We start from the raw sequence: 1,100,640 nt of genomic DNA, 5'->3' as shown, positions 1-1,100,640 counted from the left end.
CATCTCCTAAAAGGTGATTATGTCACTAATTTTTAGCATCCTTCTATAGATTATGTGAAACATCCCAGTATAGGGGTTCATATCTTTTGCAATGAAGCTAGTAGAAAGAAAAGGCCTTTGGAGCCAGAAAGTCCTGGTTTCAAGTTCTCACTCTGTAACTAATTGTGATTTTGTCAAATTACATTCTCCCCTGAGCCTGTTTCCTCATTGGGAAAAGAGAGTAACACTTCTTAGGTTTGAATGAAATAGTATTAAAGTACTAGCCTAAGCCTGGCTGGTAGTAGGTCTTGGTGATATTCCCATTCCTCCTCTCAGGAATGCTGGTGCATGCCATCTGAAATTCTCCCAGTGTTGGAAGCATTTGGTTTTGTATTCCTGTTTTTTTTCCCCACTTTAAAAAAATTGGTTAATTGTAGTTATACATAACATTAAGATTCATTTTGATGTAATTATAAAGAATATAATTTGCTCTAATTGAGTCCCCAGTATTTTCCCTTTCCCTTTTCTTCTCCCTCCCCTTTTCCTTTACCTGTACTTTCTGATCTTTCTGCTATTTACTTATAGTTTAGTTTTTTTAATTAGTGTCTTGTGAATATACACAATGATGAGATTCACTATGCTGTATTCACATATGTACATAGGAAAGTTAAGTCAGATTCATTCTGCCGTTTATTCTGTCCATAGATCTTCTATTTTGATGCTCCCTGCCTTTTCCCTTCCCCCTTCTCTCCCTTTCCCTCCCTAATTTTGGATTATCTTCTACATATCAGAGAGAACATTCAACCTTTGGCTTTCTGAGTCTGACTTATTTTACTTAGCAAGGTAGTCTCCAGTTCTATCCATTTACCAGCAAATGCATAATTTCATTCTTCTGTATGGCTGAGTAATACTCCATTTTATATACCACCTTTTCTTTATCCATTCATCTGTTGAAGGGAACCTAAGTTGGTTCCATAGCTTGGCTATTTTGAATTGTGCTGTATATTGATGTGGCTGGGTCCCTGTAGTATGGTGATATATTTTCTGGATCTTATTTCTCAAGTCCTGTTTTCAGATTTATCTATTCACCTTGATCTGAAGCATGTGCGTTCTAAACAGTATGATTTCTGGTTTGTTCATAGGATGTTAACCCTGATCTTTATCACCAAGTATATCTCAGAGAGTGAATTCTTATTCTAAAAGCAGTGCTCCTGTGTAGATTGCATTATTTACCCCAGACACTTTAATCCCTTTACTTAAAGGATCAGTTAGAAGTAAATATTTGTGTTCCCTCCGGCTATAAGGGAGCTAGCTGCCAAACAACTGTGTAACTTTCCGTGGTTTCCCAAAATCTAACTCTCTTTAATCATATCTTTCCCTGTGACTTTGTTGTCTGAGCTCTGTTGAATCCCTTGTGGCCATTGCTGCTCCTTAGCTGCAGCTTTTATACTCTAGGTCTGGATTCCGCAGTCGGCTTGACCAGTCTCTGACAGGCACACATGATCTCAGTTCTAAGGCTGGTTGTCCCCACTCTTAATATTTGATCTTCAGAGGGGGTGAACTGGGGCAAAGGACAGTGTGTATTCCTACAGAACACTTTGGAGTGCTGCTTTCCACAGCGGCCCTGCTTTGCTTGCCAGTTTTCCACAACTATGAAATGTCTTTTGGTCTTTTGAGTGAGAAATGTGACTTAAGCAGCAACTTGAAAGCAATTGAAAAGAAAATTGTAATAACATATAGTATGTTCTTCTATCTTTGAAAGAGTAACTATTATCCTAGATCAAACAATATCATTTTTATATTGTTTGTTTAAATTTAGTTTTTCTATTATTAGTTACACATTAAAGTAATTTGGAGAGTAATTTTCTTTTTTAAAAAAATATTTTTTAAGTGTAGTTGGACACAATGCCTTTATTTTATTTACTTATTTTTATGTGGTGCTGAGGCTCAAACCCAGGGCCTCCCTCGTGCTAGGCGAGCGCTCTACAGCTGAGCTACAGCCCCATACCCTGGAGACCTGGAGAGTCATTTTCTGTTCCTTGTGGAGAACCATTTTAATATGATTTATTTGGTATTAATCTTCTTATTTTATTTAACATATTTCCTGATTTTCAGAATTACACATTATCTATAAACTTCCCACTGAAGGAATCAAAGATTTACCTCTCTTTGACTAGCATACTTACCATTGCTATGTGCAAACATAGTTTCCATCCCCTGATAAATAAATCTTCTGTCTTTTTTGGGTTTATTTTTGGGAATCTTCAGTCTTCTTTTTTAAGTTTTTTTTTTTTAACCTTTATATATTTTTGTGGCACTGGGAATTGAACCACTGAACTGCACTGACCCAGCCCTTTATTATTATTACTATTATTTATGATTATTTTGAATTTTGAGACAAGGTCTTGCTAAGTTGCTGAGACTTGCCTTCAACTTTGGTTTTGTTATTTCTAGTTCTGTGAAGAATGTCTTTGGTATTTTGAAGGAGACTGCATTGAATTTGAATTTCACTTTTGGTAGCATGGCCATTTTAACAATATTGATTTTTCTAATTTTCATGAATATGAGATATCTTTTTTTTGTGGTGTGTGTGTGTGTGTGTGTGCGCGCGCGTATGTGTGTGTGTGATTGAACCCAGATACACTTAACCACATCCCCAGCTCTTTTTTTTAATGTTTTATTTTGAGACAGGGTCTCACTAAGTTGCCGGAGCTGGCTTAAAACTTGCAACTCTCCTGCCTCAGCCTCCTGAGTCACTGGGATTATGATCTTTCCATTTTGTACCGTCTTTTTTCTATATCGTTTTTCAGTGTTTTAGAATTTTTATTGTAGAGGTCTTTCATTTCCTGCTTAGGTTAATTCCTAGGTGTTTTGTTTGAAGTTACTGTAAGTGGAATTATTTCCTGATTTCTTTCTCAGTGAGTTTATTTTTGGTGTATAGAAAAGCTACTGATTTTTATATGTTGATTTTTATATCCTGTTAATTTGCTGACATACTTTTGACGTAGTATTCAGGTTCTTCTAAGTAGAGAATCATGTCTCTGCAAACAGATAATTTGACTTCCTCCTTTACTATTTGTATTCCTTTTCTTTCTCTTGCCTGATTTTACTAAAATTTCAAGTACTATACACATTAAAAGTGGTGAGAGTAGACACCTTTGTCTTATTTCTGATTTTAGAGGAAATGCTTTCATTTTTCCTCATTCACTATGACTTTGGCTATAGCTTTGTTATATATGACTTTTATTAAGTTGTGGTATGACCTTTCTGTACCATGTTTCTTCAAGGCTTTTATCATATAGACATGTTAAATTTATCAAAGGCTTTTTCTGCATCTCCAAGGTGATTATGTGATTTTTATCTTTGATTCTATTTATGTGGTATGTTTATTGATTTGTGTATTTTGAACCATCCTTGTGTCCCTGGAATGAAACAAATTTGATCATGGTATATGAACTTTTAAAATGTTGTTGAATTTGATTTGCAAGTATTTTATTGAGGATTTGTGTATCTATGTTCATCAAGGTTATTGATGTATAAATGTTTTTGTTGTTGTTGTTGTGTCGTCAGATTTTGGTAGCAGGGTAATACTGGTTTCATAAAATAACTTTTTTTTCTTTTTAAACTATTTTAATTTTAGTTGATGCATAGATAAATGTCCAAACTTATAGGGTGCAGTGTGACATTTAAATATACATATATGTACATATATAGTGAATAATTGTGTTTCTGTGTACATAAGCATCCATGTGTCTGCAAACACAAACAACTTGCTCCTTCCTATTGTTTACAGCAGTATCTGTCTAGAGATGATGATTTCAAATTTTGTGGGCACAAATATAGGCAAATTAGGAAGTATTGCTTTTCATGCATTTGCAAAACAAATCCAACATTTGTAAAACACAGTCTAATACTGTTTTATCTTTTGAAATGAGGAAACAGATGACTAGCTTATGGAAAATCTAGACTAGATATTTATAAATTCAAAGCTATCAAGTTGTTATGCTTCTTTTTGAAACAAGCCTTTTCTAAAGAAGACTAATGACTAATAAAGTGTGAGTGCAGGCACACAGGCAGGAAATTGGATCAAAATCCAACAAATTAGGACACAGTCCAGAAGATGTCTTAAGGGTAATGTTCACAGAATGATTTTGAAAAGTTCTTTTCCTCTCTGTTTTATGAATTAGTTTGTGTAGTATCAATTTTAACTTTTCTTTAAAAGTCTGATAAAATTCATCAGTGAATCCATCCAGTCCTGGACCTTTTGTTGTTGGGAGACTTCATTACTATTTCAACCTAATTGCTGTTTGGGTTCTAATATCCTTTGGGTTCAATTTTAGTAGATTGTAAATATCTAAAAATTTATCCATCTAGATTTTCCACTTCATTGGAATTCAGTTGGAATCCTTAAATCTAAAGCAGTAATTGTTCAGCAGCCGTGGTGCCCACATTGCACACTGGTTTTTACTATTCACCTGTCCTACATACGGTAACTTTCCTGCAGGGATAGAAACCCTTAGTGAAAATCAATTGTTGGTAGCTGTGATGATGAAGAGGTCTGAGAGTAATCATTCTTAGTATAAGAATGAGAAATTTTGTAAGGAAAATTATTCTATATGACAGCACTTCTCAAGTTTGTTGCATAAGATGTTTCTGGTTTCTTATGGGGACAAAATAAAAAGAAAGGTTTCATGAGGTACTTTTAAAAAAAAATGCTCTTTGGCCAGTAAAGTGTGACACTTGCTGGGTTAAACAATGTCTTTATTGCAAGGCATAACAGTATCAGACGTATTGACGTGTATATCTAATTTCTGAGAGAGGACATACAGTATGTGCTGACAGAATTCTTTTCCCGTGGGGCATAACAGAAACCAACATTCCCTGGAATACATTCGAGGAAATATTGTTATAATAGAATTTATAGATCTGTTTGTAATGGTCTTTCCTCCTGTCTGTCGGTCTGTCATCAGCATCCTGTCTCTTCCAGCTTGAATCCTGTGGTGCATTTCATCTTCTTTCCTTCTCTTACCCTCTATGACCAGTTGCTGCTAAGCTATTTTGCTGCTCCCTGTATCCTGCATCTTCTGTTGTCCTCTTTCCGTAATCCTTTTCTGGCCTTGAATCCTCACAGCTGTCTTCTCATTCATCTTTCCATGCTGTTTTCCCTCTCACTTAGCCATTACATATCTGCCAATGTAATCTTTATGAGCTTTTCAGTGTCAACCCCCTATGCAAAAACTTTCAGTACCTGTTGTGCCTATGACAAAATACAAACTTCTTAGCCTGCCTGGGTGCGACTCTACCCTATTTTTAAAACTTGTGGCAAAAACCTCATATCAAAAATTTAAGTGTCCAGTGCACTATTTTTAACTATATGCACATTGTATTGCAGATCTCTAGATCTTTTTTCATCTTTCTTTTCTATTTATTGAGTATTTCCTTTTCCCCAGCTCTTGGCAACTACCTTTCTACTTTCATCTAAGAATTTGATTAATTTACGTACCTTATGTAAGTGGAATCATTCAGTATTTCTTTGAATGGCTTATTTCACTTAGCATGATGTACCTAAATTATCTAAATTATTTGCAACTGCTTCCCAGCATGGACCTTCGGCTAATTATATAGTTAAAAAATTTTAAACTCTTAAAAATTTTATCATTTTATGAATTATTTCAAATATGAAGAAAATATGTTGAAAATAATATACTTTCCTACATCTACAGATGTTAACATTTTTCTGTTTCATATAATTCCACCCTGCTTTTTTTTTTTCCTTTTTGGTACCAGGGATTGAACCCAGGAGCACTCGACCACTGAGCCACATCCCCAGCTCTATTTTGTATTTTATTTAGAGTCAGGGTCTCACTGAGTTGCTTAGTAACTCACCATTGTTGAGGCTGGCTTTGAACTCATGATCTTCCTGCCTCAGCCTCCTGAACCACTGGGATTACAGGCAGGCACCACCACACATAGCTGTTTCATATAATTTCTTTTTAAAAAGTAAAAAAAAGCATTATGTGTTTTTCTGAAGACCTTCTTATTATGCATCCCTTCCAGAGGAACCACTTCCTGAAATTGGTTTTATTTCCATATATCTTTTAAAAATGTATGTTTTTAAATATTTGTAAAATTGATTTATATAAACAAACCCATACTCTATTCATCTTTTTGTAACTTCCTTTTATCACCAAATATTGCTTTTGATATTCATTCATTTTAGGTATAAATCCAATTTTTCACCTTAACTCTTGTAATATTCTGTTGTATGGGTAAATTGTAGTTTATTCTTCTACTAATGAGCAATTTAGGTTTTTAAAATGTTTTTCCTATACATTGTAGGAGTGAATATACTTGCCATTGTCTCTTCTTCTATACCTTTGAGTTTCTCTAGGCATGGATCTTAATTTTTTGTGTTGTTTACCTTCTCGACACTCTAGTATATCTTATGGATTGCTTCTCAAAATAATGTTTACAAATGCATAAAATGCAAAGAAAATAAATTATTTAAAGTAATTATTAAAGTATTAAAAACAAGTTTTATCATATAATACACATGGCTCCAAGTCACATCATTTACTGGTAGGTCTAATAACTTCCACAAATTTGAAGTACTGCCGAATGGAAATGGTTTTTTAAGATTTGCTGTATTTGTAATATAATTTCTATGGGGACAAGCACAGGTACTTTTACACTATTGTGTTTCCTTGCTTACATTCATAATTGAGGGAAATTTTAAATTTCACCTAGGGGCTAATAATTTTTTCCCTTCCAAGTTCAAAATTTTGCTATTTATCCAGTTTTCCTGGTTGTATACATTATGTAACTGAAATAATTTTAACAAATTATTTTAGTTTACAAACTATATAGAATAATAACTGACAGTTATTGAACTCTTAGTATGTGCTGGGTACCATGTTAAATTTTACATGCATTGTTCTCTCATAAATCTTCACACAAGAGAGAGGTATTAGTTTTATCTCCATTTTACAGATAAGAAAACTGAAACTTGGAGAGGGAGTCACTTTCTCATGGGTCCCACAGGTCACTCATGATCAACAAAGCTAAGATCCAAATCTTGGTTGGCCAGCTCCAAAACCCAAGTTCTTCATTACCGTGTTATAGAATCCATATTTCCATAATGTAAAGAAAATCATACTTTTCATTTTATTACTCTACTACTAGGCTAGCTAAGGTGATTATTGCATTTTTTTCAAATCAGAGATGAATTCAGCATTAAAATATATAGTAGATCTTGTAAGCTACAACATAAGAAGGGATAGGGCATTGGGGATAATGTGAAATACCCAATTCAGGCCTAATTCAAATGTATACATAAAGTTCCATCACAGAGCTTATGTAAAAGATGAATGTTTTCAATTAATGAAGGCTATGAATTACTTAAATGACAAGCTTTATCTTCCCCTGCCCCCGTGGTGAGAAAGCTTAAATGTATTGTCCACCTGTTGTAACTATCTAGATATTAGTGCAATATACAGAGAGATGTATATATGAGAGAGAGAGAGAGAGAGAGAGAGAGAGAGAGAGAGAGAGAGAGAGAGAACGTGAGAGTGTGTGTGTGTGTTGCTCATGTCTTGTTCCATTAATGTTTTTCTTATTTTCTTCCTTTGATCTTTATTTCTGTTATCTTGGAATATTTTATGAACCCTTGCAATCCATGGCATTGGTGAACACATGCATTTACATGGCTACATATAACAAATTTATGTGGTAGGCAGACTTCTAAGATGGTACCCAGTCTCTGTTTGCTGTACGTACATACACCTTCTCTTAGTCATCTAATCAAACACAAATGTAGGTGCTACCCCGAAGGGATTTTATACATATAATTAAGGTTCCAGATCAGATGACTTTAAGAAAGGGAGATTATCTTGGGAAGCTCGACTCAATCAGTGCACCTATAAAAGGGACTGGCTCCTTGACAAAAGAGAATCACAGTGCGAGAAGGATCTGATAAGAGGGAGATTCACATGGCTAGCTCTGAAAATGGACAGTTCTACCTGGCAAGGAATACAGGTGGCCTTGAAGAGCTGAGTGCAGTGTCTGCCTGACAGACAAAAGACATCTGTCCTACAATTGCAAGTAACTGAATTCTGTTACAGTCACTTGAGCTGGGAGGAACATTTTGAGCTTCCAACTAGAATGCAGCCCAGCTGACACCAATTTTCGTTTTATTGTGAACAGAGAACTCAGATGCATCATGCCCAAACTTCTGATATGCAGAACTATGATCATTAGGATGTTGCTTGAAGCTTCTAAAGGTTTTGCTAATTTATTACAGCAGCAGCAGAAAACTAAAACAACTGGATATTTTGCTTCACAAAATTGCACTATTATTTGTTAAATATTTATTGATGTTAAATCCACATTACACCAGCACAACAATCCAAAGTAGTATGATAGTACTTTTTTTTTTTATAAATACAACATAAAAGGTGGCAAAATAATGCTAGTTAATCCCAAACCCAGCAAATTAGCAAAAAAGTCACATTCAGAACAATTTGGCAATATATGACATAAGTCATAATTCTACAATACAGATATAGGTCCAGGAGACTGTCTGTATAGTATCTTAAACTCCATGTTAGCAATGCATGTAAGTGTGGTAAAAGAAACTTGTACCATGCTGTATAGAACATCTGCCACCTGGTGCTCAAGCCTATTAATCATTTAAAACTTGGTTGGTTGGTGTTCTTACAAAGTAGAAAGCTGTACATGTGAAGCAGTAATATGAAATATATGGGGTGGTATACAGATATAAAATTATTTAAAAAATACTATGAATTGAGTAACTGAGCTAAGAAAGTTCAACACTTTTATTATAAATAATGAAAGATATATGTGTTCTGCATGAGGAATACAGTGTTTTCTTTTCATAGCAAAGTACCATTAAAGCCTCATGTTTTATACTATTAGGCCAAATTATTTTTTCTCATTTAAAAATTTTATTGGTTCCGACTTAAAACTATCAAGTCTGGTCAGAATCAACTCAGTCTAGCTGATGCAGAATCGTATGCATTCAAAAAGCAGTCTTTGTAGATATGCCTTTCAAACTACTCAGAACCCAGCACCTTCTTCAGGCAAGGTTTCGTGGCAGCAGGGGAGTGAAATAGCTTCCATTCACCATATCTAGTGCCAATGAAAAAAATGCATTAAGCACAGACTTGTTTTTGACTCTCCTTAACTCTCCATTTCCATCAAGTACACTAGATTCTACAGGCAATTTCTCATTTATGCCACTCTTGCGGTCTCAATCCATATTCAACTTGCTCTACACATCTAAAATCTTCAACTACTACACAAACTTCAGATAACACTGAAATCTCCATAGCACATGTGCCCCAAACTTCCATCTTGACTTGTGAATGGCAGTGTTTTTTCACCTGCACCTTACGATTAATTCTGAAGAAAACCAAAGAAAAGCCTGGCCTTTGCCACCTCTCCTGCCCCTTCTACTTTTTTCTAAATGAATACAATACAGTTGTGCTGGTAGCATTTTCCTTCATTCTCCTCCCTATTCCTTCCAAACCCTCTTTTCCTCCAAATATACTATATACCTTGGTCATTTGGGCAGTTTGGATGCCTTTTGTGGAATGAACTATAATATATATCTGCTTTACTCACAATACTTTATATTATTTATATTTAAATTAGCCTTTTAATATGGTTTGTAAATAAGCTTCTTACCAAGGTAGCATGAAAAGAGAATACTACACAAAAGAAAAAAAAAAGGTTAAGAACGAAGATATTAACCTTGTTAGAAAACTCTTGGTATTAATAAAAATTAAGGCAAGTAGTTCCTTATGATTTAATATAAAACAGTTTGCAAAGACAAGGCATTTACTTGGATTTCTTTGTCATTTTCTCTTCCTTTTCATCCTTACATATTGCACTTGGTTCACTGTAGCTGTTGAATACACTGCACTTTAGAATCATTGTAGTATCACATTAAACATTTCACGCTATTGTGCTACATAGCACCTATAGTTTGTATTTAAAGGCACTTGTCAATATATGTTTATTTTTGATTTCCTGTAACGTTTTGGCATTTCAGAGCACTTTAATCACGCAATTCCAAGTTTTAAACTGAACAATAAATGTGAATTTTTTGTGCAATGTGTGTCTTTCTATACGTATCACCTACTTAAACTCTAGTTTGGTATGTCAAGTAAGAAAAATATTATTTTGGTGTTTTTCTTTTTATTTCTTATAGTCAAAGGTATATTTCTGCCTTTTACATAACGTGGTGGAGGAATATGTTGGTCAAGGCAATGGCGGTTTCGGTGTTTCAACTTTAACAACAATGCTGGATCACAGGTCCTCACTTTCTACCAAGCCAGTATTCAGTGTCAGGTGAGATGGGTTGGCTTCAGGTTGGAACGCTGCTTTGATGTCTAGTCCCTGGTCCGAAAGTGCTGCATAGCGACTGGCTGAGGGCCGTACTTTTTTTGGCTTGGTGGTCTGTGGCTGCTGATGCCACTGGGCTATAAAGAAAGAGTAAATTAAAATTTTTAACAAAGATACACTTGGAAAGCCCTTAAGTATTTCAAGTAAATACAGAATGTCTTTTGACATATACCAGGCACATATTCTTTGTGAAAGGCAACACATCCATTGTGGAGACAGAAAATCTAGGGATACCTTTGCATTTTACTTATATGTTGTAGATTTATTGTCTGTATTGGTAATAAAGGTCAAGTATATTTTCATTTTAAAATAATATTGTAGTACTGGGAATCCTTTCAAATAGTTAATAACTTTCCTAATTCTCACTTCTCCTTTTAAAAAATTTTGGTAGGAGGATTGAAGCCATGGGCACTTTACAACTGAGCTGCATCCCGAGTCCTTTTTAATCTTTTGAGAGAGGGTCTGACAGTTTGCTGAAGCTGGCCTCAAACTTGTGATCCTCCGGCCTCACCTTCTCAAATCACTAGGGTTACAGGCATGGTTCTTCCTCCTCTTTAAAAAAAAAAATACCTTTTTCATCAATAATTATAGTAGTTAAGAATTGTGGAGGGATGTTTAACATTAATAAATTGAATGGAAAGAACTGGGCAGTAGAGACAGTTTAAGCCACTGGTTTATTGATGAATCTCACAAAGCTATTTCTTTTTCAAGAGGTAAAATTTGAAATTGGTTCTTAAATCTTTTTCTGATGGCTTTCCTTATGCCAATGGATCATATAATGCTATTTTTCTAATCTATAAATTCAGCAGGAACTTTTTAAAAAAAATTTTGGATGCATGTACACAAATATACACACACAAATCTATTGCTGAGCTGCTTAAGATTAATGAGAAAAGCACCAAGCCACAAAAGTACACACTCCAGCATCAGTGGTACACACATTCAGAGTGCATTAAGACACCATGATAGGATTATAATGTAGGAAGAAATGTTAAAAGACAGTTATTTGCAGAACGAAGTAATAAGAAAACGTGACATTTATGCCTTTGTCTACTGTTAACTCCTAGGGATGCTTAAGTAGGGAAGCCACAACTGACTAGCCATTGTAAGAGAAATCAACATGCATATCTTGCTAATTATTCAAAGCTCCTTAATGATACTTGGGTATTTGTTCTCCTGCTGGGGTTTCATTATTAATGTCGAGAAACTATAAACAGAAAGAGAAAGAGCAATATAAATTTTTTGACAAGTAAAATGCTAGAGTTGTTTAAAAAGATCAGATTAAGAGTAACATGAATTGCTGTTCAGATGTTTAAATTTTCATAATTCAATGAATAAATGCAACCAGATGAAATGAAGTGGCACTCACTGTAAACATCCAGCCTGGCAGTACAGGACACAATCCCTGCTTCATTCTTGGCTGATACAGTATACCACCCAGCATCTTCTTTTGTGGCTCCCTGAATGAGCAGGCAGATGTATCCATGATTATCCTGGTGCATGCTAGAGAAAAGGATAAAGTCATTAGGCTCTAAATTTTTAAAAAGGGACTTTGGACATGAAGCATCATTCTTAATTAGGTCATTAGAAACAGAATTGTGCAAGTGGCAGATAATAGGGTCATACTTATTCTGGAGAGGCTGCTAGCCCCATTAAAGTTAATGGAAGAGAAGAGCAGACCTCAAGAGGTTGAATAAATCTGTGCACTTAATTCCTAGTTGGGGATCTGCTTTTACAAAAACCACTGAATAGTCTGTCACCACTGAAGCAAATGAATTCATCCTTTCTTTTGATGTAAACATTTAAAAATAATTACTGTTAACCTATCAATATAGTATCTATCTAAAGGTTTAAATCTATATTTCGGTAAAGAGTGATTTTTGTCTTTGGTATAATCAATAGCATGGCTTTTGCATACACTGATATAAATGGTACATAAAATGTATCTTTTTATATATCACTAGAACTGAGCTGCTATGGGTTAAATTAAGTAATTGTGTAGTCTTACCTCACTCGATCTGTGCTATGGGTGAGTGATTCATTTTCTTTCTTCCAAAATATTTGAGGTGGTGGTACTCCTGAGACGCGGCATTCGAGCCGTACTGGGTACCCATCAGCAACTCCTGTATTTTGCAGCTTCTCAAGGAACACAGGAGGTTTGTGTGCTTCTTTAGCTAAGGGAACATGAGATGGATTGTCTATCAATGATATACAAAAGGAGCACTGCAAAGAATTCAGAAGCCTTTACAAATTTTGCTTGAAAAGATCTTTTATAATACCATTTTTCATTTCAGGTGATAAGATGCTAGTCTCTGTCCAAATTATTCTTTTATCAAGCAAAGGTTTGTAAACTTTCTACTCATTTATTTCCTCAATTAATTCAAGTCTGATAGGCTCACACAGTCCATTGGCCATCTGTTCCACAGAATGCCTGTCCAACAGCCACAGGAGATGCCCGAGTCATTGCTAGTATCCGTGATGGCTTCACTAATTATGTCACCACACACAGCCTCTACCAACCACTGCCACCTAGTGATGCTGAGCAGGACAAGCATTTCTAGGAGTCTGATCTGCTTAGATTCCCTCACTTCCATCTGAAATGTTTGCTTTGAAGATTTTGAAAATTTGAAATTCTTGGTTTAGGTGAGACATGCCAGAGGATATAAAGGGGGAAAGAAAATACAGAGCAGGCATCATTATGGCAATCTGGTAGCTTTAAATAGTTCCCTTTGAACTAGGAATGTACATCCCATAAATTACAAATTTCAATTTGTATTCTTTGAAAGGAGCTATAAAAAAGACAACTTTATTATTGCCTTATAGGAAGGAAGCCATAAAATGAAGACAACTTTATTATGTAGTCTGAAAAGATCAGAACTGATAATAACACTGAATGTTATCTCCCAATAAGAAATTGTTTTCTTGCATGAGTGGTAGAAACAAAATCAAAGAAAGAATTAGGTTTAATTATTCTCTTCTAAGCTGCCAGAATAAAATTTGAAGATATATACATGTCTTTCTGCACCACCACTCTCTCGCCTGGAGTGACAGATATACCCCAATAAAGCAGCTAGGAGGGAGCTCAAAGATGATGAACATTCAACCTGAAATTTCCAAATGCCTATGACTCTCTCAGACCTTGACTTACATAGAGGATTTGTTTTTATTAATTTTCCGAGGTTATATGAGCTAAGCTATTTTGGGGGAAGTGGGAACAGAAGCTCTCCTCATATTCTTTCTGGGTCTCAGTTTTGAAAAGAACATAAAATGTTGAAAGCAAGCCTTAATGTCGTAGCCACTCACCAGTAAGAATAATGTTCCTTTGTGGAGCACTGTGCAGGGCACTCGTTATGTGGAACTGCATACACAGTAATTAATTCTTGTAAAAATGCTGAGATGCCTTATGGTCCCCATTTTGCATATGGAGAAACTGAGATGCTAATATATGATATCATATATTTGCCAAAGGCCACAAGGCAGACATGAACTGGGATTGGCACTGAGATCTGATGCCAAAGACCTTGATTCCAATTACCATGCACTGTCATCTTCTAACAGAAGTGTGAAGAGAGGTATACTGAGATAGATATCTGTCTCTTGGACCCCCAAATTTCAGTCCTGAAGGACAGATATGATCAAAATGTACATTTAATAGAAAAGGGAACAGTTTTCATTTAAGGTTAGAAGAATGAATGAAACCAATCCAGTGTGTAGGAACATAGCTGAAGTTGCACCACAGCCTACACATTTACCACCTTTTTTGTGTGTGGAAAAATATCTTGATCCTATTGTTAGAATCATCATTAGGATTTTAGCCAGGACCTCTTAGGTTTTATTCTCCTTGCCACTCTATTTCTTGAAAAAGCTCAGTACTCACAGTAAGTTTTGATGTGAGTCAGATTCTCAGTTTACTAAATAGGAAAGTCAGAGAATATTTGCTCCAATTATTTCATAGGGCTATTGTGAAGACTAATTGAAATAATGTGTATGAAGTGCTTTGTAAATATGAGGTATGAGAAATAAACGTTATGTTTTGTTACGCTTCTTTTATAAAAGAGACCAGATGAGCTTGGTGCAGCAGCAGCATGCACCCCTGAAATCACAGCGACACAGGAGGCTGAAGCCGGAGGATCACAAATTCAAGGCTAGCATAGGCAATTTAGTGAGACCTTGTCTCAAAATAAAAAATTAAAAGGGCTGGAGATGTAGCTCAGTGGTAGAGCAATGCCATTAAAAAGAAAGAAAGAAAAAAAGATAATTAGAATCTTTACTTATGCTTAACTTCTAAAAATGGTATAAACTTTTCAATAAGCATAGTTTCCTTTTTAGGCTTCTCAAAGGGTAAGAGTTCATAAAATAATCCTGCTACAAAATTTACCTACAATCACAGTATAACCAATTGAAAACTAAATCTGAACTTAATTTGATTATGGCACTGGGTATAGATGACAATGTTGTTTAAACCTTTTGAAATTTGAAATCACTACACATTTTGTTAAAAATGAGTTCTGTGTGTTGAATTTGATTTATAATCATATTTTTCATTTTTTGGGGCCTGTGCTGCTAATATTCTTTCCCTGTGTAATACTGGGGCTATCACATATACGAGAACCTGGAAATGCTGCTAAAATCCTTTCCCTTCTTGTTCAGGTTAGTGGGAGAAAAGGAGAATAACGGCTACACTGGAGTAAGAAAAATTATTTCTGATTTGCTAAGCCTTATAATATGTCCTCACTGGTGATTTTGATGATATAATCTATTTTGTCAGTGGTTTATTTTCTATATTGGTTAAATAATGTAGACTTCATTTATAAGTGTAATCTGACATTCATTCTGGCAGAGAGAAAGGATTTACAGAGAAGCCTACCAGCAACCACAAGCTCCAGGCTGAATGAGTTCTGTCCTGCTCGGTTGGTGGCTATGCACGTGTAGATGCCGGCATCTCGGGATGTGACTGGCTCTATGATCAGAGAGTGCACCCCATTTTCACGAACAAGCATCTTGTGTGCACTGTCGGGGCGAATTGGCTTTCCGTCTAGTTGCCAGCTTAGATCTGGGGTTGGTAACCCACTGACCTAAACCAGAAAGGAAAGATGTGTAAATTTTTTTAATATTGAAACAGTGAAATTACTGAGAGCTAAGAGACCAGCATACATTCCTCCTTTGGTAGCAAAAGAAATGGATTTTAGAATTAGCTTGTGTTACTTTTTTGCTTAAAACTATTCCATGGTTTTCTAAACACTCACAGGCTTACTTCTAAAACATTTCTTACAGAATAACTTAGAGACAAATAAAATAGGGATTTAAAAAATTTCTGTCATTATCTTACCTCACCCAGGACTATAAAAATTCCTGGGATGATGTCAGCACCAGGCTCTGAGCTCTTTTGGAAAAAAGATGTCCAACCATAATAACAAGCACTCAGCTGGCATTTATATACTCTAAAGCTTCTCATCAAGGAGTGGCATTGCTATGGAGACATTAGTTAATGCATCCATCAGCACAGAGAGCTATTATTATTTAATAATCTTTGAAACTGAGTAACAAGAGCAATATGAAATTACCCAGAAAGCCATCTCAACAAATTAGCATCACAATGGAAATGTCATAAAATCTTGAGACCATGACGGTTGTGTTGACCAGAGATCAGATAAAAGCACATTTAATTGCTAATAACACGTTGTACTGTGAAGGGTAGGGATGGTTGCCATCTGCCAGCTTTTTACAGTGTTGTCCTTGATTTTGAATAGGAGAAAGGCACTGCTGAGGAGGGCCTTTTTACCTCCCCGATCTCCAACTTTACTAGTGGGAAATTATATACAAAGCACATCTGGTGCATAATACAACAATTTCTTTGAAGAACCAGCTTTGCCCAAATCAGTCTGATAACACACACTCCACTTCTGCTCTGTGATGATATTTATTCATTTATACTACCTACAAGATGCCTCCCAGAAATGAACCAAAAAGTCCAGAGAGTTGAAAGAAAAAAAATTAAGTGTACTCAATGGTGGATTAAAAGCATGAATAGACTTTGGAAACAAACAGCCGTAGTCAGGCAGCTTGGCTTCTGTGATGGTTAGGCTCTGCTGTCCCATCTGTCCACTTGCTATCCCCCAGCTCTCCACCTACACAGTTTTGCCCATCTGGAGGTCACTAGAAGTGATGCAGGGAGCGGACGTAGATACTTTAGGTCTGGCCCCAGGCCTTTCCCAAACTTAGAAATAGTGCTGATTCCCACTTCACTAGTTAGATCCTAGACGAGTAGGCCGTAGTGTGCTTGGTAGGAGAGGTGCCCAAAGCACTGTGTACTCTCCAGCCACCTAATTCACAGTGGACCTGTCCCAGTGGGCAGAGTTACTCATGTTCCTGCAAAGGGAAAGTCATATTCTTTTAACCCCAGTCCCCCTGGTAAGTAAGGAAAGAATGTGCAGTCCCGGGAACTGAAGGTCCTAGTGAGCAGTTCTGTTGGGGAGACAGAAGGGCACGCTTGTTCCTGGAGCAGTGGGAAGAGGTATTTCCCCAAGCCTCAGTGCTGGGTGAAGGGTACTCAGTATCTAGGAATGTTTGCCAGGAGTTGGGGTGGGGGGCTTTTGGGCAAAGAGCAAGCTATTGCTTTCATGTTTGGCTTATCAAGTCTTTTTTCCCTGTCAAAGCTTAAAACACACTGAAGACTTTATTTTTCTCTGAAGCAGGTAACACTCCATCTGTTCATGTGGCAAGATCGAACATTTTCTTCATCTATGTCAGACCATCATAGTGATTTCAAGTACAGACTACTTTTCCTCCCAATATTCTTTTAAAGGCAGAGGTTTTAAGGACATTTATGCTACTGAAATACTTAAATACATTTACTGAAAATCAACTTCTGTGCTCAATTTGTGAAATAAATTACTATGACTTCTTTTTAAAATAAGACCAAAAGTAGATACAACAGTATGGTCAATCTCTATACACCCATTATTTAGATTCACTCTCATCATTTTTTATATTATAAAATAAATTCCAGACTTTATATAATTTTATCCCTATCTACCTAATTATACATTTAAAGAAATATACATTTTATTACATAATTATGATTTCATTTTTATACATGAAATTAATAATTTCTTGGTATTATCTAATGACCTATCTATAATAAAATTTCTTTAGATGACTTGAAATGTAACTTTGTAGGTTAAAAACTATAATAATTCTTGGAAAATTTTTAGAAATTGAAAAAATTGTTATTTGTATTTATTGTGTTCAGTATGATTTGAAATATGTATACATTGCTGAATGGCTAACTTAAGATAATTAATGCATGTATTACCTCACATTCTTATCACTTTTTATGATAAGAACACTTAAAATTTGCTTTCTTAGCAACTTCCAAGTCTATAATATAGTGTTATTAACTATAGTCCCCATTGTACAACAGATCTCTTGAACTTACTCCTCCTAACTTAAGATTCTGTGTCCTTTGACCAAAGTCTCCCCAGTTCTCCTCCCCTCGGCAACACCATTCTACTCTCTGCTTTTATGAGTTTGACTTTTTTAGATTCTACATAACAGGGAGGTCATGTGGTGTTTATCTTTCAGTGCTTGGACTAGTTCACTTAACATAGTGTCCTCAGGGTTCATCCATGTTGTTACAAATTGCAAGATTTCCTTCCTTTTCCCCCACTTTGTACCTGGGATTGAACCCAGGGGTGCTTAACCACTGAGCCACATCCCCAGCCCTTTTTATCTTTTATTTTGAGACAGGGTCTCATTAAGTTGCCTAGGGCCTCGATGAGTTGCTGAGGCTGGCTTTGAACTTAGGATCCTCCTCCCTCAGCCTCTTGAGTTGCTGGGATTACAGGAAAGCACCACGGCACCTGGCAGATTTCCTTCTTTTTAAAGGCTGAATAGTTTTACATTGTGCATACATGTATTTTTTATTCATTCATCTGTTAATGGACACTGAGCTTCATTCCATATCTTGGCTATTACGAATAATGCTGCTATGAACATGGGAGTGCAGGTATCCTGACATTTTTTTCATTTTCTTTGGCTATATATGGAACAGTAGGACTGCTGGATCATATAGTTCTAATGTATGAATTTTTACAGACTATAAATAAAGTAAATATACATATGGATTTCAACCTGTGTATTTATACTGCAAAATGAATCATGTTGGACAATAGAATGTTTTTGACAATTAATTTTTCTTTCTATACATTCCTAGAAGCCCAGATTTACCTATTTTTGTTTCTTTCTTTTTGTGGTGCTGGTGATTGAACCCAGAACACATGCTAGGCAAGTGCTGTATTACCAAACTATATCCCCAATTCCAGACTGACTTTTTAAAAAAGCAGATAATGCCAAGATCCTCAAAGCAGTTATATTTATGTTCTGCAATCCCAGAGAGAACCAGCAGAGGGAACCCAAATTTTAAGAACCTTATCCATGTTTACTTTAAAATCATTTAAGTAGAGCAAAAACCAAATGAAAGTATTTTTCATGAGAGCAGTGGTTCTTAAACATTTTTGGCCTGAAATTCCTTTGAGAAACTGCTGAAAACTGTATCATACACAATTTTCTATATAGTTTCAGAACTCACATCTAATAAAGCCTGCTTACCCAAGGACCCTGGGTTAAGAAGCTCTGGTAAAACAGGTGAAAGACGAATGTCACTTTAACTTATCTAAGAATTTCTAGAAAATGGAAAGAATAAAAGTCAGAGTAGATAGATGGATATATTTCATGAAAAAAGAATGAAGATCCCCTATTGATTAGGGCATATGGCAGATTCATCACATTTATTACTTCAACAAAATGAAAAATTTAAAGGGATAAATAAAACCTTTCTTGGATAGGGTATGTAGGGTTCAGAGTAAAGAAAATATTTAAGACAAATTTAAAAGTAAGGAAAATCATGATGTGAAACAGCATAAAGATGCTGAGTATATTTTGCTAGATTTTCTTTTGATCTGGCATCATCTTCTATTTTACGTAATGTCCCAAAAAGAACTGTAGAGAAAATGGCATTGAGGAGAGAAATGAGGCAGTTATTTTGCAGCATAACAAACACTTACTTTACAATCCATTCTGCAGAGCTTTCCTTCTTGAACAGTTAGATCTCCAGGAGCCTGCAAGAAGTGAGGTCTGAAGAATCGCTCCTGAATTGGTTCATTTTCATCTCCACTGTCTCTTGATCTAGAGCGAGGCCTTGAAACAAGATGCATCAGGATAGATAGTAGTTATTTCCAAGCTTTTCGTCCTCAGTTTTCTTATAATACAATGGGGGTAATCTTATTATTTCCTCATCTGTTACCCATTCCCAAGATTTACGCATCAAAAAGTCAGAAAAGCAAAGTCTTGTTTAATTTGGAAGTCTGATAAATTTAATAATCTGCTAATTGCAGACTAATATGAATCACAAAAGGGAAATGAAAAATGAGCATTTTTTCCTAAATATTTTTTAAAAATTTACATTAGCAGTAAGAGCAGCTTTTTCTATTATCAGATTTTTTTTAATTGAATCTTTTTCAATAAAAATGACTATTAACTTCCCACCAATTTTAATTTTGTAGGAAATTAAAAGCTCTTTTAAAAAATTTAATATATTATCAAAATTCCTTTTCATATTAACTAAGAAAACAAATCTTCTGCATTAATTATCTATGTACCTAAAGGGATTATTTTTACTTTTTAAAAATAAAGTTGTGGGCCGAGGTTGTGGCTCAGTGATAGAGTGCTTGCCTAGCATGTGTGAGGCACTAGGTTCGATCCCTGGCACCACATAAAAAACAAAAAATAAAGGTACTGTGTCCATATACAACTAAAATTATATATATATATATATATATATATATATATATATATATATAAAACAAGGTTTTGCAAATCTCTCACATTTTTCACACCTCTGTGTAGTATATTGCCAGAGGAATACAGTTGTATTGCAGGAAAGACTTATGAAATGAGTAACATGTTGGATATAAATTTTGTCAAATTTAAAAACACTTAACTAGAAAAAAACAAAAAAAAATGAGTGGAACAAATAAAAGATTAGTATATTAGGCTGATAATCATTTTCTCCAAATACAGATCTGATAAAAATTCTTTGTAGGATCTATTGATATAAGGAAAAACTTTGATGTATTAAAGACCATAGGATCGACAGAAGAGAAAAATGCAAGACAATGAACCTGAAACGATGTTGTGTTTATAGCCTGAGATACAGGTCTAAGATCTAACAGATTTTGCTGCACTAGTTTGGAATTAAATTTGCACATGCCCAGGTACTTGTCATCCAAATGTCACCCAAATGTTGATCAAAAGACTGTGGCTTCAGTCACATTAGGTGGTATAGACACATCTCTTGCTTGATGCTTACTCAGTTTTCCTGCCTTTCCTCTGTGAGTCTAACTATGTTTCTCTTTTTGTGGTGCATCTATGGCTTGTATCTTACCATCAGGACTATTTCAGGAAGTTCTGTCTGTAAAATATCTGGATAGAAACCTAGGTTAACAGGCTGATTGATTTACCATATTGTTTTAGGGCAAATACATTACAAGAAATAACATCCTTTCTCTCTCCCTGACTGCCAGCATTCTGTCAGTGTCCTTTCATAGACTCAGGGCTACTAGGAATGGAAAGCAGACTCAATTGTTAGCAGATATTTGAGTATCTATAATATGATAAATCTTACCTACACAATTTATCGTCTAATATATTTTGAACTAAGGAATTTAAAAATGTACATTAACAACCTAGCTGATTTTAAGAAATCCAGTGGCAACAGCTTATAATGGTAAGTCTTCACAGCTGTTGGTTAGAGAAGTTTGCTTTGGAACATTTGTGTTCCATTTACTAGTATTTTTGTGTTCGTGTGCCATCTAACGGTGCCAAGTCTTGATTTCTTCATATATAAAACACGCCATACTTAGACTAACAATGGTATATCTGAATAGACTCAGCACATATTAGCAAATGTTTTTTTCCTTCCCCTTTTGGAACTGCAAAGGGGCATCATAATCAAGGATCATACACTTGAATTATGCATCCATGTTCTGTCTTCTAATTCCATTCACTTTTGTTGTCATACTGTGATTCCAGCAGTCCTAAATGTATAGTAATAAGTACACAGTAACACCTACAGGAAGGAACATCTGAAATACCTTCTGACATGAGGATGGCCTGAGGGAGAGCGGGGACTGCGACCTCTTTGGTTGACAGCCTGTACCATCAGCCGTCCAGTACAACTGACGCGGCCCTGTCAGGGACATCAGGAAAAGAGGTTATTCGCTGTGCAAATTGTTAACCATTAAGCACTCTCATGTCTGGTGTTCCATTCTCATAACAACTCAGTGTTCCATTAGCAATAAAACCCACCCCTCTCAGAAAAGCACTTTCCCTGAGTTAAGCTCCTTAATAAAACTAAGAACTCGGGTGACAAGGTCCTTCTCTGAATGTTAAATGTGCTTTACTGGTTTATCCACGATGATACTTGAAATGCTACCTCTCAATGAACCGTAATCTGTTAGGGTTTCCCTAATACATGAAGTCAAATTGAAAAAATATAGCAGAGTGTTATTTTCTTGTCATGATTCAGTTTTCATAGGCAAATATCTACTGGTTGTGGCCAAATTCTGAAATCAAAACTAGATTTTTAGTTTTCTGTCACATCTTTTTAGTAATATGTATATTAAATGTTAGTGGTATCCCCTCCCCAAACAGTTTGTTTGGGGGATATCTGCATAAGAAAATGAGCATTATGTAAGATATATACTCAGAGAATAACAAGGAAAATATATGAAATTACACCATGTCCTCAGGAAATGAGACTTAAAAACCAGAAATAGTTGATTATCTAAAGTATGTGAGTCACTTGATAAGGGCCTAGCTAATGAAAATTTATAATATATTTTTAATTTGCCAATTGAAAATTTGGTAATTGTTGTTCTGTGGATAGACTAACATAATGCTTAAGGGACCTGATGACATGGATAAACCACTAGTAACTTTGGCTTTTTGTTTCAATTCTTCTCCCCACTTCCAGCCATTACTAGCACAATAGCATGATGCCTGATTTTTTTCCTCCACTTTCTTCTCCACTCTTCCAGAATAATGGCCAAATGTACTTCTGAATTCAGATTCTGGCCAAAGGTAAAAGCAAGAGAGGAAAATGGGAAGCAGGTATATTATTGATGAATAGACTTTGTGAATTCTAGCTCAGGATTGATGAGCAGCCCTTATGTGTATTTACATTCAAAATAAAATTCTACCAGTGACTTCTAATTTTGTTGCAAGTTACCAATAAATGCAGGTAATAGAAGCAGGACTGTTCTGTGTGTTTTGAAGAGTTGTTTTCCAACAAAGTGGGCTAGGGTAGGAGAGGGTGGGTACTAGTATAGGGAACATGATATGACATATAAAAAATCTCACAGGATTTCTAATGGTGGTGGGCATTGTACCCGAGGGGTGCTCTACCACTGAGCTAAGTCACCCCTTTTTAAAAAAAAATTTAAATTTTGAGACAGGGCTTCACTAAGTGAAGCTTGTGATCCTCCTGCCACAGCTTCTGGAGTAGCTGTGTGTTCACCTATAGAAGAATTTAGTGAAGGGCAGAGATCTGGGCAGTAGGGCTCTTCAGGTCTCCCAAAGCCTGGACTTCTTTAGGGCTCTAACCACTGGGAAAGGGGAACAACACATAGGGGTGTAATACAGATCAGAGGAATTCAGAATGGCCAAATAGAAAGAGGTGGTACCAGAGAAACAAATTTAATCTTACCTCCTTTCCATTTTTTTTAAAACTTGTTTTAACCAATCTCTCCCCTATCCCTTATCCCAGCATGAGCCTCAGACACCTTTGTATGGTATTCCTTAGCTCTGGAATCATATTTTCTGGGTTTGTAAGTCAATTCTGTTCCTTTAGGAACTGACAATCTAACATCTCTAGCTAGATTTATTCAACTGTTAAAACAATATAGTTAATACCTGGGTACTTGGCAATGATTACATGAGTTAAAATATACAAAGTGCTTCGTATTTCATTTTTGCATATAGAAAATGCTCAAAATGTTAAAATACTGTAGTACTAAATGTGGACATATATTATAATATCAGATGAATATGAGGCATAGTAGAAGTGTTTTAACACAGTTTTTGCATATGTAAATTATTCTATTAGAATGTAATTTACTCTAAAGAGAAAACAAAATGTTTTTAGCAGGGGAGGCTGAATATACGGCAAGTAGGCCAACCTTTAACTTCTGTGGTGCTTTCATGGTGCCAAGCACAGTTGTATTCAGTGGGCCTGCTTATATGATGGCTGCATTATATGAGATGTAGGATGAAAGGTGTTGACTAAGCTTAGGGCAAATCCTGCCCTCTCCTCCCCTTTCTAGAAAAACAGGGCATCCAGGTTGATACTGCTCTGGAGAAATTACGCAGTTCTACACTGTTTTCTGGGTTCTTGCTGCTATTCCTTGTAACCAGACACACAAACTTTGTCATGGAATATTTCCTCCCAAATTTACGAAAACATTTTATGTTACCATTTGTGGTCTTTGTACTCCGACACTTTCTACAACTTTGACTTCTGAACATAAGGAGGAGGAGATGGTCTTCAGGAAGCAGATTTTTAATTTGATTAGTGTACTGTTATTGGTTAAATATACTACTAACCAATACGTGATCAGGAGCATTTAAAAAGCATCCAAATTAAGAAGTTATATAATTTTGAAAATTTTATTTGAAAAAAAAATCTGGAATTCAGGGAAGCAGTCTTGAAGATGTCTGAACACCTTATTTAGGAGAATGCTCATATAGAAGTAGTGTTAATGATTTTAATCATATTAATATACCAATTAATCTTAGCAATCAAATTATGATTTTCAAATTAGAAGGCTCTGATGTACATTTTTGCTATGGTACTTTTAACATTTTAATTTTTTTCTGCTTTATTAATCTGTGAAGTAATAATGAAAGTGGATGTTTAGAGAGAAGATTGAAATGAGCCAGGAAACCTTACAATGCTAAAACAAAACAATCATTTTTAATATTTAATTCAGATTTGTGTCACTTTTCTGAACAAAGACAAAGTTTAAAGCCATAGTACAAACAAGGAGTTTGAATTGTTAAAGTGATTCTGTATTAAACATCCAGCTTGAAAGATTATTTGCACCATGCAAAGTCAGTTATTTATGTGATATGAAAATAACATTTATATTTCATAGTTTATGAATTTAACTTGTGGCACAGAGTCTTTATAAAGGCTTGCCACTTGTATACATAATGCAATTTGAGGGAACATCAAACTGTAAAGCAGCCATTCCAAAATCCAAGTGCAGTACAAAGTAACTTAGCAACACAACAAAACAAAGTAAAACATTTGTGTTTAGATTTAGTTGTGTCTTAAAGATAGGATTAGGGTCTAAAATAAACTGCTTCATGAGCCTCATTTTGGCATCGTGTTTAGTGTAACTGCACAATTGCTCATTATTTTGCTAAACCATGTGATTGCTCTGGTCTCTAATGAATTCCTCTGAGCTGCACACATTGCATATGATACAAAGTCACAGAGTAGGTGGAGAGCTGTGTGTTCCATCCCAAGCAGAATTTGGATGCAGTCGTCAATATCTAACATGTTTCTCATTCCCAAAAGATTAACCCAGGTGGAAAAATATCATATTCTATAAAATAATCTGCTGAACTTTAGTGTTTTCCTCTTTCCTTGGTTCTCGCCCTTCTCTTGGCTGCTTTCTTGTAATTATTTTCCACTGCTCTGAAAAGTTCTGCCTTCTGTGTTTCATTACTGAACTAATTTTTCCACTTCAGCCTTTTCCTCTTTCCCTTGGTTATTTCACATCATGTAGCCTACAGTGTATTAGGAAAAAATAGATGTAATTGCCTGCCTTTCATATCCAAATATTTTTAAAATTTGAAAAAAAAAATCAAGGTAACTGAAAATTCAAGGGCATCTGGGAAGTAGACACTCAACTTCAGTTTTCTGTCAACTACACTTCATATCCTGAGAGATTCAGTTTTTACTTTTGAGTTTTTTCCAGTGGCTACTTAAGATATTTTTTAAAAAATCATATTTTAATTCACAAATGACAAGAATAATAAAATCCTTCAGTGTATAATAACAGATGTTATAAGGATAAAATTATGAGAGTTAAACAGGTCTATATTGGCATTCCTACAGCCACAAATGATAATTTATGCCAAGGGTTAGTTAGAAAAATGGGCTGCCACTCATCTTGGTCTAAATACCACTTTGTTGTTTTAATAAGTAGTAACATTCATTCCAGTATCTAGAAGATGACTCACAAGATAGACATCTGGCATATTTGGGTATTCCTGCCTCTGAAGACCCCAGGAGAAAAAAGGAGTTTTACTCTTGGAATTAAAATCAACCAGACAACATGATTAGAGACTTGAAATAACAACTACTGCCAAGTAGCATAACTACCAGAATTCCCTTACAGTGATTTCAATGGGATACACACAACTACATGTTCTGGCCCAGGCTTAAATGTCCACTTTTAGGATTTCCTTAGGTTCTTTTCATGAGTTTTCCCTCCTTTGTCTGTCTTTGGTGATTTAGATAGAAAAGGAGACTCGCCGGCCTCATCTCTTGATGATGACACTGAGTGTATTTAAAGACCTTTGGAATTCTAGGCATTAGGGACAGGGGCTGACTGCTATGGCCCCTGGGTGTCTTTTGCCCCTCAGGTAGACCCCAAACACTCATATCACCTTTTGCTTAAATCACAGATGGGGCGGGAGGGCTCTTCTGTCAGGAGGGCTGGGCTTTTGGCTACCTGATGTAGAGTGGTCCACTTCTATCGTTGCCTTCTCTCCAAAGGGTGGAGGGCGAGGCCTGAGGGGGTTGACTGTGGGGCTTAGCCTGGGATTTGGTAAAGCAGAATTACCGGGGCCTCATGTGAGGCCAGTGGCTCCTCTCTAGGGGGTGTTCTCTTGGCCCTCGAGGGGGCGCTGGGAGCAGAGCAGCTTCCCAGGTCCCTGTGTGGCCGGTGTCAGCTGTGCCTGGGTGGGGCCCATTCTCTAGTTCAGTTTCCTCCACCCAAGCCCACAGCTGTGGCAGTTGTGGCACAGCCACATCTGCTGCCTAACTCCCTTCCCATGGGAGTGATAAAAGGGAAAAGCCAGGAGGTCAGAAGACCACACACCAGCAGCATGTTGGGTGGAAATTCCATCCCAATGGACTGCTTACTCTAAAAGAACTGTGGAGCAGAATACCTAGAAACAACTGATCTTTTCCATCCGGGTTCCACAGGCTTCTGCCAAGTCTTAGGATTGCTGTTTTTAAGATGGGAATTAGTGTTTGTGAATTAGAATAATTCACAAACATAATATTGAAAGCATATTATGTTCCAGGTAAGCTGAGTGCTTTTTACATGTACTATATGGGTCCATATTGTTATTCTGATATTTTAGAAGAGGAAACAGGCATAAAGAGGTGAAGTGACTTGATAAAGTCACATAGGTAATAAGTGACAGAGTTAGAACTCTCTGATCTGCTGATGCCAGAGCTCACGCTCTTCACCCCTATACTCTGCTCTCCGCGTCATTTCTTTGATTTCCTTCCCTTTCTCCTTTTCCCCTGTTTTACAAAGGGGATCTTTTTGGAGGGTCTGGGGCTCTAACACAGGGCTTTGGGTAAAATTACCTTCATTTTTTAAGATTGGTTTTTATTTTAATTAAGACATAATTGAACATATTTATGAGTACAATGTAATGTTATGATATAGGTGTGCAATGTGGAATGGTACAAGGGGAATCTTCAGTAGCTCTCAATAGTGACTCTATCATGTTTGTCGAGAGTGTAAACGATCAGACACTATTGACCCTTGAGGCTGGCCTGATGTCTTAAATTCTGCATGCTGCCATTGGCCGTGAGCACTGCACCTTTCCTGGATTAGAACTTTTCCATATGTACAAATACATTAGTATAATTTGAAGAAGAGCAGAAGCAGACCCACAATTGCAGTTTTACATTTATGTTCTTTTGTTCTATAAAATGGCTTACTCCAACAACAATTTAAAATATGCTAGGAAAAATGCCTTGAAATTAAAAGCAGGAACCCAGTTCTGCCAAGTACTTAAGAAACACACATAATTCTATCCCCAGAATAAATCCCAGTCGTTCTAGAGAATAAGAATAATAAAGGATCCAATGAAGAATTCTGGATTTTGTTGAGTTCTCTACCATTTTTCTTTTAAACAGGCAGAAAACTGAAGGATGAAGTCTGTTGATAGTCAAGGAAACACATAGAAAATATAATAAGACAAAAAAGCAGCCTCTCCTTTTGCTCTCTCTTACAATTATGCAAATGTGAATATACTCATTAAAATGCAACTTCTTAATAGAGACTATGCTTTTGACTTTTTCAGGGTGATGGTCATGTATTTATGGACAAAATTAGAACCTCAAGAAGGTGCATTAACGTAGAAACTTTTCAATGACAGTGAAGAGTCTGCTGTGCTGTCAAACCTGATTAGTTGGATAATTTGAGTATCATTCTAATCTTAATATTATTACAGAAAATATCTTTATATGACAATGGAATATTGGAATAGGATACCTTGTACAAATGTCTAAAAGCCTGTAAGCCTTGTTTAAATCCTACATTTTCTAATCTTTGAAAGACATAACAAAATATGGAACAACATAAATAAATCAGAGACTTTAAAAAGAACTTCTGAACAGTCATCATTAGTTATACATAAAATTGTTAATTTTAGCTTCCTTAAAAAAAAAGCCTATGACTTATACAACTTCAGTGAATTCAGTAAAATTACCCTGTTACACATTGAGTCTTAAGGTACGAAATCACTCACTCAATTTTGTGTCCCCTGTAGTTAGCATAATGCCTAAAATATATAAGATGCTCAAGAAAAAATTTGTGGGCTTGAATTGGAAACATGATGATATCCAACAACCCTTCATTAAATTCTAAGAAGGCAATTTTTTTGGCCCTAAATCTAAGGGCAAACACAAGACAAAAAAATTTGATACAAATATGTTATATATAGGCATTCAGAGATTCCAATGCCTGATGAGGACAGCACTCTATTACTTTAATCCTGGGCCAAGAAGTTCATTGATGTTTGTGTGTACTTCTTTAAAAAATTTTTTTTTTTGCATTCTGTTACTAAAATTTGTACACACTACTCTATATCCTTTCTTCCTCCTTTATTTTCTTTATAGAACTTAATCCTACTAGAAGTCATATTAGATTATTTTCTACTGCAGGACTATCCTGTCCACCATTATGACCCCATAGCCTCCATAAGAGGTGTATACACAGGAAGCCTTAATATTTATGGAAGGAATGCATATCTGCACCAGAATCATTGCTAGAGAAGAACACCTGATGGAATAAATAAATATGGAACAAGGAAATTTTCTGGCCTCTGAAACCAAGATGGCTATTGGATTTGGGAAAACAGTTTCTTAAGTCAAAGAAGTACAACTTCATCTTTCAATCAAACAGTTCCTCTGTCCAATCAAATGCCTGTAAGTGCTGTTAAGCAAAGAGCCCAAACCTACACCCCTTTTTACCTGAGGGTTGGCAGCCATAATTGTAAAATTTCCATCATCGTCTAAGGTGGAGGCTGAGGTGTGGAGAGAGCAGGTCCCATCAAGATCTCTTTGAATGGTGTAGTGATCACTCTTTGGAGAGATCTGTTTCCCATCTTTAAACCAATAGATCTGTTCAAGTAAACAAAGATGAAGAATGTGCTCTTACTGTGTTTAGAGGACTGATAACAGTGTGGTCTAAAGGACTGATCTGATTTTTCATTTTTCATGACATTATAGGCATTTTTTTGCTTTTTTTTCCAAATGTAAAATGTATTTTACATTTACATATTTCTTTTTTTTCCATAAGTAAAATGTATTACTTGTAAGTCAAAGGTAAAATAGCTTGTTCTGAAGGACAGTCACAGACCCCACACTCTAATCATGCCACTGAGTTGTGTTAAATAAGTAAAAGAGTGGCAGGAAAGCAGATTAGAGGGAAGGGAACGGGGGTGGGGGGTGGGGAGAGGAAGTACTAGGGACTGAAATACAGCAAATTATATTCCATGCTTTTATGATTGTGTCAAAATGAATTCTGATGTCATGTATAATTAATATAAACCCATAAAAAATGGAGAAAAAAGAATGACGGGTAGGGAGGCAGCAGTTCAGCATTGGAGATGGTGAGAACTCTTATTGCTTTATTCTGGGCCAAGAAGAATATGATCAAAAGTTGAATGCTTGTCAACTCTCCCAAAGGTATTAAAGAAACACAGTATCACTGAAAAGTACAATAATTTTCAGTTATATATCTTGGTTTGATAGGAAATTAAGTGTGAAAAAAAATTTTTTAAATTTCAAGTAGCTCAACTGTCTCTTCTATAGACAACCCCCCTTTCCTCATGTTTTAATAAAAGTGGTCCAAAATTGTCTGATAATTTGTTATTTTTAATTTAGCTTATGAACTGCACAGTTGCAAGATCATAATGAATGATAGTAAAGCAGCCCTAACATGACTGAGATGTCAGCCCACCCCAGACTTCACGTTATAATAATGTCATCATAATACATTGTAAAAATAATCTAATAAAATAGATCCTCCCCCTTATTAAACTGCAATAAATCCTTTTTTTTGTCCTTTGCAACCAAAAGCATTCCTAATTGATTCCCAACAGAAGAAAACCTACTTTAGACTATTTAGTTTTAAAAATAAACAACTTCCTTATTGTAAATCAAATGTAAATTGAGAAAATAAACTGCCATACAAATTCTACTCTGTCAAACTATTTGAATCTGAAAAATCTTTTTGAAATTTCTATTTTTAACAGAGGAAAAGTATATATATATAAAACTAAATAAATGCTTGAATTATTAGAATCTGTTACAGGTTTTCTAACCCCTATTTTTTAGTTCCAAATTTCCAGAAATTATCTTACTTATTAATCTCCAGAACTAAAATCTGACTAATAACTTTCAGTTCTAAAAATTAAATTATGTAAAGCATCATCTTTCCTAATTATCATACAATTTTAGTGGTTGGATTACTTATTGTGAAGTAAAGAAGTGTAATTAGTACACTCTTTCTTCCTTTTGCATTCTTGTCACAAGGCCAGTTCTTTTTGAGTTCTTTCCTTTAATCATTTTCACCTCCATTATAATTGTAATACAACTTTCAAATGAAATCAATAAATAGTTCCAAACCTTTGCCGAGATTGCTAATGGAAGAGGTAGAGAGTACAAGGAAGGGATACTTTTTTTTGTAAAAACATAAGCCAAAACAAAGGAATCTTTACACACAATGAGTATTCCATATATTAACAGCCCTAGTATGATTTATATGGTATGGCAGAGATGGTACTTTAATAATCCAGGGAGGAGAAGAGGAGGAATGAGGAAAGGAAGGAGGAAGGGAAGGGTCACAGGGGGAGAAGGAAGTATAAAAGAAGAAAATTTGACAAAGTTCTAAACCAGTGTCTTTGAACATCTGTAACATTTAAATTTGCACTAGTATAAAAACTGTTATAATGTTAAAAACAAAGTTCACTGTTTCAAGTGAGTAAAGTTTTCTATAAGAGTAGGAATCCATGGGGCTGGGGCTCAGCGGTAGAGCGCTCGCCTACCACATGCCAGGTGCTGGGTTCCATCCTCAGCACCACATAAAAATAAATAAATAAAATAAAGGTATTGTGTCCAACTACAACTAAACAAATATTTTAAAAAATAATAGGAATCAATGATTTTAAAACTTGATTAATGTCCTTGGGTAAGGTTTGAAAATAATCTGGGATCTTTTTTGCAAATACTTTGGAAGTTCAAGATATAACGTCTTAGTGGATTTCCTTCAAAAGCTGAAAATTTACTTTCAATACATGCATTTGATATCATGCTGTGAACACACAGCTGTTACCCAAATTATGACAAGAATGTGGCAAAGAAATTTCCTGTAACAATAGAGTTTATTTTAAAAGTTCCATTTTATTAGAGAGTAGATATGGGTTTGAAAATTTGAGGCCATTTTCTTTGATCTATTTTTCTTGGCTTTGTTGTTAGAATTCAGTTTTAAGGAAAGATAGTGATGGTAAAATTAAGTTGAATGTGAGAACAAAAAATGCACAAAGCTGCGGAGAATTAACACCTGCCAGTATCAGGTGTTGCGTCACTTGCCCTTCTTCCATTTTGTTGATTCTCATTTCAGCTCTTGTACTCTGCTGTTAACCTTTTTTTTTTAATATTTATTTTTTAATTGCAGTTGGACACAATATCTTTATTTTATTTATTTTTAAGTGGTGCTCAGGATCGAACCCAGGACTGTGCATATGCTGGGCGAGTGCTCTACTGCTGAGCCACAACCTCAGCCTCCACTTTTAAACTTTTAATACCAGAGAGTAAATTTCTCATTTCTATATACTTGACAAATTTGCATTTTTCATATTGTCCTGTTCTCTCATTGGAGTTTCTATTCCTTTTTAAATTATTTTAGTCATTTTAAATTCAGGTTTTTATTAGAGCTCCTTTAAAGGGTTTAATATGTACAATTCTTAGGCTTCTAGTTTTTTCCTTGTGTTGTTGACTCTCATGGTTGTTGATTTCTTCATATGGTTTGTAAGTCTTGACTGTGAAGCTGTTTAGTACACTTCCTCCCTTCTATCCTGCAAAAGTCTGATGGCTTAAGCCGTGAAAAGTGTCCTACAGAGAAACAGTCTGCATGCTTATGAAAGAAAACTAAGTTAATCATCCAGAACTAACTTTCACATCCATATACTGCCTTTGATGGGGTTTCAGTTTCTCACCTTTTCTATTCTTTTTGCTTAAGTTAGCAAAGTATGCTCCTGTTTATTGCTTTGCTGGGCTAGTGAACAGTTATTCTAGACCTCCTTTTATTGGCAGAACAGCTCCTTAACCAGCATTTCCTTGTGTTGTAGGGAGAGGCCTCCCACCCAGGTCAGCCTAATCCTGCATTATCAGAAGTTTTGATCATCCTTTCTAAACAGTACTCCTCACCCCACCTCCATTTGTAAACATAGGAGTCCTTGGTTTTATTGATTAGAGATTTGAAGTTTTTATCACCCGTGGTGAACACTACTTCTCTGTACAGTGTACCTCCGTGGGTTCATGTCTAAGTTTGGCTGCTTACCAGCTCTTTGACCTTGGGAAAGTTAATCTCATAAAGTCCTCTTTAGTCATTTGCAATTTGAGAGTAATAATGAGGAGAAAATGATGTAGGTGTATGAATAGCTCCTTGTTAATTATTCAGTTGTTCTCATTAGCCACTCCTATCCTATTCTGTCCTGTCCTGTCCCAGATTTACTCTTCAAACCTCCAACTCCATTCCCCCATCCTCCACTCTTTGGTTTCTAATGTGTCCTGAAGATGATTCTCAACTTAGAGTACTTAAAACATCTCATATTGAGAAAGCTAGACTGTGTCTCTTCTTCCTATTGTGTCTGCTATATTTTAGAAGCCAAACTCTTCCTCAGAAAATGTGACTCCTGTAATTTGGTTATGTCCCAGGAATTCATTACTGGAAACTTGGTCTCAGTGCAGTGGAGTTGAAAGATGAGACCTTTGTCAGGGGTGATTGGGTTATGAAGGCACTGCCCTCATTAATGGATTGGTCCATTCATGGATTTTAATGGTTAATGGGTCATTTTAGGACTATTTTTGTTATAAAAGCAATCTCTTTCTAGCACACTAACTCTATCTTGCCATCTGATATCCTTTTGCTTTTTGCAATGAATTGAAAGAGGATGAAGTCCTTGCTATCACCATGTTTTAGACCTCCTAGTCTCCAGAACCACGAGCCAAAATGGTAAAGTTCTATGGTAAAAATAGACTAGGTTTTACTAGGTTTTGACTAATCTGAGTAGGTTTTTTTCTTCTTTATATATTACTCAGTCCTTAGGCATTTTGTTATTGTAGCGTGAACTGAGACAACTCTTAGGAAGTCATATTTTTAGCTTACCTTAGGCTTTGGATTTCCAGCCACTCTACATGTGAAAGTCACAGGCATTCCCTCAAAGATCTTATAATGTTTCAGCTTCATCTCGAAGAACGGTGCCATTCCATTTTCCACAGGTACATCCCCATACTGAATGTCATCACCTGATTCATCCACAGGAGACCTTTCTAGCCTGTACTCGATTTCACTTATGAGTCTCTGTTCACAGCTGGAGACTTTGTATTCCTGTGTCAAACAAAGAAAGTTCAAGTTAGCAACCTCAAGCTGTCACAGAACAATGTGTCTCATGAGTCTTATCACCCTCTCCAATAAGGCACTAAGATGACAGAGGCATTTTTACCAAAGAGCTTAAAAACATAATCTGAACCCAATTCAATTCCATAGAAAACAAAACCCATTTGGAAGTGAAAATTTGTGATATTTCAAATTGTCTTCAAGTCCTATCATTGAGAAAAACAAAACAAAACAAAACAAAAAACAGGGATGAAGTGGAGAAGAAAAGAAAAAACTGAAGGCTCTGTATTCCCTATCTGTTCATAAAAATAACACATAAAGGAACACTGATCTCCTTCTGTAGGGTAAATGCTGCTGCAGGGTGGTGTACCTCTCCAGAAGGCTCAGAGTACATGTGAAAGCAGCTGCAGTGTGCACAGAATTTTATCAAATGAATAATGGAAGAAATAGAACCATGATTTTTTTTTTACCCATAACAACCCCATCTCATAGGGGGCCCCCTTAGCTCTACAGCTATTAGGAACTCATCTCTTTAACAGAAAAACAGGGCTAACACTCCAGTCAAAATTTTGGTTAAAAACACAAAGCAAAACCAAGAACCCCAATATCCTGTGGTGTTTAAGGTGGATCCTACAGTTCTTGCCTGTAAAGTACAATGCGGACAAGGCAGCCCATTATAAATATTCCCTATTTCATATTAAATAGGGAGTAATTGTAACTAGGTTTTCTCTTAAAGAAGTTCTGCCATCTTTAGAAAATAGTTTGCTGGTTTGAGGGAAGAAATATAGTATTGTGAATAACACTGTGAGCAATACACCACATGCTGTTTTGTCTAATTACTCTGGAATTAATCACTTTCCGAATAAGTAACCCCCCAAAGGTGTATAACAAGTGGAAATGTTTTCATGATTCAAAGTTTAGAGCTTCCACTAATGTTAGGATTAAATTTGTTGGTAAATAAATGTCAAGAAAAATCATGCTATAGTTATTCTGTTTATCTGATATTAAATGGAAATTTATTTGAATCATAGCACTTATAGTTAACATATGAAAATAAAGACAGACACACAGGTTAAAAATGAAGAAAATAGTCACAGTGAAAGATTGCAAAGAGAAGAAAGGAGAAAAGTTTAACCTTTTGACCATCCACAGAACTCCCTACAGAGGCATGAGGAGACCCAACATCCTGTAATGGTAGAAAAAACAAGATGATAGAAATAGTAAGATGTAGCAGGATTTCTAGTTTTCTTTAAATGAAACTTTCAGGGTGGCAATACTTAACATAGAGAAACCAAAGGCACATTTTTTAATAGGAGAGTGTACTTGACACTTTAAATTGTTTTATAAGCCCCCCCCCTTTTAACTTGAAACTATATCTGGAAACTCTGTGGAGAGGCAATAGAGATTATACAGCTGCTTACAACAGCTCCATGAATTTTCTTCCTTTCTTTCTTTTGGAGATAGCAGGGGAATAAAAATAGAATTTTAGGTCTTTTGCTGGTTTATGCTTTAAATGCAAATGAAGATAAAGGCAGTCTTTTCTGAACATTGGTATTTGGCTAGATATTAAGAGTATAGTGGGAAATACTACCTTATTTCAAACAGTGCCAGTGAAAAGGTGTTTCTCCATACCAAACTATTTTGGATTAGAGCAAAAGACAGAAAAATCAGGATACTCAAAAGGAAAATAAAGAGATAAATAAGAAGATAAAAAGAACAAGAATTACTGATGGAAATAGTTCTAATCACTTAACACAGTGTCTGGCACACAGTATTTGTTCAATCCATATTATTGTGAGGTTGCTTGATGATATAGATACTGCTTGTCTGTGGCTTGTCCTCTATTTTTCACAACGTGAATCCCAAGAATAGTGTCAGAAGGGACCGAATAATTGTCATCTATCCAGGAAGTCTAGAGCAACACAGTACCTGATTAGTCATTTCTTCTTCTGGCTCCTGAATATTAAAGACAGTCGCACTCTCGGCACCTAGTAGTCGACGGGCCATTCTTTCTTCATAAGTTAATCTCTAAATAAAGCAAGTCACAAAAAAATTTATGATTAGAAAAAACTCACAATTATATACTGCCTTATGAAGAAGAGTTAAAAAATAAAATGAGTTTTGACATTTTCTGTAACTATTCTCTCTCCAGCTCCAGACAGCTGCATGTCAAAGGGGTCTGTTTCTTGTGCTTCAGTTCTGCCCTTCACCTCCTCTTATAGTTCTTCTGGCCTAATTTACTGTTGGGAGATGAGACAACTAATCTTGGATGCCACCAATTGATACAGTGTAGATTTAAAGTAAATGGTAAGCCGCAAGGCAGAGACCATAGAAAAGATGTGTTATTCTCATCCTTCCTGAAAAACAGAGAGAAAAGAAAAGAAGATCTTCAAACAGCAAATTTTAAAGGCAATGCTCTTTTCAGAGTCATTCACAGGCTCTAGGACAACCAAGTAAGCTCCAAGACCAACTGACATGGAAAACGGAAAGCCACCCAAAAGGAGAACAAACTCATCAGTAAGAAGATAGAACAGGTATCACTGACAGAAGTAATTCTGCACACAGTATATACTCAATAAATATTAGCAAATGAAAGTTTTCAACCAGCTGACAGTGGTAGTCCTTCTGCTTTGGGGCCAGGTCTCCCTGCTAGGAGCACTTTCTAGGCTGCTGTGTAGTGTATGTGATTAGGGGCCAATACGATAATCCACAAAGGACGACTGAATGTGGCTAGATTAGCAAGAGGACCATTAAAGCTATTTGCCAAAACTAACATCCATAATTCATGATTACTCAGAAGCAAACTGCCTGCCCATCAGGAAGAAAATGGTAGTGTTTTTGCACCTAGCAATCAGTACTTTGGAGTCTGCCAAAACCATTTGCTAGGCCCTTCTTATAAGAGATGCCAACATTTTTGTTCTGTCAGTGGGATGATTGATTTTTTTTTTCTCTCTTTTCTTTCTAGCTGGGGACAGAGCCCAGGGCCACAGACATGCCAGGCAAGCACTGTACCCCTAAGCTACACTCTCAGCCCTGGCTGGGGTGATTCTTGTGCTTCAGTTGATTCTAAAATGCCTTAGAATTATGGATGTGGGAGGAAATTTCAGAGTTCACCTGCCCCATAAGGGACATTTTGCAAATGGGGGGTTTTATTAGAAACACGGAATAAGGCAGAATCTAAAAAAAAAAAAAAAGAAAAAGTTATTTCAGACAAACTTCTGCATGTAGATGAAAATTTTGTTGAAAGTTCTCTAATTAGGAAAATATGTTGGGAAATTTACAATTCCAGTAATTGCTGGTTCTAGTCCCAGCTGAAACTGGGAAGTGAAAGAGATCAAGTGCCAAGCAGCCCTAAAGGCCAGAGTATTTCATTTAGTAAAGAAAGGGCAGGGGACAAAAAGAGGTAGAGGTACACGTTTGAGTGGCACATGAAGTGATTCAGCCCAGTACATTATTATGTAAATTAATTCTCTCAAAACAATTTTAAAAAATCAGTGAATTCAGTTTTCAAACAGTTTGAAGTACTTGCTGTCTTAAAGCCTTCCTGTGTTCTCATGGAGAACTGTATCAACATCGGTGGGGGATTGGAGTGATCTCCACCTTGTTTCTCAGAGGCAGAAGTATCAATTTGATATCTGTTCCAATACCAGAATGCACCTGCTACCACTGGAAGCCAAATTTACTTCAAAGTTTTGTTTTTAAATCACTATGTCATATGGAAACACAAGCCCATGTGTACAAAAGCCAAAAATAAGTAACAGAATATCTAACATTAGGAAAAGTGGTTCAAGAATTCCATTTTCTTAAAAGGGAAACCTTACTTTTCTTGTTCTTTTAGGCTCTCAAATGTGGATGTCTATGGAACTCATTATGAATGCCATTCGCTGCTAAACAGATAAATATATGTTTATACATAAAAGTGATATATAAAAATATGTAACAGATAAGTAAAAATATAGATATGCATGACACTATTAAATAGTAGCTTACAGAAGTCTTATTTTGAACTAAGAAATCTAAGTCTATAAAGAATATTTAAATAATCTAAAAGAAGAAGTGGAGGAGGGGAGCTGGAGAGATGCCTTTACCTGGCTTGAAAAAGTTCCCATACATATTTTAAAAAAATCTTTCAAAGACTACTTGACAGAGCCAGGGAACACTTCCAGAGCATGTAATCACTTATTTTAGGGAGAAAATATTTTCTTTTGGTGAAGATCTTCTATACCCAATGAAATGAGTAACTAACAAAAAACTTACTAGAATTTTAATCTTCCTTAATCAGATTAAGATGCTCCAATAATTAAAGTCAGCATTCAACCCTCCTCCTCTATTGGCCACATCTCCCACAGTCTATTTTTACATTTTTATCTATCAATGCTTAAGAATTAAAATTTTCAGAAAACTTAATTCCCATAGAGAGCTTTCCACTCTGAAAAATGTGTCTGGGAGGGAGATTTTTCTATGAAGAAGCCCGTTTCTTCTATCCAACAGCCAAGTAAATTTGCTGGTAATGTTCCAGAAAAAAGCTACGAAAGACTCCTCTGCTCTACCTGGGAAATCTGTTGCTAGATTGACTTTACCCATCCACTGATGATGATATTTTGATGTGATAATGTGAAAACCCAAATAAAACTTGATAAGAAAAAATTCAAGTCCAGTGGACGAAAGATAGCATGTTTTTCACCAGATTTATATATGCACTCTACAATTCTGTAGCCTTGAAATATAACATTCCCCCTCAAGTCTAGCTGTCTTGCTCTGACAAATTAGCAGGAGACTGTGGAACATAATTCTCTGTTCAGATTTCTGAGTCAACGAATATCCATCTAGTCATCAGCTGGTAGTACAGGACTGAACTTCACCAATGATTTCTCTAGCTAAGGTATTTTTTGGGTAGAAGCAGTACATGCCACAGAACCAACTTCTCCTTTGGTACTTTTATTATAATCCACTGCTTCTGGGTGCAAACTGTTCCAAGGGCACATCTTCTCCCTCCCTCCCTAGGACCTACCCAGCCACGAACAGAATCTCCATGTATCTTTTTTTTCAAATTAAAAAAAAAAATTTTAGTTGTCAATGGATCTTTATTTTATTCATTTATATGTGGTGCTGAGAATAGATCCCAGTGCCTCGCACGTGGTAGGCAAGCACTCTGCCACTGAGCCACAACCCCCATTCCCACATTTCTTTATCATCATTACTCATTTGTTGTAGTCCCAACACTAACATCTGCCCTTCCTTCTTCCTTTCTCTCTAACTCATTAAGAGAAATATTGAGATTCAAGGTTGATGAAAAAATCTTAAGACAAATCTTAAGACAAATCTTAAGATCTAAGCCTCAGGGAAGAGAGATTTGATGTGGATAGCTAATCTTCCAAGTCCAGCCTAATCTATCAAGTACCGGCTGGCCATTGTTCAGGATGTCCTCCTTGAAGCGAAGTTTTCGTTCCAGATCTTGAATGACGGCATCCTTTGTGCCTTGAATCTCCTCATCAGAGGCTATTCTAGCAGTTCTACTGGCCTTCTTTGGAAATCCCCTACAGAACAAAAGCACAAGGTCATAATGTCAGTTGTCAGGCATCTAAATCCAAGTTAGAATTCAAGTCCAACAAACAGACAGAACAACGTATCAACATGTCATTCCCACATTTTTTTTTTTAAATGCTGCATCTAATTTCAACTATTGTGGAAAGAACCTTGAATGTGAAAGCTGGTTTCAGAAGTTCAGGAAACACTAATTGGAACCAGTTTTCAGAGAAGGTTCAAATACCTGGGGGGAATGTGTCTCGGTGGTTAGGTCAATACCAAGAATAAGAAAGGCCTGTATTTTAGTCCCAGGGAAGCAGAAATGTAAAGTGAAATATTGATGTGATTTATAATAAGGCCTAGGTTTAAAATCTGACTCTACCTTGTTTATATTAGGTTTGTGATCTTGGGTAAGTTTCTTAAGACCTCTTGTAAAACATAAAAATATATACCACATAGGAATTTTGAGAAGATTTGAAAGAGGACATATTTCTTTCATACTTTGATTCAATTTTCTAGTCCTTTCATAATTCACTTCTCTCACCCATTCTAAGCAAATACATGTTGAATATCCCTTATCTGAAATGCTTGGGGTCAAAGTGTTCTGGATTTTGGAATATCTGCATGTACATAATGAGATCTTGGGGATGGGACCCATTTCTAACCCTGAAAGTCATTTGTGTGTTCTACATACCTATACACATAACTGAGAGGTAATTTTATATATATTTTTTTTACTGTGGCTGCTTTTTGACTGTGACCCATCACATGAAATCAGGGGTAGAATTTTCCACTTCTGGCATTATGTTGCTGCTCAAAATGTTTTGGATTTTGGAGTATTTCAGATATTTGATTTTTAAATTAGGGATGTTCAGCCTGTATTAAGTTTGTTAACTTTCTTTCTGTCCCTTATATGTAGAAAATATCCTAATTAATAGAACCTAAATTTTCCATGTCCATCATTTTTAGTTATTTGCCCTTAAAGTTCAAATGAGAGCACACCAGAGTTAGACATTTAAAAAAATACTAAAGATATCAGATACTGTGACATTTTGTATTTGTAATGTCAAAGAGATGGTTGGTTCAACTTCAAATTGAATCCTTTTCATTGGAGATTGAGAAGGATACCATTTATTTAGGGGACTAGGCTACGAACTGAGTCATGTTAGTAACAGTCATAGGAATTATGATTTATAATCTCAATTTTCACTACTATGTGGCCCTTTAACAGAAACATGCATAGTTTGTTAGCTTTCCTGTACCTGGAGCCTCCCTCCCTCCCAGTTTAATGTCTCTTGGAAAGTCTCCCTAAGTCTATCCAATTAGTCATGCAGGTACCATGTTTATTTTCCTTATGGTGTCTCTCACACTAACATTATGTGTCCTTAAATGGTTTCTCTCACCATGGCTCTTTTGTTTATCACAGTACTTGTTAACAGACATGCAGATGTTTCTGCCGTGAGTGGATGTCCTGTCTCTCTTTACTTATGACCTCTCTTTCCCTCGTCAGTCAAGGAAACTTGTGCCAGAGCCATGTAACATCAGATCTCATGTAAAAAGTCAGACTTGGGACAAGTAACTACTACAAAAATGGAAGTAAAGTTCTGCACTGCTTTTGACTATAGACTTACATCTGAGATATAGAAGAGCTAGGTTTTAAAGTCACCGGAAAGATAAAATTGAAGATAGCTCATTCTCTGTTACATCAGGTATTATTGGGCACACACAGTTTTCCATTATTACTCAAAGCCTGAACAGCATAACTTAGTTGCACAACTATGTGATGATGAGCAACCTTTGATGACAGATAGCATCACTGTTTCTGCAGGCGGCTACACTGAGAGCTGTGTTCTCAGCATTGATGAGAATGAAAGGAGTAGGAAGGTGAATGTCAAGGGGAGAATAGGTCATTTAAACAGGAAAAGCAGAAGACTACTACAATTGCCTTGGACTAGTAAAAAGATACCTACAATTGTCTGGTTGCTTAGAAAACACTTTTCACTATACTGGACTCCTCTATGGGGACTTAGAACCACTGCTCTGAAACATTTTATAGAGAAGCAAATTTGGGTTGGATCTCGCCACCCAAGAATTCTATCATTTCAGAGAGTACAATTTAGTTTACTCTTTGACCTCCATAAAACCCCAAATCATTCTATATTTCTTTTAACAAATCCATTTCCTAAACGACAAGATTGCCAGCAGTAAAAGGATGTGTAACTTAATTCTTCTTTTCCCTCTATTTTAAGGACATTTTCCTTTACTGACAGAATTTTAAGTACTCATATTTCTTTGGTTCTGAATAGTCCAATAGTCCAATACTCATTCCATTACAATAATCATTATAATGGCCAACAGATACCACTATAAAGTTTGGGGAAAGAGGTAGAGAATACAGCATCTAGCAAGGTACAGTGCTAGGTTAATACATCAACCCAAATCTGGTTAAGTCTAGACATAAATAGTTGGTTTGTAAAGTGAGTTTATTGCCTGATGACATCATGGAATCCTACTATGAATGAAAAATGTTATGCATAAAAGGGTGGTGGGGGGGAGCTTCATCACTATAGTCTCAACATTATCTTATGTGGGATTGCAAGGACAACCAAATCCTAAAGGAAGGGCCTTCATCACAAGAGGTTAGTTAACAATCAAGTTGGGAATAAATTAAGGAACAAACCACATGGTACTCCTAGATACAGCACAGTAAAAACTGCTGGCTAGAATGAGAACTGGGACTTTACTGAGGAGGTGAGTACCTAAAGCAGACTATGAAAGGTGATGGCAGGTAGCAAAGGGGACAGGAAGGAATTCAGAGGCGGCATGATCAAAGGCACAGAAGTGGGAATCAATTGCTCTCTCTCTTTCTTTCATTTAACCACCAAGGAGCTCCAAGTCTTGAGCTAGTTACCTAATGACTCTGTGCCTCAATTTCCTCTTCTGTAAAACGCGCATGTGAACAGCATGTGCCTCATAGGCCCACAACTTAAGCTAGCATATGTTAAGCACTTAGAGCAGGGTCTGGCATCGTAAGAGTGATCTGGAGAGGCCAACACAAAATGTCCAGCATGGAAATGAATCACAGAGACGAAACTTGCCAAGGGAAACTGAATGAATGAGGGGAAGGAGTTTAAAAGGTGCCAAGAGTTTCTAATAATGCACAAATAACCCTCACTGACTGCCTTTTCAATGCTCAACTATGCTGTTCTAGGGGCTGGGAATACAATGCTGAACAAAACTAAGTCACAATACTTAGAAAAATTATATTGTAAGGTGGAGGTGACAGAGAAAGGAAGAAAATAAGAAGAAAAAGAAGGAAGGAAGGTAGTGAGTGCCACAAAGTGACAGGTAGATAGCTATATTAGTATTGTCTATCAGCTCTCTAGAGCTGAGGCCGTGGGTCAAGGACATTGTTGGTTGTATGAAAACCTGAAGGGAGAGGGCTAGGCAGAATGGCTCAGCCAGAATGAGCCTGAGCAGGGCCAAGAGATGCCATTATAAACCTTGGGGAAAGAAGTAGACAATACAGTATTTCTCATGCTTATTCTAATACAGAACCTCTTCTTTTTTTCAGAGAGCAACTCCTTAGGAAACTGTTAAAAAAAAAAACATAAGATTTAGGGTTAGCATGTAAGTTTAGTGTTAGAAATCAGAAAAGGAGTTATTTGGGAAGGGGGAGACACCAGGAAAGAAAAGCAATTGTACACTTTTGAGGCAATGCTTTGGCAATTGAGTTTGTTTTCCTATAAAACTATTTCTGTGCTGGAGTTTAATGTAAAATGGTTGTGGGTTTGTGCCCCCAAATGTCACCTACTTTTGATAAATGAGGAGTAGCAAATCATGAAGGGGGAAAAAAAAGAGTATCTAGTGACAAAGGGATGCTTTCTGTTCATGATGATTTGTACAATTTAAAAAGAAAAATGCTTATTCAAAGTAAATTGTTACCAAAACCAGAACTCTTCACAAAAATCCATAATCAGAGGCAAACCTTAATCAGTAAACAATTCATAACAGGCCGCCCACATTTATACTTCATGTATACACACTCAGCCCAACTGTGCAAAAAACATTTCTGATCTGTTTACTCTGGCTTTAACAGTAAGTCATTTGCCATTTTAAAATAATATTCATGTGGTTGGGGTAAAACATTTAAAATATATACACAAGCATCTGGAAGGTAAAATCTTCCAGATTTGACCACTACCAAACCCAGGAGGTTTCTCTCGCTTTTTTTCTTTCAACTACTGAAGAATTTTGAATATAACCTTCTCTTGAATTGTTCTTGGTCAATTCTGTCAGTATATTTCATAAACTCAAATCTCCAGAATATAACATCGATTTAAGAGATCAAGAGCCTATCTAGCAACCAGAGAATGTTTTTAAATTAGTTAAAAGTCTTCTTATTCTCCTCTTTACAAATTCAGTGAAATCTGAGGGTAACTAAATCCCACAAACATTACAGAGTGAGCAAACTCATTAATTTACTAGCAAATATTTAGGTAAGTAATGTATTCGTCTAAGATACACAAACTGAATTTTGGTAGACCAATTCTTTTTTTTTTTTTTTTTTTGGTACCAGGAATTGAATTCAGGGGCACTCAACCACTGAGCAACATCCTCAGCCCTATTTTGTATTTTATTTAGAGTCAGGGTCTCACTGAGTTGCTTAGCATCTTGCTGTTGCTGGGATTGCAGGCATGCACCACCATGTGGGTGATTCAATCCTATTTTTAACAGAATTTATTGTGATGCAAATAATAAGTACAAAAATGGGTACTGAGATCTTATTTAAATGTTCTAATATTTAATTGTTTTCACATTATCTATTATGAAGAATGAAATGACAAAGATGCATTGTCTACACCTATTGGTTCACTCTGTGCAACTCAATGCAGAGCCATGCACTACTTGACAAGTCTAACTCTGAGCTGACCCTGGTGCAGAGATATTTCATCAGAACCATCACTTCGTGAACTCAGATGTGGCCTTGCCTACTAATCTGTTGGGAAATACTTGCCCAGAATAGGATTTGATTTTTTAAAACGAAATCATCTGATACTGGACCCTAACAAGTCTAATAACAAGATCCTGTGCATGTCCCTAGCCCCTTCAGGTCTCTGCTCTCTGATGGAGAACGACAAGATTCCCACCAATCTGATTTCCTGAAAAATGAGAAAAACAGAAATCCTGAGATGTCTGCAAAGCCCAATGTCCCTTTGTCAGGTTCATTTTTATTTACTCTTAACCAATTTTATTTACTCTTAACCAATGTCTTGACTTGAAAACTGTCTAGAATGCCCTGCATATCTAAAATTTGAAAGTACAACTAAATCTGGTACAAGCTTTTCCTTACCACTCAGGGAACTTTGTTTTGTTGCTATTGCAACAGTTTTCATAATCAAGAAATGTTAGACAACACATTTATTAGCAATAAACAGAGACACGGTTAAGTCATGCTATATACCCTCCTGGCTCAGGCTTATTCCAAAACCCTAGGAAATCTCTTCACCATTTAAGTGTAGAATGAAGACAGTGTTCCTCACCTCTCTATTTGACACTGAAATATGTTTGTAAAGAGCTGAGTGGCTACAAAATATAAGCTCTGCATGCATAGTACATCTGTAAATAAGTTCTTACTGACACATGCTCTTAGTGACAATCATTTAGAGACAAAGCCCTACTTACATGAAAGAGGCAATTAAGAGACACAGTGGCAGTGTGACTATGTGGCTTTCTCTCATGAGAACAGATTCCAGCACTGTCAATGTGGGCAAAAGATACAGTGCCTATCCAATTATCAGAGATGGCTTTGATCTGATTCATGTTTCAGACTCAGTAATACTGCTCAGAGACAGGCAGAGTCAGAAATTCCTACCCTCTCTTAGGGCCAGTTTTCTGTGTGGAGAAACAAGGTTACAGGAATACATGTTTGCGAAGCATGTTCTCCTCACAGTCTCCATCAAAAGATCCAGTCATTTGCCAGTAAATGGATAGAGCTGGAGAATATCAAGCTAAGAGAAATAGCCAATCCCCCAAAACAATGGCCTAATGTTTTCTCTGATATTCGGATGCTAATTCACAATAAGAGGAGGGGCAGTAGGGAAGAAGTTACTTTAGGTAGAGGACAGTGAAGGGAAGGGAGGGGATAGGAAGGACGGTAGAATGCAACAGACATTATTACCTTATGTACATATATGACTACATGACCAATGTGCCTCTATAACATGTACAACCAGAAAAAATGAGAAATTATACCCCATTTAGGTATTACAAAGAGCATACAAATGCATTCTACTGTCATGTATAGCTAATTAAAACAAACAAGAAATTTAAAAAGATTCAGATGTCATTTGTGTCTGTCAGCACCTCTGAGCAGGGTGACATTTCTCTGCTAGTGACCCCAGTCACCTTGGGGAAGAATGTAGCTGCCCAAAGAAAGAAGACACTTGAGGAACTGGATGTGCACAAGTTCCCCAAACCACAGTCGACCAACAACATGCTGTTGCTGTAAGTCTGGGGCAGGCCCAGTCTTTTCCTTCTTGGTTTTGTGGTTTATCACTGCCGTCCGTGGCCTTTGTTCCCTGTCTTGACCTCTGCTACCCAGATGTGAGAGAAACAGAACCTGATCTCCACAGACTACTTAAAAACCTAGGGTGTACCAATCTCCTCCTCTACAGATTGAAATAAGAACAATGCTAAGCACATACAGAATAAAGTAGAAGATATACAGTTCAAAATGAAGAAAATTGAGATATCTGAAAATGACATTTAAGATTTTGGTTAAAGGCAGGCATAAAAAAAAAAGATTTAATGAGTTTGTTCATTGAGTCATTCATCAATTCATTTGTTAGACCTTGACATATTTGACAATAGTTTGGCAGCTCTTAAAAGTTCAAAGATGCCAGTTAGTTATAGAAAACCCTGAAAGGGACACTGGATCTTTGGCAGATTATTTGAATTATTGTGAAGGATAAATACCAAAATTTTGCTTTTAATTCAGAATGCAAATGATGGATTCCACAGTATACCAGAGGGGAAAAATATTCAAAAGACACATGTATCAAACCAAAAGAATGAATTCTTCAAGATTGTGTGATTTAGCAACAGGAAAATTCCTTCAAGACAAGAGGGTAACCACATAATAATGGCTTATTGGGCTGGCACAGAGCTGAAGTCTGGAATCTGGTATTGCCACTTCTCTTTGGAGTCATAGTCCCCCCCCCCTCTCCTTTCTTTCTCTCTTTCTTTCTTTCTATAGTTTTCCACAGCCCAGAACAGTGTGACTCTCCATTAATTTTTAAGAAACTACAGAACTGTATTGTGGTAACAATTATAAATATTTGGCCTCATAAAATGAGTAACTCTGATAGATGGCAATAAGAGGCAAGTTTTCCTGTTACTTGAGGTTAAGTAAACCCTTAAAACTGGTATCTTCTTAAGAGGATCTAAAAGCAAAGATCAGAATAAACCACTGTTTCTTCTTACAATGATTAAAGGCACTACCACCTAATGCCTTCGAAAGACTAATCTTTGATCAAATTCTGTATGAGAAATATTAGAAGAGATTCTATGGTACTTATCTTCCTGGGAAGCGAGATTTGGTAGCATTTTAGTGAGAGAACTGTCAGGCATCAAGCATCTACCCTGAATTTCTGGTAAATTAGCTTCTTTGTAGCCAGATGATGTTTCATTTTCTAGCAGCCAAATACAAGTTCAAAAAGAAAAGTTGGGGAGAAAGTCCAAATTTTTCCTTAGGCAAATTCCTTGACTTGACTTTCATTAGAAGTCTATTATCATATCATTCTGCACAGATTCTGTACTTTTATTTACTTATATATGCACTTGTGCTTTTTTCCAATAAGAATCTGAGAAGCCAGATTTCCAACAGAGAATTCATGTAATCAACATTTAGAAAGTGCCCAACAAAACAAGGCTGTGAAGCTCTCTGACAACCCAGTCAAGGCCAGAGACAGAAATGCTTGTCTTTAATGTGGCATTAGTTCATTCCAACAATGGAAAAATTTATATATAAAAGAAAATAGTATGAGTTCTAAGGTCTGCCCACTTTTATTCTTTAGTGGGGTTTATTTTGTTTCTCTCTGAAGAATACTGGGCTTCTGGCAAGCTCTGAGGTAGGAGTTCAGCAGGTAGAGTTGAAATACTGAGACTGGCTTCACCATCGCTAGCACCTACTCAGTTTTGAAATCTTTGGTAAAGTGAGTAACTGCTAGCTTTCAAAACTCATTTTACTCTTCTATAAAACACAAACACCTGTATGATATGTTACTTCTGAAGGCTTTACTATACTTCTGTAGATGTCCTCTTATTTAGCTTCAACCATTTTCTATTTTAAAGAGTTCATAGTTGTAAGTGGTTTCCAGACCTGTAGTCCCAGCTACTCAGAAGGCTGAGGTAGAAGGATCATTAGAGCCCAAGAGTTTGGGGCCAACCTGGGTCATCTCAGAAACCAAACAAAAAGCGGTCATAGGGTTGCCATTATAGGTTCAGGAAAACAGATATTAGATAATTTACAAAGAGAAAAACTGAGAGGAGTCATGTAATCTACCTGTTTTCAGGGTCAGAATTGGTACCTCCATTTTTCACTAAATTGCATACACTCTCACTTATTTGCACTAAAATGTAAATACATCCACACACAGCCCATCGCCAGATGCTTATAAAAACTTAATACTAGTTAGGGTTTTTCTCAAACACTGAAGTGTATGCTTAGTAACCAAACCCCTCCACATCTATTGGAATACTGAGTTGAAATGCTTAGTTTGGGGGCCACAGTACATGGGTTCAAATCTTAGTTCAATATCTCTGTGAACCCCCACCCCCAAATTATTTTAACTACTAGAATCCTCATTTGTTTAAGCGGGACAATGATGACTCTTGGGAATGGTGTATCATGAAATAGTATATATATGTGAATCGCTTAGCACAAAGATGGATGAGTGGTTGCTAGGGCCACTGTTTTCACAATTATTATGAGCACTGCAGTTCTTGATGGGAATCTAACTTGGAGGAAATAGTGTTGACCTAGGTAATGGTCAGATAGCTATGCAATAACAGCTCTGAAAAGCTGCTGTGATCGCTTAAAAATCGGATGGCGGGAAATTCGTAAATTGCTACAGCGGTACTCCCCGGTCGCAGACTGGTGGGTGGGCGCAGTGTCTTAGGGAACGTGGGAGCTGCGCGCAGCCTTGGGTAGGCGGGGAGGTGGAGGTGTGCGGCGGTCACTCACGCGGGGGTGACGCCCTTGGGCAGCCCCAAGGCGTTGACGGCCACGGGTGGTGGCTGCGAGGGCAGCAGGGAGCTGAGGAAGGCCGCGGGCGTCTGGCTGTGGCCGAAGCGGGCCGTGGGCGAGGCGCAGTGCGAAGCCGGAGCCGAGCTCGGGAGCGGGGGCGGCGGCGGCGGCAGCGGGAACACGTCGGGCACCGGGAAGGCGCTGGTGGGGCTGAAGACCGGGGGCGGCGGCGGCGGGGGCGACGGGGAAGACGGGCACCACGAGGCCTCGGCCTCGGCCCCGAAGGGCTGCGTGAAGGGCGGCACGGGCGCGCGGCCGAACTGCTTCAGCGTGGGGGACAGGGGCGACGGCAGGCTGGAGGAGCTGGGGCTGGAGGCCGGCGTGCCGTGGCCGGACGCGGGCCCGAGGTTCTGCGCGGCGATGAACTGCTTGGGGCGCGCGTAGTTGAAGGAGCCGGAGGACTGCATGGTGGAGGCGGAGCGGGAGGTCAGCGCGCTCATGGGCTCCGGGGAGGCGGGCGACGCGCAGGCCGCGAGCTCGGGGAGGGCGGGCGGCGGCGGGAAGGGCGGCGAAGGGGGCGCGCTGCGCAGGGCGCCCGCCTCCTGCTCCAGGCGGATTTGGTTCTGGAGTTGCTGGATTTTCAGAGGGTCCCTGGGGAGACAGAGAGGAAGACACCTTCAGAGAGGGAACTGCGAGGAATGCTCCTTCTAGGTAGGGAGACTCTGAACACCCACGCCAGCCCCAGAGTCCCCGGGAGTGGGCACAGGTTGTTGTCCTGAAGCCTGTTGCCTGGACCAAGCTGCTAAGTCAATCAAGTGTATGGGTAATGGCAGAGTCAGTCTTATATAAGATGATCTGAACCCCTGTACACTGACCCCGATGAAACTTGTCGGCTTCCAAGTGCTCTACTTTAACCACACCAGGAATATGAAGGGAAGGACTTTGATGTGAGTGCTCAGTCCTCTCATATGTACCTATTAAAAATAATAATTCTATCAAAATGAGAGAGAGGGGGGAAAAACCCACTTGGTTCAAGTTATTTTTGTAGATTTGTAGGTCAGTCTACTTCAGTGCTGCCACCTCTGCGTTCAGTAAATACCACAGGCTTTATTCTCTGCATTTGTTCCCTAGAGAAGGTTTTACTATATGCAAAGTTTTAGTACACTCCGAATTGCCAATTACTTACACAGACCTTAATACATACAAATAGTGTGTGACGTAGCTCCAACACACGCAAATGGTGACCTCTATCTTTAACAGTAGTGTCCAGTAAGCAATAGCAAGCTATCAAATTTTGTAAGAATATTTAGTTTTTTAAACATTTTCCATTGGGAGTTCAAATTTCAATTTTTGCAATGAAAGTTAGTAAACACTTAGCAGATGGCTAAAATCTCACTCTTATTCAAAAGCTTTCCTGTATAGCTCAATTGAACATCCAAGATGCTTTCCTTTATTCCTGTCAGGTAGACATAAGGACCAATGGCTGCCAAAAGAAACTTCAACAGGAGGTGGCACTATAACAAGCAGATAAAACAGCAATAATTTTATGAAAAGGCACCTAACTTTAAAAGTTAAAAACAAACAAACACCTAAATTTCTTACCCCAGGTATTTAATTTCCAAAAATAAATCTTTCAGAAACCCAAAGCAATTCAAGGGATTGAAGCTGCTAATACAAAGTCAAAAAAGATTTAGGTCTGTTATCAAGTATCATTAGATGTAGGACCAGGGGGAAGTTCTAAACTCCTTCCTGTCTTTTCTTCCCTCCTGTAATCAATCAGTAAAATGATCCCACTTAAATCCATAGGAGGAGGAGGAGGGAGAGGAGGAGAAGGGGGAGGAGGAGGAGGAGGGGGAGGAGGAGGAGGAGGAGGAGGGGGAGGAGGAGGAGGTGGAAACTTTCTTGAAAACTGAAAGGAATAAAGAGAAAATGGTTCTGTATTCTTAATCTGTGCAGAGCATCAAAGATTCTTAACAACAAAGGACTTTGTGAGGTCCTAGTGAACTTAATTTGAACATTTAAAAGCAGCTATGCCACTGGGATTTGCCACTACCCTGAAGTTCCAGATGGCTTTGTGGTTTGGGTAGACTGTCCAGCACATGTGCTCCTGCTTCATGTGTTTAGAACTGGCTGGGAATAGAACTCATAAAAGCCACCCCTGAGCCCTCAAACCCATTATCCAGCACTCTCACTCTGAATCTCCAAATGCTCCTTCCTGATCTTCCTACCTTTACGGTCTCTTTCCTATTTCCTAGCTTCTGTTCCTGGAATCCCCTCCCATACTCTTCACCTGATTGATGCACCAGGATCAAAAGCCATCTGAGTGGCTTTCTACCAAGTTGCTTCTCCCCTACTCTCTGGTAGCCTTAGGTTCACAGCAGCCAGAGTCATAGCTGGATCTTAAGGTATTTTAAGCTTGTCCTGCTGTCAGCAAATAGTCGTGTGGTGTGGCTCTGCCGAGGCAGCTGCAAACACCACATCATGCTCCGTATCTGGCATGAGGATCCCTCTGCTCCAGTATTAGCAAGTAACTCCTGAGATGCTCATCTTCCAAGAAGACAGGATAAGAGAGCTAAGACCTTCATTTATTATACTGGTTCTAACTTTTTCCATGGGGAGTCAGACTACTCATTCAAGCAATAAAAAGAACCACCAAATTTGCTAACCCAAGTGGGCTTAGAGCTGCTACTTTTAGTAAAGCCATAGTTAAGAAATTATTAACACAGCATTTCAGGAGAAATGAATAACCAAGCATTCTAAAGATTTGCCTGTTGGTACACTTTGCAATGAAGAACTTTGCTAGGTGTTCTCTCCTGTTTTCCAGTGGTTCAGCACCAGGTGAAGAATATGAAATGCACAAACTTGGAGGTGGTGGGAGAAGGAGGAGCAGGATCCATTTGAATCTTCAGTGTCTGACTTGAGTTTTATGCAAATAGAATTTAAACATTTAAGTTAAATGGGTTTGACACCTGAATTCTGTCAATTTTCTCAGTCCTCATTAAGTTATTTTTATAAATGTTCATTTTTACAGCAATAAAAAGGCAAAGAGAATAAAAGGTACTAGAAAGTCAAGATTACATATAACTTTTGGTAATTATTTAAAAGTAATTTGACATAAAATGAAATTCATCATTTTTCTGGTTTCCCAATTTTTTTCTGCTGTCCTTTCTCTGAAAATGAAGCTGGGAAATGAAACTGAATTGAACCTTTTGGAAATACCATGTAAATGATGAAAAGTTAGGCTGAGTTCTGAATAGCCCTTGTCACAATTACACTTTTGGTGTCATCTTGTTTAAATCTTCAGTTTTGAAAAAACTAACCCATTGAACTCCTCTCAGTTTCTTTTATCCCCCTCTCTTCACCACACCCCCATTTCAAAGAGTTTAAGAAACCTCCTACTCTTATCCATTCTTCAATTCTAAAAGTCTCACTATTTAGGGAACTAAAACCATCCAGACTTTCTGTTGCATGCATCACAGGCCATTTTATAAATAGGAAAGAGGTTTTAAGTAACTTGCTCAGGGTCACAAAGTAAATTACCTGTAGAGCCAGGTTAGAACCTGTGTCTGTCCCTAGCTTTTTTTTACATTAGGCATGCCAACATCAAGAACCTTGACCTTCAATGTGATTTAAAAAAAATCTGTCGTCATATTTCCCTCCTTAAGGACTTTATTTATTTTTATGCTTCCTGGCAGCTATGGTATTTAGGACCATGAGGATCTGAATCATTAGTCAAAGTTTTAAATATTTACATATTTAAGAATATCTAACTTCAAGCTTTACTCTTTTTAGGGTGAAATGGTAAAGAGATTAGAAGGTCTTGTCATCTCATAAAAGAAATAAATACTAACTCAATGGATTCCCCTCTTATGTTATAGAAAATCAAGAACCCCCACCTACCCCAATAGTTTGTACAAACCTTTTAACAAGAATAGTTTTATAGGTAGTATGATGGGGCAAAGAAGATAAGGATGAAGAAAGATATAAAGCCCAATTTATTTTCCAGTTCAGCCATCTTACCTAGATTAAAGGCAAGATTAAGGCAAGATGGAAAAAAGTAACCAGAATAAAAACAAACCCAACTAACAGTGATATGGGCGGGAGGGAGAAGGCCAGATTCACAGGTAGACCTTATTGGCTTAAAACCCAGCTTGACCAACTACTACTGCCTATGGGTGGGGTCACTGGGAAGACTGAATGAGCACAGCATTTGGTTCATATTATGAACTTAAAAAAAGTTCTACAGCAAAAGAGAATAACCACATCAATCCTGGTCACTTTGCAAAATGGTCCTTTAAAAAAATGGAAGAAGCAGCCCCATCACTGCAGCAGATTTTCCTCTTTACTTGTTCCCATTCCAAGTGGCTGGCAAAGGAACCGCAGTGGCAGGTGGGATGGAGTGGCAGAGGAACTGGAGATGAGGAGGAGAGAACAAGACCAACCAAGATGGTGCTGCTTCCTTGGTCTCTCCTAGTCAAAGCCACAGGGCACCTATTATGTGCCTAGTACTGGACTGACTCACAACAACCTTGGGAGGGAGTTATTACTATCCCCACTTTTTAAATGTCCCCATAGATGAGTGAGGTCAAGTAACTTGTCAGAGGGCAGAACCTAGCTGTGAGAGCTGGTTGGCTCATAAAGCCTTGTGCTACATTGTTCTCTCCAAAGTAAACAAAATAAGTTTGCTAGAATGTTAGTTATTATTACTACATATCACTTTTTCTCTAGAGAACTATTGCTCAGGCTCAAAATAAATGATGTGAAAGGAAACTTCTGGAAAACAACTTTTATGTAAATTGGAAATTCCCAGTGTATCTCTTGGGAGCAATGTCTGGATTGCAAGAAGTAATTTGTACCCTGCTCACACTAATAAAGATGGACTATTCATAACTGTCTGGAGAAATTCTTGGGATCATGAAACTGGAAAACATGACTTCAGAATAAATACACTCTTAAGGCATTTTCTTTCATTTTTGATTATGTAATACAGAAGCCATTGTGTAATGAAGAATCACAATATGATGGCACAGTCTGATCTGTGAGTTCCTCTGATCTTACTCTTCATATGCGTTTTGAAGTGGGGACTAACTTTCAGCATCCTTATGACACCCATTAAACATGGCAGACTTGTCACTGTTAAGGACGACAATGTCAACTTCTGCTGCAGTTTCTGTACCCCACAGGGTTCATTAGGCATTCAGTAGGAATACTACATTTCTAGGGCCCCAAACCAACTGTGGAATTTTAAGAATTTCCAAATGAAGATAGGTAAGCTACTAGGTGGTCCTACAACCTGTTTCTCTGTGGCTGAGACTAGCTCAGTATCCCATACATGAGAGAGCTCAATATATTAATTCTGGAACTCATAAAATAAAACATAAAACTTCTACAGGCGCTTAAATTCAGGTTTGTACAATTAAGTTCAATCTGTGGCTTTCCTGTATTAACGCTCTGATTGTCTTGTTTTTATTTCATTACTTCTTTCTCATCTCTTCATACCATAGAAACTAGGTCCACTGCATTAATGTCAATATATAAATACTTGCTTTGTTTAGCACTAACATATACTGCTTCTTGGAAAATGGTATATAATTCAGAATTCACGAGATTATCATTTGCACAATAAAAACAAGTTAATATAAGCCAAATGATAATGTATTAGAAGAGGTTTAGGGAAAGTTTTTAGTGCAAAAATAACTGAACTCAAATATACTTCCCTAAGTTTGGCAGACAGAAACAAGGATAAAGATACTGATTTTGTATGAAGTACCATAGACAAGAGAATGTTAAAGTCAAATTAAAACTGATCACTTCTTTGGAAAGTGTACGTGTATATTTAACATGCATTGCAGAATGACATAAGTTCCTTTACAAAGCCCCATCCTTTGATCTTTAATTCATTCTGAGCCTTTTGTAAATTGTGCTGACTCTCTAGACAAAGCCAGAACCCAACACAACTGATTCCATGGGAGGGTTCAAGAGAGAAGTGGCCTGCGCAAAGTTAGCACAAGACTCAGAGTCCCTTTTAGAAAGAGTTGTCCTTCGCGTGTAGAATAAGAACCACATTTGGCTCCACTACAGAAAGACAGGAGCTCTTTATGTCTTGATACATAAAGTTGATCTCTATTTGAAGTCATTCCATGTACCATGAGAAAAAGAGAGGGAGGGAGCAATTGCTGACCAATTCATAATCCTTCTGGGAACGTCTCTGAAAAATCAAAGGATAGCTGCGGCTCTCCTGCAGCACGAGGAGTCAGGACTGAGAGATGGGGAGATGGGGTGCTGTCAAGGGTCAGGACTGATTTGAACTCTTCTTCAGCAGCAGAATTCTGCAGCTGGCTCCCCAGGGGTAGAATTCTCATCTGGGGGGTAAATGGTCATTTTGGCTCTGTGCAGGCTGCAGATGTGGTCCAAAGCATTTGCATCTCCACCAGAAGATCAGAATCTGGAGCCTGACATATAAACTGCACATGAGATGGGATGCACTTTGATAGTGTCTGCAATTGGAAGGAATGGGGGGGGGGCACTGGTGTTTGGGCCTCAGCCTCTGGGGGAGGAATGCGAGGTCAGGTTCCCCAAGCATTAACTCAGCATCCCAGTGAAATGCCTTAAATGATTTTCATTTCTACTGCTTCAAAGGCCAGTGAAAACAGCAGGAAGATATTAGCTGCTGATTCTTATAAAAACTATGCTAATTTAGTGGACATTAAAAGGAACATGAACTGTTCTCAATTGCAAATGTTTGGTATTGATTCTTAAACACAGACAATGTATATTTTTGAAGAGGAATCTGTTTTCCAACCTTTCTTGATGATGCTATGGCAAAATCAATGATGTAATTTCTTACTGAAACACCAAAGAAAAGCTCCCTGTGAGACAGATGTTGAGAAACTCTGTGGTCTTAAGCATAAAATTTGTGTTGAGAGTTTGAAGAACTGGGGAAAAAGGATGGAAAGATACTTTCTGTCTTACCATGAAGTGAAGAATCTGGGGTATTTTAAGATTTCATATGGTTAATGTTTCCTCAGCTTTCATCTTAACTGTAGAGTGAGCTCATGCTATCTCTTCTGTATCATTTCTATTTTAGCTTACACTTGCTAAAGTGAATATATCTAGAGCAGTAGGGTATAATCAGTATTTAAGAATGAATTACTACTGTGGGGTGCAGGGGCACAGGCCTGCAATCCTGGTGATTTGGGAGGCTGAGGCAAGAGGATCGAAAGTTGGAGGCCAGCCTGAGCAACTTAGCAGGACCTTGTCTCAAAAATTAAAAAAAAAAAAAAAAAAAAATGGACTGGGGATGTGGCTCAGTGGTAAAGTGCCCCTGGGTTCAATCTCTAGCACACCCCCAATAAACAAATAAACAAATAAAAATAAAAGAATGAATTGCTACTAAAGGGTTATATAAAGGGTTATGTCTTTGAAAGCTAGTAACTATTATTTGCTCATGAAATGTCTTTACAAAATAGCAGTTCTCTCACTTCTCAGCACCCCTTTTAAACATTTAAGCTTCTTTTACTCACAGACCACTCAACAAATATTTGCTGAATTTAATTAAAATCCCCAGGTTTCTCTAAAACAAAAAAAGTATCTGCTCCATCAAGCTATATGGCACTTGGCCACACACAGCTGCACTTTTCTAAGGGAGTAATCTTAGAGATAAAGTCACCATCAGGCAGGTTATTTCCAAGTAAGAACACGGAGTCAACAAAATAGAGCAATGTTCAAATGGTTCATCTTCGGCTGTGCCATGAGCTATTATGACTTTGGATAGTTCAATTTTCCTTTCTGGGATCATTTCTCAACGTTAAAATGGAAATTTATAATGTAATACCTGGAAGGTCCTAATAAACTTTTAGATTTTTGACTTATTCTTATTAACCCTTTAAGATTTAAACTTTTTGTAAGGAAACTAATTTTAAAGGAACCAGTAAACAATGAAGTCAGTCCAAGTATAGTATTAATTTTTGTGTTAATATATGTGGCACACACACAGATATATTAACACACGAATTAATACTATATATATATGCGCATAAGCTATTATCACATCCATTTTGAAAAAATGTATACTAGCTTTTGGTAAGCAGAAATAGAATTTAAAGGCACTACAAGAGTCAACTAATTCTATGGTAAATCTTCTTAGAAAAGAAAGGATACTATTAACCTATGAATAAACACCACCTAATTAGCTAACATGAGTTCAATTGAACCCAGGGGTGCTCTACCACTGAGCTATCTCCTAGTTCTTTTTATTTTGAGATAGGATCTCACTGGGTTGCCCTGAGGCTGGCCTTGAACTTGTGATCCTCCTGCCCCAGCCTCCAAAGTTGTTGGGATTCAGGAGTGTGCCATGGTGCCCTGTGTATTTTTTCCCCCATAAGACAGATACACCTATAAATACATGTGGCCCAGAAGTAGGGAAAAAAACCAAAACCTTTTGAGTTTTGTCTGTTTTGAAGCCATGCCCGTGCAGATAGGTTTGGAAGTGATTCCACCAAAATGCTCTGCCTTATAGAAATATGAGCTGCAGTATATCAGAGGCTCAGAGGCCACTGTCCTGTTAATAAATTTTCTCTTTCTTGTCACCATAATGCATCTTTATCCTTTTGCATGATTTTGTAAATCTTCCAAAAATTCATTGAAGCTATTTTCTTCCATGTAAAGATAGGGTCATACTGTGTTCAAGATCCGGGTTCCAGCGGTCCGGCTGCCTTTCTCTGATAGCTCTGTAGCAAGGGACCATGTATCACCCTCCCAGGCCTTTCTTGAAGAGCTCCTCTCCTCTGACATCACCACCACAACTATCCTGCTTTCCTACTTTGGACACTCTGCCGGGTCTTTTCTGACTCCCTAAACCCAGGTATCTCACCAAGTCTAAACTTCCTTAGGCTCCTCTTTGTACCACGAGTCAACTCCTTCACCCTCACTCCCTAACCTCCCCAGCGCAGGCTGCAGCCCTGAATTGCAGTTCTCTTACCTGCTTCCAACATCACATATATGTGCCTCTGCAAACCCAACGTGTCTCTTACTCCAATCTCATGGTTCCCCCTCGTAATGTCTGACATTCAAAACTCTTCCACGTTGGTCCCAAACCGTCCTAACAACCTGATCGCCAACAACGGCTCCATCTCATGTACTTTGTTCTCCCAAGTGGCCCAGTTTATCATGCCCTAAACTCCCCATGGGATTTCCTTCCTCGTGTCCCTTTGTCTTGCACGTTCCTGATCTGGAGCCCACCCCCTGCCAATTTCTCTTCATCTGCTGAGGTGGTCTTCTACCTCCTTCATCCTTTTGTGTCCATTTCAATGCTGATCCCTTCTTGAAGCCCTTCTTAATAAGACACAGCACCTCTTCCTCCCTCCTTCAAGCTGCTCCAGCCCACAGGGCTAGTATGGCACTGGCAGGGTGTGACATGGCATTACTGTCTCACACCCACTAGCCAGGTTTCACAGAGCCAGGACGGTGTTCTTTGTACCGTCTTCATTATTACAGCGTCTCTGTGAAGAGATGGCCAGGCGTCCTTTGATGTGGAATATGCGAAAGAGAAATGTATCTTGTAATAAAGGGGAAAAGTCTATACGTTACATATATATATTCATGTATACATACATATACATATTGATGAAAGCATCAGGACTCTTAGAATGGTGGTTCTTATATTTTTGTGTTTATAGTGTCCAAAATATAAAACTCCCATTCCCAAATGAGTGCATTTGTGAACCTTGTGACGTGGCTCTTAATTTGGCTCCTGTGAGGCCCTCCATCACATTCCAGGCAGTAGCAGCCTGTACTGATGCCCATTTTTTTGTTGTATTTGGTTGTCAGTCAAAACGGCATCAAGTTTATGTTTGCCTAGAGAAGTGCCCCAGGGGCATTTTCAGTACTTGGTGAGGACTTCAGTCAACTCTAGGCATTCTTTTCCTTGATAGGGCCTATTCTTCCCATCACTGCACTGTTCTACTGTCATTTTTACAAAGCATAGACTGTACCCGGAGGAAACAGAGTTGGTCCCTGTACAGACTGAGGAAATGGTTCTCCTGTGTGTGCACTGTGTAACAGCAGATCATAAAGACTCAAAAGTGCTGCTAACAGGGCTGCATTGAATGCGTGCATTGGGGCTAGGATCGGAAGCACTGACGACTGTCTGGAAGTCACAACTGAAGTCTAATGTGCTTTTCGAGTGCTGTGGAAATGCTGCCAGAAGCTGCTAATGGCTGATACTAAATTAAAGAATGTGTAGGCGGAGGTCATGCTTTTTCTGGAAGGAAAATGAGGCTATTGGTTGATGACATGGCAGTAAGCATTCATAAAAGCAGTCATGACTCACTATGGATGGAGAACTGAACGAGTTTCTTCTTGAAATCAGTTTCCTGAAACTCCAAGTTACATGGACATCTGTTTTTATTGTTTACCACCTCCCCCCTCCATCTGGAGACTGCAGTCCTCTCCTCCTTTATCAACCGGCTTCTGCCCTGTTCCTTGTGGGTCTGCCAGTCATAGTCTTCCAACCCTTGGTAACAGGGTGAGGGTGTGGCTCAGAACTCGCCGACCACTGTGTGGCTTCAGCAAATCATCCAAGGATAAACATACAACCGAGGCCAGCCCCAGCCAATTAGGGCCCTTTTCTGGGATTGTTTTATACCAAAGATGGAAGAGAAATGTGTCTCTTTGTCTTTTGACAGCTAAATAAAAGGACAGAATCCCTAGGGCTGCCAGTCATGGAAGAGTCTATAAAAAGGGAGTCTATAATACACAAAAAGCCAAGTTGAAAGAGAAAAGACAAGAAAGAAAGTTAAAATTGGGATACTATCTTAGCACCTAGATCCAGATAATCCTCTGAACATTTTTATCTCTGAATTCCATGTACAAATTAGTGGCCCTCTCTGTCCTCTTTTCTCCTTTAAGTGAGTTTAAATGATCTCTAATGCCTATTTTTTCCTTGTTTTACAGATACAGAAATGGAAATACAGAGATTCACATGACAAAGTTTTCAGCTAGTTGGTGCCAAAGGCCTGAAAAGAACATCTAGCTGGTAAGAAAAACACTAAATATAATAGTACTGCCTGATGTTAATGAATCAGTAAATGGAAGAATAGTAGTTCAGACAGTTATGAAAGAAATAAGAACAAATGGTTAAAAGTGTTCTTCTCCGGAAAATAATGAGGTGGAAAGAGAGTCTTTTACTTTTGCATTTTATATTCTTCTATACTGTTTAAACTTTTAAAAACCATGTGGATATAAAACATTAACATAATGGCTCTTAAAACATATAGGCCTGGGGATTCACCTCACTGGTAGAGCACTTACCTAGCATGTGTGAGGCCCTGAATTTGATTCCCAGCACCACAAAAAATAAATAAAATTCCAAAAGTTGATATCTTAAAGAAAGTCCCACTACAAAAGAAAATATAGTGTTATTGTCTTAGCAACTAAATGTCCTGGAAACCTGAGAAGGGGGCCATTTATCCACTGTCTGTCTGAAGCCAGCAAAGAACTTAATCAGTTGTGACTATTACCACTGCTGCTACTAGCACTGACAGCATTGCCACTGGTACTACTACTAATGCCACAGATAACAGCTACCTATTATTGAGCACTCACTAATGTACCAAACAGCATTCAAAGTGCCTTATCTGTAAATGCTCCTGATCTTATAAAAACCCTAGGAGACAGAACACTTTTACTATCTCCATTTTACAGATGAGGAAGCTCAGGCACAGAGATATCCTAAGTAAGCTGTCTATGTCTGCACAGCTGGAAAGTGGTGGAATTGGGATTCAGGTCTGGCTAGTGACCACTATGTTACAGTGTCTCTAATTAAGGCACCACAACTTATCTAGCACTTACCACGTGCACTGTGACTTCAGCCACAGAGGACCTTTCTAATTTGGGTTCCTCCCAAGACTGTGGCTTTCACTGTCACTCCTTTCCCTTCTGTTCCTGTGTTACTAGGATATAAACATTTGCATTGCAGCTCAAAACAGCTATATATAGATACAGCCTGGCCACGACCCAAAGACATTCCATATATGTCTCAGATGCTAGACTTTAAAAACGTGTTTATTTCTTCATTGTAGAAACTATAAGAATATATATAGCAACCTGAAGCTGTTCAATTTATTTGTTTACTTAGGGTACTAGGGATTGAACCCAGGAGTGCTTTACTATGCAGCTACAGACTCAGCATTTTTTTTATTATGAGAAAGGATGTTGTCAAACTGCTGAGGCTGGCCTCAAACTTGCAATTCTTGTGCATTAGCCTCCTGGGTATCTGGGATTACAGGTGTGTGCCACCATCCCCAGCAAGCAGTTGGTTTCAAAACTAAGAAATTAAGTTTGCTACTAGATTTCTTCTTTCAGTTTTGGCATCACCAACCAGCATTCATTACATGGAGAAACTACTGAATGCTTAGTCTCTCCTAACTAAATATCATTTATTTACAGTTGTACACCATAAATCCAAGATATGCAGTAAAGGGACAGGAAAATGAGACTCATGGGTAAAGAGTCTCAGTTGATATTGTGCAAGTAACATGAGGATCCATTTCAGAGAATCAAAAGACACATGACATGATAGCAAGAGATACTGCTATAGGTTTTCCTGGCACAGACATTGCACATTTAGTTGTGTCTTCACCCCCCTCTTTAAACAACATGTCCACTGTAGAAAAAGTAAAGAAAGAATGATGTCCAAAGCAACTGAAATTGAGCCCTTAAAAACGGCTTTGCTTTTGAAATTGCAGACAGCCCTTCATAGCAGCTGCTACCATTGAGCTCCTTGGAGCTTTCCACACTGACTCAGATCCACAGCGACTAAATCACTGTGGATCTGAGTTCTTCATGATCTGAAGAACTACAAAGTTGGTTTACTTTTTTTTTTTTTTGGTACCAGGTATTGAACCAAGGGCACTTAACCACTGAGCCACATCCCCAGCCCTTTTTAAAATTTTTTTGAAAAAGGGTCTCACTAAATGCTTACAGCCTCCCTAAATTGCTGATGCTAGCTTTGAACTTGTGATCCTCCTGCCTCAGCCTCCTGAGCCGCTGGGATTACAGGCATGTACCACTATGCCTGGCTGGTTTATTTTTAAATAATTTCCCTTAAATGCGTTCAAAAGCCCATAAATACCATAAAAGCCACTATGAGTCTTTCAAGTTTGTACATCTGAATATTACTGATATTACTTACACATTATGTTATTCAATCTCTTGAGAGACTGTATCACTAGAATACTGGAATTTAGAAATACTATATTTTTTGCATGTTGATGAACATCATTAATTTATAAAGATGCTTTTCAAATTCCTATTAATATAAGCCTATCACTGAAGAACTCAATGACATTTCTGAATAAATAATACACTGCCAATAACATTTTCTCCATACTTTGATCTCATGAGGGTAAATAAATGAAAGGAATGCACAGTTGGCTCTGGGTACTCAGAGTAATTTCTTTTCCCTTAAAGGTCAACCATTGCTAGTTTAAATGTTAATAGCCAAGATGTGCAAGCCAAGGGTTCTGTGGTGTGAAAGCAGGCCTTGCCTGGTTCACCAGGCTCCCATTCCAACCTCTCCTCTGAAGAAGGGAGTTCTTGAAAAAACTCAAAAAATGCATTTTGGCAAGCTTGAGAGATGTAGCTAAGCAGTATGAATTAAGAGACTTGTGACCATGGAAAAAAACTGTAAATTTTAAATGGCTTTCACCCTTCTTAACTTTTGACCAGCTAACCTTGACATTCCTTAGAGGCCAAAGGATGAGATGCAGTAATGACAGATCTGACTAACCTTCCCCCTCAGGAGGCAGATCCAATTTTCAGCAGAAAATGAATTCTCTCCAAATGTGTCTTGGGAAGCATGAAAATAAATGAGGTTTCTTCCCTAAGAAATGACTAAAACCACTAAAATAATTCTTAGATAAAACCACCCGATTATTTAATGTAATTACTCTGAAAAAAATGAAAGAGATTTATCATAGCTACATGAAGCTTCCAACATAAGGTTACATGTGACTGTGTATAGTCAAGAGTCATTTGTCTGGCCTTCTGTCCAATAATTTTCCACAATATGGTATTTATGACCGTTTCCAGTCCCATAAAAATGGTGCAAAATCTTGACATGCCTTTTGGAAGAACACCACATAGTATTCATCTCATGGTCCTGAGCTTAATTTGAATGTATATAAATGAAGTGTGTTGCACAATCATCTGAATTTCATTATAATACTGTAAGATTATACACTATAAGAGTATATGCACCTTCATATATAAGAGTATAAGCCAGTCTTGTGAGTTTGGTATCAGTGTGGTAATGTACACAGGAGTCAGGAATGTATAGGTAGAAGGAGCCTGGGTCTTGTCCTGTAGAGTGTGTGGAAATTTCAGTGAAATATTACGTGGTGTGGGGTGGGAATGGGGCGGTGAGGCTACTTCCGGAGCTTAGGTTGGGAGCTGGCTTTCTTCATTCTTTGTCTCTCCAGGGAGGACATCAAGGTAAGAACTTTGACTAAAAAGCTTAATCTTTTAAATTACTTCTAACAAGAGTACAGATCAACAATCCAAAGAACAAAGGAAAGACATGTTCCAAATTGGATTACTGGAATAGATAAAAATATAGAAACATAAAATTTATGAATTTAATAGTTATTTTTCCTTGCTGTGAATTATTGTTAATTTCTAAAATATACCAAAAGAGTAAATTAAATCTCCACAGAATTTATAAAAATGTCAAAATAAGCCAGAAGACATTAAATTTATTCATGATACACATAAATAAACAACATTATTTTTTTTGCCTTTTGAGTGCATCATAGTCTCTCTCTCTCTCTCTCTCTCTCTCTCTCTCTCTCTCTCTCTCTCTCTCTCTCTCTCTCTCTCTCTCTTTTTGTGGTGTTAGGGATGGAACAAGGGCCTCACCCATGCTAGGCAAGCACTCTACCCTGAGCTATGCTCAGCCCCATACTATCATCTTTTAAAAACTTTTGCTGTGTAGTACACTGCAACCTTTACCGTTTTCCTGTGGAGGGAATTCCAGGAGGGAAGCCTCTGTGTCTTACTTTGGATCTGCTGCTTGCTTGCAGGGAGAGAGCTTTTTTTCCCTCTTTTGGGGAGAGTGGGGTCTGCCAGGGAATGGGTAGGTGTGCTTAACTCATTTGGCTCAGCAGTGGATTCCATTTCTCCTGAGCTCCCTCCAGTACAAATCTGATACTTGGATCTTTGACTCCTTGTTTTGTTTCTTAAATGGTCAGGTGCTTGAGTAAGGGGACAGGAAAGCTCTCCTCACATACACATCTGTTTAGTGGCCAGAAAAAACCTCAGACACATGGACTCACTTGTTAATAAATTAGTGAATCTTCAAAGCAGTACTTATTATTTGTTTAGTATTTAGTTGTAGAGATTAATCTCAACTCTGGTAAAGGGCAGAAGTGAGGGTGACCTCAACTTTACTCAGTGCCCCAAAATGAAAACATTAAATAGACCCACTCCTTGGGAGGCAATTTGAAGATCATCTATTGATATCTAATCATGTGCCTTTGGCAGGGACTCAGTCCTTACCCAAGGGATTTTGGAATAGTTCCTCTACTTCATATATATATTCTCCCTAAAGAGTTTTACTAAATGCAAATTTATCCATAGTCTTTCATTTCCAGTGAAATTTAATCCTCTTTTCCTCCTTCAAATAGAAAATTTGTTTTTATAACCAATTTTAATTCAGCTGATAAAAATACTTAGTTCACATTTACTCTGACAAATGGCTCATAACCTATGTTTCTTGTCTCAAAATAAAAAACTGCCATCAAGATTGCTTATGGCTGGTGGCAAGGCACCATATCAGAGCATACAGTCGCCACCACCATCTTCGTGGCCAACAGAACTTAACTTTTTGCCTTAGACAATTAAAACATGACTGTTCCTGAAAATCAGTATTGTTGTCAAAATAAAACTTTTTCTTTTAAAAATTGAACTCATAATAACTTCAGCCATTCCTATACAATATTTTTTTATGTATACGGGGTAAAGTTGGGAGTTCATAACCCACTTGAATCAAACTGTGAAAGATGATGTATTAAGAACTGTGTAATGTTTTGAACGACCAACAATAAAAAAAAAAAAAATAAATAAATAAATAAAAATTGAACTCATAATAACTTCAGCCATTCCTATACAATATTTTTTTATCTCCTTTGAAATTAAACTGTATTTCTCAAAACCACTAATAATGCACATAATAAAAAATGAGAAAACAAAAACAAAAACAAAACCCAAAGACTCACCAAACCCTATTGGAATTCTGGGAGCTGAACCTCTACTCACAACTCACTGTCACTGTTTCCTGAGTTCCTTCCAAGCTCCCCCAGACATAATAAGCTTGTAGATATATACCAGAGGGTAGTCCTGTTGCTCTTTATACCAAGATCCTTTTAAACATAGGAATACACTGAATAATTAAATAAATATATTTGGTATGGAAGCCTATGCCTGTGACAGCATTCACTGGTGCTTGCATACAACTGAGACCAAATTCTTTGGAAGTAATTAGTTTTGAAGTTTTACTTAAGCAAATATGGAGATAGAACAGATATGTACATACATACATATATATGTATATATTAGAGATATCTATTATGTATATATTATTTATTTGCCACAGTTTAAAGACAGCAAAACAAAAGTCTTTCCTAAATTAGCAGTCTCACCATGTATTATTTAAGTCATACCTCATATCTTAGCTACATTGGCTATTGGATCCTGGGGGAGAGATGTTGTCATCTAGGACCTGACACCAAAATATTATTAGACATACACAGAAACCAGTATCCTTATTTTCTTCCATTTCTTTGGGTATTGTGTTTTTAAACAATGAAATTCTCTTTTAAAGAAAAAATGAGAATCTCCTTTAGCCACTTTAATTAGAGGAACTATTTGCCTCAGGCTGAAATAATTTTTAACACTACATAGCACAATTCATTTCCCAAATGATTCATTGAGTGAGCAACAAGAGTACTTCCATCTGTCTCTAACTCATTATCCTATTTTATTTATTAGACAGCATTCACTATTAAAATTATTGCCTTTATGTATCTATTTTGTACTTTCTACCTGAATGCCCAGCCCAGGGAGGTCAGTCCCTTAAGAAGGGGACCTTTTGTTGTGATTCAGAATCTAGCATGTGGACTGTCATAGTAGGTCCTGAACAGATCCTTCTCCACTGAATGAACTCCATTTCTATCACCAGGATTGGCTCTCATTATTATTATCTGATTTGCAACTTAGCAGTGGTTTTCAGATCTGAAAAGATAGAGATGACCGTTTAGAAGACATTGTTTTTGCTACATTGGTTAGTGTTGGTTTCATACCTTTTGACCTGCACTATTCAAACATGATGGCCAGTGGCCACATGTGCATGTACATGCACACTTGAACCATGGTTGGTCCAAACTGAGATGTGATGTAAGGGTAAAATACACACCTGATCTTAAAAATTTAGTTCAAAAAGAGAATATAAAATAACCTCAATATAATTTTAAATATTACATGTCAAATGATACTATTTTGAATACACTAGATTAAGTAAAATATATTATCATATTAATTTCACTTGTTTCATTTTCTTTTTAAATACGACTACCAAATTATATATGGCTTGATTTGTGGTCCTCATTTCTGGTAGACAGTGGTCCTAGAAGCTTGATTCAAAAAGTTCCCTCATTTCCGAGAGTTACTCTCAGAGTTACTGTCTCTGGATGTTTACTAGGTGCCCTAACTAACAGGAATCATACTATGGAGCTTAGAATCCAAGGATTTGGTCTCTAGGTGACCAGTGTTATGGGATATGATGATAGATTTGCCCATGACAGTAGATGTTATCCTCCAATTTCTTACTCATTTTCTGATTTATTTGCTGATTTCTCAGCAAGTAACATCAGAAGTGATTCTAAGATTGTGTTTCTCAAATTGTCCCTCTCTTGTGGTACATTCACAAGCAGATGGTCTGTTTGGGAGCCCTTTGTGTTGCTCAGCATGATGGCTAGGAGTACTCTGCTTCAGGCAGGTAAGGGAGACTCCATTTTCACAGGGAACCTTACTCAGGTCACCCTGCCAGGCCCTGGTTTCACAGGAAAGTTTGCCCTTCCAGCCGTGTGGTCATCAGTGGTGGAAAGAAGCTGTCACCTATTGCTTTCCTTTTTTTCCAAATCCATTTGGAAAAATTAATAGAATCTTTTTCAACCAGGGCCTTAGCATGAAGTAACTCTCTTTTGACCCAGAAACCACTATCTCAGGGAAAACTTGCCCAGTTAAAGAGAGATTACTCAAAGTAAAAGGTAAAATTTTCATGAAAATATTACTTATGCTTGATAAAACTTTATAAAAACAAGGTGCTTGGAAAAATAACTTTTAGTACACTGAGTATAGAGCTTTTAAAAAACTGCCTCCTGATATTACTTGGTTTGGCTAAATATAGTTAGCAGCCCACATGCTTTGTAGCACATTTTCCCTGGAATTCAGCTAATATAAATAAAACAAGCAAAGGGAGCCTGGCCCCCCTCCATGACCATTACATCATTCTTCCATATTAGGAAAATCTCTTCAAGTCTGAAATTTTGCTCTAAACAATCAAAGTTTAATTCTCAATGAATAATTCTGGACAGGGAGCCACTCTCCTCAAAAGGTTGCTGTACGTGGGTAGAACCGTGTGTATTTTCAACAACAGCAACACCATGGAGAGCATGAAGAAGGTGCCTTTCATTACCCAAAGAAGGTACATGTAAAAAAGCACATTTAATATTCTCTAGATTTTTGCTTTCAATATATATTTTTTGACATATGCATGTGTTACAGTGAATGGAGAGAGGAGAAAGCAGAAATACTTAAGATTCTCGATCTATCATCATTGTAACACTGGTTCTGACCAGGGATTTTTGTATCTGTTTCATCTTAAGAGGATGATGTGGAGAATTAAGAAGTCATGGCAGACCTCTCTTTGGCCTCCCCTGAAGTTCAGTGTTGGATAACTTTGGGTTATCTTTTTGTTGTTGTTGTTGTTGTTGTTGTTCTGAGCTATTCCAATGTTGACATGTTAACTGAGCTAGGCTTCTTGGAATAAAAGGTCAGATTTACAAAGTTAAGATGTATGTATAAAATAAAAATCAAACCTTTTCCTTAAACATGATCTTTTCATGGGTACAAACAGGGTAATTCATCTGTTTGCTGATTTTACCTGGTATTTCACTTTTCTTTCATCTTGATGTAAGGACTATTTTCATGAGAAATAAGCAAGAGAAAGTTGAAAAAAAAAGGTTCTAAATCTGAAATCCATAACAGTACAGTGGCATTGACAAAGCTAATGCTACATTCTAAATCAAATAATCTGTAAGCAAACAACCCTAAGATGCACCTGGCTAATGCAAGCTACCAAGGCTTCTTAGGTCAGGTGCTACTTTTGTCCACAATATATATGTTTTATATATATATATATATATATATATATATATATATATATATATATAAAACATTTTTCTTAAATACATATAATTTATTGTCCAAATGTTGACCCTTTCATCTGAGACAAATGATGAACTAGATAGGACTTGGGGAAAACAGGCAGACCAACTGTAATGGGAAAAGTGGGACATGTAGTTAACTTATTAACATATAATGGAAAGTTTGTGTAACGTTGATTAAACTGACAAGATTAAGTTTGTGCTAGAGCATTCGAAAAATTAGACAGGATAAGAAATAATCATGAATTTTAAAATTAGTGATTTCAAACAGTTACTAATTATAACTTAAAGCACTTACGATGGACCTAACATTTAGCATGTTAATTCCCCAGTTTGCTGAACATAGTACATTCCTTTTCAACACACCCCAAATATTGTAAAGTTGAGTTCAAATCATTTCCACAATGTTTTCGTCCTTCATAGCCCCTTTCTGCACATATCAGGGAAACAGGAGTAACATTATATGGAGGGGAGAAACATTAATACAAATATTAATAAATTAATAAAAGCAAGTAAACTAATAAAAAGATTAATGTAAAGGTAAATGGGAGCATGGGTCATATACCATGGACCAACTTATACTCAGCAAAGACAGATGCCCTGGAGAGCTGTCCCCTGGGTACATTGTCAGTGTAGAAACAGAAACATCTATGAAAAATGAGCTTTAGTGGAAAACATTCAGCTGGCACTCTCCTTTCCTCCCTGTCATCTTTTAAAATAGCACTCTCATGTAAGTTCTTTACTATATATAGTAGAGAGCAGGGAGCTGTGACCTGACCCCTACAGAGGCAGTCAGATTGGGCTCCTTCCTACCACCTCGTGCACAACGGCAGCTGTACCTGAAGGGTGACAGATGTGGCCAGGACCAGGAGCCAGGCTCCTCGAGACTCGAATACTGCTGTGCTGCTGGCTCTTCTTAGCTCAGCAGCCTCCTCCTATAAAATTGGCACCAGGCCTGTTTCTGACCTAATTCACTGGGGTGGGGGGAGGCGCTGGTGGAACCTCAGGAAAACGTGGGAAGCATTTTGTTAGCTTCGTCAATAATCTGTATTTCCACCTCAAGATTTATACAAGAGCTACAATTCTAACATCAGTTTCAGGATCCTAGACCACCCTACCATGAGTTTCAGGATCCTAGACCATCCTACCATTCTTGCTTGAACAAGAAAATTGTTTATTGTCTGTTTTCCCTACTGGGCTGCAGTCTTCATAGGGCAGGGTCACATCTGTTTTCCTCACCAACACATGATTTAAACCTTAGCACACAGTCCAAGGATGGGTGAGTGAATCACTGAGCAAGAAGAGGCAGTAGCAACTAAATTTCTGGGACATTTATGTGATTTGGGACAATTTTTACCTCAGTTTTCTCATCTCTGAAACAGGACAATAGAACCTGTGTAAGGGGCAGTTACGAAGATTGGAGAAGACAGTGGTTGGCAAGGAGGCTGCTATGTCAGCCGTTGTTAGAATCTTCTCTTCCTCCCTGGTTAGTGCACCTCTCCTTTTTCACAAGTCAAAACTCAGGATTCTGCCCTGCTTAGGTACTCACCTCATGTAAACCACCTCACCTCCTCCATCTAAACCACCTCACCTCCTCCATGTAAACCACCTCACCCACCTCATGTAAACCACTGTACCTCCCCCATCTAAACCACCTCCCTCTCCTGACCATCTCCACTCTGTTCTCTTCCACATAGCCTAGAGTCTTTCAAAGCCCCACCTCTAATCTTGTGACCCTCTGACTTCCTGCCCACAAGAGCTTCCGTTTGCTTCTGAGATAAATTTCAAATTCTTTAACCTGGCTGGCCAGACCTTGTGGTCTGGCTGCAGCCTCTTCTCGGTTCAGAGTTCAGCCCTCCCTTTCAATGTGCCATTCCACCTGACTCAGCGCTACCTCTGCCTCCCACTCAGGTAGATGCCAGTGAAACATCACTTCCCAAGGAAAGGCCCCTTCCAACTGTGGGAGGTCTTCAGTTCCCTGCCCTCCAGAATCCCTGCACAGTTCTTCATAGCATCTACCACATGGGCGTTCCCTACGTCTATCTGCTCTCTGATAATTCCATGAGCCCAGGCCCTTGAGGGCCTTTTCTAGCTTTAGACAAAAGAAAAATAGGAGGCAGCATAATAACACAGAGAGAAGTGGGCATGAGCTCGTCTAGAGAACAGCTGGGACCTGGTGGAGACGTCTTCTAGTGTGGCCCTCACCTTGGTCATCTGTAAAAATAACCTGTATTAGACTTTTAAGCCAAATTTTCTATTGGGGAAAAAAAAAATCTCTGTACACACATGGAAAGAGCTGGCAATGCCGCTGGGCTGAAAGAGTTATCACATGAGGTGCTCTCAGATGTCACCATGGCACCTGGCACCTTCCTGTCACTAACTAGCTGGCTGTGAGTTCTCTTCCTATATAGAGCAAGGGGGTCTCTTCTGTTTCCCCCAAGTGCCTAAAGTTATGAAAACTGACTTTACGAATCGTAAATAGTGACTTTTTTTGCAAAGTTTAATGCTGAATGAACAGTTAAAATTACAAAAAACAATTGAAGCAGAAGAAAAGATAATTCTAGAGCAAAGTCCCCACTATCCACTGCTATTGGTCAAACGTCAATGCTCTAAATACAGTAGAGATAGGTTTTCTGATATCCAGACCTAGAAAGCATGAGAGGGAATTAGAAATTGTAGCCACTTCATCCATCTAAAAGCTCACAAAGCAGAATAAACCTGATTATCACGGCTCAAGGTAAATTTTAGTGTTACTTGAAAAATAACCCAAAATTTAAGCTTTCAGAACAGACACTAACTTTGGGAATGATCCCTACCTCCAACACCTTCTATTCTGTCTTCCTGCCCATCCCTGTTAATAAATTAAACATTGACAGAGCTTTTACTACATGCTGGGCACTAGGCTTGCTGCTGGAAATCTAGTAGTGGCCAGTGGCACTGCAGGTCTGATATAATGTATCTCTGGAAATTCTGGCCACAGGTACAGGGGAGAGGTATGCTGTCTTTATGCCTCCATTTCACCAGCCTTTCTCCAGGAATCTCAGTCAGGAGGCCACTCTGCTGTTGGTGATGCTAGACTCTGGTAAGGCTGGCCTTAGCTTCAGAGGGCCTTACTTATTAGACCTTCTCTCTCTCTGCCCTCCACAAGTTGCTTCCTGGAAGACTTTACACACTTTCATGAGACCTGAAGCGTTGACCAGGTGGACTGGTCAACGTTAGGTTGCTTTGCTAGCCAGGGCTACTAGTTAAAAGAGTTTTCATTAATGTTGTACATTTGTTAATCAAATGGGGTAAAAGGTGTAATCAAGTTTTTTTCTTCTAAACATGAATGGTTCTTGATAAATTACTTACTGAAATGTTAAGGTGTAAGCCTTTCAACAGGAATAAGTTTGGGATGAATAACAACAAAATTCATAGAGCCTGGACAAGCCTATTAGCTTACAAAATCGTTTTATCCTTCCTCTTTGTTTCATTTTACTTATTTAGGTCCCTTTTAATTAGTTAAGATACAGGAGGGAAAGAGGGATATTCTAGAGACACAGAAAATAATGGTGGCCGCACCATGGGGGTCACAGTCTCTAATGTAGAGAATCAATGGTGGTGTAGTTGGCAGCCTAGAGATGCTCAGGAAGGGACAAGAGGATGCAGCTAAGCAGAGACAAGGAGAGAGAGGGGAGGAAACAGTGGGCCTGGCACACAGCTGGCTGTCCCACTGGCCTCCTGGGCCTCTCAGTGAGGCTAGGGCCAGATCCATTCATTCAGCAAAGTATTCTTGGCTGTGGGGGTAGGACATGCCAGGTACTGAGACAGGACTGGGGATACACGCTAAGCAGGAGTAAAAAAATACATTTATATAACACTTGGCTACTTCTAAATTAGAGCTAGGAGAACATATTTGTTTGCTTTTCCATATTTTTATTAGTGCATTATAGCTACACATAATGGTGGGATTTGTTATCACATATTCGTACATGCACAAAATATAACAATGTAATTTGGCCAATACCATTCCCCAATATTTCCCCTTCCCTCTCCTCCTCCTTACCCTTGGTCCCTTTCCTTTATACTACTAGTCTCCCTTCCATTTTCATGAAATCCCCCCCATCCCACTTTCTTTTCTTTTTTTCCTCTCTACCTTCCATATATGAGAGAAAACCTACAACCCTTGACTTTCTGAGTTTGGTTTATTCACTTAACACAATGTTCTTAAGTTCCATTCATTTTCCTGAAAAATAACATGATCTCATTTTTCTTTAGGGCCGAATAAAACTCCATTGTGTATATAGACTACATTTTCTTTATTCATTCATCCACTGATGAATACCCAGACTGGTTCCATGGTTTGGCTATTGTGAATTGTGCTGCTATAAATATGGTTATGGATGTATCACTGTATCTGATGACTTTAATTCTTTAGGCTAAATACTGAGGAGTGGTATAGCTGGGTCATATGATGGTCCTACTCCTCGTCTCTTGCAGAACCTCCAGACTGATTTCCAAAGTGGTTGCACTATTTTATAATCCCACCAACAGTGTTAATATGTTCCTTTTTCTCCACATCCTCTCTAGCATTTAGTATTATTTATATGCTTTTTAGCTGCTATTCTGACTGGTGGGAGATGAAATCTCATTGTGGTTTTGATTTGCATTTCCCTAATTGCTAGTGATACCAAATGTTTTGTCATATATTTGATGACCATTTGTATTTCTTTTGAGAAGTGTCTGTTTAGTTTATTTAACTGTTTATTAATTGGGTTATTTAGGGTTTTTTGGCATTAAGTTTTTTTTGAGTTCTTTATATATTCTGGATATTACTCCTCTGACAGAAGAGTAGATAGCAAAGATTTTCTTCCATTCTGTGGATTCTCTCTTCCCATTCCTAATTGTTTCATTTGCAAGTGCAATAGTTTTTTAATTAATTTGATGCCATCCCATTTATTAACTCTTGGACTCTTGGTCATTATTTCCTGAGCTTTAGGGGTCCTATTGAGGAAGTTGTTGTCTGTGCCTGTTTTTTTTTTTTGAATGTTGAGCCCTGTGTTTTCTTTCAGGAGTTGCATAGTTTCTTGTCCAAATCCTAGGCCTTTGGTCCATTTTGAGTTGATAGGACAGCATACTTAAAATGACAGAAATCATATCATTAAAAATTATATGTGTCATAAGGAGATTGACTTTCCCAATAGTCCCAACTAGATTTTACCAGGCTTTTCAAATAAGTTTGGAATGTGAAGAATTGTCATCTTTTAGAAGATGTTTATAAGGGATTTTATGTAGGCCCAGACATACCATATTAAAAACAAGCCATTTTATAGCCAGGGAAATATTTTCCTCTTATCTTTTAAAGTTTGGGTGGAGAGTGGGAGCTGTAGGGAGAACATTCATTCCTTCCAGGAACCAGCTGAGAAGGGAAGGTCTCTCAGAAGAGATCTGCAGGCTCCTCACGCTCAGCACACACTCAGGGCAGGCAGATCATTGAATTTCAGGAACCAGGCAAACTGGGTTTCCTGAAACTTTGTCTGCTTGTAGTTGGATCCTCCCCTCCTCCTTTTTTTTTGTATTCTTGAAGTCTGAGAGAGGATTATGAGAGTTCATTGCTTTTTAAAATTAAACAAATATATTGAATAACTTGTTAGACATTTATTTGTTGTGTTTTATGACACTGAGTTTTATAGAAAATTGTCTAGTAAGTGTACATAATGAAACAGAACAGATCTCTTTTTTCCTGGGGGGGGGGCGGGGGGGGGTGAGAAGAGGGAATAGGAGGAGGCTGGGGGTTCACTAGGCAGTCATTGTCAGCCACCAGGTCTGAATGATCACACTGCCAGATAAGGTCTCCCAGCTTCCCTGCTGTTTTCTTTAAGAATGGGGATAACACCTACCAATGAGATTTTTTATACAGTTTAAGTGAAGTTGTAAATGTAAAAGTATAATGTTGGATTTGACTGCCAAGAAGTTTTAGTCTTCTTTTGCTTCCCCTCAATATTGAAAAAGTATGAATATTAAATTTGCTTAGCACTGAAATCCTCCAGATCTCAGAGTCTACAGAGAATTCAATGAGGAATTTGAAAGGCAGACATGAAGTTCTCTGCAGGTCTGTCAGTGAATACATTGTTACTATAGAGAACTGTCACATTGTTACTATAGAAAAACTGCCAAAATATACACACTCTTCCTCCTTTCTCCTTTTACTTTCACAACCAAGTCAGCCACAACATTAGAGAGATCACCTTTAAAACATAACCTGCTTCTTCTGTTGGAGTTTAGACAATGGAGAAAAATCTGATCTGGCTGCTTTAAAAAGCAAACAACAAAACATCCTCAGCACTTGGCTGAGTCTAAAAGAAAGCTGGGCTTGCACAATGGGCACGTGGAGGTCTGGGGCCCATTACAACTCTGTCTCGGAGGGGCGGCTTATCTCTTCCTCTGATGCTATCAGTTGCCAAGGCTTTCCTTAAAGACAAAAGTCAACTGTTGCACCCAGTTGGAATGTGGCTATGTTCAAGAATGTTGCAATAAAGGGACACTGGGGGTAAGGATTAAATCAGTATATTCTGCCTTAAGGGAAAAAATTCTCACACCCTGCAGGAAGAGTTGCACAATAACCTCCTCCCATCCTTATTGATTGTAACTCAGGCTCTTGTGTCGCATTTTAGGGAAAGTTCACTTGGGTCTGCAGTGAACTTAGAAGTTAACCATACTACAAAGAGTGTACAGAATGAATGTCTCAAAATCACTGCTTTCTTTTTGAAATAAGGGCTCCAAGTAGCTTTTGACACTGTTTCAAAATGAAGTATATTCATAATGCGGAGTTACTGTGCAAGAGAGTATGATTCAGATAATTATTTGGTATAAAATACTTTTGCGTATCTAAGCCTTTCCTTTCAACCATTTAAGGAACAGAATGAAAGTACATTCCAGATTTAAGGTTTGAATTCTACCAGCACTTAGATTCGGGCTTCAAACTGGCCTAGTTCTAACTCTGACAATTATCCCCTGACTTTTTGCTGTTGGTCTTTTCTCCTTTCACGTACTGAGTGTGCTTACATTTTCTTCAAATTATTTTATCATTAGTGGATGAGAAGCCCTTTTTTGTTATTACTGGGGATTGAACGTAGGGGTGCTTAACCCCTGAGCCACATCCCCAGCCCTTTTAATTTTTTTATTTTGAGTCGGGGCCTCGCTAAGTTAATTGGGGCCTTAGTGGCTGAGGCTGGCTTTGAATGTGGGATCCTCCTGCCTCAGCCTCCCGAGCTGCTGGGATTATAGGTGTGTACCACAGCACTGCACCTGATGAGAAGGCTGTTTTAGAGGGGAGGGGAGAAATTTCAAGAAGCTCTGTGTCTAAATTGCATGGCATACCACTTGCATTGGAAGGTGTGAATGATGTCACTTGCTCAGTAGCCCTGGGTTTCTAGTCATTGACACAAAGATCAGTATGTTCAATCTCTAAATTACACACACTTACAGCTTTTATTATTAATCTTAGAACCTGTCAAGCATAGGTCCTAGACAGAGCAAGTGGCCAGCTCACACTGGCATGAGTGAGCAGGAGGGACTGTGGCTTTCTTTCTTCAGTTTTATTTACTTTAACTTTTCCCTGGGGTAGGAGGGTGAGGGGATAGGGGAGAACCTACTCAGTCCCTCTGTCCCCACTGAGCAGCCACTCTCCAGTCGCTTGGCTACTCTGACCTCAGTTTTCTTGCAAAGGAAATAAATAGAAGATGAGACTAAATTCTAGCTCTAAATTCCTGAATAACTCTGATAAAGGGAAGTGAAAAATTACCCTGAATAACACTGACGGAGAACTAGATCAGGGTGCCAGAGTTAGTTCTACTGCCAGTTAGCTTTCAATATTCCCAGGACTTAGTTTGTTCCTGATTTGTTTTTCAAGAGGAATAAATAGCTGACATGGGAAACTCAAGGGTAAAAAAGTAAAAACTGTAGAATAATGGAGTAAGAGTGAAAATTCTTCCCCATCACCACCAATCCTCACACAGTCCCACTCCCCAGGAAAACACTGATATTTTGGAGCTAATTTTCCAGAAACTTTACTATGCAGATATGAATCCATGTAACACTCATGTTTAAATGCTTGGGTTTTATTTGTTCACAAAAGTTAGATAAAGCATATAGACATTTTATCTCAATGATCTTTTATCTGTCATGATATGTCAACAACATATCATGGATATTCTTCCATGTCAGCACATGGAGATCTATTTCCTGTTTCTTAATGGCCTTAAAGTATTCCATAGTACAGACCTAGCAGTCTTCATTCATGATAAATATGTTCTCTTCAACTGCTTGTTGGTACAAATCATGCAACAATGAAGAACCTTCTTGAACACCTGTTTGAGTATTTCGTTGGAAAAATTTCTAGAAATGAAATTGTGGGTTCAGAGGGTATATGAATTTTCAGTTTTCAGTTTCAATGGGCAAAGCCAAACTGCCCTCAAAAAGATTGTATGTCCTTATCTTTATCTGAAAAAGGAGGAAAGAACAGGTGATCTTATTACGATCTTGTTTCCAATGGCCTTTCAATTCAATTAAGAAAGTTCAAACAGTGGTGCACACCTGTAATCTCATTTGCTCAAGAGGCTGAGACAGGAGGATCATGAGTTCAGGGCTAGCTTGGGCAATTTAGCAAGATCCTATCTCAAAATAATATACAAAGGGCTGGGGATGTAGGTCAGTGGTAGAGCAACTCTGGACTCAATCCCCAGTACCTGGGTAGAGCAGGGTGGGGTGGGGATGGGGGTGGAGGGAAAAAGAGAGGAAGGGAGGGAAGGAGAAACGGAATTCAAACCAGGTGTGGTGGTATACACCTGTAGTAGCTACACTGGAGGCTGAGGCAGGAGATAGCTTGAGCCCAACTGTTAGAGGTCAGCCTGGGTAAAGAGCAAGACCTCATCTCACTACTTTTCAGAATTCTCATTAATTTGTTAATTCTTAGGCCTGAACTTGCAATTAGAGTATCACTGCCTTACTCTGAATAGACTGACTGACGTGAGTTGGAATGATAGTTACCTTAACTACTGTAGCAAATCTTTTGCTCAGTTGTATCTCATTATCTTGAAATGCAAGCTGCAAAATTCCACATGGATTGCTCCCAAAAGTCACCTGTAATGCACTATACTCATTCTCCTCCCTTAATAATGTTTTACAATTAATATACAGCAAAATAACTTCATGCCTTTGTCACAATGAGAATTCTTTGTTGATAAGATGGTGCTGGCACTGACACGGATGCTTTGAATGTCATTTAAGGTCTTAAGTTTATGATAATCACAAGGTGCCCTTGGCTACTTAAATACATATCAAATGGACATATTAGGCTCTTAGTTATCCAAGTTATAAAAGCAAACATGAGAAAGTGAACTATACAGACTTGAGTCTTCACCTTGACTGTATATTGTGGATTTGCAGAACACTTCCAATGTATTGTAGGCCCTAGATCTTCTAAGAGTGAAAATAATAAATCATATGGTGGGTATAGATTTGAACAAATATGCAAGCTAATACTTGCTTACATGGGATAGGATAGTGAATTTTGTTGGTGAGAAGGAAGGTGAGTTATGGAAATTATTGTTTAGAGAGCAGATACTGGTTCAAGGTGAGGATGATTGTTGCATTTTGTTTTTGTGGTGCTGGGGATCAAACCCATGGCCTCCAGCATGCTGGGCAAGTGCTCTACCACATAGCTACGCCCCCAGCTTCATGGTGTGTTTCAAGAGCTGAAGTTGAGCATTAGTGGTAGAATTCATGTTACAGCAAATAAGTTGGTAATGAAATAGTCAAAAGGCATTCACTGAGGAAAAGAACAAAGGGTTGCAAAGAGGTATCCCATGACCACTGTGTGCTGTCTATAGAAGAGGCGGAAGTCTTACTCATTTGGACCACATTGATTTAAAACCTCTGATATAACTGAGAGATTGTCATTAATCATTGAAAAGGGAGTTTGTCAAATAAACCAATGATAGAAAGATTACAAAAGGATCAGTTAAATTATTTTCAAGACCTGTGGAAGAATACATTACATTAATACTTAAAACCATGACTTCCCTTCCTGCCAGCACTTTCTTAGTTATGACTAAGTTCTTTGTATTTTTTTTTTTTTTTTTGGTACTGGAAATTGAACCCAAGGGTGCTTAAACACATCTCTAGCTCTTTTTATTTCAAGACAAAGGTCTTGTTAATTCGATTGCGGCCTCTCTAAGTTGCTGATGCTGGTCTCAAACTTGCAATCCTCCTGCCTCAGCCTCCTGAGTCACTGAGATTACAGGCATGCGCCACCATGCCCAGCCATGACTAAGTTCTTTGTATGAATCTTTTACAAAAAGCTTTATAACTTTGGAGTCTTTTAAAGCCTAACAACCTGTCTCTCACAGGTAATCTAAACTAGATGATGTTATTGAAAAAGAGGAAGAAGATGTTAGTAAGAAATGAAAAGCAGGTCCTAAAATTACTGGTTAAAGTATCTAGAAAGATCTCTAAAATGAAAGAAACATTTTTTAAAATCAATTTATGACTGTATCTCTTCCTAGCAAAAAAAAAAAAAAAAAGAAAAAGAAAAGAAAAGAAAAAAAAAGAAAGAAAGAAAAAGAAAAAACATTTTCATGATTTCCTGATGCTTTGGGTATAGCCAGTGAAGTCTTCCCTGCTTCTTCCATTCTGGCGCCTCTACATCCACACGAGTGGCACTCCACCATCCTACAGACACACCATGTCCCTCAACCTCTAGGACTTGGTACCACTAACTAAGCTGCTTTCTCTATCCTGGTTCAAGCTTCTCCCAAACTTCTCTGTGGCCAGGTTTCAGTTCTCGCTGTCCCCTCTGAGGACTCCATTCCCAATTAACCACAGTACCCATCAATCCTTTCTCCTTCTGGGTTCTGTCCTCTCTTATGAGGTCAATGTCTTATTCATTCAGGTGAACGCTGAGCGTAGAACACACCAGATCGCTGTTTGCTGAATCAATGAATGATACTGGATTTGTTTTCTAGCTTTTGAAAGTAGAATTTCAAGTATGTCATACCCAATGGCTTCATATTTGAAATTCACCCTTATTAATTAGAAAATTGGCAGGGAAGATACACTGTGGGATGTTCTAGTCCAATTGCCTATTGCACAATCTTTTTTCCACCTCATCTATCTAATAAATCTTAGACAAAATTAGAATTGTATGGGTTAGAATGCTACAGAAAGCACATGGTCTTGCACACTGAGGGTGTAAGGGTTTCTGAGAGACTGGGTGGGCTTAGAGAAAAGTTCAGTGGGAGCTCTGAGCTATCTGACAACTCAGAAACCAAGAAATTCTTCAACTTCTCAAGACCTGTTTTTTTTTTTTTTTTTTTGCTCTTAAATACACATGTGTATTTAACAAAAGATAAACAACGATTTCACAGGATTATATGAGAACTAAGAATGTAGGTGCACACCTGAAATCCAGTGACTCTGTAGGTTCAGGCAGGAGGAGCACAAGTTCAAGGCTAGCCTTGCTATGCTAGCAACTTAGCTAGATCCTGACTTGACATTAGAGAAGACCGGGGATGTAGCTCAGTGGTAGAGCATCCCTGAGTTCAATCCCAAGTATGGGGAAAAGAAAAAAAAAGTATACAACAAACCTTTAAAATTAATGGCATCGTTAAACATTTATTAAGTGTATGACTACATTGATTCATTTGGATAGAGGAAGGTTAATCAAGTGCAGCCTTTATTTCTGGGCATATTCAATCATGATTTTCAATTATCTAAAAGTTATCTAAGGAATGAGGCCCCAAGCTGGGTACAGCGGCGACACATGCCTGTAATTCCAGAGACTCAGGACTCTGAGGCAGGAGGATTGCAAGTCTGGGGCTGATCTCAGCAACTTAAAGAGGCCTTAAGCAACTTGGTGAGAAACTGTCTCAAAATAAAAAAATAAAAAGGCTGGGGATGCAGCTCGGGGATAAAGCATCCCTGGTTTCAATTCTCAGTACTGAAAAGGAAAAAGAAAAAGAAGGAATGGAGCCCCTAACAAAGCAAAGCAAAACACAAACCCTCTGTCAAAACTCTTTGGTTTGCACAGCCAGGTATGTAGTTTCCTCCCAGATAGTAATGCACAGTAGACTGCACACTATAAAAGCATCATTTTTCATGAGCAAGGGAAGGGCAGCCCCGTTCTCTTTCTCTAGTCTGTTAAGACACATGCATTACCCACTTCCATCCCGCCCACAGGACTTCTGGGTGGATGTGATGTGGAGCCGTATTCACTCCAGGCAACATGAGCGGTGCCCATGCTCTGGCAAGGTGTGGTGAGTTTGGCAGGGAAGTTCAATTTCCGTAACATTGTTTCCAGCCCAGGAAATGTCTCAGGTGGCTTGGTATGGGTAAGCTGCTGCCAGTTTTTCGGGCACGGACTTGCTACCCTTGCATGACATCATTTGACTGAATTCTCTACTCTGCTTGCCCCACAGAAGCCTCTGCATTCAATTAGTCTCCATTTATTTTCCCCTTAAATAACCTCATGTGATCCCCATCATGTCTATGTCTGCAAAAGGCCTAATATGGAAGGCCTCAAATCTGTGTGATGAACCTTCTTGCCTATTAAAATAGCAAAAGCATTTACTAACGTGTCCATCAAAACCACCATGTAATGGGAGACTTTTTTATTGTATCCTCATTACCTGGAATAATGGGCAATCACTATGACTCTCACAATTCATGAATACCATATTAAATGTGCTTGTTCATCCTGAGGTTTAAGAACTGAGAGTGATGCAAATCAAAGGTAAATTTTAAATGCTCTTTTTAACTATAAAAACTCTTCTCTAATTTGCGTTAAACAAAGAAGATAAGATAAACTCCCAACCAGATAGAGCCTGTTATTTCTGTGAGTTAAATTTTTCCCTGTTGCCCTCACCCACAAGCTGCCCCAATTTATTAATCACCCCACATCTCCCAAATGATAGTATATTATCTCCTGAAATATCAATTAGCATATAAAATGCCAAAAGGTTTACAGGGGATGTTTCATGGCCCTCGAATGGTAAAACTGACTGTATTTAGGATTTTTTTTCTGGCAAAACCACAGCAATCATACTTAAAAGCTAGTTAAGCACATAACAAACTCCCCTAACTTTTGTACACTATGTTACATTTATAGCCACACGTTTGTTGAACTTCCTCTGTTATCATCCCAATGGGTACTGGGGATTTTTGAGGCACATTTATTTCTAATATAGTTTGGCTGATTATGCACAGGCTCACCATTTGAATGGGAATGTGGCATTTACTAAAGTCTGAGATTTTTACTTCTTCAAGACTAGGAAGTCATATCTCATGAAGTCATCAACTTAAGTGTTTTTCTTTTTATTCTTAAATTTTTTTTAGTTGTAGATGGACACAACACCTTTATTTTATTTATTTATTTTTATGTAGTGCTGAGGATCAAACCCAATACCTCACACATGCCAGGCAAGTGCTCTACCGATTAGCCCCAACCCCAGCTCTTCTTAAGTGTCTTAACCAAATACTCCGGGAGAGCAAGAGAAGAAGGCAAAAAGGACAGGGTAAAACCGGACAGAAACGCCTTCTCACTCCCTCCTTCCATGGCAAGGATATGAAAGATGAGGAGGACCCAGTGCTCCTCTCACCTGGTCTCTTTGTTTTGAGAGACATGAACAGAGAACCACAGGCAATGGACAGTGGGTCACCCTGACCCAGAACCTACCAGACCATCAAAAGATGGATCTGGGACCTCAGCTGGCTCAGAAAATTAAGAAGGCATCAGAGAGCAATGGGCTGCAAGCCACTGGTACATTTCTAAACCTTCCTGCATCCTTAACTCAAGACACACCAAGATTCAGATCTCTAGATGCCCAAGGAAAATACCAGGTGTCTGTTAAGCCTTGCCAGAGGATGAGCCAATCATTCAGTTGGATCCCGTGCCTTCCATAATGCTTCTGCTTTTAATCAGACTGCTGAGAGCTGGGATGCCATCAGCATTTATATATTTATTTATTTGTAATTTTAGTTGAATGCCTGTCACCAGTAAGAGTAAAAATATTTTGTTTTAGATTTTAATGACTATTATATAAGGGATTTTTTAAAATATATATATATATATATATTTATTATTTAGTTGTAATTGGACACAATATCTTTATTTTATTTATTTATTTTTATGTGGTGCTGAGGATCGAACCTAGGGCCTCGCATGGGCTAGGCGAGCGCTCTACTGCTGAGCCACAACCCCAGCCCTATAGAAGGGATTTTTTAAAAATCAGAAACCATACCTAAAGCACAGTGAGTGAAAAGATGAACAGATTGCCTTAAAGTCAGAAGAAAACCCAAAAACCAAAGAGAGAAATCACCCCCATGATTCACAGCAGGGTCAAAGGCTCAAGAAGACTGTTTCAAGATACTCAGTCTTGGTCACATTCTTTGCTAACTCTTCAAATGATTGAATGTTTACAAGGTAGCTCTATTACTCTACAAATATTATATAATGACTTTGTTTATATAAAACACAGTAAAACAATATTTGTTGTACTACACAATATATGATATCATTTACCATCAGTGCAATTTTGAAATATTTCCTAACTATAGATTTAAAAGGAACACTGCAATAAAATGATACAACAGAGCCACAACAATCTTGAGCAAACATTTAGGAGTCCAACATGATTAACCTTCTCTTTCATTTTCAGATTTGTATTGGGCTTTGTAAGTATACAAAATGAAAATGACAGGAGTAGGAAATAAATACATAGAAGAATGAGCTCCGAGCAGGGCTGCAGAAGCTACACTGAACTTACCTGGGAGGGAGAGGCCCTCAAGAGACACAAGGACAGATACAAAGTGGCAAGATAGTCCCTGGAACTCAGTAACTGTCACTCAACGGCTGAGGTGTCTGTCTACTCAATACCACTGTGGCATTTTTCTCCTCTGCTGCTAGGCCAGGGCAGGTGGCCAAGTTGTAGAAAGTGCCACTGTGTGCTTCCCTCTATAACCCAGTGAGATTCTTCCTTTGGAATTGCTTTCCTAAGAAAAGTGGTCTTTGGGATTTTAAACATTTTGCCTTTACCCTTCATGTTTTTTCCTGAACTTGTAATCAGTGTTCTCGATTTGACTTTGCCAGATTTGCCATCTGTGTGTAAGCTTTGGGAAAATTCTGCAGTTGCCCTTGGTGCACATTTTCGAATGATAGCATCACTCTGTGTCTCGGAGGGTGCTTGGTGTACTGCAAAGAAAAACAGAGTTGGACTCAGGAGGTCCTAGTTCTACAATAACTGAACCTTGGGAAAGTCACTTCTATGAACTTCAGATTTTTAAAAATCTGTCTAGTGGAACTAAAAACATCGGCTCTACTCAGCTCCCCTACTTAGGAAGCACAAAATGTCCTGGTGTTTAAAGGAATGAGAACTTAGCCCTCACTAGCACTGAATTTTGTATATCACAACCTCGTGATATACTTGTGTTGAGTATAAATTTAGACTTTTAAACATCTTTTAATATAATATACTGCTAATAATTTTTTCAAGTGAGTGGTCAAGAATATGTCATGCATTTGTACCCTGAAGCCAAGAAATTGACCCAAATAAAGGTCTGGCAGGTTCCCACATCTAGTGGTTTCACTGAGCATCCACGATGCATGGTTGGAGAGCTCTGGAAAGGCAGAAGATGAACTGATACTAAACAGTGCAATTTTCTAAGTTTGCTAATTGACAACGCCTGCCCGCTGTATATAAAGAAGGGCCAAGGAATGCATGGGTTTGGACAACTGCTGTCTTATCCCTGATTTTTCTGCCCTTCCAAGAGATTTGCAATTCTTAAGTACTGCTCTTTCTTGCAAATAAAAGCTTCCCCTTGGGAAAATGAGGTCCAACTCCTTATCTACTGTCCCTGAGCCACTTGCCTGGACAGATTTATAGTTGTTGGTGTGGACAGTATGTACTCAAGCATTCTATGTTACATAACAATATGGTATGATGTGTGAGAAGTATGGAGTCCATGTGGATCCATTTTGTCTCTTAACAGAAACCAAAAATAGAAGTTTTGAAAAATCTACACGTCACCTTTTTATACAAATGCATTCATTTTTAGTTATGAATACAAGTAGAAAATGAGACTTTACCAAGAAAAACCACACAATTTTTCCAAATCCAGTTTCAAATCAATTCATTTGTGGTTTTACTGGGGTATGCTTTACTTTAATATTCTGTCACCAGACAGATTTTGCAAATGATTGCAGTGCTTATTCAATGACCAAGCTTGACTCCACTCAACCTTCACACACAGAGCTCAGTTTTCTCTTAATGCTCCCCTTTTTTGGGGGGGAAAGTCATCTTTTCCCAAGGCTTTAACTATCTCTGAGGGTGATAATTCCCATTCAGATCTCAGCCTGAGGTATCTAGCTATCTCCTGGACACCCCCACTAGGGATGTACAAAACTAAACTTTCCTTGGAGTTGCTCCTTCTCCTGTCCTTACCCTCTACCAACTGCCTGGCAGAGCTTGGGGAGTAACCCCTGACATATGCCTCTCCCACACCTTCACACACCCCAGCATTAAGTACCTTCACTTCTGTCTTTTAACTATCCCTGGAACCCATCTACTCTAATCAGTTCCTTTGCCTCTATGTTAGTTGAGATCACCCAAAAGCTATTTCCTGAATTATTCTAACCACCTCAATTGGTTTTCCTGTTTCCCAACTGACTACTTATACTATGCCCCAACAATGTGCTAACCAATAAGGAATGGTTAAATACAGCAGGAGCCATCTTTGCTGGCCTCCACAAAGGCATGGCCTGGTAGAAATGTGGTTTCATTTAGGTAGCCACCACAGAATACAAAACAGCATGCAAGGAAGCATTCTCTCATAGTATAAAACTCAATGTATACAAAGATGGGGTGAGACCATGAAATAATTAGCAATAGAATAAGTTGGGATATAAGTGCTGTTTTTAGGGACTATAAGTATCAGAGCATTTCAGAGAAGAGAGAGGACAATTTTGACAATTAGGACAGAAAATTTTAAATTAAATTTATGGATAAGTGTGTATCAAGTTTGTTATAGCAGTCATTCAACAGACACTAAACACACATTTATAAGTGCCAGGCTCTGTTCTATGTAAGTGACAGAAGAAAAGAATCACAAGATAGTCCTTCATTCCAAGAGTCAATTCGATTATAGAATTCTGAGCTCCAACATATTGTGGAAGTTAAGAGTAAGAATTTGACCTTGGGCAGACCTGTGTGTACATTTCTCCAGCTAAATGCAGGCTCCCTCCTTCCCAGGGAACTGGTGCACATCTCTCTTCTCAAATTGCCCTTCAACATGCTCACCCTCTCTCAGTTGATAAGCACCTTCCCCCATTCTACTGAGGAGACAGAGCAAGCAGAAGGGCACTCTCATGAGCTCCAACTGTTCTTTCTACCCACTCCTGCACTTCTGTACCCTTTTCTAAAGCCAGCCTGCTGCTGGTGCGCCAGATTTGTGTTTATGGTTTACTTCCTATCCTTGGTGTATAAGCTCTACAAGGGCAAGGATTTTTGCTTATTTGTCCATTTAGCTCACTGCAATCTCACAGTCTAACACAGTCCCTGGGACAAATATTGCTCAACAGAATTTGTTGAATTAATGAGGTTCCATCCCTGCCGTTTCTGATCTGTGTGACTCTGGGAAAATAACCTCCAAATCTCACTTTCATCATTTTAAAATGGGGGTGCTGATTGTAGTTACTGCAAGGGACTATATTAAAGGTTAAATGACATAAAGGATTAGATATTTTAGCATATTTTCTGACATGAAGTAAATACTCAGCAAATGTTACCTATTCTATGACTAGAATGTTATAATACATCAGCACCCAAGTTTACCTTAAAGCAGTCTAATCCCAAATGATACTACTTTGAGAATTCCATTTAAACCTAACTATAACTCTAAGAACACTGAATATACAACCAAGTAGCATTAGTGTGTCTACATTCTACAGTAAAAATATTGTTAGTAAGGAAATAACGGCAATCAACAGGCAGCTCACATGGCTAAGGCATCCCAAAGTAAGTCCAGAGATGACAATTCAACCTCAGTTCTTCCCTATTTCCTGTGTTCTCTCCCCACCTTCTCTTTCCCCTCTGATGCTCCATGGCCAGCTACTGCTGGGGTGTTACCCTCCTCACAACTCTGTAGTTCTAGGGTGGGGTCCCTGTTAGCATAAGGGGAGTAGGAAGGGAAATGTATCCCTGGTACCTTTATTTTCCCTCAGGGCTTAAATCGAAAAAGAGAAGGTGGGGGTCCCTCTGCCACTGCTGGATTAAAAACCTTAAAAAGTTCAATTTGGAGCTGAGTGCATTTTCCCACAACAACCCTGTTATATATATAGTGGCTTGGTTCTATGGTACTATTAATAAAGCAGAATACTCAGGCTATGATCTCTGGGCTGGCCTGGGAACTAACCACTATGAGTTACTCAGTTTTAATGAAAATTTGTGTTCCGAGTTTCCAGCAATGAGTTTTACAAATCCACATCTGAAAAACATCTGAAAGCTCAGGGCTGCCACCTGCTCAGTCAGGATGGCTGAGTTTCACAGTCAGGATGGCTGATGTGGATTGTAATGTCAAGTCAGGGCCTTAAGTTTGGTGGTCCAGTGGTTCTCCTTTCTGTTTGGATGGGACACCTGACCCCAGTTCTCTAATACCAGGAAAAGCTGCAGCCCACTTCAGAGAATTTTGTGAGAACTAAAGTGCTCCATTAGTAGTGGCTTTTTAACAAAGATTGACTCTCTTCCCTCTCACTAGTGAAACTCCAATGTCTATTCTTTTTACTTGGCTTCATGGATCTTTGAGTCTATTTTTAACACTTCTCTATTTTTTTTAAAAAAAAATGCAAAGTTTTTGCCAACAGAAACTAGAAAACGGTTACTGCTCATTTCTTCTGGGGGACACACCTTGACTGCAAATGGCAGCTTCTCCCTTAGGAGAAATCTTTTCCATCCCATAAACCCTTATGCCTTCCAACCATCGGCAGCTCATGCCAGGTTGTGAGAATCACCAGTTTCGCTCACCATCATGGCTAATGGGTACTCAGTGGGGGGCTCTGAACAGACATTAACAAACCATCCCACATTTTCAGTTTGTTTCCTTGTAGTCATTATCTAAAATATACAGCAAGAGCAGCTCACCTAACTGGAATGACTAATGTTACCAATTATGGTTAACCTTAAAGCACATCATCAATGAGCTCAGATTTACTGACAGAAAGAAATCTGTGCCTGGAGTAGTGCTCACAGTTAGTAGAAAACTACATGCCGGGTCCAGCCCTGGAGAAGGTATAAACAGGGCTGGGCTGGAAGAGTAGATTACTGATACAGTGAAAACGATGTCTGAATCTCAAAAATATTATACTGAGACAAGGTCTTCCATACAAGAGGATATAATTAATCTGTTTCCATTTATATGAAATGATGTTATAGGCAAAGCCAGTGTTGATGAAAAAAGCATCAGGACTGCAGTTACCTCTGGTGAGGATTTGGAGAACAAGGTAGAGATTTTCTTGGAAGAAGCATAAACGAATGTTTTGGAGTGATAGTAATGTATATTTTGATAAGAATTTGGGCTACTTAATTGTATGTACTTGTTTAAACTCATTAAACCAAATGATCTCCTTATAATTTACCACAATAAAATGTGGAAATCTTACCTAAAGCAAATAAAAACTTAAAAAGTGCACGAGATTCTAAAAAAAAAAACAAACAAAAAAACAAAAAACTACATGCCACTGGCCTCACAATGGTGCCTCTGCCTCCCGAGCACCTCAGATCTTGCTCCCATGTTATCCCCACGCCTTTGCATTCTCTATAACAGGCTGTTGCTTTCTATTCATTAAATCTCCTTGGATGAAACCCTTCTCATCTCCCTTCTCTAATTCTTTATCCTCTGACAGAGTCTGATACAGAGCTTGAACAGTGCAATATAAAAGGGTATCTAGAGCCAAAAACCTGGGAGAGAGAACAGAGAAGTGAGTGCCTCAATTTTGTCCTGATAGGACCCTGGAGAGAATCCTTGCCTCCCCTACATCTTTCTTTAATATCTGATAGTGTCCACTTCTTTTAGTGTGTCACAGAAGAATATTACTGGAGTAGTCTATCTATAAATCAATCAATCTATCTATTCATCTGTCTATCTATCTATAGTTTCTAGAATACTTTGCAAGAGGCATTTAGTGCACTATGAACATCATTGTTTTTTAAAAATGGATATTTAGTGGCCACCTCTCCTATCTACTTGAAGGAGAGAGTTACTTTAAAAAATATTAAACAATAGATAATTTACTGAAGTACAGTAAACTTTTGATTATCCCATATTTATCTGGGTCTTTTGAAATAAATGCTGAAAAAATACAATATATTTTGATACAAAATTGTTTATGTGAAAAAATACACAAAAGAGGTGACACATAGTCTTATAATTCCCTCTGGGAAAGAAATCTGGAAAGAAGGCAAAACCCAACAATTCTTTGGATAACTGGTAATTTTTTGAACAAATTAATAATTTACCCTTTAAATAATGACCTCAACACCTTAAACAATGTGGACTGTTGGTAATTTCCAAGATATGTCTTCTGTTTCAGTGATAATTAGTTGTTTCAACTGTAGTAGAGCCAAAGACTTAACTGTATCAGGGGAAAATAGTACATTGGAAAAAAAGAGGTAACCACCTTCAAAAGTAGTACAAGAATACAACTCATGAGCAAAGTTTTAAAAACATTAGTTTTATGCTTAACAAGACAATATGGTAAATTTTTGAAGATCAACCATAACACAGTGTGGTTAAGTGCCATTCAATTTTTATTCTGTTATCTTAAAGAGTTTTTTAAAAAAATCAACTAGAAATCATATCTAGAGCCCATAAAGCTATACTGAAGCAATACCCAGGTGGCTGTATATAGGACATTTATCTATTGTTTACTAAGTCAATGTCCTCACTTGGGACAGAAAGGGAATGTAGTTATTACATCACCGAAAGCAGGTGAGCTGTTGTACTATGCCAGCTATCAGAATATTATGATTCATGGATTTCATCCATCAAAGAAAATAGAGGTACATTATTTCCAGCCACCTACCCATGCTCCTCGCTCAGCACATCAAGATTTCACATAGCCAGAGATGACAGCTATGTGGACATGCTTTGTTACTCTTGCACATGCTCAGTTTCTTAGTGGATGTGATATGGGCACTGGGCAAGTCACCCCCACACTTGTTTCCAAAGACCCCCCCCCTAAAAAAATTAGAAGAATTAGTTTTAGAAAATGAAGTGTAGGAATTAGTAGAAAAATCTGTTGACTATTCAGTTCTTGTCTACTTTTACAAGTTTATTGTTCAAGGATGTACTAACCATTTAACTTACAAGCCTTATAGTCTCTTCAAGACATAGGCCTATCTATCTCCTTTATCAATCACTATAAACCACCTAAGGGAAAAAAATAAAATTCCCTCAGAACTCTTATCACTAAACCAAGCCTGCCAAGTCTTGAGGAAAAAAATACCTTCTTTAGTGTGAGATGGAAAGAGATAGTAAGAAAGATGTACTGCAGAAGCAACCCCAAATCCCTGACAAAGAGCAGGACAACTTGCCCTTAGGTATTGGCAGTTATTGAGACAGGACAGGTGCCTTAATAACACAAATCAAGTAAATGTCCTTACAGCCGGGCTGGGCAGTTTCTGAAGCTGGTGAGACCATCCCTTAGCCTGGCTGGTGGGGGCAAAGAGGGGTCGATGGTGAGGGTCTGAGGGTCAAAGGCAGCTTCCTCAGAGATGTGTTCTCAGAGCTCTAGACACTTGGTGTGCCCTCTCTGTCTTCCTCCTGCTAGTTCTTCGATTGCACACCCAAATCGAGATGAGCCAATTCGGGCTCCTGGAGACTCCCAGGTCTGATTGTTAGATCTGAAGACCAGTAAACGGGGTTTGGCGTGTCCAGGCCTGCGACTAGTGCAAGACCTAGCTCAGCAGAAAGGAAAGATGATGCATCCAAGGAGACCAGTCCAAGGAGACCCAACTCACCGCCCTGCCTAGTGCGCCCCCTTCAGTCTCCAGCGCAACAGCCAAAGTCCCAAGCTCAACTCCGGCTCTAGCGAGACCAACCAAGCTCCTTTCTGGAGTGTGGGCCACTCACCATTTGGGACAAAGCCACCCCCAGTGTTAAGAAGGCAATGGGCGGGAAGCCCCCAGACTCCAGGCTACTGCTCCGGGCCTAGGGGAGCTCTGTGATCATTCCAGAGAGGACCAGTCTGGCTGTTCCTAGAATCTGTAGTTGGCTCTAGTTGGCTGGGCCGGGATGCACTAACAAAGCAGTGGCCGGGGGCTGCGACAGGGGCGCTGCTGGCAGCTCACCAGCAAGCCAGCAGGACGCACCTACAGCGCGCCGGGCACAGCACCCGGCCGGCGCAAGACCCCCAAGTTATAAGCAAACTTTCTGGGAATGGCGCCAATGTGGGGTGCATATCCCAGAGAGGGAGAGGAGGCTAGGATCCAGGAGGGCTGCGGGCGCAGTATCCCCGGCTGGGCTTAGATGGACCCCTCCTCTCTACCAGCTGCCAGAGAATGAGGTCATCTCCCCCTCCCAACCTCCACCCCGCCCCCTCCCCCAAATCTCTGGCAGCCCCGCTTTCTCTGCCCTCCAGAAGTAGGGCCACGATTGAGCGAGGGATGGGGTCCGAGAAGTTAGAAGAGAGGGAGGGGATCATCCGTGGCAGGCAAAGCATCTTCTCCAGCCCGACCTCGTTAAAAAGATGCAAAACTTCCCATCTGGAGCTCAGCTTTCAGAGGTCTGTGCCCAGGTCACACAAGTGTGAGCGAGGGGGCTCCAGGAAGAGCCGTGGGCTGGGTGGGGACTGTTTGAAGCAGCTGCTTCGCGCCCCCCACCCGCTTCTAAAACTCCACCCCACTGGCCGGCCACTTCACACCCTCCAATTCCTTTAATTCAAACACTTCTACCCGCCAAGGACGGTTCCCTGCACCTACCTCGGGTCTCAGTGCCGCGCCCCCACTGTGCCCTAATTCCCGTGGGTGCGGGTGCGAGCGAGCCAAGGCTGCAGGCTCCGGGCTGCGGCCCCGGCAGGTACCCGCGCTATATAGCGCCACGCCGCTCGGTGACTCAGTGAGCCTCCGACCGCTTCTGTCTGCAGTGCTTCAAAATAAGAGTCCGCGCGAGCAGAGAGGAAAGGAGGCGTGGCCGGGGCCTGGGAAGCCGCCCCCAGGTTAGGAGGTTCCCGCCCCCTTCTCCTAACCTCATCCATCCCTGTGCATCTTTCTGGTTGCAAAGCCCCTTCCACAGGGCAGCCAAGTTATAAATCAGGTTTTCCTGGAACTTTCAAGGACAACTGATAACGGGAAAGAATTTTTTTTTTAAACTTTTCTAAGCCAATAGAGATATTGGCTCTCTGTTATGGACAAAATTCTCCCGTTTCTGTTTTTTGCCTTACAGACTAAAAAGAGGTGTCCAATAAATACAAATACGACCCCAGGGCATTCTAGGAGGAAGGAATGATAAGCTGGTGGTGGGATGCAAGCGTCCCTAAGGGAATGCAACTGCGGAGGCTGGGGATGGGGGTGGGTGGGGAGAGGCCAACCCCCCCTGTGCAGGATTTGCAGGTATGGTGCAAACTAATCTGCAGCATTTAAATCCAGGAGCAAAAATCATGCCATAACATGTTTCTTTTTTTTTTTAAAAAAAAAAGACAACGAATCATTTCTTAGTTTCTATGAATTAGTTAACTCTCTTCCACGTATCAATGAGTAACTAAACACAGGAACCCTTAGGGTTAAAAGTGTGTGGCACTCTCATTTAGAAACATCTTATCAACCCAGCCTCTACCCTGCCATTCTGAGCTCCTTTTTCTGCTATAAACTGTTGGACGTCTGAGTCCCTTGCTTTAAACCTCTACACTCTACACGGGGACTTCTTTAGTAGAAGTGTTTTAAAGGAGGAAATGGACTCAATTCCAGAATTAATTTCTTATGTAGAAATTATCACAGATTGTGGGCTTAGACCTAAATCCAGATCACCAACTTCTTTCACCAACTCAGCTAAGGACGCTGGGCTCTGTATATAACCCTCTAGTAGCTGGGTTAGTACACTTCAGCCCTGTACCTGCTAGTGTGTGTGCTCTTTGCTCACTAGGACCAAAGCTTTTACATGCAATAAACTGTCAATGGAATGAATGAGTGAAGATACCTAAATTTATTGAACCTACTGTTGTGCCAGGCCATTTTTGTAAAATAGTCACCAAGGAAATGACAATAAATGCCAATTATCAGAATTGTTAGTGCATCACTAGCTTGAATGGTCTAGTAATTTTACTTCATTACTGCTATTGACATTAGGGTTTCTAGAGTTGTTTCTAAGCCAGATTCTTCTTCTTCTTTCTCTTTCTCTGCCTCCCCTCCACCCTCCTCCCCAGACAGAAATATTTTAATTTTGAGGCAAAAATGATTATTAGATATTCAAACAATGAGCCAAAAGTGAATGTTTCCTTGTATTTCTATTCTCAGAGATAAACATTTTAAGTGCCTAGAGTATATTTTTCGAGACTTTTGTAAGTAAACCTAAACACATATTTAAAATATAAATTAGATCATTGTTTACATATGATTCTGCATCCTATTTTTTTAAGCCTAACAATATGCTGCAGCCATCTTTAGGCATAACAGAAGATCTTATCATCTTCAATTTCTGAGAGGGTGAAAGGCCAACATCTCTATTGACCTGAGGGAAAATGTTTCAAAAGTGGGGGAAAAAAAAAAACAACAACCAAAACCCCACAGCATTCCATTATTTAACTTTGCCTTTCTTTGAATTTGTACTTTGCTGATTCCCATGTCAAATGGCCGTTAGGAGCAGAAGCAATGACATCCCTTGGCCACTCACAGGGTTTTCTTATGGGCTGCAGTGTGACACCAAGATTATTTCAAAACAAGAGCAAGGACTTATGGTCTGTGCCTTTGACATGGAATTCAGAAACTTTCTTATTCCACAGTCATGGGATTCATTTAATGAATTTTAAAATTATGGATTTAAATTTTGTGATTTTATGATATAAGCACAGAAAAAATAAACAGAGAGGCATCAGTTACTACCATCACCTCCGGTGTATAGTGGCCACGGGAAGCGGGTAGAGGGTGGACTAAACTGGGAGCATGGATTACATGAGAAAACTTACCTGCTCCCTTGCAGTGGCTGCTGCAAGATGATCCATGAGATCTGCTGTCTCTGTTTGCCTATTTCTTACTACGGGTGCAGGCAAAGAAGCAGTCATGTAGATCAGTTTTCACTTTTCAGTACTGACCCAAGAGGATTTAAGGCACTTATACAGAGCATTGAATATTTTAATGTTTTCAACTTCCAAGTTTTTATGCATGCAGCGTGGGAGGTGTGGATACATCTGAGCCATCACCTTGGACAAGTCCCAGAATTGCTAAAACAGTATTAGGAGCACCGATGAGAATGTCTGCCAAGCTTTCAAACAGAATACTCCATCCTCCTCTGCATAGTGCAAACCCTGATCCACAACCTTCCCTCTAGATTTTTTTTCTTCATTCTCCCGTAAGTTAAAACTTGGAATTCTATGGTTTTAAGGTAAAATGAAAGGGCAGAGAACAAATACACAATAAACTTTTATTTCCCCAGAGCTGCCATCATGGATTCCCTCTGGCCTTCTGGAGGTTTTTGGCAGAGGGTCAGCTTTAGGACTTCAGCTGAAGCTATACTTTCAGCGCACTTTGGCTCATGGATCTATGGTTTCAAAAATGCAAATTTAATTTGGGATAAAGCAGTTTGCTCAATTTTGCAATTGTTTGGGGAGGAACATGGAATGGCTAAAGGTATTGAAATTGTTCTATCATTCTCTTTTCATGTTCTCACAGATGACAACAGTGAAACAGGTGGTTAGAAACTAAACAATAAAAGAAAACTAAAAAACAAATGGTAGTTGCTGAGAAAAGAAGATCTCAGTAACGAAGCCAAATTGAAGATAAATCTGTATGCATGCACATACACACAACACCGCTGGCAGGTATTATACTCCATCTATTTCAAAAACTTCAATATGGGTAATAATACTTTATAAAGTTGATACTGTTAACCAATCAGGCAAATGTCTTCTGACCAAGGTCCACTAAAAAACTATTACCCAAAGTCTACATTGCCTAACCATGTTTTCTAACTTAAATATGAAGACCAAATCAATCTACCTACCTACCTACCTACCTACCTACCTACCTAATATGAAGACCTATTCACATTCTTTTGCTGCTTCATATAAATCAAAGGATTGAGAAGATGTCTTAGTCATTTTTCTAAAAAGAATATTAATTACAAATTACCAAAACTTGAGATTTTCTATAAGTAGGCCTCTTTATGTATTTACACGTCATGATCAATGGTATGTAAAACAGATGTTCTGAAATCAATTCAGCATCAGGATCTATTTCCATTCACTTCTGGTGCCTTGACATTATTTTTGAAAACTTGTTGATTTAGCTCTTGTTGTATTTTTGAAGGGTATAAAGGTTTTGGCTGCATGCTCATTGCTTGTTTTGTAGATACTATTTTTTCCAAGGGCTTCCAACCCCAATCAGCAAACAAGAACAAGACTAAGAAAATAGTAGATTAATTAAAGATTTTAACTGATATTGTTTCCAACTAATGTTACTTTTAGGAAAAGGTGTCTGAGAGTAGAAATGTTTTTAAGATCAGCTTTTATCTCATTCATTTAAAAAATATAAGCTTTTGAAAAATCTTGGACCACCTTGAATTTAGACTCTGTCATTAAGTATAACATTTATGTGAATCACATTTATTTCCATAATGACAGCTAATAATTATTTAACAAGAGTAGGAAACTTTTAAAAGTCAAAATGTGGGTCTTCTGAAGAGACTAAGCCCCGTGCATTATTTGATCACGAATCCAGACAGTTCCGGGAGGAGGCAAAGGGCAAACCTCCAAGGACAATTCATACTTTCAACATAAAAACAAATTAGTATAGTCCATTGGCCAAGAAAACTTTTTGGCTCTTTGGTTTGTACATAACTTTTTGTTAAGAATAAGGAGAGAGGATAAGGTGCGGGGGAAGGGGTGGGGGGGAAATGGGGTACTTTGTGGAGATGTGACCGGAACCCAGTGGACATAAAATACCGGGTCAGAGGGAACCTGACAAGCAGGTCTGCAGCTGTGGAAGCTGGTAAACAAAAGAACAGACTGAGTTTGTCTGAGCAAAATAAACCTTGAACCTCCCAAATGACCACAGGGAACTCACAGAATCAGAGCCAGGAGGGGCCTGAAGAGACTGCCTGGTGGAGGGGTGTCCTGGAAAGGGTGGAGCTGAACGGGGGTGGGGGGGTGTGGGGGGGTGTCAATCACAGACTGTTTCCGTGACCTTGAGTGAAGACTCAGTGGGCTGCTGCCAGTGAAGCACCTGGCATAGTGCTTGGTCCATACCACATTTGCAGGGAGGGGAAGGTTGGTTTTCTTCTGCTTTTAACCTCAGGGATTTCTTTTAAAGGAGTATTTAATTAAGAACACAGTAAAATGTAACAATCTGAACTTCACTTGAGCTGCTCCTATGCCAACCACTTCACAGACACTCTTCCACTTTATCTGATTGTACGAGTCATGTGACAGTATCACTACTAATATTATTCTCCCTACATGGAGGATAGGGAGCATAGAGAGGTTAGGTGATTTACCCGTGGACATAGAGCAGGCAAGTGGAAGGACTGTTATGTACATCATTAACTCCAGAGCCCAAACTCCAAGGAATATAAATTTGGTGTGAAAAATACAAATGTATAGAAAATTCACTACCCACCCCCCGATACTGGGATCTCTGTTAGTAAATCAATGATTTATTATTGCAAAGTGAGATTGTGAACAATAATGTCTACATGACCTGAAGTGGGCAAGCAGACCTGTCCACCTTGATCTACAGAAAGATCTCACTCACTTTTGAGGACACTTTTCCAAATCAAATGAGTTTTGCTGGCTCTGATGGGATCCTCCACAGATTTTATGTGGATTACTGAGAGGCATAATTAAAAGTAGAAATTTGTCTTTTCATGTAACTTTCCTGAGCAAATGGCAAAATACTATAATCAGATCCTATATAAGTAAAACCTTGAGCTGTGTCTTATAAATGTAGCAATTGGTAAAAGATAAACACAGCCTTATCAGGCTAGGATTACACATTTTATATACATTGCAGTGGCAACTCATGAAGTTATGGATAAGAGACACATATGGGTAAGATCAGCCTTCGTTCCATTGCTACTCACAGAAATATAAGGAAACAAAATTACCTCAGTAATGGAGCTGCTTTTACCAACTGAAGAAGTAAATGCAGAGGAAACCATGGACTCCAACAGGATATTTATAGGGAGCTGTGTTTACAGGAAGGACAGAATTGGTCTATTTTCCTTCACTTGGATAAACTTGTCATCTCTGAAACCTGTTATGCCTGCTGTGATTGAATGTGTCTCCCCAAAAGCACATTTTGGAAACTTAATCCTCACTGCAGTAGGATCCGGAGGTAGGTTAAGGAGATGTGATTAGGCTGTGAGGGAGGAGTGTTATTCCAGGGGTGGGTTAGTTATCATGGGAGCCTGCTCCTGATAAAAGGATAAGTTTACACATCTTTCTCTCTCTCTCTCTCTCTCTCTCTCTCTCTCTCTCTCTCTCTCTCTCTCTCTCTCTCTCTCTGTCATCACAGATGTATGTATGTTCTCTTGCCCTTCTGCCTTCTACCATGGGATGACCCAATGACAATGCCCCACCAGATGCTGGCCCCTTGACCTTGGACTTCCCAGTCTCTAGAAACATGATTTCTTTATAAATCAGCCTATCTGTGGTATTCTGTTATAGCAACAAGAAAAAAACTAAAACACCTTTTCCCCACCAAGCCCCTCATATACTAAACTTGAGTATTCATTCTCTTGAATCATAAATTGTTCTAGGTCAATTTAACAGAATTATGTTATCTGAAGTACTTTATTTTTATCATTAGGGACATATATAGTGATTTGTTTGAGTGCTGCAATTAAAGGCTTTGTAGCAAAATTATCTTACTACTAAGAAAATTGTGAGATTATTTTGCAGTATATATCTTTAATAAAATAAAGGGTACAAACCTAGACTCCAGTATAGTAAGGCAATGTGAAATGAGAAAGAAATGGGGAAATTTTCTTTAAAAATAAAAATTTAATGAATGCATTTTTACTTATTTATTTTTATTTATTTATTTGGTACAAAGGATCAAACCCAGGAGTGCTTAATCACTAAATCACATCCCAGCCCTTTTAAATTTTTATTTAGAGGGTCTCACTAGATTAGGGCTTTGCTAAGTTGAAGAGCCTAGTCTTGAACTTTTAATCTTCCTGCTTTAGCCTTCTGAATTGCCATCACGCCTGGCTGGACGTATTTTTAATGTAGAAAAAAATCCCTGATGTTGACCCTCCTTCCACAGAGGAGATAATTGTTAACACAGGAATGAATTCATTTGATAGTTAGTTTATATGATTGGCAATTAAAATCATCAACTTAATAATACTGTTACTGCCTGTTATGGGCCCATTACATGAGTTACTAGGTCACTGTTGATACAGTAAAGTACTAGATTTCAAAGCAGGAAAATTAAAAAATTTTACCCAAGTCTTTCATAAATATAAAGAATATTCATATTGTTCCCAAGAGTTAAGACCATTATTCTTATATCAGTACATCATATTTGCCTATTTGTTTTTAGTAACTTTAGAAAGGGTTAAATTATTTCCAGGAAATTTATGGGAATATAACATGAGATTCTTCACATTAAACTTTGGTTCAATGTACTATGTTTAGTGAAACTAGACATCTATATTTACAAGTGGCTATTTTTTTATAATATGTAATGAATTTTAATAAAATATAATTCATGAATAGAGTTCAAGAGAGAAGACTGCACTGAGGGAAACTGAAGTGTAGAACCCCATTTTAAAAAGTGTCATTCTGAGCTGTGCATGGTGGTGCACACCTGTAATCCCAGCTACTCCCCAGGCCAGCCTGGGAAACTTAGCAAGATCTTTGTCTCAAAATAAAAGGGGTTTGGGATGTAGAGCAGTAGAGTGTACCTGGGTTCCATTCCCAGTACCACCACAAAACAACCATAAAGAAAGACTAAATTCCATCCTGCCTCTTTAGAAACTGAACTCTTTGTAAATTGCCTCAATTTTTTTTTCAAAAGACCTCATTAGAGATCAATTTATTGACAATAGGCATATGCATCCTTTTGTTCAGGGTTGTGGTTAGTTCATTAGCTTATAGGTAGTGACAATATTATTCCAACTTCCTTTATGGGTGGTGCAAGTAGAAACTTGACATAACTGGCGTCATTGTTCCCTTGTTTGCTTTTCCTCCACATGACACTTAAAATTTTTTAGCCCAGCAATGAATAAACTAATCTGAAAAAAAAATATATCCAGTTAAGTTGACTCCATTTTAGAGAATGAAGGCAGTCTTTTCACATCACAGAGGAATTAATTTTGGATTCAGTTGCCTGCCCCGTGTGGTCATCAGACCATGACCAAAAGGCCCCAAGTGAGCCTCTTTGCTAGAGCATTCTAGTGGGGCCCCCACTGCCTTTTCCAGACCAAGTTGTTTTACTTGAGAAAGGGATTGCTGATCCTTGAGCCCATTGCTCAGGGGGAGGCATTGGGAAAAAGAAAAGAAGAAGTTAGAGGGGATTAACAATGTTCTTTGTTATAATAGGGGTAAAAATAGATGAGGACAGTTGCGGTTTTATAAAGTGCCTTTGTCCATCATCTTAGGCAAGGCCAATTTATTCATTAGACATGGTAGGTTCAGTGGCAAGGGCCCACGACACTTTGGGCCGTCCCACAAAACAGTTTTAATCATTTTTAAACTCAGAAGGAAAAATGAATATCAATGAATAAAGCAATGATGACTATATCATAATGAATATGGCCTGGATGATATCAATCTTTATATTGGTTCTAACATATATCTCTCTATATATGTGTATATATATATTTTTTTTAATGTAGAAAGACAGCCACAAAAACAAAAGTGCCTAAGGCCCCTGAAAGCCATAACGAAGCTCCAATCTTAGGTCCTGACATTTGTCTGAACCTTTGACACGTTCCTTTCATTAGACATAAAGACAAGCTATACCGTCTATTCTCTATTCATGGTTGTGTTCTATGTGAACCTAAATCAGTAGGTGTCACACATTTTTGAAAGAAGAAAACATGGTCTTGTATTCTCAGGCTCTTTCTAATCTAAGCAAGGAGACAAAATCAGCTGTTAACAACAGGTGCTTTGCAGTTGTTCATTCATTTGACGTTTCTTTTATGAGTTAATTACTCATAACTCCCTTGTGAACAATCTACACATCTGGGAAAATAAAACTGCCTACTGAAAGTGAATTAGTAGAGCGTAGGTGAAACACAATAGTGAATTCATGTGGCTACCCTTAGAAGGCTTAACAAAATCCTTGCTGCTTTGAGAAGTTGGACTTTGTGCCTGAAGACCGAGTTAGTCCCAGGTCGAAGGCTGCAACCTGGGAATGTGTGGCTCTAGTTCAGCATTCCACTCCTGATGCTTCCCTGGGTCACCCACTCTCTCATTTACACAGCCTCCTCTCCCAGAGCTTTCTATTGATTCAGTAGCATCGGACCTCTTCTGAGAAATGCTCTCCTTTTCTTTTCCAACTTGTTAAGGGTAAAAAGAGGGCATTTTGCTACCAAACGAAACCAAACCAGATGACCAGATCCAAACACTACCTGGTAAAATAATTCCTAAGCCTGATTCATCAGGATCACCTGTGCATTCAGATTTTAAATGTGACCAAAGATTTCATCAAGTCCTGAGTCCTCTCGGAAATGAGGTCTTGAGGCAGAAGTCCTCAGTCTATTGTTTCCTTAAAATCTGTTCAGTGCAGGGGTTGGATGGCATGATCTCTAAATTTCTCTACAGCTGATGGCTCAGGGATCACCCACCCTGATGGGGTGTAGGGCTTCTGCACCAACCCTTCAGATGGGTACTGGAGTAGTACACAGAGCAGAGCTTCTGTGGGAGATGACAAAGAATACTACAGTTTCTCTTTATACTTATCTTCATTTCAACCTTTGATTTTTTTCTTTGTGTATATTTTTATAATATGTATATAATAGATAAAATGATGAGTATATTAAATACACAACTATATATGTGTATATGTTTATATTTATGTTTATATGTGTGCATTATATAACATATGTACATACATACACATGTTATTATTCATATGCATACATACACACATTCATGAATACACACAAAATACTTGGCTAAAGAGAATGAATGACCAAAACCCCTCAAATTTGATTGCTATAAAGTAAGATGAAAGGGGTAGATAACACATACGCAGTTAACTCAATTCACCAGACAATATTCCATAGAGGATTTAGGACTTCCATTTCTAGCTTTACCTTTAGTACAATTTGGTTTCTAAACATATAGCTTTAAACATGCAATTTGACTTGAAAGGAGGTACTCTGGTCTGTTTTCTACTAGTTCGGGGAGAGGAATGGATATAGAATAGAGTAAGAAAATTCCTTCAAATCATTCCTGTATGTGAAGAGTCAACTAAACACCCCAGGCCACTTGAAGACATGAGAAAGTAAGAGCAGAGGCCAAGAGCCTGAGTTAAGAGTCCCTTATTAAGGGGATGGCTATATGTCTGCTATTTGGAGCTAGGAAGTTGTAGCAAGCAGAGCATTTGACTTGCCAAATCTTTGTTCCTATAGATGTGGCAGGACACACCCCCACCCCCACCAATACAGAGGCATTCATTACTTAGGAACTCTTACTGGGATCCTCGTTTAATAAGAATAGTACCAGAAGATTCCTTCCCTGGAGATCTATCTATATCTGTGTATAGAGTATCAATATAATACACACACACATACGTGTGTGTGCGTGTGAGTATATATATATGTATATATATATATATATATATATGTATGTATGTATATGATGTCCCACAAATTTTCATATATGCAGGTACTTTCTGAAGTTGTCCTGTGATTACCACTTTCATATATTCAAACTGGCAAATGACCACTTGGATGGATGCCTGGTTTCTTGGAGTCCATCATTTTGTTTTGTTTTGTTTTCAATTAGAGAAGGAATTCTTCCTCAGACTGATGGTCATTTATAAGAGAACTGCCATCTACTTGGGATACTTTAAATGTATCCTCAAAAGCTTTCATGGACCATCTACTGAAGTAACACAGTTTCATGCTGCATAGCTCATGCTCTGAGTCTGAATCCCTGTCATTACTTGAAAGGTATGTGACCTGGGGCAAGTTATTTAATCTCTCCTTGTCTCAGTTCCATCTCTGGTAAAATGGGCACAGCTCACTGAGGGCTGCTAGGATGGAATGAGATGTTCAAAAGCTCTTGGCACAGGGCAGCATGTCATCACTTCTGAGCATCTAGCAATTTCTATGCTATTACTGAGAAACACATTTGCTGCTACCAATAACTAACTGGATGAAGCAAATCATTAAAGTATCATCTTGTTTAAGTCAAGAATATGGCCTGTCTAAAGTTCCTTCAAATTCTTAGTTCTTGAAAACAAAGCTGATGGAAGTGCCGTTTAAGTTTACCACAGGAGGGGAGCAATAAGGGAGGGGCGATAAGTAGAACCCAGAGAGGAAAACATCCATTAGGGACTTAAATATTATATCCAGCTCTATAATCCAGCTCTACCATTAACTCCCTGTGAGATCTCGCACAATCCACTTCAAGTCCTGAGTCTCAGTTTTCAAATCTGCACCATAGGGGGCTGGATGAGACTATATCTAACATTCTATAATTACTAAATAGTTATTATAACTCATTATAGAAAATTCTCCGGCAATATATCTGTTTCTTTGCTTCTCCTCTGCTTTTGACCCCAGAGTATGCAAATAATTTGCACAATGTTTTAAGACTTGATTAATTTCCCCTTGTAAGTGGAAGAATTCCAGTGAGCTGGTTTATGTAAAATGCATTCTAATCACGTGGAAGTCTTTAGAGCTACCCTCATTAGCGGAGGGATCACAGAAACTGATGTATTTCAAGGTTAAATGAACTATTCTCTTTGAGAACCGAGGCTAGAATTCAGAGAATTCTGAGATCTCAAGTCAAGGTTTGTTACCTAGGGCCTTTAGCACTTGGAGAAGGAGATCCTGTGAGAGTGCTGTGTATCGTTTGAAATTGGGGCCCAGCTGGTGAGGGCATTTAATCCTGGACTTCCTGTGCTAGTGTCTGGCCACTTCACAGTGTCCACAGGTATACTGGAGGGATCACAGAGAAACAGTCCTGGAGCCTCTGCAATTATATATATTTTTTTTGTGTGTGTTGTTGTCATTACTGTTTTTTCTCTCCAAAGAACTACAGCTAGCCTTGTAATTTTCAAATAGGTGACATATCAAGTTAGTACGTCAACAACTCTACAAGTCACAGTCTGTTACAGTATCATTAACTGCACAAACAGAACTTAGTGACTTGTATTTGTTGTGTAGACAAACTCTGAAGCCTTTGTTCTTTCTTACTCTGGAAACTGCCTCTTGCCAGTTGGCTTTTCCTTTGTCTTTTAAAAAATATACTTATTATGAAAACATTCAAATAAGACAACAGAATTGTATTCCTATGCATAACCCAACAACATTATGATTTTCCCCAGTCTTTAAAATATATTTATACCAATAATGTGTGATTTACAAGTTAACTTTTTTGGCATTATTACATCATTTATCATTACTGTTTTTGTCTCCATAGTCTTAATCATTACTAGTCTTATATATTCCACTGGTTGAGACAAAAGAATTAACATTTTATATCTTTGGATCCTAGGTTTTTTTTTTTCCCTTCAAGTTTCAAAACAAAACAGTTACACTGAATATTTTTAGGCTTTTCTATTTTTTTTTCTTTTGAATTATTTCCTCAGGGCAAATACTGAAAAGTATGATTTTGGGGAGGACCAAATACCATTTTTATAGTTCTTGAAAAATATTGCTAATTAAAAAAATTTTTTTAGTTGTAGATGAACATGCTGTATCTTTATTTATTTTTATGTGGTGCTCAGGACTGAACCCAGTACCTCACACATACGAGGCAAATACTTTACCACTGAGCTACAGCCCCAGCCCCTATTGCTAATTTTTTTTACAAAAATTTGTATTTGTTATTATTTTTTGTTATACATGACACTGGAATGTATTTTGACATATCATACACGCATGGAACATAACTTTTCATTTTTGTGGTTGTGTACGATGTGGAGTTATACCGGTTGTGCATTCATATAAGAACATAGTAAAGTTATGTCCAATTCCTTCCACTGTCTTTCCTATTCCCATAGTAGTGCTAATTTTAAAGAATAACATCAGTTTATAAAGCATTGCTAGGATGCAGTGTAGTTATTAAAAGCTGCTAATTTGTGGATATAATATTGTGTCTCATTTTAATTTTTAATCCTGTGTTAGTGATGATAAACATTTCCTTGTAAGCTTAACATTCTCCAGAAGAGTGATAAAAAAGGTGGCATGTTAAATATTTAAATTGAAGGGGATATTGTTTTGGAACCAGAGTGTATTACATTGGTAACCATCTACATGTAGTGGTCCATTTCTGTAGGTTATGATATTCCCTTTCTGCCCCTGTCCTCAGTTCTCTACTCACACTCTGCTATTACCATTAGGCAATGTTCTAGTAGTTTCTAATTCAGATGTGGGTGGTCCAATTGTATCTGGCACGGGAATAGAAGGGTAGATGTATTCACTTACCTTAGTGTTGTAACTAGAATCATTGAGGATTTTAAAAAAATTCTGCCCCAGGATGAATGTCCCTTATTTATTGCAAGCTATGGACATAAATAGATTTCTTGGTTAACAGAAAAATAATGTTTCAATGCTGATTTTGTGGTACAAAACAGCAATAACAAAAACTACATGTTCAAATTATGTTTAGGAGTATTCTGAAATTTTTCTTCCAAACCTCAGTCCCCTTCCACCCATACTACAAAAAAGTGCCAAAATAAAAATTAATGTTAATACATATTATTAGTAACAAATATTATTTACCATTTTGGACATTTTTAGAGATGACATTGAGAATATTAAAGTAAGCACTGGCAACTTCTTTGTATAATTTTCCTCCTTTGACATTTTCTTCAGTAACAATTAAGTATTTAAAATTTACACTATAGCAAATGCATATTCAACTAATTTGTTAAGAGGTGAATTGTTTCTTTTAGGATATGATTACAATTCAATATTCAGAATATATCTCTAAATGGGTTTCAAGATATTTTTGATGGTCTTAGAAACTTTCATTGTGTCCAGCTAAAAGTTTCATAAATCAGACATAAAAGGGATGTGCTGGTGCTTTTAATGTACAACTTGTGTTTCTCTATGTTGAACAAGAGAGTGCTTAGGATTGCAGCTACTACTGAGCAAGTTCCTAAACACCTTTGCAAGAACATGTCTACAAAAAGCCGATAGAAAGGGTCAGATATGATTTTTAATTCTCATGCCTGTTTAAAAAACAGATGCCACTTTCCCTGCAGATTTTGTGTAAGCAGTTAAAACAATGATCCTTTGCTTTTCTTCTTTGCTTATTTTTTTCTCTCCCAGATTGCCTCAAATCTCTGACACACTTCTATTCTGAAATCCTTCAGCACTGACTTCCTTATTTGGTTGCTGGAACTGCTCTTTGTCTTGTTCAAACATTCTGCTAAGCTTGCAGCCTCCCTCCACCCCCCACTTGCCTACTGCTCCCCTTTACACACACACACACACACACACACACACACACACACACACACGACTGGCTTCAACAGGTCACTCTGACTCAGCCTTCTCTGTAGTTCACTAGCCTAGCCGATCACCCATCAGTTATGCCCATTTAAGGAGTACCTTTTGAAAGTCATAAGGGACCAGAAAGTTTTAAGCTGTTTAGAAAGATTGCTATGTTGTACGCTCGAAATTGCCACAAAGCACGGATTTCACACAGCTGCCCTCCTCATACAGCAGGATATGTAGTTAAAAAAGAAAGCACCCCCCCCAAAAAAAACCCAACACCCCAAACAAAACTCCAGGCTGCTTAATTAGTGGTTACTTTATTCCTCAGAGTTCTGGCACTTAGATTTGGCCGACAGATAGAGTGATTTTGCTTGGTTTTCAACTCTTTCCAATCTGTGGTCTGTGCCAAACACTCCAATCTAATATTCAAAGAAAATATATAACATAGGCCTAAATAGATATGCCAATAACACAAAGTGGAACTCCGTTCCTAAGCGAAGCACACACTTTCAATAAATGTTGTTCCTTTTTCTTTCTGGAGTTGAAAGCAGCCAGGCATCTGAAGTGCTGAGGGCGAGTTTCTGGTTTTTCTGCTCAGATGTGTATGGAGAAAACACAGCTCTCTGCATTCCCTATTTAAGAAAGAAGCTGCTGCGTGGCCCGTCCAATAAAACAGAGCAGTGTTTTCTTACATATAAACAACTGAGAAATTCCTTGGACAAGCACATAGCCTTTTGGTTCTTGGAACAAAGTGGATGGTGGTATTTATTATGTCAAATAAACACATCATCCACACTCCAAAGGGGAACCTGAAACAATAAGCTGAACAAAGCAGTTTTCAAGGTTTTAATCCTTTTGCAATTAGCTCTTGTCTAATTCTACTGAAAAATTAAGAATGAGCTATTTTCTCAGAAGAAAGAACCCTTATGTGATTAAATATCCACAGTTTGTTCCCAATGCTTATTCTGAGAAAGAATCAGAGCCCATTTCCAGAGGCTGGTAATATAAACATACAGGATATCCTATCACTTAATATCATTTCTCATCTAGCCACCCAAAATGGTCTGTATCTTCCTTTGTTCACTGCACTAATTAATAAAGCTCTGTTATTTGCCAGACCTTGGGCTACAGGCTGCAACCAACGTTTGTACAGTTACTAGTTTGATCATTACAAGAAGCACATCACTTTCTATAGAAAGCACATTCTTTCCCGGCCTTGTTACCATTCAGTCAATTTGCTTATTTGTGTTCACCATGGTGACCAATGTGGAAATAGCATTCAGCTTATGAAATTCCCAAAGTGTATTCCCCTCTTACTTGGGACCGTTTTAGACTGGCTTGGATAAATTCTTCTTGGGAGAAGACTCAAATACTTCTTGGATACAGGCAGGGTATAAATTACAAAGATGCTTCCAATTATTTCCATTGGTTACAACTTCCATGAGTCAGGATGAGCCTTATAGAACAGATTGTAGGTTCCAACTTGTGTAGGTTTCAGAGCACATGGAGGTCACGACCTTTTGCACACTGTAGTATTTCATTCTATCATAGGAACAAGCAATTTTGCTAAAAGAAAATATAAAGGCTGAGGGCTAGTTTTTGGTTTTAGGGATACTGAGACAGTCCTAAGCATTTTAATGGGAGAAAAAAAATTTAACTTAGAAAATTATACTGCAAGTTGGGAAAGACTGTCACTGTTTACTTTGAGCCTAGAGTCCTAGGAAGCATCACTGAAGAATCACTGGTACTAAGGCTGGGCTTAGAGACCTGGGTTCTTCTGCTATCTTTGCCACAAAGCACTAGTGTCATTTTAGTGGAAGTTGTTTCATTCTATAAATCTTCCTGTCCACATCTATAAAATGCCAATCTCATTTTAAATTAGAATTCCCAGTTATTAGGTTTAACAATCCAAACAACTTTAACAGATATTGTGCATATGCTGAAGACAGACCATATGAACTATTGCTTAGTGAACTATCACCCTCCTTGCCTCTGCTTTGTTAATATAAAAATTTGGCATCTAAACTAAGGAATTGACATTTGAGTTCTTAGTGGGAAAAAAATTAGTAACTGGTAGATAAAGACGATTTAAAATAATGTCACCAAATCTAAACTCCTAAAACCTAAGGAGAGAGATTATTGGTCCTTATTTTTTTGGTTTGTGGTATTTCACTGATAATTCCCAAATTCAGCCAGAATTTTAGGTTTATTTAGACCCAACCTTTCTCTTATAACTGGTTCTTGGGATCACTTTCAATCTTTCTGAGACTGGTTGGAACTTCTCAAAAATAAAGTGAATATTGACAAAATAAAAATATGTATATTTGTCAAAATATTATATTTAAATATATATTTATAAGTATATATTTGTATTTATAGTGACAAAATATATATTTTTGTTGTTGCTTCATTCCATATTCTGTCTTCTAATTCCAATGTCACTTTGATTCTATCTATGCTTATCCCTGAGCTTCCTCCAGCCCAGTCTCCCCCTGGGCTCAGGGATACTGTGAGGGTCACAGTGACATAGCTCTCAGAGCTAGAGGTAAGGACCAGGGAGAAGTTTTTCAATACTCACACTTGGTCATCATAATAGCTTCTAAAAAGCTGAAAGAGTGGTTTGTTTTGTGTGGAGAGGAGTTGAAATATTCTACACCTCCAGTTTACCATTCAGAATGTATCTGATTATACTATTAAGTTTTTGCTCTTTATCTACCAGTTGCTCTTTTTTTTAGGGGGGGGGTTATAATTGCTTTGCTTGGAAGTAGAAGATGCTCCCAGCAAGCCCTTCTTTTATTTGCCTTGTGGGCCTAGAAAAGTGTTAGGCATGATGTAGTGAGAAAGCCCTAATCTAGAAGTGAGAAGGAAAATTAAACTCTGTGATTCTAGCAAAATCAATTACCATTTTCCTCATTCATTCTTCTTCAATTTCTAAAGGCTTCAATCATTAGTTGGAATTATAATTATTTTGAGGAAAAAAAAAAAGTGTCCAAAGGAAAAGAAATCCAGACTTAAAGAGTTCCAGGGATGATAAGCCTTTTGACACTGGCATTCTAACCACCTATTTCCCTCCCAGGGAGGTCCCCCACTTTCAGTCCCAGTGTTCCTTCAGAGAGCCAGCCAGGCCCTGCAGGCCTGTAAGTCAATGTGGGGGTTGGGAATCAGTGCAATTGAGGAAGATGAGGAGGAAGAGGGGGAGGAGGGGGAGGAGGAGGAAAAAAGAGGAAGAAGAGATGAGGTCATTGTTAATCAGTACAATATGGGGGTTGAGAATCAACACAACTTCTAGGTCTTACTCTAATTTCCATGCCTATTAGAAAATCTCTAATTTTCTAATTTATACTCCAGGTTTTGATGGGGACAGAAGGAAAATGGTTGCCATATGCTTGACCACATTTGTTTCAAATTCAAAAGGAAATACACACACACACACACACACACACACACACACACACACACACACTGAAACTTCAAGTAAATGAGTATAATTGAAAGCTGATTCCTCAAATTTGACTCTGAATCTAAATACTCATCAAGGAGGCCTAATGGAGAATATAACATGCTCATAATGTCTTCACAATAAATAGTCTTCACTAGTTTTGGGAGGAGCTGCAGAAATATCCCCTGAGATGGAAAATCTTTGCAAACTAGCAAGCAGGAGCGCGAGTGTAACTGAAATCATTACCAGCAATGTGTTGGAAATGTATTCTCCTGACATCTGGCCGTGACTCAGATTGCCATCCTGGACGATTCCCTGCTGAAACTCCTGCCAAACTTTGTTCCACAGACACAGCTCTCCTGCTTTATCCACACAGAACAGCTCTACTTGACAAACTCTATGATTGACTATAATACAGTTTTGTATACACAGTGCCCTGACAAACCAATTTAAGTTAATTACCATTTTGAAACAGCAGACACAAAGCAGGGATCCTTATCAAGTCCTGGAGACCCCTTGCAAATGTTCTATACTGACATATCTCTCAGGAGATGAGTCTTGAACGAAGAGCATCTGGAATAATCCTTGCTTGGCTACTAGCTGGCTTCAGGCCACAGTTTGAGGTTAGTTTTCATGGAACCAAAGTCTAGTCTCTGTCTCACCAATCAAATAGAACCATTTTTGGATACATATCTCATCAGTCAGCATAACCCTATTCACCTCATGTGCTTCCATTTTTTTAATGGAAATAAACTCTTTCCTCCCTCCCTCCCTCCCTCCCTCCCTCCCTCCCTCCCTCCCTTCCTCCCTTCCTTCCTTTCTTCTTTCCTTCCTTCCTTCCTTCCTTCTGTCCTGTATCATACCTTTGGCTTTTTCTTGATTGTCTAACAAACCTCCCAAAGCAGCCCTATAGCAGCCACACTCCTTATCTCATTCAGCAGATGTTCAGTAAGCAGGTTAGAGGAGGACTGTTATCTTTACCCTACATTTCTGTTTGGTTTTCATACTTCCATTCCACACCTTTCATATCCATATTTGAACACTTCCCCCCTGAAGCTACCGTAGCATTTAGATTTTCCTTTTCTTGTCAACTCAACAAACATTTAAAGATACATATTAGTTAAAAAAATACTTTCTTTTCTATTCATGACCAAAGGAGGGTCAAGATATTAATGTTCTCTTCCAAGAATGTATATTCAGGACTATACATGCAGGAGCATGCATGCGCGCGCGCACGCCTGCACACACACAAATTCTACCCCCATATGGCTAAGTGCTACTGTACAAGAAAAGGGAAGACACATACTAAATCCATAGGTACTATGGAGGACTGGAAAAAGACCAAGAAGATCTGAAAAGGCATCTTGGAGAATATAGTTGGGATGTCACATTACTTTTCATATCAGCTGAACCACAAATCCAGGCAATTCTGGCTCCTGTGGTTGCTCACACTGTGTGTGTGTGTGTGTGTGTGTGTGTGTGTGGTTTCGTTATACAGAGTTGATTTCTTAAAAGATTCATTATAATAATGCTGATCCTCTCCTATCCTTCTTAAGCCACCAAATCTTTTACCGCCTATTTTATCTAGGAGATTTTTGTCATCAGACCTGTGATTACTCAGTTCTTTTGTCCTCAACCTCTGACTTTGGAGGGGAAGTGTTTCCATTTCCTTGAAATACTATCCAAGCCCCAACTTGGATTCATGGTTCCATTTCTTCTACTCTCATCAGGGGCCACATCCAGCTATCAGACTTTTGCTCTTTTGAATTATTTTTCAATCCTCAAATCTTTCTTGTCAGCAAGAAAGTTTCTCTTATTCTAAGATCATCTTCTAATGATGTTTCATAATCGTTAAGCTGCCATTTCTTTTTTTTCTTTCATCGCGGAATGTTTTAAGAGCGTAGTCTACGTCCTCACCATTTCACATACTCCTTTTGACTCCCTTCTTCATCTCTTACAGTCATGCTTTTTTTCCCCTGCAAAGAGCCAGAATTGACCTGAAAAGGTCTCCAGTGGTCACTGAAGCACCAAATCCAACAGCTTCTCTCAAGCACTCCCCTTGCTGAATCTTTAACCATCGGAAGAACGAGGCCTGCCTTCCTCAGAGGCTGGCCTCCACTGTTTGCCACCACACTGCTCTCCCAGCTCACTTTCTACTTCCCAGAACACTCCTTCTGAGTTTTGCTGAATGACTCCGTTTTGTCTTGTGTCAGGTCCTTCGATGCAGGCATTTCTCCAGTGCCTGCCTTCGTCTCCTCTCTTCTCAAGCTGAAGACTCTTTCTGTAGTATTAGTCTATGGCTTTAACCTTTCTCTCTAGATGGATGATTAAAATATGCCTTTAGTCTTAACCTGTCTTCTGAGTTCCAGAAATACCTTTCCAGTCACATAGTGGACATACTTATCTGATGCCCAGCAGTACCCTGAAGACAAGATCACCATGGCTCCTGTGGTTGCGCACACTGTGTGTGTGTGTGGTGTGGTTTCCTTATACAGAGTTGTTTCTTAAAAGAGCTTACCATCCCCTTGATTCTACTCCACGTGTTCTGTCCGGTTCTCCTTTACTTGTCATTTGTGCTATTCTAATAACTTGTCTCTATATTTCTGACTGTAATGATCCTATAGGTAGCCAGTTTCCTCTAAAATACAAATCTTATTTTAGAACTTCAGTTTCACAGAATAGGACTGTCTAGGTTTCTTGATCTTTTACTGAAAACAATAAAAATTGCATGATAAATTACACAATATAATTTTCCCAGAACACTGAAATGCTGTCAAGGAGTAAGGATTTAAGAGGGAAACTTAAATAAAGGTGGGAACACAGAGGGATAAGCAGTAGCTGCTCTACTCTGAGGAATATTCCAGAAGCTAGGAAATGAGCTTTAGCTTTCATGTCATCAAGAAAACAAGAGACAGAAGACGAAACTCGAGGCAGGTCTAAGATGAGGAATTTAATCAAAGACCCCCATAAAGTTGAGCCCCATGCACCCAAGTGCCCTTTATGTAAGGATGAATGAAGCTGACGTGAAAACTGCTCCACAATTCTATGGCCAAGGAATCACGAAGGAAGTTACTCTGTATTCAGAAGAGTAGGGGAGAGGAAGAGTCCTGAGAAGTTGTAAGTGAACTCCTGCAGATTCACAATCCAACCTCCCATCCTTAAGATGATTAAAAAACAAAAATAAACGACAACAACAAAAACTCTCAGCCCTTACATTTAACTTAAAACAGTCCCAGGTCAGTGATTTCTTTAAACTTTTGACAGAACAAACAAATTCTGGGAGAAGGCCACTTCATTTTAGGAATTCTGTAGGAATTCTCTTATTTTCCAGGGCACACCAATGGCTTACAGTAAAATAAATAGATACAATTACTAAGGGACATGGAAATAAGGCACCATGAGCAAGAACCAGCAGAAGTAATAAACAAAATAAAAATTTGATGGGTACATAAAATAATACTATGTTCAACACACTCAGACAATTATTTTTGTTCATTTTCTGGTTATTTGCACACCACTGCAAATGCTAAAAAAAATCCTTGTTTCATATGCTTTGTGTTAAACGTATCTGAATATGCTTCCTCTTATGCATCTATCTGTTCAATTTGTGAAGTTTCCTCATATCCCTCAGAAGAAATTAACATTTTCCCTTATAGTCTCATGGGCTTATTGTGGTATACAGTGTGAGTGTGTGAGTGTGTGTGTGTATGTGTGTGTATGTGTATATATAACATACATATATTATTCATATATATTTTTATAAATGTATACATATATACATATATATATTTTTCCCCTCCCTGGTCTATGAGCTCTTGAAACTCAATTGCTTCTTTTCAAGGGCTTGTTTAATCAGATTCAATTGAATATCATACACCTTGTTAAATACTTGTTCCTGGCTCTCAAATATTTGTAGCACAAAGCAAAATTCTGGTACCCACAGCTTTTCATGAGCCCCTAAGTGTCTTTAAAACCTCAAATCTTGTTAGTCTCCTTATAGTCCCTTGCAAATTTCATGTTCATTTTTAGATCCTAGGGTTTTTTTGTTTTTTTTTTTTTTAAACTTATGCTGTTTTCCTCTCCTACAAGCACTTTTTTTTTTCTTCTGTTAATGGAAAAATTGCCTTACTTGTTTCTGGATACATCAGGCACTACACATGCACTTAAGTGTTGAGCTGAGGCGTGAAGGTGCATGTATCCTGACCACCTGTGCATAGTACAGTGAGTACTATGCATTTGTTGAAAGAAGTGCAATTATATCTATGTGTATGTACACAGGTAAACACACACATGAACATATGCCACATACATGTTGTTAACCAAAATAGGTTCTAAGTTCCAGGAAAAAAGAATAAATATCTAAATTTTTAAAAAGATATTTTTCAAATCTAATTGCTACTTGATAAAAAAAAAATCATCCATGTTAAATGACCAATTCTAGCAGTTGGAAGAAGACATTTAATTTTTTTTTTTACTCAATTAGGAGCAAAAATAATACAAAAATAGCACTTGATTCTGAATGTTAAAAGTGATAAGAGCTTGAATCTCAAACGGCTGCACACAATTAACATTTACTGACTATCTACCATGTTGTGCTAGACATTCGGCCAGATGCAAGGGACACAGATATTATAAACAAGATAAAAATCCCTGCTTGAAAGGACCTCACATTCTAGCGAAGCAGATATAGACCACAACCTATCATTCAAAGGTGCTAAATACTGTATCATACCAGGAGGTAAACAGATAAGGCCAAAGCAATTACCTCTCACAAGGGGAGTAGGGGAAGCTTCCACTTCAGAAAGAAGGTCTCCAAAGGTTGGAGGAGGAAGCAGCAATTTAAGATGGGAGGGCGGAGGCAAAGGCATTGCGATTTGGGAATCCTCTACACACAGAAGCATGAAGTTGGGCAAGAAGCCTGCATGCTTAGAACAGTGAAAATCAGTTTGAACATAACTCCAAAGGAAATTCAGGCAAGTTGAAGCATTGAATTGGACTGCGAAAAGGAAAGTGCTTCAGGCCTAAAACAGAGGGGAAATTCCTTAAATACTTTATTCTTCCTATTCTCAACTTGATGTTTCCTTCCAACCAATACCATTGCTCAGTTCTCTCCCTCCATTAAAGCACAGCTTTCTTCCAGTCTCCTGGTCGTTTTTTTTAAAATTGGTTTTTAAAAAAATAAATGACAGCGGAATGCATTACAATTCTTATTACACATATACAGCACAATTTTTCATATCTCTGGTTGTTGACACCAATTCGTGTCTTCATTCATGTACTTTGGATAGTGATGTCTATCACATTCCAACATCCTTGCTAATCCCCTGCCCCCTCCCTTTCCCTCCCACCCCTCTGCCCTATCTAGAATGGGCCAAGGACCCGAAGAGACACTTCTCAGAAGAGGAGATACAATCAATCAACAAATATATGAAAAAATGTTCATCATCTCTAGCAGTTAGAGAAATGCAAATCAAAACTACTCTAAGATATCATTTCACTCCAGTCAGAATGGCAGCTATTATGAAGACAAACAACAGTAAGTGTTGGTGAGGATGTGGGGGAAAAGGTACACTTTTTTCCATAGCAGTTCTACTGCCGGTGAAACTGCAAATAGGTGCAGCCAATTTGGAAAGCAGTATTGAGATTCCTTGGAAACCTGGGAATGGAACCACCATTTGACCTAGCTATCCCTCTCCTTGGTCTATACCCAAAGGACTTAAAAACAGCATACTACAGGGACACAGCCACATCAATGTTTATAGCAGCACAATTCCCAATAGCTAAACTGTGGAGCCAACCTAGATGCCCTTCAGTGGATGAATAGATAAAAAAATGTGGCATATATACATAATGGAATTTTACTCAGCAATAAATGAGAATAAAATCATGGCCTTTGCAGGTAAATGGATGGCATTGGAGAAGATAATGCTAAGTGAAGTTAGCCAATCCCCCCCCCAAAAATGCCGAATGTTTTCTCTGATATAAGGAGGCTAACTCATAGTGGGGTAGGGATGGGGAGCATGGGAGAAATAGATCAATTCTAGACAGTCTCCTGGTCTTTTACAGAGAGGTTATTCACACCCTGTTAGAGATCTGGTTTCCAGGGTAGGAAATGTTTGCAGACCTAGTCAACATGAACCTGTAAATACACAGGAGGGTGCATTGAGCTTCCCACCTCAGAATTTTGGCCGGTGTTCTCATTTGGAAAACTCTAAGACAAAATGAGCAGTTCTGGTCTTCTTCATTTAGAGAAAATATGCATATTGCCATGTTTATTTTGAATACTCAACTCTTGGAATGAAAAGAACAATTCCTTTTAGAACACTGACAAAGATTTGATGCTATGGGCCATAAATATAACTTTTACCTAATTACAACCACCAGAAATACAGCTTTATGGGCTTACTTGATGATAGGTCAGGTGTGAGTATATGCCTCAGAAACAAATATTTGTGACTGTGTGACTGCCACAGTCTAGATCTGCTGTCCCCCGTGGGCTCAAGTGGAGATATTTGGTTATGTGTCTGCATCCACATTTGTTACTGCTATAAATCAGAAGCATCACACAGTACCAGAACCACAGAATCCTATAATGAGAAGGGACTTTTATTATAACTACAGAAGTTTTTTTTAAAGATACTGTGTACTAAGAGATAATGGTCTTGAGAAATCTGAAGATTGTGGTGACAAATATCTACCTATAGTTCTTCACCTGTCCTCTGGATTATCACCCAATAGGTAATAAAGCAACTTGTGTTTGGCTTATACCAACTTTGATGCAAATAAATAGACAGCTTTGCTAGAGACTTCAATACCCAGCAGTAAGGTGCTATAGGTTAGTTTCTGGGTTAACATATTTTCTAGTTTGCTTTAGACAGAAGCAACACACTTCCTACTTTTATCAGAAAAATAGAATCTGGGAGGAGGTATTTTCTACCTGATACTATTTGAGGCAGTATTCTCAAGTTCAATGTAAATGTCACTTAACGTACAGGGTTCCCTCACAAAGTGAGTAATAATTGAAAAAGTCGAGCCTGTTACCACTGTAAAAGCTGCATACTGTAAATGGAAAAGAGAAAAGATGACAGTATATCACTAGCAGAGACATGCCCGAACCACATTCCCAGGAATCTTCAGCCACAGGAAAAACAGCTCCAAACAAGCAGCCCTCAGTCCTGCACAGGGTGTAAATTAGCTTCCTCTGACAACCCTCTCTGTACACCTTTCTTCACCGCAGTCCCCTGTCATGCCAAAGTCAACAGTGTGCACACTACCAACACAGGGACAGAAAGCTGTCCTTTAAACCCTCTGGATCACAGACCATGAAACAGTCAACAAGAAAAATTTTTTAAATTCCTGGGACAATTTTCAACTGGCGTAAAGTTGTTGGTGGCCCTGGGTGAGCCCAGAAGCAGTTTCACTGGTAAACCCAGAAGCAGGTTGGGTGGATTCTTTTCATAGATTCCCCGATGTTAAGTAGGATTTGTTGGTTTGTGTTCCTCCAACAATGAACCCTTGCTCTGTGACAATCTAGAATTCAGGTCATGTAGTATGTACTGAACAGATAAATGAGGCAATAGTATTTCTCATTACTAGAGAATTCCTAATAGATGACTCCCTACTTCTGTGGGCTATGGAGCACTTCCTCAATGGTGAGTGTGCAGAGGCAATGGAGTTACTGCATTTGAGGCTGCTCACCCAAGTACACAGTCTATTCTTCCTCCAAGGCACATTGCTGAACTTGGGATTAGAACTCCTACAAATAAAGGAAAAGGCAATGCCAGACATTGCCTGTTATTCCCCAAGTTGCTCTTGCCCTCTGCCTTAAGGAGAGTCCTCATTTGTCCAAATGGACCAAGTCTCCAAGGCTGGCATTGTTTATGTGGGTCTGGGGTGGGGTGGGGAGCCAGAGATTCAGCGGTGCTCTTAATGCTCACAAAGGACACCTATTCCAATTCCTTTTATTATTTTCTTGGGGTGCAAATTCTTAATGATATTCTACTTTATCTGGGATATTTGGGGGCAGGTCTCCTGTTTTTTTAAAAGTCTTTAAAAGTTTATCTATGTCTTTAAAAAAAAACATTTAGAGCTAAACAAAGACTTAGTTATAAAGCAAACACTCAGGCAGCAGCCACCATGCAGGTCTAAAAACAGAAGTCTCCTGCATGTGCTCTGCCCTCATGCCCTCCAGTAACTGAATCCTGAGTTGTAGAGTTCTCATCTGCTTGATTTTCTTGGTAGTATTACCTTCAATAATTATGTATGATGTGTCAAATGCATTCTACTGTCATATATAAACAGGCTCGACTTTTTCAATTAGTACTCACCTTGTGTGGGAACCATGTTAGGTTAATGACATTTACACTGAACTTGAAAATATTGCCTCAAATAGTATATGGCATCCTCCCTGTTTTTACTTTATATGAATGGAATCCTACTAATGCATACTTTCATCTTGCTTCTTTTGTACTATTTTGTGTTCGTCAGATCTATCCATGTTATTTTGTCCAGCTCTCCTTCATTTAGTTGCTGACTAACATTTAATTGAATGACTGTACCATGATTTCTTTATTCATTCTTTTGGTAGTGGACCTCTGAAACATTTCCATCTTGGGCTGTTATGATCAGGGCTGCTCTGCATGTCCTGGTTACAAGTCAGTGGGTGCATATGTGTAAGCATTTTTTTGAGGAATATAGTTAGAGTGGAATTGCTGGGTCACCGGGTTTGTATAACATCCGGGTTTATCCAGTTGTGCCAAACTCTTTTCCAGTGTGGTTTATACCAATTTATACTCCCACCAGCAGTATATGAAATATCCTGTTACTTCACATCCTTGCCAGAACTTGGTACTGTCAGACTTTATTATTTTGCCAATCAGGTGGGTGTATAATGTATCAATGTTGTTTTAATTCATACTTAGTTTATTACTAATGAAGTTGAACATCTTTTCATGTTTACTGGCAATCTGAATTCCCTGTTTGGCAAAGTGGCTGTTCTAGTCTTTCACTTGTTTATTTTTTAATTGACCAACTGCCTTTTAATTAATGATTAGCAAGAGTTCTCTATTTTTCTTGTTGTAATATATATTTCAGTCCAGTGTTGTCTATGTGAGTTGCAAATATTTTTCACTCTGTGACTTATATATTCACTCCCTTGACGATCAATCTTTACTTGAATGATCTGAATCAGTGAACTTTTCCTTGATGATCTTTTTAAATTTACCTGGAATTCACTTTTGTGTATGACATAAGGAGAAAATTCCTTTTTAAACAGAAGCATTTAAGTTAGCAAATATTACGTATAAAAAGAGGAGTGTTTATTAGGAGTAGGCAGAGGGGAGTGAAGGGAGAGGAGGGGAAATGGGGTAGAAAGAACAGTAGAATGAATCAGACATTATTACCCTCTGTGCATATACGACTACACGACTGGTGTGAATCTATATCATGTACAGTCAGAAGGATGAGAAGTTATGCTCCATTTATGTATGATGTGTCAAAATGCATTCTACTGTCATATATAATTAATTAGAACAAATTTAAAAAAAGAAAATATAAGTAAAAAAGAGGAATGTTTAAAGCAAATGTTTTGTATTTTCCTCCTTTGTTGAAGATATGAAGCCTGAGGCTAATAGATCCTCACATACCTCATTTAGGGACAATGAAGTATCCATGTGTTAACTTCCTTAAAAGTAAGAGTAAGTATGTGTTTAGGTTCCATGTAGGAAATGCCCCAAGGGTACCCTATATAGGGGCTGGAATACACGCATGTGTATACACTACACAAATGCTTGTAAATTCATGGACCCTTGTGGCAAAGATACACGGAAAACAGTTACACTAGCTATTTGTGGGAAATGTATTGTTTAAATTTTCTGCTTGCAGGAAAATTATATAATGTTTAAGATAAATTACCATACTAGTTATAGTAGTTTAGTGGGAAAACGGTCAAAAACACCAAAATTTATCTACTTTATCTCTTTTAGGAGTTCATCTATCAAATAGAAATGTTGATTTTCAATTATTTTACATGTGCTTTTTCACACACGCACACATATACACGCAGACAATATTGTTTACTTAGGAGTACAGGAATTATTGCGTTACATAACTATATTGAATTGCAGAGTATTCAATCTTTCTCTAAGCTACAGGACTTTAATTCTGAACATTACTTCCCAATTTATTATCCGAATAAAAGGCTGGCACAAGTGACAAGAGACATCTGCCTATAAATTCAAGGTGAGTAGGAATAGAATGACGTAAAGAATTTGTGTGAAAAATTCTTTGAGCTTAAGAGACTTTGGCTATCTTTCCAATGGACTAACTACCCTGGATGAAGCAAAGAACAAGGGTTTTCTTGTTCTCTTTCTTCTACATTTTCTGTTGAATGTTTTAGCTACACAAGGAACTTTGACTTCTCTTACACTTTAACAAATGAGTCAGTTTATTTCAAGTTTAATGAACCAGAAATAGCAATGAATTACTTTAAATATTATAGTTATAGCAAGTAAGTCAGAATATAGATAATTTTTAAAACATGTCAGCAGGTATTTACTATGTATGTGTTAGTAGGACAAATTCAGTATATGTACCATGGTTTTACTCTTAAAAAAAAAAAAAACAGTTCACAGATTAAAGTTACAGTGTGGGCTGGGCGGTGCGTGGGTGTAGCTCAGTGGTGGAGCACATGGTTGACATATGTGAGGTCCAGGATTTGAATCCTTGCACAGGAAAAAAAAAAATTAAGAGTGACTATTTGTATAGAGGTAGGTTCTAGGAAATTTACAATTTTCTCACTGAGCTCTTCAATACCTTCCAATATTGCTGCATCTGTATCTATTTATAGGCAAATAGATATTATAGTAGAAACAATAATAAAATTTAACAAATGTCTTAGTTAGCATTCTTTATCAGAGGATTTATCAAATACCAGCCTTACCTTTTATATGTGGGACCCTCAGTAAAAGGCCTGTGGTTGAGGGGTACACATTAGAGATATACTATGGAAGATCTCTTAGTGAGGGAGAACATTCTAGAATGTGCACGCATTTCCTTAAACTACAAATCCTGACCCTTGACTTTATTAGGGCAGTGGCAAAGTAGGTGACCCTCAGCCTCTTCATAAAAATAAGGCGACCTGTTAGTGTGGGACTCTCAACTTGATACCTTCTCAAGAGACTCTGCTTCTGCTTTGATGACACAATTCAAGAAAAATTGTCAGAATGGGATCAGAAAGGAAGTTTCCTGTCTAACTCAATATGTTGCAAAATTTCCTGAGAGATTTACTCAACATGTGATTAATACGTAGGGGAAATATGCTGTGTAATTAGCAACTGAGCATCTGCAGGAGAGGGTACAGAGATAGGGGACATGGGGTGTAATATAGCAACTTGATGACAATGATACCACCAAAACCCGACTGTAGCTACATTTGGAATTTGGCTGGATGTTCAACTGTTCACTTGGTCTCTGATTTTTTTTTTAATTAACATTTTTTTTCTTGAAAGCTAACATGAAAAATACTTTTATTTGTATCACAGTCATTTCTTCTAAGCCATCTCTCTTTTTTGGGGGGAGGGCAGGTACCAGGGATTGAACTTAGGGGTGCTTTACCACTGAGTCACATCCCCAGCCCTATTTTGTATTTTATTTAGAGACAGGGTCTCACTAAGTTGCTTAGTGCCTCGTTTTTGCCATGGTTGGCCTTAAACTTGTGATCCTCCTGCCTCAGCCTCCCAAGCTGCTGGGATTACTGGTGTGTGCCATAGCACCCAGCCTAAGCCATCTCTTGAGGAAAGCAGAAAATATAGACTTGATACATGAGTCTAGTTCTTGCAAAACTAGTTTATTTTTCATAAGGTACTGTCTGTTTCTCAGTGTGAAAATGCCTAAAATTCTCTTGGTTATGAAGTTATGTGTTTTGGGATGATCTGATGAACTCCTGTGTTTTGGAATTGAACAATTTCCTGGGTAGAATGATGATGAACAGACAGATGAGCAGATCTGTTTATACTGTTAGATTGTCCCGATGGTAAAAATACACTGTTTTTGGATGAGTCACAAAAATATTGCTACACAGTATTTGGTAAAGTTTAGAAGAAGTCAAAAATAGGATGGGGTGGTATAGATAAAGGGATTTCAAAACAAGCATATGGTCATTCAAAAGTCATTTGATTATTTCTTTTTTCTTTACTCATCTGTATCTTCTTCAAGGCAAGAATTTTACAGAGAGATAAACATGTTCAATGACTCAAAGGTCTGTACAAGTCAAACTCACAAGCAAACTGACACTACTACCGGACTTCACGGTTTTGAGGGAAAAATGAAGACAACTCAAACTTATTTTGCTGAGATTCACGGGAAATAAAATAAGTAAAATTTCTTCCTTGAAGTAATATTTGCTCCTTTGGCAAAGAGGTCAGGTATTCGAGATTAGGGCCAGGTTAAGAGAGCATCCACTAGAGAGTTCACGCAGAACAAAATGTACTTTGCTCCTTGTAGCTCAGCTTCATGTGACCTCAGATTCTAAGACAGGGAAATGAAAATGTGTAGTCTATAACAAATTTACTATTTCTATGAAAATGAGAGTGAATATTCCTTCGATTTGATCAAACCACTCTTTTGTGAGAATTTCTATGATCTCATTCTCTGCATATGAATATATTGAAACTTAAGGAACCTAACTGCATTGAAATTCCTTACAATTTGCAGCGGGTAGATCATTGGAAAATCTACCAACCATAGGTTTTATTTTATAGATTGAGCCTCCATTTATTCCTCAAATAGTTATTAAGCAGAGGCTACGGCTTAGGCCCTGAGAACTGGGGCCCTGTGGATAGACTCCTTTCCAGCCTGGTGAACCTTAACAACTGTGAATAGTGCAAATGGTGTAGTAGGCTAAACAGCCCAATCAATCTACTATCACAGGACCAGCGAAGCAGCCAAACCAAATGCCAGACATTAATCAGCACTGCCTAATGTTCTTGTGCTGGGCTCTGTGAGGATTCCAGCAGCAATGAAAACATGCTCTCTGTTCCTCATTTTGGGGATTCCACAATTATTCTCAAGAAACAATTAGGGAAAAACATAACAGTTCATTACTAGCTACAGATTAACTACATTTATTGCAGAGACCTGAGGGGAATAGAATGTTCTCTATTCCTTACATCTTGTCAGTACACAAACTTGTTTCAGTAAAGCCACCCCACCTCTCACGTGCTAATTATTGTGATGGACAATTGCAGAGTATCAGATGTGACAGCCTTGCAACATTTTTATAGCAGCCAATAATAAAATACATTTTAAATCGCAAGAACTTTATAAAACAATACTTATTATGATAATCACATTTTTGCTTTTTCTATTCACTTTTCTACTCTTTGATTTCATTTTTAAAAATGTCACTGGGGAAACTGTAAATCGATTTTACAACAGTGAGTTATGGAAAACATGGCTACAGACTAGCCTTTTCAAACTGTGGCAGAGCCGGCCGGCCATAGTAGAGGCACTGTGAGACCCAGCTATAGACTAAATATTTGTGTCTCCCTAAAATACATGTTGAAATCCTGAGCCCCAGTGTGATGGTTTGAGGAGGTGGGGGCTTTTGAGAGGTGATTAGGTCATGAGATGGAGCCCTCATGAGAGATTTGTGTTATCTTGCCAGGACCCTCTCACCAGGAGAAGACACAGTGGGAAAGCTATGAGCCAGGAAGAAGGCCTTCACCAGACACTGGATCTGCTGGTTCTTTATCTAGGATTTCTAACCCTGCAGAACTGTGAACAGATTTCTCATCTCCCGGAACTGTGAGCAGTAAATTTCTACTATTTATAAGCCACCCAGTCTATCGCAGTTTGTTCTCACAGCCAGAACAGAGCAAAACTGTAAGAAATCATGCTTTGCAACTACTTCTAAAATGATGACAGCTGATATTTACTGAGCAGTTACTCTTGACCAAGCACTATGTGATAAGTGCCTTCATATTTATTTCAGGATGTTGAATGGTAATTCTTTCAGCGTCAGTTTGGCTGATTCCCCATAAGGGTCTGAATAAAAAATATAGATGCCAAATACCACACCCTGAAGGAAAGTGCAAAGCCACCATGTGAGAGGCTAAAATATGGACATGGGGGGTGTGTCCAGATTGAAAATCCAGTTCTGTTATTCCCCCAGCTAATGCAAGAGTGGGGCTGAGGCACACAGAGGGCGGTGTCTGCATGTGTCTGTGTCTTGTGTAGCTCCACACTTCTACCCTAAGGGAGGAGAGGGTCGCTTTGCCTTTACCTCAGTTAAGTGAGAGGGGACTCAAGAGGACTTGAGCAAGTCCCTTGTAATTTTAGGCTGCGGTGGCAAAGGGTGGCAGTTCTATGCTCCCAGACAAGCATGCATGGCTTCCCCTTAAGGCCATTTGGGCCTGGGGGGAACCTCTCATGGTCATTATAAAGGCCATCAAGAGGGCTCTCTGGCAGGGTTAAGAAGGCACATAACCGAGGAAGCAGCTGGGCCAGGCTGGCCTCTAGAGGCCTGGAGGCTGCGGTCTAGACAAGAGGGGCCACTGCATCCAGAGAAGCCACACAAGCCAGAAGGTGGAAGGAAGGGAGGGAGGGAGGGAGAGCAGAGAGGAGGCCAACCCACTCCCAGACCTCCCAGTCAGGACCTGGCTTTCTCTGAGATAGTATAAGGGTGTGGTGGGGAGGAAAGGTTTTATATAGGACTAGACCCAAGTTTTTATTATTGTACTGGACAGGATTTTTTTTTTTTTTTTTTTTGCATTGAGCATTGAACCCAGGGAAATTTTTACCATGAAGCTACATTCTCCAGGCCTTTTTTATTTTTCATTTGGAAAGAGTCTCTCACAAAGTTGCTTAGGGGCTTACTAAGCAGCTGAGGCTGGCCTTCAACTTGTAATCCCCCTGCCTCTGTCTCCTGAGTGACTGAGGTTATGGGAGTAGGCCACCATCCTCAGCCTGGACAGAACTTTAGTTACTGAAATGATAGGTTTCTGATGGGGATAACTTCTAGCTACAAGCTACTATGAAACCAATGAGATCGTCTGGGATTTCAATACCCAGAACAAGGAAAGAACAGAACCACAGTGCAAGAGTTCCTGAGGAGTCAGGGGAAGGAGTCATGTTCTTATTGCATAGATATGCACTGTATTCTACACACTCAGTCTTCCTGAGTACAATGCACACTTTATCCTTCCAATAAATCCACATGTAAGTACTTTGTTATTTACTTTTTTTTTTTTTTTTTACAGAAGGGAAGACTGATGCTGAGAGAACGATTACATCATCCCCAGCCATGGTTTCACGCCAGTGAGGGGCAGAGGTGGGTTGAACCCAGGAGGTCTCTCTTAAACACTCCCTGCTGTTCTCTCTGAGGCGCTTTGATTTGCTATGGGAGGGAAGAGAGAGGAAGCAAAGTGAAATAATTTAACCAGCAGTTATAGAACTGGCTTCCATTCTATGTATTTTTATTTGGGATATATGTGTACATACACACACACACACACACACACACACACACACAGGTTTACTTACTAGCAAATTATGTTCATATATTATGTATATTTAAATATAAGTTCCCAGTACAAATTTCAGAATTAGTAAGGTGAATATTCTTTATCTCCTGGGGATGCAGCCATATCGTGATACAGTGCAGGAGAATCCCTTGATTGTGTAGACTACTTTCCACTTTGTCCCCAGAGTTCCTGAGGCACTGGGGCTCACTCATCTCTTCTGTTTGGGTTACTTTTGTAGGAAAGTGTGACAACAGGAGGCTTGAGTTGAAGAAGGAAGGAAAGTTTCTTGGAGTAAGAGGACTGGGTGGGGTCGGGGGTCACTTAAGGATACCAAAATTGGGGGTAGGCGAGGGGAAGACTCAGAAATGGAGACAGGAGGCTATCGACTAAAAATCATTTCTTTTACTTAGCAATATTCTTAGGCTAGTTCTAACAACTTTCCTCAACTTATTTGATAGCATATAAAATCACTCATGATTGACTTACTTATTTAAAAAAATTTTTTTTTTTTAGTTGTTGATAGACCTTTATTTTATTTGCTTATTTGTATGCGGTGCTGGGAATCGAACACAGTGCCTCACACGTACAAGGCAAGTGCTCTACCACTGAGCTACAACGCCAGCCCCAACTTACTTATTTTTTTAGCAACCTAGTTTGGAGGACATTTTTGCTCTAAAATTATTTATTCAGAGTGACTCTTGGGAGGTGGCCTCTGCCCTGTGATGCAACATGAGGCACACCCAAAGGCTAAGAGCACCGCAGCCCTCTGCAGGTGTCCAGTGAGTGACATTTGCCTTACTAGCCACCAATTAGCTGAGATGCTAATCTTGCTGGAATGCAGTGGCCTTCCAATCTCTGAAATCCTATTTAGAGTGGATCTATGTGCATTGTACATTCTCCAGGGGAAAGTTTCCACAGTCTCCATCATGTTTCTGAAGAGTTTCATGATCCCAAAAGATAAGAATGACTGTCCTCGGTATTCCCACGAATTGTTCCTCCTCTACAGCAGAACGTTTCTTGAGAGGGGGAAGGTGCTTTTTAAAGAAGAGGATTTATTTATTTAAAGGAGTACTTAGTTGAAGAAAAAAGAAAACGGTAGGGAAATACATTGCCTCCTTCCTCCTTCCCCACAATCCCATTCTCTAGAAGGCATTTTTTTTTTGTTAATAGTTCATGACCTAGAGTTTAAAATATTCTTTTTTTGTTTTCAATTTTTTTAGAAGTAATTGGACACAATACCTTTATTTTATTATTTATTTAATTTTATGTGGTGCTGAGGATGGAACCCAGGGCCTCACACGTGCTAGACGAGTGCTCTAGCGCTGAGCCACAATCCCAGCCCTTAAAATATTCTTTAGAATTATTTCAATCAGAGAATCAACACCTGGTTTTAAAACCTAGAAGGGTCCCAAAGAAGACTTAGAGTGGTGGTAGGATATAAAGGGGTTAATTTAAAGATAGGACACTCCGGAGGACACCTGTTTGGAGAATTCCTTTGGACTCTGGATGGGCAGAGGTCACTGCAGAGGAGAGAAAGATTAGGTCAGCACTACAAATATGCATCCGCTGAGGTCCCCAATGGTAGTGGGAATAGAGTGCTTTGGGAATCATTATGGTGATGCTGGATGCCAATTGTTGTTGGCAAATGACAGGCCTAACATCCACTGTAACATAGGAATAGGGAATCAGAAATATCCAAGGTCTATAGAAAGACTATAATAAGCTTCACTAAAAGAGGAGAATTAACGAAGAAACAATCATTTTCATGGATAATAACAGTCAGTGATTTAAAGATGGTCAGTTTCCACAAAATCAAATTTGAGTTTTAAATCATACCTCAAAGTCATAGTGGCCTAATTTTCTAAAATTAACATAAGCATGCAAAAGTTTATCTAAAATAAACAGTAGAAATGAATACTCAGTGTGTATGTGTACATGGGATACATCTCTATTACCAGATGCTAACCAATTTTTAAGGTACAATAATTAAAACAGCATGATATTGGCTCAAGTGTAGACCAAGAGGTCAGTGGCATAGAAAAGAAAATCAGAAGCAGCCACAAGCATGAATAATTTAGAGAATGATAAAGGTGCCATTTCAACTCAGTAAGAAAGCACAGATTAGTCATGAACTCAGGAAAAAATAAATTTCAAAACACACCTTATACTATATGACAACATAAACTCCAGATGGTTGAAATTCCTAAATTACTAAAAATAAAACAGAACAAGTCACCTACCAGATCAAACTGGACTCTTTCTCTTTCTCAGCCCAGGAAGAAATGGTCTCCTGAAGAGGCAGTGCACTTTGCTAGTTAGTTAAGCTACTCAACTTGAATACTTTAAACCGGAAATGTAACACAACAACGTCTGCACTCAAATTATCAGCACCACCCTTTCATGTGTCTTTCTACCCTGCTATAGAACTCTGGAAAATGTATACACTTGCCAAAATTATAGACATAAAAATGTTTTGAAACAAATCAGTGAACTGATTGTCAGTTTTCTTTCTACATTTCCTCCTGCCCCGACTCTTCCCATTGCACAACAGAATGTGTTAATTTGAGTTGTTCTCCGAAAGGTGATGTAATGTCCCAGTTATGTGCCCAGTTAATGCTGAGATTTAAAATGCTAATCAACACAAAAAGATTTATGAATCTCATAACATTTTTAGCAAAAGAAGCAAGAAACAAATGAATATATACGTTATGATTATGCTCATCTAAGGTCCCAAGCCAGGAAAATGAAACTATATTATTTAGAAAGGTGTACCTAGATCATATCATATAAAGGAAATGAAGGAAGCATCTCAGAAATCAGGACAACAGTTTACCTCCTAAGTAAAGGACAGTGCTAAAAAGAAAAAGGTTAAACCAGTGAAGTAGAACACACCTGTAATCCCAGCTACTTCGGAGCCTGAGGCAGGAGGATCACAAATTTGAGGCCAGCCTCAGCAATACAGTATGACTCTGTCTCAAAATAAAACATAAAAGGGAGTGGGGCTGGGCGTGGTGGTTCACTCCTGTAATCCCAGTGGCTCTGGGGTCTGAGGCAGGAGGATCTGGAGTTCAAAGCCAGCCTCAGCAAAAGGGGAGGTGCTAAGCAGCTCAATGAGACCCTGTCTCTAAATAAAATACAAAATAGGGCTGGGGATGTGGCTTAATAGTAGAGCCCCCCGCCCCCAGTAAAGGTGGCAAAGTTTTATTTATTATTTTTCAAAATTAAACTTTGTTTTAGAATTTTAGTTTCATATCAAATAGAAAGTATAGACAATTCCCATATATCCCTTGCCCCCTCATAGGCACGGCCTCTCCTATAGTCAGCATCCTCAAGAAGAGTGGCATATTTGTTATAATGGCTGAACTTATATTGACAATCATCTCTCCAAATCCATAGTTTTCATGAGAATTCATTGTTGGGTTGGAAATTCTATAGGTTCCGGAAAATTTATAATAACTTATGCCCATCATTATGGTGTCATAGAGAGTAGCACTGTCCCTAAAATCCTATGTGCTCAGCTGCTTTATCCTCCTTGCCTCTTCACAGCCTCTGATAATCCTGATCCTTTTGCTGCCTTCACAGTTTGACCTCTTCCAGAGTATCGTGTAGTTGGGCTCACAGTCTGTAGCCTTTTCTGATTGGCTTCTTTCACTTAGTAATATGCATTTAAGTTTCCTCTATGTCTTTTCATGGCTTGATAGTTCATATATTTTTGATGCTGAATAATATTTCTTTCTTTTTTAATATTTATTTTTTTAGTTACAGGTGGACACAATATCTTTATTTTATTTTTATGTAGTGCTGAGGATCAAATCCAGTGTCTCATGCATGGTAGACGAGCGCTCTACCTCTGAGCTATAATCCCAGCCCCCTGAATAATATTTTGTAGTCTGGTTAGACTACAGTTCAACCATTCACCTACTATAGGCATCTTGGTTACTCCCAAGTTTGATAATTATGAATCAAGTGCTGAAGATGTCTGTGTACAAGTTTTGTGTGGACCTAAGTTTTTCCAATTCTTTTGGGTACATCCCAAGGAGTGCAACTGCTGGATCCTATGATAAGAGTATGCATAGTTTTGTAAGAAACTGCCTTATTCTAAGGTATAACTTTTTGCTTTCCCACCAGCAGTGAATGAAGGTTCCTGTTGCTCCACATTCTCATCAGCATTTGGTAGTGTGTTCTTTTTCTTTTGGCTGTTCTTATTGGTATCGAGTGCTTTATCATTGGTGTTTTAATTTGTATTTAAATTAATGACCTAACAACCAATGCTATTGGTTCTATTTTCCCGTACTTGTTTGCCATTTGTATATCTTCTTTGGTGAGGTAATTGTACTTTTTTATTTTCTGGATTTTTGATACTTTGATATCCGAAGCCTTGCTGACTCTAAAGAGACTTCCCCTCCTGGGGTTAGACAATTCCTAGAGATGGTAAACTTGCCTTTGAAGGTGACTTTCATATGCAAACTAACCAATCTGGAGTCCCCACTACCTCTGCTATCAGGGCAAGGCACCTGACTTCTAAAGACAGCCTTGTGCCTAAGAGCCTGCTGGAACATTCCAACTGGCCAACCCTAAGTCTGCACACGGTCCTCTGTCCATTCCCATGACAATCACAGTAAAGGCTTTTGCCCAGGTTTACCTTCATTCTGTCTGTCTCCTGACAGACCTTGGTGCTCTCCTCTGTGACCCTGTGTGATATGGTGTGCCCCCCTCCTCTTGGGATCTATGTATAATGAACTGTCTTTTCAATGGTGGTCATCTCCTGAGTTCTTGGCCTCAACATACTTGAATAAGAAAACCTACATCCATTTTAAGACCATATACAGGTCTTCCCATTAAAATTACTTGTTAGACTGAAGAATGGTTTATTACACATTTTGTGGACATAATTTTTTCATATTAAAAATATATTTTCACCTTAAAAAGTAATGTAGGCTTTAAACCCAAGGAAAATAGAATGATAACTGTAATATATTCTGCTTTTGTAGACATTTTCCTAAGGAAGATTCAGTTCAATGTAATTGCAAGGAACTTTGGAAAATTCCTAGGGTGTGATTTAGTTTTTAAGTTTCCACTGAAACAAAAAGTGGGAATTAGGTCATTTTGCCTTCTGTCAGTGGGATTGAGCAATGCTTGTTAAAAGTCATGGAGGTTTTTGTCATCATATGCCACATAGCAAAACCCAGTAAGGGCTGCCTACCTAACAGAGAAGCCAGATTAGAGTTTAACAATTTAACATTACTGAACATGTTCTAAGTCAAGTTAAGCAGAGTTTATGTTGTTCTTGCAATCCTCAAGTTTCATTTACAACCATTTAAAATTAATATTTAACCACATTTATATAAATACACAGAAGTGTGTAAATGGGTTGACTTGGTCCTTTGATGCCTGCTCTCTGGGGCAGGTGCTATTGAAATTCTCCAGGCTTATTTCTCAGACAGCTTAGCGCTCAGGGAAAGGGGAAATAAAAGAAAGTAAACTACCAATAGATATCTGAACTCTTAATAAATGAAGAGAAAAAGTGTGGAAAAATTACTTTCTTATACAAAAGTGGCCTCAACATTTAAGACCAGAACTGTCCAAAAGAGCTTTCTGTGATGAAGTAACGTTCTGTATCTGCACTGTTCAATATGGTAGCCACCGGACACATATGGATGTTGGGTACCTGAAATGTGGCCAGAATGATTGAGGAATTGAATTTTAAATTTAATTAACTTCAAACTTAAATAGCCACATCTGGTTAATAGCTGCTATATCAGACAGTGCAAGTTTAGATTATTTTACCAATTTATTATAATTTACCCTTCTTGAAAAAATATTAAAACTTAAGATAAAGTTTCAATAGCACTTCTAGAGAAACTGCATTTACTACAAATCAAGATTGTAAGTAGTTTCTCTTGACTTGTTGTACTCAAGAACACACATAAAATAATTGAAAACAGAAAACATGAACAATGAAAATATATGAAGAGTTCCTACCAAACGTAGCTTAGAGGAGGTTCTGAACATAATTTTGAAAAAAGTGGATAAATAATTTCATGAATGAACTGACAGGAAAGTTATTTATCTTTCTGACTGGGAAAAAATATTACAGGCAAGTACAAACATTTCTTTAAAATACAGAGCCTTTATCTCTTTAAAAAAATGAGTTAAGCAAATATACATAATGGAGAATTGGATGGATGGATGAATAGGAAGAAAGCTAGCTTTGATGTATGGACTTTAGTAAAGTTGTCCCTTGGTACTTATGGGGATTGGTTTTGGGACTCTCCATAGATACCAAAACTCTCTGATGCAAAAGTCCCTTATATAAATATCATAATATTTGCATATAACCTATATACATTCTCTAGTATACTTTAAAGCAACTCTAGTTTACTTATAAATACCTAATAATATATAAATGATATGTAACTATATTATTTAGGGAATAATGAAAAGAAAACAAAAAATCTATACATGTTCAGGGCAGAATCACTTTTTTTTCTCAAATATTTTCAATCTGTGATTGGTCGAATTTGTACATGTGGAACCTCAGGATGCAGAATACAGAGGCAGGCTGTAAGATCATCAGGTGTGAACCTCCTGCTGGGATATTTGCATCTTGCCTTGGGACTCCCATTAAGCTTTTCTTGTTTTTCTAACCCCAGGATTGTTTCTCCTGCTCCAGGAGAAGATAGTACATTTCATGTAATAATTTTAAATTATACAAGTTAATTTTTTAAACCCTTCAAAAGGAAAGTGAAAACCACCTGCAGTATTACTACCCATAGATAACAGGGGCTAAATTTCATTGCTTACCCATCCATTTTTTTTTCTTTTTTGCTGACTGTATATATGTGTGCATATATAATATTCTGAAATATTCCAGAATTAAAATTGGTTTGTACTTCATGGTACATCTATTGCTGGTATATTTTTTTTGTCTTTTAATAGCATCATTTAAAAATCACTTCCTTTAATACACAAAAAATATAGAAGACAAAAAGAAAGTCTGATAAAGTTCTAAGTCCTAGAGTTGGTAGTTTAGGAGGAATCAAAGAAAACAAGCCTTTCATCAGTCTCCCTGGGAAAGAAGGGGTAAAACAGAATATCACTAGACCCTGGGTGAATCCAGTGTAGAGGCCACACTGGGCTTAGCTCTCTACCAAAGCAAAGTGCTGATTTTCCTTGTCATGGTCCTGGCCCTGCTCCCATGCTCATCCTCCAGTTTTCAGAAGGCATCCAGGTCCAAGAATGACTCCTTCCTTTAATCACCTAACATTTTCATTTAGGGAACAAGGTCACGAACGCTGTGGGTCCCAGGGGGGTTGTCATCCTGCAGGATGGTGAGGGGAGATGTCCCTAAGCCTGTGTTGTTTGGTTTCCAGCTACTGTGTTGAGAACATGGAGATGGGGGACTCTCATCTTTTGAGGGCTTGTCTGAGCTCTGGCTGGCCCCACAGGGGTTTCTGTGGGATATCTTGCATCCTCCTGGGAAGACACCTGTTTGGAAGGGTGCTCAGTGTCATTCCAAGGTGGCAGCTGGTCCTCAAGGGATAACTGAGTATCCAGAGGCAGGCCTAGTTCAAAAGATGAGGGTACTCCCAGGGGCAGAATAGATTCTGGGGGAAGATGTGATGTAGAGGCTTCAGTCTCAGATACTTCACTCAGCTCTTTTACCAGTGGACTCTGAGGGTCTTCACTGCCGGTCTTCATAGGTATCCATGCAATGTCAAGGACACCAATGCCAAGGAGAGTGGGGATCTGAGTCCTGGGCCTGTTTTGGACCTTTGAGCTGTTCTCCTGCTGGTAGGGTTGACTGTGGAGAGCTCTCCACCTGGGTGGGAGTGTCTGGAATGCCTGCACTAGGAGGACGAGAGTCTGCTCCTCGAGCTGATGCTTGTTGTGTGGTGGAGCCCGAGGTGGGCTGACTGGGATGCTCTTGGCTGAGCCCATCTTCACTAGGGACAGGAGCAGGGCTCCACCAGGGCAGAGGAGAGGATGCCAGGCCCCAATTGGATGTGGGTGCACACCAGCTCCAAGCTCAACTCCTGAAGGTAGGAGTTTTAAACTTCCCCACATTTACTGATTTTTAAATGCACAGTCTTGGTGAACACATTTCTGTGGCAGTCAGTATGTTCCTACCTTGCTATTTGAGTTATTTCTATTGGCTATACAGTATTCCATTTTCTAAAATGTTAATGTGGATTATAATCCCATCTCTCGCCCTCTATTCATTTTCCTATATGTTTGTCTGATGCTACTTGAACAACGCTCTTCTTTTAAATTGGTTTTAACATATTAAATGAGCCGGGCATGGTGGCAAACACCTGCAATCCCAGTGGCTTGTGAGGCTGAGACGGGAAGATCACGAGTTCAAAGCCAGCCTCAGCAAAAGCGAGGTGCTAAGCAACTCACTGAGACCCTGTCTCTAAATAAAATCCAAAATAGGGCTGGGGCTGGGGCTTAGTGATTGAATGCCCCTGAGTTCAATCCCCAGTATGTTCCCCCCAAAACAAAAACAAAAACAACTACATAAATCTCCAAGATGTATTAGAATTGACTCTGTCCTTTATTGTAGAACCAGTAGGGTGAATCCTGGCCCTTCCTCTTTTGCCACCAGCTTCATTTGAGAGGACTGGACTTTAGATTTGAGACTGAGATCATTAACCAGGAAGAGGTCAATAGGCAAGACCTAGAACAATAGCTGTCAATCTCCTAAGCCTGCAGTGGAATGTGGGAATGAGGAGGGAAATAATTCGATTCCTGAAGAACATATGGGAATTCTTAGAAGACTTCTGCAGAATTTCCAATGAGCTACTGCTTTTCCAAAATATGGAGAACCTCTGGGTCAAAGAGCAAATGTTCAAATTCCTTACCGTGTTCAGAGTACATTGTTCCGGTGTGACTCTGAATGTCCTTGAGTTCATCAGCATGAAAAACGAATGTCCCTTGGATTTATTCGGTGATCCAAACTTGTATTTGCCAAAAAGATAAGTGTCGGAGGATGCGCGATTTGTTCTAGCCAAGGCATAGACTTAGAACCATTCACAAAAGCCGGGGCAAAGACTGTGGCTCAGGATCACAGTCTGAACAAACAGCACTGTTCTTTATAGTACACTCACACACACGGGGAGCATCTGAAACACACAGTACCCTCCTTGTTAAGATGGAATCCCACTGGCTAGCCAATTGATTCACCAGTCTGCTAACTAATTCCATACTAACAGCTTAAATTAAAAGTTAATGAAACACAGCCAGGGCCCCATTATGTTACACTTGTAACGACCTTTCATTACCAAAAAAAAAAAAAAAGAAAGAAAGAGAGAGAAAAAAAAATAACTGGGGCTTCATTAAAAGAAAAATGTCTGGGACACCATCCTGGGCTGGAATGTACCCGCAGTCAGAAGCATTCCTTGCAGCTGCCTCCCTGCCAAGTCTCAGGAAAGCCGCTTCTCAGAGGCAGGAAAGAAATTCCCACAGGTATCCTGTGACCAGATTGAGCAGGACACATAAGGAAGCATTGTTTGTGGCTCTGCAGGGTCTGCTCAAGATGGGAAAAATCTGTTCACTTGGACTACTGTGCACTTAACAGCTTCACACTCCATCCTGCTAGGAAACTCACACTTGACTCCCGGGAAGCAGGAGGTAGAGAGTCTCTGTATCTTTCTTCCTCTCCTAGATTCAGGTCCCTAGTAGCTGTTTCTCTCTTCTAGATAAATGAAGGTTGAAGAAATTCACGACTCCACGTCCTGCTCTGTCTCTCTCCCAATTCCCTTGTCTCAACATTCTGGTGATCACCCTGTGCTAATGATTTACAAGCCTTCATCTTAAGCCCCCTCTGCCTTTGGGCTATGTGCACGTGGGGGGTCTATACTAGTACCTCCCACCCATGTGCAAAATCCACCCTCAGTTTTTCCCATGAAATGGCTCTCCAGCTTGGCTTCCAGACACCTTCAATGGCACTGTATTCTGAAACTTGTGAGTGACCTTTAGATTTCTCACAAATTAGTCATTTAGGATCGGGGACAATCACATATGCCATTGTATGACCATTGTCCTGAAGGTAGTGCATACGACAGGTTCTTGACTATGTAGCTACACAATCTAAGAATCCTTGGAAAATTATTCTGTCCTCAATCCGACTCCATCTTGCTATATCTCATTAAAAAACCACTACCTCTACCTCCAGTATGTATTTATTTGACAACTATTTAAATATTCATATATTTACTATGTGTCAGGAACTGCTTTAGGTGTTTTATAAATATTGACTTTTAAAATCCTCATGGCAGTCCTACCATTATCCCCAAGTTCTGGAAGAATAGGTAGAGACAGCATGATCACCTTGCTCTGGCCAGCCTAGTTACCTTGCTTTCCTCGAAATACTATTTATTTTCTCCTGAATATCTTTATCCTGGTCTTATCACCTCTGCTCTCCCCAAATCCCCCTCTCTGTGTCCTCTTTAAAATAAGTGCTCATCTAAGGCCACCCCCAACCTGCCATCAAGACGAAACTATTCCAGTTCACATGAATCTTTTCCTTCTTTGCAAGTCTCCTACACTACTCACAATACAAAGGTATCATGCCCGTGCTACTGCTTTGCATGCTTATTTAATTGTCACATTCCAGGAACTCCTGGAGGTCAGAGGCCCCCAGGATGTTTTTGTCTTCCTCTAGTATTGGGTAAAAACATAACTTGGACTTGGTCATTATTAACTGAACCAAAATGATAAATATTGCCATCATCCAAGAAAAAGGATGAAGAATAACCATCGAAAGTTATCTTTTGCTTTTTGTAGCTACCTTTAATACATATTTTTCTCAGTTCAATGGGAACAGTACATTACACATATTTGTGGGTAGAAATACTGTTTTCTTATTTTTATTTTTAGACCAAGGATTGGCAAATTATAGCCATGGTCAAAATCTGGGTCACTGTCTGTTTTTACAAATAAAGTTTTATTGACACAAAGCTATGCCCATTCATTTATGTTTTGTCTGTTGCTGTTTTCACACTCCAAGGGCAGACCAGAGTCCTTGTGACACAGCCTGTATGTCCTGCAAAGCCTACAATATTTACAACTTGACCCTTTACATTAAAAATTTTGCTGAACTCTGCTTTAGACAAAAAGTAGACAAACACCTGAATAAGAAACACTTCTGCTCCTCAGTATTTTTATTTTTTGCTCTGGACTTAGTTTTCTCTACTAATTTCCTTGATGCTTTGTGAATATTTTTAAAATTAAGTGTCCGCCTATGGCTTTTGATCAAATCAGAGTAAGCATTTAATTTGTTCTGCATTACAACACATGCTTTCAGAGAGTTGGCCGATGTAGTGCACATTGAGAAGTTTCTTTCCCTTTTATAAGGTTCCCGTTGTATCTCACTGTGGGCAACATCTCTGAATGCTTCACACAGTTGGTGATCTCATTGAGTCATATTAAGTCTCGGTCACTGGCAGCAGCCCCATCCAATTTGCTTGTGTGGTTACCTAGATTTTCCATGCCAGTGGAGGCAAGAAGTGACATGGTAATAACATCAGATGATCCCCAACCCAACTAGGTTTGGGAAGGCAGGTAAAGACAGCATTTAGTATTGAAGGGTGCCAGGATGGTGTTTTGCTTTTTATTTCTTCTTCAAATCAAAACAGGGCCTTTTCACTACTCGTAAACAATAATGAATGTCAGTCTGTTGACAAATTGCCTTTTTTTTCACATAATTTCACTATAATGATGGAATGACTAGAACCTTATCTTGGTCTTGTCTTGTGTGAACTGCAGTTCTGCGCTGCCTGTCTTGCCCCTCATTTCTGAATCCCTCTCCTGGTACCTTACCTCATCTTACAACTAGTCCTCCTACAATGATGTGACCTTAATGCTCCTTGGGAATTCTGACTAACAGCCCAGGGTTTGGGCCTCAACAGTCTGCTGACAGATTTCTTCATCGTTGACAGCCTGTGCAACTCCCTCAAATCTCCAAACAGCATTTGTTCCCAGGCTTCCTGTCATCATGTCACTATGATGTGCTATAATGGGTTTCCTGGTCTCCGCCTCTGGCCCTGCACCATACTGGAGGGCTCGTGTCTTCCACACCAGCCTTGATAAGCGCCTGCTGCTGTGTCCACCCAGTGTGTAGCGTGGTTCTCCAACCACCTGTTCCTGCATCTGTCCTGTCCCATGGCACTTAATTGGACTTCACCCAGGTTTGACTTGAAATTGGATAAAATGAAGGGAGAAGAAGATAGTCTCACTTCTCACTAAATCTTCTCAAAAAACATACTGCTTAACAGTCCCCAACCTGGTATAGACATAGCCAAAGTCTAGCACTTTCCCTAATTTCGATTCCATTTTGGTGTTACTAAACGCCCTAGGGAAAAGCTGCCTTAACACTCAAAAAGTTACTGCCTGTAGCTTGGTCACCACAAAAACTTAAAAAAAAAAAAAAGCCAATAAGTATCCCTGGCCCCCTTTCTGGTGTGCAATACTATGTTGGCATTTAAAAAATATTCAGTTTGAATGTCTTCAAGGCAGACTCTTGTCTATAGCTCCTTAAAAATGATACTCACACACATATGTATGTGAATATTACATACTTAACTTCTGCTGTTGACTGTGGACCATTTCCACAGGCGACCAATGGGTCTACCCATGGTCAACACTTTTATAAATGACTGGCTACAGAAAGGAAAAAGGATGAGGTGGGGTAAGAGAGTGTGCCAGATAATTTTGTGTGAAGCAAGAAACATCTTGTAGCAATAAAACAGGATAAGTGTATTTATTATGAGTGAAATAAATCTTCATAAGCAAGAGCAAAATACTTGTCTGGCTTCTAATTTTCCACAAAGGTGAGGCTAAGGCAATTCAAATCTTCAGAGGGCAGTATCTGTCAGATATTGCATCTTCTAACCAATGGCAACTTGGTGAGCCAAGGGAGACAGGGTCAATAGGAAAGTGTCTGCTTTCTGCTTATTCTATCTACAGCAGTAAGTGGGAAACAGGACATTTTGACAGCACTAACAAAATCTTAGTAATAATTTACAGTAGGTCAGAAGTGAAGAAAAAGATGCATAGAAAAAGAGATTTTAAAATAAAGGACAGGAGAAGAAATTTGAAGGGAAACCAACAAAGATATTAAATGAAGAAAGAAATACAACCCGGAGTTAAATAATTATATTTAGAATACTATGGGGAATTATCCGGAGTCAAGTAATTAGTTAAGAACACTGCAGCAACTTTCACATAATTGCAGGTTCTACTAATTGGGTAGGAAAAAAAAAGCAGAATATAGAGTTTTACCGTGTAGTGCATTAAAAAGCTAGAGAAGTCACAAAATCTAATAATGTATTCATAGCTAACCCAGAATCTACAAGTTAGATGCAAGTCTCTCTCTCTCTCTCTCTCTCTCACTGTGTGTGTGTGTGAAAAATCTATATAAATATTTTCAAATTGAGTTAATATATGCATTCATTCTGTACATATGAATATATATGAATATGAATATATATTTATACTTTTAAACTTTAAAATAAGAAAATACCCCACTATCAAAACAAAAGATAAAAATGTTTTCTCTTCCACGTTTTTATACTGGAAAGTTTGAAATTAGCAGTTCTTAAAGAGCAAAGGTGTGATTTCAGATGTACAATATAGTATAGAGTATCAAAAAAGCAAAATTCAAAATGATTAAAGGATTCTTTAATTTTTCTGTATATGTGGTAAGAAAAGCACAGGTGCCCTTTTGATTCTAAAGGTAATTTGGGGGTAAATGTTATACTGCAATAAATGACTCTTTATGGATCAACTAATATGGAATCAAGAAATAGCAGGGACTGGGGTCATGGCTCAGTGGTAGAGTGCTTGCCTAGCATGTGTGAGGCACTGAGTTCAATTCTCAGCATAGAATATAAATAAATGAATAAAATAAAGGTACATCAATATATAAAAGAAAAAGAAATAGCAGGTACCTTAGAAAGAGAAGATACATTCTGATGTCTGGTGTCAACTGCTTCAGATCAATGAAAACTTCATGTGGTCCCCATTTTTTAATGCTAAATTATGTCACAATCTCACAAGCATCAAAAATATGAATGACTGAAATTCAATGTCAATGTATTGTAGGCCATGTTAAGAACGGGGCCTCTGGAGACAGTGCACTTGGGTTCAAACTCTGGCTCCTCTTTTGCTAGTAGTGTAACCTTGGACAACCTGCTCAATCTCTGTGCATTCAGTTTTTTTATCTGTGAAATGAAGATAATGGCATCTTCCTTACAGTGAGTGACGAAAGTATGACCTTATATTTTGAGGTCTTTAGAATAGTCTTGGGACGTGATCAGTGCTATGTAAAGGTTTGTTATGTAAATATTTACTGTGTTTCTACCATGTGCTAGACATCAGAGATCCCATCACAAAGACAGTCTTATCCTAAGGGGTTCAACAACATAATCATATTGTGAGCCACGTATGTCACATAAGACAGAAGCTTAGGGATCTGCTTTGACTTTTGTATTCTCAGTTCCATAAATGGGCCAGATACATCCAGCACAGGGATTAAATCAGGCACTTCATCAATCTTTCTGAAACCATAAACAGATTAATAATTTGAATTGCTTAGAGATTAGGATTTTTTTTGGAGATCACTGGGTGATGCACATAGTGTCCCAGAAAGCTAGAAACAAAAAGATCCTACTAATTATTCTTTGAAAAATTTAGAGATTGGAGCATTTGAACACTTACCTAGGGAAAGAAAATCGGGAAAGATAAGAGGAAGGGAAAGCTCTTTGGACTTTGGTTCTCCTCATTTCCTTTTCCTTGCTCATCCCCACTGGGACTTCCCACAAAGTTCCCGAAGTTCATCCAGGAGGTGGAAGGTGGATGTGAATGCCTAATTTCAGGCTGAGATAAATCTGGCACCCATTCTGAGTTCTTCAGGACTGACCATAAAAGAGCTGAGATTATTAGAAGCCATCTGCAGAGGCATTATCTTCTCCCCAAGTCAGCGGGCTCCCTGAATGATACAGTGGAATGCACGATTCAAAGAGTAGGTAAGGCCCCAGAAGCCAGAGCTAATTAGCAGTGTTGAGTGAGCAGGGTGGTGAGAGTCCCAGGCAGTGCAAAGTGCCATGTCTCTACCAACCTAAGGCCTGAGCGTTTTCCTCCAAGGAAGTAAATTACTAACGAATTTGGTGAAAAGAGTATTTTCGGAATGTATCTAGAGGAGAAATTAGAAGTACATTGTCAGATTAATAATCTCTACAGTCTAGCCTTGCTTATCTTATCTGTAAACTGAATGAGGTGGCCTTGGGTCTCCACAGCCCTAGTTAACCACTGATATTCTCTGAGTCTATGCTTCAAACCCAGGGGAACCCACTGGGTTTATTTCCTGCTTGTCTCCAACTTCTCTTGTTATCACTCCCTAAACCTGTTCTCCCCTCATCACATCTTGGGGAAGTGACTCAATATTTAAGTCCAAGATGGCTATGTCAGGGCTGGCCCATGGAACAATAGGTGGGATAGAGCAGTATTTACCATGCTCCCCTAAAACACCTTGTGACAGTGCGCACTGTCTCTCTTCTGTGTTTATCCTCCCCAGGTCACACTGAGACTTCCTAAGTCTTAGTCTTACGTGAGCTGCCTTCAAGAAACCAAAAAGTCCCTTGGACTATACCTCCCATTGTGTTTCTGATAAACTTTAATCAGACCCCCTCCCTCTCTTGTATAAATATGGTGTGCTTGTGTGCACAGAGTTGCCTCTTAGATTTTCAAGGATTTGGAATCAAATCATATAAAATGGAGAAAATTAATCTATGGCTGGCTTAGCTGGAGTTTAGAGCACAGACATTAACAAACCAGATTGGGAGTCTAGATATCACGTGTATTAGTAATAGTTAAAACATAAATTAGACAAAATTTCAGCAAATCAAATACAATAATATATATGAAGGAAACTACACCATGTAAAGAATGTAGAAGTTATTTAACATTTGAAAATCTAGTGATATAATTTACCTTATTTTAGAAAACTATGTTATCAGCTCAAATAGAGGTAGAGAAAGAAAACATTAAAAAACTCCACCAAATCCTGATAAAAGTTCTCAGTAAACTAGAAGGGAGCTTCCTTAACTGATAAAGGGTGTCCATGAAAACCTACATCATACTTATTAGTGAAAAACTAAGTGTCTTTCCCCCTGATGTCAGGAAAAGGCAAGTATATCTGCTGTCACTACTTCTAACCAAAGTTTTACTGAAGGCTATGGCTACTGTGATATGACAAGAAAACAAAACAAAACAGCCAGCAGCAGTCTAGTTTCAAAAGGGGAAGTAAATCTGCATTGATTTGCAAATAACACCATTGTCCAAGTAGAAAATCCAATGGAATCTATAAAAAAATAAAGCTACTAGAATTGATAAATTAATGTAGTAAGATTGTAGATTATAGGATCAATATATATCACACCAATTATATTTTTATATACTAGCAGTGAATGATCAGATTTTAAAAACATTTATAAGAGCATACATTTTTAGCTTTTTTTAAAAAATTATTTTGGTACCAGGGATTGGACTCAGAGCGCTCAATCACTGAGCCACATCGCCAACCCTATTTTGCATTTTACTTATTTAGGATCTCATTGAGTTGCTTGGCTTTCTTTTGCTGAGGCTGGCTTTGAACTCCTGTCTCAGCCTCCCAAGCCACAGGGATTATAGGTATGAGCCACAGCACCTGGCACATTTTTAGCTTTTTAAGAAACTATCAAACCATTTTCCAAAATGATTACAACATTTCATTATCCCACCATCATTATATAAGAGTTCCGGTTCTTCTACATCTTAACCAGCATTTGGGAATAGGTTTTTCCTAATTTTAGGTATTTTAATATACATACAGTGAAATTTCATCATGGTTTTAATATGAATTTTTCTAATGACTACTAATTTGAGCATCTTTTCATGTGTTTATTTGCCATCTGTATATCTTCTTTAGTGAACTGTTATTCATATCTGTTGTCCACTTTTTAATTGGATTAGTTGTTTTCTTATTTAGTTTATTATATTATTTTATATTCTAAATAGAAGCCCTTTATCAGACATGTGCTTTGTGAACATTTTCTCCTTGTATAAATAGATTGTCTTTTAATTTTCTCATCAGTGACAATGTGCCTATTGTGAGCTGAGTCACATTTTTATGTGTCCCCTCCTCTTCAACCATTGTTTTTTTAAATTTTTGTTTAAAAAAAAAACTTGGTATTGTAAAAGGAAACACAAATGCAGAAACCCATATCAAACAAAGAATTCATTATATAGTTTGTATATATCACGAATTCCTACATAATGAATGGATATAAAGGAAGCAGCCTGTATCACCACCCAGCGTAAAGAATAGAATTTTGCCACATGACCCAGAAAACCTGTGACCCATCCCAATTACAGGCCTTGTCACCCTCCAAGTTAGCATTGTTAGCATTTTTAATTTTGAAGTCAAATTTATTCACTTCTACGAATTAAGCTTTTGATATCATAATTAAGAAATTCTTGCCTAATCCAAACTGGCAAAGATTTTCTCTCATGCTTATATCACATAATCTACCCATTCTACTCTTATGCTTTCAACTCAGAGAAAAGCATAAGACCATCCAAAGACTTGTACACAAGCAGCTTTATTTGTAATAATGAAAAACTGGAAAAACTAAATATCAACAATTGAATGGATAAAATGGAACACTATTCAGCAATAAAAAGGAATAATATGATATGATAACATGATATGAACAAATTTTATAGAAATGCTGAGTTAAAGAAGTCAGATGAGAAACAGTATTGTATGATTCCATTTACATAAATCTCTAGGAGATGTAAATACAAATACAGTGATAGGAAGCAGATCATGGTTACATGATGGGAGTGAATACTATTGGAGGGGATTATAAAGAAGTAGGAAGAAATCTCGGAGATAATGGATATATTTGCTGTCTTGACTGTTGATGTTTCCAAGACTGAATACATATGTGAAAACATCAAATTGCTGTTGATTCTATGTCAATTATACCATGAAAATGTTTAAAAAAAACCATCTGTAATTTTCAAAATTCACAAGGATTTTATTACAATGTTAGAAAAATTCTAACAATGCTAACTTGGAGGGTGACAAGGCCTGTAATTGGGATGGGTCACAGGTTTTCTGGGTCATGTGGCAAAACTCTATTCTTTACGCTGGGTGGTGATACAGGCTGCTTCCTTTATATCCATTCATTATGTAGGAATTCGTGATATATACAAACTATATAATGAATTCTTTGTTTGATATGAGTTTCTGCATTTGTGTTTCCTTTTACAATACCAAGGTGGTTTTTTTTTTAAACAAAACTTTAAGAAAACAATGGTTGAAGAGGAGGGGACACATAAAAATGTGACTCAGCTCACGATAGGCACATTTCCAACTCTCATTCCCAGGGCGATACAATGCTGAGGAAAAGGAAATTGAAATGATACCAAGTTAAATTGAAAGTGAAGTTAAATGGACTTGTAAAATGGCTGCAGCATTTAAGGAACGCTTCCTAAAAGTTAGAGGGGAAGCTAACTAAATGCTATCTCAAAGTTGGGTGTGTACCTGTGACCTTTCAGACTCAATGGGAGAACAGGCAGCGAGGTGGGCAGGGAGGCAGGGTGGAGCTCAGCAGATGCCATTGAAGCTAAGGCATGAGCATTAATAAGAAAGGCAAAGTCACAAAGAGAGCAGCAGGTCTTGGCATATCCCGGATGAAACCTGTCACAGGGCAGGACAGGAGAATGGTTTCCTGCGTAAGCTCTGGAGTCTGGGTTCAGAGTTTTATTCTATCACTTAGACAAGTCACTGGTGGGTGGTCTGCCTCATTCTGCCCCTTGCTGTCCTGGGGACAGCGAGGTGACGTGCTGGGAGGATTAAATGAGACAGTATCTGTATGGCACTTAGAAATCATGCCTGCCATGCAACAAATACGTTGCCCATTATTATCAATGAAATTTTTAAACTTAGAAACTTTGAATCTTAGTAGTTAACAAGAGAAATACAGTTTTATAAAGACCTGATTGTATTGCAGACTATTTCCAGGACTGGCCATGATAAAAACCTGCCAGAAGCTCTTGACACCAACTTTTATGAGAGTATGTTTTCCTCGGGGGTTTCTTGGGATCCTGGGATGCAGATCGACAAGGGCAGGCTCAGGTGTTCAGATTCCATGTGGATTTAGGGTCACTCACTTTATGGCCACTGGTGGCCAACCGCACACAAAGGAGCACATGCAAGAGCAGCCAGCTCTGAATAAGACAGTCTCTCCTTCCTTTCTCCTTCTGTCTCTTCTTTTTTCCCTCCCTCATCCCTCCTACTCGCCCTCCTTTCTTTTCTTGACCTGACACTTATTGATCTTCTTACGAGTTCTTTTATTGATTCATTCAATATAAATTATTGAGCACCTACCAGTACTAAGCCCCGAAAATACAAAGAATGGGATACGTGCTTCGTGCTTCCAAGAATCCTGCCTCGGCTGGGGTCCAGCAGGCTGACCCAAGACCACACGCACATGCTGAGAGTGTGCTATTTGAACAACGTGCATGTAGCATCCACAGGAAGCAACCCCCTCTATTTGTAGTAAGCTTTTTCTTAAAAGCTTCTATAGACAAGATTGGGGCTCAGGTCCCAAGCTCTGTGTTGACCACAGGGGTTGGCGAGGCCACTTATGTCTTAGAATCTACTGCCCTTGGTGCTTTTTATGGAGAAGGTTTAGTAATTGCCAACCTCATCTTGTCAAGTGAGAGACTTGAAAATGTAAGAGGTGTACAAGGAGGATGGCAGTAAGAACAAAGATCACGTGAAAAACTCAAAAGAGGGAGAAAATGGCAAATGCCATTGTGGAGAATCACTCTGGTGCTAACCCGGCAGAGGAGTGTGGTGTCAGGAGGCTCTAGACTGGGAAGCCCTACGACCTGGGTTCGAATCCCAGCTCTGTCATTTATAACCTTCTCTCTATAACCTTAATTAAGTAAATGTCCTGCTGTGCTCATTTCCTTATCTGTAAAATGGGAATAAAAATTGTCCAATCCTAGAGCTGTTGTGAGGGTTGAATGTTAGGCACAAGTTGTTATTGTGTCCAGTAGAAGAGGTTGCGTGTCAACTAACGGCAAACTGACAGCGCATGCCTGTGATGGTAGTTTTGCTAGCAGAAAAATGGATAATTATTAATGGAAAAATAAGTTTCTATTGACAAAAAACATCCCGCCCCCCCCATATGTCCTATATCACTTCAGGGGTCCTCTCTTGATGAACAAGTGACAACGTCATACTGCTTTTCTAAGCTTCTAGGAGATGTGGAATGGGTTTCTACATTGGCTGTCAAATGAAATTTTAAAACATCCAGGGTCACCCTTCTCTATGGGTAAAGGTTACTGAAGTTACAACCCAGGGAAGATGGGAAAAAGAAGTAAAGATGGGAACCAGATAGTAAAGAACACTGTTTGGGCATATTTGTGGGGTGATGGCTGAGAGCAAGTAAAGATGAGTTCTCTCTCTCTCTCTCTCTCTTTCTCTCTCTCTCTCCCCCCCACTTCCCTCCCTCCCTCCCTCGCTCTCTTTTTGGTACTGGAGATTGAACCCAGGGGTGCTTAAGCCCTAAGCCACATCCCCAACCCTTTTTACTTTTTATTTTGAGACAGGGTCTTATTAAGTTGCTTAGGATCTCCCTAAGTTGCTGAGGCTGGTTCTGAACTAGCCATCCTCCTTCCTTAGCCTCCTAAGGCTCTGGAATTACAGGCATGTGCCACTGTGCCCTAAGACATGTTCTCATATGGGGCTCCCAAGAGTTAGAAACGACCTCTCCTAGAGCAGCCAGACTGTACTACACACACCCACTGCTTAAAGGAGGGTCAATGCAGGGTGTCAGTCTTTGACAATGAGGTGAGCTGATGTTTTGTGTGAATTCGGAATAGGTGCCTTCTACTTCTCCTGGGAGGAGACGTTACTGAGCAACAACTGGATATATGGGGTCACATGGCAGCAAGTCTTGTTGAGCTGAGCAGTCTCTTCCACACTCCCAGTGCTATGAATTTTTGAAGTCAGGCAAGGAGGGTACATGTGTGTTCATGTTCTAATTCTGCCTTTAAAATACAGTCCTTAATGTGTCATACTTTGAGAATTTGTTTGAATACCTCTGTGGTAGGGGGTGCTCACACATTTTGTTTTTATTGTATTTTACGTACTTATGTCTAGGGATTTGTGCAAACGCATGCCAAATGGATATGATAATTACATATTTCAAGGGCAATAAAATCCATCTCTTTTCTTGAGGTAAGAACATTGAGAGCTTTGGAAGAGTATCCATTTGCATCATGGATGTCAGAGATTACATTTTGATTCTTTGGAACGTGTTAATTGGATCCTGAAGCTCTGGCTGTATTTGAAATCTAGAAGATGGGTTTCAGCAGAACTGTGGAGATGTTCATGGAAAGTTGGGAAAAAATCATTCCGTTGAGGGCTGACTTTTGAAAAGCAGAAAGATCTGCTCCCGTAGAAGAAGGCAGAAAAGTAGAGAAGACCAGAGTGCTTCATGAAAACCAGCAACACATCCTTCTTCCAGAAAGGTTACAAACCAGGCTTGGTACTTCACTTTTATTGGATTAGCCCTGCTGCTCGACACTGTGCTTCTGATGCAGGCCCCACTCTGCAGGGACCTGTCAAGTGAGCAGGCAGTGTTGGAGAGCTGTTGGTATGTGCGGCTCAGTGAGTATTGATTGGTGCCTTCTGGAGCCCAGCTCTGCACATAAAGCACAGGGCAGAGCCTCTGCCTGAAGGGATGCAGACTTCTCACTGGCAAACAAACATTTGAAACTGCACCAAATTCTTTTAAGGAAGCTTGTGGGTAACCAAGCCTGAAGATTATACCAGAAAGGGTACAGCTTTGAACAACTGGTTCAAGAGTCTAATATATTTGCCTTTCCAGCCTCCTTCTCCCTCTCTCCCCACTCATCCTTGACCTTCCCAGACCTCCTCCTGACCTCTCCCTCTGTCTCCTGCAGAGATAGAGCTGTTTCACTTCAAATATAGCGAGAGTCGAGTTTGGATGTCTGCCTGAGCTTCGTAGGGATGTTGCTGAAAGCTCTGCACATAGAAGGAAATTTGTGCAGGGCCTCATTTGGGAGAGATGAAATATTTTAATAGCAGTGTTTATGTTCTCGGTCTGTAGATAACTAAAAACCAGCAAGATTTTACATCAGGCTTTGAAATGAAAAATATTACCCACTCAATGGAAATACAAATTTCATCCCTTTTTGCCCTTCGGCCCTCTCAATGTTATTCCTCCAGATTTTCCTGTTCTCCTTGAGATTTCTGAGTCACCACAGAGGGAGACCCAACGCGATGTCTGGCCAAGTTTTGCAGGTTTAGCATTCTCAAGAAAAGCAGACTTAAAAGGTTTCCTTTCAGCATTCCCTAAGCTCCTCAGACAGTCTGGAGCAGAAATTGTCCTGGGACCCATGATCGAGTGGAGACCAAAATTGTAGCAGGCAGGGGAGTTCAAAAGGGTCAGACCAGCCCCCTGGTGCATCTGGGCAGCTGCTCTGAGACCAGTCCGGCTCGGCTATCAAAGACCAGGCTGTTCCCAGACTTAACCTTATGAATCCTGTCCTCTGAGAGATCCGAGCCTGGACCTCCCTATCCTTCTTCCTCTCCTTAAAAATGGGAGTTTATGCAGACAAAGCAAATTTTTCAATGTCACAGTGAGGACAGTTTAAACGGATGTCTCTGGATTCATGCTTGAGGGCAGCCATGTGCACAGCCACCTCTCCTGAGATTAAGTGGGCTTGAAAATCTGATTTATAGAAGCAAGGAGAATAGCTCTTTTTTAACAGTTGGCTGGGTTAAAATAGATGTTCTTCGCTGGAAAAATCACCAACACACTCAAACAAAACACATACCATTCAAATGAGCTACCTGGGCCTGATGTATCTTTATATTAACTTAGTCGATGCTCTTCGGAAATAAATGGACTCTATGTTGCAATGCACAATGAAGATGATTTTAATAAAGACTATATGAGTAGGCATATGAATCATTAGCATAAATGTTTATAAGAAACTGTTTTGGAACTCACTGCCCCAAGACTACTAAACGAAATATGCTTTTGTTCCTTGTCCTCTTAATCTTGATCTTTATTCCAATACCTGATCTGCCATGTCTTGGAGCAAAGTGTTCCAGGTGCAGGGTAATCCATGTGAACCTCAAAGGAGGAGTTGCTACAGGTAGAGTAGCTATCTCTGCTTTTCCCCTTTTGACAGTTTTTAGATACTACTCTTTGGACAGAATAGTTGTCTGTTAATAATGTAGTTCCCAGGGTAGGATCTGATCTCAGGCAGGTATATCCAATGAATTATAATCTCGAGTTATAAAAGAGCAATATCAAAGATCAACAGAGATATAGATAGGGGAAGAGGGAGAAACATGTCAGAAAAACCTCATGGAGGAGGGAACACTTGAACTATGTCTTTAAGGATGAATAGGATTTTCCTAAAAGAATGAATAGGGGAGGTTATAGGGAGTAAGCAAGTATGAGCCATGGTGGGTATGGATACCTCTGGGTAATGTCGAAAGTCAGGCTGTAAAGACAAGTTGATCCAGGGTAAAGACCAGCCTTGGACCTGCTAAGTTTGTTTTATACACCTACAAAATATACATTACTTGTATGTTAAAAGGGGGGACATTATAAAAGGTGCATTTAGACAAGGGGAGAATTGGTTGAAGAGGAATTCATGTAGAAAGGACCTGACCATAAACACGGTCTGTGCTAGAAGATGGCTATGGTGGCAGAAAAGAACTCGAAAATGCAGCCTTTACCATGAGAAGGTCTGGTCTAAGCACAGGGTCTAGATTAAGGGCAGAGCTGGGGTGGTTATTTTAGTCTCAATACATCCTGTGCTCCTTAGATCAGTCTGGAGTGCTACGTCCAGTTCTAGGGACCACCATTGAATGAGCTGAAGTTGAGTTTGTCAGAATGAAATGTGTGAAAGCCAAGTCTAAAAGGAAGGTTCATGATCTCCTGAGATGTTTGTCCTCAAGCAGGAATAACTTATGGGTTCACTGGAGCCATCTTCAAATATCTGATGAGGTGCCACATCAAGGAGAGAAAAGACTTATCTTCTCTAGTTCTCAAAGTCAGAGCTCACGCTAATGGAAGGGAGTAGCAGGGAGGCCAGTTTTGATTAAACACAGGAAAAACAATTTTGAAGTACGATGTTACGATCGCTACAGAGATCATATCAAACCGCCTCATAGATGATATAAGCAACTTACTTTGAGTCCCAGTGACTGCTCCCCAAGATCCTTCACCTGGTTAGTGGGAGAACAAGAACAAAACCAATTCTATGTCTCTAAGTCCAACACTCTTTCTGCCAAATCACATGCCCTCGCAGCCCCTGTAGATGCCCCACAATGGCTTGGGCTTCTCAGGAAGTGGTCTGTAGGACTCTGGATGTCCCTGTCTTGAGGGGACTCCTAGGTAATGTCTGAGATGGGCAGGATGCAGCTTTCCAACTGTAGTAGACTGCTTTCAAGTCTGCTTCTACAACTTAAATTTTGGGAAACAACCTGCAAGTTAGGGTTGTAGAGCCCTAATACGTATTATATTAGGTATAGAAGCCTAGGAACTCAGGGACCATGGTTGGTATGCAAAGAAGGTGGAGGAAACTTGTTAGTAAAGTTTTCCAGTTTCTTAAGAACCCATCATGGTCAGTATTGGTATTATTATGTTGATACATCACTCCCTTGTCTCACATTTGGCAGGAGTCAGGGTATGCTGGGTGGGGAAAAGCTATCTTTCTGCTTTGGACCCTACTAGAAACTGCAATATCCTTACAGAAAGGGACTGAGTCCATATGGGTGTGCCCCGAGCCATGGCAGAATGCCACCTGGAAATCGCCACAGAATAGATTATAACAACACTCAAAGCATTTTCATTCATTTTGGCCTATGCCAAGAAAAGACTCCCTCCCTTTTCCTCCTCCCCACCCCCATCCACCACACTTAAAAAAAAGTCTACACACCCATTAGTAATCCAGCCATTTACTTGGCTCACAATCATAGGAAAAGGGCTGAATTGCTTACCTCACTAGCTTCATATCCAGATCCTGAATCTACACTTAAAAGAATGTACAGTACAGGATTTCCCTCATTACCAGTGAATTGTAGACGATAAATTCATTAATTAAAAGCTATTTTCTGGCTCCTGGTATGTCTGCTCTTTGGGAAAGAGATTAATATTAGGGGTGTGCAGAAAGGTAGCCTAGAAAAACAGAACCCAGTTCTGCAGTATGAGCTGGCTCTGAACTTCATAGTCCATGAATATGGCTAAATTAATCTAAGATAAAGTTGCTCAGTGCATGATATCGTGTGATGTTGTATCCACTTTTAAAAAAAATTTTTTTAATTTTTTTTAAAGAGAGAGGAGAAGAGAGAAAATTTTTTAATATTTATTTTTTTAGTTTTCGGTGGACACAACATCTTTGTTTGTATGTGGTGCTGAGGATCGAACCCGGGCCGCACGCATGCCAGGCGAGTGTGCTACCGCTTGAGCCACATCCCCAGCCCTGTTGTATCCACTTTGAGGTTATTCTGGGCTCCCAAGAACCCATTCTAACTTTCATGACTTGGAGCCCTGTTTAGATGGAATTTCTAGTAAATTTTATCACTGCCTTCCCTTTCTCTGCTTCCTTCTAATCTCATGTCCTCAGGGCTATGATCTGTGTCTCCCAACACAGCTATGATTATTGACTATTTTCTCCTGTCCCACCTCCCCTGCCCCCCCACCAATTACTGATCATTATTTATTTTCTATGTATTTATCATTATATTTTCAAATATTGTTCTGTATGTTTTACACAGTTTATCTCATTTATTTATTATTCTTTTTATCCTTATTTTTCAGACTGTTGAAAGAACTTGCACAAGTTAAAACTGAGTGCTATAGCAATTTTTGATTTGAATAGTTTTTAAAAATTTTTTTTCTGATTCCTAAGCCTGTTAACTATCAAACCAGAACCCAAGAACTGAATATATATAGCTTACCTACTATAAAGAAAAAATTTCTTTCCAATTTACATTGGAAATTGTATATTGGGCAGTATGTAAATCCCTATTTCAAAGGAGGAAAACTTATCAGATGCAAAAGTGAGGCCAGATATGAAATTAACTCTGAGCCTGCTCTGACCAGGAGGATGGCAATGGGAAGATATGGTAGAAGGATATGTTTATTGGCCCTAGAGGCCAGGACAGATGTGTGAACTCAACAAGGAGCTGGTTAGAGAGAAGGGGAAAGTTGGTCAGAGATGGTAGGGTTTCATTCAGGCCACACCAAGGTCGGAGAATACTGGAAGAAATCTTTTTTGCCTGATGCATGGAGGTCAGTTAGAAAGGTTTGGAACAAACATACTGAGAGGGATTTTTTTTTAATTAAAAAAAGGTACAACTTATTTTTAAGGACTGAGTATAGAGGGAGTTTTATAGCCCAGAGAGAATATATTTGTAAAACATAGCTTAAATATCATATATAATATAGAAACATATTTCTCTTTTTTAATTAGCAATGATTTATTTTAAAGATCATACCCTCAAAATAAATGAGAATCCTACTAATGAATGGTTGTGAATTTTAAATTTGCATTTGAACTGATATACTCTTTACTCTAGATAATTTTAAAGTACATATCAAAGAAACATGTTTCTTATAGGCAAGGTTATATATAGGGAAATTATAGAATCCATCTTGTATTAAATCATGTTCTTCTATAATTTGACTTCAGGTCAAGGAACAGGAGTCATTCATTTCTCTGTTGAGTCATTCATATGTTTAACCTGCCATTCATTGAACATTCACTAAAGTGCTATCAGATATACAGTAAATATATTCTTCAAAGGGAATACTTGTATTTTTCCTTCTTTCTTTTTGGTTCTGGATTTTTATACCTAGTGGTGACTTGGAACAAAGCCATGGCTGTGGTGCAATGGTTCCATTCACGAGTGTTCATCATAATGTATGTCCCCTAAAGCAGTCCTGAGCATCTTGACTCAGAGTAGAGCATGGCTTATTCAAACACATGCTGGGATGGTACCAGCACAGCACCTTTGAGGGAGATGTGGTCTTCAGCTCATGTCCTAGAATCTTCCCTGTACATGTGTGACTGCCTAGAAAGAAAGCCTATTATCCACTTCATATGTATCCAAACCCTTTGGACACTGTGTGGCATATGAGAACCAAAAATGTGGCATCAGATCTTACTCTCTGTGCCATCTGGGGCTATGTCATGCCTCTTGTTTGGGTGTAAGGTGTCCCCCAAAAGCTCAATGTAAGACAATACAAGAAGGTTCAGATGAGAAATGATTGGATTGTGAGAGTCTTAACTCAATCAATGAATTAATCCCCTGATAGGGATTAATTGAGTGGCAACTGAAATGGTAGGGTGTGGCTGGAGGAGGTGGGACATTGGGGCATGGCTTTGGGGTATATATATATGTATCTGGCAAATGGAGATATCTTTCTCTCTGCTTCCTAATCAACATAGGAGCCACTTCCCTCTATCACACTCTTCTACCCTGAGGAATGGAACCTTCTGTCTGTGGATTGAGACCTCTGAAACCATGAGCCCCCAAATAAGCTTTTCCTCCTCTAAAATTGTTCTGGTCACACCTTTAAGTTGCAGCAATGAAAAACCTGACTAAAATAGCTCTGAACTTCAGTTTCTACATAGATGAAAAGGAGATAGTAACATATACTTTTCAGGGCCCTTCTGAGAATTAAAAGTCAAGAAAATGTAAGCTACCAGTTAGAGCACCTGGCATGATATAATAGGTCGTGCCTGAAGATTGGTTTAAATTCCATGAAAAGACGTTGAAATTACTTTACCTATTAAAATAATGTAGTGATTGGTTTCAAGATGTGAGATTAAAAATATGTCAAACTCTTTGTGTAATGAATGACATTTTTATGTGTTTTAAGTTCAATAATGTATAAATGCTCCATCAGTATTTATGATTATCATATTATGGCACAAAATTTTAAATAATTCAAATCTCTAAGCATACACATTTGACTCTACAATTATTTCACATTGTTTATGGTTATGAAATACATTTTTAATGAATCCCTAAAATTAGACTTGTCCTTTCTTTTCTTCCTCTAGAAATGAAAATCACTAGGAAATAATACTTTTTAGATTTCAGAGTAAAAGAAGAGTCTTACAAAGTAATATAGCCTAAATATGGTTCATTAGGAAAGAATGACTGGACTTCTAATCTTTTGCAGGTCTAGGATGATCAGAGAAATAAAAAGAGTACCACATTCTTTTGCCAACACTAGAGAGGACATTTCCTTAGACCATCTTCTAGACATTTACTAAAAAAAGGTGCCAGATATGATATTGCAATTTACGCAAATCCTGTGAATATGATTTTAGCTGGAGGAAAGTATCTCAAAGTTTTATGTGAGAACAAAATGGAGATTCAGGAGTATTCCCACAGACAATGCAGGATGATGGGGGACTCATCGGTGAGATTTCCAGTTGGAGAAATGCCCTTGCTTAGGCGCCAGTGACAGAGACTCTGGAAATCATCGTGGGAAAATCGTATTCAGCGGAAATGTGTGTCCTAAAACTTTTCCATATGAAAAAGTAAGAAATGTCTTCCTACACAGCAGTGCTGTATTGTATAAGCAGCATAAGAAGGAGAGGAAAGAATAAGCGAGATATTTTTGTTTCAGGTTCAGACTTAACTTGGTAAAACCTTGGATTTCCAATTCAGTTTTCCTGTTAAAAGAATGACTGAGAAATAAACATGCATCAGATATAATTTCTAAACAAGAGGCAGCCCATTTCTCCTCCTGGGAGACTCCTCTTGCTCTGTAGCTTTCCACTTCTTGAGGATTAGCCGCCCTGCTTCTCAGGAAGGGCACGGTTCAATGGATAACCAGCAAGTCATTGCTCAGCTTTGAATTAAAAAATTCGTTTTAAAAGTTAAAAGAAAACCAATAGTCACGGATGTTCTGGATTCTAATTTCAAGAACCAGACACTTAAGTAAGAAAAAAGAAAAGGCTTTTCTTGGTCCCACATAGTTAGGAATTGAATATTCAGAACCAGTCTTTGGACATTGAGGTCAAAATGTTTTCCAACACACTCACGTGCAGACAAAGTATCGGGAACAGTTTCTCTCATCAGAGGAAACTAGTCAAAATCTTTCCTGGTCTGGAAGAATATTTTGATGGAGAAATTTAGGGGAATGAGACTACAGTTAATTTATTGCTAATGTCCCTTCTTAGGCACTTAGGTCCCTTCCCCACTATACCTCATGAAGGATAAGAAGGGGAGCATGAAGGAGCTCATGGATATCCCACATGGGTCAAGGGAGATCCCAAATCAGAAAATTCCCATGTTATAATTTGGCACTTGGAAGTAGGTTCCCAAGCCTCCAGGGAGGGAATCCTGTAGAGTGGCCCAGGGGATGGGTGGTTCTAGTCTTTCGCCTGCTCCCCAATGCCTGGAGCCAGAGCCCTGCATTAGGGAGAATCAGATGTTTCTAAATACTCCAGCAGCAAAGAGTGGAGAAGACCAAAGATCCTGCAGATCCCAGCATCACAACAAGGCAGAGTATGCACAGGGCCGGAGGAAGAGTAGATGTGCCATAGGGGTGGGGGCGACACCCGGAGAATGAGCAAAAGGGAGAAGTCAGCTCGGAGGAGACCAGGAGGGACTGGAAGCCTCTGGGCCTATAGTCACCTCAGAAAGCTTTCCTCTTCTCCCAGGTTTTCCCATCCTCCAAGGATGGATTGAGGGGCCTTTGAGGCCTAGTATGTGAACACTATAGAGACTGAGTGAACCTCGAAAAGTCTAGATTCGAAAGAAGAGTGACCAGTGACCTTAAATAGGTGAGTTGAAGTCTGTCACCTCTCCTGGCATCGAGCAAGTTGAACTCATATGTTATAAAGAAAGGTGATTTTTCTGAACATGCATGGTCGTGTCGTGTTTAAAAAACCCACTACACAGGAATAGTAAGTGGATGACTGACTTTGAGAACTGAAGAAAGGGTTAAGATTGGTGGTCAGTATAGTGAAGCACACATTGTTTTGATACCTTTTATCTAAGAAATTCATGTGCACAGGCCCAGTCCGCGGGTCTGCAGTCTAGCATGTATTTTTTGGTGAGAGAGACGAGGGATTTAAACTATGTACAAGTGAAGGATGTGGGAGGAAAAAAAAAACATTTTAAAACATTTTAAATTTACTGTTCGTGGTTACAAGTTTCCTTAGGAGACATAATATTTTTTTTCTCTTGTCTAAAAAAAAAATAATTTGGACTGTCCTCAAAAAAGCCCGGTTTAATGTTTCTCAGACTGTTTCCAAGCAGACTAAAATACCAACAAAGTCATATCCACAGGGAGAAGTCTATGGTTCACCAAGTTTGCATGGTTCATGCTGGGGAGCTTTATAGGCCTGAGATGCATAATGTGCCTTCAAATTCAATGTATGGAACACGCATACCAAAGTGGTGGATTCTTTACAAAGGCTGCCTGACACAAGGGTCACTGTGAGAAAGGGGGAGGGGCTGAAAGGAAGACAAGAGAGAGGGGACAGCCATATTTCACATTTGTTTCTGATCCACACGGGAAAAGCATTCTGGTATCAGTTTCAGAAATTCAGGTTGGATTGATAGCTGAGCCACAGTGTTGGCTGCTTCTTCACATCCACCCTCTCCAGAGCAACAGCTTTGGAGTCTGAAAATATGAGTCCCAAACATTTCTCTAATAAGAAAAAGGCAGGATGGAGCCGTCAGATGGCTTAGCCACCCATTCTTAAAATTTATTTGGTAACTAATTGCTGTCATTATTATTATTTTCACCTTTAGACATCATTGTCATCCACAGCCATGACAGGCTGAGGGGTATCCTATCACATGCCTAACCACTGTGGCCTGACTGGCCCGGGGACAATGTGGGGACTTGGAGGTCTAATTACCAACGGACACATGGCTGCCTTGGAGACTGATGGCCTTCTATCACAAAATGATCATGTTATTTGTTTGAAACACAAAAATAGCTCTAAGTAGACTAATCGGATATACGTTGTTCTCTGAATATTTAAATCACTTCTTAAAATTGTCAAAACTGATTCCAAGGCATTACATGTCTCAATTTTCTATGTTGGTGGGATTTCCATCACTCTGAGAAAATGATCTAAGGAAATCAGTTTAGAAGAGGCAAGGTTTATTCTGTCACATGGCTTATGAGATTCCAGGGCATGGCTGGCTGGCCCCTGTGCTACAGGTCTGTGGCGAGAGAATCATGGTGGTGGGGGTGTGTGCTAGAGGAGGCTGTTTACCTCATGGCAGTCAGGAAGCAGAAAGAGCAAGGAAGGGGTTGGGGACAAGGTAGACCCTCTTAGGGCACATCCTGGTGACACACTTCCTCTAAGTAGGTCCTACCTCCCAAAGTTCCAATAGTGCCAATAATGCCATCAGGAATGAGTCCATCAGTGGGTTGATCCATTGATGTGGTCAGAAGCCCCAGGATTCAATCACTTCCCAAGAGCCCCACCTCTGAACACTGCTGCATTGAGGACCAAGCCTCCAACCTATGAGCCCTTGAGGGACATTCCAGATCCAAACCATAACAGGCATTTGTTGCAAATGAATAATATCATCCTTACTCGATGGTGACCCCATCATATCTGGGTCATTGGCAATTCAGTGGATGCTTCTTTTGGAAGTTCAGGTGCTCAGGATTTTACCCCACCCCCACCCCCAATTTTTTGGACTTTAGTTATTTTGGAGTTTAGAAGTTATCTAAAACTTCTCACATCGAAGATAAAAATCTGAGGAAATCAACATTTTCAGTTAGGTATCGAGTTAATGGTCTGCTTGTTCTTGCAGGAAATTCCTTAGAAGATTTGTCTGTATTCACAGTATCTACTTTTTTACCTTCCTTTCCTCTACACACTTCTCTCAGGTTTCTGTCTCCACCCCTCCATGGCAGCCTCTCTTGACGGTGTCAACCAGGACTTCCATCTTGCCAATCTGGAAAGATCATTCTGAATCCCCATTTGATTTAGGTCACTGCGCAGCCTCAACAGAACTGATCACTCCTTGAAACACAATCATCATGCAGCACCCTACTCTGGGGGATTTTCTCCATCTTACTTTGTGTTCCTTCTCAGCTTCTTCTAGACCTCCAAATGTTGGAGATCTTCAAGGCTCAGTTCTAAGATCTTTTCTCCGTTTATATATACTCCTTTAACTAATAATAAACACTCTCAAGGCCTTAAATATTCTTTGGTGGCAACTCTCAAGTTCATAGTTTGACATCTTTGCTATTTGTATTTCCCATTGCATTACTTGACATTTCCAGGAAATCCTTTAGAAAACAACAACTACAACAGCAAAAACACCTCAAACATAACCTGATCACAACAGAACTATTGGTTTCCTTCCCTCCTTCCAAACTATTCCTTTCTTACTATCCACTGTGTCCATAAATGATACCATCTTTCACCCAACTCTTGGACCACAACATAAGAAATCATTCTTTTTAAAAAAATATTTGATTGATTTTTATTTTTTAAATACATGATAGTGGAATGCATTATGATTCTCATTACACATATAGAGCACAATTTTCCATATCTCTGTACATAAAGTATGTTCACACCAATTCATGTCTTCATACATGTACTTTGGATAATGACATCTATCACATTCCATCATCATTGCTAACCCCCTGGCTCCTCCCTTCCCTTCCCACCCCTCTGCCCTATCTAGAGTTTGTCTATTCCTCCCATGCTCCCTCTACCTACCCCATTATGGGTCAGTCACCTTATATCAGAGAAAACATTTGGCATTTGATTATTTGGGATTGGCTAACTTCACTTAGCATTATTTTCTCCAATGCCATCCATTTACCTGCAAATGCCATGATTTTATTCTCTTTTATTGCTGAGTAAAATTCCATTGTGTACATACGCCACATTTTTAAAATTCATTCATCTCCTGAGGGGCATCTAGGTTGGTTCCACAGTTTAGCTATTGTGAATTGTGCTGCTATAAACATTGATGTGGTATGCTGTTTTTAAGTCCTTTGAGTATGGACTGAGGAAAGGGATAGCTGGGTCAAATAGTGGTCCCATTCCCAGTTTTCCAAGGAATGTCCATACTGCTTTCCATATTGGCTGCACCAATTTGCAGTCCCACCAGCAATGTATGAGGTTGCCTTTTCCCCCACATCCTCACCAGCACTCCTTGATTCTTTTGTTTCCTTCATATTCTAAACATTATCCATCAGAGAATCCTATCATAAATATACTGAATTCCCATCATTTCTATAGCCTCCACCACCCTTGCAAATCACTCGAATTCTTTGCCCAGAAAATAATCTATCATATGGTCTCGTTCTCTTTCCTGCTACCTTCAGGAGTCTCCATGCAGCTGCCAGAGAAATATCTTAAAAATTAAATTAGATCATGTAACTTCATTGCTTGGAATTTTACTGTGGCTTCCTATCATAGTTGGAATAAACACCGACTCCTTACCCTGGCCTGCAAGTTTCCTGTTTATTTCCCCAATCTCATCTTCTGTCTCTACCCCTCTCCTCTAAGCTCTGCCTGCTCTGAACCCCTTCTCAGATCTCTGTTCTTCTAAGCTCCTGTAGGTCAGGCTTCTTTTCATCCATGGCTTTAAAACTTGATCTTTCACTCCTAGCAATGTTCTTCCTTAGATCTTGGTTTGGTGTGCTCATTTCATATCATTCAAATCTCTGCAAAATTCCACTTCCTTGGTCCTTCCCCACTCTCCAACTTTGTTTGTTTGTTTTTGTATTGGGGATTGAACTCAGGGACATTTGATGACTGAGCCATATCCCTAGCCCTATTTTGTATTTTATTACAGACAGGGTCTCACAGAGTTGCTTGTGTCTTGTTTTTCCTGAGGCTGGCTCTAAATTCACAATTCTCCTGCCTCAGCCTCCTGAGCCGCTGGGATTACAGATGTGTGCCACCCCACCCAGCCCTACTCCCCAACTTTTTTAAAATGGAAGCATCATTGTCACATATCTTTGCATGCACACAATGTAACAGTATAATTTGGCCCATCATTCCCCAGCTCCTGGTCCTTTATCTAAACTAAATCCCTCTTTTTCATTGTCATTCTCTATCATCTTTACCTTACCTTTTACTTCTTCCAACATATCAGTAGTCAAAATTATATTGTTTAGTATCTGTTTGTCCCTGGACTGTCCCGAGAATAAGATGTAAGCTTCTCAAGGGCAGAGCCTTTGTCTGTCTTATTCACGGGCCCCACCCTCCACACTCACAGTAGGGCTTTGCACATATCAGTAACAAGCCCTGCACCAATGACACTTACTGGACACATATGAATGATGCACATGAATGACTTGGAGCCAAACACCAAGCAGAAAGGTGGAAGGACGTCAATGAGGTTGGAATAACACATTTTACTATGAGGTACTCTGGGATATCTTGGTTGAATCCTGAATTTTGATTCTATCTAAAATCATACAATTGTTTTTCTTCAGACTGTTCCCATATAAAAATCATGACCATGTAATGAGCTTAAGAAGCACCAGAACGGAAAATAAGAGTCAGCATAATTTACCAGTATTTGGAAAGCTACGATTATGATCTTATCTGAGATTTGTTCTGGAAAATGTTAATAGTAATTTTATTGTATAGCACTGAGGAATTTGCATTCAGATCTGTTTGCTTAAAAGCATTCATTACCTTATGCACTAAATCAGCCATACGATAAAAGAAAGTGTACTCAAAGGTATAATTCATGTATAATAATGTTAACCATGTAAGGATGACTCAAACTTTAAAAACCCAGGATGGAATAATACTGATATTTTGACGGTGGTGGGGAGAAAAGCGGTGGATAAGCCTTCTCCAATTGAGATCAGCAGTGATTTCTTAGAGGTTTTGTTACACATTTCATTTTTTTCTCCGAAACAGAGGAGAAAACATTTGTTCATCCTTAAATTTATATAAAGACAATTACTATAGGCTCTAGGCCTTAGGGAAATAAAGATCTGGTTAAATAAAAAGGATTTGAACTTTTTATTCTCAAGTTTCTGACTTTTAAAAAATTTTCAAGTGTTAATGTTATTGTGTACTACTGCATGCCTATTGTATACTATGTGCTGCACAACATATTGAACCAAAACTTCTTGGCTTAAACCAACAACAAATACTAACTATCTCGGAGAGTTTCTCCTGGCAGGAACTTGGCAAAGGTCTAGCTGGCAGTTTTGGGGTCAGTGTCTCCTGAGAGGTCACAGTCAAGATGTTAATCAGGGCTATAGTCAACTAAAGACTCAGCAGTGGCTGAGGGACTCACTTCCATGGTGGCTCAGAGGTATTTTGGCAAACTGATTCTGGTTGTCAGTGGGAGGGCCAAGCACCTACCCACACGAGCTTCTCCACAGGATTAATGGGTCGCCCTCTCACAAGGAGCCTGACAGGGAAGGAACCTTCCAGGAGGCCAAACTGGAAGCCAAGATGCACTTTTTAGACTTGTCCTGGGAAGTGATGCACTCTTACCTCCACTGTAGTCTATTGATCACATGGACCAAACATGAGTCAGTGTGGGAGGAGACACAGAAAAGCATGAATACCAGGAGAAGGTTTCACTGGGGGGGGGCAATTTGAATGCTGGCTATAAAGTTTATATGAGCTCATTCTTCTCAGATCCCTCCCAACTCAAACAGAGGAAGGCATGATCGGAAGGCGGGTGGAGGGAGACAGAGAAGGAGGGAAAGAGAGAAAGAGAGAGAGGTGAGGGAGGAATGGAACAAGAAAATTAGAGGCAGAAATGTCAAATTATCCAAATTCAGGGTTAAAATGAAACTTCAGGCTGGGCACGGTGGTGCACGCCTGTAATCCCAGTGGCTCAGGAGGCTGAGGCAGGAGGATTGTGAGTTCAAAGCCAGCCTCAGAAATGGTGAGGCGCTAAGCAACTCAGTGAGACCCTGTCTCTAAATAAAATACAAAATAGGGCTGGGGATGTGGCTCAGTGGTCGAGTACTCCTGAGTTCAATCCCCAGTACAAAAAAAAAAAAAGAACCTTCAAATACTAAAAGAACCAGCTATATGCATATATACCTCCATACTTCCCCTTTCCATTTAAAATGGGGATTAGATTACTGATATTAAGAGAAATCTGAAGAATCGAATTGAGCATTAGCTATTTCTTAGTAGTCCAGTAGCTGCTGTATTTCCTCCAAAGATAAGCAACAAGAATATTCTTAATTTCAACTGAGATTTACCAAAATCCTCTCTTGCTTCCCAATTTCCCATAATAAATGCACTATTAATATAATTTAGGGTCTTTTCTATCTTCATGAAAAGCTTTGATCACAAGTCTAGGCTGTTCCTCTTTCTCCTTCTCTCTTACTCTCCTCCTCCTCTAAAATCCTCCTCTAAATTTATTTTGTAATTATTTATACTATAAGTCATTAAAAAGTTGAGATATAGAACACAATAATAATCAATATATGTAGGGAATTTTGGAAGATATTGTTGTCATTAAAAACCAGTTCTGAGTCATGAAGGCCATTGATTTACAGTTGGCAGCAAACCTCAGTAAACTAAAACAAAACAAAACAACAACAATCTCCAAAGCACCTAGATGCCAGTGAGATCACCTTCCTGGTAGAGTTACCAGGGATGACTTAGAAGTGTGCAAATAGGTCTATCTTGTGAAAGTAGAAAATAAAAAATATATGAAAAAGGAAACACCATCCTACCTAATCTCACAACACAGAACTATGTGGCTGATTTTTTAAAAAGATATAAATCCCCCCAAATTTTAGTATCCCTGACCCTCAATATACAAGTTGGCTAAGAAAATAATTCCTATTCTAGGAAAAATCACAGCAATATTTGCATTTCCATTAAGAAATTTATGAGCACTGATTAGATTAGTGCAAGGAATGGAAAGAACTCCAGCATGGTACTCCAGATACTGATTTGAAGCTCGAGCCTGACCTTGTGAATTCCTGTGTTTGGCAGGAGCCTTCATATGCTCAGCAGAGCACTGATCCCTCACGGCATTCCAGCCCGATGCCCTGGAGTGGCTCCTCATGCTCTGTGTAATCTTGAGTTGTGTTTAGGAAAAGTAGCTTATTTCCTCTCCTTAGTTCTGTGAAAAGGCCCCGCCTGTCCATGCTACTAATGACTATGAGGCTCCTCCTGTCCTTCTACCCTCTTTTTCTCCAGTATTTTAAGTATGAAAAGCACAACCAAAGATGGAGACTATTTATAAATAACTGTAGGAATGATACAATGTTTATTCAGTCTCTCTTTGCTCTTAGGTGAACATGATACATGTGCGTGCTCATCTTTCCGAGTTGAGTTCAAATTGTACAGTCCTTGCGCTGTGTGGGCTAAGTTGAGAAACTTCAGTGTGGCTAACTTGATATTAACAATGGCTAACTATATGTCAGTTAATAGCTATCAAGGAAAGAGAGGTTTAGAAACATTGAGTATCTTGCCCAACGTCACATAGCCATTATTAATAGAAGATGTCAGGAACGGAACTCCAGGGTACCTCATTCCAAAGCTGCTACCTATGTGATATTGCTCTTCTGCTGTGGAAATTGACATTGAAGAGATTCTAGTGAGTTACACACCTGAAATTAATTAATTGCTTTTAAAATTCAACAAACCTTAATACTAGCTACAACGACATAAATGTGATCTCACTGATGTAATATTGGTTTGCAGAGTTTTTCTTCTGCCAGTTTTCTAATGCTATAGAAAAGATGAACACAGGCAAGGCAGGAATTTTCCATCTAGAGAGAGAAATCATCTACCCACATAAGTAAACCAGAGAAGTACAGTAACACTGTGGACATCAAAAGGGAAGGAAGAACCAGTTACAAGAAGCAGGAAAGCAAATATGGAGAAAGTTGTTTGAGTGTGGCCAGGAAGCATGACCAGGAGGCGAGTCTAGGAGGCCAGGGCATGGAGTGACCAGCTAAGTAGGACAACCTTTTTTTTTTTTTTTTAATTTCCTAATCTCATTGAATTTTTATTATAGTTGGAAGAAAAATCAATCTCTGATTTTGACTTGCTACGTTTGCAGTCAGTTAAAAGATCATTCTTTTCCAAATGTGCTTCATTTTTAAGAAAAGGCCCACGACATAAATTGTGGTTAATTCTGTAAGACAACAACAATAATGATTTGTGCATGTGGTGAACATGCCCTCAGTCACGAGTCACACCCTTGTATAATGCCCTGTCCTGGATTCATTTCTGCCCGATAGACTATGGAAGAGGTGATTGTCACTCTCTTGATTAGGTTGCTCTGAAGGTGAGGTCTCTCCACATTCTAGAGAGACTCCTACTGGCTTGAAAAGGCTTGAGGGAGCAACTGCCACACTGTGAACTGCCTTTGGTGAGGACCGCATGGCAGGAAGCGGAGTGGCCTCTAGGAGCTGACTCTGGAATCCCACTGAAGTATGGGGAAAAAATATCTGCAGCAGAAATAGTTATTCTCATTCTTGCAGTGATAGTCTTTCAAAATGGTGGAATTTCTTTGATGATATTTATAGTATCTCAACCACAAGATGTTAATATTATATCTCTAAAAAGCCCCTAACTAAAAGCTAAAATGTAGCTTGGGGAATTGCTTGGCTTCCATGAGACTAGGGTAATTCTTTGACAAATGAGGGGAACAGACAGGCTGACTGGCAGGCCCTTGTAACTCTGTATCCTGTGGGTTTGTGGAATGGAGTCTTGTGCCTCTTTCTCTACACAGGACTAAATTTCTCTGCATTCCCTACATGTGGTTACTGTATAGCCTGAATTGCTTTGGACAGCTGCAGTTTCAAATGTGAAGTCTCACTGTCCTGTGTGTGCCTAAGTTTTTGATTCTGAAAATATAATTGTTATATATATATATAATTTTCACTGTTAGGAGTAACACTTGCAATTAGGCTTCATATATTGTCTGCCTTTTTGTCCTCTCTTGATTTCTAAAAGCAATAAAAAAACATAGATATTTTATAGGCCAAGATGAGGTGGGGCTCAAATCTGATTTTATTTTAGATCCATGATTTCTTGACTGTAATACAGTTATAATAAAACAAAACTTAATGAACCAATCTGAGGGGCAGAGTCAATATTTCTGAGCACATGCAACAGATACATTTAAAACATGTATGGCATATAATTTTTTAAAATTTAAAGGTGAAAAGTTTCATTCAACCTTTCTCTTTTTTTCCTGAACATAGTCCTTAACCATGACTAAAGTCTTTGGATTGTTTAGATGATATACAAATAGCACAGGTGTTCCTTCCATCCAAACAATTGCTTGAGATTTTGTAAGGAAGATGTATTCAATTTTAAAAATTTACTGCAACTAGGAATGAGAAAGAAATGAAAATAATAAGAACTCTTTTAATGCATTCTTATTATGTTAGAAAAAGTGTTTTGCAAAGGAAACATTATTCAAATAGAAATACAACCATATGGAAACAAAACCTAAAATAAAATTTATAGTATCTATTATATTACCTTGATATACAATATTCTCTTTTCAAGTGCTTTCTTTCTTTCTTTCCTTCCTTCCTTCCTCCCTCCCTCCCTCATACTCTCTTTTTTTCTTCTCTTTTCTCCTTCCCCCATCCCCCATGTTTCTTTCCTTTCTTATTATTTGCCCAGCATCTCATAGTCTACAACTACAGTAAGGTCACCACTGTACGGTCACTAAAATAGTAATGGGGAACCTAATATAGTATTAATGATACATAAAGGTGATTCAAAGGGGCATAGTGAGGGGAGTTTGAACAAGGAGACTTGGGTCTTGAGCACTGGCTTCGATAGTGAGAATGATAATGGTAACCACTATGAAAATGATGAAGATCAATACTTTATATCATTTTCAGGTACTTATTGAGTGCCAGACATTAAGCTAAGTGTCTCATATAAATTTTCTCTAACTATTTCAATGGCCCTTGTGTTCTATTATTATTCTCATTTTATAGATCACAAACTGAAACTTAAAGAGGGGAAGTGGCTTATTCAAGGTCACACTGAACCAAAGAGATAGAGTCAGGATTCAAGCAGATGCTTGACCCCAAAGCACACACCGTCCTCTTCTCACCACTGCTGACCACATCTGCCAAGCCATTAGAGCTCAGTGGTCTCCTCTGGCCTTCTAGAATAATGGAGGGGTTGGACCAGGTAACCTCTGAGATTTCTTTTGACTTAAAAGTTGTATGAATTCTTCGACCCACTGTGGAAAGACCAGGAGACTGGGGTTCTGTTTTCCTCCAATGCCTTGCCTTGGGTCTTTCTGTTCTGTTCTGTATCCTGGAAATGCTATCATGTGTGTGACCTGAAGGTGGTGGAAGCTGAGTAGGCACCCTGTGGATTCCACTTGGTACAGAGAACAAAGAACTGGCCCTAACAGGGATGCTGTAGTCTCCTTGGTCCCAATTCCTAAAGCAGCTGACTTAATACAGTAAAGAGAAGCAAAGGTCAAAGAGCCCCCCCCCCACAAACATTCCTCCACAACTCTCTCTTCCTGGACATGCAGGATTGTCACACTGCAGAATGAGACACCACACTCACCCCAAGGGTAGTCTTCCCTGGGTTGTTTGGAGAGGGATATGCTAATGGTAGGGAAACAGCTAGGATTGAAGTGATCGCCCCAGGGTGCTGAACTCAAAGTTGCAGCTTTTTGGAGGGAGAGGCAATATCTAGCCACACTTGCTTCTGACATCTGTTTTCTCCTCCCCCTCCCTGACTCGGCTTCTCTCAGGGAAAGCAAAGATAGAGAACCCCCGAGGAGCTTCAGACTTATGGCTTTCCTCTGGGATTCCCCTCTAGCTAGAGCAAAGATCTCTCAAACAATGGAAGCAAATTCCCATCTGCTATAGTTTGGAAATTTCTAAATTCCCCTTATTTATGCTATGCAGTACTTGTTTTGGAAAATCGTGGGAGATGTCTGCCGATAGATATATGGAGGTCTCCTGAAGGATGTTTTTGAAAGATTGCAAAACTGAGTCACAGTGAAAGTCAAACTGCAAACAAGCTTTTATTTTTAGGCTCAGCGCCAGACCTGACCAAACAAAACAAGCAGAAAATAAACAAGAACAGTCAAGTTAAAAGGCCCAGTCAGCAACCTCATTCAAACTCTTTTTATCAAAAGCAGAGATTGGGGTGAATATCTATAACCAAAGTCCTACGTTTAACTTGAAGCTACTTGTGTTGGTCTGCTTTTCATCACTGTAACCAAAATTCATCCAGATCAACTTAAAGGAGGGAAAGTTTATTTGGGGAACCTGGTTTCTGAGATCTGTCCATACACAGCTGACTCCTTTGCTCTGGGTCCCAGGTGAAGTGGCACATCATGAGGGAAGGGCCCAGTGGAAGAAATCTGCTCAACTCATAGTGAGGTCAGGAGGCAGAAAGATGGCGGAGGGAATATGTACCTAGCTCCTACAACCATGCCCCATCTGCCTTGCAGTTACTATCCAGTAGTCCATTCAAACTAGGATGAATTTATTATCTCTCTCACAATTCAGTCCTTTCAGCACCTGCATGGACAATAGGTGCTTTGGGGAGACACCTAATTCCCAAACCATAACACTACTTACAGACTTAAAAATCACAGTCCTGCCCCCTTGCTAGGAATTAAATACAATCATAGACTCTCTCATCATACATTGAGTGGGATTTTCAGAAAAGGAATGCTTCCCTGCCCCGACAGGATCACCCAATGATAGGATAGGGAATATCATTAAAATCTTTCACCAGAATCTCCCATGTCCCTACTTTTTAAAAATCATAAATGTAATTGAACTATATCATACATCTGTCTTAAACACTGTGCTAGTTTAGTTAGGGATTTAAAAAAAAGAATGTCTGATACCTTCACAGATATAATATTCCTTCAGAATATGACGGCCTCGTGGTGTAACCTCGTGATGTACTGTCAGGCAGTAGGGGCACAGGCATCAGGTAGAGAGACAGCCCTTAGAGAGTAATTGCATGAAGGTTATAATGGAGGGAGTCCCTGGTGCCAGGGTAGGATGCGGAGGGAAATCTGGTTTACTCTGCCTCCTGGAAGGCAGTGCATGGAGTTTAAACTGAAAGATGGAGAGAAGTTTGAAAAAATGGAGAACCAAGGAGAGAGTAACCCGTGGAAATACCAACAGCCCAGAGAGAGAAGCTGAATCACTGAAAACAGAAAGAAGTGAAATTGTCAAGGTATTATTTAGAGTTGAAAAGAAATCCAAGTACATTGATAGAATTGCTAAAATTGTCTTTTCACTTAGTGCTAAGCAGAAGTGATTTAACTATCGATCAGAAGTGAATGATCAGCACACGTAGGGTTCATACCATGAATTCACACAACTGCAGCTAAATGCAGCCACATCAGGCTCATTTGACCCAAGCAACCTACTAGATATTTTGAAATGCTGAAAACTACCTAGAAACTCCTATTATTGATTTTCTTAAGCCATGGTTGGGAAACACTGTTCTGTTAAATTGATATCTAGATCATCAGAGTGACTTCAAAAAATGACTTCAACCTCGGGTTGGGTGTGCTCAAGGAGTAGGAGCTAAGCATCACACACTCAGCCTGTTATGCAGATGAATCATTTATGAGATATTAAGAGAACCTCTTCATACTATCATAATTACTTTAAATAAACCTGGCTTTAATACAGTTTTCTCTTTTAAGTGCCTGGTTTCAAATACACTTCTTTCTTCTCCAGGAGGAACTGGGCCTCAATATCAAGGCAGAGGTCAGGGAGTTAAAATCACCTTCTTTGAGGTTAAGTAGAAAGCACGTGCTGGGAGCCAGTTGGGCTGGGTAAAGAAGACAGCTTTGTTTTAAGAGACATTGGCTATGGACCGCAAGTTGGATGGAGAGGAAAGAACCACACTTGCTAGGCTAAAGCAGAGAAGCCACCATCTCCATGTTGAAACCCATAAACTCTTCTGAATAGAAATATCGGGTCTGGCATGGTCCACATTGCTTCTTCAGAAACCACTTAGGATCACTAAGTGTGCTGTCGGGCAGTAGGGGCACAGGCAGCAGGTCTGGGAGGTTTTGTCCACATTGGAAACCCAGTAGGCTCTTTCTAGTGAAGCCAAGCCATGTTTTAAGACAGACATTTCCCTTTGAGTCCACTGAGCTTTTGTGAGCTTTGGCAAATGGAAAAATGAAGTCAGCTGTCAGTTAAGTCTAGTTCCCTCCACTGTTCCACCCACCATCATTTTTCTGTTTACTCTCCAAGTTTTGTCCAGTATGAATTTTCTAGGGACACTGAGCCTCATTGAAAGAGACACTCATGTTCCAGGTTTTGCAAGATAAACTGCTCTTTCCCTCTTCTTTCTCTAATGATTCTTATAAAAATAATCTCTCTCTCTCTCACACACACACACACCCACCCACCCCAAATGCAACGAAAGAATCTTTTTCAAAACTTGGATTTCCTTACAAGCTCAAAGCCAGTAATCTCATGTCACAGGGATGAAGACAAGTAAGTTTTCTGAACGGTCACTATTCTCAGCACAACTTCTTCCATTTTTGGTGTCTTGGAAATATGACAGAGGCACCAATGGGATCAGAGCTGTTCACCACCCAAAGCTGAATGTGGCTGTATGGAAATGAGCTACACACAGGAATAGATCGTGAAGCCAATGGGAAAACTTAAAACTAGGGATGAAATTAATCAAGCCCATGTTACACTTAACATTCCTGTCTATTAAATACAGGTCACTTCCTTCAAGATACTATTTTGAGCAAACAAGATTTCTGCAATTCTGCAAGACTGAAGTTAATTAAACAGCATAGCAAAATGGAAAACAGATGTCAGAGGATATTTTAAAAAAAGATTTTAATGACATTCTGCCTGTTTTCTTAAACTGACTTGCAGTTGCTATTGTATCCTGCACATAAGTTCAGGAGTTGATGGAATGGGAGAATTTGTATCAATTTCATATAACTGGCAGTAGAAAAGCTATTCAAAGACAAGTACAGTTAGGGGAGTCTTTCAGATATTTTTTTCTTCTATACAACCTGACTGGCTCTTTTGGCTTAAACTCTTGAACTCTTTTCCATCTTTCAAGAGAATTTCCCCTATCACCAACTCTGACTCTAGTTGTTTTCATTATGGTTCTTTTCAGTAGTCTCATGCTCAGTTATTCTGAAAGCACCTGTTAGGTTTGACTAAGAAACCTAATATCTGTTACTTCTAGCTCAGGAAAAACAGATCACAGCATGATGAAATTTTTGGAGATAAAACTGATAGTAACTCTAATATAGGTACCCATGGTTAGATTTCTAATGTAATTTTTCAAACATCCATGGAACCACAATTCAAAAATACAAAAGTCTCATTAAAAAAAAATCAAAATTTGAGATTAGATTAAAGAGATTAAGCAGTTTCTTTCTTAAAAAATACATTCACATAAGGAAAATGTGAACTCTTTTTTGGAACTCTAAAAGGAATTAATAGAGAATCTTACTATTATTCTTATTCTATTCTGATTATTGTTATTATTATTGGTGATAGTACTAGGAATTGAAACTAGGGGTACTCTTTCTCTAAGCTATATCCCTGGCCATTTTGATTATTATTATTTTTTTCTCAAGGCAGGATCTCTCTCACTAAATCACCGAAACTGACCTCAAATTTATAATCCCCTTGCCTTGGTCTCCCCAGTCCCTGGGATCACAGACATGTATCACCATGCCAGGCTTATAATTTGTCTTTAAAAACATCCTTTAAGATGTTTCCCAGGATTTGAAACCATCTGAAGATGATTGACATGTTTCAAATAGCATTTTCATATGGTTGGCTCTATCTACGCTGAAAGTGGCATGCACTATTTTTTTCAAGTTCCTACTGGCATGGGTAATTAAGAGGAAGCAATGAATTCTCAAAGTGCCTCTTGTTTATATAAGCATTCCCACCCAACTGCTCATCAAAAGTTGTTTTAAAACGGAAACAATTATCTCTTTTAAATCAAGGAAGAGATGATATAAATAAATGCTAAAAGTCTGAAGCTAAAGGATGAGAGCATTTGAATTAGATCAGTGAAACAGTAGATTTGAAACAAAAATCCTCACAGTAGGTGGGGGCATTGATTTGGGGCAACAGCTTGTTTCTGCTGATGCTTTTAAGATGTGTGTGGTGGGGAAGCCCATGGCTAATGCATTAAATGATCAAAATGGCTCATTTCACTGCCTTGATTTTATGCTTGAAAGTCTTCTACACTTTTTTTTTCCTAAGAAAGCTTTATAATATTGAATGAATAATCAATATTCATTCATTTATTTTTTTCAGTGACTAGGATTGAACTCAGAGCCTCACTTGTGCTATGCAACCACTCTATCACTGAGCGATAGCCCCAGTCCAAATATTATACTTTTTTTTTTTTTGTACCAGGGATTGAACTCAGGGGCACTTGACCACTGAGCCACATCCCCAGTCCTATTTTGTATTTTATTTAGAGACAGGGTCTCACTGAGCTGCTTAGCACCTTGCTTTTGCTGAGGCTGGCTTTCCTGTCTCAGCCTCCTGAGCCACTGGAATTATAGGACTGTGCCACCGTACTCAGGCAAATATTATACTTCTTAATGGTGCCATTTGCAACGGCAATATGCTGGTGAAGCAGAAACTCCTACCTAAGATGTTTCTTTGATCTCTGTTAATAACTGCAACCTGCTAAGTCTGCTTCTGTAATCATGCTTGCTTAGAGCTATGGCGAGAACCAGAGCTGCCTGAAGAAAGAGGGAGACATCAAGGTTACTTTCATGAGAAAAATCTTAAAACCCGGAAGTCTGTACTGTATAAAAGATTCTGAGAACAAAGGGCTGTGCTGAGTTTTTGAAGAGGACTCTCTGCTGAGCCCACACAGGTGATGCATAAACCTTGCTCTTCTACATCTCCAGGTGCTGCTTCTCTCTTTCCAGAGCCTTAATTGTCTGTATTTTCCTATATTTTCTGTCATGCTAAGTATTATAAAAACCATAAAAGTAGGGCTGAACACACACACATATATTATATATGTATATAATATATGTGTGAAATTCTTTGTATATGTACGAAATACTATATATGTGAAGTACAACAATGAAAATCAAAACAATTGATTGGCTGTTGGTTATTAGGATAGGTATGAATATGTGAATTTAAGAAGGACTGACACAGGGAGGCAGAAAGATCAGTTTGGATGATGTGAGAACACTTAGAAATTAGATGTCTGGGCTGACGACAGGGTGGTGGCAGTAGGAAAAGTAGAGAGAAAATTTAATTTACAAACAAAATGAGAATCATCAAACACTGGGGATGGTGGATGATACCTGCCACAGTCAGCACGTGCGCGTACTCTGTCTCCCACAGGGGGACCCTCAGGCACCTTCCATCTTTGGGCCCTCTTGTCCCCAGTCCATGACCCAGTATTGTTTTAAGTGGGTGCCTTTTGAGAATGAGATCTTTGCTATCGAAAAAGACTCTTGAAGCATAATTGATTCCAAACCCTGACTAATGACAAGCTTTATGTTCGCTTGTTCGTTCTTTTTTCAAATTAGTTTCTGGCCACAAATCAATGCAAAATGCAAAGTGAAGTGGCCTTGAAAGTTGAGGGGTAGGACAAAGGTATCATGGTTTTAAAATGCAAAGAGTGGTCAGATTCCTTCCATGCTTAGAATTCACCGACCATACTCCTCTAAGCAGGGTTTAGAGCTGAGGAAATGGTGCTGGGAACAGATGAGTTAGGCAGCTGCTGCTGTCTGGTCAGTGGGCTATGCATGTTTTACTCAGCCTGAAACCACGGCCCCACATCCCAGAAAGCTGCCCTGTCCTTGGTTTTTGTAGTGAGATTAGTTAAAAGACCAGTGAGGTCTGCTCTTTGGAGAGTCAGGGTTCTGGGCTGACTTATCCTTTCTTGTACTTGGTCTTCAACTGTTCATGACTAACAAAGAGTCACCCACAGCACAGGGACAAAGAATTCTACCAGACTGTTTGCAAAATTAAACCTATATGGACAGATCCACAAATCTCTCACCATGTAGATCACACCAAGGAATGAAGAAAAGAAGGTTGGGGAAGAAAGCAAAGTGGTGTGCTGTTGCTTTACTGCAAAGCACCTTGTTAAGAATATTGGTTTAGGACCAAAAAAAAAAAAAAATTGGCAAGTGCCAATTTGTGTGTCATCCATTAAGTGAGCATGCTGTACATAGAGAACGTCTTTCCCAAACTCCTCATTACTAACAGGGCCAATAATTTTCTTCTAATGTGCTTTAATCTTGGAAGTGTGTTTTCCTTAGTTTCTCACTCTACAGATGTCTTCTCCATCTGGCACTCAAGAATATTGTTACTTGCATATAATTTTACTTAAAAAAATTTAAAAATCTGGCCCCAAACATGTGTTACGGCAAGACTCTTTGAGGGATCTTAGCCATCTGAGCATTTAGTTAATTTGCTTCCATTCCATTCTTTTGAGGACTATTGATGAGCGTGTCCGATGATGTTTTTAGACTTATTCATTTTGTAGAGCAGATCTAGTGTGGCTGTTTACAGTAGAAGGGAACCAAAATTGATGTTTTGTTCTGTGTGCATGGAATTTTATACAGCATATATGGCCATTAGTTTATGTTTCCACTGTGCTCCAGGTACCCAAAGCTGTCTTTTGGAAGCACGAGGTCCCAGAACACACATTTCCCAGAACACAGACCCCTTCCCTCCGTTGTGTACAATCTGATGAAGCTCCTTGCTTCCTGTCCTCCAAGGCGCGACGCTTCGTGTTAACAGCCGCCCCTCCCCGGCTGCCATGTCTCCCCATGGCCTGCTTCCCTCTCCCTGTCTCTTCATCACAGTTGTCAGCACATTTCTGACACTGAGGTCATGTAGTTGGAAACACAAACTTGAGGGCCGATCTCTGTGAATGTTCTCCAACATGTTGCGGCAGATGCTGTTCCACTGTTTGTCAGCTCCCTCTCCGCCATCCTGCTCCACCCAAGGTCAATCCTGATTTTTTTTCAGATAAAATAAGACAAAGATCCTTTGCATATAGGGCCTCCTGCAAGTCCAGGAGTGAGTAATGACCCGTCGCTGCCAGTCATGGTGATTCCACTCCTCTTGCCAGAAATTCACTTTCCCAACCTTTCTTGAAACTAAAACTTATCCTGAGACACTGCTGTGATCGATGACCTTATGGTCTTCCACAAAGGACTTTTTCAGAATCAAACAAACAGAACTTCATGAAACTTATTGCTTCTGTCCCTTCTCCTTGCTCTGGAGACTGCTGTGAGGACTTGGTGTTTGAGCAGCTGCAGCTACTTTATAACCATGAAGGAAAGGCAAGAAGACCCCAAGTGCCCCTGATGTGTCTTAGCTACTGAACCAAGCCCAGGTTGCCAGTTCATATAAACTCCATGTCTGTGATATTTGCCTAAGTTTGCTTACATGGCGAAAATAAGATGTACTGATTAATTATTAATGCTAACATTCTGTGCTCATAAAATAAGGCAATTTTTTAAGAAAGGAGAAATCAAAGCAAAAGTGAAGCAACAACTCATCAAGCTAAAGACGTGGTCTGAGCAGATTTTCCATTGCAGAGCTCATTCCACTGATACCACATCAGTGGGGAGTTTCCTGGTCTTTCTCTGCTGTTTCCTTCTGGTGAAGTTTGGGTTAAACCTGCGGAATGTTAGTGAAATGCCCAGCTATCAGTAGGAGTAGTTCTACTTTTCACAGAGTGGTCATAAAAGTAAATTGCGAATGTGGGAGGTGGAGGAAGAGGGAAGGAGAAAGTCAGAGTCAAAAAAAAAAATGGTGCAAGTAATCCCTTTTCCAGAAGAGACACTTCTGGCAACCATCAGGGACCAAGACCCAAAGCGGAAACTTTCTGTTCCCACCCCTCTCCCTCCATGACAGCCCCCAAAGAAGTTTCCACCAACATGACTGTTGACTGTGGATACAATGAGGCAGTCCACAAGAAGCACGCAGAATCCACAGTGCTGGAGGCAAGGAAGGAAGAGAACTTTGAAAGTTAGAGAAAAAGGGATTTTAAAGTATGGATGGCCTTTTGCTGCTGCCTCCCATCTCTCTCTTCCTGGCAGCCTGCCTCAGGTATAGCATAATAGAGATGGATTGGTTAGAGGGAAAAGAGAGGGCCTCAGTGTAATAACTGCATATATTCTGATTGCATTATAATACGTGGTTAATATGAGTAAGAGTGAGGTCTTCTTTTTTTATAGCTGTTCTCACAGGAAAATAGGTGACCTACTCTAAACAGTCGGCCCAGGGTAGCTGCAGGGTCCTCCTAGGAGCCAACCAATCACAGATGGAAATATGTGGGAGAAAACTTGACTTTTCTTGTCATTATTCCCTAAACCAATACAGCATAATAGCCATTGCTCACAATAGGTATTATGAGAAATCTAAAGACAATTTAAGGTATACAGGAAGTCAGGTGTAGGTTATAAGCAGATACTATGCTGTGCTCCATAAGGAATTTGGGCATCTGTATGTTTTGGATCCCAGGGGGTCCTAGAATAATTCTCCATAGACACCCGGGGACAACCTACCCACCCCCCACTTCCTTCTCACCAGCAGCCTGGATAGGAATATTGTCTGAGGGACATACTAAGTGGAGCCAATGGAGAGAGGGCCAAGCCCCCAAAGAAGGGGTGGTGGAGCCAGGCAGTAAGGGGAGGGGACAGAAGGCCTAGAAGCTGTGGGGTGCATGGTTTGTCTGTTACCGGGAAAAGCACATAAACTCATTTGATGTAGGTTTGCAACTCAGTGGCTACGCTCATTATGTAAAAGACAGACACTCTTTAGGGGCATTAATATTATGTTGCAAGAACTCTTCTGGGGATAATAGGTTCCATCTCTTCTTGTTTAAGAAAACTGACTCTGAACTAAATTATGTAGAAAGACATTTCCGACCATTTCTATCCTCGTTACACTATTATGGTTAACCTTTCTCTCTATAGTTAACCTTCCTTATCTTCTCATCTATTCTTTTAAATTTTGATGCTTAAATGAATAGTGTTAGTTTTTGTTTTCTAATACTTTGGGTTTTCTGGAAAGTTCATTCTGTATGGGATATTGCACTCCTTGAGGCTGATTTTTTCAAAACCTTTACAGTTGCTTATCCATAGTAAAGCCTAAGGAAGATTCAAGATAGAGATGAAAATAAATGAGAAAATGGCTCTCTTGAGCTCACAGGAGCTAAAATCAGAAATATATTTGAACTAGAAAAAAAATGGCAATCTCAGGGAATGTGCAATCTCAGGCTGCACTATCCCTCTACCATAACCCTATCCCAAACCTTTTTTAAACAAAAAGCAATGCAGGAGACATACAGATTGTGCCCCGACACTCTGTGTGGATGTTTGGCTGAAGTTGTCAAGCTACTGATTAGCTTTGTGTAGGCAGGATGTGCAGTCGGTTCTCTCCAGTTATTGAACAGAGATAACTTTCTAAGCTACAAAAGAATCAAACCCCAGGATTCATGCCATCATTTCATAATTAACCTTAAAATAGTAAAATTTTTTTAAAGAAATAAAGGAGTTGCAATATTTAACACTGACCTTACAAATTAAAATCTGAATTTAAATCCTAGGTATACATTTTTAAAATGTTCCCAGAGCCCATGATTTTATAATTATAGCCTCAAGTTTCTAGTTCATATGTTTTATGTGCCCAAGATTGAATTTTTCTTTGTAAGAATAAGGGATATCACTGTAAGTTTTTCAACCTATTTCACACTGTGGAGCTCCTAGTTCCTTGATAATGCTTTAGCTAGTACTTTTGAATATGTGAAGTAGTTTAAATGGCTGAATAATGAGTTGTAAAGAATACACTCTCAGATTATATACAAATAAACCTCTATCATATATATTTTAATGTTCTGATGAATCATATTGTAAATCAGTTTAACATTCTGATTTGCCTTGGGATAGTCTTGATTAAGAAAATGAATTACTTTAAGTGTGGAAAAGGAAGAATTACACTTTGATGCCATTTTTTTGGAACTATTCTTAAATGCCTATACATATGTTCTGGCTTTAAAGAAATTGGTGCTTATTTTTACCTTTTTCAACATTTCCAATAAGCCCTGCAATTTTTTTCAAAAACGGCTCCTGGATACTTTTCTTGTCAATTTAGGTATTGTAGGCTTGCCCCAAACAATATAGATTAATTTGCTTTTCTGTTTATAGTGATTCAAGCCTTCTCTAGATTATAGATAGATTTTTTTTTTAAAGTTTCTTACTACTTATCACTGACCTACTTTTTAAAAATAAGCCCATCGATTACCTGGTTATAGGTGAGGAAAAAGGGAAAGTAGGAACTTCAAGATAATTGACAAGAAAAATGTCAGAAGTTATTTGGAAACTCTTTGTCTATCATGCATATTACGTGGAATATATATGATATGATTCTGTGGGAAAGGAATTTAATGCCAGGGACTTTGATGGAACATTTAGATGTTTTATTTTGTACCGTTCTTTGTCACAGGAGAAGATGTAATGAATTTGGAAGCATCTCCCTAATGACAATGTGGTTGGTTGGTAAAACAAAACACTTGAAAAGCTCTAGCATTTCAAAGCAGAAAGCATAACAATAAGTATTAATTTCTAGCCTTTAGCCATCAGCGTGTAACATGTCTCACAAAATGCTCTTTCTACTGGTCAGTTAACTGTTTTCTACGTGGCTTCACATCAAAACTTGCACAAGAGAACAAGTTGTCTATCAACCTCTTGTAACCCACCATCCGTAGCCTGGCCCTAACAAGTCCCACATTTCTCATTATTAGTTCAGTAGAGTTTGTATGTGTAACTTCCAGGAACCCTTAGGGTGATTTGAATGAAAACAAAAACTTTTACTAATTAGTCTGACTTTCTATTAGTATGTTTTTCCTCCACCACTTTTTTTAAGGTCATGGTAGAAAAATAAGCATACCATAGGAAGAACTCACTGGTAGTTTTTTGCTAGTTTTCAAAGTTGCTTATTTCAGAAACATTCGATATGTGTGGTCAAGTAACAAAGGACTCATTGTTAACATTCTCTTAATAGTAACAAAAGCAATATAACGGTCCTGTGGCACGATCTGTACTAGCACATTATTCAGTGTGACCTATAAAACAGGTACGACCGTGACTCCCTTTTACTGACAAAGAACCTGTGTCATACATGTGGCAGTGATTAGCTTATGCCCTAGATTGGGTGAAGATTCTGTCTCGGTTCTATACTGCTTTTTTGGGCTTGAAAGAATCTTATTGAAAAATAAACTCTGAAGTCATAAACTGACAACTATTTAAACATGGTGAATGGAATGGACGTGCTTATTTTCATTCCTTCCTTAATAACTGAAAAACAAATTCATTATAATTAAAAGGGAATGAATGAGCTGTCACTGACTGAGCAGAAGAAAAAAGTGGAAGCTCAAGTGAGTACACGGGTGAAGCAAACAAGGAGGCTAATTTGAGCAACAGCAAATTCGATCTTGGATTCCTCTGAAGGTGGAAGAGAGGGGTGGGGCTGAAGGCAAGACTGGTTGGGGGTTTGTGGGAAGAGGGTCAGCTCCATTCCTCATCCCCTGTAGCTCATCAACCATTCCTCCTTTTCTACCCAGGAGCCAAGCTTACTTTCTGGAGATGGAGAGCCAGAATGTGGGCAGACACAGGAACACAAGGCACAGCAGAATGAAGGGGATTGAGAAGAGGCTGAAAAGTAGGGTAAAGAATTAAATGAATGTATCCATGTGCTACAGATGAAAGGCAGACCCTTCTCCTAATTAGCCTTTAAATGATGTCTGTCAAGCTCCCCACTGGCATTTGGGTTCCCTGCCCATTCTGGGGTAAACCCAAACAGGCATAGGGTTTCCAGTCCACTTTGGTGCCAAAGGTCATGAGATGCTTATGGAAAGCCTTGAACATGAAATGTAGTTCAAATAAACTACCGGGGAAAAGGAAATCTAAGAAATAAACACAATGCAGACAAAACGGTGGAGGAAGAAACACTGAGCCAAAGGACCACCATGACAGTAGCCATTGTCCTAGAAAAAAAAATGAATGATTAAAATCCATAATGAGATAAAAGAACACTACTATATTGCATCCACAAAACAAAACAGGATGCCATAAAAATTTAGAAACTGAGAAAGAAGTCTTAGAATTAAAAATGTGAGCAGAAATAGCATGCACAGCAGGTTTAGAAGACAAAGGTGAAGAGATCTACAGAAACTATAACACAAATAGGCAAGAAAGGAAAAATTTTGGATTATCCATTTAGGTTTTTTTTTTTTTTTTTTTTGGATCTGGGGATTGAATTCAAGGGCACTCAACCACTGAGCCACACTCTGAGCCCTATTTTGTATTTTATTTAGAGACAGGGTTTCACGGAGTTGCTTATTGCCTTGCTTTTTGCTGAAGCTGGCTTTGAACTTGTGATTATCCTATCTCAGCCTCCCGAGCTGCTGGGATTACAGGCATGTGTCATCGCGCATGGCCATTTGGAAGTTTTAATGTCACAATATACAAATTTCAAAAAGAACAGGGGAAAAGTGTAGAGAAAATTGAAAAATAATAATAGAAAATTTACATAATGTATACATATGAGAGTTTCCAGATGGAAAGGGCAGACTAAATATCTTCTAACAGTTTCTGAAAAAAATGATATATCATTATGAAATTTCATAGCACTGGAGAAGATTCTACATATTTCAAGAATGAAAAAAAAAGTAGGTCATAAACAAAGGATCAGAAACTAGATTGGCACTAAACTTTCTACAGTAACACTAAAAACTTGAACTAAAGTAATTCCTTCAAAATTCTTCAGAAAAACTTATAATTCCAAATCCAGGCAAACTGTCAATTCAATGTGAGGATAGACAAATACATTTTTCAGATGAGTACGGTATCATAGTTTAGAAATGAAGTGTCCACCATGTGTTACAGACTTGGTCCCAAATGCAGCAATGTTCAGTGGTGGAGCTTTTGGAAAGTGGTTGGATCCTGAGGGCTCTAACCTCATCAGTGGACTAATCTGTTGATGGATTCATCAGTGGATGGCATTATTGTCAGCTGGGCCTAGTTGGAGGAAATGGGTAACTGGGAGAGTGCCCTAAAAGGGTATAGCTTGTCCCCAGCCCCTTTCTTGTTCTTTCTCTGCTGCCTGGCATCTTTCTTCCACCACATCCTTTCACCATGATGTTTCTGCCTTGGAGCCAAAGAACCAGGTACTGAATCTAAAACTTTGAGTCAAAATAAATCTTTCCTCCTTTAAGTTGATTTTCTTAGATATTTTGTGTCACAGTGATGACAGAAAGCTAATGCATAGGGTATGGAAACTCAATGTGCTCTGCATCTTTGTTACTGATATACATGCTTCTGGGAAATGGGAGAATAAATTTAAAAGTGAAATATATGGCATTTAGGAATCAGAAGAACCTGGATAGGATGAAGGTAAAATGTACACCCAGGATGATGTCAAAGGGAAGTCCTAGGAGAACATTAAGCCTAGAGAGCAGTCAGTTGGTCAATAGGGACTGGATGATGGGGAAATCCCAGAAGGGAGTTCTCCTGAATCTAAGGGACAGTACTTTAGGAACAGGAAAATGTCATGGGAAAAAAAAATGTTTAAGAAGATGCTCAGAGCTGCCTTGTGGTCCCAATGAGAACAGATAGGGATAAAGATAGTTGAGTGTTTAAAAAAAAAAAGAGAAAAAAGCTATGAACAGTACTGGAAAAATAAGACTGACTGACTGAATAAATAAGAATGATTTTCAAAACATCTCAATAATTTATACTGGATCACTCATATTTGTACAAAGTCTTTTGGTGATCTAAGCAATTCTCTTTTTTTGCCACATCAATGTGAAACATGCCTAGGTTATATAAGTAGTAGCAATGAGTTTCTGAAGTCAAAAATTGTCCACAAATGTCTGCATACTTGGGTCTCAGTGAATCACGGCAACAGCTGCTTCTGTCGAAAACCACTACTCGCCTTTGTCAGGAGAGAGACTTTGTGGTTTTTCAAGTTCCATGAGAATATTCTGCTCCAGTTTTAAACACTGTACTGATGTCTATGCTACAATCAACATGAACATAGAGATAAGCGCATTTTGTTCTCCTAGAAGGAGAGCTATTGGCATTAGTAAATTGGGTGTGAAAATAGATCATGGGGGAACTTTGATATGAGAAGGAAAATAGACCTCTTTGATTGAGAATTTGTATCTGATTGCTCATACGAATGTAGTATGTATAATGTAGTCAGCAAGAGGTATGTGGTTATTTTACTCTACCTTATCATCCTCATTTTGGAGGGTATAATTCCCTGATAGGGACCTGGGAGTAGAAGATGAATTCAAAATTTTAATTTACCCTAGATGGGTAATTAGATATCCACAAAGGGCAATTTTTGATCACTGTTCAGAGGTCAAGGTGTTAAGAAAATGGCATCTAACTCTGGCTAACCTCCTTCCTGGCCTTAAGACACAAGACTAAGGCCTTGCAGGATGATCGCCCCAAAACACTCCAGCCTGGAGAATGTCTTTGATTCCTCCTAGTTGGCATGAACCTTTCCTAGCTCCTCAGTCCATCCAAAACCAGCTCCCCTTGTTTGGGGGTTGAGGTGGATCCAGATTGAGGTCTGCATATTGTCATCCTGTATTTCATCTATTCCAAGATACTCCGGTATGAGAAGAAAGCGTGTCAGATAGAGCGTCAGATCCTAAGCAAACATGTAGCAGGCACTCACAATGTCACATTGTGAGGCATGTAATTATCCATATTCAATGTATTTCTAAACTCCTCTAGGAAAAACCCTAGAGTCAAATTCAGCTGATGTTATCGATGGTTCTGACTATAAAACCCAAGAAAACTTAGACTTTGAAATATGCATTTCTTCACCCCCTTTCACGTACACTTTTGGAATATAATTCTAATTTACTTGCACCATTTATCACGAGAGTATAAAATAGAACTTCATCTTAGAAAGGCAGCTTTTGGTAATGCAAAGTCAGAAAATACAAATTTTTCTCTACCTGATTCCATGAAGAAAATAGGGGCAATGGTCTCTAGTATAAACCATCTTTCTTAGTGACAGTACCTCCGGGATCCATTAATTGCTGTTAGAAACCTATCTGCCAATTTCTGGTAAAAATAAAAAATTCTCTACTGTATTTCTCTCCAGCTGTTTAGTATCAGAAGGTCTTCATCAATAGTAATAACCAAATATAATTCTGTTTTTTTTCAAAGATAGGATAATTAGGCCAAGTATGAAGTGAAATTTTGCCATTCTTCTTGAATGCTTCATCATGAATAATCCTCTTCTACATGTGTAAATTGCTTTATGATAGAATAAAAATAAATGTGAACATTGCACATTTGACTTGGAGGATTCCCTTTGAAGAAAGCAGTAGTTACAAAGAAAAGAAAGGCACCAGACATGCAAACACAGTCATCTGGAGCAAGAATTTACCCCCAAGGCTAAAACTGTTTGAAAGTCCAAGCTCCAAACTCTATTCTAGAAATTACACACAACAAAAAACATTTTTACTTTTTTATGGCCTTGTATTCAAGCTACCTTTTATGGCTTTTTTTTTTTGTGCTGCACACATTATTGAGCATAATGATACATCCCTGAAACCAGATGGCTTATGAACTATTTCAACAAAGAGAGAAACAAGGACAAGAAAATATTTGTGGTCTTTCCAGAAATCTTTCACAACCTTCACATTTAATGCCAATTACTAGGATAGAAGCAAGTTTTAAATCGTAGCTGAGGCATATAATTACCCATATTCAATGTATTTCTAAACTCCTCTGAGCAACAGGAATACCAGATAGCTGCACCTACTTTGACATATATAGGGAAGTAAAAATATTTAGATAGTCTGTCAATCATTCAGCTGTTTTACTTTACTAGCTTCATATCAGGAGGCTCACAGCTGGAATCCCTCAAATGCTACCTATTATGGATGCACACATTGTTATATTTAAATAACAAAATGGACCTGGAGAACTCTTGGAAGATACAGCCTGGAGCACAGCAAAGACTTTTTTTCCAGGTTTTTAGAGTTGAGATGGGGTAAAGTAGTAAGCTTTAGCAAGACACCATGAGAATGTAGATAAAGAAATGAAAGGAATGTACTCATTTACAGAACCCCTTTCTTTGATCATCATCAAAAACCTTTATGGTACTCATGCATCCTCACAATGGCCTTGATAAGGGGAGTCTACCAGGGAACTGCCACACCCTCAGGTCAGAAGGCTTGAACTGTATTCTAACAGCAGAGCTTGAGGTCCTGATTACAATGAATTTATAGTTTCCTTTTGGACAATGAAGCCAATATGTGTGCTCAAATTTAAATACAATTTATTCATGAAAATCAGTACACTTTATCAAATTAGTTTAATACATGTATTGTTCTTAAAATCGAAGGAAAGAATATAAATTCCCTGCCACATATAGAAAAAAAGTTTTAAATGATATTAATTCCCGTGTTATCCCAAAGGTCTGTGTAATCATACGTTATGTCAAGTAAGGAAACAGTCATTCTTAGGTTTGTTGAGAAAATGAACTGTCTGCTATTACACATGTAGCAGAAACCAACTAAAATAAACCTCCCCATTACTAACGTTCTCACCACTAGGTGATATATTCATTTGAATGAAAAACTTACACACTCACAGAAAAAATAAATCAATGGCAAAAAATTGGCAACCTAATATATTTCAGTCTGTAGGAGACAGAAATAAATTCTCAAGCAGTAAAAGTTGTAGACATGGAGTGAAATTCAATGAATATGAATTAGGGAGTTATTTGCTGAAAATAATCATTTAAAAATATCCAAATACAGGAACTAGTTTTCTTCCATGAAAACATAGTTTCTAGATCCCTTCCATTGCTTATGGAACTCCTTGACTGATCCTAATGTATCTCTGCTTCCTCAAACATTTTTTTTTATTGTTGTTGTTGTTGGAGATGCTTTGTCTTAATGGAAATCTGGCCTTCCGCAGTGATGTTACTAACCTAGTCATGATCTTCCCTAAGCAGGAAGGTTCTGCAGGCTCCATGTTCCCCAAAGGTACTCTCAGAACAGCTCTGCCAGCATCACTTCAGCTTTGGCTCCTCTTCTGAGGTCTCTGTGCTCCACCTATAATCGCTCTCTTCCCTCCTGTCAGCAACCTTGGTCATTTCCTCACTTTTCTCAATGACTTTACTATTTAGCATTTGGTTTTCTGCCATCACCTTTGGCCACCATCCAGGTTAATGTTCCTTCTAACCTCTCGACTTCTTGGTTCCTTGACCGCTTCCTCTACTCCTGTGACCTTAACTTCCACTTGAACTCTCCACTCAAGCAGAGATACTGTAAATTCTTTTATCACTTGGAAGGAGTTTCTCTTAAGCTTTTGAACCTTCAGAATTGTCTCTTTTGATCATAACTACGATTCTCTTTTCTATCTTCCATTTTCACACTCCCTTTGGTTATTTTCATCCTTAGTGCAACTTCCATTTTTTTGACCTTTTCCATTTATTTTTTGGTCCTGTCTTTTCCTTTTGAGCCCTGAATTGGCTTCATTTACTTAAAAAAATTTTTTTAAAAAATTTTTTTCTGATCCTATACATTGCTTGGATGATGTTTTCTTTTCCTTTTTTTTTTTTGAATATTTTTTAGTTGTCAATGGACTCTTATTTTATTTTTTATTTATATGTGGTGCTGAGGATCGAACCCAGTGCCTCAAACATGCTAGGCAAGTGCTCTACCACTGAGCCACCACCGCAGCCCCAGAGAATCAAATAAATATAAAAGCAATTGGGGCTGGGTTGGTGGCTCAGTGGTAGAGTGCTCGCCTAGCATGCATGAGGCACTGGGTTCAATCCTCAGCACCACATAATTGTAAAATAAAGATATTGTGTCCACCTAAAACTGAAAAGATAAATTAAAAATAAATAAATAAATATAAAAGCATCCCTATTGTGCTAGGATGCCAATCACTCATGTCATGTGCTGTGTGCTGTTGAGGACTGAAGTCAAGTCACTAGGAGATATTCACTGAATTCAATACAGACTTTCACTCTGTAATTTCAAATGAGTTCTCCCTACACACATCCCATTGTTTTTCATAGTTCTCCTCAGGCAGTTTTTATCTTTATAATTCCACAATTGCCACAGCCATTCTTCCAGATGTCTTGGTTGCATCCTCTCCTGGCAATATTTAAATTTGAATTTGAATTTTTCCTTCATATCTTTTCTCCTTGACCACTGTTTCTCAGAGAAAAGTTTTCATCTTACTTCCTGTGGGAAGCTTCAGATGGATGATACATTAAATACGGGTCTTTAAAATAATGGGTTTATGTTTTGTTTTTAAAATAAAAAAATAGGGACAAGGGAAGTAGCTTAGTGGCAGAGCACCTGCTTAGCATGTGTAAGATGGGTTTGATCTGCAGCACACACACACACATACACACACACACAAACACATAGATGAACTCTAGATAGGGCAAAGGGGTGGGAGGGGAAGTAAGGGGGCATGGGGATAGGAATGAGATGAACATCATTATCCAAAGTACATGTATGAAGACACGGATGGTGTGAATATATTTTGTATACAACCAGAGATGTGAAAAATTGTGCTCTATATGTGTAATATGAATTGTAATGCATCCCACTGTCGTATATAACAAAGTAGAATAAAAAAAAATTTTAAAAAAAGCAAAGGAAATTTTCTTTAGGGAGGTGATCATTGTTTGAAGAAAGTGTTTTCAGAGGAACAAGGTCATTTTGGAAGATAGGACCTTTTCTGGGGAGGGCTTTCTAGAATGGGCTCCAAAAACGCATATGGAGCCAGGCACAGTGGCACATGCCTGTAATCCCAGCAGCTTGAGAGGCTGAGGCAGGAGGATCACAAGTTCAAAGCCAACTTCAGCAATTTAGTGAGGTACCAAGCAACAAACTCGGTGAGACCCTGTCTTTAAATAAAATAGAGAAATAGGGCTGGGGATGTGGCTCAGTGGTCGAGTGCCCCTGAGTTCAATTCTCGGTACTGCAAAAGAGAAAAACAAAACAACCCCCCCCAAAAAAAAAACAAATGAAAAATGCATATGGACTCCTGAAATCATTGGCTTTAGAAAAGAGGGACTCCAAGAGGGAAGATGGGAGCATTCAGTGCCAGAATGTTCTGCTTCCAAGTGTGCTCAACACTGAGCTTAGCAGGAATCATCAGTGATGGAATAAAGTAAGTTGAAGTTTAAGGGAGGAAGGAGGATGGAAGAGAGAAGATAGTGCAAATAGACATTGTTGTTAGAAAGTTAAAAATAATTAATAGAAACATATGATCTGTTCCAAATGCCCCCTCTCAAAAATCCACTGATAACATGTTGGGGTATTTCCATCTAATAGATAATAAACATGTTAGTTGGTTAAATTGTACTATTTATTTTTTCATAAAATTGATATTAAGCTGCTATTTTTTTTTTTGCTTTGTAGCTGGTGTTTTCTACCTAACACTATATTGTTAATATCCTGACATCAATTTCACAACATTATCTCTGAGAACATTATTCATATGTGGCTCCATCTTATCTCTGAGTTGAGCTACACCCGTCTTTAAAAATAAAATGTCCCTATCCAGGAAGGCCTACTTTCTTCAACTTACTTTGTAATTAGCAAAGGAGCTCCATATACATTTAGGCAAGATGACAGGAAAACATGGAAAACATATTGCATTATCATGTATTCTTTCATGTAAAGTACCAATTACTTGAGACACACATATTGTAATTCTTCTGGATGGTTGAGCGCCGCTTCACTCATAGATAAGGAATCTCCAAATACTTCCCAGTATATATTATGTACCAAATAAGACTCCTAGACATAAAAATAAGGCTTCAGCCTTATTCTGGAAATGTAATTCAACATTACATTTCCAAGTGACTAGCAGAGCAAAGTAGTATTATCCTAATACCTAAGAATGTGACACTGTGTCAAAGCCAATGTTTACATGAAAAAAAAAATCATGAGGAAGAATACATGAAAATGTTATTTCTTAGTTAAGTTTCATACTTCAGGAAGTTCCTTGAATGGACTTTCCATTCCAGGCAGGTTTTTTTTCCCAAAGTCATCCAACACCAGCACTGTTCCTGTAAAGTCCCTGTCACGATGTATTTATGAAGAGTCCATATCTGCATAGCCAAGTACCGCAAACCGAGGACAACGGTCATGCCTACATTCCTTAGTTATCATCTTCCAATGTGTTGGGTGAGTGTGTGCGTGTGACTTTGTAATAACAAATTGAAAAGATTAGCTTCTGCTTTATTTTTCCCATAATATGAGTTCGAGGCTTGGTGCCTCGCTAAATTGCTGAAGCTGGCTTTGAACTTACGATCCTCCTGCCTCAGCCTCCCAAAATGCTGGGATTACAGGTATGGGTCCCTGTGCCCAGCTCCATATGCATACTTTGCACTCTTGCTATTAGTAAATTGTTCTGTTATTTGACAAGACTGCAGATAATGAAAATCACCTAATCAGAAATGGAAGCTGGTACACATTAAATCTTCAAAATCAGAAGCAGAATGGTTTATCTACTAAACATTAAGTTGGAAAGAGAATATATTTGGATTACACTGAAAATCTAATTTGGAGATCGCCCATTGTTCTATTAGTAAGTCTGTGTAAAGTTAAAAGACGGATAGGATTTCATGTGGATTTGTGTGTATTTGCATGCTCTTGCCAAAATGATCATGGAGACCACCAGATTATAGATTATTCAAAGGTGATGCTCTTATTTCTGTCATCTTGTGTCCTTGCCACCTAGCATTACCCAAAACTTGGCAGATGCTCAATAATAGAGAAGGGAAACTGTGCTGGATTTTACATATATTTATGTACATTTAAGGAACTGCTCACCATTGCTTGGTGGTTACATTTCTTTTGTTACATATTTTGCCCCTCCCTATCATCCACTGTTTTGCTTGCCTTCTCTTTGCCTTTCATGTCTTGTCTTGTTTTTAAATCTACCAGGTAAAGCTTAAGGCAAGAATGGGATCTAGGAAACCATTTGTATTCTAAGGTCAAGCAGTGACAGTGAGATCTTGAACCCTAACTCGTGGAGGTTAAAGGATGGAAAAACGTTCAAGTTTCTAAATTACGATGCCCGAGCCACGCTGGAGCTTGTGCTGCAGTCCAACATAAACAGGACAGGAAGGGAGTTGCACAGGAGCTCTCAGCCCTTCATCAAAAGTCTGGCATCGACAGGGGGGTGTTAACATGTCAAGTACACACACCTTGAAATAGCAGTTTCAGATTGTGCTGGGGCCTACTGATGTTGCAAGCCGGTAGTAGGCAGTGACAATGTCCTGGTCCTTTCAAGAGTCTCCTTTTCTCCATCATGTTAAAGCAAGATGTTAATCCAATGAGAACATAGGACAAATGAGGAAAAGTGGGAGGGTTCCCAAATTAAGTAAGTTGGATAAACTTTTCTAATGTAATTCTCTCCCCTGGGATTCTTACTGCATTCTTCGTATTCATTCACAAGATAAATGATGTCAGTTGGAAAAGTATTGTAAAGAGGAAAAACTCTGAAATTGGTGGGGTCTGAAAATAGAAGCCCTGGGCATATCTAGGTAAAATGTCAATCAGGACAAATGAGGCTGCATCACCTTTGAATAATCTGCTCAGGGGCTGTCTGCCTCTTGTTGGTCTGTTCTTGCTTCATCACTCAAAAAACATTTTTGAACATTGACTCTGCATCAGGCCCTGCTCCAGGACCTGGTGAAAGATTAGTGAAGAAAGACAGTGACTATCCCTACTCTCAAAAAGCTTACATTATAATACTGAAGGGAAATCTATGCACACACCCCAAAGCAAGGAAATCACTACCAGAAATAATTAGGTGCCATGGGGTGATTACAATTTACTGAAGAGTGGCTGGTGGCTGCTTTAGACTGGGTGGTCAGGGAAAGGAGTGACATAAATATGAGACTTGAAAGACAAGAAGGAACCAGCCCTTAGAAGCAGAACATTCCAGGGAGTAAAACATTCCAGGCAAAGGAACGATTTGTACTTGAATTTGTGTCCAGGGGTATGGGGAACCCCAAGAAACTTCCAAATATAGAAAACCTGGCACAGTGAAGTCACTGATAGAGTGATACAGGCTGCTATTTCCTTCTCTTCTCTCTCTCAAACACACCATCTCTTATTCCTACACATGCAGCGAAGGGACATTTCTCTGATTGTATCCAGTGCTTATTATGAAGATGTAGCTTCCCTTTGTCAGCCTGCAGTTGTACTAAGTGGCACCAAAATCCCTGATAGCTTAGTTTGAATGGGTTTTATAAGATATGCACCTCTATTGAGACAAGATTTGGAGAAATAATTTGGTGTCTATGGGTGAAAGTGGGTATAAGAAGAGAGAAGCAAAGGCAGTAAAATGCAATGATTTTGGAAAGACTGATTTAAGCTGAAATCATTTTGCCTTTTTGTGATCGGAAATAAGAGCATTTTTTTTTAAGAGACTTGGGGAAGAGCAAAAAGAAGCTATTTGGTTTTGCATAAAGGAAAAAAAAATGAAACCACTTCATCATCATTCTCCCAGTCAAAAGGGCATGAACTTTTATGACTGTGTTCATATTTCTGGCACTAGTAATGGCAAACAAGTATCATTTTATCTGTCGACCTCTCTTGCTTCTGGGTGCAAGAATTTTATTTCAGACTTCAGTCTCACTTTAAAAAATTTTCTTTTTTTTTTTTTTTTTAGTTGTTGATGGATCTTAAATTTATTTATATGTGGTGCTGAGAATCGAACCCAGTGCCTCACACACGCTGGGCAAGCGCTCTACCACTGAGCTACAACCCCAACCCTCGGTCTCACTTTTGATTTCTCATTTTGCTTCTTCTAAAGGTTTAGATTCTAACCAATTCCCACAAGACAACAAGAACATAAAAAAAAAAAAAAAGAAATGAATGGGGTTTGAGAACAGCATTTTGTCATTTGTGTATTATTTGGTTTTACTTAGGAGGTGAACTCATGGGAAAACATGACATTTTCCTCTGTTTTGCAAATCACCTACTAAATCTGACATTTGCCATTTTCCCAGAAGGGCTTATTCCTAGGAATTCCAACTTATCCATGCCTTCCAAGGACTGTTTTTTTTTTTTTTTTTTTTTTTTTGCGGGGTGATGGGGATGGTGGTGTAGGAACAAAGAGAAGCAGGCACTTTTACATGAAGCCCTAGATTTATTCTGAAACTTTAGGCATCTTTCATAGAGAGTGAGCAGCCACCCACTTATCCAGTGCATTCAGAATAAGGAGAAAAATAGAACTGTCAATTAACTTGGTTTATACTAATTCCTCTTCTTTTTCTCTGATAAGATGTGGGACTTACACACCATGTTGCTTCTTTTGTACTGTGATGGAAAATTATGAGCATCACTGAATCACAGAAATTACTGCTTTTTTCTTGAGCAGAGCTTGGTGCTATTCACTCACATCGAGTGGTAAGGCATTCCAAAAATTTCAGGATGCAGGGCCTTGGGTACTTACTAAATGGCTTACATTTAATTATGCCCCACTTATACTTGAGCAGAACCTAATTTTACATACAGATCTTTTTCTTCAGGAATCTGCCAAAACACCATTTTCAGATGAATTCATTGTGAGAGTAAATACTTTCATTCCTATTATTTCTCCCCTCTTAATTGTTTCCTATAAGTTTGGTTACCAACAATGACAAGGCATAAAAGGCCATAAAGGCCTTCAAATAGAAACCTTCTTTTACGTGAAAGGGAATAAAATCATAGGCGGATGAATAAAGATTAGAGCAACCTATAGGTTTTCACTGCTGACCATAAAAGAAAAATGAAATCCCATTTTCCCCCAGTGTTTGAAAAGGAACAGTCATGTGTAAGTATTTCACTTGGCAATTACTTGTTGTCATTTACTACTGCTCAAAGTATTTGCAGATGCCATTCCAAAGCATTTCCCTATCAATGCACACAATGTTAAAACAATGACCAAACCTTTAAAAAAGACCTTGATAAAAGAGGAAGGAGAGGAAGACCTCAGATCCAACCAAGAAGGTGAGGTGTAAGAGGGGAAGCTGTGAGTATGAGCTTTTTCTTTAATGACTTCTGTATTGCTTACATTTTCACATCAGCATGCAATTATTGGGTAATCAAATAAAGTCCAATAAAATATTATAACTCATAAGAAAACTTAAAAATCAATGTATACTATTATTATGTAAACTTAATATGTAATATTACATATTACCCAGTTAAATGGCAGGTAATTTATACAATATGAAAATTATTAAGTCATACTCTAAGGAAATATTTAAATACATAAAGACTTGAAGACAACAGCAGTAAAATCTGGTATATGCAAATATTACTTCTAAGTTGCAAGGTGTTGTTTGGGGCTGGTTCTGCCTTTCTCTAAATATCCTCATGAAAGAGCTGTGACCCCTCTTTTTTTTTTTTTGGATATCAAATACCAAAGTCCCTTTGTGTCCTGCATTTTATTTTATATTGAAAATCTGACTCATAAGCAAATCATGATGTCACTCTTCAAACTTGAGCTGAAGCTACTCATCTCCTTAATACCCATGTAATTGTTCTGTCTGTCTTTTGTAGAGGACCACCCCCCCACCCCGCCCCACCCACCATCATACACACAACATCACTGTTTCAGAGCTAAAAGCTGAAGAGCTGTTGAAATGCCTGAGATAAGAAGGGCTGTAAATGCCTGTTAGCAGCTCCTCGTGTTTACTCTCCTGTGATTTATAGCCAATTTATGATGGCCATTGTAGTAGATACACTTCACTTAATCAAGAGCACAGTCCTGGTCACTAAACACATTCCCTTTTTCTTTCCTAGGAAAGCAGGTCCCTTGTTTCATTAAAAGCACTGCAAATACATATTCAAGATGCAAAGATGAAAGAAGACAGCAGTGGCAATTAATTTTATGGCTGGTGCAATAAGAGTGTAAATCTCTTTTATGGCCGCCATGTTTTAGCTCATTTTACCTGTTCAGCCTCTCAGTGGAGCTGGAAATAGGTCTTAAATGTTAACCTTTCACACAACTGCATACAAACTGCATAGTCAGTAGCCATGCTGCTTTAAAAGAGCCAGAACAGAACACAAAATCAAGCGCTGAGTAGTAATAGGTAGATTTTTTTTTTTAAAAACTACAATATAAGATTGTCCAGAAGTCTACTTTTATAAAATCAGCCATTTGTTAATTTAAGGTGTTCTTTGAGATGGTTTGCTATTTTGTTAGTCTATGAATGTTCACGAAATTTCTTGGTTAAACAATAAAGTGCTGTACAAATGGGAGGCATTACTCTAGTTGGAATAGCTTGTGAATTCTAATGTTTCTAACAAATGAGCTGATCACAGAGAGAAAAATCATAGACTCTTCCGTACTAGGGAAACATAGTATTCAGAAACATAGCATACAGAAATCCTTTCTGCCCCAAATCAAAAACACCAGACATCATGGGGAAATAGAAGGGGCTTTCCTAGATTCTGGCAAATTCATTCTCGTGGAAATATGACCTGGTAGAGTATATATACATTCTGTATGACTCTTACATTTCCACTGACCCCTGTCAGGGCAGTAATTCAAGGTCTGTTATGCTACGATAGAACCTTTTGAGTTAATATACTTCTGTCTCTCCCTGACATTGTAATGGCTCCATTCATAACAACTCTCTGCTGTGTGGTGCCAATGGAAACAGCTCATGCAAGCTTTATTATCCTAAGAAAATAATGGAAATCAAACATGAAGGTGGAAATATGCAGTCCATGGAATTCCTGGGCCAAGTAGGCTGTGTTGCGAAGGGCACACTTCTTCCTGACAAGCCTGACTCTCTCTGGTTTCGTTGCCCATGTCAGGATCTGCATGCTGAATGTCCATCCTCAATTTTATTTTCTCCTCTTATCTATGTCAGATCTCCTTTCTTCCTACACTTAAAATGTTCAGGAATATCTTAGTACAGGGCTAAGTACTTAGTAGAGGACTCAGTTTAGATCCCCTTCTCTGTCCCCTCTGGGGAGAGGCCACATCCTTGGCTAGACACGGGAATGCCATATCACTCACAGATATTTTCACAGCCGCAACCATTTATAGCTTTCAGCAAAGGGCAGGTTTAACCAAGCTTCCCATTTACCTTACTTTTAGTTTAGTTTTTTTTTTTTTTTTTGTATTTTTTGGAGGACCCCACTTAGAAGCATGGTCACATCCAGTCGGGGACAACTTGCCTGTAGAAGGGACAACTTGCCACATGGTCCAGGCAAAAGGTTTTTTCTAACCAGAGAAGAAATTTAGCAGGAGTGTGGAAAATATTATAAAACCATGCAGGAATACTCACAGTTTGGGTTTGGCAAGCAGAGGTGGTGGCTCCTTTGTGGGCGAAATCAGGCCAGCTGGTGTCGGAAGAGATTTATTACCGTTAGCTTTGCCGTTAATCAGTCCATTTACTCCATGGCTGGGATGGACTCCGTTAGTTTCCCTCTCCGCAGAACCGAATTGCATTTGAAGGGCTGCCATGCTAAGTCCTAAGGCAGGGCTGTTCACCTGCGGGATCTCGGATGGTTTCTTCGAAGCCAACTCAAAGGAACTCTTCTCCAAGATGGGAGGGGGAGGCGGAAAGTGTTGGAAGTGACTGTTGTTGGATTCGCCCATTGAGTCGTAGCTACAGTTTTCAGTGTTGGCTAAGGAAGGGGAAAAGGAGAGAAAAAAAGTGAGAGGCTGCTAGTTCAGCAGGTTCTTTTCACAGTGTCATCAGTCTTCCGAGAATCCCTGATGTCCCGTTGTTAGAGAAGAGGTGGTGGTGCTGATCTCATTGGATGCAGATACACTGCCATCTGGAAACCCCGGGTCTCCCTTGTTTGTTTTGAATGAGCATGACTTGTCTCATTTCCCAACTGAGCTCACTTGTAGGAAACCACCTACTGATTCATTAACAAATTTCAAATACGAACTAAAGATAGGACTTGGTGAAAAAGAAGAAGAAGAAAAGAACAATACAGACAATGTCAATCATTAATGCCTGGTCCTCTTACTTTTCAACTCAGGGATCTAATTGGCCAGCCTAACTGTTTACTGACAGTAGCTCAACCTATAAAGGTCTTATTTGGATTTTCATTCTATTTTAAAATTAAGAAAGTAAAATTTTGAGTCCAGGTGAAATGTGCCATGATCTCGTGGGAAAGTTTTTTTCCATGTTGGGTGATGGCCTCAGCTGTAACTCAGTATGAGAGTTTCTTTAGCTGTTACCCTTAATGAAACAGAGGTATATTGAGATCATGTCTTCATCTTGCCAAAAACCTTATTGAGGTAAACTGAAATATTTGTTTGCTATGTAGTGCCTCTTGTTGATTTACCCCAGACAGAAATGGAAAACACCAATTGTTGCCACTTTTTTTGCTGTTGTTGGAGCGATATTGCTATGGCCATTTGGTGGACGGTCTTTAAACCAACTCAAAATCAAAATGCTGGGATACTTACTATTATGTCACTCAATTTATGACACTGGGGTCTCCTTTGAATACTTCAAGAGCCATATTATCCACTTCCCCATTAAGGTGAAACCTCCATTTCTTTTTGAAGATGAAAAACCACTTATTGTTGCCACACTCATATCCCCAAACCTCTGCTGCCACCTAGCACCAAGTTCTTGCTCTTCTAGGAATCAAAGGGAGATTCATTTTTTCTCTTTAAGTCTGTGTCTCCTACAACCAGCCACCCACATATTGATGGCCTTCTATGTGCATTACCAAGTGCCAAGCCTGGTCAAGGAGATAGCTTAAAAATCTCTGTAAGATGATTAACAGAAATGAGATAATTACAAGAAAGGCCGTTGGTAAAGTAGAAAATAGTCATCAATCTCAAGTGGTAAATTTTTGAGTTTAGAAAATCCATATGTTTTTTTTAATTTTTTTTTTTAGTTACACATGGACCCAATATCTTTATTTTGTTTATTTATTTTTATGTGGTGCTGAGAATTGAATCCAGTGCCTCACATGTGTGAGGCCCATTGAGCCACAACCCCAGCCCTAGAAAGCCCATATATTTTAAAATATTGTTTTCAATACTATAATGCATAGTTTTATTTTTCATACCAAAGTTATATACCATCATTGATATATAGTATGAATGGAATTTGATTTCTAAGATCTTTCCAAATTATCTTGGATCATCTTTTCAGGAGTTTCAAGAGTGGATTAGATAACGAAATATTTGTAAAAGTACCTCTAGATCTCATGTGTTGGCACTGCTGAGAACAGAGACCGCACCTCTGATTTCTGAGGTGAATATAATTCTAGGTCAGCTTGATGTTAGGAAATCCGCCCATTGTTTCCAAGGCCAATATGGTATGACTTAAAAAAATAGCCCCATGAGTGCTCAGATGCTCCACTGTCATTATCTGTCAACTCTGCCTCCACCCCCCTCATTCCCTCCCCCAAAGCTTTCTGTTTTGTAATGAAACATCTGATTGTTCTGGTAGCAGCCAGCATTTCCAACAGCTGAGCCATCTTCCAGGGACAATTGCATTCTGCCTCAGGAACCATACCCAGGGAACAGAACCAAGGCATTTTAGATTCTCCATATACCTGAGGTGACAACTAGCTGGGCAGTGCTGGTCACTGATCCATAATCATTTCTTGCGGAGCAGGTGAAAATCCCTGCGTCTTCAGGGAAAGTCTCAGCGATAACGAGAGTGCAAATCTCCTCTGGAAGGGAAGAGAATAGAGTGATCCATCAGAGTGAAGTCACTTTGAAGATGTCAGAGCTTCTTTCCTATTCCCCCCACCCGCCCTGCCCCAGCCTTCTCTCACATCCTAAGAGCAAACTTTTGGGGCTTGCGCAGTAATGCTTTTCCCCTCCATTCAACTATCAATATCGAAAATGAACAAATCTGTCTTAAAACATATCATATGTTTCAAACGCTGGAAGAAAAACATACTAATTGTGGGTGAAAGTACTACCTTGTGATAAAAACTTTCTTTTTTGGTCAAAGAGATCTTCATAATCAAGATGTGATTCTGCAATCTGTATACGGGGTAAAAATGGGAGTTCATAACCCACTTGAATCTAAAGTATGAAATATGAGATGTCAAGAGCTATGTAATGTTTTGAACAACCAATAAAAAAATGAGATCTTCAGATATTTTAAATTTTTACATGTAAAGTAAAAAACCATAAAAGTAAACAAGCAATACAAAACATAAAGCGTAAAATGAAAAGTAAAATGTCTCTTTTTTATCTTTCGATTCCTTCTATATGCAGTATGCCCATTAATAATCTTATTCCCAAAAGTAGATTTCATGCTATTTATTTACTATCACAATAAAGGGTAATGAAATACATATTAATTTAAACATTCATGTATTTAATTCTAGACAAAAAAATGAGTGTATCTATCCTTTGAAAATGTATCCAGATATTATCAAAGTATATAGTTTTTGATGTAGTATTCCTGGATCAGATATGTATATTTTTGTATTATCCACTAATATGGCCTATAGGCATAATTAAGTATTAGCCTATTTCCCACTGCACACTTGAGTTACCCCTAAACCTTTCCCATTCCCTTTCCTGACTATGGTGAGAATAATCTAGTTAACAGGTCATACTTGAGATTTTGCTAAGCACTAAAAATGGAGGAGTCCTTCATGTCAAAATGTGATGTTCCGATGGAAAGATCTAGGAATCACAGTGATTATAGAGATTTTACCATGTGGTATAGGGCAAGGCTAATTTTTTTCTCAGATATATTAATACTGGTTTAAATTTGTAAGAATCATGGAAACACACAACTTATTCTTTTAGTATATTATTCAATTTGATGTTTAAATGGGGTGTGAAAAAATAGGTCCAATATAGAACACAAAAATGAGTAAATAAAAAAGCTAAATAAGTAAAGGAATGAAATGATAGAGTTAAAGGTAAAGAACAATGACAGGAGGACAAAGACACCAAGATGCCACTTACAAAGTATCTAAAGTAGTCAAACTCTTAGCAGCAGAAAGTTGAGTAGTGGTGGACAGGGTCTGGGGGTATGTGAGGGGAGGTTGTTCAGTGGATACAGAGTTACAGACGGGCAAAATGAAAAAGTTCTAGAGTTCTGTACAACACGTCTGCATAATTATCAACACTGTACTGTATAGTTAAAATTTTAAGAAGGTAGATTTCCTACTATATATTTATTATCACAATAAAAAGTAATGAAATACATATTAAGTATTCATCCATTTAAGTGATAATTTATCCAGGTGAACATGCCTATAAGTTGAGGCAGGAGGATTGCAGATTTGAGGCCAGCCTCAGTAATTTATCGAGACTTTCAACAACTTAGCAAGACCCTGTTTCAAATTAAAAAAAATCTTTTCAAAGGACTGGGATATAGCTCAGTGTAAATCCCTCCTGGCTTCAATCCCCAGTACAAAGAAAAAAAAGAAAGAAAGAAAGAGAATTTAGGTAAAACATTGTGATAGGTACCATAAATGTAAAGAAATGAATACAAGGAAGATATTGCTTAAATAGTCTCTTTCTTGAGGAACAAGAATAAATGGGCTATAATTGGAAACGGAAGAAGTTCAACTAAATGAATGGAGAAACTTGTTAATGAAGGATTATAAAAAGAGAGAAAAATGTATGAGATAAAGTCTGGAAACTTCTTCTATGAACAGCTTCTCTAACTTTTCAGAATTCATCCATCTACTTGTTGAGTATTTTTGAGGATACTGTCTTAATATTTGGTAGCAGCAGGTATGATATAATAACTAAAGTTTTTGTAATTTTATGGGTAAGGCATGTCCTCCTGCAACGACTTGAATTAGACAATCTCCAGATCTTTTCAACTCCCAAAGTTAATATCCACACCCTTAATATCCAGTGCCACAAGGATATTTTTAGGCCTCCTTCTCTTTCCTACAAAACTGTACTGTCTTAAAAGGCAGTTAAGTCAGTTGCAAGTGGAAATGCTCGTTAGAAAGTGCTAGTTTGCAAACATTTCTTGAAATATAAGATGGAAATAGGAAATATAGAATTACTATTTTAAGGCAATTAAAAATTGTTGAGGAAAATAAAAAATCCTGGTGTTTATTTCTGACTTCTGGAGGCATTACAGATCTAGTTGATTATACGATTTCTTTTAAAATGGATAAAATATTAGACATACTATAAATATCCTAGAATCATCTCTACTTCCTTCTCTCTCGTTCTTTTCAATAGCTTTGCAACCCTTCCTACTGAATCTATAGGGAAAATCAAACATAGTTTCCCAAATCATCTTCCTTTTCCTTTTTATTAAGATCTCTCTCTCTCACTTTAAAAAATTGCATATTTTATATTTTTAAATACATAAGACAAATATATGGTGCAAATTTTGTTGCAAATACATGGTACAAAGGTAAAAGGAACAAACAGGTATAGGATTCTCTACTTTTAAAATAATTATGTTAGACATTTCATGAGGCTTCAGTTTTAATTTAAAGTAGAAACTTAAACATATATAATTCCACTAATATCTGTACACTATAACTTATTATAGAGAGACAACAGAATTATCCAGTCATATAAAGGGCTAGATGATTTCAGGTTGTCCTTAATTTTTTTTTTCATTTGTGTTTCTATGTATGGAAAGCACAAAAGGTCCAATAATCTCAAAAGAGATCCATGGTATTTATTTCAATTAAAATATACTTTAAGTTCTTAATGATGTTACTTTGTTTCAAATAAAACAAAATGATTTTGTTTTTTTTACTGAAATCAGGGTATCACCGAAGATTTTTGGTGCTATCAATTGTGAAAAACACTGATAACATAAGAACTCAGCCCTCGTTTTTTCACAGTTACCTGGAACATGCTTTGGGATAATAAAGTGTGCTCACACTGGGTGGTACTGCAGCAGGTAGTTTATTTATAGCAACTGAGAGCACACCTGACTCATACGGATGGCAGCTGGCTTTGATAGTTCCTTTCATGTCTCATCACTAAGAAACAGAAGGTATGTTTTTAAATTTTATGATCAAAATAGACCTTTAAGAGATGTTTTGTATACTCAGTGTAAATGTAGCTTATATTCACAACACTCTTTTTTTTTTTTTTTTTTTTTTTTTTTTGTGGTTCTGGGGATTGAACCCAGGGCCTTGTGCATGTGAGGCAAGCACTCTACCAACTGAGCTATAGCCCCAGCCCAATACACAGCACTCTTCACAATTTTCTGGCTTTCCCAGTGTTTATCTAAGTGGAAAACAAAGTCAATTAAGTCCATTTGGTTTAATATTAGCAGGACACTTATTTTAGTTGCCATAGTGTAACAGCAAACATAGGTTACATATGGTTCTATAGAAATTAAATCCTGTATTTCCATAATGCTCAGATTAACACCACACCCCATAGAACGGGCAGCTCTGGTGGAATAGGCAGGGAAGATGCTAACCTTGGGCATGCTCACCTCACACCTTACCATTTCCATCAGTGCAAAAGGTCCCTCATCTCCAGATGTACTGCAGGATTTGGGGAATTGCCATGGATTCTGCTAAACTGTGAAGTGTACTTTACACTTCATCTTAATATTTCTAATTCAGTGATTTTATTTAGAAAGATGAAGAAATACTTGATGATAGAAAAAAAAATTGATTTGCCACTATGGAATAGGAGGGATACTGTGTTACTCTAGATTTATTTCTATCTTACATTTGGCCCTTGATGTAAGTCCAGGATGTAGCGATAGCTATTATTTAAATTTGTCTAAATTTAAGGCTAAGGTGCTTTATCTCCTCAATAAGTTTGGGTACTTTTTTTTGAAGGGGAACTCTTTATCAGATTAGGTCTAGATTATTATTAACCTTTTGAATCTCAACTCATTCATAGTGGTGTTTCCCAGATCTGTTTGACAATAAGAATCAGCTGTTGCATTTGTTAAATATACTGATTTCTGCATCCTTTTCTCTCCCCTAGATATTCTGATTCAGCAGGTCTGGGTTGAGGCCAAGATTTTTTTTTTTTTAACATGATTCCCAGATGATTTTTATCTTGAGGAAAGTATAGAAGACTTTGCCCTAAAAAAATGGATTTGATACATTTTTTATTAGAACTCCCAGAAGGAGATACATTTTATGTTCAACCCATATGTACCGGTATAAGGTGTGTGTGTGCTCGCGTGCACACGCCATAAGGACTTCTCCAAATATTAGTAGCACTCTACTACTTTTTAATTTTATTTATGTTTTCAAATGGTGTTTACTGTCCACTGTAATGGGTCATGATCAGCTGTTATAAAACAATGCCCCACCAGGCATGGTGGCGCGGGCCTATAATCCCAGTGGCACGGGAGGCTGAGGCAGGAGGATTGTGAATTCAAAGCCAGCCTTGGCAAAAGCAGGGCACTAAGCAACTCAGTGAGATCCTATCTCTAAATGAAATACAAAAGAGGGCTCAGTTGTCAAGTGCCCCTTAGTTCAGTCCTTGGTACCCCCCAACAAATGCCCTATAATAACTAGTACAGTTCCTGATTTTAAAAACTGTCCATTTAATCCTGTTTGACATATTATGAAATGGGTTTCTAGGCACAGGCTTCAGAGCCTGATACATTTTAAGAACACAATTATTATCTGGTTCACTGCATAGAAGGAAAACTGGAATAACAGAGAAAGCATGAGGTAATCCTATGTTTTTTGACAATACTGTACACAGTTCTTGGCTTACCAATTGCAGAGGAAGATAGAAAGTGTGGAAATAATTCAAGTTGGAGCTTCACATAAGATTAATCATTTGGGAAGTGAGATGTAACTGGAAAGGTACAAGGGACTAGGAATTTTTAAATTGAATACACATGGTTACAAGAGTCAGTTAAACATGGACTCAACCAGAGAAGGGTAAAGGGAACTTTGGATATTAGTGCTCTGTGGGAATTGAGACTAACTAGCCCAAATCTCTCAATTCTTCAAGTTTGGTCCAAAGTGATTCTCTCAAGGTCATGGCTAACAGTGCTACAGCCCAAATCCTAAAGGTAGGCTGTCTGTCTCCTACAGGTGTGCTATTTTTCCCTAGAGCATAAAACCTCTCTTATTGTTCTGCATTTTTTCCTAGTTAAGGACACGAGGATCCTGATGCAGAGCAAGGTAATGAAAGATTTCAGTCAGGGAAACTGGGAGTTTCCTGATGCTGAAAATTCTAATTACCCTCCTCATTATCCAAATAAATCACGGATGGGCAATATGTCCTCTAAGGTCTCAGACACACTGGATTAGCATGTCAGCTGAGTCAAAGTACCTATTATAATGTGGACCTGCTGGTAGAAGAAGAAATGAACAGTCTGCTCTTATGAAAATGCCCTCCCATAGGGGCTGTCCTCTGAGCAGTGGGCCACAAGCAGTGGAATGTCACCGTGTTAGCTTTGAGTTGCTGTGACCAAAACACCTGACAAGAACAACTTAGAGGAGGGGAAGTTTATTCTGGCTCATGGAATCAGAGGTTTAGTTCACAGCCCATTGAGTCCAGTGCTCTGGGCCCAAGATGAGGCAGAACATCATGGCGGAGAACAGCTGCTTGCTGGTCAGGAAGCAGAGAGGGGTCAGGGGAGGGGCCACAGGAAGAAAAACCCTTGCTGGGCAGACCCCAGTGTCCCACCTCCTCCAGCCATGCTCCATCTGCCCACAGTTACCACCCAGTTACTTCACTCCAACTAGGATGAACCATTTAGCTTACAGCTCTCACAATCCAATCATTTCACCTCTGCGTATTCCTGTGTCAACACAGGATTTTTTTGGGGGGGTACAATTTATACCCAAACCATAACGGCCACATTGTTCCCTCTTGGTAGTGCTGCTGGGAGCAGTAAACCTTCCCAGGTTTCAATGACACCTTGGTATTTTCTGAGTGGGAGGCCATATTACAGGTCCCTATACTATCTTCCCAGGACATGCGGTATCTGGAAAGGTCTTCTCTCCACCCTGGGTTTTCTGTACCTGGAAGGGCAGGGTTTCTGGAGACATTTAGGAAAGCTTCTGCCTGTTCAGTGCCTAAGAGTGCGCTCACTGAAAATACAGACATAATTCAGTGCCTTGACACCTCCAATTGAAAACAGCATGAAGTGTCATCGGGCCAGGATGACACAGAGCAGTCTTGGAGTGTTGATTTTGATGAATTTTAAATACTTTCTTCTGATGCTTTTCTATGATTCTGTGGTTCTTTTAGTTATGCTATCTTAAAAAAAAAAACAAAAACCCTGAGATTGCCACTTCTGAAGAATGAAATTTTATTATTTCCCCATCCTTCCATGAACTAGAGGATAAATTCAGAATCCTTCCTGTGTCATACAAAGTCCTGATTTTTGCCAGGCTGACTGGTTCTGTGTCTCTGGGCTCTATGCTTTCTGAGCTCTGAGTACTCAGAGCTTTTAGGCAGCACCCGGGGAAGCCACATTCCTTTATGTCCCTAAGCCCCCATGCTAGAGTAGTTAGCAATTTCCTACTCAGCCTTATATTTCCCCCATAAACATCACTTTCCAAATTGGGTGTAATCCCAGTAACTCAGGAGACTGTGTAGGAGGGCTGCAAGTTTAAGGCCACCCTCAGCAACTTGGTAGGACCCTGTCTCAAAAGAAAAAATAAAAAGGACTGGGAATGTAGCTCACTGTTTAAGCACCCCTGGGTTTGTTTCCCAGTATCAAACCAACAAGCAAAAAAGCAAAAATCAAAATATTCATCTCTCAGAGAATCCTCTGTTTTGATTAGACTTGGTTAGATGTTAGTATGGCAAACTTTTCTTGGAGACACCTATCAAAACTATAGTTAAATAATTTATTGTGATTAGTTTGTTAGTTTCTGGTCCCTGGACTAGAAGATAACCTCTGAGGATAGAAGCCATTTGTTTTGTTAATGGCTATATATTCTCAATATTTAGTCCACAGCAGGTTATTCATAGTCATTTTTGAATAAATGCATGACTAAAATTTAGATTGAAGGAAAAATACTTTTTTTTTTTTTTTTTTTACAAAAATCTGTTTTCTGAAGGAATTCTCAGTGAGACTGATGCTCCTACAAGTTCCCTTTGTATGTTTCAAATTTGATTAGACAAATTCATTCCATAGGATTTTTCAGGAACACTTCTATATGTAACATAAGGTATACAGTTGATAGCCAACTGAGCATTTAGAAGAGTTACAGATTTAAAGAAACAAACAAAACAAAAAAACTTGGAATGTAGCTCAGTGGTGGAGTACTTCCCCAGTGAGGGCGAGACTCTGGGTTTGATCTCTAGAACTGGGGCCGGGGGATGGGGGGAGAAATTACCTACATAGTTCACATATTTCAAAAAAGAAAATAAAAAAAATAAGTTTTTGGATATTATTTTAGTCATTCATGCATTGCTATGTTTTGTTTACTAGTTAAAATTTTAATTAAATGTCCCAAAGATTGTTCAGGTTTTCGTCTCTTAAAAAAAGCAGCATCCAACTGTGACAATGGCTTGTGTTTTGTTGAAAGACACATCACAGCTTGTGTGGTTCTGACATTATAAAAATAAAGAAAGCCGTGGGGAAATGAGATGAACCAGTTTGTACTATTGAATTTTCATCTGGTAGCATCTTACTTGAACAAAGACCTTTAAGACATCTGTAAAATAAATTTGGGTTGGGAGTAGAAATCAGGAAATGAATGCTTCTGTCAAATAAAGGGAGTTAGAGTCTAACTTATCTGTACTAAAAAGTTGTCTCCCGCAAAAATGAAAAAATTTAAAGTTATTAACAACTTTAATTATGATTCATTTTAATCCAATTTTCCTAAGCTTGAATTCCTGAGGTTTTGACTTGATGACATATAATAAATTACTAAGTCAGAAACTATTTTTATTGGTAATAAATTCTGCTTTTTACAGTTACCTAAAAATTACTTAATTATGGTAGTATCTCCCATAAGGCAATCCTGAATTTCATTCAAGTCCCCAAATGTACTTAACACTTGATTAAATACAAACAAAAACCTTTTTTTTTTTTTTTGGAAACTCATAAAATGACAAGGCAGCAAGGATAAGATTACTAGGTCCCTTGGGTTTTGAGGGGACATTTTCATACATATCTTCCTTCACAGCCTTTTTTTCTTCTTTTGTGTCCAGAATAACTAACAAGACATCCAACTTCTACTTTTCAAACCACATGGTTTGGCAAACACAACTGATAAAAGAACTCTGGGCTAAAATCAACAAGATGAAACTCAGCATGAGTAAATGAAATGCCTGCATTAATATTTCCAAAAGATCTTTAAAAATTGTGGATTGTATCATACAGGTAAAAGGTTATTTAAAAATGTATGGTTTAAGGAATAATAAAGAAATGAACCCTGTTTTTATCAAGTCTAAGAAATCAAATATTACTAATGCTTTAGAAATGCCTTGCATGTCCTCGCCAATTTAACCTTCCTTCTTTTGAGATAAAAATGCCTTTAATTTTCTTTAATATGTTTACCACCTTGGTCTATATCCTTAAAAATCCTTTAACTTTAAAAACTTGGGTAACAAGCATATATCTGTGTAACAAGAGGGCAAACTTACCATTGTTAGAAAAAAGCTATAAACTAGCTTCAAGTTCCTTGAAAGTTACAAAACTCCACGGGGTACTCAGTGAGCAAGGTGATCAGGGGGTCCTGAGAAATACCAGGTTCATGTCCGGAGGCCAGCCTGGTGGGGCTTGGCATGGATGGAAACTGAACAGCTGGTAGGAATCAGTGGTGGAGTGGACATTGCTGTTTTTTTTTTTTTGTTGTTGTTGTTTCTAAACTCAAAAATAGTCAACTAAATTCCAGATCTTGAGACTGGGTCAAAGCAGATCACTTCTGTGGAGTGAGAGGAGGGTTTTCCACTGATCCAGGGGGCAGTGCATGGGGAAAAAAGCAAGTCAGTCAAGTAGGGACAATTCAGTCTGGTTTATAACCCAGCCATTCTGTCATCAGAGTAAAAGATAGGCTGGGGTGTGGCAAGGAACCTCTGGGAGATGAAAGCCTCTTATGTTTGTCTCTGGGGTCACACTGTACCAATCAGGACTTGCCCTTCATTCCTGATGCATGGATTGTGACCCTTCTGGGAATTCCTTTTGATCTCCTGATTATCAGTCCCCGTATCCACATCTTGCTTTTTCTGGGTTAATTCTTGCCATGATAGAGGACATCCTCCATAAAGGATTGTGGAGGAAACTTCTCGAGACCTTGCAAGTCTGAAACTAGTTTTACTAGATCTTCCCATAGAACGAACGAAAGGTTTGGTGGTGGGAAGAAATCCAAGTTGGAGGTAAAATTTTATTATTTTTGAGTTCTGCAGGTCTTGCTTCATTGTTTCTTTGTGTCTGGAGTGGCTACCCAGAAGGCTTAATTAACCCTTTCTGATCTTAACAGCTTGAATGTAACCTGATGTTTTCTCCCTGGGCACTTGCAGAATGATCTCCTTGTCCTGGATATCATACATTTCATGACGATGTGCCAGCTCTGAGTTTATTCTACCCACTGAATACTCGGTGGGTTTTTATTTTCCTCCAATCTGAAAACTGGTAGGTTTCAGTTTGGGAAATTTTGTAAAAATGATTTCCTTGACAATCCCTTTCCTCCCCTCCTTTCTTCTCTCCCCCTGGAGCCCCATGATTCTCTGACTGCTCTTTCTGACCTGTTTTCTCTTAGCTCCCTTTTTATTGTTTTGCTCTACTTTATGGGACATGTCCTCAACTTTCATTTCTGAGACCAATTTTTTCATCCCTCGCATTTTTTTTTTTAAAACCTTTTCACTTTTATATCTTGGGTTGATGATTTTCTTATCCATCTGAGGGGAGATTTGTTTTTGTTTTACATTTTCTTCTGTGTTTGTAAGGCTGTTTTTCCCAAGTTGCTTTCAGGGGAGTTACTTGTTTCCTTTTCTATGATCCACGTTTAGGATTTTTTTTTTGTGATTATGAGTTGATTAGAAGCTCTGACGGTTCCAGAGGAACTTGTCAACCTTAGCATAATCTAGATGGCATCTTTGTAGGATAATCTTCCAAATCCTTATCTGTGCTTTTTTTTTTTCCTTCTCTCTCTTGAGATGTTCAGAATGTCCAGAGAAGAGTGCTTTGGTCTCTGCCAAGCGAGACAAAGTTCACAGGCCAGTGTTCCAGAGGGTGAGTACAGGAAGAGGGCTGGAAGTGGGGTAGGCCTGAGTCTTCCTCCCTCCTCCCAGATACTAAGCCAAACTTTCATGGATCATGGGATCCTGAATCTCTCAAAAGTTTTTTTTTTTATGTTGCTTTTGAAAGCCATCAGACATACCTAAGTGTTCCATTTATTAGGTAGTTATTTCCAAAGAATTTAATAAGTATTTATGTCTGAACAAGTTAGGTACTGTTTGAAAAAATAAACAGGCATCTAAAGAAACAAATTATTATTTTGTTCTTAAATAACCACAATTAAGAAATCATTTTTTAAAAAAACCACGAAATAACAAAATAGATAAGCACATTTGTTGGTAGTGTACCTCTTCTGAAGACACAGCTGGCCTCATTTCATAGTTTACATAGATTTTCATGTGTTACCTGCATGTCACACACTCATCAAAAACTCAGTTTCATAAAGACAGGTGTCATAGAAAAGAATGTATAGTGATCCAAAGTTAAAATTTTGTACTATTTCAGGCCAGTCATTGTGTCCTGTCAGATGTCAGATTTGACATGTTTGCATCAAACATTTCAAATATATCTAAGTATGGAGAATCACAGGTTTTAGATGGCCGATGTTTGTTCTGTATGCTGTTGTCCAACCTACCATCCTCATTTAGAACTTGCATTAAGTTTTAAACTGTGCACAATCTGCTGAGATCTCAGAAAACACTCCACCACTGCCTTCCTACAACTCAGTGCCTTAGTGCGTTTAATTAAGTATAATTTATGTCACAGTCTGAGTCACAGAATCAAAACACAAACTCCATTATATAAGATAGAGGATGAGTCGGAGATTCATGCTGAAAGTAGGAGGTACCATCCTTTGATAATTCTCCAACCAGTAAGACACTTCTTTTGTGGTTTTAATTTTGCATGCCATCAGACAATGCTACAAAAGTAATTCAATATGGTTTGTGGCTCTTTCCAGACGGCTGAGTAAGAGCCTGAGTATTAACATCTGTCAAATGATTCTCCTTTCCCCTCACCCCCAGACCAGTCTTTGAAGGATTCAATCAGTGTGAAGTCACAATGTCAAAGAAGAAGGCCAGGGCAGGTAATATGACAACGGATGTTGGTCTTAAGTAAGCTGACTAGCTATTAATTCACAAAACAGTCTGAAAGGATTCGTGATGCAAGCTGACTTCTGTCTAGACAGAGAGGGGAGTGTAAAACACATTAGACGATACAACACAGTAGTGACAAGAAAAACCTGTTTCACTTGTACAAATGCACGGGGAGAGAATCTGCTATTTCCTTCTTTATCTAGATATCTAATCCCTAATGGGGCAACATCTAGGTTCGAGGGAATTTCAGTTTTATTTTTAGAGCTTTAAAATCATCTTGCCCATGAATAAGGAAAGAGAGTGAAGAGAAGAAGAAAAAAGGAGATAAAAAGAATGAGGGAGTGACATGGAGTAAGAGAAGAAAAGAGGGAGGGAAGGAAGAAGGTGGAGGAGAGAAAAGAGAGAGCAGGAAAGAGAGGCTATGTCAGAGGAGGAAGAGAGGGTAATAAAATCTGATGTTTAAATAGTTTCCTGAATTTCAAAGGCTATTTATGTTTTAGCATTTGGAAAACATCACAGACCCAGTCCTATAAAATTTATCTCTGGCCTCAGATGTATGGTAGTCATGTCTGTTTTTCTCCTTTCCACTCAACAGTGGCTAAAAAAAGCAGCTATCAGACCAGTTCCTACATCCACACTATATGGTGGAATACATCAGTGGTCCATTAGACAAAATAATCAAGCAGGTCATTTAAGGAAAGTAAACAGTCTGTGTGTGTGTGTGTGTGTGTGTGTGTGTGTATGTGTGTGTGTGTGTTTTCCTCTTGACATAGAAACTTCAAGGTCAATGTTAGGAAAACATTTGGCAATTAGTAAGAGAATCATTCTTAGCTTTGTTAGATGTGCCAAAACTTTGTTTAACCACAAATATGCTTTAATTTTTCCTTGTGCTAAAGTTCTTACTCCTATCAGTTCACATAAGCAGTCACAGGAGAAGTCATTCTTGTGTTTAATTTATTTGTTGTTGTTTAAAAAAAATGTGACCATGAATTCTGTTTAATGCTCCATGCTAACAGGAGACTTTCTGAAGCAGGGCATATTGATGCTTTGCTGTGAAAGAGAAGGGGGCCATTCTAGGACTGTCACGGTGAAGACAATTGTGGAGAAATCACCATAGGTCAGGCAAAATGTGTTGTGTTCGGTTTGTTTTGTTTTTAATAGCTCCCAACTATCTTCTTTTTTTTTTTTTTCTTATATTGACAAATTTGCTTGAAATATTTCTCTGCCAAGAAACACTCACTTTTAGCAAATACTATTATAGTGGTTGGGATGGAGGAGTCTGTTTTCTTAAATGCTTTCAGATATAACTAAAGAAAAAAATAAAAATAAAAAAAAATACAGCCAAGTGTCATGCATTGTGAGGATGTGGAGTTTAAAAGAAAGATCCTTCATATCTTGTACTTTTCTTCATGATTTTGCCATGTTAAAGGAAAAGGCATTTCAGTAAGTTCTAGAGGCCTGGTGATTTCAGGAGGCTGCTTAGGACTGATTTCATTAAATAATTTATGATCAATATTTTAGAAACAAAAGAGAAAACCATAACTGAAGCAGAAGGGGGTGTTTATAAGATTAGGGGTGAGGGATGTGGGTAGAAGGTAGTAGACATTTCCAAATCCAAACCGATTCCTCCTTAGTGTACTCTCAGGGTTTTGATGTTCAAGAATGCACATATGCCAAACTAAACTGTGCAGTTTATATACAATGTTTTGCATTTTCAGATGTTGGTTAGCTGCGGATTTTCCAATGTAGATTATTGGAGACATTAAAAAAAATAATCATCACCTATTAGATGGTGAGAGTGAACAACAATGTGAAGAAGACAGAATTACACAAATTTGTTCAGAATACAAAAAGCAGCCTTAATCCATCCTAGAAGCAATAGTTCTAGAATTTGGGACCCAAGGTTTCGTTCCTATATGTGCATAAAGCATTAAAAGACATAATTATCTGTTATAGATGATAAACTACTTCTTATAAATAAAAGCAATACCTAGTTCCTACTTTCCTGTCTACCTGTCTGTCATCTATCTATCTACTGCTATTTGAAACAGTAAATACAAAAGATGTGCCCCAACTCTCTGTAGGATTTCCATGTTAGCTCATGCAGTAAGTTTGGTCTCAGAAGTTCATGCATACGGGAACTAGCATTATTCAATTTTATACAAAGACGTATCGCAGAAAAAATAGAAAGTGGTATATTTCCAGTCTGGGAAATGACTACAGCATTTGATGTGGCAACTGACACACGGAGTGGGGTGACATGCTCTAGTTGTAACTCAGAAGGCAGCAGATCAATTCCAGTTGTTCTCAAAAAATGTGGAGAAGCATCCTTTAAACCTGGTCCCTAATAGGAACATGCTCTGCTTTTAAAGACCCCATACTCAGATGTGAGAGATCAGGGGCTGACCACAGCAACCTGACCTGCAGTAGCCCACAGAAAACCTCAAGTTCCCAAAGAAGGGTCAGGGCAAGGTCATGGTGCCCAAGGCACACATGGGGAATTCTGTTCCACATAGGAGCACAAGCACCCAGGGTAGAAATGGAAACAACTTGCTTTTCTGCCCTTTGTTAAAAAAAAAAAATGAGTGAAACTGTGCTTTGCTGATGGGGAAAAATACAAAAGAATAGAGTCTAGAGGAGGATGCACTAGGAAATACCTGGACAAACATCTTTTAGTCCCTGAGGGGTCATAAAAATGCAAGAGGCAGGAGGCTGGGGAGCAGCTGGCCCCAGGGCTTCTGGACCACATAGCACTCTGATGAGATCCAGTGAGGTCATTGAGAGAGAGCCTAGGGCAAGATGACTTTCTTGATGCTTGTAGAACAGTAAAAGTTTATGTATGGCTCAGGGTACATAAGAGAGCTGCCTGGAGGTCCACTGGGCGGCTCCTATTCAAGACGCACTTCTAAGGCTGCAGTCTAGCTGATCCCTGGCTGCAGTCTAGCTGATCCCCGGTTTTGGGCAGTAGAAGTATGTGGGAGATTGCTCTTTCCTAATGGAATTTTAGGAGGTCTTTTAAAATCATTAGCTCAGTTTTCTTTCTGAGTATAAAAGCCCTAAGTCACTGAGCTTGACCTTCTTGTCTGAATGGCACCTAATGTTTTACTAATAAAGAAGTTGATGTAAAAGGCAGCATACAGAACCCCGATAAAGAAGATATTGTCTTTAAGGGGGTCTCACATTTCCAGGGAACTGCAAAAACATTGTTCTGCTTATGGCTTTAAAACAGAAACAAAGATCTATTGAAACCCACAAGATATATTAACCCTCCAAGAAAGCAAATGCTTACCAGGTTCAGCTGTCGATCTAGGTTCTGTTTTCCACATGAGAAAAAAAAAAAAAAGAAAAGAATATTACAATAGGGTTCCTTAATAAAAAACCTACCTTTCTTTTCCTGTTATCTTGTCTACGGCATATCTGCAGAAATGTAATAGACAAGCTCCATAATACAAAAAGGAGGGTTAAAGGGATAGCAGGTTACTGTATATTTCTACAAAAATAGAATACTCAAATTCCAGTAACATCAGGATGTTCTAAAAAATATAGATGGGCTATGTACATATAAACCTACATATTTGCCCAATTTTGAATTCAGATATATGTGGGCATTTTTCCTAAAGTAAGAATACATATCTTTCATCAGCTTCAATGGGGCCACAGCCTTAACCTAGTGGACCACACATATTGTAGATTATTTGGTCTCATCCCTCTTTAAAAATGGAAATCAATAGAATGACTCAGTCCTTGTTGGTTTTCCCTAAACCAAAGAGAATAAAATGGTCAGACTTGGAAGAATGAGTCTCTGTCTCCTTACTTTTCTGTAGAATTCTGAAATCTGGAGAGTCTTGGATTTCACTTCCCTGCCGGAACCACTGGACCTGGAGAGGGGGCGCTCCCCGGACCCTGCACTCCAGGACCACCACCTGGCCCTCTGAGGCTGCTGTGTTTTGCAGTTCCTGAAATTCAAGGAAAATACTGTCCTTAGACTTTAATGTGTTCTTTTTTAAAATGTTTTTTTTTTTTTTAGTTGTTGATAGACCTTTATTTCTTATTTATTTGTATGTAGTGCTGAGAATCAAACCCAGAGCCTCACACATGCTAGGCAAGGGCTTTGCCACTGAGCCACAACCCTACCTCTTAATGTGTTCTTAAGCAATTTTAAAACAGAGAATAAAAACTCCACAATTCAGATAAAATGCAGAACAAACCTGCAGAACTTGCATCATCAAATAATTACCATTAACCCAGGGACGCCTTTAAGTCCATGATAATTAGCTTTCTGTAACCTCTATGACAAAAAATTAGTACGGTTTACCATAAGCCCTGTAGCATTTTTTGACCTGTTTACAAACTTCGTAGACCCTTTTGTATTTGTGGAATTGGATGGTAATTTTACATTTGTGATAATTTTCTTTCTATTTAGTTTGCAGTGCTACGGATCAAACAAACCCAGGGCCTCATGCATGCTAGGCAAGCACTCTCTACCACTGAGCCACATCCCCAGCCCTATGTTTATGGTAATTTGATGTTATTTTTCTTTATCTACATTTGAGAGTAAACTGGTAAACTTCTTAAAACAATCACACTCCAAATGAATATATATAGCTCCTTAAGAAAACCAGATGAGAAAAAAGACACATTTGTTTTCCTATGCCCTGATCTCTCCTGTATACCTCATCTTCTGCAGGACTAGGTTCTTAAGTCAGGTTTACTAAGCCAAGTATTGTAGTATTTTCTCATTTTGAGATTCTGAGTAAATTCATAAAACATGCTGCTCTTCTTCCTTATTGACCTTCATTTCCTCCTCTGGGCCAGAGCCCTTATTGCTCCTCACCCCTCTGCAACTTTACACCAATCAATTTTTACAGTCCAACAGATTAGAAATTAATTTGACTTTATAGATACAAAGAGGTAAATTTCTGTACTTGTTATTAAACATCAAGATGTTACTAGTTCCCTTCCACGTGTTCTTTCTCCATCTTCTTCCTCTAGGTTTAACAACAATGGGACCTATTTAAACTTCCTGATGATTTAAACTTTTGACTAGAGAACTGGATCTAATACAGAGCATATAGAACTCCTAATTAAAACATGGTGAAATAACTTATCTCTGTATAAACAAAAGCAAACAAATTCACATTGGGAAGTATGTGGACATTTTGTGTTTTGTTTTTAAAACTGCTTAGGAACTGGGTGTGGTGGTGCACACCTGTAATCCCAGTGACTCAGGAAGCTGAGGCAGGTGGATTGCAAGTTTGAGGACAGCCCTAGCAATTTAGCAAGGCCCTAAGCAATTTATCGAGACCTTGTCTTGAAAAAATAATAATAAAAAAATGCTGGGGCTATTGCTTAGCAGTAATCCACCCCGGTTTTTAATCCTCAGTACCAAATAAATGAATAAATAAAAACTGTCCAAGGGAACAAGATCATTGCAAACCACATAGCAAATGGGAAAACAAATACTATGGCAATTGGCCTACATGAGTGTGCAAAAATACTATGAGTTCTAAAAGTCCATGATGTTGACTGATGAATTATAAAAGTAATGGGAAATTTGATTTGATGTTTGATAAGAATTTTGGTAGTTAACAGGCATGTCTTTTTTTTTTTAGTGAAAATTTTAAGATTATCAACTATTGATTGTATTCCTTCTCCATTCTTATTTTTAAATGTAGAAAATTTCTGGTTTTAGATTAATGTTTTACTTTGTAATTGGGTCCACTGAAGAGCTAATTTAGTGGTTCACAGCATGGTGTCTCTCATGGGGTCCAGTTCCTACGGGATGACCTATTAAATGTTTCTAGTCTTGTCCAAGAAACCATTCATGGAGATTACAAATGGCATCCAAATACTTTTCATGCTTGAGCTTTCAGGCATGACTATTTAAACCTCAAGAACCAAAGGAGACTGATTTATTCCTAAGTTTATATATGTTTTTTTTTTAAGTGTTGGAAGCTCAGAGATTTAAGAAATGGGCAGATGCCAAGGAACCAAAGCAGTCAAAACTCCATAGTTATTCTAGGATAACAAACTGGCTCCACCTAGTGTAAACTTTTTTTTTTTTTTTTTTTAATCTTGGCAAAAGCCATAGCTAAACACAGTAAACCATTAGGAGAACTTTAAGGACCATAAGGAGAAGCCCTCAAAAGACCGAGATTCAACCATCAGTGGTTGCATGGATAATCTAGATCATCCATTGAGTGCAGGATCTGGGAACCTGTTGTCATACATCAGGTTCACCTGACATTGTGACTCTTTGGAGGGGTCTAAGAGAAGAAAAGCCCCGTAGGAGTAGCTACCTCCTGGCTGCATGTGCACGCCTGTGCTAGTCACAGCTCAAAGTCCATACCAGCTCTGTTGCCAGAGCCAAGCCCCAATTCCACCAGGCAGGCAGGCAGGCAGGAGCACCAGCTCTGCCCCTGCCAAGCTGTGACACCTGTCAATCTTTTCCAGAGGAGGGTGAAGATATAGATGGAGGCTCCTCTTAGACTAGCAATGTTCACCTACCATCCACTGTCACCACTGTGTCAAGAGAATGGTCAAAGAAGGTGCGAAGGGTGGCTAAGCCAAGGTTAGTTGGAGTCATGGAGGGGATCAGCAAAATGATTTTCTAAATCTGTCCCTCTAAAACCAGAGCCAAGGCCCCCAAAGGATGCTGCAAAATAGAGAGAAGTTTCCCAAAGGATGAAAGAGAAAAGCAGCGGCAAATGTGAGTGAAGCATCCCTGCAGAAAACAGGTGTACCATGGTCCAGGCCCAGAACATGGGAGGCTAGGGCTACCCATTGAAGTACGTGCTATGCCTCTAGTGACTGCCATAGTTTGAGACTTTTTTTTTTTTTTTTAAGCCAAAAGGTGTGTTGGGCCCTGGTGTCCTGAAACCAGTAGTGCCTTGGTTACCAATGTAGGATGCTGACACACTTGCTGGGGATGATTCCAAAATGACATACTACATACTTAATGCAGAATCTACTCCTCTTCTGTAAATGCTTCCTGTTCTAAGCATCAAAGTAATTTTAGTAGGGTTTTGCATGCCTTTTGTTTTTGAGAGCCTGTCTCAGAGGGGAGGTTCAAAGCTGTTGTCAACTGTTATCCTCAGTTGCCTATGTCTCACTGGAACCACTATAGTTGCTTATGAACAGACCTTTAATAAAGCCTGACTTCTATCTGGCTTAGAAACAAATCGTTCCCTTCATGAAGACAAATACAGGTGCTGTCTGTTACTGCCTTACGAAAATCTTATAGATTTGCTTTCATGTTTGTCCTTAGGTCACTTGGAAGTTATTTCCTCAGAAAGTGTGATGTAGGAAACCAATCTAACATTTTTTTTTTTTACTCGTGAAGAATTCATTCTTCCTTCAGCAATTAGCAAGTTTCTGTAGGTACTGAAGTACCTTTTGGGTTTCCACTCTGATTACTCATCAATTTTTCATCCCTGTATCAGGGCCATACTATAGGTTGAGTATCCTTTATCCAAACTACTTAAGATCATGAGTGTTTCAGATTTTAGATTTTTTTCTGAGTAAGGAAAATTTGCATATATATCATGATATCATGGGGATGGGAACAAGCCAAACAACTTTTATTTATTTTTCAAAAATACCTTATATGCATAACCTGAAGGTAAATTCAATATAATAGTTTTACAAAATCCAAAAAGTTGTGGATTTTGGAGCATTTTGGATAGGGGTGCTCACCTATATACCTATATCATAATTATCCTATCTTTAGAGAATCTTGACATTTCTTCAGACAAATCCCATCCCTTCTGTAACACCACACTATTTTTCTTTTCCAGGAGTTGCCTAACTATTCCTAGACATTTTTTTCTTCCTTACAACTTTTAGAATGAGATTGATAAATTCTGTATCAAACAAATAAACAGAAACAAAGAACCTGTTGAAATTTTAGCAAGATTTGCATTAAATATAGATTAGCCAGGGAGTAATGACTTCTTCATAGACTTTCAGTTCCTAAGAAACACGTTATCTCTTCATTTATTTGGTCTTTTAAAACATCTTTCAATAAAATTTTTAAATTTTTCTCGAGGAGGAGGAAGAGGAGGAGGAAGAGGAGGAGGAAGAGGAGGAGGAGGAGGAGGAAGAAGCCAGGTGTGGTAGCACATGCCTGTAATCCCAGCAGCTCAGAGGCTAAGGCAGGAGGATTGAAGTTCAAGGCCAGCCTCAGCAACTTAGTCAGGCCCTGTCTCCAAATACAAATTAAAAGGGCTGAGGATGTGGCTCAGTGGCTAAGCACCCCTTGCTTCAAAATCCCTGGTGTACACACACACACACACACACACACACACACCACACACACACACACACGCAGAAGGAGGAGGAAAAGGAGGAGAAGAAAAGTAAAGAGATGGAACAATTTCTGACTTGAGTAGTCATCTAATGAAATGGACATCATTCAACCTGTCAAATCAAATCACTGACATGGAGCAAATTATTTTTAAAATTTCTATAAAGCCTTCTAGATCTCTCCTGCAATTTCCTTGGAAAACCAAAGAAATTTTGAGCATCCCATTGTGTCTGAATTTTTCCACCTGTCTTGGCTTTCCCTCTACATCTTAAGCCCTATCAAGTCCCTGCTCACACCCACACCTCTTAGACCTCTCACAAGAGGAGAGTCACACCACAGTTGTGCAACAATTTCACCCCAAAGGTAACCATGATAATCAGCCTCTTAATCTGTTCATTTTAATTTTTCAAGACTGCTACCCGAAGCCACATGTGAATGAAATTTAAGGACCAAAGCAAACACAGAGAATGAGTCTTCCAGATGTCAGACCTTCGTAAAAACAGGAGGAAAGCAGGCTGCGGTGGTTCCATCAGGTCGGCAGAGATATGAAGTGGGGCTGTGAACCTGAAAAAGCAGAGACACATGGATCAGATTCTAAATATATAAATTGTTGAAAAGATGGGCTAAAGAAACCTTTCATTATTGAAATTGCTCCCCTTGAATGAAACAAGCGAAGGAGGGTATTGCCATGCATCATCTGCTGGCCCACTCACAGAGCAGATATTGTTCTCCTTCCTCATTTCACATCTGTTACTCTTCTCTGTTCAAAAGGATATTTGAGGTAAAGGTTCCCCGGCTCCTAGGGGATCCACAAGCTTTTAAATGCTATTACCAAATGGATTTCGGTGTGTGGGACTTCCACAGGGGTCTTTTTAGAAGTTCTCACAGACATTATATTTTATTTTTAAATAGTGTGGATTCATTGAATCAAAATAGCATATGCTATTGGCAGTGCAAAGTAGATTTTCAGACATCTACCTATCTTAATTTTAACTTGTGCTCTTTCAAGAAAAGGGATTATAGGAAATGAAGAAAAAAAAAGAAGAAAATTTTTTCAAGTAAAAAATGGTGCTGAAATACTGAGTGGTGTTCATTTCTGGGAAAATACAAGGATTTTAGAGCAGTAAGTGGAAAATATTTCTTTGTGTACAATCACTTATTTTCAAACAGTCTGGACTTATTCACTTATATAAGTGGGTGTTACTTTTTTTTTTTTTTTTTTTTTGTGTGTGTGTGTGTGTATGGTGCTGGGAATTGAACCCAGGGCCTTGTGCTTGTGAGGCAAGCAGGTGTTAGATTCTTAACCCAAGATGATGTGATCTGATGTTATGTGCCTAATACATTGTAGGACCCAAGGGAGACTGGCCGAGTTGAAGAGATGCTAAGACAGTGATAGATCTTACTCATTATCCCTGAAAGAAAGGATTGTGGTTCGGGAGATCTGGGTCTCACCTAACACCATCCAAAAAATACACAAACATTTTACAGTATTTACTCTGTACTATACATGGTATTAAGTGTCGTGTGAGGATTACCTCATTGAACTTCATGACCACCCTCTGAGTCAGGCAGTATTATTATCTCCATTTCGCAGATGAACAAATGAGGCACAGAGAGGTTACCTTATTTGCTCAAAGTCCTTTAAGCAGTGGTAGAGCTGGGATCTGAACCCAGGCAACTTGACTCCAGAGCATTAACTTTTATGTGACATTGCCTGTGATAAGAAAGTGATGGAATTTTCCAGAGTACTACATTCTTCCAACTATAAAAGGGGGATATATTACCTTCCATTCAGTGTTACTGTAGAGTTAAGATCAGTTTAAAATGTACTCTTCACATCATCATAGTATTTATATCTAGAGATGAATGTGGCTTTCTGTTTTTAGGTTACTGTGTTATCCCTTAATAAATTCTGCCATACTTAAGAAGTGTTTCATGTGTATATTTCCTGTTTCTCAGACTAGTTTATAAACTGTCTGGAAATGGGGCTGGCTATATATATTTTCTGATATGACATGTCTAGTGCAGTACTCAGCATTCAAATAAATACTTGTTAGATATTTAAACATCAAACACATACACACACACACACACACACACACACAAAATCCACTGATTTAATCAGAGATTTTTCTATAAATTTTGCACTCTGGTTTAGGGGTTTAAAGGAAATATTTACTACATATGCCTCTCTGAATAACTTAGACTGGATGATTCTTTTCAAGGTGATGGGCCCAAATGTCTTTTCCCTACTGTTTCCATTTTCCACATATTACAGTATGTGTCACAATGTCACTCAAATATCTGTATTTAACAGATAAAAAAGGTTGATGAAAGGCACAGTGGTGCTCACAAGACATACCCTTTAGTTAGAAATGGGTTTATATTTCAAGAGTATGGGAAAACCCTCTGTAAGTGAGGAAGGAGTTGAGGGACATCAAGATGGCGGAGGCAGGGTACGAGAAAAATGCCAGACAGAGTACAAGACAGGGAGATAAGTCATCATGTCTCTGTTTATGGTAAGTCCCATTACTATGGCAAGTCCCACCATGGAAGGCTTATTACCCTAGCAACTCCCACCACAAGATCTATATTCTAATTGGGTAGAAATAAAGTAACCAATGGAAACAAAGAAGGTAAAGTTTTCAATCATGTCCACAGGAAAGGGATGAGGCACAGCTCACCATGTAAGAGTGGCCCAGACATCCAGGCCTTGAGCCACTCCTTCCAGACCAATTAGCTCCACTTTATAGAATGTTCTTTCACTAAATCTATGCTCAGCCTGTTACTTCTGCATGTTTGGCTCAGTTCTTTGTTTCCAAAGCCAAGAACCTGCACCCCAACTGGACACCCACCCATATTATCATAAATATTATATTTAAGGATAGTCTTCTAGCAGTGATTTAGAGACATTTAGATTTAACAGTTATATATGTGTGTGTGTGTGTGTGTGTGTATATATATATATATATATAATCTTCATGTTTTTGGTTTGCAAAGTAAACTCACTACCATTCATTGCTAATTTGTATTACTGTTCTTTCTTGGATAATGGACTCTTATAATAAGATAAAAGCAGTATGAGAAACTATGGTGAAGGCTAGTAATTTTAATTTTTTTTCTTGTTTTCTGTTTAACTTCTCGGGCTGGGAAAGCTTTCTGTGGGTATGTGGAACTTTTCTTGTCTTTTAGATGAGCTAATGAATTTGGCTAATTGGAAGAGAAAATTTATGTGAAGGAATCCAATAGTTATAGCTAAAACAGATATCATCAAGTTTCCAATGCAAACACAGGTGTTGGCTAATTGGTGGTGTGGATTTGATTAAAGAAAAATTTTACCCGAATTAAAGGAAGAACAGTACCTACCATTTTCTTTTCTCCCAGCTCTGTTTCCACTTAGAAAATATTTTTAGGATGTCTGCTAGTTAGAATCAAAGTGATATTCTTAAAACTAAGCAGTTTGCTAATGAATTCAGTTCCTTGTGGGATCTGGCCTGAGGCACAATTACCTGTTGAACTGGGACAGACAATGGCTGAATCACAGCTGTAGTCACTCCTGTCTTTGGAGATGATGATCCTATTGTCAAGGACACAGAAGTTGTTTTCTTTTGAGCTCTGGAAAACAGGGGAAGGCAGGTGTCCAGTTAGAATGTTTTAGCTGGAATTTTTCTTTGAAATATTTCTACAGAAGAGCTGGGTTTCTTTCTGTATACTTCAACTGTCACTATTTCAGAAATTGAAACCCAACTTACAAGCTTGAAAAGCTGTAGTCAGCATGAACACAGAATGTACCTTCTGGATATTGAGTGAAATAATTTAGAATCTTTGTGAAAGATTCAAAAGTATTAACCCTGAGAATCCTAATACTTGGAAGAGGCCTAATCTTTAAAAGTAAATATTTAAAATCTTTAAGGTTAGGGTCCCATATTTAATTCAAATTTTCCATTTAGCAGCTGTTCTTCATTCTGGTTTCCAATTTTGTTGAGCGTTTTTTTGTCTTTTCTCAGTGCATAAGTGTTAGTGAGGTGTAAGGGAAAGATTAAGATGACTCAGTGTCTAGGTCTACCATTGTCAAGGAGATGGCCATGCACCCTCAAGCAAGTCACATCACTTTATTGAACTTGAGCTCTTTGTCTGAAATGAGAGGTGTTAAGTACATGATCATATAAGGTCCCTTTAGAATCTGGGATTATTTGATGCTGAATGGATAGACTTAAGTTTATATATCATTTCACTATTGTTTGAATTGTGCATATTTACCAGGTACAATGTGATAATTTGATGCACATATACAATGTACTATAATCAAACTGGGGTAGTTATTATTTTGAATGAATGTAACTAACATGTGTTTACTAGCAAATAAAGACGTTTGTTAGCACATCTCAACATCAATGGGGTTTTCTTACCAAATTCTAGTAATTTTTACCAAATAATTAAGATATTTTATGTTTTCTGAATAATCCATATGTCTTTGTAGGAATAACTGATAAGTTAGATGGTTGTCTTTAAAACTACCCTTGTATATGGTTGGTTTGGGCACACTGATAATGAAATGCAGAATTCAGAGTGCAAATTTATAAGTTAAACCTCGTTCCAACTTGAAATACAGGATTTCCAATGACTGTCAGATGACCTTTCCCAGTCAAGCACAACACACCTGGATAAGTGTCCCCAAATTTGGTTGTCATTCCTTGTTACAGAGATGAGCAATGAAAACATAGGTACTTACTGTGGCATAGCTCCAGCTTTTGACTTGAAAGCTAAACTTTCACTGTCAGAATCTGTGGAACTGGCTCCTGGGAAAGCATTTAAAAAATAAGGATAAAGTTAAGATTCAGTGGTATCCATAATTTCAGAGTAATGTTCCTCACCTTTAAACAGTAAACTACAAAGTCTTAGTTTTGGTCTAAATACACAATAAAATAGAGAATGATTCAGATTCATATCATTTTATTGGACTCTTCAAAAAATCATTTTAAAAAAGAATTATGGTAAATAGCTCTTTTTTTTTAAAAGCAGTATGCTTTTAAAGCCAGCTTTATTATCAGTTTCATTTTTTTATCACTTTGGCCATCACAATTACACTTTTACATGGCTTAAAAACAAAGAAATAAATGTGTGTGTCTGTGTGGGAAAATACTCATGATTTTAAACTTTAATCCTAGGAGATTACCATGGTGTGGATTATTAATCTCTTTATTATTCATTAATCAGAAGATAGTTTCTGACTCTTGGATAAATTCAAGTATATGACAGTAGCTTCAATCTTGGATAAGAGGGCCTCTGATTTTCGGACCCTGCCCTCCCAGACTCAATTGTATCATTTCTATTCCTGAATAGAGAATCACATCAGAGTTTTAGTCTAGCGGTAAACTGCATTCAGATTTTAATATTTACATATTGTATGTCAAGAGATTCTGAGTGGCAAACTTAAAGTAAGTGCAATGGTTAAAAGTATATTCTTGATATTTTATTTTATAAAATACATTTCATTTGAGTTATTAAAATTATCTTGCAAAATAACACAGGCTTATAGAAAAATAACCAAATAGTACAGTATTGAGCAATATAATAGTTATGATCTGAGGGTACTTCCCTAAAATACCATCAGGCACATGTTGGGATTGTATTTTTCAGATAAGGTAAATGTATCAACACACATATATTTATGTACATATTTATGCAAATGGCTTCATACTCTGAGTGCTCCTTCTACATAGATACTTTTGTCTATCAGTATGTGCAGAATACATAAGTTCACTTAATTCTCTTGACTGGCTGTCTAGAATTTCCTCCTGTGCCTCTGTTGGTATACGCTCTTGTCTTTTGTTGGTGTTGAACACAGACATGCTTTGTAACTCGGATGGAATGTTTGCTTTGTCCCTTCCTACTTATTTCTATGACTACCATCCACCGTGGGCTTTCTTCACCTGGCTCCTGGACTACTGCAATAGACGCTTATCTCGTTTTCCCATTTCTCTCCCTGCCACATTCATTCATGCTCCTAGAGCACACCTTTCCTGTTAAAGAACTAGATGATGTACGAGCCTCAGAAAATTAAAACTCCCCAAATCTGACATTTCATTGGCCTTTGTGATTTCCACCCCAATTTTCTTCCTGCATTTCCAAGTCATATCATCCTGATGCAGGGCATCAAACATACTCACTGGGGTGTATTCCACAGGTGAGGGGATATAGCAGTGAAGCAGGCACATACTCAAATCCCTGTCCTTGTGGAGTGTGTGCTCTTGGAGGACACAGACAATAGAAGAGACAATGAAATACAGGACATGGTGGTAAGTAAAATGGGCAAAAGTAAAATGGGCAAAATGGGGGTGCTGGAGTGTAGGCAGAGGGGGATGTGATGGGAGTTACAATTTTAAGTCAGATGCAGGGGAGGGCTCCCTCAGGACCCAGAGAGGTGAGGGCTTTCCTCCTTGTTCATGCTCTACTTTGTACCTATAGTTGCAGTATTTGCTTTCCTCGGTTACGCCTACCCAGTCTTTTCTTGGTATTCTGCCTTGACATCTGGATCAGCCCAGACATTTTTCTGTGCTGTCTTTGAGTTCCCAGTGTTCTTCTTTGCACCATACATGCCACTTATCATACCTGCTAGAAAACTATTAGTTCTCTGAGAACGGAGGCAGGGTTAGGAAGGGAACTATCAATTTGTGAGAACTTACTACTTGCCTGACAGTCCGCCAGGCTTTCTTTATATCATTTAATTATTTTCATAATGAACCTAAGAAGTGAGTTATGTCCAATTTATAGAGAGGAAACCTGAGAACCACGTGGTCGGGCAGTTTGCATGAGGTCACATGGCTAGAAAGTGTTGTTGACAGGATTGCACACAAGTTTTTGAACTCATGGTCTGTGACCTTCCTATGCCCTGTGACTTTCCTGTGCTCTGCATGTCTGTGTTCCTCATGGTGCTTAGCTTCATGCACAGGGCTGGCCTGGAGCTTCTGTTGGAATGAACACATAGAATAAGGGAATCACAAAGCTTGTCTGGGGACAGGAGCAGACCATGCAAGTAGAGGGGGCATGTAGTAAGGCAGCAGCAGAGGCCAGCATGGGCAGGGCTGGCACATTGGGGCTGACGTGTCTGGGCACTGAGAAGGCTGATGGTGAAATAAACTGTGCGGGATTAACTGGGGGTGTAATAGAATAAAAAGGGAAAAAACAAACAACAGACCATCCAGCACAAACTGTAGACCAGGAGGAAGTTTCAAGTGTGACCAGGAGGTGGTGGTGGTGGTGGTGGTGGGGGAGCCAGCAGGGGAATCCCTGAGGAGCCACCAGGAAAGCTGTGATTATCAGAGAGGCTGGGAAACCTGAGAGACAGGTTTTCTTGGAATCATAAAAGTGTTTTGGAGAAGGAGAGGGGTGGCTAACATCCTGCAGGAATGATCCCAGACACTCTCTAAGTGGCTAGAAGTCAGGGAGACAAGCAGCTACTTTTCACCTGACTCTAAATATTTGAATCATTAAAAAAAATTTAAAAAAAATCTTCTGATGCCAGGAACAGTGGCATGCCTGTAATCCCAGTGACTGCAGGCTGAGAAGGGAGGATTGCAAGTTTGAGGCCAGCCTCGGCAATTTAGGGAGATGCTGTCTCAAAATAAAAAAGAAAAAAGGCTGGGAAGCTGGGGGTGTGGCTCAGTGGTAAGGTGCACCTGGGTTAAATCCCTGGTGCAAAAAAAAAAAAAAAAAAAAAAAGTGTTCTGATGACCTCTGTTTCAAAAGTCATTCGTGGGCTAGGGATGTTGCTTAGTTGTTAGTTGTTAGTGGGTAGGCATTTGTCCCTAGAATGTGTGAGGTCCTGGTTCAATACCTAGCACCACCACCAAAAAAAAAAAAAAAAAAATTCTTGCTACCTTTTTATAGGTGATTTTCAGAGTAAAAGGTAGAGTCAATTTGTGTACCCAGAATGAGAATACATTTGTTAGTTTTTGTGTACCTGTCCAGCCCTTGTGAAATCTCAATGTCACCTTATATCTCAGGTGTCAGAGCAGCTCTTGCAGAAGACAGATCAAATCCCTCTCTGTGCCAGTAAGTTCCCTTCCTTCCCTTCAGGGCGATTCTTCCCCTCCCTCTCTCATTCTGTCCCTCCCTCCAGTCATCTGCTTTGCACCTGCTGGTCAGGAGAAAGGAATGTTTAATGACAGGGATAGATGTTTGTGAGAGGACAGGCTAAATTAAAAAAAAAAAAGAAGAATCAAGGTACAAAAGAACACGTGAAGTGAAATATGTACACGTACAGGAAAAAGATCAGCATCCTCACAATGACCGTCAGTTGTACAGCGTGCACAATTGTAGAATGTGCACTTACCATGGTCACAGTCAGGGCCCTGGGTTCAATGCCCGCCCCACCAACAAAACAAAACAAAGTCATAATTTCCTACATCATGTGCCAGGTACCATGGTAGGGGATTAAGTCATTCAATCCTGACAAGAATCTCATTTTCTCTAGGTACAGATGAAGAGACAGAACACAGAGCCATTGAGTAAGGGTTCAAGGTCACAGAGCATGAAACTACGCGCTTCGTAAAATATTATTAAAAAATTACTTTTAAACAATGTGTGGGCCCAAGGTGTGCTGAGACTCCTTCAGGTTCCCTTTGCAGGTTTTTAAAATCCAGCAAAAGGGAGCTATGCCCAGCCTTCATGTACCCATTGCCAGATGTTGAGGTACTGCATGGTCCTGGCCTCTTGGGCTTTACCTTACTGGGAAGCAGGAGCAATTATCCACATCACATCACAACATGCTTCCAAACTTAAAGGGGTGTAGCACCATTTTATCTGATCATTTATAACCCCCAGAACCTAAAAATAAGTGTCAAGCAGCATCCGCCCACCCACATCAGACTTCCGCATTCCTGTCCAGCCTCTATATTTTTAATGCTTCCTTGTCCTCCATGCCACTGGATCCAAATCTTCCTTATCCACAGGTCTGGTTTAATTCAGCTTCCTTCAACCCATATTTCAGGACCACCATGGCACCCTCTCTGGAGCTCTTAAAACTGTAATAATCTATATAATCCATTTTACATTCACAGGAGGAGGGAGGAGTGGAAAGTTGAGATGTCTGTTTATTTTATGTGTTTGTGTTCATCTTTCCTACTCTTTAGACCATCTCCTGTCATATAGTCCTAAAGGACACTCCCCTCCCCTCTCAGTACACATGTGGCCACACTCCATTTCCTTTCTGCTTTCCATCTTGTTCTCCTAAATAACATATTTTTCTCTGTTGCACTATTCTCATCAGCATAGAGGCACATTCTAGAAATTCCTGGCTGAAAACAACAACAACAGTAACAACAATAACAACAAAAACATCTTTTGCGACTCTATATACGTATCTAGTTACTGGCTTTTCCGGTTTCTCTGCTGGTGGTCAAGCAAACCTTCCCACTGGGTATCTAATATCTGCTACTTCCATATTTTGCAAACTTGACTCAGGTCATTGTATTTGACCTTGGGTCTTCTTTTGAATTCCCAAGCCCCTCTTGCTAAAATCAACAACATTCCCAGTTGCCTAATCCAGTGGTTTCCTCCCTGCCCTCCTCTGACTGACCTCTCAGCAGGGGTGGACGTGGCCAGCACCTCCCTCCTTCCTAACACTATTTGCCTCGCTCCTCCTCACACTCCCCACACCACTCTGCCTTGGCTCTGTCCTGCCCCAGGGGCTCTTCTTTCTTACTCTCTTTTGCTGGCAGCTCTTCTTGGAACCTCAATGCTTACCAGTATCACAGGCTCAGACCCTTCTCTCTTCTCCCTAGCTGATCTGTCTGGGAGTGCATCCAGTCCCACCGTTACCATCTATGTGTGGAAGCTCCAGAGTTTTCTCGCTCTGTGTACTGGGCTATATTCATGTGTCTGACTAACAAACTTGCCCCATCTGTTTGGCTATCCAGACACAGATTTCAAATTTATGTTCACAGCACAGCACTCAATCCCTTAACCCCCCATCTTCTTCTCCATTGGCAACATTGTCCATACAAGTGGCAGAGCTGAAATCCACAGAGTATTCATACCTGATTCTTTTCATCCCACATCTAACCCACTGCAGGGCTTTTGATGTCTACCTCTGAGCTGTTCCTTTTTATACCGCATCCTCCCGCAACACCATTGAAGCTCTTCTGTCCTGATGCAGGAGGCTTCTAACGGGTCTCCCTGATTATAAGTCAAAGCAACAGTTAAAAATACAATGAGAAGGTAGCTCAGTGGTGGAGCACTTGCCTAGCATGCTTGAGGCCCTGGGTCCATTCCCAGTATTGCAATTTGACTTACAATGCAGACCAAATTGCTAGCAGTGACCGTAAGGCCCCATGTCCCACATACCCTGACTGATGATGCTCCAGCTGCCCTAGATTTCCTCAGCTACCTCAGCCCTCTGGTCTTCCCCATCCAGGTCATTTGTATCCGTCCCCTATCTATCTGTAGCCCCCTTTCCCCAGTATTCCCTGTGGGCTTCTTCTTGGTCTTTGATCAACTGTCATTTCTTCAGAGTGGCCTTCCTGATCCCCCTGTCCTGTCAGCCACCTCCATTTCCCTCACAGACTTGCTGATGTCTGCAGTCATTTATGAGTTTGCTGGCTTCCCTGCCCTCTTCTTCGAAGTGTTGGCACCTGTCTTGTTCACCGAGATGCTCCTCCTGCTGAAACTGCCTGCCTCACAGAAGCAACTTGACAGTGGCCAGAAAGTGCTCAGTTATGTGCCCTGAAAAAAATGGCATTCTCAGATCCTAAGTTCTGAAACCCCACGAAGGTGAGGGTCATAGTGGCCCCCATGATAATGAGTAACTTTGCATTTTATTTTGTAGCAGCAAAGAGGGAAGACTTGAGAAAGACTGCTTGGGTTTGAATCCTTGACTCCTGTGTGTGTGTGTGTGTGTGTGTGTGTGTGCCCGTACGCACACACACATAACTGCCATTTTGATCACTACTTATCCTCCCTCATCTTCAGTTTCTTCAACTGTAGATTTGGGTGATTTTGTAAGGATCAAATGAGATAACCCATGTAAAAACTAAGAGCAGTATTTTCCTACTGAACACTAAATGGATGCTAGCTATTCTTCTTTTTAGTTGTAGTTGGACACAATAGACTTATTGTATTTGTTTTTATGTGGTGCTGAGGATCAAACCCAGGGCCTTGCACATGCTAGGCGAGCGCTCTACCTCTGAGCCACAACTCCAGCCCTAGCTATTCTTCTTAAGCTATCATTTTTTTTGTTTCCTTCTAAAATTTGATATGTAGGATGGCAGAAGTTAGACCATTTTCAGCTTTTAGGGTGTTAAACTTTCAGAGGTTTCATTGAGATTTAAAATTGTACAGAAAACGTCCTTCCCTCTAATAGCCTCCTAGTGACTGCATGATATAGTAATGGCCATGTGCCTTAGGAAGCAGCTCCGTTGTGACATGCCTGACACTAACGCAGAACTGAAGTTCATAAATATAAATACTTCTGACTTTAAGTGATGATATGCGCCTAGGAATGTTTCTGAGGTTCTCTCTTATAGCATGTAATTGTTCTTAGGGATAAAAATACACTAAAATTATTTGCTTTAGAAAAAAGTTATTACCCACATTTCACAAGGTAATGAGCCAGTTTTCTAAAGCACTTTGTTGGTCTTACAAAGATGACTCTTAATAGGTCTTTATTCTTGTTATGTGTAGCTCCTTTAACCTTCCCTTCATTTTTTCTAAAGTCACACACAAGCTATCTAAAGTCACAAATGCTTGATGGCTGGTTAGCTGCATAAGGATGTTTAGTGGTATCACCAGGAAAACTACTCTTGTAGAAATTCACCATCTTTATTGAAGTCCTGAACACGAAACCTACACTGCATACAGAACTCGAGTGGAGTGGCTCAATCAGTTGAGTTCATAGACAGAATGATTTTGCCAGACACAATTGGGGCATGCCAGCTGCTTGGGAGGCTGAGATAGGAGGATCACAAGCTCAAAGCCAGCCTCAGCAATGGTGAGGTGCTAAGCAACTCAGTGAGACCCTGTCTCTAAATAAAAATACAAAATAGGGCTGGGGATGTGGCTCAGTGGTTGAGTGCCCCTGAGTCCAATCTCTGGTATTCCCCTGCCCCCCCCCAAAAAAAAATGAGAGAAAAGAAGAAAAAATCTAATGTGATTTCATTTAATATCTAAAGTATAGAAGTAGTATGATCAAAATTTACCATATTTCTAGCAATCCTAGAAGCAAATAAAGCATTCCATTTTAAGGTGCAGTTTGTGAACTTGGATTTGGAGACAAATCTTATCACTATTAGCAAACAGGTTTTTTTGTTTGTTTGTTTTGTTTTTTAATTGGAAGTTTAAGTTCCCTTCACTGCATTCTAAAATACTTCAAGAAGTTTGCTACATTGCCTACCCAGGAAGAAAATTTATTGCTAACTCATTAGCAAAATGTTAAAAATCTTATCATTTATTTTTTCATTCATGTAGCACTTTGAATACCTATCAGTAGGATACAGTGGTTAAGAATATCTTTCCTATTCTTTAAAATTTTTTTTTCTTTTCATTCTTAAGACTACCTTTGTGAAGTGGTTTTTATAGAAACTAAGAATGTGGACCATGGAGTAAGACAGCCTGAGGTTCCAATTCTTATGTGACTTGGAATGGTCCCTTTATCCTCTCTCAGTCTCAGTTTTCTTTTTGTAAAAAGAGAATAATTATGCCTCAAAGGATTACAACAAAATTTAAATGATTTACAAGTATGTGTGTGCATTCAATAAGTATCACATGAGTATTACTTATTATTGCATATAAGATGTCACTTTTATTTATTTTTTATTTATTAAGAGGATGAAGTTCCTTGAAGAGCTTGAAGATCTTTGTTTTCAAATACAACATAGTGCGTCCGTTTATTAAAAGTAAAGGTGTATACCTCCAGCCAGCAGTAAGAGATACCTTTGAAACTAATTTTTTGGGGGTCAATTTTTGATGGAGTTTTCTTCCACTTTAAAGAATGAAGAAATTTGGTGCTATTAAACAGTTTTTTTTAACAGTTTTTTAAAAATGAAGATTAAGGGGCCTGGGATTGTAGGTCAGTGGTTGATCACTTCCTAGCATGTGTGAGGCACAGGGTTCGAGTCTCAGCACTACATAAAAATAAATAAATAAAATAAAGGTATTATGTCATCTGCAACTAAAAAGTATGCTTAGAATATGAAGACTAAGTTAGTAGAGATCTCAAGGTTGTTAATATTCTTTCTACATTTGAACTACTATTTTAAAAAGTAACTGATCAACCAGGTGTTCACCAAGTTATAGATTTAGACATGGTATAAACACTGGGCACAATATACATCTGTTTTAAATTACTGGTACGGATCAAAATGCAATAATATTACAAACTATAATACATTGATATCAAGTGTTCCAATTTCCTGGAGGTTAGGTCTTATAAAAAATAACGAATAGAACAAAAGAAACAGTCCATTCTCTGCTACCAATTTTTAATACAACTTTGATTTCCAAAATCAGTCTCACCAAGTAACTCCACATTCATAGTACACTTAGCAAGAATAAGGGAGCCGTAACAGAAGAGGCACAATTCTAGAACTCAGTTAAAAATGAGAACATTTAAAAATATTCAATCACTTGAAAATCCCATAAATGATTTCCTAACTCCATTGTAGTTTAACTGCAGTTGATATGGTATTTCAATTATATTCCCATGCTTCATTTACTTGAAAAAGGAAAAAAAAGTAAGTCAGACACTGTACGTTTTAAGTAAATTCAAGTGAATGTAGATAAAAGGTTATAAATGAGAAGGACTGAATGTTGACGTTAGACACAGTTCATGTAGGTCTAAGTGTCAGAACGGTTTATTTATAGAGTTTTTCAGGAGAAATGAGGGTTGAAGCACAACACAGCTCTGCTTTTTGCATGGGGAAAGCACACACGAGGTGTTCTACAAGGACGCTCTAAGGCCCTTCCCACTCCTTCCCTGTGTACCCTCCTTACCTTCAATGAATACCTCTGCAGATGTTGTGTCTGAGCCGCTGGGGTTGGTAGCCAGACAGGTATAGCGGCCTGTGTCGTCCTCAAAGGCCTCTGGTATGGTCAGAGTGTGAAGGTCCCCACCCCCACAGTGGATCTGAATGTCAGGCGTGTTGTGTAGCTCTCTCCCCTCACAGAACCATCTGCAGGCCAAATGGGGGTCAAAGGACAGAGAGTTAAGAGAGGAAATGGTGATGTTTAAAACAATAAAGCAGAAACCCAAGGCTGAATGCTATGCAATAAGATGCTTGTTTGATAAAAGATCTGTGTTGATGTTACTCATGGAAACTCTACATTTGAGACCGTGAAATTAATGACTAGACAATTCCCGTAGGTTTTCTTTGTAAAGCATCTTGCACATTTTATGAACCTTGAAATAAGGGACATTGTCAGACTTGGAAAGATCATTTTGATTACAAAATTAAAAGGAACGAAAACTCAAAATGTCTTATAAGATGTTTTATAATAAATGCCTCCTACATTGAATATAATTTTTTTTCTATTATTCTTATCTAAAGAAAATATAAAAGTAATATGTGTTATGCTCAAAATATCTGTTAAGGGAAACTTATCCTCATGTTAAAAAAAAATCATAGGAGGCAGTATTTTTGTTGACCCTTCTGATCAGCTGAGCAGTGACAGATTTAATGCCTTCCACATTTTTGATATTTATAAAACTTTCTAGCAGACCGCCTTGGCCTCTGAGATGCAGAGAGAAATAGTAGTTATGCTGTAATTTATTCTTGCTGGTTTGCACTTTTCCTTTCCCAAACAAGCAAGACCTTGGGGTGGAAGGCTACAGGCCGACAGGCTGTTTTAACACAGGTTTCTTCTCACACTCTTTCTTCTATTCCCCCAACACCTCAGACTCTCAACACCATTTGATTGCTTTTACATTAAAAAAAAAAAAGAAGAAGAAGAAGAAAGAAAAAAAAAAAAAGAAAAAAGTTTCCCCCAAGTCCTAACATGTGATTTATTTTAAAAGAGATGTGTAGGAATGTGCCATTTGCAACTAACAGAATCGAAGTCTCTGGGACCATGGTGTCCATTTAGTTTTTAATTATCACCAAGAGAATTTTCTCTGAGTCTAATCACTTACAAAATTCTTTGGACCTGGCATCCTTTTGTGAAAATATGACACTGAAGACTAATTTTTTTTTCTTTGTTTAGAGTAGCCTCATATAGGTATTTCTCTGGATTTCATTTGAAAGGAGAGTTAAGAAAGCAAATGAGTTTGTGAGTTCCCAGAACATGAACCCCAGAAACCATACTAAAAAACTAAATATGGGATACTCACCAAAGAACAGACACAACTTTGGGAATTATAGAAGATAAAATAACTGAGCACTCTGTACAATGGGACTCACCCTGTTTGGGGGGCAACTGAGAATGGTGGTAATTCTTGATTCCAGTGCACACTGTGGTTTTCTTTTCATAAAGCTGTGGAGAGCTTTCCAGCCCAGAACCATCTTCCCAGTCCTCTCCCCCTCCACCCCTCCACCCCCAGCTTTTTATTTCCTTGTTTTCTTTCCAAAACCATAGTCCAGTTCCTCACCCATTAGTGCTCACTGCAGCTTGAGTCTTAATTGATCTCTCTGTCTCAAGCTATAAATTCTTTCTATATTCTGTCATCAGATTAATGCTCTTGAAACTTTTCCCTACACATGCTATTTTCTGAAATTCAGATCTGTCATTGAGGCCTTTCATGTAACTTGGATTTGACTTTATTTTCTATCATTTTTTCTGTACGAATCCTCTGTTTCTGTCAAATGTTTCCAGAGATACATTTCTCCCTAACTAGCCCTCAAGGATTCCTGTGTAACCCTTGCCTATTCTTCTTTGCTCACACTTTCTCTCTTTGGAATTTTTTCCTGACTTTCTTCCTTGTTATGGTTTAGATATGAGATGTCCCCCAAAAGCTCAGGTATGAGATAATATAAGAGGGTTTAGAGGTGCAATGATTGGATTAGGAAAGCCTTCATCTAATCAGTGACTTAATCCCCTGATAGTTATTAACTGAGTGGTAACTGCAGGCAGGTAGGGTGTGGCTGGAGGAGGTAGATTCCTGGGGCACATAACTTTGGGGTTTCTATTTTGTCCTTATTGAACAGAGTTGTCCCTCTCTGCTTCCTGGTGTCATGTTCCCAGCTGCTTTCCTCTGCCACATACTTCTACCACGATGTTCTGCCTCACTTCAGGCCCTGAGGAGTGGAGTCAGCCATCTGTGGACTGAGACCTCTGAAACCATGAGCCCCTAAATAAACTTTTGCTCCTTAAAATTGTTCTTGCCAGATCTTTTGGTCACAGCAGGAAAAAAAAAAAAAAAAAGAAGCTGACCAAAACATTCCTTAATCTCAGTTAGGGATCACTCTTCCTTAAGGCCAAACTAAAGTTTTCTCCAACAAATTAATTTCAACTGCACACACGTATGCTCAGCATTTTCTGTGTAGAGGAAGGTTTTGCATTGCATACTACAGGTGATGTAAAAAACATGCCTGGCAAACTCTGAGGCTCACTGAGGAGTCTGCCTATATTGCCCATCAGAGTGGTTTTACTTTCCAAAAGGAAGCTATAAACCCACTCCTACAGGGAAAAATCAAACATGGGAAAAGTACAATAGAGGTTTAAGACAAAGATGAATTTCTTTGGGTGGATGTACTTCATAGAGAACCTTTTGCTGACTACACGAGTACAGACTCTTTTCCTCGAACTCGGCAAACTTGTTGTCTACAAGCCTATTTTTACATGACTGTGTGTAAAGAATGGTTTTTATGCTTTCAGATGGGAGAAAAAAAATCAAAAGAATAATAATATTTCCTGACAGCAAAAATTATATAAAGTTCAAATTTCAGAGTCCATAAATAAGTTTTTATTTTGAATGCTCATTTACATATTGCCCAGGACTACTTTTGCATGACAATGACAGAATAGAGAAGGGTTGAAACATTCTGACTGATGGTCCCAAATACCTACTATTTGGACCTCTCAAAAAGTTTGCCAACACCTGCTTTTTGTTCTTTAATGTATGATCCTTGGGTCAGTGGCATTAGCACCACCTGAGAGCTTATTAGATGTGCAGCATCTTGAACCTCATCCCAAAGCTACCAATCAGTTCAGATCCCTCAAGTGATTCAGGTGCATATAAAGTTTAAGTGCTGGTCGGATGTGTCCTGATCCACACTAGCATGGCAGAGTCTTAGCTCTCACATACACTATTTACTTCTTTAATATAACAACCATGTTCTATGTGTTTTGTATCTCTGGTCCTTGCACATAGGCCCATACAAAATTGTGTTCTTTTTGGTTGTTAAAAAAATTTTTAACACCATTCATTTGACAATTGACCATTTACCACTTTGTGATACCTTCTGCATTGTTTCCTTATATTATTATTCAATACCAAATATATTTATGATTTTTTTCTCCATCTAGAAAATCAACCACTTCTTGATTGAAAAAAAATGCATTTAAAAATTGATTCATAGTATGTTGCATGTAGTTGGTGCTTTAAACATATGATCTGTCATGCATTACTTTAGAATATGCTTCCTGTTTAAAAAAAAAAGTAAAGGGATTCATGGTCTAATAGTTTTGTAAAATGATGCATATTATTTTTCATATTTTCAAGTCTACATTTCTTATTAAAGACTCTGACACGTTCTGCAGAAAAAAAATCTGTTTAATGTGGTCTAATCCATCATTTATCAACTTTATTTGACCATGTGATTCTTTTTTATTTAGCACCTACTAACATCCTATGTTATAGAATGCTTTCCTAAAATATTAATTTCATAGAACTTGTATCTTATAAAAAGACCAATTATAAAGTGAGTAATAATAAGTACAAGGCTGAGAAAATAATTAACAGTAATCACAATAAAATACTTGAAATACACATAAACACTGACAGGCAGATTATTGTAATAATGGATATTCTATAACAATGGATTTAACACGTTGTCTTTACCAAACTATGGTACTTAAATTTCGATTTTATAATGAAATTAGTTCTTCATGTGTTTTTTGATCCTATTAGAATGTATGTTCTCCGAGGTAAATAATTTTTTCACTAGGTTCCAGCACTGTGTTTGGTACTTGGGAATATAAATCATGCCTTTTTTTGTGGGGGGCAGTTACTAGGGATTGAACTCAGGGGCATTCGATCACTGAGCCACATTCCCAGCCCTATTTCGTATTTTATTTAGGGACAGGGTCTCACTGAGTTGTTTAGTGCCTTGATTTTGCTGAGGCTGGCTTTGAACTTTCTATCCTCCTGCCTCGGCCTCCCAAACTGCTGGGATTATAGGCATGTACTACCACCACATCTGGCTTGAATCATGCCTTTTTATCTTGAATCTTTCTGCTTCTTTGACATCTGGGCTTTGCTGAACCTGGAGAGACAGCCTCTTACAGGCTAGCCAGTTCTTAGGGATATTAAAAGCATGACTTTCATATACAAACTAACTAGTCTAAAACCAGTATCCCTTCTACCTTCTCTGTTGGGCTTTTCTTACTCAGAGCCACTGCCTACCTGCCTAATCAACCCAAAACCAGGTATGAACATTTAGTGACAGCTCCTAGGCCCCAGGCCCACTGAAATGATCTAAACAAACCAGTCCTAAATCAGCTTATCCTGCCTTACCTCTCCCTTTCTGTGGAAGCCATAAGCCACATTTCCCCACTCCCTCCTTTTGATTTCTGACAGATCCTAGTGCTCACCACCTAGTGGTTCCCTGTCATGTGAGGCACGTCCCTTGCTCTGGGGAACTATTAGTACAGACTATCTTTCAATGACAGTTACCCACTGATCTGTTGGCCTCACCATATCTGAATAATAATAAAACCAAAGTTTGAAAACATGGAATACTGCCATTGCATTGGGCTAATCAAAGAAGCAACAGCTTATAACCGAAAAAAGGGCTGAATGGATAGTTTAAATAACATCTGTCACGGTTTCTGCTTTAAGATGTATATACAGAGAGGTTTATCAACTCTTAACAACTCAAACTAAAGTGCACTTAAAAAGCATAAAATTAAACTCAAAATAATCTAGTTAGTGCATATATCAGAAGAGGAAATCAGTCTTGTCTTCCCTTTATGTAGCAGATCAAAGATAAATCACCTTCTTATCTGAGCTCAGAGAATCTTGGAGTTCTACAGTTTTGACAGCACACTCTGCATGAGATGTGTGTGATACAGTCATGTTTGCTAAGTTTCTCAAAGGTCCTAATCCTAACGTCTTTCTGGCAGAGGACTCAAAACATTTAGTATTATTTTTAAAAAGCGGTAAAAGTTAGGTCTGTTGATCAAATTTTGACCTCCTAAAAATTTTCCCACATTAAATTTTTATTGCTAGGGTAGCGTAGGAAAAAAAAAATACTGCCGTGTGGAGCTAATCTGCAAAGCATTCAAAATAGGACAAAGAACAGGTTTGGCAAATGCAGGGCACCGGTGATGGCACTCTGTTCCCCTCCTTACCCTGTGGCAGACATCACTAATGGATCAGGATGTTCTTTGCCAGCGAGGGGGGGATATCTCAGGGGCCTCTGCAGAATGGTGTTGGCAGGCTTTATACAAAGTAACTGAAGTTGAAGTTTGAAATGTAACACATTTGCCATCCCCAGCTTGGTATATTTCTAGAAACCTCAGCCTCACTTTTCTCCAGATCCTAAAAGTTCTATTTATCATGAGGTAAGCATGCAAGAGGGTTTAGTTGAGAGGGTAGTATGTGTGAAAGCAGGTAACCTGCAGAGAGTCTACTTAGGTAAAATTCTGCTTGAGGTCACTCCTGGATCTTCCTTCGTCCCATTTCTAGTATCTGGAAGTCATTTATCTAGTCAATAGCACCCCTCAATAGCATATTGAAAAACTGTTACTTCAAGTTTCCATTCTGAATCTCTAATAAATTTCAACTTCAATCCTGAACTTTCAGCTTCAAAACTTAAATTTTCTACCAGAAAATTGTTAAAACACATTACTGCCATCTCACAGTCGGGATGAAGAGATGATATAATATTTGATAACAATAATACTTAAGGATTTTATACATTTGAATTAAAGGAGAGTTAATATTATATGTTAAGTGCTCTGCATATATGATTTTTTCACAACTTCGTGAAGTCATTATCATATTTTTAGATATAGGGAACTCTCATTTATCTAGAGTAATGAGAAGGAAGAACATGGGCAATTACATCCAGATAATCTCCAAAATTCTATTTTTCTCAGTGCTTTTAGCTTCATCTTTCATCGAGTTTTCTACTGTGGGAATAAACATGTTTGAACAAAGTTGACTGATTCCTCTCTTCTAATCTCTGGTGCGTCTGCTAAGCAGCTAATGCAATTGCCACACAATAGGGAACTGAAGGAAATAGGAGAAGCAAAGCTTCAAAAATTAGTGGGCAAGGCAAATCCCCTTCAAAAGAATTACCAGATGCTAATGTAGGAGGAAACCAGTTGGGACTGGCTGTCAGATCTCAAGGCCATAAACAAGGCAAGAGAATAACTGTGCTAATTAGGAATAAAATGTAGAGGTTAGGTGACTACAGTCATAATCATTCATTCATTGATCAATTATTTATTCACTGGACAAGAGGTTGCCTACACTTCAGGTGCAACCCAGGAACCATGGGGAATACAGCTATCAACCACTTCAGGTTTCTTAGTTCATGGTGCTGGCATTAGGGGCAGATGGAGGAGAAAACCCCAACACAGACACATGGAAGTGCTGAGTACACCTGGGTTCTTCTATCTCACAGAAGCAGGTACTGCTTCAAAAATCTTTCAAAATTGGTTGTGGCTTCATAGTCATAGATTTAACTTTGCTTCAGATAAGATTATGTTGAAATTAATTTATGGGAAAGAGGACAATGTTGATGGTCTTCAGAAGTTTAGAATTTTCCCTTTTTTATTTGCAAAGGATTACAGAACCTAGGAAAAAAAAGGACTGTAGCATATTTAAGGCCCTGAAGGGAGACATACTTAAACGGCTCTGTGCCGAGATCTTGAGTCAGGGAGATTATACATATATGTATCTATTTTTTTGTTTGATTTTCTTTTTCTCCCTCAGGATCTTTCAAACATTCCAGCCTAAAAAACGAGATGGTGCCAAAAATCCGGGGATCATATTATGGCACCAGCAGGATGTGGCTGGAGTGAAATTCAAGAAGGTGTTTTACATAGAACAGTTTGGTATTTAATTGTTCACTTTCTACATTTCAAGGTGAGGTTCAATGGAACCCCTGACTTGGTGTGAATCCCATTGTTGGGGGAGATTGGCTACATCTGTCTGCTGTCCTGAGCCTGCTTGGTGAGGGATCAAAGGGGGACCGGAGGATAACAAATGTCAGGAGGACTGCAGCTGCTTCTGAGCAGATGGCAGTCCCTGAAAACCACCCATCCTTCCCGCTCCTGGACAATGTAAGAAAATGTAAAGATTTACCTCCCTGCCTGGACTTCCTTTTTTTTCTTGGCAACTGGCAGTGGGGCTCCCAACTGTATATTGGAGCTGAGATATCCATCTGGGGAAGCTCAGAACACTGATTCTCCAAGAGAGTGAGTGCCATGAATGTTGACTTTCATGAGAATAAACTCAACTGATCAGTGAGAGAGGTACCAACAAATCTACTGGCCAAGTATAATACATACTTTCCAGTATAGTCGACTAATAGTTTATGTTCAAAACATCACATATGGCATCCCTTGGCTCACAAGTTGACTAGTAATATGATTCTAATACAGCCATTCAGCAAGAAATACAGATTTTGTGAGTGATGGTTTCTTTTGGCCATTTTTATTTTATTGAACCACAAGTATGTATCATAGAAGTTTTCTGCGCACTCTATTTTAAACATGTGACTTTTGAAAATAAACAAATCTGACTTGCAAAATATATCAAGCTTCATCAATGAATCTTGGCTCATGCTCCCTCTGCTAAGCAAAATGGTTAATCTTAGAAGCCAATTAATAGAAACAATAAGTTCCCTATTAAATAAAAACCTTTAAAAAAGAGTTGAATTTTTATTTTCTCCTTTAAGTCAGTTTCTTTGTATTCATGGGGAAACACAAAGTTACAATGAAAGATGTCTATTTTTCTCCTTGCAAGTTCACTGATTTGAACGTGGAAAAATTCTTTTCAAAGGGTGTCAGTGATGGTTACAGGACGGCAGACAGAGCTCCCAGGTGCCCCCCTCCCAAAGTGCAAACAGCCACATGGTGTCATGGACGTCCATGTTTAAAGAAAACCAAAGTAACTAAAGCAACCAGTTCCTTTAATGCTATTAAAAGGTAGGAAAACCCCAGGAAGACCACTGGGTCATCAGTGGCTATTTTTTCCACATGTTTATTTTTCCTCAAAGAGTGGTAGAATTAGCAGAACCAAATGGGCAAGTGATGCCCAACGTGAGTTTTGTTTATGCCTACACTCAAAAAAGTTAGGCTAGCTCTAAGTATTGCATTTCTTACTTACTCAATTAAACACCAATTATTTTTTATGGAGTATTTTTTGTCTTGTCACTAAAGATTTTTTAATTTTTTACATGTGTTCACATTAACCACAAGACACACCATGTTTATTCTGTCATGTGGATTTACGGGCAGACCAAAGTGAAATTAGTCCTTGTCTAAATTTACTATGGCTATAATTTCAGGACTGCTTAGCTTGAAGGCCAATAGCTAAATTTGTGTGGACAACAGATGTACTTTAACCTTATGGTCCAAAAGAGACCAATAAATGGATTAGTTTTTTTTTTTTTTTTTGAAACTCAAAGTCTAGGAAGTGAAAAAATAGATTCTGAACCCAAACCAGGTTCATGTTTAGCAATTCTTTTCTCAATAATCACTTTATCACCTAAGAAAAAAAGATAAAATAGAGAGTTGGATCAACCCAGATAAAATTAAACTTTAAAAATGATTTTATTTTGTTTTGTTTTGACCATGAGTGGTATCTGGACATTATGAGCATGTTAATATTTAATTGCTATCTTTACAAAACAACTATAAAAATATGCAAGTGGAATCTGCACTAAAAATTTCTGTTGCCAGAAGCCCTTAAGTTGTTAGATTGCTTCTAGTATTTTCCATACCAGGGATGCAGGAGAAAAGATGTAGGCCTGGGAGTCAGCTGCCTAAAGTTCTTGTTTTTTTTTTTTTTTTTTTTTGTCCAATTCACACACCAGCTGAGGTGACTGTGGACAAGTTATTCCCTCATTTGGGGCTTGAGTTTCTGTATTTTTTGTGAAATGTGAGGAATCAGCTAGACTAGTGTTTCTGCAAATGTGTCCCAAGAAACTAGCTCCGTGGCAACCTGACAGATAACATTGAAAAGGTTTCTGTGGCCAAGCAGGTCTACGAAACCACTGGGTTAAACAAAGTTAAACATCTGTCTTTACTACAGAACATTTTTAGAGCTTTGACTGCACCAATGTATGCTGGATTTCTATGAGAATTATGGCAGAAATCATTCTCCATCTTACTTGACCATGGGACACGTGTTTTGAGAATCATATTGAAGGATCAGTGTTATGTGGAACACATTTTGGAAAACACTGGGTTGAATTATCTGTAAGATCCCATCTAACTCTAAGATAGTTAGTAGCTGGCATATATTTTACAACAACCTCTTACAGTGTTCGTAACAGATATTAGTAACAGGGCAAATCCTCTTTCCCACCGGCCCCAGATTTGGTTTCAGATGCCTTTCCAAATGGTGCCGTGTGCAACCCCTACCAAATGATTATAGTTGGCACCAGAATGGGAACATAACTGCCAAGCCTATTTTAGCAGTCTTTGTTTAAATATCATTTTCTTAGATGGGATTCAATGGGAAATGCTGATTTCCTTGCATTTATACTTGAGTGTTAAACCTAAGAATTTTCTTTCTTTCTTCTTTTTTATTCACTTTTGACAAGCTGCCATTTTGCTCTGGTAGGTGACAATACCATGACCCGGCAACACAGGTTGGGAATACTTACGGTAAACATACAATGTATCATTCAAGCTACAACATTTCTGAAAGTGAAATAGGTAACCACTCATAATTACAGGAAAAAAAATGATTACTGTTGTAGGTAAATCAGGATGGGCAGTTGTTCTACTTCTAGCTCACTACAAGATCAGTGGAAATATCCTTTTGGTTTTAGAGAATATTTTGACTCTTTACAAATGTGATGCATTCCCATGCGTAGACAAAAGTAAATTTTACAGTACTTGACGGGGGAGAATGTTCCCAACCCCTCTACCACTCAAGCACAAATTCTCTAGTTATACCTGTTAGAAAATTAGATTCATCCACACCAATTTTCTACACAAGCACAAAAATAAGTCAGCATGACCTGACAAGTCACACTTCAAAGTTACCTGTACTGTGAGAATTTGTACTGAATGGTTCCAAGTCCTCAAAGCACAGGGGAAAGAATGGATTACAGAGAGAGCTTGAGAATGAGAAACAGCATCCATAAAACAGCTAGAGGTGCACATTCAGCTATTTTTGTTGCTACAGTTATGGCAGGTAATTATTATCTATTGTTGCAACTTGGATTAGATTCCAAAGGGGATAAGATGGGAGATGTTTTATTAGACAATGCTGTCAATCTTCTGTGCTCTTGGAACTTGTCCATTATGATCACCTCAGACTTATGAAACCCAAAGGTTTCATAAGCCAAACTAGGGAAAGGGACAGCAGCCCTTCCTGGTATCTCCAGCTCTGGAATGACAGATACCCATAGAACACAGTTCACCTATCTACTCCCAGAAAGCCCCGTGGTGACTTTTTGGTATGTGACAAGCAGAGATATTTTTGAATCCAATTCTTCCTCAGCAGCAGAACGTCTTTCTCTAATGTCAAGGATAGGGGATTTCATCTAAAAGTTTATCAGTCAGTCCCTCCGTCAGCCAGAAAGGTACTGCCAGCTACAGGGTCAGGGGTTAGGGAGGAGGGGGTTGAGTGAAAGTGGGGAGAGGGAGGGAGGGGGAGGTACCCTTCTTTCTGAAAAAAAAAAAAACGGAAACTTTCCAATTCCCAAGTCCTCCTTTCTCTCCCCTTGACCTCTTCTCGTGTTGGCCTTCCCTGGTTGGAACTCTGTCAGCTCAGCCATTCAGTGGCTCAGGGAAGGGGGCAGATCTAGCTGCTGGAATTCAAGGTCGACCTGTAGGAGGCTTGGGGACAGCTCCTGGCTTTCTCTCACAGTGTTCCATTCTGCTCTCATCTGACGACTTTCAAATGTGGCTAGTTTGTTCTCTCAGGAACAACAAAACAAGCACCTAAACAGCAAAAAGCCCATGCACCTGAACTCTAAACTGGCCCTGTCATAATTGTACATACAGAATTTCCTTTTTGGGGGGCTGCTGGGGATGGAACCCAGGGCCTCATGCACGCTAGGCCAGCACTCGAGCACGGAGCTACCTGCCCAATCTTTTCCTTTTTTTCAAGGTAAGGTTTTCCTCAGCCCACTCTTTCAAAGCCGTCTTCTTTCCTGAATGCTTTTCCCTTGTTATTTTGTGTACCTTCTAGAAGTCCATATTTAGAGGTCAGCTTTCTGGAGAGGGCTATAATAAATGAAATATCCACTGAGGAGAAAATTGTTTTTCACTGAATAGTGAAAAATTAGGGGTGGGAAGAATTATATGGGTAGCAGTTTGCACTCAAAGGCCTTGAAGCAACTAAGGTGGTTAAAACAGTGAATGCTTTCATAAAAAATGTGGAGTGACATTTTTATACACACACACACATAGACACACAGACACACACACCCACACACACCCCCTACATACCTGTACACACAACTCCCTGGATTTAACATGTGACATATTCCTTGAATCAAGTTCCTGACAGACTCTCAAACACCTTGCAAATGCTGCTTTGCAACCACCTTGGATTGCAGCCACACAGGTAACTCTCTAAGCTGTATCTCTCACCTCCCCCAAAGCTTTGGATTAAATAAATACATACTTTCAAATTTGTGGACAAGTGAACCATTTTTTCCAGGAAAGGCGCCTCCATGCTTCGCCTCAGAGCCAGGTGTGCTGTGGGGAGCCTCTGCCGAGCAGGGAGGGGCCTCAGGTGTGTGCCCGAGAGCAGGAAGTCAGGACTAATTATACCTTGTTTTATTTGGCCATTTGAATAACGAATAAAATGGCACGTTTCATTTTTCGTTTTTCAGGGCAAATTACCCAAGGCTGGCATTTTGTTCTAATAGACTGGATTTTTTTAAAGAGTGAAAATTAACATTATAACCAGACACAGACTTAAATCTATGTCTTGGAAAAATACAGATTTTTGTTAGGTCAGGATGAAAGCATTTTCCTTTTTGATTGCAATTAGTGCACCCCTCCTCCCCAAATTGGCTACCTCTTAGCACACGGTGCTGGTACCCTGCATGCTCAGTGTGACTGGGATCTCACCAAACACAACTTTTTAAAAAGTGGCTTCAGAGGTACTTATAGACTTGGTGATAAAGAACAAAAAATAACACGAGTTCCCCCCCCCCCCCCGCACCCCAAGAAACCTCTAAAACTATTATGAGATGCCAGAGGGAGGCCGGGTTAGGGAAAAAGGCTTTAGCATATGATATTTACTAGTTCTAGGAAATTGTAATAGCTTCTTCGCTTGGAGAGCAAATAAAAAATATGTGATTTTTTTTTTTTTTTTGCATTTAAAAATGGCACAGGCTGGGCTGGGATTGTGGCTCAGCAGTGGAGCGCTCGCCTCAAATGGGAGGGACAGGTTCGATCCTCTGCACCACATAAAAATAAAGGCATTGTGTTGTGTCCATCTACACCTAAAAAATAAATATTAAAAAAAAATGGCACAGGCTGCTGGGCAGAGTGGCACACACCTGTCATCCTAATAGCTCCGGAGGCAGAGGCAGAAGGATCGAAAGTTCAAAGCCAGCCTCAGCAATTTAGTGAGACCCTGCCTCAAAATAAAAAGGAAAAAGGGCTGGGAATGTGGCTGATGTGGCTTAGTGGTTAAGGACCTCTGTGTTCAATCCCTGGCACCAAAAGAAAAAAAAATCACTGGAGATAAACAGCTACATGTATTCTGCTGGGAAGGAGACTGGGTCTATAATTTTTAGTAAACAATTGACGGCTGATGTATAAAAGTTGGACAAAACATCTAATGCTTGGTTCGCTGAATAATTAACAATGGCATAAGCCTCTTAACGATGATGCATTTACTAGATTAGCCTAATTTAATCAAGATAGCTCTTGAGATCTCCAGGGGCTTTTTAATTAGGATGGCTTATTGGGGATGCATTAGCTTTTAAGTGGAGCTTACGTCCACACAAACACACTAAAACATTTTCCTGTTTTTTTGTAAACAGTGTGCATCACAAAATATATTTTAAAAAAGATTTCATACTTGGCAAAAAATCCTGAATCCATATGTGATGTCAGAGTATTCCCTCTAATAGAAAAGCTTTCAATATTTAATCATGGTCATTGGTTACTTGCTTTGTATTCAAGTTTCCAATTTTTCTTCCCAAGGTTGAGCTTTATTTCATTGATATGGATCCTCTAGCTTTAAAAGTGTTTGTGTTAGGAAATCACATGCTAAATTCAAATCCAATGAGTTGTAGTTTAGTTTTTCAAAAGCCCATCTGAGAGCATTAAAAAGACTTTAAATATTATTAAATCAGAGAATAATTTTTTGTAAAATTTATTTTGTACATGTATTTTGATAGTTTCCTCAAAAGTCTATATTCTCCTCCAACTTTTTGATATTCTTTCTGATATTTTTCAATATTCTTCTTTGGGAAGAGAAAAGTCCTGATTTTTTTTTGCATGGGACTAGCACACCCCAAAAAATGTCTGTCGGACAGAAAAGTCCTTTTGTCTGTATAAGGAGTTCACTACCACAGTCACACTATGTGACATTGTAACATTGAGACCCTGGCCTCCAGCAAAGGTGTGGATTGTGTATCAATTTAAAAAAAAAAAAAAAAAGGAAAACCAAAGCAAAACCAATTCTGGTTTTGCAGAATCACTACTTTTAGCTATTCACTTTTGTTCAGAAGCAACTCTTCTAAATAAGATGCAAAACTTATATTTTTGTTCAAGCATACACAGCACTCAGATATTCATAATCATGAACTCCCATTTTTCTAATATACCCTCATGTCACTGAGAAGCAAAAATTCCTCCCTCTCTCCCCACCTCTTCTTCCTGTAAAGCATTATTATGATTTCTAAGTGACTAGAAACTACTAAAGTACTTAATAGCTCTAAAATTCTGGTGGGATTAGAGATTTTCTGGCCAATGACTAAAGAGTTAACCTTAGACATTACAAAGAAAATGTTAAATCTGCTGCCAGGTCATTTACTGCAATGTTTGCTGAAGAAATGAGTTTGCCCAGCACTCTGGAGCCTAATAATGTTATTGTAACTGGTATACTGAGGAGATGGAACGGCCTTCTAATGCTGCTTTTGAAGTGATTTATTGATCCCTGCACAATAGTTTTTCAGCAATTCGTATAACCAGAATTTATAGATTTATTCCTAACTTCAGGAAAAATTGACTTCATCCTTGAACCCTTTGCTGTCTTGCATCAATCTTAGAATTGCAATTAGCTAAGTTAAGTCATGATTCTCCAAAGGCATCCCAAACCTGCTGTGGGCAGGATCTGATTTTCCAAAGTTTGGATTATATCACTCCAGCTTCAGAAAGTCATTTGTAAGCACACTGATATTTCTGGCAAACAAAATTAGAATATACATACTCTACACAAAGAAGGAAAGAAAGGGACATTCAAAAAGCATTGTTGTACTTTATAATATTGTTATACAAACATAAGGAATAAAGGGTTTATAGAGTTCTTAGAGGAGGTGGCCATGGGGGATAGGCATAGGAGTTTTCTTGTTGGGCATTATGTATATTTCCCAAAAGGAAAATAAAATAAAATCTCACACTCATAGAATGGAAACTGCTGTAACCAATATGGGACTACAGATTGGTAAAAAGTCTCAGGAAGAGAATTTGGCAACATTACCATTTAGGATGCATCTGTATTAGACCCAGTAGTTTTATTTCTAGGATGTTAGGCTTTGATATACTTACACAAGTCTTTCTTTTTTTTTTTTCCAAAGACATAAAAAACACAGTTGATAATTTTGGCACTTTCAGAAAAAGTCATGGAAAAATTTTAGCACTTTTTTAAAAAAGTCACAGGAAAACATTCAGCTTGCCCTAAATTTCCATCAAAGAGAAAATAGCTATTCAATGTTGGTATCCACACAATAAAATACTATACAGCCTTTAAGAATAATGTGAGATGAATCCATCAAAATCACACCATGTAATAAAATCACAACAGTAAAGAAGCATGTCACTTTGAAGTTATCTTCCGAGAAGGGCTAAGGGAGAGGGAAAATGAAGAACTTTCACTTTTCATTTTGCAGCTTCTGTATTATATCTATTGTGTATGTGTGTGTGTGTGTGTGTGTGTGTGTGTGTGTGTGTGGTGCTGGGGACTGAACCCAGGGTCTTGTGCCTGTGAGGCAAGCACTCTACCAACTGAGCTATATCCTCAGCCCTTTATATCTACTTTAAATGTAAGCAAATATTAATTTTATACATTTGAAATAATGAAAATGTACAAAAAGGAAACCTAAAAGGAAACAGGATAACATAAGAGTACTCAACCTGCCAGGCATGTACTCTCACAGGCCTGTAATCCTAGCAGCTCCGGCAGCTGAGGCAGGAGGATGGCAAGTTCAAAGCAAGCTTTAGCAACTTATGAGGCCCTCAGCAACTAAGTGAGACCTGTCTCTAAATAAAATACAAAAAAGGGCTGCAGATGTGGTTGTATGGTTCAATCTGTAATATATACTTAAAAAAAAAAAGGAGCACCCAACCTCTGCATCATTTTAAAAGTTGAAAAGAAACATGTGCTTTTTAGAACCATTAAATTCTATTGAAAGACATGCTTCATTTCATCATTCTTAACTCCTGCAGTCCCTTAAGCCCACATTTTATTTGTATCTATCTCCTAAGGTTTCTATGAGGACTAATGAAGGCAATGTACATCTAACTTTTGGTGTGGGGCTTGATGCATTTTTACTCAATAATGTGAGCTAGCTGTCAGAATTTCTTACACAAGCCAAAGGAGGAATCCATTGTGGAGGCACAAAAAGCGAATTAAGGAGTTAAGTCTCCAACTTCGGATGTATGCAACCAAGTATTAGTCTTCTATCTTTGCTCCTATTTCAGAGCACCTTCACTAGACCCGGGTTGTTAGCATGTTTGTAATATTCTCCTCTGCCTGTGGAGTTTCTCATTGCTGTGAGGTCACCGTGCACTTTCTAAAACATGGTTGCAATAAGAATTACACTTCATGTGATTAACAAAACAGATAGCATCATATCATCCCATATCCTTGCATACATTTAGAGTCAAAGACTTAACATTTCTGTACAAGGGATTGAGCCCAGGGCTCTCTACCACTCAATTCTATCCCCAGCCTTTTTTTTTTTTTTTTTTTGAGACAGGGTTTTCGCTGAATGGATGAGCTGAACTTGAATTTTTCTATTCTCCTGCCTCAGCCTCCCAATTTGCTAGGACATCTGGGCCAAGGGACTTCTTAATTTTCTTTCTGTGCCTCCACAGTGAACTCCTCCATTAGCTTGTGTAAGCAATTCTGACAGTTAGCTCACATTATTGAGTAAAATACATAAAGCCCCACACCAAAGTTCAGGCATGCATTGCCTTTGCTGGTATAATATGTAGTCTTAAAACTGAATCTACTGATGCAGAGAGATGCTGAAAATAATTCACACCAGCCAGAGATGATCTCATCTTACTTCAGAGAGTAGATGAAAAATATCACACTGCCTCATCCGTGGGGGTGTGTAGAATGTGACATGTCAGGGTCGAATTCTGTTGTCTCCTTAACAACTCAGCAGTAGCCTATAGGAAAACTCTTGGCTTTGTGGACATGTGTCCTGAAAGCAGGATGCCTTTTATTCATGACAGGATTCTAGCAGAGGTCAAAGGATTCTGAGCTGCATCCCCAAGCACCCTCGGAACTGGATCTTGAAAAATCTTGTGGAGGGAAGAGAGAAGCTAACTGTGACATGCAAGGAAAGGCCTGGATATGTGGGAGAAGACATCTTTTACTCTGGTGGGGCTGGGGTACAGAAGAACAGAGATGATGAGCACTTAACTTTAACTGCATCAATAACTCATGGCAGATAGGGAGCTGCCTTGAAGAAGAAACCACAAATGCAGTCATTCTAGCTGCAGTTACGGCAGGTTGGATAGAGCTGAAACACCCTGCAGGACTGGTGCGTTCCCCCAAGTTTGGGTAAGAATAAAGATATGGGCATACGGGCCTATAAGAAAGATAGTCCTAAAGAAACCCTGAGGCAGACGCCTGGTGCTCACCCTGGCCAGTCTCTCACCTTTCAGGAAAATGGTAATTATGCTTTCTTTCCTGAAAGCCTGATCTCATATGAACACACCAAGGGACCCAAAAAGCTTTCCCTTATGACTTAATAGAGAATTCCAGTCTCTCTACAGGGAGATGGCCCATTTTCTTCCCCCATTGTGCCATCGATTCCTAATTTTCCTCTCTAAGCTGTCAAACAGCTGTTTCTAATGACTGGAGAGAGAATTTAAAAGTTGAAGCAGCTAGAACAACTCTCTAGTAGCTACTGTGGGCTGCTCAGCCTTCTCCCTTGTCTGAACCGCTGGGGTGGCTCTGGTGAGACCAAGGCAGAAGAAAATAGCAGATGGTGTTATTGGGTAAGAACCGCCTCTGGCGCTCTATGGAGCAACTTATGTCTTCAAAGCAGACCAACCTGAACTCGGGAGAGATCATGCCACATCACCTTAAAACATTATCAGGAACCCCATCCTTAATGGATGGATGGGGAGGAGAAAATGGAGACTCAAAGCAGCCTTGCATACTCTAGGCACACAATCTGCATAAGTCTGTGATTCTTTCTTTTCAATGTTAAATACACAGGATTTCCTCAATTTGAGGAGTGCACTGTAATAGAATGATTACAGGGAAGGGCTCCAAAGAACTTTCAGGACTTTTTTGGACACTACTTCTAAGTGCATGTGTACCCCTTCCATTAGAGGTCAGGTTGCTCATAGGCATGTGGTTGAGGTGTTAGGATTGCTCTTCCTAGTAGCCTTAGAAACATCATTTTCTTTAACGGTTTCAACCATTAGCCCTGATTTCTGAAGGAAAAAGAAAAAAAAATAAGAACAAGAAAATATAATCCATTGTAATAAGTGAGCTAGAGATTCTTACACATTCTGAGTATTTAATATTGTTCCCCTGATCTCTCTGAAGAACTAAACTAAGATCCTCTGACATCTTAACTGTCAGAGAAAATATTTTAATTCTAATCCTTGTACTTTTTCAGAACTTCTATGAGTAATACAGCACCTTTGAATATGGTTGAAGAAGGGATGAGAAATAAGACCATTTTTTTTTCCTATTGATTAGTGAACTTTTTTTTGTTTTTCATTCCCAAACTTGTTTTTGCTGTGCAAGTTGAGAAAACAGGTGATGGTTTCATAATTTTTATGCATAAGCATTGGTTTTCTATGCTATTAAAATAAATACCTTAAAATTTGGTAGTAGTTTTGAGATTGAGGTTCTAATTATATTTATACCATTATATGGAGAAGCTCTTAGTATTTTTAAATAGCAGCATTACCAGAAAGGTGTGAGCAAAGATTTTATAGCATGCAATGCTATGATCTGGAATAATGAGGCTTAGGTAGATTTTCCTTGTCTCCTAAGACTTCATGGCCAAGATGCTGTTTATTTCATGGTAAAGAAAGATAGACTATTTCTATAATCATAGCTTGGAGCTATGGAAATTAATTTTATGCCACTGATATCGAGGGGAAGCCAGAGGCCTCAAGCTGCGTGGTGGCGGGGGGCCAGATCTTGATTCATTCTTGGAGGCCTCATATACACCATTTCACAAGTGATACCTAGAGACCACTTTAACTCTGTTTCATTTTAGTGTTAAGAGTGGTTCTGGAGAGAAGAATGTTTCAGGGGTGGGTGGTAAAGTAGTAAATAGGGATTGATGGACTGATAGCTTCAAAATTACAGAGACATGTGCTCTCCACATACTTGTCAAGGTTTGGCCATGAAGCCCTGGGCTTGGCCCATGCAGGGTCTGGAATCCTGCTGTGCAAGCAGATTGCTGGTGGCCTCTAATGTACACTGATACCAAAGGGAATTCACCATCAATCTTCCACTTGGGGGGCTGCAACTTAGCCTACTGCCCACTGGCTCTCCTCCTTGGGAGTGAGTCTTGGGAGAAGGGCAGACATGGCACCCAGCAGGGGATCTCAGCTCTTCCTGGTGGACAGGTGTGCTGCGTATAGTCAGAAGGATGCTGGGGATATTCTGGAGCTGCCCAGGCAAAGCGACATACTGCTGTCCCTTGAAGAGCAGCCAGAAGGCCACTTTGTCACCTGGTGATGAAGTTGGCTTTTTGCCCCAGTTTCTTCTTAGAATAGCAAATAACATGCAAGGCTCAGCGTCCCTGTGAGGTCGTCTCCTAGTTTTTAATAATTCCTTGTATTTATTTAGTGCCTTTTTCCTCTCCCAGGAGCTAACTAAAAGACTTTTCCATATGTTACTTCAATAATCCTCATTACAGCCCCGTGCCTGAGCTGGTTAGAGAGCCGTGCTAATGGGGCCAAGGTCAGCACACAGCCTCCCAGGAGCCCCCTGTGAGCAGCTCCGTTTGCACTCAGAAAATCTGTTTCACGGCCTCACTCTGCCCATCTAACCATATCCAATTAATTTGAAAAGCTATCAATAATAATATTAATAATGATGATATTAACAATATCTAACATCTAATGAGTACTCACTCCATGCCAGGTATTTTCTCAATGCTTATCATACATTGACTAATTAAGCTCTCCCATAAATTTCAGGAGAAATATACTATTATTAGGCCCATTTTATTTTATTATTATTATTAGTGTGTGTGTGTGTGTGTGTGTGTGTGTGTGTGTGTGTGTTTGTGTGGTGCTGAGAATTGAACCCAAGGCCTTCCACATGCAAGGCAAGCACTCTACCAACTGAGCTATTTCCCCAACCTAGGCCCATTTTAAAGAAGAGAAAAGGAAGGCCCAGGGAAGTTAAGTAACTGGCCCAAAGTCACACAGGAAATGTTGGGGTAGGGATTTCAACTCCCATCCACCGGTTTGCATAGAGGGATTAAACTCTTAACCATTATTCTATCCTGCCTCCCTATAAGTAATATTTTGGATGGCATGGTGCAGTTCACAAATTCCTTACTATATCTGTATATTAAGCACAACTTGCTGACATAGAGGATATATTGGGGTGGGAAGTTGAGAAGAGGGACATGATTAACATTTAAAGGGCACAACCAGTAATGCAAGTTAGGTATTTTGGCCCTGCTCACCTACCATAGTCCAACAGAAACTAAGTCAATCTCTTGGGTCTCAAGGGCAATGCTGAATGGTGGGAGAGAATATGAGGTTACTCACTAGCAAAATAGGGATGCCAGAACCTGCCTATTTGTTCACTGGGTACTTTCAATGACATAATCTGTCTAAACTCTTGAGACAAAGTCAATGCCAACAAAAGATTTCAGCATCCAAAGAACCCTTGTCTATCAGTGGAAGAAAATGAGACTAAATTATGTAACCATTCTCCTCTCTGGAGGCACTAAAAGGTTTTGAAAGAAGAATGGCCTCCAGGTAGCACAAGCTCTGGGGTCAGGTGCAGCTTGATTCGTTCCCTAGCTCTGTCATTGAATCCTTGTTTGAACCTAGGCTTAGCTTCTCTAAGCTTCCGTTTCCTGAATTAGGATAATAACAATTTCTGTTACAGGATTATTAGATTAAAGGAGAAAATGATTGCAAAGAGACTCCTGATCATAACTCAGTAGAGGTTAGCCGTTATTATATTAAAGCAAAGATCTTTATGAGAGTCGCACTTAGATTTCCCAGGTTTTGTTGGATCACGTGCTTTCTGTACGTAGGAGGTCAACGCTATTGACTGTCTGAAACCAGCCTGCTTTCCCAAAAGTGTTCATTAGTGCAGGGGAATTTTGCTTTTTCAGCAGATACAGTTTCAAAGTGCTTTGGCAGGATGTGTTGGTGCCCTGATTAATGGCTCGGTACATATTCATATTGGTAGTAATAGCTAGCACATGTGTATTGCAAGCCCTACGGAGCATATTTTGTACTTCATGTTACGATAAACAGCAGCAAGATCTTAAACAGGGACATGCTGGTGAGCGAGCTGGCTGTGACAACTGTCAACACGGCAAAACCAGTTCCTGGATTGCAAGTTCCCTGTAGCTTAAATATCAAAACCAAAAGAGAAAAAAAAAATCCAAAAAAAAAAAACCAAAACAAAACACAGCACCCAAATTGTTTCCTGCATATTATTTTCAAGTCAGACAATGCAATCTGGATATGAATTCCACCCCAAAGCAAGACTTGCACTGTGGTTAGCAACAATGGGCTCCCCGCCCGCCCCCCCCCATCACTTTTTTAGTTTAACTTGACCTAATTAAGGATAGGGTTTAGAATTTTGTCATAATGTTCTCTGATTCTTTATCAAGTTACTTAACGTTTGTATCATACCATAGCTCCCTGATTTATAAAACAACAGGTCACTGTTTCTTTCAACAAAACTTAAGGTTTTGTATATGGCCAACATTCTAAGGCTGGTCTCTAAGAAGGCTCCATACATCCCTTTCTCTCTAGCCCCAAACACTTTGCTGTCTTCTCAAAGAGTTCTCACATCTGCTAAAGGTAGGGCAAGGTGCACATCTGCCAATCACTGAGGAGATTGGTGTTATATTTAATATGTTTAATAAATCTTATGTTTTAAGGTTTATTTGTCTTCAGGGTGCCACAGGACAGCAGAGACCAAGGTGGGGGAAACGGGGTTTCTTTGCAGTGGGCTATTGCTGTCTGAGTACACTTTCCTTTCTCATCTTAATATCACAATCTGGATGTTTCTGAGGATGAGCAGGAAGAGTCAAACCTCTTGTGTAGAAGTTTCCAGCATTTGAAAAGGAGAAAGTAAGAGGCAGTGAATGGAACCCATCGACAAACACAGGGATTTCAATTGTGTTCCACATAAATTTTCAACCATGCTATTAGTCTGCTTTGAACCTAAAGACTTTTTTCTTCCAGACTCCACTTCCTCCTCTATAAAACCTACATACAATTTGAAAATGAGAAACTTGAGTTCTAATCTTCACTGGGTGGTGTTGGAAGACACTTAACCTTATGGAGCTTTAGATTTTTGTCTGTAAACTGGGGATAATGTATTTCTAAGGATGGCTTATGAAGATAAAGGTGGTTTATAAATGTGAATGTTTGAAATGATCATCTTTCTAGGCCAAAGTGAAATCTTGGGGACTTCCACCAAGACAGATCTGAGCATGATTTGTTATCTGTGAATTCACCCATGCTACATCCCTTAACTGCGTGTTTCTTGGAAGACTCTCTGATGGTCTCTTACTTTATCCAGAGTTCCTAACCCTGTCTGATAGTTGGTGGGAGGGCCAGGTGCTGGGAGATGGTTTTCTTGCTTTTCAAATCTTGGAGCCACGAAGGAGAAGAGGTTGGAGGGGCCAGGGGTCTCAAGGGTCCTATATGGGTGAATTCCAGGGACTTAAAATGTGCTAAGTTATGTGGGACAGTAGCTGGGGTCAAGAACTAAGAAGTGCAAGAATAGGACTAGAGTCCCAGTGAGTTGATGAATTGGAGAAACAGTGAGGAGCAAAAGGAAAGAACAGCTCAGTAGGAAAAGTTCTGGATGATCCATGGAGGAAATGATCATTATCTCAAACTTAAGCGATATCTAGCCAAATGAGGATAATAAGCTTGACACAAGCCAACGACGCTATCGTTTAAAACATGAGTGCAAAAGTTGGCTGCACCGACCGAAGCACAGTTGGGAGGAACTGTGAGGTCATCGTCACTTTATCATACCTTTATGAGACATCTTTGTCCCGTTCTGGACTTCCCAGGCGCTCGAGAGGCATGGAGTACTTGGACATAGTTCAACAGATAGAAATAAAGATGATGAAATTGTTGGAGAAGAAGAACTATGAGAAAAAGCAAAAAAAGATCTGGTCTCACTCAACCCAAAGGAAGGGGGACTAAGAACAGACTTCAGTCATTGGATCTATGAATTGCTCTGGAGGAGAAAACAGGCTTAAGTTCCGCAGAAGGGATATCCATTAAGCAAAACAGAACAAACAAAGAACAGATTTCTTGTGAATCTGAAGAGTCTGAACAGGCTCCTGTGGCGTGAAACAGACTTTTGTCCCCAACATTGATCCAGGAGCTACACAAAACTAGAGGATGTGGTTGGAATAAAATACTGGATTCAAACTATTTTGAAAACAATACTGATTGGATTTGGATTCCTCCCTGTCTCTGTCCCAGAGCTATGGTTTGGTGTAAGTGATTAGCTTCTCTGGGACTCAGTTTCCTCATCCGTAAAATAAAAGTAACAGGCCAGATGACCTGCATGGTTGTTAATAGTTGTGACTATTCCCATTTTGTGATGTGTAGAGAGATGTGGTGGCCACATTTATCATGCTGACATTTTCCTCTTAATGAAGGGAGAGTAGTGAGTATGTTGGGGAAGAATGGCATGACATCCTATTTGATGAACTAATGTCATGGAGTGGGCAAATTGAGGAGAGCCACATGATCCTTATGGGGAATTATCTGGCTCTGAGAGAAAGGTAGGAAAGAGAATGTAGGGTACTCCAAAAAAGGAGGATGCGGGGAGTGGAAGAGGAGCGTGAGAGGCGCCAGCAAGCCACCTAGAACAAGGACAGGGCAAGGAGACTGTAGAGCGTGGGCCAGGAGGAGTTGACTGCTGCAGCCTGTGTGGGTGCAGCCCTAGAATTCATATGTTGAAATCCTAACCCCCAAGGCAAAGGTATTAGGAGGGGGAGCCTTTTCAGAAGGGACTAGGTAATGAGGGTGGAGTCCTCATGAAAGGGATTAGTGCCTTTATAAAAAATTAGCCGAAGGGAGCTCATGAGCCCTTCCCTCACATGAGGACATGGTCAGAAGTTACCATTCCATGAACCAGAAAGCACACTCTCACCAAGTACCAGTGGGTCTGAACTTAGTCCTGGACTTCCCAGACTCCTGAACTGTGAGCTGTCAATTTCTATGGTTTCCAAGCCACACAGCAGCACTAACAGACCAAGACATATATTAAGATGATGGGATCAGGCAAATCCCCAGGACCTGGTCTAGACTCAAAACAGCTTAAGGAGACTACTCAAGGGACCACTACCTGAAGCCAAGAGCCTGGGGGCTTTCTGGGAAAATCCCCTATTCTTTAGAGCCCTATAGGTCTGAAGTCATGTAGGCTTTGGAACAAGAGAGACTTGGTTTCCATTTTGCCTCTGCTATTAGTCAAGTGGTCTTGGACAAGATGATTTTCCGTGTTAGAACAGTTTTCAGACAATAAAATGGGGATAATACATCTATTTTATAATATTTTTTATGAAGATTAAAAGTGATTATATGCCTGACACATAGTAGGCATGGAAAAACGGCTATAATTCTTGTCTTGGCTTGGGAATGGAACTGGTGCAGAATAAAGAGAGACATGGTGACTTCATGTGACACAGGAAGGGCCTGAAACTAGACTATGGTTAATAATGATGTCAACTAACTTTTATATACTATGTCAACCTGGGTTCCTCCGTTAGATCCTCAGGAATATTTAGCTTCAGGTATTGTGAGCCCATTTCCAGATGAGCAACTGAGCCTTGTAAATAATGCCTCGTCTAAGCTCAATTAGTAAATCAGAGTTGTAATAGATACTCAAAAGACTTCTGGTGCCAAAGTCATTGCCTTTTTCCTAACATCTATTTCATGGCGGTGAAACAGGTGGAACACGAGAGACTAATTCATGTTTTAAAATTATTACCATGAGCAAGGTGAGGCTAAACTTACAACTTAGTCTGACTGCTGGAGAAAGGATGTGAGACCCTAACTGTTCAGCTTACTGAGAATAGAGCTGAGACAGAAGGGAAAAGCTGGAGTGAGGCTCTCAGGCTCAAAGGCACCATCTTAGGGTGAAGCCCCTCTCCTTATGCCAAAGGTGCCGCCAACCCTTCCAAGACAAGCAAAGAAAGAGTTAGATTAGCACAGTTTTCTGCTTGTGGCGCTCAATGAAGGAAGTGGATCCTGCCACCTCTCTAAATAGAAACATTACCATTGATCTTAGTCATCACTCTCCCCAGGATCCCTCAATAAGTAAGATCATTACTGAGTCCCTTAGCTTTTTTGTCAAAGGAGAGCAAGAATCTTTGTGTCTCCTAACCCACTCCTTTCCAGCCAGCAAAGCATGCTTGTGACTCTGCTCTCCTACTTTAGACATTGATAGCAGGACTGAACATTCACTTCTGGTGAGGCCAGACCTATCGCAGACGTCGACACCCTGCCGTCTCTTTTCTTTCTCACCCCAAAGCACACTCAGACACTCTCTGGGGCCAGGTTCTGGGATTGTCAGAAAAGGGCTTACATTTTCTTTTCAAAATAGTTTAGATAGAGTCCTTCTGGAATCAAGGAATATGACTAAGTGATTTCTTAAAGTCTCTTCCCGCCGGTGATTCATCAGACACAGAATCTTAAGTTGGAATGGACTATGGTTTTCTGGGCCAAATGTCTCATTTTTGCAAATGAGGAGAGTGAGTTCCATAGGGGTTAAGAATTGTGGGGGCTGCTTGCTAGAGTGCAAAGAGTATGGGATTTGACAGTTAGAAGTTCTGAGATTGAAGCCAAACAAATGCTCACATGCTGTGTGACCTTGAACAAGTCATTGACCTCTCCTTTAAACCCTTGGAAACACATAGACTCAAACTGTGGGAATCAGACTAGCTCAGATGAATTATAGACCAGCAACTATGAAGTCTTGTTGGAGTTACATCAAGCAACCTTCCGTTACATGGCAATTATGGTTCTCAGACACCAAATTGATAACTGCTAACCAGTTTTATAACACCAAACTGGAAGCTGTGATAGCTTTTCATGGACTACTAGACTATGGCCTATACCTTGAGGACTGAGATAGGATGAAGTGATCCACAGAGTGAAGCAATAATAGATACTTTAAGTTCATGCTGGATGGACACTTGGGGGAACTTGTTCAGTGGTAATAGGTGGTTTACTGTGCCAATTTTGGTAGTCCACATGGGAGAGGCAGGAGATGGCAGCTCAGTTTCACAAATGAATTGTGGGCCCAAGGGTTGTGTGTTCCCATGGACCACTAATGAGAAGGGGCCCTATCATCATTTGTGCATTGGAAAAGATCAACCCTGTTTCATCTGGCCCTATTATTAATTACTGGGTATACTGAGCCCTCAGGGGGTTGGCCAAAATCATCCCTCCTACTTATCGAATGACATACTGATTGCCAGTCCTGATATTCTGTTGCCCTCTGAATCAAGGTAATAAGTTGGTACTTGCTTCTTTCAGAACTGATAGCTTCCCAAGCTTAACATGAGATAACTTTCTTTAAGTTATTGAAGACAGTTGGGTCTCTTCTCCAGCAATGACCTTTGGCCCTGGGAGGGCACAACCAATATAGATCCTGTGTTTTCCTGTTCTTTTCAGTATAAAAAGTTTTTCAAACTTTCAGAAATCATGGTGAGGTCAAGCTTGTAATAAGTAGGAATTTTTTGCTCTAAGCAATAAAATTTTAAAAAAAAGGAGAAAAAAGGGAAAAAAACACTGTGAGCCAGTTCAGCCAACAATTTCCATCTTAAAAAAAAAAAAAGGTTCAAGTTGGAGCCATGTGGTCTCAATAAAGTAGTAAAATATATTTCTTTACCCTACACTTCATGTGCCCATAACCTTCCTTTTAAATCATCTCTAACCAGCCCCAAATCACTCTGACCGCAAATCATTTGGTGGCTTTGGTCTCCAGGCAATGGAATGTGCTAGAGTAGACGGGGAGTCGCTACCAAGTGTGCTCGGAGGGAGCTTCCACTCCCCTCGCTCAGGCACACAGACCCCAGCAAAGCCTTGAAAAGGTTCCGCGCTGAGATAGCACATGACATCATAGCTCAATCATTCAGGAAAAAACTGCAACGGCTGCAGAATAGCACAACATGCCACAAACCACAGTGGGCAGATAAAGCCGAAGAACGGCTTTTTCTTACGAAAACATTCACAAATACCACAGGCAGCTGGCAAAGACACGTTTAATTACATTTACAGAAACCCATTGTATCCATCAGTCCCCACCATCTATGGAGCTGACCAACAAATGGGAAGGTCACTGAAGTCGTCTTGGAAATGGGAAAGCCAGGAAAGCCCAGCATTTATGTCAGTGCATTTCATAACGTGCATTATGATTAGATTTGACCCAGCTATAAAATCATTGGATAGGCTTAGAAAGGATTGCCAAGTGAACTAGACCTCAATAGTAACCAATCTTTAAATTTATAGCTGGAGAGTAAGTGCAGCCCAAGGTGTGAGAAATCAATTATTCAATTCATGATTAATTTAAGAGACACCAAGCTTGTCCTGGGCGTACACAAAGCTCTTGCGACTGCCATCTGCCATCACATCAGAGCACTCAGTCTTGTGTTTTGCAAGTGCCACCGGACCTTTTGTTTGTTTATTTATTTTTTTTAAAGAACTCTTCAAAGAGTTAAGTACACAGACTTTGAAGGGATGGTAAATGCGTTGAGTATGCCTTTAGGCACCCCAGAGAAACAATGTTCAACATGCATTGGCAAAGTGTGAGTAAAGCTGGAGTGTGTGTGTGGGGGAACCCCTGTGCAAATAAAAGTACTACTTTAAAGAGTACCTAAGCATCATCTTACAATAATTGCTAAACTGGGAGTTTTAAAGGAGAAGTTGCAGAATCTTGTATGAGATGAGAAGTATATGCCTAAATGTCCCATGTGCTTTCTAATTTTAGTCCCAAAGAGGGATCATTGCTGCTAATTCTAGTCTGTGATTTCACCTAAGCGAGGGGAGATTGTCAATGGTGGTGGTGGTGTGGGGGGGGGGTAGAGAAAGAGTCAGCAAACCTACACAATAAACAAACAAATGAAAACAATGTAATGATCAAACTAGGTCTCTTCCCTTTCTTTCCTTAAGGTACAATGAAAAATTATATAGAAGCTATAGATGCCAATGTCTAGTAGCTATAATCTTTTTCAGAAATGTTATTTTATAGCCTGAAACGTATCTGGCAACAATCTTTTTCATCAGATACCTAAGTGTAACTTTCCATTTCAGTCAGGGGTGGGGAAAGCACAAAGGCATGTTCATATCTTCATGTAACTTCTAAAACAACGGGTGGGGGAGAAAATGCAAGACTCTTGGGTTACTGAAAATAACCTGTTTGCCATTATGTGGGCAATTATAAGCTAGGACTTGCTTCTTAAAATTGCTGGGTTCAGCAGAGATTTCCCATGGATTTATCAGCAACAGAAATAAACAAGCATTCCACTGAGCTGCACTTGGAAGTGTGAGAGGGGCTTTTGAAAGTCTTTCCATCATGTGGGCAGGAATTCAACTTAACCTGCTAGGATGTTAAGCTACATCCCAGAGTCTTAATTATCAGAAAGTTGAAAGCAGGCTGGTCCTTGGAGGACAGTCCACTTCTCCTGTGGTTCTCCCCACTGCCCTCGCTACACAGCACATCACCTCTTTCCTTCAAAAGTAGTCCACTTGCTAAGGAAGAGAGAGGTGACTTCAGAAACTCTGGGGTGCTCAGGTGGCGGAGTCTTTATGCTTGTAAGAGCAGGAGATGGGAGAAATCACTCTGAAAGTCATGCTGGTTCCTTCTGGATTAGATCATTTCAAGAGTTCACCAAAATTGCATATTTATAAAACAGGGACAAGCAATGTTTTCCATAAAAACTCAGGAGGGAATGTCAGTTTTTCAGCTTAGTCTTTCCATGGTAGAGGAGCTATCAGGAATGCATTCTTCCCCATTGTATTCTGCCGGCCACTTGTTCCTGGAAAACCACAGCCAACTGAATGCTAACTAACGACAGAGGGACCCCTTCCAAAGCGCTTCCAGGAGAAAAAGCGGAGAAAGTAGCATTCGATTTTCTTAGACAAAGGACTGCAATCGAGTGAGATCTAGGAAAGCAAACAACTTTCAGCCAACTGAAGAGCAACAGGTGTGAAAATGTCCAGATTTTTTTTTTTCCAAAGGGAAACAAATTAGCAAAACTTGCCGGAGATAAAGTTTTTCCAGCTAGAGTTCATTCAACAACTAAGTAGCTCTTACGCTGTCAGAAATTGATGGCTTTGTGAAAGTTTCCTTCTATTTCAACCAGGGATGGAGAGATTTCACAGAAATTTGCAAGAATACAAACACATTCGGTGCAACTGCTCCAGGCATATAAAAGCAAGAAAGACAGCCTTCTATGAAAGCATCGTTTTTAATGGAAAAAAAAAGGAAAGAAGTTTAACTTTACATCGTCCCCCTCCCCCACCCCCAATCAAACAACGGAAAAGTCCCCCGATGCAGGACCCAGCAAGAGGCTTCAGAAGAAGCTATTAGGATAACCCACCACAAGGCAAACCCCCACTCCACTGTGCCCGGGTACGTTTCACTAGAGTACCTGCAAGCTGCGGCCGGAAACGCTCAGATCATTATTTCCTGCACCTCTGCACACATTTAAAACGGACACTTACCATTTGGGCAAAAAAAAATATGCTCTGCCCTCAAAGAAGCTCCTCTTGGGGTGTTTTCAGATCTCGCTGATTCTCAGCATGCAATTCACTCTGAATTCAGCTCTGAGTTCACAAAAAGAAAAGTTGCCAACAGCCTGGCCCCCGGCAGGCTGCGCTGAAGGCGTCAGTCCCCGCGTCCCGCCGACTGCAGCCGCGCGAGTGCGCCGCGTCTCGCCGAGGGGCGCGTGTGCGCGGATTGTGCAAGAGCGCGGCTGCCTGCCGGGGAGGGGAGAGGGCGAGGGTGTGTCCTGGGGAGGAATGCTGCTAATGTCCAGAAATAACTCCGCTCGTTCGGTGTCCTTATCACTCTTCGGAAGACTTTTGCTTTGCCCGGAGGCGGGGGGATTGCAATCACCCAAGAGGAAGGTAACTTGCAAGTCTCATCCACAAACAAGCCACTCTCCTCCCGGTTCAGCGGGGGCTCCAAGCGTTTCCTAAAGATCTCTGTTCTTTTAGCAAACGTTGTGTCTCTTCAGACACCTTGCAGGGGGAGGGAAGGAAGCCAGGTGATAGCTAGTACTGAGTTTAAGGGATTGATTTCCACTTTGGTTTTCCTTCTATATTCTTCCACGCAGGGGCATCTTTCAATTATACTTCCCATGCGCATCACCTCTTTTAAGTTAAATTGCTCCTCTGATGCTGCCTTACTGCAAAGCTATGAATTAGTTACGTTACACATGAAGCCCCTAGGAAAGGGAATGCCAAGAATAAATCTGGTCTTTGTTTCTTTCTTATGTTGAACAAGCCTGCCATTAATCAAGTCTTTCCTCCAACATCTAGGGAATAGACCCAAGGTTGCGACTCATTGAGGGATGAACATATGCACGTCTGGGTGTCCTGCAGTCTTTTCTCTGCAGCATGATGTCATAGTGACTCAGTTACCACACGGACCGATACTAAGGAGAAACAAAAGGAGAAACAAAACCAACCATTTAATAAAAAACCTACCTACTTGCCAACTATAACCCACTGGCAGACAGGGCTTCATTTTTTGCACATTTAAAAAGATTACTTCACTACTTCCAGTTTTTCCCATCTTCCAGTCCCAGACTTGCTTTTCATTAGCCAGTCTGAGAAACAGAAACCCCGGATTGTATTTGGAAACTTAAAGAAGAAACTCACAAGGGACCCATGAAGCTATTAATTCTAATGTAGCGTAGAAGACGTCAAAGGCATGACAGATTCTTGAAGTCAATTAGGAACAGTATCAGAAAGTGTGTTCCAGAAATAGAATGATCTTGAGAGGTCAGAAATAGAGATAGTGCAAGAAATATTTGTGTTTTTTTTTAATTTAATAGAACGTTAAAAGAATTGTGTATCTTTAATTCACATTTATTATCCCAAGGAAGTGATGAGTCAGTAAATATTGAATATTTTCTTCCTTATTAAATTTTCCCCTTCCTTTGGGAATCAATGTAAAGTTAATAAGACTGAGATTGCTATTCAAACTGAAAATATCCTGGGTTTGGCAAGTTCTGTTCCTTCTTGCATGCCCCCCCCCCCATACCCTTCAGTTGTAGAATTTTACTAGGCTTATTGAATAACAGAGTCAAATACTGCAGTTCATCCAAAAGACATCACAGGGTGGTCTTGTTGGGTGGGTTCCACCAAAATACATTTTATTTCCTAGTCACTGTTCTCATCTCCAAGACTGGTGATGGGAACAATCTTTCCTCTGTGAATTAGGAAAGAGATTTTATTGGTTCAAGTGCTCAGGCAAAAGCAAGAGGAAAATTTGGGAGGGATTCAGCACATGAACACCAGGAGCCCAGAAATCCAAATAGCTCCTTCAACGACTCTTGTTACGCCTGTAAACATTTTAGATGTCCAAAATGTAGTCTGAGCATCCAACACGTGTGCAACTCTTAGTCAGAGATGACCATTTCCGTGGTCGTGTTCCCTTGTGCGGCTGAGTCTGAAACAGCAGATGAAGTCTCTGCTATCTGTTCACATCCTGCGGGAAGGAGGCTACCTGTTGGAAGGCAGCTATACGTAGTACCCAGTGTTCCTGGAAGCCCTGCCTTTAGTTTCTGTGATCTGCCCATTTTTGCTTGTGCTTCATGTGAGAACTACCCCAATGCCAAATGTTGTGTAGAATTTTTTGAGTCAGGAGAGTGCCAGGGAATAGGTGGGGGTCTTGTAGACAAAGAATATTCCACAGCCCCTACTGATAACCACTAAATTAAAATCTTCCTGTGTCTGAAAGCCATGCCATCAGTTTTATTTTTAGTAAATTAATGTTTTGAATAATACATTCACATAATTTAAATAAAAGTGCATGCACTACCACTGTTGCTCCATATGCTCAGACCATACATCCCCCTACAGGTTACTACTGATTTTAATTTTCTCTGCAGAAAACTAAAGGTTTCTTTATGTGCATAAGTGCAAAACTGAATTCTTATTCTTTTTTCTTTACTGCTTTTTAATTTTTTTTATGCATTACAGTTATATATGTTAGTGAGAATCATTACATCTTTATAATGCTCTGTATTTCTTGAAAATACTATATGCAAAACCATTGCTGGCCTTTATCATGTGTTCTTTCACTTAAATATACTTTAGGTTCCTTGTTATATCATATGTTGAATTTTTCATTTATTTGGAAACAAACACCGGTTCAGTGCCTACTCTATGCCAAGGACTGCTGTATATGTTACTGACACAGAAGTGAACAAATCGAAAGAAGTTGCTGCCCTGTAGCGTTTATATTTTAGGGAAGGGACACACAAAGCAGACGTTAAACATAATTAAAAAAAAGTAAATTACGCATTATGTTAGAACATAATGGGAGCAATTGACAAAGCGAGATAATGAGGGTTAAGAACGGAGGTACTTATAATTAAAGATGGAATGATCAGTGGTGGCGTTATTGAGAAAGTGGCATGTAAACAAACACTTGGTGGTGAGATAGTGAACTTTGGGATGATTTGGGGAGTGTGGTGATCCAGGCAGAGGGAACAGTGAGGGCAGAGGCCCTGAAGTGGCAATATATTTGAGGAGCAGAAGAGATCAATGGCTGGAGCAGAGGGTGTGCAGTACAATGTCATATGAGGTCAGGGAGTCAACAGGGGAGTCAGGTCATTTAGGAACTTGTAAACAAGTACAAGATTTTGGCTTTTACCCTTAGAGCAATGGACAGCCTTTAGAGGGTCCGGAAAAGACATGACGTAACTTACATAGATCTCAGTGCACAGAAAATATGCTCATGCTTAATGTTGCATAGCATTCCCTTGGATAAATACACTACAATTTATTTAATCGGGGATCCCACTGATAGACATTTGAATTGTTTCCAAACTTTCACTGCTTAACCATGTTACAGACTTCCACATATGACATTTTACACTTGTGCAAGTCTATCTGTGGTATTAATTCCCACAAATGGGATTACTGGATTTTGCATTTCTGATTTTGATAGATAGAGTCAAATTGCCCTTCAAAGGGCGGAACCAATTTACACTCCCACTAGCAATCGTTGATAGTGCTTGTTTCCACACAGCCTTGCCAACAGAGTGTGCAATCAAACTTCTGGGTGTTTGCCAATCTGATAGGTGAGAAGTGATAGCTTAAAATAGTTTTGACTTGCATTTCTCTAATTTTGAGTGAGACTGAGCCACTTTTTTGTATGTTTAAAAGCCAGTTTTGCTTCCTTTGTGATGACCTATCTATTAATACATCTATCCCATATTCTTTTAGAATCTGATCTTTTTCTTTATAGGTTTCTTGAAATTCTATGTATATTAAGGAGATTATCACTTTGTGTAATCAGTTTCAGATTTTCACATTTTGCCAACGTGCGTTATCTTAAGTGATGGTATCTTGTGACATGCAAATTTTTCTAATTTTTATGCAGTTGGATTTATTAATTTTTAAAATGAGTCATTGAAATACATTTCCTATTCCATATGATTTTTTGACATTTAAATATTTGATCCATTTGTATAGATCCATTTATAAGACTTTGTTTATAAGATATGAAGGTAGATCCTGCTTTATTTTGTGCCAATTAATGATTCAATTTCTTACCACTACGTTTTTTTAAAAGATAATTTAAAAATTTTTAATAGTGCTAAAAAATATAACAAAATTTACCATCTTGATAATTTTTTTTTACTGTATGGTTTATCTGCCCATTAGTATACCTATTCATGTGGTAATGATATGGATTTCCAGAACTGTATTTACCTTGCAAAACTAAAACTCCATTCCCACTCAACACCGACTTCCTACTTGATAATTCCCACAGTCAATTCCCGGTTACCAGCATTCTACTCTGTGTTTCAATGAATTTAACTACATAAAATGCAGAAGTGAAATCATGCAGTATTTGTCTTTTTCTGACTTGATTGTTTCACTTAGCATAATGATCTCAAGTTCATACGTGTTGTTATATGACTGGATTTCCTTTCCTTTCGGGATGGAATAAATTCCAATGCATGTACGCATCACTTTTTTTTTTTTAAATTTATGCTTCTGTCATTGAACATAGATGAGTAAATATCTCATTAAAACCTTGCTTTCCATTCTTTTGGATATGTACTAGAAGTGGGATAGCTGCATCGTCATATGTTATTCTTAATTTTTTGAGGAAACTCTGAACTGATTTTCACAGAGGCTGTATCCTTTTATTTTCCTTCCAACGGTGCACAAGGGTTGCAGTTTTCCACATCTTTGCCAACACTTGTTATTTTCTGTGTTTTTGATAGTATCTTTCCTAATGGGTGGGAAGGGATATATCACGGTGAAATGTAGTTCTATTTCCTAATGATTAATGATGCTGAGCACCTTTTCATTTGTTCATTGTACAGTTGAATGCCATTGTTGAAAAAAAATGTGTATTCAAGTCCTTTGTCCATTTTTCATTCAAATTGTTGTTTTGTTGTTGAGTTGTGGATAGTCTTTGTTTATTGTGATTACTTACTGCTTAGGAGGTATATGATTTGCAAATATTTTTTCCAGTTTTTCAGTTGGCTTTTCACTTTGCATGCTGTGCTCTTTTATGCACAAAGGTTGAGAAGTCTGATCTATGTTCCATTATCTGTTTTTGTTTCTGTTGCCTGGACTGTACCTCATTGGGAAACATCTCCAACTCTCCCTTTTAATTTTTAAATTTTGAGATAGGATCTTGTTGAGTTGCTCAGGGCCTTGCTAAGTTGCTGAGGCTCGCTTTGAACTTGCAATCCTTCAGCCTCAGCTTCCTGAGCCACTAGGATTATAGGCATGTGCCACCACGTCCAGCTCTTTAATTCCTTATGAAAGTAATCTCCCACCTCCTCTTTTTAGATGCCATTTTTATCATAGATCAATTTCTGTATGTCTATTCTATTTCCTTGGTTGATCTCTTAGATCAGGTGCAACTACCCCATAGTTTAAATTATTGCAACTTTTAGTAACCAATGGGACTATCTATTTTATTTAATATATATATGAGTGTGTATGTGTGTGTGTGTGTGTGTGTGTGTTTGTGTGTTGTAGTTAGACACAATACCTTTATTTTATTTATTTATTTTTATGTAGTGCTGAGGATTGAACCCAGACCCTCACATGGCTAGGCAAGTGCTCTTCTGCTGAGCCACAACCCCAGCCCTGGGACTATCTCTCTAAATGTAATATCCCATTTTTGTTTTTCTCAGAGTTTCCTGGTTTTCCATATTTGTTTGGTTTTCTACATGAACTTTGAGTAAACAAACAGCAATAACAATAGAAACCCTCATCATTATTTTTAACTTTGGAATTAAATTTAGCTAAATAGCATAGAGAAAATCAACTTCTGTATGTTGTTGAGTCTCCCTAGCCAAGAAGATCTTTCCATTTGTTCATATCTGACCTTGTATTTGTCAGGAATCTCTCAGTTTTCTTCACATGCATCTTGCATATTTGCTATTAAGTTTACCCCTAGGATGTCTTGTTTTTACTACTGCAAATGGATTATTTACTCACATTATACTTTCTAACTAGATATAAACAACTAATTAGTTTTTAATTTCTATAATATAGTTTCTAACTAGATATAAACAACTAATTAGTTGCATTCATTTTGCACCATTCTTTCTTGCCAAATTCTCTTATTGCTTATGGGTATTTCTCAATGCTTCTGTGTTTCTAACTCTATGATAATATAATTAAAAAATAAAGACTAAATGTTTGCTTTCCAATTTTTATGTATTTAATTTCACTTTCATGTCCAGTTTCATTGTCTCTTAGCTCTTGTGCAATGTTACCCAACAAAAGTGATAGTAGGTTTTTTTTTTCCTGTCTTGTATTTGATTTTAAAGGAAATGCCTCTAGAGTTTCCCCACTGAACTTGAGCTGAGAATAACATGTTTTATCATGCTAAGGAAGGAAATATTAATTTGCTCTTGTTTTAATGATTTTTTTTTGTGGTCAAATAGGATTGTTGACTTTTGTTCAGATGCTTTTGGGGGCATCTTTATAAATTATCTTATAAGCTTTCCCCTTTCATCTATTAATGGGATGGAATACAATACATTTCTTAGTGCAGACTCCATTCTCACACTTCTGTCATAACATCTACTTGGTCATGGTAATTATTTTTAATGTACTGGTGGGTGGTATTTGCTAGTAATTAGTTTTTACATTGATATTCGTAATTGAGATTTTGACAATTTTTTTTGTTTTATTGCATTGTGGTCAAAGAATAAAGTTTGTAATTTTTGAAATTTTTTTTTTACTTTTCTTTTGTGACCAAACAGTGCAATTTCACGAATGTATCTAGGTCATTTTTTTGAAAAAAAAAAAAAAAAGGCACTGTCTGTATGGTCAGAGTTGACTAACAGTATCATGTAATTATATTATTCATGTCTTTTTTGACACTTTGGTTATTTTGACTGGATTTATTATGGGCTAGGAAAATTTTAACTTCTGTGTACTTTTATCTTCTGTAATATTGGCTTTATAAGGGAGTTGCTGTGTCATGGACGAAAATGTGTTCATGATCTTTCTGCCTTCAGTTGGTGTTTCGTCACTTAGCTTCAGAGTGTCTCGTGTTTATTCGTTGGCTGAAATTCCATCCCATCTGATAGTAAGATCGTAGCCTTATTTTATTTTCAGTACCTTTCCCTTGGTCTTTTCTTATTCTTTCACATGGATGCTTTCTGAGTCACTTTGATTTATGGGTGTCTCTTGTGTACAGGAGTTCATCTGTGATGCCCTTCTTTGCCTCCATCCTTGGTCACCCGGTTCCAGCACCTGCTATTGCAACACAATGGATACAGCTTTCTGCAATGGCTCTTTGGTGTGAGCCCTCAGTTTCAGGAAAGAACAATTTCCGGGTGCTTTGTGAGATTGCCATCACCTAGTTTGCTTATATGAACACTAAAATGTTATCTTGGGAATAACTTAGGCTTCTATTTACAGTATTTTTTTCAGGAGTCAATGTTATTTCTATAATAGAATAATTTAAGGAACTGTTTCCAGAGTCAGCTTTAGAATGACTGCTTTGGTAGTGATACAAATAATACCTTACTTGTGCAGCCTGACACTTGTCTTTTTGGGTCCTTCCAGTATTACTGAGAGTTGACAGAGCAGGTGTTCCCATTAAACAGATGGGAGGGACTGAGGTAGGAGTTCTCAAGAGTGTACTTCCTCATCATTTTTAACACAATCAGACAGACAATTTAGCCTTCAGGTACAATGCAGAAGGACCTTGATGGGGAAGGGAGGGGGGGAATATGTTTTCTAAGGCTCAAAAGTCTGCATCAAATTAATAATAAGCCAATTTATACTCGTCTCAGCTCTCTTCTGAAAACAGTGTTGATGAAACACTGGTGGGTTTGTTTACTCAGGAGTCATGGAATCTGCTTCTCTGGAGAAACTTGAAAAATAAGAGATTCTCATCTTTTTTGGGACAGTTTGAGTGTGGTCCTGCCCCAGGACATGGGTGACTGGACAGCCTCCGGGGTCCCCTCCCCCTGGAATGCTCAAAAGATCACTTAAGGGGGTCTGCATGATTCCTTTTCAAACTTAGTCACCGGAAGTATGATCTGTCAAGAGATTGTTATCAATGATATTCAGATTGAAAAGCATAAAGTGGTTATGTAACAAGATGCTACCTAAAGGAGAAACTGAAGTATAGACTCGATTAGAGCATAATAATGCTGTTTTCTCTTTTGGGTTTAGAGACAGGGAGATTATGATCAACTTCCAATTGCCTCAGGTTCAAGTAAACATAAAAGTTCCCACATAGTCCCCCCCACCCCTGTTTTTTTTTTTTTCCTGGGCTGAAAGCAAAAAGGGAAAAATACATGAAAATCTTTCACATGGAGACCCTTCAGGATAATGTTTTCTTCTTACTTGAAACCCCCTGGTTGTTCTGCAACTCAACATTTGAACCTTGCCAGCCAGTAAGAAAGACATGGTTTGAGCAAGACCGGAATTCTGAACATTCTTGGAGGCATCCTAAAAATCCCAAAGTGATGGACTAATGCTTATGTTGTGGTCATGCAAAGAAAAGCCCCCTCGTGATTTGGGATTGAGTTTGTACATTTTATATTTATAGTTTCTGCACTGACGGAATGTAGAATTTGGCATGGAGAAGAGAATGGGGAAAGGAAGGAAGGAATGGAGACCAGGTTTGTCTGCATATGTGTGTGTGTTTCAACCCAGAGTCTACGGAGTAGGGAGAGAGCGGGGCGTTTGGGTAGTTTAGTTCACTTGTTTTGGAGCAGAGTCTTCTTCAGGTCTCTAGTGTGGGAGAGTGACTGGAAGAATTCTTTACTTTCCTCGTTAGCAGCACCATCTGTTTACAATGAAAGCTTGGCTTCCACTTTTTGGCACAAATAAAAACCCTAGGGTGCCCATATAAGTCAAACAGATGAGGCATGTATTCCCAGACCTGAAGAATAACCCTCCTCTGTCTGCACAGGACTTTCATGGTAGATTTACACAGCATCTTATCCCCCACATAAATTTAGTAGGAAGCTTCTGAGAAGCAAAGGTGGGTCATAGGTCACTGGAATTCACAACCCAGTCAGGTCATCTGCCACCTAATGATGTGATGGACCCCTTGGGTCACGTTTGCCAAGAAAGGTTAGTGAATGGCAGAAGAGCCATATAGTAAAAATTCCTTTCACTACTGTCTTGGGATTCTTAAACATTTGGGAGAGGGATTTATACACCCAAACAAGGGAATATGAAAATAAGGTCTTTGCATAATTGCTAAAATTGGACCTTCATTCCGGAGAGACAGGCATGTTCCCATAAACAGCAAAGTATATGGTAAACAAACAAGAGAAAACTTTCTGGTACCAATGATTAAGACTGGAGTGGGGAGGATATGGGATGCAGGAGGAAAAAGGGACTGAAAATAGGAGCTACACATCCTTCTTTCTCACTCTGCTATGTACTGTATATACTTGTCCTTGGTGGGAAATGCCCAGCTCCCAACCTGGAAGCTGGGGATTTTTACCCCCTACTCAGAAATAAACTCCAGATAAAGATTTGTAAGTCAATGACAACCGTGAATAAACTGCACATCTTGAAAAATTTTAGTATGAGGAGAGAAGTTTCACATTGTATTATGTGCGTGCCATTGTTCATTGTTTATGGGCCCTGTTCCCTGCTGGACTATCTGGTGGAAGGTCTACACTGAGCATTCAGAGGTTGACCAATGGCTGGAGAAACAAAACAAAACAAAACAAAATAAAACAAAACCATTTGCATTTGAAACAGTTGAAGAAGAATGAAGGATGCATCTACTAGTCTGGAACCGTGGTTCTTGAGCTGTGTTCTTCAAAATCAAATTGGTCTCCACAGATGCAAATTCCCAAGTAACATAGCTTGGATTCAGAAGGCCACGGCAGGGTGGAGAGACCCATATCTTTAACAAGTATCCTCAGCAAAATGGTAGAAATGAACCTCAAAGCCCACTTTGAGAATTACTAGTCTATAATGTTATGTTACTTTATTTAAAAATAAATGTGAGGGAAATGACATTTATTGAGTTCTTTCTACCCACAGTTTTTGCATATGCCCTGCCATTTAATTTTTGGGTAGGTATCCACAATATAGTCAGAAATTCAGTCAGGGGCTATATCCAGTCCGCACTTCCCTTTAACAAATGTGCTGCTGTCTCTCCCTGAGCTGGGAGGAAAGTCAGGGTGTGTGATATGCACTTGTCCCCTGCAAGCCTTCCTTGAGTCAGCCTTCACATGGTGTCCAAAGTGATCTATGACCATGGCTTAACATTATACTCTCTTTCTTACTCTGTGATATACTTTTTTCACTGAAGGGTGGAATGTGGACATCTTTTTGGTTCAGTTCCCTGTGTTTTTTGCCCACTGGAGGACAACTATTTTTTAAAGTGTCATTGGTGTAAAAATGAAATAAGTATCATTAATCAGATCTGCTAACTACATTGTTAACATGGAGCCAGGGTGGCTAGCGGTTTGGATTCTGTTGATTTTGTTCTCTTCGATGTCAGCAGGCTGGGTGTTTTTGTCCACTAGTCTTCCAACATTTGTGCTAAGAGTCAGGAAAATGTGTGGATGGATTTGTGCAACTTTGTGACCACTGCTGAAAAGTGGACACTTTATTGATCCCTGGTTAGAAGAATTATTTTGTTTTCATTGTGGAGAAACGGGTTTCTGTTCAAGACTATCTGGTGACAGCTAAATCTGATACTTCAGAAAATTTACAGGAGACTAGGCCTGAGAGAGACCCAGACTCATGGACCCTGTCCTTTTAAGAACTCCATTAGGAGTAAGAATAAGCGTCAGTTCACCCTAATCAGACTCACAAACACTGTGCACGTAAGATAACCCTGGAATTTGCTAGAAATACAGAGTTCTCCACCACCAGCTGTTAGGAGCCATAGATCTGAGATGGTTCTACTGAAAGATCCTCCACCAAAGGATGAAGAACCAACTCAACCAATACCAGCTCACCCTTAGCCACAGTCTTTCCAGCCCAGACAGTTAAAGACACTCCTACAGCAGCAGGGGCAGCAGCAGCATCTTAACGTGCAGACTGGATTAGGTCATGTCCCTGTTTAAAGCAATTAAGTGGCCGCCTGTTGCAATTAGATTAAAAGCCAATGTCATTTAAATGCCAAATGGGACATGCATGATCTGGCTACTGCTTACATCTTCAATCCCCTCTGTCTCCCTTCTAAATTCCAGCCTGCCGGGGGGTTTCTTCCAGCTCCTGGTCCACAGCGACTCCCTTCATGCTGAGACCTTTGCACTAGTTTCTAGTCATCCTTCAAATCCTAGCTCTTAAGCCATCTGTATCCACAGCGAGTCTTCCTCCCTTCTTAGACTCTGTCTCCTCACTGCCCATCAATGACATGTGTGCCCAGTCATGTAATGTGCTCTCCTGCTGAAGAGTAGCCACCATGACCATGTTCATGTCGGTTGCTCAGTGCCTCAAACAGACCTGGCAAATAATAGATGGTCAAAAATGAAGGAGAAGTCAGGGCCTGGTTATGGCTGGGGCAGCTGTACCCTACATACATGTATGATTATACTACCCGTGTGACTCTGCACCATGTTCAGCCAGAGAAAGGAGAAGTTGTGCTCCGTTTGTGTACAATGTGTCAGAATGCATTCTACTGTCATGTGTAACTAATCAGAACAAATTTAAAAAAACTGCAAATAACCTATTAAGTATCTAGACCTGATGGATTTTGAATCTAAGGGTTAGCATATAAGAAAAAAAGTGGTTTTGGATTTATAACAACCTATGAAATGATACAAGACAGGAGTTTAGTAGCAGAGGAACTTGTGAATAAATAAATATCAATTCACAGTTGCTCATATTTTCCTTGGAGGAAAGGATTTATTCTTGTGGCTGGGGGAGAGGTAACAGGTGGCATTTTTGATCCCTGATGTCATCTAAGAGCTTCAGATTGATGGGATGAATGCAATTCACCTGCCGTGTACATCTACCATATTTGCATTTCCTTCTAATATTCCAAATTTCAAAACCCTTTCTTTCTGTATAACGAAAGGGGTTAAAATCGAAACAAAGATGAGTGTGCAACTGATTTTTTAGGTGCTTTGATGTTTTATCCTTTCAGGTTACTCTAAGAGTAAGGCCCTTCCAGCTCCAGAAAGCAGAGGCTGGAGATGACAGTGCCCAAAGTTTCAGTTCCCAGATCCTTCCAGAAGTAGAGATTAGTTGGCACAGAGCAGACTTGAAAGAGTCCCTGCTCTCTCCAGGATTGTTGTGTGGAGTCTGAAAATGAAATAAAACCATACAAACCAATAGCCCCTTCTAATTCCCCAGGCACATTGACAGTTATTTTACTTCTTTGTCCCAGTTATCCTGTGAACAGCTATTATGATCTCCATGCCACAGAGGAGGAAACTGAGACATGAAATGTAAGTGATGTGGTTCAGTAGGCAGGGAAATAACTGGAAGGTGCTGGGATTGGAATATTACACCCCACTTGGTGGCTGCCTCATTTCCCTTGCCTGTTCTCATCAGTATTACTTTCTTTTCTTCTCAAAGGAAAAAAAAATACTAAACTTTACTGGTGATTTCTTTGCAAAGCAATAACAGGGGCTTTAAAATTGCATTAAACCTCTCCAGTTCTCTCCCCTAAATGCAACCCCTTAGAGTATTATTTTTCAAGTTGGAAGAAAGTCAGGTGGTGGCCTTACTGGTAGAGGGAACTTCATAAGGACACTTTCTGATGTTTACTTTTCTTCTTATTATTGCCAAAGTAATAATTATAATAGTTTCCATTTATTGATAATGAGGACTACATTTTATATACAGTCTGTAATTACAATAACCTTATAAAGTTGGATTTATAATTGTCCTCATTTTACAGCATGGGACACCGAGGTTTGAAGGAGTTGGACCACTGGTGAAGGGAACATGGAAAGTAAATGGGGAGACAGAATTGGGACCCATAGTTTTTGCTCTACTCACCCATTTACTCTTTCTTAGATTCTGATGAATTGCACAAGGTTGTAGACCTCCTGCCCCCTTAATCAGCCCCTATACCTGTTCTGGTGACCCAGAAACTGCAAAGCCTGTGGATACAAAAGTAGGGGAATCCATCTTCATACCTGATTCCTCCACAGTGAACTGCTTGCCTATAAGCTAGCAGCTTATCAGCACTAGAGAGGTTCTAGGGTTATGAAAGGAAAAGCCATAGCCAAAGTGGAATCCTCTGGCAAAAAGAAGTACAACTAAATCCTGCTTTGTAAGTAAAGAGAATGACATGCTAGCAAGCACTCTGCCACTGAGCTACATACATCCCCAGCCCCTTCTATTTTTCACTTTGATATAGTGTCTTGCTGAATTGTCTAGGCCAGCCTCCAAATTGCAACCCTCCTGCCTCAGCCTCCCGAGTCACTGGGATTATAGGTGTGTACCACTGTGCCCGGCTAGAGTCCATTTTTTAAAAATTTGCTTGTGCAGATGTTTTTATCTTTGAGGCCTGAAATGAGAAAAGGCTTAACCAATTCAAAAGATACCAGTAGCCTATGGAATCCCTTCGCCACATGAGTCAAAATGAAACAAGTTAGTGTTAGGAAGAAGACAGGGCACACAAGCTGAAGGCAAGATTTCTCTGAGTACAGATTCTGTTGTCACAAAATTAAAGCTGACTCCTTGAAACACAACTCCATTTAAACTCAAAGCAGAAAGGAGTATGTAAAGAACAGACAATAAAATAAAATAAAATTCACACACACACACACACACACACACACACACACAGTCATCAAAACCCAAGGACTATTAAAATGAAAAAAGAAGATAGAGAAAAAAATGGTAACACTATCATTTCTTTCTTAACAATCCCATCATAAATAACTTTCCCCTGTTAGCAACAAACTCGGTTCATCCATAACTTGAAGGCAAAGACCTCATAAATTGACTGTGGATTCTTCCCCCGTTTGCCCACAAAGCAGTGATTATTCAAAACCGAAGGCTCCTGCTGCTATACTTTTCAGAGGGAGTCACCGGTGGGATTCAGAAGAGTTGACATTCATTGCAGCGGTGACTGACACCTCAAAGATAATAGGAGAGGAATCATAGCACCCCCTTGGGCTGGGAGGCAGCAGCCAGGTCTTTCAGATGTCTTCTCAGCCTCTCTGAGATTCACCCTGAGGACCACTCCCATTGCTGTGCAATGGGAGCTGGCAAGGTGTGGGGACACATGCTTTTGATTATCTAAAGAGAATGACTATAAAGAGCAAAACTTAATCCAAGAAGGAATGTAAATCCACTCTTCATGCCCTGTTGAAATGTAATGTCAGTACTTAAGAATTCCTTTTGCCACCAAATGGACTCGGGCCAGGTACTGACACTCAGACCCCAGGCTCTGTTATTTTCCTTGTGAAACTGTGAGGAGAAACGTCTTCATGATTACCCAAGTACGCGTGGATAGACGATAATGAAGATAAATCATTTTTCCCTTCCTAGATACTCAGGCCCTTTGTAGTATATATGCCACATAGAGCTTTTTTATTTTTTTAATCATGTATTTGTTTATACAGTGTTTGGGACAAAAAAAATGTATGAAACTGAAGCACGAATATGATCTCTATCCTCAATGCCTTTTATATGAATTTGTAAAAGTATTGCTTTATGAAAAAAAAATGTTTAAACTTCACATCTTCCTTAGAAATTAGGGCAAAAGTACTCAAAGATGCTGCAGGAAATTTGAGCCAGATCTTCCATATAGCAGTTTATTCCCTTAGCCTATTCCTTTAATATAATTCTAATCGATCAACCTGTTAATATTCATGCACTAGTGCTTATTGGCTTTGGCTGCCCTAAAATTTGAGGAATCTTGTGGCCACCGTGTTTTAAATGCCCATAGCATATTGCCAATAGCTCTTCTGTGGCTTTTTATTCATGCATTCAATTTTGGACGATTCAAATAGCTTATTGAAATGGCACTGTCTCACACTGATGTGGTTTACCCTGCAGGGCCATGGAGAAACACATGCTTTTGGAAAGAAGACAGACTTTTTTGTTCTTAGGGTAGCTTTCATTTCATTGTAGTTTTGACTCCTATTTTCAGCTTTAAATTATTTTCCTGTGTTCTCAAAAAAAAAAAAAAAGTGAAAAAATATGCCTGAGTTATTGGTCAGAGAGGGGCTCCAACCACATCTGGAACTTCAGATCAGCAATGAGAGCTCACTATGTGAGACAAAGGCAAATGAGAGCATTTAATGAACACTTATAAAAGTATTCACAATACTTATAAAAGGGTCTTCACCAGAGTCTCATTTGCTTATCAGTGTTTTCTGGTTTTCCAAATTGGAGAAAGTTATTTCGAACATATATGATACAGATATGAACAATTTCCAGATAAGAAGAAGTTTTGGGCAAAAAAAAAATGTCCACCAGACCAGCCAGAGTGGTTGTTCTGTCCCTCTCATGGCCTGGAGGCTGTGGTTTTGGACTTCAGGGTTCTCCCCGTATAGCACTGTCCCTGTCATAAGACTCCCATTCATTTATTATTATTATAACTTATAAAATATGAGCAACAGAGTACACAGAGTCATTTTAAATTGTAATATAATTGAGGATTTTTAAAGAAAAACTGATTAAGACCAATAAATGGCTCAAAAGATAGGGGAGGAAAAAAAAAGACAAGAGGCAGGAACTAAGCCAAGAAGAAAAGAGACTTTTCATTTTCTTCATGAGACTGGAGATTCTTTGCTAGAGTAGAGGCGCCATCCACACAGACAGAGTTACATCTGATGGACATTACTTATGACATGACTCAGACAGACAAAGAACAGCTGAAACCAAATTCTCCAGCCTTTAAATGAATTCCCAGCTACGAACTAGAAGAATAACAGAGTTAGGTCTTTAGAGCAGCTGATGTGCAGCTCTCCAACTTAGGTTTTTTTTCCCCCAAGGTTGGCATGACTTTGTGACATCCATGTTGTATTTATGGGGTACCACTACCATGCTTTAAGATCATCTTTGGACGTATGCCTGTGAATTAGTATAATCTAATTTCCTACTTTTAGCCATAATGAGTTCTAGTTTTCAGAGCCAGCATGACTTGGGGCACACTCTTTTTCTCCAGGAAGACTTGGGGGTAATCCTAGTGGCTCATTATTTCTAATTACTTCACATTTAAAAGTATAGTACTGAGCTCACTCCACAAACCAGCCAAAGAGGTAAGATGCTTCTCTCTACCACTTTCCTCTCAAATATAAATAAGTATTTCACAATCAGACCCTTACAGCCAAAACCTAAAACCTGCATCTATTTCTGGCATTGTTATCTGGAATACAGGATGCAGCATGATTAACTGTAGAGAGTGTTGACACACATCCAAAAGATGAAGGGAAGATGATGTAAATTGGTAACAATTAGGACTGGGGATAAGATCTGGGGCTAGGGGACTTCTGAAAGGGATTATAATGTATGTTTCTTGATTCCAGATGGCCATCAAGAACACATGATATATCAAGTCAATACATTTGTCTTGCCAATATTTCGGTGTCTGCATTCATCTTGGGCATGGAACTAGGGTGGCCAGATCATCTGGGCTTGCCCTAGAACTTTGGAGTTTGCACAGTGAACCATCTGGCCCCCGGGAAAACCCTCAGTCTTAGGCAAACTGGGATGTTCAGCCACTCTACGGGGCACCTAGACACAAACATGTGAAAGAAGTAAATGGCAATGCATTTCAAAGAGTGGCATTAGAAACTCACTACTTCTGATATGCTAGAATATTTTCACTTTTCTTGGTTTGTTACTGAAGGAACTGGAGGTAGAAAAGGCATCCAGGAAGTAGAAACTTCAACCCTGACACTAGCAAGATGAATTATTTTTGATGCAAGCCCAGAAGTTCTGAATACTTGAGTGGATAGTCTGGAGAGCTTTTTTAAAATTTCATGGTTTTGGAGACACCAATCCTCAAGGTTAAGCATGACTTTTCCTTCCTCATTCCCTTCTTTGGGCGGGAAGCAGGGGTACTCTGGGAGAAGAACTTCAGGAAGTTCAGAGCTATGAAGCACTATGTGAACTCCTCCAAGCTATCCCTAAGGAGCTTCTAGTAAAACAGAAAAATATTTTTCCAAAGATATTTTTGGTGACAAATCTTTATTTCTTTTGGATGGGTTGACCATGTTGAGATTTTGAAACAGGTGCAAGGCAGTCTAGTTTAATTCACCTTATATCTGGGAGACAAATGTCTTAGATTTTGGACCTGCAGAAAAATGTACATCTGCACTTTGGATAAAATCATTATTCCAGAATGCCGCCAAGAAATACTTTCACCATGGTTCAGCTGTTGGACATGTGGAGTTGGAAGTTGGGGCCCCTAGACTTGGCACAAGCTATCATTGCTCTTGAAAGGTCAACCCCAAATCAGAGGAAGTTAGGAACTTCTCTAGGAACAGAGAAGTTAACTCTGTGGGAGAAGTCATATGTTGGGGCTGGGTGGAATTGGTGGCATATGTGTTCCCTAATGAGAAGGAGTTGAAGAGATGATCTAAGAAATTATAGAATGAGCATTATTTTTAAAGAACCAGGATTTCAAGGGCATCTTATTACTTAAAATTAGAGTAATTTGACGAAACTGAGAAGAGGTCTATGGTGGACCTGTTTGGACTGGTGGACCTGACCTCATTAATGGAGACCACATCCTCTACGGTTTTTTGGTATCAAGCAGCCTTTAAGAAATCTATGCACTACCCCAAAGTAGAAAATCCATGCAGAGTAACAGTCCATATTCCAGTAATCATGTATTAAAATGGTACTGGAAAGCCCAAAATTTGACACAAAAAACAGAAATTAAATGTAAATGTTGGGGGCTGAGGATGTGGCTCAAGCGGTAGCGCACTCGCCTGGCATGCGTGCGGCCCGGGTTCGATCCTCAGCACCACATACTAACAAAGATATTGTGTCCGTCGAAAACTGAAAAATAAATATTAAAAAATTCTCTCTCTCTCTCTCTCTTTAAAAAAAATGTAGATTTTGGAATTCATCATTACAACTTGATCGTGGTATAAGACTTCAGTGACCTCTGTTTGGGTTGTAAATAATCTGAGAGTCTTGCAAAACATATATGTTGGGCTGAGGATATAGTTCAGTTGGTAGAGTGCTTGCCTCACATGCACAAGGCCCTGGGTTCAATCCCCAGCACCACACACACACACAATAAATAAATAAAGTATATGTATATGTCAAGTTGGAAGGACTGATGAGATCCTTGCTTTGAGGGGCTTTTGTTGTTAGTCTTGTTGTTGTTTTCTCAGACATTAACAAGAAGGAGAGAGAAAAGTACTGTGTTAGTGTTTGGGCTTCAGGAGCTCTGGCAGTTGGCTCCCTGGCAAGGGGTGATGGAACAGCTCAGAGAACCAATTCAGGTCAGTGGGGAGTGATTTATAGTCGTTTCTGAACAAGCTTAGACTTCAGCACAAACAGGTAGAATGGCCTCAGTTTTCATTGTTGGTAGAGCTCATGAGGAGGAAGAAAGAGAAAGGAGCGATGGTGGCAAGGCTCAGCACACAAATGCAAACGGCAGAGTTTGGTCAAGTCTGTGGCACAGAACTGAGAACCAGAAAAAGACTCATTTTGTGGATATCTGATCCAGACCAGCAAAGGCCTAGTCACTGAGGACCAAGGGTCCAGCCAGGAGTCTTGGCATACAGGATTTGCTTCCAAGTGGCAGGATTGACTTCTGAAATTTTTCAAACTGGTTGACAGCTCTGCCCAGGGACTAAACTCCAGAGTTAAGCCAGTGGGAGACAGATTTGACGATAATTCTGTGACTGCACAAAATTTGAGAATGTGGAGTCACACGTGGAATTTTTGTTGTGGCAAGGACACTCACCCAGTAACATATGATCTTCTCTGTGCAGCTAGAGAACCTAACAGAGTAGGTACAGCCCAGAGTGCTGGCTGCCACTCTTGAACCCAATCCTCTATCTTATTCCCTGGGATCCCTGCTTGATGAGGTGAACTGATGAACCAATATCAACATCATCTCCCTCAAGCCAGACTTCTGGTTATAGGAAAAAACCACAAACCCCTCTGGTCTGCAGTCACTATAATCAGGTTGCCTATCATTCATGGGTGAATAAAATTTTTGCCACTTGACCTGAGACACGGAGCCTGTATGGAGGAAGTCTGAATCCTGCTGCTGAGTGTTTGACTTCAGGATAATTCTAGGTTCCTCAGACTGACGGAGAGGCACGACTCTCCGGTGCCTTGGAGAGAATTCTGCTCAGTTCAGCAGGAGACAGGAAGGAAACGGGGGTGTACTGAAGCAGGAGCTGGAAGAAACCGTGGGAGCCTCAGGGGGATGATCCTTCTTTGTGGAAAACTGGTTATGATTTCAGCAAGACAAAACCTAGTAAGGCAGAAAGTGTCTCCCCCTTCCTCATCTTCTGCTCTCCTACTCCTGTTCTACTGATCAGGGAACAGTGGCAAAAAAATGAAAGATACCCCAAAAAATATGCCAGGGATTCATGTAAGTTGGGGCATAGGAAAAAAAATTAAACAAACAAACAAACAAAAACCCCGCACCAGCCCAGCGGCTTTGGATATGGGAGAAAGATTAAGAGAAAAGAGGCACTGAGGGAGGAAGAAGACAATGTGGATTTCTAAAAAGTTTTTGTTGTGTATTGTGTGATGTAATCCCTCCTCTATTGGCTGTAGGAAATGCCAGTGGCACTTATATTGTAGATTCCAAGAATTTGGGAATATGGATTTGTGTTTCTTTGGAAAGCAATATCATGCTAATATAGATCATGGAATTGCAGCCTCATGAAGCCTGACACTGTAATATTTCATGAAAGTCACAGCATTTGAAGCAAGAAAACTACAGCCACCTTGAACAGAGATGTGGGGTTCATGAGGCGAATGGTTGGGTTGCTATGGGCAACCCATATAGGTGCCTTTGTGAGATTGCAGACCCCTTTAGTTAGAAAGTGTGTTAGTCAGCTCTCTGTCTCTGTGGTTTCTGCATGGGTGGATTCAACCAACTGTGGGTTGAAAATATTTGTAAAAAGAAACTGCAACTGTATGAAATATGCACAGACCTCTTTCTTATTCCCTGCACAATAGGGTATGCCAGGTACTTACAAAGCATTTACATGGTATTAGGAATTATAAATAATCTGGAGATGATTTAAGTATACAGGAGGATGTGCCTGTAGGTGGTATGGAAATTCCACTCCATTTTGCATAGGGGAACTTGAGCATCTGTGGATTTTGGAATCTGTGGGGGTCCTGGATCCAATCCCCCTTGGATACTGAGGGACAACTGTAGTTATTCATATTAATGAGCCTCTATTTGTTTGCTCCAGGGTCTCTCCGTCTAACTATACATTTCAAGGTTATACTTTGGATCTAGAATGTTCCCTGAAGGCCCATGTGTTAAAGAATTGGTCTCCAGCTTTATGCTATTGAGAGGTGGTAGACACTTTAAGAGGTGGAGCCTACAGAGAGGCTTTCTGGTCATTGGGGGTGTGGCCTTGAAGGGGATTGTGGGACCCTGGTCTTTCCCTGTTCCTTTTTTCATGGCTTTGCTTCACCAAGCATCCAACACCACTCCATGATGTGCTGCCTCACCCCAGGTGCAAAAGCAATGGAATCACTTGATCGTGAACTGAAACCTCTGAGACATGAGTCAAAACAAACATTGCCTCTTTTTAAGCTTATTACCTAAGATATTTTGTTATGGTAGCAGAAACTGACAGATACATAAGTGCTGCTCCTGGCATGACTCTGCTGTATGGTCAGAGTGGTTAATTAGTTGAGGGTGGTGCTCCCAAGCGGGCCAACCAGAGTCTCTTCTCTGGAATTGTTAAAAGGAGACCTACTGAGAAGTGAGCTCTTTAAGTGGGGGGATTAATACTTTGTAAACTTGGGAGCACCTAGTGGTCATATTTCCAATGCAAACTGAGAGGACAGGGCAAGATCATCAGTCAACCGAAGAACAGAATCCTTGGTGGTATGGAGTCCCGTGTTAACCATTCATTCCTGAGGCACATCTACACCTCTGTTCTTGGTTCTCTTGCCTTAATAATAATTTTCTAAGTTGAGATGATTTTCTCTTTCTTGAAGTCAATTTTTTTTTCAAGAAAATATTTTAAAAGCCACTCACAAATAATGAGCATTCTATAGGAATATTGACAGCATGACCCACCCTTTGGACCACTTGGCTAACAAATGACAATAACTCTGTGTTCTTAGGCAAGTTACTCAATTTTTATGTTTACCAAATTGTTAAGTGGAGATAATTTTTATACCCACCTTATAAACTTGTCATAATTATGACAAAAATGCAGGTGGCATGGAGTTAAGCCTTCAGTAAACATTGCCATTTTATTAGTACTATTATCAAATCTTTGAAATATAAGATTCTGCCATGGTTGATTTTTCAATTCTTACAGACAAAAGTTCACACTGTCAGAAACAACAATCAACCAATAATATCTTCTGCCACTATAGGTTTTATGCTTTCCAATTTTCTGTGCCTTTATTTTTTTAATACGCTGCATTTAGGATTTTGGAAATGAAAGGGATTCAGGCAGACTCTCCAAAGAATATGGAGGAGGAAATTAGCTTTCATTAACATTCTAAACCTATTTTCTTGGATATGACTTACAGTCTGTACTGCTTGTTCTTCCCTTTTCTCTCTCCCTTGTATTTTTTATGTTGTACCTTTTCTCAATATCATTGCAAGCACCTTTATAGGATTACAAATACTGTGTGTATCCCACTCTCAACCCTCATCCCATCTCTCAACTCCTTGCACCTGTATGTATTAGGTACTTAGCATCAGCTAGTTAAATACATACAAAATAGGATTATTATGTTTCTCCATCATCTAAAAGAAAAATGGTTAACATATCTCAACATCTTTTTGTGCCTTAAATCTTTGGATTGGAATGCCACATGAGCAAGGCCAAAGTCTCAGATTATTTCTTAAAGTGACTCTAATTTCCTCACTCAGGCCTCAGCTTGGCAAGGTTTCCTTGGAGAGTGTCAGGTCTCCAGAATGTGGGGAATCCATGTTTTTGCCTCTAGGTCTGCAGAGCAGCAATAAGAAGTCAAAGGGGAAGCACTAACTGTCAGGATATTTACACCAAGCTGCCATGTTTCTCCAGAATACATAGTTTATGCAGGGAATATTTGAGGCGCTCCAGCCTTAAATTAAGGATGCTCCTTCAACTCCAGCTGAACCAGGGCAAGCAGGGAAGGGTTGAGCTGGGCCAGAGCAGTCAAGGTCTGAAGGCAGAAGCAGCACAGCCTAGTATGAAAACAGGTGAGAGATACAAACTGGCAAGTAACAAAAGAACTGTCCTGCCCCTTTCTACAGCAAAAAATACAACAAGCTGTGAATTGGGGAAAAGAAAAAAAAAGTATTTGTTCTGCATTCATTTAAATTATTAGAGAAAAGTCAGTCTCTCTTTTTCGATGAGTTGGAGACTTGTACTTTGAGCTAAAGAGAAACCTGGGACACCAGTACTTCTGGGAACTGGCTGCGGTTACTGACTCTCAGGAATATGCTGGTGCTTTTTGAAGCACATTAGGGGTTTTCCTAATAAGAAGAGTAGTGATTGTGGGTTCATTGATGCACACATGCACAAACACATACACACACACACACACACACACACACACAAAGACCATATGTAAAATGAAATCAGCAAAATGTCTTAGTAGGTAGAGGTTGCTAAAATCTCAATGGCAATATGAATCATTTAAAATGTATAAAATAGGGGCTGGGGTTGCGGCTCCGTGGTAGAGTGCTTGCCTAGCACACATGAGGCACTGAGTTCGATCCTCAGCACTACATAAAAATGAAATAAAGATATTGTGACCACCTATAACTAAAAAATAAATGTTAAAAGAGTATATATATATATATATATATATATATATATATATATATATATATATATATATAAAATGTATAAAGCATTGTTCCACATTAAACTAAGTGTGGATGGGTACATACGCTATAAGAATAAAAACTGAATGGGTTCAATCCCCAGCACACCTCCCTGACAAGAAAGAATAAAAATAATGTAATACCATTTAAAAGAATAACAAGTACAATTTAAGCGAATAATAGATACTGTTAAAGAAAAAAAAATCACAAGATGCTTGTCTTCCCTTCTAATCAAAAGAAAGCAAATTAAAAATAAATAAAAAGTTTCTACTTTTTGCCTCTCATATTGGTAAAGATGAGAATCACTTCCAGGTCACTTTATAGGCAAGAGATAGTGCATTACTTACAGGAGTAATAAACTGATATGATCTTTATGGAAGACAGTCAAACAGTGATTATAGGAATTTAAAACATACATTCCCTTTAATTTAAAAATAACTTTCTAGAAATTTGTCCTAAGAAAATATTTAGGCAAACTCTTCAAAGATGTGTAAAAACCTATATTTACTTTTTCATGGCATTTAGTTTGAATACTAAAATGCAAACAGTGAATTCCTCTGGTGGTAGAAATTCCTTTTTTATATCTTATGTGATCTGAAAACTTTTATGAGAAGAAAAACGATTTTATTTATTTATTTATTGGGTGATGGTGGTGGTGATAGTGGTAGCAGCCATGGAGACTTGAAGGAAAAAATGTGCTCATTGCTGGGCCCCAGATGCACCAAACCCAGTCTATAGGAAGCAACACAGAGCCCACCCGTTGTATAGCAGCCTTTGTCCAGTGTCAGGCCATCCCCTGAGTCTACTGATCAACACTGATCACAACCCTTATAGACCCTTGCTTTAGCCTTGACCCCTGCTTTAGCTCTCATGTCCCCTCTGCTGAACTCAAGCTACTGACTGTATACTGATCATTGGTTGGGGGAGGGGTGGGATTTTCTTTATGCTTACTCTCTGAGTTTTTTGGATCACTTCTGGAGACTAGATTATGTACTCTAGTCATAAACATAGCATGGAAACTTTTGATTTTTATTTAGCATCATCTGGAGAACGTTGAATAAATACAGAGATTTCATTCCCAGAGATTGATTCTATCTGGACTCCAGGATGAAGACTAGGCATGTATGTTTCAAAAAAAAAAAAAAAAAAAAAAAAAAAAAAGTCCTCCAAATGGATCTAATAGGCAGCCAGGCTTGAGAACCACTGCTTCAAGCTGAAAACATAGGACCCAAGTCCAAGTAGTGAGATTGTGTAGAATATTTGGAGCAATCTCCAGAAATAACCCAGGTGAGGTTCAGTTAACAACCACTTGACCCTGTTCCAGAATGGAGAAGCAGTTTTCAATAACAATGTATTTGTTTTTTAAAAGAAGTCTTCAGAATACAAGGATTTTAATCAAAAAAAAAATACCAAACTCACTGCTTCAGTTAGCTTTTCACGGCTATGACCAAAGGACCTGACAAGAACAGTTTTAGAGGAGAAAAGTGTATTTGATACTCATGATTTCAGACATCTCAGTCCCTAGACGGCCAACTCCATTGCTCTCGACCTGAGTGAGTTAGAATATGATGGCAGAAGGGTGTTGCAGAGAAAGCAGCTCGGGACTCTACAGTCAGGAAGCAAAGAGTAAGCTCTGCTCACCAGGGATAAAATACATAACACACAAGCATGCTTCCAATGACCGACCTACTCCAGGCACACCCTACCTGTTTAGCCATACCACCCAGTTAATTCCTATCTGGGGGTTAATGCACCAATTAGGTTAGAACTCTCAAAACCCAAGCATTTTAACCTTAACTTTTTTGCATTGTCTCACACATGAGCGTTTGGGGGACACCTCATATCTAAACTGTAACACTCCCTTTGTGGTCTTTTTCTCTTTTTAGAAGGCCACAGGGGTAGATGGCAGACCAGCTATCTTTTGACCAATGTAATTCTGTACTGTGTCTTGATTTGCAGAAACGACAGAACATGACCCAAAATGAATCAGTCGAGAATATTTGTTTGTATGCTCTATTCATTGACTACGACTGAGTCGCCTAGACATTCTCCGGGAGCCTCAGTAGGCTTGTGTCTGCGTTTCAGATGAGTCACCACCAGTGGCATTATCAGGTAGCAGTCATCTCTGCAGTGATGTCCTTTCCAGTCACTGACAACAGGAATTCTCAAAGACATGCACTCCATTCAACCTTTTTGAAATTAAATCACATGCACTGTTAATATTCATATTGCAACATAATAAACTTAACACTTTATACAAATATGCTCTGTTTTCTCCAATTTCTCTCTGTGCCTTAATCAGGCATTGTTAGTCTGCTCATGTAACTATGCTTTATTTGTTATGTCTAGAGATGTTCAAATTCAGGCACTGTTACATCATTTTTGCAGATTGTTGGGCTGATTGCTACACTAGTCATGTTAAACTTTCCGTTGGTAAGATTTTACAAGATTTCTCTGGGTGTTGGGTGTTTCCTAAGATAAATTGAGAGCCTTCCTTTGGTTGGCTTCCTTTCTTGTTTGAGTTAGAATGGAGAAAACTAAAGATAATGGCTATGTGTTTTTTTTTCTCAGCCACACAGCCTAATGGCTGTCCTTGATGAAGAGGGAAATTTGGCTTGTGATAGTCATGTCTTTTTGTCCTTCTTGGTTTATATAACTCTAGTGAAGTTACTGTTTAACTTATATAGGATTTCTCAGGCTTGTTAATTTTTTTCTTTTTTTTTTTTTTAGTTCTCAGTATAACTCTCCAAGTTTCTTCAAGAGTTTTCAGGGCCATTCTTTTGAATTACTATATGATAAGAAGCCTGTCATAGGGTAGCATTTACCGGATCATGCTCACTGATTAACCTCCTGAGATGTTTCTGATAAAAGTGTTCTGAACTCAAGTATGGATGGGTGCTGCTGCAGATCTTGGAGATGAATAAAGCATAATGGCTCATGTCTATTGTCTGCCATGTCTGCAATGAAGCAAAGAAATATTTAATTTTTTTAACTCAACATTTCCAAAGCTTTTTTCCATTGTATGGATATTTGGGGAAATGTTGAAAGCAAAGATGGATTTGACTTATAATTTCTTAATTATTATAAAATTATTAAGAAACATCCCAAGCAAAGCATAATGAACAAATTTGGAACAGCTGTATCTAAACTATTTTTTTTTTTTACATTTTGAAAAGTAATTCTTTCTTGAAATTTTTGATAAGAAGCAGTAAAACATCATTGGTAAAAGTATATATTCACAATTAACTGAATACATTTTCACCTGAAGGACATTTGATTATTTTTAGCAGGTCAACTCAGGAGTAAGTAAATAGCCTTAAAATACCTTTAGGACATAAAGTTTGCTAACTAAAGATTGTTAAATCAACAATAACAACAGCAAAAATCCTGATGTATGTTTTCTTAAGGAAAATAAATCTTGAGACACTTTGAATTGTAACTTGGCCACGTCAAGAATGTTTAACTAGTCTGTTAAAATGTTGATAAACATAAGAAACTTCCAGATGGCATTGGGTTGCTCAGGCTCTTTCCATCCTCTGTGGTCAGTTCATAAATTAGAGATAAATCTGTCCCTGATAGGAACAGAATTTCTACTTAGAGTGGTTAACCCAGACTAGGGTATCATCACATGGTTTTAGTACCTACATCTGGGTATATTTTTCTCCAAAGCAATCTTGCAGGAACCATATTTTTCTACAGTTCATGGACACTAGTCGTCCTTTGCTTTTCAAGGTAGTTTGGGTTTTTATTTTCCTTACATCATCTGAAATGGCTGAAAGGGAATCTGGACAGGGAGTGCCATAAAGACCAGCTGAGTGTAGCTGAGCAACCCAGCTGGAATTCACCCAGCTGGCCACAGAGGTGAGTCCACTGGGACTTCACCCCTGGCAGTACATCCACATCCGTTCTCTTCCTACCTGACTTCATCTAATTGACGGAGCTTAGCTCAAAACCCACAGCTCGTAGAACATCTTCTGCATGGCCTGCTTCTTTTGGTTCCTCAAGACCTGAACACACTTCTCTTGTAGCAGCTGCAGTACTGTGTGGTACTTGTTGATCTACTGTTCATCACCCTCAGTAGACACTCAGCTCCCTGAGGTCAGAGGCTGTGTCTTAACTGGTGCTTATTTCCAGTAGGTAGCCTGGTGTTTTATACTTAGACTTTCAACAAGTGGTTGAATGACTGAATAAAAGAATGGTTGGCAAGGTGCTCACCAGGTGTGTACGTAGCTTTCTTTGTACAGATATTTGTCCTTTCTTTGCTTAGTTACCATCTTTGCACCTTGTATCTCTGCCACTCTTGCCCCAACTGGCCTGACCAACCATCTGACTCAAACATTAATTTCTACAGACTTACTAGTAGCCACAAGAATGCTCTATTCTGAATTGTGGTTGCTCTACCCTATTGTCCCCTTCTGTCCTAGAGTCAGTGGTTAGAATGTAGTTAGGGGAGGGGGCCTAGAAGGAGAGAGGCTCTGCAGGGTGGGCATTGGAAGGCAGAAGTTAAGCCATGGAAGACAAAGTAGAGGGAAGTCAGATAAGAGGTGGGAAGAAATAAAGAAGAAAAAAGAGTAGAGATGAGGGAAAGGATGAGCTCATCTCATGATGGTGGATTTGCTTTTGTATGCCCTAGAGTACCTGCTGGGCCCTGGAGCTTCTGAAGCATTCCTTTCTAGCAAAGAAGGAGTTCCTAATTCTTCAAACTGGGCTGTGCAGTTGTAGAAGTTTTGCTTTCTTTTCGATCCTCTGTGTCCTTAAACTTCGCTTATTTAAACTAACCTGAGCATGGCCAATTAGCAGAAAATGCCTTTTTATGAATCAGGAAGCAGAGAGAGTTGAATCGGTTCAAAGGGAGAAAATGGGAGTTTAATTTGGGTTTGTATAGATGGGATTTCTCCAGAGGAACCTCAAAGTTCTCAGGCAGGTTTCCCAGTGTGGTCCTGAGTCAGCATCATGTGGTGGTGTGGTGGGGGCGGTTGACTCTTTCTAAGAAGGCATTCTATGGAGGTAAAGTTTGTGAACCCTTGCTCTCTTAATGACATGCAGATTGAGCTAATGACCTAGAGGTGTTCTGGGCCAAAGGTGACCAAAATGACCGATAACTAATCTTGTGCATCTGAAGGCATTCATACCCAAGTATTTCTGCCCTAAAATAAGCCATTCAGCCTCCTGGGGTGGGAGAGACTTTTCACTCTGTATGTAATGTACCTGTATAAACATTATTTACAAAGCTAGAAGTCTATGTTGTAACTATTTTTTTTTTAAAGAAAAGCTTAGGACACATCCAAACTTGCAGAAGAGAAAATATTGAGACACAAGGAAATAGTGATAAATCATTGATTTCCTAATATCATTACATCATTTAGAAAATTATGCTAAAGACAGCTCCCAGAGACAAGCCTGCACACCCTCCTATCTCCCCAGGCAAGGTAGGCATTGCCTCATAGACATCTTGTCTTTTTCTAGGAGTTATTCTTTTCTTTTTAAGGAAGACACTCTTGCAAATATTCTATAATACACCCATCACTCTCTTCTGGGATGACTAGAAGACTTCTCGTTTTTTTTGCCCAGTTGAAAGCCACTCACAGGCCATATAATCCCTAAATATAACTATTCTAATTTCTAAAATGCACTACAATAGTTTTGATTAGCCAATTATTGTAATACTTAATCCTATTAAGGCATTATTCAATAAATCTCGAGTTTACTTTTGTCCTAAAGATATGATCAAAGATTGAGAATAATGCAGAGGAATAAAACACAAAATCACATATAATAGAGAAAACTCAGAAAGGCACAGGTGATTTACAAGCTGGGGTTTCTGGGGGATTCCATTTTATTTATTGTTTTAAAAATATGAATGTAAAGAGAGCAAGTAATTTATGCATAAGAAGTCCTTGTGATTGCTTTTGAGCAGTGATGATATTTTTTAATTTTAAAAGAGTAAATTCTGTTTAAAGAATGGGAGAGGAACAGTATTAAAACATACAAGTTTTTTTTAAGTAGAAATACTCTGCTAAAAGTAGCCACTATAAATGTAGAGAATGTACCTTCTGAGAAATTTGTTACACAAATATATAAACTCAATTGTGGCTGAAGTATATTTATGGTTTTACAACTTACTTTTTTCATTTAAAATACAACTTGGATATCTTTCATGGTGAAGTATGGACAGATTTAACTTATTCATTCAAATAATCATACAGAATATTATAGTGTAAATACTCATCATTGTGCTAGTCCTTTATTAATACTTAAATATTTTTATTTCTTTTGTTGTAAACAAAGCTTTATGTGATGTACTTACATATAAAGCTTCGTTCATTTGTGAGATTCTACCTGTAAAGTGAATTACTAGAAGCAGAAGTGTTAGTTCAAAAGACACATGATTCTAAATTTTAGTAGATACTGCCAAATTGTCCTCCAAATAGGTGATTAGAATCTCAATTTTCACCATAAGGGTGTGCTGAGGGGCATTTAGTAAGCTGATTAATCTTGAACTTAATCTCTTCACTTGCATGTTTTTTTTTTCCCCCAGGGCCCTGCAGAAGACCTTATTGTGTATACACTTTTAATCTTTTTTTTGTAAAATTAGTAAAGTAGATATTTTAACCACAGGTTGTTGTTGTTGTTGTTGTTGTTTTTGGTACCAAGGATTGAACACTGGGGCACTCGAACACTGAGTCACATCTCTTGCCGTATTTTGTGTTTTGTTTACAGATAGGGACTCACTGAGTTGCTTGGCACCTTGCCATTGCAGAAGTTGGCTTTGAACTTGAAATACTCCTGCCTCAGCCTCCCAATCCACTGGGATTACATGTGTGTGCCACCATGTGGGCCACAATCAGTTTTGATTGCTATCTCTTTACTCTGACTTCAACATCACATCTCTCATACATCAAATGGAATTGGAGTAGCTAAAGGGTACTTTGGGGATGGGTCTCAGGGAAGATGGGAATGTACCACGTTAACAGCCACTTACAAAGACCTCTTAGAAGGCTGCAATAAAATAAATGAGAAATTACATACTCCTTTATAGACACAGAGGAAAAGGCCCTTTTTTTTGGCAGGGGGTGAGTCATAAAGTTTTTTTTTTATTAAAGAAATAAAATTAAGATTGAAAACTAGTTGAGTACAAAACCAAGGCAATAGAGATGAATGGGTAAAGGCCATAGAGGTTATTTTAACAAGACAAAGTGAGTTGTGGAAAAAAGTCCACATCACTCCAAAAATTCAACTCTAAGATTTCATCTCACTCACTCCAGTCAGAATGGCAATTATCCAGAATACAAGCAACAATAATGTTGATGAGGATGTGGGGGAAAAAAGATACACTCATACATTGTTGGTGGGACTACAAATTGATGCAACTATTATGGAAACTAGTGTGGAGATTCCTCAGAAAACTTGGAATGGAACCACTGTTTGACCCAGCTATCCCACTCCTTGATATATACATAAAGGACTTAAAATTAGCATTTTATAGTGTTGTAGTCACATCAATAATTATAGCAGCTCCTCACAATAGCTAAAGTATAGAACCAACCTAGGTGCCCTTAAACAGATGATGGGTAAAGAAAATGTGTGTGTATATAGATGATGAAATATGACTCCACTTTAAAAACAAATGAAGTTATGGCATTTGCTGGTAAACAGATATACTTGGAGAATATCATGCTAAGTGAAATAAGCCATTTCCAAAAAACAAAAGGCTGAATGTTTTCTTTGATATGCAGATGCTAACTCACAATAAGGGGGTGGCTAGGGAAGAATAGAGTTACTTTAGATTAGGTATAGGAGAGTGAAGGGAGGGGAGGGGTATAGGGGCAGGGAGAAAATAGAATGAAACAAACATTATTACCTTATGTACATATATGACTCCATGACCAAAGTGACTCTACGATATGTACAATCAGAAAAATGAGCAATTATACTCCATTTATATATATCAAAGTACATAAATGTATTCTACTGTACTTTAAAATATTAATTGTGAGTTTGAAAGATATTTTTCCAAATTATCAGAAATTTTTAAAAAAATCTTGATTTAGCATGCTGGAGAAAAGTTATATATCTATTCTGACTACATAAAATATTACAGAATTGTCATAGGAAATGATGATAATCAAAAAAGTATGCAACCAAAAATGAAGGGAAAAGATATTAGAGAGGTATGCCAGGGAGTACGTTAATACAAATGTCACGTTATTTTTCTGGATTTTGTAATATTTGTGGTATTTGTTATCTTCTAAAAATTTATAATTTTACCGAGCATGGTGGTACACAGCTGTAATCCCAGAGATTTAGGAAGTTGAAGCAGGAGGATTCCAAACTTGAGGCCAGCCTAGACAACTTAGTGTCTCAAAATAAAAATATATATATAAATAAATAAAAAGGGCTGGGGGGTGTAACTCAATGGTATAGCATCCCTGGGTTCAATCCCCAGTAATAAAAAGCAAAAAGAGAAAGTTATGATTCATTGGAATTGTTCTCATTCTAAATAAATACTGAAGCTCACACTTCATCTTGTATCCTTTTTCTTAAAGAGGTCTCTCACATTCTATGAGCTTCAGGCACAAATGTTGGCTCCGCCCCTGAGTTTATGAGGATGCTTATTTCCACAGACTCTTGCCAATTCTAGGTAGTATGAAATCTTTTATATACCTGCCAATCTGATAATATATGGTATATCTTAGTTGTTTTAATTTATATTTCTTTAATTGGGAGTTAAGCTGAGCATTTTTTATATGATTATTTTCTGTAACACTCCCTTTCATTATCTTTGCCTATCTTCAAAAATTTCATCTGTGAGAATTCTGGGAACAGAAGTTATCCTTCCATCAATCATGCTTCAAATCCTTTCCCCAATTATTTGTTAGCCCTTTAACTTTGCTTATGGTGTGATTTTTTTTCTCTCATTCAAAAACATTTAATTTTTTATTAGATTGTCCAATGGACATAGAATTTTTTAAAAAGTAAGGTATTACACATAATATATTGGGGCTTAGATGGAGGTTGACTCAAGCAGATGACTTAAATGTGATAAATAAAATTCAGGGAACATCAACATCCATATGCCTTGGTTTACTTTCTCCAAGTCAGGGTGATGACAAAACGTTTCTCCCCTAGAAATCAAGGATTCTAGCAGTTTCTTCCCCTTTCCTTTTTCTCAAGGTCAAGTCACTTTGTACTTAGAATTGGTGAGAGAATAGATCCAACCTATAGAAGCTGCATTTTCATTGTCAAGAAGTGGGAACCTAAACTATATTTGTTTTTGTCTTTTAGGGGAAGGGCCTGTGATTATTTTCCTGGGCTGATATGTCCAAAATCATTTCTCCCAGTTCTTAGTTCTGCCTGCATACTGATGAATGAACTATGCCAGCCTTGTACAAAAGACCAGGGTCCCACATGCAAACCAATTCAGTATATTCACAACCGCCCAGGATGGCGAACCTTAGTTCTTCACTTGCCTGGAAGGCTACTTTTCACCTTTTAGGCCCACTTCAAATGCTGCCTCAATAAAACTTTCCTAGATCCCTGAGGAATAATCAATCACTCTCTCAATGATGTTTCCATAGCATTTGGTTCACAGTGTCTCTATAGTACTTAAGATGTACTATAATGAAGCATATGTACATAGTTCTCCTTTAGACCATGAACTAGGTAGGTAGGAGTGTGTCTCATTCATCTTGAAATCCATAGAACTCAGTATAGGATTTGCTGCATAGTAGAAGTGTGCACAAAAAACTCTTTTGGAGTGTGCATGACATCTATAAAATGATTTAGACAGAAGGATGAAATCACTAAAAACTCTTATTAGAGGTGCATCTAGGATGACAAATGTGTGGTATGGGTAACCAAACATATTCTGTTGAGCAGGCAAAAATAATGACTTGTGGGGTAGATTTTTTTTAATCTTAGGTTTCTTAGATTTTTCACCTTCATGAGTGAGCTCATATTTGTATTCACTCCCCAGAGCAAAAACCCCGTCCAGCAACCGGACGACTGTCTTGCTTCACTATAAATAGGTTAATACATTTACTCCACATACCCACACTTTACAAAGTGAAAACTGCTATCATCTAAAGAGAGGCATAGTTTTGGCACGAAAACAATAGTACACTTACTTTAATAAATACTCATCTGTATAATTACACATAATAAGCGTCTTGGACAAAAGCTTCAAAGCCTTTCAAACATTTATAGTAAAGGATGTGATTTGGTAGAGGAAAGAAGGTCCCTGGGGACCATACCATGTGCTTCTGGCGCCATCTCATCAGTTAATGTAGTACAGATCTCTCAATAAATCATTGTGTTTTGGATGAGTAAGTGTTTCATTTATACTTCCAAAATATAGCAGTGTTGCAAATGTTATAATAGTCTGGTATTTCATAGTTTTGGACATGCACACTAATAGCTATTGTTAAGGATACCAAATTATTGATTCAATAAAGACAGCAAGCAAATAACCTCAGTTCCTATCACAGTTCATCCTCATGGAGGTCATAGACAGATAAACATTCATTTTGGGGCCTTTAATGATATCTAGTCAATTTATCTAATCCACAGTCATTTGCTCATTTATCATTCACTTGGGAAAACAGTCCCACAATGACTGACTCAAATGCATTTGACCTTTAGCTGTAAGACAGACAATTCATTTACTTGGAATAGATAAACCTCTAGGATGATTCTATTAATTGGGATTCTGGTGTGGAAGTTGTAAGCCCAACAAAGTTTCTATAGCAAGTCTGACAATTCCACATCGAGTTAGTTGTGTTAGCCCTGTCCTTGATCTACTGTCTATTTAATATACTAAGGTTAAAACTGTCTACTGAATTTGGTGCCGGTTTAAACACCACAGGACTATCACTGGCCAAATAAGCTTCAAGGCATTAGTGGTGGATTTCAGAATCCTAAAATGTCAGTTATTTAAGGTCTAGTTGACACCGCTATACATAAAATCTTCACAACCACCCACAGTATGCTTGCTTGTAACTGAGGACCAAAGACGTTTGTCTCTTTGACTAAGATCTCAGAGTCAGAATTCAAATCCAAGTTGGTCTGTCCAGAGATGCATGCCTTTTCTACCACACTGGTTCATTAAGCTCTTTAAGCTTGTGGGGAAAAATTCATTTCCTATGTTACAGACATCTGATTTGTGAATATTTTATTGGGCTCTGCTGCCCCTTAGAAATCTCTGTTTTTATTTTTGCTTTTTTTTTTTTTTTTTTTTTAAAAAAGGCTTCTCCATAAATACCATCCCTGACTGCTCAGTCTCCTCAGGAAGGATGAGATCAGCTGAAAGCCCGGATAAAGAATTGCCCTGCTCTTTGCCTAAGTTTTCACATGCTTCATCTGTCCCCATCTTCCATTATTCAACCTCTCACTAGGGACTGACAGGGAAATTCTACCTTAGACAAAGTCTTTTTGCTCCAACTTAGATGATCTGTAATTATCTCCTTAATTTCCCTCCCTTTTTCAAAGTTTGCCCAGTTCTTCTAAAAATACTTTCCCTAGAACTTATACTTCTTCTAATTTAATTTGTTATTTCCAAAGTTTCCCTGATCATGACTGACAAATGTAAGAATCCATAATAGTGTACACCTAAACTGTCAGGTTTATACCTAAACTCCAGGGGGCCATGAACGTCCAAGGCCCTGAAACTACCCCAATGCTCCCTTCCTGCCATCCTCCAATAAACTCATCTATAAATATGTCTCTCCATAAGCACAGTATTTCTGAAAAGTGATAATTTAAAAATCACTGTTTATATCTTAAAAAGTTTAAATTATTATCGTTGCAATGCTATCATTGTTTTTTTCGACTTTTCCATTTTAAACATAGATAGACATAGCATATCCAATATAACCATTTAAATGGGATTTGGAGTGTGGTTGCATTGTGACATTGTTTCTGAAATATAGTCTGGATGGAAACAACGGACTGATCAGCACATCTTAAAGCACTGCTTTTTAAAATCTGGAATGCCCTTTGTTCTGTTTCAGTGGAGACCCATGTTCTTATTTTGATCTCTTGTAGATGACCAATTTTCTTGTTGGGTCCTCCTCCCTTCTGACCCAGAAAATGAAGGAGGAAGAAGAGGACAGAGGCAAATATTAAGTGTTAAGAGTGGAGCCAAAGAATCTCTATTACTGCCTTTTGTTCCAACAATCTAGTAGAGGGGATCTGGTGTGAGCAGCCCACAATTTTTGAAAGTATCCAAGACCCTTTAACTGTATTGAAAAAAACTTAGTAATTGACATTTGAATTTAGAAGAGCAGAGGGAGGAACTCTATGAAAGCATTAGATTAAATTACCATCTACATTTTTAAAAAATGTATTATGATTGTTCTAAAAAATCCACCAGAGTCTAAAAAATAAAATTTAAAGAGAAGTTTTTTTAATCAGTCATATCACTCTATGTTTTTCTTCATTTAGTTTTTTTATAGCAATTCTTGCATAGTTTACTATTTTTTTAAAGGAAGGGGCAAATTATATTACATTTTATGCAACTGTAAATCCCAGAAGCAAAGCCTTTACTCACATGATTATTTGGCATGGTTCTAGACATGTAGGTCTTTTCATAATTTTATAGCATAGATCTGTCAGGACAATGACCTAGATTCCTCTCTTCAGGTTTGGTCCTGTAAGACTTGTTGTCCCACTGGGTATAATAGCACTATTCTTTATATCTTGGCCTCTAGACAGATCAAGCTAAGATGAGCTCTTTCTTTCTTCCTTCCTTCTATCCTTTCTTTCTTTCTTCCTCTCTTTTAAAAAATTTTTTAGTACTTCAATTTGCTTCCTCTACAAGAGTGATATGAAATCTAAGGAATAAACCATAATAGAAGAACTAGTGTCAAATGGCCAAGTCAAACAAGACATTTTAATTTGATTTCTTGCATAACTTGGTGATCTCCATGCATTAAAGTTCCTGAGTTCAGAAATAGGTCAATTTCTTAAATTTTATATTCATTTTATAATAATTGGTTTTCAAAGTATACCATGAAACGACTCAACCAATTTTTGAGGTCTCAAAGTACAAATATTTTCACATACTTTGGACTCTGAGTAAAGTTTTTTTTTTGTTTGTTTTTAGGATAATGCTCTTTTCTGCATAAACTTAGTTTTCATATGTATGATTCTTTTGGTATTGTTGGGATTCTGCCTCACGACATATTCAAGTCCATAAAAATTCTTAATAGTACTAATAGTAGTATTTCCATGGCTTATTTCAGTCATCTATATTTTGGAAATTACATCTTAAATATATGACTTCTTAGGATGATATTTTTATTGAAAGCCCAGTCTCTTGTGACCTTCTTTCCAGTATTCCAAGGCACTTACAAGGAATCATTCCTGAACTGGAAAAAACAAAAATCAAAACCATATGACCTGATATTTAGTAGGTAATAACTATTTAATTGTTAAATAAATGATGTAAATAGAAGTGAATTCCCATTATTAAATAGAAAGGCCAGTGTTCTCTTTGGTATTTCTGATACTATTTTAATAGAGTGGTGCTCATTGGTCTCAGGACATTTCTAAATAAGAGAGCTATCTGTTGAAAGAATACTGAACTATCCACTGGGGATGAACTAACATTCAGACCTTCATGGAGCAGTTAAGACTTCTGGTCAACCTTAACGTGCAGTTAAGTGTGCCAGTTCTAAAGGTTTCAGAAAATTCTAATACCGTATAATACTGATGCAAAGGGACTTCCTTTTAAAAACTGATGACGAGCAGGGTTTTAAAATAAGGTTGGCCTGGGGCCAAACACTCATGTATGAAGAAAGGAAAAGAAAAAAGGCTCAGGAGAGAAGGGAATCAGTTGGGCATTCTCAGAAAATTTCAAGAATTTAAGTTTTTCTCAATCTTGGCACTAGGTAGAAGGGCCCATTAGGCTCGACTCTTTCTGTTGCAAAGGAGGCATAGATAATATCTGGATTACCCTAGAGCTTAGTGGCTACACCTCTGATCCTTGACAACTGCCTCAAATTTCTCTGTCTTCTCTTTAATGCAGGGTGTCAGCTCTAAATGGAAATTTTAACTTGTCCCCCTTTCTCTTGAGCTTTCAAATATGAAGAGTGTTTCTTTTCCTTCTTTCTTGCTTTTGGTGGTGGTGGTCCTGGGAGGTGTTGGGAGGGACCGCGGTGGACTGGGTTCTCCCGGGGAAGGTCTCAGGGCTGTAGGACCCTTGACTGTGAGGCATAGGCCCTGGAGGTCACAGGAGGAAACAGAGAAAGAATCATCTTAGAAGATGACTCAGAATTCTGACTCAGAGGGAACTGGGCCAATTTCTGATCTCATCCTGGAGCTTCCTGCAGCACCTGGGCTTTTCCTGGAGATCTTCTACCTAGTCTAGGGCTTAGGCCACACCTGTCTGGCCCAGAGGGGATAAGCTGACAAAAATCTGGCTCACCGTGGAATGCCAATGCTCTCATTAGATCAGACGTAGGATCAGATGGTACATTTTCTAGAAGCATAGTTTATCATATATTTCAATCACAAATGACCAATTATGACATTAAAGCACTTTAGAAGGAAGACAAACTGTCCCTGCTAGATAACCACTATGAAGGAGCAGTAAGTTTGAACCTGACAATAATATTCTATTTGACTCTAGAAATGTTGAACTGTTACTGAGAATTTTACAAGAATTTTTGCTTTATGTTTTGACCCAAACCTGAAAACTGTCAAGGTATAGATGAAAGCTCTACAAAGTGAGAAAATCTGTCTCAACTAAGGTTGCATGTCTAGTCTGTGACAGAAGTGGATACCTGAAAGAGAAATTGGCTGAAGGGAAATAATCTTACTTGTAAGGGATTTCTAATAGATATTGAACAAGGCTACTGTAAAAAATACCTTTCTCTTTCTACATTAAAAAAAAAAAGATTTTGTGAAGTAGACTGAGAAGAATTATAAACATAGTCTACTTAAAAAGTATCTGAAACTATTTTCTATTCTCCATGAAGGACTGCAGACAACTCCTCTGGGATTGACTGGGTGGCTAACAGGGCTTCAGAATGCTCCGGTCTTTCTCTGCCCTCTTGAACACTCAGGAATCAAGGGTCCCTTTTGTAGCTCAGGGAATTTGGCTCCACGGATTTTTCACAAATGTAAACTCATACCGATGATCCTGGTAGGAATCTGGGCATGGGATCAGGGGAGAAGAAATGCAAATCTGTGACTCAGAATTGCACAAGCGTCTGAGATCACTGCTAAAAGGAATGGCTACTCCACACACATTTCTAGACCACAAGAGACATTGACCCAAATCCAACAGAGCCAGTTAGCATCAGATTCACCTTGGGAATGACTCAACCAAGTTTCTGTCTAAAATATACTGACTCTGGAAAAAACAGTAGGAAATGAATTTCATGTGTCAGTCCTCACAGTCTTATCTCCTACCTACATTTCTTTCCCCTTTGTGGTCTCATCTTCTCCTTTGAAACGTCTATCATGCATTTTAATGAATACTGTGGTGGTGATTCCATTCTTTAGCCACTGTAAATGCTCACTTCCCACCTGTCTGGTGGGACATGGGAAGAGATAGTGAAATACCTACTCATTGGTAGAGCTGCTTAGAGAATTGGTACTTCCAGATAAAGGTAGAATTGAGAAAAAAAAAAAAAAGCTGGCAAGGGTTAACCATGCACAAGGCAATGAGTTTGAGAAAACATGGAAAAGTTTAGAGATGTTGGCCTTTCTGTTCATTCCCTCTAGTTCTGGAATCTTCTTAGAAGAGCCTATGCTGGGCAGTCTTTCCAGAGAAATCTGGTGAGCTGTCTGCTGTTTTAGCCAAGCAGGGCTGCTACTGAATGATGTAAGCATATCTTTTTCTTCAAGGGCAAAAAAAAAAAAAAAAAAAAAACATGTTGAAGTGTTCTAACAAACCGAGTAAAAGGTGGAAAATATTTCAGTTTTTATGCAACTGTTTGACTAAATCCTCCCTATGTGACCTTCAAAGAATTTGTCCTTTGGTGATGTACTGTCATGACCCCAGAATTTCCAAATCTTTTGATTCTTGAAGATCTTTTCAGCTGCTACCATTAGATAGCTTAGCGAATTGTCATTTATAATAACACGCCAAGGCTTCTCAACCTTAGCACTGTTGACATTTGAGGCTTAGCTTTTAGCTTGGCAAGTGTATAAATTGCTGGCTCTTTCAGTTATGCTAGTTATAAAGTAAACATAGAGGTTTGCCCCTCTATTTTCCTCTACACCATTCCTAAATGATCAACTACAGCAAAAGTAATTTGGACTAGCATCCAAGCAATGGTCAATTCTGAACTGTCGGGTGGAGGAATCTCAAGCCTCAATTGTGACGTTGTCTAAGGTATAAGTAAAAAAATGTTCTCTGTATTATTAAGAAGGGAGTTTCCACATAAATTTGGAACATCCAGTCCCCAATGGTTTACCATGAGTTGGGGAGTAGTGGGATGAAGAGGTAAGGGTTTCAGCATTTTATCCTCCTGTGTTGGAAATAGTATTCTGATGCGCACTACTCGGACAAGTCTCTTGAGGACCAGGAGGAATTGTAGGGTATACCGAAGCTAAAGTGCTCGAGACTGTGGCTAAATAAAAAATTTCCAAGGATATGTATTTGCAAACGCAAAGGAAATTATCCCAATAGAAGCCAACTAGTGATGTTTAAATGGCAGATTTAATTCAGAGAGATCTATAATAGGTTAAAAACATTACTATATTGGTTTTTAGAGATATCTTAGCCAAGGCTATTTTCCTGACTTTCTAGCCATGTAAAGGAGACTAGATCCAATGGTTTTAAATGATATGTTGTTGTGTGACAAGAACAAATCTGGTCTCTTAAGAGTGCTAAGATTCCCCAACTTTCCTCACACATTATTCCTAAAATGGCCCACAGGAGTAGTGGGTACCCACTTGGTTCCACCCCAGGCTGGCAGTGTTGCAGTATGTATCATGTCCACATACTCCCTCAGCTGGCGTCTCAGAAAACAACAGGCTGCTCATCTCATTGGTCTTGAGCTCTTAGAATTATGTGCCTAGGACAGGCAATGCACATCGTGCCTGAACAGGGGACAGGATTCCCACTCCCTTCTCTTTTTATTAAAGTGTGATTTTGTGTGTGACCATTTTTGTGAAGGTGGGCTCCAGAATACCCTTATCTCTATAAGGAATCTTATAGATAATAGTGAGATTTTAAATCTATTTTCTTGGATGGCAGAAATCATCTCCCAATTTTTTGGTGGAGAAACAAGCCATGGTACAACTGAGCTTATTTGGGTAGGCCTATCTCTACTGTCCTCATCCTTGGCATGAGTTGCTAATGTCTCATTCCTCTTTCCTTTTTTATAGAAAGAGGAATATAATGACACACACAGGCACACACTTGCATATATACACACTTACACACAGCACTCACAAAGGATGTTGTGATAAATGGAGAAGATAATGGCTATGAAACACTTGGAAAACACTGCCATGTGCAATAAATGCACTATTATTTTCATCAAGCATCATGAACAATATGTACTGTGGTCCCTCCATTTAAGAGGCATTTCTACACATTGGGAATGGATTAGCAAATAGAAACATTTTCTAAAACAAACATATCTATTTTCTCGTCAATCAGAATTTCTGTCGTATTAACTAATTCGAATTTTGTCATAAAAAAAAAACTGTTTATAGCCTTACTAGAACTAGTAGAAAATAGATAGTGGGTGGGAAGAGTGTTCTCCAGTAGACATTCAAAAAAAAAAAATGTGCTTTCTCTGCATCTGTGCCTGGGTGCATTGTGGAGGGGAAATTTTGTTCACCACTTTGCTCTTAGAAGCTGGCCCAGAGTAAATATGTATTAAACGAACGAATGAAAATATACGTTATATAACGACTTTCTGTCAAACAACCCTCCTTAAGTCTATCCATGTTCTTAGCCATCAGAGGATTTGTCTGTCACACATGGTCCACATTTGAATGTTCATATGCAGAAACACAGATGGTTGGAACTAAAGTTTACTCAATTCTGGACGGCAGAAACAAACCGCAGATTGAAATAGAAGACATTTAAACAATGTTTCTGACATGCTTGGTGATTAAGACAGAAAATGATTTGTTTTTTCTAAGATGCTTAAAAAGTCTCGCTTACTTTATGTATCCCACTTTTCGTTAAACGAATCACACAAATTAGAGTGTTAACACATATTCTAATAAAGGATTAAGTAAAAGTCTAAATGAAAGGATGACAAAATTAAAAATAATTATTTTTGCTTGAGATCCAAGAAAGATGACTCATGAAAGTATTTCTTTAAAATTATATTTGTGAATGCCAGACCCAGTAAAGGTACCAGCTTTGTTATCTGCCATCCATTCTGTGTCCGTTGGCATTCCAAACCAAACTACACTAGGACAGTAGACCCGCAGAGGGATACCTACAATTTGTAGAGATCAAGATTTATTATTGATAACTGATTGAAAAGAGATGAAAGAAGTTGAGGGTCTTAGGGCACCACATCAGTTGTAGCTAGATTTTATATGATGCCTACAGGTAATGATTTCGGTTCATGCAAAACCACATTGGAGTAAAACAAGCTAAGTGGGACAGCGATGGAATCTGATATTTATTTGGTATCTGCTTTGTGCCAGACGTTTTGTTAGGCTTGTTACATGTCTTCTCATTAACTTTATATACTCCCACACACAGTGTTCTGTGCTTCTCAATTCATTGATGAAAAATTTGAGGCTCTGGGGTTGGTTAGAGTTAAGATGGAGATTTAGCCTTTGGATGGTGGTGGTGGTGATTTGGATTTGGAAGGTTAGAAAAGAGAAGAGATAGAAGGAGAGTAGATGCGAAGCACAGACTTGATAAATCACGAGGTCCCAATGGCCACTGGGTAGAAGCAGAAGCACACGAAAAGCTCGTCAGTGGAAAAGAATAACAGCATCCAGAGATTCCCACTGAGCTGTGTAAATTTTAGTCTAACAAGTCACGTAACTTTATATGGAAAATAAACATTTTCTTCAAGCAAATTCAGTTTTGACTCTCTTTTCTACCCAACTCAGTCAAACTGATCAGAGGATCCTGGATCTTTCCACATGAACTCAGACTAGGAGATTAATTGGGTGCTCAAAAGACGGCAGACTGTGTCATCCAGAACTTGACTCTTCAAAATGTGGTCTGCAGACCGGCAGCATCAGCTTGACTCTGTAGCTCCTTAGGAATGTGGATTCTTAGTCTCCAAATCAGACCTACTCAATTGGAATCTGCTTTTGACAAGCTCCTCCAGTGATGTATGTGCACATTAATGTTTGAGATTCCCTGACCTAGGAGATAATTTTCAAGTTTTAGCATGATCTCTTCATTTTCCTATCTTTTCCAGAAAGCTATGATGAAATGCTACTTGACTCATCCGCAGTTTACCTAGAAAATGTGCTTTTAATTTCACTGTTTCTTATTCTCCTGCGTTTTCTTAACATAGCATAAGGAAATAAATCATTTTGTACATAAAATATTTGTATGTAATTTTGTGCATATACTCCTTGATATTTGCTCTTGTCCCACAAAACTATTTGATATGTACATTAGCACTGAAGAAATTGAAGGGAGTTGAAGTCTTATCAGGGAGGAAAACCCAGAAAATGCGTTAATTAGTGCACTGTTTAATTTTATTATCACCTCTAGACATTTGCTTGCTCCAGTGCTTCATGGCTTTCAATGAATGGTAAAGTACTAGAAATAAATAATATGACTTTGTTCAATGAAGAGTGGAAATTCTTCCAGGTCCCAGGCATTGGCTTAGTTTGGAGCCAACCATGTATATGACACATTTTCCCTGAACAAAACACTAGCAATCCAAATGAAAGGTCTGATGAAGTGGGATTTAGTCTTGGAATGTGAGAATAATTCAGCATATGCAAATTAGTCAAGATGATAGACCACTTCAAGAGAATGAAAGATAAAAACATATGGTCATCTCAGTGATGCACCCTATTTCACACATAATACAAGAATCAACTCAAAATTGATTAAAGTCTTAAACAGAAGATGTGAAACTGTAAAATGACTAGAAGAAAACATAGAGAAAAACTCAATTGGTCTAGGTCTAGGCAATGATTGCTATGTATACATGTATGTATGTTTTGGTATGGGGGCGGGGGTGCTTAACATTAAGCTACATTCCTAGCCCTTATTACTTTGTATTTTGGAACAGGGTCTTGTTAAGTTGCTTAGGGCTTCAGCAAATTGCTGAGTCTGGTCTTGAACTTGGATTCTCCTGCCTCAATCTCCTGAGTTTCTGGGGTTACAGGTTTGCACCACCATGCCTTGCTAGGCACTATTTATATATATATAAATCCAAGGCATAGACAACAGAAGCAAAAACAGACAAATGGGATTGCATCAAACTGAAAAGCTTCTGCACAGCAAGGGAAATAGTCGGCCAAGACACAACCTACAGAACACAACCTATAGTTGCAAACCATATATCTCATAAAAGGTTAATATTCATAATATATATAAGGAATCAGAAACAACTCAATAGCAAAAACAAACAAACAAAATACCTGAACCCCAAACAACTCGATTAAACTATGGGCAAAGTCCTTGAATAGTCATTTCTCCAAAGAAAACAAATAGCCAGAGGTATATAAGAAGTGCTCGACATCAAAGAAGTACAAATCAAAACAACAAAGTATCCCCTCATATCTGTTAGAATGGTCCAAAAAACCAAAGGCAAGTATTGGTGAGGGTGAGGTGAGGGTGTTCTCTTCTGGCTGCTGCTGGTGGGAATGTATATGATACATCGCTATGAAAAACAGTATGGAGGGTCCTCAAAAAATTAAAAATAGAACTACTATATGATCTAGTAGTTCCACGTCTGGGTATATATCCGCCCAGGATTGTAAAGGAAATGAAGCAGGGACTTGTAAATCTATCCATTTACAGGTTTCATTGCAGCATTATTTAAAATAGCCAAGATTTGAAAACCACCTGTAGCCACCATTCAACCAGAAGGGTAAACAACCAAGACTCTACAGAATACTGTTTTGCTAAGTTATGATGCTTGGTAGGTTAGATTGTAATAAATGCTTTTAAAAATAATTATATTTTCAATTTATGATGGATTTATTGGCATTTAACCCCATTGTAAGGTGAGGAACATTTTTATTATAAAGAAGGAAATCTGGCCATTTGCATCAACCTAGATTAACCAGGAGGTCATTACATTAAGTGAAATAAATGAGACACAGAAAAATAAATATTGCATTATCTGAATTATGTATGGACTCTGAACAAGCCAAACTGATAAAAGCAGAGAGCAGAATGGTGATTACCAGGGATTGGAGGAGGGAGTAACGGGTAGATGTTGGCCAGAGGGTGACGTTTCAGTGGTGCAGGATGACTAACTTCTGGAGATGTAATGTACAGCATGGTGACCACAGTTAATGATACGTCATTAAGTCCTCAAATTTGCTAAGGGAGTAAGTTTTCTTGCCACACACACAAAAGTAGTAACTGTGCTTTGTGACGAATATGATTGGCTTGATTGTGACAATCACTTCACAAGATACAGGTATAACAAAAGATCATGCTGTATACCTTGAACACACACAATGTCCACTTGTCAGGATAGAATTCTACATATATTATTTTAAACAAGTATTTTGAAATAATTTTTGATGTAATAAAATTATGTTGTTAGGCTACCAAAGATGAATTTTTCCATATGGTGATAATATGATTTGTCTTTTTTCCTCTAAATATTTATTTTAGAAACATTGACCTAGACCTTTGCCATCTTTATTCAATATTAAATGCTTGTTTACCTGTCCAGATACGTGATTTACACCTACTTGTACACATATGTATTGCATAATTTAAAAGGAACTGCTGCAATATCAGAGTAGTTCCATGTTTTTCAAAGAAAATTTCTCAAACATTCATAGATAGAAACTTAGCCATTGGATGCATTTGATCATAGTGGTACCTGACAGCCATTCCTGATTTACTGTATTCCATTTACTGTTCCCAATGTCCCTCAGGAGGAGACATCTTTCTTAACTTCATTATACAAACATAGAACTGAGTTTGAGGAAATTAAGTGACTTTCAAACTGCTGGGTTTTACATGGTGTGGCCAAAGCCCAGAACTATTAATGTTATGGTGAGCCACCTTGACCTCCCACTGTGGGAGACCTTATGGGACTTCCCAGGGATTAAAGGCAAGGTCTGCCTCTGGCAAAAGTGCAGACTTATAGTTTATTTTTACATTTTTCTCCTTTATCCCTCCTTCTGGCCTCCATATGCTCTGCTTTTTCCTATGAAAATAGAAAACTGCTAGAAATCGGCTGAAACTTGGAATTGAAATATCACAAAAGGACATCGATTGGAATTTTCCAGAATGGTGTTTCCCCAGATATTAATAGTGTGACTCAGTGTTTTTTTCTGATTAAGTGAGTCTGGGATATTCTCGGTTTTTAAGGATAAACAACTTTCCATACTATAGTCTTTTTAAGTTTTTAGGTAGGAATTTATTTGCCCATCAGTTATCTATCATTTGTGTTTTTCTTCCATACACATTTACCATACTATTAAAATTCAGAACACCAATTTTAGAAATGATTTCTTAAGGGCTCTATGATTACAAATTAGATTTTTTTCAAAGTCCTAAATTAGTGGAGGATTTATGTCCAAGGAAACTGCTGACCTTAGAAGATAACCTAGAGCAAACAAACGATATTAAGCTTCAAATTAACAAGCTGTTGGTGAATTCCAGGCCATCTTGTCTCATCATGTGCTTCATCCAAAATAAGCCATGTTCAAGTTCAAAGAATGCTGGAAAGTAGCGCAGGTATTCCTAAGAGTTTCTCTAGCAAGAGACTGGGGATTAGCTGCACAACCCTGCTCCTTAAACGTCCTCACTCTGTCTCTGCCCTTCCCCAAGCTCTACCTTGTTTGGAAACGATGAAATATAACAGAACGTTGTTCTGTATTCTCTAATACACACACACACACACACACACACACACACACATATATATTAGGCAGTTGAGATTCTAATGAGTTTCTTCTTTTTACAACAGTTTTCCTCCAATCATGGATGATGGATCACCTATAACAGAATCTGGGGCTGTTCATTAGAAACACAGATTTCTTGGCATTCCCTACCTCACAGACTGACTGAAACAGAATCTGTGGCAAGGTCTGGGCAGCAATACTTTTTAAGCTTTTCAGATGATTTTAATATGCATCCGGAGAAAATAACTTCTCGAAGGTGGTCTCTAGACCAAAGGTGATGGCATCACTTGACAGTTCATTAGAAATGCAGACTCTCAGACTCTACCCCAGACCCAGTAAAACAGAATCTGCATTTTAACATTATGCCCAGGTGATTCATAGCTACAATAAATAAAGGTGGAGAAATAGTAGATCAGGAGTTCTCAAAGTGTGTTTCCCAGATGGGCAACAGCAACTAGGAACTTGTTAGAAATGCAAATTCTTAGGCTGCAACCCAGAGCAACCTAGAGACTTGGAAGATGGAGTGGGGTGGAACCTAAATTATCTGTTTAATAAGCTCCCCAGGTGATCTGACACATGGTAGAGTGTGAGCTGCAGGGGCCTATTCTTTTCTGTAACACACCCAACCACAAGCACTAATTGGTTAAGGCAATGCAAGGAGATTGAGCAGCTGGCAGATACCTGTTCTGCAGTCAAGGCGATTAAGAGGCATTAGCTAGCATCTTCAATGCTAAGGAATCTTTTAATCCCAGATGTGAAAATCATAGCAGATATAACAATTGGGAAAATATGAGGAATAAAATGCTGGTTAATTTTGATCTCTCGTTTTTAAATGAGTCAGAGTGATAAATACTTTCTAAGCCTGAGGAATTTTTTTTTACCTTCCATCTCTTACTTTTAGCAATTATTATTATTATTATTTTTTTCTGACTTGTCAGAGCATCTGTGACAAAGCCATCAGGTGACTGGTTCTTTGTAGTATAGAATGAGTTCTACTTTGAAATGCTGCCAAACTCCAACTCAAATGCAGGACCAAAGAGTGAGTACTTAATATTTATTTTCTTCACTTAAACAGGAGGGTTGAGAGGTGAGGGCTTTGGAGAATGACCCATTGATTCCACTGGTTATTAAACATCTACTCAAGATCAGTTGATATTAGGTACTACTAATTTAAGAAAAAAGATAGTTCTTTCTCTCAAGGAGCATGCAGTCTATTAGGGAGACAAACAAAGCAAGTAGGTAATTTCACTACAGGTTGATCCCTTATATACTGCAGGCTTGACATGATTATCTGTTATAACCACAGGCCTAATGCGGTTTGAAGACAGATTTGAGGAAGGTGAGAATAACAAGAAAGAAAGACCAGTCAGTAGTTTCTGCACCAGAGTAGTGGCAAAATATACATGGGACAGCCATATAAGGATGTCCTAAAATACAATTTTTTGCAGTCAACTGTTGACCCATTACATCCACCGAAATAAGCAACTCAGGTAATTCAAAATAAACTTTGGAAGGTTTTATAAAAATCATATTTTTAACTATACAAGAAAGAGCGGATGCTTCGCAACATGCCCTTTTTATTATCACCAGCATTCCGTGACTGTGCTGTTTATGCCAGTATTATGCTTAATTAAGCACCATGGCAATATCAATAAGAGTCTGAAAGCCAGATGTGGCACAGAACATCCAAAAATGCATCTATCCTGGCAAGCTTAGGATAAACCTTGCAAAAAAAGAGAGAGATAATTCCCAGAAATTGTTTTGCCTCGAACAAAAAGATCTAAATATAAGAGGCTGTACTCCAAGGATAGATGAGAACATCGAACACAATTATGCAGCAAAATCTCGAGCATGTAGAAACAGCATTCGGGTTTCTATTCCACATCAGTGCTATGCTGCTCCATGCTATTTAGGAATGGCATCTTTATGCTTTCTTACCACAAAATAGCCTTGAGGAGAGAGGGCCTCTAAGCACGACTCTCCAGGGAGCTCTCTCTGACCTTCCCTGCCTGAGTTGGTCCCTTTCCAACTTCCCATGTTCTGTTAGAACTCCTTGCATTCTTGCATTATGGCATGAATCCTTTAGAACCTCAGTTATTGATTTATTGTCCTCTTCCCCACCAATAAAAGCCAGAGGGTGTTTAGGTTATATTTACTTATACGACCACCAATCTTCTGAGCTATTCAGTTGTTCATACTCTAAGTTAGGTACTGTTTTAAGCACTATGGGTTTAGCACTGGGAAAGACAGACACACTCTCAGTTATTAGGGAGCCAAAGATGGAGTGAAAGGAGACAGACAGTTCAACACATCAACACATAAATGAGTAAATAAATAATTGCCGATAGTGTTCAATGCTATATAATTAGTAAAAACGATGCAATAGGATGATGAGAAAATGGGATTAGGGAGGGATCTTCTGGCTGGAGTGTGGAGACCAGGCTTTCCTAAATGGCAACTTCTGATTTGAGACTTGTGACCATGAGGACACCTAGGAGAGATTTCTCCCAGGCAGAAGGAACTTGAAATATACAAAACCTGAAATTTCCTGGGCTTGGAAATCTTAAGAGATGGAGAGGAAAAAATTCAGCTTATTTAGGGTAGAGCAGTAGGGGTCAGATGGAGAGAAGAGGAAGATGAGGTTGGAGAGGGGGGCAGGGTCTAGAACATGCAGGGCTTTACTTGTAGACTGTATGAAGGCAAGTGGATTTTGTTCTAAATGTAGTAAAAAGCCTCTGGAGGGTAACTAGCAGACTTAGGTCTTGATCAGAGTTACATATCTGGAAGGTCTACTCCAACTATGGCATGGAGCATGGAGGAGAAATGCTATTTAGTAGGGAGCTGCTGATGTCCAGGTAAGGATGGCTTGGGCTGAGGTAGAGTGGTGTGGGTGGTCAGTAGTGCTCATCTTTGGAGGTTTTGTCAGTAGGACTTGCTGGTGAGGTGGTCTATGAAGGGAAGACAACCTGACTCAAGGCTCCAGCCTTAAGCATGTAGATAGAGGCCATTTACAGAGATGGCATGCAGAACAGATTGGGAAGGGGGAGGTCAAAGCAGGTCTTTGCTTTTGGACATTTCGAGTGGTATAAAGGTGTATTAAGAATTGTAATGCAAAAAAAAAAAATAAAATAAGAAAGAAAGAAAGAAAGAAAGGGAAACTATTAGACATTCACACTATTCACACTGCTTGGAAGAGTTTACTAACCTGAGGCAAATCAAATAGCAGGGGGCTGGGGATGGTAGTAGGTAAGTCCTGGCCTTTGGAGGGAGAAAGATTTGAGTTTGCACCTAGATTTCCTTGCATAACCATGTCATTTTATAATTACCCTCTTTGAGCCTTAGTTCCCCTATGTGCCAAATATATCTGTCCCATGGGATTATTAGGAAGACAAAAGCAGATGGCATGTATGAAATGCTTATTGCATATCTGGATTATACCAAGTGTTGAACAGTGATAACAAAAACTAAAGGCTACAAGGGAGATGGTGGTAAATTGGGTAAGGGGACAAATGCAGTAAGAGACTTCATGGGCCATAGAGCTGTGTCCTCTGTGCTGAAAACTTAATTAAGAAGGACAGGAAGTCCATTTTTTAGTAAATAGGACCTTTCTCCCCATTGCGTTACTTCATGCAATATAAGGGACAAGCCCACTCTCCAAGTTACCAGGCTGTATGTACAATTTCTTCTCCCGGTCCCAAACAGAATATCTCTTTCTACAGAATTCTCTAAAAATTTTGCAGACACATAACATAAAGCTTACACATTTAAGTGTATAGTTCAGTAGTATCAAGCATGTTCACATCACCATCAATCAGCACCATCAATTTCCAGAACTTGTTTCATCTTCCGGAACTGAGACTCTGGAATTAACTATTGTTAATAGTCCAGTTGGGTGACCAGCATTCTACTTCCGACTCTAAAAATGAGTACTCTAGGTGCCTCACAGAAGAGAAACCACACAGTATTTGTCCTTTTGTGACTGGCTCGTTTCACTTAGCATAATGTCTCAAGGTCCTCCATGTTGCAGCATGTGTCAGAATTTTCCTTCCTTTTTATGGCTGAATAATATATTCCGTTAATCCACTCATCTGCCAACAGACACTTGGGTTGCTCCCATATTTTGGCAATTGCAAATAATGCTCCTGAACATGAGTGCAATGTATGGGAGGTTTTATGAGGCAGCATAAATATTCAGTTACTTATTAATTCATTTACTTATTCTCTCCCTCAACTATTTCCCAAGTGCTTACTTAGGTTGGCGCTGATAATGCTTATAAGGAAAAATGCTGTAATTCATTTGTGCAAGAGGCAATAGAGTTATTTAGAACATTAAGTTCTCTCCAGGTTTAAAATGTGTAGAATAAACTTTAGAACACTGTAGTGTAGCAATCCACCCAGCAAGCAATTGTCCAACGTTGATGTTGGGCATGGCATGAAATTTGCCTCAAAGAATCTTGCCTTCTGCCCCATAAAAACCAGTGCTCTGAAGGAGGTTAAAATTGTCAATAGATAGTAAGGAGAATAAAGAGAACTGAATGGCATGACTTGTATAGTTTCCAAAATTTGGATCTAAAAAGAGGAGCTTCCATGTTGGGAGACAACTAAAATTTAAATACATTTAGGGACTGTCATTAAAAACATTTCCCTAGATATACCCAGAAAATCACCCATTGACTGGTTGATGACTTCTGTACATAATAGGCTAATGTTTGTTGTAACTGGTAGGTGATCAAAGTGGCTACATTTGATTGATAACTTGGACAGTGTGCTTAAATGTAGGAGACAAAACGTTCTCATAAAATAGATCCAACGAGGGTCTTCTACTTAGAGTTCCCAGAATTGCAAATGGAAGAAAGAGACAATTTGACCGGTAAGTGTTTGGAATCTGCAGTGCAGGACAAACCAAGAGGGAGGAAAAGAGGCAGCAGCAGCAATAACCTAGAGAGGAGAAATGAGAAGTGAATGGCGAAGAAGCTAGAGTGGTTAGGATAAAGCCCAAAATAGACTCGTGGCCTGCCTGGGTTTCAAGCTCTGTACGCTACTTTCTTCAGATCAGAACGCTGCCATTATTTTCAAAGCAGAGAGCCAAAGAAACAAGCTCCAGAGAATAAGATTACAAAACCGGGTCAGGCACACAGCCTAAACAAATGCTTCATGAGGCATACATTCATATGCACCTCTTTGTTATCCCTAAAATACGCTTTGAGAAAAAATGGGGATGGGAGAACACTTTCCCTGTTTTAGGCACGTCGGAAGGTAAGAACTGATCAATATTCAAGAATTACCCAAGAGTGTCAATCCAGGACAAAAATGAATGTGAGCAGCTGTGTTTCACAATCTGACCTCAGGACATTGGATCTTTAGTATTTCCATAATATGACTGTAAAAAATATGTCCCTCTAGCCTTATTTGCTTTCCTTAATGGATAATGCTTCTGGCTTGGATCTTTGTGTGGAAAAAAGGATCTTTTGTCTCATAAAATGTTACAGATGCTGCTATGGTAACACACTTTAATTTTATTCCTATCTCAGAAGATAAACATGGAAGGCTGCAATTGGCAATTTAATCTAATATTTAGCATTAGCTTTAGATCCACAGAGCATTTGGGATTTTGGTTTTTTAGGGAACATTGGCACTTTTGTTAACCTGCTGTACTCAATTAAGCAGAATCCTAAAGCCCTGTCTAAAAGGTATTACTCTGCCAACTTAAAAATACCATGTGGCCAAGTTTTAAAACTCACAAGGGAGAGAAAGCATGCTGCTTCTATGACAAAATTCTTAGGTGGCCAGAATGAGATTGTATTTGTGGGGATTTTCTTCTGGGCTAAAAAAAAAAAAACAAAAACAAAAATCCAGCATTTACAAATACAGTATCAATTTGGTTTGAAATAAAACCTATCCATTGATAGGGAGGGATCCATTGACAGCTTCTTTTCTTTATTAGCAAAGCCTGAACAAATAGCATTAAAACTTTTGCACTAAAGCCAGTTGTTTACTTTGCACTCAGTAAATAACCAGGGTTACTGCGTCTGGAGAAAGTAATTTGAAGCCCCGGTTCCTGGCTGAATTACAACAATATACATTCACACAGGACGTGGACGCTTTCATATCTGCCAGTGTCATAAAACATGGCAAAAAGCAAAAATAGAAGGAAAGACACAGGAAACATGTTCAATAATGCAACATGGATTTAAATCCCCAAAGCTTTCCATTCCAATTGCAAAGAAACGTAAGCCCCCAACTGCTTTTTTTTTTTTTTAATTTTTAAAGAGCCTTTCTCTGCCATTACTCTTACTTCAAAATTTTTATTAATTTTTCTCTTCCACAATAGAAAGTCTGGGCAGCCAAAGGGTTAATGAAGGCTGTGGTCAACTTACACGAAGTTTCAATTACAAACCGGTGGGGGTCAAGTCTGATTTTGATTCACCATACGCCACACTAATCGATTCCAGAGCACATTCTGACTGCCTTTCAGAACAAGAACCCCGGTTCATTCATTAAGTGATTAGAAATCTGCATCTTGCTTACTTTTAGTCATGCTAGATCTTTACAGAATAAAAATCATCACTGTTACTGATTTATACACTGGCTTTAGAAACACACATAATGAATACACTCACACGATCGTACTTTTCAAACACCACAACATATACAAGTTGCTAGTAATTAAACTGGAGTGCCTACCTAAGTTGTTCTTGAAGCAAATTTCAGCCCTTTGTAATATTTTCCCTTCATAAAAGTCCCCAAGTATTTACAGTCTGCAGATGAGATCATACTCTTGAAACAGTAAAGATTAAATGCGAAGGGGGAACACAAGTGAAAGAGAGGTTGTTCACACTAAACACGACTTGTACTGAAAAGATTCCACAGTGCTATCTTGATCCTCATTGGTCACTCAGTGGACTGGAACAATATTTGCCCAGTTGCTATGTAGAGAGGGGTGGCTGCCAACTCACTCTACTAATAAGCCTGAACCTGGCCTTTGCAGATAAGAGTGGTTATTGTTTGAGTTAATGTGCTTGCTGATAAGATGCTCACCAAAGCAGGTATAAGAGATATTTTTCATTTGTGACAAACCATAGACCAGCTACAGACATTTCTTTGCCACCCTGAATTTTAACAGCTGTTGGAAAAAAGTAAACCAGGAGATGTCTGTTTTTTTTCTTTCTTTCTTTTTTTTTAAATTAGAATTTTGTCCTTTAGGAATGCATATCTAAAAAGATCACATTTAAATGTTTTCTTAAAAAGGACACTATATTCAAATTCAGAAAAACAATTTGCCTATCCCAACTCTGAGAACTGATTATTAAGATATATTCAAAACATCTCAGGGTGCACATATACATCTTTTTATTAAATATGCACATAGATTTATGTGTAAATGAAGGTTTACTTTAGGAAAATTTCCCCAAATTTCAAAGGAGGCAGTTTGGATTTGACAGTTCTGAATGTACTTACTCCATCACTAAACTCGTGAGCACACACAATGCACACATAGCAAGCAAGTTTGAATAGTACAGGACTAACATAAAGCACATGCCAATTTACATGGGGTTTTAGAAAATTCAAACACAGATGTTTTCCTTTTTGTATTTAGAGAAACAACTTTATTATTTTTTTCAACTTAAACTAACTGCATTTTGGGGGGGATCCTGTGAATATAAGACTGTAACCCTAAATTTAACATCATGTAATGAATGGAGACACATGAAAACAGGCATACTCAATAGGCCTTTAATAAATAATTTTCAGTAATATCCTTAATGTGCCCGAGACTAGGAGAAAAATGGAACTAATTACTCAACAAGTAGGATGCTTTTCAATGCTCTGCTGTAGAATGTGTCAAGAAGATTATTAACTATGTTGGAAGGGATCTAAATACCTCTGATTTTCTATTTATCACTAGGTAGATAAATCCAATGAATTTTTAAAAGTGTATATTTGCTTATTGGCTATAAGTAAAAATCAAAATGAATAAAATAATAAATTCATAATAGTAGCTTCATAAAAATTTCTTATAGAACCAGAAGGACTGGAATCACTTTAAACTCTGTAGCAGAATACTGAGGAATTTCAACTTTCATCTTGAGTATTTTTTAAAACAGTTCCTACATTATTAAAGAGAACCTCAATGAACCAGCCAACAGATTATGTTTCTGATATATACAAAAAAATCATTTCTTGAATTAAAACATGTGACAACAGGATGGTACTGAAATTTTTAAAATTGAGCTACAGAAAATTTGCTGGTCAAGTCAGGAATAAATTTGCTGGTCAAGTTAGCTCATAGCTAGAAGGAATAGAATAGAATGTGGTTCTATTTATTTATTTATTTATTTTTTGAGTGGCCTCCTCAATTGATAGATTTTTTTAGTGTGTTTGGTACCAGAGACTGAACCCAAGGGTGCTTAACCACTGAGCCATATTCTCCAGCCCTTTTAATTTTTAAAAATATTTTTTAATTTTTTTTTTTTTAAATTTTGAGAAAGGGTCTCACTAAATTGCTTTAGGCCTCTCTCTAAGTTGATGAGGCTGGCTTTGAACTTGTGATTCTTGTGCCTCAGACTCTTTGCTTAGATTATAGGTATATGTCACCGGGCCTGGCTAAGAGACGTTTTTGAAGAAACAACCTGGTACATCCCCAGCTTCACTGTATTTACAAATTTCTACTGAGCATGTCTGAGCCAAGCCATTGAGAGACTCTTCTTTTCAAGCCCATGAAAAACACACATAAATGATCCCAACATTCATGTCAACATAGTTTCTTCTGCTTAGCGTTTTAGTGCAATATTCCATTAAGACCAAGGTCTACACTCCTCAGTATATACCCAGAGGACTTAAAGTTGGCATACCACCGTGATGCAGCTGCATCAATGTTTCTATCAGATCAAGACACAATAGCTAAGCTATGGAACCAACCAAGATCAATGGATAAAGAAAATGTGGTGTGTATACACAATGGAACATTGCTCATCTATAAAAAAGAATGACTTTATGACTTTTGCCGATAAATGGATGAAGTCTGGAGACTATTATGCTAAGTGAAATAAGCCTGGCCCCCCAAACCAAAGGTTGAATGTTTTCTCTGATATGTGGATGCTAACATACAACGGGGGGGGGTAGTAAAGAATAAATGTTTAGTAGATTAAACAAAGGGGAATGAAGGGAAGGAAGGGGGACAGGAAATAGGAAAGACAGTGGACTCAATCTGATATAACTTTCCTATGTGCATATATGAACACACCACAGTGAATCTCCACATCATGTACAACCACAAGACGGGGATCCTAATTAGAATAAGATGTACTTCATGTGCGTATTATGTCAAAATATACCCTAGTGTCATGTATATAAAAACAACAACAAAAGGGTTTTAAGAAAAGAGTGTGATTGGCAATCCTTATACCACTGTTTATATCTTCATCGACTCATGAATTCCTACAATTTTCAAAATATAAATCGTTACAATTAATAATTATAAAAATGCTCTTTCTATGAAAACCTGGAAGAATTTTATTCTTTATAACAAGGTTTAAATCTGGAACAGAGCATGAGCTCAATCTGGTGTCTTTAAACCCACATTACCTTTTAGTAACGGATACTCAAGCATTCCCAGAGAAAATTTTCTATTGGATGATGGCCAAAAGAGATTAGCTAAATGTTAAAGGACCATATCCTTTCTCCTACTTTATCTTTGACCTGTTTCACACTATTGTAATCAAAATACTCCTTTGTATCCAGAATTTGGTTACAGGACAGGTCAAAATTTCTATAGGTATTTTAAGGAAGAAAAGAAAAAAAAACCCATTATACAATACAAAACACACTCTGCAGTAGACTCCATCATTATTTGGCCAGATGTAGAAGACAAAGTTTTCTCAAGGATATAAAATTTCATGGAGCATTAAAAAATATGAAAAGGAATCAGCTTTTAGATTTGACAGCTTTTCCTTTCAGTTCAAAGCTGATACCTTTCCAAAAGACTTCCTTTCCTCCCCCATGAAGTATTGTGACTCTGACAAGGTAAAATACTCACTAACAAACTGGGGATATTGTGAAACATCAGGATCTCGCTTCTAAGAATGGTCTTCTCGGAGTCTTAATCTGAACTTGCCCTTTCAAGGTGGAAGATCTCAAGACTCTCCCCTGCCCTCCAGATGACATTAGAACTGGTCACAAGTCCTCTCCATTCTTCTTCTGCACCTGGCTCTGGAGCTCATCCTGCTTTGGTCATGCTGCTCAGGTTTTACTGAATGAAGGCTCTCTCCACTTGGAGGTCTCCCACATGAGGTTTGCCTGGCCTGGAGCCTCTGCCTTCCTTCCTGTTTTACCTAACTTATCTCTGAGCCTCCTTCATTTCTTGGCTTGGGGTTGCATGTCTCCCCTTGCTCTGTGTTGCCACAACAAAGGTGTACTTGCTTGGGTGGAGAGGAGAAGAATGGTTTCCAAGTATCTATCCTCTGCCACATCTTTAGAGTCTCTTGCAATGCCTACCTGGCACATAGCAAACACTCAATGATTTCTTGCTCAAAGGACATGCAATTGAAACATTTGCTTCTGTTGGAGACACTGGCCTAAACAAAACGTGTAGGATTAAAGTTTCCTGGAAGGTGATATAATATTGGCTCCAGGAAAATATGTGGCCTCTTTATGGCAGCTAAGATAATGAGAGTGGATCTGTTTTTGATCAATCTAGAGACCATGACTTAATCTTAGCCTGCACTGATTTTGTCTAAAGACATGAAGAGATAGACCACAGGTTAATAAGTACATAAGTAACAAGTACATAAATGCCCTTGGGATCCTGGCAGAATAGATTTTGTACATGTAGTACATATCATTATCTAAGCTGTTTTTTTAAAAATTTATTTCCATTCCTAGATTCAGTGCCCAAACTTTTAATTGCTTGATGGATTTCTGTCATTAGTCTCAGTCAATATTTTTTTTCCCTCCTGTTTCTTTCTACTTTGTTGGTAGAAAGATTGCTTCTGAACACTTTGTATAAACACCTCACAAATTGCAGCTCTAGAGTACAAAAAAGTCAAAACCAGTTTTCATTGACCCTGGGCGCTCGCTCCAATCTGATATTCAAATCACCCTAACAAAAACAGGAGATGCTATCCCTTAGAAGTTCCAGAAAGTGTTTCAACAAAGACATATTAAAAACATTTAAAACTAGCATTTGAAATCATCATCTTCCCTTTTAGTACCTCTGAGTGATAACAAAAGGAGAATCCCAGAGATCTAGTGATGAGTTTGATAAGGCCAAGTTTAATGATTCCAAAGCTCCAGCCTTAAATCTTTGCTCTCTAGAGATAGGTCAAGATTTTAATAGGAATTTTATGTCCCCTTCCATGCCATGTATGAATTATATCTTGTTGACTCTATCTGTAATTTTAGATTATGTCATCTTTTTAATAAACTTTTGAAGAGCTGTGTATTTCTTTTGTATCTCTACTTGTGCCTAATAAGGTGTTATACATAGAAACTGCGCAGGTCCTTGCTAAGGAAATAGACAAATGAAAAAATAAGCAGTTGTATTTTTATATTTAAAAAAATACAAGGAAATCAAATGTTAAAACTTAGCTAAGTGAGGAGGGAAAATCCGCCTCACTTGGGACTCTGGTTATGCTGGGATCTACACAGCCTTCTCTAACCTCACCTTTGTAAGTAGCACAAGCTTTATTAGCATTTGAACAGGGACCTGGAAATGCTAATTTAGGTATCACCCTAACTGCTGAGTGAATTCCCTGGGAGTCACCTTTGAATCCTGTGAACTGCCACAATTTCATCGTAAAGGACAGCTCCACTCAGAAAGGAACTGTCTTCCCTATCCCAATGAGGCCCAGACAAAATTTCTTTCAGCACAGCACAGTTGCTTCACAATTCCTGGGCTTCAGTACAACACACACTGAAAGATCAGTGGCTTGGGAAAGAAATTGTATTATGGAGAGCCACTCGGTTCCTGTGAGGTCTGAGATGGTAATTTAGATCACATCCAGCCAAAATTTTAAATGCATTCTATGTATTTCAATAGGGAACACCACCACTACCTTACCTACGCTAACCGAATTGTTTATCCTTTCTAAAACATCACACCTCGATATCTACATTTATTTAAAAGACACATTAGGATTCCTAACATAAGGAAAAGCTGAGGGAAAAAAAATTGACAAATAGCCTTATATGTACTATTCTGGGGGTTTCTCAGTTGTATTGAGATTTGACTTTCCTCATAGAGATGGACTAGTTAAATGGGAAGGTATCATGACTGAGATCATGATATTTTTGATTATGATCTATGTGTCCTTAAATGACAGAAACTCTCAAGGCTCAAGATCTCTGTTCCGAGCTGACTAGGTGCATTTGGATCCATGGCTTTCAATGCCTTATGAACCACCTCCCATTCTTTATCTTTGGCTCCAAGTTTTCCACTGAGCTCTGGATCCTTTGTGCACTGCTCTCAGAGATCACAGTCAGATGCCTGATAGGGATCTCTGCTCAACAAATCTAAAGCAGAGCTCTTCATTTCCATGCAGTCTGCAGATGAAACCTACTCGGTTCATTGTTCCCATTTCAGTTAGCAGCCTCACTGTCCGCTCAATGGTTTAGGCCCCACATCATCTTATTTTTCTGTCAATCTCCCCAATCAATCATCAGAAAATTCTTCCACCCCTGCCTCTGCCTGCATTGTAAATCCAACTTCTTTTCACCATCCCCACAGCTACGAGGAGCCACTTCTATTTTCCTGTTGGATCTTGATCCTTTCACATGCTCCTCTAAACTCCTTTCTCCTCTCAGAGTATGGAGACACAGGCATTTTCTCAAGACAAAGCTCAGATCATTGTTTGCTCTTAGAATCTTGCAATTAAAATAAGAGCCACGGCTTCCCATGGTTTAGAGCCCCCATGAAGCCTGAGTTTCTTCAAGGTCTCCTCTCAAGCCCTTCATAGTCCAGCCACTGGTGGCCTGTAAACTCTTCAGACACACCAGTCTCGTTCCCATTTCAGGATCATTCTCTACTGTCTCCTCTTCCAGTGACACTTTTCCCTCCATGCTGAACTGCATGCTCAGCGAGGCCTTTTCTGACCACCCCATCTAAAGTAATCCTGTGTCCCTGGATACTTTCTAGTCTGTGTCTTCATATATCTCCAACACTTAGCATCATTTGAAATTATGACTTATTTATGTATTTACTATCTTCTTCCTAATGCCAGAATGTAAACTTGAAAGAAGGAACCTGGTCTGTCTTTTTCATAATCACACCCCCAGTGAACACAGACTTATACCTAAGCATCTTTTTAATGGCAAATGAAGAAAGGATGCATCTCAGAAGCGTCTTATCTCCTGAACTTGCTACTTTAAATATCCAAAGGTTTAGAAATAATGTATATAAATCACCTACTATAGTGCCCAAAAATGTAAAGAACATTAAACAGATATTTGGGAACTATAGCAAGGATGTTCTTCCTGTAACTCTCAGCACATACTGGGAGGTAATTTGGTAGAATGGTAAGGTTAGTTAGAGATTCCAAAGCCAAGTAATGATAAGGAGATGGAAACATTAATTGCTTTAATTTTGTCAGTACACATTGTATGTATGTACTGAAATATCACACTGTACCCAATGAATATATACAACTATTACATTAATCAAAAGCTTAAAATGCTTGAGATGGGCATGTTAACTATTTGATCATCATACAGTGCATACATATATCACATTATCACACTATACCCCATAAATGTATATAGTTAAAATAAAAACAAAGGACATTTACAGTTAGAAGAACTTGGTTTGAAGTTCCTGTTTATTTTACTATCTATGTGACTCTTGAGCCAATTTTTTTTTTAACTTCTCCAAGTTTCAATTTCCTTACCTATAAAACAACCCAGTTGTTATGAGGATCAATGTCTAGGAAATGCCTGCAAAAGTGCTTCATAAAGTTTAAGTGCTAAGCAAAATACATTTAAATATTCACGGGATGTGGAAATGTCTGTTGATGAATGGAGAGTGGAAGTTGTAGTAGCTCTCTTTCTTTCCACTGACATTGTCCTGAAATGGGTTAAGTGTGTGTATGCTGAAGTCTCAAAGCTGACCCCATTGCAAGTGGACTAGTACATTCAATAAGCAACAGAGGGAATCTACTTCAAATAAAGGTAACCTTTGGAAATCCCTTTTAAGGGGTTAGAAAAATAATAAGAAAACTTCAAATAGCATGTGAGTTGAATACATGAATGCAAGTTTTCAATTTGTTAAGTAAGAAGCTTATGAGTGTGTTTTGAGCCTTATTTTTCTAACTTAAAGATTTTTGGAAATTGTTCATTTGCTTATTAGCCCTTATTGAATGGTCTATTTTTTTTTTTTTGAGTGTCTTGCCTGGGGGCAGCTTTAGGTAAGGGGATGTCGGTGGTGACTTAATCCTCACTGATTCTTCCTTGACTGCATCCAGTGAGGCCTCAAGTGTCCAGGACCACAGGACTGGGCCTCTGGTAGGGGCTACACATGTCTCATTGTCATCTTCTGGGCTCCAGGGCATAATAACAGGCACTTGAAATGTTTCCCTCCTGACTACAGATGTGTTTTCCTACTTTTCCACTGACAGTACTTCCTCTGTTATTGCAGGTAACACTGCTTTCCAAAGCAAATAAATCATAAACAACAGCTCAGTTATGCATGTGTGTGTATGTGCACATATTTTTAAATAGAATCAAATCTTTGTCCGTTTCCAGAATGGGTCTCCAAATGGCAAATGAGCTTTCAGTGAAAATGTGTTTAGGGAATGAGGCTTCCTGAGGATAGAAGTGGATCTGCCTTCCATGAAGCTAATACGCGTTCAGTGCTTAACACAGTACCCAGCACTTACCAGTCACTCAGTAGGAGACAGCAGAGTGAATGAGTTAGCTTGATGGGAACAGGTTCTGTGAGTCATTTAAGTCATTTTAGTACATTTTGAATTGCTAAGAAATAATAATTTCCCTGATATTTGCACTCTTCATCTTCCAGTTTAAAAAATCTTTTACAGAAAGTTTCAAAGGAAATCTGTCTGGTTCGAATTATGCATGAACCTGATACTAGAAACTGCTGGGTGGTGTCAGATTGCAATGTCAACATCATGTTCAGTTCTAGTGCTTTCCAGTATCTGCCTCCTTCCTAGCCGCAGTGTTATTGGATGAGAAGGACTTCATTCTTAAAGGGTTGGCTAAGGTGATGGCTGTCACCGGGAAAGCAAGTGGCAGGCCTCATAAAATAAGAGGATATATTTTAGAGGTCATGCATTTCGTTTAGGATACTTGAATTACTTTGTTTCACCACAAGCTACAAATTTGGTTATTGATCCTCAGAAAAAAACGTTCTATAACCTGTTTCAGTTTATGCCTGTTACAAAATGACTGCACTAGTCATTACACCCCTTCATACTCCTGAGGCTGGATTCTGAGGTTGCCTTTTAATAACATTTATAAAATACATATTGAAATGCTTAAAGAATGCCATTTAGATGTTATACAGACTCAAATGTTTCTTACTGAGGGCCAGGCAAAACGCGCTGGCTTATATGTCATCTTCTTTATGAGACTCAATGTTCTCTACAAGTGGCTCTTATATTACCACTGCAGTAATGTTCTTTCAATGTGAAACATGCATATGTAAATATGTTACCTTCAAATGTTTCAGCATGTTTGAATTTTCATTCAATCCTCTTTTCTGGTGATCAAAATCCAGTATCAAGGTGCAGCCATGGTTGACCCAGCTCAAGAAAAAAATAGTCCTTGCCTTATGTATTAGAATGGCTGGGTCAATATCCCAGGTGCTCTATCTTTAATAACCCCCTTCCTCAGCAAAACTGCCCTGAACTTCTCCATCTTCTTACAATCTTGCTGTGGCATTGGCTGACTGATTTGCTAAATTAATTAGCCCTTCCAGAGGCTAAACACTCAGTGTGAAATAACTAAGAACTTTAGCAGATACATTAGGGGCAAAAGTCATATGAAAAACTTGTTATGGCTAACGTCCAGAGCTCCTTGTGCACTCTACTTCTTCTTCCAGGGAAAATATTTCTCTTTTTTTTATTGCTAAAGGCATGGTGATTCAGCTTGAATCAAGAGGGAAACTTCTAGCATCATGTCAGAACTATAAGTTGCTATTTCAGAGCAGATCAAATCATATGGATAATCTATTCATTCTAACCTGGTCCTGTAGTAACCTCTTAGTCTGGGATTTCAATTGCAACGTGGAAAGTTACATTATAACATGAACCTTGTCATTATATAAACACAGAACAAAGCCACACCTAGGTCATGTTTTACAATAAATGGCAGATCATTATTGCTTCCTTTGGTATTTCCTTTGCAATGCTGATTATGATGAAGTCCTGGCACCCACCGCAATAAATGCCATTCCAAAGAAATTCCATTTTCACTTATGTAACAGGATGTTGGAATGGGGCTCTTCAGGCCTCTGCTTCCACCAAAGCACCAATGTGCTAGGTAACAGGTAACCCACGCATGTAAGACAGATCCACGTGTGGGGTTTTCAAAGAAAATAACTAAGGACCAGTTTCAAGACTCTTGGATCTTTTTGGCGAGAGGAGGGACTGGTATTGGAATTTGGCGAGAGGAGGGACTGGTATTGGAATTTGGCGAGAGGAGGGACTGGTAATGAGATTCATTTGGGGAGAGATGCTACTAGGTATGTCCTCCTTGTGAAAGGGCTTCTAGTTTGCAGGGTCAGGGATGGGGGGGCATATAGATGGGGGAGATGAATCACTGATTTGCAGGGGATGAAGCACAAGTCTCAGATGGGAAGAGAATGCACCTGTAAGGTCATGGGAACTCAAGAAATGGGGCCTTGCAGAAGGGCGCCTCAGAGCTATAAAAGCACTCAGTGAGAAAAAGAACTGGCTTTAGCCATTGCCAGGTGCAGAGATAGCAAAGCCACCCACCAAAGAAAAACTATACTGTCCCCTCACCTTTCCTCCCTGTCACTTCCTTGCTGGCAAGAAGTGTTCAGGGCAGGAGGGAAGAGGTGAGCAGGGAAATAGGAAAGAGCGAGGAGCTGGAGACGCCTGGTCTACTGCTGGGTCCCAGCCAGAAATAGGTCCTACCCAGGGGAGGGCAGACAATGTCGCACTTCCTCAAGATCAGAGTTTTGATAATTACATGGGAATGGACCTTCTTATTGCTGAAGGAGGCTGTGGTTGGGATGTAAAGTGAACGTAGGGCACTTTATAGAAGAGCAGATAGCATCTATGGGGTTCTTCACCCAGGAACAAGGGAAGATTACATCAGTACAATCCCATAAATCTAAAGGGACAGTGGATGAGAAGAGCAGGTTAGGATCTGTTTCCTTGCAGAGTTGTCCCAGTTTGACATATGGATTGCCTAGAAAGAATTCATGGATACAATATAGTGGCTGTGATTTCAAAGTTAGCATTCATATAGAGAAATATAAAAAATAGGTAGTATAATAGCTATTGGAATAGCCTCAGATGCACAAAACTCTACAGGGCAAACATATCGAACAAATAGTAAGTGAAAATGAATGGGAACCCAGCGAATTTTGATGCTTCCCCGAAGGGGGATGGTCACAGGCACATCTGCTCTACTGCCTTCTAATCTGTTCTGGGCAGGTGCCTCGGAATAAAATAGGGCTGTGCACTCTAGGGAAAAGGGACTGGCTTCTTCTAGGCTTCATGCCTTAGTCACGAAAGAGTATTGAATATTAATACCTAAGGGGCAAGGAGAAGACAGTAGTGTAATGTCCTGAAGCTTTGGAACTTATCCCCACTTCTTTTCTGCAGCCCCAATTTTTTGTATTCGTTTTTCTCTAAGTCTTTTTTTGTTCAGCTAGCTTGAACTAGGCTGTTAAAAACAAAACAAAACCTGGTATTAACAATGACATTCCTTGCAGATGAGACTTAAAAGACTTAAAGAATAACACAGGATAAGGATCTGAGGCTTGTGCAAAGAATGGGTATCTTGGCTTTTAAAATACAGGTTAGCAAGAGATTAATTTGCACACATTGAAAATATTCTGCTGTGCTCTGCTTACTTGTGTCCAGGAACTTCACTTCTAGAGAGCCCATTTTTGAAAAATTGAAAAACAGAATGAAGAAAATCGTCTTTTCCTTTAACATCTTAACTTCTGTTCCCTAAACAAAGAGGCACTAACAATATGAAACACCATTCATAAGCACAGACACTGTGCTGAGAGGTGAAGTATTTCTCTGTAATCCATAAGACCACACTTTAAGTTCTAGACACACTTTAGAAAAAGGAAATGGAGATGATGATGATGATGATGATGATGATGATGATGATGATGATGATGATGATGATTTATTTTTATTTTTTAACCAGGAATTGAACTCAGGGATGCTTAACCATTGAAACACATCCCCAGCCATTTTTTGTACTTTGTTTTGAAATAGGGTCTTACTGAGTTGCTTAGGGCCTCCCTAAGTTGCTGAGGCAGGCTTTGAATCCACTATTCTCCTGCCTCAGCCTCCCAAGCTTCTGGGATTATAGGCATGCACCCAGCTGAAAGTGGAGATTTGAGAAGGCCAAAGCATGTCCCTTAGGCTACACTGCAAATTTGTGTCTGAGCTTGGACACCATCATGTCTTCTTGACTGGATCTCCAGCTCTTAACTAGATAGATAAATGTTTTTGTTGTTGTTGTTTGTTTGTGTTTTGGTGGTGCTGGGGATTGAACCTAGGGCTTTATGCATCCAAGGCAAGCACTCCACCAATTGAGCTATATCCCCAAATCTAGATAGATGTTTTTGAATAAGTTATTAAGGTGTCAAGACAGATGATGTGGCTGAACACATAGATGTATAATGAACGACTAAATCAACTGCCTTGGAGTGAGTGCATTGTGTTTCCAAATCTGTTACACTCGGCACCTCTATCCAGAAAGCTGGTCTTTTGTCATGTGCTGCCTCAACCCTTGGATTAATTGTGTAACAGAAAACAGAAAAGATGACTGATCTATCAGATCTTTCCTTTTAATAAATACAGAGATTCAGGTTTCTAAACAAATTTGAACATAACCTGGCGGCCTCTCTGAAAGAAACCCAGGAGCAGCAGGTCTTCCCCATCCCTAAGCCAAGAGAAGGCTCAGGGTGACCTTCAGCACATCCAGCACACACACATATGTGTACACACACCTGCTTATTTTGGGAAAGGCTGATAACTGGTATGGGTTTTTTTTTCCTTTAGGCTTCAACCATTAAAAACTGTTTAGTTATCATTGGTTCTTATGTGTTGAACACTGTGTTCCTACCAACATTAGCATCACCAACTTAGTGCTGACTGCAGACATTTAGGATTTATTTACAACTTCAGTTCAATGAACAAAGCACTGGAGGAAATCCTTAATAATGGTCAATCTATATTTCCTCCTTTGTTTCATACCTTCTTAGAAAAAGACTGTACTCCAGCAAATAAGCTAAAATAATAAACATCTCATTGTTTATTTTTTATTGTGATACATATATCTCATTGCATATAATTAAAATACAGCAATGGATGAAATCATGCTATCTAGAGGCAACTATTTTATTCTGATTCACTTTCTTTAAGCACTTATAATTCATATTTTACCTGGTTGAAATTATACTGGGTAAATATATTAACATTTGATAGGTTTGTCCTTTAAATATAAACTGAAGTCCTTGAAATAACCTGAAAGCTGATGGTTTATTCTGAGGGTATTTTCTGAAATTAAGAATATTATCAGAAAGATATAAAAAGTAAAATCTGAAAACAAATGTTTTTATATATGGGGTCTTAAGGATTCCTTAATTGCTCAATAATAAAAAAGACTTAAATATTTATTTAATTTATTTAGCCTTCAAGATGTTAGTATTTTACCAATTATCATTAAAGGTTATTAAATAATGGGTACAGCCACTGCTATGAGGCCATGAACATCCACAGTGATAAAAGATGACACAGAAGTTTTTAATTTTCCATGTGGTTCTGTGCTTCCCTAGCTAATGAGAAATGTCTTAATTGCAGCAATGGTAGATTTTCCTACTAATTGTTGGTGGACTGAAAAATTAAGAAAGAAACAGAAAAACGTGTTGGAGAAAGTGAGGAGTGAAATAGCTTTCCTACCAATCAGAAGTTACAAGAAGCAGCATGTTCTCAGTGGAGAAAGAAAAAAAGTATCGCAGAAGTAAACCAAGGAGGAAGAAATGACCTCATAATAATGGCCTTTCACATGTCAGATACTTTTTTAAGGCCAGTGGCCAGCTGTTCCCTGTCCTCATAAGATGGCACCAGTAGGCCTCATCTGCAGGTGGAAGGGCTTCCTGCAATGGAACAAGGACTTAGTGATGGTGTACTGTGTTCCAGGCACCATGCGAGGAGGCATGGTGGGGGCTGGACAGACATGCTCTCTGCTGTCCTGGACCGTGAACTCATGAGGAGATGCAGAACACGAACAGTTTTAAAAATAACCATTGTCATAAATAATAGAAACAAATCCTCTTCAATAGGGGATTCCTCCGGGTACAGAGGGTTTCCTGATTTAACAAGTAAAAACCTACCTTACCCCAAAGGCCTTTCATTTGCATGGGAGTGGCAGGAGAAGGAGAAGGGAGAACATTCTTGAAAAAGAAAAGTGTTTACTTCAAGTTCCCTAATCAGGGTAGCAACTTGTGTATACAGGAATCCAAGTTAGATATAAGAAATAAACAGACGCTGTTAAACAGTCAGGTCAGCTAAAAAAAAAAAAATGGGGAAATACAGTGAGACATATATTTTTTTTAAATAACAGTTTAAGAATTGTCACACAGGCACGCACCTGTAATCCCAGTGGTTTGAGAGGCTGAGGCAAGAGGATTTCGAGTTCAGAGTCAGCCTCAACAACAGTGGGGCACTAAGCAACTCAGTGAGACCCTGTCTCTAAATAAAATACAAAGTAGGGCTGGGGGTCTGTGGCTAAGTGGTCAAGTGACTCTAATTTCAATCCCCACTATGACCTACCTAACATCTCTGAGACTGTGTTCACATCTTCAAAATGCACCTCAAAATGTTGCTGCCTGGCTTTAATAATTCTTTCCAGAATGTGAGGTATTAGCACAAAGCCTAAATTCGTAGTGATTTTTAAATATCCTCTGAGATTTTCAAGCTTCCTTACTACATATTTGCTCTGATTTTGTCCTGGGTAGGATAATGTGTGCTGTCAGGTCTCCAAACAGGAAAACAGTTAATAATGAACTTGATTGATTTTTGCTGGCCCGTTAGTCCATGTACTTAATGGATGATGTACGGAAGCTCATAGGTTCCAGGGATTCATTTTCCTGGAGAACTGAACTTCCTTAAACATACTTGTCCACATTTAAATCCACTTTTATTTTTTTCTCCCAAGTCATAAACCCCAAACAAACAAAACCCCATGGGAGTTTCCTGTATCTTCCTTTCCAATTTCACTTGGTATTTCACGACTTAGAAAAAACCTAAAGTCAGATGTTTTCAGCACTAATTTCAAGAGGACACCACTATTTCATTTTATTTCACGTAGTGTGAATTTGCCCTTGGTTTTCTACCTCCAAGTCAGTTCATTATCCACAGACGAGCTCTACATCAACGATTCACATTATGTGTGTGTGTAAGTTATGAAATGTGGTGAATAACTTCCTAACCCAACTGAAAATAAAATTACTTTTATTCCAAACCATTGTTAAAGGTCTTTGAAAGTCTTAATAAATGCTATTTTTTTTGCTTTTATGCACATAGTATCTCCTTCACAAAAATTAGATAATAAGTTTTTCTCTCATGGTTATTATTAATGGAAACATTTAAAATTTCCCTTATTAACCAATGTGCAAAGTACTCAAGAATGCTACCACTTGCAACAACAACAACAACAACAACAAATCTGATTCCCCAAGTTTTAGGTATGAAGTGTATTCATGGAATTCTTACAAACATCATATTGCCAGTTCCTAAGCAAGTTACAAAATGTGGCTAGCAGCTTCCTTATTTAATCCTTGAGTTTCTTTAAATTATTTAAATATCAGGCAAGGACCTGAACCAAAAAAATTCATTAAAGAAGATCAGAATATTTAAAAGCATAATTAATTAACATTCCAAAAATGCAAATAAGTCAATTTAGCTTTTATCCATCAGAGATTAAAAAAAAAAGGCTATTCAATTTAGGCAAGAATACCATGATTTTGGGTTTTCCCCTATACAGGCAGGTGTAAGGATACATTTGAATAATGTTTTGAAAAGCAATGTGTGTAATAAGTCTATAAGAAGTATAAAAATTAATAGTATATTACAAACATCTATTCTAGGCAGAAATAACTCTAAACCTATCAGTGGGTTTATAAAATATAAAAATTTCTGAAACAATTGAGAACTTTATTAAAGCTGCATTACAGTGTTGGAAAATTTCTCCATTAATTTGAAATGTGCAAATTAGTACTAGTAATAAGATAGATCATTGAAAGCCATTTTTTTTCACAGCATAATGATGGTACAGGCAAAACATTAAAGTTTAATAATGAGAACATGGATTTGGGACAGAACACAAAACTGAAAAACAAAACTTAAGTAGTAAGTGAAGAATTACTGACATATTCAGTAAGGAGACAAAACTAAACACTAATCTATAAGTGAGAATAATTTGCCTATATAGTAAAAAAAATAACTTTGAGTGTTTAGCTTGATGAATGAAGTTCATTTAGAAAGAATGAGTTCACACAGTCAGTGGTGAATGTAAATGCAGAAGGTCAGATACCATTTGGCACTGACTCTTCCAGGGGATATTTAGAAGCTCATAATATCTCTAGCTTGAAGTTCAGATTAGTTTTAGGGACTTGATGTGTTTTGTTACTTTGCCAAAAATGCCAATTTTGCATTAGTTCCACATTTGGCTTTCTCGGTAAATCTTGCAAGGGTTTATTCTTTTCTCTCCCAGAGGAACACAGAACTGGAATAACTAAAATATCTGTAGGCTTGGGGGAGCTCGATGCCTTGGATATAGTGATTCCCTGCAATGGGTGATGTGATTGAGGAACTTAGCATTTTTCTTTGTTATATTTTCTATTTTGATGAAAACTTGGTGGTTTTACACTGACTTAGACAAAGTAAAATCATTCCTTTGAAGTCAGCACTATCCCTGATCACCTCTGCTCTCCTTCGCATTATCTGCACTTTATTTCAAAATCCCTCTCCAATCCCCTGCCCACGTTTATCCTAAATATTTGCTGATGCAGTGGAAATGGTGCCTTGCAATAGGAGAAATGAAGCAGACTTTTAGTTCTCAAGGTTTTGTATTCATTATATTTAATGGGTAAGTTATTTAGCTACTCAGATTTCTTTAAAAAAATTTATTAAATGATTACACAAGAATGTGGGGGAGGAGGAGTAAATAAAAGAATGTGTATCCAAGTGTTTGGAAATGATATAATTCTACATAAATGAGTTACTACCAATGGCATCATCTACTTCTTCATTTTGGGGATACAATTTCACTGACTTTTGCCAAATGTTAGGATAAAATATTTAAAAATCTTTTGGTTTTCTGAGGTTAATTTTTTAAATTCTCTCATTTTTTTCCACAAATGCCTATAAATGTCTAATGATTATCTTTTCTAAAATTAGCCATTTGAGGAATATCTTGGGTTTTTTGTTTTTGTTTATTGATAAAGTTTTAACAAGAGAGAAAAATGGGACTGGGATAAAACTGTCTACATATCCTGGTACCAAATATTTGAAAAATTCATGGCAATGCAAGATGAGAAAAATAAATTCAGTAGTTGATTTTAACAACTTATAATTTACTAAATTGACATTATCACATTAAATACATCAGCACTTAAATATATAAGCTGCTAGTTTGAATCTGTGTTTTGAGGCTGCGCAAACACATTTAGAGATATTTAACTTAAAAAAATTGTTTGAACACCCACCAGGAAGAGCATCTGTTTTCTATTGACAACCTTTATGCTTTTGGTTTAGATTCTGTCACACTAATTTTTTTTTCTTTTGAGAGGTGTGATGGCAATTTTAATTATGACAGCGATATTTTTGTAAAAGAAGAGAATTCACACTCTAAAGGTGGACTGTGTGGCAGTTTAATTATGCAGAGGGTAAGTGGCAATCCTGCAGCTTAAATCACTAGCTGGTCTTTTCTGAGTGATGGTCACATTCTCCTCGAGTGGTAACAAGAACTTTCATTGTCATTTACCACCCTTCCCAAATTATGTTTAAACAGGCAACTTTAAGAATAAAAATATTAAGGCAATAATTTTAAAGCAACTTTAGAAAGAAACCAATATGTAAGTTTTTTACTCGAATGTTATTATCCATTATCACTTATTGTCATCATAGGATGCTCCTCCTTAAAGCTTGGAACTTCAGTGTTGGCAGGTTTCATCTCTCACACAGTGGTGCTCACCCCTGACTGTACATCTGAGTTCCCTGATAATAGCAGACTCCACTGAAGACCAGTTTGGTTCCCTGGGGATGGGAATCTTGAGTCAGTATTTTATTTACCTTTTCTGAGAGTCAGCCTCTTCCTGGATCACACTACTGGCTGGAAAAACTGAGTCCTCAAAAACCATATCAAACAACTGTTTGTTCTCTCTGGATACACCAGAAAGCAAAGTGTAAAGCTAGTTGAAAGTAATATGATCTGCTCAGCACAGATCATCTCTTTTTTTTTTTTCTGAGTTAGGAGAAAATTCTTTTTCCTCCTTTTCATCTGAGGAAGACACATAGTCCCTTCCATTTTTAAGTCAGAGCATTAATAGTGACTATTAGCCATTGCTTGCTGAAATCTACCTTCCCCTTGTATCCTTTAGAATTTCTTTTCAATGGTTTTAGATAAAATCCTGTGTCCCATTAATTTTTGTATGTCCAATGCTTGGTATAATTGGATGTAGTATACTGTTGGTGTTCAAGAAGTGAATGCTGCATAGTTGTGCATATGAAGAGCCCACCCTGAAGGAGATCTTTGCAGGAAACCCAGAGGCCTTCACACCCATTACGGCTTGTTGCCAGTGTTATCTTGTCCTCCGAGAAAGCAGGTATGCTCATCATGCTCATGTTACATACATTTACATGACATTTATTTTAGTTTAAAAAGCTGGTTTCAGAGTTATGTGAGATCCACACACACATACACAGACAAATATGTACAGGTCACTTGATTTTTATAATAATTTAAGGCAAGTTTGCCAGAAGATGGTTTTTCTATTTTGCAAATGGGGAAATGGAGGTTCTGAAAGTTAAATACCTCTAACTCAGTGCTTGCCAGACATCCAGTTAGTGATAAATATGGGGACATAATTCCAGGGCTTGAGATCTATATTCCTTTTCTTTTTCCACAAAACCTATCACCCCTGGTAGGGAGAAGGCATGTGGATCAAATCTGCAGCTGACATAAGGGATGACGGAATCAGAACTCCAAAATGTTTCAACAGGTTGGAATGCTGGCCAAGGAAACCCAAAAGATGAAATTTAATAGGGAAAAATATAAAGTCTTTAGATTATATTAAAAAATGTGAAGTGCAGCTTTGAGGGGGTAGAGAGTGGGTTCATGTGAAAAAAAAATCTGTGGCTATGAGATAAGCATGTAATGAACTGAAATACATAATGCAAGCCTGGTTAGTTTTATTGCACTGGTAGAAGTATAATAAATTTCAGGAAATGAGAGAGCCCCACATTCTTCCCTGTGCTTCAAGTATACCATGTGGAATTTTGTGATTTGTTCTAACCATCACATTTTAAATGGGACAGTGACAAACTGATGCTCTTTTGGAGGAGGGTGACTACAGCTGGTTGGTGTCCTCAAAAAATAGTTCATACCAGATGACCTCCATCATCAATAGTTCATACCATCCTAGGACTTATGGAAAATGGGATGACCTTGAGAGACTTCTGTGAACTGGAAAGAGCTTGAATTCTCATGATAGCGTCTGGCTCTAAGATCCTGCTTTTTAAAATCCAAATTATAGCATTCCCTGCTTTATCCAGGTTTTCAGTTTCTGAAGATTTAGTTGGTGATTTAGCAAAATCAGTCTTCATATGAAAACAGCTGCCTATCATCCTTTGCTGACCTTTTAACCCTCCCTACTGATAGCAACATTGGTTTTTGGATAGCATACTATGGACAAAGATAGTATGTTATCTGCAAACAAAGGACAACAGTATACACATCACAGTCCCCCTGGTCTTTGGTTTTACTTTCTCCCATTTCAGTTACTTATGGCCCAACAAGTTCTGAACATATTAAATGGAAAATTCCAGAAATAAACAATTCATGAATGTTTACACCACATAATAGTGCTGAGTAGTGTGATGAAATCTCACAAGTGATGCTCCATCCCACCTGTGACATGAATCATTTTGCCAGTGTATCCATGCTGCATGTGCTACCCTCCCATTCTTCACTTAGTTGTTGTCTTGTACCACAGACAACTATTGTGGTTTCACAGAGCTTATGTTCAAGCAACCCTTATTTTACTTAATAATGGCCCCAAAGTGCCAAAGTAACAATGCTGGTGGTCCAGACATGCCAAAGAGAAGCAGAAAGTTCTTCTTTAAGTGAAAAGGAAAAATTCTCAACAAGGAAAGAAAAACAAAAGTATGGCAAGCTTGCTAAGATCTATGGGCCAGGAGAAGTTTGCTTTAGGTAAAATTGTGAAGGAAATCATGCTAATTTTGCTGCTGTACTTCAAACTGCAAAAATTATGGCCATGGTACTGGAGAAGTGCTTATTTAAGATGGAAAGAGTGTTACATTTGTGGGTGGAAGGTATAAACAGAAAATGTGTTTGGGTTGGTAGTAATATTTTGTACCAAAAAAAAAATCAAGATAATAGGAAGACTTTGGCAAGGGATACCCTGAAATGAGCAAACAACTAAGTCAATAATGGGAGGGTAGCACATGCAGCATGGATACACTGGCAAAATGATTCATGTTTAATGCTAATAAGGGTTGATTACACAGATTTGGGGGAGATTTGGAATGAAAAGTATAAAAATTATTTGACAGTCTGTTAGTTATTGTTAATGTCCTACTGTGCCTAATTTATAAGTTGATATTTATCACAGGTATGTATATATAGGGAAAAAACCTGATGTATGTAAGATTTGATACTGTGTTTGGTTTCAGGCATCTACTGGGGGATATGGGATTTGTCCTTTGTGGATAAGGGGAAATTTTTCCCAGTGTCTGACCTGGGATCTACCTATTCTATACTGTGTGAACCTTGCCAGCTCCACGCTTGATCTGCACAGAATTCCACTCACGTAGGCTTTTCTCTGCTAAGAAGTTTTATGAATAATTAAGGGAGGCAAGGAACTTTCATGCAGCAGGAACAACAATAAAAATTTTAAATTGAAAAGCAGACATTCTCATTCTTAAAACATTTTTTTTTCCTGGTTGGACATCTTCTGGGAATTCTTTCAATGGCTTCTGATATGTTTTAGCACTCTGATCTTGCTGGCTGTTCTCTCTCTCATTTTTGCTCTTCATTCACTTCCTCACAGATATCCTGCAGGATTCCATATGTTTCTCAGATTAAATCTACATGCAGAAATGGCCTTTCTCTACTTCCTTATTCTTAAACTTGTATGTGTACCAAAAAAAAGGCAACTTGTATGTGTACAAAAGCCATTCAGATGCTTGGTTAAACAAAAGGGCCACCCCAGGATGTCTTCCCTAACAGAACCCATTCTTCCTAGAATGGAACTGTGCATTTAAGGGGCACTTTATTCCTCTGTTAAACCAGGAAAATGAAGGGTTAGAAAATGGCAGCTTCCCAGTACTTATTTTAAGTGATTTAAAATAATGAACTCATTTAAAATTGCTGTGTAAAGAATCATTCCATTTTCCCCATCATAATGACATATGAAACGAAAGGATCCCTCTTTTTAACTGTGGAAAATGCATATTGTGTAGACTCTCATTTTATCATTACAAGTGAATACTGGTAGTTATAGGCAATATCTAGGAGACAGGAAGAGTAGTGTAATAGCTGTATGTATGGAATGTCAATGTGATAAACAAAAGGCTCAGACTAAAACAGAGAGTTAAGTGAGACAACTAAAAAGGTCTATAATTTGCTATGTACAGTACTAGCTGGAGGATGCTATAGAGAAAGAAACTGAGAAAGTTTTGAGTTCTGTTAAAAGAGAACAAAGATATAGTCATTTATAGCTGGAGACTCAGGCTTTGGGGAGACACTACTAGATTTTCAGCTTCTGAAATCAAAGAGGGTGAAAAAGAAATAAATAAAAGCTCATGGGGAAACCACTGCAGTCTGAACTCTGGGATTACTTCTGGAAGCCATCGCTCTGCTCTCCTTTCACAGGTGGAGACAGCCCAATTGTCCAAGGACAGAGGTAGTTTGGTCAGAGAGACCAGTCTTGAATTTATCCAGACAATGCTGGCCTCTACCCAAGCTAACTGATGCTCATTTATAGGTGCAAGGTGTTTGTACCCTAAGACAGAGAATATGCAGGAGTTCTTGCTCTTCTGTCTCTGGAGATGAATTGAACAACCATCAGAGCAAGGCCAAATGGGAGAAACATGGTCTTTGTATTAACAACGAGAGTCCTGCATCTGTTAGTATGGACTGATTCATGAAATCACCTGTAAAATCCATAGACTGTTATAGTGAGTGCCTTTGGAACATTGGAAATAAACCAGAAAATAATAAGGAACATGAAATTTTCTACAAATGCTGATGATAAAAATAATTGCAAAACTAAATTATTCTTTTTGATTTTACAATTCACTTAGACAACTTGCTAAAAACCTACCAAGGTGATGGTCAATAGAGGAGCACAGGTTTGGTTGGGTTAAAAACACAGAACCCAGGGCCAAACTGCTTGGGCTAGAATATTGGACATGCCATCAATCATCTGGGTGGTATTGGATACTTGCTTACCCTCAAGATCCCTCAGGGTTCTCACTTGTAATGTGGATAATAACAGTGTAACCAGGGAGGTATGCACATGAGAGGGTGCTGATGAGTTCAAGGTAGAAACAAGAATTAAGAGCACAGGGAGATGTGTTAGATGTGACATCTTTCCTTCATCCCTGTTAACTACAGGGTCAGCTCCAGAGGACAGACATTTTTGTCTAATTTGTTCACTCCTACACTCCTGAACAGTGTCTAAACTCAGTAAGTACTCAATCAATATCTATGGACAATTTTCAACTTTTTTTTTTTTGCAGGAAATAAGTTTGAGTAATCAAGTGGCTTATATTTCTTTAAAGACAGTAACTATTATAAAATGGGACAGAGAAAGAAGGAGGAAAAAAACCACAAATCTATCTCTCAGATATTATTTAGTTTACCATAAAATATGTATTATAGTTAATAAGACAATGAAGAAAGGACATTTTTGCAGGATAGGAGTCTGGATTTTGTTGGACATGCTGTTGTCTGAATAATTCACATATGAGAGGAAAGCAGAAGTAGAGAAACATGTAAAAACCTAAATAGCAGAAGGGGATAAAGAAGGAATGCAGTCATCTGCTTGAATTCAGGGACACTTGAACACTAAGCCACATACCCAGCCCTATTTTGTATTTTACTGAGTGCTTACTGCCTCCCTCTTGCTGAGGCTGGCTTGGAACTCAGGATCCTCTTGCCTCAGCCTCCCAAGCTGCTGGGATTATCAGCATGTGCCACAGTGCCCCTGTCTGAATATTGATCTTCACCCTGAACCCTGCTGAAAGAAGAAATGAACTGCTCTGCTCACTGAATCCTGAATAACCACAAGTCAACATATTTGCACAAACACTGCAGTCTGCACCACATTTTCCATTTTAAAAAAATATAGATTTCACTGAAAGAAACTGTACTCATTAGCAGGGAAAATATGCAATCATCTTTGTCGGGAATTCTGAGGCAAACTAGGGTCTCCAGGACAGTTACAAGTGCCTCTGCCATCCTTCTACAAAGATGTAAGGGAAGATGAAAACCGGGTGGGATGAGAAGGAGGGACAAATAAAAATTTCAGTTCCTGGCAGCAATTTCGATATTGTGGTGCAAAAGGGGCCTTTATCAATCCAGCAGCAGAGAAATTTCTCTTCTCTCTGTTAGAAGCTCTTTCCATTTGGGAAGGGGCTCTGAGAGCCTTTGGTTCAATGTAGGAGAATATGCAGTACCCATGACATTGCTCTGGCTGGAGAAGGAGTTGCTTCTCATCTTCCAGTGCTAACGACTCATTAAAAGGTCAAATAAGAATGGGAAAAGTGAAAGAAGGATACAAAAACTAACATACATAACTTAGCTCTTTCATCAAAGAAAAAGAAACTCATTTTAAATGATGCTCATCTCCGCAGCCAGAACTCAGTCTCCTGCCTAACTGAATAGAACTGTCAGCATTTGACATGGCCCTTCAGTCCCAAAGTCCATTAGAGAATAAAAACATAATTAGGACAATCCCTGTGGCCATGAAGAGTGTGAGATGCTTTCTACAGTTTTATGTTTCAGAAGCAGACAAAGAAGCCTGAAGACAGACAACATGATTGTGGCAGACACAAATCAAACTCAATCACCCACTCACCCAACGGGAAAGCCTTTCTGATCTTTTAAGCTCCCCCATAATTTATGTGTGGAGCCTCTGCCTGAGAACGTGAGAAGCCGAGAAGGAATCTGATAGTAGCCGTGTGTGCCCGGCAGGAACTGTGGAAAGCTCTCATGGAAATCAACTAAAGCATCTGCTAATGAGAAAATTGTAAGGGCTCATGTCCGTGCACAAAGGACAACAATGACCTGGTCGTAATAGTGTCACATTAATGTTCTTTTCCAGTTTTAGGTGACTCTAAGGTTGTTGTAAGTTTTAGGTTGTTTCCTTCATAAAAAGTACGACAAGTTGAGTATGTGTAGCTGTATCTTAGTTTGGAAGAATCAACAAAAGTGGCAAAGATGATCTGAACCATTGGCTGATATTACCAGTTGCTGCATTTCATGTCAATTAACTGTATGGAGAAATTGTGAGGCCGATCGGGGCAGCTCAGTGGTAGAGCATGAGTCTAGAAAGTGCGAGGCCCCCCAGTTCCATCCTTAGCCCCAAAAAGAAAAGAAGAAGGAAAAAAAAATGAAAGAGAAAAAATAAATTGTGAGGCTTCTTCAGAAACTTTAGGTCTTCCAGGAAATCCTAACTTAAATCGCAACAGTGGAACAACTGGGTTTGGGAGTCTGAAAAGATCTGAACACAGATTGTATCACTTTGGGGGTGACAAACTGGAAAAGTTGGTTCATTTCTATGAGCCTCAGTTTTCCTCATTTGTAAAATGGGAAGCACAGCCATTCCGAGGATTCAGTGAAACCGTGTATGCCACTGGAATCCATCCCTCACGTAGTAGATACTGAAAATGTTTTCCTTTTTTTCCCTTGCAGTATTGGGGAATGAACCCAGGGAGAGCTTTATGGCACACTATAAATTTACCTGAAGCTGTGAGAAGTCTGTTTGTCAGGGTCCTAAGATCAGCTTTCTCTTTGGGGAGGGTGAGGGCTAGATTCTGACCAACATGAGCAGGGAGCTGGTTGCAAAGACGGAGGAGAGACTTTAGAGTTGGGAAGAAATTTTTTCCCCCCAAAGGCCTGGAATTTTTCCAGAAGTATCCCCAGTATAATTTGAAATTCAATAAAAAACCAAGATTTATTTTATGTTCACCTTTGTCTGACTGCCTCTGTTCTGCAGGGTGAGAATGAGCGACAACAGACTGAATACAGGTATAAATGAGGCATTAAGTCATTTGAAAAACAGTGTCCAGGGCTGAAATTAATTTAATTTTATCAGTATATTTAAGTATTAAACAAATTCATTCTGAACTTGGAATGTCATGACTTTAGTACTTTTATTAAGCAATTTCTCATTCTGTGAAACCTCTATATTCTTTTTGTAGGCCCACTTCTTCATTTTAAGGTAAAGGCTTTAAAACATTTTATCATGTTCCAGATTTTTGGGAAAAAAGGTGGGGATGGAGTGGTTAGATTGTTGACTTGCTCAGAATAATTGACTGGATCTATAGTTCCAACCATGAGGCATGTTTAATAATTATGTACATTATCAGTAACCACTCCCACTTGGCTTGAACTCATTTTTCCCTTTATCCTACTTAATACCCTACTTGCTTAAGTCAACACCTCAGTAAGTATTTACTTATGGTGCCTATATATTAGAACAATTCAAATAAAAACATGGCTTGTTTTGGTATCGCCATTCTTGTATGTTAAAACAGGGAAAAGATCCAAGAACATAAACCATCTCACAGCAAATTTCTAGAATGGTTATTCTCAATTTAAGAGGGAGAGCCCAATTTATTACTATAGTAACAGGTTAAACGTAAATATGGCAATCGGTATAAATTACATTTAACTGGTTTTAAAGCAAATAAACTTTTCCTTCTCTTGAACCTTCACCCATTTTATGCTTTGAAATATTTAGATAACAATTTCCCTCTCATTTTCGTCTGCCTTTGTAGTCTGACTTTGAGCCCGGATTTGAAGCAGACACTGTAGATCTTGCAAAAAAAGCTTGTTCCCACAAGATTGCCAGCCAAATTTTGCAGACTCAAGCTGTTTGGAGAATTTGGATAATCATCACAATTTTTGGAAGCCTATCTGAGATAAACATAAATGCCAAACCTCGAGGGGTCTCATTATTATTGTTGGTATGATTCAATATGAGGTACTCCTGTTCTTGGCTGGTTGCTATAAGATAATTATAAGGTTTGTTAATTGAAATTTAATTGGCAATAGAAAGTAATACATGTTAGGTTACAAAATATCACAGCTAAATAATTTGCGCCAGTATAGCAGATGAGAAGAAAACAAATTAAAACATTCTACTACTAAGTGACAATTATGTAGAATAATTGCTTCAAAAGTTGAGAGAAGGTTATTATTTATGTTTGCTATTACACTTAGCTCAGGACTATAGGTGGGGACAGTGGTTTTGTGCCTGAAATATTCTTTCACTCAGTAGGTGTATATTCTCTGCCTAAACAATAAGAAATAGCAAAGGCATACCTCCTTTGTAGGAATTTACAAGTGCTAAAATCTAGGAAACCATTCAAAGCTAAACTATTTTGAAAGGTAATTCAGGGGGGTGATCATGGGGATGGGGTGGGATGCAGGGAGGGTAATACCTGAGATGTCAAAAGAGCTTTACCCTGAATGAAGGAACAAACTTGTTACTGGGTTTAGTACAATAGGAGTTAAAATGCATTCCAGAGTGTATTTTTTAATTATTATTATTTTGTTTCTTTGAAAGGGCAAAGGGAATCTATTTGGGTTAAAGGACATGCAGAAGTGAAGAGTCAGAAGTTAAGGGTCCTGAGTGAGAGCACTTACTAGCAGGAAAGAGTCATAGGTCTGGGATAATTAGATTATTTAAACTAACAGTTGAAGAAAGTGGAGCAGAAAGCTTCTGACCTTAAGATGCAGGACACTCTACTTAATTCTGTTTTCATTAAGACAAGTGAAGGAGTGAAAGTTAAAATTTATTAAGTGATGTCTCTGGCACCCAGGTGCCTGGAGTTCTTTACATCTTGTAAATCACATGCCGTGTTGTTTATGTGATTATTTATGTGACAATGTGATAGATGTACTTTTATATACAAAGAACAGGAGTGTTTTAGTCAGCTTTTTAGCTGCTATGACTAAAGGATCTGATCAGAACAATTTTAGGAAAGAGGCCGGGTGCAGTGGCATATGCCTATAATCCCAGCAGCTTGGGAGGCTGAGATAGGAGGATCCTGAGTTCAAAGCCAGCCTCAGCAATGGTGAGGCACTAAGTAACTCAGTGAAACTCTGTGTCTGATAAAATACAAAATCTGGGCTGGGTATGGGGCTCAGTGGTTGAGTGCCCCTGAGGTTAATCCCTGGTACCAAAAGAGGAGAAAAGTTTAATTGAAGCTCACGGTTTAAGAGGTCTTAGTTCACAGAAGGCCAACACCATTACTCAGGGCTCAAGATGAGGCAGAACATTATATTATGGCAGAAGAGTGTGGCAGAGGGAAGTATCTCACATGACCATTGGCAAAGCAGAGAGAGACTCCACTCTCCAGATATAAAATAAATATTCAACTACCACGCCTCCAATGAACCACTTCCTCCAACCACAACCCACCTGCTTCCAATTACCACTCAGTTAATCCCATCAGGGATCAATTCACTGATTAGGTTGAGTATATAATCTGATCATTTCTCCTCCAAACCTTCTTACATTGTCTCACCTGTGAGCTTTTGGGGAACACCATATCTAAACCATAACAAGGAGCTTGGGTTGTGTGCTAAACTGCTTTTGCTCAGTTACCTTTTGTAAGATTACATTCTGGAAACTTGCCATTTTTTGTCTACCTTCTTCCATTTTAAGAATAATGGCCAGGAGTAAGGAACTTGTTATTTCATAGATTTTTGATATGGATATCAAAAGAAAAGATTACTTATCCGATATTTGAAGAGGTGACTATAATTCTCTTTATTTTCCCAAACATGCTGAATTTCTCAAAGAAGGGCAATTGTTATTCAAATGGAATAATTATTCTCTGTGCTATCTCTGCTATTGCAAGGTGTTTAACATCCTACCTCACTACATGCCACCAGCACTTTGAACCCCCAGTGCCCTAAACCTGCACACTTCCAGCTTCTCCTCGGGAAGTGGTACATACACATTCACTCCACCTCTCCCCTTGGCTTATTTAGAAGCTTTTAGAATTAACTCTTTATCTGGAGACTTCATCAAGAACTCCTTAAGTCTTTTACGATTTGTTCTCCTGTTGCTTGATGGATGTGTCTTTCAATTTGAAGACTCCCGTATTTCTCCGGCAAGGGTAAATTTTCTTCTAGTATTTCTTTCCACGGGGCTTCTCTCCTCTCCTCTGTTTTCTCCTTATGGAATTGCATTGGCTAGACCTTGGCCTCTGAGTCGTTCTCATGTCTTTATCATTTTCCTCACATCTATACTCTCTTGTTCTTTGTGATCAGCATTTAAAGAAACTATGACTTCTTCCTCCATGTAAGATAAGCCTATGCTTCAATTTTTCAGACTTACTCTGTATATCAGTCAAGGTTCTCTAGAGGAATAGAACCAACAGGTGGTATGAGTATTAAAAGGGGATGTATGAGATTGGCTTACACAACCAGAAGTGGGATAGTCCACAATGGCCATCTGCAGGCTGGAGAGCTAGAGGAACCGGTAGCTGTGCAGTCCAAGATGCTGAAGCCTCAGATCAACAGGGATCAATGGTGCTACCCCAGGCCAAGACTGAAGGCCTGGAAACTCCCTAGAGAATCACTGGCAGAGTCTGCTTTGGAAAAATGAAGAAGTGAGAATTTGATATCCTCAGGCGATTGCACCAACAACCAAGAACCCATTTAAGAAGAGTTGGGCTCGCATCTGCTGCTGCTTCCTAGTTCTTCCAACTTTTATTCCATCCAATCCTCCAACCTATTGAACAGGGCTGCCCACACTTAGGGAGGGTGTCCACTATCCCACAGGCCTAGACACACACTCACTGACCTACCCAGAAGCCTCATCTTCAGCATGGCATCTCTTAATCCAATCAGGTTGACAATTCAAATTGACCATCATACTCTTGAAATTTTTATTTTTATAATTTTGTTCTAAATTCCATCATGTCCTGTTTTTTTCCCCCCTACCAAACAATATGTTTTTATTTCTTTCAGTGCTGTGGTTTTCCTGGTGTGAATTAGAATGAAAAACTCTTCTTTAAAAATTTGATTCTGCAACCTGTACACTCAGAAAAATGAGAAATTATATCCCATCTAATTCAAATGTATGATATATCAAAGTCATTGTACTGTCATGCATGACTAATTAAAACAAATAAAAAAATTTAAAAAAATGATCTTAAAATAGCTCAGCCTCTCTTGGAATCTGTCCTGTTGTTTTTCATCTGATGAAGAGAGAGAGAAGCAAAGTTCTTTCCGATTGCTTATTTCCCCAGAATACCTGGTGATCCTTGTTGGTTAGATCATGTTCATAAATAAAGACCTAGGATGACTGGCGTAAGTAATGTGCTACGTTTCCTTTGTAGTGGTAATGATCTTATTTCCCTGTGGGTTCCTTATAATGAGAGTAGAACATATGGAGTGGAAGATTTCCCTGTAAGACCCCAAACCCCAAATTGCCAAGGCAGGAAAGGATTTACTCCAGGGATAATGAGTGTTGCAGGAGCCCTCAGTGAGTGGCTCTTCCTGTGGGCCTCATGGTCAAGGCCTGATGAAGACAGTGTCTGCATCAACACTGAGTCTGTACTGTATCAGCATCAAGACGAGGGAGAGTTTTTCTACAGCATTCCCAAAATTTTGGTGAGTATTCCTGAAGTTTGGCCTGACTTTTTTGGTTTATTTATGAGCCTCATGTCTTAAGTGTCTTAGGCTAATATCCACTCAGTTTCATTTAATGGCTTTAGAAGGTAAGTGAGTGGCTATACCCTGTCACTCCCAGACAGTCATTCACCCCCAATGATTTTTCAGCTGTGTTCCAGCTCAGAACATGGGTTCTTCATCATCCCTCTGCCTTAGGATGAATTTTACCTATACCTGGACACTCTCCCCAAAGATTTGAAAGCAGACTTTAATCCTTGTAATTTGTCCAAGTAAAATAATCATAAGTTTCTGGGCCTGGTCATCCATTTCAGATTCATCATCAGTTCAAAACTGTCTCTCAAAGCAATATGTTCTGTTACTCTAAGACAGCCTTATTTCTCAACATTCTGACAAACCATAGAAGAAAAAAAATTCTACTGCATCATCCCATGATTATGTAAGTTCATACAAATATATGTAAATATTTGAAATGAGTGAATCTCACTACTATGAGCAATCTCTATTACTATTATAACACTATTATTTGACACTTCTTTTATTTATGCTTTAAATTAGGGATATGTGACCTAAAGGAGACTATTTAAAAAATATGATTGTAAATGTATGAATTGTCAAGATCATTGTAATGTCATGTGTAGCTGAAAAAAATATTTTAAAAAATTTTTACCCAGTAGAAAAAAATATGATTATATTTTGCACAAGAATGTTACCCAGGGAGAAAATTCTTGATTGGAAATATCTAGGGTCAGATGGTACCAAGACTTCAATGTAGGGAACACTCCCCTGTCTATTAGAATTTGGAGCTTCTATTGCAATCCAGGAGGGGAGGGAGGGTCGAGAAGTGGAGGATATTAGGGAGAGTGGCAAGAGAGAGATGGGAAGAGGATAGGACTAGGCAAATATGGTGAAATTCCACCATGATGGCCGTCTCAAAATGACATTTAGCTCCTCAAATTATCTGTTCTCCCTACCCTCTTGTATATTGTAGGCATTCATTTAGATGTAAGGCCCTCATCTGTATTCTTTCACACTATCTACTGTGAAAATCTATCAGACTCGTAAGTATGAATAAACATTTTAAACATGGAAATCAAAGAGATGCTGAAAACTTTCACCTGAGCTTACTTGCTGCAGTGCAGAAATAGCCTGTGCAGAAACAGGATCCCAGTAGTTGAGGGAGGATATGGAAGAAATGTTCTCAACTTTTGAAGATCATAAAATTGGCAAGGGTAGGAGACAATTATATCCACATCTTGAGAGGCAGAAACTGACCATTACAAATGTCTATGTTGTCTGTCTCTTTCTTTCAATATTGGGTTGACTGAAGGGATGGACAACATCTTCATACCCTCCAATAACTAACAGAGCTTTACCTTAATTTTTCTAGAAATGTCTATTATAAGTATAACAGATTCCAAATTTATGCAATTGATGTTCAATAACAACATGACTATATAAAATTAGTGGCTCTACTTGTAAGGAATTATTTTATTTAGTTAGAAGTTAAAATACTAACTTTCCAGTATCTGACATCTTAATTAACTACCCATCTTCCTTTCCAATTGCAATAGATAAATTAGAGTTAGCTCTTGTTATCCCATTACTACCAAATTATATACACTCACAATTTTGGAGACTCAAATGTCAAAAGGACTTCTTCTGGCTCTTTATAATCTGTAGTTGCTCTTACACAGAAACTGAGAGCCATAGCAATGATGGAATAAAAAGCTTAAAATATGTGACATCTATAGTGATGGGAAGTATAGTCAAGTGTGAAACCTGTTTGGAGATCAGACATACTTCTCAGAGGCCATCTTTTGTTCAAATAATAAAAAAAAAGTTTGAGGCAACATTGTGGTGAAGAAGATACATACATTTTACTTTAGCTTTAGCTATAACTTCTTTAAATATTTATTTTATTTTTTATCTAGTTTATATTTTTAAAAAAGAAATGCCAGTACTAATTCTGTAATTACTCTACTTAAAATTGCACCATCTTCATTTGATTTTGTCAATGTCTTATAGTCTAAAAAGATCTCCCATTGGAGAAACTGTGGTCAAACTGGATCTTAGGTAGTTTTGAAAATGAACTATTTTTTAAAAAAATCATCATGTTAAATAACTGTTGTTTAGTTTTAATAAAACAGATAAATGTTGAACATTTAATGTTTTGGAAGGGATAACTAGCTAATGGCTTTCTGTCTTTGGGTTTATGCAGTTCAATGAGAGTTTGAGAAGGCTGTACCCTCTTCATCGTGCAGCAGGTAGTATGTATGTAGTGGGCACACTGCTCTCCTCTTCCTCTGGCTTCCCACACTGCACTGTTACTGTGCTGTAAATTATATGACTGAAGGAGTCAAGTTTTGAAGAGCAGAATGATTCTTAATGGTATGTTTGATTTTATGCCAGGCATTTTTTCCTTATTAACCTGGAATCCTTTTTCTACCTCCTTGTTGATACCTAAATCAAACTATAACCCTGCTGTATCACATTCTTTATTCCTCAGTATCCTCTGTTCATCGTTCTCATTGGAATCTATCAGTCCAGGATAGCAGACATTAAAAAAAAAATGCCTAGTAGCACTCCTGTGGTAGCCACTCTTCAGAGAGGCTAGTAAATGTGAGGAAATAGTAAAAAATTTGATATGGTTTGCTATGCACCATTAAATAATCAAGACAGCACTTCAAATACATAAATCATTAGTGGTTACAAGTTAACCAAAGAGCCAAATGTTGATGTTAGTAACCCAGATACACCACTCATCCTGGGTACGTCTTTTGGACTTTACCTCTCCAGTCTAGTTTCCTCATCTGTAAAATGGTGAGGCAGTAATAACAACCTATTCTGTAGAGCTCTTGAGAGAAATGGAAGAGTGTATACAAAGTCCTTCATAAAAAAATGTCAGGAATACCTAGGGCCCAAGTTAGTATTACTCATTATGTTTCTCATTGGCAGAGAAAGTAGGAAGGGTAGAGAATAGGGATATTCTACAGATGACATCAAATGTTCTTTTGAACTTTCACCATCAATGGGATTCTCTTACCAAATTACAGAATTGGAATTGAAGTTGACCTAAAAGGGCTAAAAGCAAATTATTAGAATAAGAGGAAACAATTTTCAAGCTGGGCAATTTGCCATTGTTAAGTAATCCAGAATTTACCTTACAAATTTCAGGGTAAAGCATTTCAAAAATAGATCGTATTACCACATCTAGAGTATGAGAATTGTGGATCATCTCCTAAAATGTGCAATCAATCAGAAGGATGGATTAGATGTGGTCCTAGATAGAAATAGGAGGTACATTGGGGGCTGGGGTTGTGGCCTAGTGGTAGAGCACTTGCCTAGCAAGTGTGAGGCACTGGGTTCAATCCTCAGAACCACATATAGATAAATGAAGAAAATAAAGGTCCACCACTATCTAAAAAAAGAAATAAGAGGTACGTTAGAACTCAGGCAGCACAGTAGGGTTTCATGAAATGACTAGATCCAAAGACTAGACATTTTATGTAAGGATCATCCTGGGGCTTAAAGGAGGGTTGTTACCACTCCCGATCTTAAAGAGACCAAGGACAAGTAGAATTTCCTGAATACGAAAGAACATCATGTGGAGGGGAGACCTTCATTGATTGAAAGCATCAAGGTGGACCCAAAGGAAGATGAGACACAGAGTACCTTGAGTTCCTCTCCTTCTCCTGGTCTTCCCAGGCTCTGTGGGGCTCACCCCAATCTCAAGCCTGAAGGCATCTGTTGTAGTCCAGACAAGTGAGACTCTTAAGGGAAGAAAGTGGAGCCAGAAGAATAGATGGAGGGTCTACAGGTCTAGTCAGAGAACCACGGGGCAATAGTGGTAAGAGCAGACTTACGAGTCCTCCCTCATATTTAGAAATTGTTAAACAACATTTTGGTCAACAACAGACTGCCTATACAATGGTTGTCCCTGAGTTTGTCATTGACCCAGTGACACTCTAGCTGTCATAATGTAACACAATGCAGTATTCACATGTTTGTGGTGGTGCTGCTGTTAAACAAAACAAAACAAAACAAAAACCTACTGTTCTGCCAGATGTATATAACGATAGCACTTAAAATTATATACTGTACATAATACTTGATAATGATAATAAATGACTCGGTTACTGGCTTATATATTTACTATGGTTATTTTAATGGTTATTTTAGAGTATGCTCCTTCTACTTATAAAAACATGTTTGCTGTAAAATCCTACACCATGGTACACTGGCAGTATCCTTGCACATCTTGTGTCTTGATTGTGTCAAGAGGCCACATTGAACGACTGACCTATCCCACTTGGGTTTGTGCAAAAGTACACGCTAAGAGTGTTCTCAGAAGGACAAAAGCCAATAACAATGCATTTCTCAGAACATATCCCCGTTGTCAAGCAATGCACTGCTGTCCTTGAATTTTAACAATCTTAATGTTGTGGCAGCTTGAACCAAAGGAACATTGCTTAAATTTCTTTTCTGATCAGTTAAGAAAGGCTTTATGAAGACACATGGAAAGGCACTGCCAAAGGGGTATGGCTTTCGTTTCCTCCTACATCTATACTCCAAGTCATAATGAAGCAGTCCCATCATTCATTGCTCTGATCCTCATTAGCATTTCTCTTTTCAGGAATGACTTGTGTCATTTCAGAAGGATTGCTGTCACCTGAGTGTTATCCTGATCCAAATAACTGTTTGTTCATGCACAGCTAAGACAAGTGCCCTGACTGGCTGGCAAAGTAGGAGACTTTTGCATATTAATTTTTTTTTTTTTTTTTGCCTTGGAGGACGGATCTGGAAACACTTGGGATATAGATGTCACAATGCACTTGAGCACTCAACTCTCTCCCCCTCTGCCTTTTTACATTTATCTTGGAATGATTTCTTATGTCATCTGCTTCTAATCCTTGTCTCGCTCCGATTCCCTTGGTGGAGCCTTCATTTGCTTCTCTGCAGTTTTTGTAACTGCTAACTTCTAGCTGGCTTACTGCTCTGATAACCTAAGATCTGTTTATTCCATTTGGCTGATTAAATATGCCTAATACAGGGGATATGCATTATGCTGAGCAAATGCTGCGGGTGCGGGTGCCAAGAGCCTCAGGTGATTTTCTAACACTTGCCCCTGATCATGCCCTGGGCATTAAGCACAGGTGATTAGTGCATTATGTTTGCATGCTGAAAGAAAAACAAAATCAAGTTTCCAGGATCCTAAGGGGTAAGCAGGCCTGCTGGAAGGCAAGAAAGACAAGCTAGCACTAAGTATGGAGAGTAAAACAGGGCCGATTTGCAAATGTAAATACGAAGGAGAAAGAAGATGAATCCAACACATCTTTCAGTTTGGATGGTAATTTACTCTAATTCCACGGATGTGAGAAAATTTAACATTTCAACCGGAGAAAACTGTAATGAAAGACAGGTTTTGGCTGGGTTTGATCTTTTTCTGATTTGTCAAAATCTGAACGCCAGAAAACCATCAAAGAAGAAGAGAAGAAACACATGTGTGACAGTTGAGAACTTGAGGATCACCCCCTGTAGAGTCCAGAAGCTGCCAAGGCCATGTAGATTCCTCTCAATTGCAGGTAGCTAAGAGCTGGGCTTGTGTTCTGAGAAAAATGTGGTCTGTGAACACTTGAGGTGTGTGTGGGAAACTGAACCCTGTCTTGGAAGGCAGAGCGCGCGCTGCTCTTGGAACTTGCTAGAAGACACACCTTTGAATTCCAAAGAAATAAAGCCATTTTACATAGTTCATGGGATGAGTGATTGTTGAGATTTTATAACTTGCAGATGAAAGGGACTAGGTGCATATGAAATCTTTTAATTGTCAACTAAGTATTGCAGGTATATATTATATATTATACGGTGGTCATAAAGTTACTTTGATTTGGAGAAGGACAGACACACCTTGTTAATGGATTCATCATTTTACCTGCTTTGACCTGTTAGGGTTTGGGGGAAAAAAAAAAAAAGCAATCCAAACTCAACAGCTCTCACACTGGAAGGATGCCACCTGTTGTTTTCCTGTGGAATATCTGTTGTTTAAACTATTTTTCCTATAATTAATAAGAACCATGGCACTTCCAATTTGAGGGGGGCGACTTGGAACATTTACTCCAATGCCCTTCAATTACTCACCTCCCGTATTAGGATTTAGCGTAGAAATAAATTGGTCAAGATATTTATGGAGCTGAGTGTGTACAACTGAGAGGCATCTGTTTCTAGTAAATGAAACTGATACATAAGAGGCAAGATGATGTTTTCCTAGAGAATCCCTTTGCCTGCACATCTCACTCCCATATTCCCCACACTACATGGTCCCTGATAAATTTTGTTCTGGATTGATGAACATCTGTCCCTTTGATGTGCTCAGTGACTTGTAGAGTGAAACAACACTCGTATATGTATGGATCATTCAAAAGGTAATATGATTTCTTTAATCTCGATGCTTCCCTCTTAATAGCTACCTGTTCAAAGCGAAGTTGTTTATTCTGTAAAAAATTGCTTTATTGTGTTGGATTTACAATGGCCTTGTGTAGAAAAGGTCAATCAGAAATCAGTTGAACTAAAAGCATTGTTGGTGTCGAGGCCCTCTCCCCCTTTATTGCAGGCTGCGATGATTTGTCCTTGTGCTTGGCACATGGAGTAATTCCATGGAGCAGGATCCTGGCCAACATATGCCAATGTATTCTTAATTAAAATGCTGGCAACTACACATAAGAATTAAGCAGTACCATACTGGATTACAAATCATATTTGTTATGTTCTGCTTGGCATTGCTGCTCTGTTTATGACAAAAAAAGAGAAACACTTGCTAAATGACTTTGATGGTGGAAGTTCTACAGCCGTGTCCTCTCAAGCAGCATCAATGGCAATTGTTCCTACCAGTAAAGGTGCGGACTGTCCCTCATGTCAACACTGCAAGGCGGGCTGGGAATGTACACTGCATAAAGTTTTCTCATAAGGATCACTAAATAATTGGTCAAGACTCTGCCAAGTTTCCTTAACACTGGGGCAATGGAAGGAAGCCATTCATAAGCATTGGCTTGGGGAGAAATAATCAACATCTACCATGTTAGAGGTTTTTAATGTAAGCTCAGGCTTCTATAAACTCTGTTGAGGAACCAATCTGCAAGATGGGCTGTAGATCCCACTCTACTTTGCTTAGCAGTGGTTAAAAAGTACAGATTCTGGAGCTAGCTCACTTGGGTGTGCATTTTAGCTCCAACCATAATTAGATAGTAGGAAAACCTCCCTACTATTTCTTAATTCCTTAGTTTTAAAATGGAGATAACAATTCATAGCTCTTGAATTCAACATGCTAATTCTTGTAAGGTGCCATTATTTTATGAACTATTAAGGAGGATAAAAAATAGCATGTAGTATTGTATTAATCCGTTTTCTGTTGCCATGACAATATACTTGAGATAAATGAACATACATTGAGAAAGATATATTTTGGCTCATGGTTTCAGAGATTTCATCCCCAGTTGCCTTTAGGCCAGTGACTAAGTGGTATAATGCTCACCTTACGGCAGTTGGGAGGGGGGGTGTCCTGTGGTTCCAACATCCTTGTCACAGGCACACCCAGTGACCTAACTTCCACTTGGTTCCATCTCTTCTTAAAGGTTCTACCACCTCCTGTTAGCTCCACAAGCTAGTGACCAATCCTTTAACACATGGACCTTTAGGAGATACTTCAGCAAATCCAAACAACAGCAAATGTCAAGCAGGCCAACAATGAAAGTGACAAAATAAGCAGTTCTGACCAAATGTGTGTGTGCACAAGGTGACAACCACATTGTGGCTGTCATTCGATGGTGCTTGCTAAATGTCCTCTTCTGTAAGATGTGATCTGATTTATAGACATGTTAATTGTGACACAATAAATGTCTTAGGATCCCCCCCCCAAAATATGATAGTATCTACTTTCTAGGAGTAAGTGAATTTATACATACAAAGCCCTTAGAAGAGTGCATGGCACACAGTAAGTACCCAAGAAATGTGACTATCAACATTATATCATCGGTTTGTATTATCAGGAGAATGTCAAGAACCTTCATGAGGGTTTGACTTTAGTAGCTCTGTAAGAGGGTTCAACTTCAGTAACTCTGTAAGAGAAATAAGGAGGAACTATTTTATAACTTGTGACTAGAATGACAACCTAAGGGTTCAGAAGAATGGAAATGACTTTGTAATATAAGCTTCCTACAATTTAATGGAATGCATCATTCTATGTACTGACTGCACAGATGTACGGGGTGCTGTTGAAATAGGACCACAAGTGTCTGGTGTCAACTTTAAAGGTCTCTCCATTAGGGATGACAAAGTCCCTGGACAGGAGTGTTTAGGCCCAGTTGAAGCCTCACCTTGAATAGATTCTCTTGTTTGTGAACTATACCTTCTTCACTATTATCCTTTTAGAAAGCAGCCTGGTTCAAATTGATCCCTTCCACATAATCAAATTCATGCAATGATGTGGGGAATTCTTAATCTCTGTCGTGGTTTGAAGTCCACAGCTGAGTCAAAAATAAGTTTTTATTTCACCTCCTAGACTCCATCAACTGTGTGTCTATCACCCTCTCTTTGTGTAATTCTAATTAGTCTCTGCTAATACAATTGGTCTAGGATTTTTTCTATGATGGTCTAATGATTTAGAAAATCTTTCTCTGGCGTATAAAAGAAGAACCATTTTTTTTTTTCAAATGTGAATTTTCTTTTCTCTGTTCTTCTCCTTTCCTCTTTCCCTCTTCTCCCTGTTTTTTAAATTTCTTCTTTCCTCCCCATTCTCCTCCATGGAAGATTACTGGGAAATCCTTTTCTTCCATTTTACTTTTTGTGAGACTAGAAATATGTTCAGTACCTGCAACAAGGGCTAAATGCTGTCACCTTAGAAAAAAGTCCTTATTTCTGAGGGTACTTTTATTTATGTTTTCTGGCCCACGACATGTGGATTATAAAATAATCCACAATGCATCAAAGCCAATTTATCTAGCTGTGGAAAGGCTTGCATTTGTTACTCAGATTTTTTATATATGCAGTAACTGGAAACTTGCTTCTGTGGCTTCATTTACCATATCTGATATGTGGAGCCAGACTTCTCTGTTGGAATTCAGAACCAAGAGAACACAGTTAGTTTCTACTTGCACATAGTTATTTTTATGCTATGGAAGGCTTTTGATTGGATTTCTGTGTATCAGTGTTCAGAACAGTAGCAGTTTATTCCTGTTTCTGAATATATTAAATATAATACTATTTCTTGGCTCAAAGAAATTAAAATGAAACAGGAAGGACCATTTTTATGGCTACACATCATCTGAACACCAATTGGTAGAACATTTTTGCATCTTGGTCAGCACAGTAAGCTATATCGAGTTTCAAACTTTTAATCGTATTTGCTGCAGTTGTATTTAAAAAGTAACTCCTAACCGTCAAAAGAATGCTATGTCTAAGTGGAGTTCTTGAATTGCTGTAATTACACCTAAACAGATTCAGTGATCCGTGATGAGGTACTGGCCCAAGGCAAATGAAGAAACATGTCAAGAAGTACTTAAATCGACTCTACAGAAGAGATTTGAGACTTTGAATAGTTTTGACTGCGAAGGTATCTGAAACTTCAGAGTCAAACTCTTTCAAAGCAATTATTTTATACTAGTTTGCATACAGCAAGTGATGTGTCCAAAAAGTACATTGTTTTTCCTCTTGAGAGATTTGCAGTATGGTATAATACTTAGTAGGAAGAAAACACAAAATCGAAGCCAATCTCTCTAGCTGGGGAAAAGCCTGCATTTGTTACTCTAATTATTTTTAGAGTTTTCTTCCTGTCAAAATTATTGGACTACAAAAACAGGGAGTGGCCAAAGTGTTGGGAAACCACTTTCAATTGACTTTAGAAAATATTTAACAAGTAGTGGTCATGAAGCAAAATGATGGAAATTGCCAAACAATTTAAAGAGCACCAAGAAAACAATAGTCAAAGAGATTTGATTTTTGGAAAGATTTCCAAGTTGACAGTAATCCACAATCCAGCTGACCTTCACAGATCAGGGGTTTAGTAAGAGAGGATGGGGAGATAATTAGTTGTATGAGGGAGGGGTAGAAATTGGAAGAAATCTCTTTTCCTTGGCTTTGATCCCTTTCAGTACAGCCAAGAAGGCACACCAGGCCAAGTAAGGGTACAAGTTTCTAGAAAGTGGTAAGAGACAGGGAGAGTACCACATTCTTCCTGGTAGCCTTGTGTTGTTACAAATCTTGGACCCACTGAACAGATAGGGATAGAAACACCTCTTGATCTGTTAGATTTCTTATAAATTATTTGTTCAGTCCTTCTCCATTGGCTCTAACCTCTGTGAATACTTAGCAATAAGAAATCAAATTGTAGCATAAAGATTTTAAAGAAAGGAAACAGATTCAAAGATTTTTGAGAAGGTATAATATTGTATAATTATAATTATTATAATTATTGACAATCAAGAATAAAAGTAAATACTTTAAAATGATAAGTAACTTCATAAATAAAATGTTGAGGTTTATTAAGATACTACTATGTGTCCAACAGTTTTAAATTTTCTCTGTCTTCAGGCACTGAACACACACAATTACTCTAGAGGTAGTCTCTTTTATTTTACCAGGAAGGTCACTGAGGCACAGAAAGTTTGGACAACTTGCCTAGGGGACCTGACACCTAATAGAGCCAAGATTCACACACCGGCTCCAGAATCTATGTTGTCAATCATTATGCTCTTCCCATACTTGTTCCACAAGCAAACTTTTAATTCTAAAAGAAATATCTGTGAATGAATTTATCCTTAAGATACATTTATTTGGAGGTTTATATGAGTATTGGTTTTCTTTAAAAAAAAAAAAAACTTGATCATTGAGATGTATACTGATGCTACTGTCTAATTTGGCTGCAGCTCCTGTGGGCTGGATACCAGTGATGGTTCTGTTCAACTAAAATTTTTCTAACTATAATAATATTTCACATTTGCCTTGAATATCAAGCCTTCTTATTTACTGACCTCTCTATCTATCTACACTGTAGTAAGGACTGAACCCAGGGTGCTTTATCATCCCATCTTTTTATTTATTTATTTTTTCTCGATTTTAAGACAGACTTATTCTACGTTGCTGAGACTGGCCATAAACTTGGGATCCTCCTGCCTCAGTCTCCCAAGTTGCTGGGATTACAGATGTTCACCACCATGCCTGGCTCAAGCTTGCTTCTGGATTCACTGAAGTATCAGTCTGAGCAGTATTATCACATATATCACACATGGGCTTGTTGTAGTATCATAGTGTCATGGTTGGCCAGGAAGAGGTGGGAAGGCAGCTGCCTTCTATAAAGGTTCAAGTTGTTAAATAATAATTACACAAAGCAGGGACAACATCTCCTACTTCAGTGATATGGAGCTATTCCATTTCACTGAAGTCTACACAAAAGAGTTTTGAAAAGAGATTTTGAACTTAAGATTTATAAGTGGGCAGGTGTTGGATGGAAACTGGAGTTGAGAAAGAATGGGAGGGATAGAGAGAGGACAAAATATCAAAATAGACCATATGTCTTTAATTTATTAAGCACAGATATCATTTCCATGGAGGAGTCAGAGATAAGGATGCATTTTCCCTGCAATGAAAGGCACCCTCTGCTGCTTGGTCTCTCGGTTTCTAGTTCAATGATCATCTGCCACTCTAGGGAAGGTGTACTGGTCTCTGCAGAGGAGAAAGGCCTTGATTTTTTTCAACTGAATGCAAATATACTGAGAAAGAAATTGGATTTAAAAGTAAGTGGAAAAAAATGATGAGAATGAGAAAATCAGAAGCTGTGATTTTTTTTTTCTTTATGGATTCGGTCCTTTTATGATTGCTCTCAACACCCAAGAGTGACAATGGAAGGGGGACAACTGGGTGGGTCAGAGGGTGATGAGCTACTCATGTGACCCTCCAGACTCTCCGGCCAGTGTGTGTGTGTGTGTGTGTGTGTGTGTGTGTGTGTGTGTGTGTAGATTTTTGTATCTTCTACAGCCAATAAACTGGGTAGATTACACCATAAAAGGTCTTTGAGACAGAACACATATAATACTCTACTGAAACACTACAAGTTAAAACAAAAACATTTTAAAGTTCTAAAATATAACTAAAACAACCCAGAAAATTGATTAATGCATAACTTTAAGAGCAAATGGCTAAGAGGCAGCTTACCCAATTCACAATGCTAGACAGCAAAGTATTCTCTGGATGGTTTTTGTGGACAAAACCTGGCTGTGGAACTTACCCAACATAACAGGAATGATAGAGTAAAATTAAATATCTTTATACTTGATATTTTTCAATATGAAGCACAAAAATAAAAATTTATCCTTGCATCTCTTTATCTTGAGATATAAAACATTGCAGACACAGTTGATGCTCTCTGGGTAATCCTTGCAAATCACATTTTTCTTATCTCTAAGGTTACTACTGTCTGGAATTTAACACTTGTCATACCCATGCATTTCTCCATGTTCTTACTTTATCTGTAGGCTTGAGATAGTACTGTTTTGCAAATGTAACTTCAAATGAATACATTTGTTCATCTGATTTGCATGTACTTTGTTTCCAACTTATTATTTTTTGGTTGATATTATTAGTGAGTTTCAGATATCCTGATATGTACAGCTCTAATTCATTCATTGTATGAATATATTATAATTTAATTTATCCATTTCCTTTTCAGAGAACACATATTTAGGTTCTTTCTAGTTTTTTGAAACAATGCTGCTATGAACACTCTTATACATGTATCCTTATATTCATGAACAACTAGGTATATAACTAGAAGTGGAATTAATTATGGAATTATTAAACACATATTTATTGAGATGCTGGGAACACAAGAAAGAGTAAAAGAGATACAGTCCTTACATTCAAAGTGAAGGGATAGATAATGAAATAGTTAAAGTAAAACGTATCACATAAATCCTATGGAGAAAATCATACCAGAGGGTAGAAAACAGAGGAGGGTGACTTGTTCTTTTACATGAGTAGTTATGGAAGGTTATACTCTGAAGGTGACCTTTAAGGAGAGATATGAAGAAGACAAAGGAGCCCTGTCGGAAGAGCATTTCAAAAAGACAAAATGGAAAAGACAGAAGTCCCAGGTGGGAACATACCTGGTACAGCAACAAAGACTCACCCTGTGGCGGGAGTTGTGTCTTCATGGGAGAATGGTAGGGGATGAAGTCAGAGAGACGAGGAGGCCTTATTAGTATCTGCAAGGACTAAGGACTCTACCCTGAGTGAGATAAGAAGCCGCTGGGTGGTTTTGTGTAGCATTGTGATCATAATTTTGTTAAAAAAAAAGTTATGGGAGGTGGTGAGTGGATTCTGATAAGCAGAGATGGAAGCCAGGAGATCTATTAGAAGGCAATGCAAAAATTGGAGAGAAAGATGGGGGTGGTGGTTTGGATCAGAGCCTCATCAGTGGACGTGGTGTGATGGACAGATTCTAGATACATGAAAGACAGAGGCAACCGGAGTTCTTGGAGAGATGGAAATATGGTGTGAGGAAAACAGGAGTCAAGGGTAACTCTGTGGTTTTTCCTTGAACAGCTGAAAGGGGGGTTATCTTTATGGACACTGAGAAGACTTAGAAAGAGGTTTGTGGAAGAGAAGAAAATTAGAAGTTTTGGCTTATTAAATTTGATATGACTAGTAAATATCTGAGTAAAGATGTCAAGTAGTCAATTATTTTGTAAAGGGTTAGTACACATACATCTTAAACTTACTATGTCACAAAATTGGTACCCAAGTTGCCTGTACCTATTTACATTTTCATGTTACAGTACAGCACATGTATTTTAAGATTTTTTTTCTCATAGTGATAATTTGACGGTGCTAGCTGACATTTTTATTGTTGACTATGTTCTTCTTTTTTATTTTTTTTTCATAGTGCTAGGATTGAACCTAGGGCCTTGATCATGCTGGGCAAATGCTCTACCATTGAGTTAAACCCCAGCCCGGACCATTCTTTAACAACAGTACATCTGGGCTAAACCATTTGGATCTTAAATTTATAAGCACCTAATATTCATAACCTAGCAGCTAGTGGTGTTATTGATGTATTTTCCAAAGACAACACAATCAACTCTACAACATCCTGATACCCTTAGTAAGAAAAATGAATAGATGGCTTATTTTTATTGTTTTTGTCTTTGAGAAAATGGAAATTTCTACAGACAGTGTTGCATAGATTTGATCTGGATAATCCTGTTGTTTTGGCATTTGATGATGATCAAAGTCTTGCTAATGTAAACTAATTGGAAGCACTGGAGGAGCAAGGTTTTGATTATAGAAAGAAAAGAATTTAATTAATTTTAATTACATATATTAAATAAAACTTTATAAGGCTAATAATGATGACCTCATAGGCATCTTATAATAAGTTATGAGTAACAGTATTTAGTATATTAAAGCATATGCTTGGACTATGCTGGATTTTTCTTTTACTGCAGTAGGTGGGTGTTTAAAAGTGTTTTATGTTTTTTCTTTTGCATATGCATACATTTGCTTTACAATACAATCTGAAGGTGAGGATACATTTGGTTCTACCATTGTTCATTACTGGGAATGCTTTGTTTTGTTTATAGATATTTGGTGAAGAGTATATGCTCCATTTTTTAAAGTTTTTTTTATTTTTTTGGCTTATGTTGATTGACCAAAAATAGCCATGAAGGGCAATGCTTTTTACTTTTTTCATATGAAAAAATTTCTAGAAATCCTCATGCTACTATTTTCATTGAAAATATTTAGAATATGAATTCCATGCCTACAAGAGTTTCATAGGGGCTTTTACAGCTCCACTCATTTCCCCTTCTGGAGGTTCTCGGCAAGGCAGACACAATGGCCAGGCCAGCAGTGATGGCAGCTCAGTCTTCTCATTGGCCTTGGAAGAGCAGGATCCGGAATCAGAAGACCTGAGTTATATTCCAGGCTCCACGACTGGTTAATTATTTACATGTTACTTGGCACATTTTTAAAAATAGTTTTCCATGTCAGTTGTCTTAGATTTAAGTGGTTTAAAGACATTGAACCCCTTAAATAATAATATATTTTAAATATTTTTTTAAAATGTAAACTGAAAACATAGACCTCCTTTTTATAATAATTTTGAACTAAACATTTTCATGAATATGTTTATCAACTCACAAAAGTTGAGCATAGAGAGCACAGGGGAGGGGGCTGACATCAGGGTCTTTATGCTGTTCTGAAGTAGTGTGTGAGGAATATGGAGCATTAGGACACACGGATGAATAGATGAATTCTGACCTGTTTTTGTTTAACATGATTGTATTAGTCCGGGTTCTCCAGAAGAACAAAACCAATGGGAGATCTATCTATCTATCTATCTATCTATCTAGATATACATAAATATCTATCTATCTATATATAGATATAGATATATATATATAATTATAAGAAGGGTATTTATTATATTGGCCCATACAACTAGAAGCTGGATAGTCCACAATGGCTGTATGTAGGCTGGAGAGCTGGAGGAACCAGTAGCTAATCAGTCCCAGAAACTGGAGCCTCAGAACAAGAGGGATCAACAAGTTTCCCCCAGTCCAGGACTGAAGGCCTGGAAACTCTCTGGAGAGTCACTGGTCAGAATCTGCTTTGAAAAAGGCAAAGAGCTGGAGTCTGATGTCCTTGGGCAATTCCAGTGGCAATCACGAACCCGTTCAAGAAGCATTGAGCTTGTGTCTGCTTCTGTTTCCTTGTTCGTCCAGTTTTTGTTCCATCTAAGCCTCTAGCCTATTGGATTGTGCTACCCACACTTAGGGTGGGTCTCCACTTCAGTTTTCTGTCCCCCATGCCAATCATTTCTAGAAAACCCTCATTGAGACACCCAGAAGACTCTTAACTTAGGCATCTCTTAATCTAATCAAGTCGACAATTCATATTAACATTACAGTGATAATTCAAATTGTTAACAAATAATTTTCATATCATTTGAATATAACCTAAATGCATATAACTTCAATTATTATCCACCAGCTCTTCTCTCTTTTGTTGAGATTCTGTTGGATATTCAAGAATGAATAAAGAAAACTCTTTTACTGTCCTGCTTGTGGTTATGACGAGTATTTGCATGATATGGAAGAGTGGGTGGCTGTATATAAGGTAGAAATTCCTTCAAATGTCTGGCCTGGCTTCTCATTACATTTTCTCTTCCTCCTATCTATACGTATTAGCTTGGTTATGCCCTGGATTCTGGACCAAATAGTCTCAATTTTGGCCAAATGTAAGGCTTTCTGGGTAGCAGCTTAGTAACCTAGCTATGTCAGTTAGCAGTCTGCTTTCCTATTCTGGGCCCAGCACAAATTTAGTCTCTAAAATCTTGCCTCATCTCATCAGAACTCAGTCTATATTTCCTGCCCTTTTCTTGTATTCTTCTGAAGCTATAGTCCTGGCTTTCACTTGCCTGAACTCCTGAAGGGTTATTTCTTCCAATGCTTCACTCCCTGCATCTGGATCCTGGCACCCTCTGCCATAATCATCTGGGATGTATTCCTTTAGAGTAACACTGAACTGTTCCACTGGCCCATCACTCAACTCCTGAGCTCTTCACTTGCAGACTGCCCAACACTGAATGTCTCTACATTTACCAACCAGAATCTATTGGGACCCTGCTTATTGCTTGTTCCAGATTCTCCTGACGTACCCTTGCCTCTCCACAACTCTGTCAACTGCTCCTGGGATTTTAGGAGGTGACCTGCTTGTCCAACAGATCTTTCTAATGTCTGGGGCCTGAGCCAGATTCTAAAGCTCCAGTGTAGGTCCTCTTTATAAGTTTTCTTCCTTACACAAAATTTCCTTCAAAGAAGATTTTCTCTTAAGACTGTTAGATGTCTCATGTGGCCAAAAGACTTCAATGTCCTTAGTTATTTGCTGTATGTACAAATAAACAACAGAGATAACCAAGAATCTTTGCAACAGAAATTAGGAAATCTCAGTGGGGAGGGAAAGAGAAGGTTCTGATGAATGAGAGGGATTAAATTATGTTATATACACGTATGAATGTGTCATAATGAATCTCATTATTCTGAATAATTATTATGCACCAATAAAATAAATTAATCCAAAAAGAAAACTCAATGTGCATGTATACTCTCTCTCGGAACCAAACCAAACCAAAATAAACCAACCCGATCCAAAACTAACTCTAAAGGATACAAAAAATACAGCTTACTTTAAATAATGGAACATTTTATCAAAGACTTAGTGATTCTAGAAGGGCACAGTTTGCAATGTCTAATAAATATTAGCCATTGACTTTGGTATGCTGGGAGACAGAGAAAACTAATTAATAATACTGTAGCTATTAGGTAAATTAGCACTCCACTGCCCTGAGAAAACAGACTGAAGCATGATTTCGATGGCTCCTAGAATTACCAAATGATGAAAGTAAATTTTAACACAGAAATTATGGTCTGCTCACTTGAAGTCATACTTTGGTGATAAATGAATTGCTTTTTGTCATTTTTTGACATGGTAACACTTTTGGAAGTGGCTGTTTTGCAAGTAAATATAGATGGAACCATATGTAGTTTGAAAACTTGTGAAACTGTTTTGAGTGACATGTGAGTATATTTCTAATGAATAATTATTTTTTTCAAGATTGGGAGGTTTTTAAAAACCTTAATAGAATCTGGAAGAAATACTCAATTTTATTTTTATCAGAGGCAAAATGATAAGAAAAATAAATTCTTATGGAAAACATATACAGAATTTAGAATAACATAGCTAATTAAATGAATAGATTAACAAGTTTTTTACTGCCCTCTGCTGTTAGTTTCTAAAAGAAATAGAGCAAAAATGACTATAAAAACTGACAAGGTTGAACAAATTGGTTGGGGAAAAAAGAATTGCCTGCCTCCCATTATACAAGTTTTCAACCACTAATTGTGAGGCTTACTTGATGCTTAGGAGCAATGAATTGTAAAACTAAGAAACTCACACTAGGAAAGTGCAGATTAGCAGACATAGGGTGAAAGGTATAAAGTTTGCAATTCATGATATACAGAGAATAAGGAAATACCATCGTTTCAATTTTTAGCCAGTGATGTCTACTTTAGCATTTTTTCAAAGTACATTCTTTTGAATTTGCTTTTTTTATACATACATAATTTAGGTAAGGCATTTGTCATTAATAAAAGCAACACTTGCAAACTAAATGAATGAATGTTAATTTGCATGCCATAATCCTGACTTGAAATGCTGCTTGCATTTTGACATGTGAAAATCAGAAATAAGAAATAACAAGATAACAGGTAACACTAATATAGCAGTTACTAGGTATACGGCACTCTTTTTCACATGATTTTTAATTCAACCACCATAAAATAGAATGAGATCATAACTATTGGAATGGCCTCTTTGCAGATGAAGAAACTGAGTCACAGAGAGCTAAAGAAACTTGACTAAAGTGACTTTGCTGGTATAAGTAGTCATAATCAGAAGCCTTGTCATATGACTCCAGGGCCCTGCTCTTTAACATTTTACACAGGAGAAGGTATAAACTCTGCAATTAAAGAGGTGGGATTTATATAAATTGCAATGGGTGTGGTGGTGTGAGATGAAAGTGACCAGGGTACACCCATGTCATTCTACCTTTTGCGGCACCCATGCTTCAGTAGCCAGAGCCTGTGCATGAAGAACTGCCCCGTGGTGCTCCAGTGCCTATCTTTTCCAAGTATGTGCTGACTTCCTCCAGGCCTTGGTCTGCATTATCTCTTTGGAGCTCATCTCATGGTTGACCTCTGCACACTTTTGCCTTTTATCTCTGTACCTCCGGTCGACTGCTAACTTTAGCTACACTTTTGCTCATCTTCAGTGACTCATTTTCAAATATACACACTCTTCATGACACTTGGGATAAGTCAGTTTCACACTAAAATTTTCCCTGGCTGCTACTAATTCCAGAATCCGATAGAGCAACCTGCTTGTGTTCCTTTTATCATGTATGAGTCCTTTACCATTTCCCTGAGTCAAGGGCCCAGATGGTCTGTGACAACAGAAATCTCCTCCCAGGGGCACCTAGTCCTACCAGTATCTGCAATTTGGGACTCTTTGCCTTGCAGATACTTAATAAAACTCTACCTCTGTGACCCAAGGGCTAACCACTCAGGAAGTCTCTCCTCCTCCCACATTAAAGGAAACCCCAACATCAATAAAATCATTGGATTTTCATAATAAAAACTTCTTACCTGACTCGAGGAGTTGGGTTTCCAGTGACTCTGCATTCCAAATAAACTCTACTTCCTTCTGCCACTTCTTGGCTCCTCAGCTTTTGGATGAACCGGGGTGCAGTGGGGAAGAGGAGTGCCTTTTGGGGCTGTGGGTGAGAGAAGGTGCTGGACGGCAGGTCCAGGTCCTGGTCTGCCTGGTGGCCGTGGCTAGCCTCTGGGAACTTGACCGCCTCCTGTTGGTCTCCGGTGGGGCTCTGGCTGGCTGAGGCGCTCATCAGCGCCGATGGCTGATTTTTGGGAGACAGGTACCCACTGTCTGGCGAGGAGGACTCCCCGTTGGGGCTTCTGTTCTTTGGCTTTGCCGCTTCTCTGAATATCGATGTCAGCTCTTCTATGAAGTTGGCCGCCTTGTCGCACAGCTGGCTCTGGGGCCCAGCCTTACTTTGATGTGCAGGTTTGGGCTTTGCAATTGTGCTGGGGGCCTTCCCACCTCGCTTCTCGGCCTTTCTGAGGCTCCGGATATAGCTGGGGCGGGCAAGCAGGGGTGACATGGTGGGCTTCCTCCTGCAAGCAGGTGAGGTGACAGTCTCAGTTGGTTCTTCTGCCAGGGGCTGGACGGGTGTTGATCTGTTCTCCTGGGCTTTTCTGGAGGAGATCTGCTCCCCCGATTTGGGCTCCTTGTGGGGAGGATTTCCACAGAGGCTTACAGGAGAGGTGTTGAAAATTCTCGAGATCTCCTTTTCTGAGTCGAAATCTTCTGTCTCAGAGTCGGCTATGGCTCTCCGGGCCAGGTCAAGGCTCTTGTTAATCTCTTCCTGGCTGAGAAAAGCAGAGAGCCCCGGGGAGAAGTCAGCATTCTTGCTTTCTTCCTGCATGTCTGATAAGGAATCATAGAAAGAGTCGTGGGAGGAAGTCTCTGACATATTGGAGCAGCCTTCATACACCCTTTGTGTCCAAGAGGGAGGCCAGAGGCCCAGGGAACCTGTTTTCTTCCTGTGTTCTGAAAGACAACAAGATTATCCTCAGTACGAAGTGTTCAGTGCTTGTTAGTACTTGGTTTTCTATTTATTTTTTCCATAATGCTACTAATCTACAAATTGAAATGACAAAGTGCACGGATATATCAGCTTTCTCAGTTCCATGAGTTGGAAGGAAGATCACACATACCCGTATTTATAATTTACGATTTTAATTTAACATATGCTCTATGACTGAGTATCAAGTGTCTCACTGACTCTATTGAATAATCCAAGAGAATGATACCTGCCATGGATCTATCCGCATGGCAAGGCACTCTGTATTTCTCATAGAGCCCCCTTCACACCCGCCTACCCCGTTAAAGCGCTCATATCATTAATGTTATGCAAGGTTGATGTTATGCATGTTATGCATGTTGATATTTTTAGTAAGACTGCACATCTGACTCTGAAACACAAAATATATTCTAATGATTCCAATTTTCATATTTACTCTTGGATTTCAGTGAAATATTCCATACTTTATGTCCCATTCTTTCCTCCTGTCTGTCCAGTCATGCTCTTTCCTAGTCACTCATTTATCATGACTCCAGGAGACATTAATAATCACTTAGGAAGTTTCAGGTGCTGGAGGGACAGCTTTGTTCCGCACCAGGGGCTTGTAAACTTTCTTTTAAGGCCAGACAGTAAGTATATTTTTTTGCTTTATGGCTATCCAGTCTCTGTTATAATTACTCCACTTGCTATGGTGGCATGAAATCAGCAATGACTATGTGCCAATGAAACTTTCTTTATGGACACTGATATTTGAATTTTATATTATTCTTAAAAGTAAAAAAGAATAGACTTCTTTTTGATTTATTTTACAACAAATTGCAAAATGCAAAAGACATTCTTGGTTTTCAGGTTGTACAGAAACAGGCAGTAGAATGGTTTTTACCCAGGGGTTGAGATTTGCTGTCTCTTCGTCTAGAATGATGACATAGTCCTTATGTTCAAGGAGTTACAAGTTATGTGGGGTGGTAATGTGAGATGCGTAGAACACTGAATAAATTATACAGAATAGTATAAAGTATAATAGGGGCCTCTTTGATAGGGCCTCCCCCTAAAGTGGAAGGACCCCAGAGCCATGAGAGCCTAATCTAATTTTGAAGGACATGTGAAAGAATTATGTGCTTTGCATAGAATATTGATATGGGAATATCATCAGAACTAAATAAAAGTTGTTTAATTATCTGTAAAATAATTGGGCATCAATTTAAATTCTACTGTTATTTTGAATTAAATATTGTGAGGCAGTGACTTTCTTGTTAGTGTAAGTGCTGTTTTTTTCTCTATATATTGTTCTTAGGCTAACGGGGAGAAAGATCTAGAAAATCTCAAATGATCTTCCCCTCACGACTGAGTCCAGAAGTCACTAAAGGGAACTCTGAGGACATGAGGAGCTTGACTTTATAAGGTGTGTCAGGCATCTTGAGTGACCCCAGTAGGATATTCCCCAGAAGTTGTGTCTTAAGAGGGCTCTGACTTGAGCTGGTCCTTTAGAAGTGGCTTCTCATGTGGAAGTCTCTGATCTCAAAGGATACTCTGCAGGAGTTGAGAAGGGTTCCAGAAATCTGTCTCCAGAATTTACCCACCACATAGGACACTGTGACTCACAGACTGTTAATTCAACAGAATTCATTTGATAAAACACCCTAAGGCTCAGTATTAACCTACTGTATCTTCTTTAGTTGAGTTTTGGACTGTGGTCTAGATGTCTTTCTGAATTCCAAATTCTCCACATGCTAGTCCTACTCTACCCATCAAACCGTATGTCCCACAGTTCTTCAAGGAAATTCTATAAATCCATTGAATGATCTTGTCCCTCTCATTCCCCTTTATTAACTCAAAAATTGCTCTTATTCTTTGTCTTGCCTGTGCTCCAGGATGGAACCATTCTAACTGCTCTTTGATTATTCAGATATAGTTCATTTTTGGAGAAAGGTTGTATTCAGTACATCTTGAATACTTGAATATGTTTTGTTCATGAGAAACAGGCAGTTAAAGTATAATTTTGAAAAGGAAAATCATGAAAAACATAAACAAGTACGTAAACAAGTATAAAATAAATAAACATTCAAGATTTTACTTAATTAACTAATGATGAAACTAGTAAAGAAGCTACAACCATTTCAAAGAAGGCTCTGAAGAACAGACATAAAAGTAGGCAACGAGGAATGGATTTGCTAGTAATTTTGTAACTGGTTAATATCTACCAAGCAATAAAATGTAATGTTTAGAATCATTTATACTAGGAAAAAATAATTTGTATACCTGTGAACACGTATGATTTGTGCTGCTATTGGATATCTACAATTTATAGAGTTGTCAAATTGCCTAGTTAAGAACAATGAAAGGCACAGACCTTACAGAGTCAGATGACCCTAGAAGATCAACCACAGCCCATCTAGGACAATTCAGTATTATTTTGTCTATTTTGAAGTTATTTATAGACTGGGTCCTGAGAAGGACTTTTGGGCTTTCAATAAAGAGTTCCTAAGCTCAGTGAGCAGACATGGTGGATAACACTAGTAGAAGCCAAGGATCAGAATCTGTGCTTATAACTTGTGAGGAGAAGCAGGATTAGGCAACACAAACCCCCAAGAGACATGAAAATGGGAAGGGAGAGACCCTTGGGCTAAATACGTGTTTGTATACTGAAGGCAAAGCCAACTGTATTTTCATTTCTTGCAAAATTTATTGTTTGGAAGAGAAGTCACTGTTCTTTTTTGTTTGTTTTGGCCCGAGAAAATTTCAGTTTTTGTATTGAGCTCAGTGATGAAAGAGATTGGCTAACGTTTTGTGTCCACCACGCCTAAAGTAAGCTGAGCTGAAAATTCAAGTGGACCATTCGAACAGAATCATTGATTCTTTAAATGACTAACTGGCAACATCAACTGAGATAGATGTACGCTATACAGAAAAATTACCCATTTAAAATGTATTGTGAATATATGTTACATGCCCAGTAATATGCTAGGGATGGGGATAGAAACTCTGAAAAGGACCAAGTTTTTGCCCTCATGGAACTTAGCCTATAAGGGATACAATTAAGTCATACATGCATATGATTCCATGTGACAAACGCTGTGATGAGAGAGAAAGGGTTTGCTGTGAGAGGCTCTGGAAGAGACAGAAGGGTGAGCATCAGGCAGAGTTTTATGGGGAAAATGAGTCTGACAGAATGATACTTGGCAATTGACTGAATGCAGAGATGATACAGAGACAGGATTATAGGTTTCTGACTTAACAAGAAGATGAACTGTGCTATTACCTCACATGCTGAAAGAGGAGGAACAGGTTTTAAGGAGAAAAAAAAAAAAGCTTAATTTTGATTTGCACCTTTTGCATTTGAGGGAGCTCTGGTGTTGATTTCCAGGAGGCAATGTGAGAGACTGCTCCAGAGTACAGGAGACGGAGAGCAGAGCTGGGCTGGGAATTACTGGCCTGTGGGTGGCTTCTTAAACCACAGGGACGGATGAGGCTGTCGAGGGAGAAACAGGGAGTGAGGAAAAGAATCGTCCAAGCTCTGGAGGAAAACCAGGAGAGTGGGTGTCATGGAAATTGGCAAAGAAAATGTCTCATGGAGGAGGGAGTGTCCCTTTGACTCCAGCAACTGGGAACACTTAGCACCACTGGCAACAGCAGTTTTGGTGTGTGCCTCAGAGATATAAAGCAGACTGCTGTGAAAAGACAGTGCAGACTGCAAGTCCAGTTGACTATGGTGAGGTTTGAAGAAAGGAGAGACATAAGGGAGTAGAGCAAAAGGGTGGAATCTAGCCAAGTTCTTTACTTTTTTTTCAGGATGGGGGCACAGGAAGGTGCTTAGTGCTGATGGAATTAAAGAGATAAAAGCTGAAAATACAAGTAAGAAAGTGGGGAGGTAAGTGTCCCACTGGGGTTCAATCCCTGGTACAAAAAAAGAAAAATCAGGGACGACTTGTAGTCCAACTCCCACCCCAGACCTGGGCGAGGGTTGGCTGTTCTTCCATTGTCACAGAAGAGAAGTAATTAAGAGTGTGTGAGTGTGTGTGTGTGTGTGTGTGTGTGTGTGTGAGAGAGAGAGAGAGAGAGAGAGAGAGAGATAGATAGATAGAGAGAGAGAGAGAGAGAGAGAGAGAGAGAGAGAGAGAGAATGATGTCCAGATAAAATTTATTTTTGAAAGAAGGGAGTGCTCTTGTCTTGAAACAGCTTTGCTTTTGTCAAATTTTGAGGACAGGAGACAATTGAAGTACTTATTGTAGGGAAAGGGAGAAAGCTCTCTGAGGAGGAGGTATGGGTAGAGGTGAGTGAGGACTTAGTTGAAGTTAGATGTCATGTACTCATGGTGTCATTAATGTGTGTGATTGTGCAGTTCTCACCAGCGAGCTCAGCTGTCCGGGTGAAGGTGTGCCGGTACATGATCCAGGTTTTGACAGGTGGAAAGACAGAGGGGAAGTGGGTAACGGTGCTGAGAATATTGGCAGGGAGAGGCAGGCTCTGAATACTATGCTGGACTGGAATTCTTAGGTAGGAGTGGGGGAACCTAGAGAAGTTACAGGACTAAAGCCCCAGGGGAAGCAAAGGACAGATGTGGTGAGAACAGCTAAGTGAGAAATCCAAAGGGATGTGTTCAGATGGGGAAATATCTGAATCAAATATTTTAGAGGTAGAGCTTCCTGATTTCTGACTTCAGTTTTAAACGGTAAAATTTATTTCTTTTTAAAATTTAAAATGTTAAATAAAATATAAGTTTTCAACTTTGCAAATATTTCAGTGAAATCGACAGGTGCACTGAAATAGGCTGGATATCATCATCTTGAGCTTATAGTAATTATTATATTAATTAATTACATTAATAAAATAATTATATTCTTATTAGAATTGTAAAATTACATAGTACAAAATTATATTACATACTACATTTAATTTTTTTGTTGTTTTTCTTCAACTATTTTATTGATAGATTCCCACCATGAGCACAGATGTGAAAGGATTTGACAAGTAGCTTGACCACAAAGAGGTCACGGATCTTGTTCTGCTATCTAGATGAATGCTTCCATGATCCTGCTGCATCTTCTGACCTCAGATACTATTTTTTTTTCTTTTTTTCTTTATATATGATATCAGAATGCATTACAATTCATATTACACATATAGAGCACAAATTTTTCATATCTCTGGTTGTATATAAAGTATATTCACACAAATTTGTGTCTTCATACATGTACTTTGGATAATGATGTCCATCACATTCCACCATTACTTCTAATTAGTTATCATGTTCTAATTAGTTATACGTGACAGTAGAATGCATTTTGACACACCATATATAAATGGAGCACAACTTCTCACTCTTCTAGTTGTATTCCACATCTAGAATCACACTAATCGTGTAATCATATATGCACATAGGGTAATAATGTCTGATTCATTCTACTATCATTTGTACCTCCCCTCCCCTCCCCTTGCTTAATTCCCTTCTGTCTAACCCAAAGTACCTCTGTTCTTCCCTAGCCCCCACCTCCTCCATTTAAATTTTTATAGGAGTTCCACATCCGGGATAAAATGGATTTAAGGTATATTTACCATTAGAATAATCTATGTTTAAGGAATACAGTTTATTATTTGATAAGCATATGCATTGTGAAATTATCATCACAATTCCACTAATTAGCATTTTTGTAACCTCAAATAGTTACATTTTCTTTTTTCTTCTCTTTGGTGAGAATACTTAAGATCTATCCTCCTGACCAGAGGTAGAAAATGACCTTGTGATTGACCATTTTTGTGGACCAAAATCAGATTTGAGAAGTTGTACCAGAGACTTTATGGCCCACAAAGCCTAAAATATTTATCTGGACTTTTACAGAAAAAAAATGCAGGTCCCTTCTGTAGAACATTAGCTACCTAATAAATTCATATAAAACACATAAAAACTAATAATGGTGACAATGATCTTGGTAATTACATTGGCTCACCATGCACTGCTTAGCAGGAGGTAGGTATTGTGCCAAGAGCTATTATGCAGACTATTTCATTTAAAATCCTCATAACGGATACCAATTCAGAAAGAAGGAAACTGAGGCAGAACATCTGAGTTGGAGAGCTGAGATCGAAGTCCAGGCAGTACTCCAAAGCACATGAGCTTAACCATGAACTTTAATACCATTATGTTATTTTTTTTCACATCCAAATATCCTAAGTAATTAATCTAATGAAACTAAGGATCTAAAATGAAAGTTTCAATATCAATTGAATTGTATTTTAGTACAGATTCAACTTAATATGCTAGATTTTAAAGTGTCATGAACACCTCTATATGAGGAAGCTTAAAGCAAACGTTGAGTGATGGAAAAATGTTCAATTCTTACTTTTAAACAGGGAGTGTTTGCTGGAGGCATGTTATCTCACCTGCTTATTAACTTAAATTTTGGTTTAAAGAGGCGCCATCTGACAGGATCCAGTTGTTGGGATTAGGTGTAGCTTAAAAACTGCTTGCACGGTGAAAAAGAAAATCATAGGCTTTTTGGCATATCTGGTTCAGATCCCATCTGCGACACGCACATGGTCTAGGGAAAATGATCCTCCAAGGTGGACAGACCAGGGAGGTTTCCAGGTGGCCCAAGTTCACTGGAAAATTAGGCTTCGGAGATTTCCGTGTCAGTCAACACCCCCAAATTAAAAGGTCATAATCAAAAGGAATGAAATACAACTGCAGACATCTCCATGATTTCCCTGAGATTTTATGTTTTATGTCGAACAGTGCACTTGGTAATTCAATGCTGGTGCGACAGATGTCAAAAATGAAGTAAAGAGACACATTTATAATGCTTTTAATGAGTAGGGAGGAAGTGAGGTGAGTGCTTCAAAGGGTGGTGCTTCTACTTTAGTAAGGGAGCATTGGAAGATTTTGAAATGTTGAGGAATAAAGGGGTTTTCTATAACTTTTTATCTTTCCTGCCCTCTAACCTTTACTCTTTTCTTTCAAGGAATTTGAATTGCCCTTTTCTGTCTTTTTCTCTTGTTTAGTTCATCATCTCCATCATGAATAGTTCAGTATAATTATCCCCTCCCCTAATATCCATAAATAATGACTGTTCTCTAATTCCCTCCAATTCGTATAGTTCTAGGTTCTTCCCCACGGAAGAAATGGCTCTTCTCTAGTCCTGTCCATTATTATAGTCACAATCCCTTCTTCCACTCCCCTAGCATGGTAATGGGAACAGGAAATCGATGGATCAACTCTTTATTTGTGCAAGGGAAGCTCCAAGAAGCACAAGATGAGATAGACATAATTTCTTGCCTTCAGTGATTTTTACAGTCCAGTAGAAGGGGATCAGTCAAAAGGGAAGAATCACCACAAGGAGGAAGATGATAATTGCTACTAAAATACTTCAGATAAATTGCAGTTGAGGCATCACAAATGGCAAGAGAGATTATATTCACAAATTTGGTCATGTCACTCCTTTTCTTTCCACTGATACCCATTGGCCCATACAAGAAGTTCCAAAACATGATGCACAGGGTAAAAATGCCTGTGAACCATCCACTCTGATGGTTCATCTGTCCCATTTACCTTCATTGAACACAAGCAATGGTCAGCCCTTACTGGCCTACTCTGGATTCCACGAACATTCCATGTTCTTTCATGTCCTCATGACTTTTCACATGCTTTTCCTTTTGCTAAAATATCCTTCCCTTCTTTTTCTGTTTTTCAAACTCCAATTCATACTTGAAAACTTTCTTAAATTCTACTTCTAGGATTTTCTAGTCAATATAATTTGCTCCTATTCTGGGCATGATACTTTTCATAGTATTTTGTCATTGCATTCATCTTACTAAATTATAAATACTTGCTTAGAGAACCTTTGTTCACTGGACTGTGAACATCATCAAAGCAGAGCTGTGACTATATGGTTAATGCTTACCACAGTGTCTGGATCATGGCAAATGTCAGAAACCAAGAAATATCTGGTGTTTGCAGCATAGTTCAAACCCTGGATGGGATTTGGGAGGAGAGGGAGTCATACAAGCGAAGGCATGAGATACTAAATGTTTCATCCTCTCTCCTCATTCCCAGCCACTCAAGCCCCTCTGCAGTATTTTTCATGGACATGTTCTCTTTGGTTCTGCTCTTTAACCTGCATTTTAAAAAATTTACTTTTTAAACAATGCATAAAACATAAAAATGGCACTTATTAATGTTCCATATGTGTAAACATTGTGTGGCGTTTAAATCAGGTTAAACATGTTTATTTCCTCATACATTTATCATTTCTTTATGGTGAAAACTTTCCCTATTTCAGCACTGGATAGCACCTAGGTTCATATGAGCCAGGAGTGTTCTGTCGATGTGTTGTCACTCTTTCAGTACTAGAGGGCAATCCAATCCTTGGTTATATTCAAATACACTTGTTGGTATGTTGTTCAGAAAGAAACAGGGGAGTATCTAGAAAGATAGTCTATCCTCACAAGCCTCTCTCTTGGGAAAAAGTAGGCCTGAATGCCTTGTCTATAGTAACTGGCCTATGGGCAGACACTGAAGGAATTTTCCTGGCTCTGAACAGAGTCACCCATGTCAACTCCATGATCCTATCATACCTGTGGCCACCAGTGCCACTAAGTTGTTTTATACCCTGAGCTCACAGACCACCAGTATCAGCATAAGAGTGAGGTAAGATCAAAGTCCACATGGCTATGGGCTATCTATTGCCCAGGGGACTCATCATCCATGACTGTTACTACCAGTCACAGGTGATGCTATCTGGAATGGAGGTTCAATAAACCAGGGCTACGTGTCTTCTCCTGGTACTGGGGCTGTTCCAGTGGCTGTGTTTATCAGTAGCCCTGGGGATAGGGGTTATTAAGGATCTTCCCGTTTTAGGTTTCACCAGCCTAGCACTAAGTCCCTAGGGAAAAGTCTTTTGCTTATTACCCTGTCTTATGTTATACTGGATAAACAAAACTTAGCTAAGAAAAATAGATGATTCTGATAAATAAAATCAGTGATGCAAAGGGAGAAATGGCAACTGACACCACAAAGATGCAAAAGATCATTGGAGATTATTGTGAGCAACTATATGCCAACAAACTTGATAATTTAGAAGAAAAGGAAAATTCTTATACACATATACCTTACCAAGACTGAATCATGAAAAAACACAAAACTCAAACAGACCAATGAAAGTAATGAGATTAAATTAGTTCTAAAATGCCTTCCATCAAAGAAAAGGTCAAGGCTACCAAACATCTAAAGAACTAACACCAATTTTCCTTGAGTTATTAATGGATAAAGGAAATGTGATAAATGTACACAATGGCGTTTTACTGGGTCATAAAGAACAGAGAATTATGACATTTGCAGGAAAGTGAATGGAACTGAAGAGCATTATGCCAGGTGAAATAAGCCAGATTCAGATGGTCAAGGGTCACAGATGATGAGGATTTAGAGAAGGGAAGAAGGGAGGGAAAGGGTTAGTTACAAGGTTATGAATCAGACCAAATTATGCTATATGCAGGTATGACTATATCACAAGGAAGCCTAATGTTATGTATAATTATAATTCCCCAATTTCTTTAAAGAAGAAGAAATGTGCTTTTCTATAAAGGCCAGTTGCAATAAGCCAACAGCTAATATTATGCTAAGTGGGGAAAAGGTGAAATCTTTTTCTCTAAAGTTTGCATCAAAACAAGGCTGCCCACTTTGATCACTTACACAGCACAGTGCCTGAAGTCCTAGCCAGAGCAATCAAATAAGAGAAAGAACTAAAGGGCATATACAGATTGGAAAAAGGTGATACTATCTTATATATTGAAAACTCTAAAAACTCTATCAAAAAACTATTAAAACTAATAAATGAATTCAGCAAAGTTGCAAGATACAAAATCAACATACAAAAACCAGTAGTGTTGCTGTATGTCAATATTGAATTATCTGAAATAGAAATAAAGGAAGTGATCCCATTGACAATGGCTACTTAAATTAAAATAATGAAATAAATACCTAGGGATAAACTTAACCAAAGCGTTAAAAAAATCTCTATAATGAAAATTACAAAACATTAATGAAATTGAAGAGGACACACTCACAAAAAATACAAAGTCCTATGTTGGAGTTTGTGCCCTGCCACTTAGTAGGTATACTCCTGACCCCAGTCTGCCTCCAAAATTGGAGGCGGGATGGTGCAGACCAATAGTTAGTTAACCTAACACATGTTCAGATGTTCTCTGTCCCAAGTATTAGCCTGCTGGTAGGGGTCTAGCACTGGGGTTCACCATCACAGTACTGGCACTGGATTTCAAGTCAGAGGTCTTAATTCTTTCTGCCTCTCCTGAGAAAGAGGCATTTCTCACCATGTTGGGCTGCTTGGAGTTGGGAGTGGCAGTGATGAAAACAACTCTTTTCTTCCTGTCTTCTTCAATGTGTCTCTTAGTTTTGTTTTACTAAAAACAGGCCCTGTGATCTCTCACCTCATTTTCTTGGCTCTTGTGAATTAGGCATGTGGATAGTTCAGCGTGTCTGTGGGGAGGTGATGGCTGGTCAATCTTAGCTGCTATTTTGCTCCAGCCAGGTTTGGATGCCTGCCCTGCATTTATATTGCTCTTATCAATAGTTACTCACTCTCTAGGATGTTTTCCAGTAAGAACTTGATAAAGTAGTCGATGCTATATGTTAATGGACATACATATAACATGGAGCAGTTACTTATAAAATACACATTACATGCTCATCTTACTATAAAACAGTCATAGATCAGACACTCTATTACAATTTTTCTATAAAGACATTGATTTTTTTTGTGCTTCTTATTACCATCCAAGAAAGTTTCTCATGAAGAAATGCAGAACCAGAAAAACAGTTATTCTGTTTTCCAGAATTCTACTACACATTGAGTATCCCTAATCCCCAAATCCCAAATCCAAAATGATCTAAAACCTGTAAATTTTTGACTGCAGATAATGACATACGTAGAAAATTCCACACCATGTAACTTTTGTATTCTGCACAACATTTAAAAAATAATTATTAAAAAATAAAAATATTATTTAAAATATAATAAAACTATCTTCAGGCTATGTATATAAGGTATATATAAAACATATATAAATTTTCAAAATCCCAAACATTTCTGGTCCCAAGCATTTCAGATAACAGATCCTCAACCTGTATTAAGCAAGGAGAATTCTGTAAACTTTGCAGGTTCTTTGCCATGGATGCTAGCAAATTCAGGGTTAAATTTTAAACCACAGAAATAGTAATATTTTTAGCTACAAAAGGATTTTTTTGCTTCCTTTCTCTATTATGTTAGCATCTAATTATTGAGTGCCTACTATGTGTTGAACTCCTCTCTTATAGGCTGAGAACATAGCTGTAAATGGATTCTTTGCCCTACGAAGCTAACATTCCTTTTTTTTTTTTTTTTTTTTTTTGGTGGTGGTGGTGGTGCTAGGGATAGAAACCAGAGCCTCACACATGATAAGCATGTGCTCTGCCTCTGAGCCTTACCCCTACCCTTAGAGCTAACATTCTAGTAGGATAAAAGACTTAAGTAGTAAGTTGAGAAAAAATTTTTACCATCTACTTATTGTGGTCTTGCCTTCTCTTGAGTGGTTCTGAGCATCTGTACTATGCTTTAGTTACATATAGGCTCAAAATGTCTTTGAAAGATGTTAAAGTGCAAATAACACAAGCTAATAAAATAAAATGCGCAATTACACATTAACCTCAGGGTTTGCACACCATGGCTGTTTTGGAAGGCACACCCTTGGGGGTGGGGAGAGTCAGTCATGAGCAGAAGGCACACCCAGGTTAATGGTGCTTTAGTTTCCCTCAAGTGTGCCAGGAGCAGCTGCTGTGTCACCTTATGGTGATCCCAGGTGGATCTTGACATTTATGTCAAACTCTTAATCTTCAGCAAATATTTGGTGGAGCAAAAGTTTGGGCGGGCTGGCAAATACCAGGAGGCGTTATAGATTCCCATTCACCTCCCACTGTCGATAGGCTGATTCTAAGCAGATATTGTTTTCAAATGTGAACTTCCTTGGTCACATATTTTGTTAACTCCCTGTGCATGTTCCATTCTTTCTTAAGGAAATTTTTGGGCACTTCATTCATAGATTATTTCTCATTGAAATTGTAGACTTCACGATTTCTCCCGAAGTTCCTATCATCTGAATTCTACAGGACTCATGTTATACTATAAAATGAGGAACATGTAAATACATTTTTAGTGTTTTATTTTAGTGTGTGTGTGTGTGTGTGTGTGTGTGTGTGTGTGTGTGTGTGTGTGGTGCTGATGATGGAACCAGAGCTTTGTGCATGCTAGGCAAGTTCTCTGCCACTGAGCTATATTCCCAGCTCTCATTGAAGATTTCATATTTGGGATGTTGATCACACATTCTGATATAAGTAATTTTATCATCCTAAATCATCATGGCATTACTGTCCCCATATTTTGGAAAACACTTATGTTTGAATTCATGAATATGTTACCTACATATAAATATAAATGTATATGATTCATATACATTTATGGCTATACAAATGACAGAAAAGAGACACTTAGAAATTATGAATAACCTTTGCTTTTAAAGTTGCTGACTTTGGGAGATCAGTTATCTGAAAATCAAAGTTATGATATTTGGGAAGGTTCTCTATGTTGTTAGCCAAAAAAATACTTGTGGGATGTCTACTTGCAAGATCCTCTTGAGGCAAGGCACTGTTGATTGTTGAAATGAGAAAGAGTTCCTTGACTTGGAGGAACTTGGAAAGACAAAGGATTATGAACAAGAAACAACAGACCTCGCAGAAGAATGAATTCTGTTACAAGCAACAAAATCTAGGGTTCTACAGGGAATGATAGCATATATCTGTAACCCCAGCAACTGAGGAGGCTGAGGTAGGAGGATCACAATTTCACAGGCAGCCTTAGTAACTAAGTGGGGTCCTAAATAACTTAGTGAAACCCTATCTTGAAATAAAAATAAAAAGGGCTGGGGATTTAGCCATGTAGCTCAGTGGTGCAGTACCAAATCCCCAGCACCAAAACCAAAATAAAACACACTAGGCTTCCTGAGGACATATTACTCTAAGGCTTCTGAGCTCTGTGCTTTCACAATGTGAATCATATGATGGAGTAGATATTATTTCTTGATTATTTCTAATTCTCAAACTGCAGCAAAAAAAATAGTTTGAACATTTGGCTAAAATTAAACCATCAGAAGTGACAGACTCATAAATGAAACTTGTGTTTAACTGCTAAAGTTCTCTTTTCCCATGGGGGATATTATGGGAAATTAAGAATTTAGATAAGGGCATAAATTTTGCAGTCTATTTGTGTGGAATATTTTTAGAGATGTTGAAAGAGCTAGTACAGTTTTGAAAGAAAGATGTTTGATGTTAGAAAAGAGCTGACAGACATTTAGGCTCTGTCAATGTCATACACCCATTTGACTGGTGTGATGGAGAGTCGAGGCAGGGTGTAATCATTTCAGTAATCATCTCAAAATGCACATACAGGTGGGAATAAACACATAGAGATGGTAGGAAGAACATGACCCTGAGCAATGAGCCCTAACTACCTCTGTGGTAGGGTTTAGACAAGGGTGGAGTTGAGAGGTGAGATATTCAGGAGAATCTTTTGTTGCATATTTCATGATCTTTTTTTTTTAAAAAGCATTAACATTAGGAATAACTTTAAGTAGAGCGATTTCATTTACTCATTTTCCTATTTAAACGATGACAAAAAAGGAATGAAAGTTATTGATTCAAAGATTTGATACTATAAATATATTTAAATCAAAGTAACTAGGGAAACCAAAATGGGAAAAGCTTTAAAGCTTATTTTTCTTGTTTTGGAAACCAGGTAGCTCCTAGACTACATCTGTTTCTTGCTGCTCCTTCTGTCCCTTGCTCCCTGTCTCCTTCTTTGTCATGACATTCTTTTCCCTGGAAAGGGCCCTTTGGGCAAAAGTCAAGAAGAAAAATTTATAAAATCTTGTGTTTGATGCAAAAAAAAATGTACAATATTACAATCTATTTCTTAATAAGTACACAGGATTCTTTTCCTTTCCAATGGGCAAATTATCATTCTAGAAAGATATGTCACATTTATCCAACCGTTTTGAATGCCCCTCTAAACAGAATATTTTATCCCAATTTTGGGGATGTGAACTAACAGCTCATTTAATGCTGTAACAGTCATAAAAGGTATTTTACAAGGAATATCTGGGGTTATTCCTGGTATCTTCTTCAGTTTATCATCTTTAACCATCAAGTTGAATCTTTTGCCATATCTAGACTTTACATCCAATTCATCCATTTCTCACTTAAATGCAAACTCAACCCAATTGATTTCTTTATTCTCCGATGTGATGATTTATCAGTTGTAAGTTATAGTCAGAGCTGCTTTGCTCAATATTTGCTCTCTGTGCTGGGATTTAATCAGGACACAGGCATTTACTCTAGATGGTCTGAATTTCCAACTGGAACTCTGGAGTCACCGTAACCTTTGATAACCTCCTCAGTCATACCATTAAAGAAGCAGAGACACTTATCTTGGCCTGTAGATTTCAGTTCGTGTCTCTTAAAGTGTCAGGTTGATTTGTGAATCTGAATAATGTTCCTCTATACAGTCTTTTTTTTTTTTTTAAAAAAAAGGTAAAGAAATCATTGTCCAGTGTAATCTTGATCCTCATACTGTTGTGAAGTTTGTGAGAAGGTCAGATTTAAATTCAATTTCAGCCATAAAAGAGAGTGGTCTGGACAGGGAACTGACACAGAGCCCTGAGATACAGACCCTAATTTTCCCGAGATACTAGAATGAGAAAGAACTAATTTGAATTCTAAGAATGTGTAATCATGTATTTACAGAGCAGATATTGACTAGGTAATTCTGTAGGCCTTATCTACTATTAGCAATAGTATGTCAAAAAGACTTATTTTTTAAAAATCTCAATAATCAAGGTGAGTATTCAGGTTCTTTTTTCCTTGGGAAAAAATTGGAAGTTATTTCTATCATGTAAAAAGGATTTAATTTCCATATCCACAGGACTGACTAGATTTTGAGTAGTTTTTCTATTAGAGAAATAGGCTTTATATTTGTCCACAGCATTCATACTTGAAGGCAATTAGTATTTTTAGAAAATGCTAAAAGGTAATATGAGACTGAAATCATTCTGAATCAACTTCATATATTGGGATCAAGACAGTTTCGTGTGTAGTTTAAGACAACAGGATATGAAGTTATGTTGTGATATTTAAATTTAACCGGACTCCACACACTGCCCTGTAATTTCTCTTATTAAGGTTCATCTTCTAAAAATTAGGTATGCAAATTTTATGCATAAATATAATTTAACATAATTGCTGTTACTAAGTCTACTGATTTAATTATGTCTAAGGAGTTATTTACAAAATCCTTTGAAAGGGGAACTAACAATTTGGATTTTTACTAAAAATCTCAAGTCTATCATTAAAACCCATCAGTTTTTTAACTCAACTGTGGATGAGCATCTAGATAACTAAATTTTTATTTTCTGTGAAGCATAACACATTCACAATCTTATTTGGCTCTATAACCACATTTCATCCTTTTGGAATCGATAGCACCAATTTAGCATGCTTAAGCGTATGATACAGAAGGTAGTTTCTCTGACGGCATGGGCAGAGATAAAGCTGGCAGGAAAATCTTATGTATTATCTGTTTGTGGAAAGACTACAAAATTTGCATTAGTTTTCCTCTCCAGGAAAGAGAAAGATCAGGCATCTTTTAAATGATATAACCTCAAGCAAACTACTGTTATTTTCAAACTTTTTCTTAAAAAGTCCTCAAAATATTGCCCTCCCAGTTAGTAATATTAAGATATACCTTACAGATCTTTTCAATGCTTGGTCAGTTTGAAGTCTCCAGAAAGGTGGGTTATTTCAGATGAGCATTTCTTCTTTCCTGGGAGAGTGGAGGTTGGCTTTGCCTGTCCATTAGAGACTGCTTGGTCCGTGGTCACTTTGAGACAACTGTGGCCTTACACTACTCTCATCTGTCCTCTTACTCCACTCGGCTATATTTGGTAACTGAACTCATGTTTCAGCAGAGTGCCACAATCAGGAATTCTAGCAGTGGGCTGGGAAACAGCCCCAGGTCTGAGGGTTCTTAGAAATTAAAGCCACTTAGTATAAAAGGAACTATTTTTATGCATCTAGTAAGCATAGAATGTTTCTTTATACTCTAAAAGATTCCGTTCAACATATTCTTAATCAATTACTAGTATGTGATTCCAAGTAGAAAAAAAAAAACCAACACTCTTAAGGAAGACTTCTTATTATAATCTGCTCTGTGCATTTAGCTTTTAGTCATGTCGTAAATTATCCTAAAATAGTAAATGTAATAACTATTTAAAAATTTAACCACCTGTCAGATTGAATGGAGAGTCCGACTGCTTTCTTACTTCATATTTTTAATTAAAAATTGTCCCATGATTGGTGTGTACTAAAGAGTCCAAAGTAGGGTGAAATGGGAATGAACATACAGGGACTGAATCTTACCTATGTTGCAATGAGCCCACTTATATTTATAAAAAATGTTTCTCAATCATTCTATCACTTATCCTGTAGCATCTCATTGTAACATGGTCTAATATTTAGGCCTTGTAAATGTAAGTAGAAGTAATAAGAACAGAAAGCTTTTCTGATCCAAGGTCAGGTATCAGAACCCAAACTAAGGGGACTAAAGTAGTCACACAAAAGTTCATAGTTAAGTTCCTGAGTTTCCCTTGGTCTTAATAATATAATCACATTTGATCCAGTTTCATATCTGAAGAAATTCTTTCCTGATAGTGGAAAATTTATGAAGGTCTGCTCCTGTACTTTTCTTTTTTTCCTGTACTTTTCTTTATAGACAAAACTTATCCTTTAAAAATGGTTCTTCTTGAAACAGGATACTCTGCTGGGCCGTTTCATCAGTCACATTAATATGTCATTTAGAAATTTATTATGATAGGGGAAAGAAAACCCTCTGGTTGATTTGCGTTATCCATTTGTGCTGTTATAATGAAATACCCTGACTTCTCACAATTCTGGAAGCTGGGAAGTCCAAGATCAAGATTTATTGTCTGGTGAGGGTCCCACCTCCACTTCCAAGATGGCTCCCTAGATGCTGTGTCTTCTGGAGATGAGGAGCAGTGTGTCCTCACATGGTGGAAAGTAGAAGGGTAAGGGCAGTTGAACTCTTTCCATCAAGCCCTTTAATAAGGGCAGCTAGCTCGCAAAATTCATCAATCACCTCCCAAAGGCCATTCCATGTTGAATTGGAGAATAAATTTCAACATAATGTTTGGAGGGGACAAAGCATTCAAACCATAGCATTAATTAAAGAAGTGTTTTTTGCTTTTTACCCCATAAGATAGTAATAAAAGCCACTGAAATGATAGAAATTAGAAGGGAAGAAAGTATAACATGCCAGAAATGAAAAAAAAATTGTTGGAAAATGATAAAAATGAGTTAAACTGAATCACAAACTTAAAAGCCTGCAGAAGGGGATGCTGATAAGAAGGGATTCACTCCAAAGAATCTCATAGACGTTTAGGAATTGGAGGCACCAGACTCCTCCTTGGAAATGAAGTTTAATTGGCAACCCTGAGTGTAGCTAGAAGTGACTGAGGCAGGAACTGAGAAAGAATCTCTAGAGAGCAATAGGAGCCTACTTTGCCATTTCTCCCTCACGCAGGCAGGAGACTACTCCTTGCCATGTCTGGAGAAGATGGGAAACTTAAAACACCAGGCTACCCTCCCCGAGATGCAAAGCACAGAAGATGGAGGCACTTGAAGAAATTTGGGGGCTGGAGTTAGGATTGGTGATTGAAACAGAGGCTTCAACTGTTATCTGGTGTTTTATTTCTTCAAAGAAAAAAGTCATATGGGAATGAGGAAAAATGGTAACATTTGATCCACATGGTATTATTGTGGGTGCTCATTATATATAAATTATATATGCAATTACATTAATATTTTTACTTTTTGGATTTGAGGAACACTATAATAAAAAAATTAAACAAAAACCTCTATGTATTGTAAGAGATACTGAATGTGGAAGAGATATGGAATCAAAATGTTGTAACCTCTTTTTTTTTTATTGGTTGCTCATGACAATACAATGATCTTGACATATCATACTGTTGTAACCTCTTTAAAATCTGGTTATGGAAAGAATTATTGAGATTAAACAAATGGTTAAAATACAATGACTTTATTATTAAATTAATTATTATCAATTTAAAAATGAATGTCATCCATACTATATTCCTCAATCTTCATCTCAAAGTATTAAAAGATTTTTTTAGATGTTGTTTAATAATAAATTGTGTTGGGCAGACACTACTAGCTTTTTTCTCTCCTTCCAGCTCAGAATGTTCCAAGGAATAACTTTTGCTAATCTCAAGTTAATTTGTAACCCCACCCACTGTGTGTGCCAAAGGCATGCACACTGTGTTAATGTCCTACTAAGATATTACCATGGTAAAATTTTTTGCAGTTTCTAGAAATAGAAGAGACAGGCATGCAATTCATAAATGTTCATCAAAGACAATAGAAAATAATCACAAGTTATTGATCAATTAAGGATTCTTTTTTGTTGCAGTGGGCATTCATAATCAGATGAAAATATGTTTCCATGCCTCTTTGCAGGAAGTATAGCCAAGTTTTCTTATGTTTAGGCTCCCTTGTTGCAGGAGAAAATTCAAACTTTTTGAAATGGAAATAAAAACGTTAAGTATTACAGATGTAAAAGTTTTCCAAATGACATTTACTTGCATGTATGATGAAGACAATCCTGCTAGATTATCAGTAGGGAACTGGCCTGGTGCTCGTAGGGGACGATGTTGGTCACAGCCTGAGAGAGAGCTGGAGTCTCAGTGCCTGGAAGAACAGAGGGTTGTGGGTTCTGTGATTGGCAAGAACTCTCACATAGAAGGAACAAATGCCAGGGCATAGTTAGTCTGGCATAGGCACCTGGGCATCATGGCCTCGGAAGCTGCAGTGAAACAGGAGGCTATCTCTATGTTCTTGCAGACTCTGGGAGCTGGAACAGAGTCCAATGCTGATCAAGTGGCCTATTGACCAGAGGAGGCCTCTCTCACATTTCCCTAATTGCTTGTTCCCTAACTTCTGATATAATACCAGGGAATTGATAAAGCTAAAGCTATAATAAGTAAAAAGAGGGGCTGCAGTTGTAGCTCAGTGGTACAGCACTTGCCTAGCATGTGTGAAGTACTGGGTTTGATACTCAGCACCACATAAAAATAAATAAATAAAATAAAGATATAAAAATGCAATAACAGAGTTTTAAAAAATGTTAAAAAGAAGTAAAAAGATAAAAAGAAGAAAATATATATTTTACATAAATGGCTTGTGGTCCCAAAGTTAGATTTCATTTTAATAAAAGACAAATAATTTTCTTGTACCTTGTGAAGAAGGCAGCAAAACATTTTTGTTTTACAAAAATATCAGAATCTGGACAATTGAAGTTCTTTTCCTTAGAAAATTTATACCAGTAGTTTGACCCAAACTCTTAAGATAGTATAACAAGGTTCAATTGATATTAAGGCTGGGATTAGTGCATGGACAGTAATTGAGCCTCTCCTGTCTTTGCATATATACATCAGAGTCAATTTCTATGTGCACTGAGGTGGGAAAATGGGCTAAAAGATCCCTTAATTGGGTTCCAATGTGATTATTATTATTTTTTAGAAAAATTCCTCCCTTTTAAAGTGCTTGAATTTGTGTCAACCATCTTCCATCCCATTTTTTTTCAATTAGGACTTTGGATCTAGTTGGGTTCTCGAGTCTCTTCTTTATTCCAAGTCTTGCCACTATCTTGGATGACTTTAGCACCTATTTGTCAGTTTAGTTCATACCCTTGAATATTAGTTCTTGACCTGCTTATTCTAGTGATTTTCATCTCCATTCTTCTTTTTTTTTTTAAAAAAAATTTAATTGTATACAACACAATACTTTATTTATTTATTTATGTGGTGCTGAGGATCTAACCCAGTACCTCACACATGTGAAGCAAGCATTCTACCTCTGAGCCACAACTCCAGCCCCATTCTTCTTCTTCTTCTTCTTTTTTTTTTTAAAAAAATATATATACACACACACACACACACACATACACTATATTTAGTTGTAGTTGGACACAATACCTTTATTTTGTTTATTTATTTATTTATTTAATTTTTTTTAAAAGACAGAGTGTGTGAGAGAGAGAGAGAGAGAATTTTAATATTTATTTTTTAGTTTTCAGCGGAAACAACATCTTTGTATGTGGTGCTGAGGATTGAACCCAGTGCCTCACATGTGCAAGGCAAGTGCTCTACCACTGAGCCCCAGCCCCAGCCCCATCTCCATTCTTCTTACAGAAGATGCAAATAGATTTGCTCTTCCTCCAAATTGGGTATTAGTTACTGTTATAGTTTGGATGTGAGGTGTACCCCAAAGGCTCACTTGTGAAACAATGCAAGAAGGGTCAGAGGAGAAATGATTGGGTTCTGAGAGTCTTAACTTAATCAGTGAATGAATCCCCCTGATGGGATGAACTGAAAGGTCACTGAAGTGGTGGGGTGTGGCTGAAGGAGGTGGGAATTGCGGGCGTGGCTTTGGGGTGTATATTTGTATCTGGCAAGTAGAGGCCTCTCTTTCTGCTTCCCTCTGCTAAGCTCTTCTGCCATGATGTCCTGCCTGGCCTTGAGCTCCAAGGAATGGAGCTGGCCTTCTAGGAACTAAGACCTTTGAAACTGTGAGCCCTCAAATAAACTTTTCCTCCTCTAAAGTTGTTCTGGTTGGGTCCTTTTAGTCATAGCAGTGAAAAAGGTAGGACTAAAATAATTACCTACTGCTTCATAACAAGTATTAACAAAAGTTAGCGCCTGAAAATGATACATTTTTTTATCATGTGTGTCTCCAGTACCTAAGTGACTCAGGATCAAAGTATCTTGAGATTGCAGTCAAGAGGTTAACTCCAGTTTCTTTCACCTGAAAGCATAATTGGGGCTGAAAGATTTGCTTCCAAGGTAGCTCTCTCATCACAAACAGAAACTTAGTGCCGCTGTTGGCAGGAGCCATATGAACTTCCCTGATTGAGTCTCCTCATATCACATCAGTTAGATTCTCCTAGAGCAAGTCATTCAAGAAAGAGGAAGATACAAGCCACAATGTCTTTTATGCCCTAACCTTCAAGATCATATTTCACCTTTTCTATAACATCCTTGTCCTAATCGGCCACTTATTGGTCTAGGAACAAGTGTCCTTCAAACATGGCCAGTCTCTCTACTTCTTCCTCCTCTTATTTTGCATCTGCCTGGGACACATGTCACAGAATCAGGTATGGCATCAATTATTTGTAGGATTAAACTGGTTACATCCATCAGCACATTGCAGTGAATGCCACATTCATCTCTCATAAGTTTAGTTTTATGAGCTGTGGTTAAGTTTGCTGCACATACATGGTTGAAGCCCGTGGGTGATCTTTTGGCCACATACTTCTGCTACTTGGAACGTCTGCCCATTTGTTTATGTGCGAAAAACTTATTACAGAAAAAATATCTTATCATGATCATCATAAAAGTAGAGTTGAGGTTGTCTGAGAATAGATTGCGTAACCTAGGTTTATAGATGGGTATTGGGGCAAAGTTAGATATTATGACCCTTGGTCATAAATCTTTCAATCTGCTTTAAAAGGCTCAAGTGTAGAGAGAAGTTTTACTTGGGACTGAAAAGCCGGTAACATTAATTTCAAAAGCAGATTTTACTGGATTTAAGCAAAATAAGTTTAACATTTACTTACAAAGACAATAACATCATTATATTACCATAATATCATTATTTATTCAATAATATCAAATTGAATAAAGAGAAAAGTTCACAATGGTGTTTAAATAGTATTGTATTATCTGGAATAATAACAAACAGAAGTCTATCATGTGTTACAGGCTTAACACACTGTGGATAATTGGATGTATTATAACATTTATAACCCAATAAAGGTCAGATTAGTATCAAAAGATCTAGAATTTAATTTGCCATTAAAAAAGTCATATAGCTATCTCCATAGATTATTAACAAGTCTCCTGACAAAACTCAATATCCATTGTCATTTAATCAAAAACATCCTTGTGGGATGAGAAGAGAATGGCTCTCTTTCAAGGTTATATATTAAGGCATGTTCATGTGTGCATACAAGTATGTGTATACATATATATGGTTAGATGTGTAGTGTATGGTTATCACATTTAACCATATATTTGTATGACATAATACACAGTAATAACAGATAAAACACCAAGGAATACTACCAACTAATATGCATGTTTTAACACATATGAAAAATGAGAAGAGAAGGGAATAATGGAATAAATGGAATGGTATACATTGTTCTTACATAGAAGAAATTGATTTTGCAATGTAATCAGTTTTTGTTTTTTATTTTGTACTGGGGATTGAATTTAGGGGTGCTTACCCACTGAGCCACATCCCCAGCCTTTCTTTCTTTCTTTTTTTAAATATTTTATTAGGGTCTCACTGAGTTGCTAAGTACCTTGCTAAGTTGCTGAAACTGGCTTTGAACTCTCAGTCCTCCTGCTTCAACCTCGCAAGCCGCTGGGATTACAGAAATGTGACACCATGTCCGGCAATGTCATCAGTTTTCCATAAAATAACCTATAAATGTCATATAATCTCTTTTTAAAATTATGTTTTAGTTATACATGACAGTAGAATGTATTTGACATATCATACGTACATGGAGTATAAGTTCCCATTTTTGTGGTTGTACATGATGATGTGGAGTTATACTGGTTGTATACTCATATATTAACATGAGAAAGTTATGTCTGATCCATTCTACTGTCTTTACCATTCCCATCCCTCCTCTCTCCCCACTATGTATTGTGAGTCAGCATCCACATATCATAGAGAACATTTGGCCTTTGGTTTTTGGGGATTGGCTTATACCACTTAACATGATATTCTCTAGCTTCATCCATTTACAGGCAAATGCCATAATTTCATTATTCTTTATGTCTGAGCAATATTACATTGTATATACCACATTTTTTTTTTGGTACCAGGAATTGAACTCAGGGGTACTTGACCACTGAACCATATTTCCAGTCCTATTTTGCATTTTATTTAGAGACAGGGTCTCACTGAGTTGTGTAGTGCCTCACTTTTGCTGAGGCTGGCTTTGAGCTCACAATCCTCCTGTCCCAGCCTCCTGAGCTGCTGGGATTACAGGTATGCTCCATCATGCCCCGATATGTACATTTTTTAAATCCTTTCACCTGTTGCATGACAACCAGGTTGGTTCTGTAGGTTAGCTATTGTGAATTGAGCTGCTATAAACATTGATGTGGCTGTGTCATTATAGTATGCTGATTTTAAGTCCTTTGGTTATACGTTGAGGAGTGGGATACCTGGATCAAATGATGGTGTCATTCCAAGTTTTCTGAGGAATCTCCATACTGCTTTCCAGAGTGGTTGCATCAATTTGTAGTCCCACCAGCAATGTATGAGTGTAGCTTTTTTCCCCACATCCTTGCCAACATTTATTGATACTTAATCACGAAGACTGTGCAAAAGGAATACTAATGGTAGAGGGAGTCCTAACAAATTCCTTATGACAGAACCACAGGGAATGGAATAATAAATTAAATAAAATGATATATCTGACTCTTGCATGGGAAAAACTTTGAAATTGCAGCATATATTAAATAAGTACATGTATTTTGGTCTATTTCTTGGATCTGTTCAATTCCGCTGACCTACCCCTTATTATATTGTTTAAAGAACTAGATTTATATTTCACTTCATTCAGCAAAATAAAATTTCTTTTGGTTCACGCGAATTGGGAAAAAATGAAGCGGCATGCACAAGTAAATATATAGTTAGGCAGATATTCTCAGGGTAGATTTAGGATAAAATTAGTGTACACAGCAGTCTATATAGCATTATCACATGTATACATATACTTTTATCTCCATATCTATATATACATTTTATCTCTCTTTCCCGGCATAATGAAGTTTTCAAAGTTTTCCTGGAAGAAAACAGTGAATCTTGGAGAGGAAAAGCACTCAGCTATGGGGTAAACACTGTGGAAATGGGAAATTACTCCCGTGTGCATGTTGTATCTTTACTTTTAAAACTGGCATCAGAGGGAAAAAATAGTTTCAGAGATTATCTTGACTATTTCTGTTTCTTATTCTTTATGCTTTTATTAATGAAAAACTTTTTAAAAATCACTTTCAAAAGTAGTAAAGTAAGAAGTGATGTGGAAAAGAAGTCTCAATACACCATTAAGTGAAGCAAGCACACTGCTTACTAGTTATTATACATGCGAGGTAAGATTAAAGAAAACTTTCAATTCTTTTTTTAAAAAAATCTGAAATGTGAATCTGTTTACCTTATACTTGCTCACAACAACAACAAAAGACAGTAAAAAATTATCCAATGAGCCGTAGGTCATTGGAATCATTAGAAAACGTTTCTAGACCAATTAATCCATTAGATAGTGCAATTTTTAGAGACTAATCCAGTAAAGAAATTTAAAATTCAGCAAGCTTCATTTAGGGAATTTAAAGTAAACTTTACTAAATTTAAATATGTTAAACTAGATTTCCCCTCCTGCTGGCCAGCCCTTAGTTGCTGATTTGCAGATTGTTACTGGACCATATTCCGCACATATGAACATTCATCTTCATCTGGCTACCTTTAAAATGTCATATCCTTTGACCTATTCCATCCCAGATCTACTCTGAGGACATAATCCTAACGACAGGAGACACTTTATGTAAAAACAGTCCAATTTCACATAATTTATAATAGCAAAAAAAAATTGAAACAAACTAAATGTACACTTTTGTGGACTGGCTTAGTAAATGCTTGGAATTTTAAAGTCTCCCTAAAAAAGCAATTTCTTTGAAGTGTTTATATTAACGGAGAGAAAAAGCTAAGAGAAACAGAAAGAAAAATGATCTTTGTAGTTTGAATATAACTTTAAAAATTAAGAATTTTTGCATATAGCTGAAAGTTTAAGTGGTTCATATTGAGTTGTTTTTTTTTTTCTTCTCCTGGACTTTGCATTTTGCCAGTCTCCTGGGCGCACTTAGGGGATGTCAAACTTGGGGTGGAGTGCCAGATAACTGCCAACAGCTGTGGAGCCATTTAGGAAGTTGCTTCCCAAAGAAGCCCACTATGGAAGGGTGTGGTTGTCACTCCCTGGGAAAACAGAAAGAAAGAGCAGACAAAGGAGGAAATCAGCTGTTGGAACAAGGAAGGACTTAAACACTGAAAAAATGCCAACCCTTGAAGACAGTTGCTCTGCCCCACACAGCCCTGAGGCCTGCCCTCCTCTACTTCTGTTGGCGTTGGCATTGTGCTCAGCTGCAGCTATTTCGGGAAGGAATTTCCACAGAGCTGGCAAATCTTCAGCCCTGAGGTTTCCTCTGACTGACTAATCAACAGGTGTCGAAAAAGCCTGTGGCAGAAATGTCCCAGACCTAGTGTGCTCATTTGACTTCTGTAGCTGTGACTAGAGTTCACTCTGGTGGGTCATGTCTTAATCCAGAAGACTCTCTGCAGAATAGAAGCTAGATAGATCTTTGACAAGATTTATAAGCAATTTCTTTTCCAAAGAGACATCAGAGGTACTAGGTAAAAGCATGTGTGACTTATGATTTATAAGTTGAAGTTTGTATTCATGATGAAACAACTGGAAACCGAAAATGAATATGTTCTAGAATAAAACTTTTCAAAGAAATGTTGTTGGCCTTATATTCAAGTATCTTGACTTAATTTTTGCTTCCTGAGCTAACTGTAAGGACAGCCTTTAGAACAACAATCATATCAGTCCTAGAAAAAATAATAAGGGAAAAATAATACTGAAAGTGCTAGACTGTCAAACATTTTTAAGAAATATACACTATTCTATGGTTAAATTTCATTTTTAAACTTTTTTTCCTTTAAAATATATCCCCAAGAAACACACATACATGAATTATTCCAATTTTCCATAAAAATAAGAAAATTGAAATAAGACTAAAATTGTATCATATTCAGAGTAAAAGTCAAGTAAAAGTCAAGGCCTTATTTTGATCTCTGGGGTCATGCATGGTCGGCCTCTTCCCCTTATCTTTGTGACCTTCGGTTCCCCACTCTTACTCTGGTCTTTTGGATTAAGCCACACAGTCTTCTCTGATGTTCCCTGAGCCCAGCTCAGGGCTTAGTTGTCACCCAGTCAGGCACTTTCCTCCAGGAAAACAGAATGGCAGAATTTCTTGCCTCTTTCACATCCTTAGTCAAGTTCTTCTGCGCGGGATGTTTCTGTCCGTCTAAATTTTAACCTTCTTTCGGTCAATATTTTATATCCTCTCTTCCCTATTAACTTTATTCCTTTGCATCTTGCCTTTATTTAACATAGGCACTTTTTGTGTGTGGTGCTGGGTTCAACACCAGGGCCTCATGCACACTAGACAAGCATTCACACATATTCTTGTTATTTTTCTTCTTATTGCTTCTATTCCTCACTGGAATGTAAGCTGTGAGGGAAGGAGTTTATGTATTTTGTTTACTACTCCAATATCAAATGTATAAAATGTGCCTGGGGCACCTTAAAAACATGTTTAAATATACTTGATAAATATGTGTTCAGGGGATGCCAAGAAAGAAATTTCTAAAAAGTGTATTTGAATGCTGACATGGCTGACATTACTGTTGCCATTCAACATGAGACTTCTCTGTCTTAAAGCTTAAGGAAGGACATGCTGCCTAGTGCTCCATTCATAGTTCTCAATATATCATGATAATAATAAGAAAAACAATAGCAGCAACAATAATACCTGTATCTTATTGCTTTGTAGCTGATATTTTGACAAAATTTCATTCATTGAGTGCTTTAAAACTCACATTGCTACTACTTCTATTTTATTGAGAAAGAATTGAGGCTAATCAAGTTATCCAATATGTCGAAGCTAGTATATGATGGAACTAGTATTAGAGAGATGATGTGAATTAAAACTTTTGTCACCATTAAGCAATCATGCTTGGAAGGTCTAAAAAGAGATGAATGCTAACAGGCATATCAAATCTTAAAGAATAAATGTTAATGGATGTCAAGCCAGAGAGTGACATGATCAGGTTGATAGGTTAGAGAAATTCCCCTGGAAGAAGAAAGGAAAGTAAAATGGAGAAATGGCTGGGAATGAAGAAGTTATTGCAATAAGCCAATTTATGTTTATAAAACCCCATGGAATTATATACTAAAAGGGTGAATTTTATTGTACATAAAGTATACTGCAATAAATATGGACTAAAAATTAAAAAAAGATAAAGCACATTTCAGTTAGTAGAAGAGGTGATATAAATAAGAGTATGGAATTTAGGCACATCATGAGGGTCAAAGGAAGTGAGGAATGGTGGCTTCCAGACTTCTTACTTGAGCGGTTGGATCTAAATGACAGTGGCCAAATCCTGATTAGTAAAGTAAGAAGAAAAGTACCTTTGGAAAGAATATTGTAATTTAAAGCAAGGGAGAAGAGAGACTGGCATAAATCTTGAATACTGTTAAGAGGTCAATAAGTTAAGGACCAAACAGTGCTGTTTGGATTTGGAATGGACACATGATCCTTGGCGATGTTGGATAGAGGAGCTTTAGGGTAGATTCTGGTCTGGAGGCAGACTAGAACAATTATCTTCAGAAATTTAAAGAGTAAGACGTCAGGATAATGAGTGCATCCTCTATGAGGTGTACTGCTGAGAGGGAGCAGATGAAACAGGGCAGGGGCTCATTCTTTTAATTGCTACTTTAAAGATGGAAGTGACTTCATCATCTAGTAAAATGAACGGTAAATGACTGTTGTATCACATTCCCATCTTGGCTGTAACGAATTACACCAAATACACAAATGCGTTCTCTTATCATTCTAGGGGTTGGAATGTTAAAAATACCAGGGTGTCACAAGGAAACAGACACATACATGGAAGTAGCTCCGCCAGGTAAAATCTACTTCCGCAGAGAGATGTGCTACCAAACAGACTCTAGCAAGCAACCACACTTGGGTCAGCAGCCTGCCTGTTTTTATCTCTAACACAGCCCTGCCCCTTGCTCTGATAGGAGGGGCTCAGGGTTGCATCAACACAACAGGCTAATTTAAAAATTGGGGCTGGCAAAGGGAAGGGCTACAATTAAAATGGCTTCTATTGGATGTAGGTTGGGGACTCAAAATGGCTATGATTGGACACATTCAGTCCACCCTCTGGAGACTGGATCCAGGAATTCAGATAGATAGGCTACAGGTTGCTTTTCTTATACCCTGATTTTACATTTAAGGCTAAATACTATATTTTGAAAATGGACCACTGGACTTTCTGTTTTTCACAGGAAGACTAAAATCAAGGTGCTGGCAGGACCGTGTTGCTTTGGGGGCTTTATGGAATCCTTACTGCTCTCATCTTCTAGAGAGCATCAGCCTTCCTTGGCCTACGGAAAAAAAATCTCTCATCTCCAGATACTTAATCACTTTTGCAAGTTGCTTCTGCCATGTAAGGTAATAGTAAGATGTTCTGGGCATTGGGACATGGATATCTTTGGGGACCATGTATTTTCTTAATATATTCCTCTCTCTACCCACTAAATATTCATACCTATTCCATATGCAAAATGTATTTAACCCATTCCATGTTCCCCCAAAGTCCCAATCTACTGTCATATCAATTCAAGTCCAAATACCCCATTTAAATCTCATTAGCTCTAAATATTTCCAAACTACCCTGGAATGAAATTGCTCTCCATCTGTGAGCCTTTGAAACTAGAAAATAAGTTATGGCTTGCAAAATACAATGGTAGGGGCAAGGATAGGATGCCAGCTATAGATGTTCCTATTAAAAATAAAGAAAAGAAATGCAAACAGAAAAAAAACAAAAAAGAAGAAGAAGGAAGAAAAGGAGCCACGTGGCCCAAGAAATTTCAAAATCTGTCAAGGCAAATTCCATTAGATTCCAGGCCTCGGAATAATTCTTTGTGACTTTCTTTCCCTCTGGGCCTGATGCTCTGTAGATCCTTGGAGTCATCTTTCCTTCGAAATGAAAGGTAACACATATATTATTCAGACTGTAGCCTTATTTTATTTTATTTCCATCCCCTTGAGTACAAACTGACAATGTTTCTGGTGATATGACCTTGCAGATCTCCTGTGTGTGTCCCAGGGCGGGCTTTGCTTCTTGGGATGAGTCTCCTCCATCTGTCTTTCCTGAAATTCCCATTTATATTCCTGAGTTCTGCTAAGAAGTCTGAAGTGACCTCTGGGGCACATGCCTATTCAATTCATGATCCCTTTGCTTGACTGAATACTCTAACCTATGGATCTTCTTTGAGACCCTAGAAAAAAGTCATACTCATGACTTTCTCTCCAGAACATGCTTTCCTGACAGAGGATCTTCTAATTTTAGCACTTACCAAATCATCAAGTACTGGTTCCTCTTGCTTAATCATTCTCTACTATAAGGACACTTGTGACTATGTCAGATCCATCCAAAAAATCTAGGGTACTCTCTCCATCTCAATATTCTTAACAACATTTGCAGTTATTTTGGCCATGTGAAGTGACATATTCAAAGATCTGAGGATTAGGACATGGGAATTCATACGTGGGATACTACATGCTAGTAGGCAGGGAGAGGTTATTGATACAGGAAATTTCTGGGGATGGAGGTACTCAGGGGCACTTGACAACTGAGCCACATCCCCAGCCCTATTTTGTATTTTATTTCAAGACAGGGTCTCACTGAGCTGCTTAGCACCTCACTTTTGCTGAGGCTGGCTTTGAGCTCCTGATCCTCTACCTCAGCCTCCCGACTCACTGGGATTACACAGCGCCCAATGATACAGGAAATTAAAGTATGACAGAGTGAGTTTCTTGAGAAAGCTGGAGGTTATCAACTCCAACTCAAAGGAGGTTAGGTGTGCTGTAAATGGAGCATGATAAGCCTACTTAGACTGTAAGTGAGAGATCAGACAGTTGAAAGGGGTTTCTTTGCAATAGTAAGTGTATTTGCTGAGACTGGAAAAGAACTGCAAATGCCATAGGATTTTGAGGTTGCTGTTAAATAACAGTGGAACTGTGATTGTAAACAATACACTTGAGGTAGTAAATATTAATTTCTATTAATGCTGTGGAACTGGAAAGGAAGGGTTTAATTGATCCAGATGATTAAATTCCAGGGCAAGTGCAGAGGAAAGCCAATGGATGAAGCAGTTGAGAAAGTTAATGAGAGAAAGGTTCAGCCTGTGTAGGTATTTGAGGCTGGGGAGGCAAGACTGTAAGGAGGCTGAGACTGAGAGACTGGGGAGTAATGAAAGGATCTGGAAAGTGGAAATGGAGTTTGATTCTCAAGTTTCTGAATAAAGTCGCGGTTGGAGTAATGGGAATGGATTGTAGCAATGGAAGAGAACTAGATGATATTCATCTGAGTAGAAGTGTTTATTTGTATGAACTTTGGGATGGAAAATAGGAAGGGTAGAGTGACATCTGAGGAATTCCTTTCTGATAATTTATATTGTTAAAAGACTAAACAACAAAGGATGGTCATTTACATTAAGAAACTGTAGGGGCTGGGGTTGTGGTTCAGTGGTGGAGCCCTTGCCTAGCATGTGTGAGGCCCTGGGTTCAAACCTCAGTACCACATAAAATAAATGAATAAAATAAAGCTATTAAAAACAAGAAATTGCAGGAACAATTTTAGTAATAATCAAAAGAAGAAATCAACATTAAATTATCTGTGCTTTGGGGTGGGATGATAAAACTGTAGCATTTAAAACACTTGTATAATATAGCTTCATAGGTACAGAGAATGTTGTGCTCAGCCATTATCTTTGGAGTTAGAGTAAAATTTTGAAATCTTGGCTACCATTAGCTAGCTGCAGGACCGTGAACAAGTTTTTAACTCCCTGTAATTGTACCTCATCCATGGAAGAAAAAAGTAATTCACTTTGTAGAGTTTTGTGAAATTAGAAGTGATAATACATGTTAAGGGGTTCCATATGTTGCCTAGCACATAAGTTCAATGAATAAGTTTACATCAAAACCCAGCTTTCTGCTGCTGACAAATGTGTTCTTATATACAAAGTCCAGTAACTATCAGAGACTAGTGAAGAACTGACATCAGACGAATTTATGACTTGATCTGGGTCAAGTTTTTAGGTTCTTTTGTTTCCTTTCTCAGTGTTATCATCATTGAAAAACATAACTATTTTTCAATAAAGAGGAAATGAGAAGAAAAGAAAACTTGACAGAAGTGAGCTACACCTGTACCTCCTTATTGAAACCAACTTAAGATTCCAGCCTCTGAGAAAAAACAAAACAAAACAAAACTATTTTCTTCTTTACTCTTCTGGGCTCTTTCCATTGGAAACAGGTCACTTGTATCTCTCTCCTTTAAAAAAAAAAGATAAAATGCTGACTTCAAATACTCTCTATTTGCTACCCTACTCCACTATTGAGGCCTCAGAGTCACCTTGAATTTCAACAGATTCTATGCATGCATTGTTTCACGGAAATTATGTGCCAAAAGAATTAAAGGGTGGGGTTGAAGCTTAAACTGCAAACATTAATAAGAGCAATGACAAAATTCCTCTCAATTTAAACTCTTCGTGGTATATGATTGGTGCTACAAATGTTCACACTGGACAGAAATACTGTTGGAAATTTTTCATCAAATGAATTTCTAAAGGCAGACACTCAAAGACCTTGTTCTTTCATTCACTCCATTAAAAATTATTGGTGCATTCTGATTATACATATTATTGGGATTCATTGTGACACATTTGTACGTGCACATAACAATTTGATCTATTTTATTCCCAATATCTCACCTTCCCTTCTTTGTCTTTCCATTTGATCCTCCTCCTCTGCCTTACTGTTTTCCCTTCTATTTTCACTAGATACCTTTTCTTTTCCATTTTTTTTCCCTCTCTAGTTTGACATTTGATAGAAAGTGCATGACCCTTCCTTGACATTCTGAGTCTGGCTTATTTTGCTTGACATGATGGTCTTCAATTCCATCCATTTTCTGGTAAATGACATAATTTTGTTCTTCTTTATGGTGGAGTAAAACTCCAATGTGTGTATTTGCCACATTTTCTTTATCCACTCATTTTCTTTTATGTGTGTGTGTGTGTGTGTGTGTGTGTGTGTGTGTGTGTGTGTGTGTGTTTTATATCCCTGCAGGACAGCTCTGCTCTTCCGTACCCTCCCTAGAGAAAACTCTCACCTGGACACTCCCGCCAGTACCGAACCACCTCCCGCTCCTCACTGGGACCTCCACCCTGGACCTGGTGAGTACCCAGCGCAGAGATACTGAAGGATGGCTGAGGGTGAAGAGCTGAGGGTCGAACCCAGTGCCTCACATGGGTGAGGCAAGTCCTCTACTGCTGAGCCACATCCCCAGCCCTATCCACTCATTTTCGGACAGACGCCTCAGCTGGTTCCATAACTTGGCTATTGTAAATTGTGCAGCTATATTCCTGAGTATGCATGTATCACGATAGTATGCTGACTTTAATTTTGGGCGGTAAATACCAAAGATTGGTATAGCTGGGTCGCATTGGTCGTACCATTTCTAGTCTTTGAGAAACCTCCACACTGTTTTTCCATAGGGATTGCACTAAATTACAATCCCACCAACAGTGTTTAAGTGTTCCTTTCCCCCACATCAAGAGTATTTTATTATTATTTGTATTCTATTTTATTATTATGGTATAGTACTTATTATGTTATACTATTATATTGTTACACTATCGCCTTTATTATTATTTGTATTCTAATTTTATTCCTTTTTTGCAAGCCCAGCACCCCACAGGAAACTCCACACCTGTCGGTGGCGTTTCACAATCCATGCCACCTGCACTTAATGTCTCTTCATTTCCTTCATTTTCTTGTTTAGATTGCCAGACTGCTCAGTCTTCCTTCCTTCCCTCCCACGGCCCCAGTACGATTCCCAGAGCACACGGATGCCCGTGGTGACCTCTCACCCTCAGAGCAACACTCTGTCCCCAGCAAATCGGGAGAAAAAACTCCGAAGGCTTCTGGGTGGAGGAAGGACACCCAAGCTCACTCCACAGACTGGAAAGACGCAGCGGCGGCTGGGAGCGACGGGTCCACGCTGGAGTCCCGGGTCTCCCCGGAGCTCCGCTGCAGCTCCTCGCGCCCCGCTGTCGTTCAGCACCTCCGCGCTGGGCGCTCAGGGGTCCAGGGTGGAAGTCCGAGGGAGGAGCGGGAGGTGGCTCGGTCCTGGCGGGGGTGTTCCGGGGGTGTTCTGGGTGAGAGTTTTCCCTGGGGAGGGGCGGGAAGAGCAGAGCTGTTCTGCAGGGATCCCAAGTGTTCTTCACTTCTGGGTGGACCCCTGGATGGACCTGGCAGGGAGAGCCGGAAAAGATCACCCGGTGGAAGCAATTCATTTAAAGGAGTTAGAGATCCAAGCGGTCATATCCATGGGACAGAACTTCAGCAGTTGGAGAACTCTTCCTGAAAACGGTGGCCTATGGCCCAAGGAATCTAAATCTGCAGTTTAATAGAAAACCACAGGTGCTGGCTATCGAGGGTGTGGAGATAACTGAGGATGGGTTTCTGCATTGAAGGTTCCTGCCCCTCCTTACCAAAAAAAAAAAAAAAAAAAAAAGAGAGAGAGAGAGAGAGATGAGAATAGTTTGAATAGTTTGGTGTGTTTCCTTCTTGATATTTTACTCAGAAAAAAAGTTTAAATGTCTATAGCTTCTATCTATCAATTATCCATCATCCGCCTGCCTTCTATCATATGTCCATCTCCGGATGTATATACTTTTAAAACATATTTTGGCTATCATGCTAAACAGCATGCTTTTCTTACTTAAAGAGTTAGTGGTACATATCAGTCCCATTTAGTAAATGCTGTGTGATATCTCATCATATACTGATTGTATCATAACTGAGTAATGATATTATTACTTCAAATCGAATATGAACACATAAAAATAAGTAAATAAATGGCCTTTTCTATTATTGCACCCTCACACCTAGTCTTACAGTTTTAATTCTCCTCAGGGTTATCATGGTAAATGTCTTTTTATAAATCTCTTTCTTGATTATTTATAATTGCATGATCTCTATTTCTTGGTTTATCAAATTAAGACAGTCTGCTAACTCCATGCCATAAAAGCAACATCCATTAATTTCCTCTTCCAATATTGGTTAGACATTAAAAAATTGTTTCCATGGGTAGCTTTATGATTTTTAACAATATGTCTGTGTTCACTGTCCTCCATGGCTATGAGGCTTGTGGGGCAGAAGTCAGCCTTCCTTCCTGTTGCCAGCTCATTCCTGCTCATGTCAGTAAGTAGGTTCCATGGTTGTCTCAGACATAACCCCTTTTAGTGGAGCTTTTAGCTTATTAGGAAGTTCAGTTCTCTAAATATATCTGGCATCTGATTTTGTTTGCTCTAGTTAATTTGCTATGCCACTAATCACATCCAGAGATTTTATATTTTCATCCTTAATTTCTATGCACGTCTCTCAAATTAATGGGGTCTACGTCAAGTTCATTTGGAATGATAGTCTTGCCTGGGAAGGTAACTCCTACCTCTAGTCTCTGTGGCCAGACTAAATCCTGTTTAACTGAGGACTCTTTATGGGGTTTCTGAGCAAACTTTTTATTTATTTATTTTTAACAGTCATATCATTTTTTTATTTGGGAAAAAGAAGGGACTCTACAAGACCCAAATTTCTTAACTCTCTTTCTTCTAACTCTGCTTTCAAGCCAACCAGTTTTTTTCTAAGATATTTCTCATTTCCTTTTTTAGTTATAACTTCTTAAAAAGAAAATAAAAAGCAACAGACATTGACCTTCAACTTTTCCAATCACTTTATTGAGTGCATGAGACTTGGTGGCATAAGGTTGTCTTCCTAGTTTTCAGGAGATGGTATGAGGCAGATATTGTTGTTACTGTTGACTTGTTTTAGATAATTAGTTTTCTGAATAAATACTTTTCTGAGCAAATGGAAATCCATCATTTCAAAGCTCAGAAAACATTATTCAAGTGAAGGTGGTCATCTTGAATTTCCTCTAAACATTTTCAGCTTAAAAAATGAGTTTACAAAATGACTTCTGCTGATATCAAAAGTAAACACAGTAATAAAACAAATGTCTTGGGTAATGGATGAGTTAAATCTGCTTCTTAATACACATTCATTGTAATTTTATGTCATATTAATTGTACAAATCAAAGGGTTTCATTCTGTACAAATTAATGTGTTTCGAAATGTGCTTATTTTGTGTTTTGATCAAAATAATTTTCTTTATCCATTCATCTGTTAATGGGCACCTGGGCTGATTCCATATCTTGGCTTTTGTGAATATTGCCACAATAAAAATGGATGTCCAACTCATGTTTTATTTTGCTTCACAGGAGTTTCCAGCTTTGAGCCCGGGAAGCCTAGCTTTTCCTTGTTTGTTATATGTTCTCTAGGTGGAAGATACATACCATATTTCATTGATGTAATCTATGTATTCTCTTTTTATCTTTGAAACAAGGATGAATATTACAAATCTGTGGTTACAGTGCATTTGTCAGTGTTGGAAAAATTTGGTGATCCAGAAAACAATGATGCCTCAGTCATTTTTTTTGTTCTTGTATTAGAAGATAAGAACAATAGTGTTGTACAATTATGTGATATAGGGTGACAGACACTTCTGTACCAGGTTTGTAGAAGTTAAAAGAACACTAGCTTATGTAACAATTAGAATTTTAAAATTTCAGTGGCATTAACACTTGCTCAGTGCCATAATATCTTTCTCTTCAAAGCAAATTTTCCTGATCTGACCCAACTCCTTCCACATTATGGTTCCACCATGCCCTAGAGTCTTAATATTCTTTGCACCTAGATTTTTAGAATGGAAATAAAAATAGAGAAGATATGTGTACTTCTCAAAAGTTCTGCCATCAACGCCACTCAAATTCCACTGGTAAGAACTAATTGTTGGCCACTTCCATATGTAAAAGGGTCTGGAAAAACTATTCATTGGCCAGACTGCTACTTCTCAGTGACAATTCTAAATTTTGGAAGGATGAACATAAATTTTAGTGGACATCTAAATGTCTCTGACCCAATACCACAACTTTTTTTTTTTACTTTAATCAGAACCTAAATAAATTCCTCACACTGCAATTGGAGACAAATCTGTTTTTTGATCTATAGTTTTCCCTCTTCTCTCCTTCCCTTTATCCTTCTCAGTCCTTTTATTTCTCTTTCCCCTTTCTCTATCTCTATATATTTGTTTTTCTCAGCTTTTGTAATTTGAAGCATGATCAGTTTTGAAATTTTCTTTGTCAGAATTATATTTTGGACCAGGGATTGAACCCAGGGGCACTTACTACTGAGCCACATCCCCAGCCCTTTTCTATTTTTTGAGACAAGTTCTCACTAAATTGCTTAGGGCCTTGCTAAATCACTGAGGCTGGCTTCCAACTTTTGATTGGCCTCTGGGATGACAGGTGTGCATCACCTTCTAGAAGTTTCTACAGATGGTGTCCTTTTCTATTCAGACTGGTAATTTCTTGGTGTTTATTTTTGTGGATTTTAGTACAAATTGATTATTAATGTCTTGTTTCATTAGTTCATTAGATGTTCAAAACGAGGATAATAAAAATTCTTTTTTACTTCGTTTTCATTCTACTTTTGTTTCTTCCATTTCTATCTTCTTTCTTCTATTTGTGTCACTTCTACAACGACCAGTGTCTCCTTACATACTCTTTGCTTAATTACGGATACAATTTGAATGGTAAATACAAGATAACTGCTTGATTCTTTAAATCTTTATTTTTAGATATAGCATCTCAGATTATTAGAGCTGCCAAAACAAAATAATACTATACACTGGGTGACTTGAACAGCAGAAAGTTATTTCTCATAGTTCTGGAAACTGACTAGTTCAAGATTAAGATTCTGGCTGGTTCAGTTTCTGGGAGAGCCACTTCTGTGCCTGTGGAGGGCCACCTTCTTACTGTGTCCTGTGTCAGAATTATATGATGGTAGGACACTTACTCCTTTCCTGATATTCTTCTTTCTTTTGACTTTCCAAATTAGCTATTTTTTCTACTTTTACATGGTGATTGTTTAAATTATTTTCATTGTGTTCTCTGAAAAAATTAAGTTCATCATTATTTATCTATATATTCAATCTAAAAATTGAAAACTAATAAACAACATTTACAACATTGTAAGTATTCAACATGGGAGTCTAACTCATTATAAAAGTTCATAATCAGGTCCAAATTGTAGGAAGAGTATCCTATATCATTAAACTTTAATTACAGTATACTTTTCTTTTTGCTTTTTTAAAAAATATTTTTTAGTTGTAAATGGACACAATACCTTTATTTTATTTATTTATTTTTATATTGTGCTGAGGATTGAACCCAGTGCCTCACACATGCTAGATAAACACTCTACCACTGAGCCACAACCCCAGCCCCTACAGTAGAATTTTCACAGTACTAAAAGATGAACGATGTTGGTCATTGTGACAGAGCATTAGGTTTTGATCATGATGTTGAAGGACCTTACTTTAATCAGTTCTAACTTCCTCCAGGTCAAATATTAAATCAGTAACATAGTAACATAGTAACACCTTTTTTTTTTTTTTTTTTTTTTTTTTGCAGAAACACTAGGATAATAATATTCTTCTGAATTTGCCTAGGAGAGAACTTGGTAAGCAGTTTGTCTCAGGTCACTCAGCTAGTTAGTTGGACACTTAGGAACTCAGCCCAGGCGTGAAGGCTGAAGGGCTCAATCTCTCACCCTCATTCATTTCACCCATTCCTCTGTAGTTGTCTTTTTCTTTGGCAGATTTTATGTTTTTCTCTTTATCTTTGGAGCACTGAAATTTTATCAGGATATGTTCAGCCACGGATTTCTCATTTTTTCATCAGACTTGCTTTGTTTTTGTCTTTCTTTGGCTCTGGGCTAGTCTTCCTAAATTACATTTTCTCATACTGTGTTTTGATTACTTTTGCCACCCATTCTGGTATTCCAGTTATTTCCTCCTGGATTTCCTGTGAAATGCATTATAGGCTTTGATCAATCTTTCATGTGTCTTAATGATTCTCTTATTTCTATCTCATTGTCTTATTCCTTCACATTCTGAAAGATTCAAAACTCTGTTTTAGTTTGCCAACTTGGAATTCTGTTTGTTGTTCAACAAAGTCATGCATTATATTTTGTTGATTTTTAAGGACAATATCTTCCTGTATTTTTTTTCTTGACAATAAGACATAATTTAGTTTCTTAGATTCAATATCTTTTAACTTCTTTTGGAAGTAAATATTGTTTGGAACTTTTTGAGATTCTCTTCTGGCCTCTAAATCATCTGTGTTCTCAGAAGATGGGTGTTCTTTAGTCTGCTTATTTATTTCGTTTCTCTTCATTTTTGGTTCATTTTCTGTCTGATCATTATTTCATGTCTGATGATTCTTTCTTTCACTTTTGTGCTCACATTATAAATTTTAGAAAATTACTGTGGTTAGTAACAAAGCTGGCTTGGGCTTCCTATTTTCTGTTTCTTCATTAAATAGGAGAGAGCACTAAATATGTACTCTTCAGCATGTGTTTAGGGTGGACTATTTTAGTTTATGTGGTTGGGACCCCATACCCTCACACACAATTTAAAAACCAGCAGAAATGATTACATAAGAAACAATTTATAATATACATCTATATGGAAATCTTTAAATATGATATATCATGAGGAAATAATGATGTACTCACATGCTGCACATCACTTATATTAGAATCACACTTAAATATGCAAATAAAATAGTATTTAATTCTAGCCTTAGAAAATCATAAATCGATAATTAACTTACATGAATGTTCAATAAAATATTTAAAATTAGTGCAAGATGTAGGATAATTATTTACAATTGGGAATTCCTGCGATTTTATTTTCTTTTTCCACATTTTTTTATTGGTACATTATAGTTGTGCATATTGATGGGATTTGTTGTTGCATATTCATTCATGCATACAATACAACAATCTGGCCAATATCACTCCCCAGCATGTTTCCTCTCCTTGCCTATTTCCCTACTGTTGGTTACTTCCCTTTATTGATCTCCCTTTGATTTTCATGAGATCAACTCCACCTTTGTTTTCCTTTGTTCTCTCTCGATTCAGCATGTGAGAAAAAACATACAACGCCTAACCTTCTAAGTTTGACTTATTTCATTTTACATGATGGTCTCTAGTTCCATTCATTTTCCTGCAAGTGCCATAATTTCATTCTTCTTCATGGCTGAGTAAAACCCCATTGTGTATGTATACCACATTTTCTCTATTCATTCATCCACTGATGAACACGTACCTGCCTGTGATTTTCAAGACATCTAATATGTCAGAAGCCCACTGTTACATGCCATTGCACCTGCCAAAAATTCCCAAGTGTACCTACAAAGAGCAGCACTTCCCCTTTTAGGAATTGCAGGGCTATCCTTTTTTTTCCCTGAATTTTTCTACCAGTCTTACCCCATTTTGTGTCATGTAGTCCCAGGGATTCCTTTTTATTTTTCTGCTCAGTTATAAGTTCTAAATCATAAATATAGAAGTGCATTTTCTGAAATGTCAGTGAATTCTTGGGAGCCGGGGAAGCAGATGTATCCTTCACCCTCACTTCTTGAACTAAAAGTGGTTCCTCTTATCCTTATCTTGCCTGGATCTTTGGTCTCCCCACAGACTAAAACAGGCTGTCTGTCTTTTCCATCTTAAGGCGTCCAAGGGTTTTGTCCTTCTTTCTAGCTGCCTTTCTACTTCTGTATTTTCCTGGAAGAATAAATTTCCAGAAGATATAGATGCTACCATTTCTTTTCTTTTTTTATTATTCAAAAATATCTTTTTTTACATGAAAGTAGAATATATTTTGATTCTTTGTACTCAAATGGAACATAACTTTTCATTTTTCTGATTGTACGTGATGCAGAGTCACACCATTTGTGCAATCATACATGAGCCTAGGGTAATGATGTCTGTCTCATTCTACCATCTTTACTACCCCTTTGCCACTTCCACTCCCCACACTCCTGTTTGACCTCTCCAAGTTTCCTCTGTTCTTCCCATGCTCCCCAACCTCCTTATGGATCAGCATATCCATTTATCAGAGAAAACACTTGGTCTTTGGTTGTTTGGAATTGGCTTACTTTGCTTACCATAATATTCTCCAACTCCACTCATTAACCTGCAAATGGCATAATTTTATTTCATTTTAATGCTGAATAGTATTTCATTGTGTGTATATACCACAGTTTCTTTAGCCATTCATCTATTGAAGGGCATCTAGGTTGGTTCCACAGTTTAGCTATTTCTAGTTGTGCTGCTATAAACATTGATGTGGCTGCATCACTATGGTATGCTGATTTTAAGTCCTTTGGGTATAGACCGAGGAGTGGGATAGCTGGGTCAAATGGTGGTTCCATTCCAAGTTTTCTAAGGAATCTCCATACTGCTTTCCATAGAGGTTGCACCAATTTGCAGTCCCACCAGCAATGTATGAGTAAGATGGTACCATTTCTGTCTACTTGTTTACTGTTCACTTTGTCTTCCACACAGCCATCCCTCAAAAAACAGCTAAGGTCATCTTTTGGAAATGAAAATCAGATCATGCCACTTGCTCTCACTACACAATGGACAGTGACTGTTCTTGGAGTGAAATTTCTCCTTTGGCTCCTATCCTGCTGAGTCAGCCTGGCCTAGCTCTCCTGGCACAGCTCCAGGCACAGTGGACTTCTTTGCTGTCTAGAGCACACCAAACCTATTTCCTACCAGGGTGCTTTGCATGTTGAAATGCACTTTCCATGGCTCTTTGCAAGGCCACTCTGCTCTTGCTTGGGGGTTTATCTAAAATGTCACTTCCTTGGCGGTATCTTCTCTAACACTCATTCTTTATGGATCTTTTAGTTTTTAATAGCATTCAACCCAGCTTTCAAATATTTAAATTTTTGTTTATCTTTGTCCACTGGGATATAAACTTTTTGGGTACAGCAGAGAAGACTTTTGTTTCTTACAGTATTCCCATCATCAAGCTCAGTGCCTGACATGTTGCAGGTACTCATTAAATAGCTTCTAAATAAATGCATTCTACTTTCTGTCTCCTCAATTTCAGAGACTGTACTTTTTTGGGGGGGAGGGTGGGCTACAATATTTAACTACCTGACAATCCTTTGGCAATTTTCAGTTCTAGTCTTATTTTATTTCTCAATGGTTATGGCCAAATATCCTTTTTTGAAATCCCTTTCCACTATGTCAAATGCTCTTGAGCCTAGTTTTCTGCTTCCTCCTCCATTCTCAATGATTCTTCTTCCTCAATTTGGCCCCCATATCACTTGTGGCTGCTCAGGAGTCTGTGTGTATTATTGTATCTTCCTAAGTCTCCCTGCACATCCTGTTGATTAAATATTAGTGTCCCGAGGTAGGGAAGAGCTTGATGTAGTTGAAGAACTTGAGAAAAACCAGTGTGAAATTAGAAAGTAAGTTCTCCCAGAAGCTGGTCCCAAGATAAGTAGTTCATTTTGGGAATGATTGAGAGTGGTCAGGGGTCACTGTCATCAGATAAGGAAGAAGACAGGTGAGAGAAGAAGTCAATAAAAGTTTCATGATGAAGCAAAGTTCACAGTGAGTAAACTAAAGCTTCATTCCACCAAGAATCTCAGAAACCTCAGTAGAACATTCACCTCATACTTCTTTCTCTTGGGATAAGGAACTGGATTATTTATACATGGCATCTCACCAATGATTCTTTGAGTGTGAAACTGTGGGTAATTAACTCCATATAATTTTTGTCAGGAAAAGAAGGATATATCCAGTCTATGTATCAATTTCCAATAAAGATGGATTGCTGCCCTCTTCAGCAAGGGAGGAATCTAATGGAATCCATTTGCTACCAGTGACTGACTGGCCTTCCCAAAGGCAGGTGCCATATCAGACACTGCAGAAGGCTTTGCGGCTGATCTTTCTGATATTCGGTGTTGGCAGTAGCTGAGTCAGTGTGGTGGAAGAGTACCTGTGCTGTTGGGCATCCGCATGGTCTCATTTCTTGCCAAATCATTTCCACTGTGACGACTCAGTTCAGGGTCCATCATGCAATCCCTAAAGAGCCACATAAACAACATGATGTGTCCAGTAGATCCCAACCAATCCAGGAGTAAGACAGAGATGGGCTGGTATTTACCCGATGCATCGTTCTGTTTGTCTGATGCTATAGGCCTCTTAGTAGTGAATGATCTTGTGTGGGCATAAACTTGAGATATGAAGATTTACACATTAGGCGCCCGAATCCATGCTTCAGACCACACTCTTCTTCCTCAGATATTTTTATCTCCAATTTTTCCACCTTGCTTTCTCAAGATCTCTGATAAACCAACCATATCACTTGTGGCTGCTCAGGAGTCTGTGTGTATTATTGTATCTTCCTAAGTCTCCCTGCACATCCTGTTGATCAGAACTACAGCCAGGATCCTGCCTGCTGGAAGGATTTCCCTCCTAGTACTGTCTGTCAGAGTCACCCTGTTTAGTCTTGTGGTACAAACACAGTTCATTTTAGTTTGCATCAGCATATCCTGGTGACAAATCCAGAATTAAGGACAGGTTTTTTTGTCCTCCCTCTTTGTCAGTTAGGTGTCATTGGAGGCCACAGATGTGAGCTGAGAGAGGCACCATTAAAACAAAATGAGGTGACAAGTGTTCCCTGCTTGTGGAGCCCACTTATGATCTGAGGTCTTTTTAGCCAGAATCTTTAATGTACTATTTCCATCATTCAGGGGACACGGCTGATCTAGCCTGACTTTGTCATTTGGAAGGTCTGAGAATCCTCAGTTTCTGGTAGGTATCTCTAATCGCATAGTTACTTCATATATTTTGATAAAAATTTTAGTTGCTTTTAGGACCAGTAAAATTCTAAAAGTTGCTGCAGACTAAGAAGAACTCTCTTCTTTATGCTAATTCCTAACTCACCCCTCCTTACCCAACATTTCTCTGCAGATTTTTGTCACCAATTCCAGCTTTCCCCTTAAAAATCAAAGTCTTTCCCACTGAGCCTCTTGTTGGATTATGGAACCCATCTCAATGCCCCTCTAGTTTTTTTGTGCCAGTTTCAGTGCTTAATGTATCATACCACAGTGACTGTTTTTTTTCTTTGTAATACCCATGCATTTGTGCTTATTTTGCAACAAGTATGGCATATGGTTACAAAGTAGGTGTATCATAAGTATTTCAGGGTAGAAAGAAGTAGCCCTGTTCAAATCCTGTTTCTACACACTTCTCTCTAACAATTCTAGCCTACAGTGATTTCTTCTTGAATCTACATCAATTTCTTCAATCAATTTTAGTAACCAGATGACCCATCTATTTTCATTTCTAACCCTGAAACTTGACCTCCTTTTAGGGTGCCCTATTCCAATCCCCACTATCCAGGCTGTTGTCCCAGAATTGTCCTTGATATCCCCAACTTTCTTCTCCCTCCCCAGGTGGAATCTGTTACCAAATTTACCTTCAAAGTGTTCCTCAATAAACATCGATCTCTCCAGTTCTAAATATCACCATATTATCTCAATACACCCCATCTTCTGCAGGACTAGGTTAGTAGTTTCTTATATATACTTCCCCACCCAATCTATTGTCTTGACTAAAGCTAGAGTCATGTTTTCCAAATGCAACTCTCAACCAACTTAAAACCCATCAGTACCTTGCACATTTACATGCAAGTCTGTGTGGACATACATTCTCATTTCCATATGCATGTGTCTATGATTGAAATTGCTGTATCATAGAGTAGATTATGTTTAATTTTATTGAAAAACATTGCCAAAACTTTTTTTCCAGAGTGGTTATGCCAATTTACTCTCCTCCTTCCTACTGTGAATGAGAGTTCTAGTGTTTTAAAAACTTGCAAATATTTTTATTTGGACAGTATAATCATGCTGGTGGGTGTGTAATTTATGTATTAATTGGCATTAACCAATAGAAAATGATGTACATTTTTTCATGTGCTTGTTATCCGTATCTATATCTGCATTTGTGAAGCATCTTTCTAAATCTCTGGACTCTATCTTTTAATATGACTACCTCTAGAGAGGTAGTAATGGAGAATTCTAATTTGATTTCTTAGGTTTCTTTTTTCTTCTCCTTATTTTGAGACACTGTCTTTCTCTACTTAGTTGTTTCTCACCAGCTATTTCTGTCTTCCACTTCTCTGACTGACAGTGCAGCTACCACTATATTGGCACCTGCTGTTCATGTCAGAATTTGCTCATTATCAAATGGTCTGAAAAAGGAAGAAACATTTTCCACTAATATGAAAGTCTTACCAAGACTTTTTTTCCCCCTGGAGAATTGATAAAGTGGAAGCCTTTCCGGGGCCTTGGAGAGTGGGTGCGAAATGATTTCTTTATCTCTATAGCTTTTTTGATCCCATTCCTGTTACTGGCTCACTTAAGCTCAAGTGACCTCTCAAAAGTATAATGATATTAGCCAATAGCTGGTCTCCTTTGCTTATGCTATCTTCACAATACTGCCACTTCCTAAACCTCCTAAAATAGAATTCTAATCCTTCCTGTTTTCTACTCAACAGCCTTCAGTGTTTCTCCAAAGGAAACAAATAGGTTTTAAATTTCTTAGAGTGGCCTTCAAGGTCTTCTAAACTCAAGGCCCACTCTGCTGTCCATCTAGACTCTGAATATGTCATACCAAAATGCTTCAGCCTACCTGCCAAACTCTGGATTTCCAGATCCTGTTTATCTTCCATGTCTCTGCGAATGTGGGACTTTATTTGGAGTCTTTCTATGGTTTTCCCATAGGGTACTAGTTGTATTTTTGGACAACATTTAACTTGTTATTTACATTTCCTATCTCACCAACTGTGTATGACCAGCCAGTAGTTACAATTTTTGTTTTGTTTTGATGTCTTCTTTTTCTTACTAGGCTGTAAATTCCTTGATGGAAAGTTTGTACATCTTCACCCCTGAATTATATTATAGCTAGCTATCTCATCATGCCAGGTATATAAAAGTTGATCAGTAAATATATCTTGAATGACAATTTTCCAACTCAGGTTGAACATTGAACTATGTGACAGGCACTTGGCAAGCATTTATATATATTTCTCTTTTAATCTTCACAATGTCTTTGTAATAAATGTGCTATGATTATTTCCAATTTATGGACGAGGCAAGAGGAATGGGAAAATTACATCTGGTCAAAAGACTCTTTTAGTTATTGTTGGGCTGGGATACAAATTTAGACGATATGGCCCCAGAGCCTAATGTTCTCAACCACAATGTTTTACCAAGCCATTTGTGGATTGAAGGCATGGGTGAAGAATTGAATGGGAATGGCTTTGTTGACATTGAGCTGTGATGACTAAGGGTATGTAAAACCCAACTGATTCCATCTCATGAAAATTTTCAAATAGAATTTATTATACAGCATTTTAAAAATTGTAGCAATTTATACTAATATTATGAAATATACTCCTTTCTCTCATCCTCTTTTTACCCCTGGATCCCACACCTAAAGAATACATATATAATAAATACACATCATTTTTTAAGTCATTCAATGATATTCCTCATAGAATTCCCTGGAAATTTCTAGTTGCATAGTGTTTTACAACTTTTTAATGTTTTACTTGGCTTAGGGTGATTCAAGATAGGTTGTATAAGCAGCTGTGAGTACAGTAGCTTGGAGTGCATGGTGAGATCATCAGTTTTGGTCATGTGCCTTCTTCTATCCTCAGAAGCTATTAATGGAGTAACTGGAAAGCAACAGAGCCACGGTAGTGTGTTCTGACCCTGCATGACTTCTATGTGGCTGTGCTGCTGTGTGAATCTTCTTCAGTCTTTACACTTTTACCCTTTACATTTCCGTGTTTGGGGATAGACACAGAGACATGGTCTTTTACACATTTAGACAACTGTGGTTATGAGGTGTCCTTTTACACAGGCGTCTCTTTGCTTTTTAGGTAGCAATAACAATGGTAAGTTGGTTTATCCTAATGAACAAATCATACCATATCAAGATGGTAAATTTAACATTTCAGTGACACACATAGCCTCTGGAGCTGAGTTGTGAGGATTCTAATCTGATTTTAAATCTGATTATTTATTAGGCCATGGGAACTTGGAGAGGTCTTAAAAATTTCCTTTTGAATATATTTCCTCAATGCATAACATAAATAATATAATTATCTTCCTCATAAATTCACAGTGATGTTCTATTTAAACCACAGAGAACAGTACCTAGAACGTTGTATTTGTTTGTTGTTATTATTTTTGCTTGTTTATACACTGAATCTTATCAAGCATATTAGATTGGGACTTTTTTTGGTCTTTATTTTCCATTTGGTCTCTATTTTCAATTTAATCTTGATTAGCTAAATAGCACTCCTTTTTCAAAGTTAGTTTTCTAAATATAGTAGTAAACCTATAGCTTTGAAAGTAACATCCTAAAACTTTCTTAGTTGGGTTCAACCTATAATGATTGCAGTGTTATTGGCTCCTAAATACAGCAAACCATATATTTTCTGACTGAGCAATATGTGAAGATGATATTGCTTTATGGATATATGATGTGAATGGATATGCAGTCTCTCAAAGCATTTGCTTTCATTTGTTTTAGGTTTTAAGAATGTTGACACGCAAAAAAAAAAAAGAGAGAGAGAGAGAAAGAACTCAGGTGAATAGATTAAGAAAATGTGCTATGTAGATACAACGGAATTTTACTCAGTCATAGAGAAAAATAAAAATTTTGGCATTTGCAGGTAAATAAATGGAAATGGAGAACATCATGCTAATTAAATAACTCAGAAAATCAAGGGTCAAATGTTTTCTTTCACATGTGAAAAAAAAAATGATGGTGGTGGGGTGATTCCATGTAGTGTTTTAATTTTAACTGACACCAAAGTCTATATAATAGTTTTCTCTAGTAAGCTTTAACTTTTTGAAATACAAATATGTAAACTTCAGGTAATAATTTAATTTTAAATACCTGCACATGATGTCTTCATTGATTTGTTATATCTAGTGAGTTAGTTTTAGGAATACTTTGAAAGTATTATCTACATCTCCAAATATTACTGAAAAATATAATGTTATCAATATTTAGCCATCAGTATGTAGCTTAAGTATGGGTGAAGGTCTTTATAACTGCATTCTTATTTTTTATAAAATGTATCCTATTTACAATCTTGGCAAAAGCTCCTCTGAATACATTTTTTTTACATATATGTGATCTACATAAAAATACTAATATTTTATATATATACACATTTGAATATATATATATATATATATATATATATATATATATATATATATATATATATATATATATACATTTAAAGCAGGGTATCCCTTTCAAGGCTGATCTTCAATCCATGGACTCAAGGAATCCTCCTGCCTCAGCCTTCCCAGTAGTGAAAAATATAATAATTTAATTTTACACTAGGATAACATGCTGTTGACCTAAGTCCGTCTTTACCAAAGGCTTATGAAGGTCACATCCTGTCAATGAACATATGGGGATAAAACCCAGGCCAGGAATTAGAGATTGAGAGTACTCACGTCACCTTGCATCATATCTTGTTTGAAGAAATAAAACTACAGGCCCCACACCCTAGGGTGTGGGGGCAATGTGAAGTTCCCTGACAGCGGAGGGAGATATACAGCTTGCAGGTGTAACTTATGTACTGTCCAGTTTGAAAAGACTAAATCCAATGCCTTTCCTCTCTGAATAAAGCAAAATCAAGGCATCTTTGAAACAACATCATAACTTCTAAAAAACTATTATTTTTTTTTAAATAAAGACCTTCAACTGTTGCACTACTTGTTAACATTTTAAGATACACCTTTCAGACCTTTCAATACTTCTGAGGTCAGTTTGAAGTCTTTGAAGTGGTGGCTTATTTCAGATAAGCATTTTTTCTTTCCTGAGAGAGGGGAGGTTGGCCTTGCCTATCCAGTAGAGACTGCTTGGTCCGTGGTCACTTTGAGACAACTGTGGCCTCAGACGGTCATCTGTCCTCTTACTCCACTAGGTTATATTCGGCAACTGAACTCATGTTTCAACAGAGTGACACAATCAGGAATTCCCAGAAGAGAGCTAGGAAGTAGCCCCAGGTCTGAGGGACTACTTTAATTTCATAGACATTAAAGCCACTTGGTGTAGAAGGGACTGTATTTATGCATCTAATAAACATAGGATTTAGACATATTTCTCTGTACTGTGACCTTGTAACTAGAAATAATCACATCCCCTTTTAACATATTCTTACTGAATTGTAGTGTAGTTCATGATTCCAAGTAGAAAAACTGACACTCTCAAAAAAAAAAAATCTTCTTAGTATAATCTTTTGCCAAATGCATTTGAATATTAATAATAATAATAAAAAAGCAGAAGGGGTCGAAACTTAAACCCCTTCAGAAAGACATACTGATGACATGCAAATAATTTGTCTTAGAGACTCAGGAATTTAAGGCACCAGACACTTCCTTACAGATACTTTTAATCAGAAAATTGTGGGCACAAGAAGGGTAAGACAGGAGCTTCAAACAGGGTTGAAAGAATCCTCACGGAGCAGTTATTTCCTACTGTCACATCCTTTTTGTTCTTTAGACAAACTAAATGAAAAGCTTCAGATCCAAGATCATAAAAACCAGATGAATCACTAGAAGTCTGAGGGAACTAGATTGGAGAAGGGAATGAGAGCTTCAATTGTGCCTGTAGTTTTATTTCTTCAAACAAGATATGATGCAAATATATAAAAAAATAAACATTTGAAATATCTTCTTGGTGTTGTGAATGTTAGGGAATGGGATATCAAGATTAATAATGTAAAACACAGTGAATAATGCCATACATGCATGATATTAATTTTCAAATATAGTAAATACTCTATTTTAAGTAAAACTATAATTCTGAAAATCTACCATTGTATCAATCTTATCTGTTTATCTATCTATTTATTTTTGGTACTGGGGATAAAACCCAGGGGAATTTTACTACTGAGTTACATTCCAGCCATTTATTATTTCTGTTTTGACATAGGGTCTCTCTAAGTTACTTAGGGCCTCACTTATTTGCTGAGGCTAGCCTCAAACTTGTGATCTTCCTGCTTCAGTGTTCCCAGCTGCTGGGATTACAGGTGAGGGCCACTAAGCCAAACTCAATATTTTAAATGTTTTATTGTTGAATAAATAGCACGTTGTTCAGAGTCCCAGAGTACAGGTTTCTACTTCTACCTCCCAAGAACTCTAGCCAAGTTTTAATATATTTAGAGTTCTTGTATTCCAAAGGGAAATTCACGCTTTTTTTTTGTATTTCTGAATCATAAGAATAAAAAATTCATAAATGCAGGTGCAAGAACCCTCCAGATGACATAGATTTGTATGTGATTGAGATAATCCTGTTTCTATGTCTGCAGGGATATGGGTGTTGGTGATTCCAGGAGAAGATGTTGGTCCCAGCCTGAGAGAGAATTGGGTTTTCAGATCCTGGAAGGACAGAGGGATGAAGGGTTCTGTGATTGGTCAGAATATTCATGTAGGACAGACCAAGTGCCCAGCCAAAGTAAGATCTGGTCATAGATGTCTGGGCTCTTGAGTGCTAAGCATGTTGGGCTTGGAAGCTGCAGTGAAGGAGGTGGGATGCTTCTACTAGGTAAGGGACCATGGGGTTGGAATAATGAGTCTCACAATGAATCTCAGGGTGATCAAATTAGAACACTGACCAGAGGAGGCCTCTCCCACACTTCCTTAGACTTTCTGATCCCTAAATCCTTATATAATTCCAGGGAAGGGAGAAATGTATAAGAAAAAAATAAAAAAGGGGGAAAGCTTATGCTCCTGAAAGAGGTCTCAAAACCAGATATGAAATCAATAAACGTAATTCATTGAATCAGTAGACTTAAAGATACGAATCATATGATCATCTCTATAGACGCAGAAAAAGCATTTAACAAAATACAGCACCCCTCATGTTCAAAACACTAGAAAAACTAGGGATAATAGGACCATATCTCAACATCATAAAGGCTATCTATGCTAAGCCCCAGGCCAACATCATTCTAAATAGAGAAAATTGAAAGCATCTCCTCGAAAAACTGGAACAAGATAGGGATGAACTCTTTCACCACTTCTATTTAACATAGTTCTTGAAATATTGGTCAGAGCAATTAGACAGAGGAAAGAAATTAAAAGGATATAGATAGGAAAAGAAGAACTCAAATTAGCACTATTTACTGATGATACGATTCTATACCTAGAAGACCCAAAAAATTCCACCAGAAAATTCTAAAACTAATAAATGAATTCAGCAAAGTAGCAAGATATAAAATCAACACCTATAAATCAAAAGGCAAATCAGTGACAAATCTTCAGAAAGGGAAATGAGAAAAACTATCCCATTTATAAAAGCTTAAAAAACCCTTGGGAGTAAGTTAAAGATATGAAAGACCTCTACAATGAAAACTACAGAATGCTAAAGAAAGAAATTAAAGAAGACCTTAGAAGATGGAAAGATCTCCTTAGAAGATGGAATGATCTTGGATAGGCAGAATTAATATTGTCAAAATGACCACACTACCAAAAGCGCTATACAGATTTAATGTGATTCCAATAAAAATCCCAATGACATTCCTCATATAAGTAGAAAAATAAGTCATGAAATTCATCTAGAAAAATAAGAGACCCAGAATAGCTAAAGTAATCCTTAACAAGAAGAGCGAAACAGGTGGCATCACTATACCAGACCTTAAACTGTACTTCAGAGCAACAGTAACAAAAACAGCATGGTATTGGCACCAAAACAGACTGGTAGACCAATGATACAAAATAGAGAACACAGAGACTAACCCCCAAAACTATAATTATCTTATATTAGACAAAGGTGCCAAGAACATGCATTGGAGAAAAGATGGCCTCTTCAACAAATGGTGCTGGGAAAACTGGAAATACATATGCAACAAAATGAAATTAAACCCCTATCTCTCATCATGCACAAAACTCAACTCAAAAAGTGAATCAAAGACCTAAGAATTAAACCAGAGACCCTGCGCCTATTAGAAGAAAAAGTAGGCCCAAATTTTCATCATATCAGATTCGGCCCCTGACTTCCTTAATAAGACTCCTATAGCACAAGAATTAAAATCAAGAATCAATAAATGGGATGAATTCAAACTAAAAAGCTTCCTTTCAGCAAAAGAAATAATCAGTGAGGTGAATAGAGAGCCTACAGAATGGGAGCAAATTTTTACCTCATATATATCATCAGATAGAGTACTAATCTCTAGAACGAATATAGAACTCAAAAAGCTCAACACCAAAAAAGGAAATAACCCATTTAATAATTGGGCTAAGGACCTGAACAGACACTTCTCAGAAGTTGATATATAATCATCAACAAATATAGGAAAAAATGTTCATCATCACTAGCAATTAGAGAAATGCAAATCAAAACCACTCTAAGATTTCATCTCACTCCAGTCAGAATGGCAGCTATTAAGAACACAATCAACAATAATAAATATTGGCGTGGATGTGGGGAAAAGAAGCACACTCATACACTGCTGGTGGGAATGCAAATTGGTGCAGCCAATATGGAAAGCACTATGGAGATTTCTTTGAAAACTGGGAATGGAACTTCCACTCTTCTATCTATACACAAAGGACTTAAAAACAGCATACTACAGGGACACAGTCCCATCAATGTTTATAGTAGCACAATTCACAATAGTTAAACTGTGGAATCAACCTAGATTCCTATCAGTTGATGAATGGATAAAAAAAAATGTAGTATATATGCACAATGGAATTCTATTCAGCATTAAAAGAGAATAAAATCATAGCATTTGCAGGTAAATGGATGGAACTGGAGAATAAAATGCTAAGAGAAGTTAGCCAATCCCCCCAAACAAATGCCGAATGTTTTCTCTCATATAGGAGGCTGCTTCATAGTGAGGTTGGGGGGGGCGAGCATGGGAGGAATAGATGAACTTTAGATAGGGCAAAGGGGAAGGAGAGGGAGGGAGGGGGCATGGGGGTAGTAAAGACAGTGGAATGAGATGGACATCAATACCCTAAGTACATGTATGAAGATACAAATGGTGTGAACCTAATTTGTGTACAACCAGAGAGATGAAAATTCATGCTCTATATGTGTAATATGAATTGTTTTGCATTCTGCTGTCATAGATAACATATTAGAATAAAAGTTAATAATAAAATACACAGGCTTAAAAGTGGAAGAAAAGAAGAGGAAGCATTCACATTCCAATTACTGAATAGTATAACATTTTAACTCATTTTCAATATTTCCCCTCACATTAGACATAAATTTTATTTTAGAAATTTTTAAACTTGACGAAGGAATAAAGATGATTATCCAAAAAAGAACCCAACTGGATATGATTTCATTAAAATACAAGCATTATGACCCCTTTTCCATGCTGTATATCATGGAAAGAAACCTACCTGTGGTAAAAACGTTGCATAAACAATAGTGTACAAGACTCTGAAATGCAAAAGTTCTCTTTCTTAAAAACATTACATTAGTAGTTTGACCAAAGCTCTTAAGTTATTATAACAATGTTTGAATGATTTATTAAGGGTGGGATTAGTGCCTGGAAAGTAATACAGTTTTGCCTTATAGTTTTTTTTATTAGTTACACATGACAGTACGATGATCTTGACATATCATACATTTGAATCAAATGGGGGCCTTGGAGTTTTTAAAAAAGCTGTCTTGGCCCAGTTTTGAGGCCCTGGCTGGAAGTCAGCCCCTTCCTCTTTTTTTGGGAAGCCCTTTAAGTCTACACCCTCAAGTGCTCCCCCCGGGGTCACTCTATGCCTGTTCTTACTACCCCAGGACCAGCTGCCAAGACATCCCCGATGCTCCAGAGCCCTCTGAAATCATTCAAGTTAGTCCTAAATCTTTGTCCCGCATGACTGTCTCTTCTCACAGAAACCAAAATAAAGGTGTTGGCCCACAGTTGCCTGCCTCTCCTTCTGCCTCTGGGCCAAATCTCACGCTTCCTTGAGTGGCCCGGGTGGTTGTGCTGTCCCAGAGGACCGTGAGTAATAAAATTGTACAACTTTTTCCAGTTCTACTGTCTTGCTCTGCATCTGGCCTTACCACACCTCACCCCAGGTCACATAGCTAAACTGAGTTTCTCAGGCTTTTTTTTCACATTTACACTGGAGCCCATCTTCATGTGCATCTGATTTTGGAAAGTAGGATCAGGGGCCTATTTCTGGGCCCCAAGTATTTACAAAAAAAACTTACTAAAAGTCTTGTACTTTGGAATCCCTTGTCATTGGAGCTGACATCCTGTACCCTATTTTATTTAATGAAGTTTGGATTAGGTAAGTTTATGGTCCTCTTCTTTACCCCAAGACCTGCCATTAATCCAGGGGGACATTAGCACACATTTGTCTATTTATTCCACACCAAATCAAAAATGCTTCATGTGTGTTCTTTGACCAGTTTATAGCTATTGATCTTCACTTCTATTCATATTTTACCCTTTAGCTCCACAGCCACAATTGCATGTGCTCTGCTTCCAAAATACTGAATCAAAATACATAGTATTAAAGGACTGTGATATAGCAAAGTGGTAGAGGGCTTGTTAGCATGCAAAATGCCCTGGGTTTGATCCCCAGTATGATAAAAATAAACAAGCAAGCAGACAAAAATGTGTGTCATTTATCTATTGCTGGATAAGAAATTGCTCTACAACTTAATGGCTTAAAACATGATATACATGAATTCAGCATGTGTTTATCCAGAGCATTAAAAATGATCCTCACTGATTTTAAAAAAGATGCCCTCTACTCCAGGCCAGCTCTTGTCTGTGGATTTGCAAAACTCTAGATCCCTTTGTAAGTGCATTAGTTTCTGCACGTTTATAGATTCATACTTTAAAATATAATCTATTCAAAATATTTTATGTTTATTGAAGCCATAACCTTTGGCTTACTCCATTTTACTTTACTTTGAGGACATAAATGAAATCATCTTCATCTCAATATTTATAACAGAAAAAAATAGAAACAATGTAAATTTCCAATTTATGGGATGATTAAAGAAACTCATGGAATTTAAAAATGACTATAGAAAGTGATACTCATAACAGGTTAGAGAAAACTCACTATAGAATGCTAATAGGAAGAAGTTACTTGTCTATACACTATGAATACATTACTTAAGAACACAAATACCCCTTTTTATGACTCAAGATTTTAATGATTTAAATTAAGTTGAAGTTAAAGTACAGGTTTGACTGGATGAGATCATTTGGTTTTCTATTTTATTTTATTTTACTTTTCTCTACTAGAGGGGAAAGCATTGTATACAAAGATAACCGGATATTATGAAATGGCTTTGACATTCATTTGACCTAAATCAAAACTAACATGTTTGTTTTCTCCTGAAATTTGCATTTTGCCAGCCTCCCGGGTGTGCTTAGGGGATGTCAAACTTGGGGTGGAGCGCCAGATAACTGTGGACAGCTGTGGAGCCATTTTGGAAGTTGCTTCCCAAAGAAGCCCACTATGGAAGGGTGTGGCTGTCACCCCCTGGGTAAACGGAAAGGAAGAACCTAACAAAGGAGGAAATCAGCTGTTGGAACAAGGAAGAATTTAGATATTCAAAAAATGCCAACCGTTGAAGACAGTTGCTCTGCCACACACAGTCCTGAGGCCTGCCCTCCTCTACTTCTGTTGGCCTAGCAATTTGCTCAAAACTATTTTGGGAAAGAATTTCCACAGAACTGGCATAGCTTTAGCTCCCAACGTTTCCTCTCATCGACTGGTCAACAGGTGTTGAAAAAAGCCTGTGGCTGAAATATCACAGACCCCGTGTGCTCATTTTAATTTTACATTGCCTCCACGATTTTATTTGAATCTATCACTTCCAGGGCAAGGAGATGTTTTATTTGTTTTTTTCCTTCAAAATAAAGAGGAAAATAAATGGATACTGACACGATATTTCTTTTCCTAAGCACACATATAAATTTATTAAGGTTTACTTTGGATGTCTGAGTTTAGCATTGAAGTTATGATCACACAAATCAAACCAAAATAAATTTAATAGTGATAGCAGGAGAAGTAAGTAGCACTGAATTCCTTTCCAAAGTCACAGGTCAGATAAACTCCCGAAATAGCAATCAAACCTGAATCGGAGAAAAAGTACAAAGCAAAACAATACAGTGTTAAATTGCTAAACTTTTACCTAATCATGTAGACCTAATCCTCACTGCTTCTGTATTCAGCAGTCCAGGTTTCCCTGTTCTTAAATCAAAAAGGAATGAATGACTCCTCACAGTGGATGACCTCATCCTTAATGCCATGGCCCCTGTTAAACCCTCATAGCTAATACCCAGTGGTGTTCAAATTACTTATGCTGCCCAATCAGAAACCGGTAAATTTGCTATTAAAGATTTAGCTCAAATATTCTCTTCAATGCCCATTTCAACAGTATCTTTGCTACAATTTCCTTCCATCTCTTAAGGGACTTAATACACATCAGCCAGGCTACTGTGGGTACCTCAGCAGCCTTGCCAACACACACAATCATTGCTGGAAAATTTTTGCGATGGCCACCTTTCTCCAGAAGCACAGGTATTGAAAAGGCATTGATGACGTGGTCCTCAAAGGAGATTCATTTGGAACACTCACTGAGGACATACAAAGACTCACAAATAAATTTACTAAAAGTCATTATTCCACATAGGAGTGCAAGGCTCTGACACCCTGGTTATATTCCTGCAAAGGATTTGCTAAACTGAGGGTTACACTCCATCCTCATCACTGTCAAAACACAACCCTTGTCCCTCTGAGCACCCACATTGTGAATACAAGTCCAACATCTCCTAGACTTTTGGGGTTTGGAGGCAAGATGTTTTATATTTACAAATCTTGTTTTATTTTACTGATACTGTTACTTGTTAATCAGCCCACCCTAAATGTGTTTGTGGGGAAAGCTCCTACTAAATGCTATGAAATCCATCTAGGTGGAGATCAGCAGGCACTCAGAGACTCCTTCACTACACCACTGTAGGGGCTTTAACAACCTCCTCTCCTGCTTCGTTGAGTCTGTAGAAGTTTCCCCATGGACTTCCAATAAAAAATACTGCCCCCTCCGCCCTGCGCTGTGTGTCATTGAACAGCGTCTACTGACCACATCCTGGGCTCTCCTGGATGTAGAGGCTCTCACAGACTCTGACGTGTACCTGCTGTAACCACTTGCCCATTGTGTTTGTAAGCAATCAATGTGATGGAATACAGACTGGGCCCATTTCTTCAGTGTCCAGGTACAAAGGGAAAAGTTGAATTGATCCAGATTATCAAATTGCAGGCAAGTATGGAGGAAAGTCAGTTAGACTCAAGCAGCTGAATGTGCTCATTAGAGAGAAGTGATGTGCTAGTGTATGGAACTCACCCTGAGAAGATGTGTTGAGGATTACTAAGAGGGTGAAGTGCAGGGAGAGGTGTGAAAAATAGAAATGAAATGTGTGGTTGTCTAGATTTTAGACAAAGTCCAGGGCATGGTCATGGGAGTAGGATGTTGAGGTAGAAAAGAAAAGCTTGCTTGATCTTCTCTGTGTTATTTACATACTTTGGGAATGCTAAGGTTTGAGTGAGCCCTCCAGATTCACATGTTGGAAAGGTGAACCCAGAGCAACAATGTTGGGAGGTGGAGTCTAATGGGAGGTGTTTAGATCACAAAGGTTTCATTCTCATGAGTAGACTAGTGCCAATTAGAGAGCTTGAGGCTGCAAATTGGACCTCTTGCTCTCTCTCCCTTGCCTTCCACCAATGAGATGATACAGGTAGGAGGCCCTTGCCAAATGCTGGCACATTGAAACTAAACTTCTCACCTTCCCAAACTATGAGAAGGTTTTTTTCTTTACAAATTACCTAATCTGTGGTATTTTGTTATAGTGACCCAAAACAGACAAAGACAGTGGAAAATTGAGGAGGATGAGTCATAGTTTACTGAGTTCTCATTTGATAAAACTGAAATCATTAGAAGTTGAAACAACCATACAATATCCTTACAAAACAACAATAAAATATGTATACTAAAATCAAAGCAACCAAAAAATGAACACTTTAACTGCAACAGGAAACAAAAGGAAATAATTTGTCCATTGACTGACTTTCAGTTGTTGAATGTGAAACATTTCTCAGAGATTATGTAATACAGAATATTATAAATACACGTTTGGGGTTAGAGCAAGTTTTGATCTTGACATCAATTTTTAACTGTTTTATCCATTTAGTCCTCATTCTATAAAGTGAAAAAAAGCAATAGCACACAGATCATAAATTGTTGTGAGAATGAAATATGATAATAAGATAATAAATGTAAGGATATTAGCATATAGCTTAGCATATAGTAGCCTCCTGAATGAATGCTGCCTCTTGTTGCAACACAATCCATTGTTTTTGCTGCTAGAAAATATGCATTTATCTCCCTACTATATTAGCTTATAATAGTGTATTAGTTTTTAATGGCTGCTGTAACAAATTATCATTAATTTAGGGGCTTAAAAACAACACAAGTTTATTCTTTTTTATGAATTTTTAAAATTTATATATGATAGCAGAATACATTATAATTATAATTATAATACATTATAATTCTTATTATATATACAGAGCACAATTTTTCATATCTCTGGTTGTATACATAGTATATTCACACCAATTCGTGTATTCATACATGTACTTTGGATAGTAATGATCATCACATTCCACCATCATTAATTACCCCATGCCCCCTCCCTTCCCTGCCAACCCCTCTGCCCTATCTAGAGTCCGTCTATTCCTCCCATGCTCCCTCTCCCTATCCCATTATGAATCAGTTTCCTTATATCAAAGAAAACATTTGGCATTTGGTCTTTTGGGATTGGCTAACTTCACTTAGCATTATCTTCTCTAACTCCATCCATTTACCAGTTTCTTCCCTATATTCTTGTAGTGCCTGTGCAGATTGTCTGTACCTTACCTTGATGTTTGGCTTCCAGCTCCTGCTGGTGTCCCTCAATGAATGCTACTGCATCCTGGGTCTGGGTCCTGTGTAAATTGGAGTGGGTGATCTGGCCCTCTGGGATGACCTCCTGTGGTAGTTTGCTTGATAGGAAGGGGTGGTTCTGTGCCAAAGGCTAGGCTCTGGCAGTGTCTGCCCTGCCAGAGGAGAGGTGAACTGGGCCTACTGAGATCCTGGATCCCCTGTAGGCTGTTCACAAGTTTATTCTTTTCCTGTTCACTGAGATCCAGTCCAAGAGTCATAAAGCTGGTTTCTAGATGTTCTAGAAAAGAATGTGTTTCCATATCTTTGTCACCTTCTGAAGAACATCTGATGCTCTAGTTTGTGGTTCTTCCTGCATCTTCAGTCTGTCACTTTCTTGACTTCTGTTATCAGGTTGCATTCTCTGACACTTGTCTCTCTAATATAAAAAGGTCCTTATAATTATTGTGGATCTTACTGGATAATACAGGATAATTCCTTCTCTGAAGGTATTTAATTTAGTTTATTCCCTAAAGTCTATGTTGCTACAAAACCTAACACATTCACAGGGGATTAGGAGGAAGGTCAAAATACATTCAGCCTACCACATTAGAACTATTAGTGAAGGATGGGTACAAATATAGGATGACTTCGGACAGATCACATGCTAAATTCCAGTTCTTTTATTTTCTTTCTCAATATCATTATTAACAAACACATCAGTTCCAATAAATAAGTTCCAAACACACAAAGTTCTAATAAACAAGCGAGTAGATAAATGCCTGATGGATGTGAGAAATACCTTTCCTCCCTCTGGAGTGCCGGCCCAGTATAGAACAGAACAGAATAGAATATTCATGCAATGAATAGAACAGTAGTTCTCAGACTCTGCCTTACCCTGAGTTATTTCAATTTATAAAGCTATAGTGTGCCATAAGCTGCTTTGTTTTCACTTTATGTACTGAGGTAGAAAGATTCTATTGCTTGTTTGTACAAGTAAGCAGTCATTATCTGCCTAGCACAACCATAAGGCACAAACTGACAATAAATTATGCTAATAAAAATGGCCACCAGTGAACCTATGCATCCCTGTGACTGAAAAAGTGGGCCCATGAGCTAGTTGAATACACCAGACCATTAAATGAAGCAACTCCCTCACCAAAGACCCCAAAAGGAGGAGCACCCCAAGACTGAACCTGGGGGGCACACTGACCCCATCACCTGGTCATTCCTTATAAGCCTTGCTCAAGAAAATCACCACAACAGACCTCTGAATCTATCCTTGGGCTTTAGCACAGCGCGGTTTCTCTTATCTGTGGACCAAGCACAGCCCGCTCCAAGCTAATACCTCAAAGTTGAAACTCCAGGCTGATGCTGAAACTGCCCTCAGTCTGGACCAAGGCCTAGGGTAAGTTCCTGAGCATTAACAGCTCTGTGCCTTGAACCTGTACTTTAGCTGGTTTGTAATCTTATCTGACCACCTGTAGGGACTCTTTGCATTTGTTACCTGTTGTTCTCCATCTTTACTTGGGTCTTTTGAAACCCTGTCACTGCCTTAACCCTTTATTAGCCTTTCAATAGCCCCCCCACACACACACACAAAAGTGAAAAGTGAGATGAGTGACTTGAGTGTTACAGATATTAGAAATTAAGACTGAAATAAAAGAACTGATGTTTGCCCAGCTTGATTATCAGGTGACCCACAAGGATATTGTGAACTGCTACTGACAAAGTGGTACAGCCTGTGAATATATTGTTATTAAAAAAATTCTGACATTGTGGAAAGACTCAAATGTGTTTAATCTGATGACAGAGCTTGCTCCCAACACTCACTGTCCTCCCCGTTTTCTTGAACAGCTTGAATCTTCGATTTATGACTTAAAAATATATCGTCCCTTGTTCTCTCCGTCCTGTTTTCCCTGTGCAGTAGGGCGGGTGGCTAGGCTTTTAAGGAAAAAGCAGCCTGTGACTTCCCATGGTCACCAGGATTACCCAAATCCACTGCTTCCCGGCCCCTAAACCCTTCCTAAAATTCCAGTATATTTGCATATTTATAGCATTCATGAAATGAAGCACATCAGGTCACTAAAAAGAAAGGAGGTGCCTATTGTTGAAATAAGTAGGTGAAAGTAGCATCCAGGCTGATATCTATCTATCTATCTATCTATCTATCTATCTATCTATCTATCTATCTATTTATTTTTACCTGTTGATGCTTGCAATGGAGGTTTCAACAATAATTCCAAATAGAGTTCACATAGAACAGTAATCATCAGTTTGGGGGCCAGCCATTCCCCACATCTCACCTGGCATTTCAGATTCCACCATGTTATAGTCTAAGTCAACCACCTCTTTCATTTTGTCGCATTGAGATGTTCCCAGATTTCTCTGCTTCAGTTTCCTCTATATTTATGCCCCAATTCCAATGTCCTTTTTTAATAATAACTTTGCTTTTTTCTATCTTAAAATTCAGATCGAAGAGAACGATGCTAAAAGCCATTTTTTTTTTTCCAAATCAACATCAGCCAGTTCTTGAGGAAAGGAAACTGAAACTAAGTGAGGCTGAGAGGAGAAAGGAAACTGAAACCTGTGCCCTAGGAATAAAGACAGGCTGCGGTGCAGAGGTGCGCCCAGTCCCACGTAGAGGTTCAGCGGCGCCAGGTCTTGAAGTTTCTACTGGAGCTCGGCGCCGGGTGCTCACTTTCCCTCGGTTAAGCGTGCAGTTCAGTTGCTCTGTGGACGCTACATGTTCAGGACCCGGGATTCCGGTCCCGAGTCTGGGGTCCGGGGCTTCCTGTCCGAGGTGAGGAGAGAGAGGTGCTTCAGCGCCAGCTAGGAGATGGGGAGTGTCAAAGGGAAGGATGTCCCCAGGGAAGGGCTGGAGGCGAGCTGTTCCGCGGAGGTCTCTTCCACTTCTGAATGGATTGGTCGGGATAGTGGCTCCGGAGTTGCAGAAGTAGGACACCCGCTGGACTTGCAGAGGCTTCATTGCACTGACTGCTGGGTCCCAGAGGCCGGGCATGGGGAGAGGCAGAGGGAAGGGTTGGGATAGAGGAGGTGAGCGCAGAGGTTTGGAGAGGTGAGCGCGGAGGTTTGGAGAGGGAAGCGAGTACAGGCATTTGAGGGGCCCTCTTCAAGGGGAATCTGGGCTCTTGAGGTACAACTAAGGGAAGTCCAACGTGATGACCTTGGGTATTGACAGCAGCAAGTATGTTTCCTCCAAGCAGAACCCAAGGCTTGCTCCAGGCTTTCAGAATCTCAACCTGCACTTTAATAAGGTATCCTAAATGATGCCTATGCACCCTTAAATTTCAGTGGCTGGAGACAATTTATGGCTTACCTCTTAAGGGTTAAAGGTGTTCATGTACTGCTGGGCGTGGTCCAAGCATCTCTGTTGGCTGAGGCAGGCAAGAGGATCCCCATGTTTGAGGGGATCTCAAATTGCCCACTAAATTCCTGGGCAATTTAGTGAGACCTTATGTTAAAAAAAAAAAGAAGGAGGACTGGGGATGTACTTTAGTGATAAGGCACCGCAGGTTCAATCCCTTTAGGAGCCAAGAGGCAGGCATTACTTTTCTATTGTTGCATAATGAATTACCACATTTAGTGCCTTAAAGCAATAAGAATTAATTGTTTCTGTGGATCTGAAGTCCAGGCAAAAGTTTATGGAGTCCTCTTGCCCAGTATCTCACTCAGGGGAACTCAAGGGCTGTCCTCTCCTCCCAGGCCCTGGGTTATTAACATAATTTTGTTGTTTCCTTGCTGGCGGTTGGTTGGGCTTACTTTGAACCTTTAGCTCCCACCTCAGGTCCCTGCCACTTGGCCCTCACCAAGCCTGCAAGAGACTTTCTCCCTTGTCTGCCACCAAAGGGTCTATTACATAATGTAACCTCGTCGTGGGAGAGGCTGTTCCATTAAGTTCACAGGCCTGCCACTCTCCAGGGGAGGAGATTATACAAGGCTTGTATGCTAAGGCGGTGGACCCCTGGAGACCATCTACACGTTCTGCCAGCCACCTTGGATCTGCTGCCAGGGCGGGGTTTCTATCAGGCACTTCACCATTTTGCTCTAATACATGACCCACAGTTTCCTACTCTTCCCTTCTTCTTCCATTCTCTTGCCTTCCACTCCCATTTCTTCCTCTTTTCCGCTTCCTTTGTAAGATTTTTTTGAATCAGAATTCGAATACGATTCTGACAATACTGTAATTAGATGATATACTTTTAACGTTTCTTTAATTTCCTTATAATTTATTTGTTTAGATGTGTGTCCTGTAGAGATTTCCCCAGTCCTTTTGATGTCACTTAACATGGTTCTCTGTCCTCTAAATGTCTTGTAAATTCGTAGTCACTGCTATAGACTTGATCAGATTCAGGTTTGATTGGGGTGGGGGTATTGGGCCAGAGTTTTTCAGGGATGTTGAAGACACTTTTATTTTTGTCCTACTTTCACCTAAAAATACTAAGACCTGTTACTGCACTAGAAGCTGTAAAATGGTGAGATTCTACAGTTCCTCTTCTGTTTATTAGCTGGATTACCTCTCCCTGTGCTACTGCTTAGTAATCCAATGGTACAGTACTTATAAGAAAGGCAGAACTTCTTGATTCTAGAAGTCATTTTTTTTTCACATATTAGCCTTAATTTCTATCTCTGGACTTCCTGTTGTGAAAGATGAGGAACTTAGCATGCATTCTTCTATTCTTCTTTTTCCTAGACCTCTGATTCATTTTATTATTATTATTATTATTATTGTATCATAAAGGTTTATTATGTTTTCCAGACTTTGTACTGTGAATCAATTCTTGCAATTTGTTTCTATGTTGAATCAGAAGTGGAAAACCAATAAAGAGACAGTTACAAAATTATGTTTATGAACACATTATTCACTGTCAAAACAGTCTATATATCTGGCTAGGAAATGCAGTTCTCGATTATTGAGACTACTATTTGAAATAGACCATGACAATTGAAATAGACTGAATTCAAAGTATTGTGGACTCCCTTTGCTTTATAGCTTAATTAATTTCTGTTTTACTGTTTCTTGATTATCCTCATGTCCCTCCCATTTTCTGTACTTCCTTTACATAAAATTATCATTAAGATATATGGTTGGTGAAACTCCTGACTTAAAGTCTAGTTAATGTCATTTTTCCTTTTCAATGAATTGAATCACGATTTGGATGAAGAATTCTAGCTTCAAATTATTCCCCCATTAGAAATTTGAAAACATTGTTTTCTTTTATCAAAATATCCAGCATATTGCTTATTTTAATTTGTTCTAACTGTATGTCAGGCACTTATGGTAAGTCATTTGTATACATTAGTTCATACACTTAAATAACTTGAAAACAATCAGAGGGAAATAATATTATTGTCATTTTACAGATGATTAAATGCAAAGAAAATAAATAACTAGTCTAAATAATAGAACTATAGAGTGTGCTTGAGAACTACGATTAAAACTCAGGTCATCTGTCAATAGGATTCATGAGTTTATTCACTTCACCTATGTTTTAGAATCCATTTCTTCTCAGCTCTCTGTTTCTCTATTTTTAGAGCTCTGTAAATCTAAAGTGTAGTTTTCTTTTTTATCATTATTTCTGCTCAACACTTGGAGGAACTTTTCAACCTAAATGCCTTTTTTTATTTCATTACAGTCTAATAATATTATATTGCTTTGCAAATATTGATTAATTTTTCTGTCCACTTGTTTTAGAATCCTTTTTTTCCCTTTGTCTTTTTTTCTGGAATTACCATTCTATGCCCTTAGAACTTTTTCATCTATCATCTGTATTCCTTAGTATTTTTTCAATTATTTTTATATCTCCTTGTCTTTTGTTTCTCTCCTCTAAGAAACTTCCTGGACTTTAATCCCCAGATCACTAACTTGAGATTCCAGCAGGTTCATTTTATTGTTCTGAACATTAATATTTTTTGAAATTATGTTTTTAATTTTTATAAGCACTTGCTCTGTTTCTCTTTGTGATAATATTTTATTTGATAATATCTTTTTGATTCTTTGACAGTACTACTTAGAAATTTTCAAAGCTCTATTCTGTTTCTTAATCACATTAGTCATCTGATTTCTTATTTTCTTTTTGCCTCTGGTGTTTGGGGATTCTAATGTGTGTGTGTGTGTGTGTGTGTGTGTGTGTTCATTCAGCTATTTTTCTATAGTATGCCTCTTGCTGAAATGAGGGAGAAGTGTGGATAAGAACCATGAATTCTATACAAATGTTAAGGCATGTATGTGTTTAGTATAGAGTTTAATACAGAAGCATTCTGATGGGGTATGTGAGAGGAGTGTAGGCAGGCAGGCTGTGGAATCCCTTGGAATCCCTTAATTGTCAAAGTAAAGAGAGTTTTATTCTGCCACCATGGTTACTGTTAAAAAAAAATAGAGCTGTGTCCAGAAGATACCTACATCTCATTAGAAATTATGATTATTTTTATAGAAAACTATGCTGGTCTTTTCAATTTATGTGGGTTATTTCTTCAAATATTTTCTGAGTTGTCAGGACAAAAATACTCAATTTGTTTGGGGTGAACTATTTAATATATAAAACAATTAGGTCATTATTTTGTCCTAGCAGTTCCATTTAAAAAAAAAAGGATGCTGAGAATGTCTGGAAACTTATAAATTAGCTTATTACATCTTGCAGAATCAGACACTATCCCTTCTGATGCTCTCTTTTCTTCTGTGACATCCTCAGAGTTAATTTTCTTTTGCTTGTTCAGGTCTGACTGACTTGTCTTTTTCCTTTTGAGCTGCGTTAGACTTGGAGAATTGAAGGAAGACAGCACAGCTATGTGAAGTTAGCAAGTTTTCAGGAAAATGTCTGAAGTCCTTGCCTGGGCACAGGACCCTTAATAGTCTGATCTGTGCCTGCCTTTCCAACCTCACCTCCAGTTGGTGCTTTGCCTTGTAGAGTGACCTGCAGAGTCTCAATCTTGTCATGCAGCTCTACATTTCTGTGTATTAGACTGGTGATGATTTGCTACCTGCAACATCTTTGCTTCCATAAAATTCTTCATCTGTCCATCATACTGCAATGTTTGATTTCATTCTCCTTAACCCCCACCAGGGTGTGAGGACCACTCTCCATACCCACTTGGCTGTGTTGCAGCGAGTACAATGCCTGGCAAAGAGTAGATAATCTATCACTCACTGAAAAAGATGGTAACTTGGTGAGCAGGCGACCGTGTTTATATTCCTGTTTCCATTAAGTGTTTCCTCAATGTCCCAGCCCACAGTATTTTCTTTTTTCTTCAAACTGTCTCAATTTTAAAGTCCTATACCTTCTTTCTTTTTGATTTTTTAAATATTATTTTAGTTTATCAGAGTGCATCACCACTGTATGTTCTTCTTCCTTCATGTTGTGAAAAATAAATCTCCATCTACGCATTCATCTGTCAATCATCTCTCTGTATTTAATGTTAACAGCCTTAACACACTGTGTGGCACATGCCTCTTTTGTTTCCATGACAAGATGGGTAAATGCATTTTCTTCTGCCTCTTTTGTAGTTCTTTCTGTTATCTTTTTAGACTCTTCCACCTCTCTTCTGCTGATTATTAAATATTAGTAATCCTCAAAATTGGATTTTTGCTTCCTTCTCTTGTTCCATGAGGATATCTCCTGCTGTTCAAGCAAACTAATCTATGCCGGTGGCTCCCTTATCATTCATGACTCAATTATTCAGAGCTAGCTCAGACCTTGAAATTTGACTTCTAGACCTATATATTTAATTACTTACATGACATGGCCTCTGGTAAGTCTTGAAAGTCTGCAATATCAGGTTGTCCACAAATGAACTCATAATTGTTGCTTTAAGATTACAAGGTTTCATTACGGGGTTTCCAGATGAGGAAATGACCTATCATCCATTTCATTGCATGAGCTAGAATCCTGATTCATCCTTGATGGTCCCCTTTTCCTCTCTTCTTCATCCATTACCAAATTATGTCAAACTCACCTTCTAAATTACCTTCGAAGAAATCCACATCTTTCCAGCTTTACTAACACAAACTCCCATCAAACTATGATGACGTGAACTATCATCATTATAGTCCTGAAGAGTAGCTTTCTCTCTTCTCTACTAACAAGAATGTTACACTCTTCTTATCTGTTCCCTGTACTGTCACCAAAGTCATCTTTGCAAAATGCAGTCATTATAATGCTACCTGCTTAAAATATATCAGTGGCTAAACTTGTATTCGAGGATGGAGAGAAAATCCTGTATACGCCCTCGAAGGCCCTGCATGCCCTTCTATATGTCCAGATCTGTCTAGCCCAGCGGGCCCTTCTTTACCTTCCCCACTCCATTTCCATTGGCAACTCCAAGAGCAGCTCCATCTGTGTACCTTCATACTACAGAGTTTTTATACGTGGTGTTTTAGTGCTCCCTCTGCTTGGAATGCTATGTTCTCCTTCTTTGTTCAGTGAGTTCTTGTTTAATCCTTTGGGAACCATCTTCACCATTACTTCTTTAGGGAAGCTTGCTCAGACCTCTTTGTTACTTTTGAGATTTTTTCCATCGTTTATAAGATTATGTGATTAATAACCATTCCTGATAGTTTTTAAGCTCCTGGAGAACTAACTGCACATTGACTTGGTTCATTCTGGTATTTCCATCGACTAGTATTTTGCCTGACACATAATAGTCATTCAGAACCTATTTATTGATAGAATAAAAATGTTCTTATTTTTCTTCTTTCTTTGCAGGTCGGCCATTTTCATTAATAATTACCTTTTAAAGGAACAAGAGGAAAGGCATTTGGTATATATTTAATATTTGCCAGTTCAGATTGGAGACATGGCAGCAATCAGAATGGGTAATTTTTAACTTAAAATATTTATAGAATTATAAAATATAAGCTATGCAGATTTAGCGGAATTAAAGTAACTGTATCACAGTTTCTAATTTCTCAAAAACCGACTTATAAAGGTTGGACTGAAAATAATCCACTGTCTTTGTCTTTATAGATGACACTGTGTTTTCAGAGATAATATCACAGTTCATTTTGCGACAAATGCCAGAAGCTGAGTGAGTATTTTTGTAATTATATAGAGCTGTGAAATCATATATTCCCTGTTTCTTATACATCTATTTGGCCTTATTCTTTTAAAAAAATATTTAGTTTTTAGTTTTTTTAAGTGGACACAATATCTTTATTTTACATTTATGTGGTGCTGAGGATTGAACCCAGTGCCTCATGTATGCTAGGTGAGCATTCTACCACTGAGCCACAACCCTAGCCATATTCAGCTTATTCTGACCTATCTATCTATATGTATCTCAATATATACATAGTTACATATGTATGTAATGTAGATGCATTATAATACATTAATAGACAGTTAAATAGCTACATATATTCAGCTAATTCAGTTATGAATATTCAATAATAATGCCACCCAGTTTTGAGTCATTATTTAATTTATATGTGATTTCTGTTTTAATTCTGTGTTTTTTCATTTTAGCTATTCCAGTTTATTCAATGATTTTGTTGAATCTGAATTTTTTCTGATTGATGGAGATTCATTACTTATCACATGTGTATGTGAGAAATCATTACAGCCAGGACAGAATCTCCATTTTGTCTACCTGGTGGAACGCTATCTGATGGATCTTAATAGTAAAGGAGGGCAATTTTCCATAGTTTTCTTCAAGGTAATTTGACAATTGAGTTCTTTTCTATGATTTGAGTTTCCAATCCAAAATTGTTTAAATTATTTTGTACTTTTTTCTTTTATAACCAAGTAAATGTATTTTTAAAAGTTTAGAATATTTAAGGGGAGAAAAGAAAAAAATATTAGCCACAGTCTTAATATTCTCAAATCACAACATTTAACCTTATATTTTTTATTTTCAATTATGGAACTTTATTGTAAGGACACACACATTCATGAAGGTAGATGAGAAATCTCCTCATCAGTAGTCCATCTGATCTCTGGGTTGTAATTCGCCAGCTCTGAGAACTATTTCTGTCTTCAAAACTCAGCAGTAAGTTTATTTGAGCACAAAATAATATGTGTTTTTGCCCAGCAAAACCCACCAACTGTTCTTGGTTATTGTTTGCTCTATAGTAAGTACTCTATAGTAAGAACATTGCTGGTTGCCTACTAGCAATATTTTGAATGAAGAGCTAGGGTTCTGGATTAATGTATACAATTTAGTTGGCTATGCAAATTTTGGTCTTTTGAGAGAAACTTTTGCTCCCTAAGTGAGGTCATAATAGGTTAAAACAGTCCTCTAGAGCAATGTGATCCATCTCAGTTCTCCATTCCAGATAATTTCTATCTATCACTGCTTTTGATATAATTTCTCTTGTCTCTTTTGCATTGAGATTGGAGAGGAAAAGATTTAGATAATGCAAAGAAAGACTGAGGCAAACCCTGAGTAAACCCTGAGTATTATTGTTTTGCTTTGCAGGGGAAACATTTTTAAAATATGAATTGTAATTTATGGCATATCAGTATGAAGGGCAGTCAAAGTTTTAGGGTTTATTTTCAAGATTATATGACAGAACAAAACAGTTGGATTTGATTCCTGTAATGTCGTTAATGGTATGTCTTCACCAACAAAAGTAGAAAAACACTACATGATCATTTCAAAATAATATATTTCATCACCTTCTCCACAGGATGCTGAGTACGCATATTTCAACTTCCCTGAACTTCTTTCTTTGAGGACCGCTTTAATTCTTCATCTTCAGAAAAATACCGCCGTCAATGTTTGCACTAACATTTCTGGATGCTTATCAAATGAGTGGAGAATTTTCTTGAAAGAGAATTGCCCATATTTTCTGGTAGTCGCAGATGAAGGCCTGAACCATCTGCAAACAGATCTTTTCAACCTTCTCATCATTCAGTCCTGGTCCATGGAGGTCAACGTTGTGCTTTTCTCAGGCCAGTCATCTGATATTCTCCGACTTTATGGCTACCTTATGCCAAGCAACTATAGGAATCAGATATTTTTTTGGAAGGTAATTTATATCAAAAAAGCAACATTTATATTAAAATTTCCTAAATTAATTGCCTCAGCTTTCTTTCCACTTCCTACTTGGGAATTATCATGGGCTTAACAGAGAAGTATAGAAAACTAATAATAATGATCATTATCATAGTAATAAATAGTATTAATACATATTGTTATTCAATAGTGCTTGGCTCTTCTCATGAATGATTTTTATTTAACTTGTGCAACAGTCCCATAAGGTAGTTGGTAGTATCATCTATATTTTATAGATGAGTAAATGGATACTTGAATAAGTAATCTGTTCATTATTAACACTGAAAGAGTAAGAGAACAGAGTTGAAAGGACACAGTATGACTCCAGCCCCCATGTCCTTAACTACTGTGAGCATACTGACTCTGGTTTAATAAAGGTAGAAAATGTATTAAATTGGAGGCAAAAGTTCTGTCTTTATTGCTGAGATATACTATTAAAATGATAGTTAATTTGATGACCTCAATAAGAACACAATACAGTGAGCTAATAAGAAAAAAAAGGAACTGAGATAAGTTTGTTACTTCATTGAAATTCTCAGAGTAAAAAAATGTGTAGTGACTTTATAAATAAATCTTGTTTCTATTCATTTTTCACTACTTGTAGTAAATTCTGAATATGAAGTTCATTCTACAGTTCATCACAATAATTTTTGATCAATTAATTTTTTATCACTCTTTGAGAATTGTGTCAAAACCCAGGTGACTATCATAAAATGTTAAAATAGTTTATTTTGCTTCAGTTAGTATTCCTATCATCAAACTATTTCCACCTCTGGTTGCCTACCGTGAGCAGGAACAACCCTGGCATTTGTTTTTATATTGAGAGGGAGGAAGTATTGCTAATCAGTTCATCTTATTCTGTTAGAGTGATTTCTGAATCTGTTTTAAGAGTGTCCTGCAAACATTCTGGCCAATCTCTCCTTAAGGACACTTTTTTAATTAGAGGATTTTATTCATGGTAAAATGATTTATTTCCTAATTTTTTGGAATTTAAAGAGGTATTTAATCAATCAATTGTGGACACCTTAAATAGAATTAGGAACTCAATAAACTGCATTTTATTAATCCAATTGAGGAGCACTTGAAATATTGGTAATGGCAGTTGCAAGGATGATGGGTACCTGTGGAGAGGTTATGCTATTTGCTATTCATTTAATGCAACATGTTTTATTATGATAAATATGTTTTAAATAGGTAGTTGTGTTTGAAATTTTGTCATAATAAAGTACATTCCATTAAATGGGCATGATGATTTTTTGGAGGGTGTTGGAAGTGTTCTAAAATTAGCTTGTGATGACTGTTGCACTATTTGGTAAATTTGCTAAAAGCCTTGAATTGGACATTTAAAACAAATGAGTTTTATGTTATTTTATTTATACCTTAATGAAATTATTGAAAAATATAATGCATTATTTTCCTAGGAAAGATAAAATAGTGCTCTTTGGCAAGCTTACAAAACATTGCTGACCATCTGCAATTACATTAGTACAGTTTCTATTTTTACTGAAAATATAACATAATTATACATTAAGTATCTGATTTTCTGTAGTTGGAAATAATTATATATTTGATTTATGGCAATTTATCTGACTTTCCTCTGTCTTGCAGAATTTAGGGAACATTTTCAAGACTTATGAAACCCTGCTTAAACATTTGGAAAAATGCAGAGTTTTAGCCTTAGAACCTCTTTTGGGAAATTTAAAATGGGAAAAGATGATGAAAGAGGTAATGAAACTTTAAATTTTTTATTTGAACTGATTTTTTAATTATAAAAAAGCTTAAAAATATGTAGATTTTTCATAATTCCTTCCTCCCCAATCTTTCCCTGATGCTAATTTCTTTCTTTCTTTTTCTTTTCTTTTTTTTCTTTTTTTGTGGTGCTGGGGATTGAACCCAGGGCCTTATGCATGCCCTGCCCTGATGTTAATTTCTAATGTAGCCATGTGCATTAATCAAAACCAGGAAATTAACATTGGGATGGTACTGTTAACTAAGTTTCAGATCTTATTTGAATTTCACTTATTTTTGTGACTAATATAATTTTTCTGATTTAGAATTATATATAGGATACCCCATTTACTTAATTGCTATGTCTTCCCGGTCCCTTCCACTCTGTAATCATTCTCAAACTTTCCTTGCCTTTCATGACCTTGACAGTTTTGAAGAGTATTGATGTTGTGTTTAAAATATCCTTCAGTTTGGGCTTGCCTGATGTCCTTTACTGTTTGGAATGAGGTTATGCATTTTTAGCAAGAATGTCACTGAATTAATTCTGTGCTCTTAGTGCATCATAGCAGAGCTCATGATGTTGGTGTGTCTTAATATTGGCTAAGTTGCTTGGTCCCTTGAGAGCTTTTTCCTGGTGAGAAGTTATTATTTTCCCTTTAGAGTTCATAAATATTTTCAGTAATATTTTTTGTGACGATGCAAATTATGTTTTTTCTTACACTTTTGCTAACTAATTCTAGCCACCATCAGTGAAACTTTTGTGCAGTTATTTTGGATCTTTTTGCCTAATGCTGATTTTCTATTTCACTCTTTGCTATGTTCCATAACTGGAATTCTATTTCAAGAGAGCAGTCCTAATTCTGCAATTTGTTTGTTTATTTGGTTAATTATGTCAATGTGGACTAATGGGTATTTATATTATAAGTTAAAATTCAGTATTATAATTATTTTAGTGCTCAGATTGTTCCAGGTTTGAACATTGGAAGCTCCTCCAGGTTGGAACCTGCCTTCCTCTATAAGACTCTAATCTTTTGGGGCATTTTCCTACTTTTTGAAATCCCCAAATGTTCTGGTCTTGTTTTACATTTTTCCTGTCCCAGCTCTGAAATTAATCATTTATCCTATGGGTTCTGGTTGTTTTTATTGGAAAATGGCAAAAAGAAGCCCAGATATGGGAACTCTGTTCATTGCTACTGAAGTATCATTGCTAATAGGTCTTTTCAGAAGACAGAGCTGGTAAATGTATGTATACTAATCCTTGTGTGTGCAAATGTCTATATTTTAATTATCTGAATTTCCACCTTGGTATTTACCTACTTACCTTTCTATATTAAATATCATGTGTTCATACTGTTTTCTTTCACTTCAATTCAATTCCATATGTTCATTTTATTCTTTCCTGTATCTGTAATTTCTTTCTTGAATTGTGAGAAATTCAGCTTTCATTGTCTGCAATATATGTACTTATTTGTTCAATTCTAGTACACACATAAACTAGTTTTAGAATTGTCAACTTTATCCTGTGGGAAACATTCCATAAGCAGATTAAAGAACTTTTGCATAAATAGTTTTATCTGTAGCTCTTAAATATGTCAATATACTGTTTTTCAAAGTTATTTAGGTTAATTTTTCTTGTCTATCTATTACAATATCTTATAGGTATTAATTAGTATTTTCTTCTCTTTTTGCACTTAATCGAATATTTTGGAAATCATTTTAAAACAGTTTATACATATCAGCATTATGTTATATAGCTGCATAGTACTTCTAGGTGTGAATATACTGTATATTTTTTTAGTTATTCTCTTAGGAATAGGATTTATTTTGTTTTTTAATACTTTGAAATTACAATCTATGCTCTAATGAATAACCATATCATGTGTATTTTTGTACTGTTGGAGGTTTATCTTTAGAATAGACTCTAGAAATAGCATGCTGAAAGAAAAGATAAGTGGAGATAAAGTTTAGTTAGGTATTGTCAAAGTTCCTAATGGAAGAAGGAATAAAAAACCTGATTTTTGCAGGCATTTTTGGGTTTGACTCTGAACTGTTTTTACATGTTACAAATATTAACTCTTTGCATATAAAAGACGTACGAATATTTTCTCTCAACATGTCAGTTGACTTGACTTCATTTGTCATGCACTTAAAAATATTTAATGTTACTTTTATTAATCTTTTTGGGGGAGATTGTCTTGGATTTTAAGTCATTGTTAGAATTCCTTATACAAAGGAAGGAGAAAGTTGTCTAAGATTTCTCATATTTATATTTTCCACATTTTTATTCATGGTCCATTGGAGTTTATTCTTGTGTGTAGTGTGAGATGTGGATATAAGTTTTGAGGTTTTCAAATGACTACTCTGTGCTTTTTATTAAAAAGGTGTCTTTCCCCTAATTATTTGAGATGACACCTGTTTGTATACTAAATTTCTTTATTTATTTGTAATAATACAGAACTTTACTCTCTATTCCACTATTTAGTTGCAAATTCTATGCTCTTTTGATTATAAAGACTTTGTGGTATTTTTAATGTCTCATTGGGCTAGGTTTTCCACTTAATTGTAAGTTTTTCATTGTAAGTTTTTCTCTTACAATGGTCTCAAAACTATTCTTGCATGTTTATTTCTCCATGTGAAATTTTGTTCTCAACTTGTTTATGTCAAAAAATAACTATTGATATTTTTATTGGATGGTATTAAATTTATAAATTAAATTGGGAGAGAATTGGCATTTTTATAATGATGAGTTGTTCCAGGCAAGGAGAAGGAATGTATAACGTTTCTGGAAGTCAACTTTTGTCTCTTTCAGAAGAATTTGAAAAATTTCTTCATATACATTGTATATAATTCTTGTTAATTTCTTCCTAAGTAGGTGATCTTTTTTGTTGCCATTGTAAGTGGATTTTCTCTGTCATTATGTTCTCTACTTTTTTCCTTGTTTATACTTATGAAATCTGTTGATTTTTATGTGAATTTTACTCTAAGTTTTCATCAAATTCTTTATTTTGACTTTTTATATTTTGGTACTGGGGATTGAACTCAAGAGCACTCGACCGCTGAGCTACATCCCCAGCCTATTTTGTATTTTATTTAGAGACAGGGTCTCACTGAGTTGCTTAGTGCCTTACTTTTGCTGAGGCTGGCTTTGAACTCTCGATCCTCCTGTCTCAGCCTCCTGAGCCACTGGGATTACAGATGTGTGCCACCATGCGTGGGAAATTATTTTATTTTGTTTTTGTTTAGTTTTTATCATTGATTTTATGGGGTTTCCCATATCATATAATCTGTGAAAAGACAGAAATAATTTTGTTTTTTCTTTCTCCATTCTTATGCCTCGAATTGCTTTCTTCAGTCTGATTGAATTAGTTGATGAATATAGTGGATAATAGCAGAGATAGTGAGCATCTCTGTCTTATTCCTGGTTTTAGTGGAAATGTCTCTAGTGTTTCTCATTAAACAGGACTAAGATTATCTATCTATCTATCTGATCTATGATGTTAAAAATTTAGCCCTAAGCTTCTATTTTTGAGTATTTTTATAGTAAATGAATATGTGTTGAAAGTGCAGATATGATCATAACTTAGCTTTATTAGTACTCTACATGATATTAATAAATTTCCTTACATTGAAGCAACTTGGCATTCCTGGTATAAATACTATTTAGTCATGATGTATCACTTTCTTAATGTGGTATTGGATTGTGTTCACTGATACTTTGTTTAGAATTTTTGCACTGGTATATCTGAGGGATACTTTTCTGTAATTGTCTATTTTTATGTTGTCATTGTTTTATATGCATCATAAGAAGAATGTTTTCCTTTTTTTAATAGTCTGAAATTATTTATAGATCTTTGGAATTATTTGGTCCTTAAACTTATGATAGAGTTGTGTTGGATTATCATTGAAAATAATAGCTCTGTGAATCGTTTTGTTTTTTAGTGTCTGATGGTAAACATTATTTAATCTGTCATTTCCACAATCTCCTCTAAAAATTTTTAATTCATATTTTATTTCATTTGATTGTTTTCTTAACTTTCATCAATGCTGCTTATTACATTTTTAATTGTGGCTGTTCTCCTTTGAGCATGTTGAATACATTCTTTATTTCAGGGTAGCTTTACATTTTCTAAGATTATTTTGCTGAATTAAACTATTTGATTTGTTCATTTTTCTCTCTCTTTCAATTCTGTCCCTAATTTGTCAGTTGCTGAATCAAGATCATTTTTCATATCATAAAACACTTATTTTAGTTAACCTTATTTAGATTATAGACTTAGATTGCTTGTGCTTTATGGTGGTTGTTATTTTTTGGTATTGATAATGACATTTCCCTTAGTTAATTTATGTCAGATTTTGTTTCAGTTAATTTATGTTGGAATTTTGAGTTTTTCAAGAGTTCTCCACTCCATTTTCATTATATTGATTTCATGATATTTTCATTCATCAGGTATTTGAAATCTGGATTTTTACAAATAACTCTTTGATGAACATCTTGGTGCTAGATCTTGGTGCACAGTTTGGATTATTTGGATTATTAGGCTAGATCCCTAGAACTTGGATAGCCAATCAGAAAGTATTAACAATTTAATGATAATTATATGTATTACCAAATTCCCTTGCATTAAGCCTGTATCTATTCATACTCTCATTAAGAGGAACGATACCTTACATGATTTCCTGCCTATTAACCTTAAAATGTACTTTGTTAACTTGAAAGTAAAATACACTAATTATTTTTGTATTACTAAAAAGACTAAATATTTTTATATTTGTATAATATCTATATTTCATTAGAGAATTATAGACTTATTAAAGGCTTGGACATTTTCTTATTGATTTACAGATTCTCTTTACATCTTTCTAAAAAATATTTTAATTATTCTTATGTTAGTTATATATGACAGCAGAATGCAATTCAATTCATATTACACAAATAGAGCACAATTTTTCCTGTCTCTGGTTGAACACAAAGTAGTGTCATACTATTCATGTTTTCATACTATAAGTATTTTCATACATGTTCTTAGGGTAATAATATCCATCTCATTCCACCGTCTTTCCAACCCCCATGTCTCCTCCCTTCCACTCCCTTCCCTTTGCCCTATCTAAAGTTCATCTATTCCTCCCACGCTCCCCTCTCCATCCCTATTATGAATCAGCATCCTTATATCAGAGAAGACATTCAACCTTTGGTTTTGGGGGATTAGTTAACTTCACTTAGCATTATATTCTACAACTCCATTCATTTACTTGCAAATGCCATAATTTTATTCTCTTTTAATGCTGAGTAATATTCCATTGTGTATATATACCACATTTTCTTTATGAATTCATCTACTGAAGAGCATCTGGTTTGGTTCCACAGTTTAACTATTGTGAATTGTGCTGCTATAAACATTGATGTGGCTGTGTCCCTGTAGTATGTAGTAGTCCTTTGGGTATAAACCAAGGAGCGGGGTAGCTGGGTAAAATGGTGGTTCCATTCCCAGTTTTCAAAGAAATCTCCATACTGCTTTCCAAAATGGCTGCATATTTCCAGTGAATTTCATGCAGTCCCACCAGCAGTGTATGAGTGTGCCCGTTTCCCCACATCCTTGCCAACACTTACTGTTGTTTGTATTCTTAAAAGCTGCCATTCTGACTGGAGTGAGATGAAATCTTAGAGTGGTTTTGATTTGCATTTTTCTAATTGCTAGATATGTTAAACATTTTTTCCTATATTTATTGATTGATTGTATATCATCTTCTGAGAAGTGTCTGTCCCATTTATTGATTGGGTTGTTTCCTTTTTTGGTGTTAAAATTTTGAGTTCTTTATATATCCTAGAGTTTAGTGTTCAATCTAATGTGGATGTGGTAAAAATTTGCTCCCATTCTATAGGCTTTTTCTTTACCTCACTAATTATTTCTTTTGCTGAGAAGAAGCTGTTGAGTTTGAATCCATCCCATTTATTGATTCTTGATTTTAATTCTTGCACTACAGAAGTCTTATTAAGGAATTCAGGGGCCTAATCTGATGTGATGGAGATTTAGTTCTACTTTTTCTTCTATTAGGTGCAGGGTCTCTGGTTTAGTTTCTAGGTCCTTGATCCACTTTGAGTTGAGTTTTGTGCATGGTGAGGGATAGGAGTGTAATTTCATTTTGTTGCATATGGATTTCCATTTTCCCAGCACCATTTGTTGAAGAGATTGTCTTTTCTCCAATATATGTTTTGGTGCCTTTATCTAGTGTGTGATAACTGTATATCTGTGGGTTTATCTCTGTGTCCTCTATTCTGTACCATTTGTCTACAAGTCTTTTTGGGTGCCTATATCATGCTGTTTTGTTACTATAGCTCTGGAGTATAGTTTAATGTCTGGTATAGTGAAGCCACCTGCTTTATTCTTCTTGCTGAAGATTGCTTTAACTATTCTGGGTTTCTTATTTTTCCAGATGAATTTCATGTCTGCCTTTCCTATTTCTTTTTTTTATTGATTATTTTTTAGTTGTAGGACATAATACCTTTCTTTTATTTATTTATATGATGCTGAGGATCTAACCCAGTGCCCCTGTATGCAAAGCAAGCACAGTACCACTGAGTCACAACCCCAGGCCCTGCTTTTTCTATTTATATGAAGAATGTCATTGAGATTTTGATTGGAATTGCGTTAAATCTGTATAGTGCTTTTGGTAGTATGGTCAGTTTGACAATATTAATTCTGTCTGTCCAAGAACAAGGAAGATCTTTTCATCTTCTAAGGTCTTCTCTAATTTCTCTCTGTAGTTCACTATATAGATCTTTCACTTCTTTCATTAAGTTGATTCCCAAGTAATTTATCACTGGTATACAGAAATGCTTTTGATTTATGGGTGATGATTTTATGTCCTGCTATTTTGCTGAATTCATTTATTAGTTCTAGAAGTTTTCTGGTGGAATTTTTTGGGTCTTCTAGGTATAGAATCATATCATCAGCAAATAGTGCCAGTTTGTGTTCTTTTTTACCCCTTTTTGCATCTCTTTAATTTCTTTCATCTAATTACTCTGGCTAGTGTTTCAAGAACTATGTTAAATAAAAGTGGTGAAAGAGGGCATCCCTGTCTTGTTCCAGTTTTTAGAGAGAATGCTTTCAATTTTTCTCCATTTAAAAAGATGTTGTCCTGGAGCTTAGCATAGACACCTTAATAATGTTGAGATAAGTACCTGTTACCTCTAGTTTTTCTAGTGTTTTGAACATTAAGGGGTCCTGTGTTTTGTCAAATGTTTTTTTTTTCTGCATCTATTGAGATTATCATATTACCATTATCTCTGAGTCTTTTGATGTGATGAATTACATTTATTGATTTCCACATGTTGACCCAAACTTGCATCCCTGGGATAAACTCCACTTGATTGTGGTGCACTACCTTTTTGATATGTTTTTGTGTTTGATTTGCCAGAATTTTATTGAGAATTTTTGCTTCTATGTTCTTTAGAGATATTGGTCTGAAGTTTTCTTTCTTTAATGTGTCTTTGCCTAGTTTGGGAATCAGGGTAATATTGGCCTCATAGAATGAGTTTGGAAGTGTTCCCTCTTTTTCTATTTCATGAAATAATTTGAGGAGTATTTGTATTAGTTCTTCTTTAAAAATCTTGTAGAAATCAGCTGTGTATCCATCCAGTCCTGGGCTTTTCTTGGTTGGTAGGTTTCTGATGGCGTCTTCTATTTCATTACTTGAAATTGATCTGTTTAAATCATGTATATCATTCAGGTTCAGTTTTGGCAAATCATGTGATGCTAGAAATTTGTTGATATCCTCAGTATTTTCTATTTTATTGGAGTATAAATTTTCAAAATAATTTCTATTTTTTCTGTGTTTCTGTAATGTTGGTCATGATATTTCCTTTTTCATGATGGATGTTAGTAATCTGAGTTTTCTCTCTCCTTCTCTTTATTAGCATGGCTAAAGGTTTATCAATTTTATTTATTTTTTTCAAAAAACCAACCTTTTGTTTTGTCATCTTTTTTTTCAATTGTTTCTTTTGTTTTAATTTCATTGACTTCAGCTCTAATTTTAATTATTTCCTGTCTTCACCTGTTTTTGGTGTTGATTTGTTCTTCTTTTTCTAGGGCTTTGAGATGTAATGTTAGGTCATTTATTTGTTGACTTTTTCTTCTTTTAAGGAATGAACTTCATGCAAAGAAATTTCCTCTTAGTATCCTTCATAGTGTCCCAGAGATTTTGATATGTTGTACCTGTGTTCTCATTAACCTCTAAGAATTTTTGTAATCTCCTCCTTGATGTCTTTTGCACCCCATTTTTCATTCATTCAATAGCATATTATTTAATCTCCAGGTGTTGGAATAGCTTTTATTTTTTATGTTATCACTGATTTCTAATTTCATTCCATTATGACCTGATAGAATGTAGGGGAATATCTCTACTTTTTTGTATTTGCTAAGAGTTGTTTTGTGGCATTATATATGGTATATTTTAGAGAAGGATCCATGTGCTGCTGAGAAGAAGTGTATTTGCTTGTTGAAAGATGAAATATTCTATATATTTCAGATAAATCTAAGTTATTGATTGTTTTATTGAGTTTTATAGTTCTTTCTTCGGATTTTGCTTGGAAGATCTATCCAGTGGTAAAAGAGGTGTGTTAAAGTCACCCAGAATTATTGTGTTGTGGTCTATTTGACTCTTGAACTTGACAAGAGTTTTTTTGATGACTGTAGATGCTCCATTGTTTGGAGGCACATGTATTTATAATTGTTATGTCTTTTTGATGTATGGTTCCCTTGAGCAGTATGAAATGTCCTTCTTTATCCCTTTTGATAAATTTTGGCTTGAGTCTACTTTATTTGATATGAGGATGGAAACCCCTGCTTATTTCTGCAGTCCAACTGAGTGGTATGTTTTTTTCCAATCTTTCGCCTTTAGTCTTTTTGTATGAGTCTCTTGGAGGCAGCATATTGTTGGGTATTGTTTTTTAAATCCAATCTGCCAGTCTATGTCTTTTGATTGGTGAGTTTAGGCCATTAACATTCAGGGTTATTATTGAGACTTGATTTGTATTTCCAGCCATTCTTGCTTATTTTTTGGTATTTAACTGACTTGGTTTCTTCTTTGATTAGTTATTCCTTTACTGTAATCCCTCCCTCTGCTGATTTTCATCATTGTTTTTCACTTTCTCTTGTTGGAATGTTTTGCTGATGTTGTTCTGTAGTGCAGGCTGTCTAGTTATAAATTCTTTTAACTTTTGTTTATCATGGAAGGTTTTTATTTCATCATCAAATCTAAAACTTAATTTTGCTGGATATAAGATTCTTGGTTGACATCCATTTCCTTTCAGAGCTAGGTATATGTTGTTCCAGGATTTTTTAGCTTTCAGGGTCTTGGTTTAAAATTCTGCAGATATCTTAATTGTTTTCCCTCTATATGTAATGTGTTTCTTCTCTCTTATTCTGTGTGCTAGGCATTTTCATTATAATGTGCCTTGGTGTGGATCTGTTGTGATTTTGTACATCTGGTGTCCTGTAAGCCTCTTGTATTTGGTTTTCCAATTCATTCTTCATGTTTGGAAAACTTTCTGATATTATTTCATTGAATAGTTTGGTTTAAAAGTCTGTGTCTTCTTCTATCTCAATAACTCTTAAATTTTGTCTTTTTGTGTCATATTTCTTGAATGTTCTGCTCATGGTTTCTTAACATCTTCACTGTGATCTACATTCTTTTTGAGATTATATATTTTATCTTCAAGTCCTGTCTTCCAAGTGGTCTAATCTGTTGGTGATGCTTTCTATTGAGCTTTTAATTTGGTTTCAAGGATTTCTGGGTTTTTTTTTCAGAACCTCCATCTCCTTATTGAAATAATCTTTCGCTTCCTGAATTTGCTTATGTAGCTCTTTATCAAAATGATATTTTGCTTCCTGTTTTTGTTCTCTTATATCATCCTTTAATTCACAGAACATTTTAGTTATGTACATCCTGAAATTTGTCATTTCTTGTGTTTTGCTGGCCACGGATCCTAATAATCTAGTATCTTGATTTGTTTGGGGCACTTTTTCTCTTGTTTTTTTTTCTTTTTTTTTCAAGTTGTTTGTGTGTTTTTCCTTCTAGCACTGAGGATCTGTAGCATTACCCTTTTTTTTTTATGCTTTAAGCTTATAGTGCTCCTGCAGGATTCCAATACCTCTTCTTTGAGGGGAAGAACAATGTTACCAATATAAGCAATATAAAACCTTAAACCAAATTGTTTCTATTAAAGAAATCATTTACAGTTTTGTCATAATATATACAGAAATGGTGAGTTCAATTAATTTCTACAATATTAAACAGTAGGTTTGCAAAAGGGTTTATAGTTTCTGATAAAGTGTGAAAAGGGAATCTAAAGAAGATGGTTAGTAGTGGGGGAAGGGAGAGGAAATGATTTTGGGGAGACACGTAAGTGGGAAGACAAAAGAGTATATCAAACAAACACAGATAAATATTAAGAAAAACAAAAAGTACAAAAATAGGAAATAAAAGAATATACAACACAACTGTAATATACTATTCAGACATCCCAGTCCTTCGTATCCTAATTCATGCAAAGTACTTGGTTTCACCAATGTTGGGATGTGAGGGTGGCAGAATAGAAAGGGAGGGAAAAAAAGTCTTAAAGGAAGAAATAAGGATTGTTTTGGTTGGAGATCAGTATGTTTCCTGCTTCCCTTTTCATCCAATAGGTGGGATCATCTGTTGTGAGCTGGTATCTCACAACACATATGTGAAGGTTTCCAGGGTGGGAGGGTTGGTCTTGGGTGCAGAGCACCTGGAAGTGGGGTATGGCACCAGCTAATCCCTGAGAAGACATTGCCTCCCAAGGATCTCCTTTGGGGACTGCTTGTGTGATGTGGGCACCTGGTCTTATCTTCTTATATCACCTATAGACCTCATAGTTCCTTATCTCTAATTTATTCTCTAAAGTGTATCTCACTCACCCACTCCCTTTCTATTCTTAATCAGGGACCTTTCTCTCAGGAGGTCTTAAGGGTTGTACTCTAGGGGCTGCAAACCTGTCTTGGAGAGCTATTTTGTATTGGGCAGTCACTGTGTGGGGTTAGCAGCTGGGGACTATGGATACCGGCCCAGCTGGTGTTCTAAGCTGGGATTCGCCACAACTATAGGTAACAATGAAGGTGTCCCAAGATGGAGGCGTCTGCTTTCAGCGATGGAGTGTCAGGTTGGATTGGGGGGCCCAGTCAGTGGCATTGGGCCATGTGTTCAAAGATGCAGCTCGGACCCAGTGTGGGCTCTACAGGTGTCAGCGGGGCTGTCCTGGGCCTCATTCTTTACATCTGCATTTTAATGATTTCATTGAAATTATTTTCCCACTTAAAATTTTGTTTGTAGTGTTTTAATAGAAATAATTATAGTTTTACATTTATAGTTTTATAGTCCTATTTATCCGTTTTTTTTCCTGTATGGTTTATCTTAGTAAGATCACTTATGGATAAACATATTCATTTAGAAATCTAAATGCAATCACAAGTTACATTTTGCTTCTGTGACAGGCCTGTGAGATTATATCTCTGCTGAAGCAAATCTGGCCCGAAGGATCTGACATTCGACGTGTCCTCTGTGTGACTTCATGTTCGCTGTCTTTAGGAATGTATCATTGCTTTTTAGAAAACAGAAAGAAGTCCTCCTCTGGTCAGGTAAGTGACATCCAACAGGTGTGCTCTTTTTTTTTTTTTAGTATTTTTTAGATGTTGATGGACCTTTATTTAATTAATTAATTAATTTATATGCGGTGCTGAGAATCGAGCCCAGAGCCTCACACATGCAAGGCAAGCGTTCTACCACTGAGCCACAAGGTGTGCTTGTTTTACCTCTCCTGGTAAAACAAGGAATGAAATATGATGTTGAAATTTTGATAGGAATTGCTATGAGTATGTATTGCTTTGTGTAGCATGGATATTTGCACAATATTAATTATTCTTATCTATGAACATGGACAGCTTTAATGCATTCCCCTTTGATGTTCTGTAATGTTCATCTACCATTTTCTCCATTTAATTCTCATGTTTATTCATGTTTTCCCCTTATTTATATAAGCTTCAACTAGAGGAACAGCAGTAGAACTTATATCCATAAAGAAACATCTGCTGTGTTGCTCTGTGATTTAATGTTTTACTGTACAGATGTTTTACCTAGTTCACATTTAGTCTAAATCAGTTAGTGGGAGGAAACAAGAAGGGGTGTTATCGCATGGTGGAATCCTGCTCTGCTGCCATGTTTTGGAATCTGTATTCATCATGCCAATAATCCTTACAACAGCTTTTCAAAGCGGGCATTATTATTCCTATTTCACATATGGGAACACAGACTGAGTTTCAGGTATTCCAGATAACATTCCTCAAGCCAAAGGAGTTAAATAGCCACATGGGTTAAATTCAGGCTTGTCTTGCACAAATTCCATAATACCACAGTCCTGAAAGAACATGCCTCTCGTGTCGTTTTGATGTCATCCTAACTGAAGAGGCACTACAGTTCTTTAATTATTTATGGCAGGTAAGGTCAACAATCTGTGGTCCAGCCTGGATTTCCTCTATATCTAAACATTCATCTCTACATATATGTACTCTTACTCTTGTATGCACACACACATCACATAGCCACATGTACACTGGCTATTTTGATATAATCTTAGTACTGGGGGGATTTTAACTAAAAATCCTTGTTAAGGAAAAAGTGAAGTTTTACCTCTATCTTCCACAATTTCAGAAAAGTACCACGATCACCATCTTTTCCTCATCATTGTTTTTATTTTGTTTTCAATCTCTCTCTCCTTTTTAGTATCAGGGATTGAACCAAGAGGCACTTAACCCCGGAGCCTCATCCCCAGCCCTTTCTTTTTTTATTTAGAGACAGGGTTTTGCTAATTTGCTTAGTGCCTCACCAAGTTGCTTCACTTGGCTTTGAACTTGCAATCTTCCTGCCTCAGCATCCTGAGCAGCTGGGATTTCAGGCATGTGCTGTAGTTCCCGGCTCAATATCTCTTTAAATATGCACTTAGTGAAACATTTCTCCATGATTCAGCCTGCTATTTGAAATCATTCTCATAAAAAATAGTAGTAAGTCAAATTGACCTTTGTGGAACTTCCAACCACTGGACCCTATTTGGCCCTCTGGAAGTGCCCTGATGGAGTCTTACTCTTGCTTCCCTGTCAACCATGCAAACGTTTGAGGATAATAAAGACGGATTGTCCCTTGGTGTCCACTTCCTTACCCTTGTTGTCATTGGGCATGTTGAGGTGCTATGTGGTGTCCTTACCCTGGTAACTTGCAATATTACTTTTAACCTATGATGCTTTGGGCAACTAGAACAATTAAGATGTGGCTCCATCCAGAGTCCTGTGGGTTCTTGACTTTTTTCATAGCTTGATCAGCTCATGTGAAGACCAGCTTAACTGAAAATCCTGAAAAATGTCTTACTTCAATAGCTATTAAGCTAGAGACATCCTTTTTACTTTATCTCAAATATGCATAAATGCAGTCAAGTTCATTAAGAAAAGTACTGTCTGGGCATGCAGAGTGAAGAATGCAGTATTGCTTTCATTCCTGATCAAAAGAGTGTGGCTCCTAGTTATTGTGGTTCCGCATATTTAGGATGCAGTTTTTGTAGGCTGCTGTTCTCTGGTTTACCATCTCTATTTTATTTAGGTGAAAGATCATTGCTTAACCCTGAAGGAGGCGAAAGATTTGTGTAGATTGCATTGTCTCAGTGTGGTGTTTCTTCTCCACTTGCCTCTTTCTCAAAGAGCACGTTCCAGATTTATCACTTCCCATTGGATTAAAGGCGCTCAGCCTTTCTTGAAAATGGTAAATATACTCTTTTATTAGTTTATTGTTCTTTTATTTCCCCCTGTTTGGTGGATTAAAAACCACAATCATCTTTAAAACAGATTTATATGTGCACAGTATTAGCCCTTTGGGACTTTAAAGGTTTGATTGCTTAAATCAATCACTTATATAGTTTCAACAACTACATTTGGCAGTAATAACAAAATGTCATGATATATATCCAAAGTAAAAAGTCTTTCTATCTTTCCTTCTTCAAATATCTTTCAAGATCAGGTTTTTATATCATCCACTGTAGGAGATTGTTGGTGACCAAGCGTTCTACTCTAAAAAGGAGCAGAAGAAACCAATGTAATACTTCGTTACTTTGGGGTCCATTATAGATGATATAGCTGGCTTCAGGAAAATAGAAATAAAGACTTCAGGAAAATAGAAAGAAAAAGCAAAAGAAAACTTCCCTAGAGACCCACCACTCAGATCATTGCTGGCAATTGTTAATATTTTGGTTTATTCCTTTTGAGTTCAAATGCATGGATTTTTCTGCTGTTTTTTTTTTTTAACATTGGAACCACACACACATGTGCACACAAACACACACATACACACAATTTTTTCCTTATATATATAAAAACATATATATTTTTCACATCACTGGTTAGCATTATATATATACATATGTATGTTATTATACATAAATTATATATATATATATATATATTTTTAGATGGACACAATGTCTTTATTTTATTTATTTTTATGTGGTGCTGAGGATCAAAGCCAGTGCCTCCCCTGTGCTAGGTAAGCACTCAACCACTGTGCTACAACCCCAGCCCCTAGTTAGCATTATTTTTTTGTGAATACTAGTTATCTTTTAATGGTCTACTTACTCATTTCTCTATTATGTAATGTTAAAAAAGACTTTGATATGTATGCTATAAATGCTGTTATTGTATGAGCTTTTTCCTTTTAACTTGAGGTTATTCACTTTGGCTTGATACCCAAAATGAAATTAAGTAGAATAAATAATATGGACATTTTTAAGGATATTGATACATGTAGTCAATATGTTCAAGAAAAGTGTTCTATACCCAATCAGTTAATTAGAAGCCAATCCACACACATTTTCCTAGAGCATATGTATCGTGCTTATCTTGGGATAGGTTAAGAAAAAAAAAACATACCTGTCCCACTCCAACTCTTTATTAGAACTACATTTTGCAAAGAAGACAGATAACGAGTTTTTAACAATTGCTATGAAGGAGGAACTGTAGGATGTTTTACAATCTGATAATATGAAGATCCAACCCAGTTTGCAAAGGATGGTTTTGCTTCAGAAGTAAAGTGAACCAAGTCCTGAAGGATGGGTAGGAGTTAGCAGGATGGGGAAATAAGGAAAACCGGATTCAGAGAGAATCAGCAGCATGTGTGATTGTCCTGAGGATGATATTATCAGGGAGTTAAGATCCAACTCTTTTAATAGGAATAGAGAGAATGTGGGTTGAAGCAGAAGAAGCAGGTAAAAGACAAGTCAGAGGGGATCCTTTAGGGCCTGATAAGAGAGTGGCCATATCACTTGATCTTAAGCACTGAGAATCAAGTGGTTGGTTTCAAGCAGATCAAGGGCACTTTTATTAAAAAAAAAAAAAAATCCCTGCCTTGCAGTGTAGACAGAGCATTGTAGAGGCAAAACAGCAGATTTGGGGACATTGTGTGTCTATTATCTTAGACATGTAAAGATATTGATGGTATTAGGGTCTAAGGAAGTGGCCTTTGACCATTGGTGGATCTGGTTATGTTGTTTGTGTGGAACACTGAAGAGTGATGTACACTTGAACACAGCCAGACTGAGTGGTGGGCACCCCTTTCTTAGCCCTCCCCCGAGACCTACTGAGTCAGATGCCCAGCAATGTGTGTTTTATTTAACAACCATTCCAGATGAGGCTCAGGCTAACTTTTGAGAATCGTGGTTCTATGGCTGTGTGCAGCTTTTTTGGTGGTTTATTTGTAGATATAACTAAACTATAGGTAAAAGGTTCCTGCTTCCCTTGATATTTTTAACTTCATCGTGAACTTTGGGCAGCCTCCTTGACTTATGTGGTTAGAACCAGGCTGTGTTGTACATTTTAAAAAAATATCAGAGTGGTCGTACCAATTCTCAGCCTCACCAGCAATGTATATTCAGTGTGCCCTTTTTTTCCATATTCTCGCCAACATTTATTATTACTTATATTCTTGATAATTGCTATTTTGGCTGAAGTAAGATGGAATCTCAGTGTAGTTTTAATTTGCATTTCTCTCATTGAGATTCCTCAGCAAATGTGGAATGGAACCACTATTTGACCCAGTTATCCTGGTCCAGACTATATACCCAAAAGACTTAAAATCAGCATACTACAGTGATGTAGCCACATCAATGTTTATAGCAGCTCAATTCATGATAGCGAAGTTATGGAACCTAGGTGCTCTTTATCAGGTGAATGGATAAAGAAAACATGGCATATATACACAGTGGAATATTACTCAGCCATAAAAAGAATGACTTTATGATATTTTCTAGCAAATGGATAAATCTGGAGACTATCATGCTAAGCCAAGTAAGCCATTTCCAAAAAAACAAAGGCCAAATGTTTTCTGTGATATGTGGAAGCTAACCCACAATAAGGCAGGGGTTGAGGGTAAGAGGAAGAATGGAAGTTCAGTAGATTGGACAATAGGGAACGGGGAAGGATAGGGAGGATAGGAAAAGAAAAGACAGTAGAATGAATCTGACATAATTTTTCCATGTACATATAGGAAAACAACACAGTGAATCCCACCATCATACATCCAGAAGACTGGGACTCTCAATAGAATAAGATATATTTCATGCTTGTAATTATATCAAAATCTAGTCTGCAGTCATGTATAACAAGAACCAATAAATAAATAATAAAATAAATATCAGATTTCATACAATTAGTGTGAAAAACATGCAAACTGTTGGTTAATATTTTCAACATTAATTGCATGCTAACATGATAATATTTTAAATCTATGTGTTAAATCAAATAAATTACTATAATTTGTTTCAGGTTGTTTTTAATATAATTTCTAGAAAATTTGAAGGACGACTTTCCCATAATTTCATTCCTTTTTTCTTTTGAAAGAAACCCTTGGTGTTTTGTTTTTTTTTTTTTAGAGAGAGAGATGAGAGAGAATTTTGTTTGTAAGTGGTGCTGAGGACCAACCCGGGCCCCACGCATGCCAGGCGAGCACGCTACCGCTTGAGCCACATCCCCATTGCCCAATATTTCATTTCTATTGGACAGCACTAAGTTAAAATTCCACATCAATACAGATAAATTAATTGTTCCTGAATTGTCTCCATTTGCAACGCACATATGTTTTATTTTTAAGGGGTGTGGGGGCAGAGAAGCTTCAGTCTCCTCTTTCAGTTTATCTGAAAATGGACTGCTAATTGTCATTCACTGAAAGCTTTACTAGGTTCTGATCTTGGTCCACTCTACCAGTGTGATCAGTGAAGACACTCTGCCTGTGCCCTTTGGGAATATAGCCTCCCAGCCTAAACCTGGTGGGTGCACAAGATGCCTGGGATCTTTGAGTTGAAGGATTCAGCATATTATAAATCCCTGAATAATCAAAAGCTTTTTAAATGGTCTTTTGACCTGAAAGTAAAATTGGAAAACATTAAAACCTAAGTAAGAATAGAGGCATATTTGAAAGCAGAAGTATTTCTATAGCTTTGAGACTATATCTACATATCACAGAGTAAGGAAAAAATATTGAAAATTGAATACAGATTTCCTTGATTTGGAATAAAGAACTGTACTGAATTCACTTGGAAGGAAGTTTTGAATTTAATATTTGCTTTAATCTTTTAAGTAATGAAGCCTTCATCAGCACCCAGCCTGAGTGGGCTTATATTAATAAGAATTGAAACAGTCCTGCCCACGGACCTTATAGCTGAATTACAGAAGTGTATAAAGTCATTCCATACTTTATTGCTAAAATTAAAATTGTAAATAAATTGGTTTTATTTTCATTTTCAGAAAAGGTGGTGTGAATATTCCATCCTAAGTAATATAAACATTTTCGAATCTTGGAATCTGAATTTAGTTCACCTTTCTGACTTAAGTGATGAGCCTTTATTGAAGAATATTGCATTTTACTATGAAAATGAAGATGTAAAAGGTATAACCTTACTATATAATGATAATTAAACTTTCATGCAGAGATAAATATTGCAGAGGTTTTAAATCTTCAAAGAAATTTTATTGAACTTCTAGCATATAAAAGCAATTATTTTCCTTTCTTTTAATCTTTGTTCATTTATGTAAATAATTTTTACTTAGTGATAATCAGAATGAATATTGAATTTCAAAATATTTATTTCACTAATATCACTCCAAAAGTATTTTGGGGAAAAATATGTATTTATGTATAAGGCATTTCCAGATAATTTTAATAGTTAAATTTTTCCTTTAAGTTCATGCATAATATTTCTTAATAAAATAACTCTAATTAATGTGATTTCTGCTAGTAGATTTTTTAAAAAAGTACCCTTTTCCTAAAACACAAGTATTTTTATATATTTGTTATGTGTCATTTTTTATATCTTTGGTTTTTTAAAATAGTTTTCTTAGAATAAGTCTACTGACGTTTCTTTTTTGTTAAAGAAAAATAAAAACCATTGTCATGGAACCATAACTGAGCTTTATTGAAGGTTTTAAAAAATGTTTTCAGTTGTGGATAGAGACAATACCTTTATTTTGTTTATTTATTTATTTTTATGTGATGCTAAGGATTGAACCCAGTGCTACACACGTTAGGCAAGTGCTCTACCACTGAGCTACAACCCAGCCCTACTGAAGCTTTTTTGACAGCTTGGGTTTGGTTGCTTTGTATTGCTAACATTGGAATGAACTGACTACCTGTAAATTCAGTGGTCTTTTACTAATTTTTTATCTCTCCAAAATCATAGCTATATGCATTTTTATTGACTGTAAAGTTATGTATGCTATAACATCTTAAAAACATTAAAGAATAATGAAGAACATTAAATATTCACCATCTGTTATCCTTAGTAACTATAGTTATAATTTTAACACTTATCAAATGGAAAAACAAGAACAACTTTAAAATCTGCTCTCTTAGTCAACACCAGTGACCATTTTCTTCTAGGTATAATATGTATCTCACTGAAAACATTACTATTTGACATATAGTTAGAGCTCCATAAATTTAGTCAAAATGTATGCTTCTATAGTGTTTTTCATTGTTATATAGGCCTACATTTGAATTTGGGAAATGCTATTATGAAGGATTATGAACATCTCTGGAACACTGTATCAAAGTTGGTAACAAAGTTTAATGTGGGAAATTCATTTCCTTTGAGGACAACAAAACTTCAGTTTCTTAGAAAGTCTCCATCACCAATCAAAGGTAACAGATTCCTAATTTAATTCAAAATATAAGCATTGTTTTACTGAAAATGTTTTGAAAGTACCACTAACTTAATGCTGCAAATATACATACTTTTCTGGTATTATACATTTTAATAATTGTCATATGTTTGGGGTGGTATGCAATAACTATAATTTAGAAGATTTATATTTTGTTTGTAATTAGTGTTGTTGCCAATTTAAAAAATGAGCCAGTTATATGTGAAATTCTACTTTCAGCAGTATGGAAATTTGGATTAACTAAAAAAAACTCCTAGTTTAAAATGCTTGAAATCTGGATTAAGAGACACCCAACATTCCTGTGTTGGGGGACAGGAAGATGTAGTTTAAAGGATATACATTGGCATTTATGTAGGATGCACCTCTAGATATCTATTGTACTACATGAGGAATGTAGTTAATAATATTAAATATTATATTTAGAAATATGTATGGTAGATACAACATGGTGAAATTGTATTACGTAAAAAATAAAGAATCTTAAAGTACCAGTGATACCTACAAAGGAAAAAGATTAATCTATTAATAAATTTTCCTTTAACAATAATAAAATTCAGAATGCAGTGGAATTATATGTAGTTGTTAAAATATAATTTAAGAATGAATGAGAAATAGGTACAATTTCAGAAAAACAAAAATTGATTTATTCATTATCTCAGCATCACTGAAGACGTTTCTTTGTGATGAACTTCAGGTAAAAGAAAATGATCCAAAAGGAGTGTGAGAGGGCTGGTGTTGTGGCTCAGTGGTAGAGCGCTCGCCTAGCACATGCAAGGCCCTGGGGTTTGATCCTCGGCACCACATAAAAATAAATAAATAAAATAAAAGTGTATATATATATATATATATATATATATATATATATATATATAGAGAGAGAGAGAGAGAGAGAGAGAGAGAGAGAGAGAGAGAGAGAAAGCCACAGGATACTTAGGATATATTGATAGAAGGATATTTTTCATAATTTAGGGGAAAAATATACTCTTCTATCAGTATGAGTTTCTTCAGACAAAGACCATTGAGTGCAAGTAGTTTATTGATCCCACGAAGATCCAGTAAGAGAGTGCTTAGATAAAATCCAGAAGGGAATAGCACCAATGTAGGAAATGTTCATGAGTTGGTTTCCATTGAAGGCAAGTCCAAGTAAATTTCACTGAAACTCTTGAAAGGTACAAAGTACCCTGGAGGTGTCTTAACTGAAGAGCAAGATAACTGAAGTATTTATCAATAAACTCCTGTTGTGACTGTGGGTAAGGGCTGTCTTTAGTGTTTCTGGTCTGCTCCACATGGGCTGTAGGTAGAAAAGTGCTCAGCCAGGGTTGTAGGGGCTTAGGACAGGAAAGTATCAGGGCAATCACAGGAACAGGGGACAGCAAGAGGAAGAGCAATGGCAGTGTACCTAGAATTAAGAACTAGGCACCATAGAAAAAGTCATTCATGAGCCCATTATCATAGATACATCAGAATAGATGCCAGATATATCTGATATCTATGATATCTACTGATCTATCTATCCACCTACCTATCAATCATCTGTCTAGCTATTCTGTGTGTGTTAGGTTATAATATCAAGGAGGACCAAAGAGATACTGTAATGGTAGAAAATATCTCATTACCACCTATATTTTTCCTACTTCTTTTTAATTTCATTTCATAAAAGAGTGTGTGTTGTGTGTATGTGTGTGTGCGTGCACATGCGCGCATGTTTGATCTGAGTGAAAATTCCATCTTGAGATTCCTTGTCTCATAATGGGGAATAATAAAAGCAAAAATATTTTCAAATAAGAAATATATATATATATATATATATATATATATATATATATATATATACAGATTACTCTGTTCATCCATTCATCTACCTACCTATCCACCAATATGCTTAATTTCTGTCTGTTCTGCTGTGTTCCAAAATGTTTTAATGTGGAAAATAGCTTAATAGGCAGGACTGAAATTGATAAATGTAAATAGGATTAATGACAGATATTTTTAATGTGAAGTTTTTAGAAAATATATATTATATTCTTGTATAAATATTTCACATCTATCCTTGTTTTATTTTATTTATTTATTTATTTTGTTTACAGATGGCTCTAATGAAAAGCTGCCTAATTTAGGTTTTATTCCAGTTTCATCTGATGTGATCAATAAGTTTACTGGTGACATTTTGAAGGACTTTCCTTTCCTAAAGAGGTAGATGGCCCCAAATGAGCTTCATATGAATAAACACTTTCATGGAATGGATGGGTTACTTATTAAAGATTCTTTTAAATATATTTCACTACACGTAATATGTGCTGTAGTATATAATGAATTTAATATCAAAATATTCAATGATCTGGGCATGGTGGCACATATCTCTAATCCCAGCTGCTTGTGAGACTGAAGCAGGAGGATCCCAAATTCAAAGCAGCCTCAGCAATTTAGGGAGGCCCTACGCAACTTAGTGAAATCTCAAAATAAAACATAAAAGTGACGGGTTGTGGCTCAGTGGTTAAGTGCCCCTGGGTTCAATCCCCAGTTCATCTATTTATCTATCTATCTATCTATCTATCTATCTATCTATCTATCTATCTATCTATCTATCATCTCTACGTCTATATCTACCTATATCTATATAGATAGATAGATAGGTAGATAAATGGGGAGAGAGAGAAAGAGAGACAGAGAGAGAAGAGACCTTTGATCACTCCTATGTAAACATGTATGTGATCTTAATCTTAGAGTACACCACTCTAGCCCCATGTTTTATTTAATGAATATTTATGGATGGGGATGGGACTGTTAGAAACATGGAGTGGTTCTGGGTTCTTAAGCCTCTTATAAACTGCTGTTTGGATTCTACCACTCGTATCATATCACAGGAAGAAGAAAGAAACCTATGATTTTCAGAAATTATTACAAAATGAAATCTGTGCTGTTATATTTGGAGGCAAGCAATTAAAACACGTGTGTATTTCTGTTTGTTCACAGTGATGATCCCATCGTCACCTCCCTGGTGAAACAAAAGGAATTTGATGAACTTGTGCATTGGCACTCTCACAGACCTCTTAGTGACGATTATGACAGGACAAAGTGCCAATATGATGGTGAGCCCAGGGACTGGGATGAAATAAATTGAAATTGAAATTTATTTCACTCTGTGTTGTTTTATTTTATAGTGAAAAATTCTCACATTATCAGCCATGAGTTAAAATTAAAATAGTCTACAAGTAGTCAGATGTACATCAGGAAGGATGGTGATGGAAAAATTCTCATTTTGTGTCCTGATGGTTTGTAGGTGTCTTAGGAGAGGGTGCAAAAATATGGCATTTGTCTCCTCAAGACCTGGGCTCGGTTTTAAGAAAAGATAGTTTGTGATTTAAAAGGTATGTGTATTCCATGGGGTCAAATCTGGTGAGGCCTAGTCTTTCCAGCAACTTTCACTGTGGACTGCAGGTAACAAATACAAGCATTGCCACCTGCCTTTGTGCTCAGGGGTTCAAGCCACAAAAGGAAGCCACAGAACCACTGCCAGTAGATCAGCAGAGCTTGAATTAGGAATCTTGTCTCCTCAGTTCATTCCTTGTCTTCATCTCACCTTTATGTACCTCTATGCTTACCCCAACCTCCTTAGAATTGACAAAACTTACTTTCAGAAGACGTTAAGGGATTGCCCAGTAAGTATGCGCCAATGAAATACTCATCAGCCTGCTTATAGAAATAGCTACCAAGATTCCTGTAAGATAGGAGGAGAGGCTTTAGATGAACCATTCACATCTTTCAAAGTGGTTTGACTTGATGTACATAGATTCAGACATAGAGAAATTAACCAGCGTGGTTATTCCATTCAACTGAACATTAAAGTTTCTTTTTTTGGGTGAGAGGATATGGGAGTAATTCATACCCTGATTGTTGGTCCTTGCTGTGTCATTGGGTTTTTAGAATGAAGAGAGCTTTCTTTAGCTGCCAAGCTCTTGGTCTGTGTCTGTGGTCCAGAGTAAGGATTTTTTTTTTTCCATAGAGTGATACAAGAAGTCAGACTATCTTACATGGTTTTCTTTTTTGATTCTGCTTCTACCTTTCTTTTAACCTCATTCCCCAGGCATGTGAGAGATAATGTCCCAAATGTGTCATTTTTTGGTAGTATCCTAATATTTGTTTTTGGAAGTAGGCCATGAAAAATGCTCTGTCACCTCTGTAAGTAGGATGGGAAATGACTCTATGAAGAAGAGACAGCCTTAATTAAGATTCTCTTAGCAAAAGTAATCAGCTCAAACTACTGTCCCATATCAGAATGAAAATACATGTCTATGGGCTGGTGGGAAGAATTAGTAAGAATGCCACTACAAAAAAAAAATAGCAATGTTACATGTTCATCTTTCATTTTTCAGAAAAATCTAGAGATCCTCGTGTTCTTAAATCCTTGCAAATGTATCACCGTTTTCAACGATTTTATGGGAATTCATTAGAATCAGTCTCTTCAAAACTCATCATAAGTCAAGGTGTTAAGCCAAAGAAGGATTGCCATGAGCCCAAGAGCAAAAAGACACATGTAAGTTTTGACAAATTCTACGGATTTTTACTTAATACTTAAGTTGATGTTTGTTTATCCTTTGGTGGTTAATTTTTATGTGAGACTTTTTTTATTTGATTACTTAATGTCTTATTTACTTGCTAAGAAAGTCTAACTCGCATGTAAAATGTTATATACAATCCTCGGTACATAACAACATATATTTATGTGGAAAAGAATAAAAGACATCAAGTGACTAAAGGTTTGGATTTAGACATGTTGAAGTAACATTAAGAGTATAGTTGTTGATTAGTTAATGACATTGAATACCTTTTTTTTACATAAGTGGTAAAATAGGTAATAAATAACTGTCTGCTCATTTTTGCTTAATAGACTGTCTACACTCTTCCAAAGCAGTTAAATTATGAGTTAATATACTAATTTTTTTGGCTGGAAGATTAGAATTATTCATCTCCTCATTTTTGTGCATTATATTCCTTCAATCTTACTGTTTTCCTCCTTGGAATGTCTTTTTTCTACTGAGGACCGTACTGAGAATGGAGTAAATAAGGAAGATTCAAATTTATGTCTGGTTTAAAACTAATAGCTTATCATGTGAAAATTAACAATTAATATCTTTGATAATATCTAAGTACAGAAAATTTGGTTAAAACTGAATTTACTGATTTGATGATTTTAGGCAAAGATTTACTTTCTCCTTTTTTTTTTTTTTTTACTAAAATGAGCAACTCATTAGAATTTTGTCTATTTCTGTGAAGATTAGGTAAAGTGTTTATTTTACTAAAGATAGCCTCTAGAATTGAAGGTTTCAATATATTAGAGAGTGCCTGATAAACAAAACCAATCCTAGCAAAGACATTTGTCACCTGTGTGCTTTATTGAATGAAGCAAGCATGGTGAAGTTATCAGAAATGAAGCATATGAAGATCCCACTCAGCCCATCCAAAAAAGAAAAGAAAAATGAAAGAAAACAACAACAAAAATCTTTAGTCTCACTTTAAATTTTTTTTTTTAGTTGTAGATGGACACAATACCTTTATTTTATTTATCTTTTTATGTGCTGCTGAAAATTGAACCCAGGGCCTCACACATACCAGGCAAGCACTCTACCACTGAGCCACAACTCCAATCCCCAGTCTCACTTCTGAGTACTTACTTGGGAAAATTTTGGCAAGATCAAGAAACTTCCATATCTGTAGGCCTCTAATTTGCAAACTGGGAGTGACAACAGACATCAGTCCACAGTTTGAGGATTTATCTAAACAGTTCTTTTATATTCTATTCAAGATAATGCCCAAAATACCATGAACTATTCTAGAATGTTCTCAGTGCTTTTGTGAAGCCTCTCCTTGAACTGCTTCAAAAATGCAACCAGATATGGAGAATGTTTCAGCTTTTGCTCTAATAGTCAAAAAGAAGCCTCACCAAGCCCTCCTGTGATAGTTATTTCTTTTTCATGATAATGACCTCATTTTTATAGAAAAATTTATTGTCAGTGAGACCACTCAATTAAACTTTTACTTTTATTTAGGAGTATCATGAATCATCTTCTTCTTTTTTGAGAGATGTTATAAAACAGTAAATTTGCAAATATTCTCATCACACAGTATAAGAGATGAAGACTAAAAAAGATCTCATTCTTTCCCCCATTATTAAAAATTAAATAAATAATTTCAAAGAAATTAGAACACCTTTATAATTTTATAAATATACTCTCCTACCAATAATAATCTAGGTACTCAGATGAAATGAGATTTGTGCATGTCGAGGGACTACAGCTTGCTCTTATTTTTTTGAGACTGAACTATGTGGAATGGACTCATAATACAGAGCACTTATAAGGTGAAAGATTTGGAAAGCTCAGATATTGTTAATTTGAATTAAATAATTAGAGAGTGATGACAATTAAAATTGACTTCATTATAAGCAAATGTTTCTTTCTTTCTTTTTTTTTTTTTGTACCAAGAGTTGAACCCAGGGGCATTTAATCCACATCCCCAGAAACCCCCCCATTCCTCTTTTTTAAAAGAGTTTCACTAAGTTCCTTAGGGCCTTGCTAAATTGCTGAAGCTGGCTTTGAAATTGAGATCCTCCTGCCTCAACCTCCCGAGTCACTGGGATTACTGGTGTGCACTACCACTCTGGCAAACGTTTACATATTAATTCCATGGCTAACCAGAATAGTGGAAGGTTTGTTAGAATCCTTTGCTAATACAATACTCCAATTTGTCTTTGTAGATTAATAAATTAGATTGATAAAAGCAGGTAAAAATGAGTCTGTGTGGTGTTGAAGTCAATTGGAACCATTTATCTAGGCAGGGGAATTCGTTTGTCTCTATGTTGGTTCTTCTATTCACTCCTGTCCATCATCTTTTTCTTTATGGAATCATCAAACATTATGGACTAAATGCTTTGTGCTTGGCACCTGCAACATCTATGGCATAGTCCCATCAAGGATCTCAATCTAGTGAAGTATGACAGTAGAATTACATCTGCAGTACACACTGATGAGAGCTTTGATAGACGCCTGGTCAGAGGAAGGATGACATGACTTGGACATGAGAGAGTCAGGAAGATCTTGGTGATAGAAATGTCTTGAGCCAGTAGGGATAGGAAGGTGCTTTGGGAGAAACGGAAGAGGGTTGGCCATGCTAGAGACAGTATGATGTGCCACTGCACAGACACACAGAAGAACAGTGGTGTCATGCTATTTTGATTTCATTACATTTACTCTTTTATGTATAATCTATACCAACTAGAAAATTAGAAGTTACCTACAGAGAGCCTTTATACTTACTAACTTGATTTGTCATAGTTTTTCATTGGCAGAGGCTTAATTTTAAGAGCATTAAAGAAGATTCTTTAAATTGGACCATTACATATACAAAGATCAACAAAAAATAGGTTGAAGGCTTAACATTTGAACTGACCCTATAAAACAGCTAGAATAAGACAGTAGGAAAAAAGCTTTAAAGAATCTTCTTTAACGCTCATTCAAGAAGGGAAGATGGTCAAAATCATCAATACACACTTACAAATATCGGCCCACTCATAAAGTGTCATCTTGGAATAGAATCAAATGTATGAAATATGATATGTCAAGAACTATGTAATGTTTTGAACAACTAATAATAATAAAAAAATCCTAAATGGTGAAAAAAAATATTGTTTCTTTTTTCTTGGGCAGGAAACCAAGGCTGAAATAATTACTAGAGAGAATAGGAAGAGGTTATTTGAAAAGGAAGAACAAAAAGAAGAGCAAAAATGGAATGCTCTGTCATGTTCTATTGAAAAAAAATTGAAAGAGAATTTAGTCTCTGGAATAAAGAACCTGGAAGATTTTCTGAAATCATGTAAAAGTAACTCAGTGAAAGTTCAAGTTGAAATGTTAGGGTTAACTGCCTGTTTGAAAGCATGGAAGGAACATTGCCAAGATGAAGGTATGTGATTTTGTTTTTCTTATTTGGGGGAGTTGGGAGAACTAACACAAATGTAATGATGACAGTTGTCATTTATTAGATGGAAATTTGTGTTATAGGACTCAACGTACATGGGAGACTGACTCAGGAAGATCACAACTTCAAGATTAGCCTCAGCAACTTAGTGAGACCCTGTCTCAAAAAAAAAAAAAAGACTGGGGATGTTGCTCAGTAGTTAAGCACCTCTGGGTTCAATTCCCAGTACCAAAAAAAAAAAAAAAAAAAGAGACTTACATACGTTATCTGATTTTATGTAGGTACTATGATCGCTATTTTATTAATGAGCAATGACATTGTAGAGAGGGTTTCAGTAGTAAATACCCAGGAGATTTATAAGCATTATATGCCAAGTAGTGCTAAGGGAAATGACAACGAGGCACCCAGGGAGAATCTGTCATTTGCTTTTGGGTTCCAAAACAAATACTTTCTTCCTGGATAAATAAAAATTCTTGTTGGTCTACCATGCTTGGTTCTCCCAAAGTTTCTGTGGATTCCATGTGCTCTACTAAAATTGCAAGTAGTAGAAAAGAAAAGAGGCAGAAAGAAGAAGACAAGGTGAAATAGAACTGAGTAGAGATGTGCAAATCAATAGTAGTGAAATAATCATGTTTCATAATACCTCTGACATGACAGTTCTTTTGAGTAAACCTAATGGATCTGTCAGGTTGAGCATTTCCATACTCATGTGAGTCCCAGGTTCTCCTGGCTCCAGACTTTCATTCTACTGTCTTCAATCTGCTTTAGCAAAGCCAGCCTCTCACTGGGTATTTTATCCCAGCCAAGGGCAAAGGCTTAGCTTAGCCTGTTTTCTTTTCAACTAAGGTATTGAATCAGGATTTGCAGTTGTCTGCTACTGAGAGATCAGAATTCACAGTGGCTTAAAGAAAATCCTACTTTATTTCACTCATTTAAATGAGGTGCACACATAGGCAATCCTGGGCTGCTTTGTGACATTAGGTTCTTTCATCTTTGTATTCCCTTATCCCTGTTGCCATTCTTCTAGTTATCTTGTTTCCCTAGATGACAGCATTCTAGAAAATACTAGGAGAAAAGGAAGAAGGCAGAACCTTCTCTCTGCAGCTCTGTGTCTCTCTTTACAGAAGCTTTCCTAGCTATCAATTTCTGCTTAGAAGTCCTTAATCAGGACCTAGTCACAAGACTACACCCAACCACAATGGTTCTGGTAATGTAGACTTTTACCCGGGTACATTGAACTTCCCAATAATACAGAGAATTAAATAAGGAATGTTGAATAGAGAATTTTAAAGAAGCATTTGCTACAAAAAATGTCCTCGTCCTTATTTTTCATCTACTGAAACTCCACTTATTCCCTGAATCCATTTCATGAAATGTCTTTCCATAAAACCTCCGTCAGTAGTCAGGTTCCCATAATACCTACAGGGTCAACCAGGGAACACACATTGTCTTTCTAAGTGAACTGGAATTTCCTGAAGAGTCAGAACTCCCTACTAAATTTCCTGGGTAGTCTCCTATAGCACTCAGTAGGTGTTTGGTGATATTTATTAAATAGATAAAAATGAAAAGAAAGATGGAGTCCAAAGAGCCCTGATATGGTAAGAATAAAAAGATTAGCAGAAGGGAAGAATAAAAGGGATACATGGGGCTATGAGAAATGGAGAGGGATTATCAAAGTTTGGTCTGGCAGTTGAATTGAAGGGCTCCAATATTTATACCAAATACTTATGGTCAACACTTGTGCTCAATAATGTTTCTAAGTTTTTACCAAATATTTAAAGTTGTACCAATATATTTTTTTGAACATAGTAGAAGAAACATGAAAATAATGAGGAAAATATTTACTGTTCTCATTAAATTTCTACAAAGTTCACATTTAATGATCTTTTTTCAATCATGAACTATATGATTTTTCTTTTTCTTTTTTTATCCCTAATACAGATATTCTCAATAATACATAGAGATGAAACGTGAATAATTAAACTTTAATTTTATTTTATTTAGGCCTTTGTACTCCCAAATCTCCATTAATGCCAAGTAAGATAACAAATTTGAATAAGATAGGTTAGAATAATTACTCTTGGATAATGAAACTTTATTAATTTGATGCCTTTAATAAAAATTTGATTTTTTAAATTCTTTTTTAAAATATTTTTTTAGTTGTAGATGGACACACTATCTTTGTTTTATTTATTTATTTTGATGTGGTGCTGAGGATGGAACCCAGTGCCTCATGCGTGAGGGGCAAGGGCTCTGTCACTGAACTACAATCCCAGTCTCTGATTTCTTCATTCTTTACCAAGGTAAAACCACAAAAGATATGGAGATACCCATTCAAATGATGAAAAGGATCCACTCCTTGATGGAAAAGTACTCAGAGAATTTACAAGAAGATGATCGGCAACTCATAGCCAGATGCCTTAGGTACTTAGGATTCGAGGAGTTGGCATGTTCTTTACATCCAACCAAGGTAATGTTTTTAGAGCAACTTTGTTTTAATAGAATAATTATGAGTTATAATATGGTAATACAGTCATCTCTTTTAGATTTTTTTATTGAAAATATTATCATTATTAGTAATATACATGCCCAATCTTGAAGTATAGTCTAAAATTACAAATCTTGAACAAATGCTTACCAGGACATAAAAATTAAAAGCCAGATAATTTTGAAGATCTTTTAAACTAATCTTAATTCTATCAAAACATCTCAAAACTATAGTGTGATTGTTCAATTGTTTTTAACTATTTATCAGATTCATAGCCACAAATACCATGATGGATATTTGGAAGTCTTGATGTCTACTAGTTAATTCACAATGAAGAGAATGATTTAAGTGGTAACATGTCCATGAAATTTAAAATGGGGTTAAATGCTTTTCATATGGAAGGAACTCAATAATAAATATTTTAATCATTTAAATAATGTTGTAATTTAAAATCATTTTCAAAATAATGTTTTAAAATAATATAGGATGTGATGGATGACATAAAGAAGAAGAAAAAGAATAAATATTCAATTGGCATTGGGCCAGCCCGGTTTCAACTGCAATACATGGGCCATTATTTGATAAGAGAAGAAAGGAAAGATCCAGACCCAAGGGTCCAGGATTTTATTCCTGACACATGGCAGGTAATGATGTGAATGCAAAAAATATTCTTGCATTTTCTTATTATATGTGAACTTTGGAGTTGCTCATTATTGTTTTATGTATTATATTTGGTATAGGCTTTTAAATATTGAATATTGAATCATGCCATTAAAAATACTTAGTTATGTAAAATGACAAATATACACTGTTCTTTTATTATTTAAAGAAAGAAAAGTTTTCATTTAATATATAGACAATTTCCTTGAAGGTATTTGACAAATTCACATACATCAATTTGAAATTTAAGATGCTCGTATCATCCCTCTGAATCCTATGACACAGCCTCCAGATTGGCCCTGTATCAACAGGATTTCATCTGTAAACATATAAAGGCACACAGAGAAATTTGGGTAGATTAAACAATAAAGACAATTGTTTAGTTACGTACACACTGCATCTGCCACCATAGTAGTTATTCTTCTATAAGTGTACATAAAGCAAAATTTGATGGCTATAACATTTGGAAGAAAATCATCTGCTTTTGCATACAGTGAGCCATATAAAATTTCTGATAAAGTAAGCATGTTTCTCTATAAAAATGCAATTTCAGGGGTTAAATCTAATAGACTGTCCCACTCAGAATCAGACTGTATTAGTGAGCTTTTCATTAATATAGTGAGATACCTGAGAGGGCCTGAATTTATAAAGAGGTTTATTTAGGTCACAGTTTTGGAGCTTCAAAGCCCAAGGTGGCATCGTGTCTCAGTAGGAGCAAATGTGTGAGAAAGCATCACATCTCAAAAACAAAAAGCAGAGAAAGCTAGTGGGGCCAGGCTCAAGGCTTTGTAATAAACCTCTTTTGAGAACTACTAAGAACCTCCTTCTGAAGGCATGCCCCCCGTGACCCTCAGGACCTCTTACTAAGACCCTACTCTTAGAGGTCCTAACCCCTCCTACTTCCAGGTTGCTTCATGGACACTAAAACCGTATCCAAACCAAAGTTTGGACTTTACCTTTCTTCTGATGAGTGCGGTGGGTTACCTTAAAAAAAATTCATGCTGCCTTTGCAGGAGTAGGAGAACCAGCTCCTTATTTCAGTTCAGGACATGAGACAGTCAGATGTTCTCTTAATTCCATACGCATTGTCATTCGGATGCCCACTTCACTCTGGGATGTGGCCCAGATTGAAGAGGTGAGCATGTTGGGATTTCCAGTGTTCTTCCATCTTCTGCTCTTCAGGTAGGTTTACATTTCTTTTGAAGTCTACCTGCCTTCCGAGTAGACGCCTGGCATTCTTCAATATAGAAAGTAGAAGATAAGCTGTAAAGTGAAGAGTCTTTGATGTTTCTCCTCCTCATCCATTTTTCATTTCCGTCATTACAAAATGCATATTGGCTGCTCCAGGGGCCTTTATTTCTCAAAGCTAGTCTGCACTTCCTAAATGAAAACTAAGCGATAAAAATCTTCCCACTAAGATATTTCATTCAGACTCACTTTTCCAGTTTTCACACATCAAGCTTACCTTTCAGATGCTCAAGAGCATAAAAAAAATCATACCCTCTGAGAAAATGGCAGGAGCCCTTGAGATTTTCCTTTTTTCCTTGTGTCGGCAACTCTTAGTCCTTCCATCAGAGGTTCAGAAAATCATATTGGAAATGTATTAATACGTCTGTTTTGGTACATGTTGTTCATGTAATTGGAACAAATTGTGCTCTGAACCCTACAGCGAGAGCTCCTGGACGTGGTGGATAAACATGAGTCAGCGGTGATTGTTGCCCCAACATCCTCGGGCAAAACCTATGTGTCCTACTACTGCATGGAGAAAGTGCTGAAAGAGAGCGACGAAGGGGTGGTCGTGTATGTCGCACCAACAAAGGTAGCGCTCGGGAGAATGGAATATTTTCTTTCCTTCCTGAGCCTCTTTAAAAATATTGCACACAGGGCTGGGGATGTGGCTCAAGCGGTAGCGCGCTCGCCTGGCATGCGTGCGGCCCGGGTTCGATCCTCAGCACCACATATCAACAAAGATGTTGTGTCCGCCGAGAACTAAAAAATAAATATTAAAAAAAAATTCTCTCTCTCTCTCTCTCCTCTCTCTCACTCTATCTTTAAAAAAAAAATATTGCACACAGTCACCTGGTAGATCTAGTTCACTTTATTTTATTTTGCTTGTATGCTTATGAAAGCAGTAATTGATTTTATTAAAAAAATCTATGAAATAAAAGTTAAGATGATTAGATAAGTTCAAGATACTACATACTGCCAAACAAGTCTTCTAAAATTTAAGTTCATTTTTATTCCCACTAGTAGTATATGATATTGTACCTTCTCTTACTTGTTCCAGCCTTCCTATTGTCATTTAGTAAGTGCTTGCCATACTGATAGGTGAAACCTATCATCTCATACTTAAATTATCATTTCTGTGATTTATGACTTGGCCACTTTTATGAATGATTTAGGGGGCAATGGCATTTCTTTATTAATAAACTACTTGTGGATAAGTTTACCCACTTTTTCTTGTTAATGAAAAGTATTATCTTTTCATTAATGAAAATTTTAAATATTTAGTGAAATATTTAATATTTAATGAAAAAATTATATTTTTTTCTGACAAATGATAATTATGATTATTTTAATGACAATATTAAATATTTGTATAGGTTTTTATGTGTTCAAATATATGAGAATACATGAAGTGTTACTTCTAATATCTTTATGGTTATGTTATAAAATTTACATTTTAATCTGTATGGATTTTAAAAATTTGTCATTAAGTGTGATATAGATGCCAACAGGTTTGTAGATTCCACTGGCCTAGATACGTACTTGATCTTGAGGAGGGTTTTCTACTCATTCTTGTATACATTCAAACTTTAGACATCTGGGGGATTTCCCAAACATGAGGGACAAGGTACCTTGGCTAGTCCTCACTCGACTTTCTTCAATGGTAAACTTATGGTTTTTAAGTCTTGGTCATCCAACTATATTATGCTGTTCATTTATGTTTTCTGATGTGTGGACAGCATTTCTTTCCTCCTCCTTCTCCTCCTCTTCCTCCTTCTTCTTCTTCGTTGTAGATTTGACACAATGCTTTTATTTTATTTGTATACTGTGCTAAGAATCAAACCCAGTGCCTTGCACATTGCTAGACAAGTGCTCTGCCACTGAGCTACACCCACAGCCTGGCATTTCTTATTTTTATTTCAGGAGAAGACTTTTCTGTTCTACTTTAGATTGAAATTTATTAGTGAAGTGCATATGCCTAGTCCAGTATCTCAAAGAAAGTACTTGAGCACATGCTACTTAGAAAGTTGGGTAAACAAAGGAGTTATTAAGCTTTCTGCAGTCATGGCTGGACATACTTTTGGATATCTCCTATTGTCCCCTGAGATTTCACCTGTCTCCACTTTATCATGTGACTATGGATTTGTTTCCTTGTCAATCAGGCTCTTGTTAATCAAGTGGCAGCGACGGTTCAGAATCGCTATACCAAAAATCTGCCGGGTGGTTTAGTTCTATGTGGAGTTTTTACACGGGACTATCGTCATGATGCCCTGAACTGTCAGGTAGGGTTTGTTAATTAATAAACTTGATATAAAATTATATGATAGTACTTAAGTATCTCTGATGAAAAACCTAATGCCTTTACAAGGTCTTCTGAAAATAATTTCCTTGAATTTATGAAAGACAAAAATGGCTTTAGAGAAAATGTGATTTTGTTACATTTCAAAGAGTGAGAAAGAACTCACCTTTCTCTAAGGTAATTACATTTTCATTTCAGAATTCATTTGTAGTTCATTATATCATCTTGCTTTATAAACAAATTCAAAATCATCCAGAGAATTCTCAAGTTATGAAAAATCAATTTCAATCATAATTACTTTCTCTTGATAAATACTTACTAAGTATGTTCAACATAATTTCTTAAATGTTGCATTATGGATAGGGTACCTTGTTGATTCTTAGCTAATATCATTCTGCCCAAACTAGGTCAGGGTTAGGTTTTAAAGAATCAAGCCTATGACAATGAATAATTCTTCTTTCTAATCTCTTTTTATAAAAAAGAATTTAAACTTCACATCTTATATTTTAACTATTTTGGACTACAAAAACTGAAGTTTCATATGGTTCCAATGAATATCACAATATAATGAAAACAGTTCTCAGAAGGAATATTATATCCTCCTTATCAGTGTGCACATTCAGAACTCATAAGCCTATCTTATACAGTGTTATAACTATCCTGGCACATAATAAGTGCTCAAAATGTTAGTTCACATTATATTATTATTTTTAGGTGCTTGTTACAGTGCCTGCCTGCTTCGAAATTCTTCTGCTATCTCCTCATCGCCAAAACTGGGTAAAAAGGATCCGATATGTTATATTTGATGAGGTAGGTGAGATATTATTTCTCTGGGTTAATATCTCTCATACTTCATTGTATCTTCCCGTTGGCTGAAGTTCATATTAAGAAGGTACTTCCTTCTGAACCATTTCCCTAGTAGATCACAATCAGTTTTCTGGCTCCCCTTTTCTCAATTGGGCATATTGGTTCATTCGCCCCATGCAGTTCTGTGTGCAAGAGGAAACTTTCATTGGAGACTTTTGTTTTAGGAGAAACAAAAGTCTCCATTGAAACATCCAGGAATAAGTTTCCCTGGAGAAAGATTTCAAAGTTCAATTTTTGATCTCTAAAGCAATAAAATTGGTTCTCTGCCAATGATGTCAATGACCCAAATGACTTTATCTGTCATGGCGCCAATGGAAAACCAATGCCACACTCAAAATTCAAGAAGGATAAATTTCAAAGTAGTGTGTGATGAAATCTATAAGGGTTAATGTAGTGATTCAGAGGTAGTAATGTGTCCCTGGGCCAAAGAGGACAAGGTAGGGAAGCATTAAACTAAAAAAAAAAAAAAAAAAAAAAAAAAAAGGAGATTCTGATTATGTTGGCCACATCTCAGGAGTAGTTACCGCCATTGAGGAACACACCTGGCTCAAGGAAACCTTGGACTAAGGCAACCAATGGAGTGAAGACCTCAGCCTCTTTCTCCCCTCTTCATCTGATCACCTTCCAAGGCTCTCTGTTGGCCAAATCTAATGGAACCAGAGAACATAGGGGTCCTCATGAACATATAGGTACCTCATAGAGTTAGAGAGAGAGCAGGATAAAAAACAGTGCAGATTTATAAGTCACATGGAAAATGTTTAGCAAAGTTCCAGAGCAGCGTCATTAAGGATATTTAAAGAGACTAGAATATTACAAAATGATCTATCCTTTTGCTCCAAGGTTATTTTTGATTTATAGTGGGGGAAAAGATAACAAGTTTATATGGAATTTCCATTTTCCTTATCATAAACTTGGAATTACCAAACAGATTGTGCTTTTGATCTGTGTGATCCCGATTTGCTGTATTTATTTTTGGTTAATCAGTATGTATTCTATTCTGAGGGCTTTGAGTATTCATGTTTAAAAAAATCCAAAAACTTTGTCTATGCCATTGAGAGCCTTAGATGATAGTCTTTTCTTGAAACTTTGAAGTGATACGACATTGGGTATCTCTGTTTCCCCAATTTTATATAATAGTAAAGCTGAAAGGCTTTGAAACCTAATATCTTTTCTGGTAGTCAGAGAAAAGTGCTAACTAACCAGTGCAAATATATTAGTATTTTATAAAGCAGTGTGTCATCTGACCAGAATAAAAAAAAATGGGCAGTGCAAAATATGTATGTGTGTATATATCCATACCTATGTTTACATCTATATATTTCAAATACCTAGCTCTCATAGTAAATCCTTTTCAGTTGATTGCCAGATACATAATTTTAATTTGCTTCATTAAGATCACATTTGAGAATCTTTCTTGAATCTCGTTTAATTTGTCAGGGTCAAAAGATATCCATTCATTTATTCAGCAAATTGTTATGGAGTGCCTCTTTAGTGCTCCATCTGTGTCCATGCTAGGAATACCCAGGTCTAAGGTTACAGTTTAAATGAGAAAGAGAGATTAAACATGTAAGCACACAAGTGACTGAAAACCCACATTGGTACCTACTCTGAAGAGAGGAGTAGCTAACACCTGAAAATTGGAGCAGAAATCTGGGAGCATCTCCTTGTCATGATCCAATGTCTTTTTTTTTTGACTCTTTCAGCTATCATAAATAACCCTGAACATCTCACTGAGTAGGAACTGGGCTCTGTCTGGACAGAATGCTTACCTATTTTGAATGTTTCAATTTCATAATTTATGGGATCTAAAGGCAGGTTATATTAGGAGCATGGCTCAACAATGGGGGTCAGAAAAGTCATTTTTAAGGAGAGAAGTGGGGCTGAACTCTGTAGGTTGAAGAAGAGAAAATAAGTCATAGTACCCATGGTAGAGAGTGGCTTGAGATGAATCTAGAGAGGCAGCAGTAGCCAAATAATGCCAGGCTTTATATATTGTTTTACTGAGCTTTTTTCGCTGCTGTAACCAAAAGACCTGACAAAAACAATACAGAGGAGGAAAGGTTTTCAGAGGTCTCAGTCCATAGACAGTTGGCTCCATTCTTTGGGTTCAAGGCTGAACATCATGGCGGAGAAGTGTGGTGGAGAAAAACAGCACAAAACAATACCAGGAAGGAGAGAGAGGGAGAGAGAGAGGGAGGGGGAGAGAGAGAGAATAAAAGAGAGAGAGAGAGAAACATGCATGTGCTCATGCTCTGCTTCACAAGGACAAAATATATACTCCAAAGGCACACCCCCAGAGACCCACCTCCTCCAGCCACACCCTACCTGCCTATAGTAACCATTCAGTTAATGCTCATCAGGAGATTAATTCACTGATTAGGTTAAGGCTCTCATAATCCAATCATTTCACCTCTAACCCTTCTTGCACTATGTCACACATGAGCTTTTGTGGGATACCTCATATTTAAACCCTAACATGCATCCTATTAAAAAATTTTTAATTAGTTCCACATTCAATGGAAAAAACTATGGAAGACATTTAAAGGGACATGGCTTAATGTAATTTGTCCTTGAAATGTATGATTTTGGCTGTGAAGTAGGGCGCAAGAAGGGAAGGTAAGACTGTGGTTAGGAGAATATGGTGGTTGTGCAATTAAAATGTAACTGCAGCTTGTTTGGCAGTACACATAGAAAGGCATAGGTTGGAAAGATAGTTTTGAAAGAAAATTAAAGAGGAATTATTGGTGGGTGGTTATGGGGATTGAGGAAAGTTTAGGTGACAAGATTTTCTATTACGTGGATTTTCCAATACTTCTTTAAACTTGGCATATTGATTAAAGGCAATGGAAAGTATGTATGATGATTTTAAGGTTTCATGTTTTATTTTCATTTGCTATTTTTTATAATGAACTTTTCAGTTGAGAATTTTTTTTTTTTACTTTAATAGGTCCATTGTCTTGGTGGAGAAATTGGAGCAGAAATCTGGGAGCATCTCCTTGTCATGATCCGATGTCCTTTTTTGGCTCTTTCGGCTACCATAAGTAACCCCGAACATCTCACTGAGTAGGAACTGGGTTCTGTCAGGACAGAAGTTTTACCTATTTTGAATCTTTGAATTTCATACTTTATGGGATCTAAAAAGTTTCATGACTTTGTTATCAACTAATAGTTTATCTCTGGATCTTGAAGATGATGTCTGTATAGCACTCCTGACAGGTGTTAGTCACCCTGCACAAAGAAATATGAAGGACTCCCCCAGCCAGATCGGCAAATGAGTAGGGAATTCCCCTTCATACCTCAAAAAATCTTAAGAAGAAATGATAGATATATCTTCCTATTTTGTCCTTCACCAGGAAACAAACAAACAAACAAACAAAAAGGCATACTAACAGCCATTAGCCCTGAGATCTATTTTCCTAATTTGTAGAATTGTTTAGAAAGATTGCTTTACTAGTTGGAATAAAAGATAATTTTGTCACTGGGGTTTTTTGCCAACTAATAACAATTATAATAAGGTATTCTATACCTCCTATTGTGGGTACTACTCTTAAGTATTTTGCATCTGCTAATTTATTTTAAAAACAAGCAAGCACTATGATTTACTATTATTTTCATTATTATCATTATCAGGTAATAATGTAAATAATGTATTTTAAATGAGGCACAGAATGACTAAGTGATCAATTGAGAGTCACAAAGAGAAGTAGTGAGACTAGGATTCCATCTAACAGAGTCTGGCTCCTGAGTCAATTTCCTTAATGGCCCAGGAAATTTGTTTTACTTAAATTTTTTAATTTGGGAAAATGTTCCCATTTTCTACCAAAATAATATGTAGATTTAATTTTTAGGTGGTTACAATCAGTAAAAAATTACTGGAAAGAAGAAGATGGTGTAATGACAAGAGGAATTGCTTCTAAGAAAAATGCCACTGTTCCCAAAGACCACTGGCAAGCCAAACAGTCATATAAAGTTAGACTTGGTATGTTTGATATATTCACATACATTTTGTCTTTCACTTTAAATTATTCCAGACATTGTGTTTTCATTATAAAAAATTCTTGCTCTTAATTCTAGTGCTCTATGGAGAGAGATACAATGATTTAGAGAAGTACTTATGTTCAGTAAAAAATGATGACATTTGTTTTGATCACTTTCACCCATGTGCCGCATTAACAACATATCATGTAAGTAATACTTCAGCCATATTTGCTTTGAGTAATATAAATTCTTTGCATATATTATAATTGAAGAGCTGCCTATTTTAAACTTAATCAGTACATGTGAGAATCTGATCATTATGAATTAGGTTAATTGAGACAAAGACAGTTCTCACGAACATTGCAGTATGATTTGATAGTAAACCAATAAGGCGGAGCCTTAAAAGGATTTCAGCTAGGGTGTTGGGGTATGAGTCAGGAGTGATTTTTTAAACTTTATTTTTGCTTATTTCTCATCCCATTCTCATAAATGGTCCACTTAAACTCCTATTTGCCTATCTGAGTGATAATTAGTCAGTAGTGTGTCTGCCTTCCACAACATGAAAAGTTAAACATATCCTACATATTAAGCTTCCTTATGCATATCCTGGTCTTTCCAATACATTAATTGTTTTCCTTTGGAGAGGGATGAATGCACAGTTCTGTAGCTTCACAATCCAGGTCTTCTATGACGTCACCTCAGTATCTTTTTCACTCATCTATTAGGTGTACGTTACTCAGAAGCCCTCATGCTGTACATTGTTACTAGAATATTTCACCCCAGATGCCAAATGCCAGTGATCTAGATATCATTCTTTCATGGCTCTTCTAATATGACACATTCTCAGAATCCTTCAGTGACTCCCTTAGCTAGGTCATCTTCTCTCCACAGCCTCTTGTTGGTGTTTCTTATGTGACACCAACCAGCTTGCTGCTAAAGTAGATTACACTCATTTCTTCCTTATCTTTGTGGGATAAAGACACATTTTATGTTCCTATGGTTCCTAACAAACTGCTATGTGTGTTAAAAGTACTTACTCAATGTGTGTTAAATAAGGATAGCCAACCAAAATTGAGCATTTGCTTCATGTTCTCATTTCTAAAATGGATAATTCTGCCTATGCCATTGATTTGTATTGAGAGTTAAATTAGAAATATTATATGTAACAGGCCTATCAAAATGCCTGGCACATGACTGTGCTTCAGCTGTTAACACGATCAATTAATTATGAGCTTATAATTGTTAATTTTAAAGATCCATTTAGCAATTCTATGGCTAAAAGCTAGGAGTTCAGTTGAGTTGTTTTCTAGTACACAATAACTAATGAACAGGCAAAAATTGAGTTTTACATATTTCACCTCTTTTAGCCATCATGATTGTATGATAGATGTCCTGTTACTATTTTCATTTGACAAATGAGGAAGGTCAGGCACAGAGAACTCAACCAACTTACTAGACATTGAATTGCTAAGTGGGGCCAAGATGCAATCTCAGACAGATGGATTTCACCACGCTTCTTTGGAGGATATATTGAACAAAATCCTGAATGAATGAGATTCACTTAATAACCTTCATGCTATGTTACCATGGCTTCCAAAAGTAACTAAATTCATGGGAATGATGGTAAATTTCGAATAGGATTTTATGAGGGGAGCTTCTTTTTATTTTTGACAATGTTCTGGCTAAAATAAAAATAACATTCCTGTGACTTAATTCACACCCCAAACCTAGAACATAGACAAAAATCCTAGACTTAATGATACAATAATTCCCTCCCTCTCTCCCTCCTTCCATCCATCCTTCCCTTCCTTCTTTCTTGCCTTTTATCCTCCTCTTCTCTTTCTCCCTTTCTTCTTCCCTCGCAGTCTTTCTGAAGTACAGAGATTCTCTGACATTTTCATCATTACCTGGTATTTTAAAACAGTATAGTACTCTAAAAATACTTGTTTTTTTATAAAATTGTACAAGGCTATCTCTTTTTTAAAAAATATGTTTTTAGTTGTAGGTGAACATACAGTGAGTGTCTTCATTTATTTTTATGTGGTGCTGAGGATCGAACCCAGTGCCTCACTTAGGTGAGCCAGTGCTTTACCACTGAGTTACAGCCCCAGCACTCACGGCGGGTTATCTTAAGCAGCAATGAGTGTTGTGGTTCAGAGTACATGCTGAAATGGTCATTCTGGTCCAAGTGCCTTTCCTCTATTCTCAGCAGCTATTAATGGAGTAACTGGAAAGCGAGGGAACTGCAGCAGTGTGCTCTGACCCCATATGACTTTTGCAAAAGGCATGCTGTTGTACAAGTCTTCCTAAGACTCCTTGACTTTTGCCGGAGGAAGGCAGGGTAATAGATACAAAGGCTTTGGCATTATTAGATATGTTTTGACAACTGTGTGCATAACATGGGTTTATGTAGGACATTTCCTAAAGTAGCAATGATGAAAAAATTAATAGACTCCCAAAGGGTAAATAGTTTCTAACCTTGTGTTAAATACTTCAAATTAATATGAAAGAACTGAGAAGTAAGAAGAAAACACAATAAATGGGACAGGACAAGTGAGCTGGCCTTAATCCAGCTGCGGCAAGGGATCACCCTTAGCCCATATATGACTTGCTTCTGGCTAAGCACAGCCTTGTCTGGCTTTTGCCACCAATTGTCATGCCACACAGGGACAGCTGTTGACTTTTGGAGAGCCAGCAGCCCAGAAAGCCCTTGAAAGAACTACTATCTCTCCCTGCTCAGTGTGGATCAATGCTTACCAGTACCTGTGACCTTTTGGGCAATGTGGATACAAAAATAGTATATGGTAGAACACCACTGGGCTTCTAAGTAAAAGATGGTACAAATGTGCGACCATTTATTTCCCTTCATTGTCTACTGAAACTGCCTCAAGTTTCCCAGTTCATTAGTTATTGGGTAGTGGAAAACAACTAAGCTGAATTCCCAGCTTTTAGCCACAGAATTGCTAAATGGATTTTTTAAATTAATAATTTTAAGTCGATAATTAAGGGATCATATTAACAGCTGAAGTCATGTGTCAGGCATTCTGATAGGCCTGTTCCATGTAATATCTAATTAATTCTCACAACAAACCAACAGCATAGGCAGAATTATGCCGCAGTCTGGCTGGGCACAAATCATGAGCCACTGAAGCAGGAACAAACTTTATTTCTGAACTCCACCGGCACACTCCACACACGCTCCCTGGGAACTCTCCCGAACACCACCCAAGCCACTCCTCCAGGAACCACCAGCCAGAAATTCCTCCTCCGGCACTTTCCCAACCAATGGGAACTCTCCAGGAATCCCCTCCAGAACTCCAGAGTAGCTCGAGAACTCCAAAGTATCGGGCTGAGGCGAACAGTAAAGGTGTAATATACAATTGAATCAATCCAGCATCATCTTAACAGCTCGCCTCTCAACCAATACTGTTGGCAAAATGCCAGGGCCATTCCGACTCGGCTGTGGCTCTCAGCAGAATTATTCATTTTAGAAATGAGAAAAGTCAGGCCTCTATAGAAGAATGGGACTTACGTCTTAATTAGTTAGGCAGTATAAGTAACCACTTTCAAGTAATAGTTGATAAAAGAACAAAATGGCAGCATTCCAAAATACTATGTTCATTTAGAATTTTGGTATAAAATGTAGTCTTTACCATTGAGTCAGCTTTAAATGCTCAGATTGAGTGATGCTAAATGGTTATTCTGTGCAGTTTTTTCATCCTATGGTTTTAGAAGTTTAAAGAACATGTGAGCAGATTTTATTTGTTTGCTCTTACCGGTCTGTAAGTGGTGGAAGTATAAGTATTTTCATTCTTATATTAAAGGAAAGCAACTAGCATTTAGAGGATGAGTTAGAATCAGACCATCTTCTGAATTTTCCATTCTACCAAATATCATCTCCATTTTTTTTTCAGTTATATTGTATTTGTAGTGGCTCCCTTAGCCCAGAACTTCCAAAACTGGATTTTAAAACAGGTTTTTACTAAAACAAGTGAATTATTGTTGATTTTTTTTGGAGAAATCTTCATAGTCTAATTGCTTTTTTGAGGTTTAACATTTTTTCCCAATGAGAAATCTAAGGAATCCTATTGAATAGGACACATAAAATTCCTCTTCTCCTTCTTTTTTATTCTTTTTTCTTTCTTGGCAGAAGTTTGAGGGATACTATCTTGGGTCATTCAATAGGCTCCTATAACAAAAATACCAGAGATTAGGTGGCTTAGAAAATAAATATTTATTTTTTACATTTATTCAGGTTGGTAAGACGAAGATCAAGGTGCTGGCAGATTTGGTGTGTGGCAAGGGCCCACTGTCTGATTCTTATATGGCTGCCTTCTTGCTATATCTTCACATGGCATAATGGACAAGGAGCCCTCTGGGGTTTCTTATATAACAAAATTAATTCTATTTGTGAGAGTTCCACCCTCGTAACTGAATTAACTCCCAAAGATATTACCTCCAAAAGCCTCCATTAGGGCTTAGGTTTAACATTTCAAGGATCAAGATTTCATATGAAATTAATCTATAATAGTAACATTGAAAACAGTAGAGCATATCACAATACAATTTTTTGAGGACAGATATTTTTTATTTTCACTTAAAATATTTGTGGAAAATCAGAATGGTGGGCACATCCAAGTAGACTTAAAGCACACCCATCAGTGGTCTATGGAAGAAATGTTTTGGAGTGTCTTGAAGGTGGTCTGAGAGCTTTTATCTTGAAGCTGACCTAGTTTCTGTCTTGGAACTTAGGCAGAGATTTCCCCTTCTTAGCCTTGCTCAGTACACTTAAAAAAGAATATTCATATTCTTAGTTAAATTAATTTCAATTGCAATTGCAGGGTAGAGTTTGTGTAGTCTTGTTTAAACAGAGTCCACAAATCTTTTGGCTTCCCATCACTCTGATCTGAACTATAAAAGCAGTCTACAAAAAATAAATAAATAAATAAATAAATGAATCAGCCTATTTGCAAAGTTTTAGAAAATAAATAAAAGCTTTTTGGTAAACTCTTTTTTTTTCTATTTTAGTAATTCAGGGTCACTGATGGAAAGTATTTTATTAGCACTTAATACCTATCACTCAACAATTGAACATTTTAGTTTAGTGTCTCTCAATGTCTTGTAGCAAAGAGTAAGTCAGAAGATAAAATAGAAAAAGAATATTAAAAAGTTCAATTTTGTTTTAAACATAGATTGAAAGATGTGGATTTCCTTCTGATCTAACCTTTTCACCTCGAGAAAGCCTACAACTTTATGACACCATGCTTGAAACCTGGAACAACTGGCCCGATGCCCAGGTAAATAGTATTCATTGAAGTAATGTCATTAAAGAGGATGGTAATACTGCGGTTTAGAATGATAAGCTCTCACCCTTTGTCACTTGTATTTGACCTTTTAAAATTATTAGTGGACCCTTTCCAAAATAAAATGGCTCCTTCTCATACATTCCTCTTCCTAACACTTTATGTTTTAATAGTTTTTAATCAGCGTTTTATTTTACATCTTGCAAATGTTTCTTCTTTCAGCTTCTGGGATATGACAATGTTTGGTCCCCTCCTATACCTTGGATTTCTGGTCTGCTGTTGTCTTTCACAACACTTGCCTCCTTGTGTCCCAATTGCTGTTTCCTTCTTTGATTTTGTTGTTCTGAACCCTTTCCTTTGAAGAGCTTTTGCATTCTCTTTGTTTTATGTTTTAGAAGCTACAGGGAGATAAAAAGAACTTCACCTCTCCTACCCGCAAAAGCTTGGGTTTGCTGTCAATGAGACAGAAGTTGAAAACATCTTTAGATTTTCTGGCATAATTTTATGTAATGTTGTGGTATCTGTTTTTCAGAAACTGTGTCCAGAGAATTTCATTCATTTTAAGAATAAATTAGTCATTAAAAAGTCGGACGCTAGAAAATACGAAGAGAGCTTAAAGGCAGAATTAACAAGTTGGGTTAAAAATGGCAATGAAGAAAAGGTAATTTTCATACGTTTTTGGAAAGCACTCAATAGTCTTTATCATTTTCTTGAGTTATAGTGCTCGGTTAATATTGTTTGTGTTTTTTTTAATTTTCAATATTCATTTTAGAATTTTATGTTGAACAGGAAATCTAGTGATTCAGAGATGGAATAAAATGAGAGAAAGGAATTTGGTGTTAGCCTGATTCTCAGTGACCCCTAAAACATGACCCAGAGGCTGTTGATTCCTCTTGGGTGTTTTTACCGACAGGAAGAGGAAGAAGAGTCAGTATCCATAGTGCTTGTGGTGTTGATGCCTCCACAGCAGACACCTGACTCACAGGAGCTGAGAGATTTTATTCTTCTTTCCTTTTTAATCTTGGATATTCTTTTTTATGATTTTTATTTCAAATTAGAGGAATAAATGCTGTGTTAAGAACTCAACCTGGAATCATATTTTATACATATTTATTTTAAACAAGTTGATGGTTTTTATATTGGTCATATGTTTTCACAAATGGAGGTTCTGGTTGTTTTAGGAGTGACATATATGGAAATTGCTCATGTGATATTTTTTTCTCACTCTAATTTGATTTTCTTCCAGGAAGAAGCAGAATACAATTAACTCACACTTTCTTTTGGTTGTTTCATTCCAAAAGAGTTTTAGAAATGTGTTAGAGAGTGATTTTCCAATATGGCGGGCAGGGGGGAGGAACTGGCTTCCCATAACCTTCTACCGTAGTGGAACAAGCATTAATTACTGAGCCATCCTCCTCTTTCTGACAGATTGAGCTGCCTTAGAAGTTACACATTGTGTGTGTGTGTGTGTGTGTGTGTGTGTGTGTGTGTGTGTGTATGTGTGTATGTTTCTAACAAATTTTTGTTTTCTGGTCTAATGGCTGCATATTTCTTTGGAGGTTCTTGGCATAGTTTCATAACATAGCCTCTTATGACTATTTTAAGGAACCATGGAGAAGGATAAGATGACGATGGAAATATTTTTGCCAGAAATAGTGACTTTATTCTTTACTATGCAGAACTGAACACAAGTGTGTTTTATTCCTTCCACAGGCCAAAGAGGTACTGAGAAAACTGAGTCCTCACCCAAGCTCTTATTCAGGAAATATGCTAGAACTATTTCCACTTCTTGTTGAGAAGCTAAAGACAATGGGGAAGTTGCCTGCGTTGTTCTTTTTGTAAGTTATTTAATTTGTTCTTTATTTAAATTTATATTAGACTCATCCCTTTAAGGGAGAGTTATACAAACTTCAATGCTGTGATATAGTATTTATTATTATTTTTGGTGCCCATTTTTTATTCAAATGCATGTCGTTTAAAAATACACCTTTCTAAGTTCAATTCTTATAGAATATTTTAGTTGTGCTATTACAAATTGTCTTCTTTATTTGCTTTGATATTTTTTCTTTTTTTTGTAAGCTTTTTATTACTTTATTATTATTGTTGTTGTTATTTTTAGATCTTGTTAACTTTCAATACATACCTAGATCTTTTGTAAAACAAATTGAATGTACATGCACACTACTGTCTCACATAAAATATCTTACAATATGCTAGATTATTTATTGGTAGGGTGTTTTAGTATTTTTAATTCATAATAATGAACACTATCACCTAGAGGCATTGATATCTTGCTAAATTTTGTATGTTATCATATAACATAACTTAAACATAGGAGTTCAATTAGTCCAGCATCAATGTATAATTTATGTAGTGGATCATATTCTGTATCTTGGATAAACCTTGATAATACAGTTTGGGATCAGCATAGAATACTTGATTCACTCTAGATACTTTCTAACTATACTGAGGCCATGAAATCTTTATATAAACAAAGACATGTAATCTTGTTCAGATACTGAAGTTTAGTGTAATTTGTTCACATATAAATAGTAATGAATCATTATTGGTAGTGCACATTCATGATAATGATGATAGGTGAATGTAAGGCTGTATTTGGAAATTTTAAGGGTTACAATAAAAATCACTACTTTTATCTTCACTATTGGGACAAGGAAAATCAATTTCTGCACCATGAAGAATTCATACAGCTTACTTTTCTCACTTTCAAGCATCACCATGGATGTCAGCGAGACAAAAATCATTCTGTGTCTCTGGAATATTTATAAATGCCTGTCTACAAAATAGAAAAAAATAAGTGTTTGTTTTCATAAACTTATAATGCAGGGGAGGCAACATTTTACCTCTGTCCCTGTAGGTTTTTTTCTTGCTGGGTTTGTGAATGAAATGGACATAAGAAATTTCAATGGGAGAAAATCCTATAAATTAATTTAAATTTTATGTGGCATGGGATCTTTCATAAGGAAACAAAGATCCAAAGACACAGAGCAGAACACTTGATGCTGAAATGGACAAAGAGTAAGAACTTGTGAAAATGTGACCTGAGCAAAAGAGATTGGGTCTGGGTGATTAATTGGGTGGAAGATTGACTAGCAAGATAAGGGTTAGTTCAACCAATTTTATATGAGATTTTCATTGGCTTCAACTTCTCATCCTTGATGATAAGAAGGTTTTTTTTTTTTCTGGTATGAGGAGAATGTCTTTCTTATGGGCATTTGGTCTCCTACTTTTATGAACACGTTCTTCCACCTGCTATTTTTCAAGTGCCTTTAACTCAAATTAGTTAATATGCTAGAATAGTACAGTTTGGGGTGACATGCTCTGAACATCTGGATGTACACAAAGTACTCAAAAAAAAGAAAATATTTCACAAAACATCAAAGGCTTAATTCTGCTCAAGGAGTTAAAATCTTGGTAACTTTCTATGGAATCTTGGGTTCTCTACAAATTAAATTGTGAAAATCCTTGGTCTTATGTAGTGATTTAGTCATAAGTAGTCCTAACTTCTCAGAGACCTAAGAATTTGTCTGGGCTCAAGTTCTACCTCTAAGAGCTTTGCAAAGAGTAGTGTAGCTGTCAACTTTCTATAGTCTGGTCTCTGAAAAAAAACAAAAAACATGTGGAACCCGTTATTTGGGCAACATCAGTGTGTGCTTAAGAGCATATACTTCAAAGCCTGGCCCAAGCTTGAATGCCACCTCTGCCCCCTCTTAGCTGTGTTACTTCTGGAGGATTTTAAGCCTTAGATTTCTCATTAGCTGTGTTAATACATGATGATTTTAAGCTTTAGATTTCTCGTTTGCAAGATGAGATGATAAAAAACCATAATGCACAGGGTTGGGGTTAGAATGAAAGCAATTATTACACTACTACTGAATATTATTGGCTAAGGTCCAATCTTTAGGTTGTATTCATTCTATATAGATAATCAGAGAGATTTAAAAGACAAAATGATGTCTAAATAATCTAGTATTTAAAAAAACTATGCTTAGTTCCCAGTAACTTACATTATTGCAAAAAGAGAAGCATCATAACATTATAGTTAAGAACATGGGTTTGGAGACTAGACTTCCACTGTCAAGCGGGGTACTCTTGGGCATGTCACTCAATCTCTTTGTATCTCCCTTTGCATTTGCATAATAGAGACAGTAATAGTGCCTGAACTATTACATTTAAGCCACTTAAAATAATTTCAGCCACTTAAAATGGTATATGACAATAGTAAGTATACTATAAACATTTAATATTATTATTTTATTGTCTGAAGTTTTAAATGTCTTGCCATATGGCATAGATTGTCATTTTCTTAGTCCTTACCTCACCAGTGTGCCAGTTTATTTAATTTTCACTAGCTAACAACATTCCTTTTTTTAATTTTATTTTTTTTAGTTGTAGATGGACATAATACTATTATTTTGATTTATTTATTTTTATGTAGTGCTGAGGATTGAAACCAGTTTCCCACATGGGCAAGGCAAACGCTGCACCACTGAGCCACAACCCCAGTCCACCACATTTCCTTTTAATGTTAACTCTACAAAGACTTTGCTAGAAAAGCCCTGTGCCTCACAACTTAGACTTTAAAACTTTATTATATGACCCAGACTATTATTTGCTATAATAAGCTCTGGCTGGAATAATGATAATGCCTAGTGATTACTTCTGGCTACAGCATTTTCTAACAAGTTTAAGTAGCAAAATAAAAACTTTCATGAATTTTATTTCAGGATTCCTATAGAAAGCCCTAGATTCTAGATGCTGGGAAATGCATGTGATGTAAATATAGGAATACATACTTTTACTTAATATTTTACTTTTCACTTATCATGAGAATTTGATCTTTAGCCATTTTTTCAATTAGTAACCATTTGGTTCTCTTGTATCTGATCAATTAATTGAAAAAATGGCTAAAGATCAAATTTACATTTCCAAAAGTATAAAGCCTAGACCTTGGAGGCATTTCTGGATGGTAAAGGCACAATACCTGGTTTTATCTGATCTCTGGAAAGAAGTCATCATGTTACAAAAGTCAAGGGTGAGAACCTATGATTCTTTCCAACCTGCCAAAAACAAACCTTTTGATTGCCAAAAAACATTTTCTCCCCCTAAATTTCAGGCAGGGTTGGGAAGGATGGAATATCCGTCTCTCTTATGTATGTAAATGTTCTCCTCCGGAATGTCTGACGACTCTTAGGGAAGAATTCCCATGAGTGATGGGGAATGAGGGGAACAAAGGAGTTAACTAAAAAACTTTAGTGGATCCACAACATCTTGTGTGTAATTCGTGATAAAATTCAGAAACATGGGCTTTAAAAACCAAACAGGTATGTGTTAGGATAACAGCAGTAGATGGAAATAGGATTTGAATTTTACTTATGATATTATTTTCAAGGCAAGCATTCTTCTTGTTTCCAGATTCAAAATAGGAGATGTAGAAGGCAGTGCCGAAAGTGTGAGTACTTTCCTGGAGAAAAAGCAAGAGATGCAAAGGCCCCCCAAAGCTGATAAGGAAGCCCACATCATGGCTAGCAAACTTCAAAAACTTAGAAAGTCCATGGAGAAACAAAAGCTCCTGTAAGTATTTCACTAAATGAGTTGGTCATCATAGTTAAAAATACCTCACATGTCCCAGTGGGAAATACACTCTGAAGGTGCTCTGCAAAGAAGTTCTACTTACTGTTTGGACTTATTTGCAAATTTGAGAGGGAGAATGGGGTAAAGTTAAGTGACCATTATCATGTATTCCTGGCACAGATCAGTTTTATTCAAGATTGGGAGAGACAGGAGCACAACCCATCCGTCTGGATAGCTTACATAACCCTAGGTAATCATCCCGCAAAACAAGCACATCCGAGACATGTGTGAATTCTTTCTCTCAGTCGGTCCTCAGAAGACTTATTAAACGTTGCCTGAATATTTTGTCTCAGGTCAAAACAAAGCATCACAGTGTGATTCTTTGTATGAGCTGGGGGCTGGATTGATTGAAATGCCAGTTATCTCAAGGGTTTTGCTATTGTCCCCTCTTCCTTGCTCTCAGTGTCTAATTCCATCACCTCCAGGGCCAGCACGTGTATGCTCTCCCTGTGGTCCTCTCCATCTTTAGTCGCTGCCTGGTTTAGGTCTTCATCATGTCTTCTCTGGATGATTGCACAGATCTACTTTTCGGATTTCAGATCTTGATGTTCACAATTCTTCAATCTAACCCACAAATATTCCTGCAAACATTCAAATTGATTAAATGACCCCATGCTCAGTGTTGTTCCTTCTTACTTGCTTCACCAGTGAAGTCGAAGCCCTGACTATTGTTGGTATGCCAACATGTTGATACTGCTGGTTACTGGTGATGAGTTCTCCTCTCTCACCTGTTGAAGTATGACATTAGAGAAGCACATGCAGGCAAGCATATAAAGCACAGCTTATTTAAAAAGGGGTAACATAGACATCTCCCGGGAGAGAAAAAGGGGCCTGGTATCCCAAGAAGTGAGGGGTTTTGCCCTTTTTATATGTCTTAGGCTTCCTTTGTTCTCCTGCTCTCTTTCCCTTATCTTTCTCCTTCCTGCATATGTGACTAGGCCTAGGAAATGCTCGTTGGGCTGGACAAAAGTTGGGAAACAGGTGGGCTGAAAGGCTGGGGAGGAGTGATCCAGCAGGATCCCCTATAGGGAGTGACAATACCTAGGACAGGTTACCTTAGCTACAGGTAGGAGCAGGCGCAGGTTCTTGATAAGGATGGAGAAAGGGCTCTGAAGGAATTAACATTTCAATCCCTCCATTTTCTGGATCCGACCCTTGCCTAATTCTGGCTTCAATGTTTTAATCTTTGTCTTTACTTCTTCCCACCACATCCCTCTAGAAATATTCAACATTTATCCTTGTCTTCACATGACATTCTCTTTCATCTCACTCCTTCCTTAAACTGACCTATCTGCCCCCAGTGCCTTCCTTCCTGTTTGCTGCCTAAACATGGACTAAAAATTTTTGTCATTATTTGCAGAACTCTGATTTATTTGTTTGTTTACTTATTTACTTATTTAATTTGTCCCCCAATATTAAAAATATCTGGTCCTAACTATTTTAGATATGGGTAACTCAATCTTCATTTCTTTTCCTAAATTTTAAGCTTCTTTACAACAGAAACTATATATTTCCTCTTTGTACCTCTATGCTCGACACAGCCTGGCAGATGATTGTTCCAGAAATATTCCTAAGTAGTGACTGTTTCCCTTCAAGTTGCAACAACTTGTAGAGCATCTCGGATTTAGATATTCCATATCCTAGAGCAAGCTAGAACGTGCTGCTGATCCTTCTGGTTGTATTCCCTCTGTTTTGGGTCCCTAGCAGGAGGGAGTAGATGAGTTTAGCTGGGAACAGCAGGAGGCTTTCTTAGCACCTTTAGCTCTCCAGGAGCCATATTTCAAGATGGATTTAGAGACCAACAAGTCAAGCTATAAAAATTCAAGGCTGTTTCAGTGTCTTATTCAACATTATTGTTGTACTGAATGTAAGGAGGGATTGTCTTGTTTATTACACGTTAGAGAGTACCACTGTGAAGGAGGACCAGTGGAGCTAAGGAGACAGGACGACCCAGAGCTCATTGTCTCCCTTTTAAATTCTAGGTTGTTCTGGGGCTATATCTGTTAAGGTAGAAGGGTAGAATGCATTATATTGGATAGTTTATTATCTTGATTAAAAACTATGGACAACAATATGTGGGCCTCCATAAGTGCTTTGCCCCATATTGTGCAAACATAGGGCTGGGACCTTTCATAGTCATACTGTTCTCCCCTGAGTTAAAGGTAACGTTATCTAGAGGTGAGGATACTGACTGATGGAATACAGGTAAGCTCACCTTCTCATATTTAGAATCTCTTGTGTGCCGTTGAGGGACAAACTAAATAACTCAAAGAAAATAAGTGATCTGAGTCCATATAAAAGGCTGTTATAAGCCTGCATGGTGGCATATGCCTGTAATCTCAGTGACTCAGGAGGTGGAGGCTGAGGCAGGAGGATTGCAAGTTCAAAGCCAACCTTAGTGACTTAAGTGAAACCCTAAACAACTTAGCGAGACCATGTCTCAAAATAAAAAATAAAAAGAGGTGGGGTGTGATTCAGTGGTTAAGCATTCCTGGGTTCAATCCTTGCTACCCAAAAAAAAAAAACAAAAAAAAAAAACAACCAAACCAAAATTACATTGAGTGGTAGTGGTAGAGAATACAATGTGAAGACCCAAGAGTCTAAGGGTTGATGGAGGGGTGTCTTAGGTCAGATGCCCTTAGTGGCACATGATGAGATGGGGTGGGTATCTGTGTAAGTGCTTCATTGATGGGGTATGCTCGTGAGGAAACTGTAACATAGAGAAAGAGGCAAGCAGGAAAGGGGAGGTGAAGAGGAAAAGATCAGGGTGTCCTTTCTGCTAGAAAACAGCCTGTGCCTAGCCCTTCTGGAAGCTGTGGAATACCACAGAATCCCCACCTGCATCAAGGGGGCTGATGTTTAGAACTCATGTAACCGAAAGTTCAGCTTGGTCTTTGTCCCCTGTGACAATCAATGCCCATTTAGTAACGAGGACCTGGTTTTGAGAAAAAGGAAAAAGAAGGTTTATTGCTTTGCTAGCAAAGGAGAAACACAGGGGACTCCTGTCCCAAAGCCTGTGACTCTCTCAGGGGGTTTTTAAATAAACTTCAAGGGTTACATTCTAAGTGCGCTCTGGTAGGGGTCCCAGGGTGCCCTGTCTGCATGTTAGGAATAACTTGTTAATTTGGGAGATATTCACTTCCCAGATCCTCAGCAGGCATCGCCTCCCTGCAGTGGGTGTGTTCAAGGGCAATTAACTGTCTCCCCAATCTTGTTAGCGAGGGGGAGAAGGGAGAAGAGAGAAAAAGCTTTTTAAAAAAATAAGCCTTAGAGCAATGAGGGCTATATTCAGGAGGTGAAGGTACCACTGTTACACTCATATCTGTGGGCCACGTCCTTACCCTTAACAGAAGCTGGAAATTTTCAGGTGCCTCTGGTCAGTTGGGGGCAGTTCTTCAGGGAATGGGTGCAGTTGGGTACTTTCAGCAACCAAATCAGGGAAGTCATGGCCTCTGCTCTAGGATGGAGATTGACCAGGAATTGGCAAGGAGAACATTTATTTTACTCCAAGCTGAGTGTCCTGAAGGTCGAGGGAGGGAGAAAGTCTCCATTTAGCAAGGGAAGGCAAGGTCATCTGGGAGAACTGGACTTGATGAGGCCACAACATCACATCCCAGGAAAACACATACACGTGGAGCTTTCTCACTAGGCATCTAAACTCCAGAGGTGCATTGGAGAAAGGAGTCATGAGAGTACTGATGTGTAAGGCAGCCATTTGGCAAGTCCTAGGCTTCCAGTGGTGGCGGAACATGAATTTTCCTTTCTTAAAATTTCATTTTTACAAACAGAGATGAAAAAAGCCATAAAAAACCCAGAAACTTGGATAAAAACTTCGTGCATGAAGCTGAACACGATAATCTACTGAAGAGTCTGGAGAAGAACCTGGAAATCCCTCCGGACTGCACATACGCTGATCAAAAAGTGATGGACACTGAGGTCAGTGCTTAGGAGGGGGGTGTTTCTCTTGGAGATGTTATCTTCCATCAGCTCGAGCGTCTTAATTATGGACAGTGTTTAGGATAATAACTAAATGTAATTCCTACCAGAAGAGAAGTCTGTGTATAGAATCTGGGGCTACATGTCACTCTTAATGGCTTCCCAGTGCCTATCTGAGAAGAACAGGTAAAGGATTTACAGATTATGTCTTGATTAATAACTGTGCACCCTTGAGAGCATGCGCCCTTTCATTGTTTCTTTCGATCCTTCTTGTTTCCACAGCTCAGTTCTGAACTTCCATGTCATACGCCTCTTTTGAAAATGTAGGTCTGCCTGGCCTAGTCCCCTTCAAATAGTCTTCATAGAATTTCTCAAACTTAGAGGCTTTTTATATTACACCTAAAACATTTTGCCAAAAAGGCATTGGAGAACACACACACACACACACACACACACACACACACACACACCCGCCTCCCTCCCTCCCCCGCTCTGTTTTCTTTGAGAAGAGTATGTCACTGGGGAGAACTCCTAAGGCTCCTGCCCTGGCCCCTGACCCCTGACCCCTGACCCCCATGACGTAGTATGCTTGTTATTTTCACTTAAACTTTTTTTATTATGATTTAAATTAAAGTTAGATGAGACATTATGAAAATCCCTAAATCTTTTGCTTCTTTCAGTTATTGCAGATGGTGTTTCATCGGGTAAGATTCGAAAGAAAAGGATCAGAACTGAAAGCTTTGGCAGAAAGGGGCATTGGCTATCACCACAGCAGCATGAGTAACAAAGAAAAACAGTTGGTTGAAATTCTCTTTAGGAGAGGATTTATTAGGGTAGGTAAATGTTTTTATTCTAAAAATTGAAGTTATAACTATGCTAGCTGAATGTTCATGAAATGTAAAATATTGCTGTTGTTTTTCTTTTTTTTCCTCATATAATTAGGCCTTTTTTGTCATTGTTTTTTGTTACAGCTTATGATATGTGTGTGCATCCCCATCTCATTTAAAAGGGAGAGGGGATTTGAAGCCTACTATTCAGTTTATACCTTTTCATGAGAATAAAAATATTTCCTTAACTGATAATTTTCTAAATGTTTCTGCTATGAAGTATACCTATATTGATCCTAGCACAACCCCTTGCTTTTTTGTTTGTAAGATCTAGGGAATTTTGTCAGCTGTTTATATGATTTTGTCCACAAAATCATGGAGTAACATGGGTTTGGAGGACATTAGAGCAGAGTTTTGATCAGATCTTTTTCTAATGCATTAGCTGAAATAAGGGCAAGAATCTTTTGCTTCCTCAGGGCCTACAGCTTATCTCGCAGTTTTGGATATGTCACTCAGTGCTCTCTCTCCCACCACTGAGTGTGGACAAGAGGAGGAATACGAGAAATAACTTTTAAGCCAAACCCTTGTTTTGTTTTGTTTAGCATTTCCCATGAAGGGACATGAGGATAGTCTGGATAAATTCACACAAAGGTTTATATAATATGAGCTTGAATCTTGACTAATGTTTAAAAATAGACCTCAACTTAAAAATTATCTGTTTTTAATTTTGTATGACATAGACTGTGTGTGTGTGTGTGTGTGAGAGAGAGAGAGAGAGAGAGAGAGAGAGAGAGAGAGAGAGGAGGGAGGAGAGAGAGAGAGAGAGGAGGGAGGAGAGAGAGAAAGAGAGAGAGAGATAGGAGAAATTGAGATGGATCCTGCTATGCTAGTTAGTAGTTAGTATCTTTTAATCCTAATAAATTGACATGTTGCAGAGAATCTTACATTGTAGGTAAAGGGTGATTAATTGTGTTATCTGGAAAAAAATAGAATATATCATTAACAACTTTGCTTAGCCTTTCTCTTAACTAATAACTATTTATTTTTGTTAAAGGCTCATAATAAGAAAGAAATATTCTGCATTGTGAATTGAGGGAAAGGAGACACTCTATTTTGATCAGCATATCCTGTGTCCAAAATAGTGTCTGATGATTTGTAGTTGTGACATTACTAATAGCTCGATAAATGAGTAATTAGACCTCTCTAGGAAAGGATCTATGGAAATAGTGATAGATTTGTTACAATAACACATTTTTAAAAAGGCATTTACTCATTTTCTAACTTCAGTGTTCTTGCTTTCTCTTCATTTTTGTTCTTATTAAAGAACTAAAAATAATTTATAAATGACATGGTACATTTTGATAGATGCATAGGACTTAATTACAGAATAATTAGAGAAAGTTACTTAACGAACTTAACACTAACAAGGGCATGTATGATGATCAAAGTAAAGAGAAAATTGTTTAAAATATCCAAAATTAGGTTTAAAAAATGAACAAGTTGGGTGGGCTGGGTTGTAGCATAATGATAGAGCATTTGCCTAACGTGTGTGAGGCACTGGGTTTGATTCTTAGCACCACATATAAACAAATAAAAATAAAGTTCCATTGACAGTTGTTGGTGCAGGGAATACAGTGGTGAATGATACTTAGATTCTGGTATAAGACAAGTAAACAGATAGTCATGTTATTGAGGTAGTTGCTAAGAGACAATAGGAAGATAAATAGTGCAGGACAGAGAGGTAGATAATGATGATAGAGAATGATTATTTTAGATGCTGAGATCCATTGGAGCAGACAATTAAAGGACCCATACAAATGAGTATTTGGGGGAAATATATTGTGCACAAAATAATGACCTTAATTTGAGAATGTGCTTTGTGTGTTTGTGAAGTAGAAAGAATGCCAATGTGTCTAGACACTGAAAAAGTTTTCAGGACCTTTGTGGAAGGAAATAGGTTCATTCTATTCAAACACTATTTCAGGAGCTAATTGTTTTTATCTTCTTTGTAGGTGGTAACAGCTACCGGAACACTTGCTTTGGGAGTCAACATGCCTTGTAAATCTGTGGTTTTTGCACAAAACTCAGTCTATCTGGATGCCTTAAATTACAGACAGGTACTTTATGCATAAACTTCTCAATATATTGCTAAAATATGGCCATAGAATAGAAAAACTAATCCAAACCACACCATGAATCATTAGTTTACAAACATGTTGCAGTTCATTCCTGCCTGGCTACCATTTTCAGCTGTTGTATAGTGGACGGCATGTGAGTTTGGGATTACGTGACCACTGCTGATCAGGCGTATGACGTTGGATAGGACGTATAACTTGCTTGATATTCTTTTCTTTTGTTCAGAGTATGGGTGATGATTGCTGTCTTATACATTTTCAAGCAATAAATGAAATGACTTGCAAGAAAGATCCCCATCAAAGATGCTTGATAAATATTCACTGTTCATTTACTGTGCACAAGAGTTTGAACCCTGGAGTTATCTTTAATGCTTTTATATTCCTTGCTCCTGGCACATGGCCTATTAACAAAGCCTACTCCATTACTCTCCTTTGTGATATTGGATTTTTGCCTTGCAGTCTCTGAATCCACCATCTTTCCTCATACGATCTTGGCCTTATATTATTAGATCAATTTCCTTGATTCTCTATTACCTTATTCTACTGAAGACAGCATAGTTTATCTTCATATTGTTTCCCTGTTTAGGGACACTTGGTTAAGATTTCTTATTGGCTACATCAAACTTAGATGTCACCCAAAATTCAAGTTTTTTTCAAAGCACCTCCTTTTTTTTCGACTCTTAGTACTTCCATTTTTTTAAGAGATTTCTTTTTTTTGTTTTTTAAATGGGCCTTTATTTTTTTTTCATTTATTTATATGCGGTGTTGAGAATTGGACCCAGTGCCTCACACATGCCGGGCAAGCACTCGACCACTGAGCCACCACCCCAGCGCCTCTTAGTACTTCTGAATCTCCTCATAGGGCTTCTTCCTCCCCAATATAACATGCTTGTAATTCCCCGCCAACTGACCAGTCCCTGTCTTTCTTTACTTCTACATAAACACTCCTCTTGTCTCATGTTTGGGAATCTCCTATTTAAGGCTCTGGAGACAGGGTGTTGAGATATTTGAAATGATGGATTTGGGGATTGAAATGCCAGGGTTTGAGTTCTGGATCTCTTGTTTTCAGGTTGTTTCATTATGGGTCAGTTCCTTCCTTCCTTCCTTCTTTCAGTACTGGAGATTGAACCCAGGGGCACTTAACCACTGAGCCATAGCCCCCAGCCCTTTTTATTTTATTTTGAGACAGAGTCTCACTAAGTTACTCAGGGCCTCGCTAAATTGTTGAGGCTGAATTTGAACTTGCAGTCCTTCTGCCTCAGCCTCCTGAGCCACTGGGATTACAGGTGTCCCCCGTCCCCCCCCCACACACACACCATGCGCCAGCTGGGTCAGTTTCTCATATTCCCAATACCCAAGCTTCTACATCTACTATGGGGATAGTATTATATCTATCTCATATGTTGTTGTCAGTTCTATATGGGGAAAAAAGAAGAACTTCGTGCTCGCTATACAGTTGATAATGAAATTAATATAACCCCTGCAGTTTGTTCTTAACTTGCTTTTGCAAGTATCGTTTCTGAATTTTATCTCTCTCATGTATTTCCTTGATGTGTGCACAGATTTTATTTTATGACTCGCAGCTCAACATATTTGTATGTGACAGAAAGCAGGAAAGAAAGGGATGAGAGAAAAAGAGACGAGATGAAATGAGACGAGATGAGGAGGGAGAGAAAATCTATATCACAGAGTTCAGTTTTTAGTGAACTTGAAATCAGGGTCTAGTCTTTCATCATTGTGGCCGCTTTTGTTCTGTAGATCATTTTTACAAATCCCTGATACATTAATGGCATGGAATAAGGACATAAGAATGACAAATGTCTCATTTTCCAACTGTTTCAGACATCGTAAATTTCTTAAGCCCTACATAGTTCGACATCCATTTCAGTTAATTAATGTTCGGATATAGGCATACTTTACAAACTTGAAAACACTGTAAAAGACTCAATACTTATACTATGATAGGAAAAGCACTTAGGGGAATTTCACATTGTGGTTCTATTCTGTTTCCAGATGTCTGGTCGTGCTGGAAGACGAGGTCAGGATCTGCTTGGAGATGTATATTTCTTTAATATTCCATTCCCCAAAATAGGAAAACTCATCAAATCCAAAGTTCCTGAGCTGAGAGGACAGTTCCCTCTCAGCATAACCCTGATTCTGCGACTCATGCTGCTGGCTTCCAAGGGGGACGACCCAGAGGATGGCAAGGCAAAGGTACCGTGCTGGGCACTGCCTGAGGCTCAGCCTTTATCATGGGCCTGGCTAAAATCCGGTCTGCAAAAGACCACCACTTTCATGGTCTTCAAGTTCTTCCCAAAGTCCTCCTGAGAGGACTGGGGAAGCTGAGGGGGATAGTGATTAGTTTTGCATGTTTCTACTATCTGACATAAAATTTGGGGCTGGATGGGAATTATGAATCACTCAAATAGGATTCCAGTTTCCATGTGTGACAGACATCATCAGATGGCAGATAAGAGTGCTGGCCAGGGATAGGAAAAGATTCGGGTTAGATTCTGGTTTCTATCACTTAGAAACCAAGAGGTATGTTTTCATGATTCTGTAATAAAATTTATTTTCATAAAAAGGAACTCAAGTTTATTAAAGAATATTTAGGAAATATAGAAGGTTGAAAGAAGGAAAAAAAGTATCCATACCTAGTTCTGCTTCCGAAAGGGGATTAAAATGCCAGTTTTTTTTGTTATTATTTTGTTATTTTTTCAATCATTTTTCTAAGGCATAGATATGCATTTGGTTTTTTTAATGCTGATGAATATAATTGAACTTCAGAATATGGTTGTAAACTTTATCTGATATTTTATACTGAGATAAATATTTTGTGTCCAATCATACAATGGAAGCCTTAAGATTAATAATTAGTTTAATTTTCATTGATGAAAATGCATTGTTGAAAGGATCTGCATTAGTTTAGTTTGCTGCTGCTGTTGTTGTTGTTAACATAATGCCATAAATTGTGTGAGTCACAGAGAAAAGAGGTTATTTTGTCTCACAGTATAGAGGGGTGGCATTTGCCGAAGGCCTTCTTTCTGTCAGAGTCCCAAGGTGGCACAGAATATCACATGGCAAAAGACAGGGAGCAGGCGTGTGTGTCTCTGGTCTCTCATATAAAGCCACTGGGATTCCATCATGGGGACTCCACCCCCATGACTTCATTCCTGATAATTTCCCAAGGGGCTCACCTCTAGATACCACCGTCAGATCAAGTTTCTGCGCTCTGAATACCTCACAATGGGGAATGAGTATGAATTTGGAGAACAGATCATGTTCAAACGACAGTGAGACCCCCTCTTCCCTTTTGTTTCTTTTTATGGGTGGTAATTAGTGTCCCAGATAAACCAGACACAGTTTGCTGAGCTGAGAATTCTAGGGCTCTTGTGATGGTTTGGCTGATTCCACAGAGCAGGCACACGTGATTTAGACCCAAATTTCCCCATTTTTGAGGTGGTAATTTTACCTCCCTGTAGAAAGGAGTGTGTCTTCTAGCAATCCTTGTTCTTCTTTTCAAGAAGTTTGTCAGGGTGATTCGTTTTCTTTGCCTTAGCATATTGGAGAAGACTTATCTGTAACCTGTACGTATGCCCACTTTGATTTCTGGGAATAAAATTCTCAAAATGTGTTTTTTCTCATCATGTCATACAAATTCCTGCTTTGCCTCTTGGCATTTAGTGTTAGAGGAGAAAACTCTTGGGGTCTCAGCTGGAGAAGCCAGGTTTATCTTTTTCCTCTTGCAGTAATTTTCTTCTTTTTTTTTTCCTGCTTATATAACTATCCTAACCCTTTTTCTTTATCCTCTTTAAAATGATTTTTTTCCAGGATTTTCTAGTTTATAAATCCTTTTTAAAATCAATGTTTTAGGTATTACACGATGAGATATTTCAGTCCTGATGTGTGAGGGTTTTTATTTTTGTTGGGAAAATATTGCACATAATGCCAGATTTACCATTTTAACCATTCTAAATTTACAGTTTAGTAGTATTCAATACATTCACATGGTTCTATAAGGCTGAGGTATTTTTCTTTTTTTAATTTATTGGTTCTTCATAGTTATGCATAACAGCAGAATCCATTTAATATAATTACCAAAGCAAAAAAAAATTCTTTTAAAAATTTGTTCTTTTAGATATACATGACAATAGAGTATATTTTGACATATTATACATACATGGAATATAACATCCCATTCTTGTGGTTGTACCTGATGTGGAGTTACACTATTCATATATTCTTATATGAACATAGGAAAGTTATATCTGATTCATTCCACTGTCTTTCCTATTTCCATCCACCCTCCCTTCCCTTAATTCCCCTTGTCTAACCCAATGAACTTCTGTTCTTCTCTCCCCTTTCCCCTTAATGTGTACTAGCATCTGTGCATCACAGAGAATATTTGGCCTTTGTTTTTTGGGACTGGCTTATTTCATTTAACATGGTAGTCTCCAGTTCCATCCGTGTATCAATAAATGCCATAATTTCATTCTTCTTTGTGGCTGAGTAATATTCCATTGTGTATATATACAACATTTTCTTTATTCATTCATCTGTTGAAGGGCATCTAGTTTGGATCCATCGCTTAGCTATTGTGAATTGACCTGCTGTAGCCACGTCAATATAGTATGCTGATTTTAAGCCCTTTGGATGTATGCTGAAGAGTGGGATGACTGGATCAAATGCTGGTTCCATTTCCAGTTTTCTGAGGAAACTCCATATTGCTTTCCGGAGTGGTTGCACCAATTTCTACTCCCACCAGCAATGTATGATGTACCTTTTTCTCCACATCTTCACAAACTTATTATTTGTATTCTTGATAATTGCCATTCTGTCTGAAGTGAGATGAAATCTCAGTGTAGTTTTAATTTGCATTTCTCAAATTGCTAGAGATATTGACCATTTTTTCATATAATTTTAATAATTTCATTTCTTCTTCTGTGAAGAGTCTGTTCAGTTTCTTTGCCCATTTATTGATTGGGTTATTTTAGGTTTTTTTTTTTTTAGTGTTAAGTTTTTGAGTTCTTTGTATAATCTGGAGATTAATCCTCTACCTGAGGTGCAGATAGCAAAGACTTTCTCCCATTCTATAGGGTCTCTCTCTTCATGTTCTTGATTGTTTTCTTTGTTGTGAAGAAGCTTTTTGGTTTGATACCATCCCATTTATTATTGTTTTTTAATTTTACTACTTGAGCTTTAGGAGTCTTGTTGAGGAATTTTGTTCCTAAATTGACATGATAGAGAGTTGGGCTTACTTTTTTCTTCTAGTAGGTGCAGTGTCTCTGGTCTAATGCTTAAGTTCTTGATCCACTTTGAGTTGAGTTTTGTATAGATAGAGAAATAGGGGTTCAATTTCAGTCTACTACATATGGATTTCCAGTTTTCCAAGCACCACTTATTGAAGAGGCCATCTCTTCTCTAATGTATGTTTATGGCACCTTTGTCTTGTATGAGCTAACTGTATTTATGCAGGTTTTTCTGTGTCTTCTATTCTCTTCCATTAGCCTTCATGTCTGTTTTGGTGCCAATACCATATTTGTTACTATAGCTGTGCAGTATAATTTAAGGTTTGGTATTGTAATGCCTTCTGCTTTACTTTTTGTTTGTTTGTTTATTTTTGAGAAAAAGGAAAAAGAAGGTTATTCCTTTGTTAGCAAAGGAGAAACACAGGGGACTCCTGTCTCAGAGGCTGTAATTCTGCCCATCAGCAGAAACAGGGGTTTTTAAAAGAGGTCATTCAAAGGCTACATTTTGTGTGTTTTCTGTTAGAATTGTAATTCACTTGTTAATTTTGAAGACAGTCATCTCTGAGATCTTCTGGTACCATCCCCAAAGTCTGGATTACTTTGCTCCTATGGTGGGTGTGAACTCAAGGCCAGATGGCTCTGCCTAGGATGGGGAAGAAAGGTTATCCTGTTTCATCTGAGATTAAGGATGGGAAGAGAGTAGGGAGACACAGGAAAACAGGAAGAGAAAGAAACATATCAACTTTAAAAATAAGTTGCGGTGACGAAGCACCAAGGGCTGTATTCAAAGCATAAAGTGGACCACTGTTACATTTCCCCACAATTAATTTCTACATTTCATTTTTATGGAAAAATAGGCAATGAAATCTCAAGTTGCTTCCTGATGAAAGAGGGCAGTGTTGGAGGGAATATCCCAAAGTCCTTGTTCTCTAATAGGTTGGGCGTGGAGAGTTAAGGGTATTCAACCTCAGAGTAGTACAAAGGTCCACAGTGGTAGGTGGCAGGAGTCTGGACAAAGCTCACATAGGGCAGGGATCATGCTAAGACAACAATAATCAAGACAGCAAAGCATTACTTGTTTTGTAAACAATTATCACAAAAGCAATTCGTATTTTAGCCAGTCTCTGAGAAACCATGAAGATGGTAACTCATAATCCTATCAGTGAAAAACAGATCAAGTTTATCAATGTCAGAGGTTACAAAGACTTTTACGTCTATGAGATCAGGTTCAAATAACTCACCAACTTGCAACTCCAGAGTCCTTTGTGATCATTATTATTAACCTGCTTCAGTTTCCTCACTACGGATTGCTTTGGCTATTCTGGGCCTTTTATTTTTCCAAATGAATTTCCTGACTGCTTTTTCTATTTCTATGAAAAACGTCATTGGGATTTTAATAGGAATTGTATTAAATCTGTATAATGCTTTTGGTAGAGTGGCCATTTTGACAATATTAATCCTGCCTGTCCTAAAACAAGAGAGATCTTTCCACCTTCTAAGGTCCTCTTCAATTTCTTTCTTTAGTGTTCCATAGTTTTCACTGTATAAGGATCTCATACTCTTTTGTTTGATTCCCCAAATTTTATTTTTTTTTGAGGCTATTGTGAATAGGTTAGTCTTCCTAATTTCCCTTTCCATTGATTCATCACTGATGTATAGGAACGTGATTGATTCATGGGTGTTACTTTTATATCCTGCTATTTGCTGGATTCATTTATGAGTTCTAGAAGTTTTCTGGTGGAGTTTTTTTTTGGGGGTCTTCTAAATATAGAATCATATCATCTACAAATAGGAATAGTTTGAGCTCTTCTTTTCCTATTTATATTCCTTTAATTTCTTTCTTCTGCCTAGTTTCTGTGGTTAGGATTTCAAGGACTATGTTGAATAGAAGTGGTGAAAGAGGGGATCCCTGTCTTACTCCTGCTTTCAATTTTTCTCCATTTAGAATGATGTGGGCCTTGGGTTTAACATTTAGAGCTTTTATAATGTTGAGGTATGTTCCTAGTGCCCCTAGTTTTTCCAGTGTTTTGAACATGAACGGATGCTGTGTTTTGTCAATTGCTTTTTCTTTCATCTATTGAGGTAATCATGTGATTCTTGTCTTTAAGTGTATTGATGTGGTGAGTTATGTTTATTGATTTTCATATGTTGAAACAAACTTGCATCCCTGAGATGAACTCCATTTGATCATGGTATACTTGTCACCCAGTATTACTGTGTAATGGTCTCTTTGATTCTCAAAAAGGGTTTGTCTAATATACATAAATGCTCCATTGTTTGGGGCATAAATATTTATGATTGTTATGTCTTGTTAATGTATAATTCCCTTAAACAGTATGAAATTCCCTTCTTTGTCCCTTATGATTAACTTCAGCTTGAAGTCAACTTTATTTAATATGAGTATAGAAACCTCAGCTTGTTTAAGAAATCCATGTGAATGATACTTATTTCTCTCATCTTTTTACCTTCAGTCTGTAGACATCTTTGCTGATGAGGTGTGTCTTTGGAGATGACATATTGTTGGGTCTTGTTTTTTTAATCCAGCCTGTCAGTCTATGTCATTTGATTGTTGAGTTTAGGCCATTTACATTCAAACATTATTATTGAGAAATGATTTTTATTCCTTGTCATTTTGCTTTATTTCTGGCATTTAAATTTGAATTAATTTCTTCTTTGAATATTCTTCTAGTGTAGTTCCTCCTTTTGCTGGTTTTCACTTTTATTTTTAATGTCTTCTTCATGAAATATTTTATTGAGTATGTTTTATAGTGTAGGCTTTCTAGTTATGAATTCTTTTGACTTTTGTTTATCATGGAAGGTTTTTATTTCATCATCTATTCTGAAGCTTAGTTTTGCTGGGTGTAGTAGTTTTGGCTGGCATCCATTTTGTTCATAAATTGGTATATATTATTTAGTGACTTCCTAGCTTTAAGAGACTGAGTTGAAAATCAGCTGGATCCAACCTGGTTTCGCTCTAAATGGAACCTGTCACTTTCCTATGGCAACTTTTAAAATTCTAACCTTATTCTCTATGTTAGGCATTTTCAGAATAATGTGCCTTGCTGTAGGTCTGTTGTAATTTTGTATATTTTGGGCCTTGCAAGCCACCGATATTTGATTTTTCATTTCATTCTTTAGATTTGAAAAATTTGCTGATATAATTTTATTGAAAAGATTGTGCATTCCTTTGGTTTGTATTTCTGAGCTTTCATCTATCCTGATAAATCTTAAATTTGGTCTTTTCAGGTTATTCCATATTTCTTATAAGTTATGTTCATGGTTTCTTCAAATCTTATTTTCATGATTAACTTTATTTTCAAAATTATATATTTTATCTTCATTGCCTGAAAGTCTGTTTTCCAAGTGGTCTAGTCTACTGGTGAAGCTTTCTTTTGAATTTTTAACTTGGCTTATTGATTCCTTCATTTCAAGGATTTCTGCTTAATTTTTTTTTCAGAATTTATGTCTCTTTATTGAAATAAACTTTCACCTCCTGTATTTTCTCTCTGATTTCACTCCTTACATCAATCATCTTTTACCTTATGGATCAGTTTAACTATGTACATTCTAAAATCCTTCTCTGACATTTCTTCCACTGTGGTGTTGTTGAATTCTGTTTTGAAGTATCTTGGTTCCTTTAGGACATTTTGTTCCCTTGGGTTTTTTTATGTAGTTTGTTTGTTTATCTGTTTAACAGTATGGCAGTAGAGTTTCTAACCTGTGGACTTACAATATTCCTTAAGGTTTCCAGTATCTCACCATTTAGGGGGAGACCAATAATAACAACATCCAATACAAACAATATACAGCAATAAGCCAAATAATTCCTGCTATGATGTCTACAGTGTTAATTGTCACAATAAAGAGAAATGATACCATCAGTTATTGCCTACAATAAAAACAGTATATATGCAAAAGGGTTTTCAATTTCAAATGGTGAACAGAGAACAGAAGTGATGTAGAAAGTGATGATTATGAGGGTGGAGGAGAGAAGTGAGAAGGAAAAAAATTAAAGGAAAAGTGAAAGAGAAATATAGAGATTGGCTGTTAGCAGAAGAAAAGAGAGAGATTCAAGGGAAGTGGATAAGTTATAGAAAAATATATATGAAGTAAAAATTTTAAACATTATAAATAAAGATAAAATAATACAAAACAAACTGAAATATACTAATCAAACATTCTAGTCCTCAAAATATCTATCCATGAAAAATAACTAGCTTCAAACATGCTAGAAAAGAGAAAAAAAATGTATGAATATGTATAAATGTCCATGACCATTAAGGTTACAATTAAACAAAGAAAAGAAAAAAATGTTCTCAATAAAAAGTTAAATAATTGTTTCTGTTAGAGTTCAGAAGGTTCTCAACTTCCCTTCTCAGGAGTGTTAGGTGGAGTGTGATGCTTGCTCCATCCTTAGAGGGGGGTTGCTGGAGTGAGAGAGGTAATCTCACAGGCAGAACTCCTGGGGGGGAGGGTAGGGCTAGGTATGCTCCAGGTTCTTCCCTGAATGCCCATCTGTCTGGAGGTCTTCAATCAGTGTACCTTCAGGGCCCAGCAATTGCTGGTCCATGCTGGAAGACTGCACCCAACGATTTCCCCTAGGTCCCACTTATGTGGTGGAGGAGCCAATCTTTAGTCACTATGTGACCCGCAGTCCCCATGTTTCCTGGTCTCCTGAGTTCAGTTTCCAAACTCAATCTCTCCTGCCCCACCCTTTTGAATTTCCAGCCAGGTGTGTCTCTCCCCACTGGTCCTGTAAGCAGCTGGGTTGGAGGGGGAGGGAGAGACCTTTGTTTCCACAGCCATTAGACCTCTGTGTGAACCTCTCTCCACATTTGATTTTCTCCTGGTCACTTAGACACACCCTGTGTCATTCAGTGTGGGTTTGTCAGGCCTGTATTTCAGGCCAAGCTCAGGTTTGTCAGGAATCACTCACCCACCTGCTTCCCCCGTGCTGCAGCTGCAAAATGGTTCCTTCCTCTGTCCTCTGCTCATAGCTGGGAGAGAGGTGGCTTCTGTCCCACACAGGATATTGTGCAGTCTGCCTTTCAGTTTAGTCTCTAAACCCAGACATGCCTCAGGCATCCTGAAAATGTGTATTCCTTTAATTCCTTCATTCCTCCACTTTGCTTGAAGAGGGATTACTCTTACTGTGGCCCTGGTGATTTTCCCCCTTACTTTATTATATCCAACCTTCTGAGTATCCAATTGTCTTTGAATGTGCAGTATTAAATTCCAGCTGAGTCCCCCTCCTTCACTCCTCCCCGTGCCCGTGTTTACCCACCTTGCTGAGAAGCTGTCTGTCTGCCTTCTTGGTTTAACACCACAGAGCAGCCAGAAAAGCGACCTTTCCATTCTGCCATTGAACTCCTCCAACAACAACAACAACAACAACAAAATGTATTTCTTAAATTATATTCTTGTTATTTGCTTCTTCTTCTTTTTTGTTTTTTGGTGACGCTGGGGATTGAACCCAGGACCTTGTGCATGCAAGGTAAGCACTCTACCATCTGAGCTATAACCCCAATCCTATTTGCTTCTTTTTAATTCAGTTTCTTATTCATGAAAATTTGCAATTTTTAAAAAGTAAAACCCTTTTTTCCCCTACTCTCTATTGATTGGCTTCACTCTGTGACCACATGAAATTCTTTGCTCTAACATTACTATCATTACAAGAGAACATAAAATTTACTTTCCACATCACTGATGCATTCCTCAAAGTGTCACTTCTGTTCTTTAGTAATAAAAAGGTGGATTTTAATTCCTCTGCTAGACTTTTGGTTTTCTTAAAATTTTTCACTATATCATATATCACTCTTTCATGTCAAAATAATGCATTCATTTTTAAAAATATCAATTTATCTTGTCTATATACATGCCATTGTGCTTTCCCTCATAGAACTGTATTATTTGATATTCATTAAGTAGGCCAAAGAATTTTCCAAAACGATTTTTTTTTTGGCTGCATGCATAAAACAAATTTCATAGATGAGACCTACCAACGTTGATAGCTGTACTCTAAAAATTAGAGTAAAAACCAATGTTCTTATCATAGTCTGTGAGGTTCTCTAGAATCTGATCTCTGGTTAACTTGTTGAACTCGCCTCTTGGTGTCCCATTTGCCCACTACTTGCTTCATCAAGAGTAAGGCACATAATAGTTTGAGAACAATGGTTCCTGCTGTTTCTTTTCAGATACATGCTTTGGCCTATTGCCTTACCTCATTACGTTGTTTGTTCTAACATTACTGTCAGTGATGTCTACTTGTACCACCCGTCTTAGGTGACACATGCTTCCCCTGATGGCTGCATTGCAATTCTTACTCAAGTACTACATGCTACAAATATTTATTAAATCTACACCAAACAATCTGGCAAACAAGTATCACTGGTCTTAGAGTACTTACCTTGTACTGGGTCAGAGAAAATAAAAACACAATATAAATAGATATAAATAAACATACATACATGCATAGATGTAGATATTTTATGTGATATAAGTACAATGCATAACTAAGCAATATAAGTTCAAAGTATGGATCATATGATGTTGTTAATCACCATAACCTACAATGTGCAATGTTTTGGGATTCAAATCATCTTTTTAAAAAATATTATTTATTTATTCTAATTTGTTATATATGACAGCAGAATGCATTTCAACTCAGCACACATATAGAACACAATCTTTCATGTCTCTGGTTGTACACAAAGTAGTCACACATTCGTGTCTTCATACCCGTACTTAGAATAATGATGTCCATCTCATTCCACCATCTTTCCTACCCCTATACTCCCTTCCTTCCTCTCCCTCCCCTTTGCCTATCTGAAGTTCCTCCGTAACTCCCATGCTCCCCCCCCATCCCCATTATGGATCAGCATCCTCATATCACAGAAAACATTTGGCCTTTGGTTTTGGGGGATTGCCTTACTGCACTTAGCATTTATATTCTCCAACTCCATCCAGTTACTTGTACATGCCATGATTTTATTTTATTCTCTTTTAATACTGAATAGTATTCCATTGTGTATATACACCACATTTTCTTTATCCATTCATCTTGGTGAGGCTCATCATGGGGTCTACCCTTTTAAGGTCACAGTGAATCACTATGAGTTCATCACCTCGTAACTCCTCTGCTGTTTTTTGATAGTTGCAATCTCTGACTAGTGTAGAAGTGGCACATGGGTAAACAAAAAAAGACTGTAGAAAAGGTCATTTTTAGTGCCCTTAAAATGTATCACTCTTCTCCCCCTTTTCCTTCCTGCTTTTCTCTCTCCCTTCCCTCCTTCTACTTAGTCCATTCCCTTTACCAAAAGTACAAATTGTTTCTTGGTTCTATAAACTCTCCATCCTAAAAGCAGCAAGGTTTAAATTTTGGTAATGCTAGAAAGTTTTCCTTTTATTGAGACTATATAGACATTTTCGTGGGGCCTCAAAAGCTATGTGAAGTTCACTGCTGTTTGACTCTGGAAACCAATCAGTATTTTTATTTCTTTGATTTTAATCAACATAGTTCCATTATTTTTGCAAGGATAATGCAGGATACTGAATAATAAATCTTTTTTTGCTCTTCCAGATCAAGACCTATAGGCTCTTAAATTGGGATGACTTTTGTTATCAGATTGCTTAGAAATACATTTTATTTCTTAAGTTCTGTTCCATGTGCTCTGTTTTGTTATAGGCAGGATATCTGTGTAGAAACATGATGAATCCAATTGTGTGAAATCGAGTTGAATCTTGGATATTGCTGATATCCATGTGTACAATAGATATGGACAATACCTACTCTATATTATCCACTTAGGAGTGTATTTATTTCACATGCTTATCAATTTGGGTAAAAAAAAGTGCTCTTTTTAATAGGTGCTGTCAGTGCTAAAGCACTCATTGCTGTCCTTCAAACAACCCAAAGCCATGGAGATGTTAAAACTCTACTTCTTATTTTCTTTGCAGTTGCTGGTGAAAGAGGTATGATTATACTTTATTTTCATTTCTTTCTTTTTCTTTTCTTTTTTTTATGAAATAGGTTTGCTAACATCTAGAGTTTTTACCATGTCAAGCTCATTGTAATCTTTAGAAGGTTACATTCATCATTAATATTACTTATAATTATCAAAGTTGGGCCAGGTAATTGTTATCAATCTCTCTTATATTGGCATTAAATAACTATTTTAAACTAATATTTTTTTTCTTCTTTTTCTTTAGGGATATGTAGATCAAGAGGGCAATCCTATGGGGTTTGCTGGACTTGTATCACATTTGCATTATCATGAACCTTCTAATCTTGTTTTTGTCAATTTTCTTGTGAGAGGTCTTTTCCATAAGCTATGTCAGCCAACTGAGAAAGGTAAGCTTGGAGTCTATCTATCTATCCATATCTATATGTATATCTCCAAAAAGTAGCAATAGATTTATAGAAAGTTAGCACTTCATGAATGTTTTTCTCTACAAAGAAAATACAGTTAGTATGTATGTAATTTACAGTATCCCAAATTAGATAAAATAAAATACTCACTAATATCGACTGTTATGGGAAGCAACCATATTTTGTGACATCTACTGTAAAATTTCAACTTCTTGAAACTATTAACTTCAGGGACTCCTTGCCTATAGGATTCAGAACATATTGAATAATATACAATTTTTAGAATAAATATATTCTCATCATAAAAAATGATATAGTAAAGTAGTATGTTGAAAATAGAAAATTAACCAGAATTATCCATAGATAATCACTATTAGTATTTGGGAATATTTTCTTGGAATATAATTGTATGGAATAATTAAATAACTGATATTATATTAATTATATAATCTAAAATCTTGTTTTACTAGTAAACATGAAATTTTGCCCATATCATGTAAATTTTTTAATAATTTCCATTTAACACAATTTTTATGAAAAGATTTTGATTTCATTTAAACAATAAAGCCCTTACATAGTATCCCTAAAATAAATGTTACCCTCTCATAATGTTTGTGTTTAATTTTTACATTTCCTAATGCCTGCTGAACTCAATACCTTTTACATTACCTTACCTTCTATATTGATTGATAAGAACACTCTATTTTTACAATAGACGTAGTTGGTGTGTTGTAAATATACATTGTTATATGACATAAGGTTACTCAGGGAATTCTGTTCTTCAAAAATGTGTGAAAGAGGGGAAAAAACTTCAATCCATGAGATGTACAATTCCATTCATTGATGTGGAGATAGGTGTATATGATTGCAAACAAGAATATGGAAAATTTGAGAACTTTGTGAGGGAGATGATATCAATATCAGTCTTGTAAACTAGGAAACTAAAGCACACAGAATACAGAGAAGCTAAACAAATTGGCATGGTTCTGTCCTACAGTGTTAGTAAGTCAAAATCAAGATTGAAATATAAGCAATCTGAATCTAGAGCCAATGTTATTAAGTGTCATTTTTTTTTTTTGATACTGGGATGGAACCCAGGGGTGTCTCATCATTGAGGTCCTTTTTATTTTTTATTTTTGATACAGGGTTTCACTAAGTTGTTGAGAGTTTCATTAAGTTGTTGAGAGTTTCATTAAGTTGGTGAGTCTGGCCTCCAACTTGCAATAATCCTGCCTCAGCCTCCCAAATTGCTGGGAATATAGGCATGAGCTACCATACCCAGGACATTTCAGTTTTTTTTTTTTTTATCACTTGAGTATAGTGTTCATGTGTCATGAACTTATAGCAACTTAGGTCAGGCAGGAAGATAAAGCCAGGTGGCTATTTTGGGGCCAAATTTTAGAAAGTCTTAGAAAGTTGGATTTTGTTTATCAGTCATTGAGTCAGAGAATTTTGAGTAAATGAGAGAGACATGATTAGAATTCTGATCATCTACTAGAATAGACCAAAGTGAGGAAAATCTATGTAAGGAGACAAGGCAATGTTTGGGATGACTGGAATATGAACTCAGGTAGAAGCAAGACTGAAATAAAAGCACAGATGAAAACTGTTATCAGTACAGTGATTCTGTAGTACTATATCTGTCTCAAATTTTTAATTTCTGTGAAATGAAATGTAATATAACTATCAAGTTAAACATGAAAAATAGATACTTTTTCACATTTATAATAAGACATTGCTTCTCATAGGCTCAAAACGTTTTTCTCAAGATGTTATGGAAAAACTAGTGTTAGTTCTGGCACACCTCTTTGGAAGAAGATATCTTCCAGCAAAGTTCCAAGATGCTAACTTGAAGTTTTATCAATCAAAGGTAAAGTGTATGATGGTGATAAAATTTATTCATTAAGGTTATTAAATAGATAGTTCCAGAATGATTTAGCAGCAGTAAGGTTTTATTTTGATAATTTGTTTTGTAGAATAATTTGTTCTTTTCGTAGTTTGCTTAATATTTAATATATAATTCAAAAGTTGTCCTCTGTAAATCTATTAAAAAGTTAAATGCCTTGAGTAAAAAATAAGATTGAATTCTTACTCATGTCTTTCATTTGCTTGTATTAAATCACAGCATTAAGAGACTAAAATAATTGATGTGGGTAATTACACATTTAAGTGAAACAACCATCCCAATGATTGAATCTACAGTTCTCTTAGGATCTTTTTACCTTGATATAATAGATAAAATTGCTATTATAATTATTGAGGGAAAGTTGACTGAGGGTACAATTGGAATATAATACTATATAGTACTATATGCGCATAGTACTATATGTTGTGAAGTATAGCACATTCAGTGAGAAAGCATTAAACTAGTCATCCAGGAAATCATCACTTTACTCACAGACACCAAAATCATAGAAACTCTTTTCCAATTTTATTATTTTATTTGCAACATTTTCTTTGGTCATGATTTCATATTATTTCAGATACTATTACTGATATAGTTCATTAGAATCTGAGAAAGTAGGATATGCTAGTTTATACCAGATAGCCTTAGTGGAAAGATGCTATGGAACAAAAAGAGAAGAGTTAATTCTGAATCTTCTAATCCTACAATGTTGAATTAGAAATCTGTGCACTTACTAAATATCCTCTAGATCAGTGAACACAACATTAGTCATTGAAATATTATCACACTTTTCCACAACATGTACATTCTTGAAATACTATTTAATTGTTCTATTTAAATAAATTTGTATTTACTTAGAACTAAGTCTCTATTCTTAAAAATAAGGCCATCATATAAATACAATAAAAGTAGATTCTGAATAGAAACATTCTCGCTCTCTCTCTCTCTCACTATATATATATATATATATAATGATTGGAAATTCTTCTGCTTCCAGGTAAGCTATACTCAGTAGATGGTTGTCATTCTTCCTGCAGCAGAGAGCTATGAAAGAAATGATGACTACATGTATTGAAATTGCATAGTGGCAAGAACTTTCCCAGATATGATAGAAATTTCCAACATAGGTTTTGTCTCAGAGAACTTTCCAACCCTGGACATGGGTGGAAATTGAAGTTAGCATATTTAGAGGGCCTCTCCAGTGAGAATAAAGAAGGCCAATAAAATTTTGTGCTTATGTAGAGCTCAAGTTACAGATTAAAAATTTTATAGACTACAATCATGTAATGTGTTTTCATCACTCTGTAACATACAAGTTTTGTGCTCAGAATCTCAAGTGAACCATGACTTAGGAATGGAGACAAAGCAGATATAAACTGAGTATTATTAAAATTCCAAAACAATGAGAGTTAACTTCAGTCTACTTGAATGGAGATTCAAGTAATTCTTAATTCTTAATTCATTGCTGCTTTCTCTTTTGGCCAAATACAAAGATGAGGAAACTTAGTTTGATAAAAGATAGCATCTGAAGCCTATAAAACACTTTTATAAGTTATTTCTGATTTGAAAGCAAAACAAAAATTCTAAAGAAGTGAGTAAACAGTAATATATTCCCAATAAGCAGGAAGAAAAGCAGGTAACAGTAGAAGACCCACATATTTGGAGTTAAAATACAAACAAGGACTTTCAGTATGACTAATATGTTGCAATAGGGAAAAACATAGACAAAATTGGTAAAAATGATGGAGAGTTTCACTAGATAATTAATATATTTAAAAGTGATAAATAGACATTACAAAACTAAAAATACAATATTTGACTCCCAGAATATATGCAGCAGAAATCAGGATCAGTAAGTTAATATAACTCAATAGAAAGTATCCAAAGTATAACCCAGAGAGAAAAAATTAAAATAAGATCAGGTGCCATAAAAGATAAGTGGACCACACTGTATTGGAATCTGAAAAGAAGAAGAGTCAAAAAGAATAATGGCTGGGAATTTTACAAGTTGATGAAAGACAGAAAACCCATAGTTTCAAAAACTTCGTCAATTTCAAGAACTGCTGAAAACCACAGGGATACAAAATGGCAGCATGCTTCCTTCAAAGAAGTGATAGCTAGAATGACACCTGACTTTTAAGACAAACTAATGAAAGCTAGAAGCAATGGAATAATATAGTTAATGGGCTGAGTAATTCTTAATTCTGAAATCTAAATATATTCTTCAAAAGTAACTTGAGATTACTGTGTGTTCAGGCATGAGATCTGAACTTGCTGCTGTTAAGCTTGCAAAAAAGAAATATCACACATTGTAGGCAGATGGAAAAAAATATGAAATTTGGAAACATAAAAATGCAGAAGAGAATGAGGAACACATAGAGAGTAATAGAATGAACACAGAATTAAGAAAGATAATAAAAGAGGAGAAAATGTTACATAACAGATGGTACAAATAAGAAAAAAATAATGAAGTAGAAAACTTAATTATACTTTTTTTTGGTGGTATTGGGGATTGAACCCAGGGTCTTGTGCATGCAAATCAAGGACTCTACTGACTAAGCTATATCCCCAGCCCCAAATAATTAAATTAAATATAAATGTACTAAATATACCAAGTAAAATTCCTATGATTTTCAGATTGTATTTTTATTTTAAAATAAATCCATATACTTTATAGAATACACAAATATGTGTTTACAAACAACACAAGTATATTGCATTTTTGGTATGATAGCTCAAGAAAAGTTGGAAGTAGAATGTTGAAAAAGGATGTGGCAGTTAAACACTAACCAGAAATACTTTAATTGCCAGGAAATTAAACAAATTAATTTCCAAATGCACATAGGACCAAAAAGAAGTAAAGTGGAAATTATAAAATATTTTTTAAACTAATAACAATGAATGAATGAGACATACAAATCCTAATAAAATACAATGAGGCAATACTTGAAGGAATATTTAGAGTATTCAAATCACATATTAGAAAAAGAAGACAGTCTGAAAAAAAACAGCCTAAGGAGCTGGGAAAAAAACCTGTTACAATTTAGACATGAGGTGTCCCCCAAAAGCTTAGGTGGGAGACAATGCAGAAAGTTGAGAGATGAAATGATTGGTTATGATATCCTTGAGGTAATCAGTACATTAATTCACTAACAGATTAACTTGGAGGTAACTGTAGGCAGGTAGGTAGCCGTGTGGCTGGAGGCAACAGGTCACTGAGGGAAAGTCTTTAAGGTTTATATTTTGTCCCTGGTGAGTAGAGCGCTTTCTGCTTCTTGATTTCCATGTCCTGAGCTGCTTTCCTTCACCACACCCTTCTGCCATGATGTTCTGCCTCACCTCATGACCAGAACAATGGAGTGAGCCATTTAAGTACTGAGACCTCTGAAACCATGAGCCCCCAATAAACTTTTCCTCTGCTAAAACTGCTCTTGTCAAATCTTTTGGTCACAACTACACAGAATTGACTAAAATAATAACCTAGAATATATAGAAGGAAAGAAATAATAAAATAAGAGCAGAATTAAAGTAAATTGAAAACAACTGTACACAAGGGAAATTAACAAAACCTAAGTCAGGTCTTTATAAAAAAATAAAAAAATGATTAATATCTAGCAAGTCTCAGAATAAAGAGGGGCAAAAATGCAAATATCAGAAAAGAAAATGGAACATTATTTCAGATATCAAAAAGAGGAAAAGGATATGATGAATTACTTTATGCTAAAAAAATCTGACTCGTTAAAATAGACAAATTCCTATTAAAATTTATATTTCCAAAACTTACTAAGCAGGGTATAATAAAATTTTAAGTGTCTGATATCAATTAGAGAAATTTAATCTACTAGTAAAAAAACCAAACTCTTCTGTTAAAATACCAGAGACTCAGATGGCTTCACTGGTCATTTACTTCACATATTTAAAGAATAACACCAATGTGTATGTATGTCAAGGCATGAGATTGTACACCTAAAATATGTACGATTTTTTATTTATTAAGTATGTCTCAACGAAACTGGGAAAAGAGAAAAACCTCAGTCTTGGGAAACAGATAAACTGGGTTTTGAGCATAATCCCAGAAACTCAGGAGGCTGAGGCTGAGGTAGAAGGATCACAAATTCAAGGTCAGCCTCAGCAACTTAGTGAGGACCTAAGCAATTTAGTGAAATCCTTTTTCCAAATAAAATTTAAAATAAATAAATAAATAAATGGTGCTGGGGATGCGGCTCACTGGTTAAGTGCTCCTGAGTTCAATCCCAGCACCAAACCAAACCAACCAACCAACCAAAGAAACAAAAATCAAAAAGAAGAAATATTTACACTTTCTAGGTAAGAGCAAAATTTAATCTTAATACCAAAACTCAAAAAGAATGGTACAGAAAAGAGTCATATATCTTTCATGAATATAGGTAGAAAAATAATTAATAAAATATTTACACAATAAATCCAGTGAGGGTTAAAAAAACAAGTGAAGTTTATTCCAGTCATGCAAGTATCCTTTATTCTTGTTAATCGCTCTCTAGATGTGTCATCAGAGTCTTTGAAATGTTTGGAGAAGTCTAATGTCTACTTGAAGGTATGCTTCTACTTAAAAAGTAGTTTCAACTGAGTTGTGTCAAAGCAAACTTTTAAGAGCAAAGAATATAGAATTTGTTTTTAAAAATGCAAACAGAAACAAAAAATAAATTTTACTTTAATTCCACTAATGAAGGAATGAATCAATGGGATTGTTGAATAAACAAGTTATGCTGCACAGTTTTTTGCCTTTTTTATATCAACAATTCAGTTTTTAAGGAAAATACATGGATTGCTCTGAAATATGCTTGGCTTCTAGGTGTTCCTGGATGATCTTCCTGAGGATTTCAGCGCTGCTTTAGATGACTATAACATGCAAGTTAAAAAGGACTTTGCCTGTTTTCTGCTAATTGTGTCCAGATTGGCGGATATGAAACAGGAATATCAACTCCCACTGTCAAAAATTGGTAAGTATATTTTAACTGCATTGTGGAATAGTTGAAGAATAAAAAGTCTTGCCCAAGATTGTTTTATCTCAGGGTTGTGATCATAGCTCATTGGTAGAACACTTGCCTAGAATCTGCAAGGTCCTGGGTTTGATCCCTAGCACATGAAAGCAAAAAGTGTATACACACACACACACACACACACACATACACACACACACACACGTATATAATTAAAAGGTTATATTTTAATATTTTATTTTATATTATACATATACACATACTACATTTTACAGATATACATGTTTTTACACATATCTATAAGCAAAATATTTTAAAATTATTTAATTAAAAACATATACTTTTTAATCTCAGAGGAGGACTGGAACCCTGGAAAGGTCAGCCTGCCTCAGAAAAGGGGATTCCTTTTGCTTTCCAAAGAAAGAAACTGGTTACTAGAAGTTGAACGGGTAGTGGAGAATGAAACTAAGTAGTAAATCATCTTGATTAAAGGCTGCCTCTGAGTCGAGCCTGGAAAATGAAGTAAGAACATCTGGAGGATAAAGAGAAATTAGAGACTAATTAGTTATGTCTCTCTTTTTCTTGAGAAGAAAAATATAATTTACTTTTCATGAGCATAGGCTCTGGTCAGATTTCTGGGTCCAAACCCTGGTTCTGCTACTTATTAGCAGTGAGATTTGGGGCACGTGACCTCATGATCATGTCTTCGTTTTCTCCATAGATTATAATTGTATTAGTTTGGGTGAGCTTTAAATGATTAATATATGTGAATATCTTAAAAGAGTGCTTGGCACAGTATATACATTATGAGCATTTGTCTCATTTTTCTTTTTTATGACTAATAGATGGAATCATTCTGGGGGAAATAAATGGGAGAAGGTGACAGAGATAAAGGAAAAGGTTTGTGTTTCAGGTAGTTATATACTTGTTTCCTTATTCCCTAACATCCTCCATTGGAAACAGTCAGGGAGGTGGAGCTTAGGGCTTTCCAGGTCCTATTAAGGTAGGAAGCAGTATGGACAAAAGCAGACAGTGAACGTCCCAAGGAAGGAGAAGTGGGAACGTGAATATTCTGCCTCCATTGTATATGAGAGCCTAGTGTGTATATATGACCTGGAGCTTTATAAGAGCATGAACAGAAATGCACATTTTCTCACCATCCCCATACCTACTCATAGTGGCTTATTGGCATACCCTGTCTAGAAAACTCTAGGCCCAGTCTGAATTCAGATAGCTAAAGTACTAAGGTAACTAATGATCATTTTCTGTAAACGATGTGAGCTGGGCCAGTGGTACATGCCTATAATCCCAGTGGCTCAGGAGGCCAAGGCAGGAGGATTGTGAGTTCAAAGCCAGCCTCAACAACTTAGTGATGACCTAAGCAAATCAGTGAACCCTGTCTTTAATTAAAATACACACACACACACACACACACACACACACACACTCACACACACACACACACACACACGGCTCAGGATGTATCTCAGTGGTTAAGTGCCCCTGGATTCAACCCATCCCTAGTATCAAAAAAGAAAAAAAAAGTAAACAATGTAAATTCAGTTTCTTACTACCTGTTGATCAAAGCAACTAAAACATAATGCACATTTTTAAAGCAGCGATGCTAATGTTAACAGCTCACACTTGTTGAATGTATCCTAATCCTAGCTGTGCCACTTACTTTGTGCAAGACAGTTCATTCGGTCTACACTGTGACAGTCCCCGAGAAGTTGAATGCGGCCCCCCCCCCCCCCCCCGTAGCATGGTCTAGAGCAGGTGCACAAGGTTTGGCAGTATGACTCAATTCTAAAAACTAACCTGTCCCAATTCTTGTTGGTCAGAATTCACAGGTGAAGAATGTGAAGACTCCCAACTCGTGTCTCACTTGATGAACTGCAAGGAAGGAAGAACAGCGATTTCACCATTTGTTTGTCTCTCTGGGAATTTTGATGATACTTTACTTCAATCAGAAATCTCAAGTGATGTAAGTGAAGAGTGGGGTTTGTTAATAAACCTCCGCAGGGCTTTACCCTATTCTCAGTGATGTCCTAAAGATACTGCTTTTGAAGTGTGCTGGATTCTGGCATACAAATTATTACAGATTGCACTCTAGAAAGATTTGTTTCCTATATTTTATTTAAATGATTCCATATCTATTTTGAAGCATCTTTCACAGGTGAATATTTACAGAGCATTGCTTGATGGTAATGCACTGTGCCTTAATCAGCTCACTTTATACTGCTTACTAGTCAAATGCAAGATATAATTTCTTAAAACTTCCTGTTTATTACTTATTGCAGTTTAATCCTAAATATGTAAACTTCCATTTCTTTAAAGAACATGTAGCTGAGCGATGAAGCATGAAACTATAATGAGCACCCCTTAGAAGTGAGGACCCATATGTTTCTCCTCTATTTCATTGTCTCCCTTCTCCCCGCCCAGAGTCTCCTAAACTTTATTTTTCATTCTTCTTCTTAAAAATGTCATATTATAAAGTTACTTTTAACATATGCTTGCTTTTAATTTTACAAAAAGTGAAGGAATTCCCAACTGGAGTTTCCTAAAAATGGCTTTTTTAAAAAAAATTCCATGTTATGCCCCTGATTCATTCAGGTTGTGACTTGAAGCTCTATTTTATTTTTCCTACTTCACGATATTTCATAATATAACACAACCTGTTGCTCTATCTCCTGTTGATGATTGTTTGGTCTGTTTCTAAATTTTTTTTCTGTTACAAATAGAGTTGCTATAAAAGCCTGCTGCCATTTGTAGTCTCTCTAGCAGTATCCTAGAGGTCCCATTGACCCCGTAAAGTACAGTTCACAGAAAGGGGCAGACAGAAAACCATTTACTTGCCTTCTTCCTCTCTTTGTGGTCTTTCTTCTCATCCTTCTTTCTTACCCCCTTTTTAGAACCCGATTCCCAGAATAAAAGTTCTTCAGTTGATTTTTCTCTAGTTACATGTAAGCTTCTAGCTCCTTGGTCTCTGTTTGCAAAGGTATTCCCTGTCCTGATGAGGACAGTGGTCGAGTTTTAAATGAGTTTTTCTTTCTCGGTCAGTCTAGTGGTGGGTGGTTGAACTTGCCATCGGTCTACTGTGGAAGCAGTGATTTTCGCCGGTAGAGCTCATCCGTACTCTAGGCTTGCTTAAGATGTGGGAAAGACACCTCCTCTTTCCCCACCAAGAGAGTGCTAGAAAAACATTGATTAAAGGAAGTAACTACAAGGTTTGCTATAATAAATCCTAAATTTTCTTTACACATAAGTAACTAATTGATATGTATATGTCTTCAGGTCGTTCTGCACACAGTTGGTGTCAATCACATTCAAGCCCCTGTGCTGTGGCCACAAAATTTTGACAGCCAAGGAAGAAAAATGCCACTCAATGCTTATGCACTTGATTTCTACAAGCACGGTTCCCTGGTAGGATTATCCAAGGACAATAGGTATGTCTTCTCTCTTGCCTCCACTTCCACTGAATGAATTAATTAAATGGATTTTAGGGGAAAGCTCTCTGTACAGTTTTAGGTAGAGGTTAGTCATGCTAAACATGTAACACTTTTGATTTACAGACTAATGGCAACAAATGACAAATTCTATCCTTTTATGTGTGTGTGTGTGGTGGAGAGGAAATATTACTGGGGTTTGAACCCACAGGCTCTTAACCACTGAGCCACATTCTCTGCTGTTTTTACTTCTTTATTTTGAGTCAGGGTCTCAATAAATTGCTTAGGGCCTTGCTAAGTTGCTGAGTCTGGCTTTGAACTTGTGAACTTGCTGCCTGAGCCTCCTCAGCTGCTGGGAGTGTGCCATCGTGCCCTGCAATTCTGTACTATTGATTGTGCTTTACCAATAACATGTTGGCACTTAGGCCATCTCACTTGACATAAAGATAGATCCCAAATATATTTTTACTTCTTTCAATCCCATTTATCCATTATTAGATATTTTTAAAACTGAAGGACAAATAAAAATCATCCCATGCTCTCTAATATCTGAGAAGAGTATACACAGAGTATGTAATTCACACTTCTGAGGATGTGACAGTTGCTTTAGCTCTTTGTCAGGGACACCATTATCAAAAGTAATAAGCAGGGTTATACACTTTTAAATTTACCTGGGAAGGGAGAAATTGACATGGTTCTGAGTACATAGATGTGGAGATGGGTTCACCAGAGTAGGAATTCAATATGCATTTTACATAAAATTTTGAATAATCTTTATTAAAATATTTTAAAATTCTGAAATTCTTCAGAAATGTAGAGCATTTTTTATTTTTAGATCTGCTTACTGCGAATAAGCTTTGGTGTTACATTAGTAAATAATACATTTGTGCCATTAATTTTCAAATTTTTTTTGTTGTTTAGGTTACATCAAGGGGAAGCTTACCATTTGCTGAAAGATTTTGCACTCACCATTAGATCTATCAGGTATGTTGTATATTTAAATATTGCATTCATATTTTTCAATAATTTAACTGCAATTCAAAAATATACTGAGGTCTTCCTTTGAGCTAGATACCTGGAGGTGCCATTGAGCCTCTTTACACATTCTATGCATTTCAGTTTCCCAGAGGGTCTTTAGAATGTCTCCTCAACACCGTGTTGGTGTTGCATATTTCCTATAACAGAATTAATTCCAAAGCCCATCTGAGATGCAGTTGCATTATTAACGTACTGAGGCACTACACGCCAATAGGCAGGAAATTTCAAAGCCTCCCTGACCCCAGATCCTAAGATTCTCGATTGGGCACCAGCAGTGTGTCAACATCCTTCAGAAGGCCCCTTGGGGCTCCATCAGGCCTTTAGTTTATATCCACGTGCATACTCTTGAACCTCTTACTTTACCCAGTGTTTTCTCCAGGCTTCATCTGACTCGGATTTCTCATGTTGGTTTCTGTTTTCATCTTTAACAAAATCCACTGGGGAACCAAGTGATATCAAACTTTATATGGAGGTCCACACCTTTAGGTTCCATTGGCCATCTAAAGCTGCCCAGTTAGATGACCATCTTTGTCAAGCCTCAAATCTGCATGTACTTCAATTCTTTACGGATGTTTCTTCACTCTGTCAGCTATATACATTTAATTTGCTATAAATCTTTTTATTATTGGGTTTTTGCTAATCAGGTCATCATTTTTTATTTCTTTGATCTAAACTGAATCGGGCCTGTTTGAACTTTTAATACAGAGAGTGAAGATTTAAGGATGCTAGAGCAGAAGAGAAAGGTTTTGTTCATGTGGAGTACTCAAGATAGAGTATTCCTTGCATAACTCAAAACGGCCCCAAGTTATTTTAATCTCCAAAATGGTCCAAGAAACTCCAAGGATTTTGGAGCTGTTTCCAGAAATGGGCTTATGAAATAATCCATTCATGCATTCATGTGACAAGTATTGATGTATTATTCGTTCAAGGCCCTTTTAAAAATCCGGGATAGAAAGAGTCATTAAATATATTCCCATTAAAAAAAACACAACTTGCATAGTGAAAGAAGGAGACTTGTAGATGTTATAAATATTGTAAGAGTTATCATGGCAGATACAGAGTAACAAACTCTGCTTGGATATAGAGGACTTTAAAAGGAATTTTTTTTTTAAACCAAGTCTAAAAGCATAGGACAAAGGAGATAGGGTTTTCAGAGTGTACAAATGAGAAATGTTCTGATGTTCCAGGGATAGGGTTCAAGCTCACTATGGTGACATATAGAATATGGGACTTGTGAAGATACTGCGTTGCTGTAAGCAACAGGGAATTTGGTTCTATATTAGGAAGCATGCTAATGGTCATATTATAGAAATTGGGCTTAGGCAGTGCATGAGCATGAATGTGGCATATCTGTGGTTTATATATGTTTATATATGGTTGTCTCAAAGTTCATAACTGTGAAAAAGCAAGAATAAGTGAGGGTATGAATTAATGAAATAGAAGTAATGACACAGAAGAGTAATTAGGGAAATTGTATGAATTCAAAGAGATTGGTTTAAATTTCAAGCTGCTGGAGTTTTCTATTTTAGTTAGCTCTATAGAAAACAGAGAGAGAGAAGACAATATTTGGGGATGAGAACCAAAAATAGTGAGTTAGAATTTATCCTTATTATGGGATATCTGGGGGATACCATCAGGAGACAATGTCCAATAGTTACAAGTATAGGTCTGTAATTCAGGAGCAAATTCAGTATTACAGACCACAGGTCTGATCATTCTTGTGGTAATTCAGTGAAGACACCAGGATTAAAAAAAAAAAAATGAACCCTAGTGGGAATAAGATGATGCAAATAGTGAAAAGCTAATAAGATGTCCTGATTTTTTCAACCTTTGGTCAACCCAGTTACATTTTTTCATTTGTGTATCTCTTCTCTCCTTTCTTAATACTGCTATCTCAGATTACCTTAAACTTAATGATGTAATCCAACACAAATTTGCTCTTACCTTTCTGGATGCCAGAAGTTCAATATGTGCCTCACTGGGTTCAAAATGATGTGCCTCTAGGGGACAATCTATCTTGTTGCCTTTTCCAACTTTTGAAGGCTGGAATTCTTTGGTCCTGGGTCCCTTCTATCTTCTAGACCAGCAGTGGTCAGTAGAGTCTCACACTGTGCCACTGACACTGTCTCGGGTCTTCCACTCCTGTGTAGCTTTGGATTGCATAAGGCCTACCTAGATGATCCTGGGTACTCTCCTAGATATTTCCTGGGTACTCTCCTAGGCAATCCAGGATACTCTTCTAGGCAATCCAGGGTACTTTCCTAGGCAATCCTGGGTACTCTCCTAGGCAATCCTGGGTGCTCTCCTAGGAATTCCAGGGTACTCTTCTAGGCAATCCAGGGTACTCTCCTAGGCAATCCAGGGTACTTTCCTAGGTAGTCCTGGGTACTCTCCTAGGCAACCCAGGGTACTTCCTAGGCAATCCAGGGTATTCTCCTAGGAAGTCCTGGGTACTCTCCTAGGCAATCCATGGTAGTCCCTTTAAGGTCAGACAGTCAGCAACTTCATATTCATCTGCTGCCATAATTCTACTTTGCTGTGTAACTACAACATGTTCATAGGTTTAAGGGGATTTGGATGGGGATATACCTAGAGAGCCATCATTTTTCTTATTTTCTCATACATATATGTAAAGAAACATTTTTTTTTCATTCCATAGGGATGGTTGTCTGTGAGTTTCAGTATATCTTGGGCATAATAGCAGAAAAAACAAAATATGACTCTAAGATACTTACAGAGAAAATGTGCTGCATTATCGAAGAGAGGAGGGATCAGTTTTACATGGAATTTGGTGGCTTTTCAACACTCCTAGTAGTAGAGGAACCTAATGGGTTGTCTTTATTTATTTATTTATGGATGTGTAAGGCTTTTTTGAATAAATATTATTCCTTTATCACTATGTCTCATATTTAGCCAACATTGTTGGGTCATGTGAAGGGATTTGCTGACTTCTGCCCACCCAGGGAATGCCCTTATAGTATGCAATGTTATTAAAATGGGTACTTTCTATATTTTTTTTCTATTTGCAGTGTTTCCTTGCGGGAACTATGTGAAAATGAAGATGACAATGTTGTTCTGGCCTTTGAACAACTGAGTGAAACCTTTATCGAGAAATTTAACAAAGTCTGAAAACAAAGTCTATGCAAAAACCACTTTAAAATATTCCCATAGAAGTTTTATGGGTCGTGTTTTATTCTTGTGCTTTTTGTCAGAAAAATGTATGTGAAAAAATGGAAATCACAGCACAAGTTAAGGAGAAGCAGTCGATCCTGTCATGTTCTATCACGAGTGCCCTTAGACAAATCATTTAGTAAATCTGAATCTTAGTTTCTTTTTGTAGTTGGATAATGCATAATTGCTTATGTCTTAGGTATGTTGAGGATTGACTGAGAATGTACAAGAATTTGTATGTGACTGAAGAACAATTTTTATTCTATAAGATCTAAAAAATATTACATTTAAAATATTTTTCTCTCTACTGTGAAGATTTGTAAAAAGTTTCTAAGGCTTGAAGAAATGACTGCAGTTTCCAAAAAGTGAAATATATATTTTACCAATTAACCTAAGTGGTAGTACATGATTTAGATAGGTAGCTATTGAAATGGTACATTCTAGTAAACAAACTACTTTTAAAACTACAAATGAAAGTTTTGGTATAAATTTTGTGGTGCTTTAAAAGAAAACATCTGATGATTTGCTTTATATTAATTGTATATACATGTCTGGAAAACCAAAAATAAAATAAAATGGACTAAATCTTTTAATATTTATTCACTGTATGAATTATATGCATCATATGCATTTTTGCATGTACACATTTCATATACATATGTACATAATATAATATTTTATATGATATATGAAAAATATAGAATAGTTTATATATAATAATTTTCTCTCCCTAGCTTCAGTCTCAGATCACAGTTCTCATATTTAGTCTAGACTGTTAACTTGAACATAGAACAAAAAGTCTATTCTCTCCTGCCACCTCAATATTTTACTGAATTCTGCTCTTTTGCATGACATTATTTATAAATACTTTACACTGGCTTTGGGAAACACCTGTGTCACATTTTTCTGGAGATAGAATAATGCTTGACTCCCTGGATCTGGCACATCATTTCATGTGCCATGTTAGAAGGTTTTGCTTTCGTTGGGCTAAATCCATTTTCATTATTTAAAAGAAGCACTACAACAATTTCTAAGCACCAAGACCCTTAGAAAATAAGGTGGTTTCTGCAGACTCTTAATCTGAATTCAAAACAATGATGTACAATATTAATATATTGTCATACTGTCCCCCCTACTTGTAGTTATGAGGCTAATTGAGACATGAAGATTTTTTTCCCATATGACTAAGTCAATCTAGCTTTCTACTTTTTAGAAAATGAATAATGCTATTTTTTTTCAGCTGAAATCTTCTTGAAAGATGGGAACTATTCCTAACTTCCTTGAAATGGGTCCAATGAGGCAGCTTCCCTTTTGATTTTAGCAAAAATTAATCAAATACATTCTACTGTCATGTAAATCTAAAAACAACAAATTAAAAAGTAAATTTTAAAAAGGCAAAAGGACTAATCAGAAATGATTTCCAAAGAGTGAGGTTAGGTGTAGGCTGTTCGCAAAAGGATAAAGTAGGAGCTATTTGGATTCATTTTCCCTCTACAGAAAACCAACTAAAAACTATCCAGTAGTAATGCTTTCACTCAGAATTTCTGTCACAGAAGTCAATATTGGAGGCTGTAATGATCTCTTTTACCTCAGAAAAGAAAATACATGAGCAGACAGTAAGGGAAACAGATCTCTTTAAACCACACATGTCTTTCCCAAGTGGGCGGGTGCTACACATGGAGTAGTTCTCTGAGCTCAAATAGTTTCTATGCTGGAATAAGTGAGTTTGAGGTGGACATCTGTTTTCTACCATTCTGGGACTCTTCACAGTAAGCCCACAGGAAGTATTGCAAGTGCCTGCATTGGTCTGGGCAAAGATTTATTTTTAAGATATGACTGTGAAAACAACAAAAGCAAAATGTGACAAAGGAAATTTTATTAAAGTCAAACTCTAAAGTTCTGTATAAGAAAGAAATAATCAACAGAATGGGAGAAGATATTTGCAAATTCTTCATCTAACAAGAGATCAATATCCACAATATAAAAGGAACTTTAAACAAAGCAAAACAAGAAAATACCCAAGTAATCTGACTTCCAAAAAATTGGAAAAAGATCTGAATAGACATTTTTCAAAAGGAGATATACAAATTGCTAATGGGTATATGAAAAAATACTCAGTATCACTAATAATGAAGGAAATGCAAATCAAATCCACAATGAGATGTTATCTCATGCCAGTTAGGGTGGCTATATTGAAAAAATTAAAAAAAAATATAGCAAGTACTAGAGAGGATGAAGGGAGTTGGGAACTCTCATACATTGTTGGTGAAAATGTAAACCAGTACAACCAGTATGGAAACCAGTTTGGAAAATTTTCAAAAAACTAGAAATAGAACTAACATGATCCAGCAATCCCAGTATTGTGTATATTCAAAGGATTGAAGTAATTCAATCAAAGAGACATTTGCACTCATGTTTTCTGCAGCGTTATTCATAAGAGCCAAGATAGCAAATCAAGCTAGGTGTCTATTGACAAATGAAAATACATAATAGACAATGGAATGCTGTTTAGACACATTCCATAGCAATGGGACCAAGGTCCCATCCTGGAAACACAGGCTACTGTCTTGAAGACTGCCACTGAGCTGGGAGGGAGAGTAGGGGAAGGGAAAATATAATGCTACCGTTTTCCTACTGTTATGGGATAGATAGGAGATGTCCCCCAACAGCTCACATGTGAGAAAAAGCAAGAACATTCAGAAGGGAAATGATTGGGGTGTGAGAGCTTTAACCCAGTCAGTAAAATCATCCCCTCATGGGATTAACTGGGTGGTAACTGAAGGTGGGCAGGGTGTGAGTAGAGGAGGAGGGTCATTGGGGGCATGGTGTTGGGGTATATATTTTGTATCTGGTGAGTGGAGATCTCTCTCTCTGCTTCCTGATCATCATGTAATCTGGTTCTCCCTGCCACACTCTCCTGCCATGATTGATGTTCGGCCTCACCTCAAGCCCTGAGGAATGGAGCCAGCTGTCTATAGACTGAGACCTCTGAAATTGTGAGTCCCCAAATAAACTTTCCCTGCTTAAAATTGTTCTTGTCTGGTCTTTTAGCTATAGCAGTGAACAAGCTGACTAAAACACCAACCCTATTCACTCAGAGTTAACACTTTGACTTTTTTTTGGGCGGGGGGTGGGGGGGAGTCTGACAAGTTGATTGTATTAGTTTTTGTTTCACTTTTTGGGGATGTTTCTGCAAAACATCTTGCAGCTGCCTGCTCTGCTATTTTCATGATGTGACACATGTTTTAATGGGTGGAATATTTAAGTCTGATGATATTAATGTGCTAGTACTCAAAGTTGTGTTTTTCAGTCTAATGATTAGCCTCTCTGTTAATCAATTTATACTTAAACTATAGTGTAATATTGCATGCAAAGGGCATGATCACTTCTCCTCTTTCTATATTTGGTTTCATTGTGTTTCTGGATCAGCCAGAATTTCAATGGGTGTTTACTATTTCCTTTTCTTTAGGTTGGGTGCAAAGCAGAAACAATTTTATTCTCTTAACTATTGCATTATTATTATTATTATTATTATTATTCAAGCTAAATACGGGAGATGCTTTTAGCTTAATCAGAAACTTTATATTTGCTATTCGGTTTCAGATCGAGAAAACTTTTCTGCATTTGAAGATCATATAACCAATGTAGCATCACTTAAGAATAAATAGATACCAATGAGGATAATTCAAACACTAAATTTTTCACAGAATTTCACTAAGTGATTTATGTGACGATTAAAAAAATAATGTTCTGTCAGCATTTAAACAACTAAATGAGGCATTCAACACAAATGCTTGGGAAAACGGAAGATGCTGACGATATTAAACTTTACTGTAGTGTCCTTTTGTATTTCAGGAAATGACTTATGAAGGGCTCTGTGAGGCTCACTCATTCTCAGATGACTTAGATAAAATTCAAGACTCTTTTTTGTTTTCCTAAGCTAATCCTTGATATACCTCCCAAATTCCCATTCTTTGTTTCATAAGTTAACCGATCAACACCCGCCCCCACCACCCAGCCTTCTAGACAACTGGACTTCACCACATTTTAGTGAGGCTTCTTTCCTCCCTAGAGTTTCCCGAATTTGACCCACCTTCAGACTGAGCCTCTGATGAACTCCTTAGCTCTGACTCCTGAAATCTGCCTGGTGGCATTCTCTGATCAATTTTCCTGATCAACTGTCCACGTATAGATCAGCTGTCACGAAGAGTATCAATCAAAGCCATTCCCAGATAGACAATTTAATCATACTTTGTATATATCTTACTCTCTCATATCTGATTCTTTCTGACTTTATTTATTCCTCCCTATAATCAGAAAAAAATCCCTTTTCTGACTGATCTTCGAGGTCCCTGTACATCTCCTGGTCAGAGTTTCCTCTCTGTCACAGTAGCCCCCTTTCCTATCGCAGTCAGCCCCCTCTCTCGTCCCAGCGGCCCCTGTGCACCTATTGCCATAGTCTTTATGAATAATGTCTCCTTCTGAGACCCAATTTAGGATTTGCTTTTGATTTGAAAACAGCATGTTGTACCTAAGGAAGAAAATGTAGTATCTAGCCAATGTAGAGATTTCATAACTACTTACAGAAAGATACCATAGTGAGGAATTTTAAAAATATTTATTTTTGAGTTATAGGAGGACACAATATCTTTATGCTTTATATTTATGTGGTTCTGAGGATCGAACCCTGTGCCTCAGGCATGCTAGGCGAGAACTCTACCTCTGAGCCACAACTCCAGCCTCAATTTTTTTTTAATATCTAAATTCTAAAAAAGAATTCTAACATTTTTTTCTTTATGGTTTTTAGTTGACAAAAGTAATAGGTGTGCTAAATACCTTCAACAATTATTGTATGAGGCTTGAAATTCTGATCATGATTTTTTAAAAAAGAGAAATCAAGCCCAATTTAAAATGACATCATACTTTTACCATAGTATTAAATTAAAATCTGGACAGTGATCTCACAGATCTAATTATTCTTAATTTTTTTCATGTTGTACCTTTTTTTTTTTCAATGTCCCATTTCATCCCCTATCAGATGCCAGGTACTTCTTCCCCCTGAGACCAGCAGAAGCCGATCCACAGGGTCTGAGCCATAGGCTATTGAAAATGGTTCCATGCAGAGGAATAACTTCTGTTGTCCCCACAGGTTCATCTAGATTCATTACCTCACCTACTTCACTACCTCTGCTTTCTGGTATTGGATTTGGGGTTTACTTTGTTTGCACTGGGAGTCCTCTGTGGTAGATGTACCTGCCTCCGCTTTCATTCTTGGCAAGACTGCCATATCAGTGAGGTCCTCCCAGTAGCTGATATCAGTGAGTATTGTCTCCTTTTTACTCCTAATTTACTGTATCATGAGAGACAAAAGGAATTAGGCTGCATTGATAGCATAGAGCATGTAGTAATTTCTAAAAGTCTTTGATGTTAAGGAATAAAGACAGTGAACCACCTTTTCTGGCATTGCTTGGGCAAATAGTTGATTAAGTACTGATTCAAAAATGTAAAAAAAATAGCTAGAGATAAATTGCCTTTATCAGAGTATCTGCAAATACAACTAAATATTCACACACACACACACACACACACACACACACACATACACACACTCAGCCCCCTCCCTAACACACTATTTGCATGTAAGTCTACATATAAGTTTTTTGCGCATCTAAACCAGATAAGCATGTATCTTGGTGAATTTTACTGTTTTATATCTTTATTTTTCTTTTACAGCCTGCTTTAGGTGCTCATTTTAGCTTTATTGCATTTGTACAAGATTCTAGAAAATTTCTCTAAGGACAGTGAGGACATACTGAATTTTCATTAATCTCTCCAAACATGCCAAAGACAATCTTGAGCTGACATTCTTGTAGGGTTTTGACAGTTCACCCTTAAATAAAATTTTCCAATAGCATGCTTTTTCTTATTCCATCATGCATAATTTACTGAATTGTTGATTGATACAGATGCAAATCCAGGATTATATATTTCCAGTAGTAGATTTTTTTTTGTCTTGGAATAATTTTAAAGATAGAAAAGAAATATGATTCTATAGTTTTGTTATCGTGCTAATAATAATGAATTTAGCAGAAAGTCTGTCCTTTGATGTGCGCATGAAAGGGGATGCATAGCCCTTCGATTCCTTTTCTTCCTTCTCTTTATTTTAGTAGTCATCCATGTCACCAGCACAGATAGCAAGTAGTGCTTTTTCATAGTGGCCTGAAGCAAAATTCTGTAAAGAAAAACACATAATGTATATAAAATGAAATCTCATAGTTGTTCTAAAAAAGACCCATTATTCTTCTGCATTGCAGTATGAGAGACCCATGGACCACCAGTCTTTCTAAAATTATTTATTCTTTTAATCTAAAGATTCAATATTTTCTGAGAACTATTCTCAGTTAAAGGTATTGAAAAATTATAAGATGGTTATAGTCAATAGTATGTGGCTTATATGAAGACAGTGGAGCCCTAATGTGTATTTGTAAGTACAATAAACTTACATTAAAATGAAATCTTTTCTTCAACTTTAGAAAGAGGTGCCCTGATATTGTTATTATTATAGATCAGTATAGAGTCTGGAGAGCGAATGGATAATGAGTTTCAAAAGATTTAAAAATATTTATACTCATGAATGCTGTAATTTTAACTTATATCTTTAGGAATCTATTATCAGTTATCAATGAACACAGAGATTTAAGACTATAATCAAGATACTATTATATATACTAGTGAAAACAGAAAAATAATATGTATAATATGCAAGGTAGTTTTTGTATTTTACAGTTTATACACCAGGATACCATGATTCAATAAAAATATCCCCTTTTGGTAGCAAATCGCTATTTATTTCTTACAGTCATGGAGGCAGGGAAATTCAAGTCTAGGTGCCAGGAGATTTGGTGTCTGCCTGCTTCTCATAGACAGCCTTCTTCTCTTTCTGACCTCCCATGGAAGAAGGGACAGAGGCGCTCCACTGTGTCTATTGTATAAGGACACTAATCCCATCCCTGGGCTTACTCTTACTATTTAATCAACTCTCAAATACTCAACCTCCTAACACCTATGGAGGAGACACAAGAATTCTGACCACAGAAGCACCTGCCACAATATTTTATTATAGATTATCTGTGGCAGAGAATTTAGGGCATTTTTGTTTTCTTTTTGTTTTTTTCATAGTTTCCAAATTTTCCAAAACAAAACAAAAAAAAGTAATATTATAAAACTAAACTTTGTTAAAAATCAACTATTAATGTTCTTTTATGTAAAACTGTGTCTTTATGATTCACTGCTTTATATGCACCTAGTAAAGTCGCATTAATTATCATAAATACTAGTAGACTTCAAGATGGCTGTGATGAATTATAAGAAGTGTATAAGATATAGTTTATTCATCTAGAAAATGAGTGATATGTATTTCTCAGTGGGAAATGTTTATCATCACTGAAAGAGTTTAGCATTTTGAAGGTGGATATAATGAGAGTTTTATCAAAGATAGAGGAATAAGATTTCTTTTAATTGTCCCATCAACTTCTAGAACCACTTTGGCTCTCAAGGGCTTATAAGATCTTCTAAATTTGTGGTTTCTTGATCTTGGGTTGTTGAGTTGTTTCTGGTTTACTCTGTCAGTAAACTAAAAAGTTGTTTCTTAGTATTAGAAATTTCAGTGGCAAACACCGTGAGCCAGATAACAGTGCTTATCTATGTACAAAATATAAATGAAGATAGATTCTCAGTACCCTGTCCTAGGTCTAATTCTCTGCTCTACCATCTTGAAAGTCTTTGTGATTTTTGTTTGAAGAAAGGTCCAAGCATTTTATTTTTCACAGCCCCCCACCCCCACTCTGAAAATTAGATAGAGGGTCTCACATACTCTGATGATTCTTTGCTAGGTTTTACAAAAAAAACCTAGGGTAAAGTTCAGAAGGATCAGAATGAAGCAATTGCTTGTTTACTTCTGAATCATGGTTTCTTTACTTTCTAAAGGTTAAAAGGATAAAGCTGTGTAGATTTTCACATAACAAGTAATGTTAAATTCCTCCTGATCACAGTTGATGGTACTTGACTGGCTGCCCTGCCTTCCATGATAACGAAATAAGAATCTTCTTCAGGATTATGGGGTCTTGCTGCAAGCTACATTTTTCTAGATCTGAGCATACCTCAGAATTTAGCTCTTGCAGCACAATTACAGGGGATGAATATTTTACATGAAGGTGTCAATGATTTTGCTTAAAATAAAGACAAAAAATCTTCTGTCTGGTAAAGGGATTTTCTTTCCAACCTGTTCATTTCATGTATTAAAGGTTGTCTGAAGTGTGAAAGCAGTTAATCCCATCAGAAGAGTTAATGTTTTAGACTGTAAATGAAATTATTTAAATGAAAGCTTTTATCTCAGTTTCAAAAAGTAGGAGACTTACTTTGATATCATGAAATAGGGATTTTCCATATCTCTCTTTGTAGCATTTCCTTATGGTCAGCAGGTCTATTTCACTTCTGGCAATTAGTATCCGGATTACTGTTTTATTATGAAAACCAAAGTCCTAAAAGATTCAGGAAAAGGGAGGAAAAACAAGAAAACAGTGCCTTAAAGTCAGCATGTCCAACGTCCACTCATCTCTTTCTGCAGCAATCTGCTCTTTGACTCGTGGTCCTCAAAGTGTAAACACATCACTGTCCCCACAATCTCCAGGTCACTGTCCCTACAGTCTCCAGGTCAGAGCCTGAGAGCTGCCCTGTGACTTCACTTTCCTACCCGTGCTCTCACACTGAGCCACCCTCTTCCATCTGTCTTCCTTAACTTAAACCCCAGGGTCATGCCCTTGACTCTGACCCCCAGCCCTCTGTATTAGTTCCGGCCTTTCCCAGTCTTCAGTCTTCACACTGTCTCCTTCCCTCTGCAGGGTGAACTGCACATCTGATCACAGGTCTTCCTAGGTAAACCTGCTTCCCCGTGGGGATACATTCTGCACTCCGTGAGCATTGGCCAGTCTGAGACAGCAATTGCATTTTCACCATTGAAATATTGTAAAACTAAGAATTCTAGGTACTTAAAATATTTTCTGGTGAAAATTCAAATACTGAAAAACAAAATCCACATCTGCACTAGCTCTCGGAAACATTCATGAAGACGCGTGTGTGTGTGTGTGGGGGGGGGGGGGTCAGACTTTTTTTTAAAAATGGAGTTATGATGACATCTGGTGGCCACTAAGTGTAATCTGATTTTTGATATGAATGTTTTAGATGTAGATCTAATGATTTTTTTTTAATAATTAGAGGTGACTAAGATGAATGTTTAACAAAATTTCCTATTTTAAATTATAGATACTTCAGAGTGCTTGGAGGAAAAGGGTGGTGAAAAGAGTTTTTTGACACTTGAGGTCCTCATGTATAAAAAAATGGATTACTAGAATATACATCCTTCCTCTTTACCTCCAAACCATTTGTGAATACAGATACCTTCTTTCACCTCTGGTAACACACTGAGCAAAGATATAGTTTTAGTTATCACTGAAGTAAGTGTCCCTGAATTTGAACATAGTCAGACTGAGAGTAATTGCTTCTACTTTTCCAGGATCATTTACAAGTAAGAATTGATTTTGTTTTTGTAGCAGTTGGTTCTTTGAGAAAGGGCCTGCTGAAATCACCTTGCAGAATTCCCAAATGTGTTATGTCAAATAGATTCATTTTAATCAAATCAAATTTCTCCTTGGAACAGGGTCAGAGAGAAGCAGAGGACTGTGAGCATTGATCTTTCGCCTATATTCTGAACTGGTATAGATTTTCCTCATGCATCAGTAAAACAAACTTTAGGCATGAGATATATAGTTAAATATTCTTGGTATTAACATATCTGTCCTGTGCACTGGCTTTTTCCAAGAAGTTGGCCTGTAAAAATTACTTCAAAGATAAAACACCCTGATTATTAAATTTATTGTAATATCAGCTTGTTTTGTAATAATTTTCATCAAGTTTTCAAGGCTATGAAATATGTAGAGTGACATTTATGAGACCCTTTCTTTTAAAAAATATGCTTCATACACATTATGGATAAAATGTAGACTACCTGATGCACTTACTTTCCTCAAACATGATTGCAACAAAGGATGTGTGATTGAATATCACATTAAAGCATGAAACATTCCCATTTAATTATAAGAATAACTTTAGAGTTTATTGTTTGCTAGTTATCTAAATAATTTTTGAAAAACTAATACTTCATGCTTTAAGATAATCACTGACATTATTTTGTGTTTTTAAACTTCAAAATTATAGCTATTTTTTGCTGAGAGTTTATAATGATTTAACATTTTGTTATGATGTCATATGTTTTATACTCGCGTAAGTATGAGGTAGTGGGTCTATGGATATATACAAAAGCATTTGGATTTACCACTTTCTTTAAATGCCAAGAAACTCTAAAGCACATGAAGGACAGAGACTCCAAAGAACAGTATTACTTAGGTATCTAAATTTGATGTGGAAAGCATTATTTTTACACAATGGGTCCTCCTTTTGGTGTATAGCACATTATTTCCATTTGGGCATATTTCTTTGAAATGTATGTATTTAAATACAAGAGGGAAATATGAGTCAATATTTAAATAATGGAAGAAAAATCAAGAAAAACAGATACTATATCTGAAGAAAGTTTTAAAATATGCAGGTCTTACTTACATGTATTGCACTATATAATCTATAAGCAAAATAAGCTGGTTTGTCTCGAACGCAGAGAACTGGGAGAAATTAGAAAAGTAATGTTAGTGAAGAGACATGATTTCTTAAGAATTCATGAAATAAGATGAGCATGTTTTTTCATGTTACAATCTTCACATTGTGTTATAGTATCCACACAGAGTAATAGCAATGTTGTAGCTCATCAAAAAAATATACAGCAACAATATTCTAATGATCCACTCAGATTTTCATTTCATCTATCTCTTGGAACTTGGTCAGCTTCTTCCTCTAACTGATGAAGAAAAATTTATCTTCTTCAACTGAAAATTAAACAGTGCTTCAAAAAGCCCTAGGTTATCACCACTATTATTGATTTTTTATTATCAAAGGATTTAATGTAACAAAGACCACATGTGATTCATTCTGAAGGCTATGCATTTATATGACTTTTCAAAGTAAATTATAGTTATGGTCCACGTGGTTTCTCATTAAGAGGCTTCATTTATATTCCTTATAGATTCCTGGGAAGCTCTGAAGTTTTATTTATTTATTTATTTATCAGTTCTAATCAATTATACATGACAGTACAAAGCTCTTTGATTCATTGTACACAAATGGAACAGAATTTTTCACTTCTCTGGTTGTGCATGAAGTAGAGTCACACTATTTGTGCAATCATACATGTACCTACGGTAATGGTATCCATCTCATTCCATCATTTTTCTTAGCCCTTGCCTCCTCTTCCCCTCCCCTTTGCCACATCCAAAGTTCCTCTACTCATCCCATGCTCTTCCATTTGGATCAGCATCAACTTATCAGAGAAAACATTCGGCCCCTGGATTTTTTGAGATTGAAGGGCATCTAGGTTGCTTCCACAGTTAAACAATTGTGAATTGTGCTGCTATAAACACTGAAGTGTCTGTGTCACTGTAATATGCTGTTTTCAAGTTCTTTAGGGTATAGACCCAGGAGTGGGATAGCTGAGTCAAAAGGTGGTTCCATTCCAAGTTTTCTAAGGAACCTCCATAGTGCTTTCCAAATTGGTTGCTCCAATTTACAGTCCAACCAGCAATGTATGAATGTGCCTTTTACCTACATCCTCACCAACACTTATTATTGCTTGTATTCTTGATAACTGCCATTCTGACTGGAATGAGATGAAATTTTAGAGTAGTTTGAATTTTCATTTCTCTAATTACTAGAGATGTTGAATATTTTTTCATGTATTTGTTGACTGATTGTATATCAAAGTCTTTTAAGAAGAAACAGTAAGGATGATAACAGGCCTGGCCAGTTTACATGTCATCAAATTGAAATGGTCATAGTTTTGGAAGACCTAGAGCCTGATGAATGTGCACTGTTGATTTTAGCCATTCAGGATTATTTATTTGATTAATAGACTAATAAATAAATGAATAATGTATGAGACTATAACTTCTAGCCAAAATAAAATCATCATAACAAATTAATTCAAGTAATTGTTTTCGATTATGAGAACATAACCTTATCTTTTATTATTTTTACTTTGAAGAAAAGTGAACCTGATAATCATTTTTTCCCTCAAAGCGCTAGGAATGGCATCAGGGTATCAGACATGCTACGCAAGTACTGTCCCACTAAGCTACACCCATAGTCCTTTGTGATTACTCTGGAGTGGCTGCTAGACTGTGATGGCTGGGTGCAGAGATATCTCACCCTTGTAAACTATGCTAAGCCCAAGGCCAATATCATCCTAAATGGAGAAAAACTGAAAGCATCCCCTCTAAAAACTGGACCAAGACAAGGATGGAAATCTCAATATTCACTTATTCAACAATTATCCAAGTGCTCACTAGATAAATACCTACTGGGGGTATTTATCTAAATGACTTTTCATTTATAGGTCTGGGATTGGGTGTTCTCAAGTTCAAGTGCAGCACAAGATAAAGCGTGAGTAGTTCCATAGTAGCTTTACAAATGACTACCACTGTTTTTTCTTCTATGGAGATCTCATTCCTTAGGAAGGCCTGGGAGATGTGTCTCTCTCATAGGAACTTGTAGAATTCACCACTGAGTAACAACTTGGTAAGTCTCTTTTATGGTAGGACTGACTCCTAAAGGTGAATATACTGGAAAGTCTCTCGTTCTCTCTCACACACTCATGCTCCCCCAAAACAAACAAACGAAAATACCTCCAAAACAAAAGAAGAAGAAGAACAACAACAACAAACCCCTCTTCCTTCTAGGGGAAAGGAAGCCACATTTATCTGCTCTTGGACAAAGGAATGGAAGTCAATAAATACAAAATGAACTTAACAGTATGAAAACCGTCATTCCTGATAGAAAACATCAGATCACTCTGCTTCCCGGTATGAAACCTGAACCAGCCTTTAGGGGAAGATGTCAGTTTATTAATGCCATTAGGCCTCCAGCTTAGTGCCCTGTATCAGTAACTGATATACGTTCCTTCTACAGAGTTCACAACCCTTTTAAATAGTTGCATTCAGCGGGAAAATGACTCAATAAAGAGCTTCAATTCAGTCAGAGCCAGTGAGCATTTGCTGTGAAATAGAAGGTCTGCTGGGCACCCAATAAATTATTACTTACCAATTGCCACCAACAGCTCCTTAAAGTATCCATCATAGCAATTATTAATGGCATCTACCATATCTTGCCCAGAAATATTTTGAAATTCCTGGAAAACTTCAAAAAAAATTGATGTAATTCAAAGGAAATTTTGTAAATATTCCAAACTTAAATATAGATATTGATTAGATTGTTTTACATACTGAAGGTATTTTCTCTAAAATAATTGAAAATACTACCATCAGTCATATTGATTTCTATGCTTTGAAATAAATACAATACTCTAAAAGTTAGTGGAGTTGGTATAAATCTTCAAAGACTTGCTTTTGCTCTGTTCTCCTGGGGAACAACTGCCATCTCTAGTAGGACTCACTGACTCACTGCTGATTTAAATTCAGAGGAAACACAAGACCAGACATTATTTATGAGCCATTTGTTTAGGACATACATAGAAATAAATCAGATTTATTTCAACAGTAAATTTTCTGCTAGAGCTTAAATATGAAAAATTATTGTAAAAATCCTGAGTGATAATTAAAATAGTGATCATAAGACCTATAAAGAATATTAGAGTTGTGGCTCAGCTGTAGAGCGCTCACCTAGCATGCATGAGGCCCTGGGTTCCATCCTCAGCACCACATAAAAATAAATAAGTTAATTAAAGATATTGTGTCCAACTACAACTAAAAAATAAGCATAAAAAATAATATTCTGAGAAATATGAAATCACCTTTTGATAAGCATTATTAGCAAAATTATGCTTAATTAAGCTTCTTATTTAGGAATTTACTTATGTGGTTTTATCCCAAGAAACTTTTAGTTCTCCATTTTTTTATAGCAAACTAGAAGCAAGGAGGTATAGTCTTATTGTATTTATATATAAATAATTGACATTAGAAAATATAAAGATGGGAGTTCAATTAGGGTAGGTCATCTTTAAAAAATTTTTAATGACTTTTGTGTTTTACATAATTTTTTAATAGGGGGAAAAAGAAAAGTACAATAGTTTGAAGAAACTCAAACAAAGTGCAAATGAATATGAATTACCTCTAAAACCAATACGATGCTACCTCTTTTGCATAAATCATGATATCAGTAATGAACCTGACTCATGATGCGCTGATTAAACTATGTTCACTTTTCAAGATAACATATAGACAACATACCCAGTAGCAAATAGCTAATACAGCTCTAAAACAGTGATAATTTTCAAGAGATTCAATATTTGGAAGTTATAAAATTCATTTATTAGGAAAATAAAATTATGGGGAAAACTTTTTTCTTAGTAATGCCATTAAATGAGGCATATATGTATAACTTATAATCCAAAATAATTGTCTTTGTGATAGCCAATTTTCCTCTATTTCTATGCAACATTTTCTCTCTCTTTTTTTTTCTACTTAACTACTTGCTTTGTATTATATAATCAGTTAAGTAGCTGTAAAGAAGCCTGATTTCTAATTACCCAGCCACAGCTGCTGGTAGCTCTTGTTGCACAGGATCACCTGTAGCATGGTTTTATGTTCTCCAGTTTTCTGCTGACACGCTTCCCACAGGACCTGGAACCCAGAGTCAGGAAGGAGCATCAGAATCAGCTCAGACCATCAGAACAAAGGTTCTTTAGAGCTTGTTGGAGGGCCGGATCTAGTTACCATTGCATCCTGAGCAGCCATAGCAGGGTCTGTGTATCCCTCCTCCCTGGTTCCCTGTAAAGTAAACATAGATTCCCTTTTAAATGTTCTTAATCAACAATCCATGTGGTATTTTTTTGGGGGGGGGCTTAATCATACTTTGTCTTTATTTTTGTATATTTTCGAGGATTTCCATAATAAAATATTTTTTTAAATTGAGTTTTGTTTTAATAGTGTTATACTATAAAACATCAAAAAGTTTCCTTCTATATGAAGATTTCCAGACAGAAAAATAGAATTTTCTGATGGACCATTAAATTAGTACATTAACTTAAATTTTCTAACAAGTTATTTAGAAACTGACAACGAAAAATAATTTTTAAAAGATTGTACAAATTACTGTTACTGTATCAATAAAAGACCACCAAAAGTTGGAATTTTAAGCCAAAAGCAGAAAGGTTTGATAAATCTAACATTAAATTTAGGTAAGGGTGTGGGCTCTAGAGTCATTAAGATCTAGGTGTGTATTCTAGCTCTGCTCTGTTAGTTCTAAATATTTTTGGCAGATCATTTAATTTCTGTGAACCTCAGGAACCATGTCTATAATATGAGGATAAGATTTCTTGATTAGTAAAAGCACTGACCACAGGGCCTGGCACGTGGTAAGTATTCAGTAAAGGATTCCAGCAAATCTACTACCCCATTTCGATCTTAAATGCATATTTTTCCATATTATAACATCTCTGAAATTTAGATGTGTCCTATAATTGATGGCATTAATTCAAGGAGTTTTCCTTCCTTAGTGGTATATAATAAAATAATGGAGCATTATAACAAATTGATAACATCTAACATTCAATATAACATAGAATATCAATCATGATAAAGCTATATTCCCAATTTCTACTTTAAGACTATTCTAATAATGATTATGATTTTTAAAAAAATTTCAAAAGCTGAGGAAAATATTTTGAATACATCATGAACAGAACAATTTTGAGACAATAATTTTGTGAAAAAAATGGTTTATCAATTCCATTTTTGTATAAAACATATGGGAGAATCCTAGCCAATCAACGCACGTTGTCACCACATGAATAGGTACTTTATCAAACTTTGAGTCTAAGAACATACAGCTCCCCCATGTGGTATTATTCAATCAAAAATCCTTGAACCACTGAACTCTCTGGTAATTCCTGAGGAAGTTCTCAAGTTATTTGGAACAAGACGGTCTCCATTTCTTGAATACTTTTTGAAATATTATATAGGCTTTTTAAAAAGGGTGTTATGATTTGGATATGAGGGGTTTCTCCCCAAAGCTTTGGGTTATATATGGCAAAAAAGTGAAATGATTTTATACAGTTCAGAAGTGAAATGATTGGACTATGAAAGATGTAACCTAATCAGTCCGTTCCTAGTTTGAATGGACTGAGTGGGTGGCGATGGCAAGTAGGTGGGCTGTGTCAGAAGAGGTGGGTTACTGGGGTGTGCCCTGGAAGGATTCATCTTTCCTGTGACCCCTCACCTCTTCCCTCATTCTCTCTCTTCCTGGCTGCCATCAGGTGAGCATCTTTTCTGGCCCTTGCCCTTCTGCCTCACCTTGGCCCCGAAGCAATGGAGTCAGCTGTCTGTGGACTGAGACCTCTGACACCCTGAGCCTCAGAATAAACTTTTCCTCCTCTATGTTGTTCTTGTTGGGAATTTTAGTCACAGTGACAAAAAGCTGACTAACGTAAAGGAAAATGCATGTTTTTTTCTTTTGCAACAGGGGTAGTCTTTGAAAGACACTGTGGTATTTTTCACTTCTCCAATTCTCCATAGAATTTTCTCCCCCATTAAACTGAGCATTCACTGCCTGGTCGTGGGTGGCAGGGGTGGAATTTAACACTGTTAGAGTGAAAGTGCAGAGAAAGAGTCATCGTTTGGCTCACAATGTAGAATTTATGCAACAACAAAATAGTCCTGACATCCAGATTTTGTGGAGAAGAGTATTTGTAAATTTGTTTACTGACTTTTTTTTTATCATATAAAGAACAGACGTAGTCTACCCGACCATTTCAAACAGAAGGAAGGAGGGCTAACCAATGCAAGATGCACTGGTCCCCAAGGAGAATTCACACATGAAAGGAGAAAGAGGTAAAGGGATCATGCAATCAGAGTTTATTTAACTTCCCTTTAGGGTCAAGATGGGGCAGAAAAACTTTGTTAAAAATCCTTTTTGAAAGTAGACAGAGGGTACAATGGCTTCTGCTTCAGATCATTTTTTAGGACTCTGGAAATAGCTACAGAGTTCAGTAAGGCAGCAAGATTAGGCAGAGAGAGGTCCTGAATAAAAATCCCTTGAATTAACCTCAATCCCTAAGTAGCATGAATGGGACCTCAAATTTCCTGTCTGATCCTGATCAAGGGTCTTACACTTTGGCCAAGAACTTGGTGGGGGAACTTGCCAGATGGAGTTGTTCATATCATGACAGGGAAAATGTATTGCAATAATCAAGGGATACAGGTTGACCACATTGACTAGAACTGTGTGGGGGACACAGTTAGACCTCAGAGGGACTCTTCAGCTCCAGTGAGAGTAGGGTGAGGCTAAATCATCATGTGGGGTTACTTGGCTCCACCAAACTGAGACAGAGGAAGTATTAATGATTAACTAGTTGCACATTTGGCAGCTAATAGTGAGAAAGGTCCATAACCGGGACATCAACAGTCATGTGTTTCATATTTAGAATTGCCCAGGACTGGCTTTGAGACTGGCATTCAATGGTTGATGCAAAAAGGTTCATGACCAGCAAAGATACAAAATAATATCTTGATGATCTGAAGAGACCATCACTTTCTTGCTACCAAGACATCTCATGAATCATGCATACAGCTTCCTACCAAGTGCCCTCTTGGACAGAAGGATTGGGGATTGCCAAAACACTAAGGATTCATACTTTACTCAAAAAAAAAAAAAAGCTATAAGTGACATTGAATGTGCACCCCCATTGACTATATAAAGTATTGTATGGATTAAATTTGTTATTTCAAACTAATATTAGGTATTTTTCTTTATTTACTAACCAAAGCTGGAGGCATCTGAGAAAGCTCAATGTATTCACAGAGAAGTAAATAAGCCATATTTTCTTGTTAGTAAATTTGTAGCCCTGGAAAATTTAATATATTTTATCATAATTCAGAAGTTGTATATCATCTGAAGGTGAACAGATGATAGGCAAAAGAAATGAGCCTGTCAGACACATTTCTCCTGCCTCGTTTTCTTTGCTTACTTAACATACCAAGGGAATAACAATGCACACATGTAATTCTTGTTTTTAAAAGCGGTGCACTTATGTGTATGATATGTGTATTTTATGCACCCATACATTTTATGCATGCACACATTTTATGTATTTTAACAAGAAATAGAAGATGATATTTAAAGAAAGTAATTTGTGGGGGAGGTAGGATTATGGGTGTTATGTTTAAATCATAAAAATATTGAGGGGCAGGAATGTGAGGGCTCATACAATTCCTATCCTTATTTTGGAAGTGAAAACAAATGGACCTAGTGAGAGTGAGTGAATTGTTCAAGGTCTGAATCCTAGAGAAGAAGGTTATTAGATTCCAGTGGCATTGCTGGCTGTGAGATCTGGTTAACCATGGTTGAACCCATTCTTTTTGGACAATCTCTTCTGGTTTCTTTACAAATTCTCTCTGATGGTTTTAATTTATACCAAATGACAAATAACTAAAAACAATGAATATGCTCTGTCTTCTCAGATTTTATATTATTCATTCAATAACATAGCTCATAGTGGTAATTCTTAGTCTTCATGTTATCTGAGCTTTCAGTAGACTTGGTTGCAATTGGCTCTGTGTTCTCCTTTTATACTTTCATTATTTGGCTTCCAGGATCTCTTTTTATTTCTATCTCTTTCATTGCAGATTCTTCAATCTTTTTTTTAATCTGAGATCTGCATTTTCTTTTTTAAAAAATATTTTTTATTTGCTAATGGAACTTTATTTATATGCAGTGCTGAGAATCGAACCCAGTGCCTCACACATGCTAGGCAAGCACTCTACCACTGAGCTACAACCCCAGCCCAAACTCCTCAATCTTGAGAATGGGTTTATCTTACTTTTCAATCTCTTATTTTGGAAGATTCTTATGGTAAGGCCTTAATTGTCTTTTTGCCTGTAGTTATGCTCCCTTCTCTTGGTAATCTTATCTGCTGACAGAGCTTTAAGTTTTATCTGTATTGTAATGATACCCACATTTGTATCTCTAAATGAAATCTATTATCTGGAGGAAAGCAGGATGTCAGATTAGTGAGATGTGGCTTTTCTCACAGCTCTATAGTTATAGAACTTGGGACTCAAACAGAAGGGAAACTACTTCTTTGGGAGGTAAGTGAAAAAACAAAAACAAAAACAGAAACACTCCACTGATATTCAATATTGGACAGAGAGCCTTGAAGACTGGAAAATTGAGGGTACATCAGATTAGGCTAAGGAACAGAACTGTAGGTGATCTGGGTGGAAAAGGAGAAAATACATAAGGTTGGAAATGATTGAGAGTGCTGGGAAAATCTTGGTTTGGGGAATCCAGGGACCAAAGGGCAGCACCCCCCTGGGCTGACCCAGGTGCTATCAGTCCCAACAAACTGGTGGGGGAAAGTCATCATCTGCCAGCCCTCTACAAGGAGCCCAAGTTGGAAACACCTCCACGAGACTGGTGTGGACTCAGAAATCAGAACTTAGATCCTTGAGTTTGGGGATGAAACCAACACATGAATTGGGCAGATGCCAACCATGAGAATTAAAGTGAACCTAACAAATCAAGAGAATCTCTGACACAGAGACCATTTTGCTTGGGGGTAATACAGATCAGAGAGGGCAGAGAAAGTGGGCTCCTCATTCCCTACTTCCATTGAACCCAGTAGCTAGCAGGACAAGTAGCAGGAAGAAACTGAATAGGGCAGAATGACTGAGCTCAGTGCTCAGAAACAGTCTTGAGAAGCCCAAACAGGGAAGTATCCCCAAACAACAGAACCAGTCCCACAAGTGGTGCCTTGGAGGGAGTAGTGGGGTACAGTGCTAGAAGTATGTTGATTCATTAATGAAAACTCCCCACATAATAAAACACCAGGGGGAATACCAGACCAAATCCCCACCCCTGGGAGCTTCACTTGCAGCAACCCATCTCACCAGAACCCAAAGACAATGCCCAGGAAGTCAGGCTGAGAACATTTTCCACAGCTCCTCACACCATCCCGCTGAGAAGGGAAGTCGAGAAACAGAAAGGCACTTTGGCATAGACAGTGGGCATACATGATGGACATTTATACATTCGTACATGCATATGTTTGTTTCTGGTCTTTCAGTTTTAGCGTTTCTAAGGTAGTTATTTTTCATGCTTTATTTTTTTGAGGATTGGGTTTTGATTAGTGTATTTTGGGTTGATTTTCTATTGTCTTCTCACAATTCTCTCTTTTTACTTGCTAACAGCCAAACACTGTTGCTCTCTTACTCTCATCCTTTATTTCTTTTACTTCTGTTTTTTGGTCCTCCCCTTATAAACACATCCTATGTCACCTCTGCATTTGCTCTATTCACCTCTTGAATCTACAAACCCTTTCCTACCATCTCATCACTTCTTGCCTCTTAAAAACTCTATCTTTAAATGAACACTTATACACATTCATATATCTTTATTTTTTCTCACTTGTACCATTTTATTTGAAGACAGGTATTTTTCATGGATCAACATTTTGAGGACTAAGATGTTTGATTAGTATTTATCAATTTTGGTCTTATAATCTTATTTCTTTTTTGTTTTCATTGCCTGAGACTTTTATGTATGTGTCTCTCACTTATCAGTTTCCCTCAACCTTCTTTTCCTCTGCTAATAGCCATTCTCTATGTTCTCTCTTTCACTCTTCTTTTAAATATTTTACTTCTATTTTTTATTATCCTCTGTCATAGACTTCATATCCTATATCACTTCTGTTCTATTCCTGGTCACCACCTGAAATTGTAAACCCTTTTATAAACTTACTGTTTTTGCTGTGGGCAATAATTGATCATATCCTTTCTGATTATTGTAACAATTGACACTGTAGATTTCATATTTGGTTTAATGCTATAAGTTGTTTGCATCAATGGTTTTTATTATCAGTCTTTCCCTAAACAGTGAGGTACTGGAAACTTTTAGGAACATAAATCCATAAGGTAGAAACTCTACTGCCTCAAAACCAACTGTTAGATGGGTAGACATACAAACAACATGAAAAAGCAAGGGAATGAATCACCTGAAACAAACCAAAATACATCAAAAGCAAAATCCATTGACATCTCAGTGGAAGAAATGCCAGAGAAGAAGTTTAGAATGTATAGTAAAATTGATCTGCAAAGGAAAGGATGATGTAAAGGAGAAAATACAGGAAGAAAAAAATGACTTAAAAAAAGTAATAGAGATTCTGAAAAAAAATGAAAAAACAAAACAAAACAAAACAAAGCAAAACAAAACAAAAACAACAAGCAGAAATCCTCAAAACGAAGGAAACAATAAACCAATAAACCATTCATTGGAAAGTATCACCAGAGGACTAGTCCACTTAGAAGAAAGAGTCTCAGGCAATGAAGACAAAATACATAATCTTGAAAATAAAGTTTACCACAGAGAAAATATGTTAAGAGACTATGAACAGAACTTCCAAGAAATATGGGATAACCTGAAAAGACCAAATTTAAGATTTATCAAGATAGACAAAGGCTCAGAGGTACAACCCAAAAGAATGCATAATCTTTTCAATGGAATAATACCTGAAAATTTCTGAAACCTTAGGAATGAAATAAAAAATCAAATACAGGAAGCATACAGGAACCCAACTATACAAAATTACAACAGACTCACACCAAGGCATATTATTATAAATGTGCCTAACATACAGAATAAGGACAGAACTCTAAAGGCTGCCAGAGGAGGAAAAAAAAAGACAAGTCACATGTAGAGGGAAACCAAGTCAGATCTCAATTGATTTTTCAACCCAGACCCTCAAAGCTAGGAGATCTTGGAATAATATATACCAAGCTCTGAAAGAAAATTAATTCCAGTTAAGAATACTAGACCCTGCAAAATTAAGCTTCACATTTGATGATGAAATAAAAACCTTCCATGATAAACAAAAGTTAAAAGAATTCACAACTAAAAAATCTGCACTACAAAACATTCTCAACAAAATAGTTCATGAAGAATAAATTCAAAATAAAACTAAAAACCAGCAAATGGAGGAACTATGCAAGAAGAACAGTTAATGAAAAGAGCAACTAATTCAAATTAAAAACCAGAAATAATTCAAATTGACAGGGAATAAAAATAATATCTCAATAATAACATTGAATGTAAATGTCCTAAGCTCATCAATAAAAAGACATAGACTAGCACATTGTATTAAAAAACATGACCCAACAATATGTTGTCTCCAAGAGACTTTCCTTATAGGCAAAGACATCCACAGACTCAAGGTTAAAAAACTTACCATTCATGTGGACCTCATAAACAAGCAGGGTTTCTATCCTTATATCTGATAAAGTCCACTTCAAGTCAAAATTAATCAGAAGGGAAAAAGAAGGCCATTTCATACTGCTTAAGGGAACTGTACATTAAGAAGACATAACAATTGTAAATATTTATGCCACAAAATATGGAGTATCTATATATCAAATAGACTCTTCACAATCTCAAGAATCAGATAATTTGCAACACAATAATATCAGGTGACTTCAACATGGCTCTCTCACCAATTGATAGATCTTCAAATAAAAAAATAATAAAAAGGTATAGAACTAAAAATATAATTACTAATTTAGATTTAACAGACATATAAAAATATTTCATTTATCAATGACTTAATACACTTTCTTCTCAGCAGCACATGAATCCTTCTCTAAAACAGACCATATATTAGACCAAAAAGCAACTCTAAGCAAATACAAAAAATAGAGCTAATACCTTGCATTTTATCATATCATAATAAAATAAATTTAGAAATCAATGATAAAATAAAAGAATAAGCTATTGTAACTCCTGGAAACTAACTGGTATACTATTGGATGACCAATGGATAGCTGAAGAAATCAGGGATGAACTAAAAAAATACTTAGAGATAAATGAGAATAGTGACACAACATATCAAAATTTCTGGGACACTTTGAAGGCAATTCTAATAGGAATGTTCATTGCATTGACATCATTCATAAAAAAGAATAGAAATTCACCAAATAAATAGCCTAACTTTACATCTCAAAGCCCTAGAAAAAAAGTAACAAATTAACACCCTAAGCAGTAGAAGAGAAGAAATATTAAAATCAGAGCCTAAATTAATGAAATTGAAGCAACAACAACAAAAAGCAATTAAAAATTGACAAAACAACAAGTTGATTCTTTAAATAAGTAAATAAAATTAATATCACCATGAACATCACTGAAATACAGGCCATAATCAGAAGCTACTTTGAAAAATCTATACTCTAATAAAATAGAAAAATCAGTGTGCAACCAGAGACATGAAAAATTGTGCTCTATATGTGTAATATGAATTGTAATGCATTCTGTTGTCATATATAACAAATTAAAATAAAAAATGACATATTTCTAGAGACAAATGGCCTACCCAAATTGAATCAAGAGGACATAGAAAATTTAAACAGATCAACTTCTTTTTTTTAATAAATACAGTAATTTATTTATTTTTTATTCTAATTTGTTATATATGACAGCAGAATGCATTACAATTCATATTAAACAGACCAATTTCAAGCAATGAAATAGAAGACACCATCAAAAGCCTACCAAGAAAGAAAACACCAGGACCAGATGCATTCTCAGTGGAGTTCTACCAGACCTTGAAAGAAGAAATAACACCAATCCTCCTCAAATCATTCTATCAAACATAAAAGCAGGGAATCCTTCCAAACTCATTCTATGAAGCTACTATCTCCTAGATGTCAAAACTAGACAAAGACACATCAAGAAAAGAAAACTTCAGACCAATATCCCTGATGAATATAGATGCAAAAATTCTCAATAAAATACTGGCAAGTTGCATACAAAAACATGTTAAAAAGATGGTGCACCATAATGAAGTGAAGTTAATTCCAGGGATGCAAGGTTCATTCAACATACAGAAATCAGTCAATATAATTCACCACATTAATAGACTTAAAGAATCACCTGATTACCTCAATAGATGCAGAAGAAGCATTTGACAAAATTCACCATTTATTAATTTTTAAAACACTAGAGAAACTAGGGATAGTAGGAACATACCTCAACATTGTAAAAGTTGTATACCCTAAACTCAAGGCCAACATCATTTTATTTTATCTTTTTAATATTTATTTTTTAGTTATAGTTGGACACAATACCTTTATTTAGTTTATTTATTTTTATGTGGTGCTGAGGATCAAACCCAGGACCCTGCATGTGCTGGGCAAGTACTCTACCGCTGAGCCACAACCCCAGCCTGCCAACATCATTTTAAGTGGAGAAAAATTGAAAGCACTCCCTGTAACAACTGGAACAAGACAATGATGCATTCTTTTACCACTCTTATTCAACATATTCCTTGAAACCCTAGCCAGAGCAATTAGACAAAAGAAAAAAAAATAAAGGGCTAAGATTAGGAAAAGAAGAACACAAACTACCTCTATTTGCCAATGAAATGATTCTATATTTAGGAGACCCACCAGAAAGCTTCTAGAACTCATAGTGAATTCAGCAAAGTAGCAGGGTATAACATCAACACCCATAAATCAATCACATTCCTATCTACCAATGATGTATTAGTAGAACTAGAAATCAGGAAACATATACCAATAGCAATAGCTTTAAAAAAAATACTTGGGAATCAATTTAACAAGACAGGTAAAAGACTTCTAAGATGAAAACTACAGAACACTACAGAAAAAAAAATTGAAGAAGACCTCAGAAAATGGAAAGACCATGTTCTTGGATAGACAGAATTAATACAGTCAAAATGGCCATACCATGAAAAGTGCTATACAGATATAATGCAATTCCTATTAAAATTCCAATGATATTCTTCATAGAAATACATAAATAGTGTGAAATTCATTTGGAAAAATAAGAGGCCCAGAATAGCCAAAGAAATTCATTCTGAGACAGGAGGAGCAGGAGGCATCACAATACCAGATCTTAAATTATGCTACAGAGTCATATTTAAAAAAACAAAAAATAAAAAACAAAAAAAATGGCATGGTACTGTTACCAAAACACACATGAAGCCCAATGGAACAGAACAGAATAGAAGACAAACCCAGTAGAGAAAAGCCCACATAAATACAGTTATCTCTTATTTGACAAAGGCATTATAAACATACATTGGAGAACAGATAACCTTTCCAACGAATAGTTCTGGGAAATGGATCTATATCTAGTACAAAGAATTTGAACCCCATCTCTACCCTGAGCAAAACTCAACTAAGTGGATCAAGAACCTTGACATTAGACCAGAGACCCTTTGCTTACTAGAAGGAAAGTAGGCCTAATTCACGTAGGCTTAGGAATAGACTTCCTCAATAAGACCCCTAAAGTGCAAGTAGTAAAATCAAGAACCAATAAATGGAATGGTATCAAACTAAAAAGCTTCTTCACAGCAAAGGAAATAATCAACAATGTAGAGAGAGCCTACAGAATGGGAGAAAATCTTTACCACCTGCACCTCAGATATAGTATTAATCTCCAGGATATACAAAGAACTCAAAAAACTTAACACCAAAACAAACAAACAAACAAACAAACAAAACCCCACAAATAACCCAATCAATAAATGAGCAAAAGAACTAAACAGGCACTTCAGAGAAAAAAATATAAATGGTCAACAAATATATGAAACAATGTTCAACATCTCTAGCCTTTAGAAAAATGAAAATTAAAACCACACTGAGATTCCATCTCATTCCAGTCATAATGGCAATTATCAAGAATACAAGTAACAATAAATGTTGGTGAAGATGTGGGGAGAAAGGTACACTCCTACGTTGCTAGTGGGACTGCAAATTGGTGCAACCACTCTGGAAAGTTGAATAGAGATTCCTTAGAAAACTTAGAATGGACTCACCATTTGATCCACTTAGCCCATTCCTGGGTCCATACCCAAAGGACTTAAAATCAGCATAGTGTACTGATGCAGCAACAACAATGTATATATCAGCTCAATTCACAATAGCCAAGCTATCCAACCAAACTAGGTGCCCTTTAACAGATGAATAGATAAAGAAGATATGGTATATATACAAAATTGAATATTACTCAGCCATAAAGAATAATGAAATTATTGCATCTGCATGTAAATGGATGGAACTGGAGACTATCATCCTAAGTGAAATGAGCCAATCCCCCCAAAATTCTTCCCCTCCCCACTCTTCTTCCTTGTTGTGGGATGCTAAACCACAACAAGGAAGAAGAGTGGGGAGGGGAAGAATAGAAGTTTATTGGATTAGACCAAGTGGAATGAAGGGAAGGGGGAAGGAAGGGAAATAGGGAGGATAGTAGAATTTATCAGACATAACTTTCTCATAATTTTATTTGAATATATGACCAATTTAATTCCCCATCACGTACAACCACAAGAATAGGATCCTTATTTTTATAAGTTATACTCACGTATGTATAATATGCTAAAATACACTCTACTATCATGTATATCTAAAAAGAACAAATACAAAAAAGAAACTTATTATCTGAACTTCAGTTGAGCATATTCCAGTTGCTAACTTAATACCTTCTCTTGATTTTCATATATATATGTGTGATATGTGTATGTGTGTGTATGTGTGTGTGTGTGTGTATGTGTATATATATATATATATATATATATATATATATATATATATATATATATATATATATATATATATATAAAATTCAACATGTTTAACATGCACCTTTTGGTCTCCTACCTTTTATATTCTCTCAATTTTCCACTTCTCTTACTGTTAACTCAGGCTGAAAAACTGAAAGGCACCTTTGATTCTTTTCATTTTCTTTCATATATCACACCTTATTCCTCAGGAAATAACGTGGACCATCTGGAATCCAGGCACTCTACCCTGCATTGCTCTGAAATGGGCCCAATTAACACTATGTCTTGGCTTTGCTGCTGGCACAGCCTCCCCACTGGTTTCTGTTTCTACTCTCTCGTCTTCCTACAGTGAATTCGGCATTCCCTGTGATACCTTAGAGCATAACATCACATCATTACTTTACTCAAAAACTGGTGAAGACTTCTCTCTCTACCATTTCGCTAAGAACAAAACCAAGTTTTCCTAATGACTATAAAATTTGACAGAACCCTTCCCTATTTGATGCTTCTTTGAGCTCCTCTATGCATCTACACATCTACTACCATGCTGTCTTGCCTTTGCTCAAATGAGCTTCTGTGGGGCTCTTTGCTATTCCCCATAGCCATTAGCGATTTTCTAGTCTGCAACGTTTTCTCTAGCTGTGCACCTCACCTGGAACTCCCTATCCCATCTATTCATTTGTCCATTCACTTTTTCATTCAAACTTTTGTTCACTTTTCATCTTCTCTATAAAACCTATCCTGATTAAGCTATATAATATTACAATCTAGCCCCTCTGCCCAGACCTGTAATTGCTATATCCCAAACCTTCTCTGCCATATTTTACATCACCTCCTAAAAATTCTATTATATATCTATTTATTAGACCTATTTAATTGTTCCTATTACCTTGGTTGATTTGAGTTTCATGAAGTGTAAGATATTTGTCTCTTTTGTTCACCCATAATTCTAAAAATCATATTTTGGAAATCCCCTTTTGGAAAGATAAAGAAATAGTTCTCAGACAGCAGAGTTCAAAGATTAATTTGTAGATGGGGAAGATTTTCTAAACCATTGAAGTTTTCTTAATGATATTCAACCTAACTATGTAACTAAGTAAAATTCTACCCTTGCAAAACTTGTGATAAATATTGTGGATTTTCTGCAGTTCTCTGTGTGTGTCTGAATTCTGGTGTGAAAAGATAATATTCCTGGGCATTTAACTTGAAATGGTGCCCATCTATTTATTTTCTTATGCAGTTAATTATCAAGAGCACTTTAAAAAGACTATTGGATTAAAAAAAAGTCACTTAGTAAGAGCCTGTAAATTGACTACAGACAATTAGGAGGAGAACTGAGGGCAACCACAGCCCTGAAGCCTCACTATTCAAGTTTGAGAAACTTTCCTCAGGAGGACCCTGAAAGTTAAGGTGAAGAGGTAGTGTCCACTTGGGTAGCTTCCATTCTTTCCCTCTGCAAAAACATCATCTTCAGTGTAGTTTGCACATATTGATTAATTAATCTCTAAGTGGCTAATTTTTCATTATTTGACAGATAATTAGATCTTTTGTAAATCTAGTTAATAAAAGTGTGCAGGAAGTGTTGGGAGTCAATTTAATGATTGGTACTAGTTTTCAAGAAGAATGTTTTCTAGATCAGCTGTTTCCTTAGTAGAAATAGTCCTCTCAAAAAATCCCTTATTAGATTAAGCAAAACACCTTATTCTCCCAGAAAATATGACGATTATTTTCAACCCTTTCCCTTTCTTGAATACCTTAAAACTCGTATGCTCCAATTCCTCCAATCTCTATTAATTCATAAAAAAGGAAGTCTTTGCATTTTAATAATTTTAAAAAGACAAATGCCAGGAATAATCTTGACTTTGATTCTGAAAGTGAAGATGCACAGGGAAGCAGAGAAAAATGATTACATGATTATAACAACAGAAAAATTAGAGAATGTTTGTATTAGGAAGACCCTGACGGGAGGATTAGTTCACCTTCAGGTTCACAGAGCAGAGACCTGAATCTCGAGAAAGTTAAATGATAAATACACAGATATGAGCCTGAATTATAATGAAGCCCAAAGGGCCAGTCTATCTGTCTATCTATCTATCTATCTATCTATCTCTATGTTGTTGTTGTTGTTGTTGTTGTTGTGTGTGTGTGTGTGTGTGTGTGTGTGAGAGAGAGAGAGAGAGAGAGAGAGAGAGAGAGAGAGAGAGAGAGAGAGAGAGAGAGAGAGAGAAGGAGGTTGGGAGGGAGGAACAAGGAGTCAAGCTAGAGTGTGGGAGGAAAAAACGTGTAGGAAAGATTAAGAAAAAATTTGGTCCTATTATAGTGCCCCACAGCTAACTGGTTAGAACTCATCAGCTCAAAATTTCATAGTCCTTTAGAAAAAAATTCCATTTCCTTTTTATAATATGTTGAGACAGATTCTCTTTGGAATGGTGTATGTCATAGACAGAGAGTGGTCAAGAGAAGTAATAAACTTTTTCATTTTCTGAATTTACTTTACAGGTCCCCCACCCCTGCCGTCATCTTCTAAATTTACTGATCTGAGTCCTAAATCAGAGATTTCACCCTGAACAGCCATTAATGTAGAAGTAAGAAGTCAATAAAAAGTTCATAATATTTAAAAACATAGCATGTATTTCATGATTCACAGAGATCATACATTTTATTTATGTTTTAAAAATTTATCTATGTATTTATTGTAATTAGGTATATATGGCAGCAGAATGCATTTTGATTCACTGTACACAATTGCAGCACAACTTTTTATTTCTCTGGTTGTACACCATGCACTCTATGTGCAGTCATACAGGTACCTAGGGTAATGATGTCCATCTCATTCCACTATCTTTCTTGCCCCTTTCCTCTTTTCCTTCTCCTTTGCCCAAACACAGTTCCTCCATTTTCTCCATGCTCCCTCACCCCATTATGGATAAGCATTCACTTATCAGAGAAAACATTTGGCCTTTGGTTTTTTGGGATTGGCTTACTTTGCTTAACCTGATATTCTTCAATTCCATCCAATTTACTTACAAATGCCATAATTTTTCTCTTTTAATATTGAGTAATATCCCACTGTGTATATAGAACACAGTTTCTTTATCCATTCATCTACTGAGAGGCATTTAGGTTGATTCCACAGTTTAGCTATTGTGAATTGTGCTAATATGAACATTGATGTGGCTGCATTACTCTATTATGCTGATTTTTAAATCTTTCAAGTATAGACTGAGGAGAGATCATTTACATTTTAGTAAGCAAATCTGCAACTTCTGATTTTCCAAAATGCTATTAAATGAGATTATATTAAGTCATGTAGAAGTCTGTTACCTCCATATTCTGAGTTAAGTAATCTCTATGAGATATGTATTATTGTATACTTGTATAGTTTACATTTTAAGCTAATGTACTTTTAACTTTAAAAGTATATAATATTAAGAAAAAAGAAGCAAAATTAAAAATTAAGCAGGAGAAAGTAAAATGAGTAAATTTAACTAAATATAAGCAAGTTTTAATTAAAAATTAAGACTGAGAAGAAGCAAGGAAAATTAAGTAAGAAATTTCTCCTTTTTTTTTTTTTGTAAAAACAGTCTCAACTCACCCTTACTCTTCAGTATTCTATGTTGAAAAAAAATTTTCTAAACATCAAAATGATTTCAAGGCTGAACTTACACACATATACACATGCATGTACTTTACAACTTCAGAAATCAAATTTAAGAAGCGATGCTTTGTTCTGTAAATTTATAATCCAAATTATATGAAACCCAGTAATAAAATAAATTATTGTGTGGTTATTTTAAAATATGTGTAGGTATTTACAAGTAAAAGTATGATACATATATATAGAGATAGATACACAAACTCACACACACATATATATTCTATCACTGTAAAGCGCCATTGTTTAAGGATGTAAGGAACTCAGATATGAGGAACTGAAATTATTAATGGTTGATTGTGCTGTTAAATCAAGGGGAGGCACTGTTCATTATTTTTTCCTTGTGATTTATTTTTTCTGCAGACTATTTATTGTGGAATGCATTTGGAATGAACATCAATGAAAGGGAAGCACAAGAAGCAAGATTTGGTAGAGGGAGAAGAGGGTCATGGAATTAAATGTAATCCCAAGGAAAATAATTTTTTTCTACTAGAAAACTTAGATTTTTCTTCAATTAATTGAAATAAATTTCTAGTTGGATATTTAAAAAAAAACTTGTTTGACATCAGGAAGCAGCTCATGGGTTTATAATGAGACTGTTGACTTGAATCTATTATGAGTAACAACTTTGTCAGGGAGAACCCCTGAGTGAAAACTGTTGTTTAAACTTATATGATGCAGCATTACTCAAAAATTTTAAAAAGATGATATCCTTCTGCATTGAGAAGAATGCCTTAATTAAAATCGATCTCATGAAAAGTAAAAGAGGATATGCAACAGGCATATTACCAAGTGAGATATCAAAACTATGTAACTGGTTAAAAATGAGTTTTCCTATAAATGGGTTAAACCTCTGTTACAAAAAAACATAAGCTTATTTGTATAACAACTTACGTAGAAGTCTCAATTTGACAAACCGAACTATCTTCTTTCCATTGACATGTCCCTCAACATTAACTGCCTTAGAATAGGAATAACTGAGGTTGGTAATATGGACAGTTTTATGAACTGTAGAACCAAACCAAGGAAAATACAAACTAAAACCAAACACAATAAAGCAAATTCTTGATTTTCTTCTAATAATTTCGTGTAAAACTGAATATTTTAATTTAATTGAAAGGTCAATGGATTTTCTTGGTAACATGCCACTTTTTAAAGCTGAACAATTTGACAGAATCTAACCAGCACAAGTTACCAGACTTTTTCCTCAGTGTGGAGTAGTTAATATTTGGCTTTCTCAGCATTTAAAAAAATTGCATATTCTTAATTCATAATTGACGATAACTTGGATGCATGAACATACACACATGCACAAAGGATATAATAGAAAATCCATGTTGCCTGGCAATGAATAGAATCATTAATCTGTGTTCCAGTCTGGCATATATGTTTATTCATTACTAATTGAATCACATAAATTATATGTGAATTACAGCATGAAGTTTTAGTCACAATAAATACACATTAAAGAAATACACATCTCCTGTTTGGATATGTTAATCTATCCCAAATGAGGCAGAAAACAGTATAATACAGGAAAAGAAAGGAAATAGTAGTCACTTAAACTTGTAAATGGCCATTGTTTTAAGTAAATAATTAGTTATTCATTAATAGCCATTTTTTTCAATTTGACAATTTTTCCATAAACAGGTGATTTTAGACAAAGTAGGAATAATTCCTCTTGTGTGTGAAATCATAAATTTACTTCAGTAGGAGAAAAAAAGTCCATTTTGAAAATATCTTCATAAAACAACAAGAACAAAATAGAATTCTCTGTAAGATTTCAAAACCTGCAGGTGGCTTTGGGTCTCTCTTGCTGATTAGCTGGGAAATATTCTGCATCTCCCCTCCCTGCACCCTTATCACACCTCAATGTCTTCTTGTTCCCTTTTATTCTGTAATCTGAACTGGGAGAGCATGAATCTAACAACTTTCACTTTTAAAAGATGATCATTAAGAAAATTTGAGCAATAACACAGAGGAATGCTTTTTAATACCTTTTTCCCCTCTGTAAATGTATGTTTCTTGCCTCCTGCTGAATTTTCTCATTGTTTCTTGTATTACTTCAGCTTATACTCAGAGCACATCTGATTGATTTGATTACTATAATCTTAAGGAGAAGAATAGAAGTACAGAAATTAAACAGATTTAAGAAGGAAAAATATTTTTTATTTTTAATGAATCACATTTTCTTAATTTTGGATACAAGTGAGGCTCTCACTACTAGTTTCCTTCATTTGTCATGGTAAAATATTGTGATGGCTATGATTTTAAAGTCATCCCTGTCATGTCACATCCTGCTCAGAAATTTTCCAGAGGCTCTTTACTGCTTATAGGAACCTTTTCTGCATGCCATTTCAGCCAGCACTCTGATCAGACCAACTCTCCCTATTCAACAGAGCTCTTCAAAGCAGCCCGCCTGCTTACGCATCACCTTTCCATAGACCTGGGCACTCTTCTCCTTACTCTGTTTGCATGCAAATGGTGCTCAATTTCCAGGGTGCTGTTAAAGAATCATCACATAGGATGCATTCTTCTTTAACCAGCAATGAATTTTGCTCACTTGGATTTTTTTTCTAAATAATTTGTTTATTGTGTTATTTATTTCCAAAGAATATGAATTGCTTACCATGTGCCATGTACAGAGCTTAGTTACGATTGCAAAACTGAATGGGGTAGAATGGATGTAGTTCTCATGGGATAAGATTTTTTTTTAACAGAAATGCACATAAATGTCTTGGAGAAGAGAAGTCCTCATGGAGCAGAAGGAGGCCATGAATAATAGATTCCTTGAGACGTATGATGGAAAATAATTACTTAATTCCATTTCAGCATCTTAAATATTTTGCTTTTTCGATTCTTTGTTGGAACAAATCAGCAAGATTAAAAAAAATATAGGTAAATGTTCAACCAAAATTTTATACATACTTCATGTCCAAAAGAAAACAGAAGAAATAAAAGATGAAAATAAGCAGTATCTCTGGATTTTCATTCATCTCCTAGAATCTAATTATTCATGGTAGGATTAATTATGCAGAAATCTGATACATTCAGATTAAAGTAGTCCATTCTTGCTCTTCATATTTAATTTCCTCTTTGATTCTAAAATAAGCACCACCACACTCTCCAAATAAGATTAAAAGTAGGACCAAGAAACTTTTATACACTGGACTTTTAAAAGGTCATTTGAAATGGTGACATAATAAGGATATGTTCCCAAACATAAGCATAGATAAAAATTCGAAGGGCAGAGATGTTGAACATTTTTTTCATATATTTGTTGATTGAATGCATAGCTTCTTCTGAGAAATGTCTGTTCAGCTCCTCAGCCCATTTATTGATTGGGTTGTTTGTTTTTTATGTGTTAAGTTTTTTGAGTTCTTTATATATCCTGAAGATTGGTGCTGTATCTGACATGTGTGTGACAAAAATTTGCTCCCAGAATGTAGGCTCTCTCTTCACCTCATTGATTGTTTCTTTTGCTGAGAAGCAGCTTTTTAGTTTGACTCCATCCCATTCTTGATTTTATTTCTTGGATTTAATGTTCAACATCTCTAGTAATCAGAGAAATGTAAATCAAAACTACTTACACCAGCTGGAATGGCAGTTATCAAGAATACAGACAAGAATAAATGTTGGCAGGGATGTGGGGGAAAAGGCACACTCATACATTGCTGGTGGAACTACAAATTGGTGCAACCAATCTGGAAAGCAGTATGGAGATTCCTCAAAAAACTTGAAATGGAACCAACATTTGATCCAGCTATTCCAATCCTCAGTCTTATATGCAAAGGACTTAAAATCAACATACTATGGTAATGCAATCACATCAATGTTTATAGTATCTTAATCCACAATAGCTAAACTGTGGAAGCAACCTAGATGCCCCTCAATAGATGAATGGATAAAGAAACTATGATATATTTACACAATAGAATATTACTCAACATTAAAAGAGAATAAAATTATGGCATTTGCAGATAAATGGATGAAGTTGGAGAATATCATGCTAAGGCTGAATGTTCTCTTTGGTAAGTGGATGCTGATCTATAATGGGGAGTGGGGAGACATGAGAAAAATGGAGGAATTGTGATTGGGCAAAGGGAAGGGAGGGTGAGGAGGGTGTATGGGTGCAGAAAAGATGGTGGAATGAGATGGACACCATTACTCTAGGTACAAGTATGACTGCACATAGAGTGTAATGCTATATAGTGTACAACCAGAGAAATGAAAAGTTGTGCTGCAATTGTGTACAATGAATCAAAATGCATTTTGCTGCCATTTATACCTAATTAAGATAAATCAGCTAATTTAAATAAATAAATAAAAAGATAAGTAAGTAAGTAAATAAGTAAGTAAGTAAATAAATAAATAAATGCAAAGGCACTTCTCTGTTTAAACTACTTGTAAGAAAGATTGCACAGAACTTTGCATTTCTTTTTGTTTGTATTTGCTACCTTTTTGGAAATTCTCTTTCAGCCTGAGACAGTCATGTTCAGAGTTTTCGACTTCTTGTCATGTGCATCGGTCATTCTTCCCATCTTCTGCTGTTCATTTGTCTATCTGGATTGCAACAGCCAATTCTCTTGGAAATTTTGGTGCTTGCTGATAACTCATTGTTAAAAAGTGAAGACAAACAGACTATATTTTGCTACCACCTTTGATATTAAGTAGATTTATGTGAGGGTTAGCCAGTGGAACTTGAGCAAAAATTTTATGTAGCACATTGAAGCTCATAAAAACGTCCATGAATAATTCTCCATTGTCCTTCTTCTGCAGATTGAGGAGAGCTGTGATAAGCTTAAAAGCCAGGTAGGAAGGTGAAAGAGACTGAGCATCTGGATCACTTCTTGAAGGAGAGCTATTCTCTAATCAATAAAATCTGTTCTGGTCTTCAGGTGAGCTTGAGAAATAGTATTTACTTTATGCTTTTAGCCATGTATCACAAAACAGAGATGAGCTCAGAAAATGAATTGTCAGTTTGCAAGCAGAAATAAGAGAGAAAAGAGATAGTTTAGAAATTTGATGCCTCGAAGAAGTAGAAGGAGAAACTACTTCAGTGTGACATGAGAGTTCTAGAGGCTTTGAAAGGCAAGGACATTTTATGATTTCACCTTGCAGTGAACACTCAACTAATTTTACTGACTGAGTCTTTAAGTTATAAAAAAAAAATGAGGACAAAAGGGGAATGCAAGGATGCAAAAAAGAAGTAGGTCATTTTGGAGAAACAGATCTAGGAAAAAACTTTGGGTGTGGTTAAGTGGTACATGAATCTAACTGAAAGCAAGTAGGTATCAATTCTTCCAAGATTTTGCTCATTTAAAAAGACTTCATAAACTCAGATGAAAGAAAAGCGTGTATCACTGAAGCCATAAACAACCTATAGACCTCTCAATTTACCAAATTGATCTGTGAAAGAGGTAGAACCCTCCAAGAGGATAAACCCCAGCGCATCACCTCAGACTTAGTCAAGAAGGCTGAAGTATAAACATGAACCTCTCCCAGTGTGTCAACAGCAGGAACAGAAATTTTCAGGTTAAAAGCAATCCAGAACTCAGAGAAGCAACGGGTACTGGCGTGTTTTAGAGAAAAGAAGAAAGAATGCATGATGACCCAGCTTGCGTGTTCATCTGGTGATTCCAACTCCTCAACTGAAGGTCTGCGTCTCTGGGTTCCTGAGGGTGTTTCAAGGAGTGTCACTCCAGTTTCCTCCTGCAGGAAAGTGTCACTCCAGTTTCCTCCTGCAGGGTCCTTTCCTGTCTATCAATGGACTTTCATATAGTCTTCTTTCTTTAGAGGCTGTGGAATCTTTTCTTAATTCTACATCCTCATGTGCAAAATTCCACCTGTCTGTGGCTTTTAGTGAAATTCTTTGCTAATTACTCAGTTGTTTTTTGATGTATAAAGAAAAATTTTGTGGATTCAGAAATTCTTTCATTTCAAACACACATAAGTGTGCATGCACACACACAGAGACACACACGTACAGACACACACACACACACGTACACACAAAACCAAACTGAATTATTGGCTCTTAAGACATTTTTTAGTTTCTCTTTTAGTAGTTAAGCATGAAACACTGACTCTTTTTGCTTTCCTGAATGGCTTTGCTAAAGAGGATGACAGGCACATTTGAGAATATGCATTTAGAAAGATAATTATAACTTTAAAAATATTATTCTTATTACAATGCTAATAGTTGGATGTTTTCAGGAAATGTTAATTGAATGGAAATTAACTCATACCAATTAGTCTGTACAGAAAAATAAGATAGGTGACAAAATATAATATTGATTTGAAGTAATGTATAGTATCCTATTTGGTAAGTATAGCATAACAGAATTTTTATAGGTAGCACTGAGATCCTATGCTGGCCCTCAAGAGTATACAGGATTCAAACAAATTCAGAATATCTACTTTTTAGCTCATTGAACAGTCAGAGCTAAAAACTTTATGAATTTTGAATTTTTATTTCTTCATTTCAAAAGTGCTTATAAGAATTTCCATATTACAGTATTTTGTTGTTGATAAATGAATAGTATGCTACTCTTATCACACAGTGCCAGGCACTTAGCAGTAACTCAAGAAAGTTAGTATGCGCTTATCCCCTTTAGCTGTTTTTAAAAAAAATGGGATTAATTTTAATTTAAAATTGAAAAATATGTCTGTAGCATTTCAAATCTCTTCACTCTCTTAGCATATATAATTATTTATGTATGCAGGCACATTTATAATCACTTACGTATGGTTTCAGTGTATGCATATTTGTTTCTATACCCAAGTCAAACTTCTAGTTGAGTTCCTGGGACATGGATGATATCCAGTAAATGTTATTATATATAACTTACTCTTTGTGCTATACTGGAGTTATCTGTTATATTTATTTGGAAATGACATATCTATTTTTTAATACTGGAAAATAATATGAATTTTGGAATGGCATACCTGGACCAAGTTCATGAGAGTATCTCTGAAGTGTCCTGAGGTCTCTGAATAAATGTCCTCTTGAAGGTTACTGCTGTATTCTAGACAAGAAACCATGCACGTTAAAGGTTATTGGTTGTGGAACCACAGACCAAGGTGCTTTGGTTAAGTCAATGTTACTTGCCTCAGTTGTGAACGGAAAGTACAGGAAATACGATCAATCTCATGACATTTCTTTGTCAAGAAACTGTTCAAGTAATCTGTCAACTAATGGTATCTTTGGCATAGGTCTGTTGTCTTAAAAATTATCTTTATTACAACATTGAAGAAAAGAGTTGAAAATCATTCCGCATTCTCTGATTCTCAAAATTCAGAATTATGCCCTCTATTTGCATAGACTGCTTCCTCGTCTAGTACCCTTCCCAAGTGCTTTGTCTCATTTTAATATTTTAAGTGAATATTCTTCCTTCATTCTCCTTGAAAAAGTCTTGTTTTTGCCAGGAAGCAATAGAGGTGACTGTCTACATCAATTTCTTAATGTTCAATATTGCATAATGCATTATGGAATGGAACTTAAGGCATTAAAGCTTGTTGAAAATAATAATAAAAATAAAAAAATAATAAAAATTAATTTGAAACGTGTAAGATCTGACTCTGAAGTAGATTACAGGGAGTATGTAACTTATGTAAAGTGGAAGCAGATGTACTTTTAGAATTCTCCAACAATGATTGTACTTTGCTTCCTTTTTTGGGGTTCCATTTCTCTCTTGAGTAAGAGATAAAATGCCCTCTGAACCAAGATGCTGGACACCTTCCTGTCATAGGTAAAACATTCACTGCGTAGATTCTTGTAATTATTTTCCTGGAAAATTGGTTTGATTTTCTAGGGAACTGTCATTTTTCATATGCTAATCATCATTTTTCCTTAATGAATTGTTGGTCTTGAGTCATATTGTTATTTTTTAAAAACAAATATTTTTGTCTTATTTTTTCTTTTGATTGACATGCAATAATTGTATATATTTATAGAGTATAATATAATGTTTCAATTTATGAATACATTGTGTGTGCAACAATCAAATCTAGGTAATTATCATAGCCAGCATCTTAAATTTCCCTCCCTTCCTTCCTTTCTTTCTCTTTCTTTCTTTCTTTCTTTCTTTCTTTCTTTCTTTCTTTCTTTCTTTCTTTCTTTCTTCTTTCTTTCTTCTTTCTTTCTTTCTTTCTTTCTTTCTTTCTTTCTTTCTTTCTTTCTTTCTTTCTTTCTTTCTTTCTTTCTTTCTTTCTTTCTTTCTGTACTGAAGATTGAACCCAAAGGTGCTTAGCCACTGAGCAACATTCCTAGTTCTTTTTTATATTTTATTTAGAGACAGGGTCTCGCTGAGTTGCTAAGTGCTTTGCTAACTGACTTTGAACTCATGATCCTCCTGTTTCAGCCTCCTGAGCTGCTGGGATTACAGGAATGTGTAACCACACCGGACAAACTTTCATTTCTTTATTGTGAGTACATATAAAGTCCTCTATTCTAGTTGTTTTGAGATATACAATGCATTATTGTCAACTTTACCTTGCAACAGAATACCAGAACTGATTCTTCCTGATGGTACCTGTACCAGCTCACCAGCCTCTCCCAGTCCTGCCTCCCACCCACTCTCCTCAGTCCCTGGTAACCACTATTCTATTCCTGTGAGTCATACATCATGTAGGAGAATGTCTTTAAAAATTCTTTAAAATATATAAATTGGAATATTTTTATGTTATTTGAAAAACATGAAGTTCTATTGTGTGCACAATATATGCTCATACTGAAATTTTCTTACGTAAACAATAAGCTTCTCGCATCTGGAAAATTTCCCCATTTGTTCTTGACGCCAATATATCAATGAGGCAATTCTCATCAGTGCCGGCTCCCTAGAGAGACAGAGAGATATATAAGCCCATTTACATTTGCAATAACAAGGAACCTGATATTCAATGAAGGCATACAGCATTCTGGTGTTCTGAGAGGTGGCAAGTGGGAAAGGAAGTATTTGGGATAAACAGCCCAATTTCAGTTCAGGCTCTTTCACTTACTCACGTTTAATCCTGGGAAGATAACATTATTTAAGAAAATTCTTTTCCTTCCTTGAGAGTAAAACAGCATGGGTATTTCTAACCAATGTGGAAAAAGACACTGAGCATTTCCACCTGTTTCTGGAATGGAATTTACTCCAGGTGTTGTTAGGCAATCAGTTCTTAAGCAAGCTGAAAAGAGGACACATGTCTTCTACTTTTCCTAAGGAAGTTTTGGGGATCAAGCTCTGCCTCTCCCTAGATGGGTAATTTTGCACAATTTTCCTTAGCATTTGAATTAGGAGCTTTCTGTGGGCTCTTATACAGAGATAAATATATTAGTCTATGATAGTGATTTTAAAGACACCACATCTTTTTTTTTTTTCAGGAAAACCTAGGAATCATTGCCATTCTAGGAAATATTGATTAAAATATACTAGTTTCATCTAATCAGTAACATAGGACTTTTAAAAATTATTTTTATTTATTTATTTATATGCTTGCTGAGTATCGAACTCAGTGCCTCACACATGCTACACAAGCGCTCCACCACTGAGCTACTATCCCAGCCACAACATAGGACTTTTTATTTCAAATTATAGTTATGTAATTTTGTCAAAAATGGATATGAAACATTTTTTTAAAAGTGATCAATTGAAATTTGTATGACTTTCAGACAACATCTATTTTGATCAGCAAATATGATGGCCCAAATCTATGTTTCCTTTAATTATGTTGTCTCTTGCTTCTTTTCCTGTCACACATTGCTCACATATTGTGGTATTCTGGTGGTTGTCAGGCATCATATTGGAATAATTGGTTCTGCAGGTGTTTAATGTCAGTTTTGGAAAGAAGGAAATAGCTCTCTTTTTCTCATGTCCCTAGATAACAAAATCTGTAGTCAATTTATTTCATGGAAATGATTTAACAATTTCTTTCTGTAAGGTGAATTCATTCTAATTCTTCAAAAGTAAAATTTGATACACTTGAGCAATAGTTTTTGTAAAGGACTAATTTAATATCATTTAAAAAGTTGTCCTCTATAAGATCATAAAAATAAAGATGTTCTCTGTTTCCAATTCAGTATTTTATTTTGAATCTGAACCAAACTTTTACAAATGATTTTAGAAATTCACATGAATTTTTAAGATATCTTCTTCAATATATGAATACCTATCAAAGAGAGACAAATATGAGTAACCCTGAAGGCCTGCCTTCCTTCCTTCCTTCCTTCCTTCCTTCCTTCCTTCCTTCCTTCCTTCCTTCCTTCCTTCCTTCCTTCCTTCCTTCCTTCCTTTCTCTCTCTTTCTTTATTTCATAGCTGAGTTTGGAGTTGGCTTGGTAAGTCTGAGTGTCTACAACTACAGAACAGACTGATCCTAGCCACAGGACTCTGGAGACTTCCTCCTCCTAACAAGGCTCCTTTCCCCAACACAATATTTCCATTGTTACATCATTGCTTAGATATATTCTCCTCTCCTCCCAATCATAAAAGTATGTAGGAGCATCACGGGAGAGTTTCCCATTTATTAAACATCAGGTTGTGCCTGCTACAGGTATAATTTTTGCATAGATCACTACCTTCATGGCATGCCACAGTTCATGAGCATCAAAAGATGGTGGAGGGTACATGAGGCCAACCATAACCTCTTTGAAATGCGATGAAAGCTGCTCCTTTAGGTCCTCAACCAGGTTCTGTGGGGGATAAGGTAAATATTTTTATTATATTAGTTACCAAACTTACAAGAGGAATGGAATAATTGCAGGAAGACTGTTATTAAGAGTTACTTTTCTGTGTTATTTCACATAGTAAGAAATCTGTTTCAATTCATGCATATATCTATGGATTTCCCAAGAGGATTGATTTGAGGGTTTGAAAATGACTGATTTAATCTTGTCTCTACGTGATAAAACACATGGACTTGTGGTCATATCTACATAGAAGAATTTTCTTTCCCTATTCCCCAATTCCAAACCTTCCCTTTTGATCTCTCTATGAAAATACATAGAACTTGAAACCTGAAAACATTTTAGTTGAGAGTTCTTGGTTTTCTTTGTAGAATTAAAAAAAAGTAAATACATTCTTAAGAAAAACATGTATTTTATCATCACAATAGTCATTTTTTTTTTAGCAGGGTGTCTTTAGTTATGCTATGGCTAAAAACTTACATAAACTGATTAAATAATCTTAGAACTTTCTTCTTCAATCAACAGCTGCATTATTCAAGATATTGAAAGTTAAATGCTTCCAGAGAAAAATGTTCTGTGTTCATTGTTCTTGGAATGCAGGCATAAAAAATATGAAATTGATATTTTTAATGTTTTGCCTTTTATTTTTCTAGTATAGAAAGGAAATTAAGAAAAGTACGTGCCAAGTTAATTTTCTGTAGTTACCAAGACATCTGAAAGATGTTTAAAACTTACTGCCTTTTGCTCAAATGTGCAAATATCTAATTTTACTTGAAAATCTACAAGAGTATTTTAGTTCCATGGTCGCTCAATAATAGAATTTAAATAAAAGATAACAAAAAGGCATAATATACTATATTGGAATAACAATGAAATGGTCATAATTTAAATTTTATTTAGCATTATCCAACAAAACCTTTTCTATGTTATGGATTTTCATTTTAACAAATAAAAGCATTCATCCACAAAGTGCTAATTGTTAAAACGGAAACTTTTTGATTTTTTTTTTGCTAGGGCCAATCAATGCAGTTTATTTAATGATCAATTAATAAATGTCTGAAGTTGTGCCAGGTGGTTGGAGTAGAGTAAGAAGCACATGATGTCTCCTGTCCTATTTAATTTCATTGTAATCTTCTGTGCTACATTTCCAACTCCTTTACTGAGTAGTCCTTAAGGGGCCATTCCGAACCAGACATTCTTCAGGTGTTGGAGCTATCGCAATGAACAGAGATAAATGTTCGAGCCTGAGGAAACTGAATTCTCGTACACACAAAAGGAACTCAATAAATACTTGTAGAATAAAAGATTGAAGTTATTCAACAGGTGTTAATTGAATAATGTTTCCTGGACACATGGCCTGTGAAGGAGCAATCTGGAAAGAATTAGAAATGCTCTGTATCTTGATTCAGATTGTGATCACACTGCACCAAAATCAATGAATTTTACTTTATATAGATTATACTCATTGTTATGGGTTTTTAAGTTTCAATTGATAAAATGTAATTTTAACATGTATAAAGTGAATGTTTTCTAAATCCTCAACATATTTAACCTTTAAACTAGGTCCTCTATTATATATATCTTACTACTTAACCCCTGGCTTCAAATTATTTATCCTATTCTAGCAGTTTTTATCATTTTTCCATTCTAATGTACTTTAGGAAAAGCACAAACCCTATCACTTGATTGGTGTCATAAAGCAGAGAATATATGAATATGCATTTTTTTGATACTGAGATTGAACCCAGGGACACTTAACACCAGGTGACACCCCAAACCTTTTTTTGTAAATTTTTAATTTTTTTTTTAATTTTGAGAAAAGCTTTTACTAAGCTGCTGATCTTGGCCTTAAACTTTGATCCTCTTGTCTTGGCTTTTTGAGTTGCTGAGATTACAAATGTGCACCATGATGCCCTGCTAACGCAGTGATTCTTTAATAAGGCTGAGAAGGAGGCCATGTGAGAATGCTTTAGGAGACAGGAGAAATTTGTAGAATTAACCAGATGAGATTCATACAGTATCCTATTTGGAAGTGGGTTGTGTATTCTTTGGCTCCAGCTGAAAATCACTGACATGGAAAAATCAGGACATATGCAATTAAACAAATTCTACAATCTAGAATATAATTAAGGACCAAAACGAGGCCCTGAAGGGTAGAGCATTACAGTTTAGAAAATTGTAAGAATTTATTAAAAAAGAGATAATATGAGTAAAGTGGAGTTTCATGGAATATGTAGTTATGAGTGAATCCTTGAAAGATGAAGTGGTGTTCAGTCAGGCAAAGGCTTAGAAGATATCAAAATAGACAATGTTTTAGGACAGAAAAAGCCTTGTTCTGGGTAGAGTAGAATGTGTGTATGAAATATTAAAGCTAGTTATATTTTTTTATTTTTTATTTTTTAAAGAGAGAGAGATGATTTTTTTATTTTTTATTATTCATTTTTTAGTTTTCGGCGGACACAACATCTTTGTTTGTATGTGGTGCTGAGGATCGAACCTGGGCTTCACGCATGCCAGGCAAGTGCGGTAGCACTTGAGCCACATCCCCAGCCCTAAAGCTAGTTTTAAACAAGTGTTGGATTAATTTGAAATCTAAATTCTTTAGATTGATTTAAATCTAAGTTCAGATGTTATTTATTCCAATCTCCCTGTAAGTATAAAGAGAAAAGGCCTTCACAGTGGAAGTTTGACCAGGTGGGTAGAAGAGAGTGATGATGATAATAACTAGACATGTTTTTAGACTGCTGCCTATTTGCCAGAAGGCATTCTTAGGGTTAGACAAACTGTAATAATTCACTACTACCACTTATGAATTAGGAGCTGTGTTCATCACACTGTGTAGATGAGAAATCTGCACACAGAGGTCACCTAGCTAGCTCCATATAACTTATGGACCTCCATCTGAGTGATGGAACCTGGATTTGAAACAAAGCATACTGACCCTCCAATTTCTCTTATTTTTTGTAGGCCATAGGAAACCATAAATGATACATCAGCAAGGTGATGAGTTTTGCACGTAGGTGGTTGGTGTGGCATTTCTGAACACTTAGATCTGGTGACACTCTACTGAAGGTTTGAATGCAAATAGGTTAATTCAATGTACATTCGTAACAAGAGGATAATAGTAATTGGCCACTGATAGAAGGTGAAACATTACAATTATCACCTATTTCATGAGTCTCTCTAATCCTACCTTGATTATTTTCCAGCATTCTCTTTGAATATGCTATACTACATTTTAACAATCATGTTATATAATAAACATTTGAGTTGCATTCCTCGCTTCCCCAACGTCTATCTGGACATGGATTTTTGTCAGGAGCTGTCCTGGATGCAGACCTTCAAGTCCTGATGCCCCAGGACACTGACCAATTATTGCCTTCAGTCTGGAACTACAGTGCCAGCTCTTGCAGTAACTTGGAGGTGTTACCCCAGCTCAGATAGCAAGGCGTGGCTCCAGGGATTGAGTTACACTCACCTGTCCCTTTGTAATCCTACCCCTTGCCTCATTTGAATGGCTTCTCCCCAATAAAAGGGTTCAGCACCTGTTCCTCACTCTCTTTATTGCCTACCTTGCCCCCTTTGTGGGAGCTGCAGCTGAGGAGTGTTTACTTAACCCAAAGAAAAGGTACTTCCTTTGTTTGTGTCTTTATTTATTCCCCAAATTCACTTGGAATGACCCTGACTGATTCAATTGTGAGACGTGACAGGCTTTCACAGAAATTTTTCTAAATTCATCATTTAGTCCTCATAGTTATAGTTATATAAAATGAGTATATACAATATAAATGAGTTTACAAACAGATGAAAGAATAAAAAAATGAATAAAGGAATGTGGTATGAAAAACAACCAATTGTATATAGAATAAAGTCAATATTTAAAGAAGACTTGAGCATTGAAAAAGCCTTTTACTTAATCCTTAATTTCATTTCTTTGATCTCTATTCCCTACATTTATTTATCCTATACATTTATAACAATATCTTTAGTTTATGAATTTTACCATTTTATACAAATACTGAATATTTGTGTGTATTCCATTATAGACTGAGATTAGTAATGCCACTAGATGGCGGTATTTATCCATATTTTGTAACGTGTGTGTGTGTGTGTGTGTGTGTGTGTGTGTTATTTCAGTGAAATATCACAATTTAATGAAAAGAAACAGTATTACATTTGTTCTACTGTATTAAAATACATAGTTTTCAGCCCTCTGTAAAGGAAAAATTATAAGATTGCCAGTATGTTAGTTAACTTCTTTGGAAGGATTTAATGGAGTGTAAATATTCCTATTGCCTGATGACATCTTAGCTGTCTTGGTTTATGCAAGAACACTCTATGATGGTTGAACTATGTTAGATCACCTAAGATACATTTCTCAGAACTTATTCCCATCATTAAATAGCACAGTTTCTACATATGTAGAAACTGATGCATTTTTACCGCTTTCACTGCTATGATCCCCACCCAGGCACCATCATTAGTCTCCTCTGTTAACATAATAGTCTCTAAATGGGGTCTCCTTCTGTGTTGCACCCTGCATTCTCTTAACACATCAGATAATGTAATTCTGTAAAAACACAAATCAGATTAGTCATTGCCCACTCAAAAAGTTCCCTCACTCTACACTTCACAATAATCTCAGAAGAAAGCCAACACTGGGTGTTTTATTCCATGTAAATGCAAGTCCTCAGGATGGTTGACAAGGTACCTGAAATATTCTCGGTCACTTACTTCTCTGCCCTGGTCTTCCACCTTTCTCCTTCCTCCTCTTCTCTCTCCTTCAGCTACCGTGGGCTTTTGCTGGAGGCTGGATTGCTGTCTCAAGTCCTTTGCTTTTATCCTCCACTCTGCCTTCAACAGCCTTCCTGCAGGTATTCTTCCTGCCTCCCCCACCCCCAGCCTTCTCAGTGAATGAAACCTGCCCTCATTGTGATGTTTAAAATAAAATGTTTAAAATAAACATCACAAGTGGGGGGGGGGTTCACAGAGAAGGGGGACAAGGGGTCCCTGTCACTTCCTGTATTTCTCACCTGGCTCCTCCACAGCCCTTATTGCCTTCTGCCATGACATCCTTTTGCCAATTTATGATCTTTCTCACCCAAGTAGGATGCAGAGTCCATCATGGCAGAGATTTCTACCTGTTTTATCCATGGCCATTCTACCAGCCCATGGAACAGTGCCTGATATGTAGGAAGCACTTATGATAATAGGAAAAGGCCGTAAATTGGAAACATATGAAACAGTTCTCCCAGCATAGTAAGCACAGTAAGTGAAAGAAAAAAAAAAAGAACAATAAATAGGACCACGTGTAGTAATTTATTTGTAGTCATTTTGGGCAATACAAAGGTAAACAGGAAAAAAGTCCCTATCCTCCAGAAGCTTCCTTGAGCAGATGGTGTAGAAATACAGTACAGGCATAACAATTATGTTACAATGCAAAATGTGGTGAGGGATATAGTAGTGGGAACAGTGTGATATTATCAGGGTACCGAGAAGGAGATATTACTTTCAGTTGGGAAGATAAATATTGAAAACTATGTTTAAATAACTAAGCTTTACAAGTTCAAAGAGGAGCATTGAAATAGGAGTTGTATAAATAACTGTTCAGATGCCACCTTTGGAGTGCAAGTCTACCCAGCCTTAATGCCTCTGCTTTTCTGTTTTTCCAAGACTTGCCCTAAAGCAGACTCTGCCAGAGTCACAGCTTGGCCTTACGTTAAACTAATGAGTACTTGCTTTTCAAATCCAACTGTTCCATGTGGCTGATGAAACTGCAGATTACCCATGTTGCACCTCTTCTGACCACTCCACTTTAATTAAAAATAAAATGGCAGTTTCTCATTCCTTATTCTCCTTATCTTAATAGTGGAGGAGAGTGGAAAGATACAGAAGTCTGAGTAATATTTTGCTTATCTGAATATACTCAGGTGAACGGTTTCATAGGCTTTAAACTTATATGCCTATATGCCTCTTTCTATTATCAAAAAATATGATACTTACTGTTTGAACACTCAATGATACAAACCCACATAACCTGGAACTTAGAATTTGTCTTCAACGCTACCCACTCCAGCAATCACAGGGTAAATACTTGCACAATTTTATGTTATATTATAAAATCATTTGTACAAGTTGCCTTTTTACTTTGCAGAAGTGAGTATTCTTTCACGTTTATTTAATAATTCAAGTTTTCATGAAAGTTGGGTTGTTCATTTTTATCTAAAAATAATAATATGTCAGTAAAGGAACACAGCATATTAAAGCTGCTTTCAATTGGATTTGCAATGTCCCTCAAAGGCCCACGTATTAAATGTGTGGTGCTATTGGAGGGGGTAGAACCCATGAGAGATGGGGCTTAATTGGAGGTGTTTAGATTATTGTGGACATGCCTTTAAAAAGAAAACTGGCACTCCAATCTCTTTCTTCCTCTTTGCTTCCCATCCTTAAGGTGAGCAATTTTGCTCTGCCACATGCTACCACCATGATGTGCTGTTTTACCACAGGCCCAAATGCAAAAGGGCCAATAAATCATGGACTAAAACCATCAAAACTATGAGCCAAAATAAACCTTTTTTATTTATTAGCTGGTTACCTTAGGTATTTTGATATGGTGATAGAAAGGTGACTAATACCAAAGCTAACCTCTCTTCCAAACACAAAGATAAACTACAACAAACATTCTTTTTTTCTTCTTCTTTAAAAAAAAAAACAACAAAACTTTTTCAGTGCCTCATGCATGCCAAGCAAGCACTCTTATCACTGAGCCACATCTCCAGCCCAAGTATTCTTTCAAAAGTATACATCAACTCAGAAGAAACAGGAACCTCTGGGCACAAAAAATCTAGGGGGAAGATGAAAACCAAAAGATAAGCAAATGAGCTGACTTGGGGGTAGATCTTTTGGGTTATCCCGGGAAGATAGGGACTGGTTTAGAGAACTGGTGGATTTTAATGCTCAGTGTAGGGCATTACACAAGGGCAGAATATTTATTGGGATGGCATAATACAGGTTTTTAACTTTGAAATCTTACATATGAGTTTAGAACCCTCAAAGGATTACACTTTCAGTCTATTATTACTCTTGGTAATAGTAAAAACTGGGAAAAAGTGATCATTCAACGTTGAAAAATGAGCAGAAAGCTTACCTGTCATTGTCTGAGTTTTGAGTAGAAAGATTTTTTTTCCTTAATAATTTGAGGCAATAGAGCTGTATTAACCTTGAGATGGAAGTTCAGATTTATTCTGCTGATATGAACTGAGACCTCTGAAAATAAATCATCATGAAAGTTGATCCTGAGCTGCGTGATTCTCCTGGGACATCAGGAAGAAGCAAATGCAAAACCATCCTTAAGAAACTCTCTGACTCTCCAGAATGAAAATGATTCTTACTTTTTAAAAAAATCAAACCTCATTTTAAGAGTTTTCACAATAAAAATGCCATAATGTATACTTAGAAGCAATTTCTCAGAGAGACAGTGGACTCTGCAGACATCAGAATCGAAGCCCCATGAATTGGTGATAATTTAATAGTGATCTGAAAGAACACTATGAAAAAAGAAATAGAACCAGAAATTCTAGAAATTGAAAACTTCTGGAATTAAAAAACATACCTTAAAGAGTGGCTAATAAAGTCAATAAAAAGATCAAATTTATTAAGCAGAGTACTGACCCAAACTACGAGAAGAACCTTGATTTTTGCCTATGGGGCAATAACCATTTACCATTGCTTTTGCACATCTGGAAATGGAACTAGTAAACTGGGAAAAATATCTTTAAAAAAAAATCCTCAGAGATAGAAACAGGTATTTGAACTGCATGTCTGGCCCTTGTCTTTCTTCTCTCCTTCTCTAAGTCCTATGGGACAGAATTTTGTCCTTGTCATTCTGCCTCCCCAGTCTGTTAATGTCATGGGGTCCATTTTTACTATATTTTTTTTTCTTATGTGAATCGAACCCAAGTCAGATAAAGGGAGCAATCCCTTTGGCTGTGACCAGAAAGAAATGTGACTGAGTCAATAATCCACAAAGCAGAAATATGGTGTTGTCATAATGAACTTGCCTCCTGACCCAGGACTTTGTGTAGGTCAAAAGCATTGGAAGTTTATTTGATTGAGAGGTGCACAGCTTTCACACCAAAAATAAATGCCTCTTGCTTACTGCTGTACAACCATTTGCTTCCCCGTGGACCCCTGGTCTTTCCCTCTCTTCTACCCCAAAGTGTTCTGCTTTCAGGAGAGAAGTGACTTGCAGCATCTGTGCATAACTGAGAACCCAGGTCTTCCTATTCCCATGCACATTTGTTTGATTGTGCTGGGGAACTTGGGAAGCAGAAAAATTCAAGTTTCTATGAATTAATTGGATACAGCAAACTTGTTAACCAAGTCAACACTCTCTGCACTCACCGGTGGAAGTACACCCAAATGCAAATTATGTGTTTGAAGAAGATTTGAAGTGGAGAAATGGAACAAAAGGACCTTGTGATTTGGGGACCTTTTGGGCTGAGTGTCCTGTTATTTTCACTTCCACTGTCAAGTTTACCTGGTTTTATTTATTTATTTTTTCCTGCTAATGATTATACGTCCCAGAAGAAAATGCTTTCAGCAGTCAAAGAGCCACAATTAAGGCAGTGATGCTACCTATGGACCTCCTGACTCCAGTGATCACTTTCAGCTGCAAGTCTCAGTGACAGATGGCTTGCTGATTGGAGCCTCTGGCAAGGGAAGGCATCCTCCCAGAAGTGCATCTGGATGCTTTAAACTCCTTAAGTTCCTGACATAACTTCCAGGTGCATCACTTTTGAAAAACAGCCTTTGGCTTGCTCTTAGACTCTTGGAAGAACTGAATGCTTAATCTGAGGAGGCCCTGTGGCTGTCCTGCCTGATGCTCTTTCAGGTAGCTCAACTGGGACCCTGTGACCAGCGGGTCTCACCTGTCAAAGGGAAATGGCATATGGAAAAACCCACTGGCCTGACCCAGCAGCATCCTGGCTTTACACGAAAAGATGGGCAACTGTTCCTTTAGGGGAGGTTCAAACTTTCACTCTTGCCTGAAGCAAGCTGCTGAATCAATGGGGACCTCAATCAGTTGTCTTAAATGCTTCTGCCTGGTTCACCCCTGATTCAGATAAGCTGAAAACCAGACGGCGTTCACAGGGCTGCTTTGGCTTCTCTACCAGCTACAGATGGGCAGAAGCAACCGTAAATGGTTATTGCCCCATAGGCAAAAATCAAGGTTCTTCTCATAGTTTGGGTCAGTACTCTGCTTAATAAATTTAATCTTTTTATTGACTTTTGGATTGTTAGGTTTGCCTCTTTGGAAAAGTACAAACTGCATATTCAAAAAGGGTTTCTTTGAGTTTCTAGTGTGTGGGAAAATAACTGTGACTTCTCATAATGGCTTTCATGTTTGCAGGTGTTCATAGTAAGATCTTGGTTTCTGATGAGACAGGCTGGAACCTAGCTGAAGATCAAGTCTACATTGTCTGGATTACTCCACTGCTACCCGGGTCCATCAGCAGAGTGGGCATTGCCACACCTAAACCATCACAAACTGAGTTTGTAGCAAAGAATCATATGCATCTGATACCAAGTCCGTTCCTGCTTGCCAATATTGTGACCCCCGTCAAATCTGGCTTGTTTCTTCATGGTGAAGGAAGTCAATACACAGGGCATTGCCCTAACAGTCCTGGCAGATGGACTGTGTTAGACTTTGATTCTCTACTGGAAGAGCGACTACGGCAGTTGGTGTTTGGTCAAATCCCATGTCTGCTATTTCTGTCCAACCAGCTGACTCCAGTGAAACCCTCAGGTCCTTGAGACCAAGCTATAGCATGGTTTTAGCTTTCCAGACTACTTGCCGTCTGACTATGGTGCAATTTTTATGACAAAAGCCACACAACAACAGAGTAAGAGGCAAGTGTTTAATATACCTTCCATGCTCTCCACCATTTCTAGGCTCCTTGTATTGTCACTAACTGATCAACTTGGTAAGATTTCTGATTCTCTCTTTTGCCTCTGTTACAGTTTAGATATGAGGTGTCCTACAAAGGCTCATGTTTGAGATAATGCAAGAAAGTTGAGAGGTAAAATGATTGGGTTGGGAGAGCCTTAACTTTATCAGAACATTAATCCCCTGATATGGATTAACTGGGTGGTAACTGTAGGCACTAGGGTGTGGCTGGAGGAAACAGGTCATTGGGGGTGTGCCTTTGGGGTTTATATTTTGCCCCTGGTTAGTGAAGCTCTCTCTCTGCTTCCTGCTTGTCATATCCTGAGCTGCTTTCCTCCACCACACCTTTTGACCTTGATATTCTGCTTCATTTTGGGTCCAGAGTAATGGAGTTGGCCATCTATGAACTAAGACCTCTGAAACCATGAGTTCCAAAGTAAACTTTGCCTTCCAAAATTGTTCTTGCCCAGGATTTTGGTTAGAGTGGTGAAAAAAAAAAAACTGACTAAAACAGCCACCTTCTGAGTGACCCAATGTAGTAGGAAGTTTAATCACTGAATGAAGAAGTTTCTGGAAAAGGATCACCTCCTGCAGTCTCCTTTTGGATAATGCCCATGATTTAGGGGGAATAGGGTCTGTTTTGAAAATCAAGGATTCTACCTGAAACATTCCTGAGCATAATGCTTCTTTATGCCTCCTAACCAGCCTCTGGGCATACTGGTTGGTCCACTCTCTGGATGGGTGCCAAAAGTGAGCATAGGAATTCACACTTAGTTCTGGTTCAGCCACCTGGATGTTCACTAAATTTTCATAGTCCTAGATCATAAAGATAAGGCCTTCTCAGTTGAGTATACTGCCCATGTGTGTGACATGATGCCTTTATGAAAATTCTGTAAAAACATCTGTGTCCCTGCTGTAGCTGACCATTCCAAATAAAAAATCTGGACATACATCAGAAATAATAGGCAAAAAGGTGATGTTAGTGTCTGGAATGGGACTGGAAAATTTTCTGGTTGTAGAATAAAAACAGCAACCTTGATGCCTGGGGAAGGGAATGCCTAGTTATTCCATTTTGACCCTGGAAGGCACTCAGAAAAGTTTTAACTCATTTCCTAGGATTATTATGGATGATAGATTTACTTTAGACTTCCTTCTTGTGGACTAAAGTGATGTCTGTGCCATAACTAATACATCCTGCTGAAATATCCAGATTAATATTTCAACCAAATGGAAGGATCATTATTGGAACTTAGTAAGAAATCCTCCTCGCTTTCTACAATTAGGCCCTAATAATCTGTAGAATTTGTTTAGCTACTTGGGTTTAGGACCCCATGGGGGCATGGTTGAGGTCAATACAGCCAGTTTATCTTCCTTCACTGTGTGGAGTCATATCAATAGAAGCTTTAATTAAATACTGTTTGAGACAAATTGATAAATTTGTTCTCAGCCTCTGTTGGTCAGAATAGGGTCTAGTGTACTCAAAGAAAAAATTGTCAGTAGTTAAGGTGGCATTGAAATAAGGAATGGCAATTGTCTGTGGGTGTCATATTTTTGAATGCTATGTAAACTGAGGCACTGATAGTGTTTTGTTTTCTGGGCTACCTTTCCAAGGATGTTTGTGTAATCAATAGCTTTGGAAGATACAGTGTCTCCCTAATGAGCAAAGGATAGACATGCATTCTATCCATTATAAAAGACTCAAATTTCCTAATCTCATGTTTTTTCTTGTGTAATATAACCCACTGCATGTGCAGATGTTTAAGCTGGTGAATTCACATTGTTGTATAGAAAGTGAGGCTCCAGGGTCTATTATAACAGTGCTAATACTCTGGCTACCACTATTACTATGAGTGGCAAACTTTCTTTTGTCTCTGACTCAGGAGTCTTCTACTAGCAGCCATGCCATCTTGGCTGATTAACTTGATATCTTATAGACAGGTTAAAATCTCATTCTTTTCTCAGTTCTTGTCACAAGATGGTGCCACATAATATATTAAAAATTACCCATATATTTGAAGAAAATATCTTCAGTATACATATCCAAGAAATTACTAGTGTAAAAGTTCTATAAATAATTGCATATAAAGCCTGTCTCTAAATGTAATGATATTGGGGGGTAGGGCTTTAAGGTAAACATTCTGGGGAACACAATTCAGTCTACAATACCAACCTTGTGGCTGCCATTGTTGTAGAATCCTGGGACACATTAGTGAACAAAACAGAGGTTCCTCCCCTTGTGGGGTTTATTTTTAAGAGGGAGGTAACACACAATAAATAGTAACTATAATAGGTAAGTATATTGTATAGTATGTTAGCAGATAATGATTGTTATGGATGAACAATAGGAAGAGGTAAGAGGGGTATGAAGTGCTAGCCTTGGGGTGGGTGACATTTTAAAGTAGACCAGGTCCTCCAGTGATTGACATTTGAGCAAAACCCTGAAGGATGTGAGGCAATTTGGAGTATAGATAGATATCTGTCCTTGTTAAGTCTGGTGTTTATCCAGTTAAGGATAATGGGTATTACTGAGAAGCTATAGAAGATGCAATTTAGAGGCAGATAAATGTGGTTGGAGTTCTACCTTCAGGTAAATCAGCCTCTGTACCAGATTGCACCCCCAACACCGTGGATTAAATGAGTAACAGAAACCAGCATGTTGTAGAGCTGATTATCCCTCCCATTACAGATGAAAAATGAGAAAACAAACTGCTTCAATGCTGCTCTTGAATTCCTTCAAGAATCGCTGTCTGATTATCAAACTTATCAGGTAGGGGCAGCTCTCTCCCTATTTCTAAAGGCGTTTTGTTGTTTCCTTGGTTTCATTTCACTGTCAACAGATCAGCCCTTGCTTTGGTGGGAAAGATCAATAGTAACTATACTAATTATCTTTACAAGTATGTCAATCAGCTACTTTCCAAATGGCTTTCTAGGATTAGCTTCTGCCTTGGGTAAGACAAAATTGTTGATGAAATTCAGCTGCCCTGCACTACTGTGAAATATCAAGTAAGGAGTATTTATGGAGCATGCCAGGGACTGCACTTAACTCAGAAGCTAACGAAATCATTCTGTCAACTCCTGATTATCCATGTTATTAAAAAATGAAAGTATCAGTGATTAACACAGAGAGGAGTCAAAGAGCGTTCTCAGGACAGAAGGTGGAATGAAGCAAACGGAAGATGGAAGAAATAATTCTGGAGGTGAACAGTGGGGAAGGTCAAGGAGATCTAACCCAAGGTCAGCACATTAACCTGGGAGCAGGGGTAGCCAGAAATGAGGGCTTTGAGAAATCTAGGCAATTGATAAGCATTGATTTTTTACCAGAGTTCATAATAAGAGTATAGTTTCCTTTCTTAAAAATCCACCAGAAAATAGCTAAAAGGCAGAATATAATTCTTTAGATTATTTTATTATATAAATGAAGTGCCTCATCTATATCAGATCAGGGCTGAGCTCTGGCCCTGAGCTCTGGCAAATATCTAATCCCTGTTTTTCTATGAGTGTTTTCTGCAAGATGAAAAGTTAAACCAACAAACCCAGAATGGCAAGGCAAGTGCTTTCTAGCATTATGGACAAAGACCTCTGGAAAATAAGCAGGAAGCACCTAACCCAGGGCAGAAGTGAGAGCAACAGGCTGGGTAGGTCTCCAGGAGGAGCTAAAGCCTGATTGCCTCTTATTGGAGGAGTTGCAGTTAGCTGTGCCATCCCAGAGTCATTGAGCAAACATCAACAAAGCCACTGCAGTGTGTTAAACACTGGTACTAAGATTTGGGATGAAAAAAAATCATTCTGAGATTCAAGATTTCAGACTCTGGTAATGTGAAACTGATAGAAGCAAACTCACCGATGTGTCATCAGATACTTTGAGAAAATTATAAAAGGTGGCATTAGCAGCGCGAGTCTGTTCCACTGGATGTAAGGTGTGGTGGGGGTGAATTGGTGTCCTGTGTCAGGGAGGATGACAGGTGAGCAGGATGTGGAATGGAGAAACGTGTCACTGGGGACAGATGAAACACCAGGGCGAGAGGATTAAGATGGGAAATTTAAATGAGGGAAGCAAGGCTTTCCATGCCCCGGGGAGGCACTGGGTTTATTCCTTGCAAATAGGGATATTTATGAGAGGAGCATGGGCTAAACATGCAGGGGGTAAAGTGGCAAAGTCACATGGGAACATTTAGATTTTGAGTCTCTGTGGCTTGAGTTTGGATAGTGGGCTGGAATGGACAGACCCTAGGAGGGTAGCAGGGACCAGTTATAAATGACAGTATTAATTTGGGCACAAAAGGATGAAGGTCTTGAACCAAGACTGGGTACGTGAGGAAAAGAGAGGAGTGTGAGAGGAGAAATAAGGTACAGGACTTGATAATTGATTGAATGACAAGGATATTTAAGAGAAAAGGGAAATTGTGTTTGTGTCTTCCAGTCTGTACAATTCAGTGATTAGCCAAGCTTTCCCCAGGTCGTGTGATTATGCAGGAAAAATGAGGGCTTAACAAACTCTGAGATCTTACACAGAGAGTAAAAAGCACCTCAGTCTAAGTTCTATAATGGAGTTTAAATCCCTTGAGTGTCAGTACCTCACTGCTTAATTATTTTAATCTGCCATAGCATAATTTTGTAGAACTTGGTAAAGTAATGCTTTAGCATAGACTACCTTGATATACAATAAAGAAAAACTCTATGTAAACCTTTGGATTTAAAAAAAAAACTAATGAAAAGTTGCATTCCTTATAGTGCTATACAAATTAAAACCATATTAGATTAACAATGATCCAACTTTTTAGGTGTTATATTTTCTTTGAAAAGAAAACTAGCATTGGTGTCCAGGAACCACTGGTTTTACGTGGGAAAAAAGGTATACCTGATCTCCTTTGGCTTCATTTAATTAATGTCAAATACTAGTCGTGGCTTTTTTTGGATTACTAAGAGATTCTAAAACTGAAGGTTATCTTTTATTTCATGCATTATAGTTGTTCAAAGGCTGAGGTTTAGAGACGGAGTAAATTTATATGGACTAACTATAGAGAAAGTTTTATGATAGTGTTTCATCGATAATACTCAGTTGACAAAGTAATTGCTGTTTCAGGCCCTTTTGTCCCGAAGAGCTTTTGTTCTGAATCTGTGGTTTAAATGCATAACAAAAGCAAGGAATCTTTAATGGTACTTTCTTTGAAATTAGAATGTGATTACTTTAAAACATTATGGATAGTTTTTATTGCCTTCAACTATTTTTAAACTGCCATTCTTTTTTAATGGTCTCTATAACTGCATGCTGTGGAGAAGAAAAGCTAGTAGAGAATTCACTTTGGTTGAGAGTTAGGTGAGGACCTGCAGAGAATTCCTGGAAAAGATGTTATTATTTTTTTTTTGATTTGGTGATCATTAGTGCTCTCTATGCCTTCCCTAAAGCTCCACACCAGGGCGTTTCCAGAACAAGGCTTTAAGCCTAATTGGACCAGCTGACAGATCAAAACTTGTCTTTTGGGGATGCTCTATGATTTCAGAAAGGACCAGTGGTCACCGTGATTGTGATCATCTCTCACACACGTACACATCATGTACATGTACAGCTTTTATTCCGGAAGCATGCGAGAGGGGCATGGACAGGTTCTAACCCGCAGTGAGGTCTGAAAACTTTATGATCTGCAAGACTGAAAAAAACAGTGGTCCCCTTTCTGTGAAGAGCGTTGTTAGTTCTCAGGAGTTTGAGGTGAAACAGGTCAAGGTAAAGACTCCTTACCCGGCCGTACATGCTCTGGTATGCCTCTGCAATCATCAGCCTCTGCGCATTGCAGCGTTTCGTGAGAATGTCAATCAGCAGGTCTTTGTCACAGTCTGGGAGAAAATCATATCCGAGATTAGTGAAGCTACTACTCTGTAGTTAGAAGGAATCCATTATCTCATGATAAAAACCAATGTGCACGTGTTATGCCTCTTGGAACATTAAAACAGCAATTTTAACAAAAATGGGAAGTCACATATCAATGCTCTATGAAGCCTGGGTTCTTCCCGTCTCTCATTTTAGTCCTGATAGTACAAATTGTTCTCCTTTCTTTATAAAGAACAGATGAAACCTTCAAGAGAGTAAGAAAATACAGCTTTTCTTCAGTTATCTGTCCTATCCCATCAAAAATGGGCTTCCCTGACTGGCAAGTGGATGAATGGCTTGTCAAGGGCACATCTTTCCCACTATACAGTTAGCCATGGCTTACAAGGAACATGGTTTATGAAGACATGGCTGCTCTTGTTGGGACCTCCAGGAAAGGATTAGTATCAGAGAAGGAAATTATGAAAGTGCAAGGCATGGTCTGCACCTTTCTGACAGATGCTGGGAACCCCTCATGCTTTGCATGGAGCGTGGTCTCTCTCACTCCTGACCTAGGTTCAGTATCTGGGCTGTGCATCCTCCATCTCATGTCATGTTGTCACACAGAGAATTGGACCAACTTAATGGACAAATATGTTTAGACATATTTACCTGTAATCATAGTCATAGTAGAGGGACCAGGATGACCTTAACCTTTCCCTGAGTTTAACTAATATTTAGATAGGTTTCTTTCTAACTAAAAGTCCAGACTTCTTTTTCCCTAGGGCATTTTATTGTTGAAAACTGTAGATTCTTTCTCTGCTCCTTCAAGTTGTAATTCTTCTCCCAGTCTCTTGGCGGTTTTACTACTCAGAAATGTTTTTCAAGGATTTGGCGGCCATCTTTGAAATGTTATCCAAAAGATGGAGCCTCTACCTGCCATTCGCTGTATGGAAGTAGGAACCTAAACTTGGATGAGTGCTGGTCAGCATCACAGAGGGCCTGGTCACATTGGCCAAGCTCCAAGCCCATTCCAGTCCCTCCTGCTTTTGTACTAGGTCACTCCAGGCTTTATTCTCTCACTCCATACATCAGAGGGGTTGAGCTCAGGCTCACTTCTCTCTTGAAATGATCTTGGTCTCTATTACAGCAGCTTTAAATACAGTCTCCTTGCTTGTTTAATCCTATTTGGTATAATTATTCTTTGATAAGAGGTGATATATGAAATGGATAGTGAGAAAAATAAATTAAAAAAGCAGAATGTTCAGCAAGTCATTTTTTTTTTAAACTAAATCCATCCTGGGTAGTCTTAGGGTCATGGGCAAGTTATGAGTCTGGTCCTGAAATGTCCAGTGAATGAGACAGGTGACTAGCATTTACATAGATGACTGTGCAATTGAGAATCGATGGGCGTGAAGGAAAAGATCAGGGTACTTTGTGCACGTGAAATAGTCCTGAAGCTGTATAAGGAGGGAGGGAAGCATAGATTCAGCTCCAAAGACTGAAAATAGTGTCTTCTGAGAGAAGAGGAATAGAGTGAAGTATGATGTGGTGTTGTCTGGGGCTAACCTAGTTAAGTCACAGAGTCAAAGGAAAATAAGACACAGTGAAGTCTGTTACCTCCTTTCAAAAATGTGCATATTTTAAATAATTAATAGAAATTTTCTCACTTACATCTTCTGTATTATTCTTATAATCATTATATTTATTAATCACATATTTATTATTATTTTCTGCTTTCTGTTCTGTTGAAATTATCCACAATCTACCATTGGAATTACTCTTCACTTTTTAAAGTTTTCATAGCTGTTCTTCCTCATTTAACCTTTCAGAGATATTTCAGAATAATTATTTAATGATAATTACTTGAATTTTAATATAATTTTTCTTAAAACATCTAGTTAAAATTACTAGAAACTTAGGAATTGATTATGAGGGTTTTTTTCATCACTAACATGAATCCACCAAATTCTAAAACGTTAAGTAAAGATTAGTAGAGCTTATTGCTAATGAAAGGAAACTTTATTTATCTAAAATCATTCATATTTGCGTTCATATTTTTATGTCAAATTTTATTTTTTTCACACTTAATGGTGAATGAAGACATGGTACTTTTATGTTTATCTTATATCCAAAAAAAGAAAGAAAGAAGAAAGAAAGAAAGAGAGAAATTAACTTTTCCTGACATCTGTATAATATTGAAGCAATAGCAGCAGAAAACCCATTTTTTTTGAAGTTCACATGAAAAAGTCACCAAATAGTCCAGATTCTGGGACATAAACTTAACAAATTTAGAAAAAATATAAAACACATGAAATTTGCTCTGAGATTATAAGGAAATTAAACTAGTAGCCAACAGAAAGATAGCTAGAAAACAGTAGAAAAAACAACACACTTCTAAATAAATCATGATGAATGTTAAAAATTCAAATAAAATGAAAAAGAAATCACATCAAAATGTGTGAGATACAGTGAATGTAATGCTTAGAGGAAAATTTATAACATAGATTGCATATATAGGAAAATAAGAAAGATTTTAAATCAATACACTAAGCTTCTACTTACACAGCAAACAAAAACAACAAAAATACCTAAAGTGAACAGAAGAAATCATAAAAATGAATGTAAAAATCAATTAAATTGAAAAAAAAAGAAATCAATAGAGAGAATCAATAACAGCAAAATCTGGTTCTTTGTAAAGATCAGTAAACTCTACACACCTCTAAGCAGTCTAAGGAAAACAGAGATATAAAATAGCAATATCAAAAACAAAAGTGGGGGCAGGCATTGCTACTGGTCGTACGGACAGTGAAAGGCTAATCAATGAACATCATGGATACCTCTGTGCCCACAGATTTGATTGTCTAGATAAAGTGTATCAATTCCTTCAAAGATACAATTGGCCCAAACTCAAACAAGGAAAAAGAGACAATCTGTAAAGGCTTTATCTGTGAAAAAAATTGAATCAGTAATAGCCTGCCAAAACAAAAAAAGTACAAGATCAGATGTATTCTCTAGTAAATTTGACCAAATGTTTAAAGAAAAAAAAATATTAATTCTCTATAATATCTTCCAGAAAATATAAAAATGTGTAGAAAGAATTATATATAGGTACGCAATGTGGGTTCAACTTTTAAAAATCATTCAATGTAATCCATCACATCAATAGTCTAAAGAAGAAAATTTGTGTGATTATATTGAGAGATGCAGAAAACACATTGTGCAGAATACAATACCCGTTAAAGGTAAAAATGCTTCGTAAACAAGGAATAGAAGGAAAGTTGTCAGCTTGATAAGGACATCTCTAAAATCTTACAGCTAGCATCATACTTAATGGGGAGAGGAATCAAGAACAAAGTGAAATGTTTTAAAAACATCTGTGCGTTTCAAAAAGTCCTGGATGTTTCAAAAAGATTCATTTTGATTTATGTGCTCCTTTGTAGAGATTTAGGACAATTGGCTAAAAATGTTTCCAGTTGTCCAAGATCTCAGAGAAATAACTTGGCAATTACATATGTTGACAGATAAAAAATAAACACAGTTGTTCCAAGAACGAGTGTAGGAATTCCTCAATAAGACTCCCAAAGTGCCAGAAGTAAAATCAAAAATCAATAAAAGGAATAGTATCATACTAAAAAGCTTCTTCATAGCAAAGGAAACAATCAAGAATATGTAAAGAGAGCCTACAGAATGGGAGAAAATTTTGCCACCTGCATATCATATAGGGATTTGATCTCCAGATATAAAAAGAACTAAAAAACTTAAGAACAACAACAAAAATAACCCAGTCAATACATGGGCAAAGGAACTAGACAGGCATTTCAAAGAAAAAATAAAAATGATCAAAATTATATGAAAAAAATGTTCAATATCTCTAGTAATTAGAGAAATGCAAATTAAGACTACACTGAGATTTCATCTCACTCAGAATGACAATTAACAAAAATACAAGTAACAAGAGATGTTGGTGAGGATGTGGGGAGGAAGGCACACTCATACATTGGTGGTAGAACTACAAATTAGTGTAACCACTCTGGAAAGCAATATGGAGATTCCTCAGAAAAGTTGGAATGGAACCACCATTTGACACAGTTATCCCACTACTTGGCATATACCCAAAGGACTTCAAATCTGCATACTACAGTGACCCAGCACCATCAGTATTTACATCAGCTCAATTCACAATAGCTAAGTTATGGAACCAGCCTAGGTGTCCTTCAATAGATGAACAGATACAGAAAACGTGGTACACATACACAATGGAATATTACTTGACCATAAAGAAGAATGAAATTATAGCATTTGCAGGTAAATGGATGGAACTGGAGAATATCATGCTAAGTGAAATAAGCCAATCCCCCCAAACCAAAGACCAAATATTCTCTCTGATATGTGGATGCTGACTCACGATAGGACACGGGGAGGGTGGAGAGGGAGGAATGGAGGTTCATTGGATTGGACAGGGGACAATGGGAGAAGGGAAGAGATAAGAGACTGGGCAAGACAGTAGAATGTCTGCATTCATATGTGAATACACAACCAGTGTAACTCCACATCATCATGTATGCATGATATGTCAGAATACCTTCTACTGTCATGTCAACTAAAAAGAACAAATTTTTAAAAAGTTCAGTAAATAAAAAAAAAACTCATAGGTAGAGAAAACAGCTTCTAATAGCAGGGAATTAGAAAGCAGAACTGCACAGTTAGGGAATGTTAACTGAGAAGTGTTCCTTTTAGATTAAAATTAGTTAAGTTTTCACACAACTTAATACAACTTTTGTTAAAACTATTCATTTTCATTTGCTTAAGGATATATTTTTGCTTTCAGATTTTTTCTAAATCAAATAAGCTCCAGGGAAAACATCAGTAATTGTCCTTTTCAATTGCCCTTTGCCAGAGTCATCAAAATGGATGGACGGCGGGTTGAGTTGTGTTCTTGCTCTGGCACGCTACAGTGGACACTAGGCAATCAAAACCAAAAGCTTCTGAAATCTTTCAGCCTTGAACATTGACAAGCAAAAAATTACTATGGTCAAAATGAATCCATATTCTGACCCTAAAATTGCAATGACAGGAGAATCAAAACTGGAACAAAGAAAAAATACTGTTGTTTGGTGAATAGATTGCTCTGACCTATAGTTTTAAAGCAAAAATCATACTCTGGAAGAAAAAGTTAATCTGTAACTTTTCCTTATCTTGTCCCTATATATTTTTTTTTTTGCCATGATTGATATTTTAAAAGGCATGAAAGCATTGGAAATTTTAAAGTCAACTTTAGAAAACATATTTAAAGGTTTTTATTGTTTTCCTACGGGATGAAGCTAGTGAATAAAACACACAAATGTGTCTGTAAGTACGTACACACACACACACACACACACACACACACACACACACACAGAGTTCCTGTAAAAGTGACCTTGTTTTTCTATTCAAGAACTTGCTTTCTTATGAAAGGTTTTGAATGTTTTATGCAAACATATCTTTAATGTTGTCTGAGTTTATCTTTGTGCTCACTGAAATTTTTCCTAAAATGGGTTTTAAAGAAAATACATGAATATTTAATTATTTTGCATCACATTGTAAAGGTCAAATCTTTTTAAAAAAAAATTCAATAATTTTCTTCCTTTTTCCTTTTTGTAGTCTTTTTCTCCAATGTCGTTCATTGAACATCTATTTGACACCAACGAGCCAAACTTGGAACTCTGAAAGCTCACAGTCCAGTCAGCAGGTGAGGCTGGCACCAGCACAGCACAGGTGAGGCCAGGGATGAGAGCCAAGAAGCAAGGGACCTGGGATGGCGCAGCTCGTTGATTTTGGAGTGCTCAGAGAAGAAGGCAAAGAGGAAGGCTCATTGCAATAGATTCTTGAAAGAAGAGAGTTTGGATGAAAAGTCAAGAGAAGAAAATAACACTCCAGGCAGGGAGATTATTGGGCCAATTTACAGAGATGTGAAAAATCAGAGCCATTTGGGAGACTAGCAAGTTTGATTTGGCTGGAAGTGAAGATAGCAACAGAAATAGGCAGAAAGCAAACAAATGCAAAGGGCAGGAAGAATGTTCAATGCTGGATTAAGGTGTTATGCTTTGAAATTTCATTTAGTAGTTAGTGATGAGGTATTTAAGGACTTAAGGCAAACATAGCAAGATCAGACTTGCAATTTTGCAAGCTAAATCTGTTCACCATGATTAGCCTTTACTATTGTTTTTCTTCTCAGTTTTTATCTTTGTCCAATTTTTTGTTTAATCTGCATTTGGTTTTTGTAAAACATCAGCTATTTTATACCCATAGTAGAGACTTAAGGTAAAGCAAAACCGATATTGCAATTTAAAAGATAGCAGAAATTTCTATTCTTACCAAATCCTTGGAGTGCTCCCCCTAGCATTTGGGCATCCATTATGGGATTGAAATTGGGAGCAGGAAAGATGGTTCCTTGCGCCTGGTGAGAAAAGTTGATAAGAAAGAGATTATAGTAATTCACATGAATGCTTTCAATATTTCTCCAGATAAATGAATACAAAGATATATTCTACATATTTTAAATACCAGAAGACATGTATACAAGTCTCTTAAACAAAGGTCCTAATTACATGCTAAGTATAGAGAGCAAACTTGATGGGGTTGATTTTATCCATTAGGGCCTCTATGATTTTGAAGTCTATTATTTAAATTGAAAACTGAGATACTAAAGCCAATGCTAGAAAAATGTGAGGATGAAAGTAAACAATGAATGTCTTTTTTTTGAGAGAGAGAGAGAGAGAGAGAGAGAGAGAGAGAGAGATAATTTTTTAATATTTATTTTTTAGTTTTCCGTGGACACAACATCTTTATTTTATTTTTATGTGGTGCTGAGGATCGAACCCAGCGCCCTGCACATACTAGGCGAGCACGCTACCGTTTGAGCCACATCCCCAGTCCTGTATGTCTTCTTAGCAAACAATAGCATTTTCTTATGTATTGGAGACCATTTTACAGAACTGAAAAGAATTATATTAGGACAATGCACGTCATTCATAGGAAGAAGTAGCACTTCCTGCCACAGCTCGTTTGTGCCTAAGGGGCCCCCAATCACATGAAAGAAAATTAAAATATTTGAATTGGGGTTATAGGATTCATAAAGATCTGGGTGATACAGATAGGGCAGAGATGATTTATCTGAAACTTGTCGCTGCAAGGGAAAAACATAAAAACCTGACTGACATTTCATTTAAATTCTCTCTCTTGCCAAGAATAAAATGGCAGAACATTTAAGGCAGGCTTTGGAGCCACATGTCTATTATTTCAGACAGAGCCAGCCAGGACAGGTACCGTATCATAACAGCACGAGAGAGTTGTCAGTCAAAATTTATTAAAAAGAGAGACAACTTTCCCTATTTGATGTCATTATGTCCCAAAATATTGAGGGGGTGGGAAATGGCTTCTTAGAGTGCATGAGCCTACAAGGCCTTAAGAAAAACTCAGACACTCACTGAGCTTTTCTTAATAATACAATCATAGCTGAAGATAATAGTATGAAATAGTATATATATAATATATATTATATATATACTAATATTATGAAATTAATTAATGAGAATTAGACTATCAATCATGAACTACATGAGACCTCAAGTTTATCGGAGATGGCCTAGAAAGAAAGTTCTCTTGAGCTAATCTCTGAATCTAGAAGCTGTTTTTCAGGGAAGAACATAGTAATATCAGGAAAGAACATAGGAAAGGTATCAGGAAACAACAGAGTAAATACAAATAAAATTTTGGTTTTATCTCTATTTAGTAGCCTGTCACATCTGGTGAGACTCTATTAAGATAATAGACTGATTCTTCTTTCATTTATTAAATTAAGTTCAGACCACAGACTCTAAAGTGAATTTGTAGTTCGATTCTCCTGATTTCAAGCATTTTTTTTTTTTTTTTTTTTTTTTAGTATTTTGAGCCTAGAGGAGCATGAGAATTAAATTTTTGAAACAATAGCCATCTACCTTTAAAGGCGAAAGACTGCATTTGTTACTGGCTTTTACTAAATTTTTTTCATCTCTGTGGATCTTCATCAAATAGATGGCTATTTTGTATTCACAGAGACATTGAGATTATCCAAGGACTGTACTCCGACACATGCACAGTATGTCCCTTTATCAATATCTCCTACCAGCATGGTACACTTGGTGCATGAACTACATTGTCATGTCATAATCCCCCACGATCTGTATTTTACATTGGGGCTCACTCTTGTTGCTGTACATTCTTTGAGGCTGAACAAACTTGTAATGACATGCACCTACCATTATATCACACAGAACAGCTTCAATGCCCTGAGGAATCTCTGGGCTTCCTTCACCTGTCATGCTGTTAAAGGTTTTTGGAGGAATGAGTAAGGCATACTTTATTAGAACACTTCTGTGAACATTGTCACTTACTGTCTGGATGGCCTTAATCTTACTGAGTGCTATCAGTCAAAGGCAGATTAACCTTTTGAGATTTAAAAGAGAAAGTGTCCTTGAAGACAATAAGATATATTGTTAAGTAGGTGTAAGTTATCTAGACAATTTCTCACATGGACTGAACAAATGTCTGCCAGAAAACATCTCATTAGTGGCCTGGCTAGAGTCTATCCGAATTTCTACTGGTGTATTGCTATAATGAAACTATATTCCTTTTTGGAGCAAAAAAAAAAAAAAAAAAAAAAAAGCTCTGAAAGTTACAGATAAGGAAAGTTAGAAATGTCTATAGTGATTTATCAGACAATCTGCACTCCATGTTTTTCTTCCTGTGGTTTTTTTCCCTAAATCCTGTACAGGTTACTAGTACAGTGTAATTTTGCTGTAGAATGTATGAATTTTTTTTCTTTACAGTTATCTTCTTTGCCATTTAAGAATATTAGTTTTTTTGCCAATTTGCCTTAAAATAATACTCTAGAATATTTTTTGAATAATTTAACATTAAAAAGTGAGTACTTAGTAATGCACAAAACACACTTTTTAAGTAAACATTTGTTATTTGTATCTATTTATCTAGCATATTATGTCATTAAATTCATTTCAATGTCAATTATGCCGCAGTAAGGTTGAAGTCAGCCACATTATTGCATGGAAAGCACATACTATCACTTATTTTTTTTGTTGGAATACTCACTCTGTCTTTTACTGATCATTTTGACTGAACTGACCAGTTGAATCTACTGAAAGGGTCAATTACAGGTCTTAACTTTATTTATTCCCTGAGTTGAGCAATTATTCGAAAGATTACTAATTCCTTTGGGATGTGAAAGTCTCTTCTTAACTTTTATAAAACTACCATATCTAGAGCTACTATTTGTTTTGAGGTTACATTGACTTTCCCTTGCATATCCCCCGACCCCTCAACTTGGACTAGCCACCTGCCCTGCATTCCTTAACACCCAGTACCAACTAGGTCCTCTAGGAGGTGAATCTGTTCTGAGTCTTCTTTCACTCTCTCTTGCACTCAGGGTTTTTTTTCTTTGTAATTAGTACCTTATATTTTCTCATTTGTTACCTGTTGTTAAAACTTATCAAATCTAGTATTATATATTGCTGTACCATGTACTTGTTCTATGGTTTCACTTTTTAATCCTTCTAATTATATTTTATGTCCCTTATCTATAGACAATAGGTAAGTCTATACTATGATTGGCTCTATACTAAGTCTTCTTTTTAAATAGTCTCATTTACTAGTGATATCATGATTAATATTTTTCCTGAACTGTTTGGATTTCACAGCATTTAATCAGCGTGTTTGAGGTCAACTTACATGTAGACCTCCACAAGGTCTATGGAACAAGTCTCTACCTGAGCCTTCTAGACTATACATTCTCAAAGGTTTGGATTTTATATCATGGTATTTGACATTAAAGTGATTGTTGATTTCACCTTTTCCAAGTTTTCATTGGAATTCCCAGAACTTTGATTACATAGATTCCTTTACAAAATCAATTTGAAATTTGGCCAAATATGATATACTAACTTCAATTTTAGTTCTTATCTCCCTGTATTTTAGTTCTAGTATTATAGAAGGTTATGATGGACTTAAAATATCTGTAGAAATTTCCAGTTAAGTTACTTATTTCCTAATCACTTGATGGCTGTAAGAAACATCCTTTCCATCCTCTTTTTACCCTTTTATTTCTAATGATATTAGAAAGTTCAGAAATAATATCAAGATGCTATGGACTTGAAGAGACAGATTTTAGAGAATGGGTTTTATTTGTTGAAGATGAAAATACAGGATGAAATCTGATCAACTGAAGACAATGAATTAAAGAGCATATTTAAGGGGAAAAATGAGACACTATGGGAAATAAAGAAAAATATTTTTGGTGTGCCCTTTTGAATGTGGGAATATGATATTTTATATTCCCAAACACCCAAGTTTGAAAGTTAGTGAATAGAATAGAATTTTTACTTGAAGCATTTAATACATTAATAATGTATTTTAATCAGTTTTGAGATTGACTTTGGTATTATCAAAAGAGAATGAGATAATTAGCTTGAAAAAATATGTGCATTTTGATTAAATTGAGGCTCATACTTATTAAAATTTTATAGGATTGAAACTTTCTAGATTTGAATAATTAGATAAGTAATCTTAAATTCATAGTTTAAATAACTTTATTTTTATACATTTATTTACTACATAACAAGACAACTTAAATATTGATTCTAGTTTTAGGTGTGATAGCTTAACACAGCCCCAGTCATGTTATTCATCATTCTGTTTATTCTGTTAAACAGGTAATCTATGTAACTGGTTGAGCTATTTACTGTCAGTAATTTTATTAATATAAATGAAATACATCTACATAACTGATTCAAGAAAAAGGGTGATGAGACTGGGTATGTAGCCAGAGGTTGTGTGCTTGCCAGGCATATGCAAAACCCCAAGTTCAATATCCTAGTTTCACTGATTGAAAAGGAGGAGGGAAAAAGAAAGAAAGAAAGAAAAAAAAAGAAAGATGATAAATTATATCAGAAAAGTCTAACAAAATACCAGAAAATTTGAAGGAGAGAGTCCTCAAGTGAAAAATAGGACAAAAGTCAAAAGAAGGGCTTTGGGAAGAGGTTTGTTTATTCTTGTTTTTATGTGTAAACACCACATATTTGCTTAGAGAATATAAGTAGAGCAGAGAATTGCAAACACAAAAGGAAAAAGAGCCCTTAAATCTCACTATTCAGAAGTAACCATAAGAAACATCAATTGACTAAACAAATAGAAGGATATTTTAAAAGATAAAATTGTTATTTTATTAAACGTTTATGTTGAAAAGATAACTATATATGACGAAATACCAAATCTTAAGTATACAGCTCTACAAATTTTTAATAGGTATATTCCCCCGTAGAATGCCTTAGATGAAGATATCCAGCAAGAAATACATATATTTTAGGAATCACAATTATGGTAAATACTACTTAAATGCAATGAAAAAGATTAATGATAGTGAACAATATGATGAATTAGAAAAATTCATTAGAGCATTAGAAATACTATTTTAAAAATCTCACCATCTGGCTAAGAAAAGACATTATAGAATTGGAATCATTATATTTTACGAATGATGTTCTGGTTTTGGGTGGGTTGAAATATAAATGTGATACAAAAGACAAGGGCTTAATTCTCCTGCATACATGTCTTGTAATTCCTCTCCTCTCACTTTCATTATTGTTAGTTATTAATATTATTATTATTATACCATCAAAAGTTATGACATTTACAGTGTGTATCATTACCATAATGCCGGCAGTTGTCCAAAAGTGTTGCAATGTAAGTCTAGAAATGCCCTGATGGAGTTAAGTCTTATAATCAACCAGTTTACCTAGACTTTTCTATTCCTGAATGGTTATTATTTTCTTAATTGCGTTTTGCTGACAATTTTTTCCCCAAGAAGTGCAGATGAATGGTGGTGTTTTTTGTGCGGTGAAAATCTCATGTTTGATTAGCCTTCAACTGGTAGAAAAGTGCTATTTGGAAATTTCGTACTATTGGGAGACTGGGTTTAAATAAATTTGATTTTACAAGTTGTTATACCTAGAAATACTTCTAAAACCAAAGCTTCATACTTGATTTCTCTCCTATGAATTTCATATCTTTAAAGATTCATGTATATATATTTCAATGTTCCACTCAAATCCCATCTCCCTGAAGTATTTTTGATTACCACAATTAAAATTTTCTTTCATGAATTGCTATAGTAATTGGTATAATAATTGCAACAATAGCTACCATTTAACAAAGAACCAAACATTGCACAAAGTTCTGTCTCACAGTATGGTGTTTTCATCCTCAGAGCCAGCCTATGATATTAAAGCTATATTTCCCCTGTTTTTTAAATGAAAAAGTAGGCAGAGAGAAGGTAAGGAGCTAGATGTGGTTGCACAGATACTTAGTGACAAAGAGGAAACTTCAATGTCGGTCTACCTGGGTGCCAAGCCCAAATACTTTTTAAATACCTCTGCAATTTCTCACACCACTTATTTTGGTGGTATAAACTTTGGTGTAGCAATGCCTTATCACAGCAGTAACTTGTTGGGGATCACAACCTAATTGTACACACCTCTTAATTAGGGAAGACAATTTATACAGCACTTCCTGTTTCTCAAAACACAATTCACAGCACTCTGCCTGGGTTCATAACTAACTGATTATTTGAAGTGTATACATAGTTCAAATTTAGCTCATCTGAAGACACATGTTAAAGTCTTTTAACCTTTGCTAAACTTTCTGGTAGGTATTCATCTGCATTGCAAAACTCAGAATAAGCCATTAAATTCAGGTACCTGGACCTGGAGATGAAGTAAACCATACAGTGTAAACATGGTCCCATAGAAAGGTGGCTGGATGCTTTGGAAGAACTATGGACTGACTCTCTTTTAAAGTCTTAAAGTCCATCATTCTGTGGCAGTTGCTTCAATATAGCTATATATGAGAAGAATCTGCTAAATAGAAAGCACTTTATGAGGCAGGTGCGTGTGCTAACAGGTTTTCTCAGTTTGCTATTTTAGCCAGTATCCAATTATGTCAATGTGCAATGTGGACTTTTTTTTTTTTTTTTTTACTCTTTTTACTAGGGTTTCTCTATATGGTTCCACCTCATTTCCTGAGAGAGTTTTATGAACTGACACTAATAGCTCCTTTTTTACTATATCATATTATTTTCAGCCTTATTTTCTCTTCACAAATCTCAATAAGTACTAAATGCTTAGAACAAAGATGAGAATAAAAACCTTTGAAAGCAACTTACTCATCATGGAAAAAAATATATCAAGGAAAACATTAGATAAAAATAAAGCTACTAGTAGATAAATTTAAAAATTATAAATATGAAATATTTCTGATTGCTGAAATTTCTATCATTTTTATTCTTTGTACAAATGTTCTTTGTTAGTTTAGAATTAATAGTATAAAATATACTGATAAGGAAACACAGAAAATCATAAATAATAATTTTTATTTCTTGAAAGTCCTTACTTCTTAAATAAAGAATATGCCATAAATGTTTCCTTATACTTTTTAATATTATTTGGAGAATGATTTCTTTTCCTGTTAAAAATGACCACATACATATATGTATGTTTCCTTTTAAGTAAATCTCTAAAAATCTCCATTTACATCATGAAATGGCTCAAAAGAAGAAATCCTCTTTACTGCAGAATACATTCTATAAAGCTTCAAACACCTCCTTAGGGACATACAAGTTGGGTTCTCAATCATTCTAACAACAAAGCTGGGCCTGGTGGCACACTCCTATAATCTCAGCGGCTTGGGAGGCTGAGGCAGGAGGATTGTGAGTTCAAAGCTAGCCTCAGCAAAAGCGAGGTGCTAAGCAACTCACTGAGACTCTGTCTCTAAATAGAAAATATGAAATAAGGCTGGGGGTCTGGCTCAGTGGTCCATCGCCCATGAGTTCAATCCCCCATACACACCCCTCCAAAAAAAATTCTGGCAATAATTCCACATTCATTTGTATGACTTATTAGAAAAGACAGAACACTGTTAAGATCTTAGAATCTACTCTCTCACAAAGTAATCACATTACAGTCACTTCTCCCTTCCATTGGTCTAAAAAAGATTTTTTCAGGGGCTAAGAGTTCCACATAAACCACTAAGAACCTGCAGAGTTAATGTGGCTTCCTCCCAGTACAGGAAATACATGCCTGGGATCTCTGACTGTGAGGCCCATCATCAGATGATATTCTGTCTAATTGCTTCAGCAGAAAGAGTGGAAAGGCTGATGCTTGGTAGTATCCCATGTTAATAAGGACAAGGGCACATTCCTTCCCTTTTGTCTTCATAGCTTAACACCAGCCCCTAATCCTTGTACAATGGTGGAGGTACACATGGAAGGTTTAGTCCCTACTTCAGGAAGTTTGGTATGTAACTGGTGATAGAAGGTTTTAAAGAAATGATGAAATGATGTGAATTATTTCTGCTAAAAATAAGAACAGTAGAACATGTATTTATGTATTAGTCATTAGGTGCATTTTTGAAAGACGTTATTTTGGAGGACACACTATTATTCCAATGTTCAAACATCATTTTGGGAAAACTAATTCAGAGTTGCCTTTGGGATATTTGAATATTTATAAGTTAATGATAAATTGATATTTAGAAAGGCTAAAGTTGGGACTAATTATATGTAGAGTAATAGAGCTATTTAACACCATTTTATATGTGTGTTAAAGATACTATATGATATTAGTAAATCTAGAGGCAATTTCTAAAACTGAAGAAAATTGCTTGTAAATTGTATCATGTTTCAATGTCTTATGGATTAAATAATCCGAACTCCACAAAGAGCGTGTGTTTAAAAATGTGGGTAGATTTGGTGTAAACTGATACCTACTTCTAAAAAAGCATCTGCCCTACTGAACCCTGGCATTAGTCGCTCTATGTGAAGAATGGCATAAGTTTCTAATATCACCTTAATTCAATAATAAAAATGTTTCCTTAATTATTAGAACATTTGATAGTTGCATACAAATTGATTTACCATAATAATTACAAACAAAATATATTTTAATATAGTGCCTTTTGTTAATTTAATGTTAAAAAACTCTCAGATATGTCTGATTTAGTAGATTAGGCACCGATAGTTCCAGCTATTTTTTGGGATACTATTTTTTTTCTATTATCCTGATGATAAAGGCAGCTGTAACAAACTTCACATCTCTAGCTGTTGTCAAAGTAAATGGTCACTGACCTACTTCTGGCCCATATGTAATATAATTGGCTCAGAGGGATACTAAAAATATAATTTGCACAAAAATGGACCGATTTGGGGAAAGACAGCTAGAATCCAGTGATTCTGTGAAAAATCTCCAAGATCATCATAACTCTAATCAATTTTTGGATTTTATTCATGCTTATCATGTTTAATAGTGATATTTTAGACATAGATTTGAAGAAGAAAATGATTTCTTTGTGCATCTGTTCCATCTACATGGATTATATACCACCCCAAATTCCAAACCGAGTTCAAACTCCACCTCTTACATGAAATCTTTTCAGATTTAATCAAATGTTATTTTCACGTTGCATCCTAATTACGTGTGAACTTCCAGATTTTGCGTTTGTTTTTATCTCTAAATTTTAGACTTCCAGAGCACCAGTAACTTTTTCCTTGCTTTACAAAGCATCTAATAAAGTGCCTTAGCTATACTGTGGGCTTGAAGAGTTTTTATTAAGTATAAAATTCCATGTCCCACAGTGACATCTTTAGTTTACCCAGTAGTTTTAAAAACTCATTATTCATATAGGCAGGCTATGCTTCAAGCATTTTCACCTGCATTTCCTCAGTAATCATCTCAGCAGTCTTGTGAGACTGATACTATTAATCTTATTTCATACATGAGGAGCTTGTAAGGCTGAGTAAGTTGTTGAAAACCACACAGGTAGTGTGACATGAGGCCAACACTCAAATGCAAATCCAAATTTAACTTCATGGTTAGTGCCCTTTCCATTATAGTTGTAATTGATGTAAAATAAAATAACATGTACTATTCAATTATTTCTTCATCTTTTCAAGAGAAAAAAAATTTTCACTTGCAAAGGACCCCACAGGTAAAAGCAACATTCTAAAAGCACAAGCCCTCATTTTTGTGTCGCTGCAAGAGAAAGAAGAAAGTTGTGTCTGTGGTGTGTGTGTGTGTGTGTGTGTGTGTGTGTGTGTGTGTGTGGTGTGTTAGAAGAGGGATTGAGAAAGATAGTAAAAATAAATTTCCATAGCTGGATCACCAAAATGCATTTTGGAACAAAATGTCTGACATTTAATTGAAAGTTATTTGCAGAATACCAAGGCAGACCCCCCCTGTTGTCATGAACTCCCAGTAGAGGTTAGTTGGAGTAGCCTCTTGTTGATGGCATGTTGGAAAAGTGAAGGTATCAGGGGTTTGTGCCACCATGGGGTTACCCAGTATGAAGAAGGCTGACTGCATGCCTTCTAAACTAATAAGCAAATGGAAACAGAGCTTCAAGTGAACAAGAGAGACTCTAACCTTCATTTTCTGTGTTCCTGTAGCCTTAGAAAAAGACCTTTAGGGAGACAGAGTCACTGGGATGAGATTTTTATGAGCTTAATTTAAATCTCAAAGGATGGTATGACTTTAGTGTATATCTGTGTTAGTCTCAAAGAAGATATATCTATATATTATCTAATCAAAATAAAAGTGAACAGATGACTAGCTCATTAATACTAGCACAGCTAGTGAGATTAAGATAGGTTTAGTCATATTAGTTTTAAAATCGATGCAGAAATATTTATAAATTTGAAGCAATTTCTAAATTAGTTGTCATAAAACCCTTACAACTTCATAGTTAGATGTCAAGGAATTTTAGAAAGAGAGACTCCATTTCATCCATATATCCTCTCAATTAACATGTAAAAAGCATGTTCACTAACATGATTTCACTACCTTAGGAAACAATTTCTAGGAAGATGGAATTGAAAATATCTTTATCTTTGTAGAAGACCACTGCACATAACCCAATTAAAGTAAAATAGAAAACATCAAATGCTATTCGTTCTCCAAGGCTCAAGACATCCAGTTTCTAATAACTAAAACTTATGAATGTTGACTTCCATGGCAAACCCGTATGGACCATGCAAATACAATTAACTTAAGTATTTGGAGGTTATCGTGGATTATCTGGATGGGCCACAAATATTATTCCAAATACATTGAAGAGAAGGAGAGAAGAAGATTTAACTGCCAAAGAAGAAGGAGGCACAGCGATGAAGGCAAGATTCTATGTTGCTGATTATGAGAAGACTGGTTTAGAGAATGTGTCCTCCAAAAAGGGAAGGAAGCCATTCCTTCCCTAGACTCTCCAGTAGGACCAGGCTTGCTGATATCTTGGCTGCACTCTAGGGAGGTTGACTTTAGATTTCTGATCTCCAGAACCATTAGTGCATAAATTTTATCAGTTGAGGCCAGACTAAATTTGTGATAATTTGTTCAGTAGCAACAGGAAATGAATGCATTCACTTTGGAATCCTTGTCTTTGCAATCCTAAACTCCTATGCTGCAAAACTGCCCAATCTTAAGCCCCTTAACACCCTCATCAAATGATGTGTATACATCTGGAATAACAGGGCAATGAAAGAAAATCAGTAATGAAAAATACAGAAAAACTTACAGGCAATGAAAAAAATCACATCTTTAAATGAAAATAAATCACCTACTATTATAGAATAAAAACTAAGATTAACATTTATGTCATTACATTTCTATATATTCAGGTTATTTATAAAAGAAATACTTTGGCATCAGAATTCTCTTTCAAAGAGTCAAATGGGAGAAGGCATTTGATCCTTTTCAGAATCAAGAGGAAAAGATCTAGAACTCAAAAGTTTTAAACCAGCAAAACTATAATTTGGAAGAAAAGTAAAAGGAAAATATCATTTGTAGATCATTTCTAATAGATAATACTCCAGAATGATTCCAAGCAAGTGAAAGGGGGAAATGGCACATGTCTGTAATCCCAGCAATTGGGAGGCTGAGGCAGGAGGATCCCAATTTAGGAATTTAGCAAGATGTTGTCTTAAAAATAAACAAATAAATAAAAGGGCTGGGGATGTAGCTCAGTGGTAAAAGGTTCTTGATTCAATCACATTATAAATAAGATAAAAGAGAACATAGTGTACAGAAATAAAATAAGAAAATGAATTGTTCAGTCCCATCAATACCACAATCCAAAGACAGTAGTCAACACTCAGTGAGATATCAATATGTGTCAGGAATCATGCTCAATAATTTACATTGCCATATATTATGGTTTGAATGTGATGTCCTCTCCAAAATTTGTGTCAAAACCTAATCACCAAGTGATGGCATCGAAGTTGGGGTGGGAGGTGACTGACCTCATGAATAGAATTAGATGCCCTTATAGAAGGGCTTGGAGGGGACAGTTTGTCCCTTTTGGCCCTTTACCTTCTGTATGTGAGGTCACAGCCTTCCTCCACTGCGGAGAACATACTCTTGAAGGTGCCATCTAGGAAGCAGAGATCAGACCTTCACCAGACAAGGAAATGGCTGGTGCCTTGATTTAGACTTCTCAGACCCCAGAACTATGAGAAAATAAATTCCTGTTCTGTATAAAATTACCCAGTCTAGGGTATTTTCTTACAGCAGTACAAAATAGACTAACACATGCTAATACCCAGGGATTAGTAAACAAAACATACAAACAAATGGAGTTGCTACTAGCTAACATTTATGACGTACCTAGATTATACAGAAGAAGCTGAGATGTAGAGAGTTTAATTTCTGTTGCTAGGCATGTGGTCAGTAAGTAATGGACCTCAGGTTCAAACCCATGTCTAAATGATTACAAAGCCCATGCTCTTAACCACTGAACTGACTCCCCATCCAAAGAAATATAATAGAGATATTTTTTTATCATTGGATAATTATCTCATATATGTTTAATACAAACAATTTGGCAAATAAGGAACTCTTGAACAAAAAGTTGGAAAACCATTTATGATTTTGTTTATAGATTACTGTCAAATATTTAATCACTGTCTTGAGAAGAAATAAGCTTCTAAGTGCTCTTCTTGTGCCTTTCATATCATTACACATAGTCATAAGATATTTATTTCCCAATGGAATCACCTTGACATAATATTTTGTAATCTCCCTGTTCTTTTAATTCTATAGGATATTTCCCAAAATCTATTGTATTATTTTCTTATATTAGAAGAAAATTATCATGGTGCTTTCTACTTAAAATTCTTTATGAATAGTCTAATTCTTAATAAGATGTCATAACATTCTTTATTTTCATTAATAATTTGTTAATTTAAAATAATTGAAAAAAATAATTTAAATCTAATGAACATATCTGTGCCCTGAATAGTGTGTAAATGTATTTTGTAAAACCCAATGTTCCAGAGGGAAAGCAAACACTACACTTATTATTTGTTAAATTACTATGCAATTTAAACAGCATCTTTATATTCTTTTTCTAATTTGATGTTATTGGCAGACTATATAATGCATGGCATGTATTTCTCTTTTTATATTACATATGAAGAATGATGACTCAATATTTATACACAGCCACTGGCTTAATTGGCAGCCTAGAATAAGAATGTTCTGATTTTAAATCCAATGCTTTTCCAATATATTTTACCTCTTAGTCTTCTTTTATACCCTTTGCTAATAATTGTTTTCCTATTTTAAAAATAAAGATTGTGAGGAAGTGATGAAAGAGGACATTCTTTCTTGGTGTAGGGCAGGCTGGGTGGATGGGGAAGGCTAGGTAAAACATTCAGTCTTCCATATTTAGCTATTCTGTTAGGCATAAGGGTTTGTAAATATCTTATCAGATTAAAGAAGTTGACTTCTCTTCCAAGTTTGCTGAGAGTTTTTAACACAAAAGGTGGTATACTTGTGAAATGCTTTTTATGTATCATATTTTGTTAACCATATGACTTTTATTTTTCAATATATTCCAATGGTGAATTATAGTGATTGATTTTTTGAGTGTTGAGCCAACCTTGTATCATTGGAATAAAAATCACTTGATTGTTCCACAATGCTCTTGTCTTATATTATCGTATTGGAGTTTCATTTTGGGTTGGGTGTGTATTTGTATCTACATTCATCAGGATTCCTGTTCTTCAACTTTCCTTTCTTATAACGTTGATTTGGTTTTGGTGTTAGTGTGATCCAGTTCTACACAATGAGTCAGAAAGTGTTCTCACTCAAGAATGTGAACATTTATCTGTAGCCTGATATCCATTGGGGAAAAAAACCACAATTGGCATATTCTCTTTGTTAAAATTCTTTTCACAGGGTAGTGGCCAGCAAATTTTGAACTATATTGTTTAATAAATGAACAAATGTGTTTCAGATATTGATAGTTTTATGGTTTGGATCTGGAACATCGCCTAAAAGCTCATGTGTCAAAGGCACTGCAGTAAAATCCAGAGGTGGGACTTCCAGGAAGTTATTGGATCATGAGGGCTCCAACCTCATTAGTGGATTCATCCATTTGATGAATTAATAATCTGAATGGACTATTGGGTGGTGACTGTAGGCATAGTTGGAGGAAGTAGGTCACTGGGGGCATGTTCTTGGGGACTATATCTTCTTTTCCCTGGTTCCTTCTCTCTCTCTCTCTCCCCCCTACAAACACACACGATTCCTCACTGCCATGAGCTGAGCAGCTGTACTTTGCTAAAGGCATGCTTGTTTTGATGGTCTGCCTCATTTTAGGCTTAGAACAATAAAGCCAGCAACCATAGATTGAAACTTCCAAAAAAAGTGAGACTATATAAACCTTTCCTCCTCGAATTTTTTGAGTCAGTGAGAAAAAATGGACTCACATGGATAGTCATGGTTTTTACTGTGGTAAAAATAATTTACAAATAATCAGGAAGACTGGGATTATGATGTGGATTACATTAGAAGTATGAGAATGAAGATAGATGAAAAGTAGATAAGACACATATAAATATAGATGTCTGCAGATAAATGGCTTTGCTTATAAAGTTCTTTGCATTATCCACAAACAGATCATATAAACAGTAATATTTTAGTAGCAATGTGTATACCTAGCATCTAGATTTTTATTTCATGTATCAGACTTCACATAAAGGAGTCAGAGATCCTTGGAAAAGTGAGTAATTCCATGGCCACTGTAGGAAGAAATACAAGGTGAAGCTGGGACATTTTGAAAGAGCAATTAAGAAAAAAAGCTATACACACACACAGACACACACACACACACACACACACACACACACACACACCATTGTAATACCACAAGAATAATTCTGCAAATAAAATCCTCTAAAGAGGCAAAAGTCACTGAGAAAGAGCTTTTAGAAGAAGAGAGTAATGGGATATACTCAAAGCACCTAACCCCAAATATTTGTTAATTACAAAAAGTTGAAGTGGGAGGAGACTGTGGACTCTTCACAGTGGAAGAACCACAGGACACCATGTTACCTAAGTGATCACTGCTGGGAGCCACAGGTGACCATCAGGCATCCTCTGTCACTATGCCCTTGGTATACTGTATCTATTCTGTTTTTCCCAAGTATGTACAACCTCCACTGAATGAAGATAAATTTCAGACAATCCCAAATTAAAGGACATTCTGCATATAACTGATGAATACTCTTTTAAAAGTCTCAAGATCATAAAATCAAGTGAAGACTGAGGAACTGTCACAAATGAGAGGAGATTAAGAGACATGGCCACTAAATGTGAACTCTTAGTTCCTGGAACAGGCAAACAAGAGGATATTAGCAGGAAATCTATTATTTTCTAAATCAAATCTGTGGTTTGATTAAAAGCACAATGCTCGTGTTCATGTCCTAGTTTTGGTGACTTCAGTATGCTCATGTAAAATGTAAACAATAGGGAAAGCTGGGGGAAGGGTCATTGGGAATTCCAAATTATTTTTACAACTTGTCTGTAAGTCTTAAAATTTCTACAAATAGGATGTTAAAAATAGGTTTTAGGTATGATTCTATTCTCATGAATTCAAAGATGAGAAACCATTAAATGAGAAATGATTACATTGGTTTGAATTTTGGTTCAAATAGTAATGTGGCAGGATTCCCCACCGATGGCAGCTGGAGAACTAAGATAGAGGCTCAAACCTGAGAACGGAAATGGGGTGCAGCAGGAAGCAAAGGGGGCCCAAGTGCTTGTAAGTCCTATCCAAAGAGCAAACTATAGCAGGGGGAAGAGTGGAGTGCTTAGAGCTAAGGCCGAGGAGACCTATGTAGGCACTTACAGAGGGAAGGAGCTTATAAGTAGATAAAGGACAATAATCATATAAAAAAATGTCCTGCCCCACTGTTCAGATTGAAAGCAATTCTGAAGTGAATCTGTTCGACATCCCACTCTGGAGCAAGACACTTCTTACATATTGAAATGGCATGAGGGAAGACTATTACCAAAAAAAAATTTTTTTTTAAAAATTTATCCTGTCTACATGTCTTTTGAAACTATAGAGAAAAACATGTCAATTTAAAAATATGACTAAATGCAGTCAAAATTAACCAGACGCCTGTGAGTCCCAAACACGGTTCAATGATACCACAGAGTTGACTACATTTAGCCTAACAGTTAGTTCCCATCAAATTTTAGGTCATGTGAGTTTTCCTTGGAATATTTTCTTAATATATAAAAAGAATTGTGAAAGCAAACAAAGGAAATCAAATTAGATCTTATACCTGCACCCCTGCATTGTTTTGAGAGAGAGAGGAATGGAGCCTCAGAGCTGAGAAGGAACATACCTGCTTTGTAATTATCGGCAGGCCAATGGCATGTCAACCTGTGGTTCCGAGGAGCCTTATTGAATGGTTGACATTATGGTTTCTAGAACCCATTTCCATCTCTGAAGGCTTCAGATTACCCCCATCAGTAACAGATGTAAGAAAAAGGCCAGGACTGCTACATGGTGAATTTAGAAGTCACTAACTGTGCCGGTATTCATAATTTCTGGGATAAATGACAATCAGAACTCCAGGGGTGTGGGATACCCCATAATTTCTACTGACTATTAAGTTTTGAGAGAGTCATTCGTGACCTTTCTTAACACACACACACACACACACACACACACACACACACACACACACATGCATACACACATACATTTCAAAATGGAAATTCCCCTCTCACTGAATGTTCCTGAATCTAACCTTCTTTTGCTGCGCAGGGACTACTGTAGTCACTGAGTGTATTTACTTTTCTATATTCGAGTGCCACGCTTGATCAGGCATCCAGCAGTCAGCACAGTAGGCGATGGAAGGTACACAGAAGGTGTGTGTGCCCCCAGGCACCAGTGTGCTATCTCTCAGCACCTTGTCTGTTCTCTTACCCTTTAAAACAAGGACATTTTGAGACTGGCAGCTAAATGAATGCCTAGAGGAATGTGCACACACATTCAACAGCTTCAAAGAGTGGGACAATAATTATTAAGTGACAGCAATTACAAAAGAAGGATCCGGCTATAAAATACAATATGATTTATATTTCCTTTCAAACCATTATTAATACATAGTACTTAGACTGATGTGTTTACTGGGGTTAAAGTGATTTCTTTTTTTCTCCTAATGTGCAATATTGCTACTGTACTTTCAATTCTGGCTTATTTAAAATTACAATAGCACAAATGTTCCAATTAAGAGAGAAAATGATAAATACATTAAGGTATCCAGTTGCTTTACTGTAAATTGCCACAAAATAGAGATGAAAACCAATGCAAAGCAGCCTGTAAGTGAAGTTGGCTCCTACTTTATCCAGACTAGGAATAGGTAAAACACAAAATCTTGTACACAAATTAATTTTATGCTTTATACATGATTTAATTTTGTCATGGTCTGTTGATTATTTTTTTTTCTGATTTCTTTTAGCATGGTAACAAGAATGTCTGAGGGACATCAACTAAAGTATAATTGAGAAAGAAAATATTCATAATATGTGTTGTGATATGGGTGAGGCTGAAAAAGAAAAGGAGTCCTAAGAAGCAATCCTTCTTTCTCCTTACAGGAGAAATGAAAGTTCACAAGGTATAAGGGACCCTTTATTAATCATTGAAGGTAATGAAAAAGAGGCTAGGCCAAGAGATGGACAGTGTGAACTTTAAGGTAGTTTTTAAAAAATTCCTGTAATCCCTTTCTTTTTGTTGAGTAAGGCTGAGCTATTCCTGATGATAAAGAATTTCTGCTGAGAGAAGAATTCCACAGCACATAGAGGGTTGGGTGTTGGCTTTGGAGGCTGAACTACAATGAAAACATCATTAGTAATACTGTGGAAACGACTTCTTTCTGCCATTTCCACTCCACCTAATTACAGAAATTCATGACTCATTAAAATAACTATGACTCATATTGCTCAAATATAATTTCTAAGACTTTTATCTTGTGATTTAATGAAATAAATAGTTTTTCAAAGGTTGCAATTTGTGATAGTCTGATGACTTACTTCCTGTACTGTTTTGTAGGTGGGTTGATTCATTAGGATAAATATACTAAAAATATAATTTATCAACTTTTCTTTGTTCTTTGGGGGGTTTTAAAAATCCTAATGTTTAAATTTAAAGAGGGTTCTAGGCTTAAAGTAATATTTTAAATGAGCACAATGAGTTAATGTTAATAGTAGAGCTAAAGTTTCAAAATAATTTTCCAGACAGTTGAATAATCATCTAGAAAGCTCTCTAGCATTGCAGAAAAACCAGTACATCTAGAGAGGTGTCCCATCTTCTGTAAGACCTTTGATATATATACTGAAAGTACTTGGGGAAATGCAAATTTAATTTTATTATTATTATTATTTTTATTATTGTTATTATGGTAAATATTCTAAGAGCTTGCAAACTTGGACCAAAGGCTTTCTTAAAAATGCCCTCTTCAGTGATTTAGGCTCTATTTACAAATACAGATTATACTGACTTGAACAGAATATATACTTACATTCATGGTACTTTTGATGTTACTAAAATTTATTCATATAATTTGAAATAGTCAGCAGGGTGTGGTGGCACAGGCCTGTAATCCCACTGGCTCAGGATGTTGAGGCAGGAGGATGGTGAATTCAAAGCCAGCCTCAATAAAAGTGAGGCACTAAAGCAACTCAGTGAGATCCTGTCTCTAAATAAAAATACAAAATAGAGCTGCAGATGTGGTTCAGTGGTCAAGTGCCCCTGAGTTCAATACCCAGTACTGCCCCCCCCCAAATTTGGAATAGTCATACATACGTAGACATTTATATTGAGATATTGATTAATGAAGATATGCACCACCTCTCTAAATGCAGTGTATCCAAATTCTAGGTTTTGGAGTTAGAGAGTTGGATTCAAACTCTGGCACTGGTACTTCATGAAACCATGAATATTAGCTCATGTACTAGCTGATTACCTTCTGGAAGTGCTTTCTAAGTTACAGATATTCTTAGTAATTTATGTGCCAATTAATTCTCAAGAGACCCTTATTAGATAGGCACTATCACACCCTCTTAAGAAGTAGGAAAATTGAGATGCAGGAAGATAAGAAAATTGTCCGCATTCACATGATCCTGTAATCTAGGCAACAAGGTGGGCTTTAACTATTGAACCCACTGTTCTGTACACATGTGTGCCCAGACACTGCATTAAAATCCACCTAAGGTGGTTGTACCTTTTTCTTTTTTCATTAATGATGTGCTCATATTTCACTTCAAGGTAAAAGTTATTCCCTTTAACTTAAAGGAAGTCCAATACTTATTAGTTCCACAGAAGCTTCAGTAAAGGTTGAAGCCATAACCAGCATGACTCCTAACTTTTGTTGAATCAAAGTGTGTAAAGTTCAGACAATATGGTCTTGTGATAGTGAAAAGCAATCTAAAGTATGAATAACCTTTTAATAATATTTGTTCAGTAAGTCATATTGCAGATAAACAATCAAAGCTGGATTTCTTCAGTGCAAGTTTTTCTCCCAGGAACACCTTTCTATATGAAAAGTCAGCTTTGAAAATAATCTTGCCTTATCAACAGCCTCTGTTCCCCTGTGATATCTTCCCAGCCTATAATCACTCCTGGATAATATGCCCTGAATTTGTTTCAGATAGTGAGTACTTTTCTTTCACTCCACAAAGTTCATTGCTAAGAACAGTGCTATTCGATTCTAGTTGGGTTAATATGCCAAATTTCTCCTGGCCTGCAGTAGACATGGCCTAAGTTGCTGTTGCCTGATGTTGGTGTTCTTGAGTCGTTCTGGAGCAAATGTGGATAACAGCATCTAATCTTACATCTCTAAATTGGTTTCACAAAGAATCTACTCTTTACCTCTTAACATGAAGACTGATCTTATGCAGGAAGATTAGGCATCTCTCTTTCACTCTCTCTCTCCTCCTTTTTCTCTTTCTCTATAAAAATAGATGGTTTTGCAGTCTGAACACAAAGATAGAAATTATGTAGGATAATAATATTTAGGCATTTCTCTCTTTTTCTCTCTCCCTCTCTCTGTCAAAATGGAAGATTTTGGAGGTAGTCTGTATCTCATACCTGCTACTTTCTGGCCTTTTATCCCCCAAAAGAATAGTCATGTCTTTGAGCCTTAATATTTTCATCTGCAAAATGAGGACAGTGCTACTTTCCTTGAAAGTTGTGAGGATTAAAAATAATATATCAAATCCCCGAGTAGAAATCTAATACCTCCAAGAAGAATTTCCAAATTTTATACAGTAAATGATATTCTTATAAAATAATTTGCTGAGTACAAAATTAGAAAAGTTATACAAAGCTCCTATTGTAATACAGAAACTTTCTTGCATAGATATAAAATGATAATATATAGTTTCTCTAACACATAATGTTATCTATGTATAAAGCTTATAGATGTATGATATACTACTTTTAATATTGCTATGATTAACATGTTTCTGCCAGTCAATGAATACAGTAGCAATATGCAAAGGTACAAAAGGATCAAAAAGGGAATAGGAGTAAAGTTAACATAGATGTCAAAAGGAATCTATAATAAATAAAATGATACTGTATAAAAAGGGGGGCATCAATTGGTAGCAAACAGGACAAATCAGCAAATAATTTCTTTAGCAGAATTAGGGAAATATAGTCTAAAGATATATACATACATATATATATATCATATATATAATATATATATATAATTTATTATATATATATATGTAAAATGTATTTGTGTGTGTGGAGAGAAAGAGAGAGAGGAAGAGAGAGAGGGAGAGGAAGAGAGAGAGGAAGAGAAAGAATTGCTTTAAAATTCAACATTGATGATGTAAAACCATTTTACAATCCACACTTGCTGAGACTATACACAAAGAATAATATTTTCTCTAATCATAATATTTATCTCTAATATGTTTAATTTAAAATGAATTTTGAGATGGGCTTAAATCTAACTTTTCAACTTTCATATTTCTTTATTTGTTCTAGAAGTATAGCAAATCATTACAGTTCTCAAAAATTTTGCTGACATGGGAGCTTAAATCTTTGAAATATAATTTACATATTTTAAATTATAAATTGACATAAATATTAAGACTATATAGTGTATAACATATGATTATTTCCAAAATATTGTGCTCAAATAAATAGAAAGAGAGAAAACTATAGGTTGTTCAAATTGAATTATTTACCATGCTGGTCTAAATTACTTGATACCTTTTATTTTTCTGTAGTGAAATAAAGTTGCCATATAATTAGTAAAAGAATACTTATAACTTTCAATTGAAAAATGAGATCTTGGCTCTCAAGTTGAAACTGAAGTTGTTAAACCAACAGTGATGGAAAGTAGACATATTTGAATCCTTCATTCAATATTTGTTTGAAAAATAAGGTACATAATTAAAATTTTCTAGAAAAAAATACTTTGGGAATGAGTAAACAAGAAAGGTTTTTGTGCCAAAGTTTAATGAAATAAATAATGCTATGTTTCTTTAATATAAAATCTTCCTGGAAAGATTTTTTTATAATGTAGATTTTTAAAAAAATCATCAACCCACTCACATATATAATTTCCAAGGCCATATAACATATATATCTTTTCAAATAATCTATATAACTCTATGTTAGCTCTTCAAAATTTAGTAAAATATACGAATTTTTAGATTGGAATGATTCAGACAAGGAAAAATAAAATTAATTAAAATAATCTAGATAATCTGAACAGATGATGGATGTAAAACAAAAATCATTTATTTTAAAAATAAAAATAAATAAATAATTATTTAAATTTTTTAGAGACAGAACTATTTATGGAAACAAAATCTTATAACTTCAGTCATAATTCTGAGTCAGGTTAATTATGAAAGTAGAAGCAACACGATTACCTCTATGGAATAATGCATTTAAGATTTAATGATATTACCTTCTTTTAATAGTGATACTAAGCATCTACTAATTAAAGCTTTAGTGAAAACAAATTAAAACATCAATATTTCCTGTTGAAAATGTCAAGTAGCACATAAAATTTTAAAAAATAAGGGTTAAATTATAAAAGACTGGAAAAGTTTGTGGAAATAACAATTATACTTACATAGTTCCCACAAAACATTTTGATGATAATGAATAACTTCAGCGTAGATCACAGGATTCTAGTAAGTGATCAGTTACACTGTGAAGCTAGAAAGAATTGAGGTTCACTGTTGAATCAAAGTTAAAGATGTCCAGTTGTTCACTTTAGTCTCTCAGACAGGAGAATAGGGCCAATAATGGACACAGCAGGACTCAAGATCCAGAATTTATACTTAGTTATCAATCACAGGTAAATAGGCAGAATTATTGCACAAAATAAATAGAACCATTAGCCTGACCCTTGGTTGGGTGTTGATTTAAGAGGAATAAATTAGCTGAACAATGGAAGAAGTATAAACTTTTGCAAAGCTAATGACTCATAGAAAGGTAAGTCGATTAGCTCCAAAGTTAATGATTTATTTTCTGTTAAATGATTGTTAACATCCCAGCTCTTTCAGGTACTTCAACTCAAGTTTCATATTTCAAATTTCTAGATTCTGTAGGAATGTGTCCCATGCCCATCCACCTCCCCCATATATATTAGGATAGATGTGATTGCCCAGCAATAAAAATATTTGGAGAAACATACTCACCATCATTTTTCACACTTTATTTTCAAGGATATTGTTTTAATATCTTATTATATCTTATGGAAACAAATGTAAAAACATTGTCAAAGTCCAATATAGTATCAAGAACTGTCTATCCTCATAAGTTTCATATGTCATTCTAAAAATAACAAATTGATTTGTATTATATTATTTTCCCTCTACTTGCCAATTAATGAGCAATACAGAATTCACTTATTCTGTAAAAATTTTAAAAGATTTTGAAGAATTAGAGATAAATAATTCTTGGTTGCAAGAAGAGAATATTATGAAAGGAGTATCAACTAATCAACAACCATAATTCTAGAACTCTTTGCTCAAAATAAATCTGATATTAAAATATGAACAAAAATCATTATGCATGATGTCTTAATGAAATATATTATACAAAGAACAACACAATATCTACATTCTCCAGCATTCAATTCACAATATAATTGAATTAACTTAATATACTTGGTACTATGAAAGATATAAATAAGCATATTACCTGATAGCAGAGAGATTATAATCTATTGAATTATGCTTTGTGCAAGTGTATTTGTTTTTGAAGCAGTCTTATGCTTTTTCTGTGAATATTTATAAGCTTATAGTGATTCTTAAATAACAGACACTTATTAAGCATATAGGACTCAGAAATCAAGCAAAGAGTGTTTTCAATTAAAATCACTATTATTTCTTTTTTATGATTAATTTTAAAAGTTGCAGGATTTATGGCTTTAATTATAGACTAACTATATCAATGTGAAATGGAAATTGTCAAAATATTTAAGGCCAAAATATTTTTCATAATGTTACTACATAAGTCAGAGAAAAGAGATTTGGACAATACTCCCAGATAATGGCTGGTTACTTAGTATTCATTTTTATTTACTATTACTTTGTAAGTTAGTTTTAAAAGAATATCCCCAAATGAAACTGCTATGGGGTTTGCATGATGATGCTTCATAGAAAAATATTAAGTGAGACATGGAGACAGTGAGGCAAAATCTTAAAAAAAAGATTTTATTAGATTATTCTATTTTAATGTATATTGAAATTTTTCATAATAAAATTTTTAATCATTTGGGCTTGACTGACTCATATTGAAATGTGGCTTCAGTATCTGCTATTTGCAAAATGATAAATACTATCAGTGACTGAGCTTTTAGTCTATCTTAGGCATTGTTTCAAATGAATATTCCTGGGTCAATAAATTTAATCCTTACAATAGTTCTGTGGGCTAGGCACTGTGACCCATATTTTAGAGAAGAGGAAATGAAGGTTCTGTGTATTCAGGACATTTGTCCAAAATCACACCCTATGACATGGTAGAACGCATTGCAAGCATAGGTGAGTCAAGGTCAGAACCTATGACCTCAACTTCTGCTATGCAGCACTGGGTTAGGCAAGAAAATAAAACAACTGTTTAAAAGAAAAACGAAAGGCATGTTTCTTGATTCAAAACGCATCAAGTGTAATAAGGGGAGAAAATTAATAGAATACAAGATGAGAAAAGGTAAATGCCAGGAGCAATCCACATAAAACATGACGGACAATTCTATAAGAGGCAAGTTACTTTAGGCAGTAAGTAAATGAAGGAGCCTTCACAGATGAATTAGCATTTGAAATGTGACTTTCCAATGAAAGCAAAGACCTTCCAGGTCCAGAAATCAAAAAAACCAACACAGGGATGATCAGGGAGGTAGAAGGCATGAGGTATGTATTACAATTGTCTTAATTCTGCATTTGGCTTTGTTAGTTGTATGTGGTCTATAAGAAAATGATTTTTTTTTCTGCTTCATTTATTTGAGTTAAAATTCAACCTGGAGTTAAAGTTCAACAAAGGAGTAATAATAGCAGCAGCTAATATCTTAAATTAATATTGTCCCCTAGGCATAAATCAGCACAAATTGAACTACAGAGGAGATATGCTAAGTGAATCTAAAAAGATAGAATGATTTCTGGCCTAGGAAGACATGATTGTAACCTTTCAAAGTTAGTAGTTTATTTAAAAGTCAAATGAGGATAAATGAAAAGGAAGGTCAGTCAGTTAGTAATAGAAAAATAGGGTAAGCATTCTGAGTGTCCAGCTAATAGCTAAGAGATGTACGGTTGGTGAATTTTTTTTTTCTCCTTATTTGTGGGTTGTCTCTTCATTTTGATAATTGTTTTCTTCCTCATGCAGAAGCTTTTTCACTTGATGCAATTCCCTGGATCTAATTTCAATGTTTGTTGTCTGTGGTTTTTGGATTCTTAACCCAAGAAGTCATTGCCCAGATCATGTAATGAAGCTTTTTTCCCACTGTCTTATTCTAGCTGTTTTATAGGGCCAGTTCAAATGTTAAGCCTTCAATCCATTTTGCGTTGATCTTTGTATATGGTGTGAGATAGTGGTCCAATTTCATTCTCCTGCATGTGGATATCCATTTTTTCCACCATCATTCATTGAAGAGACTAAGTTTTCTTGACACCTTTGTCAAGTAGCATTTGACCATAATTATGTCTATTTCTGGTCTCTCTGTTCTTTTCCATTGATTAGTGTGTCTGTTTTTATGCCAGTACCATGCTGTTTGATTAAAATATCTTTGTAGGAAGAATAAAAGAACTTCGGTTTGTGTAGAGGGGAGTGTACAAGACGTCAAAATGCATTCTACTGTCATGTATAACTAATACGAACAAATTTCAAATTTGGAATTAAAAAATTGGAAAAGAGACAAAAAAATATCTTTGTAGTATATTTTGGACTCAAACATATGATTTTTCTAGCTTTGTTTTTTCTAATTCAAAATTGATTTTACTATCTGGGGTCTTTTGTGATTTCATGAGAAGTTGAGTGTTGTTTTATTTTCTGTTTCTGTTAAAAATGTCATTGGCATTTTGTATTAAGTATGTAGATCACTTTGGGCTGTATAGGCACTTTAACAGTTTTAATTCAAACCCATGAATATGGGATGTTTCCATTCATTTGTGGGGTTTTCAGTTAATTTTATCAATTAAAAATTTTTTTTTAGTGTACAAGTCTTTTACATTGTTGTTTAAGTTTACTAGTAAGTTCTTTAAAAAAATTTGATGCTATTATAAATAATTCTTTTCCTTAACTTCTTTTTTAGATAGTTCATTCATTGTTATTGCATAGAACGTTACTTTTTTTTGCATACTAGGTATTGAACTCAGACCACTGAGCCACATCCCAAGCCCTTTTTTATGTTTTATTTAGAGACAGGGTCTCACTGAGTTACTTAGTGCTTCGCTAAATTGCAGAGGCTAGCATTGAATTTGAGATCCTCCTGCCTCAGCCTTCCTAGCTGCTGGGATTACAAGCATGTGCCAAGGCTGGCCTAGTTTTTATATGTTGATTTTTGTAACCTGCAACTCCACTGAATTTATCAGTAAAACAGATTTTTTTTGGGGGGGTGCGGGTAGAGGATAGAAGCTAGTCCCATGAGATAGAACTGTAAGGGTTGGGGTCTTAGATGTGTGTTTCAGATTCTTCTTTCCCTTATACCAAGGAAAGGGTTTATAGCAGATGCTTTTACTCTGGTTCAGATTGCTCATTTTGAAGATAGTCACTGAATATTTGCAAGTTTCAAAATCATCTTTTGTTCTCTGGTCTGGCAGATTCAGAAGTTCAGTCTGTCATCCCCTAGTGCTAGATAATTTATAATCCCTTCCCTAACTTTACAAGTCAGGGACATTTACATTTATTGCCAGAGCAACCAGAGAAGAAAGCAGGGAAGTACCCACTTTCCCAAACAGTCACAGGGAGCAATTTCATCTTGCTTCCAATGAGAGACTGCGGGGTTGATCCCTGGAACAAGCTGAAGAAAACACGTGGCAGTGCTGCCCCTCCTGTATAGGCTTGAGAAAGTTCATTTTCATTTGTGACATAGGTTCCCAGACACAGGCTTTTCCGAGGCCAGAACATCTGCCAGCTGCTGGAAAAGTGTGCAGCCTAATCCTTGGAGGAGGAAGTTGGAAGCTGGAGGGATTCTGGGGCTGTGATTGCTGGGAGCAGCCACAAAGTCTAAAATTCCCACTTGTTCTTTGTGCTCCTACACCCCATCCCTGCTGCTTTTTAAACTCTCTGATGAGTTTGTAATAATTGAGAGCCACATGTGTGGTCCAGACCCTGTACCCATCAGGATGTAGCTGGGAGAACTTCCTGATTTTCGGGCTCAGGGTGCAGCTAGTATTCTGCTTTTCCTATCCATCCAGATATGGATATTTTCCCATGTATCTACAGGGGAGGGGTCTTTCAACTAGACTCTGGCTTCCTCTTGGAGAGGACTGGTGCAGGTACAGGTGTCTACTCAGCTAGTCTGTGTGAAGACCCACAGCAGCTTCCCATTCTGTCCTGTGGCTATGGTCAGCTTCTGGGTAGAATTTGAATTCCTGTCTAGTGTACCACATTAACAAGCATTTGCTAGTCCTTTGAGTCTCATTTTATATCATTCATGCAATTTATTAGCAAATATTTATTACACAATATAATAGATGTTTGAGATACTTCACTGAACAAGACAGAGAAAAACCCCTGCTTTGCATTATTTGCATTTATTAACTAATGATTTGGAACATTTATTTCACACAAGATGAAAAAAAGTATACTTAACATAAGTTAATTTAAATTTATATGTATTTATGTATAATTAACACTGCCTCCTTGAGCACTGGAAATTACCTAAACTAGCTAATTATAAGAAGGCGGCTATAAATGGAAAAAGATTTCCTTCCAATTAGACACTTAAGTCTTCCAAGTAGATAACTGTTTAGTGTCAACATTACTCAAAGGATTTTGAAAAATTGTGTACCTCCTTGTTATTTTAAAAGTAGTCATATAAAATATTTTCATTCACGTTTAGATAGTTGCAGTTTTTTTCTACTCTTCTAAAAGCATCCAGGGGGATCTAAAAATCATAGCAATTCATTAAAAATATATAAAATAAGTTCTTATGTAACAGTCGAATGATCTGTATTTTTCTCCTATCTTTTTGAATTCTGATTTCCATTCTGTCTTATATGGACGTTCATCACAAAGTAATTTTTGTCTGAATTTTATTGGGGTCTTATCATACATAAATCACTTTTATAATTTTTTTCTCTACTCTTGCCTGTAGAGATTTCCATTTTCATTTAAATCTGGAAGTCATGGGTTCTATTAATCATTGTTATTTTCAAAACAACTTTAATGAAGTATAAATTATCTAAGGTAAACCATAAATTTAGACTTTAATTTCATACTTTTTATTTTATTGGTATAGAAAGTGTGTGTGTGTGTGTGTGTGTGTGTGTGTGCTCGCATACTACTTTATAGTATATATACCTATATATAACTATATCTCTCCATGTATACTATATCTCTATCTATCTATATCTGTGAAATTAGCATCACAATTAAAGCTCATATTTTCATCACCCACAAAGGTTTTCTAGTTCCTTCTGTTTCCTCTACCCCCATGCGACAGGTGACCTTGCTTTGCTTTACATAGAACTTCATGAAAATAGAAGTAAACATTGAGGATTTTTACAGCATAGTATCTTCAAAAGTCATAAGTATGAAGAGGTCTTTTCATTCTTTTGCTGTGTAATATTGTATCATATGGATATATCACATATTTTTATACTTACCTGTTAAAGACCTTTAAGTGTTATAATTAAAGAATATTTAATGCTAACATTTGACATTATCACTTTTAAATTTTAGTCATTAAACTGTTACATAATTGTGCTATATTTTTTCTTCTAATTTGAAATTCCCTTTGACTAAGAATGTAATCTAATATGTTAAATGGCCATTTTTATATGTTCTTATGTAAATTGTTCACATTTTTCTTCATTTTCAATCTAGTTGATAGCTTTAGTTGAGTCGTAACAGAGTTCTAAAAATTCTAGAGTTTTGGAGTTTTACTCAGTCATAAAAAATAATGAAGTTATGGTATTTGCTGATAAATGGATGGAGTTGGAGAATATTATGGTAAGTGAAAAAAAACAGGCTTGGAAAATCAAGGGTTAAATGTTTCTCTCATACACAGAAGCCAGTACAAAATAAGAAAAAAAAAAAGTTGTGGATCTCATGAAAATAGAAGGAAGACCAGTGGAGTATGTGTATTCTTTATTAGTTTTTGATTTGACAAATGCTTGCTTTCTGTCTGTGGCTTTGTTTCTTAACTTTTAAAATGGTGTCATATATTTTTGTTTAATTAGAATTCAATAAAATCCAATTAACAATTTAATTTCATACTTTTTATTTTAAGAATTTTTTGCCTATACCAAAGTCATATTGCTGCTTCTAGAAGTTTTTAGTTAAACCTTTTACAAGATATGTGATCAATACATTTTTATTTATGTTTATCTATTAAATTTATTTTTAACTAAGACATAAATCATAAAAAATGTACATATGAAAGGGGTAATATAATTTTTAAATACATTGTGTGATGTTTAAATCATGTTACACATATCGGCTCCCAAATGTTTATTATTTCATTATGGGGAAAACTTTTAAAATCCTTTCCTTTAGCTTTTTCAAATATACATTACTTAATTGTTATCTAGAGTCACCCCATGTGAAATAACACACCAGAACTTCTTATTTTTATCTAATAATAACTTAGTACCCATTGATTAACCTCTTGCCAACCTTCCCTCCACTCCACTATCACCAGCCCCTCTACTTCTATGAGATCAGCTTTCTTAGATTCCACATATAAGTGAGATAATACAGTGTTTGTCTATCTGTGCCTGGTTCATTTAAACTAACAGAATCATCTCTAATTCCATCCATATTGTCACAAGTGACAAGATTTCAGATTTTTATGGCTAAGTAGTTTTATATTTTGTGTGTGCCACATTTTATTTACAATGTTTTTATTAGTGCACTATAAATAATAATTAATACATTACATTGGAGTTCATTTTAGCATACATTCAGGGGATAGAATTTGCTGCACTTCAGTCCCCAGTACTTCTTCTTTCTTTCTTCTCTTCCCTTCCCTCTTCTTCTTTCTCTACTGGTCTTATTTCTATTTCTTTATAGTTTGCAACTCAACAATCCAACATATTGGCACAGGCACTGACTTTCTCAACAAGACCACTAAAGATCAAGAAATAAAACCAAGAATCAATAAATGGGATGGTGTCAAATTAAAAAGTTTCTGCATAGCAAAGGAAAAGAGTCTGGCAAGAGAACCCACAAAAAGGAGAAGGCCTTTGCCAGTTGGTCCTCTGATAGGGGATTAATATCCAAAATATATAAAGAACTCAAAAACGTAACACCAATTAACCCAATCAAAGAATTAAGCTTTTCAAAAGAAGAAATACAAATGGCCAATAAATATGTAAAAAAAAGTTCAACATTTCTAGCAATCAGGCAAGTGCAAATCAAAATTGCATTGACCTTTTATCTCACTCCAATTAAAATGACAATCATCAAGAATACAATCAATAATAAATGCTGACAAAATTATAGGGGAAAAAGGTGTACTCATACATTGCTGGTGGGACTGCAAATTTGGAAAGCAGTATGAAGATTCCTCAAAACACTAGGAATGGATCAACTATATGACCCAGCTATCCCAGCCTTTGGTTTTTATCCTAAAGAATTTAAGCCAACACCCTACAAGCATATCAATATTTAGAGCAGTGCAATTCACAACAGCTAAGTTACTAAAGCCAGTCAGAAGAATTTGTTATTAAGTTTCTAAAACAAATTATTTCAGTTTCTAGTAAATACATCAAAAAGCAAGACTGCTCAAACTATTAATTTTGTGGTTATCCTTTTTTTAGGATCATCTTGTCAGAAATTAAAATAGACATAATGGAGAAGAGTAACCCTATGAAAAGGAAACTTACTAGTCTAACTGCTTCTGTCACCTGGTAACAAAATCTATATAATAATACCTATATTTAATTTTCTTGATTATCTAAAGTTTTTTGAAAAGGCTTGGCTAGCAGACAAAAGCACACTATAGCAACATTATGTAGTAGGAGAAATATTATGTAGTAATTTAATATAATGTTTGAAAATAATTAAGAATTTTGATTGACAGAGCAGCATATCGACATCACAAAGTGAGGGGGGAGAGGGGGAGAGAGAGAAAGAGGAGGAGGAGAAGAGATAAAAGAGAGTAATTCTAATTGAATGAAGCTAGTTTTCTAAAATTCTAGATATTACGTCGTAGAATACAGTAGAAGATTTTTTTTGTCTCATATCCATACATAAGTTGATGTTCTTAGAATGCTAGTTCATTGACTTTGTAGATATTGACAGTAATGAAATTAATAACTCCTCTGCTACTAAGAGTTCAGAGATTACACATTAATCATTTTTACTAAGTGAATTGGTTGCTATAAAATTCACATAGTTCAGTATGTTACCTACTATGGTTGAAATGCAGGTGAGTGGAGAAATGTGTCTGATGAAGTGATTATGCATATAGGAAACACATACATGATAAATCCATTATATTGATTGGGTACAATTTAATTTGTGACAGCAAATATCAAGAGTGTCAGCCTTCCACTCTCCTGAAGCTCTATTACACACCTCTGTTTTCATCAAACTGCAAACCTCCACATTCTTCCAGTGTTCTTTTGATTTTCATTTGATACCTTCTTTATTGTTTCATTGAGAAAATGTCCATCAACACTAATAGTTTTCTCCATCCACTTACTATGGGCATTCTTCTTCACCACCCTCCTGTCATAATATGCTCATTGCTTTTAACTTCGCCCCTTTTCCTACCAATGTTCCTACACTGAACTTAGGCATTCTCACTCATTGACCCAAGGACTTCCATCCTGAAGTCATCCCATTTCTACTCAGCACCATCATGTTGTATTAACTCTTATTTTCAGAAAGCAAGTGAACAGAAAACGAATTCCCGGGACCTCTCTACCAGTTATAACTCCATTTTTCTTCTTCTTTTCACAGGAAACGTTTCTTTAAACTGTTACTTTTCTCTCTGTACTGACTAGTCTTGGGGCAAACCATGTCAATCATCTTTCCTCCACCACATCAACACTGCTGTTGTCAAGAATGATGATCATCTTGCAAATGGCTTGTTCTCTCTTTTCTTCTTCACACAGTTGTCTTATTCCCTCTTCTTGATACACATTTCTCTGAGATACCATATTCTCTTGGCTTTGTTTTGACTTGTTTCTTCTCAGTCACCTTTACTATAAATTCCATATGCATTCTTATCTCTACCTTATTCTGATTCATTTTATCTGTTCACTCGTGGAAATTATATTTTTATTTTATTTTCAATTTGTCCTTATCCCTAGAATAAGCTTTATGGAAAGAGACAATTTTTTTTTTTGTTCTTCGCTACTAGAATTATAGTACATAAAAGAGTGTTTAAAACATAAGAATTTTCAACAATGGTTTCTGTTATAAATAAATTTAATTTTTTAAGAATTTGGAGTTGAGACTAAGACCATTGATCATCTTTACAATATCATTAAAATTTTCCCAGTGACCATGATCTTTGCTAGTTCTCTTAACCACTGATGTATGCATCAAAGCATGTGTAAACTTAAGGACTAATGATATATGTCAGCAGATTCTCTGTATTGTTTGTTTGAATTTCTACTTCAATAACTTTAAAAAATGTAATATTGATTACTTTACCCAAAACCTGTTTAACATCATTCTTTGTCTTCTCTAAGATTCTTTTTTCAAGAAAAATAGCAAAAGTAATTTTTCTTGAATCATATGGTTTGTTATTTGTAGCAACAGATTTTTATCATGTATACCACAATTATCCTACTCAAAACACCACTATTATTTTTTATGGATTGACAGGAAGAATTGGTGTTGAAATGTAAAGCAATTTGTCAGATAATTTCACAAACAATATACAATAGATATCCATGTTTTTATAAACAACACAAATATGATTTCAAAAAATATCTTTACATTTACTCTGTGTATATATTTTGACGTTCTCAAGTTCAAATTTCAATCTAATTGGAAATTTCCACTGACCCTTTCCATTCTGAAGTGATAGAAGTCATGAATAAAATTAACCTGATTTTAATTATTGTCCAAATCATATCTTCAAATCTTTGTAGAATAAATTTAATTAAAAGTTGAAGAAAAAATAACATGACTAATATTCTAGTATATTAGTCATGTATATTGATTTGAAACAAAGTTCACATCCCTAGAATAGTAATTTTCATATATTTCATAGATATTGGAAATAAGAGAATTATTATTAAAGAAAAGTATTTGTTCTCTGAAACTGGTCTCTTTTGAATATTATTAATAGGTGATATTAAGACTAAAAGCAAAGCATCTTTAAAAGCTGTATCAAATGTTTCTTGATCAAATTTACCCTTTGGTTCATAAATACTTTTTTTCTTTTGTTTTTGAAATAAACTACATACAAATGTCTTATTCATCTTCAAAGACTATGTTTTTATGGAGCAAATGTTCTATTATCACGGCCTTGAATTTGAATGAACTCTTCTTGAAATCAATAAATGAAGTTCATATCATAATATGAAACTATTATTTTTGTATATATGTTACTCTTATTCATTAAAAATAAGAAATGTCTTTAGTAAAATGTTTCCATCATAATGTGTGACTGTAACAAAAGATATATATATATATATATAAAATCTCCAAGTATGTATTGTTCCTTACACTGCAAGTTTATACATAATGATGCCATTGTTCCAGAGATAAAGGATAAAATTTTAAAGCACTGAATGTGCCAGCTCTCTTCTAAACACTTTAAATTATTTATTTTATTCCTCTGAATAACTCTATGAAATATTGTTCTGTAATATAAGTGATGATTGCACAAAATAAAAATTAGATTCATATAATTGAAAGAACTTACAAAAATCCACAGAGCATTGTTTTACAAAAATCCACAGAAAATTGTTGCATAAGGCTTTTAACAGTAAAGGATGTAGGATAAAAAGACTTCAGGCAAACATTAGGGGCCTCTCTAACCAAGTCCATTTCATGCACACAGGACATGTTTCATCTTCATATTGAACTGACTGAACTACTGTTTATGCAAATAACCTTGTTTTGGGAGAGAGTTTAGAAGCATCTGGTGGAATATTCCCTGCTTAGGTAGCTAAGTCAGTGTGACTAGCCAGCAATGATTGTTGACAATGTTACTTTGGGAGTTGTTTGAGGAAAGCTTTATTTTTCTACCTCAAATTCCATAGTAAATCTCAGAATGTAGAACCCTATGTTGGGGTTACTACATCTTCTATTGTATCAGACTTGTTTTGGGGGCCATATTATAATACCCCCAAATTGACAAAACAAAAAGGTGGAACAAGATGGTGGTAGAGTAAGATCCTCCAGAGATCATTTTCCCGCCAAAAATCTCAATTTGGACTGTTATTCATGCATCAAACTATCTTCATCAGAACTAAGAAAACCAAGTGAGAGATAACACAGGATCTGGTTATATTATGATAAGAAGAAAAGACATTGAAAAAGCCAGGAAGTAAGGAATTGTCCATTTAGCTCCTACCCCAACTTCAAGCAATGAAACATGGAAAGAGGATATTAAAACCAGGCCTGATACTTACGATTTAGTAGCTGGCCTTCCATGGTGAAAACCAGTATCAGGAAGAACCCCACAGATCCTATTCCCTGGTCAGTGCTCACAGACCAAGCCTCTGGACTCATTAGACTAAGGGATTGCCTTGAGAGCCCCTCTCACAACGTGGAGCAGCACAGCCTGGAGCAAGATTCCAACCATGGAGTAAAATGGACAGGAAAATAAGCCTAGGACTTTGCCTTGAAATTTGGTTCTGGGTTAGTGACACCCAACATAGCATCAATCAATAAATAAGAACTCTTGGAATTTCACAATGGCTGTTTTGAGAAAATTCAATGAAGTTTAAGATAATACAGAATGACTAACAATTTAGTACTCCATCAGGGAAACTTAAAAAGAGATTGAAGTAATTTTAAAAAAAATCAAATAGGATTTCTTGAGCTGAAAAGTACACTGAGCACAATTAAAATCATGATACAAGACATTAACACCAACCAGATCAAATGGAAGAATCACTGAACTTGAAGATAGGCTATTTGAAAACACGTTGGAGGAGAAAAAAAAAAAAAAGAAATAAGGAGGGATAAAAGCTTGTGGGAAATTGGGGACACTGTTAAAAGAGCAAATATTTGGGTTATTGTTTTAGTCAGCTTTTCTGCTACTGTGACGAAAAGACCTGTCAAGAATCATTTGAAAGGAGAAAAAGTTTATTTTGGGAGCTCAGGGTTTCAGAGGTCTCCGTTGACAGACAGCTGGCTCCATTCTTTGGTGCCTAAAGTGGGGCAGAACATCATGGTAGAAGGGTGTGGTGGAGGAAAGTGGTGCAGGACATAGCACCAGGAAACAGCAAGAGAGCTCCCCTCAACAGGACAAAATACAAACCCCAACATATGCCCCTACCTCCCCCAGCCACACCCTACCTTCCTATAGTCCTGACCCAGCTAATCCCTACCAGGGGATTAATGCACTGATTTAGGTTAAAGATCTCATAACCCAATCATTTAACCTCTAAACTTTTTGCATTGTCTCACACGTGAGTTTTTGGAGACACCTAATTCAAATCATCATAGTTTTTGTTTCAAGAGTGATTTGAGATGCCAAAGGGCTAGAAAGTCATCCACAGAACCCTTTGCAAAAATCTAGAGGAGGATACAAATAGCCAGATTCAGAAAGGTTCAAGGTTGCCAGTCAGATTTTATTCAGTCAAGTCTACCTCATGAGATTATAGTCAAGGTTTTAAAATTTAAAGAAAAAAAGGAAGATTCTCAAAGCAGCAAGAGAAAAGAAAGAACACATAAGTGTGCTCCAATTCATCTGTCAGCAGACGCTTTATGGGCCAAGTAGAAGGAGGAAGAGATTTTTCATAGCGCTGAAAGAAAACCCTGCAGACCAGGAACACTGTACTTAGTAAAGCTGTTTTAGAAATGAAGGAGATAAAGACCATTCCCAGACCAGGAAGGGCTGGCAGAATATATCTCCACTAGATTTTCCAATAAAAAATCATAAAAAGATTTCTTCAGACTGAAAAAAAGACTAATAATAAGAAAACTTCAGAAGATATAAAACACACTGGTAAGAGTAAATCTGAGAACAGATTAAGAATTCTCTAATATTAGCAACTTGTTTTATATAACATTTATATTTTTATGAATATTAAAATCATAAATAATAACTATATTATTATTTTATCAGATAGGCAATATTAAAAGATATTAAACAACACATAATATTCAAATTGGGGGAAACAATAGAGTGCAAGTGTAATTTTTTATTAATATCTTGTTTTTTCTATATTTATGATCAATATTTAGTTGCTATCATTTTAAAATAACTTGTTATAATCAATGATTTTTTGTAAGCTTCATAGGAACCACAAAACAAAATTCTATAGTACACACACACACAAAATGAGGAAAGTATCAAAGTACCCCTTGAATAAACCACTTAACCATTAAAAAAGCCTGTAGAAGGAGAAAGAAAGGAACTATAATAAAACTAAAAAATAAGTAGAAAAATGGCAGTTCTAATCAATAATGCAATAAATTCTTCAAATAAAAGACATAAAGTCAGTGAATGAATTAAAAAAAAAACAAGACACAATTATCGTCTGCTTATAAGGAACTCACTTCATTTCTCAGGACATTCAGACTAAAAGTGAAGGAATAGAGTAAGATATCTCATGCAAATGATATCTAAAGGAAAGTAGAAGTAGCTACACTTTTATCAGATTAAACAGACTTTAAGTCAAAAGCATTAAAAATAGACAAGGAAGATCATTCTACAATGGTAAAGAAATCAAATTCAGCAGGAGGAAGTAATATTTAAAAATACACACACAACCAATATTGTAATATTACAATAGACAAGTATTAGTAGACCTACAGGGAGGCAGAAGCTCCAATATCATGATAATACGGGTCTTTTCTACCCACTTTAGTCACAGATAGATCATCTGAACACAAAATCAACATTTTTTTTTTTAACAGAGTTAAATTGCATCCTAGACCAAACGGACCACACAAACACCTATAGAACATTCCATCCAACAGTCACGAATACACATTTATTGTTTTTAAAAAACAATTTGTTCTAATTAGTTATACATGACAGCAGGATGCATTTTTGATTCATTATACTTAATGTGCATTGGACATTCTCTAGAATAGATCAGATGGGAAGTCACAAAATAACTCTTGACAAACTTTAAAAAATTAAAACAATAGCAAGACTCTTTTCCAACCATTCTTTTTATTTAATGCAATAAAGCTGGAAATGATTAACAAGAAAAAGTTTGGAAACTGTACACATACATGGATGTTAATCAAGCCACTCCCAAATAAGAAATAAAAAGGAAATTAAGAAGGAAATTTAAAAAGTTCTTGGAACAAATAAAAGTGGAGATAAACCTAATGGATGTAGAAAAAGCAGTACTGTGAAGGAAGATTATAACAATTAGTGCTTGTATCAAAAAAGCAGAAAGATCTCAAATAACCCATTTTTGCTTGTTAAGGAAGCAGAAAAACAAGAACAAGCCAAGCTCCAAATTAGCAGATGGGAAAAAAAGGTAAATATCAAAACAAAAACAAGCGAAATAGTGATTTAAAAACCTTCAAAGTATCAAGTAAATGAAAACTTGTGTTTTTAAAAAAGATATATAAAATTGACAAATCCTTTTCAAACAAAACTAAGAAGAAAGGAGAGATGATTCAAAGTAAAGAAAATTGGAGACAAAAGCCAAAAAAAGACACATTACAACTGACCACAGAAATGCAAAGGGTTATTAAAGACTATTGTGAACAAACTGTCAACAAATATTTTACCCTAGATGAAATGGACAGATTCATGACACATACACCTTACCAAGACTGAATTATGAAGAAATAGAAATCTTGAGCAGATTGATAATGAATAATGAGATTAAATTAGTAATAAAAAGTCCCCATCAAAGAAAACCCCAGGACTTTATGGATTCTCTGCTCAGTTCTACCAAACATTTTAATAAGAACAAACACACATTCTTCTTAAATTACTCCAAAAAATTCAAGAGAAAGGAAAATTTCCAAATTGATTCTATTAGGCTAGTATTACCTTGGTACCAAAACAAGATGGAGACACAACAGAAAAAGAAAGCCACAGGCCAATATCCCTAAAGAACACAAATGCAAAATACTTAACATATACTAGGAAACTGAAGTCAATAGCACATTCAAAAGGTTATTCACTATGATCAAGTGTGATTCAGCCTAGGTATGCAAGAAAGTTCAAGATATGTAAATCAAAAATGTGATACAACAACAGAATGAAGAGCAAAACCACATACTATTAAACATTGATAAAGGAAATTAAAGCATACATACAAAAATTGAAAGTCATCCCATGTTCATAGATTAGAAGAATCAAAATTTTTAAAATGTTCATACTCCAAAAATATATCTATAGATTCAATGTAATATCTTTCAAAATAACAATGATATTATTTAAAAAATTAGAAAAGAATCCAAATTGGAAACACACACATACACACACACACACACACACACACACACACACACACACTCCCAGATAGCCACAGTAAACTTGAGTAAAAAGAACATAGCAGGAAGCATTATATTATACTATCTGACTGTAAAATATATTTCAAACATATTGTAGTCAAAATAGCTTATTGGGCTGGGGATAAAGCTCAGTTGGTAGAGAGCTTGCCTTGCATGCAGAAGGCCCTGGGTTCAATCCCCAGCACCACAATAAAGGCAACAAAAAACCCCCAGCTTGGTGTTAGCATAAAATACATGCAGACTATTGTGATAGAATAGAGTTAACAGAAATAAACTCAAGCTCCTACAGCCAAATGATCTTCAACCAAGTTTCTACAAACATTCACTAAAGAAAGTACAGTCTCTTCAATAGATGTTGCTTATGAACTTGATATCCAATATTCAGAAGAATAAAACTAGACCTCTGTCTCTCTTACCAGGTGCAAAACTCAACTCAATTGAAGACTTAAAGGTAAAATCTGAAACTATGTAACTACTAGAATAAAACGGGAAAGGCTTTGGGATATTGGAATGGGCAAGACTTTTTCTGTATCCACCCCCCCCCCAAGAAAGTACAGAAAACAGAAATAAAAATAGACAAAAGGATTGCATCAAACTAAAAAGGTTCTTCACAGCAAGGGAAACAACAGCATGAAGAAAGAACACAGTGGGAGTTGTAGCTCAGTGGTAGAGCTCTTGCTAGAGCACTGGATTCAGTCCTTGGCACCACATAAAAATAAAATAAAACAAAAGTATTGTATCCATCTACAACTAAAAAAATTTAAAAAAGAACACAATGGGGAAAATATTAGTGAATTATACCTATCAATGGTTTGATATCTAGAATACATAAAAATTCAATAGGAAAAAAACCCCCTGATTTAAAAAAATGGGCAATAGATATACATAGACATTTCTCAAAATAAAACATAAACATCATTAGTCAGGGAAATGGAAATGAAAATTAAAATGAGATATCAACTCACTCCAGTTAGAATGTCTAGTATTCAAAAGATAAAAGATAGGTGTTGTAGAGAAAAGGGAATCCTTACACACTCTTGGTAGGAATATAATTGGTGCAACTCTTGTGGCAAGCAGTATACAGGTTCCTCAAACCATTAAAAATAGTACTACCACAAGGTGCTGTAGAGCATGTCTGTAATCCCAGCAATTTAGGAGGCTGAGGCAGGAGTATTGATCACAACTTCAAAGCCAGTTCAGCAATTTAATGAGGCTGGGGATATGGCTTAGTGGTTAAGTGCCCTGGGTTCAATCCCTGCCACAAAACAAACAAACAACAACCAAACAAACACCCTACTATATGGTCCAGGAAGGACATGAAACCATTAGAGATTATTGCGTATTTATTGCAGATTATTGCGTATTTATAGAAGAGGGAAGACACGAAAACAAACTAGGTGTCTCCAGTGAGGAATGAATGAGTAAAGAAAATGTGGTATAAAAACAAAATGGTATATTATCTAGTCATAAGAAATAATAAGATTCTGGCATTAGTGGAAACACAAATAAAACTGGGGATCATTATGTTAATTGAAATAAGCCAGGCACAGAAAAACCATGTGATCTCACTTATAGGTGGAGTCCCAGGACAGTGTCTCAAAATAAATTAATGTACTTCTTCAATAGAAACGATTTCAACTAAAACACCCATAACAATAACAAGCCCAGAACTGTTTTCAAGTTGTGCTTCCCTTGAAATTGCAATAGGTTTCCAGTGCAAAATACCAGTAGTTACCGCTAGGTGTCAGACATGGGCTTTTGCCAAATGTAAGGATGGCTGAGGGTTGTTCTTATGGGATATTTTCAAAATCACTTCAGCCTAAGGAGTCTCAAGGTGAGCATAGGGATAGTAGATCACAAAGGGTTTCTTTGAAAATTAAGTGACAGCATGGTTCTTTGAAGTGATGAAATAGGGGAAAACTGCTGTTGCTTAAAGCCCCACTCAATTTCAGTTGTTTTTCTGGGTAATTTTGTGAATTGAGGTCAATACATGATTCTTGTACGTTTTTTCCTGAAACTAAATAATCTAGTCAATTTTTGTGCTCCTTGCTTTGACTTTTGGTATCTGCAGAAAAATAATAATTTATTTTTAGTTGTCGGAGGGATCTCTGTCCAAGGAAGAACTAGGAAACTCATCATTTTTTTTGAGCTTTGTTCTCTAGTTGGGTTAATCAGACATCTTCTGGGATAATATGACTGATAAGCATTTATAATTCAGTTTTAGTTTCGTGTTCAGACTGGTTTATAAACATTATATCATTAATTTAATGCATATCAGTACCTTTAAATTCAATCAAGTCTGTCTTATCAGGTAGATCAATAAGCCAGACAGCATACTAAGTGTATATTTTTTAATCCATCTCACATGAATGCAAATTGGCTTTGCATTTCTTCAGTGGAGATGGAAAAGAAAGCAAATTGGTCACAGAAAACAGTCTCCTTTAATTTGCTGCACAGCTCGAACTGTTAATACAATACTCTGCACTATTGTAGCATTAGGTTATTATTTATTAATATTTCTGTAATATACAGTGAATCTCCAGGATTCATCAGCTTTTCATACAGGCCATTAAACAGGGAATTTGAGTGTATTGATACAAATGTATCTAAAAAATCTTTAATTGAAACCAAAATTTCTTTATGCAGTTCAGGTATCCAACCTTATTCCATTCTTGTCTAGTTTTTAAATTGTTTTAAATTAGCCAGTCCAATGAGCTTACATAATTCTAAAGTGTCCCATCTGCCATGCTCCATTAAAAGAGAATGAAAAACAGATTTGCAGGACAACTTTTCCCAACAATTAGGTAAGAGTCCTTCATTTGAATCTCAGATTCATTTCAATCATACATTTTGGCAGAGTGAGAAAGCAACCATACACAACTATTGTTAATAAATTTCTAGATTTTTAGCTGTACTTTTACTTGATATCCTGTGCAATTGCTTATCCAATTTAATTATATTACCTGTGAACTTTTCAATATCAGGTTTGCATGACATTATGTTGGGCACCTGACTAATAATCTGACTATAGTTCCTTTCTCACCCTCTGGTCATTCTACCTAAGCTAAGGAAAATGGCTTTGGATCCATTGCTGAGGGTTGAGCCAAGTGACCACCGTCCTTCTTTCATCCCAAAGTCACACTTCTTTGCACAATTATAATTGATCTTGACCCTGAGGGATTATAAATTCCTTTCTGTACAATAATTATATTTTAAAGAATTTGTAAATGCTAGGGTAACTTGACAAAATCTACAACTTGGAGAATTGGTAGGATAGTGATTCATTAGAATTTAAGTATATATCATCTGTCTCCTCTTTTAAAATTTTATATATATATATACACACATACACCAGAGATTGAATTCAGGGGCTCTTGATCACTGAGCCACATCCCCAGCCCTCCCACCCACTTTTTGTATTTTATTTCGAGACAGGGTCTCACTGAGTTGCTTAGGGCCTTGCTAAATTGCTGAGGCTGGCTTTGAACTCGAAATCCTATTGCCTCAGCCTCCTAAGTCGCTGGGATTACAGGCGTGCACCACCATGCCCTGCCAAATGCTACTTTTAATTAACCTTTTGCACATTTACATTCAATTATATTTTTCTGAGTCCTCCCCCATTTATTTTTTCCTTTCTTTTCAAACCCTAATCACATGCTACCATGAGCTCCCATTTTTGGTATCTCGGCAAAGACAATCTCCCCCACTATAGTGTCCTTCACCTCATCTTGTCCCTACAATAGTAAATAAAGTCATAGTCCAGGCAGGTTGACACATCACAGCATTTACTATATCTTGACCACAAGTACATAGTTAGGTGGATCTTGAGAATTACTCCAGTTAATAAAAGTTGCTTATATTTTGCACACTTCCAAGGTCTCAGGAATGTCATATTTAAAGTTGAAGTGTGAATTTTGAAGGTTCTCTTTTTCAAGGCTTATGTTATTTACCTTTACCTTTACAGAGCTTAACAGATTTGAAGTTTGCTCCTCTGTTCACTTTTTTGCAAAAGCTGAAGTCAGTAAGGGTCCTGAGTAAGCACTAATATGCTTGTCCTTTTGACAGAATTTGACCTGAGGGAAAGAGCACTTTGATTTCCCATGTACAACACTGATTTTGGTAGAGGTTCAGAAGTGAATTTCTTATAACCTACAAAACAGTTTAACCACTTCACTCCATGTTCTTGTATTTCTGTCACCTCTGTATTCCCTCCCCAGCTGACATGGGCAAACATTTAATGATTTACGTATACACATGGACCATATTTTGGTTAAATTATAGCTCCTGATCTCCCTTTGGGCATTGCATGTTGAACCACATGTTTGATGTCTGTACCCCCGGAAGTCACTACCTGTTTTTCCATTATTATCATGTTTTCCTGGAATAGAAAGGAGCAAGACAAAGCATAGTATACTTAGTTATCTTCTGCTGCTTTTGTATTTCTTTTACAATCTATTTAATTCTCACTCCAAGCTGGAAGTTTTCTCAAGCATCCACTGATAGGCATTTCCTGCTAACCATGGTTGCAAACCAAGTGTTGTGCCATTTCATGCCAGGGATGGGCAGAGAGTCCTGATGTCAACAATTGCTCCTGACCTCCTCCTTGTTTTTAATATTCCACAACAGATCCTTCACCATAACTGGGACAGAGTAAACTGTGCAAACTGCACAGCTTCCATCAGGTCTCATCATGGACAGAGCTCACACGATTCCACAGAATGTATGCATGGAAGGTCTAAGTAAAGGCAAGATCAGAAAAGACCCCAGAGATTTTCCAGACACGGTGCCTCAATCTTTCCTACTTGCCTGGAACAACCTTCACCTCTAAGATGAACCATGATATCTGTGTTAAACCTTGGTTTAGGGAAATCTCCCTAGAAGTTTCCAGAGGTATCCTTTATCCTCCTGATCACTTACTCAGTTAAGGTTGCTTCACTCAAAACACCAGGTATAAGCCATTGAATAACTATACCAGTTTGGCACTCTGGGGAAGTTTTGAACTTTAAATAGTATCTTATAAGTTACTAGTTCCCTTTCCTTGATCAAGAGTCAGCTCCAGACTTCCAGTTGGCCCTGGGATAACAGAAGTGGTTTATTCAAGTTGTATAATATCTGTAGAGTTTATACAGTTAAAGGGCAGGGCTTAAGTCCCAACATTCTCTCTGAGATCCTATGCTAAGCTCCAGGTCTTTGCAAGCATTTCTGTGTTATGCTAGAATTGCCATTGGAGTCATCTAGCATTTCACCCGAAAAAAGTCACTAAATCATCAGCTTCTAATGAACAAAAACTACGACTTAGTTTTCTTCACATGCTCAACTAGTAAAGTGACTACCCTACTAGAGCTAACTAATATTTGTTATAATAATTAAAAACTAAATTCATTGTATTCTCAGTTTATGTTTATCATGTAAATCCAGAACAAGAGAGTTCCAGTCTGGTTTAAGTAACCAAAGGAAGCATATGAAAAGTTTAGGCTCTGGGGCCAGTCTTCACATTCATTTGAATCATGAAATAATTCAATTAACTTCTTCTGAAAAATGGAAGCTAGTTATTGTAGAACCCTAAAGGCATTCTTTGTTGCACAGGCAATCTCCATGACTCCAGAAATATTTCTAATTTTCAGCTGTAGAAACTATTTTTCCAGTGTTTTGAACACATACAAAAATGTAATGCAAATATATGTTAGTTTGTTTGGATTTTAATTTTAAATTGATTTCCAAAGTTGGTAGGAAATACATTGCAAATGTTTAAAAAAATTCACTTTGAAAGACACATGTAATTTTATAAACATTTATCAGGCTTTTTTATCATATTAGATTCACTACCCATTTTGAATGGTTGAGGAACATACTGTCTGATAACTTACAATGTAACGTATGATTTACGTGTGTGTGTGTGTGTGTGTGTGTGTATGTAAGTGAAGAATTAACAGTGTATAATATGACAGATACAGAAATAAATTCTGCCAATTCTGAAGCAAACCAGCCAGATGGATATTATTATTTCTTCCATTTTGCTCAAGAACAAAGAAGCCAAGAACCAAGAAATTGCTCAAGGTTGAGAGATTTGTTAATGATACAACAGGAATATGAGTTGTGTAGTTTATCCGTAATCGATTAGCTTAACCATTATAGTGAGCTTCTTCCATTGAATATTTTTTAAAATTTTATTTTTATTTGTTATAATTAGTTATACATGACAGAATAATGCACTTAGATTCATTGTACACAGCAGAGCAGAGCACAACTTTTTATTTCTCTGGTTGTACACAATGTAGAGTCAAACCATTTGTGCAATCATACATGTACGTAGGGTAATGATGACCTTCTCATTCCACCATCTTTCCTACTCATCTCAGATCTACTAGATCAGAATTTCTGGGGAAAAGAGCCTAGTGATCGTTATCCACCAATTCAAATGATTTCAATGGACCAAAAATTTGAGAACCATGGCTTGAAAGGATTAATTTAATTCCCTCGAATAATTATGAAGAAGTAGTAACTTGTAATTCAATTCAAGAGGATCTGCTTTTTGTTTCCCAACTATTTTCCCAGTGTTGGATCTCTCTTCACATTCTTCTCAGCATGTGCTTGTCCGTAGCAAGCTAATGCAGAAGTTATTTTATGGCACTGAGAAGTGGAGATTGAGCCAATGGCAATTTTGTTCTGGGCTGAGTGAAGAATGGATGTGTTGTTATGAACTGAGAGCAAGGACTTGAAATTGGCTATGTTTTCATGAAATTGCTGCAGTTCTCAAGCTAAGACCTACTGAAATGGAGAACAAAGAACTGGAGGCTTAACTTACGTTATTCATGTCATTTACAACTTCCCCTGAGCATCCCAGCCAGTCTATGAAGTGCTGAATACCAAGGGTATTATTCATCACAGCCCTGTCACTGAGGCTTATACCATTCTACAGCCACTTATTGGCTGCTTATCTTTGTCTAAGCGATACAACATCTTTAGTTATCTAAATTTTTACAATGTGGCACTGTGCACCTACCCAGCAGATTTATTGTAGGTTCTTTAGCCTTATTTAAATAATCATATAGCTTAATTAATTTATTTAATCTGTTGTAAATTGTAGAGCCTATTTAAGATATAAAGCTCCTAGATTGTAATTTATTTTTTATTACCACCTCTGCTGACATCTACTTATACAGAGCATTATTAAGTACAAAAAATGTTCACATATATTTTTTTTTCACTGGGCCCACAATGTAATAATATTTTAAGGTACGAGGCATCATTATCAAAACTACACTGACGAACATATGAGGCCAGCTGAATACAGGAGGTTGACCTTTACCTTTCCTGATTATTCTGTGTAGTTGTAAAGAGAAAGCAAAAAGGTTTAAAAATCATTATAACTATTAAAAAAAGGAAAACCATCTTTAGGAACTAAAAGAGGCTTTTTGTATATTTTGAATTCAGCTTTGCTTGAAGGAAGAAATCAAATTAAAAAAAAAGTCTCCATGTGAACATAATCTATCTGCCACTTTGAGCTCTAATTGGTTAACTGAAATTGATTTTTGCTTATTAATTTGCATCTTGTTTTGCCTGTGCTTCTGGGAAATACATAGACACATGGGTTTTCATGACTTAAACATCCATTTAATCTTTCCCCCTCACCATCATATCTGTTAAAATATAGACTTTTAACATTAGAAAATGACCCTCTTAATCAGGTTACATTCAGAACTCTGGAAAAAATGTGGGAAATGCATTAAGCAATCTGTATTCACTAATTTCATTGAAATTAAATGGGGTCATCAATAAAATAAGTAAACAATCTTGATAAATGTAGCACACTACTCATGCAAATGTGTTGATGTTGTTCCTGAATTTCTCTGAATCCTGACCTTACCAAGATTGGGTTTGTGATTCTAACTCTTATTCCTTTAGGTGCATAACATTTTCACTATTACCAGTTAATGATTTGCAATTCTTATAGACTAAATTCACAAATTGAAAACGACAGTCTTGTTACGTTGAACACTGAATGTTCGAACATAAGTAGAAAAGTGACAAATAATGAAGAACAACATATTGAGTCATGATATGATTTAATTAGAAAATATTGTTTGATATATGTAGTTTTTCTTTTATTTTCTTGAGAAATATAGACTTTCAGATTTTCATTCTTTATTCAATACCATTGTACTGATATATTTATATATATGTATATATAGATATATATATAGTAAATATTATATATATATATAGCAATATGTTTTATATCATATACTATCACTGATCTGCAATAATTTCATTTTGGAATCCTGTTTTCCTTGTTTATTTTTTCTTGGGGGATATATTGAGTTTTGGATATGTGAGCTTATAGTGTTCATCTAATTTGGAAAGTTTTGGGCCACTTTGCTTCAAATATTTTTTTACTGGTCCTCATCTTCTTTCTCTTCTTTCTGAAACCTCACTTGCATGTCCTTTAGTCAGCTTAATGTTAACCCATAAACTACTCAAACTTTTTCTGTAGCTGCCTTTAATACTTTGTGTATTAAATTTGTACAGTTGAAGTCATTGTATTTTCAGTGTCACTGATTTTTTCCTTCTGTGGTGTTTCATTTGCTTTTAACCTCAACCCATATATTTTTCATTTCACACTGAAATTTTCAAGTTCTACTCATTATTATGTTTGTGTATGTGTGAGTTTTTATATCTTTTCCCTATATTTTTCTCCTTAGATTCATTATTACTATCAAATCCTGGAGTATTTTTGTTATAGCTGTTTAAGGAATTTGTTTGCTGATTGTAGTATTTCTACTACTTCTTAGTCTGTTTCAATTCAATGAATTTTATCCAATGTATAAATGAAATTTGATGTTTTTGTGTTTTTCCACTGATTTTTGGACATGACTGCTTTTCATTAGATACTGTCATTGCATTTATGATGTTGTTGAATATCTCCTTAGAACTTTGGGCTTTCACTTGGCAGGCAGTTAAAATGCCTGTTTCTGGCTTGTTCTTGAATTTTCTTAGGAAGAATGTGAAGTAGTTAGAATTGCTATGTACAATGTAGGAAACTGACTTACATTTAAAATTTAGATACAAATCCATTTTTTTAAGGATAAGTATGCTGCATGCAGAATTATAAATAAAATTTTGTGGCACTAAATTGAAATTTTTTTTGAGATATGCTTATGTAAAATTTTTTTATCTAGAATTAAAATAAACAAGGCATCTTTTATTTTTACTTTCTAAATTTGGGAACCTTAGTAGTTGATTGTCAGGTTTCTCATTTATGTTTCTTTAATCCCTTTTTAATCTATCATTTTGAAGTTAGATGACCTGCACATGTGAGAGTTCATTAGAAGGGCTCATAGGACTCACTGAAGGGTTTTATACTCACAGTTTCAGTTTATTATAGCTGAAGATGCTGATGGAAGTCAGTCAAGGGAAAAGTACACAGTGCAGAGTGCAAGAAGGACCCCAAAGTGGAGCCTCTTATGGTCCTGTCTCCAGAGTCATGGATAGCATTCCTTTCCCAGCCTTTCTGTGAGACAGTACATGTGGAGCATATCCAACCAGGAAAGCTCACCTGAGCCTTGTTAGGTTCAATGAGTACATGGTGGGAAGGAAGGTTCACTGAGAAAAGGACTTTTAGGCAAAGTCTTATAGGAGGTGAGGTGAGGGAGCATGCCATAGATTTGGGGGGAAGTATGATTTATGTTTAGGAAAGAGTATGACCAAAGTCCTCAAATATAGAGTGTTTCTGACGTGTTCAAGAAAATAGTTGAAGCTAGTGTATTTGGTCTTGAAGGAGAAAGGACAAAGTAGCAGTCATTAAGATCAGAGAGGTAATCGGGCATAGTGGCACACACCTATAATCCTGGCGACTTGGGAGGCTGAGGCAGGAGGATCTGAGTTCAAACTCAGCCTCAGAAATTTGACAAGGCCCTAAGCAACTGAGCCAGACCCTGTCTCTAATAAAATATTTTAAAGGCTGGGGATGTGGCTAGGTGTTTAAGCATCCCTGGGTTAAATTCCTGGTACCAAAGTAGTGAGGGGAAGGTCAGAGAGATGAGGCAAGAGCTAATCCAGCTTGGGACTTGCAAGTGAGAACAAAAGCTTTGGCTATTGTCCTAGGAGAGATCAGAAGGAGTTGGCCAGAGTGACTTGATCTGTGTTATGTTTTAATTGTATGACTTTCACCATTGGGTTGATAAGAGACCAAGTGGAGTATGGGAAAAACAAGCAGGTAGAGTAGTCAGGAGGCTAAAAGCTAGAGTCAACTTGATCACCAGATACAGGTGGGATGTAGAGACAAGGGGGTCCAAGATACCTGCCTAGATTTTGGCTTAAGGATCTGAAAAGACTGAATTTCTCACAGCTGATTTGAAAAAAGTTGAGGGAGATGATTTGGGGAGGAAGGTGCATTTTCTTTTAACATGTTAAATTAGATCCTGGTAGAGCTTAACATAGAGATGAAGCATAGGCAGTGTTTTCTAGACTGGAATTCTGGTGTGAGGGCAAGACAGGCTTCTGAGTAGGCAGACTTTATTAAAAGCTGCAAGACTTGAGGAGCTCACAAAAAGCACAAGTACAGAGGAGTCAGCCAAGGACTGACTTGAGATGAACAGCCTTAAGTGGGCTGGGCAACAAGAAACGAGTCCTCAGTGAGCAGGAATAAAAGCAGGTTGCTTGAAGCATTTCCCTGAAAAGCAAGCAAAGTGATGTAAGTAAATGATAAGGTTTTTTTTTTTTTCCCCCTTAAATGCTGTAAGTAGACCTACAAAGATCCAAGTCTAGCCATTCGATTTGGGTGAAGGTAGTTGGTGACCTGGATGACAGTACTTTCTGTGGACTGAAAAGACAGGTCCTGATTTGTAGGACTGAAGCCCCATAAGGCTTCTTGTCAATAATAAACTCCATAACACTCAAGAAGGCTGTTGAAGGCAAGGCCAGGGCATGCTTGGTAGCATTGGTATTTCTTATGTGAACTTATCTACCTTTTCTAAATTTAGAGACACGTGCTCTTGAGTTGCCCTTGGATATGTTGGAAGAGGAGAAGAAAAGAAAAGAAAACATGTTTAGTAATCTTCCTATGGTGATAGGTTAAGGTCAGGGCAATCCAAAATTTTTATGAGATTATATTGAAGAGGCAATGCCGAACACATAGAAATGATCTGCAGAGGTAACATGTCCAGAATTCTTCTATTCAGATTATATAGGCAGTCATCTATTCCATTCTTACGAAAGGGTTTCTTGGTGATGTTAGGGGAGAATGCGTTTTAGGTGTTTGATTTCATTATTGGTTTTACTTTAGTAGAGACACTGAATGGAAACATTATATATATATATATATATATATATATATATATATATATGTGTGTGTGTGTGTGTGTGTGTGTGTGTGTGTGTGTTTGAAAATAAAAACTATATAAAGCCATAAAGAATATGGACAATAGTTCAAGAAACTGTTTTTCTGCAATATGTATTTGTTCCCCTCTCAATTAAATTTGAGTCTTTCTGCTGCTTTGGTTTTGAATACATCTATCATATTAGTATAGGAGATTAGTTGGTACTATGTACTGAATAACAGCTTTTTAAATATAGCATCATCTTGCTAAGCATGAAGTAATTATACCCATATATAATCTCTCCTAATCAGTAATAAGTTTATAAGTATGAAGATTTTGTGATGTCTTGCCAAAAAAATGAGTTGATTGCAATTGAAATCTATTTTGTTTTATTTTTATCACTTACCAATAACATCTCTCTCTCTCTCTCTCTGTCTCTCTCTCTCTCTCTCTCTCTCTCTCTCTCTCTCTATATATATATATATATATATATATATATATATATATGAATTTGAGTCTAAAAGGAGCAAAATACTAAGTGCAGGTGAAGTTGGATCATTTCTGGTGATGCAATTCTTTGGCATAGACTTGTTTGATCCATGAGGACTAGCTAACCCCTTTTATCCTTTTTTTCTGATCAAATCTCTTCTGTCTTTTATATACTGTTACTTCTGTTTCCCACAGACCCTGACATTTTTTTTTCTAGTCCCTGTAAAACTATGTAACTTTAAACTCAGCCCTGTTATCTGAGAGACACAATATACTACACTAAAATAGCACTGGATTCCGAGGTAGAGAGATTTGGCTTTTTGTGACTCTACCAGATAGGTAATTACTGGTCTTAGAAAAGTTTCCTTAATCTTGTGGGTAAGTTTTCTACTTTAGGAATAAAGGTATTTTACATCGACTAGTATTTTGCTTACCACCAAACCAGTGGCCCTCTTGTCCACATGCAATACAAATGAAATACTAAGAATGAACATAAAGTTGCAGACATGCAATTTTGCTAAAAAAGAACTTTGAAGAGACTTACTATTATCATCATAAGAGTGGAAAATTGGATACCAGAAAATTTTGATGAGATTTAATCTTAAACTTTAATGTTTTCTTAGCAATTGCTACTAGCTTATTTACCCTCTAATGCTAAAGGTATAATTTAGCTATGAATACCTACCATTCTACAAATGGCCTAGACTTGTGGTTCTCAAACTTTGTACTCATTTACATAACTACTAGGACCATTTCAAACAGACTGCTAGGCTCCACCCATGATATTTCTGATTCCATATGTCTGCTTGGGGTTTGGGAGTTGGTATTTCCTACTGTGTTCTAAGGTGATACTGATGCTACTTGTTTGGGACCATGCTTTAAGAACCATAGTCTAGGTAGTTTCTAATATTCTTACCATGCAAATTTTGTGGCTATGTTGATTATTCTGTAATTAATTATAGCAATCATAGTGACACAATGAGAATAATGAATGAATATATTTGCCACCTACTAAAGACTTTTAGTTAGATTTTAGTAAGACTTTTAATAAGTAGGATTTTAAAAGCCAACATATAAAATGTATTCAATATAAGTAAATTTGAGGAAATTAGAACTGAAATATTAATTTTTGTCATACCAGTGCTACAAAGTATGCATTATTTACACAATTAAAATTTAAAACTATATGAAAGGATTTACATCAAACAAAAAACTAGGTTGCATAATTTATTTTCTTATAAACAAATCTTTAAAGTAAAAAAAATCATAAAATATAAAAAAATTACCGCAGAGTGATTGTTTTAAGGTCTCATTATAGACTTTGTTTTGATTTTTAAATTTTGTATGTGATTTATGTAAAAGGGAAATGGCTGCATTGAACCTCCTTTTTAAAGTTAAATAAAGTGACTTCTTTTAAAAATAGAAGAACTCTCAAAATATTGGAAAGAATATTTTTCTAACTAGCAATAAAGGAAGGCTTCAGGATATAAATGCTCTGCAATTATTTGCTTTCAAATCTAGACAAGGAGGTAATCAGACATAATTAATAGTGTTGCAGTATAACTTTAATGGTAGTGTGTAAATGCCAAGGGAAAAATATCTGACCCTAGAACTGTAATCTCATAGATGTTTAACTTTATACCTTGTGCCTCATTTAGGAAGCAGATTGAATAAGCCAAAGGAGCAAAATACCCGCCTTTTAGTATTCAGCTGTTACCTTGACAACTGGTAATTGGTATTAACTGTTGTTTCATTTGTAAAGTGAACTGATTTTCATTTTAAGCAGGCACTTTTATTAACAGCAGTTACTTTAAATATATAATTGTGAGCATCTCAGCACAATTGGCATTGTACATGCAGATGACTAAAAAGTGTTATTGTAATTGCTTTTTATGATTTTTAACTACAATATCCATTCATCAAGCAAATAAATATGTTGCATTTAACTTTCTGAGGGTTGTGGATATAAAGATTTCTTTTTTCTATTCTTCATATTTTTCTTTTCCTGACTTTTTCATCTCTATATATTTATACTTAGCTTTAAATTTTTTTTTTCTTTTTAAACTATTCATTTTTGCAAATTATATTTTAGGAAAACGGTATAGGCTGTCTTTCAAATGAACAAATTAAAAAAAATCATTATACAAAAGGCTATGTATTGCTTATGTTTCTGCCATTAATATATACATGATAACTTTCCTTGTGGATATAAGTCTCTAGATGAAGAGCATATAAATTTAAAACCCCCTTCTAGGACATAATTAAGGACAGGATGCATGTTTGAATGGGAAATGACAGTATTAGTTTTCTGCAGAGCTTTTACATTATCAAGATTTAGAGAAATATATACCAGTAGGGTATCTGTTAATATTCTTGACAACGACCCAACTGTAAGAGCTCGTTACTCTGGGAGATACAGACAGTATTAATACAGGTATTTGATCAAAGATTTCACCCTTAATTAGAGGATTTATGGTAACTATCTCTAATAGTCCAAATGATGCCTCCTGCTTATAAAACTTAATTGGAATTACATGAAAAACAGGGACAAAAAAAAATACCGTTGAGTGAATACTTTAAAGCAAGAAATTGTGACAATGTCAGAAGATAAAAGTTGAAAAAGTTCAGGAGATATGTTGGAGGTTGTATCTGCAAAATTTGATAATTATTGAATATGTGGTGGTATAATATGTGGAAAAGTTCTGGGAGTAGCTAGGTGGCTTTTATGCCATCAGCACAGACGTATAATTTAGGTATTTGAAATGCCAGTGAACAATTAGGACTAAGTAATCAATAGGCAGATGGAGGGAGAAATATAAAATTCAAGAGGTAGATCCAGATTTGGAAATCCTCAGGTTATAATGGAGTTGGCAGTATGGGTATAGGCTAGATTAATGAAAGAAAGTATATGAAAAACAGTATTAGAATAGAATTGGAGCCTATTCTTTGGAACATCAACATTTGAGAGGAATGAGAAACCATTTTAAAGAAGTAATAGCTGTACTTCACAAAATGCGCCACAAAATAGAGATTCATAAACCACTTCTCAACTGATTTTATGATGTTGATAATATATAATCTAAAAATATCACAAGAAAAAACTGAGGTCTATTTTAGTCATGCATATAGTTATAAAATCTGCTATCAAAATACAAGCAAATCAAATCCAGCAACACATGATAAGAATGTTGTACCTTATCCAAGGAGAATTTAAACCTGAATCCAATACTGGTTTAATATCAGAACATTGACTAACATACAGTATTAACAACACAAAGGACAAAACTATATTATCATCATTTAACAATATCCAACACATAACCTCAACAAAAACTTCCATCAAACTAAGAACATAAAGGAAATCTCTCACCGTTTTAATGGGTGGCTATGAAAATCTACAGCTGACATTGTACTTACTGGTGATGATGAAAGACTGAAAGCTATTCCCATAAAATTAAGGACAAGGAAAAGTTGCTTTCACTGTTCCTATTCAACAATGAACTGAAGATTTTACTACCATAATAAGGGAAGATAAAGAAAACAAAGGCATCTAGACTACAAAGGAAAAAGTAAACTTGTCCTCACTCACAGGTGGCGTGACTGCATACGCAGAAAGACCTGAAAAATCCATACCACCTCTTATAGATCTAATAAACAAATTCAGCAAGTTCCCAGGACACAAGAAGAATGTCCAAAAATCACCAGGGATTTTACCTTGGCATCAAGAGTAAAATACATAGGCGTAAATTCAACAAAAAGTGCCAGACTAATACACTGAAGATTACAGATGTTGTTGAAAGAAATTAAGAAAAATATAAATAAATCAAGGGGTATTTCACATTCATGTATTTGAAGATACTTAGTATTGTTAAGAATGACTATCTCTTAAAAACTCCATTTTGCAGAAATGGGCATACCAATATTAGCATTTATGAAAATGCAAAGGATCCATGGTAGCTACAACAGTTAAAGATGAGAACAGGAAGATTTACACTTTCTTCTTTTATCATGAAATGATACTAATCAAGACAGTGTGATACTAACATAAGCATAAATATTTGGATCTATGGAACAGAATTGTCCTTAAGAATTTATGTTCATGTTCGATTTATTTCCAACACAAACAAAAATAATTCAATGTAAAAGGATAGTCCCTTTAACAAACAGTACAGGAACAATTAGACACCCTCATTCACAAAGAATAATTTTGACCGTATTTCATATTACCTGCATTCACCAAAACAAAACAAAAGCCCCAAATCTCACTGAATAATTGGCATATGGTAGAATTATAAACATTTATAAAATTCAGAAAAAATATGACTGTTAAGACCTAGGTTAAGCTAGTAAAAACCATATCAAAAAAGAAAAAAGTGAATTAAACATCAAAATTGAAAAGCATTTGACCTTCAAAGTATGCTTTCAAAAAGATGAAAATACAGATTTTCAGAGAAAATATTTGAAAAATAGATTTTTGATAAAAGACTTGTATGTAGAACATAAAACAAACTCTGAGAAATAAATCATAACAACACAACCCATTTTTTCAAAAGTCAAATATTTAAGTAGCATTTTGACAAAAAGATACACATTAATAAACATGAGAAGATATTCACTATTTATGAGGAAAATGAAAATTAAAAACACACTGAAGTATCACTTTACAACCCCTGAGGTGGCTATACTAATAGTAATGAAAAGAACAATAACAAAAGTTGGCAATGATGTGGGTAAATAAGGATATTGCACTTTACTGATGGAAATGTCAACTGGTACTGCCACTTGGGAAATAGCTTAGCAGTTTTTAAAAGTTGTGAAATATATGTTTATTTTACATTCCAATAATTCCATGAGTAGGTCTCTACATCCTAAGTAATGGAAACATCTATCAACACAAAGACTTACACTCGGGTTTTTGTAGGAAGAATATTCAAGTAATCAAAAAGGGAAAACATTAAAATGTCCATCAACTTGTACACAGAAAAACAAACAACAGGATTCTCCCTTCAGTTGTACACTATTCAGCACTAAAATTAAATAAACTACTGGGACAAGGTAGAACATAGATGATCTTCAAAAGGATGAGATGAAAGAAGTCTCATTCGAATAATTATATAGCGTATGAATTTTCTGTATATAGAGAAGATGAATTTTAGTGTTGAGGTAGGATTGCAGAGAGTGAGAAGGCAGGACAGGACAGAGGTGGAAAGGCTACCAATTGCAAGGGGCACATAGGACCTCTTCATAGTGATGGAAATATTTAGGGTGAATTCTGTGGATGGTTATACAACTGTGTCAATTTACTAAAAAAACATGCAATTGTATGCATTATGTGTTGTCTGAAATGTAATTCAAAGCTAAAGAGACAGTAAAAATTAAGGAAAAAAGGAATTTTCTTAATATGTTTCATAAGCAAACAGCTGCCAAAACAGAGTGTAACTACTATAAAAGTAATTTAAAAGTATGAAGGAAAGGCATTTAACTTAAACAGAGCTGTAGGCATACAAAATACATTGAAACCTACTTAAAATGCAGAATGTATTTAAAATGTGAAGGCAAATAGCTTGAGAAATTTCTCATCATTATATGTGCTAAATAGATAAAGCTAGTTAATATGTAAATATATTTAACATATTGTATAATATCTATTTTAAAAAACACTGGGGAAGGTGAACTGAATCTTAAAAAAAATTAGGATGTTTATTTGTTTACAGTATAAATTTAAATGAGAAGGATATAAATTATATTTGGCTCTTTAAATTCATTGAACTCAACACCTCCTTATGTTGTATGTGGGCCACTAGATTATTTCTAGACATATAGTTGATGAATTTTCATGTATATATCATTTAGATACCAAAAGTGAATACTATATCCCATCCAAATAAAGATTTAAAGTAAATCACTGGCATTAATAACACAAATTATTCAGCAAAAGATATGATTATAAATTCATTTAAATGAAACTTTGTAGGAACAAAAGATTTTTTTTCCCACCTGAACCCTCTGACAAGAAGTTTGTTATAAGTGTATTGTATGTGTATGTGGTGTGTGTGACAGTATGTGACAAGCACAGAGGTATGACAAGCACTGGGGCTGATTTGGAAGATAAAAATCCAGTTCATATTCTGCCAAAGAGATCTGTCTAAAAAGTATTGTCTTGATTACCTTTTCTTTCACTGGTTTTCTTAATTGTTGCTTGTGTGAGAAACATGAACTCATGGGAGGAAAACACCAACAACAAAAACCAACAAAACAAAACAAACCCAGTATGAAAATGAAAATCGGCAAGAGAGACTCATGTAAAAACTTTGAAAATGCTTTCATAAGTTTTCCTTGATCATTACTGAGGCAGAATTTAGGGATATATCTATATCTATATCTATATCTTAATCAGCTGGAAAAATAGGTGCTTGTCAGATCGGCCAATAAAGTTCTTACCAATATTGCTATATTGTTTAGTTTCATAAAAAGGTTATTTCCTGAGGAGTGTCAAGATGGCAGAATACGGAAGATCACTCTTCTGACTGCTCCATGGAACGAAACCAAGAAAGCAGATAGGCAGCTTCTCAGAAAGGTGGGTGGACAAAAAAAAAAAAAAGTGGGTGGGTGAGACTTTACTGGAATTTAATACTGGACATTCAGAGCTGATCAGGGACTCAGGAGGTTGGATATAATAAAATAAGGAAGGACTCTCCAGAGCCATAGCTCCTGCCATGGCCAAGGCACCAGCCAGAATAGTCCTTCCAATGAGCAAAGTGGAGAGGTAAGAGGATTAAGGAATCTGAATTTTTAGGAGGCCTCAGGCATGTCTGGGTATAGAGAGTTTAGAGATCAAAGAAACTGCCCAAGTAAACTGAAAGGCATGCTATGCAATATCCTTTTACAAGAAAGAGACCCCATCTCTTCCAGCTACATGTGGAGGACAGAGGATGAAATCAATTTGCAGCTAAAGTGCAGGGGGAGCAGCTGGAGTAGCAGATTTCTGGAAAACCCAAGTTTTGCCTGAAACACAGGCCTGGCAAACCCATACTGCATGATAGAGTGTGCCCAAGTGACCAGGAGAAAATCAAATGTGGTGAAAGGTTTACACAGGATAATACTAGTTATGGAAATACACCTGGCTATCCCCTTTCCCCTCCAGCTTGGCTGCTTGCTGGACAGGCTGGGAGAGACATGCCTGGCCAGGAATATGAAGGGGGATGGTGGGAGAGATTGAATTTGGAGATTGAACCCAAGACCAGCAATAGTGAGGTCCGCAGGTAACAAAATGGACTAAGAATTGGTTTCTCCACTACATGAGTGGAATCCAAAGGATATCCATGATATGTAGTATTCCAGGCTAGACAGCAATTGCTGGACCCTGGAGGTACATGGATTTAAAATTTCCAGATCAAATGCCATTCAGTGAAGAGCCTGAAGCCTACCTAAGCCTCAACCCCACCTTCAGGAGTTTCACCTACAGCATTACCTCTCTCCAGCAATCCCACCCTGAAGGTGGGGCAAGCATCACACTCCAGACAATTTCACGTGAGACTGATGAGTAGGGAAGTTGAGAACACCAGGAAAAAAAAATTCTTTAACTTTTCATCATTTTTTTTCTCTGTTTAATTGTGACCTTAGTGTTTCATGAACATTTATGCATGTTCATATGTTTCCCCTCATTTCTAGCATTTTTGCATCCAGTTACTTTTCATGGATCAGTCATTTTGAGCACTAGGATATTTGAATAATATACTTCAGTTTTGTGTTGTATTCTTTTATTTTTATTTTTTATGTATTATAAATTTTATTGTTTTTATTAAATATTTTATTTTCTCATATATATATATATGAGAAAATAAAATATTTTATTTTATATATATATATATATATATATATATATATATATTTCTCACTTACCAGTTTCCCTCAATTCTCTTTCTCTTTTCTTCTGCTAGCAGCCAATCTCTATTGTTCTCTGTTTCACTCTTTCATTTTTTTACTTCTGTCTTCTCTCTTCCTCCCTCCTACTCATCACACGCTGAATAATTTCTCTTCTCTCCCTGTTCACAATTTGAAATTGTAAAACTTTTGCAAACTTACTATTTTTATTGTAGATAATAACTGATCATATAATTTCTGTTTATTGTGACAATTAACATTGTAGGCATCATAGCAGGAACTGTTTGGTTTAATGATTGTTAATATTTGTCTCCCTTTAAATGGTGAGGTAGGGGAAACCTTCAGAGATGCTATAATTACACAGGGTAGAAATTCTACTGGCTCAGATCTATACTGTTAGATGGGTATACCTATAAACAACATGAAATTGTTAAATAAGGAGAACAAATCACCTTAAACAAACCAAGATACTTCAATCACAGAATCCATCAAATCCATAGTGGAAGAAATATCAGAGAAGGAATTTAGAATACACATAGTAAAAGTGATCAGTGAGACAAAGGATGATGTAAGGAGTAAAATCAGAATGAAAATACAGGAAGTGGAAGATGACTTCAATAATGAGAGATTATGAAAGAAAATCAAGGAGAAATCATTGGAATAAATTAATCAATAAACAAAATTAAAAATTCAATGAAAAGTATCATCACCAGGCAAGGACTGTTGGAACACAGAGTTTCAGGCAACGGAGACAGAATATGTAATATTAAACTTAAACTTGACTGTATTAATCAGGATTTTATAAAGGAACGGAATCAACAGGAAGCATAATTATAAAAAGGGGATTTATCAGGGTGGCTTACATGACCAAAAGTTGGATAGTCCACAACAGTAGTCTGCAGGTGGGGATCTGGAAAAACCAGTATCTGAGCAGCCCAAGAAGCTGAACCCAGGACTGAAGGCTTCTGGAGAATCACTGGAAGAGTCCACTTTGGAAGATTGAAGAAGCTAGAGTCAGATATCCTCAAACAATCGCAGCAACAACCATAAACCTCATAAATGGTGAGGTAGGGTGAATGGGTAGAAACCCATTCAAGAAGAATTGAGCTTCCCTCTGCTGCTGCTTCCTTGTTCTTTCAGCTTTTATTTCACCCAAGCCATCATCCTATTGGACAGTGCTGCCCATGCTTATGGAGTGTCTCCATTTGGCTAACCCACATGCCAATCATTCCTAGACACACCCTCATTGACACACCAATAGCATCTCAATCCTCAGCATCTCTTAATCCAATCAAGTTGAAAATTCAAATTAATCATTACAAGTTGACCATGGAGAAAAGATATTAAGAGACTAACAGAATTTCCAAGATATGTAGGACAGCATGAAAAGACCAAATTTAAGATTTATTGGTCTAGATGAAGGCTCAGAGATACAAACCAAAGGAATGTACAATTTTTTTTCAATGAAACATCAGAAAAATTTTCCAAACTCAAAAAAATGAAATGGAAAATCAAATACAGGAGGCTTACATGACACCAAATATACAAGATTACAACAGACTCATACCACAGGACATTACTATGAAAATGCCTAACACAGAAAAAAAGGATAGAATTTTAAAGACTGCCAGAGAAAACTGAAAGGTCACATTTAGAGTAAAACCAACCCAGATCTTAGCTGGTTTCTCCACTCAGACCCTCAAAGGTAGAAAGTCTTAGAATAATATACACCAATCCCTGAAAGAAAAGAGATGCCAGCCAAGAATACTACCCAGAAAAATTAAGATTAGGAATTCACGAAGAAATAAAAACTTTCTATGATAAACAAACTTTAAAAGAATTTACAACTAAATAGCCAGAACTATTAAAACATACTGAACAAGATATTTCATGAAAAAGGAAACAAAAATAAAACTGAAAACCAGCAAGGAAGAAAGTACACTAGAAGAAAGGTCAACCAAAAGAGCAACTAATTCAAATTAAGTACCAGAAATAATACAAAATGACAGGGAACAAAAAACATTTCTCAATAATAACATTGAATGTACATGGCCTAAACTCGTCAATCGAAAGACATAGACTGACATATTGGATTAAAAAACAAAACCCAACAATATGCTGTTTCCAAGTGACTCACCTCATAGGCAAAAACATCCACAGGCTGAAGTAAATGGATGAGAAATTACATATCATTCATACATATGGATCTCATAAACAAGCAGGGATTTCTAGTCTCATATCAGATAAAGTGGACTTGAAGCCAAAGTTAATCAGAAAGTATAAAGAAGGTAATTTCTTCCTACTTAAGGAAATTATATATCAACAAGATATAACAATTATAAATATTTATGTCCCCAAATATGAAGCATCTACATACGTTGAACAAATCTTTTCAATTTTAAGAATCAAATATATCACAACACAATAATACTAGATAATATCAACACACCTCCCTCACCCATCAATAGATTTTCAAAACAAAGAAAAATAAAGAAGCTATAGAAAAAAAAATTCAATTAATAATTTAGACTATAGAGATGATATATAAAATATTTTATCCATCAATGACTTGATATGCTTTCTTCTCAGCAGCACATTCATCCTTCTATAAAATATACCATGCATTATGCCACAAAGCAACTCTTAGCAAATACAAAAAATAGAGATAATCCACATTCTATCATATTATAACAGAATGAAATTAGAAATCAACATTAAAACAAAAAATACAAGCTACTCTAATACCTGGCAATGAAATATATGCTATTGAATGACCAATGAATAGCTGAGAAAATCAGGGATGAAATAGAAAAATATGAAAGTATATTGAGTCATTAGAGAATGGGTATATAAACAAACATATCAAAATCTCTGGGGCACTATGAAGAGGTACTAATATTAAAGTTTATTGCAATGAACTCAGTTATTAAAAGAATAGAAATTCACCAAATAAATAACATAGATTTACATAATGAAGCTCTTGAAAAAGAAGAATAAATTCACACCAAAAGCAGAAAACAGGTAATAATTAAAATCAGATCTAAAATCAGTAAAATTAAACCCCCCCAAAATTAAAAAGATAATAATTCATTGATGAAACAAAAAGTTGGTTCTTTGAAATTACTAAACTCTTAGTCAAGCTAATGAAAACAGAGTGAGAAAACTCAAATTATTAAAATTCATAAGGAAAAAGGAAATATCATGATGGACACTATTGAAATACAGATGGTATTCAGAAAATATTTAGAAATTTTATACTTTAATAAAATAGAAAACCTTGAAGACACTGACAAATTTCTAGAGACATATGAATTACTTAAACTGAATCGGAAGAACATAGAAAATTTAAACAGATCAATATCAAGCAATGAAACTAAAAATGCTATCAAAAGCCTACCAACAAAAGATAGTCCAGGACCAGATAGATTTTCAGCCAAGTTCTACTAGACCATCAAAGAAAACTAACACTATTCCTCCTCAAATCATTTCATGAAATATGAAAGGAGGGAACCCTTCCAAACTCATTCTATGAAGATAGTATCACCCTGATACCAAAACCAGACAAAGAAACATCAAGGAAAGATACCTACAGACCAATATTCCTGATGAACACAGATGAAAAATTCTTAATAAAATACTAACAAATCACATAAAAATATATTAAAAGTTTGGTGCAGTACGATTAAGTGGGGTTCATTCTAGTGATGCAAGTTTGGTTCAATATGTGGAAACCAATGAACGCAATGCATCACATCACTAGACTTAAAGAATCATATGATTATCTAAATAGATGTAGAAAAAGCATTTGAAAAAATATGGTATTCATTTATGTTCAAAACACTAGAAAAACAAGGGATAGTAGAAATATACCTCAACATTGTTATATATGTTAAAACCAAGGCCAACATCATTCTAAATGGAGAAAAAATGAAAACATTCCCTCTAAAAACTGGACCAAGACAAGGATAATCTCTTTCACCACTTATATTCAACATAATCCTGAAACTCTGGCCAAAGCAAATGGCCAAAAGAAAGAAATTAAGAAATATGAGTATAAAAAGAAGAACTTAAGCTCTCACTATTGGCCAACTGTATTTAAAAAACTGAAAAATACTCCAGAAAACTTCAAGAACTCACACATGAATTCAGCAATGTAGCAGGATATAAAATTAACACCCATAAATCAATTTCATTTCCATACATAAATGATGAAACACCTGAAAAAGAAATTAGGAAACTTATCCCATTTCATAATAGCCTCCAAAAAATATTTGGGCATCAATCTAACAAAAGAGGTGAAAGATTTCTACAATGAAAGTTATAGAACACTAAAGAAAGATTTTGAAGACCTTAGAAGATGAAAAGATCTCCCATGTTCTTGGATAGGCAGAAGTAATATTGTCATAATGGCTGCGCTACCAAAAGGAAACAATCAAGATCATGAAGACAGAGCCTACAGAATGGGAGAAAATCTTAACAAACTGCACTTCAGATAGAGCATTTTTATATATGTTATAGTTATATAAAAACTATTTTTATACATTTTATAATTATATCTTTATTTTATGTCTATAGTTGGAGTATTATCTTTTTTATTATGTACTTAGGCTTTTTTTAAAGATAACCAATATGAAAAGGTTTTTAGATTTTACTTTAATATATATGTATATTTTTAAGTGAGAATACTGAACATGAGCTTTAACCTCTTAATGAAATTTTGAGTGTACAATAGAGTATTGTTAATGATAGGCAAGATGTTATAGGCAGATCTCTGGAGGTTCTATTTAACAGCTTGAATATTATTTATTTTTAATGAAAGTCTATTTGTTCAAAGGAAATAAAATTTAATTTGTTTCAACGAAGCTTTAGAGCATTCAATAGCCTACCAAGAATTATGATTTTATTTTGCAGAATTTTAAGAATCATTATAATTTTACTCTCCAGAAAATAACTTATTTTTGATTGTTTTTTGTTATGCATAACATTAGGATTCATTTTGTCATAATTATAAAAGTCAGAAAAGTATAAATCCAGAAAAACATATGAGTATAAAAACAAAAAAACAGACTGAAGTCATTTCATAAGCACAGATAATGAAAGGAAAATTTTCTTTGGTAAAATATTTTCAGTGATTACCTTTGTTCCACTCTTAACACTAACTTCACATTACTTGTGGATTATGAAAAATAAATAGAATACATCTGAGATAATATTTAAATAATTAAAAGAGAAAATCTTGGGAAATCTCCTTGCTGTTTAATCCATGGTCCCAACTAATCGGTTTTTAGAGGCTAATAAAGCATAAAGATTCCTACACACTCTTGACACACACGCACAATTCAAGAAATTTTCCTGAAAGAAATGAGCTTGTATTGGGAGCTTGTATTGAGCATTGCAATATTTATATTTTGTGGATCTGATACAAGTGATATAATATTTAGAAGTAATGAGTTAGTAGTTATAATGGGAAATTATTGATGTGTTTACTCATAATTTTAGTCTAACCTTATTTTTATTTATTTTATTGACTATTCTGTCAATACATTCTTGAAAGGAAAAAATAATCATAGATAAATTTTGACTATTTTCCATACTTTAAAAATAATTTGTGGGCAATGATTTTATTTTTAGATACAAATCCAAAAGTTCAAGCAATGAAAGCAAATATGACAAATGAGAAAACATCAAATTAAATTGCTCTGCACAGTTAAAGAAATCATTGCAGGACAACCTCCTGATTGGGAGAGAATATTTACAAATGATATATCTGATAAGGGATTAATATTTAAAATGTATGAAGAACTCAGCTCAATAGAGAGAAAATAACACAACTGAGTAAAATGGACAAAAGACTTGTGAAAGCAATTTTCAAAAGAAGACACATCTATGTCCAACAGGTGCATGAAAAGGGGCTCAACATGACTAATCATCAGAGAGATACAAATGAAAACTAAAGTTAAGAAATCACCACACACCTGATTCAGCCACTCCACAAAGTATGCATGTTGTCTATGATACATAGGCTGCATGTTGTACATGATGTACATGTATGATTTTTATTTGTAAACTAAAAAAATTAAAAGATCAGGATATTATTTAGGCTTTTTCTTTTTCCACCAAGCTGTGTCAAAAAAAAAAACCAACCCTTTAAATAGTTTTGTCCAAAATTACTCTGTAAAGTTGAATTCTAATTGCCTGAGAACTTCACAAAAATACATTCTTGTATGTGAATTTGGTGCATAAATTCTATTTGAAGTACTCTCCATTCAGGGAAGGTTGACTTTGTATATTTTCAGAGAATAATGTTGTTCTCCAATCCTGGAGGCAGCTTGCTGTAGAGATCTGTGTATAGCAGCCCCATTGGCTGTGTAAAGACTTTGTGTAGCATTTTCCATAGGATCACATGTACACAGAAACTAAAAGCTTAATTGGCTTTGTCCACATGGACTATATAGTTCATTGAGTTATTCAGAGGAAGTATGAAGATGGTTTATATTTCCAATTACTGACTGCATTTAAGAACCATTAAAAACACCATACACTACAAATTGCAAATTAAGATGTGTTGGCTCTGCTATTTACCCAGTCTCCAAGTCCCGAAACCAGTATGATATGTACAACATCCAATAAATTATAAAACACTAAATATTCTATTTTTGTGTTAGTGTCATGTATTCTTTAGCCTTTGATATCATTTACTTGATCTATGAAAATAATTTCCTATTTGGTCTTATGACTAAGTTTCTGGTTTTGGCTAATATATTACATTTTCATCCTCCTGCTTTCTTTTCAAAATTTTCTACCAAAAAATTCAATTTCCTTAAAACAGCTAATGCATTCTTTTGCCTGTAGGATACAATCTAAGTTCCTTATTTTGATTTTATGAGGCCACTTATAATCTGAAAGACTTGAAAATTCTAAGTTGTTGTTAACATATTTAGTGGAGGAAAATTTTATTTCAGTATAACTTTAAACTTAGAGAAAAATTACAAGAATAATAGAGTGTAAATACTTTCCACATAATCTTTGCTTGTCCTCATCATTTGTTAACATTTTTCCTTTATATTTGAGCGTTTGCTCACTCTTGCTCACTCTCTTATTTCCTTTCTTTGTTCTTTTCTCTCGTCCTCTCCTGTTCTCTGTTTTTCTATGGACACACATACACACATGCACGCTTATCATTTGAGAGTACACAAATAATTAGTTGCAGCAAAAAGCATGCACTTCTAACCGTAAATATTTCCTTTTATTCCTAAGAGTAAAGGAAAATTTCTTTCTGAACCAATGATCTAAATCAGGAAATTTAATATTTAGCAATTTAATATTTATTATGCAACCCACAGCTCATCTTGAAATTTTGCTCATTGTCCTGCTAATGTCATCTATGGCTATTTTTGTTCTCTCCTTAGAACCTGATCTGGAATTCTAGATTGTTTTCAGTCGTAACATCTTTTTAATTCTACTTCAACCTAAAAAAAAGGTTTTAAGATTTTTGTGTTTTATGACATTGATATTAGGCCAATTATTTATTGAATATTTTTGACATGTGTTTGGGGGTTCATAATTTTTCAGAAGATCAACATTTCATCAGACATTTTTTTTTTGCAATGCATCATATCAGGAAGTACATGATTTCAGTTTCTCCTGTTCCTTGTGCTGTTAAATTTGATAACTTGGTGGGTTTTGCCAAATTTCTTCATTGTCAAGTTATTATTTTCCCTTTGTAATCAATAAGCTATTTGTGGAGATATGAGTATAAATCACCTGTTTCTCATCAAACATTGATCTCCTAGATTCAGCCTGCATTGGTGATTTTTCCTCAAAGCAATTAACATTGTGGGTAAACTGTCATTTTCTAATTCCTTCATTCATTCTACATTTATTTGCCTGGCAATTCTACACAGCTCTCTCTTCCTTGACATTTTAGGAATCTTTTCATTTCTTTATGTAATTATAGACTTATGGATTGTTTTACTAATACTTAATTTAGGTTGATGCCTTGCTCTCAGATTTGATCAGTTAAAGCCTCTTGAAGATGGCTTTCTATGCTTTACATATTTCTCCATCATTTTACTTTCTTTAATCTCATTTTTTGTGGTGGTAGGATTAACCAAGCTATATCCCCAGCCTTTCCATCATTTTTTGATAGCTTCCTTAAGTCACAAAGTATTTCATACTCATTTGTACTAATTGTGCTTAGATTGGCAATCAACCATTTTTTCAAAGGCCCTCGGTTTTTTTTTTTTTTGAAGAAAAAGTATCTAGGAACCCATATTAATAACTATATCTCCTAGGGTATCACTGTTTCTAAGATTTCTTTGCAGACAATGGTAGGAGACTGTCATCTCTCTGTGTTATCTACAAAAAGAAAACACATGAATGTATTCTGAGACTTTCAATTCCAATACTTAATAGTTAATTCTAGTTCCAAATTTTCTATACTTGAAACACATTTCTCCAAGAGTAACTTTCTTTTTCAATAAATTTCACCTCCATAATTGTAACATGGTTCCTTATTTGATTAATTTTGCAGAAATATGCAGAACAGATAAGTCCACTGGCACTATGGTAAAGATGCCCGTTAACCAGAAGTCAGTATTTTTTTTTCAGTTTTGTTTTGTATTTGAACAAAATATGTTATTTGAACTAGTTCTTTCTTCAGCTTCTATTTTTGCCAACTGAAGTAAACATCCAAATCACAGTAGCATAAAAATTCATTTTATTATGTCTATTGACCCTGTAGATCCAGAATCCAGACAGGACTCATGGAGAGGTTCCATGATGTCTGGATTCTGGCTTGGGAAGTCTTGAATAATGGTATTCACAATGACTGCTCCTATTATAATTTGGAGGCTCCTTAAACCTGCATTTTGATGACTCTGGGTATTGATTGGGGTTGTTGGCCAAAACTGCCTACATGGTGGGGCAGTCATCCAAAGTTGAATGTTCCATCACGAAACAACAAAAGTGCATCACTTTTTAAGAACTAACCTCAAAAGGCACAAAACATTACTTCTGCCACATTTTATTCACCACAAGTGAATCACAATCCTGCCCAGACTCTAAGATGAGGGCAATTATACTTCTTGGATGATAGAATAGCTAGTTTCTAAAAGAGGGTACTGGATGCAAAATAGTGTTACACATATCCATGGAAAATAAATATACTACCCACTAGACACAAGAGTAAACATGAGTTATGAACTACTCACTAGCCATAGTAGTTCACATCTTACAACATGCAAAGTAGACTCTCCTCCTCTCAATAATACACATGAGTTTTAACTGAATCAGGCTCAGGCTTGTGGTCCAGGATATCATCATTTCAATTAGGCGTAGGCTTGTATAATGATCCTCAGATGAATTCTCCATTTGATCTCTCTTTTTATTTAAAGACTCTCTTTTAAAGATTGGTAACCTAAAAAGACTTACCTGCCCATGCCCAACATACAATGGGAGAATAAGGATATACTTCTCAAAAAATTGAGGAAACAGGAGGCAAACAATAGATATTTATCCATAGCAGTTCTGAAAGTCAGTGAGGGACAAGTCTTCCATTCCCTTACTAGGATTTGGCCTTTCGTAGGAAGAGGTATATTCTCTGGATTGTGGCTGTATTCCCTGGACTTTTGATTCTTTTCTCCTAATCATCATTATTTTCTGTAATAAATGGCTTATATTTGCAAATAATTTATTGTCCAGCCAACAACCTGCCAGTTGAAGAAAACAATTGGGGATCCAAAGATGTGTTTTTTGCAGTCTTTCTGGTTCTTTCAGTGAAATCTGATAATTTTTTCAAAACATTATGGGGTTAAAACATATGAATATTAATTTATTATCAATAAATATAGATAAAAAGACCCAGGAAAAATATCTTTGAGAAAGGCATTTATTTTTTTGGTGTGTGTGTGGGGGGTTCTGTTCTGTGAAAGAATTCCCTGAAAACTTGCATATATAATGGAGTAGAGTGGATCTGGGAGCATTTTTTAAGACTCCTTAACAAAAATTTTTTTCAGTGAAATGGCAGATAAAATTATATTTTTGAGGTCATAATGAGAATCTTTCAGCTTCACCCTGAGTCTGATCTTTGAAAGTCATTATAGATCATGAACATTTAAAAATTTTAAATTCTAATTTGTTATATGTGACAGCAGAATGCATTATAATTCTTATTACACATAAGAACACATTTTTTCATATCTCTGGTTGTATACAAAATATATTCACACCATTCCTGTATTCATACATGTAATTAGGGTAAAGATATCTATCTCATTCCACCATTTCTTTTACCCCCATGGACCCTGCTTTCCCTCCCACCTCTTTGCCCTATCTAGAGTTCATCTCATCCTCCCATGCTCCCTGTCCCAACTCCATTATGAATCATCCTCCTTATATCAGAGAAAGCATTTGGCATTTGTTTTTTTGGAATTGGCTAACTTCACTTAGCATTATATTCTCCAACTCCATCCATTTACCTGCAAGTTCCATAATTTTATTCTCTTTTCATGCTGAGTAATATTCCATTGTGTATAAATACCAAATTTTCTTTCGTTAAAATTTTTTTTTAGGTGTAGATGGACACAACACAATGCCTTTATTTTTTTATGTGGTGCTGAGGATCAAATTCGGGCCCTGCCCGTGCTAGGTGAGCCCTCTATCGCTGAGCCACAATCCCAGCCCCAAAATATATACCACATTTTCTTTATCCATTCATCTCCTGAAGGGCATCTAGATTGGTTCCATAGTTTAGCTATTGTGAATTGTTCTGCTGTAAACATTGATGTGGCTATGTCCCTGTAGTATGCTGTTTTTAAGTCCTTTGGGTATAGACCCAGGAGTGGGATAGCTGGGTCAAATGGTGGTTCCATTCCAAGTTTTCCAAGGAATCTTATAGTGCTTTTCAGTTTGGCTGCACCAATTTGCAGTCCCACTAGAAATTTAAGAGTGTGCCCTTTTCCCCACATCCCTGCAAACACTTATTGTTGTTTGTAATCTTGATAGCTGCCATTCTGACTGGAGTGAAATGAAATCTTAGAATAGTTTTGATTTGCATTTCTTTAATTGCTAGAGATGTTGAACATTTTTTCATATATTTGTTGATTGATTGTATATCATCTTCCGAGAGGTGTCTGTTCGGTTCCTTGGCCCATTTATTGATCGGACTATTTTTTGCTCTTTAGCTTTTTGAGTTCTTTATATATCCCAGAAATTAGTGCTCTGATGTGTGAGTGGTAAAAATTTGCTCCCAAGATGTAGGCTCTCTATTCACCTCACTGATTGTTTCTTTTGCTGATAAGAAGATTTTGAGTTTGAATCAATCCCATTTATTGATTCTTGATTTTAATTCTTGCACTATAGGAGTCTTATTAAGGAAGCTGGGGCCTAACCCATCATGATGGAGATTTGGGCCCAGTTTTTCTTCTAATAGGTGCAGTGTTTCTGTTTAATGCCTAGGTCCTTGATCCACTTTGAGTTGAGTTTTGTGCTTGGTGAAAGATAGGGGTTTAATTTCATTTTGTTGCATATGGATTTCCAGTTTTCCCATCACCATTTGTGGAAGAGGCTATCATTTCACCAATGTATGTTTTTGGCACCTTTTTCTAATATAAGATAAATGCAATTATGTGAGTTAGTCTCTGTGTTCCCTATTCTGTACCATTGGTCTACCAGTCTATTTTGGTGCCAATACCATGCTGTTTTTGTTACTATTTCTCTGTAGTATAGTTTAAGGTCTGCTATAGTGATGCCAGCTGCTTCACTCTTCTTGCTAAAAATTGCTTTAGCTATTCTGGGTCTCTTATTTTTCCAGATGAATTTCATGACTGCTTTTTCTATTTCTAGGAGGAATGTCATTTGGGATTTTGATTGGAATTGAATTAAATCTATATAGTGCTTTTAGTAATATGGTCATTTTGACATTATTAATTCTGCCTATCCAAGAAGAAGGGAAATATTTTCATCTTCTAAGGTCTTCTTTAATTTCTCTCTTTAGCATTGTGTAGTTTTCATTGTAGAGGTCTTTCACCTCTTTCATTAGGTTAATTCCCAATATTTTAATTTTTATTTTGAGGCTATTGTAAATGGAGTAGTTTTCCTCATTTACCTTTCAGAGGATTTGTCACTGATGTACAGAAATGCCTTTGATTTATGAGTGTTGATTTTGTGTCTTGATACTTTGCTGAATTTGTTTACTTGTTCTAGAAGTTTTCTTGTGGAATTTTTTTTGGGGGTCTTCTAGGTATAGAATCATATCATCTGGAAACAGTGCTAATTTGAGTAATTATGAACCTTTTTTGCTGGCTGAAAACACTGCTTCGATCTTTTATGTTTCCTCTGTATTGCAAGAAAAACCTAGTCATTCTTTCATGTATTTCTCTTTTTCTCATTTCAATGTGGAAAGCTGAAACACAACTCAATGCAACAAAACAATACAACATAACCAGGCAGCACCCTTAATATATGTCCTGAAAATTTTCTTAATTAAGTCCATTAGTATTTTTTTCTATTTTTCATAGTACTATGGGAATTTTTTTTTAAAAAAAAAAACTCTCTAAAGCCATCTGTTAGCCATCTTTTTTCTTCTAGTGCCTAATCACATTTCCATTCCTTTCCTTTAAGACTTTCTGGATTCTCTGTTAAGTTGTTTAAGGTTTCTACATTTTCTACATATTCTACATGTTTCATAGAATCCTTCAGCTTTTCCTGAAAAAGAGCCTTTTCAGTTTCTTTCTAGCTCACTCCTTTCCACACTGCTATTCAGTCTCAAAGTCGCCTATTTTAGTTTTTGTTATGGAAGTATTTAACATCCCAGTATCAAATTGCTGTCAGGTTGGATTTGGTCATAAACAATTTATTAAAGTAATTAGACCTCATGCAATCATGGGAGCTGGTGGGCATTTCCTGTATCTACTGGTGAGGCTCAGACCACAGGCAAGTTCCACCAGTATTCAAGAAGAAAGAGTGGATGTGTTAAAGAATAATGACAAGAAGAAACTGAAAGAACAAACAAATCAATGGCGACAAACTGAACCCACTTGACCCACTGGCACCCAAACTGGATCTGTGTTTTTTTGTTTTGATGCTGAGTAATCTTCAGAGGTGATGGGTTCCTTTGCTACAGAGCTGCACGTATCTGAATAATTGAATGATATTATTAAGCAGAAGCTGGAGGAGCATAGGGGTGAGCACTGCCTCATACCAACCTAATAACCCAACAGGTCAACAGTAATGCTGACAAATTACTACAATACCTAGAATCCTGAAGTGACCTTCAGAACATAAACATTCCTGTTACTTCAGTGTGACCTTCTAAATCTGACACATGATAAACTCTAACCTTGAAACATGCAAAAGAAAATTTTGGGTAAATTTTTAAGATTTAGCTAAGTTCCAACTTAGCTAAGTTGATATATGCATCATTTTAGTGTATGTATAAGATTGTACAAATGTGTGAATATGTATATGTATTCACATGTATAAGCACAGACACAAACACATATACATACACATACTTTTTACCTTGATTTTATTTAAAATTTATTATTTTAAAAATCACATTGTATAATTTCCAAAATATAGTCTTCTAGGGTTATTTTTTATATTATTTTTTACAATTAATTATTACTCCATTGTTTGGGTATAATGTTAAATCACAATTTCAATTCCTTCTGTATAAGTTAAAATTGATTCAAACAGTTTCCAGTTACAAAATTACTAATATATTTTGCAAATATATTTTAATAAATTTATTTTGAAAATATATATGTATTTCATATATGTGTGAATGGTATTAATTTAATAACTTGAGATATTAAAACTTGTCTAAAAAGTTCGAATTCTATTATAAAAGTTCAAGGTCATATAAATTTGATTGTTAGTTTTATGTGTCAACTTGACTGGATCATGGGTACTCAGGCATTTGATCAAATATTATTGGTTATGTGACTGAAGATGTTTGTGGATGAGATTAACATCTAAATTGACAGATAAGTAAAACAGATTGTTTTCCCTAATTGGAAGAGCCTCATCCAATCAATTGAAGTCCTGAATGATCATTGAAACTGGAACACTGGTCTTCTTAGACTCAAAGTCTGACAGTATATTCACTCTTCTTCATCTTGTTGGTTTTCAAATTGGAATTTAAACCATTAGCTCCCTGGTTCTCAGGTCTTCAGACTCAGATTGATGCTACACAGTAGTTCTCCTGGGTTAGAGTCTTCTATTGGTTCTGCTTTTCTGAAGAACCCTAATGTACTATAGTTAGGAATGAAACAATTCTTGATACTACTTAACAGAAGACAGACCGCGGTGCATTCCGAACAAAAACACTAGTATAAAAAGAAATTTTCATGCTCTTTCAGGAATCATAAAAGGAAAATTAGAGTCTTAGAAGAATTTGTACAAAGAGGAGAAATGATAACTCTTTTAATTTAATTGATTTTATTTTTAAAATACATGACAGCAGAATTTGACCCAGCTATCCCTCTCCTTGGTCTATACCCAAAGGACTTAAAAACAGCATACTATATGTGTTATGTGATCACTACTCTGCTCTGATTATGCAAAATGAAATCCATTAAGCTATCTGGCTTATATATCAGTTATTCCCTTATATTCATATATGCATTTTCATAGATGGATCTCTGGATGCTGATTCATGTGCCACTATGAAACAAAATCAGTTATATTCTAATTAAAAACAAATCACTAATGGGTATCGACAGTCTCTAGCTTTGTTTACTCTATCATTGAATTGAATTTACTCATTCATTGTGTAAACTAACATACACTTAGTCCCAGGTTTTAAGGTGGCTTGTATATAAGTTGCCAATTTTTATTTCCTTATTTATTTTTTTATATCACAAATCTTATTCTTTTTGAAGGCGAGGTATCAGGGATTGAACTCAAGTGCATTTAACCAGTGAACCATATCCCCAGTCCTATTTTGTATTCTATTTAGAGACAGGGTCTCATTGAATTGCTTAGTGCCTCACTGTTGCTAAGGCTGTCTTTGAATTCAGGATCCTCCTGCCTCAGCATCCCCAGTCGCTGAAATTACAGATGTGTGCAACTGTGCCTGGCACAAATCTTATTCTTATGACTCAGGATATTTAATTCACTGAAAGCTAATCATTTCTCTAACCCTGCCTAGTGTAAGTGCTAATACAATGCTAATGTAGAGATAAGATATGCTCATAAATGTTTGTGCTGGAAAGATTTTCATCTTATGGTATTAACCTTCTCTTTTTCTTACTCTACTTTGAATGCTGCAACTCATATTTGAGTTTCTTTTCTTAACATTATCACAGACACTATGCTTGAGCATATATTTTAGCTGTTAAAAATCAACTTTTATTTTAATTCGATGCAAGACTGACAAAGTTATCTTAGATGTTTAGTGAAATTATTGCCAGAATGTGAATCCTTATGGAAACATACAAGTGAAGACAAAATATTTCAACAATTGTCATAAATGTTTGCTAATGAAGACAGTCTTTAAAATTCAAATGGTTTCAAACCCTTCTCATTTAAAAAAATACATATTCAGCTAAAGAAAAACACAGTAGTCTTCATATTCCAACAGGCTTTTTTTTTCTGTAATAAATTATGCATGGCAAGCTAGCTAAGTTGCCAACACTGGGAACATGTTCCTTCTGAGGTGCTCTGAAAGCCTTCTGTTTGCTACAAACTTGCTTAAACACATTCAATGCTTCATACTCAGAAAATTTCCCCAAAGCACACAAAGTCTGTTAGCTAAAGGACTATCTGCTGCTGGTGTAATAAATTCTAATATGAAGATGTTTCTTCCAAAGAAGCCCTTTAGTAATTACTGTTTTCTTATTAAAGGACATTTTATAAATAAATATAAATTGTTTAAATGTTGTTAAATACATCTTCAGGTCTATGTGGTATATTGTTAGCTATTTTTCTTTTATATTAAATTGTTTTGTGGCAATCACTAGAACCTGAATGATTTAATATATTTTATTATAGACAATGTATTAATCCCTGTGATATCACTTACCAAAGAAATTTGTCTAACTTTTTAAGAATTCATACATTGTCTTTCTCATTACTACTGTTGTTCCTAATAAACTTGTACAGTGAACCTAAAATAGCATTTGGACTTGACATATTTTAGGGTTCTCTCATAAATCTACGGATCAGGGATACATGCCCATCTGACAAACGTAGAAACAAAGGTTGTATGATAATGAATTCAGTAATGAACTTGAACTGTTAACTAAGTTTTATTCAGGAAGGGCAAGATTGAGGGAGTGAGATAAACTTAGTAGATATTTATACAAAAGAATTAGTAAGTTTGGAAAACAGGAGGATTAAATAGGTCTTTACTAAATTAAATAGGTTAAATTTGTCTGTTACAGATTTAACTATCAGTTTGGTTCCGAATTCTGCCTCATAACATGAGGCAATTAAAACAAACTTTTGTATCTTGATAATAAAGTAAGAGTATTGGGTAGATAACATTTGCAATTAAAATATTATGTTTAAAATTCTGCTTCTGTTCATATATTCCTAGTACAGAACTCACAGTCTGCAAAGAAAAACAGATAAAATATATGAAATGTCTGTTTTTAGGCATTGGTACAACAGGCAAGCAGGGTTTCAAACATGAAGCGAAAAGACACAAATGAGTCTTAAAATTGCACTGGGCTTCTTAATTGTATGCATTTTTTCCCCTGACCATAGTGAAATAAAAGAAAAGCTATGAAAATTTCTCTTCTGTTGAGAGGTTGTGGGAGGTTGAAGCAGCTGAAATTTGCAGGGCAGATTGACTCAGGTTATTTACTGATCTAGGCCTGCACATTTTCAGGAATCCCAGCAAGAACAACTCCCAAGAACCTATAAACTAAATAATTCATACTGTTCACATTGTGCTGGGAAATATTTGCATGCCCTTCAGCCAGGTAGGAGATTGCCTTAAACACTAGATGTTAAACATACAATGTCAAGCATGCAATCCAAAATTACTGAACACATAGAAGGGACTACAGGGACCCATAACCAAAGAGGGAAATCGATTAATAGAAACATTCCTATAGATAACAGAGATAATGGAATTTTTAAATAAGAATTTAAACCAGCTTATAAATACAACATACTCAGAGATCTAAAGGGAAGGAATACTGTAATTATGAGAGATAGGTAGGAAAAGAACAAAGAGGATTTTTAAAAATGAAAAATGTAATGTCTAAAACGAGAAATTCACTGAGTGAGCAGAAGACAATGTAAGATGCTAAAGAAACAGTGAACAATACAAGAGAACTTAAAGGCATTAGAACTAGACGTGATTTGGGCCAAGGTACACAGCTTAAAAAAAATAAAAATAAAAAACTGAGGGGCTGGGGTTGTGGTTCAGTGGTAGAGTGCTTGCCTAGCATGTACGAGGCCTGGGTTCGATCCTCAGCTCCATATAAATAAAATAAAATAAAGATATTGTGTCCACCTAAAACTAAAAAATAAATATTGAAAAAAAAACTGAAAGAAAGTGAAGAGAGCCCTAGTTACCTGTGGTACAATATCATACATGGTGCATAAACACAGTTGCAGCTCTAATGGGAGAAGAGGAAACATTTGAAGGAATAAATTTTAATAGATACCAGTATTTATAAATCAAAATAGTCAGTGACCCTTATGCCTAATCACAGATATTACTGTAGCAAAGACTATGCTAATATTTTTTCTGAAATCCAAGGATAAAGAGAAATATAAATTTATGCAGAGAAAAGAAATAGGACAAATGGGAATGAGTTAAGGTTAACTTCAGACTTCTCATCCAAAACAAATAACAGAGCTGGGGCTGGGGCTCAGCTGTAGCGCACTTGCCTGGCATGTGTGAGGCACTGGGTTTGATTCTCAGCACCGAGTATAAATAAATAAAGGTGTATCAACAAATAAAAAAAATAGAAATTTTTTTTATTTGTTGATAAAAAAATAAAAAAAAATTAAAATCCAGATCTCTAGTATTGTTCAGTCAAATTTTGCACAGTACGGGCAAATGATGAAGGAAGAGGAAGGATTTATTGCTGCTTTGTGACAACGTATTTCATAATCATATCCTATTTGATACCCTTCCACTGCTTTGAATGATTGCACATGCATAAAGAAATTGTACCCAGTTAATGGAAATGGAGGGCAAATAAAGATGACACGTGGAAAGAAAATGGTAGCTCAATGAGCAAATCCTTTTTCCTTATCCTCGGAATGGTATAATTAAAAGTAAAAACTTTATAGAAGAGGGATGGGTGCTTAAGATAATATTGAATATGTATCTCTTGCAAATTTAACTTTGAATAGAGGAAACCGTCTTCATTCCTTTCTGACACATCTGTTTTTCAAAAGGAATATTGCTTCATGGTAAGCAGAAGGGATACAGTTCGTGCAGCTGCAGGACCAGGATATAACTCTGAAGGACCTGGGAGTGATTTTCCTCACAGAAAAACCGACATCTCCAGACTGCTTCTTTGTTTGGAATAAAAGAGACACAAAATCATTCTGTAGGTACTTTTTTTTTTCTTTAACTAAGAGCTCTTTTAAGTTGTGGTAACCATTAATATGAGTCTTTTAGATCTTCTTTATTGACTTTGAACTCACTTCCAAGCTTATGAAGTAGTCACACTTCCAAGGAACTGTTCTGAGACTCTGAACATCACCATGGTACCAAGGCAGGTCCATTCCCCTGAGAATGAGACTTCACTGACAAGTAACTCTAGCTCAAGGATTCTCCAGAGGCCTTGTCCAAACTTTATTACAAATGCACAGTGATCTAAGGCTCTTCATATGAATGCTTCCTTCCTTTCCTCTCTCCTTCAAAGGGCGCAGATCTTCATTTCTCATCCAATGGTCCTTTGGTCTCCCCTGGTTTTCCCTCCATGTTCTCTCACAAGCATTTTCTTCAATAAATCCCTTGTACATCTCAGACTGTGGGCTTCTCCTTAGAAGAACTGAACTAACACAAGTTGTGCCAGGAATGATTTCGGAAAGCAGCCAGTGCAGTGAGGTTTGGGAACTGACTTATTCACTGCCGTGCAGGCCAAACGAATCAATAAATGAATAAAAATTTTCCATCTTGAGTGGTATACAGGACAAAGAAATCCCTTGCACCTATTTACTGCTGAGTTTGCTTTTTGTTTCGGTGACAAATACCTGAGAAAAGCAACCAGAAGGGAATAGATTTATTATGGCTCACAGTTTCAGTGATTTTTATCCATGGTCAGCTGCCTCTATTGCTTTGGGTCTAAGGTGAGAAAGAACATCATGGCAGTAAGGTAGGGCAGAGGAAAGCTGCTCAGCTAATGGCAGCCAGGAAAGCAGAGAAAGAAAAAAGGGTTGAGCACAGGAAGCACCTTTCCAGGGCATGATCCCAGTGAACTACTTCCTCCAAGTAGGCCCTACTCCTAAGTTTCTGCGACCTCCCATAATGCCACTAAATTATCAATTCATCAGCGCCTTACTGCACGGATAAAGTCGGAGATCTCATGATTCCTAAAGCCTCACCTCTGCATGGGAAACCAAGCCTTCAACACATGAGCCTTTATGTGTGTGTGTGTGTGGGGGGGGGTACTTTAACATTGTCTAATTGCTGAAGAATCCACTAGAGGTAACCTGGAGGGAATATTTCAGTGGAAGGTAGTATACTTGCAAGAGAAATGATTGAAAGGTAGACAGGGACATATCCTATGAAGACTGGAAAGTTGTTTTGTTTCTGCAATGGAAAATGGTGTATAGAAACTGAAAGGTAACCAAAAGGTGTTTGTAAGGAAGTAAGCATCATTTATTATTGGTAATCCATGTCAGAAATTTCTAAGACATCCTCTGTTAAAATACTTTTTGTTCTTTCTTTTAATGATTTTTTTTTTTCGGTTTAAAAGGTATTGTTGATCTTGGAACCACGTTGGTACTGTAAAATGCTTTTGTTAGCATTCAGATGATTATTGTCCACAGAGAATAAGACACGATAGACCACTGAGATGAATGCATGGGTATCATAGCAGGTACCCATAAAAAGCAGGGCAGGGCAAATATCACATGAAGAAATACTGATATTTTGAAGATTGGAAAATACAAATCTAACTTTGTCACCAAAGTTATTACAAAATCTTTCAATTTCTTCTAATGTGATTTCTTCTTTATATAAGGTTAGTTGGTGGGAATGACTATAAAACTTCAATAAGGGTTTTTTTTTTGCTGTGAAAGCAAAGATACCAGTGAAAAAACTACTACAAGTTTTTCTTAACATCAAAACTTTTTCAAATCAATGTCTTTTAATAGACTTTATTGAGAACTTATCACTAATCTTAATAAACCATTTGTACAACTTTTAGAAATGGTTTATACTTGACCACCTTTATTATTGTTTAAGCTTACAAATAAATTTAATCAAGGAGATGAAAGATGTGATGTCTGTAAAACACTGATGAAAGAAATTGAAGAGGATAAAAACAAGTGAGCATATTTGTGGGTCAGAAGAAATAATATTGTTAAAATATTACCCAAAGAAATCTATAGATTAATGCAATTATGTCAAATACCAGTTTCATTATCCACAAAAATAAAAAAAAATTATACAAAAGATTCTGAATAATAAGGTAATTTTGAGCAAAAACAACAAAGCTGAAATCATCACACTGTCCAGGTAGAAAATATCCCATAAAGCTATGGTAACTCAAACATCATGATTTGGTTAAAATTAAATATATGTGTGTAATATGTGTGTGTTTGTGTATATATATATAATACATATTATATATACATATATATATAAATTAATATACAAATACACTAATAAAACACAATAAAAATCCCATGAACAACCTTACACAATTACAACTAACTCATTTTTTGACAAAGAAGATCAAACTGCACAATGAGAAAAGGACATTCTCTTCAATAAATAGTGCTGCGAAACATGGATATCCATATACAGAAGACTGAAAGTAGATTTCCATCTCTCATCAGTTACAGATCAGCTCAAAATGGATTAACAATTTACACGTAAGACCTTTATCTATGAAACTACAAGAACAAAATATAGTGGAAATGCTTTAGAACAATGGTCTGGGTAAATACTTTTTGGATATGACCCCAAAGACATTAGTAACAAAAAACGTTAACAAAACGTTAACATTAAATTAAAAATCTGTACAGCAAAGGAAACAAGCAGGAGAGCTAAATAATATCTTGTAGAATAGGAGAAAACATTTTTATACTAAACATCAAGCAAAATGTTAATATTCAAAATGTATAAGGAATTCAAATGATGCAATAACAAAAACAAACAAAATAAACCACAAAAAGCAAAAACTCAATATGATTTAAAAATGGGCTAAATACTTTGATAGATATAACTTTTCTTAAAAGAAAAGGATCTGGTCAACAAATATATAAAAAATATTCAACCTCACTAATAATCAGGGAAATGTAAATCAAACCACATAAGATACCACTTCACCCTAGATAAAATGACTGTAATCAAAAAGACAAAAAAATATTAAATGCTGGTGAGGATATGGAGAATAGGAAACTCTTTTACACTGTTGGTGTAAAAATTTAGGGAATGTAAATTAGTACAGCTATTATGGAAAATTATATGGCCATTTCTCCCAAAGCTAAAAATAGAACTAGCACGTGATCCAGCAATCCTACTACTGAGTATATACTCAAAGGAGGTGAATTCTACATGTTGAAAGTACATCTGCACTTCCACGTTTATTGGAGCATTATATATATTGGCAAGCTATGGAGTAAGTGTATATATATCCATCCACAATGAAAGGATAAAGAAAAGGTAGTACGAATCTCTCCACAATGAAATTTCCTTCAGTCACAATAAACATAAAAAGTCTTTTCATTTGCAACAACGTGTGTAGTCCTTGAAGACATTAAGTGAAATAACTCAGGCACAGAATGACAAATACTGCATGATCTTACCCACATGTGGAATCTAAAAATGTTTATGAGATTGAGAATAGGAAAGGTGTTACCAGAGATTAGAGGGGTGAAGCATGGTTAACAATTGGTCAGCAGATACAAAGTTACAGTTAGACAGGAGTTCTGTGTTCTATGGCACAGTAGGGTGAATATGCGTAACTACAATGCATTGCTTATCTCAAAATAGTTAGAGGAGAGGGTTTTGAATGTAATCATCATAAAGAAATGGTGAATGTTTAAGGAGATAGATTTGCTAATTATCCTGCTAGGGTCATTATTCTATGTTTGAATGAATCAAACCATCACACTGTATTTCATAAATATGTACAACTATTATGTGTAAACAAAGAAAATCTGTAGCCTCCATAACACTAAGACAATAAATACCTGATTTTTCAAGCAAACCGTTTTGTGGTATTTTGTTATAGCATCCCTAGGAAACTAATACTGCCACAGTCTGGCTGGGCACAAAATAACTAAGCCACCACACAGCCTTGTAGGTTCAAAACAGGAACTCTTTTATTCTCCACACTCCCATGAACGCCACGCACACACGCACACACGTGGCCTTCTCGCGGGACACAGCACACACCAACCGGAAATCCCTCCTCCAGCATTTCCCCAACCAATGGGAACTCTCAAAGTAGCAGGCCAAGGCGGGCAGCAGGGGTCTAATTACACAGCTTAACATAACCATTATCATCTCAATGGCTTGCTGGCATCGCCTCTCAACCACTCTGTTCTGGCAAAAATGCCATGTATCATTTGGACTCTGCTATGGCTCTCAGCATAATAGGCCGTGCAATTATATATTAAATTAAAAAATATATACACATGGTTTGGTTTAACAGTACTTACGTATTTAATGTAAGCTGATGTTGTGTTTTTGATATAAAACTATTTGAGTTAAAATATCACAGATGTATAGAGTTGAAATGATAGGCTGTTAGCCTCCCAATTTATGGATACAAAAAAAGTCGCCTTCAACTATATTTATGAAGAAAATCAAGAACAACAAAAATACATAGGTAAAAATCTTTAACTTGAATAAGTTTAGCACATTTTATGCATGGCTTCAAGTTTATTTGCACTCATAATCAAAATGATATTATAGGGAGTAACAAATTTAGGGAGTAGTCATAATCTTCCAATGAATGAACAAACTATGTATAAGTATAATGGGAAGCTCATTCTCAGCAGGACCATCATAAAGAGCCAGCTGAGTTAATAAATGCTAATGGCATTAGTCTTACTGGAAGACTACTTAAAGAGACACAAACGTAATAAAAAATTTATGTTCATTCATTGAAGTGCACATATATTCCAGAAGAATAACCATTAATTATAAACTTTTATAGAGTGGAGATTTTAAAGTGTTGCAATTAATTCAGTTACTAATGTATATTTCTGAAATAATATTTCACATCCATAATAACATGATTAATCTAAGTGTAATGAATACTAGATTAATTAATAATATCTGATAATTTATCTTAAATTGATAGCAGTCACATTTTTAATGGTGCACTAATTATAATTGTATAATTACAAAAAATTATCAAGAAACATGATATACTCATGTTCCAATTTATATCATTAGGATTAGCACTAGTAGGGTAAAACAGACAATTAAAAATTAATATTGAGTTTTTAAATGTTTAACATAAATGTTTTATTATTGTAGATCCAATTTTTATGGTGAGTTCAAATTTCAGAGTAGGACTTTTTTTATTCCATGGAATATTAATTTAACCAGCACATTCTTAATTTATAATGTGAGATGATTAAAGGGTGAACATTGTTTTCAGAAGTCAGCCCAACATTTATAATTCCTTTTCCCAGATTTGAGTTAAATTATATCTTAGAGGAAAATTAATATTTACACAAAGTAATTTAAAAGCATTCACTAATGTATGTGTGTGTTTGTGTGTGTGTATGTGTGTGTGTGTATACTAAATGATAAAGTTGTTGCATACGTGATCTTAGTTGCTAGTTGGGGGAAGTATGTGAAGAACTTGGGAAAATAAAGAGGGCCATGTTGGCAAAGTAAAACACCCTTCCCACAGCTTTCCCAATTTGAACACTTGATTTTACATTGTTCAATGCAGCCCATGTGATACTTATTGCCTCTGTGTCAAACTTCAGATTCTGTTACTTTTTGGGAAGGACACATGTCTGAATAAATCTGGTATTTGAGAAAAAATAATAGCAATAACTGCTAATGCTTATTGACAGCTTGCTATGTCCCAACTCTGGGTGTCCAGAATTGTAACATTAGACAGTCACAGGGTTGGAATATGAATCCAGGGAGACTGGATCCAGGGTCTTTGTTTTGAATCTAGGAACAAAAATAAATTTATCTTGCATTCTAAGAGATATAACAATTCTAGCCTCTTTTTACTCTGAGGATATTTAATTTATTGCTTTAAGAACAATGGAAATAGATAACTTTGGGATTAAGTATTGGTAACGTAATGCTTATTTTAAATAAGCAAAAATCACAGTCAATAACTGGTTTTCAAATCTGTATTTACCTAAATGGTGGCTATAGTCAAACACATGTTCATAAAGAACACCATGTATGGGAACATGAACTCTGATAGACAGGTCTTTCCTTTCCTGAAGTAGAACCTGACCTGAACTTTGGGGCAGAACTAATACATTATATATTAAATTATGAATTTTTTGAGTAACAATGAAAATTCTTTAAAATGTTTATTAGATTATGCTATCATTAAGTTTTAAGGAATCAATGCCTTTAGGAAGCTGGTAAACTATGCAGAAATATTATGATATAATGGAAATAGCTGGAAAAAAATTTAGTCAACTACATTTAAATTAGATCTCAGTTCCCCTATTCATTACATTTCAGAATTGGAGAAAAAAATCATTAATCTCTTGATTTATCTCCAGTTCTCTTGCCTGAAAAATAGGGTCAGCTACAACTATTTAACAGTCAATTGAAGGAAAACATCTAAAAGAGACTCATATTCATGCTTAGAATGGTTTTCCTTCCTCCTCCTTGTCTTTCTCTTCCTTTTCTCCTTCTCCTTTTTAACAGATTAAAGGTCAATTTTCTGAGTGGGGCTACTATCAGTTGACCCCTTCGAAAGCTGTTAATAATTACTGAGTTTACTTATTTAATCTTTGCAATCCTTTTGTGTTAAGTTTACGTCCCTGATGACCGCATATGGCTACCCTATGTTTTCCATCCTTGTGTTAACACTGCTCTCCTCAACACACTCTCAGTGGTTATCTCAGCTGAGAATATATGTAAAGAAGGAAAAAGGTATTTTTTGCCTTATATATTATATTAAGTACCACTAATTTTTATAGTTGGCTTTTTCACTGCTGTGACCAAAAGACCTGACAAGAACAATTTAGAAGAGAAAAAAATAATTTTGGAGCTCACAGTTTCCGAGGTCTCAGTCTATAGATGGCTGACTGCATTTCCGTGTGCCTGAGGTGAGGCAGAACATCATGGCGGAAGGATGTGGTAGAGGGAAGCATCTAGGAACATGGCGCCAGGAAGCATGGAGAGAGAGAGAAACTCCCTCACCACTGACAAAATATAAGCCCCAAAGTTACACCCCTAATGACCCACCTCCTCCAGTCACACCCTAACTGCCTACAGATACCACCCAAATAATTTCTGTCAGTGGGTTGACAAACTGATTAGATTAATACTCTCATAACCCCATCATTTCACTCTGAACTTTCTTGCATTGCCTCACACGTGAGCTTTTGGACACCTCATATCTACACCATAACAATTTCTAACCTTTGCCTTCTTAGCCAGCTTTTTCCATTTTTTTTAATGGATAGTTCCTAATTATTTTCTCCTTATTGACCACACTATGTAGGATCTTCATGGAATCAGCATTTTTTTTCTCATGTTAATATGATCTGCAGACACATATGTACTGAATGTAAGCTATAGAATTTAGTAATAACTTCAATAAATATTTATTGAAAAATTATTCAGAGTCAGGTAGTCTATAAGGTAAACAAATAATAAAATGTCACATGAATTCTTCTTGAATGGCTTATAGTATAGTGATAAAATTGTCATTAATGAAAAAAATCATGAGAGTAAGTTAGCTCTAGATAGGGAATAGGGGTGGAAGGGAAAGGGAAGGAGAATGGGAATAGCAAGGATGGTGGAAGGAGATGGTCATCATTATACAAAATTCATGTGTGAAGATGTGAATTTGGGGTCAACATACCTTATATACAAACAGAGATTTGATAAATTGTGTTATAAAGGTGTATTAAGAATTGCAATGCAAAAATTATGAATGTAATGCACTCCTCTATTGTGATGTATGTGAGAAATATTTTTTAAAAACTTAAAAAAATTAGTAAAAAAAAAAAGAAATAAACAAAATGTTTCAGTTTAAAAGGAGTGAAATTCCCAAACATGTCAGGGCAGGAGGACACACACAGCTTTGGAAAAATGATGTCCTGAGTGCTAAAATCATAGCATCGACAGAAAAATAGTACAGAAAGGTCAAAGGGGTAGCAGAGGCCAGATAGTATCTCTTTGACTTATTAAAAACTTCAGCCTTTGTGTTAGTCAGCTTTTCATCAAAGTGACAAAATATCTAATATGAGCAATTTAAAAGGAAGAAAAGATTTATTGTGTCTCATGGTTTTAGAGGTTTTGGTCCATGGGTGGCTGGCTCCATTGTTTCTGGATGGGGTAGGGCTGAACACTGATAGGTGGACACGGTGAAGCAAAACTGCTCACCTCATGGCTGCCAGAAAGCAGAGAGGCAAAGGAAGTGAGGAGAAGGGACAAGATATAGTACCCAAAGTCCCAGCCCTCAGGACATGCTCCCTTCAGTTAGGTCCACCTCCTGTATTTCCCATCACCTCCCAATAGTCCATGCAAATTGTGAATCTATCAATGGGTTTATCCATCGATAAGGTTAGCACCCCCATGATCCAATCACTTCTCAAAGCCCATCTCTGAACATTGCTACATTAGGGACCAAGCCTCGATACATGAGCCTTTGGAGAACATTCTAGATCCATAATTGCAACCGTGTTTTATTAAAAAAAAGAAGAGAAACCACTCCTATGTTTTAAAGAAAGAGTTTATTTGTTCAATATGTATTTAAAAAATGTTTTAATTAATTATATATGACAGTATGACTAACTATAGTATAACTATAACTTCATTATATTTGATAAATCATATGTCATGGAATCTTATTTCTCATTCTTCTGATTATATGTGGTATAGAATCCCACCGGTTGTATGGTTATGTATATACATAGGGTAATATTCCTTCTACTATCCTTCCTATGCTCATTTCCCCTCCCCTCCCTTCACTCCCCTCTACCTAATCTAAAGTAACTCTATTCTTCCCTAGCCCCCATTGTGAACTAGAATCTGTGTATCAGAGAAAACTTGAGGACCTGGAGACTCAAGTATATACTTTTAAAAGATTGTTTTATGGAGTATGGATGAATGATTCAAGTTTGGGATTGTTAATTACCTGTTAGGAGGTTCCTGTGGAGCCAGTTTAAAATGTTTACTTGGATTGTGGTGATGAGACAAGAGCTCTGTGGCCGAAGTGTAGAAGGGAAAGAGAATTAAGAAGTACAAGGTATCAGCTTAGGGCCAAGGAGAGGGAAATTTCAAGTGTGTCTCCCAGTTTTATGATTTTATTTTTTTAAATAATGTAGCTAGAGAGATGGTGAACTCATTCAGGGAATTAGATCCTCCTTCAGGAGAACCAGGTTTGGATATGCAGTCTATTAGGATGCCTAATGGGAGGCAGATGCTGCATTGAGATGGAGGGACCTGGTTGTGCACACCTGGAAGCTGCAACCCAAGCTCTTAAGGGGAACGCTAAGGCATGCACAAGATGACAGGAGAGCTGAGAGAAGATGACGAGAGGACCCAGCCTGAACCCTGGAGAATTTTCAACATTCAGAGGTTGAAGGCAGGAAGATGGGTAAAGATTACGGAGAAAGAGCTGCCAAAGAGGTAGGAGGAAGATCAGAGGGAAACAAAGGTGTAAAGCATTGAAAGAGAATCTGGTCAATAATGTTGAAAGGTGCTGAGCTGTTTATTCAGATTAGAATGGAGGAATGACCTTTGCATTCACCAATATGAAGGGCAGCATTGATTTTAGTCAGTTTTTTCAAAGAGAGATGGTGACGGAAGACAACTGTAGGGTTCTGATTAGTGTGCACTGTATAATGAACCCCCTAGTGTAATTACGACTTCCTTTACTTGAGCATATATTTAAATGCAAGATACGGGAGACATTCTTTTGAAGGTATTTTAAAGGAATCTGGAGAGGTCCAGGGCAACGTTTCCTAGAGTGTGTTTATAGATCATTAATAGATATTATTAAGAATAAATGGGGGTCAGTATTCAAAAAGTGTTTGGAAAACATAGAGCTAAAAATAATTATTCATTTACTCAGGTCCTTTCAACTTTTAATAGACTAATGCAGTTTCATCTCTTAGAGGGGAAAAATGGTATATAGGGTCTCCTAAAACATTGCACCTAGGTTTACCTAGTTAGAGACCATCTTCATTGTGGATTATTCCTGTTTTTTTTTTTTAATTCATAGAATATTTTTAAAATGGCATTAGATTTACCAAATTATAATTAATAGAAAGTACAGTTTCCAGATAGCCTCCTTCCTCCCACCCCCTAGATTTCCCTATTACTAACAGCTTTTGTTAATATAAAATATTTGTGGTATATGGATAATATTGATACAACATTATCAATGAAAGCTCATAGTTTATATTACTATTCACTATTTCTGGGTTGCATAGTTCTCTAAATTTTGACAAATAAAAACAGCATGCTTTTACTGAGTTAAAAATATCTTTTGCCAAACTACCAATCCCTTCCTCATTCCTCGCAATCCCTAGCAGCCACTGATTTTTTTTCTTACTACTATTTTGACCACTGCTATGATTTTGCCATTTCCAGGATGCCATACATTAAAATCCTGCATTATGTAGTCTTTGCAGAATGAATTCTTCTTTTTCTCAACAAATATGCATTAAAGGTTTATTCATGCCTCTTTTCAATGGGATGTTGATAAAAGCTAATTTTCTTTTATCATGACTGCATGGGTGTGCCGCCATGTTATTCATTCACCTATTGAAGGATGTCTTACTTGGTTTTGATTTTGGAGAGTGATGATTAGTGCTGATAAAGACATTGATGTGCAGGTTTGGTGTGGAAATACGATTTCAGTTCATTTGAATTAGTGTCCAGGAGCTCAAATGCTAGATCATATGGTAAAACTAGCTTTGTAAGAAAATGTAAATTGTCTTCAATAATGACTGTATCATTTGGCGTTTCATCAACAATGAATGAGAGCTCCTGTTGCTGCACATAATTGATAGCATTTGACCTGGTCAATGCTTTTGGATTTTATCTATTCTCAGAGATGTGCCTTTACCATTGTTTTAATTTGTAATTACCTAATAACATATGATGTTGAATATCTTTACAAATGTTCACTTCTGTTTGCATATTTTCTTTGGTGACGTGTCCGCATAGATCTTTGATCACCTTTTAATTGTGACGTTTGTTTTCTTATTGTTGAGTTTCAAGAACTCTTTGTATATTTTGGATACAAGTCCTTCATCATATATGTGATTTGACTTTCTCCTAGTCTGTGACTTGTTTTCAATGTCTTGAACTTTGGAACTTTTAAATAATTATTATTTAAAACATTTTTACTATCCAGATAAATTTATTTACTTTTACAATATATTCATATACAGTTGTCATCAATTAATTAATTCATCTGCTTTAAAATGAAATATACTTATTACTGTATACTCAGTCTCTTTTTCCTTAGAAATAGGAATTTTGAATGGTGACTGGCAGCTCTTTCCGGCTGCTTGTTTTTGGCAGTGATGCTTACAGTTTATTGTGTTCCAAATCACAGGCTATATATCGGGATACTTTATATAAACTTTTATTTAATCTTTACAGTGACCCTGAGAATTAGGGTATATTATATAAATTACAGAAATGCAAAATGAATTCTGAAAATTAAGATAATTTACTGAGAATATAAAAGTTAGTAATTGGTGTACCTGAGATTGTAGCCAAACTATGCAGCTCTGAATCCTCCCTCCCTCCCTCCCTTACAATCTTCCTTCCTTCTTCCTACCTTCCTGCATTCCTTCCCTGGATTCGGTTTCAACCTCTATTCTGGGTGACGATGTACATGCACATATGAAAGGTGATAGTTAATTCAATTTACTTTCTCTTAGAAGTTTCTATGTGTATGACAACTAGCTGTAGTTCCATTTTCTATTCCTGTTTAACAAATAATATTTATACACAAATAATTATGAGGGAAACTGTTATACCATTGTCCATATCAGATATTCTCAAAATGTGATCCTCAGACTGACCCAGTATCATGACTTAGATATTTATTTGAAATTTAAGTTATTTTTAAAGTTTGTTCTTTTTTGTGATGCAACATGTGAAATCTACTCTCTTAGCCCATTTCACACATGCATTATTGTCGACAATGATTGCAATGCTGTGCATGGATCTCTAGAACTTATTCATCTTATAAAGGAAAGCTTGTACCTGTTAGCCAATAGGTCCGCATTTGTTTTCTATAACCCCTGGCAGTCACCATTATTCTCCGCTTCTATGAGTTCAGAGTTTTAAATAAGCGATATCATTCAGTATGTGTCTTTCTGCATCTGGGTTATTTCCCTTATTATAATGCACTATACCTGGATGATTCCACGACAATTTTTCCTTCATATTTATTTGGGGACCATTTTTGAGAGAAAGGATAATGGTGATTGGTCACTAGACAACAAGTGTTAGCCAGTGCCAGGCAATAAAGTCTCTGTTTATGCATCTAATGCCTTCTTTACTTAAACCATTAATTTCCAAGTACCTAGAGGGTAGAAGGGTCAACTAGTGCACATGAATTGGTATCTCACTGCTGCCTTATTGTAAGAGTTCTGTAAATTGTAGGCATGTCTGCTGTAACTAACTTAATTCCCATTATTATTGCTTTTGCTTTTATTTTTAATTATGATAATTAGATTTTGTTACTTGTAGAATGTGAGATCTTGAGCCAGTCAATCTCCATTTAGTTTAGCTTCAGCTTCTCAGAAGTGAAATGGAAATTATGATTAAAATCTTTAGAGACGGTTACACTATTTAAAATGGATAATACATGCAAATTACTCAGTGGAGTTACAGACCCAAGGCCTGTGCACTGAGGAGGCAGGTTATCTCTTCTCTCTTTTCCTTGAAGGGTGTTTACTATATTCTTTTGACTGACTTCCAGGGATGTGTGTGATCTGCTTATTGATATGGAAGAGTTCATATCGCCTGTCCTCTCTGGAGCAGACTTCTTTGACATTTCAAGCTGATAAATGATCCCTGTCTACATGAGATAAAATATATTCATTGGTTATCCCCAGGGGCTAAGGTAAATTCTTGGGTAAAAAAAAAAAATGTAATATGAAGAAAAAATGTTTGCATGCCATTCATGTAAATTGAGAAAGACAACATTCTAGCTGACGATTTCTGAACTTACTTTGGTGAATATCAAATATGAGCAACTAAAATGTTGTCAACAAAATAATGGCATAAATGGAAAGGAAAAGGCTTGCTAACATAGATAAAATATACTCTTGCACTCCTAAAATGTAGTTTACAGACAGAAATGGAAATGTCTCCCACAAATAACTCTCTTTACGTTGTTCATAAGTAACAATTTATTCACTCAGAGCTTTCCAGTTTCACTCTGACTCCACTTACTGTACCCTTCCATCATTTCCAAGAGTTGATGATAGGGTCCACATTAAAATGCCCTCTCTGGATTCTAGGATGATTTTCATCGTTTTAAGGTTAAACTCATTTCATTTTCTTCACTTTCCCATACCATTCTGCACAGTATGCTAAAACACAAGGTTATTGGTCTCAATTTCATTATCTTTCTTCATCTCTCAAGGATCAAAAGTATAAAAGAAAGATAAGTGAGAAGCAAATAAGAGGAAATTGAGCTTTTTGGTCATGTCAGAAAGAAGACTTTATTTGGTAAAATAAGAAAACTAAACATTTTTTTTTTCAGATAAAATAATGTATTGAATTTTAGAGCCACTTTTAGACAGTAGCTGTTGTACACGTTCTCTCTTGGCATAACAATTTAGTTAAGTAATTCATTAAGGAACATTTATTAGAACCTTCTGTGCGCCACTATTTGAATGCAGGTAGTTTGATTTCAGCGCTCGCTTTATTAACCACAATGTTTATGGCCTTCCATGATGTGTGTCTAGTGTGTGAGGCTTACTAATTTCTATATGCTTCATAAGGTATGGAGTGATATTTGTTCATGGAAAGCAATCTACGGTATCTTATTAGACTAGAGATTTTTTTTGGTCATCAATTTATTACATAATTCAAACCGTAAATTGGATATTTGATCTTAGTCTTCCAGGTGATTATTTAATATGCTGTGGGTAAGCAGATAGAAAATTCCAGTTGGTTTCCTCCCTGTAATTATACATGAAGGCAACTTCCAGAAATATTGTATCTATGATTTAGCAGCCTTGCATTAAAGAATTTCTGTGCTTATGGGATACTCCAGGATATTTTGGATCCTATAACAGTGAACAATTTATTTGCCATGAATTCACAGGTCTCTGGAAAGAAATAAAGGATGTGATTTTGTGAAACTGATGTGACTTTTGCAATGAAATAATCAGCAATCTACATTATAAATCATCATGGTACTTTTACCTTAAAAAGCAATATGTAATCATTTGGTAATAGAAATTTCAAAAATACTCTTTGCACGTTCTTGATAATTGCTGACAGACATTGTAAAACATTAGGGAATACAAAATTTCTTCATTCTCTTCTTATTCTGTAGCGAAGAAAGTCTTATATTTTCTGTACCCGAGGGTACTCAAGGATGATGAACTATGTCCCTTTTACATGTACTTTATTGGTGCTCAAATACAAAATTAATTTATAAGAGCTTTAACTGGGAATTGAAAAAAAATGACCTAGTGCATGCTCCAACCAATGTAAAATCCTTTTTGGTCTCCATGGAATTCTCTAGCTGCAATTATTTCCCATGGGATTAGTCCCTGAAAGTCAACGGTCTCCTCATTCTCTGCCATTCAGCTTTCCTGTACCCATTTAAAGCTAGAATCAGGGAGCTGCTCTGTTAGAGGAATTGTGGATGTACTGTATATTTGCTTGTGCGTCAGAGTCAGATATAGCCTATCTGTCAAGTAAATGTATTCCATCATCTCCACTACCTTATCTTTTAAAATTATCAGGCTTTAAAAATTATCAGAGATAATCAACTTAGAGACTAATTTTCAATATCCAAACAATAATGACGGATCTCCAAGACAATTTCTTGTTAACAATGATTTGCTGAGTAAGTTTACAGTCTATGGTAATAAAGGAGGAAATTAACTTTGGACAAATATCAATTCTTACAAATTTAGTAAAAAAATATCAATGTGAGGATTTAGCTGGGGTGTTTCAAAGTTATATCAGGGTATAAGAGTGATTATAAATAGTATGTGTCTTTTGCTCACTATTTTATAGCCTCAAAAAGCACTTTATTTCTAAAGCCTTTCACCCCAATTCCCCACAGGCTCTTATGGAAAATCTCACCCTTGCTCAAGATTTGAACCATCACCTGTCTGTAGACATTTCATTACATGAGTTCAGTCAGGAATCCTAGTTTCCAATACTTTATCTGTAAAGGCCAGCTGACTCTTTCGATCTATGCAGTTTCTAATATCTTTTCATTCAAAATATTTATTTTTATTATCTTTAACATATTTTTTTCTTTATATCTACTTTTAAAAGGATATTTTAAAAAAATACCAATAGTTCTATTTTCTTCTACTCCCTAAATTATTAGAAACCTTAACTTTATAATTATTAAGTTCTTCTGGACTTATTACCATATCCAATTGAATACTAAATTCTGTTATTTATGTGCCTACAATATTCCCTATGTCTTCCTATTTTTAATACCATAATCAAGTCCCTGATTCTCAGGATATTATTTATTTATTTATTTTAATTAATGTTTTTAATTTATATATGACAGTAGAATGCATTACAATTCTTATTACACATATAGAGCACAATCTTTCATATCTCTGGTTGTATACAAAGTATATTCAATCCAATTCCTGTCTTCATATATGTACTTTGGATAAAAATGACTATCATATTCCACCATCATTTCTAACCCCATACCCGCTCCCTTCCCCTCCCACACCTCTGCCCTATCTGGAGTTCATCTATTCCTCCCATGGTCCCCCCTCCCTATCCCACTATGAATCAGCCTGCTTATATCAGAGAAAACATTCAGCATTTGGTGTTTTGGGATTGGGTATACTCCTACACTGCTGGTGAAACTACAAATTGGTGCAGCCAATATGGAAAGCAGTATGGAGATTTCTCAGGATATTTTAATAATCCACTCATGACTTTCCCTTTTCCAGCATGGTTCCCATTAAATGGACAAGCTAGTTTTCACTTAGCATTATCTTCTGTAACTCCATCCATTTACCTGCAAATGCCATGATTTTATTCTCTTTTATTGCTGAGTAATATTCCCTTGTGTATATATGCCACATTTTTAAATCCATTCATCTATTGAAGGGCATCTTTAAAGCCAATTTTAAAGATAGGTAGTTAGTGGAGTTAGGTAAATCAGGTGTAATATTAAGTAAGATAAAGAAAATGGAGATCATTTTCAAACAGAGTCCAGGAAACTTGAACAGCACTTGGGGAAATTGAAATGTTAATGTTCCCAAGGCCCAGAACCCATCAACAGTTCCTTAAACTGTTGATGAAACAGCTCCCAGCAAAAAGGGAAGTGCTACTCAAAGCACCCCAGGCCCTTTCTGCCCAGATTACTCCTTCAGCCCACCTACCGCCCACCTTTTGGTGTCCCACCTGCATTCTATCACTGCAGGATAAAGGGAAACAAAGCACAGGAATGTGGGAGGACTAAAAGAAGACCTTGGTTAAAAAAACCAAAGACCTCCCCCTTCCATGGATTCTGCGGGAGGGAGGAAGTCTTTTCTGCTGTCCTTTAATAAAGCTTGCACTTTCCACTCTCCACTTGCCTAGGCGTGCTTCTCTGGTGTTATACTTCAGTATTCGGGGAAGCAAGGACTTGTCATCAGTAAACAGTGGTAACACTATTATAAACATTGATATGGCTGTGTCCCTGTAGTAAGCTTTTTAAAATTCCTTTGGGTATAGACCGAGGAGAGGGATAGCTGGGTCAAATCGTGTTTCCATTCCCAATTTTACAAGAAATCTCCATACTGCCTGGATGTGGAGGAAAGGGTACACCCCTACACTGCTGGTGAGACTACAAATTGGTGCAGCCAATATGGAAAGCAGCATGGAGATTTCTCAGGATATTTTAATAATCCACCCATGACCTTCTCTTTTCCAGCACGGTTCCCATTAAATGGACAAGCTAGTTTTCTTAAAAATGGAGTGAGAATTTTACATTTTGCTTTATGAACCATGAATACAAATTTAAATATACTGATTTTTTTAAAGATTTCTCTGTGTGTATGTGTGTGTATATGTGTGTATGTATTTATTAGATTGGCTCAAACAGTAAAATGACAGAAAAATTCCACTATAGCTGTTTGAAAGCTAGAGATCCAGGAAAACTCCGAACATGGGTCCAAGAAGCTAGATGTTTTAGGACTTGGTAGGGTGGTAGTGATGTAGTCCCCCGAGTCTGAGGCCAAAAACCTGAGTCCATGGAGGACCACGGGGTGGGGGGGTGGGGGGGGGTGAGGAGGAGTGTGGGGGGCAAGAAGTCTCAGAATCCAAAGGCTGCTCAGAACCTGGGGTTTGATGTCCAAATGCCACAACAGCAGAAAATGAACCTGCTCAGGAAGAAAGGGAGACAGGGGGCCAGGGGTGGGGGGAGGATGAGAATATTTTCTTTTCCTGCTTGGCCTCCACAATAGGTGGTGCCCAGCCACAGTGAGGGTAGGCTTTCCTTAATCTGGTAGGGAACTCACATGCCAGTTTTCTCTGGAAACACCCTCACAGACATATCTAGAAGCAATGATTTACCAATTCTCTAGGCATCCGTTAATTCAGTCAAGTTGACACTCCTAAAAAATTAACCATCTTGGATGTCTATGACTGTTTACAACCAGGCTTCCCAAATCAATGTTTCCAAGGTTCAAAATAAATAAATAAATAAATAAAAAGAAATTATTCAGCAGAGTATCTGTACAAATGGTTGTTGGTCAAAATTGAGACATTTCCTCACATCTCAATTTTTATTATCTTTGTAGGAATGCTTTTTTTTTTTTCCCTGTGCCAACAAATTGCAACTTTATCCTAAATTTGTTAGCCACTTGAGTGAGTTTTTGGGAATTATGATAATTGTATACAATTGGAAAATAGTAGTGAGTTGTGAAACATCATAGAAGTAGCTTATTTCTATCAGAGTTCATATATTATGCATTTGAGATTATAAATTCTTATAGCTGGAGACAAAATCTCTTCCTCTTTTCCTCTTTTGATATCTTTCTATATTCCACCAGCTAAGACAATGATATGGTCACATGGTAAATGCTCTTGAATGAACACATTAGGCATTTAAATAAAATGCCCTTGTATTAGTTTTCCTTTGTTGATTTTGTTTATTCCAGTTGATGGCAGTAAAGGACCTTTGCTCTAGCTACAGAAGGAGGAAAGGATAAACAAAGCTCATACACTTAAACTTCTCCCACACAAGAGAAAATAGCCCCGTTTGTTAGATGACACAACTCACCTACACACACACACATACACACACACACACACACACACACACAGTCTCACACTTACACTAAAGGAATGTGTAAGGAGATAGGAAATTATTAAACTGACAATCCATTGATCTTCATAAATAACAAGGGCATGGATGTTTTTATTCACTTTATTATCTATTTTTTCTATGTCATGTTTTCAGCATAAGATGTAACTCACTTACATAATTTGATGAACCAGTAGAAATATTTATATTCCACCTTAGGCATTTTACAATGCACCTGGATGAAAAGAATAAATGGTATGTTCAGGGATAGGTGAGACCTCAATAAAGCTGTTTAGTTCAGATTTGTCACATAAGGCAGATGGCAGCAGAGCAGTGTTATGTCAATGACAGTTTTTAAATGAAAAACATTATATTAAACCTTGAGAATGCCAAGTGGAATTGCAAAGCTAGGGCACTGAAAGAGGAATGGTAGAGAAGCTTAAAATAAAAAAAATAAAGTACACTCAAACACCATAGAAATGAGTTCATTGTGGTGGTTTTTAATTGTTGACAAATAAGAGTGTTCTGATGATTTTTCTAACTAGAGAGAGGGTAGCCTTGAATTTATATGTTCACTAGTAAATTGCAAATATAATAGTGATATTTATAAGAAAGAAAAAGAATGAAATATTATTGCTATTGACTTGCATATTATAATTTTTTCTGTTGTGAAAATTCAAGGTTCTCTGATTGTTCTTATATTAATTTATATTATTCATTGTTTCCCACAGAAATGAAATGCTGGAAGGCCCCATTATAATTGCTGAGTTTTACTATTACAAAATTTTATGTCTTCTCTTATTAATTGCCCTGAGTTTTCATCATTCAAACGTTGCAATTGAAATGCCCAAGAGGTAGAAATGTTCAGTGACTTGCTCAAAACTGTAGAGTTTGTTAGAGGAGCTGGGAATATAGCTCAAGACCTTCAATTCTTTCTTGTGCATCAAGCGATTCTTTCATTGTGACAAAAAAGCAAGAAGATCAAAACAAAGCAAAACCAAAACCAAAACACACACACACACACATACACACACACAAAACACACACAAAGAAATCAAAAGCTGCAGCCAGGTTCTCTTCCCAAATGAGAATTGTGTGGACAGGGAGAACATGCCCCACCTTGGTTGGCATTTCTCCCTGGGATGCTCGAACCTTCTCCCTGTCAAACTGCTCATTCCCTGACAGGTTTTGGCATTTACAATGTGATTTCCTTTGCTCTGCATCCTAAGGGAAAACCCTAGAGCTTTTCCTTATGCACACTAATAATACAGAATATGTCTGTTCTGTCACCACCCATCCTCAGGATTATGCACAACTCACTTCATATAAGGACAGTTTTCTTTATTTTAATTTTGAAAGTTGCACAATTTTATTTCTGAATGAATGAACATCTTAAATAAGGGGCAATATAACAAACTCATAAATGCATCACCTTTTGTAAGACTTCCCTGTGGGAAATTTTAAAAAATCATTATATTATATATAACATATATTAAAGTTACATATTTCTGCATATCCACATTTCTATATTCTCTCTGACAATTTAAATGCTATCAGAACAATACAATCTAATTAGAAGAACATTAAAAAATTTTATAGCCCATGTCTGAGATGGTCATTGACTTCCATGACTGGTTGAGTGAAGAATACCAATGAAGAATAAGAATGTCCAATGAGGACTTTAACAAAAATCCTGAAGATACAAGATAAGATGAAGTATTCAGCTTAATGTTAAAATAGCATGAAATGCTTTTCCTGGTAAGAATTGCAGAAATATTTTGATCAATTTTTATCAATATTATGTCATTGAGTGACTTTTCACTAGCTCTTCAATTGGAATATGAATCTTTGTTATTATATTTAACATATTTAAAATAGCAGAACTACTGAATTATATAATGTAAAGAAGCACTTTCCATCTTTTTTTTTGTTCTGTTTGAGACCTATGAGTCAAATCTTTCTTCACCTCCTCCCCTACCTCTACACAAATTAAGATCTACATTTGTCCTTCACTATCCATGGAGGACTGGTTCAAGAAACTCTGTGGATACCAAATCTGCAAATGCTAAAGTTCCTTAAAATGATGTTGTATTTGCATACAACTTATGTGCAGTCTCTTGCACACTTTATATAATCACTAGATTATCTATAATACTTAATGTAACATCAATGTTGGAACTTAAGTATCACGAACATTTGGATGTTCAGCCTCCATATATGTTGTTTTAAGTCCTTCTTTAGTTTAACTTTATAAAGACAATACAAATTTTATGATAAAGTTAAACTATTTAACGACTTAGGGGTAAAACCTGTCCAAAATAAAAAGAGCCAAGGCGTTTGACAACCTTTTAGATATTTTCTATATTTTATCTATTTCTCGAAATATTCATGAAAAAGACAATGAAGTCTAATTGACATTATGTTTGGGAATCTGAACATCTAAGTTGACTATTCTCTTCCAATGACTGAGTGTGGCAAAGCTGCTCAGGCATAACTATCCCTGGGAGTTACCAGACCCCTCTGCAAACTTTGGCATGGGGACCCAGTGGCTTTGCCATTATAATCTCAGATTGCACAACAGCCTACCACATAGCAGTCTCCCTCTCTCAGGATCTGTCCTGCATCTGATGGCTTCCCCATGCTGTATCTGATTCTCCCTATTTTCTCTCTCAGTCATTTTACCTAACATATTCACACATTTAAGGCCATCACAAGATAAGCTTCTCAGAGGGCTCAAACTAATAGAATGACAGAGAGTTTTCAGATTTCAGATGTCTTTCTCATATTCCAATACCAGCATTGTCAAACATGTGGCTGATTATAATTAATTAAACATGGATAACTTTAACATTGTTATTTTTGATTAACAAAATATATGTTTGAAATAATGAAGTCAAAGAGAATCTGTCAAGTACTTGGTGCTAATATACTTTATGGTGGTATTTTAAAATTTTTATTTAGGCTCATCCTGTCATGTTATCATTTCCAATAAATGTTATGACTTACTTAGTGACTAAACACAACCAGAAAAATTCTCCTTCTATAGTATAATGTGTAAGCCTAGCATGTAAATTGAAGGCAGGGAAACTATAACTGGTAAAAAATAAAATGTCAATGTATCAGGAATTATTTATAACAATGTAAACTGTTACCCTCTGATCTGCAAGTTATTCTGTGTATATTCTGTAACACTTCTCTGAAAGAAATGTTAGAACAACATCAAGTCCAGTTTTCACTACAGGGAAATTTTTAGTAGATCCATGATGAAGGTCAACCCTATTGAACAAGGGACTAATTAAGTGTTCACCTTTGGTAAATGCCTCTTCAAGTTGTGCAGTTTACTCTTCTCTACTGCTCTCTGAAGACTTTTAAAATAGCTATAAAAACAGACCTATATAATGTATAGGTGGGTTAGACCACAGAGTCTAATATCAAACTTGCACTACAGTTTCTCCTCTGAAGTGATATTATAATGGGCCATTATATGCACCAGATGCACATTCTTGCTGATCTCCAAGTGAGAGAATGTTGCTCCTCTGCTAAAGCTGTTCATAGAATTTCCCCAAAAGTCAGATTTATCACTGTAGTGAATCCTACTGAATATTTACTTAGTGTATGAGTGGTTTGGATCCCACACCCCTAGACCAAACCAAAATTCAGCAGTGAAGAGGGTTGACATTAAGGTAACTAAAAGACCAGACCTATAACTATGTATATACAGTTAAAGTACTTTCCAGAATAAAATAATTGTATTTTTCTCAATTTAATTTGAAATGCTTAAAAAATAATAACAATAATAAGGAAACTATAGAAGAAATGGACTCCCCTTTATTCAAAAACTTCTATCTTTCAATCTTAGCAAATTTTTATTTGTGCCAGATAACAGTGGTACATGCCTGTAATCCCAGTGGCTTGGGAGGCTGAGGCAGGAGGATTGCAAGTTCAAAGCCAGCCTGGGCAACTTAGTGAGGCCCTAAAGTGGCATAAAGAGACCCTGTTTCTAAATAAAATATATATATAAAAAAGGACTGGGGATATGGCTTAGTGGTTAAGTGCCCCTGGGTTCAATCTCTGATACCTAATTAAAAAAAAATCTTATCTGTCAGCTGGAATTTAGGAGGTGAAGTTTGCACAAATACATACACACATGAGAACATACATGCTAACAAGAGATGGGTACATTAAATAAGGAATTTTATCCTTGTTGACATTGCTCACTTTTCATTCAACCACAAAGCAGTTGCCATAGCTAGGGCTTGATTGGAGATCCTAAACATTAAAAAAAAAAAAATAACTTTTTGATATAGAGAACCAATACAAAATGCTCTGTCACTTTTGCCACCTGAATTACGTAAACCTTGAGCCCTGTAGACAATTTAACAGGACTTGACTTGCTTTATTCTCTCCTCTCAATCCCACTGTGGCTGTGTTTCAATCTGTCAAGCCCTGTATCACTTTCATACAACATTCTTTTACTGCTTGTATCTTGAATTTGACTCTTGTTCTCTGGGGATCTGAGTGAAACTGCCAGAAGTCATTTTACTTGTCACCTTTAACAACCATCAGAGAGATGGAAGTACATCTACCGATGATGGGTTTGAGTTTTCACCTGACAAAGCACAGGCATTGAAAGATACTTTCGATTTACAAGCATTATATTGACTAGAACCTGAATCGCTCCGTTTCAACAATTTGTGATCACAGCCTGGGACATATTCTGTTTTTGGAAATGGTCTTGAGGCTCTTTTTCTTTTTTCTTTTGTTACTCATCAACCACATGGAGAAATAAATAAAATGAAATTTAAAAATGATGGGTAAATTGAATCTTTTCATTGTTCTCAACACAAGTCAACTTATTTTCATTTCAATTCTCTTTCTTTGGATTCTGTAATTAGAATTTTGTGATATTTAAAATGCTTGGTCCATAATTTCATAACTTACAATAATATTAGTTACAATTGATCTAGTATTTTAAATATACCAGGCTCTGTTCTTGCTGTCGCAGATGCAAAGATGTGCTTCACCCTCACAATTACCCCCCTGGAGAGAAGTGTAATTATTATTCCCATTTTATGATTTCAAATGCAGTAAAACCAGAAGAAAATTACCCACATTGTTATATTATATTCAAATTTCAATTCTCAGCCCTCTTTTCCAAGATTTGAAAAAAGTAAAGAAATGTGTTTTGATCAAAGAGAAAACAAAAAAAAAAAAACCAGAAATCATCTCCCAATGAAGGCATGGGCTTAGCTACTGAAATAGAGCATTTTACTCTCGCCTTGGAAGGGAGATTTCAACAAGTTGTTTAATTTATAAAGACCACTGAAATCAACATTTAATCCATAACTGATATTTTACTTCATGGGCATGATGAATTGGACACTGGGTTCCACAGTGTCATTTCTTTCTCTGTGTGAAGGAAAGCACTCCCTGAGAGACACTACATGAAAAAGACAGGCGTGTTCTGGTGGCGTATCTGATGGTCTTTGTTTTTTCAATATCATCACGTCTAGAACAGAAGCATCATGGAGACCTGGGACTAGTAAGATGGATGAGGGAAATTCAAAAGTACGTTCAACTTCACATCAACGTGGCAGATTCACCTCTGCTTGAAACTTTGAGTTTCCAAATGAGATATTATCAGATATACAGTAAACTCCATAAGGGATGCTGAGAGAAGCAGAAGGCCAATGTGCCTGGAGTGTTTCTATCTGGTTATTAGATTTTATTTATTGGCAAGGGTCTGTTTCTATGATTTATGAAAATGTGATGGTCAAAATTTGACTTATACCTTCAATTACATTTATTTAAAGATTATGTTTTAAATAAGTTATGTAATAATACATTTACTGTAATCAACATTTTCGGGGGTAGTAAAGCAAATAACTTTGTCATATTCTTCCAAAGAACACAAAGGGAGAAATAATCAATTTAAGGAGGCATAATAACACTTTCACATATTGTGTTTTCAATAAAATTGCCTTGTCTTGTACTTAGATGGCTTAGAATAGGTAATTTTTAAAAATACTTTGAAGTAATGCTACAAATTCTTGGTAACAGACCCTATTTTAGTAAATATCTGTGGAGTGATGGCTAGAGTCTAGAGTGACTCCCACTAATACCTGCCCTCCAGGGATCCAAGCTTTTGTATACCTGGATCCCTTGAGTGCAGATAGCACCCGTGGCTTCCTTCTTATCAGTGGAATAGAGTAAAGGTGAAATGATGAATGTCCCTCTTATTAGGTATGTTACCTGATATGACAAGATAATGGGATCTAACTCTGGGAATAGTACTATGTTATATAAAATTCTATTTGAGCAGACTCTAAGCAATAGACCCTCCTTCTGGCCATGAAGCCACCCAACTGTGGTGAACTGCCTATGGAGAGAGAATCACATCGCAGAAAATTGTGGTTGGCTTCTAGGGCCTGACAGTGACCTGGAGTCAATTGCCAGTATGAAGGTCATTATGCATAGAGGTGCAAGAAAATGATTTCTGCCTGCAACAGAAATGAGATTGGGTTCCTCCTTCCTGGAACTTTCAGAGGAAATTGCAACCTGGCCCAACACTTGGTAGCCTGTGAGACCCAACCAGAGAATTCTGCTAAGCCAAGAGCTGTCAGATAACAAATCTATACAGTTTAAGTTACTAAATTAATGGCAAATTGTGATACAGAAATAGAAATGATACCTGTGGATTTTAGAAAACACTATGTTGTGTAAAAATCAAAGCATAAAATTATATTTGGCATTGAATCTGTGAACCTGTGTAAATGTTTGTACTTCACCCAAATCAGGTTTTCTTTCTTCTCATGTTAATGTTAGAGAATTAAAACAACAATGCAGAAAGCTTTTAATCAAACCTAGTGTCAAGTCTAGAATAGGTGAAGGGACACTGTGGACATTTGGGATAGCTTTGAGTGTTCTTGACTGCTGTTCGTGTTTTCCACTCATGAGTCTCCTGTTCAGTTGTGACGTGATTTCCATATATCCTCAGCCCTGTTAATGACTGCACAGTACCTGAGGTACACGGTGTGGCTAAGAGGACACAGTGTGTCAGCCACATTGATCAAAGCCACAGAATACTTTCATTTAGACCAAAATTAAAAAGAAATAGTGCTTCTGCATCATTCAAGAAAGTAAATACAGGCAAAAGAGCAACAAAAAAGCTTAATCATGTGAGGATCAAAGAGAGATCTCTTGTTGAACCAATGGCGATGCCATGGTCTTCCTGCAAGAAACTTTCCAGGGATAAGGAAAAAAAAAGTAATTCAAAAAATAAATGTCTGATAAAGTCCTTTTGCATACTTGGAATATATAATATAGACACCTCAGTAGGCAGGAATGATTCTGAGGTGCCGTTATGGTTTGGAGGTGAGGTGTCCCCTCAAAGCTCCAGTGTAACACAGGAATATTTGGAGGTGTGATGATTGGATTGTGAGAGCTGTGACCTGATCAATCCATCCTAGTGGGAATGGGCCATCTCAGTGGGTTGTGGCTGGAGGAAGAGTCTCACTAGGGATCTGCTCTGGATGGATTCATTTTCTCTGTCACCCCTCCCAACCTCTCTCTGCTCCCTTGTCACCATGCCAGGAGCAGCTTCCCTCCCCTTGACCTTTCCCAAATGCTGTGCCTCCTCACCTTGATCCCAGAGCAGTGGAGTCTGCCATCTATGAACTGAGACCTCTGAAACCATGAGTCTGAAGATAATTTTATGCAATATTTTATTTTTTATTTATTTTTATCCCCAGTAATCCCCACCCAAAAAATATAAAATAATAAAGGTATTGTGTCCATCTATAACTAAAAAAAAAAGATTTAAAAACCCTTCTTTTCCCCATTTTATTTTATTTTATTTTATTTTTATTATTATTAGTTGTTCAAAACATTACAAAGCTCTTGACATATCATATTTCATACATTTGATTCAAGCAGATTATGAACTCCCATTTTTACCCCATATACATATTGCAGATTCACATCGATTCCACATCCACTTTTTTACATATTGCCATACTAGTGTCTGTTGTATTCTGCTGCCTTTCCTATCCTCTACTATCCCTCCTCCCCTCCCCTCCCCTCCCAGCTTCTCTCTCTACCCCATCTACTGTAATTCATTTCTCTCTCTTGTTTTTTTCCCCTTTCCCCTCACTTCCTCTTCTATGTAATTTTGTATAATAATGAGGGTCTCCTTCCTTTATCATGCAATTTCCCTTCTCTCTTTCTTTCCCTCCCTCCTCTCCTCTTGACCCTGTTTAATGGTGATCTTCTTCTCATACTCTTTCTCCCTATTCTGTTCTTAGTTGCGCTCCCTATATCAAAGATGACATTTGGCATTTGTTTTTTAGGGATTGGCTAGCTTCACTTAGCATAATCTGCTCTAGTGCCATCCATTTCCCTGCAAATTCCATGATTTTGTCATTTTTTAGTGCAGAGTAATACTCCATTGTGTATAAATGCCACATTTTTTTAATTCAGTCATCTATTGAAGGGCATCTAGGTTGGTTCCACAGTCTAGCTATTGTGAATTGTGCTGCTATGAACATCCATGTAGCAGTATCCCTATAGTACGCTCTTTTAAGGTCTTTAGGGAATAGTCCGAGAAGGGCAATAGCTGGGTCAAATGATGGTTCCGTTCCCAGCTTTCCCAAGAATCTCCATACTGCTTTCCAAATTGGCCGCACCAATTTGCAGTCCCACCAGCAATGTACAAGTGTACCCTTTTCCCCACATCCTCGCCAGCACTTGTTGTTGTTTGACTTCATAATGGCTGCCAATCTTACTGGAGTAAGATGGTATCTTAGGGTGGTTTTGATTTGTATTTCTCTGACTGCTAGAGATGGTGAGCATTTTTTCATGTACTTGTTGATTGATTGTATGTCCTCCTCTGAGAAGTGTCTGTTCAGGTCCTTGGCCCATTTGTTGATTGGGTTGTTTGTTATCTTATTAATTTTTTGAGTTCTTTGTATACTCTGGATATTAGGGCTGTATCTGAAGTGTGAGGAGTAAAAATTTGTTCCCATGATGTAGGCTCCCTATTTACCTCTCTTATTGTTTCTCTTGCTGGGAAGAAACTTTTTAGTTTAAGTAAGTCCCATTTGTTGATTCTTGTTATTAACTCTTGTGCTATGAGTGTCCTATTAAGGAATTTGGAGCCCGACCCCACAATATGTAGATGGGAGCCAATTTTTTCTTCTATCTGACGCAGAGTCTCTGATTTGATATCAAGCTCCATGATCCATGTTGAGTTAACTTTTGTCCATGCTGAGAGATGGGGATTCAGTTTCATTTTGTTGCATATGGATTTCCAGTTTTCCCAGTACCATTTGTTGAAGATGCTATCCTTCCTCCATTGCATGCTTTTAGCTCCTTTATCAAATATAAGATAGTTGTAACTTTGTGGATTAGTCTCTGTGTCCTCTATTCTGTACCATTGGTCCACCTGCCTGTTTTGGTACCAGTACCATGCTGTTTTTGTTACTATTGCTCTGTAATATAGTTTGAAATCTGGTATCACTATGCCACCTGATTCACACTTCCTGCTTAGAGTTGCTTTTGCTATTCTGGGTCTTTTATTTTTCCATATGAATTTCATGATTCCTTTATCTATTTTTACAAGAAATGCCATGGGGATTTTGATTGGCATTGCATTAAACCTATAGAGAACTTTTGGTAATATTGCCATTTTGAGATGTTAGTTCTGCCTATCCATGAACAGGGCATATTTTTCCATCTTCTAAGATCTTCTTCTATTTCTCTCTTTAGGGTTTTGTAGTTTTCATTGTATAAATCTTTCACCTCTTTTGTTAGGTTGATTCCCAAGTATTTTTTTTTTTTTGAGGATATTGTGACTGGGGTGTTTTTCCTCATTTCCATTTCAGAAGTTTTGTCGCTGATATACAGGAATGCCTTTGATTTATGCGTGTTGATTTTATATCCTGCCATTTTGCTGAATTCATTTATTAGTTCTAGTAGTTTCTTTGTAGACCCTTTTGGGTCTGTTAGATATAGTATCATATCATCTGCAAATAGTGATAATTTAAGTTCTTCTTTTCCTATTTTTATGCCTTTAATTTGTTTCATCTGTCTAATTGCTCTGGCCAGTGTTTCGAGAACTATATTGAATAGAAGTGGTGATAGAGGGCATCCCTATCTTGTTCCAGATTTTAGAGGGAATGCCTTCAATTTTTCTCCATTCAGAATGATTCTAGCCTGAGGCTTAGCATAGATAGCTTTTACAATGTTGAGGTAAGTTCCTGTTATCCCTAGTTTTTCTAATGTTTTGAACATAAAGGGATACTGTACTTTGTTGAATGCTTTTTCTGTGTCTATCAAGATGATCATATGGTTCTTATCTTTAAGTCTATTGATGTGGTGAATAACATTTATTGATTTCCGCATGTATATTGAAAGGTTGCTGCACTTATATTTTATTATTTTGGGGTAAGGAGAAACATCATAAGTTGAGGGTCCAGGAAGCAATTTCTTTAGGGATAGAGAGGCATTTTGCTGAATGGCCTTAAAAAATGTTTCCTCCAGTGTCGTCAGCTTCATTTGTTGTAGGTTTCGTCTCAGAAATCTCTCTTTGATTTTATTAAGAGCACGATTTCTTGTTCTATTATGGTGCACTGCTCTAGCTGTCATTAAGCCCTTCACACGTTTTCACCATGTCATTATGGGATGGTTTTCTACAGAGTTAACAGTGTCTTTTTCCTTGTCTCTGTTATGCTTACCTTGATTCTGAACTGTTTTTGCCTCTTTTATCATAACCCAATGAATAAAGAACTATTGTGTCATCAAGGTTAAAAACTTTTTACTAACCCTGAAGGTATACATTTTTGCATATGCAGAGGTTAGACATCTTTTTCTCTCACTTGAGATACAGAATCCTTCAAAGTTACCACCTTGCTCTTCAACATACTGAACATGTTCATCAAGCCAGAGACTGCGCCGGGCATGCACAACTCTGTCTCTAGTCACTACGTCCTATTGTATCTTTATCTGCTAGGCACTGGTAACAGCTGATACAGAATCCTTTATGTAAAGTTCGTTCAAAAAGCTTCCAAACCCATGTCTTTGTTTACTGCAGTTAGTATGCTGTTCAAGAATTTTTTTTACACTTATTCTTTGTTAATCTGAAGATACTTGTGTCATATGTCAGAATTAACAAAATCATATATAGGAGAAAGTATATGACATGCTCATTATAGTTATTATGAGAATTTGAGCTGGAAGATGGGCAGATTGTCTGTTGAGGGCCACAGACAAGTCAAGATGGCGCCTGGCACTTTGCCAGAAGGAGTAGTTTGAGAAGTAATGCCAGCGAGCCATTAAGATGATGGAGATTCCTTAATGACTGACTGCTGTATCTAATGATGTTAATTAAGTTAAGCTGTGTATAATTATTAAGATGATAAGGATTCCTTAATGACTGATTGCTGTAACTGGATGATGCTAAATTGAAACAAGCTGTGTATTCAGTTAGGTATAAATACCTCTGCTGTCCTACAATAAGGGGCTCCCGCTGTTTCAACCTTCACAAGTTGCTTATCATCCCCTGGTTATTTTGCCCAGCCAGACTGCAGTAATTGTCAAAGAATAGCAAAGCCTTACAGTCATCTACTCGTCCAACTTCCCTATGTAAGCATGAGCTACTATGGGGAATACGTTTGGGAAACCAATCAGAGAAGATTCTTTTTGGGATCAGCACCTGACTATGAGATGTATTAATGTAGTGAGACACTTCCACAAATTCTTCTTAGTTATCATTTTATTATTGCATTTTATGGATGGATGCATGATTCTGCTAAAAATATTCTTATTTTTTTTGGTTCAAATACTATATATACATATATATGTGTGTGTATATATATTTACACACACATAAATTATATATACTATGAGAAATTTAGTTGTTCCATATCCTTTCAGAATGTTGGTTTATTTAAATTTACTTTCTTGTCTTTTAGATGAGAATGTAGTGGAGTCCACTTGTGGTTTTAATGTGCATTTTCAATTACCAGTGACGATTTTATTTTCTTACTGCACACTTGGTTATCCTCTGTGCAGTGCCTTTTCAAATATTTTGCTTAGGGGGCTGAGGATGTGGCTCAAGTGGTAGCGAGCTCGCCTGGTATGTGTGCGACCCGGGTTCGATCCTCAGCACCACATACCAACAAAGATGTTGTGTCCGCCGAGAACTGAAAAATAAATGTTAAAAAAAAATTCTCTCTCTCTCTCTCTCTCCTCTCTCACTCTCTTTAAAAAAAAATATTTTGCTTACCTTCTTAAACTGGGTTGCACATTTTCTTAAAAATTGATTTGTAGGGTTTACCATGTGTATTTTGGAAATGGTCCTTTGTCAGATTCTGTTTGGAAGAGAAGAAAATATAACAGGAAAAGAAAGAAGCTGTGAGACAGAAGGGGAAGACTTTTGACTTACTTGTCCGTATCAGCACAGACCCAAAGCCAAATTGTGCAGGCATCCTTTCCAATAGTTACTGATAACCTGTTTCGCCTGTTAATCCTGCCTCCAGCAACTCCCGAGAGCTGAAGCTTGTGTGATGTGTAGGTGAGGAGTTAAAGTGAAATCCTGGGTCCTGAGGGAGAGTTTTAGAGCAATGTCTGTGTTTAATGTGACTTACATTATCCAATTATTTTCTATTTGTGAGCAATTCTTCTAAATGATTCACATAGCAGAAGGTTCTATATGTACGTTAAATTTAGGAGAACCCTGAAACTTCATTCACCTAATGAATGGGGATTCAATTGGTGAAGGTTTTCAACCTGATAATTATAAAGAATTCTAAAAGTAGGAACTAATTGAATTTCAATTTACTTTTCTTTCTGCTCCAACAGCACGATTTTAGGAATTTTTTAAAAATAGCTGTATTATGCTCAAATATTTCATTATAGCATGACATTAATGATCTTGTAAGTAGGCTAATTGTAGATTCCATTGCAGACCTCCTTTGGAGATACTTCTGTTCAAAACTTAGAGCTGGTAGAATACATTTAGTGGAATAGATATGAGTACAAAAGTCCGTCCTGGTATTGGTGAGATTTTTTTTTAGGTTCTTAAATTCATAGGAATTAGAAATCAAATCTTGTATATAAGTACAGATTACTTGAAACCACAGAAGATAATTTTCTGCCTATATGATGTGACAGATTATTTTTTGATACTTGTAAGTCTTCATTAGGCAAATTCTGCAACATTTCCCTATGTTACTTGATCCAAAGATGTGATGATGACTTTAATAATTTCTCCCCACACAAATTACAAATAACTTCAGGGTGTTCACGGACTCAAGAAACCCATCCATGGAGTCTCCAATGGCTCATGGATCCAAAAATTTAAAACATCCTAGCCTAAAGGATAAGATGGATCCCTATTACAAGGCCTGACAGAAAGATTACTTTTCCTATCTTTTGAATGTTTTGAAGGGGAATTTTAAAGTATGCACTAGTGTGTTTGGGTATTTTGGAGTCAACAGTATGTCTGTGAGAGTCATCAATGCAGTGATGCAGTTGGATAATTTGTTCTTCTATCATTGTATGATACTGAATTTCATGGGTGGATGTCTGGGTTATGAATGACACCACTGAAATATTCTTGTATGTATCTTTTGGTTCAAGTGCATAAATTAATTAAAGTTGGGTTTTAAATGTATTCCAGGGATTATCAAAGAAGCATCAGAATTTCTAGCAAAAATATATTTTCATGGGATGCTTCATTGAATTTCCTGCAAATTTAAGATTATATAATCTAGGGATTCATTTGAGTTTTTAAACCCTCTTTGATAATAAACTTTACATTCCAGAAACCTTATGATATGATGGAAGTACATTCTTTTTTATTACATATGCAATGCACTTAGCAATGAAAATATCAAATAAAATTCAAATTGTACAAACTGTTTTTATCATCATTTTAGTTTTTTAAAAATTTTTCCTTGAAGCTTTTGAATTCTTACTTGCTATTGATGTATAATATACATATGAATCTCTGTCTCAAGTATGTCTGTGTGTGCACCCAAGTAAATTATAGGATGATGAAATTTGGGGAAACAAATTTATAGTGACAATTTAAAAGATGAATCAGAAGTGTAATAAATAAATAAGTCAATCCCAAAAAACCAAAGGCCAAATGTTTTCTAAATATGTGGGTGCTAATTCTCAATAAGGCAGCGAGTACTAGAGAAGAATAGCATTACCTTAGATTAGGTAGAGGGAAGTGAAGGGGAGGGGAGGGAATGTGGGGATAGGAAAGATAGTAGAATGAAACAGACATTATTACTGTATGTATTATGTGACTGCATGACCAATAGGATTCTACAACACGTAAACTCAGAAAAATGAGAAATTATATCCTATTTCTGTAAGATATATCAAAGTGCATAAATGCATTCTACCATCATGTATAATTAAAAACTTTTAAATATTTTATTTGTTTTAATTAGTTATTTTATCTCTTTTTTTAAAAAAATGCAGACTAATTTAGTGAAATGTATTTTGGTTTTCTATATAGTATACATTTTACTATAATCAAGATATTTGATATATAGTCTATAATTAAATAAGATTCCACATTTAAAACATAACATTTCAAATAATAATATTTTTAGTTACATGAAGGTAAGATATACACATAACAGATCAATGGTCAAATATGTGGTTCTGTACTGGGCTAAATAGTGTTCCCCTCAAATCTATGTCTACCAGAATCTGTGAACTGGACATAGTTTACTTGTAGGTATTATCAAATGAAGATGTCATACTGGATTATGTGGGCCCTAGTTCAAGGACAGATGTTTTTTATAAAAAAGAGGGGAATTTAGACAGAATGAGATGGAGAGAAGATGGCCATGTGAAAATGGAGGCAGACAATAGGGTTAAGTTGTCACAAGCCATGAAAGTCAGGACTGCTGAAGACCACTAGAGCTAGAAGAGTCAGGGACGACATTTCTCTGGATACTTTGGAAGGAGCATGGCCTGCTGACAACTTGATTTTGAACTACTAGCCTAGATATAAAAGAATAAATTTACTTTATGCTACCTACTTTTTTATAATATATGAGCGCAGCCTTAGGAAATGAACTTAGATTCCCATGACTCTCAGATTACATTTGAAATCCTTACTATGGCATATATACATTTTGTAATCAGATAGTGTTTAGGTTTTCAGCCCATCAAGTTTCCTTCTTGCCTTATTCTTTCTGTGAAGTTAATTGAACAATGTTATCTTTACCTCGTTAAGATACCACTGTAAAATGAAAAGGTCCATATTGTAATTTGAACCCAAAGCTCTACTTGGAAGTTAAAAATATTGCCAAGAAAATACCATGATGCTAACCCTCTAGGCGAAAACAGGGCTGGCACAGAGATAGTCTCACAGCTGGTTTTTAAATGTATGATGAACAGTATGCATTGGTGTTGAATCATTTTTTGGTTTGTAATGATTTGTGGGAGATGAAGTGGAAAACGTAACAGTAACCCACCCAATGGTTAAAAACTTATTATAATGGCTAATTTTGTGTCTCAACTTAGTGAGCCAAGAATGCCCAGGTAACTGGTGGAACATTATTTCTGGGTGTGTCTGAGAGTTTCTGGATGGAATTAGCATTTGACTTAGAAGACTGAATAACACAGACTCCTGCTCACCAATGAGGATGGTGATACATTGAGGACTGGAAGAAAAAAAGATAAGGAGGATGGAGGGAAAGCTCTCCTGAGATGGGACTTCCGTATTCTACTGCACCCATTACAGATCTCTCAATATCCTATTGGTTCTGTTTCTCTAGGGAACTCTGACTACTACACTTATAAAACCATAATTTCAGGTAAGAATATAATTCCTAAAAGCATGAGTAGTATTCAAATGTATTTGTTTCAATTACACATTTTGTGGTGTTATTTATGAGAGAGGTTTTGTCTGGCACAGATCCTAAACTTTGGCAAATTACCTTCAGTATCAGAGACAATAGCACACTGGAAAGAACTTTGGTTTTGAGATCAGAATTCCATCTCTGTATCTTTCTAGCTTTGTAAATACTGGCATTCTTCTATGTTTATTCATCAAAGATATCAAAATTAAAGTGAATATTACATAACATTCAAGACCTCATATTATATCCCAGGGCAGAACTCAATGCAGCTAACATTTTTTTTCTCTTAAATGAGGGCAAATAATTTTTTCAGCTTTGAGGAAATCCTAAGAAGTGAAAGACAATAGGTAGTTAGTTAAATGCCACCAAAAAAAAAAAAATCCAAAATGCAGTGTCTTAAAACAGCAATCATTTTAATCACAGATCCATAGGCTGTCTGGGGTTTGCAGTCTAGTCTAGGCTCAGCAAGGGACTTTAGCCAAGATTCCCATGTCTCCTGTCTCCTCCTGTCACCAGTGAGCATGTTTTCCCTATAGTATCAGTAGTGCTAAATGGAAGCCATACTAAGTAACAGTGTCTCAAGGCTTCACTTGAAGCATATCTTCTAGCATCTTCTTAGCATAAGTTATATGGTCAGGTCAAAAAATGGGGAAATATACCTGGAGCAAGGTGGGGATGGATGACATGATTTTAAACCACAAGAGAGAATAATAAATAGTGCCATCTACCAGAATTGCTGGCTTCTGTTTATAATCCAATCAAAGAATGAAAAAAAAAAAAACATTTTAATTAAAAAAGACACAAGATAGTAAAAAGAAATTATCCACTGAGGTTTGCATAAGGCACGTGGTCGGTGAGTGATTGAGGAGAGAGTTGTACAGTCTGTTTCCACCTCTGTAACCATAGGAGACACAGAAAGAATCTGCCCATTATCTCAGACAAATCAAAAACTCATTCCTGTGGTACGAAGGCACTTAGTTACATAACACTTTTTCAACTGCTATCATCTTGAAATTAACAAGAAGAAAAGCTTCTAATATTCCTTTCAATGTGCCATCTAAGGATCACTACTATAATTTCTAGGTGGCGTGCTCGGGTGGTGTTAGGCACAGAAATAATTAATTGTTGATGCTATGAAAGTACGCAAGGATGTGATTAAAAGTAAATCAGCATAAAAAGATCAAAATCAGCTACAGTTTCCAAATTGTTGTTATTCCAATAACAAAGTATACTTATGAGAACTAAAAAAATAAAGAGCAGGACTATTCTCTCAAAGGAAAGGACTGTATCTTTTATCATTATTTTCCTTACAGTAAGGATAGTGGTCGCAGAATCAGACGGTCCAACTTTCTGTCACTTAATCATGTGACAATTAAAGTTTTTTTTTCTCATTTTTTTCTGATCCCACTTCTACAGTTGCAAAATGGATATAGCTACATCTTACAAAGTTGTTAAGAAAATAACTTAAAAAATACTCACGAGAGGAATTTATCTAGTGTGAACTATTAGTCATGTTATTGTTTTTTGTTTCAAGTTAACAATTTTGATAAGTCTTCAAAATTCTGACAATAAACTTCACATAGAATAATATAAACCAACCAAACAAACAAACAACAAAACAAAACACAATGAACCTGATTGCAAACTGATTTATAGGTTATATTGAGGATTTTTTAACTTCATCTAGAAGTAAGAATAGCTTTAGTCCTACATTGTCATTATTCCTTGGCCACAGAGTACATTGCTAATGCCAAAGTGCAGCTTAATTGACCTGGTTCCTATTGCAGGAACACTAAGGGAGATAGCTTGAAATTGATGTTGTGAACTGTCTACCTTTCTCACAGCATTCATTTGTTTGAAGCTTTTCAATGTTTGCCTTTTTTGAAATTCTAACAATCCTAACTCTAGGAAAGGCCTACACAGGTAGACATAACTATGAGACAACTCAAAGATAGCTCTGATGTCATGCAATTCCAAATGTAGAGCTAATCTGTTTCTCTTCTCTCATCATGTTTGCTTTTTGGCCAATGTCAAGCAACAAGTGCAAATAACACTTTGAAGCTGAAGCAATGACCTGTATCTACTTTCTTTAAAAGGATGGTAATTTTTTTAACATGTAAGCACACTGTGATTGTTACAGCAAACACAAAAATATTGTTGCAAAGCAGGGAGGCTTGAAGGTTAAGAAGACTTAATTTGTAAGAAAATACAGAATCAGGTCTTTAGTAAAAATAAACTGTAAAGTGAGTACTTGTGTTTCAGATCTGTCATAAGCTAAAGCTTATCCTTGGCATGAAAATAGCTACTCAAGAAAATCTCATCTTAACTAGATTCAAAGTGTGAAGCAAGGCTGCTATTCACTTCTTGGATGAATGTTTGCTTCACCTACGAGGAGGATAAAACCTGCTGATACATCACCCAAAAATGGCAGATTTTCTTTTTAAGCAAGCAAAGCAAAAAGCAGCAGGAAGTAAATTCAGAGTTGCAGAATAAAATCATGTAAGAATCTTGTTTGATGCTACTGAAAAGTAATTGGATTTGTGAATACCGGGCAAACAGCTCAATGAAAAGAAAATGATATGCTGATGTGTTGACATTTGAGCTTGCCTTATAAAAAGGAGGAAAAAAAATAAGCCTCAAATTTGAACTTGTGGAAATCTTTTTTCCCTTTTCTATGACTTCTTGCATGGGGATCTCCTTTTCATATAAATTAGTTGGTAAAGGATTGGCAATATATTCTAATATTACTTAACATAATCTTAAAGGGGATATTTGAATATATTAAAGAGCGGATAGACTGTCACAGGGGAAGAGCGTTCATTTCTTAGGATTATTAATAATGTATTATGTTTTAAAATGTGATGGTCAAATTCAAAGTAAAATAAGGATCTCAGTTAACAAGATATTTGTTATTGTCATGATGACTGCAACCTAAGTCAAGCTAAGCCATTCTTAGAAATAAATAGCTTTTATGTGAAAGGTGATGAAATCCTCCAGCAATACAGCTGGGGCACATCTGCGTTATCCCAGCAATATTCCGTAGTTAAAAGTTATGCATTTATACATAATGCATGCCTTTGATTCACATCTGCATTACCAAGGGCTAGTTTGTTTCCACTGTGCTTCACTCCACAAAATGTATGCAATTCTCTGAGCATGCATTGAGAAGCAGCAAGTCTGGATACATTTGTATTTCAATACATTTTTGATTAAACTGTTTAGCAGTTTTGTTTTTAAACAATGTCTGTGTTCTGTTCTCTAATGTAGGTGTGGATATCAAGGTGGTAAAGGGTTCTAGTATAACCATGTATCTTGTCAGATATAGGATGTAAATCATATACATATAGAAGGATAAACTCCTGGTCATGGGGGACATTACCATATTCTGTTCATGTACCCTCAACCTCAGTTCATTGTACACAAAGACTCTGATGTGGATCCAATATCCCTCAAATGAGGATGTGGACTCATCTCTCAGGTGCTGTAGATGAGCCGCTTAAACATTGAGCTCCTTCCTTTCCAACAGTTCCACACAGATGAGATTATTTAAAATGGACATAAAATTAGCATTAAAAAAGAAAGAGTTCAGCCACAGGACTGCTTGTAAACTGAGAAGAATGTGGAAGGATTGGTACAATTTCCCATATTTTTGCTTTGAAAGTAGAGGTTTCAGTTCAGGTAAGTATATAAGATATTTGATATCATTTATTTTATTTTAATGTTTGCAATATAATATTAGGAATAGGAGCAATAAGGGGTTCAGTCTCGTTGGAGTATAAATTTTGAAGCATGGATTAGGGAGATTTGGTGCTGATGAGATAAAACGTGTTCAAACAACTGGAGAGAGCATGTTCCAGTTGAGGAGATTAAAATTTATCCTATGGATATGGGTTATCAATATAAATGGGGTGAGCAATGAAGGCAGAGTAATTAGTCTAGAATTTTGTTTTAAGGAGGCTGCTCAATTTACAGCATGGAGTATGGATTATGTGGGCATATGGGATATGAAGTCGAAAGGGAAGAAAGCAAGAACATTTAGGTGCAGTGTAACAATCCTGCAAAAAGACAATTAAAAAACTTGACAAATTACTTTGTTTCAGTTTATTGGTACCAAAGCCCTTTATTCCTCTCCTCTGAAAACTGGTGAGATTCCTCAGGAGTTCATAGACTTTTGAAAAAACAGTCCAGTGCTGGCATTACTCAAATTAGAAAAACATAAAACCATTTAAAGCTCTTTCTTAATGTTTCAGTTTATTTAGGCAGAAATTGTTTACTAAATTCCTACCATGTACCAAGTACAAACCTGGGTCCCAAAAATATTAGTGGGAGAATTGTAATATAGGGGGCATTACAGAGAGGAGTACCTATGAAAGGAGAATATAATAGACATGACAATATGCAAGCACATAATTTTTGCAAGTCTGTGAGGAGGAAGGTGAGTTGGGGTAGGGAATGAACATCTTATCCAAAAAATCAGTAAAGGATTCTACAGGAAGTAAGATCTGAAATGTAGGAGGGCTAATGGGTAGGGTAGGGGCAGTGAGGGAAGAGGGAAAAATTCAGGCAAAGGAAAAAGCAAGTATACAGAGAGAGCCTGGCTTAGCCAGGAACCAGAAATTAGTTCAGCCTGGAGGGATCAGAGGGTTCAGTAGAGGGATCAAGAGATGAGGCAATTGCACCTTGAGTGCATTGTCCTCTTGTGAAGAACACACATTCCTTTGGATAGAGGCTGTGTAATTGTCCTAGCCTCTTGACTATTCAATGTGTGCATCAGTTAGGGAGTGCAGCCAAGGCATTTTCTGTGGCCCAAACACAACTCCTCTTGGTGTGCAGCTTCTGCTCAGGCAAGGAGCCTGAGGGACCTGCAGCAATATTCACCAGCAGGAATCTGGAATCCTCACAACATGGGTGCATTTCTAATCTGTAGACGTGTTGGATCTAGACAGGTACTTGGCTTCTCCCTCTGGGAATCTTGCTTCACCGATTCCCAAACTGCAGTAACCAGAACACTGAGGGCATCCTCTTTGCTCAGACAGGCTTTCTAGTACTTTGAATCCAGTGTCTTCACTTTATGTAACTAATGTACTTTTTTTTTTTCACAAAAATAGAAGTTTCCCTGGAGAGCCCACACTAGCTGTTCTTCCTTCTCTTTTCTGTAGCAGGGCTGCCCTGCCTGCTACTTATCAGGTCTGAAAAGGAGGTTTAATTTCTCAACTATTCAAGGAGGCTCTTGGGGGGGTGTCATTCACTGCATCGCTGACTTCTGGGCCAGCACAAATTGAATTCCATGCATGCATGCTTATCTGTCTTTGACAGACCCTTGGAGTCTTGCCTCTCACAGGGCGGTGTGGATGCAGAGGCTGCTGCCTTTCCCAGCCCCCTCACTCTGTGCGTATTGCTCTGTCTCCCCTTCTATTACAGCTGCTCCTTCCTCTAGGTCTCTCCTTAGTGTCTGCTTTCCACCTCTGCTGACTGTAACCTTCTTTCTCAAACACTAAGCCTCCTAAAATGTTTTTTGGGCAGTCTCCAGATAAATCACCAGAAAAGTCTCCAGATAAGCTGTGCCCTGAATAATGACATGTTTTAATTCAAGTACAGTCAGTGTCCAAAGATCTCTAAGCGCTTGCTACACCTGATCAGCAAGTACAAAGTGCAAAATTAAACTAGAAAGAAATGCTCTGCCAATGAAGTCTCCAATTCGGAAAAACAAAGCAAATACCTCTTCTTAACAAGAAAATTGACAATAAAACACTTTTTTTTTTTTTTTTTAAAGAAAGCACATCCTTCATACTTTTTGGAAGGTTTAGGGATATCTTGGCAATCCGGGGGGTAGTTATTGCTTAAATAAAATAAAAGACAATTCTGACTTCTGACTGTGAGAACCATAGTATGAAGGAGATAGAAAGCTAAAGAGCACCTTGTCTGGTGGCCATGTTGAGGTGAAGACCAGAAGACCCAGGAGCTCTCCTGCCAGGGCAACCTCTTGGCAGTAGTCCCTGAGGAGCTGGTCCCTTTGTCTATCAGTAGCTTTTCATACTTACATTTTCCTAGTTTCCTGCGGGATAGCCACTGAGGATACATAAATTGAGGTTAATAAGTAGATATACCAAAAAAATGTGCCTTGTGAGCAATTTCTCCCAGAAGAAAGGTGATCCCCTTATTAGTACTTTGGCCAGAGATACAAATATGGGTTATGCATATGGAAAATGGACAGACATACAGCCTGTAGGCATTAGGTAAGATGCCAAATACCCTCTTAAAATGTGTATGAAAGGGAAGTAGACACCTTGGGGGAACAGCCACTCTTAACTCACAGCCCCTTCCCGCCCCCAGCTAGATTTTTATGGAGAATAATGCACTTCCTGTTCAGATAAAAGTTGTTGCTTGGGTCTGTTTTCACCCACATTCATTAAACGATGAGCCATGGTAGTTCTTGCCAAAGACTTTTATTAGGAGTCGAAGAAAGAACTCAGGAGGGCAGTTTGACTTCTACATGATGGTACGTTTGACTCTTCAGATTTTCCTTTGGTAGTAAATTTTGCTCCTGCTGACAGCAAGAATAATTGCTGCATACAGAGTTTAACTCTATTTTCTTGCTGGACTTTTTACTGTATAAGCAATCTTGGACAACAAAGTTTTCAGACCAAATCCCGCTTCTGAGCAGAGAAAATCAACTTGTATTCTGATGTCCAACCCTACAGCCATCAGCTTGTTGTGACAATAGAATGTTTGCTTTGAATTGCTCTTTATAATCCAGATGGTAGCAAATAATAAAATACTTATTTAAAAAAATTATGCATGATAACTATTCTATTAAATAAACACAACTTCATGAGGTGAGATTTTTAAAAGTATTCTCAAGTATTTATGTACTTAGGTATTTGTGTATTGTCTTTCACTACCTTCTGACTATTGTCTATAATTCTCTGCATTCTTTCTCCATTTGATGTTGCCATTTAGGAATAATGGTATTTTACCAAGCTATATCTTTTTGTTGTTGTTGCTGGGGATTGAACCCAGGGCCTTGTGCATGCGAGGCAAGCACTCTACCAACTGAGCTATATCCCCAGCCCAAGATTATATGAAGGAAATAGCTTTAGCATTGGTGTATTTTATTAATACATCTTATTTCACTTGTTGGGGATCTATAAAAAATGTTCCTACTATTTTAATCTTTCAAATATATTCAATAGGATTCTGAGTCTCCAGAAAATCTATTCTTTTCCCTGGTTTTCACTCAACCGATTACCAGGGACTGGAGAAATGAAAACATAGGGGTAAGCTGCTCTACTTTTTTTTTTTTTTTTAATATGCCATCTCCTGTTGGGAGACCGGGAGCTTCCCAAGTTCTTCAAGTGGCCACGGACTTTCATTTTGACTTGCTGCCCAGTTAGAAAGGTAACTTTTAAAAATGGATGTATATTGATTATACAGAACAGTGGGTTTTATGGTAGAATATTCATCCATGAATCAATTGAACTCCCTAATATCTCCCTGTCATGATTTAGATGTGGTGTCCCCCAAAAGCTCACAAGTGAGACAATGCAAGGTTTGTATGAAAAATGATTGAGCAAGAGCCTTAACTTAATCACTGAATTAATCTCTGATGGGATTAACTTGGTGGTAAGTGGGGGCAGGTGGGTGTAGCTGGAGGAAGTGGTTCATTGGGAGCATGGTCTATATACATCTTGTATCTGGAGAGTGGAGTCTCTCTCTGCTCTCTGATCATCATGTGAGCTGCTTCCCTCTGCCACACTCTTCTGCCATGATTTTCTGCTTCACTTCAAGCCCTGAGGAATGGAGCCAGCCTTACTATGCACTAAGACTTCTGAAACTGGATCCCTCAAATAAACTTTTCCTCCTCTACAGTTGTTCTGGTTGGGTCTTTTAGTCATAGCAGCAAAGTAGCTGACTAAAACATTCCCTTTCCCCCCTGCCTCTCCCCCTGATTCCCTTCCTCTACACTAATGGTCTTCCTCCTACACTCATGATGACATTTCCCTGCCCTCCCTTTCCCATCTGGCTTCCATAATGAAAAAAAAAAAAATACAATACAACACTTGTCTCTTTCAGCCTGCTTATTTCAGTTAACATGATGATAGCCACTAACTTTGGAAATGAGTATAGAAGTTCTTCATAAAACAAAAAATAGAACTACCATACAATCTACCTATATCATTCCTTAGTATTTATCTGAGGGAATAAAATTGAGCATACTTTAGAGTTACGTGCATACCTATGTTCATCGTGCCACTGTTCATAGTAGTCTAGGTGTTATGGAAACAGTCTAGGTGTCCATCAAAAGATAAATCAATAAAGAAAGGGTGGTATACATTATTCAGCATAAAGAAAAAAAATATATCATTTGAAGAAAAATGGATGGATCTGGAAATCATCATGTTCAGAAAGATTTCTCATTTTATTCTTTCCAAGATACTAATACAAATGCTTCTGAGGAGCAGAAAAGATAATCTGTCTAATGCAAAAATGTTGCCAGAGCTGGCAATCTGCATGATTTCTCTCTGTAGTTGAAAAAGAAGCTCTACTTTCTAGTGCCATTCTTCATCTTGAGCCGAACCCAGGGGGGAAAAAAATCCTAGTATCAGATTGAGGGGATTCTGGAAGCTTCCCAAATTTCTTGCTGCTTACACTCTGCCACAGGACCAACCACGCCCTTAGATAAGTGACAGATTCCACACTTTTACCTTTCTCTCTGGTCCAGGAATGAAGTCACAAGTAGAGCATACGTTTCCTAGATCTGAGCTGTTCATTCTTGATCATAATCAGTTTGTTCCAATAATGATCATGCAAAATTCTCTTGAAGTTAATTTTGATTATCATTATATATATATATATATATATATATATATATAATTTTTTAAATTGTAGTTGGACACAATAACTTTATTTTATTTATTTATTTTTATGTGGTGCTGAGGATCCAACCCAGTGCCTTCATATGCTAAGTGAACACTCTACCACTGAACCACAATCCCAACCCCTTTTTATATATTTTTAATTGTATATGATACAATACTTCCATTTTATTTATCTTTATATGATGACAAGGATTGAACCCAGTGCTTCACCCAAGCCAGGCGAGCCCTCCACCACTGAGCCATAATCCCAGCCCATCATTCTATTATTACTACATTTATGTTTTGAACAACAATAAAAAATGGTTTTTGAAACTTGCACTGACCTCAAGATCACCAAAATTGAAAAAATAAAATTATTTTTCAGATCATTACAGTAAACAGTTTTACCTTCAGGTCACACTTTGAACATTACTCTTGATGATTTTAACTTCATGAACTAAAACATGTTAGATTTTATTCTCAAAATTTAAATGACAGGCTTAGAATACAAAATATTTTAAATAATAGTTTAGCAAAATAGAAAACTGAATTTATAAATAGTTGCCAAATTAATGTATAACAATTCATTTTCCAGATGTTGGTGGTTTTGTCAATAGGTGACTCTGTTCCCTGAGTCATTTTCAGGTATGTATAGTATCCTATAAAGACTGATTACAAAAATGGCCCTATTCTTCATATCAGTCTGAATTCATCTGCAACTTTTGCAGTGTGACTTTGTAGTTCTTCTCACCAATTGTGGTTGGAATGTAATCCTCTACCTCTTGAATATGATCTGGCATTGTGACTCTTTTTGCTGATAGAACTTACAGTGTGACTAGTCTGAGGTTAGAACAAATAACCTTTGTATTTTGACCCATTTTCTTTAAATACTGCTGCAACCATATGCATAACCTCTGAATGACATTATGAATGTGGCACCATCACCACCATTGCCCCAGCTCCAGTCAGCTACTCAAAATCCATGTGGACCAGTCCCCAGCCAACCTGCCTGGTGACCACAGGCACAAGAGAGATTCTAGCTGAGACTACCCAGGTCTGACCTAGATTAACACAACTATTCAGCTATTATATAATCATGCAAGCAACAATAAATAGTTCCTTCAATCACTATTTTTTGAACAGTCTGCTACTCAGCAAAAGATAACTGAAGTAAAATTTGTTTTCTGAGATGAGGAGCTGTTATAATATAAACTTTAGACTGGGGAACTGATAGAGGCTGGAGAAGTAGAGAGACAATTTTTTGTCATCTTTAGTTTTTTTGATGAGAGTCATCTTACTAAAATGGCTCTTGTTGTGGTTTTGATTTGTGTTCCCTAATGATGAAGGATGTTAATTTTTTTCATATCCTTAGTAACTATTTGTATATCTGCTTTCAAATACTGTTTTTAAGGTTATTACTCATAGAAAAAAATGGGTTACTTGTTATTTTGTTATTGAGAGTTTTTAAAAATTAATTAATTAATTTTAATTAATATGAAAGCAGAATGCATTTTGATTAATTGTACACAATTGCAGCACACCTTTTCATTTCTCTGGTTGTACATCATATGTACCTAGGGTAATGATATCCATCTCATTTCACCATGTTTCCTGCCCTTATGCCCTCTCCCCTCCCCTTCCCCCCTTTTCCAAATTATAGTTCCTCCATTTTTCCCATCCCCCACCCCATGATGCATCAGCCTCCACATATCACAGAACATTTGGCCTTTGGTTTTTGGGGATTGGCTTACTTTGCTTAGCATGGTATTCTCCAACTCCATCCAATTACCTGAAAATGCCTTAGTTTTATTCTCTTTTATGCTGAATGATATTCCATTGTGTATATATACCACAGTTTCTTTATCCATTCATCTATTGAAGGGCATCTAGGTTGGTTCCACAGTTTAGCTATTGTGAATTGTGCTGCTATAAACATTGATGTGGCTGTATCACTGTAGTGTGTTATTTTTAATTCCTTTGGGTATAGACTGAGGAGTGGGAAACCTAGGTCAAACAGTGGTTCCATTCTAAGTTTTCTAAGGAATCTCCATAATACTTTTAAGATTGGCTGCAACAATTTGCAGTCCCACCAGCAATGTATAAGTGTGCCTTTACCCCCAGGTTCTTGCCAACATTTATTGTTGTCTGTATTCTTCATAACTGCCATTCTGACTGGCATGAGATGAAATCTTAGAGTAGTTTTAATTTGCATTTCTCTAAAATTACTAGAGATGTTGAACAGTTTTTCATATATTTGTTGATTGAATATATATCTTTTTTTGAGAAATGTCTGTCCAGCTCCTTAGCCCATTTATTGATTGGGTTATTTTATTTTTTGGTGTTAAGTTTTTTGAGTTCTTTATATATCCTGGAGATTAGTGCTCTATCTGATGTGTGTGTGGCAAAAATTTGCTCTCAAAATATACGCTCTCTATTCACCTCAATGATTGTTTCTTTTGCTGAGAAGAAACTTTTTAGTTTGTGTCCATCCCATTTATTAATTCTTGATTTTATTTCTTGCACTTTAGAAGTCTTTTTAAGGAAGTTGGGACCTAATCCGACATGATGAAGATTTGGGCCTATTTTTTCCAGACACAGGGTCTCTGGATTAACTCCTAGGTTTTTGATCCACTTTGAGTTTTGTGCATGGTGAGAAATAGGTATTTATTTTCATTTAGCTGCATATGGATTTCCAGTTCTCCCAGCACCATTTGTTGAAGAGGCTATCTTTTCTCCAGTCTAGGTTTTGGGTGCCTTTGTCTAGTATGTGATAACTCTATTTATGTGGGTTTGTCTCTGTGTCTTCTATTATGTACCATTGGTCAATGTGTCTATTTTGGTATCAATTCCTGCTTCACTTTTTTTGCTAAGGATTGCTTTGGCTATTCTGTGTCTCTTATTTTTCCAAATGAATTTCTTGATTGCTTTTTCTATTTATATAAGGAATGATGATGAGATTTTAATTGGAATTGCATTGAATCTGTATAGCGCTTTGGGTAGTAGGGCCATTTTGACAACATTAATTTTTGCCTATGCAAGAGCATGGGAGAGCTTTCCATCTTTTAAGATCTTCTTCAATTTCTTTCTTTAGTGTTCTGTAGTTTTTATTGTAGAAGTCTTTCACCTCTTTTGTTAAGTTGATTCTCAAGTATTTTTTTTTTGAGGCTACTGTGAATGGAGTAATTTTCCTAATTTTTCTTTTAGAGGATTCATCACTGATGTATAGAAATGCACTTGATTTATTAATTAATTTTACATCATTCTACTTTTTAAAATTTATTATTAGTTCTAGAAGTTTGTTGATGGAGGATTTGGGTCCTCTAAGTATAGAATAATGTCATCAGCAAATAATGATAGATTGATTTCTTCTTTTCCTGTTTGAATCCTTTTAATTTCTTTCATCTGTCTAATGGCTCTGGCTAGAGTTTCAAGGACTATGTTGAACAGAAGTGATGAAAGAGGGCATCCTTGTCTTCTTCCAGTTTTTAGAGGGAATTCTTCCATTTTTTTTCCATTTAGAATGTTGGCCTTGCTTTTAGCATATATAGCTTTTCCAGTGTTGAGGTATGTTCCTATATCCCTAGTTTTTCTAGTGTTTTGAACATGAAAAAGGGCTATATTTTGTCAATGCTTTCTCTACATCAATTGATATAATCATATGATTCTTATCTTTAAGTCTATTGATGTGATAAATTATATTTAATGATTTCTGTATGTTGAACCAACCTTGCATCCCTGGAATGAACCCCACTTGATCATGGTGCACTATTTGTTTAATATGTTTTTGTATGCAATTTTCCAGAATTTTATTAAGAATTTTTGCATCAATGTTCATCAGGGATGTTGGCCTGAAATTTTTTGTTCCTTGATGTGTTTCTACTTGTTTTGGTAACAGAATGGAGGGATTCCTTCCTTTTTTATTTCATGAAATAATTTGAGGAGTATTGGTATTAATTCTTCTTTGTAGGTCTTGTAAGACTCAGCTGTGAATCCGTCTAGTCCTGGGCTTTTTTGTTGGTGTTGTTGTTGTTGGTAGGCTTTTGATGGTGTCTTCTATTTCCTTGCTTTAAATTGAGCTGTTTAAATTGTGCAATTTGTGAAACCCAGGGATGATGCTTTAACTATAAAAAAATAATATGCTACTGAATGACAGATGAATAACAGAAGACATCAGGGAGGAGATAAAAAAATCTTAGGGGTAAATGAGAACTCCGATACAACTAAGAGGAAAGTTCATTGCATTAAGCTTGTTGTGCTGTGTATGTGTAATAAGAATTGTAATGCATTCTACTATCATTTTTTAAAAACTCAATAAAGATAAAAAAGAAAAAGTCAACAAATAAATGACCTGACATTATATCTCAAAGCCCTAGAGAAAGAATAACAGACCAACATCAAAAGTAGTAAAAGACAGGAAATAACTAAAATCAGGGCAGAAATCAATGAAATTGAAACAAAAGAAATAATTCAAAAATTGACCAAACAAGAAGCTTGTTCTTTGAAAACATAAATAAAATTGACAAAACTTTAGCCACCCTACCAAAAAGAAGGAAGGAGAAAAATCATATTACTAAAATTTGTGATGAAAAAGGTAATATCACAACACTATTGAAATAAGAAGACAATTAGAACCTATTTTGAAAATTTATACTCCAGTAAAATAGAAAATATCGAAATTATAAAATTTATACTCCAGTAAAATAGAAAATATTGAAATAACTGGCAAATTTTTAGAGGCATAGGATCTACCCAAATTGAGTCAAAAGGACATGCACAATTTAAACAGCCAACATCCCTGATGAACATTGATGCAAAAATTCTTAATAAAATTCTGGAAAATTGCATACAATGTTGGCCTGAAATTTTCATTCCTTGTGCTGTATATGTATAATAACAATTGTAATGCATTCTGCTGTCATTTGTTTTTTTAAAAATCAATAAAAATATTACATACTAGGATAGAATGGTATGTATAATAAATATTTCAAAAATATGCTGAAGGTAACTATTATTTAGGCAACAATTAACCATATTTCCAGTTTTGAACTTGAAACATAATAATTAACAAAATATTTAAAGTTAGTTTTCAGTGCAATTTATTTTTCAATTTATACTGTGGCATAATTATAGTCTTGTAATATCTAACTTTTGTTCATTATGAATACAACTACTCTAAATTATGAAAAATGAAAAATCAACTAGTTTTTTTAAAATACTGACAAATACTCTCCTCTAAGGTGAATGTCTTCCCAATTCCTGTTAATAGATAAAACTTTACCTTCTGGCTTTTATTTTTTTAAATATAAACAAAATCTATATATTATTTTGGTTTATGACTACTCTTCTGCTAATTGTTAAATTAGAAATTGGAAAGGTGAAGTTCTGTGTCAATCACTAGAGACAGATTGGTTTCTGAACCAAACAGTGAACCTTGGTTTTAAATGATGAATTCTTTTCTGTTGATTGTCTTCTGAAATAACATATTTATTCCACTTGACCTTGCTCATATCCACTTTAAAGTACACCATGAGTTCTCTTGTACAGTTAATTAAATGGTATGTGTCATGGCATTTTGGACAATATGAAATTCCATGTAATAATTCCAGTCTCCATGTTCCTAAAATAAAGACCCTTAGGCCTTTAAGATCCTAATGTTGCACACAAAGTAACTCTAGTCTCTCAGGATTAATGCATCTGCATTAAGTGGGAGCATGTGCCATAAGCTGATAGGCATGTTTCTAAAGAAAATTAAATTTTCCCACCTCTCTCAGTGTCATAAAGCCCCAAATCAACAGTGGACCTCCTTTTATATAAAACTAAGATTGGACATTGTATGGTTCACTTATAGAAAATAATGACTATACCCCTTGCTTCACTTTTAATTTAAATCAGCCCATTGCCTCAAAAGTCATTTAAACTTGAGAGGATGCCTTGAAGAGAAGCTCACACTGATGGGAGAATAGAGCCTGATATTTAAGTTCGTATTATACTGTCATTATTAAACTACTGTTAGTGAAGGTGATGAGAAAATTCATTTAAGAATTTTCCTTTTTAAAAGTTTTCTCTTCAAATTTAAACAGAAGATACGGGAGGTGTTGAGGTGATTAAGAAAGATGGATAATGTTTGTTTCTGATGGGTTCAAGTTTTAAAACTAACATTTATTAATCATTCATGCTATTAGTTCATGTAATAGTTAGCTATGGCATTAGTTATTTGAAATCTAAGACCTGTGTTATTATATGCATAAGGATATGCATGGAATTTTGATTTCCAACTCATTATTATCTTATTCAATATGTGACACTTACCTAGAAAACCACCTAGAATTGCTGATTATATAAAATAATATTGCCACAGATCTGCTATTGTTTAGTGATAACATGAAGTATAATGCAAAGCTCCTGAGAAGTTCATTTTGCTTCCAGGGTCTGTCATTTAATGTCAGCTGCCCATGTGGGAAGGAGGGAGAAGACTTGGATAGAAGCAATGGGGTGAGTACTTGCTTCAGTCTCAACTTAATCAAATCACAATTATACCAAATCACCATTACCACCAATTTAAGTTTCTGTAATCCTTTTGGAGCAGAGATAGACTGACATTCATTCTAAAACAGAACTGTCATTTAAAAATTATAGAACACATGGTTACATATTGAACCACACAGTCTTTAGGAATAGACCAGGGAATTTATGCTCATAAATAGAAAAAATACATTGTTAGTATTTAGAAAGATTTTTTTTCTTACATATTTTTCCTTTAAAAGCTGAAAAGTCTTTTAAAGCTCCTGCCCAACTTCACCTTCTTACTTTCTGAGAAGAGTTACATCAATCAGAGAGCATAGTAAAGGATAAGAATACAGTTATCAAAAGGAATGGCAGATAAGACACTGGTATAAAAACATGAAAACCCTGTGGAATGGATCTATTGTCTGTAGATTTTGCTATACAATCCACATTGGTGGCTCAAAGCATGTGCAATTACTGGGAAAGCTTCTACTTACAAGTGATGTGTTCTCTCAGGAATCACCCCATGTAGTTAAAGAAGAAACAAAAATTCTCATCTAAATGTGACCCTTTACAAAGGAATATATAATCTCTTCAAAGTGAAAAAAAAGTACAGGAATTAAGAATTCTCTTTCTAAATTGTAGACTGCACTAGAGGACATCACGTAAACAGGTACTCAGTATGTAAAGAAACAATCTTTGTTATTCTGATTTAATTGGACATACATCTTCTAAACATGTATATACTTCTGACTCATTTCATGCAATCAAACCATGAGCATGTAATCTAAATATATATTATTTTAAGAACTCATGTATGTCATCACAATGCGGTGAATATTGGGATAAAGCTCAACATCTCCATGACAATGTAATACCACTGTCCTGAAAGTTGGTGAATATCTGAACCATAATATATTGGAATTCAGTTTAAACTCAAAGAAGGCTTCTCTTCCATTTACTGTTTTAATCATAATCAAGCCTCATCATCATCAATTCTACCAAATATCACCAGAGTCTCAAGAAAATCTTATTCAATGGAAAGTAATTTATAGAATAATGACAATCCGAAATAATATTAGTCAGGTTCACTCAGAATGTAAGTAGCATAGCTAAGACTCACATTGTCAATTCTTTAGCTCCCAGGACAATTTCATTCTTCTGAGGCCTACTAAACCTGTTTGATAGCAGCCTTGGGCACATAAATGAGATGGTATTCTCGTTAATAGCAATATTTGCATATTAGACCTGTGGAATAAAATTCAGTCATGGGAAGAATTGCATGTTTTATTTAGAGAGAAGATTTAGGCCTCTGACTTTCCTTGTTACATATTATTTATTTGTTTTGGTTTTTTTTGTTTATTTATTTATTTTGGTTCTAGGGATTGAAACCTGGGTGCTTAATCACTGAGTTGCATCTCCAGCCCTTTTTATTTATTTTTTATATTGAGACAGGGTATCACTCAGTTGCTTAGGGTCTCACTACCTCAATAAGTTGCTGAGGCTGGGTTCGACCTTTTGATCCTCCCATCTCAGTCTCCTGAGTCCCTGGGATTATAGGTGTGTACCACCATATCAGGGCTTATTGTCTTATTTCAACATGCCTAGGTAGGCTGGCCCTTTATGCATTTATTATATGTTCAACAAGCAAATTAAGTGATGATTTTTCAATTGACTATTCTACCAGCATATGTAAGGATCTATGGGGATGTCCTCATGTTTTCATAGGAATGAAATATTTAATAGGTTTTAAAAATTTTTTGTTATAGAAAATTAATAGACATATTTAATTATATTTGAGTTGATTTAATTCAAAATATAGTTATTGAATGCCTGTAAAAAGATAGGCCCATTTCCAACAACATTATTTACAACAGTGTGCATTTATTGCATTCACTACCTCGTACAGCTAACAAAAGCACAGTTTTTCTCATTTATTGTGATTTCTAATTCTTCTTTTTCTCTGAAACAAAAGATTATTTCTTGGAATGCAGTGGTCAAATAAGAAGTAGTGTCTGCTGGGCACAGTGGCACATGCCTGTAATCCCAGTAGCTTGGGAGGCTGAGGCAGGAGGATCAAGAGTTCAAAGCCAGCCTCAGCAATAGTGAGGCACTAAGCAACTCAGTGAGACTCTGTCACTAAAGAAAATACAAAATAGGGCTGGGGATGTGGCTCAGTGGTTGAGTGCCCCTGAATTCAATCCTTAGTCCCCTTCCCCCCTCATAAAAGCAGTGGCAGTGTCTCTGGTCCTTATGGTCCTTTCCAGAATACTAAGTTCTACTGATAGAATACTTCATAAGATTGTGGTTCCATGTCCCTTGGTCTCTTTGAGCAAACATCTCCTAAATTTTTCTTTCTTTTTATTTTTGAAAAAATATAAAATTTTTTATTAATGCATTACAGTTATATGTACAGTGGAGTTCCTTTTGATGCAATCATAAATGCATTTGCAGTATTGGCTCATTCTTCATCTCCAGTATTTATCCTTTCCCTCCACACCTCCTACCTTGCTACTCTACTGCTCATAAGTTTCTTGTTGTTGTTGCTGTTTGTTTGTTTTTGAAATAGATGAGAAAGTGAAGGATACTGTGTCAGAAATATCTGGATCATTCCTTTGTGTCTTTTGCTTACTCTCTGCATGGTCTAAGGCAAAATCACTTAAGTTGTGACCAGAGTTTTTTCCACTCTAGTTAAAAGGAGCTAATGAATCCTAACTTCAATTTTTTTCCAATGACTATTTCTATCTATAACTTAAAGCTAGTCAAATTTCAGCTACTTAACAAATATTCAAAAATATAAAATGCTTAAAAGAGAAATTAGAAAAAAAAAAGGCATTGCATAAGAGATGCTCCCAATCAAAATGCTTGCTTGTAAAATTTGTAGCTAGCAAAGATTAAACACACAGGAGAATGTGGAAACAGACACAGGCAGATAAAATTGTTTCTTCTTGAGCACTAAATAAGAGGAAATATAGCTGTGGTGGTTTTTAGACACTTGAGGAAATTAGTATACAGAATGCCCCAAAGAGAAAGATTTTATTATAATTATAGGGATAAAAATGGCAGTTGAACCTTATTGTTCCTGTAGAAAGAGGGCAAATGAGTTACTTTGTACTGTCCCATTGCTGAAGTAGAAGTCTATGATAAATTTGAGTATATGTAGGTATTTTATTATGCTGTCTTTCTGAGATTTGTCTACTATGATTTATCATGTTATATTCTTCTCAGCAAAGCTTTCAAACATTGAGGTACGAGATTAATAAATAATAAGATCTAGTGGAAGAAATTGTGCTAGGGAGGTTTCAATGAGTGATGCCCTGTGTCTCCTGTGTTTTTTTGATGATAAATTGGCCATTCCTAATACTATTAAGTGTTGGGTTGTATTGTTCACACTTGAAATTTATATAACAGCAAAAGAAAGCTGGACTAATACCTAGAAAATAGACTCAATTTCATTTGAAATTTGGGTCTTAACTGACTTCTTCTTTCTTGTCTTCTACATTGGTGGATGGTTTTTTTTTATAGCTTTTATTTATTAGGCTTTAATCACATGTAGTGATGCACATAATTTTTTAATCATAGAAATAAAACTAATTCAAACCAACATCATCCCAGCAGCTGAAACAGTTGTTTGAACATAGAAGATTCTTGGTGATTATTGCTTCATTGGTATTTTGTACAACTCATGTGATTGTTGTGTCTGAAAGTCTGAACGCCGGAACTTCCTTTACTCCCATTAATTATGCAAAGGTGAGTTCAATGCTTCATGACTTAAAATATATAAATTGGAGAAGATAAAGTTGGTCAAAAATAAGGTTTTATAAAGTAAAAAAGCCACTGACTTAAAGAAGTTCAGATTCAGGTGACTCTAGTGAATGTTTTCTTTCAATTTTGTAAATGTGCTTTTGAAGCAGCAAGGTAAGTGCCGTTTACTCATTTTTTTTGTATGTTTATAAAAAAAATAAACTAGCTTTACAAATTGGTGTTTCTATTTAAGAATTCTGTTTAAGTTGTTTTGATTACTCCCTTTTTATGTACTTGGGTTGAACTAACCACATCTCTAGTGCCGATGTATGTAGTTGCTTAGTCCTAAGAATGAGATGTAGTATAGCACAGAGTCTGAAAATCCTCTTATTTAAAATCCCTTTCTCTCCTTTGTGTGCAAGGAAGCTTTTACTTCAAGTGGGTGGAGAGGATTACTCTCAAGTGTGATAAGGACATTTTCAGAACAAACTCAAATCTAAATTTTATTGTCAAATTATCTCTTGTTCTCTCAACCTCCAAATTATTTCACTTTCTTTCATTTGAGCAAAGGATATAGCCTTTAAGTGGTAGTCATGTTATGGCAATTTTTTTTCTTGTTGCATAAGTATGATATAAAGACAGTTTATTGTGTAGTGCTTTGTATTTGTTTTGAAGGCAGCATGATTGAAATAATTCTCTTACTATTGCTTGTCTTAAAATTCTCAATTTAAATCTTCCTTTGCTGTGGATAAGTAAATTAGGCTATTACTTTTTAAAGTTTACATCTCTATATAAAAACTAAGGAAAAGTGGAATAAGAGAAAGTATCTGAAAAGGGGATTATCACTAGAATTAAATTTGAAGTACTGGTATATGTGGAATTGTGACAGTGATGGCTGTTATGAGTTGGGAATGTTCCAATTTGTCCTTGAGTATTTTTGTTCAACTCATTTGCTTTTCAGTTTTCTTCTTACTTTACCTTCCAACAATATTCAACCTCTATGTAGTAAAATCCCTAATCCAGGGAGACAGATTTTAACCATCTGACCATTGACAGTTTCTAGATGCCATATTTTATTCTGCTATTAATAATATATTATCCTGTAACATATGCCATGCAATATATTCTATTGTTACTAGACTATTTTTTAAATTTATTACCCACCATAAATGAAAACAAAACAGTTAACAGAATTTTATTAGAAATGTGTCAATGCCTTAACACTGATTGGCTTTGCAATTGTAATTGACCTCAGAGACTTAACTCTAACCATAGACTTAGCTCTTGCTTTTAGGTCAGCAATTTTTACTGTATCTTTTTCTTTCAGTGACAAGACATCAACTCGTTCAAGCAGTTCAGATATTCCATTAATGTGAAATCAGTAACCTGTCCAGGACAGTTCACCTAAGGCAGGCTGTTAGTTACCTTTTTATTTAGGGCTTGCTTGATCTAAATAAAGAGCTTGCCATATTTCTCCCCTTTTCTCACTGAGAAATGTCAACCCCTACAATATAAAACATGAAGATTTTGATTCATATTTGAAGGAATTTCTAATTTTGGTTGGGAAAGAAATCAAAGGTTTGTAGAATGTTATTCCAAAATCTAAAATTGTGAGATCATGATGCTCATATAGTATTAATAAGTGCTCAGGGGATTATGAATGAGGAGAATTATAACTATTAGGCTTGCTTGTAGGATGTGAACAGTGAGCAACATGTAGAGCTTCATTGGGAAGAGGAAGAGGACAAGGACATGCCGTATCAGAGGTCTGTCATCACTGAAAATTGTGTTTACTCTCATGACAAATAACAAATTTCCTAATAAATGGTGAATCACTACTGATTTTTGAAGAGCTCTGCATCATTTCAAATTTGGCAAGGCTGAAGCTGAAGAAATAGAGTAGGGAATGAACAATCTCTGTAGCAATCACTTACCTGGATAGGTAGCCTGAAACTTCTAAAAGATTTTATGGATTTTAGTTTCAACTCTCATTAAAATTTTCAGTGAATATTGTCTCACAAGATTGCTCTAAGAAGTCAGTTCTTTAATATTTTAAAATTTAATATATTTCCATGGGTGATGGCAGCAAGATTACTGCTTTATTTTCATTTAAATGGATGATGAAAACATGTGATAGGTTTATAACTATTTTTGCTAATAGCTAATTATTTTCTATTGACCTGCCCCAACATATAACACATAAGAGATCTTAGTTCTTTACCATTATTATTATTTAATTGACATGTAATATTTGTACATATTAATTGGGTTCAACATAATCCAATACATGTACACAAAATGTAATGATAAAATTGGTGTAATTAGCATGTGTATCTTCTCAAATAATTATCATGTCTATGTATTGGGAAACATATGACTCTTTTAGTTACTTTAAAATATATGATAAATTATAGAGTATAGTTACCTTACTGTGCTATAGCACATGAAAACTAGTTCCTCCTAACTGTGTTTTGAACCTATTTACCTAACTTCTTTCCATTTCCCCTACCCCCTCCACTTCCCAGTATCAAATTCCCACCATTCCACTGTCTTCCATGAGATAGATCTCTTTAGCTTCTACAATGGATGAGAACATGCAGTATTTGTAAAGTTTCTGTGTGTATAGATGGAAAGCTTTTGTTTGGATTTATAAGCATCATTCCAGAATGATCAAACTGCCTAAATTGATCCTTAACAAAATGTCTTTCCCATATGAAGGTAGGCTTGGGTAATAACTAATCCTTGTCAGATAACACGAAATGCTCAAGACGAATAAGATAAACTAAAAAGAACAAGTCTATTGGCACAAATAAATTCAAGATTTATAAGGCCATCAAGAACCTGGAAACAGGATTTCTTCCTAAAAACAGAATCTATAAATAAAAAGTCAGAGATGTCCTCAAGCTGATAATAAGCTCCTGAAACATTTTTGATACTAGTTATTCAAATATCTTGCTACATTTTTTGAATAGTAAAATTCACTCACTTTTTCTCTATGAATAGTACTGGTTTTCTAGAGAGACCCACTATTCGAAGTATGAGAAGGCAGGATGTTTTAGCTTGTGATTCAGACAGACATTCAAATATACCTGAATGAAGGAAGTGGCATGAATTCAGCTAAATTCAGTTCCCGTTGACATGAAACCTGCCTATTCAGGTTTGTGCCTCATCATAAGTTAATAAGCAACAGTACTAGGATATCTCTTAGGCCCAAAAAAGAAAGGAAAAAAAAAGGGATTTCATAGTCATTATTTCTTTTTCCTTGTAGTTTTGAATGGACCATATAATCAATACTGACATGTTGACATTTCATTGCCACTGACACTCAAGGGTAGGCTTTAGAAGTGTCCTGTTAGCTTCTCCTAGCCTTCTCAGCACAGTAGTATTTGGCATTAGTTTGGGTTATTCTGCTTTCTTCAATGAGATCCATTTTTTTTCTTTCTTTTTTTTATATTTTTTGATGGGATCACTGGTTTGGATAGAATAGAAACACTTTCACAGAAAGGAGTTCAGCTCCTTTGTCAATTAAGTGTAAGAAAAAGCTTATGGTCATTGGTCTAGATTCCTCTCTTAGCTTCTGAATCTGAAATCTCCTACTTCTGCTCCTGTTCTGCAAGATTTGCACATAGAATGTGGTGGTTTTCTGTTTTCTCCTTAGTTAATGTACAATCTCATGTGTCTCCTCTGCTCATGCCAGGGCTCTCTCTCTCTCCAACTTCACTGTGCAAAATGAGACCATCTGACCATTGTGAGCACTCATCCAGACCCTGGTATTGGGCTGAGAAGACAGGCCCAGGCATAACAATTCCTTGACACATTTTCTATGATAATTACATAATAAAGAAGAGAAAGATTTTCAAGAAAATTGTCTTGTATTGTTTCAAAAAATCTCTTTGAGGCCTCTGTTAATTTCATACTCTATTTTCAAAGGCAGAAAAAGGTATAATATTTTTCAGGAATATGTTCATCAAATATATTTTTCACTTCATATTTGCTGCTTACAACAGTAGATTTCACTTATCTGGGTGAATTAGATTAATGAAATGGTTTGTTCCTCATAGGGAAGACATCTACATCTATATTATATTTGTAAAACCAAGAGGACAAGTGGAAGGTGAAGCGAACCTCTGCTTCTATTTTTGCTTATCCTGATGATAGAGTTTGTAAAAGAAACATTAATTTTTCCCCTATCTTTAGGCCTGTACAGAACGCAGCATGAGTACTTTCTCACACCCACTTTGTTCACATTTGATCTTGGGAGATTACAGGGAGAAAACCTTTTTCTAACTAGTTTTGACAAGTCAAAGTCTAATTATGTCTTTGAAAGGAATAAAGGGCAGCCAAATTACAGTGTTTACCTGGGTTTCATGTCCTGCTGTCATTTCCTTCAAAAGTACAATTCAGATTATGCTAGGACAATGTAATAAGAACTATCACAATAATGTGAATACAAATATTAATAAAAACAATGAAGGTTAGACAGCAAAAAGAAAGGTTTAGCTCAAGCACCTGTGGGTTAGTTGTGCAAGTAACTTGATAGATACCTCTTCACTGTGAAGTTCCTAAAATAATTACAGTCACTTGCATTTTAAAATGAAGAATATAAGAGGAACTTTACAGTGGTTGTTCTTACTTTGACCCATCTCCATCTCTACAAAATGACATGTAAATATGTCTATTATTTATTTTTAATAGACTATGCATTTTTACATCAGTTTTAGGTTAGTTTCAGGGTACAATGTAGATTTCCCATATAGTTCTGTCCCTCACATAAATCTCCTCCCTTATTATGAATATAGCCTGCCAGACTTATAGATTTGCTATAGCTGATGCAGGAACATTGATAACAACATTTTCACCAGAGTATACAGCTTGCATTATGGGCTTTACACTTGATGTTGGACATTTCATGAGTCTGAACAAATGTATACTGATGTATATACACCACTATAGCTTTATTGCTAAAAATATCATGTGTGTCCTGCATTCATTCCTCCCTACCCCTTGACCTCTGGCAACTACTGATCCTTTTACTGTCTCTACAGTTCTCATTTTATTTTCCAGAATGTCATGTGTAGTCACAAGTATGGCATGAAATGACATTTGGTCAAAAATAGGCTGCATATACCATGGTGCTCCAATAAAATTATATGGCCTAGAGACATTGTAGCCACCTTTGTTTATGTAATTATACTGTATGCTTCTCCCACAATGACAAAACTGTCTAATGATATTTTGCTCAGGTTGTATGTCTGTTGTTAATAGATGCATGACCATAGCTATAACCATACAGTATATAGGTTTTTGCCTTAACTTCTTTTCCTTGGTGATATGAATTTAAGTTTCTTTAATATTTTTATGACTCAATAATTCATTTCTTTTAGTGCTCAACACTTCTATTATCTGCATGTACCACAGTGTATTTATCCATTCACCATCTGAGGAGAACATAGCTGCTTACAACTTTTGGAAATTGTGAATAAAACTGCTATAAATATCCATATACATTTTTTTGTGTGTGGACAAAATTTTCAGTTTCATTGATCCACTACTGTTATGGTTTGGGTGTGAGGTGTCCCCCAAAAGCTCACATATGAGACAAGGCAAGAAGGGTCAGAGGAGAAATGATTAGGTTGTGAGAGTCTTAATTAGTGAATTAATCCCCTGAGAGGGATTAACTGTGTGGTAACTCAAGTGTTAGGGTGTGACTGGAGGAGGTAGGCATTTGGGCATGGCTTTGGGGTATATATTTGTCTCTGTAAAGTGGAGCCTCTCTCTGCTTTCTGATCGCAATATGAACTGCTTTCCCCTTTCACTCTTGGCCTCACCTTGAGACCAGAAGAATAAAACCTGCTGTCTATGGATTGGTATATCTGCACTGAAACAGAAATTGGTACTGAAAAGTGGGGTCATTGCTGTGACTAATCTGACCATGTGGTTCAGAAGCTTTTGGAGCACTTTGGAATTGGTGAGAAGAATTTTGATATGCTTAGCAATGCAAGCTGGAAAGGCTTTAGACTGATTATAAGCAGAGCTTAATGGCTGATTCTGGTGGGCTCTCAGAAAACCAGAATGCCAATAGGATTGTGAACAGTAAAGACAGGGCTGAACACGGTTCAGAGAAGGAGGGCTCTATTGAAATCTGGAGTAGTAGAAGCCATTCATGTCATGTTCTGGCTGAGAAGTTGACTGCATTTTGCTCATTTCCTGAGAATTTCTGTGAAGCTGATTTTAATAGTGATGGACTTCTTATTCTGGTGGAAAAAAATGTCTAGGCAGCATTCAGGAGGTGGCATGGATATTGCTGGCAGCTTTTAGTCAAGCTTTTAGCTTTTATTTATTGTGATAGTCAGAAGCAGAAGCAGAAAGCAGAACAGAAAGATTTGGACAAAGTAGACTTGAAAGTCCCAGGTAAAGCTAGGGCTAAGGAAGTTGCAGTTGTTGAAGACATTACCACCATGAAAGAAATGCTAAAGACTTTGCCCAGAGACAATAAGAAAGATGGCTTCAGGGCATCTCAAGAGCTGGCAAGACCATACCCAACTCAATCTTAAGAGAGTAAAAGTGAAAACTCTTGAGGAGAGACCAGTGGGGCACCTTTTGGCACAAGGGGGCTTAGGAAGTTTTCTCAACATGCTCAGTCACCCAGACTCAGAGGCTGCTGTAGCCAAGTTCCCTGGAGCCTGGGCTACTGCTCCAGATGCTGGCAGACCTTGGCATTAACCATGTTCTGTGGGATGTAGGATGCTGGAGTTAGGGGTTCATAGTGGTTTCCACCAAGATTTCAAAGAAAGGCCTAGAAGGCCAGGCAAAGTGTAGCAGGGTCTGAGTCCCTGAGGGTACCCCCTGAGAGTGAGTGAAAGTATGGAGACAGGTGGAAGAAGCCAAAATTGCAGTGGAGATCCCTGAGATAAGAAATACCAGTAACGTGGGACCTCATTCTAGGAAAGCTGCAGAGATAAGATAAGAAAGCAGAGATAAGCCAACAGAAAGGCCACTGGGATTGCAAACAACAAGGCCACAGGGGTGGAGCTACACAAGCCCTTTGGAGAGAACATCATGATGCCATGTGCCCCAGTTGCTGGACATGGAGCTATAGGACTTGTTTGTCCAGCTGGATTTCAGTCTTGCCTGGGTCCTATCCCTTCTTTCTATGCCCCTAATTTTGTGAATGGAAATGTCTACTCAGCACCATTATATAATGGACACTTGTAAATTGCTTTTAATTTTATAGGAGCTCACAATGCAAGATTGCCTTGAGTCTCAGAAAAGACTTTGGACTTGATCTTTGAGCTATCTTGGAACTATTAAGACTATGGGGGATTTGGGAATGGATAAAATGTATTCTGCATTGTGAGATGGTTGTGAGATTTTGAGAGCTAGGGGCAGAATGTTACACTTTGGATGTGAGATGTTCCCCCCAAGCTCACATGTGAGACAACACAAGAAGGTTTGGAGGAGAAATGATTAGGATTATGAAAGTCTTAACCCTATCAGTGAATTAGTCCCCTGATAAGGATTAACTGAGTGGTAACTGAAGTGGTAGGATGTTGCTGGAGTAGGTGGGAATTGGGGATGTGGTTTGGGGTATATATTTGTATCTGGCAAATGGAGTCTCTCTCTGCAATATGAGCTGTTTCCCTCTGTGACACTCTTTGGATATGATGTCCTGCCTCACATTGAGCCTTGAGGAATAAAGCCTGTGTCTGTGGATTGAGGCCTTTGAAACCACAAGCCTCTAAATAAAATAAAATAAAATTGTCCTCCTCTACAATTGTGTTGGTTGGGTCTTTTGGTCACAATGACAAAACAGCTGACTAAAACAAATACCAAGGAGCATGATTACCCATCCTAATGTATGTTTAATTTTTTAAGGAACTGGCAATATCTAAATTTCATCTAGATATAAGGACACATATTTATTTTAAAAGGAAAAGAGTATTGTCTACTGAAATGACAAGGTCAATGATTTAGAGATCTGGAAAGGCCAGTTGGTAGATAATTAAATATTATCAAAGGCACAAATATTCTGATGATTAGTGTGCATTTTTTCATCTCTTACACTTGTATTTTTGTTTTACATTATCTCTTAACCTATAGGAATGTAATTTTTTACTATCATTCCCAAATTCATGTGATGACGTTCATATAAATCTGAAGAGTGGATCATCAGTTCATAGTTGTCTTGAAACTATAGTTCAAGCATTTTTGTATGTGCTAGACTTCCCCATGATCTGTGCTTTACTTACTTCTCTAGATGGTTACAGATTCTGGAACATACTACTCATTCAAGAAACATTAATTAAATAAATGAAAGAGACGAGGTGGTTTATGGTCCTATTTTGCACATAAGAAAGCTAGTGTATAGAGATTATTTGCACAGGATAAAGAGAAATTGTTGGGTAGAGCTCATACCAAACCTGCAAATTCAATGTTATTCACCTCAGTTCTGTCTCTACCTCTCATAATCTGTACACATGTGTATGTGTGTGCATGTATGTGTGCAGTGGGGAAGAGGGAGGGTGAAGTCAAGAAAAAAAATGACAAAATAGATTTCAGGAAAAAAAAGTTAATCTTCCTTGTATTTTCATGAGCTTCACCCGCCCCCCTTTTTAAAATTTTGGTCTAACAGAAAGAGGATTGAAGGGGAGGGAGGAGGGATGGAAAAAGGGTGGAAGGTTGGAATGAAATTGACCAAATTATGCTATGTGCATATATGAATATGCTACTATGAATTTCACCTTTATGTATATCTATAAAGAACAAATTAAAAACTATAAATAAATAGAATGAAGACCAGTAGAGTGAGGAAGCAAAAGAAAGGAAGGGAGGAGAGGAGGGAAAGAGGAAATCCCAGAGACTGGAATGGAGAAAATGATATTCCATTCATGTATAATTATGTCTAAGTGAACCCCACTATCATGTATAACTATAATGCACTGATAAAAATTGTTTTAAAAAAGTACATGTGGAAATTGAAACATTTTCTAACACAAATTGATAATAATCATTTGACAAATGAATGAATATGCAATATAGTTTAGTGACAATTGATTACATTATGTAAATTGGCTGTAAAAGCATAAGAAAAATTTGAACTGTTTTTCCAATATTGAGACATTTAGAAATGTTGTTACATGGAACTCAGTATTAATAACTGAGTTGATGTAAGAATAAATAACTTGTTTTGATTGAGATGCAATTCTGAAATAGACATTGTTTTGCACCAAAATCAGTTGTTTGTCAATATGTTGAACATTCAGGAAAATGATTCCTTTTATTGGAATGCTTCAAGTTAATTTGCATCAACATAAGTATGTCAAGCTACTTTTTTAACTAAAATTTTATGTAACCTAATATAAATCAGTTATTTCCAATGAACGCTTAGCATCTAAATTTAGATAAGTTGTAAGTATAATCAGATATTGAGGACTTATGAAAAATGCCAATATATTATTACTAATTTTTATATGTTGAGTACATGTGGAAATGATAATATTTTGGATATATATTGTATTGAATAAAATATATTATTATTATATTTATTCCAAAAATAAAATGAAATAAAGAAAAAGAAAAGGTGATCCATTTGGTCCTTCTAAAATAATACAAATAGTAATATCATCATTTGGTCTTAGCTTCAGAATTCAGCACAGCTTTTACAAACCAATTTCCTTCACTACACTGGCAATCAAATACTTAGCTATAGCATGCCGTGAATCCAAATGGGCACATCTAAACTAAAATGGCATGTGTTTTAGCATCATTCCACTGCTGCAAGTCTCTCTTCAGGATCACAGTAAACTAGGATTTCATTGAACAGAAAGCCTGCTTGAAGTAATATGTTGCAATCTTTTTTTTTTCAAGTAAGTTTTACATTGCTTAAATTGCCCTCTGTTGTAAAATGGAAGTAATATAAAGTCACTTCCATTCAATACAGATAATATTCAGGTTTATTACTCTTTTTTTAAAAAAGAAAGTCTGCAGCTTCATGTCAGCTATCACATCTGCAAACAATCACCAGGTTAATCTATTTCATTGTATATATCCTTTGAAAGTGTGAGGATTACTAGATTTTACTGAGTTTCACAATCATCTTGTTGGAATTACAGTTTATCCACACATCCTTGCCACTGACAGGTAAGATAAGCACCATGCAAACTAAAAAGCACAACTAGATATCAGTGATTTTTATTTCTGAACCATTTGTGTTATTATGGGAGTAGCTACTGATATTATGGCACAAAATACCCGCAATTTTTTTGCAGTACCCAATGACAAAAGTATGTTATGAGACTATAAGGAAAACATCAAACTAATTACAGCTTACTCCATTTATTCCACATGAATGAATGTGTTCTGGTTAGTGAAGCAATTAGGCTAATTCCAAAAACACCAATGGATTTTTAAATGGGACTAATAAAGTAAATTAAAGTTCATATAAAGTGGATAATATTAAAATATAAGCAATTATGCTTACAAAAGTTTTCTATAATTTAATAAGTGTGGTGGTGTGGCTGAGGCTCAGGCCCGGGAGGCTGGGTTCAAGCCTCCAGCAGTTGAAAGAAGATGCGAGGTGAGGATGGTAGTTATTCCTTTATTCCTTATTTGGAGGAAGTAATAGCCTCTAGCCACCCCCACCAAGCCATTTCCATAGGTCGTTTTTAAATCTAGCTCAGACAAAGAAGGCACACTGCCAACAGGTTACATCAGTGAACACATGGTTACCAAAAATGTTTATGACCCTGAGTGCACACCTAAAAACACAGCCTCCAGGAAGCCTTGGTGATGAAGCCTAACTATAACCATTTTCTACCTGCCCAACAATCCAACTCTTTAGGATTCCTCACCATGTAATCTACGTGTCTGAAGCCTTCCACAATGATCTCTTAGTGAGGAGGGCAGAGCCCTGAATCCACAGGCCACAACAACAATATAAACTGAAACAACATACCACCAGGAAATAGGTACCACCATCTATTATTACCAAGAGTAATAAAGGTGGTGCTTAAACCTGCCCACCATTTCGGCAAAGGATCACCAGTCAGCTGCTGTATGGCTGCTGACTTCAGAAGTGATATGTGCTAAAGAAGTCATACTAATATGCTTTTGGTTACCTAGACTATATACATAACCTTCAGTATCAAGCATTCAACACCCGTGCTACTGTCAACAAATCAAGCACCTTGGGATTTTGAAACACAACATTTCTTTGTTCACTAGAGATAGAGCCTGCTTTTAGACATTTATCTGCATCTCAGTCACCAAGGTGTCCGGCACATTTTATAGCTATCTCATACAGTCTTCCAATTAGCAGGCCTCTGAGGCAATGCTTGGTGTATGGTGGTCAAAAGGTATGGGTGACCTCAGGTGCAATGTCCTGTCCAATTCCATGGACAGGACATTCCAATACCTATGAGTGGTATAGTTACCGATGAATACCAAAGACTTACATGGTGCAATGGGATACTGAGATAAAAGAATTACTTATTGTACTGACATCTGATTGGATAGTCTGACAAGCCGCTCTACGGGGCCCAAACCACAGGTTGGTACCTTCAATTTTCTCTAAACATCAGGATATCAGGCCCTCAGCTCTACAGTTTTGACTGGGAGCCTGGTCATTCCATCCCTAACAGAATACCCCAACCATGGGTGAGAGGCATTGAATTGTGCTTGGACCACAATCACAATTGTTGTCTTAGTTTCATCCCATATTGAAGTAGCACCAAAAGTCTCTTACAGCCGCATCCAATTGTCCAGGTACATGGTCTGAATTTGCTAGGGTAGTCTGGCAATAGGACTTACAAGCACTTTGGTGCATATCCAACAAGCAGAGGGTGTTTGCTGCTCTGGCATAGGTGTGTGCCCAGTCCACAATGGTGTTAGCAAGGATATACCTATGAACGAAAGGACAAAGCAGTTACAGTAACTAGCACAGGTAAATTGCATCCATCCAGGAGACTGCAGGCCAGCTTTGAGTCCTGGGAAAGCACAGGCCACCTGTGCCATCTTCCCGGGTTGGTGGTACCACATGCATACAGAATAGGTTCTGAAATTCAGCACAATCTGCATCCCATAACTGGATAAAGGGAAATAACAAATGTGCCCTTTAAAATCTGCATCTCATCTGAGGGACCAGGCCAAGTCACATGTATGGGCAGGGAACATTAGTTACTCATGGTGTCACAAGGTGATCATACTCCAAATCTTTTCCCCAGGGGACTAACAGGGATGTCCAACAAAGGTAGGAAGTCTTTATTACCCAAGGACACATCCAACTCACAGTTTGCCCCCAAATCAGTTCAGTGGGAGCAGGAAAAAGAACATTCCTTTGATTCCCAAATCCAGGCTTAATTATACCTTTGCTGTCATCTGGACCTGTACTGGTGTTGCTGTACATTGCAGCAAAGCCTCCACAGGAGCTGGTCCCCTCAGGGGGGACATTCATTCAGAGCTCTCACAACTGCCGATTGGTTCCATGCCCATCCCTTCATGGAAGGTAAATTGACTGCAATCCTATGCCCTTTCTTAAGTAGGCCATTGTATCTCTCTATCATGCCTGCAGCCTGTGGGTGGTATGGGACCTGAAGTTTCCAATGAATCTGTCACTGAGTTGCCCATCATTATCCTGACCTGTGAAATGAGTACCTTGGTCTCATTCTATTGTGATGGGCCTGATGCACAAGGCTGTCAACACTGTCAAAGCATGCATTTTAGTACACTGATTTGGTTGTCCACTGGGCCAGGCAAACAATGATCCTGTAGCCAAATCCATGCCATCAAGGCAAACATGACCTCTTCTGACCTCAATAAAAGGCAGATGTAGTCAATCTGCCATTGTGTCAAAGGGATGTGTTCCACACATTATCTGGCCATCTGTGGCTCCAAGGATTTAGGGGTGTGGATATTCCTGAGCACAAACCACACAGGCCTGGCAGGCCTGTACCAGAGCATCCCATGTTAAAAGCAGACCCCATTGTTGAATATATTCCATATAGTTTTCACACCTGCATTCGGTAGGTCATGCAAACAAGCTACCAGATAGGTGGTAGGTGCCTGCTATAACCACCATACCCTACCTAGCCAATGCATCTACTTCATCAATCCTTGGGCTAGTCAGGGGGACAAGGCCAGTAACATGTACTCCAGTCATCTGCCACAAACTTGACTACACAAAGGCTGATTCCTTACCATCCATTTGTCTACTTTCCATGTAGGAATTCACAATGTTAACCCTTATAAACAGCCCAGCCATCTGTACACATAATCAAGGGTCCTGGTACATGCAGTGTCACCACCCTCATATGGCACATATCTCAGCCCTTTGGCTGCTCTGTCCCTTTCCCTCGTCATGACACAGGGTATCATAGAGGGCTGTACAACAATGGCAATCTAATGGTCAGAGGGCCATTTGCTGGATCCATCACTGTATCAACCACTGTTGCCCACCAGGGACTGCTCCTTCCTTAATGGGCGATGGCTCTATTAGCTCATGTTTATCAGCACTGTTAGGCACTTCCTTAGTTGCATATCACACTGGTCTTAGAATCTGTTGGAGCTCATGGGGTACAGACAAAGTATTTTGTTATTCCAAATATGCTCCCCATTTTGCTAGGGCATGTGTCTGGGGCTACATCTGTCCCCAGGTTGACTTCCCAATACTGCACCCATCTTCCTATAGGATATGTAAGGATATGTAATACAGACAAAAATTTTATCAGCACCTGTGATGGCTTTCAAGGCCACCAGAGCTGCATACACAGCTGCAAGCCGCTTCTCTATCAGGGAGTAGTGAGCCTCTGCACCCTTCTACAACTCTGACCAGAAGTCTACTGGTCTCCGCTGCTCATGCCACTGCCACAGGTCTTACCTGAAACCTGTAAGGTCAGGCAGCAGTGACCAAAAGGAGGCAGATTTTAAAAGGCTGCTGAACGAGGCTTTATTGAGATTTCGCTCCCAGGCCAAAACCTCAGACCAACAGAGTGGGTAAGAGGGTCTGAGGAGAAGCACACTGGGGATGGATGGGACTAGAATTTTTATTGGATTTAGGGCAGGAAAGGAAGGCTTGGGACAGGAAGAGGGGTTTTTAGAGTCTCTTGACCTACTGGGGTTGGTGGGGGGAACTTGCCTAGATCCAGGATTGGTTAGGAGACCCTGCTGATTGACAGGTAGTTGTATTGGCACCTGATTGGTGGTACTTTAGCATGCAGGGGTTGGTTAATCACTTCAAACCGGCCTCACAAAACCCTCCTGGATTACATAAACCTCCAGCTTAAAAGGGAGAGCTGGGACTCATACCTGCCTGAGTTTACTTGGTGGCCCTCATAGTGGTTTAGTCCAGTTCCACCATGCCCTTTCTTCCCTAGGGCAAAAAAGGGACAACGCAACTGGGCCAAATCTGGGGAAAAAAAGACTACCAATATTCCAACAAGCCCATGTAGGTCTGCAATTGTGCAATCATTGTTCTTAGATATGCTGAGATTTTATCACAGCTTCTGGCACAACTTTTGTTTCACCCAATCAAACCACATCCAAGAACTTGACTAACAAGCCAAGTCCTTGCACTTTGACTATGATTATTGCTCAGCCACATGTCTCCAAATGGGACACTAAGATCAGAGCCACAATCTCTAAATCTACAAAGAGGCAGAGGTCATCAACACATCATCAATATATATATATATATATATATAAAAATCAGTAGGCAGCTGAGTCCATTGGACCAAGGCACTGGCCACCAAACCAAGACATATGGTCAAGTTATTCAAATAACCTTGTGGCAACACTTGAAATGTCCCCTGCTCGCCTTCCCGTGGAAAGGCAAACTGCTTCTGGATCTCTGGGGCAAAAGCAATAGAAAATAAAGCATTTGCCAAGTCCAGCACATTATGATATGTGCCCAGCTGCAAGATTAGTTGGTCCATGGGATCATGCACTGAGGAAACTGCTGCAGGCAGAGAAGGCACCACTTTATTCAGTTCTCAATGATCCACAGTCATTCTCCAAGGGCCATCAGGCTTCTTCATGACTACACTGTGCTGGGTGGGGGCCATATTATACCCACCTCCTCCAATTCCTAACTCCAATTTCTGCATTTCCTTCTGGAAAGCAACTGCTTCACCACTGCAGGCCTCCAGAATTGTGGCAAGACCTGGGGTGGCTGTTTTGCATATCCTCTCACAACTCATATATGGAGGTGGAATTCCCTTGCTGTGGTATACAGCCAGAGTCCTTGGAGCACATCTATACCCGAGATGTTCTCTGGGTTAGGAGACATGTACCTTGTATGCTGGTGGGGCAAATGATCTATCCCTAGTGGTAAGGACACTGCTTTTTCTTTGTCCCCCATCGCCATCAATATGGACCAATGGGCCTGGGAACTTTTCAGGGTTGCCAAACACTATAGGCTGCATCCATCTCCAGTATCCACCAGGGCCAATACCCTATGCAAATTGTTTGGGAACCAGTGGACAGCAAGCTCCTCATATGACCTCTGTTCCTTGCCTGTACGCACAGGGCAGACACCTTCTCTAGATACCTAGTCATATTGAAACAAAGTCCTCTCATTCCCCTAGAAGCAGCCAAATCATCTTTTAGTTGTACAGGCTGGGCTTCTCAGGTGCTTGTTTGCCTCTGTCCACTCTCCCATATTACTGCTCTGGGTGTGGCTGCTTCCACAGCTCAAGGAGGACTCCATTAGGATGATTGTTTGTTGTCTGGTGATTTAAACTTGCTGCCAAGAGATCTGCCCACATTTGCTTGCAAATGGTTCTAATGGACCCTTTCTTTCTTTCTTTGTCTCACCTCTAGGCCCCTATTACTCTGTTCACATTTTTTTGACTACTCTTTGCTTTGGGCTTCTCCCAGGCTAGCTATTGTAGTAGTAACTTCATTAATGGGGTGCCTGACATATGGGGTTAAAATAGCCATCAAAGACACAAAGGTGGAAGGTAAAGCATACTGCAAAACCAAGTCTCTTATGCCATTAGTAAATCTTTCATCATTTGGCCCCCATATACTCAGATTAAATATTGCCTGATGCATACCAAGTTACCTTGCACGAAGGTCCTATAATATCTGCTCCAAATCTGCATAGGATTGCCACTTATGGTTTCTAGCAGTTCACCAGCATCAGTCCACACAATTCACACAGCTGCATAAATCCAATCTATCTGGGAGTAATTACCTTCTCCATTCCTTTGGCTGTTCTATAATTGCTGTCTCAGAGAAGAATGGGTAGTGATGGATGCCAGAGGATTCATCTCCTCTGCAGTGCAAATAATGCCTTCTATACCTAGATCTGATAGCTGATAGCTGCAAAACCCATGCTGACAGGGGGTTCCCAGGTCACAGACAAAACTGCTTATCTACATCCACTAATTTTGCCTAGGTATGTAATATCCTCTGTAGCATTTGGCTGCCCCATGGCTTGACCTCCAGTGGCCTGGGGCTGTTTGTGTTTCATCTTCTGCTGTATCCATTGGGTAGGCTCACAGTAGGGGCTTTTCCTCCAACTTCCCTTTAAATTTCAACTCTGTCCCCTCAGAGGTCAAGGACCCACCCAATTCACATACCTTAGCTTCTAAAGCACAAATGCATCCCTCCAAGGCTTCCTGCTTCTCTTGGAGAGTGTGGAACTGGGTGGCATCCCACAGAGCCTGGTCCTCCTTTGCTTTTGGAGCAGTGAGAAGAACCCACCTCCCTTGTCCTGCCGCTTTCCAGGCAGTGCTATCTTGTAAGTTGTAACTCACTACCTGCATACCCTTCTCTATACTCAGGTGACCCATCCGCTGTATCCCAACTCTGCACAGGACCTCATTTCAATAGGACCATGATGACCGAGTGCCACATGCCATTTGGTGGGCACAGGTCTTCCCCATCTGCCAGGGTCGATGCATCTCTCACCTGTGGAAGATTCCGCTGACTATGCCAATTCTTGTGCTGCAGCTGAAGCTTAGGCCTGGTAAACAGGATTCAGGGATCTGGTAGTTGAAAGGAGACATGAAGCACAGTTAGGATCATAGTCTTTCTTTATTTGGAGGTGGCAGCAGCCCTTACCCAACCTCCCCTGTCATTTCCATAGGCTTTTTTTTTTATATGCAGGCAAGACAAAGAAGGCATACTGCCAATGGGTTGTATCAGTGGGCACATGGTTATAAGCAAATGTTTATGACCTTGAGTACATATGCTGATTTAGAGTGTTCATGAACTTGACTGTCCACTAAAAACATAGCTGGCCAGAAATCTTGGCAAAGAAGCCTATCTATAGCCATTTGGGGTCTGCCCAACAATAACATTAGAAAATGAAGCAGAATAAATGCATGATCATGTCTGTAATATGATATCGTATTAATGTAACTAAGTAGTCATGTCAGATATCTGCATGTTTCCAAAACTTCTAGCTTTAAAGTCACTTCTCTTTGTCTCAAGGGGTTTATATTCCCACAAAATTATCCTTGTTATGGTTTTTCTTTCTCTTAAGTAGTTTTATATCACTGATTTTCTATACTTGTAATTAATTTGTCTGCCTCATATCAACACAAACCCAGACACAAGCCTTTTATATTAAATTTTACAAAGCACAAGGAGTGTGAGTCAATCACATGACCTGCAGAGCTCTCCTGGAAATTTTAAGGAAGTGGTGAAAATTGTGCCACAGAAACACAGTATAGTAGAGCACAGATCATACATCAGATAACTAAGAATTGAATATTGAACTTAATTCTTAACACCCTCTAGTCATTTCAATATCCAGAATATCTCACTCTCCTGCATTCTGTATTAAAAAAAAACAACATGAAAAGATCTATATTTTATTTTGTAAGAAATACTCTTGATGAAAAAATTAGTCTTTTTATTTAGATTCATAATTATTAATTCTTCTGTTCTGGGCTGGACTTTTAACACTTTGTCAGTAGACATGGGTAGACTGGCAGGACTGATTAGAATCCAGAGAAGCCTTTCTCAGGAAGCACACCTGTACCTGTCAACTGTCACCCCATGGGCCTTCTGCTGGGTGTGTAGGGAAATATTCCAAAGTCAGGGGCTAGGAAAGGCTCCTGAGGTTTTTGATGGAGTGCATAGAAGCCTACTAACACCTTGGGGAAAGCAGAAGAGCTGACAGAATTCTCTTTCAGGAACCCAAAACTTTCATCAGGTGTAAAGGCTGGTAACTAAGGACTAGTGTAGGGACCATAAACAATCTCCAGAAACCTAAAATCTGGCAAATGTTCCTTGAAGTGGGGGGTGGTGTTGAAGTGGGGAGTGTGAGGGGAGAGAGAGGGAAAGAGAGAGAGGGAGAGAGAGAGAGAGAGAGAGAGAGAGAAAGTTGGAACCACCCTCCGACAGAGGTAGTGAAGCACACTAGACCAGCTAGTGTCTCCAGGGCTGAGTAAGATGATGAGTGTCGCACCCTGGCCCGCCACCCAGCCTGGCCAAGAATCACTCTGAGTAGGAGTAGGGAGTTGAGTCAACCGTGAAGTTGCAGCAATCTCAACTTTATTGTGTCAGGGACAAGGTTATATAGTGATAGGAGGGAGTAAGAAGAGACAGTAGCGAGAACCTATAAGGGGAAGTTACATCACTGTCACTAAGGGGCCTAGGCAGATTTCAGATCAAACCATTAGGTGGGCTAAAGTCAAAAAAGCCCACTGTGCAGGCTAAAAGCCTGGGAACGCCAATCCAGCCAGGTCACATAGATGGAAATGCTATGGAAGAACCCATGAGGCCACCTTAGCCAACACCCAATAATGGCCACAGTCCCGAAGGAGGTAAAAGGTTCCAACGAGAGAGAGAGATATCTCCAAAATTTAAACATCTGGTCATTTGACTTAACAATGACACCATAAATCTTAAAATTTCATCAGTTCGAGTTCCAATGAAAGGTCAATTTGAGGACTTGACCCTCAAAATATTAGAAATAAATGTTGAAATAAGCCTAATGCTTCACTAGATCTCTGCTTGGTTAAATTACAGATTAAGTTAATTCAGTTCTTCACAATAGTAATGCAATGATAAAATGAATATGCACCTTTTAGGTTTAAGTATTATGTACTCAGTCTCAATTTTTCTTTTACCTTTAAGGTTCAACATAGACCACAAGACACAGCAAGGAAGAAATAAATGTGCCCTGTGTTCAAAGCCAATGGAAATATTTCTTAGATACTTGTATTATCTGAAAAAGATTTTAAAATAACTACAATAATTATGTTAAACAGTCAATAATACAGTATATATTTCAAAAAAGACAGAGAGAGGCTTTTGAATGCTGTTTTGCAAAGATATGATAAATGTTTGATGTGATGAATGTGATATTTATTCTGATTTCATTCTTATACCATATATACATGTATTGAAACATCATATTGTTCTCTACAAATGTATACTGTAATATACAATTATGTCAGTAAAAATGAATGAATGAATGAATAAATAAATAAATAAAATATGTACAGAAAAGAAACAAAGGATTTTGTTACATAAATAGAAATAATAATAAAAATAGAAATAGAAATAAAATTGAGATGTTAGAAATTAAAACTTCATTGTATAGGCTTATTCAACAACTAATGATACACACTTTATAAAATCATATATTATGATGTATATACTTGTAATTCCAAAAGGGGCAAGGAGGACCTACTATCAATTTTCCAAACTTGAAGAATCAAGCATAGACTCTGAACGCTGAGCACAGCCCAGAAAGGATATATTAAAAACAACACAAGACACTAGAATGTATCAGAATCAAACACTAAATAATGAAACAACAAAAACAGCATGTTAACAATGCTATTGGCTTTCTTTGGTTATTATTTGACATTTTTTGTCCTTTACTTTCAATAGGTTTTAATTTTGTGCCTTTTACCAAGTATCAAATACCTGAATTTTGTTTTCCAAATCAGAAGCATAGAGTTGGCAAACCACAGTCCATGTATAAAGCCTGGCCTACCATCTATTTCTTATGGTCTTTGAGACTGGAACGATTTTGACATTTCTAAATGGTTGAAAATATCCAAAGAAGAATAATATTTTATGATACATGAAAATTATACAAAGTTTAAATTATAGTGACCATAACTACAGGTTTATTGGAAGTCAGCCATGCTCAATTCATTCATGCATTGTCTATGGCTGCCTAGAACTAATCAGAGAAGTAACTGTGAAAGAGATTGTGTATATATGTGGTGCTCTCATTACTTCATACTAAAGCTTGGTACTCTGCAAATTGCAGTAACCCAGTTATACCCTGGCAGCATTCCTAATTCCACATGCTGTCACAAAAAAATATTTATTTTTTTCTCCTCTCATACTGTCCAAACAAATGAAGAAAATATGAGTGGAATTCAGTTGTTGCATATTTAAAGCATAGTCGAGTATGATTATTTTGTATTGAAGTCAATGTAACTCAGTATGTTTCTTATGCAATGACATTATATCCATGCTTAAAAAATATATGTCCACATTAACAGACCAAGCACACAACACATTTTCCCTATTCACAAAAAGATAATTTTCAGAAACATTAAAACATACAAAATAGTATATTTCATCAAACTATTTCTTCACAAAACATTTTTAAAAAATTAGAATGAGACTACAACCATACTAAATTGTCTCATTTGTTAGTCAAGCAAGAAAAGCTATTTACCAATGGGTGAGTTATTTAGATAGTATTAGATTGCAGTGGCTGAAAAAAAATGTGGTTGAAGAAAACAAACTTATTTAATATGATTATCTCTCCAGCAAGAACAGTTACATGAAGAATTGAAAACATAAGCAGAAGCATCAATAATAAATTTGCCTTATTTGTTTTTTTTTTACAAGCAAATCACTTCAAGTGGTTTTTGCTTGCTTTTGATAAGTTCATAGATATTGTTGACACTCATCAGCCTTAATTTATTTGGTGGGTCAATAATACCTTTTAAGTGACTGTAGAATTAACCTCTGAGAATTGTACATTTGGAACAAAGAGAGATAAGGCTATTTTTTTTTTTAACTAGAGGGTACTAATTCAGTACAACCTGAAATGGAATATGCTTGAAAGTGTTAAAAATATATATGGAGCAAAAAAAAGCCTATTTGGACAAATTTACAAATCTGTGAAAATATTAAGGATTTAAAGCCCATTTAGCATGGGTAAATTCTTCATTTTAGTATTTACCAGCAGCAACTTGAGGAAAATACTTGCATCTTTTAGTGTCAGTAGTAATTTTCATTCCCTCTCATGAACTTGCCCATCCTCAGATTTGTAAATTTTTGTCTAAAGTTGAAGGTAAAAATCCTGACCTGCCCCGTCATGCAGCAGTTCAGTGGTTTAGCAGGAGTAAAGTATCACTGAAATATTTTGAGCTCAGGACTGGTACAGATTTTTTTTTTCTGAAGGAAAGAATTGTTTTTAATCACTATTATCAGATACTAAATAGAATTGAATTAGTGTTTTGCTGTAGACTTGATAGTATTTTATAATGAGTTCAAACCTAAAATTGGAAGGCAAATTGTACATTAAAATAAGTACATTAAATCCATTTTAATTAGTGATGGAAGAGTTCCTACCTAAATGTAAATTGGAAGTAATGATTATAGTGCAACCATATATTGAAAAGCAAGTATCAAGACCAATATCTATGGGAATCCTACAGATGCTGTCTAAGAATTGAATATATTCAATTAAAATATTTGCTTGTGGGTTGATATCAGTATTTGTCAGGTTCCATGTGAAAAGACATTTTCAAAGATGACCTATGTAAAATATTATTATAGATGACCAATAACAGATGAGCTCTTGCAATGGATTTTGATGAAAGGTAGTGTTGTCTTTGAATCCTGAGTAGATGAAATGTCATCCTCACCAAAATTCCAGTATTCATAAGTTAACCTATATTACAAAAAAATTTACTTAACTATTTTTATATTTTGGACTTGATAAATGTGGAGAATTTTTCTTTCTAGAAATGTAAGTATCTAAATATCATCTTAAATTTTGGCGTGCAAAGGCAAAAATATCTATTATTTGGTCATTTAGAGGGCAAGTTTGCTGAACGCTGTCCTCTAAGAATAGTTTCAAAAACAATAACAGATGTAGTCTTTCTCAACAGATGGAAAGTTGACTGTTTAGTGGGGGTTTCCTTGAAACTCAGAAAAGGAGTCACCACAGATAGACTTGAATTTTCTCAAAATATGATGGAGTTTCATTTTATAATTAATCAGTTGGCGTTTTTTTTCTCTTTATCTTCTATAATCAGTGACTTCGCTGAGACTAACAAAGGCAAGTTTCTTAATCTATAGTCAAGATGTACCCTGGCTTTGGAGAATCACAACATAAATGTCAGTGCTGGAATCTATAACTAACTTCCTCCCATGAGACGTTTTCTTCTCTGGAAAATCAACAGACTGGAACCAACCAGCAATACTAGGAAGCTTTATAGAAATGTGCCTCTTCTTTTCCTGGGGCAGATACTGAGTTCATCCTCTCTGAGTAAGCTGAGTAGGTTGATTCCCATTATGTCTTATTGTGGGCTTGATGGCAGTTCCTGGATAACAGGGTTATCATGGCTTCTTATGTATCAGTAATGAAGCACATCTGTAATCAACAAAACCGCACACTGAGAAGCAACAGAACTGCATGAATCAAGTGACTTTAATGGACAAATCATTTAAACAAACTTTCACCATCTGTTTTGCATCTAAATACAAACTCAAAAGAAAGGTTATTCCTACAAAATGCAATTCCTGTTGCACTGTTATGTATGTATGTATATATATATGCATATGTTATTCTCCTATCATATTTTAAATAACCATTAGCTTAAGCAGCTTCTCTTTCTTAATGTAGTGAATAGCATTTTATGGCAAAGAGATTCCATGTACAAATCAAGATATGGTTAAAATAATGGAGCATGAAAACTAGTTCTGTAGTCAGATTTCATAGTAAAAAAATTCTTACATCAAAGACTAATGGCAATCTTCACAGAGCTCACAGTATTGTGTGTATTCAACATAAATGGCTGTCTCCTAAATTTTCAATGCCCTTCAATAATATAGAGAAAGTATTAACTAATTTTTGCCTGTAAAACCCAAGTAGTAAATATTTTACTTTGTGGGCTATATGATACCTGTTGCAATGACTCAATTATGCCATTATAACATTATAGTAGACAGAGAGCACTTAATACATATGAATATGGTTCAACAAAATTTTATTTACAAGAGCAGATGGCAACTTGAATTAGTCCACTGACTGTAATTTGCGAATCCTGGGATAGTGTTTTTAAGGGAAAATGATTATCTAGGCAGAGACTTGATTTCATTTTGCTAGAATTTTTTTTTTTTTTAGAAATTCAACTTCCATGGCCCCTTTGCAAAGCTAAGTACCCTACATGTGTGTGTGTGTGTGTGTATGTGTGTGTGTGTGTGTGTGTGTGTGTGTGTGTGTGAGAGAGAGAGAGAGAGAGAGAGAGAGAGAGAGAGAGAGAGAGAGAGAGAGAGAGAGAGAGAGATATGTTGGGGGGAAGCAACTGCATTGATTAAAATTGGTCTCTTTCAACCCTGAATTGACTTCATTCTTGTTTTATTGACTGGTGATGGTTAATTTTAGGGGTCAACTTGACTGTATTAAGAATGGCTAGCATTTATTAAGTCTCAGTACAGTATATTTGGCAGATAACACAGAAAGAATTCCTTAAAGAGGTCTCCAAAAATTATCTGTATCAGACCTCACAAATTCTGGATTTATACCTACAAAAAAATAAAACAATAACATAATATTTTTCTCTTTCAAGAAGAAGAAGAACAACAACAGCAACAAACAACAACAACAAGGAATTAAACTAATGTAGAGGAAATTTTAAAAAGAAGTTTTCTCATAAATTTTGAATAATGAAATATTCAAAAACCTCACAAGATTTTGACTAAGATAAAATTACTGATGGCCATGAAATGCCCCTGTTAAAAACTCGCAACTACTATGTGAATTTCTTCTTTATCATATTTTTTACTATATTGCTGCACTGTATTTGCTCTCATCTGTATTACATGAATTTAATGAACTAAAATAATGATGTAGTAAACTTTGTGAAGATAGATTTTATTCCCTTTTCTTTTTCTAGTTTTCCCAGCATTTGCAAAGAACAAGATAATCAAGGCTTGCAGAGTTAATGGATGAATTGCAGGACCATATTCTTATTCTTTTTAGTGAGCTCAGCACACAATGCTTGGTTTCTAGTCTTTGTGCTCACCAAAACAAAAGTATGATCAGATCTCTCTAGAGATCCTATTCAGTTCAAACTGAAAGATTACTCTCTTTTATGATTCAGAATGCGATAAAGTAGATAAGAATATTAAAATAATTTTCATATTTATTTCATTGTTCCCAAAGCTCTTCTTTAAGATTGTGCTTCCATAAATTAGTTTCTGCTTTACAGTTTTATACTATAAAAGGATGAGCTGAGAGAAAACACATAATTGATTCAAAAACTTATCATGATTATAAGTGTAGATATTTAAAATGTAACCTTAAAACATGAACATTTAAGTATAAGCTTATTCGATAAACTGAATTGCCCAGAGGCCCCTGAATGCTGTTCTGTTTATTACTGCATTATGTTAAAGAATCACTGTCTTCTTGAGATTAATATCAGAAAGAATCATTCAAAAGCCCTTATCCTTCCCTCCAACCTTTATAACTTTATACACAGAAATAATTTCAGACTAATACTTTCCCTGGATTGCAAATTGAAATGTTATTCATTATGTCTCCATAAATTATCTTCCATAAAAACATGCCAATGTAAATTTTTTCAACACTGTCTCTGAAGCATTTCGCAGTGCCTGCTGCATACTTTATCCTGATATTTAGCTTCTGGAGACAAGTTGAAGATATAGCATAATCTGCACTTAATATGAACATCTTTCACGCTTAAGTAAAATGTCCAAACTCTCTCTTACATGACACAAACCACGTATAGAAGAAAATAGCATAGTTCCATTGACATTCATGGGTGGTGATTATTTGGGATGATTTTATGTGCCAAATGCAGAGCAGAACATGAAGCAGAACAAGATGACTTAAAGATCATTGCCTTCTCAAAGGTCATCAAGCAGGCAAGCTAGAAAGACTGAAGGCTGCCAATTTAAGCAGGCCTACTTTGATGCTTGAGTGCTCTGGAATTTAATTTTTGAATAATTCAATGGCGCTTTTCTACTAGCTTGTATTAAATCACTTAGAGTCTGAAATTTAAGTGGTTCAGGGTTGAGTAGCTTCAAGGAAAACCAAAACTTGTCGCCTGAGTTATTTTTGTTAAAGATCAGAAAGGGCAATGACATTAATGATAATAACAATGACAACATCAATAATAGCTAACAATGCCTGGCACTGTTTTGATTGCTAACTCATTTAATTAACTACATATTATTTACTAGTTTCAAGAGGACGGAATTCATCAAGGAGCACATCTATAATTTTCTGTCCACTGCTAATATACCACACATAATCTTGGGACATTTAGCATTAAAGATGAGATAAGTCAAAGCCCAACTGTACTCACATTAAAAATTAAAGTCTGATTGAAATACCTTTGTTTCAATATTTACATCAAAGAGAGAAAATAGAAGGTACATTATGCTTTTGACATCTACTTAAATGAATTGGCTAGCTCTTTTTAGATTTGCTTGTATAATACAGAGTAAATGAAATTAAAAGGTATATGTTTCATTTCTGACTGCTCCATTGCTGCCTCGAATTTTAATTCCAAATAGGAAAATTCATTTCATCAACAAAAATGCATGCATTTTCAGTTTTTTTTTGTTTTAATATGGAAAGTATATTTCATATTATCCTTGTTAGGTCATTATAATTTTTATGTTGAAATCTAAATATATAAATAGTTCTTAGAATATTGTAAATAGTGCTTATATATCCATCACCAAGCTTCTCTGAATGTCAATATTTTGAATAACCATAGCACAATTATCAAAACTAGAAAATTAACTTGAAAAATACCATTAACTAATCTACAGCTCTTATTAAAATTTTGAAATTGTCCCAAGAACGCTTGCAGGTCCAGTACCCCACATTGTGTTTATTTACTTTTTGTCCCCTTCTTTTCTTCCAATGTGAGATGTTCCCACAATCTTTGTTTATGTTTTATGGCTTGGTACTTTGGAAGAGTTATTTTATACCTTTTGTATTTTAGTCAGTTCATTTTTCTGCTGTCACTAAAAGACCTGATAAGAACAATTTTAAGGAGAAGAAGTTTATTTGGGGGCTCATGGTTGCAGAGGTCTCAGTCTATAGATAGCTGACTCTTTTCCCCAGGGTTGGAGATGAGGTAGAACATTATGATGGATCAGTATAGTGGAGAGAAGTAGCTCAAAAGGTCATACCAGGAAGCAAAAAGAGGCTGCACTTGCCAGATACAAAATACACAGCCCAAAGGTATGCTCCCAATACCCATCACCTTCATGCAAACCCTACCATTCCACAGTTACCATACAGTTAATCCCTATCAGAGATTAATGCACTGATTGGGTTAAGGCTCTCCATCATTTCACCTCTAAACCTTCTTGTATTGTCTTATACATAAAATTTTGGGGGTCACACATGTAAACCATAACATTTGGCTTCTCTGATATTTTTTCTGTAAGTTGGGCACGCTTAGCAAGAATGTTACCAAGGCGTTGTGTCAAATCAGCATATTGGTAAGTTTGTGATGTTAATTTGATCACTTTGCTAAGATGATGATTGACAGACATTTCAATTGTAAAATAAAAAACAATACTTTTTTGCCTCTAAAATAAAATTTCTATCTTGGGCAATTATTTTGGGCAATTATTCTGTTTTTTTTAATTATCTAATTTAACACCTAATTTCAGCATTGAATGATGATTATTTCTTATAATAATTATTACTGTGATACCTGTCCAATGACTTTTTATATTCCTCATATATCTTACATTTATTAAAATCTTACAATAAGGAAGAATTATATTTTTGTTTTAGTCTCTTTGTCATTGCGTTTTATTGATATTGTTCACTGATATATATTGTATTTTATAATTATATAATTATAATCAGTAATTATTATATAATTGCTCAAATTATCTCAGATATAACCATAAGTCACTAGGAACTCCTTAAAGTTATATATATGTATTTTCTCATGTACATGTATATATATATTTTTTCCAAGTTTCTCAGCATTATTTTTGTTGTAAAGGTAAGAGTAATGTTTTTTTTAGCTCTCTATATCTCTAAGCTGAAACTAGAAGTTCAAAGCAAAAGAGTTTTAACAGAAAATTTATGTGAATAACCTTCAATAAATCTGGCAGTAGCAGACTCAAAGGTTTGCTATGCAACCTAGTTATGATTACTACAATATTTGGTTTTAAACAATAATCAATCTATGAACGTTGTCTAAAAAGATACAATTTTATTTATTGAATACATAGTGGATAATTATATTTTCATCTTTCTAAAAATATAATAATGGGTCCAAGCAGTTGTTTCACAACCCTCTCCCTGTAAAACTCCTTTAACTTATGAAACCTTTTCTCTGCACATGCCATTATTATTGTGAAATAATAAACTGTTCCTAAAAACACAAATACAGTGACCATCTCCACCAACATTAATTGCTCATGAATTGCCTCTGACTTCTGCAATCACCTTTTCCCAAATTAACTCTAATTGAAATGTGAAATTCATTCTAAATAGTCTTCCTTCTCTTTTGTCTTACATTGGAAACACATAACTTCAGTACCTCCCAAATCTCACCTTTTCTAGAAGGTAGTCATGCTGGCTAAAGATAATTAATAACTATCTTGATGGTGATTTTATAACAGCTGAGGCCTATTATTTAACGACAAAACTAAAAAGGATATTTCATTGATCTCATTCATGACTCATGCCTTTGTGTCCTGCATTATTCCCTAGGCCTAATACTTTCCTCTGGTTAAAATGTTGTTACTTAAAAACTCTTATACTGAGCATGTGTCTTGAACTCTTTTCACCACTGTAAATATCATTTCTTGTCTAATAATATGAAAATCATCTTTGCAGCTCAAAATTTCTATGATCCTTATCTTATATCTATAATTCTATAGAATATATTGCACTACATGTCAAATTTTACTTCATATTGGGGTATTCAGTATTTGCTCTGTCCTGGAGATGAAAATTAGTTTAAGATTTCAAAAAGCTTAAATGTGTAGTTATCTATAAAATGTCATCTAGAAATGATTCTGGGAAGATATATGTTAACATCTTTCTTCTCATTGTTTTCTAGGCTTCTTCAAGGTGACCCCTTATTGATGGAAGTTCTCTGATGTCTAAGGCTCACAGGAATAAGTTGTAGTAAGCAGAACAGATGTAGTAACAGAGTCCCTGTCAAAAAAGAAGATAGTATCACATGGGAAGCACAGAACTGAGAGAAATGGGGAGAGCAGGATCCTATCTGGGGAGGGCAGAGTTTGAAAGGTTAGAGGAAAGATAAACTTGCCTTTTTCAAAACTTTGACTCAGACTAGTTCAGCTTAACAGGCTGTGACATAGGTATTGGTGTGATTTTTTAGCTAGAAACCTGGAAACCTTGAAATGAAACATGAAATATGAATATGCATGATTTCCTCCATGATAATACTCTGGTTTCAATATGGAGCATCTCTGTTCTTGTCACATGTCTTCTAGGCCAGGACTTGCTGTGTCCAGTGACTTTACATTTCTTTTGTTCCCTATCATATTGAAGCCCAGGGTGGAGCTGAATATTAGGAAGAGCTCTTTTACCTACATGCAATAATGGTATACTTGACTTAGGGTTCATTAGGCTTCTCTGCATTACGTATGTTGGCCAAGGTTTTGTTGAAGAATTCCTGGAAAAAATTAGTCAAAAGATCACTACACATTGCAGCACATATTGTAACCCCTTTTCCTCCAATCTGTTCCTTTATGAAAGATAAGTGAGAAGTTGAAACATAAGCAACTAATAAAAAGTATTTGTATTTGACTTGTGGATTTGAAATGATTTTTAGATCTCTATCTGATGAAGACTTAGAAAACCAAAATCTTTAATATTGTTTTTTTTTATTTAAATTTTTTTGTAGTTTTAGATGGACAGAATGCCATTATTTTATTTGTATGTGGTGCAAAGGATCAAACCCAGTGTCTTGGACATTCTGGCAAGCGTTCTGCTACTGAGCTACAGCCCCAGCCCAACATTGTTAATAATAACTTCTGTGTGCATAATATATTCTCTAAATTTCCTTTGATGGCAGAATGAAAGCCTTGTTTTGAAATAAATGCATTGTATTGGTGTACTTTAGGAAAAATATGTATGTAATTGTTGACATTTGAGTGTGAAATTAAATCATTTTACTTTAATATTAGCATTTCAATATTTTCTAGGGAGAGTAATACAATTGGGACTTAACTGTCCCAATATGTTAATTCACACGCACACATATGTGTGTGTATGTATACATGTGTGTATATGTATACAAAGGTATGTAACATTGAAAATATTATATAGCTAATTTTTTAAAATTTCAGTTATTTAATTGAATATATATATATAACCCAAAGCAACTTATAAGATTATGTATATTCAAAATTTTCTTTCTAAATCTTAGATATGTCATTTTCTCAGTTATGTTTTCTCATAAAACCATATCTACTGGTTTTCTGTTGAAGAAAAAATAATAACAATGCCAGGGTACTAAATAAGGAATAATGTCATATTCATAAAATGCAATAAAAGTATTTTAAAAAATGAAAAAAGCAATAAAGTAGTTTTACATGAATTTGACTTTAATAAGTGAATAAAAATTCAGTGCTATGGGGCAAAAAAATCATCCAAATGTATATACTGCAAACGATTCTATGGATAACATGCATCCATTTGAACAAACAGCAGTAGGTTAAGTGTAAATAATTCCTTACAACTCTATCTTCTTAAATCACATCAAGTCAATAAATATTTACTAAGTGTCTGGCATGAGCAAATACTGTGAGAATACCAGAAAAGGAAACATCTATGATATTTGTCCTTGGCAAACTTATAATTTGATATGGCCTCAAGCATAAGAACCAGTGGCTGGCTTTAAATAGAGGAATCACAGGTACATGTTAGACTGAAACAGGCACTAAATGTAAAAGGAATATAAAAATACAAAAAATGGTTATCAGTAGATCTATTGCTTATTATAAAATTGTCCCCAAAATGCAAAGAAATAGTTATGAAATTTTAACTGTAGACTTTCCTTAAAATATATGGACAGACCTTGCTCAGAGTTTTCTGAGGAAACATGCTTCCTTTAGATATATCTGCAAGGCCTGAACAGCTTAAGTATGTAGTAGTTTTGATATTCACTCATTGAGTACTAGTGACATCACTTGGGGAAATCACAGCTGGAAAGTGGGAGAAGTTGTCTTATTCTTGTACAGTCTGAGTCAATCAGCGAATTGTATAGTTTAGAGTCATATTTTAAAGCAATGTTTTTGGGTAGGCAGAAAAAACTGCAGGTATTTTACTGTAATGAAAAGAAAGCATCCAATTTAGAGGCTATAAAGTTGAGCTGAAACCTCTAAGAATTAATTATCATCTGATGCTCTTTACCTTATTTCAGGTCTTGTCCATTTCACCACAAAGAAGTAAAATATGAGCCATGGAATTTCAAAATGATATCTTGTGCAGAAATATCAGATTCCATTGTAGCCACTATCAACAACAATAAGAAAAATGAGCCGGAAATTGCCTTAGAACAATTGTGAATGCAGAGACAGAGAGAGAATAACATAACCTTGTGGACTCAATATGTACTTTACATTGCATTAATGTATGCTCTTCAGGAGATGTGCATAGTTTCTTCATGCAATAAATAGCTGACTTCTGTTTGCCAGATTCGTCTTACATTCAACATGAAACGCTATAGGAGACACAATGCCTTTCTCCATGATGTTTGTAGTGAAATGCAGACATATCTTCTAGCAAATTCGTTACTATGTGATAAATAGTGAATAGAATTTTTTGAAAAGGGCAGTGGAAGCTTAGGAAGAACACAACTTGGCCTTGGCCAGAGTGGAGGATAGAAAATTAAAATTTCTCAGAACAAAAACATCTATCTATTTCTAAAATAATTATTCATAGGAATACAATACAAAAGGCAGGATAGGTAAGAATAAACAAAGAAAAAATCAGGATGAGGGAAATGTACTATTCCCGAAATGGAATAATAGAAGCAAAGACACAGTCTTAATAACTTCTCATTCATTTAAGGAAAAAAAAATATCCCAAAATAAAGAAACCACCACCAATCCAAGCAGAATTATTTGAAAAAGATGCAGAAATCATAGTAAATTAAAAAGACAAATAATATGACATGCCAAACATATCTATCATCACAAAAATGTGTATGAGCAAATTTTATGTATTTTAAAACACAATCTTAAGGTTTGCCCCAAGGTAATTGAATAGTTATTATCTTTCTATAATATGTGTAATAGAGAGTTATCTAGCTGACCAACATAGAATATTTTTATATTGATAGTATGTATGAATTTTTAAAATTTTCTTTATATTTATCTGTATTTAAAAATTTTAGATTATAATTGTATGCATTTAAAAATATATCAAAAAGTTCAGTTAGTAATATTACATAGACCATGCTTAGTTCTAGCAAGTGACTGGCTTATATGACATCCAAGAGGGGCCATATGAAATGCAAAGAATTAAAATTGTTCAACTGTGAATAATTCTCCTCTAACAGTATCTGTTCTTTCAAAGTAAAGACTGGAAAATATTCACCTATTATGTTAGGAGAAATAAAGAAGTTAACACTCAGGACAGTGTAGCATGAGTGGGTTCCTGATTTCCTTCTGAAGGGATCTTTTAATAGTACTGAGGTGGTCAACAGTTGAGTCTACTGCCCTGTGGGTCATTTGTGATCTTCATTTTGCCCCAGGCATTAGGTATCCAGTGGAGGCTTCTGCTGCCCAGGAGGAAGTGTGGAAATGGGAGTTTTAGTGTTGAAGGGATGTTTGGAGTTTTAGTTTACAGTCAATTTGTTGTTCAGTGTTGTAGTTTATAGATTAATATATTTTACCATATTGCAGTATGTAGATTTATTTGCCAATTTCATAAAATGATGTATACCAGATGGTTATTTTTAATGTGGGTATAATTTTGTGATATGTGGATCATAAAAAAAAGTAACATAAAACCAGACTAATGAGGCAACTTTAGTTAGGTAGCCATATTCATAGCTATGCACCTGTTCAATCAGTATATTGATGAAAGCTCATTGAAATTTTGCTTCTATTTTCCACTTTAATTTAAAAAAAATTCACAAAGCACTATTTTTTTTTATTATTTCTATGCTGTTTATAGTACAAGACAGCATGGCTCTCCATTGAGGTTTAAAGGGCTCTTTGCCTTTGAACTGCAGAGATTCCATGCTTCATTAGGGAAAAATACAAGCAAACAAAGAATTACATACATTAGAATTATAGAGCCAATGTACAATTATCATCTTCTTTGCAAATTGTTTTCCTTCTCTGGTGGAATAGAGAATTAAGTAAAGTATTGTTTGTATAAGATCCATAAAACATAGGGAGCTAACAACCAAAATTGCCTTACCATTGTATTGAAGTATGAGGATCTTAGAAATTCCAAATGTAAATGGCTTTTCTAGTTCACTATAAAATTATTAATACATGACTACCAAAATATTTGTTCAAAACACCTCTATTTTATTCTAGATTTAATGGGACCTCTAGAAATTGTAGGAAGAATCCATATGGAGTCTTAAAATTTAGACTGTCTAATTATTTTACCATAAGGGATGATCCCTTTCAGCATCAGCGAATTTATCATTACTTATTTAATAGTTTGTTTTGATCTATAACAGCTATTCATTAAAGAGAAGAATAGAGAGGAAGTAATATTTATTTGTAGTTCTAAGCAATCTCCTACTTTTATGTTGGATTTTTTACTTTTAAACATTGATTATTTCATTAAACAAACACATTTTAATATTAAAACATATACCTTTTGGCATCTTATAAGTTTTGCATTTACTTCCTCAGGAGTATTGCATTACATACTATATATATAATATGAATATGTAAGCTGCTTATCGAGTTGGTAAACTAAAAATCTAAAGCTAATGTATTTCAACAATAAAAACTCCTTATACCTTTGAGAGTCATTTTTAGAAGTCAAGAAATACAAAATACTATATGAATAATAGTTGTGTCTTATCAATAGAGAAAATATTGATTTGGTGGAAATTAAGGCACACTTCACCAATGATTTCCACCAGTAAGCTAATGGGACAGAGCTCTAATTTATTAGAAATCTTTATAATAATAATTGCAAAACATACCACATTATTTTATAACACAATGTTACCCTTCATAAAACCATGAAATTCTCCTATATTAATGTAAGGGATAACAAGTCTTAAGACTGGCTGAGTGGGATTCGGCTGAAGTTAACACAGGTGGACTGATTCACTTGGAAATCCACTTTCCCTAATTTTGTATGATACCCATATCAACTTGCTATCATCGTCTCACTTTTAAGATTCTTAAGAAACATCACTAGGAAACCTCTCTTTTAGAGATATAAGTAGGCTTAGTTTAGATTGCAAAGCTTAACACTTCACAAGAGCATGCATATAGCATAATTCCTACTTGAACATGTCTGAATAAAGAGGAATGAAGCCTGAAGTGGGAAGATGCTTTGTAAGTGTTCCATTGAATATAAATGCAAATACATGTGGAAATCAAGAAAATGCCATTAAAAGTATTAGTCTAAGCTCCATCACATTATTGAAATATATTTCAAATGAGAGTGAATCATATACAGCAGAGAAGACATTAGTTAGGTTACCCAAATATCTAAATTCATTTGAATAAATACAAAAACTAAGAAATAAATATAGGACATTTATTTTAAAATATGTTGCAACTGTTTTAAAAAATATACATATATGAGCAAAAGGGAAGGAGAATGGGACAGGAGAGAGAGAAAGGGAGAGAAAAAGGGCAGAGAACATGAACTGAAATGGATTTCTATGAGTGTATGAGTTTGTTGAGATGAACCCATTACAGTGTATAACTGTAAAACTCTAATAAAAATAAACAAATAAACAAAATGATTTTTTTTCAAAAACCTAAAATTTAGGTAGGAAAAATAATTTTAAAATACTCTCAATTCCTTTGACTGAAAGACAATTTCAATAGTGAATGAACCTTTTATATTATATCAAAGTGAAATTTTAATGAACTTGCTAGTGAAATGGGTGACCACAATGTGGTAATTTTGCCTGAATACCTACTATGTAATCTTTGGGCCTGAACTGTAAGACAGCAAGGCATTAAAAGACTTGAGATAAATTAATTTAGTAACAATACAAAATAACATAAAATACATGAAATATAATATAGTAAAATAGAAAAGAGAAATTTCTGAAAGAAATGCTTATTGGCTAGAAAGTAAAAGTTCAGAAAAAATAATCTCAGGCTGAGCAAACATGATAGCTAATCAAAGGGTGAGATAATTGATTTTCATGTGAAGTAACTATTCCATGGTGACACAGTTATGAAGAATAGCCAGATTCCAATGCCCATTCTTTAAGCCAGGATGGAAAAAGAGTACATTAGTTGCTGATAATTTTTTTTAATTTTGTAAAATGGTGGATGGTTTGTTTATAAAATACATGCTAAATAAAAAAATCTTCATATTATTTTTTTATCAAGTTGCATTTGCAGAGCACATAGCTTAAATCAGAATTTTTCTAAGGAAATCCAATGCTATTATGAAAAACACATATGACAGGAAAGATGACCTTTATATTTTAAGAAAAGGAAGAATTAGGTAAAAGTAAGAGAAAATTGCACATCATAATACATAAAGATGAACAAAGTTGAGAGTGTTCTAGATAAGAACATTTATTGAAAATAATTTACCTTTTTTTTTCATTGTCCTGTTATAAAATCTGGGGACACAAGGAAAAAGTTTGCTTCATTGAAGAAAAATATGGATATTTTTGATTTTGGAAAGCAACTAGAAAGAAAACAAATAGTATACAGGAAAATTGAGAAATATAAAACATATGATATCCATAAACTCATCAGACTCATGGAAATACAACACATTTTCAGTGTTTTTTAAGTGTTATGAAGTGTATTTGCAGAATAATCATATTTAATCACTAGAATGAACACATGAAGAAAAGAAAAAACACAGGAGAAATATTTTCTAATTTCAAGGCATTGGCATAAATATCCATTTAACATGTGTTTTAAGGAAACTAGATCAGGTAGTAGAAGCATGAAAGAAAAGTGATTCTTCCTTCTTATGGTGATTTACATTGCAGTTTGTAGAAGTCACTGGTGGAGGTAGAGAGGACATTTGATTTAAATATCTATCTATCAGGTTAAAGTTTAGGCACATGTGAACATACTTTATACACAAACAGAGGTATAAAAATTGTTCTATATGTGTAATAAGAATTGTGATTTATTCCACTGTCATGTATTTAAAAAATAAAACCAATAAAAAATTAACTAATAAAATAAAGGCATTCTGTCTATTTTAACTATAAAAAAACCCAATATTTTATTTGGTATGGATGAAGGAAGTGTACAGATAATGTTCTTTTAATTTCTTTTTGTAGTAAGTCAGAGAGGCAATAATTTTATTTTTTTATTGAAACTAACAAGGTTATTAGTTATACTTTTAGCTAATAATATTTATACAAATAACTAATAGTATAACTAATAACCTAGAATAAAATAAGGTTATTAGTCATACTTTATACAAACTATTAGTTCTACTTTTTAAAAGCAAAAATTTTTTTAAAAGGTACCTAAAAATAGTGGTCTATATTCTAATTCTACCTGATTGTCTGAATTTGGGGTAGTTTCTTCATCTTTCTGAGTCTTGCTGAATTCAGTAATAATAATTCCATAAAAGTACCATCTCTTTTGAACTCTCAGGAAAGAAACAGAAGTATAAAGTGATACACAAAAATAATTTAATAATAATGATCAATAGTAAGCTGCCAAACGTACTTTTTTTTTTATTAAGGACCTGATAAAGCTTCATCATGAGACTTCTGAAAATCTTCTATCAGTGATTACTGGCGAGTGGGGAGGTGCTGATGATGGTTGGGTGCTATTTGACAAAGTGAACTTGTGCCTAGAGGGAAAAAGATGAAAAGAAAAATAGCTATGCCCATTCAGCAATAATCTTAGAGGATGAGAATGTCTTTGGGTAATATCAAGGATTTAGTATTTTAAAATTATGTTGATTCTATCATATGAAAGGACATAGAAACAACGACACTCGTGGCAACAAGAAAACAGCACCTAGAGCATATATCTCATCATTTTTTTAATAAGAAGAAATTAGAATTCTTCGAAATCATGGATGATTCTACCACCAGGAAGGGAATATACCATGTATCTGTGACACGTATAAGTCCATGAAGAAAGAAAGTGCTCCAAACCCAAAACTGAAACTAAAAAACATTCACTACTTTGATGGAGATATGTTGAAGGAACACAGAAGAAAGTGAAAGAGCTCCCAAGAGGAAAATCTGGGGCAACTTCAGTTAGAAAATAAAATAGTATTGGACGATAGCCAAAGAACAGAGTGAATATTCATGAGTCCATACTAATATAAATAAATAATTGAGTAATAAATAAACGAGGGACATGAGCTCCATGCATAATTTCAGATAAATTATTTAGATACTCCTTCATCAAGGAGGTGGAGCACAACTCGCACTCAAAAGAGTATGGTGAGAAATGAGGGGGGAAGAAATAAGTTTAAAGCAGGAAAATCTGATAAGTGTCAGATTTATCACTTCAATCAGTTGATCAAAATAAAAAATAGTGATGTCATATTAATACTGTATGTATCCTCGCTATGACGTGATGAAATCAACACTTCACCTCTGTGGTCCATAATTCTGGTTTAGAGAAAAATCTCAATTGAGGGATATTTTACAAAATACCTACTGGTAGTTCTTTTTTCAAGGTCATCAAATGCTGGGAAAATAAGTATTAAAGTCCAGAGGAAATTAAGGATTCAGTATAATTCAGTGTAATATAGTATCCTGGATTGAATTCTGAGATAGAAACAGGACATTTGACAGAAACTATGGAAACCTGAATAAAATGTGCATTTTAGTTAATATGAAAAAATCATAAGGAATATGCTGCAACTGAATTTCACTAGCATCTACAACTCTAGTAGAAATAGAAGTCACTACCTAAAAGAAATTAAATCTGCACTTAATAGTATGAGAACAAAATGGAGAAAACCAATGGAGGGTGAAAGGCAGAAGCTTAATGAGTTAAAAGGACAAAATTAAAATTACAACTAAGGACATTCATTAGGAGTATTTTTTTTTTAATCACTCAACAGTAAGGAAAGTGTTTCAATAAAACTCTAAAAAAAGAATTGCATTAAACGGGTTCAACTTGATTGAAACTTTAAATTGTAGGAGCCATTTTTTTTTGTTGTGTGGAAGCTGACAAATTTTTTAAAAGAGAAAACATACTCAAGGGGTGTTTCTCTCAAGCCCCAAAAGTTTGCATTACCTTTAAATGCTTTCTTTCTACTAACCCTATTTGAAAGATAGAGGAGTGTGCTGTGGCGCTCCAGCTTCTTCCTGTCCTGTGAGTGCTTCAGGGAAACGAAATCCCATCAAATGCTCCTGAAGACATTAAAGCAATGTGCTACTTAAAACACATTATCTCGTGAGTGGGGAGACCCACAGCAATCTTGGCTCCAGAGAAAACACTCATCCACACAGCACAGTCAAGGCTCCTGTTCCAGTCTACGAAGCATGTGAACCAATTCTGTACTGCATATCCAGGAGCTCAGAACATAGTTCTTATATGCAGAAAATAGAATTAAGGCATTTAAAAGCACGCTGCTGCTTTTAATTCTTGTGTTTACACAGCACATTTTCTCTGAAATCTTCTTTATTGCTCTTTAGTCCCTTCCTCTAATAGAAATTTTGCTTATAAAAAAATCTGGATAAAATATGTTCCCACAATATGCAAAATAAGTGGTTGTTTATGTTTTTCTTTACTAGAGATGCAAGAAAAGTGGCCTTAACTATTTAATTATTTTTGTATGTGGTGCTAAAGATCTAACCCAGTGCCTCACACCTGCTGGGCAAGCGCTCTGCCTCTCAGCCCCAGCCCCAGCCCCAGCCCAGCCTTAACTATTGACTAACAAATGAAAGAAATTTTCTAACTATGATGGTTTAAATATTCCCCCCAAACTGATGTTGAATGCTAATCTATAGTTACCCACAAAACTGGTTTTGAAATTTAATACCTATTTGTTTTATTTTATTTTGGGTAGTAGGAATTGAACACAGGAGTGCTGAACTACATCTCCAGGCCTTTATAAAATTTTTAAAAAATTTTTTTCAATTTTTTTTTTTAATTTACTAAGCTGGTCTTGAACTTGCAATCCTTCCACCTCAGCATCCCAAGTCCCTGGGATGAGAGGAGTTCATTTGGGGAATGGGACCAAGTGAACACTTTTAAGGACTAATTAGGTCAAGAGGACTTTGCTTTCATTAGTGGATTAATAGGTTGATGAATTAATGAGAAAATGGGCTATTTCAAGAGTGGGTATATAAAAGTCAGTTTGGCTGTGTCCATTGAATGTGTCCATCTCATTTTGTAATGTCCTGTATTTTCTCAATGAGTCAAAACAGCAAGAAGGCCCTCACCAGGTGTAGACCTTTGATCTTGGGCTTCACAGCCTGAACACCTTAATGTACCTTTATTCTTTATAATTTATTTAGGCTGTGATATTCAGTGATAGCAGCAGAAAGTGAGCTCAGACACTAATATGCTTATATAATTAACCCCATATCTTAAAATGCAAATATCTTACTACTTATTTTAATTGACAAATAAGGATTATACATATTTATGTTGTGCAATATGAACATATTCAATCAAATGACTTAAAAGAAGCTAATTACCATGTTAGTTCACTTATTTAGCATTTAAAAATCTCACAGCGATTTTTAGGTATATAATACATTGTCATTGACTATAGTCATCATTATGTTTTGGATACTGTTTTGGATACGAGGTGTCCTCCAAAAACCCATGCATAAGACAATGCAAGAAGGTTCTAAGGAGGAATGATTGGGTTTAAGAACCTTAATTACATATAAGAGGTTGTAAGGGGAATGGGAAAATAAACAAGGAGAGAAATGAATTACAGTAGAGGGGGTAGAGAGAGAAGATGGGAGGGGAGGGGAGGAGGGATAGTAGGGGATAGGAAAGGTAGCAGAATACAACAGTTACTAATAGGGCATTATGTAAAATTGTGGATGTGTAACCGACGTGATTCTGCAATCTGCATTTGGGGTAAAAATTGGGAGTTATAACCCACTTCAATCTAATGTATGAAATATGATATGTCAAGAGCTTTGTAATGTTGTGAACAACCAATAAAAGAAAGAAAGAAAGAAAGAATGAAAGAATGCAAAAAAAAAGAAACTTAATTTCTTCAGTTAATCTCTTAATCCTGAAGGGATTAACTGAGTGTTAACTGAAAGTGGGTAGGTTGTGGCTGGAGGGAGGTGGGTCATTGGGGGCATGCCTTTGGGGCATATATTTTGTATCTGGCAAGTGGAGTCTCTCTCTCTCTCTCTCTCTCTCTCTCTCTCTTTTCTGATCATCATGTGAGCTGCTTTCCTCTACCACACTCTTCTGCCAAGATGTTCTGGCTCCCCTTGAGCCCCAAAGGTTGGAGCCGGCCTCCCAAAGGACTATGACCTCTAAAACTGTGAGCCCCTAAATAAGCTTTTTCTCTCCTAAATTTTTTTCAGGTCTTTCAGTTATAGCAGCAAAAATGCTAACTGAAACATTGTACAATAGACATTTTGAAATTATTCCTCTTAACTGAAAGTTTGTGTCTTTGACCAACATCTCCTTAGTAGCTTGGCGGGTGAGAGAAATATATTTTCTGCATAATTCTCAAATGCTCTAAAATTGATTTATTTATATCTGATGATATTAAGAATGTCCATCCTCATGTTTCTATATTACTAGTCACTGATATATAAAAACAGATAAACAAAAACCAAGCAGAGTATACACTAATGAGGAGTCAGATGTCGAACATGGACTCACAAAAGGGACAAAATTAGCACCCTATGTAAATAGGTGTGTTTTTCAAATGTTTATGTATATTTGCTGGAGGTGTCAGATTTGCATCAAAGGGAAGATCTGAAAGAAGAAATAATTGCTTCTCCCCAAATTACCTTATTCTGCATATCCTACTTACATTTTAATTCACTCTACCCCCATTTTGTGAGACTCAAGTTAAATACTTTGCTTATACAATTTATATTATACAAAACTATAATGCTTGGCCAGAAATCATTGATTTTTAGCTTATTTTCTGCTGAATGCTTTTTTTTTTAATTTGACTAACTAGGGATAATGTTGACCCTTATAGCCTCTTATATATTTCTTCAAAGATATAGATGTTTTGTCTATCCATAAACACACACACACACTAAAACATTGTACATATATCTCCTCTTTTTCTCTAATGTATGCAGGCTTTAGCTTTGTCAATTATATTGCTGTCTACCTGAACATCAGCAAAGCACACTGGTTAAGGGCATACACAGACTCCAGTGCTTGAATTCAAGCCTTAACTATGTCACACCATCAGTATGACTATGGCCAAGACACTTGGGCTTTAAATATCTGTTTTCTCATCTGCGAAATGAAGATAATAACTGTGTAGGGGTCATAAATGTGAAAACGATTCATAGTGAAAAATAGTTACTGGCAGAGGGTACGTGTTCCTTTACAGTGATTAAATAATTCAAGAAATTGAAGAAATCGCCTGTGCAAAGATGGCTGAACAACAGAGGGGAACAGAGCACAATTCCTGTTGACAGGGTAAAGAGCTCTGGATTTCCCAGGTACGACGAAATAGCAGCTGCCTGCAATAATGGCTCCCATTACAGCTTATGAAAAACTCAGGCCCTCTTTTTCTCCAGGATAATTCATATACTCCCGGCTGCTCCTAATTGTTTTTGACACTGCATTTATGCCTTTCTGATCACTATTTGCAAATAAATGATATAAAACCTCAACACTTTTCATAAATCTTCCTCAAGAGACTGAATAAAACAGAAGTCAGTGACATAGATGTTTTGGACCCTAGTTGGACCTGATATAAAGTCTACCTAGGTATGGACCAACAGAGAAAGCCATTACAGAGGCCTTGTGAGAGTTCAGTTAGAATAACATGAATAAGTCCCTCTCTCACTCCTTAAGCAGTTGGTGACATTTATTATAATTATTATAATGTTATCATTATGGTTAAGATTGAATATCATCAGAGCTTATATTCTTTTATTCTGAGATTCTAACCACTTTTTAAAATTGTTTCCATAATCAGAAAATTTTAAAGTGAATCGTAAAAATTCAATTGGAGACAATTGAGTTGAATGAGAAAGGAATCTAATTCATCGAGTGATTTCCACATAGTAATAAACTGACATGCCAGTTTAAATATTCAAATTTAACATCAAAAGCATATTTTGAGTTGGGGATTATTTTAGTTTTCTAGGGCTACCATAACAAGGTCCCACAAAGGGGGTGGATTAAACAACAGAAATTTATTTTCTCACAGTTCTGGAGGCCAGAAGTCTAAGATCAAGGTGTTGGTATAAGTAGTTTGTTCTGAAGCCTGTCTGTCCTGCAGATGGGTCTCTTCTGTCAGTGTCTTCATATGGGCTTTCTCTGTGTATGTCTGTGTCCTAATTTTTCACAAAATGACTACACTGATTAGTGTTCTTCCCCTGCTGCACAGCAGACAAGAAATAAGCAATGTTGTTAAGCCACTGAATTGTCAGAATTCTCTCTTAAAACACAGATTTAGTTTAACTAAAATAAATGAGATAAATTAGTCATAATTAAAGAAAATAATAAATAACCTCAGACAGCATAAGAAAGTTCAGCTAAAAATCTTTCTACAGAAAACACAAGGCTGGTTAAAAACTTGGAACTTTATTGCCTTCAGCAGAGAGTACTGTGGTCTTGGGAATTCTTGGTTTTTGTAATATCTGTTTTCTAGACTTGAAAATAGGAAATACAATCATGGGCACTGAGGGATTAATAAAATCCCTATTTCTGTTTGAGTTATTCAATACCAACTTGTCTCTGAATAACCTAGGAATATCGAGACACTGTGCTGATCACAGCGCTTGAAAGCAAGATTCTTCCTCAGATTAACCACCCATGTTCATAATAACTGCCTCCCCAAATATGTTTACAGCAACAACAACAAAAACCCTTGATTGCCTACAATTCTAAACATACAGTGCTGGCTCTTCTTCATATGCCAGGCTTCCATTGCTTTGCTTTTAATCTCGGGAGCTGTTTTTCATTTGGTTCGTACTGCACTTTCATATATATTGTCCCTTGCAAGATATAATGCATGCATTTGAAATCATGACAAGCAGGAGAGAAGTATATACAATGATTTTCACTCTAACATTGAGATACAAAAACATTTCAACATCAGGGGGAAAGATAGATGGCTAGAGAGAGCAAAAGCTGGTTTAGAGATGCCAATAAAGGAAACTGGATTCCTTCCATCACTGTAAGCAGGAAAAAGAAATCAAGCAGCTAACGCCAAATGTTATGAAACATCTGCAATTTTTAGTTAAGATAAGATTTTTCTATTGATGGAACAATGTTCCAATAGTAATGGAACTATATTAATATGTAGTATATGAATTTATTTCCTTTAAAATTAATTCCTGCTTGATATTTTATTTTCTCGTAAAGACTTTATATTAAAAATTTTTAATTACCTTTTCAGAAAATTTATAAGATAATAAAATCTATCAAATTCAGTCCTGTTTTAGAATCATATTGCAATACTTACTGTTCAGTATCTCTTTTAACATTTAGGAATCAGATGGAACAAATATTTTCTGATTTAGTGTGCCATTTTGTTGATCATAAATTTCTGGAAGTCTCTAATATTATTACAGTGATATGTTTTTATTTTAGTAATTATCACTTATCTATTTAACTACATCATTAACAGGAAGTAAAGGTCTGTGGACTAATTCTCAGCACAGGGTAGTGTTTTTCCCTAGGTGTGAAATATAAAATGAGATCAATTTGTTGTATTTTCTGGTATCAGTAATGCTCATTTAACTTCCAGCCAAGATATAATAGTGGAAACTAGAATCACCTTCCCTTAAGAAATAATAAAGATAGAAAGAAAGAAAGAGAAAGGAAGAAAGAGCAGCATGTTTAAAGAACATTTGAAACAGGTGCTCCTGTGTCTGGATATCAGGTGATATAAAATACAGTCATCCCTGAAAGACAGGAAACAAACAGGAAGGGAAATAAACAGGTAGTTGGCTTTTGAAGAACAGACTATCAGACAGGAGACAGCTACACAAAAAAATATGACAAATATCTGATGAGTATCTCTTACAAATAATCATCCGTGTACTTGTCAGCACACTCATATGGGGAAACTACCTCAGAAGAGAGAAAAACACACTGGGAAAGACGAGGGCTAGCAGCACCTGACAATCATACAGGGCCAGAAATAGTGCTCATTCTACTAGCCAGACTGGAAAAAGATCTCATTATTCCTGGAACCCTGGGTAAAGATTCAAATTATTTAGCCTCTATAGTGGGGGATAAATAGGTGCTTCTCAGTTTTTCATTTCTGTTATCAAAAAAACTGACCAGAACCATATAGAGGAGGAAAGTTTTGGGGGGGCTCACAGTTTTAGAGTTTCAGTTCATGGTGGGCTGAGTCCATTGTCCTGAGCCTAAGATCAGACAGAGCATCATGGCGGAGGAGAGGTGCTTTGCTGGCTGTGGCCAGGAAGAAGAGACAAAGTGAGGGAGGGACCACAGGGAAGATTAACCTTTCCAGGGCACAACCCCAGTGACCCTTCCCTTTTGGCTCTGCCCCACCTGCCTCTAGTTAATAGTCCATTCAAACTAGGACAGACTGATTAGGTCACAGCTCTCACAATCCTATTGTTTCACCTGGAATATTTCTGCATTGACAAAGGAGCTTTATAGGTTGCCTCATATCCAAACCTAGACTTAACTCTGATCTTGTCTAACAAATATTAAAAGCCAGATACAAAAGGAACAAACTATTTTCAAGCAACTGAATTGACTTCCAAAATAAAGTAAAAGATTTATAGGAGAATAAATATTTAACAACCCACAAGATATATACATATATATTTTTTACATGAGGCACAGAATTAATGTTTACCAGTCATGCAAAAAAGCAAGAAAGCATAACTAATAATAACAGGAAAAAAATGCACCAAAGAATTGACATTTTGTTAGAGTGTGAAGACAGTGATTTAAATACCGTTGTTTATAACTGTACTTCATGTGTTCAAAAAGTGAAGATATGTAACATCAAAAAGTGCAAATGGAACTTCTAGAGACTACAACTATAATCTGTTATACTAAAAATAAAATAGATGGAATTAATGGATTAGATATTTTAAAAAGAATATATCAGTGATTTTTGAAGAAAAGCAATTAAATCTATTCAAAATGAATCAGAAAAAATAAAAAAGTAATAACATTGAATAGACCATCAGGAAACTGAGATAATTCAAGTCTCCCAACAAGACATGGGGCAAAGAACATTTTAAAATTTAATGTTCACATTTTTCTCCCAATTTGATGACATCTCCAAGAAGCTCAAAATATTTCAAACACACAGGAAAGAAAAACAGTTTCACCAAAGCATATCATTACCACATTGTTCAGAACCAGTAATAAAGAGAAAAACTTAAAAGCAACAAGAGAAAATAAATGTTAGGTATGTAGAAATAAAAATAAGCAGATTTATTTTTTTCAGAAATAGTACAAATAAAGAGATAACAGAGCCACATCTTTAGATAAAGAAAAACAAGCAAGCATAATAATCCTGAATTGTAGACCTGGGAGAAATATCTTTCATAAACAAAGGTGATATAATAATTTTTTGACATGTGAAAATTGAAATAATTCCTCAGCAGATCCACAGGATATAAAATGCTGGAAGGCTAAATAAAAATGAGACCAAATGGAAATATAAATCTAAAGAGAAGAGTAAAACATTGGGTATGAATAAATATGGGTACATGAGAAACATAAAACTTTTTTCTTATTATATAAATTTCTTCAAAAGAAAATGCAATAATAGATTACAGAGTTTACAACACGAAAAAATAAGAGGTTTGACAAAAATAACAAATTTGGGATTAAAAATAATAGAAGTAGCCAGGTGCAGTGGCACAACCTGTAATTCCAGCCACTCTGGAGGCTGAGGCAGGAAGATGGAGAGTTTAGCAAATGCCAGGTGCTAAGCAAGTCAGTGAGACTCTGTCTCTAAATAAAATACAACATAGGGCTGGGGATATGGTTCAGTGGTTGTGTGACTCTGAGTTCAGTTCCCAGTACCAAATCATCATCATCATCATCACCATCATCATCATCATCATCATGTAGGTACATTATGGTAAAATATTTATTCACATGAAGTAGCAAATATCACTTTAACATAGACTAAACAAAGCATATGCACTATAAACACTGAAGCAATAAATAAAAGGTAAGCCAACAAATAAAGGCTAATAGACCCATAAAAAGGCAAAGTGAAATTTAAAAACTATTCACTCCATCTCCCCCCCACAAAAAGTAAAAAAGAGTGTAAAAAGGGAACAAGGACTACTAAAAGACACTGAATATATATGATTCAAGAATTCTTATTAAATGGTATAAATTTTCAAATCAAATACAAAAGCAAAGTTCTTAAAAATCTAGATTTTAAGATACCAAAAACATGATGAGGTGATCAGAATCATATGATGAAAAATGTAAATCCATAATGAGAGACAGGGTCACTCTTACTTGAATGTCTGAAACTTTAAAAGTCACCTCTGCCCTGTGTTAATTGGCATGTGGAAGAGCCAGAAAATCCACATGGTATTAGCAGATATTTAAAATGGTACAAGTATGTTGGAAAACCGCTTGCCCATCTCTTGAAAATTAAATTATACCCCAGCATGTGTTGAAGACATTCTACTCCTTGGCATTTATCCAAGAGAAAAGAAAATGTTCCTGAAAGCCATGCACTAATCCACGTATCTACCAATAGAAGAGGAGCTAAGCAAACTGAGGTGCATCTGTAGAAAAAGATATTGCTCATCAATAAAGAAAATGCATAAATTGTTATTTTTGTTGTAAGTTCTGTGAATTAAAGTATACTTACTTGTGTGAGAATTAAGTTAATAAAAACCCTGGTCTGTGGTTTCCGTTCTGTTTTCTCACTTTCATTGTCTAGTTTGGATATTTGCATAATAGCAGCCTCATGAAATGATTTGGGAGATGTTCCATCAGTTTGTATTTTCCAGAATGCAATGTGTAACATTTGTGTTAATTACTTTTTAAATGTTTGGTAGAACTTCTATAGTGAAACAACTTGTGCCACAGATTTTTTTTTTTGTGTGTGTGTGTGGATGTGTGAGACTGTGAGAGCTTTTAAATTATAAGTTTGTTATAGTTTATGGAATAATGTTCAGATTATCTATTTCACCTTGACTGAATTTGGTTGGTTGTAATTTGCAGGTTTTAAGAAAATGATCCATTTCAGCCCTTAAAATTATAATGAAATATCTTGTCCCTCCACATGACTATAATAGATAAACCCATAATACTTAGATGATGCTGTGAGTTCAGGGAAAATGGATTTCTTAGCCACTCCCCCCAAAGAAAGTTAGTGTAAAGAGGGAAAAGGCTTATTCCAGGCAGTGAAAACTTCATTTATAAGGACCTGAAATGAGAGAGAGTATAACGTGTTTGGGACTCAGGGAAAACATAGGGAAGACCAATGTAGAAAAAGTTGTCTGATTTGATGCTGGATTAAGTAAATCTCAAATCTCAAATCATACGTGCACTATTTCAGAATTTTAAGAGTACTAAGAAATGAACAAATAATTTTATTTAGAAAAATTAAAATCATATATATTGTTGTTTGTGTTGTACCTTATTGCATGTATGCTGCATTAATCATGTACGTAACTGCATGTTATAGATTATATGGATTACATTTTCTTGAATATATATATACATATGTGTGTATATATATATGTATATATATACATATATATATAGGCAATTTATAAAGTAATATTTATAAATAAATCATAATGATGAAAAAAGGATACAAAGAAAACCTTTAAGAGCATGCTGGAGCAGTGGAAGATAGAGTCACTGGAAGTAGGATAAATGGTAATTTTGGAAAGATATTGATTTAAAAAATGATGAATGACTAGGATTAAAAAGAATTCATAGTTGAATTGGTATCGGTGTAGGGAAAGTTGGGAGTTAAGCAGGATCTCTGTGAATTGACAACTAGGGACTGAAGAGGAAAAACAAGTTTAATGGATGCAGGATGATGTTTGGCTAGATAACAGTAGTTTCAGTTTTGGACACTCAGTGCGACTTGTCACATTAAATTCAACTGAAACTGCCAAATTTATAATTGGACATCAAGGTCTGAACTTCAGAAATGTGGCCAGGGATACAGATAAGAATCTGAGAAACGTTAGCAAGTGGAGGTAAATGAAAGGCAAAGGAATGAATCACATCCTAATGGGAAGGGAAGTGTGAGACAAGAGAATGGTGTAAAAGTCCCAAGGTTCATGACCCACTAGAGGTAGAAGGATATGCAAGTTATTTAACTGTCTCCTATTAATGTACAATCCAGTCGTTTCCATTTTTTTCCGATTACATTTATACATAAGAGAATTTTTACATGCATTATTTTGCAAGTAAACAGATATGTCTGCTGGCTCAATTCCCAGGAGTGGGATTGCTAAACAAATGCATGAATGCTGTTGAAATTTTGTTAGATAGTGTAAGGTTGCTTTCTATATGTACTATTCTTGACCCTCACCAGTAATGTGTGAGAAAGCCTACTTCTTACTAAAGGAGTACTTTGTCAAATTTGGAGATTTTCCCCAATAACCTAGACAGCAAAATACAACATTGCAGTTGTATTTTTCATTTATCTTATGATAAGTTAGGTCAATCATTTTTACCTGGGCTTTTGTTGTTTGACAATTCTTTCACGGGAAATATTTGTTTATGATCTTTGCCCATTTTTCTCTTCAAGTTTTGTTATTTTTCTTTTCATTTTTAGGAGCTCTTTTGTATTATGGAAAGCTTTATTATGATGAGTTGCAAGTGTTTTTTTTCTCCAAGGTTATTGTTTTATTCTGTTTTTGCTCTTTCTTGTCCTGTTTTAGGTATGTTTCTTATTTTCATTTATCTTTTATGTAGTTGGATTTGTCATTTTTCTTTTAATGGCTCCCAGATTGGAATAATGCCTAAAATATCTTTGGCTCCACATTTAGAAAAGAATTTTGATGTTTATGTAAGTCTTTTTACTTTTTCACATTGACATATTTGATATATTTGGCCCATCTTGATGTATAATGATGTATGGAGATAATGTTAACTTTTATAAGTGGCTGCTTAGTTGTTCTCACATCCTGCACCCACTGTTTTCAGATCCCATATTCATAATATATAACTTCCATTAAGTGTTTGGTTCCCTTTCTGGACTTTGTCATATATTTCACTTGGCTATTTGTGAATCAGTGCCATTCTGTTTTTATTAGTGAGGCTTTATCATATATATATTTTTTTCTGGTGTGTTTAAGCCTTCCCTTATTATACTTCTTTTGAAGAGCTTTTTTCCAGATTACTAGCATTTCTCTTTTTTTTGGTCATGATTCTTATGTACATTAAGGGCTGGTGGTGGGTCAAAGGGTAAAGGTGAAAATTCCATTAGTTGTTTGTCGATATGAATAAAAACCAAAGAGGCTGGAAACCCATTAATTCAGCAGAGTTTGTATTGACAAAGAAAACTCAGATTTGGCCAGTGGTTATCCCTAGGTCCTCTAGTTTACACTCATGGGAAGAGACTTTGGCAGTTGGTCAGTAGAGTTATCTTTCCATATTCCCATCTCATTCATGGCCCTGGAGGATAAAGAAGAGTCTCCACTAGTGAAAAGTACCTGGGACTTGAGGGCAATAGACAAGGGGAAATCTTCTAAACAACAGAATGAAAGACTGTTGAATTATAACATCTAGGAATTTATGACGCTGCAGGCCAGCAACATTTTGCTACTTTTTTCATGTAGTATCTGTTATTTGCAATTGTCCTAAAATATTATATGTTTCTCATGATGTGAATGGTTTTTTTTCTGAAATGTTTTATTTTTAATTGTGGGCATTTTATCTCCCAGTTGTGTATTTCACAGATAAGTTCTAGTTTATAGATCCTTGTACAATGAAGAAACACAGATAATGGCCCCAAAGGGGGAGGAGTTACCATAATCTTAAAATTCTGTGCATGAAGCTAGTCCTGATGAGACTTTAGAGTCATACCCCATGGGCAGGGAGCACAAGTGCTTCATTATGGAAGGAAGGAACACTGCCCGTGAAGGTGCGTGGTCAAAGGGGTAAAAAGTGGCAGGTACTGCTAGTTGCCAATCCCTTTATTCCTCCCCCTTAATCATTACTAATAAAAACCAAAGGTCAAGTGCTTTCTCTGATATGTGGAAGCTAATCCCAGTAAGGGGTGGGGAGGGGAATCAAATAAAAAGAATAGAATTTCAGTGGAGTAGACAAAAGGGAATTGAAAGACGGGTGGGGGGGAGCATGGGAAAAGGAAAGACGTTGGAATGAATCTGACATTACTTTCCTATGTATTTATATGAGCACAACACAAGGGATCTCACCATCATGCACATCCACAAGAAATTAATTTAAAAAAATCTATGAGCAAATGGCAGAAAGATCAGTAGAGGGAAGGAACCAGGGCGTGAGGGCAGAGGAGGGGAAAGAGAGGTACTGGGGATTAAATTAGAACAAGGTATACTCCATGCTATTATTATTAAGTTAAAATAGATTCTAATATCATGTATGACTTAAAAGAGCACCCCCAAAATCCTGATTTTACTGACAGAGTTTAGGACACACTGCCTTAAATATGACATCTTACCATTTGAGAAAACATCAGAAGCAGAAATTCTCTCTGACCTTCTCCTGCCATTCTACCCTGAAGCAGGCCACAAAGTACTCTCGGGCCTTCCTCAAAAGTAGGCATTAAGGCCCTCATTTCAGAAGTTTGCCCCCCATATCCAGCGAAAGGAATGAAATACCCGGACGCGGAGAAGAATCTGAGCACCAGACTTTGCTAAATGGCAGTCCCCAAGGTCATTACCATCAGATGAGGCTGCCTTTTGTCTAGTCAGGATTCTTCATGACTGTCTGCTCTTTATGAAACCTAAAAGCATAAAAAGAACCAATTTTCCAAGCTTCTTGGAGTCTTCATTTCTGAAGGCTCCTGTGCCATGTATAACTTATATTCCATAAATTTCCATGTCTCTTATTAATAACCACTTGTTATAAGGGTGTCAACCAGCCATGAATCCTGCAAGGGAATGAGGAAAACTTATTGCCTTTTCTCCCCTACTGTGTCCGGATAAAAATCACTGCCTGCTTGGGGACTTTGTTTGGGTGACCAGTAATGCATAAGGTAAAATTGCTTGGTTGGCCTCTGGGGTAATATTTTTAAACATATTATAAAAATTCTCAAATATACAGGAAAATTGAAATAATGGGATATCCTAACTGAAACACTGAGTGTAATGAACAACCTTCACATCTTGATGATTTAACATGACATGTCTATATTTCCATCATGGTTTGGATTGTGGCTTTTCTCTAGGTAGGTCTTGCATGATATTGGCTGGGCATATGACTATCATTTGAACTACTTTTGGTGCCATGAAACTAACAAAGGCAGCAAATCCTGTACTGACTATGTAAACTTCTGCCTGAAAATACACATTATTTTGACTTATATTTCTTTGGTAAAAGCAAAATGTACTGCCATACTCCATTTAAGTGCTTGTAAAGAATAAACTTAGATTATTTAATACAATTGAGGATTGAGGTGCTCTGAAGCTAGGCATAAATCCTATTGGATTGGAGGCAGTCATTTTTATTTATTTAGTTTTTTGATGCTGGGAATGAAACACAGAGCCTTGTCCATGCTAGGCAAATACTTTACCACTGAACTACATCAACAACCCTGTAGCTTTTCTTTTCCAAGTCATCCCTTATGCCTACAGTATAACCACTTGGCATCCCAACCCCAACACCTGGAAGAAATTGTTCATGTTCTTCTTGATGAACACTGAACTCCAGTATCTATTAGTCTAGTGCAAGGGCCTCTCAAATCTCTGGTCAGCTTCTTCATCTGTTGGCTAATGCTTCTGGATGCTTCTCCAAATGTCAGGAGCTGTCCATGGGTTGCATGTGGGCCACTGAGCATGGAAGCCTTGTGGATAGATACATCTGGTGTCTGGGAATAACTACTGAACTTTTCCTCTGGTCAGTTGCCCAGGAATAATGTGACTCTCTATCCAGCTCTGCAGTGGCCCACACAGCTCTTGAGGTGGATGTGATCTGCCAAGATGTCAATCAACTTTCTGACTATGAGACGTCATGAAGCAACACTCCGCCTTGAAACTTTATCTCTGACTTTGATGTGCCCACTTAAATAAACCATCTGAACCATTTTGTCTTTGTCTACTTTTGGAACCCATGTGGACTAGATCTATCAGGGGCTTTGCCTTTTGCAAATATATTTCTGAGTATTTGTGATTTGTTATTCACTAATTATTTAAGATTTTAAGTTTTAGGGTGGCTTGGATTCCCCTGAGCAGAAAGAACCCCCAATGAGACGCTGGCCATCAAACCCTCAGATATCCAACCAAACCCATCAGCCTTTTCTAAGTTTTTAAATTCTTGTATATTTTTGTCTCTATGATTCTTTCCTGTCTCTTTATTCTCCATTTTTTAAAGAAAAATTTTTTGAATGTTATAATCATTTCTTGTTCACAGTTGTAAGTGTGCTCTGAATTATTTAATCTACCAATTCTGGAACACTAGGAGAATTTATTTAAAAGAGCTATATTCAGCAGGCATCCACCTTTTGATTCTTTCTCTTTCCCTTTACCACTTCTTCTATTTTATAATGCAGATATGGCAACAGAATTGAAATAGTTATCCTGTGAGCTTGACAGTAATAGCCACATATGCATTGTAGGCATTTAAAAGAAATTGTGTCTCTCATGGTATCATGGTATACCCATGTCTATCTTGAAGAACCTACTTCTCAACTTGTTTAAAAGAGCAACCCAAAACCTTAAACTAATTTAACATGATTGCATGCTCCAGACTATGAATGTTTTCTCAACTAGTAGAATAACTGTCTTATGATGACACTAGGGGTTATTAACAGATAATGTCCATATAATTCATGATTTTTTTAACTTTCTAGAGAGACCAGCAATCAATTTTTCCTTGTCCACTGCCTAATGCAATATAAGAAAAAAGACAAATATCAAAATTTGCTCTTCCTTGGGGACAATGCTGACCACCATTTAATAACAACAAATAAACAATACTCAAGTACACAATGTGTACTGAAGAACAAAAGAGCAATTTAATATCTGATAAATAAAAGCAAACAAATACCTAGAAAATTGATCTACCAGCTGTCTGACATGTAGCTAAACTACTTAATAGGAGCTCTTGGCGAACTAACAAGGCAACTCTGTAGTAAAGAATGAGAACACAGTGATCGATTACTTGATCAACCTTTCTTGGTCAGTGTGTATCAATGCTCTGATTTTTTTGGATCATCACACCACATGACTCTAATTGCAGTGCCCATAATCTTTTTCAACACTGGGCTGGGTATGATGATATGCTTTTTATGAAAGAATTAATAAATCCTGCAAACTGTGAGGAATAAAGGCTCTCAACAGATATTGATCCACAGCCACCTTTCTACTAATGCCATTAAGTTAAATTTCATCTCTCCTTATTCTGAGTCAGAGAGAGAGAATAATAAATAAAACAAACCCCTCTACTAGGCATAGTTTTAGCTGTATATCAAAAGAAATTCAATAATAATTTAAGCAGTTTTTATTCCATTCCATGGACGTTTTATAACATTTCAAATACAGCTCTAACTACCATTATTCTTTTGTCATCTTGCCAGCCACACCATCCAAGCGTCAGGAAGAGAACCACTAGACATTTAACATTTCCATTCCTTTCTCTTCTTCAGTTAAATTCTGTAAATAATATTCTTTCCAAACCCTGAGAGCAGCACACAGATTGTTGCACAGTTTTAGTCCTTCCCTTTTGGTTAGTGCATACAGAAGAGTAAGAAAAATAATAGTCTACATCAGTTTGTGAATATATGTACATATGTGGCTAGGATAGAATAGAGAATTGGGAAGGAAAAATAATCTAGTGTTCCTATCTTCTACCCTGTGTACCTTGTGTTCATCTCCCATCGACACTCCAAACACAGTATCTCCACCTATTTTTACACATACTGTAAAGTAGAAGATTAAAAAAATTCAATTCTCAATCATGTCAGTCTATTTGAGCTAATATAACAAAATGCCCGAGACTGCTTAATTTATAAACAGTATTGGTTAATCTTTTCACAGATTTGGAGCGTCAGAAGTTTATGATCAAGGCATTGGTAGTTTAAAATCAAGACGTTGGTAGTCTTAGTGTCTGGTGTCTTCTCCATTGGTGGTGCCTTCTCACAATGACATCTTCACCTGGGAAAAGAAATGGAAGGCAAAGGGGTCTAGCTGGTTTCTCCAACTCTTTCATAAAGCCATTAATGCCATTCAAAAGGGCTAAACAATTATGACTTAATCATCACCAAGAGATACCACCTCTTACTACTGTCACATTGGACTTTAGTTCCAACATATATTTTTGATGGAATATGTAGAACTCTATAACCATAGCATCAACTTTCCCTAAACCTTTCTCTATACTTTTTAATCTAAGAATGAATTTCCTTTTGTTATGATTTAAAATATCATCTAAGTTCAAATAACTCTCTAATCCATTTTCCACCCTTGCTCTCTCTTCCAACATCTATTTCAGGCACATGGACCTAGTGGCTTACTTCATTATCTCTGCTTGGATGTCTCATGGAAAACACATTCAACAGGTTTGATTCTAAATTTTTGGTCAGTCTCTACAAACTTTTATGTATATTCATATTCCCCCCTCTCAATACTGTTCTGATCAATTAATAGTTCCTGGGGAGAATTGGATGAGCATTGGGACCTCTCTGTCTCCAATCCATAATCAATAAATTCTAATAATCTGCTTACTCTCTAAGGAGATTATAGAATCTGATCATTTTTCTCCTTTTCATATTTTCCAATATAATCTTTCCAGATTATTTTTATTGCAAACTTCTAGTTTTTCTTCCTTATCATGATCTTGCTTCACTCCAGTCTGCTCACACAATCAAGGCCAAATTCATGTCCTAAAATAAATATTTTATAACATAACAGAGTGTCGTCTGCTCCTTCCCTACAACTTGAGCTTTGCTGCCCATTTTTCCTTCCCTTTACTACAGTATTCGTTCCCATTTATTGACTAATTTTGAGTTCTCCTTCTGAGCATGTTTTAGGGTTTTACTTTCTCATTCTCATGAATTTAGGCATGGCCACCTGACTTTCATTGAGCTATAAAATGCAATTCTTACTGCTTTCAGGCAATATTGTTTTAAAATGATATATCATTCTTTTATCACAAATGATCTAGAAGTTGAAGGATACATGAAGATACACAGGTGAGAAGTAAATATTCATTGTTTTAAATCACAGAGCCTCAAGTATTATTTGTTTGTCTCCCTAATCCCCTCATATCCCATCCCAACCCTCCATTCAAACAACACACCATGCTCCTTTGTATTTCTGGACAGTCACACGTATTTCCTCTGCCAGAAGTAATCTGCCCATTGCCATCCTCACCATCAAATCCATCTTCTTCTTTCTAATTTATCCTCCCCTATGACAGCTTAAATGAGAATTTCCCTAGATTGCATGCTCTCCTGATTCCTGGAGTTTTTGAGTATTTACCATAATTTTAGGATTGTGTTTTCAAAATAACTTGTAAAATTAAATATTTTAAAAGAATTTTGAGCTATATGCTCTAGGAGGACATGATGTAGGTAGGTCTTAATCACAAGAATGAATAAACAATTAAATTTTTCTGATAGGACCTGCAAGAAAAAAAAATCATTTTGGAATTAATTAGGCCTGATTTTCATTTGTCTTGAGCTATTCAATAGAATATAGCATTGGACAAATTACAAAATTTCTTTTACTCTCAATCCATTTGCTTATCTGTAAGTGGGTATTCTGGGCTATTTTACGATGCCGTAAAAGAATGCTAGAGGCTGGGGAATGTATCAAGAATGTACTTTGTGTCTTCACAGTTTTGGAGGCTTGGAAGGCCAAGGAACCAGCATTTGATCTGGTGAAGGCATTTTTGTTGTGGTGGTTGTGTCCTCCCACGGCAGAAAGGAGAACAAGCTAGCAAGCTGCTAGTGCGAAGCCCAATGGAAAGGACCTTAGTTCCATAAGTAAGGCAGCAGCCGGCAGGGTCTAATTACCTCTTACAGGTTGGTCCCCGAATGCTATCACATGGGCAATACCCGGATTTTGGAATAGACACATGTGAACGATAGCAGTGGGGTAGTGTTTATTTCTAAAATTTGGAATTATAAAAAAATGAAAGTACTAAAATGTCTGTCATGATATTTTATATGGAGGAGACACATAAGAATAGTTCCTCCACAGTTCATCAGCCCAGTTCTATCCCCACCTTGATATTATCTCCCTCATATTAACTCTTGCTTGTTTGTAGTTTAGGCCTCTTAGAGCCTCTGCCACACACTAGATTTTAGAACTCCACTCACCCAGAGGGAGGGGATTACCAGAAACCTTACAATATTTAAAAATCCAACTCCAAAAGTAAAAATCTGTGGAACAAAATGACCACAAAAGTATTTGAAGTTGTGGTTATTTCTACACAATAGCCATTTATAAGGGAATAGTTGTTCAAGAGTTTAAAAAAAAAAAGAATGATGTTGAAGAAAACTGGTAGGCTAGTGTAAGGATGAAAACGAGTAAAAAAAAAAAAAAGAGGTTTAATTATCTATTGAAAATAAGGGATTGAGATTCCCCTCCCTCTTCTTTTTCTCCTCCGAGCATTTACCTTAGAAAATTTGTAATTGTAAGTAATTTCTCATCTCTTTAAAAATGTATGTATGCATACAAGTCCTTTTGAAGACTAGACAGGCCTTTTTCTAGTTTCATGACCCAGGAAAGTCATTTGCTTTGAAATGTAAATATCAAGGGAGAAAGTACTTTTTGGGAAAAGGTAGGAACCTAGTTTCAGTGGGGACCTTGCTGTGAGCTGTAAAGCTACTTCTTGTCATGAGAACTGAGAACACCTTTCCATCTCTGGGTAAAGCCAATTGGCTAACACAGATGGTCGCTCCAATCTCTAGGTCAAGTTAAAATGAACTATGTTCTATAAATGGTGTTGTAAATTCTATTCGAGGACTATTTACTGTTTATCTTAAAAACACTGATATAATGGGTTGTATGTTTGGCTATATAAAAGGGAGACATTTCTTTCTGTCTTTGCAATCAATCTCTTCTTGATGGATTGCCCAAGGTGTACATCACATTCTGATTTAATGCTTGTTCAATTTAAAAACTTTTCTTTCTCTTATATTGTTGGGGAGAGATTTTCTGGGTTGTCAGAAAATTTTGTTTTTAGATTATATTTATGCAACAACAGTAGCCTCATGCTTTAAAGCCAAGGGTGTTATAGTCAAAAATCTAAAGAGGAGAAGAATAAAACATGAAATTATGGCCAATGCTGATTTTGGGCCTAGAAATCTCTACAGTGGGTTATAAAGACATATTTGTTAAACTTTATAGGTCATTTTTATTCAACACTCAAAGATCATTATCAGCACTCTTGTTGTAAAACAAAGCCTATAGAGTTTTTGAAATAAAAGTTAAATTGACTTTAAGTACTCTGATACTAAATTGCCAATAATTGGGCATCCTACATTTGGTTATCTGTGTCTTCCTGTTATCATTTTATAGGCTGAAAATTAATATCAAGCATTCAGATTGCTTTGCACTTCAAAACTTAAAGGAGCTAAGATTCATATTCCAATTCTTCTGTTTTTTTGAATTAGTAGTCAAAGAAATTAAAATTTAAAATCTGCCTCACCCCATTACACATTTTGCTAAATCCCAGCTAGAAGAGTTCTAAATGCTTCTGAACCATCTCGGATTTATCTCTGCCCTTGTGTTCTTGACTGCTTCACACTAGAATGAATACAATGTGATCAAGAATTTATATCATCAAGATCAGGCCTTTGATGTTCCCCACCTCAGAGCATTCAAGGATTTACAAACAAAGGATGACATGGCACTGGTCTCAGGGCCACCAAATTTTGTTTGATTTTGCCAGCAAGGACTGTTATCTACTAAAACGACTTGGTTTTGTCTGGCCCTGAGAATCTCAAAGCACATGCTCTCTGTAGATTGGCAGATCCCAGAAGGGGGGAAATGGGAAATGGGAATGAGATGTGTGAAAGTCAGGGAAGTCACCCAGGGAAGTCTGTTTGAGCACCTCTCTGAAATCAATTTCTAGTCTGATCGGTAAATCTTCATCTCTCTCCAGAAAGAGTAAAAGAGAAGAAAAGAAGATAAAGTTAGTGTGCTAAGGGATGTCCAGTCACCTTTGAAAGGGAGGAGTCGGGAATAACTACTTTTCAATAGCCTTGTTAATAACAAATGGTCTTGGAGCAGTGTGATTTCCTAGAGTTGTTCTTTCCATCTTCTCTTAAGTGATTTTTCTTTTTCATTTTACCAAAGCTGCATTTTATTTCTATTTTCCATCAGTGTTCTTGGTTTCATGCTGTATCTTTGTCTTCTTGAGATTTCTGACTGTGAGATAATTTCTTGGCTTCATGAGGTTATGAGTCCAGTCATTTTCTTCTCTGACAATTAATTTGTTCAAACTTGTGAGAAATAATGGTCTTCTTACAAAACGACTTTTGTGTATGACTAGGCAAAATCTCAAGTCCTTTGATAGGTATTTTGTTCCACAGGCTTTTATTTCTTGGAGTAGGATTTTAAATCTCGTAAGACAGTTTATGCTCTCCTCGTGAGTGAGTGGAGTTAGAAACTGGCTGCATAGTTCACATCTGTTATGTCTGTCTATGTTGTTAGATCTATAAGGCTAGCAGACCTGAACTATCAAGAAACTATTTCAACATTTAAAAATTTTAAATCAGTAGTAGCAGTGATGTAAGCAAGCAAATTTGAGACATGTGAAGCAGAGATAGTCTCCCATGTATCATTTCTTTAATTAGGGATATAAAGAAAAATCTCAATTAAAAGTGACACTTAGGAACTGAGTTCACAGAAATAAAATAGGACCTTCTATTGGATGAGACATTTTAGTATATTCCTCTGAATAGAAATATCTACATGGCAGGACAGAATTCTGAGGATTTTAATTTGATATTTTGAGGCATTCCACAAATCTGAAGATCATTTCTTTGAACACTGTTCTATTGGAGGGAAGTAAAAAGACACATAAGGAGGCTGAATTCAATGACAGATGTTGACATTTAAACAATGCAGTGTTTTCTCAATTCAGAATTTCACTTATTCATTTATCATGCAATGCTCCCTTTAATGCTTTTTGTCATCTGAAACAAATTAGCATCTACACCCATGGGAAAAAAGACACCTCAGACTGCTGTCTCAGCACTTAGGGTCTGAAGAGTGCTATCCCTGTTCACTCTCTCTTATTTCACAATGTGTGCTGATGGCTCAAAATTAACTTCCCAGTGGAAAAGTCCAATCTGATGTTTATATTTGAAGTACCTAAAAACTAAAAGACAATGGCTTTTCTTTTAGAGCCTGTGAATAAATAGTGGATTAATATATAAAGTTATAATTACAAATGTGATCACTGAAACTAAAATGAAAAACATCCACTTGTTAAAACACACACACAATATTGTAGAGAAATGTCTAGAATTTGAAGAAGGTGAAAATTTTGGCACAAATCTGGGATTTAGGAAAAAAGAATCAGAAAAATTACAAAACTGAATGCAAAAAATTAAAGTTGAGAGTATCATGGTTTTAATAGCTACAATTAGACACAGGAAAGAAAAAAATGGAAAATCAAAGAACAGACCCAAAGAATCAGAGAGAGAGAGAGAGAGAGAGAGAGAGAGAGAGAGAGAGAAACACACACACACACACACACACACACACACACACACACACACAGAGGCCTGAAGTCCTACCTTCGAGCAGCAACTGAAATGTCTTCAAAACTCCATCATTCAGAAATTCCCAGAGATAACTGAAATTATGGGATTAAAAAGTAGACTCTGCCTTTTGTTGGAATGAGTGGAAAAATCACAAATCAATTGATGGAAGAAGTTATGTGTTTTTATAATAAGAATATGGAATAACATTTCATGAGTCCATATAATTAAATTACATACAGTGATATAAATAAATGAGTTTATTCAAGTGTTGTTAGAAAGCAAATTTGTGAGATAAATGCTTCTGGATTCAACAAAGTAAACATGCATGTATTTGTAAGCAATTATAGTTATAACAAGAAAGAATAAATCACATAAACTTATTTGTGCATAGGCTATCTTTTCAAACACTTGCAAGGATGGAGGAAGCCTGATTGTCTTTTAAAAGATTATAACTAGATTGTAGATTAAGGAATTATGACTATATTATTCTATAGTGTTTGACTAACTCAGTATAAGTCAAAACATTTAAAATAGATTGGTGGGAAATTCTTTGATGGAGAACAATCTGATAATTGAAGTCATTGAATATTTAAACAATGAACTAGACATTTTTATAGGAAGAAAAATTTTATATAAATAATTAGACATGTCAGAAAGTGAATTTAGAATCAGAATAAGACGTTTTCATATAAGGCTAGAGTTTAAACTTACTTTTTAAAGTAGTGGTGATGATTTGAATATGAGGTATTCTCTAAAAGCCCTTGACGATGATCCAGGAATATTCAGAGGTGAAGGGTTTGGATATGAGAGATGCAGTCTAATCAGTGCAGCATAGTTTGATGGATTAACTGGGTTGTCACTGTAGGCAGGTGGGATAAGTCTGGAAGAGGTGGGTCATTTTGGGATGTGTTCTGGAAGGGTTCAGCTTCACTGGGACTCCTTCCCCTTGCTCTCTCAGCTGCCATGACTGTAGCAATGGGCCTCTGTTATACCCTTCTGTCATGATTGGGCCCAGAGAAATGGGGTTGACCCACCATGAACCCTCTGATACCATGAGTCAAAATAACTTTTCCTCCTCCAAATTATTCTTGTTGAGTGTTTTGGTCACAACAGTGAAAAGCTGACTAACACAGTAATGATAAGACATCCTTTATTTCTGCATTGAAGGGGCGCAATGAAACTAGAACGTTAGATGCATTTGTCTGTCAGTTTTGTGCAATTAGAATAAGGAGAGCTTAGATGCAGTTAGGAGTCTATTGCAAGTATAGAGGGCATTGCAGTTCAGGAGAACTAAATGTATTAAAAGCTGGCACCAAGTTGCTCTAAGTTAATTCAGGTCTTCTGAGATAGATGAAGTAAACCACAGGAGCTGGGAGAAGTTGTGGATTTGATTACTTAATTTCTGTGAGTAGTCTTTGAGAAGCATTGATGGTCTTGAAAGATGCCCAAATGATGCAAAAGGTGATATACTGCTTCAGTGTTTTCTTTTGTCTTTCTAGTAAAATAAAATAGGACTAAAATATATAGGAAATAAAATGGAAATACATACACTTAAAAAAAAAGACTATTTCTAAGGGTGAGGGACCAGCAGAGTTTTATTTTTTGACTTAATTTAAAATTAATTTTAATTAGGCAGAACCCAAAGTACCAATGGAAGTATTGGTGGTAAGATTCTGTGCTATTAAAAACGATAAATGACTATAAATTTCATAATATTTAAAACAATTATTAGTAAATAAAAGAGTCCTGCTTCTTGGAAGATAAAATGTGCGTTTTTCGTCCTTCACCCTAAGTTCCCTTGCACATTATGTGAAAAAAAATATGAAGACTCTGAAAAGCATAGGAAAGATGACAGATTGGCTAGGAAACTTGGGATCCAAGAAATGGCATGGCAGTGGTATTTTCCTTTTGCCTCATATATACCAGACTTGAACACAAAGAAGCTAGAAATGCAGAAATATGAGTGAGTTCAAACAGAAACCCCAATCCCACCCCAGACTCCAAAGCCTTGTCTTTAAAGAGATGTCCAGGAAAAATAAGAACCCAATGTCCAGGAAAAATGAGAACCACTCAATTTTAGCCAAATAGCACAGGAAAAACTGTGGCCTCTCTAACGTTGTGTTGAAAAAGCCAAGTGAGGAGCCCAGACTTCCCTCTTTGTCAGGTTATGACAAAGTACTTCACCCTCCCCCCTCTGGATGGAGTAAGAGAAAGTCAAGTAGAAAGCTGTGATTTTCATCTTCCCCAGATAGTAATGTCCCTTCACACCAACAGCAATGGGAATGGAGAACATGTTGGAGGCTGGAATTTCCATTCCCATCTGACAGTGGGGCACCCTGTCCTTACCTACTGAGGTGATGTCTGAAGAGGCCCAGTGGTAAATCAGGACTTGTACCATCTCTTGCTTCCCAGAAGCAATAAGAACATTCCCTCTGAGGTGTCAGTGGAGGGAATATGGGAGAAATAATGAGGTATTGCTGCCTCTCTCAGCCAAGTTAGTATCAACTGAGACATAGCAGGCAGTTAAAATTTCCATCACTCTTGACCAACAATGAAGACCTCCTTCTCCACCCCAAACCCCACACTGTCTCATGTTACCAGCACCTGAGTGAGGAACCTGGGCTTCTCACCCGACTTGGCAATAAAAAAGAAACACCTGCTCCCCCATTCCTGTAGTAGGGGAAGCAAACTAAAATACATTTAAATGTGATCTGGATTCTCATAACACAGACCCCATAACGTTTAAGTCATATCAAAAACAGGTTCTCAAACTCCATGATAAGTGATGATCAATAGAGACTGCTTCTGTTAGGAAGGAGATGTTAAAATGATCTGGCAAGGACTTTAAAGCAGCCATCATAAAAAAAAATGCTTCAACTGATAACTGCAAACACCTTTTAAAGAAATGCAAAAGTCATAACAGAGAGTCATAAGAGTAAATGAAAGTCAGAAAAAAAAGGACAAAATGAAAACTTTAGAGGTGAAAATAAAATAAATTAAAAACTTAATGGACAGGTTAACAATGGAATGGAAGAAACAGAGAAAAAGTCTCAGTGACATGAATTTTATCATTCAAATCATGCCCAAGTATTGATTACAGGCAGTACGTTTTCAATGACAGTGGAAACAACCCAAAGGATACTTTAGTATATTAAAAATCCAAAAGAGAATTTAGAATGAATTTGAAGTGTAGTTGGAGTGAAATTTAAAAAGAAATTCACCTCTGATTTTTTTCAGTTTTCATTTCCTTTATAAATTTATTAAGAATCATAAAGTCATTTAATACAATTTTGTTTAACAGAAATGCTGACTTAAATGAGCAAACAGCTTAGTATGCGCATATATGATATTATAGAAACAAATGACACAAAAGAAGAAGAACTAGAATACCAATAGCATTTCAGTAAGTAAGGAAGTATCTAGTGAGGGAAAGATCCATGAGGGATGTGGATTTATAGTCAACCTCTTGTGAGAACTACTGATGAAAAGCTCTTCATCTCAAGGTATATCTGGAAATGTTGACTATCTCTGAACTATTTAAAAGATTCAGGAAATATAAGCCCATAGGAGGACCCGTGTAATTATAGAATCCTTTATATTATATAAGTGGACTGACCAATAATATAATTACTAATATTTGTATTTGCAAATCTTATTCTTTCAATTCATCAGTTTAAGGGCAAATAATTTTATATTCATTAAACCTATCACAAATTGCTTGGACAAGAATCGAGTACAATGCTCAGTGTCTAGTTGGAACATATTAAAGCTCTTTGAATAAATGAAATTATATCATTAAATTATTAAAATGTATTAAATAACTGATTTGAAAGTGAAAGCTAAGGAATAATTCAAAATATAATATGGAAGCCTCACGACCTTTGTTGTATTGTTTGGTGAGTATAAAATGTAATGAGTCAAACCCTTCCAATATCTGAATTCTGGAGTTACCCAATGTTTAAGAGCTTAACTGCGTAGATGGTTCTGATCCATATTTGTCATAAGAAAAAAAAAATGAATCTGGCATTTTCTCTGGTGGAATTGGAAAACAGGGATCTTAATTCATTAAGGGTAATTTGACAGACTTTGGGAGACCTTGGAAGAGTCATGTTTTTTCTATATACAGCAATTTTCTGAACTATAAAATTAGAGAAATTGTGTTTTATTCCACCAAGGTTTTATTGTCCTTCTTGTTGTTTTATTTTTGTTCTTTGTTTTTTTTTCTTTTTAAGTAAACTTCTACTATGTTTTCTCAATGCCAGTAATTCAGAATGTCTTTCATATTTCATGTTACCAAAAATATTTCTCTGTGATAAAGGGCTTCACAAAAGAATCTACTATTTCCTTAGAGAATTTCTGCCTCTTTCATGTTGAGTTTTTTCTTTTTTTCTTCTTATTTTAGGAGATACTTGTTGTAGTTAATTGATGACTCTTGAATTTGAAGACTACACCTGAAAGAGAATCAAAGATTCTGTCTGCCTTTGGCCACACTGACACCACTTTTGTACCTTCAGAAATTGCAATGCTTTCATTTCAGTGTCACAAGATTGAAATTGTTTTATTTGTCTTAGATACATTCTATAAGTTGCTACTCATTTTAATGTTAACTCTTCTGAATTTATCTTAATCTAATTATACTGTTTTTATACTCCTTTTTACCACATTGATTATTTCTTTTTCCTTTGCTTAATTTATATTTACATTTCTATGTACTTGTAATTAAGGTTTAGGTAAACTTCATCCTTATATGGTTTAGGTCAGTGGCCTTGAAATAATTCTGAAGATATTAACTCTTTTTAAAATTTTTTTAATTTGTCTTTTAGAAGATTTTTATTTTCTTTTTCAAGACACTATTTGAAATTTAGGAAATCTATTTTTTTTGGAAATTTATTATGTTTGCATAGTAAAAATTTTATGTGTATATTGTAAGCTGAAGGTCAAATGATTTGTCTCACTTGACCTAATGAAGAAGAGACAAGAATGACATTATATTTTCAAAGTTCACTCTTGAACAAAACATTCTCTGTGCAATCCATTTATAAGTGGATTTTTTTAAAGATTTGGGACAATTTGAAAGAATTCACAGACAAACATATAGTCTAATTCAAGAAAAGTATGAACAAGTAAAATATTTGTAGTCTCTTTTATCATTCACTACCATGTGTATATTTTTAAAAATAGACATATCAATCTATTATGAAAAGGGCACAAACAGGCGGTACCTTGCGCTGTTTGTAGTGGAGAGAAATGTAAACAAACATAAAGAGATGCAGTATTCAAAAACAATTGCATAAAATTAAATGTAGCACATTGACAATACTGCAGTAACCTTGTAGCCACCTCCTGTGGCTAATGCAGTGAGCTCAAGCATTGCAAGTATCCATTTTAAATGCTGTTTGTCTCTCCAATAAATTTAGAATTGTGGTACAAAATGATCTCTTTTGATTCTCTTGTTTTTTACATAACACTTACAACATACAAAATAAGTGTTAATCCACTTTTATGTTGTCAATATTTTCAAGTCAACAGTAGGTTATGATTTGGAGGAGTTAAAAGTTGATGTACATGGGAGCCAGGGAGATTGTGAGTTCAAAGCCAGCCTCAGTAACTTAGTGAGGTCCTAAACAACTCAACAAGACCTTGTCTCTAAAAACACTTATAAAAAAAGGGCTGGGGATGTGGCTTCATGGTTTAGCACCCCAGGTTCAAACGCTGGTACCAAAAAGAAAAAAAAAAAGAGATATACATGGATTTCCCACTGTGTGTTGGTCCATAACCCCTCATATTGTGTAAAGGTCATCTATTTTATTTTTAAATTTATGAAAAACAATACAGGAAGAAGTCACCCACTAGCCTTAGACTGCAAGGATTGCCCTGAATTGCCACTGAATCTGGATGTATGCCTCAGTTATAGGATGCAAGCCAGTTAATCTGTATTCAGAAGAAATGACATAAGGTTTTAATTCTCCCCCTCATTAGCCATTGAATCTGGAATTACTCTGTTAATCTTGGGCTTGGTTGGGTGCAGAAAAGCGTAATGGGAGTTTAAATAAAGGAAAGATATAACTATAACTGATTAAGAAGTCTTGAGAGAAAAAGTAATTGATTACTATATTTAACAAATTCTCATTGAGTTCATCAAATACTGTGCTAGGCATTAGGGAAATAGTCCTGATTAACAATGAATCTTGCCCCTAATTCCTGGAGGTTTCACTGAGGCAAGGTGGAACATACTAATAAAACAATTAACACTGAATGCACAAGTACACGCTGATCTAGGGATTTAAAGAAAATTAATACAAAGTGGTGTGAGCATGGCCAAAGGACACTGGCCTTGAGTGGAATTCAGGGATGACTGCTCTATGAACATGAAGCTAGAGGAGGGAGCTAAGGTCTAACCGATTGAAGGGAGAAGAGAAGAAAGTGGAGTCCCAGGCAGTGACAGAAGCCTGCATGACATAGCTCTAGAAAGAAGGACAAGAATGGAGGAAGTGAAAGAGGGTGGGTGTGCAGTGCAGTGAAGGAAACAAAGAGAAATGTTTTCCCTGGGCTTGCAAACCAAACTGAAGACATGAGTTCTTATATTCAGAGCAATGATGGTAGCATTCAAGGAAGTTAAACTTGGGTAGCAATTAAGATGACCAAATTGCTGTTTTGGCTATAATTTGAAGAATAGATTGGAGAGGGACCAGAAGAGACTTATAGAAAACAGTAGCTGGTCATTGATAATATATGATGGTAGCTTTGCTATGGTGGAGGCAGTAACAATAAAGTGTGGATAGATGAAAAAATCAAGAAGTAAAATATTAATAGGATTGGTGACAAGTTTTATATGGTGGAGGTGGGAGAAGGCCATTCACTGAGACAGGCAACAAAAGAAGATGTGCATGTCTGGGGCAGGAATAAGTTCAAGTTTAGGATGCATTATAGACACAGCTGCAGCTATGGAATCAATTCCTACCTTTACTTGTCCTGGACTCATGGGCAGGTCTTGGCAAGTCATGGAGAGGTAAGTTGTGATTTACCTAGAGCTGGATCCACTTAGAACACAGGAAGTAGCAGAAACTAAAGTCAAAGGTGTGTGAAAACCATCGAGAATACATTATTAATTTTCACATTCAAAATCAAATTCAGTCAATCACCAGGCAAACTTTTATAATTCTCCTTTGTTTAAGCAGATGAAAGAATCCAACTAAAAAAAAAAATAGAGATTTAACTGTTCCAATTTCCTTTAGATCATCTTCACTAGACAAGACATGTAGACCTGGCTGAGGTGTGGAGCAAAATGAATTTCTCATGTGCTTCTTCTTTCTAACAAAATATTTCCATATTGATTATCTTAGGAAAAAGAATTTTTTAGAAATTGTTGATTTTCCTCCTCTTTAGGATGACTCAATGCCCAACTCTAGAAATAGTTACCATAACAGAGAGAATAATAGACTTTGTTTCAGAAAGAATAGCTAAGGTTTGGAAATTCCTAAATAGTCACAGGAAACACAAGTTTAATAAAGCATGATGGTACTAGAGAAGGTGAATCCCCTTAGGTCATGAAGAACACTTGCCTTAGCTCCTGGGTGGAGCTCAGACTCATGGAACTGTTTCTTGGCTCAGCCACCTTGGGTCACCCTCTGCTGGAGCCACTCTGACCCCAACTACTCAAAATCACTCTCCTTGTTTAGCTTCTGTCATCCAAGGATGATGGGGATTTTTCTCATTATGTTCTTTAAGGACCCTGTGTTTCCTTAATCTAGATCTCAATTTGGATTCATATATTTGCATGATTGTTTCATATTTATCTCTGGCACTGTAGGATATTCTAAGAAAGGCAGGATTGCACTGGTCTAGACCTTGGACAGCTACATAGTACATACTCAAAGCATTTTGAGTGATTAAAAATATGATGTTAGAAGGCTGGGGTTGTGGCTCAGTGGTAGAGCCTAGCACGCTTAAGGCAAGGGGTTTGATCCTCAGCATCGCATAAAAATTAAATAAAGAAGATGGGGCTATACTCAGTGCGTAGCGTGCTTACCTGGCTTACCTCACATGCACAAGACCCTTGGTTCAATTCCAAGCACCACAAAAAAAATTAAGGAAAGATATATATATATATATATATATATATATATATATATATATATATATAAATGATGTTAGAAATGGACCTGGGCCCAGTGAGTTGTTAAAATTTTTCTGACTTGTTGAGAGTTATTTAAAAAGTTTTAACATAGCTGCTTATATCCAGGAGCACAATATCTGAGCCAAAATAAATAATATTTTAAAATAATTTAATACAAACATTCCTAGTATTTCACAATAAAGAGTCTAAATTATATCATTTAATGATAAGGCCACAATATTTTAAACTACATTGAAAGTAATTGAAAAGTATATTACATATATGCATACATTGATATTGTACTAAAATCCTCAAAATATGTATAAAAACATAACTGTTTTTCCATTTGTGATTCTTAATACTCTAACAGAACAGCTTCCCCATGAGCATCTCATTTTGTTTTAAATCACAAATACATACTTTGTACAAATATCAATCTAAAACAACTTCATATGCACAGATAATTAGACTCTAAAGTTTTAAAAGGTAAAAGAAAGCATAAATGTTGCCATAACTGTTATAAAATTATGGCAAAAATTTGCACTATGGACACAATGTCTTTCAAAAAGGCACTAATAAAAAGCAGCATGTAGTCATTAAAAATACATAATGATGAATAATTTTGGTGAATAATTTTGCTGGGCTAATAATTTCTGTTATATGCTGAAATGGTCACTTACAAGATGATACAGACGTCTTCTATAAAATCATTTAAAAACCCAGCAGTGTTTGAAAAAGAAGATTCTGGTATGATAGACAATGTGAATTTGGAAGGAATTTTAACAATCACCAGAGACTGGATTTGCCAAGAGGAAAAGAAAATGGAATTAGAATAAGAAATGATTTGTGATGATAATGCACTAGGTGTATTAGGTGCTAAGAATTGTGCCTGAACTTTTGTGTATACATTCTAGCATTTTATATATGTAACACACATAATTATATACTCAAAAATTTTTTAAGTAACATAGTGGAACAAACATTCTTTGGTATACAGGCTCTTCAGCTTACTTTCTAGGTGACCCTGGGTCAACCAACAGAAACAGTTGGTCCTCAGTTATTTGATGTTGTAAATAAAAATATCATGTCTCTCTCTTGAGATAATTATAATATTTTATAAGATAATACAAGTCAACACTGAGTCTAATACCTTGTGTGTGGCAGAGAGTTTAGACATGAAAGTATTCTTCTTTAACTCAAGTTTAAGAATCTGTTCCCCAACGTTCATGAAAAATCATATCCAGCTTTGCTTCTCTCCTCTTACAGTGTAAAAACTTACTCTGTGTGGGTGTGTATATATGTGTGTGGCAGTTTGTTTCTAAATTTGAAGTTATATAACTGTGGAGTGCATTTTCATTCATTGAGATAATATTTGCTTCTCACAGCCCATATCTTGAACATAGTGAAAGAATAGCCGAATAGCCGGGAGATTGTAGTAGGGGAAAAGTATTGGTAAACATGGATTCCTGAGACTGATGGCATTAAAAAATGAAAGAGAATATAATTTTAAAATGCAAATTAATGATTATTGTCTAACCCAAATAAAGATATAGGAAATGCAAGTATAAAAATATGATCAAATAAAAATATAAAAATCTTTTATTGCTAATATAAATTTAGCACATATGTGTCTTTCTTATCAGAAAATACTTAGTCTGAAAAACATAATGCTAGGGGCTGGGGATGTGGCTCAAGCGGTAGTGTGCTCACCTGGCATGCGTGTGGCTCAAGCGGTAGTGTGCTCACCTGTCATGCGTGTGGTCCGGGTTCGATCCTCAGCACCACATACAAAGATGTTGTGTCTGCCGAGAACTGAAAAATAAATATTAAAAAAATTCTCTCTCTCTCTCTCTCTCCCTCTCCTCTTTCTTTAAAAAAAAACATAATGCTAAAAAGTAGTATTATAAGAAATGGGAAAATATTTTTGTAGGATTCATTCTTAATTTGAAACAAAAGACTAAATTGTTGTTCTGTGAATGCTTTTTTTTTTTTCTTTTAGGGAGTTAAATTAACTGAGAAGCACTTTGGATTTTTCTAGTCATTTGATTTGATGTATGTTACATATAATTGCTTTATTTAGTTTGTGCATCACTGTGACCAAAATACCCAACATGAACGACTTAGAGGAGGGAAAGTTTATTTGGGGTTCATGGTTTCAGAGGTCTCAGTCCGTAGATGGCAGACTCCATTACTCTGGACCCAAGGTGATGCTTCACTTCATGACAAAGGGCATGGTGGGAAAGTTCTTCTCCCCTCACAATGGCCAGGAGACAGAGAGATGGAGAGGTGAAGGGTCTGCAAGGAAGGTACAGCTTTCCTTGGCACACCTCCAGTGACCCACCTCTTCCTGACATGCAGTTACCTTCCGTTACCACCCAGGCAATTTGAACTAGGATAGACTGATTGAATTACAGCTCTCACAGTCCAGTTGTTTCCCTCTGAAGCTTCCTGCATTAACAGATGTTTTTGAGAACATCTCATATCCAAACTATAATAATAATTTGGGTAAGCACAAAGAAAGAGAGAAGGAAGAGAAGAAAAGTAAGAATCTTGGCCTATTCCTAAAAAGAATGCCATCAGGAATCTTTTTCTTTAGTTGAATCTTTGCCAGGACCTGGATAATAGTTTGTACCAAATGATTCTGTTTAGGGGCTTGAAGCCATGCCATTCTGTGCAATTAATTGGAAGAGTATTCTCAGATATCAACTAGCTGGAGGCACACTGACATAATGTAATAATTAAATAATCTGGATTGCAATCTCTTCCCTGTAGAAGATCTATTCATAGAGGACTGCTGCAATAATAGGAAAATTTCAAATATTTGCCAGGATGAAAATTCAGAGCTGATAAGAAAACACAGAGAAATGATAGCTTGAAGCTATCACTTCATCACAGTAGAAGACTGGCAGAATACCCCTTGGTTTAGCCATATTAAAGGCAGCAGTTATCAGTTATCTGATTTCAATTAGTAAACAGATGTTTTGGGGAGGTGCTACAGTTGTGATAATTTAATGTCTACACAAAAATATGGTTGGTACAAATCAGCCTATTTTATTGGACACTTGATGAGAGCTCATGTGAAAATTCTGATAACGATAATTAATTGCAGAGTATTGGCATTAAGCTGTCATTTCTGAAAATGCATGAATCATAATTTGAGTAACTGTGTTTTTTAATTAAGTTTATTTTTCAGTACAGGGAAGCATTCATGAACAAAAGAGGAAATTTTATTTAATGGTCAAATAATCCCAATTCATTTCCGTCATGAATACAATAAACGTTAAAGGACCATGTCAAAACCAAAGCTTCTCCAATTTTTCAGTTTCTCTCTCACACTGGAAACACTAAAGGAGAGCTATTATCTTGAACTCATTCTTAATTTGATATTTATGTTAGGGTAATGCAAACAAAATTTTAATTAAGAAAATTTTGTCCTAATGCTACTGTGAGTAAGGATTTTGGTGTATTTTCATCTGGAAGCAGCGCCAAGCACAGGACATTGGTACAGGTAGTTTACTTAGAATGTGATCCAGGAGGTAGGGTTGGCAGAACAGGGAAAGATGGGAAAGAATGAAAAATCCTTCTGCACCTATGATGATGGATTTACTACTCCTGGGATGCTTTTCTAGTGGGTCCTCTGAGAAATGAACTCTCTTGCACTTCCTGACCAGGTTTGAATGAGGGCTAACCCACTGTCACACAAAAAGACTGAGTTGCAAGGGACTGTCCTTCACATCTCCAGCTCGTATCACACAAAAGCAGACGGGAGGTCGAAGGAGGCAACAGAGCTATCTGCTACTATCAGCTCCCTATTTTCTTTCCTCTTCTTAAGCAACTGAGTTTGTTTGTTTTTATCTTATGCATAAAGTCTTCAAGTGTCTCTTTGTTCCAACTTTAAAATATTTTATTTTTTATCTTTCTAGGGTACTCTTAGTTAGCAATTGTGACATGTACAGATATAACATACTTTTGTTTTTCTGTCATTGTGTATTTCCTTAATAACACTTCATTACTTGTTATTACTTTATGCTTGCTTTTCAACCTGGGTCATTTACATGCTCACCAGTCTTTGAGAGACAATAATTTGGTGAAAATTTTAATACCCACAGTGTATGCTAATATTGTAAAAAATTCAATGATCTTTAATGATTGTGTAATACAATAGTCTGACATCTCAGAATTAGATATTTTTAAAGTTTTAAAATTCTAACTTCTTTACCATGGTTAAAGAGCTAGAACGCCAACCAGCTAGCATGCTAATAAGATAATAAGATCTTGGGTAATCTATGCCTATAAAATGTGAATCTATGGCTTTGGTTGTGATTTTCTGTTCCAAACCACTGGAATTGTTATAGTCCTAGGGAAAGCAGTAAAATATCAACTTGCCTTTGTATTCAATTTATATTTGCTATTGTGATAAAATATTTTGTCAGAATCCTGCTTTATCATGGTAAAGAATTCGTATCAATTAATTTTTCTTCAGTTAGGTATTTTATTTAAATAATTACATATTTTAATTATTTCTTTAAATTTTTTACAAGTTCTAAGGATTTTCCTGGAAAACAGCTATGTAAGACAGTCACTTTGTCAGATGCCATTAAATGCTTAGTGCTCACATTGTTCAGTCCTTTAGTTTCATATCCAGAAATAGAAAAAATGAAGACTGACTCTTTTTGCTGATCTGGCACTTTCATCTGCTGAGAAGTTGGCCAAGAGATCAACAGTTCCATGACAAGTCAGCAAATATAGAATGTGGAACTTGTTTTGATCTGTACTCAACAAACAGTGTAAAAAATGTAGGTTGCCTTAATATTACTAGATATTTGATATGAAGGGATTATTTGAAAAGATATTTAAAGCTAAAATAATGATTTTTTTTCCACTGTTAAAACATGTCCTTATATTTTGGAGAAACATGTTGAAGTATTTGTAGGTATGAATACATCACATCTGGGATTTGTTTGAAAATAACCCTGGAACTTGAATAGGGATATGATGAAACAAGAATGATCTTGGTTGATTGTTGTAGTAAGTAGGTGGGAATTCATCCTATGTTCTAATTTTTTATGTCCCATGATAAGAAGAGTGTTTAGAATGCAGGCATATCAAAGAATAACAAAATAATCCTAAGTCTCTCATACCAAGGGAAAAAAATGAATGGCTTCAATGACTGACAGGTACTTAATGCCCTTCTTCCTTATCTTTTTAATCCATCATCTCTTTCTCTTTCTCACATCTGTTCCACCTTGACTGTGCCTGAAGCACTTCAGGCAGCCTCCTGTTCAAAACCTTTGGCACCTAATAGCCCTTCTTTCTGGAATGTGCTTCTTTGCATATCCACTTGACTTTCAACTTTTAGATCTCTTAACAAGTCTCCTTCCTCAGGAAAGCCTCCCCTACTGACCCTACTTCAAACAGCAGTTCTGCTAACATCCGGACCTTCTACCTCGTAGCAGTCTTAATTCGTTTCACTTAATAATGCTTTTAACATTTACTTTATTTTTCATCTGTCTATTGACTTTCTCCCCCAAATACATAATAAACTCAATTAGGGCTGATATTTTTAATCTGTTTTATTTTCTGCTAAATCCCTTAGTGACTTCAAGGAATTCAACAAATATTTGTGGATAAAATAAATGAATCAAGTTATCACTAATATGTGTTAGTATGTTTGTATGTTGCTATGTCCTATTATTTTTTTTTATTTTTTTGCGGTTGGAAAATATTGTCAAAATATTCTCATTAATTTTTTTCTCTTTCAGCTACAGAGAATATCAATTTATTTAGGATGTTAATATTTTATATATAAAAAGTGGATTATTATTCTTCAACAACATTATATTATATTTGAACTTTTGTTATTGTTTTTATATACTAATAAAAACATTAGAATTCTTTCTGCAATCTATTATCACCAGACTAGACTTTTATACTACCTGAAGTAGAAAATATGTTCTCTGTACTTTTACTGTGGGTATATTCTACCAGATTTTTCAAATTTTTAAATACAGTTCTCTATATAAGTATCTCCCTCAGATTTTATTGTTTTAATACCAAATATTTCATACATAATATGATAGTAAAGCAAATATTTCTGAAAAAACGCTTATGAAAAACTATTTTTTAATTTAGTGCCTTTTCTTCATGGGTAGACCATCACATTAATTAAATTTGGAACACTAAAACACTAAGGGACAGAGAAAGATTATTTGAGAACTTAAGAAAGAAAACCTTAATGTTTTTCAGAAAATAAAATTATATTTCAAAGCAGTCCAACATTTAAATTGACTTCTCAATTGTCTTGGTCATTTCTATTATTTTATTCTCTTTTTTTTTCTCCAGGACTTTGTAATAAAATGCTACATGTTGTATATGTTGCATGGATATCAACTTTTACAAGAAAGTAGGGTTTGGATTTCTGCCTGTTAGTAATTAATACATCTCTATGTTGGGGTTTCATTTAACCTAGCATTTATTGGAGAATCCTAAGCATTTTGAGTGTCTGAATGAAGCTCATGTTCCCCTAATGCGTACAAAGATGAGAAGCACTCAGGGATTCATGATTGTCACTTTGATTTTTAAGTAGAAGGTGACCTGTACAAAAATAAGTAACCCCTATTCTGTCTAGAGAAAAAAAAAAAGAATTTGATTGAAGTCATCCTCTGTCAAACACATATCATCTTGAAATTTAACATATCTATAATGTTGGAATTAAGTAACAGCCTTGAAAATTAATCAGCACAACTTAAATTTAGTGATTTTTATATTAGATATCTCTGTTACCACAGAAATTATTGATTATGTTCTTATTGGAATGTTGAAATAAATTTACAAGCAGAAGAAAAAACTGGTAAAACTGGTCAATGTCCAATGTCCACATCAACTATATTACACCAGTGATTTGCACTTATATGGATAAATATTATTTGCCTTACAATTATTTTTATACTAGTTAACTTTTATCTGTACTGAGTTGTAAAATAGTATTCTCAAATAAAAAGTGAAAATAAACTATTTGAATGAACTAGTCAGAGCACCCCCAAAATTACAATGTTGGACATTTTTTCTTTACCTCCTCTATCCATCTGATACACTCTTCAGACACATTGTGTAGGAAAGAAAAAATACATGAGGAACTGTGGAAATCTTACCCAATTGCTCCTGTTTGAAGCATATGGCATGTTTTCTAAGCTAGATAGATGTTTGAACACTCTCTCGAGAACATTTGTGAATTTTCTAGAGCCCCCAGTTGCTGACACATGTCAGAGCAATTTCTTTAATGGAGTAATGTGTTATGTTCTGGATGTTAACTTTCTCTTTGTTCTGCATTCTAGAAATCAGGAGATACTCTCTGCTTCTCTTTGTTGAGATGTATTACTCTTTTTTTTTTAAATAGGTCCTGAGTAACTAAAGGAATCTTTCCATCAGAGGACCCACAATTAGTTCATGGCAAATGAAACTCCACCTCTTGCTTGTTTTAGTAGCTATTTGCTGCTGTAACTAAAGGACCTGACCATAGCAATTTTCGGGGAGAAAAAGTTTATTACAGGGCTCATGGTTTCAGAGGTCTTAGTCCACAGAAAACTGGTTCCATTCCTTGGGGCTCAAGGTGAGGCAGAACATCATGGTAGAAGAATGTGACAGAGGGAAACAGCTTACATGTTGATCAGAAAGCAGAGAGAGACTCCACTTGCCAGATGCAAACATATATACCCTATACCATACCCCCAATTCCTACCACCTCCAGCCACACTCTACCACTTTAGTTAACACTCAGTAAATTCTCATCAGGGGAGTAACTCACTGATTAGGTTAAGACTATGACCCAATCATTTCTCCTCCAAACCTTGCATTGTCTCACTTGTGAGCTTTAGGGGAACATGTCACATCCAAACAATAACATGTTTTAATGAACTTGGGATTTCAGATCTCCTGATGAACCCACTTGAATTCTAGCCCTTCTATAAGTGTTTTGCAATCTAATTGATCATCTTTTATATTACTCACCTGGAATTCAGTCATACCTGTGTCTTTACTGCAGGGGTCACATGTCAATATCTTCAAACACTCCCTTTTAAGACCTACTTCCTTCAATGGATGGTGTGCGTGATGGTGGTGCAGGGGGTGAGACTCACTGAATACCACTGATTCTCAACAAAAACAGTGTCTATTAATTAATCTTCATTCTCTGTTCTCTTGGCTTTAAAATCTTTTTTAATTGCTGGAGAAATGTGTCTTGGAGTTGAAAAACTGATGTTGTGATTTCTGCTTTGGAAGTCTTGAATAATAGTGCAACTTATAGATATGCATTCTGTAGTTTTAGTGCTTGATAAAATCAGAGACTGGAAGAGTTCTACTTTTCACATTTTAGATATGAAAATACTCCACTGTGACCTTAATCTCTAGGTTTTCATTTGTGACCTTTGGCTTGTCAAATGAAACCAAATTTGAACGTGGATAAGCAGACACATTATTTGGAAGAATATTGCAATAAGGGGAAGGGAGGTATTGCCAGTAGGGAAAAGGATTGTATTTTAGTGGGGAGGCAGCTATGATCTTGAGATCTGCAAATTTCATTGAGGTCAGACATAAAGGCACTTTCTTTATTTTAGGCAGGAGTAAATAAAGGTAGAAAAAAACCTTGGTGCAGCTAATTAGTATGATCAGAAGGTAGAATGATCTGACTTTTGAACAAAAAAAAATTCCCTGGAGGGGAGGATCTGTTAAGGAAGTGTTATTTCACACCTCAGGCTGTTGCTGGCGTTGGCACAGTGAGTCAAAGTGCAAGAACAGGAGAAAGGAAAGAAATCTAATATTGGTTAAGTCAAGTTAGCAGGTGCTTTGTCTAGATTGGTCAATGGGTATAAACAGTCCAGCTATTCACTTATAAAGCAAAGAAGGGAAATTTGGAGATCTGTCAGGCCTTGTCATGGGTAAATATGAGGGGCATCCATGAATCTTATGTAAGTTATATGGGAAAGGCTGGTTGTTTGCAGTTAAGCTATTTGGGAAACAGGAACAGGTAGGGAAGCTTAACTGTGGGTGTTTTTTCCATGAGGACAAGGCTCATATCACTTCTCGTGATTCGTGTAATCTGACCAACATATCTGTTAGCAAATTTTCTCTAGTTGTGTATGTCAAGAGATAAATTAATGAGATTTGTTTTCTTTTGGAAAGTGACAAAACCAAAAAGGTTTGTATGCAGTTTTTCAAGGGACACTGGAAACAAAATTGTCCTTGGCAGCTCTATTTCTGAGGAGGCACACAAAGCTTTAGGTTCTTGAAACGGGGCCATGTAGCTGAAAGCTTTATCACATCTTTCTTAAGAGGCCCCATGTGAATCATTCCAGGAAGTTCTAAGTCTGTGAAGAATATTGTCACTTTAAAGAAACTAGAAATCTCCCTAAAGTCTATCCTATTAGTCTGATCACTGGACTGGAAGATAGAACTCCAGTGTTCTATTTACAGCTTTAATGGGAATTTGCTGTGATCACTTGAGGTCTCCCTTGTCTCAGTCTCCATGTTCCTATAAGTTCTTTACAAAAGATATTTCAAAAGCTCTTTAAAATAGAGGCTGTAAATTCAGCAATAAACATTGCATGTATGTCCACAAAAGCAAACACTGATCTATTGAAAACTTACTGAATGTATGTTTATTAAAGCCTATATAATTTATAAAAGGTGGAACGAAAACTTTTTATCAAGAGCTTATTATGTTCCAGGCTTTGTTCCAAGATCTTTGCATGTAATTTTCATTTAACACTGGCAATAATATTTGGAGATTAATCTCATTATTACTTCAGTTGTACACAAGAGTTACCTACAGGAAAGAGAGGTTGAGTAGTGGCTCAAGTTCATGTGCTGGAGAAGGGAAATCTTATATTTGGCTTCCCTTCATTTATTTTCTGTTGATATAATAAGGGGCCTAATCCAATTAGAGCTTCAATCAAGTTGCTGAAAGCTTTGGTACATAAAGGTTTTAGTATATCAATCTCTGCACCAAAAAAAGAAAGAAAGAAAATTATTTGAATGAGAGAGTTGAGAGTCTATAAGTTGAAAATTTATAATTAAATTTCACCTCTACTTAGAAAAATTTCCTCTCACCTAAAAATATTCTGAATCGATGCACATCTTTATAATTGATATTTCCAGTAATTAATGTAACGGTGAGTAATATTATTTTACAAGCCACTCTTTGGAGGGTTAATGAGGATAGCGTTAGCCTATAATTCAGTCTTAAGATAATTCTAGAGTAAATGGGAACATTATGTGTTAATAGATTCATTTATCACAGCACTCCAAAGCCTGATAGTTCATACAATACCCCATTCTGTCTATTTGTCTTGCTCCTGCCAACACACATAAAACATGGTGCACTTGTGAGTTTATGAAATTATATTGAAGGGTTTATCATTAAGTATTGTCTTTTCTGGTAACTTCTACACATGATGGGTACATAATTAAGGTAATTATCGCTTTTAGAATATAAAACAATTGACTTCCCTTTACTGGAAAGATCAAACAAAATTTGGAGGCTTGAAATTGTCTAGATAATCACCTCGTTCCTATCTTGCAAATGTAAACGAAAATGAATCAAAGCCTGAAAAATAGAAAATACGTCCCTGAAATTTATGACACCATTTAATTCAAGACAGCAAATCATTCTTGAGTTCTTTGAGGTGATTTTTTTTTTAAGAAATAAAACTTTTTGAAAATTATGGTCACATTGAACACATTGTAGGCAGCAGTCTTTGGATTCAATGTACCCCAGAGCAAAACGTGGCCCTGAAAGTACTCTAAGGGAGTGTGAAAAGGTGAAAATAAATTTCCTACACTAGGCCCTGTGTTCTGCTTTCCAGCATTTGTTTCTTGAATGTTTAGAGCCACTGTGCTTCTTTAGGAAGTTTAGAACCTTCTAGTTGCTTAGAAAAAGAAAGATGTGATAAGTTATACTTCATGGCTGAACCAGTAATACAACTGAATTTGATAATACTCTTTCCTGGCAATGACTTATTGGTATATAAGAGAAACTCTTGCCTTTCATGCTGACCAGTTGGCCCAGAATATCTTTAGAACATGGAGGATTTAGTAAGCTTACTGACTGACAGAAAGGGCATCCTCATGTCTGTAGTTAAACCTTAATAGTTTAGTTGGGGGAAGGGTTCAATAAGAATAACACAGTGTAAGACCTTCCTTCAAGGAAGGGAAATATTTATTCTTAGAGCTAAAGTTCTGGATCATTTGGCAATTAATTAATGTACTGAAAGCTTTGGTGAACTATTCTAAATAAGAAAAACAGAAAAGGAGTTTTTGATAATGAACATTCCATAGTTAATGTCAGATACCATAGGGTTGAGGTTCACTTTATACCGTTTGCAGTAACCTAATTTTTTGCCAAGAAATATTTTGTGATCTGTATAGACATTACAACACACATATAAACTTTTATTATTATGAACACTAACAAATTTATAGTTCTCATATTCTTTCCTTGGTGATCATATAATCTCATATAACAAAAAGGGTTCTGGCTAGGAGTAATTAAATTAATGAACTAATTTGATAATTGTCCTCTGAGCAGTTTGATACAAGTGCATCAGGCTCCAACTGGCCTACCATTATATTTATCCCTTCAGCTTAAATTTCTATTTTTGTTTCAAAGTACAGCTCACAAGCCTTTTCTCCAGGATGCCTTCTATCCTTAATCCATGTACTCATAGTCTGGGACCCCAAAGCCCTTTTCTTTCTCTAACCCCCATTCTGTTATAAAATTTTTGTTTGTTTCTGCACAAAAAAATATTTTGATTTTATGGATCATGCAAAGTTGTTTTTCTATTATAATACAAACAAGGTTTAAATTAGAAGTCATCTGCTAATATTGCCACATTTCCTTAGTAGTCTCCTTGGCTTAAAACTCCAAGAAACATTCCAGGAATTAATCATCATTTATTTGGGATTCATTTCCACATAATTATACAAGCATGGAACACAGTTTACTCCAGTTCTGTCCCCAGCATATCCCTGTTTCCTCCCTTCCTCCCTCCCCCTTTTCCTTTTCCTCTACTGAACTTCCTTATACTTATCTATAGATTTTTTTTTTAGATTACTGCATTATAGATTTAGATAAAAGTGAAATTCACTGTGGTCTACTCATATATGTACAAAGAAAAAGTTTGGTCTGACTCATTTCACCATCCCTCCCTTTTCCCCTACCCGCTTCCCCAATAAACCCTGAATCCTCTTCCACTTCTCCACTGATCTCTCTTCTATTTTCATGAGATTTCCTCCTTCCTGCACTTTTTATTCCTTATTTTGGTTTTCTTTCTGCATAATAAAAGATTTGACCATTAACTTTCTGAGTCTGGCTTATTTTACTTAGTATGATGATATCTAGTTCTATTCATTCACCAGCAAATGCCATAATATCATTCTTCTTTATGGCTGAGTTAAAATTCCATTGTTTATGTATACCACATTTTTTTTCATCCATTTATCTGTTGACAGGTATATTGGGTGGTTCCATAGCTTGGATGGATATTGTGAATCACATTGTTAAGAACACTGATGCTGCTGTATCCTTATTGTGTACTGATCTTAGCTCTTATCCTATCATAGAGTGAGAGAGCTGGGTCATACAGTGGTTCCATTCCTGGTTATTTTGAGGAATTTCCATACTGCTTTCCAGAGTGGTTGTACTAATTTGCAGTCCCAGCAAACAATATATTAGTGTATCTTCTATCCCAATTTCTCAGCAACATTTTTATTTGTGTTCTTGACAATTGCCATTATGACTGAGGTGAGATACAATTTCAATGTAGATTTGATTTGCATTTCCCTGGTTGCTAGAGTTGTTGAACATTTTTTCATGTATTTGTTGGTCATTTTCATTTCTTCGTTTGAAAAATGACTCTTTAATTCTTTTGCCCATATATTGGATTATTTGATCTTGAGATGTTAAGTTGTTTGAGTTCTTTATATATTCTGTATATTAATTCCATGAGGATCAGGTAGCAAAGGTCTTCTACCATTCTGTAGGGTTTTACTTCATGTTCCTCTTTGCTGTTCAGACGCTTTTTAATTTGATGCCAACTCACTTATTGATTCTTGGTTTTATTTCTTGCACTTTAGAAGTCCTGTTAGGAAGAGTCTTAATTAGGAAATTGATGACTAAGTCAGTATGTTGGAGGGTTGAGCTTACATTTTCTTCTAGTAGTGCAATTTCTGGTCTAATTCCTAGGTTTTTTTTGATACAATTTGAGCTGACTTTTTTGCAGGATGAGACATAGGGATCAAGTTTAATTTTTCTACATATGAACATCTGGTTTTCCCAGCATCATTTGTTAAAATTGATTTCATTTCTGCAACATACACTTTTGACACATGTGTTAAGTATCAGATGACTGCATTGATATGTATTTGTGTGTGTCTTCTATTCTAGTTTACTGATACGTATTTGTGTGTGTCTTCTATTCTAGTTTTGGTTTTGGTACTATGCTATTTGTGTTATCATATCTCTCTAGTATAATTTAAAGTGGTTTTCTTATTATTCTTTCAAATGAATTTGAGAACTGTTTTTGCTAGTTTCTGTTAAGAATGTCATTAGTTTTTGATGAGAATTTGCATTACATCTGTATAATGCTTTTGGTAAGTATGTCCATTTTGACAACATTAATTTTGCCTATTCAAGAACATGGAAGATCTTTCTATCTTCTGAGATCTTCTTCAATTTCTTTCTTCAGTGTTCTGTAGTTTTCATTGTAGAAGTCTTTCATCTCCTTGCTTAGATTTATTCCTAAATTGTTGTTGCTAGATTATTGTAAATACAAGAGCTTTCCTAATTTCTTTTTTATATAATAATTTCTGTAGTACTTGTAAGCAATTCATTTATTTATGATCTTATATCCTGCTACTTTGCTAGATTTGTTTATCAGCTCTAGAATTCTTCTGTTGGAGGTTTAGGGTTTTCTAAATATAGGGTCATGTCATCAGCAAACAGAGATAATTTGACTTCTTCTTCTCCTATTTTCATCCCTTTCATTTCCTTCTCTAGTCTATTACTCTGGCTAGAGTTTCAAGAACTATATCTAATATAGAAGTGGTAGGAGTGGACATCCTTTTCTTGTTCTGATTTTAGAAACTGCTTTCGGATTTTTTTTCCATTCTGTATGATATTGGCCTTGGCTTGACCTAAATGGTGTGTCATATGTAGGTTTTACAATGTTGAGGTAGGTTCCACCTCTCCCTAGCTTCTCTAGAGTATTGCACACGAATGGTGCATCTCACCTGCACATGAGTGCTACTTCCTGCCATTTTGAATTGTGGGCATCCATTTCTATCTCTGCCTGAGCTCCTGAAGAAGCTGTGCTAAGTGGAGTGGTTCTGTGCCTCCTCGCTGACCTTGATTGTAGTGAGGGGAAGGGGGTTTCAGCGACTTTTGGCTTGTGGTTTCTTTTTTTAGATGGCTTATTGAGACATCTGGTTTAATTTGTTGCTATCTGAAGGTAGACCATGCTGATGTAATTTCTTCTAGGGTGGCTGGCTAGTCGTGGGCTCCACAAAATCGCTACTGTGCCCAGTACCATTTTCAGGCTACAATTTGGGTTATGCTGCCTGACCACCTTCATTGGTTCTGATGCTCTAATTTGGTCTTCTTTTCTTTCTAGCTGTTTTGTAAGAGTGAGCTCAAGTGCTTTTCCTCTCCCCCCCCCACCCCTCTCTCTCTCTTGCCTCTTCACCTGGTCTCTGTTTGGGGTAAAGAAATTCTGTCCTTATTTTCTATTCCTATAAGTGAACTTCAAGTCTCTCCAAGTATCCAGCCGTCCAATTCTGCATCCTAAGAGCATTTATTCTGTCACTCACCTCTCCAGTCAGCTATTCCTTTACTACCTCCTTTTTGTGTTGTAGAGGGCTCAGGATTCACTGCCTAGTCATGACACAAGTTCTTTGCTTGTGACCCTTTAAGACTTAAAGTAATAATGTCTTCTCACTGTTGGAGTCTCTGGAGACTCAACACCCTTATCAGTTGCTACCTGAACAATCCTTTTCAGATCTGTTTTCTGCCAGGAACTGGAATCATTTGAGGCCTGTCTGGGGCAGGGGAGGTGCCATCCGTGTTACCCCTAATGTTTTTATTGGATCATCATTTTCTAGCATGAATGTGTCAGCTCCAAAATTTCAAATCCAGTGAAATTATTGACATGGAAAATCTCTTACAAGACAGAGGAGTGTCTTTTCCTCTTCAGTAGTCAATCCTTAGGCAAAGAAATTTAATAATTGGGAATTTTTAAATGCTTAGTGATTTCTCTAATTCTATGAACTCTATTAGAATGAGGAAAGTTGATCTTTAAAAAGTGTTGCTTGAATTAGGGAATTAATCATTGAATACATAATTGCTGATGCTTGAAATGCTATCAACGAAGCAAGTCATATAACGTTGGAAAATTCTAGTTTCCAGGTGGAGTTTTTTAGTCATATGTTAATATGACTTATTGGGGATTTAATTTGATGATGCCGAAGAAAAGGTAATATTAGGTAGTGTGGTTTCCACAAATTCACTACACTTTCAGCTTACATGAATTATGAAGGCAATAATTATGAACAAAACATTTACAGTCATCAAGACTATGCATTTAAAAGAGGGAGCTGGTGTATTTAAATTGTTAATTTAACAATGAAATTTTACATTTTTAATAAAATCACCCCATGTAAGCAAATTACCCTTAAATTGAAAATATAATTATGAAGAATAAAAGAAAATAGAAAACTATAAATCACCTAACACAGGTATTCCTGGGAACAATTATATCATTCCTCAGATAAATGTTCAAACAGTAATTTTCTATATTTTATTCATTCTAATTAGGCTGAACTTTCTGCTTTAATTCTTTACAAAGGTACATTACGTTTCCCAGTTTAGCTTTCAATGTATGTTATTTGTTCCTTCAATAAAAAAATGAATACTCTGCCCAATGTTTACATGGGCATTAGTTGATCTGATGAACAAAAAATTACATGGAATCAAGAAAGGACTAAAGTAAACTAAATTTTTTTCACATATAGCACTTTATTTTGTAAAGAGGTAAGGCACAGGGGATAATAAATGTTCACTGCCATCCTAAATCTATTTTTAACATTAATTCCTAAATCACAGAACAAAGGCAAATCAAATTGGCACAGGGAAAGCAATTGAGGAAAAAATTTGTAAAAGATGTAGATAATTATCCATAAGCTGGGAGGGGTGGTGCTGAGGCTGAGGTGGAGGATTGCAAGTTCAATGCAAGCTTGGGCAATCTAGCGAGATCCTGAATTGAAATAAAATGTTAAAAAAGTGCTGGGGTGTAGCAGTGTTAAAGCACTTACTTATATAGAGTGCCCATGGTCCTGGGTTCAAACTCCAGTACTACAAAGACAAAAAAATTATACACAAAAATATCAAATAATTGGAGATTCCTAATTTCTTAATAGTGTAGATGAAACTCTCAAGAACATTGTAATGAGATGGTTGATCAACCTATACAAGACTGCAAGCCAAAATATCAAAGGAAAAAAGGTCTTATTTTTATATTTTCATAATTAATTCCCAATCAACATAGAGTTGAAGTGCTAATCTTGACATTCTCATATTATTTTAAATTATTCTGATGCAATAGTTCTTAGAGTTTAAAACAACAGGCATTTTAGATAAGTTTCCTTTTTCACACAGTAGCTTCAAGGTACATTTTGTGGAAAACTTTTGTACTTTATGACTTTGGAAGGTAAGAACTAAAACTCTAATGTCAATGACTTTTAAAATTTTTTCATTGTTTCCTATTTTATAAAAACAGTTGCATAGCCATATATGTGTGTGTGTGTGCACATATATACATAGATAGATGGATCCTATTATACATATATATATATCCTATAATATTATCCAAAAAATAATTGTATAACTACAGCAATTTTCTGCTAAACATAGATACATTTTGCTCAAAAATTACATGAAGGAGCAAAATTCTCTAGAGCATAGAGCAGGATACCACTCAAGGCTTTAAAATTTGGAAGCAGCTTCCTGATAAAAGTGAACTCTCTGTGGGAACTGAAGGGGAGAGGGAACTTACCAGCTCACCAGCTAACCACAGAAGGTGTGGATAGGAATGTGTTCAGCTAAAAGAGCAATTCATGATCTCAGAGTGCAGGTCGAATATGCAAACTTTGAAAAATACATGAAATATGTTGTATAATCTCTTTTATGAATGCATGTAAATTTCAAAACACATTAAGTAGATTTTTCTAATGTAATATGGTCAGGTGGAAATGCCTCATCGCATTTATAATTTATTCATACTTCCTAGACCAGAGCATTAGTTCTTTATTTAAAGTACAATGAAGTGTATATATTGGGGTGAGATAGAGAAGCAACAGGGTTTGGAACATATTGAGTGGTCAGCCTACTTGCCATATTGAGCACTGCAATCCCTTCATGATGGTGCCAAGAGCCCAGACCCAAATTTTTGATAAGGTCATAAATACATTTTCTTGTTGAAAGTGTTTTACTATGATTCAGTGAGGATGGAACTACACAATTATGTGGAAACTCTCACTTTTTTTTTTAACCCATTCCCACAACATTGAGAGATTTTGTGCCATTTTGTGACCTCAGTTTGATAATTCACTACCCATGAAAGCTAGGATCATCTCCAGACATGAAAATAAATTTCTTCATGTCACTTCTTTGGGAATAAATTTTATCAGATTAAACTACCTCCCTGGTTACATATTAGAAACTACCTGTACCCTATTCGGTTTATTCAACTTATATTAATCATGTTTCTGGCTAAGGTAGAATGTAGGGTCTATCTTTATTTTTGCCCTGATTAGATCACTGTGTCACCTTTCTGTAGACTTTTCAGGAGACAATGTACCTTTATCTTTTTCAGCAAAGTAAGTACTCTCCCCACTTTTCACATATGGTCTGAAGAAAACAGCCCCACATTCTTTGCTCAAGGAGTATGCACCAACTCAGAGCAGAACCTCTCTCTTTGAGTGGAACAGCTCACCAACCAGTCTCCTGATCTGTCAGGTTCTCATTTGGTCAAGTGGATAAATGGGACACCAATTTCAATAATCCCGTGACAGTAGTAAGCTTCTCAGATGATCCCAGAACAACCCCTTTCTCTAGGTCTGAAGCAGATAAGACCATGATGACATGATTGGGTCTTTCAGGACACAGAGAGGCTGGTCCAAAACTTCTATCCCTGATCAACCTCACTTTAACCATTCTATATTCTTTCTTTTCTTAGTGAATTGAGCAAAGTAGAGAAATCATGTCAGACTATCAGTTCATGCATTTTTAATAAGTGATTGGCAATTTTCCTGGAGTCAGTTTTACAGTGATTGTTTTTTTAAACAAACACACATGAATTCATATGTAACTTTATCTTCTGAAAGAATATAAAAGAAATAATTGTTTTTGTGAGTAGTAGGCTGAGTATATAGGAGCAGTTGGGGACATATCTTCTTTTTTTTTTTTTTTAAAGAGAGAATGAGAGAGGAGAGAGAAAGAGCGAGAGAATTTTTAATATTTATTTTTTTAGTTCTCGGCGGACAGAACATCTTTGTTGGTATGTGGTGCTGAGGATCGAACCTGGGCCGCACGCATGCCAGGCGAGCAAGCTACCGCTTGAGCCACATCCCCAGCCCCGGGGAAATATCTTCTTAACTTTAATTCTATCTTTATCTTATATGATGTCTAAACATTTCCTAAGCGTGTGTATGCATATACAGTTTGTATCATTTCAAAGTATATATGTGTATGTGTGCGTGTGTGTATACACAATGCACAGAGGAATGCACAGAGTCTTATTTTCAGAAAAAGCTTTCCCACTGAGTGCAATTTGTCCAATTGGCACTTGATGATAGTCAAAATATATCCCAGCATGAGAAAAATAACAATCAATATTAATAGCAAATTCTCAATGTTCTCGTATGTCATGCTAACCTCTATACTCAAGTTCTTGATGACAATGTTTACCAGATGTGTCCCCAAATTCCACACAGAATCATGCCTGTCTTTTACCTTGTCTTCTCTTTTGGTCAGACCTTTTCTTTTTTAGGCTGAAATCTTGCCTAAAAAATGGAAAATTTTTAGAGCTGAGTCATTCTTCTGTCAAATAAGGGGTTTAAATTTCAGTGAAAATTGTATCAGTTACTCAACTCTCAAAGTTATCAGCAACATAGACACTAAATACTAAGTAACCGAAAGGGTTCTGCTCAAACTAAAGTTGTATGGCAACAAAATGACATAGAATGGTAAGAAAATTTAAACAACCAATAGAAGAATTGTTAATGGAATACACAAAACAGTGAAACATGCCAAAATGTATATTTACTGCAGGTATAACTCACAATTCAATTTGTGTTTGACAATAAATAACACTCTATTAACTGATTTTGGTACACCAATCGATTGTTCTCCCCAAAAGAGACTATAGTATTAGAAAAATCTGCCATTAGTATCCTCTCATTTGTGAAATAATTTTTCAAATTAATAAATAGATTTTGTAAACAATGTAAATAAATTAATAAACATTTTTTCAGGAGCCTGAAAATTTCTTCCAAAAATAAAAATAAATTTTATAATATTAACATTAGTAAGAGTAATTAGAATTATGAAAATTTAAGTATGACTTAGACCATGTTGATCTGCATTTTTTTTAGGTAGGGACAAATTCAACATTAAAAGTTCCTGTTTAATGAATTTGCATGTATGGCATCAGAAAATAAGTTATGAGATTAAAATAAAAACTGAAACCTGGTTATTATGGTAATTTTAATTAATGATTCTAAATCTAGCATCCTGTTCTTAACTCAAAGGAATATTAGTTTATGTGGCAAATAAAAAAATCTCAAAAGTGTTGATTAATAATGTACCCTATTCATTTCACATTCTTCGCCTAAATCAGTACAAGAGGACTGGTCATTACTACAGAGGAACAAAGCTCACTCCAGCCCAACAATAGACATTCCAGAAGATCTTTTTATCTATCTCAATTGTTGAGTTGCACATTTTGCACTGTGTGGAGTGCCCAGCGTCATGAGTGACTCTGTGGTAAAGAGTGTTCTACTCAGAAGAGTGGCAACCCTAGCTTTCTGCCCCAGCCCTGCAGTCTTCACGGCATTAAGTCAGTCACTTCACTTTGCCTCTCCTTTTCACAAATGCATAAAGTCTGAGATTAAATAAGCTTATTTCCATGGTGCCCTTTAGCTTTCAAATCCGGATGAACATGTCAAAACTAAAATTCATTACGAGTGAGAACTTTAAATTGGAATACAATGAATTTCTTGGAAAAGTTCCTTTGGTTGCTGAAACCTTAAACTGTGTGAGAACAATGAATACCTGGGAGTAGATGGAGAAGTACGAACACATGAATACTTTCCAGGCCTTGTTATTTTTCTTAATGGCATATCTAACTGTACATTTATTCTATTTTTTAATATATATTTTTTAGTTGTAGGTGGACACAATAAACATTATTTTATATTTATGTGGTGCCAAGGATTGAACCCAGTGCCTCACTCGTACTAGTTGAGTACTCTACTGCTGAGCCACAACCCCAGCCCATGTATTCTATTTTTAATTATATTGTTATGAAACAGAGAGAAAGCACACATATCATTTAATTTTTCTAGAATAGAAACCATGCTTAATAACGCTACAAATATTAAGTGAAGTGAACAAACACAGGTAATTTATGAATATACATATATAGGTGGATGTGTGTAAAATTACTTAGATTTATTGCTGTTTAAAAAAGTATAGATTTGAATATTGGAACCCTGATTGCAGAAATGTTTCTTTGGCTCTCCTATTAAAATTCTGTGAACAAAGAACTAGAGAAGATTTTAGGCAAATTATAAGCACTTCCTTGGATCCGGACTGATTAAATACATTTCTATTTCTCAATAATTGGGAGAGCAATTCACATCATTAGAAATGGGGAGGAAAAATTACCTCTATCAGTTTTCAAAGCTCACGTCCCTAATCCTACTTCATTTCTTTAGCAGTGTGTCTGCTTCAGAAGCAAGTCTTCCAGTCATGAGGAGCTTTCTTTCCATGCTTTCAAGTGTATGCAATCATTTTTGCAAACAGTCTTATCCAATATCATGTTTATTGTGCCAGTTTTTTTGTACAATATTTATTATATCATTCTGGTGATTAAATATAGTCAGGTTGTCCACTAACCAGAGATGCAAAATTTATTTACATTTTATTGTTTCTTTTTAGCTATACATGACATTTTGTCAAAATTATAAAAGCATAGAATATGTCTTATTCTAATTCTCTAACTCTGAGAGACCCCCAGTACCTCTCCTCCTTTTTTCCTCCCTACACCCCTGCTCCCTTCCTTCTATTGATCTTTCTGCCACTTACCCATGGTTATTTTTAAAATTAATTCCTTGTGGATATACATGATGGTGAGATCCATTGTGATATATTCATATGTGTACATAGGAAAATGATGTCAGCTTCACTTCACTGTTTTTCCTTTTCCCATTCCCTACCTCTTCCCTTCATTCATCTTAGTCTACTCCATTGAACTTCTATTCACCTCCCACCATTATTATGGATTAGTTTTCACACATCAGAGAAAATATTCAACCTTTGGTTTTGGGGGATTGGTTTATTTCACTTAGCATTACAGTCTCCATATCCATCCTTTCATGGGAAAATGTCATAAAGCCATTCTTCTTCTTTACGGCTGCATAATACTCCATTGTGTATATATAGACACTTTATGCATTCACCATTTGAAGGACACCTATGTTGGTACCATAGCTTACCTATTGTGAATTGTGCTTCTATAAACATGGATATGGCTGTGTCATAGTAGTATGAAATTTTAAAGTCCTTTGGATATATACCAAGCAGTGGAATGATTGGGTTAAATGGTTTCATTCCTAGTTTTTTTTTTTTTTTTTTTTTTTTTAGGAACTTGCAATGCTTTCCAGAGTGGCTGCACCAATTTGCAGTCCCACCAATAATGTATGAGTGGACCTTTCCCCCCGCATCCTCACCAACATTTATTGCTCTTATATTCTTGATTATTGCCACTCTGACTGAAGTGAGATGCAGTCTCAGTGTAGTTTCAATTTTTATTTCTCTAATTGCTGGAGATGTTGAACATTCATATTTCTTCTTTTGAAAAGTGTCTTTAGTTCCTTTGCCCATTGATTGATTGTATTCTTTGATTTCTTTTTAATCAAATAAGTTATTGTGCCTCTTATTCCAAAAGCGTGGATATGGATGACTTCCAAAGAACAGACAGGAAAGGTCAAGACATCAGAATAAACATACTTGTTTTCCAGGACGGGAACAAAGCTCAGGAATGGAGTGTCATAATAGTGTGCAAGTGTTTATAGATTGGGTGTATAATAAACTGTAATTTTTAGGTACCACTCACAGACTAGGATCTTGAAAAAGGAGAAAAAAATATATTCAAAATCTTTGTATGAATTGGGGCAAAGTGGCGCATGCTTGTAATCCCAGGGACTCAGGAGGCCAAGGCAGAAGAATTGTAAATTCAAAGCCATACTCAGTAACTTAGTGAAGCCCTAAGCAACTTAGTGAGACACTGTTTTAAAATAAAAAATAAAAAAGGCTTGGGATATAGTTCAGTGGTAAACTGCCTCTGTGATCAATCCCAGCGTCCCTAAATAAAAAAAAAAATGTATATGGAAATCCAAATTAAAAGAAGTTAATTTGCAAACTGTTAGACTTCAAAGATAATTAAGAGTCAAGATAGAAGCAAAATGGGAATCACAATGATTTGAGATCAGTAGCCATTTAAATTTTGGCTCATTTGTCCTTTGGAGTGAACTTGTGAAAAATCAGTTAATTCCTATTGGACTTTATCTCCATTTATCAAGTAAATGGAGTGGATTGTAACCTAACTAAGATCTTTAACGGCTCTTTGCTTCTATAATCCTCTGTCAAATGCTTGCCAGGTCTCAAATGACTCTGACAGATTTGCAAAAACACGTGGGGACATCCATAAATACAAGTAAACATGACATCATAAATTAAAGATAAAAGTGTTGTGCTTTTCACAACAGTGCTCTTAGGTTTGACGAATTGAAAACATTCTTGAAAAAGCCAAGAAGCTCCAATAAGCCAAACTGTGGTTTTTATCCTCATTCTTCATTCAAATGGAAAGAAGAGCTTCCTCCAGTTTTCTTCTCTTCCTTATGTTGACTACAGTAATGAGGGCCTAGGGAATTCTTCGACTTTCCTAAAAGGTTTCCTCTTATTTCAGGCAGGATATGTGATTCATAATGAATGTATGTTGCTATTTTTGTCACGAATCCTCCCTAGAGAGCGCCTGCTGTTTTCTTATTCAGTTGAGGAGCCCACACTCACTTGTGGTCAGTAACAGCACGATACTTGCTGCAGCTTATTCTTGCTATCATTGCTCAGCTTATTTATTTAATCCATTGCAAAGCCCATAAAGACGATCCATTTTTCTCTGTCTTCTTATCTCAATCCTTTTTCTCACTCTAACACCCTGATGCTGACCTTTCAGAGGCAGTTAGAAATCTAATGTATTTTTCCCCCTTATTTATTACGTTTCCGCCTAAAGACTACTTCTCCCCATTCTGCATGGTCCTGTGTTTTATTTGGGCTGCCTTCGATGCCATAAGGACTTGCCAGAAGACATTTGCTGTGAATATAACATTTCTTTATTTAATGGCTAATATGAAATGGATTGGGAGGCCACTGGGAGAATGTGGAGATAGTAAATGAGGTAGGGGGCCCTTCCTGCAGGAAGGGACAGATTTTCATAGTTTGTAAGAGAACTGAATGAGCTTGTCTCTCTCATCTCGTATCCTCATAGCAGTAGTTACTGTTAGGAAAAAATAAGCAGACTATTCCAATCACAGCTTGAAAACAGTCTTTCTAGTCCCCCACAATCCACTGGGGTAGCCTGGCAACCCAGAAGCCCAGTGGTGACAGATATGAGCAGCAGGTGAAATGACCTCCCACTATTCTGTCTGCTTCTGGTGAGGAGAGATCTGTATCTACCCATACTTACGGAGGATGCCTACTTCTGAAAAGCATTAATCAATACCTTATCAAAGTAATTTGCCTGTCAGAGTTTTGTTGATACCAGGCTTTAAAAATTGACATTTTGTTCTCTGCTACCTTTTTTTTTTTTAAATTTCCTTTCCAGTGACTACCTACAAAAACTATCAAATAATTCGTTACAATAAAGATGTATTTATCAGATATTGAAACTATATTAGGTATATTTGAGACAAATTAACTTTCCTTACTAATAAGGTATATTCTAATTCAGAAAGGAACTCTGTTTATAGTAATATTAATCTTTAGATAATTTGAAATTCTTGTTTTTACTGTTATCAAACTACTTGCAAATAAAATTTGGCATAATTGCTTAAATATCATACAAGAGAATCTAAAGTTATTTGTAACTAGTGAAACATAATACATAATTATTTCATATAGTACAAACTTGATATCACTAATCTGAAAATCTAAAAATCCAGAAGGCTCTGAAATCTGAAACTTTTTGAGCAATGACTTTTGGAGCATTTCTGATTTTAGGATTTATGGAATAGGTATGCCCCTCAATTGGTAAAATGTATGGAAACATTGCAACATCCAAAAATTCTAAAATCTAAAAAAAAAAAAAAAATTATTCCCAAATATTTTGGAAAAGAGATACTTAACCTAAGTAGCAATATGTATTATAATAAATAAAAAGAGAACTGCAAAGATGATAAAAAACCCATCATGTGATTATAATAATTAATAGACCACTTAAATAGAAAATAATAAAAAAATAGGACAGTATGGACATATTGACCCTAAGGGGAAAATAGAAATCATTGCTGATTTTTTTCTCATGCAATTTAATTTAGAGCTATTTTTCTTACCAAAGTGATTCAAAGTAAACAGAAAATTTGGTATCTATTTTTTTAATTGAAAAACATTCATTCTGTGTATTTATGGGATACAATGTGATATTTGATATATGCATATACGAACAGGTTGTATAGCACAAATAAAGTAGCATATATCAAACTATTTGTTAAAAAGAATTTATTTATTTGTTTTAGTTAGGCATATATGGCAGCAGAATGCATTTTGATTCATTGTACACAGTTGCAGCACAACTTTTCATTTTTCTGGTTGTACATGATTTAAGGTCACACCATATGTTCAGTCATACATATACCTAGGGCAATGATATCCATTTCATTCCACCATATTTCTTTCCCCCTTGTCCCTCTCCTCCTCTCCTTCCCCTTTGCCCAATCACAGTTCCTCCATTTTTCCCATGCCCCCCACCCCATTTATGGATCAGCATCACTTATCAGAGAGAACATTCAGCCGTTGGTTTTTGAGGATTACCTTACTTTGCTTAGCATGATATTCTCTAACTCTAAGCATTTACCTGCAAATGCCATAATTTTATTCTCTTTTAATGCTGAATAATATTCCATTTTGTGTATATATGCCAAAGTTTATCCACTGATCAGACTATTCAACATATCCATGAACTCCTTCATCATATTTTGTAGTGAGAACATTCAAAATCTATTTTTTTTGCAATTTTGAAATATGTAACACATTTTTTACTATAGTAACCTTGATACACAGTAGATTTTTTAAATTTAATTCTCTGACATCTGCTTCCTGAAGCCCTTTATTGCCTATTATGACAAGAAAAATACATTAGCACTCTATGAGACAGAACTTTTTGATCCAAAATGGTAGAAAGACATTCAATAGAAGTTGTTCACTCTTATCCTCAAAAGCATTATTGTCTGTCTCTGGTGTGTAGCCTCTAATTTTCTCTTATTTTTTCCCCACATTTAAAAAAAATTGGTACCTTATAGTTATACATAATGATGGGATTTGTTGTTGCATATTCATTCATGCTCACACTCTACCAATATAATTTGCCCAATATCACTCCCCAGCCTTCCCCCCTCCCTCCTTACCTCCCACCTCTTGGTCCCTTTCCTCTATTGATCTCCCTTTAATTTTTTTGAGATCTACCCCCATCTTTCTTTTTTCTTTTTCCTGTCTAGCTTCTGCATATGAGAGAGAACATATGACTCTTGACCTTCTGAGTTCGATTTATTTCACTCAACATGATGGTCTCTAATTCCATCCATTTTCCTTCAAATGAAATACTTTTATTTTTCTATATGGTTGAATAAAATTCCATTTACAATAGATCTGGAAAGCTTATTTCCTCTAACTAGAACATTGTGACCTTCTCCCCATGTCCCTCCTTTTCCAGACTCTTGTACCCACCATTCTATTCTCTAATTTCACCAGTTTGTTTTTTTTCAGATTCCAGATGTAACTGAAATCTGTAGTATTTGTCTTTCTGTATCTGTGTGTTTCACTTAATACAATGTCCTCTACATTTATCCACGCTGTTGCCAATGACAGTATTTCCTTCTTTTTCAAGACCAAATAGAACTGCATCTTGTATATATATGTTAATTTCATTGTCTATTCTTTCATTCATGGACACTTAACTTGATTCCATATCTTGGTTATTGGTGAGTGTAGCTTATTCATTTTGAGATATTGTCCTCTACTAAGTAAAAGATGCATCTTGGAATCAGGCCTCCTTAGGTTCAATTTCTAGATCTCCCATTCATTTGCTATGTGATACTCTCTGAATTTTAATCCTCACATTTAAAAAGTCTATAAACAGTGTATAAGACAGTAAATGTCAAATATCTAGTGGTTCTCATTTGGTGACGTCTCATTCATTGAAGGTTTTTACTAAAGAAGGAAGTTCAATCTTTCCCTAGTTGCCTCTAATTCAGCTACTTTGAAGCCATTTCACATGTTTTCAGGGCTAAAAGTGAAGTAGTCTTATTCCCCGGGGACATGTTACCTTTGAATGTTGTCCTGCTGCTTATGGCCAAGGCGATCATTGTCTAGAGCTCTCCCTGGGGGTACCGTGGTATGCTCCTCAGAGAAGCTGGGATTTTTGCCCATTGGAAACTCCTTGCTTCAGGTGGTACCATTCCCCCCTGGCATCTGTTATGGAAACCCACCTGGAGCAGACACTAGGTGCTCAGACTTATGCTTTCCCATTTAATTTTCACAAGCTGTACCCTGGTCTTTTCCACCTGTCTCTACTCACCTTGTTCCACTTCATTCCATATGAATCACAAGAACAATCTTCAATCTCAGAGTTCAGGATTTGGTTAAGCTTTGGGAGAATTTAAGATATGAGACATATTGACTTGACCAGATTGTGTGTCCATTCATACTGATATTTGGCTTCTACACCAAGGAATGCTTCATGAGGAGTCTCAAAAATTATGGAAATGGCTCAGTTACCTCTAAGAATTTCCGCATATCTACAAATCGCCTAAGAGTGATTTCTTGAGATAGATAGTGGCATACCATAGGGTAGGAAGCACCAAAAAGATGAAAGAATATGGATTTTTTTTTTTACATCTCAAGCTTTCCATAGAGAAGAGGAATCGGTTATCTAAGGCATATATGACAGAGGAGCTTAAACTAGGGGTGATATTTGGGGCCATGTGTTTATTTCAACACACAAAAAGAAAAACTTTCTGATCTGGTGATTTCTATTTTCCCCAGAAACAGGGAGGAAGGTACTACCTAGGTATACACAGAGAAGAAATGATAAGGCTCTATCTACAAGGAAGACTGGTAATAACTATTGTGTCCAAAATTTTATTGCCTTTTTTCATCCTCATTTTTGTTCATCAGAAAAAAATAAAATACCTCAATATTTAGGTATGAGATTCTGCAACTTCTTATTGATGTCCTCTAAACAAATCTAAACTGCCCAGGTCTTTATCAGTCACAGATATTTATTCATTGACTACTAAAATAAAGGAAATTCATTGACTACTAAAATGAAGGCAATGAAGGAAATGACCAGCTTGTATAGCACAAATAAAGTAGCATATAACTGTAGCACGCATTTTTAGAACTTTTTTCCTTCATGGGCTCTGTGTTCAAGCTCCTTCCTGCTTGAGGAACTATTCCATATGAAGCTCTCATGAGATGGAATAAGAATAGGCAATGCCCCTTCCTCCTTACCCTTCTTGTAGCTGGTGTTTGGATGTATAATGTAGGCAGAGGTCATTTGTCCCCTTGAAGAGAAAAACTTTACCCTGAAAACCAGTGACACAAAGACCAAAGGACCACTTAGGAATTATTTACCACAGTAAACAGAGTCCAGCGGTGATGTACAATGAGCAGAGAGGGCGTGGCCCGCAGCAGTGCCTATGCAAGGTCATTCCTATGGCTTGAGTTGGACTCTGATTCTTGTTATTGAGTCTCTGGTGTTTCAGAACCTGTTCCTCCAGTCTCACTTGGATATTTTGTCTGATTTCTGTTGCTTGTCACCTAAGAAGGTCTGACTAAGGAAACATAAATACAGCTCCTTTCCATATACCCTTTCTCAAGGATTCAGTCTGTTTCCATCTGGTGCCTTTATTTACCATTTCGGCATAGTTTGCAGGTTGCTGTAGTCCCAGATCCTCTGAAGATAGGGTGGGAAGACTATTTGAGCCCAGGAATTGGAGACAGTCTGGGAAACACGGTGAGACCATGGACTACGTAACCAAGCAGGGGTTTCCATCCTCACATCAGATGAAGTGGACTTCAAACCAAAGCAAAACTGACTTGAGAAAAAATGGAAGGTGATCCTGTGCGATCACCAAGGCTGCCGATGCTCTCACTTGATTGTCAAAAATTTCTTCTACACAAAGGAGCAGAAAATCATCTAGTTTAGTGCAGAACCATGTGACAGCCATGTTTTCCTACTCCTAGGATGCTAGAGGAGAGTATTTTCTTCATTCCAGTTTCTGTGAAAGCTTATGTATCCTCCTGCGTCAATGCTAGCTGCAATTAAAGTTTTGTAGGCTGGGAGGTTCAAGGTTGAGGGACTGCCTCTGGTAAAAGCCTTCTTGCTGGTTGTATCTCTCTGCGGAGTCCCAAGGTGGCACAGGGACCATGGGGCCAGATAGAGCAAGCTTGCTTATTTGAATCTAGTATCTATTTCTTGGTCTTTGCCATAACTAGATTGCCCTGAGTTTGAATGAACTCACAGACACAGCCCTTCTGAAAATCATTAGAAATACTATTCAACAGCAGGGTAAAGAGCTGAATATAAGGCTAGAAAAGAAAATGAACTTACTTGAAAGATAGCTGGGGAAATATGAAATGCATTAAAGGAAATCTGCCATATGATAATGCACGGTCAATTTACAAGATGTGGAGAGAATTTAAGAAGTAGTTGGAAATTTTCCAGTTGAAATGCATTTTGACAATATCTCAAAAATCTAGAAAGCACTTGACTATTGAATACACTTAGAGTTACAAAATAAACATGCCTTTGACATTTAACTGCTTTTAATTCACTACGAAAGTTCAGCATCATCTTTTTACTCAGTCTTCATAAACTCAGTCAATTCATTGCCACCTATGTACCACTTTCCATAATAAACCAGAGAAATATGAGCACTTGCGTTGGGATTTTCTAATATCACCATTTGGGACCATTTGATGTAAAATTGGCAAATATGAAAAGATAGAATGTTTCTGGTGTCTCAGCAAGAGAGTGGTAGAGCCAGAGAATCTGAATCCTTAGGTCTATAATAATGTGACAGTTCCCTCTTTTATTTTTTAAATGTTTATTTAATTAGTTATACATGACAGTAGAATGCATTTATGCACTTTGATATATTATACATAGATGGGATATAGTTTCTCATTTTTCTGAGTGTACATGTTGCAAAATCATATTGGTCACATAGTCACATATATACATATATACATACAGTAATAACGTCTGTTTCGTTCTACTATCTTTCCTATCCCCACACCCACTCCCCTCCTCTCCCATCACTTCCTTCTGCCTAATCTAAGGTAATGCTATTCTTCCTAGTATAAATTAGCATCTGCATATTAGAGAAAACTTTTGGCCTTTGGTTTTGGGGACTGACTTATTTCACTTAACACGATATTCTCCAACTCCAACCATTTACTGGCAAATGCCATAATTTTATTCTTTAAAGCTGAGTAATATTCCATTGAGTATATATATATATATATCACATTTTTTTTTATCCATTCATCTATTGAGGGACACCTAGGTTGGTTCCATAGTCTAGCTATTGTGAATTGAGCTGCTATAAACATTGATGGGGAAGGACTCCATCTTAGCTTTATACTTTACTAAACTTAATCACAGGATTTTCAATTTGTTTGGAAGGAGAAGTGCGTCCTCAGGGGGTTAGTGTCAAAAATGACTTACAGAATGCCCTTTGATTAATATGGAGGTGCTGCTCTTGACTGTGAGACCCTGGACGCATGATGCATGTCCTCCTCACAGTAAAGTGGGACTCTCAGGACACTGGCTGTCACTACAGGTGAGGCGAGGAAGCCAATTCTTCTTCTGTTCCTTGGCTTTTTAATTTCAGATTTGCCCTTTCAGGTGGCTTGAAATCAATTAGACATCTGTGTCTCTGCTTTCTCATATCTAATAGGAAGGTTTTACTAGATAATTCTAACTTTGATTATTTTTATGAAGCATTTGCTGAGTCTCTGGGTTAAAAATTGGAAGAGAAAAATTAATATTGCTGCTACCACACCCAATAATGATATCTCCTTTATATTTCTACTGCCAGTTTCATCTTGGCAATTCTGTTGCAATTTGTTTTTGTTCTATTCCTTTCTCCTTCCTCATATGTTCTGTTCAGTTAACTATATTGTTTACTTACTGTATCTTAAGTGACATATTTACCTACTAATTTTTTTCTTTTTTTTTTTTCAAAAGTGCTCACCCTTTTTTATCTTAAAAAAGAAAAGAAAACAAATCAAACACTGAATTAAGCTTAAGCTTCACCCAGTCAGTATTCTGCTTTGCTCTGTCAATCCCCACAAGGTTGTTGAATTTATGATCGACACTGTCTGTCTTTGCTTTCTACCTTACTCTTCTGATGAATCTTTTGAAAATGACTTAACTGATCACCAGTACCTTTGTTAATCCAAACTCAGTAGGTTTTCTTAGTCCCAGTATATTTGCCTTTCTGTAAGACTTTGGTAACTTTTCACACCTCTTAAAATCTTCTCATTTCTCTAAGTAAAAGATCTGATTCTCTCCTAATTCAACAGATTACATTATCCAAGAAGGTCCATACAAGCATGACTTCCTCTCTACATTTTGTTGTTTACTCTCCTCTTCCCTTAAATTAGTCACTTTCAAGCTTTCAAGGTGACTCTGTAGTCACCTTAGCAACTTACTTAGGTATAAATTTTTGTGCCAATTCCTTTGAATTTTCTCATCACCTTATATCACCTTTCTTTGAATGAGTACATGAGCAAAATGATGATCTAAACAGGATTTTGTTGAAGTACTGAACTTAAAATGAAAAAGAGAACAATATCTATTGGCACAAGTAATTTTGTTTCTAAAGTCTTGAGACCTTAAAATGAGAATATTTTTTTTAATTCAGTAAATAAAGTTGAATTTTAAAATGAGCATATGTACTGAAACTAAATAAATTTAAGTAACCCAGATAGACCCCCAAACCCTGCTCAATGGTTTTGCTAGACTATCAAGTATCCTGTAATAAATTTATAAAGCTTCCACCTGCTTATGTCAGAGAAGAAGAAAAGAAATTCAATACAGAATTCATGTGCCTTTGTGAAGAAAATGGATATTTGACTTTGGGTGAAATTATAAAGTGGAGGATAAGGAGATAAAGTAACTTAATATCCAGAAGAAGGCTCAATAATATTTTGAAATAAGATCAGGAGGCAATGTCATCACACTACCTGGATTTTGGCTAAGAACTAAAAGTTTGATCATCATGGCTGCATTTTGTGTTATTCAAAGCTATAAAGGATAATAGGATGTTTCTTAGTTGTATCATTCACAGAGCAAAAAGTATTGATGGATTTCAATCCCTTTCTCAAAATTGTATTTTCATCTTTAAGAGGAGTAATGATAAGGATGACTCAAACAATTTTAGTTAAGCTTGCTGTTTTTTATTGAAATCATTTTAAAACTCGCACATAACAGAGTCAGTAAATAAAAACATATCTTAGAAAAACACACCTGAGCAATAATCTTGGTGGCCAAGCAAGTGAAATTCAAGCAATGACACTAAGGTCATTCAGTACATTCCTGAAAGATGACTTAATAAATGTGGCTGCTTGGAGAAATGTATTGTGTTTGTTTCATCATGATAAAAGCTATTTGTCTTTAAAACATACAGAGAAATAAAAATAACTTAGCACCTCTCAAAAATATAGGGAGCATGCTAAAGAGTGTGTCACAGGGAAGAGGAAGCTATTAGCTATTAGATTCTTTATTGATCAATTAGGATCAGAATATTTTTATGTTGTGATTTAGAAATTCTTCGGGATTCATGACTTAAAAAATAGAAATATGGTGTAAAAAGTTGTAAATTGATGTCTTTGCTATTATTTCCAACACACATGGGTTGTATCCATGGTCACTAAAAGCATTTCAAAGCAGTGTTAAATTTACATAGTATTGTAGGATTTTGAGTGATATACACATCATAGAATATTTTTTTTTCATACACTTTTTACCTCTGATTTTAAGACAGTGGAACAAATGAGAAAAAAGGGAGATAATACAAATGTTCTGTGAAAATTTGATAGAAAAATAGAAAGAATTGGAAATACTTAAGCTCTTACAATAAAATTTAAGTATTTAATATGATATATACTTTTTAGAATCTATTTTTTTTCTATCCATCTTTCTTTCCCAGAGCACAGATCTATGCTTCTATGACATGATATAAAAAACAATATGAAGCCCAGTGTGGTGGTATACACCTGTAATCCCAGCAGCTTTGGAGGCTGAGGCAGGAAGATCAGAGTTCAAAGCTAGCCTCAGCAAAAGTGAGGCACCTCCCACTAAGGTCAGTGGGACCTTGTATGTAAATCTAATATAAGATAAGGCTCGGGATGTGACTCAGTGGTCAAGTGCCCCTGAGTTCAATCTACAATACCAAAAAAAAAAAAAAAAGATAAGGAAAAAAAGAAAACCTGGAATTATGTAAAGAAATTTAAAAACCATGGCTTATGGGATATAGCCATGAAAGTTAATATCTTGGTTCAAAGAAGCATGCAACTAAGACTAAACTATAAATTACCATTACATAATATACTTATTACTATAACTCTCATACATTCCAGAGTAAATTATGATTTTACTGCTAACATTCATTAAGTTATATATCACTGCACTATGTAAATAAAACATGTGAATCATCACCTTGGGAAGAAACAGGTGTACTCTAACACACATATAAGCTATACATGGGTGATGGTTGATGATTCATTGTGAAGCCATCTCTTCAGTGAGGGGGGCACCCTTTTGAAGAAATATCTTCAATATGAAGATCTATTTTAGCTCTCAGTTTTTCCTAAAGATATTCCATTTTTTTTATCTTGCTGTACAATTACAGAGATTTAATGCTAGTAAAAACTTTTGAACACACTTCCACATGAGCAAAGTTTACTTTTATTCATTTTGAAGAAATTAACGCTACCATTGATTGCCCCCCACAAAGATGTAGAGATCACTTTCAAATAGCTGTGTTACTGCTTATTATGACTTATTCTTGCTAGATAGGAAAAAGAGTGGGAATGGACATACATATACATATATATGTGTACACGTACATATATATAATGTATATGTATACATTATATATATGTAATCTGTTACTGGACAATTAGGTGGACTCCATATTATGGCTATTGTGAGTAATACTTCAATGGACATGGGAATGTAGGCATCACTTCAACATACTGACTTCATTTCCTTTGGGTATATGACCAATAGTGGAATTGCTGGATCATATGATAATTGTATTTAATTATTGGAGGAAATTCCATATTGATATTCATAACAGCTATACTAATTATATTTCTACCAACAGTGCACAAGGGTTCCTTTTTCTCCATATCCTTGCAACACTCATTATTTTCTATGTTTTTGATAATAGTTATTCTAGCAGTTAGGAGGTAGGTTTTGATTTTCATTTCCCTGACAATTACTGATGTTGAGTCCCTTTTCCTATATCTTTTGGTCATTCATATTGTCATCTGTTGAGGGAAACCTACAACACACAAAAACTAAATCATGAAAACAGAATACCTGAAAAGATCAATGACAAATAAGAATAAGTCAGTATTTTTGAATATGCCATCAAAGAAAAAGCTGAGTCTTCCACAAATTAAGTCACAAAGGATTAAGCACCTAAATATAAGACTTGAAATTGTAGCTGAAAGAAAAATATTAGAGAAAAACTCCATGTATTTTTTCTAGGCAAAGATGTTTTGGATATGACCTCGAAAGCCTGAGCAAGGAAACAAAAATTGCCAAATGGTATTGCATTAGAAATAAAAGCTTCTGCACAGCAAAGAAAACAATCATTAGAGTGAAGAGATAACACATGGGCTGGGAGAAAGCATTTTGAAGCCATGCATCATTGAAACAGCTAATATCCAAAACATATGAAGAGCTCAATAGCAAGAAAACAAATAAGTTGATTCGAAAAGGGAACCAGGGGGAGGGAGTAGGAGAAGAAAGTTAGTAGTGAATAGAATTGATCAAATTATGTTGTATGTATATATGGATATGTAACAATAAACCCCATAATTATAATGCACTTTTATGGTTTGGTAATGAGGTAGGCCCTAAAAACCCATGTACAAGACACTGCAGGAATGTTCAATGGTGAAAGAGTTGGAGTGTGAGAATTGTAACTTAATCAGTGGGTGAATCCACTGATGCAGGTTAACTGGAATGGTAACTGGGTAGGTAGGGTGTAACTAGAGGAGATGGGTCCCTGGGGATGTGCCCTGGAAGTGTGGTTCTCTCCTATGGCCCCTTCCCATTTCCTGGACCCCCCATGAGGGGACCAGCTTTCCTCCACTGGCCATCCCCCATGAAGTTCTGTCTCGCCTTGTCCCAGAGTGATGAAGTGGGTAGTCCATAGACATTTAGAGTCCTCTGCTACTGTGATCCAACATAAGATTGTTCTCCTCTAAGTTGTTCATATTGGGTATTTTGGTCATAGCAATGCAAAAGCTGGTTAAACTATGCCTATATTTTGTTAATATAAAACATTATTTCATACAAAATAGGTGCTACTCTGATGAATTTTGTATTTGCCTTCTTCCTTTCTAATTTTAAATGCTTCCAATTTTGAACATCAGTTATTCTCATTTTAAAGGGTGTTTAACAGTAGAAATATCATTGTAAACCTTTATTTTTCAACTACCATAAACAAGCTATCAATCAGAAGATGTTTGTTATCTTTTTTTTATTTATATGGTTTTTTTATTCCATGCAACTTTTTATATTTATACTTTTAAAATATTTTTATTCATAACTTCACAAAAAATAAGTAGTACGCAGGTATCATCTTTTATATATTTTATACACCTAATAGTTACTATGAAATGACTATTTTTTGTATATGTTTATACTTCTAAATTTAAGCTGAGTTCATTTTGAATATATCCACTAACTCACAATATTTTTTTTATCCTAAAATTACATCATGATCATTTAATGAGGCAGCAGTCAACTTTTCTAGCTTTTGTTAAACCACATTCAAATGACTCATAGTTGGTTTTGCATTTGACAGAGATTATTCAGTAAACTTCTGTCTAGTGAAATAATGAAAATCATTTCCACTGGACTTAAAAAAAGAATCTCATAAAATGTTATCATCACTGAAAAAAATGGTTAATAGAAATATCATATCTTCTAAGAGTTCTTTTTTAATAAAAGGCAAAAATTTCTACCCAAGTTACTTATATTCAACATTAATCTATTTCATAACACTTTGGAAACATTTTGTGTGTGTGTGTGTGTGTGTGTGTGTGTGTGTGTTTAAGCTTTGTCCATAGCCCTAAAATCTATAACCATCTTAAAGGCTTGTTCAATGCCAGGGAACTTAAATGAAGAATCAAAAATCAAATCAGTGAACATTCTTATTATACGGATCCATTCAAATTCCAATAGGGATTACAATCAAGTTTTTCAATATATGATTAAGAGCTGTAATGTCTTTCCGTTTTTCTCTACAAAACCATTTGTGGAGGTGTCTGGAATTCTGATGAAGCCCAAGGTCAATCCCCCTGAGTAGACTCACATCTAGCCAGAGAATAATTTGTCTGCTTCAGTTTACTAAAGAGAGACCACATGTTTGAGTGCTTTGCCTAATCCTAAAACATTCTCATTTTTTCTTCCATGAGCAAGCATGTAAGCAAACAAAACAAGACTATCTTTACCAATGACATCCTTTGCCTATTAAAGGACAAGTTAGTATGAGTCTCCGAAGGCTGGCACATTAAAAATAAGTGTAGCATAGTTTAAATATTTCCCAAGAACTTTCTTGATTTTAGGATATCAACATTCAAAACATTATAAAATAAAAAAATCATAAACTCAGAACAATGATTAAGATAATCAGAACCTCCTTAAAATTTTCAATGAAATAAGAAAGTGTGCAAAAAGAAGAATCTGAGGGTTATTCCAAGAACTAGAAGAATTATTCAGAAATCATCTTCTAATTTGAAGGCAGAAATAGACAACGCTTTTCAAGTTGAACTCTTATACCTAAAAGTGACCTTTGGCATAATTATTGGAGTAATTACACAATTGAACAAAGGTATCATAAAGCAAAACATAATCAATTTACTCTGAAGTTGAAATATTCAAATTTTATTTTATTTTGTACTAAATTTTTGAACATCATACAACTAGAAAATGTATATCCATGAACATTAAACATTACCATGTTCTATTAGAAACCTAAGCAACATAAATGCAGTTACTGTTTTCAGAAATAAATATCCATGTAAGTTGGCATGATTCATATAAACCATAATGATAGGAGATGTAATATTGACACTACCTTGGGAAAAGATTAATTTAACTGATTGTATACCTTAACCCTTCTTAATTTCATATTAATTTTTCACTATATGTTTATTACTGAAAAAGAGAAAAAAAAATACCAATGTGAAGATTTTAGTATGGTCAAAAAATTGACCATAAAAAATTTTAACCAACTTAGAATAGTTGACTCTGCAAAAGATTGCAGAGATTTTATAGTGTGCTGTATTTTAAGGATCAAACTGAGTGAAGCAACATAGTCAAGCAATGAAAAATAGCATTAACAACATACATTAGGCCCCGAGAGATTGTAAGTAATCCAGCCAAAATATAAACCTACTCAGCCTTGAATTGTCTCCTTTCTTCAATGTCAAACTCATGTCAATAACTGACAATAGGTACCTTTCAAATATAACTCTTTTATCTATGGCAAATGGATGGAAAAATTCCTGAAGAAGATATCGAAAGAGCCAAAACATTTATATCAGAAGTTGAACACCTGAGGGTAATCTTATTCAAAGTACAGGTGATTTTTCAAACTAACTGGTAAGCCTCCAGAGTGATAGTTCAGCTATTAATCTACAAAAAAATATATCAATTTGACACCATTATGAGGGCTATAAACATTTCAGTTTATAGTAGTCAATTAACATTTGAATTGTTCTTACAAATATTTCACTAAGAACTTTCTACTTGAGGTTATGGCAGAGTAACTGTATTGGAGAGAATTCAATACCTATTTATGATGAATGGCTTTAGTAAAGTAGCAATAGAAAGAAATATCATTACCTTGACAAAGTCATTCATGAAAACTTGTTACTATAAAAATTATTACAAAACACACTGCTTTCTTCCTCAGTGTGGGAACAATACAAAGTTTGTTTTTATCACTTTAAGTAATTTATGAGTCAATGTTTTATGGAATGTCTTGGTCAACACATACAGTGCAACAAGGCAATGAAAGCCTGCAGATTGCAAAAAAAAGTCACGTTGCCATTATTTATAAATGACAAAATTCTGGCATAGAAATTCTTAATGCATCTTAGAAACTTCAGTGAATAAGTAAATATTTCAATGTTGTGTGATGCAAAGTCAATAAAGGAATTTTAAAAGAAAATTCTTTATAGAATTTTTTAATAGAAAATATATTTTAAATTTTTAATAAAAATTCAAAAATGAAGTTATACAACTGGTCAATGGTCATAAAAAAGATGCTCATTAACTTCAGATTATTTTCTTTTTTTTTTTAGATAGGTTCATGTTACTCTCCATGTACATATTTAAAATTTTGTAAAATAAGTATATCAAATTGTACCAGAATTCTTTTCCTTTTCTATCAGCCTTCCCCCTATTCTCTTGCTTAGTTACTCATAAGGGTAGTATTTTAGTTCTTCAAATTCTTTCAACTTCAGAAAAAGTTCTCCTGTCACTTGTCTTATTTTTCTACCACCTAAGCATATGATAATTTTTATCATTTTCTTCTAATTTAAGTTGCCAGCCTGTTTCTAAGTTATCAAACTCATAACATGGGTGAAAGAAACTATCCTCAGTGTTTCCTACAAACTACTTCACACCCTGAGTACTTCACCACCAACTATCAATTTAATTGAAAGGTCCACAGTATAAATGGCAAGGGACTAGAAACTGCAATATGTGAGAACATATGGTAATACTTACGCAAATGAATTACAGCCTACACACAGTTCCCTCAGAGAATAGTGACATGCTTGGTTTGCTCTTTGCAGTTAGCCTGCCCCAAGATGGAGTATGGTATCAACTTAGTAGCTTCATGGTGGAAGAAAAATCTATAAAATCCATATGGATACTCTTCCTGAATGCATTGCACTTTCTATTTGGAAACATCATGTTTGCATAACCAGCTACTCCAACAGATTCTTTGCTAAAATCAAGAATAAAATCCACAGAAATTCTGCATGAGATTGGTAGGTACAAAATTTCTTAAAAGCTGACAAAAGAAATAAGAAATCAGCAGAAGAATAAAGATCTAAGCAGGTTTTTGAACAAAGTGTGGAATGGAGTTTTATGAAGACAAAAAAAATTACTCCTCTATTCTGTAAAGAAAATGTCACAGAGGCCCAGGCCTCCTCCATACTCGACCTCACACCCATGCATTTTGGAGTCATCTCTGTTGGTGAGTTTTTCCTTCACTGCAGAGGCAATTTAGCTCAAGGAAGGGAAGTGAGAATTGCCTTAGATTTAATGCCCCTGGAAACAGTTGTCAAGTAAGACATGATGGGTGAGGATTTGGCATTTGAAAACCTAACTCTCTTGCCCGTCATGGTACATTCTAAGAAATGATGTGTACAGTGTTTCCTAGAATCCTCAGTACCATCAGGGTATTTCTTTGCCCACAGTGAATAACTTCCTCGATAATGGACCCTTTATTGATTTCCTTTCTCTTTATCTTACTTTCCCATTCCCTAGCAGTATTTTCTGAAATTTATTTGTAAGTAACTAATCACACTGAGATTCTTGTTTTAGTGATTGTTTTTTGGGAGAAGACAAAAGAAGAGGAAATAGAACAATTAAATGCAGAGAAGGATATCAAAGGCTGTATGTATGTTTTTGGTGAATGAAATATTTTAAAATTGCAAATAAGATTTATATAAAGTCTGTTGGATAATTAGATACCCCTGAGTCTAAACCGAATAAACACATGTAATATTCCATGAGGAATATTAATCCAAAAAGAGAAATTTTAAGCACAATTCATGCCATTCCAAAGTTTAGGAAGATGGGGATGATTGTTCTAATCTCATGTCTCTTCTATCACATACTTTACCTCTTAGCAAGCCCAAGGAAAATTTTCTAATTTTGCTATTTTTAAAGTCAAATTCTGGGTGTCACTTTTCATTGAGATTTCTGGAAATATGAAGGACTGGCTTTCTCACTTTTCACCTTGTTGTTTTTATATAGCCTGGTAATTCAATTGGCTTTCTGGTCTGTGTTCTTTTGCCTCCCGTGTGGCTTGAAGGGTAATCTGCTAGCCACCTGTCGTGGCTTTGATCAGGTATATACCAAATACTCATGTGTTGAAGATGTGGTCCCCAGAGCATTAATGTTCAGAGGTAGTGATTTTCAGATAAAAGCACAGCTAGCAATTAGATTTTTATTTTTGCCATTTTGATATTTTTTTTTCGTGGTGTTGTTATGGAGGAGAATAGAAAAATAAGGGAGATGGGAGGTATAGGATCAAATAGAGAGTACTTGCTTGTTTACTTGAAACTAAAAAATAGAAACAGGAAAAATTTTCTCTCAAGATCAGGGTATATGAGCTAAAGGGCAAAAGGGCAAGGAGTAAAGATGTTGAGGAATTCTGGAAAGAAATATTCTGCAGTTTATTTTTCTCTCAAAACTCCTGCATGGAAATAACAATATGCTACACATGTTTTCAGAACCACAAAGAAAACTATTATAAGACTCTTTCTAAAGAATGGTATATGCTATAATATAAAATTAATAGGACTCTGATTATCTTATTGAAATTACCGTGACAGGTGGGTAGAAGCAGAATATTTTCAATCCCTCATTATAATACAGAAGAGAGAAGGACCCTCTGGACTTGCAGAAGACAGATACAACAAGGAGCATCTCATTAGGGACCAAGCATGAGCTTGGTATTTCACTGGACATTTGATTTATTTATTCATGTAATTTCAATTGAGCAACTAGTATGCACCAATGTGATAGATATAGCATTTTTAAGGTAGAACACATTATGTATTTATGTTTTATTGGGGACTAGGGAAAAAAAGGGAGGAAAAAAAGACTGGGTCAGGGTTGGTGTAGTTTGTTCAGGAAGGTGATCAAAGAGTGTCTTGATGAGAAGGGCAACTTTGAAAACGGATATAAAGAAAGTGTCGAACTGAAGATAAAGAATGGAGAAAAATCATCTGCAAAATCATTAGGGAAGCCTGGCTGGCATGCTAGTGTGGGTAGCTGAGGGGAGGGCCAACTAGAAGACGATGAGATCAGAGAGACAACTTTGCATAGTTCTTTGTGTTAAAAAAGTCATCATTAGAACCATCAAATCCAAGAAGTCTTTTGTACTGATTTATAGTTCCATCTTGCCTTAGTTAAAGAACAAATGGAAGCAGGGTAAAAAATTCAGTCACTTATTGCAATAATTTAAGTGTGAGAAATAAGAGATTTGGAACAGAGTAATAGTAAATAATAATGTATGACAGGGTTCTGGAAACAGAGCCCCCAAGATTTTCTGACATATCCAATGTGGAAGTGAAATAAATGAGTGAAAGATGATGCCATCCCTTGTGGCCAAAGAAACTGAAAGAGTTATTGTTTGAGATGAGGAACTCGATGGGTAGGTGAGAAAGGTAAGAACAGGAGTTGGACATTGTCACCCAGTATAGTATTGGCAATCCCACCCTTACAGGTAGTCTTAGTAAGGAGGAAAATTCCCTTAGCCCTTCCATACTATGATAAGTGACTTACACCATGATTCCCAATTAATTTCATACATCTTAAGTGAGAAATAGATTGCTGTGTGAGAAAAGGGAGTTATATTTAGTTTGAAAGGAAAATAATGCATTAGATCAGTTTTCATGATGGAACCACCATTTGACCCTATTATCCCACACTTTGGTATATATCCAAAGGATTTAAAATCAGGATAATACAGAAACACAGCCACATCAATGTTGACAGCAGATCAATTCACAATAGCCAAGCCATGGAGTCAACCTAGTTACCCTTCAACAAATTAGTGGATAAAGAAAATGTGGCATATATACATAGTGGAGTAATATTCAGCCATAAATAAGATGGACTTTATGACACTTGCCAGTAAACGGATGGACCTGGAGACTATCATGCTAAGGGACTAAGTTAGTCCTCCAAAAGCCAAACGTCAAATGTTTTCTTTGATATACGGAAGCTAACCCATAATAAGGGGTGGGTATAAAAATTTCAATGGATTAGACAATGGAAAATTGGGAAAAGGGAGGGGAGATAACAAAAGGAAAGTGGAATTAATCTGACATAATTTTCCTATGTACACATATAAAATCTTCACAGTGAATACCAATGTCATGTACATTCACATTGCAGGAATCTGAACTTGAATAAGACATATTCCATGCTTGTATAATTATATAAAAATAAATTCTGTTGTCTTGTATAACTAAAAAGAAACAACCAATAAATAAGCTGATGTTATATCTCCTGATGACCTTAAAATCATCAATCCAATGGACAGGACATCATTCAGTCCTTACTTGATTTCTCAGCAAAATTCCACAAGGTTGATTGCTCCTCTTTCCTCAATCTTTTTCTTCTGTCCCTGTGGCCTTACATTCCCCCAATTTTAGACCATTCCTTTTAGTTTATACCACAAGCTCACAATGCTCCGTTGGGCCATTAACTGAAGAAATTTGTCAAGTGTTAGACCTATTTTATTTTCAGAATAAGCCCTTTCATTAAATATCTTGTTCACCTGAGTAGCTTTTGTTGGTAATGTTACTTGATTATTGTCTAAGTTAAATCTATAAAATTTATTTCTCACTTGAGACCAAAATAGGAGTTAGGCCAATTGGAGTCGGCACCCCAGTCAAATTCTTGGCCCACTCTTCTCTTTTCTTCTTTCACAGAAGTTCTTAGAGGACATTGCTCAGGTAAAATATCAAAAGCTAAGGCTTTTGATAACTGTTGCTAAATTCCCTCCAATGTGTTGTATCAGTTTTTAGACTTTCACCAGGGATCTAGTAGATGAGATGGTTTTGTCTGTATCTTTTCTAATACAGAATGTTGTCATAATTTCTTCAATTAAATGTATGCTAATATTTTACATTTGTTAGAAACTTGCACTTTATTTTTGTGAGTTATTTGTTTGATGTTCTGATCTTTTTATATTGAATGCTTATACTTTCTGACTTAATTTTTTTTAAAAAAGTATTAGAAATATATTATCTAGTCTTGTCTATGAAAAGTATATTTTCCTTTGATTAAGTATTTTTTAATTGACCTAGGAATGAAAAGAGTTACCTTTAAATTTATCCTCTAAATGTAGTATATATTTTTGACCTATAGAATACTAGATATACTTGAACTGAACAAGAGAGACCCTTCAGTGAAGACTAGATGGAAGAAAAAGTCATGGAATTAAGAGAACTTCTGCTTGCTCCTTGGAAGCTATTTATGTAGTCACTTGAGGTCAAATTACATTTTTTTGTTTGAACTTGTTAATTAAATAGTAATTGAAACACGTAAAAACAAATTTGGTACTAATAAGTTGAAGTTGTTTATATTATATGTAATAGTCACATTTATATGATGATTATGAATTTCATTGGCTGGCTATAAAATAATGTTTTCTAAAGTTTTTAATTTACTGTATAATTCTGTGAAATAATTTAATGTACTGTCTAATGACCTGAGTTATTCTGGTTCTTCATAATGTTTAGAATTGTATTTAATAGAATAAATTGTTTCATTGAACTAGAGCTTTACATATTTTCTCATTATCCAAGCTATGAAGGAAATGTTGTCCTTTACATTAAATCTCAATTATTTATGAAAATAATAGTGTGATTCTGAATGTTTTCATAAAACTTCTCTAGTCTTAATTAAATCTCTTCCAGGAAGAGATTGTTTAGAACTATAAGTAATTTTTTCACATAGGAAAAGACAGAAACTTGTTATATATTTATAAATTGGGAAATAGTGCTTGGGAGTAAATAACCTTGCTCTTTTCCTATTTTATATTCCCTAGACAATGTGATGAAATGCTGCATTTCATAATTGGCTCTTGAAAAAAATACATGTGATAAGTTTTCAAAAATAACAGAAAGTAATAATTACTGTATTATTTCTCAGAATGTCATTCTCACACCTACTTTACCCTTATTTTATTAAATGAAAACTGAAAAATGAGTTCAGATATTGCTCTTGCTTTTCTGAATTAGATTACTGTTTATATATCAATTTGCAGAAGTATGAGTTTCTTATATCTGTAAATGAAATTTTTTATGAATTCTATTTTTTATCAATGGTAATATAGACATCAGGTAATGGATTAGTGCTATTCAACTATTAACATAGAATTTAGCTTCTAAGTGATAGTTCATTGATAGATTTTTTTTTTTGGTATAATGGTGCATGTTCCCTTTTGTGGTGAGATGTTTGTATACAAATTATACTTTCTGTGAGTATATTTCTGTTTAATATTTTACATCTTATGGTTTTCATCAGCCATCAGCCAATACCCAGCCTCACATCAACTCATAATAGATAGTCAGTAATTTAGAATATATTTGTATATAAATGAAGGCAGAAAACCTATTGGAACACAGTCTTTCCATAGTATGTAGGTATCTTAATTATTGTTATGACAAAACAATATATAATAATATATAAAACAATAAATGCTAATAATATGAATATACAATAAAACACAAACACAAATATGTACAATATCAATATCCAAAACTAACAAAAAAGTAAATGATTATTGTGCAGTTAAATATTTAATTGATTCAAATAAAGGGGAATTGAAGGCTGATGATAAATTACCAAGGTCAAGGATAATAGAAGTTATTCTTTTACTAAGCTCCACAGCTTCTCAAAGCTGGAGACAATGTTCTTCTCACCACTTGGTCCCATCTAAGAAATAGCTGCCAAATCTAAACACATGAAAACATACTCCCATGTTTTCTTCTAAGAATGTTATAGTTTTGGTTTTACATTTCTGTTTTTGATACATTTGAGTAAATATTTTTGTGTGTGGTACAGCAGATCCAACCCAGGGCCTTACATATACCAGGTAAACACTCTACTACTGAAGTACACCCCTAGCCCTTTGGGTTACTTTTTTTTTAAATTCAATGTTAAGTATTTTGTACTCAATGTTTTTGTCTGTGGATGTCTATTTTCACAAGCACCATTTATTAAATTTTGTTTTTTTCCATTGAATTGATTTACCACTCTTGTCAAAAAAACAAGATATCATAGAAATGAATGTTAGGAGTATATTTTTAGACATTGAATGCTATTGATCTCTATATCTATCTATGGTATTACCACATACTCACCATTACTGTGGCTTTGTAAGTTTTAAAATAAGAAGTGTGAACCTTCTAATTGCGTTATTCATTCTGAGATTGTTTTGTCTATTCTCATTCATTTGCATTTTGTTATGGTTTAGACATTAGGTGTACCCCCAACCCCCATATGTGAGACAATGCAAGAAAGGTCAGTGGTGAAATGATTAGGTTATGACAACCTTAACCTAATCAGAGCCTTAGCTTTAATCTACTGATGTGGATTAACTAAACAATAACTGTAGACAGGTAGTGGGTGGCTTAAGGAGGTAGATTATAGAGGGGTTGCCTTTGGGTTCTAGATTTTGCTCCTTGTGAGCTGAGCTCTCTCTGCTTCCTGGTACCATGTCCTGAGCTGATTCCCTCTGCTGTGAACTTGTGCTTCGTGTTGAGCCCTAAACAATGGACTGTCTATGGACTGAGTTGTTCTTGTCAAGTCTTTTGATTGCAGCTGTGAAAAAGTTGAGTAGAACACATTTCAATATGAAATTTAGGACTAACTTTTCTTTCCATTCCTTTAATTAATTTAATAAAATTTTACAGTTTTCAGTATATAAGTCTTGTACTTCTTTTGTTAAATTAATTGCTAAATATTTTTGAGAGGGAGCAAGAAAATAAAAGGAGGTAAGAGGGATGGAAAGAAGGCAGTTACAGACTTTTGATTTCAATCTGTTATTGCTTTGAGATTAAAGGGTGTTTATTGTAGACAGAATGTAGTTGAATCTTGTCAACCCCTCAAATCTACCAATCTCTACCTTCCTACTGGATATTTAATCCATTGACATTCAATGCAATTACTGATAAGCTAAGATTTATGTCATATTTTATTTCTCTAATCCTTTGTTACTTCATTCACTTGTATTAAATAGATATTTTCCAGTGGATCATTTCAATTTTCTTACTTCTTTAACTACTTTTTTAGTCTTCACTCCAGGGTGTAAAATTTAAATCTAATTTTATAACAATCCACATAGATTAGTAGGATTTAGGCTAGAATTCCTATGCACTGGATCTCATCTTTGTGGCAAGAAATTAGTGGAGGTAAAGACAGGGAGGGAAGAAGGGAGGGTGGGAAAGAGGAGCGAAAAGAAAAAAAAAACAAAAGAATTAATAAACTTCAGAATTTTATGCTCACAATTAATTTCAATATTTTACAAAATATTTATCATTGAAATGCTATTTCCTCTCTACCTGTTATGGTTTAGATATGAAGTGTCTCCCGAAAAGCCCATCTGTGAGACAGCTCAAGAAGGTTTCAAGGTGAAATGATTGGGTTAGGAGAGGCTTAACCTAATCAGTGAATTAATCAGGGAATAACTGAAGGCAGGTAGGGTGTGGCTGGAGGAGGTTGGCATTGGGGGCATATCTTTGGGGTATACATTTTACTATGATAAGGAGAGCTCTCTCTGCTACCTAGGGCCACGTCCCCAGCTGCTTCCCTCTGCCACACACTTACTCCACCATGATGTTTTGCTTCATCTCAGGCTCCAAGGAATGAGTTGGCCCTCTAATGGACTGAGGCCTCCAAAATGGTGAGCCCTAAAATAAACTTTTTCTCCTCTAATTATTCTTGTCAGGTCTTTTCATCACTGCAGTAAAAATAAGCTGGCTAAAACACTGCCCTCAGTAATATTATTGACATACAAACTACAAATTTTAAAATGATAAATTCATCAACAAAAACTTATAATTACTATTTTATAAAATTTTCTTTTAAATTATATAGAGAAAATCATATACCAAAACACACTTCACATTTTAGTATGTAAGTATGTTTCATGGTGCTTTTAAATTATTACTGTGGATTTCAATAACTCTTTAGTATCCTATTTTTTTTATGTAAAGTAAAATGTTTCATTTGATCATAAAAAAAAACTTTTATAAAGAAAATATGATATCAAAACTGCTTCATTTGTAATACCTCTGAAATAATAAAGGAGAAATTAATAACAATTTTTGGCAAAAAAAATTTAAAAATAGAGGAGGAGAATAAATCGCCAGTTTATTTTATGAGGCTAGCATTATTGTGATAGTAAAAAACAACAAATACATAGCAAGAGTACTCTGTATGAATCTCACTGAGTAATATAAATGCAATAGTCAGGCACACAAGTTAACACCTAAGTACCAGCAAGATTTATGAATGATAATACATAATGATAATACATAAAGTATGCTTTATCTCAGGAAACTAAGTTTGGATTGACATCATTCAGCATATTCAGAGAATTAAGAAGAAATAATTCACATGATGTTCTGAATAAATAGAAAGCTTTTTACAAAATCAGTAACACTTTATAATTAAAAACCCGATGCACTATATAATTACATGGCCAATGTAATTCCACAACATATACAATCAGAAGACTGAGAAGTTATACTCCATATATGTATGTCAGAATACATTCTACTATCATGTATAAATCATAAGAACAAATAAAAAAATAATAAAACCATGAACAAGAATAATAACAAAAATCTTCAAACCAGGAATATTTTGGGAACTGACTCAAACTGATAAAAGGCATCTCTGAAAACTTGTAGCTCAGATTATACTTCAGGATCAAAGACCAAATGCTTTCCCCTAAGACCCGGATCAAGAAAGAATGTCTGCCTCTACTATTCCTTTTCAATATCCCACAGGGACTTTAAGTCTAACTCAGAGATTTTTCCTCAGGGCAGAAAAGGTGGCAAAATACCTTCTAGTTACAATTGTCTTCATATATCAGCCAATTATAAACAAGAGCATCTGTGTGGGGGAAATACATCACATGGAAGCAAAGCACAGTGAACCACCATAATTCTGAGTGTCCTCAGACAAAATCTCAATGAAACAAAAGATGAAGCCATTGGACTTAAGATAGACTCACTGCAGTGGAACTAGTACTAATATCAAGACTATAGTAAACATAAAGATGGGGAGAAATAGGGAAGAGGGAGGGAGGGATAGAAAGGAGGGAGGGAGGAGGGAGGGAGGGAGAGGAAGAGAGAGAGAGAGAGAGAGAGAGAGAGAGAGAGAGAGAGAAATTAATGTCTAATCTGTAGTTTTTCATGGCCACAGAACAAATAATTTTCCTATTATGCTAGCAGGTAATTGATACCATAGAAAATAAAAACACAGTAATAGCGAATGTTTTCTTAGAGTCTTACTGTTTTGGTACATTGGTCAGAAAACAGAAGCCACATTTATAATGTGAACAGGAATTTTTATTAAAATGTTATTAACTATTAACATGAGAGTGCCTGTTAAGACAAAGAGAACTCTAAAATATCCCCAAAGGAGCAGATACAGGAAGCATCCACCAACTCTAGGGCTTATGGAGTAAATATATAAGAGAAACCCCTTCAAGGCTGATATTCAGAATTAGTTGGGGAACTTGATACTGTGGGCTACTAGGATGTGGAGACTTTGATGAAGTGCCATCAACCCAGTCTGGTGGGTGGGGCATTGATGGGAAGCTGTTCCTGGAGTCCCAGAGAAACTCATGAACAAGGAGCTTGCCTATGTGCCAGCCAGAAGGGCTGAGCAACTCTATACTGAGAGGGCAGCAGGACTGACTGGGGACTCTTCTGATGACATACAGGCAAAATGAAGGGTTTGCACTGATGTGTCTCTTGCATAGTTCAATCATGGAAAACACTCATTGGGAAGGACCTATTTGCTGATAAGGAAGCCAGAGGGGAACCTTCTGCTGGTAGCTGTGCCATAGGAGCCAAAGGAAAACAAGCAAGGAGTCACTTTTAAAACCAGTAAGAGTATCCTTCCTTATGCACTCTCCCTCCAGTATCTTCTGACAAGTCTGTCAGTGTGCCAGGTGGCAGAGAAGAAATAACTGTGGCTCCAGCTCAACTACCGTGAAACCAGGCAAAGGAGGGTGGATCTGGCAATACACGTATCACTAGCACACTTGGCTGGAGGTACACGCATCCTCCTTTTACCTGCAGGAAATGGGAATGCCATTGCCCGAAGTGAGCTGAGCTTTCTTTAAAGAGGACACCACTCTCAGGGCTCTTTATTCTCTCATCCATGATCTTGCATTCGTTAACAGTGGATTAATACTCTTGTAACTTGCTTAGAGCTAACCCTAGGATGTACCCGTATGTGGTGTTCATTCTGTATTTCTCCACTGAAGCTGTCAAAATCTGTAGATAAAAAGGACACCTCATTTCATACCCTTTTCCAAAGGCCTGTTAAATTTTGATGGTTTTCTTATCTGATAATGTAAAAGCACCTGAGAACTGAGCATAGGTATATGTGACAGAATCAATGCAATATAACACAATTCTTACATTTTTTTTTCATGGTTGTCAAAGAAGATAACATAAAGACAACTGATGTAGTTATGCAGAAGCAAAAGCTGACAAAAGAGCACCTATGTTTTAAATCAAGGACAAGACAATTTATCTTTAAATTTAAATTCAAATTGGGATTATTTTTGTACTAGGGGTGAAGCTCAGGGACCCTCTACCACTGAGCCACTTCCTGGGTCCTTTTTATTTGTTATTTTGAAACAGGGTCTTGCTGAATTGCCCAGGCAGGTCTTAAAGTTGTGATCGGCCTGAGTAGATGGGATTATTGGTGTACACCACCATGCCCTGCTCAAATTAGGTCTAATCAATGGAAATATACAGGAATAAAAATATTTTCTTTAATGCCAGTCTGCTGTTTTCATTTTGGTGCATCTTGTAGATTGAAACAAAAATGTCAAAGTAGCAGACTTAAACATATTTAATTCTTAACAAGAACACAGTTTTGGATATAGAGAAATTTCATAAGTCTAAATTATATCAACTACCATTTAGTGGGATATGATAAAATCTTATTTATATAGTTTATAGCAATCACAAATTTTTGGTAGAGGCCTTTGATATGTAAACTATATTCCTTGTTATTTCTTTTGTCGTTTTTTTTTAGTTGAAAGTGAAAAGAAATTCAATGGGTTTTCTCTTTTGACTCAAAATAGTTCTAAAAAGGCACAAATATCTTGCTTTTGGTTGAATTTCAAAATAAAAACATAGAGTCACCAACTACATTTAGCTGCATATATATGTGTATATACATATATATACATATATATATGTGTGTATGTGTATATACACACAAGCATTTTTGCAAAGAATAAAAATATATGTACACATACATATATACAGATATCTGCAAAGAACAAATATGTAACAAATATAAATATATTCACATATTTATATAATTTATTTTATAAGTAACTACATACTTTCTAAAAATAAAATACCATTACCCATATTTATATCATCCGTTTTGGAAATTTTATAGTATGAGAACTGTGTTATTTGAAATAGAAGTCTGCAACTTCTGTCATAAAAAATAATAGCAGTTTGAAAAATGGTTATTGTAATTGCAAGGTTGAATGTAAGGTATTTATTTCAACATTGCAAAATACATTTGTAAAAGGAAAAACTGTGCTCATGTTTACAAAGCTAACAGATAATGTCTCGGGTACCTTTGTACAACTCTACTTGGTTTGATTTCTCATTTTCACTTGAAATTTTACAGTTCATAGAGGTCACACTCATTCAATAACCATGCAGCGATATACAGATGCCATAAATTCATTTAATTTTGGTACTATTGTTCTTGTAAAAATTTCTCTATTACATGAATAATACACGTAAGAAAATAAATAGAAACAAAAGCCACAGTGATTACCACTATGGAAAGATGATCAATGTCAACACTTGGCAAAAGATTATTCATATGTGTACATGATTTTTGCTTCTTCAAGCAGAGAGTAAAATGTACATGACCTCTTCTAATTCTTCTTATATTCTTTTTTGGGAAAAACAGTCCTTTATTTTAGCATTTTCTTATCTGCTATGAGTCATGAGCACACGGCTCAAAGGTGTTCAGAGAAAATATATTAATATAAAAGTAACAGAGGTATTTGTGGATAGATTACATTTACTAAAGAGGAAGGATAAACTCTTCTCTATATTGTCAAGTCCTTCACCACATTGAAGTCTTCTCCTGCAATTATGTAACAAAATTAACACTGTATATAATAAATAAGGTTCTCACCAAGAAATAAAAATTGAGACCATTTTTGAGATTTCTAAAAATGATGTCTCATAGGAAACAAATTACAGAGTTCAAGCACGTGGCATTTTAAGGCCAATAATCTGAATGGTACATGCATATCTCACAAGTTAATCTTAGGATTTGGAAAGAAAATATAACATCTCTTTTAAATTACTTAATTGTACACTTTTAAGTTCTCCATTTTGATTTATATATTAGGTGATGCATGTCTTAAGTGAAAATGTTTCTACAATCTTGGTTGTTCATTCAAATTGTATAAATATGTTGCCACATATATGATAATACACATAATGGTGTTTCATGATATGAAATTCATACTAAATCAAAATTAGAGATCACCAATGTAAAAACTTCATAGCTGCTTCTAACATGAAAAAATGCTAGGTAGGAACTCTGAACATACTTATCACATTGAAAAACTTCAACATAGACTGTGTGTCTAAACATGTCTGCATCATGATTATATTAATCAGAGATTTCATAAATAATAGAGCTCTGGAAACACATATATGATAGACATATATGATAGAACAGTGACATAGAAAGCAGATCAGTATAAAGTGCTCAAACTAAAGCACCAAATAAAAGAAAGATGAAAAAAAGGGAGAGGGTATGAGTCAAAAGTGATAGTCATAATATATGTATAGTTGAAATTTCATAAAGAGAGAATAAGCCCAAAGGAATATTTGAATAGATATATCTGATAATTTTACAAAAAAATAACATAAGACATGATCTTATTGGTTCAAATATTAAGGTGAAATCTGAATTGGATAAATACAGAGAAAATCGCTTCTAGGTATATTACACTTGAGCAGTAGAAACTCTCTATAATAAGAAAATATTTAAACAGAAGTTATCAACAACTTGAGAATAAAACATTGCCTTGAAAATAGCAACAATGAGCTTGATCAATAAAGGCCAGGATAAAAGGTAATGGTATCTCCAAAGCCCCAAAACATACAAAATAAAAACAAAAATGAAAGCTGTTATCCTAAAAGTCTAAACCCAGTGATAAAATCCTTCATAAATGAAGGTGAAGTGAATTTTCAAAGAACAAATAGAGCATATTACAGATATAACTGTGTTAGAAAATATTAAAAGAAGATTTTTCTGACAAAAGGAAAATGATCCCAGGTGAAAACACAGAAATATGAGAAAAAATGAAAAGCATACAAAAGTTAAAGTAGAAGAAATTTATAAAAAGGTATAACCTGCAAACCTTAACCATAGAAATATTGATGCAGCTCTCCAAATATCAGGCAGTATTGCCTTTCAGACAGGGGACATTAGTAAAGAGCTAAATAACCTAAGGATAAAGGAGTTAAAATATTAGAATGATATCACATTTCCAATTCTGAATGCACCCAATAAGCTCATTTCAAAATACAACACAACTTTTTTCTCAGTGAAAAAGAGAAATAAAAAAATCTTTGAATAGCTGTGTAGAATCATCCCATGTGTCTAAATAAATGATAAAATCAACAGAATCATTTTCTATAAGGGCTGATCAGCAAAATTGAAAAATTTTAACTGCATCTTACAATGACACAATTTATATTCTTTCATGTACACATTACACACCCAAAGTGATCAAAAAAGTCTTCATAACTTTATAATTAAAACTATTTCAAGAGTGTGTTCTCATAAGGTATCTCACTTATTTAGTGGATCTCATAGAAGTAGAGAATAGAGCTGAGGTCACTAGGCTGTCTTGCATAACTGATTAATAGAGGAGTTCTGTGAAGCACAGATATTAGAGATAGTGACTCATGAAGGTGCCTATGCTCATTGCATGGCCTAATTTAATACTTTCACAGCTGCTCAGGTGTGGTGTTATGATGGCAATCCAAGCGTTGGGATGAAATTTGCAACAGTGATGACCCAGCAATCACTAGTTAAATTTTTGCAAAACCCCTTCCTCACCTGGTTGACATGGCTCAATTAATCATAAATGATTTATGAATAAGGGTATGTAGGCAACAAAAGCAAAGGGACATGACTGATTTCCACTGACAAAGTAGACTGTTTTACTCGTGGATTTCTCTCACCATCTGCATTTTCTAGGTCTTTCTTCTACAAGATTAACTGGGGTTCCCAGACCCTGGACATTCCTGCAGCAACTGAGAGATTTAATATTGTGAACCTGATATCACGCTGATCCATTTCTGACAGCATTTTCCCTTTTAGACCTTCTTTTTGGCTTCTGGCCTTGGTGAGGTTTGAATGTCCTGACAGATAAATGAAGCAATTTCAGCATTTTTGAGTCTGAGCTTTTGATCTGTTCACAAAAGGAGATAAAATGTCTTTCTGGCAAAATATCATGATGAAAGTCATGTTAGACAAAATCTTAAGAAAAGGCACATAGGATGCAGAAAGAGGACACCAACCCCAAACAAGCATTTTACCAAAGAATGACCAGGCCTTTATGCTAGTGGTAATGATGTAAATCTAAATGCTGGTATCTAAAAGTGGATTTGACCTTGAGTAGGAGCATGTGTACTGTGCCACCTGGATGAGTGGATCTATAGCCAGGCAGAGGAAGAGAGGAGAATTAAACCTAATAGAAAAATTAAATATTTTAGTGATGGAAATACAATAGTTATTATGATATAAAACCTCTACAGTAGTATCTTAATGTATACACATGTATACATACTTTAGTTATTACAACTACAGAATAAAAATATAAACTTGTCAATAAGATACTTTAACCAAATCTACTTTTTTGATAAAAAGTAAATCAAATTGCTTAATAATAGATGCTTCTTTTTAAATTCAGTATTCATCAATGTCTAAAATCATAAAAGCAGTTGAATAGTTTCACAGATATTTCCTTAAGATGAAGATGCTTTTAAATAAACTGTGTGTATTTGGGGTAAAAATGGGAGTTCATAACCCACTTGAATCAAATGTATGAATGATGATATGTCATGAGCTTTGTAATGTTTTGAACAACCAATAAAAAAATAAATAAATAAAAATAAATAAATAAACTCTGATATTCCAAAAAGATATCTGAAACTGATGTTGTTACTTAATTCTTCATCATAAAATTATGAAACTTTTTATAGCTTGAAATATTTTAAAATAATTTTTCCATTAGAATTTTATTTTTCAAACTTAGAAGCATAAAATTTTGTGAAATATTTTTCATTATAATGATTATATTTTAGTGTCATTATTCAGGGATAAAATATTGAGTGTTACAATTAAATATTTCCTCAGTAATAATTATATTTGAAAGAGTTAGGGGTCAAAAATTGACTCTCCATATCATATGCTCTGTTTGATGGAAAGTAGGTTTTATGGTGCTTTTCAAAACTTTAGACATAATGAATTTGACTTTTTTTCTATCTCTCTGTACACTATTGCCAATGCAACAAGTGAACAGATACAAGAGGAACTTCCAGAATGCAAACAAGAGTGGAAAGATGATAGACATGGACATCACAGCAGCCTTGCGCTGAATCTGGGGATGTGGATGTGTGTTGGTGTTTACAACACACATAAATTAACTGCGCAGCATTGCACCCTCACAGATAATGCACTTGATGAACAGCCTGAGTCTTCATTTGAAGCAGAGTAGCAAGCTTGATAGCTAACAGCTATATTGATTTGAAAATAGGGGGAATTCTTTCTCATTACAAAACAGTTGTGATTAAAAAAAATACAGCATCACTATGTGTTTGCATTTATCTACATAAAACTTTTACCTAGTTGTTTTCTGTTTAATAGGATGTTTTATTTCATGCTGATTTAGATGTTTAACTTTGGTTGAATAGAGACTCTACGAGCTAGCACCTTTGGATTTAGATAGTTAAAATTAAGCAGTTTAAATAGACAAATACAGTAAGATTTATCTGATTATGCCTTGATATCCTAGAGCAGATACTAATTTCTGAAATAATCTAAAAGTTCAAAAAATTTAACAGTGCACTCCTACAATGAGTTATCAGCCATTTTATATCACAGCATCCTTATTGTTTTTATGCCAGGCAAGGTGGTGCACACCTGTAATCCCAGCGGCTCAGGAAGCTGAGGCAGGAGGATCATGAGTTCAAAGTCAGCCTCAGCAAAAGGGAGGTGCTAAACAAGTTAGTGAGACCCTGTCTCTAAATAAAATACAAAACAGGGCCAGGGATGCGGCTCAGTGCCCCTGAGTTCAATCCGCAGTACCAAAACCAAGCAAACAAACAACAAAACTCCACTGATTGTATTTATAAAGAATCATTTCATAAATACTTTAATACTTGAAAATAATAATTTTTGTAACAATTCTAAAAACCCCTATAATTGAATAGTATAAAAACTGTTTGAAAAAGAGTATCTGAGATATGGTGGTGGTGTCTATAAAGATCAATATCCTGAGCTTGGACAGAATGAGGATGGGTAAGTGACAGATGGAAGAATGATTCTTGCAGGGAATGGAGTATACACCATGGACAATGTCATTGGTGAGTACATCAATGTGCTATCAATGGTTTGTGCAGCTGGTCTCAGTTTAGTATAAATAGTTTAATGGAAACCAAATTGAATATATTAAGAGAAAAAATAATCTTTAATGAAAGAATCACACATGCAAAAGTTTTAATGCCCTGTTACTATATGTGAAGATGCACATGGCCAATTTATTAACTTTGGCATTCTTTGAAATGGATGAAAAGTCACTGAGCATACACTGTTCCTGGCTGATGTGAAAAAAGGTTATCATTTAGTGCAGATTTTGACTCTTCTTGTGGCAGTGAAAGTGCATTTTCCAGAAAGCATTCCAATATCAAGGAAAAAAAATCACAAAAGTTAACAAACACTGAAAAGCATTATGGCTTTCATTATGATTGTCTATAAGAATATGTAAATGACAATGCCTGGAAGTATTTTATTGATTTATTTATTTTCTATTTTGGCTTCTCTCCACCATATATACAATCAAGGTGCTGAATTAGATAAAAGCCCTTTGTTGTTTGCAAGATGATTTACACAAGGACTCAATGTGGATCTGTGTGGTTGGATCTAGAAGGTATTTCTTCTCATGGTGTTGGCTAAAACAAAGTGTTTGGACAAGATCTTTTCAAAACCTTCAATTATGGAAATGGTCTCTTACTGGTTTCCCATGCTCACTAACTTATGATAGATGCATACAAATAATGTCATGTTGACAACATGTTTAGCATTTCCAGTGCATCCAGTTATTGTCATTATGTCTGAAACCAGAATGTGATCATAGAGCTATGTTACACATTTACATATCAATTTACTAACTTAGTTTTAATATATATGGAGATGTTCATGATTCTTGATGTACTACAGACTACAGATGCTCCTTGACTTATGATGGGGTTACATCCTAATAAATTCAATGCATTTGATACCCCTAAGCTTAGCTTAGCAACACAGGGATCATAGTTTAGCAACACAGCACATGCATGGCTGGCTGGGGGCTGTGGCTGCCTGGCATTATGGGGAGTATTGTAGTGCATGTCACTACCTGGGGGATAAAAGCAAAATTCAAAGCGGAAGCACAGTTTCTATTGACTGTACTTGGCTTTTACATGATAAATAAATTTAAAAAATCTTTAGTTTAAATCATAGTACATCAGAAGCTTCTGTGCATCCTATAGGTATCTGCTGGAAAAATCACCTTTGCCTGTGGAAATACAAATGTCCTTTAAATTACTATTAAAAACAGCATGATCTACACATTTCTGTAAAAATGTATATGTCTCTTGGAGTTAACATGTTATCATGGACTAAAATGTGCTATACTGATGATTAGAATTTAAAAAAAAAGAACTTGATTAATTAAGGCCCTAAACTCTGTCCTGGATCTATCTGCCCAACGGGCACTTTGCCAGCTTTATTTATAATAACTATTTTCTTCCCTAATATTCAAATAGAACAGCTAATCAATGTTTTCATTTATGATGGTGGCTTTGAAATTAATTGTAGTATTTAACTGGCATGGGTTTAACAGTTGGATTTTATTTTTAATGAATATTTTTAGAAGATGTATCAAGGCAGTGTTAAATATATCTTAAGCAAATAGTAAAAAAATAGATTTTTGTAAATTAAAATAAGCAAAACTATCACAGTTTGGGCTTAAAATATGCCTATTAAGATACCATTTAATTCACAAACATTATTTAATTCTTACAGCATTTGTAAAAGCAATTATTATTTTTCCCAGAGAACAGATTATTGTATCTGATAATTTATTCTTCATTCAGTTCAATTAAGCTAAACAATTTGGTGAAATATTTTTTGAATAGGATTTGAAACAATGCTGGGAATAAATAAACACACATGTTATTAACTGTCTGTTATGCACAAGTCACTATGCTGGTGGACACAAGAGAGACAAGTGTTAGAGACACTCCTTTGAAGAATCTTACAACCTGACGGGAACCTATAAAATCAAACCCAGTCATATTGACATTGCTTTATATAATTTTAAATAAAGGATACTGATTAAAACTATAAGTAAAGTTTGGTGTATATTTATTGAAATGAGACATCAAAATTTAATCAGTAAGTAAGAAAAGATTTGATAAAGAAGGGTCTTAACGATAGGTAGGTTTGCATGAATAGAGATAGAAATTGATGGGGAATACATAGGAGCAAAAATAAATTAATGCAGAACATTTGGAATATTTCTGGAAAGTAATGAATTACTGAGATTAAAATGGGCCATGAGATGACAAAAATTAAATTAATAACTCTTAACAGTAGTTAAGTAGAAATAAAAGTATATCACATTCTAGAAGAGTTAATGTCCCAAAAATATATTTTGTTATTTAAATGTCTATACAAATATATAAATATATATAATCATTTTAGATTCTAAAATATCATAAGTATTATTGACTATACTTTTGCAAGTTTGATAGTTTTTCTCATTTAGTCTGTTGTACCTTGGTAAACTAATATTAAATGCATTAAGTTAGGTCTCATATAAACAACCGAGCATTACCCATTATAAACCCACCTTGATATTTAATTGTATTAATTCACTTGTGATTTATAATAAAAATCAACAAACATTGAATGTCCAGTATTAAATGTTTGTTGACTTTTATTATAAATCACAAGTGAATCTCATAGATTAAAATAAGTTCCTGGGTGACACTGGGTAACAAGAAAAGTCCCACCACTACATGCTGATAGCAGGTTGCTGATAGCAGGCACAGTACCTGAAACTCCCATTTCTTTTTTATGTACAGTATGATAACAATAAAGTATGTCTTTCTTTATTTAGGCCAACATGCCTGAAGTTGGAAGATAATTTTCAGCATAAAACTTTCTTGGCCAAAGTAATGATCTGTTCAACTTATTGTTAATAAAAAAAAGTAATGCAGATGAAAAATGAAGTTGAAATGGGTTATTTGGAATGATTGCTGCGTGCAAAGGTTAAATATTCTATAAATGGCACTTTTCACACACCACATAAAAATTCATGTGTTTTTTCATCTAGTCCTCAATTTGTAGGTTTAACTGCCATGCGGATTAAACGATATCATCTAGAGTATGCTATTTAATCACAATTGCCATGGCTCTGAGAGACTACCAGTGCAGTTTTAGGTTTATTGTGAGGCTCAAAAAATACATCTGGCATATTTGAAGATCTTTGAAATTTTGAATTAAAATATACTTCCAGTCATTCCTAAAACACATTAAAATATTTTGACTGTACTAAGATTGCTGACCTAGATGTATTGTGAGTGTGGAAATTGAGGAAAAGATCAATTAGAGGGTACACAAATGAGTCAAAGGAAGAATCTTGATTATTAGAGTATATAGTAATTGTAGTAGGAAACAAGCAGAAGGAATTGACATCTCCATGAAGATGCAAAACATCTCTTTAGCAAATTAGAACTGTAGGAGACAAATTTGCAAGTGAGCATAACAACCCAGTTACATGGGCCAACTCTGCCTATCTCAAGGCTTAAGGACCTATATCTTCCATCCTACCACTAGCCCATCTAAACTATAGCATTTCTCAGTACCTAATGTTAGACTTTGGTTAGCATACTGGTCTCTGCTCATTTGTTAAAAATCCGAGAAAGAAATACGACTCACATTTGACTATCCCTGTTTAGTCTGTCTGAAAAGTAGACACACTTTTTTTTTGTCCTATTATAACATACTATTCAACATTTCATCCTTTCTATGTCAGTAAGCTTTTAGTAGCTGTGAAAAACAAGACAAACCACCACCACCAACAACAAAATAATACTATCTGACATTAACAAGTTAGAGGAGGAAAAGTGTATTTTAACACTCAGTCCAGTCCCGGGTCTGCTGATACCATTGCTCTTGGCTGGCGGTAAGCAGGACACTATGGAAAAAGGGAATGGGAGAGAAAAACTGTTTTGCCTCATGAACTTCTTGGGGGACACTCATATCTAAATCATTACACATCCCAGTTGAAACATTTGTTAACTACTACAACCCACATCCTCAAATGGACTTTAGTATCTTTCTTCTCTCTGCCTATCAGGACCTTGAATATTACAAACACTGTGACATTTTATAGAATTTATGAAGTTAACGTTTTCTTCTATCTCTTAGATCATACACTTGAAAAATTCAGGAATGTTGTTTTAGAAATCTCTTAAACTCTGGACCTAGGACAAAAAAACAGAGATAATTGAATGAATATATAGTTAATATGCCTAGGTATGAATGATTATTTTTTCCAAATAGCTTTGGTTTCCAAACTTATAAATTATTATATTTCCATCTGTCAATTTGTCCCTTGTAATCCATATTTGGTTGATTTTCTATGAGTACATGAGTGCAGATGTTTTATTTAACTTCTTGAGGCTATAGGTTGTGTCTTTTACTGTTCCATACATACTTCATGATAATATAAAGACTTTAGATTATAGCTGAAAAGTAAATATGTATTGATTATTTGGCATAAGATGTGATGGTATTAAATGAATGAAATGTTTTTCTTTCTATTTTCATTTATAAGAAGAGATTTCAAACTACCCCCAGTGTAGTCTTTGTTGATAACACTTGTTGATACACTTATGATACAGATGCACCTCCTTTTACTGCCCACTATTGTGCTTCACAGATACTGCATTGTTGGGAAATTGAAGGTTTCGGGAAATCCTGTGTCACGCAAGTCTATTTGCATCATTTTCCCAATATCAGTTATTCGTTCTGTATTTTTTCTCATTACATTTTAGGATTCTCAACATATTTTAAATACTGTCATTATTATTACATCTGTTATGGTGATCTGTGAAAAGTAATCTTTGATGTTAGTTACTATTGTAATTGTTTTGGGTACCAAAAATTGTGCCTGACAGTGAGAGCAAGATTAATTAATAACTGTGCATGTTCTAACTGCTCCTCTCACTGGCGGTTCCCCCATCTCTCTTCTTCTCCTTATATCTCTCTGTTCTCTGAGGCACAGTGATATTGAAATTAGGCCAGTTAATTGCCCTACAATGACCTCTAAATGTTCAATGGAAAGGAAGAGTCTTGTGTCTCTCACTTTAAGTCAAGAGTTAAAAACAAGTGAGCTTAGTGAGAAAGGCATGTTGAAAGCCAACATAAGCCCAAAGCTGGGCCTCTTATGCAAAACCAATAGTGAATGTGAAGGAAACGTTATGGAAGAAAATGAAAAGTGCTGCTTCAGTGACCTCACAAATGATAAGAGAGTGAAACAGCCTTGTTATTAACAGGGAGAAGGTTTGGTCCTGATAGAAGATCAAAACAGTCACAATGTTCCTTTTTAGCCAAGGCCAGAGCAAAGATGCAACTCTCTTTAAGGCTGAGAGAAGTGAGGAAGCTGCTGGGAAAATAAGTGAATAAATAAAAAGGCTAGCAGAGGTTGGTTCTTGAGGTTTGAGGGAAGAAGCCGTCTCTATAACATAAAAATAGAGGGGTGTACACATTCAGAAAATCTGCCAATGGAAGATGGTGCACATTACTAAATAATGGATTTTAAACGTAGACAAAACAGAATTTTGTTGGAAGAAGATACCATCTAAGACCTTCATAGCTAGAAAGGAGAAGTCAATTTCCAGTTCCCAAGTTTCAAAGGTCAGCCCAACTCTTCTTGGGAAGAGCTAATGCAGCTTACTTTAAGTCAAAGCCCGTGTTCACACACTGTTCTGAAAATCTCAGGGCTCTCCAGAGTTATACTAAATGTTTTCTGTCTGTGCTCTCCAAAAGGAGCAACACAGCTTTGAAGACAACAAATCTGTTTGCATCATAGTTTGCTGAACAATATAAAGCTCAATGTTAAAACCTACAGTCCAGGAAAAAAAAATCCCTTTCAAAATATTCCTTTAAAAAAAGATTCCTTTCAATATGCAAACCAATATTTGCATTTTGGTTTTGCTGATCATTGATAATACACCTGGTCACCCAAAAGCTCTGGTGGAGATTTACAGTGAGATACGTGTCAACACCATGTCCAATCTTACAGCCCATGGATGAAGGAGTAATTTTGACTTTCAAAACTTAATATATAAGAAATTATTTATTTCATAAAGTTATAGCTGTCATAGATAGTGATTCTGCTGATTGGTCTGGGCAAAGTAAATTAAAAACCTTTTAAAGGAAAAGGATTTTTGCATTCTAGATGTTGTTAAGGACATTCCTGATTCATAGGAGGTGGTTGAAATATTACCATTAAAAAAATGCTTGAGGATGTGGGGGAAAAGGAACATGCATACATTGCTGGTGGGAATGCAAATTGGTACAACCACTATGGCAAACAGTATGGAGATTCCTGGGATTATTTGGAATGGAACCACCATTTGACCCAGTTATCTGACTCCTTGGTTTTATAACCAAAGGACTTAAAATCAACACGCTACAGAGATGCAGCCACGTCAATGTTTATGGCAGATCAATTCACAATAGCTAAATTGTGGAATCAACCTATGTGTCCTTCAATAGATGAATGGATTAAGAAAATGTGGTATATATTTTCCATGGATTATTACTCAGCTTTAAAGAAGAATGAAATTAAAGCATTTGCCAGTAAATGGATGGAGTCGGGAAATATCATGCTAAGATAAATAAGCCAATCCTCCAAAACCAAAGGCCAAATCTTTTCTCTAGTATGCAAATGCTAATTCACAGTAAGGTGGGGGGCACTAGAGTAGAATAGAGTTACCTTAGATTGGGTAGAGAGAAGTAAAGGGAGGGAAGAAGTGGAAATATGGAGATAGGAAGGATAGAAGAATGAAACAGACATTATTGCCTTATATATATGTGTGTAACTGCATGACCAATATGATTCCACACATGTATAGTCAGAAAAATTAAATTATAGCCCATCTATGTATGATATATCAAAGTGCATAAATGCAGTCTACTGTCATGTGTAACTAATTAAAATAAATAAAAATTTAAAAAAGAACTTGGAAGAAGTTGATTGAAACCATCATGAATGACTTTGGTTCAAAATGTCAGCAGAAGTAACTAGCTGTTTGGTGAAAAGAGCAAGAGAACAAGAATTAGAGGTGGAGAAAGAATATGTGACTGAATTGCTGAAGCCTCATGATAAAATATGCTATCTTGAGATTGAATTTACTCCTGATAAAGATGCTGTGAATATAGCTGATGAGACAAAGTATTTAGAATGTTATGTCATTTAAGCTGACACAGCAGCCGCAGGGTTTGATAGGCCTGAATCCATTGTCTCTTTTTTGTCTTTTGTGGTGCTAGAGATGGAATTTAGAGTCTTATGCGTAGTAGGCAAGAACTCTAGCACTGAGCTACATGCCAGCCCTTGACTTGAACTTGGGAAGGACTTCTACCGTGGGTAATATGCTATTGAACAGCATTGTATACTACACGAAATCTTTTGTGAGATTGAGAGCTAATTGAGAAGAAGACATTATTTTTGTCTTATTTTGAGAAATGGCCATAGCATCCTAATTTTTGGTAACCACCAACCTGATTATCTTTAGGCAAGACCCTCCATAAGCAAAATGATTATGAATACTCTCTACAGGCTCAGATTGACCATCAGCATTTCTTAGCAGTAAAACATTTTTAAATTCATATATATGTACGTAACATTCTTTCACACCAAATATACCAGAGTACAGTGCAAACAGATTTTATGTTTACTGAGAAAACAACATATTTATCTGACTCACTTTATTGTTATGCTTGCTTTATTGCAGTGGTTGGAAACCACACATGCATATCTCCACATTTTGCTCATAATTTGTAGCACTGGGGTCACAATCTTTGTGAATTTATATTCTGAGACAACCACTGGGATGACAGAAATGGTGCTATTGTTTGGATATAATTTTAAGGTGAACTCAACGTTTCATGTGTTTAAAGCCTGGTCCTCATGGTGGCATTGCTGGTTGGTTTTGGAATGTTTAAAAGGTGGAGCTTAATGCAAAGTAGCTAAGTCATTGGGGGTGCTTTTCTTGGAAAGGTTTAACATAGTTTTCATGAGATTCTATTTTGTTCCTGCAGAAATTAGTTGTTATAAAAGAATGAGCCTAATTCCTCTGCACTCTCTGGCTTCCTATTTTTTCACGTAATCTCTCCTCCCCAAACAATCTCCTGTCATGATATCATTCATCATGCTCTAACAGCCAGGGGAGGGACCTCATCAGAGATAGTACCATGATGACTAAAATCCCTGTCCAAAATTGAAATAAATAAATCTCCTTTTTTTAATGTATTACCCAGTCTCAGTTATTCTATTATAGCAATCGGAAAATGAATTAATACAGATATCTTCTTCCTTTTTATAGTTAATTTCTAAATTTCTTTGCTGAATTTTCTCTTAAATTATTTGTATATGTGTATGTATGCATTTTAAAATAGTTTTTGTTTATAGCCTGATATTTTAGCATTGGTTATTAATTCATGTGGCATTATTTCTTCCTGCTGGATGCAAAAATGGTTAAAAATCTCCAATGATAAATGTAACATTTTCCATATACTGAGATATTTATCAGACAGTTGCTATGAGTCCTGAAATCAAACAAGGCTTTATATGCTTCATTTATAATTCTTTTGAATATTTGTATTTATTGCTTCCTCCTTAATATGTTATTATTTAAGTTTTCTTGCATTTTTAACATTTGCCAGCAAAATTCTGCAAGAGAAGAGTGAATATTGCTTGTATTTTCATGTTTTCAGAAGAAAAAATTCACAAATATATTCAAATATTTATTCATTCAGGAAACATCTGTGCTTTTTTTGCAATATACTGAAAATAGAAATCCAAGAAAAATTATGAGCCTTCATTCTATGTTCTTAAACCCTATAGGTATTCATACAATTAAAAAACAAACAAACAAACAAATGGTCCAAGAGATGAGTAAGGAGTTAGATTGCTTGAATGCTATAACAATTCCTCTCTGAATATTTCTTTATCCTCCCCCCACACACAGATGCAAGGCTACCCACATACAAAGGTAGTGAGGCAGGGAGAGACATACATATAGATACAAGGAAAAGCAAGTTGGAATTAGTTTGGTATCTGAAACAATGGAAGAACCAAGAACAATAACTGGAAGCAACTAACTAGGAAATTAAAAGTATTTAGAGGTGTTAGGGAATCTAGAATTTTAATGATTATTCAAGGAAATTATTTTATATTTAGTGATCATACATAGAGGAGCTTAAAGTAGCATTTATGTGAGTTACAGGATGAGAGTCATGGAAAGAGTTAAGCCAAGTTTGTGGGCAGAATTACAATCACCAGCAACAAAGCTGGAACTCAGACGTCTCTGCACATATGTGCAGAGACAAACTATCCACACCATATGGAAATCTCAGAACAGAAAAATGACATTAAAATGATTCAAGGGCAATAAATTCTATAAGACTCCAGCAGAGCACACAAGAAGTTATCCATATGAATGTCTCCAAGACCTACATATTGGTTGGACTCAAAACATAATTTCTGCTAAGGATTAGTTCACAATCAAAATTAAATTAAAATATAAACCAATACAAAACTGTGTAGCAGTATACACATCCCACAGTAAGATAATAAATATAATAAATCAAATTTAATGAAACTGAAATAATATGGTATTGTTTAATACAGCATTTTCATAGTCCATAATGTTACAAATACAAAAAGTATGTGCCTAAGCACACTATTGGTAAACCACAAATCTTAAAGATCTATAAATAAGAAGGTTATTTCTTTATGTATAAAATATAAAATATTTCATATATAAATATTTGCAGAAACTATTATCTGTTTCTAACAGAAACTATGTAGCTATTAAAAATACCAAGAATAATAAAATGTTAAAATAGAAAAACAATAAAAGCATTTTAAAATTTGTGGATTACAACTACAATGGTAACTAGAAGAAAAATATATGGAGATATATAAATATATATGTATATATATATAAACACATGTACATATTCATGTACGTGTGTGCATATATATATGTATATTTGGAAAAACAAGTAAAATTATAAATTATTTACAGTGGATTAACTTCAAGAATTTAGAAAACAGTTAAGATCTTTGAAATATAATATCCAAAATGAGAGAAGAAATTAAATTAAAAAAAGTATAGGTATAGATAAATCATTGAGAAAATGGATGCAATTAATACAACTAAAGCTTGCTTTATAAAAAAATAAAGTAAAAGCAAAATCAAACTCCCTTTAGCAATTCTCAGCAAAATAATAGTAATAATAATAATAGCGATAACAATAACAACAAAATTTTGAGCATTATTAAATAATATCAGACACAAGTGAATAAAACCAGTAGAGAACTATATTTTATTCCTAGAGCACAATATAGATTAAAACTTTTTTTATAGAAAAATATTAAATCTGCAAGTTAAAGCAAGAAGAACTAGTCAAAACAAACACCCCAGACCAGTAATTAAAGCCCATTTTCTTCCCTATCTTATACATACACACTTGTAGCAGAAATATTTGACTCAAATTTCATCAGATTACCGAGGAATTAGGAATTAGGTAATTATTATATTATTACAAAGATTAGAAAAAGAAAGATTAAATCAAAATGGATCATTCCATTAGTTTGATATGGCTGCCATAACAAGGCTTGGTAGCTTAAAAAGATGAATTTTATTTCTCATAGTTCTGGAGGCTAGAAGTACAAGATTAGGTGTACTCGAGATTGGCTTCTTCTGAGTACTCTGAATCTAGATTATAGATGACCACCCATCTTCTCCCTGTCTATCTTCTTTACATACAACAGTCATGTTAGATTAGGTCTAGCCTAATGACCTCCTTCTAACTTATTCAGGTATCCAAATAGAGTCCCATTCTGAAGTATTTTTTTTATTGGGAATTAGAGCTTCAACGTATCATTTTGAGGATATATGGTTTTATAATAGGCATTATATATGTAATGCATGAAATACATTAGTGCAAATATCACTCAGTATCCATAGGACATTGGTTCCAGGATCCCCTGTGGATACCAAAATAAGAGGATTCTCAAGATTATATGGAATATAATCCTATTTAGATATAACCTATTCACATCCTCCCATATACTTTAAGTCGTCTCTATATTATATATAATATCTAGCCTCAGCTTTCATATCACACTCTTTATATCACACTTTCAAATAAAAGTGAATATTTTTGGAGCTGTAGCACTTACAGAATTTAGAGATTAAGAGATTCAGTATAGCACACAATAAAAATAATACCTAAATTTATCTAAAAATTTGAGGTAGAAGGAGTAACTGTGAATTAGAATGATAGGAGATAATTACCAGATGATAGATGATAAAGCAACCAGATGGAGGTATTATATTGTGTGGCTTATTAAAGTAACAAGTTTCCTTGTGGACTTGTGGCTTTCTTTTGGTCTCCATGAATGTTGAATATTCTGAGAAGGATACTGATGAATGAGAAAAATACGAAATCCACCTTTTATTCCTGGGTTCAGGGGTAAAACAGATTCCAGAGTCTTGAAGGTATAAAATAACCTGTTCTTCAGTAAGGTGTCTAATGATTATGAATATTAGCCTCAATATAATACGACTTATAATCTAATAATACCCATGAGGGACACCATAAATTTTAACTTGTAAATATATATAAAATCTCATTTATGTAATAAACTAAGAGATTCCTCACCAGAGCAATTTCTGTAGTTTGTCTGCACACACACACACACACACACACACACACACGCACACACACACAGCGGGAGTGGGGGATGGGAGATCCTCATGACAAAATCTTGAAAAACAGCGCTCATTAAATATTAGAATGGCTTCATAAATCCTATTGGTTACTTTCTTTCTTAACACATTCCTAATATCTGAATTCTAGCCATATGCATGGGTATTATCTTCCCAGTGTACAATCCAATTTTTAAATAGACTGCCTTCCTTCATTTATTTACACATTATTTATCCCTGGAAATGATTTTTGTCACATTCTCTGTTTTATAAATTTGTCCTATAGGAAGAAAATATATTTATGCTTGTTCTGAGATGTGATATTGTCGTCTCTAGTATTTACTTTTTTATTATAGAGAATTTTATAATGGTTATAGTGATGATGAAGATAATATATTTTAGAGTTAGACAAACCTTTAGGTCTGACATTTCTTATCTGTGGGATTTGTTCAACTTTTGTGACCACATTGAACTTCAGTTTCCTTATCTTTAAAATGGAGATTACAATAAATTGCACATTTTCAAGGATTAAATGTAATGACCATAAAAGGAGCCAATAACTGCACACAAAATAATGTAGTTAGGAAAAGCTTTTATATGTCATGTAGTTTTTAACATAAATTAAGATTGAAATGATTATTATTTTAATTAAATGCTATAATTTGCTCAAATATGTTTAGATCTCCAATATTTGCTTGCTAATCATTCAAATTAAACCATCCCTTATAATATCTACATTGTCACATCTCCTTGCAGACTCAGTTGCTTACATGAATTCCAAGATTCTTAATAGGAAACATTCAATAACTTGTGTCAGAATTAATCAGCTCAATTTTTACTCCAAAGCCAGAACAGCATTTTGTAACTCATGTTGGAAAAGAGAAAACATGTGCAGTCTTAGCCATTTTATTGGCTGAAGTGATTTAACATTTTAACTGTGAAAAGGCAGTTGTCTGAAATATGAGCATATATTCCAGTAACAAAATTTGAAAGTGACAATTTAAAACAATGAGAAACATCCTCTATAAAAGAACTTTGGATTTGGGTTTTGTAAGTGTCCTTTGAATCTAACATCTTTCACTCCATGTCAGTGAAATTTCTCTGAGTATTGGTTTTGTACACTAAGTAGGTGCACATTGTAAACCTTAAGACTCTTAATTATAGGAAAAAAGATTTTATACCAAACTCATCTCTGAATGATGATGGTAGATTGATATTTAAAAATAAAATAATATATATGCTTATTATGATTATAAATAATGTAGACTCTTAAAGAATGCTTACAATCAATATATCTCCAAACCAAAATAAAATAAATTGTATGATTTTGTTTACATGTTTACAATTCATAAAGGTAATTGATAATATTTTATTCTATACATTATGTACCTTTTTTCATTTATGAAAAATAAAATGGAATAATATGAATTTTGCATTCAATTTTTACTTTTCCCATTGCATTTTGCTATATTTATAGCTTTATTATGCCTATTTTGTTTATGATTCAGAAGGGTAAAGTTTTAAAAGTAAATATTAATCTATATTTGTTAAATTATCAAAGTTGAGATAATAGTTTGTTTTAAATAAATTATCATAAAATAAGAAATGTATTGTATGATCATTTTTCTATCAACACAGTGTCTTCCTTTGATCCTCTAAATAAATTTTGGACTTTTATTTAGGTTAATATTAAATAAAGTAACACTATATTTCTTCTATTTAACCATAAATTTGATTTATGCATGATTAATTATTGAATAGGTGATAATTTTGATTTGGCTTCTGTTTTTTTAATTGTAGCAGTTTTAACTTGCAAGACACATTGGACATATGGATATACCATAATCTAGCCACTTAAAACTTTTTACCTAACATACACTCTTCAAAAAGTTATTAAATATAATAGTTAATGGAATAATGGATTATTTTAATCTAAGTATGTTTCAAGGTATCTTTTTTTTTTTTAAATGAAGATTGAACCCAGAAGCACTTTTACCATTGAACTATTCCCAGTCTTTTTTTTTTTTTTTTTTGAGACAAGGTCTGGCCAGAAGAAGTGCACTTCAAACTTGTAATCCTCCTTCTTTAGCCCCCCAGGTTGTGCATGCACAAGTCTCCTCTTATAGTGACTTTCATTTTCAGAACCATTTTAACCTCTGCATAAGTACACACACCATCTCCAAAGCCAAACTTCTTGTAACCCTTTGCATGTTACAAAGTCTTTTTCTATAGAAACTTATTTCTTAAGTACTTTAATCTTTTCTATAAATGACAAATATTTCCAAACCGAATCTGACCAGAACCAGCGATGATTCTACCAACCACCTCATTCTGCACTCAAATCCTTACATATGCACAGGAATGGTTCCCCTTCTCTTTTCCAGGAACTTAAGTACAACTAATTTGAATGTAGAGGTGTGATGGAGAATGAGTAGAGAAATGGAGAGACAGTATTCTGCCTCAAAGAAATCTTCATGGTGTGCAGAATCTTTGACAATATTTTGTGCTATTTCTCTCTATAAAAAATATTAAGTATGCATTATAGAATTTATAAGTCAGCGTGTGTTTGGTGACTTCATGATTGGTACTTAGAATCATAGGTATATATCTTACAAATTTGCTTATTCTGCATTTAGTGCATGTGAAGCAACTTTGTTGGTACTTCCTACAAAGCAAGGAACTCGACTCTTCCTGCTCAGGTGAAGGAACTCCCTCTATTCCTATTCTCTATTTGAAATGTGTTATTCCCAGTTAATTTTCTATCTCCCATTATGAGAACATGTACAAGGTAGTTATGCTGTTATTTCTCATACTGTCATGGCTCTACATTGTATTGAAATACCATAGATTTTCTTGCTCATCAGTTCCCTAATGCTACACATTTAATGCTGATTCTGTAATTACAAAAAAAAACTGCAACATTAATCATGCCAAAAGTGAATACTATCTTTCTCAAAGGTTGCTATTTTGCTTTGTTGATGATGATCACCAGTGCAAGTTGTACCTAGTGTTTGAAGAAAAATGTGAACAACTGTTCATATTCTTCTTAAACTTACCATTCATCATTAAATATCATAAATGTATAATAAAACTTCTTTTAAGCAAGAATTTTTGATGTTTTAAGTTGTGATGAACACATGAGTAGAATATGACTTCCTTTGATGCTGTCTGTACCCTAGCTGATGTGCACCATCAGTAGGGGAAGACAAGTAAAGGGTGTACTAGTGGAGAGAACAAGCAGTCTCATTAGATGTAATCTGTCATACTTCTATTTGTCGAAAATTTTGACTGAACTGGGAGAATCTGACCTCACCAGATTGACTGGATAGGAAAATGATATTGATAGGAAGGAACAATTAGCATTATGGAACAATAATCTCAAAAGCCCATGGAGCAGATGGATGTGGCCATCTCAGAGGACTGTTTGACATGTAGCTTGAAGTTGATGGAGAGAATTAATAATCCAGGTTGCCACCGTGGGAGCACAAATAGAACATCTGCCACTACCCTTGCCACCATCAGATGCTAATGAGCAGAGGTGGCACTATTATTGGAACACACACATGACTCAAGTTCAAGTCTCGGTGTTGGAGCATTTATTGTCTAGTATTTTGAATGCATCTTGTGTTCCACTTGAAGAAGTGCATCAGCACTTTTCTGGAGACCAATCTCAGATAACCTTGTAAGAATATACCTCCTAGGAAAATTCAGGTTCAAGTTCTAGAGCTCCTTGGAGTATCTCCTCAGTCTCACATATAGCTAGATGTCCAGAGAGTGCCTTAAATGACAGAACTGTAAACACTGACCTGAGGAGGCCCTAGTATGTTCCAGCATTGTAGCATAAAAGCACTGAAAAGTAGATAGAGGACAGAACTTGAGACCCAAGATCCAGAAATGGGACGTGCTTGCCCTAGATTAAAGTGATACTGTTCTACATTCTTAAAAAAAGAGCAACAGGGGGCTGCGGATGTGGCTCAAGTGCTAGTGCACTTACCTGGCATGCGTGCAGCCCGGGTTCCATCTTCAGCACCACATACAAACAAAGATGTTGTGTCCATTGAAAACTAAAAAATCAATCTTAAAAATTCTCTCTCTCTCTCTCTCTTCTCTTTCTCTCTCTCTCTCTCTCTCTCTCTCTCTCTCTCTCTCTCTCTCTCAAAAAAAAATAAAAAATAAAAAATAAAAAGAGCAACAGGGATTTCTGGTTCTTGTATGGATGTGGAAGGAATTTATCTATGAATCATTGCTCTTCCTTGAAATATACTGTAGCAAAATGAGCTCCAATAATAAGTAAAACATTGAAAACTGAAAAGTTAAAAATTCAGAGATGGAAAAATTCATAAAGTCCAAATGTTGCATAAGTGCTGCCCAAGACAGGCCCAGGCTGAAAGGTTGAATATAAAATAAGATAATTCCACTGGAAAATTTCAGGAGAGTGAAGATCTTTCCGGGCAGATCTCACAAATCTCCAGGAAAAAAAAAAAACTCTCAAAAGAAAATAGTACCACTCAGAAAAAGAAAGAAAGAGAAAAATAAAAAGCTCCTGTGAGTGGAGCTAAGGTTGAACTAGAATCTCATGCTGGGGAAAATGGAAAGCGAATGTCATAGGAAGAATAAGGAGATGAGGGGACACAATAGCAGAAGATCTGTTGGCCAACTTACTCATTTGTTTCAATAATTTCAAAAATTAATATGACATTTCTACTCAGAAAAAATTACATCAGGGAAAAACAAATCTATACACCTTAGCACTCAGAAAAAAAAAATAGTTTGAAAGGAAAATGGGATGGAGTGATGATAAAATGTTAATGTATGAGTGGTTTAGGATGAGGATTAATGGCCATGGTTTTGTGAATGTTACCTCCAGGATGAGCTATACAGATCCAGGAGAATGTAGGGAAAAGCTGATCTGAAACAGTAAAACCTCAACAAGGCAAATGCCTGCATTTGTTTGTGTTCTAATGTAGCTCATAGCAAATTCTATGGCTCATAAAATTCCCTCTCTCTCTCTCTCTCACACACACACACACGCCACATATATTCCTAAAGTATGAAAATGTATACACAGCAGAAGGAAGACTAGTTCATTTGGTTTTGGTAGATATTTTGCATATCATCAACATAAGACAGAGTCTAGAGGAAAAGGAAACCTCATTCAGTTCTGCGCAACCAATATTATTCATGGACTAAGAATGGCTCCCTGTTCCCATTCTTTGTGCACATTCTAGGAATTTCTGCTGATTCAGTTTTTATTTTATTTTTTCTGTTTTTGGTACTGGGGATTTAACCCAGTAGTGCTGTACCACTGAGTTACTTCCCCAACCCTTGATTTTTTATTTTGAGATAGGGCCTCACAAATTTGCTCAGGCCAGCTGCAAATTTGCATCTTCCTGCCTCAGCCTCCCAATTCACTGGGATGGCAGGATGTGTACCACTGTGCCTACTTGCTTGCTGACTCTTATAATAGTTTTACCATCCTTATTTATGTTCATACAGGTATTTATTAGGGCACTTGTATCATAAGCTGTGTTTCTGGTGCCATTTAACTCATGTTTGTCTTTCCAAATAAAGCATTTTCTCATTTATATATTTATCAGAATAACTGTACATTTGTATTCATGAGTAAATGCAAAAGCACAAATAGAAACAAGGTAGACACTAAGGAAATAACATAGGAAAATATTTTATGATTCAGTCCTATGTATTCACTGGGTCAAATATTAATATTAATAGTAACATATATTTTCTGTGCTTGACCATACAATTTTCATAGAAAATGATCCTGATGCAAAAAAATAGGAACCACAGATAAGTTACATAGTGATTATTCCAATTCAAACAACTATGGTTAGAAAGTTTTCTTTTTCTTTCTTCTAAGAGTGGAGATACAGACTAAAGAAAATACTTCTCTAAGTGGCTCAGTCTCTTACATGGCTGTTAATAGCTTTAGATGTTCATTTCTGTCAGAAAGGTTGTTGGGGAGTACGGTTTCTTTCATTTTTTCCTTATTTTTGTACCAAGTTTGAAAATGCAATTACATAAAAATATTGATCATTACTTTTAAGTTAGGACCCATAAAACCCATGGAAGGAGATGTTAATTTTCTCAAAGTACTTATTTCCTGAATTCTGTGTAATTTTGCTTTGAACAGTTATATAATTTTTCATCAATTTTCTAAATGAAACCACATGTATAATTTGTATTCATTTTGTAGTACACACATCCCTAATACTGAGTAAGTTTATTAAGATAGTTAGTCGAGGTTTACTCTTAAATATTTATTACACATAAATATTGACTTCATTAAATAAATAATTTGTGTTATTAAAGGTAACATAAAAATGAGAATAATTTAAAATGAGAATAAAAATGAGAAAAACTTAAAGTTCAATAGAGCATGCATTTTGTCTATATTTATACTGGTATGTCCCTATATCAAGAACAGGTTCTAACACATAGTAAGCCCTCACTAAACACTATGCAAGGAAGGGAAGAGGGTGAATGGCAAAGAGAGAAGAAAGAAGGTTTGGAGAAAATGACAGGCACTGAGTATCTGAATATTTTATATATTTTTAATAAAATTTCCATGGGTCCTATGGTATATTTCTGTATGGATATGTAATTATGTTGCCTGATCCTATCTGTATGGAGCCCATGTAAGAAGGGTCACATATAGGTTTGACGAAGGGCGTTTTGGAGATAATGACTTGTGGCTGCAATAACGAGAGGTAATGTGCAATATACCCCTTGTGAAGTCTGGTGACAGGAATTAAATTAACTCATGTCACTACTGTGAAGCAAGGTTAACTTGAACTGAACTGTATCACATCCCTGCATCCACTTAATAATGGTCCTGCCACAGGATGGTTAGGAGATAAATTAACTGAATGGTGATATAAAGAAAGCTTGTAAGGATGTCAAAAATTAAGACAACCCATATGATATTCATATTCTCAGAAACCCTCCTTAAATCTAAGTAGAAAATAATTGTGAATTAAACTTTATAGTCATGGTCTTACAAAATGTGTTTTAGGGATAAAAACTACCTTCTCTCCTCTCCCTCAACTCTTAATGGAAGTTACACAATTCAGGCTTCAGATTTTTTTTTATGCCAACATGTTGACTGTGTCCAAATAATCAGTGTTTATCTTTTTAGGAATAATGAAGTTTAGGAAAATTTGTAACTCCTGCTAGAAGAATTTTGAAGTATATTGGCTAGGGTTTCTCTATAAAATACTTCATATCACTCTGTTAAATTTATTGGTGACATTTTACAAAACAATGTTTCTTTTTTAGGCATGATCAGATCAGGAGGAAACCATTTTCCAGAACATAAACAAAACACAGGAAAATGTGCCACAGTTGTTAATTTTTTTTCCCTGACACACTGTGCAGCAGTTTGATTGAATTTCTTACCCTTTTACATGATTACATTATAAAATTCAGTAGAAGAATTTGAGCCTTCTTCCCCAAACAAAGCTTGCTTAGGTAACTGGTGGCAGGGAGCTGTGGATGGGGCACCCCCCACAGACAGGGATCACCAATGAGGAATAAAAGAGAGAATCAGATCAGGTAATGATAATGCCACAGGCCAATGCCAAACAATCACTAATGATTCATTTATTCCACAGAGACTAATTTAAAGATCTTCTAGGTTCCAGGCATTATGCTTATCTTTACAAATAAAAATATGGACAGTGCACTGTCTCACCTCTGAGGATCCCTACAGTCTGATAGGAAAGAAAACATGTCAACACAGTAAAGAACTAGAGCACTACTGGAAATTCCAAATTAGAGGTAAAAATCAAGTCTCTTAAAGAACCCAGAAGAGAAGCTATTTGCTGAGAGAAGGTAGGAAAGTCTTCCGTGAGGAGCAGATTCTGAGTTCAATTCAATACTGAAGAAGGAATTCCTGGAAGTGCAATATAGAAGAAGGTCATTCAAGGTAGAGGACAAAAAAAAAAGACTTTGTAAATTATGAAAATGTGAAAGAGTGTGCAGCCTTGGAACAATGCAATCGTTGCAATTCAAATTGTCTAAGTAAGAGCTCCAGGTAGGAGACAAAAAAAAACAAAAGAAAATAAACAAACAAAAATTCAGGACACTGGTGTGCCATGTTAGAGCTCACAATGGTTACCTAAAGAAACAACTCCACTGAAGGATTTCTAAAGTGAATCATGATGTGGGGATCATTGAGCACAAGGCTGGGAGTGACTCAAGAAGGAGAGGCTGGATGTCGGCACAATGTTTGACAGGCAGATATGTTCTGTCCATAGACTCAGTTTGCTGCTATCATTTAGGATATTCCTACTAACTACGATCTTCAATGAATTGTTTGTGATGAAAAGTGTAGAAGAGTACTATTTCATAATTATTTTATTCAATCTTTATTCGAGTCTTTAAAATACACAATTTCCAAAAGAGGAAAGATGTGATATGTTTATTGTAAAAATTCCAGGGAAGCTTAATTCTATGTTAAGACTCAACACAAACTTCCTTATATATGCTTTTAAAATTATATTATGACTTTCAGATCAAAACATCAGATGATAGAAATTAGTGTAGAAATATGGAAAGATCTAGGTTCTACTCACTGATTTCCCTATAAAACTCAAAGTCAAATGCAGACTGGACATCTGGTAGACCTTGAATACACATGGCAAATTCCTAAGCATTCACAGATATTGATCTTTGAATAATTAGTATCCCTTTTGAATTATTAACCATAATAGGAGAAATCATCTGTTGAAAGAGATGCTCTAATAGGTGGTCTATTATGGTTATACAAAAATAAAGATTCAATAAAGCATTTTGATTTAGAAGAATAACTACCTTTGTGTTTTGATAATATGCCTTTGTTTTATGGCCTTTTCTATGTGAACACTTGTCCAAATGTACCCTAGTAAAATCTGTAAATCTTTCTCATGCAACATAGAGAATCTGCACCTCTGGAGCATGCTGCTCCCCTGACTTTACTGTGGCTATCTGTCCCTTGGTCTGTTCCCTCTAACAGACTGTGAAATTTCAAGGGGAAATTTTTCTGTTGTTGTTGCCTTAGCACCTGGTTGAGATTTTCCCACAGAAAGTGTCACTAAATATTCATTGGATGCCTGCAAAAATGGAATATATCCATTCTCTTCATATATTTGTTTACTTTCCAAAATCCTTGGGCAATTAATTATCTACATTTTAAAAAAATCTAAAATGTTAATAATTCTCTGAATCACCAAAGAAAATGATCAGAACACCCATTTCAATTTGAAACTAAGGCCTTTTGGGCAGTGAAACAACAAAAAAAAATAATCATATATATATGATTATATATGTGTGTGTGTGTGTGTGTGTGTATACACACAGGCACATATGTTGTATATTTCAAGGAAATGGACTACAATGTCATATCATGATTTGAGAAAGAGATCCATGATTGAATTGTTTTCTAAAACAATAATTGCTGCAAGTACCTTAAATTTCAAAGACTAAACTCCTCTAACTAGTCACAATTCTGTGGTACATCTTCTCCAATATGGGTCTCATTACATATTACTCAAGGTTCACAGACATATATGCACTTAAGTAACAGATTTAAGTACATCAACTAAATCAAATGCTAAAAGTTTTAAAAATTATATTTTCAAAGTTAAAATTAGTGAAAAATATAGTGACATGAATGCCATATGATACAATTGTATAACATAATAAAGGGGATAGATTGTAATTGTATTTTAAACTTAACAAAAACAGCATAGTGAAGAATTTCTCAAAGCTCAAAAGAGGTAGTTTTTACACTAACTTGAAAAGGTTTACAAATTAGATTGAAAAAAAGTTTTATGGATGCAACAAAACTCCAAATGTAGTATAAACTAACAAGTAGTATATGCTAACAGATGTTTGTGGATTATTTTGTCAGATTTTGAGAAACTGTTAAATGAAGGTAAATTCATTTAACACTGCATTTTTAACTTTTGGGTAGGAAAACTTCACCCAGCCTGCTCCCATCACATCCTCTGGTGCCACTGTATGAGATGAAACTGCATATGAAAGTCCATGGCTTTATCAATATACTATGTTTCATATATCTAGGCAGCAGTGTTCTGGAAATAATATAGCTCATAAGTTATGGTTCGTTTGAACTTTGGATGGACCGGAGGTGAACAATGATGCTCTCTGTTCAGCACTGCGCAAAGAGAATGTCAGTTTCAATTTCTGGGCTGTGTGCATCCACAAACACAATACCACCACACTCATCTTGCCACTCAAAGTAATTTTTCATCTTCTGTAGAGTAATGAAAAGCGACAGGGTAAGGTGTTCACAGGACTGACCATGCACAGCTGGTCCTCATTTCAGGGAGGGGCTCTGCTTTGATTTAATGTTGTTGGCCATAGCTATTCTCTAATGTCTGCAGAAGAAATGTTCATCACCCTTAAAGTACTGTCCCCTCGTAACATCCAATTTAAGCTAGGAAAGTATTTCTGGTCTCATAAACAATATTGAAACAGTGAAATAGAAAGGGGTAAACATTTTAGAAAAAAACAAAGCCCACTTCTAATAGGCATCCAGAATGCTACTTGCTTCCTAGGGATCATTCAGAGAAGGAGGCGTGGACACGATAAAGGAATACATACACACACACACAAAACTAAACAAAACAAACACACACACACATGTATGAAGAATAATTCCTAATTGTTTAGGGTTATAAACAATTGTTTTAGTCAGCCTTTTCACTGCTGTGACTAAAAGATCTGACAAGAACAATCCTAGGGGAGGAAAAGTTTATTTAGAGGCTCACAGTTTCAGAAAGAACTCTTAGTCCATAGAAGGCCAGCTCCATTCCTTGGGACTAGAGGTAAGGCAGAGCCTCAGGGCGGAAGAGTGTGGCAGAGGGAAGCAGCTGGCTTGATGATCAGGGAGCAAAGACAGAGATTCCACTAGTCAAATACAAAATATATACCCTAAAGCCATACCCCCAGTGCCTACCTCTAGCCATACCCTAGTTTCCATTCAGTCCATGCCACCAATTAATTTGATGATTGGGTTAAGGTTCTTGTAATCCCATCCCCATTTCTCCTCTAAACCTTCTTGCATTGTCTCCCACATGAGCTTTTGGGGGCCACCTCACATCCACACTATCACAATAACAAAGTGATTTTCTTCATTGAAGGAAAAACTGTTTCTGGAATGAAAACTTCCAACCTTGAAAATCAGCCCCTATTCTAGCTCTTTGCACAATCATGGCGTGAGGCATTTAGCTGCACCTTGACAGTGGTTATTTTCTTGCATAGATTTAAGCAGAGGTTTCACATAGCAAGACCCTTAAATTGCTAAGCTATTGACTTGAATAAGCTAGTGCTGCCCTCACAAAAATCTATTGTGTAAGAATGAGACAAGTAAGAATTGTCTATTGTATTACTTCACATACCCACATGATGGAAATATTGACCTGTGAGCCTGGGTGAATGTCACCATCCAAATAAGACTTACATAAATAACTGTTTTTGTTTTGTTTTGTTTGATCTCTCAAATACTTTTTGTTTTATTTAATATAGCAAATTTATTACATCATTGTGACCATTTTATAGATCCTTTTAAAAAACTCACATGAAAATACTAAAGAATAAAGAGAACACAAAGAAAAGTGCTGAATTTATTTGTTCACAATTGTTTTTCTCATAATGAATTGTAAGAACTATGTTTCATGTATCTCTCAGCACATAGCTTAATTACTGGCACATACTTGGCATCAAATAAATGATTATTGAATATGTGCAAGAATATCTTGGATCTAGGATGATTTTCAAAACTATATAGAGCTTTATGAATAACAAACCTGGAAATAGAAGCAAGTGGCTAAGAGATGACAATATTTTCATTAGTTTGGTCCTTTGAAATAATATCTGTGGTATTATAGATGCATGCAGGAATTTAAGATGTTTGTCAATTTGCAAGTGACAGTCTAGGAGGAAAATCAGAAGAGAGGCAAAGATTATTTAGTGGAAATAGAAATATACACAAAGAGTACATGAAAACTAGGAAATAAATATGGTATATTATGATTGCAGATAGGGAAAAGGGTTACTCCATATATCAATATACTTATTCATTCTTTTATTTATCATTCTTTCAACAAGTATCCTGTAAAACATAGGGTATATTCTATGAACAATGGGAACGTGAGAGGATGCTGTCAGAGGACTTATGGGCTGAATGGGTACAAGAAAAGCCTAGTCAAAGAGCATCAAAGCTTGAGATTGATGACTATAGGAGAGTGTCCAGGACAAAGAGAACAAGACAAATTAATACAAATGTGGTAATATCCAGAGGCAAGAGACAACATGCATTATCAAAGGACTAAAAGGATACTGACTTCCTCAATATGACTCCTACAGCACAAGAAATAAAATAAGAATCAATAAATGGGATGGACTCCTTCTTCTCAGCAAAAGAAACAATCAGTGAGGTGAATAGAGAGCCTATAGAATGGGAGCAAAATTAATTTTATCACACAGAGCACTAATCTCTAGGATATATAAAGAACTCAAAAATCTTAACACACACACACACACAAAAAAAAACAACAACAAATAATCCAATCAATAAATGGGCCAAGGAACTGAACAGACCCTTCTCAGAAGATATTAATCAACAATCAATCAACAAATATATGAAAAAATGTTCAACACCTCTTAGCAATTAAAGATATGCAAATCAAAACTACTCTAAGATTTCATCTTATGCCAGTCAGAATGGCAGCTATTAAGAATACAAACATCAATAAGTGTTGGCGAGTATGTGGGGGAAAAGGCATACTCATACATTGGTGTGGCTGCAAATTAGTGCAAACAATCTGGAAAGCAGTATGGAGAGTCCTTGGAATACTTGGAATGGTACTACCATTTGACCCAGCTTTCCCACTCCTAAGTCAAAGGACTTAAAAACAGCATACTACAGAGTCACATCCACATCAATGTTTATAGCAGCACAATTCATAATATCTAAATTGTGGAATACCTAGATGCCCTTGTAGATAAATAGATAAAGCAAATGTGATATATATGTGCAATGGAATATTACTCAGCATTAAAAGAGTATAAAATCATGGCATTTCAGGTAAATGGATGGAATTGGAGAATATTATGCTAAGTGAAGTAAGCCAATCCCCCAAATTCAAATACCAAAATTTTTCTCTGATATGTGGATGCTGATCCATATGGAGATGGGAGGTAAAGCATGAGAGGAATGGAGGAACTTTATATAGGGCAAAGGGGAGAGAGTGGCAGGGAGGAGACATGGGGTAGGAAAGATGGTGGAATGAGATGGATATCATTACCCTACCTACATGTATGAAGACATGAATGGTGTGACTCTACTTTGTGTAAAACCAGAGACATGAAAAATTGTGCTCTAAATGTGTACTATGAATTGAAATGCATTCTTCTGTCATTTATAACAAATTAGAATAAATAAATTAATTCTAAAAAAAAGAATTAAAAGGAACTTAAATTCTCTTTAATAGCATGTAAAACCTTGTCCAGAAAAGAACATTTTCCAGAAATGTATGGGTACAAATCAAACTCAATAATAAATTAATTTCTCATTTAAAAAAATATTTATTTATTTTTTAGTTGTAGTTGGGCACAATATCTTTATTTTATTTATTTATTTTTATGTGGTACTGAGGATCAAACTCAGGGCCTCACACATGCTAGGCGAGTGCTCTACCGCTGAGCCACACCCCCAGCCCAATTAATTTCTCACTTTTAATAATTTTTGTTTCTCTTACTTTCCCTTTCTGTCTCCCTTTCTCTTTTCCATTCTACTTCCTACTCCTCTCTTTCCCTTCCCTTCCCTTTCCCTCTCTCCTTCCTTTCCTTCTTTCCTCTCTTTGCTCAAGCAATATCTGAGTTTTCTTACATTTTAGGCAATGATCACTGAGTAGAATGCTATATGGCTTTCAAGACCTGACTTATTACATACCTATTTTTTCACTTAAATGGGAAGGCATTCCTCTCATCTTGAATCCTGTCATTCATTCATTCATATATATATATATATATATATATATATATATATATATATGCCACATAATGTAATTGTTCTCTTAAGTATGTGGCAAAAGGGACATAAGCCATGCTCAATGTAGTAAGACAAGAGGCTAATGTGACAATCATTGCCTGAGCTGCAGAGTCAAGCAGTGACAAGCTAAATTAGACTGTGTTATCACAGCTGTCAGAGGTATTAAAACTATTCAGCCTGGTTCTATGGAGTTTGTGGTTCAAAGTCAGCATGCAGTGACTTACAATTGTTTCTGATGGTTCATCTTTAAATATGTGATGGACTGTGAGTGACTCGGTGCTATTGTAGGAACACAGGCTTTGTGTAACCCACCAATGACCTTGATTCCTTATACTTTTCTTTCAACCTCTATTTTTATCCCATATGGTAAAAAGAGAAAAACCCAGAAACATGGGACAAACATGTGTCTTAAACTGATTTTTCTAGACCAATGTTTTTATAAATAAATATTAATTTATACTTTTGCAGATAATTTCAGGTTGGTTAAAAGAATTATTTCATTTAATAATTTATTTCAAAGGCTTTCACAAGTAAGGCATACATTCAGAGTCACTAAGTGTTACACCTATTTTCTAAAGTAATTTACAAATGGATAATAGGGTCATCAAGGAAATATTTAATTTCAAAAGGATTCCAGATATCTCAACATGATATGTATGTTGTATGTCAAATGACTCAGAAAAAAATGGTATTCTCTCTCACAATTTGAATTTTGCTCCATAATGTACATTCTTTTATAAAAAATCATTTTATTTGTTCTTTTTCCATATACATGACCGTAGAGTATATTTTGACATATTTATACAGCCATGGAGTATACTTTATTCTGTTTAGGATCTCAGTCTTGTGGTTGTACATGATGTTGAGATTCACTGTGGTATATTTATATATGTACGTAGGAAGTGAGTGGGACAGGAATTGTAAAGACAGTGGAATAAATCTGACTTGACTTTCCCATAATGTGTATTCTAATATTCTTCTCTCTAGAAATATCCCTTAAAAGAAATGGTATAAAACATTAAGATACTAGAATCTTATTTATGATTGTGACAGGCACATTTTTCACCAAAGTTGATGGAAGTTTTCAGCAGATTCCTTGAGGAACCCATAAACCTCCAAGTGGTTAATGCTATTTTTAAGTCACATTGAATCTTGAAGGTGTTTAATTTTGAACATCAATGTCATGCTTGCAGACAGACAGCAGGTGTGACATTAGAAGGCCATGTTAGGAGGAAATTGTCTTCTCTCTATGTATCATCATTATCTTCTGTGAAGCAAGTTACTAAAATGAAGAATCACAACTTGCTTCCTTCCTCTGCAGGTATCAAGATTTTGGTACCAATGACAACCAGATTTCCTCAGCAAAACTCGTCAGGAATAGACCACTTCTTGACTCACTCTATAAGCTTCTATTAGTTTTTCAATGCTGCTTCTGCAAGGTGGTAATGTGTCCATTTCTAGAAGGTTTGAGAGTCTGAGACAGGAACTTGAAAATGGCCCTTGGTACTTAAAGGATTTTCTGGTGGCCTGAAGATAGTCAAAATATCAAACTCTTCAATTGATTAACCTATAGCTGAGGGAGCTACAACTTAAAGCCTAGGGATGGGGTTATAATTCAGAGGCAGAGCACTTAAGTGGCATGTATGAAGCCTTGGATTCAGTCCTCAGCACTGCAAAAATGAAAAACAAAACAAAATATGCCAGGTAATTAATGAATATATGTTCTTTGTGCTTTCTTAGCTGAAATTTTGTCTTATTGGGGACAAATTAAATAATAAATATACATTCTTAATCTATAAAACTATTTTCCAAAAGGAATTAAATCCTTATCCTTGGTGAAAGTACTTTGATGCCTCTTGCTAAGGGTTAAATTGTGCCCCTCATTACAGTTTAGATGTGAGGTATCCCCCAAAAGTTCATGTGTGAGACAATGCAGAGTAGAAATGATGGGGTTGAGAGAGTCTTAACCCAATCAGTGAATTAATCCCCTATTGGGATTAACTGAGTGGAAACTGAAGTGGTGGGGTGTGGCTGGAGGAGGTGGGTGTGGCTTGGGGTATATATTTGTATCTGGAAAATGAAGACCATCTTTTTCTGCTTGATGATTGCCATGTAAGTCGCTTCCCTCTGCCAAAGTCTTCCACCATGATGTTCTGCCTCACCTCAAGCCCTGAGGAATGGAGCTGGCCTTCTATGGAAGACTTCAGAAAACGTAAGCCACCAAATAAACTTTTTCTCCTCTACAACTGTTCTGTTCAGGTCATTTAGTCACAGCAGTGAAAAAGCTGACTAAAACCACCCCCACAAAAACACACTGAAGTACTAACTCCCAAAAATGTATGAAGAAGGGTATTGAAGGTAAACCTCAGAATGCAATTGTGTTTGCAGGTCTAATGAATTAAGATCAAGTTATAGTAGTCTAAAGTGGGCCTTTAATCTAAACTGACTGGTGGCCTTATAGGAAGAGGAGAAAAATGACACAGAATCACATGGATTTGGATGGACAAGTCCACTGGAGGATGGAGCTAGAGATTAAAGTACTGTAGCTGCTTTCTTGGGAATCCACCAAAAGCCAGGAAGAGGCATGGAAGGATTGTCCTTTCCAAGTTTCAGAGAGAGCATGACCCTCTAACACCTCAATTTTGGATTTGTAGCTTGAAAAACTCTGAGGTAATAAATTTTTGCTGCTTCTAAGCCAGGCAATTTGTGGGGCTTTGTTCCAGAAGCCTTAGGAAATAAATACAACTCCTAAGAATTTCCAGTTCAAATATCTCATGATTCTTTAATAATATTTGCTTATTATTGATTATTGCTGAGGGTATATTTAGGAGCTATGCAAGTACAACATACATCTACCCTATTTTATTCCTAAAACTAGAACTATTAGTTAAATGACAATAGCATTAAAATTTATTACGAGTCTTATAACTTACGAATCTAAATTAAGAAAGTATGCATGTAGATAGTTTCATGATACTCAAAAATGATCAGGTGGGCAAAAATTCAAGCATTAAACATCAGTTTGGGCTTGACTATGGAAATGTGAGTATGAAATTATTTGCATCATATCTTTACTAATTATGACTAAATGGTATTTAGCCTCTAATTGCAAATATTTACTCAAAATTTTACATGTAGCAGAAAACTACTATCAGAACATCTTCAGTGTAAAAAGTACATCATAAACATCGCAGAAAGTGTTCAGAAACTCTAAAAATCCAAACAGAATTTAATATAACTCTCTTGCTTTTCAGAGAGTTTGAATTAAGCTCACAAGTTTTCATTAACTGAAAATCTTAAAACTTGTAATTTTCGCACTGTACTTTGCTTTCAGCTATTTCAGAAAATGAGACCAAAAGAACACCACAAACTGAGCGTAGTTCTAGAGTTAAGTGCTCTTTATTGTGACTGACTCTCGAGGAGAGGAAATAAATTGGTTCATAATAAATCATCCATCCAGGTTGGGCTCACCACTGAATGGGTCATGGAAACTGTAAACCTTCTTTTCTTTCTCTTTTCTTCTTTAAGCATTAAAGATCAAAGTGATTATCACTAGTAAAAACCATTCTCCTACTACAAATATATTATCGATTCATAGTTTCCCACAAAGTTTTAAGGATAAAGAATCATTGAGACTAAGGTGCCTTTGCTGGCTTGAGGGCCTACCCTGTGACAATTATATGTGTGAAAGGGTATTGACAGGGAGCTTTGAGGCCGCTGATGAAATACAGCAGTCGGGGTGAAAAAACCATTTTTCATTTAATAAACACTTTTGAAAGGCTTGTCGCTGCACACTATATTTATAGGGCTGGCTCAGATAGTTCCATTTTCTTCTAGTTCTGCTTCTATAAAACTTCCTTAATCAGGCAGAATTGGATCTGTGACTCTAATGCCATAAATCTCATAAAGGGGTCAGTTAAATGAGCCTCATTTCAGGGACATCTATAATACGCATTCTAGATATCTTGGTGAGAGACATTGGAAGGCTTTCTATGTTTTCTGAACTAGGTGCAAATACCTACCTTAGCTAAGCAAACTGAGACCAGGGGGTTACATTTTGTAAATATTTTAAAATATGAACCATGACTTGTTTCAATTCTCCCCAGCAATGTCACTTAACATATACTGAATGCTCTTTTTCAATCCATCTCTCTTGACACTTGATTCACATGGTTTCTAATCTATATTAGTAAGTCCTGTGAAAGTCCTCAGGGGGATCAAAAACATTTTTTTAAGGAGGACTAGATATAATTTCTGTTGGCTTAGAGACTTGCTCTTCTGACTAACTTTATTCACTCTGAAATCTCATTTCTCTGGCTTTTGTTTTAATAGTGTAGCAACTCTAAGAAGGTATGGGAGAATTTTTTTTTTCTTTTACCAGAAACAAATAGTTTTGGGTAATGTTGCCTTAGGACTCAGACTATTTATTTGATATAATCTTTCTCTTCCAATAAATAAGAATGGTTTTTGAAATAAAATGACTCCGCAGAATTTTTTTTTCCTGACTCAATTACAGAAGGCTGTCTTCTTTCAGGTTGGGTCAGCAAATACAGCAGCACTGGGCTGTGGTGTCAGAGAACAATGCTTTAACACAGTGAGGAACAAGGGCATACCATTTAGCACTTCCATCTTGTTCAACATGGGGACAGTGTTCTTCATCAGGGATAGGAGATCATTTATATCTATGGTTCATAGTATGAAATGTTATATCTGGTGCAGCTAAAAACTTGTATGTAGGACTTGGTTTATAAACAATACTGCTGCTGCTGCTATTATTAATTCACAGGATTATAATTACTTCACAGTAAAAACATTGCATATGCAAGCTTCCAAGTGATTTTAAATAAATTTTGTATTTATTACCAGTAATAAGATAGAAAACAATTTATAATATTTATAATACCTAATTATTTTGTTTGTTTTGTGGTAAAAGAACTATATCTTGATCCATGTTTAATGGTTATTTTCTTATGGAACATAAGGAAGATTCTGGAACCCTCATATTTTACCATTGCAATAAAGCAGAAAATTCTGTTCTTTGTACAGTTCAGATAATAATTCATTATGTGTGCTTGTCTATTTTCAATACAAATGTGAAAACTTTAAAGGTATTTTTGTGTATATATGACTCTGAATATGATTAAAATTTGGAAATGAAAGTGGATGATTCTATATTAGAAATAAATGATTTCACCAGGTACAGTGCTGCACACCTGTGATCCCATCAGCTCGGGAGCCTGAAGTAGGAGGATTGCAAGTTCAAAGCCAGCTTCAGCAACTTAGTGGGACACTAAAGCAAATCAGGAAGACTGTGTGTCTAATTTAAATATTTTAAAAAGGTCGAGAATGTGGCTCAGCAATTAAGCCTACCTGGGTTCATTGTCTGGTACCAAAAAAAAACACAAAAAAAAACAAAACCCACAAACTCTTAATTTCAGCCCTTAATTTATGGTTCTAGATTTACAAAAATATGTTATTTATATAATTTTGGAAATTAAAAACATTTTATATTCAGACCCTGGTGAATTCATTGTTTATGTACCCTAATATAGAAGTTTTATAAGATTTAATATGTCATGATAGCTACAATTTTAATTTTCTCCCCCAATTTTTTAATACTTACCCTATTATTTTCTATCAAGATAATATCTTTAGAAGCCATTTTAAAACTCCTTTAGGGTTATTATTAGTCCACATGATAATTACACATATCTAAATAAATTTTAAACATTTAATTGATTTTAACAATGGTATCTTTATTACTAAGGAGTAATAGGGCACTTTCTGTGCCAACTTCTAAAAAGTTTCTCTGTGATTCATAGTAGGCAGATGACAATCATAAAACTCCTAAGGGAAAAAAAATGTAGACATAAATATGATTTAAAAAATGATGGAATATTGCTTCATTAAACTGGAGATTATTCTGTCATAAGAACCTACTCCTAAAAAATAAAATAGACACAAAATCTTATTATACTTTTTCCTCTATTTTCATACTTGAATATGGAGAAAAAGGATTTGATTAATGATAGGCCTAGGGAGATTTCTATTACTAAATCTTTCACCATTAATTTTGTAAGGGAATACTACCCACAAGGTCAAGTCATGTCCCTAGACTGTGACCATTTGGGAAATTCTCTATGATCTTAAGTCTCTGCTGCTTTATCATAAGGTAGAATTTCCTTGTTTGTGTTCCCCAAAGAGTGGATCTTTCAAATGTGACTTGTCCACAAGGCACTGGCATTGAGATGCCACATTTATCTCTTTCATGGCATAGAGGTATTTAGTAATTGATTTTCCTCTTGGATGGTTGGCAAACCTTTATTAGGGCATGAAGGATTGTTTCCACTGGTGGCAGTAAATTGTTTAGGGAAGCTGCAGCACAGGTGGAAATTTGGTTCTGCACAGCTCTTGCCTTGACAAACCATTCCTCTTACCTGGTTTGAGGTGGAGTCAGCCCGGCTTTCCCTAAGGGAGTGCTTTGGGTCTCAGAAAAGTCTGACATGAGAAGCAGGGGAGGAAGAAAGAGTACAATATTACAGAGGACTGGAATGAAACATTTGTTAGTCAGCAGTTTTCCTGATATCAAAATGTGCACTACTTGTGTCAAAGGTATAGATGGTCTCCAAGGAAGACACAGGAATCAAAAAAAGAAATAACAGAGTGGATAGAGAATTTAAACACTAACCCTGAACGATCATATTGATGTATATTTAGATATAAATGCAAAACGGATTAATAGTTTCCTCATTTAAAGTCTCATCGTACTCCATCTACCTTTTAATGATCAGTTTGGCAGGAAACTAGAAGGATGTTTTTAAAAGAAAATTTAATAAAGGGGCTATTTACTGATATGTGACTAGAGTTCCTGAAACTGAAGTGGGAGACTGAAATCAGAATAGTAAGCTGTCACTAGCTCTAGGTCTGCATAGGTGGGGGTGGGGTGGGAGGCTGCACTACTAGAACATAAGGAGAGGTGCCACCCAAGTCAAGAGCCATCTGAGAAAGCTCTGTTCACAGGAGGACACTCACTGCAAGAAATTCAGCTAACAGGGAGAAATGGGAGCAGAGGAAAAAAGTATTCTGCATTAACTTCTCAGTGCTGTCTTCCATGGGGCAAATCAAACAAACTGCCACAGAGAGATGTGGTGAGCCTTCCTTTGCTTGGAGCAAAATAAGGATGTGTGTAAAATAGATCTGGGAGGAACAAGAGTGACTGAAAGTATCAACCGGTGGGGACTTGCCTACGGAGCTTGCATCCTATTTGTCATTGTGACCCAACTCCATTCACAGCTCAGCACCCTGGTTGAAGGACTGAATGGGGTTTCCAGTAAACGGAGCTGAACACATTTTCCTTAGCATAACATTATATTTGCTTTCAGTTCGTAGAGGAAACCAAGTTGACGAAAGAATCATTTCTCCTAAATCTAAAATTTTTGAAAAAGTTGGTTGTCCTAATTTTTTAATTAGCTAAGTTATTTTAATTAGGTATATATGACAGCAGAATGCATTCTGTTTCATGGTACAAAATTGCATCACAACTTTACATTTCTATGGTTGTACGCTATGTAGTGTCACACCATATGTGCAGTCATACAGGTACCTAGGGTAATGATTTCCATCTCACTCCATCTTTCCTGCCCACCTCTTCCCCCTCCCTTTTGCCTAGTCAAGTTTCCTCGATTTTTCCCATGCCTCTCCCCTCTCTTTTATGGATCAACATCCACTTATCAGAGAGAACTTTTGGGCTTTGGATTTTGGGGATTGGTTTACTTCGCTTAGCATGATATTCTCCAACTCCATTCATTTACCTGAAAATGCCATAATTTTATTCTCTTTTAATGCTGAGTAATATTCCATTCATCTATTAAAGGACATCTAGATTGCTTCCACAGTTTAGCCATTGTGAATTGAGCTGCTATAGAACATTGATGTGGCTGCATTACTATAGTATGCTTCTTTTAAATCCTTTGGGTATAGACTGAGGAGTGGGAAACCTGGGTCAAATGGCGGTTCTATTCCAAGTTTTCTAAGGAATCTCCATACTGCTTCCCAGATTGGTTGCACTAATTTGCAGTCCCACCAGCAATGTACGAGTGTGCCTTCTTCCCCACATTCTCACCAACATTTATTGTTGTCTGTATTCTTGGTAACTGCCATTCTGACTGGCATGAGATGAAATCTTTGAGTAGTTATGATTTGTATTTCTCTAATTACTAGAGATGTTGACCATTTTTTTCATATATTTGTTGATCAAATGTATATCTTTCCTCCACTGTATGTTTTTGGCACCTTTGTCTAGTATGAGATAACTGTATTTATGTGGTTTGTCTCTGTGTCTTCTATTCTATACCACTGGTTGACATGTATATTTTGGTGCCAATACCATGCCATTTTTGTTACTATAGTTTTGTAGTATAGATGAAGGTCTGATATTGGGATGACTCCTGCTTCACTCTTCTTGCTAAAGATTGCTTTGGCTATTCTGGGTCTCTTATTTTTCCAAATAAATTTCATGATTTTTTTTTATATTTCTATAAGGAATGACAGTGGGGTTTATTTGGGAATACACTGAATCTGTATAGTGCTTTTGGTAGTATGACCATTTTGACAATATTAATTTTGCCTATCCAAGATATAATATCTTTCTCTCTTCTAAGGTCTTCTTCAATTTCTTTCTTTAGTGTTCTGTAGTTTTCACTGTAGAGGTCATTTACCTCCTTTGTTGATAAATTATATTTGCTTTCAGTTTGTAGAGAAAACTAAGTTGACAAAAGAATCATTTCTCCTAAATCTAAAATTTGTGACAAAGTATATTGTCCTCATTTTTTAAAAATTAAATGGATAAACTGGACTCATTGAGTAAATTCAGTACATTTATGTATTATGTTGTATTTTGTTGGATCTTTGAGATTTCACTTTATCCTGAATTTCTTAGCAATACAGTACCAATGAAGAAATAATTGGTAAGCTAATTTCTTATGAATGATTAAGGAATTTAGTAATGTTTAGAGCACATTAGTTGTCTATTTAATTACCTAATCATTTAGAGATTTTAATTTAAATCCTAATTTAGACAATATAATTTTTTGAAAGATATACTATGCTTATGGTACAACGTTTTATGTAGAATCTTTTCCTCAATCCCTTCCCCTACTTCCCCCAATGAGGTTTACTTAAATGTCCAAATTTGACTTGTGTTTTTAAAAATTTTGAAAGTGGCCTTTAATTTTTCTCTTAAATTATGATCTCATTGTAGAATAATATGTGTAATATAATACTGCTGTATATTCAAATATATTGAAGAAATATATTTGAATATACAGCTATTATATATATTATACAAAATGAAGCAATATTCATTTTGTATAATACCAAGGATACTTAAAAATACTTTCAAAAATATCTTATTAATCAATAGGAAAAATTTGATCGTTCTGTGACTCCACATTCATAAGTTGTAAAAGTATAAGGAAAGGAACTCAAAGGGGAAGTGTATAATTGAAAATGTAAGAAACATGGAGAACTCAAGTTTTTTTTCTTTTTCAAAAACATATCATGGCTTGTTTGAACATTATTCACTTTTTGTGTAATATAAAATGTGGAATGGACATTTTTCTATACTCTGGTAATGTGATAATTATTTTGAAACATAGATCAGCATCCAACATTTATCCTTTAACCTTCCAAAGTCATGATCTATAGCCAAGAGCTCCTTTAAGGTTCATGCTTTTGATGTTGTCACTTCCTCTATCTCATCTTCATTCTTTTTTTGAAATAACCAATTCTTTATTCACTTTCACTAAATTTCTGTAGTGGCCTGTCTTTAGTCTTTTAAATAGCAGCAGTGTTGTTAATACAATCAGCTATTTCTTCTATAAGTTCACTTATTTTTAAGTGAATTTCACTTCCAGGATTAGCATGTCTTATTTCTTTTCCTGCAATTTCAGTTTCATTGTCCAATTCCCTCTTTAACCTAAATGTTAATCAAAGTATAGATGAATAAAGAAAATGTATGTAGAGAGTAGAATAATATTCAGCTTTAAAAAGGAAGAAATTCGGTTACTTGTGATAAAATGGATGTAATTGGAGGACATAATTCAAGCATAGAAAGACAGATGCTGCATGTTCTCACTTACAGGTGGGCTGGTAACAATTGAACATATAGAAGCAAAGAGTAGAATGACTGGTATCTGCTGCTGGGTTGACATGAATGGGGAGAAGATGCAAACTCTTGGGAAGAGTGTTTTTAGTGAACTCAAATTATTCATTTTTGTAAAGTTCAGTTCCACATGTCTTGATCACTGGAAGACAAACTAGACAAATGTAGGCTTTGCTATTGGGTATAATGTTAATAATAGATGTGCAGTGACTGTTATATTGTAGATATGAGACATCTGAGACAATGCAAAAAGCTTCAGAGGTAAAAGGATTAGGAGAGTTTTAACATAATCAGTGGAATAATTCACTAATGGATTAAGTAGGTGGTAGCTTAGAAAGGTAGGTTATACCTGGAGGAAGTAGATCACTAGGGGTGTGCCTTTGGGGTTTATATTTCCTGTCTAGAAACAACCTCTCTTTCCTGGTTTCTGTGTCTTGAGCTGATTTTATCATCATGACTCTCCTCTATGATATTCTGCTTCACCTGGGGCCCAGGGCTATGGAATTGGTCTGGAAAAATGGAATGAACCTCTAAAATCATGAGCCAAAATACACTTTTCCTCCTCTGAATTGTTCTTGTCGGGTATTTTGGTTGCAGAAACAAAAAGCTAACTAAAACAAAAATTGTGAGTTGGGGATGTAGCTCAGTGGTAGAATGCTTGCCTAGCATATGCAAGGTCCTCAGTGCCACCCCCCCCCCCACACACACACACAAAAGTAAAAATTGGTACCAGAAGTGGAGTGGAGTTGTTTAGTACCAGAAGTGGAGTTGATTATTGTTTATGTGACTAACTTGACTGCATGGTTCAGAAGCCTTTGGATTTTGTTTGTTGGGGGGACATACTTTGAAAAGTTAAAAGATGCAAGCTGGAAAACTTTTTAGAATGTTGCAAGCAGAGCTTAATGGGCAACTGTGGTTGGGCTCAGAAGATAGAATGCCAACAGGATTGTGGACAGTAAAGAATGGATTTTTGAGGTTTCAGAGGAGGAGAATTACATGGAAAATTGAAGGAGAGGCCATTTATGTTATGTTCTCCCAAAGAACTTCTCTACATTTTCCCATGTCCTGAGATTTTCTGAGAGTCTGAATTTAAAGATGATGGACCAATTAATCTGGCTGAGAAAATTTCAAGGCAGCAGAACATACAGGGGGTGGCATAGATATTTCTGGTGTCTTTTAAGCAAGTTTACTGTGATGATCAGGAGCAGAAAGAAAAGCAAAAAAAAAAAAAAAAAGATTTAAAAAGCTATCATTTTGGCCAGGAAAGTGCAAGTGAAACTGGGGCTGAGAAAGCTGTAGTCCTTAAAGTCATTACAGTCACTAAAGAGATGTGAAGTAGTTTGCACAGAGACTCAAGGAAAGGTGCCTGGAGGGCATCTCAAGAATTTGCAAGACCATACCCATATCAGTTTCAAGGACATAAAAGTAAAACTTCTTTGAGGAGGGAGCTGAGCGCATTTTGTTTGCACAGGGTTGCCTAAGAAGTTTTTCCATCATGCTTAATTTCCTACAATTCAAAAACTACTGCAGCTATGGTACCAGCAGGTAGATGCTAATTGAGATGGCAACAGGCTGTAGTGTTAATTCTATGGTGAATGTTCTGCAGGATGTAGGATGCTGAAATTAGAGGATCATGGAGGCTTACAACAAGATTTCAAAAGAAAGTCTAGAGTCAGGGTACAGACAAAGTCTAGCAAGATCAGAGCTCCTTCGGTCTTCCCCTAAGAGGGTGATGTATAAAGATATGAGATAGAAATCAAAGCTGCAATGGAGATGAGAGAGAGAGACAGATAGATAACACTAATAACAAGAAATGTCTGCTAAGGAAAGCTGCAGGAATGGAGCAGAAGAAGAGAGAAGCCATCTAGCCTGTAACTAGCAAGGCCATAGGAGAAAGCTACAAGAGCCATTTTAAAGAGAACATCACAGAGTCCTGTGCTCCAGATCTTGAAAATGGAGCTACAGGACTTGTTTGCCCAGTTGAATTTCAGTCTTGCTTTGTTCCCATCCCATTTTTCTAAGCCCCCATTTCTCCGTTCTGGAATGGAAATCTTTGTATATTGGATATGTACAACTTGCTTTTGAGATTTTACAAGGGCTCATGCTGAGAGTTTTTCTTTGAGTTTCTGAGAAGACTATGAACTTGGACTCTTGGACAAAGCTGGAATGGTTGACTATGGGAACTCTTGGAAATGGACTAAATATATTTTTCATTGTGAGATGAGAATGAACTTTTGGGGATTAGGAGTGGAATATTCTGCTTTTTATAGAGAGTGTCGTTCAGAACCTCATGGGTAAAACAATGCAAGAACTTTTGGAGGTAAAATGGTAAAGTTAGAAGACTTTTAACCTAATCAGTGGATTGATAAACTGATATATAAACTTGAAGGTAACTATAGGAAGGTAAGGTGTAGCTGGAGGAAGTAGGTCACTGGGGGTGTATCGTTGGTGGTTTATATTTTGTACCTGATATATAAACTTGAAGGTAACTATAGGAAGGTAAGGTGTAGCTGGAGGAAGTAGGTCACTGGGGGTGTATCGTTGGTGGTTTATATTTTGTACCTTGTCATCTGAACACTCTCTCAGTCTCGCTCTCACTCTTCTCTTCTTTCTCTCTCTGCCTTTTGATTACCAGATCCTGAGCTGCTTTCTTCCACTATGCTCCTCCACCATGATGTTCTGCATTATCTTGGGCCCAGAGTTATGGAGTCAGCTGATCATGTACTGAACCTCTCAAACGGATACACTTTTCCTCCTATAAATTTTTTTGTAAGGTATTTTGGTCACAGCAATGAAAATCTGACTAACATAGTGGCCAATCACCAACAGGGTTTAAAAGAAATGAGGTAACCAGTCATTGATCAGATTGTGCCTCTGTTTATGTACATAACAATTTGTGGATTGAACAGCAATAGTATAGTTTGTGCATTATGCAGTTATAGTTAATATAGTGTGGAAACTGAAATTGGATCCATGTTATTGGGAAATTTCTTTTGAATTGTGGTGGTTGATATTTATAAATGTTGGAACTGTGCAAATCAAGAACTGTCTGTAACAAAAGCTCATTTATTGTTCTGCTACCTAGAAAAGCTCCTGTTAAATTTTGTATTATATTCAACATGTTTTGATGCCTTAGAACGTTTATTTAAATGTAATTTTCCTGTTTATATATATGTAATTTTCCTGTTTATATAAATTTATATTTTTTTTCTTTTCAAAAATATTAAGGTATAATAGATTCTAATTTTTAATAATACTGATTTTGAAAATCAGACATAAAAGATAATTATTTTACATTGAATTCACTAGTGCAAAGCTTTTAATGCAGAGATTTTTCAGTGATGAGAAGTCTCACAGATGGAAAGGAAAGGAAGAGAGAACATGAAAGAAGAAAAAAAAAAAAACCTCCAAAAACAGAATTAAGAGAGAAATGGGGCTCTAGATCACAAAGGATCTAGCTTTATCTCTCTCTTCTAGTTTCTATAGAAGACAGTGATGAAGAAAAGGGTATCTTCATATGTGAATTTTTAGCAAGTATTGGTCCTACTAAAAAATTTGAAGCATATAATGCTTCTTCGGTAAGGAGTGGCTTGATTTAAACCTTATACCCTTATGAAGAAAACTCGGAAGTAGGGAAAAGAGGTAACCACCCACAACCTTTAAAAAAAAAAACACAGTATTTCTCTACTTTATTGTTTTCTCAACCCAGTTGGCTTAATTCCCAATATAAAGTATTTGGTATAGTTTTTAGATGATTTGCAACAATTCCCAACACATTATTGAAGTAATATTTCCAGTTCTCCAGAATCTAAAGAGCAATACCATATTCAATTCATTCATATCCTTTGGGACTTTATAATACTTAAATTATTTTATCACATAGATACATTGTGACCAATTTACCTACTCAGGAATTGCTCTATATGGCATTTTTCACATGCTTATTTTTTTTCCTTTTTTTCCCATTTCCCAAGGTCTTTAATATATTTTCTTTTTCAAATTAGAGAAGTAGCTATAACTCATGGTATTGTTCATATCAAAACATCATGCTTTATTACATGCATAAGGATAATAAAATAAATATTATTTATAATATATTTACCTGTAATATAATCTTAATCTCTCTATAATGATAAATTAGAATCAATACTTTCCAAATTAATCTGTATTTATTTCTAAGTCAGTTTTTCCCAAGTTATATCTAAAATTTCAGAGCCTGTTTTATTTTAAAATTAGGTTATGATTTGAAGTTTCTTATCTACATTGAAGTTCATCTTCCATTTTCCATACCACAGTCAATACCAAGAATCCCCTGGAGTTTATCATTATCAGCTTGTTATTTCACTAGCTGGAAGAATATATTGCTGCTTTAAACATTCCTTTTTACTATTTACTCCCAAGCCTTTAAATTAAAAATTTAATAATAATTCAGTGATTCAACCATCAGTTATTTAGACTAAAAGAATCCAAGGAATACGCTGATAAGAATACAAGTCTGGGGATGCAAATTATTTTTATAGATAAAAGTGGTTGTCTTTTTATCAGTAAGTAGCTAAAGTCAAATAGAAGTACTGTGATCTAGCATTGTAACAAATATTTGTATTTGACCTTGTATCCTAGCTTACATGTACAGTTATGAGTACAAAGATATCATTACTAGATAATTGTCAAGTAAACAGGAATGTGGCTATCTGACCAATCAAACTTCTTTTAGAGTCATGAAGTATATTCAGTGGTAAGAATTCTTTTGTTCTTTTAAAAAATTAAATTTATCTTTAAATGATAACTGATACATTAAGCCATAACTTATTCACATTTTGGGATACTGTGTGATGTTTTGATACATGTGTATGTTGCATAATATTTAAATTAGGTTAAAAATCTATCTCTTCACACATTTATTGTTTATTATAGTGAAACATTCAAACTGTTTTCTTCTTTTTCTAATATACAGTATGTTATTATTATCTATTGTTACACTATTGTGCAATAGCACATAAGAAGATTTTACCTCTATCTGTACCTAAATATCCATTGATCAGCCTCTCCACTTCTTCCCTTCCCTCAAAAAAACTCTCAAAGGCAAAAAATTCTCAATAGCAAAAGTCAAATTATCCAAGTAGAAACAAGCAGTAGAGCTAAATGGCATTTCTTAAAAAAAAAAAAAAAGACATGCAAATAGCCAATAAGTAAGAATGGCTTCCATTAAAAAGACCAAAGATAACAAGTGCTAGTGAGGATGTGGAGAAAAGGGAACCTTGCACATTTTGGTGGGAATATAAATTATAGACATTACCATCATTTTCCATTTCCATAAAAATGGAAAACAAAAAATTAAAAATTAAGCTACCAGGAAACTCACTCTTTGGTATATATCTAATGTAAATAAAATCAGTATGTTGAAGACACATGCACTGCCGTGTCCATTGCAACACTATTCAAACCAGCCAAGAAATGGAAACACACTAAATGTTCATCAACTGATGAATAAAGAGTACATATTATATATCTGTACACAATGGAATGGTATTTATTCATAAAAAGGAATCAAACTCTGTCATTGGTGACATTGTGAATGGAATCAGAAATTGTTATATTAAATGAAATAAGCCAAGCATAGAAAAATAATGTATTGCTTGATGTCTCTCCTTCATGGAATTTATGAAAGTTGATCTCATAGAACTTGAGAGTGGGGGGGAAGTAGCACATTGAATTGTAAATCTTAATTATGGTTTTAATCCCAAGTTGTCTAAAGAACACATTCTCATTCACCTCATTAATATACAACTCTTTCAGGGTTTAGCAACAGAGAAGTAAATGAGCATAGGATCTGATGGTAGTTTGTTCAGGAAAATATGGAGTAGTTTGAAGGTGGGGCTGGATCTCTCCAAGGGCAGAATCTAACATATTTGTGTTGGAGTACAGAATAGTGATTTTCTTAGTATGTTTTCTTTTTAGCCAAGGATACAATTGCTTTAGTAATTCTTTCAACTTGAGTTAATTATTATGATGATGATGACTATTTTGTTCTCAGAAGTGTCTCTTACCAAATGCATTATTTATCCCTCTGTTCGTTTGACAGGGCAAATATTATGTTTCACGAATTTTATTGTGAAAATCCTACTTTCAAAGAATAAACTAAAAATTAGCATTCTGTTTCACTACTCCACTTTAAGCTGACTTTTCACATTATATGCATTGATGTTATGGTTTGGATTTGGTGTCCTTCAGAAGCTCATGTGTGAGACAATGCAAGAAAGTTTAGAGATGAAATGATTGGGTTATAAAAGGTCTAACCTAATCAGTAGATTAACCTCCTGATAAGCATTAAATTGGTGGTAACTGTATTCCTGTAAGGTGTGGCTGGAGGAGGAAGGTCTGTGGGAGCTGTGCTTCTGGAGTATATATTTTGTCTGTGGCAAGTGGAGTCTCAACTTTTTGGTGGTCAGGTCCTAACCTGCTTTCCTCTGCTACATACTGGCTCACTTTAAGTCCTGAGGAAAGAGCTGGTTATCTATGGACTGAAGCCTCTGATACAGTGAGCCCTCCTCCTCAAAAAAATCTTTTCCTCCTTTAATTATTTTTGTCAGGTCTTTTGACCACAGCAGTGAAAACACTGACTAAAACAATTGGTTAACTAAAATAACTTTGATGGAATATTCCAGATATTCTTCTCTGTTTCTGTTCACCTGAAGTCACATTGAAAAACAAAACTGAGATCTTTTTAGCAGCTCTGTTTCTTTCTTTATTGTTAGAATTTAGCCATAAATAAAATCATCTTTAGTTGTACTTTAGGAAGTCACTACCATAAGCTAGGTGACTGTTCCTTTGATTCGGACAACTCAACAGCTTTCAAATCTGCAGTAGCTGCAACGTTGGAGAAGTTATCTAATTACTTATGAAATGAATCCTACATATTGATTTACCTTGAATCTTTTGCAGTGCAAGGTGCTATATAAAATAAATATTGATTTTATATGAACCTCGTAAAGAGAAAATCTGGCTACAGATCCACAGTACATAAAACAGATCTGAAAGATGCCTAGAAAGGACCTAGTTTAGACAACAGTAAAAATTAGAAGTCCCACTGTTTGACAGACCCTAAAGTAATTTTTCCGTAGCTTCTTTCACTTCGTCCACCTGTAGGATGCAGATGTATGTATCCCCTTCTAAAAATCTAAGAGTTATAATATAATATTTGAAAAGTCACTGTGAGCTCCTTGAGAAAAAGTGACAACTACATTTAAACAAAAACGACTCAGTGAATGAAACCATTTTTTGACTCTTTCCTTCTTCCTCTAAAACTAGGAAAATGTGATCAAGCTCCTACCTTGTGATCAATGGAGAGAAAGGATCCTTCACTGTGACATAAAAGGACTGGAAGTAATGGTGGCTTTTCCATTAACAAATTCTATGATCTTGCTTAATTGTCTTTCTCTGATGATTAATTTCTGCAGGGGTTAAAAATAAGAATAAAAATTCCTATTAATGTATAAGATTATAAAAATTAAATGAAATAATGATAATATATGTAAAAGTTCTTTTTGAGAAATGGTGCCAATTTGGGATAATAAAATAACGAGTGTCATAAAAAACTATCTAATGAAACAATATCTAGGAGAGTTTTTTTAATTGAGTTTTTTTTGAAGACTTCAAATGCTTTAGCTAGTAATTCTGAATTTATAGAATAAGAAAACCTTGACATTGTAATTGCTTAAGAAATATATAAAACAATGATAGTTCTGATCATCATTTAAAATGATTATTTTAAACAATTATTTTCCAAAACCTAAAAGGTGGGTAGGACATTTTGTAAAGGAATACCTGTAGAGGAATACCTGTGAGGAGGTGCATAAAGAACAGGCACAGACACAAAAGTACAAGCAGTCAGACAGGATGGAGTGGAGAGAGAGAGAGAGTGAAGGGAGTGGTGAAGAAGAAGTGCAGAAGTGAAGTGTGCACTCCTCCCTGCCTGGGAGTTTACTGACTCAAAGAACACATACCTCCTGTTACCATGACTATATTCTAATTAGTACCACTTTACCCTAAGTCCTCCCTAACTGAGATAAGGTCCAGGTTAGAAGTAACACGGGGCTCCTGCATACCAAGGGCATATCATGGAGACCAGATAGTGCCTGCATAGTTGGCTCCATAGCTCAGAGGGAGGAGGCTGGGCATCCTAGTTCTGGGAAGCAGGGAAAACTAGTGAAGGACATGCTATGGCAGCCAGGCATCCTGTGCTTTTGCACAGGAATTTCCTAGCAGCCAGGCGTTCTGAGTCTTTGCACAGAAACTTCCTAGTCACCAAACATATCACAATCACAAAGTTTGTAGACGCCAATTCCAAACACAGAATTCCTACAAAATTTTGTCTGTTTTGGTAATTTGTTGCAACTGGTTTTCTCCTCTTCTAGCACTATCAAAGTCTACTTTGTATTTACTATAGAAAGTCTACTTTGTACTTTAAAATATGTAGTAAAATAATATGTCCATAGACCATAAGTCTCCCTATCACCAGACCTTAGGCAGTAGTGAAATAAGATGTGTAAATGTTTGCTAAATGAATAAATAATGTAGTAAAGGAATGTGTCAAGAGACCATCAAGAGACCAAAGTATTCTAGATAGATGTGATCCTTAAAACAGAACCCACAGGGTACTTACCCCAAACCTCACTTTTCCCTCTCCTAGGAGAAGATGAAGATGTTTACAATGAAGGTCACAACTTGGGGTTCTAACAACAGGCATTCTTCTCTGGGTTACTATAGATTTTGAGTAGCCTCAGCATCTTAGGGCCAGTCTGGGATAATAGGGCTATTTTTTCTCTCCAAAAAGTTTTTTCCCAGGTAATATTTTATGAGTGCTGAGTTGCAATTTGTAACATCAAATACATATGAAACTTTACTTTTAATATCTGTCATAATTTATTTATTTTTCCTTCTTAGTGACTTCATAATAAGACCCCTTATAGTCAATAACATCTTAGATTTGATAAAGAAATGAATTCCAATTATACATTGCCTGCTAAGGCTTCTCACCTTTTATTTTCTTTTTTGATTTCTTGATGCTAGAGATGTTGAAAAACCTCAGATTCATTTATTCATTGATTTATTGATTCAACAAATCATAACTGAGCACTTATTTTGTAATAGATATTCATTTTGTAAGGGGTAAGATCTATAATAGGAAGGAAACAAGGACAATTCAGGAACTCATTGAGATTTCTGCTGCATATATTTCACTTACCAAAACTTTACATGATGGATATTATACTTATGCACATTTCAAATATTTTACAAATATTTTTAGTTAATTCTTCAAAATAAAACAATTTAAGTTTTCAACCAGAAAAGAAACTCAGAGGAGTAACTCACTTGCCCAAAGTTACAGAGCTACTTAAGGCATGCAACTGAGATTTGAATCCAAAATCTATTCCCCAGATTATTCTCTGAGCAGCCTTTGAGATCGAGATACAAATTTGGTGGAGATTAAGAATTGGTTTAAGGATTGGCCTCATCTAGTATGTCCAAAACTTTATGTTTTTAAAAACTTTGCAGGGGGTGGAGTACTCTTGGGATTTCAGAATTTGCCCTGTCATCAGAGTAGGAAATTTGTGCTGCTATATATTTCCCTACTGCTACTTTCTAGTCATTTTTGTAATATCAGGCAGACAGTAATGTTATCTGTAGCCTGTACAAGAAATGACTGGAGTCAAGACCTGCCACTAACTTATTGAGTTACTGTTCCAGAAGACAATAGATTCATTGGGAAGACATTTATTAGTGTCTGAAGACTCCAGGTTCTTCCCTACAGGCTGTGTATAGCACATGGCATGATGTCATGTGCCAGGAACACAAGCTTTTGTAAAACAAAAGACTGAAAAAAGGAAGAGGTGACAGAAAAATGTCAAAAAAAAAATTCAGGTGTTCCTTATCACCCTTCACAACTTTGATAAGGCTGCTCAGATCACAAAACAGCACATGATTGAATATTTTGTGTATAATAACATTCTGGAGAAGTGTGAAGAATTGCTCTTCTGGTGTTGGGAAGGTGACTGAGCAGTTGACTTTAGATGACAGAGCAAAGGTTGAGAAGAATGAAGGATGCAAATTATTTGAGTGCAAGCTGTGAAACTAGACATCTGGAAGCTCACCTAAGTTTTCATGAGTTAGGTAGTTTATGTTTATCTATGTATAATCCCTATGTTCTTTTGCTCCTTTCCTGCCATTTATGTACCTGACCTTACCCACAGAGACTTTGAATATCTATTTTCTACACCTGTATCCGTTTGACTGGTATCATGTCTACTCACATAAAAACTAAAAAATACGAAATAACTGAGATCAGACACTTTTACAAGGTGCAAACTCAAGTGGTGAATTTGACAGTAGTCTCCTTGTGATCATCTCATTACATCATAGGCTCAACATATAAAGTTAAATCATGAAATCAAAATTTGCTGTGGTATCTGCACCTTAGATTTTCATATTTGTACACATACACACACACACACACATTTATTTAACTTTAGAATTCCAAGCAGAGAAGCATATTTCCAAGATAGAGCTAAAGTAGTGTATTAGGGTTCAATGGAATTGAATTCTTATAGATTACTAGGATGGACAGAGGTAGGAAATTAGCCGCAGCAGAGAGCCCATTATTACAGTCAGGAAATTGGGAGAGAAAAAGGAAGGTTCTCTTGAGCTGGTTCTCTTGCCAAAAAGTGAAAGTGCTTCAGAAAATCCACATTACTGCACAAACAGTAATGCTGGTCATGGAGGTGAGTATTTTATGGTCAGGAGTCATATGTTCCCTTTTGCATCACCTGATACAGAGGGAAAACTCCAACTTCAAACAAGAGTAGTGTTGTACTCCATTTTCAATTTGTATTGATATTTGGGGAAAATATTACTTGACTTCCTGTCTCCTTATGCTAAAAATTCCACCACAGAGGCATGTACAAGGGAGAATGTGTATGTGTGTGTATGTATGTAGAAGGATGCTCTTGGGTGAAGCTGATAATTGACTTTCAGGGAGATTATACAGTGAGGCTCTTTTCCTTTATCCCTGAATGCAGTTGGGATAAATCAAACAGAAAGGAAGTCTGGGAGTGAAAACATGACTAACAGGAAGCATACAGCTAAAGGCTATGTCACAGGAGGGTAAAAGGAAGGTGGTTATCACTATTCTCAACTGGTGGAAATAACTGATGGTGTATAATCTTGAATCACAAACCATTTGTAAACACCAGTTACCAGGACCGATTCCTTCTTTAATCATGCACTTCTCTTACTCTCACAGGCAGGGAATCTTCCCAAAATATATGTGAATAACATTGTAGGAATTAGTCAAGCTGAAACTACCCAATGGTGCTTTGAACTTCATAAAATCTAACATAAATGAAATGATGCAATGAAAATATTGCTGATTTTTACCACCAAAGCTCTACATACTTTTATAGATGTTTTCACTAATATGAATACAAAGTTTATCTTCTATTTCTATAATTGTTTGTCCTGGAAAAATTCTGTTCTTAATTGGAAGTGTGTGTCATCGGTATGATTCATTTTACTCCATAACATGAACTATTCTTCCAACCTATAATTTGCCAAGATTTTTATTCTGTCATTACCTTTGCCCCACACTTTGATTCTAAAATTTCCTGACAGAAGAGGAACTGTAATACTCTAAATGGAGCACTTATTTGGACAGCATCCTGTTTCTGAACCCTCCTACTAACATGGTACACATACTCATATCTACTAATAGTTCAACTTGTTAGCTACTAAAATTTTCATCCATGAACTGTTAGTGGACACAGGGCTTCTAGTATTTTGAGAATGTCACTGTGTGAACAGAAGCCTTTTTAACCTAAATATTGCTATTAAGCGGAGGGACACTACTATGACTTTCCAAATCAAATGAAATTTACCTTGATGCTGTTGTAGATGGAAAAGGTGATGCCTTCCAATTTCTTTTTATGTTCAAAAATACAATTTGTTTTACCTGAGGAACAACTTTAAAGAACCTTTAGGATTTAAAGCATGGGTAACAGCGGTTGTCTCTAATTGCTTTTACAGTTTCTGCACTTTTCCAAATGTTTCCTTCAGAAATAAGCTGGAGACTCTTAACTAACACATTTATCCAAATCAAAGATATAATTAGCATTCTGAAAAACATGGTAATAGCACAGGTCTTTATTACACACTATGCTATTTAAGCCTGAGATATTTTTAACTCTTCCCACTGGGACATGTTCCTATTTTGGTTTTCACGTTTTATTAGATCTTTACTGCATAAAATACTCTGAAAAATTGGAGATATTTATGCAAAGCACAACAGTTTTAATTGTGCTCATTTTACTCTATTATATATTTATTGATTTTCTCCACAAAATATTCATGGTTTAGATGTTGAAAATACAATGATGCAGGAGATAGACAAGTTCTCTGCCTTCATGGAGTGATGCTTTGGTTGGGGGACAAAGAAAATAAACATATTAAATAAATAATAATAAAATTATCAGATTATAATAAATTATATGCAGGACAAAAAAAATGTAGGTATCTATGAGTGAGTGACACTTGGCTAGTTTAGATTCAGAGGTCAGGGAAGATGTGTCTTGTGTTACGAAGCAACATTGAAGTTGAGATCTAGATTAAGAGGAAAAATGTGTGCAAAGACAAGGAGACAAAGTATTCTAGAAAGAGGAAGTAAGTGGTGCAAAGTTTCTAAAGAGGAAACAAAGAATGTACACTCCAAAACCAGCATGAAAACCAAAGCAATGTACATGTGATTGGTGAGCAAGAGATAGGTCCAAGATAGGATTTCCCAAATTAGTGAAGGCAACTGCTTTTCAGTCTGAATGTGAAAAAACAGACAAAAAAACAACAACAACACACATGCACACAAAAAAAAAATCATGGAAGACTTTAAAAAGTGACACTAGAACTGCTCTGTAAAGAAAAGAATAGAGGACAGATGATTAAGGAAAGGACAGAGACACAGTGGTATGAAGCTATTGTGTTAGGAGATGATGTGTTTTGTCAGTACCTATCTACTAATGATCAGGTATAGGAAGCAACAGAAAGAAATCAAGACTAAAACAAGATGTTTTGAAATAAGCAACATTTTGTGCAAAGCAATTTTGTGACATATAGCAATGAATCTGACACAAATCTTTTAATCCTTTCAATGGCATGGTGATATTTTTAGGGTCAACACTAAAAATTTAGACTTAGACTGATTCAGCATACATGGCTAATGAAATTTTATCATGAAAATATTTTTGTGTGTTAAATTAAAGCAATATACAGTGACTCTTAGTCCGGACAGCACCATAATGAGACAAATTCAGGAAAATTGGTGATAAAGTTGAATAATAGATACAATACTTTAAAAATTGATTTCAAGGTTAGTTGTTCAGAGAAGCAGAATTCACAGCATTTATGCATATTGTATCTAAGAAAATGTACATTTCTGCAAACTTTTAGTTTACGATAATGCACTTTTGAAATGTTGAAAACAATATCTTAATTCATTTCTTACTTGGACAAAATATATAGTTGAACTTCTCAAAGTAAAAATAAACTTCCGCATGAGAAACCAACAGGGTATAGTATTTAAATGTAAATTGCAAAGAAATCTATTTTAAGATAGCATAAAGTACTTTTCAACGTTTCTGCTTCTTTTACGAATATATGCACTTTCTTGTGTATGAAGAAAATAACCTAAACTGTAATGATAAAATAATGGGAAAGCAATATAACAGGGTCACTGTTAGAGTTTGTTGGAGGAATGATTTCTGGTTTTCTATGAAACAACAGGGAGAATATAATTAACAATAATCAATTATATATCTCAAAATAGAGGATTTTGAATATATTCACCATGAAGAAAGAGAACAGTTTAAGGTGATGAATATGCTAATTACCCTAATTGTTCACTACCTAATATATACATGAATCAAAGCATTGCATTGAAACTCACAAATATATACAAATATCGTGACAAAAAATGGAATTTTAAACATTTAATGCAATTTTCAGAATAATAGAATAAAATTGTTTCAATTTACATTTCAATGACAGTTAAAAGTTTTGATAAGCTTTTCACAAATAAAATATTGTTTAATAAAATAAATATTCACATTCAACTAATCCAAAATTGAGAAGGAATTTTATAAATTACATAAGAAAAACTTGGATACAAAAGATATATAACTCAGTCTAACTATTTCAAATTTCAAAAGGAAATTTTCAAACTTTTGTTTATGAATTCATGTTACTATTAAGTCATGTTCTCTTTTAGCAGGGCCACTTTAGTGCTGCCCAGAAATTATCTTATATTATGTTGGCCTGGGTTTTCCTCAGAAACCAATCATAAATAAGGATTGGAGCTCAAGAAATTAATTTGGAGTTGAAATAGGGAAGTGAAGAAAGTTGCAAATCCACCTTACAAAGAGCAACCACAGCTCAGTCTTCCTGGAAAACTTGCAAACTTGTGGAACCTGTTTCATAGTCATTGTTTTCACGTGCCCTCATGTGGCCCAACAGGGAGCTGGACAGTGGCAGATGATTTGGGAGAATACAATCATCTTAATGAGAAGAGATGTTTTTTCTTTTCTGTTCTTGATTGTATCAGAATCAGCGTTTCGTATAAAACTATCAGAAAATGATGCCATGGGTTTTAAGGTCTGGAACACAGAGTTGACACTGACTGGCCTGGGCTTTATGTCTGAGTATGCATATGGGAAAGAATGTATGCAAGTTGGACACTGTGGCATGTCTGATGAGGACCAATGGCTAGTGTGTTTAAATAAAATTACATGATGAAGGTTTAATGAGGTGTCAAAAAAGAAAGAAATATACTTTGCATTCTAAAGCATAAATATACTTTGCATTCTAAAGCATTTATGCCTTTGATGTGAATTATATTATAAAATATAAAATTATAAATATATAAAATATAAAATTATTATAAAATTATAAAATATTATAAAATTTTGTGAACTACTATCCCAATGTCTCTGTATCTTGTTCTTATTGTGCACTCAAAAATATTTTCTGAATAGAGAAATAGTGTCTCATTTTTCCCCAATACACCAAAGACCAATCATGTAATATTTAATAGCTATTATTTGTTGAGTGACTTAACTTTGGAAAGCATTAAAAATATTTAATATGTATTAAATAACCTGAAAGTAAACATTAACTCCATTTACCTGAGGAAATTAAGAAAATCAGCAGTTTTTTAATTCTCCATTTCAATATTCAAAGTGATGTCAGGACAAAGAGATAAGGAGAAATTTTTCTCCCAGAATGTATTGCCGAAAATTCCAGCTAAAACACATGCCCCCAATCTTGCAAAAATCAAGATTTTTTAAATTCAGCATTTTTCACCACTCTAATTCCAATTGCAACTTATCTTCAGATTCCTTCTTTCCTAATACTCTCTCAATAGAGTCCTCCAGATTTTGCCCCAGGATGCAAATGAAATAAACATATCCCTACAATTCAAGATCACACAATCTAGTTTGAACATATTAACACCACATCAGAATGTTTCCATGTAATATAAACTAGCAAAATGCTAACAAAACCACTCAGCTAAAAATTACCTAAAATTTCTAATTTTCAATTATATCAGCAATGCTAAAAGTATTGCCCATACCAAAAAATTAATAAATGTTTGCTAAATAAATAAATGTATGAATAGCGCATATTGGTACTATGTGAAATAAAGGCAATCACATGAATGTTGATCAGCAAGTCTATCGTAGTCACAATTTTATGCAACATTATTTAATGGGGGAAAATAGCATATATGTGTGACATAAGAGTGGTGGGCATGTGGGAAAGTTTGATTAAGGTCAATGCATGGAGAGATCTCTAGATCTTATAAAGAAAAGGAGAGCTACAGTTGGGGGAGATAGTGATAATAGCAAAATAATATGCGTGGGGAAAGAATGTTTACAGAAACAATAGAGTTAAGGGAGAATTTTAAATATATTTTTAGAGATAGTAGAACATTTTTGAGAAAACAAGGTCATAGAAGCCTTAAAAATATTTATAAAAGATGACAGGAAGAACGTTCACTTAGAAAAATGCACACCTGACTCTCAAGAGTTTTTTTCCCTATTAGTAATATAGAATGTGAAGTGACTTGAACAGACAGTGTTGCCATTGATAGGATTTGGGACGGGGTGATCAGTGGGTCCCACCCATCACTCAGTGCAACATGACTTGTCCTTACATTTCTGTTCTTACAGTCACTCTTTCTCACATGTTAGGCCCTTATTTTCTTTTAATTGAAGAATAGGCCTGAATAACATGCTCATTAGTACTGATGAATAATGATTTAATTGCTTTCTTATTTGCATCTAATCACATAAAGGTCTTTAGCACATCCAATATTTAAGATTGTCATTTTTGAGGGAATTAAAGTTTGTTTTTCTGGAGAATTCAATCATATTTATTATTTTTAAAGATTTTATGGTTAAAGGAAAAAGAAATATTTCCTGATAATAAAGAGTACTAATAGTATATGTATGTATATGTATATATATACACTCTCTCCGAGAGAAAGAGAGAGAGAGAGAGAGAGAGAGAGAGGTGGTGGTGGTTTTACTACCTTCAGGTACATTTCCAAAAGAGAGATTGCTGTGTCATGGTAGTTCGATATTTTTTCATTAATTTTTATGTATTTTAAACATTTATTTCCCCCAAGCCTTTATTAGGTGGCTCTTGTTATCAATTAAACTGTTTAGAAATTTAAAAAGTTTAACTAGACTATTTCATGAATTAGTAATTTTTTTATTACAAAACTGCAATTAAGCAAAACAACAAAAAATATAAATGTATGCATAATTTATACAAATAAAGCTACGTGGCCTGCACAGTGGCAACCGCCTGTAATCCCAGAGGCTGGGGAGGCTGAGGCAGGAGGACCCTGGGTTCAAAGCCAGCCCCAGCAATGGTGAGACACTAAGCAATTTAGTGAGACCCTGTGTCTAAAAGAATACAAAATAGGGCTGAGGATGTGGCTCAGTGGTTGAGTGCCTCTGAGTTCAATCCCACCTCCAGTAAAGAAAGCAAGAAAGCAAGCTATGTGTGTATATAGTAATTTACCAGTTCAGCAGCAGGCCTAAGTCAGTTCATTCTATCAGGAGATGCCTGGTTTTATGCCCTGGGCTCCCTTAGCCGCTTAATTTCCAGCGTGGCTATTCTCCTAGTAACCACAGTGCATAAACCATTTGGAAAAGAGAGCATCTGTTCTGCTGCTATTTCAGGCAACAGAGAAAACACTTTTTCCTCCATTGTATGTCACTCACCTAATGAAGACAGTGTGGATACATTCTTTCCATCAGTTAAGATGGTAGTGCTCTGGTAAATTAAAGGGGAATGAAATAGGACCAATTGAGCACTTAGGGTTCACCTGGAGTTAACAATGGAATCCATCCCACCCAAAACCTGTGGCTGAGAATGGGAGAGGGAGGGATTCAGAAGGAAAGGAGTAGTTAATATTAACAAGATAAAGACAAATGGTTGGTGCAAGAGGAACAAATGTCCACAGCAAAACTACATAAAGACAATGGGTGATGGTTCATGTCTAAAATCCCAACAGTTTGGGAGGCAGGAGGATCTCAAGTTCAAAGCCAGCCTCAGCAAATAAATAAATAAATTAATTAATTAAATAAAATAAAATAAAATTAAAATTAAAATTAAAAACCCAACAACAATAATGACAAAAATACATAAGGAACCTGAAGGGTGTTACTTTTAAGGTAAAATTCCTTAACAAGCTTTCTCAACAGTGGCAAGACCAGCCTTTTACAAAAGTTCTAATCCAAGTGTATTTTCTGTTGTGTACATAGGAAATGCTGTTATTGTAATAACATTGGGCTGCCTAAGAGGCCCCAACAGGAACTTTTACAAATAGATTCTTTTATTGACTAAGTGGAAATTTAGTAATGAAATTCAAGTACTCAAAGGTTCTTATTAGAAAGACTGGTGGCCAACTGTTCTCAATCTCTGCAAAGGATGCAACCAGGGGACATGTGTTTTGTTCGGAGCATGAAGAGTTTATACATAACATAAGGAATCTAAGCAATTTTTTTTTCTGTGAATGGGATTATTAAATCATGGGTGTGTTGTTAAGGGAAGCTCTGAAATTTATCTCAAGACCTATATAATTTTATTTTTTTAAACTAAAGTGATTTAGGGAAATTCTGTTTAAAGGATGACTGGATAACTTTTTACTAAATATTTAATAAACATTGATCTTTTTTAAGGTTGATATTTTAAGATGGAAGAACAACAACCATGAATAGACTAAAATAAGACAAATGTTTTTCTAAATAGAATTAAATCCCCAATTCCTTGCTTGGAATACTGAAACAGAAAAAAATGCAAACGATTACAAGTTATAGATACAACAAATGTGTGTTAAAGTCAGCTTAAAATTGTATATTAAAATAGTCACCTCTTAAAATGTATTCAGCATATAAGTACTTTGGATATAGGATTTTTAGAACACGGGAATAGTTCATTCTGTGAAATTAAGACCAATAGTTTTTCTAGCAGCATAAAATCAACCATTTCTCAGTTCTCTGCAATTTAAATCATATTAGCATACATTAGTCATATTAGAAACCAAAATTCAATTTTGTTAGTCAGAGAACTTGTGTCAAGTCATTATCGGATGTAACATTACTGTTATTGCTCAGTTATGTGTGCGTCCTATTGAGAAAGGAATGCTTATATTAGAAGGAAATGTAAAGCAAGAATATTGAAAATGGCAATCAAAAATCCATTAGAACCAGGATATTTTTTCTTTTAGCTTTGTAATAGTTCCCTGTTTCTCCCTTTATATTCTGACTGTGCATAAATGGCACCCTACAGATAACACTTTTATTTTTACTTTGTGATAGTAAAGGCCCACAATGGCAGTGAGTAAAAGATACCTTTTTTAACATTAAAAGTTAGAGTATGAAAAGAAAATCCTTAAATTTATAGTTTATCAACTAAAAATATTAGAATATATTTTTAAATGTAGAAATTTGAGAATAGGCTTTTAGATATTCATGGTTCATAAGATATATTGCCCCTCTTAAATGAATACTGAATTTTGTACCAGTGATATCAATCTCCTTTATGAAATTAATTCTGTTTTAAACAAAAAGTGAAATATCAGGTGTTGGATTTTTGACAATTAATGAAGGTTTTTTTTTTCTTTTGTGTGAGTGTGTATGTCTGTGCACGCATGTGTACGTGAATGCATGCATAGAAGATGGGAGTATTATAGCAAAATTGAATGAGAAAAGATGATGTTATTATCTTGGTAGAATATATCTATCAAGACACAGTTTTGATGCAAATACATGAAAATTCATAAAAATTTATTTCCCATAGATAGTTCACATAACTACCATCATACTTGTTAGATTACAAATGCATGATAAACTGCAATGGACTTCAAAAGACTTTCAGAACACTGAAAATTCTGACAGCAGTTATTTCCACTCAGAGAAAATGGAACCTTATAAGTGATACAAGATTACTAAATTATTATCATCTGTGAATTACAAACGTGTAGTTTTAAAATACTGACACAAAATGATCTAAACTGGACAAGCAAAAATATCTCTTATCTCCATTTCTGGGGATGATTTAAAAAAATTGAAATGCATTCTTCTTCTATCAGGTATAATAAATAAATAATTTTTTTAAAATTGTGAAATAAAAAGAATTCTCTATACTTTGTTTTGTACTACCAGCTCTTCTTAAGTTGTATTTTATAATTTATTCACAAATAAAAAGAAGTTTACCAATTCACCCATTGGCACTTTGTTTTTATTTATTTATTTGCTCCATTATCACATTTATTTGTATTTTTAAATATTACATCTTACAGAATTACTTTTCAAGTATTATTTTTTAAATAATTTGCATCTTTCTCCTATGCCACTAAATATTCCATTTTTTGCCCTAAAAACTGTCACCTAACAACACTGCTCCCTGAAGAGAAGACTTAGGAACCACTATATGCAACATGGAGGTGAATGAAGCATCATTCAGTAGAGAGCTCTAGGAAACACACATTCAACTTTGCAGCTATGAGGGGAGCATGTAATGTGTGCATAATTTTTGTGAGAAATCTTAAACCATGAGTATTGTGCCAGCCTACTACTAAATCTTCAATTTTGCTACTAAAGAATAGTATTATGCCTGCTCATCTAACAGGTTTCCAGTGGGGGAATGGACTATGAGGATAGTTTGGTTTAAAGAGGTTATGTAAAAGCCACAGAGCTCCTCTATAAAGCTGAACTTTTGCTGAGAAAAATATACATTTTGATCATCCTTCAAAAACTTACAGTGATAGTAGGGTTTCCCCATCATCTTGACTAAAGTAAAAGAACTCTTCTAAGGCAAGGACTGAAATTATTGGTGTGAATTATGAATGTTTGGTAGTATCATTTTGAGAGGGAATTTTCTCATTGCTTTCATGGCTTATTGTAAAGTTTTTTATTAAAAATTTTGATATGTTTCAGAAAAGTAAATTCACCCTGGTCTTGCCAACTCCTTATTTTGTAAGTTAAATAGGTCTTATCTGACTTCATGTATAACTTATTTTATGCAAGGTTTCTCAGAGCCCTTGGTGTGTTAACACACCGCACAGAACTTGTAGAGGTTTATAGCATTCAGCACTTTCTGACATTTTTTTTTTTTTGACTATGAACACTCTTACTTCTAGAACCTACACCATCTTGGAATAGCATTGATAAAATGCTATACAATAACTTCACAACAGCCACAGAGACCTTTTAATCTGGCAGTCTTTTAAAGGCATCTCATGTCCCACAAGTGAACAATAAATGCACTTTTTGCTTTTCTCAGCATCTGCATTCTCTATATTATTAAGGGTCTCTTTATCTTTTGGCTCAAGCATGAACCTTGGGAGTCACCATAGACCACTTCCTCCCTTTTGTTCTTCACATAAAATTAATTATCTACTGAAGAATAATTAAAATGAATTGAGTCACAGCCAAAAAATATCTGAATAAAATTAAAATAAGCCTCTGCCATGTTCTGAATGTTTGTACCCTTACAAAATTCATATATGTTAAAACTTAATGATCAATATGAAAGTCTTAGGTGATGAGACCTTTGAGAAGTGATTGCATCAGGAGGGTGAAGCCCAAGTGAATGGATTAGTGCCCTTTTAAAAAGGACCAAAAGAGCCATCTCGTCCCTTCAAGTTTATAAGAACATAGTAAGAAGGTATATAATTCTATGAACCAGCCACAGAATCTGCTGTCACTTTGGTTTCGAATTCCCAGCCTCTAGAACTGTGAGAAATCTTCCCAGGTTCTGCTATTTTGTTTTAAGACCCAAAAGGACTGAGAAAGTCTTCATTATGACATTTAAGTCTATATAAGCAACAAACTTGGTTAATTTAAAATTTTACTGTCTTTATACAAATTCTTAATTCTATTTTAATTTACTTTGAATTCATGTTTACTTAATTATTTTAAGAAGTTTTTGGTAATGTTCTTTCTGCAAACTATTGAAATCATGGCTAAGCACTTGTGAAGCTCAATGTCAACATAGTTTTTTTTGGTAAGTGTTAAAATTACTGAAATATCTTTTCTATCATAGTGCAATGTAAAAGGAAGTTTTAATTTTTTTCTCTATAATTTGCATATTATACTTTAGGGGATATGACATTTTACCTCTTTCATTATTATTTTTGCTTATTCTATTTAGAAGTAAAAAAGATTACTATTTCTCAGGCACTATTTTAAGTGACTGGCAAATGTTACTTCATTTAGTCTTTCTGTGCACAACCATTTTATTTAGTTATTTTACAGAAGAAGAAACTGGGTTTGAACAGGTTAAATTCATTGATTACCAATGCTGCTAAAAAAAAAAAAAAGCAGAAGACATGGAGGTCAAACCTAGCAATTCTCTTCTGAATTTGTAATCTCGATCATTTTCCAGTTTTAGCCACATGTTTTAGCTTATCATCTACAAATCAGATGAGGTACAAATGATTCCAGGATTTAATCTAGAACATGTTGTTCAGGAACAGTATTTTGCTAGTGAATCTGTCAATTTGAAAATGTTCCTGAAATTGAAAGGTAGTCCCTGTGTCTGCCTCTTCATCCCCACCACCTCATTTTCTTAGTTTTGATTTGACTTCACCAATGCTTGATTTTATTGGGGAGACAATCATAAGCCATTACTTCATGAGAATAAGTAATTCAAAATCAGCAAAACGAAGCTTGGCATTTATAGAAGATGATTTTTCCTAAGTTCTTCTGATTTAGCTTCTAGGAAAATTTACATGTCTGGTCACCATTTTGTATATTATACCTGTTCAAATTGTTGAGCACTTACATGGCATTGAGTAAATAATACCATGTAAGTAGAATGTAAGATAAACTGGAAAATATGAACATTTTCTGTTCAAAATATTAACTACAAAAGACAAATTTTAGTCACTTGTAAACCATTGCATGAAACAGTCTGAGTTTAAACTGCAATTTAAGCTTTAATCCTGAGATAATTGAACACTACATTATGTTCTCAGTAGACATATAAGGTATAGCATGTAAATTCCCGAGTGTTAAATTAAATTCTTAAATTAAATTCAATTCTTCACTTAGAAAATTCAGAAGAACATCTCAAATGACATTTTTTTTCTCTTCAGTTTCACAATATACTAGTGATATTACTATTACTGGCTTATTCTAACTTGACTATTTTTTGGAAAGTATTCAGACATATGTGCTTGGTTGGGATATAACAGCAGACCATGTGATAAAAACTGAATGAAGATATAGCTCATTTGGGAGCAAACATAAGTAAGAAAGTTAAAAGGAAAGAGAAGAAAGTCAATGTGTTTTACAAATCCTGTTACCACTGTTGGGAATGGGAGTTCAATCCCCCAGGAGAACTCTTGTAAAGAGCGTGGAAAACAATACAAAGTAATCCAGCAGAGTGGTGAAGTGATATATTTATCCATGAAATCCCTGTCTGCCTTCCTTCAGGGAGGCTTCTGGTGCCATTAACTATCTGCTTGTCCTGTGCATGATTCAGATGTTCACCTATGTCTAGGAAGAGAGGAAGGAAAGAAGAAAGGAGATAAGGAAAGAAGGGAAGGAATGAGGAAGGGAGGGAGAAAGAGAGATGGGGAATGGTTCCAGATGTTTACTAGAAACACCCTTCTCTGTGTAGGAGCAAAGCTAAGAGGATCTGAGCAGGTTGTCGAAAGTGGCTATGAAGGAACCAAAAACCCCACAGCAGATGGAGAGAAATTTGTACTTCCCTTAGACGACTAAAGCAGGATCTTATGAGAGTGAGCAGCTTAACTCCTCATCTGGCCCCACACACTCACCCTACAGAGGTCTCCAGTAAGGAAAGTGATGCATCTTGGGCACCCTCACATGTCAAAATTTTTGTGCAAACAAACTTCATCAGCACCCTCCATTTTTTTTTAAGCCAAGAACCTCATGTTTTGTCAAAGCATTTTATAAAACTTGTCTATGGCAATTCCATGAGTTATTCACTACTGAGTGTTTTCTATGGGTGTGAAAAAACCTGTCTCTCTTTCCAGTTCATCTATTGTCAGTCAATTCACAGACCCATGGCAATAGAGATGGAGTAGAAGGAAAGCTTTCCCTAACAGCTAGTAAATGTATAGACTGTCAAAAAAATATTTAACACAACTATAGACTGTTATTATTTGAAACATATATGCATATATGTCCTGTAACTTGTTCAAATGGAGTTGAGACTCTGTCATGGTAATTTAAGCATAATGTCCTTTTCAATAAATAGAAGTGCTGATGCAGGCAATCCTGTAAATATCCCGTGCCTGTGGTGAGGCTCCATAAGGGCAGAGGTGGAGAGATGAAGGTAACATTGTATAGAGTGCCTTGGAGCTTCCTAGAGTATCAAGTGCACAGCATAGGCTATCTTTTTGCTATATAAAAACTGCATGAACAAGGAATAATATAAACATAAGAAGTTTTGCAAATATTTAAAAGTTCCGTATAAATTGTGAATTCTCCTCTTTAAGTTTTAGCATTTCTAATAGAGACTACAGGAATCCACTCCAAAAGAATAAAGTGAAAAGAAAACCTTGGTTAACAAGGGTCCAATTATAGTCAGAAAACTCATCCCATCTTTATTAAGACATGGAATAGTTTTTAAGGATAGTATTTTAAAAATATAAAGCAGGAATCAGGGCATGGTGGCCAATGCCTCTAATTCCAGTGACTCCAGAGGCTGAAGAAGGTGAGTCTCAGGTTCAAGGCCAGCTCTCAAAATAAAAAAGGGCTGAGATGTAGCTCAATGGTAGAACATCCCTAAGTTTAATCCCAGTACCGCAAATAACTAATTGAATTAAATAAAGCAGAGAAATGTGTAATTAATACCTTGATTTTAAATAATTTATTAATTGAAAAGAAAAAGTATTTTGATAATATAATTTTGACTTTGTATAAAAAATCACTTAAAATCCTTATTATTATGCTTTTGAGTTAAAACATAATCGAGTATAAAAAGCACAATTCTAAGATATAGAGTAGACAAGTTTGGAAATGTGTTACTACACAAAACTAAGATCTTGATATAAAACAGTGACCTCCAATTTCCCTGAGACCCATTTTCATGAACTCCTGAGCTTCAATAAGCAATTGCTTATTTGATTTCTTATCACCAAATTTTCTATCAATAAATTTGTTCTTATACTTCACATTGAGGAATTCATGAAGCGTGTGCTTTTTTATGTTGTTTCCTTCTGTTCACATATTTAAAAAATATTCCTCATGTTGTGCATAACAGTCATTGTATTTGTACAGTGCTGAGTAGTACTTAACTATAAGCATCTGACATGACTTTTAAAATTTCTTTTTTCTCTAATCATGCATTTGGTGGTTGTCCAGTTTATTACTATTCTGAATAAAGTTGCAGTAAACATTTTTATGTTCTTTTGTATACATATGTTTTCATTTTTCTAGGTCATGTGTTTGATGTATATATAACTTTCTAACAAAATGTCAAACTACTTTCCATAGGAACTGTACCATTTTACCTGCCCCATAGCGATATTTGAAAGTTCATATATTATCAGAGCCTTGTTCCCATTTGGCGTTGTTTGTCTTCCTTGTAGTAAATCATCATTATCTTTTTAATATGCATTGTCTTGATGGCTAAGGATATTGAAAGTTTTTTGTTTATGCTTACTGCTTATTTGTATATATATTTTGAAAAGAATCTAAGTCACATGCCAATTTTAGTTTTTTATTTGATATTTTTAAGGTTGATTTTACTGATTTATGTAAGCTGTTTTATATTCTGGGGGGGAAAGAACTTTTCCAGGTAGAGGAATTACAAATGTTTCTTCCATTTTGTGACTGCTCTTTCATTAAATAAATAAATAAATAAATAAACAAGAAGACATGTGTTTTATGAACTAAAGTTAACACTTTGATAAAGATTAATCTCTCCATGTTTTGTCTTTACAGCCAATTATTTTCTATTATCCCTAAAAAAAACTTTGACAATGCTAGCATAGAATTATGCTCTTTTTACACATTTTTTTGATCTGCTATCTATCTCAAAAAATTTTTGTTAATATTAGGTGAGGCAGGAGTTCTCATGTCTGTTGTTTTGGTATTTTCATTGTCCAAGAAATACTTGGTCTCAGATTTTTGTTGTTGGGTTGGTTGAAGGCAGCCAGGAGCTAGGGATTGAACCCAGTACCTTTCACATGCTAAGCAAATACTCTATCAGTGAGCTACATCCCCAACCTTCAAGAAATACTTGTTAAAAAGGCATTTATCTTCCTTCAAAATGCCTTGGTGGTTTTATTGAAACTCAATTGACCACATGTGTATGAGCTTATTTCTTAACTCATTATTCCATTCTGTCAATGTGTTTGCCCACATTTAACATCAATACACATTGTTTTAATTACCCAATAGTTATAGTAAGTCTTTAAACCAGGTAATGAAAGTAATACAATATCACTCTTCTTTCCCAATATTCTGTGGCTATTACAGGTTTTCTGCATTTCCATATCAATTTATCAGTATTCTATCACTTTCTACAAAAACAATCAAAAACAAAAAACAACTCTTGAAATTTTGATTAGAATAGCATTAATACTATAGTCAGCTAAAATTAATAACTAATAGTTTATAGTTTCCTAGTTCATAATCACCTTTTTCTCTCCATTTGTTTGGATTTTCATTTCTCTCAACAATATTGTATAGTTTTCTATGTAGAATTATTGCACACATTTTGTTAAATATCATCAATTTTTTTGTGGTTTTGATGCTATATTCCATTTCATTTTTTCTTGATATTATATAGAATCACAGTTCAGTTTTTATATTGACATTATACCCAATAGCCTTGCCAAGCCCATGTACTTTTAGCTCTGCAAAATATTATTATATCTAATCTAAAAGTTACCAGTTCACTGCTTGCTTTCTAAAATATTTATCACAATGTTTAGGCAGACTCTTGACTTGAAAAATGAACTCTTTCAACTCTATATGGTGATATCTGCACTTGTCCTTGTTAAGGGTTTTTTTGTTTTGTTTTGCTTAAATTATTAATATATCCAGATCTATGCATCTGCTCAGTCGTCATGTAGAAAACATGGTAATACGTCTTCCCCAAGTTATGGGAAATATTTTAAGAAGTCTCCAAATTTGACATAACTGACACACACATAGATATATCACTAACATTTAAAAACATTTTAAATTGTATTTGCTTTTCCATCTATATTAAGCCATATAATTGTGGTATTCATTTATAAGGATTTGATTTGATTATTTCCAGTTTTTCTGCAGGCAGTATTATTCTCTCAGTATTCATGTTATCATCATTTTTTTTTCAAATTTTTTTCCCAATTTTGCTCTGTGATATATGATCTATTCAACCTCTGTAATCTTTGATTCTCAGCAAAATTTATGGTTTTTCAGTTGCTTCTGGGGTGAATCCTGCATATTCAGTTTCACTCAGCTGTGCATTCCAAAATGCAGCTCAAGTAGTTAACAGCTGGAGTGGGGAGGAAGCATTGCTAAAGAGCTGCTCATGCTCATGTGCTCCCGGCTTGCCCACTTTGTATGTATGGTCTGTGGTAATTTGAAAGTGAAGTATGAGTACATGCATCAGTAAAGACAAAGGCGGTGGAGACTGGAAGTTCATTCTCAGTTGAGTCTTTTAAATAAGAACAAATTTCAGGAAATTATATGTATTCTTCAGGCTCTCTGCTTCTTCCAAATGAGAATTCCAATAAAGATTATTATTTTATAGCATTCCTGATTTTACATATAATAGTTTTAGTATTAGAAGGTTTATTGTTCTTCCAAACTAACTCAGTTGATAGAAAAATAAATAGTAGCTTTTATATCAGAGCATGGATTCTTTTATGTTTTAACAAAGGAAACTAAATATTTTTTTGTCAAATTTCAAAATCCATTGAATAGAAGTATCTTTATAAAGTGCATAAAGAACTGGGAGAAAAACAGAAGGAGGTAGAAAGGCTGTTACCATTTGCAAACTTTTATCTGTATAAATAAAGATTTTTCTCAGTTCTATGCAACTAAAGAAAAATATAAAATCAGGTCAGTTGTTGAGGCTGATGTCATAATCCAAGAAAAAGTTATAATTTTGAGGGTTATTTTTTTCCTTAGAATTTGTATGTTTAAGAACTCTCTCCAGCTTTTGACTTCCCATGGAGAAGCTAGAAGCCTTATTTCTTGATTTTTAAAGTTACCTATATTGACAGAACTAATAAATTCTTGCTAATAAAATATAAACTTCTATTTCAATTTGTAGTCTGTGCTAGCTTGTGTGGTTTTATTTTTAAAATATAAGTGGCTTAGAATAGATGCTTTCTCTTATCAATTGTAGAGGAACTCAGAAAGGGTGAAAGCAGCCAAAGACCTAATTTTACCATAACAACAATAGCAACAACAATACAAGATAAAATTAGAACGATTTTTAAGGGGAAATGATGAACAAGTTACTAAAAATGTGGACATAAATGTGCTTGTAATTATGCAAGGCTTACAAATACATAAGATATAAAGTGTTTTTGTTTTGTTGTTTTTAATACCTTATTTCCATGGCAACTTCTGCATCATGTTACATATGGTCCTTCAGAGATTTCAAAAAATATCTTTGTAGAAAACGTAAACTCTTTGCTGTTTTAAAATTCCATGGGGTGAAAATGTGCAGTAGCAGACTATCACAATTTAAAATTACATTTAACTTAATGTTTATAAATATTTAGTTCTATTGAAAATAAGTTTTCTTTACGAAAAATATGCAAATATTTATGTTTGGCAGTCCCTTTTCCTCATGGCATCTTCCATGACACTAAACAACATAAAATATGAGCAATTATGTAATTATAATAAATAAATAGTTTCATTGCAAGTGTTCTGTTCTTCTGAAAATGAATGGGTAGAGACACCACCTGGGACCTCAGCTAGCTGTGCATACTCTTTGAATCTCAGTTTGTTTGTGAAACGATCAGATAGCTCCAGCAATTTACCTTTAATGTATTTTCTACCCACCTGTCCTATCAATGTAAGCAAATCATTAAACTCCTCCAAGTTGGTTACATTAAATATAAAATGAAGATACAATGTGGGCATACAGTCCAGTACATTTTGTAAATTCAGTTGCTTTCTTTCAGATTATAGAGAGCATAGTTTCTACCTAGGTGAATATTAACACTGTTTTTCTTTCCAAAGAAACTCAAGTAAAAATTATTTTGGTATTAAATAAATCAATCCAAATAATGAATGCCTTTATCCTTAGAAAGTGCTAAAACATTTTTGTAGTCAGATTCAGATTTTTAGCCTTTATTTTTCTGTCATTAATGTGAAGGTTACAATAGAATTATTTTGCTTTGCTAAACAGAAATTCAAAATACTATTACTTTTATATAGTAAAACACAAACATTTTGGTTTTAATTACAATAATCTGACATAAACAACCAGAACATTATTGTTTCATTATTACTTTTATATAAATTATGCTTTCTTTTAAGAATAGTGTTGAAGTTTACACAGTTTTGCAACAAGCTGCTTCACAACTATTTTAATTCACTTTTATTTAAACTAATTCAATGTATGCTTCTAATTCATTTTCCTCTAAATTACATATGCTTGATTTCCTTTTTACCATTGATCCATTGTCTGAATTGTCTTTTGTGTTTGCATTTATGAGAAGAATTTTGTTTTAGTCAATTATAAGGCCAAGTTCTGAACACAAAGCTGTATTTGGAAATTACAGGCATCTCTGTGTTGGAACTTTTGTGATTCCATCTTACTACTGGATTTTTGCTACTGTTGTTGCTTGTGCAAATAAAACACAGTCTTATTAGACAGAGCCTTCTTGGGTTGTGACCCCAGCTGCTCGGGTCTGTGCTCTCTTCTCCCTCTGTCTCTGGCATCTGTGAGGAAATGAATGCATGGACCTTGCTTAGCTTCAGGGTCCTCACCTTTGAAACAGCCATGCACCAGCCTCACATGGGGTGATAATAGGTGTGGAACATTCTAATAGTAAAACATTGAGCACAAGCGCTGAGTGTGGAGGCTAAAAATATTACCCACTGAGGTAGGCTGCCTGAATGTGAAACTTGCCTACACTGATAATAAGCTCCATGACCCTGTTCAGATTAAACTCATTATAACTCATTTCACTTAATTATAAAACTGGGTTAAAAATAGTACCAACATTAGGGCAGTTTGAAATAATTCAATGAGTCAATATATGCAAAGTAATTAAGATAATACTCAGAACATAGTTAAGCTTATATAAATATTTCACCAGAATATATGCTCCATACAGGCAGAGATACTTGTTTTACTATCCCTTGAAGCCTTAGTATTATCAAAAAGTAATTACCTGATACATGTTCTTAAATGAATGAACAAATGCTACTGTTATTACTCTTATTATTTTTATTAACATCTTTATGTTATAATTTGTTTTATGGCAAAGAAAATGCCAATTTAATTATTATTCTAGCTCCGATAAACTTTTCTTTTTTAATACTATTAAATTTGTAAAATTTTAGTTTATTTTTAAATAAAAAATATAACCCTTACAGAATAGTGATTGATTTTATCGCAAAGTTATGGCCAAGACATATGAATAAATTTTTCTTTAATTCAGGAGGATTTGCGCTGGGGAGATAGCTCAGTTGGTAGAGTTCTTGCATTGCATGCATAAGGCCCTGGGTTCAATCCCCAGTATCAAAAAAAAAAAAAAATGAGGAGGACTTATTCTATGTTTCATTATTTATTTTGCTCCATCTGCTCTAAATCAAAAGTGATATTTTCTTTTAAATAAGCTTTTTAAAATTAGAAGTTTAAGATTTATAGGAGATGTACAAATATAGTGTGCAGAGTCCAGTTTACCTGTGAACCAATTCCCTTGTGGTTCACATTTTATATTATAGAGGTGTACTTATCAGAGCTAGAGAACCAAAAATGGTACATTACTGTTAACTAAAATCTATACTTAATTTTGATTTTACTACTTTTGTTTAATAACCAGGATACTACATTACATTTAGTTGTTTTAGCCTCCCTATCCAGTCTTTGACAGTTTCTCATACTTTTCTTGTTTTGATGACTTTTAAAGTTTTGAAGTACTTATTGTTTATTTGTTAAGATGCCACACATATTTGGTTTATCTGATATTTTTCTTGTGGTTTTCAAGGTTTCTCATGGTTATACCTGTTACAGGGTTTGAGGGGAAGAGAACAGAGAATGGAGACCATTCTCATAGGCTCATAGGATTTATTACACAGATGTCAACCTTGAGTTCCTGGCCAAGGCACTGTGCTTCATGATTTGACATTTTAGAATTATTTGTTACTGATATTTCATAGTGCACTGTAATTTGGAAATAAGTCACTAAATGAAACCCTTTTTCAAGGAGTACAGAATTAAGCACCAACTCTGTGAGTAGGGAGTATCTATGAAACGTATTGAGAATTCTTTAGTATAGGAGATGTCTCTTTTCCCCATTTGCTTATTAATTCAATCACTTGTTCATATCAATATGTACTCAGGGTATTTATTTATAGTTTGGGTTATAAGACAATATTATCTAAAAATGTTTGCTCAATTTGTTCCATCTTGAGCCTCTGGGAGCTCCTTCATGTTGACTCTTGTTTTCCTATGGCATACCCCTATAATTTTATCTTTTAGCTATTTATTATAATATTACAGATAAGTTATGAGAATGTTGAAACCCGAACAATTGTTCCTGATACTTTGCCTGAAACTACTTTAGACACCAGAGATAAGATTTCCGTAGGAGACACATGATATAGGGTTTTGCTTTCCTTTTTGGCTGCAGAAGAAGCCAGGAGACCAATAAACTTTCTACTTTCCAACAGCATCCTGCCCCTGTGGTAAAGGGCTGCTTTTGTTCTACTGATGTCAGAGAAAGTATATGGATTTGTTGTGTACCGGTGGGAGTGCTCAGATTTGCTCCTAGTCATGTGGATACAAAGGTATTATCACTGTATGCCCCCCAAAGCTTGAGAACCCCAAGGTCATCTAATGCACAAGGATTGAGGATTTCCAAGTCTATCTACCTGAAGGGAGAATGCAACTCACCAGCTATATAAGCTCAGGGCTTCAGAGACCCTAAAAACATTCCCCCTAAATATATGGCTAGCAGAGCAACAATACCAAAAAAAAAGGAAATAATAATGCACTTGTGAAATATCACAGCAGAATAAGATGATGAAACAAAGGGAGGATTCTCAGTGAAATGGGACCATTGAAAGAGGCAGTAAACAGAAAAGAAAAACACAAGTAAATGAACACATAATCATAATCACCAGATGAAAGCACAGTAACAGTGAAATAGCCACTAGAAGATCAAACTATGAGAAGTCCAAAATTCCAAGACAGATTGCTCTATGCATAAATTATAAAGCAACTACAAAAGAGTAGGTGGCTTCTTAACTTATACACTCTTCAGTCAGATCAAGAATGTGAAAAAAGATGTCAAAATTGAACAGATAGAGTTTATGAAATGAGATATTTGGAGGTAGTTTTTCTCTACTCTAAGACTTACTCCATTTGGAAAGGGAGTAAGGTGAATAGTATAAACTATTTCTTCTTAAATGATTAGGAGACATTTCCATAGGCCATTTGAGTAACTTGTGATATGTACTCTGAGTGTGGAAAGCAAATAAAGGGAGTCTCACTGATGTAGAAAAAAGATAAAGGGAAGTATGGCTGTATAATAAATGAGGCTGATGTGTGAGTTTCTCCAGGGCTTAGGTTAAAAGAAGTATGCAAGAATTTTACAATATTGGAAATTGAGGTTTTTTGGAGGTTCTATTCAAGAATTAACTAGTAGCATGTAATGACTACATAGTAAGAATCTGGATTTTAATTTTGAATTTGTAGAACCTTGTGAACCACAGATTATGCCTTTTAGAGACACATCTTTATATGACTTGAGGAAAAAAATAGCTTTAAAACAAAATTCTCATGGGAAACAGTAAGAGAAAGAGAGAGAGAGAGAGAGAGAGAGAGAGAGAGAGAGAGAGAAAGAGAGAGAGAGACTGACTCTTAACCAATCAACTTCTAATCCTAAAAATGTCAATATATTCAGAGAAAAATAAGAACTGATCAAAACTGATCAAAAAATATTAAATGACACAAAAATACAAAGTGATGGAAATCAGGAGAGAAATATCTAGAAAATTAGTCTATATTCAGACATGTATCTGTTACAAATTCAATTGAAAGAGAAAAAGAAAAAAGTAAAGAAATATGAGAGGCAAGAATAGAAAAAAACTAGAAATTTTTTCTAGTGTGAAAAATGTTTAATGATAAAAAATGCACTAAGAAAGAAAATTATACACTTAAAATCTAAATGAAGATAAATCTTGAAGTTCCAGTACAGAGATACAAGTGATTTACAAAGAGGAAAAAAAGTATAGAGCTTTTTATTTGTAACTATACAATATTGAGACTTAATATTATTTATTTACCACAGAAAATTAGGCTGCAATTCAAAACTTCAATCACAAGCAAGATCTCCTTCCCCTCTCACAGTAAAAGGGATACCTCTGAGGTTGTGTGAGATTTATAAGAACACACGATTTATAAAAACACAAATTATACTCTAAGTGTAATTTGAGATTCAGTAATGTAATGTCTCCAGCATTACTCTTCTTGTTCAGCAATACTTTGGTAATTCTAGGTCTTTTACTCTTCCAAATGAATTTAGGACTGTTTTTATTTCTCTTTTCCTATAAAGAATGTCAATAATATTTCAGTGGAGATTGCATTGTATTTGCATAATGCTTTTGGTAGTGTGACCATCTTAACAATATTAATTCTACCTATACAAGAACATGAGAAGTCTTTCTGTCTTCTATGGTCTTCTTCAATCATTTTCTTCAGCATTTTATAGTTTTCATTATAGAGGTCTTTCATATTTGTGATTAGATTTATTCCCAAGGGTTTTTTTTTTGAGATTATCATAAATGGAATAGTTTTCTTGATTTATTTCTCAGTGGATTTATTATTGAAGGGTAGGAAAACAATTGATTCATGCGTGTTAATCTTTTATCCTGCAATTTACTGAATTTGTTTATCATCTCTAGAAGTCTTCTGATGGAGGTTTGTGGATCTTCTAGGTATAAGAGACCATGTCATTAGAAAGCAGAAATAATTTTAACTTCTTTTCCTGTTTGTACCCCTTTAATCCCCACCCAATTTTTGTCTGACTGTTCTGTCAACAGTTTCAAAAACTATGTGGTAAGAATGATGATCTTTGTCTTGTTCCTGATTTTAAAGGAGATGCTTTCTCTCTGTTCAGTATGATGCTGTTCCAGGGCCTTGACTACATTGCCTTTACAATTTTGAGGTGACTTTTTTCTTTCCCAGTTTCTCCAGTGTTTTTAACCTAAATGAATGCTAGATTTTGTCAAATGATTTTTTTGTATCTATTGATATTGTCATGTGATTCTTGTTCTTAACTATTTTTGTGTTGAATCACATTTATTGATTTGCATATGTTGAACAAAAGCCTAAATCCTTGGGATAAAACACACTTGATTTTGTTATACTATCTTCTTAATATGTTTTTGAACATGGTTTGCTGATATTTTATTAAGAGTTTTTGTATCTAGGTAGAAACCAGAACAGTGTGGTATGGGCATCAAAGAGACAAGAGAGAAAATGTTGTATCTCCTATGTGGAAGCTAGATCAAACTAAGGGAAAAATGCAGGAGGAGAATCTCATGAAAATAAAAGGGAGATCTGGAGACCCACCACTGGAGCTTAGGCTCAGGCCATCGCCATACCCTTCCCAGTAGCCTCCACCTTGCAACAACAGAGAGGACCTGCATCTCAAAACAGGCATCCCAAAGCCAGGGTAAAACCCACCCTTTCATCCCCATCTCTGAAAGAGGTTGCATCTACTTTGGGACACCCTGACAGCTACTCTAGTTACCCCTGCTATTGCCACCACCATGTTTAGTTGCAGTAGCATCAATCTTGGGACACATGTGGGGTCTGGAAGCCCAACACCAAGGTGAGGTACAAATAATCTGCATGGATACTACAAGGTTATAGGACAGAAAATGTAGTACCTCATATTGCAAGAAAGGAAGACACATAGACAACATGAAAAAAACAAGGGAAGAAAGTGCCCTAAATAAACCAGGATACTACAATAATAGACTCACTCCATGAATGACACAGTTGATAAATGTAAGAGAAAGAGTTCAGAATATACATAATTAAAAATCATCCATGAAATAAAAATGACCTAAATGAGCAAATACAGGAAAAAAATGATCACTCCAACAAAGAGATAAGCCAGCAAATACAGACAACCATTGATCACATGAACAATGAGATAAGGAAGCAAATATAGGTAACAAATGATTACTTCAAGAAAGAGAGATTTTTTGAAAAAAAAAAAACCAGAAATCCTTGAAATGAAGAAAAATAAAATAAAATTAAAAACTCAAGAGACAGTATCACCAACAGACTAAATCACTTGGAAGACAGAATTTCAGATAATAAAAACAAAGTATACAATCTTGAAAATAAAGTTGACCACACAATGAAGATGGTAAAAAACCATGAATATAATATCCAAGAATTATGGGATAGCATCAAAAGACCAAATCTAAGTGTTATTGGGTTAGAGGAAGGCACAGAGTTTTGAATCAAAGGGATGCACAATCTCTTCAATGAGATAATATCAGAAAATTTCCCAAACATGAAGAATGAAGTGGAAAATCAAATACAAGAGGCTTACAGGACACCAAATGTACAAAATTACAACAGATCTACACCAAGGCACATTATAATGAAAATGCCTTGAATACAGAATAAGGATAAAACCTTAAAGGCAACAAGAGAGAGGAATCAGATCACATATGGGGGAGATCAATTTGTATCTCAACAGATTTTTCAACCCAGACCCCCAAAGCCAGGAGTTCCTGGAACAACATATAACAAGCTCTGAAATAAAATGGATGGCAACCAAGAATCTTCTATCCAGCAAAGTAAGCTTCAGATTTTATGATGAAATGAAAACCTTTCATGATTAACAAAAGTTAAAAGAACTTACAGTGAGAAAGCTCATACTACAGAGCATCCTCAGCAAAAATATTCTAGGAGGAGGAAATGAAAAACAACAATGAAAATCAGCAAAGGGAAGAACTATACTAAAGGAAAGGCCATTCAAAGGAGAAACCAGCTCAAGTTAAAAAAAAAACAAAAATAAACCAAAAGATCCAGAAATATGAATCATAATAACTCTGAATGTGAATTGCCTAAACTCATCAACTAAAAGACATAGACTGACATGATTGGATTTTTAAAAAGACACAACAACATGATGCCTTCGTGAGACTCACCTCATAGGAAAAGACAGGGTAGGAAAACATGTATCACTCACATGGACCATGTAAACAAGAAGGGATTTCCATCCTCATATCAGAAAAAAATGGACTTCAAACCAAAGCTGGTGAAAAGGGATAAAGAAGGGCATTTTACACACTTAAAGGATTCATACATCAACAAGACATAACAATTGTAAATATCTATGTCCCAAACAATGGGGCATCTATGTACTTCAAACAAACCCTTCTCAAATACAAGAACCAAATAGACCACAACACAATAATACTGTGTGACTTTACCCCACATTTTTCACCCCTGGATAGATCTTCCAAACAAAAACTAAACAAAAATATTATAAAATCCATTAATTCAATCAATAATTTGGACTTAAAGACATATATAAAATATTCCATTCATCAACAAGTAAATACATTTTCTTCTCAGCAGCACATGGGTCTTCAAAATAGATTATATGCTATGCCACACAGAAAATCTTAGAAAATACAAAAAGAGAGAGAGAGAGATAGAAATACTACCCTGCATTCTATCTGACCATTGTGGAATTAAATTAGAAATGAATGATAAAATAAAAAAAAAAGCTAATTCAACACCTGGAGACTAAACAATACACTACTGAATGATGCATGAATAACAGAAGACATCAGGGAAGAGAGTAAAATAAAATTAGAAGTAACTGAGAACTCCAACGCAACTTATCAAAATCTCTGGGACACTATGAAGGCAGTGCTAAGAGAAAAGTTTATTGCATTAAGCTTATTCATTAAAAGAAGAAAAAGTCAACAAACAAATGACCTGATATTACATCTCAAAGTCCTAGAAAATAAAGAACAAACCAACATAAAAAGTAGAGGAAGACAGGAAATAATTAAAATCAAGGTGGAAATCAATGAAATTCAAAGAAAAGAAACAATTCAAAAAAAATTGACAAAATAAAAAGCTGGTTCTTTGAAAAAATAAACAAAATTGACAAACCCTTAGACACCCTAAGAAGGAAGGAGAAAACTCAAATTACTAAAACTTGTGATGAAAAGGAAATATCATGACAGACACTATTGAAATACAGAAGACAATTAGAATCTATTTTGAAAATTTATACTTCAAAAAAATAGAAAACCTCAAAGACATCAACAAATTTCTAGAGGCATATAATTAATGCAAACTGAGTCAAGAGAACATGCACAAATTAAACAGACCAATTTCATGCAAGGAAATAGAAGATGTCATCATAAGCCTACCAACCAAGAAAAGCCTGGGACCAGATGAATTCACAGCTGAATCCTACAAGACCTATAAAGAAGAATTAACACCAATACTCCTCAAATTATTCCATGAAAAAAAAGGGAAAGAACCCTTCCAAACCCATTCTACAAAGCTTGTAACATCCTGATACCAAACCAGGCAGAAACACATCAAGGAAAGGAAATTTCAGACCAATATCCCTGATGAATATTGATACAAAAATTCTCAATAAAATTCTGGGAAATTGAATAAAATAATATTAAAAAATATTAATATTATGGTCAAGTGGGGTTCATTCCATGGATGCAAGGTTGGTTCAACATACAGAAATCAATAAACAATTCAACACATCAAAAGACTTAAAGATGTATCATATGATTATATCAATTGATGCACAGAAAGCATTTGACAAAATACAGCATGCTTTCATGTTCAAAACACTAGAGAAACTAGGGATAGTAGGAACATACCTCAACATTTTTTTTTTGTAAAAGCTATGTATACTAAACACAAGGCCAACATTCTAAATGGAGAAAAATTGGAAACATCCCCACTAAAACCTGGAACAAAACAGGGGTGCTCTCTTTCACCACTTCTATTCAACATAATCCTAGAAACTCTAACCAGAGCAATTAGATAGACAAAAGAAATTAAAGGGATATAAATGGGGGGGGGACAGAACTATCATTATTTGCTGATGACATGATTCTATACTTAGAGGATCCAAAAATAGGCACCAGGAAACTTCTAGAATTAATAAATAAATTCAGCAAAGTCGCAGAATATAAAATCAATACTATTAAACAAATGCATTTCTTTACATCAATGATGAATCCTCTGAAAGAAATTAGGAAAACTACCCCATTCATAATAGCCTTTAAACAAAACAAACAAAAGAAAAGAAAACACAAATTGGGAATCAACAAAAGAGGTGAAAGACCTCTACAATAAAAACTACAGAACACTAAAGAAAGAAATTGAAGAAGACCTTAAAAGATGAAAAGATCCCCCATGCTCTTGGATAGGCGAAATTAATATTGTTAAAATGGCCACGCTGCCAAAGCAGGTTCAATGTGATTCCAATTAAAATCATTGTCATTCCTTACAGAAATAGAAAAAGCAATCATGAAATTCATTTGAAAAAATAAGAGACCCAGAATAGCCAAAGCAATCCTTAGCAAGAAGAGTGAAGCAGGAGGCCTCACAATACTGGATCTTAAACTGTACTACAAAGCTATAGTAACAAAAACTGCACGATATTGGCATCAAAATAGACATGTAGACTAATGGTACAGAATAGAAGATACAGAGACAAACCTACAAAAATTCAGTTATCTCATACTAGACAAAGACACCAAAAATATAAAGTGAAGAAAAGATAGCTTCTTCAACAAATGGTGCGGGGAGAACTAGAAATTCATATGCAGCAAAATGAAAATAAACTCTTCTTTCTCACCATGCACAAAACTCAACTCAATGTGGATCAAGGACCAAGGAATTAGTTTAAAGACCCTGTGCCTAATAGAGAAAAAAGTAGAGCCAAATCTTTATCACATTGGATTAGGCCCTTACTTCCTCAACAAGACTCCTAAAGTGAAAAAAAAAATCAGTAATTAATAAAAGGGGTGTACTCAAACTAAAAATCTTCTTCTAAACAAAATAAACAATCAATGTGATAAAGAGAGAGTCTAAATTTTGGGAGCAAACTTTTGCCACGCTCACATCAGATAGAGCACTAATCTCCAGGATATATAAAGAACTCAAAAAACTTTAAAAATTTATATAAAGAACATCAAACAAACAAACAAACAACCCAATCAATAAATGGGCTACGGAGCTGAAAAGACACTTCTTATAAGATAATACATTCCATCAATCAATATATGAAAAATATATTCAACATCTCTAGTAATCAGATAAATGCAAATCAAAACCACTGTAAGATTTCATCTCATTCCAGTCAGAATAGCAGCTGTCAAGAATACAAACAATAAATGTTGGTGAAGATATTGAGGGGAAAGACACACTCATAGAGTGCTGGTGGGACTGCAAATAGGTGCAACCATGTTGCTGGAAATCAGTATGGAGATTTCTTAGAAAACTTGGAGTGGAACCACCAGTTGAATCAGCATACTACAGTAATGCAGCCACTGTTTGTTGCAGCTGAATTCACAATAGTGAAACTGTGGAAGCAATTGTCCTTCAATAGATGAATGGATAAAGAAACTGTGGTATAGATACACAATGAAATATTACTGGGCATTAAAAGAGAATAAAATTATGGCGTTTGCAGGTAAATGGATGGTGTTTGAGAATATCATGCTACGTGAAGTAAGCCAATCCCAGAAAACCAAAGCCCAAAAGTTCTCTCTGATAAGTGGATACTGATCCATAAGGGGAGGGTGGGGGAGCACGAGAAATACCTAGGAACTTTGATTGGGCAAAGGGGAGGGAGGTCTGGGGAGGGGGGATAGGGGCAGGAAAGATGGAATGAGATGGACATCATTACCCTAGGTATATGTGTGACTACATATGTGGTGTGATGCTACATTGTGTACAACCACAGAAATGAAAAGTTGTGCTTCAATTGTGTACAATGAATCAAAGTACATTCTGCTGTCATATATACCTAATTTAAATAAATAAATTAATTAACAAAAGAGGAGTTTACTTTTGTAGGTAAAAAAAAAATAAAATAAAAAATAAAAAGGAGATCCATGGAATACAGGAAGGATATTAAGGGAGGGAGGAGGGAGAGGAAAAGGGAGGAACAGGGAAATAAAATTAATAATATTATGGTATGGACATGTATGGATATACCAGAGTCATTTTCAACTTTATGTACATTTATAAAGTGCTAATTTAAAAATCTATAAATAAATGGAAAGAAAAACCTGTAGAATACAGTAAGGGGAGGTGGGGGAGTAAGAGTGGGAGGGAAGGAAGAAATTTTGTTGACTAAAGTGGAGAAAATTATATACCATTCATGTATTACTATGTCAAAATTAACTCAAATATTATGTGTAACTATGATGGACTAATACAAAACAGAACCCTATACTAAACAAACAGAAAATCAAAATAATGAATTAAGCTACAAAGAATTACACTGATGGTAAAAAAATAAAAGTGAAAAATTAAATCAGTTGAATTTAGGAGCTAACAAAAATAGGAACACTTCATATTCAACAAAATTAACAACTAGGTAAAACACCAATATAAAAATAGAGTGTTAGAAGTTTTAGAATTCCTTAAAATGTAGCTGTCTTGCCTAAGAAATATCCACAAATGAAGACAGAAGACAAAACTAGATTAAGATTTTTCCAATATATGGTATAATAAACCTATTCTTTAAAAAGAGTTTCTAAGCACTCATGTAAAGTAGAAGACAACTCAGTATTATAATGTCAAATGATAGAAATGAAAAATTCGTAGATAGGGAACTTGAAAATGATAAAAGAAAAATACTATAAGATGACTCTTTTTTATCTTTAAAATGATTATTTATTTGAAATAATAGAAAAAATCAATCTGTTACTCACAACATACACAAAAATTTATCCAAACAGGCAGATATATTATTAGAATGTTGAGTAATGAAAGGATTCTTAAATCACAGAAAACATCAACTCTAAAAGGTGAATGTTTCACCATGTCAGTTTTTTTTTTTTTATTGTTGGTCGTTCAAAACATTACTCTTAACTTTCACAGTAGGATGGAGGAATTACAAGTCAACTTTATAAAGAGGGATGGCTCAGATCCATTTGGCCTTTGAGGGTTTACTTGTCTTTTGGGAGTGTCACAGATTAGTGACACACCAAAGCACACTCTTGTAGGCTGCAACATTATTACTTTTATTTTATTACTCTCCAGATGGCTATTCCCTGCCTCCAAATTCCCAAGGTGATATCCAGGCACCATTCTCAACGTCCATCTATTTCCTCAAACCCTCATATATTCCATCTCTCCAAGAATCAACACCACTTTTTATGTTACTGGCTATGCTACCATAGGCACAAGTGGTTCTGCCAAACAGCAAAAACTCTAGCTACAAAGAAGGATGCCAATCTCTCATTGTTGGGGCACCATCAATTTTAATTTTAAGGTTGCTCTTGACTTATTGAGAAGAATAGTTCCATGAAAGATAGAATGGAGGAGAAAAATGATACTACTTCCCACCTGACTCCTTCCAACTCTCAAATTTTTAACTTTCTCCTTATAGTAAATATATCAGTGTAGTAGATCAAATAGCACAGTCATGGAGTTTTGTTATCTTTTGACATGCAATGATAAGGATGTCTGGAATTTCCTCCATGATCTCTAAAGCATCTGACTATAATTACCAGTATGATTTTTTTTTCAGGTTTAGACCTAAGTCTAAAAGCAACACAAAAGAAAAATATTGCTCAATATTTAGATAAATCATGTACATTGTGACTCAATAACTACATTAAATAATGCTATTTTTAGTGCTAGACATGCAAGGGTGTGGCAAAATAACAAAATAGAAATGGAATCTCCTGAATTTCCAAAATTAGGGCAATTGACTAAATTGAGATTTGAAAGAACAAAATATCTGCCATTAAGACAATGTAGATCTATATTCATGAACCTAAAGATAATTTCACAAAGTATTTGAATGACAAAAGAAAAGTAAAAAAAATATTTGCTGTGCCATCTCACTTGAATAAAAAACAGAAAAAAAATAAGAAGAATATCCCCCTTGTATCCACGTATAATACGAATATGGAAAATGAAATGGAATAATACATGTCAGTCTCAGTTTATTTTACTGTGGAGAGTGTTACAGAGAGAAGAATAATTTTTTTTTAAAAAAAGGAAAATATGCATGGTAGATGTTAACAGAAAATGCATATGAGTTTCTATCTATGACACTATAAATATGCAAACATTGCATATATAGAAAGAGAAAGACTGGAAGTGAAAAAGGATAAATGAAAACATTAATTTGATTTTCATCTGAGCTTGTGACCAAGTTTAACTTAGAGTTTTGTTCATTTTAATATAGCTTCTTCAGTAATGTAACCAGAGGAGAAAAATGCCTGGGGTTTGGTTTGTATAAATATCTATTTCCCAGGTTTTCTTTCAGCTATAATTTCTCTATAAAAATCTGCCTTTAGTGCTTTAAATTGAAGTACTTTGTTCCCCCTCTAAACTATTAGAGCAATTGTATTCCACATAGTCAATGCAACAATTAAAACAATTAATCATCCACTTCTTTGTGACATAACTTCTTTTTCTTCCCGACCTATATGCATTTTTAATTGTTATTGAAATTTAAATCGCTATCATATTACCTAATTAGATTTTGAATTCCTTGTTGTTAGAGAAGCTCTCTAATAAATCTCAAGATTGCTCAAATCATCCATTACTTTGCTTTGCGTGTTGAAATGCTCTCAATGAAACTTGTGGAATTAGTTCAAGAGTAAGGCTTTTTGACTTAATTTAATTTGCTACCTTGTTCCTTCTCTCGGTACCAATTAATTGGATGCCTACCCTTATGATCACTGAGGTTACTAAATAGAGAAAGTATCACATTTTCTGGCATTTAATAGAAAAACACTATAAGAGTAGATATTTATATCATCAGTGAAAGACAACAAATGCAGAGTAGGATGATAAAAAGGAGAAGAGAAAATATTTCTCTCTGACACCCAGTAAAACATAGGTTTAAGAAGAAATGATTCTGATGAGGGGCCACTTGAACCGATACCTGAATGCTATAAGGAGCGAATCCATGCGATAACTGAGATATTGTTTCATGAAAAATGTATAATGGTTGCTACGTTCCAGGAAACCAAGGAAACCCTCATAGTCAGAGTATATATGAGTCAGACAAGAGTGGTAGGGGAGAAGTTGCAGATAGCAAAGGGCCACATCACACAGGTGCTTCTAGGACTTAGCATTTTATTCTACCTGTATCAGGCTGATTTTGGAATGTTTTGGCTGAGGCAATGACACGATCATGTATATATTTAGAAATCCTTCTTCTGGTTGTTGTTGAGAAGAGACCAAGGGCACCAGGAAAGAGACAGGGAAAGAATATCTTGGTCTATTTTTGTGCTGCTTTAATGGAATGCCAGAGACAGAAATCTCTGAAAAGAATAGGGATTTATTTCTTACAGCTCTGGAGGCTGAGAAGGCCAAGGTCAAGAAACCTGTATCTGGTCAGGGCCTTCTTGCTCCATTATCCCTTGGTGGAAGTCATAAGGGCAGGAAAATGTGTGTGTGTGTGTGTGTGTGTGTGTGTGTGTGTGTGTGTGTGTGTGTACGTCAAGAGAGCGAGAACTCATCTGTATGAGGAAGCAGTTCCTGAAATAATGAATCCACTTGCATGAGAGTGGCTTCAATCCGTTCATGAAGGAATCCCCCTCATGACCTAGTCACCTCTTAAAGGTCCTACCTCTCAACACTGTCTTATTAGGGATTAAATTACCAACAGGTGAAGTTTGGCCAACACATTCTAATTATAGCCAAGCATTTGGAGACTATTATGGTAAAGAGGCAAGAAGTGAAGACAGAATGAACTCCCAGTGGAAGTGGGGAAAAATAATCAGACTTGGAATATTTGGGAGCATATTTCACAAACTCCACGTAGCATATGAATAATAGGAGAGAGTAACAAATTACTTCAGACTGAAGGCTTAGCTGGATAATTGATGTTATCATTTAAAGAGATGGAGGGCATTCAGAAACAATAAGTTACTCATACAGAAATGAGTAATTCTATTGAGAACATGTTAAGTTTTAGATGAATTCTAACTAGCAGCATTAGGTAATCTTATTTTACTAATATGCAACTCTAAAGTATTTGCCCAATTAATTTCTTGTTCCTACTATCTCCTAGATTTGTGATAGTGGAAGGACAAAGTCATTCAGCAATACGGGCTTCTATTCATTTTCCCTTCTTCTCCCAGAAAATTCAGCCATAAATACACTGTTATTCTGAACAAAATCAGGTTTTACTATAGATGGGAGGAAACTTAGGGGCCTAGATCAGTTTGTCAGAGCCTCAGCAGAGCAAGGAAGGTGGCTTCTCTGAAGATAATCCAGCAAAGGGCATCAGAATCTGCATGGAGTACAGAGGGCCCCTCAGCAGTGAGGCATCCTGCATGGGGTATGGGGCCCAGCAGAGGAGAAGGCTGTTCACACAACAGGACAGAATTTCATTAGGTGTTAGAGCCCCTATACGGGTACATGTGAGGGGTAAGGGTGGCCGCTTAGACTGGTTGTTAGAGTACAGGAAAGAGTCCACGGGAGTGGGGACAGTCAGCAGACCGCTTCTGGGTGTGAGATCCTGAATGGGATAAGGAAAACATCTCAACAGGAGATCTAAGCAGAAGGTATGGTTTAACAGTAACCAGGCTGATCTGATTTTTTTTTTTTTACTGTAATTAATCTGAAACAAATTGTAGTTTCTACCAGTATTCAAAATGAGGGGAATCACATACAAGCATGAACATCAGGAGGCAGGGATTCTGGGGGCTACTTGAAGTGCTCAGATTAGTACTGTGAGCTACCTAAACCTCTTTTCTTTATAATTTCTCAGCCTCAGATATTACATTATAGTAACAAAAAATAAACTAATACAGAAGTATAGATAATAATTACCCAAACTTACATATTTCATTATAGAAACAAAAAATAGACTAATAGAGAAAAGTTAATTTTGATTTCTAGTTTTTTGTTAATATTTATTTTTTAGTTGTATTTGGACACAATAGCTTTATTTTAATGTGGTGCTGAGGATTGAACCCAGGGCCTCTCATGTGCTAGGCAAGCACTCTACTGCTGAGCCACAGCACCAACCCCTGATTTCTAGTTTTTGATAGTTACATTATGATTATGTAGAAGAAGGGTCGAATTTGAAGAAAATTCACCTTTTAGTGATTGGGGGTTGAAGAGATAGCAAGTTGGCAATTCGAACTCTTCAAATAAAAAATTTTACTTTGTAAAAAAATATTATAAATCCTGGGTATACCTTATGCAAATTCTTGGAACCAAAGTTATTTCAGATTGTGAATTTTTTCATATTTTTGAATGTTGACATAAACACCATGATATATCTTGCAGATGGATGCAGAATTTATGTATGTTTCAAAAACACCTTAGACACTTAGCCTGAAGGTGATTTTATGCAATATTTTAATGTGCTAGTGGTTTTTTGGGGGGTGGGGGAGGTACTGGGGATTGAACTGAGGGGCACTCAACCACTTAATCACATCCCCAGTCCTATTTTGTATTTTATTTAGATATAGGGTCTCCCTAACTTGCTTAGTGCCTCACTTTTGCTGAGGTTTGGCTTTGAACTGGTGATCCTCCTACCTTAGCCTCCCAAGGAGCTGGGTTTATAGGTGTGCACCATTACACCCAGCTGTGCTAATATTTTGACTGTGATGGGTCATGGGAAGGCAAGTGTGGAATTTTTCACTTATGCCACTATGCCTGTGCTCCAAAGCTTCCGATTTTCAGAGTATGTATTCAGCCTGTATTTGCAACTACGTTATAAATATAACCTTGTTTTAAATATTTTAAAAAGGTAGTGTTAGTCTGCTTTTTATCACAGTAACAAAATACCTGACAAGAACAACTTAGAGGAGAAAAAATTCATTTTGTTCTCAGGGTTTCAGTGGTTTTAATGGTCTCAGTTGATGATTTGCTCTTTCCATTGCTCTGAGCCTGAGATGAAGCAGACCATCATGGTGGAAGAGCATGAAGGAAAGCAGCTCATCTAAGGAAAACTGGGAGCAGAGAGAACATCTAAGATGCCTGGGACAAAATGTGAACTCCAAACTCATGCCCCTACTTTCACAAGCCAGGCCTAATCTGCCCACAGTTACCACCCACCCAGTAATCCACTCAAACTATTAATCCACCAAATGCACTCATTTATTGATTAGGTTATCACTTTCATAGCCTAATCCTTTTACCTCTGAAAATTGCTCCACTGCCTAGCAAGAGTGTTTTTAGGGACATCTCATATCCAAAACATAACACAGGTTTTAAGTAATTAATATTTTTAAAGTAGTATGCATACATTTAACATTTTTCATTTAAGTATTTTTCTCATCCTTTGTAACCCTTCATAGCCAACTGATTTAATTAATCAATAGTTTGCTCCCTGCCTTATTACAGGAGATAACTTTACCAAATGCATTGCCATCACATAGCACTGTTCACCAGCTTTTTGGTCTTCAATATCAGTTTCTTTGTCATTTGCCACTCAAACTCTAAACCTGTTGTAAATATTGTAGGTTTTATCAAAACAATAGAATGCTCTGATTTTAGTTTATGTTGACATGAGTCGTCTAACTGTTGTATACAACAAATTCTTCTAAAATCTATTTACTCAACAAAATAACATTTTTTCCTCCTTCATATCATAGCCTAATATTGATTGGCTGGATTGCCAATGAAAAGAAAAGGCTCTTATTTGCTAAGTAGCTTAATCACCAGTGCTTGGGCATCTGTAAGAAAGTTTTGTGCATCCTATGAGAAGTGAGGTAAGATGATATGTAAACTTAAGAACAGAAACAATTGTGAGCTACAAGATTGATTGGTTCTCAAAGTGTGGTCCCTAGACCACCAAGATTTAGCTTGGAAAGCAGAATCACAGACTCCATCCTGGGAAAAATATATCAGAGTTAACATTTTAACAAAATCCTTATATAATTTACATTCAAATTTAAGTTTGAGAAATATTAGTCCAAGTCACACCTTTTGGCCTTCTATTTATCTGGATCACAATTAAATGGACCATGCTGAATGACGGGGAAATTTGATATCTCTCCTACTCTTCTGTACAGGTGGAAAGAAAAGGAATGCTGTCAACTCATTACATTATCTCCTTCACACTATCTGAATGAAGGTATTGGGCACACAGTTAGATAGAAATCTGATTTTCAGGAGATGTATTAAGAATAGATATAAATTATGAAATCATCAACATTAAGATAATTTTCAAACCCATAGTATAAATAAGATTAGTCTACCAGTGATTCTGGTTCAACTAACAGACTATGCATCTCTAATATATTGAAAGGTTCTTAACCACATGTTGCAAAGTGTGGTCCAAGAATAACCTACATTAGAATTGCCTGGGGTAGACATTAAAATTAGATTACAGGGTTCAAGATTTATATAACAATCTGCATTTTTAACAAGTGCCCATGAGATTCTCCTGTATCAATATTTGAAAACAAGAGCAAGTCTAAATAACTTGTTTCTACCCTCATCTATAAAGAAGTCTCCCCCAAATCTTATAGATTGAGTTACTTTTACTTTTCTTTCAAGTTGTATATTAAACTCCCTCTTTGGAATAAGGTTTTTTAAAATCAGTTATTGTAAAAGTACTTAAACTTCAAAAGACTGATAGAGTCAGATAGAATGTGGATTTGAACTATATTTACATATTATTTGACTTAAGATGTGATTTAATTTTCCTGTCATTTCATGAATCTTAAATGCCACGAGAGGGTCTATCATTGCTATTGCTGCTGGCGGTAGTTTGGTTTGTAAGTCAGATATCTAAACCCTGATGAGAAGAGAACCCTTGTGTATCTTTACACAAATAGGGCTTGCCCTTATTTTAGGAAATTATTTGAAGAACAAAAATAAATTTTTTTGGTCATAATATCCCACTTACTAAGAACTATGCCTCCAAGCAAATTTTGATTTTCCAAACATAGCCCCAAAGCCAAAATGTCAGCTAAAAAACAGAATCTCAGAAACAAGAAGAGCTGTCCTAAGACCCTTGCATGCCCACACCACCACACCTGTATTTGTCTTACCCATAGGGTCTCATTCCCTAATTAACATCCATATTTCTTTGTAGAATTTTTTTCTTAGAAGTTTCATAGAAATTTAGGAGGAAGGGAAAACTATTAAAGAATCAGAGACTATTAAAGGAAAATACCAAAAGCAAGATGAAAGAGGAACTGGGAGCTAACAATTTCAGGCTAAAGGAAGTAAAAATTTTAAGGTTTCAAGGATTTGGTAAAATTAAGTGTAGTTTTCCATGCATAATAAGAATGAAGAATTAGTCAAGTTCAGATCCATTTTTTTTGAAATTTATTTTTGATGACACATTGCCTGATAAATCATGCTTCACCTACTTGCAAATTTTATCCTTAAATAACCCCATCCTATTCTGATATTCTATTATTCAGAGAATAAAATATTTGTGTGCATACACTCAAATTAAAGGTGGCTTTACCTCACATATTGCATATTTCCTCTTTTTCACTTTGGAGCGGGAGTGAAAGTTGGAAGAGGCACTGAGTTTTTGTAATCACAGAAACAGCATTTTGCTAAGTAGGGAGGACCAGTATGACTTGAAACATTGCACACCTAAAGTGGGATCTATTTAATCAAACTTGGCAGGTGGGAGAAGAACCAAGTCACAACACTCAGCCAAGGAAGACAGGCCATTTAAAATGGTAATACATTCAATTGTCATCTTATTTTGTTCCTGACACCCCCTGGCATTTGCTCATGTCACTCACTTGCTTTAGTTTGTCAGCTGAATATCAAAACAATCATGACAAGAAAATAAATATGAAGACTCTGGAAAAATACAGGGTGACAGGAGCCATAGCTGAGCATGAGTGGCAGGTGCCCACTGATGCTGATGACTGAATTCTACTTTCTGACGAGCTGGCTAAGAACTTTGCCCGGTGCCTCTCTGTGGTTAGACATATTGTGATCTTCTCATATTAAACACAAAACATACGCACACATATACACATCATCTAAGCAGTTAGTAAACATTTCATATCACACTGGCTAACTCATGAAACCTATATACAAGGTCAAGCTTATGGGCAAACACGTCCGCTTTAATGTTTGGAATGAATTCGGCAGTGTGTCTATAACACCATCCTGCACAGTGCCCCAGGCGAGCAGGAGCTAACTGATCAGCAATCTTCACAGTTCATTTATTGTTTACATAAAGTTAGTTTCATCAGCATTAGGAAAAAGATAATTCTATTCTGTAAAAAGCAAACGTACTTGGAAACCAGGGTACTGATGCATTTATGTCTTCTCAATTGGTGCCATTTCAAAGATCAACAGTCATGAGGATAGACTAACTTTCAAATAAATTGCCACACATTATTCTTTGAAAAAGAATTCATCAAACAGATTATACTTCAATGTGCAGTGTATAAGAATTTCCCTGTTGTCTTTGAAGACTCTCAATAATGAAAGGCTAATCTAAGCTGCAGAAGCAAGTCCTTGAAATGCTGATCGCCCCCACACATTTAGTGCCTGCTGTGTGCACAATTCATGTTCCCTCATGGGTCAATAAGAAAAAACACTCAATCGCTAGGTGGAAAAAAAAATATCATTCCTTTCTCCATTGCTGGTGAATTAAATCTGCCATTCCAAGTATGCCATGTAGGATCATTCCTCCTGTGCTCCATCTGAACTCCACAGGGTTTTGTGTGGAGCCACAAAGAATCAAAGACTCTCACCTTGCTTTCTCGGATTCTCAACTTACTAGGCTTATGCCCAATTTAAGCAGAAAATCACTCAAAATATTGCACAGCAGTCAAATACTGCAGATTTCTAAGAAGCTCTAAATTCTCTTAGAAATTTGAAAAAGCAAACTGGAGCAGCTACACATACTTGAGTTCTGTGCACTACTGGCTACCACTAAGAATGTCCAAATCCAGGTGTATTTTGTTACATACATAGTTTTTCCTAAATATTTGGAGAGGGGAATTGAAAGAGATAATTTTTTTTCATCAATACTTATGCAGAAATTGTTTCCTAGAGATTTTTTAAAAAATACTAAATTCAAGCAAGGGGTTTCCTAGAGATTTTTAAAAAATACTAAATTCAAGCAAAGGGAGAAATAATTAAGCATAAAATATATAGAGTATGTCTTACTAGAATGTAGTTTAATTCAAATTTCTTTGTTTGAAGATGACAAAGCTCTTATGACTCCTCTGAAAACATATCAAGGAATGGTTAGCATCTTACTTTCAGTTCATTTGCATTCTCTTTGGCAAATAAAATATTTTTTGAAGAAATTATTGCCTAATTAAAAAGGATCTACTTTTTTTCTTTTTTTGTACTAGGGATTGAACTCAGGGGCACTTGAACACTGAGCCACATCCCCAGCCCTGTTTTGTATTTTATTTAGAGACAAGGTCTCACTGAGTTGCTTAGTGCCTTGATGTTGCTGAGTCTGGCTTTGAACTTCCGATCTTCCTGTCTCAGTCTCCTGAGCCAGTGAGATTACAGGTGTATGCCACCACACTGGACCAGGATTTACTCTTAATAAGAAAGAAATCTAAGTAAATGTATTAGATTAAGTAGAATTTCAAGTTCTTATTGTAACCAAAAACAATTTTCCAGATTGTAGCTTCTACATTTTTCATTTATGTTGTACTTAAAATAATTTATAATTATTAAAATATATTACTTCCCAATGTATTTTTGCATTGCATGAAAAACAGGCATTAACAAAGGAAGTAGTTTTGCTGCAACTATAAAATTTTATTAGATTTTTAAAGGTAGAAAAATATATCAGAATTTGTTTTGTGTTCTTTAAAGGACACATTTTTATTCTAGGAGAAATTATATGTTTTATAATTTTTATGACAGAATATTAAAAAGAAAATGAATGCTTAGTTCAAATATTATAAAAGTTTTAAAAATGTCTTTTATTTAATTTTTAAAATACTGCACAAATAATTTCTTGGATGACAGTTGGTACTTTGTGATGACGAAGTCAATTCTACTAGTGATACATGAAGATATATCTATCAAGAGTGAAAATATTTTAATCTAGTAACAAAGACATTTTAATAATTTCATATCACCCAAAACATTGACTTTCAGTTGGGACCACCTTTAGAATAAAAGATTTTTATTATTTGGTAGATTATATTTATTTATTTATTTATTTAAAGAGAGAGAGAGAGAGAGAGAGAGAGAGAGAGAGAGAGAGAGAGAATTTTTTAATATGTATTTTTCAGTTTTCGATGGACACAACATCTTTGTATATGGTGCTGAGAATCGAACCTGGGCTTCACGAATGCCAGGTGAGCGCACTACTGCTTGAGCCACATCCCCAGCCCAAGTAGATTATATTTAAATCAAAGAAAAGATTGAAAAAAGAATCACAACTAAATTGAATATTTAGAAGTTGTTTTATGTTATATTTAAAATAAAAAAGAAATAGTCAAACCTTTTTAACGGGGGATTTTGCAAAGGAGGAAACTCTGTGAGACACATTTTGAGTACAAGAAGTTACTGCTAAGCCTCAAAAATAGAACCAGCTTGGTATATTTAAGACCCAGAAAATGTCTCAGAATGACTGAAGCCCAGGGAGAAGAATGTGATTTCTAGGAAGGAAGCAGGATATTTAGGGATAGAGATAGGAATATTTAGGGTCTTGTACATCAAGTAAGTAGTTTCAATTTTATTTGCAAATCAATGGGAAGCCATTGGAATGTTTGAGACAAGATGTGACATATCTTATTTGGAGTGTTGAAACTCACTGCTGCAGGAGACTGTATTGTAGAGAGAGGAAGAAAGTAATAAGTAAGATAGTGCCATAGATCATATGAAGGAGGTGATGGTGAATTTATTCAATGAGTATTTTATACTGAAATAAGATGGAAAACCAGGGGTGAGGATGTGGCTCAAGGGGTAGCATGCTCGCCTGGCATGCATGCGGCCCGGGTTCGATTCTCAGCACCACATACAGACAAAGATGTTGTGTAAGCAAAAAAAAAAAAACTAAAAAATAAATATTGAGATTCTCTCTCTCTCTCTCTCTCTCTCTCTCTCTCTCTCTCTTTAAAAAAAAGATGGAAAACCAATTAGGAGTGTTGGATATATTTTGGAGTTGTTGTTTAATGAGTACATAGCTTCAGTATTGCAAGATGAAAAATTCTAGAGGTGGATAGTGGTAAGGGTTACTCAATAATGTGAATGTACTAAACTCTACACCATCATGAGAAAGTACTGAACTGGACACTTATACATGGCTAAGATGGGATTTCAAGATGGACAAATAGAGGTATCCAGCACACAGCTCTTCCTCCATAAATAGAAACAAAGCATTTGGTGTACATCTGTCTTCCGAGAGAACTGACTGGGAGACTGCTGGAACTCAGCAGGGAGAGACTAGAACCTTAGAAGACTCAGAGACTTGGGATGGGGTGGATGAAAGGTACAAAGTACACAGGCCACTTGGACCCCTGCTCCTCAACCAGGGGATGGAATCCCCTTTTGAAGGGAAAGAGTGAGCAGGAGAATTCCAGCAATCTCCATCAGCGTGGACAATGGTAGCCCTAGCTTCTGGGAAGTTTCGCAGTCATCATTTGCATGCCCCTGCTTGTTGACACGTATTTGCAATAGCTAAGGATTCAACCTTGGTGCCCATCAACAAATGAATGGGTGGTACATAGTTTTACTCATTTGTGGAAACTAAAGTTCAATATTGTAGAAGAATGAAATAGAATATTTCTCATTGGAAACTGGGAAGGGCAGGGGCTAGGGAGGAAGATACTCAATAGGAGTATAGTAAGAATTAGTTGTTTTTTCTCTAGCACAATATGGTAACTATTGTTTAAAACAATCTATGATATATTTCAATGTGACTAGAAAAGAAAAATACAAAGTTCCTGGCACCTAAAAATGATAATGTCTGAAGAGAGAAATGCTGCTTACATTGATTTGATTATTAAACATTATATACATTTGTCAAAGTACCACTTCATCCAGATCTACAGACATTATGTTTTAATAAAAGAGAAAAATGTGGTGTGTATATACAATACAATATTATTCTGCCATAAAAGAATGTTATGATATGTAGGAAAATAAATGGAATTGGAGGACATATTAAGTGAAATTAAGTGTGACACAGAGTTACAAATACTGAATGTTCTTATAAGTGTGTGGCAAAAAATGTTAATCAGAAAGCATTTTATTTAATGATGGCCAAAGGCCAGAAAGGGGGGACAAGGGAAAGGACAGTGGGAGAGTACATAACAGGTTTCCAAACACAGTTAAAGTACTAAGTTCTACAGCACAGCAGGGAAATTATAGTTCACAATAATCTATTATATATTTTATGAATAACTAGAAGAGAGAAGTTTAGCTGCTTCAAACACAAAGTCATGCTCATGAGACCAAAAGGTGTACTATGCTTTGATCAGTACATGCTATGTGTATTATTGATGTTTCACATTCAATTATATATAATTGTATATACAATTATTACATGTTAGCTGAAATTTTAAAAACCATGATAGAAATGTTAACTCCCTTAACTTGTTCATTACATATCACACTGTATCCCATACATATGAACAAGTAAAATAAGGATTAAAAAATAAAAGGATTATGATGGTATACTGTATACTTATGTGATTTTCACCACGATTAACTTGTTTATAAAAAGGATGTATTGTCATCAGCCAGTTGTGAAAGTTCTGGTCTCACGGATTCTATTACCTCTGTGAGTTAGCAAGCATCTGTTGTGAGTAGGAGCAGGGGGAAGTATTGGGGTCTGAGTTTTGAAAATCAGAGAAGTACATATTCTTCTATTAATTTATATCTATTTGAATTTCTGTTAATGTAATTGTGAATATTTCCTTCTCAATAACTGAGCATGGGTTTTTCTATTGCAATAATAAATATTTTAGCTATCTCACTTGTATGTGAGAAATAAATTCAGATAAAAAGAGCAATATAATAGTTTTTTCTTATCCGACATGTTGGCCTAGTAAGAACACTGGAACACTGTTTGAACAACTTCTTCAAATCAAATTAAGCAACTGTTAACAAGCCTAATACTGTTTCTGGATGACCCTCAATTCTAGACTCTAACAAATACCCACAGCTACAATTTTTCATTAGGAACCTCCCCTGCTAATTCCAAAAATCAACAGCCCGAAACTGTTATCAGGTCCTATCTACAGGAAATTCTAGTCTCATCATCAACTACCATATAGAAACTACACCATGGGTAGTAATCTCAACGCCATAGGGATTTATAGTCAGCAAAATATATGGTCCATGCACTCAGAATGACTAATATTGAAAGTAAGGATTTTTGTCCCAAACCATGCAGGATTCAAACTCCTTAAATGGTATGCAGATAACTTGAGATGAGACTCTTTTGTACTTATGTGAATCAATTCTACTTAAAATGCAGGCAGTAGCTTTTTCTAATAGCAGTTAACAGGTAATTTTGGTCCCTAGAACTCAGGTGTCTTAAGTGCCTAGTGGCCTTAATGTGTTTTCCACATACCAGGTATTCTCCACCAGTGTACAATTTGTACCCTAATAAATGTATACACCAGTAGGGGGTAGGGAGACTGATTGGATTGAGTGTCACGCTACTCCTTCAGCTCATAAAGTGTGTCATGGGCCGCTGTGTCCAATGCCATTGGCAGAGCAGCGTCTCTTCTTCTACAGGACGAAAGCCAAGTCCTATCATGGGACAAACCATAGCCACTTACTCTCTGATGTTATTTATAACTGTTCTTCCTTCTTCAACATGGATACTGGGATATATGCAATGAGAATAATGTGTGTCCTTAAAAAATTAGGTGAGATTCAATGATTTATATGTTGTGGAAATCTAAATAACACTTAGGTTAAGCCAGATTTTTTTCATCAACATCTAAATATGTATCACGTAAATAAGTTTTAAAAGGATGTGTGCTGACATACACCCTCTATTTTAGATAGTAGTCACTTATTACCAAATATAATTTATTTAATATTTTCCAAAGTCTTTAAGTAAAAGGATAGGATCTTCTTGGTAGTAGTTGATTGGAGGTATAGCCATTTGGAATTTATTTTCCTCTCAATTCTAAAATATGGATTTCTAATACTTGGTGCTGAAAGTTTGTGCCATGAGTCCATGAGTCACAGTGTTTGCATTAACGTCACTGATGCTAGACATTGGACTGGAATTGGCTGTTTTTTTTTTTTTTTTCCTACGATTTGAACTGGTGACTAATGACAACTTCTCTTGTATGTGCTCTCTTTATTCTGTAGTAAAATTTTGCTTCAACTTTGATAGCTGGGTTTCTTCATGTTTTGTTCAGAGGTTCTTTTTCTGTCTCCTGGGAAGCTCAAAGTGATGTGAGGCATTTTTTTTTTTTTTTTTTGCCATCACTATGGTGTCCTAAAAGAAACTTGTAGCATCTGTTTGCCTAACTATTCTTTGCAAATGCAAATTCCATCCAAGCAAACTCACCATCCCCTGCCAAGCCCCTCACTCTCAAGAAGGGGAATGAGAGGGTCCTGAAAAGTGGTGAATAGGGTTTAGATTCTGTGCTGCACCTCCAGCAGCGATCTAGGCCTGCTCTCCTGGGTCCTTCCAGAAGAGGGTGGAGAGGCTGGGCTCAGACCCTGCTAATCTCTTGAATGACTGAATGTTCTCTACCTACTGAAGTGACGCTACCCCAGGCTGTCTCTGGTTCTACAGACTCCCTTCAGTCTCTTTTGCTACCACTAGAGGGCAGCCGACACCGACTCCTGACAAGAAACATTTCAGTGTCCAAGTCCAGGTCAGGACCTTTGCTCCCCTGCTCATTCCTGACAAGTGAATTGAGTCAATTATCCTGCTATAGAAACATCCTTAATGAAATTCCTCAAGCAAACAGTGTGGCCCAACAAATAGAGTATAATTCAGTAGGAAAAAAGGACCATAACAATGAGAATCAGTCATAGAGTCAGGAAAAAGAAGATACAAAGTGTTTCCCAAAACCACTTGAGTGCATTTCAAGTAGGTAGTTAGGAGACTGGAAGTGCACAGAGACATCTCATTCTGGAAATGCCAACACGACTACTCATTTTCCCATTAGTGTATGTTCACATGTGATATTGTAGAAGTCACTATAAAAAATAAGCATGCACCAAAAGGGGCAGAATCAAGAAAGTAACCATCAGGAGGGTGTAACAGATGAGTAAGGTTATTTTTGGAAGTTTATATTAAAAATACCTACTGTGTTATTTGAAATTCTAAAAAGTTTTTGAAAAACATTGAAAAGAGGAAAATCTTTTTATTAATATTATTTTAATCGGCAAATTTTAATTGTGCATATTTATGGGAATAATGTGATATTTTGTTATATTTAAACAAGGTATAATGATTAAATAAAGCTAACATACCCTTCACCTTGATCACTGATTTTTTTGTGAACAGACATTTGACAAATTTAATCTAAAATGAGGCAGATCTTATAACTTTAAAACCTAATGAGAAAATATACAATTGATTATTTTGTGTCCATTACTTAGAATATATATATATATATTTTTTTCAAAGTATATATATATATATATTACACAGAAACATATATATTTGTGTGTGTGTTGGTATATATATTATATATACGGAATATATATTCCATAACTTGTTCAGGTACGTATTATGTTTTGGGCATTATTACATACTTTACATAGTATTTGAGTTCATCTTCACTTTACTTGGAAGAAAACTGAACCTCAGAGAAGCTAAAGAATGAGCCTATTCCCAGCTACTAAGTGAAAGGTAATTTCAAGGTCAGATCAAATTCTGATCTGGTTTCCTTCTAAAGTGTATTTTCCTATACTTTCACTTTGGGCTTTTTATGGAGGAGTTCTGTGTTTTTGATTGCAGCCTATGTCATAACTGGAATTGATTGCTCAGAGGATCTTTAAGAGAACGGGCAAGCTTACAACTCTTCTTTCCAATAGCTTACAACTCTTATTTCCATCAGCATATGTTTGAAAAACAGTGAAAACTTTAATGTAGATAGACTTCAGTTGACCTAAGTTGGTCTTACGGTGACCACTGATAAGAGGAAGTAGAATTCTGAATGAGTTCCTTAGCATGATCCCTCTGGGAAATAAAGCCTTCATCAAAACGTTGAAAGGGATTGCAAACGCAGAAAATTAAGACAGAAGAAAAGACAAGAGAGGAAGGGAAGGAAGGAAAGGAAATGACCGAGTTAGTAAAAACAGCATGAGAAAACACAGCTGATTTCTAGATCTCAGAACAGTTATTGGAAGTAGGAGGGAATTTGCCCAATGGATCCTTTTCCACTCTCCATCTTTCATAACTCAAAATTTTCCCCAATGGACACTAACATCTCTATTTTCCAGGTCCTATTACCTGGTCCCTGAGGAAGCTCCTGGAAAAGCTGTGCCAGTGCAAGAGTTAGCCACAGCATCTACTGCCCATGACATACCTGCAAGGTGAGTCGGCGAAGAACAACTAGCCAGTGGCACTATATATCAGCTGGTAGGAAGCCTAAAATCTCACTGATCTGATGAAATGGACATTGAGCTCTGAGATGGTCCTGAGGTGTCCTGAGTCTCAGCAGCCAGAAAGAAGTCTTGAGATGGCATAGGTGAGGCGTGCAGCCAGAGGCATGAGTCTGTCAGACTAGAGACAAGCGGCATGGGGAACAGGTTGATATATCAGGCTGAGCTGGGAAAATGGTGTGTGCCAAAAGGTGGTGGTGTATGTCATTATGCGGCTGAGAGAACATGATGAGTCTCTCTCAAAGATCAAAGCCTGTGTTTTGTGTCCTACAGGGTTGTGATGAGTGCAGGATATCTTTCTAGAATGCCAATCACACTGAGAAGAAATCTGTGGCCAAGTAAACACCAGGAAAAGTACACTGGGATGTTATAATTATAGAAACTTGGCTCAGATATCCACTTCTTTACTAATTAATATAGACAATGATGCGGACAATGTGGGAAGAGGGATGTTTACAGACACACAGGGGAGGATGTCAACAGAGGTTGAGTATATAAAAGAAGAGCGGATGGGAGTAGGAAGGAGGTAGAGAGATCAAAGTGCAGGCCAACCAAAATAATGAACAATCTAAGGAATAAAGGGAGAGGTGGGTAAAGAAGAGAAAGACAGAAATAGAAGAAGGAGCCAAAAAGACACCTCTATAGACACATACAAAGAAGGAGAGAAAAGAACTGAGATCTACAAGAGGAAACTGAGTGAAAGGCACAGGAAGGAGTAGGGAATGAAATGAAAAGGAGTCAGAGAAAGAAAAGGTCTGAGTTGGTATGTGGCCCACTGTTCAGGTTCTTATGCGTTCTCCTCGTTCATTTTGGAAAATGAAAATATTCTTGCATTGCTGAAAAATTAACAAGGAATTAATGATGTGTCTAATTTCGTGAATGTGGCTATGCTGTGCATCTTAAAAATGTTGTACCTCATATTTTCTATCTTACTTCATGCAACAAAACTCTACAGTCTATATTCTTTCTGAACAAAAAGAACCATCTTCTTGATTTGAGAAATGTATGATATGTAGTTGGAAAATCAAGTAGAGCCATCATTTAAACACTGAGGGATTGCAAAGAGCCCTCCACAACTGGTACCGCATGTTTGAACTATCTGTAGAGCTGGGAAAAATAATCTAAATGAAGCAATAATTTTGTAAACAACATTAAATTAAGGCTCCCAAATATGTCGCTATATTCATGTCTATGTAATATGCACAATTAAAAATCTATCATATGTCCACATTTATATTTTATATTACAAATCCTGTCAATATTATTTCAAAAGTGTTTCTGATACCTGGTCTCATATCTGCATTCCCCTCAGCCGTCATCTGGATCAGTAATGCCTTGCCTCTGCTTGATTATATGGTATTTTCTTGTTTGCTGGTTTATTATCCATCATCCCTGCTTGAGAATGTGAGCTCCAGGAAAACAGGGCTCTATCTGTCTTGCTCACTGTGATTCCATCACCTCGAACAGTGCCTTGAACAGAATAATTGTTTTATGATGAAACACAGAAAATCTTTCATTCACTGACACGGTCTCCAAAGGCATCCTCTTCAGTTCACTACGGTCATAAATCTCTCTCTAGTTACTTCTTTTCCATTTCATATTTTAGTAAATGAAATTATATAACTCTGGGTACTTTTATGTGAATTATAGATTTTTCTCTCTGCTCCCTGTATGACCAAGTTTTTACAGACACACTTGTCAATAAAAATGAAAATATATCCTTTAGTCATTTCTGTTGTTAGGCATTGTCTTGTTCATAAATCATTATTAAGCAGTGGTTTTCCATCTTTCCTATTCAATCATAATTGATGTTGAAAACACTGACCCTGATTCTTATCTTAGCATCCAAAGCTAAATTGTCTGCTCTATTTTGTGTTGATTTTTCTACTTGGTTGTTTTCCTAATTATTAGAAAGCCAATCATGTATCCTACCTCTCTCAACAGCCCATATGTTTCTTCCATGTGTCTGTTTAATGGATATTTAATTAATTAGAATATTAGCGCTTCTGGCAAATGGTAAGAGAAAGAGTGAATTTTGCTTTGCATGTATTAGCACAGAAATCCCACATCAAGTGACAGGAACTATGATATGACCTATTCACCTTGTGTCACGCCTGAATGTGATATCCAAAACCTTGAGATCTTATGAGGCCACTTCTGGCTGTACATTTACTTTTTGTTTGGAACATATCACTTTCTCATCCTTACTATTACTTGGGAAAATAGGAAATTCTCTTTTCTTATACTGTTAGAATATAAAGTGAAGTTTGAAGATAGATGTGTATTAACATGACTTATTGTGTTTGTTTCTCATACCATGTACTTCATTTGACTTCTCAGAACATATTCAATATTTTGTCCTGCACTACCAGTTAATAATATACTCCATTCAATCCAGGAGATGGAAATGGTGGTGCATATAATTTCAATTCCAGGAACTAAAACAAGACCTTAAGAACTCTATTTTTTTTCTTCTTTTCTAAATGTCAAATTCCCTGAATATCAGGCATTTATCATTTGCTTGGTAAATCCTACACATGAAAGACAGCCATGTGTGGATAATATGGAAAAACAATCTAACCCTATCTCAATTTAGAGGTTGCTTCCTTGTTTTTAGATTAACTGATTTTTTTTATTATTAAATATGTTATATTATAGTACTTTCTGTGTACCCTTGGCTAACTTCTGCACTGAAGAAAGGCATTTATTTTTCTCTTTCTACTTTAGCGTTGGATATGAAGTCAGCAGCAATTATTGAATATGACTAAATTCAAATATTTCCACATTATTCTTTGCCTGATATCAAGATAACTGTCAGACAGAAGCACAAACCAATATTTTAGTTACATGACAAATCTATTATAAAGGGAAAGCTAGTCAATTTATATCTGTGTTCTGAAAGTGTGTTGTTACAACCTTGATGTATGCCTTATGAAAGGCTTTCTTTGGACTATATACACAGCATTTTGCAAAAATCAATGATTTTAGTAATATGATAAGAGCTGGAAAATATTCATACATATATTCTGCTTAAATCAAAATTTACATCCAATTGGGATGTGTTAATGGATAATATGAACTAGAATCTTCTTCACAAATATAATTTCCATATTCATAGTAATAAAGAAACTGTTGAAATACAAAAGTAATCTTCAAATTTTATTTTCTGTGTTCATCTGTTTTCTAACACCTTTAAAAATGTGAGCATCAAAAGAAGCCAGGTTGACGAATTTCATCTTTCTCAGTGGACTCTGTTGAAGGTTTAGTCCAAGGAGCCATAAAAGAGAATAACTAAATTGGTATTTGTGAGCCAGAACAAAATTTTACTGAAAGATTAGACTCTAAAATCAATGAATAGGTTCAAATTGAGACTGCTTACAATCAGTATTGGGAAATATTAACATTAAAAATGTCAGCAACATCCATGTGGAGAAGAATGAGAAGTAATTAAAATTGTCACACTTTGTAAATCTGGTTGGATTCTTACAAAAGGTAAATCTATACTAAGGTGGCTTTGTATATGGTTATCTTTAGTAAAACACGTTAGGGGGATCTCACTTCAAAATCTGTGAGTGGGATTCCACAGAAATAGCTGCATGACAAATGTTCACAAGATCTTTGTTTATTGTAGCTCTAGATGAAATACTATTTAAACACCATCAACTATAGAATGCAAAATTAATTCTAGAATATTCTTATAGCAGAATAACACCAACAGTAAAGAGGTATGGAATTCTCCTTCAGAAAACAACATGAATAAATTTCACAAACTTAATTTTTATGGTTTGGATGTGGTTTGGCCTCCAAGACATACGTGTTGGGGAAGATCACATGGCAAAATGAGAAGCCAAAGCAAGACTTCGGTCCCTTGAGAACTTCATCTGAGGGCGTGCCTCTATTTTTTTTTTCACCATTTTTAATATTTTATTTTATTTTTTTTTTTATTGGTTGTTCAAAACATTGCAAAGCTTTTGACATATCATGTTTCATACATTAGATTCAAGTTGGTTATGAACTCCCATTTTTACCCCAAATACAGATTGCAGAATCACATCTGTTACATATCCACATTTTTACATAATGCCCTATTAGTGACTGTTGTATTCTGCTCCCTTTCCTATCCTCTACTATCCCCCCTCCCCTCCCCTCCCATCTTGTCTCTCTACCCCATCTACTGTATTTCACTTCTCTCCTTGTTTATTTACCCATTCCCCTCGCAACCTCTTATGTGTGATTTACTATAACAATGAGTGTCTCCCTCCATTACCATGCAATTTCCCTTTTCTCTCCCTTTCCCTCCCACCTATTGTATCTGTTTAATGTTGATCTTTCCTTCCTGCTCTTCCTCCCTGCTCTGATCCTGGTTATTCTCATTATATCAAAGAAGACATTTGGTATTTGTTTTTTAGGGATTGGCTAGCTTCACTAAGCATAATCTGCTCTAGTGCCATCCATTTCCCTGCAAAATCCATGATTTTGTCATTTTTTAGTGCTGCGTAATATTCCATGGTGTATAAATGCCACATTTATTTTATCCATTCATCTATTGAAGGGCATCTGGGTTGGTTCCACAGTCTAGCAATTGTGAATTGTGCCGCTATGAACATCGATGTGGCAGTATCCCTGTAGTAAGCTCTTTTAAGGTCTTCAGGGAATTGTCCGAGAAGGGCAATAGCTGGGTCAGATGGTGGTTCCATTCCCAGCTTTCCCAGGAATCTCCATACTGCTTTCCAAATTGGCTGCACTAGTTTGCAGTCCCACCAGCAATGTACAAGAGTACCCTTTTCCCCACATCCTCGCCAGCACTTGCCTCTAGTGATCTAAAATCCTCCTTCTGGGCTCTGTCTCTCAAAAGTCCCTCCACTTCTCAATATCACCACACAGGGAAACAAGATTCTCACACATGAAATGTTGTGTTAACAAGCCACATTTAAATGCTAGCATTCTGCCCCTGGTTCCCAAGGTTGGTCTCTTTCTTACAATGCAAAATGCATTCATTTCTTTCCAAATAGATTCAGAGTCTTAACTTGTTACAGCATATCTCAAAAGTCCAAGTTGAAAATGTTATCTGACAGTCAAGGCAAACTCAGCTCTGAGCCTATAAAAATAAGAAAGCCACATAAAACTCAGGGGAGTCATAGGATAAACGATGCTATTCCAAAAGGGAGAAATAGGTAAGTAGAATAGAGGAGTCAGCCCAAAGTAGGACCAAAACCTACTGGAGAAGATATGAAATCCTAATGCTCCAGTCTGGCATCCTGTGCAAATTACAGTAAGGGGTGGAGCCCCAAGTACTCAAACAGACCTAGACCTATGATTTTGCTGGTCATAGGCTGCCAACTGATTATTCTCTTGGACTGGCCTTCATATAGCCTACAACTTCCACCAGCAGGTATTGCATGTGGTTGTTAGAATCCTTTTCTCCACCATTGTTTTGCCATTTGCTATGAGGTGTCCCGGTAAGGGGGTCCCTCACTAGAGATGCTACCATGCTGTTTGGACTCTCAGCCTCCAAAACTCTAAGCTAAATGCACCTAATTTTTATTTGTTTGTTTGTTTTTACCAGTTTCTTATTATCATGCATTTTATTATAGTAATAGAAAATGAATTAATGCAAATTATGTCAGGCAAAAGAATAAATGCTATGGGTTCTGCTTCCAACAAAAAATAGAAAACTAGAAGAGTATAGCTTTCAACATAAAAATGAGAATTATCTGGATACAGTGCAAACGAATAATTTATCAAAGAGCTGGGTTTGCAGATCTGCCCAGATATCCTTCATTCTTAAGAAGGATAAGCGTCTTCAAGGAGAGATGACAGATATAGATTGATTCATCTGTGGCAGAGAATAAAAGAAGAGGTGCAAATTCCCAACAAATGGGTAAGAAAGAGTGAGCTAAAAAGGTAAACAAATGCTAATGGTCAAGTGTGGGCCAGTGTGACAATACAGAATGTCTGGGAGCCTGCAGAAAAACAAATCTTCCCTGGATTTCTCTGTGGTGCTGAAAAACAAAACCAAATACAAAAAAACAAAAACAAACAAACAAAAAAAAAACAAAAAAAAACCACTTTTCCTTATATGGAGAAATGTGTACTTTGTGGAGTTAGGAAATTTTTTTTTCTCACTTTCCTTAGGAGCAATTTACTCTTCACATACCGTTAGAATTACATCAGTAGCCATTTGTCTAGTTCACTGTTTGATTCAGAAAGTTGACAAAATTTCTCATACTTCTCAGAGGAAAGCCAAGTAGTTATAGCCTGGACAGTTCCCTTGGTCAAGGCCTAAGGTGCCAAGAAGTTTAAAAGCTCCGTTAGTTAGAAGTCAAGTATTACAAAGTCAGGCTTCAGAGACATGTCTGGGTTGTAAAAGCAGAGGTGCTCAGGGTTTAACTGGGCCATGGAGAGATGTGTTTCCATTGATAAAGGCAAGGATGAGGATGCAGGATCCTTTCCATTTATCTTGAAGGAGAAAGTTTTATTCTGCTTTGTTCTCTCCTTTTGGGAAGGGAAGGGGTCTGCTGTCTTAATACATGTAAATGGATTTGATTCTTGGCTCTCTATCTCTTGCCTATAGTATGTTTCATTAATCATATCAAACACTGATCTGCTTTCTGAAAAATAGAGCAGAGGACAAAATTGTCAAGGTCCATAGTCTAGTGAGAGGAAATAAAAAACAAATAAATAAATAATCTTATTTCAGTGAGTGGGATGATGACAAAATTAGAGACATAAGTATAGAGAGTGACAGAGATGCTCCCCTAAGACGAGGTCATTTCAGTGGACAGCTGAGTGATGACAAGAACTAGAGATAATATCATTGATTTTTGATAGAATCCTCTTGCCTAAATTCAAATAAATATCCCTACCTTAATGTGTCCAAGTTCAAAGTCAATTTATCCAAAAACTCTGTTTCAATCCCAATCCCCCAAAGCCTGCCAATACCTTTTCCCAGTTTATCACCATTTTGCTGTTCATATTATGTAACTCACCCCCATAAACATTAGCTTGAAATAGTATTATTGGTACAAAATTGAATGAGAAAAGCATTAGATGATTCTTGGATAACTTAAACATAAAGCAAAATTCTAAATGTACTAATAGTTACTTAAGAAGACATTATAATCATTTAACCTAATAATCTTTGCACATTGTCATTCCACACCTGTACAGGGGAAAATAATGAAGCAGAAGACATATTAAGAGTAACTTTAGAATTATAATTGCTGTGATCTCTCTTAAGCACTTAGAATTTACATGACCATTGCTCTCCCAAAATACCTAATGTTCAAACTCAGGCTGTAGAAATTTATGTGGCACTGGCAAAGAAAAGAACAACCTTTTTTTTTTTTTTTAAATCAACTTAGATTTGCTCTAGAGCTAAATGCTTAATATATGGAAACTTTGCAAGAGCTAATAAAATAACTGTTACATTGATGAAATGTGCTAACAGAATAGTGCATTGGTTGCTTTAATATTTATTTGATTAGATTTAAGCAATAACAACAAAAAAGAAAGTGCATGCCCATATTAAGAGCTGTGGCTTAATTATTTTGACTTTTATCTTCTTGGGAACCTAATTGTGCATGCGCGATGTATTATTTTAGACTTAACATTCATTTGACTTAAAAACTGAAATAAAAAAAAAATGAGGCCATTCTTCTAAAGCTATTCATTTCTAAAGTGAATATCAGCAAAACACAGGAATATTAGTTCCTTGGCCCATGTTCTAGAATTTCAATTAATAATTACATATTTATTTGAAGGCTTAACTTGCTAAGGACACCCCCCCGACATACACACAGAGATATATACATATACAGAGTTGGACATTGAGTCTTATGCATAAGTCTTTGTATTAATATATTTGAGGACATTTTGGTGTTTTTCATTCTATTCCAATCAAAACATGTTAAATGTTAATGTAATCACAACTGCTTATTTTGGTTAGACTGCCTTAATCAAGGATTCCAAAAATGGCCCACATTCTAACTTAACAGTTATTCTCTGTGAGGTCAGAATGAAACCAAAGATATCAAAGCTCCATCTCCTGAGGACAGTATGAGTCAAGTCCAACTAGCGTTTTGTATAGATTTTGCAGGAAATGTTTAATAATGCATTACTTTATAGTTGGCATGATTCTGTGTCTGTTGAGGCTGTCAATGAACATAATTACCTTAAAAACCAATTTTGCTTACACAGGACCCCTGTATGGAATATGGGCAGAGAACATATTTTCAACTGTTTTGTGGAAGTAAATCACAACAGAAAAGCTAATATGGTTATATATATATATATATATATATATATATATATGCTTTAACTATTAGGTTGAATAAGGTATTGTGTTTTGGAGAGAAGAGTAAGATTAGAAGTTACATAAGAACTGAAAAAACCTTAGAATTAGAGATGGGTTTAAAATGGCTTATGTTCCATATTGTTTCTTGATTTTGGATTCCTAGAATCCCATATTCACACCAAAAATAAAATTTTGATAGAATAATCTCTGAGTACATAGGCTTGTGTTTTCTTACATTAAAGATATTGATTTAGTGTTGTTTAGGGAATAAAAACATAAAGTCCAAGAAAATAAGTATTTCCTAATAGGGATATATTAGTATATTTCATTTTAATGTGTTCTCTCTTTTTTTACTGTATTAATATACTCCCAAAAGTTGTCAATTAATTGAAGTAGTTTAATTACTTTTGCTAAATGATGTATTATTTTATTTTGGATGTAAGGTAACAATTCATTTCTGAAACTCGAGTTTTAAAAATAAATTAATAGAGCTAGTAGTTTACTGAGTGACATAAATCCCATGTCATTCCTCTATATCTGATCACTACTTCCCGTAAGGCTGACAGGAGAACATTAAAATAAACTATATTTGAAATTGTGCTCTTCCTGTTCCCCTTTTCATTTTTCTCATGAACACTTTATTGCTGCTTGAGATACAGAAGCCAAATTCTCTTGTCAATTTACCCCAAGACTAGATTCATAGTCAAATTGGAGATAATGTGTGTGTGGTACAGAACAGCCCTGTCACAGGACTAGGTAGTAGCCTTATCAGATTAAGAGAGAGAGAGAGAGAGAGAGAGAGAGAGAGAGAGAGAGAGAGAGAGAGAGAGAGAGAGGGGAGGGAGGGAGGGAGGGAGGAAAAAGAAAAGAAAGAAAAAATATACACCACTATGAAATCCCATAATGTAGATACTATATCATGGCTAAATATGGATTAATTAAAGAAAATAAAACAATTCCAAAATAATAAAAAATATGGTATGTAATATAGCTAGCATATAAATTTCGTAGTAAATGAATTTCAAATAGGTAGCTAAATAAAAATATAGATATATATTTTCAATTTCTCGCTCCTTTCTCAAGAATGTAGTCCAAATATATAACTAAACATTGAAAATGGAACTCAACAAGATTGTGCCTTAAACTTGATGAATATTGGCACTGTGTTCTGTTGTTCTAAACTCTTACCTAGAATTGATTAGAGTTGGCTGAAAGAGAAACTAAGGCAAGATTCAGAGGAATAAGTGCTACAACAGCAATGACTTCACCAATTATTCATGGTCATATATGATTAATATGCAGATACAGACAGCTCAAAAAGTCATAGATCTCCTTCACTCTTTTCTGTTCCATGTTCTTGTCCTGTTGGTAAAAGTTTTAAGTCCTTCCCATGATCTGATATTAAGTTGTAGCCCTTAAGCAGAGGCTAAAAAGAGGAATAGACATTTCCATGAGCGTCCATTTTGTATTTCCATTTTGTGACTGGACTTGCATGACTTAATTGCATTATTACCTTGCAAACCCTGACTTGTCCATCTGTGGGAATATCTCAGGTGGATCCAGTAGTGGCTCCAGACCTTTAATTTCTTCATTCCAATTTACTAATATGTGAGCTTAATTCCTTTATATTTGTACTCACAGTAAAGGAATTTACCCAAGTTTTCTTCTTGTTATACATATTATATAACTTCTGTTGTATAACAAACAAAACCGAGTGACTTTACACTTACTGGCAAATAAATATTTAGGCTTTGTGGGCTTTATGGTCCCTGCTGTGACTCAGTTCTGCTGGTTTCCAATCCTGGTCCTACTGTAACAACTTGGTTTTCAGATAGCACTTCTTCATTATAGATCATTTATTATGGTTATTTCATTTTTAGATGAAAGCAGACAGAAGTTTGGGCTATGAGCAATGGAGATCCTTGGAATAGAGAACTGAACTTTTGTACAGAAAACTAGAGAAGCATCCTTTGGAAATATAGGGGCCAGAAAAGAGTGAGTGCAGTCAGCAGTAAAGGAACAAAATCTAGGCCCTTCACTATGGGAGGAAAGTGTATAATACAGCTTAAAAGAGTGTGAAAATAGAAATAGAAGAAAAATTGAATTTATATTGTATGTTTTGAATAAATTAAGATTTAATAGGAAATATATCAGTAAAATCAGAAAATATTTTTATTACTGAACTCAAATGATACCAGTTAATTGATTTCAAGTGGATTGCATTAAAATTCAAAAGATATTGAATTCAATGTTGAGTAATTTTTAAAAATATTTTATTTGGTTGTAGTTGGACACAATACCTTTATTTTATTTTTATGTGGTGCTGAGGATCGAACCAGTGCCTTGCACGTGCTAGATGAGCACCACTGAGCCACAACTCTAGCCCATCGATGTTGAATAATTTTTATAAAGCAAAATCATACCACATATATACAACATAACAAGAAAAGCAAAACTGTTAGATATTAGTTTTAAAGTGAATTATAAATAAATGTAAACCCAGAACTTTTAATCATTTGTAATATTTAATGCAAATATATTTAGAAATTAATATTTAATGTATTTTTAAAAATTTAAGAAACATGTTGTCAATATATTAGAATGGATATTTTTAGGCATTATTTTTGGTGCATGTTGTACAAATGAATCATAATATTTTGGGGGAAAAGTGGCACAATATATCATGTGAATAGGGCATAATTCCATAATATTAGTTTTTATACAAGAAATAACTCTTAAAATTATATTGGAAGAGATCATAGAAGACTGAGTATTTATCTTGAGTTTTTTTTTTTTAACTTGTGTTCTAGAAACCTGACTAGTTGGAATGCATTAAGAAACACTGTCCCTCCCCTACAAAAATTAAAAATAGTTTCTTTGATGTTGAGGTTTATGATTACATTTATTCCTTAGTGATTGTGTGTGTTGTGTCCATGTATGTGTTTGTGTGTGAGTTTGTGTTGAGAAAAGAAGAGTGGGGGAGTTTGGGTATCTCTCTTTAATAACTGCAGTTTTTGCACTATGATTCTAACGATATTACTTGTTCTGTAGGTATGTTTAATGTTACCTTTATTTTCTCAACTGGAGATGATGCCTGGTTGCTCTCACAAGCTGTGAACTGACCCAGTTAAATTCTGTAGTCAGTAATAACACTTAACACTGTGGTTATTATATCTCCTGATCCATACATAGTCATTAAATCCCAGTTTATATAATAATCTTTGTGTTAATGGGAGATACTTCAGTTAATGTTCTCCTCCTGCACTGAGAAAGATACTGGTACTGAGCTTCATTCTGATTATTCCCAGAGGCTGAAGTTAGAACAGCTTTGACAGAGAATACACAAGTTTTCCATCTGTACCTCTCTCTTCCAAGGTTCAGGACCCTTGGGTTAAGTTAATTATCTAGCAGAAAAAGCATGAACTAAAGACTAACTTGAGGCATGTTTGACAGCTTATTTTTCTGCCATTCCCAGTCTGTGATGGTATCATGGACCTATAATGCCATAGTTTAGGTGTGTTGTGTGTATTTACATGTGAAATGACATACTACTTCCTCAAATAAATTTTTTATTTGAAGTGATTATGAAATAATAGAAATAATTTCAACACAAAATTCACCAGAAGAGAATGTTTTACATTTAAAACAATTATGTCACACCACCACTGATACTATCATTGCCAAAGAATTATTTTCAATACTGCCTTTAATATCTACTGGTGGGATTCTGTGCTGGAGAGCACCACCTCAAGAGCCAGTCGAGCACATCTGTTCCCAAGTCTGAGTTTGGTGATACACCACATTAATAACTTCAATTGGCATTCATGGGAATATTTATACTGCAGAAGTTGGTGAATGCTACAGAGTTCTCCTACCTTTGAAGAGCCTATTTATTTACCACTACAATTTACCACTGGGTCAACTCTCTTCTTGACTTCTTTCTTTCTTTCCTTCTTTTCAAAGTTAGTCAATTACATTTCTTCCCTTTTCTTGCCTTACCCCATTAGCCCTCAGGAATCACCATTCTGCCCATTGTCTCAAAGTGTTCAACTTATTTAGATTCCAAATATAAATGAGATTATGCAATAATGTCTTTCCCTGCTTATTTTACATGGAATGTCCTTTGGGTTTATACATGTTGTTGCAAATGCCAAAATTCCTTTATTTTTAAAGACTGACAGAAATTCCATTGTTTATATATCATATTTATCCATCCAGCTATTGATGGATTTCATATTTCAGTCATTGTGAATATGTTATAATGAACATGAACATCCCTTCTACATATTGCTTTTCTTTGGTTTATGCCCTAAAGAGGGATATACCAAAGGTAATTCTGTCTTTAATATCTGGAGAAACTCTCATATGCTTTTTTAATATAGTGGCTATGCTACTTTAGATTCCTACTAACAGTGTACAAGTGTATCCATTTCTCCACATCCTCATCAACATTTGTTGTCTTTTGTCTTGCTGATAATAGCCATTTTAAGATGCATATTCCTTTACAGTTTTAATTGACAGTCATTGATGTTTAGTGATGTTGAGCATTTTTTTCATATTTTCTATTTATGTTTCCTTATGAGAACTGTCTATTCCATTTCTGTATCCATTTTTAATTGTTTTTTCTTATTATTGAGTTTTTAAATTATTTTAGATATCAACCTCTTATTATATGTATGGATTGCAAATTATTCTCCTGTCTGTATTTTGTCTCTTCATTTTGTTAATTACTACCTTTGCTGTGTGAAAGTTTATAAACTTCCTGCAAGCCTATTGTCTATTTTTGCTTTTGTTGATTATACTTTTAGGGGCCAAAAAAAAGTTATTTCCTAGACTACTGATATATAAAATTTCCCCTTGTTTTCTTCTAGTGGTTTTATAGTTTTAGATCTTATATTTAAATATTTAATCTATTTTGAATTGTTTTGTAAATGGTATGAAATAAGTCCCTACTTCCATTCTTTCGCTCATGGGTATTCATTTCCCCAGTATACCTTATTGAAGAGATTGTCCTTACCTTGCTTTGTATTCTTGGCACCTTTGTTGAAGATCAACAAAGGAAAATAAATTGTGTTTGTTCTGAACATAAATAGAATGTTTTTTTTTTTCTTGTAATTATTCCCTAAAATAATACAGTACAACAACAATTTACATAGCATTTACATATATTATAAGGAATTCAGAGATAATTTAAAACATATGGGAGTATGTATATAGACACCTGGCTATTTTATATGAAGGACTTAAGTATTTTAATATTTGAGGGTGATTGTTTTGAAAGGAATCTGTCATGGATACTGAGGGATTATTGTTTATATTGTGTTTTTAAATTCTCTGAAAAAGATAAGATTGTCCCTTTAATTTTAGCATGAATACTTACAGTGACTTAATAATTTCTTATGTTTCATTGAAAATACACACATTTGCCTTATGTTTATTACTTAAATATTCTTTAAAATGTATTTGTCCAGTAATGTACAATAAAACTATTGTAGTCTACACAGAAAGATTTTGGGAGCTATTTAACTTTGTAGTTTGCATAGAAGCATATTAAATTTGAATAATTTAGTGGCCATGGTGATAGTGAACTCATCAAATTGACAATATATCATAATTGTGCTGTTATCAGAAAAAATATCAGTTATTTCCTTTTACCAGATTGTTGTATTTCTCATAGTTTTGACATATTATATGTTTATGAGCTTTTCTCTCATAGTCTGAAAGTTGTTTGTGACATTTTGTGATTTCAGTGACTTTCATCATAGCATTTCATGAACTTCACCTATAATATCAGAAGTAGGTAAGTGCATTTGACATGTGTTAATTTACCTAAAATGTAGTTAAATTGCCTTCTTTAAAAGTCAAGATGTTTATATTCAGTTCTCCTAAGATTACATGGATTGCATTTTTTTTTTTTTACTTTTTGAGAAAGAATGGGTTTTATAAAAACTATATATTTTTCTGGTCTTACTTTGTTTCATGTATACAGTATCTGTTCTATATAATAATAATTTTAGGAAACCATCAAAACCTGATGCAAAATCAGGTGCAGGGTTATAAGAATTTCAGTTCACAATAGCACTGCCATAACAATTCTGCCATTGGCAGTGATAGAGGGGATAAAAAGCCAAGAGGAATGCTTAAAATGTTGAAACAGGACTTTTAAAATTGATGCAGATTTTTAGCAGCTTACTCCAAAATCTTGGTTCTATAAATAAGGAAACTGGCATTGAAAATGGCCCATAATAATGACCACTGGATCCTTAATAAATTATAATTTTCAAGCTGTTTTCAGATATTTGAGATGTCATTTTTCCTTGACATGGCATGTACTATACAAGCAATATGTCTGTATAAAATTGGATTAAGAAGAACTAACTATGATCAAAACATATTAGTGGTACAGCACATACCTACCACGTGTGAAGCCCTGGATTCAATCCAGAGTGCTGAAAAAAAAAAAAGCGGAGAGAGATATTTCATATACTCACTAGCGTTTATCCACACATAGAAGTAGCATCAGGAAAATAAGCTAGAAATTTGACATGTAAGTGCAGGCAAGAAGTGTTGTTTTCCTGGATTAGGGTGATGCAATGGTGTGAAAACAGGGAGAAAGATTAAGATGTGGTCTTCTGGCAGATTTGCTGATAAGATTGGGTGATGTAGACTGAAGGAAAAGGAAGTATCAGGGATGATCCTAGGCTTCTTCTAGTCCTTGAACAACTGGTACAGTTTACCCAGAAGGTACAATTTATTGTAAGTGGAATCGTTTTGGTAAGGGGAAGAGTTTAATGTTTGTAATAAGAATTTTGAAAGTACATGTAGTACAGCACTAAATGGAGGGTTCATTTAGGTAATTGGATACATTAACCTGGATCATCTGGAAATGGTCTTATCTAGAAGCATGCATTTGGTAGTCACCATCCTAGGTGATCCAAAGACAGATTAAAAAAAATGTAGACATTACACTCCAGATGCCAAGTATTAATGTTTTTACAAAATATTTTTCTAGTTATCAATGAACCCTTACTTATTTAACTTATTTATATATGGTGCTGAGAATTGAACCCAAGTCCTCACTTGTGCTAGGTAAGCACTTTACCACTGGGCTACAACTCCAGCCCTGCCAAATATTAATATTTTTAATTAATATTATAGTGGTAGTATTTTAATGATTGTTGTATTAATATGTTATATGATGTTAATGAATATGGAATAACATAAATGTGTACATTTATAAAAATCTTGATATTAATACTATTATTATTGAATAATGTTAGTTATTTATTAATATTTAATTTATATTAAAATAAATCCCACTATTTGATATAGCTTTGTGGAAATTTAAGGCTCTAAATAACAGCAAATAATTCTTTTTTTTTTGAGAGAGAGAGAGAGAGAGAGAGAGAGAGAGAGAGAGAGAATTTATTTATTTATTTTTTTAGTTTTCGGCGGACACAACATCTTTGTTTGTATGTGGTGCTGAGGATTGAACCCTGGCCGCATGCATGCCAAGCGAGTGTGCTACTGCTTGAGCCACATCCCCAGCCCAACAAGAAAATTCTTAACAGGCTACATTGGGTAACATACTTGTTAATCACAAAAGCCTAAGAAAAGTGGATAACCAGCAATGCATTTACAAAAAAATATAAGTCAAGCTATAGTGAGATGATTGAATCCAAGAAAGAATGGAATGCTAGACTCAATAATATCTGATACATTAATTTCATAAAAGGAAAAAATTAAAGATTTTATTTAGTACTGATTGTTAATCTATCAAAATACTTTAGAGTCCTGACTCTACATTCCCTCATAGTTATCAATTGTTTTACCAAAATCAAAATAAAACAATTAGAAATTTAAGAAAAAACAGTTATATGCAATATGAGAGTAGAAGATTCACAGCACATCTCTGGCATTACACATTGTTGGTTCATATAGTTTGTCAAAATTTGATTCCTTTGGTTATAAAAATGGCAAATTCACATATTTCAATTAATCAGAAAAAAAAACAAATGTTATAAAGAATTTCAAAGACATTTTTAAATGTATTTATTTTTACAAGTAAAATAGACAAACTTCTTGTTTTCATTGACCATTCATTCCAAAAGATCTTGATCTAATGGATATTAAAATAGATTAGAGAGAGAAACAGAATTAAATTTCCTAGATTTCTTAGTTTTTGTGGGGAAGAACCCTGGGTCTCCTGGTGTGTATAAATATATAGAGAACATCCATTTTTACCTTCCTCATAATACTCTTCACATGCATTATGATGAGGTGAGTGGCCATTTGTCTTGTCTTTGCTCTTTTCTGAGGGAGTAACAAAACTTCAATTCTCTTCCAGAAAAGGACCAGATAGTTACAACCTCTATTAACTCTTTAGGGTAAACTCTAGGTTATTATTAATATTGGACCATTCTCATTTTCATTTATTTACATGTTAATAAGCAGAAAGACCCAGAACATAGAAAAATCTCTAAGTAGGGAAAACGGAAGCACAAGGGTCATCTGGTTCCTAGATGGATTTTAACCAAAGAATTGTGTTTAAGATTCTGGTCTTCTACATTTCCAAGAAGACCCATTTTAGGAGTGGATGGAAACAGCTGGCTCCTCCTTCCTTATAAGCAGAGAAAATCATTGCTTCCATCCTTCATCTAGGGGGTTCCACCTACTCATGTAGAACAACTTATCTGGTTTTAACTATACCACCCAAAATGGAATCATGGAGTTCTTTTCCTTTTCAGTGCCAGAGTACAATCTGTAATTAATAGAGCATTTGAATAAATTAAGAAACATTGACTCAAAATAGTATGGACTATATTTTTAAATTGCTTGCATTCCTGAAAAAATTTATAATAGAAAATTCTGACAGATGATATTATAGAGATTTTTTTTATGGACACAAAAGTATAAATAATGCTTATGGACCTGTTATTCAACCTAAGGAAGCCTTAATTCATACCAATACTGCACCACCCATAACAAAAACATCATTTATCACCAGTTGGGGACATCAGTAGCTCCTTTCTCTAGAGCTGCTGTGTGGTTAAAGGCTGGAGTTACTGTGATTGGTACTGTATCTACTCCAGAAAATAAGTTCTAGACATTTCCTTCTCCTGCTTTGCTGGCAATCTCAGAGATGAGCTGTGTTCCAGAGGGGAGCAATTGCCACCATGACACCTCAGAGACATTCATTTAGAGAAGAAGCTATTCTCTGGGACAAGCAATAAGAAGAGAACTGGACAATTATTCCATTTCAGTCACCTCCTTTAACCCATGCTCCTAACATAAGGGATTAAAGAATCCTTAATCTACTCGAACCACATAAAAGGGTTAAAGAACTTGAAAGAGGGATGAATTATTAAAATTTTCTCACAAGTGTCCCTCTGTAGTATTACAAGGTAATTCCATAGCTTTGCTCTAAACTATTAATCTGCAAAGCCCAAACATTATAAAATTTCGTATTTCCAATTTTGGAGTATATTCCAACAATATAATAATTTTACTCTCAACTTTTAAACTTTAGTGTTTATATAGGTCATAAAGTGGATAACAAATGGTGTTTGTATTTTCACACATGTGAAAAAATTATTCTGTATTTTCATTTATTATTAAAGTAAATGTGCAAAAAATGCTGTGAAATGATGCTTCTAGAGACAAGTTTTAGAATTTGTTTACTTTCTAAATAAATACATTTATTTAAATTAATCAGACATATATGAGGTGGTTAATTCTATTAATTTGATCCTGGAAATTCATGCCAGAAAACACTACATTGTGTTATTAAAGTCACGAAGTAATATATGTTTAAGACAATATCACTTGCAATAGTCAATAACTGAGAAATTGACTCCAGTGTTCTGATAGAAAACAAATAAATGTCAACCACAGCAACAAAGGAATGAGGTAAATAATCATTTAAATCAAATCTATGACCTAGCTTTCGCAGCATGTTAAGTTTGTCACAACTCTAAATTAAGGGTAATTTATTATTGTGAAAAACAAAGCTGTATTATAGAAGCCACTAATAAGTTTTTCTAATGCTCAAAGCATCAATCTTGAGAATTAAAATCCCCAGTGACAAGACCCAACACATTCATTTAAGTGAATTGGTCTCCATGCCTCATGAACCTTCTAACCAAGAACAATCAATTGAGCAGAGCAGTAGAATTAATGCATTTTGAGTATAAAAAAGGGAGTTAGTCATAGTAGCTAACAGTTTTCCAGGATTTCATATATTAAATGTCATCATCCATAAAAACTTTAATGTTAATGATAATGTACATACCAATATCTTTTTATGGAAAACATTTTATTTAAAACTCATTTAGTATAGTTATCAAATGTAGCTTTACTCTGTACAAATTAACATGGTGTACACGTTACCCTCTCCTCCAGTCTTAACCCCTTTTAGCCCTGCTCCATGCCCTGTCCCATTCAACAAACCTCATCCTTTGTTCTCATTGTTCCTGCAAAACACCCTGGACTCTCCCACATCCAGAGCTTTATTCAAATCCTCTCTCTGAACTCCCTGTTTTCTCCTGTGTCTTTGAAACAACTAAGTCCTGTCGTTTTCCAAGAAAATATCAGAGATCACTGTGAGATTTATAAACTCACAGGGTGCCTGTCCGAGCATCATCTGTAATTTTAGGAACATGTCAACTTCACATACGCCCCTGTTTAAGTATAAGCCTGAAGAATGTGAAGTCTGGTAAGTGAAAGGTTGACCTTCTGCAAGATTTTAGGGCTTTGTGAATAGAGGCTGTTTTCTCTCCCTTTCTCCTCACTGGGATGAAGAGCAGGAAGGCTTTTGCTTCCCAAAAGAATAATATACAAATAGCACACTGGAAGGGAGAACTAGGGTTTCCATCTCCATCTGGACAACTGCTGAGCTGCAGGTTCATTAGTAGCTTCTCAATAACCAATGCTAGGAGAAATGGATGTTGCTGCAAGGTCTCCCGTGATGTCCACTTGAAAGAGGGGCAGGACTTCTCTTCCTTGGATTCTCAGTTCCTAAGCAGTTTGAAAGAGAAAATTAAATGCCTAAGAAATAAAGACTGAAATATCATCTAGGCTTATTGAAGACTGAGGAGTAAATAATTATATAGACCAAGAAAATCATGTAAGTTCACCCAAACTGGGGATTAGGGAAACAAATGACCAGTGGCTACCCAGGGAAGCAGTTGGGAAGGAACTCTCATCAGCACTGTTAATATTTAATTTCTTATTTATAAACTAGTTACAGGTAAAACTACACTCCTGGGGAAACATAGTAAAATTTTAAACATTTTTATTTGAGTCATCTTTTATGATTTATAATACTTATTGGAGGAAATGAAGAAATTTTTATTGAACTAATAAAAAGTTGTGGATATTTTGAGTAAATATTTCTTAATTAGAGTTCCTCTAATCTTCCCATGTTCCCCCTTCCAACCCCACTATGAATCAGCCTCCTTATATCAGAGAAAATATTTGGCATTTTTTTGGGGGGGATTGGCTAACTTCACTTAGTATTATCTTCTCCAACTCCATCCATTTACCTGCAAATGCCATAATTCTATTTTCTTTTATTGCTGAGTGATATTCCATTCTCTCTCTCTCTCTCTCTCTCTCTCTCTCTATATATATATATATATATATATATATATATATATATATATATATATATATACATACTACAGTTTCTTTATCCATTCATCTACTGAAGGGCATCTAGGTTGGTTCCAAAGTTTAGCTATTATGAATTGCGCAGCAATAAACATTGATATGGCTGTGTCCTTTTTGTATGCTATTTTTAAGTCATTTAAATATGTCTTAAAACAGAAATACAAAACATATTGCTAAATGATCTCTAATTCTTTTTCACATAGCTGCTTTTAAATTTCATGGAAACATCTCTACCTAAAAGGCCTAGTTATTTGCCACTGAATATGGTATTCCAATCAAACCAGTCTTATATGCTTTCCAAACTTATGTCAAGTTGATTCTGACCTCCAGAATTTCTCTCACAGTATTCTTTCACTAGTGGCACCGGTAGAGGGGCAACAAAGAAAGCAGTTGTTGCCTCTAATTATTTTTTCCTTACATTACCATAGACTGAGTGGCTTAAAACAACTGCATTTTAGTCTCTTTCAGTTTTGTAGAATTTTAGGGTTCACTGGACTTAAACCAAGATGTCAGGAGGGCTGTGTATTTTTTTGCATGCTGTGGAGAAGGATCTGTTTTCAATTAATCTGAGTTGTTGGCAGAATTCGGCTCTTCATAGGACTGAGTTAAACATTTTTCTTCACCGACTGTCAGCTGAGAGCCATTCCCAGCTTCTTGAGGCATCCACATTGGGTGCCTGAAGACCCCTCCTCTACCATCAAAGTCAGCTGAGTGCTGTTCTTCTTATCTGTGAATCTTTCCTGCCTCTTCTTGAGTCTCATCCTCTTAATACAGCTGAGAAAACCTTTATCCTTTGAAGGGCTATCTGATTGGGTCAGACAGACTTAAATAAACCAGGATGATCTTATTATGTCCACAGGTTCTCAAGGATTAGAGCAGGGACATCTTTGGGAGGCCATTATGCTACCTGCCACACTCCTCTCAAATATATACCCCAAAGGAGGAAATTTTCTAATGATATTAATATGCCATCTTAATAGTTGTTAACATGATGATGAAAACATATCGGAGGACAAACCATGAATGCAAAAGGCAAATTTGCTGAGTGCATGCTCTAAACAGAAGTCATAGCACGCAGCACACACAGCTGGAAAGAGAGGTACATTTCTAATGCTCCCTTCTCCAGGGTTCTCCACCGCCTGCCTCTTTCTCCTCTCCTTTCTTTTTCCTTGTGCCAATTTGATCTTTTTCATATCCCAATTTTTTCTATTTCTAATAATGGGATGGTAATAGGACCAGGGAACATTTTTTAAGAAAGAATTAAATCAATACAGTCAAGTTTTCCTGAGATAAGGTGAATAACCTCTCTGGGGGACTTTTCCTTTCCTGAGACTTCACCTGTATGTTCTCATGATGGAAAGGCTCACAGAAGAATCTGGTAGGTGCCCCATGTACACTGTGATGCAAGAACATCCAGGGGCTCAATAAGACACATGATTTCCCAGGTCAGAAGTGGAAATTTCTGAAAGGTTCTAAAATAACGGCTAACAGAATAGGATTCAAGCCTTGACAATAGGCAATAGGTAGAAAATAACAATCCATTATTAAGGATGGAGCAGAAGAGTCGGCGTAATGAAGACGCGTAATGAAGACAGGAAAGAAGCAAAAGATGAGAAACAATGTACAAATGCTACCCTCATTTCAAGGGAGAAGTCAATTTAGTCGTGCTATTTTGCTTTGTTGCAATTATTTTTTTAATGATTATTTTTCATTGTTCCAAGTGATGAGTATTTAAGGAATTTTGAATTCAACAAAGAATTGTAGTAAATGAAATATACTTACGATTATAAATTCTTGATTTCCAGTGACATTATAAGTTTAAAAAGCACAAATAAGTACTTAAAATATACGAGTAGAACCCACATTCTGTAATAAAAACCACTTTGGCTATTTTTCATTTTCTAAGTACAGGTAATTTCACTTATCTAAGTGAGGGTATTTGGAAAGGGAACAGGTTTTTCTTTTGAATGATTCTTGCCATTTCAGTTTTTAAAAGTACTCTATGTTCCAGTTTTCTTACAAAATAAATTATAGACCATCGTGTCTAGGATGCCTGAGCTTTAAATTGAAAGCCCAAGGAAATGTGAAGATTAAACAAGGCCCAGATGAATACAATATAAACATCAATATGTCTACTAAGAAATAATAATAATCTCCATAATCTTTCCATAATTCAAAAAATAGATAATCTTACAAAAGGAAAGCTAACTTACTGATAAAATCTCTTTCTTTTTTTTTTCAAAAATTCACCCAGATTTGAACTATTTCTTGCCATCTCCATCATCATCCTGTTGCTCTAAGCCATTGTCATCTTTTCCCTAAATACTTGAAATATCCTCCTGATTCACTACTCTTTTTCTAGGCATATACACTTCACTATATTTTTTACATGAAATCAAAACGTAAATGGTAAAATATAAACCAGATCATGCCACTTCTTCTAATGGCTTCCCAGTAAGCCAGATTTAAAGACTGGTAGTCAGAGCAGTTTAGTAAACCAGGTATGATGCAGTAGGTGGAGTTCGATTTGAGTCCTGGAAATTGGAAACTGCCCCTGGGAGATTGAAATGTTAATATCCCCAAAGCCAGGCCTATACCTCCCACCCTAAAGAACTGTTAATGAAGCAACTCCTGAGCAAATTGCTAACTAATTCGCCCTGGGCCCACTTCCTGCCTGGATCTTTCCTACCTGGCCCCTCCAGCTCACCTTTCCTCATTTGATTCAAATGTATGAAATGTCAAGATCATTGTACTGTCATGTGTAACTAATAAAATAAACAAACAAACAAACAAACAAATAAATAAATAAATGATACACTTTTCCTGATTATATCCCCACATTTAACACACAGCTATATCATGTATCTCTTTTTGTACTGTATGTGAGTCTTTGTTTTATATACAGAAAGATTAAGATACCTCCTACCCAAGAACACAGCCAAGCCCCTTGGAAGTGGTATTGCCCCACTGGAAATGTATTTATTGCATTCATATGCATTTATTGTAACGAGATGTCATTGAGTTTAAAATATCAATAATATCTCATGGTAATATTTCCATAACATTATATTAAAACATCTTAATCTAAAAAAATAGGTTGAGGGGAAATGAACAAGATAAAGGAGAGCAATATAAAAGGACAAAGAGAACTTTAGATGTATAAAAGGGATGTAACTTCCTCATGGGATTCTGCCTTTTGGGCCCCCTTCCTCCACCCTGTCTGCTCCACTATTCTTTAAATAATGCTTCTTATTTTTCTACTCTATACACTTGCCTCAGAGTCATTCTCTGGGGGGAATCAGGACTCATCAGAGTAACCTGTAACAGGTGGTATCACCACCACCCTCAGATGGTAAACAGGGTCCTTACTAATGTCCACACTGTCACTCTGACCTTGTGTTCTTGCTCTCTCTTATTACTCGTTAGATCATTACTTTCTGATACTTTGCACTTGCGGTTCTCTGCCTGGAATTGTTTTTGGGAAATATCTACATGGTTGATTATTTCACTTCACTTCTTTTCTCACCTTCCTAGTAAGATCTTCCCTAACAAATCACAGAACCTCCACTTTCTATTTCCTGTCCCCCTTGTTCTGCTAATTATCTTCATAGCATTTATCACATTTTAAAATGATACATATTTTTCTTATGGCTCTTATGTGTATATTCTTTTTCTTCAATGAAATTATAGATAAGAAAAAGATTTTTGCCTTTGTATTTGTAGCTGCATCCTCAGCACTTGGAATAATGGAGAGTTGGAACTCCATTAGTTTATTGAATACTGCTTAAAGAGTACAGCAAACATAGATATGAATATAATCATATAATAATAGACCTCATACTAATAAATGAGATAAATTGAGACAATCAGTTCAGATTCTAACCACCCTATGTGAAGTAGCAGCTCCATAAAAACATATGCAAAAAAATTTTTCTATCTTATCACTGTTTATTTCTTATTCCCTGCTGATCATAGCATGAAATGGCTTATTTGTATTTAAAGTTAAAGATCCTCTGGACAAGACAAGTGTTCAACAAGTTCAAAGTGCAGCCTAAGATGTCAGAACAGTTCACGATATTTCACAGAGCTCATCAAATGCTAGTTACATGGAGAAATGAATGGATGATGCAGTTTGTAGCACGAATGCATTCAGTGATGACAAAAGGGCTATAAATCAGAAAGACAGACAGGAAGTGGAGAGAAAAGAAAAAAAATTACTTTCTGTTGGCACTAAAAAGAAAAAAAATAACCTGCTCAAATTGCATTGCAAACACACACACACACACCACCACCACCATCACCACCACCACCACCACACAAAAGAAGCAATAAATGAAACTCAGATACTTACATAAAATTAAACCATTCCATCTTCCCCTACCACCCAGGCAGATATAGGGGACAAATCACCACACTATGTTGTGCGTTGTGTATGTGATGTGGACTTCATGATGCTTTGTCCTTCAGGGATGTCATGCTAATGAATTTGTTCTGATTTCTCCTCTAATAATTTAGGGGTAAGGATGGACATAAAAGATAGGAACACAGGGGAATTCGTCCAGGAATTATGGTCCCTCTGGGTCTCCAATATGGGGTCAGTTAATAGTCCTGCTCTTTGTGTTCATTTCTCACCTGCACCAACCTTTTTCACTCATCATTTTGGCTTGTGGTTATGCATAAGATTTACAAAAGGAAGAGAACATAAAATAAAAATTCACTTTTAAAACTCCCAGTCATGGAAGTAATTAGAATTTATAATTTTAACATCAGACTTCCTTCAGTCTATTAATTTATTTACTTAATAAATCTAGAATAAGTTGATTAAGAGGTTTATTTTTTTTTAAAATAACACATTGATTTACACACAAAAATGAATCTCACTATTCTTTATTTATCCCTGACCAGTGTTAAAATTACAAGTTCCTATTAGAAAAAGAGAGGTGGCCATTTAAGAGGCTGGTCTACAATATTGCTGGTGCACAAAGCCCTCAATCTTTTGATATACTTATCCATCACTGCCAAGCTCTGGAATAATGTGATTGCAGTAATAGAAAGAAATGGTTGTGCTCTTGAAGCAGTAGGTGGCTTTGCCTAGTGCAGATGAATTACTGCCAAGGAATACATTGGTCATGCACAAAGCTACTGTATTTTGCTTCCTCTGATTTAGTTAAACTACACTATGAATCAGTGGTGCTCAAAATTGGTCGAAAGTCCCATCAAATACAGCAGAAATACCAATACAGGTTTAACTCAGCTTGAAATTTGCAAACTGAAGTTAAAAGGCTGCTTTTCAAAATAGGATTATATTAAGCATCTTCTTTCCTGGCCAAAAAAAATCTAAAAAATGATTTAAAAATCATTTTTGTCTACCATTCCATTATTAGTATTTAAATTAAGCAATATTCATTTATTATTTAAGAATGTATAGCAAATATTTAGCAGGCACTAGGCAATTTTCTACTTCCCACAGATACAGCTGTGAATCAAGTAAAGTCCTTGCTTCTGAGAGGCTTATATTTTACTTGGGAAAATAGACAATACACAAACCATTAATAAATAATATAATTTCACTTGGAATGAAGCATTATGGTAAACAAAACAAAATGAGTTAATGGCTAAGGGTGACAGAGTAGAGTAGGACCCTTTGAAGAAGTGACATTTGTACTGAGGTTAGGAGGAAAACAAATCTGTGCCCAGTATAGAATCCTGCTTGGGAATGGACTTGGCTTGTTCAAGGGATAACCAGAAATATATACCCAAGCATGATATATCAGGCTCAAGAGTAAAAATGAGACTGGTGGGAATGATCTAAGGTAAGTACTATAGGGCTCTACAAGGTGTTCAATGAGTATAAAGAACTATTCACATTTGAAGAGGTGGGGCCAAAATGAAAGTAATTAGAGATCTTTCAGGCACTTAGGAAGGAGATAACAGGTATGAAGAATAAATAAGTGGACAGCAATGAAGTTGATGAGAAACATTTTAACTAACATTTAATTTGTTTTAAAGATAGTTCCAACTGACTTGCCAATGTGGAATTTGTAAGAGGAATCAACGATGACTATGCATTTGACATTGATTTTTTTTCTATTTTTTTTTAAGGTAGAAAACAATCCTCAAAGAAGAGCAAGTTTGAAAGGCATCATATCTGAGATGCACCATAGCTCTACAAGAATAGAGAAACACAGGCAGTGAAACAGCCAAGAGCTTTAGAAAGGCAAAAAATGAAGCCTGAATGTATTTCAAATTACTGACACATTGACTATATTCTGAGTGTGGATTTTTAAGTGAAAAGTCAAGTAATAAGAAAAAACAACCTCTCCTCATCTTTCATTATCAAAATACACTTATAAATTATCTCAAGATAGAATCTCAAAGACAGTTTTTATAATTAGAAACAAGCTATAACTTCAATTGTAATATAGAAATACTTGGGATATTGACTAAAGTTGTATGGAGGGGTAAACATTTAGTTATTAATGCCCCTGTTTTAAAGTTGACAAAATTAAATCAATGAGTGAAACAACAAAATTCAGGAAGCAGGATGCTTCCTCATTTACATAAATATTTGTTAATAGATTTTTTCTAAACAAAAATAAGTATGTGAAAAAGTAGACTTAGTATTTTTAATGTCATTTCCCTGGCTACTGTTATGTTTGAACATCTCTTAGCTTGTTCCTGGGCTTTGTGTGTGCTTTCTAGGTTCTAGGATCTGTGAGTATTCTTAAGTGGTATTGCCCATTCTTATGGATTATAGAGGCTCTCTTCATCCATCCATCTATCTATCTATCTATCTATCTATCTATCTATCTATCTATCTATCTACTCTACACACTCATTTTTTTTTTGTTAGTGCTGTGTATTTTAAAAAAAATCTAGTTTCTATCTATGGCTTATTTATTTATTTATTTCTACCAGAGTTTGAACCCAGGGACACTCAATCACTGAGTTACACCCCAGCACTTTTTATTTTTTTCTTTTGTGAGTCCAGGTCCTGCTAATTTGCTAAGGGCCTCATTAAGTTGCTGAGGCTGGCTTTGAACTTTCAATCTTCCTGCCTCAGCCTCCTGAGTCATGGGGATAACAGGTGTGCCACCATGCCTGGTTCTATTCATTTTTTTTCATCTTGTCCTTTGTAGAAACTTCTAGAAATGTTTTATGTAGTTTAATTAACCATTTATCTTCTTTCAAAATGATTTATGCCTCATCCTTTTCCTATTTAATGAATTATTTCCCCATGTTTTCTTGTAACAATTTATAGTTTTGTTTTTCACGTTTAGTTAAATTACATACATTCAATATTTTGTGTGTGGTGAGCGGTAAAATCTGATTTTTATTGTCAATCCATCTTTCCAATGTTTATCTGTAAACTTATTCCATGATCTATTCATCTTCAATATGTGACAAAACCTTAGTCTCACTATTTTTTTTCATGATCAATAACCAACTGTTTAATATACCATTCCCTTATAGTTAGTAAGCTTAATGCCTTATAAATAGGCAGTTATTTGGTCCTTTTCTTCCAATCACTAGTACTATGTTGGTCTTTTATTTCCACACGAATAGAATATTAAAGTCAACTTATCAAATTTGTAGAAAGCCGATTTGGGATTCACATATAGTTGCATTTCCTTTATAAACGAAATTGGAAAGAACCAATATCCTAATGACATTTTATTTCTTCTAAACTATGATATATGTCTGCATTTATTCCAAGTATTTAGTTATTTATTCTGTACTGACTTTCAACAGTGCCGCAATTTCTCTGTGAAAATTGCCATGGCTTGTCAAAATTATTTCTAGTTATATACTTCAAATGTAACCTGTCTTTAAAAAAAAGAACACCCAGTTGTTCTTGGAATTTAAAACTGCTATTGATTTTTTATATTGATCATCTTTCAACAAATCTCACTGAACTCTTATTATTTCAACAAGTTTTTTAGCGAATTGTCTTGGCTTCCACTTGCTCTCATTATTACTGCTGTTGTTGGTCAAAAACCGCATATTCAGGTTCTTTCTGTCATTCTCTATCGAATGGTCCAGGACATATTCTTAAAATTGTTTACTTTTTTGATATAGCTTATTACTTTAAACATTTTTATTGATTGCTTTTGCTAGAATTTTTTATATTTTATTATTCCCATCAAAGAAATAAACTTCAGTTTATTAAATTGTTTGCCACATATCTTCTTTGTTCTTTAGTTTGCTTTAGTTCTGCTCTCAGTTCTATACACAGGCTAGAAATAGTTTCTCTCTAACTTGAGTTGAATTCACTCCTTAATTTTCCTCTTATTTTTTAACATAAGTATTGATGTCTATATGTCTAGATAGACCTTTGTCTATCTATACCAGTCCATCTATCTAACCATCTTTCTGTCTAATCTCCTCTCTCTCTTCCTTAGGTACTACTTTTGATGTAACACAGAAATATTGCATTTCATTTTTATTGCTATGTGCGTCTTAGTAATTTGCATATCATCTCTTATGAGGTTCTTATTTTCTAATAAGTTGTCTTTTTAAAATAAAATTACCTTTCTTATGTGTTGTGGATATCTTTGTCTATTAACTAGTAAAAGTATACTTCCCTTCTGTGGATTGCCTCCACAATGTAATAATGATATCACAATAATGATATCTTTAGATGGACAGAGGTTCTTAATTTTAATGTGACTTACCAAACATTTCTTTTTGTGTCTTTGTGCTTTTTTGTCTAGTATTGAACATCTTGTGTATATAAATGAGTGGAGATGTTTTCTTATATATTCTTATGTATTGATTATCATTTGCTTTTTAAATTCAAAGTCACAACCTACTTGGAATTTAAGTTTGTGGATTGTAGAGGAAAATGACAAGATTTGTTTTTTTTTTCTATACAAGAATTGAGATGACTCACATAAATTTTTGAAAATATAATTCTTTTTCAAAAAGTACTCACTTTTTTCATAATATTTCTAAGTATGCAAGTCTGCTCTGGGGTCTTTATTATTTTCTGCTAACCTATTTATACTTTAGTTAAGAGTATATTTCTTTAATATTATATTAGTTGTTTAGCTCTCTGATAGTCTTGATATCATCATATAGTATAAATCCTTCAGCTTTCTTATTTTTCTACAAGACTCTTACACCTGGATGTTTATACTTTCATATGATGTAGACTTGACTTGTTAATGCATATATACACACACACACAGAGAAAATCAATTTGAAAATAATTATCATAACAATATTGAATCTTCAAGTCCATGAGCCTAGATTTATTTAAGCCTTCTCTAAATTTTATTTTTAAATTTGTGCTATAGATGTTCCTGTGAGTTCCATTTGTTAGGTTTGTTCTGATTTGCTACAGACTGAATATTTGTGTCCTCTTAAAATTCATGTCTTAAAACCAAATCCTCAATGTGATGGAGTTTTTGGAGGGGGGAAAGGAGTCTTCAGTGTGTGGACCCCATGAATAGGATTAGTATCCTTATGGAAGAATTCCCAGAGAGATTCCTTGCCCCTTCCTCCCTGTGATTTTTAGAGCTCCTGCATGACCCTCTGTCAACTAGACACAGACTCCTACCAGACATCATCTACAGGTGCTTTGGTCTTGGACTTCTCAAGGTCCAGAACTGTGAAACATGTTTCTTTTACTTATAAGCTAATATGTAAGGTAACTCTGTTGACAGCAGCCCACACAGAATATGATATCAGGAATGCAAATTTTATTTTATTTTTTACATAAATTGTTACTAGTGTTGCCAAAATAAATTAATGCTTGCCTGTGCATCTTAACTCTATAAATCTTGATAATTTCACAAAATTATTTTTATGACTTGTAATCTTCCCTTGGGTTTTCTATATATAAAATCATATTGTCTAAGAATGCCAAGTTTATTTTCTGATCATATTATTTCATAGCTAAAAATTTCCAGTACAATGTTGAATAGAATAGAATGGGCAGTGGGTTTTCATTCTTGACCTCAGAGAAAATATTTAATGGGATAAATTATAATTTATTTTCAAATATTACAATATTAGCAATCTTTCTCTGTCAAATTAAATAGAGACATATTATTGTATAATATCCATCTGTAAATATTTTTTAAATATTTTTATTTTCTTTCTGAATGAAACTAGTTTATATTTTCCTTTATTATTATTGGATCCAAAATTTATTATGGTATAAAAAACAATGTTGTGGTGGCACATGCCTGTAATTGAAACTGTTCAGGAGGCTGAGACAGGAGGATGACAAGTTCAATGCAAGGAACTAAGCAACTCAGTGAGACTCTGTCTCTAAATAAAATACCAAATACAATAGGGCTGGGAATATGGCTCAGTGGTGGAATGCCCCTGAGTTCAAACCCTGGTACTCCCCACCCACCCCCTGCCAAACAACAACAAAAAAGTCTAAATTTCTATTCCTTATGAGATTTTTAGTAATGTTTGCATTATTTGATTTTCACTGTTTAGGAGAAATAAATATGAGTCATATGAACTTCAAGTTTTCTTCATGAGATTATATTAATGGAAGATATATTTTTTTAGTCTCAGTTTCTGAATCCTTATAAAACTATTTCTTTTTTTTTTAATTTTTGTTTGTGTCAGTATGCTCCCTTCTACTCCTGCAGTAGGCATTTTGTCATTTTATTAAAGTTTGAAAATGTAGTAACAGAATTTTCTTGAAATGACTTGTTATTGTACATCAACACACTCTGTATGATTTCAATATTCATCTTTTTTCTTAATGGTTCATTAAGTTGCCATTTTTTTTGCAAATTTTAATTGCATACATGATAAGATTATGCATCCCGTGACACAGATTTCAACATATAGTAAGTCAAAGTTGGTGTTAACCTTGTGTACATATTTTTGACTGATTTGTTAAATCCATGCAATATAGTTTGAGTTTAGGTGTTTGTATGTTGCATTTTTATAATTTTTACTTTCTTATTTTCTAGAGTCTTCAGTTTTCTGTAGAATTTTTCTATAATGTCTCATATTTTTTTCTAAAATATTCCACACAGTTATTTCAAACTCTATTTAAATCAAAACTCCATTATCTATGTATCTGGATGCATGCTCAGGATTCATTTCATATTGAGGCCTTTTGTCAGTCGTATATAATTTTCAGCCATTCTTCCTTTGAACCCTTACTTCCTCTATGCCTTACTAGAACTCCTCTTAACTATATGTTGCATTTTCTTACAATTTCCCCCCCCATGTACTTTAATATCCCACACTTAATTTGATCTAATAGTCTGTTTTATTTTGCATACTTCATTCCAAGTTTTCTTTTCTTTCACTATTTCCCTTGTTAGCTTCATTAAACTTTATTTTTACATCACTCATTTTTTTTTATTCTGGAACTCCATTTTTTAAATTTATGGGACATATTTTGATATTCCTTCTGATTATTGATTTTAATTTTCAAGGAGTGGCTATGCCTAGTGTATCTCCCAAGGGTTCATGTTGGAAGTCTGTCTGTCAGTGTGGCGAAGTGGAGGAACCTTTAAGAGGCGGAGCCTCCAGGGTGGTGATAAGTTCACTGGGAGCATCACCCTTGTAAGAGATGAAGTCATCCCTCCTGGAAGCCCACTCTGTCCTGAAAGTGTGGGCTAGTATAACAGGAGAACACCGTCTCCTTCCCATTCCCTGGCTTCTTATGTGATCTCTCCCTTCATCATGATGGCATCTGTCCTTAGGCCCTCACCAAAGGCTGACCAATGAGACCAACCAATCTTGGACTTTGGACCTCCAAAAATTAGATAAATAATCTGTTATCTTTATACATTTCTCAGTTTCAGATATTTTGTAACAGCAACAACAACAAAAAAAAACAGGGTAACATACCTTATGTATCTTCAGTTAAATATGTTAACTCAAAGGCAATATCCTTCACAATTTCCCTGTCACTCACCAGCATGGGCATGATGAACAGGACAATATAAGTCCTGACTCACCTGACATTTTCATTCTAAGCACGTGTGGACAGGGTGACACCATGCTGTGTTCTGCTCTCAACTGTAATTGCGTGTCCTTTCCATGACATAACAGACACCATGTTTTTACACACACGTGCTTTTTTTGGTGACCTCGAGGTTTGAAGGCCCCTGAATGTAGTGCTGAAGTGTTCTCCACTTTTCCTTAGCACAGCAGGCTGAGATGGGCCTTACTGGGGAAAGTAAGGCAAGCATGCTCTACCGCTGAGCCACAACCCCAGCCCCGCCGGGGATATTTTTGATGGGAGTTCAAAGGCTACTGGCATCAAGTGGGTGGCAGCCAGTGATGCTGCTGAAGTGAAGAATAGCCCATCCCTCCCATAACAAAGAAGTTCGCACTTGAGAATTTCTAGCAAGCTAAGCCTGAGAAATACCAGTTTAAAGGGAGATTTATACAAAATGTCAATGTTTAAATTACTGTAAAAATTACAAATTCTAAGTTCTATAAATTCTCTACTGTTTTAAAATGTTTAAGAAAGTGAACATTTTCCCTTCCAAACCTGCTTGCATTCTTTAAAACAAATGATCAGAAATTTAGTAATTGAATTTATTCATAAATTATATGAAATCCTCATGCATTTCACATTAACTACTAGACATTATAATTCACCACTCCCAATCACTGGTTGTAAGTAACATATTAGAAAGCAAAAGGAAATAGCACATAGAACTGCTCAGATTCAACTAAATACTCACAACTAAAATGATATTTGGCCCAAAGAGTGTCATCTAATATTACATGATATGATGTATGACAAAGTTTGAACCCGTTGTTCGTATGGTTTTAGAAATTTACTTCTCTTCTTTATATGTTGCAATTATGTAAACAAATAATTGTATAAACATTGGTTAGGAAAGAGAATGTAGCATTTTTTTTCAAGTAAATATAGAATCCTGAAGCTATTGTAAGGATATGACTTTCATTTTCGTTAATTTGAAGAATGAAGATAATATAAAATTTTTCCTAATTTAAGCACATAGAATGTCCAAAAGGAAATATGTTAATATTTAAATGTATAAATATTTATTAATGTCTATAAAATCCACACATTTAGATCTGCAAAAATGAGTCTTGACTCACTGATTTTGATTCTCAGGTGGAAACCTAGCTGATACAATGCCTTTCATATATTTATATCAGAAGCAATTTCTTTGTGAGATATGAAGAAGTAAAGACTTTTTGAACATTGAAAACCTTCTAAAGTTCAGTGATGAGGTATTTAACTTTTAGGACTATAGTTACTGATATTTTCTTTTTTGAAAAAAATAATAGATTCTTCTGTGTGCACAAATTATGTTAAATGTAAAATTACTGTTGTGAGTGGTGGCAGAGGGAACACTGATAAATCCGATTAATTTGTGAAGAAGATCATAGCATATTTTATAGTGATCTTTGGACAGTTTATTCCTCTTCTCATACATTTTCATCATTATTAAGATGGACTTAATTCCTTGGGCCAAATAAAATCACAGGTTTTCTGAGTCATGTACATAAGCCAAATACAACGTGGACAAAGTATAAAATGAGTCTGTGCATTTTCTCCTCTTTATCTCCTGATTTCCTCACGCTTCCTCCTACTGATGAAATGGGGTCCAACTAAAGTACACGAACTATGCAATTGCATCGCCATGGATAACTGCTACCAATATGAGTTATTTGAGTTATCATTATTTATAATTTTTAGAGATCATCTTAGAGTGCAAAGTCTTCAATAATGCAGACTTAGATTTTAATCTGGGTTTTGTGAGTTAGTGTCTGTGTGATCTTGGGAAAATGACCTAATCTCTCTGAACTTTAGTGCCCTGATCTGCATGTAATTTAAAGTTACAATTGCTTCTTCCCATGGAGCTTAACTATGAGAAGATAGCTTCTCTAAATAAGCCTTTTCAGTCTCTTCTAATTAGCTCCCCAATTTCTTATTGCCATGCTTAAAAAGGCCTGAGCCTTCATCTAGGCACTTTGGCCTCTACTGTGTGGGCTCTACTGCTCATCACTCCTCCCGACATCCATCTTCCATCCCTGTACCCATGGCTGATCCCAGGTCTCTGGACTTGGAGGCCAGAGATGTTGTTTTTCTTTTCCACTTTATGCTACATGCAACAAGACTTTTCCTTGAATTTTTCACAGCACTGCAAAGACCATAAACAGCAGCTTTTAATGTTATTATCCTTCAGATTCGATTAAAATAAAAAGAATAGAAACACTGTAATACTTTCCAAATCATATCAATTTCTTCCAATTATATCCTGTTTCTTCCTAGGCTCCCCCTTCAATTCCCCTGCTCACCTCCCAAGACACAAGTTAGACCTCACAACTGTTAAAGTGCCCTGGGAGCCCAGAGTTCATCTCAGAGAAAGGATGGAGTTGGTCTTCACGCTTTTATAACACACACCAAGACTTCCTTTCCTAGGTCAGCATTTAGCTTTCCTTAGTTGGTGGGCTTTGGCTGTGTTCCTTCCCTGTGAAGGAACTTCTTTTGTTTCTCTCTCTCTCTCTCTCTCTCACACACACACACACACACACACACACACACACACACACACAACTAATTTTAAGATGTGTTCTGGTTGAGAACATGCAATAAGATGATCAGATGGAATAGATTAGTTCATATCCCCAAGTCGTAACTGTTCTATCTTGAGTAATTTCAAGAAGGATGCCAGTCGAATGGGTGGGCTTGGTTCAGTCCCATTTTTAACAATGTCTTTTTCATCAAGCACTGAAAGTATGAGATTCAATATGGCTGAGGAGTACCACAATAATACACAATTTATTTCTCTCTACTGAGGAAATCTAATAAAAATGATAAAAGTAATGCATTAACAAAACACTTAGCAAATTGAATTGCTCCCATCTCTCCTCTCAGATGTGAACAGTCTGGCTCATCTGTTCATCTCCTAGGTATGAACCTTAAGCTTTATTTTAATTGTGAAATCAAATGCTTTACTTTGGGGGTTTTGGCTCATAGCGAAACAATTTTGCTCAAAAGCAGTGTTCATTGTGATTTAGTTTCTCACACAGTCTTTAAGTCAGTTTATCCTAAGGGCAAAACCCTCTCTACAGAGGAAATGATGTTGTAAGTCAGAATGAACCATATATGTGCAATGAAGTAATAACTGAATGGAGTAAAATTTAGTAATATATAATTGAACTTCACTCCAACACAAGAGCCTCCGATTCATCCCAGAGAAAGAGGAGCTGTGATATGAAAGAGGCCTCTTGCCAATATCAACCCACACTTAGAAGGTCAAGTAAGAACATGAGAGGAAAAGCGTAGAGAGAGCAGAAGATGAAAACAAGTCCCGAGTGTCCTATTATTGACCTGAGAAAGAGAACCAAGGGATATCTTGGCTAACATAATCTAGAACTACAAAGAAATCAGGGCTAACATGTTAGCAGGTTCAGGGACCCTTCAGCTTTTGCAATTTGCTAGTGAAGTGCTTCTCAATAATTACAGTTTACAGGTGAAGTTGAGGCTGTTCAATGACTCCAGAAGCCGATTCAGCCTGCTACTGTTATAACACACATTGTGATAGCAATTAACTCTACTTGTGTGTTCATATAGATTTTCTGAACTCGCTCTGTAAGAAATGTGACTATCAAATCATGAGGTATCTCTCAAGAGAGGACAAATTATTACTGTTCAGATAGTAATACTTCCCCTGCAATAGTACATGTTACTATTGTCATATGTATATCCACATATGGTGTCATTTTCCATAACACAGAATGCATATGGAGTGTTTCAGAATGAATACTTGGTTATTTGTACATGATTGGTTGAACTGAGGATCTCTATTTTCAGACTGATTATATTGTATGCTAAAACATAAAGTTGTCAAAAAGATGGTTTTGTAATTTCAAACAGATCAAAATTATATATTTAAAACAATTTGAAATTAATTTTTTAAAAAGCTTCAATGTTCTTTTTAAAATTGGCTTTGAAATATTTTAAAAGGTGTCCTAATCAAATATAGAACATAAGAACGAAAACTGAGTAAATGCACTCTCACAATAATTATATGATAATTCAGCTCCTCTGACATGAATATCATTTTTAAATTGATGTTTCTTAGATTTAATAAAGGCAGCTTTTCAACACATAAATATGTTTGTGTGTGTATTTATATACATTTTGTATGGTTAAAGTTTTGCAAAAGCATAAACAATGTCTTCTAAAAGTAATACACAACTTGCATAATAGCTAATTATGCTGCCAGTTGGATATAACCCACCCAAAGCATATATATATATATAATATATATATATTATATATATATATATAAATCCTATTTTCAGAAAAAATTACGCAATGCCCCAAATCCAAAATTATTATTAGAAGCCCCTGATTTTTATTATGATTTTATCATGTTAACAATTTTAAAATATCCTGGGAAAATCATAGTTTAGAAAGACATTTTAATTTGCTCTTAAGCAATCCAATTTAGTAATTTTGATTATAGCATTGATAATATTATGGGCAGCTATAATAGAGTTTTGATTTTTTTCCTTCATTATTAAATACTTTCTTCAGATCAAATGTATAACTCATATTTTAGAGCAAATACTTAACAATTGTTTTCAAGCACTTAATGTGTAACATTAATATGCTAGTTAAAACAAACAGACTTCTTTTAAATCAGTAACTACCAAGTTATTATAGAATTGTAAGCCATTTTAACAAGCTGTGGACAATGCTGTTAGCCTAAAGGTTCTCAGGTGATTGAAGAATACACAACCAAATTACGTTCAGGATGATGACTTCATGTAGATCGTTTATATAATTAAATGCAATTACTATAAGTTGGTTAAATATATGTGTTTTCTAATAATATTCAACTACTTGTATTACTGTGGTATCCTAGTTGAATCCATGAGAAATATCTTATATGAACTGGGGGGAATGTTGTAAAAATTTCTACAAATACAATAATCACTGTGTTTATAGTCACCACCTCAACAGTCCTGGATTGTTAATATGGCTTCCATCTTTTGACTGGCATAGAGCATACTGAAGAGTCACAGTTTCTGAAAGAAAATAATCATAATAGTGCAACTATTACATGCTAACTTTGTGCCAAAACCTGTGCTGAGTTTTGTGTAGAGATTATCTCTGTTTTGTTTTTGTGATGGGTTTTGCTATGTTGCCTAGGCTGGTCTTGAACTTGTAGGCTAAAGCAATGCTTCTGCCTCAGCCTCCCAAGAGGCTGGAGCTATAGGCATGCACTACCAGGTCTAGCTGGTGGGGTAGCTCATTTAATCCTAGCTACAGCACTGTACGTTGAGCTCTATTATATCCCTATTTACAGATAAAAACACCGGGGTTGACTGTCCATAGTTATATACCCAGTCATTATTACCCCAACAAGCATTTCACTAGACATTTCTTGTCAAATAACTACTTTTCAAATATCTTTCTTGGCACAATATCTCAAGATGAATACTCAACTTGAATTGATATTAGTTTATCAATGTAGAGGATTATTATATATATGGTGCCATATAACTGAGAAAATTGTTTCAAGTAGGTTTCATTTTGTATTATTGAGTTTTTTGAAGTTTAAATGACTAGGCCATTTTTCCAATATATAATTGAGAATTTGAAAATAGGAAGTATTGTTTTACTACTTTTTTTCCTATAGGGGGCATCTATCTTCTGAGAACTTAATGAATCAATCAAATTTTATAATTAAATAAAATCCAGGGGGCTGGGATGTGGCTCAAGCGGTAGCGCGCTCGCCTAGCATGCGTGCGGCCCGGGTTCGATCCTCAGCAGCACCACATACCAACAAAGATGTTGTGTCCGCCGAGAACTAAGAGAAAAATAAATAAATGTTAAAATTCTCTCTCTCTCTCTCTCTCTCTCTCTCTCTCTCTCTCTCTCTCTGTCCCCATCTCTCACTTTCTAAAAAAAAAAAAAATAAATAAAATAAAATAAAATAAAATAAAATCCAGAATGATAGCTGTTTTTTTTTTCTTATGAGCCTTACAATTAATAACATTTGGGGAGAAAAATAAAATCATTAGGGAAAAAAAAAAGACTGGTTTTTGCACTGACGAGAAAGACCCCATTTTATTTGATTATTTCCAGTAGTGCAAGGGAGTTACTACTGGAACCTGGTATGTGTGTGTGGTAGGGGCGTGCAGGGGCACGTTACTACTGGAAATGAAGAGAAGACAAATTATACATATGGCATAGAGGAAACAAAAACACGTTTTGAAAGTACATTCAGTATATCTCCAGTTTTCATCAAAATTCTGTGGTTTGTTAAACTGAAAAAAAAATGATCTCAAGATTTGGAGTTCTAAAAAGAAAAATATATAACTTAACCTTATACACCATGAGAAATGATCAGAGTATTTACACTTTTCTTACTCTTCACTGATTTTAAAGAATAAAAGATAAACCATCCAGCTTTTAACTTCCAGAAGTAGTGTCAAATAATAAGAATTAAAGCATTAGTCATTTCAATTCTATTCATTACTGCTTTAACTAATTTATTGTGATTATACAAAGGAATATATTCTGAGATTACAATGAAAGCTCCGTGCCCTCTCCTGTCCTCATCAAGTTTTTCTTTATTTTCAAAGTAATCAAAGCTGATAAAATGCAGCAACAGAGATAATAAAAAGTACTTGAAAATAAATTGAGGCTCATGAGATAGAATGAGGGATGTGGCTGATAACTGAATTTTTGGAAAAAGAAGAAGAATGGTATGGAATATGATGGACTGTGTTGGTGTGCACAAAGTATATTTGTAATTATTGAACAGTACACACACACACACACACACACACACACACACACACACACAGGTTCCCTCATAGAAGCTACAATGCTTCTTTTGATGTAAAACTAATTGAAGGCCTGGGGAGGTAGCTCAGTGGTTCATTGCTTGCCCAGCATGTTCAAGGTCCTGAGTTCAATCGCTGCAAAATGAAAGAATGGAAGGAAGAAAGGAAAAGAAAGAAAGCTCCCATTGTGGAGAGGAAATAATACATGCACATTTCACTCAACTTGACTTTAAAAAGGCATTCCCTTCCCGTATATATTTGATACAGGGCATTCTCTAATTGTTCCAGATAATGCTATATAGAAAAGAAGATTGCAAGCTGTAGGAAATAATCTACTATACACAAATAAACAGTAGCTTGATATATGTGTGTGTTTTTATTATGTATACCATATCCTTTGTGTGCACATACAAGCTTTGCATTTGGAATATGCATTGTCATATATGTGTTTGGTCACCGGGACTGAGTACAAATAATAATGCCAATATTAAACTGAAATGTTACATTGCCTTCAAGAGAACTGCATGCTAAGAAGTGAGTTAGCACAATGCAATATACCTTTCTGAAATAACTCTAAGAGGGAGGGCCATGGAATATAAATAAAATATGTGCTGTATTCTCTGAATTTGTGAAAAATAAGCATGAAATCAAATTTAGCAAAGAGTGCACTGACATTCCTTATTTTATTTAATTTTACCCAATAAGATACCCTCTTTTTCTGATTAGAAATCCATTATGTAAACACAAGGCTGCCTGAGATCTGCAGGTTGTCTTCTTATTTTTCATTAAGAGCCCTTTGACATGGCAGAGAGGGAGGTAAGAGTTCTGAGAAAGAAAGAAATTGTACTTTTATTGGACTAAGCATTCACATCCTCATTGGGACTGAATACACTCAATGTTAAATTTATTTCATGTTCATCAGTGGAGTTTCAGTAAATCTAAACAAAATTCAAGCCCACAATCTAACATTATCAGTCAAAATTTATAAAATCTCCATAGGCTTCTGGCAATTGAAGGGAATCATTCACCATGTGCTGCAACATTTTATGCTAGATGCATTAATTAGAAAGGTTATCACGTGCTTAAGTGTAGGAAAAAAGTTGATCCAAGTGTAATGGGAAGATGTGCACTGGGCATGAACAATGAATCAGGAAATTAACTCATTAAGGCTTGCCCTAGGAAAAAGGTTGCCCATAATAGCTGCTTACTTCAACCTGACAGAGGAAGGAAAGACACTTGACACTCTCCAGATAAGCTCTGTAAGAATCAATTCAATTATATTATTTCATAGAGAAGATGGGAACTGAATGACTTCAACTGCGAAACCCCATCTGGTAATATCAACTCAATTTACCATGTCTTGTATTGACAGCTTCACCTTTAACTCAGAGCTATCATACAATCAGCCAAGGAGCTTTCTGGCAATCATTCAAAGTACTTAGGAAGCAGGTTTGTTAAACATTTTAAGATATGACCAAGAAATGGGCTAGTATACAGTGTATTTTTAAGTTAATGAAATAGTATATAGGGGGCATATACATTTATATAGTAGTAAACTTGATAGTACTTGATCATGTTTAGTTTAACCTCATCCCACTTCAATTTTGGAAAATTGTTTTTGGTAATATTCATTAAAAAAATAAAATTATACCTTCAAGAACAAAAAGACAGATAATAAAACCTTGTGAATGAATTCACAGTATGAGTACCTCCAATTTCCTCCCTTTCATCTGAGTACATTTTTAAGAATAAATATTATACAATTTTATTAAAATATATTTAAGAAGACAACTAAATTAAAAATATGCTATAATTTTACATAGGGAAACACAATATTAGAAAGATATTGTAAAGATGTTGATTCTCCCCCAAATTGACTTTTGTTTTTCTTTTTCTTGCTTTTTTTTTTTTTTTTTTTTTTTTGGCAGTAATGATTCCAAGCTCCATCTCCATTTTCGTGCTCTTTTCATTCTGGAATTTAGTTACTTTGAAGAAATGGTTGAAAAACACAAGTCGTGGCTTCAAAAATCTTATAAATTTTTTTTTTTGAGATGATACTTCAGTTGAACCAGAAACCTCACTTATAGTATGTTTGGAGTAGCATTTATAATGAAGCCCCTTTTAGTGTTTTTATGTCACCTCTGCCCTGTCAAGCCAAGCTGTTGGGTCCTTGAGCACATGAATGCAGGAAGCCGTATACCTGCCTGAAACCCCTCAGTGACCTGTCTGTATTTACCAAGACTCCGCAGTTAGCAACATCTGTGTCTTTTCTGAAGGACCCATTTCACCTTTGGAAAATCCACTAGCAGCTTAACATGTCAAAGCCCCTTTTGCTCAGTGTGCACATTGTTTAAGTCCCCACCAGAGGACTTTATTTTCCAAGTGTTATTTCAAGCATCTGATTTCCTTACTTTTCTGCCTTTTCAATGCACCTAGTCAACAATATATCACATGACTAGGCTTAAGTCACTAATGAATAACCAGAGATTCCCTCCTGATTTCAAAATAATTGAGTAACAAATTAGGTAAAACGTGGAAAATAAAGCATCCCTTTATTAATCATAAAACTGACATCACTGTAGACAGCAATGTCTGCCTATCAAAAACTAGCTATTACTTTGCTAAACTAGATCAATTTATATTGCCAGTACAGAGTAACTATAAATCTATTTCTCAGAGTAAAAAGTTGGAGGCCTGGGGATGCAGTTCCATGGTAGAGCCCTCACCTACCATGCATGAGGCCCTGGGTTTGATCTTCAGTACCACACACACACACACAAATGAAGACTGAAAATATGATAAGTATTTAGAAAAATTGAATTTTTATATAAATGATAGATATATTTTTCCATCTTTAAAAGGAACTAGGCATCTGTCATTAGTGTGAGTGCATGTGTATATATACACAGGTGTAAATATAGAGAAAGCACAACTCATATATGCATACACACCTACATGTACATGTTCAGTTTCTCTAAAGTCTTCTCTATCAGTATTAACTTTTTATAATCTTTTATTTTTCAAATCTCCAACCACATTTCTAGTGTTCTCTATTAAAAGAACCTGACACCAGAGTTGTTTACATTGTATTATTTTCTGCTTCTTATTTCAACCATTATTTCTGAACAGCAAGAATTCATTCATCTCAATAATATCAATTATTTACTTTAGTGACACTTTCTAAAGTATTGGGTTAAGCACTTTGTGACTTAAATTATCACAAAACACATGATGAGGCTTGTCTTCAAACTTTGGAAGCTGAATTTAAATGTTTCCTAGACATGATGTTTTCATAGTATTTTAACTATTCTCTCATGGGACAATAAACAGGACATGTTTATCTGCTAAAGACAGAGAAGGTAACACACTTTGAATAATCTTCTAGCTGATCTATTTTTATATTTTATTCATTAATTTTGAGAGGTGAATAGATCACAATGAACACATTGCTTAAACGTGTGGGAAAAGCCACTCCTGAGTGTGAACAGGCAGCTCTGCCAATGTCTTCTAGTTGGTCTTACTTTTCAGATTCGTTACTATTTTCAATCTTTCATTTCTTTGCAGTGATCATTTTCAGCGTGTACCTTTATACAAACAAATATCCTTTCTAACAGCAGTTCGGCAGCCATTATTTTATCCTTCCAGTTTTCAATGTCATGAAAAATGCCTGAGAGTTTCTTTAATGTGAAGATTTTACTGCTGTCACTTCCTCTGGGACATCTTTATCCTCTGTCCTCATTTATGTCAATAAACGTGCCTCTACTGAGATTCTGAGCCTGGTATGGCATCAGTGTCAACATTCCCTAGTAAGCTATTTACTCTACGACTCTACTGACTTCCATTTGAAATCTCCAAAGTTATTTTGTTATAGTAAAAGTTTCTGCCATAGTATATGCAATTCAAAAGTATAGCTGTTTTAGGTTTTTATTGCTGTAATAACAAATTACCACAAATTTGGTGGCTTAAAACAAATTCACCCTCATACAATTCTGCAGGTTGGACGTCTGCTCTCTCTAGCTCCTTCCTGGAGGCCGTGTGCCAGGCAATTTTCCTCCTTCCTGCCCTTCCACCATGATATTCTACCTCTTCTCAATCTCAGAGCAATAAAGCCAGTCGACCATAGACTAAATCCTCTAAAATTGAAAGAAAACTAAATTTTTCCTCTTTTCAATCGTTTTTCTCAGGTATTTGTCCCAGTAGCAAAAAGCTGATTAGCACAGACCATAAACAGTTTTTGTTCTCTGGACAACCCTGGCTTTTTGTACTCATTATTCTTGTTCAGTATGGTCTGCACCGTAACTTCATGCAGACCCAGGATTCCTTTATCATTGTTTTACTTTTGCCATTTCCAATCTAATTGTAACTCATTTTATTTTCTGCATTCTTACATTTTTTTTCTTTTGCTTGCTACACGTTTGACTTTGTTGGACAGATATTTCTCTTCATTATAATTTTTTAAATAAAATGTTACCTGAGTTTTTCACTGAGAGCAAAGGAAGCCACAGAAATATATAACTCCACTATCTTTGCATAAATTGAACAAGGAATGTACAGTGACCAATCACTGACAGACTTGAAAGAAGGGTATGATTGGTCGTGGAATGTAATTACGTCTACTTTATGATTTGTGGGTTGAAGAGCTAGCAATGAAGTAAGAAGGTTGTGCAAATAAAGTATGCATCATATACTCTTGAAACTGAAATTTTAAAACATGGTGTTGGTAATTGGTGCCATTTTACTAAACTGTGGTGACAATTATGTGCCTATTGAAACCAGGCAGAGAGACCAGCCTGACCCATATAACAATGATAAGAAACAAGTGAATGAGGAAAACAGAGTTCTACCATGATCTATGTCTGACCTTGAGAAAACCAATTAACATGTCCAGGATTCTAGGGTTTTTCAGTAAAATAACGGATTTAATCTTTGTGAGACTTAAAATTCTTCCATATATATATATATTTGAGAGTCTATATATATATATATATAGACTCTCTTCGGATCATAAGATTGTTTATGCAATATAGTGATAAGAAGATGTGTTTTACTTTACACAAAAGGAACAATTATCAGTAATGATTGCTTAAAAATAGATGAATGTCAAGTTTGCATTGTTGATATAAACTGTAGCTGTCACAATAGAAATGAAAAGGATGAAGTCTTCTAACTCAAATATTAGCCGTAAAACCATATCAAAATTTGACAACCTGACATTCATAAATTGCTTTCTGTCCACATATGGTACAAACCACCATTTGTTACACGCTTGGCTCTGTCATCCTTTTGGTCTGGATTTCATCAAAAGCTCACATTTCCTAATAGCTGAGAATAAAATGATAATAACATTTTTTTTTCTTTTCGAATGCTCACTATATGATGGCAGTTTACCTAATAACAACTAGTTAATGGGAAGGGATGGATTCCTAAGAGCATTCCCATATGTGACAGCATGGCTTTGTAGGAATAGTGAGTTTCATGCTCCAGCCCAACTGTCTCCATATGAGAGTGAAAACTTCTTCTCATCACCATCCAGGAGAGAAAACTATGTGATGATGTTGTAGATTCTTTGCTACTTCATTTCTTCCCTGTGATTCATAGTGAAATGACACACTCAGCAGGTGAGTATGGAGAAGAGAAGAATCATCATCTTTGACCCTTCCTCATTTGCATTTTAGATGAGTACTGCCAAAGCATTCTGTACTTTTCTGTTTGGTGGCCCTTGCTACCAGTTTGCCGCAAGCACACAGAGGAGGCCCATAGTAATAGCATCCATCTAATGCAAGGGTGCTTATGAACAAGCTCATCGCTCCACAGATGAAAAGCCATGTTCTTCACTAATGAACTGGCATTTGGATCTCCAATATTTTCTGTGTCTTATTCTTAATGATTCTGAATTAGGAGGGAAAAAAGAATTACTTATTTGAAACATAGTTCCTCAGCATTAATGAACTTCCCAGTGTAGAAAAAAATAGAATGATGGGTTGCAGTAGGGGAAAAAGTCTTACTTAATATCTTCAGGCTCAAGAATCAAGAAAACAAAAGAAAATTGCTCAGAAAGCTAAAATTTAAATATATGTGAAATATTTTCCTCAGGAATGCTAATTTTCTCAGAAGGGAAACTCATTTATCCTTGAGTACAGGGTGAAGACATTCTTTTTATATCGTTAAAAACTTGCAGAAGATTGCCTTGTGTATGATAAAGGTGCAAAAATATAGTTAAATCATTTTTCCTCCTTATATTTGTCTTCTACTTTTCAAAACCCTCAAGTCTTATTTTTCATTTGAATCCACATTTTAAATGCCTTTATTCTAAATTTTCCTAATACAAATTTACATAAAACAGAAAACATTTGACAAAGTTCAGCCCCAATTAATGTTTAGAACACCAGAGAAATCGAAATCGAGGACAGAAAGAACTATCTCAACATTGTAAAGGTATATATAACAAACCCAAATCCAATATCATACTGAACAGAGAAAAAATGAAAGCATTTCCTCTAAAAACAGGAAGAAGATGAGATTGACCACCCTCAACACTTGTCTGTAACATAGTCATTGAAACTCCAGCCAGATGGGGGGGAAAAAAAGAGAAGTAAATTAAAGAGATACAAATAGAACAAGAATAAATTACCTCTGTTGATGGTGTGACCCTAACAACTCTACCAGAAGAATTCTAGAGCTGATTAAAAAAAAATGGTCGTCATTTACAAAGTACATGTATGAAGACTTGAATTGGATGACAACATACCTTATATATAAACAGAGATATGAAAAATTATGGTATATATGTGTATTAAAAATTGTAATGCAAAAAGTACACATATAATGGCATAAATTGACATGAACCTACTTTATATACAGAGATATGAAAAACTGTGCTCTGTATGTGTAATAAGGATTGTAATACATTCCACTGTTGTTGTGTATTTAAAAAAAAATAATAAGAGAACAGGATCCAAGATGGCGGAGTTGAGGAGATACCCTTTCTGGCTGCTCTGTGCATGAATCCCAGAAAGCAGTCAGGCTGCTCGCCTTAAGGAATTATGGCATCTCATCTCGGAGGGTGTCACAGGACTCCACACAGCGGAGTTTCACAGAGTCCACCAGAGAGGCAAACACAGCCCAGAACACGCAGAACTCAGAATCTCGCTGTCTGCTGGCAGGAATCTGGACTCCTATATAGGAGCCGCTGCAGACTGAGATTGAGCGCTCCTGCGACTCTTTGGTGATGGTGCAGAGACACCAGGTCAGTGCCTCTACAAAGCTGCAGTCCGCCAGGCTGTGATTCACTTCTGCACAGGCCACCAGACTGAGTTCTGGACATACCTCAGGGACAGCCCAGCTCCCCGCACCTCACCAGACACCCCAGCATGGAAAAGTGATGGACTCCATCTTGGAAAATCTATCTCCCAACTTCTGGTAGGTGTAGCTAACAGTGTGGATAGGCAACTGAACAGGTATCTGGTTTCCAACTCCCCCTCTCCCCCAGCTGTGGTAACCCAAAACCTTTCTTGCCATCTTTTGAGGGGCGGGGGCATGGCTATCAATATGGATCTGTGACTGAACAGGTACCTTGATTCCAACTTACCCCCCCCCCATGTGATAACTCAGCACAGTGACTGTCCAACACAAAAACAGTGCTCAGTTGGTCAGGAGCACGGTACAGCCAGGGCACTGCCCACATGGAGTGAACAGAGGGCTGTGAGCAGGAGATCCTGCAATTGAGACCTGATAAGCAAGAGAGGGGAGGGAGATAAAAAACCAGGAGCAAAAAAGAGAGACTTTTTTTTTAGAGAGGCTCCAGGCAGGAGAGGGAGAGCCTTCTCACACTGGTTACTTACACCCCCTGAGGGCAGAGACTCAAGCTGGAATAGACAACTCCACCTACTGGAAGAGAGGAAAACAGAATTCTAAGAGTGTTTTTTTCTTTCTTTTTTTTCTTTTCTTTCCCTCGGTCTTTTTATTTCTTTCCTTTTTATTTTTTCTTCCTCCCTCTCTTCCTCTTTCAACCTCCTAATTTTTACTATTTCTACTTTGTGTAATTTACTAATTACATATATGTGTTTATTTTTATACATCCTATTGTCCTCCCATGTACTTGTCTACCCTAAATTACCTCCTGTCTATTCTCCTGCTACTAACTCCCCTCATTAGAGTTCTACTCCAAAGTTGTTAAGATATATTAACCCCATACCCTCACATCTTTCACCCTTAACATAACGTACTACACCTGACCCCCAGTTCTCTATATGCCACAAGAAATTCTATATATCTTTTATGAAACTACTGACTATATTTTAAATAATAATTGAATCCAATATTTCTAGATATAGAGTGTTGAGGGCCACAACTAAGTCAAGATGGTGCCTGGCAGTTTGCCAGGAGGAGTGGTTTGTGAAGTAACGCCAGTGAGCCATTAAAGATGATGAGGATTCCTTAATGACTGACTGCTGTATCTAGATGATGTTAATTAAGTTAAACTGTGTGTAATTAGTTGGGTATATATACCTCTGCTGTCCCATAATAAAGTGGCTCCTGCTGTTTCAACCTTTACAAGTTGCTTGTCACCCCCCAGTTATTTTGCCCAGCCAGACTGTGGCAATAGAGACTAACTATAAATGTCTAAATAACAAAAACTTGCTCTTAGATGATGTATTGTTGATATTGGGAACTGTTAACATTGTCCTTCCTACAAAGGAGGAATCTTGGAACTATACAAATCTATAGGGTAAAAACAAAAACACAACAGTCTCACAGAGCTGGAAAGAAACACAAGCAACATGAAAAGACAAGGAAATAAAGTACCACAAACAATTCAAGACAACACATCATTAGAAGAATTATCATCTACAGCAGAAAAAAATGACAGATAAATATTTCAGGATATATATGATTCCGATGTTTTGGAGTCTCAGAGAAGACATTAGACAACAAATACAGACAATGAACAATCACTTTGACAATGAGTTACATAAACAAATCCAAGAAGCAAAAAGTCACCTTTATAGGGAGATAGAGGATATACAAAAATACAAAACACAATCAACCAACCAACCAAACAAAGAAACAAAACCCAGGAATCCTGGAAATGAAAGAAATAATAAACCAAATTAAAACCTCAAATGAGAGTATCACCAGCAGAATAGGCCACATAGAAGAAAGGACATCAGACAACAAGGACAAAGTATATCTTCTTGAAAAGAACAAAGACAGCACAGTGAGAATAATAAGAAACCATAAGCAGAACATCTAAGAAATATTGGATAACATAAAAAGACCAAATTTAAGAGTTATTGGAATAGAGGAAGGTATAGAGGTCCTAACCAACTTTAAGAGTTATTGGAATAGAGGAAGGTATAGAGGTCCAAACCAAAGGAATGAATGAAATAATATCAGAAAACTTTCTCTACATGAAGAATGAAATGGAAATCCAAATCCAAGAAGCCTACAGGATGCCAAATGTGCAAAATCACAAAAGATCCACACCAAGATACATTACAATGAAAATTCCCAACAGACAAAATAAGGAGAGAATTTTAAAAGCCACAAGAGAAAGGAATCAGATTAGATTACATATAGGGGTAAACCAATTAGAATAATGGCTGATTTTTCAACACAAACAATGAAAGCTAGAAGATCCTAGAACAACATATTTCAAACACTGAAAGATAATGGGTTTCAACCAAGTATCTTGTATCCAGCAAAATTTCGCTTCAGGTTTGAAGATGAAATAAAAACCTTCAACGAAAAACAAAAGTTAAAAGGATTTACAGCTAGAAAAACAACACTACAAAACTTCCTTTGCAAAATATTTCATGAAGAGGAAATAAAAATTAACAATGAAAACCAGCAGAGGGATGTAGCACACTAAAAGAAAAAATTAATCAAAAAGGAAAACCAAGTCAAGTTAAATAACAAAAATAAAAAAAATATGGCTGGGAATACAATCCATATCTCAATAGTAACCCTGAATGTTAATGGCTTAAACTCACCAATCAAAAGACATAGGCTAGCAGACTGGATTTAAAAAAAAGGATTCAACAATACATTGCCTACAGGACACTCATTTGATAGAAAAACACGTACACAGACTGAAGGTGAAGGTTGGGAAAAATCATAGCACTCACATGGACTTCAGAAGCAAGCAGGGGTCTCCATACTCATATCCAATAAAGTAGACTTCAAGCCAAAGTTAATCAAAAGGGATAAAGGTGGACATTACTTACTGCTCAAGGGAACCATACACCAACAAGACATAACAATCATAAATATATATGCCCCATACAATGGTGCAACTATGTTCATCAAACAAACTCTTCTAAAGTTCAACAGTTAGATTGACCACAACACAATAATCTTAGGTGACTTTAACACACCTCTCTCACCACTGGACAAATCTTCCAAACAAAAGTTGAATAAAGAACTATAGAGCTCAATAACACAATTAATAACTTAGACTTAATTGACATATATAGAATATATCAACCAGCATCGAGTGGATATACTTTCTTCTTAGCAGCACATGGATCCTTCTCAAAAATAGACCATATACTATGGCACAGGGCAACTCTTAGCAAATACAAAGGAGTAGAGATACTATCATGCATTTTATCTGATCATGATGGAAGAAAATTGGAAATCAACGATAAAATAAAGAAGAAAAATTCCTACATCATATGGAGACTGACCAATATGCTACTGAACAAATAATGGGGCATGGAAGACATCAAGGAGGAGACTAAAAAATTCTTAAAGGTAAATTAGAACATGGACACAACATATCGAAATCTCTGGGACACTATGAAAGTAGTTCTAAGAGGGAAACTCATTGCATGGAGTTCATCCCTTAAAAGAAGGAAAAGCCAACAAATAAAACACCTCACACTACATCTCAAAGCCCTAGAAAAAGAAGAATAAATCAGCATCAAAAGCAGTAGAAGGCAAGAAATGATTTTAAAAAGAGCTGAAATCAATGAAATCGAAATGAACAAAAACAATTGAAAAAATTAAGAAAGCTAGAAGTTGGTTCTTTGAAAAAATAAATAAGATTGACAGATCCTTAGCCATGCTAATGACGAGAAGGAGAGAGAAAACTCAAATTACTAGCATATGTGATGAAAAAGGCAATATCACAACAGACACTACAGAAATACAGAAGATAATTAGAAATTATTTTGAACCTTTATACTCTAATAAAATAGGAGATAGTGAAGGCATCAATAAATTTCTTAAGTCATTTGTTCTGCCCAGATTGAGTCAGGAAGATATACACAACTTAAACAGACCAATATCAAGTGAGGCAATATAAGAAGCCATCAAAAGATTACCAATCAAGAAAAGCCCAGGACTGAACGGATACACAGCCGAGTGTTATAAGACCTTTAAAGAAGAACTAGTACCAATACTCTTCAATCTATTACATGAAATAGAAAAAGAGGGAGCTCTTCCAAATTCATTCTATGAGGCCAATATCACCCTGATTCCAAAACCAGGCAAAGACACTTCAAAGAAAGAAAACTTCAGACCAATATCTCTAATGAATGTAGATGCAAAAATTCTCAGTAAAATCCTGGCAAATCGAATGCAAAAACATATCACAAAGATCGTGCACCATGATCAAGTGGGATTCATCCCAGGCATGCAAGATTGGTTCAACATACAGAAATCAATAAATGTAATTCATCACATCAATAGACTTAAAGATAAGAACAATATGATCATCTTGATAGACGCAGAAAATGCATTTGACAAAATGCATTTTCTTTTATGTTCAAAACACTAGAAAAACTAGGGATAATAGGAACTTACCTCAACATTGTAAAGACTATCTACACTAAGCCTCAGGCCAACATCATTCTAAATGGAGAAAAACTGAAGGCATTCCCTCTAAAATCTAGGACAAGACAGGGATGCCCTCTCTCACCACTTCTATTCAACATAGTTCTTGAAACACTGGCCAGAGAAATTAGACAGCTCAAAGAAATTAAAGGAATAACTATAGGAAAAGAAGAACTCAAATTGGCACTATTTGCTGACGATATGATTCTATACCTAGAAGATGCAAAAAAACATCTAGAACTAGTAAATGAATTCAGCAAAGTGGCAGGATATAAAATCAACACCCATAAATCAAAGGCATTTCTGTATATCAGTGACAAATCCTCTGAGAAGGAAATGAGGAAAACTACCCCATTTACAATAGCCTCAAAAAAAACAAAAAAAACTTTGGGAATCATCTTAACGAAAGAGGTGAAAGATCTATACAATGAAAACTACAGAACCCTAAAGAAAAAAAATCAATGAAGACCTTAGAAGATGGAAAGATCTATCTTGCCCTTGGATAGGCAGAATCAATATTATCAAAACTACCATATTTCCAAAAGCACTATATAGATATAATGCAATTTCTATCAAAATCCCAATGGCATTCCTCATAGAAATAGAAAAAGCAATCATGAAATTCATCTGGAAAAATAAGAGACCCAGAATAGCTAAAGCAATCCTTAGAAAGAAGAGTCAAGCAGGTGGCATCACTATACCAGACCTTAAACTATACTACAGAGAAATAGAAACAAAAACAGCATGGTATTGGCACCAAAACAGACTGGTAGACCAATGGTACAGAATAGAGGACACAGAGACTAACCCACAAAATTACAACTACTTATAATAGACAAATTTGCCAAAAACATGCACTGGAGAAAAGATAGCATCTTCAACAAATGGTGCTGAGAAAACTGGAAATCCCTATGCAACAAAATGAAATTGAATCCCAATCTCTCACCATGCACAAATGTTAAATCAAAATGGATCAAGGATCTAGGAATTAAACCAGAGACTCTGAGTCTAATAGAAGAAAAAGTATGCCCTAATCTTCATCTTGTGGGATTAGGCCCCAATTTCCTTAATAAGACTCCTATAGCACAAGAATTAAAATTCAGAATCAACAAATGGGATGGATTCAAACTAGAAGTTATTTTTTTGTCTCAGCAAAGAAAATAATCTTTGAGGTGAACAGAGAGCCTGTATCCTGGGAGCAAATTTTTACCCCTCACACATCAGATAGAGCACTAATCTCTAGGGTATATAAAGAACTCAACAAGCTAAGCACCCAAAAACCAAATAATCCATTCAATAAATGGGCCAAGGACCTGAACAGACACTTCTCAGAAGAAGATATACAATCAATCCACAAATATATGAAAAAATGCTCATTATCTCTAGTAATCAGAGAAATGCAAATCAAAACTACTCTAAGATACCATCTCACTCCAGTCAGAAAGGTAGCTATTATGAAGACAAACAACAAGTGTTGGCGAGGATGTGGGGGAAAAGGTACACTCATACATTTCTGGTGGGACTGCAAATTGGTGCAGCCAATTTGGAAGACAGTATGGCGATTCCTTGGAAATCTGGGAATGGAACCACCATTTGACCCAGCTCTACCTCTTCTCGGCCTATACTCAACAGACCTAAAAACAGCATACTATAGGGACACAGCCATATCAATGTTTATAGTAGCACAATTCACAATAGCTAAACTGTGGAGCCAACCTAGATGTCCTTCAGTGGATGAATGGATAAATAAAATATGGCATTGATACACAATGGAATATTACTCAGCACTAAAAAAAGAACAAAATCATGGCATTTGCAGGTAAATTTATGGCGTTAGAGAAGATAATGCTAAGTAAAGTCAGCCAATCCCCAAAAAACAAATGCAAATTTTTTCTCTGATATAAGGGGGATGACTCAAAGTGGGGAAGGGAGGGAAAGCATGGGAGGAAGATTATTTCTACATAGGAAAAAGGGGTGGGAAGGAAAGGGATGGGGAAGGGGATGAGCAAAGATGGTGTAATGGGATGGTCATCATTTTACAAAATACATGTATGAAGATTTGAATTTGGTGTCAACATACCTTATATATAAACAGATATGAAAAATTGTGGTATATATGTATATTAAGAATTGTAATGCCCCAAAAAGAGTACATTTATAATGGCATAATTTGGTGTGAACATACTTTATATACAAAGTTACGAAAAATTGTGCTGTATATGGGTAATAATGAGTGTAATGCCTTCCACTATTGGCATGTATTTAATAAATTTTAAAAAATAATAAAATCAATAAAAAATGGTGAAGTATCAGGATATAAAATTAACGTAATAAAGCAATTGGTTTCTTATACTGCAATAATGAATTTGCTGAGAAAGAAATTGAGAAACTATCAATTCATAATAAACTCAAAAATTAAAATATTTGGGACTTACATAATAACAGAGGCAAAGGACGGCTACAATGAAAACTATAAAACACTGAAAAGGAAATCGAAGATCCTAGAAGATGGAAAGACCTCACGTGTTCTTGGAGAGGCAGAATTATTATCAAAATGGGCATACTACCAAGAGCATTAGAGAGATTCTATGCAACCTCTTTTATAATATCAATGACATTCTTCTCATAATGAGAAGAAATTTCCAAACTTCATTAGTAAATCTAAAAGGCTCAGCATAGTCAAAGCAATTCTGAGCAAGAAGAACAATGCTGGAGACCTCACAGTGCTGGACCTTAAATTATACCACAGAGCTAAAGTAACAAAAACAGCATGGTTACTGGCAACCAGATCAGACATGAAAACCAATGGAATAGAGTAAAAGACACAGAGGCAAACCCACAAATATACAGTCACCTGATACTAGACAAAGGTGCCAAAAACACGTTGGAGAAAAAATAGCCTTTTTAACAAACAGTGTGGGGAAAACTGGATGTTCTTTAAAAAGAAAAATGAAACTTGACCCCTAACTATCTCTCACCTTGCACAAAGTCAACTCAAAGTGGATTGAAGACAGAAGAATTAGAACAGAAACTCTGCAACTACTGGAAGAAAATGTAGGCCCAGCTTTCTAACATGTTGTCACAGGCATCAACTTCCTTAACAAGATCCCTAAAACCCAAGAAATAAAGCAAAAAATCAGGGGCTGGGGTTGTAGCTTAGTAGTAGAGCAGTCTCCTTGGTTGTGCGAGGTGCTGGGTTCAATTCTCAGCACCACATATAAATAAATTAATTAAGTAAAGGTATTGTGTCCATCGACAACTAAGGAAAAAATTTTTAAAAATCAATAAGTGGGATGGCATCAAATTAAAAAGCTTCTGCCCATGAAAGAAAACAAGAATAGGAAGAGGGAGCATACAGAATGGGAGGAGATCTCTGCCCCCTGCTCCTCAGATAGGGGATCATCATTCAGAATATAAAACGTAACATAAAACCCCAAATAATACAAGTGATAAGTTGGTGGATGAATTAAACAGATACTTCACAAAGAAGAAATACAAATGGCCAATAAATATATGGAAAAATATTAAAAGTCTCTAGGGATCAGAGAAATTCGAATCAAAACTACATTGGGATTTCAATTTATTCCCGTCAAAATGACTATTATCAAGAATACAAATACTTATAAATGTGGGTGAGGATGAGCGTCAAAAAGTACACTCATGTATTGTTGATGGGACAGCACATTAGTGCATGTACTCTGGAAAAGAGAATTGGAATGAAACCACAAGTTGATCTAGCTATTCCACTCCTTGGTATATAGCTGTTAAATCTAAAACCAGCATACTATAAGGATGCAGTCCCATCAATGTTTATAGCAATACAATTCACAATAGCCAAGAACCAACTTAGGTCTCCATCAAAAGATGAATGAATAAAGATAAAAGTGGGGTATATGTATGTGTGTGTGTGTGTGTGTGTGTGTGTGTGTGTGTAGAGTATTACCTAGCCATAAAGACAATGGAGATTATGGCATTTACTGATCAACGGATGAAACTGTAGATTATCTTGCTAAGTGAAATAAAACAGACCCAGAAATTCAAAGATCAACTATTTCTTTGATATACGGAAGCTAGTTCAAGATAAGAAGAGAAAGAAAAACAAAAATAAAATGATTCCATAAAAATAGAGGACAGATCTGTGGAGCAAAGGAAGGGGATTGAAGAGACGGAAGAAAGTTGAGATAAGGAAAAAACAATGCAATAAATATGACCTAAATCTCTTTAAATATATGAATATATTGAATGTACCACCATGAATCTCAACTTTATGTGTATCCACCAGGTACTAATTAAAAAAAAAAAAACAACTATAGGTAAATGGGCAGAAAGATCAAGTAGAGAAGAGGAAAGGGAACAGGGCGAGGCAGGAGTGAAAAGAGAAGTATTGGGAAGTGACTCAGAGCAAATTATATTACATGTTTTCGTAATTATATGAAAATAAATCCTAATGTTATGTACAATTAAAAGAACTAATAAAAAGTTAAAATTACATAAAATATACAGTTTGGATTTCTTAACTATTAAAAGTAAATTTTACATCTATGCCATTTATATTTTATTGGTAAATTTACATTTTAGAAACAGACTTTTAGTTATAATGATAAATTTCTTATACTACTGATAATTATTCAGGAGGTAAAAATCTTTGATACAAAATTTCTATGTACTATTAAATCAAATAAATAAATTTAAATGAAATTATTCTTGAAAAAAGAAAATAAAAATAAAGATTAGAAATTTTCATTAAAGTGTGTAACCAAAAATTTAGGCTATTTTTTTTTAAAAAAAATCTTCATTTATTTGCATTTATTCAAGGTAGCCCAAATTATTTTCCCTCAATATAATCTTGTTAAAAAGGAAAGTTTATAGAGTTCATTACAAATATAAAAGTATGAATGCAATTAGAATTTTGAAAATGTAAGGCTCTACCTTACATTTAGATTTAGTACTCTACTCCTGTTTTCACTCTACCCAAAGTGACATCAAGAGTAGAGTACTAGTGTATAGATTCTGCTAAAAAATCAAAATGTTAAAATGGTCTCCTGAGTATTTAGTATGTTCTGTTCTTTTAGTAGTATTTGTGTCATCATCCTTTAATGCATTAATTTGCTCAATTTCTCAACATCATTAATTTTTCCCAAGATTGAAATTTTTAAAATTTTGAATCCAAATAAAATATTTTCACTTTTAGGAGACACTAAAACAGATTTTCAGGGCTAAAATCTGTCATGATTCTTGACATTAGGTACTGAAAATATGTGACACAAGCAATGTTTAAAAGTAAATTGATTGCTGTCTAAACTTGTTAGAGATCAAAGCTGACTTATTTCTACATTTAAATGAGCAAAACAATATAAATTGAATATAAATCACACAATATAAGTTGTATATAAGATTGTTTTACATATTTGTTTTCCAGCATTTTAACATAACAGGGAATCTCAGCATTTAAAAAAAAAAAATAGTTGTTTTTTCTTTGCAAAGAATTCAGAACCTGAAGAGAGGCGTGTCTCGTATAGGATCCTGGTCACCTTCAAGATGGTTTCCAGGCACTGCAGAGTAGCAATAAGGCCTCTGATTTTCTAGAATAGAACCAATTTAAAAATGTATTCCTAAGCATCCTTTATCTCATTTGATTTCCATAAAGTGTGCTTCCTGATAGTACTTAACATTACATTGAAAATAGAGCATTCATTCATTTTAACATAACATTTTGTTGTTGCAGTTAAGTACAAGTACCCCCAAGAGAATTATTTAGGAGTATATAGGAATATACAATCTTGTACAAAGAATGAATTTTATTAAATATTCTCTACATCACTTCTGTTCCCATGGTATCTTAATGATGTCTTAAAAAGGAACTCAAAGGAGACACCGTGACAAGGGGCAGGGGCAGGGAAGGAAGGTGGCAGAGTGGCTCTTTGTCCAAGTGGCCATGTTTATTTACACCAATAGTTTATATTAGGTCATTAGGACCATAACCACATTATTGTTTAGAGTATCAGTGAGGTTGCTTATTCTGCAGTTACATTTCACAGTTACAATATGCAATGTTAGGAGCTTTGTGCAGTTCTCAAGAAGGTCCATTGACTGAAGTTACTGTTAGGCAGGCAGCTCCAGGAGCACTGGAGCTTGGTGAAACATTGTAGTTATCAAGCAAGAAAGTTCCTTTATTCCCAGGAAATATGTGCCTAAGATTGAGGTTGAAGCTGATAAGACTCTAGCACGGAGGGCATTACCATAGCAACAGGGCATCCTCTGCCTTTGCACAGAAACTTTCCCAAACACCAAGCATGCCATAGCCATGAAGTCATCAGGGATTCCAATCCCAAACACAGAACCCCTACGGTGTCTTAGTTTTTTTTGCATGTGTGCTTGTATGTGTGTGTTAGTGTAATATTATTCTGATCACATAAATAATTTTATAGTTCCTTTATTTTCTGATACATGGTGACTGATATAAATAATCTCAGAGGTTTTGTGTTAATCATGTAGGTAATAATTGGCCATCTAATCAACTTAGAGTAAATCTAAGCCAAATAATATTAAAAAATCACACAGCCATGCTGTTTTTTTCCCATACAGTGAAAATGAGATTTTACAAAAATACATCTAAATTATACGTTTTTATGGCATAAATATGTACACTGCTTGAACTGACATAATTAAATTGCCTATGTATCCAGATGACTTTTTAATAATAAAATGAAAGCCCCAAGGCATTGAAATGATTTCCTACATTCATCTATACAGGATATTCAATAGTATCTATTCAAACTTATTTATTCTTTCTGCTCCAGATAGCAGAAATAAAGGGATCAGATTTTTAGTGTGACTTTTAATGCAATATAGTTCCTACTTTTCTGTTGAAAATAATATTCACTGGTTGCTTGCAATGTCATAGTATCACAATTTCAGGGAGTTCCCTCTTTATTACAAGAAGAGAATTTCTCCTCATCCTCACTCTTATAAGTAATTATGCTTATCAGCCACCCTTGAAAAATAATCTTTTTGTTCAGTTTACTGTCAAATTGAAAATGATCCATCTTACTGTCTCTGCCAGCTGAATGTTTCGTCTCTCTTAAGCCAGTAATTTCAAAATATGATAAACATATTACTCTCCATTTTTCATGCGTGGTTTCTATCTTTTTCTTTTTCTTTTTCTTTTACATGTCTTTATGTCAATGAAGTATTTACATGTAGAACTTTCAAGTGTTGGGAGAGTATTGATCTTCCTGATCAATAGACAATTTAATAACATGCTGATAATTATTCTTCTTTGTTATATTGAACACAAGAGCACTAGAGAAAAAAGTATTGCATAATATTTTTCTATAATATTTGTGGGGTTTTTTGTAGGGGGGCTATACATTTACAAAACTGGAAGCCTTGTAAGAATTTGAAGGATCCTAAAATACATATTTTAAGAAATATGACAATGAAAAATCTTTTTAAGAAACTTGATAAAGAGGAAGATTTATATCAGCCAAGTTTAAATATAATACATTAATATTTAATATAATTGTTAAAGTCTATAGACTTATTAGATAAAGCATTAGGCAAGATGTAATCACTTCTAAGCTGATTTAAATTATAGCTTAAAGATTAGGAATTAAAAAGCAATTTAGTCAAAAGGTAAATTATAGAGTAAGCTACTCTGAAATTGTAAATGTCTTTGAAAAGGTAATGAAAAACTTCGAAAAGCTATAAGAATCAGTTTTGGGGGAACACAAATTATGAACCAAAGGCTTGTAACAACTTGTAGAGTGTCTGCTCAGGAATAAGAACTGAATCTCGAGTAAGTTGTGAGACTTGTGGCATTGTAACCATCCCCATTGCCATCTCCCACTTTCCTACCCAGTGGCAGCATTAAAAATAACAGCTCCTACTCCTTGTACCAGGAGCACAATGGACCTCATTCACTGAGAGGTATTATTTTTTTTGTTGTGATTTGTATGGAGCCCCTTGGAAGACAGGTTCAAAAGATTCACCTTTATTTCACCTGACTCAAGGGCCAGTGCTAAACCTACTATCCAAAAGGAAGTGGGAGACTGCCTATATTAAAAGCACTTAGGTAAATGTTTTAGCTTCTGTTGATTAAGGTGGAAAAAAAAAAAGCCAAACAACAGACTAACTTAAAACTTATGAGGAAAGACTGCGAAATAAGATGTGCATAAATATTTGAAAAACTCCTTAAAAAGAACTTATGATTTCTAGAGTAACCAAATTATAGTATTCAAAATGTTCAATCCTGAGATAAAATATAAGCATATAAGGATCAAGAAAGTACATCCCATATACAGAGGTGGGGGGGGGTGGAAATATCAATACATATGTCCCACAGGAAGCTCCCAAAATTCAACTTATTCTATGTGAGTTTCATGAGCTGAGAAATAATGTCCAAAGAAGTAAATATATATATTTAAAATAAATAAATAAATACATGTAATACCTAGACAAGTGGAGCAAAATGATAAAATGATAAATAGATAAAAATTTCAATATAAATCATAGTGTTAAAAAGTGCACATATTAATATAAAATATTTAGCATAGCAGCTCCACAGCAGATTTAAACAGAAAGAATAAATAAACAGCAAAATTGAACACGGAACAATTGAGATTGTGTAGTCTGAGGAACAGAACAAAGAAAAATAATGAAGAAAAATGAACAAAATCTCAGAGAACTCTGTGCCTAATTATGCACATTGAGAGTCCCAGAAATAAATGAGAGAGACAAAGGGACAGAAAAGATATTTGAAGCCATTCAAATATTCTATCCATTTAAAAATGACTAAAAACAAATCCCAAATGTGATGAAAAACACTAATCTACACATCAAAAATTTCAAAGTTCTCTAACTAGAATAAACTCAGAGTCAGACATAAATAAATATATTATCATCAAATTTTCATAAAGCTAAAGCCAAAGAGAGAATCTTGACAGCAGCAGGAAAGAAGTAAATCATCACATAGAAAAGAAAATCAATAAATTTAATAAACAATTTCACAACATAAATCACAGAGGCAATGAAATGGCATATTAAAAGTTTTGAAAGAAAAATATCAACCAAGAATTCTAAATTAAGGAACAGACATCAGCTAATCAACAGAAATATTGTATTTTATTCCTTAATCATGGTTTCATTTTCTGCAATATCACATATTTATAAAAAACTACAGTCTGCTAATATTAAGGAAAAATCTTCATAAATTAACAATTCATGTATTTTACATTGGGAACCATCCTGAATAGCATGGTGAAAGGTTGCTATGTAGCTCCTTCCCACTTGAATCATTCATTTCCCCTAACTATCCACATTGGATAGTGGCAACCACTTCATAGCCACCTGGATTGTCCACCCACCTGTCATGGTGTAACAGTGTCTATGTTCAAGCAATCATTAATTGACTTTACAGTAATTCCAAAGTGCAAGTATGAAAAGGCTGGGGTTGTCTAGTTTATATGAACCCTTGAAACTGACCAGCTTGGATTATTTCATTGCATAAGTTTGCACAATAATAAGATAGTGCTGGAACTGGAGTAAAATTTGAGATCAATAATAGGAGTATCAAGGAATACTGGAGATATAAGTAGAGAAGGGAAACCAAATATGAACTTCTCAAAATGCAAGTCACCAACTTTTCAACTCTAAATAGAAACAATCAAAATAAAACAACTATGAAATCATGCCACAAAGCACAATCACACATTACACCAAAAAACATAAACTAATTTCTATGTGACCCAGAAGTATGACACAATGAAAAAATACTAAGTAAAACATTTTCAGAAATAATTACAAATGAATGGTTATTACAGAAATAGAAACTAAATTAGAAGGAACACAAGATGAAATAATTGCAATAGTTAACTCCTTAAAAGAAATACAAATTGAAAAAGATAATCAAAATAAACAAAATGTAATAATTTGACAAAAATATCAAATATTAAAGTTCACCGGAATATAAATCACTAATAAAACAAAAACAGGGGGAAACATGTAAATATTAAATATTATAATTAAAATAAAAGCTTTACTAAATAAAAATTTTTAAAAATTGTTCAAAACTGCATTTTGGAAAAAGCATTCACATGAAAAGAGTATTGATCTAGAATGATGAATATCCAAACATTTTAAAAAATATTATTAAACCTCAAAAGAAAGGTAATTGTCCTTTGGAATCCAGGCAAAAAGACATGGTGACTTACAAGAAAAATAAAAATTAGATTATCATAACACTTTTCAAAAGAAATGATATGTCAGCAGAAATAAAAGTAGTATACTTCAGAAACTCAGTGAGAGAAAATGCAATTCAAGGATTTTATACCCTGAGAAAAAAAGTGATTTGTAAGTATAAAGAGCACAGGTGAAATGTTATGAACATGAAAGAACTCAGGAACTTTTGTTCCTATGAATCTTCCCTAAGGGATATACTACGAGATTAACATAAAACATGGTGATGAGTATTAAAGGCATAGTTATTTGGAGAACAGAGACTAAATGTGGGATAGAAATGAAAGAACAAGGTATAGACTACATAGTGTATACAGGCTATAGTAGTGATGAAAGTGTAGTTCAACTATTGAGAGAGAGAGAGAGAGAAGAGAGAGAGAGAGAGAGAGAGAGAGAGAGAGAGAGAGAGAGAGAGAGAGAGAGAGAGAGAGAGACATGAATAAAAACAGATCAAAAATCAACAAGACAAGTGATTGATGGTCCCCCTGAACTGCCTTCTCCTATGGTGTGAGTTATTAAAGCTGGGTGAATAGAAGGAATCATATTTTGATGCTGTCAAAACATTCATTCACTGGATAATTTTTTCCATTTAATTCATACTCAATAAAATTTTTTTGAGTCGTAATTGTGTGGATGACAGAACGAGGGCTAATTACTGTATGTACAGTCACAAATAGGATAATACTAATAATATAATCTCTAGTTCAATGAAGCTTAAGCTTTTGATTTATCTTAAATGATCCCATGCCTGCACACATACACACACAAAAAAATGCCACAAATATTAGTGGTATCAATAAGGTTAGTAGTATTCTGTTTCTTCCATAGCATAGGGGATAAATTGTAAATACAATAAGACAAGGAATATTAGGGTTAGCAAACATTATTATAAACATTTGTCTGTCCCCAAAACAAAATACCAAAGATAAGACATTTTCATGCATTCTAATATTTTATTCTCTAAAACTTTTCCCCAAGTAACAAAGTTGTTTTTTGTCCTGGAGATCATCTCATCATTAACTTCCCATGTTTTCTTAATTCATAACAGTTAAGAACAATGACATACAACACATTGGAAATTCATTAAAGATAATTTGGTTAATAAAATCATTTAAGTATAATATACTCCAAGGGAGAAAAGATCTTGGTATTGTGTCAAGGAAAGTCCTTTATGGAAGTGGTCTTGGAATTGGGACTTGATGGATGAGTAGGATTTGAGTGGCTAAACCAGGAATTAAATACATTATGTAAAATACTCATTGAAGTGTTATTGAGAAGTAGAAGCAGTATTTATGCTATGAATACTATAATTTTATTTTGATTTTTATTAGTCAACATGAAACTATTTTGAAAATGCACATTTTGGCAAAGGTTTATTTTTCAGCCTTAATCTAAAATGAGTATATTCATATATCATTCCTCAGACAAATGCGATTCTATTCACTGCCTTTTGGTTAGCATAGTATTGTCAGGACATAGCTATGGGTATTATGCAATCAATATTTTGTGATTTTGACATAAGGGCTAGAATTTAGATTACATCTTCTGATTTTTCTTGTTCTTCCATGATGAAAATGAAGGGGGGGGGAAGCAAAAGAAAGTCATGGTCCTTGTGGAATTTAATTTATTTTGAATAAAACTGACAATGAAATGATTTGTTAATAGACCAATATATGAATTTATAAGTTAATTCAAAATGAGACAGAATGTCAAGTGACGTGTGTGCGTATTGGACAGCAATGTGCTAAAGAATAGGATAAAACAGGACAAGGTAAGAGGCACAGTGATGAGGTGACAAAGGTAAAGACATGGTAGAAGCAAGAGGAGGAAGGGGCATGGACAGACAGGGCATCACGGGCATAGAGGAGGAGTGCACTGAGCCAGGTGCAGAGAGGAGCAGAAAGGCTCTTGTTATCAGAGCAGAAGGAGGTGATAGAACAGGGCTAAGGACACACAGAGCCACCAGTCAGCTATTCCAGGGCCTAACGGGTATAGACTTTGGCTTTTATGCTGAGAGAGATGGTGAATCATCATATGACACCAAGCACAGGCGCAACCTGAGCCAACTTTAGTATAATGGGGTCATTTTTATTTTTTTCTGCTGCACAGTGATAGATTGCAAAACAGCAAGGACAAAACCGTGGAGACCAGAATAAGCTATTTGGAGACGAGACAGTGACAGGCACTAGGATGGCAGCAGCAAGTCTGGATCTAATTAAGGCAGAGAGAAATTTGCTATGAAGCTTTAATTTTGGGGACTCTGTTTTTCACATACTCCTTCCAAAGGAGGTTTGCATCACAAAATGAGCAAGCCTTGTGGTTCCTACCATGAGCCTAAGTACCTTTGCCTAGGGACACAAAGAATAAAGAATTCAGAGGAGGGGACGGAGATGGAGGGCAAAAGTAAGAAAAGGTTTGGACCAAGTTAGTCTGGAAAAATTTTCAAAGGATGGGAAGTGTAAATTTTTATGTGTATATTTCTTTTCTAATTAAAGTCGAGCCAAAAAACAAGTTTTCTCCTATCAGAGAAATATTTGACAATGTTTCAAACAAAATTATAAACATAGCTTTGGTAGAGTATGAAATAGAGTTTACCATGATTTCTGAGCTTATTAGGTCAGAAACGTACAGCATTATTAAAACTAGCAACTATAACTTTCCTAAAAGTCACATATTTTATACATCATCAAACACATCTATGAAAATAACATAAAACTTATAATTCACAATTATAATAAGGGCATCATTGACCAACTAGTTAGTATATCTCATCCATTCAAAAAATATCTAAAAGTAACTTCTATGATAATTGAGATGTCTGAAATTTAAATGTCATATATGAAGAAAAATTCATGAAATTATTCTAAATTCCAAAGTTTATGCCAGAAGGTAAACAATTCAATAAAATTAATACTCATATAGCATTGCTGGAAGTACTTTGTAACATAGAAATTTCACAACTTTTATTTCCAAACTAAAAATAGCTGCCAATCAGTTGTTATGAGAAAAATTGAATTGTCTTTTTATCATTTTTAATATGAAGCAAAAATCCACATAGGAGAAAGTCATCAGTAAGCACAAAGCCTGTATTTTGTAGGAAAAGATGCTACAAAGATGATTCAGGCAGATACTTAACAAAATTATTTTTTGTGATATATTTTTGTCAGCTATCAAACTTTTATATAATGTTATTTTTTTCTGTTGGAAATAAATTTTCACATTTGTGCTCAGTTTTACTTTCAAATTTCTGCATTTCCTCTCTTGAAGTGGCCCACCTAAAATGAAAAGATTTCAAGTTTTATGAAACCTAGATAGGCCCTTATTTTTTGAGGTAGAATCAGTAATTACTAACAATTTTTTTTAAAGAAGAAAGTGAAGAATATTTGTAACTATTTTGGTCTGAACAACTGTAAATTTGGAATGGCCTTCTGCCAAGATGGAGAATTCTGTAAGAGGAGCATGTTTGCCGAAACAATCCAGAGCTCAATTTTGATCAGGTTATCTTTAAGGTGTGGTTATACCATTCAGAAAGTTTAGAATCCAGGACAGAGGTCCAAGGGTTCACAGGAGCTTGAGAAGCACCAGTTAATGGATAGCATTTGAGGCTACGAGGCTTGAGATACACAGCAGATAGGGAGCATGTGGTTGATTCTATGAATCTGAATGTTAGGAGGGGAATATATTTGAGAGTCATCAGCAGAAGTGCCTGTGATAAGTTTTATCAGATATTGAAGTAAGATGAACAGAATAGACTCTTTAAAGGTGGAGGTAATGTGGGAAAACTAGCCAAGGAGAGTGAAAATGCACAGTTGGGGGATAACAGGGAGTGTGGTGTCTCGATGACTTCACACACCGTGGAAGTGTGAAAAGGGGTATTTTTTACTCTAACAATAGTATTTCTGGAGAGAACAGGATGAGTCTCCATTTGGATTCAAAATGGCCTGAGCGAACACAGAAAGGAGAAAGGCTTGGGGTTTTAACTGTGGCCAGGTTCAAATCAGTTTCAGGCACCCTGGGGTTTCCAAAGTTTGACACTCTTACAGGTGCCAAAGAAGATAACACATGGGCTTTCTGTTCAGCTTACCCAAGTGTGAGAAAGTAGGAGTGACTTTTAAAAGGTATCAGCAATCTTATAAAGGAGTCAAGATTTTTGTTGTTGTTTTGTTTTGTTTTATACAAAGTGTGAGCACATATTTGAGGAGAGAGACTTCAGGACAGAATGCAATGAGAGAACTGGGAAATAGTAGGATTGGAAACCTCAGAATTTTCTGTAAAAGGCATGGTACTGGGGATTAAAATCGAGTCCAGAGGAATTTTTTTTTAAGATGAATAAAATAGCAATGTATTAATAGGAATTACCATGAAGAAATAATTCGGTGCAGGAGATAAAGAGTGCTTGAGTGGGTAGAGGGGAAGGGGATCTAAGTTGCATGGCACAGAGCACAGAGCAGATGATGATGGATGAGTCATGACAGCTTGAGGGTCTTGTTTCTGCTTTCTCCAGCTTTCTCAGTGAAAGCGTAAATGAGGTTATCCCTTGAAAGCAAGGAGTGCAGACAAAAATCAGAATTTTGAGGACAGGAGGGAAAATGAACAATAGTCATCTCCAGTTGGCTCTATCTACCTTGGAATTCACCCAGCCTGGACAAGCAATAATTTGGCATTTTTAAAATATTTCCTCCCAAATATTTCTGAGTTCATTGCTATACCCTGAGAGGAGCCATTTCTTATAGAGTACATTCTAAAATCAGGTAGAATAGAGTCGAAGTGACTACATTTCTGTTTTTCAAGACTTCTTTTTTAAAAGCAGAACAGTTATTTTGCCCTTTTTAAAAACAGAGAAATCCTAGCAGATTTTATATAAGATTCTACAAATTTTACCTGAGTTGATCTCTGTGAAGAAAGATGCATGAAATATTTAAAATGCAATGCCTCAAGGTCACTGCCAAGCATTCTTATTTTATGTAGAGGTGCTATGTGACTCAATTTGGTATTTTTAATTTGCATGTTTGTTAACCTCCAGATACAAGTGATTCTTTAGCAGGGATATCTTCAATTTTATGCAGCTTTTAGGAGCCTTATTCTTTCTCTTTATTTTTTTATAGACAGGATTCCTCCTCTATGAATAGCTGTAGTTTACATGCTAAAAGTAAACAAATGTATACATAAATATATATGTACACATATTTAAATATCCATCATAACCCCAGAAGAAAGACATGTAGGATTTGTCCATTTGCAAATGCTAGTAGCATCCGGTATAGTGAATACCAAGAAGTCATAAATTTATAATATGAAGTCATTGTGGCTTCAGGGATAAATATTCACTACCTGGTATTACCTGATAAAGTCATACATATGTATAGCTCCATTTTATGTGATAATTACTGAATCTAGCTTTAGCATCTGCTTTTACCAGATAAACTGAATTTACGATTTTGAATAAGGCAGTCACAATAATTCATAGCTTTGTGAAGAATTGGTCAATAAAGGGCCCATAAGAGAGAGGAAAGGTGGGGTGTGAAATTTTATTATAAATTTCATATAAAATGAAAATTGAATGCTTTATATAAAATTTTCAGAAATTGCCAGTTGCATGGTTAAATTCCATATTCTCTAACAACAGAATTAAAATAAAGCTCAATTGAAAGACATCTGGAGGATTTCTGAACTCTCCATTTTAGTACTTGGATTTTAAAGTGACTTTTATCATATTTCAGAATAGTTGCATCTTCTCTCTACATTCACCAACAAATAACTGAATTTATTTACTTATTTTTTATTTTTTGTTCAACTGCCTACCATCTAAAAGCAAGTGATAAGCTGAGAAATGTATTTTAGTAATGAAAAAGATAAGCCAGAGAAGAATGTAGGCAGTTGTTCAAAGATACAGGTGTAATAAATCCACCTTCATATCTACTGAATTCCTCTGCTTACAGTGATCAACTTTAAGTTGAATCTTTAAAGTACCTGTATCATAAATACCACATTATTTTTCCTTGAAACAGTTCAAGGAGCTGACTTACTTCACACATCATTTTCTTAAAATATTTTGAATGAAAAGAATAACTCCTTGCTGGTGGACCCTACCAACATTCAAAATCAATTCCTCATTTAAATCATTTATTCTCAGTGCAATTACATGAGATGCAAAACTTAAATAAGTGCACAGAAAGGAACTTTAAAATAATTTAAAAGAATAAAGATGAGTATGCAATCTTAAATTAGGAATACTGATTCTCACCTTAAATATGGAGAATTAAATAAAAGAAAATATATACAAACTAGGAAAAAAATTAACAGAAACTAGAAAAATTCTTAAATATCATTAAGAAATAATGAACATTTAAAGTATGTAAAGACAATTAAAGTCAATGAAAGAAGAAAGTACAAAAGAAACAAGAATCTCTAATGTGTATTAAAATTTTCAGTTCATCAAAGACATCAAAATTAAAGACTTGTGTAGCATTTTTTAACCTACTTATATAGCCACAATTTTTAAAAATTAAAATTAAAATCCACAGTGTTTATTTAGGTTTCAATCATCAAATATTAATGGAAGCAAATAATGTGTAACTTTTCAGAAAGACAATTTGTCAACAGTTCTTAAAATGACAGTATATTTGACATAATGATTATATTTGTTAAGTTTAGTTTCAAGGCAAAATCAAAATCTTTGATTTTGCCTTGAAACTAAATATATAATAAATATAAATATATATAATATATAATATATATATATATATTATATATATAATCTCTGCATACCTTTTTTATTTATTTATTATGTTTTTAAGGTCTTCTTCACAGATAGGATTTATTTTTTTAATTTATTTTTTAAATTTTAATTTATTTTTTAAAAATATAAGTGGATACAATATCCTTATTTTATGTGCTGCTGAGGATCGAACCCAGTGCCTCATACATGCTAGGTGAGCACTCTACCTCTGAGCCACAACCCCAGCCCATACATAGCTTTTTTAGACATAAATAGGAAGATAAATTTCTTTTTGTAGTCTACCATCCATTCTCCCCTCAATCACGTGTGTCTGTGTGTGTATATGGATGTAATCTGCTTCCTTCTGTTCTTTGAACATAGATACATGCATATGTACAATAGATCACAATAGATTATATGCAATGAATTTACCCATCAAGATTTATGACTGTTGTGGGTCAGAACCTTGGAAAGGTGCATTGACCTCTGAGCTGTGGGGTTTTATAAAGTACTTGTTTTATAGTAATGCAAACTAATCCTCTTCCTGGCTAAGCTTTAGACTAGCTGTTAAGTTTTATACTAACATCTATAGGATACAGAAGAGTATTGGTTTCCATTCCTGTTGCCCTACTGTAGCAGTTATTTTTAGAATAACAGTGGCCACTTTCCTGGATTGTCCAGGCCTAGAACACAAGCGATTTTGACCAGGGTATGCGGTCTAAGTTAAAGCTGTATGACACATAGCTTTCAGTCTTGATCTGCCATATCAGCATTCTTACTGGAATGACTGTCTTTTTGTATTTGTTTTTTGTTGGTTTCTATAGAGAAAGTTTGAGTTCACAAAATAACCCCATCAACAAGAACTGGACCTCTTTTCCAGAGGTCAGTTTCCAAGAGAGTTGTTTTGGATAACTTAAGCATTTCCTATCAGTTTGTCACCTTTCAGTGATCTAGTGAACTCTGCTTCATATGCTACTTGGTAAGCACTCCCTAAATTGTTAGATATCCAAGGCCAGTTGCTGCCACCCTGAACAAGAAACAAGGGAATGGATTGTTTGGTGGAGAGAAAAAAGGAAGGCGATGATTACTACCTGAAACTCCCTCAGTAGAATGGAATAACACCAGGTTATTATGTATGTCATATGTATGTCATATAGCACTATTCAACCTTCATGCCCTACTTCTTATGCTTTCTGGAAAACATTTACTTCTGGGAGCATCAAAGCTCTTGGCCTATACCTGGGTGAACACCCTGTCAAATATCTAGAAATTATAGTCACTTTGTTTACCTGTATCATTGTACAGAAGCTGAAGTTCTTTATACTGTACCCATATAAGGCTGGATTGAGACAAGTTTAGGGTAAATGTGTAATCTCAGACTAGAACCACAGTAGAAAGTCAGGAGAAAGTGGTGCCTTCAGGTTGACATTTACCTTTGACACATGACTACGTCCAGTATTCCCATGTGCATGAGAAAATCAAGTTAGAGGATAAAGAGAAAGGTGAGACTCTTCCTGTACTTCTATCACTGAAGAACTCTACCATTCTCTATTTCCATACACATACATCTCTAAGAGAGCTAAAGAGCACTTGCAAAGGATGGGTCTATGCAGAGTACATATAATATTAAGCCAGGGGAACAACTGATCCTATCCGTGGATCTCAAAGACAAGGTGGGCACTAATGCCTTTTGAGGTAGCTGTTAAAGAGATATATTTCCCTTGTGTTTTGTGTGCAAATAGGCTAATCACCCCATTGAATCTGTTTTGAATGGTCACATATCCCAATAATAACAGTCATTCCTCTAAGTTTTCAGTTGTGTGTGTGTGTGTGTGTGTGTGTGTGTGTGTATGTTTGTTTGCACTCTGTGTGTCATGCTGATTCCACACCTATATCTCTACGTGAGGTGTTGGATCTACCCCTGGAGTCCTGAAACAGTTGACTTGAATTATGCTGGCGATCACAATATTAAAACATGTACTTGAACTAAACTAATACCAATAATAATACTAGATAAGATGGAGAGGTGTGAAGGAATTTTGCAGATGTCATTAAGTTCCCAAAAGAAGTGATATTAAGATACGGATATTATCTAAAGGGAATAGATCCCCTAACTCTTAAAACTTTGGTTTAGAGGTCAAAAACAAGAGGTGTTTGATGATGAGGAAGACTTGACACATGGCAAAGACTTGATGCACCATTATTAGGTTGAGGATAGCTGGGGCCATGTCTCATGAGAAGCAAGAAGCCTTTAGGATCTGAGAATAGCTCCCCACTGATGGACAGAAATAAATTGGATATCTGAGTGCTAGGTCTTCCCTAGACATGTTTTTTCAAAAGGGAATAATGAACTTGGAAGTAGATTTCTGAGACTCCAAGTAAGAAATTAGTCCAGTCAACACAATGATTTCATCTTGAAATACTCTGCACAGAAAATCCAGTCATGTCATGCCGATTGCTAACTTGCAAATAAACAGGTGTTGTTTTAAGCTACAAATTTGGTGGCAATTTGTTATACAGCAATGGAAAAATGATATAGGACTATATTGTGAGAAGAATATTTCCACTCAATTTTCGTAATACATTGCATTTCTAATCAAAATGCTAGCATACAATTTAATAGTACTTGACAAATTAACTAAAAAATATAGTAAAGATCTAGAAAAAGGTGAAATAACTAAAGGGGAAAATCATCCAGCTATAAAGACTTATTATAAAACTGTAATAATTAAAAATAGTTCATTGTAACAATAGACAAGTGTGCCTATATAGTATAGAAAAGAGCTCCCAAATGAATAAACATGTATATAAGAATTTGACATATACAGAACTGAATGAAAATAAAAGAGGAAAGTATGAAGAAAACTACATTTCACTATTAAAAATATATGATTCAATCTTGTTATCATGTCTAATTAACTCTAGATATATTACATATGTACATTTTAAAAACAGCCATATAACTCTCATAAAAAATGTAGGTAGGTTTTATGACTTCCATAGCACAGGAAAATAATCATAAACATATCATTTTTCTCCTTGAAGAAAAAAAAATCATACACCAGAAAGAAAATACCTTGTTAAACCTAACTTTATTGATATTATAATCTTGCAAAGTACTACAGAGTAAGAATGAAGGTAATTAACAAGAATATTCCTACAATGTGTATACTAACATTCATATATATCAAAAAGAACACTAATGAAAAATTTTCTAGAAAAATTATTTATAGAAGGAAAATAGTAATGGTCAATATGTGTAAAAGAAAATCCTTAATCACCAAATATTAGGAAGTTAAAAATGGAAAAGCAGTGAAAGAGAGTATTATTTTGAAAAACAAAAGTCTAAAACTTCCCCAAAATCATTAGGATAAAGTCTTAGGACTCTCCTAATAGGAGAGTATATTGATGTAACTTTTTACAACTCATTAAGGTATTTTTCTATAAAATTATGGTTATTCCCCTTAACTCAGTAATTTTTATCCTGTTTACAAATTAGAGAAATTTTCAAATGTACTAAAAATTCTCATTTTAGGATACTCATTAAAGTATTGTTTCTCATAATGTTTTGATGATATAAATATTTTAAGAAAAAGGGATCCACTGAATATCACATATTTGTAAAAAGAAAATATGATGAAAAAATAAAAACAAATAAATTATCTCTTCATAAGTAAACTTTGGAAATGTCTTGAAAATAAGTTGAGGAATAAAGAAAATAGAATTAGGACTAGAGTAGGTTGATTCTAGATATGTGACAATAAAAAATGACCCCTTAATATGATAAGGTAACAGAAAGTTTAGGATGTACAAGAAAGAAAGAAATTGGGAAGAAAAAGAGAAAGAGTGTAGGATGAACAGGAAGGAAGGAAAAAAAGAGAAAAGAGGAAAGAAAGAAAGAGAGAGACACAAACACACACACAAAGAACGAACTGTACTTCTGGACTATAAATTGAGGTCAGGTTTTATTATACTTCAAGCTTTACTCTTCTGTTTTTTTTTTTGTTTTGTTTTGTTTTTTGTTTTTTTTTTTTTGCTCAGAATTGCTGTGGCTGCTCTGGATCTTTTTTTCCTTCCAATAAATTTTAGGACCTTTTTTTCTAGTTCTGTGAAAAATGTCATTGGTATATTGCTGGAGATTTCATTGAATCTGTATAACCTTTTGTTGGTATAACCATCTTACCAATATTAACTTACCTATCCAAGAACTGGAAGGTGTTTCCTTTCCAACTTGTAAGGTTTTCTTCAATTTATTTCTTCAGTGTTCTATAGTTTTCATTGAACAGGTCTTCCACCTCCTTGGTTAGATTTATTCCCAGGTTTTTTTTTCTTTTCTTTTTTTTTAAGTTACTGTAAATGGGATAGTTTGTCTGACTTCAGTCTCAGCATATTCACTCTTGGGGTATAGGAAAATACCTGATTTATATATGCCCACAAGATCAACATACATCAATGCGACTTTGCTGAATTTGTCTACCATCTCTAGGAGTATTCTGATGGAGTTTTGGGAGTCTTCTAGATAAAGGATCATGGTATCAACAAACAGAAAATTTGAATTCTTCTTTCCCTAGGGTATCCCTTTAATTTATTCCACTTGCCTGATTACTTTGGCTATAATTTAAAGAACTATTTTGAATAACAGTGGCAAAGGTGGACATTCTTGTCTTGTTATTGAATTTAGAGGAAAGATTTTCAGTTTCTCTTCATTCAGCATGATGTTGTTAAAGTAAGTTTCTTCTATCCCTAGTTTTTCAACATTTTTTACATGAATGGATGCTGGGTTTTGTTGAATGCTTTTTTTTTAAACTCTATTGAGATGATCATGTGATTCTTCTCATTGATTCCATTTAAATGATGAATTATATTCACTGATTTGTTAATCAATGTTAATGAAATTTGTAACCCTGAGATGAAACCCATTTGATCATGGTGCATTAACATGATAATATATCTTTGAATGAGGTTTGCCAATATTTTATAAAGAATTTTTGCATCTATGTTCTTCAGGGATATTGGTCTGAATTTTTATCTTCTTGATGTGTCTTTGTCTGGTTTTGGTATCAGGATGATATTTCATAGAATTAATTTGGCAATATTCCCTCCATTTCTATTTCATGGAATAATTTGAGGATGGTTGGCATTACTTCTCCTTTAAATGTCTGAAAGAAATTGGCTGAAAATCCATCTGGTTCTGGGCATTTCTTTGTTGAAAGGCTTTTAATTACTGCTTCAATTGTAATGCTTGATATTGGTCTATTTAAGTTTTCCAAATCCTCATGATTTAATTTGGTCAAGTCATATGTGTCTAGAAATTTTTCTCTATCTTATAGATATTCTAGCATTTTGGAGTATCAATTTTCAAAATAATTTATAATGGTCATCTGGATTTTGGACACTGCTGATGTGACCGAGAATTAGTACCACTCTGGAAAGTAGTATGGATAATTCTAAAAACAACAACAACAAGGAAACTGCAAGGGAGCCACCAAGTTATCTCTTGGCCTTCATGCAAACCAATTAAAATTAACATACTATAGTGATGTAGCTACATTAATATTTACAGAAGTACAACTCACAATGGCCAAGTTATAGAACCAGGTGCCTGCCAACAAATGGATGGATAAAGAAAATGTGGTATACACACACGATGGAGTTTTACTCAGTCATAAAGAAAAATGAAATTATGGCATTTTTTGGTAAATGTGGAACCAGGGAACATTGGGCTAAGTGAAATAAGACAGACTCTGAAATTCAAGGGTTGAATGTTTTCTCTCATAGGCAAGCGCTAGAACAAAATAATGGGGGCGGGGGGAAAATAGAGGATTCTATAAAAAATAGAAGGGGATCTGTGGAGCAGAGGAAGGAGATTAAATGGAATAAAGAAGAGATAGGAAAAGAGAGGAACAGCAGAATAAAATTGATCAAATTGTGCTATGAATATACCACAGTGAATTTCACCTTTATGAATATCTATGAAGCACTAATTAAAAAATATAAATAAATGAAAGGAAAATGAATAGAATAAAGAAAGGGGAATGTGGAAGGGAAGAGGAGATAGAAAGGGGAAGTATAGTAAACTGCAGTGGAGTAAACTATATTCCATGCTTGTATGATTATGCCAATTGAACCCCTCTGTTATGCATAACCAAAATGCACTAATAAATATTATCTGGCAAAAGTGAAAACAGAAAGGGAAAGAGACTAAAAGAATATAGAAAGAAGGAAAAGGAAGCTGTAATAAATTATGTTAAAGGGACATAAGAGTCATTTGAAAGATGGGGCAAATTTTAAAAAATAGGATCAACTAAATAAATAGTTTAAGGTCCTTACCCAAGACATAAAATTGATATCCTTATTGAGGAAGTTAGTCTCTAATCCAAAATCATGGAGATTTGGACATACATTTTCTTCTAGTAGGAGCAGGGTCTCTGATCTAATGCCTAGGTCCTTGATCTACTTTGTATTGAGTTTTGTCAGGGTGAGAGATAGGGTTTTATTTTCATTTTTCTACATATGGATTTCCAGTTTTCCCAGAACCATTTGTTGAAGAGACTATCTTTTCTCCAATGTATGTTTATGGTGCCTTTGTCTAATATGAGACAACTGTAGTTATGCTTGTATGATTTTGTGTCTTCTATTCTATTCTATTGGTCTTCACGTCTTTTTTGGTGCCAATACCATGCCATTTTTGTCACTGTAAATCTGTAGTATAGTTAAAGTCTGGTATTGGGATGCCCCCTGCTTCACTTTTCTCATGAATCAAGAATAAATAAATGAGACAGTGTCAAACAAAATAGCCTCTTCACTGCAAAGGAAATAATCAGAGAGCCTACAGAATGGGAGAAAATCTTTACTACTAGCACATCAGATAGAACATTAATCTCCAGGATATATAAAAAGTCAAAAAACATAACACCAAAAAAAACCCACAAACAAACAAAAATCTCAATCAATAAAGGGGCTAATAAACTGAACAGGCACTTCACAGAAGAAGAAATACAAATAGTCAACAAATACATGAAAAAATGTTCATCATCTCTAGCAATTAAAGAAATGCAAATTATGACTTTCCTCTCACTCCAGTCATAATGGCAATTTATGAGAATACAAGAAATAATAATATTGGTGAGGATGTGGGTAAAAAAATTTCACTCATACTTTGCTTGTGAGACTGCAAATTGTTGTAACCACTATGGGATGTAGTATGAAGATTCCCCAGAAAACTTGGGAAAAACATTATTTGACCTTGCTATCCCACTCTTCAGTTTATACCCAAAGGAGTTAAAGTCAACATACTACAATGACACAGCCACATATATATTTATAGCAGCTCAGTAGACAATACCCAGCTATGGAACAAACCTAAGTGCCCTACAAAAGATGAATGGATGAAGAAAATGTAGTGTATGTAAACACAATGGAATATCACTGAGCCACAAAGAAGAACGAAATTCTTTGCCAGTAAACGTTGTGACTGAAGAATATCATGCTAAGTTAAATAAGACAGTCTCAAAAAAAAAAAAAAAAACAAACAAAGGCAGAATGTTCTCTCTGATCTGTGAATGCTAACTCACAACAAGGGAGAGGAAGATTAGAAGTTCACTAGACTAGACAAAGGGGAATGAAGGAAAGAGAGAGGAATAGGAATAAAGATAGTAGAATGAATCAAACATATCTTTCTTATCCCTATATGTAGTATTGTAGTATGTTGACTTTAACTCCTTTGGGTATGTAACTCCACATCATATACAACCACAACAACGGGATCCTAATTAGAACAAGTTACGTTTATTCTATGTATGTATAATATGTCAAAATATACCTATTGTCATGTATATCTAGAAAAAATGAATAAAAAAGTAAAATCAATATTCATGAATAGTACTGATATAAAAAAACTGAATAAATGCATACGTGAAAGAAAAGAGACTAACATTCTTTGCAAAAGAAGCTCAAACAATTTATATAGATACTCTACTCTCAATAGAGAGAGCCTAACATTCTAGCAGCAACTGCACATTCTGACTTTTTTTCAAAGAGTAGGTCATGGGAGACAGGAGGGGGACAACTTTGAAGTGGAGGGAAAATTTTGACAAACACTCCCTTCACCAAGTGATTAAGGTTGACATTATCACTGATTAGTCTTGGTGACAGCACATTCCCTTAAAAGTCAAACCCCATTCTAACAATGAGGAAAATATAACACAAATCCCAATGGTGGGGCATTTTACAAATGCTGACCAGTACTCCTCAAAATGGTCAGGGTCATTAGAAATCAGCAAAGTCCAATAAACTATCATGGCCAAGAGCAGCCTAAGGCCATATGGCAACTACATTAAATGTGGTGTCCTTGATGATATCCTGGTAAAAGAAATTAGACATTAGGCAAAAACTGAAAAAAATCTGAAGAAAAGTTTAGACTTTAGGTAAAAATAATGTATGAATATTGGTTTAGCAATTATAATAAATATTCAAATCTAAGATGCTAACAATGGAGAAAACTGGTGTTTTATAAAATCCTCTGTAATACTGTACAATTTTCTTATAAGCTTAAATTTGTTATAAAGTTTAAAATTTTATTTAAAGTAAAGGATGTTCATATCTAATTGAATAGCATGATTTATGCACAGAGGTATAAAAATATGAAAATCGTTAAAATGGAAGATGTGTGATATGTAATCATGTTATCTATTTTGAATTATTTTTGTTGTATTTCTGTGCATTTTTATCATTAAACTTAAAAAAAAACATCAAGTTCATATTTGAAGGAAATGAAATGTCTGCCAAGTATTCTATGAGTAGATGAGCTTGGATTATCACTGATAATCACAGTGGATTAATGGCTTGATTTTATGTTGCATGATTTTTCTTTCTCTCACATCATTGTACTTTAGCAGTGACAAGGAATTCTAGCATTTCTTCTTAATATTTATAGTTAGAAATTATAAGACCTTGTTAGTGGAGACTTGCTGGGATTTCTCTGATTTGCAGACCTTTTACAAGAAAACATTTTTAGTTCACAATAAGCCCCCTCAAACCAGGCAGTCTATATTTCAGTATTTTGTCTTCTAAACACTAACAGATAAATTTTGTTTATAAAAAATTCTTTAAACAGCTAAAATCCTGCTATTATATGATGTTTTACAAGTGTTATTATCATGTATTTATACTATATTATAGAGAGTTGGGTTAATTTCCTCTGTTTTGTCTCCATAAGTATTTTAAACCTCAGGAAGAATAAAAGAAGCAAAAGTAAACTTTGTTCTCCCATATTTGTTCCTCAAACTCACTTTCTACAGGTGGATAAGAGAGAAAATTTCCATGCTTAATGAACTGTCTGTATATTTCTCTATAAGATTCTGAAAATTTTTTTCCCTCCCAAGGATAGCAGATTTTGCTTAGCATTTTGTTAAAGAGAATAAAGGAAGGAAGGAAGGAAGGAAGGAAGGAAGGAAGGAAGGAAGGAAGGAAGGAAGGAAGGAAGGAAGGAAGGAAGGAAGGAAGGAAGGAAGGAAGGAAGGAAGGAAGCCTAGAGGATGAGAAAAAGGAAAGAGGGACAGACTGGGAGTAGGAAGATGTGGTTATCTAGTCACAGACAGACAACACAGGCAACTTGGCAAAAGTGATAATGTGTTAATTATTTAAGACTGCTCTAAGTGGACTTGACAGGTAATTACGAATGACATTCTTATGGTTATGGCCCCATGGGGAATATGGATAAGCTGATGCAAGTCATTTGTTTAAAAACATCTGGTGAAAGATCATTGTTCTCTGACCGAATTGGAACATAATATTAATTAAAAACCAAAGGGATGAATGCTTCTCTACATTTCCAAAGCAGTACAATAGCCAGACCTTCCAAATGTAGCATTTGCTACACTGGTTCAACTTTCTCTTGCTCTGCTTCAGTCTTAGTGAGAAATTAGCTTCAAGAGCACACAAGGGAATAAAGTCAATTTTCTAAACCAAAATTTTGTGCATATATGAAACCTTGAAGGAAAACAGATCTTCATTTATAACAGTGGTTCTTACCCTTTTTGTAAAAGATGACAGACCCATTAGAAAATGTGATAAAAGACACGGTAACTTCCCCTGTCGACTGTAGAATTTATGCACACATATACCTTCAAAGATTTAAAACAATATCTTGGCTGTGTACTCTCACAATAAGAAATCACAGGTTAAGAGTTTATAAATGTTTTATAAATTTTTTTATAAATTCTTACAACCATTATAAGTTATTGCTCTTTCTATAGTAGAAAGAGCAATAACTTATAATGTCTCTATGATCTGAAGCATAATTGTCAAAAAGCACAATACTGCACATTGTCTCAAAAAATTGCATTTAGACACAAAACAAATAGATTTACCCTTGAAAAGGTAGGATATGTGTTGATTTGATGACAGGGAATAAAAAATTGTACTCAAACTTTAAAATGTGGAAGAGAAACTGTTTTAGGAGAATTTTTCACCTTGAAATAGAATGTAAATTGGAGCACAAATTTTGATAAATAAATTTGTTAAGTAATATTTATATATCAGAACTTGATATATTTATATAGAAGATGACTAGGCAAATCTTTTTGTTTAAGACTTTTTAGCTACATAACAACATATTTATGAACAAAAGAAATAGATTATTGAATTAAATCAGAAACTAGATTTCATGATAAGTATTTGTAGGTATGTATGTTTATGCCTACAAATACATCATACCAAGTTAAATTTTCAATCTACAATTTTTGTGCAGTTCAAATTGTACTGAAAATTTCTTTATTTCTCAGTCAATAGACATTTGTCATGCTTGTGATTAACCAGATAGTACAGTAGTAAATGGGAATAACAATCAAAAAAGATAGGTGTTGATTTTTTCTTCATGGAGCTTACAGAGAGCTATTGTGTTTAAAGATGTATCAGTGGTAAGGCTTTCTGTGTCCTGATCTTGGCCTAATTTATTTATTTTTTTTGGTACCACTTTGCCATTTTCGTCAATATTACATATTCACTAACCTTGTTTTAGGTTCTGCCTTTTGACCTCTTTACACTAATGGTTACCTAAGACCCACCTATAAACCTAGTAACCCTTGTCTTCTCTAGCTAACACCAACTTTTTTCAGGTCTCCTTTATGTTTTTTCCCCAGGGTCACTTGAGCTTTTATAGTTTCCTATAAAATTATTTACATTTTAAATGATTTCCTCATGATATGGGTTTTCTTATTTGTTTGAAATTTTTTTTTCTTCTTTATATTGATCTCTGATCCACAATGACATGGATTTCAAGACCTGACGAAATTCCTGGAACAGAAGTGAGGGAGTTTCACACAGTGGACCAAAATTTGATGAGTAAATGAAGATATGAATAAAAGAAGGATAGTCTAAGGCCTCACTTAAGGATTACAATTCACTGGAGTTTCAGGTTCTGTGGGCAAAGTATTGTAAGGTTTATATAGGGAATATAGAGGTCTGTTGGTGGTGGCAGACAATCTAAACCAGAATACAGCGGGGCATATTGTAAGTCACATAATAAGTGTTTGCTTCAGATCTTCGGCTTATTCATCCATCCACCCATCCATTTATCCTTCTGCAATTTACAGGTCTGTAACTATATACTGAGTGGCCAATAGTCAATAATTCTATGGTCTATTTCTATCTTTTTCATAAAATCCTCTAGCATAAAATGCAGTGTCTTATATATGGTAGGAACTTCCATATTTCCTTGAGTGATTGAATGAATATGCTGAATTAAATCTACAAAAGTGAAGAAAAAGAATAAATTCAAAGAAGAGGGTAAAAATGGATTCCAAGGCATTACTCCTTAAATATGAATATTATAGCCAAAATACTTGGGATGGTTAACCTGAATTGTCTAATTAATTGGATTAATAGATGTCTAAACTTAAGGGGCTTCGGGGGGTCTCAGTGAGGGTGTTTCTAGGAATGATTGGCACGTGGGATAGCAATCAGAGGCAGAGATCCACCCAAAGTGTGGGCAACATAGTCCAATAGGTTGGAGGCTTTTATGGAACAAAAAGTTGGAAGAACAAGGACGCAGCAACAGACTAAGCTCCTTTCTTTTTGAATAGGTTCTTGATTGCTGCTCTGATTGCCTGAGGACATCAGAATCTAACTCCTTTACAAACTTCCAGAGCAGAACCAAAGATAGTGACTCTCCATGAAGTTGTGAGCCCTTCAGCCCCAGAATGCGGAGGCATAATTGATCCCTCTTGTTCTGAGGATCCAACTTCCTGGAATGAGCAGCTACTCAGTTCTTCAGCCTAGGTACAGCCATTATATGACTATCCAGCTTCTGGTTGTATAAGTCAATCCAATAACTCCCTTTTATAATAATCATGTATACATATATATTACATGTGTACTATATATTATATATAAATGTATATTACATATGCTTTATATATATGCATATGTATATATAAATTCCTGTTTGTCCCATTCCTCTACAGAACCCTGACTAATAAAACCCATGCTGAATATTTATACTGTATAATCAGGTTGGCATTATAGAAATTAGGCTTGCTTTTCCCTTCATTAGATGTCTTCATTTGATGAAGGGTTTTTTTTTAGCTTAAATTCATTGAAAATAGACACAAATAAGAAGAAACATAGAATCACACATTTGCAAATATTTAAAATCAAAACAGAAAAACAGTCATCATCTGTTCCTTTCTCATCATACCTTAATTTGATATGCAAATTAGCATGGCTTGTGCCCGTATCTAAATTTTACTTGGCAGTTTGCTAATTCATTTTATAATATAGCACACAGACGTGGAATTTGTAAATTAAATTATACTAAGATCTTGTTTTGATTTCTACTTTTAATTGATATTGTAAGTGTGGTGATTTTTAATATTTTGAGGCAACCAGTCACTCTAGCATAAAGGGTTCTTTGATTTTTTTTTTAATCCTGATTACATGTTTGATTTTATTTTAGTAAAATGACCTCATTTTTCTTTTATCTATTTCACACTCAAAGGATGAAATGCTCTGTTTAATAACAATAGATTTTTTAGTGGAGGAATTAAAATCCCAAAATAACTTTCTGAATATGAAATATTCCTGAGCTCATCCTCCACAAATAGGCTAATTATCATTTCCAAGCAATGTATTAAGTAATTAATAAATATTTATTGAATCTCATGGCTTGTAAAGCAAAATTATAGACAAAGTTCAAATTTTATGAAGAAAAAATTTACTCAAATTTATTATTTTAAAAATTAGTATACTTTAATTTCTTGTTTTAATCTTTGTTTACATATAGAGATTTTATTAATTTATTGAGTTACTTATAAAAATTATGTTAACAAAAATCAATAGCCTGCATATGTTGCACTGTTGAGACAATAAGTTTTAATACATTATCCAAATACTATTTGGAATTCTAATCTTTTAAATTTCCTTTCTTTAAGGAATAAAAATAATTGAATGTCAGGAAAATATATTTCTATTTTCTTTATTGTTTCATGTTAGATGAGCTGACTTCTTTAAAAGAAGGAAAAGCCATGGTTATCAGGTAATAATGTAAATAGATTACATACCTAAGGAGGAGGTACATAGGTAACTTAGTCATGTCCATACAAAAAGCAAAACAAAACAAAACAACTGGATCCAAGTTGCTTTTATCCTTGTGTGCATCTGAGAACATCAATGAAGAGTAACAAAACATAGAGTAACAGAGAACAGCAACCCAAAACGTGCCTCTTTGGTATATGAATTATTTTGAGTGAAAGACCTTTGGGGACTAGAAGATGCAAGAAAAATTCTTTATTTACCCCTAATTGGGTAAAACAGTATAATTTTCACCTTTTGCAAAAAAAAATTATTTTGTAAGTGGCAATTTCCCTTTTAAAATGATGTCTCCATACCAAGAAGAGAGCTATTCCCAGAGACAATTATCTCCTGAGAGATTCTTACCTGCACAACCTCTCATTTACCACATATCTCCTCCCCTCCCCTTTCTGTGACCTGTTTCCACCTCTCAGAGATTCTGAATTCTTTCTAGTTTATTTAGTCTAAAGTAAGTATTTAAGCCTCAATCATCTAGACATTTCCTTGCTATATTCTTTGGAAACCCTCATGTGTATGCACATTTTCTCTTGTGACTCTGTCTCTTAACAATTTATTTAATTCATGAGCCCTAGCCATTGAAATCATGAGGGTAGATGAGAAAAAATATAAACTTTTCACCTAAGACAGAGTCAGAATTACATCCCTTTCTGCTTGATTCAATCTCTGAGAACATTAACCTGCCACATGCTTCAAACTTGACCAAGGAATTGGTGAGAGCTCAATGTAATATCTGAAATAACTTGGCTGCCTTTGTGAAATAGTGAGAAATGTCTCTGGCACAGAGACCCTCCTTGACATAGAGCTCCTAAAACTTTTATAATACCCTGAGTGATAGGGATGCTAAAAGAATCTTTTGTTTTAATATTTGGTGTTTGACCCAGTTCTTGACAAAGAGCTCCTATATCCGTTGGAAGTTCCTGGGTGATATGTGAATTTTTGTTGTTGTTCTAATGAGATGAGTCTTGGTAGGCCCTTGTTTGAGGTGCTCATGATCACCAGAAATACACAGTCACAATTATGAGCTGTCAGTTCCACCCCAAATTCTCTAGTGGATGGATAGAATAAATAATTAATCACATCTATGTGATAAAGCCTCCACAAAAATCACTGAACTATGGAGTTCAGAGAGCTTCTGGGTTGGTGAACCTATCCAGCAAGGAGGGTGATACCCCCTAAATCCAAATGGACAGATGCACTTATGCTTGGGACCCTTGCAAACTTTTCTGTACTTATCTTTTCAACTAGCTGTTCATTTGTATCTTTTGTTATATTTGCATTAGCTTTTCACCATTGTGACAAAACACCTGAAACAATCAACTTATAAAGAGTAGAGGTTTATTTCGGCTCATGTTTTCAAAGGTTTTTATCCTGTTGTTTTGGGCCTGAGGCACAACAGTAGGTCATCAAGATGAAAGAGTGTTGCAGGGGGGAATTCTGTTCACATCATGGTGACTGGGGAGCAAAATGAGGAATCCAATGGGCCAGGATCCCATATCTCTTTCAAGGGCATGCCCCCAGTGACCTCCGTTCCTTCCACTAGGTCTACCTCCTAAAGTTTCCACGACCCTCAATAGTACTTGGGGATGTGGAATAGTACAATAGGCTTGGAATCAAGTCTACAACATACTGGAATTTTGGAGAACATTCTATATTCAACTCTAACAATATCTCTTATTGATTAATTGAGAAACATTCAGTAAAGCATTTCCCTCATTTCATTGAACCTTGCTAGCAGATCAGTTGACTCTAAAAACAGTATTGGGAACCCTTATTTATAAAAGACTGTTCAGAGATTGGCTTCTGAAGTGTGTGAGGTGGGTAAGCAGTTTTGTGTGACTAAGTCCTCAAATTATGGAATCTAATACTCTCTCTAGGTAGACAGTATTAGAATTTAAATAAATGATAGGACATTCAGCTGATGTCTGCTTGGGAATTGCTAGGAATGTGGTAACATACCCTACATCTGGTATCCGAGTGTTATTGTGAGTGATGAGAGAATTAGAAATATATATTGATTTTCATTATATTTCAGAACCAGAAGAGGAGAAAGTATTCCAACTGTAAGTCTGCCATTTAACTATACTGTGGTCTTGGGCAACTGTCTTAAGTTCTTGTTTCTATTTTCTATTCTGTAAAGTAGGTGTATTAATACTGAATTTCTCATAAAGTTGTGATGATTGATTATATAGTATATTCACATGGTTAATGCAATGTCTAGTCTATAATTATCACTAGATTTTATTTAGTTTGCATAAGCAATAGTATATATATATATATATATATATATATATATATATATATATATATATTACATCATGTAGACCTTCAAAGAATTTATATACTATACATGAATGTAGTTTATTTATATGATAATTTCTGCATATTTATATTTGGGCTGATTGTTAGAGAAAGAGTTATCCTTTGACACATTGAATTCTATCTTAGCCCTGTACTGGAAAACATGGAAGTTTAAACGTATTCTTTCTCATTCCACCTCATTTTGTATTTTAGGGAACAACATACATAAAGAAACTACCTCCCTTTTCCACATGGTTTAGACAAATCTCTTACATATGACAAAGCCAGACACATACCATTAAAATCCTCGTCTTTGAGTCACAAGTGGTTAGCTAAAGTGTCATGTACTCTAAACAACAACAAAACCCATATAATTATTAGATATGATAAAGAAAACTATATTCAAAGGGGTACCATCACAGAAAGTGTTTGGACCACCATTGCACTGACATCTTGAAGTGGGAGAGAGACATTGAGTTCAGTCCCAAATTGGCCAGGGACAAGTGGGATATCGACAAGGAATTAGGTAGAAAATCGGTGGATACAAAATTGTGAAAAAGGATAAAGGGAGATTCTGATTAAACTGATCTAAAAGCAGATATAGAGAGTGATCAGAGTTCAAGAGTGGGAACTCTGATTAAACTGACTTAGTAGGATTCTAACTAAAATGGGAAAATGCAGAGATAAACAGAGAAGTCCAAAAATTGAAGACATCATGAGCAGAGTTCAGAAAGAGCCTGAATAGAAGTTGCTTACGTAGCTGTTTTGAGTATCCTTCAACCCATGAAAACAAAGTGCTCCTTAAGAAGATTTTGATTATTACTTTTTCCCTGCCTCAGCTCTCTGAACTTGGGTTCACCAGAATCAGGCACCCTCTTTTATCTCCTAAATGCCCCGCCCAGAAGAAAGCTTAGAGTCAAGGAAAAATATTATTTGATCATGATAACTTTTCATCCTCCTTTTCTGTAGTGGTCCATTCATTTCTATAAAATAAAACTACATTTTTTACTAATTCTTTATACCCTTGCAGATCTTATTTTATGGCCATAATAATCTCTTTTGCAATATTTCTCCCTCCCCTGTTGCCATAATCCCTTTCCCCTCATTTTACCTTAATGATACTCTCCAATAAACTTTCTCCTCATTAAGTCTGAATTTATTTTTTAACACATTTTAAATTTATTTATTTATTTATTTATTTATTTATTTATTTTTATGGTGCTGAGGATCAAACCCAGGGCCTCACACATGCCAGGCAAAAGCTCCACTAGTGAGCCACAGCTCTAGCCCTGGATTTATTTTTTTAATTTGGCACCTGTTAAAGGTGTGGGTAGAGCTGAAAGTTTATTTTCATATAATAAACTAGCAAACATGGGGATGTAAACACCCTTTCTCTTTCTTTCACTTGTAAGAAAAAGAAAGCATACTCAAAGATTATATTTCTGTGGATAACCAGGACAGTAGCCACATTTAGTTTTAATATTTTAATTCAAATCAGGAGAATGCAATATTTCCTCCCACACTAATATAACTGTTATTACTCTGAAGTCCTATGATCTCTTATTCTGATCATTTGCTTTTTTTTGAAAAATTAGCTAATTTATTTATTTGTTCTGATTTTTTTACATGACAGCAGAATGCATTTCAATATATAGTATACATATGGAGCACAGTGTTTCATTTCTCTGGTTGTACACAAACTAGAGTGATACCATTTGTGTCTGCATAGATGTAACTAGGGTAATGATGTCAACTCATTCCACCATCTTTCCTACTATCATACCCCTTTGTTTCCCTTCCTCCCCTTTGCCCTATCCCAAAGTCCTCCATTTCTCTCATGCTCCCCCTCACATTATAGATCAGCATCCATTTATCAGAGGAAACATTTGGCCTTTCGTTTTGGGGGATTGGCTTACTTCATTTATTATGATATTCTTCAACTCTATCCATTTTCCTGCAAATGCCATGATTTTATACTCTTTTAATGCTGAGTAATATTCTATTGTATGTATATACCACAGTTTCTTTATCCATTCATCTATTGAAGGACATTTAGGTTGATTCCACAATTTAGCTATTGTGAATTGTGCTGCTATAAACATTGATGTGGCTGTGTCACTGTAGTATGCTGTTTTTAAGTCCTTTTGGTATAAACCAAGGAGTCGGATAACTGGGTCAAATGGTGGTTCCATTCCCACTTTTCTAAGGAATTTCCATTCTACTTTCCACATTGGTTGCACCAGTTTTCAGTCCCACCAGCAATGTAAAAGTGTGCCTTTGAATATGTGACATGGCTCTTAGCTTACTATCATAGGAGAGTCCAACCTTTCCCCTCTGCAAGAACTATAACAAGAAACAAAGATCGTGTTGCTTTGATTTTCTGCAATAGTTTCTAACAGTTGTATACTGCAAATATTTATGAAGAGTGTGTGGGTATACAGAGGAGTTTAACACAATGCAGTACATGACTTACTAATAATGATGAATGTATGTCAGTTTTTAGAGGATTTGTGCTCCCATCACAAGCCTCCTTCACATTTCTCTTATTTCTTTGAAGTGTACATTTTCTTACACTTTATCATGCAAAACAATTCAAGAGTATTTTTTTTGTTTTGTTTTAATCCCTACCGGATTCTGCTCTAGGGATACTAAAAACCTCTACCAATTCATTATTGGTAATTACTGAAAGAGGGAAATTGTTAAATTAAATAAACTGGAGGTCCTGGCCTGAGTCTTTGTAATTCTGAGTTTCTACACAACATGCTGCAACCTAACTTAGTGTGTAAACTGAAACCCAACCTACTAGTGGGCTTTTTGTAACATAGCAGGGTGTCAGCCACTCACCACCATCCATGCTTCAGTCAATTACAGGTAGCCAACTGATCACACCATGTCCAAATAAGGAAAATACCTAGCTTAAAACAATAAAGCTCTTTCTGTACTCTGTTTCAGACTATAAAAACTCATTACCCACATTTCTGAGCAGAACCCTCTAAACAATTTCTGGTTTTGTGTGCTGACCAATTCATGAACCCTTAAATGTTTGATTTATTTTTATCTAAAATTGTTTATCATTACTAGTATTTTTTTCATGTTTCTGTTTATACATGCAGGACAACATAATTTCAGGAATAATCAGTAGTGCATAAAAACTTTAATAAAAAAATCAAAGAGATTATAAAATATTAATATTATTTTAATACAACTACCAATACTTATTTGCTAAAGAAATCACATATAACAAAATGCTAAGTAATTCTGTTAGTCTTTGACTAATATGTCAAAGAATAAATTGTTGATGACAATTCAAAATCATCTAGTAAGCTATATTTATTAATATTGTGTAATTTTTATTATTTTTGACACACCACTCATTCCTTCTCTTTCTTATAGGTGAACATGTACTGTCACAATGGATTATTTTCCATATTTATAATTTTCTTTTTAAATTTTCAAAATAAAATTGGTCTGCTTGATAGTTTTTGAGCATTTTAGAAATTTATCTAAAACTCTAAATACATCAAGCAAAGTAGGACAAAATGTAGCCAATGTTTATTTTACTTTTTATATCCCAAAGTTGGATTTCCATTTTTAATTCAGATATTTACCCATTTCAGGGTCACTTGGATTGGGTTACTCATGAGTTACTTCCAGTGGTGAGGATAGAAGGACCATAGAACATGGAAGATATCAAGCACTCTAAAAGAAGGGTCTTTTACTTTCTTACCGCACAGAGGATTCTGTTGTTTATTAATATAGGTTTTTGGTTTATGTACCTTTTCTGTTGCCATCACAGTCTGCTTATAGACACCTAACCTTGAGTCTGACAGAAATACCTGCCTCTAGCTTTGACCTCTCCTACGTTATTCTTTCTGTCTGTAGAACTTCCTTTAGTTCAATTTTTCTTTTATTTTAGTGTCAAAACTTTCTTTCCATAAGCTATTATATGTCTCTCCTGTTAAAAATCCAAAAACCCAGGATCAAACCATCAGAATTTTTCTCCTAATTTTTTTCCAAACAGGCTTCATTATCCCTCTAGTTTTGCTTTTGTTTTTTTCCTATTCAAAAAGCATAGGTTAATAAACACTGTGAATTTGTAAGGCGATATTTCTTGAAACAGGTTGTATAATGTATAATATATTTATTTTTAGTCATGCCCCTGTGTGTGTGTGTGTGTGTGTGTGTGTGTGTGTACGTAGATACACTTCTCAATTTTCTAATTAGTGAGGTTTTAACATGCTTGTCAGATATTTATTAAGTCTTACTGAAAGGTCAGATTGTATCATTTGAGGTGAATTATATGAATTATTACCTAATTGCACAATTATTTCCTTTGACCTTATAATAGCATCCCCCCACTCCCATCCACTCAGATAGATTACATTTTTTATAACACTCATCTATTCAATTTGCTTCAGAAATTTCGGAGCATTAATTTCAACCTGCCCTCCAATAAAATATTATCCATTTTAGATAACCAAACCTATGAATTTATTTTGCAATGTCTATTCCTTAAACTGAGCACTCTCCAACTTTATTATATTATTTTTTCAAAACCAAATGGAAAATAAATGAATATGGCATTATAATAAAATTGCATTTGCATTGTTCTTACGTGTCATAATCTTTATTCCTGCTTTGTTTTGCTGTGAAAACTTATCTTGCTACTCTGTAAAGAAAAATGATAGGAAACACTAGGTAAGATGTATTTCCAGAGATAAATCTTCTTTATTCACAAGCATTTGTACCTCTCAAATATCTCTCTTTGAATTGATCACTTCATAACTCATCATCACTTCATAACTCATCTGTGAGAGGCATCACAAAGAATTTAATTGCTCAAAATGTGAATGATACTAATAGATAGGAGAAGAGAAGCCCGTGTTAAATCCATTAAGTTTTCAAAAGCATCAGTCGCTGTCAGGAAAAAAAATATTCTCTAGAGATACATTTGACAATAGTGCTGGGTTCATAATGAGGTTCCACTGAATCAATTTTGTATAGTCTCCCTATAAGCTGCAGAGAGATTGCATATTAACAAGTGGGGTCGACACTCAGCAGAACAGTGACAATAATGTTTCATCCTTGCGATCTTAATTTGCTGATGCCAACAGAGCTGTTTCCTCTATGAGATGTCTCACCCTGAGCAAAACTTAACACTGGAGATATGCCTAGTAGCTATGAGTTGCATCACATGCTCTACCCTATTAACACCTCACATCTCTCGTGATCTTATTCTTCCCACCTACTCTGAGAAGTGAAAAGAGAAAGGGGTAAAGAATGGATATGTGACATCAGTCAGTAGTAGATTCAAAACTTGAAAGCTTAAATTCAGCTGAGGCTTAAGAGAGAGAACATGAAAGGAGAAAGCAGTTAGCTAGTTGGATGCCAACAGAGTCACAATTCAACGGGATACGTTTTATACCAATGTGGCTTCGGACCTGCTACCCCAAAACATGGCCTGCTGGAAACTGGAAAAAAAAAAAAAACAGCAGAAGCAGGAAGGTCTTTCTGACCCATTCCTGTCATTCTCTGATATAGGCAGGCAAAGAATATTCTGACCTTCCTCTAAAGAATACCCTTTTCTTAAAGAGGACCTTCCTATACCTAAAGAGGGGAGGGAGTGGAGACCCAAGAATGCCAAGAAGACTCTGAACACACAGCCCCACTCAGTGTCCCTTAGTTTATCACCATTAGCTCAGAAGCTTTTGTCCTCCAGAAGCATACTCTCCACAACTGTCCCTAAAATTGCATAAGTTTCTTTTGTTTTCATTTCTAACCATTGCATGTCATCTATGACTTAGATTAAATAGACATGTATGCTTCGCTCTTGTCAATCTGTCTTTTGTTATAGGAGTCTCAATCATGAGACTTATGATGGGTAAAGAAAACAAATCTCTCCTGTTCTACAGTATTGATTTATTTATTAAAGGACACCCAGCTTTGGGAGATCTGATTTACTAGAGGGGACTTCTGAAGAATGTTTTCTGTGGTCTAATGATAGCCCTATTGGCAAACATGACCTCCAGTAATCAAGAAGAAAAAAAAAACTACAATTATTTTTTCAACAAATATTTACTATAGCCTATTGCTGGGAGTCCTAGTACATTCTTGGGTCTCTGCATTTAACAAACTTGCCAAAAATCATTGTCTCTTTGGTGCTTATTTTCTAGTAGATTTTGTTTGTTTGTTTGTGTATGTGTGTGCTGGGTTAGTGTCTGGGGTGACAGACACTAAATAAGGTGAACACACAAAAATATATGAACATGTGTGTGTGTGTATGTGTGTGTGTGTGTGTGTGTGTGTGTGTGTGTGGTGAAAGTACTATTTAAAATGCCAGTTAAATGTAGACCTAGAAATTACAGAAATATGGAAGTTTGGGAGTGCTTTCAATTTGTGAATAGTTCTGAAAATGTATCTCACTGCAAATTTGACATTTAAATGAAGTCAACAAAAAAAATTGAGCCATAGGGGTAGCTGGGAAAGATCCTTCCCCCATAAAAAAAGAGCAAGTTCAAAGAACTTGGGGGAGCAAAATGTTTTGTATATTTCAAAAGCCACAAAGATACCAGCTGTTATGGTTGCGGTGTGAGGTGTCCTCCAAAAGCTCATGTGTGAGACAAAGCAAGAACATTTAGAGGTGAAATGATTGGGTTATGAGAGCCTTAACCCAATCAGTGAATTAATCCCCTGATGAGATTAACTGAGTGGTAACTGAAGGTGAGTAACGTGTGGTTGATGAATTAGGCCACTGGAGGTGTGCCTGTGTGGTATATATTTGTGTCTGGTGAGTTGAGTCTCTCTCTCTCTCTGCTTCTTGATCATCATGTGAGCTGATTCCCTCCATCACACTCTTCTGCTCTGCTCCTCAGGCTCACCTTAAGCCCTGAGGAATGGAGTTGGCTATCTATGGACAGAGATCTCTGAAACTGTGAGCCCCCAAATAAACTCTTCCCCCTTAAAATTGTTCTTGTCAGTCCTTGGATCACAGCACTGAAAAAGCTCACTTAAAAACACCAGCATAAATGAAGCTATAAATTAGTGGAGAAATAAGTAGAATTTCAGATAGGAAACTTAGACCATTGTCAAGATTTTGGCATTTTTCCTAAGTTAAAATGGGGAAGCCATGTAAGGTATATTTTGAAAGCAGTAACCTGGCCAGACAAATTTTAGAACAATTCTGTTTCTGTCTAGAAAAACAGACCACAGTATTGTAGGAATACATTTGAGATAAACTGGTGACTTGGGAAAAATAGATAATGGCAGAGATAATGAGAAGTTTTCAAATTCTTTGTCTGTAAAGTAAAATCTACATTGTTTACTGAAGGACTGTATGTGGAATATAGAGAAGAAACAAAGTACCAATGACATCAAGGCTTACATCCAGAGCCACTACAAGAACTAACTGCATTGACTGTGATCAGGACAATGGTCAAAGAAGCAGTCTAGTTTGGAAGCTTTAGTAGATCAAAAGTTACGTTTTAAGAGCTCACATTCATTTATTTAAAATTAAAATCAGTCTTCCAAGTGGACTACTCAAGAAGGCAGGTGGATATATGAGTTCAGAGTCCACAGAATGGTCCAGGTGGGGCATATGAAAAAGGAAAACATACTGTGATTGCTCAACAGCATTATGTTTTATTTTAAATTAATAGTTGTATAATTTGATATGAGATATGTCAGTATTATCGCCTTCTGTTCTCCAGCTACATTGAGCTGAAAAGTTGTGGGTGTGGAATAAGAGTATAACTGGAGTGGATCACTAATTAGTTTTTACAAGTTCAGCACCAGAAAGAAGATTGAGTTGAAATGGCCTTGAAGAAGTATACAAGAGATTTTAATAATAATTCACCTTGAAATTAAACAGGAAAATGAAAGGAGGGAGGTCACAAGGACCACAAAACAAAATGGTGGCAAGATCAATGGATGGTTAGTCCTAATGGATTCAATTGAGTTCAATTTACTACCAGATTATAAGTGCCTAGTACTGTGTTCTTTAAGACAGGAGACCTTCAGTGAGTGAAATACTTGGAGGTTGAAATTATGGTAGGTAAAATGTAATCATCTGAGAGGCTCAGTAGAATGGAAAACAGCAGAAATTTACCTACAGAAGCCCAGGAATATTGGTGATTTCAACTGCCTTCTCTATTGAATGGTGCCCTATTGTTGAAGAAACAATACTCCTACATCATCATTACACATAAGAATCATGTGGGATTGATTTCTTTCACACATGTGGGAATGGCTATAGATTATCGCCCTCTCTATTGTAGGGATTGCTTCTATCTCCAATCATTAACATTGCAAAAACAATGAATATTTACTGGGTCTGGAAGAAAGGGAAGCTTCATCTTTGTTCCACAATAGCTACTGGAGATGTATTCTTTCCACCTGAATGTTATTTGAAAAGCATGCTTGAAGGAGTTTCATGGGGCTATGATGAAGAGCCCAATATGAGTATGACCCTACAGCCATTAGACCAAGAGTACGAAAGCCAGAGTCCTTGGTGATATTATTTGACAACCTATTCCCAGTCTTGCCTGAAGATCTTCTCTGAATATTTTAGTTGTGAGAGTCTATACATCTAGAATTCTATTATTAAACCAATTTATTATACCTGTGATGAGAATTTTCAATAGTGTGTAAAATTTTTCTTCTGTTGAATCTGGCAGGTGCACACTACTCTAATGAAGTTATTGTTGACCTGAGCTAAAGATTAAAGATGGCATTTCAAAGAGCCTTAAAAAGCCATACTATAATGCATGATTTGAGACACCTTGAACTTATCACTGAGTATATCAAGAGTTAAAAATTTAGAAGCAGATTGGGTTAATAATGGTAAAGATTTTTTTTTTTTGGTGCACTGATTAGATGAATATTTTCTTCCCGTTTCTCTAAACAGTCATTTGGAATTTTGGAGAATAGGGTCAGTTAATATAATTATCTACCTATGAATGGTTTTATTTTTCTTCTTTTTAAGAAACAACATGGTTGGGGCTGGGGATGTGGCTCAAGCGGTAGCGCGCTCACCTGGCATGCGTGCGGCCCGGGTTCGAACCTCAGCACCACATACCAACAAAGATGTTGTGTCCGCCGAGAACTAAAAAATAAAATATTAAAAATTCTCTCTCTCTCTATCTCTCTCTCCCCCTCCTCTCTCACTCTCTCTTTAAAAAAAAAAAAAGAAACAACATGGTGTCTATTATTGTAATATGAAATGTAGGAATGAGTATAAAATAATCTGTGATCAGAAGACTAGTACTAAAAATAAGGAATAATCTAAGAATAGTTAGGGTGACATATTTATCAGGGAAAATGTTAGAAAGTAACCTTAACTATAATATAAATTTTGTGGGCACTTCTATAATTATTTTATTCATTGTACAACTTGCCTGTCCACAAAATACTCTTTTAGACCAAGATTCCAATTAAAATTATCTCTCATCTGATGTCATCTTCACCAACAGCAATTAATGGTGGGCTTTATTCAATATAAGCAGCCAGTAAGATAATCCATTCATTATTTCATTGTAAACAGTTCATGAATCCTTAAAAAAAACTATTAAGTAATTATTTCTTACCAAAACTAGAAAAAATTAGCAATAAGACAAAATAAGACTATATATGAATGCAAGAGATTCCAAATAATTAAGCACCATAATACATAGACCATTTTCTTCTTCTGTAATTAATCACATTTTTATATCAGCACACAATGCATTACAGGTAGGAACTGGTTACATTGTAAATGAATAATAGATGTCATCAAACTGTTTTAAACAATAAAATCAGAAGTATCTTAATGAAAAATATATTTATTTGAAAAATATTTATAATAGCTTTTGGGTTTGCGGTTTTTTTTTGCAAAAATGATATTATTTCTTTTCACTTCTAATGTCTTCATAGATGTATAGACCTCATTTTTTCGCAAATTATTTTTGACAACCGAATTTGTATTACATTTTTACCTGATAAGCCTATGGTTGTGAACAACTACGTTCTAGAAATAATATTTCTCTTAGCCACTCCTCTATATTTCCTCTTTGGCTAGTCCAGGTGGCACTATCCTTAACTGAGTCCCCCTCCGAGCAGTTCACTACCAGCCCCATAACTCAAAGGAATGGTTGGTTGTTCAGGGTAAGGACCTATTAGGTCTTAATTGGTAGAAACAAATTGTGGACTTAGGGGAACATACGAAGGTTTGGAATGATGGTAGGAGTATTATAGAAAAAAAAATCATGGTTTGGAAAACTCCTCCAGATAAATTGGAGGTTCCTATACTATTTCGTCTCTCTTCTGTCCACACAAACCTCTGGATTGAAGGTAGCATGCTTAAATGCTAAACTTCATCCAATTAATCTATCTTTCTGATATACATTTCAAGTAATGATATGTATAGTTCTAACACTTAGTGTGACTACTTTATTCCCACAACACATTTTACCTACAAAACATTTCTGTTGTTAAATAAAATAAATCTGGGTCTAGGGAAGGAGAGATTTTTCTCCAAAGGATTATTGCAATAAGGACAGAAGATCTGTTTGAATAGAGGATAGGCATTATTGCATACGGAGAATCTCTCAACATTAGATCTACTAGTATCTCAAAGATCAGGCAAATGAATTTTCATTTACAGGAATAACAAACAGAACTTAAAAGAGTTACATGGGAGTCAGGGGGGTAGGGTGAAATGGCCAACAAGTAGCTTGATCAGTAAATTGATATATTTCCCTGAAGCCAGATGATTTTCCATTGGAGATACTAAAAAGTGGTTGTTGGATGTTCCAATGTTTAAGGGTGGTCAAAGCCAGAGGCTTGGAATAGGAAAAGAAGATTAATTCAAGTTTACTCACATAAGATTAGCAGGTATTTTTTTTTTCATTTTTGTCAGAGGATAAACAAAGTACAGCCAACCATTCATGAGGCAAAGGGAAGAAGAATCTGTTTTGATTGTCTTAAGGGGGCCATCTTCCAGACTTATCTAAATTATATAAGCAAGAGTGGTTTTTGTAGTTAAGATGTTTCCAGGAACGTAAAACAGTTGTAGAGTGGGACTTAAGGGCTTCTAAGATTGTCACAGATTGCATAGTGCACAGGGCTCAGGCAATGTTCAACATTGTCAGATTGACAACCTCCCCTCAAAAAAAAAAATTAAAAAATATGCCCATGCAACTTAACTGCTTAGTCAAAGAAGAAAAACTGCACATAAAGGAAAAAAGGTTTTAGCAAAAATGTCTCAGCATCATAACCTAGAATGAATACTAAGAGCAAGTCATCTGCCTAAATAGAATAGGTGTCATTCTGGATGGTAGAGTGAGGTGGGTGTTGTGGTGGGCCAGGGAAGAATGAATAACTTTCAGCTTCCCTGACTCAGCACTGGCATAATCGATATAGGAATTGTACCGATTCTGAAATGAATTTCATGTTGGAATGGACAAGAAATCTGTTGAGGCCCTATTAATTGCTTTCCAGAAAACTGGTATTTTTTTTTCCCCCTGAGGCAGGGATAAACTTATCCTATGAAAATATTCCACTGGTTTGATTCATTGGATTATTTGGAGGTAATTTAAATCTGCATAGCCCATACTAAATTTATTTACTGTAATTGACTTGGTAGACAATAAATCTACAAATTAAATCCCCCACATATTCTCTCTTAAATCTCCAGAAATATTTCCAGATCTTAACACAAAAACATTAAAAGACATCTTCCACATCCTTGTTTCTTTTAGATTGTACCTACCCACACCCTCAGCTGACTCATTGTCAACTTTCCTCATTTCAACCACTTTAAAACTGCAATGCCAGCAGCTTAGGGCTTGGTAAGCATGTCAAAAAAAAAAAAAAAAAAAAAAACAGGATTATGTCTTCAGAAATCAAATTTGAAACCTCACTGAGTTGTGAAATGTCCTTTGGCAAGGGCATAGCTACAGTATATCCTTCTTCCCTGCTCCAAAAATAAATAAATAAATAGATAGATAGATAGATAGATAAATAAATTCCTGAAAAGATGCTTGTTTACATTATTAGCATTGTTCACCTGTCCAAGCATTCTTTGTACTCATTTAGTAAATACAGCATTCATGTGCTAGATGCTAAGGACACAGAAATAGAAATATATATTGCCTGCTCTCAAGCAGCTGAAACTTTAGCCGACAGAGTGACACAAAAGATTATACCAACCTGTGATAAGATCTTAAAGCTTATAAGCTTAAGGTGTATGAACAAATCATGTTTTATGCTACAGTTCTACATCTTAACATAGTATTTAAAATCCATGGCAAAGCACAAATTAACCGTTTTTATTTCTTTATAGGGTTCTTAAAATGATTCATCCTTAACAGAAACCAGGGATCAGAAATACAGAAAGATTTGGCATGACGTGACTGCTGTGATGATTAGTCTAGGTAGAGGCTGTGCCATTTAGAATTTAGTGACTTGAGGCCTGGGGATGTGTGCACCACATGTCACTGCCTCTTAACAGCTCTGATCTTGGTCAACTACTTAGAATATTATTGCTCCATTTTTCAATCTCTGCCTGTGGTAGCTTAACGGAGTCACTGACATTTCTTTTTTTCTTTTTTTTTTTCCCTGCAATCTAAGATAATACAGACAAGCGTTTTTTGAAAGCAGCCCTAAGGCCATGGAGAGTATTTATATCTGCTGCTATTCAGAGAATAACTGAGCCAATAAACACTCAATAGATTTTGCACTTTTCCCATTATGTTTCTCAGCTTCCTGTGGGTATTCTATGAAAGACTGTGGGTGTTCTTAATCAAGAAAAACAACATATTTCTTCTATCATTCTGTATTTACTATGTTTTCGTTTAAACAGATTTCTTGTCAAAGTAATAGTGAAGTTTCAGAAATATTTTCTGTATCCACTGGAACATGTACAATGACTCTAACGTATTGGTATTCATCCACCATATTCAATTAATTTTGATAGAATGGAAAATACATTGAAGTTTTCCACATAAAATTTTCCTCTTTAATATAAGACTATGAAATTCAGACATGGTCAATATAGCTAAAAAGTAAGTACCTAGTACAGTTCAGAAAAAAAGCAAGTTTCCTTAAATTTGAAGAGTATTGGAAGCCTGAAATATTTAAGCTGATATAAAACTCAGAGCTAACTGAATTTATTACATCTCAGTATGGAGAGTTCTTTCTCCCTGAGACACTTAGTATCTTTCAACCTTAACACTTCCACAATTAAGATATATATATATAGATGAAATAAAAAGACATTAGAAGTCGAATCTGTCAATATCTATGCAAAGTAAAAACAATTCACCAAATTTGTTTTGAAACAATCAAAAACTTTTAATTAAAGAGTTAAGTAAGATATTTATTACATCCTTATCCAAATTATTATTAATAATGGAAAACAATACAGGTCAATTTTAGGGGAGATAATAAAGATGTGTAGCTTATAAAGGGTATCAAAGCTTTTTAGAGTGTTCTAAAGAAACTCACCTCTCTACACTGCAAAAGAAAACATTATAATTCTGAAATCTCTTATAATATATCTAGGATCAGGGTGAACAGTGTTCTATGGTATACTTATTTTCTCCTCTACCTTTTCATCTCATTTGATGTGCAGATTCCACACAAAATCCTGTGACTCTTAATAAGATTCAGAGTCTCTTTTCTTTGATGCGTAGACATCAATTCTTTCTCCTATCATGTCTAGAATAACAAGAATCCCTGCTGCTTTTACCTTTCTTTTTGCAAAACTAATGGACAACAAAGAGAAAAAAAATGACCATATGCATTTGAATAATAGAGTTATATAAATAAAGAAAGAAAACCTCTTCTTGACACTGACTTATTAGGTTAAATTTTCTAACATGATAATCTCTTTGTATGTGACTTTTAGCAAGCACGACTTAAATATAGGAACTTACAGAAGCCACATGGCTTAAATTACAAGTCACTGCAGCAGTGATAAATCCTTCATAGAGGAATTACTTGACTGATGCTCTTCATGGGTAGTTGGCAGGGAGATAAGAGGAGAGACATTAACAACCCTTTCTATATTGGTTTTAGTAAACTGATAAACACAGAGGGAATATGACAAGTGATCCCACCAATCAAATCTGTCAGACTGTGGGAAATTGAAGTTACTTTACAAAAGCAGAAATGAAACTGGAAAACCTTTTTGGAGTTTGCTAAATTCAAATATTATTTTTCATGTCTCAGAATTGTCAAAATAAAATTGAGCATCGCATATTAATCTAGAAATTGTAAACTGTAGCTCAAATTATTATAAGTCTTTCAGCTCAAGAAATAGGTTAATTTATTTGTGTAGAATTAAATACCTGCCCCTTCCATTACTTGCAAAATAATGTAAGACATACACTTAGATGCCTTTCTTACATAATGAAAAACATTCAAATTTAGCAAAATAGGTGAAAAGGTCTTTAATCATTATTTTGCTATATTTAAAACCTTATGTTTCATGATCTAGTGTGGCTCATTGGACCCAGCAACATAACAAACCTGGCACTGTTTATGAGCCCTAATTTCATGGTTGCTCAAAATTCAAAGACATGCAAATACCAGTTGTTCACTCAGTAAAGTACATACGCATATATGATAGGTATGCATTTACATTTCATGAATGTTTTGTTTTTTTTTTTTAAATTCTAAACAAAAATTTACCAAAAGTCCTATGTTCAATACCCTAAAATTAATATGAACAATTTCATTTATTTTAAAAGAATGAAAAGAATTCCAAAAGAACATTTAAAATTATGAATAATGGTGAAAACATGATGGAACTGAGATGATTTAGTCCAGATAAGTCCAAACTTATGCACTCTTTTACCAACCTCCGTGGGCCAAAGGGACAGCAATTACCTTATTAAGAAACTCCACTGACAGCAGAATACATCAGACACTAGAAAAGCAATATGTCAATCAATGGAAGGATAACTGATGTGATTCAGTTATCTGTATACGGGGTAAAGTTGGGAGTTCATAACCCACTTGAATCAAACTGTGAAAGATGATGTATTAAGAACTGTGTAATGTTTTGAACGACCAACAATAAAAAAAAAAAGAAAAGAAACTCCTGCTGGGCTGGGGATGTGGCTCAGCACCACATACAAACAAAGATGTTGTGTCCGCCGAAAACTAAAAAACAAATATCAAAATTCTCTCTATCTCTCTCTCTCTTAAAAAAAGAATCTTGTGCTAATTCATCTGTAAATATTTACATAGGGCAATTCCCTTCATCAATCAAAGTTCCTTAAACATCAAAGGTTCTGGATGCTCTTGCCCTGCCTCAAGGACAAAACATGCTTGCTGTTTTCTACACATCTGGATGTATATATATATATTTTTTATTATCTCAGTTCTTCCATATCTGCCAAATCATTTATCTCAGTTGTCCCCTATTAGCTAGCTGTGTTTTCAGCAGCACATGGAATAAAGAGTAACTGAAGCACCCATATAGATTGTGATCAATGGGAATATGACATTGAGCAAGTAAATATCCCTACAGTCATGGAGCTGATTAAAGCTGACATGCAATTGGCTGATGAATGTCAGTACCTGATGATGTTATTTGTTCATATATAACATGAGATCAGGTGCTGAGAAGTGATATGGAAAAAAAAATGTGGTGGCTTATAGGGCACTCAGGGCACTAGGACACTGCTTTTAAGGAAGGCTAATCTGAGAGCAGAGTAACCAGTCCTGGCAGATGCATCAGTAAATTATGGGACCTGAGGTAGAAACTAGGGCAATGGAGCTAAAAGAGATCAGGGAGAGAGATTATGCTGGGGATGGGTTAAGGATGTTCCCTCAGGTTGGAGCCTATTCAATCAAGTTACCAAATTCAGACCCTGAGAGATTTTACATTAGCCTTCAAATATATAAAGGAATTTGTCATATTTTTCTTCTGAAAAAGAAATAATCATTTCAAACTTAAATCTAAATTTAAACATATGAAAATAATATTTAATTAATAAACATTATCAACCATCAGAATAGATTGCTGAGGGTAGTTGTATAATCTTTTAATATTTTAAAATAATGTATACCATTTATTAGTTCTACGAGCATGTATCAGTCTTTTATGATATGAGTATAGTGATATAGTTCTTGCTTTCAAATGAGCTCTAGTAATAAGAACTTCACTAGGTAAACACAAGTCTCTAAAGGTAAATCAGAGAGACACTGTACTTCCCCCTTCCTATGCACAATCATAGGACACTGAAATTGTTTAGTTGTTTGTACCCACCCCAGCCCTGTTTTAAGGAAAGAATGAATGGTGCTTTTTAAAAATCATTTTATGGGCTGGGGATGTGGCTCAAGCGGTAGCGCGCTCGCCTGGCATGCGTGCGGCCCGGGTTCCATCCTCAGCACCACATACCAACAAAGATGTTTTGTCTGCCAAGAACTAAAAAATAAATATTAAAATTTCTCTCTCTCTCTCTCTCTCCTCTCTAACTCTCCTCTCTCACTCTCTCTTTAAAAAAAAATAAAAAAAATTAAAAAATAAAAAATAAAAATCATTTCATCTTACCTCAAAACAGTGTTTTAAATACAGTAAGCATTAAAAAATTATTTGTTGCCAGAATGAGAAACGAATAAAATAAAACTAATAAAAATTTATAAGGGTAGTGGGACAAGAAACATGGTACAGGAGACTTCTTTATAGAGTATTCAGATAGGATAATGCCTAAGTTGAGTCTTTTTTTTTTTTCCTTGTCTCTCTCCACATTTTTTTAATTGGTGCAATATAGTTGTACATAGTGATGGGATATGTTATTACACATTTGTACATGCACACAATGTAACAATAGCCTGAGGCACCCAGAAGAGTTAGTGAGAGAAAAGAGAGAAAACATTTGAAGAAAAGGAGTAGTTTGTGTGAGAGGCATTTGTTCTATAGAACATGGACTAGTCCAGAGGTTTTAATTCATCCTCTGTTGCCTGAGCAAAGGGTCTCTCTGAGAAAGTGGTTTGTGATAAGAAAAGGTCTGCCATGTCATGCCAAAGTGTTTGTACTTAATACTGACTGTGATAAGAAGTGGCTGAAGAAATAGTATCCTTTCAATGCCTTTTAGCAGGTCAGTCTATCAAGAACGAGGAAGGTGTTTGGAAGAAGCCCCCAAAGGGCATAAAGTCTAGTTGTGGACTGTTTTCAATCCTCTAGTTAAAAATAATATGGCCAGGGTTCTGGCTCAGTGGTAGAACACTTGTCTCACACACATGAGGCACTGGGTTCAATTCTCAGAGCCACATAAAAATAAATAAATAAAATAAAGATATTGTGTCCATCTACAACTAAAAAAATATTTTTTTAAAAAAAATAATAATTAGGCCAGTTCCAGTGGCTCTGGAAGCTGAGGCAGGAGGATCATGTGTTCAAATCCAGCCTCAGAAAAAGCAAGGTGCCAAGCGACTCAGTGAGACTGTATCTCTAAATCAAAGGCAAAATAAGGCTGGGGATGTAGATCAGTGGTCAAGTGCCTCTGAGTTGGATCCCCAGTACCTGCCCCCCCAACCTCCCAACCCCCCCCCAAAAAAAAAATAAGGCTGGTGGCCATGGATGTGAGGAGGCAAATAGAAAACTGAAGTATTCAGTGTATTGTCCCTAAAGGAAAGGGGAAGTAAAACTTTATATTCCTGATTGCCTCTTTTCTGTGCCTCAGAATCTAGCCCACTGAAAGGTACAATGTGTGCAAGCCTGGGCTGGAAAGTCCAGATAGGTATTATCTTGAAGGACAATGGCTTTCTCTTATGCAACTGGGAACTACAGTGAGGTAGTGTTATCTCTAGGAAGCTACTTTCTTGTGTGTATCCTGGGACAGTTGCCCCCCGGGGATGCTGGTCATATAAATAAATACCTTATCAGGTAGATAAGGCTTCTGCAGCCCAATGTATAAAACCCCTCTCTGAATGGGGACTGATGCAGAACTGAGGGCAATGTGGAAAGGATATGTGTCACTCCTTGTGCTAGCCACCACTGGACAAAACACTGTGAGGCAAGTGGAGGCAGGACTTGCTAAACCACAAAGAGGGACTGAGGTGCTATCCGTCCACCTGTTGCCATTAAACTCTTCTTGGAGCAGTCTCTGGTTTCTTGTCAAGCTATAAACCATATGACTCCCATGCTGTGTCTCAGCACATTCTTTGGTCTGTCTGCCACCTACCCAACTGCCCTGGCATAGCTGGATGTGGATGACATGATAATTGCACATTGAGATTAAGGAGAAGGAAGAGAGTAGTTTGGAAGAGTTCACAGGAATTTACTTTGGAATAATTCTAATTTGTCTTGGATTTCTCCCTACTAGGGGGAGGTAATAGGCAAACATTCTTTCTTGATATATAAGTGACATTTTTAAACATTCAAAATCTCTATTTTCAAGCCTTGGATTTGTTGGTCATGAAAAAATAACTTCTTCCACCAATTTTTTTTCATAGAATTGGTAAGAAAATCAATAAGATGATGGATGAGAACACATGCTAAAAATTGCAAAAGCTACAAATGTTAGTGTTATTATCATTTTTCTCTACTATTTTCACTTTCCATTCTTACATATTTAGTTTTTACTTAATTTATTTCCCAATCTACTGCCTATATTGTTTTTTCTTCTTTATCTTGCTTTCTTTCCTCTTATGTTTTCCTCTCTTTTAAAATAAAACTATCATTTATGCTATAGTGAATAATTTTTCTTACCTCTCAGTGAATGATTTCATTATCAGAGAAACTTCACTTCACGAAAATACATATGTCATGCATTGTCATCTGAAGGATAAGAGGTACAAATAAATGCATTCTAACCATCACATAGGGCATGCTACAGGTAATGAATCAATAATAAACAGGTGTTTTTGAAGATTTAGTAAATTGTCAGTACTTTGTATACTCTCATTTCAATAGTGCTGCAATCCTGTTGATAAGTGATGTAATCCTTGTTTCATCCAGTGTTATGGTTTAGATGTAGAAATGTTCCTCCCAAAGCTCATGCTTTGGAAGCATGGTCTTCAATACACCAAGGTTCAGAGGTGGGACTTTTAGGCAAAGATGAGAGCTGTAACCTCATGAGTGGATTAACCTATTTGAGTGACTTAATAACTTGGTCAGACTGCTGGTGGTAACTGAATGCAGGTGGGGCATGGCTGGAGAAAGTAGGTCATTGGGGGTCCAGACCTTGAGATTGTATTTTGTTTCTGGCAGGTATTTTAGCAACAGCAATGAAAAGTTGACTAACACACCAGGACACCAAGTCCTGAAGTGTAGGCAGTACACCTAGTGTAAGGAAATGAAAATCAAATTCAAAGTCTCTAGAGACCTTGCTTGTTCATCCACAGAAATATACCTAGAGTCAAATGGATGTTTTCCCCAGGTTGCTAACTTCTCACACCCTTGGTATGAAAGATGCTGGAAGAAAGCCACAAGAATAATAATACAAAGGTAATGTAAGTAAGAATTGAAAAAGTGTATGAAAATAAGCTATTTGTAAAAATAAAAGATTCTTCAGGAGACTGTACTGAAATTTGAAGAAGTTGCCAGAACAAAGTGTAAAGGCATTCAAATATACAGTATAAAATCAGGAAAAAATCAAATAGTTGAGGATATCTAGGAAATGATGTTCTATACACTGGAGAATGTATGCCTTGAAGATGTTCTGAGGATAGCAGGAGATAGGTGGTTTTAAGTCATTGGTTCTTGCCAGATTATGGACCACACTTTCTGAAACCCTATTTAAAAACAGAAACAACAACAACAACAAAAAAAAAGTTTCTAGATCCTCATCCTTCATATATATTATTTCTTTAAAATTTGCATAAGAAACCACCTGTGGTAAAAAATGTTGAACAGATTATCCTCATTTACCATCTCCTTTTCATAACTGACTTTATTTTACTCATAAAAGTGAAAAAGTAAGATTCAGAATATCCATGTGAAGCCAGGCACAGTGGTGCAGTGGTACAGTGGTGCACACCCATAATCCCAGCAGCTCAGGAAGCTGAGGCAGAGGATTGCAAGTTCAAAGCCAGCCTTAGCAAAAGCTAGGCACTAAGCAACTCAGTGAGACTGTCTCTAATTTAAAAAAATTAAAACAGGGTTGAGGATGTGTCTCAGTGGTCGCATGTTCCTGAGTTCTATCTATCATCCATTACCCTCCAACAAAAAAATAATATCCATGTGATATATTGTCCAAGCTCTAACACATCTGTGAACAATGAACTTTTTTTTTTTCAAAAAAACAGGGCCTCAAACATGATAAGGAAGTGTACTACCACTGAGCTACACCCACAGTCCAATTACAATTATTGATATTGAGACAGGAAATGCTCAGACATAACCAACTTCTGTAAGGTAATTTCCAATCTTTGCTTTCAATAAAATGAAGGGGGATCTAATGAAAATTCACCTGATGGATTTTCAAAATTAATTTAGGAGTATAGATAAATGTAGACTCAGCAAGAAGGAATTCAAATTTCTTTAGTGATACTGAGATAAGAAATTTCCTTTAGTCTTTTACCATCAAAACTGTCAGTCTTTGTTATTCTAAAAAGAAAAACAAGACTATCATTGATACTGAATCTGTGTCATTCCATAAAAAGGTGACATTTATCCATAAAAACATGAAATGACATGGAATAAAAACCATCTGTCATGTCATTAGATGTATTTGAAATAAACTTTTCTTTGTAATAGAAATGTATACAAATATATTAAAATGCAACATGTTTAGATTGCTTTGAACACTTTTTACTGTTAATAATTAGAATAATATTCCAAAACAAAAGAAATTTTTGTTAACATATTAATTAATATAATGACAGGCTGCACAAAGAAATTAAATGTATGTACTCTTTTATATATTCGAATTAGTTCAGAATTGACCATAAAACATAAATAATCTAATTAGGTTAAAAGTCTGTGAAGTAATAGAATTGTTTTATGAGTTTAGAAAGAAAATTAAATCAAAGATAATTTGAAATTTTTTAAAAAAAGATTAATCTTGTTCTCAATGGAAAACCACTCATCATCCACTCATTGTTTAGGATACATCATAAGGAGATTTGTGGTATTTCATTGGCTAAATTATTTTACAACTCTGTAAATTGAAAGTGAATGATAAAATTGCCAAATAATTCTTGTTTATAGACTTTCAAATAAACCATGGCCACTGGATATATTGACTTGTTTTCCATCCCCACTCCCATAGAAAAACCTACTTTGGTTCCATTCGTAAGGTATTTCTTTTCTATACATCATTTTTTTTTCTTTTAATTTCTCAATTGAACTAGTTGGCATTTTCCTAGTTCCATGATTAATAATTAATGCAATAAAAATTTTAACATGTTTCAGTTTATATCTGCATGAGGGTTTTGATTTTATTTTTTAAAACTTAATTTTTAAGATATGCAAAATTGTTAGTACTTAGTTTGTGTATTCTGTAATGGGTGATAATGAGTATCCAACTAGCATAATATTTAGATTAGACAGTTTTAAAGTATAATGCAATTTGATTTTAATATGTTCATATTTAAAATATACTGAAAATTGTATTGTTCAAATTAGTTATGCTTATATTTGAAAAATCAACAATTAACTCAGTGTGTGAGGAATATTATTGTATAAAATTGTTAAGAATATTCTCAATAAAAATATTTAATAAGTATGAGAATATGTGGAAAAGTGTGAACTACATGGGAACATGTAGAATCAACTTTTGGCACAAAACTTGAAAGAATGTCAAATGCCTTGTTAAAACATGGATATATTTCTGTAAACAGTGATTTCTAAGTTAGGTAGTGAAATAGAATAATAGAATAATTTACTGGTTGCAAATACAATAAATGAGATATAATGATTGGGAAACCAGAGACAGAGGAAGGGTTGATGTGATTGTTGGAGTAGTAGATGGTCCTAGCTAAAACTAGTGATGTTTCCTAGCCAAACTGATAGTAATGATTACGAGAAAACTGGGTGCATATGAGAAAATTTATGGTGGTAATGTACTCCAAAATGGAGACTAGACATAGAAATGGCTCTGAGCAGAAACACTCAAATCTTGGGCTGGGATGTGCTCGCCTGGCATTCGTGCGGCCCGAGTTTGATCCTCAGCACCACATACAAACAAAGATGTTGTGTCTGCCGAAAACTGAAAAATAAATATTAAAAAATTCTCTCTCTCTGCCTCTCTCTTAAAAAAAAAAGAAAAGAAACACTCAAATCTATATGTCTTGGTGTCTATATATTTATCTGTCATCTAATATCTCTCTCTCTCCAAAGCATTAACTGAAATCTGTATCATGCATCTAACTCTGGACACCTATTTAGATTTTTCACCAACACTTCTAATTCACACATCACAAATACAACTAATGCTTTTCCTCCATTATGATATTATTTACTTCTTCTCCACATTCTCATCTATTTTTGAAAAGCGTGTGCATTCTTTTGTTTCTGAATGGAGACGTCTCCAATTTTCAAGTAAATCCCATTGGTGTTATCCAGTTTTCTCCCATATCAATGTTTACTTTTTTTGTCTAGTGGCTCCATCAATTAAATAGAAGGAGTGGTGAAGTCATCCACTACAACTGTATTTCTATATATACTTTAGGTTCTGTCAATGTATGCTCTCCATACTTTGGACTTGTAATGTTTAGCATATACATATTTATGTAACCTCTTCTTGATGAGTTAACCCTTTCATCAAAATTTAATTCCCCACTTCTTCCCTAGCAAATTTTTGTTCTGAAGTCTACTTTATTTGATATTAATATTACCACTCCAAATTTATTTTAATTAACATTTATATGGTCTATGGTTTTCTATCCTTTTATTTATAGCCTACCTGTCATTTTATCAAATTATATCTATTATGAACTGCATATAACTTCATAACTGAAACATGGTTTTCATTCTATCTCCAAAATTCTGTACTTTATTATGTTTGTACCACTTATATTTAATGCAATAATTGACAATGTGATTTGATATGCCATTTTATTTCATTATTTTGTTTGTTGTTTGTTTCTCCTTTTCTGCTTTTGTGTCAGTTCCTTGATCTTATTGTAGCGTTCCACTTTGATTTATGTCTACTTATTTTTAACATCTATCTGTATTTTTGGTGATTTCTTTAGGAATTATGGTGCACAAATGTTACATAGAATAGTCCACAGATACCAAGGTTTTATTATTTCAAGTGCAACGCAGAAAGCTTACCAACAGTTAGGTCCCTTGAGTCTTCCTATTAATGAAAAGACAGTCTTAAATGTCACCTCTACACACATTAAAACATTAAACAATATTATAATTTTTGTTTCTCAACATCAAGCATAATTTTAACAACATAGAGAAAAATAGTCTATTTTATTTATTCATTCTTTCTTTTACCTTTCTTTATTCCTGATGTTCCAGGTTTCCTTCTTTTATCATTTCCTTGCTCTTTGAAGAACATCCTTAGGCAATTATTTGAGAGTAAATCTGCTGTGACCAATTTGCTAAATTTTCTTTTAACTGAGAATGACTATCTTTCACATTAAGTATTAAAAAGTTCATGATTGAGAGTTCTTATTTTTCAAACTATTTTCCCTCTTTCCTTTTTCTTGTGTGTCTGATGAAAATTGTGCTGTTATTTGATAAGGTAGTCTTCCATTGAAAATGTGGCCACTTTTTTTTGTTCCTTTCTAAATATTTTCTTTGACCTTAGTTTCCAGTAACCCAACTTTGACGTATGTTGACAAGGATTTCTTTGGAAAGTAGTCAATCCCTTGACCCTTTAGATGTATATTTTCATGGCAAGGCGGGGAAAGGGGTGGGGGTGGGGCAGTGTTCAAATTTAAGGAGCAATGTCATTATTTTATTTCTTTGCTTTTCCCCCCCATACTGTCTCTCCCTCCTGGTACTCTGATGACAATACGATCATATGCCTTATCTCACCTGTTCTGGATTCATGATTTTAAATCTATTTGATCTCTGTGATTAATATTGGACAATGTACCTTATTCTATCTTCAAGTAATTATTTTCTTTGTTATATTCACTCTACAAATAAGCCTATTTAAGACGAATGGATTAAAAAATGTGGCATTTATACACAATGGAGTATTACTCTGCATTAAAAAATGACAAAATCATAGAATTTGGAGGGAAATGGATGGCATTAGAGCAGATGATGCTAAGTGAAGCCAGCCAATCCCTGAAAAACAAATGCCAAATGTCTTCTTTGATATAAGGAGAGTAACTAAGAACAGAGTAGGGACGAAGAGCATGAGAAGAAGATTAACATTAAACAGGGATGAGAGGTGGGAGGGAAAGGGAGAGAGAAGGGAAATTGCATGGAAATGGAAGGAGACCCTCAGGGTTATACAAAATTACATACAAGAGGAAGTGAGGGGAAAGGGAAAAATAATACAAGGGGGAGAAATGAATTACAGTAGAGGGGTAGAGAGAGAAGAGGGGATGGGAGGGGAAGGAAGGAGGATAGTAGAGGATAGGAAAGGCAGCAGAATACAACAGACACTAGTATGGCAATATGTAAATCAATGGAAGTGTAACTGATGTGATTCTGCAATCTGTATACAGGGTAAAAATGGGAGTTCATAACCCACTTGAATCAAAGTGTGAAATATGATATATCAAGAACTATGTAATGTTTTGAACAACCAACAATAAAAACAAATAAATAAATAAATAAAAATGGTTAAAAAAACAAATAAGCCTGTTTAGTTTTTTATTTCATCTATTGCTTGAATAAATACTAAAATTTATATTTTTTCTTCATTATTTTGTGTACTTATTTGTTTGACTATTATATTTTTTCATTTGTTTTAAGAGGAGGCATAATCATTTATGAAGCATTGTTATAATAATTGGTTTGAAACACCTTTAACAGATAATTCCAACATTGTGTTTCTTATGTTCAGGTTTTTTTAAAAAGTTTTATTTTCTCACTTCAATTAAGATTTTTCTGATACTTATTAGGATGAATAAAATTCCAACATTGTGTTTCTTATGTTCAGGTGGTTTTAAAAAGTTTTATTTTCTCACTTCAATTGAGATTTTCCTGATACTTATTAGGATGAATAATTTTAGATTATATCCTATATATTGTGAGTGTTATGAATTGCTGTTTAAATTTTATCTATTCATAAACTGTCAATCTATTAGGGCCAGAATGAATAACTGTACTTACCTTTGAATTATGTGGTTTGAATGAGAATTTAGATTTCAAACTATCTGCATGCAATTCTCGTCTCTCCAATGGTGTGTTATGCAGGGTCAATCTGAAAGCTTGGCGATATTTCATAAAGTGGTTTAGTTTGCACACTTGCTCTGTCATGTGTGGTTTCTCACATGGACCATGTAGTAGTGTTACCAGGACTTCACAGCTGTATCTGGGGCTAGGTCCTATAAACCTCTAGGATTTGTATTATCTTCCCAATGCTACTGACCTAGTTCAAACACTGTTCATTGTTCCTAATTTCTAGAAGTGATTACTGCTGATGCAAAATCTTCGTGGATGCTCTCTTTGCTTCTGTTATTTTTATTTCAGACTACACTCTACGCTTGATTATAGTGATCATTGTCAACTGAAAAATCCCACCATATTACTTCACTTAAAATCCTTCAATGGTTTCCTCCCACATCAATTAGAAAGACCTCCATAAATCTGAAAGATCCTTTGCCATCTGGAATCTCTTATTTCTGTGACTTTTTTTTTTTTTTTTTTGGTACCAGGAATTGAACTCAGGAAAACTTGACCACTGAGCCACATCCCCAGCCCTATTTTGTATTTTATTTAGACACGGGGTCTCACTGAGTTGCTTAGCACCTCACCATTGCTGAGGCTGACTTTGAACTCACGATCCAATCTTCCTGCCTCAGCCTCTCAAGCCTCTGGGATTACAGGCAGGTGTCACTGTGCTCAGCCCTCACTCCTTTACATGCTCTGTTCTAAGCATTTGAAACTGTTTTCACTTCCTAATTCACTGTGGGTTTACCTCTGTTTGAGACCACCCCATTACTGGCACCTGGGTCCACAGCACTCATTAATGTAACTGTTGTCCAATACAGAAAAACCCATTCCTAATTCCGTGTTCCCACTTCTTTTCCTGAAGAACTCATAAAGTAGCACATGTCATTCAGTATCGATCAAAGTTCAATTCTGAATCAATATTGCCTTCCTCAACAGACTGGAAGCTTTAATGAGAAAGTAACAGTTCCAGTTAGTTCATCAGTCTATGCCCAGAAACTGAGACATAATTATTTATGATAAATGTTTTGAATGAATGAAATGGGGGAGCCAAAAATTGGGGCCTGGGCGGCTGAGCATGTAATGTTTTCATTATCTAAATTAGGGAACTAAGTAGTAGATTCAGCTTCATAGCAGACAAAGGTTGGCTTGATGGCATTGCAATGCTAAAGGCACTTCCATTTTCATAAGCATGGATGTGAGTACACAGAGTTCGCAAGTGTCTGTCCAGCAGTTTCCTACATGTGCAAATTTGTAGATGACCATCTGTATATTTAAGCATAAGAGGCCTTGAAAAATATTTTGAATTCATGAGAAAAGAACCTCTTTGGTAATACAGCGTCTGGATGTGTTTAGCTGAATCATACCCGCTGCCATGAAAGTACTGAGTGCAGACTTGTAACTGAAAATCCAGGTGAGCAGAAAGAGTTTGCAGAGGTCAATAACCCATGAGCAAAGTAGAGCTCCTTAAATGACTGGGATTATTGGATGAAAGTATTGTTTGTCCTTGGGTTTGAGGTTTCTAAATTCTAGCTTTGCTTTTGATTATATTCCAGTGTTCACAATACTCCAGTTTATTAGTTGTTGAAATGTAATAAACGAGGCCTTGGAATAAAGAAATCAGAAAATTAACTGTATGCAGATATTGGCTGCTGGATTCCGTGCTGTGCTCCTTTTTCAAGTTGATTTTATTAGGAAATTTACGCGTTTATATGGAGAGAATAGTAATGGTGTAAAAAAGCGTGCTCCAAGGAAATTATCTTACCAGAGCCTATACTGGTGGGAATTTTGAAAAGTCTTACAAACAACAGGAAACAGAAACATCTAGCTACATCTGATCTATCCCACCTAAGGGGATAGAGAATTGGCCAAAGGTACAAAGTCACTAAAAGACTAAAACTTACTCATAAGACTATAGAATTGGCCCCTTCTCTCTATACCTAAATACCACATTACCAATGGCCTATTTTCAGCAGATCATTCTTATTAATACCTCATGTATAGCTAAGAAGAAAAATTATAAGACAAGCTTAAAGGTGAAAAACATTTTGAAGAGAAATAACTACTTTTTAAACCAGACTCAGATATTGCAGGAAATGTTGACATTGTCAGACTAGAAATTTTCTAAAATTTTAGGAATATGCTAAGAGATCTAATGAATGAAATAGAAAGCAGGCAAGAATTGATGAGCAATGTTAGCAGAGATGAAAATTCTAACAAAGAATTGTAGAGATCAAAACACTATAACAGACATATAGCAGGCCTTTGATGGTTCCTTAGTAGGTGAGTCACAGCTAAGGAAATAATAGCTAAATTGAGGATTACTCAAAGGAAACTCCTAAATTTGAGTAGCCAAGAGAAAAAGACTAGAAAAAGAAATAAACCCCAAACCCCAGAACAGGATATGTAAGAATGTGGGACCACTACAAAAGGTATTAACATATGCATAATGTGTAATGGTGCACCAAAAGAGGAACAAAGACAGCAAGGAATCATAGAAATATTTGAAACAATAATAACTGAAGACTTCCACAAATTATTGTCAGACACCAAACCACAGATCCAAGAAGCTTGGGAAATACCAAACAGGATAAATGCCAAAAAATGGCACAAATAAACATGTTAGATTCAAACTTCAGAAAATCAATGATTAAAAAAAAAATTTTTCAAAGAAGCCAGAGAAGGAAAATAGCATCTTTCCTAGATCAAAGATAAGAATGACAGCCAGTTGCTCAGTAGCAAGGCACCTTTGGGTTCAATTTGCAGGAAAGAAAAGAGGGGAGAGGAGGGGAAGGGGGGGAGGGGAAGGAAGGGGAGGGGAAGGGGGGGAGGGGAGGGGAAGAGAGTGGAGAGGAAGCCCTCAGAAACTCAGACCCATGTAAGGAAAGAAAGAATGTCAGAGAAGAAATACCAGGGCTGCTTAACCACTGAGCCATATCCCCAGCCTTTTTGATATATATATTTTTTTAGAGACAGGGTGTTGCTGAGTTGCTTAGGGCCTCGCTTAATTGGTGAGACTGGCTTTCAACTAGCGATCCTCATGCCTCACCCTCCTAAGCAGAAGAGGTTACAGGTGTGGGCCACTGCACCTGCTTTAATTTTCTTATTCTTAACTTATCTAACATAAAATTCTATTCAAAATCATCGCAACATCATATTTGATTATGTGTGTGTGCTCATGCATTATTACATAGAGATAACATGAATGATAACAGGGGTTTAAAGAACATACCAGAGGACTTCAGAATACTATAAGAGAATTTGCTGCAACCTGCAGGGCTGAACCAAAGATACAGAAGAGGGGTGATGGGGGATTAAGAAAATCACACAGATATTGAGGAAAAGCTGGGATGGGGTGGGACACTGTGCTCTGATGGAGAAACAGAGTCTAAAGCTTTGACCCAGTAAGTTTATTTACATACAGTCTCATAATCAAGAAGTAAAGCACTATAGAGGCATTGTTTTATGTGCACTTGAAAGTTTCAGGGCTGAAAATATTCTTGTAGCTATTTCACTGTTGCAATGCCTGGGGATTCCTGTGGCACCCAGGAAGCCATTGTTCAAAATTTCTACTAAGCATGCAGGCTTAAAGGTTACAGCACTGATGAAACATTGTAGTTATCTTGCTATGCTCAAAATCCTCTATCTCTGGGAGCCGGCATCTGAACTCAAAGCTATGAGCTAAAGAATTCTATGGCAAGGCTGGGGTTATAGCTAGCAGATGTGAGGCACTGGGTTCCATCCTCAACACCACATAAAAATAAATATATAAATAAAAATAGAGGCATTGTGCTCATCTACAACTAAAAATATATATAGAGAGAAAAAAAAGAATTCTTTAACAGGATTCACCATCAACTGGGCAGTTTTCAATTGACACCTTCTCATCAAAAATTTCCCAGGAGCAGTGTCTCTGTTGTGGGCAGATCGCTGAGAAAACACTCTCAGTCCAAATTTTGTCCAAATTAGAGTGTCTTCTATTTAGCCAGCTGGGACTGCTGCCTGCAGGACCCAAATTGTCTCTTCCAGGAGCAGCACCAGGTCTGAGTTCTATGGTGTTTATAAGGGGGAAAACATCACATCCTCGAAGATATAGGTGCAAGCAAGCAAGAAGGCTACAAGGGCTGAGAAAGCAGTTAGCAGAGCAAAATCATCCTGAGATCCGGCACCTTTGTGGGCATATGAGGCACAGAAAAACAATTTTTAACATCTTATAAACAACTTAGCATTATTTATTTGATAACACTTATCACATAATCCTATGTATTAATATTTCATAACCTATAATCTATAATTTATAATCTATAATCTATATTGGTTTTTCTCAGACCATAACACCTCATCTGTCCAGGAGTCAGGAATTACCCCAAATTTAGTTCACAAAGCAATGTGATGTTGATGAGGAAATCATAGACAGGAAGCATCACCAGACATTTTCACTTTCTGAATTTTGGATTCACATAAAGGGGTAAAGCATTTTAGTTTTCTTGTTTGAGGACCAATCATTGGGAAGGTATTCAGTCTTATTCAGATGACTTTTGTTCCTTGAACAAGCTCTGTATCATGCAACTGAAATTTTGGGTGACACTATTCATCCAACTTTCAAAACACTTCGTTTTTCTTAAAATTTTCTCTCTTCATTTTATATTATTATTTACAAAGAGACAATGCCTATTAACTGAAAATAAGCAAATAGCAACTAAGTGAATCTCAGGTATTTAAATGATCCCACCTTTTCTCACTCATCTAAGGCTCTCAAGAGGGACTATTTGTTTAACTGATGGTTTCCAACCTCAAAGAGTTAGAAATTAACATACTGAAAAATGGTAGTAATGTAATTCTTTTTGGCCAACAGCAATCATTTACCCAGAACTTATGGTTTTATTGCTCCATTGGAAAACTTAACTAACCCAACATTCTCATTTTTACAGGTGTCCCTTAACAAATTCTTCAAGGAAGTATGAATATGATCTGTTGTCTTTTTACTGCTGTCTAAATTATAAATAGGAAAAATCTATTTATAGATTTTTCTATCTATGAGCCAAAATCCCAAATCAAAAGCAACCAAAACAAAGTCTTTAAATATTTTGCATTTACCCATTTTCCTTCTCAACACTCCTCCCTCCTAACTCAATTTTCTTTCTCTTCTTCCTTCCTGTGGTTGCTTCTCTCTCTTCCTTTCCTCCTCTTGGCTTTCAGGGTTACTTTCCTTCCTTTCTTCCTTTATTTTTCCATCCTCTCCCTTTTGATTCAGCTGTAGGTTGAGGGCACTAGCCACATTAACCTTCCCACCACACACCATGCATCACTTTCCCTTTAGGTCTTATCTTGCCTCCAGGAGTCAAAATACGACAGTGAAATTTCTAACAGACAGATAGGATAAACTATTCCACCCACGTTATAAAATTATGAACGTTATTTATATTTATCTATCATAAAAAAGTAATTTAATGAAACTGTTAAGTAACCTGGGAAACAATCTCAGATTCTTTGCCAGCAGGAAGGAACAATACTAATGAAAAGTAAGGTAGAAAGAATGGGAAAGGGGAAGAATTTGAGTTGCAAGGATCTATTTTAGACATTACACACAAATGAAATTATACAATAAATTGAACACTGATTTTCCAGAAATTGAAAAATAAGTAGTGCATTGGAACAGGCAGTTGACCTGTTTGTTAGGAGCATGGGTCCTTGGATAATTGGCAGAGAAAGAAATTATGGCATCTGAACATCTTGCAGAATTAGTAGAGCAACAATGAAAAACAATCCTCAATACAAAATCTAAAGTTTTTTTTATGCTTACTTTTTTAAAAAAATTAACTTTATATAATGACTTTGCCTTGGAGGGACATGCATTGTAGAAAAAAAAAATCATGAGAAAATTTAAATAGGAAAGTGTGACTACATCAGTTTCCCAAAATCCAATAGCTAAAATATAATAAAAAAATTTCTCAAAACTGAAAGTGCTAAAGTGCAAATCAAAACAAAATATTGCTTTCTTATTAACCATAGTGACAAAAGCTTATGTGCCTCATTTGCAGTTTATGGTCTAGATGAGTGTTGGCAAACTAGAGATCAAGGGTCCACTCCTGCCCACTCCTGATTTTAAAATAATGTTTAATTAGAACATATCCATGCCCTGTGTTTGTTGTTATTGTTGTTATTTAATCTATGGCTGGTATCAGTTGCCTCACAAACCTTAAATATTTACTTTATGGTCCTTTTCAAATGTTGGTTGACCCTGGTTGAGTTTAAACATTTGATAGAGCCTCTTTCACATGAAACCAGATTGAAATCTTCAGAATTTTCACTCTTCTGACTTAGCCTCATGCTCAGAACATTAAAACACACTTAGAAATGCTGAATCAGGAGGTCAATGGGAAATATCCATAACAAAATTATGATTACTCCAAGGGTTTTATCTGTAAAATAAATATTTTCAAAGGTGTAGAGGAGCACAAGGGAACCAAAGGAAACGTATAATTACCCTGGTGTAGTATAGTAATAACAGGAGCTGTTACCCCTCCAAGGCCCAGAAGTAATCAAAGGCCTAAGCAGGCACCACACACAAAGGAGACTCCTAGAGAAGGTTGCTTTGAGATGAGTATTAACTTTTGTTCCAGAGACATAGGAAACCTGCGGTACTCTGCAGGAAGAAAGCTGGAGCAATAACACCCTGACCTAATTTCTCCCTCCCTCCAGTCTCACACTGTGGTATTCCAGCAGGAATCGAAATGGAAGCCAGAGAACACAGAAAGTAGGTCTTTAGATGTAAACCAGGTCAGCCTCTTAGGGCAGAGGGCAGAAGGGTATAAAGTGGATCAAGAAGAGATGAAAAGACAAAAGATATGGTGAGAATAATGTGAGTTACTTTTCCAGTAAGTGGGTCCCCCAATCAGCCATTCATGAAACTAGACCAATAATTAACCTTCATGTAGAACAGCAGAGGGTGTGGGTGTGTGTGTATAAGAGCACAAGAAAGAAAGCAGAACTGAGTTGTTCACCTAAGTCTGTGTGCATGTACACATACACACACGAACACATGAGAAAACACAGGGAAAGATCATGAATGGAATTTAACTATTTTTGTTAAATATGCAAATTCTTAAATGATCCAATTCAGGTTCTCTAGTGGAGTTGCTTCTACTTTGGGCTACAGTGAATAATGTTGCTACAATATGAACTTTGGTATCTTTCAAGTCACTCTTTAGGAATTGATTCAATATCTTTAGAAAATAAAAAAAATAAAAAAGGTATCAACCAGTCACATAGCTTTTTGCCAAATCAGTGTAAATTACCTAATGGAGTAATTTTTAATTGCAGCTGTAACAAAATTCAAATAAGGGAATCAGTTATTAGGGAATAGTCTCTGTCCAAAATTATTTATATAGATCAAAACAAACGCAAACTATACCAGTAATCTGTAAATTGAATCCTTCAGTTCTTGTATTCTGCAAAAATTTACTCAACACTTAATTGAAGTCTTTCACTTCAAAACGTACTTTCCACTGAATCATTCTTTTTGTTACTCATGGTATCACAACTTCTAATTTATTTCACACAGTCAGGAACATTTGTGAATAACTTTGAAGTGGGCAAAAAGTATTAGGAGGTAATTGTTTGCTAGGAATATTTACCCTTCATTTTCTCTGAGATATTTTATAGATTTATTAAGTTATATAACAAAAATGAATATTTGCAAATGATTTTGTCCATGGATATGCAAATAAACCTGCCCTGGGGAAATTAATTGATTGTTCCCCGTGGACATTGACCAGTTTTGCATTAACAGTTTAAGTAAATTCAACTCAGTTTTTGTGAGTGCCTAATATATGTGTGGTTTTATCTTTTCAAGTCACTCTATTCCAAACCAGTTGTAACAACTACTATTTCTTTCATTAATTGATGAGTTAAATGACATCTTTGAACAAACATGATACTTGTACAAGTGTCATTATTTTACTGTTTTTTAGAAAGGTATCCTTCACTGATAGGATGAGTAGAGCCAAGGGTCATGATTTAAACTGGAGAAGGCACATTAGTTTCTCAAGAAGCTTTAAAAGATGTTGCGGATTCCCTAGAGGGTGGAAGAAAGATCTCTCAGCAGTAGTTCAAGTAAACATCAATTTAAGCACCATAGGCTTTACGTGTCAAGTTGATAAAGGAAACAACTTAAAAAGACAAACACATACAATGCTTCTTAACTTGATCTGTGATTTTTATGATCAACTACAGTACTTAAAAAGCCTGCCGTGTAGTACTTCTGAAATACCTCAGAGAATGACAGGGTATGATTTCTGCTCTTTTTTTAATGGCAGAAAAAAAAGTAATTTTATTGTTGTTTGAATATTTTTATACACATCCTTCACGCTTGGGCTACCTTATCATGAAAATTGTGGGTTTCCTATTGTTCCATACTGTTATCAGGTTAAGGAGAAAAGGTTTACATCTCATGCAAGATTAATTATGCTTTTGCCAATTTTAAAGGAATCATCTATATGCTGTAGGCAAAAGAGAGCTTTTGGCAGCATCTTCAATCACTTCCTAATTTGCCAGTCTACAAATGTGTATAAATAATATGAAGGCAAGCATGTTTTGTGTATAGTTAGCAAAAATGTTTTTCTTTGAATATTTTTGAATTTCATGTAAAAATTAACATACAAATACTTTTGAAAATAATGCAAAGCTTTGAACAAAATGCCTGTGTGAGTGTGTGTGTGTTGTCTTGGTGTTCTTTGATGTGGGAATCATCTAATGCCATGAATTATAATTATGTGAGATGAGCAATTAGAAATAAAATCTCAGACATCCTCAAAGATTGTTTAGTTAATTGGCACTGTGGTTGAAACAAACAAATGATATGTGATTTTGATTTAGGTCCGGTGACCATTTGAATGGACATATGGTTAAATATTAAGAGAAATGATGTCACTATATATCAAAGATAAATTTTGTTAAGAATTTCAGCAGAAAGAATTAAACTTTGCTCATAATTTGGCTGCTAAGAAACAGAGTAAAACCTTAGCTCATCCCCTTTGCCAACATACACTGAAGCTTTGAATGGATGGATTACTGAAAGTAATATATAACCCCAAACACCTCACATTTAAAATGGTGGCTTATTACAATGACCAAAGAGAAAAAATAAATGTCATCAAATTATTATTTTCAGCATTAGAAAGCCATGCCAACTAATGGTGCTTTAGTGTAGGGTCAGTGGCCTACAGTCATTTCTCTCCATTTTCAGTGTGGATTTCAATGAGTCTCAACCAGCCCTGGAAAGTATCCAAGTACAGAAAAGCATCTGGAGGCTGCTAAACAGATGGTGAAGGACAAACAGATATGTCCACCCTGATGCTAGTTACTCAGCCTTTTCTTGAGTCAGACTCATAGCTTCCTTCAAACTAGAAGATTGTCATTCAAAGTAATTCCTAGCCTTGGGAAGTCCAAGCTTATGGTGCATATGCTTACAGGCAAACAGGAAGATAACTTGACATCAGCCACAAGAGGAATTTTAGGCAACAAGGTATGTCTGGAATTTGCTTTTTCTATTTGTGATATTTGTTAGAATAAAAATTGGACAACAACAACAACAACAAAGCAGGCAGTTAATCTGGCCAAAGATAGAGTTATTTAGAATAAAATTACTACTGATATCCATTATATGCTAACACATTTCCCCATTGTGTCTTGAGATGAATGACCATGGGAAATGTCTTGGTTTCTGTATCCATTGCAAAGTGGATTCACCTTCACAGGCCTTTAAAATGCCAGATTCCATGATTCAGGATGTATGTTTGAATGGAAGGCTAAGCATGAAATGTAAACATATTTTAAATACTATTCTTTATTTATTATACATATTATCTTTAATTACACACACACACACACACACACACACACACACACACACTAGAAATACTGGGTAGACTCTGAAGCTTGAAAAATAACAAAATTTACTTTTGAAATCTCTTGGGCAATGAAAAATCCATTAGATATTTGCATATCGATTGACCTTTTTGTTCAGAACATGCATAAGCTTGTTTCACTAATATACAAAATTGTCTTCTACCAAAAAACATTGAGGACTTGTACTTTCCAAGTATATCAGTTATGTATTATTTTGTCTTCTCTTCCAGTATCGCTGTGATCTTAAGGTTGCCTAAAAGTTGTATGATTTCAGGAGGCTAAATCCTGCATTTTTCATTCTTAACATGTCTCTACTTTGCCATCAGTAAAGATGGCAATCCTATTCACAAGATAGGACCCTTACCCATTGTGGCATATTGTAACTCTTTGGGAGCACCACCACTTCCTATTGGCCACACAAAGTCCCAGAGTCCCTTTACTTTGCTCCCAAGGTGTAGGTCCATTTACCTGACAAGGAACCCTGGCTTCTTTCGTGAGCATGACTCAAGGTCATGGGGAAGCAGACAGGAGTCATTCCTGCAGGGACATCCAGGGAAACAGCAGGCAGCCAGTGGCCAGATGAGTTTTAAACTGTTTAACTTATTAATTACAAACTTATCTTACTGTACATCACCATCCAGCCTGATTTCAATAAGAAATTGCCTTCTAATATGGATGTTTTATGTACCTGTGGTGCACAGTCAAATTGAATGTGTGTGTGTTTTTTTTTTGTATCTTTTTGAAAAAAGAGAGAAACCCTATTATCTCAGGGCTGTGTTTTTACTTTACACTTTAGTTCACTTTATTCAACGAATGAATAGCATTTCCATATGCAATGGGTATAGAGTTACTTATAAAAGCGATAAAGTCATATAAGATTATACTTTTTCTATAACTTTTGTTTTTAGAGCAAACAGAATAGCTATAAATGAAATGTAAAAGAAAAGTTTTATAGACAGGTGCAGGGCTTCAGACCCGTGGTCCCAGCTACTCAGGAGGCTGCGGTGGTGGGATAATTTAGGGTCTAAGAGTCCTGGGAAGTAGGTCAAAGTTCCATTTCAAAAACAAAACAAACTTTTATATATTTCAGTTAGTGTGCAGATTTAATACATATTATACATATTAACATAAACAGAAAATGAACGAGAGAATAGATATCACTGTACATTCAGAGCTGCCCACGTGTGCTTTACATTATAACAGAAACAATTAAACCATGAGTAGAGATTCATCTGTGACAGTTCCCTGCCTCTGTTCCATTCATTTCTTGTGTTCCTTCTCTTGGGAACATTTTACTCCAAGTGTCTTTCAAGTAAGAGTAAAGCATTTGGGCAGTTCTTCAGAGTGATAGCACTTTTTATTTAATGGCAAACTGTAACACTGTCTTTTCAAAGTTGTGAGACGACACATCTTCCATCACAGATGAAAACTGTTTAATGGCCAGATGTGTAAGCTCAGCCAATGATTTTTCTTTGAAAAGCATTCCCCACCAGCAACCCCACCAGCTCTGCTTTCCTTTAGAAAGTCTAGCTATTGTTTAGAAGTCTAAGAGTTGCAATCAAATTTCCTTCAAGGTAGGATGCCAACTATGCCAATTATACACCAATTATTTACTGACACCTCTTACAATCCTCAGTGCTGTCTAACTGATGGATGGCCTATTTACAGGAAAATTCCATCCAAGAAAAAAAGAACTTATTTTTTTTTTAAATGGAACATACTAAGATCAGATTTTATGGCTCACGGGATCACTAATGCTACCTTAGTGCACCCACGTGCACATTTAAAACATTTTAAAACCAATGTGCATTCTTATATCAGGCTTGTTTCTGACTAAGCAGCAGACTTAGAAATGTATTCTTGACCTTAGTGAAAACGTCTTTAATAATCACAAACTATTGGAGTGAATGTAACTAAAAGATAATTGTTAAGAGGTGATTAACCTTTGGAGTCAAAGCTAGATTTTATTTTTCAGTATGCTTCTCTGCTTACAATACATTCTCAAAGGGACACATCTACATACCTGTTGATAGCTCTAAATATGATGTCCCCATGGACAAGCATGGGATGAATTGTTGGGTGTTTCACACATTCTACCAATTTGGTCTCTCATTGCACCTTACAACTATTTTGTATATTTCCTCTGTCCCCAAACTCATAATACTTCCTTGGAAATACTATCAGCTGATGAACTGTTTACTTTTTCAGTGACAAAATTGAAGTAAACTGAAAGATCTTTTTATGACTTCCTACAATCACACCTATTCATCTCCTACTTCCATTTCCATATGCTGCAGGTAAACTAAACTGACACATTCCTAAAATCAGATGCCCTAGCCCTCACACCTGTTGCTTACTCATGAATATTGTTTCAAAAGTCTTAATAAAACACACAAAATAATTTGATATACTCCATTGCATCTCATCCGATCATAATGGAATGAGATTAGAAATCAGCAGCCAGCAAAACTACACAAATGATATATGCACAGAGATTGAATAACACACTTTCCAATGATGAATGAGTTTGTCATTTGCAGGAAAATGGATGGAACTTGATAGTATTGTTAAGCTAATGCTGTTTAAGTCTGGCTCACCAGACTTATGTAACTCAGTATCATATGTTTTCTCTCCTATGTGGAAGCTAGAGAAAAAGGAAGGAAGATGGAGAAAAGAGATGGGGGTATAATCTTATGAAATTAGAAGGGAGACCAGTAGAACAGAGGAAGAAGACTCAGGGAGGGAGGAGGAATGAAGAGGTGCTGGGAAACGAAATTGACCAAATAATGTTATGTGCATGTACAAATATGTCACCATTTATTCCACTATTATGTATGATTATAATGCACCAATTAAAATTCACACAGAAAAACCTATTGCTTTAATGGTCTCTTGTATATTCTACGCATCAGTAATTGTTTTCTTCTTCCCTGGGTTATTCAAATCAGTATACATTCAGGACTTAATTTTCTTTTCTATTAAAAAGAAACAAACAGAAAACCTTCTCTGAACCCCAGATGTGACTCAAATTTCCACATTATTTCTGTTTTCCATGGGGCCCTGTCTCCAATGTAATGCTTCAATTATCTCTGAAATCCATCCCTTCCACTCAAGTTTTTTGCCCTTGTTATTCCAGTGACACTTATTTCTTTTTTCACTGTGTCAAATTACTTATCTTCCCTAGTCAAGGGCAAATTACCAAATCTCATCACACCCTGCCTATTAGCAGCATTTGGCTCACCTTGTCGGTCCTTTGAAATCCCTCCTTCGCTTGATTTCAAGGTACTTCCCCTGCAATGAACAGTAGAATGGAAACTGCAAGGCTATCCGCCTGCCAGAGAGCAGATTGAAAGGACCTTCTTCGATGCTGCATTAAGAAGCCTGATTTATCTGTAAACTGCTTAGAGATAAAGCAGGATTTTAAACATATGAGTGACACAACAGAAGTTTCAACAGAGAATTCTGAATGAAGTGAGGAAAGAAGGAGTGAAGGAAGAAAGGGAGGGGGAATGAAAGAAGGAAAGAGAAGGTAGTCATCACTACAAAAAATTGTCTTCCTCTCCTATAAAGGAATATTTATATACTCATATTCTTTACTATAAAATATGATGAATCTCTCTGTAGTCAGACTATACTTCCATATCCATTGTTAGACGTGGCCATGTGTCTTATCTGGGCCAATGCCAGATGACTGGATTTCAATTTGTCCCTTCAATCAGAGGTTTTTAAATACAATTGTGTGGTTTGGCTTTCCCTATTATATCCTTGCCTTCTAAAGTGGGTATAGCATGTTTCTTTACATGGAGGAGAGAGAGAGGAGAGCAGAGCCTAGCAGTCACAGCTAACTACAGGTCTATAAACTAGAAGTAATATTTGTTATTGACTTATTGTGACCAGACACAAGGGTGCACATCTATAATCCCAGCAGCTCAGGAGGCTGAGGTAGGAGGATCACTAGTTCAAAGCCAGCCTCAGCAATAGTGAGGTACTAAGCAACTCAGTGAGACCCTGTCTCTAAAGAAAATACAAAATAGGGCTGGGGATGTAGCTCAGTGGTTGAGTGCCCCCAAGTTCAATCCCTGGCACCAAAAAAAAAAAAAAAAAAGTTATTGTGCATTAGAATTAGAAGCCATGCTGAAGTGTATTTTCATCACAAAAAATCAAAAGAATTGGGTTACTGATTATTCAAAATATAGACCAAATGGGAGAGTGAAGGAATACCTTGTTTTTACAGAAATAGGATTTTTATTTCAGAAACATATTAACATAGATATACATCAACTTTCTCAGGGCATATTAAACCAAAAAAGTAATGGATAAAAATTAACCATGCATAAGCCCCCAAACCATTGACTATGGAGATAACTGAGTCATTCTCAAAGGCGTACAGACTGCTTATTGCTGGGGGAAAATTAAAGTCTAAGAAAACTGTAGAAGAACCTTGGAACTAGATATTAAAGTCAACACTTACATTGTGGTAGTAGGATAAATATTTTATTACCACAATAGAATAGAACATCCTATTTCAGTATAATAATAAAATGAATATTTTAATAATTATTTCTAAATCAATTTCTAGATTCAGGATGATGAGTGCCAATACTTCAATGCTAATGTTATTCGAGAAATTGAAGCAACAGTTTTGTTCAAAGGTTGGTTAGAATAATTTCCAATTTATGGCTTAAAGTCTTGAAGTTGTGTTTTTAATTGAAGTTTTTTTTCTTTTAGAGATCTTATAGCCAAGTACCTAAATAAAGTTATTTGGAATGTCTGTTAATTTTCTAATGGCATGAAGAATCTGAATTATATTAGAAATACAGTGTAGCTTATTAAAATAAATTATTTTTGTCTGTTTTTAAAAGGTAAGAAAATGTATGAGGCAGCTACATTAATCTCATTTAAACTTAATAATAACCCAGCTTAACTTGCCTTGTCTCATTTAATCCCATGATAACCAAAGTATATATTATTTTTATTTTCTCCATTATATTGTTAAGCCTAAGTAATTTTTCCAAGTTCACATAAGAAGAGGAACAACTAGTGTTAAACCTGCATCTGTTTGCTCTCTATACGTATCAACTACTTATATTGGAGACTGCAGGCATTAACCACAGAAATAATGTGATTTGCAATTCATGGATTTTATATCCTATCTATAGTTTTAACAAAGTAGCAAATGGTTAAGAGTAGCAAATAATAAACACAGAATTATCTCAGGATAAATTGAAGAGCCATTATTTAAATGTTAAAGTACAAATTAAGTTAGTTTTTGTAGTGATGTCTATTCAATTACTGACAAAAAAAATTCATTTGTCACTGTACAAAGATCTTCATTTCACCACCAGCTATTTTCCCATGATGATGTGATTGCCAGGGGCATCTCATTATTATTACAGTCCTACCTACTCACTTGCCATAAGTGATTGTTGGTTTCAGGGTACATCAGGCCTATGCCACAAAGTCAGAGTATAACCCTTAAATTTTTGTTTTATGATGTAGACCTAAGGAACATATTAAATTTTACTTTGGAGCTATAGTTATAATTTAGAAAACTTGGGAGATATCAGTGGCTATATGCATTCAAAGTTAAAATACCTTTGTTCTATTCTGTCTCAGGAAGAAAATGAAACAAATAGGCCGTACAAAGTAAAGAGGCTTCCTGGTGGGATTCTTGTTCCAATTGTTCCTACATTTCCTAGGACTTGTTTGACAGAATTTTAGAAAGCTCTTATCTTAATTTAATGACATTATCTGTAAAACATTTATACCTACACATTAAAGGTGGGTTCTAAGAAATTATAGCATAAGAGAGAGAGAGAGAGAGAGAGAGAGAGAGAGAGAGAGAGAGAGAGAGAGAGAGAGAATTATGCTTTTCATAATGAAAGAATACCCTGAGAAGTAGGAGAAAAAAAATTGCATAGATGCACAAAAATGAGCACAAGGAATAATGAACTTTGCATAGTACATCAAGTTAGTGGCTAGAATTTAACAATAGTCCTGTCATCTTCCAAATAGACAGCCTTAGCCACAGGTGAAGTCCCTTTTCTAAACAGTCAATTAATGTGAAAACATTAAAATAATGTCAAAATGAAATTCTCCTTCAATTACACATTAAAAAAAAGATGAAATGCCAGAATATTATCATGTGCTTAGTCAGTAAAGAAAAAGATACACTGAAATTTGGAAATTAAACATAGTAAAAAATGTGTATATGAGCATATTTGTACAAGTATAGTTTATTTCTTCAACTATAAAAATGCTCACCATATCAACAATGTTTATTTTTAAATTTTTCTTTTCTTGAAGTTTAAAAGGTGGTAAAAATTTACCCCTGTGTATCTTTTGTTCACTGACCTATCCCTAGCTTCCAAAAACTCTTCTTGACACAGAGAAGTAGCACTAAGGAATTGTCAAATGACCATTAAACATTTATTAATAATTGTCAAGCAATTATTAAAAAGCACTTAATATTATTGAAATGAAAGACTAAGGATGAGATGTTTGAAAATCAGTTTTATCAAATTTGATGATCAAAGTTGAATTTTCTTAAGAGCAATGAAAGAAGTAAGTCTACACTCCCACAGCCACCAGCAATTCAGGGAATATTTATTTATAAGGATCTGGTTTCTGAAAGAGCCAGTATTGACCTAACTATGCTATAAAGCTTTATCTGACAATCAGAATTTTGAGGTTAGTCCTCTTAAAACTCAACTATTCTGATTGATTTGCAGATGTGATAAGGAAAAAGTGATAAAACTGTACTACCAAGACAAATAATAAACAGAAATGTGTAGATAATTACATAGGAACAATATGGGCAAAGGTGATTATCTGGAAGGTGATGATGCATGGTAGCACTGTGCTTAGATACTTGGAACATGCTCACATTTAACAAATATTTGACACATTTTTATTTTTTCTTTTGAAAAATGTTTATTTTCTAAGATAGTGCATAGAGTAAAAAACAAATAAAATTCCCCAGCAGACAAATATTCATTGAGCCTGGATCTATGGGAAGTATTATGTTAGAGCAAGAAAGAAAATGCATATTCCTATTTGGGAGGAAATGGTTGATGGTGTAAAGAAGGGATTACATGAAATTAACTTTCATTTTTGACCAAATACATAGTCATATACAAGATCTCCTTATTAAGAAATGTGATGCAAGAAGTAGTAAAACTTGAGAATTCAGTAAAAAAAAAAATACATTTTAAAAACATTAAGCCTTTTTCAAAATCTGTGGATTAGTGTCTTGAGTTTGATCTTTCACTTAGAAGCATATCCTCACTGAGTGACAAAAATGATCATTGTTTAACAAAGTTTGTAAGTAAGCATTCATGTACACTTCACTTGAAAACTTATCTGATAATTAGATATAGTATGAGAAAACATTAGAACGTTTGGTTAAACTGATAAGCAAGTCATTGTTAGCACTATATTGTAACTTAACATGATTAGGTTTATTTTTAAAAGAAAACACATTAATGACTTGATATATGTATATATATATTTTTATCACTTTCCAAAAGACAGTGAAGTACTCCACGAAGAACTCAGTAGGCCTGTTGCAAGTATTAAGGGGGAAAAATAAAAGAATACCTCACTTTCTGATGAGATTCATTGAAACTAATTCAGGTCCTCTAATGTAAACAAACAGATTATGATGTACTGGGAAGAGAATTTTGGAGTCACACAATAAATTTACTTTCCACAGAGTTTTGCTAGCATCACGACCAGCAAACAGTTATTGAGCACATGCAATGAATATAAAGTTAAGGACATTTATTTCTGCATATTTTAACTATTTAAGGTATCATGGTGAGTAAATGTCAAAAAGTTAAGTTTAAGTTAGGTCTTTTAGACCCATGTTAATTATTTCTTTCTACATACAACTCTGTGTTCTCTGATTCCATTAATTTACATCTCTTACAGGCAAAATATCCCCACCTTTTCTTAAAGTGGCAACAATCGCATCCCATCATGGTATTGGTTGAACTCTAGAATCTCTATCTAAACTGTAGGCCTTGCAGATAGAACTGAAGGGGCATTTTTCCTAGATGTAGTTCCTTCAGTGCAATTTACCTTTAGATCTACGAAACCAAAGAGACAAGTAATTTGTCTTCTACATACCAACACAACGTTGAGGCAGGCAGAGAACACTTGTTGTCATTCCTGTGGAAATTATAAATGTTTAAGGTAATGATATGCTCATTACCTTGATGTGATCAGCACACATTGTACACAGGAATCAAAACATTATATCATACTCCATAAATATTGTGAACGAAATGTGAAAGTTGTCAGAATCAAAATGGAGTTACTTGTGTCAACCTTAATGTTAAAAAGTAAAGAAATGCCCAGAGATTGTGAAGGAAGCTGTTCTTTCATGTGATTGCCTGACAGTAAATTATCATGACCTGAATGACAGTTAATTCAGGAAACCAGAGAGGGGTGATGGGGGATTAAAGAAAATGAACAGACACACAATGAGAGAAAAAGCTGGGATCCGGTGGGTACCACACTCTGATGGAATGCAGTGAGGGGACAGCTCAGCATGTTCATAATATAAGTTTCAACATCAAAGGGATTCATTGTGAGAAAGTTACTCTGAAACAGAACTGAGGTCAAAAGTTTGAACAGCCCAATTACAATCCTAAGCTTGTGCCCACAATTGCCCCCACTAGGCAGCTGGCATTGGAACCGTAGGTCATGAACTGATGAACTCCATGGCAATCATGAAATTTCCCTTGGAACAGGGTATTACCATACAATTGGGTGATTTTCTTGGCACCTTTGAACTGAGAAATTCCCAAGAGACCTCTGTCTGTGAGCAGTTCAAAGACCATCATTCATTTGCTTCTCTTGACAGTGAATATCACAAAAGACTCTGCTAGAACCACAAATGTGTAAAGAGACCACCACAATTACACACACACACACACACACACACACACACACACACACACAGAGTACTTCTATAAGGACATTTTCCTAGCAACTCTCAACCTTGGAATTCTGACCATTCTTTTTATTAATGATAATTTAAGTCAGCTCTCATGTTGTAATGATCAAAACACCCAATAAGAACAACTCAGAAGAGGAAAAGTTTATTTGAGGTTCATGGATTTAGAGGTCTCAGTCCATAGATTGTTGACTCCATTGCTCTGGGCCCAAGGTGAGGCAGCACTTCATGGGGAAAGAGCCCAGGGGACAAAAGCTGTTTGGTTCATGGCAGAGTCAAAACGCAGAGAGATGGAGGTGGAGATGCACAGGGAGACCAACAGTTTCCAAGACACACCGACAGTGACCCATCTCCTCCAGTCACATTCCACCTGCCTATACTTATCACCAAGTTGGTCCATTCGAACTGGTGTGGATGGACCAAATAGCTTAGAGTTCTCATAATCGAATGGTTTTACCTTTGAATATTCTTGTATTAACAGGACTTTGGGGGAGGGATACCTCATATATAAACTATAACAGTGAAAGGATAATTATGTCAAAATATCTGATCCTCTTTACTTTCATCTTTGAAAACTTCTTCTTGCTATAGTATCTTTGAATATCTTCTTGCCACAATATCTTTGAATATCTTATGAATATTCCCATTACAAGATCCTATTATTCCCTTTGCAGTGTTGGGCTATTCTCAAAAAAATATCAATATCCTTTGAAAACCATCTCCCTGATTGATTTTTTTTTCACTTAATGGTTTGAACAATTATTATGTATTAATCAAAAATAAAAATTTTAAAAAAAGGGTGAGTGCCTTTCTATATTTAACCTCTCAAGTTAAGGGAATCAAAAGGCTTATTGATTCGTGGTAATTTTGAAGTCCCAGATACCAAATGTTAGAAATTTCTTGAGGAAGTTTTAAGTCTAGAAACAGTTCTCTAAGGCCCAGGACTCTACGGGCTCTGGTACCTACTCTTAGGTTATCTTCCCCACCCCACCACATATCTATGAAAATAGAATGGATATATAGATAAGTAATTCTATCTGCCTGCTTTTTTTTTTTTTTTTTTTTTTTTTTTTAGAATTTTACAGCCAAATAACCTCCCTTCATTTTTCTTAGGTCCTCCTTTTCCTTCAATCAAAGGTGTCATGTATTTCTGTGAGTATAACTCTTTCCAAATCACTAGATCCCTTTTATGATCTATATCGGGACTATTCATTTAGATTTCAAAAGTCACAATCACAAGTATCTGTGATAAGCTCTTCTCTACCTTCCTTGGGCTCAAATTGAATCTGCAGATGAATAGCACCTTTAAACTCCTTAGAAGACACTCATTCTCCTTTGGAGATGTGTGTAGCACATTCCTAATCTCCTTAAAGAGCCTTTGATGTGGCAACACCTTTGGTCTTTCTGACATCTTCATAGAGCCTTTGCAGTCACATCCTCAGCTTCATCTCCAGACCATGCTTTTCTGATGACACTCTGCTTTCAATATTTGCTCAGAGCAAATTCTTACTTTGAGCATCATTGATCATTTAGAAAGACTAAGAATTTCAAACCCATCAAGTCTTAGCTCCTTTCTGACAACAGTCTTTCCCTCAACTTATCTCCTATTTTCACATTTTCTATAATCAGCACAAAGACATTATGTGGCATATTCAGTGATCTCCTCAGAAATCTACTTAGCGAAATCACTCAGGTAATTAGGCACATTTTCTACCCAGCAGGTGAGTGGAGGCAGTAGTCAGTGCTGGTGATCTTTTTGGCATGGCATAAGAGATTTGCCTTGCTGCATTTTCTGATAACACATTCCTTCTCTCTTTTTGTGATGTAAATAACATTGTCCTCAATGTCCAGATTTCTAGGAACAGTCTATTGAAGGCAATTTAGGCTTTCCCAAATCCATTTCTCAAAATCCTTTCAGGCTCCACTCATTCCTCAAGTCTAAATCCACAATGTTCCCCCTCATTTCTGCTACAGATACTTCATTCCAACTTTACCAGTGGATGCCTAAAATCACAAATAGCCACCATATGCACTATTTTTCTTCTTATACATTTATACCTATAATAAATTTTCATTATAAATTGGGTATGGTAAGAAATTAAAAATAACATCAAATAAAATAGAACAAAGAAAACGATATACTGTAATATAATAAAAAAATAAGTGTGAATGTCATTTCTTCCTCTGCCTCTCTTAAAATAGCTTGCTTCTCTTTCTTGCAATGATGTGAAATGATACAATGATAATGTGATGACACAGTGTGAGATAAATGATGTAGGCGTTGCTACATAGTATTAGGCGACTCTTTGACCTTCCTACCCGAATATAAGCCCTGGGATGCTGGGACTGCTGAACTGATAACTGAGCTGCTAAGTGACTAAGGGACAACAACACTAGATGAAGGGATGTTTGATTCAGTGTCTGGGATGGAGGGAAAATGTAGGAGCTTACATCCTGCTACTTAGAATAGCTTGTTTATGGAATTTTTCATTTAATATTTGAGGACCATGGTTGATGGAGGGTAACTGAAACCACAGAAAGTGACACTGTGTATAAGTGGGAGACTACTGGGTCACATATCTGGCAGCACTCAACTTGCCAGTATTGATATCCATATTCATTATCTATTGCAGCCTAAACCTATGAACTCTTAGTTCCTGTGAGTCAGGAATCAATTGTCAGCTGGATTGGCTCTGTCTCAGAGTCTCTCTTAAGCCAGCAAGGAAGGGATTCACTGGAGTTGTGCTCTCATCTGAAAGTTTTATTGGGGGGATGTTTGTTTCCAAGCTTAGTCTCTGGATTGTCGTAGGACTTAGATCCTTGCAGAATATTGAATTGAGAGCCCTAATCTCTCACTGGTGGTTGGCCAGAAATTTCCCTCAGTTACACGCCATGTGGGTATCTTTACAGGTTAGCACACTGCATGTCAGTGGGGACCCCTTAGCATAAATGATTGAGGAAGAGGGGAAGAAATTCCTAGCACACACATGCCTTGGTCTTATCACAGTCTCACCATTTATGCCACATTTTATTGTTAGACACTAGATTGAACATAAGCTGAGGTATGAGAAAAAAGAGCACGGGTACTAGAAGGTGGGATTCACTAGGTTCCAAAATGTCTTGATGTGAAGCTTTTCCTCCACACCACACTATGAATTTCTGATTACATTTACTCTGGATCCCTAGTAGCAAGATATAATTGTCAAAATACAACTCGTTTATGATAATTTTTCTACTGGGAAAAATGATCCACTTTTTTATAATTCATATATTAAATTTTCATGAATAAAGGGTGGTTAAAATACCTAAATTTCAAATACAATTATTATTGTTAATAATTATTATTAGTATTCTGGTCATATATTTATGAGCATCAAGTTGTTATTTTGAGATTTATTATTTAGGGAATTTTCTATGAATGTTTCATTTTTTCTATGAATCTTTCATATTTTTCATATGTTTGTATTTTGCACATTTATGCAAAATACTAAGAATACTTTGCTCTAGACTAACCTTTTAATTATTTTTAGAGCAAACAGCCTTAGAAGACAGACTATCTCCCTCCAAAGCAAAGGACATATAAACTTAGTGCCAATTTTTAATTTTTGTATTCCTTCAATTCAGTGTTTCTCTTCTATAACACAACTTCTGTGCATGCAGGCTTTATCTGATCTTCTTAATGTGGGGATTGAGGTTCAGGCAATACACATAAGAATACAGATATTCTGATTGCTATTGTTGTAATGCATATTACCCTTCATCTCTGAACCCGAGGTCTTTTGTTTTCTATCAGCCTCCATAAAACCATGGCAGTCTATGTGTTAATGTCTAGATTTAAATTTTTTAATTAATCCTACCAAAACTTTAAAGGGTCAGACCCTTTAAAGCTCTTTATTATTGATGAGTAATATTTCATTGTATGGATGTGTCATTGTTTGGTCATGCATGGTTAATCTGCTTTTAAGGTATTATTCTTATGAACAATGATATCTGATTTAATTGTTTTAAATTTTTATGACCTAGAAATAAGCAAAATTGTTCCCACTTAATTTTATCTATTCATGTCATTGAATATAAACAAAGAGTAAAATTAGGAATTATTGCCATTTGGAAAAGTTTTCTGTTCATACTTTTAGTATTTGTTTTCATCCTAGTGTTACCTTTCTAGAAAATACCACAGAAATTTGATTAATTATGTGGGGATATTTTAAATAGAGAAAAAAAGCCTATATATTTTCTTCTGAAATTTGGAAGAATGCCATTATTCATTTTATTTTCAAAACATGTCAGTCTACACTGAGGAGCACCTGTTTATCCTGGAGCACAGCCTGAGTCATCGCAATAGCCCATGCACCAGAATGATAAACACCTGTGTACCTGGTTGTGATGATAGAGACCTTATGCCAAAGGAAAGCGAGCCTGGCAGAAAAATTCCTGCTATCCAGTAGAATCCTGATGAATTTTTAAATAAAATATTATATCATTATTCTGTTAGTTAATTTTTATGTAAGTATTCTCTTCACTCAGTTACATATCCATCCAACAGACTTTTCTTTGTATTTTTTTTAGTAGGGTTCAGTTATAAAAACAGAAGCAACTCTAAGTATGCTTAGTGGAAAGTTACATTGGGAAATTAAGTGGTTTCCATAGCCACTGATAAGGCAGAAGGACAATGTCAAAGAACATTTCCATCCAAAATGGTGCTGATGACAAGACGAACATTCAACAATGTAATGTGGACAGTTGTCTGAAGGATGCCTATTAGCCACAGAGGAGAGTTCCTAACATTGTTTCCCAATGCTCCAAGCTGACTGGCTGCAACACAATGGCATTGTCTTTCTTTTCTGTCTTCCAAAGTTTATGCAATTGCCTCTAAAGGATTTTAATGGAAATTTCATGCACAGGACTCTTGAATCCATAATCTCCAGACATCATGTTGCTCTAGTACAAGGGACAATGGTAGACTATCAAAAAATCAAACCCGGTATATTTTGCATTTTATCTGTTTGACACCATTACACATCCTTCTATTAATATTTTTTTTTAAAAAAAAAACACTAAAACAGTGACATGTTCCAAAAAACATATTTTAACCTTGGATTTGACATTTAGAAACACAAAAGATAAGTCTTCATAAATAGAATACATGGAAGCTATATATCTTCTAAGAAATTTTATGCAATGTAATTCAAATTCTGATAAAATGCAATAGAATTTGAGTCAACTTAACATTCCATTGATTGGCTATTTGGTTCTCAAGAATACAAATTCCAGATTAACAAAAAACATCCTTCATATCAATCTTCTTATTTGCTATTCCAAGTTATTAGTTATCTGAGAAACTATGGGTTCTTTATGTCTAGTCATCATTATTTCTAGGTAAATGGACAATAAGGGAGTTACAAAATTTTTCACATGTAAGAGTTACCTTCTCCAATGTCCTCTCTGGCTATCCCAAATGGGGTTATAATTTTCAATCCATACAAACATATTTTGCAGAAGTTTTCGTAAGAGAGGCTCAACTGTGTTTTGCCATTAATTTAAGTAATAGCCAAAACTCCCTATAGATACATAGATGTATATTGAGATAGGTGCTGTACTCATCCTATAGTCCAACTAAAGGAATTATTAAGAAATTGGTATCCTGAAACTCACTTGTGCCATGAGTTAAGTATTACACCTTAGATTTCCCCTAATAATGGAGTGTTCCCAGGACTCTGCGGCTAGAGGTAGGTGAAGCCACTTGAGTCATGATGGGCAGCTCTAGTCACATGGTTAAACTACATCTAAGAGCCACACATTCTTTATCTATCAGAGTCTGGTGAAATAACCAGTTGATTTGCCAAAGAGGTCACTTTCTAAAGAAGAAATGGTTATGCTTCAAAACTTAGCATCATTGTCTTGAGATTCTCTATTGCAGACTGTCATTATCACTAGTCAGTGTCCAAACTGACCATGGACACTTCAAACTCCATAACACCTGCTGGGACATATAGATGAGTTAAAGAACACTCTATAGACATTTATTTCTCTGTATCTCCAGGGGATTTGGAAAATTTGATCCAACAGCAGAATTCCAAACTTTTGCATCTGTGATGCAAATCATTAAAGGTATTATCAGGGAAAAGGTATGTTGACAAATTAGGAAGATAATTATAGTGACAGAATTGGAAAAAAAGAGAAAGAAAATATTTAGGAACTCATTTAGTTAGTCTCAGTGGAAAATGTTAAGGTGAATAATGAAGGCCCTGGCAATAATAGCTGAAAAAAAAATAGATTAAATTGAGAATTGTTAAGACAAAGAATAGCTTGACTTCGTGACTGATTAATTATGAAAAGAAAGAGAGGTATTGAATATGCTGCTCAGATGTCATGTTTTTGTAATTTGTTTACTAATAGTGTCCTTTGCAAAACAAGGGGGGGCATATAATACCAAAAGCATCTGAAGCAGGGTGAATGGGGGAAAGCATTCAATTTGTTTAATATTCCTAGTTTGAAGTGTTATGAAAGTTCTATCAGTTATGTGGAGGTAAAGCAGAGAATAGAAGTTTAACCTATAGACTTAGATGTTACCACTATTTGTTTATTGATGGTTAAATCCACCAAACTTAGTGATATATTCTTTAAAACTGTAATACAGCTATTGATGCACAGTGAGTCTGTAGTGATAGAGATATTATTGACTAATATTCCCATCATTATTTCTGACTTCTTGGATTAAAAAACACTACCCTTTGAATATGCTTAAGGAGCTTGTGTATCAGGTATTTGGGGAGGGCTTGCATGAGCAGTTCTTGCTTGGGGGTCTCTCCGGAAATCTCAGTCAATTGTTGACCAAAGTTACAGTCATCTTGAGCCTGCACTGATGTCAAAGATAACCCACTCCCATGGCTGCTGGCTTGGAAGCTCAACTGGGCAGTTGACCATAATGCTTGCTCATTTCCATGTGAGGTCCAGAAGATAGCTAAAGAGCCCAAGAGTAATTCTATCAACACAAATCAGAGTCCCAGCTAATTTCTTTTTCTGACTTAGATGCAGACTTCATGTAGTCTCACTTCCTTTGCATTTCGTTACCATAAATAAATTGCAAATTGCAGCACAAACATAATCAAAGATGACATAACGTCCCTCGTCTGTGTGGAGAATGTCCAGACTTTGCAGATAGTTTTTAAACTGGCAAGCTTCCATCACAAGTAGAACATCCTCATGGCTCTCCTGTCTTAGTTTCTTATTACTGTTGTAACAAATCACCACAATCTTGGTGGTCTAACACAATACAAATTTATTGTCATACTGTTCTCAAGGTTGAAAGTCTAAAATATGTCTTAGGGGACTATGATCAGAGTTTGTGTTCTTTTCAGGAGCTCTGTGAAATAATTAATTCCATAATTTTCTCCTTTCAAGAAGCAGTCTGCATTCCTTGACTCTTGGTCACCTCATACTGACTTCCTGTCCATGGTCACATGTCCTTCTACACTGACCTTCTCTTATCCCAGTTATAAGAACCTTTGCGTTTATATTAACTCACTAGATAATTCAGGTGAAACATCTCAAAATCTCTAATGACATTTGTAAAGTCCCTATTACAGGGAAGGTAACAAACTCATGGGTTCCAGAGATGCGGATGTGAACAGATTTGGGGGCCACTTTGTTTAATGATTTATCCTATCTATTGATAAGAACTAGAGAGTTTTGTATATTCTACACAGTGCTTTGTATGTAAACATGAATATTGACCTGCTAGCAACCTCAGTCGGCTTGGATCTATACTTTCAAATGTCATTAACCCACTAATTATAAAAGTACTTAGGGACAGTTTTGCTCAAATCCACCGTTTTGCAAGTCATTAAAGCCAACTTTCCAGAGGACTCTGTAGAGGATCATGTACACACTCAAGCCTAACAGGGACAGAAGCATGTCCAGAACACAATCTGGCTGATTCCCCACCTGTTTTCTTCATTGCACCACGTGGCCTGCAAGTTCCCCAGACTTTTTAGGACTTCTCCCACAATCCAAGAAAAGCAGTGAAAAAGCTTTCAGACACAAGTCTTTTTTATGCTAATTCTCCTGAATGAGAGACTTTTGCAGAAGGCATTGAAGACCATGGTACCAAGAGGAAAATCAATACCTACTTTCTGCCTTTAAACAAAGTGAAATTCTACCTCATTTTCTTTATTATTTTCCTCTTGTGGACTTATTTGCTTTCAGTCTTTAACAAAATAGATACATACTTTTATTTTCCATTTGGACTAAATCTGAGTGCTTTCATGCTCAGAATAACTAGATATATCTTTTCTTTTGTGCTTAATTCTACGGGACTAATACATTTGTTGAAGCTTCTAAATCTAGTAATTCCATATATTTTTAAAGTTAGTGTGCTTAGTGAAGAAGTATGTATATAATTCTTCTTTTTAAAAAGAGATGCTTTTATCCATTTGCATTTGTATACATTCAAAAAGTTTTCTGTGTTTATGACAGATAGTTTAGGGACATCAATCACATTTATGTAATAAAAAGTTATGACACTTGAGACCCAGTTTAGCAGCCCACAGAGTAAACCAATGGTTGTTCTTTATCTTCATAAGGCTGTTGTCACCATCAATTCATGTCCTTTCTACTGTTTGTAAACTGAAAAAAAAAATGGCACAGAAATATTAGGTATTTCTAGCACCACATTCCTTGCCTTTCCTTTGAATTCTGTTATCTTTCCAGCTAATCAATAAAGCGTCACATTTATCTCTCAGTATAAATTACACCTTCAGGGATAATGTTAGCATATGATTTTTAAAGTACCAGAAAAAGGATCAGTCAGACAAGCAAAAGACCATGGTTCAAGAACTGGATTTATCTATCTTGATGTGATATTTTGAAGGTCATCATAGCACAATGACACATTAGACATGCCCTGAGCTTACTTTATGCCTGCAAGGTAGAAGCAATTTTTGCATATCATTACCTTCACTGTCTTTGGTCCTTCCTTTCAGAGTGACCTTTAGCTGGTTTTACCCTGGGGAAACTGCAAAACTTGTTAAAAATACAGATTTTTATATTCCACTACTGGAGATGTGAATAAAGCAAATTCTGGGTAGAAAACAGGAATGTTTTAATATTGATCTGCTCCTTGATGATTCTGATGCAGCCAGTAGATATATCAGGAAGCAGAATCCCATTATAGTCATCTTGGAGTCTAGACTTAGTATGTTCATAAAAATAGGCATAAAATTTATTTACAACTCAATTTATGGATCTAGGTCAGTTATAAAACCTAGTTATCTTCATGCGATTCCTATAGCACTTTGTGAAATTTTCTTTAAGTACTTTGTCTTCCTAAGGGACCTGACTCAGATAGCATCATAATGTAAGTGTTTCTTTCTCTAATTTTATCTTTTCTTTTTATCTGACTTAGACCCATTATGTGTGAAGCTGTTATTTACCAAATGTTTCCTTGGTGTTCCATTAAATGGAAGTTGAATTTTAAGAAAATGTTATCTCTTATCTCAAGAATCAGAGTTATTTTTCTAAAACATGTAGCTGGGTTTTGCTACAGTTTCCTTTGCTATGGTATGAACTAGGTGGTCAGTGTTTACATATTGCATCATATTCATGTGAAGTTAATTTTCTTGCTAGGAATACTTGTATACATACATACAAACTCACTCTTGTATACATACATACAAACTCACTCTTGTATACATACATACAAACACACACTAGCACACAAATGACCCCATCAATGATGTGGGGTAAAGGTCAAGAAATGTATCTTTTACTTTATCCTTTAGTTTCTTACACATTGTCTGTACATTTTATGTAACACTTCTTTAACAAAATGTAAGCTGAATGACAAATGCAAGTTCTGACAATCCTTCTCAGGGGTAGATATTATCATCACTTGAATTTTACAGTACGAAATCTGGCTCAAAAGTGGTCTCAACAAAGATCACACAAAATCCTAACCCATTACTTCTCTTACTGACTTTGCCAGCAGTAAATAGTGTGTATGAGAAGCAGGTGTTGGAGGTAATAGGCCCCTGTGTTTTATTCTTTCTCTTGCTTTTTCCTTTTTTCCTGCCATTCCTCTTGGACAGGTAACTCATATGTAAGTATGTGCACCTGCTCATTTCTATCTAGGCAGAAAAATAATTATGTAAATGAAGTATTACATGCTGACTTATGCAAGGCTAAGGCATTAGCTTTCTAAATTCTCTTAAATATCTTTCCAGGGACACATTGATCTATATCTTTTCCTCACCCTGACCTCTCAGTGGTGCCCAAAACTGCAACTACTCTGCAGTCTTCAAGGGAGTGAAATTATGTGTCATAGTTTGGATATAATGTGTTCTCCAAAACCTCCTGGCTTAATGTAGGGGGTGAAATGATTAGATCATGAGAGCTGTGACCTAATCAATCAGTGGATTAATCCATTTGGTGGACTAATTTTGAATGGTCACGGAGAGCGGTGGGGTGTGGTTGGAAGAAGTGGGTCATTGGGGACATTCCTTACAGAGTATATATTTTGCCCATGGTTCCTCTTGCTCTCTTTCTGCTGAGGTGAATAGTTTCCTCTGCTACATTCTTCCACCATGATTTTCTGCCTCTCCTCCTGTCCAGCACCATGGAGTCAGCTGGCTATGAACTGAACCTCTGAAACTATAAGCCAAAATAAACTTCTTCTCCTCTAAGTGTCAGTTATTTTGGAGTGACAAAAAAAAATTGGACGAATATATTATTGAGAAGAAACTCTAATGTATTTAGAAAGTGTTACTTTGCTTGTGTGATAATATTCGATGGCAAGACTCAAGGAAATGAGTACCATTAGTATTTATGTCATTGGTAATAATTTTAGAATGGAAAAAATCTAACAATATAAAAAAAATCAAGGTCATGATTCATAAAAGGATAAAAAAGGAAAGTATAATTTGAAATGGGTAGGTTGAGTCACAATTTGAAATAAATTAAGAATAATCATTTTATAGCTTAGGCCCGTTATTTTGATCCTCAAAAAGCAAACCAAACAACCAATAAAGGAATTTGAATTAACCTTTTCTTGGATAAGAATTAAACAGTTTAAACATTCAAGTGACAGATCTACTTAAATCACTCACAGAAAAACCTGCATCTTATCTGTAGTCCTAAATATTTAACAGTATATAGAGTAGCACTACTTATCAGAACTAAATTAATATCTGGTGTATATTGTGACCTTTCCTATCACATTTTATTACATGATTGTCCTCGGTGAAATTTCTCTGATGTGCCTATACCTTTCAAACTGCAGAGAGGAAAAAAAAAAAAAAAGCCTACAGGAAAAGGTCACATACTGCATGGTGTGCAGATCCAATTTCAAGGGAATATGAAATTCAGGCACTGAGTAGCTCTGGATCGCTTCCATGAAACTGTCAGGAGAAAGCGGGCCCTTTAATGATCACAGGCCTGTATGTTCAATTGAGTGTGACTAGATGAAGCAAGAATTCAAACTGAGTCTCCTCGGTGAATTGTCTACTGATTGAGATGTAGCTCAGTGAGAGGAAAATGGTCCCCAGGGATTGTGATTCTATTGAGAGAGCAGGAGGAAAATATGCTCTCAGGCTGGGGAGCAGCTTGCTTTGGCTTGGGTGCAGAGTGGAATTCTAATGCTGTCAATAAATAAAAGGGGACTTGAAGTTTTTAAGCTACTTTCTTTTATGTCTATTAGATTTTCCAAACACGGTCTAGGAAATAATTTTTGTTTCCCAAACCTCAACAAAAAATTAACCTTTGATCTTTAGAAATGTCTTCCCCTCTAATTATATTTAATTTCCAACAGTATACATGACTTAAGTCAAAACAGATCAATCTTGGTTGAAATAGAAACAGACAAATAAATAGTAGTATCTAACTTACTTTCATGCGTCTTAGTATTTATTCATGATCAAATTACACTTGATCATGTTATCTAAGCTCTTGATTATAAAATAGTACCAAGAATGTTTGAGCACCAAGGTTACCTGATCCCATTCTTGCATTTCATAGATGAATAAACTGAGAGCTAGAGCACATTGTAAGAAATTGGCACATTAACTATAGAATTCATGTGCTTTTGCAGAAAGCCTAAGGTTTTATAATTATTGTGCCATAATGAAATTATTGGAAGTTCTAGAGAGTCAGTGTACACACAAATGATTTATTTCAAAAGGATGGTCCTGGCTCTAGGGGCATCAGCTCATCCTGGGAGCATGTCAAAAAGGAATATTCTTGGCTTCCACCCAAACAGACTGATTCAGAATCTCTGGGGTTGGGGCCCTCAGCTCCTACAACCACTGGATAACTTCCCCCCTACCTCAGGTGATTGAGATGCACACTACAGAACCATTCTGGTGAAAGCTATATAGAGGAAGAGTAGTTTGAGAGAACCATTAGTGCAAAAAGCTTGCCATGTCTTAGACTTTTATTTTTTCCATAGAGACTTTAGAATCACCTTGACTATATATTATTGCTGCAGATTTTAAATTGGTATTACATTGAATCTATTGATCAATTAGGAAATTGACAGTATTTGATATTTGATTGTCAAATCCGAGAGTAAGGAATAGCTTCCAATTAATCTAAAAATTCTTTAGCATCTTTAAATAAAGCTATGTGATTTTTTATGTAATATTCTTGCTTATATTTTCAGATTTCGGTCCATGTAACTTGCTATTTTAGTTTGATTACATATTCCAGCATTTCATGCTGATTGACTAAAATGTGATGAATTTTATGTACTCATATTAAACTCAGAATCCTTTCTTTAATCCCTAGTTAATTAAAAAAATTATCTAGTATATCGTGTAATAATTTCAGTAGTATTTTAATTAGAAATAATGACAAAAATGAAGTTCTTAACCCAATAATGATTATAAAATAAATGGTAATTTTTTAAAATCATTTTTAGTATTGTTAATTATAAGTTTAGGGATGTAATAGCTTTTATCAGGTGAAGTTAGCTCCATTTATCATCTAACCTTTTAAGAACTTGTATCACAAACAACTCTATAGTTTGCCTTTTTTTTTGCTATAATAAAATGCTGTGAATTAACTAACAAAATGAAATATTTCACACAGTTCTGGAGCCAAGAAATACAAAAGGAAGGTGTCAGCAGGATTGGAATGTGGTGAAGCCCCAATTCCTGGCTTGTTGAAGGCTGACACATTCTCTAGGCATCTTCAAATAAATTTTATCTATTTGGAAAAATTTCTGGGTCTTTTCCTATTCTTATAAAGACACTAATCCCATTGTATTAGGGTCCAAAACTTATGACTTTAACCTAAGTTACCTCCTTAACAGGAGATTTGGGGCTAGGATTTCAATGTTTGGAGGTTAGGGGGACATAATTTATTTCATAGTGTTCTGGCTATTTCTTCCCCAATATTCATGTCCTTTGCATGAAAAATGTATTTACCCCATCCAAGCAGCCCCAAAAGTCATAACCTAGCTCAGCATCAGTCCCAAACTAGACTGTCTAGAAATTAGACAATTTATGTACCTCCTAAATGTAAAGGTGCAACTGGCATTTAGATATTCCCATTCCAAAAGGGAGAAATCAAAAATAAGGAAGGGAGATGGGTCCTTCAAAGCCAAAACAGAGCAAAGTTAATTCCATTAGATCATACGTTTTGTAAATAATCCTCTTGTGCTGTGTACTGGGTCCTCTGTTCTTCCTAATGCTACTGAGGTAAAGCTGTTTTCCTTATGACCTTGGGCTGCAGCCCTACCCTCTTCAGGTGAAATAATAGGCTTTGATCATAGCCAGTATGCCCTGGGCCTGTCGTGACTCTGGCAGCTCTGATGGCCTTGGAAGCATCACTAAGGTCACTCTTCCCTTTCCTTAAAGGATAAAGCGTATGTGAAACTAATAGCTCTGTTATCTTGTCCTGGAGGTCTTATTTCATTCCATCTCTGTTCCTCTCAGTTCAAACTGGCAGTCTCAGCTGGGGTGAACCTATCCCTGTCCCTGGCTTCCGCAGATGGCTGATGAAATTTACAGCTGGATTCACTGTGGAGCCCTTGTTCAGCCACACCCTGGTGTTCTTTCCAGAACACATTTCCTCACTTTAGTGATATGGATAGTGTGAGAATCTTCAAGATCTGATTCTTTTTTGCTTAATGATGCTTTCAATTTGTCTCTATATGATATGCAAATTGGTTTGCCTTTTAACTGTACAATTGTGTTCTTGAAAGGACAAAAGTGATATTTTAATGTTGATGGTATTGGATATACCTTTTTTTACTTTGTGTTACTAAAATTTATAATGTCATGTCTAAGATATCATTGTCTTATTCAAGGTCACAAAGAGTCATGTTATTATTTCTTTGAGAGTTTTAAAATATTAGCTTCTACAGTAAAGTCTTTGATTCATTTTGCAATAAATTGGTATTCCATCTGAGTAAGGGTTCAAATTTATTCATTTATTTATTTATTTATTTATTTTGCTTAGAAATAGCCATTTATTTGAATGCTATTTTTTGAAAGATTGTTGTTTACCCTGGGATGGTCTTGGCACACTTGTCAAAACTCAGATAACCATCAATTCAACATACAGGCTTACTTCTGAAGTCTTCAATCTATTCTATTAATCTCTACATCTATCCTTATAATAAAATACACTGTTGGAAAAATTTCACACATATTTTTTTTTAAAGTTTGTTTTTATTTATTTATTCATTTTTTACAGAGGATTGAACCAGGGGTGCTTAACTACTGAGCCACATTCCCAACCATTTTTACTTATTGAGACAGAGTCTCACTATGTTTCTCAAGGTCTTTCTGGCCTCAAAGTAGCAATCCTCCTGTCTCAGGATTATAGGCATGTGCCAATGCATCTGGCTTATTTTGTTTTTCTTTAAAGGCTGCTTTAAATATTTTGTATTCCTTGAATTTTCATGCAAATTTTAGAATCATTTTGGCAATTTCTGCAAAAAATATTAATAGGTATTGTGTTGAATATGCGGGTCCATTTTGGACATATTGTCATCTTAACGATGCTGAGTCTTCTGATCTATGATCAAATGACATTTTCATTCATAAAGGCTTCCTCAAATTAATTCAACAGTTATAATCTTCAGAGTATAAGTTTTATAATTATTTTTTTTTAATTTTTTTATTGGTTGTTCACAACATTACAAAGCTCTTGACATATCATATTTCATACATTAGATTGAAGTGGGTTATGAACTCCCAATTTTACCCCAAATGCAGATTGCAGAATCACGTCGGTTACACATCGACAATTTTACATAATGCCCAATTAGTAATTGTTGTATTCTGCTACCTTTCCTATCCCCTACTATCCCCCCTCCCCTCCCCTCCCATCTTCTCTCACATATTATCAAAGTCATGCAAGTGTGAAATCTCCATTTTATTTTATTTATGTTTTAAAGATTGGTTACTATTCTGGTTGCCTGAAATGTTCATATTAATTTTAATATCAGCATGTCAATTTTTGCAAAGTAGCCAACTGAAAATTTATCAAATGTACATTGCTTTTGAATATCAATTTCAGAAATACAGAGATTTCTAGTAATACTATTTCTCTGATCTATGAACATGTGATGACATGTGATGAATTTCATTTAGTTAGATGTTTAATTTCTTTAACCACTATTTTGTAGTTAAGACAGTATAAAGTGTACACTTTAAAAATTATTCATAGGAGGAGGAGTTGTGAGGATAGGCAAGTTGGTAGAATGAAACAGACATTATTACTGTATGTATATATTTGACTACATGACCAATATGATTCTGCAACATGTACACTTAGAAAAATGAAATTATTTCCCATTTATGTATGATATATCAAAGTGCATAAATGCATTCTACTGTCATGTATAACTAATTAAAACAAATTTTAAAAATTTAAAAAAATATTCCTACAGATTCAATTCTTTTCATGCTATTATAAATAAAATCATCTTTTTATTTCCATTTTCAATTTGTTCATTGCCACTGTTGAGATATACAACTTTGAATTTTTTACATTGATCTTGCATTTCAGTGTGGCTTATTACATTGATGTATTTTTTATGTATTGAGCCAGTGTTTCTTTTTGTAAAAAATCCCACTTGGTCCTGTTATAATATCCCTTTTACATTTGGCTAAATTCAAGCTTGTAGCATTAGTTGAATATGAATGTATCCATATTCTTAAGATGTCGATGTTTTCCTTTAAATCTTTTTGGTTTTGATATCAGATATATTGTTCTTATAGGATAAATGGATGTATTCTCCCATCCCTGGTTCTATTTTTTGGAGCTTTTATAAGGATTAATGTTAGTCCTTCCTTTCCTTTTGGAAAAATTTAACACTGTAGACACTTAGGTCTAGGCATTTCTTTCTCACTAGTTATTTTTTTCTCTATTCAATTTGCTTATTTCTCATAGATCTTTACATATTTCTATTCTTTCCTGAGTCAGTTTCAGTAGTTTGCTTCTTTCTGAAAATATGTCTATCTTATCTAAGTTTTATATAAGCAAATAAAATAATGGTAAAGAAAATTGGACTTAAAAAAAAGAAGAAGAAACTTACTTGGTGGAAATACATTCCCATTAAATGACACACGTGCACACATGGATTGAACCCAGTGCCTCAAGCATGCTAGGCAAGCACTCTACCAATGAGCCACAATCCCGTCCCATGTTTCTTATTTTTAATAACAATCTTTACTTCAGTTTCTATTAATGAATAAGATGTCATAATTTGATAAGTGTTTTTCTCTTCTAATTTGACAATTCAATTGAAAACCATACTTCCCTGTTGCTCTACAGTCACTATGTGCAGAGCATGGCCACAAGATACATCCTAAGTTTATATTTGTTTTGTATATTTGTATATTTGTAGAAGAGTAAATGGGTATAAAACTTCATAGTTTCAGTTTTATTTTATTTATTTTTTTAAGAGAGAATGAGAAAGATGGAGAGAGAGAATTTTTTAATATTTATTTTTTAGTTATTGGAGGACACAACATCTTTGTATGTGGTGCTGAGGATCAAACCTGGGCCGCACACATGCCAGGTGAGCACACTACCACTTGAGCCACATCCCCAGCCCTAATAGTTTCAGTTTTAAATTCTCAGTAAAGAACTTTACTGGACCACCAAGACTCATTGACCTATTTTTTTTTTAAATTTTTATCAAATTTTAAGGTCTTGAGGTCTGGGCCACCTACTTATCTAAAAAATTAGAGCTGCATTTCCAAACTTGAGGCTGTGAAAGCAATGCAGAGTGTTATTGTGCTTTGTGACATAAGTGAAAGAGTAAAAATCTTCATGCTCCTGTCCACCTTTGTTGTGGAAAGACTTCTGTGTGGAAGAAATTACAATGTTTGATCCCACCTAACCCCTGCACAATAATTGACACCCAAGAGACAAGATCAGTACTCTAAATTTAATTAAATAACAGATACTAGAATTTAAGACTGCATCTTAAGGTTTATTATCTCCTTGTCCAGAATGATAATCCCATTATCTTTACTAACATATAAATTAAAAACAATAAACTTTTACATATCTATAAAATAAACCATGATGGCTCTGGATAACAATTTAAAATCAACATGTGGGAATATATGCTTATGATTAAAAATAAGTAGATTACAAGAGCTTGTCGATAAAGATGAGGGTGAAAAATCAGTGATGTGTAGTCCACATGATTCTTAATATTCAATGCTGAAGTACTACACACATGAAAAATGTCCTTAAACCTACAATTGTCCCCTCTTTCTAATATTTTTGTACAGGCTGTGAATTTATTTGGAATGATTGAGAACATAAGTGCTTCAGATTTCATACATTTATGGATCTTGGAATATTTGCATTTACAAAAAGAGATATATTAGGGATAGCACTCAAACATAAAAAATTATTTAAAACTCATATATCCTTATCACAAAGTCTGAAGGTAATATTATACAACATATTTACTATATGTTGAGGTCAAGTGTGAATTTTCTAATTGTGCACAGAGAAAACTGCAGAATTTGGAGCATTTTACATTTGGGATTTTAAAATTAGAGAGTCTGAACCTCATGTGATTTCTATATTTTGACTTAATCTAAGAATAATTACAGTGTTAATTTAATAGACAATTCAGTTTTAAACATTAGTTTTTTGTTTGTTTGTAAAGTGGAGTGTATTTTACACTTCTGGAAAGATATTGTCAAGAATAAACTTCTAGTCAAGATATAGTAAGGAAAGAAGGGTAGGGCATTGTGGCACATGCCTGTAATCCCAGTGGCTTGGGAGGCTGAGGCAGGAGAATGACAAGTTCAAAGCTAGCCTCAGCAATTTAGCGAGGCCCTAAGTAACTTTGTGGGACCTTATCTCTAAATAAAATACATAAATAGGGCCATGGTTAAAGCACCCCTGAAGTCAATCCTTGATAACATGTAGTAAGGAATGAAATTCATAGGTGACAAAAGTTGGGAAAAAATAATCCCCAAGAATATCTTTCTAACATCATTGCTTAAGCCTGCTTAATAAAAAAAAAAAGGCTATGAATTTATATTAGGTAGTTTAATACATTCGGATTAAGATGGGGAACTAAGTACAGGTTAGAGGAAGGTTGTTTACATAGGTACTAAAACAGCAGATGTGATCAAAGAGAGTCCCTGGGATTACACTATAGGTAAAGAGTTGCTCAATTATTCATATAGACACACATAGAATAAAGTACATTATCATAAAATTTAAATAATTAAGGGCTATCCTTTCTGGGTAACAGAATGCTAGATTCCTTTTAAATCTATTTTTTATTTCTAGAATTAAGTATCCAAATTTAGAGATATCACATAGATGAACATCGACCTGCGAGACAGGGCTAACAAGAATGGCATATTGGTACTTATGACTGTGTTATGTTTGATATCAGAATCTAGATTATAACAACCTACACAGTCTATCCTAAACCATATCTGGATGGTAAATTTTACTTGGCATTTAAAAAAAAATTTTAAAGATATTAATTTACTTGAAAATCAATGAGCTATAAGAAGAAAGGAAACTGCATATCATTGTTTAAACAAATGATAACTAACGAAGGGAGAGGCATGTTCTATAAATTTTACTTTAAACCAGTGTCATTAAAAAAAAAATGTATCCCAGGCTGGGAGAACTTTTTAGAGGTTCTGCTGATTTGCTTATGGATCACACAAAACTGCAAGAGAGCTGCTTTTCATATGTTCAAAAATTATATTAATTGTCATCATAGCACATTGCACAAAGTTTGCTTTAAATAAAAGTTCTTGACGATTAACTTTTTAATGGAGATTCTGTTTCCTTCCCTTAGTCTCTAGACTTTAGAAAATGTTTGCTACAGTTTCACTCATTTGATTTAGTCTGAGTGAACCAACCGGAGAAAGGAAAATTCTATATCCCACCTGTGTTCTCAAGTTCCTCACCATTACACTGAAGAAACAATTTATTGTATTTTCTTCCATGGCTCTCAGCCTAGAAAGGTATTCTCAGATAGTACACTTGTGATCAGGAGTGCTTTGTAGTCAATCATACAAAGATATCTGGAAGAAGTAAATTTTAATATCTATTACTAAACTTCTGTGGAAGGCAGTACGAGTAGTGCATTTTCTTAAATAAATACGAATTACATTGTTCATGTGTTTATGATAAGCCCCATCAAAAAGAGAAAATGGACAAATGGCTAAGTAAACTTAGATACAGAGATCAGGACATTCTTCATTGAGCACTATTTTCCAAATCATGAACATAAAATAAATATTCTGAAACAGTCTTTCAAAAATTGAATGTTAGAAAACAAAGAAAAGATAGCACATACTCACAGGATTTGAATGATTGGCTTTCTTCTTTTGATTTGTGTACAACTGAGCACCACCATGAGCAATTCTAAATAAAGTGACGCAAATCGTTTGAAAGAAGAAATTATTTGTGAAAGGGAAGAAAACTGTCAAAGTAATATACTTTTCCCCCTAAAATTACCTTTCTCTTCTTTCCTCTCTACTGCTTTTCTCTCCTCCTTCTCTTCGCTGTCCTCGTCTACTCTATTAGCCCTTCGTCTTTGTTTTTTTTTTCCTCTTTAAAAGTTTTGCATATTTTGTCTCATTTAAGGAAACAGAAGATGAAATAAAAGAAATAATATTTTTTAAAGAGAGAGAAGGAATTTTAATATTTATTTTTTAGTTTTCGGCGGACACAACATCCTTGTTGGTATGTGGTGCTGAGGATCGAACCCGGGCCGCACGCATGCCAGACGAGCGCGCTACCGCTTGAGCCACATCCCCAGCCCCAAGAAATAATATTTTAAAAAATATTTTATTTCATTAGTTGAGTATTTGAATTTTCAGAAACTTGGTAACTAAGCCCATGCCTATAATCTCAACAACTTGGGAGGCATCCCAGGAGGGAGGATCACAAGTTTAAGTCCATCCTCAATAACTTAGAAAGACCCTCAGCAATTTAGCAAGATGCTGACTCAAAAAAATAAAAAATAAATAAATAAAAAGGACTGAGGTTGTATCTTAGTAGTAAATTGTCCCTTGTTTCAATACACAGTTTAAAAACAAAGAAGAAGGAAAAGAAAAATAAACTTGGTGGCTTTTCTTTATCTGTGGATTAAATCATTTAAGTATATTATTTACTTAGCTAGAAACTTTCCTGAGAATCTCCTTGCTAACTTCTATATCACCCTTGATTACCCACATTAAATGAGATTCTTTTCAGTCCTTACCCTTGTTGACTACTTAGCAATTTTTGAGATTTATTTCTTTTCCATATAGATTCTTTCCCAGATTAATTTTTATAGCAAATATACTTCTTAACTTTTTCTATTTCTCTGGCCATTGCATCAATTTCTGTTCATTAGACTATTTTTAAATATTTTTTAGGAAGATTTGAGCATTAGTTAGTTCTCAGCTTCTCTCTTTGGATTGTTCTAATTCTTTGGATGATCTTATCATTTTCTTTGGTTCGGTTACCATGATAATGCTGATACATTTAACTTGTACATACAGTGCAAGAGATCTTCAAAGCGTGCAGAACCATATACCCAATCTCTTACTGGACATTTGGTTTTGCCATCTATAGATAATACAGTCACCATGTACAGGGATAATATCATCATTTCTAAGAATCCCCCCTCACTGGCAAAATTTGCTCCTCATTTAATACTCTATTTTTAGTTATGGGAAAATAATTCTTTTGGTTCAAACAGAGCCTTTGGAACCATTGCTGACTCCTATTTTGTTCTTACATACAACCTGAATTATATTCAAATATATGAGAAAAGTTTTTAGCTTACCTTCCAAAAAACCTTTTGAACTTATATGCGTATCTCTAATTCCATTATCATGTTCATTCCAAGATATCCAATATATTTTCTCTGGGTTATCATAATAGGTTATTAATAGACCTCTCTACATCTATTATTATCTTCTACTGTATTCAGTATGCTAAAAAAAACTGGAATCTTTTAATATCCAAATCTTGCCAATTTATCACTTAAATTAATTTACTGATTTACAGATAGAGTACTAGTTTATAAGCATGATTTCAAAATTCTCTATGCTCTATCTCTTTCCTATGTGTTTAGATTTCATGGATCATATTGAGTAAAATCCTGTTGAAATGCTTATAAGCAAAAATAGGAAACTTTAATGAGCCTCAAGATAAAAAAATACACAAAATTTAAGAATAGATTAGAACATGAGTCGGGTGTAATGTTATAAATTCTCTTTCCCAGTCTCATTTACACATTTTAAGTATTTGTTGAACTGTTTTTTATAACTTCAGTTCTGCTTATTCTTCATCCTATGGAACATAGTACAGCATAGATGATAGTTAACAGCTTTTAATTTTCTTTTTTTCAAAAAGATAATGGTGTAAAAGTCAAAATATTTTTCAAACTAAATCCCACATAAAGAACTCTGATTGGCAAAGAATGTAACAAAAACCCATCCTTAGCCAATTGACTATACCACTGAACTCTGTGAAATATTTTAACTCATTGTAGTTAGGGAAAATAATAGAGGTTAGGGAAGTTTCAGAAGTCCAGAAGTCAAAAGTCAGATGTGGGTTATTTATTGGACTTTGGTAGGTGGGTTTTAGCATTTTTTTAATGGTGTGCTGATGTAGAATGGGTCCAGTCTGTGATATAATAGTTTAAGAAAGGCAAAGGCAGCAAATCATGGGTTCTGATGGGAGCTTATTGCTTAATAGGCAAAGAGTTCGCTCAAGTAAGTCTACTGTAGCCTTTGATAAATTGATCTGTAAGGGATTTCTGGAAAAGAACATTACCGTTATTTACTGACTGAGTCTCATATTTCCCTTGTAAATTTTTCTGGAAGACACAAATAAATAACACTGGCACAGATTGTCTATTATTTCTCAGTTGCATTTAGAGAGACTTTCCCAGTTCTCAGGCTCTGCCTTGTTTTCCTTCTGCAATCACGTCTGGATTGTGATAATTTCAATATTATAATACAATCCATTATAATTTGGAGACATGATCAATCCTGATGTATATCACTATTCCAAGACTCAAATGTAAATATCAAGTTTCTGGTGGCACTTGTTTTAATTGCCACACATATGATGTTTCTCTCTTATTTTGGAACGTGGTTATCTGTGTCATCCTCTGACAGATTTATAACTCTAGAGATAACACACTGAATCCTGAAGTGAAGAAAAATACTAAGAGGAGGATTCTGTTTGGAGTTTTTGGTCTACTTCTAAATTAGGAGCCAACAGAATCAGGATCAAACCTGGAGAACATAGTCTCACCCTGGTGTTAAGAACTCTCAGGACTGGAGATCCGCGGTGGGGTGGAGCTAGGCAGGGATCCCTGATCACAACGCAGAAAGGGGGCAGTGAAGGCACAGCGGACCTGAGAAGTGGGTGACAGAATAAATGCTCTAAGAACCTAGATTACATAGTCTGGGACCTGGGGACACTGGAAGTTTGGTGGCCAGAGTAGAAAATAAGGGCAGAGTTCCCTAGGCCTGAACCAGGACCAAGGAGGGGGTGCTGGAGGGGCAAAAAAGAGAGAGAAAGAGGGAGCAGAAAATCACAGAAGCTCGCCCTAACAACAGCTGGAAAGAGCAGCAGACAACATTAAAACTCAAGGGGAGCAGCTGAGTCAATGAAGGAAATCAGTTGAACCCAAACCTTGGATAAAAAAACCCCTCTGGGCATGGTAGCCATTTTGTGAAGCCCACATCTGACCTGACCAGTCCACCTGGAAAGAAATTAAATCACTGTGGCATCTCCTCACCTCCAGAGAGCCATAAATTAAACCAGAGGGAGTACCCTCTGCAGTGAGATCTCTTAAAGTGTCCATTTAGAAAAAACGTGCAGAGGGAGGGCTGAACCCCTTTCCCCTCCCCCTGAACAAGGGGAGTGGGTGGAGAGACCTGGACTGGAAAGTGGGAGCTTGGACCAGAGCTCAGCACAGCTTCCTCAGGAGCCAGGGCAGAGTTGGAGCGATGCCCAGATGCCCTCAATTTGCAGCGACAGGAAGTGAGAACTCAAATCCAAATGGGAAGACAGTTTTGGTTCCTGGACAGAGGAAAAGGAATCATTGCCATGGCTGGCTGGTGGGTGGCCCTTCACGGTAAGAAGCTCCAGTAGCATAGAGGGGAGGGACCTCTTAACCCCTCTTACATTGTCTGCTACTGCCACGAATACTCCCCATCTATATTTTTCTTCTTTTTACCTTGGTGCGTATTATCCTTTTCTAACCTTTCATTTTTTTTTTGTTCTTTTTCTCTTTTGCTCATTTTTTCCCCCTCTTCTTTCATCCCTATCCACTGCTGGATCTTGGCAGCAACCAGTAGGAAGCTGAATCATGGTGGGAAGTTACCTGTGTATGAGGAACCCTAAGGAGACAGTGACCAGATCAACACAGCTATCAGGAGTTTGGTCAAAGTGGAAAGTTCCCGAGTCCAGGACAGTAGAGAGCTATTGCCACTGACTCACGGATACAGCTGGCAAGTGTTTGGATGGATGCTGCCTTAGTCACATCGGCATAGGTAGCAGCACCCTAGGTTCACAAGCTGAGGCAGTGGTAAGTTCAGAAAACTTAACAGCAAAACAACAAATAGTACAAGTAATAAATCAGCAAAAGGACTAAACAGACACTTTTAAAAAGAAGAAATACAAAATGGCCAAAAAATAGAAGAAAAAAAATGCTCAACATTTCTAGCAGTCAGGAAAATGCAAATCAAAACTACATTGCCATTGCCATTTCTTCCTACTCCAGTCAGAATGACAATTATCATGAGTCCAAATAATAATAAATGTTAGTGAGGATATGGGAAGAAAGGTACACCCACTCATTGTTAGTTGGAGTACAAATTAGTCCAACCCCTCTGGAAAGCATTATGGCAATTCCTTAAAAAACTAGGAATAGACCCACCATGTGACCCAGCCATCCCACTTCTTGGTATATATCCCAAAGATTTAAAATTAGCATCCATCAGAGATTTCGATACATCAATGCTTGTAGTAGCAAAACACAATATCCAAGCAATGGAGCCAAAAGGTCCCAATCAACAGATGAATAAAGTCAATGTAAGACACACACACACACACACACACACACACATGCATATACATATATATGTCTATACACACATATAAACACAAGGGAGTATTACTCAGCCATAAAGAAGAATGAAGTTGTGGCACTTGCTGGTAAATGGCTAGAACTGGAGGAGACCATTATGCTACATAAAATAAGCCAGATACCAAAAGCCAAAGACCAAATGTTTTCTCTGATATGTAAAAACTAGACCAAAATAAGGGGGAGAGAAGAAAAGGAAGGAAGAAAGGAAGGGAGGAAGGAAGAAAGGAAGGAGAGAGGGAGGGAAGGAAGGAGGGAGTAAGAAAGGGAGAGAAAGAAAGATAAAGGAAAACAAGAAAGAAAGAAAGAAAGAAAGAAAGAAAGAAAGAAAGAAAGAAAGAAAGAAAGAAAGAAAGAAAGAAAGAAAGAAAGAAAGAAAGAAAAGAGACGAGGGAATCCTATCAAAATAGAAGAGATATCAGTGAAGTAGATGAAGGGGATTGAGGGGGAGGAAGTGGGGATTGGAAAAGGGGAACCTTTTTTCATTTAGGCATATGGAATATACCACAGTGAATCTTACCTTTATGTACATTCACCAGGCACTAATTTTTTAAAAAAGTAAACAGCAGAAATATCAGTAGAGTAGAGGGAAAGGAATAAGGTGGGGGAAGAGGGGAGGAAAGGGAAGTCCTGGGGACTGAATCAGAGCAAATTATATTCCAAACTTTTATAAAAATGTCAAAATAAATTCTAGAATTATGTATAATAGAAAGGAACTAATAGAAATATTTTAAAAGCAATAAACTATTAGAATTAGGTATGTGGACATTAGCTGATCATCCAATTTCATAATTTCTTTATTTAATTCTTATATCTTTGGGGTAGCACTTAAAATCAGAAAAGTGTATAGGAATGTAAATGTAGTAGTCTTTTTCCAAAAGGACAGTAATACGGCTTCTAACAGTCAGTTTTATATCTAGTGCTGCTGTGTTTCAAACCACCTGTGAACTTCTCAGGTAACTAGGTCTATTGGGCTAATAGACACTGTGTCTGTTGGAGCATTAAGGATTCTCCCCACTTTCTGTGCATCTTGTAAAGCATAATTCAAATAAGTTTGAGGTCAAAGTAAAACTTTCCAGTATTTCTCTTGAGTGGTGAAGCTTTCTGATTTTAAAAAGGGATTTAGGTTTTCTCCTCCAAAATAATTCTGTTAATAATTCCAATCCGGGTTGGGCTAATTCACATGACTGATGCAGCAGTGCTTCTTAGAACACAGCTCATGCTTGCTGCAGTTTCTGTTCCTGTTCTGTACTCCACTCAGAGAAGAAAGTCTTTCATGTTGCTCTGTAACTGGGTCATTGCTCTATTCTTAAATGTGGAATTTTCTGCATTCAGAACTCAGAATCCCTTCAAGCAATGTGCTTCCTTTTCATGGTAGGAGGTCCAAAATGTAATAATTAGTTTTTAGCGGGTAGATTTAGCCATGCTTCTGACCACTGGACTCTTAAACTCCTAAAATTTTAGATGGATCCAGGACATATATCTGGAATATTCAGGTTATGAATCTATAGAATATTCAAACCATGTACTTGTGCTGGCCCTCGGGAGCACACGTGTCTTATCAACACCTCTTGGATACTAGCTATCTCGTTCATCTCATCCATTCACGAGAATGTCATCTATGTAATGGGTTGATGTTATACTTTGAAGGGTTCTGGGATTGTCCCTGTTTCCTGGGACTATATTGTGTCACCAGGTAGAGAACTTATTGGGGAGATAACTAGAAGTTTTGTTTATTCATTTCATCTGAATCTTAAGTGTTTCTTGTTATATTTACTAATTGGGATAGAAAATAACATATTCACCAAATCAATGTCTGCATACCACATACCCAGGGTTAGATAAAAACACTATAGCTAAACTATCAGAACTAGCATAACAGCTAAACTGACAACAACTGTTTGGATGGGTTTGCATTAGTTTATAGTCACTCTGGTGAATAATTTTACAGCTGAAATATCACATTTTATTCATGGATAGGGTCCACATTTGCAGTCAAGAAATGAATATATAGTTCCAAAACCCCATCTTATAAGCTTTTTTCCAGAAGTATGTTGAGACAGATTTGGATGTGCAATGTTAATACTTAATAACTGTATAAAGAAGGGAAATGAGCAGGATAAGTAAAGGAAGAAGATGAACAGCAATGTAGAACTTGATTAACTTTGCTGACATGATGGAGAGTTCAAGAATGCATACTGCCTTCAGATTGTTCTATGTTAGGCCCAAATGTCTGGGTTTCTTTTTACCTTCACCTTGTTCTGATACAAGTTCAAGAGTCATTCTTCCCTGGGAACCACAAAGTATCTGTCTCTTGACTATTTTTCACAGATAGGCAGAAAGTGCTTCCTTGAAAAAGGATCTGGCTAGTATATCTGTGTCTACCATAAGTGCAATTTGGTTTCATGGATCTTTCTCAACATCATATTTATGGAATCCTAGCTAACTTAAAATATAGTTTAGTTCATTTCTAAAGGAGAGAGAACTCAGCTGAATCCATTAAACTAAAACATTACAAGGCACCTATTTTATGGAAATATTTATTGAATGAATTATATTCATTGGGATTCAAAAAGAAAAATATCTTCACCCAGCACTCTTAGGAAATATATGTATGTATACACAGTCACAGTAAATATATACGTGTGTATATGTATATATATATACACACACATACATGTATATAATTACATATATGCATTATATCTTTTTCAGGCATTAGATAATCCAGTCCTATGCAAAATAAGCCTCATATTCCTCAGTTGAGTACATCCTCCCTATACCCTTAGTTTGATCTTACTTCTTCGTGGAACCTGGGAGTAGAGATGTACGTGATATATTTCTTCTTCATATCATACATAGAAGTGTAGAAGCACATTCAGTCGGCTACAGAAAATTCCCTTTCTACCTAATGGATACAACCTGGACTCTTGTCTCTGTAACTGAATATATATGTGCCAACATTGTTCTGCTGATATCGCCTTGCCTCTGAAACAAGATCCTCTTAATGTGAAGTCCTTTTGAAATGGCTCAGAGTGGACTTCATTTTCCAGAGTCCCAATCTGAAACATGATATCTTCACCCAGCACTCTTAGGAAATATATGTATGTATACATATATCATTTTCCAGAGTCCACTGAATCCTTATGCATCCTTTATAAATCTCCAGTTGTAAAGCAGATGCCAAGCTAGACCCTTCATTGGTAAGTCAGATATCATTCCCTGAACTATTCCATTTCTGAAGCACACATACCACAATCCACAAATAGTTATCTTGAACTTTCTCTCAGATAGCTTACAATGATAAAGGTTTATCTTCACAAGCATCGCAAACTGGCAATTCCTCTGAAATAAATTCACCCTCTCCAATTTCTACAACTCTCAAACAAATCTCATTTATGTTCCTGAGTTGGGTAATACATTAAGGGTCACAAATGAGTTTCGAAATATTTTACCTAGTCTCACATAGGTGCTATAACACTCACCCTACCTTTCTGCATCTATGAGGACTCTGCCAAAATTTTACAACAGGCAAAGTCTCATTTAATACACTGTGTAATCAGATTAATTTCTCTGGGCCTGGGACATACCTCACAATCCTCACATTGTTCATCTGCAGAAGAGGGCAGGTAAAGTTAGCAGAAGAGAATGGCTTAGGATTTAATGAAGAGAAAATGCCAAAAGAAGTAAATAATTCAAATATCGATTACATATAAATAGTTTGATAGTACCACAAAACTTTCAAGGGCATAAAAAATGCAGAATTTCTTCTACATTGTATGTAGTTTGTTCTTTCTAAGCCCAAATTATACCTGTGATTCTATAAATACCTGTTTTCTTTTAGATGAGGAAATTAAAGTCTCCATGATTTTGTTTGTGTTACCACTAGTATATAGTGTATCATGTTTCAAATTCAGTTCTATCAGAGTCCAGAGCCCCAAATCGTCCAAGAACATTTTTCCAGTCAGTAGTTATGTATGATCAGCAGTGCCCAGGTAGAATTAAAAGGCCCTCATTAATCTGCCTACATTAATTTATAGATCTAGAATTTTTTTTTTCATTTTAAGGTAACTTCAATTATATCACTAACATTTAATTAGATGTAGATCTTCTTTAAGCAATATAATATACTTGTATTGAAAAAATACTACCAAAATTGAAGAATGTCTCCAAGAATATTCTTTGGATTATAATAGAAGGAATATCAATATTAATAAATACACAATACAAAATTAAATAAAAATTATCATTTATTTTAATTTGTAAAACCCAAAGGAAATATATATATATACATGATGTAAATTCATAAATATTATAGAGAAGCGATATATGTAATGCATACATTCATGTACCTGTATAGATATATGTATGTATGTACAAATATACATGGAAAATGAACATACATGTGTGAATGAACATACATATATAAAACATATATACATAACAACCTACATGTATTTATTAAATGCACATAATAAATTATACATATGTATGAAGATGCATTTGCACAAGGGACTTGAATATAGGAGTGAAAGGAGAAAATAATTTAGATGGTTAAAATGAGCAGGAGACAGGTGTTTATTGGGGCAATGGATATTTTTTAAACTACAAGGAATATTTTAATCACCTATTAAGTAATAGGTGAATACATTATATGCATTTCCTATGTTAATGGGACGTCTGCTTTATGAATAGCGATAATAAGAATTTTGGGCTGGATGTCTGGTAGATGGTTCCTACTTCTTAACTCATGCCAATAAGCAGAGGTAATTAATTACCCTTCTGCTTCAAACAAACAAGTGTAATTACACTTGCCTAACTCAATCCAACACATTAAGCTATTTACCTCTTATTACCTTTTTTATTAAGAGCAATTTTAGGTTACAAGGACAGAATATTCCCTTAGTAGACAAAAGTAATTTTTTATGGTGTTTCTATATAATGGATGTGCAATGACCAAGTCTATGGAATCGATCAATTCAAAACTTAAATACCTGTCTGTTCCAAATTATTTTAAAGGTTCAGTCTAGCACATACTTTTTAACCTGTTAAGAACACTTGGGCTGCAAGCATAATAATTAAAATAAAAATCTGTTCATTGTTTGGATAAGGCCCCATCACTCATATTTCCAGAATGTATGAAGAACCAAAAGGCTCAACATTAATAAAACAAATTATTAAATCAATCAATGGGCAAATAAACTGCTCAGAACATTTTCTTTAATAATTACTCTGGTTTCTAATTATTATAATGAGAGGTTGCATGAAAAAAGTTACATTTTCTTCACCGGAAGATCATGGGAACTTAAACATTTTGTTTTGATTCCTAAGCAAGTCCAACATGACCAAGCAGCCAGCCCCCTGCGGCTGCTGTCATGACTGCCACAGATTGAGAAACCCTATATTGGTGAGGCTAATAGACAGAGACTATTGCAGTTGTCCTGACCAGAGTGGACCTGCAGAGAGGATATGGCCTCCCCAGTGACAACAGGAAGATGTGCTGATGATACACAAAACAAAATGTTAAGTATGGATGCCCGGTAGGAACATTGACCAGTACAAGACAGATTTTTAACCAAGAACTTTTGGAAAAGTTCTTCTTCTTTTACCCATGAAAGGCACTTTTAAGACCTAGTACCTGATATGGCCTTCCAAAAGATATACAAGGAAACCAAGCAATTGGCTATGCTTTCTGGGATAAGATCTAATAAGATGTTATTTCTTAAAAAAAAAAAGTGCCCTAATTTGATGAAGACTATCCCATTTATTTTATTAATAAACTATGTCTTACCATTTTCCCCAAATCAAATTCATTGCTCTCATTCATTATTGTTTTTTTTTACATTTAAAATATGTATTAAACACCTAATATACATTCATTACTATTCAGGGGGATACTAACAAAAAGTAACACAGTTTCTACTCTCAGGGATCTTATATTGTAATATCAAAAAATAAAACGAACAAAACTAATGACTACATCCATATTTTTGTAGTAATAACAGTTAGCAAGTACTGTGAAGAAAAATGAACCAAAGGGAGAGGAGAGATTTGTTGATGAGGGAAGATATTAGAAAATATCAGGGGATTATAAAAATACTGTAGAGATATTAAAGTCTTTGACCACAGACCTAGATAAATTAAGGGAGTAGGCTGAATGAGCATTGGAGAAAGAAGACAATCCCGAGTATTTTTATCAACTTTTTCATTATTGTGAACAAAAGAATTGACAAGAACAATGTAGAGAAGAGAAAGTTTATTTGAAGCTTATAGTTTCAAAGGTTCAGTTCATGGCTGGCTGATTTGATAGCTCTGGTCCTAAGATGAGGCAGAATGTCGTGGCAGAAGGGTGTGGTGGATGAAAGGTGCTCAGGACATGAAAACCAGGAAGCAGAGAGAAAGCTCTGCTCACCAGAGACAAAATAGAAACACCAAAGGCACACCCCATTGACCTATCTCCTCTAGCCACACCCTATGTGCCTACCATTACCACATAGTTAATCCTTATCAGTGGATTAATACACTGGTTAGGTTAAGGATCTCAAAACCCAATAACTTCACCTCTGAATATTCTTTAATTGTCCAACATGAGCTTTTGGGGGAACACCTCATCTCTAAACCATAACATAGAGATAGGAATGAAAGCAAAGGACCTGTGGCAACTGGCTGCTTGGTGTGTTCACAGAACAGTGAGTTTAGTGTACATAGGAAAGCAGTTGCTCCTCATGCTCTCATTTTAGTGATGCCTAGTAAACCTCTAACAATAGAAAACACAGGCATAAACATGTTTCTGCACACTGGTTATTCACAGATGCCATCCATCATTCCCAGAAGGAATTTACCCATATGTTGGGGCATCACGTAAATGCTGTGAGCCTATATGCATGTAGCTCACTAATTATCCCCACCTCATTTCTCCAAGATATTCTTTTATATGAAATCTCTTTGTGAGTGAGAAAAAACTATAATGTCCCAAGAAAGTGGTTCTGATTATTAAAAACTAAATGTAATATATTTCTATTAAGTCTAAATCACTCCTGTGACATACTGAAAATATTGGCCTTTTCAGTCCCTTTGGATGTGTATACATGTGGTATCATGGAGATCTGAATGATTTACAGATAATAGGAAGATAAGTACATATAATGTTTATGTGTGTATACATATACCTACATACATATGCATATCTATCTCCTAGAAAATGGTGAGTAGATAGATGGTCTCCAATTTGGATGTCACTGTGTATTCAAACCAGATTTTGTGGTTGAACAAATATTTGTTATATGCCATGTACTGTTCAGGACACTAGGGACATATTGGGAAACAGAATATGGGAAAAAGTCCATTTCCTGTGAGGTAATTCTCTGTTGTGTGCTTTTAGGTCTTTAAAAGATTTTAGGTTTGATGGGAAATTCTTTTGAAAAATGATAACAGACTTTTGCTGATTTATTGATATTGCTTTGGAGCATAAAATAGAAAAGTAGGACAGCTTTAACTGTTTCAGGAGTTAAAAGATTTATGATTCCTTTTCTTTTTCTATGTGGGTAGTCATATAAAATATCATTTTAATAAAATGGCACATCATTTGAATAAGAAGAAATATTTTCATGTACAGACCCATTCTAAGTTGTAGAAAGTGTTTTTATTCTGTTTCCTAAAACATCCTACAAAGTATTTTACTTTTATTGCCATTAGTGTGCTTATCCACATAAGTAAGTCTTTCTAGTTATATAGCAATCAATTCTACGTTGCCTTTGGGGGTCTATATTTTGTCTCTGGTGACTGAGGACTCTTCCTCTACCATGCTCTTCTGTCTCACTTGGACCCAGAGGAATGGAGCCAGCTGTCTATGGACTGAGACCACTGAAACAGTAAGTGACAAACAAACTTTCTTCCTCTGAAATTGTTTTTGTAGGGTCTTTGCAGCCAAAGAAAAATCTGACAAAATCATTTATACTTGGTGACTTTTAGGAAATGATTGATAAAAAAGATCGTCAAGAAAGCTCTAGTTTTCAGGAGCTATTACCCTTGGGACAACTGGAAGCATTAAAATATATTTTCTTGAGATGTTAAGTTTGAAATAGCACAGGTTTTGGTGATACTATGTGTGGAAACTAGGAGATTGGTGACAGCTGAACATTAGAGAAGGCAAGAGAGAAGAAGGAACAGTGATCCACCATGTCAAACATAAGTGAAAAGAGGGCTAATGAAAAGCTTTGAAATGTGCCACTGCATTTCCTAACTGGCATGGTTTTGGTGACTTAGGAGGAAAAAAAAAATCAACAGAGTGGTGAATGAAGGTTTAAAATTGTAGCAAATATAACATAAGAATAAAGAACTACAAAATAGGCGTACCTTTTTAGTAAAATTGTTTTAATAGGAAGCAGCAGATGTATATTCTAGATATTCAATTTTTATTTAAATAGGATAGTCTTGAAATACCAAAAGTCAATATATAATTTGAAGACAAAGATAGGAAAAAGAATGGATAGGAAACGATCCACTGAAGATTTGGGAAATGGTTCAAAATAAACACAAAAGTGCAAAGAAGGAAGCAACCTGCTCTTCCTAATGAGTCGTCGAGTTCTTTGAGGTTTAAGTATGCACTCTTTTTTCCTTTTTTTTTTTTTTTATAAAGATGTGAGGCAACATCTCCTTTCTATTGTTCTTTGTATAGTGTGTCAAATGAAGCTATCTTTGCCCTAAATGTATCAATTTGTATAATGATCAAAGAAGGGAAATCCCACAAATGATTTAAAGATTCTTTGATTCTATGTTTTACCTAATAAATTTGATTTTCTATGTAAAATCATACTAGTAGTTGCATGTGTGTCTGGTCTCTTTCGATGAACTCTACCAAAGGTTTCTTAATGGATCAAAGATGAGTGAATTGTAACTTGAAACACAAAGGTAAAGAAAATACCAAACCTGGCATATCTAGTTGTTATTGGGATTGAAAATAAGTGGGCATAGATTTTCATTTTGGCGTGATTACATTTTTCCTTGTAATGCATTGTAGGCCACTCTAAATTCATTCTTTAAGAAGAACTTTATAAATGGCAATTAATGGCATCTGAAAAAAATGTCCCATGAGCAAGAGAATCAGATAATGCAAAATCAATTTCATTGTTTTATAAAATTTCAGAGTTTCCATGATGGATTTTAAACCCTTATGCACCTTCTTTGGTAGTCTTCTTATCAAAAGAACTTGTCTCATTTTCTTCCTACTGAAGGTGAAATGGGGTTAGCAACTCAACTCTAGGCAACAATCTGATGTAAAAGCAGTGGGGCAGATCATGCAGTTTTTGCTGTGTCTGCTAATGCAGGAGGGATCATCTCGGAAATGCAGTCACCGTACAATGTACAAGTCAAGCAATCACAAAGAAAGGCCCCATGTTGGCATTCCAGCACCATCTCCAACTGAAGTTCCAGCTGACAACCAGAGGCACTGAGACAGTGAAGGTAAAGGTGAAGGTGTTTCCAGCCCTAGCCTTACCCAACACTAGCTGATGCCACACGAAATGTTTTATATGTCTTTCCCACATTGCAGATTCATGCATTAAATGAATAAAATTGTTGGAAGCATTGAATTCTGGAGTGGTTTGTTATTTAGCAATAGATACTAGAATCAACTTCCACAAGCTAATGATACAGTAATGTTAAAGAAACTACACAATCATTTCTCAAATTGTTTTCTCATGCATTCTTTCTCTATGATGACACACAGGAGGCAGTATTGTAGGGTCTGTTTGGGGGAATGCTTAGTATGTGTTTTTTCAGAAAAGATGAAAAATTTCTCTGAAATTTTTAGAATAAATTTTTTAAAATAACTTTTAGTGAGTACTATGTAGAGTATATACATCATAATACAGTTAACATTTTCTTTTAAGATTTTCTAGAATTTTAGTATAAAAATACTCCATTTTTCCAAATGACCTATCACTTAATTTGCACCAAAAAGGCACACACAAGTATCTGCACTTACACACATATTTTTTTTCATATTTTTTTGCCAAGTCAGAATTAATAATGGGAAAAAAGTTACTTTAACTTATTATTTGATTTCTCAAAGAAAAATGTATGTTCAAAATAATTTGATAATTACTAAATTCAATAATTTCTCTCACTGTGTAGTTTTCAAATGAATAGTTTAATAAAGCTTTTAAAAATAACTTTGAAAATCAACTGTTTTCATCTGTATAAAATTTCATAGATATCATTACAGTCTTATTCTCCTTGAGTTATCAGCAAATTTCCACCCTCACATTTATATTTTTGCAATAAGACATGCTTTGAAGAACAACACTTTTCACTCTGCCTTTCCTCAAAAGATGAATATTTATTTCAACTATGGAATACCCACCGCACCTTGTTACTTTTCCAATCTTGATTTTCATTTTACAAAGTCACAGTGATACCAATAAGATGATATTTACTGTCCTGTTTTCAATCTTAATTTTACTTATTAAGTAGCCTTGGTATGTTGGTTTACAGATACTGAGTCCATAAATCTACTAAAATCAAAGGACCCTAAGCCATGTTTCTGAAATCCAATTTCAACTCAAAGACAGCATTTCAAACACAGATACTTCCTTATAAATTTTATTTTCTCTTCTGCAGTCCCAAAGCTCTAGGATAATCTGCTATGAAGTTGATATAATACAAGGTTTCATTAGACCTATTGGGTTTCTTGATCTAAGAATCACAACACTGAAAAAGTACAATATTGTTTTATTTTTCAATTCTTTACACATTCACTCCCTATTATTCTTCAATTCTTGCAATTATATTTTAAAGTTTTACATGAATGCAATTTATTTAAATCACACATTTGCTCTACCTTCTAAATGAGCACCATGTTTAGGATAAAACAAATTTGCATTAAATCAGGAGCACCCTTTTATCTCTATTTTACTATATTCTGTAAAGAATCCATAACTAAAACAAGAAAATGTCATAGTATGAAAGGACAAAGAAATTATTTTGTTAAAACATAGATGGCAAATTAAATTTCATGATTATTGAATAAATATTTACCTAAGTAGATGACTTAAAGAACAAGTACAATTAGAATAAAACATGGGTAATATTCTATAATCATAATCTTTCATTATCCTTCTTTCAGTTCCTAATGTATATCTAAAATCTCTCCAGAAGGTATTATGAATATAGAAATTATTTAATAAACTAAAGAACTCTGTACTGGATATCTCTTATAACAGTTTTAGAATAATCAATGAAACAAAAGGCCTGTTATCTTTAAAGTATATTCTAGTAAGGGATGTAGAGAAACATATAAATGAAGGAACAATAGGATTTCAGGAAGTGCTTAGGAGCTGAGAGAGGAAAGTGAACAGAAACTTCTGGCACAGGATTAGTGAATATGTAATCAGAGTACAGATCAGCAGTTGTGCATAGGTGGGGGCCAGACATAGCCTAGTCAGATTATCACTGAAGCCTATGGTAAAAAATATTTGAGCACACTTTAGAGAAATATATAAAACAAAGACATTCAAAGACCTGGGAGAAAAGGATTCTAGGTAAAGGGAAAAATGAATTGAAAGGCTCAGATAGGACCAAGATCTTAGATATTGATGAAAGCAAAGATCCAGTCTGGCTATAGAAGCAGAAGCCAGAAAATAGCTGGAGCATCAGGTCTTAAGCATGGAGTAAGGAATCAGAGACTGCAGTTCAATCCTGGACCCACCATGACATAATGTTGGGCAGTTGACTGACCTGCAGCCTCTGTGTTTTAATCTGTCATTTGAGAATATTAGTGCACCTGCCTCATAGAATATCTATCAATCAGAATGATAGATAGGTATAATGGCCTGGGAACAGGCCTACTCAGCTGCTGCAATGGTGAGAGATAAGCTCAAAGAATTATTCCAAGACCAGACTATGTAGCATCTTGTAGATCACAAAAAGAAATTTGCATTTGTCCTGGACATAGAGTCCAGAGGTTATGGAACACTGGGAAAACTCGATTCTTTAAAGAATAAAAGAGCTACCTTAATTTTAGTCATACGTTTGCTGTTAGTATTGTGTTAACTTGGGTAAGTCACTTGACATTTCTAATATGATATTTACATAAAATCAGGCACACAATTTTATGGTAGTGGAAGGTACTTCTTGTTCCAAAACTCATGAAAAATTTTATTTGGAGTTTTCAAATCAAAATCAATATGAAGAAAAATAAAATGCTATATGTCATTATAGCAAAAAATAATCTTATAAATAGTTGGGCACCTTAAATTTAATTTTTATTTCAAGTAGATTTTTCTTTTTGATATTTTAAAAGGTTTTAATAAAAAATATTTTTCATGTCCAAATAACTTTTTCATTAATTAATAAGGCATGCATAACTTATTCATTTTAGGGTCATAGATAAAGGTAAAATACAAACATTTTCAAAATTTGTACTCATCAAAATTAATTGCTCAATTATTCTCAGAATTGCATGTGTTTATGTCTAAAAAGTACTTTCAAGGTAAAAGCTTCTCAAGATTTTCACATAAATACTGATTGATATTTGGTCTTATAAACCACAATCTCTCACTGAAATTTACAATGGATCTTTGCTTCTCCAGTTCACCTATTACATTGCTTCTTGCCCTCCTTTTCCCCCAACCCCTTGTATAAACTTATCCAAAGCCAACAACCTACCATTCTATATCAGTTCCATCCAGTTTGTTCTTAAAGGCATCTAAGTTTGTCTGTTGAGCATCAGGTCATTTTATGGAAATAAATGATCACTGTAACCTTAGTAGTAAAAATAATTTAAGAACCTGTATATCTTAGAGCTGCAATTCCTTCTGAGGCTTTACATTTTCTGTTTTTTTTTTCTTTCTTCTGATTAAACCTCAATATCAAGGACATTTTTCACAAAAATACAGCCATTTTTCATTTTGTTGCATCCTTCATGCTTTATTATTTCTAAAAATTATAACATTAAAAATTGCAGCTATAAAGCTTTTAGTATCAGACACTAGTTATTTGGAACATTGCATTGCCAAGAAACATTTAAATGAGGAAAATTAATATTAGTCTAAATTAGTCTGTGCACAGTTATTTAATGCTTATTTGTTCTTTGTCTACTGTAAAACAATGTTCCAAAGGTATCATACATACTGATGGGTGTTAGAAAATATACAATGCTTAGCTTTATCTGGATCTGATGTACATTTTACTTCTTTTATCGATTTTATTCCTTTTATGATTGATAATGTTAATTGAAGAGGCTGTTTCTAATTCTTACCATACATTTTTAGGAAAGCATCTATAAATTTCTGATGCTGCTTTAAACCAAAATTGCTCTTAGAAGAGAGAACTGATATTACTAGCACTTAAAAATGATGGTGAAATAAAATTTATGAGAAAGGATAAGGATAGTTTCAAAACATTTTACAAAATTCTCTGAATATCATTAGAACAAGTTTTTACAGTAATGAAAAGATAGACAAAAAACAAGAATCCATTTTTGAAATGATACTGAATTAAAATTATTCTATTACTATTATAATCCACAGAAAGTTTGAATTTTCATGTTCTTTGAAATTTTAATATATTCAAGAAAAATTTACTTAAATGGTGTCTATTATCATGTTGTCTTGAATATAATGAGGCAATTTTGGTCCCTGTCATGGAAAGAATATTCTTGTGTATATTACCAACACAATCTTATGATAAGGGGATGTGATTACCCTCCCATTGTTATGTATTGTAGCCTTCTTTGTTAACCTAGACTATAAAATAATTATTCAGAGGAAGAAGGCTCAGCTGCAAGTTTTTTTAATTGTTGAAACAATAGTCTCCACCTCTTCCTGGGTTGGGATGTGAGAATGTGGAGAACTAGCAGACGGATATCTATAAAGCCAGAGAAGGACTCTTGAGACATAAAAGTTTCAGGATTTATCTAAGAAGGTTTGGAAAATATTATCGCTTACATGTTTGGAAAACCAGATCCCTCTGGTTTGAGAAGTATAGGCAAATAATATATATAGGCAAATAAAGATCCTTCTAGCTTGAGAAGTATAGGCAAAATAATTATGATTATATATTAGGGATACTGTTACCTAATTCCTTTATAAGGATTCTTAAGATGCTATCTTCTATAATTTAGTTATTAATTTTGTTCCTAACTTTGTTTAACAGGATAATGTGCTTATGATTCATGATCTACAAAAGAAGTTTAGCAGTCAAATCTTAATAATATTCAAGTTGATTAAAGACTATAGATCAAAACAGTAAATAAACAACCACTGCTTATGCTTATTCTGCACTGTCATCAAATTACAATTGTAGCAGTTTGGTTGATTGTCTTTTAAATCAAAACAATTACCTTCAATACACAGAAATCATATGAAAATGAAAACAGTGCATTTCCTTAAGTGTGTATACTTAATATTACGATCCTAATGAAATCTCCTGAGCAGGGTATAAATTATGAAAAAGCTTTGAATATGTGTTGTGTGGGGATAAACACCTCTAGATTCATTTAGGGAAAGGAGAATGGAAAAATAAATTAGCTTTCAGTCAATGTTTCATATGTTGTCTCCTTTATTCAGGAAACAGTTATGAAAATATTTACAGCATAATACTAAAGTTTATCAGCCTGCCCTGAAGTGAAATAGGAAAAAATACTGTACTATTCATCAATAATGTAACTCTTGTAGAATTAGCACAAAATGGTCTATACACAAGTTTTGTTATCTGAGGTGTGAGGCCTTCTCATGTACTATAATATTGAGAAGACCAAGTGGGTAAAAATCCTGGTTCTTCTGCTCAGAGCACTGCCAAAAGGAATGCTGCACAGGACCAAGTTGAACAGGCAGGGAAGAGGATTCAAGTTACTATATCAGCAGGGAGAGGACACAGCTCAGTCTGAACTCATCGATGCTGAGCCAAAGTGTTGAGAGTTTTGAAGAACACAGCGAGGGAAAGGTGGGTTGGGCACCTGGCTTGCTAACCAGCCTTACACCTAAGAAAAGTTACCTCTTACCTTTTGAACAAGAAGCAGTTTTCCAAATGTTTTCTCTGATATAAGGAGGTTGACTCTTAGTGAGGTAGGGAGGGAGAGCATGGGAGGATTTGATAAATTCTAGATAAGGAAGAGGGGTGGGAGGGAAGGGGCAGGGGATTAGCAAGGATGGTGGAATGTGATGGACATCTTTATCCAAAGTACATGTATGAAGACTTGATTGGGTGTCAACATACTTTATATAGATTTATGAAAAATGTTGGTATATATGTGAATTGTAATGCAAAAAGAAAACAAAGTTACATGTATAAAGGCATAAACTAGCATGAACATACTTTATACACAGAGATACGAAAAATTGTGCTTTATATGTGTAATAGGAATAGTAATGCATTCCACTGCGATCGTGTATTAAAAAAATAAAATCAGTAAAAGATTAAAAAAAAAAACAAGAGGCGGTTTTATAGTCAGAGTATGGCACCCACAGAAGTTAGGCTCCTAGGAACCCCAGAGCCTGGGAGATGGGGTGCTATCTTAAATTAAATTTGAAGAGCTAAACAAGAATCCTCATAGTCTCTTTTCCTGAAGTCTGTCATGACACTAAATCTCTTTACCATGGGAAAGCTGAGCCATAGATTTCCACTCTGTTTTTCCTCTGTGTTCTCCTATTTCTTTGTTCAAGGGCATTGGTTGTTTTAAAATAAATCATAAAAATAAAATAGGTAATATCAAAATCAATCTTCTCTTGAGCTCTTTATTCTCATATTTAAGTTTTGGGCCTAATATTTGGTCTTTTCCATCATCAGATATGAGTAGGTAAATACAGGCAAGGAGAATTTAATATGAAGATTTAATCCATTTCAAGTTTATTTTTGTGTATGGTGAAAGCTCAATGTCATCACCTTGCATGAGGATCTCTGGTTTTCCCATAACATGTCCGTAAATATGGACCTTTGATGACAATTAGTTGACAATATGTTTCAGTTCATTTCTGAGCTCTCGCTTCCTTTGAATCAGGAGATACCATGTCTCCACCTTTGTTGTTCTTTCTCAGAATTGCTTTATTTAATCAGGGTTTTATGGTGCTTTAAAATTTTAAGATTATTTTTTTCCATTGTATAAAAAATATGCCATAGGAATTTTCATAGGGATTACATTGAATCTGTATATTTTTTGGGTACTATGGATGTTTTTAGCAATATTAATTTTATTTCCATTTATTTTTGTCTCATTTATGTATATGTATTTTCATTGATGCATTTTAGCTTTCAGTGTACAGTTATTTCACCTCCTTGGTTAAATTTATTCCGAAGTATTTAATTTTCTGATCATATTGTAAATGGGATTGCTTTACTAATTTCATTTTTGAATTTTTCATTTTCTTCCTTTTCAAATTAGATGCCTTTTATTTCTTAGGCTTACCAAATTACTCTGGCTAGGACTTCCAGTTCTGTGTTGAATAGAGTGGCAAGAGTGAATATAATTATCTTGTATATTTTATATCAATCAACAAGTTATTGTTGCTATAGTTATTTTAATGCTTTTATTTTTAACCTTTATAGTAGAGTCAAAACTGATTTACATCATTACAGTATTAGAGTAGTTCTGAATATGAATGTGTACTTTACCATGTTTTCATGTCCCTAATAACTGTCATTTTGTTTTAGAGTGATGAAATCTCTTTAGCATTTCTTGTAAGGCAGGTAGGTGAAGGGATTCCTCAGATTTTGTTTTCCTGGGAAATTCTTTTTCTGTCAGTTGTTTCTGAAGAATACCTCTTTTGGTAAAATAATCTTGGTGGCAGTGATTTGTTTTCAGAACTTTGGATAATCATCACACTCCCTCTTGGCCTTTAGGGTTTCTTACATAGTCCATGCATAGTAGATTAACAGATACACTTTATCTTGCATTTGACAGGCAATTCACAGATATGTTTCTTTGAAGTTAGTTATTGGAAAATTATTTTATTCCTTTGGTAGGCTCATGTTTCCTTGGTTTTTCTTGTTCCTTAAAGTTTTGCATCACAAAATTCTTAGTGTTTGAAGAAGCAGACAGCTCCTCCAGACTCTAATGACTAGCTAATCTCATCAGTCAGTGAGATTAGCAATTCTAGGCTCTTCCAGGATTTTTCTGTAGATGTGTACTTCCTCATTCCTGCCTTGGGAGTAAGGAATTCTGAAGGTTATATGCCATTTTCCTGTCCGTCAAAAACAGGTAGGGTGCTGAGAGTCTCCTGATTGTTTTCTGTAGGATGGTGTCCTGAAATTCTCAACTTTTTATGCTTTCTCCCAGTCCACAGAGTTGAGCTGTCTCCTTGCATTGCTCATGAGCCACCTGTAAAAGAACTCAGTGTTCTGAGGCCACATTCCAGTAGCCAGCTACAGGGAAGGAGGTAGGTAAAGTGTGCAGATCGTTAGAGGTGTGAGTGGCCCACGGGAAGGGCTTCTGGAGTGGCTCATGGACAGGTTTCCTGGTGAAGTCTGCAGAGTGTTCAGGAAGATCCATGTTTCCTTGTTGAGCTTAAACCTTGGTTGCCTCTATTTCCTGATCCCAGTCTCTCCCAGATATTCAACCATAATGATTCATTTAATATTCCTGATGGAATAAGAAAGGAAAGCTTCTTGGGCAGCTTCCTACCCAGCTGCAGAAGCTGGATTCTCATTCATTGCATTCAACTCCTGTGGGAGGAATCAAGGACCAAAGAGAAGGCTCTTGTCACTGAGCTATACTGTCTTTCAGGAAGGGTGACCTGGGCAAAATGATAAATACTTTTGCCCTCTTCAGTGTGTCTCTCTTCAGATGTTTTTGCTCCAAACATGTGCTAAATTTGCCCATTAGCTGCTTGGACTCCCACAAAATACTTTTATTTATGGTTGCTGTTTTCGACAGCTTTTCCACACTGCTGCAACTAACAGGCCCAACCAATACAATTATAGAGGAGGAAAAGTTTATTTGGGGGTCTCACAGTTTCAGAGGTCTCAATCCACAGGCAGCAGGCTCCCTTCCTTGAGGCCCAAAATGAGGATGAACATCATGGTGGAAGAGTGTGGTAGAGGGAAGCAGTTCACATCATTATCAGGAAGCAGAGAGAGAGGTTTCCACTTACCAGATACAAATATCTATCCCGTATGCCATGCCCCAATTCCCACCTCCTTCAGACATAGCCTGTCACTTGAGTTGCCACTCAGTTAATCCCTATTGGGGTTTTAATTCACTGATGGTGTTAAGCCTCACACAACCCAATCATTTCTCCTCTGAACCTTCTTGAATTTTCTCACATGTGAGTTTTTGGGGGACACTTCATATTCAAACCATAACAGTTGCCTACTAAATCAGCACAACTTAGGGAGATTGTGGTATAGGATTCCTATTCTGCCTTCTTGTTTACTTCACTCTGAGGAATTTTACAATGTAGTAAAATGACAGCAACAGCAAATACTTGCTAGAGTTTAGCAATTAAGAGCATTCACTGTCTTCTACTTATGAATTCCCGTTTTTATACCAAACCTGTAAGTACTTTTCCTGTTCATCACCATTTAGTGCCGAGAGTAGGCCAAGATTGAATGAGGTCATGACTTCATTTTTCAGTTTATAACAACTTCTCTAGATACTTATTAACAAAACTGAACAAAATTACATTTTAATTCTTTCTTGTCCCAGAATCAGTGGGAGAGTTCCAATCACAAATGGAATTTGTAGGAAGAAAGTATTATTGGTATGCTCAAAATTGAATTAAAGAGGGCAATGAAGACTGAGTTCTCACTTTTATGGCTCTTTGTAAATATTAATAAAATATTTTCTTCCTTCTGTATAAGTATATGCTGTAAATGACACTTCATGTTCAATTGGGTAACAGTTTTAATGGTATTGAGAATATGTTATGTATTTACATAGTAGTTTCTATGCTTTTTACCATACTTTGCAGAGTTTGAAGGAATTTACACAAGTTAATCTGTACATTATTTAGAAAAATATCTTATCCAGCATTTTAAATGGAAATGTTATAGATTGCTAGGAACTATTGCTTGATATGCAGAGCAATTATCTCAGGTTTATAATAATTTATGTCATAGGTCTTCTACAGTATTTTCAACAGTTAAGAATTAATTATAGCTTTCTAAGCTGGAATTTTTTCTTCAGATAAATACTGTCATTGCTGACATCTTCATTTTTATATTACAAGGCTTTTTTTTTCTTTTTTAGCATACAACCTAGAATTTTAACTATGAGTAGGATCAAACTTATTTTCATAAACACTTACCATTTGGTATCTCTAGAGCTTTCTTAAAAGAATAGCATTAATTTTCATGAAAATGTGAAGCAAATATATTGTCCACTCAAGATTTTATACATGATCCGTGACTTCTTGTTTTCTGATTTTCGAGGAAATCAACAGAAATATGTACATTTGCACTGAATTTTATGCGTATTTGTGTTTTTACATTTCTTTGTAGATTCAAGATTTTACTTCTAAAGACAGAAGGCTGGTAATAAATTGTAGTGAAGAATAATATTTAAAATGTTATTTTTGACCTCTTCTTACTCTTTTTGAAATTTTGTGGCTCTGAACTTATTACAGATCATGAGGCATAAGTCCAGATGTTGATAATTCATGCAATAGCCTTGAATGTAATTCGGTTTCCCATATCATACTCAGCCCATAATTAAGAGATTTCATATTGGAAGTAATATTTGTAATAGTAGTGGGGATTTAACCCAGTGGTGCTCTACCACTGAGCCACATCCCCAGCCCTTTTAATTTTTTATTTTGAGGGTCTCACTAAATTGCTTAGGGCTTTGCTAAATTGCTAAGACTGGCATTGAACTTGCGATCCTCCTGTTTCAGCCTCCAGTGCTGAAATTACAGGTGTGCACCACTGTTCCTGGCCTGGAAATAATATTTTAATGGTCACCAAGAATAGAGTGATTTTTAATATGTAAGAACACCTAAGTTAATTAGTTATTTATTCATTAAGCTGGCAAGTAAGGCCAATGCCAGGTTAGCCTTGTTCATGCTATGTTAGCAATAGGTTTATAGTAAGATATGAATTAAGGTTTAAAGTTCTTGCATTGGTTACCCTGTTTCTCTGTACATCTCCATATGCTCATAATGTTTCATTTCAACCACTTTTCAAACTGACCTAATTTCTCTGAATAAAAGCCAGAGAAAAACACTACCTCACATATAATCAAAATGTACAACAGTTAAGAAACAGAACCTGATTTTTCCTAAGGGCCTACAATCCCATTTCCCCACAACTGTGGGCCCCAAACTATAAATGGGCCTAAACCATCCATGTTCACTTCTTTGATCCAGCACCTTGAATTTTTACTGAAGACAGGTAAATGATAGAAGCTCTCAAAGGTAGCAAATACACATTACATGCTGGAGGATACATAGTTATGCATGGAGACAAAACATCTGTGAAAGATGCTTTTCTTTAATACTAAGGTGACCTTTAAAGTGTGTAAAACTGTCTTTACATGCTGAGAAGTAAGGGATAATGTTACATATGCATATGCTTCTGCCCATATACATGAGAAACAGTGGCAAAGCGTGGTGTTACCTTGACTGGTTCCATTAAGAAAAGTGAGCTCTTGAAAACATCTCAAAATGTTCTCATTAAGTTTATTTATTGCATAGTTCTTTACTGGAGAATCATCAATTTGTGGGAAAAGGTAAAGCAAAGGGGTGATTAAGAAGCAAAGATTAATGGAAATGACGTAAAATGATGAATCTCAAGGAATACTGGAAAATTGCAGGACAACTTGTTTGAATGGCAACATTTAGAAATAAGTAAGACATTAAAAGTCTAAAGAAATACATCTTGAAAGAAAACCTCTTACTACATTTTAAATTACAATTGTCATCTTAAGGGAAATGTCCCTGACTTTCAAACATTTGACTTTCATATAACCCAGATTTTTATGTATTCAACTTTGATGCCTAAAATTTGCATATTTATGCAAAATGTTGTTTTTCATACATCATTTGACAAATAATAATTTCAACCCTGTCTGCCAGCATCTACTGCGTGTGAAAAGATTCAGGTCTCATCCAAATTGAAAGAAGATATTTGTTAGTTTTCAATATGCCCAGGACCTTGTGTCTGGTGTAAACACCTCTGCAAGCTCACTTGCTTTGTGAACCATTATTTTTTTTGTTACAGTTTTCATAATTGTAATACAGTAGTGAAAGAAGAGAAAGAAAAATCTTAGGATCAGAAGTATTTTAGTTAATAAAATGTAATATTAAGATACTTTCTGAAAACAACTGTAGAATAATCATCCTAACAATATATCTGAAAGATTCTTTACAGTCTGACTTTTGTTTGCATAAATGCATTAAGTACAAGTAAGAAACCACTACTACATACACAAATAAGCTCTGCCTAAGTTGATTCCTATATTTGAACTTAAAAATATTTTCAGATATTATATACTTCATAAAATATATTAAAATATTTTCAAAAAATTTCTTATAACATCAAATACATTTTCTGACCTCATCAGCCTGCATTCATCTGAGCAGACAGGCAATAATATCCATAGAATGTCCCAGAACTTGTTTTGACATTAGTAAGTGGCCTATGACATTGTTACAAATCACAATCTTTTTTTTTCCTTGCTCATAGCTTTAATGAAAAGAGTATTTGGCAATTTTGATGAAATAATATGCTTACAGATCAATTCACCTTAAAACATTTATAATAGTATTTCCCACATGCCTTTATAGTTTCAGAAAAAAACTATTAAGTAGAATGGTTAATAGTTAACATTAACTAGAATGGTTATGAATGACCCTAAGAATTTTCTTTCTCTTTCTATAAGAGCTTAATTCATTTATTTCCTTCTATCTCTTCACTCTATAAGTTTTCTTCAAATCCAGAATTGGGATTATTTTCTCCAAATCCTTTATAAAATACTGATGCAACTCTACATCTCCATAGTGTTTCTGAAACCCAAAATCCCAGTTACTTGGTAAATTTAATTGACCAATCCTGGATACCAGAGGACCAAGAAGGAGAAACAAAAGAGTCAGGCAGCCCAATGAGATGACATTTCTCATGAGAAGCTCTATGAACTACCTTTGTTAGTGTGAGAGGTGAAGAAAAGCCCAGATGAGTGTAAGAGAGGGTTTATACACAAAGTTGATTCTGTAAATTTTGCAAGGTTCTTGAGCTTCAGAATGGTATCTTTGAATAGCTTGCATTTGGAGCTAGTAAGTGCCCTGCAAGTGACAGCACTGACCTCTAGAAACCTCTGCTCCACCAAATTTAGCCCTCGACTAGTCAATAAAGAGGGTGGAAAAGAGGATTATTTCTAGCTTTGTGGATAAAATACACAATATTGTGTTATTCTCTTACTTCTTAATGGGGATGCAGGGAAGTGTCTTTCTGTATCCTCAAGTTATGTGCATCAGGGATTTCAAGAAAATCATTTTCCTAGAGGGAGACAGCGATAGCTCCTTTTCCTGATGGGTGTTACCAACATGCAGAATTTGTATATAGATCTCTCCTACTGCCCCCATAAGAATGCAATATGGTAAAAAAGCTCATGGGAGGAACCTGTGGGGACCTAAGAACCTCAGGGTACTGGAATGTGCCTTTCTGGACTCACCCCACATGTTATTGAAAAAAAAGTGGGATGCAAAGTGGGATGAATTTCAGGGGCACAAATGAGGGTAGGGCTTAGTACCATCTTCTAGTCTAGAGGTTTCTGAAGGCAGGTGGCACATCCTCAGCTAGCCTGCCCTGAAGAGCTCCACACTGTTCCAAGTTTCAGCCTACTCAGGTGGCACATGGAGAGCCTGTTACTTTGGCTCTCCCCTAAGGATCCTGGAAGTTAGTCATGAGGCAGAGTAGCACATCCATATAGGCAACTAGGAGGCCAGGGGACTGCTGTGTCCATCCCAGAGAAAGAATGAGGTTTAAAAACCTAAAATGTACAAAGGGTCATATGGGATATCTCTTTGAGTGGATGGGTTCTCAGGCTAGAAAAAGGAAAGGCAAAACATCCTTAAGCTAAAGCCCTCAAGCACACAAATTCACAGCCAAAAAGTAAATTCAGAGCTACCTACATTATACGGATACTGACTGAGCCAGTCAGGATCTCACAGTGGGCTTCCAGATCATCATATGTGAAACATCTCCCATTTCTCATCTCTACCCTCAACCTGACAGAGGAGGATCCTAAGCCTTGGAGTCTGAACTATGTGGCTACAGCTGCTTTATTCTACTGCAAGCAGCTGTAGCCACATTGTTTGCCCTGGGGAAGGGGTGAGATCAGTTCTGCAGTCAATGTGCAGCCAAAGATAGACGTGAACAAGCCTAAGAATTAAACATTGAGATTTGAACAATTCTAAAAAAACTAAGTGACAAGATATAGAACTGAGAGCTGGAATGCTGGGGGAGTTTTTTTTTAAAGAATCAAGAAAAGATCAAGAGACAGTTACTAAAATAAATAAAAGCATGAAAGAACTAAAGCAGATCACACATGTAATCTTAACCATGGATTTTCTCTGAATTTCTCTCAAGTTCTGATCTCTGCAAAGGGATTATGGTCAAATAGCTCTAGCTCCAGTAGTATGTGTTAGGACTTTTTGAAAGAAATCATAAATGTAGTCAGGTGGGGATGTACACAGTTCTGGAGCACTGGTCCTACAGAATGGACTAGGCAGAACTGAGGGGTTGCACCATAATCTACTTTCCATGAACACTCTCCCCACTCTGCCCAGGGCTCTCCATACTTACTTGGCAATGGGAAAACCTTCTATACCACCATAAACAGTAGAATAATTCTAGCCAGTCACACAGGTGTTTTATCAGGAAGGAAACCTCTGGAAATCAGGGCTGTCATCAGCCAGTTCTACTTCTGAGCTAACTCAGGTCCTGAGCAAAGTCCCTGCTAAATTCC

General features: G+C 36.1%; 3 protein-coding genes, 2 long non-coding RNA genes, 1 other non-coding gene and 1 pseudogene across 18 annotated transcripts; 2 read left to right on the top strand and 5 right to left on the bottom strand.

Moving 5' to 3' along the window:
- Positions 1 to 8,330: 8,330 nt before the first annotated feature.
- On the bottom strand, positions 8,331 to 227,465 carry Palld (palladin, cytoskeletal associated protein). 2 transcript variants are annotated; one of them, XM_040293667.2, is made up of 19 exons: positions 227,306 to 227,465; positions 218,049 to 218,115; positions 216,826 to 216,931; positions 213,806 to 213,880; positions 208,826 to 208,967; positions 208,301 to 208,324; positions 193,380 to 193,499; positions 191,135 to 191,477; positions 48,397 to 49,050; positions 39,025 to 39,160; positions 35,553 to 35,651; positions 33,393 to 33,614; positions 28,973 to 29,122; positions 21,558 to 21,652; positions 19,470 to 19,602; positions 15,272 to 15,479; positions 12,413 to 12,578; positions 11,774 to 11,907; positions 8,331 to 10,481 (listed from the first exon to the last, which is right to left on the bottom strand). In XM_040293667.2, exons 2-19 carry the CDS (start codon positions 218,054 to 218,056, stop codon positions 10,309 to 10,311), a joined length of 2,988 nt encoding a protein of 995 aa, XP_040149601.2. In that variant the 5' UTR covers positions 218,057 to 218,115; positions 227,306 to 227,465; the 3' UTR covers positions 8,331 to 10,308. The 2 variants fall into 2 exon arrangements, with proteins under 2 accessions (XP_040149601.2, XP_077887096.1); XM_078030970.1 differs by lacking the exons at positions 48,397 to 49,050; positions 191,135 to 191,477; positions 193,380 to 193,499; ... (4 more) ...; positions 218,049 to 218,115; positions 227,306 to 227,465 and adding an exon at positions 90,908 to 91,059.
- On the top strand, positions 70,801 to 213,933 carry LOC120892901 (uncharacterized). 7 transcript variants are annotated; one of them, XR_013430261.1, is made up of 9 exons: positions 70,801 to 70,983; positions 113,570 to 113,740; positions 121,868 to 122,007; positions 123,462 to 123,532; positions 176,391 to 176,493; positions 196,623 to 196,777; positions 201,889 to 203,911; positions 208,836 to 209,528; positions 213,728 to 213,933. It is a non-coding gene; the product is annotated as an uncharacterized LOC120892901 (long non-coding RNA). The 7 variants fall into 7 exon arrangements; XR_013430264.1 differs by having other exon boundaries at positions 211,646 to 213,933; XR_013430259.1 differs by lacking the exons at positions 176,391 to 176,493; positions 196,623 to 196,777; positions 201,889 to 203,911; positions 208,836 to 209,528; positions 213,728 to 213,933 and adding exons at positions 118,403 to 118,443; positions 145,027 to 151,694.
- Positions 124,966 to 126,053, bottom strand: LOC144370306 (uncharacterized). The gene is made up of 2 exons (XR_013430265.1): positions 125,966 to 126,053; positions 124,966 to 125,245 (listed from the first exon to the last, which is right to left on the bottom strand). It is a non-coding gene; the product is annotated as an uncharacterized LOC144370306 (long non-coding RNA).
- LOC101968329 (cell division cycle-associated protein 3 pseudogene) lies at positions 130,253 to 131,666 on the bottom strand (annotated as a pseudogene).
- A 192,734-nt stretch (positions 227,466 to 420,199) lies between the features above and the next one.
- Positions 420,200 to 515,724, top strand: Ddx60 (DExD/H-box helicase 60). Its single transcript, XM_021726500.3, has 38 exons — positions 420,200 to 420,419; positions 426,340 to 426,449; positions 426,601 to 426,661; positions 427,099 to 427,288; positions 428,262 to 428,603; positions 430,238 to 430,354; positions 441,871 to 442,014; positions 444,023 to 444,181; positions 448,210 to 448,351; positions 449,447 to 449,602; positions 451,710 to 451,815; positions 452,596 to 452,711; positions 453,996 to 454,156; positions 457,326 to 457,578; positions 459,897 to 460,063; positions 460,567 to 460,725; positions 462,411 to 462,560; positions 464,131 to 464,250; positions 464,982 to 465,077; positions 468,082 to 468,197; positions 468,983 to 469,113; positions 469,209 to 469,318; positions 474,305 to 474,409; positions 474,948 to 475,076; positions 476,129 to 476,253; positions 479,852 to 480,010; positions 483,859 to 484,006; positions 484,687 to 484,839; positions 486,846 to 486,950; positions 488,982 to 489,182; positions 500,084 to 500,188; positions 500,426 to 500,567; positions 502,334 to 502,455; positions 507,323 to 507,470; positions 509,312 to 509,454; positions 510,765 to 510,916; positions 511,838 to 511,900; positions 514,984 to 515,724. The coding sequence occupies exons 2-38, from the start codon at positions 426,431 to 426,433 to the stop codon at positions 515,081 to 515,083; spliced, it is 5,115 nt and encodes a 1,704-aa protein (XP_021582175.2). The 5' UTR covers positions 420,200 to 420,419; positions 426,340 to 426,430; the 3' UTR covers positions 515,084 to 515,724.
- Positions 515,725 to 520,819: 5,095 nt separating this feature from the next.
- On the bottom strand, positions 520,820 to 1,046,532 carry Anxa10 (annexin A10). Of its 6 annotated transcripts, none has more exons than XM_078030965.1 (15): positions 1,046,420 to 1,046,532; positions 925,892 to 926,076; positions 874,430 to 874,550; positions 725,036 to 725,112; positions 719,936 to 720,027; positions 571,878 to 571,972; positions 556,084 to 556,197; positions 554,271 to 554,361; positions 552,472 to 552,551; positions 530,017 to 530,070; positions 529,830 to 529,923; positions 528,386 to 528,481; positions 525,800 to 525,858; positions 523,543 to 523,665; positions 520,820 to 521,357 (listed from the first exon to the last, which is right to left on the bottom strand). In XM_078030965.1, exons 3-15 carry the CDS (start codon positions 874,499 to 874,501, stop codon positions 521,289 to 521,291), a joined length of 1,116 nt encoding a protein of 371 aa, XP_077887091.1. In that variant the 5' UTR covers positions 874,502 to 874,550; positions 925,892 to 926,076; positions 1,046,420 to 1,046,532; the 3' UTR covers positions 520,820 to 521,288. The 6 variants fall into 6 exon arrangements, with proteins under 6 accessions (XP_077887091.1, XP_077887092.1, XP_077887094.1 ...); XM_078030966.1 differs by lacking the exons at positions 925,892 to 926,076; positions 1,046,420 to 1,046,532 and adding exons at positions 774,439 to 774,517; positions 777,340 to 777,405 and having other exon boundaries at positions 874,430 to 874,520; XM_078030968.1 differs by lacking the exons at positions 925,892 to 926,076; positions 1,046,420 to 1,046,532 and adding exons at positions 578,304 to 578,385; positions 777,340 to 777,405 and having other exon boundaries at positions 874,430 to 874,520.
- Trnaa-cgc (transfer RNA alanine (anticodon CGC)) lies at positions 696,017 to 696,086 on the bottom strand. Its single transcript has one exon. It is a non-coding gene; the product is annotated as a tRNA-Ala (tRNA).
- Positions 1,046,533 to 1,100,640: the final 54,108 nt, after the last annotated feature.

This window comes from Ictidomys tridecemlineatus, chromosome 14 (genome assembly GCF_052094955.1).
Source record: "Ictidomys tridecemlineatus isolate mIctTri1 chromosome 14, mIctTri1.hap1, whole genome shotgun sequence".
Classification (NCBI taxonomy): domain Eukaryota; kingdom Metazoa; phylum Chordata; class Mammalia; order Rodentia; family Sciuridae; genus Ictidomys; species Ictidomys tridecemlineatus.
The sequence above is the reverse complement of the archived record's forward strand: the minus strand, read 5'-3'. Positions and strand labels throughout refer to the sequence as shown.

What these genes read in the sequence shown, in the direction of transcription:
- Ddx60 (XM_021726500.3), top strand. An exon ending in CTCAGCCTTTCTTGAAAATG is followed by an intron (nt 444,182 to 448,209) that starts GTAAATATACTC and finishes TTTCATTTTCAG; the next exon opens with AAAAGGTGGTGTGAATATTC. An exon ending in GACTTTCCTTTCCTAAAGAG is followed by an intron (nt 451,816 to 452,595) that starts GTAGATGGCCCC and finishes GTTTGTTCACAG; the next exon opens with TGATGATCCCATCGTCACCT.
- Anxa10 (XM_078030965.1), bottom strand. Translation starts at nt 874,501, where the DNA reads ATGGAAAAGCCACCATTACTTCCAGTCCTTTTATGTCACAGTGAAGGA. An exon ending in GGATATGCACCAAAGTGCTT is followed by an intron (nt 571,973 to 719,935) that starts GTAAGTCCTATT and finishes ATTTTCTCCCAG; the next exon opens with ACTGTGACAAAGACCTGCTG. An exon ending in GGAGCTGTTGGTGGCAATTG is followed by an intron (nt 525,859 to 528,385) that starts GTAAGTAATAAT and finishes AATTTCTCCCAG; the next exon opens with TTCTCTGCGTTCGAGACAAA.
- Palld (XM_040293667.2), bottom strand. An exon ending in TTCCTCCTGTTTTTACGAAG is followed by an intron (nt 208,968 to 213,805) that starts GTCTGACATCTG and finishes CTTGAATTTCAG; the next exon opens with GAACTGCAAAACACAGCAGC. An exon ending in CCCAAGGGCGTCACCCCCGC is followed by an intron (nt 39,161 to 48,396) that starts GTGAGTGACCGC and finishes TTTGTTCTGTAG; the next exon opens with GGGATTTCCAAAGAAGGCCA.